General features: G+C 38.6%; 14 protein-coding genes and 1 long non-coding RNA gene across 45 annotated transcripts; 8 read left to right on the plus strand and 7 right to left on the minus strand.

Moving 5' to 3' along the window:
* The first annotated feature begins 3,016 nt into the window (after nt 1–3,016).
* Nucleotides 3,017–154,555, plus strand: ZNF385B (zinc finger protein 385B). 11 transcript variants are annotated; one of them, XM_064718872.1, is made up of 9 exons: nt 3,017–3,053; nt 35,793–36,095; nt 101,667–101,797; nt 119,252–119,362; nt 131,254–131,416; nt 148,770–149,006; nt 150,052–150,230; nt 151,325–151,426; nt 153,072–154,555. In XM_064718872.1, exons 1-9 carry the CDS (start codon nt 3,035–3,037, stop codon nt 153,288–153,290), a joined length of 1,464 nt encoding a protein of 487 aa, XP_064574942.1. In that variant the 5' UTR covers nt 3,017–3,034; the 3' UTR covers nt 153,291–154,555. The 11 variants fall into 11 exon arrangements, with proteins under 11 accessions (XP_064574942.1, XP_064574951.1, XP_064574943.1 ...); XM_064718881.1 differs by lacking the exon at nt 3,017–3,053 and adding an exon at nt 5,599–5,819; XM_064718873.1 differs by lacking the exon at nt 3,017–3,053 and adding an exon at nt 6,222–6,324.
* A 41,760-nt stretch (nt 154,556–196,315) lies between these two features.
* On the plus strand, nt 196,316–246,280 carry SESTD1 (SEC14 and spectrin domain containing 1). 4 transcript variants are annotated; one of them, XM_064717963.1, is made up of 20 exons: nt 196,316–196,456; nt 199,452–199,514; nt 200,191–200,293; nt 208,261–208,340; nt 211,608–211,716; nt 214,683–214,773; nt 216,656–216,769; nt 223,805–223,918; nt 225,363–225,460; nt 225,814–225,869; nt 228,379–228,590; nt 232,216–232,338; nt 235,613–235,807; nt 236,257–236,371; nt 237,474–237,633; nt 240,256–240,337; nt 240,662–240,784; nt 241,671–241,862; nt 243,672–243,793; nt 246,043–246,280. In XM_064717963.1, exons 4-20 carry the CDS (start codon nt 208,286–208,288, stop codon nt 246,170–246,172), a joined length of 2,091 nt encoding a protein of 696 aa, XP_064574033.1. In that variant the 5' UTR covers nt 196,316–196,456; nt 199,452–199,514; nt 200,191–200,293; nt 208,261–208,285; the 3' UTR covers nt 246,173–246,280. The 4 variants fall into 4 exon arrangements, with proteins under 4 accessions (XP_064574033.1, XP_064574035.1, XP_064574034.1 ...); XM_064717964.1 differs by lacking the exon at nt 196,316–196,456 and adding an exon at nt 196,588–196,729; XM_064717965.1 differs by lacking the exon at nt 200,191–200,293.
* Nucleotides 246,281–262,021: 15,741 nt separating this feature from the next.
* On the plus strand, nt 262,022–317,402 carry CCDC141 (coiled-coil domain containing 141). 2 transcript variants are annotated; one of them, XM_064718333.1, is made up of 30 exons: nt 262,022–262,123; nt 263,543–263,665; nt 270,707–270,898; nt 272,015–272,123; nt 273,878–274,131; nt 276,087–276,206; nt 280,654–280,848; nt 281,429–281,601; nt 282,417–282,558; nt 284,786–284,905; nt 286,126–286,317; nt 287,184–287,360; nt 288,808–288,987; nt 289,770–289,895; nt 290,488–290,676; nt 290,954–291,133; nt 291,942–292,091; nt 297,160–297,300; nt 298,144–298,338; nt 299,257–299,440; nt 300,666–300,775; nt 303,011–303,109; nt 303,788–303,871; nt 303,936–303,938; nt 306,658–307,535; nt 309,435–309,607; nt 315,394–315,548; nt 315,647–315,776; nt 315,859–316,024; nt 317,107–317,402. In XM_064718333.1, the coding sequence occupies exons 1-30, from the start codon at nt 262,022–262,024 to the stop codon at nt 317,159–317,161; spliced, it is 5,097 nt and encodes a 1,698-aa protein (XP_064574403.1). In that variant the 3' UTR covers nt 317,162–317,402. The 2 variants fall into 2 exon arrangements, with proteins under 2 accessions (XP_064574403.1, XP_064574402.1); XM_064718332.1 differs by lacking the exon at nt 303,936–303,938 and having other exon boundaries at nt 306,649–307,535.
* Nucleotides 317,403–326,565: 9,163 nt separating this feature from the next.
* TTN (titin) lies at nt 326,566–561,615 on the plus strand. The gene is given in 303 exon segments (XM_064718447.1): nt 326,566–326,656; nt 330,766–330,969; nt 331,616–331,903; nt 332,650–332,738; nt 332,836–333,077; nt 334,805–335,095; nt 335,340–335,487; nt 335,956–336,075; nt 337,100–337,237; nt 337,512–337,649; nt 338,114–338,226; nt 339,793–340,108; nt 340,222–340,341; nt 341,912–342,187; nt 342,431–342,496; nt 342,945–343,203; nt 343,722–343,782; nt 343,896–344,108; nt 344,824–344,966; nt 345,217–345,422; nt 345,541–345,771; nt 346,323–346,567; nt 346,825–347,048; nt 347,150–347,314; nt 347,441–347,609; nt 348,119–349,809; nt 349,904–350,185; nt 350,458–350,724; nt 350,868–351,140; nt 351,248–351,511; nt 351,612–351,872; nt 352,381–352,641; nt 353,074–353,337; nt 353,429–353,689; nt 353,836–354,096; nt 354,511–354,771; nt 354,857–354,998; nt 355,088–355,253; nt 355,453–355,684; nt 356,249–356,533; nt 356,621–356,746; nt 358,805–358,993; nt 363,256–363,312; nt 374,964–377,483; nt 378,149–378,427; nt 379,507–380,070; nt 380,515–380,796; nt 380,906–381,184; nt 381,551–381,829; nt 381,926–382,204; nt 382,316–382,603; nt 382,722–383,000; nt 383,101–383,382; nt 383,490–383,768; nt 383,884–384,162; nt 384,256–384,534; nt 384,652–384,939; nt 385,039–385,317; nt 385,476–385,757; nt 385,879–386,157; nt 386,300–386,578; nt 386,673–386,951; nt 387,055–387,342; nt 387,516–387,794; nt 387,996–388,277; nt 388,862–389,140; nt 389,249–389,530; nt 390,041–390,319; nt 390,430–390,717; nt 390,925–391,203; nt 391,301–391,579; nt 391,682–391,960; nt 392,061–392,348; nt 392,481–392,768; nt 393,629–393,910; nt 394,622–394,900; nt 395,016–395,297; nt 395,444–395,722; nt 395,848–396,135; nt 396,369–396,647; nt 396,758–397,036; nt 397,114–397,392; nt 397,535–397,822; nt 397,984–398,271; nt 400,968–401,249; nt 401,513–401,791; nt 401,903–402,184; nt 402,300–402,578; nt 403,055–403,342; nt 403,492–403,770; nt 403,857–404,135; nt 404,234–404,512; nt 405,022–405,309; nt 405,464–405,751; nt 406,258–406,548; nt 407,246–407,533; nt 408,548–408,640; nt 408,763–409,045; nt 409,299–409,479; nt 409,836–409,925; nt 410,009–410,276; nt 410,374–410,634; nt 411,211–411,420; nt 411,529–411,606; nt 411,721–411,747; nt 412,427–412,474; nt 413,399–413,455; nt 413,594–413,668; nt 413,950–414,201; nt 414,823–414,915; nt 415,426–415,503; nt 416,186–416,254; nt 416,880–416,966; nt 417,509–417,574; nt 417,933–418,013; nt 418,576–418,653; nt 419,320–419,397; nt 419,614–419,669; nt 420,277–420,361; nt 421,483–421,560; nt 422,386–422,460; nt 422,618–422,692; nt 422,943–423,026; nt 423,317–423,379; nt 425,236–425,331; nt 427,376–427,459; nt 427,658–427,999; nt 429,181–429,258; nt 429,465–429,539; nt 429,753–429,836; nt 430,046–430,132; nt 430,661–430,741; nt 430,905–430,994; nt 432,208–432,312; nt 432,543–432,626; nt 432,943–433,020; nt 433,235–433,318; nt 433,550–433,633; nt 433,858–434,190; nt 435,820–435,903; nt 437,827–437,910; nt 438,103–438,183; nt 439,078–439,158; nt 439,930–440,040; nt 440,205–440,276; nt 440,279–440,305; nt 441,410–441,490; nt 442,860–442,943; nt 443,275–443,397; nt 444,133–445,935; nt 448,219–448,302; nt 448,562–448,672; nt 449,020–449,145; nt 449,399–449,482; nt 450,437–450,520; nt 451,597–451,680; nt 451,940–452,050; nt 452,220–452,462; nt 453,712–453,795; nt 454,305–454,400; nt 454,937–455,011; nt 455,914–455,994; nt 456,923–457,027; nt 458,395–458,472; nt 462,301–462,351; nt 462,552–462,557; nt 463,041–463,436; nt 463,627–463,902; nt 464,137–464,412; nt 464,565–464,704; nt 465,178–465,304; nt 465,391–465,654; nt 465,765–466,031; nt 466,162–466,425; nt 466,931–467,070; nt 467,197–467,323; nt 467,436–467,702; nt 467,794–468,060; nt 468,524–468,790; nt 468,879–469,018; nt 469,954–470,080; nt 470,834–470,976; nt 472,892–473,015; nt 473,878–474,144; nt 474,325–474,422; nt 474,554–474,722; nt 474,823–475,089; nt 475,233–475,499; nt 475,588–475,866; nt 475,961–476,369; nt 476,473–476,597; nt 476,693–476,959; nt 477,580–477,849; nt 478,044–478,346; nt 478,469–478,771; nt 479,141–479,328; nt 479,412–479,526; nt 479,866–480,150; nt 480,433–480,584; nt 480,715–480,862; nt 480,970–481,147; nt 481,245–481,366; nt 481,465–481,752; nt 481,846–482,142; nt 482,262–482,448; nt 482,991–483,106; nt 483,201–483,500; nt 483,744–484,043; nt 484,138–484,243; nt 485,202–485,398; nt 485,485–485,790; nt 485,900–486,178; nt 486,599–486,898; nt 487,002–487,304; nt 487,400–487,771; nt 487,869–488,171; nt 488,636–488,935; nt 489,040–489,336; nt 489,436–489,720; nt 489,805–490,098; nt 490,496–490,795; nt 490,898–491,206; nt 491,298–491,488; nt 491,977–492,406; nt 492,883–493,191; nt 493,605–493,753; nt 493,847–493,879; nt 493,981–494,110; nt 494,211–494,510; nt 494,597–494,914; nt 495,000–495,296; nt 495,386–495,685; nt 496,361–496,675; nt 496,766–496,914; nt 497,790–497,940; nt 498,029–498,310; nt 498,402–498,704; nt 498,809–499,111; nt 499,224–499,505; nt 499,967–500,266; nt 500,356–500,658; nt 500,786–501,094; nt 501,180–501,461; nt 501,720–502,019; nt 502,170–502,463; nt 502,562–505,528; nt 505,625–505,945; nt 506,054–506,338; nt 506,546–506,845; nt 507,175–507,477; nt 508,542–508,817; nt 508,933–509,232; nt 509,322–509,624; nt 509,862–510,161; nt 510,289–510,576; nt 510,669–510,965; nt 511,055–511,357; nt 511,451–511,756; nt 512,535–512,822; nt 512,925–513,215; nt 513,316–513,603; nt 513,770–514,360; nt 514,455–514,559; nt 515,054–515,251; nt 515,330–515,626; nt 515,747–516,334; nt 516,428–516,730; nt 516,847–533,952; nt 534,275–534,571; nt 534,671–535,258; nt 535,355–535,657; nt 535,784–536,080; nt 536,534–536,821; nt 536,907–537,206; nt 537,305–537,607; nt 537,769–538,074; nt 538,188–539,954; nt 540,050–540,346; nt 540,923–541,210; nt 541,304–541,603; nt 541,706–543,772; nt 543,863–544,165; nt 544,248–544,553; nt 544,642–544,932; nt 545,049–545,348; nt 545,447–545,752; nt 546,001–546,306; nt 546,405–546,686; nt 546,905–547,498; nt 547,600–547,887; nt 548,013–548,312; nt 548,763–549,065; nt 549,342–549,644; nt 549,761–550,345; nt 550,482–550,787; nt 550,879–551,178; nt 551,419–551,994; nt 552,087–552,392; nt 553,054–553,647; nt 553,765–559,709; nt 559,798–559,951; nt 560,901–561,194; nt 561,317–561,615. Coding segments are annotated over 303 exon segments (103,095 nt in total).
* A 4,247-nt stretch (nt 561,616–565,862) lies between these two features.
* PLEKHA3 (pleckstrin homology domain containing A3) lies at nt 565,863–575,397 on the minus strand. Its single transcript, XM_064718586.1, has 8 exons — nt 575,138–575,397; nt 573,532–573,648; nt 572,288–572,443; nt 571,504–571,640; nt 570,388–570,552; nt 569,190–569,233; nt 568,501–568,616; nt 565,863–567,736 (listed from the first exon to the last, which is right to left on the minus strand). The coding sequence occupies exons 1-8, from the start codon at nt 575,175–575,177 to the stop codon at nt 567,609–567,611; spliced, it is 903 nt and encodes a 300-aa protein (XP_064574656.1). The 5' UTR covers nt 575,178–575,397; the 3' UTR covers nt 565,863–567,608.
* A 122-nt stretch (nt 575,398–575,519) lies between these two features.
* On the plus strand, nt 575,520–579,753 carry FKBP7 (FKBP prolyl isomerase 7). Its single transcript, XM_064718200.1, has 4 exons — nt 575,520–575,814; nt 577,105–577,256; nt 578,938–579,071; nt 579,392–579,753. The coding sequence occupies exons 1-4, from the start codon at nt 575,606–575,608 to the stop codon at nt 579,551–579,553; spliced, it is 657 nt and encodes a 218-aa protein (XP_064574270.1). The 5' UTR covers nt 575,520–575,605; the 3' UTR covers nt 579,554–579,753.
* A 1,252-nt stretch (nt 579,754–581,005) lies between these two features.
* PJVK (pejvakin) lies at nt 581,006–588,753 on the minus strand. The gene is made up of 6 exons (XM_064719013.1): nt 588,543–588,753; nt 586,340–586,535; nt 584,915–585,056; nt 584,078–584,195; nt 583,020–583,124; nt 581,006–581,712 (listed from the first exon to the last, which is right to left on the minus strand). The coding sequence occupies exons 1-6, from the start codon at nt 588,751–588,753 to the stop codon at nt 581,411–581,413; spliced, it is 1,074 nt and encodes a 357-aa protein (XP_064575083.1). The 3' UTR covers nt 581,006–581,410.
* Nucleotides 586,521–693,167, minus strand: OSBPL6 (oxysterol binding protein like 6). 9 transcript variants are annotated; one of them, XR_010441124.1, is made up of 27 exons: nt 692,838–692,934; nt 651,627–651,864; nt 639,927–640,022; nt 636,935–637,057; nt 634,614–634,667; nt 633,772–633,885; nt 633,490–633,654; nt 632,841–632,973; nt 632,298–632,401; nt 631,361–631,453; nt 626,611–626,685; nt 622,251–622,416; nt 621,158–621,288; nt 619,052–619,159; nt 616,581–616,718; nt 615,641–615,728; nt 615,189–615,442; nt 612,764–612,901; nt 612,374–612,437; nt 611,701–611,779; nt 610,278–610,422; nt 609,023–609,167; nt 607,992–608,118; nt 607,335–607,457; nt 601,150–606,428; nt 590,848–591,024; nt 588,631–588,717 (listed from the first exon to the last, which is right to left on the minus strand). XR_010441124.1 is itself a non-coding variant. In XM_064719006.1 (25 exons), exons 2-25 carry the CDS (start codon nt 651,726–651,728, stop codon nt 606,320–606,322), a joined length of 2,874 nt encoding a protein of 957 aa, XP_064575076.1. In that variant the 5' UTR covers nt 651,729–651,864; nt 693,039–693,167; the 3' UTR covers nt 595,868–606,319. The 9 variants fall into 9 exon arrangements, 7 of the variants coding, with proteins under 7 accessions (XP_064575076.1, XP_064575075.1, XP_064575078.1 ...); XR_010441125.1 differs by lacking the exons at nt 588,631–588,717; nt 590,848–591,024 and adding an exon at nt 586,521–586,535; XM_064719006.1 differs by lacking the exons at nt 588,631–588,717; nt 590,848–591,024; nt 692,838–692,934 and adding an exon at nt 693,039–693,167 and having other exon boundaries at nt 595,868–606,428.
* Nucleotides 693,168–700,442: 7,275 nt separating this feature from the next.
* On the minus strand, nt 700,443–713,378 carry RBM45 (RNA binding motif protein 45). The gene is made up of 10 exons (XM_064718376.1): nt 713,006–713,378; nt 711,665–711,787; nt 711,413–711,539; nt 709,618–709,728; nt 709,097–709,276; nt 708,071–708,200; nt 706,772–706,868; nt 706,284–706,450; nt 704,680–704,876; nt 700,443–700,774 (listed from the first exon to the last, which is right to left on the minus strand). The coding sequence occupies exons 1-9, from the start codon at nt 713,282–713,284 to the stop codon at nt 704,684–704,686; spliced, it is 1,407 nt and encodes a 468-aa protein (XP_064574446.1). The 5' UTR covers nt 713,285–713,378; the 3' UTR covers nt 700,443–700,774; nt 704,680–704,683.
* A 4,816-nt stretch (nt 713,379–718,194) lies between these two features.
* PDE11A (phosphodiesterase 11A) lies at nt 718,195–824,951 on the plus strand. Of its 2 annotated transcripts, none has more exons than XM_064718758.1 (20): nt 718,195–719,404; nt 731,266–731,424; nt 759,501–759,590; nt 761,766–761,906; nt 763,648–763,712; nt 767,769–767,901; nt 770,244–770,319; nt 771,701–771,768; nt 772,119–772,211; nt 774,682–774,732; nt 791,456–791,602; nt 791,706–791,813; nt 796,463–796,572; nt 799,146–799,236; nt 801,140–801,240; nt 804,944–805,021; nt 806,396–806,459; nt 809,305–809,379; nt 810,380–810,463; nt 823,921–824,951. In XM_064718758.1, the coding sequence occupies exons 1-20, from the start codon at nt 718,586–718,588 to the stop codon at nt 824,080–824,082; spliced, it is 2,715 nt and encodes a 904-aa protein (XP_064574828.1). In that variant the 5' UTR covers nt 718,195–718,585; the 3' UTR covers nt 824,083–824,951. The 2 variants fall into 2 exon arrangements, with proteins under 2 accessions (XP_064574828.1, XP_064574829.1); XM_064718759.1 differs by lacking the exons at nt 718,195–719,404; nt 731,266–731,424 and adding exons at nt 747,284–747,323; nt 754,568–754,703.
* Nucleotides 824,952–830,099: 5,148 nt separating this feature from the next.
* On the plus strand, nt 830,100–832,665 carry IFT70B (intraflagellar transport 70B). Its single transcript, XM_064718818.1, has one exon. It carries the CDS (start codon nt 830,142–830,144, stop codon nt 832,140–832,142), a length of 2,001 nt encoding a protein of 666 aa, XP_064574888.1. The 5' UTR covers nt 830,100–830,141; the 3' UTR covers nt 832,143–832,665.
* Nucleotides 832,666–867,149: 34,484 nt separating this feature from the next.
* Nucleotides 867,150–917,200, minus strand: AGPS (alkylglycerone phosphate synthase). Of its 2 annotated transcripts, XM_064718345.1 has the most exons (21): nt 917,007–917,200; nt 906,497–906,586; nt 902,832–902,922; nt 898,517–898,637; nt 898,361–898,435; nt 896,683–896,754; nt 895,803–895,882; nt 894,154–894,234; nt 892,968–893,093; nt 890,833–890,941; nt 890,277–890,404; nt 887,630–887,681; nt 885,363–885,439; nt 884,088–884,200; nt 882,485–882,554; nt 881,443–881,504; nt 879,727–879,816; nt 879,241–879,340; nt 877,532–877,589; nt 870,334–870,472; nt 867,150–869,975 (listed from the first exon to the last, which is right to left on the minus strand). In XM_064718345.1, the coding sequence occupies exons 1-20, from the start codon at nt 917,198–917,200 to the stop codon at nt 870,351–870,353; spliced, it is 1,911 nt and encodes a 636-aa protein (XP_064574415.1). In that variant the 3' UTR covers nt 867,150–869,975; nt 870,334–870,350. The 2 variants fall into 2 exon arrangements, with proteins under 2 accessions (XP_064574415.1, XP_064574414.1); XM_064718344.1 differs by having other exon boundaries at nt 867,150–870,472.
* A 17,630-nt stretch (nt 917,201–934,830) lies between these two features.
* Nucleotides 934,831–937,678, minus strand: LOC135450614 (uncharacterized). Its single transcript, XR_010441116.1, has 3 exons — nt 937,527–937,678; nt 936,751–936,805; nt 934,831–935,841 (listed from the first exon to the last, which is right to left on the minus strand). It is a non-coding gene; the product is annotated as an uncharacterized LOC135450614 (long non-coding RNA).
* A 4,660-nt stretch (nt 937,679–942,338) lies between these two features.
* NFE2L2 (NFE2 like bZIP transcription factor 2) lies at nt 942,339–965,796 on the plus strand. Of its 2 annotated transcripts, none has more exons than XM_064718656.1 (5): nt 942,339–942,468; nt 960,464–960,733; nt 960,892–960,987; nt 961,339–961,518; nt 963,399–965,796. In XM_064718656.1, exons 1-5 carry the CDS (start codon nt 942,439–942,441, stop codon nt 964,605–964,607), a joined length of 1,785 nt encoding a protein of 594 aa, XP_064574726.1. In that variant the 5' UTR covers nt 942,339–942,438; the 3' UTR covers nt 964,608–965,796. The 2 variants fall into 2 exon arrangements, with proteins under 2 accessions (XP_064574726.1, XP_064574727.1); XM_064718657.1 differs by lacking the exon at nt 942,339–942,468 and adding an exon at nt 942,628–942,812 and having other exon boundaries at nt 963,399–965,005.
* Nucleotides 965,797–966,850: 1,054 nt separating this feature from the next.
* HNRNPA3 (heterogeneous nuclear ribonucleoprotein A3) lies at nt 966,851–983,935 on the minus strand. Of its 6 annotated transcripts, none has more exons than XR_010441075.1 (13): nt 983,491–983,626; nt 979,919–980,032; nt 975,616–975,738; nt 975,379–975,525; nt 975,087–975,297; nt 974,764–974,853; nt 974,596–974,688; nt 974,393–974,473; nt 973,555–973,701; nt 972,597–972,722; nt 972,441–972,512; nt 969,316–969,390; nt 966,851–967,157 (listed from the first exon to the last, which is right to left on the minus strand). XR_010441075.1 is itself a non-coding variant. In XM_064718659.1 (13 exons), the coding sequence occupies exons 2-12, from the start codon at nt 979,982–979,984 to the stop codon at nt 972,460–972,462; spliced, it is 1,161 nt and encodes a 386-aa protein (XP_064574729.1). In that variant the 5' UTR covers nt 979,985–980,032; nt 983,798–983,935; the 3' UTR covers nt 969,943–972,354; nt 972,441–972,459. The 6 variants fall into 6 exon arrangements, 5 of the variants coding, with proteins under 5 accessions (XP_064574729.1, XP_064574728.1, XP_064574731.1 ...); XM_064718659.1 differs by lacking the exons at nt 966,851–967,157; nt 969,316–969,390; nt 983,491–983,626 and adding exons at nt 969,943–972,354; nt 979,429–979,452; nt 983,798–983,935; XM_064718658.1 differs by lacking the exons at nt 966,851–967,157; nt 969,316–969,390; nt 983,491–983,626 and adding exons at nt 969,943–972,354; nt 979,429–979,452; nt 983,798–983,935 and having other exon boundaries at nt 974,596–974,703.
* Between the last annotated feature and the right edge of the window lie 123,937 nt (nt 983,936–1,107,872).

Consider the following 1,107,872-nt stretch of genomic DNA (forward strand, 5'->3'; position numbering starts at 1 on the left):
TTTTGTTTTTCAGATGAAGAACAGTTTGTTTCTATGTTAAATGAAGTAGTGAAAACAAATAGCATGCCATCTGGCTAGCCTACATGGGTACTTTACCAGGAGGTTTTCAGATGTTCTCTCTGCCAGTTTTCAACTTAAGTCCTGTGTTACTGACGTACTTTCTTTACACAGTTGCTCTTTCCTGTTTAAGGACTATCTTGTTCCTTGAACAGAATTAGAATTTTAAAAATCATACACTGTTTTGCAAAGATTTCCCCTGTCTGTTGTTTGAATTATTTATCCACTAAATTAAAAAATCTCCAGTGTTTCCAGCATTCACAGTAAATTGGTTATACAGAGAAGCAGTCCTCCATGTTATCTGTGAAGCTGATATTCTCAGGGGGCAAGATAGCACTGATGTACCAGTGATCTCTCAGTCTTGGAACAGATTGTGACTGAAAGGAAGGGTTTAGCAGCTTTTCTAGTGCTTGGAAAGATGTCATATGTTTTTCTTTAGATCACTTTTTTTCTGCTTCAGTTTCTCAAAGCAAGAATATCCTACAAAAAATAAAAACATTTAACATAGCTGGGAAAGAAATGAAGTACAGACAAATGCAATTTCATAAAAGAGAAATATTTATTGCTGACTGCAAATTTCAATATGTTTTTTTCTTAGTATGAAACAAACATATGTTCAGAAATATCTTTGAAAATAACTGCGAGCATATGAAAGACAAATTTGTGAAGAAGTATTCATATGTGTTTCTGGTCCATCTATCTGCTGGTTATGATAATGGTGCTCATACAACTCTAATCACAACTTAGAGATGTGGTTCTCTGAGCATGATGTAGATAATACAGAAAATTCCTTGCGCCAAACAGCTTACATTCTAAATCCAAGTAACTTTTCTCAACATGCAATCAGGAAATAGAAATACTATCACAGGAATGAACTGCTCTGTCACACAGTACAAATAGCATAGTTATGTAAGATTGAATGGTTGGCAGATATTTATATACGTATACTTTATGAACTAACTTATCAAATAATTTGGAATAATGCAGATAATTTATAGGCACCCTTTCCATCTGATACTGAGCATTCTAAATATAGCCAGCAGATGCAAGTTTAATAAAAGGGATAAATTTGAGCCATTAAGAAGTCAAGCGAGATGCTCAAATACACTTGAAAAACCCCAGGAAATTTGAAACGTGTGGACAAAAATAAAAAGCAATAGAAGTTAATAGCAAATTTCAAAAAGCATCTCAAGTAACTCCATCAAATATAGATGCAAGGTAAAAAAAGAATAAAAACTCAGATCACTGTCCTCCTTAAAAAATAGAGTGGTTAGCAAGTAGCAGGTTGGCTAAGTAGTTGCTTTGTCTGTTTATACAGGACAGGCAGATGGAGATCTGCTAAATCTAGGATTGTTTCCCCAGAGGCAGTAGCAGGGAAGCTGGAAAATGTACAGGCATATAAGTTATCTAGTTATAAAATGTCAGATTTACTTAGAGGAACCAAAACTTGAGACACGCATACAGATGTGAATTTCAAATTGAGTAAGAGAATCTATAAAGTTTCTAAGGTCTTAAAAAAAATACTTGATCCAGAAACAACTCTTTATTGTAAAAAACAAACCAAAATCCCCAATGAACAGGTGACAAACCAGGAATTGTATACCAGTGGGAAAAACTCAAACTAGGTCTTTTGAAGAAACCTTATGAGCAAATACCAAAATCTTCATTTGGTAAGGGACTGGGACATGGATTCAGGCACAGAAGGTCTTAATTCAGTCATCATTTCTTCATCATACTTTTTCCATGCATAAAAGTAAGATTTTTAGCTGTGTTTTATTAAAATTCTGCTTCAAAATTAGGCCTTAATTTTGATGACTATGGAAATGAATGGATCTCTTCTGGGAAAAAAAAGAAAAAACAACACAAAACCAAACACCTCTCAAATTCCTCCTTCTGATGTACATGGTGACAAGGCTATTACTGTCTTAGAATGAGTAGAGTGCAAAGCAAACACAGAAGGCTGCCCATATTTGCTTAAAGCCAATCTGACTTTAGAGAATCTGGGGCAACTACTCTGGGAAAGAAGATGTGTCCAGGTAATCGCTTGGAAACACCTCTCATTACAAAAAACATTGGTACTTAATGGAGGAGAAATACTGGAATTACTGTACCTGTAGTTTCTGTGCCTACATCTGGTCTCCCAATTTCTGAAGTGTCTTTTACTGAAACATTTCTCAGCAAAGCTAACATTTAATAGGTTACCACTGGAGAAACTGGAACAATTCCTGGAAACTCTTGGTTTATTTCCACAGAGGGATACTTGTGTAACACACCTTGAAAGTATTTGTTTTTGTTGTTATTTCTTGCATTATTTGCCATATGGGATCACCAAAAAGGCAAATCAACATTTGGAGCATTAGGATACTATTTTCATATTTTGCATAGACAACAAAAAACAAACAAGAAGTCTGTAGTCATACCTCAAGCACCTATGGTGCTTAGAGGCAGATATTTTTGAAATGGACGATAGTAAAACATTACTGAGCCTTAATCATCAAAAATGGTATACCAGTCAAACAAAAAGGAACTCTTCCTCAAAATAAGTAGTAGGCCTTTCACATATATAAAAAATAGCTTAGTGTGGAGAGCACAGGAGTTTTCTTGTTTGCTGAGGACAGAGATTTCTGGCACTGTCTCTTACAGGGTGAATCATGAATGTGAGGGTTGCTTGAGACTTCCCAGTGGTGACCTCTCCTCATAAAATGATATTTAACGTCACCCGGATGTAACATTACTGTTGTCTTTTGTAGAAAATATTTCCCAGTGTGGAGGGATGGAATGTAAGAAAACAAAGATAGTGCAGAAGGCAGTCTCACACCTGAGGAGCTGCAGCTGTACTAATCACCAAAGATTAGGAACAGGCCTGCCCTTAACAGGCCACAGCTGTGTCCAATAAGAAGAAAAGTGCTACAAAAGAGCTGGTTGGCTGCTTGAGGAGAGAGCTGGAGTTTGTTGGCTGTGCTGTGAGGAGTTGCCCATGAGAAATCACCCAGAAGGTATGGAAGATTTACAAAAAGGTGACAACATCCCAGCTCTTGGGGCATCCTGAGTTGTTGCTGGGTTGCAGGCATCCCTTAGGGGTTTGTTTGCATGCACCATTCTGCATGCATCTACAAACAAACTTGTGTCACATAAAACCTAGCTTCAGTGATTTTAGAAAAGTCATCCAAGTTTGGTTTGGTAGCGCCAAATACAAAGCTCTGGAAAAAAAAAGTGATAAAATGCAATTCTAATTAATACTCAGCATGTCTTTGTACTCTGCATATCCTTACTTAGGGTAAACTCTGTCTGGTTTTATATGTTTTTATGCAGATTTCCAGTAGCAGCCTCTCCTTTCCAGCAGGTCCCTTTGAAAGTACAGACCTGTTATCTCCTTATAAGGTCTCCCAGGCTAAATGGTCTTTCTGTTGCTCACATCACTTTTGAAGTTGTTTTGATATTCTACAGCTATTCTATAATTTTATAACCTCTAATGTGCTTTCAGCATTTATGGAGATGAAATGTGGCATGTTGACAAAACAGACCACAGGGCATTTAAAATTTAAAATTTTCCACCCTTCAGACTTACACAATCTTATAGAGCACAGGATTTGATAGGGAGCTGGAGTCAAGAATGGTGAGTTGCACAGCGGAAGACAGCTGTGAAATGCATCATAAAGATATGTACCGTTGTGGGTTAAATTTTGCTGTTTCTGATGAGAACAGGCCTTTCAAAGACAGACCCAAGACATACTTTTGCATCGTGTTTGAAATCATATACAATTATCACCTCCCATTACATCTCTCTGTAGGCAGCTGATGGTTAGAATTCACTGAAATATCTTTTTTTTTTAATCATGAGCCACTGAACAGAAATGTACTTGTTCTGAAGAATGTTACAGTCTTCACAGGGGTTCTTAAACATTTTCATATTAACAGCAAATACAGTGAATGGTCATTTGCAGACCTTTCTGTTACCTTTCAAACACCTTTCTGTTAAAGATTGAATAACATCTCTGTGGCAACTACAGCAGCTGCTTACATAAATTAAATAATACTGCCTAGGTGCCATATTCTTAGTTCTTTAGAATACAACTTGAAGGTTGGATATGAAGAGAAAGTCGTTGAGTTTTTGTCCAGTCAGAATTATTTTGAGATTTCTTGGAGACTTTGGAGACTGTAGTGCTAGTTTACTGCAAATTTGTCTTGAAAAGGGCTAAAAGACAAAAGATAATAAAATATAAAAATTTTGGATATTACTAGGGCACAATCATACATGTATGTGCCTTTTCAAGATAATCAATTAGATCCATTTCTAATCTGACTGATCCCAAACACTCTCTGGGTATTTTTTTGTTGTTGTTGTTTGCTGCTGAATTTTGTGTACATTCAAAATTCCTCTACCACTTGTCCAACATTCCCAGTTTCAGTAGTGGATTTTTCCTGCTGTGCCATCTATTCTGCTGCTACAGATTCAGACAAACTCAGGACTTCTGGAGGGAGGGGGGGAAGTGTCCTATTTTCAGCTGCTCTTTCTCTCTGTAGGAGACCAGTAACTCTTTCAAAAACAGGTCTGCTTTAAAGTTCAGCTTTTTTCTGAGCAAGAAGTTCGTGGTAGGTACAACACCACAAGAAGGGCTATATTCATGTTTTTATGGGATGATTAATTCAAACTCTCAGAATTTCCTGTCTTGAGTGCTAAAAGAACTTATTGAACATAAAACTGTAAACAAGGTATGATGCAATTCTTAATAGTATTAAGTATCACTGCTCTTCTCCAAAAGCTGAAACTAAAGTTTAGCAAGAAGTTTTTCTCCAGTGTTAAATGTTCTTGTTTTCCTTCCTGCAGAAGAATAACAAATTAAATACTGTAGGATTCCCTCTGTTTGAACCACATTCTCCAGGAGCAGTGGTCGAACTATAAAATCTAACTCAAATTGTTGAAATGCTGCAAATTTTCTTGTACTGAAGCTTGCATTGATTTTGATGTTCCCACCATTATCATAATTATTTTTCTCTTAACTACTTACAAAGCCTGCTGTTTTCTCGTGTAATGTTTGTACTAAGGACACAGTTTTACACTTTACAGAACAGAGCTGAGGAGCAGTGGCTATTGATTTAAAGCCCTGACAGGCGGGCTGGCAAAACCAGAGGGCTGGGAGGCTGGCTACAGGTTTGTGAGAATTTGGGGAACGAAGAGCAACCCTTGACGACCAGAAGCTGCAGGAGTAAGGAAAGCGGGAGCTGTTCCAGCTGGGTGTTCGGGGATTGTTTCTCTGCTGTCGCCCCCGGGACGCGGCTGTGCTGTCTGTGACACGCCGAGTGTGCACACTGGGGTGCCCGCGGCCGGCCGGCGCTGGGCTCGCCCGGGGCCCAGTCCGGCTTGCCTCAGCCGGAGGCGCCGGGGCTCCCCTGCCATCCCGGGCCCGGCCGCCGCTCCATTCCTCTCCTCCCCGCTCCCCTCACGGGCCCGGCCGCCGCCACAGGTGCGGAGCCGCCCCGCCCCCAGCGCGCAGGCTCCGCCCGCGTGCCGACCCCGGCCCCCGCCCCACCTGAGCCCGCGGGCGGGGCGGGGACCAGGCACGGACGGACAGGCAGACAGACAAACAGACAGACAGGCAGGCAGATAAACAGGCAGACAGATACACAGGAGAACGGACGTCTCGGGAGAGCCGCGGCCCTCCGGCGGAGTTGCGCCGCGCTCGCCGCGGTCCGGCAGGAGCGGGGCTGCGGCGCCCGCCGGTGCCGCGCCGCTCCCTCCTTGGCTGCGGGCGGCTGCCGAGGTGAGCGGGGCGGCGCGGGGGGGACCCTGCTCGGTGTCACTGCGCGTGGCGAGCCGGGGATGCGCGGCCGGAGCCCCGGGGCAGCCCGCCCGCCGGCGGGCGAAGTTTGGCGGCCGGAGCCGCAGGTAGCGGGGTGCCCGGGCGCCTCCTGCCCGGGCGGGGTGCGCGCTGCCGGGGCTTAGCGGCGGCTCCGCAGCATCGCTTGTTTGCCGAGAGGATAAAGCGCGTCTCTAAATAGGTCAGGGGCTTCGGCAGCGCCTGGGATTTGCGTAACGATTTTTGTTACGTGGGAAAGGTGCGGGGCTCTTGCTCCCGGGCTCCAGGGCTGGACACAGCGCTGCTTTCCTGGCACACCGAGCGACTTCTTAAAAAGAAGTAGTTGCGTGAGCACTGCTCGGCTTTCTTGTTTTATAAATCCCGACGACTTCGGCAAAGTTAAATTTCTTCAGCAAATGAGGAATTAACTCACATGAAGGAGTCATCCTTGATGAGCTAATTACGCGTGGTGAGTGTAAATGCTTTGCATCGCAAGCCCGTGGACGGTGATGGTATGCTCAAAATGTTCATGTCCTGGTGACACTGTTTCAAAATATGCAGAGAAGCGTTAGGTGCAAGATTGTATTTTCTGCAGCTATAGGCAAGAAATGCCCTTGTTTCAGAGGAATTGTCAGAATATTCATGCATGTGTGAAGGCTTAGGTTTGTTTTCGACTCCTGATCAAACTTGGGAACTCTTTTCATGAGTTTCAAAGGTTGTGAGCTTGGTATTAGATCTGTGTTGTTAAACTTGAGTGGGAAATCTATAAATGGAAAAGTTAGAGAAGGGTGGCACTGTGAGCCCTCAGAAGTTTCAATAAATCTTCAAATCCCAATTTAACTGTGGTTAACTACTAGTTATGGGAGGAGAAAGATGATAATTTTATTTCCATACTCTCTGCTGCTGCTTTATTGCTGCCTTGGACAAAATATAAAAATGAGATGCTATAGACGTCCTCTTGCTCTCAAGAACCTGTGTGATTGCAGCAGGTGTGGATGAAGCGCTGCTGCTGCAGGCCCAGAATGAGAGGCAATGAGAGGATACTGGTGGGATGCCCAGGCTCCTGGATTTAGCAGCTCCTTCAAAGCTTCTGCCTCTCGTGGCAGCACTGTGCTCTCCAGTGGATGCAGCCACCCTCTGCCCGGTTAGTGCAGCTCTGAAAACGAGAAAAGGTGTCTTTGTGTAGTCCAGAGCTGACAATAGACTGCTGTGAGTGGGTTATGCTGCTCCTCCTTTTCCAAAGAAGCAATCTTGCTGCTCCTACTCAATCTTGAACTCCTTTCAGTTCACCAGGTTAGTAGACTGCTTAAGGGGAGGGACAGTGTTTTTCTTCTGCTTTGTTTCTAGGGTATTCCTCTATAGTTGCAAACTTTTTTCTGGTGTTTGGTCTTGCCAAGTGGGTTTTTTGTACTTCAGACCTTTTCCAGTGGATGAGAATTGACATGCTTGTGTGAAATCTAAAGGTGGAAGATAAACCAGTAGTGATGACACTGGTCACATTAATAATAACCTCTTGGTTTTGATTTGTTGTTGGGTTTTTTTTCAATTGTTTGGCTTTCAATTTGTTTTGTTTAGAAAGGAAACTATCCTGTTTACAGGGCATTTTCACTCATTTATCAAGGCCTTTTTATTTTTTTTCCCAGTGAATTATATAGCAGATGCTTGGTTAAACCTAAAAATATTAACAAAAACCAGCAGGTGTTAAGATACTGTGCTGACTTGCCTCTTCCTGTGCTAATGGGAGCTGTCCATCCCTCCTGTGCTCCCTCTGCACTGCACACTCTCTCACAAGGGATCAATATACTTACACCAGCACCGATTTCTCTTAACTGACTGTTCTTCACTGTTTGCATTTTTTTTTTCATCTTTTGGATTTCCTCAGCTAAGTTTTACTAGAGAGGCTATCTTCCTCCTCGAGTGCAGTTGTTCAGGGATAAGTATATGTAAAAGCAGCAAAAGGCCTTGTGGAAGATAATCTTTTGGGGGAGTGTAGGCTTGTTAGTTAATTAGCTCTGGAAGTCCTAAGATTTTGAACAGCAATGAGGATTACTGCATAAAACATAACAGATGTTTTACAGCTCTTGCAGTTTTTTCTCTTCAGGTTATCACAAGAGATTGTGGTTAGAGAATATTTGCTCTCTGAGTTTGAGAATTTATGAGATTCAGGGGCATTTCTGCTATTTTCAAAATGAGCATATGGTTCAGTTGTGGTAGTCTCAAATCTCAAAGCATTCCTTAGGCTGTGTTGGGATGTAACAGAGTACAGAACTGGAGTGCAAGGTGCTCTCTAGTGTACTGAAATACCCTGCAAAGCTCAGGTCATCTGTAGTTAATGGGAAGAAAAGATGACTTTGCAGTCTGAATAGCTTGCTTTCTGAAATTCTGCTCTTTGTAATATGCCTTAAGACCTTTGGAATTCCTTGAATAACGTCTTGCAGCAGATAAATATTTTGGTTCTGTAACTTTTGCATTGCATTCAGAAAATTGTAGTACTTAATATATGTCACCCATCAAGATACAATTGTGAATATTGTATCTTATGTGATCCTCAATTACCTCTGATGCAGGGAAGTTAGAGGCAGATGTTAAATGTCATAATACCCCAGGTTAACAAAGGAGGAATTTCCCCAGATCCATAGAATGCACTTGGGTATTTTATCCTCAGGCTGGTGAATGTACAGAGTTGAAGGAATTACAGGAACTTCACACTCCTATGTGACTGTAACATCCCTCTGGCTGCATAGGTTAGATTGTCACCACGTATTCTGCTTGCCTAACTACAGGTGCAGCTCAAATGCTGATTGAAGGGCTGTTTCCTGTTGTTATTTTGTCTACATGCAAAAAAGGTACAGGTTCTTTTCAAATGTAAAATTTGTCTTTTTACTGCAGTTTCACAGAGCATGCATGATCTCACAATAGGAAGTTTATGGTTTTCATTATTTAACAAAGGCCAATGTTTTAAAACCAAAACATCTTAAAGTTTTTGAAAACTTGTGTCCCAAGGATATTTAATTTTTTTTTTTTTCACAAAATTAACATGTTTTCTGACTTTATGTAATGCACAAAGGAAGCAGGGTAATTGTGGCAAAAATCATCTCTGCATTGTGCGGTCATTTGACGTCATTGTATATTGTTGGAGACTGCTGCCGAAGAGCAGCTGGTATTCTGACACAGTCACTTTCAGTGAGGGCACTGAATAGTATTAAGAAAGCATCGCCTAATTTATGTTATTGGTAGTATGTTGGCAAAAATAACCAAATACTTGGTAACTTGTTCTGGCATAAGGTATCTTTGGTGCTAGGAAGTGAGGGTCTTACTCTGTTTACCACAAATAAAACCTTTTTTTCTGATGCCCTGCAATACATCACATTCCATGAAACTACGCAAATATTTCCTAGAGTGAGTAATCGTGCCCATTAACTTACACATTTTTATTTTTCCAAGTGATTGCTGTCCTCAGATCATGTGCAATAATTTTCTTAGTTTCTCAAACGTGAAGCTTAGAGCTTTAACACCATTGTATATTTTATGTGCAACTGTGATTCTTGTTATATATTAGCTAAAGCTGACATTGCTTTCTATAAACATATTAATTGACACGTTAAAAATTCATTAGACAACCTGAGCTTCCAAGGCTTGTAAAAATAGAAGCCTTGTAAACCAATCTAACTATATCAGTGCAGCCCCAGTCTGTTGCTTATCGATATTGGTACCTTAACAATTTGCTGCTGCTGAACTACCACACAGCTCTTGTAATGACAGGTGATGCCAATGCACAATGGGGCATGTTACAGCTGTGCTGTTTGCATTATTGATGATTGTTTGATTATGAGCAAGTTAACCTGTTAGGAAAAGACTGTTAAAGCTTCAGTCCTCAGAAATTATTCAATAAAACTTTGTTTATTGCCAACAACTTCTTTTGGTTATTAAACATTTATAATAAGGAATTGAAGAGGGAGAAGTAGCTAGACATGAGTACAAGCAGCAGCTTTAGACAGTTGAAGTCTTTATCTCTCTTTACATACCTACATGTTTTTCAATTACGTAGCCATATGTAACAAAAACATAAATGTTTCACAAGTTTTAAAATGTCGTGAGATTGTGTGGAACAGAGAAATGGCATTAAATAGGTTTTAATTTACAAGTAAGTGAAATGCACTTTCTTTGTGGCAGAAAGCAGGTCTTGAATAGTTATGCACCTTGGTTCACAGTTTTCTACACCCGGTAAATTTCTGTGTGACGGGATGATGTGCTGTGGTATTGGTGAGATGCTGTGATTCTGAAATAGACCAGGCAGTTTTTCACTGCTCTCTGCTTTCTGCTGGCAAACTGTTTGGTGCCGGCATGCCAGTGCTGGAAGTATGGGGCACACCTGCAGCTCAGTCAGTCATTTTGCGTGTGAGGTGGGTTAATCTTGTCTCCCAGAGCACACTGATTCACACTGAGATGTCTCACAGGCTCCTCCTGCAAGCAAGGCTCAAAGCCAGTCTGCTCTGTTGTAGTATCCATTACTTGCACCTGTGTGGCAGGGAAAGTGATCCCTAAGACTCAGGTAAGCCTTGTGTGTAAAGGAAGACTGGGTGACTATTTACTACAGGCGCTGAATAACAGCAACTGAAATGGCAGCATTCAGGTCAAGAAAGCAAAGTAAAATTACCTTGAAGTGAAGCTTGAATCGTATTGTGAATTCAAAAAGAAAGTTTTCTTTTTCTTGCTATTTATTTTTCTGAGCCATTGTATATTTATAGTTTATGAGCTTTTGTAACATCATGGCAGTCAACCTGCTGCCATTCTACAGCCAGTGTTGTCTCATACAGAGTAGTTCCTAATGGAGTTATTTACTAGGTACTGGGGCAGTGCTGCTTCCTAGTAGAGGATGTGCTCCAATGAATCTTTAACACTTCTCAGTGTTAATGGACTTATAAGATCTACTGAGTTTATAACATAAGTGGTTATGATGGTTGTTCTTTCTATATGTACTTGTCTAAGTACCAGAAAGTGAAACATATGGGAGCAGAGTTTGTTTAACAACACCTGCTATTGTATTTTAATTTGACACTTCTCAGTACATCCCATTTAGGTATAGTAGACTATCAGGTGTCATTAGTCCTAAAATAGTTTGACACAATTTCAAAGATTAATTAGGTTAAGAATCAGTGATGGGGCAGGCAACATAAGTATGGTCTACTTCAAAATGAAAATGAGGAAAAAAGTTTATGTGATTTTTATGTCAAGTAGTTTACACTTGACAGTGTCTAATTGTGTCTGTCATCATTTTGATTAAAGGGAAGCTTATTTTCCTAAGGAAGGGAAAAATTTGAGCATTATGACTCATTTTCAAGGTGTATTCCAGAGAGAATGAATTTGGGTAAGATAATAAGTAAACACTCTCAAAGTTCTTACTTTGCCCTGTGCAGCAAGACTTTCAAAGGTGATGCAGGAACGTCCTAATGGGATTTCATAATGAAAATGCTAATAAAATCTAGCAGAGTAGTACATAGTCTCCTTGTTTGCATGACTGCATGTGACCAAAAAAAATAATTTCTTCCTTTGGCCACCTGCTAATAACCAGGTGCTGAATCTTTGACTTGAAATTGCAAATGCCTGTGCGTGCCTAGGTGCACTTCATCTTTCTGTTAAAATGAGATAATGTAATATGCTACAATTAAGAAAACCTCTTATGAATCTGCATCAAAAATGATGGAAAAGATTTAGCCTTTGTCTGTTTCTGCAGTCTGTTGTCTGCAATGCAGGTGCAGGCTATGCCAGAGAGGTGCTTATTTGGTAGATTGTGGGATCTCTGCATAGTCAGTACCATTTTTGATGCTTATCTTGGTCCCTTGTTAATCAGAGAATAAGAATACCAATATTTTAAACCTCAAACAGCATTAGGAGAGTTTAAGACTTGTGAGGTTAAGAATGTGAAAATTGGGAAATGCAATACAACCTTTGGGTCTGTTAGCGGGCATAATCAGGAATAACTTTTGGTTTTTTTCTCGTCACACTTTGTGCACAGCATGGGTAATATGTGCTTCAACAATAGTAAAAGAAATTTTAAAAATATTTGCAACACTTCCATGATGGAAATAAAAGAGCATTCTCCTGACATAAGGGGAAACTTCAGCACAGAGAGGGATCCTCAGCAATGTTAACGTCTGGGCTGAGTCGTGGGGTCAGTGTGGCAGCCCTCAGGGTGATGTAGGGTGTGCTCACAGCAGAACTGCTGTCCTGAGCAGCAGCAGGAGCAGCAGCAATGCTCCTTTAAGGTCTGAGCTCTAATACAGCAACTCTGTAAACTCCAACCTGAATTCTCCACTCAGGCTCCCAGGAAAGTCGAGTGCTAGTAGTGAATGATTTAAACAACTTGCCAAGCATTTCTAGCAGCTCTGTGGAGCCCAGGCTGCAGATAGATTCTGCACTGCAGCATGTAAGTGCCTCAACAGTGAGAGAATCTTTTTTACTTGCAGTCTCCTGCTTTTTTTACAATTTCTGCAGCAAATTACATTGGGTTTTTTTAATGAGGTAGCTGTTCTCATTACTTTGATTGTCTTGACTAATCTTCAGTCTGTGAGGGGAGGGAAAATATGATCTTGTAACTTAAAGAGCCTATTAGGTTTCTTTTAAAAAGAAGCTATTCTACCTGAAGGAATCACGGTAAATCTTGAAGTTTTTTATCAGTGAGTACTTTTCAAATTGTTAAAACTAGAGCCTGGCTCCTGGAGCTTCTGAAATGATTGAAGAAATTTTGTGCTGTGTAGAGTAGCGTTAGGCTTGGCGTGCTTTGTGTTTCACTAGTACTTGCTCAGGTATTGTCAGACTCCGCTCTGGAGAACTTTGCTTTCTTTTAGACAGATGACATCAGAAACAGCAGAACCTTATTGTCAAGTTTGACACCTCAAATAGACTAATGGCACTCCTAGTCCCATGAGTAATGTGAAAGCACTAAGCACATGTGGGTAGGGATACTTAGTGCTATAGTCTTATTCTATATAGTATTAAATGCTGACAATTAATATATGTTGTCTGTAAGTATATAAAATAAAGTGGGAAGTCATTCTTCTGAAAACTGCTGAAGCTTTAGAGAATAAATCCTATGGGGACTGGCTGAAAGAGAGCTGGGGTCAATAAGCTCGGAGGAGAGGAGGCTCAGGGGGGACCTTGTCACTCTTCTCAGCTCCCTGTTGGCAGGCTGTAGCCAGGTGGGAGTCAGCTGCTTGTCCCAGGTAACAGGAGACACAGGATGGGGAGAAATGGCCTCAGCTGCGCCTGGAGAGGTCCAGGTTGGAAATCAGGGAAAATTCCTTCACTGAAAGGGTAGTTAAGCACTGGAATGGGCTGCCCAGGGAGGTGGCAGTCACCATCCTTGGAAGTGTTCAAGAAGCAGCTGGCCATGGTGTTCAGTGCTATGGTTTAATGGACACAGGGATGTTTGGTCAAAGGTTGGACTCTGACCCGGAAGGTCTTTTCCAGCCTTAATGATTCTCTGTTTCTATGACTTTTACTGAACAAGGTTTGAATAAGGCTAAGTCTACTGTACTCAGGGACCCTTTCTCTACTGCAGGCAGGTGACAGATGCTCTTGAGCAAGCGATATTCCTGGAAGGCTAGGCAAGAGCCCCCTACACTGGTATTTTCTTCCTCTTTCAAACAGGTTTGAGAAAACATTTCTAACAACCTCTGCTGTCTTTCCTTGGCACGTGCGTTAGTCTCACAAGCTCATGAATGTTACAAAAACAGCCTAAGAAATGAGACGGTGGCGATTTACAGATTTCAGCATCAGAGAAATTTGCATTGATTATCAGTAACAACAAATTTTGACAGAAGTAATGTCAACATCTGATTATGTTGTCAACTTCATAATTTGGTTATATTGTCAGCTATGCTAACTTGGTAGATTTGTTGAGTCTCAATTGTCCTCATCATAATTGCAATCTATTATGTAACTCAAGTAGGTTGGGGCAGTGGGAAGCTGTCAAAACAGGTGTGGTGTAATTCTTGTTTTTACCACTTTCAGTGAATTTGTATTAGCCAATTTTCTGCATATAACTTGGTGGTGGGGTGTTCTTGCAGTGTAAAAGATCTGGAAAAAACATGCTATTGAAGGAACCCCATGCACCTCTCTTATGTGTTATTCAGTTCTCAGAAGCTTTTCACCTTTTTTTTCTTAACTGTAAATTAGAATATTGATTAAGTTTCTGTATCACAGTTTTTCAAGAAAGGATCTGACTATTTTTTAAGTTGAACATCTAGATCTTGAGCAAGGATAGGAGAACTTCCTTCTTGTTCAGAGGGGAAGATTTACACTGACCTGGCTTGGCGAGTGTTTCCCGACGGAGGAAGCGCGCTGGCGTTAAACCCCAGAGCCAGGAGGCAGAGGGGCTGCAGGGAGCCTGTGGCTGGCAGGGGCCGTGGGGTTTGCAATCTCTGGGTGCAGCACCACGGCTGCTTCCTGCCTCACACGGTTATGGCAGGGCTGTTTGCCATGCGGTTCTGATAACCGTGGGAATTGTCACGGGCGGTTAGGAGCCAACATCATGCTTCATGCTGAGCATGGGGCTTGGCAGGTTTGCTTCTGTGTGGTTCTGCCATGTCAATGCCTTTGTAATATCAATGTGATGGAGTGGCTTATGTTCTTACAGAGCTGGGGATCACATTTTGTGTGACACTGAATCAAAGCTTTGGATGTTTCTGATTATGTATCTTTTTACTGTACATATATGTTCTTGAATCTGTTCCTGTCATTTATTGTTGCTACTGTTGTATGGCTTCTTCCATCTTGTGAGAACCCTCAAATTCCTTTCATGTCAATGACTTGTTGAAAACAGCTGATTTATTTTTAAATGTCTTATAAAGTGGAAGTAGCGGCTCTGGCCACAGAGGTACTTTGTTGTTTAAAAGGATAATTTCAGCTTGAATTTCCAAACGGGCTAGTTTTTAAAACCCAGCTCTGTTGCTTTTTAATTGTCAGAATCTCTCTCAAATGCTTGTTACTAGGATTTGTATTTAATGTTTTTGGTAAAGCCATAGGCAGAACTTAATTCACTTTTCAAAAGTGCTGCCAAATGCTTTTCAGAATTAGTAGTGAATATTAAAAACTTGCTTGAGATTGCTTTGGATCTTTCGGGTTGCAGAAGTGTGAGCTGTGGCTTTTGTGGGCTGACTGCGAGCAGCCCTGCTGGTCCCTGTCACTTCTGAGCATCCTCTGTGCCTCTTTGCTGTCCCCTCAGGCAGCTGCAATGCCTTAGTGTTTGCTCTTTCCCTCAGCAGCTGTATTTCTTGGCTCTTCTAATTTCTTGACCCCTGTGTTAGCTTGCTGAGCTTAGTATGTATCCTGTGTGTTTGACCCATGCCTCCCTTCCTGACTGCAACCTAGTGCAGCAGATTTCAAGAGCGGCCAGCAACTCAGAGTTTCTTAGAATATCCCAGTAAAATAAAAATCACCTTATGGATGGCTCTCCATTTTTAATTAAAATTAGTTTGGGCCCCTTTTCTAGTCAGTGAAGCCTGAAATAAAATTTTCGTTTAATAAATTCACACACCCTCTTTTTGTTTTTTATTAAAAAAAAAAGAAGAATGCTCTTCAAAAATAAAGCTCACTTGTCAAACTTGGGTATAATTTAGAGTGAAAAAACATTTGTTCTTCCTTTTTAAGGCATTTAGAGGGAAACCACAGTTGGGAAAATGAAGGGTAAGATTACTGTATAAGCACTTGGCTATTCCTTGCAGTTACACATTGAGACTGATGAACACGAATATTTTTAAAGAAATTTATATTGGCAATGATTACTCTGAGATACGTTCTCTTGCATTTGATTAATTACTTTAGTAGCTACAATCATTAGATCTCTGAAGAGAAGGCGAAGAAGGAATAGGAGTTGAACATAGATCTGCATATATCTGTTCAATTAAAAATCTTTTAAAGAAAAAGCTCTTGGAATTACAGGATCATTCTTGAGCTCTGTTTTCATATGGGCTTGGTGTAACAAGTTTCTCTACCTACAAATGGATGCTCCAGGTGTCAGAGTAATATTATGCATACTTAAAAGCCCTCTTGGGTTGTGAGGTATATCTTTCAGTTGACATCTCTGCATCAGATTTACCTCTGTCCCTCCAAGTAAGAGCTTTTCTGACATGATTGCATAGACTGAGAAATCTGGTATCAGGAAACAGATTTTTAATTTTTTTTTTCTCAAATGAGTATTGCCTTATTAGTAAAGGAATTCTGTAAATAGTCTGGAGTGCTTGCACTGAAGTTTAAGGGCTAGATTTAGCTACATTTGTAACTAGTGTATGTAGAGATTTCCAGGGTTGTGAATTTCTGTCTTCAGAAGCATATCGGAAGTTGATACTAATTAGAAAAGGAGTTAAGTAAGTTTAAAGACTGTATACAAGACTGCACTGCAGTACAAGGCAGAATCATCTGTTGTTAAAAAGGAAAAAAAAGGTGAGTCAGGGTTTTATGAGGCTTTCCTGCTAGGAAATGAAATATTGATGTTTTTTCAGGTAGTAGTGCTCAGTTCTTAGAAAATACCTATCTGCTGGAAACATCTTTTAATATTTTACAATATATTATACCAAGAATGGCCAATTTTGGAGTTTTCTGATATGCAACAATGCAGAATTTTATGCTTAGCTGACTCTTTAATTAGCTCTCATTCTGTCTCACATGATTTATAGCTTCATGACTCCAATGTAAAAAGGATATATGACTTAATGAAGCAGAAAGCTGCAGTGGGTTCCCACCTCTAGCTGCTTAATGGTTTCCTGGAGGAAGGGGAATGGTTGTGCTGCAGAGGAAGAAGCTGTAAGCATCTCCTCATTTGTAAGGCAGGGATGGAACAGTCCACGTTGCTGTGACTTACAGCTGTTTGCCTCCCTGTCACATACACAATTCATTAGAGTGAGGAGGGAATGTGCCTCTTGCATAAAGCATAAAAATAGCAGGTAAAGCAAGGAATGCAGATGTAATCTTTCTTGCTCAAACTGAGTTTAGTGCAGCTGTTTGACATATCTAGAATCTAACTTTTTCTTGATCCTAGAGAAACAGTGTTTCAGTGTGATATAATTTCAGTAATGGACTGTAAAACCCTTAGTGGCCAACTGCTTTTCTTAGCAAGGGAAATCTGGGGAGGTGTTTTCCAATGGGTACTCTGACCATACAAATAAGTTTTTAGAAGAAAGAGGTGATTTTTGCAGTATTACTCTTACAATGTAAGTTTCTCTAGTTGTGCTTCTGTTAGTTTCACATATTTGTCTTTACAGCAACTTTGACAGAGCAGCTCTGATTTTCTTAATTCCAGTACTGTATATTCAAATCAGTTAATTCTGGATTCTTAATAGTTCAAGTGGTCTAAGCATGGCTTCTCCAATGGAAGGGAGGAAAGAATCAGGGATATCAGAGAAATGAACTGGCTTCAGACTTCTTTGGATCTACAGAAACAATTTGGTTTCTATTGGGGCAGCAGCTTTCAGTAATTACTATGGGGAACCCTCTGAAATACAGGAGCAGAATGAAGCCCTTTTTTTTGTTTTATTGGTGTTAAAGAATTACCACCTTCTGGCATGAGTACAGTAACATTACAGGTATGTTTCTGGCACCTGTATCTTATGCAAACAGATATTTATTTCTGAATCTCCTGTGATCTGTATCCATTTCCTAGGTATTTCAGGAAGTGACCATTCCTTATTTAGCTTGTGGTCCTATCTCTATGGGCCCACAAAGGTTGGAACGTTTCCTGGCTTGCTTCTGAGGGCTGGGGTTTGCCCTTAGAGTTTTCTAAGTACCTCTCCCATTCCTCACTCCCTTCCCCTTTCTCTCCTTCTTTTTTTATTTTTTCCCCTCTTGTGAAGTTTGGACTTGCTGCTATTAATCTGCTGGAACTGTGTGGTACCTCTTCAGTTTATACATGAATTACTGAGTTTGTAAAAGAAGACCATTACCTCCTCTCATGATGGGAGATATGGCTTCTGACATAAATCCTGGGGTTCTCACAGAGAAATGTTTTGCTGTTGCCACGTGTTTATTGATTAAAAAAGGATTACTAGAATTTACAAGTAGTTCCTTCAAATATCTGGTTACTTTCTCACATTCATAAAATTTCTTTCAGTGTTTCTGGACTTCACAGTCTCTTCTGGAACCAGCACTCTTTGGGACAGCTAGTCCAGGAATTTTTAGGTATCTAGGGAAAAAATAACAATTCTCCCAGACTATTTCCAGTCTCCTCTAAGCACTTGCAGTGGCTGTAATTGTACATGTGGGCTGTGCAAGTCATTGTTGCATGTGGCTTTTGGACTCTCATACAGTCCATTTAAATGCCAGTGAAAGAGAAAGTGTGCTTTACTGTTTTACAATTGCAGTTTGTGCTTACTTCATGCTTGCAGTTAAACACAAGTACAATATTCAAGGAAATATGCAGCTTTGAGTTTCTGGTAGACGTTGAGAAATTAGTGAAAAACAAAGATTACTGCTCTTGGAAAGCTGGATCTGTATTTGGTAGTTTGTTAGGTTATAATTTCAGAAGTGAATTATAGAAGCTTTCCCAGCACTTTTGAAATTGTTGCGTCTTCTGGGAAATCTCAAACAAGCTGTGGTTTGTGCTGGACCTTTCAAGGAGGCTGTTTTGTAATGTGTAGTGGGGATCTTGCTCAAAGTACAAGAACATCACAAGGGCTATTTTCAGAGCAGAGTAAGGAGTATGCATGGCATTCACAATCCTGGAGGCTTTTTAAACGTTTTTGTATCAGTGTGTGACTCTGTTATAAACCAGGATTTTGGTGGTGGTTCCTGATTCTCTGTGTGTGTTTGTGAGCTCACTCATCACTGCAAGGTAGGCTGAGGACACTTACTGAGAGCAGCACTGCCTGTGAATGAGGGCACCATGAGAAAGTGAACTTTTGCCTTGTTAATGACCTAAACTAGAAAGAGTTTTACTTAATATGAAACACAAGCACCTGTGTTGAGATATTTTAAGTAAGCACATTTATATTTGTGTAAGTTAATAGCTACAGATGCTATTAAGGTAATCCAGCTCCTTAATTTTTCTTTGGCAATGTTTTATCCAATTCTGAGTTTTCCTGGCTTAACTTCGAATATGATCATTTCTATTTTACACAGTGGTATGTTTTCTATGGAGTTAGCATTTTTGTCAGTGAGAAATATATACGTTGGTAAATGTGATTATAGTACATTTATGTACAAAGCTGTTTGCATACTTGCTGTCACCATAGGTTATTACTGAACTATTCAACTGTTTTTATTCCCAACTCTGGCATTTTGAGAGGTAAAAATACATTTGACTGGCTCCAATCATCCATCTATAGTTGCATGTTGTGGGTCCCTCCTTTTCTAGGGACATGGTCACTGATACACCTGTGCAGAAATGTTTGTGATTTCAGAGCCTAAGCATATTACTGCTAAATGTAATTAGAGGCTAGACTTGCCCTGGAGCACAGCTGCTTCCAAGTGTCACTCAAGATTAACTGAAGAACAGGAAAGATTAAGGACACTTTACCTAGTGAATATTTGGAAAACCATTCTGAGGAGGCAGACTTTTAAAATTGATACCCAGGGACTGTGAGCCATTACTGAACATGTAACTTGTTACTGAAAAATGAGTTTCAAAGTGTTCCTCTTTTAAAAAAATAATTACTTTTTCTGTGAAATAATGTGATCAAAAAGCAGTGTCTGTATATTGGAATAGTGATTGTTTTACTGCTGATTTTGCTGAGCGGTAGTGTTTGCTAATAAATCTATCTTCTTTGTTTGTATAAGAAATTTGAAATGAGATTCTAAAAGGCAGGGTCAGTATGATCAAATCAAGTGTTTCCCAACTTGAATGAAATATTGTATTAAAATGGCAAATAATGGATGCCATACTGGCCCTGTTTAGGCTTGCTGTGTTTTAGGAACCTTGGGATTAGTGTTCATCTGTCCCATAAAGGACACAAATCATTTAGATTAGAAGTAATCTGATTGTATTGAAGTACAAATTATAGCACAAAGGCCATTCAAGTGGGTTAAGTGACCAGGGTTGGTAAACACCATATGACTGCTGATTGGTCGATGAAAGAGTATTAACTGAAAGATAATGATGGATTTTAATCCAAATCTCTAAAGCGCAACAGCTGTAGTTCCCAAATGAGTTCACTCACTGTCAGAGTTTTAGGACACTGATTTATTTGTTCCTATTTCTCTTCCACAACAATTACTTTGAAAAATTACTTATTTTTCCTGTATAGAATATAGCTATTTCACACAGCTTTCTTAGATTAGATTTATCTTCTACTTTCTGTAAGTTCATTATGGTTTTTTGCATTTTGTGTTGGAGAAATTGCAGGGTTTTTATTTCAGTGTTCTGTAATATGCTGGGGTAAATTGTTAGGGTGACTTGGTTTATGATGTCCTTTTTTTTATGTCTTTTATGAACATAGTATGAAATCTAGTTAATATTATTAAAAAAAAGGCAAACTGGTATTCCATATGAACTTATTTTCAGAATGCTTCCTGATGTTAATGCCTAATGCTTATCACTGATAATAAATCTTGTGAATTTGTGGAGTTTTATTTATTTCAGAGTGTCTATATGTAATTTAAAAATGGAAAGTGTATAAAAACGACATTATGATATCCTAAAAATGAGAAATGGCAGCTGTTTAGGACCACAATGTAACATTGTTTATGATGTGAAATAAAAAACATAGGTAGACTCTATTTATTAAGGACTTCAGCGTTGGGGCAATACTGCCTTTTTTGGGGTTGTTCTTGCAATAAGAACTTTGGTGTGGGAAAGTTTCATATTCTTTCAAGTTTTCCCCTCAAATTGTGCTTGCCCTGAAATTTTCATTAAAGGAATCAGATGAATGTCTTCAAAAAGAAAGTAATTTAACTTTGTGGTTTTCCTGGTCCATCTGTCTATTTGCTTTTACAAGGTCAACAAGGAGACCAGATGAAGTGGTACTTAATATTGTTTACAGTCTAAATAGACAGAAACATGAAAAATTGTTAAAGTTCTTCAGAATTATACTGTTTTATCTTGTCTGTCTTTATATTTTAAAAATGTGTGTGATAAAAATATCCCTCTATTGTTGTTCAGGATTTATTTAGATAATCTTGATATGCCAGGAGCAGGCATTAGGTCAGCCTGTGTACTGTCCCTACAGGTTGTTTAGAGAGCAAAAATGGAGTCAGTAGTACCTAAGTCATGTTTTGTCCTTTTCATGTAGACTTGCCTAATGCTATAAATGGTTTAAGTAGGTATGGAACTCTTCCTTTGGATTCACAGTATAATTCCAAATGCATTTAGGAAAACTGCCTGGTAAAGAAGCTAAGTCCTTAATATCCATTCTTTTGTAAGGATATGTTCAGATATCTCTGAACTCTAGTTGCTTTCCTAGAGGAAATCTACTGCTAGGGCAGATGAGTCTGTTTCTGCTGGCAGCTGAGCTGGGCTTTCTTCATTCATTTGTTAGCTAAGAACTGATAAATACTTAAAAATAATAATGTGGCATTTAGCTGACAATTTGGCCTAAATATTGAATTGGCCATTTCGCATAAGCTGAATTAATTACAATAGCTGTGGACTCTCACTTAATTGCCATACCTAATGAAGCATAATTAAATAAAAATTTCATTTGTAAATTGTTTAGAAGTATTTTGTAGAATGAACTAGTGATTCCTAACCTTCCTGCTTTTCAGGGATAAGGGAGCATTAATGCTGCAGTTGCAAAACTGATGAGTGTCCCTCTGGAGCTCAGGAAACTGATTTAATTAATGCTTGTGATGATTTCACACTGACATGGTAGCAGAGAAGAGTTCTGGCCAGGGAAAAGGAGATCCTGTTTTGTTATGGAGATACTTCCTTAGTCCTGGAAAATAAAGGAATTCTATTATCACAGTGTTTTGGATTGGAAGGGACCTTAAAGGTCATCTAGTTCCAACTCCCTGCTGTGGATAAAAGGACACCTTCCCCCAGATGAAGATGCTCAGAGCCCCATCCAACCTGGCCTTGTGCACTTCCAGGGACAGGGCATCCACAGATCCTCTGGACAACCTGTGCCAGGGCCTCAGCACCCTCATAGTGAAGTAGTTTAGATTAGTTATAACCTAAACTACCCTCTTTCAGTTTAAAGTAATTTGAACAATCAGCCAGGGTTAACCCAAAATCAGTGCCTGGGCTGTATTACCAAATACATGCCTGATTGTTCAGGGTTTATCCTGGAGGAAGTAAATAAGAACTAGAATTTTGTTTTGGTGTTTTCTTGGGTTTTGTTTTTTAAGTCTTATATTTCTTATGGTGATAAAGCATAACAGCGGTCCAGACCCTGATCAAGTGCATGGCTGAGAGATGATAAATGCTGCTGCCTAAACATTGTCAGCTCTGAACATTCAAAAATCATCTCAGATCTAGAAGAAAATTGAAATTGGTTTCTCTTTAATTCCCTTCTAGTTTTTGAGCCTGTAGGGTTCATGTTTTCAGTCAGCTCTGCCAGGATTAGAAGGATATTTAAAAAGCTAGAGTTCCTGGGGATTTTTATGACTGCGTGACCCAGGCTTAAGAAAAATGCCTAATACTGCAAGATATAGTTGTGAGAGCTAGCTGTCCTGAATTTGTGAGTGGAGTGTCATAAGCAGAGGTGGCATCAGATTGATAACTGATTTTACTAAGTGACCCTTTCCAAATGTTTCATGTTCCAAAACCTCATGCTTGTGATGTTGACACAGGAGGCATATTCAACCTCTGGGTCTTTTAAGGTAGTAAGTATGCTTAAAACAGTCTTTAACAGAAATTGTGTGCTGTTATCAGCTATTCAGAAAAGGACAACTTGAGCATAGATCAGCTCGGTGAGCCAGTGTGAGAGAGAAAGATCTTAATTAATTGGAGGATTTTATAACGGAATTTTTTATCGTAAGGATGTTTCATGTTACAAAGTCAAACGTCTGAACATTGAAAAAAAAAGAATGGGTTTTAAAAAATTTCCTTATTCATAAAATGTTGAGGAAATTTAAAACTACCAAATGTCTCCAGGGAATGTGACAGCTTGGACAAGGGAGAGAGCTACTGAAATAAGGCATAAAAGTCAGCTTTACTGCAATCTTAAAGTTGCAGAGGGTTTGAAAAGTGAATGACTGGAGAGAAATTTCTCCTGAGAATAAAATGGGCTTCTGAAAGATAACTTGAGCTGAAAATGCTTAAGTAAAAGCTTCTCGTTGTGCACCTCAGCATTTTCTAGTGTAAAAAATATATATTCTGCTCATGCTTTCATCTTCCTGGGGGTTATATTTATTCAGAGGAGATTAATGGCCAGTTTTATGTGTGACTGCCATCATCAGAAGTTTATCCCTTTGTAAAATGACTTTTTAAACTTTTTAGGGGAGGGGTATGCATGAATTTCTGTGAAGACTTCAAATAGATAGCTGTAAAATGACAGGTGGAATGATGTTTATATCCCTGAGCAGGTGCCAGCCCTGTATTCTATGCAGGATGGCAGCACAAGACTGACTGTGACTTGTGTAATTTGATCTTTTTGTCTTAAATAACTGGTATTGAGTTTTAAACGCATTTATGATTGCCTGGCCATTTGATAAAGTCATGGCTTCTTCAGAGAGCTGCACTAGGATGCATGGATTAGTGAACTCTGCGGTGGAGGAAGCAGTCTGGGGTGATTTAAAAGAGCTGACAGTTCTACAAACACTCATTTGAAGAAGGGTAAGCCAACATGCTTAAGGAGCTTAGAAAAACCACCTTGTTGCCCCTCATTGCCTCTGGCTGAATGTCCTGTAGTTTCCAGATTTTTTTTTTCTTAGATAGTTCCTGTTTTTTCTCAGGAGCTAAGCTGACATTTGCAGTTGGCTGATGTATTGTTCCTCTGCCCTTCATGGTCTGAATGCTGGGGCAGGTGATGCACTTGTGCTGGGCTGGAGAAAACTTCCTGGGGCATTTGCTCTGGGCCTCTGGAGGATCTCTGCAGGTGCAGCCGTGGGGGCTGTAGTGCTGGGGACAGTGTAGGGCCTCTCCAGAGACCTTTGCAGCCCCTCTCCCCCTTACTGTGCAGCACAGGCCTTCATGATCTCTCTCCTTTGTGTCCTGTTCTTCTAATGTTAATGATTTAAAGGCACTTTGTCCACATTTTGAAATTTTACTTCTTAAAGGTTCCGCTTAAACAATGTTTTTTTTTCATCCAAGCAGACAGTGACAGAACCTTTATATTTGTGCAAGGGTTGATTCCCTGCCTGGGAAAGGTTTTCATGTACCTGGTGATTTACAAAGATTGGAAAAATGCTTCTGTGGATGTATTTTTCTATTTTCTCTTCTTGCTTTAGATATTTATCAATGTAAAAAAAGAAATTCAATTAGACAACTTAAAAAGAATGCATAGAATTATTTTATCTATCTTGAGTTCCTAATAATTGGTATTGGGGAAATGGCTGTATTTTCTATTAACCATCTATAAATGGATATGACACATGAAGTGAGTTTATGCTGGTTGTGAAGCAGGCAGAAGATATCATACTAGTTCTGCTTTTTAATATCCTTTCTTCTGTGTATATATAATATATAAATGTCAGTGCATGGGCAGGAGGAGAAGAGTACAGAGAGGGTAGGAAAAAAACTGGAACTGGGTGAGAACTGATGGAGGACGAGCAATCAAAATGATAACAGCATCATTTTGTAAATGATCCCAAGAAAAGGAAGCAGAAAAAACATCCTGATGGCAAGAAAGAAAATTCCTAAAATTTTTTTCAGGCCAAGGAGAACTGTTAGTTCTGCAGAATTGCTTATTGGTCTCAGGTTCCCTCTGAACTTGTGGGCCATATGTGCCTTTTGCCACTGATCACAGTGAGAATCCTCAGCTGCTCCCAGGTCGGTAGGTGGAACCAGCAGAACCTTGTAACTTGTTCTTAATGTACTGTGTGTCTTCCACAGTGCAACTTCCTCTTATTTTATTGGGCAGTTAGAAAGCTATAACCTCCTGATTTGTCTGATCTAAAATAAACTTCAACTAATCTAGTAGGTCTCAACAAATCTCCTGAACCTGACGGCAGATGGCACATGCTTTTTATTTAGCCCTGCATATACTATCTTGGTGGGTAGTAACTGCCTTAGGACAAAATCAGCATCCCACCAGTCACCATCTGGGATGGCAGATGATATGTGGGACTGTCATGAATAAGCATTCTGATGTTTGTAAATGTCTGAAGGAAGACACTGCTTGTTAACGTGGCAGTTGGTATGCAGTCACCTCCATGAGAAGCACACTTTGTGCAGTCATCAGCAAAAGATGAATTGTGTGCCTTGGGCTCGTTTCTGGAATATGGGTGGGTGTAAATTGAATCTTCCATAATTTGTTCATTTTGATGGCAAACTTGAATGGCTCTTATCTTGACAGACCTTTCTTTGTCACTGCTTTTGTGCTAAAAATAGTATACTCTTTGGTACTGTGTCAGCAGTATTATTAAGATGCCTGCATCATAACCAATGCTGATAGTGAGCACAAATACATGGTATGAAATGTGCCCTTGCTTTGACAGTGTACTCTGAGTTGGTGGGGAAATGGAGGGGACAGTTTAGAAAAAAAGGTGTGAAATTGCTTGCAAAAAACCAGCCCTTAGTTTCATCCCAGATGCAGGAATGGAAATGCACATCTTCTGGCCCTCCTCTACTATGGGCAATGAGAGATGGGGATGACTGAGCTGGATCAGAAGCCAGTTTTATTGAGAATATGAAGAGTTTATATAGGATTATATTTTTGATAACAATTTCTCATTTGTTACACATTCTTTATGACATCAGTTACCTGGTAATCATTACAAAATCTCACAACCTATTTTTTGATCACTTCTACACCAAGGAGCAGTTATGTGTCTTGATGGCTTCTGCTTGATTAGGCCTGACATATCAGACTCCTTTATCAGTTCCACTGTATCTTTGTCTCACTGTCCACACTCTACTCCCATTTTACCTTGTCCCCTGAGCAAGATGCACACACAGACATCTGAACCATGAGGAGATCCACAGGCCACTTGCCTCATCTTCTCTGTTCCTGGCTCTATGCACTAATCTCCTTTCCTGAAGAGAAGTGCTTTGAGAAATGTTATTTAGAGCAGGTATTTTGGAGGGGCTGCTTGTAATTTATGTAGAATATTTTAGACAGTAAAGCTTCAGTCTTCTAATCCATCTCCTGTGGACTTTCTCCAGCAGGTCCATGCCCTTCTTTATTTGGAGTCTGCAGAGCTCTTTGAAACATTTTAAGGAAGTGACCTCTACTTTAGCAATTCAAATAGCTGACTTGACTTATTTTTTTCAGTGCCTCCTGAATACATGGTGTAGAATATATACAGGAGTGCAGGGCTTAAAAAGTTGATGTAGCTACACAGTTTGTGGTGATTGGGAGTGGGGCTGTGGCTGAGCCTCATCCCCAGTGCGTGCAGCTGTGCAGGACAGGTGAGCAGCATTGGAGGTAACGAGCCAGGGAGTGCCCAGGGGCACTGACCAACCACCACAGGGAGCAGAGGGCACACAGGGGCAGTGTGTGAGCCATGAGGGGCACACAGGTGCAGTGTGTGAGCCATGAGGGGCACTCAGGTGCAGTGCATCAACATGAGGGTATAAAAGGCTGGGCTAAAGAGTAAGAAAGAGCAGATGCTTGAAGCCTTCTGAAGTGACATGATGGTCCTCTGTATGGGCAGATACCTGAAGCCTTCTGATGTGGTATGGTGTTACTATTTGGGGGGTATACTTAAAGGCTTCTGAAATTGTGTGGTGGCACTCTGTGTATTGTGGCCATCTCAACTGTGACATGCTGGGACAAGTTTAGGCAATTCAGTGGTTCTGGAATTGCCATTGGACTTTCGGTGTAAAGGTTTTGTGGTAGAGCAATATATTGCCTGAGTGTCTTCATGTATTTTTGACTATTAAATATGGTATGCAAATGGTATACTGACTTTATACAAATTGAATAACAGGAAGAAACCCAAACAATCTGCCACATGAACTCTTAATTTAGGTACTACCTTCAGATTAAAATGTAAAAGTTAGGGTCCAAAAGTTTATAAAACTAGATGAGATTAAAGCAATGATATGGTTTCACTGGCTGGAAAGCACAGAAATGAGGAGTGTCTGCTAAATTTGTATGAGAAAATGCACTCCTCATGGCTCTTACTTGAGAGGAGAGCAGAGTGGATTATTTACAGCATAGAAGCGCATGCATGTCCTGTTTCTGGATCAGCAAAACTAGTAAAAGGCTGGCTATTTTTTTTTATGAATGGAGGTATGTTTTTTGGTGTGGAATAAGGTATTCAGAATGGATTTTGCAAGCAACAGTCACTTAAAGTCTGAGATGACTGGCAGCTCGAGTTGGAGAGATCTGTGCATAAGAAGGAGGAATAAGGGAGTGGCTGTATCTTCAACTTCACCAGACATCTCTCCAAGTTCAGTGTTAGCACAAAAACACTCAGTTTTTGTTCCTTTAAACAGGGAAAAGAGAAGCAAAAGGTTAGGTTCAGGTCAGTGCTAACTTTAACCTGGCCTGCCTTCAGGTGGCTTCAGACTAGGTGATCCAATATTCTTATGGTCTGTCACTACGACACACTATTCTTATAACTTGATCATAAAACTTAAGTATTTAATAAGATAAAGAAGGTGTGACGTCCCTCTATACAATAAAGCAACATTGGTTTTGATATTTTTTCAGTTCCTAAAGGGAATCAGCTCTTTACATAGACTTTGACAGTACCTTATACATGATGACTAATCTGGGACCATCTTTTTAGGAGCACTTTAGGATTGACATCCACTGCCTCTGATCATGGTTGCAGTTTTCTGTTCTTTGTGCTTTTAGTGCTTCCAATCAAGCTGATACATCTCAATCTCACATTTTTTTCCTGAATGTAGTGTGTTCTTTGTTCATGCCCAGCTATTATTTTCACACAATCATCAAAGTGTCCAAGAGTGCTTTTCACAGCATTACCGGGCTTCATCCTGAATTAATGATTTCCAGCACAACTTCTATTCAGCTCCTAGCATTGTCAGACTTAAGGAGAAGACAGCCATCTATGAGGCCTGACTTTCTGTTGTGGCTTCTTTTTATGCTGAGATGAATTCTTGATATTTTTTTAGAAGGTCGGAAATTATTTTTACTTCTTGAGACCAAAGATTGATTTACTCTTCAAATGTTATTATGCTCAAGCAAGATAAAGTAACAGCCAGGTACAAATACCCTGTGGGAACCTCAGAGTATGTCAGCAGGTTTTCATCTTTATTTTTGCAAGCTTATGCCATGAACAACTGTTTTTATAAATAAAATAGTTGCTTCACTAGAAGTACCTTACATCTTGAATCAATTGTCCAAATAATTGCAACCCATACATTTTGCAGTTGGCTTTATGTTTTCTTAAGCTTCTTATGTACAAAAATAATGTATTGTTTAAAAAAACCCCTATTTTCTGTGGTCCTTTTATTGTTGAACACAGGTTGAAACTATATCCTCTACAGAATTTTCCCTTTATGGGTTTGTGTTCATTTTGTGTTCATCTCTTCCAAGTTGTAAAATCTGATGGAGATATAGTTAATTAATGTTGTGTTAGTCAATATTTTACTAGGGATAAATACAAGGAGTCTGATTTAAATAGACCTGGATCCAATACTTTGAAAGTTACAACTAAAAATCCTAACCTAGCAACTTCGTAGAAAAATTTTAGAGGCACTATCATTCAATTTATTTATTAAATTTGCAATTGATAATACAGTTCCCTGGTCTCAAGAAAGCAGATTATGAAAATGGGCAAAATTTAAAATATGCATAAGAAAACTCACTTTGTTAATTTCTACTTGGAAGAATTTAGCTTTTTAAAATCAAGGGTTTGCTGTTAAAATAGCTTGTCATTTTTGTGTTCCTGTACGTATTAAGGTATCCTTTTTTATTATTTTATTTTGATTTTTTTTCTGTTCTTTTTTCTTTTTTCCCTGTTTGGCATTTGGGCATGTTTAACATTTTAATCCTGCCCATATCCAAGAAAGAGCTAATATGCGTCTCTCTATTTTTGTGATTTGGTTTTTTGTTCTTCCTGGGTGTTGCTTTACAGATATGGTATACTTGGGTTTAGGTCTTTAATATGAAACTGGAGTTCCTGGATGAAATAGGATGTAAATAGGATCAGATATGTGATGGCTGGTATGAAATGGACTTTTGGGTTTTTTTTTTGTTTTTTTTGTTTTTTTTTTTTTTTTTTGTGAGGACTCTAAAAGACAGACTGGACTCTGGGGTACCTGATAGAATTGTTGCAGACCTCATACCAGGGATGGATGGCACTGTGGATATTGGGATCATTATAAGGATTTGTTAAAAAAATGTATTATATATATATAAAGCTAAGGGAGCTGAGTAGCCATTTTCCTGGAAGGTCTACTCTCTCTGATAGGTTTCTGCATGTGGTAGGGGAGGACAATGTCTAAAATGACATCTAAACCATGTGTTGGACAATTTGGGCATCTAAATATTCTTCTGTAATTAGCGATGATTGCTTAGAGTGCAAGTTAACTGAAGGTAAGCTGTGGTTTAATGACAGACTGCTGAGTAGAAGGCACCAACTTGTCAAATGGTTCATCAAGCAAAATGGTATTATGGTAATTCTGTAGAACTATCTGTTTGTCTTGAAGCATAATCCAGGATAGCTGTCTGGACTCCAAACCTGGGTAGCCTGCTTGGCAGCAGTCGGATGTTATGTCAGGTGAGGATACATCTCTTTGTCAGATAAACTGATGTGTAAATAGATCTGTGTTAATGCTAAGAGTGGCAGAAATCTGTAATTATGGGTGCTACAGGGGAAAGGATCAGCCTTACAATTAGAGCTAACTGCAGATATTGGCTCAAGCAACAGCAGTCACTGATAACCTCAGTGACAGTCATTTCATTTACTCCAGTTTAGCTGAGCTCACAGTCTTATGCAGCAGGTCAAATCTCAGGTTTCCTTAACATAGAAAATTTCAAGGCAGTAAAGCAAAACATTAGCTACTTGAATGCTTCCAGTTTTCTGAATTACCTTGTGCTGAACAGCTAATGTTTGTGTTGTGAAACAACCATCTGTTTTTATAGTTTGAAGAGAATCTCCTTCAAATGTCAAATGCTCTAAAATGTGTTGGTGAAGAGGCTCTCTGCCATTTGTTACCATTCAAAAGTTTTCATGCACAGTGAAAGCGAGCTGAGTTTCTATTCCTCTTTTTATTGATAAACTAGCATCAAAATTAAAGCTAAAAATTCTCTTAGCCCAGTTTGGTTTCTGTGTACTGTGACCAATTGATTATTCTTCGTCTGTCTTAAGAAATAAAAATGTGTTTACTTTTTTGAACCATCCAATTTTTACTGTAACTTGGAATAAAAACATGCCATGTATTTTGAAAGCAGAGATGAAATACATAGCCAAGAGTTGATCAGGTATGGATGGGTGGGTAATAAATAGTTTGACAGGTGGACATGTTGCAGAATATGATGTCTCCTTGAGGAATTTCAGAACAAGATGAGGATTAAACATGGCACTTCTCTGTTTGGGTTTGTATTGAAAGAAAGAGGAACACATCTTCAGAAACCAAACAGGTCCCTTAAACATATGGGGGATTTTTCAAGGCTGGCTTCAAAAGAGTCTCTAGTGCTTTTTTTAACTCTGTAGGATACTGTGCACAAGGCACTATGCATATGCTGTTCACCACAGTATCCCAAAAGAACTTGTTGCCCAGATGGTGCAAACCATATGCCTCTTGATAGTTTATCTGTGTTTGGGAAATACTCTCTAAAAATACAATAAAGGTCATGAGACTTGTAAAAAACAGCTCTAGTGAATTTTTAAATAATGCTATGGAGGTATTCAAAGCTGGTTTGTGTATTTTTTGGCATTGGCTTTTTTTCTTTTGGGAGATGCGTGTAAATGTTTTGTGGAGAGATGAGGAAGTAGGGAATCGTAGTTACTTGGTGTGAGGCCACATCTCTTGAGGGATGCGTGCAGGCTTCCCTAGTTCAGTGCAGAGATAGTTTTTCTCCATTGGAGATGATCAAGAGGATTACAAAACAAGGCTGGGTCCTGTGTGTGTCTCTCTCTCTCCCTGCTTCTCCCAGCTGTCTGAATGAACCATTTGGAAATGTAACAATTCAGAAAGCCAGTTAATTTTGGTTTTTGTTCCCATGTCTTCAGCTACTCATTTGATTATTTGCAAAAGCTAAGGGAGAAAATTCTCTTTGCCCATATGTAAGGTTTTAAAATATGTTTTCTTTTTTGCTTACCTGGCGCAGATCCACAGAGGAAAGGCAGTCTAATTACATTTCCAGCACAGTGGTTCTTTGAAGTATGAACTAATTAGGAATGGGCATTGCAAAAGTTTAGACCAGCACTCAGGAAAAGAATGCATCATGTAACCATCACTAATTCATTAGGAAAACCAAAGCTTATTTCCTTTGAGTAAAGATTTGCACATTCTCACCTACAGCACTGTACTATATATAATACTTCTTTGTAGCTCCTCTGAAAGCACAACTCTGTTTAAAAGTAAATTACCCAGCCAAATTGAAAGGCTAATTGCCTTGAGCTTCAAGTACAAAGGATATCCACACTTAGATTTCTTTGCCAGCTGCAAGAGGCTGAGGGAGATGTTTTCAGAAATCCTAACAGGGTATCTCATTACACTTCAGAATTTTAATGTGGTGTCATAAATCACTAACTTATTCTTACTCCAGTATTGTTTGCAGAATCTATTGAGATAGATCAGTTCTGTGTACTGGGGAGGAAATGTGATGGAGGAACAACCCTGTTTAGTCTGGTAACCGTTTATGTCACATACCTGAGAAGGTCTTATACTTTACATTGCTTCCTCTTATGATTTTGGTCAGAAGAAAAATTAGTATATCTGGTTTGATTCATAACTTGTTCTTGAAAGAGCAAGACTGATGGGGCATACAATCCCTTTACAGACTTAACATTTCTCTGGATCATTTCAGCTGGATATATGGATGCTCTTCTGTGTTTCCTGCTTTTTTTTTTCCTGTTTTCCCATTCTCACCTTTCAATTTTTCAGTCTAATCCTCATTGAGTAAATACAGTGACAACCTTTGCAATGTGTGTGTCCAGTGTGATTCACAGAATCATGTCTTTTTTGTATAGATCACTTTATTTTGTGGCTATTCTTATGTATCAGCTGCTGCTAAGACTTGGCTTATACTGTGCTGTATTAAGGTTATACAGAACTGGGAGCTTGCAGGATTGATTTAATATATTTTCTCCATATGATAATTTCAAACCCTTCTGCCTTTTAATGAACCCATATTCTTGTTCTTACTCTTAAACCAACTTCTAAATTCTTTACAATCTTACCTATAACAATTACTCTAAATTACTTTTTGGTTTCAGAGAATGTAATGATTATATAACTCCTCTTTATTCTCAGCTCACTGACTGTAGTTTCAAGTAGCTGCTTCTGTTACAGGATAATGTTATTGAGCTATGTGTGAACCTGAGGAATGAAATGGCTCTGTTTCATATCTGACCCCTGGTGGGGGGACAGCAAGTACCACCCAGAACTCTTCACAACCTATCTGCAGGAATAAGCTCTTTTTGAAAAACACTTGTCAGATGTGTGCTTGCATAAATTTGAGTGGCTAAAAAGTTGAGAGTAATAACAAAGTGGTTGGTTTGTGGGGGCTTTTTTGTTTGTGTTTTTTCCTATTACAAATTAATGCGTACGTACGTGTTTCTTTCATAAAAGTTTAAAGCATTCAGATAGATAGCCTTCTAAAGAAAGATTAGCTTGTGTGAGATAAACCTCATTCATGGTGAGATTCTTAACACTGACTCAATGCAGAATTGTACTTGTGATGGATGTTCTAGAACCATGACATTTCAAAGGTGTGTTTTTCCAACCTGAACTTTAAGAAAGAAAGGAAGGAGACAAAATTTTGAAAACAGTGGAAACTTTCCTTGCATGTAATAACTTTTTTAGTTTTTGAACAAATACATACACCACAAGATGTGCTCGTTTATGGTAAAATCAGTATTACTGTGTGAAAAATGGCCATACTTTAAAATCTCGGTGTATGTTTGCCACCAACATCTTATTATAAACTCCAGAAGAGACTAAACAAAGCTTTTCAAACAAGTGATTTGCTCTACCAAATGTTCAGATCTCCAAATCCCAGGAGGATGAGGGCTGAGATTTCTGTAAGGAGCAAGCAGATTTCTGAGGCTTGGCATGGTCTTGTCTCTGGCTGCACATAAGGGTTCTGTCCAGGGTTGGACTGGTCAGAGTATGCTGCTGCCAGCCCTCCTATGCTCAATGTAGGCATTTTCTCAGAAGTGATTTGCATCTGCTGCTCCCATCAGTTGTTGGGAGGTCATGGCTGCTCATAATCAGGCCACCTTTTAATTTAGATGCAGAGCTTAAGGCAGCGAAGGTTGTTTCAAAATTTCAGCTTGTGGTTTTTAATTCTTAAATTAGTAGAAAGAGATTGCTTCAAGGCCTCATTTGTCTGGTGAATGCAACTTTATAGTAAAACTGAAATAATACTTATTTTTTGTTAAAACTAGAGTGTACCTTGGCAGTGATTTGTTTTTATTTGTTTGAAGGTTAATTTATTTCGATACTGGCAGCTGGGATGCCTAAGGGTGCAGGTGCAGCGTGTGACTCCTTGCTGTGCTCAATTGTTCTTTCTGGGTGCATCCATGTTTATAAACACTTTTGGTGATGTCAGGACTGCACTTTTGAGGCAAATGTTCTGATTTTCCCCACTTACCTTGCTTTGGCCCATAATTGAGCAGGCTCAGACTTCACCAAGGTTTTGTTCCTTTGGAGGAAAAGAAGCAGAATCCTGCAGTCCAGGAGTTTCCATGTCTTGTGCCGCAGTGCTAATGCAGTACCAGCCCAGAGCTTTGGGAAGGCTTTGGTGCTCTTACAGGCAGCTCCATCAGTCTTCCTTCTGCTCCATGCAGCTTCCTAATGCAGGTGTTTGCCCTGCCAATTTTAGAGGTATCCAAACCAACTGAGCTTCATTAAGGTCTTACACGATTGAAATAATTGCTGAATGATATTTTGGATTATTTTCTGTCTGCAGCCAAATGTACAAGATTTCTGACAGGCCAGGATTTTTAAACTGTAACATATTTTATTATTCTATAATGGTTTGTATGTACAACTTATAAAAGAATTTTTGTTTCATAACATTTTACTTCAGAGAGCAAAAGTCACAACAGTCATGTTGAAATAAAAAGTTATGGAAAACAAAGGGACTAGGGGAGGTTATTTATGGTTTAAAATACATTGAAAAAAACAGATACTGAAGCTCCAAGGAGATTAAATTTTCAGATGAAAATGTTAGCTCAGCTGAGTCAGGGATCTTGGTTGCTTGCCTTGAAATTTGATACTTACCCTTAAATGATTTAGTGTGATAGTCTGTAGCCTAGGTTTTCAGGACCACCAGTATTTTGTTTTAAAATTAATTAGGTACCTATGCACTGCAATTACTTGTAATTATTAGTTTTATTTTTATTTTATGTGATTTATACTTTAATGTGTTGTTAATATTGTTTATTTGATAACAGAACTATGAGAAAGATATGAAGTCTATTTACCATACTTGATCAGTGAATTGTACTTGAAGGAATCTGTACCAACACTAAAATGTTAAGCATGGGTTAGGAATGTGAGGAAATACTCTATCCTACAATATAAATGGCTAAATAATTCTGAAGGTTTTTCTGTGTACACCCCTGTGCCAGAGAACAGAACAGACTTTCTCTTGGTGGTAAACTTAACTGGATTATGAGAGATGCTCTAGTGTTACTTGTGAATGCTGCACTCTTCTGGGGAGGATTACTGCCACTTTTGGTTTAAAAGTTTGTGTATTTCAGTGCTCCCGCCTAACAGGGTGGTAGGTGTACACAAAGTTCTGTGCTGCTCTGGTTCCCAGGCTGGAAAAGGGACCTTGTGTTTGAAGTCTTTTGCTTTTGAAACCTGAGCACAGGTGAACTCTTGCCTGGAAAGAGCTGCTTTTGTGCACTGCTTTCCAAGCCAGCCTTTGGCCATCCAGAGTATTTGGGTGGTGGGAGATAAGAATAAACATCAATTTGTGTAGCTAAGAAAACAGAATGATTTTTAAAGGAGTTAGCCTCTATTTCTTCTCTGCTGGTTTAGCACCATACCTTAAATGAAATATGGACTTTCCGCCTATATATATAAAATTGTACTTTGTGCAGCTTGATGATGAGGTTTTTGATTCTCTAGGGCAAGTTAATATTTCAGGCTCTTGGCTTGTTGTTCAGGAACTCTCATTTACCATGATTTTGTGTAGTTTGCACAAGACTGATGTTTAGCTGACTTTCTGCTGTACAGTAGTTTGAGTTGTGAAGGTATTGATGGACAAATATTGATAACATACAGTCTTTGTATGAAGCTGAAGATTTGGATGTATGTGAAAGTGGCAAGGCTTCACTAGTCTCATTTGAACAGTCTGCTGTCTTCAAGTGTTTCCATAAGATTTCTTGCTGGCATCCTTTTTGTTGAATAATTGTATTTGAAGCAGTGGGCACTGCTATAGTCATTGGAAAGTAAAAAGCTCTGGCACCAGTGTTTAGTAAGGCAAAGGAAATGTATTTGAAAATAATATTAACCTCTGCTACAGATGCAATAATAAATCTGCTTTAAAATAGAGAGCTTGCTTAACAAAATAATGAGTTGTTGCAAGTTGCTGTGCACAGACTGTGATACATTGCCAACTTATTATTTCTGAGCTCTGTGGTGTGTCACAAATGCTTTTATTTCTAGATTAAGCAATGCCTCTGCAGTTTGGAACCTTATTTGTTAGAACTGGTTGCTGGGTCGTGTATTGCAGTAATTTAAAAAAGAAAATGCAGTTTTAATAAAGGATTTGTTGCTCTCTAGTAACAATTTGTCTCTTTTCCTTGTAGGTATGAAGCGTCCATTAAGTCCTGACCACATCATTGAAGATGGGATTATGAATCAACCAGCTGCTCTACGGGCCTTTGAAGAAAAAGGACTGAGGAATGACAGACAGGATTACCAATTAAGCAAAGAAAAGAAGAAGATACTGTTTTCCTTCTGTGAAGTGTGCAATATACAGCTGAACTCTGCAGCCCAAGCTCAAGTTCATTACAACGGGAAATCTCACTTGAAAAGAGTGAAGCAGCTAAATAATGGAAAAGTCCCTACAAGTACAGCTCCTGGCACTTTGTTTGCAAGTACAAGCACAGGTACATCATTAGTTTGAGATGTTGGATTTTGGTCAAGAATTCTGAGCAAGCTTTAAAGCTCTACCTTCTCTAATCAACATAACCATTAAACTTAGTGTAGATTAGTACTAGTAGTTAATAATATTTTGCCATGTTTAGAACTACTGGTGTATTTCTTTTCCTGGTCTATTTGAAAGTAACTCTTGTGTATCCAAACATTTACACATTTTGTCACTACTTTTGTTCCCAAAAGCAAATTCTGGAGGGATGCTACATGTACAGGAGAAACTTTAAAATGAACTCTAGCAATGGAATGATGGAGGAGGAGAGCTGGAATTGACAGGCCTGGCCCTTTCATTCTTTCTGCTTTCAGCCCTTGGAGTTTTAACCACTCTTATCCATAGAATCAGTTTAGGTTGGAAAAGACCTCTAAGTAAGAATATTTCTAAGTAAGACCTTTTACTTACTAGGAAAAACAAAAGTCTTGGGCAAAATGCATCTAGCATGCATAATGTGAAGACGCAAAGCACATAATATGCCCTTCTGTTTATTTGGGGGGATTTGTTTTTTTTATTTTAGTGTTAGACTCTGTTCATAACTACTTGAGAAAAATCTAGTGGATCTTGAATCTTCATACAAGTAGTTTTCTTAACTGTAGTATTTGTTTTTATTTGCCACGTTAAGACACTGGCTTTGGTTTCTTTTGTATAGAAACAGTCAAGCTGCATTGAAAGGTTTAGCTTTTTCTTCTAATTTTGTTTCTTGTTAACTGAATTTTACTTGTTTTGAAGTCTGTGGTACTGTTTTGTTTGACTTAGAACTAAGCAGTGTGAGAGTATCAGTTGTGTAAGACCTGTGATTCAAAAGATGAAATTCTTATTGAATAACTTCTAGATTAATTAATTGTGAGCATTCTGAAAATAACTGGTTATCTGCGAGACATTATGATTGATTTATGATTCCTCTGTGTGTGGACCTACAATGCAGACACATAAAAACATTTTCTATTTTTGTTGCTTTTTGTTATCTGAACCCCTTCATCTGATGCCTTTGCTGTCATTGCTGGGGATCACAGCTGATGCTCTGGCACCATTACTCAAAGAATGCTCTGACGCTCAGAATACAAGTATGTTTGCTGGAGCACATGCTTTGGGGTTACTGCATAGCTTGGGAGTTAAAATTCACGTTTCTTTGTACTTGGTTCGCTGATCTCTATATTAGACGATTAGTTGTGTCCTAGTTATGCTGGTCTGTCTAGTGAGTGTTGAAATAAGCATTTTTTTTTCATAGCTGAGGGATATTGTGTTCATAGCATTTAAAAGAAAGAAATGCCTTCTAATAGACAATTTATTATTACTGTGATTGCATAAACAATTTAATATACTGTTTAAGAACTAGCAGGAGAACAAGATTTACTGAGGTGTAGTTCTCAAAGAACATTTTCCAAAAATAACTAGAAATTAATTTTCTTTTAAATTGACATTATCCAGGCTCAGTTTTAATCCATGTCCTCTGGAGTGTTATTACCTCTTGTAATGGAGGTCTTCCTTTCCCATTTCTTCAGCTAACATTGTAAACAGAACTAATTGTGCAGATGGCAAGAGAGCAATTATATTAATCTCACCTCACCAGTGAATAGATATTATTCCAGATGCAAAGGAAGCAAATAGCCTCTCTCATACTTGACTGTTATAGCTGCACCCTTCTAACAAAGCACCTAGTGAACAGTTCAGCACACCTTAGGAAACTTGCTGCAAAAGTTCCATCCAGTGTCAGGTTGGAGTTTTCCTCTGTGTTCAATAGAGAAGTGTGAAATCAATAATACTCCCCCTGGAAAATGAGATGAGTGTAAAATATACATGACTGAAAAGTTTCCTTGACCCTTCAGAAACCAGGATTACAGACCTGCCAGAACTGTCGTGATTCTGTGTGACAGAATTGATGGATCACTGACTCCAGCTCTTCTTGACACTTGGTGGACTTTGTTATAAATGGAGATGAGACATATTTTCATAGTAATTCTGTTTTGTGGTCCTCTCTGTGACAGGTGGCCCTCAGCTGTTAGCAGATGTCCTTTTAATTTTTGACTTCTACTGTGCTTTACAACTATACACTTCAGGTGCTCTTAACTTGCTGGTAATGGTCCTTGTACTACTATTGGAATGTTTATTAAGATTTGATACCTGGGATTCCAGGTCCTGGTAAGAATACCTTTAATTGTATAGATACGGGAGTTTTATATATTTAAAATCCAAATATAATTGTAGAGATGAGTTTAAAGCTACTTCTTTGTATTTAGAGTAAGGGTGCAATTGTCATAGGATTTAAAATATATTTAGCAACAGATTTTTCTAAAAAGTTTCCTCTATTTCTAGTTAATCTTGCCTTGCCAGTTATTGATATATACAAGTTCTCTTGCTATTTTACCTCTACCTGCAATTTAAATTACTTCCTGGCAAGTGAAATTTAGTAGAAAATAAAGATTTAAGAGCTGCTTTTCTTCATATTGCCACAATCAAGAAATCAGTGGGTTGCACTAGGTCATTTTGGTGATTTGATCCACTCATTGAACTTCACGTTTTATTTGCGTTGCTGTTGAAAACCGGAAGAAAAGAGCGTTTTGCTTGGAAAATGCATTGCACACGGTGAGCCTTCCCTATTGCCTATGTTAGTGCTTGTTTATTACTAGCCGTGCCCCCATGGCTCTTGGTGCAGCCACTCCCAGGACCATCCTGATCCTTGTGCCAGGCACACAGACGTACAGACAGGCTTGTACAGACAGGCTGCTGTCAGCAGGACATAAATAAACTCTCATCAAAGTCAGAAAGTGCGTGTTTGCCTTCACAGCTCAAGTTGTAAATTATTTCATGTATTTCCTATGAAGAAAAAGGAAAAGAAGGGGTGATTTCCTGCAGCCATGGGGAGATGTATTTTGTAGCGAGCCTATTTAAAGCTTTTCAGTGAGCAGGCTGGAGCCTGCAGCAGATCCCTGCTGTCCTGGGTACCTGGAATCCGCCTGCCCCCGCTGAGAGCAGGGCCTGAGCACCCGCTGCTCACGGGGCCGCGGCCCGTCCTGAGTGTCGGGCACCAGCGTGGCTCAGCGCCGATTGAAGTCTGCTCGCCTCCTCTGTGCTGCCAGCCAGCGAACGAGGGAATGGCTGGGCTGCTGGGAGCCGGGATGCGCCGGGCTGTGTCGGGCTGCTCGGTACCCACGCGATGGCGCTGCAGGCCGGGCCGTGCCGAGCCGCGCGTTCAGCATCCCGGCGCTGCCCCGGGGGAGAGCTGCGGGGATAACTGCGGGCTGCTCCCAGCGCCGGCCGGGGATGCCGGGCACGGCTGCCTTGTGTTCCTCCCGCTTCCTCCTCGTGAGGTGACGCCGGTTTTGCGCCACGAATTCTCATTGCTTCCTCCATGGGGTGGTGTCTCCTGGTGAGTCTCCTGGTCCTCTCTCCTTTCCCCCATGGTAACAGTTGGTGTAGTTTTAAGGAAGTGTTCTCGAAAAGCCTGTCAAAGTCCAGATTTTACAGCTCTCTGGAAACGTGTAGGGAAGTTTCATTTTTGTTACAGAAGATGTCCAGATGTAAAAGTGGGCAAAGTAGAATCTCTTTTCCCTGGGTCCTAGGCTGCTTTAAAGAGCACATGTGCTTCAGGACACCCATTGATGCCCATGCAATTTTGCTGCAGGTCTGGCTGGAGGTGTGATTGGGACGTCAGGATGCAGTGTATCCTGGCAGCAGCTCTGCCTTCTTGTTCTTGAAATCTCTGACCTTGCATGACAGTTTTGGAAATGCTGTAGGACGCTATACCATGACTCTTTGTAAGGAACGTGCTACAAGTTGTAGTGTTAACACTGCAATACTGAGGAAATTATCACAGGCTGATTTCCTGAGGTGTTACAAATGAACAGTTTTGTGGTCTGGTTCACGGCAATGACAGCAAGGGATTTGTTAATACAGCAAAATAAATATGCAAATTACTAGACTTCTGTTGTGTTTGGGACTTAAATCAGGTCACAAAAAGGGCCCAGTAGTGGTAGTGGAAGGGAGAAGGTAAAACAGCAGTTTTAGGCATGGAACAAGAACAAGGGAGTTTGGACAAGGCAGGGTTTCTTCCACTTTTGATAACATAGATTTGCGCTTCTTTGTCTCTTTGTGCAGTGCCATATAAATGTTTAAGTCTAGTCAACGTATCAAGTTTATGGAGGCAGGGAGGCTTATAATTCAAGAGCTCAGATTATTCTTGATAGGATCCATGGACTGTATGGCTAACTTGCAGATTAGTTTTCACAAAAAAAAAGATAGAGATAGAAAGTGTGAATAGTATTTTCAGCCAAAAAATTTAACAGACTATTGATAGGCTTTGAGAAATTATACTGAAAACATTCCAGATAGCCTTAGATCAGACCCATGTTGGTTGGTTACAACAGAATGAATCAGCAGTGCACTGCTCTCATTTCAGTGGAGTTTTTCCTTGGTTTTTGTCAGAAAAATTTAAACCTTGCTGCAGGTTTTTGTATGTAGGTTCTAATCTTTATATGGGCCAAGACTGGCTTTCTGACAGGTACCTTAGTTGCCATCTGAGACTGCTTTGTGCCAACGTAATGGAATACAGAACTTTTGCTTACTTTAAGCCTCTTGATCTAGGTCCTCAATTCCTTCTCAATATTTGTCTTTCGTTAATCTAAAAAAAGACAAGGATAATCCCATTTTTATTGCAGAAGATCTTTATGAATTATTCTAGCAAGTACTCAGAGGAATGCAAAGCAGCAACTAAAAGTATCTTTAAAAAGTTTGTGGCCCGAGTCCTATTAAATGCATGCATGCATAGCTATAGAATTAGTACACAAGTCTTTAGAGAGCACTGTGAGCTTATTCGTTTTTTGTCTTGGGCCAAAACCTTTTTTAGACTAGTAGAAGGTGAGCACTTGTTCTGCCTTCCATGTCAGCTGCCTACCTACAGCCCAACCTTTTAGAAAGCAGTTTCAAGAAAGCTGCTTCTGTGGGGCCACAAAGTGGAGGAACTCCTCAGGGCTTCCCCTCTCTGTCCCCTCATGAGAGGGAGGTTGCTCAATGCTTTGCTGTCCTACTCTTGCTAAAATCCATTTTGCTATTTGTGAGAAAATTATACTCTCACTACAAAGCAAAGCTGTGTCCAATATAATAGAAATAATAACAGAAAGAGTTACATGTCCGTAATGAAATGTGGCTTAGTGAACTTAGTTGAGAAACTCTTAGTATTTCACTTCTTGCTACAGGGTATGTTGGCTTTTTTCTTATTCAGTGGTTTCTTGAACAAGATGATATTTGGTAGATGGTACCACATTCTCTGCATCACTTGAGTCTCTTTCACCATTTACTTAAGAGATAGGTAATGGTACATAACATTTTTCTTACAGAATGAAATGTATTTAGTATAAACAATTGCTGTTTTTTTCTTTCATGGAAGTCATCATAGAAATTAGGCAGTTTATTGTATTCTTATTGGACACTTCATACTCCTCACAAAATAGTGATGTTGAGAGTTAATATCAAGGCCCAGAACTGACATTAAAGTTGTTTTTTTTATTTGTCAATGACTACAGACTCTATCTATAATATTCTGTTCTTTGAGTAGATGCACTGTGGAAGTACTGGTAAAATTAATAAAAATATTAAGTTGATTATACTTGCGCTTACTGGTAGTCTTCAGGAAACACATGGGGAAATCATTATTTTATTGAGGTTGGTTTTTTAAAGTAATTCATAAGTTAATCAGAAAAAAAAATCCAAACATTTTCCTAATTTCCTAATGGCAAATTGAAAACCATAACTCTTTTGAAGCAGGTAAGAGTTATCAGGCCAATTATTCATTTCTAGACTCCATTCTCTTGGAGAAGGGGAACACATGAATGACATTAAGCAAAAAAAATAAAGTATGTGCCTATTATGGAAGAAAATAGTTTATAGGCAGTGGTCCTTTGTGGAGAGTGTGGGAGGATTTCAAAATAAAATTAGGCAGTACAGTCAGGACCCTTTGCCACTACTTTGCATAGATATATTCTTGTAGCAAAATGCCCTTCTGGACAGTTTAACCTCTGTTCAAGGTCAGTTATGCTGTGGTAAAAAGCATCAGAAAATCAGGTGTTTTAGAGTCTAGGACCAAAAATACAACCTCTCACCAGCCATGGTTTCACGCTGAGAATGGCTGCAGGAGTGGTGGTCACATAACTTCTGCTTCAGTTGGGAGCATATCCCTTGTCATTTAACCACTTCAGGTATGGCCTGGGGAGTGTCTTAAATCAGCTGAGTTGATGTTGCTGCAAGAATTTCTTCACTGTCTCACTAAAGGATGTGATCCACAGTTTAGAGGTGTAGACAGCTGAGATGAAAAGGGAGCTATAAGTTCAGACATTTTTATTTGTGTGCATTTCTAGCCGAGATTTCTGTATTAAAACTACTGGAAGAAACAAAATAATGAAGTCAGGTTCTTTTGTTATTTTTACCTTGTAAAAGGAAAACTGCTATCTTTTCTGTATAGTATTTTTTCTCATCTGGGATCAGATCCTGTCAAAATTTCTCTGGTAGTTGTCTCATGACCCAGCAGTATATTTGGATACCTGTACAGGTAATATAATAAAAAACTCCTGTGTCTTTCAGTTCCTTCAAAGCCTAGTTGTGGTTACATCTGTCTTATGCTGTGTATCTCTGGGTGTGAGTATGCACAGCAACACATGCTCTCTTACTTTTCTGGGGAAAGAGAACCTATGAAGTACCTGAAAAGATAAAAAAGATGTACATTGTGAGAAGTCCATATGGGAGTAGGAATAGCAGGAATTTAATAAGCCGTGAAGGTTTTTCATAGTAAGTAATTTAAAATTAATGTTGTTTTGAAAGAATGAAAGCATTGGTCATGCAATTTCATGCTTTTAATGATATTTTTATTTTGGTAAAAATATTTAATCTGCTAGACTGTGCAGGTCTTTGTTGGGTCTGCATTCTAAATGTTTGCACCCAAATATTTATTATACTTTTTAATAGATATCCTGGTTTTTAATATTTAACATTTGTTTCATGGTTAAAAAATGCTTATTTCATTTGCATAATTTTGAATTAATCTTATTTAGAAAAGCTTTAAAGAATCATTAATTTTTATTGCCGGATTTATCCCCCCCCCCCCCCCCACTCCCCCCAATAATGAACCTCATCACAATACAGGCTGCTGCTCATTCTCCTCTGTCTCGTGTTCGTTGTAGAAAAGACAGAGCTATTTTTAACATTTTCACAGTCTAGATAGATGATTCCTCGTTCTGTGTGGTTTGGAGCTGAAGCTGTAGAGCCTTTCATAATCATATCCTTTTATTTTTTTATGGTTTGCTTGAATTTGATCTCTGTAGCTGATTCCATGCATTGATAATGAAGGCTTGGGTTGCCTGATTCTCAGCATAAATTCAGGCAGACTTCTAGTTTGACAGGGCTCTGTGTTTCGGTAGGCACGAAGATACAGAACTGAAATTGCTTTGCTTTCTTTACAAATGACTCAGAGTGTGCTTGTCCTTCCCTAAAATGTTGCCAGCGTGTGAAGGATTTTCAATGAGCAGTGCACTAAGCCGGCATCTGGGAAGGTTGGAGGCTGCTCTGCTATAGCAGTGAACTGTCACACAGATGAGCAGGGCTGGAGCCAACACTCTGTAGCACCGTAGATCATATTGGTCACATACTGGAAGTTTTGTTTATGTAACTTGGTTGCTGTTTAACCTGCTTGAATAGTATTGCCATAATGTGGAGTGGGCTTCCCAGTAGAGGTGAGTCTGTTTTTTATTATTAAACTTCACTGAATTGCTCTGTGCTACGACATTGAGTGGATGCTTACATGTTTGGCATTATTTCTGTGTGCACTGCATTTCTGTTTTAGTTATTCCAGTGGAAAGGATAATAAAAAAGGCAAGGCATATAATGCATCTTTTTCTTCTCTTCTTATTTCAGTATTAAAAGTAACTAAATATGTGGCAAGCTTCCTTTCCTTGCTTGCTGTTTGCAGAGGGCATCTTTCCAGTAGGTGACTTCCTATGCATTTTAAATGTTTTTTGAATGTCAGTGATGCTGTGTTATTGTTGTAGAAAGAAGCTTATTAGCAGTGTGAATAAATACCTCTTACCAGAGCTTGCTTTCTGGCTTGTTAAATCTCAAAGTGTGGTTACAATGGTGTGTGAAACACAAGAGCTGTCGGATTCTACAGATAAACTAAAAAAGTAAAGAATGAAATAAATTGTATACTGGATTTGACATATTAGATATGTCTGTCATTGTTAATATTAAAAGTTATGATGTGTCATGCCCAGAACAGCTTCCAGTAATTCATTTGCACTGACAGCTTTCTTTGAGAAGGGTATAAAATTACTGTCGCTCTCCCTAACCAGTTAAATTTGAGATTTAGTGCACCAAGTTTTATTTAAGGGAACAGATAGTGTGCCAAAGGTAGCCTGTGAAGTTCTAGTAGCAAATTTTTAAGCTTGAAAGCATTACCGTAAACTAAACAGACTTTGGACTTGTGTGTTTAAAAAAAGGGGGTTTTATTGAGAATTTCACCCATAGCAGAACAAAAAAGAAATTAGTTTAGCTGAGTTACTTATTAAGCACTACTGTTATGTGAATATTGAGTTGGTGAGGTGAGACCTCGTATGATGATATTTGTGTATGCTGATAGTATTTTTTAATAAAACAAAGAAATATGGTGAAAACTATTTATTAATTTTTTTCTTCCTTGCTATAGAAATGTCTGTGCTTACTATGTAAAGACTGCTGTGGTTTTTTTTTTCTTCTGAGGAACTAGGACAGCTCATGCTTTTTCCTGCTAAATATATTTATGAGGCAGCTGTTTTATAGCTTTCAGCTCCAAAGTTATAGATAAGTGTGTATTTGTTTGACAGAAGATTCGAGAATTTCCATTTACTGCCAGTACATGTAAAGCTTGGCTAAGCAGACTGCATCAGGAGCACACACACCATTTGTATTAGCCAATCTGTCTTTGCAAGTCCCAGGGCCACTATCTTGCTAGAAGCCACTGTGTGCTTTTGAAAGCATGAAATTAGTTTTATACTGAGCACATAGTTTCTCATTTAGCAGTTCTTTTTATGGTAATGGTCAATTTATGGTTCAGTGCCAGAATTTTGGTGTTCTGTCAAAGCTGATAGCTTCTGCTAAGGTGTTCTTTGGAGATAAAGACAAACAAACAAAATCCAAAACAATGGCCCCCAACAAAAATGCAGTTTGTGGTGGGGATCCTAGGGAGATGCAAAAATAAAAGCAAGTTCTCCAAATGACCCAACCCTTGACATTGCTGATAGCATTTTGGAATTATTTTGTTGTAGTATTTCAGAAAACATTTGTCATTCATGACATGGAATTATTACATTAATTGTCACCTTTTTATACTTCATAAGTTTTTTTGTTTGCTCTTTATTTTCCCCTGTGACATGTAAAATTTCTGTCTCTCAATGCTAATTTTCTCCATGTGCTTATTTAATGATTAAGGTCAAAATGCACTTGAAAAATGTATATGAAGCACCCTAAACATGCAGGAAAATTTTTAGATAGCAGCTTTAGAATATCTTACAAGCTTTTCCCTTTCTTTAGGAATCGATGGAACTCAAAATAAGTTGTTATTAAAACCTTTGTAAAACCTTTTTTAATACATATATTTCATAAATTGATGAATCAACTTATTTTTAACCTGGGTCTTGTTCTTGGCAGGTTTTTGTTGTTTTTCTAACTATGCCAGATTTGTGACTCTTCCTCACTAGCAGCTATGTTTGATGAAAGGTTAGGGTGGTTAACATTGTGCACTTCACTTAGGTTACTCTCTCTCTAGCCTACATTATTCTCTCTTGTATATAGGCAATTTAAAATTGCATTGTTTTAAACCTCAGTCTTCACAATTCTGACTTGATCCTGAAATAAGCATTTTTTAACGGTACAATATTTGCTTCTTTACTCAGCGTTGTCTGCAAGGAGCAAATTTTGATGTTGCTTTTTTTTGTGGAAGATGATGTTGGCTCTAGAGTTGGTAGTGTTTCTTCCAAGTGCTGAGGAGAGATCCTGTTCCACCTACTGTTATGCCTTCCTGGGATAAGAGAAAGCTGGAGGTCATAGTTCCCAGAAGTTAAGAAGTGAATGTAAGCTGGTGCACCCATTTTTTCTTACTCCATCGTTGTGGAGGAGAAGCAGTAGCAGCTATGGAGATGCCTTCCCCTTGTCCCAGGCACTTGGAAAGCACAGCAGTCCCACTGCAGCGAAGGTCCCTTTGCAAAGCCGTGTTTGGGTGCCTCTGTAGTCATGCAAGAGATGCATACTGGCAGCTTAAATATATATTGTTGTCATTTTAGGACCTCTGAGTAAATTTGCTTGCTACTCTTCAGTGTGTTTAAAGGCTACCAGGCAGAAAATATTATGAAAGAAACAATGTGTGTGACATGTTGCTACCGTGGCATATAAAAATTGCTTTATTTCTCTAAGTGCTTGAGCTAGAATGCCTTTCTTTGTCCTTTTATTTTTTGGTAGTTCTTTGTATTATTATGAATATAACCTTGCCAAATTTCAATCTGGTTGATTCTTTGTTTCAAGATGGTTTTTGTAAGGTCTTTTTAACCTTAAAGATCTTGCATCTTCTCCAAGTGTCTTTATTGCTGCATGTTTCTTTCTTCTCCTGCCATTTTATATTGGTAGTTCAAGTGAGAGGCAGAATTGGTGTGTTTGTTGTGCTGGACAAAATCACTTCTGATGTGGAGCTCTATTGCTTCTGTGTCCATTCTCTAGCTGTGTCTGTGTCAGATTGTCAGTTATCACATGGCACTGTAATTTTAATTTCTTCTCCTTTGGAAGGCATTAGTGTTAAAGTATGGTGATCCTCTGCTTTTTGGGAGTTTTCAGGAGGCAGCAGCTTCTCTACTGCCAAGATTACTTTACAAGGAGATTTTGAAGAAGAGGACACGAAGTTAAAAGGAAAAGAAATTATTGGGGAAGTGGTATGTTGTGAGCAAATCCATGTTAGTCACTTGACTCAGGGATCCAAGTCTAGCTAAGCTCTCAGTGGAAATTTTCAAATTTGCTCTTTTTAGTGGAGGTCACTGATGAATCTTGCCAGAGGAGCTGAGTGCACTGAGAACTGTAGTTCACTGTAGCAGCCCTGTTGAAGCTTTACTACTGAAGCTCAAGTTTATATATATTTTTTTCTGTCTGTAGGTTAAAGAGCCAGAGATGTTCTGGAGGTCTCACCCAGAATGTTCAGCCAAGAAATTCTCTTTTTTTTAAATCTGTTTTCTGTTCTGTTGGATTTTGAGCAGTGCTCATAACATGACTCTGAAGGGAAAATAAACTGAGTAACTTCCCTCTTTCACATATGCTTTTTTGTTCCTGTAAGGATGTTTTTTTAAATTATTTTTAAGTTGGAAATGAGGAAAGCTGGGTGTGTTTTGATCTCCAGAGGTGTAAGGAGAGTGCTTTTGTATTGATACCAGCAGTCAGGGCAGATGAAAGGCAAAATTCCTTAGCCTTGGGTAGCTTCAAGACCTACACTGAAGTGTTTGTGTCTCTGACTGAGCAGTGCAGATCTTGGGAGGAGATGAGGAAGTCTTTTTAATACTCTGTGAATAGAGGAATGCAGCTTCCTTAAGGCTTGAGGCTTAAAATTCATATAGTGTGTTACAGGAGCTACTTGTGGGAAGGGATATGACTGAAAACTCAATGGACAAAATCTTCCCTTTAAGCAACTTGTGATACTGTCAGACTTTGGGCAATATTTTGTGTTATGATGCGTTTGGTAATACCACTTGTTAGTGCATGGGTTGCTCTGGATGATGTAGGAGCTCTGTGTTCAGGTGATGAAAGGATGTTTCCATGTCAAGGGACTTCTGAGGTTACTGTGGTGTGTTGTTTTGGATTTTTTTTCTTGGTTTTGCTAGCTGTTCACATTGGTACTGTTTATATTTTTACTGAGCTGGAAAAATATAAACAGTACCAATGTGAACAGCTAGCAAAACCAAGAAAAAAAAATTCCAAAATTGAATATACCACAGTAAGGTCTCTGGTGTGTGTGTTTCCCCTTTGCTTGCTTCAAGCATTCTGTGATGGCAGAAGTTGAAACGCAGTGCCTGGATTTGCAACTTCCACCTGGGGGTCTCAGTTTTCCTCAGGGTATTTCATAGTAGGGGTGGAGAGATGAAGGGGAGGTAAGAAATCCATGTAGGAAGTTCTTAAAATTGTCTGTTTTTCTGCTCAAGCTGGATTCAAAATCTTCACACGTGCATTTCCTCTGGCTCAGTCTTGAGTGTTTGCAATGATGACATCCTGAAATGTTTTTGTGACTGGGCATTTAAATATCATCAGAAATTGAAGCACCTTTTTAATTGGGTAATCAAACTTAGGTGGAGCATGGAGAAAATAAAGAGGTGAAGAAGATTCAGAGGCTTTAGAGTGGCACATCTGGATAAAGAGTCACAGAAATCACTTGATAAAGGAAAAACAGACTAGTTGGAAAGGACCGAAGATTGTTAGGAATTGTAATTCATTGTGGCCAGGTTTGTTAGTGGTACCATTTGAGCCTGATGCATCTCCAGTAAGGTTCTGAATAGTAAAGCTTGATCTATTAAGTAATCATTGTAGTAACCTCTTTTTAATGAAACACAAACAGCACTTAGCTCCTGTGTACCCAGGTTACTTCAGAAAATAAGGTTTAAGCTTCTCAGTCACTTTGGCTGCTGAGTTAAGGATGAGACTTTGAGAAAAGCCAAAGCTGAAACACCAGGAAGATATTGACTGGGGAGTTAATCTTTATGGAAACAGCCTCAGGTTTTGGGTATTTCAAAAGTGGTTATAAAGAGTGGAAACTGGTATAATTCCAGATTTGTTCTTGATAGCTATTGACAGAAGCAAGAACAAATCTAGCAGAAACAAATAATATTGTTGTCATTTTATTTTAACAGTTGCAAACATTTACTCATTTTAATAATTCACCCTATCTAATAAGTATTTCTCCTTCAAGGGAAAATTGTCTTTTCTTTCAATCTTCCTCCAGACAAACAAGGCAACTTTGTTTCAGAGATTTTCAGACTACCTTTGTAGAAAAAATATTTGAGTTGATATTGTTCAGTGAAGTGTATATTATACTTCTACTCTGGTTATTAGTTATTGCATGGTATCTATGCTTAATGTGTTTATTTTTTTGCTTAAATTCTTGGTAGGTAATGGAATGCCAGGCACAATACTTTTCCATTGACTAAATTCAGTTGTTTCAGGGACTTTTATGTTTTTGCTTCAAAAATACTTGTTATGATTATCCAGACTTGAAATCGGTGGATGAATTGGGCAGATAAAGCTTATCTGTATTTTTAAAGTATTTCTACTTTATACTGCTTTTCTCATTTGGAAGCTTGGTGTTGCTTTGATAGATGGCACACTACCCTGACTGCTTCAAGTCATCCCTGTGCAAGGTTGATGCAATGCATCAAAGCTGTTTTAACTGCTTTAAAAAACCAAGATTAGGATTCTTATCTCAGGAATTGTTGTTCATTAATTGAATATCCGCAGAGAGGAGAGCAGGGCTGTCTTGTTTGTGCTGGTTGCACATTAGCAGTCTGTGAGTCTCATCCATGCCATGCCCAGGGTGATCATTCCCAGAACCAACAGCCGGGCACAGGAGAGCTGCTCCAGCCCCTCTCAAGGAGCACCTGCTGTGCCCATTCAACACTGACCCCTCTGTGACAAAAGCAAACTGCTGGAACAACACTAGGAGTTTGGAAATTCATGGGAGTCTGGAAGAAAAATGACAATTTTGATTCTGTCTTGAGTGGTCAAGTACACGCAGCTAGAAATTACATATCCTAAAATATGTCAAAATAGCAGCTTTTAGTAGTCAGCTGAGTGATGATAAACGGCAAGAAACTGCTGTGCTGTTGTGCTACCTGGCCTGAAATTGAAATCCCTTTACTCAGTATATTATTTTCTAGGCCATCTATTGCATGAACATGTTGTTTACTGCCTACTTTTAATCGAGTTCTTGGGTCAGGAGAAATTGTTATGCAAAGTCAAGGTTTCAGGAGTTGCATAGTTGGTAGAACAGCCAGTAAAATGCAGAGGAGGAGGCTTTGAGGAACCATAATCACTTAGAAACTCTTTTTTCCCCTTTCTTCTTTTTCCTTTGATGTTGTTGCTGAATGCTAGTGGAACATGATGGTACTGCTGTGGTGTGGAGTAATCAGCTGCCAGCACAAAGCAAAGTCTGAAGGGACATCTACCAATTAACTGAAAATAATGAGAAAGTTATTATTGTTACACTAATCAAAGTTAACTTGTTTCCAAGAAATTTAGAAGTCAATGCATTTATAAGCCATGTATGGTCTAGTATGACAGTTCTGGTATAAGCAAAGTCACAATCACTGCATCCACTGGGGCTCACAGACTCTGAGGAGTGAAGGAATAACAAAGCCTTATCTATTCTACAATACTGGACAAAATAGTCTCTAGCATTAATTCCTTTAGGAGAAGAAATTGCTTTCCCAAATATGCAAGTGTTTGCTGTTAAGTTCAATAAATCTGCAATTGAGCTAGAACACAATAGTTAGAGATGCATTCAAGTTCAATTTAAGGACTTCAGGATGTGATGAATTTACTTGCTAGGCTGTTGAATTGTCTAAATAAACCTTTGCCCTTGCAGTTAAGAACTGCATCTTACTGCCAATTGAAATTTTCTGATAATGTGCAAGGAGGTCCCTTTTTCTCTCTACTATTAAAGAACCTCCATGATTAGGTACATTCTCCTAATAAAATGGCAAGGAATCTTGATTTCAAGTCCCACACTGTTTGTATTAGGGATGCAATTACAAGCAGGGATTGTGTAACATTTGAAAAGGTTAATATTACTTTTTTAATAACATGATTTTACATCCGTGGCCTCAGTGACTCGCCGATGAATCAGAACGACAGCTTTGCCTCCACAGTCGTGGACTGTTGGGTCCTGGTTAAAAGTCTGCACGATATACTTGTAGCTGGAACAAATACTCTTTCAGGCAGGAGTGAGTTCATAAAGCTCTCTTTCTTTGCATCAAGTTAGAAGCATGATAGTGGTACTTCTCCAGATTTTCTGGGCTTCTGTTGTCTTTTCCTCTCCTCTAGTTATTTTCAGCTAGCAGGATCAAGCTTTTCTCTGTTAAAAAAGGGTGAAAGGAGAGTAATTTTCCAGTTCACATTCCTTGCTTATGGTATGGACTGCTTGTTTTGCTTCCTTTTAGAGGTTGGACTCCATTCCCAATGCTGTATTTTAAATACTGAAAGGCAGCTATGTAGCAACTCTGTGTCCACTGCTTGGTACCATCTGGGATGTGTGGCGAACTTTGTCACTCAAAGTTATTTTACCAATTCCAAAAGACAATATGCATGCTATTTTAGCTTAATATCGATGTAGGGTTTTTACTGGCATAGCTTTATCTGATTTCCTGTACATGATTGGTGCTTATCATGTTGCCTGATTTTCTTGGTAGCAGTTTCAAAAGCCTTCATTGATCTAAAGCATACCTTTAGTGAAGACAGAATGGGGAGAATAGAGAATCTAATCAGCTTGTAAAGACACTGTGTACACGATTTACCTAACAGATGTTTCCTTACAGTTTTACCTAGGTTTTGGGACAAGAATATCTGTAATCTTACCATGTAAATAATTTTGTTTTTATGTTTTTTGCATACATTAGTACTGACACTCATGCTTAGCCGTTGTCTTTTTCTCACTTAATTGTATTGTTTAGAGACTATATCATGCAGAGTTATGTTCAGATTATTATCCTTGCAATGTTTTTACCTCCTTTGGAGCGTGTCCCCAGCAGCTACATCCATCTATCCACAAAGACTTCCTTCTGTACTGAGTGGGAACATAGCATAAGCATACTAATTTATTTGGACAACCAGTTCCTGCCTTTTTTATCCTTTTACTTGAGGTTAAATGCTTAGAGTTGGGTTGCACAAAACTGTCTTGAGAAGATGTTCTGTTAACAGGCTTGCTCCTAAGTCCTGTGACTATAATACTAATACTAATCTTTCTAATACTTTGCAAGGCTGGTATTCAGTATTTCTGATTCCAGAGAGTATGCTGCCAGAATATGGGTTTTTTTTCTTCATACTAAACTTTCTCACACAGAAGTGGGAATGAAAAGGCTCTATGAATTTAAGTATTGCTTGGAATTTATTTCTGCAGTTTGCTTGAAACTTGACCTTTATCTAAGCTCTTCTCATTTCTGGGTCACGGTATGTGTACCTGTATTCAAGATTTTGAGAGAGCTGCCCATGAATAAATCCAAAAATAACATGGTTTGAATTAAAGAAGAACATTATTATGTAGCAGTATCTAAAGTGAAAATGCTCAAACTAACACAGAAGTAGAATTTTCTTTTGCACATCAGTGAATGTCTGGCAAAGTTGGTCACTCCTGAATTGCCTGCTTTTTCTCCTGCTGTGTAAGCTTCCCTCTACTTTCCCCTTATGAAGTCAAGGAATAACCTCAGGGTAATTACGTTTTTTTATTCCCCTGAAACATCATCTTACACTTGTTTAGTTCAAATTTTACATAGTTGTGTGGTAGTATTTTCTCCCTTTCTCTTAGATTTTTCTTTTAGTTATCAGGGTTTGTAATTGATTTTTTTCTACAGTGAAGTGAAAATGTGGCGTACTTTCCTGTGGCTTACATTCCTTTAGCTCCAAAGTCTTTACTTTGAAAGTTTGATTTTTATTTTTTTCTTTGGTGAACAACTATTATTTTTATGAGCCTTTTGAATTGAGGTCACTAGTAACTGCTGAGGAAAAATGTTTGCTTTTTTTTTTTTAAATAAAGCATTTATAGGAAGATGAAAATATTTTCCTTCCAACTTTTCACAAACTTGGTGAGCTTGGATTGGTTCCTCTAAAATGACAACACGTTGGGAGTGTTTTTCCTCTTTCATCATCTCTCAGTGGCATGTACATCTGAGGCTTCTGATCTTTGGCTTAAACTACTGTTAAATTTTCATTATAAATTGCCACCTACTGGAGCAAAAGGCCCATCAGCAAATATTTATTGGTGTTATCTTGTCTCAGACACATTTGCATAGTAATTTCTTGCTAGATTCCTGTGCTTGTGGTTGTCAAATCTACACTGCTTTTTGTCAGCCTCACCATAGGGTATGAGAATGGTAATAAGAATTGGAAGGGATGTGGAGCATAAAGGTTTAATAACATGCCTTGGAGAAAAAAAAAAAAAAAGAATTGATATGCTGAATTATAATGAAAAAATACCTACCTGAAACTAATGTCCAGTAAGGGAATCTTAAATTCATAGGTACTCTTAAGTCTTGATTTCATGATGTAAAAAAATAACCAAAAAGCAAAAAAACCAAAACCCAACCACTTAATTGTTCAAAACAGCCTTGTAGCAAAAAGAAAATTTAAACAAGATTTTAGATTATGTACTAATATTTTGTAGTTGATGTCTTTTAAAAAAAATCTTTGGCCTTGTCTTGGCATAGGATTAGTCATGTTCATCTTTATAAATGAGAGGCATTTTGCTTGGTGCTTGTTGGTTTTTGTGTCACCATAATGAAATGAATGATTATTTGTATTGCAAATATGTCTTAAGAGCTACAGTTCTATTGTGCTAGACTTGTACAGAATTATGGAGAAGACTTATTCCCAAAATTTTTTAATCTGCCTTTGAAACATAAGGCATTAGGCCAGTAGTACAAACTAGAAGAATAGAGAGGTCTTTGAAAAATTGCTCTCCTAAACTTAAATAATTTTCTTGATGTTTCTCATGAAAGTGAGTGCTTTTTTGGGGAACACTTGATTCTATCACAGTAGAAAAATGTCTAGTATATGAACAAAACAAAAAGAAGAGCTTCCTGAACATTAATCTGTTGTGATGCAATAAATAATAATATCAAATTTATTTGTCCTGTAGGACAGTCTTTGACTTAGGCAGGGTTGTCTTTTTTTTTTAATTGGGCTAGCCATGATGTAGCTGATATGTTAACAAGAGAGCTATAAAATTTGGTGATTTTCCTTACACAAGTTGCTGTTTTCTTTCCATGCCTTGCAAGCACAGCTCAGCCATGAGGGCATTTGCTTTTGAAAAGGAAGAATGAGTCAAGGAACCACCCTCAGAAAGTGAGTGTGCAGTCTAACAGGCTCTGAAGGAGGAGATGGGGAGCCAGGAGCTCTCTGATCTCTTCCCATCTCAAGTTGTGGTGCATGTTGCAAACACAAAAGTTTCCAGGTCCTCAATGTCAAATGCAGAGTCCAAACTATGCTTACTAAATTTAAATCTCCATTATACTTCAAGAAAAATATACTTTACTTAAATTTGGAGTTTTTAACACAGATTTGTAATGATCATAGTCAGTGTCCTTGTATGCTGCCTACTCCTTCTTTTCATCTCTCTAATGCTGTGAGACTGTTTTGCTCTGGATGTGTTGGGATGGTGTTACATATTTATTTGGTCAATATACCATAGATAATTAAATGCAAGTACCTGTGATAGACTTTCAAGGATGTTGGAGTGACTGCTGATGGGGCTCTGTGGCACTGGGATGGCACAGTAATTGGCAGAGATAGTAGCACAATTCTGTTCTTCAGGTCTTAAACCTATTTTTGTGTGTTCAAGGGGGAAACTTGAATTTCCTGGTCATAGATATTGCATTGCCTAAATTCCCCTTTCTTTATTTGATAATTGAATGACCAATTTAATATTTCTAGGTGAGGGAAATTCAGATTTTATGTTGAGTAGTCCTGCTTATGAAAAATATCAATTACTTTTTTTTTTTCCTTTGGTAATTGATGTTTAGAATGTGTCGCCTGCAGTTGTGTGCAGCAGGCCAGGGTGAATGTCTGGCCTCACTCCAGGCAGGGAACTTGGAGCGTGCTGGGGCAGTGCCTCAGGAAGCACGCTGCTTGCAGCCGCAGTGCTCACATTTCCATTGGCTGCACAAGTAGGAACATCAGCTGGAGTCATTAATATTGTTGTCTTTAGGGGTGTCTGTAGCTGATCTGCCTGCTTTCCCAGAATAGGACGCTGAAGCCAGTAAATAAGGCAATAAAATATTTCACACCTAATAAATTTCATAAACCAAAAGCAAATAAAATCTAGGCAGTTCTAGGAAGAATGCAGTTGTTCCAAATGTTAAGAGATTAAGGTAGTGTAGAAAAGACAAGAATAAGAAAATGCACTGCTATTTTTATAGGAGGAGGTAAAGATTGTATCTCAGGAAATGTCTGAAAGGCTTTAAAATACTTCAATAATGAAAAAAACAGAAAAGGGAAGTAAATCCTAAGCAATGTCTGAGAGTAAAAACATTTAAAGTACATGAATGTTACTCAACAAAATAAGTGGCTAGAAGAACATATCCCAAGGAGGTATTCAAAATAAGTAGAATAAATCATTACAGAAAATAAATATGTAAAAAATCAAGTCCTGCATGCATTTTTACGGGCATATGAAACTGATTCAAAGCCTGTTTCTTCATAACTGGTCTTTTAAGAATAAAGAAGTTCCTCATCTGTTATTTGCTACATTAAAAATGTTGTTCAAAGCATAATTTGGTTTTTTGTCAGAAATTATTTGGCTGTTAGTCTTTTTTCTAATAGGTTATATCAGCTTTCTTTAATTTTATCATTTTTATAGGTATATATGTGCTTTGATATAGTATATGGACATGTAGCATTAAAAAATAACTAAAAATAATTTGAGAGTACATAACTAAGGTGTGCAGAGAAATGATGCACTAGCCACCCTAGTGTATTATAAATTATTTCAGGGAATTACAATTGGAGTTGTGTATATTCATAAAAAATGGCATAAATTATTTGGTTCTTATTTCAGTTTGTATCCTGTTATGTCCAAGCAGAGGAAGTTTGGAATTTTGCCTTGGAATATGCAAAATTCAGGATAACAGTCTAGCAGGAGTGGAAGACACAGTCTAGTTGAAGTCACTGAGAGAAATATACAATACCTGGTTGTCTTTCATAAAATAATGTGGCATTTTACTTTCAGCTATTTAAAACATGACAATTTTTGTAACATTAGCATCAACTACAAAAAAAAAATCACTTTTTGAAGGAACATCTGGAAGTGTTTTGAAAGTCAAAGGCACAAACTTTAGATTCCTGTAAATAATGATGCTTTTCTAGGATAACCTCAAAATAAACAGGTTTGCTTACCAATTGTATGTTGTAGCCATAAATAAAACATAATTTTATTTCTCTTCCAACCAAGAAAAATTTGATAACTTCTTTTCAGTTGTTCATATGTAAGCTAAACAAGTGCACATTAAATATTCTGTCTGTGACATCATATGCTCCTTATCACTGTCATAGCAAATGACAGAGAATTGCTTAGAGATATTTTGAGACTTTGTTACTTGCAGTTCTTCCCTCCTGTACACAGGAGGGAATTGCAAGGAAGGTTTGGGGAAGTAAAAACATCAAGGTATAGGATGTATTTTAGTGTGGTAGGGGGCTTTAGGTGTAACAAATTTGAGTGCGTCTGTCCATGCTTGTGGCATTGTGGTGGGGCTTTGATGTTTGGTTTCCAGCCTCATTAATGGTGACCTTTATGGCCCTTGGCAAGCTGTAAAATTATTTCCACTTTTGTCAGCTGAGAATGACTTGGCTATTTGTCAGTGTCTTGGAGGAGTTTCAGACTCACATGCTATCAGAAAAACTCCCTCCAGACAGCACTGCTTGTGAACGAAGATGGCTTCAGCTGGGGTACTGCCTATTGCTGACCATTTTTGTCATGCCTTTTTATGATAAAGGATGACTAGGATGGTTCTTAGCTGCATTTGTGAAGCAGTGGCAGCCTTCCTTGTTTAGTATGTTAGATAAAGGCTGTTCTGCATTTATTCAAGTGCAACAGATTGCAAAGCTTCTCTGCACAGGTGAAATGACCTGTGCCTAGTTGATAGCCCTGGTTTTCCCATGCTGCCAAAGGAAACCTGTATATCCACTCCTGTGAGCTGAATTTTTTTGTCAGAATCATTTGGTTTGAATAAGTATTTTAATGTTCTGCATGGTTCCCAAACACAAACTGATTTGTTTTTTTTTTATTTCTTCTCTCTTTTCCAAATATAGCAGTTAAGCACCAAATTGCTGAAAGTAGAAGCTAGGTAGGCCAATTTGCATCCATGGCAGCTGCTGCTGTCTCCTTCTCAAATGTTTTCTCTGGTGTGTCATTAAGCTTAGCTCAGCAGTGGCTGTTTCAGGGTGTGCACATGATGAGCAGGCACACTGCTGTCATTGCTGGTACTTAGTCCCCTTACAGGCTGTACCACTGCTCTGACTTTATTAAAGGGAAGGTGCTCCTGTTTGCAGAGCTCGTTTGTATTTTCAACATTGAAAGGTTTGTGATAGGGTGGCCATCAGACAGAAATTTCCCATGCCAGGGGGGCATAAGGTGTGATCTGCTCGTGAGAAAATCAGTTAATGCTAGCTTTTAGTGGCAGAAGGATTGACAAGGGGGTGGAGGGACTGCTTTGCAAAGAGCCTTAAAAGTTTGACATTTAAACATGAGCTATGCCAGGGCTTGTCACTGTCAGGTGGTGAGAGCTCTCCCAGCACTCATCCACGCAGGTGTTGGTGTGTTCAGAGTGCAAGCCTTCCTTCAGGCTCTGCAATAGGGGGGTCATCATTGGCTGCAGGCCAAGCGAGTTAATTTCTGCACTTCTGTTTAATGAGTTAACATCAGCCCTAATGTAGATTTTCATTCTGGCTTAGATGGTTGGTCATAATTATAATACCCAGATGCTGTCTTCCATTATTTGAGCATTATTTTCCCATTCTCCTCAGCAAGCTGTGCATTACCCAGGCTTGATGGGGGTGTTAGGAACACTAAGCACAGCCTTACAGCAGTGCAGCCCCACCAGATGCAAGAAGCAGTGCTGTAGTCAAAACCAGAACACTGACAGCTTGTAAAGCAAACCCGAAGTTGCCCTGCAACCAGGGCAAATATTTGGCTAAAAATGGGCCAGTGTGTAAGGCTGTGCTGTAGAGACCTATTAGCCATATTTGAAAAGGGCTCTGAAGGACAATCCTGTTGATTTTGCTCTTATCTTGATGACCTTGTAGCTTGAGTTAATGGTTTCCAAACTCAATTCACGAGTTTGCGGGACAGTTCTGTTTGTCTCCACTCAAGGAGAAAGGGAAGTAGTATAGAGTTGAAAAAGGAACTCTTGTGATTTTGTTCACTCTCTTAACCTTCAATATGTATTTTAATTTGCAAGGGTGTCAAATCAAGGTAAATATTTTAACTGTATAATCTAGACAAGACTGAACTGTAGTTCATCTGCATTAAATTACTTCGTTATCAAATCTCATGACTTGGAAGTCATCTGGAATTCCAGAGGCATCATCACACCTGGGTGATAGACATTTTTAAAGAAGCTGGGGTTTGACAAGGATGGGGAAAAAATGAGTCTGCTCTTACTGATGTAAAAACCAGGCTGTTTCTCACTGTGGTACTCCTGTGTGGTTTGAAAGGCAGAATATGTTTATGCCTCTCTGTAGATACTTGTACTGGGAGAAGAAGCCATTCTTTTGGGACAGTAGAGCTGCAGAATCATCTCAGGGAGTGATCTTTTGTACCAGATCATTAATTGATTTAAAAATTGTCACAGCTTCTGTAAATCCAGACATAAATGCAAGCATGCAGGATTTCATGTAACTGCTGCTAAGATACATCCTGATTTTCAGCTCCCACGTGGCATAGTGAACTTCACCTTCATACATAATGTTGTTAAAACTTGGATGTTTTATAGATGAAGAGGCTGTTGCTCTCATGTAAATGTTAACTATGAGAGCAGTCTCCATAAGATCAAGAGGCACTAAGGGATAATGTAATTGGAATTTTTCAAACAACTGTATCTGTTTCAGAAGGAAGATTCATGATAGAAAAAATAAGACAAAGTAGATCTCACAGTTTCAGCATAATTAAGAGCTTTGCTAGTGATTATTATAGGAAAACTTTCTTAAATATTTTACCCTTAGCCCTTTGAAAGTTTTGATGTCAGATGTGCAGGATTTTTATTCTGCAGCTACTTTATTCAGCTCTGATTCCCAAACTTCTAGCTAACAAAGAGGACCAGAGCTTTAATTAGCATTTACCTGTTTTTTTCCTATCCTGTCCTGACTGAAAGATCCTCAAGTCAATCAAGATAAGGGGAAATTTTGTTAGGGCATTAAGTGTTTTGTTCTTACTAAAAACTTGAGGAAAAAACTGTAAGTAGCTACATAATAATATATAATTCTATAAAGCATATATAAAAAGTAAAATAAGGTGGGGGAATTCACTTCATTTGATATAGATTTAAATTATGTAAATAAATCTGCTCTTGGTAACTTCCACGTTAGTATTTTCTTCAGCAAGGTGGTTAAAGGTGTTGAAGTATGACCTCTGCCCAGGCAAGGAACAAAAATAAAAATAACAACAAATTTAGAGAAGATATAAAGGGGACATAGGGCTTTCATTTTTACAGTTTTTTTCATTTCAGGTCAAGTAAAATTAATGATATATAGAGGCTTCTCTATAAAAATTCCATCTAGTGTGATCAGTATTAAAGTTCTGTTTTAACAATATTTAGCCAAATAAATTTAACAAGTAAACCCTTGACCTCTATATGTTACTGAAAAGAAATCTTTGAAATAGTCTTAGCAACATCCACTTGATGTATTATTTGAAGGTGCCTGAGCAGGAAGGCTATGTCTGTGTTTTAAGGTAGATTCTTGTAATAATGAGCTGATCTCTCATTTCCTGGGCCAGTATCATTTAGCACAAATTTTTTTATAATGCCTTCTTCTTTCTCGTGTAAGTGCCAGCGCTGCCAATTCTCCACTGCACAGAAAGTGGTTAAAGCAGGTCTAGACCTCTTGACTGAGAATTTATTATGGTCTGTCTTTTTATCTTATCATGTGACAGAGAGGAAAGGGTGTTCTGTTGCTTTATGTTAGCATGTAACAGAGCAAGTAGATGGGAGGTTGCAAGGTGTATTTCTGTGTTGGTCTTTGTCGCTGTGTTTCATATATGAAAATAGAAGTTTATGTGAAGGATTGTGACAAAGCTGCTCTGGCTCTTTGCTGCCTCTCAAGTTTCAGTCTTGATCCAAACCTGGCTCTGGTAAGGAACACCTGTCTCATTAGTCAGTCTTTCTCGTCAGGAGCCAGCAATGCTGACCAATCAAATTAACGGGAACTGTTTGGGAGGGGTAGACAGAAGAGTGCTTGTGTGCCTGACACCAGAGATATCCAAAACCAAAATACTGAGTTACCTTTTTGCTGATTTCTTAATGTGGAACTACAGATATTTCACAGTTCTGTTGCTGCCAATCTTAGGTGTTTATTTACAATTATAGGAGAGAATTGCTTGGCTGATGGTTCAATTTATTTCCAAAGATGACAAATTTTCAATAAGGGTCCTTTTCTAGGTTCACAGGACAGCCATTCTCAAATACATCACATCTTTCTTGTGATGTATTTGAGAATGGCTGTCCTGTGCAGGTTAACCCACTAAGAACAGAATATACTTTGGTGGTCTGTGTTCTTCCCACTGGTGTTGAAGGATGTAAACTCTTGGCTTGTAGGATTTGACACTGAGTTAATTATGCAGGCTTTTCCTTTCTCTGAGTTACCTTTTATGTGAAACCTATGCTACTTTCTAAAGTAGTTATTTTCTCATGCACAACATATATTTAATGATTTGATGATGTGTGGTATTTTTTGTAGAAGTTCAGTCAGTTTTACTCTTTCTCAAGTTTCCATCTCAGGACCAAATTTTTTAAAGAAAATTCTTAAAGATCTTATTCTGTATCTAAAAAATATGAATTTGAGAAGAGAAAATCTAAGATTTAGTTATTCTAAGAGGAATCTTTTTTGTTCATCTCTTACCAAGTCTGGTTAACCAGTAAACTTTCCCCTGAAATCAATGAAATTAAAGAAGATACCTGACATGCTCAGTAGACCAATGGGCATGAAAACCTAAAAATGTGTGCAAGATACAGAAATAGTAAAACTGTATCCCAGTTAAATAATTCTAGATATGTTGAAAGCAGGTGAGGTTGTTTTTCCTACTGCCCCTTCACTAAATGAAGGCACTTGTTAAGGTAATTGTTTTAACCAGCAATATTGTAGATCAGATAGCAAACCCAAGCTACACAGTTAATCTCTTCTGACAATACTTTATTTCTATAATTAATTTATATATTTATTTATATTAATTTATTATTTATCATTTGTTTCTAAAGGAGACATAGAAAAGATCTTACTGGAATTTTTAGTATATTGGTAGTCATGATATCTTTCCCATGTGTTTAGTATGGTTCTACAGCTGTCAAAATGAGCAGACTTCATAAACTGACTCATTTACAGAAAGTGGTCCCCTGCTCAGTTCAATTAAAACTGCCTTTCTAAATTTTCAATGTTCTATTTAAGAACCACAAGTATTATGATTTTTTTTAAACTGGCAAATATTGAGTTATGTCCCCCCACTTTCTTTGCTGAGCCTAGCAGGCCAGACATACATATATAAAGTGGGGGAGTTATTAATGGTAATATTTCATACATTGGTAGAGACCTGTTGTGTTCATTTATCCAGAAGACTTTTTCAAGGAGAGAAATCTTAGATGTTTAAAAGACAAAGTAAATTGTCTCAAATTTCCATTAAATTTAAGTGCTGTTAGGTGCCAAAATGTTCTGTGGTAAGGGAGATACTGGCTCTCCTGCAGAGTCCATCTCGTTCAGCTGGTTTTCGTTCATCTGGTCCTGGATGTTTTTCTTCATGTTGTATTGTGCGCCAGTGCACAAAGCTTCCCCAGTGAAAATTCCCTGGCTTGCTCAACAAAAGCTGTCTTGCAGTGTCACTTACAAGTTGGGTGCATGCAAGCCCCATTCACTTTGGTAGATTTTTCCTGGAATTTTGGGGGGAATCCAGCCCATCAGGGCACCCTAAATCAGTGCTGTATAAGCAGGGGTGATTGCAAATGTGGTTCTGTACCATTCATTTAAAGGGAGTTTGTGTTGTGATTTCTTTTAAGGGCACCTCAGACTTAGAGTGAGGTGAAGCTGAGGAATTGCAGAAAGACAGCTGGCCTAGTTTTCCAAGGACACAGTATCTGCAGTTTCTTTTGGCTTCTCTGCAGTTTCAGAGGATCAGTGCTTTGGGAAACTGGGTTGAATGGCAGATAATAGTGAAATAGCCCTCAGGAATAATCATCATATTAGGGAAGGCTTAGTCAAATGGCTCTACACTTTGATATTTTTATTTAGCTAATAATTTTGAAATAAGCTAATTTAAATAGTATTTTGAAATTAAAAATGCATATGCATGCCTGTTGTATTAAAGATGTGATTCTTATCTGTTTTCTGTATGACTATTAGAAGCTCAGTTATGTTTTTATGGGGATAAATCTGCATCCTGTCATGCATTGCAGTATGTTGGCACTTTGCCAAAAGGGTGGCAGACTGCAGTGCTATGAATCTGTTGAATTCCAAACAAACTCGTTTCAAGAAAATCAGAGAAAATACATGTCAATCTGACTGAGCAAATCCAAATAACTTCAGTCTATGATTAATTAAATTAGGTTGCTTCAAAATTCATAATAGGTGCCTGAAATGACCTTACTTAATGCTATCAGTGCTTTAAATGTCTCCAGAGAACTTGGATTAGCTGACTGAGTACCCCCTTACAGAAAGGGTGTCCTATGTGAGCATGTTGTCCCAAAGGGATAAAATGGGTAAATTTCAGATGCCCTGAAGGAAAAACATACCCAAATGCATGTGACGAAAGGCAGCTGAGGTATCAAGGAAGAGCCTTTGAGGTTAAAATTTCAAGATTAGTATTTTATCCAGATTGAGAAAGGGAGGATGTCATGTGTACAATGCAAATAGAACAGAACATATATGGGATATATGCAGAATGCTTATAAAATATAACAGGATTCAGAGTTAATGTTTCAGGATAAAATAGTTGCTGTACAGTGTTGCTGTGGTTTTTGAACTGTAGTAACATAACCTGCACAATTCCTGTGATGTTTTTAGAACTGCTAGCTTTGGAAGCTGCAGAGCAAACTGATGGAATTTTCCATTGAAATGGTATAGGTGGAGGTTTGACAGCACAGCCACTGCTGCAGTGCTGTTCCTGGAGTTGGGGTGCGTTGTTTTTCCTCTATCCAATGCCTGGGAATTTTCAGGCAAGTTTTCATATATCTTGCACTTGTTCATGCACAGCTTTGGGAGCATATGCTTGTGTTTACAGTAGATATATATACTTCTGGAGTCTCAGAAATATTTGAATGACTGTGCATCTGTGAACCTGCAAACCTTTGAGGATGGATTTTAACAGGTGTAAGTCTACTTCTAATTCTGATGTGTCTGGACACATGCCATCTCTGCAAAGCCCATGTACACAATTTGGTGACTTTGTGAAAAAAGAAGGCTGGCAGCCAAGAAAAATTAACCCCGTGCCTTTGTGTCAGTTAAGCAGTTTAAGTGACTTTCACACCTCAGGCTGAAATAAAAATGAGCTACTACTTGTCACCATGCTCTGAGAGGCTGGTCTCTTTGTTGAGTAACAACATCCATCTGCTTCAGAAAAAAATTACTATAGCAAACTGTCCTACTACACCATATCCAGCTGCCTGACCACAGAAACAATCCTCCCAGTGCAGTGCAGAGCTCTTGGTCAGCATCTCACATGCATCCTCCATGTCTAAAATAGCCCTGGCATGGGTTTTGTGCTGGGTGGTTCCATGCTGTCAGCTTTCTCCCTTCCCATGGTCTGAAATGTAGTTATGCTGATGCAAGAGTGTATTTTCTTTCCAGCTGGCTTTGAAGTGGCTGCCATTGATCTGGTATTTTGCAGATATACTGAAACTCAGACTCCAGGATGAGGTATTGCGCAATGCTGGGGGGAGGGGAAAAAAGGGGAAATAAATACCAAAACAAAACAAAAAACCCCATAAAAAATCAAAAAAAAAAACCCGGCTGCTAAATCAAGCATCACCAGAAAGGAAAAAGTTTTGGTATGCAAGAAGAGAAAAAGCAAAGGAAGAGAAGCCAATATGATCATAGTTATGAACAGTGGAGTGTGAATTTAAGTAGAGAAAGGATAGATGGAAAGACCAAGAAAAGGAAAACAGAGGAGGGTTGAAGGGTAGGGAGTTTGTGAAATGTGCAATTCCTCCCCAGCTTGAAGAGGCTGTGTGGGAGAAGATTGGAGCCAATATACAGTCCAGAACAGACATTTCACTTCACATTTACAGAGTATGGGTAGAAATTAAGTTTCTTGGATTTGCCTGTTAAGCAACTCAGCCCCTGAAGGCAGGAGACTTTCCTCAGCCTGTTTTATGGTTCTGGCTGAACACAAATGCTCAGAGTCATACTGTGTCATACCTGCACCCAGCTGAAACACCTGCCTTGGAACTAGGCTGTACAGTACAGGCTTCTACCCCTGCAATTTATCAGAAGTGATTTCACCTGTAGAACTTCCTGTTGTCACCTTCCATTAAACAAGCATGTCCATTCAGGAGGGAGGTGGTAAATTAAAATCTGAACAGAAAGATATATTGATGTTTTGGGTAAGCCTTCCAATAAGATCCTTTAATTAGTGAGCCTATGAGTCATTAATGGTGTTTTTTAATGTGATGTGGTTTAGTTTCTTTTTTCTGTTTTTTCTTGCATCAGGATGCTGTGTTTTTCATAAAATCTCAGATGATAATTTGGAGTCAGTTTGAGCTGCCAGCTCATCTTATAATATACCTGGAAGCATTGCCTATGTCCTATACCTTCACTCTCTCGGTAAAACTCTCTTCATGCGTTTTACCTATGTTCATATTGTTTGGCTATTAGTCCTTGCAAAAAAAATTGTGTGTTGGGGTGGAGGGGTAAAGGGTTTGTTTGTTTATTTTGTGGGTTTTTTTTAATAATTCCTGAGGCTCTCAGTCATTCATAGGATTTGAATGTATTTTCAAGCTAAATAATGTCTCAGAAGGCTGTGTTGAATTTGCCTGTTCATGTTGGTGCTACTGTCTTCCTCATTTTTTATTGTTAATGCAACATTTTTGTGTCTGTGACCCACTCTGCTTCTATTTGATGACTTTGTAAAGCCTGTTATCCTGTAACAACAGAGGATGCTGACTAAAAAAGTTATCCATGTGGAAATTTTTATAGCAGCTCCCCCATGGCCTTTATTGGGTGTTCCTATTTCCAGTGCCAAAGGAATGGATTTCAAGTGGATTTCAAGTTAGACAGTCTTTCAAAGTATTCACCATAGTGAAGTCAATTTCTGTGGAAATTAGACAGTTCTTACTGGTATAAACATATACTCCACGATATGCTTCCCTGTCGAATTTGTAGAAAGTTCTTTCAAGCAACCTGAACCTGTGTACCCTGATCCCTTTTCCTCTTTTTCTGAAAGTGCTTATGCTTTTGCTTAAGGACAAAAACTTCCCCAACCTGACCGTGTGCAATTCTTTGCATCACAGTTTGGGAATTTCTGGAGCATGAGTGTTGCCTCTTCCTCAGTGACAAAGTGCTTTGCAAATGGCATTGGACTGGTGAGTTTTTGAGGGTTTTGTTGTTGTTGTTTTTTTTTTTTTAATAGTGTGTCATCACTTTAATTTAGAAAAAAAATCTATGTCAGTAGTAAAGTAAGTGGGATCTATCTGTTGTGATGGAATAACTGCTTTTCAGCTCCAGTAAAGACGACTGAAGTAAAATGATCAGAATAGAACATGCTTATTAGAAGAGATTTGTCATAATGAATCAGTACATATCACATACTTCCTTTTTGACTTAAGGAGAGTTACAGATGCTTTCATTCACTCTGCATAAAAGTTGATGTATTTGTCACATGTATCTCTTTTTGTTATTGCTTCCTTGAACTATAATTTAGGTCAAGAATTTTTTCTGGACTTGTGTATGGAGTGCTGTTGGTACTGTGTAGCTTGGTGTCATTTTGACACCTCTCGCCATTATTGTAATACACATATTAAAATAATCAAGGATCTTTTATATTATTTAGACTAGCTTGATGTTGCTTATCCTCTGTGATTCCCTATGTTCACATTATTTAGGAACTCTGTCATTATGACAAGTATAAATACTTGCATAAATATGAACTTGGGAAGCAAATGCTGGAGAAGAGATATTTATGACTGTTAAAATGTTGCCACTCCCAAATATATAGTTTTTAAAATTCTAAATTTGTATGAAGGTTGTACAGAAATGCAATGTGGAGCTTGAGACCTGGAAGTTGAGTCTGTCAGAATCTGTGTGCCCATGTTAAAGAGGAAGGGTTAAAGGTGTCTCATACATTGCATGGGAAATATCCTGTTCTCCAGTGCTTTGGAATACAAGGTCCAAATCAGAAAATAAGTTCATCATTCTCTCTTTTCCAATTGCAGTGAAGTAACTACTTACTGGGCTGACTCCTAAAACATTTTCTGTCATCTAGACATTTTAATGACAAATTCTTAGATCTAAGCAGCAAGTGAGGTGGGGCAATGGTGATTAATGGCTTGAACAAAAATAGATTTTACTGTGCCTTTATAGCTGGAGTGTCATGCCTTGGATATTTGTTAGGACTTTGAAGGCTGCATACCTGCAGAACCTGTTGCAGTCTTTGAGGCTGGAGAAAGATTTAAGAATTCTCTGTGAAGATTGCTGCTCAGGGGGAGAATTAAACTGACATTAAGTTCGTATGGCTGCACCATTCCCCATCATGACAAAGGTGCATGTATTCAACAACATGATATCTGGTTGCTGTGTATGGTAATACTTCTCTGCTTCATAAAATGGGGAATATATTTTTCATCTCACCAGTGTCCTGGGAGGAGCTGTTGAACTTAAAATGTCCTCTTTGAGGATATGCTGTAGGTAATTTTCTTTTTCTAAATACCATAAACTAGAACAGGAATACTGTTTTATTATTTCATCTAGCATGTAATATAATGCTAAGCCTTAATGGGTGTATAGGCACTTGTGAATATGTGTCTAAGTTTGAGGCATCTGTGTGAAGTAGATAGTCGAACAGAATTTGCCTCATGTAAGTAAAAGATACCAGCATGAGCTGGTAGGTTTTAATAGTCCTGTCACATATGCATTTCAAGAATATGCTAGCCATGAGGCATCTGCCAAATGCATAATCTGGAACAGAGTAAATACTGCTTTTCTGAATTGTCCTGGAGCCACACTTAGAGAGGGCTGGGTGACAGGAAAAGGAAAAGCTGTAGAACATATATGACTGGATGTGCAGATGTCTTGGTAGAGGTTAAGCTTTAAGAGTTCAGGAGAATACAGTTTCTTGTCTCTGCTTTGAATCCGTGTCTGTTTGTACCACAATCCACTGTCATGAACTTGATGAGGGAAAAAAAGTTAGAGGAAAATAATTGAACTCCTTTGATTGAATACTTTTCTGTTCTGAGATGTTTCTTGAAAGCCCTGATAGTTCTTCATGTCTTGTGAAATTTTTCTACTGTGAAAGAGATTTAACTGTTATTCTGGACACATATATAACTGGACACATGCTTGACCATGTCTTTTGCATATTCTGTGGACCTGTAGAGTAGGATCAGGTTGTTCTACCTCACCTCTCACTTGTATTTTCCTCCTTCAAACTGTAATGATCATGGTTATGATTATTAAGTGCAATGTACTAAAATACTACTCAAGCATGGTCAGCAGATTTCCTAGCATGTTTGACAGGGCATCGGTATTCTCCTGACAAAATTACTTCACCTCTGCTTTGAGCCCTGCTTTGAATTTTAGAAGCTAAGTATGGGTGATTTGGCATCACCAATGCTTAATAAAGTTTGGATTACTGATCCTTTATTCCAGTAAGAGAGGAGGGTAATTGTTTTTTGTTGAATAAAGGTCCTTTCTTTTACATACTAGTCATTGGTTTAAGTCAGTGTCTCTGGAGGGTGCTTCTAGTTCATTAGTGAACTCCACATGTTATAAATTAATTGAAATACTAATAAAATTCCTTCTATCTGCGATCATAACAGTAACATTTTTTTGCTGAAAATGTGTGAGAAAATATTAGGTGAACAAAGGTTAGAATTAAGAATCATGATGGGTAGTACAATAACAATAAGATCAAACCTTAGCAACTGTGTTTTGTCTTTTTCTTATATTTTATATTTATACCCGGTATTGCCTGTTATTTTTCTTGACTGCCCTTGAGTGAACATTTGCTGTAACAATTCTGTATGTGACTAGTCTGCAGTGCACTGAAGAGAAAACCTTGAGGACAGGAACTGCAAGCCTTAAGAGTTGCTTGTGCATGAAAGGCAAAGGACAAAACCTAAAGGATCCAAGCATGGCTATGCAGAGAAGCCTTTTATGAATTTGACAGTAGGATGTTATTGCTGTTTGACATTAAGCTGTACAGAAGTCCAAACTGCTACATTTTGGACTTCTTGGAAAGATTGTTTTTCTCAGTGCTTAATCTGAAAATATAGCACATCTACATAGACTGTCCATTTCTCTTGAGCCACATCCCGACAGTACAATTCTCCAAGTTTCTAATCAGCCAAAATACAAGCATGTTTGATTCCAGTCTGCTAGGGAGAGTTGCCTGTATCAAAGCAATGTGGAAGGGGGTGGACATAGAATCTAAGTGCAAAAAACATGTTTTGGATAGATGTTTTGGATTCTGGGTCACTTTTGTTTGTTAGTATAACTTTTTAGCTGAGATAATAAGTAACCTATTGAAGATGCTAAAAATGTCACTTCTCCTGCCACCACAAAAAAGCGAGGAAATACAGAGGGGAAGAATTTCAAGTAAGAACTTTGGTTTTTAAAAAACTGCTACCACCTGAGCGTATTGACAGTTGAGCTGTTCAGTGTCAGCTTTTCTTTCTTTGACTATAGGAGCTGCTTGTGAATGACACCTGAGTGCATTTGCCCTCAGATAACCTCTTCAAAAGTCCTTTCCTTTCTTGTAGGTCTGTGGTTCTAATGCACATACTTTTGTGGTCTCTTTCTCTTCCCCTTGCTTAGATGTGGGGTGTGGTTGTGACACTTGCAGTGAACATTGTACCACTGTGTTCTGGAAGGTCAGCACATCATAGGTTTTTGGGAAAAAAATGTTTGTTTTTTTTTTTATTTACTATTGGTTTTTTGCCTGTTTTGCCTTCATCTTAATGTTTTTGCCTTCTTTTAATCTCTATTTCTGGTATAATAACATATTTTCATTGCATTCTTGCACATATTATGCTGTCTTTAAACCTTCCCCCCCACACACCTTTCTCTTCTGTATTCCACTTTCTCCTTTTTCTCTTCCAGCCACCTATCCTAACCCTTGTGACTTCTGCATCTATAATGCAGTAGCTGCATGACTGCCTCAGGCTGCTGTTCCGAAAGGAATTGCTGTTGTCCTGCTTTCCTGCTCACCCACAGCGCCTCTGTTGTGCTGCACGAGTGCATTGAATGCCCTCAATACCCAGCGTCCATCATGCTGGTAGTGTGGGGGACCTTCTGTGCTGTTTTGGATCTCTGAAGGGGCCTTCTCATAAAAAAAGAGCCAGGGCATCTCCAAAATCTTGGGACAGTGGCTGTCAGTCAAGTAGGTGGGAGTTAGCACTGTTTAAAGGGTGGGAAAGAGAGAACTGTAGTTAAAACTGGGATGGTTTGTGGTTGGAGATCCCATTTTAGATGTGAGCTAGGGGGCAGGCTGACACATTAAATCTGAGGTTAATGTGTCCTAAGACCTTCCTCTGAAACCAAGGTCTGGCCTTCTGTAAGACAGGGTGTTCTATGCTGTTAAGAGGAAAATAGAAAGGAGCTACGGCATGTTAAACTAGATAAATGGGTAAAATGGCACATTTTCATGGTTTTAGCAATGAACTATCAACCACTGCCAAAAAAACCAGACCCTGCAGTGTCTTTGAGCAAGTGGAGGGAATGAGGGAGCTATGCTTCCTGTTTGGGGGAGTTACAGTCCCTGCTGTTTTGTATTGCTACCATGCATAAACCTACCACATGCCTATGGAATGTGTAAGACTCTTCTGCAGTTTACAGTGAAATTGCGAAAGAAAATCCTTGAGTCATCACACAAAATGCAATTATTAATATTATTATCAGCATGAGAGAACAGTATTTATTGAGAATGCTGGTCATCTTGTGAAATCATCAGAATCAACATAAAATTTCACAGAAGTTTGGTGTTCTTAATTCCAAGTGTGCAATGAGAATGAGTCACATCTTCCAAGATTTGCTTAAAAATCAGAAGTTTATTTTTAATTTGGTTTGATTTTTATTTGCCTTTTTATGTCAAAGCTGATTCATTTTTTCCACTATTTTCAACGGCCACAACCCTTTTATCATTTTCTTTTTAAGATGGAGATTTTTTTAAGTAGAGTACCAAATATTTCAGGACATGCAACAGAATTATGTAATTACTGCCAATTCATATTATCAGGTAGTTATCAAAGTTATCCCGCTTTAGTAGAAAGGAGAAGTAGGAGGTTATAGAATAAAATAAGATTAAGCTGAATTTTCATAGGTGCTGTTTTGAGTAACCAACAGTTGCATACTAGAGAAGAGTGTTGTCACTGGAAAAATATACCTTATTCAGGACTGGGTACAAATTTAGTCTTGTCACAGAAATTCTGTCCATTATTTCCAGAGGCATGGAAATTTCTTCCAAGAAGTTTACTTTGTAAAGTCATCTTTTACCTCCCTTGTCATTCCTTCAGTTTAGCAAAAGACAGATGAGAAGATTTACTTAATCTTTATATATTTAACATAGTGCACTAAAGTGGAAGAATTGCATACAAGATCTCTTGTGTAATCTTTAGTTCTCTGTGAGGAATTATCTGACGTACCTGCAAACTGCATCAGGTAAAAATCTGTTCCTAATGATGTTGGATGTCTTTTTTTTAATTTTAAAATTATTTTTAATAATACTCTTTCTATCAAGTATTCCTACAAGGATGTGCTTAGAAAAATTCTTTTGAGGGAGTCAGAGGTTCTGTGCAGACTCCAGCTGAGGTGTACTGACACAGCACATCCCAAAATGAGGGGCTGCAGATTAGACAAGTTCCTCTTTGTTTGTGATTTGGGTCCCAAATTTGAGACTGTGTGCCTTTTCCCTCTCTAACATGAAGAGGAATGTTTTTTTCTCTTCATAGCAAAAGTTAATTTTAATTTTGGGCAAATAGTCTGTGGTCAGTTTTACTGGGCAGTAGGTACTTGCCATGGTAGCAGCAGCATTCTGAATGTTTTTGTGTGTCCCATTTGGTCTCGTGGGTGACTTTTGAGCTAAATAAAAAGTCCCAAACCAGCTCCCTGTTTGTATTTTTTAAAAGAAGTTTTTTTGTATCAGAGAAGACAAATTCAGCTGAAATGAAGTTAAACATTATGGAAAGATGAAACATTTACTTTTGCAAAACTTACGTACCCTGCAGATTTTCCTTGACACACTGTATTAGTTCTGTAAAAATTTTTCTCTAGCTGAAAGATGGGTAACTAGTTTAAAACCAATTGCAGGGCAGATATACTGAAATATGTTAACTTAAAAAATTTTACAGAATTTCACTGCTTTCTCTTTTTTTATGGTTTTGTTGCCTTGAATTAAGGTGGCACCAGCTGCTGCCTGTTTGCATCACTTGTGCATAGCCTGGAGAGGTATCATTCACCAATGGGAGTGAAGCAAAGTGCCCCAGCAGCTTTGTGGAGCAAGCCATATTTCTCAGCAGCACAAGTTCACACCCTGCTCAAGGCTTGCACCAACTCAAAAAGGAGCTAGTGAGGACATTTCTTTTGCTAGATCTATTGTGCACAACTTTCTGTTCTGCTGAACTAACTGTAGAAGAGAAACATGCTTCTGGGTAAGTAATTCCATGTGGAGGCTGAAATCTGTCTTTCAAGCAGCTGCATAATAGAGTGCTGTATGCTTGCTCCAGCTGTATGGAAGCAGCAGTGTTTGGCTGATTTATTTTTAATAGCAATCCATTAGTGAAAGCTGTGCTCATTTGCTGCTGTTTAGGAACAGAGTAGTCAAATTCGGAAGTCTTAGCACTGTGAGTGACCGTGATCTATTTTTTTAGATACTTTTTATCTTTGGGTAAACTGCGTCAAAGAAATAAAAATGCAAAAATCAGCATTTGGACTTTTTTGCCCACTTAGATGGTAATCGTGACATTTTTTTGGAGGAAGGCACTAAGTGAAATTTTTTGTTAATCAGTCAATTGGAAGAATGTATTTCTTAAATATGAAAATAAATGTTTCTTATTTGTGAACCCACTGATGGTTCACTGTAAAAAAATTAATGCTTAATTATTGTATATCTTTAATTCTCTTTTATCATTATGCTTCTAAAATGTGTTGACTAATATTATTTATATAATAGTTTTAATAAGCACAAATATTAGCAGCATTTTAAATAGGAAATGTCTTCATGTGTATTTTAAAAACTTGAATTTATTAAGTTTCTGAATTGTTAATGTGTTGCAGATTATACAGCAATTCTTAACTGCAGTGTTAAAATGTGCATGATTCACAAAAAGTTCCTCTTAGAATGCCTTTTAGGTCAAAACCATAAATTCTCTCTTCTATCTTCAAAGTCCTTTTTATAGTTAGATGATTAGCTTGTAGAAAAACATCTAATTTTTTTCATACGAGGCAACCTTGACTGGAGGGATGGCATTGGTAGGTTTTTCATCTGTTGAAATAAATAGTAATAGAATACTAATTTTCTGTGATTTGAATGTTTAAATTACTTTTTGTTCTGTGTAAGCATGTTCATCCTTGGTATGTATTAAATTGCAAAATTGCATCTTATAGGATTCCATTGCTTTTAAAACTACTACATAATATTTCTCTCTTTACCTAAACTGATGCATGAACATGGACCATAATTTTTTGTTACTGTCACCTTATTTAACTTTCTAAAAACAAGAAAAAAGGTCTGGAGAGGCAGAATCTAAGATTAGTGCAGAATTTAGCTTAATCTGGTTGAGCTGATGAGATTTCAGCAATTTCTACTTCATAGGCACTTATCCCTTGTCATTTCTCTTCATATAGGTGTCTGTGACATTGTTTCTATGTTTGGTTTGATCACAATTTTATACCTTGGGTGCTAGATTCTTTGTTGTGGGGAATTGCTGTCTGGTTTTTCTAGAGCTTTGCTTCTGTCATTTTGTATGTTCAGATACAGTCACAACAGTAATTTGCTGCGTTGCACAGAAATATGTGTTGCAGCAGATTTAACAGAGAAGCTGAGAGAAATCTGGTGATTTGGTTGTTCATGTTTTTCATTTACTTGATTTCAGCAATCTCTATTTGGAAATGTGTTAACTCTCTCAGAAATTGGAGCAATCCACATCTTCCATTCAGCCTCAAGATGCTTTGTTAAACATCACCAGACACAGTTTCCCTGTGCTACCATTATCATGGTAATGTCTAGATTTTCATTTATCTTTGGCTTCCCAGCACGGCTTATCAGAAAGGGCCACTCTGCAGGGCAGTGCAGACAGCCCAAAAATCTTGGGTTGTTTCTGTCTCCTGGGAGACAAGACCCAGGCAGTGGACAGTCCATGCTGGCCAAGCATCATCTGCCTGTAGCTTTGGCTAGTAGGTAGCAAGCCAAAAAATGCTTTGCCAGCTGAGAGAGAAAAGTGAGAGTCTAAAAAATGGTGTCAAGCCTTTGGGGACAGTTGGACTGGGATTAAAGTAAAGGAGAAAATTCTGTCTATTCAGAAAGTAGATAAAAACCCCAAACAACTGAACAAAAATAAAACAAGAAGAAAACCCCAATGAATAACAAACCCCCAAACAAGCCAAACCCAACTAACCAAAAATTTCCAGTTTTAACCCATCAAAATTACTTTGCGCAGAACACTCAGCTCTCTTACACTGACAGAAAGAAAGAATCTGTTGAGAAGGAAAACCCAATAAAACTTGGAAACTTGCGTACCAAATAAGATAGATACAAATTTTGGCAAGAGCTGAGCAGTACAAGTGCTGGCAACTGGGGGCAAATGTCTCACCCATACTGGAACCAGTAACTATTTGACCCTGCTGTTGAGGGGAAGCAGGGACCAGATCTGAGTCACAGGGACAAGAGACAGCAGTGGGGGTCGGGAAGGGTCATGGAAAGGGAGAGTTTGAACAGGACTGTGAACATGTGGGAGGTGTCTTGTGGGAGTAAAGAAGGATAATCCATACATACAGAAGTAGTCTGGTCTCATTTTCCTAATGATATCTTCTAAAGACAGTAATTTAAAGGAAAGATGAAGCCACATGTATAGGTAAGCCAGAATTTCAGTAATGCAGCAGTGGTTATGAAGAGTGTGCAAATGAAATTTGTGTCAAAGGTTTGTGTTTAGATAGATGAATATCCCAGATGCATATACAGATTTCTTGATTTTGTGGAAGAATATTTGGGTTTGTTCAGTACTTGAAAATTTGGCCTTTGGGGAGAAGATGTTTTCATGTGCTGTAATACTGAAATGCTTTGAGCAAAGTTTAAAATTATATTCTGTGGCTGTAGAGAACATTGACATCTTTTGGATGACTTATTCAAATATTCTTATGGTTGATGGTGTATTCATATTTGAATTAATTCAGGAAAGATTCATCCAAAGGTGTTTCAATCCAGCACTGCTGTAAAGAAACAGAAAAGTCGAGTCATTTCATCACGTAAAACTGCTTAAACCTTCAGGAGAAAAAGGGTTACTACTTAAATTTCAGATGAAAGGAGCGTTTTGTGAATTCATCTGTGTCATGTATTCATACCTGAATGAAAATGAGCCATGATGTACTGCACTTTCTCAGGAACATTACATAAACTTCCTTGTTCTAAAACATGCACAAGTTTGAAAGGTGCAAACAGAAATGAAAGAAACTTTGCAGTAGTTTCTCCACAAGCAGGAAGCCTAATATTTACACAACAATCAATAGAGTAAAGAACATGGAGACAAGCAGCACTCTCTCCTACAAATGTTGGTTTAACTGGTAAGAGAAGGTAGGATCCCTCTGAACAACAACTCGCTTTTAGCTAGACCTGTTTGCTTGGGGATGGGTTTGGCTTGAATTCTGCAGAACCTTGTTGGCCATGGTTTGGAGTTGTGCAATTAAAACAAGTGGTTGTTTTTCAGTATGTTATATTTGGAACAGTTTTCTTCTGCCTTAACTTCTGGTATTCTGATCAGGTCCTTCAGTAGTGTTTTAGAGAGACTCTAATGAAGATTAGTTAAAGAAAAATCTGATCCTGATACAGCTTGCTGTGCCAAAAAAAAAGAGTTTTTCTATGTATGATTAACTTATATATTTCTCTAATTCTTTGCTATCATGTTTATTTGTTTGTACTGTGTGCCTTTAGGGAGATTTTTGTCCTCACTGTGGGAGGGAAGGTAAAAGTGCAAGAATGCGCTGACTTCAGTGCAAACCAGAAGGGGACAAGAAAGGACAGGGGACAGTATACTTTTATTTATTGTTATTCTGTGATTTACAAGCCTAATGTTATTCACATAACATTAGGCTTGTAGATAAACTCGCAATAAAAGTTGGCAATTTTCAGTTCAAGCAAAAAGTTGCTGAATCCAGGAACCTGTGAAAGGAAGCTAAACATGTCTTTTGTTTTCATTATCCTTCCTGTGAGAACTCAGAAAAGTATTGTTCTTCCCCAAGTTCAGTGGGTGGGAGCAATTGCTAGTCACATGTGCTACCTGCAGAGAATGGTTTAGAGAAAAACCTGTCTGTCCTCAATCTCCTGGAAAAAATCTGTCCATTGGAATGAGAGCAGGAAACTGGGAGATTGGGGCCAAGCTAAATTTCTTGGGTTTGAGAATGGACATTTTGCTCTCCTACCCTGGTGGTGTTTTCATCTGCTGCAGTGGTTGTAGGGACCAGGTACGTGAAGGTGCTGGCTATGCCATCAGCTTTAGAAGTCACATGCTCCTTTCAGAGGCTGCTCAGAGTTTCTGGGAGGTTGCTGAAATCTCTCTGAGGCAAAGGTGAGGGTAGGGAAAGATGATTTTCAACACTTCAGAAGGTACATCAATAAACCAATGATCAGGCGGACAGGCTTAGGAAATTCTTTCATGTACCAAAAGTCATTGAATATATGAGAAATTCCCTCAAAATTTTAAGAATCCATTGCAGTGGGCAGCTTCAGATAATCTTAATCAGATAATATCTATCAGTTTTAATTTGTTCAAGCTTATATGCACTCAAGTTACTCATAATAACTGTTCTCAGAAATAACTTGAAGTTTAAAGCAATAACAAATTTAAACTAGGCAAGGAAAACTTCAGCTAATAGATTTACATTAGTTACTGAGAAATGTGGTCTTGCAATAAAAAGTAATGTGCAAAGCTCCTAGTTATGCATTGCTTTTGCAGTAATACAAACCAGAGAGTGAGGTTTAGCCTATACTATGAAACTAAATTTGATTTTGTAGTCTGTGGTTGTAATGTTTTATTAGGTCATTTCATTAACAGCTATTACCAAAGAGAAATGTACCTCAGTCTTCCATGTTTCCAAGTGTAGTGTACCCCAAAGAACTTTTACATACACCTTTGAGGCATAAATTCAAACCCATGACCATTGTTCCCTGTTAAAGCAGATTCCTTCACTTGAAGGGTTAGAGACTGGTATGATAGTGATAAGTGCAGTTATCCACAAGGGATGAAGCATCTCACCATGATTAACACAAAGTACTTCCTGTATGTTTTTTTCAAAACCCACCTGCTGGCCATGCTGGATCTTCATGTCCATGCTGAACTTCATTCGCATTGCATTCTTTTTTAGCACCTTCCTTTTATGGCTGTGCTTGTGCAGTAATTGTATAAAAAGAGAGAGTTTCATGTAGTAGCTAAGCTACTACTTCTGAATGATTTTTATTTTCCTCTGCTTCTAGCAAGTATTTACACAGTAACTAAAATGCATGCCCTTGGTGATGCTGTGCTAAAATGAAGTTGATAAGTATACAATCAGGTTGTCCTTTGTAGATTCTTATGGGCAGCCTGAAGAAAGACAGAACTTTCAGAATGGAGGAAAGAAAATTGATTTTGGAACTCTTCCCCTTTGTTCCTGTACAGCAATACATGCACTATTAAATGTTAAGTCATCTGTCCAATGCAAAAGAACGCCCAAGATTGTCCTCCTATACCTTGCTCCTAGTTACCTGTATTTCTTGTTCAATGAAGTGCTCATTTATACCTTTCACCACATTACACATTCATTCCTTTCACCACACTGCTTAACAGCTTGGAATGGTGTTCTAAGCGTGTAGAATACCCTATTTTGAATGATTGATAGTTATTAAACTGAGAGTATTAAAACCCCCCAAAAAACACTACCCCCCAAAATGCTAAACTTGTCATATAGTCCTATAGTTGTGTTCAATTTAAAGTAGTCTTTGTTCATTGTTGTAAATAAACTGAGTTAGACTACATCCTTGTATATGTAATATATACATTTAAAAATAGGATTAGAAGTATTGCAGACTCTAGAGACATAAATTACTTTTGTGTTGCTTAAGATTACTTAGGAATACAGCCCTACAGGGTTATTGGGAAAGTAGTTCTTGCTGCCATGTAGTGGAGACCTTCATGAAACTGAAGGGCAGAATGGAGTAGTTACAGCAAGTGGCTGTCATATAAGTCAGGCACAGATCAGCTTCTCCCTTAAAAAGTTCTATATATTTATCCAGCAATATCCAGTGATTACTTTTTAAAAGGAATGAGGAAATATATACTTATGTCTACATTCCTTGGCTTTTTAGGTTGTGGTGGTGGGTTCTTGGTTGTGTTTATTTGTTTACCCTTCAGGAAGTTTTAGGTTTACTTCAGGGTACATACCAAATTAGAAGAATTCTGAAAAGGTAGCTAATTCTTAATAGAGTTTGGCAATACTTCCAGGCCTGCTATTAGGTTGATTAATGGGTTTTATTTCCAGTGCAAAAATGAACCAGTTTTTTGATATTACCAACTGCTTTTTAGTGACTTGAGGTACCGCATATTAAAGTATGTTGCTGTGTTGTGGTGGCCCAGCTGAAAGAAGTAGAAATGTCAATAACAGGTCTGAAAAGTAGTTCTGGAATAGTCTTTGAAGACTTAGCACCAACGTTGTGAAATGACAGGTAGTAGCAGAACAAGAAAGCACGTGAAAAGAAAGTAATTCAAAGGTTTAAAGCTTCTGAAAAGATTGAGGAATAAGGATGGACTCAGTCCTATGGTTTACTGAAAAAGTATTTATATGCTTATGTGATTTTGATGGCAATGAAAGAGTAGCTGTTCAGCCAGTAAAAGATGTAGGGAATACCAGGAGGTGAGGGAGTAGGGTGTCCATCTCTCTTTCCCATTCTTTTTATAGCTTATGGCATCTGCTGAGCTATAAAGCTGAATGATCAGGTTTTAGAAGGTTCCCTGTGACAGTTGTCCTTTACCCTGAAGCTTTTATCTTGTAATGCTAGTTTTGTTGGAAGCTTTGCTGCCTGCTGCAGTGGGATGAGGAGCTGGCCTCTGAAAGGGGTATGTTGTATTTCTGAGATACTTTAAAACAAAAAGCTGATCACCATCTCCATTGCCCATCAATTGCTTCATGTGCTGCTGGTCACATTCTACCGGGGCTTGTGCTTCTGCTCAAAGTGCCATGCCTGGCTTGCTCAATGTTTATTCTCTACTCATATGATTTCTCTAAGGCTAGTGGAATTAATCTAATGGACAAGAGCATGTGTGAGAATAGAAATAGGATCGGCAATCCAAACTGGTCTTTGTCCAGTTTAAATGGAAGATAAGTAAATTCATAAAAAGAAGGGAGTGTATTTTCATTTTAGTTTTGCATTTTGAGTGCAAAGGCGTCCATGGGGAGTGATGTACATTTCTGATTAAGTAGAATTCTAGCTGTAGAACAAAATTAATCAGTTTTTCACTGAGCATACTCAATAGTAAGGGATATAATTCAAGATGAGCAGTGTTAGAGACTACATAATTACTCTGTGGTTCTGTGTTCTTTAAATTTTAAAATTATGGTAATTATCACATTTAAAATACATTTTATAAGTTTTAATATTAAAAATACAATTGAAATACAAGTGAAACTGATATTGAAACACATGAAAATAGGCTGCACTGAGTAATTTCATTACTCTCTGATCTTCCTTTAAAAGTCCTAAGCTATTTGATTTTCCTGCCTTTCCCATGGGTCACTTTCCTTTTGCTTTATTGAATAGATTGCTATAGATATTGGTTTTCTCAATATTAAGCTTTTGAAATACCATTCATTTCTTCCATCTCATCATTCCTAATTATAACCACAGTGTATCAAACTAAGGGATAGTCTTTGCTTACAGTATTTATGCCTCAAGAATTTGTGGACCAGCAAGGGGTTCAGATAGTAATTTCCTTTTAAATTAATAATGGTATTAGAGGTAGGAATGGTGTTGTCTGGTTGAACTGAACATTCAACCTCATTAAAATATTTAGTTAAAAATTGTTTATTTCAGGCTAACTCACAGATACTTTTTGAACAGTGCTTTCCCCACAGTGTGAAGCTAGTGGCTGGTCACCAGGACCATAAAGGCGACACTGGGAATTCTGCCTTTTGGGCGTTGCTGTTCCTTTGCATGCAGCAGCCTTGGAGCTGCTTTTAGTGGCATTCTCTGTGCCTATGTGGTGCTTTGAAACAGGTTTCATTACATGAGAGGCCTTTAAGCCAAATGCTTAGTTCCAGCAGCTGTAAATGGTGTCACTTTACTGTTTTAGCAGTCTGCCTGTGGGATATTAGGAGCACTATCATTTTACTTTGAGTCCCTGTTCAAGTTTGGCCATTAAGAAATAGTATCAAATAATGAAGGGGATGGGGTCCTATTACAGCTTAATAATAATGGAACAAACAAGCAAACAAAACCAAGTAAATAACTTTTTTTTTTCTACAGGATTCTAATCAAATTAAATGTAAAGACGTACTATGCTGTGGTGTGATACTTAAGAGCTAGTGATAGTCTTAATGTTCCAAAGATACATTACCAGGATCTGAGTATCATTTTGAGTTAACAGGAATGAGCAGCTTTTGTGAGCTGGGAGGGTGAGTTGATTACAGAAAAACTAACCACAGAACACACATTCAAACTTTCTAATACTTAGTCTAAATAGGAAAGATTCATCCAGATACATTTAACATTCTGAGTCTGCAAACCTCTGGATTTATTTGCTCCTAGCTGGAGTTGTAATATTTGGGAAATCCTTCTGTTACAGCTGCCTGAGAAGTACTTTGAGATGTAGTTATGCAATTGTAACAAAAATTGGGATCTCTGCACTATCTTTGCTTTTTAAAATTAAACACAGGAAATGCTTCTACTTGGAAAAGAGGAATTGCTTCTTGTAAATCCAGACATCAGGGATTGAAGTCCTAGACCCTCAGAGCAAAGAAAGTGTAAGAAATACTAAGAAGCATAACAAAGTTTCTACAAAGTCAGTATTTTGTATCCAATTGTGAGTCATTCAGTACTTAAAAGTTATGTAATACTGTCAATTATGAATACAAATCCAGGGGGAATTTGAAGGCCTTTTCATCAGAATTTTAAAACCATGATACCCTAACGATTAATTCCCTAAGGAAATATGAACATAAATAATGATGTATCTGCCACTGACCTCTGAGAAAATATGCAAGCTCCAATTAAATTGCATCTGGAATATTTGTTCGCACCAAAAGGATCAAAAGAGATGAAAGCTGGACATGGCAGAAGGGCAGCAAGGTTTTTAACTTGAGCTATTGCAGGGGCACCGCACGGTGGCTGTGGCAGCTCTCCATGCTCTGCCCAGGGCAGCACTGCAGCTTCTCTCGGCCAGGTTTGCTGAGGGAAAGGCTCCCCACACCTGTGCCTTCCCACCAAGGAAATCACCTTTTCACAGACTAGTGCAGCAGGGAACTTCTTAGCTGATACAGCAAGGCAGTGGTTAAATCTCTGCTTGTAGTGGTTATTGCTAGTAGTTGCTGGATAATCTGTGGGTTTAGTCTTAAATGCAGTTCTCCCCCTGCTCTTATGTAGTCTGAGAGCACTACTCCTTCACCCCTGGCTTATCCAGATACTGTTCTTTATTTATGGTATTTAAAAATAGAAATAGAGGAGCTGAAATACTCGGCAAACTGCTAGCACTGCAAGTCAAGAGTTTATAATAATTTCAGTCATGTGAAGGAAAGATTCATACTTTGTCTGAAGAGGTTATATGTCTGCTTTTTCTCAGTTTTCCTTAAATAAATTAAGCTGTGCTTCACATAGATGTTAGTGCAGTGTACCTCACAACAATTTTGTGTGAATAGCTACTAAGTTTTGAACATACACCATTTCATTATGCCTCATATGTTATGAATGTAAGTTAATCTTCAAGTACAACTTGTATTTGGTGTTATCAGTGTCTTGCTTTGTTTCTTTTTGAGTTCTATCTGGAATTTTTTTTCATTGAAAATTCTTTTCCAAAAGTCTTTCCCCTATAAAATAGTCTTTCCATATATCGCTTTAAACTGAAACTTTTTCTGTCCCATTGTGCATTTCTTTAAATTGTGTTTCAGCAAAGTTTTTTTTGCTCCCAAGGTGAGAGCAATTCCAAGCATGTTTGATAAAAATGCCATTGGGACAGAGTCTGAGGCTTCCACTCAACTTGCTTCCTTTTCTCTTTGAGTTTTACCTCATTTTATGGTGTGCAGACTTCTTTCCCTTCCATTCAGCCTTGACTGTGGGGGCACAAGGATCAGAAATGTCATTGTGGTTTATTATTATTTTCATCATCATGGGAGGTGGTGTACTCACCTTCCCTGGAGGTGTTTATGAAATGATGGCCTGTGGCACTTAGTGCCATGGTTTAGTTGACAAGGTGGTGTTTGGTCATAACTTGGACTTAATGATGTCAAAGGTCTTTTCCAACCTGGTTAATTCTGTGATTATTATTATTAATGTCTGTGTTTTCCCTTTAGCTGTCCTTTTCAGAGAGGTGTAGAGCTGGACTTGGCAGTGGGTCAGCACTGATGTGCCAGACTGCATTTCCCTGTCTGTAGCTGGGGCTGGGTGGTGGCTCAGGCTCAGAATCCGGCAGCCGCTGCTGTGTGGGTGGGGTGGTGCCAGGCCAGCCTCCTGCTGCCCCTGAGGGATGCTCTCAGTGGGTGCCCTGTGAGGGCACCCTGAGGGGTGCTCTCAGCAGCCCTGTCACGGGGGCTGCTGCCTCTCTCCTCCATCAGAGGAGAGCACTTTGTGTTTTTGAAAGGAGCTCTTCTCTTACTGGGCATCTGCCCAGGTGATTTGCCTAAAATGTGCAATCTGTGTGCTTGAGCAAGCCTAGAGCAGGACCTGCTGAGGCAAAGTGGGCGAGGAGCTCATTTAAAATATGGTCTTGCCCTCTTTTTGATGAAGTTGCTTTTATATTCCTACTCCTTCTGTTTGTTGTTGTGATTGTTTACATCTTGTCCCTTGGCCCCTAGATAAGTGATGTCTGAGATGTTGCATTGTATCTTTTTCTCCCTCAACTGATAGAAAATTACTTTCTCAAAACACCAAAAAGTAGTAATTGTAAAGGATTTTTTCCACATTAAGCACCTTTTCTGTAGATCAGAATTTTTAAAACTAGACTCAATCTGTGAGCTTAATTTCAGTTTACCATTGGAATGTTCTCACTTAGCTGGAAACTTCCAAGCTGGAGGAACAGACCTCCACTGTTATAGCCTGCCTGCCCTTTCATATATTAACATTTAATATTTTTGCTCCTGTGTGAGCTCCAAAGTCAATTCAAGGCTTTTTAGTAAAAGCAGATTTTGTCCACTGTGAGCAAAAGCTCGTGATTGTCAGTGTGAAGTGTTCTTTCTGAAGTGTCAACAAAATGTATTTTGGCACAGAGGCCAAGCTGTTGAAAGCTGAGGGTTCACAAGAGGCCGGGGTAGAGGTGAAAGGAGCCTCAAGTGGGATGTCAGGGCTGTTGGGAGCAAAGGCAGGGGGGTGAGAAAATTCAGTGACTGGGAAAGGGAGTGCAGGAATCTTTCAGAAGGGAGGCCTGGTAAGGAGGAGGAGGAGGAAGAATCACTTGTATCTCAGTTTTCCTCCTTCTCTTCTGCGTTATCACCTACTACTTGTCTTGCTAGAATATTCCTCCTGACTATTATTGTGCACAGGAACAGATAAGTCAGGATCTGCTCATGGGGCAGGAAATGGAGGGGCTAAAACTGCTCCTGCTGCAGGGGGAAGATCAGGCAGCAACCCCATGGAATTGGTGTTGTGTTCATGCCACCACTAAGATGTTGGGAGCAGGGCAGCAGTGTCAAGTTGAGGGTGAGGTGAAGGCTCTTGAAGAGAAAAATATTCTTTCAGCTGTTCCTGACAGCTGCTTGCTCTGTCTGTGGGATGACTTTGCAGGACAAGGTTCTGATTTATTGTGTTTTGTTTGTACCAAACCAGGGATAATCTGGTATTTATAATTCTTTAGAAATTCTCTGACTTCTGAACAACAGGATTTAAGATAGAAAAGGTAATGCTTACTCTGATCCCATGCGTTCTGTCCACTCAGGAGCTGTGGGGACATGGAAGGATTTCAAAACCTAGGACTGGAATCTGAAAGATGCCAAGTATCCCAGGGCTGAGTGCCCTCAATTCCCATCAGTTGCAAGTTATACTGTAATATGAGTTAATGGAGCAGTGAGCAGAGGGATTCAGCTGTTAGTCTGAGCTTCTGCACATACTCTGTTCAGGAAGGGCTGTACTGGAGAGAAAGCAGATCTGTGTGGCTAGAGGAAAAAATTCAAGAAGGGAATCCTTAATTTTTTTCCTATATTGTGTTGTGTATCTGTGGATGAAGAAGCACTTTGCATGAGGTAGTGAACCACTTTACTTGATGAGGAAGATGAAGCATGGAGCTTCTTTATTGCCTACCATTTTGAGACATAAGAAGAGAAAATATATATGTAAGAAGAGAGAATAAGGTAAGGGTCTTTGTGCAGTGACTGTTTTATCCTTCAGGGTATGGGGCTGGAGTCATCATCTGCTGTGTTTATCTTGTGCCACAGCAGGGAGACAGTCTCCTTTGCCTCTTCAGGAGCAGCAGAACTACAGTGAGCAGGAGGAAACACAAGGCTCTTTTGTCTTTGCCTTGTTTTCTATTTTTTCTTTGAGCAAGGCTCTGACTCCAAACTCACTGTTGCAAATAAATTCCATTAGAACCTTGGACTCTGTACTGGCAAGTAGCATCCTCTTACCAAAGAGTAACTGTTTCTTGAGAATTAAGATTGCTATTCAGCTGTTCTTTTGTCTCTATGGCAACTTTAAGCAGTAACAACAAAGCAGTAGGTGATGTTGCCAGCCAAAAATCTGTAATGTTCAAGGGATTGTTGATAGCAACAAAATGGATGCCGGTGCAGGGTCACTTACAGCCAGTAATTGATACTGCACCTATGGCTCAAGTATAGCAGCATGGGACACTTTGAAGCAGAAAATAGACCAGAAAAAGTAAGGTTGATGCAATTGGCCTTTTTTATAAATTATACATGAGATCCTGCTTTAAAATTCAAAACTGTGGTTTTTCTTCCCTGATGGAATGAATTACATGGAAAGGGAAGAGCTCCTTGTATGAACAATATATGCCACCTGGAGAGCAGCTCACGCTTTCGTCTCGGTTTCTTGATGGAACAGAGAACAAGAGCTGCTTTACAAAAGTAGAGTCAGGTCCTAAAGGCAGTAAAAGTTGAAGTTCTCATCTAACTTCAGTGTTGATCTGAAAAAGGAAATATGCTAAAAAAGGCAATGCTTTTCTTAAAAATAATAAAATAAAAAGGGGTTGGGGTGGGATTATCATCAGTTTATTATCTTAATCTCATGGTGTTGGATTTGGAACTTTTACTGACATGTAAAATTGAAAAAAATTCAGGGGGAAAAAGCCATGAGAAAGTCAGACTGAACGCTGCTGAGACTAGTGCTAGAAACCAAGTATGAGAGAAAAAAAAATTTTAAAAGGATGATTGATGTTAAAGCAAGGAGAATAGGAATTATAGTAGTTTTTATGAAGAGGCATGCTAAATAAGGAAATCCATTCTTAAGAAAAAGTAGTGACAGATGTGTTAAGTTAATGAAAATAAAACTCTATTATTTTGAGTAATTTTTGCCTGATATTTGAGAAATCTATGTGAACTGCTGGTTCAGGATTCATTGCGGGAATTCTGCCTCTTAATATGTGTGTATGCACATTGTTTGTGCAGTGTGTACCAAGACACCTTTTGTAATCTTGAATGAGCTGAATTTGAGTGCCACTTTCTCCAGTTAAAGTATAGTGTTAGTGCTCTGTATTTTGTGAAAGTCTCACTTCATTTACTGAAATTTCCATGAGAAAGGTGGAGGATGGAAAGTGCAACCAGCTGCTCTCCAGAGCTTACTTGGTAGCATCAAACAAACCCTACTTTGATGCAGGCAAACAGAACAGCTTCATTCTCTGGCAACAGCACAGGACACCACCTGATGTCTCTCTTAGACTTCAGAAAACTGGACAGATACTGACATGGTCCTTGCTTACCTATGGCTCTAGTTACACCTGTTTGTGCCCTTAAATGAAGACAACCTTAGTATATTTTATTCAATTTGTTGTATTCTAATCATTTAGCCTACTTGTACTAAGAAGCACATCCAACTCTAGCTTGAAGTTTGATTTCCTTATTTGTTTTCATTTGTCTCAGATATGAAACTTTCTGAGCAGTCTTTTGGGTCTCAAACCCAAAGCACGCATTTAATTCAAATCAAATAACAGAGTTTTTGAAGTCCCCAGTTATTTAGACTTTCTTAACACTCTTAATGAAACTGAAATTCTAACCTACATCTTCAACCTTTCAAGTGTCAGTGTGTTGTGTGACAAAACTTAAGCTGAGCTCTTACAGCATTGTCCTAGCATAAGCAAAGCATGGAGCAGTGGCATTCCAGATGTTTAGGGGTAAGTGGTTGATATGTCTGTATTGTTTTTACCTTTATTAGACAGAACAGTGCTTTCTTGCTATTGAAGGATGATCCTTGAAATGCCTAAGCAGTTGTTATAATTCTATCAATTATTCTGCACCATTAACCGCTATCATCTTTCTAATTATTTTCCTCTTTTTTAAAAGTAATTAAGTTCCAGATTATGAGCAAGATCTTGACACTTGCCATTATTTTCTATCTATTCTTTAAATATGACATATCCTTTCCCACCATTCCTTTAACTGTGACATGTATTAGGGATTTTTGTAGCTTCTTGTCAATAGATCTGTTAAACGATATTATTTTTTGAGATACACATGTGTATGAAGAATACACAAAATTCCATGGAGCCAGTCTTTTTTTTTTTCCTCCTCTCTGCCAGCTTTTCACTTACCTGTTCTTCTGTTCCCACTGTTTTCAGTGCGATTTATGGTAAAGTGATTTTCAAATAATGTGGTGTTTGACTGACATTGTAGATTTAAGGTAGAATTCTTGTTTTATTTCATGTAGGTGGACTGGAGGACTTGAGATTCTGTGATTCAATGATCAGATTTTGATCAAAATGCTTTGATACATGTAGGAATAATGGCTGAAGCTTGGTATCATTCTAGAAAGAGTAAATATAAGTTCTTGGGTAGGTACCTTCCTTTGTTGCCACTTGCACAGATCCTAATGTCCCTAAATGGAATGTCCTTCTGCTTTTTGCTGATTCAGCTGCCAGTGCTTTGCATGCAGGCTGATGGTTACAGTAGATGTTAGGGAGGTGGCAACTAGCAGCTGTGCTCAGGGTGTTTCATGAACTTTGCTAGGAATGCATTAGGAAACATTAGCATTTAAAATGAGATACAACTGATGCTTAGGAATGAAATTTGTAAATCTTCTGTTTACTGGGAAGATAAGCAATGCTGCTTTTGACTATGACGCACGCTTGTCCTTAATATGAAAATAAAAGTGTTCCATGAACAAAAGCTCCCAGTTCCATTACAGCTGTGGAACTTTCCATTTCATGTGCAGTGGTAGCATGACTCTGTACAAATTTCTTTGACAAAAATAGTATTTATATGAAGTGGAAAATTCCACTTGCAGAGTGAGAGGGAATCTTAGCAACCTTCTTTTCCCAGAATTTGCAACTACTCTTGTGTTGAGAACTACTAAATTGTTCAATTGTCAACAACCAGATTTGTTAACAGAACTGTTAAAAGTTTTTCTGCTTTACTTCTCCACAGGAATAGGTACCTAATTCCAGAATTAAAATAAACACTGTTAGTGTTTATATTGTCTTCTGCACGTCAAGTGGAAAAGACTGCAAGTACCATCAGAAAATAAAAATGCAAATTTGAAACAGAAATAAGTGTTCTTGTTTCTTAAGCTAGAGCATTTTACTCTGTATAGAGATACAGAGAAATATAGAGCTATTTCTATCTATTTCTATATTATAATGTTAAGCTTTTGACAACTCTGTGGAGGAAGGATTGACTTTTTTTGCTGTAAAATGGACCCAATAAAATGCATTGCACTGGGGTTTCATTTGTGTTACCAGCTAACATATGCTTGTGGTTTTATTTGCTTCTGTGAAATGTTGTTTTATTGATCTCTTGATCAAAACTCATGATAAAGCATGAAAGATATGGCGTTCTTTAAATGAAGCAAGGCCATGCTTGTACTTCATAAAATGAATGATTATGAATACCTTTTTGCAAGTTGTTTTTAACAAGTGCAATCATGGTACTCGTTGCTGGTCATCTAATCCTCTCCTTGCCAGAGTAGAATTGCTTCTCTTGTACATACAGCACTGTTTTATTCAGTCTTGATACAAGTGCATGGGCTGTTGAGAATCTCAAAATCTCTTAGGAGATTATTTCTGCACTTTGGTTCAGCTAAAAAAGGCTGCCACCATGAGCATTAAATATCTCTCAGAATAATCTTGATGTCAAGAAGCTTTCCATGATGTTTAGACCTGTTTTTCTCACATCTCTTTATTTCAGTTCTCTCTATTATCCAAAACCTTTCAGAATTATTCACTTCAGAAGTCTTTTAAATACCTGTACCCCCTCTAGCCTCTATATCTGTTATGTATTTTTCCAAGGGTGTCCATTTTTAACTTTTTATGTTTTCTAGACTTGCCAAAGCTTGCTTTACCTCATTCTTTTCAATTTGTAAATCCTCTCCCAGTTAAAAGGTACCTGCTGCTCATCACAATAAGCTTTATCAGAAATGGATTTACGAGTCCTTTCTTCATGTAAAGGACGCGTGGATAGTTTGAGCTTTGTCCTTCATGCTGTGACCAGGTTATTAGGCTTTTATTAGGCTTTTTCCTTCTTCACCTTAATTGCTACTCTGGCAGGTCAATCCCTTGCTCTTTCAACTCAAATATTATTTGGAAGTACATCAAGCATTTTTACTATTTATACCTTTTTTCTTATATTTTTCACTGCATGACCAAGGGCACTAAAATTTTTTCAGACAAAATGTCTAGATATTTTTATTTTCTGTAGTTTTTTGTCTAAGTCTTTTTTAATTCTGCACCACTGCCCAACAGAGCAATTTATCAATTCATACCAAGCCCAGCATATGAAGACTGGGTGGTTTTGAATTGATTTACAGATTTTCTCAGCTGTTATATTTGAGCATGTGTGTACAGAAATAGAAATACTGGGCAATGCTTATCGTATTAAAACCTCTGTTCTTATAGGCACTAAAGTTTGAAATCTCAAAGTCAGCTGCAGTTTTCTGATGCTTGCCAAACTGGAATCCAGTTGTTCTTATGATTTCTCCTTATCCCATTTTAAGTTAATTTTTCCTATCTTTCACAATGGATCAAATAATCTTGTGATTATTTAATTCACAAGAATTAAATAATTTGCTGCCGGTGAGAACTCATGTCACAGGATGACTGTTTCTCAGTTTGTGTTGGAGGCATATTTATCTTCTTTTTTCATGTTAAATGACTGCTCTTCTGAAATCCTTTGTTGCAAACAATGATTTGGAGGGGGGAAAAAAAGAAAATGTTTATGGTTGTTTTGTATTCTGGCTTCGGTGTTGTCTAAGGACAAACTGATCTCCTTTTTTCCTTTCTTTTCTTTCTTTTTTGAATTCCAATTGAGACATTAGTCACAGTAATCAGTTTGTGTGTATTCCATAATTCAAGTGTGCTCCATAAAGCATTTAAGATATGGGACATAGGTTTCTGCTCTTTTATAACAGAAAACCTGAGGATTAAATTTCACTTTGCATGATTTTTTTTTTGGTGCAACTTTGAAAATTGTTTAATAGAAGACGTTTGGATTTCATGTCCAAAAAGGTGTCAAACAAGCATGAAACTCTGTGTTGGCAGAAAACTGTAAGATTAAAAACTGTCTTTGCAAAGATGGTGAAATGGACCTTAAATTAAAAAAAATAAAAAAAAAAAAAAAAAAAAAAAAAAAAAAACCCAAAGAAAACAAAACCCCAAACCACCAAAACTTGATACATATTGGATCTTTGAGGTAGATTTAGAATAATTTACCTTTTTCTCATAAATCTAAGCCTTTTCTTATTGGCAAATGGACTTAGTGTTCTATTTCCTCCAATCTGACTATACTTTTTCAAATGCCTAAGAATCTTTTCTTTGAAACCAGCTAAGCTCATCATGCACTTTCCTGGTCAAAATGCATAAAAGCAAGTTAATCTGAAATTGGGTTATTTGATCTTCCTTCTGCTGACTGAATATACTGTAGTAATGGAGAAATTTCTCCCAGACTCAAATCGAATAGTTCCACAGAACTGTTTTGAAAATTCTGGAAAAAGTACACAGAAATTACAAGGTGTAGGTACCACCGGTGGAGGTGGAGGGAGATCACTTCTGCTTCTCCTGGAGGTGACTGTAAAAAAATTTGGGATCCTTCTTCAGGTGATTGAGCTGCAACTGCAGAATGCAAGTTCAGAGCAACCTACTTGATCACCTGCTTAAGGAACTCCAGCTCCTGAATTAGGGACTTTGGTTAGAATCCTTGGGTTATGTGGCACTGAGTGTATTCTGGGGTATGGTTTCACTCTGAAAGACTGTATCTGCTGGGGAGATGCGTGGCATATTTAAAACCCATTCTGGAATGCATGATGAACTGTGAAACTATGTCTGGTGCATCCACAGAAACATACCAGCCTTGACCTTAACTAAGGGGCCAGTGTTTGATCCTTCCCTTGCAGATTTAGCATGCTACTGCAGCAGATATTTATGTGAGATGATGTAATTCAGACATCTGCACAGAGATGGAGGGAGAGTCCAGTAGAAGTGGTAATGGATAGAGGAGTGGGTGGGCTGTGATGCCCTCCCTGCACTCCAAGTACCTCTGCACAACTCCCTTGCTGGGTTCCTCCTACAGGTGCTGCCCTGGAACATGAGTTGTTCACCTCTTGCAAACACCTCTTTGCAGTCAGTGTTGGCATGTCTCATGTCCTCAGTGGGCTCCTCTGTGCAGCACTTTGAGAACTATTAGTCAGCAAAGAGTGTGTAGCAGTTTCTGTGCGTGGAAAGATCAAACTGAGGACATGAAACTGGTAACAAATACTTTGGTACCTTGTCTTGCTGTTGCTTTGCACTGGGAAAGGTTCATTCTCTTGTCTGACCTGGCAGCTGCTGCTTCTGCACAGAGCTCCTCCAGCTGAAGTCATTCCGCCAAATTTCACACTTGTATTGCTGCTAATCCTGGTGATTCTCTAGACTTAAAAGGAATGATGACAGATTTACACCGGAGTAATAGATCCATGTTTGAATTATTTGCCAGAGTTTTTTACATCACACATCATAGCTCCAGTTCTCAAGTTTATACAAGCCAGCTTGCTTCTCTTGGTTTTGTAAATATGGGCAATTAAAAGGGAAAAACAAAGTTATATTATAAGTATTTAAAAGATTTCTTTGTGTCTAACCATATACTCATCAAATGCCTTCAACTGTGACTTCAAAATCTTACATGAATAATTCTTTCTTCAAGAATCTGGGTAGCATTTCAGTGTTTTTGCTTTCCCTTTTGCTGGGAGTAGTATTATAGCTACTAGAAACATCACTGGGGGTGGAAGCCACGCCTTTGCAATAGCAGTATTTTTGCTCCTTTGTGCTTTTTGCCTTTTCTTCCCACTTCACAAAACCAAAACATTCTTTCTTTGAATAATATAGTTTCAACTCTCATTGTTAAGTTTTGAATATTTTAGAAATACAAAGTCATATTTCAAACCATACACTTTCTGTTTAGTGTGCATTGCCTTTCAGTTAGAAAATCCTCTCTTCAGTCTTGCCAATCACAAAGTATGAAGTGAGGTTAGAGATCTGTGGTACTCTTGAGAATTAATAAGAATGTTTGAATGTGAATTTAAAGCCCAGTGATTGGGAATTTAAGCACATTCTTAAATCAGGCATCAGAATAGAAACAAATAAAAGGTGAAGGGCTCATTGCTTCTTCCTCACTACTCATAATTACAGGCTCAATAATTTACCACAGTATATAACCAGGGATTTAGAAGTGAAAGGGGAATACACTACCTGTTCCAGGAGGCAAGCTGGAATCTTTCTGATGCTGAGATTCATCTTTAAACTAGCATTTAGGATACTGAATATGAAGCATTGATTATTGCTTTTAAAATTAGAGTGAAATCTTGCAGTTATTTTAAGATAAGTAAAAGCACTACTTATTAGAACTGAGGGGAGCTGCTTTTTAGTAGAAGAAAAAAATGACAGAATAGCCATTTTGCCTGGTTTTTAATTATGCAGCAAAATGTTGCTCATGATAACACACCAAACAACCAGTAGTGAAAGCAGTTCTGAAAAGAGGATTGAGTTTTTTTCTGTAAGATATCCTTATCAGGATATTTATTTTTATTAAGCATACTGTAAGAGTTTGAAAGTTCTTCTAAAGAAACCCTAATAAGAATGCAGCTGCAAACTGTCTCATGGCAGAGGCAAGTCAGGAAATGTGGCAAGAATAATTTGGCTAAACAAAAAAAATTCCTACAGATACAAGCAAAAGAACTATATGTAGGGGTAGGAAATGGAAGCAGGTTTGAATTGCTAAGAATGGTGAAGAAAGAGCAACATGAATCTGTAGGAAAAAAAAATTAGAAAATAAAATGAGATAAATAAGCATCAAACATAAAGAAATCTTTCTCTAAATGCACTTACAATACTTACAGAAGACCAAATTAAAATTTGGGTTGTTATTGTGAGAGTCAGATAAAACCAAAAGTTTGGGTTGCATGGAGCCAGTTTGTAATTATTTTTTGCTAGAAAGATCAGTTATGTTCATGTGACAGTTGCCAATATAAACAACAAAAGCCTGCAAGAACATGTCAGAGTGTATCAATGAACCAGAATCTTCAAAACACTGGCTCTGACAGACACACCACAAGGATACTTGCATGGATGAAAATAGAGATCTGTGGTACTTGTAAAAGAGGTTCCAGAGCAGTGAGAGAGCTGATGGGGTCACAGTAATTTTAAATCTTCCCTTTGAAGAAAAGGAAAAATGAATTATGCCAAAGTATATAAAGGAAATCAGGAGCTGAGTAATAACCAATGCAGCACATGAGCAGGAATCCCTATTCTGGGAATGCAGGGCTGGACTGCTGTGTTCATAAGGTGAACTTGAGTTAACACTGCTGTGTTGGCAGCTTAAACAGACACCATCCTGAGAGAAATAACCAGAAATACAAAGTGGCAGGCATGAAATTTGGCTGTTACACTGCAGGGAAGATGAGGGCTAGTTCAGATGAGTCTGGATGACAATAAGATACATCAGTGCTCAACAAAATTTTTCTTTTCTGCTGCCACCAACTTGGTACTCTCTGTTTCCCAACCATGACTTCAGCTCGACCTGCTCACTGGGCTGCTCAAAGGCAAGTTTCTCTTTTGTTGGTCTGTGTTTGTTTACAGCTGGTCTGACTCCCTGTGCTGGCTCAAGGGAGTGTTTGGAGAAGAGGAGCAGTGAGGCTGCCCAGCCTGCTCCTGGTGTCATCATGGAGAGCTGATGCAGGCTGCACAGCACATTTTCAAAAAATGCTTTAAACTTGTCTTAATCAAACATTATGCTGAAAATAAATAAATTACATTTATTTGTGATATAAATCATATTAAAGTGATATTAATTAGTCTCTGGGAAACTAGAAGAAAAAAGCCTTTTTTTGAAAGGCTTATATCAGTTGAAGCACTGTTCAGTCAGTTCAAATGTTTGAGTAAAAAAAATTCTTATTTGATCCAATCTCAATTTAATTTAACAGAAACATTCTGTTACCTGCTTCTTTTCTTTTTTGGGTTTTTTTTTCCCTTCTCTTTTTCTGAAGATAATCTGAGGGTGGGGTTGTCAAAGTTCATGTCATACATTCTTTGAAAACATAACAGCATCAAAAGTCTTTATGTCCCAGCCTTGGCAGGGCTGGAGCACTGCTGCATCCCAAGGCAAAATAAGGTTTTTAGTAAACATCAGGTACTGGTGTTTAATTAATGTTCAATAACATCACAAATGTGGTGGTCTGGGCTACCAGATCTGTTCATTTGAAATATTTTGTCTTCCTTTTCCCTTTATAAATAGAGGGTAGATAGGATATATTTTAGTTTTATAAATTTTCAAGTTCTTACTTATTCATCAATGCTGACTTTGAGAATAAGTAAAGCAGTGCACCTTAATTCAAGAGAAACAGGATTTGTGGACTTTGATCTTCTGAATGCCATGACCCCATGCTGGCTATAACCCTGTGCTCTGAGGTCCCCTTTTATGAACTCTTCAAAAAATTCAGACACCATTTCTTTTCATTTTTTTGTTTTTTTCTTCCCCCAGAAGTTATTTTAAATGCAGCTCTGTAGCAGACAGCTAGCTAGTAACCCTTTTAAGTTTAATTCTAAGAAGGATAGCTGGGGAAAAGCCAGTGAAATTCAGTTTATTAGTCTTTTAGGTTATATTTTCATGTTGAATAGCAGGCTGCCCTTCTTCCAGGGTCAAGTTGCAAATACTCACACAATCACAGATTATTCTGAGTAGGAAGGGACCCACAGGGATCTTCAAAGTCCAGTTCCTGCTCCTGCACAGGACAGCCCCAAGAATCAGGGGGCACATTTCAGGCACACGGTGTGCTCTTCTCCCAGATCTTCAAAGCTAAGCACACAATTACAACAGGCCAGGTTTGTTCAGGCTTGATAGCTGCTCAGTGTTTCACAGCACCCAAAGTCACAAAAGCACCATGTTGCAATGAAATTATTATTTACCTCTGAGTCCTAAGCTGTTTGTTTATATGTGTATATGTATATGCTGAAGTGCTGCAGAGGTGGTGGATTATACCCTTAGTGACTTAAGTAAGCACCATGGCACTGATTAATACTGGGAAGCCTTTACAGGACTCCATGCTCTATGTTTTATTATACCTTTTGGCTTGCTGAAATCATTTGTGATTTTGGGGTCACAGCAAAAATATATGAAACTTCTGGATATTGTAAGGCACTGGTAAATCTGTAGTACTTGCCTTCCTTTGGTGAATGACCTACAGAACTCTTGTGCTCTTTCCACAGGCAGGTTCAAGTTCCTTTCTTTGCATTGTTAGGTGAGAGAAGTGCTAAGCCTGGCTCCTGCTCTCATCTGTGGAGTGAGCTCTCTGCACTGTTTGTTTCCAGGTGTGGTGCTGCAGGATGCACTGGTAACTTGTAAAGCTTGAGCTCTGGCTTGCCCCTTGCTAAAGATGTTCAAGAGTGTGGGCTCTGAAAAGCAGTAGATGTAGTATGTCATCTGATTAGGAGGAAGTTGAAATCCTCCAGGAAATCCAATGAAGATTTTCTTGTTGCTTTAGTTAGGGGCAACAGCTAGAAAAAACCTTCATGTGTTTGATCTCTTTTGGACAGGTGCTTGTGTGCTGCATGGCCTATGCTGTGGCAGAGCAATTAAGTTCAATGTGGTACCTGTGTAGACTACATGGAATATATCATAAAGGTTTTTAAATCTGCCTTTCTTCCCTGTATCATTGTTTTTTATTTCTAAGCAGAAAGATAGTGGTTCTTTTAAAAACATGTACCTAGCTATGGAAATGATGGCAAGTTAGGGGAAGATTGTGACTGGTGTTGTGATGGCTTGGATAGAAAAGGGGTGGAATGAACTTCTTTTGAAATTTCTGGAAATCTGAGAATTTTAATTGGGAGGAAAATATATTTCATTTGGTGGAGACCTGGGTTTCCGTTGCCAATATTTTCAAGAGACTTGTTTGAATAACCTAATTAGTTCTTGCACCAGTCTTTTATCTGAAGGATATTTACAGGGCAATATCAATTGAAAAATTTTAAAAAGAAAACAAGAAGCAACTTGGGTAACTGTATTTTGTATAGGAGATTGTGTGTTAAGCAGGAAAAGCAAATGAGGCATGAAATTCTCTGAGCTGTGATGACGTTCAAGAGCATTGGAAATTGTCTAATGTGGGTGGTAAAGGGATGACACATCTGTGAGGATGTATCTGTCTAGACCCCTCTTACCTTTGTGCACAGCACTACTGAGCTGGTGGGTTGGCATATTGAAGGTGATTGAAGGAGCAAGAAACCAGCTGCAAACATAAATCTGTTTGCCCAAGAAACAACAAAGGATTCCCTCAGCAGCATTCCTGGTGACAGACTCGTTTGGTTTTTGTGGGTAGCAGCTCAGTACCTCCTGGAAGAAAGCCAGTGCTGAGGCTCACTGAGGGTTAGACGGTGGCACCAGTGGTGCCAGAATCATGGGTAAGAGTTGGATTTTGAGAAAAATCGGGTTATGTGACAGTTAAGGGATAACAGACTCTAAAAAAACTAACTGCAATTAAGTGCTTTCCTCCAAATTATGAAACTTTCAAGGTAATTATATTGGACTCTTTTTCTCCTCTTCTTTATCAGGGAAGCTTCAGTTTGTAAGAAAACTTGTGTTTCTTGAACCAGAAGGGAAGAGATCCTGGGGCAATTATAGGCTTGGTGCCCAGCACCAAAGCACATGCACAGAGGAAAATGGTGGAGACTGCTACAGGAGTTCCACCATGCTCTGGACAAAAGTGTGCCTTCAGTAGTTGTTACCTGATGTGTTTTCATTCGAGGGTGACAGCAGCAAAGCAAACACCTTCTTTCATTGCATTTGGGTTGGGACAGTACAAATGGTAAGGGTGGGGGCTGGTTTAAATAAAACAAGTAAAAGAATCCTCAGGATTTCATAAATATCTCCATTAGTCCAGATGGCAGGAGAACAGAGAGCTGAAAAAGATGCAGCAGTTTTTTCTTTTATACTTGGAGAACTTCAAAGAGAAAACAAGTCCAAAGCAATGTTTCCTAGAAGCAGATAAGAGCAGAGGAGGGGGTAATGCTGCTCGCTTAGTCTGGGGAAACCAGGAGGAGAAGCTTTACCCGTCCAGAGGATTCTGAGAAAAAGAAATAGGGATAGACTGCAGAACTTCAGCTGATCTTAATGTAGGCCAGAGCATTGCATTTATTAATAGTTGTTACTGGTTTATTAGAAAAAGTCCAGCTTACTGAGCTTGTTCAGGTTAAGCCTTGACATGGCACACTGTTTTTCAGTCAAACAAACTGTCTGGGTTGCTTTAGAAGTCTAGAGAATTATCTCTTTTAAGAAACTAATGGCAAATATTTCCATAGTATCTACAGATAATAACAAATTTCAATTTTACTCCAGCCAGCATGTTTCTTCTAAATATAGTAAAGGATGTTTTGTAATTTATTTAATTGCTTAGACTTGACACGGAGCCAGTGCTAACAAACTTGCTTTGATAGCAATACAGCACTTGTGGCGTTGCTTGGCTTGGGAATGGAAATGCTGAGAAGAAATGTGTGAAATAAACAGTGAAGCACAACTGCTGTGAGCTCTGCTGCTCAGCATGCAGGTGTGGGGTCCTGAGCCACAGGAGGGACACAGGGGACACGGAGGGAGGGAGGGGGCACGGAGGGACAGATGCATGAGTCACATGTCCTGCAAGTACAGGAAGGACAGGGCTCTTCCTGGTGTTATGGGCAGGGAATTGTAATGCAGCTATTTAGGGAAAATGCAAGATACTCTGTTTCACTTCTAATTATTGGCCTTCACTTCCTACTCCATCTGTTCTGGTATCTTCCACAAAAAACCCTTGGGGATTCCAGTTGTTATTGAAAACTATTAGAAAGGCTGCAAGAAGAATAAGATTTTTCAACTTTCAACTGCAAGAAGAATAAGATTTTTTAAAAATTAATTTTCTAAGATATTTGTCTCTAAAATACTGAAATTTCAGTTTCTTATTGTTTTGTCTAATCTTGTCCCTCTGCAGCCCCCCTCTCCGCAGTAGATATCATTATTTGTCCATAAGTATGATTTTGATATACTAAATGTAGAGGTTAAGGTGGATGTAGATTGTCCAATGCATAGAAATTTGTCACTCAAATACTTTTATTCAGTCCTGAGAGTGTTTATTCTTCCACTCTCTTGCTCTGAGTATGGATTTCTTCTTTTGATAGGAGGATTAAAATGTTATAGTAACATCTTTAGGTAACAGGAAAGCAGGAGAGACTTGAGTATGGCTTTAGATTTCTCTATAGTTGCCTTTAATGAAGATATTGGAAGAGAATGCTTTCAAGTCTGAAACATGATTCATTTATTTAAGTAAGCTGAAATAATTCATGAATGTGTTTTATATGAGCATGTTCTGTGATTGAATTGGAGGTTTTTCTGTATAATGGTCTAATAATGACCCAAATCTGAGGAATTAATGAGCAGGCATTAAACTTTTTTGTGTTTTTCAGTGACAAAGAAAAGCACTTGGTGAGAAAATCACAGAAGTAATAGTGTCACAAATAGTTTTCAAGAGGTGCAGAGGGTGAAGCTGTGTACTGAGATTTGACTGATCTTGATGCCACTTTTACTTGAAGAAGAGGATCAGTGACTGTTTACCATGGCCGAGGTTAACTGTGATTCCCTCTGCCAAAACTTCAGTCCTGCTGGTCTGGAATTCTGTTTTTTTCTGTGAAGCTGGAAAAGTGGGGATGTCCTTAGAGATTCTTCAAGCCCTTATGTTACCTGTCCCCTTATTGGCAACAGGCTAAATCTTGCTTCATTGGCCCTGGGGACACGTCTTGCCACTGGAGGGACAGATACAAGACCTAATTACTCCCCAAAAATATCACTTGTGCTGCTTAATCCATTGCACCTTATTTGTTAGAGGCAGATTAAATTTGGGTAAAGATTACAACCTTTCCTAACTTCTGTGGAAACGTCAGTGTCTGAGTGCATTGCAGTGTATGCAAAGCCATGTGTACATGGCTAAAGAGGAGCAGCACCTGTTACACAGGGACTTTTTTGTTCAGATAAACATGTGTAGGAAGAAGAAAAACTTTTAATAAAATGAGACATTTTGGGTCGGCTGAAAACCTCTTTTCCTCCTCTTTGACAAGAGTAAAAGGGACCAGTGAGGATTAGTGCCTATTGCAAAGTCTGTCCACAGTGTGCGTTCTCAGTATTTAGATAACTCCTGCTGTGGGAGTCAAAATTGGAGTTATGAAACAGTGTTTAACAAGTATAAGCTGAAATAAGCAATTGCCTTTGAAATAAATATAACTGCTCTTTCTTGTAAAGATTTACATGTAGTTTAAAACAATCTGTTCTTGACATGGTAAGTTCTCTTTCTCATTAAAATGCTAATGAAATTATAAACATCTGTTAAATTAATGAAAGATAATGATAATGAAGCTTGTCAGCAACAACTTTTTTGTGCCAATATTCCTGCTTAGTTCAGGTCTGGATAAAGATTTGGTGAAGCAGTAGTGAGAATCTATTTGACCATTGGGAGAAATGCCAGGGCAAAACTGTCCTATTGCATTTGATTTGATGGTTTTTTCATGAAGTGCTTCTACTTGTAATTTAGGCCACCTTGACAAGATAATTCCTTCAGAGGCTTTCAGAGGTGAGTCTAAGCCAAACTTCAGTCCAACAGGGTTATCAATATTTGACTGGCAATTGTTGAAGTAGTAAATTGGCAAACAAAACAAACAGATTTTGTATGATTAATGCCTTCACTAATCAGTCTGGTAGGTGTATATATTTTCTTTTCTTTGTGGGCTCTAAATGTATTTTAGTCTCCTGGTTATAAATTACTCTGGCAGCAGAAAAAACATGGACTGAAAAATTAGAGAGAGGTTTCAGATGTCTTTTTCACATGAAAGATTCTGTGCTCAAGGAGTACAAAGAAGGTTGCTTTTTTTTCAGTAGGATGCCTTAAAGATTTTATGCCACATGCTTTCTATACATTGAATAAGGACAGTATCAGAAAAGTAACTTTGATTTCAAATGTCAGTCACAATCTAAGTCTATTCTGTTGGGGTTTTTTTTCTGTAAAATTGAGTTAGAATGAATATGTAACCATAGCTTCATTGAAGTACATTTATGTAAAGAGAGGATAGGTCTTCTTTAACTTCACAGATCTTTAATTGCTTATGAACTTCAAAGAGAAACTTGCAGAAGTTAGATTGATGATGGCCCTTTAGGTAATTGAATACAACATAGTTCCTGTTTGAATGCAACTCTGAAATCCAAATTATGTAAATCTACTGTTTCAGAACTAGCTAGTAGAAATAATCATCATTTTTGCAGTTGAAGATACTTGCTTTGGATAAATTCTCTGACACACTGCTTTCCTATTGATTCATCTTTTCCATTATGGATATGAATAAGAAACTATAGGCATGTTAGCCTTTAGCTTTTTGACGTTTGTGACTCCACTTGAATAAGCTTTGACGTACACTTAATTAGGCACAACTGTCAATTGGTCTCACGGGCTTATGCAGGAACAAACTTGACATTTATGAAAGTGCTGGGATAGAAGAAGGGAGAAAATATTCTGGGAAAGTTTCTCAAGCATATTTTTCCTTTCAAGTTGTGCAGCTCTGTTGGGATGGTATGAAACATTCTCTTTGCATGGCTGTCGTTGACCCATCTTTGTGCAATCATGATGTTTTTCCTATAGAAGAAACAGAGAATAGATTACAGCCTGCTATTCATGTGCTAGACCATAATACGATGTTTACTATGCTGCAGCTGAGATCAAGATGACTGTCTCTCCAGCATCAACAAAATTGGAGCTCAGGGCTAGTTACAAGTGTTTGTTCATCCAAAAAATCCATGCAGACCCATCTGGCTTCTGAACTTTGCTTTCCTCTTGGATACCATAAGATGGACTTGCAATTGTGACTATGGTGAGAGGACAGTGAAAAGGAGGAAAATCTCTCCTTTGTCTTCAGTTTTGTGTGTCCTTAACAGGCAGAAAGGGAGATCCCTTAATGGAAGACTGGTGCTCACGCAGCCCATATGGATTGCCTGGCATTTTGCAAGTGGACACAAATTATTTGATTTTATGGGAGAAGAGAAGGAAAATCGGTTGTTTACTTCTCTAACCCCCTCCTTCTCACTCACTCTCAGTCCCCCTCCCCTTCCCTCCTGCCCATCCCCTTCCTGGCTGGGTTACAAAAGCTCAGATGTCTTCTATGAGAAAAAGCTCAGGTATTGTGTAAGCTGTGCTTGAGACAAGGGAAGCTCCTCAGAGGCCTGTTATGCTCCCAGCTGCTGGCCACTGATGAGTGGGAGGAGGAGGTAATTATGGAGAAATTGTGACAGAGGTAGGAGAGACAGAGTGACTCACCCTCCTTTAGAGGTGTGGGACACTTATGTTCCCCTGCCTGTTCCTGTTGGTGTTGAATTATTTATTCAGTCCAGGAAGGAGACACTGAGGGTTTTTTTCGTTTGTGGTTTTGGTTCTGGTTTGTTTTGTTTTTCTTTTTTTCTCTTTGTATTTCAATGATGGAAATTTTATTTGAAATATATTTTGTATCGTTTCAGGGGAAAAATATACTCCCACAGGCATAGCTCAGAGCTGTGTGCTAGGCACACTTCTTGTGTGAATAGGGTAGATAGCTAGTTTAAAATGAATATTTGGACGTCTGTTCCTGCCCATTCCTTTTGGGATCTTGTTGGGCAATGATTCTTATGTGTATACAGAAAAAAATTCAGCATATATATTTCTGGAAAACTTTTGTTTGGAGAGCTCCAATTTTTAAAATAGTTAGCATTGCATGTAAAGAATTGTGTTCATTGGTATGCTAGCTGACTATTTAATTGTTGGCTGTTTTCTAATATTTGCCTTGCACTGTAAAAAAGGCAAATTTTTACACGTTCAATGAAATGTTATTGGTGTACCACCTGATAGTCAGAAGAGGGGAAAAATAACATGCAGATCACTATTTGGAAACAAACCTCTGGATTTCAGCATACATGTATTGTCTGTGCTGGCTGATCTAGTAGGCAACCATGAATTGCAGAAGCATCTGACTTTCATGGGCACCCATCCTGGCCTTTTTGGCACAAGTAGAATTTTGCAGCTGTAGAAAGGATTTATTCTACCTGCCAGTGTGATTTATATACCATATGTCTTCTCTTCAGCTTCTGAGTATCCATGGCCATAGGGAAGTGCTCTGCCTCGTCTGTCCTGTGTGTAAATAGGTTCCTTTTAATGATATTAACTCCTACAGAGCCTTGTCATCATCCCCTGTATAATTTTTTTCTTGGCGGTTGTGTCAGCTATACTGTGTGTGTTGCAGAAAGGAGAACACCATGAATTCCTGGTTTTGTTTGCTCTTGGCAGGCACTACTACACTTCCCACCCTTGTGCGCACACCTACCTTGATGATGCAGCCTTCTCTGGATATCAAACCCTTTATGCCCTTCCCTGTGGACAGCAGCTCTGCTGTTGGATTCTTCCCAAATTTTAACACAGTAAGTAAAGGTGTTTCCACATTTAGTTTCAGTGTATGCTTTCCAATCTGGTTCTAATATCCAGTCCTGAAGCTGCCTTAAAACAGTGCATTACTTACACAGTTCTAGGGCGCCCTTTTATTCTGTGCCATGGCTTTTCACCCCGTATGAAAGGCTTGGAGTGGTGTTCAACCTTCTCACTGTGAACAGGGCTGATTGATTTTTAACTTGGTCTCTTGAGGTGGTGTTTGAAAATTGAAAAAAACAACCCAATGCTATGCTAAACATTTGAGAAATGATAGAATTACTTGGAGCATTTCTCTGGACATGTGTGTTTCTATATGGTGTAAAAAAGGAAAAAAATAAAAGCTAAAATAATAAAAGACAAGTGTGACAGGTAAGACCTATGTCCTACACTGCTGTGAATCAAGCGCAGTCTAATATGACCAGGAAAGCAACTGGAGAATATTGTGAATTCTGTATAATTTCGACATTAAAGTGTAAAACTGCACAGCCAGCCAATATGAAAAATGTGAACTTGTTATTTTAACTTTATGGTAAAGCATCTTGGTTTTGTTTTTTTTTTTTTTTTTAACAAACAAAAAAATATTGCCAAAATAATACTTCTGTGGTTCTTCAAGTTCATCAGAACACCAATTAAAAAAATATTCCCTTCTTTACTGCTCACTTCTTTATCAGCTCATAAAAAGGCAATGAGTGTTATCAAAATGCTTGTTTGCCATCGCATTTTTGCTTAAATGTTTAAGCAAGAGGAGGGAAAGCGTTGTAGTCATTTCTGCCCAGTCAGCAGGGACGGTGTGTCTGTGGGTGACTGTCACCTGAACTGCTGCACACTGTGCTCGCCACTGGGGCTGCGCGGGGCGGAAAGGGGAGCAGTGTCACCGCCACCACACAGTCACCAGCTGAACCACTGCCAAGTGTTCCCTTCCACAAACTGTCTGTCTGAAATTAGAACAGCAGCAGCATTATCTCTCCTCATGCTGTGCACTTCCACCCTGCTGCCAGGCCTGGTGCTGCAGCCCATGGGGATGTGGGGCAGGGTGACACGGGAACCAGCTTCTCCCACGGGCCAGCTGCCCAGTGTATGAGCAGCAGCAAACAGCACTAATTCATTGCAGAACATGTGTGTGAAAAGTGTGCCTTTATCAGAGGGATGTGGGGGTGTGCATTTGCACAAAGATTTAAAAGATTAGGAAAAAACTAAGCATGTTAAAAGAGCAGGCTCAAAACTCAATACCATGTTAAGGAAGCAATGTGTCATTGCCATATCTAGACATGATGCAATTTATATTAATTTTCCAGCCTCTTCCTAATACTCTCAGGAATTTTGTTTGTTACTGATTTGTTTGCTTTCCAGTTGCACAGGTTTTCTGGGTGAGCCTTTTCACAGAACAGTTCATTATGACTCAGAAACTTTTCTTCAGAGATGTAGTTTTAGAGTTAAACAACCATTATTTGCTTTCTGATGATATTACTGAATATCAGAGTTGCAGTAGCCTCTAGAGACAGATTTTTATACTTACACTAGTTTTGCCTAGTTTATATTTATCTGGGTTACCTTTCATTTGACTAATTCCTGGCAGGTTTATCATTCACAACTGTCATTCCTTTCCAAACTTCTGTAGGTTTGATTAGAAACTAGACCTGGGGTAATTGGCAAACATTGCCAACTTGGTGTCTACTTCCTTCCTTGGAATTTTGATAATTATATAAAATTATGCTGCTATACACCACAGACATTGCATATTTAAACTCTTTATTTTAAGAAACAGTGGTTCAGTACTTCTCTATTTCTAATTTGCAGACTTTGCCATTTATCTTGAAAGTATTGATTTTCCTTAGGAGTCTTTCACAATGGCCTTCAAAGCTCATTGGAAAACTAAATCATTCATGATTATCTACTGACAGGCACATTGAATGCCAGCTGTCATGCACTTCCTTTATTTCTAACTTAGCACAACCTTTGCAAATGTAGATTTCTAGGTTTCTGTATACGTAGTCTGTTTTTTTTCTTTTTTCATTCCAAAGGGGTGGCAATAGTATACAAAAGTGTTTAAAACAATTTTTCCCGAAGATGAGTTTGAGTTAAAGAAGCAAAATCCAGTTGATCCATAACATATGCATCACTCAAAGAGACATATTCTTTACCTTAGGCAGAAAGTGAATTTTAGAAGAGCCAAAAAAGCCATCATTTCCTTTATGGATCAATCAGGAGATCTATGCACTTCATTCATAGGAAGACTTGTCAAGGACTGCAGACAGGGAAACCTCCAGTGTGCTTCCCTTCATCTCTTTGCCTTCCAAGGGGCTGAGGGGACCCTTCTGGGGTGCTGGTTGTGCTCACTGAAGGTGGCAAAAAGAAATGGTCTGAAACAAAACTTCTTTGGATCCACCTGCATTTTCAATGGTTTTTCTGTCAGAGACAGAAACATTTTTCTAAACCTTGCCAGGAGGTGGTTTCTAACTTAATATCAGTGGCCTTAAAAAAAAGGAAAGTTTTCTGCGTCGAAGTTTAATACAGTAACTACCGAGGCAGAAAAACAAGGTAAAATGTATTAACTAGAAACATCTTCAAAGGAACACTCCCTACAGTTTTTTTCCCAAAAGAACTTCTCTTATTTATGGAAACATTTAAAATCTGGGGTAAACCCTTTCTTATTTAGTTAACTTTGACAGTTTTCAGTTCTGAAAACATCTGTGATTCTCCAGATAAAACATTAGTGTTCCCATTTTGTTTGTGGAAGTGTTTTGATCCCTAGCTTCTCTCCACAAGGGGTACTTTCAGCTGAAGCAGTGAGCAGACCCTGATTTTTGTAAAAGAAATGCCTACTCCAGTCATATATTATTTTCTTGATGAAATTGTGTGATTTATCTTAAGCTCTCTCCCCTTTGCTTATCTTTAAATCATAAATAGTTCTAAATATGCTGTGGATATATGTATAGTAGTTGCCAATTCATGCCCCAATTAAATTTGTCTTTGTTCATTAGGACTTATTATATAGGAAAAATTATTTGGGGAATGATTTCACTAACTCACTGAATATCTATCTATATTCCTCAGTAAGGGGAATAAAACTTTTCTGTTTCAACAGATCAGCCAGAAGGGGATCTTGTAAGGGCAGGATGAAGGATTCCAAGCAAAGAGGTATTGCAGAATAGGTGCTGTCTTCCCTGCTCTTTTCATATCAGCAGCAAGTAGTTTTGTCAGAACAGCAGAGGCATGATCAGACTGTCAGAGTCTGAGCCCAAGTTGCTGCATGGAAGACAAACCCTCTGTCAGAAATGCTGCAGCAGTGGATCCAACGGTGACATCGCATTTGTCCTGGCATCAGGTTCCAAATGGAATATCCCATTTCAATACCCCATCTGAAATGCAGAGCTTGAATCAAATTATCAGCTATTATTACTTAAAATGTTCTTGTTTATAAAAAATCAGGGACCATCATTATAGGAGCTTCCCCAAATGGTACTTCCAGTTTGAGATGGATGTGGACCAGAAGGTATTGTTTAAGCAGAGTTCTTTTCAGCATACTAAAATGACTCTAAAGATGCCTTAACAGGTTCAAAACTTGAGTATTGATTACATTCAAAAATATGTATGAGAAGTATATAGTCAGTAGAAATCAAAGTTAATTTTACTGTGATCCCTATTGTGTGTTTATTATAACATGATCTTGAATTTTCCACTTGCTGGTTTCCACCACGCATTCTTTCTCTAAACCTCCCTGATTCTTTATCTCCTATCATCCATCTTGTGTACTGAATGATGAAAGGATACTTTGTGATCACATCATGGTACATGTGCTAAAGTGGCTGAAAGCCAGGATTTATCTTGCAATGGCAAGATCACTTCACGATCACTGTCTCCATCTCCTGATATAAGAGTTGTGCACTCCCCAAAAAGAGAAATCTCAAAACTCCATATATTCTGCCTTGTTCTGAAATGGGAGCAGTACTACACGACTCACATTTAGTTGAAGTAGTACAGCCAGGGATCTGTCAATCTGCACAAATACATTATCAGCAGCTTCTCAGATTCTATCATCATAGAAAATAATCAGCAATTCATATGCTTCTTTCTGAGTTTGTTATGGCCTCAGGGGTAATCAAAGATTAGAGCATCTCTTGTAGCTTTCACATTAGTGAAACATTTTGCATCTAACTAGCCCATGATTGGTTTCTAAATGCTAGTTCATACCCTTCATGTTTTAGAGGACACATGGGTTAATGTGGCCTAGTTATTGCTTCAGTGTCTTATTTCTCTTTGAGTAGCTTTATGCTGATTCTTTGTATGAGAGTTCCCTCAGTCCCCTTGCAAAGTGGACCAGAGATATTTTACATCTGCCAGTGAAGGTGAGCCAGCTGGAATGTGCTACAGGAAGGGAAGAGGAGCTGACTAGTAACTCAGTCAGAAATTTCTGACTCTTCTCCAACATTAGCCCTGCCTGGACTAAGTATCCCTGGCCTACCCCCAAGACAACTACAGGGAGAAACTAATTTTCTCTTTCCTCTTCTGCATTTTCAATTATTACTCACATTTTTATTTGCTGCCTATCTCTTTCTCATTTGAAGGGCACAGTAATCACCAAGGCAGAAGCTGAGTTCAACAGATAAGAGCACAGGGCACGAGTATCACCAGCTTCACTCGCCCCTCTGTGCCAAGTGCCTCTTCTGCCTTTCTGGCAGGACACTGTGGCTTGGGAGCTTTCTCTTTCCTTAGCAGGGTCTGAATTCAGCCACTTAACACCCTGCTGCAGTGCCAAAGTACGCTTTGCAGCACTGGATTGTATATGGCAGGAGCAGATTACAAATGCAGCCAACTGGATGTTGCCAACCCGTTATCTACCATCCTTTTTATCCAAGCACTCTGTCCCTGTGCTCTGAATTCCCCTTTTCTATTTTTTTGGAGTGCTGAAGGGAAATGACCTTTTCTGGTCCTCTCCATCTGACTCCAAAGAGGAGGTAAAAATTTTTAAGAGCCATACTTTACATTCATTACCTGCACAGAAAGGAAATTTAAGCAATTCACTTAGGAGTGGTGTTTTGCGGGGTAGCTGGACATATTTCTTGAGGATTTTTGTTGGTTAGGGTTTTTTTAATTAAGAAATGATAATGTCTTTCTTAAAAATCTCTTATACCCTTTATAATAATGCAGGCGCACAAGGACTTCAGGTTTGCCTTCTATTTCTCTTTTGAAAAATTACTAATGTTCCTATTTCACTTTTAGTTGTTATGGATATAAAAGTTCACATTTTTCAATTCGTAGCCAGAATCATCCAATTCACAACATGAAAAGTCATCCTATTGCCATTTATTAAGGAAATAAAAAAAGTAATAGATATTTTCTGAGATACAGGTGAGGAAAGCTGAAGTTCAGAGATCACATAATCAGGCCCAGATTCTGTCAGCACGGACCTCTGTTCTGTGGCTAAAAAGACCTCTGGTCTGGGCTATCTCTTGCCCAAGTACCTGGCTACAGAGGCCCTTTACTCTCCATGTGATCATTTTCTCAATTTTTTGTAGTCCCTTTTCTTTGTATCCTTAGATTTGTTACCAAGCCAGGAATCCCTCTTTGTCTTTCTAGAACTTTGAGGTAAAGCAGCAGAGAACTCTTTTAGCTGTGGTAGGACTTTTTGGAAAAAATCTTCTCAGCTTGTGGAAGTCCTGAAAAATGTTTACTGAAGGTGGTATATATTTCTCACAAAATTCCTGAGTCTTTTACTGAAACTTTAAAAAGCCTCTGAGCTTAAAGAAAACACCTGGTAAGATACAGTGAGTTAGATATGGGGGAAAAGCTGCCAAAACCAGGGGATTGTCAGTTGAATTTGACAGATTTTTCAGCTTCTGGTATTTTAACAGAAAGGTGCAGGTTCCCTAGTTCCTGTCAGGAATCTCTCAAAGAGCAGCTCTGTGAAATTGGTGAGCCTAAATAAGCCCTTTTCTGTCTCTTCTTCTAGAATTTCATACATGTAATTTCAAGGGGGGGGGAAGTGTTTATTAAAAGAATACAGTCAAGCTTTAAGGAAGAATCTCTTCAAACATTAATTATTTTCTAGATTTTCCTATTGCTTTTGTATTTTTCAAAGAGGAATTGGATGGATGAGTTTCCTTCTCTCAGTTTCCGGACAGGGAGCCCTGTCTCCAAGGAGAAAGTGCTCTGACAGGCACTGGTGAAGAACAGAAGTCACCAGGTGCAGCCTGTCCCTACCCCTATGCTGGAGTTTGAAAAATGGTTTCTAAATTGCTGCATTGCATGCATTATTGCATATAAAAGTAATTAGGTCATCCTAATTTAAAGTACAGTTTCTGTGTACAAATCTTATAATTTGCTGAGTCCTCCATAAAATCTGGTCCTTGGATCAGTGTTTTATGTCTTTCTTAACAGAAAACTTGGAGTTACTCTTCGTTACATTTCAGCAATATTTATTTCTTTTACTAGTCAACGCAGGAAGCTCAGAAGCCTTTATCTGCATTGAATTGCTTTCTTCTCAAGTTAGTAGTATCTTCCTGAGGCGAGAAAGCTTTTTAAAGAGACAGGGTGGTTAATCATAGATATTTTAGGCATTAGATAACTGAAGGATGTTTTGCAAATAGACTGTGATTAAAACATCTCCCTTCAAAGCAGGCAGCCACAGAATTGTAGTTTAGGGAAAGTAACATGTGTTTTACCCCTCTGCTTACAAAGATTTTGCTAGTTCCTAATTACAAACCTGAGTTCTACAAGTTCGAAGCAAAATTCTAGAGCAGCTTTAGAGAAAAGTAACTCTCCATATGTCTGATGAAGTGGCTGCTTCTGCAGTATCCTGGCTGTACATGGTCAGCTTTCCTGCTGTGCCTGAGACCTTTGTCACATTGTTCTGTCCAAAACTGAGAATTACTGCAATAATTATTAGTTAATATATTATAAAAATGTAGCTGAAATGTAACTCTTGTCATACTTATTCCTTCGGAATGCGGGTGTACTTGTAGTCTTTTCATGTAAATACAGTCAATTTCGTGACAATCTGAAGGTAATGGCAGTTTAAAGCTGCACTGTTAAACTTTGCTTTCCTTTGCATCCTGGAAACCAGCAGCACCCAGGTTTGTAGCGCTGACCAGCTCACTTCAAGTAGCAGAGCAAGGCTGATTTAATTATCTGTGCCTTTCAGACCAGTCTTCTCTATATTCAGTCTGTCCATTTTCACCATGAGCTTCAGCGGCTTCCCCAGGTTGCCACTAGGGAAAAATCATCTCATTTCTTGACTGTGTATTCGTTAGACAAGACAGGTTTCTACCTGCTTTGTTTCTCCTTTACTTAAATTTAAAGAAAAAAGATCCCCACCAAACATGAAGAAAAAAACCTAAACCAACAGACTTTGATACTGCATTAAGTTCAGAGCAGGCTTAATTAGAGGAATCCTTTAAAGATTCATATCTAAATACAGTGCTTTTTTAATCAAAAGCATTTTGAAGTTTGTTTATGCTGCGTATGTTGTTGATAAAAACCCAAAACAAAAAAAAAAAAAAAGAAAAACAAAACGCTATCAGAAATTTCATTATTAATTTTTAAGTGAAAAAGGCCTTATTTCTTATATATGGTGAAAAGCAGAAGACAGGTGTGAAAATAGTTAGGCAATTCTTGGTTCTGATTTGCTTCTCACTTATATTTAGCCATTTTATACATTCATATTCGCTATATACACATAAATTCAATCCTCTTATTAGTGTTTTCTTTCAGTATGTGAAAAGTAATGCTATTAATTCATTTCAGAAGACTAAATTTCTTGTGTCTTTATTCTCTCCTGTTCACAGAATTAATCAAAAGCTTTGAGTTTGTGCTTAACCTCTCACCATAGTTCAGAACTGTAGCGGAAATTGAAGTGTACCTAATGTTAGACCATTCATCTTTGTGTTTTGGTGTTCTGGAGCAGCCTGGGAGCAGGAAAACTCATCAAAACTTAGAGCAGACTTTTAAGCAGAAAAGGGTCACAGCTAAGGACTATCTCAAAGATGAAAGGAAAAATCAGGAATCTTGTTTGCCCCATGTGGTATCTAAGCTCCTTTTCTGAGTACAGAAAATTCTTGTATGGATTCAATTCTTAGGCTTGAATCTTTTGGAAAGATTCTGCTGGAAGGTAGATTTTCATGTAATTTGCCTATTTATATTATTTTACTGCTAGTTAGTAATAGGTATTGTAACAAGAGTAGTTTTGCTCTCAGAGTATGTTATTGGTTTGCTTTTCAGCAAGTCTCAAACTACAATGTGTTTTTGTTTTTTGCTGGATCTGAAGGCAAGACAGTAATTTTTTTTTTGTTTAGCTGAACACAGCTGAGTGCTCTGAAAAACAGCAACTTTAATAATAAATAGCAGTTATGTAACACCTATCAGAGGAATTTAACATGTTATTTAGACCTTTCAGCTTTTTTTATGGGGTTGCAAATATTTTTATCCCCATTTTACAAATGAGTGATATAAGACTCAGATGAAATGACTCATATACAGTTAAACCTATGAGCCAGCATAGCCACAGAGGGAAAGAAAACTGTCTTAGTCCTTGAGCTTAACCACTGGATTTGGACTTTACTCTTTTCCTCAGGCTTGATCTGTCATGGTCCCAGCAGTTTATTTTACAGATACAAACAAACTATTGCACAATGGTAGAGTAGGAATCTGCATGGATTAAAAAAGAAGCTGCCCAATACATAAAGCTAGTTCAGTTTCATGTAACAAAACGCACTGAGCCACAGATACTTGCGTTTTTTTTTACTTATTCTCCATTTGTTTGGTAGGGAGTTCTCTTTTATCCTAAAATATTCTCAACAGCTTTCTGTTTCTTTATTTCGCCCATAAAAATGTCTCGTCTTGTCTGGAGCAGAAAATTCAAAAATTTTTACCATAAAGGTTAAATCTATTTTTGGTGTTCTCATAACAAACTCAATCCTTTAATGTATTTATATCCTTGCTTGAGAATAAGCCTAGAGAAGAAGCAGAGACCAGATTTAGATTTTTTTTTTTAATTTTTTTTTTTTTTTTTTTTGTGGTGGCTCATGAAATTTTATTTTTGGGTCAAGCACTTCTATAGGAATCAAATATTACATTTTCATAATGTTTTATACCAATATTTCTAAAACAGATTCTCAAAATTCAAGCCTGATTATGATTTTCTAACTCAGAAATTGGTTTTAACATGCAACAAATATACAAGCATGAAGGGAAGGAAGGGCAGAGGAAATATTCACAGCACTGAAATAAATAATAGTAAAAAACAGTTTAAAAATGTTTTCCCAGTTTTCTTTTGACCTCTGTGCTTAATCATATCACATTACATGGAAAGAAGAGAGGTAGGAAGAGCTGAGAGTTTATCTTTGATTTTGATTTTTTGTATCAGTTACTTGATTTAGGCTAGTGTAGTACAAAGAGGAGGCCAAAAAGCAGAAGGTTAGAAAATCTTTGGGTTTGTTTCAGTTGTTCCTTTTGCTTATGTTAGTTTAACCCATGATTTCAGAACTGGATTAGGAGGAGGAAAATTCTACTGAGAATAGTGGGATTCATCAGTAGCCTCCTGATCTTGGTGTGACAATGGTTTGCAAATTCCTACGTGCAAACCTGACTGACAGCAGTCACTGCTTCAGCATAAGGCTCCCAGTGTGCTGCTGTTTTAGCCCTCTACGAGTGGGTCAGAAAACCTCCTAAGAGAGAGAAGGATGTGTGATGGTGATATTGCTTGTGCTGCCACACAGGAGGGATAAATGTGCATGCCAGTAAAGGTTTAGGGCTCTGCTTCCCAAGATGAAGCTGAGGAAAGATGATGAGTGCATTTCTTGTTAAAACAGAAAGGATGTAATTAGGTGGCTAAAGAGGAAAGTATATCTGAGCATGGATTCTGACTTTGAGTACCTGGCCTTCAATGGAATACTGAAAATCTGCAAAGGTGTTGGAGAAAGGCTAGAAACACCAGCAAATGATCAAGGATTTTACTGTGAGCAGCTTAAGGAGTTTGGTTTATCAAAGGGAAGGTTAAGAGCTGGCATGATTGCAGTGTATGAGTGCCTGCACTCTTCAGAAGGTATTTGAGTGACCTTTAACAGAGAAGCACAACTAGATTGAGGGGCTTATAATAACTTTGGAATAGTTATTATAATAACTATGTGGAAGCAAGTATTGCTTCCACAGTCATGTAAATTAACTTGTTTGGAAATTTTTAAATCAAGCTGTTGGGATCGGGTTTTTTCCTAAAATTTAGGCTCTGGTTGACCACAAATTATTGGACTTTGTAATAGGAAGGGCTGAACCTTCTCAGTGAATGAAATTATGTCATAAATTTTTCAGGAAATCAGCTGTAATGGTTCCCTCTGGCCTAACCCAAATCTGTAAATCACTTCAGAAGTCCCTTTCAATGTTCTGTGTGATTGTGAATACAGGCACACAAAGAGAATCAGCCTCTTTTTATTTTTCCATGCAAACTTTACTTTAAAGGCGGAGCATGCAAGAGGATAGCACACCCAGAGGCTCTGCATTATACCATAGGACTGAATATAAAAATGCAGGGAGAGAAATTTAGCTGCTTATGAGGTGGAGATGGAAAATTTGTCTCTGAAGTCCAGGCCTATAGCCCTGCAACTCTGTTAATAATGTGGAATTTACAAAACCAAAATTAGCTGAGCCTTAATCTAAAAGGAGAATGAGGGAGCTGAATTTATTAGTATTTCTAATACTTCTTTTAAGATATAAAAGTTGTTTCCAGCTCTGTGTGTCCTTTTAGCTGTCTCGTACTAAAATTGAAGTAGAAGTGTAAACACCAAAAGTGTCTTTTTCCTTTATTTTCAGTACTCACTCTTATTTCAGCAACTCTTTGTGGATAGCTGTAGCATCTGATGTTAACAAGTGAATTACAACAAGACTTTTGGGTTTTTTAAAGATGCTTCCTGCTGATTACAGTGACTAGTAGTAGTGTGTGGATGTCTCAGCTATCACAGCCACTGTTTTCCTCAGGGAGGTTGGAGCTTGCTGCCAAATTGAGGGGACAGATAAACACAGTGAGAAGTCGCATTCGTAGAGATTTGACTTCAGAGAACAATGTTGTTGTTGTATTTTAGGAATCATGTGTAAGGGAAGGGAGATGCTAGTCCCTGTGGTCTGAATTCTTTCTTAGTGGATGCTTGTTTTGCTGCATTTGGGGAGACATCTACTCAGCAGTTTAAAAAGTAAAATCATGGACTTTCTGTAACCTGAGTATGGTTGGGTTTGATTTCCCTGAGATCCAGATTTCATGCTCTGTGCAAATGTGCTATGTGTAAGTACATTGAGAGCCTCCTTAAAAAAAAAAAAAAGTGATTCAAGCAACCCTCAGCTAGACCACAGGACTGCAGTAAAAAAACCCTCAATGTTGTAAGTTAATTATTCTTTTTGTTCAATGAAGTATTTGCACAAGTCTCCAGATCAGCTGCTGAGTGTCTGAGTCACCCCTAGTTTGGTTTCTGGCTATTTACATCTGCCTGTTTCTTAAGAACCCCAATATGCTGTGAAGAGCGTAGGGGCAGAGGTGTAGGGAGGCAGTGTTTAGAGAGCCGCAGGCTCACACTACAGAAATACATCTCTGGAGACACTGTGCTACTCAAGGAGAGCTGATGCACAGGGAATATTGATGGCTTTCCTGCAAGAAAAGAAAGTTGTTCACATCACAGAGTGATTTATGTTGGGAATGACCCTGAAGATCATTGTGTTCAGCCGTTAAGGCAGCACTGCCAAATTCACAACTGAGCCATATCCCTCAGTGCCACTTGTACATGTCTTCTTAATATGTCCAGGGATGGAGACACCACCATTTCCCTGGGCAATGTTGCAATGCTTGATAACCCTTTCAGTAATACATTTCTCCTAATATCCAGGCAAAGCCTCCCTTTGTACAACTTGAGGATATTTCCTCTTGTCCTGTTATTTGTTACCTGGGAAAAGATAGTGACAGTCCCTTGCTACAACCTCCTTGCAGGTACAGCTGCATCAGTAGGATTGGCACAAGTGTTCCTGATGCAAAATAAACAATGAAATGTGTGACAGAATTGCAGTGACTTGAACACTAAATTATGCCTAGAATTAGTCAAATGAGAAATATGTTCCCTGTTGGAACAAAAGCAGCACAAATGTGGAGAGAACAGATTTTTGCTGGTTTGTGTTGGCCAAGCATGCCAAGCATTGCATCACAATGTTAATGTTTCTGATTTTAATGCTGGGCATTTTAAGTATGTGCTTTGCTGAGTATGTGTATTCACCTCTGTCACTCTGCCAGTCATTATAATATGTACAGTTATGGTAGGGGACTGTGTATATCTGGCAGAATTTATGATAAGGTTCAGTCTATGATCATTCTCCACAGTGGCAGTGCACTTGGCTTTCGTAACAGCTGGAGCTCAAACACACAGGGAGTTACAGAACTTAATTTAGATGTTACTCTGGTAATTTGTATATGCCAGGGGTTTTTTTTCTGGCATTTTTTAATATGCCAGGGAAATACTGGATTACATTATCAGTTTGTTCCACCTATGGTTCGAAACTTTTATTTATCAGAGTAAACCAACATAGTATGCTGAAGGCCACTATCTGTGTTTTTGAGAATCTTATTATACCTGCTGGTTAAGTGATACTGAGTTACATCTCTTCTCCCCCCTATCAATATTATGTTTACAAAAGCTTGTCTAACAGTTAACTCTATATTTGACCCAAGAATTACATCATGATAAAAGGTAACGGGAGATTCGTTGCCAAAAACAATTTTTAACCTTACTCAGGTTTAAGGTTATGCTCCTGTTACTTACCTCCCCTCAGGATCATTGCAGTTTATTTCTGAGGCTCACAAACTGGTGTTTGCACAGTCTGCTGTATAAAAAGAGATCTTCCAAAATAATCAGAACTTTGGTTTCACCAAGCAATTTCTCCCAACACATTTTTTTTTCCACTTCTTCCTGTGCCTACTTCCATGTCTCTTTGTTCTCTGGTTCCTTTCCCAAGAGGCACCAGAAGAATCTGTGGTACCATGATACACAGCAGGGCAGGGAGAGTTTCTGGTAGCAAGAATGGTAAGAGAATTCAAGGACTAAACTCTTGAATTGCTGATGATAAGGTATAACAGCTCATCTAAAACTGGCTTTGTACCTGAGGACTAAAAGGGGGCAAATACGATGCAAGTTTTTTAAATCCATTCTGTGGAGAATGGGGTTTTTTACTGGGCAAATTAATACCCCAATATTGAGGGAAACCTCAATAAGAACAGTATAATAGAATATCTCATCCTGTAAACTGCCTGTTAAGTGTCAGCATAATTCCTTTCTAAAGAAAAATCCTTCTTTACAAGCCTGGTTATAGGGGTCAACAAATATGTGAATAAATATGTTTAAATCTACGTAGTCTGAATTACCGACAAGGTTTTTTACAAAACCCCTTGGCAATGATTTTTTTATGAAAACTAAATTGGCATAAGAAGACTCTTGGATGACAAAAAGTTGCTTGGGAGGTAAGTGACCTGAGGGAATTTGCTATTGGCAAAGTTCTCCAAGGTAGTGAGGACTAAGAAGGACAACAAAAATTGTTAAAGATCTTGATGAGACTGACAAGCCAGACAATAGTGGTTGGTAAAGTTACATCTAGATATTATTAAAGTAAGGCACATGGAAGTAAAAATTCACAAAACTTGACATAGAAAGTAGTGTACTTAGGACCAATAGGAATTGGCCATCAAGACTTGGGAATGAGGGCTCAGGTTTGTTAATAGTGGTTCCTTGAAAACATCAGCTCAGAGTTGAATACTGATCTACCCAGAGTCTTTTATATGGTTCCTGTCCATATCTTCAATATATTTAATTGAATTAGTGGATTTTTTGGTAGAATTGAGGTGGGCAACAACAATATAGAAAGGAATGGAATGATTTCCCTACACAGAATGACTGAGTGGCACAAAGATAAGTCAGGATGTGGTATAGATCTTATAAAATTGAATTTTATGAAAGCATATTTAAACAAAAATAATTTCTTTGCGCTGAGGACTGTAGGCATTGAAAGTACATGTAAAGAGTGCAAACTAGTTTGCATTAGTTTCAGGGGTAACTATGCAAGACAAAGTCACTGGAATTTATCAAAGACACAGAGAACACATGAGTGTGGAAATTTTTTGGTGGGAAAATATTAAAAAAGCAGTAGGAAATACAATGTCTGTGCTGCCCCTGTTCTGTCCTGTCTGTTGCTACACTTGTATTTTCTAGGTTCCTTTAAAGTTCTTGTTGCAATCTCAGTAGGTATAGAATATTTCTGTCAGAATTCTCTTAATCCTTGCTTCAATAGTTTGAGTGGTTTTAACGAGACTCATTGCAAAAAAGATGGTGTCTTCAACTTTCTTGGAAAGACATTTTTAAATTTAACTTTTTATTAAACCAGTTAAAATAGGAGAACAATACTAACAGGTTGTTAAACCTAGTTGTGTCTACCAGAGCACTATTAATTGCTTTGTTAAATCTCCCTGTAGCACAAACAGCATAGTGCAGATTTTTATTTGCATTTGTGGGAGCTGTTAGCTTCTGTTATTCTTTTGTTTTATAGGTTTGGTTCTTAAATACTGGTGCTCCCCACTGGGCAAACTATGCTGCGTCATTTCCTAATAAATACCTCTACAAATAATTCTCTCCCTCTTTCCTACTCCCTCCCTCCTTCCCTGCAGTGAAGAGGATAATTTTGTGTAGGGATCTAAGATCAGTTTACCCTGCAGCACTAATCTTCTAACGGAGAGATACTATTTTATTTTTCCAGCATGCTGTAATCCACCCCGGTTTCTGCCATATTTAAAGTGTATTAATTGTTAATGCTGCACTTCTAGAATTCTAATGATGACCAGCTTGCACGCAGGGCTCCGGTTTGGGAGGGATCATTGCCCGCTCCCCTGGGGATAACAAGTGGTCCTTTCTGGAGGCAGCATGAGCTGGATTATTTTCGTGGATTTTTGTTATTGTGCTGCTGCATCTGTTTGAAGCTGGAGGTTGTGCACAGGCTGCATGGTGTGGTTGTGAAGTGCCTTGCCTCGCGCCAGCGCTGTGGATTGTTATTTGGAGTGCACAGAGGAGTCATTGATCACTGCCTCTTCCCTTTGTACCTGGTTTGAATCGGGACTGCAGACACTTGTGGGTATTTTTGCTGTTTCCTTTCACCGATTTCAGACACTCCAAATGGTTGAGGTACTTTTGAACATTACTCTTTTCTTCTAGATTAACTGATTAACACTTAGTATTTAAGTTGAAACGTAAAAAATAGCTTCCATTTAAGAAAAACCCAGCCAACTCTTCCCTAATAATACATCATTATTTTAACATGTGTAATAAATATAATAATAGATATTGATATAACATATCTATTGTAGAGATACAACATATCTATTGTAGAGTGGTTGCTCAAAAAGCTTTTAATCTGCATGTGGAATTTTGATATACTATGTAGGGGAATGCAATAAATGGTACAAGTCAGAAAAAGAGGGGTTTTTTTGTTGTGTTTTAAGCTTTTAGACTTTCAACTCTCGCAATGTCCTAGAAATAGAAGAAACAGGCAACAAGGGCATTTATTTCAGGTTTTTTTTTCGATTTTGTCACAATTCATTGTAACAACAATGCATCATTAAATAATTTAGTAGATCATTCCAGATGAAGAGGTTTTACTTTTGTATTGTCACCTGGTACCTCTGTGGCAATGAACTACAGTATTTAGTGGCAGAAGACAAGTATTAAATTACCTCTCTGGAAAATTTATCACTGATGTCATTTACAAAATCATGGATTTGGTTTAAAATGAATGGAGCAAGAAACATATGTAGCCATTGTCCAAAAAAAAAATAAAGTGCTTAATGTTAGGTAATATATTTGGGGAATATCTTAGGCAGATACAATGCAGTATGCTTTTCTTGAATTTTTTTTTGTGCGTGCACATATATGTGCAGAAAATCCTCAACAGTGCAGGCTTCTCTGGAAGCTTAAAATTTGTACTAAGGGAAAATTAATGTCTTTATCTCAATGTTTAAAAAGTCTAGAAGCAGGTAATTTCCTGTTCTAATTCTTCAGTGGATCAGTTATTTCAGCTGTTCTCTCATTCTTTTGCAAGTTGGCTTAGTACCAAGTGTGTCTTGTGTATCACCTAGGATTAAACAGCCAGGTGTTTTTTCTGCCAATAGTACTGTAAAGGAAAAAATATCACTGTGGTTGCAAAACAAGCTTCAGAAAAATCTAACTTTATAAAAAAATAAAATTATTTTCTTCTGAACTGGTTTAGAAACAAAATGGGGAAAGGAGCCCTTATTTGTTCTTGTGAACTTCCATTTTTCCCCCTCTCCTCTTCAGAATCTATTGTTTAATCTTAGATAAGGATGAGGGACCACACATACACAGATGCTCACGGGATCACTTGGGTTGAAAGGGGTCTCAGATGTCACCTGGTTCAACATCATGCTGAGAGTAGATGCAGTTGTGAGACCAGACCAAATATTCTGCCTTTCTTTAATTAGAAAATTTGGTTTCAATATTTTTGCATCAGTAAATGAATTTTAATCTGTATTCATGTCACATCAGGAAGAATGACATGTTAGGGCTGAGGCCTCATTCCAGTAACACTTCTAAACTCTGTTTTATGAATGCCCTGTGTCATTGCCCAGAGTGCTCTGTGATCCTGAGCATATTCCTGACCAACAGCAGTCCTGATATTTAGCAAAGATGTAATCAGTTCTGAGTTCCTGAAAAGGTTCAGTCAAATTTTGGAGTAATATATTCAGATTTTTCCCTTATCTCACGTTTCTTACAGTGTTAAAATGTTTTCTGAAGCATGTTAACTTTCCTGGTACAAACACTCCCTTCATGTTCCTCCAAACTTGAGCCTTCCCATGGGCTCTGTCACTCATCAGTTCTGCATGGGAATGCTTGGGGATTGCAACCTCTTTTCCCAGCAAGTGGTATTTGTAACGGAGCCTGCAAAGGTCCTCCTTTCACAAAGATATCTCCAGGGGAGGATATTTTTCAAATAAGTGCTAATATTTATCACTCAAAGGGAAACATGTAAAAATGAATGACAGTAACTTGTCAGGGTGCAAAAGTGGCTTCTGTAATATGTCTGTTGGGGCAGTGCGTGATAGGGGAGGGCTTTTATTTGCAATTCAGGTGTGGTAGGGGGGCCCTGCAACCCAGATGATATGCAGGGTTGGGGAAAGAACTATTTGATAACCTGGGGATGACAGCAACAATGAAGCTGCATTTTCCTCATCAGCTTTGGCATGCTACCAATTCCCTAACCTTTGGTAAATCTAATTATTGCGAGGGCTGGAATCTTATTTCTCCTGTTTATCTAAGAAAAAGAAAAGAGCTTTCTGCTGGAAGTGTGTTTTGTTTTGTTTTTTAATTTTTCTTCTGTACTGTTTATTGCCCTGAAAAGTTGTAAATTGGTTATTGTTTGTTCTCCAGATGGATCCTGTGCAAAAAGCAGTCATAAACCATACATTTGGAGTGTCCATTCCCCCAAAGAAGAAGCAAGTAATTTCCTGTAATGTCTGCCAGCTTCGTTTTAACTCTGATGTGAGTATTGCCAATTTTCTTCCTTACTTTTTTTTTTAATTTGGTGCATTAGATATAATTAATCTACATCTCTTTTTCCCAAATAACTCGTTCCAGTTCTACCTGCATTCTGCTCAGCCTGATGGGTTTTTTTGGTCCACTCAGAGGCAGAAGTCCATAAAGCGTGAACTCTTAATTTTCTTGGATAGCTCTGGCATGATATCCAATGCCATGTCCATAGGTGATGTCCCACTTGATGGTACAATAACCTTCAATAGCTATTGCAAAAAGAAATGTTTGCCTGAGGGTTTTTTTTTAAGGAAAGGAGGTGAAGCAGAAAAGTTTCCCAGTGAGTTCTCCAGGTTATATTTGATTTTCTTCCAGAAGAAATAGCTTTTTCTTGTTGTTTATATGTCCTTGCTGATAGTCTTTCCATTTCTGAATGAAGTCACTCTTCCAAAAACCTTCATTTAGAATAAATATAAACACTTAGTTCTAGCTGTCATTTTGAGTATGAGAAATTCAAAGAAACTGTTTCCTGAAGGTTAATTTAAAAAAAAAAAAAATCATTACAAAAGAGTACACTGGTGTTTTTTAAAAATATATCACCATTTAATGTGTCTTCCTAAGTAGCTTGAAAATTAAAGAAATTCAAGGAAACTATGTCTAAGAAGATTATAACCTTTGATAGTTAAGGAGTATGTATTTGTTCTTGGAGAATATTACTTATGTCATTGAGTTAATAAAAATAAACTCAAATTCCCAGATTTCTTTTTTTTTTATCTTAAGGGTAAGAATAAATCCTGAAGCGATGTGTTAACATTATATATTTTTCTGTCATAATTTTGGTCCCAGAAACAGTTTGCAGGCACCTCCTCCAAAGCCTTTGAGTATTTTGTGCACCGTGAGGTTTGCAGTAAAGCACCCATACCCATTACCCATTACCCATTAGAGGTTTTCTCTGCCTCTAACATTGCACTTTGAGCAGTGTCTTGTGTTTTCCCCAGTTTGCCTTTCTTGTCTAAGCTGGTAAGGATTTTGAAGCAGTCCTATCTCAGCTTCAAATTGATTTCTAAATCTGTCATCATTTGACAAGCTTATTAGACTTCCTTTGAAGTGGCAATATCTGCTTAGTTAACTGATCTCAGAAGTCATTATTTTAAATTTAGTTTGCTTGTCTTTCTACTTTAAGGTTAAGATTTAAGGGAAAAAAAAAAAATCTTTTCTGCTCTGATACTTGGTCCAGGTATGTCCTTTTACTGATTAAGTCAAGGAACCAATAATATTTTTTAAAATTTTCTTTGTCTTCATGGATCTTGCTTCTGAGGTAAATCCATCACTAGTGAGATGGCTCAGGCTGCCCTCACTCTACCCTCTCCTCTTGAGGTCAGGATCCCCCTGATGATGGGACCTGTCCCAGAGGGGTCACTCACTTTGTCTGTGCTGACATTCAGGTGGACAAACAGCACTTCAGGCAGATAAATTGAATCACAACTGAGTGGCTTGAAACAAACAAACAAAAAAAGATCTGTTATATCATTTTGTACTTCTGTCAACGAAGCAATTTCTCCTGTCTAGACTTAGAAAGTAAAACAAAAAGCACATATCATACCCTGCTTTAAATAGTGGCATCACAAAAGTATTTCAAACTATAATTGTGCTTCTTCTGGGCCAGGTGTATTCAGTAGGGTGGTGTGATCTTTTTTCCTAAATTTGATAAATATATTCAGTTGTAGTTACTAGAAAATATCATCATCTCTTTGAAATGAATGGTTGTAAGAAAGGATGAAGCACTGTCACTGTGACACTTCACATGCTGAAATGCAGCACCTTACTTTCTACAGCAGTTTAGTTTACCAGGGCATCCATAAACAACACAGAAATTTGATTTTGGAAAGTGCTAAGATTATAACAATGTTATGAATACCAGAAGATACTTAAATATAAATCTAATTTCACAATTGTTTCATAACCTCAGCATCCAGGAATATTTGGAGAATGAGTCTTCATACTGTACTACTTCTATTTCAAATGCTTTCTAGCCTTTCATTGCATTATTTAGCTTCTCCTGAGAAATAAGATTCTAAATTTTTCTTCAGGTTCAGTCATTTAATCTAAAGAATTATTTATATGAGCGTTTTTTTTTTTCCTGTGCGTGAGATCCTATCTTACTGGATGTTATTCTCACCTATCCAGTTAGACACCTCCACCCCCTCCATAATTGGCATTATCATTTCACTGAGGTAAATTTCACTGTATTGTATCATTTCACTGGTAGTGGGGTTTCATCCAAGCTCTGCAGACTCACAGCTCTGTCTTAGCCTGTTGAAACTCCTGTGCAGAAATAAAAGTCTGGACTCTACATGTATTTTTCTTTTTGGTCCCTTTGAACCAAAAATAATGCAAAATTGTGCTCAAGGCATGGAATAATCTTTACAATATATCCTTTGTTTGCTGGAAGGGAGGGAGGGAGTCATATACATCTGAACTCTGAATCTTTCAGGAAATCAGTTCCACCATGTGACATGCTTTTGAGTAGCATCAAACTCCGCTAATCTGCATTAAAACTTCAGTGTATCACATTGCAGAATGAGATTTGTAGTGCAGTCACTCCACACTTGCAGTTTCTTCTGACTCTACAAGGCTGACATAGTTCTTGTTGTTGGTAGGGGTTCTGTTCCCTTGAATTTTCTCTGACCTAAATTATGCAATTTAATGAAGTTAAAATGGTAAAACTCAACTATAAAGAGTCTATTTTGGCTTTTATTAAATTTTTTTTTTTAATTATCCTTAGTGAATTTCATTTGCATGGTGTTAGAGGATGCTGACTTCATTCTGGTGGTATTTTATCAATTGCACAAGAAACACAGACAGTGGTTATTCATCCGTGAGAAGAAAATTGGTTTCCCTGCCTGCAATCTTTTCCTTGTGCTGTGGACACTCACCGGTCTGAATCAATAGACTAAAATCAAAAAAAATCAGACTACTCAATTTGTAGTTGTCAAACTTCCCACTAAATTAATACAGTGAATTGCAAAAGTTTGAGGTTTCCTTTGCTTATGTGTATGCGCGTTTAGCTTTGGTAAGTGTTCTGGCATCAGATTCAGAGGCCAGGATCTGCAGCTACTGGCAGGAAAAGAAAGATCAGAGAAGGAAGGAAATTTTAAAATTTAAATATTTAAAAATATGTTGTCTTCAATGTGGAATTGTGCATGTTGAAGTGACGGCTTCCTTACTTTCAAAAATAAAGTTCATGGAATGATTTTTCTTCGGCCATATAATTTAAATAGTGTTTTCTAAGTGAACTCTTCAGGATCTCCCAGTCTTCAATTTTTAAAGCACAACATGAAGAAAACCTCTGTGTTCAGATTCTTAATTTTATCTAGTCTTAACTTGATATGTCTGTACTCTTCCAAAAAAAGAAATCATAGAATTTGACTCATACTTAGAGACATTCACCATCATACTCTAACTGTCCTTTTTTAAAATTTTTAGCTGCTTTTTAGTCAAATTTGTCTATTTCCTCAACTGGTATGTGGCAATAAGTCTCCAACAGCTGTGGACCTCTGGCTCCAAGATGTCTATTCTATTATGGCATCTGACACTGTAGCTTGCAGCCATAAGGCAAAAGTGAGTTGTAGTTGGAAGGATATTTGTTTGGTTTCTGCAGAATTGCTCTTTTCTCCTTATCTGAATTATTACCTTGTGTTTAATTAGTTTCTCTGCTCTTCTCCCTCATTATTTTATTTTATTGTTTATTCTTGAGGTTGTTAGGGTTGTTTAGCCTGGAGAAAAGGAGGCTCAGGGGTTACCGCATCACTTTCTATGCCTACCTGAAAGGTAGTCAGTCTCTTTTCCAGGAAACAAGTGATAGGATGAGAAAAAACTGCTTCAAGTTGTTCCAGGGAAGGCTTAGATTGGATATTAGGAGGAATTTCTCCATCAAAATAAGTTGTCAAACATTGAAACAGACTGTCCAGGGAAGTGGTGGAGTCACCATCCCATGGAGGTATTTAAAGGATGTGTAGGGATGTGTTTTAGTGGTGAACATGGCAGTGCTGAGTTAACATTTGAACTTGCTCTCAAAGGCCCTTTGCAACCCAAAAGATTCTGTGATAGCCCACAGACCTTTAGAAGCTTAGGTGCTCTACAGTAATGCCAGTTCTAATCTAATAACTTTTTCCTGCAACCAGGCTTCTCTATATCCAAACTTGCAAATGCATGAAGCCAGGCAGTACATGTGTTATTGTTCTGATTTTTGTTTGGAGGTGTCCTTTTTGTAAACAGATTTCTGTCATCTGTTGATCATGCCTAAAATAAGCAAAAATGTCTGCTTCCCTCTGCACACTTTGTTTCTTATAGAAATGTCTTTGTCTGTGGTACAGCCTGGTAGGTACTCTCTTGTTCATAGGGTATAATTGGATTGAAAATAAACTTGAGTTTGCACAGTGGGTTGCTGTGTGGGTAATGACTGCAAGTCAGCCCTGATTTTGGTGTCATCTCAAAAATCAAGAGATGACTCAAGAATCAGGAGGAAACATCTTGAGGCAAAGCAGAAAAGCAGACCTAATAATTTGGCATTAACGGGCAATGAAGGTCATCTTATCGTTAAATGCATTTAAAGCTAATAAAGATGATATGATGATTATGCTCATCTTTCTAAAAAGCCAGAAGGCAAATGTTTTAAGTTTAGGCAGGTATTAGCAAAAGTTGACTTTACAGATTTAAATAAATCATTCATGCTGTCAAAAGGATAATAAACAAAATAATCAATAGCATCACATAAAAATGTACAGGACTGTCATTGTCTTCTGTCAAACATTTTACATTTTTCTTATTTATAAGACTATATTGATTCTTTGGGTATGGAGGGTAGTGAAGCAGATAGGAGGTAATTAAAAGCATAAATCTCAGGAACTTGTGAAGGTAATTTTCTGTTTTGTAGACAGAACTGACAAAATGATGGAAGTTGTTAGCTCCAACATGACAGAAATACTGCATGATTATAGGGTACAGGGTTATAACATGATGGAAGTTCTGTTCAAATAACAGCTATTTAATGGAGCTTTTAACTAAGTTTGGTAAGGTATTTTAAATATGAGTTGACTTTTTATGACATGGCTGATATTTTCACAGCTCCTTGATTTTTCTATGCTCTTTTCAATAATAATCTACCTCACTATTTTGAGAAATTAGGTGTTAGAAATCTGTATGGATGGAACCGATAAACTAATGCATAGCTTTGGTGTAAAAAATGTATGAACATGCCAGATTTGCAGATTTCTTCAATTACATCTATTATTAATGACAAATGAGATAAAACTATATTTTTCAACACTACTTCCTAATTTATTATGTAATTTTTATTAGAGTTATGATTCTAGTCTAGCTTCTTCATAATTTATGTACTCAAATAAATGTGCATACTCTTACAGAATGGTTCTAACAGATAAACTAAATGATCGAACATTTTGTAGACACCTTACCATTAAGAGAGCTTTCTAGTTTAGGGTCTGCTGTGAATTAAAATAACAATATTTTACAAACATAAATACCTCTCTGCTCCTGTCTTGCACAGTTAGTTTCCTTCTCTACCAGGACCACTGCCATTGTAATCAACTTCATGTTTAAAAGTGGGCAGGAACACAGGTGCTGAGAGGTGTTCTTTCTACAATATAAGTTATGACTATATTTAGGACTTTTTTTTTGGCTTGAGTTTATGTAAAATTTTTTTGTGATATGCAGGAAAAAACTCGTCTTTATAAGTACTCCATAACAGAATGCACGTTTTCAGGATTATTATATATCTGTTCAGTCTTTCAGTTGTTTCATTTTTCATGGTTGAACTGTTACTGGCAAAGGCTTTTGTGGTATTTTCAACAAAAGATTTTTCGTTAGAAATTGCCAATTGTATCAACACCAAATGAACACAGGATTTGAGACAGAATCATTGAGGGTGGAAAAGACCTCTCAGTTAATCAAGTCCAGCCACCACCGTGTTCACCACTAAACCCTATCCCCAAGTACCACACCCAGGTGGTTTTTAGACAGTTTCAGGGATAGTGACTGCACCACTTCACTGGGCAGCCTGTTAGAATTAGAATTGCTGTTGGGAGCATTTCCCACCCAAGGTGGAATTCCGGCTTTAAGAAGGTGCAGTAGCAAGGGAGAAGAAATAGGAGCTGTGAGCCACCTTTGTCAGTTCCATTTAGTTGTGGCACTCACCTAATACTGCGTGCTCAAATCTTAGCCAGCATTTCCCATGCGGGTGCTTCAGAGCCTCCCTTTACTTCTGCATTTCTCCTTCTTTCTGTCCATGCAGATCTACCTATATTTAATTGTATATGTAAATATCCAGACTGGATGATGTGGTAACAGGTTCAAGCATTCAGATAGAGTTGATGGTACAGCTGTCTTATTTCCATGAAGACCTAATGAAGGGCTATTTTAGTTGCTCTTGAATAACCCTATTAAAAAATCTTGATCTCACACACATATGCACTGAACCTTTAGACTTACTCAAGCCTTTCATCAGGTTAATGTTTCTTTGTGTAGCAATAAATTCAGTTAATTAGTCATTCACATCCCAAGTAGATTCTAAAACTCAGTCACTTGAGGACTGTCAAAATGAATCCTGTGGATTTCAAATACACTGTCAGTCACTGCTTCTGATGGGGAATATTCTGTTATCTTTTGTGCTACAGTCTTGCCTGTAGTTCAGAGGTTTTTTAAAGGTATTACTGCTATCAATGAATCCATATGATCTACCTGTTTCCTGGATATCTAAATCTTTTCAATATACGCAGATCTATAAACATTTTTAACTTTCTGCAAAGTAAAGCTACTGAAGTTGTTTTAAGCCCTAAAATAGGCTAATATCATTGACATTCAATTTCAAAAGGATGTTTACATGTTGAGGATAATTTAAATTGTTGATTTTTATTGAATGCTGTCTAATAGATAAGGCTATTGTATATGTATTGTATGTAGTCATACAGTTTAACATCCTGCTTGGATTTCAAATGTAATAATTTGTGGTTACAAGTAGCAATTTTAAGTAAAATATTCCATTTGTATCATTTTTTAAGCAGAAAAAGCTATCCTTTCTTACAGCCAAGTTATTAATCCTTATGACATAGGGACCTTCTTAAAAAATTAAAACATTCCTAAAGTTTGATTGGTTAGAGGTATTTAATTTGTACTAAAATTTTGTGGATTGAACTAAGGTGTATAAATTAGAAAAATTATGGGAAAAATTACATGGTTATTTGTCTGTCAATTATATTCTTAATTATTTGCAACTTAGTTTAAAATACATCTAGTCACTAAGCCATGGTCTTAAAAATATGTAGACGTATTTTTTTACTGTTATAAAATATGCATCCCATTGATCAAAAAATAATGCCAGACAAATGCATAAACACTGTTTTGGAATTTGCCCTTTCAGTACAAAGGTATTTTTTACATTCATAATGTCATGTTTATGGCAGCTTAAAGATTTTCTTGTTCATTAAACCTTACTAGCCAGTACTTGATCACCTTCTTTGCTGTCTAATAAGTAGGCAGGTTCTTTTTTAAAATGTTGTAAAGTGTGTATATATATATATATGTATATCAAGCTAGTAAATCACAGTCAGTTTTAGATTCAATTAAAATTTAAACTTTCTGTTCAGTTAAGGAGTTCTTTCATAGAAATATTTTCTTATTCCACTTTCTCAAAAAGTGTCCTTCTAACCTATTATGCATCCAATTTCAAAATGTTAATAATGATAATTCAAAGGCGAGGTTTAATACGAGCTATGTAAGCAATAGATGTAACAATATTTTTTAAATGAAAAATAAATATTTAAATGATGTTGAGTTGTGGCACAGATAAATTATTTTACTGTTGAATGAATTAATCCCTACAGTAAATGCAGCTGTTTACACTGGAATAAAGTATTTTGTAATTAAAATCATTAGAATATAGGAGTATAGAAGGATACTTTTACTTAACAGATTTTGGTTTCTCCTAATTTTTTTTTTTTCTTAAATATTGTTTTGCTGACAAACAATTTGCATTAATTAGTTGATGATCAAAAAGTACCTTCAGTATCCATTTAAAATATTGTATCCTGAAGGTATTTACTCTTAACTTTGTATTTTAGTGGCTGTTTATATTAAAATTAGTGAAGTATCTTTCTTTTATGCACATGAATTTTGAACCCTATGTGTACACAACTTCCTATGGATTACCAGAGCAAATGAAAACAAATTTTCGGCTTCTTGCCTTAACTAAAAATGAAAATTGTATACATCATGGCTTGTTTCAAAGATAAATCTAGTATTACGAGGATATGCAAAGCTCATAGCTTCTGCTCTAATGCTGTATTTGTGTCATAGGCAAGTTTTAAGTGAGACTTGGAACAAATACATTTGCCTTGAATATGGTACTTTTACAAATATTTTATAAAATTAGAGTTAATAATGATCAGAAGATAATTAATCACAATAATTGGTATCAGTAATAATCAGAACTTGAGTTCCAATTTCAGATTGCCTCAGCTGCCTTTTTTCCTTTTGCTTGCTATGACTCCAGAAAACTCCAGAAAAAACGTTTATGTAACATGGTAATACAGTATTTCAGTTACCAAAAGGCAGCTGAATCAAATGATTTATCCCACAGTGCAAAAAAGCAAACTCTGAACTTCAAGTATATCTGAAAGGACTAGAAAATAGTGCTTATGTGATTAGGAAAGATTTCTTCCATACTTTAAGGAATGCTCCTCTAACTTCATGCTTGGAAAGAGTATCTGTGTTTCTATTCACAGAACAGAGATGAGTTGAGAAAGTCTAAAAACCAAAGGTTTAACAATATCCAGCCCCTGAAACTTGACCAAGTCAATGCAGAAACAAATAGTTATCTACTTAACTGACAAAGTGAGGCACTGAAACAATTTTTTAAAGGTAGTTTTTTGCATCCCCTAACTACTTTAAAATCCAGCCTGGAGAATCCCACCTGTCCCCAAAGGAGTATGGCCTAGTTTGAACAGTGTTGAAGAAGGATGGCATTTCCAAACTCTTGCTTAGATTTGTCACAGCAATACTTTTTGGCCTTATAACCTACAGCTGTGAATTTGATATTTTATGATAATTGGAAAGCTTAAAAATTAGTCCATTCACTATGTTTCCATGAAGCTTTGCTTGTTGTTATGGCAATCTTAATTTTAATTCTGCCTGGGCTTGTTTGTTCTCAACAGGTCTCATGTACACTATATGAGGATTGAATGAAGGGAATCAAAAACTGTAGTAGGTTATTACTGATATTGCAGGTACTATTATTGCAAATATCAGCAGAAAGGCTTATATCAAGCAATTGACTTACTAAGTCTTTCTCTTGAGTGCATTTATGTCTCTTATGTCATAGCTTTGGCCTCAGGCAGCATATGATCCTATCAACAGCACACATATGCGTGGAGTATAGAGTTCAAATATTTAAAGGGACATCATCAACTTGAGGATGCTTGAGTAGACAATCTTGTACTTGCTATTATTAAATTTAAAAGTATTGGAATGGAAAGGGTATCCATTCACCCCAATTTTTAGCTCCATTTTTTGTACTGCAATGTGTGAACAGTTTATTGGAAAACACTGTTCTGGTGCATCATGTCACAACTGCAAAGCTTAAGAGAAATGGATAAAACCCAGCAAAGGTAGAGAGAGACAGGATGGGACTCCTGTGCCTCATAAGGCACATTGGCACAGCAGGGCAGAAACAGGACTGTGCTCCTCTGCCTGCATTCAGAACTGGACAGATCCAACCCAGAAGTTGACAAGTGTCCCTTTAAGTAGTGCACATAGTACTAGTGGTATAGCTCATTAGTTGTTTCTTTATAATCCTTAAATTGTGTTTGTATGCGTGTTAATATTTCAAAGGTTTTAAAATCAAGAAATATTTTAATAGCAATTGGTGAGTAAACCCTTTCTGTTTTTATAATAAAGTTTTTAAAAGACATCTCACTTTCAGAGGAATTCAAAATAAAACTAATCTAGCAGCCTTTCTTACTGAATGCTTGCTTACTAAAATCTCCTGTGAAAGGAAAGATGCACCCACAACAACACACACCATCCTTCCGAGATGCAAAGCACTGTTTCATGGGCTGTAAAATCACTTAAGAAGTTCTGGTGCGTAAGAACTTCACTCCTCTATTTTAGCAACAATTCTCCATCAGTTTAATGATGCCAGTTACTTGTGTGAGGACTCCAACATGCTGTCTGTTCTCTTGCCCACTCCAGCTGTTTCTCCTCTTCACTTCTACTCTATCATATGATAAAGCTGTTATTACATGCTGTCCCGAGGTGACTGTATTGTAATGCCCATTTCTGCTGGTCTTAAAACAATTTTCCTCATTATGGCAGCACTCTTTATGGAGTTCAAGATATCTAATATCTTAGATATTATAGTTGCTCTTTATAAAAAGCATGTGACTTGTTTCATGGCTCGCTTCATTTAACACAGCAAACTAAATAAAGTAGTAGATAATTGATTGACAAGAGAGAATGAATGTGGATTTGCATGAACACAGTGAAAGTTTACTTGCACTGATGTTTTTTAAGCCAGGTGCCAAGATGTGCTTAGAAGAAGCATGCTTTCTCTGAGTGTTTTAATTTGAAGTAAACAACAATATTAACTTCTTTGGTTAATATGTAACCTTCAATAGAGGCACCGAGTGGTATGCCTAAAATAATGTTTTAAAATTGTATTTGGAGATATTAATAATGCAATGCTATTGCTGAATAGTACAATGTAATGAAAACAGACTGGTTTGGAGAGGACTTTTTTCTTGCCCATTATTTGGTAAATTAATTTATTAAGAAGTCAGGAAAAACACAAACTCATTAGCTGAAATTTCCAAGCTTTGGAGTTTGTATTAAGTATGTAGTTCCTTAGTTTTGCTTCTAACAAAGTGGCCTGATTTGTCAAGGCATCTGATTATATAGAGTCAGGAACAATGAAGAGATTTGCCTTGAATATGGTACTATTGAAGAGGACTCAATATCACTGAAAAAAATGGGCAGATATTTCAGATATTTATGTGCCTAGCTTTAGCTGTGCAACTTCAAAAACACTGACCTAGTTTCTGAAGCTAGTTTTAAGGCAAAGGTGAAGTAAACATTTCAGTACATATTTATACTATTCTGTTTGGGCAGATTAAGACAAAATAAATAATAATAATTTTTAAAAGCTCCTCTTCTCCAGTCATACAGGTTCCAATTTTCTCAGCATTTAAAAAATAGCATTCAAGGCAATTTTTAAAGCAGTAAAGACTGGCAGGTATTTAGTTTTCTGTGTTGTACTTGGGTCTACTGAAGTTTACAGGTATGGTGTTTCCTCATGTTAACCCTTATTTTTTTATCTAATAGTGAAGTAATATTTTTTCAATTGTCTCAGTTGCTGTTAGTATGAAGGTGAAAGTATTTTATGACATCTGTATTAGATCAAACAGAAGGAAAAATGGATTATTAATCATATTTCAGCACAGTACATCTTTCTAACTGCAAGTAATAAAGATTAGGGAACAACACATGAAAATTGAGTAACATCTTTCTGAATTGGATGTGTTTACATTTGTATAGTCCATTACATCTTTAAGAGCCATAGAAGTAAAGAATTACATTAGGAGTGACAGAACTTTATGTCATCTTGAAGCCTCTTTTTCCAAGTTGCTGAAAACATGCAATATTCATTAAAATCCTGTCATTTTAATATATAAGAACTTACATCCATGAAAAGTGTTAGTATAAAGCTATTAAAAATTTTTAGATGGAGTAATATGGTGCCTACTATTGAAAGTGTCACTTTTCTGCCTTGTCATCCACTGTATTATATACAAGTGCAAAAAGAAGTGAGCCTGATTTGTTCTCCTTTGTAGAGCCAGGCCGAGGCCCACTACAAAGGAAGTAAACATGCCAAGAAGGTCAAAGCTCTAGAGGCAACGAAGAACAAGCCCAAAGCTGGTTCTTCCAAGGACAGCGCAAAGGTTAACACGGGCTGCTCCGCCGCGCCAGTCGCAGCCAGCATCTCTGACAAATCAGGTCAATGCAAACTTTTTGTTCTATACATCCTTTACTTTCTCCTTTTTTGTGTGTTAGTATGAGAGAGGTTGGTTGTGTGATAGTGATCCATAACTTGTCTTCTCTAAACCATTTACTATGCTTGTACAAAATCGATTTGTTTTGATACTCTTAAATTGCTATTGCATGTCTGTGAAATAACTGGTGTTTCTGAATGATATAGTGTATTTTTTTAAAACCTATGAAATTTACTTTTAAAAAGTATGGATGTTCTTTTGGCAGTAGTGGATGGGTGTGGGTGGAGTGTGAATTCTGAGGTTATATATTTAGCTGAAGCATAAGAAAACTTTGTAAGAATTTTTTCCTTTCTGAATAAGACAATCTTGCTCTAATAGCAAAACAGACCTACAGAAATGTGAGGCCTTGTGGCCTGGGTATTTCCTGATACTCACAGGTCTTTAGTGCTTCAACATCACTTTTTTTCTTCTTTTTTTTAAAATTATTTTACCCTCTAGATGAGTAATCTGAGGAAGGTCAGCAACACTAATAGCAGTAGAATTGCTTGAGTTTCTGTTCTGTCAGTGTTGTATTACTGAATGAAACAGGAGACTTCCATGAACTTGCTGACAGTGTTATTCAAGAGGGGGCCCCTGCTGTGGATTACCCAACTGTCAGTCCAGTAGACTACGGCTGATAAATTTGCTTCTACCTAGGGAGTCATTTATTGTCCTCTTCACCAGAGCTGATCTTGACTCAGGTGCCATGAGGTGAATAACAGTTTTTTGACAAGTGCAAAAAATGACAAAAAAAAATCCAACTCAAAAAAAGTATCATTGACTATTTGTCATTCTGCTGTTTTTACAGCCATTTCAAAACTATCTGTGGATTCTGAACAATGTCAGTGGGTGCCAAATTTTAGGTTGATTTTCCTAGCAAATCATGTTTTAGTTTTGAGAGATGAGCAGAGTTCAAGTAGCATCTTCAGGAAAACAAGACGTGCTACTATAAAACAGTAGCAGTTTGCCATTGATCTAAATATAAGGTAGGCCATTGAACAGAAAGAGATTTAAAATATTTATTAAATTGTTTGGTATCTGAAATACTGAAAATAGCTTTAAGATAGATTACTGCTCCAGGTGTGCATGGTGAGAACTCAGACCATAGCCAAAGGAAAATATCAATTAAGACTTTAGAGGACTTAACATGTTAATTCATCTGTGGTAACATAATTTTATAATGCCCTCCCTCTCCAATGCCAAATGTTGAGGTCCAGATAGCAGAAGCTTCATCATCTTTTTCAAACTGCATCTTTTTCTTCCAGAAACCTTCTGGAGCGCTTTCATGTTTCCTTTGCCAGACTATGAGGTCTGAATTGAATTTGTTCTTTTCTTTCCCCTGCAGTGTATCTAAAATCTACATTCAGTTTTTGATAAAATAATACAACCAGTCAAAAGGGAAACCTGCTCTTGATATTTTTTTTTATTGCCCTGTTTTGACAGTGTGTTGTTATGCTATTAATTACTCTGCACAAATTAGATTACCATCTGTGTCTTTTGGATTACACCACTGCAACTGTTTCTACATTAGAAATAAATCCCACTGGCAATTTAGTTGAACACTTTCTTCCCATCAGGAGAACAGTGGGATTCTCTGTGGGGAGAGGAGGCTCTTCAGAGCCTCTTACTGCTGTACAGGAGACTGAGGATGGGATGTTTGGGAGGAAAAAACCTGAACTTGATGCAAATTTTCAGTATTTGTATGGAGAGCTCATCACAGAGATGGGTAACAGCTTGAAGATCAGAGACTTGGAAGAAACCATAGTTTTGTTCAGCTGCAGTTTCCCTTACAGATATTATTGCCCATCTATTCTTTGACATGTGTTTATCTCCTTAATGTAATGCTTATAAAACTAAACTAAAGCAGTCATTAAGTTGCCATTAGGTAGAGTTTGGGGCTTCTTTGGTTTTTTTTTTTTGGTTTGTTTGTTTTGTTTTGTGTGGTTGGTTTTTTTTGCTTTGGAGAAAAAAAATCTACTTATGCCATTTTTTTCTGAATCTTTTAACACAGCTTTCATTCTCTGAGAAATCCACTTGTACTAGATATTAACTTTCTGGGAATATTTTCATTTTCCTTACAAAACTTTCCTTAGTATCTCTAATGCTAAGAATTTCAGTTCATGTGTGTATTTGTGTTCTTTTTTTATCCTGATTTGCAGAGGAAATGAGACTTATGGTCATATCATCTTTTCCTATATTTATTCTTTTCTGGCTGTGTCTTCACAATTTTGACTTTATTGCCTAGTGTGCAAAAACAAACAAAAAAGAGATGTAGAGATTTTGATCCCATAAATCCTATAAATAAGTCCTATAAATCCTATAAGTTTGATGAAAACTGGCACCTAGGTGGAAGTCCTAGCTTATGCTCTATCCTGAAAGATGCTGCCACGTGAGCTCTGTTTTGCTTGACCTCCTGAATGACCAGGGAATTAGTGTTTGGTATGGGACAGTTGAAAGTGTGTATGTGTGCTGTTGATCTGAAAAAAATTGTTTTAGAAGTACAGAAATTAAATGAGATCAAAGAAGAGAATTAAATTCCACCACTTGGGAAGCTGCTGTTTAGCCAATGTACTTTGGAGAGTTCCTGAGAAATGTTCATCAAGTAGTAAATAATTTCTGGTGTCCTTTTCTAGGCTATAGAAGAGTAGAAAGAGAAGCTCAACAGAAAAGACAGTTATAAGTTATTGTGATCTTTTTTTATCTGCTGTAGTTCCACGGGTATTAGTGCAGAAAGGGTAGGGAGCATTACAGTAAACTGATAATCTGCAATTATTCTCTTATGTAGGCCTTGCTAATAAAGGGGCACAACAGGCATGAGTAGCACCCCTTCTGATGTGCTGTCACTTTGAATGAGATAATGATGAATGATTTGGAGCTCTCCAGACAGAACAGTTGTTAAATATTGAACTAAAATGTCAGGTTAAGTTTGCTACAGAGCCATGGGTTCTTTGAGTCAGACATAGCATGAAGTCCAAAACACTTACTTGTCAGATGTCACCACTATAGTACTAATAGGAAAAATAATGTCACCGTTAGCTCAGCTAGTGATGAGTCTATCAAAGGCAAAACAGAAATTCATCCAGGCCTTGTTTTTCAAAATGTATGATGCAGTGACCTCTCTACAGCTGTTCCTTTCTGCTTGAGAAATGTGGCTGCTGGTGGAGCTAAAGAAGTCAAACTAATCTTTAAGGTTTTCTGGGATATTTCCAGAAGAACGGGGTCTCTTGTAGGCAAAAGTGGCATCAGCCAAATGGAAAGGCCTGACTGTGGTCTGAGCATGACATTGTGAGAGAGAGTTCTTCCCTGCTATTGTAAATAGTACAGTGTGACTTGGAAATGGCATTTGTAAATTGATCATCAGCAAACATTTAATGATAAAGCCACAGTGCAGGAATGGTGCAGGTGGCTGCACATTAAGTGAATATCAATGGGTTTAACTCAACAAGTTTGCACTCTGTGTTTGTTGTGTGATCCCATTGTCTAAGCTCACAACTCCTTGCTGTTCGGGAAACACACATTTATTGGTACTTATAAACACCACCAACCTGCCCCATTCACTGTGCAGACAGGAAAAAGTCACCACAGATTGTGTGACAAAGTTGTTGCTCTCCTACTGTGTCTGGGCCATCTCTGCTTGTCCTGACTAGTATTTGCAGAGTGGAGGTGGCCATAGGAGATATATCTGTAACCTGTCTCCCACACAGTTTCTCAAACCACACAGGAAAAGTCCAGTAATGGCTATATAACAGTTTTATATGCTAGAAAATCACTACTGTGACCCTGCAAGCTTTTTCATAGCTGCTTCGAGATGTGGTTACAGACCAGCTGTGTTAATAGCACTGGGAGCTGCTCTTGCTGGGGGGGTTGATCCTGGCTGGATGCCGGGTACCCACCAAAACCACTCTACCACTCCCACCCTCAGCTGAGCAGGGGAGAGAAAACACAGCAAAGAGCTCATGAGTCAAGTTCTGTCAAACATAAGGGAAACTTCTGACAGCTTCTCACAAGAGCCACCTCTGTAGCCCTCCCACTACCACAGCCTAGCCATGCAAACTCAGCATAGTGGCAAAGATTCCCTTCCGTCCCAATGGAAGCCCAGGGTTTCCAGGATGCCTGCACAGAATGATAGATATATGTATGGCATTGCTTTAGGAAAGGGCAAGGGTAATAACCAGTACCCAACATAGTTTAGAATATTTGAAGTGTGGTTTAAATATAGATCTAAGAATGCAATAGAAGATGGTGTCTGTGACCCCAGGTCAGCATAGTCTAGATGCTTACAGTGATGAATCTTTCAGGAATGCATATGATAATTACTGGATTGAAATGCCACTGTTTACTTATCAAGCAAAGAGGAATTCTTTGATCCTACTTCTAAATCAAAATAAATAGTTCAAAATGAAGCATACAAATGATGTGGTATCAACTTCTTTGCATTTTGCTTTGATATGAAAATTGGAAAGTAAATGCAAGTGTTTTAAACTACTCAAGAGTCAAAATCATATTTCAGATTATAAAAAAAAATTTTGGCCTTTGATGATTCACTGTATGCTCTATTGGCCTCATGCCCATTTGTGAAATTATAGGTATGGGCATTTCAGGTTCAGTTTTCGTAGCAGAAGACTCTGTACTTGGGAATTAGTAGGTAGAGATAAACACTTTGGATGCTGTATGAAACCCCATTTTGTTCAGCTGGAAGGAATATGGTAATTAGTTGTCCCATTAGGTAGGATTGGCAACTTCAAGCTATATCAGACTTAGAAAAGTTGACCTTGTGGTCTTGTCTGTGGGTTCTAGTTCATCAACAGCTCTCTGTGTAATGCTTTCACAACAAAACTGACTGCTTTTATTCCTAAAGTAGTGTGTAGCATGTTGAATCACGTTTACTCAGGAAGCTTATCATGGGTTGGATTCCTTCAGTCCCCATTGCCAGTGCTGTGTATTCATCAAATACCAATGAGGTGAAATGTCCCAATGGAGGGCTCAGTTTTTATTTCGTGAGTCCACCATCAGGACACTCCCTTACTCTTCTTGCTCTCATTGCTTATGTTAAAAATCTTTCTGCCAGTGCTCAAATTCTAAACCTTTACATATGCAACTCTTTACTTGGACTAATGCAAAAAATGATACCAGATCTCATAGCAAAATCTCTTTTCCCCTTAACATTTATTTCCATTTATCCCCTTGTTTTGCACATTTTAAAGAAATAGCTTGTTTACATAGCTCAAATAAACTGTTTCTTATATGACCCCTTAGAAGCAGCTAGGAGCCAGAGACATATAACCTCCCCAGCTGAACTGTGGTGTATCTGTCCTGAGAAATTCGAGGTTATTTGTCACTCAGATACCATTATCAGGACCTCAAAGGCACAATGCTTCTAATTATTCTTATATTTCATGTAATGTACCAAAGTCCTCTAGACCTCAAAGCAGGTTGTGACAAAGTTGAATTGAGGGTGGGGCAGGGATAGGGAGAGGCTCTAAGAGAGGAACAGGACAAGGATGTGTTTGGCTTGGTGTCTTCCAGAGTGCATTTAGAGGTTCTGCCTTATGCCCTTCAGAGATGCTGGTGCTTTTGTCTGGCCTCCTTCAAAAGCTACTGATGAGCCTCATCAGTTCTTCACATTTATGCTGACATAAAGAGTTCTGCTGAAGCTGAACTCCATAAAATAACCATGCATCTGTGTTTATGTGGATTCAGATAGTGCCTGCTAAGCACAGGCATATTCCTGTTAGATAAAGGTATTTGCTTACCGTCAACTAAGTAGTAAATTCAGTCTGGGTCAGCCACCAAGGAGAGGCACTTCAAGGGCATTTTTCCATTGCATCCTCTGAGGTAAGCTTTGTTCCTTTCTGATTCCATGTTTTGATTCAGCCATATGAAGATCCTTCTATATTGCCCTCTGTAGACACTCTACCCCCAAAACAGAGGTAATAGCACTGTATAGAATTTTCTGCTTGACTACAGTGCTTTTACAATTGATAACAGAAAATATTATTAGTCAATGATCATAAATTCATCAGTTACACTGTTGCAAGTACCGTATGTGTACTTACATCCATGGCACATGCAATGCCTGTATTTCATTTAATAGTTAATAGCTTCTGAGCCTTTTCTGGCAGGTTGTTTCAACAGCACTTTCAGGAAGTTGCAGTTTGGTTTATACTTTTAAGATGAAAGGTGAGCCAAAAGAAAAATTAGCAAGTCAAAGTCTGTGAACAGGAAATCATTATAATAGGTTGGGATCTTTAAGCACTTCCTTCCCTGCCAACCTTACTTTTCATACTTTTCAAAAGTGGATATTCAAACCTCATCTTTCTATGTGTGTCTAAATCTGAATGGAAAACCAGTCATACTGTGTATTTTGCTGTTGATAAGCTCCTGGGAAGTCTTTGGTCTGTCTGTAATGCTAGTGCATTTCAAATTCTGCACCTCAACTGAAAACTGATTATAGGTGCCATTAACTGAGGAACAAGCTCTGCAGCTGACACATGTACATTGATGAGCTGTTGCAATTCTTGTTCAAACTGGAAAAGGCCAAAATTCTCTTCTCTCTCCAGTTTTTGTAGCAATCAGAAATATATGCAACCAGGATTTTCCTTGGAAGGAATGATAAAGTTTTGCTTTTCTTGCAGTAAAATAAGCATAAGCTTTGGATCAAAAATATATTGCAAGATGAAATAAGACTCTTTTGGATGTTCTGCTCTGTGCCTGAGCACTCATGTCCTGTATCATTAAAACGAAATACCTCTAGTAATTCAACTTACTCAAGTTCTAAAAACATGAATTTCAAAGCATTTTTTTACCAGCATTCTTAAAATGATACAAAGCTTTTCTTTCTTTGAGAAGTAGTGATAGGCATTTGGCCCAGCAAAATTGACTCTACTGGTGTTGCTGGACAACGGAATCAGGGCCAGGGATGCTTCAGCTACTGGGATTTTTTTTAGCTAGATATATTTTGTCATTTAAAGAATCCTTTCACATACATTGAGTCTTTCAGCACCTCTTTAATACTGTGAAATCAGGCATCTGTTTTTCTTGTTTGTTCTGTTAATGATCAAATATAGGATTGCCTATTGAATATCCTGAGAGGATGTTTTTAATAGGATGATGTCATAAGGGAATGATAGTAAGGTGAGTATGAAATGACAATATAACTTGCTAAAAAGATACCTGCTGGTTCTGTTGGGTTTTTTAACAACCCTGGGAGGAATAATTTCAATTGTATTTAATACTTTCACAGTAAATATTGAAGCAACATATTCCTAAGGAAATAAGGCAGTTCTTCTGATAACAGATGTGTATTTTTCACTGGTACCAGAGAATGAATAAAGGGATTCTGGTTATTATTCATACAATTGGTTGTTGAGTAAAGTTTTCTCTGTGTTCAGCTGTGTGAAGTTAAAGGCTGTGTTGAAGTTGCAAAATTTAAGTTTTCTCCTTTTCTCTGAGCCCTTGAATGAATTTAGTGACCAAATATAAAAGAATGGGTCAGGAAAAATGCTGCTTCAGTGGTGAAGAGAAAAATCTACTTCATTCCTTATAGCAGAAAAATTATTTATGCAAACATTAGGCTACTCATTATTTCCTTATTACTTGCTTTCAAGGAGAGTGAAAATATTTTAGTGTCAGTTAGACAAGTTATATCTGAAATGCAATTTATTTGTCAGACCTTGAGGGCACGACAGAATGCTCACAGTCCTCAGGCAAGCCTGCTACAGAAGTGGATGAGAATGCACAATTACAGATGTCATTTAACTGAAATGAAGACGAGTGTTTCATAATTAGCTTTAACTGCAGTTCTGCCTGGGCAAGTACTGAGCAAGCAGTTCAGACACAGGCCCATGAGAATGTACTTACAGAGTGTGTCAGTTCCCCTTGATTCTTTTATTTAGATGCCCATAAATTTCATATTAAGTTCTAAAGCACTTCAGCATCTGAGCATAGAGTTTTAAGATTTTTGTTTTGCACAAGCTGCAAGTGAAATATGTTTCTAGTGATATATTTCAGATTCATAAATGGTGGAGCCAATGTTATTTTTACAGCTGAGATGATGAACTGAGACTAAGCAGAAGTGAACTATCTCTGAGTAAAATACTGTATGCTTTTTATAATCTTTGAAAGTTATTTTTCTAAGCATTCTTGCATTATTAAAGTTTAAAAGACAGTGCAATACTATAAGTTTGCATTCCAGGATGTCAGAAATAGATGTAGCAGAATTTGGAGTGGGAGTGTAAAATATTTTCAAAATAATAGATGTCTGGTGCCAGAAAAAGATAAGTTTATAGCTCGCAAAAACATTTGCTTTCACCCATATATTTTGTAATAGCAAATCTTATACTGCATTTCAAGCGTTACTCGCACTGTATTAAAATTTTCCAACTCACAAATTTTCCTATCCCAGCCCAAACAGACTGGCATAGCTCAGAAAAGATGAAAGTAAATATGCTTGGCTATAAAGCAACAGGACTCAGGAAGACTGAGCTTTAAGATCATCTCAGTTTATGGATACTCTTTAAATTAACATTCACACTTGCTATCTGTGTTATAGATCCTCCTTGTTTTCAGTTGCCAGCACTGTAGTACTATTGATATTTGAGTTTTATGAAAAAACTTCTAGTGATAGTTTTCCCAACTTGTCAACATGTCACTGAGAAATACATAGATATTGGCATTGTACACTAGGAAATCGCTCTGTATTGGTGCTTGTAGACAAGCTGATTTTCTCCAGAAGTAACAGGTCTAAAAATTAGAGGAGCAGGAAGCTGGGAATTGGGATAATCTTTTTTCAAATTAGGCAAAGAGAAGTCTGATACAATGTGCATTCTGTAAAATATCATTAAGATCAGCAGATGACATAGAGGCACAATGCAAATGGCCTTGAGTGTTCAAAGTTTGTTTTCTCTAGAAGTATTGCATACACACTGGCATTTTGACAAGAGTGCAAAATCAAACCTTGTTATTCTGTAGCTTTTGCACTGAGAAACTGCATTGTGTTGAAGTATGAAATAAGAGACTTTTGAAATGCCCTTTTTTGATACATAACAATTTTTCAGTTATTTTACTCTGTTTTATATGTATGTACCAACATATCTTTTTTCTTCCCCTGCTGGTGAGTGCCTACCGATTTTTCTTGATCTTGTCTTGTAAAACAAGCACTAGCCAGCCAACATAAACCAATTCCCTAAGAATCTCCAAATGTGTAAATAATTGATTAAAAATCCTAGGCAATACAGCAGGATCACCGCTGACAATGCAGTAATTAAAGAAGCAGGAACTTTCAGCTCAGGAAGGAGTAAGTACAAATAGGTACAGGATTTTGCAAGGCAAGGTTTTACACTTGCAGAGCTTCATGTACTTCTGAATATTTTCTAATTCTCATCAGTCCACTTTCAGAAAAATTAAATCCAACCAAAATTGCAGGAGCAAATCTTTTTTAACTTTATTCAGATCAGCAGAATTATTTTCATACTCTGAAGAAAATGCAGGTTCCCTTGTAAGAGGCATCCTTTGGTATGCCAAATCAGAAATAAAGTATCTAAGAAATTGTCAGCATCACTGCTGTAACACAGCCATGGAAGTGATACTTCTGAAGTAAAAAAAGAAATTTGGGTTCAGCCTATTGAAGTGTAGCGATGCAGTTAATCAAATAATCATTCTAGCTACCAAGTTCACCTAATATTGTACAGCCATCCAGACATTTCCTGATGTAGCTTCAGTATCTTGAGAAAATATGTTGTAGCTTATTTGAGGACACATTTGCGTTTGAGAGGAAAAGCTTTATATTTATAACTTCCATTTTTTCCTCATCTTTGTATAGAGACAAAATTTGTTCTCTTCAGTGTGTGTCAGACTGATTTATTTCATTATGTAAAATTTAACTCTTTTTCATACCTGCCTGAAGTACAAGAAAACACATTTTACAAAAATGAAAAGCAACCAAAGGGTTAATAGATACACTGTGCTGTCTGATTTGCATGTAGGTTTGCAGTGGAATTTTTCTAGAACAGAGCCCTACGGGTTTTTCAGCCTCATTTCTCAGTAGACTCCACAACTGGTGAGAAAGTAGGTATTTTGTCTGACAGCCATTAGAGTCTCATTATTCAGCAAATGTGCAGATAGAACAAAACTTATTTTGGAATACCTTATCCAAGTTTGCTAACTCCATCTTAATGAGTGTGAAGAAATAATCTAATGCTCTTTGTTGTTTGTTTTGTTGGGGGGGTCTGTGAGTGGTGCTGAGATGCAGGAACAGAGTACTTACAAATCTGTAAAGGTTGTGACCTCTAGTAACTTAATTGCCATCCTGCTATTGTCTTTACAGCATATATTACTCTAAGTGTTCATCTTTTCCATCATAAGAACAACAATTTGTTGTGTGTTTGTGTGTACTTTATTCCTCTATAGATAGCACTGTGAACCAGAAGAAAAAGCTTTCTGTGAAGAGCAGTGTTTTGAAACCTGCTTTTCTTATTGGAGCTATTGTCTGACTTTCTATTCAATAACTTTTCTGCTAATATGCTGAAAGAGGCCCTTCTTTTCATCCTGGTAATTCAGTCACTTCTGATCTCCTCCCTTCAAATCTTATTTCAGGCCAAGGAGATGTACAGCAGCTCTTGTTTCTAATATAATTATTTGTGGGTGTTCTTGTTCTATCCCCAGGACTCTGTTCCAGGGTAGATCCTAATGTTTGGTTAGGCAGTCCTACAAGTAAGTACAGTGTGACTAAATCAGTTTTCCCCACCTTGATTTTATTTTGTTGTAGTTTCTTAACATCTCCCTTAATTACATTCAGCCAAGCTTCTTATCTCTTTGACTGTGATCTCTCAAATGGTTTTCGGTTTAAGTGCTGCAAATTTTATTACAATATTTCTGAGGTGTTGATTTTTCTCTCTCCAGATTTATGTCCTTCACTTTCAAAGCTCTTCATACTTTTGTATGTCTTTCGTAATACACTTTCAAATGTTGTCTTGCACCTACCACACAAAGCCATTTGAAACCAGCTTCTGATACGGTTTCATGCTTTGCCTGAAACTATTTGTAAAGAATTCCCTGCAATCAGCTGCTAAACTTACTTCTTTCATTCTCACCTTTACAAATTTCTCTTTTGCTGTGATGCACTGAAAAACAGGAAAATGCTTGTGAGCAGTTTGACTGCCACAATGGTGCCTGTGTCAGTGACTGGTGTCGTGTCTCTCTGTGGTTTCATACCTGTCTGCAGGGGTCATCTCTGCCTTTAAACTGAGCATTTGGTCTGGGGAACAACTTCTTCTGTGTGCAGATAGCTTGGAACAGAGAGGTTAACTAGTAACTGTTAAGTAACTTTTCGAGTAACTCGCCTATCTTTAGCATTGTCAGTGGGCATATTTTGTAAAGTGTGGGAAAAAATGTAATTAAATTTTTCACTTTTTAGATTTATTTCGCATGTGCCAAGCATTTAGCATGTCAAATTTAAACTGACAATTTTGGTTTTCAACAGACAAATTTTTACATTTTGTTTATGGATGCTAATAGAGTCTCACTGATAAACTTTTCAGCAAAATTTCTTGGATTGTTTGCTAGTGAAATTAATGCAACCTATTTTACCTTTACTATGCAGTTGTTCAGGGCAAGAATATTTAATACTCTGACAAACTCATGGAGTTCCTTTTTCCATTCTGTAATCACTTTATGCTACAAAAGTTGTTTAATGCAGCCCAATATTCACAGGCATATATGGAGCTGTTGAAACTACAGGGAGAACCTGATAATCTGCTTCACTCAGTTCAGCTCTACCAGTATGGGAGATATGTTTGCGTTTCCTCAGACTCTCTCTTAGTCTCCAAAATCAACACTTCAAACTAATAGCAGCTCCCTGTAGGACAGCTGATGTGGACTCAAGATCATCACAAGACAATCTTTATCCCAAAAATAAAATATTAACATTTACTTTCAGAAATCACTTTGGATTTTAGTTTCCATAGGAAGTGACCTAGTTAGAAATCAGTTGAAAATGTACAGGATTACCAAGCAGTCCTTTTTTAAAAAGGTTGTTCTTTCAGCAGTGATGTGGTATTGTTATTATTATATTATCATCTTATTATTATAAGGCACCTTATAAGGCCTTATCTTATTATCATAAGGCTCCACCATAAACAAGGCTGACTGACCCAAAGGCTTTGCCCCTAACTGTGCATCAGTTGTGCTCATGGGTTGTATGGCCCTGATAACCATGCAGTGATTAATTTACACAGGAAAAAAATGATGTGACTGGTTTAGACTGGAAATTGCACTGGGTATTGCGTGGCTCTTTCCTTCATGTTTTTCAAGAAGAAAAGACACATATATTTTTACTATTTTTTTACCTTTGCAATGGAGAATAACTAACATTTTACTGCCAAAAGTAATTTTTCCATTATGATCTCTTCTAACTTGGTAATGTGCACTATTGTGCAAGCAGGTAAAAGAAATATAAAATCAGATTTCTATACCTAGGATGGCAAATGAGTGAAGCTCACAAAAGAGCTCCAGTGCAGGGTTGTAGAGCAGCAGTGGCCGCTTTGCAGTGGCTGTGCTGCCCTTTTGCTGTCAGCACTTTGTGCACAGCTGCTGCTCAGTGCCTGGAGCTGGGGGAAGCAGTGAAGGATGTGGCAAAGGGAAGGTGTGAAGCTGAAGCTGGGCAGTGGGTGGCTGTGAGCACGGTGTGATCCCTTCCCAGTGCAGAGCCAGCTGCATCACAGCCAGTGCTGGGCAGTGTTCTTAGTTCCAGGATCCTTCCCTCTCTGTGTGCCCAGCCTTCAGCACAGAATGTGCGCAATAGTTCCAGTTTCTGGTGGAGAAGAGAAGCAGGCAAGTGCAAAGTAATACCTTTTTATTACATGAAGACACACACAAAATATGTATTTTCAGTAATTGGAATATTGTTCTGTTACTGTTACAGCAAGAGCAAATTTATTTATTACATACAGCAGAAAATTTTTCAGTTTGAAAACCTGACAATTTTGTAAGGGTTGTTGGGATCATAGCAGAACTTCATATCTGAAAGCTTTTAGCACATGTATTGGGAAGGGTTCTTGCAAGTGTATCACATACCATCAGTACCTTGGATATTTTAATTCTAACTGCTGTTTGAACAATCTGCTGTGGAACAGAACTTGATTGTAGAGATGTTTTATGTATCATCAGTGATAAAAACTGGGCAGATAGGCATGTTGTGGGGTGTAAGTAGCATTAAATATTTTGATACTGAAAATCTTTATCAGATTTCTACATCTATATAGAAGTTTTAAATTCACATTTGTTTTAGTTTTATCAAGAATATAAGTTCTGAATTAAGGATCTGAATATTAAGTTACTTTTTTGTTGTTATTGTTGAAAATAGCATTTATGATTTGTTTATGAAGTCCAAATGAAACTTTTTTCTAATGTCGACCAAAGCATCACTGACTCAAAAAAAAAAAAAGCCAATAATGGGGAGGACCTCTTCTCTACACCACAGCAACGGCAGTGAGAGTGGCATGACCTGCCAAGGTCAGTGAGTCACTTCAGGTGTAGAAGTGAAGCAGTAGAACCTGTGGGTTTGACTTTGTGAGGTGTTGCCCTGCAGTGTCCTGGCTTTGGTACTCAAAATGAGGCAATACTGATCAGATTACTGAGTCTTGAATTTTAACATGGTGCTGACACAAGCATGAGTCAAACAAGCAGAAATATGTGAAAACAACTTCAAAGCAGAATTAAAATAATGCAATGGATGAGAAAAGCATTAATATTACCTAGCCCAAAGCAATGCTTAATTAGCTTGCTTTAGTTATTTTCCCTGGGCTTTGTTTCAAAATAAATCCAGGCTTCAGTAAGAACCTGAATCATCAATTTACTTTTCTGGAATTTAAGAGAAGAATTTAAGACACATGAAATACGGCTTTTCTGCATGGAAAAGGAACATAGGTAAATAGTAGTAATTAGTTTTGAAATTAACTTCTTGCACTTGAGTTTTGGTGTGAGTGTTTCAGCCTGACCCTGATGCAGGTTGAATCACAGCTACTGCCTTCAGGCAATAGGCTGGTACTGCCCTGGTCTCATGCTAAGCTGTGCAGCAGAAACTGGTGTGCCCATGGTCCAGGCAGGATGGACTCACTCCTGCACTCCTTTGGGCTCTGCCTGGCTCTATTGGTCGTGAGCCAGGTGGAGTTTAGAGCAAATCTGAGCCTATCTCAATAATACCTTCAGAAACTGCAAAAGGGCTGTAATCCTACAACTGCATCTCACAAGTCACATCTATTTTATAAGATAGTGATAGTTGGGAAGTATGGGTATGCAGACAGCATTAACAGTTCCATTTTTTGATTTCGGCATGCAGATATTGTTAGCTCTGTGCTATAAGTGCAAATAAAAGAGTAATCGTCTTTGTGCTTTGTATAGACATGCAATTTGCATTTCCTGTGCTTTGCACTGTTGAATAGTTGGCATTTCTGTCTTAAACATAAAACTGTAAGTAATGGTGTTTTGAATTATGTGGATTGAAACAGTAAGCTGTTATCAAAAGCCCATTTGGAGAAGTGCAATTTTCTGATTTTAGAAGCCAGGAAAATGCAGCTCTGGGCCCACTGCAGTGACAAATACGCACTTAGCTCCCTGTACTTTCTGTGGGAGTTCAACTGTATAATAACCTTTATAATGATGATCTTTGAAGATGTTCTGCATTAAACATTTAGAATGGTGGAAGGAAACATTAATTCATAGAGGGTAGTATGTCTCTCCTTATACACCCCCATCGATGAAGAGCTTATTTGTGTCAGGAAGCTTTCCAAATGATGAAATTATTATGTGAACTGAGGTTCTTTCCAAAAGCGGCAATACTGGCAGAATTGAGCCCAGCTGCATGCTGGTAACTTCCCTCTGGTTTTGTAAAAGTTTTCTTGTTAGTGTATATACTGTAGAATTGTTGGAATATGAATAGTGAAAACACTGTAAATCTGGGGAGTATTATAAAAATCAACATACTACATCAGCTGTTGGCTAGCTAAGTGAGGAGAAATGAGAAATGAGATCTGTAATTTTTTCAATCATCTGTTAAATTCAGCGCTGGAAAACCATCACTCTGTGATGGTAATTGGTGGCCCATGTAAAATGGATCTTCTTTCATATCTCGGGATCTTACTCCACAGACACTTGATGGCAAAACCAATAAAGTCTGCTCCCTCTTGTTGTGGTTAATGTTGAGATCAGTACAGGCAGGGGCTGTGGGCAGGAGGGTAAGCACTGTGCTTGTTGCACAGGGGTGATGGTCTCTATCTCCAGGAGGTGTTTCAAAAGCACCAAATTTTTATCCTTACATTAAAAAAAATACATGGGGAACAACATAAAAAAACCCCAAAGCCAAACTAGAAGTGTAATTGGTATATGTTAACATACAGCCGGCAGTTATGTAGGTGTATTTTTCCTTTAAGGCCTGAAAAGCAAAATCCCGTGGAACCTTCCTTGATTCCATTTCCGTTCACATGTATCCTGGTGTTATGCCTTTTGCAGTTTGGCATAATATTGCATAGAACAAAAACGAAAACAACAATTCTATTTTTCAGTAATGTGAATTTGCAAATGACAGCTGCTCATTGTGTTTCATTTGTAGATGTTAGCACCTCTGAGAATTTTCCATATGGAAAACTCTTGAATTTAGAATGTTAGCAAATGCTATTTATTGAAACTGTATTTTATGAAGACTCATAAGTCATATAAAGTATTTTAGATTTTTGCAGATGTGACTTATTACTATGGAGACTTTAAAGTTGAGTAGCCTATGAAGTACAATTTAACATCAGTTTCTTTTGTTGTACTTTGTCAATCAAAACACCTTCAGAATCTGGTTTTAACATTAATTTGGTCATAATAGCAGTCTTTGGACTTGATTATTTTCAATGTTTAGTATAGTTCATATTGTGTAATTTCAAAGTATTTTTATTGGTATTTTAAAAAATAATAGTTCTTTTATTAGAATTTTCTTTCTCCTGGTTTATAACAATCTAAAATTGATGTACTGCAATGCACTTCTGGGAAATACGCCAACAGCTGTGGGGGTTAGTTTCAGGATGGCTATTCATAGCTCATACACACTCTCAAGTGCTTGCTTGAGTGGGTACAATCTTGTTTTCAGAGTTCTTGGTAGCACAGTCTTGGCCTGATACACAAAGGCACATTAAGACAGAGTCTGGTAGCTGTAAACATGGTCCATGTTAAAAAATAAATGTTCAAATAGAGCCTAGTTTTTCTAGTCAGTTCAACTCTATTTCAGATTAAGCCATGGGTTTCAAATGGGGAGGCTGCTCTTATGTAGATTTCGTATTTGCTTAGATGATGAAATTTGATTCCACTTGTTCAAAGTGACACATACTCAGTCATTTCGCATGTCTGTTTTGTTGGGGTTGCTCATACCAGCACCCCTGCACTGTCTCCCTCCCAATCCGTGTTTGTTTTGGACAGAGCTTGTTTTACTGCTGGCAGCTTATCTGGCTTGTGGTCACAAAGCCTGAAGCTGAACAGCTTCAAATGCAATGAGCCCTTGAGGGGCAGCATGTAAGCAGGGAGCATTTAAACACTGGCTCTGGCACAAAGTTTCTCTGTAGGCACAGCTGGGACATTTTATCTCTCATTTTTTGATGGCCATCTGCAAAATGAAGTAATACCTGCCTACCTGCCTCATAGGAGCACAGATGATTGACTCATGCTTGTGAAGTGACAAAGGAATGCACTGAATGCACACAGAAGCGACCTGTGATCCATAAATATATGGGGAGTTGTTCATGGAAAAACCTAAAATGATTAGCAACTGTGTTCATGTGTAGTACCATAACTCCTGGAACTGAAACGAGGGATGTATGTTAAAATGATGGTGGAGCCTTTCAGTGTCCTCCCAGTGTCTTTGAGAAACTCAAGCCCTTCCAACGGCAACTGTAAACCTTTTGAGAAATATTTTTTAATTCTCAATGCAAAGCGTTGCTCGTTTCTGTGTGCTGTCCAGTCCTTAAGCCTGGCTTCCTTTGGTATTGCTTGGGCTCCTTTCAACTGGCCATGCCCGCAGCACAACAGCAGCAGCAGCTGGCAGGAATTTGGTGAACTCGTTGGTATTCACTGGTAACTTTAAAAACAGGAAAATCACCCCTTTTTGTCAAATTACACACATTTCGTGGCAGGACTCTTAACAAGATTTCAAGGATGCTGCTCTCTTTTATAAAATGAGATAAATTAGCCCCCTGTTGTGTTGTGTTTACTAAACCCACAGGACTATTGCTGTATGCTTTTTGTATGTGTGGCATAAAACTACAACAGATGGATTTTGTTTCTTTTAGAAGATAAAGGGAATGAAAAACCCAACGGTGTGAGTCAGCAGTCCAATGCAGAAGTGGATCCTTTTCTTCCCAAACCTGGAGGGGCGCCTGCAGCACCTGCCTCATCTTCCAAGAGCACCAACGGAGCTGCTAACACAGTCACTGAGTCAGAAGAGGAAAAAGCCAAAAAACTACTTTACTGTTCATTATGCAAAGTGGCTGTGAATTCCCTTTCACAACTAGAAGCCCACAATACAGGTGAGTATCCATATGGTACAAGTCAGCTGTGTGCTAACATTTTTAAAATTCAGTGTTCCAAGGTGGTAGCAACACTTCACTGAAGCTTCTTTTAGTTAAAACTTACAATAGCAAGTTAAAACACCAGTCCTGTTAGTAGCAGTTTCTTATGTGGTTTTTGATATTCTATTAAAGCAATCTCTAATTTTTTTAACTATTCTTCATGTACTTCCTAAACTTTTAGTTGACAAAATCCCTACAGTTCATATTAACTAATCAGATCCCTTCACACTGAGCATCACAGTAAGACCATAGTGGTTTCTACAACACATAAGGTTTCTAAAATGCCAGTGTTCTCTCTTTTTCATATTTTATCTCATTATCATTAGTATCTGTTATTTTGCTGGAAAAACTTACAGTAATTTACTTCTTATTTGTTTTTTTTAAATAATTTTAGAGTGGGCTCATTCGGTTTCCTAGATGTCATAGTATCTTCTGATTATTGAAGATTAGTTATGAGTCTTTTTTTGGGCCACAAGCGACAATCCCTAGTGTGCTCTGTCTGTTTATGGCGTGCTGGTGATGTAAAGCTTGTTAACAAGCCATTGAAGCTGGTTTTACAGCTGTAATCCATTCTTGAAATGGGTAAAGCAGCCGTTTCTTCTGAATCAGAGGATATTTATTGAAGTATTACAGTTCCTAGGCAGGTTTTGAGGGATTGCTGTGGTTCCTGTCCCAGTGTTGGCTAATACCATTTTCTGCTATTCACTGGCTCTATGGAATTTGGCAAAAGAATAAGCAGCAAACACTTTGGCCATCCAGTCACACACTGCCCCAAACAGTGTGGTCCAGCATGCCTGCTGTTCCCTTTTTTGCACAAAGCCTTCTGGCTTGCCTTTAGATAAAGCACACAGGAGCTACAGTGACTGAAACAGGAGAGATCATTAGTCCCAGTCTGTGGTGGCTTTAACCATTCTGTTTTGAAGATAAGTGTTACAAGGTCCCAAGGCTGAGACAATGTTTTGTGCTGCTGATCATGAGCTCACCTCATCTCCTTGCCCATTAGGCTCCAAGCACAAGACCATGGTTGAAGCTCGGAATGGTGCTGGTCCCATCAAGTCCTACCCCCGGCCTGGGTCCCGAATGAAGGTGCAGAATGGCAGCAAAGGCTCAGGACTGCAGAACAAGACGTTCCATTGTGAAATCTGTGATGTCCATGTTAATTCAGAAATTCAGCTTAAGCAGGTAACTTGCATGTATCTGGAGCTCTTTGTTGTTTGAAGTTACATTGCAGTGTTGTAGGTGCAGTGTAGGGGTGTGTGAAGATGTGTTGGTAAATATTGAATGAACTTAGTATTTCTTATGTCTCCCACAACTATTTCTAAATATTTCATCATAGGTCAAGTTCACCTTTTATTTTAGTTGGGAAAAATGGGCTTGGTAGTTGTAAAAGCAGAGGTGTCAGTATCCATGAATGGCCTAGCAGATCTCATTTAAAAGTTTTCTGTGGTTCAAGATAGGGATTTGAATCTTGTTCTCCTAACTATAATAAATTCTGGGTTGAGATTCCCTGAATGCATCTTTCGGTGCTGTTTTCAGTCTGCTCTAATAATGTTTAATGCTATGTGAGAAGGAAAGCATGACTCAAATCTGTTGGTTTGGGACAATCACCAGTAGGGTAATACTGTAGATATGTCTGAATTATGTAGAACAGCATTATCATTAACAGTGTGGCTGTTGTGTGCCCATGGAGCTGTTCTCTGAGCCAATTAGCCCTGGGTTCGGAGCTGTGCCCATACAAATGCAGTGATTCTGGTGCCCAAATGGGAATCTCTGACTGGATGGTGCTGTGCTGTGTGACTGTGTCTTCTCATTCCTGTTTTTCAGTTAGCTCTAAGATAATTTTAAATGCATGTGTAGACATATCCCCGGGTACTGGTTCTTCCTTCAGCTAATATTGAATTGTTTACACAACTGAACGGTATCAGCAAGATGGAAATATACCTCTTACTTCTGAATATCCCTATGACCTAGTGACTACAGCTCTGCCTGGTTTAAAGCTTCTCAAGTGGAAAAAGGAAATACCAACCAAAATATCAATAATTTGCAGACCCTGTCTTGAATCACAAAATATGCTGTATTTGATTAGTTTCTGATTCTCTATTTGATATGCTCCAAATTGTTATGTTTAATTTAGCAAACCTCGTCCTTGCTCTCTATAAAGAACCTACTTTGTGTTACAAACAGGGGCTTAGGCATATCCTGCTGATAAATCAATTTCAAACTCAAAACGTAGAGATGTTTAAAGAGCTAATTAAATGTGAGGATATTTATTTCAGCACATTTCCAGCCGAAGGCACAAGGACAGAGTTGCAGGAAAGCCTATGAAACCTAAATATAGTCCTTACAACAAACTGCAGCGCAACCCAAGTATTTTAGCAGTAAGTATTTTTATTTCTCATCACTGTCTGTGTGAATTTGTGACCTTGGGGACTCCCACTGCACAGAGACAGGAACATGACAGACCTGACGCTTCTGCAGCCTCTCTTCCCCTGCAGGCTGAGTCTGCACAGGAATCAGATGTGAAGATAGTTATGTGTTCTGTCTGCCTGTTCCAAGGCATGCAGACAGCACTGCAAGCGTTATTTACTGCTAGAAAGAAGGGAATAGTCAGTGGAATGGGGACTGGACCATGTGCCCCATGGAAAGGTATTGGCTCTGCTGGGCGAGGGCTCTTCTCTTTGAAGGCATCAATGGGTATACACTGTCTTGTTGCACATCTGGATGCAGTCAGGGAAAAGGACATAGAATTAAGATATAAAGATATTTTTAAGATATAAAATTACTAGTGCTCATTCTCTGCATACAACAAACCAGGATGCTGTGTGGATGTATGAATTGGTGCAAAAGAGCCATCAGGTGTTTAGGAGAATTGACTGCCGGAATGTTCAGGCCATGTCTGCTACTGGATATCAAACACGTCTCCTGTCTCTGTGCCACTGGTCAATCCCTGTCACATGCACCTGCATTTCCAGTAATCCCCCAAGTTGGTCCTGCTGATCACCTGCAGCCAGAGTTCAGGCTGGCTTTAGCACAGCACAGTTTGTATGTTTATTTGCTCATAGCACAGCCTGTGTTCAATAGGGAAAAGTGCTTGCCACCTATGGCACAAAAAACAGTTTACAGGTTGAAAAGAAACAGATGCAAATGTGTATAGGTAAGAGAAAGTATGTGGAAAGCCTGTAAATGCTAAAATATTGATGTGTCTTGGTAATTGCTTAGAGGTAAAGGAAAATGCTGTAGACTTCCTCTAAGTCTCCCCACTTGATAGGTTCTGGCCATGCTAATATTATTCACTTGTATAATACATCATTATATCCTTTTATCATGTGTTGCATAAGGAGAGACCACCAATTATAAAGGAAGGACATTAGTATTTTTGCTTCCACAATTGAATGATTGTAGTGCAAACCCATTTTTAGTGAGAGATATAGATATAAGTGTATATATTTCTGATTACCTGTTTCACCACAAGCACCAGCAAAGCTTGTAGATCCTATGTAGAGTCATATATATACATATGTTTCAGAAAAAAGTTATTTTTGGCATAAATCTTAAATAATATTTCTACTTTGAAAAGAGCTGGTCTTCACTGGAAAGTGCAAAGCTGATTGGTCTGATTCCACCTTCCCATCTTGTCCAATCTACTTTTCTGCAATTCATTTTTGGAAGTGGAAAATTTGACTTTTTATATTGAAGTCTTAATCATGAGGGTGTTTTCAATATTTTATGCACACAGTTATAATTTATATAAAGTTACTCACTTGCAAATTATGCTTCCTTCTAAACATCAGTGAGATAGTCTCTAGACTCAAGAGATTTATTTATATTTAAATATAGGATTTGGTTGCTTTAATTGCCCTAGGAGTAAGAGGACAGTGCAGGTAACATTTCTAAGCTGCTGGTAGGAGATTTCTTTGGGAAGCCACAGTGTTCCCTGTGCCAGGGTTCACTTTTTCCCTTGTGCAAAAGTGGGCATTGGGAGAACTGTATTTACATTGCTTTTGTGTGTGTGTTTTATTCCAGGCAAAACTTGCATTCCAGAAGGACATGATTAAGCCTCTGGCACCTGCTTTCCTCTCCTCTCCTCTTGCTGCAGCTGCAGCTGTATCATCAGCTCTGTCCCTCCCTCCCCGGCCCTCGGCATCCCTGTTCCAGGCACCAGCAATCCCGCCCGCCCTCCTCCGGCCGGCCCACGGGCCCATCCGGGCAACGCCCGCCTCCATCCTCTTTGCACCATACTAATTCATTGATGTGAGACAGAGAAAACTATGGCCAGTACAAGGGGCAAAGGAAAGGGGTTGAGATTTTAAAATGTTGCTCTTTCGCAATGCCATCCAGCATGACACCTCATCCAACCGCATCATAAAATCCATCGTTGGCAGCACTGCGTTTTGGAGTCTAGACAACTCTGTCTTCTCTCTGTCTCTATTTTTTTAATCAAAATAGTGTAATTTGCTTAAGAATTAAATTGCTCATAAAATTTGTACTATTAAAGATTCATGCATCTATTCATTTTTCTTTTTCTTTTGTTTTTTTTTTTTTTTTTTTTTTTTTTTTTGTTTGTTTTTCAATTTGTACGATGCACCTTGGAATCAAGGAACATAAAATATTTTCCTGACTGACTTGAAAACTAGGGTCTTCCTCACTCACACCTATGTAAATACTTCTCTGAAAAGCAACTGGGTATAATCTAATGTGGATAAAAGGAAAAGGCAGATGAACCAAATGCTTGATTGCAGATAACATCTCAAGAAAGAATTATCCATTATTTTCATGTGCTCTTGTTGACAGGGATTGTGTGCTGTTCTAGACCCCAGTACTGGTGTATCTTGTGTAGTACTACAGATGTATCATGTCTGATTTTAATATTTTTAGTTTCTGTGCAAATGTTTGAAAGCAATGCAATGCTGAAGCTTTTAATTATTTCTTTTGTGTCATACTTTATTTAGAGAAATCAAGAATAGAAAGCCATATAACATAGATTTAAGATTACTGCTTGTTTGCTACTTTCATTTAACTTATTTTTGTTGTTTCTTCACTGGTGTTTCTAAGCAATGTTTAAAGAGAAAAAAAGCTTTTAAATGGCACATTGTCACAGCTCTCATGTGTTGTTCAAGAAGACAATGGATCCATGTGTTTGTACGTAAATATCCTGTTTTCTTAATTTCTAACTAGTTTTCTTTGTAATGATGCTGCATAACATTGTGGCTCCCTAATGCAATAATGTACAGAACATAAAATATTTATAATTGACCATATTCTCTGTTTACTGAGTATATTGCAGTAATGTCCCACCTGTCTTCTTACCTCCCCAACCCTTTTATAAAGGTGAATCAATATGCAGCGCTCAGACTGGAGTCGTTATATGATAATGGGGACTATAGGTGGAAGAAAGGGAAAAAAAAAAGATAATTAACTTTTAGAGCATCTTTATCAGCAATCCATAATAGTAAGATGTCTGTGTATTTTTTTAAATGTACCTTTTCAATAAAATAATAAGAAAATTATACGTGCTTATTGTGTTCTAATTGGTACAGGAAAATAATGCCTGAAACAAATTTAGCTGAAGGAGTCTTCCAGGAGCAGACAAAGCATCAGAGCTGCAATAAAGTATAATTACAGAGCCTGTGTTTTTTTCCCTTGTGTTTTAATGTCTTTTCCTCACTGCAGCCTGTAACAGCCTTTACTGGAGCTTTTTTGCAGCAAGACTGTAAACATTCACTACATCAGAGTTTCAGAGGAAGATGCAGCGGAAACAGGTGTGTGATTATGTGAGTCTTTTAGTGTTCCACCAAAATGCTACCCCATGGTTGTGCCATTGCTAATGGAGATTAAGGATTAACTTTAAAACCAGCCTGGGCAGACTTGAGACTGGAAGCAGGTCACTTGGGAGCCAGGACTTGCTCTGAAGTATGGGCAGTTGCTTGACCCTTCAGCAAGCTTTCCAAGGGAGGTATGTGGGGAAGCCTTGAAATGATCTTTTTTTACTGCTGAAAAGTTTAATCTATTCTTTAAAAGCCTGCACTTTGTTAATAAAAAGTGAAAAGTAAAGAGTACAAGACTAAAAAGACTCAACTATAAGGCTGTTAAAGTTAACACAAAGCCAATAGGGCCATTCAAATCCATGAAGGCCAAGGGGAAAAAAAAAAACAAAACTTCAGAAACTTTGTAGTGGAGATTTTACAGACCAAGATATACCTCATAGTTACAACATTATTAAAGACCATTTTCTGCAAGTATAATTCTCCCCAGTTACCCTGTTCTGTGGAGCTGTCAGTTGCATTGTGAGAGGATAATTCACTGGAGAATCACCTACCGAAGGGATAGGTAAGGGAATCCAAGATCTTAGCATCCTCTGGGAGAGCAGCTGACTTTGTTTTAATCTTGTGGACTCTGAGACTCACAGGGTTACAGGTAGACAGCCTGCCATGTCCATCTGTTTGTGCCTGGTTTTGCAGGGAATGCAAACTTGTCATATTTAACTGCTCAGCTCCCTTCAGAGGAGTTAATCCTATCAGGAGCCTGTTGCTGTCCAACATGAGCTGGGTTTACAGAACTCTGTATTTTAACTGGTTCCTCAGGAAACAAGAGTTGTCTGTGTATTAAACCACTCTTTTTTTCATTTTATATTCTACTGTTGATTATAAGAAATTTAATTACAGGTTTCTGCAATTGAAAATGTTCCTATATGAAATACAAAACAGAAGGTGACTGGCTTAAGCATGTGTAGATTTCTTGGACAGCTGATTATTTAAAGAGCATCTTAAAATGGAGAAATATTTGGGTCACAAGGGGTGAAGGAATGTGTTATGTCATTCAGCAATGAAAGGAATTATTCTATGAAATATAAGGAGCTAAAAAATGTGATTGTGAACCAAGGAAGATTCTTAATCAAAACTCTGTGTTAACTTATATTTTGTGTATTGAAACTGTGCTTGCCACAAAGTTTTGTATATAACATGCAGGACCAAGCATTTGAGATGAAAATTACAGGAAAAATGGTAAATCCTCCAATTATGCCTGCTGGGATTTCTCCTTTTAAAGATGAGCTTTACAAGAGAAAGTATCCCAGTCAGACAAACACAATCAGCAGCTTTTTTGCAATGTTAGGATACCTTCTCCTGAAGTGTTACATCATGACATTTAACTGGCTATGAAATTCATGCATTTGTTGTAACAGATGACAAGTATTGAAATTTAATACTGGCAGTGTAGTTAGCTTTTTGAGTAAGATATCAAATGTGGAAACCGCTAAGGTGATCAGGTTACAGTAATGGGATCATATCCTCTGGTACATCTATTATTCTGGATTTGATGATTGCATTCTGAGCTGCAAGTTGCTCCTGTATGAAAAGTCAAAAGTTATAAGGGCACTCTGTGGGTCAGGGATTATCACCTGGCACTGCAATCTTTGTGTAGCAGAAAAAGAAGGATCCAGACCAGATACAGGCACATCAGGAGGAACTTTCTGCTGGTAAGTGTGACTGGATCATGGTCTCTGTATCATAAAAGATTTTCACAAAGGGTTATCAAACAGAGATGTGGTCCACTAGTCTGTACAGATTGAAGATTTATATAGACTGCTTTGTTAAAAAGAAAAATAATGGTGATAGGATCTTCTATAGCCACTGCAGGTCACTAGTGTGTGTGTCTCTCATTTCTTCAGGTCAAAATAAGAATAAAATCTTTCCTTCCAGGTCTGTCAAATAGCAAGAGAAGATAGGAAGTAGCATGGACATTGCCCAGTTGATATCAACTCTTGGACTCTGATGATAATGTTACACTGGGCCCATCTACTGATAAACTAAAAGGCAGGCCCTTTAAGAAAGAGACTTTTTCATTTAAAATAAGTTGCCTTGTTTTACTACCTTGCAATCTGATCTTGAGCTATGAATTTTATGGTGAGAAAGTTTTGAAAAATATTTTGCCACATTTTCTAGGGGAAAAATAGAGCATGGTGGTTTTAAACTCTGCAGGAAGTGTTCCACTCTTTTTATGGACCTGGCAATAACCCAGTGAGCATTACTGTATATCTTTTGAACATGTCACCTTGAATAAGTGAGGTACTTCACTATTTATTCATGCCTGGTTGAACATTAAATCTCCACAGCCATCATCTGCTCACAGTGGTCACAATAATTTTCTTCCTGTGGCTTCTATATTTTTTAAACTATGTTTTTTGCTTAATGCTCTTGTTTCAAGTGACAGCTGAAACATCAAGTATTTCTTGGAATGACCAGCATTTCAGGTAAAACGATTTTTTTAATTTTTTTTTTAATGTCTAGAATTCTTCTGTGTTACAATGTTTTATTATTAAACTAACACTGTTTTAGAAATGTTTATATTTGCTTTTGTGCCAATTCATATTTATTTGTATAGACAGGGTGCTGTGCTGGATGCCACGAGCCAGGTCCTGCTGGATGGAGGAGGCCAATCTGAGACTGCTGCCTTTGAGAGGCTGCAGCTGAGGGAGGTCTCCTGGGATTGTGAAAAGGACAACTTTATGCTGTCTTCAAAAATGTCAGGAGTGAGGATCTGGGCACGTGAGAGCAAGTAGGTGGTTGGGATTTGCCAGCGTGGGTTGACAAAAAACAAAACCACATCCAAAAGGCTGAGTGCTGCCTGGCTGCCATGGGGGCCCATCTGTGCAGCCGAGGGGAGCTGGGTGCTCTGAGGCTTTGGTTAGGCTCCAGCAGCGGCTCTCCAGAATCCCAGCAGGTAAATATGGGCACCAAAGGCAGGGGCATGGCTACAGTGAGCTGTAGGACAGCCTGGGCCACCAAGCTCCTGGTGTTGGACAGCTGCTGGCAGCTGTGACAGCCTCTCAGCTCTGTCCCTCGGGCCAGGAACACCCAACACTCTGCAGCGACCTGGGCAGGACAGAGAGCCCCTGGGAACTGTGCAGTGTTGGGGAGTCCTTGGGAGGGACATGTGTGTGAGCGCCAGAGGAGGAGCCTGCTTTTCCAGGGGTGTGCTGGAGAGTAAGGCTGCCTCCAGAGGGACCTAGGCGAGCTGGAGACCTGGCTTGATGGGAACTTGGGGGACATGGGGAGGTGTCAGGGAAAGGAGCCTGCTGTGCAGCATGGCTGACTGGCCTGCTGCAGCAGGAGCCCTGTGGGAAAGGGCCTGGGCAGGCAGGGGACACCCAGATCTGTGGTGGACAAAGGGAGCTCGAGTCTGCAGTGTGCCCTGGAGGCAGCAGAACCGGGCTGAGCATGGTGCTGTGGTACCAGAGCCACAGGCAGCAGCCTAAGGGGTGTGCAGAGCCCCTCTGCAAGGCTGCACCCAGAGGAACGTGTCCAGCCCAGGGCGGCTGGTGTGAGAGCGACCAACAAATGGGAGCAAGGTCAAAAGGTGGTCAAAAAATGAGCACATCCTGCTCAGGAAAGTGAGGTGGGAGTGTTGAGCCCAGAGAAGCTGCAGCAATTCTGGCCACTGTCCTCAAGTGCCTAACCTGGGGTCACAGGAAAGGCAGATTGATGTTTCTCAGAGTAGCACCATGAGAGGATGAGAGAAGGCAGCCAGAAGCTGCAGGAAAGGATATTCTGACTGTATATACGAAAAAAGGTTTTGAAGTAATAGTGGATAATGCCTGGAGCAGGTTGCACAGGAAGGTTATTGCAATATCCACCCTTCAGTAGTAGGCTGGAGTAGGTGATCTCCAGAAGACCTGTCATCCTAAATGAATCAATAATTCTAAAAGATAAGATCTGCTGAAAAATCAAAAGTAATCATTGTATTACAAGACAATTAACAGCTAATGGAAACTTTACAGCAGCAAATACTGACTGATGATTCACAACAGAGTGGGCACCTGCTGTGCCTGATAAAATGAAGACAAACATCTTGCCTGCACCAGGCTGAAGAAGGAGAACTGGAAAGAGGATGTTCCTGGAAAGGTGAGTCAGTCAAAGTGGCAGCCAGGGGAAATCATTTGTACTGCAATATTGTTACTGGATTTTGGAAGGGCTGAGGCTGTATTTTTCAGGAAAAGGAAAAGGACCTTGCAGTAATTGCAATGTGATGTGTTTCAGGCCCTTGTCAGTTTTGATAAAACAAATACATCCATTTTACATGAAGGTATTTGACTGTAGTAGTGCTGAAAAACATATTTGTTAGATGTTAGCAACTGTGAACTATTTTGCTAGGCTAGAAGTAGCCACAACACAAAACCTTTTTTTTCAAAATCTGCGGTTTGCACTTTAGATATAATACGTTATTTTAGCAGATTTAAATGCCCAACATGCTCAGCAGCCAGTTGGTGCTGTCAGAGTATTAAATCTGAGCTACAGCTTTCAGGATACTTCAGGCAATGAGCACCCTTTCTAGGGCTCCAGATCCAGACACAGCTCTTGTCCAGCAAGGGAAATTTCCATTTTATTTCCCCAAGATTTTTTATTTTCTTCAGGAAGTATCTCACTAATAAAGTATGTCATTTTTGGTTAAGGTTTCTCCCCAGAGCCATCCACCCAAATTACTTCTTGATTAAGACACTTTTCTCTCTGCCAGCTGTGAGAGGGGGAACATATTCCCACTGTTAAGGGATTGACTTCTGCCATCCAATCTCTTGTCATCCCATGTCTGAACCTATTGCTGTATTGTCCTGCCTCACCCTCTGATTATACCAGCTGACTCTCTCTAGCTCCTTCCTTGACCACATCAAACCATGCCTTTGTTTTTCCAGCCCTCTATCAGGCTTCTAGGAGTTGGAGGGGAGACGACCCACCTTGCATTGGTCAGCATCGACTCCGATTTATTAATCAATCAGGCACTTTTTATAACAGTGTTAATTCACTTCATGCATATTGCAAAATCTGAGCTCACAATAGGTCAGAGATAACATACCAACTCCTCCTTATGTTTCCAATACCAAGATTTGGGTTCTCAAAATTATTCTTGTTTTCCCAAAACAGCCAAAGATAGAACATCCACTTGTTATGAGAAAGCTGCCTGAGAACTCTGATGTGCAAGGCTCTCAAGGCCTTCATGTTTGTCACTTTTACCTGTAATTAAAAATAACCTGAGAACCTCTGCTGTTCACAGAAGCAGGCTGTGAGAACCTGCTCCTCACAGCTGCCTTCTAGGCCATCCCTGAAAAAATCTCCAACATCTAGGTATGAGTTCTCATAGCTTGTCAAGAAGTCAGCTCCCTTCTCCATCCCCTGAGTGAACTCTGTTTTCATTTTCCGGTAGGTGCTGGTAAGATTTTTACATTCTGCCCTTGAATTTAAAAGTTCAACTCCCTAAACTATAAAGTCACCAAAAGTCCATCTTCAATTTATTTCCTAAAGCTCAGTTATGGCAGCAAAAAATCACAACCCACCTCCTACCCCTCCCCTAAAATGAACCACCATCACTGCAGGGAGAGTAAAACTGTCATGAGATTTTGTGATGTCAGATTTTAGCAAATAAGAAAGCCTAAGCATAGGGGACAGCATAACAGTGACTCTTCTTATTTTATCTGTCTAAATTCTGTCAACCTTGACTATACTAAGCACACTTCCTGGCAGATATGATGCTTGCCTAAGAGGGTCAGTGATGCCTGCAAACTCTTGCTTTTCAGGATATATAATCTCCTCAGGAAGGGAGGTGGTAGCTTGATTCAAAACTAATTTTCATGTTGAACTGTGCCAAATCAGGTTTTCGTATGCAATTTGAATTTTAAAACATTCTTGAACGTTTTCTGCAAAGGCTGAATGAAAAATTGATCCTCATTGCTTGACTTCCCCAGAGCTGCTCAGGGGCCCTCACAGTTGCATAGTGTGAGCCTACTCCTTGTTCAGCAAGGCAAAGGAAATAGTGGGGGTTTGAATGTGAGAACAAATGCAGTGGCTCACCCCTGCTCTTCCTTGGTGGTAAAATTCCAATGGGAGTTCTGCTCCTGTTTGGAACACAGTCCAGCCACCCTGGAGAACAGCACTGCTTGCAGCATAGCCACGCCATGGAAAAGTTAATTCTCCAGAGTGTCCCAAGTTTGTGCCTCCCTCCTTTCCAGAGGTTTTTCCTGCCTCTTGGCTTCCTGCTTCTGATTGCAGAGGCAATCAGAGTTCATGCAGAAAACCCCATCCAGGATGAGGTTTACCTGTGACTTTCCCCAGTGCATGTTTGCTGCTGAATTATTCATTCCCCAAGGAAAGGGAGATGGGAACAGGAACACAATGTCTGACACCAAGCTGAACTTCATTAGCAAATACTTTTAACCTGTGATGGAAAAAAAAATATAAATCCCAGACTCCAGTTCCTTGCTAAACAGACTACAGTTTTGTTCTCCCCTTTTTCCCCATCCACCTTTGACAAATACGTGAGGGCAGGAGACCATGCAAAGACAGATACTTTCTACAACGTGTGCCCTCTGTGGTGCCAGTCAAGGCACCTGGCTCATAAATCAGCTTCAGGGACTGCTTTCTGTAAATTGTTTAGTGTGGGAGATCCTGATTAGTGGTAGCAAAGGCACCAGAAATATAGAGGGTGATAAGAATTACATCCATATTTTCAAATGAAAAAGTTAATATTAAAATAATGACTTGCTGTTCCCTCCGTGGGACTGAATGCTGGGAACGCTCTGATGCTTTCTAAATCATCAGAGCTGGCCTGCTCTGCAGTTTTCTGTCACGGGAAAAAAGGCATTAAATAGTTTTAGTCTCCTTCTGAAAATACTCACCTCCTTATATATGTCACCCGCCATTGCTCTTATCTGTTTTTCAAAGGAATTCAAGGGAAATTTGAGACACTTTAAATCTGCATTGGAACTGCTTGCTGTGTGCTAGGATGATGCTCCAGCAGTTCAGGGAGGAGGCAGCAAGATGAGAGTGGGCAAGGTAGGCTGCAAGAGAAGAGGGAGCTCTCCATGCACTGCAGTTATGTGTGAGAGATACAGTGCATTATTCACAGGCATTTAAGGAGGAGAACACACAAACACAACTGTTAGGTTTTGTTTACATTGTGAGTGAGCAAAAATTTAGTTGTGATTTGAAAATGTCAAGGTTTGAGCCTGGCACAGAGCCAGTGCCCCCATGAAAATGCCTCACCCTGGTGTCTGCTGTGAGATGTGACCAGGAATAAGCAAAACAGGCTCCAACTTAAACATAAATAACACTTTATTACCTAAAACTACAGGAAAAATAGGGAAAGACTATAAGGAAAAGGGAAAAAAAATTGAAAACCTTACAAAAACCACTTTTCCTCCTCCCCACTCCCTGACTTTCCCAATCCAATACATTCTCTCAAAAAACACCAACTGCCCAGCCCAGCACGACACTTTAGTATACTCAAACTGCAGTTCATGAAGAGGAAAGGAGTCCTTCTTGTTCCATAGGCTTCTCCTGGAAACACACTGAAATCCCGGATGCTTCCTTGTCACTTCGGCACCGCCCGGGGGAAAAAAGTCCTTTTGCCGCTTGTGACATGTTCCTTCCATGCCCAGTGCTCTCACCACCGAGACATGGATCAGAGCTGCTTTTAGGGTGGTCTTTCAAGGATGCCTTGTCTCACTCCAAAAAGGCACAGTCTCTGCTTTAGGGACAACTGTCCCCCCCATATTTTTCCAACCCCCTGGGGCCGGGGGGTCCTCACAAATGAACCCTCCTGGTTTTGAGGCACTGCCTCCCCCTAAATGCAGTCTGTGTCACAGGAACAACTGAGTCCATGGCTACAAGAAAAAGTCCAGCCAAAAGGCCACTCCAAATCATCTCTCCCCATCCAATCATCTCCACAATCTCCGGGCCAAGTCATCTCATCTCTCATCTCCCTTCTTATTCAGCTTCGAGGAGGATTAGCATTTTTGTAAGGCCCCAATCATGCAAGAAAGGGTTAAAAGTTTTCAGTCTCTGTCTGTCGGTCCCGGAACGACTCCCACGCACGCTGCCCACACGCTGCCGCTGCGGCCGGGCAGTCTCCCTCCTTCTCCTCCTGGCTGGCTGCTCTCCTGGGGGGGGGGGGGGGGGGGGGGGCTGGCTGCCCGAGGGCTGACTCTCTGGGACCTTCCACCCTTCCATCCTCGAAGCCCCCCCGAAGCCCCCTCTGTCCAGGCCCCAGGCCTACCGCATGGCTGGCCCCTCCCCCGCCCAGCAGCAGCAGGCCGGGCGGGGGAGAGATCTGACCTCTTCGCCCGACGATGTCCAAAAGAGGAAGTGCCAGGGCAGTGCCCTGCTTTTAACCCCTGTGTATTCTCGGAGGTGTGTCCAAACCCCACTGGCTACACCAGGTGTCAGTATGAAACCCAAAACCTTCATTGGTTTGACCACAGCTTCCCAGAATTCCCACTCCTTCCTGGTCAAACCATGACAGAAATGCACTTAAGTTGTTGCTTAAAGCAGCTTTTAAGTGAAGGCTTTAACTAAAGAGAGTTTTACAGATGCTTGATTTTATGAAGGGGACCATTCCTCAGTGCCAGGAACTTCACCACTCCAACCCATTCTACTAGCATTCTTTTTCTGTGTCTTACAAAATATATTTGCATGCTAAAACACTCCATTTCTTTTCTCTTTTTCTTTTGCTAGGGCTACAGTTTTAACTGCCAAACTTACCCATGACTTGAAAAAGCTCTGATGTGCAGTAAACTCAGAAGCCCTATTCATTTTCCACCAGGCACATTTACTTTTACTATCAACATCTCCAGAGATGGCAAATCTTCCAAGTCAAGGAATTACCAGAAAGCAATGACAAAACTGTATTAGTGATGGTTATTTCTTTCTGTTCACGTGCATGTTTTTATTCTAAAGCAGACATTCAGCTCCCTGCTTCTGTAACAAAGAACATTGATATTGAAGATAGAAGCTTAGTAGAACTTGATCTTTGTATGGACATGGCCAGACATCCCTTAAAACATGCCACATGGAAAATTTATTCCTAGTTTGACCACATGTTAAATTATCTGATTCTTCCAAAATATACTTGGATGTTTCCAGAGAGTAAGGTCAATAGAAAGGGACTCCAGATAGCAAATAAAGCTTATTTTAAGAAGGTAGGAACAAAAAAATTACAATTGTGCTCTTTCATTTTAGGGATATATTTCACATTGTCCACATTGTCAAAGGAATTATCTTATCATGACAGATAGAGAACATGAAAATCATCAAACTTTTTTTGGTTGGTATTTGGAAGGTTGATAGTGGTGATTGTTCCTACCTTCTCTCAGCTCTTGGCTGCATGCTTTCAGCAAGCAGTTCACACAATGGTGTGTTCCAACACATCAGCTACTTGCTTTCTAGTTTGATTTAAAATAAGAAAATTTTGATTCTGTAAGTGTCTCTTTCACATGCAGTAGAGACAAAGGGAGTTTTTTATATTGTGTGCTCATGAAAAGAAACACCAGGACCTTAAAACCAGCTAGTGATTTTTGGACAAAAGGAAGACACAGACAGTTCTAGCAGGACTGAACCAAGACAGTCTGTGAAACAGATTGCCAGGGCCCTGTGCTGATGGGAAGTCAGCCTCTTGTCCAGTGTCTGTTATTAAAGGGAATGGCTGAGAAAGTAAATTGGAGATCACAGTTCTCTTCTGTCTTACAACAGCAAAGATGAACAGTGATGCCATTCTCCTCAAACAGCTGAGTGTCCTGGCCACAGCTTTTGGAAATCTTGAGCACTTGGCTGCTCTGATCTTTGGCACTTATGCTGCAGCTCATAACTGTGGTGCAGTCAGCCCACAGGCAGGGCTGCCTTGGTGTGGTACACAACCTGGAGCCATATAATAAATTATCGTATCTCTATGAAGTATGGACAGGGATTATAAAGAGAAAAAAAACCAAATAGTAACAGTAGAGCAGTTTGACTGATTTTCTTATTTCTGTGTGCTGTTAAGAAGGCATGATGCTTGGTCTGCATATACTGCTGATAGAGGGATTTTTTCCCCTATTTTCTGGGATGGATCTTCTTATTTCTAGCAGCATTGAAACAAGTAAACAAGCAAAATGTTTCTGCTATGTTGAAACTCAATTTTCAGAGTTAAACTTGGGATAACAAGACTGACTAGAGTCCCTTTAGAGAATAAAGAAACCAAAAAATTAACATTACCACTCCCCAGGAGAAATTAATTTCTTCTTGGCACTGATTGAAAGTATAGAGGGTGACGCTCCAAAGAAATCTCTCTGTAGGCATTGTAAGGAATTGAGAGCTGCTGCCAAGCATTTCTGCAGTTCCCACAGAGACTTCATACCAGGAGGACAACAACAGACCAAAGAAAAGCTCAGTAGAGCTTGTCATACCTGGAACAGCTGGACGTAAGTTTATAATAGAAATATTCAGTCTGCTAAGAAATTTTCGGATTGATTTTAAAAAAATAAACAAAAGGAAGATAAAGTATGATTTACTGTTGCATGCAAACTTTGCACTGAGAGCCCTTCTTTAGTTTCCCTTTTTTAGGCATATTCTTATGTACTGAAAATAATTTTTAATATTCTCAAGATATGGCTAAGTTAGAGGAACTCTTTGAGCTTTTTAATTAGGTAGAATCTGATTTTGTAATTAACTATATTTTCAAAGAGTCCTCCTATATTTTCATTGATCTGTCCAATGCCTTCTCCTGGAGATCCAGTCTTGGCTGCAACAAGAAGCCTTGAGACTGAAGTACACAGCTCAGCCCCATGTTCTGACATGGCATTTGCTTCATCTTCTGATGAAGGAAACATACAGTGGACAAAAATGTCATAGAACTTTTGCATAAAGGAATTTCATCTAAGGAATTTCCTTTTCTTCACTAACTCAGGAATGAAGGAAACAGGGAAGAGGGGGATTGGAAAGAATTGCACCCCTAAAATCTGTAGGTCTCTGGTGAGCAGAATCCTTGCAACCTCACTGCAGCTGTCTCATCAGCTGTGCTCCTCCCATAGCCATGCCTGTTGAAAAGAAAATCAAGAATCTCTATATTAGAAATTCTGACTTGATGTGCAGATAAAGACTAAAAATCTGTGATTCCTTCTAAAGTTCCATGCTACCTTGAAATGCAAAACTAGGAATAAAAGTGTAACTCTGTCAAGTTGCACTAGGGATATTTGATTTATTCTGCATCTCAGAGTAAAGAAGAGAGTAATGCGGACAGATGGATTTTCTTGTGGCCAGCTGATGTTATTTTAGGATGAGTGCAGTTAAACTTGCATAAAGCTTTTTTTCCCTTTAGCACTACAGCTTTAAGTTGTAGAAGTTCTGCATGTCTGTAAAACTAAGTCTTCTAAGGCTATGTTTTAAATATACTGCATGTGCAAGGATTATTTAGTTAGGAGAACCAACATTGATTCCCTAAAAACAGAACTAATAAGAAATATGTCATTAGAAGAAAAAGGTACTTTTCTAAAGCACTTTGCTGATTACTGTCCTAAAGTAATTAATCACTTCAGAGTTTACTGTTATAAGTCAATAAAATTGTTTTCCACAGAACCTAATAAGATATTTAAAAATATAGTATATGATAAAATCTTACTTGTGAAAAGACATATTAAAAACTTAACCTGACCTGATATTTATCTTGACATAAGAAAAACCCTAGGGATTCTTTTATATAGACAAATACTTTTATACTTAATTAGAGCCCATAAGCTAAATTGGAAAGAAAAAACCCAAAAGCCAAATGCAAAGCCTTAAATCTGGAATTATTTCATTTAATCTGGAACCAAGTTACACTGGGCTAAGATCTGTGAACAATGGAGATGGATATACCATGATGAAGTTAGAAGTGGTACAAAAGTCTGTTGAAAATGTTCTGCTGAATGAAATTATGGCAGTTTGAAAAAATAGGTGAAAACCCAAAGCACCTTGAGCTGGAGAACAAATCAGATGTAAGATCCAAGAACCTCTCAAACTGGATTGTGATTGATTTTCTACAGAAATTCCAAACATAACTCAGAGTTGACAAAGACTAAAATCTAAAGCAAGTTGAACCCATTAGATTTCACCCTGGGCTGGGACTAGGACTTCCCTAGAGCCCTAAAAAGGTGCAGAATGGTGGAAATGGTATCATATGGGTTGCAAAGGACAGTCACCCACAGCAAATCACATCTGGCACAGCAGATGTATGATATCAGCAGAAATACCCTTGGGAAGCCACCTGTGATCCCCCTGCCAGCTCCTGGCCTGCTCATGCAGGAGGCAATGTCTGCCCTGTCTGCCTCAGCTGTGGCATTTTGGAGTATCCAAAACCCCTGGTGGCAATTCCTGCCCCTTGCCTTCTTGTCCAACTAATAAGTGAGTCAAAGAGGGTGTAAATGGATACATACCCCTCAATATGTATGCTGTGTGCCAGTTTAGGCTCATTAGCCAGTATGTAATTATGCCTGATTTCACATCACTCCTGAACTTGATCCATTAAGGAAACTTTTATTCTCTGAGACAGCAATAACTTGACCTTAAATGAACTGAATGTAAAATTGCCTAGTGATTGATTTTTCAATTCAATTATTTTTCCTTCAGAAGTTAAATTTAAATGTGGCACTTTACAGCCGACAGAATCTAGGTCAAATAGATGGGATATTAATAATAACCCATCCTGTGTGAAATCTAGGGGTTATACTTAGCAGTAAATTCAGTTTATGGAATTCTCTGAAGACTGAATTTTACGTAAGCAGCCATCTCATGCAAGACAAAGGCACAGGCCAGAGTTTCCCAGACTTTTCAGTACTCACCTGGGACCCCTTCCTGCCTGGTGTGCTTCCTTCCTCTCTACCAATACTGGGTGTCAAGGGAGTCGGAAGTAGAGAGTTTCCAGATCAAGACTCTTCTTTGCCTTGTTTAATCAGTTATCTTTCTATCTTCATAGGGATTGACTGAAGAAGACATTGCTATTCACCTTGCATGAGAATAACTGCAAATGAAGACATAGGGTTGCTCCCGTCAAATCCCAGAGGGAAGCAGGATCACGTGCTGTCCAACACAACTGAGTTAAAAGGTGTTGGACAGCATCCAGTCCAGCTAAAGCACCTCAAAAGGGAAAAATCCAAACACTAGACCTATCAGGAATGAAAAATCAATTAAAATGTTGTATGAGCTGAAACAAAATAACAAAAATTTGGAAATATGTAATTTATTTGTGCATTGGGGCTTGTCTGAAAGGCACTAAAGACTTTAGTGATGCTGGTCTTTCCTCACTGCAGTGTTCTTTCAGTAGATTGCTGATAGATGATATCTAAGAAAGCAGTGGCCATGCCACCTTGGCACTGTGCTGGCTGGGCTAGCTTTGCCCCCATGCAGGTAGCAAGGGGGACAGCAAGAGCCCACAGTGCCTAGGAGAAGTGAGGGCAAGCTTCTTCCTTTGTATCAGGTGTCTAATTAACAGCCCTGGCGAACACTAATTCATCCAAGCTTCTGGTTCAGACAAAAAGAAGGAAATCCCCTATGCAATAAATTAATGTAGAAATGGAGACTTGGCCAAGTGATGGCCTACAGAAATGGGCAGGTTAACTATGACAGGTAGAAACAGCATTGAATATTTTTTGTTGAAAATAAATGAAAATTTGCAGAGGGGGAGATGGAGAAGAAAGACGAAGAGCTACATTTGCTTGAGAAAAAATTACTTCACCATCTACCAGGAAGAGAGGAAGGAAATAAGCCCTTATAAATGAAACCCTGGGATGAATTAGTGTGTCCTATCTGATGCCTTTCCAATTTGTTTTTTATCCTGTAGGTCTCGTGGGAGTTCCAATGGCTGGTTGAAAAGCCTTTAAGGCCAGACACAAGAAGAATGACTTCTTCCAGCTTGCTAATGAGGACTGTAAATCCAGGCAGACTTTGGGATAACTCCTAGCGAAACCAAAGGCAGGCTGGTGTCACCCACCACGGTGCAAATATCTGGAGCGTGTGGTTTGCATTCTGTTGCTGCAATGCAAAGTCTAGCTAAACAAAGAAAGCCATGGGGAGATCAGAAGTGTGGCCCCCTTACTGTCGTGTCAGTTTATCTGTAGCTAATGACACCTCCCATACACCTCCCCACGCACACCCCGAGTTCCCAAATCCCTCAGGAAGCGAGAGCCACGGCGCTGGTGAGACTTCTGATGACACCTGGTGGCAAAATTGGAATAACACACTAGAAATGGAATCATACATGGGTGATAGCTGTGTTCCTGAAACTGAAGAGAAATTAAATCCATGGGGAACTAATGTAACTGGAGGCTAGTAGTTAAAAGTGGAAAATAATATGCTAGGAATGAAATGGAGAAGCTTAATAACATTACTTTAAGAGGCCAACCCAGCTCTAATAAATGTATGGCATATCTGTATAGAGCAGTCCTTAAGGAGGAGCCATAACCAGCTCTGCGGGATCAGTTACTGCCTGTTTAAAAACAACTGTAAACAGCAGCAAGAGAGGATTAATTAGTTTGATTCAGTCAAGTTGTCTCCTTGGATACCATTCAAGTGACTTCCACCATTGTTCATGTGAAGTAACCAGGAACATGAGCATCAGAGTAGTAAATACCTGTGGTCCAGGTAAGCATTTTTCATGTGAATTTGATTGTGGAATAATCTCTCTTCTTTTTGGGTTTGCCTCTCAACATCTTGTAGCAGGCAGGGAGAAGGAGGTAAAGAAGGGGCCTGCACAGGGCAGCCTTCCCCAGCATTGTCTGGGACCTGCCAAAGTGGCCAGGCGAGAAGCCACAGGCACCTTCCATGAGCTGTGGGCAGGCTATTTGAGGATGTCACATTTATGTCTTTTATTGCCAAGCTGGATCTGTGAGGCCATTAAAGTGAAACACCAGGTACGAGCCTCGAGAAAGCCCTTTCACTGATGAAAGGGTTTAGTGCTTCTACTTTTGTTTCATTTCTCAAACGTGTTCCTTCTGCACCTTGCTGATGATTTACTGACAGCAGACTGTCACTGCTGTCACAGCTATTCAAAATACTCCAGATGTCTACCCTGTCTCACACAACTATTCCATTCACCCTAAAGATTTCCATTACGTGGCTTTTAGCTCTTCTGTGTTGTGTATTTATGTGCTATCTTCCCTTGGCTTTATGGAAACAGCCCTGAAATCACCAGAGGAGCTTCAGTTCAGCTTCTAGTTGCCATGTGATGTCTGCTGATGTATGGTGTGGATTGGGATATGTGTGTATAGCACAGGAGGCTGTGACAACCCTGCTGTTCATTTTCTCCTGCTCCTCTCCTGCTGTGAAAGCGCTGGGGCTGCATTCAGCCTGCCACAGCCACTGCTGAGGGCACAACCAAATTACCAGTTTGGGATTGCTCAGTCAATTGAACACTCATTTAAAAAATGTAGTAACTTACACTTCACAGAGAAGCAGGGAAATTAAATAGTTGAGTTTCTCTCTGTTTTAATTCTCTGAAAATTTCCTGGCTAGTCAATTATCTGAGGGCACCGGCCTTAATGATTTGTACACGATGACACACATAGCTTCATTCTCCTATCAGAATGTCCTCATTTTCACTCTGTAATATCACAGTTAAAGGTCAGCAACTATTTCAGTATCAGGACTATAAGCTAGAAAAGAAAGCAAGCAGGGAACTTCCAAAAGCTTCCTTCCTCCCACAACCTATCAGTAATTTCTTTACTGTTGGGACAATATCCTAAAATTTCAAATCTTGGTTTGGGACTTTTTATCATGTTTTAATATTTTCGCGTGGTTGACTAACATATCAGTCTTGCTTATGTGGATTTTTTTATAATTATGTTATTTAAATAAGTAAAAAAAATGTGAAGGAATAAGATATTAATATCTTCACAATATGCAAGTAAAGTCTGTGTCCAAGCTCTAACTATAGGCAAGAGCTTATTTTAGTCCTTTTTGCTAACAAGTAAGGAGAGGTAAATGAGAGCCCTTGTCTTGGCTTAGATAGCAGGGATGGATATGCAGAGATCTGTTTGCCTTAGGGCTGAACAGTTTTTTTTCCCCCCTTGAGATGCTGCAGCCCCCCATTCAACCCTGCTGCTGCTGGGACAGGAGCTGCAAGAGCAGGGATGTGCACAGGATGGGTAAGGGAAGGGTGCAGCACTCAGCCCCCGTGCCACATCTGCTCTATGCCAAGGCTTCAGCAGAAAATAATAAAACAACCTGTTCTTTGTGCTAACTGAGGTTAGCACAAGAGGCAATGAGCTTAAATTCCAGGAAGATTTAAATGAGATGTTAGGAAAAAATTCCCATGGTTTGGGTGACTAAGCATTGGTATAGATTGTCAAGGCTTTGTTCTTAAAACCTACAACAGAGGAGATTTCACAATCCCTCAGCAAACTTTTGCCAAAAAATGACTCACTGCAGCGGAATGTGTTGACTGATACCTTGAGATCCCTCACCACTCTCGATTTGAATAATCTGTATAAACACAGTTCATTGATTTGCTGCTTTGTTCAATCATTTGACATCTAAGCCCCAGTAATTACATTAAACATCCTGCATCAGCTGCTCCACGGCTGCATTGCACAGTACTCGGATGTATTTTTACTAATTGGCTGCTTCTCTTTTATTATTTAATGTGTATTAAGTTTTAGCCTGACTCATAGAGAACACTTCAAGTACAAGAGCCAAGCAATAATTAGAGCTGTTAAAAATACATTACAGCAAAAAGTAGGAACTAAGAATGATGAGTGGCATATTTGCTGGTTTTTTTCCCAGAAGCCCCCAGTGTGAAAGATTATATGGTATCAACAGCTCAAATAGCAATGGGGGCTTGTGGCCTTACTGTTAAATAAATATATTTCCCTCAAGAATTTACTACATTTTTTCTGGAAAATATCAGTAATTTAGGAGTTAATAGTAACTGTGAAGAGCTTTCCCCAGACTAGCAGTCTGGCAGGACCACCAACTTCTAACAGCCTTTCTGCTCCTTTTCCTGCCAGATACATGGTAGCACAGAAATGATATCTGCAGACAGTGACCATCTAGGACAGCTCTTGACTTAGAGGGACAGCTTGTTAACTGAAAATTTATATAAAACTGAAGTTGCACTGATGCAAAAAGTCATCTTTATTTTTTCTACAGGAAAGATGAAAACAGTTGTCTGGCTTATGTTGTGAAATGTGTCAGGAAAGCTGCTGGGGCACAATTTTGAGAAACTCAGTCTCACTTTCCTGCTACCTTTAAATTAATAAAGACCCCAAGATATCCCCATTGCTCATTTTGTAGCTCCTGGAAGGGGTTTATCACAAATACATTTTTCAGCATCAGTCCCAGGTCTGTCTGATGGATAGGGAAACATAATTTAGGAAATAAATATTTATGATGCATAGTCACTTGGAATTTTTTATTTATACTTTGCTCAGTACAGATGCCCATTAAACAGTAAAACCAAAACTGTGCTAGGTTTCAGCATTTATGATTCATCCACTATGGAAGACTTAAATCATCAGCCCATTAAGTGGAATGGCTCTGAACTAAATGATGAATTCTTTTTAAATGTCAGTCCTTCAAAGAAAAGAACTTTGTTATAGTTTTTGCATTGAGCAAAAAGGTTGTCTTGAACACAGGACTTACTAACTATATACCAACAGCAAAGCTTAGAATACTTTTCTAAGTATTCTTAGACACAGGAAGGGTAGCTACTGCAGTTGACATGTTTCTCAGTGACCCATGGGTTTCAGCAGTGATTTCCACTCAGCTGTATGCCAAAGGGCTTCCAAAAGTCACAAGCTCTTTGCAAAAAGCAGTGTCTGTCTCACATACTGTGAAAATTGTTGTGCTGGGAATGAGGAGTTGATCGAAAAACATCTTCTGCCTGACACTTTACTTTTTTGAAACCCCAGGTGCATATTTTTCATGCAGTTTAACTTTTAAGAGAAATAGTCATATATGGCCACCAGAAACTGATGTTATTAATCTCTAGCTCTGCACCTCTCCTCTGAATGGGAAATGATTGCAGGTAAAATACCTTCAGGTAGGAAGATGATTCTGTGTGCCTGTAGCAAAGCATTTCAGCCTCTCCTCCAAGGTCAAAAGATCCTACTTCAAATCTACTGACAGGAACCAACCTTAATAGACAAGAAATTTTTCTTACATTAATACAAAGAATGAAAATTATAGTAAATAGTTTAGGCAACCTATCATGCTTTTTCTCTTTTAATGTACAGTGTTGGGAAAGCAAAACAACTGTGTGAGGCTGTAGCATCAGCTTTTCTGTGATAGACTGAATTACTCCTCAATGTCCCCCACAGCATTTCTTAGCAGTACTTTTATTTCAAGTGGTCTGACGCAGAAATCAGCCCTTCACTGTCCTTATTACTGCTTGCACACAGAAAAGATGATCTTGTCCCAGAAAACCTACAGTTTGGGCATATGACAAATAAATGGATATAAGGAACTACTCTGAGGCCTCTGGAGGGAAATGAACTGGACAGAGGAATAGGGGATAATAGGTAATAATAGAAATAGCACTCCCTATAACTACTGTACAACAATCTCATTTTTCTTCCAGAAAGACCTGCTTGGTTTTGCCTATCCAGCTTTTGGGATTATCATCCTAAACTAGGAAAGTTTAACACTCTATTGTATCCTTCTCTAAAGTGAAGGTTTGAAATGAGGCATGGAGATGAGAAGAAGAGAGATAATGAACTCTCTTTAAAGAGCAGGAGGAAAACCAGCTGCAGGTAGTCTTGGCTTTAAACATGACTGGCAGAAAACCAGCCCAGAACTCAAACCATTCTCTGTAGTCCAGGGAAAGTGCCTGCTTCCCACTAGGATACTCATACTTTATTGACCTGCTTATTTGGAGATCTATTTCTGTTTTCTTGGAATTAAATACAGCTGAATTTCAGGTCTTTCAGGGTTAATCCATCTGCAAGTAACAAAAGGGAAATTAAAAATTATGAGAAAAACTTCACATGATTATGTTGCAAAGGTAGCAAATGCATGATTTAAACACAGAGAAAATCATATGAAAGATCTCTCTCAGGTGGCTAGAGGTTTGTGGCACTGACATGATCACTGAAAGTCAATCTGTTAGCTGCTGGTGCCTCTTGTGAAGGACTCAACCTGCCCTGTTCAGTCTGACAGCAAGACTTTCATGTTTGCCATTGCTGTAGAGAATACTCAAGGCAGCCTTTCACACCTACACTGCCTCAGTGACAATTCTTGCAGTGTTCAAAGACTGAATGAAAAGATGGTTATGCATTGATATTCCTCATCTGGAACTCTTAAAATGCTCATATTTCCATCTAAGATTTTGCAGTCCTGTTCCACTCCTCTGCTTACTGTAAACCACAGGTTTCCACCTCGTTTAAACTTTCTATGGCATTCCTTGCTCTCCAGGACAAACTGGGGAGGAAACTGCCACTTGCAAATTCCAAAGGTAATGAGAGATTCTTTTGGCAGCTACAGGCTGGGCTAAGAGCAGCAGGCAGAAATCGATGCTGGGTGCTTGTTAGCTGCAGCAGCCCAGGAGAGGTGCCTATTCTTATTCCGCCAAGAGCAAATGAACACACATTCCCTTTAAAATGCTTGATGCTTAACTGAAATTTAAGACCAAGAGAAGCCCAGCTCACAATCCTTTTTTGACCTTATTTTTTCTCTCTCTTTGGTACTTGAGAAAGACCCCTTAATTTCTCTCTTGTATTTGAGAAGAAAACTTGTTTTATGGAAATGTAGAATATGATAGCGGCAGACCTGCACCGCATTAAACACTGTGGATTTTTGTTTCAAAGTTTTGAAAAGAATTAAGTTAATGGAGAGTTTTGAGGGATGTCTTACCCTGAGCTGGTTTTACCTGCGAACAAATTTGAAAGTAAAGCCAGGTTGTATGTGGAGTTTATTGGCAAAAGAGTATTTCAGTGGCAAAGATTAAATGAAATACTATTCTTTTTCATTTTGATGCATTTGATTCCACAAAAAACTATTAATGAGTTGTAAATGCCAGCACTTTTGCTAAAATGTAGCGTAGCAAATAACGTAATAATTAAGTACAGAAGCCAATTTTGTTTTCTGATATTTTATACTTAAGACTCTTCTGGCAGTGAAGGTGATATATATAATATGGCCTCTTGATGAAACACTGCTCACTTATAAAGAAAACTGCAGTGCTACATTTTTCAAATTACCATAAACATAATTACCTCCTGCTGAGAATCTGAGTGATAATTCATAGCATCATTACTTTCAGTAAAGACTGCAATTTCTTTCAAAATGTGATTAATTCCTTCCTAAATTATAAAAGTCAAGCCAAAAATTTGTTAGATTGGCAAACATATAGAAATTTCAATATATTTGCTCATGCCAGAATGTACGTGAAACCTTCACCTTTTAAAGTAAATCAAAGAAAACTTTAAATCCTGCCTGAGCTGGAAGGGAGCTGTGAAGAAGAAAAGGGATCCAGTCAAGCGAGAAGGGGATGATGTGTTTGTCCATATGAGCAGATTTTAACAGTGTGCATAAAACTCATTGGCCAGCAGAGGTGTCTGTGCTTCCTTCTGCAGCAGCCAAGTTTCCAATCCTCCAGAAAGCCCACGAATGTTTCTGGTTGTTCTTTCCCAACAGAGGGAGTAGAATTTCCCTCTTTGTAAATTAGTCCTGTTGAGGTTGCTTTCTCAGTGTCAGGGATGGTATTTACCTCCAAAAGATTTTGGCCAACGTACCATTCTTTATTTTGTTGTGTCCTTCTGGCCTGAATATGAAACAGAGAAGAGGATATAGTCATCAGATTCTAGATAACACGTTTTCAAATCTAAGTTAGACCGAGCTTTGATTTTAAATAGTAGAAGCTGATTTAACAATGTCCAACAGTTGGTGGTGCATGCAGCAAAGACAGCCCTATGTATCTATGCACATTGAATGTCAATATGGTATTTGCCTTCTTTTTATTCAGCTCAATTTGCTTCTAATTTTTCTCTTCCTTTACATAATTTCTTTTTTTAATCCTCACTGGTTGCTAAGTAACTGTAGCAGTATTGCTGCAGATGTGCAATAGGCATATCTGATTACTGTGGTGGTCTTTCTTTTTGGGGGAAAAAATGTCTTTCAGTAAAATAAGAACAATTATGAAAGCAATGATGGCCTGATAAAAGATAAAAGTTTTTTCTTATCCCAAATTTTTGCAGCTATTCATACATTGTGTCAGCCAATGGTAAAAAGTATTTGGGAAGAGTGCATTATACTCAAATGGATCGATCACCGCAGTACTACTTTACCTAGAGATTTATACTGCATTGAATATGACATAAGGCAGTCTTGTCAGGCTGCACCTGTGGTGGGACTTTTTTCATAGCACACTCATGCTAAAACAGGGTAGGCCAGAAGCTGCAAGATTTTTGTCTTTTTGATTTTGCTCATTTTTGTCAGCTTCTGTAAATCTTTCTGTGCAGATCATAAGTCTTATCACTGACCAAGTTCTTATACTTCTGCCCATGGAGGCTGGCAGTTTCTCTTTGCTTTTGTCACTACAGCACTCCAGAGCTTTAGTTAAAGTTTTATGGGGATGTAATGCAGGTGGTTCTCGGGCAAAATGAAATCTCAGCTCATTTTCGTGGCTCTTCACAGATATTGTGCATGTTATTCAAGTGTCACAGGTGTCCTTTCTGAATTGATCTCCCTGAGCACTGCAGTCCCCCTCAGGCTCTTGATGGCCAGGAATCTCCACAGCAAGCAAGCCCTTGCCTGTTGCCTGTCACCCTTTGGCAGACAGGGTGCCATGCTGTTGTTTATTGTCTCTGTCACCAGCTGCTCCTCTGTGTAAGAGAACTGTGTGTGAAGTGCAAGAGTTAAATCCTACTGATCATTAGTTTGGGAGCAAAATAGCAGAATGCCTATGTGACAGTGAATGAATGCTCTACTGATAGATTTCATTTTAGCATTTACTAATTTGGGTGTGTTTGACGTTGCATCTGCAGCAGGATGTTGGTGTAGATTTTTAGCAGCAATTATTTATGGATATATTCTCCTCTTAATGTAGGAAGAACAGAAGAATTGCAATTGTTGACATTATTCAAAACTAATAACAGGCATTTTAAAGATGTGGATATTGTATTAATTCTTAACTTTTTGTAGCTGAGTTAGGATGGTTTCATTTATTTTGTCTTTTTGTATTCAGTTTAATCAAATGTGTCCATTCAGTGTAGGATGTGGCATTTGAATTCTTTTAGGGAATGCTTGCAGGAGATTGATTTTTTGCCTGTGTTTGCAGAGAGTGAAGGAGTTTGCCCGTGTAATCTCCAAAAAGGTCAAATCTTGACTTAATAAATGTATGATTCAGGAACATAAACCTCATTCTTTAGGACATCACATTAATATTTATTGGGGTCTGAATACTACAAAGACCTGCTAATTAGCTACAGAATCTTTTGTGTGTTGGTTAAACTGGCTCAAGAGGGATTAAAATTGCTTCCATTATGATAAATCTGCTAAGCAGCGGACTCATATTCCCATTAATTCCTATGGTTCAGACTAGTGTGTAGGTACATCTTTCTGCCATGACTAATAGTGGTTATGACATTTTTAATAAATTCAGTGAAGAATATTTCTAAGAGGAATCATTTGCTATTGCTGATGGCAGAGTAAGAACCAGGCAGCAGGCAGGAAGCCCAGCAGGAGCTGCCCAGCTGCATCTGGAGGAGACACTGACTGTCCCAATCCATGCAGAGCAGGAAAGGAGCAAAGACCAGAAACCTGGGCTAGGAGCTGCTTAAGGGCAATGACCCAGTATGCCAACAGAACACTAACAGTCAGGTCGAGCTTTAAAATATGGAAAAAATAAAGATGGGCCACTGCATTGAGAGAGTGGGGCAAAAGCAACTCTGAAATTGAAGCAGGGAGAGGAGGGTGCTGTCCAAGGAAAGGGCTGCTGAGCACAGCTGTAGTTGCAGTACAGCCTAGGTGAGGGAGAGTATCTCTGTATACTGTGGAAGGCAATATGGTACAAACACCACCAGGCTGAGCTGAGCCAGTACCTCCACAAGACTCAGCCTGGATCTGGCCCAGAATAAGTACAGCTATGTTTGCATAGTGCCAGCCCTAATCAAATATGTCTTGCTTCTGGTCTCTGTTCAGCTGTTTTTCAAATACCTTTGATTACAAAGTTGTGGGTTGGAAAAGATAAGATTAGATAAAGCAACTAGTGATTTCAGTATTTTTCTGAAGTGGGAAGGAGAATGTATGCAGCGTAACAGTTGAAAAAAATCTTGGTGCCCTACTAAAAAATTCCTGGAATGAGTGGGCTTAAGAAACACTTGCAACTAAAGGCTCATGCCTTATGTTAAGGGAAGAAGCCACAGAGTCAAAACTGAGCTGAAAAGATAAGTGGGTAGGAAGACCTAAAAAAGAATCATATGGCTCAGAGGATACTAAGCAGAATCAGAAAAATCACTTTTTCCCCCTAAGAAATGTGGCAACTGCTGTTCACAAGCAGGCAGAGCCATGTGGGGATAAGAGTATGCTCTGTCAGCCCAGGATCCTACAGCTGAAACTGCATCTCAACATTACAAGTGGTGATGCAGCCCAAGGTGGGAGGATGCTGAGGAGGCAGGCTCATGTCTCATGGGGAGCAGAAGTGGAGAAAGAGAAGTAAGCACAATATATGTTTGAGGAAATTTAAGAGAATGCACTCAAATGTAACTGTGGTTGACCAGTTTAAACCTTGGAGGCACTTTCTGGATGAGACAGTAAGAGATAAATATTGATGGAACTTGTCTGACCTTGAATCAACAAAAACTTTGTCTTCACAGAGCACATGGCAGCACATGATAACAGTGATTCAGCTAAAGAACTTTGCATCTCTGTGCAGCATCATCAACATTGTGTTAACTCTGGAAGGATAATGACATTTTAAAAAATACTTGGATGCAGCTGTGGGAATTTTAACTCCTGTAATTTTTTTTTGTTTTTTCCTTCTGACAGGTTTTATTTTAAAGCAGAAAAACATCATTTCATAAAACTTCATTTAAGTCCCCTGCTCCAAACCTTCATGACTCTCATTTTTCACAGAAAGGGAGAATAATGGGATTGGAGTCAGCCCATCTGTATAAACTATTTACCCAGAACTCCTGATGGGGTAAAACCACAGAGAAGTGCTCTCTGCTCTTTGTTATTGGCACACAGAGAAAGCCAGCCCTCAGAAAGCTTCAGCTGCATCAACTTTCATCTCAGCACTTCCCTACTGATGCTTTTGAGCCATCAGAACAGGAAGAACCAGAAGGACTCCAAACAAAGTGAAGGTTCTTCCAGAAGCTGAAGAGCATGAGAGGAATTTTGGGTTAGCTCCAAGAGAGCCTCTTTTGTCACAGAACCAAGCAGAGCTGAAACAATCATTGCTGGCTGAACTCAAGGACGGGGTTGGGCAGTGTTCCCAAGAGGCTGAAGCCTCTCTGCAAGCCCTCTTGGAAGGTGCTGCACAACGAAAACCATGCACCAAGCAGAGAGGTGGTAGCTAAAAGCATACATGCCTCCTGCAGGCTCTTTTTGGTGAGTGGGGAGTCCAAATAATGGACTAAGCCAAGCTTAGGGGATGTATCATCATAAGCACATTGCTGGGAGCAGGGTTGGGTTGAAGCTGTGTTTGAATATTAATGGTAATCTTGCTTCCCAGCCCCAAGAATACAGTGCTTGGAAGTGGGGAACAATTTAAGAAGGCTCTCAGGGTTTAGTGTTCCACAGATCCTGGGAGGGGGCATGAACTAATGGTGTATGAGAACCCTGAAATGTGTTGAACTGGGGATTTTTTTCTGATTATTCAAATCAACTAGGAGAGAGCCTATAGGATTTGAAACTTTTATTTCTTGCTAACACATGTTCACACACACAATGTCATTCTGTTGAATTGTTTCCAGAAGATTAATTATTCTTTAGAAAGATTTTGGCTTTCTCTGAGGACCGTTGCTACTTTTCTACATTAGAGAAACCTTTTGTCTTTGTTTAGCAAATAGGTGCAGTGGGGAAATACTTGCCTGGGAAATTACTGGAGGGAATGAGATGTACAAAGATCTTGATGCTGCAGTCCAAGATAAACAGGACATTGTAATACACTTAGCAAATGAAAATGCAAATCACAGAAAAGTAAAGGAGGAAAAAATGCATTACCTTTCCTGAACATTGAGAGAAAGGGAGGGGGGAAGGTGTTTGACAAGCACATTATTTTCAGTCTCCTGCTAATTTAGTGTTATCAGAATTGCTTGTGGCTGTCATTCCATGAGCAAATATGTTTGTAGAAATGCCAGTCGTTTCAGACAGACGATGCACTTATCAGAAAAATATGTGAGTACTCTGAGGAGACTTCAAGCAAAAGATAACTGGTAGAAGAGGTGTCCAGGAAGACTTCTTGTGCTTATCAGGAGTCTGTTCTTAAAACCTAATCAGTGTGGTGTTAAATTATTGGTTACAGCTAAAGAATCTAATTGGAGTTTCTTTGTTTGTATGTGTGAGTTTGACTTATCAGTGTGCTTGGCTTCTCTACAAGCTAACAATGAATTAACATCCAAGCAATGAGATATAGTTAAGGCCAATGCAGAGACAGAGCTGGCAAAGAAGGAATTATTTTTAAATTATTATGGCTCAAGAAGTAGCCATACAACTCTTTGAGACTTAAGAACCACGAAAAAGGCGGGGGAAAGGATAAAACCCACAAGTTAATGGAAGAAGAAATGTGGAAACTATGAAGGAAGAAATTTGAGAAAATATGTAGAAATAAGGAGGAATAGAAGCGAAAGAAAGAAAGATTGTGGAAAAGTTTGGAACCTAGATAGACAGAAATAGTTTTGCAGGGAACAAAGAGAGAATGGTATCAGAAAAGAGACTAAAGTAATAGAAAATGGGAAAATGATAAAATAAAAACAACCACTAGAGTTATGGAATGCATAAGCCCCATACCTAGCACTGCAGTCACTGAGTTTCACACTAAGGATTGTCTAAGGATTTCTGCTGTAACTATGCTGTGGAAATCCATGAGGCCTTGATGTGCCATTGATGCACAGTGATGTGTATCTTTGTAGGATGAGGCTGCATGTAACCACACTGGAAAGTGCCTTGCCTACAAGCAGATATGTTTCCATGGTCTGATCCCAAATGCAGCTCAAGGGTTCAAAGCAACCTTTAGGTCCCCACCAAAGAAAATCCCTCTTCCCTCTGTTTTAGGCTACTGAATTACAGATTTGTGATAAATATATGAGTCTGAAGGATTCTTACAAAATAACAACATCTCTGTAATTCATATTTTTGTTTAGCAGATACAGTTTAACAAGTCTTCTGGCACACATGATTTTACTCCTGTGGGAGTAAAAGGCTGTGTGACAATCTTATGTGTATTTTTAATTCTTTAATGACATCAAAATTTATATTCATGTTAATTTTCAAGTAGAGTTTTTCTTCCAGTTTTATGGAGACGGAGCAATCCAAATTAATGCACCCAACAAATTCTCTTTCAAATTTCTACTGCGTGGATAACAAGTAGGTGCTTTGAAAGTCAAACCTCCCAAAATTCCAAATTTTCCAGAGCTGGATTTGCATTAAGGGATCCCTCTGCTACCAATACCACTGTCAGCCCTGCGGTATGTTGTATAGATTGTGATGCTCTTGCCATGGATTATTGATTGGGCACTGCAGTCAGCAGAGCTTTAATGATTCTGCTCCTGCCTTTGCTTACAGCTGTCTGCAGACATGTGGGTATTTGCTCGAGCCATCCCAGGGCAACTGTGCTTTCCAAAGCATTAATCACTGCAGAAGGGCAAGGAGAATAATTGAAGTCCTGTGGGCATTTGAAATAGTTCAGCCCCACTCTATACTGTGAAGGCAGTCAAGCTTTATGTGTTATGAGACAAATATAAAATGTTTGAATAGAGTGTGTGGGGAGAGAAAAGTAGATTAAAAGCCACTCACAACTCATAGCACCTTTTCCAAAGTGCTGGCAGGGAGTTTGTCTTTAGACAGTAATTTGGGGCTGAGAGGATACTTCAGATCTGCTCCAGCCTAGCTCTGAGGATTGTGGGGAGGAGGATTTCCTTACCGACTATATTGATGTCTCTCCTGATTTCCAGCAGTGCTAATTTCATAGACTCAGGGACCTTCAGAGACACATGGATACCAAGCTTAAGATAACAGAGGTCTGAGCTTATTTTTCCTTGAAATATAGGTTCATTAATTTCCATGCTCCTACAAATGGGGGTCATTTTAGGACTGCTGCATCACCCTTGAAGCCTCTCAGCAGGTACTGCTAGTTTGTTGTTTGGAAAATGCCTTCTAAAACAGGTTTACACAGATAAATTAAATAATGTAAAAACCTCACCTGAAACTGCTATTTGCACCTGTATGTGCTTTAGATGACCCCAGAACAACAGTGCTACTTACAAGTCACTAATGTCTAACATCTCCCACATAATGTGTAACTGGGTTTGGGTTTTTTTTGTTGTTGTTGTATCCCAAAAAAAACCCAAGCAAACCATGCTGCAAAAAATTCACAAACCTCAAGTGGGAATGGTTTCTAAAGTAAAAATGGGTGGGAATTTTTGAGCATCAGTAAGAACGGAGGATATGTTCAGAGGAGAAACAGACAAATACTTAAAAAAAAGTCTGTCAGAACTTTGAGGAACTTTAGATTATCTCATACACAAAAAAAAGCAAACCCAAACCAAATACAACCCCTCACAAAAAGAAAAAAAAAAAAAAAAAAAAAAAAAAACCAAACCACTCCTCCCAAAAAACCAACCAACCAACGAAAAACCAACCAAAAAAAACCCCAATGAGAAAAAGAAACAACAACAACAAACTCCAAACCAAGCTCAAACAGAAAAGGAAGGGTATGGTGCAGTTCAGATATATTTGCCCTGAAACTCTGGATGTTAGAAATCACAGAGGAAACAGACAGGCACAACTCAGCTTAAAAGAAATTACCCTTATTCATACAAATGCAGCAGAAAGTTTTCAGTAAAAGCAATGAAATCTTATGATAACTCTACTATTATGACAGAAATTACTTTCTTAATCTGCACCACAGCTTATCTTCACATAAGGTTTCAGTCAACCCATTGATTTTTATCTGCTCTGTTGCTGTTTCAAGAAAGAACCAGGAAGACTGTCTACAGTTTTCTCTCATTTAAGACAAATGCAGTCCTGATGGCTGTGGCCTGAAGGGAAGAGCTGCCTTCCTGCCAGAAGAGGAGCAGAACTGTTAATATCTGGCAACAGGAGAGAGGCAAAGGGATGGCTCTGAGACACAGTTTGCTGCTGGTGTACAAGGTGAGATATTTCCCTTTGTAATAAGCAGATGAATCGTAGCATGAGTGAAATTGTGCAGTTGCAATCCCCAGCACTCATGAGGACAAATCAGCTGGGGTAAGTGTGGCTCAGGGTGCAATATTCAAGGCAGGCTAGGAAGTCTATTTAGCAAGCCTCCTTTGACCCCTGTGCGGCCCTGAGCGTTAGCAAACATGCTGGAGAGCAGAGGGAGCTGAGGAGCAGGAGCCTGCAGCAGAGCAGCACTGATCACCCAGGTGAGCTTGGAACTGCCCAGGACAATTGAAGTGAGGGGGCAGCCGAGGCAACGGGTTGGCATCACCAGCAGAGATGGCAACTAAGGATCAGCTGGGGACCCATGGAGCTGCAGGAGCTGCGGGCCTTGCTCCTCAGCAGGGTAGGGAACACATCCCCCCAGCCCAGCTGCTCTACCCTGCAGGACTGAGGTGTTGCCACAGGATGAGAATAAGAGCCACAGTCCCAGCACGAGAGATGAATGAGGACTATACATTATATGCTTGCACTGCTGGAAGGAAGTGGGTATGTATTAAATACCTCCCTTCTCCCTCACTGCTTTCTTCCTCCTTGCTTCAGTGAAATATTTTTCTAATATTTAAGTTCATCTGCCAATTGCAAATGGGAATAATTACTTCACTTAGTTTTATATTTTCAAGTTCCAGGGCATAAATTTAAGCTGGTGTTTATTACAGACTTCTAAACTTAGAAACCATATATTTTTGCTGTCAGTAAAAACCTGACAGAATGGTTATACTTCCCCATCTTCATAAACACGGTATTTCCTAAAATATTAGGAAGCTGTTGTTTCTTTTGCAGTTAACTTTTGATGCTAAGCTCTAATAAATACTCAGAAACGTTTGAGAAATTCCATATACTGCTAAATACTTCCATATAGTGCAAAGCATCATTGAATCTTCAAATTTGTTCTTACTTAGATTATATGAGCTGATACCTCTCCTCTCATTACAGGCTGAGCACATGCTCTAGCTGTTCTAACACGTACAAGGTCATCAATTGCCTCACTCTTGTTTACAGCATGCAGAATTATGTTAAATGCCTCTGCCATACCCAAAAGAGTGGCTTATCTTTCAGTGAGATTTTATGTCTAAAATGAGGCACCAGAAGTGATTGGCAATTTGAGATCAATTTGTGTGAGCAGGCTACGTTCCTCCCCTCTCCTTTCCTCTGGGGTCAGGGATGCAATTGGTAAAAGTGCTTATAATGCTCCTTCCTCATTCTAAATGTGGGTGCTTGGCAGGATATTCTTCAGAGGGATCTCTGATGGCTTTAGATGCTTTCTTGCTCTTACTCTGAGATGTTCTGGAGTTATTCATTTTGAGCCCTAAGGCTTGGCTCATTTGTTCTGGCTTTTGTTTAAAGAGGGGAAGGAATCATGAACTGTAGTCTTTTCTGTGAACCCTGGATAGTAGCAATTGTTTGTGGGAGAAATTAAATAGATTTAATTTTAATTTTTGCAATCTGAAATGGCTGATAGGACATGGTAATTACCTTAGCATAGTCCTTAAACTATGCTAAATTTCACAAAATACGAGAAAGAAGTCTGAAATTTAATAGAACTAACTGGTAGTTCAGGTATGATTTTTAAAAGGTACTACACCTCCTATTGACATAACTTATTTTTCCTTTCAATATGCATGACTTGCTGCATTACTAATGCATGAAAATATACCTTGTTCTTTCTTAGACAGGTAAAGTTTTTCTTAATACTCCTATCTATAGTCTCTGCCTACTTAATGCTTAAGCCCCAACATACTAACTTCACATTGTGGTTTTTCAGTGATCCTCAAGATATTAATTTGCAAACTGTATTTCTATAGGTCTCTGCCATGTACTAATCTCTCAGTGGAAATGCTTGTCTGTTATTTAGCTCACCATACTTTTCTAGACCACTTTCCAATGATGAAGTTTCTAAGTGATCAACTGTTACTTCCAGTAATAAAAAAATAGCATGTCATTACCATTTAGCACCAACTGCAAGGATTTAATTTTAAACCATTACTCCTTTCCCTGACTGAAGAAATGCCTCTGCAATAATTTTTAACCTTTCATCAGCATAATTGCTAAATAATTAACAATGGTTAAATTATGAGAACCTGAGAGATTTGAAAATTATTACTGAAGTATGTATTTCACCAAAGCAATGACCTATATGCATCTGCTTCAAAATAAAAGCAAACTATAATTACTAGCAGCAGCAGCATTAAGTCTTTTTATGTGCTTATTCCCAAGTCAGCTGCCTTTGGTCCTGTGTTAGGGCATAAACCCATCTCACTGCACAGGACTACTGTGTGCTGAGGCTGAGCTCTCCTTCTCCAAGGTTATCTCATAATGCTTTGCAATGCCTTCATTTCCATTAATACAAATTAGTTATTCCACAGAATAAGCCATGGAAAACAATGTAAAGGCTCTACAATACCTTTCTAATTTTATGGCAGATATTATTTCCTTTCTTCTGTTAGCTGAGCTGATTTGCATTTGCATGCTGAGCTTTTCTTTAGTTTCTCCAGTCTCATCAATGAGCTCCATGTGCTGATTTGGAATCTGCCTTTTGTACCCCATTTAGGAGCTGACAGTCCTCAGTCTCTCCCTCCTGTCCCAGCCCTGTGAGTCATCAGGATTCACTCACTCTCCTTTGTCTCCGAACTTGGGTTGAAAGCTGCACAGTCTGCTGCCATCCTGCTGACCCACTAATCTGCCTTCCAACAATGTATGTCCTCTCCTGCCCTTTGTTCCAGGCACTCCCATTCTTTCTCCACTCTCCACAATCTCAACGTTTCTCCTGCAGCTCTGTGTAACAAGGGGGAGAACAGGAGGTATTTGCTGGTGGGGGTAGGAGAAACCATGGGAGCATGAATGTGCAGCATAAATCTGTCAGAAGCCTGGCTGATCCCTAAATTATTTATTTTTTCAGGTCCTTCTCAAGTTCATCCTTTGGGTAAATGTTTGTATTCCAAGCAGTTTTTGGTAAAATCATGGTGAGTTCACAGTGAATTTCACTCACCATTTTGAGAGTGTGGATATATCTTATATTTAATCACATACCTGCATCTCCCCTGTCCACAATATTCTTTCCACTCTGGTAGTGCTTCTGGTGGTGAATGTGACTCGACAGCTATAACTACCCTTTGAACTGCAATTCCCAATTTCAGTTTCATCCAAGCATCTCAACAGCCACTTCTTTCTTTCTGCATTCTTTCATATATTACAGTGCCATTCATATTCACTCAATTTCTTTTATTCCTGAGGTTTTAGGGGAAGTAGTGGCAAAGAGCTTTTGTTTTGTTTTTTTCTGTTAGAGGTTCCAAGTACACAGTCTGCTGAACTATCAGTAGTGTCTATACAATTCTAATGACCCTTCACTCCTGTCACTTTATTTATGCCTTTGAGCTGTTTAAATCAGAGGCACCTGGCTGGAAACAAAGTGAAGTGGCTGCCTGAGCCGTTTTTACAAATAAAAGTAATGTGTCTGGTGCTTCAACTAAATCCCCACCACTTCCTCCCAGAGTATTTAGCACAAGGGTGTTCAGCAGGCTTTGGCTTTGTTGAACACCTGCTCAGAAAACCTGCTGACTCCCAGAGGCCCCAGGAGCACAGCAGCCCCTTCATGCTTGCTTTTGAAAATGTTGGTCTAACACCAGCACAACGCTGTGATGCTCTCCCACAAAGTCCTCTAAATGCAAATTTTAATCAACGCCATTTCCTCATAAATCAGTCCCTCTAGCTTTGTAATTATCAGCACCAGCTCTGGATTGTCATTACACCTCTCATACTGATGTCCAGATTGAAAGTGATATCTTCCTGTGCTGCACAGGAAAGGATTATCACTTAGCTGCTCTATCAGGGATCTGAGAATAGGATATGAAGCTGATTAGCACACCTTCCTCTCTCCTGTGCACAAGGTTCCACCACTGCAGTTCTCCTGCTGTAAAGCTATATATTTTTTATTCCTCATTTGAAACAACCCAAATAAACAAAATCTTCATTAAGCTTGTGCAGTACTTTCATTTATAGCTATTTTAATGGAAGTTGAACAAATATCAGCCTTATTTTATTGTGCAGTTCACAAGTAATATGGCCATAATTGCTGTTTCCCTTTCCTCCTGTGCTAACATTTTTGCAGTCTCCTACTTTTTCTGAGCTACTGAAAACCTCTAGGTCAATAAAAAGAAAGTGATTTTTTGCTGGAATGACATACAGATGCCTAAGCTATCAAAACCACTATGAAATAATTTCCCTCTAGAGCAAAAAAGATGTGAAATTTCTTGGCAAGAAAGTGCATATACTGTTTCATAGCTAGAATTAAAAAAAGTATGATTTTTATATTATAATTATTTGGAAGATAATTGTGCGCATCCTGTTTTCATTACCAATATACAGAGCTGCTTTATTGATTTAATTATGTCAAAATAAAATGCTTCTATTAGATTGTTTAGTTTCCTTATGATTGGATGTAACTTGGTTATAACTATTATATATATATTATTGGTAATGTTTATTTTTAATATAATAATGAAAATGAGAATATGGTCTCATTAAAAAGCACAATCCTTTTACTGCAACAAATGGTAAATATTTTGCATCTTTTATAAAATTTATTTCCAATTCTTTTAACAGAGAGTCTTAAATAGATTTTTGTGAAGTGGTGAGAAAAATCTATCCTTTTGCATTTAAACCTGAAATTAGAAATGGAGATTATATTTTTAACAGATTGTATAGTAATTCAGCACTTAGGATACTGTAGTTTGTTAACAATTTTGGGAACCATACTCTGCCAGGGAAGCCTAGAAAAGTAATTGAAAAAATGCATGGTGGCCACTGATAAAAATAAAAATATTAGTTAATATGCAGAACAGAAAAACTTTACATTTATTCAAGGGGGGAAATTTTAAAACATAATCTGGATTAAACCCAAACACAATTTTTTATTTACCAAGTATGACAAAAATAATGCTTAGGGAGGGTTTTGTTTTCTGTTTTGCTTTGCTGCAGATTAACTGCTGTGAATGTTCCAAACTGCATATCCACATCCTGCTCCCTGTGAGAAGCAGAGAAATGCCACACATTTTCAGTTGTCATCTGAGAGGGATCCTACACACTGGCTCTGGAGGTAAACTGCCTTTGGTTAGAACAGCTTGGGTCTGGACTCAAATGGATGCTTTACAGAGCAGAGGTATCCAAAGACAGGTTTGTTGGTTTGACTCATCTTTCATTCAGCTCATTGTGCTGTTCCAAAAGACTGCTGATAAATGGAAATATGCTTTTAAGTCTTATATAATTTGTATACTTATATGATTTATGGGTGATCTAAAGCTCAAAACTGCCAGTGGAGCTACAGAAATGCTTGAGAGGAACAGGCCTCCTTGTCACCAGAGGCAACCTATACAAGATTTGCACTCTGGTGCTAAAAGTATGTCTATTTCTGCAAATATTTTACTGAAACAAGCAACTTCATATACATAAGTAGTCAACTTCAAACAAGAACACTAATTGTACTGATGAGGCTCAGCAGGACTGAAACAAGAATTATGAAAAGACTTTTCTTCCTGTTCTATCAAAAATGGTTTAATTTCTTACAATGGGTTGAAAATGAAAAAGAAGGAAGGAAGGAGTTGTACATAACTTCAGGGTAATGTTTGTGCAACTGAGAAATGCTGGTTGATGTCAAAGCATTTCTGTGTTACTAAATATCACAGCATAGGTGTAACCTGCCGCAGGAAAATGTTTGAAGAGAAGGATTGATAGCAGGAAAGGCACAATGGACCGATTGAGTACTGTGAGGGAAGGGCATTTATGACTTACCAGGAAGGATTTACTTTTAACTTAGGCTAGATTTTGATGAATATTTCCTTTGATGGAAAGTGCTGGATAAATCAACTTTGTAGGGAGGAAAAGAAGCTGGTTTTGATCTTAGTTATTTCTCCAGCCTAGCTCACTGTGTGACAGCGCAAATTAAAATGCATAACAAAAAGCAGTGGCAAGAAGGGCAGGTGAAAGTGAAGTTAGGGCTTATCAAAGTGTGTCTGAGCTGGCCCCCCATGGAGGAAAGCCTCTTTAGAGAGACATGTACCAACAGAGGCATGGGCAGGCAGAATGGGTGCATTGAGAGCCCTTTGAGCAAACCCAGACCGTGCTTGGTAGGAGGGAGAGGCAGGGAGGAAACCTAAACAGAGAAATAAATGCTTAATGAAGTTTCTGCTGTTAGCAGGAGGCCAAGCTGAGCAGGCTGCTTGCTTCCCTCATGGCACAACACTGAAGTGTAGACTCCAGGCACTAGGCAGGCCAGCAAGTCTGAGTCCAGAAAAGGGCTCCATTCAGCTGGAGAGGTGCTGAGGAGGGTTTACAGAAGAGTGGGCACTTGCACTGGTGACAACAACCTGCAGGCTCAGGGACCTCCTTCCGTGAGGGCTCGTAGGTGGCCAGGCAGTGAAAACATCGGGGGCCTGCTTATCCTAAAGAAGGTTTAAAACATACTGGTTTGGACTGTATAAGCTTAGCATGCTCGTGAATTTTAAGAAGGAAGGTTCATCAGGACAATCTGCTGCTATGTCAGGATAAAGAAAACTGAGAGTTTAATTCATAGTACATTGCGTTTTCAATCTGCTCCCTGGTACATGGGAAGAATATGAGGGATTTTAACTATCTTCTCTTTAGAAAGGATCATTTGCTGATATAAAATTTGCTATGAGTCTCTAAGGGAAGGGAGTTTTATCTTTTTTTTACATATAGAAATGTAAATTTCCACATTTTGCAAAATTTTATGTAGAGTAACTTAGTATATGATAATATTCTTTAACAATATTTGTTTTTATCAAGGGTTTTCAGTATTACCTTATTAAGTAAAAATTGTTGCATGATTTTACTAATCTCTGCCCTATTTTCTTCTCTCTCAGTATGAGCTGTTCTGAAATTATGTTCATGTACTAGAAGACAAAGTGCCAAGTACCTAATTTAGTACTCAGCAGTTGCATCCAAATTTTAGTTATTGTATAACACCAAATACTCTAAAGATGACACGCTCAAGAAATACTTGCCTCAGACTGGAAAATTATCAGCACTTTGGATTAGACAGTATTACTCAAATTCCATTTAAATTGCACGTTATTCTCCAGGTGGCCTGAATGACTTTAACAACCTGTTTGTGACCTCCGTGACTAAGATAACTATTGCAGCCTGACTGCCTACAATTGTGCAGAAAAAAAAAGGTACAGGAAGAGTTTTAGAAACTACTTGTGAACTATGCAAAAAAACCCCAACAAAACAAGGATCAATCAGTGGGATTTTAAAACACCTATGTGGATTAGAAACATGTACTGTGATTAGGCTCCCAAGGCTTTTGGATGTGTTTGAAAATCCTTGCCATTTTGACAAAGATTTCAGAAATAATTTGTTGAGGATAAACATACTTCATTATATTGGAAATTACCCTTTCAAAATGCATTAAAGAAAAGCTTGCACACACAAGTTTTGATAAAGCAGTGAGAAAAATACTCCATGCATTCCGAGATGCTTAATTTTTTAATTATAGCTACAGGTTATAATTACTTTCTTTGGAAAAATAGTTGGATTTTTAGCCATGATATTCTCCCTGTCTTGAAGAGAATGTCTGATTCTGGGTGAACAGTGAATATTGAGTAATTGAACATCAAATAACACTGAATCTCTATAAAATAAGCTCTTTTTGACACAAAGGGTTGCAATTTAAAGCTTCTACATGTACATAATAAACTATGAAGTCAGGTAGTTCTAAGGACATCTATACAGATACAGAGAAGAATTTTAACCAGCTCAGCAACTCACTCCTAAAAATTACTTTTCTCTGAAAGTGAAGATCTCTGCCTCTTATTGCCTCTAAAAATAGCTCATATTATTTATCCTCTTTCAATTCACTTTTGCTAACAATGATTGTGATTAGTGTTAGTGTATAACCTAACCTTGAAGCATGCTGTTGTTTGTAATGTAAGAAACTCAAGCAATATGAAGAGGAACCTATGCAGAACCTTTACTTATTTGTATAAATGAATAGTTTTTGTCAATGTAGAAAGAAGATTTATTTAGGCTTAGAGAAAAGGCTATTATTGGGAAACTCCTTTCAGTTTATCCTCTTTCCAAACCCCTCTAAAGAAATGAGGTTTTATCTCAAGAAGGTCCTTGGTAACATCACCATGTCAGAACTGTGCTAAAATGTAGAATTACACAATAATGCACACAAAAATTGTAAAGCTGTCTTTGTCTTCCCCTTTTCTAAGACCACACAAAGTAACAGGTACAGTACAGGACACCCAATTCTCAATCCCTGACCAACATTGCCATCTAACCTCTTTTATGCTGTGAGCATTTTGCTAATAGTTAATTTTGAAGCTGGAAATGAAATGTAAATCTAATGTAAGCAGAAATGGTGGTGGTACTGAGTGTGGCTGCCTCTGCAGTGCTAATACACTCCATGGCTGAAGAGCAAGGCAGCTGCAGGGAGATGGTGATTGAGTCTCGTTAGAAAAATCCCTGTTCTTTCCTTTTTTGTGGTGCAAGCAGAAGAATGCATCATGGAGCTGCAGATATGGTTCCAGGAGAATATTAGATGCTTTGCAGAGGAGTCATTCAAAATGTCATTGCCTACCAGCTCTCTCTCTGTTTTACCTCTACAGTGAGCATTTCAGAGTCACGTCTTCTCACATCTGCTATGCCTCATGTGATAACAAGTATGGTAAGTACAGCTCCTCTTCTTCAGCAAACACCAGCAGTAATCCCTGATCAGATTGAGGCACTGGGAGACAGAGTATGCTGCAGACATCCCACCAAACCTGCTCAGTGGTATGGCACAAACACCAAACAGAACAAGAAAATTGGTCCTCGTGTCCTTCCCCTGTGGCCACAAACATGACCTGAGATGTGCCCATCTCCATTCTGCTGCTGTGTACCTTCTAGGATCCCTGCCCTTGTATCCCAGGTCATGTTTGTGCCCACAGGGGAAGGACATGAGAAGTGGCTTTCTTATTATGTCAGGTGCTGTGCAGAAAGGAAGGCATTCCCCCTTGTATCAAAAATGCTTGGGGTCTACTGCCAGCCATAAACCATTTTCCCTTCGCAAGATGAAATAAATTTGTAAGGAAAATATGTAAATTTCATATTTAAGAAATCTGAGAAGCAAAAGACTAAGCACGGATAGCTTTGCTTACTTTTAAATATTTCTCAGGAAATGCAGCCTTTAAGCTTCTATTTTATTTTATACAAGACCAAGTTATGAAGACTGCATTTCACAGAAAATAAAGAGTAACTAAAAAAGGTAACAAAGTCACTGCTGAGTTTGCTGCAGGAAGGACAACCCAACAGCCTCCAGTACTTGGAAGGACATGATGAGATCCAGGGATACTTTATTGTTTCTACCTGAACATTAAGAAGCACATGAAAAAAACCCACAAAACACTCCAGATTCTTCAGAATTTTGCAAAGTTTCATACTGCTGTATCTCATTACAGGCATATCATTAATACCTTTATAAAATGAAGGGTTTATCTTTTTTATATATAATTGAACTGAAGAACGTCGAAATCATGATGAAGCTTTTAAAATATTGTTTTACACACCCTCTGATAAGTACAATAAAACAGATCCTTCAAAACCTGCTAGTGTTGCCTACACAGAGTGCCAGGCTTTCAGCCTGTGCTAGTCAGTAAACAAAATCTCATGGGTTTGGGCTATGTGGGACTCGAGTTTCAAATTCTATTAAGAGCACAATTTAAGGCTTTGTTGTAATTGTTTCAGGAGAAACAATCACTCCTCAGTTCAGGATTAAAACCTAGTATTTGTGTTTAAAGGGGCATTTCAAATCTCACTGCTAATAGGTGAATGTGGCTTACCTTCAGAAGCCAGTGAATGGTAGGTCATGTACTGAATTCCACAGATCTTTTGTTTGTTTCTGTGATGTTTTGAGTGTGCACTGAATGCTTGTATTTTTCTGTCACTTTCACTTCCCAAACCTCCTGATACTGTTTGTCCTCATAGAAGGGGCTTTTTTTCGCTGTTTTTCCAACATGATTCTGGCTGTATGACAAATGCATAAGGTTTTAAAGTGGTACATGCCTCTCCTTACCTGTGAGTATGATGATAACATCTTGTCATGATCAGAAAGCTCCATATGGAAAACATTCCACAGCTTTTATTTACAATCATTGCTGCCAGTCTATACTTACCCCACTGCATGTAGTTATTTGCTTATTTTCAGTATATACCTTTTATGAACTAGTCTGCTCTGTAAGTTACATCTCTTGCCAGTACACTGGATGCTGCTGGCTTACATTAATTTTACTGCTCACATTCATTTTTGTGCTACAAGTGAAATCAATTGCCTGTCTCTTGCAGGGAGATGTGGATGCAAATAGCAAGCAAGGTAAATCGTTCCAGGTGGAGGATTTCCAGCCCACCAAGCAAGGCTATGCCTGCTTGCTATGCCTGGCAGCACCTCCCTTGCCCAGGGGCAAGTGGAGCAAGAGGGAAGGTGTATCACAAGCCTGTGGGGTGCTACACAGGATGGCCAGAGTCACATTTGTGTGACCAGTGCCACCATGAGTTGGTGTCCAGTAGAAGTGTATGGGGGTTTTGTTTGTTTTTCTTTGAAGGCTGATTTTTCTAGAAGAGCAACGACTGAAGCTGGAAGCAGTAACTCTGTTGTGAGAGCTCTGCTCTGCCTTGTAACAAAGGCTCTGTTGTGCTGGCACGCAGCACAGTGCCCAAAGCTCGGGATGTTTTCAGCCTATTTGCTTTCATTTGTGTTTGAGTTAATCTGGCACAGCTGCTGGAGAATAACACCATATATTAAGGGTCATTTTAATCAAATGGATCCTTGATACTCTGATTTCTTCCTACTGGCAGTTTGCATGGAAAGGCAATTAACTACAACTCTAAACTGATGGCATGACCTTAAAAAAATTAATTGTGTCAGATTCTGTCCTGGCAACTCGTTCAGAAGAGTATGCATGGAAAAGAAAAGTCAGAAAATCTGTTGCAATGTCTTTATATCTACACTAGTATATTTCCAACCAGAGTACAAATGAGTGACTTTTGGGTATTTCTGTCTTATGGAAGGCACTGCAAGAATTCTGTCCCTCCTCTGCAGGAGAGGCCTTGTTCTGACCTTGAGAAAAGACTCCAGTTAACACCAGAAAAATGGAGAAATAGGGTTTATGTCCTTTTGGCCTGAATTCCTTTGCCTCTCCCTTCTCTTTTCTCTCCCACTCTTCTCCTCTCTCAAAAGTAACCATAAGAAAATTTATTAGTATTAATGAGTTCATGTGTACTGAAAATTTGAGATTTACAAGGCAAAGCAAAACCACCCACTCTATAGTATAGACTATGTGATAGGAATATCAGTGTAATAACTGCATATAGATAACATTACAGAGCGTAATAACATAACAGAGTGTAATAACTGCACTGTGGAGGATCTTAGACATGTGAAATAAGAAAGAGAAATTCATGTATGACAATCAGCTGTAGTTTTTCCTTTGTTGATTTTTGTCTTTCTCCTTTTAAAGATATGTCAGCGATTCCCACTGAGCTTTCACATGTGTTGGGCAACAGATCACTTACCTAGTGTTCTGAATTACTATTTGTCCTTCAGTCAGAGCTTACAAAGATGCAGCCTGAGGGATCTCAAGTAAATATTGATGAATAGTGAAAGCTTCTATTATCTCAACTTTTGCCCACAAGTATGTAATAAGCATAAATGGGGAAGAGTGATCTAAAAGTTCTATCTGGCACATTCTTAAATCATTAGTGAACACACTTAAAATAGTGCTAAAGTTTTCCTCTTTTCATAAAATAAAAAATAATTTATTTGGTTCTGTAAAGCAATTACTTTTGTTGAGAAGCTGATGAAGGTAATTTATCTCTGTTTATCTCTACAGGTTGTGAAGGAAGTAATTTTGCCTTTCCTCTTTCTTTGCTGCTGCTGTTTTAAGTATTCTTCCAGGAAAGAAAGGCCCAACAGACAAGGTATGTTCTCAAGGCCGGCAGGCCTCATCTGAAAATCTGAATGACAATATCTTTAGCTCGTGCATGTCCAGTGGGTGGTGTTGCTGAGAGAGGGACAGCTTTGTGAGTGAACAGCAGCCAGGGATGAGCTCAGTGCCACAGGCGAGCCCCGATGGTGATGGTGAGGGTGATGGCTGCAGCAGATGTTGGCTGGACAGCAACCAGCAAAGGCGGTGAACAGAGGTGGTTCTGCAAACTCTTGTTTGAGGGAAAGACGAAGCAGTTGCAGACTCTGTGAGACAGTTTTCACATTCAGAATGAGATTCAGTAAATTATATTCAACTGCTCTGGAAAAACCAGGAGCAAAATTATGATTAAGATAGAGTTTGCAGAAGCCAATTTTTTTAAGAGCCATTAGGTTACCTAATGATGTATTCAGCTAGGAGACTCAAGACTCCAATCTATCCTAGAGTGGTTAGGCTGAATGCAAGGCAAGTGTCCCAGCCAGCTTTCTTCACAGAATTTCTTTCTGCATTTTTGCTTCTATTATTTTAATCTTGGCATTACAGAGTTTTAGGGTGTTTGTCTAGGAGCTTAGACAGACAATGGGTTATTATCTGCCATCGGAGGGGAAACAAAATACACACGTCAGTGCTGAATTGGACTAAATGATCCTCGTGGGTCCCTTCCAAGTCAGGGTATTCTGTGATTACATTCAGGATATTCTGCGATACTGTGAGTGCTCAAGTGTTGGTGATGAACGGCCCTGCGGCAGCCGACACCTGCCTGAGGCACTCGCACGTTCACCTGGGAGCCGCTGGGCTCGCAATGAGCTCGCACAGCGCGTCTCTCCACAGAGCAGAGCGGCAGTACTGTTACCTTAACGCGGCTGCCAGCGCTGCAAACTCGGCAGTCGGACGGACCGCCGCTTGTCCCACTCTGGGTGTTTATCACGCCGTCCGTAGCTGCGGGGTCGGCCCGCGGGCGCATTGCTCGGCCGGGCCGCATTGTGTGCCGGCGGCCGGGGCGGGGCGGCTCGGGCCGAGCGGCCGCGGCGGCTCCGCGCGGGGCGGGCGGGCGGCTCCGCGCCCGGGGCGGGGGCGGCGCTGAGCGGGGCAGCGGAGCGGGGCGGGCCCGCCAGCGCCCGGCGCTCGCCGTCTCCTTGCCGACGGAGGAGGGGTCGGAGCCGCCCCCGTCCCCAGGGGCTGCCGCCGGGCTAGCGAGGCGGTGCGAGGCGGCCGAGGTTCGCCGCCGCAGCCCGGCCGGAGCGGGCGGGTCCAGGCTCCGCCCCGCGCCCTCCCAGCCCGGGCACCCGCAGCGCCGCATCGGGTGAGTACCGCGCTCCGGAGCGGCTCTGCCCCGGCCCCAGCCCCGCGGAGGGCGGCGCAGGCCCTGCGGCCTGGCCGCGCTTTGTTCCCGGGCGGGGCGCTCCGCTCTGCTCTGCCGTGCGGCCGCGGCTCCGGCTCTCCCGAGCGGTGGGGCCGTGCTGCAGAGCGGCCCCGGCTGCGAGCTCGCCCCGCTCCCGCTCGCTGCCCCGCCGTGCGCGCCGCTCGCCTGCCAGGGCACGACGCTCGGTGCAGCCCGGGGGAACCCGCGCAACAGGTTCGGGCATTGTTCGAGCCGCCGCGACGGACGTGGCGGCGGGGGGGCTGCCCGGGGGGCTCCCGAGGGGCCGCCGCCGAGGGAATGCTTGCCTTTGTGCGGGCGCCGCCGCGGGTGTCGCGGCAGGCCCGGCCGGGAAGGAGAGGGCTGCGGGCGAGGGGAGGCAGTCGGGGCGGGATTGGCTCCCGGCGAGGATTGTGGCGGTGCGGGGCCGCCCGTCCGTCCGGCGGGCTGGGGACGAGTCACGGCCGTGTCACTGCCGCCGCGTCGGGCGCTCCTGGCTTTCTGGAAGCGCTGCCTGGTCGGGAAGCTGATTCACTGCTGAAGACGTGGTTGCTCATAGCTGTGGTTACCCTTTCTTTGATTTTTCACACGTCTATTGTCCAGCAGTTTTGTCCTCTCCCCCTCAATTGCAGTGTCCTTTGCTACCCCCTAACAGAGCTTTTTAGCCAGGCAATTCTACGAAGGAGCTGCACTAAAGCATTGGTTTTGTTAAAGAATTTAAACGAGTGTATGGAAGCAAGAGTGGAAACAATTAGGGGACAGTGGTTCTTTATTTTTTTTACTTTTTGTAAGTTTTATAATGAGCACAGTTGATGAGGTTTATGTGGGTATGTATTAATAGATGCTTTTGTCTGTTGCTCTCTCATCTTTCTGCATCCCAAAGGAAATATTGGTCCTCTCCATTTTTAGTATTGCAGTGTCTGCAGTGTCCTCACAATTGGATCCTGATTTTGTTCATGCATTAAAATTCACAGTGATGAGGAAGTACTGGGTTTTTCCCCCTTTTCTCCCTTACATGACATTGCTGCTAAGACATTCAGTGTTTAGTAAATAATGAATGCTGTTACTACTTTATAGGATTACTGGTAGTTATTAATTACTGTGCTAATAAGGGTTCCCCTTTATCTGAATATGAGCATTTATAGTCCTAACACCATTGTCTGTACCAAGCAGAAACTGAAGGGAGAAAAGGGGGAAGGTGGACTACAGAACAGAGCTGAAGCTTGCTCAGAGAGGCCTACGGCTTGCTGAGGTGCTGGTCATGCCTTGCTCTTTCAGGAGAAAAGCAGCGAGGCAGAGCACTGGAACAGAGGAGATTGTGGAATCTTCCCCTCTGGAGACATCAAACCCCCTGCCTGGGCTGGGTCAGCGCCAGCAGTCACCCAGGCATGTGTCCAAACGGGGTTCCATTAGAACCATTCAAATAAATGATCTCCAGAGGTCCCTTCCAATCTTAATAATCCTGTGATTCTGTGAAAATCTTTCACCAAAACTGAAAGTAATTACAATGTGGTATTAGGGGTGGATTTTCGGATTTTGTACAATTCTTCATTGATTGCTGCTTGAGGAGTGCTGTAAAATCATCTCAGCTGACTGTTTTTCCTGGAGTAGTTTACTAATCAATGATATTTTGTGTGAAGTTTAATTGACCAGTAACATCTGTTTTCCTAGAAAAACATATTTAAAAAATAAAATATATGTATTTTTAAATTTGTAGGCTGTAATTTTAAATTGGCTATGGATTCAAATTTCTCAGTTAAACTTATGTAAACAAGGGAAATTCACATAGTTCCGTCATTTTCTGTCAATAAAATAAAGGAGTCAGGTGAATTTCAGCTCAGTTTCAGTTGGCTGTTGCTTGAGAGTGGCGGTAGGAAGGGAAACGAGAGGAATTTCTGTTCTTTAATACAGTGCTACCTAATTGTCAAGAATCTTTAGGAATGGATTATTAAGAGCAACGTCTTTATTCCCCAGTGATGATGGGTGGGGAAATACAGAACACCTTCAATAGGCAGCTTCTGATAAAGTAGATAGAGCCTATCCTGGAAATGATGTTGCAGGATTTCCAGTGTGAATGTACTGAAGATGTCTCAAGGACTTGCTGTTTGTGTTTTTGTTCCCAATCTATAGGTGTGTCCTCTTGCCTTCTCTCCTCATCTTTTGAGGCTGACTAGAAAATTTCCATTAATAGGAGGGCATTTTTAATTTAAAATTTACTGTGAGTTAGATTACTGTAATAACTGATCTATCAGAATTACTGTAAAACCAGTGAAGTGTGTTTGTCATCTTGAATTTGCCTTTTACACAGTATACACTAATTTGAACTTCTGGGGTTTTGTTGTTGGTTTTCATTTAATGGGTGGAATTTGATCGAGTTACAAGGTTTCAAGCAAGTCTTACAACATGTGCTCAGGTTTAACATTTGATGCTTATGTGTTAATTCCACATCTTCTAATATAAAGAGAGGCTATTTGTATTTTCTTACTAAAATTATACTTTGCCTTTTAAAATTTTATAGCCGTGAGTACCTTTGTAGAAATACCTTCTTCCTCTTCACAAAACATCTACTAACACTGTTGTATTTTCAATTTAGCCTAAAACTTCGTGTACGTTACCTCTGATTGAAAGCATACCACAGGGATTCTGGTTCTTGTTACTTTCCCACTGCTTCCGGTGCTGCCTCAGGAGCATTGCCTGCTAACTATAAACAATGTTGATGTCTACCATATGTTTTGGTAGAAAGTGCAGGATTCCTGCTGTCCCACTGAACTGAAATGCCTAGCTTACTAGTATTTGTGAATATACAACAGAAATGTTGACTCCCCTATCATATAGCTCTGTAAGAAACTCTTGTTTTCAATCTCCAAGGAAATAAAGTTTTAGATTGAGTAGCAAAATCAAAAAACATGGTCAAATACTTTTTCATTTAAATTTACAGAACCCGGGATCTGGAGCTCAAACTTGTAACCCTAGCAGACAGTTTTGCATTCCAGTACCAATGGTAAGTAAGATAGGTCTCTTCCAAAAATAAATCTTTATAATTTTCATACATTATATTTGGTTCTTATGAAGCTTTGATACTGATGGATATACTGCCTAGAACATCATCTTTGCAGCTGGTTTTGTTGAAACTTACTTAGGCTTTAACTCACGCCTTCATTAATTTACCTGCTTCAGTTTGTTTTTATTTTGTGGCTTCTAAAAAGTCTTTAGAAGGCACTATAACATAAACAAAACTGATAATAAAGTTAAATTCCATTGTTTGGCCATGCAGCTCACAGTGCAGCTTGTGTTCCTGTGTCTCTCACGTAGTGGTAGTGTCTCACAAGGAGAGGAGTGGCTGCAGATGTGTTAGAGGGTGTTTAAGCATAAGACTGGAGATAAGTGAATTCTACTTTTAAGAGGGTTCTTGGTAGTGGGTGAGAGTAAGGAAAGAAGTTTTAATAGCATCAAGGTAATTGCTGCTCTGATGGTGTTGATAAGCTTGTGCTGGAAGATAAATGAGGGACTTGGGAGCCTTGATTGAGCAAGTAGAAAATTGTGTTGGCAAAGCTTTTTGCTCTTCAGACTAAATAAGAGTGAGAGATTTTTGAAGTGAGGATAACATTACAGCAGATGCTAAACTCAACAAGGAAGCGAGTGAAAATCAATCTGGAGTGTTGTTTTCCTGTTTCCAGGTGAGAAGATGAACTGCTGCATTTTGGACAAGCTGAAGTTTGGAATGCTGGGACGTAAAGAACCCATTAAGAAGGAAATTACAGTAGTTGAGAGGAGATGAAGGTATGACTTAGGGCTTTGCAGAAACAGTAATTCAAGGGAGATAGATGTAGTAAGTACGTGAGAATTCAGAGCCAAGATCACTTTTTGTGATGTTGGCAGAGTGGTATTTGAGATGTGTTCTTAGTGAGGTATCATGAGGGATAGGTGTTGACCAGACCAAGTAAGGCCAAAACAAAAATGTGTTCCAAGAATAAGGTAAATGGGTTTGATGTTAGCTTGATGTTTTGGTCACTAAATTATATCTATGGCAGAACTTGAGACCTCAGTGCAGGTTGTCTGTTTCTTTCTGCTGGTGTTCTGTTTGCTAATTCTTTCATTTTGCACTCTCACTTATAATAGTATCATTGGAAAATGTATGAGTGTTGCATCTATGGAGGATGTTCCAGGCAGCAGCTTAGTGAGCTTGATTTTATTTTCTCTGAAGCATGTGACCATTTATGTATTGGTTTATTGGTTTATTTGTTGCTAGTGGAAGGCTACATGTTTTATTTTGAGGGGGTAGGAGAGAGGAAGAGTTGTTGTGATTACTGCAGGTGGTTGCTGTGGCTGATTTAATTTGTGATTTGCAGTTGAAATGTTCGGAATTTTTGATCTGAGTGCAGAATTTTTAATCTGAGTACAAAAACTGAAGACATCCATGAAAGTTAAGATTTATTTCTCCTGTACCCACTAATTGAAGGATATCTTAGGTAATTATTTTATTTCTGAAATATGTGAATAAGGTATTTATTTACGAGATCTGGAATATTTCAGTCTCTTCTACTCTCATGTTTGGTTAACATTAGCAAAATTTTCAAGTTATTTATTTCTTATTGAGGGGATTTTTATTTTTACCCTTACCATGGATACTTTGTGTATTGTGCAGTGAGGATACAACAGTAATTTTTAATTTTTTTTTTAAGGCAGAGGAAATTGTTCAGGGTGTTTCAAGGTCTGCACAAAATCATGATCTTGAGCTGATAAATTTTTGGTCAGGTAGCAAACCCAGAGCTTTAGGGATTTGTAAGTGGACTTTTTATTAGCCCCTTCTTCATTGTCATCTTGTTTTGGTCAGTTTCCTCCACTCCAAGAAAAGACTGCTTTTGTGTCTGCTGCACAAGATGGCTTGCAGTGTAGGGGGAGCATTTCTTTTTGCTTCCACTCAGTGGAGTGTCACTATGCTGAGCTGGGGATTGAATCCTGGGGCCCTGAGCCACATGCAATTGTAACGAAGCCAAATGTGTGTATTGTTATGAAGTGGTAGATTGTTTTCTTATATAAGTGTTGCAAAAAGAACAAGAAGTTCTAATCTTGCACCCCAGAGGAAAGTGGTTTTTATTTGTTCCCGACTGCCAGCAGTTGCACTCATCAGTACAGCTGTTTGTCTTTTGACTTGGCTGCCCATGGCCTGGACAGTCCAGTCTCGTTCCACCCACTGTCCTAGTTCATTTTATGAACTACTGAAGGCATAGGAGCTTTCTGATCTTTCATCACAAACTGGTTTTGGACAGTTCCTTAAAGAGCTGGTGATAAGGTATTTATTTTTCCAAGCAGCTGTGACTTGTATGTTGATTTGGTTTTGTTTGTTGGGGGTTTTGTGTTTGTTTGGTTTTTTCTTAAGAAAAGGGAGCTAGGAGAGAACTAGTTTTATTTTACTATCTGTAGGTTATTTTTCTTCCCCTACCCTCATGAAGTATTTCTGTGGTAGAAATTGCAATCCATGTGATTGTGTACTATTCCCACTGACTTTTGATTAAGGAAAATTTTAAGACCTAAAAATTAGAATTTTCTTTTAATGAGTTTTAGCACAGTCTAATGAGGAAGAGAAAATATTTTGGCTATACTTTGAGTATAGCATTTCAATTGACATATTGCTGTGTAGAAAGTGGTGGAAGAAGCAGCCTCTCAACTTGCATAATTTTCTGTATTCTGTGGTTACTTGATAGTGATGCAGCTTCTGCTGGTTTGGCTACCTGTTGTAAGGGAAGGAGGCTGTGAGGTAGATTGGTCTTCTGAAGCTGGTGGACAAGCTGTAGGGTTCTTCAGGAAGGTAAATGGTGTCTCTCACTGTATGTGAGAGAGTGGCAAAATGTGGCAGGAATATTGCATGAAAGGGAATATAGAGATGCATCCAAAATCGGTGGCTTGTTGTCTCTACTCTTCTAGATTAAAGAGGTCTGAAAACTGTTATAACTTAGCATAGGCCATCCGTGTGGCTTGGACTGAGGCTGGAAAGGGTTGGAAACTCTAGCAAGCTGACACTTTTGGTGCCTCATGGTGCAGCATCATTATGAGTGTGTGCATGTGTTCCTTTGGGCTGGGCGAGTTTGCTCTCTGAGCCTGGCCTGGGAGTGCAGTTCTTTGAGAACAGAAGTGCCCATTGCTGCACAGGACCCTGTGGCCCTGTTCTGTGGAAAGACTGAGGTGTTGGTATTGTCTCGCAGCTGTGCATGCAGGTGTTATTGTGCATCCTGAGTTACATTGTTTCTGTGCTTGGTACGCTTCCTTTTTTCCCCTCTGGCCCTTGCTTGAAGTCTGAGGAAAAGCTCTGCCTTTGTGTGAAATGAATAGCTGACTGTGATCAAAGTTAGAACTCAGACACACAATGACTTTTTCTTCTCAGATGGCATAACCTCTTACTCACCTGTTCTCCATTTGCTGGTTTGCTATTCATTATATTGCTCATCGCTTCCTTTTGTTGCTTGTCTTTTTATTTCACTTTTCACAGAATGCTGAGGGATTGAAAAAGGATGGGAAATGAATATGGAAGATGAGATAGATAGAGGAAGTAGTGAACGGACAGTTCTTTTGAATTCTATTATTAACTTTAGTTAGAAGACAAGATTTGAACTTTCAGATGAAAATGGAGTGGAATTGGAATTTTTCCAAGCTTAAATTTGTTGTGGCTGTGACAATGTGCTTTTGAATCATGGTCTAGCATGCTGTTTACCCCAGCTTTAACCCAAGTCAGAGCACATTTTCAGTGTGTTCTTTGAACTGCCATGGCAAGTTGCTGAGTTAGGGTACATGTATAGTGGAAAGGGCATTGAGTGGTTGCATCTTGCTTTAGAGTTAAAGCACCTTACATACTCGTGAGATCAGTCTGTGTTTTTTTATTTTCTGACTTCTTTAGTGTGAATTAGCAGGTTAAAGAAGATCAGAAATATTTTTTTTGTGTACAATTTCAGACATAGTATAAAACTTCGGTGGGTTTTTCTGGATGGTTTTTACCGATAGTAAAAAAGTAAAAAATGTGGAAGTGGTTGAAAAGGCAAAAAATTTGATATTCCTTAAATATCTGAAGTTACCTTTTCTCCTGAGGGCTCTAATATTAAATATTTATTAGTGCTGCTCATAATATCTTAAAGAGTAAAAACCAAACACTGCATTTGCATATGTGAGCTGATGTTCCTCTATCAGGTTTTATTGTTATTTTTCAACTGTCCAGCTGAATAGCTGAGTTCCAGGTGCTTTTTAATTGAAAACAACATTAACTAATAAATATTTACAGCCTTTTTCTATTTTTGGGACTGGTTTATGCTTCTCAAATTACCCTGGGGCATCAGCCCTGGAGACACCTTCGTTTGTAGTCTCTCTTTGTACAACTTTGCTGTGGGAGAGATGACATCCTTTAATGTAGCTTTAAAGGAAGGTGAAATAATAATCTACATAGATAATTGCGATACTCAGCTTTCTCCCTGTCTTTTACATGTGGATTTTATTTCTGTGTGGAACAGATGAACTAGTTTTAAGCTGATTCAGGGAAAAAGAGGGTAATGGTTTGTGGGTTCAAGTCAGTGTCTGAAAAAGCCTGTGTGCTGGCCTCAGAGAATGAAGATGTTAATTTTGATGGTCTGCAATTCAAAAGTTGATCTAAAAGAAAAAAGTGTTTTCATTCTACATGATTTGAGGCCTTTTTTCCTTTGGTACTTCAGAATGTCTATTGTTATTTGTGCTATTGTTTGTGCCTGGACTTGCAAGCTGCTACAGTTTTGAACCTAGCTGCCCATCTGCTCCTTGGTTATTTATAGGCAGATTTGTGGAGCTCCTTCTAATCCCTCAAGTCTTCAAAAACATTAATGAATTAAACATCACAATACTCTTGTAAAAAGAGAATTAAATGGAGAAACTGAATGGAGACTAAAAGAGGATAAATGACTTGCTGAAAGCCATATGTATATTTCATAGCAGAACAGAGAATAGAAACCAGATTCTTTTTTTCTTACTTGTAGTCCTGTGCTCAACAGACCAGCTACATGCTCTTGTGAGATACATGCTAAAGGAGTGAAGAAAGAACATGTTCTCTGAATCTTGCAACAGATGCTCATGTGCAGACTAACTCATCCCAAGACCTTGCACCATATATTGAGAGTATTAAAGGTTTCAGGTCTAACAGGCATGAATAAACATGTTACTATTAATTCTCATTAAGCCTGAATTTGTTTTGATTGTTAATGTTTTAGAACAGTGGTTTCTGCTGTGTTGCTTAGAAAGAAAACACCTGTTACCTGCGGGAGAGCTTCTCTCTGGCATCTTAGTTCCACTTGTCCAGTCAACCTGTCCCTCTTCCCCATCCTTAATAGACTTTTACAATGGCTGTAAACAGGGTCTGGACATTGGTTCTTATTTAATTTTTTAATTCAATGGCAGTGAAGATGGATAGCACAAAACGCAGGCAAAACTTTGCATTCATCAGAAATTTTGCACTTTGGTGAATTACACATATTATTTATTGTGTGTGAGTTCTTTTGATTTTTGGCTGGGTGGTTTTTTATTGTATTTTTGTTTGTTGTAGGTCATTGTTTGTTTTTGTTTAGTTTTTGTTGTTGGAAGAGCTTCCAAAATTTTAGATGTGTGGAGTAAAACATTGTAATTTGCAGTTGTTCCAAAGTCTAGAAATGGTGGAGGATCCAGCCTACTAAATTGTGATTTGATTTCACATTGGAGTGCAGCCTGAAATATTGTTTTGCAACTTTTACCTGTTCTGTAATTTTTTTGAACTATTTGTTTACTATTTCCCATTCTCTCCTTCATGTATACATGTTTCATGTTTCTATGTAAGAGAATTTTCTCCACAAATAGTATTAGTTTTTGCTTGTCAAGGGGATTGGAAGAGTTCTCTATTTCACTGGGATGCCTTTCAAAGATTTAAGTTTTAAATACAAATATTATGCAAATTTAGTGTTGCCACCTTCTTGTGGAAATCTTCAAAAGAATGAATACATTGTTGGAGGCTGACCATAACTATGTTGATTTAATAACCTGGAAGCCTATGTCATTCTAAACAAGTTCAGTGAGGTTCTTCAAAGTGTATTGAATGAGTCCAGGAAACATGTTAAGGAAAAGAATTACAAGTTCTACAGTTTGCTATGTGGTATTTTATGGTATGATGGCAAAGTAGGTTCTAGGTGGGCACACAGCACTCTACATTGTTTCTGAAATTCAGCAAACAAAAGTAACCTCTTTATTTGTTTAATATTTGTAACATTTCAGCATATAAAAGTTGTCTTTTGATTTGTAAGTGACTAAATGCAGCTTCCTGAAGTATTGCACTTTCCTCTCATGAAATCTGTTCTCTTCAGTGCTTTTGTTTTTCTTCAGTAGCTTTTCTGTGTTTAATGAAACCAAATGGGTTTTTTATCGATGAATAGACACTGAATCTATTTCTTTCAGCTAAATAATGGTAAAATATTGAGCAATAAGTCACTTTTTCCTCATGCTAAATTGAGAGCTTGATGGAAAATTTTAGGACCCTGTCATTTTGTCTTTCTTCAACAAATTGAAGACTTTGCCTATATTTTGTAGATCTAAATACATTGCTAAGGTGCAAAGCAGTGTACCTTTTCAAAACACCTTCAGTAGTTCCTATTGAAAAGTAAATGCCAGCTTTCTTGAAATGGTTTCACTTTCCGATATTAAAAAAAGACATTTCGTTTAATTTATCCTGAGACTCTCTCAACATCAAAAACAGAGAAGGATGCTAAGCCTGTTTTTTAAGCTGAAGATTTTCTTTTTTCTGGTATGTTCTGATAACCAGCTGTGGTGGGAGTTTTCTTGTAGATGAAACCTATCAAAGCTCTCACAGAAGAGAGGCAATTGTACCCTTCAGGAGTTTATGGAACAAAGGCTAGGTGTTTGGAATTACCAGCAGTTGTTCTAACTGGTCTGACTCACCTCCCTCCACTCTGAACAGAAAGCTTCCTTTGGTTCCAGGAAATACTGAATAAAAGAACTATTTTGATCCATGGACAGTGCCACTACTGTGGCAGAAAGCCAAGCGATGCTTTCATATTAAATAAATAGGTCTTTTCAGAGCAGCAGAGAAACATGTTCCCTGGAGTCAGTAAGCTGATGCAGACTTTTGTTCCTGTGTGAAAGTACAAAGATAATGAAGTGTGTGTAGGTTTGAACTTCCTTTATTGATTATAATAAAGAGGCATGTGTAATAATTTGGAAATGTTACTTGGGGAGGATGGGGAAAAAAACATTTAGGTATGTGTTCCACATCTTGAAAAAGGGAAAATAAAGAAACTGCTGAAGTTAAAAAGCTTACACAGAGTGGTTTGAGAGATAAAAATGACTGCCTGAATAATTCTGGAATTTTGTGTTTTATGCAACAAATAACTACAAATCTTTGTCTAAAGCATACAAGAAGCTTTAATAGAATGCTTTTTTGAGTAGTTGTTCAAAGTGCAGGCTGTCATGGGACTCAGTTTCCTGAGAGAGCTAAAAGTTGTTTGTTTCCTTCTGTAATACATGAAGTGTGAATTCTATATAATTGGCAAAAATTGCGCTTCAATATGGAGATTTTGGAATAAGAGGTGAGAATGAACATTGTGACACATTACACATTGGAATAGGAAGAGACAGTAAAAAGCTGTTGAAATGTTTTTTCTTTTTTATAATAATGTGATAGTTCTTTTTTTGTTTGTTATGAAACTCATTGTTATAACATGAAAAGGAATAACTATTTTACCTCAGGTTATTTGGATTTCTCTGGATTTTTTGTGTTTTCTTTTTTTTTTTTTTTTCCTAAATAGTTTCTAGTTTTTGTTCCATTAACTTCCCCCATGCTAGGAAAAAAAGTTCTCTTTGTGTGCATTCTGGAATATCCAGAGGGAGAATTCCAGGTTGCAGTCTGATGCCCTGGGCCTGGAATGGGAAAAAAAAATCGATTTTGAGCTGTTTAAATTTTGACTGACATTGGCACATATCTTGAATTGAATATCTCTGAGCAGAATTAGATTTTCTAATTATATGGATTGATCTGTGGAAGTAGGACCTCAGAAAGTTCCGAGCAGATGCCAGTTCCTACTTTGTGTTGGCTGGAAGAGGAAGTTGCAGTTCAGCCATCCTGTGGATTTGTCAGGCAAAAAAGCTTCATCATGGTGAATTGCAGTTCACAGTGCAATAAAAATTGCATGAGGATAAGGAGGAGGCAAAGGAAGCAGGAGCATTTCTGGGTATAGATTATGGGTAGGATGTAGTTATTCAGGCTGTTGGATGTTTCTCTTCAGCTGAAGCCCTGCTAATGGCTGGGTAATGGCAGTGTCCTGACAGAAATGTAGCATAACATATTTAGATAATTATTGTATTCTTGGTAATACCAGACAGACTGTGCAGAAACACAGCCTTATTTGCACTTATTTTACATCTGAATGAGCAAACAGATGACCTACCCGAAAATTAATTGCAGTTTATTATGGTTGGGAAATGGGATTTTATATAAATTATCTTGTTGTCCTTAGTTGAGCTTCTGCTTTGGTTTTTCTTGTTGGACTGTTTGTTCCCCCCAGTGAAGGAAAAGAAATCTTTAATTAAATGTTTGTATGAATAATGTCTATAATGGTGTTTTTTCTTAAGTTTTTACAGTATTTTAGATTTTGGTTACAGTGTTCTGTTTTCCTTAGAAGAATACTAAAGTGTAACACTGTGAAACACTGTAACTGATTTCCCATGCCTGACAACTTCAACTTGTTGTGTTTCAGAGCTGCGAAAAGTAGCTGCAGTAGAATGGAAGCGTCGGTAATATTACCCATTTTGAAGAAAAAATTGGCATTTCTTTCAGGTACAATTTCAGTTTTTCTCAACTCATTCTACCCTGAATACTTTGGATAGGATATTTAAGTTGGTTATTTGCATTTGCTGGATGTATTTAACAAAAATGTGTTGTTGGTTAGTGCTTTGTCATATTCCAAAAGAATCTCTGGAACTCTATCTAGTAGCCATGGTGTTGGTGTTTAGGACTTGTCTTTGCTGTCTCCTTAAGCTCAACCTCCAAAATTTTCAAGAAGTTTCAGTCTATATGTAACAGACTGATGGTTTAATAGATATTCAAAAATAATTCTTGCTGGTTTTAGAAAAAGAGAGTGAATATTTTCAGGATTTTCTGTAGAAAATTTTTCTTTACTTTTCACCTGTTTTTTCTCCAGCATAGAAACACATGGGAGCAGAATTAGCCATGCATTGCAACAGTTTGATTATTGCCAATAAGTTAATTCAGAGAAAGCTGTAATTATCACTGTATTTATTAAAACTTCCTGAATCTTATGTTGAAGATAACTTTTTCTCCTCCCTCTGCAGAAAAAAAAAAAGGAAGTCCTTCAAATGGTGAAAGACAATCCCTTGCTGGTTTCAGTGCTGTTGTAGGCAGCTGCGTTAGTTCTTGGTGTTTGATTGTCTGATCTAGTGTTGGTAGGTAACTTACAGAACACTTGTCAACTTCAAAAACTGACAAGTGTTGCCATAAATATTCTTCTGGTTTAGTTTATTTTAGTATGTTTTTAGCCAGTCTAGTTTAGCCTGCTTCAATCACCTGAGAAGTGAAACCTGCTCTTTTAGATAATGGAACTTATTTTGCTTTAAATTTGCCCACTGTCTCCAACAATTGCAAATCTAACAATTCCTTTTTAAAAACAAACAATCAAATCCCTAAAACTCAGCTCACATTGAAGCCTGGGATAGTTCTTCCACAGTAACAGCAGATGTGCAGTGAGTTGGTTGTTCAGCATTATATTGCAAGGGGATATTCTCATTAACTAGAGTGCATTTTCAAAATGCTATTAAAGCTGCCTGATCCGTTTGGAAATACAGACATTCTTAGTGGAAAGTAATTTATTGAGTGGCATTTTCAGTGCTAGGAACCATTTTGGTTGTATGTATTTCTAAGTAGGTTTGATCATTTTGGAATTGATTAGTATTAATGGGTGCTTTAATTTAATGAATGATAAAGCTTGATGCAGAAGGATTTTTAGCATTCTTCAGTGTAAGCAAAGTAACTTGACAGCCACAAATCAGTTCATCATGTCTCTTTACATCAGTTTTACTCTATACTTTCATAGTAGTTTCATTAATAATTTAAAACATATACTCAAAAAAATAGTATTTTAGGAAAGTCCTGCAGTGTGCTGAAGTCTGTTGTCATTTTTGAGTTAAATTGGTATAAATAATGTTTTTCTGGAAGCAAAACAGTGGTTTCTAATGGAAATCCATGGCTGGGGTAGTTTTCATGCTGATAAGTCATTACACATAGCACAGAAGAAAAGGCAAGCTCCTAAGTCAACAAAAAGCCTTGAACAACCACTTTGGTGCAAAATGAACTAAAAAAATTCTTTCTTTTTTTTCTTCTTTTTCTGCTTTTGTAATGCTCTCAGTTGCTTTCCTTAGCAGTGTTTACAAGGTGGAGGAAAAACCTGTCAGCTGTTACAGAAGATGACTTGTCATGAAACAATAATTTAGATAATTATTCTGGTCTTTTTGTGAAATGTCAAGAGATTATATTTCTGGGACTTGGGTTGTGCTTTGTTTAGTCAGTTCAGCAAATGCTGTTTAAATCCAAGCATTTTCCCTTTTTCTCTGCTTCCTCACTCCAATTTTCGGGCTTTTTGCCATTCAGAAACAGAAGGGTGGACAGTCTGTAAATAACTGTTGCTGTAGATTGTTTCTGCTGGAAGCATCTGTCCATTTGTCCGTTCTCACACAGCACCACTCTTCAATTCTTCAGTTTAGAAATACAGTTATTAAAAAGTGTGTTGCTGTTTTCCTGGAACAATTGTCTCACAAAAGAGAGGAAGGGAAGAGAGCACAGCTACTGCAGTGGACCACTGAAAGCAGTAGGTTCTTAATGAAAATGTTGAAAATATCTGTGTATCAGTGGATCTTAAAAATTCCAAATTTAGAGTGTTTGCACAGCTTTGGAAACAAGGAAAAAAAGGCCTGTTGCAATTAAGATTGTAACATATGTTGTGTAAACAGTGTTTGTTCATTATCTTGCATGCACCATGGATGGGGAGAATTCTTATCAAATTATGTCAACATATGTGTATGAGTCTGCAAGCATTGCTGTGCTTGTGCCTTTTCTTGTTTCTGCATGGCTGTTACTATTCTGTAAAAAGTTGTTTTTCCTGATTAGATGGAACTTCAGTTCTACTGAAGAACTTTAGGAAGCAACAGCATAATTTATTTGCTTTAGCCATGTGAAAAACAGTTTGAAAATAAAGATGTTCTTAGATTATGGGAATTCACTTTGATTTTTACCCAAATAAACCTGTGATTATAGATGTCTTTGTACAATTTTTTCTAAAATATAGACAAGATTGTTTAGTAATTGACTCCTACATGTGCTTAAGTATGTTGTGGTTTTGGGGTATTTTTCCTTAATAAAATAGATAATTTATCAAAATTTACTGTTTCTAATATTGTTTGTATAAGTTTTACCAGAAAGGTTTGAAAATGCAGATGAAGATTAAGGCAAGCAGTTGGAAATGCATATCTTAATTGTAAGATGACTGTTAGCTGTTTATAAATAGGTCTAGAAATTGTTCTGTGTTTGAAGGAAGTGCCAGTTGAGGGCATGTGCCTTGGGCAGCCTGTGTGGTACGAGATCTCCTGTAGCAGTCAGCTGGGCTAGGAAAGTCCTCCTTTTCCAGGAGCTCCAGTTGGAGCTTCTGGGGGCACGCTCAGCTTGGGAGTGGACTAGGTTTCTGATAGGCTGGTAGTGTAGAGGGACTAGGAGATGCATTTTCATAGTATAATGTAAAAATAAAAAAAAAAATGCTTCTGGAACACTTGACTTGTGTTGTTTATATTGAAATTATTAGATAAAAAATTGTGACAGCTGTGGACGTGGGCTATGCTCTGATGCCCTGGTGATGTTTTAAATATCCATGTGGTGAATGAACCTTCACAGCTGAGGGGTGAAATATCAGTTGAGGTTTTCACAGCAACTTTAAAGATTGCTTTTACAATGAAGTTTGAGACCACTTAACTGCAAAGTATTTATTCAGCTTAAACCTCATCACATTAACTTTGTAATTACTTTTTCTCTCTGAAACAGGAGGGAAGGACAGAAGAAGTGGCCTCATTCTGACGATTCCATTATGCCTTGAACAGACGAGCATGGATGAGCTGAGTGTCACACTAGACTATCTTCTAAGTATACCAAGGTGATTTAGAAGGCATTCTGTTCACAATGGTTTTTTTCCCAGTAGTGGAAGGAATCTTTCTATTGTTTTTAATTTTATTTGCTCTTCTTTACCAAATTAATTTTATGTAAATGTTTGTTTAGAATGTGATACTGTCTGAGTTAGAAACACACATCCCAATAAGCTAAGGGATATGTACTAAGGCTTGTCTGTGTCCTTTTGTGTCCTTGTGTTCTCCTTTCTTGGGATAGCTTTTTTCATAATTTCTTTTTAATGACAATGTGCTCAAATTGCTAAAGTAAATTAATGAGCCATTTAAACCAAACTCCCAAACTTGCAAGGACAGCATTGCCCATTGTCCTTTCTGTGCTACGTGCCTAAACTTTGTAGCTTATAGGGCTTCAGTGTAAAAGTGCACTAAGTTAAAAATATACAGTCTTAGTGAAGTTAGTGAGCGGCTTGTGGTACTACTTAAATGTGCTGCCTAACAATTTGGGTATCCTGTCATCCTTAGCTTGCTGTGAAATCATTGTTGTTCAATGCTGTGCATGTGCCACTGAAAGCTTATAGTGACAGTTTTTGATCCTGGCTTAGTTACCTGTATTTCTTTTTTCTTAAGATCTAGGGATTGATCTTTATCATATTTTTTTTCTGTCATGTGCCACTGCTTTATGAAGAAAAGGAGCCTCTCAGATGCATGTTTGTTTTTATATCTTTTCAAATCTCTCTTCTGGAAACAGAGCAACCGTGGCATAACTAAAGATACGCAGTGTACTTTGCATGTTTTAATCTATAAATGTTTATAAAACACAGTTAAGGGATCCAGTGTTGGGGTTTTTTTGGTAGATTAGACTTTTAAAAATCCTGATTGGTGAGAGAGAAGCAAAGAATAAATTCAGGTTATTTAAAAGTAAAACATCAGGAGGTATATGAAGATACTGCAAGGCATTTTAGTTGTGTAAGTTTGAGGGTTTTTTAAACAGCTTGTTGTCTTTTGTAAAGTGGTGAAACACCAAATGGTCATCCACACACGTCGTGTCATTGACTTAAGGACTTGGCTGTATTTGTGGAACAGATGCAGGCATTCTTGTTCTAGTAAGCATTCATTATTCCACAGTCTCATCCTGATGTATGTCTTTACATACATTAGTGCAACAAAAACTGTCTAAAAGCTAAACCAAAGTGCTCTTTGTACTCAATAGAAACTGGGAAATCTATCTGAAAGTGAAGTCAGTGTTCCCACATTTAATGCTCTCTGTCAGTTGTGGAAAAAATGACCTCTCTCTATGGTGGCAGTATGGAAAAATCATTGTCAGTTTGGTCCGCATGTTGTTTTTCAGTGGGAAATGCAAACTTTGGCCTAAGCACTTCTCTTTTTTTGTTCTGGAAAGACTTGCTGAACAGTGTTTGGGGAAAATAGGGCTGAGAGGAGGGATATTGTCCCAAATCCAGATAGCTGTCCAAACATTAATACTACTTTTTTCCCCAAGTTCTGTGTGTAAGGTAACATAATATGTTTGACTTTTAATTCAGTTCTGTGTGGCATATGATGTAACTACAACTGGTTTGAGATCTACAGTCTAGTGTGGATTGCTGGCTGTGTCCAAAATTGGAGAGGCATAACTGCTGAAAGTGTCTTGGGTAGAATTTCTTTGGAATATGTGTGTAAAGCCATTCTAAAATTTCAGACAGCTTATTCCTAGTGTTGAAGTATGCTGGTATGCCTTTCTTTGATGGTATTTAAAATTCTCAGATTCTGAAGAGATCTGTTCAGAACTGAAGAATAAAAGTGGTAACATTATGATGCTGTCTGTTCCCACTAAAGTTTGCTTCCTTTGTTGTATTCTCTTTATTGTGGCTCAAAACACCAAACTTTTTACTTTTTATTTTAACTTACCTACAAACACTTGCATTGGCTAACCTTTCTGGAAGTGGTAGGTCACTTCTGAATTGGATTGGTTGTGTATTTTGTTGGGTTTGATAGGGTTTTCATAGGGTTAGTAGTAGAGGGGCAGATACTGATACTGCTCGATTCCAGTGAGCCTAAGGAAGTCATGTTGCAAGATGCTGTAGTTACACTCTTCACCTCATTCTTCAAAGCAATTCTTTGGTTTTTGATTGGAAATTGCACTAGTAAAGCCCGACTCTTCAGATTGCTTCCAGAAAAATCATATGTGTGATCTTAGATGTTCCTTAAAACCAAAAACATTCGTGGGCTGTTTAAATAGCGAAGTTTAATTATTGTTTCCTAAATCGGCTAGTAAAATGCCTTTTTTCCTCTCTTTTTATTTTTTTAAACTTCAAAGTGAATTTGTCTGCTACCCATACCTGATGAAGCTCAGCGTAAACTTGAAATAAATAACAGTTAATTTCTTGTTGTGAAACATAATGCTTACTGTTGCATGCCTTGTTCTTTGTAAGCTAAGATCACAGAAGTAGCTTTGTTTTGTAATTGCAGATTTAGGAAAGATTACATAATGCTTTCCTACAGCTCGTAAATGTCATGGATTTTATTAGCTTATAACTTTGCCAACACAAGAATTTTAACCTGGGACATGATATCTAGTGTGGTAACTAATGTTAAACCATGGGCTCACTTGCAAGTTCACTTCTGGATGCTCCTTGTAAAAACTGACATCCCTTTGTCTTCCTTCTGACAATGTAAATTGTTCTCTTTTCTGAGGATTTTGTCAAGTTAATAGTTATGAGACCTTTTCAGAGTTGCTACAGTTTAAAGAAATACTTGTATTATGAGATATACTTCAGTCTACTGAAAAATTGTAATTTGTAATATCCAATAATATGCTGGAGCATTAAAATTGGAAGTTATTTTATAAATGAGTAAACTTAAGGTTTATAAGACAGTGTTTCTCTAAGGAAAAAACTGTAGTTATATTTCACAGGAGGCTTGAAATCTGAGGTTGGCATGGTATGACACTTGTTAGAGTGAATTTTATGTTTTTCTAAGTGGTTTTTTTTTCTTTTAGTGAGAAATGTAAAGCTCGAGGATTCACTGTGATAGTGGATGGCAGAAAATCTCAGTGGAATGTGGTAAAGACAGTTGTGTTAATGCTCCAGGTAAATAAATATTTATACATTCATAGTTGACTGATCAGTTTTATGGATGTGTACCCAATGGCTGTGTTATTGTAGAGACAGTAATTTCCTTAAAATGTGGTTCTGTGATGAATTCTGTGGAGCAGAAAGACATTCTGAAAAGCAGATGTTGCATCTCACTAAAGTGAGAGAAAAATTCTTTATATGCTGAGACCACACAATTGTAGATCTCTTTCTGAAATGGAGGTTTAGTTAAAAAAGTGCACAGGTATGCTCCTGGCATCACCAGCTATGAGCAGTAGGAATGTGTGCAGGGCTGCAGTTCACACTGATATTGCAGCTGAGCAGGTTTTGATGCAATATATGCTGCACTGCTTGGGTTCCTTTGCAGTAGGGTATAGTTGACTTAGTTGTGCATCATAGTTCAAACCACAAATTATGTTCTGTGGACTTCAAAAAGTAGGAGAAGAAAAAATGTGACAATTTCCAATTAAAAATATTATTTTAACTCTTCAGAACTGTGGGCTTACAAATAGAGTCTTATTTCTGGTGGACAGTATAAATTATTTTTTGGTCTCAGTGATCCAAGAAAATGTGAGATACAGCATTTCTAACACTTTAGAACATTCAGACTACTTCCTTTCTTACTGCACAGATGGTGCCTCTTAAGCCTCAGAAAGTGTGTCAAATAGGAATAATTTCTTTTTTTTTGTCCTGCTGGGTCATTGTTGCTTCTGGGTTTTGAAGTCTGTGTCAAGGTGTCTTTCACCTATTTTTGACTAAGATGATTTTCCTGTTAATAGAGTATTTGAATCCCTTGTGTTCAGATTATGATCTTGACTGGGTTTTGGGTCAGCCGCTGTGTGGTTGTGAGGTTCAGTGGGAGCTGCAGATAGTGGGGAAGGTCAGCTCTTTGCCCAGGCTCTTATTTCCCTGGATTCCTGGCAGCACTCATCCTGCCTCTGCAAAGCGTGCAGAAACATGGGCTGCTCATCTGTGTCTTGAGTTTGAGAAGGAAACAGTAAAGATTTTCTTATGTGAATTGATCACTTGTGCAGATCACGTGAGATTTCTGTCTGCTTCATCATTTGCTGTTCTCAAAAATACTTGTGTTCAAAATATTGTCTACTTGTAAGTAGTTTTTGCAGATGTGTTAAAATGGTGCAAGAATGAATTATGTTTTTTTCTTGCTGATTTCTTTAACTTCTTCTGAATTAATTTTTTGTTAATAAAATTAGATATTTAAAGAGAAATCCCATATAGCTCATGAGTTTAGAGTAATCAAGAGTATTTTTTTCTTGATCTACATTCAGTGTGACATGATAAAATCAACTTAATAGTTGAAATTACTGGTTTAGTCTGAGAAATGTTTTCCTGGTAGTATTTTAAATTATATGAAATGTCAATATTCAACCTGTTCATTTTAGTCTAAGTAAAATGTACTGAAGAAGTATAGGATATTATCTTGACATGTAATCTGATAACAAATATACAATTTTTTTCTAGCTTTCTGATTACAGTTTCCTTCTACATAGAAGATAACATTGGTGGAAAGCTCTGTTTTTAACATTTCTTCTTCTTTTTAATGAACTACCATAAATTAAATTAAGTCTAGCCAATAGTTCATTTTTTCTGTACTAACACAGCATAGATGGTTTGTCCTTAGGGCTGGAAGTAAAGAGGTTATATTTTCTTTTCAGTTTTGACACTGTTTGCTGTGAAATCTTGTGCAATGTTACGAAGCAGGATGGAGCAAATATGTGATGTAGATGAAGCAGACTTCAATTTCTGTCTGCAATTTTTACATTCTTGTACAGATGATGAAATCTAAGTGGAATTCAGTTCTGTGGTAAATGAAGGTTTAATCTTGAATGTTTTCCTTATTTTTTCATTTGATTTACAGAATGTTGTTCCAGCTGAGGTGTCACTTGTTTGTGTAGTAAAGCCAGATGAATTTTGGGATAAGAAGGTTACACATTTCTGCTTTTGGAAAGAGAAAGATAGACTTGGCTTTGAGGTATGTTGAGCTTTTGTCTACTTCAGTCAAAAATACTGTTTCTAAAATCCTGATGTAATTGGATGACAACTAAAGTGTCTTTAAAATAGCTGTATTCCTGATGCTTTGTGGATAACCTTAACAAACCGCTGTGGCTTTTTAACTTTTTCCATTTTTAATGAGATTTTCTTCATTGAGTATTCTTAACTTAAAAATGTGTGGCATTTAATTCTTTGCTTAGCAAGAAAATATATGTTGTGGGTGTTTTGAGTCAGAAACAGTTGTACGGGATTTAGTGTGAAATTTTTCATGACTTCTCTAATAGGCTGTAGAGATACATGGTGTATGGTGTCTATCAGCTGTAACCATTCTGACAAATACCTTGCTGGTGTTGCATGTATCTTCTCTGATTTTCTGAGTTCTTTGACATAGGAACAGGTTCTAGATTCCTTGCCAAATACAAGCTGACACTGTTCTGAGTTGTGAGGCAGAGTGTGTACGAGAGACTACAAGTTAATGTTAGCACTTCCCTTGTTATCTCTGTCTGGGAGGTTAATGGAAACCTCAGTTTTCCCTGTTTTTTTAGAAAATATCTGTGTCATCAAACTTTCCACTCATTTTTTAAGCTAATCTTGTTTGAACTACAGCAGGCATGTAGCATGCAGCCCAGTCACAGTGCCTTTAATCAAAAACATGAGTGTGGCGGTGCCCACTTATATAAACTAGCATATTGTTTGGAGCCACATCCAAGATGACGATTTAAAAAGCCTCTGAACTAACCATCTGTACTCAAAACTATGATTTAAGAGCTGCTGGTTAGAAAGTGACTTAAGTTTGCAATATTCAGTTTCACACAGATCTTTCACAACATAAGGTAAATGTCAGAGTCCAGAGAGCAGCAGTAATAAAGGCAAAGCCCCTCTTTAGAAGATGCTACTGTGTGATTTAGGCTCTCTCTTCCCAGCTGCACTCCTGTAAATAAAGTGTTTGGGTAAGTTCAGGAAGTCTTTGAAGTTGTGATATGGAAGTATGTGACATAGTAGCAGTTAATGTATATATGATGGGGTTGCTAGTTCAGAAGTTAGTGCTTCTGGAAGATTCTTCCTGGGTTTTTCTTTAACATGACTCAGCTAGAATGCATTTTTAGACAAATAAGTAGAAAGCTTACAGAAAATATATCAACAAAGCAAGGATAATTTTACATTATAATAAAAGGACTTTTTGTTTCACTTTAAGGTTTGGCTAGCTGTCATTAAATGATAATCCTTTAATTTAGTAATCTTAGTAATTTTATAAAGCATGTTCTGTGCTAGTAATCACGTTGGCATTGTTGGCATAGACTACTGGAATTATGTAACCAAACCTTTTGGTTTCTGTTACTTGGTTGCCGTCAGGAAAACTGTTTCAGTAAAAACGACCCACCTTCTCTGGGCTCCAAATATTTGTGTCACAGACAGGAGTGTATCTTTCCTCTGTTCCAATATGTGTGCAGAACCCTGATAAGGCTATGGAAGGCTCCAACTCAGGCACAAATCTACAGCTGCATAATTTTGCATTACTGGCAGTAAAAACAAACAACACCCAACTCATATTTTGGATCACAGGTTAGATCTGTGTAACTACTGGGGAAATTCAGGATTGGTTTTGTGCCAGTGAAATAATTATGAACTAAAAATTGTAATTAAAATATGACATCTTTTTATTTACTTGGGTGTAATCTCATTTTATTTGAAGTAAATGCTGTGTAACTGTAATTTCTTATGGGGCATCACATCTACCTCCTATTTCCTCCTACATGCTCTGTTCTTAATACGTTGCTTAATATTCCCATATGAAGCCATTAATCACAATGTCTTCCTTTTCAAAGGCAGAGATCCTCTGCTTCAGAGTGAGATGTGGTGATGATGAGTTGCAAAACACTGAAAGTAAATGTGGGAACTGAGATCAAACAGTACTGGGTGGATAAGTACAAAGAGGTGGGCTGATTCAGCTGAGTAAAAGTTCATATCTTTATTTCTGGTTAGTATTAGTGTTGGTTTTGGACCTGCCTCAGGACAATTCCCATTTGTCCTCCAGCAGAACTTTCTTCTGTAACTTCATTCCTCCCTTATTAGCAATCAGTTCATGTGTTAATTGAAGCAGTTTTATCTGATCCTGTGCCATGCTTCATAGAGGAGAGTTGTCTGAATTGTTATAAAGCTGTCTTTCAGCTGAAATGCTGCACATATGACACTGTAATACTTAATACTGTTAATGCTTTAAAAGATTGAAAAACAGGATTTGAGTGTAAAAATGGCTGTGTTTTAGAGAGTTGGGAAGTGGTGCTTTTTGGTTTTTTATTAATATACTCTACATAGTAATGTGAAACAAATCACTCTTTTAGTAGATGTAGTGTGTTGTATTTGAGAGTGAGCTTTTCTTATGAGACCAATGAGTGTAACTGGAAGAAAAAACTTACCATAAAAATAAAAGAAATGTACAAATTTGTACACAGCGCAAAATTACCTGTAGATGGGTGGGATTATTTCACACATGTCAGTCATTTAAGGAACTTAGAGGAAAAATAATCTCTGAGCCTGATTTAGATACTAGATCACTACTTTGAAAATCAGCTTGTCAGGATCAGGAAAGAAGAGGATGTGCTTGCTGTTCTTATCCTTGTGGAAATCAGGGAGCAAAATTTGAAATTTCACTGAGGATTTGGAGAATAGAAATTAAGTGCATGGGAAAAAAAAAAGGAAAAAGAGAAAGGAAAAATTGGGTGGTAAACTACTATAAATTAGTTGAAAAAATTAGTGTGCAGCATAAGGATCTTTATAATCCTGAAGTCCAAAGTCTGAGTAGTTCTAAATGCTCCACACTTCTAATGTAGCAGCTGACAGCTCTAACTCTCTAGTAAAGAGTGTCAGAAATTTCTGACAATAATTTATCTTGCAGCATCTACTCTGAAAAATCTCAAGTCTGTAATTTACCTTTTAAGAATTATGCTAATGAGCAGAGTACCGCTCCACAGAATAAAGAATGAATAACACTTTGTAGAAAGTATCTAATTTTTGTCCATTTTTGGTTCAGTGTTTTAAGACCAGAATTTATAGCTTTCATGGACTTTCCTAAAAAGGCATATAGGAGTTCCAGTCAAAATTGTTTATTTAATTGCATCTCTGTTGTATTTTGATATGGGAGGCAGTGGGTTCTTAGGCAAATTAGGGAATTGTCTATGAGGAGCTGGGGCATGTAAGCCTGCATTTATGTCATATCCTGAATTCTGTCCAAAGAAAGAGTGTTGAAAAATGCAAGAATGTTTGCCTACTTTCTCTTTTCTGGGATGTAGGAATGAGTGTGCTAATTATTGTGAGCACTGCAGGGTAAGGTGAGTGAGTGGGTAAAGCCACAAGTGAAGGAGGCAGTTCCTGGGAGTGGAGTTCATCTTGTGTTTATCAAGGTTCTGCCAACTGTTCTTGGGTTTCTAGTATGACAGATTTCTATGGCACTGGCTAGATAAATATTTACCTAGTGTTTCTTGGTGCAATGTGAAATAAAATGATCTTTGTTTAGATCAGTGTTCCACATTACACAAATAATACCCTATGCTACTCGGCGTTTAATCAAATAGTATTTTGAAAAATGGATTGAAATAGTATTTGGCATCAAAAAATAGGATTATTCTCCTCAGGAAGAGTTAGTCTTTGCTTTACAGTTCTGTGGCAATGAAGATCATATTTAGATTGCACTTGTTTAAATTTTATATTCTCAAGGGACATGTGTATTGTTCTCTTTTGGAAAGTAACTACTCCTTTTCAGATTCAGTAGTGTGGCTGCTCTGATATTGCACACTTCAGGAAAAAGCTCCTTATTACTGAAATTTTACAGCCTCCTGTTCTTAAGTAGCTCTTGGGTTTGACTCTGTAACATTTGTATTAAAGAGCTTTTTCATTTCTTCCCTTAAGAGAGAAAGTTCAGATGGATGTATTTAACATTTTGGGGACACTTTTACATGTCCTCTTGAATATCTAGAATTCTTCTCTCATCTTGACTTCTGCCTCTATCTCCTTGTAGATGGTCAATGAAAATTACAGAAAACTGCACATGACATAGAGAGGTCAGCTTACTGCAAACTGTATTTAAAGCATTTTTATTACAAAAGATACATGTTGCATGAGTCAAAAACATGTATTTTCACTGCTGAGAAATAGAATTTTGCACTTCAAGCACAAGACTTTGCAGTCCATGTTTTTAGCTTTGTCATTCTTCTTTTGCTGGATGGCTTTTACAAAGGTTGCTTTGATTTTATTAAAAAATACAGCACTTCTACCTTTCCCAAAGCACTGTTCTGAGTTATTCCTTTAAAGGCTTTCACAAGGATTTAGCAGGCCAGTATTGTACAGAGCAAGTTTGCTGACTAGAGTAGAGCAAGGATGAGAGCTGCTACCACTGCTCCAGGTTTCAGAAAGAGCTGAGTGCAGATGGTGATTCCATGACTCTGGTCAGTAGCAAGCAGGACACGTTTGAAACCTGCTGCCCCTGTGAGCTTATTAGCTGTCCCTGTTGTCACAAGTGGGTGGATCAAGTGGGAAGGGAAGCAAAGATTAAAGGATTCAACAATTTATACTTTTTTTTTCCCTGTTTTACCATCTGTCCAGATCTACTTGTTTCTCCCTTGGGAAATTTAAGCTCTTCATTTTAATATCCAGCTATAATCTGCTGTCCAAAGGCTTTTACTTTGGATTATGAAAGCTGCATTTTTCCCCCTTTTACTGGAATCAGCATAGTTTGACTTGGAAAAAAAGGAAAACAAAAAATCATTTCAATTGCAAGCAAACAGGGTTATTTCTGTTTTTACAGCTGTAAATTAGCTTATCTTTACCTGTGGTAATATGTTGAAGGGTGAAATTCAAAAGCAAGAATGAAACACTAATTCATAAGGGACAACTTTTTCTTGGATGTGGTATTTTGACATCTATTTTCACAAAAAGTCAATTATAATTACTCTATTCGGATTTTGAAACATTTTGGAAACCTGACAGCAGAAGTTTGCTGAGCTTAAAGTAGAATTCAGATCTGTAAAAGTGAAGTGTCTTCTCACTCTCCACATTGCATTTTCAACATTTTTTTCTTCTTTGGCTTTTGGTCTGTGTACTTATTGGCTATTAATCTATAGTAGCTGATTTACTAATTTAAAGCATGTAGAGGATGTTAGGTTAGCACTGCCACTAGTTCAGGTTTAGAGCAAGAGCTAAATTCTGTTTAGGAGCCTTCATTTCTGCCACAACCTAGTCAAAAATTCAAATGTTTTCTTATATTGTGAAAAGTACACAGAGGATTTTAGCAGCTAGCCCAGTGAACAGTCAGTAAACAGTTTAAGAAGTGGTTTTTATATGAGGAACCCAGAGAGAATGAATGGGTTTGGAAATAATGCTTTAAGTTACAACAAGGTTTATTAATGAGGTGGAAGTTTTATTTTTCAGAGTTTTTCTAATAAGATCTAGAAAATTTGGGTTTTGACCAAATCTCTTTTCTGGGTGTTTATTTATTGTCAGAAGATTTTTTTTTAATATGGCTAAAATATTTTTTGTGCAGGCTTTGCTCTTTCAGAATTTTTTTATTTTAAAAAACATCTCCATAGTGGAAGTTTGAGGGCTATCCCTTGCCCACTCCCCTTCCTGAAGGATCTCAGTTTAAAAAAATCTGAAATAAGTGGTCTCAATGCAGTCCATCTATTTTGTCTGGCTACTTGGGTCTTTTCAGAACTTGTATTTCAGTTATGAGAACCAGCTGCCCTGTTTGCTTTAGTTCCCATACCAGAATGTCCATACCAAATTGGTTTTCATTTTAATGAACTCATAGAGATGAATGTTAAAAATTACCTAAACTATTTAGTGTGCCAAAAGAAGGAAGAACAAAGGTTTTTTTTTTTTCTCCTTCTTTCCTGGATGTAGAATCCTCTGGGGTTTGGGCTGGGTACTGGCATTACCTAGAGAAACTACTAGCCAATTCCATTTACAGCAGCCATGTACCATTAAGAGTACAGGACAATAGTGTGTATTTGGATGTTGCTGAAAGGTTTTCCTCTGCAATAATAGACCATTTGTTTGGAGCTACTCTGAATTCTGTAGTTTCAGTATCTGCAGGGAAATGGAGCTGGAATAGAAGTCTCTAGTTAGTTCTTTCCACATATTCTTGTGCCCTGCAAGAGTATGTGGATGGTTTGATGGGTTATAGAAATTTTCTTTTCTTTTTTTCTTTTGTTTCTGGTTATATATTGCCAATCTGCCTACTTCAATAGAGAGATTGTTTTTGGTTTTTTTTCCACAAGAGTTATTCCAGGCATAGCATGTCATTCATCAAAGCAAGCTGTGCTGCCAACTTCGGGTTTAGGCTTATATGAATAAGGCTCATTCAGGAGCCTCTAGAATGCAGAAATGAAGGCAAGAATTTAGTTTTCCACCTAGCAGTGGACCTGTGTTTTCCTGTATGCCCTGATGTAGCTGATGAACTAGATTTGTCTCCTGGGTGAACGACTCAGGCTTTTAAGCATATTAAATTTGAATTTTTGACTACTCATAGAAAGAGTATGATTGATCCAACTTTTGCTGAACATATTTGCACAGTAAATGCAGGCACTTAACTTTTATGGCACAAACTCACCTCTGGGACTGAAAGTATTGCCAGAGAGGGGTGAAAATACGGAGTGCTTTGCAGTATGATAGCCTGCTACTATAGTCACTAGAAATAGATGGTGTGGTATATGACTTAATCAAAGGATCAGCTTCCAGCAGGATAACAGATATCCAGGGAACACATTGCTTTTTCCCACTATAAACAGATAAGGTGGTAGAGATGATGCACTTACAGGATTATGCATGAGGCATACACTGCATGTCAGAATTACCTGTCTGGTTGAGGCCCACGTAAATTGTAAACAGCCATATTTCATTTAAACATTCAGCAGTAAAGTCTGAATCACAGAATGATCTGCTCAGTATCTCTGGGCACACTTCTCAGATACTTAAGGAAAGTATGAGCATTACCTACAAGTAACCTCTTTTATTGTTGCAGGTTATTTTAGTATCTGCTAACAAGCTGACACGATATATAGAACCATGCCAACTAACAGAAGATTTTGGAGGAACTCTCACCTATGATCACATGGATTGGCTGAATAAGAGGCTGGTTAGTTATCTGTATTTTGGGGTTCAGGGGTTTTTTAATGTCTCCTTCTTGAGCCCTGAAATTTTTGTTTGTGTAGGAACTGCAAAGCGTGTAGGAAATGGTCACATGTGTAGTTGTGCAGTTCACTTACATGAATAGTCTTGTGGTAAATAACACTGCCTTTACTCAGGGGATGATAAAGCTAATGTCATCAATTTGTTGAACTACTTGTTCCTTAACGAAGCTGCTTTAGTAACACTAACTCTAGAAGAGCCTGAGTCTATGGTATAGTTGCTATAAAGGGAAATTGGCTGCTGTGGGAGAAGATACCTGGACTCTTGCAGATGCTCCTGGTTTTCTCATAGGTCTTGGTTCCTGTGGTTTTAAGCTGTCCTAAACCAAAACCTCTGTCATTGCAGTTTCCCCAGCAGACCATGAAGCAGTAAATGTCCAGGAGCAGCTACATCTTTTAATTATTAATCAACATAAATTTAATCAGCACAAATTTTTTAAGCAACTGTTGGTGTGCATAGCTCCCCAGAAGGTTCTTAATCTTTTCTTCATTGATACTTGCTTTTCAATTATTTAAATAGAATTTTCAAATCAATCTTCATTGACACAGCGTGTTCCCTTCCTTTATAATCTGTTCTTAGAATGTGTGTCTCCATCTAGGATCTCCAGGTGTGTTGCAACTGCACCTGCTTTCCTCTGAAATTTGAAGTAGTCCTACATAAGGAAAGTTCATTGGCAAGCTATTGATTAATAATTTAATAGCAACAAAAATACCTGGAAGTAACTGTGCATGTCATGTAAGACGCCCAGCCGTGCTCTGTTCTGTTAAAAAGCAAAACCGGCCCTCAGAAATCAGGTACAGAGGAATTGTCTGAACACTGCACAGTGTCTTCACTGTACAGGTGTTGTCTGAGATCAGAAACCCCTGAGTTCAATGAAACTGAAGAGGGTATTTTACTCTATATAATCTTTCTAAATAATATAACACATTTTTATTTTATTTTAGTTATTCATTACAATATGGTCCATTTTAATAGTGAGTAGAAGCTGGAATCTTTACAGAATTATTTTAATCCTTCCAAGTAAGCTGGCCAGTAGTTGTGTAACATGCCTTGATTCTGTAGCATTATTAAAGGCTTAAATGAAGAGTAAATGTCCCTAAGATTTTACAGGTTTTGCAGATATCTCAATTTTTTTCAGTATTCCTTATATTCAGTGTAATATTTACTATTTCCCTAAGGAGTCATAGTGCTCTTACGTGTTCTGTGAACAAAACTTTGTTTTCTGTTGTTTCCTCCCTACTATCTGAATGCTGGGAAATAATTACACTGTATAGAGACTGAAGTATACTAATGGAACTGCTGAATAAACTTGCACCGATGCCTTCAGTACACCTGCCTAAAATTATTTCTTAAATTAAAATTTATTAATTTCTTAAATTCCTCTTATTTAGGTATTTGAAAAGTTCACTAAAGAATCAACGTCTTTACTGGATGAGCTTGCTTTAATTAACAATGGAAGTGATAAAGGAAATCAACAAGAGAGAGAGAGGTATGTGATTCACTTTTTGAAATCAAAGCTTTTGGATTATAAAATTTCATTTGAACTCCAGAAAAATACTGAAAAAATTATATTCCTTAAATACCTTGAAATGTGTAAAGAAATTCTAAACCTATATAATGTAGACTTACTAAGTACATGAGGGTGTGTGTAGATGGATGCTCATTCAACTGATTACCTGCACCTCCTCTTGTGCTTTGATTTAATGAGTTAAAAAAGTGAGGACTTCACTAACTGTGAAAAAGCCCTAGTCTTTTAAGACCCAGTTCCAGCCTTACCTGAAGTTTTTAGTGCTATTGTAATACAAATTTTAATAATGTGGTTTTTTTGGTTTTTTTCCAAAGATCAATAGATTTGAACTTCCTTCCATCAGTTGATCCTGAGACGGTATTGCAGACAGGTACAGTAAGTCAGAAAATTAGAATGTTGGTCAGTAAAGTGCATAATTCATTTTAGGCCCCAAGTGGAAGCATAGAGGGCACAGTTGTTATCTTAGCCCTCTTCACAATGTAAGGAGCTTATTGGCTAATTTAATCTTTGGGTTAAAAAAAGTGACGCTAAGAAATAGAAGAACTCCAAACATGTCTTTTTAAGTACTTTTTTTATAATCTCACTAACATCTTTACAATATTACCATTTTAATTTTTGGAATGCTTTGTTTCTAGCTGATGTCAATATAGTTGCCTTATAGAATAGATTAATCTCAGTAGCCACCAAATGGTTACAATACAGAAAACATTTTCCTGCACAATTCTGACAATTTACATCAATCTAATTCTGGTCTGATCATCTATCAGAAAAGTGGAGCATCCGTGGCTTCTTGGACTCTCCATTCAGCATTGAATGAGTTGGGATGCTTTAACAGGTTGGGTTTAGGGTGAATTTCCTATTTGCAATAAAGTACAATAGTCTATTGATTTGGACTGGATTTTTGTTTTTTAATTTATGTTTTTGTGGAATAAGTAATGCATAGTGTTAGGCGGTGATCAGAGTCTGAGTGCTTAGAATTTTTACTTTATAGCCTCCTAAAGGTAATGTGTGGATCACATGAAATTTTTATCATAGTGGCTTTATGTGCCCTCTGTGTAAAAATTCAGCTCATCTAGATGTGTGATAATACTGGTTTGAGTTAAAATGTGGAACAAAAATGTCTTACTCTAGTCTTTGAAGTTTTGAAACATGAAGTGTCTGTAGGCAGTGTCGCTAGATTTCAGCCTAATTGTGTATCCGTGTCTAATAGTAAAGATCTTTGTACAAAACACCACTTCAATTTTGTGTAAGCAGATGGCTCCTTAGCCCATTAGTCTATATGCATTCTGTGATTTCTTAATTCTGGTAATGAATGTTTTTTGGTAGTAAGAAGTTTCATAACTTCCATAGGACTGGATGATCCTTATGGCTCCTTTCCAGCTCAGCATATTCTGTGGCTAAATCATGGGAGTTTTGAGGCACCCTTTCTCTGTTAGGGTCCCTGTACTGAAAGGCTGAGAAAAAGAGAGATTAAACTCTCCCCAATTAAATTCTTATCTCCTAAGGACAGTTGTGAACAGAGGGTTTAGATAAAAGGCTGCTGTCTTCCATAACCACAGGTACTGTTCTTTTCACAAGCTCCAAATCCATATATATGGATCTATGGTTCATAGAATTTGATAAGAACTTAGTTTGAAAAGATGGTTTTGCCTGGGAAAATGGTGATCATTTGCTGCTGAAACAATACAATAAAATTTCAAAATTACCTCAGTAGAACAAACTTGTAAAAGCCAAAGTCTGTTTGCTCTGCAGCTATCTGTGCCTATCTGTGGAGTGTTACAAAGATGAAATCCAAGATGTTTGTTCTATAGTACAGCAAAATGTATTTGAATTCTTAAGACATTTTCATTTCATAGTAATATATGCTGAGTAATTTAAAGTTGTTTGCTGCAATCTTCAAAACCCTTGGCATTTTGAATGTCTCAATAATAGCAGTTGAACTTAGACTTTTGCTTCTGTATTTTCCTTGAGGAATTACTATTACTCAAGTAGTAGGTTTTTTCTTTTAGTGAACTGTGGTGTTACCATATTGAGACCTGCAGAACTAATGATCTCCAACTGGCACGTTTTCACTTTCACACTAACATGTCTTCAGTGACCAAACACTGTTTTATTTTAACTGGTTCTCTGAGCTTTTGAGGAGCAAATCGATGGTCTGGGTTTACTTGTAGTGTTGTGTTTACATACTGAGAATTTCAACACAACAATAAGATTCTTCAAACAGTTTAGGCAAAAGATTAAATAGTCAAAATACACTTTTTTTGTGTATATGAGAGTCACTGCATTCTAGAGAATCTGTACCCTGATAGGATGCTTAAGAGCACAAAGAAAAGGGCAAGACAGGTGAGAACAGAATACTGAAAAATTAGTTATTATTCAGCTTCACACTCTATAAAGGAGTTGTTCTTGCTGTAAAAATTCTGAAAGACAACAGAGAAATTATATAGTTAGATTTTTAGTGCCTCCAGAGCATTCATTCAATATAAGAACATGAATTGTTTGAGAAAAATACTTTGGATGCTACTCACCGTTTTGAAGTAAATCAGAATACTTCAGAGTAGTTTCAGAATCAGGATTGTGCTTTCAATTTTCCTTACATTAATCAATGCTGTTGTCAATTTGAATGTTAGTCACAATATCTTTTTTATATATCTGAAATATACCACATTTCTTTTTCTCTGTTGTGTGACTGATCCAGTCCCACAAACTGTGACCAAAGCTCTGCATGAAATTATATCATTAAATGTGCCCAATGTTTGAAAGATCATTAGCTGCAAAAATGCACTGCTGATGGTTTAAAGCAGGCAGGCTTACTACTAATTTTTGTGAGTTTTTTCTTTGAATCTGGATTAACCGGGACATTCTGTGTATTCCTGAAGGTCACGAGTTGCTGTCGGAGCTGCAGCAGCGTCGGTTCAATGGGTCCGACGGAGGGGTCTCCTGGTCTCCCATGGACGATGAGCTGCTGGCCCAGCCCCAGGTGATGAAGCTCCTGGACTCCCTCAGGGAGCAGTACACCCGCTACCAGGAGGTTTGTAGGCAGCGCAGCAAGCGCACACAGCTGGAGGAGATTCAGCAGAAGGTAATGCAGGTAAGCTTGCGGCTCTGCTTGAGTGCAGTGAGCTGGTTTTGAGCTCAAGTCTCAGACTGTGATTTCTGCAAAAATGAGGGGAGACCTTCATGCCTCCCCTCACTTCACAAATGTCAGTGTGCTGGTTTCACACAGTGCTTTACATTGTGGCTGCCGCAGTGACATTCCAAAGGCTGTTCTGATACGTGGAGGTTGCTATAAATGTGCTCTCGTGCCTTGGGGCAGTCCCTTTGCTGGGCACTGTGGCAGTGCATGGCTGCATTGCTGGAGGTGCAAATGCCTGCCCTGCTGGCAAAGAGAGGAACACCTTTGCCTGAACATCAACTCTGCTTTGCTTCCCCTGCCCACAGCATTTAAAGTTCCTGTTACTGAAGATAAGCCATTATTTATTCCTTTATTTGTCTGATACTTGGTGGTTTAACCTAAGCTGAAGTGCTTAAACTGTCTGCATTTCAGGAACACCCTGACAAGAATGAATATCAACTTCCTAATCAATTGCATGTTAAAGGTCATGATGAACTGGCTTGGTCCTTTGGAAACAGCCATGTAATTAGCACTTCCAACATTTTCACAGCAGAGTCTCAGTAGAGAAAATCAAGGAAATGGAATTAATTTATTCATCTTGTGTTTATCACTTGAAATTAGATATGTGTATTTTTAAGGTTCTATATAGTTTGAATATGCAGAAAATTGAATAGATAATTGCTTTTAACCTTTCAACATTGGCATTTCTAATGCATAAGGGGAGTGGATGTCGAGTACTTGCACTTTACAGCATCGTAGATATGGGTAAAAATAAAAACTAATCAATTTTGTGATGTCTAGCATTGAAATTAGAAATCTGCTGAGGAGATAACTTTAATTTCTATAGCAATTTGATTACTGTAAAAAAATCTAAAAAGCAGATGTCATTTGTTGATATATTGAGCTGGAAGTATTAAAAATATATGAGAGATTAATATAATCCTATATAGAGCATATCAGCACAGCTGTGGATATAATCAGGTGAAGTTTCTTTCCTGTGTTTAAGTTTTAGTGGTTGAATAAGATGTGATTTTTATAGTACTTTGGCAAACTGACATTGTTAATGCATTTAAGTAGAATAGTTTACTATTACTCAGCCTCATTTTGCAATATTTGTAGTAGGAATAGTTACTTGTTTGCTGTGTGTACACTACAGAGATGTTACCTGGCAAGTGAACTGAGTTTCAGTACACAGGAAGAATGTGTTCTGCTCTTTTGCCAAATGAATCAGCTTTTTTTAAAGTGTGTTTAAAAGCTTTCTAAATGGCATACAAATATTTGAGAAAAACTTACTAAATCTGGGAAATTATTTCATTTATTTTGGGCTTACAGCAAAAAATTAGGCTAATAGAAAGAGTTAAAGGCTAAAAGTAGGAAGCTAATGATGCACAGAAGGAAGCCAATAGAGGCAAAGTGCCATGGAATTTATTTTGACAAAATAAACAGAAGTTGCCGTATAACAGTACTTGCAGTACTTTAATTGGAGTGGGTGTTTTTCCCTGGTGTTGCTGGAGTTTTTTTTGGTATGTGTTTTAATCTTCTGCTAGCTTTCTTTACAGCTACATTCATATTTTATTATTTGTATACCATCTTATATTGCTAACCACTCCTGGATTGCTTTTGTGTTCCTGTTTCAATTTCACTATTTGCTGCTTGTCCTTACTGTGGCATGCTTAGTTCTTACTCCTCTCTCAAAGCCCTCTTAATTCAAAACAAATTTTCTCCATTATGCCTTCAATATCCTACCCTCTCTTTTGAATTACCCCTTTTACTTCTGTTCCAAGGTTTTGTTTCCCTCTCTTTTGTCTTTAATTTTGTAATGTAAAGGGTGCAGTGATTGTCAGATGTCTTGTAATAAGCAGTTTTTCTAAATGCTGCTTATTATTGTAACTCTGTAGTCTAGGATAAACTCTGGCTTTGTCCCTCCTTAGGCAGAGGTGTTAATTACTGTTTCTAATCTTAATTCACAAAAATAACTGTGACCTCTTGCAGTAGTCTTGTCATTAATGATTTTAAAGTTTATTTTATGAAAATTACATCACATTTTTCTGCATGTCCCCTAGTAATTCTTCCCTCCTCAGTTTAGGCATCTGTCACAAGAGCAGCCATGTGCTGGCCTAAGCATTTGCAGCGTCAATGCAGAAGTTGCTGGAAACTTGCAATGGGGAGGTGGTCTTGGCCAGATAGGGCAACTGCTAAGCAGTGGCCTTGTCCACTGTTTCAGATTTGCATGAGAACTGTCAGTTCCATGTGGAAGTTTTCCAGGCCACTGTGACCTCAGAGGGGGACATCTGGGTCCCTTCGCTTCTAGGTCAGTTCCATATTTAACCCATAACAGCTGTGCAGAGGTGCTGAGCACAACAGGAAGTTTCTCTTTAAACAGAAAGAACCTGCATCTGTAGAGTCCTAATTTGTCCTAGAAATGATGGAAGCAGGGAAGACTGAGAGCACTTTTGGAGCAATGAATATATGCTCTGAAACAGTGCTTTGGCATGGGGCAAAAAAGGGCAGTGGGAAGGCAGATACGTAATGACTCAGAGATGGAGTGAATTGAGGAGCCTTCTGTAATGATGATTGTTCTTGATTGCTGTTGCAGGGCAGTCTAGCAGCACTAGGAAAATGGTCCAATTAGTCCCTGTTTCATTTGTCTTCGTGGTTGTGGGGTTACATTGTGTATTGTATTATGTTTCCTGAAAATCTGTGTGAAGCTGTTTTGTGATTGATGTTTAAACAAAACTAACATTAAAGACAGGAAGCTGACTTCCTATGCCTTTTTATTAAGGTTCAGAATCTAGAGGTATTCCTGCATTTCCCTACTTCAGGACTCCAGTACTGACTTCTGCACTTGGTTTCATTGCATCAATGTCTGTGTTCCAGATATTTAAAAATTTATCAGGGAATTTTTCCATAGATATCATCTGATAATTCAGATTTGTGTAAAGAAAACAAAATTTGAGACATTCTGCTTTGCTTTGATATTTGCTTTAATATTTACATGAAAAAATACTTTCAAAATAATAATAAAATAAATCCAATACTGTAGTCCAAAGTTGTGACCCTGCAAAGACAAATTCCATGAGATGTGGCTACAAAAACTCAGTAACAGGTTTCTGTTATTTGAGTAGAGCAAGTTGGTGTGTAAGTTTAATTTTAAAATAAGTATGTATCCTCTACTTGAATGTTAGTTTATTCAGCAAAAAAAGGAGAAAGCTCTCAGGTGTGAAGCTGAATACAGCTGTACCTTGTAATCACTTCGGTAAAAAAAATTTCTGGTTTGAGCACAAGACATCCATTAGCATTGTGTTTTGAGCTCTTTTATTGACAAGAGATATGAAATGACAATTGTCTATTTGAGAAATCTTGTCATAGCTGCCACCTGTTTTCATGAAGCTGACATGCTAAGGTTAATGAAAAGTAGTTTCTACTTAAGAATTTGAAGAATGTGAATGGATTCACCAACAAGATTTTTACAGCGCTAAAAAGATGTTTTGTCATAAACATGTTTTTTAAAATTTCTGGTTGTGTTACAAAATTCTGCTTATACCAGTCTTTGTGTAATTCATTTGCTACTTTGTTTTTATCATCTTTGTCTTTCTGACAGGTTGTCAATTGGCTTGAAGGACCTGGATCAGAACAGCTAAGAACCCAGTGGGGAATAGGAGATTCCATTAGAGCTTCACAAGCTTTGCAACAGAAGCATGAAGAGATTGAGAGTCAGCACAGTGTGAGATTTCCCATACCCTTTTCAAGTATCAAAATAGTTCTAAATTCATGTAGTTATGAGCAATGTATTTTGGTTATGAATATCTAGGAATTTTGCACAGTGCATGATGTTCTGAGTTACAGAGGAAATTATCCAAGCAGTTATAGAACTAATATGGTCATATTATATCTATTTGCAGTTTTTTCCCATTGTAGAAAAATGCAGATTTCTATCTGTGATTTTTCTTGGCTTTAGTATGTTACAGCAGTTCTTAAATTTTCACGTAGAGTAGAAAGGATAAGTTTACATTTTCATCTCTGCCAAAATGTCTGACAAGTCCTGCACTTCTCAGGTGACTAACTTCATGTTTTTGTCTCTATTAGACTACACTTAGCAGTAGCTGAAACTGACTTAAGACTTTCATTGATCAAGATTTTAGATATACTTTATGTTCATAATGAAATCATGGAGATGCCATTTTGTAACTACACTAACTTGATGCCTGTACTTCTAATTTTGAATACTTCCTAAGCTTCAATAGAATTGTCTTTCCATCAGATGATTATCTATAATTAGGTTATGAATATTCAGTGCTCCCAAAGGGAGTTTTGCTCACAGTGCTGTTCACCTCTTCTGACTTTCCTTGATGTAGACACTGGCAATTCTGTCCACTTTTCCCAAGTTCTGTTTGCAGTAATGGCAATGAAAATAGTCACTGGGTTATCATTTTTTGGATGTAATTTAAGGGGAAAAAAAACCCCCCAAACCTTTAGTCTGAGAAGCACAGCACCCTAGACAACTCTAGTTGTACTGACTGCACCTTCAGTGAGGATGGTTTCCTTGCTGGATGCAGCAGTGTAGGTGTCTGTTAAGTAAATCCCATCTCCTCTCTCTTGTCATTGCTTCAGGCTGTTCAGGGATTGTGGAAATCAGTACCTTCTGAAGGGTAAAACATCATGCAGTTGAAAACCTAATTGGAAAGGGGAAAAAAACCCCACAAACACCCGAGACTACCTACTTTGTCGATAAAAATAAATTGTAGTGTCTTTTAGTTATATTGGTATTTCAGACTGGAAAGAGAAAACAAGACTGAATGTACTTGGTTTTCACTTGGATATCTGTAATAGAGAGCTGTGATTTAGCTGGGGCTAAATGCAGTCCTTGAAATCATTGAAATCCCACTGAAGTTTGCAGGCTGCCCTACAGTGAGCTGAAGCACTGGCAGCATGGAACACAGCTTGGTTTGCAGGTGCTGGCAGGAGTTTGCAGAAATAACAGTCAGAAAAAATATTTTCTTTTACATCAAAAGGAGTAATTGGCAGACCACTGTCCTACCTTACATTTAGATGCCTGTTCAGAGATTAAGACTATTTTTTGTCAACGGTGCTAGAAATATGCGCTTTGCCTTTTCTTTTGATTTTTAGTGTATGCTTCCTCTTCCATTGTTTTCCTGGCTTTTCTCTCCTAATAATTTAATTGACAGTTTGTATGCTTGCTTTCTTTCATCACCTTCTGTTTAATGTTGATTATAGTATTTTGAAGAGACTTGCAAAAATGTTTGATTTGTTTTGAAGATACTTTTTTACTTCAATTTACTCTGAAGTGACAAAAATAATTTCTGCAGGGTGCGTTTTTGTTTGGTTTTTTTGTGGGGAGAGGGTGGTTGGATTTTGGGGCGGTTTTAATTTTCTGCTAGTTTTATTCATGAGCAGTACACTGGAACTATGGTTTTTGAGCAGGTCTGTGCTCCATGGGTTTGAGCTGTCACATACAACTGTGCCTAAGTTCTCCCATGAAAAGGATGAGAAACACACTTTTTATACCTGGTTTGCTGGTATCTTAATTTTACTGATAGCTTGATCAAAATAAACTACTGCAACTCTTACTTTAATGCTAAAAATAAAAACTGAAAAAAAAAAGAAACAAAACCCAAAATCCCTAACCATATTAATCTATTTTTTTTACTCCTCATATTATAGTTTTTATGTCACATTTAGCTGGACTTGTATGTTCAATGTTAAAGAGCTGATTTTGTGAACTGATTGTGCTGAATCTGTGTATCTACAGTACACGTCACAATGGAAGATGTTTTCACATTATGTCATCATAGTTGCCCCTTTTGGGACTGATGAGAAATTTATTCTGCTCTTAAATTTTTGACTGATTGCTAATTTAACTTTCTCATTGCTTTCTCTTTGTTCTCCTCCTTGCTCTTTTCATACTCTTTTTTTTCTGTGAGCAGATGGTAGAGGCAGCTCTGGGAGAAAAGAAAAAAAAGTTCAGAAAATGGATATTTATACTCCATTTTACATGATTTGGAAATAAATGATGCAAAAGCTGAAGACATAATTTACAAAATTCTAAACATCCCAATAGGAGCGAGACAAGAATACAAATTAAATCAAATATTGTAGGTCAATAGATGGTGCTGTTCCATAGAAATGCATAGGACACTTCAAGGTCAAAATTAGAGCTGTTGAGCAAACACATTTTGGTTTACAGGCATCTCAGTCATGGAAGATGTGAATGTGATCTGGATGTATCAAGTTGTTTTTAAATCTCACCAAATTGTTAAATATTTGAATTATTTTCCTCTGCAAATACACCAACAGGACAACATAACTAAATCTTATGTATGTATTCAGTGATCAAGCCATGTGAAAAACAAATCTACGAATTTGAGTTAAGTAGTATAAAGCTTTCCTTAAATAAGGATCATTTTGAAGTTTCTGTGCCTGGATTCTCTTTTGTTCAGAAGAGAGAGATTATTGCTGTCAGTAGATAGTACTCTCAGATAGAGAATACTGCTGTCAACAGCAGCATTTTTCCAAAATTTGTAAGGAAATTATTGCTAGTTTCAGTCATGTCACTGAAAGTAACACATGGATAGTCCTGTGAACAGCTTTTTATAATAGCTGGTCACTTGGCAAAAAATGATCTTTTGTTTCAGTAAACCAGTACAGACATTTAAGCACTAGAAATTTGTTTTAAAATAGGGAAATTCCACTTTTGGTGGAAGTTTGTGCTGAAACTCAGAGCCACACATTGAACTCTTCCCATCTTTCTGCACTAAGTTTTTTATGCTACAATGTGTGTATTAACATCTACTAAGCACTCTATTGAGAGTTGCTTTGAAATCAGGAATATTTTTTTCTTCTCTGTGAGATAGTGCAATCTTTAATAACCTCCTCTTTCAATCTGATTATTTATTAGCCTTCAGTTGGGTGTGTATACCATTTAAGGGCAATAAAATTATATTTGGCATTTTTAATTCTTTATCTTCTTGTGTTTCTAGGAGTGGTTTGCTGTTTATGTTGAGCTTAATCAGCAGATAGCAGCTCTTCTAAATGCAGGGGATGAGGAGGACCTTGTGGAATTGAAAGCATTGCAGCAACAGCTGAGTGATGTGTGTTACAGGCAGGCCAGTCAGCTGGAATTCAGGCAGAACCTATTACAAGCAGCACTTGAATTCCACAGTGTTGCCCAGGATGTAAGTGTTTCTTTTTAATTTTCTTTAAGGCACTGTCAATAAATTAGTGCATTGGTATTGTAAATGTTGACTACATTGGAAAAATACTCAGGGAGATGAGGGGAAATACCATGTCACTTGGAAAATTCTGTAAGTCATCATTTACTGTAATTGAGATGCTGAGAAAACTGGCTCCCCCTTGTTTTAGGAGGGAAGTACTTTGTAATATGTCTTACATTTCAGTAGAGTTTGAAATAAAAGGGTTACTAGTTGAAAAGTTACTTTTTTGCCCCTCTTTTTAATTTAGGGGCATATGCATTAATTGAACTGCAATCTTGACTTTCATTTCCTCTAGCTGCAAAGAGAAATTTGAAAATGACAAATTTCCAAACATTTAGAATATTTTAGAACCAACCATCTGAAGCTCAAACTTCTTTTTAAATATCAGCATTTATGTTCTTACATTTTAGTTGTCTCAGCAATTGGATGGTTTACTAGGAATGTTGTGTGTGGATGTAGCACCAGCAGATGGAGCATCAATTCAACAAACATTGAAACTTCTGGAAGAGAAATTAAAGAGTGTTGGTAAGCAAGACATTTCTGCAGTTCAGACACACACATTCTAGTAAGTGCATTACAGGGGGAAGAAAGAGTAATCCCTTTTAAAAAATCACCAAAAAAGCAAGGGGAAAAGATCTTATGACTTCTGATTCCTCACTATGTAATGTTCCACTGAGTTACTCTGGGCTGGCTTTTGTCTGGGGAAGTGATCTGGAACTGTTCTTTTAAAGATGTTTTACATCCAATATATATATTTGTTATATGCCATTATCATGCATTTCATCTGTAAACAAACTTCTTTGCCCCATTAATCTTCTTTAGTGACTTAGGATTATAATGCTTAGATGATCTTTTTGTCTCCAGAACTGACACATTGATGATTAAGGTTTTATCCCCTCACTTTTAGAATACTTGTACTGGGTGTTTTGCAGTAACTTTGAATGTATATGTTAATAAACGGCACATTGAAGGTTGTTACACTGTCAGGCACATGGCATTATTTCATTTGGAAGGGGTCTACAGTGATCAGCTTGTTCATTAAGTTGTGGGAGAAAGAGCTGCAAAGAAAAATAATTTATGGTAGAAGTAGGTATGATTGGAATATAAGAGTTGGATGCATAAATGAGATTTTCCTTCAGGAAAAAAGATAGTAAAGCTGCCAAATAAGAGATGTAACAGCAGATCCCAAGGGCTGACAAATTTCAGTGTAGAAAATTGTATCAGCCATATCAGATGTATTATAAAGTAGTAACTTGTGCCAGTAGTGGAAGAGCACTTAGGTTACAACTGCTTAGCAGGGATAAATATTTTAGGAATTATCTAACTGTGTGGATGAAAGACACTAATTAGCTATGTATATGCTGAAAAGCTGACATGCTGTCAACTTCTATTCCTTTTCTTGTTATCTGCTAGGTCATAAAATAGCAAAGCCTAAGTTCTTTGTTAATACAGACAAATGCTCACTCAAATGAGAGTTGGACAGGGTGGTGAAGGACATAGTAATGTCCTTGTCATTTTCCAGCTTCCAGTCTTGATCTGTGTGTGATTCTGTTTGCTCCATTGAGGAGAAAACCCACCGAAATTCTGAGTGATCACTGACCTATTTTTTTTCTCATTCTCTTATTAGACTTAGGCTTGCAAGGCTTGCGTGAGAAAGGTCAAAGTCTTCTTGATCAGATATCTAACCAGGCATCATGGGCCTATGGGAAGGATGTAACCATTGAAAACAAAGAAAATGTGGACCATATCCAAGGAGTGATGGAAGATATGCAGCTAAGAAAACAAAGGTAAGAACAACAATTTGAGTCATTAAGATTTTTGTGTGTTAGCAAGTCACTTTTTATACAATTTAGTTTGTTGTAAAGAGCCCATTTTGTTTTATGTTCATTAAAGGGATGTATTACAACTGTAATTTATATTTGTAGTATATTTGAATGGGACAGAAACCTCCCTGACTAATCTGTTGTAGTGTATTCCTAAAAACAAGCACCTTTTCTATTTTGGTACTGGATGGAGTACTTGAATGCTTTCCTGTCCTCGTAAATGTCAGAAATTATACATTCCTTTTATATGGAGTTATGAAAATATGCAAGAGGTGTCTTTTACATGTTAGCAGTTTGAGATAGGAGTATAATGTAATTACAGTAGTGGTGATGGGTGTAATATTAAGTATTAAACAGCCTTGTTTTCCTCTTTATCACAAGCTCTGTCCTTTGAGTATGGTATTTTCATTTCTGAAGATAGGAAGACAAATGAGGTGGCATTGGAGGGTACAAAATGGAGGCTCAGATTTCAGAAGAGCAGATGATGGGATACAGGACCATACAGTCACCCCAGGACATGGGGTTTGAATTTTAGGAAACCATATAGAGTGAGAGATGAGGTTGGGAAAAGTGTTGGAGGGAGCTGAATTTGTAAGAAACATGGATTTTGCCATCATCCTCTTCCTCCAAAATTTGATTATTTGTACTTAAATATGTAGTAGTACTGGATTGTTTTGTAGTACTGCCTTGTTTTCTACTGAACAGTGTGAAAGAATTAGAAGCTATTGCCAGTAATACTGCTGGAAGCCCTGAGACCATGTAATACTGTCCATAGAAATGGCCTGGTGTTCAAGGGCATTGGCTGAGCAAAGAGGTGCCTCTAGGCAACAGCAAGCTCTAGTGAGCATCCAATTGCCCGTTTTACAAATTAATTCCACTATTCTTAAATTGTTTTCTTAGGGAGCTTAGTGTAAGGAGCTATATGTTTTGATAGAGCTTAGAGAAAATACTGTTTTAAGTCTGCCCTCTGAATCCAATTAATTTAAGCAATACTTATGTTTAGATAGCAAGCTGCAAAAAGCTACAGAGGACGTGTCACTGTGCAGTAAAATGGCAGTTGGAATTCCATATGAGAAAAGAGATGTGCATGGGAGAAGGGGAGACTTTGTATACACAGTAATGGATTCTGAATCAGCTGTGAACTCAAAGATAAACTTTGGAAAACTTGAAGAAATTGCTTTAGTGTTCAAACACACAGGGAAAAGCAAGTAGAATGCCAAGAATTATTAGGAAAGGAATAAAAAACTGAAAGAAGAATGTCATTGTGTCAGTGTATAGATTGGTAGTCAATTTCTGTTTGTGTTACACAATTCTGCTCTGTATTCTCAGAAGGGTTGTAGAATTGTGGGAAGTCGTTTAGAGGACTAAAACATCAATAGTATTTGCAGACAAAGGTATGAAGGAGCTTTCAGATTGTGAATGATTAAACAAGGTTATTTAGCCTGGATGAGAAACAAAATAGTTAAAGGACTAAGTATTTCTCACTGGCATGTAATAGTATTTTTTGCTATTTAATTTTGTTTTCCAACTTCTGTTGAATGTTTCTTGTTGTTTACATACACATGTTGTAATGTTTATTTTTAGGGGCATTTTGCTGCTTTATTTATGATTTTGGAACCTATAAACTGTTTTCCTGCATTATTAGAGCAGATGATGCCCTTTCTGTAAGCATTGCAGGACACGTAACAAAACGCAGCATGCTAACAAACTGTTCTTTGGAAGAGCTTATGTTTGTAACCAATTTGGAAAGGATCATGCACACAGTCTTTTGCATTTGCTTATAAAGCCAACTGTTGTTGATGTTAGTAATTCCATTTGCACTGAACAGGAGCATGAGTCTTGCTGTCTACTTTGTAGGCTCTGAAATTGAAGTGGAAAGCATTCTGCTAGATGTATTAGCTTAGGTCTCATTGTGGAAAGAGAAGGATTTTCAACACTTCTATTGGAATTCTGGAGAAAGAACTGCAAACTGTGCTCAACTCAGAACAAGATAATTAGGGTCAGTTTTTATATCAATTAGATTTTGAAATGCTTCCTGACAAGTAAAGCAAAGGACAACATCATATAAGGGTGCAGATATTACCATCTCTAATGAGCTAAAAAGAAAAATGGAAAAATGTACTATCTTTTAATCAGCCTTATTGTATTCATTAAGCAACATTGCCCCCAACAAACAGTACAGTTCAGAATTATGCCAAGTTGAAGCCCACTTTCATCTGAATTCTAATAGGACAAAGTCTGTGTTAGCCTCTGTTTTGCAGAGCTTACCAGTGCAGCAAGGTGAGGAGCCTGGGATGCTGCTGCAAGACCTTGTAGCTGTCTCTGGTGTTACTGCCTCGAGCTTAGCCATATCAGGAATCTTGAGGATCATGATTTTGGTGACTTGGAGTGCTCAGTTCTACTTATTGCAACTTTCTCATTGTTGTTTGTGGCATGAGGTGTTTTTGCCAAGCTAAGCAGCTTTTATCACCTTTTCATGAATGCTTGTATCTTAATGTTTCTCACTTGAAAACATTGTTGTCAATGTCAGAGTGTTTTGTGTCTGCTGTACATGTGTTGATGAATCTTTGTGTGCTGCTGTTTAAGGTGTGAGGATATGGTGGATGTGCGGAGACTGAAGATGCTTCAGATGGTGCAGTTATTTAAATGTGAAGAAGATGCTGCTCAGGTATGGAAATACCTCTAGAATTTCATCATTCTGATATTTGTAGTCCACTGGGTTGATTTATGGGGGCTGGTAGCTTTACAGCTTTACTTTTTTTGCAACTTTCAAATGTAGTTTTATTTAGGGAATATGTACAGTGAAAATAAAGGCTATAGCAGTGTCTGCAAATAGTATATTTCAGGATTGCATGCATGATCTACCAGCTTGTGACAGCTCATTTAACTTTTTTCTGTATCAAAAGTATATGCTAGTACTGAAGTAATGCCACCCTTCTGGTTTAATTTCTTTTCAACATATTCGTTCTTGTTCTTTTGACTTTTTTTTAAGGCAGTAGAATGGTTAAGTGAACTGTTGGATGCTCTGCTGAAGACACACATCCGACTGGGAGATGATGCTCAAGAAACAAAAGTTTTACTGGAGAAACATCGAAAATTTGTTGATGTTGCGCAGGTGAAATGTGTTATTTTTTTCTAGCAATATGTGGTTTGTGCAGTTTCACATCCTCTCCAAAACAGAATCAATATCTGTATAGGCAGTCATTGAACAGCTGTCACTGGTCTTACTGGTTTCCCTCAGTGCCTGAGTGAAGAAATTGATTGGTGAAGTTGGAGATGGGCCTAATGAGATCTTGCAGTTCCATGCAGAGCTGCAATGCTGCCGGTCACTACCTTAGTTAACCTTCACATAGGCAATGCAAACAACCAAACAAAGTTCACTGGCTTTTGTGAAAGATATATCTCAAACAGTCTTTAAAATTACATTTGACAAGCTGGACCAAAGCACCTGGTCAGATGTTTTGTCAGTCGTTTGCTGCTTTTAGGAGTGTCTAAATTTGACTTGTTAATTAACAGATGTGATGTTTTCTAATTCCACCTGCTGCACTGGAGTTTCCTCTTTTGATGAATAAGAGTTGATGGCTGGAGGGTGATTTGCTGTTACAGTGATGTGCCTCAGGGCACCTTGGATGCTGGCTGACCATAGACATGGTGTCAATAAAATCAGGGAGACAGTCCTCTCAGCAGTGGATATCAAGTATCCCTTGGAAGATCCAAACAACTATTCAGAATTCTTGGGAAGCTCTCTTCCTTTGCCAGTGTAAACACTAGGCAGCAGTGGATATTGGATTTTTTTTTTTAAAGAGTTAAAGCACTTTTGGTCATTACAATTTTATTCTTACTTTTTCCAGTAGACCAGATTAGTTCAATGTACTTTGTGAACCTAAATTGTGGAGCTTCCATAAACTTGCCTGCTGTTGTTGCTTTAAGATGCTGTTTCATTGCCAGGTAAAGTGCAGGGTTTTTACATGACTTACTCTCCCATCCCCTCCAATTTTTAGAGTACTTACGATTATGGGAGACAGCTACTGCAGGCAACAGTGGTCCTGTGCCAGTCCTTGAGATGCACTTCAAGGTCCTCAGGGGACACACTTCCCAGACTGAACAGAGTGTGGAAACAGTTTACAGTGACTTCTGAAGAAAGAGTGCACCGGTTGGAAACAGCTGTCGCATTTCATTCAACTGCTGAAAAGGTGAGTGTTGTGTTTTATTAAGAAGAAAAATTTCTTACCTGAGTTCAGGCAAACAAAATGTAAGAAAATATGAAGTTGCCAGTGTGTACATTTACTCTTTCTAAATTTTTTTTTAAATGGCAGAAAGAAGAATTTACATATATTTTTCCAACCATTTACTTCAGTACTTAATGTAATAATTTTTCATATACCTGTACTGGTATAGGGCCCCCTTAACAAAAAGGAGAACAGCACTCTTCAGATGAGAACTCTGATATTGATGATAAAGCATTTCTTTATGTCTTTTAGACTGTAATTCTTAAAGGCCAGGAACGCTTCTTTGTGCAAGGGGTGATACAAAGCTATCCGGTTGTTTAAGTTTTTTGAAGAGTTAAAGGTCTATTGCCCTTTAGGCTGCTTGGATATTGTATGGGCTTCCAAAAATTCTCACAAACTGTAAATGAAGGCAGCTCCTTCCACTTTAATTTCCACACATGCTGTCTTGCTCCATCTTGTATTTTGCACTTGGTGGGGTTTGAAATGCCTTTTTCCTGAACACACTCTGCCTTGGTATGGTTTTCAGACTCCTATAACCAAATGTCTCACTGCTGCACCCAGTCAAGTGATGCAAGAAACACACTGGAGGACGAGCAGTCAGCAACAATGTGATCAGGATTAGTTGCTGAAGGGGGAAAATGTTGAGAGCTTTCAAATGCTTGAACTTGAGACAATGTCCTTTAATGTAGGTCATGAGGGATAGGACCTTTTTGTCCACACCTGCTTTTTTGGGTGAAGCAGTGTATTTTAAAAAATCAATTTAGAGTATGTATCTCAAATATTGATAATAAAATTGCATGTAGCTGGAAAAAAAAGCAAATCTTGCACATGGTAAAATAAATTAATTTTGTCATTAAAAGAGAGCATGGATTCAGAGTTGATTAATTTGCTCCTTGGTTTTATTCATTTCTTATTTGTATTAGTAGAAAATACTTTGAATTGGCAGACATTGGGAGTTGGTGGAGGTTCACAAAAGCAGAAATAGATCATTTGTGCTTCCAGAGGTTTACCTGATACCAAATTAAATTTCAGTGGTCCATAAACTCTTAGAAGAGTAGAATCTCTCAATCCATATTATGAGCTTTCTTTCATTATTGCAGTAGTTAATTGCTGGGTTTAGGCCATCTTAAGTTTAAAGAAAAGTAAATTAATGTCTGACAAAACAATGCTCTTGTTCAAAAACCTAATTCTCCTTTCACTATTGGACATATATTAATGAGTCTGTATGGAAAATAGACTGTTAATATCCATGCTGCTTGGGAAAAAAGTAAGAAGTGGCAAAGTGAGAAGTGGAAGAAAATAGAGTACTGAGTACTGGTATTGAGTTACAATCCCATCTGGAAAGACTTGTGTTCAGATTCTTTTTAGTCCTACCTGTTCTGTGCCAGATGTAGTTTTTAGTTTTGAAACCTTTTGTAAGCAGTCTTCATTGACCCTGGTGTTTCCACTTTAAGTTGCTGTCTTGTGTGTTTAATGGTGTCAGTCACTATTTTTATGCGTTTCATATTTGTTGCAGGAATATTGTCAAGGACGACTACTTTTTATTCCCTCCTAGAAGTAATGTAAAGCATTCTAATACAAAGCACTGGTAGCCCTGAACATTTTTCTTAAAGAACTTTAATCAGTATTTTCCTTTCTTGAATTATATGTGTCAGTTGATCTCATGTAAATGTGGCAGTGGAAATGCCAAAAGAACATCCACTCTTCCAGTTAAAAAACTACATGTGATCCCTTGTGTACTTTATTCTGTATTTTCTTACTTTTATTAAACAGGTTTTGCAGGAATGTCCAGACCAGCCAGAAGCTTTTCATGAAATGGAACAATTTGATGAAATTGAAGCAGTTGGGAAATCACTGTTGGACAGACTAACAGTGCCTGTCGTTTATCCTGATGGGTATGTAGAATGGTTTGTGATGCCTTTGGTAAAGTTGTATCATAGTCTCACATGCAGAAGAATCCTGAAGGCTTATTGCTGAAACAGAAAAGTGAGCACATTGTTTTTATAAAATTTGAAATAGGACCTGTCTGCTTTCTATGAAAAAATGGGAAGGAATTTTTAATGAGTACTAATGCACTGCCTTTTTAAAGTAGTGACTTTTTCACACTGAATGATTATTAGATTTATGCAGTTTTTGCACCAGCACAGTATGCAGAAGTAACAGAAGAATGACCAGTCCCAGTCTCTTCTCCCTGAAAAAAGATACCAGATGAGAATTACAGGATTTCTATTTCTTTATTTGCAATTCTATCTGTCCAAGCCAGTATACTGAAGATAAATTTATATTTTATTTATTTGGTAAACAAAACAGTACTTTCCTTGAGAATTATTCATATTAGCTTTAAATTGGTAGCTCTCGAGCTACAAAGGCAAATTGAATTTGGAATCTCAGCCATAATAAAACTCAGTTATCTGTGTTTAATAATGTCTGTTGTTATGCTGAGCTTGTAGTTAATTTCTGCATGAGTTACAGCCAAGCTATGGAGCAGTCTCTGGTGTGTAGGATGCCACACCATAATGAAAAAGGTCTGAAATAAGTACATTGAATTAGAGGCTGAAGCCTTATGAGATAACATCAGGCAACTGTGTTAAGCATTACCTGAAGTCTACCTGAAAAACACAGTTGCAGGAAGCTGGTCATGAAAATTTATTGTCATCATATTTCCAAAATGCCATATTCCAAATACCCTACCTTCTGCAGGGTAGATCCCTCAATACAGAGTGCTAATCATGAAGATGGGCCCAGGCCTGAATTAGTCATGATCTCCACTGTTCTTTCAATAGTGTGTTTGAAAATAGTGGAGGATTTTGTAGCTGTAGAAAAAAACCCAAAACAAAACAAGCAAAAGACTGACCCAAAAGCAGATCAAGAAGTGTTTGTTGAAGTATTCTTGTATAACTTCTGTGTCGCAGATTCTAGTGATCTGGTAAAAGTAACAACTGTTCAATCCTGAACATTATTTTTGACCCCTCTGGAATTTCAGTAGAGTTTTGCATATCCCCCTTCACAAAAATGGTATGGAAGTTGTCCTGGATATCAGGACCCCCTGCTCATCATCCTTATATTCTGGTTTTGAAGTGTTTGGCATATAGTTTGAAAAGGGTTTGTTGATTATTAGAAATAGTTTGAGATTTAAGAACATACAAAATGTCATAAATGATTGGGGGGCATTTTCATCAGCCTGGTCACCTCCTCAGACTTTTGCCAGTATCTTATTGGAAACTCAGGTCACTGTTCCCTCTCCTGCCCATGGCTTCTGCACTGTATGAGGAAATGCTGAGATCCATGTGCAGTTATGCAGTCTGACCAGTCACCTCCTCAAATGAGTGTATTCCTGCACAGAGTATCTTTTTCTGTCCAGTTTTGCCTGTCTGAAAGTCCTCTGTCCTACTGCCATTTCCAGAGTGTACAGCTTCTCTGCTTTGTAACTAGATTTACCTGTTCTTCTGAAACACATATTCTGTTCAAACTCTCCCTTTGCTGACAGCTTGGTTAGTGGTTTCCCTAACATTTCAGCTGCTCTTTTTTGTATTTGAATCATATAGCCGTGTCTTCCTTTCAGTTTGAGAGGTAGATGGCATAATTTGACAGCATGTGGTTGACTTAACATGTGAAGAGTCCTTTAATAATGCAGCAATTCTAAAAACTCAGAATTCCTGTATCGACAGGTATCACAGATTGTTACAGCATGCAAAATTGTCAGATGGACTTGGGGGAGAGCCAGAGAGGGGTGGTAATAAAGAGAGTTGGGAAGCATCCAGTTGTGCTTCTAGAATAGTGCCTTGCTGTTCAAATCACAAAATGGTTTGGGTTGGAAGGGACATTTAAAATAATCCAGTTCCAATCCCCCTGCCAAGGGCAAGGACACCTTTCACTATACCAGCAGTGTCTCAATACCCTCAAACTTCTGTTGAGAGTGTGTTTTGGATATGAAAGGCTCATTGAGTATTTGTAACAATTTCATTAAAATTTGCTGTTAAGTCTTCATCACTAAGTCTCCAAAGCTTTTAAAGGTGGTTTTTAAATGACAAGAGGGAAAAGTGGCTATTTTTCTCATCAGTTTTGTGTTTTCTACTTCAATTAACAGGTGTATTCATGTACTGACTTACTACTGATAATTTATTGTGGTTTGGGTTTTTTCTAGGTCTGAGCAGTACTTTGGGAGCCCAAGTGATATGGCTTCTGCAGCAGAACACATCAGGGAGAAGATGAAGTTAGTTAGCCTGAAAAAGCAGCAGCTGAGACAACCAGAAGCCACTACCCCAGAGAGCTAATACTGACCTTGTCTATGAATTCATAACAGGACTTCAGTTTGTAATCCAGCATGTTGTTTGCATATTACAGAATTTGGTATAATATATTAAAATGCATTTCACAGCTGTTACGAGTCTCATCTTTTTTTCAAAGTAAATGTTCTCAGCATCTTAATACTGTACATCTATCAAGCCATAATTATTTAACATGCTATGAAACCATAGACTCCAAGTATCTTATGAAAAGGAACTGTAAACTTTGCACTGAAATTTGCTGTAAAGCTTTACCTGACCTGTCAGCTGCTTCTTAGTTAGACAGCTGATGCAAGCTTTGAGTGGTGCTAATTAAAGTGTTAGAAGTTCCATATTATGAAACTCTAGTTCTTTGCTTCCCCCATGCCCAGGTGATGTAGTAATTTTAGACTGTGAGGAAAGTACCTGCAGTGTAGACTGTGGTAACCCTGTAATTTTAATTTGAAATACTTAAAAAAAAAAATCATTTTTATTGTGCCAGTATGCACCCTGCCCATCAGATCTTTGATATATCAAATTCATTAAACAGATGTTTTCCTATTTGTATTGATAATGTATTAAAAGCTGTTTGTGCTTAATAAAAATCATCTTTTTAAAATCTAAGATAAATTTGTTCTGGTCTGTATTTTCAGATATTGTTTATATTACATTTTTATGATAAGTGGTAGTAAAAATAATTGCTCCCCTGATATGTTTAGAAAATTTGTATAATTTTTCTTATGAAATACATTGTAGCTATAAGAGAACTGCTCTTGAACTATTACTGATGGGTGCAAAAGTCCTGGCTATTTTATTCTTTCTTCCTGGTAGCAGTACTTGCACAAAAGTAAGATCGTATTTGCGTAAGTCAGTGTTATATTAATCATAGTTTTGTTCCCTTGTAAGACTAGCACATCTCCTGTGCTTTATTTCAAAGTCCTTTGTTTCCTTTCAATGGAGAATCCTGAATAATGTGAATATATCCCTGTTGGTACCTTTGTGGTTAAAGGTTTTTGTGTAATGAAAGAGAAATTAACATGAGGTTCATAACTTCAAACCTTGAGATTAGTAATAAAATGAAATTTATTCAGAGAAGGGAATTGGATTGAAACCAAATCATCTGTGTGCATGGCTTGGTTAACTTCTTAATCTTCAGGATGCAATCTGGATACATCAATTATTATGTTTTTGGAAGAGAGTGTGGGATCTGACCATTTTAGAGTACTCTGTGTGGAAAAAAAACTGTAAGTCTGAGAACTCTGTTCTCTCACTATACTTTGCTCACAGTCAAAATAATGCTCTCTTCCTACAGGCATTGCCATTACTCTGCAGATTTTCCTGATGGATGTGTCTTCAAATACTATATTTAGATATTTTTCTTAGTTTTAAGCATTTTCTCCAAAGGAAAGCCATGTTTCAAATCAAACCATTTATTAAGAAACTGTAATTCCAAATTAATGGCTTTCTGTAAATTCAGTGATAAAGGTACTTTTCCTCTTAAAGGTTTTGGCAAAGGAAATATCATTTTTTTTCATGCACTTAATGCAATGTTAAATATTACATTAATATTAGTTTAAAAGTAACTGAATTTCTACAGACCTTATTTATAAAAAGACTTTTTTGATATAATCTTTTCAAATTTAATTTAGTCGTTTAATTGCATTTGAGAAAGCTGGTGTTATTACAGCTAATATTTGGAGGATATAAATTCATTTAGAAAGAACCACACCATGAAAAGTATGCATATATTTAATATAAAGTGCAAACACATAAGTAAATTAATATAGTTATAAATAAGCACCATGTCTCCAGTTCTGCAGCATTTGTAAATTGAATCTGCTTATGGTAAATTATGGTCTGCAGTATAAAATCTCATTAAAATGTTAGAGTAAGCAAGTATTACAAACACTTTAAATTATTTTCTGGTTTTTATTTTATTTTGGGTTTTTTAAATTTTATTTTGTTTTTTTACTATATTTAGGGGCTCAATACTGTATGCAAACCCAGGGCAGTATCAGAAGCTCTTCACTCATTCCTGTGACAGCTGCATGCACAACTTGGAACTGATGACTGCTCACCCCAGTAACCCTGATGTTAATTTTGGCTCAGTGTGTGTAGTCCAATCTTGATGCTGCTCTTATCTGTCCTTTGACATTCCTAGGGGCCACTGGATCCTGACTTTGACCCCATTGACTCTAATTGAGTCTCCAACACAGCATCTTGGGCTGTGCCAGCTTTTGCTCTGCCTTTCTGCTCTCTTCCTCTGGAATTCCTTGTCTTTAGGCAAATCAGGTGTCTGACAAAGGGCTGTTTACCAGCACTTTGCCATTTGCCTATTTTCTGTGTATCAGGAATGAGGGCAAGTAGTTTTCTAAGTCGTGTTGCATGAGAGTCTGCCAGATATTTCAAATCCTATGAACTCTGAGACTTCCTAGCTTACTGAAACAATGGAATAAATGTTTTCTGTTAATACTGCTTTAGAATGTAACTGATTGAGAGAGGGATTTTTGTGCTGGTCTGTACTCTTACGCAATCCTCTGTGGTTGTACTTGTTGCTGAACCTTTAATAGCCCACAAAGTCAATGAGATACAGACTTACTAAAAAGCAAAAAACCCTCTGCTCAAGTAATCTGTTGTTACTTGTCTCTGCATTTACTACTGCAAAAAGAAAGGTGGCTCTACTTGTAGCTCTTCCTCTGCCTTTTTTTTTGGTTGCAAAAATAATTCAAACAATGACATTCCAAAAGAGGTAAATATGTTTCATATTTTTTAAACAGAGATCACATGCAGTGGAGGGTACGGTGCTGCAAGGTGTGAGATGGGGAGATACCCACAGAAAGGGAAGGATTGACTATAAAGATTGTAATTGTCATGCCCCTCAGTACATTACAACAAATGACTCATTCATGTTAATGAAATGAGCACTGAGGTTTTCTGTGCTCCTGTTAGCCAAATTTGGATGTATTTGAAATGTTTCAAAATATGATAACTATTTTGTTACTCTTTCTGGTAACACAATCCTGAATGTGCTTTTTGTGACAGTGAATGTAAAGGTGATCAGCTTGGTAAGTGCCATCCCTTTTTCCTAGGGCATAAATTGCACAGACTGACAGCCATAGAAAATGCTTATACCTACAAGCTCTTTTATTGCAAAATGTGTGTGGACTGTTGTATTAGTGTCCATAAAAATGTTTGGTGCTGTTCTCCATTTAACTTTTTATTGTGTTTAGTGGCATTAATGGGATTACATTTTTCTTGGAAAAGAAATAGATTTGGACCACATGGGCTTCTATAGCTTTGTGTGAGTGACTGATTCAGCGTTCAAATAAAGCCACTCTGGAGGTGCAGCAGTGGGTGGAGAAGGGCTGTGTGCAGAGCAGGATCATATAGCACTTCTTGTTCCATCGTGCAGGCCAAGGATATCAGTGCCAGCTGACAAAAAGATGAGGGGAACTTTTTTTTTTCCATCACAGAAAAAAAATAAAAGTGTCAGTAGGTCACGCTCACAAAGTGAGGTTTTCATGGGCTTTCTGCAACAGTAATGACATGTAATGGTGTTACAATAGCCTCTAGTTTCCTGAATTCTTTCTACAGGATAATTTTAATTTGTTTAAGGAGATTATTAAGAAGGAGGAAGAAGGAAAGCTTTTTGGAGCTACAGAAGAAATTCTCTAATAGCTCTGAAGCTAAAATGGTGAGAAATGGATGAAAGCAAAGATTTGGTGATACCTAACTTGTGAAGGATTGATTTAGTATCTCTACAGATTCTTGTATGGGTAAAAAGGGAGTTGGGACTGTAAAAATGCTAGGTAGTTAGATTTCTGTTCTAGTTTTAAAGAATATCTAGTTAAAAAAAAAAAAAAGATTGAAACATATGGAATAAAAATCCATACATACGTAATAGCTGCAAAAGCACCCGAATGTGAGCTGCAGAGCCACAAACTAAGTATCTGGAACTTGCATAACATGGTTCCAATTCATTCATTCATTCATTATCTCTTTGGAGAGGTATCATCTTTTCCAGGTTTGTGGAGAACTGATACACTCTAAAATAAAACAAAAAGGCAAATAGTCAAGCAGTTACTCTATTTGTGGTTCCTTGCACAGTTCACTGTGAGTCTCAGTGGATTGAGTTTTCTGTAGTGTACCATTTCCACAATTTCCTGGTGTGTAATAGTGCAGGCAATTGCAGAGTTCCTTCTGCAGAATCAAAATCAGATGTTAGGAAAAATATTATGTGATATCATTTTTAAATTGTTGATTTCCACAGGCATCCCACTTTTGTTTCCTTCAGTTAAATAGTGACTGATGCCTGTCAAGACTGCATCTTCATTGAAAATTCTATTAAAAATCTAATTGCATACCTTCTGCAATGCTATAGACTCAGGGAGTACTTCAAGATATTTTTCATCTAGGTTTACTGTGTGAACATACAGGTAAGACTAAATAACCACAGAAAAAGGAGATTGATTTCACACTTCTGTAGGGTCCCTTTACACAGATCTCCCAAACACATGGTATTTTAGGACCATTTTTCTGTGATTCCAAGTTTAATTTGGAACATGAAAGTGAATCACTGAAGCAACTTGGGAGAATACTTGTCTGATTCTGTGAAATTGGAAGACAACATATCACATATCAAAGATATTCATCAAAATAGATGCTTATGTGACTGTAAAATTTCAGTTATGATGATACAAGAATGAATAGAAACAGGATATATTAAAAGGCTTTTAGTATATTTAAAGCACAAATTAAACACTTCGGCTCAAAATAGCAAGGAAAATTAATATTACAGCCTTCTCTTTTCCTGTCTGTTGACTTTAGTTTACATGGGTCTCTATTACAGCAAAAGTTGTGGGAATATAACACAGAGACAAGAGGAAGGCTGAGTCAGGAGATAAATACCTCTTATGAAAAAAAATGCTTTCTTAAAATTTCATGTGTGCTGGGGAAATATATTGGAAAACATTACAAAGGAAAGTGAAAATCCCCATTTTAATTTAAGTTCAATGAGAAAAGTTCAGCTAATTTTCCAGATACTAGTGATATTTACAGTTTATAGGGCAAAGAGCAGGGCTAACATTTCTGACTTTTGAGTCATGAAGAAAAGCAAAGGAAACTTTATTTGGTATCATTTTGGGATTTTGAAAGAAGGTTAAGTGAAAACAATTGGTTGTGTTAGCAGAAGTTGTGCAGATAATTTACATTTTTTTAATGCAGATAAACCACAGTTTTTAAAATAATAATGCAGTTTCATTGGCAGTTTAATGACAACATTGAAACATCAAATGTGCTGTGATTACTGAGTGCCAAGGAGAAACTATGTTTTTGTGCACCAGTAACTAACAGACAAAATGTGTTTCAAAGTAATTGAGTTCAAAAGCTTAATTTAAAATTATTATGCATTTTTATTTATCATTCTACAGTGTTAAATAGATATTTTTTACATATTAGGAAGCCTTTTAACTTTTTCACCAGCAGGTAGCTGATAATTGCTATCAGACACCACTGATGTAAGCTCCTGTTGGGAAACCTCATAACGCACATTGGAATTGTGTGTAAAGGGGGGGAATGCTGCAAGCTATGTAAAATACCCTATTGATTTACCAAGCTCATACATCTGTGCTTAAAATGTTTGAGTGGACCTAATGTAACCACCCCTACTTTCTAACACTCAGAATGTAAAACTCTGTGTTTGAGAAGGCAGATTTAGCCCCGGATTGTGTGTCAAACTCCCATAGCAAACCATGCCACTGGCTGTTCATGGCCAGGTGACTGCCTCCTTTGCACATCCTGCTAAACATGGTGTCCACCACTACTCTTGGCTCTCCTGAGGATCCCAGTGGTACAGATCCCAGTCTTGTGCTGTCTGCTCTGCTACAATGCTGTCACTGTCAGAAGACAACATGCATTAGGTGGGTTTAGAAATAGTGAAAAAAGCTTTCATGGTGGCTCTAGTCCCAGAACGCACGCAGCAAAATGCTTGGGCAGCTGTGTAGATGTGTATTGTGCTTGGAATAAGGCTGGGACGGCTCTTGGTAGAACAGCCCTGAGACTTCAGTGACATCCTGAGAATTGCTGACTCTATTTGAATGGATATAAATGTTCATACGTTGGGCCTTAAAAGCTTTGAGCTGTTTCCTAGAGTTTATACCAAATGTTGATTCTAATAATCTATAAATTAGGAAAATAAAGTGGAGAGGAAAGCTTATCTTTAAGCTAAGGCTTTAAGAACAGACTTTTGGAAGAGCTGAGAGAAAACTTGTAACTTGAGACATTCCAAATCAGAATGAAACAAGAATACCTATCAGAACCCAGATTTTAATTTGTTAGTGTTCTCCATTTTGGCAGAAGTAGTCAATGTGTTAATTTCAGAGGTGCAATTTTCAGGCATGGTTCACTATGACATGTTTGGTTTGCAGTGAATGAGTTGCCATTTCAATTTTGGGTTTTCTGCTTCCCATGTTCATTTTCCTAGAGTGAGTTGCAGATGCTGGGTGACAACATATTCCCAGTGTCATTGCTGAATTTCCAGGCATGCCAGGATTGCTCATGATTCCTGTGCCTCGCAGGATAAGAGGCTGCAGTGTTCCAGTGGGCTGTTGAGCTCCAGTAGAATGCTTCTCTCTGTGCCAGGATTTCTCTGTGATAAGTGTCTTTTAACATTCCATTCTCCCCTTAAGGTTTTTAGGCTACTAGGAAAGAGTTAGCTTCATGGTGCCTCAGCCGTTTCCACAGGCAAGCCTTAGAGCATGGTTACTTGATGTTTAATATGATATTGTGATACAAGTCTGACTTTCAGAGACTTGGGAACAAGCCATATCTAAACTGGTACCAAGAGCAGCCTGTTCTTTTTCTCAACCTTTGTATCCAGCTCTGTGTGCCTCTACTGGATGTACATAACTGCAAGCTGGGCTCAGCAGGGTGAGGATTGCGCAGTGTATTCAACACATTTGAGTGCCACTTCACGTATCAGTGGTGATGATGTGAATGTGATGCTCACTGTCTGCTTTATATCACTCAGTGCCTCTCAGAGCATGGCTTTCCTCCCCAGGACCAGTGTATCCAAAAGAACACAGTAATTTGTGACATGTAAGCCAGGGTTAATATTAGTGCTTTGCTAGAAATGGCATCAAAAGGCTGCAGTGAGCTGCACGTTCAATGAGCCTTGCTGGATTTTATTTCCACTCGTCACATGTGGCCAATTTGTTAGGTAGCTGCTGTTTGCAGGCATCATTTCATGGTGCATTGCCTCTGCAGAACCAGCCACACATGAAAAAGCCAGGGCATTTGTTCCTGCAGGTGGTGGAAATGTGAACTAATTGAGTGATTTTGTATTTACTGTTAGCTGTTACCTCCTTTCTAGGTATTGCTTTGTCTTCTGGATTTTATCAGAGGTATGTCCATGTGTCTATACCACTAAACTCTTTTATTCAGCAGCAATTTCATCAAAGACTTTGCAAGTGATCCAGCAGACATTTAAAGAGTTTCTTCATTGTTTTCCAAAGAAGGGTTTACTTTTGGGATGAAATGGTTGGTACTGCCAGTGTGTGTTGGGAGGGGGTGGCAGCTGCATCCCCTTCTTCACGGTGTTGCTAGAAAGGAAACCCCATCAATATTAAGGAGTAGCAAAATGTTATAGTCATGAAAATTTTGCACACACATGGAGGATATAAAAAGCACAGCTGAAGTAATTTTCATCTTAGAATACTAAGATGATGGAGGATTTCCCTATATATAATAGTGAGACCTGAAGAGCAGTAGCAAGCAAAAAAAGAAAGGTGGGAAAATCATTTGATAAATAGTGTAAGTGTTTCTCATACAGTGAAAATATTTATAAAAATCTTTTGGTTTCAATAGATGGCCTTTAATGTTTTGGAAGGTCAAGCTCATCCTTTGAAGTCAGTTAATCAAACACCCTGCAAAAAGAAGGAATATTCACATAGTGAGAACTAACATAGAGAAAGGAGTTTAGTTACAGGATAATTATCAAATATCAGAAGGAGTGGACAAAAAAAAAGATACAAAAAAAAAAGCCCATCAATTACTCTTGCATGGTATTTTTATCCTGAGAAAACTGAAAGTAAGGTTCTGAAACATGGTTACTGCAGATCCTGCTGCATTGACAAGGGATGACTTAAATACATCATTTGTCTCTGCTTCTGAAAAGACTTGCGTGTAATGAAAATAAGATAGAGGACTCCTCAAAAGTGTCTGTTAATTTAGGCCAGATTCTAAGTATTCTAAGTAAGGACACAATTCGGTCCCTATCTGAAAGGGAAGGCAGGATCTGGTATGTGATCCATGTTTGAAGTATCAAGGTCTGGAAGAGGGCAATGTGTGACCAGAACATATAGAGGAACCCTCAGCAGGGTCAACCTTCAAGTAGCAGTTATACAGAATGGTCTTATATTTAAAAAAAAAAATAAAGCTATTTATAACCCCACTGATGAATTACTTTTTTGAAAAGAATTCTAAAGCCTCATTATTCTCTAACACCTAGAATTCAGCTACCCTGCTGAATATTTCTTTTCCGGATAAATATCAGAGGTGTGAAGTAATGTTCTATTACAAGTGTGTCTGGGAAGCATATTTGTGTACATGTTCTAAATTTAGCCTTCTGAAAGTTGCATAACTCAACTTTTCCGAACAATAGCAACAATATGGCTTTTGTGTTTTGGTGTGGTATGCATGATTGTATCTATTTAATTAGTCCCCTGTTAACTGAATGGCTTATACTGATCTTTTTGCATCTGCTGGCTGATTGTGTTTCACAGGTCTGAACAGAGTTTCCGCTCTTAAAAGATGGCCCTAAAAACCCAGTTATACTGCTTGAAATCTGAACAGTCTGTAAGATTTTTAACTGATGTTTTCATTTTGCAAGTTTAGTACATGCATCTGTATTTATGTATAAACAATGAAAAAATTAAACTGAAACAGTCTTTTAATACAGCTGAAATGGAAATGCAAGTTAAACACAGAAAATTGAGACAAGGGGCCAAAGTGCTCCAGAGTTACCTTATTAGTGGTAGTTTGTAGCTGCTCTGAGAGCTCAATGTAGATTACCAATCTGTATCTTAATCTTCCTTCTTTACAGAGAGAAAGAGTAGCCTGTCTCACGTCTATATTTGGTGCAGAGTGCATACTCCACTGTGCTAGCACACCACATCAGGAAGGAATTTCAAATGCTCCCAAGGAATTCAGTAACAAAAGTCCTGTTGGCTTTCCTTACATGCATGGGCAAGGGAACATAGTAATCCTGTGTAATAAACTCTTCTCTTGCTGCTGCTGCTGGAGCCTCAAACACCGACTAATGAACCCTCTAATGTCTCTTCACCCTCCCCACAGAGCTGAGTACCCCGGGCCACCGTCTCTGTTGACAACCTTTCAGCTGGGCTGACTTGTGCCTGTGCCACCTGTGAGCTGCTAAAACGGCTTCACTTTTGCATTCACCAGGGTAGATCTCCGTAGGCTGTGCAGCATTTGTTTTGGACAACACCCAGTGAGACAGAAATGTTGAGCTTCTCCAGGGGTGCTGATGGGGTAAGTCTGTTCTCCGGCTGATTCTGTGGAAACTGGAGAGCCTCACTGCCATTTCTGCAGTAAACTTCACCTGGAACATGAGAGAGAATAAGACATTATCCCTTTGCAATTCACGCTTGTGAACTGTTTTCTGTTTTGATTTTTCCTCTTTTACCCCATTCAAAATTTAAATTTTTCACTGTTTATATTTTGCTACGATAGGTACACTTCAACAGTCATCAAGTCACTTCTTTCCGACGTCTTTTCTGTAGCTATCACTTTGAGGAAAGGTGTAAATCCAACTCGCATTTTTTATTGTCTTTGACGGCAAAATCAAATTAAACTTGCTTAAAAATATGATAGCAAGTAACTAACATCTTCCAATTAGAAGAAATCTGTTCAAACAGCTTGACTTTGAGATACAGGTGTTAATCACTCAGAGCTGTCTGTGGCTTCAGATTTATTACAGGGGCCCGTGTTCCCCTCTCTTTCTCTTCCTTTCCTCAAAGTACATTTATCCTCTTCTAGTTTATTGTTGTATGAAGCCACTTCAAGGTTATCGGCAAGTAAAGAATCTGAAGAATTTTTCTTTTTCATGGGGTTAGTTTTAACAAGGAAAGGAATTTCTTTCTGAGGGCACTAATGTGTTAATCCATTCTCAGAATAAGCAATTTGTTTTGCTACAGGGGTTCTTAAGTGGAGAATCCAACACCTTAGTTTATTATGCTGCCCATCTTGAATCATGTGCAAAGATAACAAGATATGAAGAAAGTAGATTAGATGAGTGCATTACTGCCAAACTTATTATTATTAGTTGTTGTTGTTATTATTATTATTATTATTTCTTTATTTCCAAAAACAGGGCAGTTATACCCTCTTCCAGAATTCAAGTCTAATGCATAAAAATCTAAGTAGTCCCTATGTGCTGCACACCTCTTTATCTTGTATATAAGACTAGTAAACAACTGGAAGACAATTCTTAAAATAACAGATGCTACAAAGAATGGTGTTTGTTTATATAACACTTAGAATCTGGAGTTCTAAATTTAAAGGTTATATGAGCTTTCTTAAAATTAATGTGGAGGCTGAAGTGACATTTACTCCTAGTTAAATTTGCTGGATTTTTCTATCATTCAATAAATAATAAAGATTTAGGTACTATTTATTTTTTACAGGTTCTAGGTACAAATAGTATGTATACTTTGTGGAAATCCTCTAAGATCTATAAAGAGGGATACAGGCAAGACAAAGTTTCAGGATCAAAGAGCAGAACTTGATAAATTGATGACCAGTGGACTGAAATGTTTCAGCCGTCATTGCTCTCTATGTCTGTTTACTGTATGGGTTTTTTTAAATGTTGTTGTCCTTGGAAGCAAACAAATAATGATTTTTGCTCTTACCATTGCACTGAATGAACAGTGTTAAGATGTTTGCTGGTTTCTAAATCTCTGATACACTGCTGGTTTTAGTTAGCAGTCTTGCTTTATTTTCTTTCACAGAGATGCTGTGTGACAGGGATAACTTTACTATTGGCAGTTTCTCTGCTGTGTGATGATGCTTTTTGGCTAGCTTTTTCTTTTCATGCTGATTTCTTAGTGTGGTATGAAGTGTATTTGGGACAGGTGATGGAGGAAAAAGAGTAGAAAGGTTTATGTTAGGGGTGATGCACAGGAAGAATGGGAATATACGAGAATATAATTCTTCACTAGACTTTGATGTTTTAAAATAAAACTAATCTGGAAATATTGTTTCTGGAACTGATACAATACTCCAGGCAACACTCCAGGACTATAGTGTATTCTTAGAACTTTTTGCTGGAGAGAAGCAGGTGGTCTCTTTTACCCCTTTTTCACTTTTTCACATCTAGCCCTTTACTGGGACTTCTATGCTTTCTCTTTCCATGCAAAGGCAGGACAACCTCCTTTTGGGGCCAGCAGGGTCCTGGGCTTTAGAGCCTCATTTTCCCAAGTTCCAGAGCTCTCAACTGACCCAGAAATGCCTTCTGCCTGTGCTGCAGCTCTTTCCTGCTGAAGTTAATGCATTAACCCTGGCTGGCCCTGTCTCTCCCTGCTGCCCTGCTCACAGCTCCTGTCCTGCCTGCAGGGCCTGGCAGCAGGGACCCCTCAGTGCTGTGGGGGAGCCAGGCCCCTGGGGGTGCCCATAGCTCCCCCATGTCTGGGTTTGGGGGAGGACAGACCTCCCCAGCCTCAGGGCCCTGCTGGGGCTGTGCTGCTCCTTGCCCTGCCTCTGGATGCAGGAGTTTGGTTTGTGCCCAGCTGCTGTCGGTCCTGTCCCTCTGGCCCTCAGTAAAGTCTGCAAGGGCCACGGTTCCCTCCTGTTTTTTGTCAACTTCCTCTCCAGGGCAGCTCTCTGCAATAAAACTTCTTTCCACCTCAGTGCTAAGAAAGAGATGACATTCCAAGTTACTGTTCCCCACAGGCCATCCAAGTATTGTCTGACCTCTGTTTCCCGCCTGTGTCCCCTGACTGTTGCCAGGATGGTTTTTATCATTCTTTATTTGGGGTTTTAGGAATAACAGGTTAGAATTTCAACCACTTTGTCACCTAGAAACATATTCAACCAGTGTAGGGTAAAAAGAGACCTCTTCCAGGAAGAAAACCCACCTTTTGCTCAATGCTCACCCTTGAAGTGACCTCATGGCTGTTTTATGGGCCTGGGGACTTGCAAGACCACTTGTTTTCATGCCCTCATTCCTGATGATACCTGGAAATGGTCCCTACTCAAAAGGTAGGACCACAGGAACCAGTAGAAAGCAGCAAGCACAGTCCTGGAGAGGACTGATGTGTTTGTCCCTGTTCCAGGTGGGGCTGTGGAAGCAGTGTTTATTGGAAGCCCTTTTTGCAGGCCTCATGAAGCCCACAAGTCTGAGGGATGCATCTTTCCCTTCTTTGCTGTGTGTGCCTGTCCTCCCAGGTCTGAGACAAGGAAGGAAGAGGAGACCCACTACATTTACAAACCACTCAAAGTGAAGCACCTGGGGGCTTTGAGGCTGCAGGGAGTGAACTTGGTCTCTCCCAGAAGTATTTTCATAGTGCACCAGCAGCTTAAAAACTCAAGAGAAAGAAACTCATCTCCAGGAAAGTCAGACCCTTTTTCTATGTATCACTATCAAAACTGTGAATAGCACACTTTGCTCGCTACACATGAGGAAAACCTGTGGACTGGACACCCTACATGTTAAAAATGAAGTGAATTTTATCATATATATCTCTCAAATCCATTTTACGTACAGTTGTTTCAGATAATACATGACATTATTTACACTAGAGAGACTTGATCTTTTTTTCTGTTTTCTTGAGATTGTTTCCTTTGTTCAGTTTTGTTGTTTCCTGTGGACAGCTGGTGAATGTTCTTTTCCTCTTGTCATTCTTCTTTCACACAGCAGTAGCAAAGGGAAAATACTTCTCTCTCCTGACACAAATAGCCCACCTTTTTCTGGCTGCTACCAGGATTTTGTTTGTTTCAGACAGAGGAACAGACAGATAAGTAAACAAAACAGAGAAAAGCATGCTTGTTAAATTTTGCTCCCTTGGACACAGCTGAAACTGCTCATCGTGCAATGCCAAAATCCTCTTTTTTTCCTCCTAGGGTTATGTTCTAAGATATGTTTTGATTCCTTGATAACTTTTCACTGTGACTACTCTGATGTTTCCCTGTCTCTGTCTTCTATGCTTAGCGTAAGATGAATAAATACAATATCAATGCATTTGTTATCAGATATTCTGAATCATTTGTTTCAGTTGGTACCAAATTTACTTATAGTCAACTTCTTGAGTGTGGCATTTTTCCCTTATTTCCAGCTGTCAGCACTATGAAAAATGATACCTCATTTAACTTGAGTGAAAAACAGCTCTTATGTCTGGCTACCCCAGGGAAATGATGGATTGGCCCAACTTGTGCCATGAAAAAATACGCTTAGAATGCTCTTCTGAGAGAACAAAAACTCAAGGACATAATACCAAAATTGGTTTGTAACTCCTTTTGTAAGAGTAAAAAGAGGCTTGCCTGTGTTTTCCTAATTAGTTTTTCCAGCAGCCAAGTGCTGTTTGTCCTCCAAGTGCAGTCCTGCCTGCAAGGTAAAAAATCCAAAGTTGCTTGTCTTCTGGAATATTTTTTTGAAAGCTGGGTTTAGCAGGTTTTGTAGAATGGATCTATCTTCAATTCAGACCAAAATAGGACTCTCTTATGTTTCAATCCTGAAGTTTTCTTTAGGACTTCTGTCTCCCAGGTTTTGTGTTGGGATTAATTATCAAATTTTTGTTCTGCCATTCTTATTAGAGGAATACACACAAGTCCCAAGGAGAACTGTCTACTGTGGCAATACCCAAGAAATACTGACTACTGAGTACTGTGGCAGGGTCCCTGGGTCTCTTACAGATGTTAGGAAGAGTTTCAGAAAACCGTGTTATTGGAATAAATATCCCAATATAACCAGTTAGATGGTGCCTAGGCCAGTTCTGACCTTCGCTGCTGGGCCAGAGGCAGCACTGTGGTGTTTAACCGCAGAGATACCTTGGCTGGCGGCAGAGTGCAGCGGGGCACAAGACAGGACTCCGTTCTCCTCAGGAGAGAGCTTCTGGCGATGGTGGAGAGAAAGGGAATGGATTCTGCTAGAAGGTAGCCAGATGTTTATTCCATGAGTACAGATACGTCTGCACTGGGCCACTGCTGGTAACAGAATGAAGCCGCATGGTCTCATTCACATTTTAAGCTCAGGACAGGGGAAGGGGAGGGGACAGGTGAGTCACCAACCAGGTGAAGGGGCAGGGTCTCAAGGTACTAGGGACACCTATCACACGACGCCTTGCTGGTATGTTAGCCTGATTGACAGGGCACACTCAGCGAGGGGCGAGGGGGAAGGGAGAAGGTAAAACAGGATATTGCAACACACCACAACACCTTGTGATATTTGTTCCTTGGTTGGCAGCTTGAGGGCTCATGGTTGTGTTTTGGCACAAGGGATCAATTTTGCTTTGCCAAGCTCATTTTGTTTAACCACAATTAAGGGGTTCTTCATATCCTGTTTGAAACTCATGGTTTGAAGGTGGTGCTCAGATTAAGAATATAATCTGCTAATAATTGGAGGGAGGAAGAAATGAACAAACAAAAAAGTAAAATCCTACCTTGAGATATAAATTGAAATTCCTTGTAACTACCTTATGTTTCTTCTAAACCAAACTATTTTAGAATTTGCTTCCAGATCTTGGTTCCATTGCAGGTGTGCATGTCCTTATATGTAATCAGAAATCTAGTTTATATAAAAATGTATTTAAATGTTGCATATTTTTAAACAAACCAAACAAGCAGATGCTTGGGAAGACTTATGGATGTGGTTTCTTGGGTGGAATTGTTTTTCCAGAGTGACCTGCAAACCTAAACACCAGTGTCACTTTCTCAGCTGTTCTGTGGAAGGAAACCCAGCAGCTGCTGTCCCATAGTGTGGGCTACTTGTGGCATGCTCTGGACTATGCTCTGGTCAATAAAATTAATATGTCAAGCCAATATTGTAATCTCAACATGTCTAATAATTCCCCACACTGAAAAAAAAACTTAAGCAGTGTTTAAGCAGCTATTAGAGAGGTCTTCCTTATGCCCATTTAAACAAAATGAAGACTCTAGAAACAATTTCAGATTAAATTTAAAAGAAGGTAAATTATCTTAATATTAGGAATAAAATATTCCTTAAGGATTCAAAGTGCTTGGTTTTCTTCTCTTATTGTTATGGTCACTACACCTTTAAGAATTTTTGGATTAGAAATCCCTTGTTTTAATTTAGCATTTTATATATATACACATGAACATCCTGTTTAAAGACTTTGATTCAGCAGAAGAATCATGTTGAACATATATATTCAGTAGCTAGTAAGTGAAAAAATATTTACTGTTATAATGTGAAAATGTAGATTTGATGGTTGCATGTTCAAAACCTCATAACACTGGGTTTGTCAGTACAGAATCAATGGTAAATTTTTTCTAGTTGTTATAATTTGAGAACGTTTTTAAAATTTGGTTAACTGATGTCAGGTGATGTCCGTGGAAGAAGCCCTTCACACTTCAGATGGTGACAAAAAAGAGCAGGCAGCTTAATGCTACCAAACTAGGGGTGTGTCAGATCTCTCTCAAGAATGATAAACTCAATGGAGGTGTCTATTTTTAACCTCCTGTTCTTTCCTTTTGGCAGACTAATCAGTGTTAGCTGAGCCGTTTCACTGAATGAATCCAAGGGACTCTGGTGCTTTCTGAGATGAGCAGGGGACCCTGAGAGAACGGCTCAAGCCTGCTTTGATGTCTGCAGCCCCGTTGTGAAGCACCATGTCAGATGAAGCCTCCTCGGAGCCCAAACCTTCTACAACAACAGTCAGCTCCGTTGCTGTGCAGGCTGGGGATGCCAGCATTGTTATAGCTGTGCTGAAGGTAAGGCAGAAACTGCTGGCATGTCTGCTCTTGTCTTTCTGCTTTTAAATATTAACATGATTAACGCTTTTAAATATTCTGGGCAAACGAGTAGCTAGCATAAAATGATGCAGAAAGGCCATTTGATTAGTCAATATCTAATAGACTTGGAAGTTAACGCTTGTTTCTCTTCACAATTACTCTTGGTGGCTTTTGGATTACAGACAGTTTTTTTCCGATGGAATAAATAGTCTGGTCAAAATATGTAAGGTCTGGAAAGGAATTCCTCTTACTCTGTTTTAAAAGAGTTAAATTAAGAGTGCATAATAATGTATTTAAAGCATGATGATTGCAGTCAAGCCTCCTTGAGGTACTTTAACCTGTACTCAGCAATAATTTTACACAATAAGTGGCTCTACAAACTCCACAGATGAGGTATTTTCTGAGGAAAAATAGTCTAAACTTAATAATGAGTAGCTATTTTTGAAAGCTGTGAATCCACAGTGGCACGTGTTTCAGTAAGCCCTTGTGTGCATGCAGTTGCGTTTATAAGCACCGAAAGGTCTCTTTTGTGAGCTGGAATCCACACCTTCACACCTGGCATTGGGAGTAAATCTGGATGCTAGTAATTAATCCCAGCTGGAATTTATTGGCATTTTTTCATTCTCCAGGCAACCTGGAAAATGTGCTAGCTTCAGCCATTAGAGTCTGTTTGTGATGCAGAATAAGGTGATAATGAGTTGAGTTGTCACCTAATTCAGGTGATTACCTCAGTTGTGGGAAGGTTTTTTGAGGTCAGTTTTCACCCTTCCTGTGAGGTGGTCTGTTGTTGCAAGGGAGTAATTTCATTGCAAGGAGACTCAAGTTGATAGTGAAGTAATTTATTTTCCCTCTCTGGAAACATGACAGTGACATCACAGCGACATCACAGCTTTGGTCCTTATCGGCATCCTTTGGGGCCTGTCCCAAAAGCTATTAAGTGTCCCTGCTGCTACCCATGCAATGTCTTGTTCCATTTATTCACTATAGAGGTACATGGGACCTATGTGGTAGAAATCAGATCTGAGGCTATGGTTTTTGCATCTCCAGTACTACATTTTTACTTCTGCCTGCCCCACTCACCCACCAAATTCATTTAACTATCAGTGTCATCTTCAGCTGAAAGGTGAGATGAATCAGAGAAAAAAAATTGGCTCATTGTGATAATTTTACTCTTCATGGACAAAATCAATATTGGAGCACCTCCTGGATAACACTAGTCTGGGATTTTGTTACCTGTTTCAAATTAAGTTTGTACTGTATTCTCTGTGACTCCCTTGTGTGTAAGGTCCCTGTGCTCCTATGACCATGGAAAGCGTGTGTGAGCTGAGAACCTGTGTGAGTGAATAAATGAAGGAAACCTTGTGTATTCTGAAGGCTATTATTGTTTCCTTATTGCAGTGTGGAAAATGGGTGAAGCTTCAGCTGGCTGAATCAACCCCTAATATACTAGAAATTGGCAGCAATCAAGATGAGGCTAAAAAACTACTTCAAGATCATGAATTCCTCCTGTCCAAGCTGAAGGTAAGATGTGATAAGACCACAAAAATCAAAAATATTCCTCAAGCCATTACAGTTCAGGTACAATAGCTGATGGAGCTGCCTGTGCCTCCTATTGCAGTGTGGTGGTTAGGTTAAACTCCACATAGGAAAAAATATGTTCAGCCTTTGTTAGTGTAGCAGATCTTCAGGGGTCTTTGTGGGTTCCTTCTAATTCAGGATATTCTGTAATTCTCTGGAAATTAGGCTTCTTCCCAGGAAAAATATGCTTCTGATAGCAGCAGGAAAGGTACAGTTTTTTCTACTTTATATATCAATGACAGATGAAAAAATCCTATGGCCCTCAGTAGCTGCCAAATATAAAGGAATGCCAATTCATTTTTTTAATTCTCCAATGTTGTGAAAAGTTTGATTATTTTATAACAGCTGTGAACACAACCAAGCCCCTTGTAAGTCTGAAGCAGATATCTCCCAAACATTTAAATTGAACATTAATTGATATTTTGATAGGGTAGGTTGACTTTATATATGTAGACAAATGAATTCCTCTAACATCTTTGAAGCTATGAACAGTAACTTATCTATTTACTTTTTTGGGGGATTGCATAAAATTGAGATCTGAAAGAACAAATATGATTTGGATAGGATCAAGTATTTGATTTAATACCAATGACTATGTGCTTCCCCAATCATTAAAAATATCCAATGAGTGTGAGGGAATTCAGTACAGCATATAGGGAATGTAGCTAATACACGGCATTGTGTGGATTTTGAAGAGTATGAAGAATAGAATTATGGAAAAACCCACCAAACACCCAAAACCAACCAAAATACCCAAAACCTTGAGAGAGGTGGTTTTGCTTTCCTTTTTTATGCAAAGTGCCTCATCTTTATTGTCACTAGTGCAATATTTGAATGTTCTTGGATCAAGCTGCTGTGTCCTGTTTGAGCAATTCAGAATTAGCTGAGTTCTTACGCCCTGGTTATTTTTCTCCTAATTTTCAAAAATAAATATTAAAGAGTGGAAAAAGAAAACAGATAAACCCATCTTTGAAAGAAACTCCCATATTTGTAAGAAAAACAAAGTTCCAAATAACATTTTACTATGAAGTCAAATCAGATCATAAAATTTATTATGCATTGACTGTTAAAGAATGCTTGTCATCCAAATACATGGAGTACAAATACTCATTATTTCATGGTTTATGCCTGTGGTCCTTGCAAAATTCAGCATTGATTAATGAATATTCTATAAAAGAATTTAGTTAAAATGACCACTTTTTCCTCAGTAATGAGCTGGACTGTAATGTTGTTAATAATTATTCCTGGCTGTGCATTTTGCAGCCATGACCATTTGAGAATTATAGTAAGTAGTTAACACTTGTCAGTAATTACATAGTCTTAAGTCACTAAACTCACTTGTAAACTTTTTTCCCAAAACTTTTTTTTCCAAAACCAGATGTTTTTTGATTGATTTTTAGTTTTTGAAATGTTGTTCACAGTAATTCTTTTCCACTTAGTATTTGATAATGAATTATACCTTAGCTATGTGAAGACAGGTAAGAGGCAGTTTGAATTGTTTCCCCATTTCTTTTATATAGTTGTAAAAAGAAAAAAAAAAAGGAAAATAAATCCTAACAGATACCCATACTTGATATGCATATGCTTAACTTTGCTGATTAGACTAGCTCAATTCAAAATTAAATTTTTGTGCAGGTCAGGCAAAAATTCTTGAATAAGTAATGATTCCATCATGAAACTAATCCTGCTTAAGGCAAGAGTTTGATGATTCATACTAAATATATCTTTGGAATCAGTAGAGATGAACCTATGGACTTGTAGAAGATAATTTAAGGAATAGTTGTCCATTCTGGCATTATTCCATGTTCTTCTGTAAACTCATTCTAGGTTTTGATCACCCCTTTGCTTTTTAACTTCATTATTTTCATCCTGGTATATTTATTGCAAGTTATAATCAAAATATTCTTCTGTCAGCTTAATATGTTGAAGATTCACAGGCATAAGTTAGGACAAAATCTGGCAGAGTGATCAGTTTACATTCAGTACTTCTGATGCTAGAGGAAAAGGAATGTAATACAGCTCAGTATTTCAGGGAATTGGTTTTGACTTAGCAATGCTGACAGGGTTAAAAGCCCAAACAAACAGTTTGACATTTAGTAAGGCAAATGGTACTTTAAACATCAATTGGAATAGATTTGTTGAAAGAGAAAACAGTAATTTTTAGAACAATTTTGAAGTTCTTTTAATGTTCAGAATTAGAGTGAAAAAAATTGGTGTGTGGTCTTCAGGGCCGTAGGAGAAAAGATATCCAAAATAATTTGCTTTGATAGAATGTACTCTAGCTTATTCATAACTGATTTACATTTGTTCCATTTAATTTAGGAATTGGGAACACTCCATTACTAAAAAGGGCACAAGTTTTGAAAAGGGCCCAACTTCAGATGTTTATGGATTAGGAAACAGATGTGTTATTATTAATAGAGTTGAAAGAATAAATGTTGAACAGGAAAGATTAAAACTGAGACTAAACAGAGAACATGTATACAGTGTTTACATCCAATTAAAATTCCCCTCAGTAGTCTCACCTAACAGGTTCTGATTCTAAGCTATTATATTCTGTTTCTGTTTTGCTAAATCAGACCATATCAGCAGCACCAGTTTTGTTGCAACCATCAACTGCTGTGATTTCATGGAATTCTCTTTCCCAATATCTGATTCATCCTTTTTTAGGTAACTTTCAACAGGTTTATATGTTCTGGAAATATGTATATGTACATATGGATGTCTCATTTTTCACAATTTAAAAAGAAAAATGAGAAGAATCAAACCTATAAAACCTGAGATAAAATTTCCAGGAGGCAAAATTATATAGATTGCACTTTGTATAAACATTTCTCTGCCATTCTCCTGCTGTTTCCAAGAGAAGATCTGCTTGGAGTTAACATGATTTCTTAGTGCTTGGGTCTCTCAATATTAAAACTCACTGGATCTTCTGGAAAAAAAAAAGAAAAAGTGTGTGTGTGTCCATAAAAATTTTAAAATTCCTAATAAGGCATTCTTGGTTTGCTTCCAAAGTTCTGGTTTTTATCATGAGAGAGACTGCAGCAGAACAGCCACAAAAGTGAAGAGAATCTAGCCCATAAACTTAAGTTTAAAACCATCATTTTTATTAATTTGGCTCATGAACCTGAGGATTGCTCCTAATTATTTTATTTACTTTAATTCGCAGAGCATAAATTGCAAAATATTAATTTATATGCTAATAGCCAAGAGAAAGAAATTAGAAAATTACATACTTCAAAAAGCACTCATATAATACATTCATTTTTTGCATTTGATATCTTTTAAATAAGCCTTTCAGTTATTTCAAGCAAAAATATTTTCAAAATGCTTATTTTTCAGTAATTTTGTAAGGGAAGAAATTATTTGTTAATTTTTTCTGAATGATTGGCAAGTAGTTGTTGAGGTGCCCAGCAGTGCAATTAACAGCAAAGTTCAGCTGCCTTTTTATCAAACCATAGCTGACTTTTGCAAGTTATTAAAAAAAAAAAAAGGAAAATTCAAATGTAATAAATATTTGTTTTCATTGTTAATTCATCTCACTCATAAATTTCAATATTTGTATGAACAAAATTCCCACCAAAATAGTATTTGAGGTAGCTTTATAACTATTTTCAACAACTGTGTTGTATAATCTCAGCACTGCCTTTTAGCACTAACTAAAGGCTAATTTTAGCAGCATCTCAGTGCTAAGAGAATGGGAGAGTAGTTTACACCTCTGAAAATTCCAAGTTATGTAGTCAGTGTACAATAACTCAGGAAAGGCAAAAGATAATTTCCCCCTCTCATTCCTTGCTCTTTTAACAGATGGAAAAGTACCCTATTAATGGACTGTGAACGAATTAATACAAAAGTTGTACTATCCACCACAAGTTACATAAGAGACTTTTCTGTCTTTGCTGCAGTATCAGAGGCAAATTTACCCAGAGAAGGAGTGGGGGGAGAGGTGTGGCTGCACAGCAGCTGCATCACCAGGCAGGGAGCATTCCTGCTGCAGGCCTGGGATTGCATACACCCAGTATCCCTTCAGTCCATCTGAACCACAGCATTGCTCCCTTAAGCCACCAGTGTTCTTCTTTTGGTGTGGCAGAATTAGACATGTCATAGATATTTAATAAAAAGTGAAATTGGTCTGTGGTTTTCAGGGCAATGCTTTTTTGGCATGGTTTTACTGACAGCAGCAGAAGCTGCATGTTTGCATGAGCTCCTTTTTGGCTACATGCTAGGCATTCCTTGTATTGTCAAGCCTCATTCCAGCTTCTCAGAGTCCAAGGAGAACTCTACTCTTCCGGTTTTTTGTGCCCACAGGGAGTGAAACATGAGATTCCAGAAGTGTTTGAAATACTTTTAAGTCTTTACTGGAAATCTCTGCTAAGTTCATCAATTGATAAAAAGCTCATTAAAATTCAGGTTTCTGTGAAATATTCTGTTTTCCATAAGTCATCATTTTTTGGATGAAAATACATTTTGCCTCTTAATACTGATTGGATGTTAGGGAAAAAAGTTTGACCATGTAAATGAGCTCATCCTAGAACAGGTTGTGCAGAAAAATTCTGGAATTTCCATTGTTAGGGATATTTAAGACTTCATGGGCTAAGAAGTCCTTGAGTAACTAGAGTGAGTGGTTAGGCAGATGACCTGAAGAGTCCTGTCCAAATTATTCCTTGGCTCTGTGTTGATAAAAGGGTTATATTTCAAAGATAAAAAATAGAAAACCAGTAGTATCAGTCTACTTAATTTAAAAATAAAGTATTCACATGTGTACTATATGGAAACTAACATAGTTGAGGATAATTTTTTTGAAAGTTCTCAGTAGCTAGTGGCTTTGACAGTTGTGGGAAGCATAATTTTAAACTCAAGGCAATAAAACCTTGATATCACTCTGACCATCTTAGGTATTTGAACAGTTTCTCAAAGAAAGAGTAGTTTCCTGTAAAATATTTCTCTCTCTTTTTTTTTTTTTTTTGTTAGTCTGTTGTCTCAAAATGTAACTTTTTCTGTTGCTGAGGAAACAGACAGCATGACAACTCTTGTGATACTATATTAAGTTTTTTTTGTAACATTACAGGAGCTATTATTTGAAGGCAATAAAATACACACCCGTTGTAAATGAGTGAACCATATTAAATCCAGGCTAAAAATTAAGTCTGTATTTGAAAACTTCCATTAATCTGTTCTAAACACTGAAAGACTATTACACATGAACAGTTTCATAGGTGGTTTTTTGGTGGTTTTATTGTTAACTTTATGCATAGTAGTTCTGCATTTCATTAAATGCAGCAGTTTAGCAGTTTGGTTTGCTTTAACCCTCTAATTTTCTTTGACTGGATTTGAATTCAGCTCATAGTAACTGAATTTTAAAAGGCGCAGGAAGCATGACTGATAACCTTTGAAGAATATTCCAGTTTTCTCTGTGTCCTAGGGATTAGCTATTCCTCACAGCTAATCAAATACCAGAAAACAGAGCCTACTTGTCAGGGATAAATGGTAATTAACAACCTGTTCAGAAAAAAGGCTTCTAAAAGAAGAAAATTTACTTCTGGATCCTATACCATTTGTGTAACATTCATCTTGCATAGTTAGGAAAGATTTAGCATTTGAAATGTCTTTTAAATAGGTTGGAGCTGATTTAATATTAGGATAAAAGCATACCTACTTTTATTTCAAAATATAAAATATTCAGCTCTTTGAAAACTTGTCTTTGCCAAGAAATTCCACATGGAACTCCTTCACATGTCATCTGGTTTTCTACAGTGTATTCAGAGCAGCTGTGAAAGTGGTCTGATATTTTGGTAAAATTAACCTTGTAGTGGCAAGCAGCTTGGATGTAATATTCTGGGAATATTTTACCCCCTTTTTTAATATCAGCATTGTCATGACTATAATGACTTTTCATTAACTGATATTAAGATGTTGAGTTAGTAAAGAGACTATCAATATCTCATATACTCATTTAATTCCTGTTATACTTGTTACAGAGCTGGTTTAGAATGTTAATGATATCCCATGTTGGATGATTAATGAATGCCACTGCTTTTACTGAGTTGTTATGCATGTAACAATTTTATGCCTCATCAAGAAGGAAACATCATGAAGGCTTCTCTTAGAGTTGGTTATCAACTTTTCATCCAGTGGTATATGAATGGTCATTTGAATTGTCTAATAAAAATTTCTTTTCATATTCCGTATTCATGTGGTAGCACCTCTAATAACAAAAAAAGTGATATTTCATTAATTCATGCTCATGATAAAACCCAAGATGGGGGTTGGGAAGAACACAGAACAAATGTTAATCAATTTTTCTGACACACTAAAGATTTGTAACATAAGCTGGAAATGGGCCAGCAGTTATCTTTCCTGTGGTGAGATTAACAAAAGGAATGAAACACAGAATAATTATTTTGACAATAGAGCATTATTATTTGGTGGCCAGCTTGAGCAATGCAGCAAGCTGAACTTGAAACATTACATAATTCGGTGAGGTTTTGGAGAGTATGTGTTTTAGTTCAAATCACTCTTATCTGGATTGCACTGTAGTCATCAGAAACTTATGAGTAAATTGCCTCACAAACTTCTAAAACTTTTAATGTCCAGTAATGTAACATGATGACATATGAAAGAGGAATCAAAATAGCTGCACTGCTACCATTTCCAGGAGGACAGACCTCAGTTTATGGAGATGTAAAAACATTGGAGTGTAAATATTAGAGATAACATGATAAATTCTCTTAAATCTTGTTTGTATTTGAATTTTAGAAAACTATTGCCTCTTAAGTGCAGACGAAATTCAGAAGCTTACCATAAAACATACAGAAATAGCTACACCCCTATCACTAGGAACTGGAAATAAAATAGGAGTAGAAGGTTTGTGGCTCCTGTACAGACCCACAGTAAAGATAACCTGACACCGGTATCAGCGCAGTGTTTGGGGTTTTTTGTATAGATTTCTTATGTTTGTTTTGTTTTGGTATATTTCCTTCTCAGGCTTTGGAAGACAAGGTATGGGACCTGCTGCAGGAGGCAGATAAGGTTGCAGAGGAGAACAAAGAGAAGAGTCAGGTTTATGATGCCATGGCAAAGACCCTTGGGGATGCATGGGATGCCCTTATCATTATGTTAGAGAAGCGACAGGCACTTCTGGAACTCACCTCAGTGTTCTTTGAAAACGCTCTGGAGGTTTGTATATAAATCAAATAACTGTTAATTTGAAGCCACCCTCATCTTAGAGGTACACTGACCACTGTAATTTCAATGTGTTTTGTATTGTTCATTGTATTCCTAAAGGTTGAGGCAAACAAGAAAATTAAATTATTGGGATCCTTCCTTGGGATCTTTCCTTTTCCACCTTTCAGATAGTATAGGACGAAGCTGAACGAAACACCATATAGACTTTAAGAAATATTTTAGTCACAATGTCTCCCAAATTTGTACTTGACAGAAAATGCCAGTAAAAAGTGGAACTGGACCAAACACTAAAATATGTATTTCAATGGCTGTGGACATTCTGCAGAATAGCTTTCATTCCTTATGATTAAAATTATTTGGCATTGAAAGACCTTATTCTCAGATGCCTTCTGATGATTGGTCACTGAAAGATTTACACCAAAATACCCATAAAGTATTGTAACTATATAAAGCAAACTTTAGTCTCCCTTGACAGTGCTTCATCTGAGACTTTGGTGTACAGATGGCCACTAAAAAATGAAAAACTGTGTGATCCCTGTTTACCCATTTCTCATATGCTAATTCACTGATAGACACAGGGAGCCAAAGAAGAGAGGGATTCCATACCCTGCAGGTTTTTGTCCACTCTGTGTAGCCTCATTATCAATGTCCCCACATTCTGGAACATGAAGAGTTTAATAATTCTCCCTGATAAATTTGTTTCTGTAGTATGCCAGTGTCACCTATAAGTTGCAGAAGCAATTACTAACTGCCCTAAGAAGTCCAATTTCAACAATCTACTAATTATTGTGTCCTGATAATGTGTATTATACAAAGAAATTAGATTTGGCATAAGGCTTTGTAGGAAAGATGATTAATAAGTGGCAAACTGTAATTACAGATTGTGTCAACTAAAATCCTTCAATCAATCAATATTTGAAAGAAAAAAAACAACTCAGAAGGCACATAGAGGCCAGAAAGCATCTGTATCTGGCAGCCACTAAAAATTACTTTCTCCAAGAATTTACAAATTCTCTTGAACTTTCCCAATAACACAGAGATTATTCTGTAGTTATGCAAAAGAAAATTACTGTGTGCTTCTCCCTATCCTTTCTTTCCTTAATGCAGTTTGCTATTAAAATTGACCAAGTTGAAGATTTCCTGAAAAATGCTCAGGAGTTCGATAATATTGACTCTTTGCAAGAACTTCTTCTGCAACAAGAGCATCATACAAAAGGTACAAACAGAATTCCACTCCTGACAACATGTGGTTGTGTGCTGATTCTTGAGGGACTAATTTTATTCTTTCTGGGTGCATTAAAAAAAACCAACGTATAACAAATACGCAAATACTCTGTTTGGGAAAATATAATAGTGAAATAGATTTTAGCAGACGATGAAAGATGTGAAACTCCTGGTTTCAAGCTAGCCCTTGCATCTCACCTTCAACAACTTTCCTGCACGTACCCTTGCCCATAAAGTTTCTTTCGCATGAGTTCTTTTTCTTTATTCAAGCTTTCATGTGAAGCACCATCTACTATATTGGGGCGCATTCAAATCAAAAAGAGAAAAAAGTTTTTGGAACTAATCTCATTGTGTGGCTACTTCAGGCACCTTTGCAATTCCATATGATTCTGCATTTTTTATAAGTCTTAAGACTCTGTCTTTGTAATTTTAATCAAATTTTTAAATTAAACTTGGTAGAATATCAGTCATACTTTATCTTTCACTAGTGCAGCACTAGCTAAAGCAGTTTTAGCTACCTTGAACAACAGGTATTCTTCCTGGGAGGCTGAATAGAGAATGAAACTTGGATAACATTAATATGGGGTTTGGGTCTTCCAAATAGATCTTCATGGGAGCAAAGTGCTCACTGCATACCAATTTAGGCTTGAAGTATCTGGCAGCAATTTACTGCTGAAAAGAGAGTCTATAACTACAAGCATCAGATGAAATTATTTGCCAGACAAAGTCTTTGCTTTGGTTGCAATAAGCCTTCCCTCAGATGGAGAAAAGTGGCTGCAATTTATTGATTTCTCATTCTACCCTAAAATAAAATAAAAATTTTGAAAGCTGATATTGGGTTATTTGATAAAAAACAGTGCTTTTGCAAGAAGGATACTCTCTATCTGCTCCAAAGAAAGATGACTGAAAATACAACCTTGACCAAGTATTGACTCTACCAGTATCTGATAAGTAGTTAATCAGAAATGCTTATCACTCAGGAATTAAAAAAAAAAAAAAAAAAAAAAACCAAACCAAAAACAACAACAAAAAAATGCACTCCAGAATGGAAAAAAAAAGTAAAAACTTATGAAATATATTTCTTTACGCATTTCTATGTGGTTTTCATTTTGGATGGACCAAAATTAAACATTTATGATTAATACCACATTTCTGGAAGGCAAGAAGTAAAATGGACAGGCTTGTTGCAGTGAGCTTAAGGAAACTAATCTCTCTTGCTAGCCCTTAGGGAATGAAGAACTAGAGGCCTCCCACTCTGCTTCTTCCCTGAGTGTTTTTTGTGAAAAGAGGGGATTTTGTGTGCTTTGTCTCACTAGTTGCATCATTAGTGAAAAACTGCAGGGGATACTGACCCACATGGGAAGCAGGGTAGAAAATTTCACTTCAGCTTACCCACAGGTTGGGAAACATCAAAAAGAACTCAGTTTTGAGAAAACAATGAAACTTCTGGGTTTTGTTTTGATGACTCTCAGTACACCATCGTATGTGTATGTGAATATATGTTTGTGTATACACCATTGTGCCTTTGTAGGTTTACATAAGAGCTGTCCAATTTGAAATACCTTAGCATATATATATATATATATATATTCTAAAGTAAGCATTCATGTTCATGCAATGCTTGAAAATACATTGTGCTTGTGTATGCAAATAGATATTTGAAAGATACTTGAGTAATATTTGAAATATGGTGCTAGAATCACAAAGCACCCTGGGTTTTCTCCTGATGAAATTCTGTTCTTACAGAACTTCTGGAGAAGTCATTTGCTCTTTTAAACAAAAGCCATGACCTAACTCAATTCATAGAAGAATTCAAATGTGAGGGGCCAAATGCAAATCCAGAGCTGATTCAAGGAGCCCACAGCAGCTGCTTGAAGATTGACAATCTCCTTGAGATGCTGCAGGACAGGAGGCGGCAGCTGGACAAATTCCTCAGACATCAGCGCCAAGGGCTGGAGCAGGTTCTGCAAATTTGTTTGTGGCACCAACAGGAGACCCAGGTAACACAAACAATATCAAGGGAAATCACAGTATGGAAAACAACCTAGCAACTGTTATACAGTAGAAACAGAAAAGGAGCCTAAATATATTTATTAGGCCTATATTTCCGGGCTACTTCTATTTGAGGAAGTCCTAACTTTTGAATGTTTGACTGATGTCAGTGTACTGGAGACATGCTCTGCTCTATTGAATCTAAGAGTAGCTTTTTGTTCTTTGTGTTGCTTCTGTTTTGCTAGGCACAACTCTGTAGTCTAGTAGGATGCACAATCTATGTGTTGTTTATCCCTTACTACCAGGTTATGAAGCACTGAAAATGCAACATCTCCCTTTGATCTCTAACTGGAATGTGATGATCTGATAATCATGATTGTAACATATTTCTTTTTCAGTATTTTCAATGTGTGAAAGCATATTTATTTTACATTGATTCTTTTATGGAAGTGTCAGCAGCATATTTTCTGATTTTTCTTTCATTAATGAAAATCAAAGGCAGATTGGCCTATTTTATGCATAATTACTTATCTTTGGAAGAAAAAAGTAATTATGTCAATAATTATTGACATAATTAGATATAGAAAGTATATCTAATATATAATTTCATATAGAAAGTAATCTAGTCAATAATTATTGTAAACAAAAGATAAAATCTGATTCTTGAAAAACAGGAGTGATTTCGAATTTCAACCAATCAAGGAAAACCACTCTCTTTTTCAAACAGCTGTGTTAACCTTGCCTCCTTTCCCATACCTTCAGCAAAATCACTGAAAGTGAAATTCTTTGGGTTTATTGCTTATAAAGCAAGTAAAGAACTCTCAGCCATTCCTCCAGAGCTAAGTTAGCACAATGAAATCACTCAGAGGTATTAGCTGTAGTGGAAGCCGACTGATTAAACTCGCTGTAATGGAAAGGAATATTGCCAAGTGGTAAAGGGGTGAACACTTTGCTGTAACAGGATTAAAAAATTACTTCTTCCTCTGCCTAACTTTACAGAATTACTGTTTTTTTTGCTAAACAGATACATGATAAAACTCCCCCAGCCCGAATTTGTAAATAAATTTTTATTTCCCTTTTAGCACAGTTTTTATTGTCCACTCCATTTATTTGTTTTTTGATGAACCCATAATAAATACCCTGTGAAAATTTGCTTCTAGGAAAAATGTTTCAGTCAGTAAGTACACATCTGGAGGACATACTTAAGAAATGAAGGCTTGGTATTAAAATAATTTCCTTATTTCCCTGGGTCTCTTGGACTCAATGTGAACATTTTTTATGTGTAAGTGAAAATACTTCCAAAATATTTTAAAGATTTTTTTCATTTTTTATAATTGCTTAAATTTATTAAAAATAGCATGATTCTACATAAGCAGATAAAACAATAATAACAAAAAATCTCTAGCGGCCTATTAAAATCTGTAGTACCTAGAGTACAGAAATTCTTAGTATGTTGACTATGATCTAAGTATAGTGGTGATTTTCCAGACTGGAAATATTGGAGGAAGTGTTCCTGATACCAATAACTAATTGTGGATACTATTTTAAAATGTGGAGCTTCACTCAGGAATTCTTGCCATGTATTGTTTACAGAGAAAATGAGAGGTACCTACAATGAATCAAGCATGGTATCAAAACCCATGCATTTATTCTATGCATGGCTATAACCTGATTCTTCTTTTACTGTATTAATTTACAATCTGGTCATGCTTGATGAATACATTTTTTGTCTGTTTTGTCATATATATCCACTATGTGCTTACTTAGGTATTAGTCCTTTCCTTCTGCATTTGTTACAACACAAATGTAAGCATTTAAATAGAAGCATGAACATTAGGAATAAAAATGAAAGGAATTAAAACATGAGGCTTTTTTTTTTAAACTAAACTGCCATGTATATATTTTGAAAAATGGACAATAACTTCTCAACCTTCTCACTGATTTCCTTTTAATATTTGATTAGGTAACATCTTGGTATAAGCAAAACATCAGAGATTACTTTCAGAAGCAAAACTTAGGCTCATCACTGTTGGAAAATGAAGAGTTACTTCAGGAGCTTGAAGAAATGGAAGTCAAAGTGAAAGTAAGAAATACCATAATTGGTTTGTGAAGCAACTTTAAAAAAATGTGTAGCAAAACATGAACTTGGGCATTGAACAATCATGTATAGGAGAAGACATTTTCAAATGTACATGGGATTTATATCTCTATATGTCTAAATTATTTTAGTAATTTTACTTCTTTTAATGCAAAGCCTCCATGTTCCTCAGATTTTTTTCATTTAAAATTTTAAAAGCTACACAGAAGTTATAAGACAAATAATCCTTGATGTTGTTTTGTAGGTTTTTCGATTTAGTGATCAAGTTCCATACTGGTAATTTACATGTGAAATCCTGTGGTGAAAAACAAAGAAAAGGAATTTTATTAGAATTTTAACAAATTTTAATGTTCATAAAGGACAAAACCCCAGCCATTTCTACAATAATTAATAGTCAGTGAACTGAGTACATGATTGGAAGAGGTATTTGTCCATTTAGTTCTTGTGATTAAAGTAATTGAAAATGCTACTTTCATAGTTTTCAGTTTTCCAGAGAATAAATCTGTTACTTCCACTCATAAAAACAAGATGAGATTAAAGAAAATGTTGCTGTAAGAAGAAAGAACTTTTGTATGAAGTAAATTGCCTATACTGAGAACCTTTTTTAGGTAACTGAAAAGTGCCATAATCAGGCAAGTGCTCTTGCCGGGTCAGGACTATTTCCCATTCATGCAATTGAATTTGGATAACCCAGATGACCAAGGAGGCCTTTTCATCCAGAAACTATTCCAATAGAACTAAATGTCTTTTAAAGGATTATTGTGTTGATAGTAAGAGGCTTCTGATTGTTCACAGATCTGTTTCCTTGTAAGCTTCGTAGTTAAATGTCACATGTTTGCCTGTTTGCAGAATTAACAGGTAACTGCCTCAAGGCTGTCATGTAAACACCATATAATATTTCTATATTTCTAATGCTTCTCCAAGCATCATGTCAAAAAATAATTTTTTTTAAGGGAAGATGGGCATGTAACGATAAATACTTCTGAACAGACCTTTGACACAAGAAAAACTGATAAACCAGTAAATGAGTACACTGTGCTGTGTTTTCAGAGAGAGAGACACAACAACAGGTGTTCTGAAGCACAGCTGAATTCTAACCAAATAATCATTAATCTTCCCACATTTCATTTTCACAGGCTATTCTTGTAATTTGCTGTCTGAATTAGAAATTAGGGTGTAAGGGCAGAAAGGAAAACAATATGCATTTTCATTTTGTATAATAATATTTTTCATGGTTGAGTATCTAGGAAATAACTTATAATAATAACACTTATTGCAATTCCACCTAAAAATTCGTCTCCCCTATATTATGTACTAGATCATTCATATAATTTTTAATTAATTGCCTTTTTTAATGAGGTAATTTTAAAATGTTTAGCATTAAACATTTTTGTTATGCATCCATGTGAATTATGATTTCGAGCATCTTATCTTCAAGCCTTCTGCATTTCTTACTACTAGCATGTTCTGGCAGAGGGAAATTAAATTCTTGAAGGGAATAGTACTGAGCTTGTTTGTTTTGCTTATGATGTGCAGAAGAGTGGCCAGGTTGAAACTATATGCTTTGAGAAAGCTATGAGTTATAGGCATTGATTTTTGCAGCACTGAACTGCAGATGTTGAAAACAGAATAAAGGAGGTACCTGTTCCAAAGTAGCACAAATAAATCTTTTCAAGTAATGTTTCATATGTGTGCTGTAGCTCAGAGCAAAATGTTTTGTGTTGTAGATATGCAGAGCAAGTTTCATGTTGGAAAAGCAGGAATTTTTTTAAAGTGGAAATTTCCAATGTCTGAACTGTTTCACACAAAGTGTTTATTTACATGTATTGTTGTGTTAGGTTGAGCAAGATAAATGGTTTCTTAAATTGTTCAGAGGCCAGCTCAAGAGGGCTTTACAGGCCTAGCATCTAATTTATGGGACTGGGCTGAGAAGAGAAAGGAGAATGATTAAATATTATTATTATTTTCTCAAGCTGGTATCTTAAGTTGAATTTCACCTTGCTAAGAGGTAAAACCCATAAAAACATTACCACTAGTTCTTAAAATTATCAAGACCAAAAACAAACCCAAGAAATCATAATTGGGGAAAAAAGCCCTCAACCCTTGCCGACTTTAAAAGAATCCTCCTGCCCCCATTCCTGCAGGGACTTTGCCAGCTCCCCCCACCCCAAGATTTGAGAGAAAAGGCACATTTAGGATCTCACGTTCCAATAAGGGTGTGCTGGCACTGGTCACCTGCTTGCTGTTACCTTTCTATGCAGTTTGGAGGTGCTTGACATGGTAAAGAACTGCTAGCACCACTTTGTGGCCAAATAATTTTTAACATATCTCAGCAATTTTCTGGGGGGTGACGGACTGAATTATTTTTGTTCTTTCTGCTAGTTGATTTTACCAGCTCACTGTTAAATACGCTGCTACAGCCATTCACTGAACAATGTGAATTGCTCAAAAGAGACATCATATGCTAATAGTCATAGCAGCAAACAATCCCTTGTAGTTTTATTAGTGCCCACTACTTCTTTTGTTATTTGATTATAATAATATAATATGATTATATTGGTAGTTATACTGCAATGTAGTTCCTGAAGGCAAAAGCCTTTTGAATATTCACAAGGACTAAATTATCAATATGCTGATGTATGCAATGAACCAATGACATGCAGATTTGGGGCTCAGAAAAAGTTCAGTTGTGGACATTTTTGCATATGAGAGAATAAGGTAATTTATCACACATTCTGAAAAAAATGCATATTTTATGTTTAATTGACTTATGTTTTAAATGCTGCTTTATCTAATATATGGATCATGATTTGAAGTCAAATGTGCTTCAAAGTTTTCTAAGCTTAAGCCTAGAACATTACAGTGAAAAAATTTTTATAGAGCTTCTCAGGTTTTGATTCAAAGTCCAAAAGTTTTATTATATGGACAAGAAAAGTCAATTTATTGTTTAATTTTCAATTAATTGTTTAATAACAAGATAAATTTTTAGATATTTCTGCATTTTTTCCCCCAGACTTGTGCTGAATGTTTTAGAAGGCAGAAAATCTTCAAGACTTTTAATTAAAGCTACCATATTTTTAATTCATCAGTTTTAACACTCTTGAAAAATGCCTGTTTAATCAAAAATCCTAGAAAGGACTAATTTTTCTTGCCAAATGGAATAGTGAAAGCAAGTTTTTAAGACTTACTAGTGTGAGGAAAAGAATAGTGACAAGAGCTAAGGAGGCACATTCAACATGTCTTTAGTGTGTCAGAGCAATTCACAAGCATCCCCTGCTAAATTGAAAAGTCAATGTAAGAGTAGGCTGTGTGTTCCTTTCAAGGAAAATGAGTAAGAAATATGTTAGTGCTGACTGGCAGATTGTTATGAATTTAGCATGTTGAGGTCTGAAGAACAGAAGAAGCTAACTAAGATTTTTCCATGATTTTTTATGTCCTGTTGATGGAAAGCCTAAGCTTTTTATGTGTAGAAACATTTCCTTATAAATAGAAAGCTGAAAATGAAGTTGTCACTAGCTGTTTTATAGAAAATTTAACCAAGTTTGAGGAATGTTTAAACAGGGTAGCAAATGAATCTAACCAAATTTAATACCCTCAGAGAATGTGCAAGGTTGTAATATTTGTGGAATGTTTTAAAATATAAATTACTATAATAAATTGGGTTTTTGAGCTTGTGTGAAAACTTAGAGAAGAGCCTTGCCTCCATATAAACAAGGCAGTGTTTAATATCTGCTTTTAGAACACCTAAAAGCTGCTGTTGAGCATCTTGTACCAAACAAATTTATTAATTTTGTTACAATGAAATACTCTTATATGGAATAATTTCACTGTAAGTTGATTAATTTTCTTATGATTTTTTATTTTTCTTATAATTTTTATAATTCTCACTGCCACTAGAAAGGTTCATGATCTGGGAGAATATTTTTTGAGTGGACTTAAGATTTTGTGTAGGAAATCAGGGAAACTGTACAATGGAGAATGCCAAGGATAATGACACAACCTGCTGTAAGGGAGGGTCATTTGATTGAAGTGATAACCAGACATCTCTTAGCAGAAACTCTCTCACTGCAAGCTGCTATTATCTAGGCAATATTTTAATTTCTTCTTGATTAAAGAGGTGGGCTGAAGGACTGTTTGCCATGAGAGTGTGGTCTTACCAGGAGGTTTCTTGTCTTTGTTATCCTGACCATTTTCCCAGCAGACACCTTAGTAACTGCTGCTCCTGCCTGTGAAACTGTCAGAGAATGCAGAATGCCATTGCTGGAAACTAAAACCATGATTTTCTGGGAAGCTCCTCCTAGCAGAAAAACTGCATTAAATAATGATATCTTTCATGCCTATAACAGTACTCATTTTCCAATGCTTATATTATTACTACACAGCATATTATTTTTCTATGTGTAATTGACTAAAGTGGAATTTTTCCCACTAGGAGTGGAATTACACTGTGGAACAATTGGAAGGTGAAGCATTTAGGATCTTGCTTTCAGAGGACTATACAGAAAAAGAACATCTAAAGCTTTCAAATCAGAAAATCTCTCTGCTGCAAGAAGAAGTGTGCTTCCATATGGAAGAAAGGAAAGCCCTTCTGCAAGAGGCCAATGACTTTTTTCATGCTGCTGGCAAGGTAGGTGAGAAGCCAAGTGTGTAATAATAACCTGGCCACGAAACTATTAATGTGCTCTTGAAGGCTGGTGGATGTGGGATTATGCAAACAGTAGGCTAAACAATTTGAAGTGGGAAATTACACATCCAGTTACCCTTTTCATATGAATTTTTGCCTCAAACTTCTATCCAGAATGGCAAATCCATTCAAAAATGTATTCTCTTTTTTATTTCCTTTAAGTATATTGAGCACTTGGTTTCAAAATAAGGTATTTGGTAAATAATTTTTGCCAAGAATTGGGCTTTAAGTTTGTTTTCTGGGGCCATCAGAAACAATGCCTATTCTTGCAGTGGTCTCCAGAGGAGCTAATTATAATCAGTGTTATTAATAATGCAACCTTTTTTCCCAAAAATCTTTCAGTTAGAACAGTACTTTAAAAAGTTTATATTTTAGGCTGTCCAAAGACCAAACAGTCTTCTTGTATTTTTTTCAGGTATATTTTTTTGATATCATTTATAGAAGCTTTAAAACCAGATAATTTCCAAGGATAGTTCCAACAACAGAAATATTGATAAAGTAATGCTTTTCTTTTTCTCTTCAGGTACTTGATGGTCTTGAAAGTATTGAGAATTACCATAAAATCTCTATTTCAGAAGGCTTAAATTTACCTATATTGACACTGAAGTATAAGGAATTGCAGGAAGCAATTAAAGGTTGTACAGCAACTACCATGCAGAAGGGTCGAACTTTAGTTAACAAAGCAGATTCTCACAGGTATTAACATAAGTTTCTGATGAAGCTAAAGTAATGAAAAAACTTATTTTGAACATGTCAGTTTTACAAAAATTCTTATGATGGATATAAATTTAAGTAAGGAGTAACTTGATGGGTAGGGAGAGGGGGTAAATATCAAAACTTCAGTTCTTAATTGTATGAGATATCTTCTTTGCAATATAAAGAGGAATGCCCCAAGTATTCAGGTTCTGAATTGTTTCCCTGATATTATGGTTTAAGTTATAATCCAAGCCACTGTTTTGTAAATTGGTGGGGGATTTTTCTCCTATTAAAACAACACCCTTAAGGAGAGGTTGATTTAGAATGCATATGACGTTCTTTTTTCAGCTACTGTAAAAAACACTGAAATATTTTAGAGTCCAAAGAAAACATTCCTTTTAGGGTAGAACTGGCATGCCATATATTTCCTCTTTTAAGCTCTTGCATTTGTCATTTTAGTTTTAGATAGTGTAGCTAGAGTAAAAAGGGAAATGAGCTGTTTCTCAGTGAATCAGACTGTGAGTCTTGTGATCAATTGTATCTGTCGTGTGAATCTACCTTAGGCACTGGTGACAAATTATTTGTTTGGAAATCTCATTTCTGTGTTTTACTAATGTGGTGGTTTTTATTATTTTATTTGGATTAATTTTAATATTTTTCTTGGTTATTTTTCCTTTGAGAGTAGCAGTATAAAATTCGTAAGTTACTCATCATACAAATCAACAGAATCAGTATTGGAGGTTTTGTAAATCATAATAATCTTCTATGTGGAGCAAAAAAGATAAATAAATGACAGTTCTACTTTTCTATTTTAGTTCTTGGGTGGCAGGAATTCAGAAAATGATGGAATATGTTCAAAAAAAAGTAGATCAATTAAACAGCCAATGTCCAGATTATGAAGAATTTACTTTGAAGAAACAGCAATGGATTGCCTCACTTGAAGATCATCTGAGTAAGGTACATCATAGATTCATAGAATGGTTTGGGTTGAAAGGGACCTTAAAGAACATCTCATTCCAACCCATTTGCCATGGGCAAGGACATCCTCCTCTAGACCATGTGGTCCAAAGCCCCATCAGCCTGGCCTTGGATGCTGCAAGGGACAGGCAGACGCAGCTTCTCTGGGCAACTTGTGCCAGTGTCTTACCACCCTCATAGTGATGAATTTCTTCCATATATCTAATCTAGACTTGCCTTGTTTCAGTTTGAAGCCGTTATCCCTTGTTCTGTCACTCCAAGTCACCCTTGAGCTTTCCTATAGGCCCCTTTAGGTACTGCAAGTGTCTCCTATAAAGTCTTCCCAGTCTCCTGCTCTCCAGGCTGAACAACTGCAGTCTCTCAAGCTGTCACCATAGAAGAGGTGCTCCAGCATTCTGATCATCTTTGTGATGGTTATTATCATCACTGTAGCATGTCTTCTTAGGGCATTCATTAATAGTCCGTTGTATTTCCATAATTTAGCTATAGTGAATATTGAAGTTGAATCAAATAATAAGAGTTTTAGAGAGAGCATAGTTGTAGTTGAAATGCTGAATGCTCTTATCAACACAAAGGAACCAAAAGCTGTTCTGAAAAAAATGAGCCATTTCCACAAGAACATTTTACCAGCGTTGTTCAATTAAGCATGGATTTGCTTGGATAATGAGCTATTATAATTTGTTCTTTTGGAAAAGAAGTGAGCAATCAGTCTGTGACCCGTAAGCAGGTTTCATCTACTGCTTCTGTCCATTGTTTTATGTGGCTGAAGATAAAAATAAAAGTTTGGCAAAAATTGAGGTTTAATAAGCATGGTGATTGAACCACAGCAAATTTTCAGTAAATCTGAAGGAGACTAGACTCTATTCACTATAAAAATTCCTTTTGTTAATTAAGGTATTGATGCATCAAGGACATGACAGCCCTCTTTAAATGGTTGAATGTCATATAGTACTACGGACCTTTTAAATGACTTGTCAAAAATGGAATAGACAAATAGCTCTTAAATAAGTTTCCATGTGTAAATACAAATTAAAAAAATATAGTCTTTTAGCAAGGTTCATATGAAGGAAACCAAGAGCGTAGATGAGAAAAGTAAATCAAATTTAATGACTGAATAATTAAGTCTGCAATCTGATATTTTGTATTTGCATGATTTGCATTATCAATCAGATGTGAATTTAATTTGCTACAAATTGGCCCACTTCCAGACCATTTACGTGTGTAGAAATGATGTCACTATGATGTTGTGAATCTTTGCCTACAGGTTAAATTCTGAAGGTAACTTTTACTTAAAATATAAACCTTAATTTGAACATAAGGTTTCAGTGTGCTGTGTTCTAATCACTTTGCTCCCAGCCTTGCATTGGAGAATATTGTGTCATTGCAGTGAAGAGTGCTTATTGCTATATTGCTACCAAGCAATTCACTTTTAATATCCACTCTCATAAGCAAAGTATCCCAAGGAATCTGGTACCAGATTAATTGTGCTTCAGCCTCATGTAATAAAGTTGGAACCTCAATAAGCTGCCAGTTCTTAAGAAAAATGTTAAATGTAAATTCACATGTCTAATAATAACCAAGTGTGTTGTGTCTGGTGTCATCTTCCTGTCCTCTTCATAATCTGTTTTGTTGTTATAGTGCATACATAATATCTTAGTGACAGTGGAAGGGAATTCTGTACATGTACCTGCACAAAAATAGGTCTCTTGCCCTGTCAGAGAAGCTTTAAATGTACTTTCTGGAAAAATCCTGGAACAGAATGAAAGTATTTCTGCCAGGGCTATAATAGCAAGATTATAATGCAGTTGTGCCATATTGAAATCACAAGTCTCAGATATTTAGGGTAAAGGAAAGCACTGTCAGTAAAATGAGAGCAAACAAGAAGGGTTTTTGATCATGCCTGTTGAAGAAATAGTAGAGTTGTCTTCTTTTATATTGTAATTCCCATCTTTCTCTGAGTATACATGATATTAAAGTTCCACCTTTTCTTAATTTCTTCTCTTCAGCCCACCATTTGGGATTGAGGAGTGTGTGTGAGCAGCTGTGTGGTACAGTTCTCATTTGGGTTTAAACCATGACATTATGCCTAGAAACATAATCTACGCACCAACAAAAAAGTGGTTTTTCTGTATAAAGTGATATTTTATGCTGGTTTTTGAAGTCTACTTATATAAATTAACCATGTGAATAATGCTTTCAAATAAAGGTGTCGCAATCAATTAAAAAGCTCGCCCCGATGCTCGCAGTTGGAATGGAGATTGGCTCGTATTTGTGTGAGTCAGAAAGAGTTTTGAACAAGCACCTTGAACTGGCTAAACAAACAAAGGTAAAAAAAAAACTTTCAATAATGTTAAGTGCTTTCAGAAACAAATGCTTCCTGTATGTAATTCTAAATAAGGTGAGAGGCTGAGAGTTTCTTGTAAAGAAAATAGGTCTATGGTTTGTTTTAAAACTATAGTTAATGAACAAAAAGATAACATTACAGTCATTAAATCACTGTTTTTCTTCACTGTCTCTATCTCACTGTGTGATTTGCAGGATCCTCGCACCAACTCTCATTAGAAAGACTCTTCAAATGTGGATTGCTACTCCTACATGAGGCACCAGGTTTAATAATTGCCTAGACAGCCAGAGTCAGAGACAAACCTTCTTGTGGTTTATTGTGCCAAAGATAAGGGATGAACTGGCAAAAAGAAACAAGTAGTTTCCATTTAGAGAAGCTGTGAAGGGGGCTGTAAAGAGCCCCAGTGGTCATGTTGGGAGTGCAGCCATCTGATGAGAGCCCTGCAGCACTCAGCTCTGTCACACGTGAGGCTATTTTTAAGTCACATCCAGGGCCTTTCCCACTCCCATAGCAGCCCTGCACTATCTGGATGGGGGCTAAAACCACTTGAATCCCTTCCATAGCCTCGGCATAGGTGCATAGTTCAGCCTAAGCTGAACAACATGGCAGTGTGTATTTTAGGAGTATCCTATGTATTTTCAGTACTTAAAATTCCATTTCTCCTGCAGATCTCTTTTTTGCAGCACGCAACAGCTTATGCGGTCCAAGGGACGGATCTGTACGGTACCTGTGGAAATAAAATTCACTTTAAAACAATTCTGGAGAGCACATTGTAAAAATATTAAAACCTCAGCAGATAAGCAAGAGCATATTTTTGTCCCTCAAGACTTTATAATAGTTTTAAGTGTCTTTTCTGCCAAATTTTTGCATGTCAAGGTGTTACTTTTGTTTGCTGCAGTGTATACTTTGCCCTGACAGATATATATATGAATACACTCTTATAACTATACACCTCTTCTAACTATTCCTTCTGGAAACTGTAATATCCTAGATTTCAAAATAGCTATTTCAATAACTAAACCTATCATTTTAGGAAAGAAATGGATATTTCTGTGATTTAGTTTCCATTTTGAGCTCTTCTTCAAACAAGTAATTAAATTATACATAAAAATGCAATCCTAATGAAAATTAACAATGTAATATCAATATTCACAAGTTCTTTCCAGTCATTATACATTTTTTCTATGCTTTTACCTTCAAAGGAAACTTCATGTGAACTGAAAGCAGCTGAGGGAATCATCAAAAACATGGCAGAGTTGGAACCTGAGCAGGTGGCGGCTTTTTCTAGCAGAGCTGACTTTCTGAATAAAGAGCTGAAAAAAATTGAAAAAAATATTACTTCAAAGCTAGAAATCCTAGAAACTTATGTGGCCTTTTTACAGTCAGCTATAGAGGTATGGATTACGTATTTATTCTCTTACTAGACTGTAAAAATCTTACAATTGAAAAATTTCCATCCATTGTAGGAAGAACTATAATTGATTTAGATTTTTCTCCTCTGCATATGTGCACTCTCATTATATACATGATAAAAATGCTTCCATATAGGTATTCTGAATATCAAATTTACTGATTTGCTTCATATAACTTTTGAAAATGTCCTATGATATGTTCATAGGGATCTTTGTTGCTGTCTTACACTACTTCCACTAACATGCTAATTCATATGATTGTATTTAAAAATGAAATAAAAACCAGCTCTAGCTCAAATCATAATCAATTCAATACCAAAGTAATTTTGGTAGCTGTGCTAATGGTGTCCAGGACAGTTAATTTTCATTTTGATTTGGATTCCATTTTAAAATTCTACAATATGGTAGCTGTTCTTTAATATTTAGAAAGAAATTGAGGATGGAATGGAATCTGGCAGATAAAATTAGCCATAGGATTTATTTATGGCATGATAAACTACAAAAAAAAATTGTATTACATCTACTTCTGATTATTGCTAAATTCAGTTACTTCATATTAAGCAGATCAGTGAAAATCAGTGCATTGATATACTGGTAAATGAAATCCATGTAAGAATATGTGATAGAAATTGAGCAAATTGCTGCCATCTGTCTGTTGGCCATCTACTGGTTGGCAAGTTATTCAAAACTATTTTATTATTTGGTGTTTGTAAATATTTTAGGGACTCATAGATCTTAAAATTAAGATTCAGAGGGGACTATTCAAATTTATCATATTTCTGTAACTTCTGATTATAGCGCCTCAATTTTGGTTTGTTTTTTGTTATTCATTTAATGTCTTTCTATAGGTGAATGATGATATTAAAAATCTGAAGGAATTCTATAATTCAAAACCCCTACCAACAAGCAGACAGACTGAAAGTAAAATTGAAATAGAGTCAGCTAATACTCAGTGGCAAAATACTATAAAGAAGACTTTTTCCACTGAAAATATGGGTTGCTGTTTTCTTAATTTAGTACATGTGGTGAGTATGTGAGTATGATCTGATAAACCATTTTGAATATTTTATACTTGCCTGTGATGAGGCCCAATCCTAGTTCTGTGCCGGATGGATTATGTACCTAATTTTAAAGGGGCTAATGCTGATATATACTTTCAGAAGAAGAAGGTATTTGAGTGCTTATGGTAAAATAAAAAGTTTTGTGGTTAGCAATGACAGAGCCCTTACTGACCCAGTCCATGCATAAAAATCTAATACATGCTCCTATCTATTTGTTTCATGTTGGAAAGCAACATATGTTCAAGCACAATATTAAGTTCATTTTACTTCCACTAAGAGGCAAGGAGTCTTTACTGACTGAGTGTATGGATTCTTCTAAAGGAATGGATGTTGGAGCTGCCTCCTTGCAAACAGTCTTTCCCAGTGTCTTTACATTCTGTCCAACAGCTACACTGCCTAGGCATCCCTGTTTAATTTTCCAACAACACTTCATGAGGTGATCATTTGAACTCATTCCCTTAGCTACACCTCCTCAAGTAATCCAAGTTAATGAGGTCAGCCTGAATACCCAGCTGTTCTTTCTGCTTTTATGGGACACACTAGGGAGCAGTTAGACATTAAGCTGGGAAGGGGGAGATGGTGTTGGTAAACTACAGCAGGATACAGGTGAATTGGAAAAGCCAGCTGAGGGAGGGAAGGTGCTCAGGCTGTTAGTGTGGCTGCAGGGTGTGTCCCTGCTGCATGCTGCCAAGTAAGACAGTCACAGTAATGGCAAAGTCACTTAAAACCTTCTCACATCTTCAGACATTAACTCCCTAAACACCTGGATATGTGTTGTCACATATTTTCTACTATTCTGTTCCTACGATAGTCCCAGATTGTAGCTTTTAAAAATCTGGAAGATATGGATCATACTAGTAATTTACAAAAACAACTTCTCTCAGAAAAAAAATTAAATGGGAAAGTGGCATTACCCAGTTTTCTGATATTTCTCATAGAGATTCTACTGAAAAGAGGTAAAAATATCAAATATTCAAATACTAAACAATTTAACCCTCCTGTGCTTCAGTGCTGCTTCGTTTATCAACACAAAGGGATGATTTTTTCTTAACCTACTTTGTTTTCTAGTTGCTATTTATTCTCCAAAAGGTCATTTTGGGTAGTTCTGTTTAGTCAGAAATTCTTTTATTCTGTCTAAGTGTGAAACAGACATCAGATGGCAATAATTCAGTCATTACTGACCTGTTCTATGCTTTAAATTCCAGCTTTATATATGTTGCCACTTTAAAAATTCTGTAAATCTGTGCCTATTTCTAGACAATATTAAAGGAAAAGTGTATTTAAGGGTATACATTTTTTTAAAGTTACACTGGGATAGTTGAGGTTTTATTAAGCTTTATTTAAAATTATGAGGTTTCAATTGTATGTTATAAAAATATGTGTGGAAAAAATGTCTCTGTTTATTTGCCAGGTAAATGAGAGGTTAATATTAGAAGTAGAAAAATCAATAAAAGTAACAGAAGATATCATTATTAACCTGAATAAAGAAAGGAAGGAGCTGACCGATCTTTGGGCAATCTGGAATTTTAAAATTACTCAAATAAAACCCATCAAGCAACAGTGCCAGATATTTAAAGAACAACTAAAAATCGTAAGTAAAATACCTAGCAAGAAAGCAACTGTGGCAAATATTTCTAGATTGTTATTAGCTTGTCTGTGGCTCTCCCATCAACTATTATAGGTATTATTTATAAAAATCAGTAAAATATGATTCTTGTTCATAGTCTGTTCTCTGTTATGTCCATCAGTCAGCAGGAGCCATGAAATGTTTTTGACTTTTTTTTCTCTACCTCAAATCCATAGAAGTCTAAGTGTCCATTTCTAATTCTAAGTTTTAATGGAGTTTAATCAATGCTTTACCAGCAGGGATTTTTTAATTCTTTTTAAAAGCACCATTTTTTTTTGAGACTGAAGAGCTGCTAAACCAAACTGTGCCCTAACTGTTACTAAACTGAAGTCTGACCAGGTTCATGCAGAAAGAGGATTGAGACCTTCTTGGCACAGGGAGAGTGTACAGGGTTCCTCAAAAGAAACACTAGCTGGGCTAGTAGCAGAACCAGAAACACCAGTTAGGCTTGTAGCTGCTGTATCTCTAGTGCGACTCAGCAGTTCACCAGCACATCTGTTATCTCCGAAATCCTGTGTCTGTGGTCCTGCAGTCCTGGCGTCTGAGTCGCTTTTTCATGCTGTCCTAAAGATATCTTATCACCCTTCTCACTCAGAAGGTTTGCAACAGAGAGACTTTACTGACAGCATTTGGGTGCCTGGTTTGAGGAAGGTTTTGTTACAAATTTAGCTTTGAGTTTAAATTTAGTTGTTTTTTTTTTTAATTTATTGCAGTTAGAAGTGCTCAACTTCTTGATTCTCTTTTAGACTACCCGTGGATTAGAGATTCTTCAAGAGGCCCTCCAGCTTGCAGTACCAGTTGACCTTGGAAGTGACCTTTTAATTGTTTTGGAACTACAGAAAAAGCTGAACCAAATGAAACCACACTATGAGGTGAGAAACCAAGCCAGTGGAGTGAAGAGTACATCAAAATGTCTTTTTGGTCCCATGAAGATCCACATCCTCATTGACGCCAGACACTCTGTCTGGGTTTGAAGTGTTTTATGTTCTACAGCAGTTTTCTAGGAGGAAGTGTTTGTGTGTGTTCATAATGTAGGGGCAAAGAGATTTTGCCTTCAGTGTTCAGAGAATGTCTTGTGCTGCGTTAGTTGTGTATTCAATGGACACACAAGCACTGGGGTGGTGAAGTACGAGGACGGCATCAGCTCCAAGCTTTTGAATTTAAAGCAGATCAGAGGCTGAGGTACATCATAGTGGCCTTTCTACCTCCTGTGTGAATACTGTCTCTGGGTTTGAGCAATTCACTCTGCCATTGCCCTTTAATTATGTTTGACTTGTTTTCATGCAAGTCTGGGTGATAGCTGAGATTCATGCCTACCAAAAAGTGCAGAATTTAGTGTTTTAAGGTGCAGGACATTGACTTTTCCCCAAGACAATTTACCCCTGTTAGGTGGTTATTTCATCACATGTAAAGGAAAAATTGCAGTGTTTGTGCAAATCGAGTAACTTCTCTGATTTTTGTTAGCAACTGAATGCTGAGCTTGAGTACCTGATCAAATTATTGGAATTACCAAGCCTGAAAGGATTTCCTGTGAAAGAGAATTCTGAGAGAATAAGTGAGCTTATTCATTTCCACCAAGCAGTAAAGGATACAATGATAGAATACGATGAGATTTTCAGCAAGACAGTCAAATTCCATCACATTAAAAAAGAAGTGAGTATAACATTTTAAAACATACATTCTTCCCATTGTAGTTAAACTCTCTTTGGTTTTGGTTCCTGTTGCTTTTCTTTCCTTTGCACCAGAGAAATAAGATAAATCAGCCTGGTGATCAGAATTAAAATCTTGGATCTAAAACTGCATAAATCATAAATTGTTTGAATTGAAAACTCAGATCTGAAACCAATTTTAATTTCTTAAACTCAAGGGTAAGGAAAAAAATTTAAGTTATTTTAAACAGACACTGATTTTTGTTTTTTGTATACTTCAGCTGGAATGTCTGTCAAAATTAGGAGAACTGGATATGCCTGAAACATATGGGGACCCTGAAAATGTGCACCAGGCTAAAGCCTACCTTGTGAATTCTCAGGAGAAAAATGCACATATTAGACAGCTATATACTCTACTTATTACTCAGGGAGTGGATATCTTGTCTGCAGTGCAGCAGCCTGTGAGTATAAGCAGAATGATTTATGAAATCAAGGATAAATATGAAAGATTATTGGACTCATCTGGCTTAATTCTAGATGTGCAAATATGTATTACTACTCTGAGAAAAATACAGAGAGAGCCTTAAGGAAGTTAATGTTAAAATATCATTGCTTGGAAAAAAAACCACAAGCCATAATTTACTTTAGTATGTTTTGTGAAGTTCAAGGCCCTGATGGCAATTTCTTGAATCTCTATATTACAATCCTGCTATTTTGTAAAGGTTGCTTTGCAGATTTTTTCTCCTGTAAAGAAAGGATAACATAAGAGCAAAAGAGAAAATGTAGTAACAGTGCTACCTTATCAATGGATTCAAGACTGATTTACATGACAGAGTGGATATCATTTTGGAAAGGAATTCAGGGAAGAATTTTCATTTCCCTGTATTCAGTCACTTACTAAGAAAGCAATACTTTCCTTATGATTTGGCTAGAACATTTATATTGGCAGTCAGCTCTTCAGACACCATAAACTGATGGATGACAGAAAGGAGCTATTCTCCAGGTGGCAAAGGACTGGAGGGGGTCACTCCCTCTTTGTTCAGAGAAGACACAATGTTCAGGTTGTGACTTTGACCCAAAACTACTCCTCAGACTACCAGTGACTGAAACTGCTATGTCCTTGCTCTCCTTGCAGTGGAGGTTCAAGTTTACTCTAGCCATTGTGGCTGGCTGTGCATGTTCCGCCTCAATGATTTTCATTTTAGATTGGTTAAATCAATACATTTCCTGCGACTGACTGATAAATTTGTTTCTCTCTTTCCTCATTAGAATTGTTTGAATGTTTCTGTAAAGAATCTGAAGCAAGAACTTGCTAGATTTGAGTGTGATAGCATAAACTGGAGCTCCAGAGCTGAAAAGTATGAGGAAGAACTGTCACAGTATTTTCAACACTGCACCACTCAAGAGGATATAAATGAGGTAAATGAAATTAATCCCAACTCACTGAGTGACTGTTAAAAGAGCTGTTGTGTTCTATAATATAAATTATGGTTTACCATTCCCCTAAAAGCTTCATATGTATACAGAAAAACAGACTTTCATTTTAGCAGCAACTTTGGATCTACACAGCAGCAACAGTAATCTGTGGTTCATGGCTCTGCTGTTCAGGATTCTATCAAGCTGTTGGGCTGGCAGTAAAATGCTTTCACTGCACCAAGAGGACTGGAAATAGAGCAGCTACATTTTCTTTAGCTTTCAGCTCAGTCAGCTTCATCTGAAACACAGGTCTTTATAACTTTTTCTTGTGAAGCTAAAATTTCAAACAAACATAGAATTTGTACATATTGCGGTTGTCAGGTCATTGAAAATAACTTCCAGTGTTTCTATGAAAAGTTCAGAATAATCTAGTACTAATGTTTTTTCAGAAACAAAAGATACACTTGAAAAACTGCTAGGAGCAAAGGAAATGTTCATTGGCCCAAGAGATTAGAATTACTATTATGGAATTTAGGTTAGGAATAATTACTCAGGTAATATGACTATCAACATTACATCTTGGTAGGACAGACACAAATGAATTCTCAAATTAGAAAACGACATTCATTAAATGTCTCTAAAAATTAATTTAGGAAAAAATATTTCAAAGAACTAACTTTCCCAGACTGATACATTAAGATAAGAGGCTGCTGGGCTCTATACTTGATGTTCTGTAGATTGTACTCATTTTGTACTTACTTGCATCTATGAAGTACAGAAGAGGGATTGTGAGCTGAAAGGATTTTCACATTCATGTTTCCTGTAGGATGAAGCATATGTAATAAAAATACAGGACACTGAAGGTTACATATTCTTATTGGTTAAGTTAAAATCTGTTATCCCCAAATCTAGTTAAATCTTGTGCATAAACTAACCAAAATATACTAATTTGGCATGTGGATACCTTTTTCTTTAGGTTCCCTTTGTATTATAGAAGATGAAGGTATTTCCTAAACAGATATTTGGCTAATATGCCTGTATATGCATTAATATACTGCCATTTTCTTCTTCTTCTTCTTTTTTTTTTCCCATTCAGTATTTCTAACTAATTCTGTTTAGGGATCAAGAAATCAGACACCTGGCTACTTCGAGAATATTATTTTTGAGTATTACCTTCAGTATATTAAATTCTGCCAATTTTTTCATCAGGAATTGAATATTGCTAGTATGCTAGTATGAATATTGCTAGACTTGTCCAAACGAAAAATTTATTTGCTATCTACTGTGTCTAAGCAAATAAATATTTCATGTGCCAGGAGCAAGCAGCAGCTGTTCATGACTGTCAAATAGTAAACAGCCAACCAGATAATTTAGCAGTGATTTACCAGTTTACAGAGCAAACTTTAAAGCTGACTGAAAATATTTGGGATTCTGCTGTAAATACTTACACTAATTTATGTTTGATGTGATTAACTTAAGTGTGTAAATACAGCCTGTGAATTAGGGCTTAGGACTAAGTGGTGTTTGAAGAGATCCTTAGAGGACGTAGCAAGTTCCCTGTGTTTGTAAAGTATTGTTGCTTCTATAAGAAATGAGAAAACAAATACTGAAATTTATAGAATATAGATGAATATATAGCCTGAGTTTTAAATAGCCTTGGAGGAGACAAGAGTAAAATGCATGCCTTTTCTGTGCCTTCTGTAATTCAAAGAGAATTCGAAAAGGCAAAAGTTAGTGTATATAACCTCAACTTTTTTGGGAAGGATGAGGAAAGCTCATCTTTGGGATCTGTATTTGCCAGCTGGGGCTTCATTTGTCACAAGGTAGTTTGGGCAGGAGCCTCTGAAGAGCTGCGCCTCCACTGTGTTGCACTGCAGTCATTTGTGAGCTCAGCCTCAGGTACACTGATATACTGGATATAGGAATGCTGCACTGGGTCTGTTCAGGGGATTCTGAGTGACACTGTTCATCACCCATGGTAGCTTTTGCAATGAAAAAGCCTTCTCTTCAGGTGATCACTTTAAAAATAACATTTATGCATGTCCACGTAAAACTTGTCAACCAAAGAGCAACAGACCCTGATGCAGGTTCTGTTCTTCCAAGTCATCTCATTTCTTTTTCACCATATCATTATTTGCATGCTTATGGAAAGATATGAGTGGAAATATGGTTTTAACCATAAATGATAATGAGGTATCTTTATTCACAGGTCAGTAGGAACTGATATGTAGCCTCATTTCTCACCTTGTAATTTATTCTGATTGTTGCCCGAGGAATCAAGTAGTCATTAATGACTTGAACAGATTTTTTCCCCCCTTTTTGTTTTACTGTTTTTTAATCTTTGTGACTGAAAATCTGTTTTCAGCAACCTGCTTCTTGGGATGTTTTGATTATTGATGCTATCAAAACTTTTGTACATGAATAGAAAGGGAAAGGTGAGGGATTAACATTGAAATTTCTTCTAGAGTGGCTCAGACAGCAATCCAAGCATTTACTGGAATGGCACTGTTAACAAAAATGTTTAAAACATTTTATAACTTGACTTTTCCATTTATTTTGTGGTCCTGTGATAAATTGAAACAACTGGTACTTAAACCTCTCTCCTCCACTACCATTCTCCACCCATGACAGGGCAACTATAGTTAGGAACAGCTGCTTGACTAAAGACTATGACACAATAGTCAAAGGTACAAAGTTCCATTAAAGCAGTGGGCTGCAGTCACTGAAGCATATTTGGATGCATAGTCCCTTCAGTGTTTCTCATTTAATCTTGCAAAACTGAGACATGCTTGGATTTCTAAAAATTGGAAGCTCCATGCTGCCCTTGGTGCAATGGCTGATGATAACAGGAGCAGTGCAAATGCAGTCGGATGCACAAGTCAGAGCTGAATCTGGTTTTTCCACTGAGGCTAAAAGAGAAGAGTGACAGCAGCTGCAGACCTTTGACACACAAGCCATCATATCTGAAACAAGGAGATCTAATTTCACATACTGCTATGAGGAGAGCCTCTGGCCTTATAAATTATCACTGCTATTCTATATGTGCACAAGCCAGTGAAACAAACTAAAATAAACTCTTGTTCATCTTTTCTTTCTCACAAACTTGAAGCAGCAAATAAGACTCTTGTTTTCTGAATAAAAATGTATTGTTCTGCAGCAGTGATTATATTAACAGAGGGCTTTTAGATAGACTTTATTCTTCTGCATACTTAGGCGGGATAAAGAGCTTAAACTAATTGGAGATCACAGGGCCAGTGATAGAATTCCCTTCCTTTCCATTACACTGAGTGAGTACCATCTGTTTATTCACTGCTGAAATAATGTGGCAACATCCCACTAGATGAAATGAAAATGAAAAATATATCCCTTGATGGATTAACATTAGTATATAATAATAATAATAATAATAATAATAATAATAATAATAATAATAATAATAATAATAATAATAATGATTGTTAGCTGTTCCAATAAGAGTGGCTGCAAAATAAGCCTTCGTTACTCCCTGGATTCTTTGGCATGAAGGAGGAGAGGGTGCAGGGTGAAGTTTGTAGGATTTTTTAATATTAAAAAAGCCTCAAATACATATTTAGATATCCAATTGTGGATATGACCTGAACTTGTTAACACTAATTTCATTTGTGTGTCTGGAGTAACAGATCATAAAGCAATAGAATTTCTGCGTTTCTTCATATCAGTGGCTTTAAACACATGTACTTTTACATAATTTATTGATCATTATTATACATTATCCTGAAAGCAAAATTTATCTACCTATAGGACCTGAAATTTTTAAAATCAATATTTTGGTCATTTTAATATTCTTTTATCTCAAAATTTATTAATTAACTACAAATAATTTGATCAGGGAATTGCAAGGTAATTAAGTTTTTAATGAAAAAATAACATGGTTTATTAAAGGCCTACTTGTAAGACAATATTAAAGGAAGCATAATTGTCACTTGAAAACAAAAGATAAAGAATATATAACATGCTGATATTATAGTTACTTTCCATAGTAAATAAACACTGGGTTTAAAATTCTGTTCATCCTAGATGGCTCTTCTTTTTGATATGTATTAAACTCTTTCTGGTAAATTGGCAAAGTGCCTGATCCATATGTGTGTAAATGAAATTGCAGGTTTCTAGAGCTTCATCAGTGTAGTTCCTATCATTCTGGCACTTCAATTTTTTCTGTAGATTAAAGAAAATGTAGCTATATTCAATCTAATTTTAAAAAGAGTTTTAGAACAAATTTAATATAACTAGATTTAATAGTAGGTAGCTGGTATGAGTTCATCTGAAAAGTCTTGAAAGGCATGGATACTTCATAATTGGACCTACTAGTTCATTTTAATTTATATTATTATAAGAATAATTTTCCCTGGTGTTGGGCTTGTTGCACAAGTCAGTGCTGACTGGCAGAAGTATCCTCACCCAGTACATCTAGCAGTAGCTGGGTGAGGCTTCCTGTATCTGTTAGCAGGATCTCCCTGCTGCCATACTCAGAGCACAGTTTGAAGGTCAGGTGGTCCTACAGCCTTCATCTTGATCCTGCAAAGTGATGTGCTTCTCTTTGTATGCTGTAATTGTACTAAGATGTTTGGATTTGCACAGTGTATAAAATTAAGCCCATGTATAACTTCTTTTCAGAAGCAGGACTTTTGAAAAAGGGATCAGAAATGGGACACTTACTTGGCTACCATTTCTACTAAATGAACTAAAGTATATGAAGGGCATCTACTTTTAATTAAAAGCAGTGGAAGCTCCTGTACAGGATTTTTTCATAGATTGTCTGAGCAATAGTCTCATTCCTTGTTCCAATACATTTTTGTCTCAGTTATTCTGGAAACACTTTTCATTCAGAATGCAAAACCACTGATTTAGCAAGATTATGAGTTTCCTTTACTGTAAAGAAATTCTGACAACTTAAGGATGCTTGGAGATGGCATAGTATTACTAACTTCTGCATTAAATTTTCAGTGTTTAAATTGTCCATTAAACAGCTCTTGAAAAACTTTAATTGATGGGTGCTGACTTTTAACTAACAAATATGTTTACACTGTTGCAGCTCAGAGAGTCATTTAAGGATCTCAAAAAGAAATTCAACAATTTGAAGTTTAACTATATGAAGAAAACGGAAAAAGCTCGAAATATGAAAGTACTTAAAGTACAGATTCAGCAAGTTGATACATACGCAGAGAAGCTACAGGTAACAGAAAATCCAGGTTTAGTAAAGGCTTCACCAGTTCAATTACTTGGCCTATGCGAAACACATCACGGGAAATTAGGGCATCACAAAATTTATTGTGCACTTCCCTCTTACCTTTCTCATTATATCCTCCCTGTCTGTCATTGACTGAGACATTTTTGACTATTCTATTCCTGTTATTCTGCCATTTACTTCTGTGAAATGATGTTAATTCTTGACTTCACCCCTTTAATCACCATTATTTTTCTGTTTAATCTTTTATTTTTCTTGCATCTATTGTGTGACCTAGCCTTTCTTCTCCTTAAAGGAACCCAAAATTATCATGTCTTGCATCAAGCTACTCTCTTGTCTTTCTGATTTCATCATGTAAAAGATGAATTTTTTTCCTCAGAGCCTTTGGCTATATTCATTGCCTGGAGTCGATCATGATCCTTTGCACCTTAGGACCCTGATAGCCTCACCCACTTTTTGCATTCACCAGAAACTTTTCCTTGAATGGCCTTTTTAGTTGCAAGTTGTGCATGACCATGTCTTATTACTGCAGATATTTTGTTTATTTTTAAGCTGAAAAAAGCTAGCTCAATTATATCTTTAGTAAATATAATTTATATAATTTTTATCAATTATATAAATAATTTATATAATTTCTATCAATTTATGTAATTTTAATCAGCTTTGCAAAGACCCTCCAGGTTCCTTTGATTTTTGAAAAAGCAGCTTGTAGTTTTTAAAACATAGGACAAGAAGTATGTTTGTATGGTTTTCCCCTGATTTTTTATATCAAATTTCTAAAAACAGAAACATTTTGTTGGTATTTAACATTGCTATCTGTTTTTTAAACAGATTCTTAAAAAGAAGATGGATAATTTAGAAAAGAAAGTAATTGATCCTTTTGCAAATGAACCTAAGGCTAAAGTTCAAGTTCTCTTGGGCGCAATCAGTGACTTACAAAAACAGCTGAATGATTTTAGCATGGTTGTGGAAGATTACAAGCGAAATCTAGATCTCATGGAGCATCTGCAGCAGATGATGAAAGAGGTACTAGTAAACCTGACATACCCACTGTGGCTGTAATAATTATCCAGGACAGGGACAGATAAAATTGCAACAATAAAGTTTTGTTTAAGAGATGTGTTCAGTGACCTCATCAGTGTGTTCTTACATATACCATTAGCCAAAGAATTTGTTAATATTTGTTGAATATTTACATTTTCAAATTCTCCACTTACTCAAAAGAAATAAATTATTTCCTAAAGCTAAAATTTAAGACTGCCTTTTTAAAATTTTTTTTTAACTGAGTGTAAAGTATCACCTTTTACTCAAAACTTTTCTTTCAGCAAATAGACCCAGTCCTAAATGCTGATTTCAACAGTGGCTAGAAATGGTGATTTCTTTTGTCACTTCCTGTAAAGATGCAATACTGGTGATTCTGAGTGAGCACCAGATTGTGTTCTGAGTATTGTTAACAAAAGATGTTTATTATGGGTATGTTCTAAAGCCCATTCTTGTCAGTAGAAAGATTTCTGGTGAGTTTAATGCTTGCTGAGACCAAAAATCCTGTCTGCTTGAATGCTAAATTTAAAGAATCCTTCTGCCCTTACACAGCTATAACTGAGGCCATAACAGGAAGTTTTTGAAATTAGCCAATTGATATACAAGGTGGAAGGAGATCAGAAATAAAACACGTTTTTTCAGAACCATTAAATAATAACCTCACCATGCCTGTAAGATGAGCGTGGGCATAGTACTTAATGAAAATTTAACAGCCATTAATGCTTGAAGCATCATTAGTAATGAACAAATGTTTTTCAGGTTAAATTTAAGTCAGAATATTTAAGATACACCGTATGCCACTGATTAAGGAAAGTCTAAGAATAATCCAGTCTATTCTTCAACAGCTTGAACTGCAGATTCATTCATAGTAATTCATAATAATTAAGTTTTTTTATCCCTCAGTGTCAATTTTGGTTTGAAGATGTGAGCGCAACAGTGATTAGAGTTGGCAACTACTCTGCAGAATGCAAAACAAGAGAAGCAATAGAGACTCTCTATAAGCAATTCAATAAGTTTATTGAACCTGCAGTGCCTGAACAAGAAGAAAAAATTCAGCAGATTATGGACCTTGCTAGACGGTTATATGGTAAGGAGATATCTGGTAATGTATTGTGGGGACAAAATGCAGTAACTTGGGGTGGAATTAAGCAGACTCCTAGATTTGTTCATTTAAGATGAAAATAGATGAATTTAAAAAAAGAGAAATTTTCTAAAGTATTGATTGGAAGAGGTGAAGGATTTTAGAACAAATATTTACAAAAAGTAAAGATATGAAAGTACACTTTCAGTCTGGTATTTAGTTGGTTTTCTGTATACAGCCTGAGTTCGCCTTGAAATCAAAATGTCCTTGCAATATTCATGAGCTTTGAGTTAAGATTTCATGGCTTAAGCTCTCTCATAACAGGCAAGCCCTTGCAGCCAGGAGATATTATAATGATATACCTCAGTGCTGAATAATTTTTGACATTATGACCGTAAATAACTGGTAGGATTTGATTGTCAAATTTTTATTAGAAAATAATGTAGACTGCTATTTAGATACTGTATTTGCAATTGTGTTGATTTGGAACATTGTTGACCAAAAAAATTGAAAGTAAAAAAATTTTGTATTTTGCTTTTTTTCTCTACCTGCAATTTTTTATATGCTTTTGAAATTTAATTTTTCCAAAGATAAGGTGATAATCCAAATGTGCAGGGATTTTGTGCAGCCTATCAATTCCTGTAGTAAAGTTTAAAAATTTCAGCAAACTGGGCTTTAAAATTCCTCTTTATTTAGTGGAAAGAATATTTAGAGAGCACAGATCATTTTTTTTCTTCTCTCTCTCTCTTTCTTTTTAACCCTTCTCAATATTTTAAACATTTCTATCTGCAGCAAAGGAGATGACAGAACAGATTTTTGACAATAGCTGATTAGGAAAAGTAGGAGAAAGAAGTTGCTGAGTGTCCTTTAAGTCATTATATGGGAAAAAGCTTCTTCATCCTGCCTTTGTTTCATATTTCTTATAACAGGGATCTAAGTACTTCCTAGTTGTATAATGTAGCAATGAGTTCAGGGGACACTTTATGAGGTCAGCATCTTTTAAAGCAGTATTACTAACCAGAGAGAAGACTTGCAGAAACTATGAGGACTTATCTCAAGTAAGCTAGGACGAGCTGGGAAAGCACATTACTATGAATGACAGAATTCCTCCAGCAAAACAAAACACAGAAAAATGTGTTTATTGTAGTCCCTTGGGGTAACAAATTACATGGACTTTTGCAGGTCTGTTTGAGGCATTCTTTTATACTTTCATGCTGTTTTGCCTTTGTAGGGATCGAAGAAGGAAAGAAGTATGTAGAAAAAACTGTATTAAAGTATGAAGAAATCATGAATTCCGTTGATGGGTTGTGCAGGTCTCTGAGAGAACTTAAGGAGATAAAGGTATGGTTTTTTAAACTGGAGAATGTATTGCATCTGTGTCAATTTATCATGCTTCGTAAATCTTGGTCTGAATCAGTGCTCTTAGTGAGGATCATCTATGGTAGCATGAATTACTTCTTAGTTGTTCAGTTTTCTGATATTTTATGTAATGATTGTAATGAATCAATGAAATGCTACTTGTTTGGACACTAAATATTTCTTCTGAGCTTCTTTTTCTTTGCTTCTTTCAGAACAGTTACTCCTTTCAAGAAACCTTTAAGAGAAAATGTCAAATTTTATTTGAGTATCTAGAAAAAATACTTTTTTTTCATACTTCTTCCTTTGATATTGTAAGATAGGTAACTGCAGAGCCACAAAATGCCAACCAACCTCTCTTGGCTCCCTCTTGGAAAAGACATCCTGAAAAACAAATTGTGTTAAAGCCAAAGTCATTTGAGTTTGAAAAGCTTTGCTTTTACATAGATATTTATGAGAGTAGCATTTTTAGTTTCATGTTCTGATAACTGCTGTAGATGTATTTAATGTAACATTAACTGGGGAGAAATTATGGAAGACTGGTGATGGAGTAGATAATTAAGACTGTCTGCTCCACCCTCCTCCATTCTCAAAGTAATATCTGAAAAATCTCCTTCACGCAGCAGCAGCTGGCAAGTTAATTCTTCTGTGAAGGTGGAAAAAATAAGATGCCTAAATATCCTGCTTTTGTTGGTACTGAGTGTTGCTTCACTTTTCTTTGATGGAATTATACTATAAAATTGAAAAACACTCAAAGTATCCATTTATACACTTTAAAGGAGTAAGAGATGCCAAAAATATGAATGAATTCCAAAGGTCATTAGGTGAATGGGAAGAAGGCTTTGTCTTGGACTGTGACCACATAGAAACCTCAACATAAATGCCCATTCTCCTCCCCATTTGTGTATTTATGAACACTATTGTGTGCAGGACAGTAGTCCCAGGTTCTGTCAGAAGAGGGCTTGAACCTTTCATCTTCTCTACAGAAATGTTGTATGATCTTTTCAAGTCAAGTGGAATTTCAAACTAAATTTACTACCTTATTTTGACCAATTTCCACAAAATTATTGAATTTTTTTTACAATAGAGTTCTGCAACTATTTTAAATGGAAAGGGTTTTTTTTACATTATTTGGTATTCAAAGATTTAAAACCTAATATTCTTACTGAACATTTCCAGAATATATCAACAGTACATGTCTGCATCTTATGAAGAATAAATAATTCAGAAGACTGTCTGTGCCATCTGTATGGAATGCCATGACTATAAATTGAGTTTCACTTCCTGTTATTTTTAAGGCATGACAAATTAAGGGGAAATGTATTGCATAATCTTTCCTAATTTTACATGGCTGCTCAATGCCTGAAAAAACCCTGATTTTTTTCAAGTACAAAATTAAAACTACTTTTTCTTCCCAAAAGAAAAAAATAGACTGAAAAGATCTCATGAAATTTTTCACTTGTTTATTGCTAGAATAACAGATTTACAATGCAGCACTTTCTTATAAGAAACTTGTTTAAGACTATAACTTTTGGCTGGGCACCTAAAGATATGGACGACACAAAACTGTAATTATAAAGCTTTTGGCTTTCTTTATCTTGTGTCACTATTATGTTCTTTGAAATCTGTGGAAGATTCCATGACAGGTTTTGAAGGATTTATCAAGTCCTCATAAAATACACTATGGTTGTCCAGATTTCTGTTTCTATGTTTTATACTTAGACCACATTCTTCCCCTTCCACCTTTTAAAAAAATTTGATTATAGACACTCACAAATGTTTCTTTCTTCCCTAGAACTGTTTTTCTGCAATCCTGATACCTTTTCTGAAACTGTTGTTAGTTCTCTTTTTTTCATATGACAGAGTTACTTAATCCTTTATTCCCCCTTACTGACTCTCTGTATAAGTTGGTTCATATTCCTCAGATTCTTGATTAGCTGCTGGAATTCTTCAGTCTTACATACTGAAGAATTATAGTCTGCTATAGTTTCCCTGCCTCAGAAAAGATCCTGTCAGCTTCAAAAAATGCTGTCATTGCTTGTCCAAGAATGAATTAATTGGGTTTTGCTGCATTTTTTTTTGCCATAAGCAATTTACACCTGTGCTGATGACAGATTTTCACTTTGGTGCTTTCTCTGTTGTACAGAGCATAAACCAGTGTAGAGCTAACAATTCCTACCTTTTATTGCATACAAACTTAATTTTCTCTTCACATGACAGAAAGTTGACTTTTCTGAAGAGTTGATTCCTGTTAAAAAAGAAGAAAGAAATGGTCAAGAAACATGTGAGACTGTTAAAGAAGTGGAGCAAAAGCAGCAGGTTAGTTCAAATAATTTTTTTTTTTAATAACTAGAACTCTTTCATAAAAGGCTCTATGCATTGCTAGAAAGAGTCTTGTTTTTCAGTCTTAAAGCCTCCATTTGGACGGGGGTTACCTGTGTAGTCTTGGTCAATTTTTTTTCAGTTATTTTCAGTTACCCCTTTCCCTTCTATCCAGTCCATATATTCTCCCCTATGAATTTTTATTTTTTAGCATTTTTTACATGCCTGTATATATCCTTTTCTAAGAACTATTTCTTTTGTAATCTTTTATCAATTTTCCTTTGGTCCTATTGCCACAGTATTCTTAATGTAGAGGTCCTCCTTGTGATCATTCTTCCTTCTTGAAAAAGAGAACTTCTTCTTGAACTCTCTCTTTTAAAAATAAAATTTAAGGGAATATAAGAAGTAAGAACTTCTTGAACTCTCTCTTTTAAAAATAAAATTTAAGGGAATATAAGAAGTAATAGTGGAGACTGCTGATAGTATTCCCAGAGCCCTAGATTTCTTATGATGCCTAGATACAAGTTAGGAAAATTTTTGGTTTATATGTAATATTCTATGAGAGAAACATAGCTCAGAATTTGAACTAAATAATTGTGCAAATGATGATTATTTGCTAAATTATTAAAGTCTTAATCGGGAAAAAAGTGGGATTTTAAAATATTTTTCTTTCAGATGGCACCAGGTGAATTGCTTGCAAATTCAGAAAGCATTGGTGAGAAGAGAGGCAATACTTTGTCTCCTAGGAGCACTAAACAAGTATGTGTTTTTCATATTAATTTACATTTAATCGGATTGATGGGCATCATTGTGTGCTCTCAAGGGAGTTCTACTCTTTAATTTGTTGTGTATCAAAAGTGAGGACTATTGTTATAATGGTAAGTTTTGATTATATTCTCATTTACAGTAGTACCAAAAACCCGAGAAAACAAGCGCATTGATTCAGTTTAAAAACTGAATCAAACTGTATCCTGTGAATAACAGGAAACAGAGAAACAATGATGGAACACAACTGCAGCTGTCAGTAGTTCAGTAAGACAGCACGTTAAATATAATTTGCTGTAATACTGGTATAACACTATAGAAGAAATAACAGAACTCGCCATCAAATAATCATCTTTATCTTCATCTCAAAACACTTAAATTGGATTTCAGGTGCCAAGATTCTCTGCATCAGAGATTATAAATAATTCAAAGTAGGGATTGCATCCATGTTGAGGACAATTCACAAAACATAAGACAAGACTGAGTATGCATTTAGAATGATAAGAATCCAAACAGACAAACATATTTTATTTATGTATATACAATAAAAGAATATTAAATTTTCCAAATAATTAGTGAATAAATGAAATCTTAGAAATACAGGCAAAGCAAAGCCAGATCTATGTTTTATAAAATGAAGTAGCTTAAAGAATATTTTGGAGGCTTGGGATCCTGCATGTAAATGTAAATAATTTCCTATGTAAAATAGTCTGATAATTTGGAGTGGGTTTAAGTCCTTAGAAAGGTAGGATCCATTGGTACACAGATTTAGAGATCTAAAAATTCCATTTTGTAAACTGCTAACATAGAAAAATACTGCAAGATATTAAACAGTGATGCTTTGTAGAAATTCAACTAATATCACTCCCTTCAGTTCAATACAAAATGCCCTGTAACCTACTGATAGGCCAACATTAAACCTAATTAATTTTCTTACCTCCATTCCATGTCAGTGGGAGCTTCAATATTGACTCAGAGCCCAGATTTCACTCCAAATTTTGTGACTGCTCCAAAGAGCGTCCCTCAGGAGAATCTCTTCAGCAGGTGTCCATAGCTCTATTTTGCTAAGCCACAGCTTTGTCAGTCCTCATCAGACTGAGTCCCAGCTGCCAAGGAGAGAAGTCAAGGGTATGCAAAACAGCAAATATCATATGAGGATTGTGGCAGCTATGATGCCTCTACCCTTTTCATCACTCCATACTTCACTTAAAGAAGTAGCAGGTTCATCTCACTAGAGCCTCGAATAGCAGCCAGCAATCTCTAATTTTGTCTGTAGTTCTGCAAGCTGCTTTCCCAGTATTAATTTGCTTCAAATATAACCCTCTTAAAAGTGTGCTAGGCCTTCTCATGGCACATTGATCCTCCTGCTTTTTTGGTGCCATGCTGCCAAAGCCTATCTGGCAGCTTGCTCACTCACAGCTCACCTGTCATTCTTTTCCATTGCTTTTTCCCCAGTGTTAGTCTTCTTCCATCTCTTCAGGGGTCAGAGTTCATCAGGGGATGTTTGTGGGAAACATTTTTATAGAAAAAGATAAACTTTGTCTTACATCTGAATTGAATTGTTTAGTAAAATAGACAGAGTAAAATCCTAATCTGCTTCCAGTCCTTTTTTGTAGGTCTGGCATGAATCATATTGTTTTGAAATAAGAAAGGTAATAACTTGGGAAAGCATCTGTATTAAAACTAACATGTCTAAAGAATCAAGGTACATAAGAGATTCTATTATTTCTGGGCATTTTAAAAATGTTTTCACTAATTGTTAGATTGTTTGAGCAGTAGAGGAAAAAGAAAACCAAAACAAATATGCCATCACACTCTTGTACTGGATACTGCTAAAGAGACCTGCTTTGGAAAGCAATGAAATTCAGTGTACCACCCAATTTATTTGAGTGGGCAGTTTATAGGTGATAGAAACACTGCTTAGTAGATTACGTATTTGTGTATAGAACTCAGCAATGAGAGAGTAGCTTAAGGAAACATTATGCACAACTTTGCTGAGAGCCTTTGCACAAATTAAATCAATCTGAAGATGTGATTACATTCACACAAAAATCAAGAGGCAGAGACGTAATTAACAAAGCAGATGACTTTGATGCTTTGTGATTAAAATTAATGCACTTATGCCTCACCCAATTCTCTTTGAAACATGATGAGAGGGATTTTTTTTTTCCTGGATCCAAGTTAACATAATTTTTACATTGCTTTTCTTTTAATATTTGGGAGGATCTTTTAACAGCTGGCAAGTAAAAAAAAAAAGCCAAAAAAGAAAAAAAAAGAAGGAGGAAATATGAAATGCTTGGAAAATGTTATAGAGGTGCTAGCTTTATTATTTAACCAGTCCGGCAACTTGTCTGTTAATATATTTTCATTGCTAAATATCTGTCCCCCCTTTAAATGCAATTAGGTGACCTACTCCTCCTCCTCCACCACCTTTACCTTGCAAATGCTCATATAAACAGAAGCTACAGGAAATGCACAGGTTGCCCTTTGTTTATGGAAAGGTACTTTGTGCTTTATTGTTACTGTTATAATAAATACTTGTACGTAGTTATAATAATATTTTCTAGAATCTATTTGAGCAGTTTTTAATTCCAATAAGCTGCTGCAACATTTTCTGATTGTTTTTTGCCCCATTTCTTTCTGCCTCTCAGAATACATCAAGCTTAATTAGAATATTGTTGTTAGATTTTGCATGACAAGGGGACGTATTGAATGATAACTCTTTCTTTGTTTTCTTTCTCTTCTCTCCTTTCTCTTCTTTCCCCTCCCAGTTCGAAGAGAGGAATATATTGGCTGATATTTCAGTTATCTGTCCAGCTGGTGAGGATCTTGTTTCACAGGATACAGAGCTGTCATCCTCAGCCAGAGAGGATGGTTTACAGACTGAATTCCTGGCAGAAGAAGCACCCTCTGGAGATGAATATGAGTGTATATCACCCGATGATATATCTTTGCCACCGCTTTCTGAGACACCAGAATCCAACCTCTTACATTCTGAAACAGAGCTAGAAGAGCAGTTCTGTTGTAGTTCTCATAGTCTGCATGTCAGTTCCTATAGCTTGCAGAAAACCACTAGAACAGTAAAACTGATGGAAGCACCTGACCTCTTAACAAATTTTGCTTTTGCTGATGCTACAAATAATAGAATGGAAAGCCCATCAGATCACTTTCAAAAGTTTTCTATCTCTTTAACAGATTCTGGTCCAAAAGTCAGAGCAGAATCTCCTTTGACTTGTAGTTCACACGGAATATCTGAAACTAGCACTGCTTCCTGCCCTATAAAAGCCAAACCAGTAGATAGCATGATGAGTGAAACATGCAAAACACATTTACAACACCTTGAACTTCATAAAAGCATGGCAGAAATGCAAGAAAAATTGCATGCCTTGAATAACTGTACTAAACCCCAGGACAGGCTGCATGCTTTGCCCGATGCATTCTCAGGTTTCGTGTTCCAATCAGACGCCACCAGAAGCTGTCAGAGGCAGATGGTTACCCGAGAAGAGATTAAAAGTTCTTCAGAAAAGAACAGCATGGCCAGCCTAACTGGACAGGCGCCTAACTTCTCCCAGCTTCTCTCTAACAAAACCGTCATGGAAGGTTCTCCGGTAACTTTGGAAGTAGAAGTAACGGGATTCCCAGAGCCTACACTGACATGGTGGGTAGCTTGCAATGAGAAGCAGTAAATAGACCTAGTAGTGAGCCACCACAAACCTTTCATAACCAAATCAGTTAATCTGTACACTAGAATAAATGGCTTGTATCCTTTCTACTCCACACTTCTGCGTGATTTCCACCTTCAGAATAGTTTTCAACAATTAACCAACTTGAAATAATCTCTCTGTACCAAATTTTAGGAATGAGAGTATCAACATACTGCAAATATATCCAATGTTTTCAAGCAAAATCATCATACAGTTTTCCTATTCTGGAATATGGCATTCTACTTGTTCAATGCTTTCTTAAAACAATTGCATGGTTCAGATTTACTATAAATAAACTTACCTGCATTTTCCCAGGCTCTGGGCACTACATATGGACAGACACATACATTGCATGCACACTGAAATATTTATATAGTCACTATGTAGATGGGCACACATTTACACGTATGTGAAAGTCAGATATCAAAACTAAGGTTACATGTTAAAAAACATCACCTAAATATCTACACTTAGAGAATCACTTTTATATCATATATAAAAATGGGCATGGTCTATCTCTCTCTTAATTGCTATGTATCTACTTAGATTACTTTATTATTGGATTTGTGAGAAATATAGATAATGTAATACAAACATCTGAACTCTAAAAATTCCCTGACAAAGGGAACAGGGACTGAAAGAGGGGCAGGATTTCAAGATTTTTTTTCATAGTTCTATATGTTATGTCATGTATTCCTCCAATTTTACCTCATTTGTCTTTTCTCCACTTATTCCGTTCGTCTTTCAAAAAGGAGGCCTTTCTTTTAATGATTAAAACTAAATATGCCTCTTACTGGAAAAAATTGATGTTAATATTATTATTACGCATTTAAAGAATTAAACTGTATGTTTTTGTTACACTGAAATTTTTTGGTGCACTGAGAAGAATACTGGACACTGCAACCTTGGTGCTATAATCTGTTGGTATCAATAAAGTTACCTTGTTTTAAATACCATTATTGTACAGACTGAGGAGTATTATTGGTGAAACAAGATATTTATTTTACTGTAAGAAAGCATTAATTTAGCACAAAAATATATACACTATTGACAGATTTTCTTTCAAAAAGGTAATATTCAATTGGATTAATTTTGCAAATTAGAAATTCATGAAAATGAGAAAAAATGTTTTTAATTTAAAAATTACCAATAACATGTATTTTGTACTGGTATAGAAATTTCTTTGGATATGCACGTGGAAAAATATTTTCATGTTTGTGTTGGGTTAAATGTAGCCTATGCTGAAACATCATGGTGCAAGTAGAGCCAGAATTTTCTCTAAATTCCATTTTTAAATCAGGAGTCAATACCAATGCACTGTGATAGATCCTTAAGTGTTAAAATATGGCACCAGTTCGCTGAAGTAACTCTTGATGCATTGTTCTATCCTGTTTGATGATGTGAGCTAGGTAAATGTTAAGTGGGCTGGGATGGAGGCAGGTTCTTGGTGAGGATACAAGTTTAGAAAGTTTGTTTGTTGATCCTTTAGAGCCTATTTATGAGTTGGATGTGGACTGACTCGGGACCTATTGGCAAAAATGTCTCAGTGCAAAATCAAGGGCCCAGGCCCTTGTTACCTCACTGACACTGCAGTGAGAGACTTGTAACTTATCTGTTGAAAACCATTTTCAGAACCAAATTTGTATAATACTGTTAAGAATGTATTATCCAGTAATTTGCATTGTTTAACTGTTCATGCATATTGACAGAGTAAGTTTAAAACTGAGAAATGAGAGTACAGCTCTTCTGTCTCTTGCTGCTGCTGTAGTGTGACAGAGATTGTCTGAATTTGCAAAGTTCTGTGTGGCATGCAGTGATAAAACTCTGACTTGCAAACTGACTCTCTGCTTCAGGTACAAGAAGGGCCAGAAACTGACTGCAGATGAGCACTTAAAGCTTTTACAAAAGGAGACAAAGCATACTTTGTTCATTCAGAAGGTGTGTGATAAAGATGCTGGCCTCTATGTTGCTCGGGCTAAAAATTTGAACGGCACTACCTCCTCAAGTGCCATTCTTCACGTGCAAGGTAACAGGCCACCTATTGCAAGAATAAGCTGGATAATGCTGTGTGTCATCTATATTAGTGTATCACTAATGTACTGGCTATTCACAAAATAAGTACAATATTGACTGCACCAGACTTGTCACATGTTGAATTTATTTTCTTACACTGCATTTTCACAATATGTACCAAACCACTTTTTATGGCAAAATGGATATATTGCTTGTTTCTTTATTGCCAGTATTCTGTGTTTATTCTACCTTCTCATAGTGATGTTGAGATAAAAACTTTACTATGATTTTTCTAGAATCTGAGGCTGGGTTTTGCTTTCTAAAAATGTAGGCATTCCAAAGCACTGGAAACAGTTTTAATGGTTGTAGGTTTTAAATGTCAGTATAGAGACAGGTAGTGCTCAGATTGTTGTATATTTTGTGATATGTCTTCTCTTGGGATGGGATGTGAAAGGTGTTGGAATTTTTTTTAAACATAGAATGCATTTTTTCCACCCACGTGCTTGCTTGTATGCTTACAAAAAATATTTTTAGAACAAAGCTTTTAAGTAAAGGTATCGTACCATTCATGATTGAACTAATATAGATCAGATTTAGATCTGTCTCAGCCCAGCATACAGTCTCCACAAAGGAAAGCTGCAGTAGTTCCAATAGAGTTGGGATTGTGCTACAGAACTGACCCAGAACCATCAGGATTTGTGTAAGTGGCATCTAGCACAAAATAGAATAAATGTTTACAAATGAAACATTCCAACATTCCACTCTGCTTGAATAGATGTTTAAGATATTTTCTCTGCCTTCTTACGAAGTTAAAGATACAAATATTTCTAATAATCCTCTAAATTGTTTGTATAAGACAAGAAAGTTAATAATTTATGAAGCGAGCATTCACACTCATTTAAAATTTTTAACACACCAATTTCAAACAGAATCAACCAAATTGGAGAACTATCCTAAAGTGTATTCAAATTAAAAAAAAAAAAATCAGTCAAGCAGAATTATCCTTTAACTTAAAACAGTAATAAAGTTTGTGTTTCCTTCTTGACAAGGACAACCACAAATATATTTTTTTATTAAAGTTCTAATTTTTTAACTATTACATAACAGTGATATAATTGTGCCAGTGGAAGACTTAATTTGTATAGCCTCAAATATAAAAATATAATGTCATTCTTCAGCCTCAGTATTTGTTGTATTTATGCAGTAAAAAGAGTTGACAAACAGCTATATGACTTTTTTCCCTGCCTCTTTTGATTACCAGCTTTCATGTTACAATTGAATTGCTATGGAAAATGTTTAAAGATTAAATATTTACTTTCTCTTGCATAATTTGCTGGAATGAAGTGAACCTTTTACTGTGTAGCTTCCTATGAAAAGAATATATATTGTAATTGCTGAGGGTCAGATATTTTGGCCTAGTGACTGCAACATTTAAAAAATTCCTGTAACTTTGAAAAAGGAGAAATTCTCATGATATAGCCTCACAGCAAGGAGAGGGAGCAGGAGAAGTGGTGAACAGATGGGGGAACACAGTAAGTTCTAACTAACTTGGTATTACCCTTAATGAACCACTTTATAAGTTCAGTCATCTCCCAAAAATGTTGATTCACAAGAATTTACTCAGGTATAAATTTCACCTGTTTTCCTGCACTGTATTTTACATTTCACAATAATGGCAATTTAGATCTTAATAAATCATTGTAGAAGTATATAATAGCTTTGTTTATTTGTTTGTTTGTTAAAAATTTCCTCTGAGAATTTAACCATTTCTGTGAATTTTAGGTAAACAAAAGTTGATTTTGTGAGTGTGGTATTGCATCTACTTTCAATCAGGAATAGCTTTAAATGTACAGTTTTTAATGGGTGGATATCAACCACAATTTTAATTGCTGCAAGAAACAAGATTTCAAAAAGAGTGATTAGAGATACTGGATTCACAGCAGGACTCTGAAAATCTCATGGTTTTAATGTTCTGCTTTGTAAACAAAGACATAATCAACACTGCTTACTGCTGTGCTGGCAGTCTGGATTTAAATACCCTTTATTTAAGGACTCAAATGAGTCCTTAAAAAAATTACTGGAAAATTCCAGCTGTGTTCTGGTTAGATAATATTAAAAAAAGGAAAAAAAAAAAAGGAGTGACATTGATGTAGTCTCATGATGTCATGATGCACTAGTATTTCTTTGAAGGAAAAAAACATTCTGTTGCAGCAATAATCTTAACATAATGCTTCCCAATCTCATTGGGTTTTTTTAATAGTTTATACTGTGCATGCTTTATCTCTTCCTTCTTTTAACCATTCTGTAAAGCAGGGAATACATCTGGGTGTTTTGTATGGTTCTGGTTCTTTCTTGGTTCACTGCTCTGACTTTCCCTCATTGCAGTCACAGTTTTGAGCCTATAGTTACATCAAGATCCCAAAATGTTTACATCTTCCCAATGGCTCCCTTATAGAGAAGATTTAAGCCTCAGCCCCACCATCCTTAGAAGAAAGACGTTAGGCACATAACCAACCTACACTCCCTTCCTCCTTCCCCATATGAAGACACCCTTTAAGAAGAGGTGAAAGATATTGCCTGACTACAGGACATGGAGTTGTGTGAAGGGGTGTTTACACAAGGTACCTAAATTTGGAGTGGGAAAGGAATTAATTATTTTAATTTTTCAAGAGGAGCAGCCTGTGTGAGGTCGCAGGTTTGAGTCAGTAGGCAGAGGGAGGATGAGTCATTACCCAGATTGCATCAGATGTGGCTGGAGCTGCAGTGGAGAAGGTGAGTTCCTCTCAAATGACTGGTAAGGTATGCTTACTTCTGCACCTTTCTCTGGAGACTTTTCTTGGGTAAAGGAGTCATTTTTGTGTGGGTATTATTGTCTGTGGTCTAGAGGAACTGTCTTGAAAAATTACTGCCAAGATTTTAAAGAGGTTACACATGGTATTCAAGGAGACTGGAGCTCTGGGATTATGGATATTTCAGCTCAATTGGGTCATGAGACCTGCTTAATATTCCTAATAAAGGGATCTTTCTGTTTGTGTTAGGAGCTTAACTGAGACAAAATCTCAAAACAATAAAGTGCACTGTTGATTTAGAGTAATGCTGAGCAAATTCAAAGTCTCTAAGCAGCATGGTGGAAATCTGGCTAGCATAAATTCACAGAGAAGACAGGGGAAGTTCATGAAATTGTTAATATCACATTTCAAGACACCAGAGACTGGAAATTACATGCCTAGAGTAAATAGATTGAGAATAACTGTGAAGCAATTTAATTTAAAAACTGGCTGTTAAAACCAATTTGGCTTGACCTGCACACCTGTGTGTGAGAGACACTTTATGCAGAGGTGAAGGCTCTGTAATAGACAGATGAAGGTGGACTTTTCCCCTGCAGTTTTTGCATTCCTCCAGGTTGATGATTTTTCTGTGCTTATTCACCAGTTTGCAGCATAACTCTACTGGTCCCTACAGATAACTTATGGAATATTTAATAATTGACAAAATTATTGCCTGAACCTGTAAGGGTGGTATTTCAGTACCACTGGCTACCTGATTATTTTTTCCCACAATGAAGGAACAGATCTGTTCTTTCTAACCCTTGCGGATGTGGACACTATGGGATGTCCAGCCAAGAAATAATTTGCAATTAACAAATTTTCTTCTGAGTTTTTGTTATGATATCACAGGAAAACCACTGGTGAAATATAACCATCTATTCTATGTTGAAGGTTGCTATCAAATGATAAAATCTTTTACAGCAGACTTTGTTGAGGTAAAGCCTATGCCTGAAAAAGTTGTAGGAATTGTCACTTCATGGTTTTATTTGCACATACTTTCCCCTTTTCTCTCTAGAAACTGAACATTTCAGTTTTTATGTTCTGCTGCCTTACTGATATAAAATCAAGATGTGGTCTGATGATGATTACTGTCACCTTTCCACTAAGATTTTTTTTTTAATGGTAAAAATAATTCTGGTATGAGATGCAACATGACTAAACAAGGTAATTCAAACTGCACAAGTAATGGAATCCAGCCAAAATTATCCTGAGGAGTGGCTGAAGCCCACTTAATGTCTTCTGCTGGAATACAAGCTAATCATATTCTACTTGTGACCTATTGCTAACTGCCTGCAAAGAGTAGGCAGGGATGTAAACTTGGTTCTCTTCCTTGAAGTGAAGCTGAAGACCTCAAATTTCTGGGCCTCAGGTGCATGCAATGCAATGTAGGTGCAGCTTGCACATGCTAACTTTCAACAGCTAAGAACTGAGTTGTTTGAGCTGCTCTGGCTGGCTAATACAGAGGTCACACAAGGTTAGCACAAATATGGGAGAGTAAAATTTACATTCTTCTGCTTTACATTGGTGCCTCAGTCCTGCAGTACCTAAAAAAAATTAAAAAGCAGCCAAGGTTGAAAGCTTATTGCAACTAAGAGCTCACCTAAGAAGTGAATTTATTAATACAGTGGTCAAAATGTCTGCCTCATGATGCCAGCAGGCCCACACTTGGCAATAGTAGCCTTTGGCTCAATATATTTGGGTTTAGAAGTTGATGGGCACCTGTGTGAAATAAGCTGATTCTGTTTCTTAATAGCATAAAGAAAAAAATTTTGTTCTTAAACAGTAGAGTAATGGCAGCATGGCAGTTTCAAACTCTGTCATTTGACACACATTTTAGTACCTTTCTATTTCAGAGAAGGCCAGTGATAACTTTTGTCAAATATTTTGGAAATGTGGTACAATTTATATTAAAGAGGAAGGACACATTCTTTATGTGATAAAGATACAAAAAGACATTTTTATTGTAGGATGTCTTTGTGACTTCTCCTTGTGTTAACATCCTCTTTACATTGCTTTACATTCCTTGTGTCAAGAATGCTTAGTCAATTCTAAGCTTGTCTTCTCTTTTTACTGTAACCTTGTAGGTGGAATATAAGTGGAACCTCAGGTGGTAATACAAAGATTCAATAAATCTAGCTTTACAGCTCATTAAGTTACAAGTCACAGAAAGCAATGCTTTAATTCAGTACAAACTGATGCTGATGATCAAAATTTCTTCCATTTTGATGGGTTAATTTGTATTGATCAGTCCTTGTAGAGGTTCAGGTGTCATCCGTCCTTCCTCAGTTGGCATGAGGCTAGCACAAAATCAATCTCATGTGTTTTGGATATTGCAACAGAAAAAGCAATTTCTTGCCCATCCTTCATCTGAACCAAATTTGTACTGGATGATGTGGTAGCGCATGGTCTCAATATTAATGATGGCCAAAATAATGATGTGGTCAAAGTAGCAGAAGCATCATTCTGCCCTTCATTAGTTGCAAATGTCAATTTTTAAAATCTTTTCAATAACTTTTTTTTAAAATAAAATAATGGATGGGGGGAAGTGAAGAAATTGTGATGTACAATAAATGCACTAAATTATAAAATTTGCTCTCATGACTTTATCACTTTAAATTTGTGTGGAATAATTAATGTTCTGTCTTCACTGAAACAATAATTCACACAGATTCGCCTAATAAGTTATCAAATAACATGGTTCTTTACCACTTCCATGGAACTAATACTACTATGCTGGTGCATTACATTCTTGGATGCTTAATATCCATGTTTTTTAACAAACGTTACATTAGATAGATAAATGGTGTATGTCAACTGTCTTGCAAACAAGTTAACCTGAGTTCCAAACATCAGTAAAGGCTCTCTTTGTCTGTCAATGTGATAAACTTTACCAGAACAGATTATTTGCTTCAGTTGTTTTAATTATGTCTCTTAAAACACAGTGAATATTGATTTGAGGTTTTTTTTTTAGTACAAGGAGAACAGCCAAACTTCGTACAAAAGTTTGGACACAGAACTCTGCATGAAGGAGAAGATTTAATCCTGCATTGCACTATACATGGAAAGCCCAAACCACATGTCTGCTGGACAAAGGATGGCATCCAAGTGGTGTCTGGAGATATCAGTGTATGTTTTAATGTTCTTGAATTTTTTCTTGGGAGAAAGGTAATTTACATTGCTTTGTGGTACTAATTATCCCCTATGTGTATTCTCTTGTTTTACAGATTGAGAAATTAGGAGATATCTATTACCTTTTAAAAAGAAATGTAGTCCTTGCTGATAGTGGGAAATATATCTGTGTTGCCAGTAACGACATTGGAAAGGCACACTGTTCTGCTTTCGTGACAGTGATAGGTGACTCGTCCTGCCAGCTGCATGCTTTTTGGCACCCTCCTGCTTTGTTACATGAGCAACTAATGTACATGTTTTGTTTCAGAGAAAAAAAAAAACCCCTGCACTTCCAGTGTAACCCAGGCTAAACCAGAATGTGAAGATGGGTACTTTTCAGAAGAAGTGAATGTCACCACAACAGAGCTAGTCCAAGCCCAGGACACACCATGGGAGGGAGGAGGAAGGCCAGTGGCTGGTTGTACTCCAGTAAGGTAACCTGCATCTTACTCCATGCTGCAACTTGTACTACTGAAGCAACTGTAAGAACCTTAATTTACAAAACATCAAACACTCTTCCTAATCTATCAATTTCAGGGCAATATATGTAATGTGCATAATATGTGACTCCCTTTTTCACCTAATTCTTCATCAAAATATATGAAATTTTTAGATCAAAGAACTAGTAATACATTAGAAAATCGAGCCTTTGCAAGGTATTTATGTTTAGTGAAATATTTTTTTGAAATCTAGTCATAATCTAAATATTAATGTAAGATTGAAGAGTTTAAAACACAAAGTATTACAGAAGTGCAAATTGATGGAGCTACATGAAGTTTCATGAACAGAATATATAAGTGAGGTTTTCTACTAGGCAAGTCTTATTCTGAAGCATAAGTAGCAAGCCCAGTAAGACAGGAATTGTCATTGTTCATTAATTGATTAAAAATAACAATGCTTCCCACTGGGCAATTTCAGATTAAATAAATGAGGTACATGAAGTCACTAATCCCTGTGACTTTCAGCACAGGATGAAATCTCATTTCAGGAATTTAGGCTCTGATGGAAAAGGAAGAGCATTTTTGTCTTTAAATTTCTGAGGTTTATCTATCTAGATGTAGCACAACTTGTAAACATAAAGGAAAGTTTTTGCATGTGTTGATTCAAAAGCTTTGTCCTTTTCCTTGTGAGCTGCCTGCACATCATGGCCAGCTGACAAAGCATTAATCCCACATATTTTGTTCAGGGTTTTTTTCCATGTTGCTGTGCTATGGTAAGTATTCCTTAGTAAAAAACTACATGCAAGAGCATCATAATTTTACATGAGTTACATACAGAAGTATGATTAAAACATGTAGACTGTATGGAAAGGTTAGATTTATCCGAATTCTTTCTCTTATCTTCATTTGTTTATAGCTAGTGATTTCTGGTCAGTAAGATGAGATTTAGAATATTTTATTTTCTCTCTGTAATTGCTGTTTATTTGATCTCTTATATTTTATTTTCACAAGACCACAAAGGACTGTTGTGCCATCATTAAAAATATGGGAAATATTAACTGACCTTTTTCCAACAGGTTTAAAGAGAAGCTCTGGTTTCAAGGAGTGCATCTTGAACTTGCAAGGCCTTAAGAAATTAACTTCAATTTGAGACATGATCCCATTCTTCTGCCTGATGCAGTGTAACAGAAGATGGACTGAACTGCAAGATGCCTGATTCCTGAGCATGTTTGTGTTGTTTGCTGTGTCCATTAGTAGGTATTGGCCATGGGTGAGGAGCAGATGAATTTTGGGGGCTATCCAGTATATATCTAGATTCAAATTTGTATTTTGTTTCTTTACAAATAAATCATTATTAAAATTCACCTGTGCACAGCATTTATTAGACTGTGATTTATGATTTCTTTTGGGTTTGCTCTGGATTGTTGGGCAAATCTAACAGAAGGTGATGACGGAGAAAAGAAACATTTTCCTTCAAAATTGCAGATCTCCTTGGTGATTCACTAGTACCCACTATTGTATTCTTCTACAAATTTCATCAGTGGTATTAATTCAGGTCTTCCCAGTACCTAATATAGAGAATTAGGATTTAAAACAAAATTATCTTATAACTACAAAACTCTTCAGTTTATTAAATAGTGTTAATTGTCATATTTCTAACACCTTTGAGACATTTTTTGGAGGTCAGCCACCAAAAGGAGGGGTTACTTATATTAGCAAACCTTGTCTAATGCTTGGGTAGCAGCAGGAATGTCTTCAGGGAAGAGAAAGTCTCTGAGTCAGCATAATGGAGAAGTCTTCCACTGCAATGCTTCTGCTTTCAGAACTAGATTAGTGAGACAATGCAGTCCATTTCCAGCTGGTGCCTGCCATTGCAGTTCAAAGGAGAGGACTGTGAAGTGATATTAGTGCTTGCTTCAAAGAACATTTTTAGTTTAGCCAAGGACTCTTCAATAACAGAATTCTTTAAGTGTCTATTCAAGGTATTAAAAAAGCTCTGAACTGGAATTGAATCTTTTGGATTGTAGGCCAGTCGTTAGCATAACTAAGCATAAGCTTTGTCTCCATCTCTTGCATTCAGAGTTTAGGTGTGTTTTCCAATTTATTGCAAAGCTTCTTGTAGAGAAAGACAAGGACTCTTGTAGTGTCATCCACCTGCAGCATTGAAAAAGGTAGTTCAGGAAAAGCTTCATTTTGGATGGCTGTTTGGCTGCCACAGTAGTAAACAAAACAGTAGCCCTTGCAAATAACAGTTCTTGAGTTTGATCCATCTGATTCAGATTTTCAAAGTCTTACCTTTGAAAATTTTGTGAAATGATTCACATTTCTCTGACTTCTGCTTCAGTGTATTCCCAATGGCTTGGCCAACACCATAGACACACACGGATTCCATATGTACTGTGCAATTCCATGTTGTCCAACATTCTGTCATTCTGTACATGCACATTGATTAGACCTGCTCTTGTCTTGCATACCACTGCAATGCACTCACACTTCTCACTGGGAGCAGATAGGGATTTAAGCAGTGCAGCATTTTTGTGCTTCATCCAAGTAGATGTCATCTGTGCAAAATTGGCACCGAAATAACATTTTTAAGAATTGCTCAAATCATAATATTAAGATATTAGATATTTTTCTCCATCAAGATGCAGCTTGGATAGCAGAAACTTAAATTTATGTCCAAGTACAGGCAGAGAGGAAATGAGCTGGAAAAAAATATCATGTACATGTCTTCACCTGATCACATAAATCACTTGCTTGACGTTATGGAAAAGTCAGTGGCACCCTGCCCACAGAAGAGTCACAAGGCTATGTATATGTGCACATAAATATAGTAGCTGCAGACTGAGCTACTTGCTCTGCATATTTACTCTGTATCTCTCACAAGCTTTTCCAAAATGGAATGAAGACAAATATCAAACATCTTATGGATCCTATGCAATTACCGTTCCCAAATAAGCCCCTCGTTATGTGTTATTTAGATTTAGAGATGTCATAGAAAATACTGTGTTTCTAACTGTACTCACATTCAGAGGACTGAAAAAGCACATCTCAGATGTCCATCCCCTTCTTCCCCCCAGATTATAAACCCCCTAAAATTAATGTTCTTTTCTAAAAGCTGGAACCTTTTAGCATGGCATATTTGATTTCCTATTTAGAAATTCATTCTGTAAAAATGAAAGTGTAGAATTCAATTCTTTCTGATCTTGGATCCTCATCATATCTAAAGTTTTGGGTTCTTTTTGCTTTTCCCTGATTGTTAGACTAGGAGAAAAAATAATTTTTAGGGGTTTTTCCTCTTGATTCACAAAACATAACTCAGGAAAAAAAAGTTTCAATGTTTCTTTAAATAATACATGGGACAAATCAGAAATATGTGTATCTATTCTAACTTATGATTTTCTTACAAAATAGTAGAAAGTGGTGTTTATAAATAAATAAAGATCTATCAACTTTCTTTGGCCAATGAGTAACACAGCTATTGCTTCAAGTGTTCCCAGAGAATGGATCCATTGTGAAAAATGGTAAGTGTGCTTGTTTCTTTTCATTTTACAAATCATAGATTGTAGTAAACCCCTCAGGTTTAGCCAGGACCCCTTGGAGAATAGAATGCTGACACAGCGGCAAAGAAGTTTCCTGTCTCCAGGGACATCCGCCTTGTACCTTATCCCTATAGCCATGTAAGGCAATATTGTGTTAAACCCTACTATTGGTCACTTATGGTCACCCTAACACCTTTGCCATTGGTCAGGATTAGATCCAGGCCAAGGGTATAAAAGTAGCATACTGTACCCCTACTAACTTGGAAGAAGAAGAGCTGAAACCCTTCACGGACTCCTCAATAAAGCCATACTCGTAGAACAGCCAGCGTCTTCTGCTTCTCCTCTCTCTACCGTCTGCTGGAGCCTTAGGCCAAGGGAAAAGCTACCTAGCAAGCAAAGCTGAAATCACAAGAGCTGCCTAATCACTAAGAGCTGAATATCTCCCTGCTTGCTAGGGGCTAACCCACGGCCTTGGTCTGAGAGCAAGCTGGCTTCTAGCACCCAGTCCCCTTGGGGACTGAGCTCTGGAGCTGTAACAGCTTGCATAGGATACGACCAAACAAGGCTCATTTAATAGATGTCTACAGATTTGTTAAAAGGTTTCCAAAATTGATGAAATATATGCATCTATTAAATGCTAAGGACTGTCTCAATGTTAGACAGAACTTGTTCCCAGTACAATGATGCTAATTAATGTGTTTTGTGGAAGGAAATAGAACACTTAATCAGTATGTTCCTCACTCTGGGTGCAGGTTTTGTTAGTGAGGCCTGCTCTCTAAAGCAAAGTGCTGAGAAGGCAAATGTTTCTCTTTCTTCCTTGTTCCATGTACGTAAATGTATGAGGATGATGCATAAAGAAATAATACACAAGGAAATCTTGTCAAAAGTGACTTGTGTAAATCTCCTTAGGTATTTCAAAGGAGATGATATAAGTGACTCCTATCATAATGAAGTTTGTGAATAGGAACCCTGGTAATGTACAGTTTCCAGTAAGTTCTTCCCATATGAAAGAGATAAAGAAATTTCAAAACTCACTTAGTGCTCTCATTTTGTTTTCTATTTTGGAAGCAACTGAAAGTGCCTTCTTCAGAAACAATTTTTTTGCGAGCAGGTTTTAGTTGCATTGAAAAAGGTTGTGGTATCTTGCATATTCAATTACAGTGGATCAGATAAGCACCTGAAAAGGCAGCAGCCTTTCAAAAACCAGTTGCAGCACAAAAATATGGATATTCTTGTGTATGCAATTCAATTAATAACCTGTGTTTATGGTTCTAAAGTTTTTGTTGCAAAGTACTCTGTAGTATTAGCAGGGAAAGAGAAGTTGATAAGGGTGGTGGAAATGTGATTTGATTTTAAGTCAGGATTTGGTGGTTTAACAGTTTAGAAATTTTTAGTTATTTTTAAGCTTAAAGAAAGTGGGAGGGAGAAGGGAAAGTAATTTTTTTCCAAAGTATACTTGGAAAATTGGCAATTAAACAAGAATATAATATACAAAATATTTGGGATTCTGTTTTTTTGGTTTTATAAGAACTTAGGGCAGCATTTTTTAAGTGAGAAGTTTTCTATTTCATGATTCTCTTGGTTTGCATAGATGATGAGAGGAGGGAGAAAAAGGAAAATAGTAATTGAAAGGAGATATAATAGTTATTGTATAGGAAGGAACAGAAGTGAGAAGAAAGGGAGACAGCAAAAATGGAAGGAGAGAAAGGAATGGGAAAGGTACTTGGGGTTTTTTTTACACAGTTTGCAAATTGGCGTTTGTAGATAGACTAAGGGACCAGGAAAGAAAGCAGGATTTATGTTACATTGGATGTGCAGCTACTGCATGGTGGTACAACACTAGTAGTGTTTGACAAATAATGAACAACATTATTTGTCAAACACTGCTAGTGTTGTACCACCAGTGTACTCTGCAGTAGCTGAACGGTAAAGATCAGAATTTTTTAAAAAAGTATTAGGAAATTACTCTTACATTAGCACAGTAAAAACTTCCTTAGGTGGCACTTTGAAATTTTAAGTGTTCAAAAAAGAATTTATTTTGTCTTTAAACTCTGACTAGAGTCTGCAGCTTTCAAGGCGTCTTCATGTGGACCTTATTAAAGCAGCTCCATGGCTCAAGTCATTAGGATTTTTATAATTAATCAAAGTGATTCACACAGAGATTGCAGGCATTCACACCACAATGTTTCACTGTGTTAAATACCACCTGCTGCTCCTTAAATGTGGTGGCCTACAATCTACTATATGTACTAAACATTGGCAATATGGAGTTTATACTTCAAGCAGTAGCAGACTAAAGCAGATATTGAAATTTTCATAACTATGCCAAATGTAATGGTCTTCCTGACAAAATGTCTTTTTCATTATCTGGATCTGATTTTTGTTTGATGCTTGAGCAAAGAAATATTTTTACCAGCAGTGTCTTAGCTACACATGAAGTAATCCTTCTGATTTTTCTTGTGGATATGCTATGTGATACAAAACATTTAGAAATTATGTGATATCAATGTGACAGAAGGTATGCAGGATAAGTAATTCATATATCCTTGAGGACAAGATAAATAGTCCACTGTTTTGAAATTTTACTTCTGTATTTAAAGCAAAAGAATTGAGAAGGTATAAACTTTTGTTGGAATATAAACAGATTATTAGAAGTAATCGTAAAAGTTTAAAAAAAAAAGAAGGAATTTATTTTTTTAAATACAGCATATGTGTATTTGAAAGCAGGAAATTTTTTCCCTTGTAACTATTATTGTTACCAGTCATTGTTGACTTAATGGAAATAGAATATGAAAAAAGAAAATGGAAATATGAAGTTCTGACCATCTCAAAATTTCAAAAGTGACAAGTTTTATACTTCTGTCATTTCAAAATTATCATATGTTCATAAACTTTTAATTTTTTTGGTTTGATTTAGACATCATCATTAGGCAGGCTGTATTTTTAAGTTTGCAAATACTAGCCTGTGCTTTTCTTCAAGTTTGAATTTGCACTATTTAAGTGTTTAACTAGAGAGAAAAACAACTGTTTGCTAATTTAGCAGGCCTCTATTTAGAAATAGACATTTTATACGCTTTACACAAGTTTCTTTAGATATTTTTAATACATTTTTTAATACAAGCTAGCTTGAGCTCCCCCTGAGTGCATAGAGTTGCATTTGGCGTCATACTAAGTTATGTACAGAGTGATTAGGCTCTGTGAAATCTATTTGCAACAAGAAATTACAAATGAGCTGTAGTACTCTGACTTTGAGCCACTGTGAGAGTTCAGGTAGTATCTGTGTAGTGACTGTTCTGCAGTGCGTGTTGCTGTTGGTACTGCTGCATGCCAAGAGTAGCCATGAAGCTGCCACCTTATGGGATGGATGAATTGACTTTCAGATCAAATTTCTGAAGTTATTTTTTGAAATTGCAGCAATATGTAATTCCTTATTTTTTTCAGACCTGCAAACTATAACATTAGGACTCCCTTGCAGGGATCATAGCAGTGAAACCCTCTCTCTCTCTCTCTTTGGCATTTTCTGCCTCTTTTGCTGGAGGTTTCCTCCAGGTTGTTTCCAAACGCAAGTGCAGCTGATAGCAGAAAACTCCAAACTGCGTTTACTTATCTGGGTGTTCTCAGGGAGGTCCTTTTCCATGTGGAATTTGGTAACTGCAGACTGAAGTCTCGTTTTACCAAACCAGCTAAGCACATGCTTGATTTTAAGCAAGCAATTCTAAGTAGTCTTATGTGCCAGTTATGTGCTTAAAGAGTTTGCTAGATAGGCAGTAATAGAACCAGGCAGACGAGGTGGTGTGGTGAAACACCTCCCATTCCAGCCATAAACAAGAGTAGTCTCCTAACTCTGATGTCTGCTTCAGAAGCAGCCTCTCTAAAAGCACAAGTAGCTGCATAGTGACAAAGCTGGGCTACTGAAGTTCACAAGCCAATATGCTTTCCATGGCTGAGGTCTGCACAAGGCCTACACAGGTTTAGAAAAAAGCTGTTAGACTTAAAATCTCCTTTCTTAAAAATGACAGAATTTGTCCATGTTAATTTACTTTAACAAAATTTGTGTTTCTGCACATTGTATGCTACTGGTTGTTATGCTTAACTGCTTGGAACATCCAACAGAAAAATTGTGAAGGAAACAAAAACAACCCTAGAGAACGAAATCTATATATTAACAAACAAAATTTTACAATTCTAAGTTAGAGGGGAAAAAATAGTTTAAATGGTGTATTCTAATAGTGCAAGTGCAGCCACTTGTCTGAGCTCAGCTTACTTATTTAGTCTGGTGATTGACATATGCATTTGGTGTGGCTTCTTGGATGTTTTATAATGAAAGAAAGTAAGGCTGAATCTCACTTGTCCATATGCCCTGTTAAAATGCTTTTCATTACTTTCTTTGTCTTGTGATTATGAATTAGGAAATTTACAATGTAAACTGCACTTGGTAAACTAAATTGAATTATAAATCAAAAGCTTTGGAATGGCTGAGGTTTCCTCAGTGAATCCCTTTTGTGCCTCTAAAATTAGCATTGTCAATCAAAACCAACAGGTGGTGTATGGTTACAGAGAGTGAATCCCCTCTCCCAAGAAACTTCTTTCAGGAAACCAATCAGAATGGGCACTGACATGATGAGACAGACGTGTCAGCAGAGCTGGGGTATATAAAGCGAAACAACTATGTTAGCACTTCTGAGCAGTCGTGCATTCCCCGCCTCGCCTCGGGTGTAGGGATTGCAAAAAAACAAAACTACACTGTCAAGACTGTGTAGTTTTGTTTTTAAGATTAGAGGCTCTTCAATTCTCATGCTGGGATTGTCTAAAAAAATCTTACTCTGGATAAGGACGTCGTTCAAGAAGATTTCGTTGGGCTTAGCCCACTCTTGCAGGCACTTTGAGAGATCAGGTTAGTAGCATGTTTTTGCTGGTGTAATAAGTGTTTTATCAGTCATTAATAATTCTGATACAATCTATTATTTATAAATTTTCTCACGGGGGGTTATAGATTTCAGGGTATAGACATGAAACACTTAAATGCTCTGTCAAGGTTATAGCCTTAATTTCTGGAGTAAGCTTTGATAACTCTCAGCAAAAAGGTTTTTTCCAGGGTATTTTATTGCTAAAGACCACATAAATTAGGACTTTAAAAGTGCATGGAAACATGTGCTTAACTTAAAAACTCCTTTCTGTTGGGAGTGTTCAAGGTTATGCTGCTGAGAGATAAACTGAGAAGCTCCAAGAATAGCTCTGATAAAATGCACATGGTATCAGCTAAGTGCTGATGACTTTTTAAGGAAAACAACTGCTAAGGTATCAGTTACACGGCAGCTCTGGAACACTTGTCTGCTGTCATTCATGGCTGCAAAGGTTATTTCTGGAACATGACATTTTAGATGCATACTTTCAATTCTAATTATACAAGAAGCCTTATAAGATCACATCTTCATCACCAGAATTTTCTTGGACAATGAAATATAGAAACTTTGTGGGATCTCAATGGAAATTATCCTTAATGAAATTATTTCTGATCTCTTCTGGAGACTACATATATATATATATATATATATATATATATATATATATATATATATATATATAAGCTTTCATAATGTTTAATTTTATTGTAAAATTATTCCCATTTATTTTAGCTGAGCTTCAAAACATAGTCATAACTATGTCATAAAAAAACATAGTCATAACTATGAACCTGAAAATTCCAATTCAATATCCAGTTCTGCCTTTATGCTCTTATTGCATGTATGCATCAGGCCCTCATTTCTATGAAGGAATCCAAGTAATAAAGAATTTTCACCCCTGTGAGAGATAGAATAAATTTGACTCATAGTGAAAGAAACTTCACTTTCTCATTTTTAATTTAACCTTGGGACTGTCACAAAATCAGACACAAGAGCAAAAGTAAATGAAAGTAAATATGTGAGTAAGTTTGCCTTGAAATATTGTGGGATTTTTCTGTTTTCTCATTAAAATTTTTCTGAGTGAACATTTTTAATGAGAAAAAATGTAACTTTAATGGATGTATGATAATATTAACAAAATAATAGCTACCTTTTTAAAAATTGTACAATTCAACATCAGTTCATAAATAGGTCATGCAAATATAAAATATCAACACACAAGCTTTTCTAGTGGCAGTATGTTATTTCAAAGATCTTGTGGCATAGCAAGAGAAAGCAAACTTTCTTTCAGATTTCATATGGCTTTGCAGTTGTTCAAGCCATCAGTGTCAGTGGCTACTTTATATCGTAGCTCACATTTCGAAGGTGGCTGTCTTTCCATACTCAAAATTCCACGGAGATACTCTCTAAGAAAGAGGAGAATTTTATCTGCATCTTTATTGCCAATATGCTTCTGTAAAGTGAAATTATTCACTACTTACAGAGTGCTTTTAAAATAGTATTTTGATATTTATTGCATTATTAATAATGAAAAAATCATTAATATTATTATTTATTAATAATTTATTATTAATAATTTATTGGCATTATTAAGCTAAGTACATTGTAGATTTCCACATTTCTTTCAGTTGCTTCTTAGTGACCTAGTTGTCTTGTCATTGCAGAATGCAAATATTTTGCACCAGCAAAACATTTTTTGAAATTACACAGGGTAATTTTTTCCTGTCAGATAAAACAAGTTAGTAGACAAAGAGAGGCAGCCTGAATGACCTGTGGAAGGTCACACAGTGAGTCAAGCAGAATTTTGTCTCCTGCTGCATACTTGCAGTGCCAAAGCACAGCTCCACTAAATATAATGGTTTCCCATCCAATTCAGCCAAACATGTTCCAAGAGCAATTTGCAATACACATTTGTCAAAACCCACAATATTTGCATTTCACCAGGTTGTTCTGATTTAAAACTGAGTAAATTGTTCAGAGAATAGTTGCATATAGTCTTAAAATCTTGCAAGAAGTGTGTGGATACAATAACATTTTCCCCATTGATATCTAATGATGGGGTTATTTTGCTTGCAGAGTGCCTGTAAAGATGACGACGAAAGCACCAACATTCACACAGCCGTTACAAAGCGTTGTGGCACTGGAGGGTAGTGCCGCAACCTTTGAGGCTCATATTAGCGGTAAGGCTTCGATTCATTCTTCCAAGATTTGCTGTTGTTTAGCACTAATTTCTTTACTAATGTTTATGATGAGAAAAATGATGACACTTTTCATAGATCATAATCTGGTATGAATGGGTCAAGATGAGTGCTGAAATGTGGATATATATCCATATCATACCGTGCTGAACCGCTCCTTGAAATGTATATGCCTAAAAATACATACTGTGCTAATAAGGGAACTTCATGTGGCTGCAGAAACAATAGCCTCATTTGGATGATGACTGGGCAGAATTAGAAGTCAGGATGCAAAAAACAGGATTTATGATAGTTCTTCCAAGACCTTTTGTTAAGCTTTACTCTAGCTAACCTGTATTTCTGCTTCCCTTAAGTTTCTGCCCTTAAGTTTACTTAATTCCAGAGTTCTAGGAGGGGGATTAAAAGCACAAAATCTAGGCCAAACTGGCCACTGAAGAGGGCAGAAAACCCTCATGTGCTAAAAAATAGATGTGTAGGGTGATCATGATGTTAGCACAAGGCTGGATTAATATCAATTGCCTGTGCAATTTAAAGATACCATGCAATTTAAAGGATACTTGATTTCTCCTGTCTACATACTATTCAAACACCCTATCTTGTGCATAACTCCAAGCAAACCCCTGAGATAGCATTACCAGAGATCCAACACCCTGTTCTAAGAGTGTCTCTGACCTCGGCAGTGACTAAGGAGAAATGACATGTGCTCCTGCTGGTGGAATTATATTGTCTTACAGGCATTAGCAATGTGATGATCCACATACCATAAAGCACTACTCAGATGCTCTGTGACAGGTGCAAACACATGATCTGTGCAACTATAAAGATCTCTGACATCTATGGTCCATGTATTTCATCCCTTGGTCATTTTGCATGACACTGGCTCACACATTTGGTGTTTGAACATGTCCTGCAGTCTCCATCCATGACACTTTTCCATGCCATATTCTATTATTTGGCCCTTATTCCTCAGTTAATTGCCCTGGTTTTCTCTTCTTGCTTCTACACTGTAAATTTTCTGTGATTTTTTTTTTTCACTTTTACAATACTTATTGGTATTAGGAATACCTAAAAATATCATCAGAAAAAGTTAGGAGGCTAGTGTTATTATTCAATGTGTGATTTTGGCTAATTTAATTTGTGTGATATTATGGAGTACTTGGGAGGGGAACTTGAAGTGAAGGGAGGGGAACTTACCAAGTGAAGATACAGCAGTATTTCTAATAGCATATGCCATATTTGTATGTTAGTCTCAAATATCTCATGAGTCAACCTCTTGTTAGGTTTTTTTCACACTGAGAGATTCTGGTATATCCTTCCTGCCCTAAAAACATCCTCCTGGTTTGAAAGATCTGACAGTGGCTTGGCATTCAGTTTTCTGCAGCATAAAAGTCAGGAAAGGCTTTTACTATAACTAATTGCATAAATAAAGGACTACACAGCTTTATCCTGCTGTAATATTTACCCTTTCTACCTGCAATGAATTATTGTGAGTTTGAAAATAAGAATTTTTCTCTATCTCTAATAACACTGATCTATTACAAACAAGTCAAGTATTAATACACAGCTACAGTTCAAATGTGAAGAGCTCATTTAATCTAAGAGTATCAAGGAGAGCTTAGCAACCACCTGAGATGTAATTTTGCTGTGTGTAAACTAGAACAAATGAACTGTGCTGCTGTATTAGAATGTGAATTAAGTGTCACATTATAAAGGGATGATATCAGGTGAATAAACCCAGCATGTAACAGAAAGCACAGAACACACAAACCCTGTTATTAAAAGCAGCAAATGCCAGGGCAGCCAGGACACTGTCACAGGGGGAGTCCTACTGGATCACCAGTGACTGAGTCATGAGACAAGAAAGTCAGAACTGTTGCTGGCCTTAGAACAGTGTCAAGCTCATGTCTCCACAGTATTGATCAAGTTCAAATTTTTTCATAAAGAATTAATCTATGCACTGCTTACCTTTCTTGAACTGGTATTTTCAGGTATTACCCAGTGCAAGGCAGCCTTTTATAATACTTATTTTTAAAAGCAGCACACAGACCATACACAAGTTGGCAGTCCCTCTCACATCGTTGTCAGGAGAATCTTATTGAATTCAATTACTTAAGTGATGAATTTGAGGCACTACAGGTTGATTTTCTTCTTTTTGGTATTAAAGTTCAAAAAATCTCAAGGACAGTTTTGAAATGAAATACGATTGTTCTTATCATTAACAGTCAAATCACTGTGTATTTGGGACATGTAGAAGTAAAACCCTACTCTATATAGACTGGGCACATTTATCTATAATCTGAGTTAGATCTTGCTAGCTCTGTGACCTGGGGCTAGCAGAGTGCTAGGAAATTTGTGGAGTTGAGTTTTAAATATAAACTTGGGCTCAGATTTCTAAAATGGCTTCTAGCTTTGGATGCCTTGTACATAGCAGTTTGAGACATCAAAATAGACTCCATTTTAAAAGTGCAGGCCTTTTTCAACGTGCCACAGAAACTCCCATTTTTGCTAATCATCATATAATACCACCGCAAAAGTTCAAATAGAACTTTTGAAATGTTTCAAGAAATTCACTACTGAGGACACGTTTTGGAGGATTGCCTAGCTTAAAATATTTTTAAACTAATTTTCACTAATGTTGAAGACACATAATTCTGAATGAAATCACTGATGTCTGCTGCATACTCTAAGTTGATGATGATAATGCCCAAGTTGCCCTACACCAATAGCACAAAATTGAATTAGACCATCCCATCAGGACTGTTTGATAACTTCCATCTGTAAATTGACAATGCTTAAAGCTACTTTTACTCTTTTGATTTCCAATCCTCCCTAAAACTGTCCACATTTTCTTTCTCTCTGTGTGTATGTTCATTTTACATTTCTCTAAATATCAGTGCTTTACTGGGAATCAGATTTTAAACTTTCCTAACCAAGTCTCATGGGACTGCAGTGAACCAATGAAAGCCTCAATCTACATATCAGCTTCTCTTTCACTTTAGTCTCACACAGTCATTTTCCTCGCACATAAAATTCCTTAATAATTTATTTGGTTTATAGGAAGGATGCTCTAGAAAGGAAGCAGAATTCTGTGCCCCTGGGGCACAGACAATAGAACTGGGAAAATTAATTCAAGTTTCAGATCTCCTTTCTTAGCCTCCATGCAGTGCAACTGGTGAATTTGGGTTCAGTGGAGAAAAACATGAAGTGAATTTGGGAGGATTTTAATTTTGAAGAAATTATGTTCTAGAACTACAAAAAAGACTTTGAGCTGGAACCATCTCCTTAAATTACCTGTTTTCCTTATGTGTGTGGTCCATACAAGAATTTCACTTGTTCATCAAATGGATTTAAGTTACTCAATAAATTTGGCTGAGTAGAACACCGAGAAGACAATTTCCACAGGCAATCTCAAATCACAGTTTAAAACCAAAAATCAGCTGTTGTTAAAATTGAAATTTTTCTGACCCCAAGACTCTTGTTCATGACCCTGATAAAATAGAATAATATATTTGAACAACAGCTGATTCCAGGTGACTGCTGTTGATCAAAATCAAAAAATTGCAGACAAAGAAATTAAAACCCCCAAAACTTTGCTAGCATTTGATTTTAATGTCTACATCAGTCACTTTTTCTATCACTTCATTTTCTAAAGCCATAGTAGTTTTAGAACATATGCTTTATTTGGTTGGAAGTACTGATGTTTACATTATCTCCAGACTATTGGACTGCATAAATATGCTAGCAATAATCAGTCCTACTTAGATACCAGCTAATACATTTTAAAAATACCTCACATGAATTAATTCATGCTCCCCCTGAATTTGATGAACTTCTATTTCTTAGTAAGATTGCTAAATACTACAGTTTTCTCATTATTCAAGTGATTTACTAAACACAGGAGCCAGTGCAGCTGCCCTATTGCTCTTGCATTTTAGAAACCTTTCTAAAACCAAATTCCTTTGCCACTGTGCCACTGGATGTGTATCTGCACCTATGGCATTATGCTCCACCGCAACTGTGTATACATGGTAAATTTTTATGTCTGGCATTTCATAATGTCTTGATCTCCATTCGTCTTCCTTTTTCTGCAGGTTTCCCAGTTCCTGAGGTGAACTGGTTTCGGGATGGCCAGGTTCTCTCTGCTGCAACTCTGCCCGGTGTGCAGATCTCGTTTAGTGATGGCCGCGCTAGACTGGTGATCCCCACCGTGACAGAAGCCAACAGCGGGAGATACACTGTGCAAGCCACCAATGGATCTGGGCAAGCGACTAGTACTGCTGAGCTGCTGGTCACAGGTACTCACAGCTACAGAAAGGCACCTCTCTCTGCCTGCTACCAGTCTGAGGGGTGATTGGAAATAGTTCAGATTTCAAGTACATGATCAGCAAAAAATAGCAAAGCACATTCCTTTTCCTAAAGCGGTCTAGAACTCAGCGTGTGTTCTCAGCAGTAACGTCTAACAGTGTCCTTTACATTTTAACTCTATCAAGTTTAATCTTGATCTCACAAACTCTTATTCATGATTACATGACTCAAGCATCTGGCTCAGCCCTTATACATGTAGCTCCTGACGGTCTGTCATGCTGGCTACATTGAAATCGCCCATAAAAGAAAGGATGAATTTCTGCAGGATGGAGTCATTAATGATATCTAATGGTATCAATGATATTTAACAGAACAAGTCACATAAAGGTCCATACCAAAAGACTGTGCTTAATTGCTATGGTTACAAGCAATATATCTGGAATTCTAGAAACATTTGCAGTCATAGGTGTAATTAAAAATAATATTTTGAATGTTTCAGAAGGTACTATCATCTGTCAGTAGCCCGTGAAGAAGAAATAGACCTCACATACTTCTAGTAATGAAAGTATCTAGTACTTGCCATTCTTTTCAACAGACACTATTGTTTTTCTGTTTACTTCTTTAATAAAAATGCAGCTGCAACAGCACCACCAAACTTCTCACAACGACTACAGAGCATGACTGCAAGACAAGGAAGTCAAGTTCGACTTGACGTGAGAGTGACTGGAATCCCTACACCTGTGGTGAAGTTCTATCGGGATGGAGTAGAAATTAAAAGTTCCCCCGATTTTAAAATTTCACAAGAAGGAGACCTTTACAGCTTAATAATTGCAGAAGCATATCCTGAAGACTCCGGCACCTATTCTGTAAATGCCACAAATAGTGTGGGACGTGCTACTTCAACAGCTGAATTGCTAATTCAAGGTAACAGAGCTGAAGCTGCAGGCCATGAAAATCAGAGCATTAATGGTAGGGGTGTAATATGCACCACTCATTGCAGTTATATCAACAAGTTAATTTATCATTCCTTTCTCAAGAGTTATTAACTTGCTGTTAAAAAAAAATGCAGTGTCTTTGATTAAATTTGCCAAAGACTTTTGTCTGAGACTTAAAAAGACCTTTTCTCCAGAATGGGTCTTCTTTAAGCAGAGGATATAGTTGATGGAAAAAGTGTGGGATACCTTGAGTTCTCATTTTGGTCTGTAAATCTCTCAAACTTTTATTTGTAAATTTGCTTTGACAGGACAGATAAATTAGACTGCACAGATTTACCTAGTCTTGTGAAGGAGGCTGGTAAGGATGAGGACAGTTTTCAGAGAATTGTGGCAGGAAAACATGCTACCCAGAGCAGTCTTGCTTGGATTTCACCCCAGTCAGGCTTAGAGGTTCTGTAGTCATTCAAGATTCAGGACTGATATGAATAATCTACAATGAATGTATTTTGTTCTGCTTTGAGGTTTTTTTCTAATGGCTTGGTAATGCAGTAATATTGTTTCAACTGTTTTCACAACTATCTGTCTGTAGATATTGAAGGCAAAAAAGATGGTCGTTTAATTATTTTTCTGTTGTATATGTAAATTTTTATATAATTGGAGTTGACAATTCATTTATTTCTCTGTTTATTGATTGTTAACATATGCAATTCTTCTGACCACGTTTTCTTTCCAAAGGCGAGGAAGAAGCCGTTCCTGCTAAAAAGACAAAGACAATTGTATCGACTGCTCAGATTTCACAAACAAGACAAGCCAGAATTGAAAAGGTATAATTTTCAAAAGCAAAGCAGGTATGGCTAAAATGTGGAGGATTACTTCCACAGTCCCTCACCCTAGTTTTCCTTTTCTTGTTTTTCATTGTAGAAGACTGAAGCCCACTTTGATGCCAGATCACTTACGAGTGTTGAAATGATGATAGAAGGTGCAACCACCCAACAGCTCCCACACAAGGCACCTCCACGAATGCCTCCTAGACCTACATCCAAATCACCAACCCCGACAACTGCTGCAAAAGCACAAATGGCACGACAGCAATCACCATCGCCCGTCAGACAATCACCATCGCCTGTAAGACATGTCAGAGCACCAACACCTTCACCAGTAAGGTAAAATCACTATTCTTTTGGGCAGTACTGCTTTTGGAATCACTTTTACATACAGAAGTAATGCTGTAGAATGAGAGCACAGTATTAAATGAAAGAATGGACCAACTTAATAATGACTGGGTTTTTTCTGATGGTGAGCTGTAATGTGCTATATTTCCCACTGCTACAGAAGTGTGGGTTCCCTATGTAGACTTCTATACCCTACTGTAGAAAATCCCATTTGATTGCTCTACATGCTGCCAAAGTAGCACTCACGGCTCAATTTCATGATGAAACAGGGAAAAAAAAAACAGTAGAGCACCTGGCTCTTGATTATTTTAGATGAAGAGAGAGAAGAGCAATGACACTGATGAGTGACAAACAAAATGAAAGGATATGTAAAAAAACCTTGAACTCATGTTCCATCCATGTGCTGGTAATAACTACAGAAACAATATTTTGAAGGTAGGCAAGCTAAATGTGATTATGGAAAAATGAAGTTTATCTCTGCTGTGTAGAAGGGCCAGAGAGGGAAAGTGAGTGATGTGAAGAGCATGGCTCGTGGTCTGGGAGACCCCATGAGGTCGGTGCTGAGGGGCAGGTAAAGCCAAGAGTGTGCTGAAAGTCCTGCAGTTGCAGTATCCTAAGTACCAGCATCATGGAAGGAATGTCTCCAAGCTAAATGCTCAGAAGAGCCCCATTTAAGTTACCAGATCTGGGTATGCTGGTGAATTTTACCCCACAGATAATAACTTGCAAGGAGAGGAATAAATGGATTGATAGCAACTAGCTGTAACTATCAAACTACATAAATGAAAAAGGAATTCGATAGCGACATCTAGAGCACATATAGAACTAGAAATTTGCCCTCCCTTGCTAGTCAGACCCCTTTTAGACACACAACACGTTAGAAAAAAAAATCTAAAAATTTACGTGATGCTGCTGCCCCCTACTGCTGCTATTTGTTAACGCTCTCTGGGAAATACAGCACAAAAAATTCCACTGAAAGAAATTCTAAGTTAGAAAACCTGTTTAGAATTTTGGAAAACACTTTAAAACTGTCTGCTAGGATTAGGGCTGAATTTTTGGAATATCAGAATTTAGAAACTAGCACTTTCCAAGTGGATATAAATTATTGCGTCTGAGATCTGTACATGTAAGTGCAGGGAAAAATATTCAGCACTGATAAGAAATTTGCCTGGATTATGGGTACATATATGGACAACACTGACAGTAAGATGTAGTACAGGAGTACATCCAGTTGTTTTGCTAGGTGGTAGCTACATGACATTTTTCTCAAGATTGGTTACAATTATGATTTTGTCTCTCTACAGAGACTGGACCATGACCATATTATGTAGTATTTACAGCCTGTGAGCCTTTTGTATTATTCCTATTGGAAGAATTAGGATAGAGCAAATGCAAAATAATTTTTATATCTCAAATATATTTGGTTGACTGAAATTTCTTTTGCCACTTTTTCTTATTTCTTTTTGGAAACTAAGCTACTACAAAGACATGTTGAAGTTATGAATGACAACAGTTAGGCATAATGTTATAAAAACAAGTTAGTGTAATTTACAAGTAGAACCTCTCGAAAACCCTTCTTAAAATGAATCTACACATTACTGGAGATAGCTACATGGGGAGTGAGTTCAAGTTCAGGCTGAAGATGTTTATACAATTATCATTCTGTGGCAGTAGATTAATGATATTGATTCTGGTTTTTTTTTTTTTTTTTTTAATAGGTCCGTTTCTCCTGCTGGGAGAATCTCCACCTCACCTATTAGACCAGTGAAATCTCCATCTCCAATCCGTAAACCACATGTAGTGACAACAGCTGGGGCTGATGTCCTTCCTCCTTGGAAGCAGGAAGGATACACTGGAACCATGGAAGCCCAGATGAAGGAAACGAGAGTATCCACAAGCACTACCCAAGTCACTGAGGAAAGATGGGAAGGGAGATACGGGGTCCAAGAACAAGTCACTGTTACTGGCACTGCCGCTGGCGAGGCGGCTGCTGGTGCTAGAGAGGTAAAGTCTCTTTCTGGAAAAAATAGTGGGTTTGGTTTGTGTGGGGTCTCACCACTGCTGGATAGATCTGCGAAATGGACTCTGAGAGGCTATGTGTAAAACCTTGTGTGCATCTGCTATTGAGAGAGTCCTGCTGCAGATGTGGAAATGCTTCTTTGCAGTATTCTGTCTCTCTACTGGTTTTGTGCTTCTTCTGAATGTATGCAAAATATGAAAAAAATGTCTTTTGATGTGACTAATATAGGTGAGAAAGGACAGTGAAAAAACAGCAGCTATTGCTACAGTTGTTGCTGCTGTGGATCAAGCCATGGTGAGAGAACCAGCTCCAGGTGTTGCTGAGCAAACTGCTAAAAGGACAGCAATGACTGCAGTCCACGTTCAGCCTGTTCATGAGCAGGTAGAAATAGAGCACAGAGATTCTATGATTTCCCTCTATCCCTTCATCCAACACACAAACAAGGCATGAATCACTGTGAGGAATTAACAAGATGTTACCCAGTGCACTGCAAAAGCATGCATACTCATCTAGAACACCTAGACTGCAAAGGAATGCTCAGGTTTATTTACACCATCCCATTCCATCGTAACAGGATTGAACTAATTACTCTTTTTAAGCTGCTTTCTCTGAAAGTGATCCTCTATTCTCTCTTCTCCTTTATTCTCTAACATTATTCTTAGAATGATTACTTTTTTTCTCTAATATCTCATTTATAATTTCCCCACTAGAAATAAAATAATTCTCCCTTAGTATTTTTCCTTTACTTGAATTCCTCTCTTATTTTTATTTCTCTTCTTATTTTGATGATCAAATTTTTAAAATTAATTCTAAGGCTTTGGTTTTTTTGTTTGTTGCTACAAAAATCAGATGAAAAAGGAGGCAATGGTAGTAGTTACCAGTGATAAAACCACAAAACAAACAGTGATATCAAGAACTAGAGAAGGAATTGTAACTTCACAAGAACAAAGACACATCTCTCCTGAAAAGGTGAATACAGATTGTACCTGAGATTTTTTATGCCCTACCTTGTTCAAAAATCTGATATCTCATACAAAACACAAGCCTATGAAGAAGAAAAATGAGATACTGTTATTATTTCTCCCTTTTATATATGTTCATTCTTCCATCTTACAGTGTATCTTTTTCCTGTCTCTTCTCTTCTCTTCTCTGTGATTACTCTCTTTCACATTTTATTTCACTTCCATTATTTATACCTAAGAATGTGATGGATAAAGTTGCAATAACTAAGACAACCTCTCTTTTCTCAAGCATTCTTGATAATTTAAATAATTGACATGTAGAAAACAGCTCTTAAATTTTGTTGGGGGCCGGGCGTGTCTGTAGGGGGTTGTTCTGATATTGTCTCTAAGCTTGCATTTGTAGCCTGCATTGTCTGTTGGCAGAACAGGGGGTCAGAAAAAAAATGGAGGAAAAACTCATTCTGCATTGAAATCGATTTTGAAAACACAAATTATTGATTTGAGTTCAGATTATTTTAACATGTATTTTATCAGAAAAATGTGATTTACTGGAAGATGAGCTTTTATAGCCAATGTTTTATTTGCATTATAGTAGAAAGCATGAGGAAGAAAGTGTAACCTCTCTTTAAAGCACTGAGAAACAGAAATCCACCTGGGCATTAATCAGAACTTAGCATTTGAAAGCTAAGTCAAATTCTTGCAAACGAAAGTTTCATTAAACCTATTTTTAGTATCTCACACTTTCTCAAAGTGATTTTAATGCAGGACAGTTTTTCTCTGCACCAATTTTTTTAATACTGCTTTCAGTAGCAAAACAAGCATTTGTGCAATGTTTTATTATTTTTATGTTCAATGTTTTGTACAAAGTCCGTTTATGCTTTTATTGTTGTTTCCAGACTAGATAACTTCAAAATACAGAATGTGACATCTTTGCTTTCTTTAATTTCTATGCTCTTTTCCAAATATATTGAAATTCACGTATCTTATATTTTAAAATAAAAATTAAAAGTTCCTTATTTGTAAATGTCCAGGTGAGAAGAGAACCAGAGAAAACTCCAGTACCGACAGTAATAATTGCCACAGACAAAGCCAAAGAACAAGAAAGAATAACAAGAGCTACAGAAGAAATAACTACCAGACATGAACAAGTGCACATTGCTCATGAACAGGTAAATAAATTGATATATTACAAACTAGGAAGTAGAAAGTTTCTTCTCTCATTCAAATAAAAATCAATGGAATATATAATGACTTTTCATTAACTTCTCTCAGCATATAAGACACGCTATAACTTGAGTACAAAGGTATTACTCCAATTCTGAAATCAAGTTTCTTTCTTCTTGATATACATTTAGAAACATTATCCTGCTATCAAAAAAAGTTGTGTAATCATGACAACAGGCATAATCAATTACTATTATTTTTCTTTACCATAAAAAATAGATAAGAAGGGAAGAAATGAAACCTTCAGTACCTAAGGTAGTAATTACTACTGATAAACCTAAAGCACCGGTCATAATATCGAAAAGTAAAGAAAGAGTTGCCACCAAACAAGAACAAGTGAGCATAACACGTGAAAAGGTGAATAGCACTGTTTTGGCCATATTTGGCTTTATCCTTTTTTCTTTGCAAACCTCTTGTTTTCCTCAAAAAATACTAACTGTACATTTCCAGCTCATTTTTTCTAAGATTATTCCACTTACAAACTTTTAGACCTACTGCTAATTAGACTAAATTATTTCATCTTGATCTTTTTCTCTTGTTTTCATTAATAGGACGCTCATAATTATCTTCTGACTGATGTTTGGAGTGGACTGACTGACTCCTGAAACGCATTTTAACTTTTTATTTAATCATTACTTTTATTTAAATAGGTGCGAGGGTATAACAATACTTATCACTATAATACAGAGATGTGTGCAGTGCACAAGGATCTAACCCTTCAACTTTCCTTCCTTCTTCCCATTTCAAACTGTTTTCTCATTGTTCAAATATCTTTCAAGACTGAATGTAACTGAAACTCTTATTTCTGCTATAAAAACTAGATTAACAAGGAAGCTGAGAAAACTACTGTAGTTCCAAAAACAGTTGTGGCTGCTAAAACTAAAGCACCAGTCACAGTGTCCAGAACTGGAGAAGAAATTGCAGCCAGTGCACTGTTACAATTTGGTTTATCTGCAAACCTTACATTTTAAGACCTACTTTGGTAAAACAGAATGCTCTCAAATTAATTCCTGAAAACATACCCATTCAGGGGGATGATTTTCAAGTAAAAGAGTCAGTAGGATTAAGTTTCTAGCACTGAAGGGATTTATATCCCACCCTGCTAGGAAATGTCACATTTTAGGCTGTAGTCTGATTTCTCTGTGACAGTCTCCTCTCAGTGGCTTTTAAGCAACATTTACTTATTCATATTTCTGATTCTGCAATCTTTTTTTCTATTTGATGATTCCATGTAATTTCATGGTTGTCAGATGAAACAACTTCTCTTTATTGAGATATGAATTGTTCTTTGTACAAAACAAATTTTAACCTCCATTCAGGTCTGTCCAGTTTGTTACTTATGACCATCAGACGCTTGTTGGCACTGCTTTGTTCCAGTAGGATTCCCACAGTAGGAAAGACCCACAATACAGTCAGGAATTCTTACATGTGCAAGAAAAGCATAGTTGACAACAACTGCTGTTTAAAATCTATCTACCTACAGTGTAGTACATTCATAAAATACTTTTATAAAATATAAGTAAATGAGTGAAGCATATAAAACTCACTGAGAGTCAGACTGCTAGGTGAGTTCAGTCCCTTGTTATATGATAGAAACTTAGGGCCAAATTCAAGCCAGGATAAAAAATTATTCGGAAAGCGACAGTAATACTGAACAAGCGGTCCCTGTTACCTAAACACTGCTTTAATAAGAAAACAAAATCTCTGTAAAGGATTACATTTTGGGCTCACCTAAGTAATTTTAGTTTAAGCTAGTAATGGTTTTGAAATCAGTATGAAATTATCTTATAGGGGTTTTTTCCCATTTTCAAGGCATACATATCATATGCTCTGTTGCTCTGTCCAGATCAGTTATGACAGTAATAACAACCAGTAGTAGCAGTCACTATTATCTACTGCTGGCTGACTGGGCAGACCTTTGGACCCTCATAACAAAGTTGCAAAGTTGACAGTATTTATGAGTTATTAAAAACACATAGAAGTCCGGATACAAAAGCATTATTTTCAAATTATAAGACATATCAGTCTCCCTTCTTTTGCAAAATCCTTTAAAATAGATCAGTACTAAATTAACAGATATACCTGATGTAAAAAGTTTTATGGGTGTGTTTCTTAGTAAATACATTCACAATAGATGCTAGATGCATTTTTTTGCATCCACAAGAGCTATAGGGAGCTGATGAGCATACTTTAAAACTATGTGCACATTTACCTACCTGCATACTCTTAGACAAGTGGACACAATTGTGGCTGTAAAGTATTAGAATTAGTCTTGCAGACAAATACTGATATGCATAAAACACAAAAGCACAGATATATTCTGAATTTGCAGAGATAGCACTTAAAGAATATATTTGCATTGAATTTACTGATTCTTAAGTGTGTTTACAGGTGCATACTTTTGATCTTTTCATCATGACTATTGCAAAACCATAAAACCTCTCTGTGGAATATACTCAACACTGTAATGGTTTGTCACATATGCAAGATTTCAATATAGTTATGAATATGTGTATAAATTCTGCTGATGTTATTTGCAGACTCAAGCTGGAATAAAGGCTGAAGCTGTAGCTACAGTCGTTGCAGCAGTTGATCAGGCACGTGTTCGATCACCCTGGCAACCAGAACTAGCAGATGAAGCTTATGTAAAGGAGAAAACTTTGGAATATGGTTATAAAGAGCACACTGTAACAGACCGTGGTTCTGAGGCCCCAGCAGAACGTCATGTTGTCACCAAAGAAGTCAAAACAGTCTATGTTCCTCCTGAGAAACATATCTCAACTCCTGAAAAGCAGGAAGTTCATATATCAAAAGAGGTTAGACTCTTTTTTTCCATTGCATTCTTTTCCAGGAACTCTGTCCCAGTAAAATCTGTTTCAGTTTAAAGAACATCTTCACTTTCAACAACTTTTTTCCTTACTTTGTGTAGATAAAAAGAACAACAGAACTTGAGAAAACAATTCACATTGAACCGCCACGGCCTCGCACAGCAAGTCCTCACTTCACAGTCTCCAGAGTCGCTGTTCCTAAACCAGATCATACATACGAGGTAAGCTGAAGCTGCATCCAAGAGGAGCAGCATGCTCATTTTCAATAGCCAGTAGGTCATTCATGCCATTTGGATTTTCCCCCTACACTCTGTTTTGTGGAGAAAAGAAGAAACCTCACAACTTTATAAAAGTTGTAAAGCTCGGTATGTTTATTTACGGCGCCGGATGCATGCAGAGAAAACTCTCCTCAAAAGGCATGCGTACCTCTGAAAACTTCAGATCTCCTTCTATCCCCCTCTCTCAAATACATACGCATACAGTTTCACAATAAGTTCATACATATTCATTTTTATGGGTTTTGTGTGACTTTTACCACTAGTTCCTTTATATCAGAAAGAATTCTGAGGTCAGGCTGACTTGCCCTTACAGCAGTCCCTGTCTCTCTCTATCATCTTCCGTCTCCTCCCCTTTATCTCTGTCCTTCGCTGAAGTAACTTTGCTGAGCTTAGGCCTTGTAGCCTGGCTAAATAACTATGATTTCTAACCACAGACTCAACTCAAAAATGTACATTTCACCTAAATTAAAATGGATTTCTATCCTGGAAAATTTTCACTTTTCTTCAACTCCAGTGTGGTGATTCCCCAAGAGGAAGAGTTGTGTGCCCCTTGCAATTATTTTTGTTGGCTTGTTTGACAACAATGTTCTTCATAAAGAACACTGCTGTAAACAGACAAAGGAATTGCTAAAATACCATTTGTTATTATTACTTCTTATTTAAGTAATCTTATAAACTGTTTGAGAATGCGGCTTCACTTCTTAATGACATACAGTGAAATTGCAGATATTTGTCATGCAAGTTACATTTTTTAAGCCGCACAAGTATCCCTCTTTAATCTTATTATGTGCATCAGTTCACTCACACACTGCTTTTTTTTTTTCCTTGTAATTAATACATGTTAAGCTAATTCTTAAATAGAAAAAATCCAGACTGACTGTATAATATGATACCATCAATTTTTAAATTTGTTATTCCATTTTGCTGTTGGACTCCTGTACATAGTATTAAAATTTTCCAGTTATTAATTTTCTCATTCAAGCATACTTTTTCTCTTCATCTGGAATTTAAATATTATTTTCCCCCAAATATGATTAAACACTGTTAAAAATATTTTTATGTATTTTTAAAAAGTTTTTCCACCCATAAAAATATTTTGAAATCAGTTATTTCAATCATTGGAAGTTACATAATTAGTAGTATTCTTTATTGCAGTATTAGACAGACTAGATGGAAATCTAAGGCTTCAATGAAGAAATGGAGAGAACATTTCTTGTGCCCCTTAAGAGCTTAAGAAGCTTAAGAGCTTCTTGACCATTTAAAGGTGAAATTCTATTTGAAAAAGAAAATATTTAAATCTTAGATCAAAAAATAATACAGGGATATTATATGTCTGGCATTCTGCTACTGCAATCTAAAACTACTGCTCTTTTTTTACATATGGCTTTTGCGGTGTCAAAACCAAGTAACTAAGGAAGCAACTGCTGCATTTGCAATCTGCTCAAGAAATGCACTCTCTCCTTTGAAAATAAGACAACAATAAAGCTGCAACTCCTTTTCTTCTGTTCCCTAGGTTTCAATAGCTGGAACTGCCATGGCTACTCTGGAGAAGGAGCTATCAGCCACTTCTGCTGCACAAAAGATCACCAAGCCTGTGAAGCCACCTCAGCTAAAGCCTCATGAAGTCAGGCCTAAAGCAGAGCCAGCTGCCCCTCCACAGTTTCCCTTTGGAGAGGCTGCGGAGACGTATAAGAGTCACTATGATGTTGAGACTAAAAAGGAGACAAGCATTAAAAGTGAAGCAGTGCGGACAGAGCACTTGATGCTGCATAAAGAAGCTGAAGCAAAGGTATGTTTTTAAGCAAATTTCTGTCACTTTGACTGACTTTTATCTTAAAAGTATGGAGTAGCCTCACTTTCTTGCTGTCTTCTTATCTCAATTTTCCACTTCTAAAGCAATCTGCTGCCTTTTATTTTTTATTTTCTTGTTAGGACCTAATATTTACTTACAACATGCAAAGAGTTCATATTACCTGATTTATTTTCTTATTTAAATTATACTTTGTTCATTATTGTCCTCTAAACCACCTAGGTGACAGAAGCTGCCAGAGTTCCTGTACCTGCAGAAATCCCTGCTACACCACCCACCTTAGTCTCAGTAAGTAATTTGTATGTAGTAGATTTTCACCCATTCTATTTTCTAATTTTTATTGCTTAATACTTAACCATTAAAAATTGGCTTTATATAATCATTTTAACTTTGAATTAGATTTACTCAGGCATATAATTTATTTCTGATACAAAGTCTTCTTGATGGTCTTTATGGTAGTGATTCTTCCCATTTATGTCACATAGGTTGATCTACCTGCATAAATACGAACTTACCTTTTCATGTTGTTAATAACAGCAATGTTCAGAGACCCTAAAAGCCAGTTTCAAATACTTCCCTTTGGAAAATGCCTTTTATTCCCTTGCATTCATTGCTTCAAAGAACAGTGTTTTGAACTAGATGTTAAATTTTCCATTCAAACAGGTCTTAGATATTTGAGTATCTGTTTAGTATTGAAAAGGTAAACTGACTGTGATACTTTATTTTTGTCACACAGGGCCTCAAAAATAAGACTGTGACTGAAGGTGAGTCTGTCACTCTGGAGTGCCAAATATCTGGACATCCTCAGCCTACAGTGACATGGTACAGAGAAGACTACAAAATTGAGAGCTCAATGGACTTCCAGATCACTTTCAAAGCAGGACTTGCTCGCCTTGTGATTCGTGAAGCCTTTGCAGAGGACAGTGGAAGATTTACCTGCACTGCTACCAATAAGGCTGGGAGTGTCAGCACTTCCTGCCACTTACATGTGAAAGGTAAGTATATTTATAGAATCATAGAATTGTTAAAGCCGGAAAATACCTTTGAGAACATTGATTTCAATCATTAGCCCAAAACTGCAAAGTCCATGACTAAACCATGTCCCTAGGTGCCACATCTACATGTATTTTAAATAACTTCAGGGTAGAGAAGGTATTTAAAAGTTGGTCCCAGATGACTCATGGGCAACTTGTTCCTTGCTTTATAACCCTTGACAGCCTTTTTGGTGAAAGGTTTCTTTATATTCAAACTAAACCTCCCCCGGCGAAACTCAAGGACAGTCCCGTTTGTCACTGTAGAAAGTTAATAATTTTGTTACCTGTATTTTGCTTGTAATGTATTTTGAACATTTAAAACATATGTCTTGAGTTGTGTTCTGGGGTTATTAGGTAAAAAGGAAGTAAGAATATGAGGAAAAGGCTGATAACTACATATTCTTTTTATGTTAAGTGAACTCATTGCTTAAGGCCTATTAAGATATTTTAAAATCCACTTTATCAAATTTGCCTTTTAGTTACTGAAGAAACTGAGACTCGAGAAACCATTTCTGAGAAGACTGTTACAGAAGAGAAACGGTAAAGTTACTTTCTAAACAGACTGCTCCCGTCGCAGTCATTACATTCTTGCATTCTGTTTTATGAGAGCTTCAGACATCAGCTCACTCACCTGCACTGCAATCTTGTTTCAGCTATGTGGAGACAAAGGACATTGTAATGGAAGATGTCTCTGCTGCAGCAGAGGAAGTATCGGGAGAACCCATACCTCCTTTCTTCATAAGAAAACCCATGGTACATAAATTAGTTGAAGGTGGGAGCATAATTTTTGAATGCCAAGTAGGGGGCAACCCAAAGCCACATGTCTACTGGAAAAAAGGCGGAGTTCCTCTCACGACTGGCTACAGGTACTATGAATACAATACCCAAAATCCATCTTTACATAATTTTTATGCATATTTAATTGGTAATGTCATAATTTGATTCCCTCAGTTATGCTGAGCCAAATAACATCCTGATTTCTGTGAAATAAATTCTTTTTTAATGTAAAAGTTATAGACTGATGTCTTAATGTGTGACTTTAAAAGGTCATTGAGTTTTAAAATATAAATATTCAAAAGACTATAAAATAAGATATACTCTTATGTTATACTTATAAAGAAATCAAGAAGCTTTGTATTTGTTTTATTCTGCCTGTGCAATGCTTGCATTCACTCTACAGAAGTCTTGTCTGTAGAAAGCAACATACCTTCTTAGCTGAGAAAAAAATATTACATTTGTAGCATTCTTGAAATGATATGGTGACCAATACAAGGGGACACATTCTGTGTGCACACAAAATACACCATTATATTGAGTCTGATAACTAGACCTCTGATATTTCAGTACTGATGTTCGGAACCTATTTATTTAGTGACAACTAAAAGACCAGTACTCTAATTTCAGCCTGGTTATTTTTCATATGCTACTTTGTATGCTCATTCATTCAGTGAGAATCGCCTGTAAAAGTTTCTCTCTTGTGCCTTGTACAAGTTAGGAGTGTGTTTAACTGTAACTAAAAGCAAAATTAACTAAAAATTAACTAAAAATTATAGAGGTTTTTTACTTTTATGTTTTCTATAGATACAAAGTGAGTTACAAAAAAGAAACCGGGGAATGCAAACTTGAAATTTCCATGACTTTTGCCGACGATGCCGGAGAATACACTATTGTTGTTCGTAATAATCTTGGAGAAGCTTCTGCAACGGTCTCCTTACTAGAAGAAGGTACATTTTAGATTAAGGAAAGGGGAACAATATTTCTTAAAATTAACTTCCAAATGGCAAAAAATATTTTAAATTGTGCTGCAAATTCTTTGTAGCTTAGTTTATTCAGTTCAAGAAACATAATGAGAGATCTAGTGGCTCTGTTTCTGCAAAACAAAATATCAGGCCTTTGAAGCTTGTACTTGTTTTCTCTATTCAGTCCAGTGAAAACCAAAAAATTTATCAAAATTAATTTGTTCTCAATTCTTAGCTGATTACGAAGCCTACATAAAATCGCAACAAGAAATGATGTACCAAACTCAAATGACTGCATACGTACAGGAACCTAAAGTGGCTGAGGTAGCCCCACCCATTTCCTATGGTGACTTTGAAAAAGAGTATGAGAAAGAACAAGCTCTAATTAGGAAGAAAATGGCAAAAGATACAGTGATGGTCAGAAGTTTTGTAGAAGATGAGGTATGTCTATCCCTCCATACTAATTTTGGGTACCAACATTTTACTGTACAAATAATTTATTTGCAATGTAATTATCTGACACAGAAAACAAAACTAATAGTCTTGCTTTTCTATATAGGAATTCCATATTTCTTCCTTTGAAGAAAGACTTATCAAAGAAATTGAACTCAGAATTATTAAGACTACTTTACATGAACTTCTTGAAGAAGATGGAGAGGAGATGATGGTTGATATTTCCGAATCTGAAGCTGTAGAAGCAGGATTCGACTTAAGATTAAAGAACTACAGAACCTTTGAAGGGACAGGAGTTACCTTCCATTGCAAGACATCTGGATATCCATTGCCAAAGGTACCCCAAATATTTTTTTTTTTTTGTAAATCATTTGATGCTATACTTGAAAGAAATCCCTTAACATCTCATTGTCAAACATTCTACATTCTGCATAGGAAACAGTGACTTTCAAAACAAATTCAGTCTTCTGGTTTGATATCAAGCCTAATTTTCCTTTTGTTCCTTACTAGAATACAGTTAGGTTGGTTAGCCAGTTGAGAGGTAGGCTGGATTTACCAACTAAGTTCGTCTTGATTTTGAGTATCTCTGAGGTAGCCCAGGCCAGTGGGGAACACAGTAGCAGTCCAGTTGAGGTTACTTTGCTCTTCATTAAAATGGGCTTTATATCTGTTTCTAGCTCCAAAACTTGTCTTTCAGGTTGCTATGCAAACATCTTACACTAGTCTCCTATTTCAAGTAAAAATGTTAATGTTTCACACATATATGGTGGGCTGTGATGTTTTCCAGCTGAAAAATTGCAAGTTGTAGTATCTCATACTTACTAGCCATTAATGGATCTTTACCTTGAGGAGAGCTCACATAGCAGTCTACTGTTTCTTTTCATGCAGGTGGCATGGTACAAGGATGGCAAACGTATAAGGCATGGAGAGCGCTACCACATGGAACTTCTGCAAGATGGCAGCGCCACTCTGCGTTTACCTGTTGTTTTACCTGAGGATGAAGGAATTTATACTGTCTTTGCCAGTAACATGAAAGGAAATGCCATTTGCTCAGCAAAACTCTATGTTGAGCCAGTTGCACCTACAGCAACTCCAGGTTATATGCCAGGACCCGAAGTTATGAGAAGATATAGGTAGGTACACAATAATATAATTTTATGACACCTCAATCTGCTGAGATAGTCCAAAAACTCATTACATAGCAGTTAAATAAGCTTATGCTATTGGAGTTTGCACACCTTCAGAAAAGCTCTAAACGCTGTTTTCATGACTCATATAGATTTTTGTGCTAATTTAAATCAGAGAAAGGCAAAGGCTGAAATCTGTTTATCATGTCAGTCCATTGTTATATGACATTGCCATACACATCTGTCTTATCTCTTCCTTCCAGGTCTATCTCTCCACGGTCTCCAAGCCGGTCTCCTGCCCGCAGCTCTCCTTCTCGTTCTCCTGCCCGGAGATTAGAAGAAACTGATGAAGGGCAACTAGAGAGACTATATAAGCCAGTTTTTGTGCTGAAACCAACATCATTTAAATGTTCACAGGGGCAGACAGCAAGATTTGACTTAAAAGTTGTTGGCAGACCTATGCCAGAGACGTACTGGTTCCATAATGGTACATAAGCCTCATTTCTATGAAGAAATAATATTTTTAAAAGTTTTTTATGTCTCATGGAGACTGTCCTTGATTTCAACTGTTTTCATCTGTATCTGCAGGCCAACAAGTGATTAATGACTACACCCATAAAATAGTGATTAAAGAAGATGGTACCCAGTCATTGATCATTGTTCCTGCAATGCCTGAAGACTCTGGAGAATGGGCTGTCATTGCTCAGAACAGGGCAGGCAAAGCTTCAGTCTCAATGACACTGACTGTAGAAGGTATCTTCTGTATTTTCTATTATATTCTGTATATCATCCTTTTTTTAGCAATCTGATGAGTTTCTTATTTAAAATCATGGCTTTTTCATTTCTTCTTAATGTGGTAACTTACATTTTCTCTTCCAGCTAAGGAAGACCTAGTCAGACCACACTTTGTGGAAAGGTTGAGAAATGTCAGCGTGAAGGAGGGCTCTAGACTGGAGATGGCAGTGAAAGCTACTGGTAACCCTAATCCTGACATTGTATGGCTCAAGAACAGTGACATCATTGTGCCTCATAAATACCCCAAAATAAAGTAAGGATTTTTATTCTATTTAGATCTATTGAAATTTAAATTTTATTTACATTTTGTTTAATTTTATTTAAAATACTTTATATAAGTTAAGTAGTAAATAACCAGAATCCTGCAAAATACTTCCTGCAGTTTCACAGAAGGAATTCACTAGGGGCTTTTGCATTGTAGCAAGGATTACAGATATAAAATACATTGTAGGATTCACTCAATATTTTTCCAGCCTGTGTTTTCATATAGTTTCTAAAAGCCATCACAGAGATTTACTGAACTTTTGTGTCTCTGATTTTGAAGACCTCTGCAGGCAAAACTACCACAGAATTTAAGACTGGTTTTTATTGTTCTTCTCTGTTTGATTCTTAGGCACTGCACTCCCAAACATGAATAAATGTAAACAAAATGTTTATTACCTCCAGAGATTTACCTTTGGAGGCTTTGAACTAATTTGGAAGAAAGGTGAAAATGAATGACAAAGAAGGGAAAAATAGATAATCTTTTTTTTCATATTTCAGGATTGAGGGAACCAAAGGGGCCGCTGCCCTTAAAATTGAATCTACTGCCAGGCAAGATGCAGCATGGTATACTGCTACTGCTATCAATAAAGCTGGGCGGGACACCACCCGCTGCAAAGTAAATGTTGAAGTTGAACACACAGAACCTGAACCAGAAAGGAAATTAATAATTCCAAAAGGAACTTACAAAGCCAAGGAGATTGCAGCACCAGAGTTAGAACCTCTCCATCTGCGTTATGGTCAAGAGCAATGGGAGGAAGGAGATCTCTATGACAAAGAAAAGCAACAGAAACCATTTTTTAAGAAGAAGCTCACATCTTTAAGGCTCAAACAATTTGGACCAGCACACTTTGAATGCAGGCTTACACCAATTGGCGACCCAACCATGGTGGTGGAGTGGTTGCATGATGGCAAACCCCTGGAAGCAGCTAACAGACTCCGCATGATCAATGAGTTTGGGTACTGTAGCCTGGACTATGGGGTAGCCTATTCCAGAGACAGTGGAGTGATCACTTGCAGAGCAACTAACAAATATGGTACAGACCACACATCTGCAACTCTGATCGTGAAGGATGAGAAAAGTCTTGTGGAAGAATCCCAGCTGCCAGAAGGCAAAAGGGGACTCCAGCGAATTGAAGAGTTAGAAAGAATGGCCCACGAGGGTGCTCTACCTGCTGTTGCACTGGACCAAAAGGAAAAACAAAAACCAGAAATCGTTTTGGTTCCTGAACCTGCAAGAGTCCTTGAAGGTGAAACAGCACGATTCCGCTGCCGTGTGACTGGCTACCCTATGCCCAAGGTCAACTGGTACCTCAATGGACAGCTCATCCGTAAAAGCAAAAGGTTTAGACTCCGTTATGATGGAATCTACTACCTGGATATCGTGGACTGCAAATCATATGACACTGGAGAGGTGAGAGTCACTGCAGAGAATCCAGAAGGCTTTATTGAACATAAGGTAAAACTTGAGATCCAGCAGAGGGAAGACTTCAGATCTGTTCTTCGTCGTGCTCCTGAACCCAAACACGAGCCTGTAGTTACAGAACCTGGGAAACTTCTGTTTGAGGTACAGAAGGTAGACAAACCTGCAGAGACAACAACCAAAGAAGTGGTGAAGCTGAAAAGGGCTGAAAGAATCACTCATGAAAAGCTTTCAGAGGAATCTGAAGAGCTGCGTAGTAAATTCAAGCGCAGGACAGAAGAGGGCTACTATGAAGCCATTACAGCTGTGGAACTTAAATCTCGCAAAAAAGATGAATCATATGAAGAAATGCTAAAAAAGACAAAAGAAGAACTTCTTCACTGGACCAAAGAGATCCCAGAGGAAGAGAAGAAAGCACTTCCTCCTGAAGGCAAAATCACCATTCCAACATTCAAACCAGAGAAGGTGGAGCTTAGCCCAAGCATGGAGGCTCCCAAGATTCTTGAACGAATTCAAAGCCAGACGGTAGCCCAAGGAACAGACGTACACTTCCGTGTGAGAGTGGTGGGAAAACCTGATCCTGAATGCCAGTGGTTCAAAAATGGTGTTCAGATTGAAAGGACTGATCGTGTGTACTGGTACTGGCCTGAAGATAATGTTTGCGAATTAGTTATCAGAGATGTGACTTCTGATGATTCTGCCAGCATCATGGTGAAAGCAGTAAATATAGCTGGTGAAACTTCTAGCCATGCTTTCCTGTTAGTACAAGGTAATTTCAATTCTTTTACTCATCCTACTGCTCATCATAGTGTGTTAAGTCTGTTTGGTCAGTGCACTGCTGATTGTTATATATTGTTTTGCAGCCAAGCAGTTAATCAGCTTCACGCAGCAGTTACAAGATGTTGTTGCTAAAGCAAAAGACTCCATGGCAACTTTTGAATGTGAAACATCAGAGCCCTTTGTGAAAGTGAAATGGTTTAAGGATGGAATTGAGATTCATTCTGGAGACAAGTACAGGATGCACTCAGACAGAAAGGCTCACTTTCTTTCCGTATTAACAATTGACATGTCTGATGCTGATGACTATAGCTGTGCACTGGTAGAAGATGAATCTGTAAAAACCACTGCAAAGCTTACTGTTGAAGGTAAGAAGCATACAACTCAGTACCATGACATACTGTTAAAGTGAAATCAGCTTCAGAAAGAAATAAAAGTATTTAAACAGACATCTAACACCCTTAGAGATGTGGAGCTGCTTTCATACTTTTGGAATCCAGTATGAAAGTCTAGAGATGTATTTATGTAAAATGGTTACACTATATATCTATATCCATTCCCTTAGGCTCATTTAATAACTTTTTTTTTCTTCAGGAGAATCTAATCAAGCTTGTTTACAAATGTAATTATTTGCCTTTAGGTGCTGCAATTGAGTTTATTAAAGAACTTGAGGATGTTGAAGCGCCAGAATCCTTCTCAGCTGAACTTGAATGTGAGGTTTTCCCAGAAGATGCGGAGGGGAAATGGTATCATGGTGATGTTGAGCTCACTTCTAGTCTTAAACATGTGATTGCATCCCGCCGTGGTCGCCAGACCCTCACTATTAAAGATATTAATAAAGATGATCAAGGAGAATATAGTTATGTTGTTGATGGAAAAAGGACTCAATGCAAACTGAAGATGAAGCGTAAGCATTTTTTACATTGTCTATATACTATCATTTTTCTATTTTATAGCATGTACTATAGCTGTATCATTGTTTCCCAGAAAGCTTTAATGTTCAATATTCTGCCTCTTATAAGTATTCATTAACTTCATTTAATTCTGCAGCTCGTCCCATGGCAATTCTTCAAGGACTAACTGACCAAAGAGTCTGTGAGGGAGATATTGTGCAACTTGAAGTCAAAGTCTCCCTAGAAAATGCAGAAGGTGTCTGGATGAAAGATGGCCAAGAAATTCAGTCAAGTGACCGTATTCATATTGTGCTGGATAAACAATCACATATGTTGCTCATAGAAGATGCCACAAAGGAAGATAGTGGAACTTACTCTTTTAGTGTTCCTGACCTTGAGCTGTCAACCACTGGACAGATCACAGTTTACAGTAAGTCACTATGATGATTTTGAAGGTGTGTTTGATTTTTGGCTCCTTTAGGATTACTTTTTAAAGACATAGCTTTTCTGATGATGACTATTTTTGTAACTTGGCAGGCGTGGAAATAGTGGTGCCTCTAGAAGATCTTCATGTAATTGAAGGAACAAAAGCCATCCTTGAATGTAAAGTTTCAGCACCTGATGTGTCCTCCTCAAAATGGTACCTAAATGATAATCAAATAAAGCCTGATGAACGTGTGCAAGCTGTATGTAAAGGCGCCAAACAGAGGCTGGTGCTCACCAGAACCCATGCATCAGATGCAGGACGCTATAAGCTAATGGTTGGCAAAGTGGAAACAAGCTGCAATGTCACAGTTGAAGGTTGGTGTTTCTTAAGAAGCACAGTTCTTTGTGAAATGATTTCTTTGAAAACAAAACTAGTGGAAACAACTAATAAATTTATGATTTATTCTTTTTATAGAAATTGAGATTATTAGAGGTCTTCATGACATCACCTGCACTGAAACACAGAATGTGTCCTTTGAGGTCGAGCTCTCCCATTCAGGGATTGATGTAATTTGGCATTTCAAAGGCCAACCCATACAGGCTGGTCCGAAATATAAAATTGAAGCACGTGGCAAAATATACAAATTGACAGTGGTGAAGATGATGAAAGATGATGAAGGAGAATATGTCTTTTATGCTGGAGAGAAGAAAACATCTGGGAAGCTTATAGTAGCAGGTTAGTAGGGTTAAAGTCCAAGGTTTTTATTTCACTGTGATTTAGAAAGTACCCAATGGACTTGGAGCAACAGTGCTGTTCCAGTGGGAGTTTGTCTTTAATTTATCCTTTTTTTTATGTTCTCCTTGCCTTTCCCCTTATCTTTTGTGATTAGTATAATTTGAATCCTCAAATCTGCTGTGTTAATATATTTTGCTAGATCAGAAGAACAGTATGAAATGCTGTATTATGCTTTTGATGTAATTACTGTAAGAAAGAGGTTTTGTCTTGTGCATTCTCAGTATACCTGTGCTGAGGATAAAATAAAAGATAAAAACTAGGATGGAAATAAGAAACATATTTTTGTAATGTTCAGGTCATATTGTACTCCTGATTTTCCCCAGAGCTCAGAATGACTATGGCCATGCTGCAAATTAGGGCAAAGAATTCCAGCATCTACTTTTTATTTCTGTTTGGGGGAAAGCTGAACAGCAACACAACAAAAGAATGTGCTTTTTCTTCCTAACAGGCGGTGCCATTTCAAAGCCTCTCAGTGACCTGACTGTGGCTGAGTCCCAGACAGCTGTTTTTGAATGTGAGGTGGCAAATCCTGAATCAGAGGGCCAGTGGCTACAAAATGGTAGACCACTAGCTATGACAGATCAGTACCGTGCTGAATCTGATGGTGTGAAAAGAAGGCTTGTTATCCCTGCAACCAAACTGGAGGACATGGGGGAATACAGCTATGAAATAGCAAGCTCAAAGACATCTGCCAAACTGAAGGTTGAAGGTCAGCATTTTCTATAGTTAACTGATGTCTTTGAGATTTATTCCAGCATCACTCACTCTATCTTGGACCAGTACTTAAGACACAAGTAAAATAAAATAAACCAAATAAAAAACCCCAAACAAACAAAACCCTGAGCCTATCCAATAACAACAATGACAAAAACTAAACAAGCAAATTCCCAACCAACCAACCAACCAACAAAACAGACAAATAAAACTCCAAAAACTCCAGAAACCAGATATTTCTCATGGATACTACAAGTAAAGCTTCCTTACTGTGTTCCCAGCACACTACTTTGCTGGAAAGTGTACAAACTACTATATACATAAAATGAAGCAGGATTATTCAGTTTTATTAAAATTCAATTTTAGGCTTTAATTTTGATCTATTTTGTCAAGGTTTTTTTTCTATTTTCTTCCTTTTTTTTTCTAGCTGTTAAGATCAAGAAAACCCTAAAGAACTTAACTGTGACAGAATCACAGGAGGCAGTTTTCAGTGTAGAACTGACCCACCCTGATGTGAAAGGAGCTCTATGGATTAAAAATGGTGTTGAACTTGAATCAAGTGACAAATATGAAATTACAGTGAAAGGAACTGTTCACACACTGAGAATCAAAAACTGTGTTGTCACTGATGAGTCTGTTTACAGCTTTAAACTTGGAAAAATAGGAGCAAATGCCAGACTTCATGTGGAAAGTAAGCTAATCTGGTTTGAATATTTGCTGCAATGTGTGTTTTGAATTCATATCATACACAGTGCTGAATATTGCTAACTTTTTTCCTCAAGCTGTCAAGATCATCAAAAAGCCAAAGGATGTGACTGCTTTGGAAAATGCTGTTGTCTCATTTGAACTGAGTGTTTCCCATGATACTGTACCAGTCCGCTGGTTCCATAAAAATATTGAGCTTAAACAAAGTGATAAATACAAGATGATCTCTCAAAGGAAAGTTCACAAACTTATGCTGCACAACATATCTCCCGATGACGCTGGGGAATACACAGCTCTTGTTGGGCAAATCGAGTGCAAAGCAAAACTGTTTGTGGAAAGTAAGTATTGTAAGAAAGTAGCTATATGAATTGTTGCACCAACACTGAGCAACTTGACACTTCATTGCCTATTATCCTTGGTTTTTTGCAGTCTTCCAAACATACTAACCTTTAGAAAATTCTCTCTTTTTTCCCCATAATTTTAGGCATACACATCACAAAGACCATGAAAAGTATTGAGATCCCTGAGACCAAAACTGCCTCTTTTGAATGTGAAGTTTCTCATTTCAATGTGCCAGCTGTCTGGCTGAAAAATGGTGTGGAGATTGAAATGAGTGAAAAGTTCAAAATAGTTGTCCAAGGGAAACTCCATCAGCTCAATATAATGAACACCAGCAGTGAAGACTCTGCAGAATACACTTTTGTCTGTGGAAATGATAGAGTCAGCGCAACCCTGACTGTAAAACGTATGTAAAGATTAAATTAACCAGAATATTTTACAGTTACCAGTAATAAGTTTGTGTTAACACATGGACTTAATGATATTCTGACAAAACCAGCAGACTGTAGAGGCGTTTTTGAACAACACTAATAGCCACAACAGCATGTTTTAAAAGCGATTTAGAAGTGGTGAACTTGGAAGTCAGATCCTGTGTTCTTATCTTTAGGTCACCATAGGAGACTGAATTTGGATTCCTATGTCATTCAGTAGTTGTGGGACATTTAATTGTAATACTGATTCTGAACACAAAATGTATGTTTTCATATTTCCAAAATCTTCTTAAAGAAGTTGAAGCATCTCTAATCTGGTTAACATGCATTTAAAATAAAGTAAAACAGAATGGAAAAAAAGCAAACCATGTCCATTCCTTTCCTTTTAGCCATCCTAATTACCTCCATGCTAAAAGACATCAATGCCGAAGAGAAAGATACAATAACCTTTGAAGTTACTGTTAATTATGAAGGCATCTCATATAAATGGTTAAAGAATGGAGTAGAAATAAAATCAACTGATAAATGCCAGATACGAACAAAGAAGCTTACACACTCCCTCTCCATAAGGAATGTGCATTTTGGTGATGCAGCAGAATATACTTTTGTTGCTGGAAAAGCAGCTTCATCAGCCACTTTATATGTGGAAGGTATTTGCTCTCTTGATTTGTATGTTTAGCGATTTCTCGGGCTTAAATATCATCACAGCACTCATTCTACTTTTTTCTGCCCTAGCTCGTCACATTGAGTTTAGGAAGCATATTAAAGACATCAAAGTGGTGGAGAAGAAGAGGGCTATTTTTGAATGTGAAGTTTCAGAACCTGACATTCAGGTCCAGTGGATGAAGGATGGGCAAGAACTCCAGATTGGTGATAGGTAAATTATTGCTTGTAGACCATATTAACTTTTGGAGTGTGTTTTCCCCCAGGAAATATCTAGCTCACTTTCTTTTCTGATGTGCTCAGGATGAAAATTCAGAGAGAGAAATACGTCCATCGTCTCATCATTGCTTCCACAAAGATGTCTGATGCTGGTCAGTACACTGTAGTAGCAGGTGGAAACACATCCAGTGCCAATTTGATTGTGGAAGGTCGTGACATCCGCATCAGAAGTGCCCAGAAAGATATTCAGGTAAGGCCTATACAGATGAATAAATATTTCATAGCTTTGTGACTCAAAGAATAATGCAAGGGAAGAGCAACAATATCTAACCAGAAAGAGTCATAGCACAAAAATCTGTAATCATAAGGTCAGAACCTTCACCTAAGAAACTGGAGAGTGAACCAGAGGAAAAACCAATATTACTTCTATTATTTATTCTTTTACAAAGGTCATTGAGAGACAAAGAGCTGAAATTGAATTTGAAGTCAATGAAGATGACATCGAACCGCAGTGGTACAAGGATGGTATTGAGATCAACTTCCAGTATGAGGAAAGATACAAGTATGTGGTGGAAAGGAGAGTCCATCGAATGAGCATCTTTGAAACCACTTACTCTGACGCTGGAGAGTATACTTTTGTTGCGGGACGGAATAGGAGTTCTGTTATTCTTTATGTGAATGGTATGTGGCCCCACAACCAATGTTTTGATTGTATTTATTACTCAGTGGTTTTCTGATTCTTATATGGCTTCTCTGGAATTCTAACTCTTCAAAGAAAAAAAAAATCAAAGAGATCATTTGGAACACTACAGAATTCCTCATGTACATAGATGTTTCTTGCCCTATTGAAGTAGCTGGCTAGTGGATGAAAATATCATAGCAGTTCTTTTCCTATGGTATTTACTTAGGCCAGAAAATTCTTGAGTCTAAATAAAACAACTTTGTTCAAATGGACAAATATGCCTTTCCAGAGTGATCAGCCTAACAATTCTTGGAAACATTTTGCTAGAAACACTTGCACTAACACAGCCAATTATGTTAAGGCACTTGCTGCTAAATCATTCCCCCTGTATCAAGGATGAGGGCAGATTTTCATGGACACATAAGATTAGGAATAATAAGGGTTTGTTTTGCTAATTCTTTGCAAATAGTTTTCAATCACTAATAACATCAATAATGAGATTTCTCTCTCTTTCCTTCTTTCTCCTATCTCTCTTTGCCACCTCACTTTCCCCCAATTTCCAGCTCCAGAGCCACCCCAGATTATTCGGGAGCTAGAGCCAACAACTGTGGAGTCTGGCAAACCTGCCCGCTTTTGTGCTATTGTATCAGGCAAACCCCAGCCCAAAATTTCCTGGTACAAAGATGATCAACAGCTTTCTCCAGGTTTCAAGTGCAAATTTCTTCATGATGCACAAGAATATACTCTATTGCTGATTGAAACTTTCCCTGAAGATGAAGCAGTGTACACCTGTGAAGCAAAAAATGACTATGGAGTAGCTACAACTTCAGCTTCACTTTCAGTTGAAAGTGAGTTTCCTATGCTCTTAACAATGTCTGTGAAATGAAATTTTCATTCTTCATCTTTAAAAATCACTTTTTCCTCTTTTTCTTTAGTTCCAGAAGTTGTCTCTCCTGAGCTAGAAATGCCAGTGTATCCGCCTGCTGTCATAATACCACTACGTGATGCTGTTACATCTGAGGGACATTCTGCTTGTTTTCAGTGCAGAGCTTCTGGAACAGGTGGGTTTAATGACATCCTATACATCTCTCCATCTGTCAAAATTTTTCATCTTGAACTCAGAAAAAAATTCAGCAATATATGCGCTCAGATCAGTCTTCCCCTAGAAGTACAGATATTTGATACACACACAGCCAAGTGTTACTAACAAGTTTCACTTAAGCACATCAAAGGATGGAAGTTTGAAACTGTCATAAACATATTAAGTGTTTCTAAAAAGATCTGTTTATCATAATTTCTCATAGTTTATCTTTGGAAACTTCTCAGCATTTTAAATGCTAACTGATGTTGGAAAACTCTGTCAGTAAGACACAGAGAGAAAAGCAGTACTGCATCAAATAAACATGAATTTCTGAAGACACACACTGCCATGTCCTTAACTACACAAACTGACCGAAACCGTGACTCAACCTTTCTCCTAATATTTCTAAGTATCATTCTGCAAACACTAAACTCTGGTTACTTTCTTTATCCTAGCACAAAAAGTGTTTGCTAATTGTCCTTTGAGGTGTAGATTTTACTTGAATAAGTTTTTTGATTTAGATACATAGAATGTCACTCTGCAATTAAAATATCTTTTCCTTAACACACATTCAAATAAAGCTACTTTTCTCCACTTAGCAAATGGCCTTGAGTATGACTACTAGTGAAATATTCACATAGTAAACTGCAGAGTAAGATCCAGTTCACAACCCAAAGAATTTAAAATTATTAATTATTATTTCAAGACAAACAAAACTCCAAATTAAAAAATAATCCTATTTGACAGCTATATAAAAATCAATACAAATTGGTTATACACACATATATGCAAATATATATAATTTGCATTACCATCCCTTGAAATAAAACTCCATTTAAAAAAAAAAGCTTTAGAAAAATTCTGATTCTGCTTCAGAAATTATATTTTGGAAATACTGGCCCACCCTTTGTGCAATGCATGCTAGTGTAATATTTTTTAATAGAACTGTACTTATGTAAATGTGGAAGCTGCATTTATAGCACAGAATATAAGGACCCTTTCATCTAGATCACCCATCATAGAATCATTTAGGTAGAAAAATACCTCAAAGATCATTAAGTCAAATTATTAACCCAGAACGGCCAAGTCCAGAAATAAACCATGTCCCTAACTGCCAAATCTACAGGGCTTTTGAAAACCTGCAGGGACTGTGACTCTACACTTCACTGGGCAGCCTGCTCCAATGCTTGACAACCCTTGCAATGAAGTAATTTTTCCTATTGAAAATCTCCTTTATTGAATACACTATGCAAATGCATTTGCATACCTCTCACTTGTGTTACAAAACCTTTTATATTAGGTTAGGTAACACGTGATTGCAAGTACAATTGTTTAATGGTAGGCATTGAGCAACTGGCTATTGAAAACACTCTTCTGATAACAGTAATAACACACTGCTTCAGTAACAACATATGATTGATGATGTAGTACAGTGACAGATGGAGAGAAAAAGCTAAAATCTGATTTAATCCACTCCTGTAATCTGCTTTAATCCACTCCTGTCTACAAGAATCTGTACAAGTAATACATTTTATATAGGAATATATAAATCTTTCTTGAGAAATATGACAAGTAATATTTGCAACAAAAAGAAGGAAACTTCTGTGCTTAGCAGAAGAATGATCTGTTTTAATTTCTTAACCTGACTAGCTCAAGCCAGATATTTTATAGCCTGTTTAACCATGCAACTGTAGCAAAATCACATTTTTAAAAATATACTTTCTCTGACTTTAGCCATACAAAAATATTTTTAAATTTTTACACTAAGAGAATCAAGGAAGAGTGATTTTTAGTCAATAACATATCAGCACCAGAATCAGTTTTCCCATACAAATATTTCCAGTGCACAAATCAAAACCTAAAGCAACAGGCAGGTCACTTTCCACTCATCACATTTTACCAGAATAATATAAGGCACATTTAAATTTAAATGTTTGTGTTTAATACTTTTGAAAGATATAAATATAAAAATAGCATTTACTTGCTAGTATAATATCATAACTTAGACCTTTTTGTTTTCTATCTTTTGCCTGAGTAGATCTGAAAGTATCTTGGTACAGCAAAGAGAAGGAGATCAAGCCATCACGTTTTTTCAGAATGACTCAATTTGAAGACACTTACCAGCTGGAGATTGCTGAAGCTTATCCAGAGGATGAAGGAATCTATACCTTTGTGGCGAGCAATTCTGTGGGCCAAGTGACCAGCACTGCCACCTTGAAGTTAGAAGGTACACTGTGCCATTAAAAAAGTTGTCTTGTTCAGGTCATGTTCCAATAATCATCTTAATATACACTGATACTGATATGTGAGTTGTTGTTTGTCATGTTGTCTTTTAACTCAATTAATTGCTGCTATTTACAATGTCCACAGCATACATTTATGTCTCAAAAATATATGTCATGAACAGAAAAAAGTATTTCAAGATTTTTTCATGTTCCATGCCCCCTTTTCATTTACTCCAGTCTTAAAATCTGACATACATCAAAGATGGTAAAAACCTTCTTTCTAATGAAATTTTTTTGCTTACACATTCTTTGATTTGCCTTGTGAAGACAATCTAGTAGTTTTTGTATGAAATAAATTACTTTGAAGGTTTCGAAAAACATCTCAAATAGAGGTATGTAACAGGTACGTGGGCAACTGAAAAGAAATCCTTTACACTCATATGAATTAATGAAACATTGATCAAAATTTTAGAGCAGAAATATTGTTTGGAGAATTTGCTGTTCTATATTGTTCTTGATATTATTTAGCCATAAATATTTTGTTTTCTTTTTGCATTAGATTTTATAAGTGATGAATGAGAATAATTCATGCTGTTGTGAGTTAGAAAAAAAACTTGAATGAGAGAGAAAATTCATTGTAGTGTAGGGTAAGAAATTAAAAGTTGGCATGCTTCTTTTCAGGATTTAAAAATGTTGAAGAAGTTACATCAGAGTCCCCTTGGCATGTTTCTTCATCTGTTTCACTTAAGGAGGAATCTGTTGGCCAAAGGCCCACCTTTATCCAGCCTATTTCAAGCTGCAGGGTATGCAGCGGGGAATCAGTCAGATTTCAAGCTAGAGTCTCTGGCAGGCCCAAACCAGAAATCCAGTGGTTTCATAATCAACAACTCATGTTGCCAAAAAAAGACTTAGTTTTCCACTTTGATGAGTCTACAGGCACAGCTATACTGATAATAGTAGATGCTTTCTTAGAGCATGCTGGCCAATACTCTTGCAAGGCAAGAAATAGTGCTGGAGAAACAACTTGTACAGCTACACTTACAGTGACTGCAGAAGGTAAAGCCCCATTTTTACTTCAAAGGGATTCAGTTTGTTGCATACCACACTTTTATGCTGTTACTAATTTTTTCCTTGTTTCACACCTTTTCTTTCCCACCTAACTTTAATAGAACCCTCAGTAACCCAGCCACTCTCATTTCTTGTCTTTGAGCTGTAACATTTGGAAATTTTCAAGTTTGTATCTCAATATAAGTCAAAGAATAGAAATGCTTTTATGAAGACATTCAGGATTTTAAAACAAGTGGTTTAATGATCTTTATAGCAGTAACTGAGGTATTTTGCACTACTATGTAGGGAAAAAAAAAAGATAAAAAAGAAAATACCTCCTTTAAAAGTGCCATTAAGTTTCCAATACTAAAATGGACCCCTTTGGTGAAAGAAGAGAACAAGCACCAACTGAGTATCAACTGCATGACTAGTTCAGGCATCACTTGTTATTCATACATGTGAATGGATAACTTCTGTGTCAACAGAGTAGTACGTCTGGCATGCTGTGTTTTCAAATGAAGATCATTCATTTTCATCCTCCATGCTGTTTGATTTTGTTCAGAGCATGGCCAGTAAAGTTCTTTAGATACTAATGTTCTTGTTTTTGTTACTTGATTACACAGTGCAAGCCCTAGATAGGCAAAGTTCTGGGAAAGATGTAAAAGAGTCTATCCGGTCACAGTCTGTATCAGAACTTCATGTTTCTCCTCTCACAAAGAAGAACATTGAAACTTATCAAAAAGAATTTAAATCAGTGCAACAACCATCACAGGAATTGCGTGTACAGGTTTTTGAAAGTGTATCAGAAAGTTTGACCATGAAGGCTACATCAGTTGAAGAAATTAAAGCTGTGCACACCTCAGTCCTTTCTCAAACATCTCAGAGCACCAAAATCTCTATGATGACCTCTCAAGAAAAGAAAGAAGTCCCTCCAAAGATTCTCTTGCAACTCAGAGACCTAACTGTGAAATGTGGTGATACTGCTCAGTTCATATGTGCCCTAGAAAATGAATTCTATGAGTTTCTATGGGCCCATGAAGGTAAAAAGATAGAATTGTCTGAAAAATTGAAGATATCACAAAACGGAAATGTTCTTCTGCTCACAATCCTAAATGCCCAGCTGTCAGATCAAGGACTGTACAGTTGTACTGTGTATAATGACTATGGAGGGACAACAACATCAGCAATACTAACAGTCAAAGGTGGTTATCTGACTTTTAACATTTTTACTTACTTTTTGCAGCTTCATTATAACTGCCTACAGCCCACTCCTATTACCTTTCTTATCAGTATTTAATTGAGAAAGCTCTAGTAATAATGCTCTGGGATTTTTCCTGCACATTTACAGCTCTATCCATAAGTAGCATGTGCAGTACTGGGAAGTTGGCACTGTAACTTTGTGCCTCTTCCCAGAAAGTCACAGATGTCTCAGGCTTTTTATTCCTCATTGCCTTCATGATATGCAGCGAGATGTAAAGAAAACAAGCTTGTAGGAATTTTTATATTTTGTTAATTCCTGAAGCAGGAGTTTAAGGAAGAAAAGAATGCCAGAGGCAATTTTGAATTAGATACCAGGTCATTTCTAACCCCAGCACGTTTCCAACAAATCCAAGATTCCAATTCCAAAGTTTGCAATATAAGTTAATGTACTTGAAAGGATTAATGGGTGCAAGTATTGTATTACTGCAATACTGAACTGTCTTTTACCTTTCACTCTTCCTAATATATTGTGTTTACTTTTTGCTTAAACTCCTTCTACCTCTTTCTGACATCTATGTATTAAAATGTTGGTAGTGTTACCACTAGCAAAGACCCAAAAATGTATTGTTACCACAGATGATAGTATTTCTGAGGAGTTCAAAGGAATCAAGACCAGAAAACTAAGATGAATAATGAAAAGGGCATTGACCCTGTTGATCTGGCTCTTAATTACTGAAACTTCTTTCTTCACTATAGAGCTGCCAAAAGCACTTTACATAATCTTCTGCTGCTACTTTCCAGATTAAGGCTCTAGATTAGAAGCAAAAATGTGCTTTTTTTTAGTCACTGTGGGAAAGACCCACAGGCTTAATTAGTAGCTAGAACTAGCCTAACAGGAATAGAGCTCTTAAATGTGCCATCACTCATGTTTAATAGCACTGTTTTAGCACTAATATACAGCATATTCTATCAATACTAACTACTGGGTTTTCTCCCCATAAGTATAAGGATGTTTTTTATTCCTGCAAAACATCTGACCTAATACTTTTCCTAACTTTATTCTTACCTAGCAAAAGAAGCACAAGCCAAAGCAGTAACAAAAATTACTCTTGAATCAGATTCTAAAAGCTTTAAAGCAGCCAAAGATTGTCAGTTTAAAGCATCTGAAGTTAAGCAAGAACCTTCAAAGAAAGCCTCAAGCTTGTTTATATCTACATCCCAAAGACCACATGAAGCTGAGAAGCAAAGAAACAGAGTATACTATCCTGATGTCGTGCCATGTGAAGACATCACAGAAACTGATGCCAAAGCACCAGAGTTTCTTGAAACTCTGCCTTCAGAAACCACTGTAAAAGAAGGAGATGATGTGTTTCTCTTTTGCATAATGAAAGGTGTGCCTACACCTTGTGTAGTCTGGCTGTGCAATCAGCTAATAGTTGAGGAGTCTGCGCTGTGTTCCCTAAAACACGATGGGCCACTGTGCAGTTTAAGATTGTTGAAAGTTGGTCAGGACCACGAGGGTATATACAAGTGCAGAATAGTTAACCCTGCAGGACAAGCCGAGTGCAGCACCCATCTGAAAGTGACAGGTTGGCAACTGCATGTTCCTTCTAAGTATCAATTCCTCATGCATTGCATCATAACTGCATTCCACTACATTCATTCCCTAGGAAATTATAAGGAACGAGAAGTATCTCATTAGTCTGTGGATTGTTGAATGTTTTCTTCAGGGATTTACAGCATGATGAAGGCATGTTGTTTTAGAAACTCTCCCCCACCCTGCAAAAAGAAAGCAAATCTTACAGAAAAATGTACATTGCAAACAAGTTTGAAAATATCTGATTACTTTATTCTCAAAATTTATCAAGTGATTGAATTGTCTGGCATGCATTTATGTCTGTGTGTTCATGTGGATTTATGTCTACTTGCAAAACAGATTGGACATTTTTACTATATAAAGTGTTGATTGGCACATTTAACAATTATATCTCAAAAATATTTGTCTTTTTTATTCTAGCTCCTGAAAAAATTGTTCATGAGAAGCTAGAGGAAGAGGTTGAAATGGAAGTGAAAGGTACAATAACCAACGAGAATAATTATTACCAGTAATTAGTAATGTTGTGGAAATGTTTTATCAGCTTCCATGAAGTGTCTGATGGGGAAGGACACACTTTAAAGCATATTGGAACATGTTGCATGTTTGTTTTGATATGCAAAAGGTTACCTGCATTATAAGGTTATTTAAGTTTTAAAATATATTTAAAACTTCAAATCTATAATTGTGCAGCCATATTTTTAACTTTTACTTCATGCTTTGCAGCTGTTCACAGAGCTCATTATGTTCAATTTCCTTTTGAATGCATGGAATAGTTTACTTCAGAAGGAAGTTATACAAATCTTAATTGTATTACTTTTAAACAAGTTAGCAGCCTAACATTAATAGGTTCAATGGACACTATTGGATGGATAGATGAAGTATACTAGAGAGCATTTGTTGTTTAGGTTATGTGAAAGCTACACATTCCCATTGATTCCTCGCACTTCTTTTTACATACATTAATTCATCATTATACATCTCTTACCCTGGCTTGCAGATAGCATACGTGGTTCATGTTGCTTGCTTTTCCCCCCGTGCATAACACTGTGGAGTTAGTGGCTGTATTAGTTCGAATAAACGCCTTCTCATTTCATGTTACTTACTTTTTAAAAAATATATTTCGAACTATTTTTTTCAATTGTTTGAACATATCTACAAAAAGAAGGGTCAGAAAGGGCGTTTATTCTACTGTCTGCAAGTCAGGTAAGATTTTCTTCTTTGCCACCCAAAGACACACAGCTTTTCCAGGCAACAAAAACATATACGCAGAAGAACATGTTATTTTGAAATTCTTTTTTTGCTTGTTCAAGAAGAAATTTCCAGTCTGAAGAAAGAACAGACAACGAACGATTTTCGTGTCAATCTTTAAAACAGAGCAAGGCGTTGCGTTTATTCGAACAAATATGGTGAGTGAATTACTTTTTTTTCCTGGGTGTGTGATGAAATCTGTTGCATGCCCATTTTTTATTTCAATATATTGCTACTTTTTTACAACCAGGTGGTAGGCAGAGCGTGACATGCTGTAACCCGGTCTCCTTCTCTTGCAGAACAGCGCAGCGGGGACTTCGAGGGACACGGCACAGCGGCGGTGCTGGCTTGCCCCCAGAACCGTAAACCCATCTTCACACAGGGACTGAAGTGTAGGTCTGTCCTGGAGGGGGACCCCGCGCTGTTCCGCTGCAAGCTGGTGGCGTGCCCGGCGCCGCACATGGCCTGGTTCCACAACAACCGGCCCGTGCTGCAGGACTGCCGCAAGGTGATTCGCACCGAGAGCACGGAGCACACGCACTGCGCCAGCCTGGAGCTGCGGGACGTGCGGGAGCACGACGCCGGCAGCTACAGGGTATTCGCCATTAACACGGAGGGCTCGGCCGAGTCCACCGCCTCCCTGCTGGTGTCCCGCCGTGGGGAGCGGCGGGGCCCGGCCCCAGCCGGGAGCGCGGAGTGGCTGCGGCCGAGCTGGGGCTGCCTGCTGCAGCAGCGGCGGGAGGAGCGGCTGCGGGTGGTGCTGCGCTGCACCGGCTCCCCCTTCGACAAGGGGCAGGAGGCTGAGCCCGGGCACCTCTCAGCAGCCCGGGGCAAGGTACGAACCATCCGTTTCCAGAGCCTGCCGCTCGGGAGGCCTTGCCGCCCAGGGCTGGCGCACGGTAGGGAGCACAGGGCCACGGTGGTTAATGCTGAGGAGCTGCTGGATGAGGAGACCCGCTGGAAGCTGCAGAGGCTGCGGGAAGCCAAGAGGGCAGCACTGCAAAAGAAGCAGGAATTCCTCATGTCTGCACCTCAGGAGGCACCTCCTGAGCAACCCAGCCCACGTAAGGTGGCTGCCAAAATGATTGGCTCAAAGCCCCTCACAGTGCAGGTAGTGAAGCAATACTCCAGGTCCAAGGACCTGGCGGAGAGATGGCAGGTGCAAGGTGGGCTCCTGGAGCCCTGCCCACCCCTCTTTGTACAGGAGATCAAGCCCCAGGAAGCTGTTGAGGGACAAAGATGTGCTTTCTCCTGCCTCTTCCACGGCCGCCCACAGCCCACCGTCACTTGGTACAACAATGACAAGCCCGTGGGGCGCATCCAGGGCACTGCTGTCCACACCACGGGGTGCTGCTCCACACTGACCTTCCCATCTGTGCTCCCACAGCATGGTGGCACTGTCACCTGTGTGATTTTCAACCCGCTGGGCACAGTCAGCACCTCAGCTGGACTCCGTGTGAGGCGGCGAATGCCAGCCTATCAGTACGCAAAGAAGGAAAAGGAGGAGATTAAAGTGGAGGAGAAGAAAGAGGTGAAGGAGGAAAAAAGGGAGAAAGAGAAGAAGGAAGAGGAGAAAATGAAGGAGGAGGAAGTTGGTGTGGTCTTTGCAGCAGAGAAGGGACTGCCAAGTGCAGTTCCAGACTCAGACTTGCTGTCGTTGCCTGTGGAAATCAAAATCACTGCCCCCACTCCAACGCCAGAGCAAGACACAGAGATGAGAGAGGTCCCACGATCCTCTCCAGAGCGGGCTGCTTCCACCATGAAGCACAAATTTAAATTTTCATTTGATATGGGAAATGAACCACCCCAAATTGTGAGAGAAGCCCCAGCACATATTCATTGCTGTGAAGGAGAGGAAGTGGTGTTGGAGTGTGCTGTGTCTGGGCAGCCCTCACCAGTCGTGAGCTGGTCCTTGAATGGCCAGAACCTCTCTGTCAGTGAGAGACTGAGGCTTGAAGAGGGCAAGAATGGCACATCCCGCTTACACCTTCAAGAGGTCTCTGTCACAGATGCTGGGCGATATTGTTGTGTGGCCACAAACGTGGCTGGAACAGCACAGACTGCCTCTGAGCTCACAGTGCAGCCCAGGGCACCCGAGCTGTATAGCAGGGCTGAAGGCACTGAGGAACTGCCTGCCATGGACCATGTTCTGCACCTCCAAGACCTCAGCATACTTGGTAGGGATGAAGAGGAAAAAATTGCATGCCCCAAGGAGGAGGAAGCCCACCTACCATGGTCCCTGAGGTTGTCTCCACCTCCTGGTGACCAGTTGGAAGGTTGTGAGGAAACACCTCACATAAGGGAAAGTGAGATGGAGGGAACAACGGTGCTGGATATCACAGAAGTTTATGCAAGGCAAGAAATGGTCAATAGAGAAGAAAGGGTGAGTTATACAGATGGTATTTCTGAGATGAGACGGAACAGAGGAAAAGCTTTCTCTGAGGAACACAGCTTTGGAATTGATACCACTGAATTGCACTCTACTATATCAAGGGAAGGATGTGAATTGGTGGCCAAGGACTCAGGTCACTTTTCTGAGGAGCTGGAGCCTGAAGGAGGCAAAGTGCTACCACATACAGATACTCTGTCCTGGGACATCTTGAATTCACCATTTATGGAAGTGCAAGAAAAAAGACATGCTCCTGAGCAGTCTGCTCTGGCAGAGGAGTGTAAGGATTTATCATTTATGGAAGTGCAAGAAAAAATACATGGTCCTGAGCAGTCTGCTCTGGCAGGGGAGTGCAAGGATTTATCATTTATGGAAGTGCAAGAAAAAATACATGGTCCTGAGCAGTCTGCTCTGGCAGGGGAGTGCAAGGATTTATCATTTATGGAAGTGCAAGAACAAATGCCTGCTTCTGAGCAGTCTGCTTTGGCAGGGAAGGGGAAGAATTTATCATTTATGGAAGTGCAAGAACAAATACATGCTATTGAGCAGTCTGCTCTGGCAGGGGAGTGTAAGGATTTATCATTTATGGAAGTGCAAGAACAAGTACATACCTTTGAGCAGTCTGATCTGGCAAAAGAAGGTAAGGAATTCTCATTTATGGAAGTGCAAGAACAAACACATGCTTTTGAGCAGTCTGCTCTGGCAGGGGAGTGCAAGGATTCATCATTTATTGAAGTGCCAGGGCAAGCACATGCCCCTGAGCAGTCTCCTTTGGCAAGAGAGTGTAAGGTTTCACAATTTTTTATTCCTGTATCACCTGTGGTACAAGACAGAAGTGGTGTCTGCACAGAGTGTGATGCCCCTGCCAGGGAGGCTGTGACTCCTGATGTGCCTCTTGTGGAAGAGCCAAGGGTGCCCCACCTGCAGGACCACATTGCAAGCACCCCCACAAAGGAGGAGTTTGGCTTTTATGAATTCTATGCAGGAGAGCAGCAGGAGGAACAGGAAAAGGAGCAGGAGAGATCAGTTGGTATTGAACAGAGCATTAAAGCTGATGATAATCTTTCTAAAGAAGAAGTGATTGATGATGGTGATGGCACACATTGGAAAATACAAAGTGACAGGCAAATGCTGCAAGAAATTGAGTCTGATGCATACAGCCCTTCTTTGAATCTAAACCCCACTCCTCCTGGCATAGAAAACTCAGGTCAGGTTTTTACTGAGAAAGCTGAAGAAGTGGAAGAGGTGCATTTCAGAGAGCAGCTGCTGCCCTCTGAGCCTGACACTGAGATCGTATTTGATCTGAAGAAGTTTGCAGAGCCTTTCCCAGCTGCAGAGACTGTGCACACGGAGCAGGCACAAAACCCCCCAGCACTGGAAAGTGTGGAGGTCATCACTGGGATGATCTCCCCAGTGCACCAAGGTGATGTGCTTGAAGGAGGGATGTCTCTGAGTGAGGAGCTGCGTCAGAGCTACAGGATGCAGCAGGAGGAGGTTGATGCCCAGGAAGAAGAGCCAAGAGAAATCACAACAGCTGAGTTGCAAACTCCTAATGGGGATCTTGGCAGTGTCATGATGTCTGCTGAAGAGGGATATTCTGCTGAAGAAGTTCAGGATTCAAAGATGAGTGTCTGTGGAGAGGACTCACTTCAAGAAAAAGTTAATGAATTTCTCGTGGAGCCCACACCAGGTTTCCAAAGAGGAGTTGAGGAAACACATGTGTGGGAGAGTGGGGAACGACTGGAGAACACAGACTCCCAGAGTGACAGCTTCATCATGGACTTGAAAAAAGCTGCACATGAAAAGAAACTCCAGGCTGGGCATCAGGCTGAGGAAGATGGTGGTTCTGAGACAGAAAAGTTCTTTGAGCCAGGAAGGAGCAGCTTCAGCTGTGAGATGGAAAGCACAGATTCCCCTGAGGAGATGCTCAGAGACATCCAGCAGGAACCAAACACAACCAAGGGCTTCTCTTTGGGGAAACTCATCCTTGGGTTAGTAATGGATGATCCTGTGGCAGAGAAGGAGCAAAGGAAGGAGTCTTGGGACAAAAAGAGGACTGCCAGTGAGGAAGCCTCTGAGAATAATGGAGAAGAAATGTGGGAGGATACTTCTGCAGGTCCAGAGCCCAGTGCTGTTCTAATCTCAGAGCTAGAGCCTGATTTGTCCCTGGCCAGTTATTTAAGATCCACTGGGATATATGAAACTCCAACTCTCAAAGGCACAGTTCAGAAGGAGCAGCAAGAAACTATAACTTCACTGGAAGTGGAGGAGGTTACCTTCAGCATGGTTTATGATTATTACAACAACCATCAGGAATTTGCCCGGCCCTTCTCTCCTGAGTCAGAAATGTCTATAGAGCTGGAGAGTGGGAGCAGAGAGGAGTCACCTGATTCAGACCGCTTCTACACACCTCCGTCCTCCGTGGAAATCTTTGAAACTGCTTCATCAGCATCCTACCACACGCCGCTCAGCACACCCGAGCGCTACTCCACACCGTCCGAGGGCTCGGGATACAGCACGCCGCCCGAGCGCTACTCCACACCGTCCGAGGGCTCGGTGTACAGCATGGCCCCTGAGCACTACCCCTCGCCTCCCGAGAGTTCAAACTGCAACACACCCTCAGAGCAGTATTTCACACCCTTTGAGGGACCCTACTCTGCATCGGGGGACAGCACGCCACCGGAACGCTACCGGACACCCACTGGGGAGTATATGGATGCCCTGACCATGCTCCCCCTCTGTGAGAGGAGGCATCAGCCTCCAGACCAGGCCCAGTCAAATGGGTTTATGACCCCCTGTGAAGCCCTGGAGCCATCAGGCAGGGACATGCCACCAGCATTCCTCAAGGCGTTGAGCAGGAGGAGGTTGTATGAGGGCAGCACACTGATGTTTGTGGCTGAGGTGGTGGGTGTGCCCAAGCCAGGAGTGAAGTGGTATCATAATAAGTCTCTGCTGGAGCTGGATGAGAGAGTGCAAATAGAGAAGGACGGGGACAGATATATTCTGGAAATCACTAATGTCCAGAAAGCTGATGAAGGACAGTATCTGTGCCATGCAGTGAACATTGTCGGGGAAGCTAAAAGTATTGCAGAGGTGGAGGTTTTGCCTGAAGATGGACGGTCACTGGCACTGCCACCCCCTGTCACCCACCAGCATGTTATACACTTTGACATGGAGCAAAGCACATCTTCAAGGTCCCCTTCACCACAGGAAATCCTCCTGGAAGTGGAGCTGGATGAAAATGAAGTGAAAGAGTTTGAGAAACAGGTCAAAATCATAACCAGTCCTGAGTTTAGCCCAGACAAGAAGAGCATGGTGGTTTCCCTAGATGTACTTCCACTTGCCTTGTTAGAACAAGCTGCAGGCTTGGCAGCAGGGGAGAATGAGGATGTAAAAATTGATTTCCAAGTAACTGAAATGCCTCCACGCTTTGCTGTGCCCGTTACAGATATCAAGGTGGCAGAAGGCTTGGATGCAGTTTTTGAGTGTGTTGTAACAGGTACTCCTGTCCCAGTAGTTCAGTGGTTCAGAGGTGACGCATGTGCGACACCTGGCACAGGGAAGTATGTTGTGAGTCAGAAGGAGGGACTTCACAGTCTGAAGGTCAAAAATGTAGGACCTTCTGATAGTGGCTTGTATCGCTGTCAGGCAACTAATAGGCTGGGAGAAGCGACTTGTAAAGGTTCGCTTGTGGTCATGGCTCAGCAGGAAGCAAATGCAGTGAACAGTGAGACAGTCACAGGCTGTGAACCACACAGGTCCCAGAAGTGTGACTTGCTTTTGAGTACAACTGTGAGCCCAGGTGACCAGTCAGAAATAGAGCTGGAATTTGAGTTTGAGCCACATAAAGATGACTCAGAAAAAGCGATCCAACTGCTCGCAGTGACTCAGCAAGAGCAGGAAGTGGAAGGGGAGAAGCATGTCAACATTAATTTTGATGTGTTTGCAGAGCCATCTGAAGAGGAACGGGTTGAGTTTAGGGCAGAGGACTCAGAGAGCTGCAGCTTTGAGTTCCAGGTCACAGAAGCTCCTCCCAGATTTGTGAGGCTTATTTCTGACTACAGTACATTTGTAGGTGCCTCAGTGAGCTTCCAGTGTCTTGTGACTGGTTCCCCCTGTCCCAGTGTCCGCTGGTACAAGGATGGGGTGTTGTTGGAAGGGGATAGGTACTGTGCACAGGAAGAGCAGAACGGCTTGCACAGTCTTACCATTGAAAACCTGGTGCAAAGTGACAGTGGGCAGTACAAATGTGTAGCTACTAACAGGGCAGGAACTGCTGAGACTTGTGCTGTGTTAACATTATACTAAATTTCCATCATTTATTTCAGAGTCTGTCTTGAAATACTAAGTGTTTTTATGATGTTCTTCACTGCAGCTAAAAATGCAGCACTCATTTTAGGGGCATTGTTTTCATCTCTCTAAGGATGAAAACCACTCTGTGGGCATATTTGTATTTCACTTAGGTTTGCCTTCTTTGGGGAATTTAAGTGAGATTTAATCCATGCATAGATTTTTGTGCACACTTTCTGCACTGAGGGATATTTCAGACTCCTTCTATGCTCCTTGCTCATTCTTGTAAAGATATTTTAATTGACACTCATTTGCGTAGGACTAATTTTTTTGTATAATGTATATATACCTATGTGTCTGTAACAGTGCAATCACTACTGTTTTATGTAGGCCAGAAATCACCTGAAAATGTAGACACCACCTTTTTCTTGTGACCTAAAGGTATGGAACACTAACTTATGTTTGCTGTTTAGTTTGGGTATAGTTCTGTTAAAGAACTCCTTAAAATTGTTACTTCCCCTTCTCACAATGTTGTGTCAGAACATGATTCAAATCCTGTTTATGGTTTCTATCACTGCAAAATTCTTACATCTATGGGCCTCTTTCATGGAATTAAATGCCTTTTTAAAGTCAATGAAATTATGCTGTTGCAAAGAAAAGCAGAGAAATGGGAAGGAAAATGAAAATTTTGCACTTGTAGAAACTGAACAGGATTTTCTTCTCTATTACCAAGTAATAAACATGAAAGCATATTTTGTACTGTATTTTTAGAAGTTAAAGGGAAAGGACAAAGGGAGCGTAATAATAACAAATCAATTATGTTACTGTAAATTCATTAAAATAATTTTGATTTTCCCTGTATTCCAGTGTCATTCATAAAAAAATGCATAGTAGTAAAAAAGTAAGATATTTTTATGCAATATTCTTCTCACATTAGAACTGGATCTCTACATATTCCGTTTTTCTTTCTCTCCTTTTTTTTATTATTAAGAACAGTTAAGTGTGTTCTGTAACGAGATGACCAGAAATAAGGGGAATATATTCAGTTGTTATGTGTGGCATTTTCTCAGCACGGGAGATTTTTGCATTAATGTTCTCAATGTGAATGTATATTTTTATATTTAAAGTAATGCTAATATTTAGGAGGAAGCAGGAGTAGCTGACATAATTGAATCAGAATTAAATCTATCTTACATAAACAATGATAAATTGATTAAGAAAATCCATTAAATGGAGGAAAGTTATTAATTAACATTCCTCAGAAACTAAATTACTTTCTAATGCACATACCAGCTTTCCAGTCACCTATATGTCAAGATGAGATCTTGAGTTCAAGATCCTTAAGCAAAAATTGGTTTTACTTTGTTTACCTGTTAATGAGATTCTTCCAGTTATTTACAAATTGCTGTCAGTTCCCTTGCAAACTGCTTTAAGCAAGGTGACTTTAAGCATTAAAACTACTCCTATAGTATGTTCAGTAATGTTCATACCATTTCTTGTTTCTGAATTTGATGTGTCCTCACAGTGAGACCACCATGTCTCAAAAAATCTGTGATCTTCTAAGACTATCCCATCGCTCACCTGGGATACTAATTTTTGTTCAAAATATTCACCTTGCCCAGTTGTGTTGCCTGATAAAAATTTAAAATCAGGAGTGGCAAGTTCTAATAACCCAGTACCCAGGCAAAATGACTGAAGTGTTGAGGCTAATGCAAATGTGTCACTTCAGTGTCTTCTCAGTCATGACCCCTCAATTAATATTTAAGATTTGTATGTTAAAAGGCAGAGTTAATTGTGCTTTCTGATATGGTGGTAGGAAAGAGAAGTATGACTGTCTGGCCCAGTGTTGTGCTGGGAATGAATTACTCCATGATGTGTCCTTGATCCATTCCTTGTGTAGATGTGTAGCACTAACTGGTTGATTAGACAGCAGAGGTCCTTAGGGAGGTTGGCATGAATTGTCTGATGTTCTATGTCAGCTGGGTTGTCAGGGGTGTTTAAGTTCCAAAGTCAAAGAGTTCAGAGGCCCTTTGATTAGGTCCTGCGCAATTCTGAAGTGTGTTTATTTTGCATGTAAATCTGAATATTTTTAGAAGAAAGAGACCCATAACTTGTTTTTTGAGCCATAAGCCACACAGGTCCAAGTTCATATTCACATCTGAAATATATGGCCAAGCATCTTTATCTCTACCCACGTAGTGGTGTTTGTGGTTTATGTAAATTTATAAGTCTTGGTTTAAGTTTTGTACATTAGCCAGGAGCACCTGGTTCACCTATCAACTATTAAACAACTACAACTATTAAATCTAGAGTAATCCTAGGTTTGAATGAACTTAGTATGGGACAACTGGTATAGCTTGACTATCTCTTTTCAAAATTTTGTGGTTTTCATAGGAATCAAAAAGCTCACCATTTTATTTTCAGATTTAATGTTATCTTCATTTCTACAAAACAAGTATCTTAAAAAAATTAAATATGTTTATTTGTCATCAATGTATATTGAATGTTAACATGTATGGTTAATTTGTGAAATAAATATGAAATTATTTAACGCCATTGCTTCTTGTACTTTATTCATTTTACAAATCTATCTAAAATATGAAGAAGTATCTGTATAGTTCTCCTGTCATAAATATCCAGGAACACACAAAAGTGCATTAATTTTTGCCACACTCCTATGTATAAAGCATTCTCCTGTGCTAACATGGGTTTCACTGTGCCATTTTTATATATTTAATTTTTTTATTTTATTGGCCCAATTCTGCCACCCATTCTCGAATTTATTTGCACAATTTATTACTGTTTTAACAAGGTTGGTAAGTAATTCTGAAGGACTGCTATAATTTTTTTTTACTTAAGCATTTCTTCTCTGAGGTTAATCATTGCATGCTATGTCACTGTAATCACTGTGCTATGTAATTTATATTATGGCATTTGTGGCGAGACTAATAATTACTAAAACAAATGAGAAAGAATTGGGTGACAGAGTTTGTTCATTTTTATGTTTGTTGTTGGAGTGCAGCAAAAATTCTTATCTCAATAAGTTTTAAAATTGAAGATATTGTAATTGAGAAGCTTCTCAATTACAGTGCCTACAGAAATTACAGTGCCTAGAGACATTAATCTGCTCACACGTTTATTCTTTTTTTTAAACTTATAGCTGTCAAATACTCTGGGCCTTTACTGAGGAAACTTTACTCAGTGAGGACCAACTGTATTTGATTTCCAAAGGTTTTCCTTGCATCATGCTTTTCATGAATTTTTCCATTCCTAGAAATTCCATATTTCACTGGTGTTTCTGTTGTCAGACATCTGCAGAGATATTCTTGCCTCTGTTTCCTCTCATTTTAAACTGCTGTTGGAACTAAAGTTATCTAATGCATAGATCTATAAATTCAAAAAGGCAAGAAAACAAAAACTCTTAAAAGTCTCTTCTCTTTTTCTCTGACATTTTGCGAGTTTTAATATGCCACATCTTGACAGAGAGGAGTTCAAAAGCAGAGATTTAAATCAATTCTATTCAATTAAAGGTTTAAACTTGTGATGTTTGTAATAATGATGCTGTAAACTTAAGGGTCTAATGACAAACCCAGGACAAAGCTGTTAAGGTAGAAGTAATCTTTTGGTATGCTAGACAAAAGATAGAGTTTAAAGAGAGGAACTTTGCATCAAAAGAAAGGTTAGTGTGCTGAAAAGATTGTGGGTTTGTTGGTTGGTTTGGTGGAGGGGGGTGGGATTCAATCCTAATTGTGGCATTCTGGTTTTTTTGTTGGTGTTTTGAATTATATCAGTGTCTTAGCACTGTTTTGCTGTATTGTTTGCATAGGTGTACATACAAATATGTATAAGACATGCCACTTTAATTATATCTGTGAAATGCATCAATGTTGCTTGATTGTTCCTTGCACAGTGCACCCTGGAGGGATATGCCTAACCCATACTGTGATGTCAGGTTTAAAGACACACCCATTCTGATCAAGATAGGAAATTCTTAAGCAACCTGACAACACAGCATGTCTTACTCATTTTGGCAGGCATGGCATCAAGGAGACAGCACAGACCTCCTGTTCATTGCTAGCTGCTGTATAGTATTGAGAAAACCTCCAGCTCTCGAAAAATAGATGGCCTAACACTGTGTATTGCTATATACGAGTGTTCTCATAAATATTCTAGTAAAACTAAACAATTTTTTTCCATACAGACATCACTAGGTCTCTTATTGCCTCTTCTGAGGAAGGAAGAAGTGCAGGCTACAGCAGCGGCCTTCAGTTGCCTGATAGAGAGAAAACACTTGAATTTGAGCCTGGAAAACCAGTTTATTCCAGCAAAGCAAAGATGAAAATTGAGGAAGAGGGCAAAGCCCCTGTTTTCCTCAAACAGATCTCAGATGTTGAAGTCTGGCAGGGAGATGTAGCTAGGCTCTCTGTTTCTGTTACTGGCAGCCCCACACCCAAAATCCAGTGGTTTTTCAACGGTAGGAAGCTAACCCCATACATGGACTGTAAGTTAGAATTTGCTGGCAGTGACCACAGCCTCATCCTCCCACGAGCAGGAGTGCAGGATGAGGGTGAGTACCGGTGCGTGGCCAGCAGTGCTCACGGCGAGACCAGCTGCAGCGCCCAGCTCCGCGTGCGCCAGAGGCAGCCGGGCTCCCCCTGCTTTGCCAGGCAGCCGGGCAGCGTGCTGTGTGCCCCGGGCTCCACGGCAGTCTTTGAGTACACTGTGGAGGGCAGGCCGCGCCCCGACGTGCTGTGGTCCAAGGGGAGCGAGCGGCTCCTCTCTGACGCCCGTCGCTCCATTGCTCAGCGCCCTGACGGCTCGGGCTCTCTGACAGTGTGGCACTGCGTGGAGGAGGACTCTGGGCTCTACACGTGCAGGGCTGTGAGTGCCCTGGGTGAGGCCACATGCTCTGCTGAGCTCCTGGTGCTGCGCCAGGAGCACTCTGTGTGCAGCCAGAGCCTGGCCTTGCAGCACTCTGCGGTGGCAGAGGAGCAAAGCCCTCTTTTCTACGAGGAGGCTGGAGAGCTTCCTGCAGTGGAAGAAGCATTCAGACTTGAGCCCATGAGGGAGCCTTCAACCCTCCTTCAGCTCCAGATGAGCCAGGCAGTGTACATGCTGCCCAGGGAGGACATCTTGCCAGGCCTGCCACCAACCTGTCTGGCAGCACAGAGTGTTGAAGAGATGCTCACCCAGGCGGCCACAATACAAGAGAGCAGCGGGCTTCTGGCAGAGCCCCTGGAAACCCTCCATGCTGGCCCCCAGGGTGTGGTGCCTGCAGCAGCGATGGAGACACAGCTTGCAGGCTGCCTTGGGACTGTAGCTGCACAGACACTCATGCCCAAAGAGGAAATCATCCCCAAGGCAGCAGAGCAACTGGCTGTTCTGAAGACAGAGGCTTCCCAAACCCTTCTGCAGGTGTCAAGCACCACTGAGAGCCATATCATGGATGGTGACCAAATCCAGATCCTTGAGGGCTTTCAGATAGCACAAGGTGAGCTGAAGGCTGAACCAAGATTTCTCTCTGAATTGGCTTTCACTGGGGGCCAAGCTGTCCCCCTGGAGAACATTTCTTTCCTGGAAACAGCAAAGGAAGATTTTGCTTCAAGAATACATGAGGGACAGGCTGTGAGATTTCCCTTGCTGCTGGAAGAAAACCAGTCCATGGAGGAAGAACATGTTGATCTCTCCAAGCCACTTAAGCAGTGGCAGAGGACAGAAGGACAATCCCATGAAACCATGTACTCTTGTGAGCTCCAGCCAAGCCAAGTCCTCAACAAAGACAGTGAACTCACTGCTCTGGTTCCCAAGAGCTGCAGCTTAGACATAAAATCTCAAATCAGAAATGCACTGAAAGCTGCAGTGGTAAGTGGGGAAAACGTCTTGTTTTCAGAATGGTTGGCTGATAAGGAAGATGTTAAAGTACAGGCAATAAACATCACCAAGGAGAATACACATACCTTGTGCACATATGTTGTGACCACAGGAGGATGCAGTCCCATAGAAATCCAAGTCTCCTTGGAAGAAGTGAACATTCAGACAGCTGACCAGAAAACGGTCCTGAAGGAAGTTTTCTATTCCTTTCTTTGTGAAGATAAATGTTCCCTGACTGGTGAAAAATCCAAAGCATTGCCATTCTCTGCCAGTCCGCTTCTCTCCGGAAAATCCTATGATGAAATCTTTGAGCTGGAGCCCCAGCAGGCTGAGAGGACTATGGAGGCAGAAATACAACTGGAACACCTTTTGTCTGCACAAGTAATCAAGGCTGAGCATGGTCTAATTAAGGATGTGGGTGCTGATGTAGCCTCTGCAGATGTTCTTAAAGAGGCACCCACAGACATACTGAAAAGAAAAGAGAAAAGGGAAGAAAAATGTGAGGAAGAGGGCAGAGAGGGTCTAGAAACTAGAGCTGGAAAGCCAGAGGATGAGCTGGGCAAAGAAGGTTATCCCATCATACACTGCAAACTGGTTGACACTGTTGTGGAGGAAGAGGAGAGTGTCAGGCTGCTGTCTGTCATAACAAATGTCAGAGAGGTGAATTGGTACTTTGAGGGTAAACTGGTCTCTTCAGGCAGCAAATTCAAGTGTTTGCAAGATCAGGACACATACACACTAGAAATAAGCAAAGTGTGCGGGGAGATTCACCAAGGAGAGTACACCTGTGAGGCGCTGAATCAAGGTGGAAAAAGAGCAACAGCAGCAAAACTCACTGTTGTTAAAAGAGGTTGGATTATGGGGATAAAATAATCTTTTTAATGCACTGCTCTACTAATGAACCTCCCCTACTATGTATATCTTTGGACAGAGATACAATATTAATACCATCATGCCACTAATCAGAGGGCCCTCTTTCTCTCTGGATCGATAGTCTCCTTTTACCACATTGCAAGGCCTCTCACTTCCATTACCCCAGTCTTTGGTCAGGAACTTTTTTGTTTCATTGCACTAGCATGTTCAGGACAAAGCTGCATCTCAATCCCAACCATTTCTCCTATTAATGCCTGAGAAGTGGACCTGCTCTTCCCATTTTTCTCACTGCTGCACCCTCTCTCACTCCTTAGAGTCATTGCACTTCTCGTTCACACCATAGTTTCTAACAAGTCCAGAATAGATTACTATATATTTATATCCTATTGCTATTGTGCATTGCTGTTTCACTTTGTTTTTCCAGTATCACCACTGTTTCCTGATGTAATTATGCACTGTAAGACTGTCTGTCCACTGAGTCTAGTACTGCTTTCATTTCTTACAGATATTTTTTCTTTTACAGTCACTTTATGTGAATTGCAAGTATTTCACCTTTTTGGGTTTTTTTTACAGTCAGTCAATCACTTAATTTCAGAATGGCAGCAGGCAGGGTTTTGAGTTACTCTCTGCTTCTAATTTCAGTTGCACCAATCCTGAGGAGAAGGCTTGAACCCTTGGAAGTGGCTGTGAATCATGTGGCCAAGTTTACCTGTGAGGTGGAGATGGCTCCCAATGTCAAGTTCCAGTGGTACAAAGCCGGACGAGAGATTTATGATGGGGACAAATACTCCATTCGCACCTCCAACTACCTCTCCACGCTGGAGATCCCAAGGCCTCAAGTTGTTGACTGTGGGGAATATAGCTGTAAGGCTTCAAACCAGCATGGCAGTGTAAGCTCTACAGCTGTTTTAACAGTAACTGGTAAGTACAGACCTTCAAACTCTTCTCTTTTTCCACAAAATACCGGGGTGTATTGTAATGCTTTCACTTCTATACTTGCATATGTTTATGGTAGGACTCTTGGTTGCCATCAGAATACATAATTTTGGCAGGGACTAGCATAGAAAAGGAATAACTTTTGAGAATGCTGCTTTTAGGGGCTTTCTCTATGAAGGGAATCAGTGTGAGAAAGCTTCAGAGGGAAAGAAGGAAGGGGGAAAGAGAGCAGGAAGAAACAGCATGGGCATGGGATTGCTTTGTGAATTCATTCTTGAAGGTTTATTTCACAAGAAACACTTTTAAATCTGATTTCTTGGTGTAATAGTCACTGTGTGATTATCCTAGCACCCTAAATTTATCCTGCAACTGTACTTGCAACGCGGGTTATGCAGGTCTGCATACTTGAACATCTTTGTGCCGTCACCAAAGGGGAGCTCTGTGACTGGGAAATAGATCATCTTAAATAAAAGGAGGTTTAAAGGGTTTCAATTTGCAAATTTTTTTTGTCTACTGAGAGCTATACAGTGGGTTTTTTTCTGTAAAGAAAGAAAGAAACAAAAAGCCATTACAGCCATTATCTTTTGGGAGTTTCTTTTATGATGACTCTTTTACTCTGACTTTTCTCTTTCTGGGAGGAGTTCTTATGTGGTCTTTGCTAAGTGCTAGATGCTAGAGACTAGAAAAAGGTGCATGAACAGTGAAATGCACACAAACTTGCCCATCTTGAGAGAAGAGTGAGCAAACATGTCAGTCTTGAGGGAGACTGACGTATTTATTTTCATGAGGGAGACATGTCAGTCATGAGGGAGACTTTGTTTATTTTCCTTTAATTCGTACATTGCTCCAGAGATTCAAAATGCCTTCAAGCTCTGGAGCAATACCTAGATTGAAGAAGTACAAAACCAAAAGCCAAAATTTATCATCTTTAACACCTCTTATCTCCTTCACTGCTGTTTTCTTTAGCTTAAGAGTGTTCAGTCACAAGCTAGCCTCTCTTGCTCTCTGGCAAATGTGGCTCTACTCCTCACCTCTTGATAACATTGAACCCCTTTGTTTTGCAGAGGCATTTCCACCAACGTTTCTTACCAGACCTGAACCTATTACTACTTTTGTTGGCAAAAGTGCCAAGTTCCTGTGTACTGTTTCGGGCACTCCAGTCATCGACATCACCTGGCAGAAAGATGGAACAACTATTTCACCTTCAGACCACCATAAGATCTCCAAAGTGGAAAATAAACATGTTTTAGAAATTTCCCTTCTTACTGCTAGTGACAGAGGGGTTTACACTTGCAAAGCTTCCAACAAGTTTGGGGCTGATATTTGCCAGACTGAAATGGTCATTATAGACAAGCCCCACTTCATTAAAGATTTGCAGTCAGTGCAGTCAGCAGTTAATAAAAAAATACGCCTTGAATGTCAGGTAGATGAAGACAGGAAAGTAACTGTAGGGTGGACAAAGGATGGAAACAAAATCCCTCCAGGCAAAGATTATAAGATTTACTTTGAAGACAAAATAGCCTCACTTGAGATTCCTCTGGCTAAGGTCAAGGACTCAGGCCACTATGTGTGTACTGCTTCAAATGAGGCAGGAAGCAGCTCCTCTTCTGCCAGCGTCACAGTCAGAGGTAAGATAGTTCTATGCCCCCTTTACCTTTCATCTTCTTTGGTTCCCCATTTCTTCTTTCACAGGCAAAAGACTTCTTTGGGCTGAAATTACACTGTGAATTCTTCTCAGACCTGCCACCTGATCCATTCCCTGTGAAGTCTTTTCCCCTGCTGCCTTACAGTGCAGTGTTACTTCAATATTTCTTTCACCAGAGAAAATCAAGATTTGCTCCTGCCTGCAGGGTAGAGATGGATGAAGAGGGAAAGCAAAGCCACAGAAGCTGCAGCTCAGCAAAGATTACGCCGATCTCTTGTGAAGCTGTATTTTGTTCTTGCTCTGGGAAGCAATCTTTCAAAGCTTTGAATTTCAGCTTTCTCTCCTTTTCCACCTTTCCTCTCCTTTTCCGCCTTTTCTCTTCCCCTTCCCCTTTTTACCAACTCTTCCCCTCTCTTCCCATTTTCAGAACCACCATCCTTTGTGAAGAAGGTCGATCCATCTTATTTACTGACCCCAGGTGACTCTGCACGCCTTCAATGCAAAATCAAAGGGTCTCCTGAAATCCAGGTTACTTGGTTCAAAAACAATAAGGAAATCCATGAAAGTAACACACACAAGATGTCCTTTGTCAATTCTGTGGCTGTGTTAGATATTTTGGAAATGAAAGTTGATGACACTGGGACTTACTCATGTGAAGCTGTCAACGAGGTTGGAAGTGACAGTTGCACCACTGAAGTTGTTGTCAAAGGTCTGTCCTTCTTGTTGCTGCCAGTCACATTCTTGAGAAAAACCTTCCTTACTTTTTTTTTTTTTTTTTTTTTGCATGGTTGACTAATTCTTTCTTACTGCTTTTATAGAGCCTCCATCTTTCATCCGAACACTTGAACCTGCAGAGCTAGTGAAGGGCACCAACCCCGTCCTTCAGTGCGAGGTTGCTGGCACTGGACCCTTTGAGATTAGCTGGTACAAAGACAAGAAGCAGATTCGCAGTAGTAAAAAATACAGGTTGACCTCTCAGAAGGCTGTTATTTCTTTGGAGGTGTCCTCATTTAATAGTGCAGATGTCGGTGAATACGAGTGTGTGATAGCTAATGAAGTCGGGAAGTGCATGTGCAGTGCCACATACATCTTGAAAGGTCAGTGGGAGAGAGAAAACTCAGTTTATTGAAGGGAATGGCAAAAACCTCTTATTTCATAAAATGTCTTTTCTTTGGATTTGTGGGAGGATGGGGAGACTGGGGACAAAGAATATCTTCTTCTCTTAAAATTCTGTGTGTATCTTGAGTCTTATCTGGCGTCAAACCTGTGAATTTGAAGAACATTGAGATTAATGGGCCATTAGCTTCCAGCTGGAGAAAGCACTTCTCCAGCTTGCCTGCTCTTTGGCTGAATTGCAACATGTGCTGCACATACTGTCTTACAAAACTGTCTTTAAGTAGCATATTTTATATGATGAAGTAACAGTAGATGAGTATTTTTCTCTTGTCTCTTCTTTGAACTAGAACCACCATCTTTTGTTAAGAAAATCGAAAATGTGACAGCTCTGGCTGGAGATAGTGTTACATTACAGGCCGTGGTGAAAGGGTCAGAGCCTATTTCTGTGACATGGATGAAGGGCAAAGACATTATTAAAGATGATAACAATGTGAGAGTGACATTTGATCACGGTCTAGCAACACTGCAAATTACCGGAGTCCAGCTGAGCTCTGGTGGCAAATACACCTGTGTGGCTGAGAATGATGCAGGAAGTCAGTCCTGCTTTGGTGAACTAGCAGTGAAAGGTCAGTGGAGAAATGCTGTGATCCCTGCAGTCTCCCACCTGAGAGAAGAAGAAATTTTCTTTTGTCCTTAACACCAGTTGTTTCATTCTGTTGTAGAACCTGCCAAAATAATTGAAAAAGCTGAAATGATCCAGGTTACAGCAGGGGAACCAGCTATTTTGGAGTACACTGTCACAGGCACTCCAGAGCTGAAAACCAAATGGTTCAAAGATGGAAAGCCACTCCCTGCCAGCAAAAAATACAGGATCAGCTTCAAAAATAACATTGCTCAGCTCAAGTTTTATGCTGCTGAAATGCAGGACAGTGGTGAATACACCTTTGAGATATCCAATGATGTGGGCATCAGCTCTTGTACTACCAGCTTCACTGTGCTAGGTTGGTACTGCCTCTTTGCAGAGAGCCCCGTTGCCTAACAGAGCCAGAAGCAGAACAGCACTCCTGTTTTTCTCATGTGTTCCTTTCTGTCATTTTTTTCACTCTCAACAGATCGCACTCTCCCTCCCTTCTTTACTAAACCACTGAAGAATATTGACAGCATCATTAGCACCTCATGCCGCCTAGACTGCAAAATTGCAGGCTCTCTTCCAATGACTGTCTCATGGTTTAAGCAAGATACTGAGATCACTTCAAGTGCCAAGTATACAGTACACTTTGCAGAAGGCTCAGCATCTTTGGAAATAAAACACCTGGATGCAAATGATGCTGGGGTCTACATTTGCAGAGCCACCAACTCTGCTGGTAGCAAAGAGAGCAGTAGCACTTTGTTTATAAAAGGTTTGGCAATTTGTTTCACTTTTCTTGGAATCTTGCTTATCTTGTCATAATACTTTTCTTTCCCAAAATACAAGCCCTCTCTTACTCATTGCATTTTTTTCCTTTCAATGCAATCCAGAGCCACCCAGCTTCACTGTAGAACCAGAGTCTCAAGATGTATTGCCTGCATCAACTGTACATTTCAAAGGAATGTTTAAAGGCACAACACCACTGACAGTGAAATGGTTTAAAGGTGATACTGAGCTGGTGACAGGAGGATCGTGCTACATTATGACAGAAGCATTAGCAAGTTACTTGGAGCTTTATGCAGTCAAACCAACTGACTCTGGAAAATACACCTGCAAAGTCTCCAATGTAGCTGGTTCAGTATCATGCAGTGCAAACTTATTTGTGAAAGGTTTGCGTTCTTGCTCTTATTTAAAATTCTAGCTGCTGGATTAACACAGCAGCACTCTTTCCTGTGTTCTTTCTCCTGAACACTCTTCTTAAATCCACAGAGCCTGCTGCCTTTAAGGAGAAGCTAGAGCCAACTCATCTCATAAAGAAAGGTGGATATGCTGAACTGACCTGTGAAGTCACTGGTACTCCTGAGATTAAAATCACGTGGTTCAAGGATGATAGAGAGCTAAAAGAGAGTGAAAAATACAGGATATCTTTTACAAAATCTTTGGCAATACTCCGTGTTTCAGAGGTTGATACTGAAGACAGTGGGGAATATATTTGCGAAGCCAAAAATGACGCTGGAAAAGATATCTGCAGTAGCGTTGTTACAGTCAAAGGTGTGTGTGACATCCAGCCACACAGTTTGTATCTTTAGACTCAGTACAGTGGTACCGGCTTCAAAAGTATGATTAATGCAAATTGCACTTTCTTTTTCACACTGTAGAGTCACCTTATTTTAGCAAGGAGTTTCAATCCATGGAAGTCTTGAAGGATTCTGATGTGGTTTTGGAGTGTGAGGTGCTTGGCACGCCTCCCTTTGAAGTGTTCTGGGTGAAAGATGATAAACCCCTGCGGAGCAGTAAGAAGCACAGAATAAGCATTGAGAAATCTTTGATTAGCCTCCATGTTTTCAGGTTTGATGCTTCTGATGTTGGGGAGTATCAGTGTAGAGTAACAAACGATGTTGGGAGCTGCCTCTGCCGTTCAGAGGTCACACTGAAAGGTTAGTGCAAGGTGCAGAACACCACTAGCATGCTCTTATCCCAGTGTGGTTTTCCATGCCACACTGTTTGTTACACACCAGACTTGTACTTACATAACCACTTTCTTCCTGCCAGAGCCTCCACAATTTTTGAAGAAGATAGAAAACATTAGCTCCCTTCGAGGGGGAACAGTTGTGTTTCAGGCTGCTATTAAAGGTTCCTTGCCCATCACTGTGTCCTGGTTGAAAGACAATGATGAAGTGATTGAAGACAACAATATCAAAATGACCTTTGTGAACAATGTTGCCACTCTTATGGTGAGATCTATTGAGCTGAAACATGATGGGAAATATTTCTGTCAGGCTAAAAACGAGGCAGGAATTCAGAGGTGTTCTGCTCTGCTGACTGTCAAAGGTTGGTCTTACCCTAAGGCTTGCAATGGTCTGGGATAGTTCCCTTGTGATTTTTACAGATGTGCTTAACACTCTATCTCCTTGTTTATAACAGAACCTGCTACAATTGTGGACAAGGCTGTGTCAATAGATGTGACTGAGGGAGACCCAGCAACCTTGCAGTGTAAATTTTCAGGAACAAAACCAATTACAGCCAAATGGTTCAAAGATGGCAAGGAACTGACGTTGGGCCCAAAATATAAGATCAATGTTACAGATACCGTCTCAGTCTTAAAGGTGCTTTATGCAGATAAGAAAGATAGCGGAGAATACATTTTTGAGGTTCAAAATGATGTTGGGAACAGTAGCTGTTCTGCCAGCATTAATGTCCTAGGTGTGTATGGGCTTTCTCTTATTATTACTTTTAGATACCAAATCTTCTCTCCTGAGCTGACGTGCCACAATCACTGTTGATTTTTTATATTTTGTCTTTTTACTCTGTCTTGGATAGATCTCATTATACCACCTAAATTCACCAAAAAACTCAAGAAAATGGACAGCATTAAGGGGTCTTTTGTCCACCTGGAGTGCATAGTGTCTGGTTCACATCCTATAAGTATTCAGTGGTATAAGGATGGTCAAGAAATAACAGCAAGTGAAAAGCACAAATACTCTTTCCATGATAATACTGCGTTTCTGGAAATAAATAAACTGGAAGGCACAGACAGTGGCTCTTACACTTGTGAAGCAACAAATAAAGCAGGAAGCAGCCAATGCAGCGGGTTTTTAACAGTAAAAGGTTTGAGTTCCTTCTTTGTCTTCTGTTAGGTCTCTCATGCATAGTTTTGGATTTCCCCATCTCAGAGTAATCCCCTTTCTTTCTTTTTGCATGTTATAGAGCCACCATATTTTGTGGAAAAGCCCCAGTCTCAAGAGGTTGTGCCCAATGCTAGGGTTCAGTTCAAAGCACTGGTGAAAGGGTCTACTCCTCTGCAGATAAAGTGGTTTAAAGACAGCCAGGAGCTCCTGTCTGGAGCCAGTCGATCTGTCTGGAAGGATGACACTTCTAGTGTTCTGGAGCTCTTCTCAGCTAGGACATCTGATTCTGGGAACTACACTTGTCAGATAAGCAATGACGTGGGGACTGCAACCTGCAAAGCAACTCTGTTTGTAAAAGGTGTGCAACCCAATCTTCTAATTTTTTTGGGTTCTGATTTTTATGTGCAGTTTTGGTGGGAGGGGGAGGAGGCCTTTTAGCCTTTTTTTTTTAATTTTGGGGGTTTTTATTCCAACCTGGCATATCATAAAGCCTCAACTTCTCTGTCCATCTTCTAGAGCCCCCCAGATTTATTCAGATGCCAACTTCTGTAGTAGCTTTGCGTGAAGGACAGTCCACCACTTTTGAGTGCCAGGTAGTAGGCACGCCAGAGATCCACATTACATGGTATTTGGATGGAAATGAAGTGACTGACAAAGCTAAGTACGGCATCTCCTTCATAGATGGTTTAGCCACTTTGAGAGTCACTCAAGCCAGAGTGGCAGATAGTGGGATTTATGTTTGTGAAGCCCACAATGATGCAGGTAGCGAGAGCTGCAGCGTCGAGCTGAAAGTAAAAGGTTGGTTTTGAACATCTTGTCATCTCTGTCACATATCTGGGGTGAGGAAGTAGGAGATACTTCTTCTCCCCTCAAAACTATTTGAAGTTACTATCTACTTTCCCCTCATTCTTCTTTGTAGAGCCTCCAACCTTTGTTCGGGAGTTGCGTCCCACCGAGGTAGTGAAGGGCTCAGAGGCCACACTAGAGTGTGAGGTGTCTGGTACCCCTCCATTTGAGGTGAAGTGGCTGAAGAACAATAAGGAGATGTTCAGCAGCAAGAAATACACCATCTCCACCAAAGAATCAGTATTTACTCTTACTGTGGCTAACTGTGACATCTCGGATGTTGGTGAATATCAGTGCATTATATCAAATGAAGGAGGGAGCTGTTCTTGCAGCACAAGACTCAGCTTAAAAGGTCAGTCCTCTAGGAGGCACACCTCAAAGATTATATGCCCCAGCTAAAGTGTAGCCAGTGGGATTACTTTATATGATCTCTCTTTCTCCTCTTCCCTTTCTATGACTTCTCTTTTGAACAACAAACAAAACTCACACCACAGAACCACCATCCTTCGTCAAGAAGCTGGAGAATGTCACTAGCGTTTTGAAAGGTGATGCATTGTTTCAGTGTGTCGTAGCAGGTGCTCAACCCCTATCTGTGTCATGGATAAAAGATGAGAAAATACTAGAAGATGATGAGCATCACCACATTACCTTTGAGAACAGGGTGGCCACACTGAAGCTTACTAATGTTGACCTCAGCCACAGAGGGAGATACACCTGTCAGGCAAAGAACGAATCTGGCGTGGAGAAGTGTTTTGCTTTGCTTTTTGTACAAGGTGTGTACAAATCGTAACCTTGATGAGTACTTGGAAAGTCAGTTCCCTAACTATGTAGCTAACTGCTGTAATTTTTATACTCTTTATACCTCAGAGCCTGCACAGATCATAGAAAAGGCTAAATCACTTAAAGTCACTGAAAAAGACCCCGTGACTTTGGAGTGTACTGTGGCTGGGACACCAGAGCTCCGAATAAGATGGTACAAAGATGGCAAGCAGCTCCTGCCCAGTAGATACTACACAATGAGCTTTGAAAACAATGTGGCCAGTTTCAGGATTGAACCTGTATCAAAGGAAGATAGCGGCACATACAGTTTTAAGGTTGAAAATGACTTCGGAAGTAGCACCTGTGAAGCTGTTCTGACTGTGCTAGGTTTGTATTGCCAATCCATCAAGGAGGAAATGAAAAATAGTCTCCGTGAAAGATAAGCAAGAAGTTAACTGGTGTGTTTTTGCTATTTTTTTGTGTTGGGCAGATCAATCAATTCCTCCTGTATTTATCAAAAAGCTAACCAAAAAGGATACCATTCTGGGATCTTCTATCCAAATGGAGTGTAAAGTCTCTGGGTCACTCCCAATTGTTGCAAAATGGTTTAAGGATGGAAAAGAAATAACTGACAGTGCAAAATATAGAAGCCTGTGCCATGAGAACACTATGTCACTCGAGATTGCTAACCTAGAGCTGGCAGACAGTGCAAATTACACATGCAGTGTCTCTAATGTTGCTGGAAATGATTCTTGCAGTGCTGTCCTGACTGTGAAAGGTTTGAAACTCTTTTACTACTTCTTATCTATGATAAATGCTGGGAAAATCTTATACTAACACTCTTATACATCTTAATATTAACACTGGAAACGGTCCCCATACTTGCCTCACTGATTTTCTTCATTCTTAGACATTTCTGATGTAACTGTGTCTTTTTCTTAAAAACTGCAGAGCCACCAAGCTTCTTAGTAAAACCTGAAAGCCAGCAAGCCATACCAGATTCAACAGTGGAGTTTAAGGCCACACTGAAAGGAACACCACCCTTTACAATAAAGTGGTTCAAAGAAGACTTAGAACTTGTATCTGGTCCAACTTGTTTCATTGGGATTGAAGGTTCAGCTGGGTTCTTAACCCTCTATTCAGTGGATTCTTCTAGGAGTGGGCACTACACTTGCCATGTTTCAAATGATGTTGGCAGTGACTCTTGCACTACAACACTGTTGGTAACAGGTGTGCACTCTTTCTTGTTGTGTTATCTTTTTGTCTCCTTCTTCTTTCTTTTTGTCAAGCCCACCTTGGTGATCTTTGATACACTGCCAAGTGAATTCCCTACCCTGTGTTTGCAACCCACCATTGTTTGGCTCTTTTCCCACCATTTTCTCTCCAGTATTATTTCAGATCTTCCTGACCCCACTTTTTTTGGTTTTTTAGAACCCCCCAAGTTTGCTAAGAAGCTAGAGGCAACAAAAGTAGTCAAGCAGGGTGACTCAGCCCGGCTTGAGTGCAAAGTAAGTGGATCTCCAGAGATGAAAGTAGTGTGGTTCAGAAACGACCATGAAATAGTTGCCAGTGAAAAATTCCGGACATCATTCATTGACTCTGTGGCGGTGCTTGAAATGAATCATCTCAGCACTGATGAGAGCGGTGACTACATCTGCGAAGCTCACAACCCTGCCGGCAAGGCCAGCTGTAGCACCAAAGTCACAGTGAAAGGTTAGCTGTCCTCTTGTTTTCCAGCTGCAACTTATTTTTCCCCTGGTAGCTGTATCCCTTAGAAATACACAGGAACATGAGATTAATTAATTTCAGGACTGCCCTGTTTTTCACGTCATGTTTTTTTCTTGATGCCCCCTCATCTTCTCTGTCTAAACAAGAGAGATGATGTTCTTAATGCAGATGAGTGCTAAACTAGTTTTTCCCCAGTTCTATAATTTTAATATCCAAGACAGTTCGTAGTGGGAATTGCTATATCAAGAAGCTGAAATATAAAGAGAAAGAACAGACACAAACTGCCTAGTGTCAGTTTTACACCCTGTATGGGAGATTTATACCAGCTAAATGAGACCTGTACCCTCTCTGCCAAAGGTCTGTTTACCTTTTCAAAAGGGGAGCTAAGGGCTCTTAATGCTCACCTTTGTACAAGCTCATTTCATATTGTGCCCACAAAAAGAGGGAAGTCTTGCCCATTCTGTAGTTATTCTCAGCAGTCCCATTTTCCAGAAGCTGGTATCTGTAGACTCTTTGTTGATCAAAGAGCTTCAGACTACTTTCTAAATGTTCCTTTCTTCCCTTGTTAGAACCTCCTGTCTTTAGCAGGAAGCCTTCTCCAGTAGACATTGTCAGAGGCTCTGAGGTTAGCCTGGAATGTGAGATTTCAGGAACACCTCCATTTGACGTTGCCTGGTACAAAGACAGGAGACAAATCCGCAGTAGTAAGAAGTACAAGGTTACAGCCAAAAACTACCACACGAGCGTTCGCATTCTTAATGTCGAAGCTGCAGACATTGGTGAATATCAGTGCAAAGCACAGAACGATGTAGGAAGTGACACTTGTATTTGCACTGTGAAGCTGAAAGGTAAAGTACTGGTACATGTGTCTTCTGCAGCGCTCCCAAGGGCGCTGCATTGCTCTTCCTTGTGGGAACACTGTGAGTATTTACTATAACTGCGTATTTCTTCTTCAGAACCACCAAAATTCTTGACTAAAATAAACAGCATGACAGTTGTGGTTGGTGAACCAGTAGAGTTACAAGCAAGAGTGGAGGGCTCCCAGCCAATTTCTGTGCAGTGGCTTAAGGACAAAGAGGAAATTATCAGAGAAAGTGAGACCACAAAGATCACATTTATAGAAAATATTGCAACTTTGCAATTTGTGCGCACAGAGACCAGCAGTGCTGGAAAATACACCTGTCAGATCACAAATGATGCTGGAAGTCGCGAGTGTATGGCTACCCTAACTATTCTAGGTAGGTAAAAAGCACAAATACATGGAAGTTTCTTTTTAAAGTTAGAAACTTGGCTTTTTTTTTAATCAGCTGTATACTTTGCTTATGCCTCTGAGTTCAAAACAAAGAAAACAGAATCCTTCTCTCCCCAACAAGCAGAAGTCAGGTTCCATATTTCCAGTAGTCCAGCAATAGTGTTGGAAGGAACCACTCTATATTTCAGTCATGTCTTTTGCTCATGCCTTCTCAGAGAGGGAGATCAAAATATTTTATATTTTAAATTAAAAGATACTTTAAAATTATTTAAAATATTTTAAAATAGTTTTACTTATTTTTGGAAAGTATTTAAAATTTACTGTTTTAGAGTAACAGAAAGGATGGAAAAAACAGCTGTAAAAAACTCCACACCCCAAGAAATCAAAATTTCCTTAGTATCAAATGTGTAAGCCCCATCTCATAGTGTATAATACTTACAGCTAATACTTATTAAACCCTGTTTTAACCATATATATTACCCATCTCTCCTTCCAGAGCCTGCAGTCATTGTAGAGAAAGCAGAGCCAATGAAAGTTACTATAGGAGATGCCTGTACTTTGGAATGCAAAGTAGCAGGCACACCACAGCTTTCCACTGGCTGGTTCAAGGATGGCAAAGAACTGACCAGCAGCCAAAAATACAGAATCACTTTCCTCAATAATGTATCTACACTTAAAATTATGGATGCAGAAAAGGAAGATGGTGGATTGTACACTTTTGCTGTGCAAAACGACGTGGGGAAAAGCAGTTGCACAGCATCAGTTGATGTTTTAGGTTGGTTGGGTAGCTTATCTTCTATCTTTTACAAAATCTTTTGTTTTGCCATTCTCTGTCCTTTACTCATTTTCTCTCTAACCATGGATTTATTATGTTTTCTTATGCAGACCGAATCATTCCTCCTTCTTTCACAAGAAAACTAAAGGACAGCCCTTGTGTTCTGGGTTCCTCAGCACTGCTGGAATGTAAAGTGTCAGGTTCACCTCCTATTTCTGTTGCCTGGTTCCAAAATGGACTTAAGCTAGTTAGTGGAGAAAAACATCAAATGTCCTTTTCAGATAACCTATGTGTTTTAGAAATTAATTCACTGAGTCACTCAGATACTGGCACTTACACCTGCAAAGCTACCAACACAGCTGGCTCAGATGAATGCAGTGCTGTATTGACTGTACAAGGTGGGTATATAATGGTCAGAAAGCTCTCTGAGCTGTTCTTTTGCTCTTTCTCTCTTGAAATTATCTGCAGTCTTTTGTAAATATTCTTGGGGACAATTATTAACAGAAAAATAAAGATTTTGCTCTTTATCTTCAGTAGGTGTGTGGAAATACCGGAGCTATGCTGCACCAATTTGTCTTATCTATCTTTTTCTTTTGTGTATTTAGAGCCACCTTCTTTTGAGAGGACCCCAGAGCCTCTGGATGTACTGCCAGGCACAAGCATCACTTTCACATGTGTTGTCAGAGGAACCCCTCCTTTTAAGGTTAACTGGTTTAGAGGGGCCAATGAACTTGTGCCAGGGGACAAATGCAATATCTACTTGGAGGAGTCCATTGTGGAGCTTGAGTTATTTGATGTAGCTCCTCCTCAAAGCGGAGAGTACACTTGTCTAGTGACTAATGATGCTGGCAGGGTAAATTGTACAACACACCTCACAGTAAAAGGTTTGTAAAGATTATGTCTCTCCATTTACCTTTAATTATTGTTTCCTTCTCTCCATTTGGCATGTTGTGCTCAACATTTGTGACTTACTTTCATTAGAGCCAGCTGTCTTTGTAAAGAAACTGAGTGATCAGTATGTGGAGCCTGGCAAGCCCATCATCCTAGAGGGCACTTACACAGGCAGCCTGCCCATCTCTGTGACATGGAAGAAGAATGGCCACACCATCACACAATCTCAGAAGTGTAGCATCACCACCACAGAGAAATCCTGCATCCTAGAAATACTTGACAGCACCAAAGAAGATGCAGGAGAATACACTTGCCATGTTGAAAATGAGGCAGGAAGAGATGTTTGTGAGGCTGTAGTCTCTACCTTAGGTGTGTGCTCACTTTGCTTCTTTTCCTTGCCTTTTTTTTCAAGTGTAAGCTTTCCAAAACCTGGCACACAATAAGCCTGTCTAATTGCTTCTCTTTTTTTAGAACCTCCCTACTTTGTTACACACTTGGAACCTCTTGAGGTGTCAGTTGGGTCCTACACAACATTGCAATGCCACGTTGCTGGAACACCAGAAATTACTGTATCTTGGTACAAAGGTGATACGAAACTCAGGTCTACTCCTGAGTATAAAGTGTTCTTTAAAGACAATGTTGCTACACTTATCTTCAACAAAGTGGCTAGCAGCGACAGTGGAGAATATATCTGCAAGGCAGAAAACAGTGTAGGAACTGCATCTACAAAGGCTCTCTTAACAGTTCAAGGTGATGATTTTATATTAGCTTGCTAAAACTCTTTTTGTCTTGCCAAAATATAAAAAGTTGCTTCCTGGGGTGTATTTATCCTTTACTTGCTTTCTTCCAGAACGCAAACAACCACCTTCCTTTGCAAGAAAATTAAAGGACCTCGAGCACCCTGCTGGTTTGCCCCTTAAGCTCATGTGTCGGCTCAATGGCTCAGAGCCCATTACTGTCACTTGGCACAAAGATGGTGTGCTGCTAAAGGATGACCACAATGTGCACACATCCTTTGTAGATAATGTTGCAGTGCTGCAACTGGTGCGAACCGAGATGAATCACACTGGGCAATACACCTGCACAGCCACCAACTCTGTGGGCACTGCCACCTCAAGTGCTAGGCTCACAGTGGCAGGTGTGTTGGCTTATAAAACTTTTACTTGTATCACAAGCTCCTCTCTCTTATTTCATGCATGCAATGGTACCTGTGTGTTGGATTAGCTTTTCTCTGAGGTATGAGTATTACATGGCTTTCTTGTGTTTCTAGAACCCAAGCAAGCACCTGTCTTCGACATCAAACCAGAATCTATTGATGTGCCTTTTGGAGAAACTGCTGATTTTGAATGCCACGTTACGGGAGCCCAGCCAATACACATAACGTGGTCCAAGGATGGTCGGGAGATCCGAACTGGAGGAAATTTCAATATTACATTCACAGCCAACACAGCTCACCTTCGAGTGCTCAGAGTGGGTAAAGGAGACTCTGGCCAATATACTTGCCAAGCTAGTAATGAAGCTGGGAAAGACTTCTGCTCAGCCCAACTCAGCGTCAAAGGTATTAAGTCACCTTTGTTTGTGCATTTTCTTTCTCTTGGGTAAAGAGATTTCTTTGTCTTTGATCTTCTACCATTTCTAGTTCAGAAATATATTGAAAGTAGCTTTCTAGACTGCAGACATAAATCATGTAATGACCTTCTCCCATCATACTGTGTAACTGCAGAAGGTTTGTGTACCTGCAAAATCTCGAAGGAGAAAGGTATCTGTGTGAACCTGTTTGTATGGAGAGTTGCACTCACACTGCTTTTTACTTTAAAAACTGTAGTCACTGTGGTAGTCACTCATGGCAATTGCTGTATAGAAAATTATTAGTAAATACAGCTCTACCTTGCATTTGTGGCCTGCATAGGTGACTCTTTCAAATTTGATAAAGATTTCAGTTGATTTAATCTAGACTGTGAATCACCTAATTTCTTAATGCAGAAATATACTTTCAAGATGTCTAAGCAAGTGAAACGATCCCTACCGTGTTTCCATTGCTCCCAGGAATGAAGGGCTTGTCAAATCTTTCACGTCGGCCTGGGAACTCTTGTTACTTGTTACCACTCAAAGGTAACAGCAAAATTTCAATTGGGTGGAGCAACCATTCTTTGTGTATATTTTACGGCTTCAACTGTCCAATGCAGCAGGGTCCAAAGCTGGCAGAACACAGTTTTACTTGTTATCTTTGCCTTCTTTTCTTCATCTTCTCTATTCCCTTGAAGGGAAACTCTGGTTGGGGATGCAGCCAACTTCTGTAACAATTTTATTTTTGTGCTGTAGTACTCTTGTGCCTCCTAGAACTCTTGCTCGGTGCTGTAGATTTCACATGGCAAACAGGTAAGTTGTCATTCTCTACATACTTATTCTGTTCTGCAGAACCTCCCAAGTTCGTCAAGAAGCCTGAAGCTTTGCGGTTCGTGAAGCAGGGGGACACAGTTCAGCTTGAATGTAAAATCAGTGGCACACCAGAGATCAGAATCGTGTGGTACAAAAATGATCAGGCACTCCAGGCAAGCGACAGGCTGCACATGTCCTTTGTAGACTCTGTGGCAACGCTGACCATCTTGGGTGCCACTGCTGAAGATGCTGGGGATTACATCTGCGAAGCCCACAACTCTGCGGGCACAGCCAGCTGCAGCACTTCAGTCACAGTGAAAGGTTAGCAAAGCTCCGCACTCGGCCAGAATCCTTGGCTGCCAGGCTGCTCCCAGCTGCACTGCTACTGCAGAAACTGGTGTCTGCTGGGCCAGTATCTCTCCAGCTGCTCTTGCATTTAAATGCTGATATGTTTAAGTGATCAGGCAGGAAATAGTGCTGGGTGTTCAGCACTGTGCAGTCATTCCCTCGTGTCTCCATTTAAGTCAGTTGCACAATGAACAAGGCAAGCTTTTCAGATCACAGCGGAAGCATGGACTCGGTGGAATACCAGCCATGCTGAGGAAGCTGGGAATACTTTTCAGCCATCCCTCTGCCTCCTTTTTATACACAGTAATACTGACAGGAATGAAATTTAAGAAGGAAGAGGAGGCTGTGTAGCTGAGCTTCACTGACTGTAGCTTTCATGACTAGAAAGAGTGGGGGTAAGGATAGAATGTAAGATGGAATGATACCCTAGAGTGCAGGGAAAGTGGCTTTTGGGGAAGGACACTGAGCACTGATTCCAAACAGGTGCAGAAGTATCACATTTTCTGCCCTTTGGACTCTGAGTGCTGGGATTTTTTTAGAGGGGAGGCCACATATTTAAAAGCTAGATATGTGTTTACAATATAAGCGTAGGCTCCCTTCCTGAATAGGTTGCTTCCTGCTACTATCCAAAAACTCACCCAGAGAAGGAAGCTCACATATTATGATGTGATTCTTTTTTTATAGAACCACCTGTTTTTAGCAAGGTGCCAAGCCCTGTGGACACTCTTAAAGGCTCAGATGTTATCCTTCAGTGCGAGATAGCAGGGACCCCACCCTTTGAGGTGGCTTGGTTCAAGGACCGGAGGCAGGTCAGGAGCAGCAAGAAGTTTAAGGTGACAGCAAAGCACTCCATTGCCAGTCTTCATATTCTCAATTTGGAATCTCAAGATACTGGAGAATACCAATGCAAAGCTATGAATGAGGTGGGAAGCGACACTTGCACCTGCCCAGTGAAATTCAAAGGTTTGTATGCCAGAGGATCAGCATCACTGCCCTCTTTTCTTGATCTCCTGACTGTCACTTTTTCAGCCTAGCATATATGATTAACTATCCTCTGCCTCCTTTTTTTTGCTATCAGAACCTCCACGGTTTGCCAAGAAGCTGAGTGACACGGCAATCTTCATTGGGGAGCCAACAGCCCTGCAGGCAGTAGTGGAAGGATCCCCACCAATTTCTGTTGTCTGGCTCAAGGATAAGGGTGAAGTTATTAGGGAGAGTGAAAATGTTCAGATGTGGTTTATGGACAACATTGCAACTCTTGAGATTGCCAGTGCAGAGGGAACTCACGTTGGGAAGTACATCTGTCAGATCAAAAATGACGCTGGCATGCGGGAGTGCTCTGCCTTTTTACAGGTCCTAGGTGGGTATAGCCTGCTCCACTGTAGGTAGTGTCCTACAGCTTGCACAGCTGGCTCTACCAGCCTTTGCCTTCTGCTTACACCCTGTGCTCACAGGTTTGTGGGTAGATTTCCCTGTGACACACAGACCCCTCCCTTCCTATTTCAGAACCAGCAGTCATCTTAGAGAAGACCGAGCCGATCACAGTAATGGCTGGCAATCCTTTTACCTTGGAGGTCAAAGTAGGAGGAACACCTGAGCTTATCACCAAGTGGTACAAAGATGGCAGAGAACTAAAGAGTGACCGCAAATACCAAATTTCCTTTTTCAACAATATATCCACTTTGAAAGTCTTTTCTGCAGACAGGGGAGACAGGGGCTTGTATACTTTTGAGGTACACAATGAAGTGGGGGACAGCAGCTGCACTTCTTCAGTTGATGTTTCAGGTCAGCTCTATGTCTTTATTGTTCACTCTTGTCTTTAAAAAAATATTTTCATTTTATCCTCTTTTCTCTCCCTTGAAAGAAACCTCAACATTTGTCTTCCTGTTCTTCTGCCCTGTCCTACTTAGATCGCCTCGTTCCTCCTTCATTCTCAAGAAAACTAAAGGAGACAAATGGGGTGCTGGGATCCTCTGTGCTGCTGGAGTGCAAAGTATCTGGCACAGCTCCCATATCTGTGTCTTGGTTTCAAGATGGGAATGAGATTGTTAGTGGAGAAAAACATGAAATCTCATTCTTGGATAATGTTTGTGCTTTGAAGTTGAATGCCCTGGATGTCACAGATACAGGGTCATATACATGTGTGGCAGCCAACGTGGCTGGGTCTGATGAATGCAGTGCCTTCTTGACTGTACAAGGTCAGTGGAAGGATACTGCCATGCCTTCAACAAAATTCTTATTCCCTCTTCTCTCTTTTCTCTGGTTTCCTGTAGTTTCTTTTTCATGGTTTGTTTGGTTTGGGGTTTTTTTCCCATGGTTTCTTGGTTTTTTGGTGGTTTTTTTTTTGACTCAAACCTGCTCATTTTCCTCCTCACAGAGACCCTCCTATTAACATCTTTCTCCCTCTTTCACTTCTTTGCATGATCCTTAGAACCACCTTGTTTTGTGAAGACACCTGATCCCCAGGAAGTTTTGCCTGGATCAAATGTGACTTTCACCAGCTACATCAAGGGCAGTACTCCCTTCAAAGTGACCTGGTTCCGAGGCATCAGGGAGCTGGTGCCAGACAGCAGCTGCTCCATCTCTCTCCATGAGTCTGTGGCACAGCTGCAGCTGTACAGCGTGGAGCCAGGCCACAGTGGGGACTATGCCTGTGTGGTCACAAATGATGCTGGCAGTGCCTCATGTACAACACAGCTCTTTGTGAAAGGTGTGTTTGGGTGTGTGCATGAATGCACAGTCATCTTCATTCACTTCACATAACTGCCTGCAGCTCTTCTACATCTGTCCCTCTTACTATTGATTCATACCTCCCCACAGAGCCTGCAGTCTTTGTGAAGAAATTAAGTGATTTCAGTGTGGAGCAAGGGAAGTCCATTGTGCTGGAAAGCAGCTACATTGGCACCCCTCCCATCTCTGTCACCTGGAAGAGAAATGGGATGCCCATTTCTCAGTCTCAACGCTGCACTGTTACAACTACTGAAAAATCTGGCATTCTTGAAATCTTCAACAGCACAAAGAACGATGAAGGCGAATATACCTGTGAGGTGGCAAATGAGGCGGGTGGGGATGTTTGCCACAGCCTTGTCTCCATCTTAGGTATTCATCACCCCTGATCCCCCTAACACACCCCAGTGATGCTCTGCCTCTGCTCACCACGTTCTCTCCTTCCCCAGAACCACCTTATTTTGTCACGCACCTGGACCGTGTGGAGGTGAAGGTTGGCGAGCCCTTGACCTTAAAATGCCAGATTGGCGGTTCACCAGAAATCAAGGTGTCCTGGTACAAAGATGACACCAAGCTCAGATCAACACAGGCTTACAAAATGCACTTCAAGAACAATGTGGCAACACTGGCATTCTCTGCTGTAGAGGATAGCAACATTGGAGAATATATCTGCAAAGCAGAAAATAGCATCGGCTTTGCCACCTCCACAGCTTTGCTTGTTGTTAAAGGTGATGGGCCAAGAGCCACTCTTTTGTGGGGTAGTTTGTAGGAGCTCTTTATTGTTTACAGAAAGGGGGTTTTAATAATTTCAAAGATAGTTAATTCTAGGTTGGCTGCTTACTGATAGTAGTGGTTATTATTGTTTTGCAGAACGTCAACTTCCCCCTACATTCACCAGAAAACTTAAAGATATTCAGGAGGTGGTTGGTGCCCCGGTGACATTTGACTGCCGCATAACTGGCTCAGAGCCTATCCAGGTGTCTTGGTACAAGGATGGGGCTCTCTTAAGCGACACTGATAACATGCAATCAGCCTTCTTAAATAATGTTGCAACTTTACAGATCTTAGAAACTAGTATGGATTACTGTGGTCAATATACTTGCTCAGCCCAAAATGCCCTGGGGACTGCCTCTTCCAGTGCCAAACTTCTCCTTACAGGTTTGTAGATCACACTTTAATGAAAATCTTTTGTATGTCTTTGCTCTTTTACTTCTCCACCCTTTTCCCCACTCTACCAATCGTATGGTGGCCAGGGACAATGGGCATGGCGTGGTGAGGCAGGCTTGGTGGTGAGCTCTGCCATGCTTTCCTCCTTGCAGAACACCTACGACCTCCCTTCTTTGATGTCAAGCCAGTATCAATCGATGTGGCACTAGGGGAAAGCGCAACCTTCAAGTGCCACTTGACTGGTTCTGCTCCCATGAGGATTACTTGGACCAGAGACAACAGAGAGATTCGTCCAGGTGGCAACTACAAAATGACACTGGTGGAAAACACGGCCAGCTTGACAGTCCTCAAAGTTGGTAAAGGGGATGCTGGACTCTACACCTGCACTGCCAGCAACAGTGTTGGAAAGGACGCGTGCGCAGCTCAGCTGGCTGTTCAAGGTATTGCTGTGGGCTCTGGTGTTTATGAGGCTTTCTTTGCAAGGCAGACACCTGGAAAACACATTCTGTCCTGAATGCAGACGTGTGTGACTAACAATTTTTAAAAGAAGTTACTCTGAGATGTCTTATTTCACTTAAATGTTTTTGTAATACTTAAATAACTTACTTATATTTCTTCTGCTTTGGTATAGTACCTGATTTTTCTTCCATTGAAATTGGGATTCTTCCATTGAAACATTAACTCTTATTATTTTGTTGCGCCTTTATGAATGGTTCTGTTGGACAGCAAAATCTGTCTTTCTAAAGTCTTTCTCCAGCAGTGACAGTCACTAGGTTGCCCAGGGGAGTGAAAGGAAAGTGAGAGAAATTCAGTTTACTTATGAGGCTTAGAAGTATTTTTCCTGCATGTGCAGCTCCTGCAAATAGCTTTGCTCTTTCACAGACTGAAAACATTGAAAATTGCTCTTCTAAACAGCAAAACTGGGGGATTTGGTTTTATATCCGTCCCATCCAACACTTCACCTCTCCTTACAGTGTGTGGATCCAAAAGTAAAATCCAAATTTATGAATGGCTCAGACTGTCTTGGTGCAAGTGACACATATATTAGTGTAATTTCCTCAGTGTAGGTGGAAACATATTTATAGCTGTTCCGGATATTTCAGTTTTACTGATTTTATAAGAGAAGTGTAACATACACTGCTTAGATTGTGCCTGAGTTAAAAGGTCCCTGAGTAAAAAGGTTAAAAGTTAAAAGCACTTTTCTTTGCTCTTTTTTCTTTTTTTTCCTCTTTCCTCTGTATAAATTTGGAGTGCAAAGAGGGGGGAATATTTCAAGAGTAAATCCTTTTACTCTGTATGAAAAATAACACAGGAAACTGAGCTACTAGTAGCAAGATTTTGTATTAATTATTTGTCAAATGTTTTATGTATATCAAGTTTTTTCCAGCCATAAGCATCTTGGTGGGGGTGTAAATAGTGTGTAAGATTGAATTACCTGGATTCAGTTATAAGTAGGGCTGCTGTATTATGTAGCTTGACTTCCAAAATGCATTGAAAAATTTTAGCAAGAAATCAAACCCCTTTAAAAGATCTGAAGCTTCTTTCTACCACAATAATTCTGCTTCTTATTAATTATATAATTGCTAATAGCTTTATTTGAACACCACTACCATTTGTAAAATGATCCCAGCTGACTTTATTTATTTTTTTACTCTTCAAATCTTTATTTTTAAAATCCCAAGGATTATTATTATTTTATTTTTTGATCCTGAATTTACTGACACTTTTTAGTGTCAGTATTCTTTAGAATTTGTACAGTTTCTCCAAGGCTGTAAAATTTCTGATGTTGATTTTTTCAACCAATTTCTATAGAATTTGAAACGTCAATCTCTTTGGGTGCATTAATTTGCATGCATTTAATTTGGGCTTATGCTGCGTCTCACTTCTATGACATGCTGCCTTTTGTTTGTAGAATTAAGAACTTTTTTTTTTAATTGACCTTGAAAATCTCACAGCTTTTTATTAACTTTCTCACTCTAGTATCTAATGTTCCCAATCTGTAGTTTTAATAATTGCTTTGTGTTCTAGAACTGCTTTACATTATAAATATGTACCTTATTAATGTGTAGACCCTCATTTTTTGAAAGGAGTGGAATCAGAGCTTGACTCCTCAGCAGCTGTTAGTATGCAGATAAATAATCAACTCTTTCTCAAAGTGAAATCTGATAGTAAATTGCTAAGGTTCCAAATCATCATTTCTATTTCTAGAAACTCAGGAAGTTTTGTTTCTAGCAACACAGGATGTTTTGCAACTGTCCCACAGGTTGAAATAATCCAAAATTAATTAGATATTCTTCCTACACTTCACAGTCACACAAAGAGACACTTCATCCTGTTTTGCAGAGAGATCTGTTTGTTGTGCCCACATTACCACCTCTTGGTTTTACTAGTTATAGCTTTGATCTATGAGCATTTAGTCTTGTGATTCGAATCATCTAGATGCCACTTCTGGTGAAAAGTACCAAACTTCCACTCCTTTCCCCGTCTTATGGAACAAAATGTAACCACCTGTTTTACTTTTTAATCACAGACATTTAACAGCAATTCTATAAAACCAGCCATCTCACAATTCTCCTCAGCATGATTATTTCTAAGCTCTTTTGTTTGCTACCTAAGCTCCTTAACTTTGATTCCTAATGTGCAACTTTATGTTTGGTTTTGCATTAAATGTGTGAGGGGTTATAATGCAGATACATTCATTGACTACATTATTATTAATCACAGGATATAAAGTAATTGCTATAATACTCAACATAAATGCTTTAAATAAAAATTTTTGGCTGGACAGTTGGATTATTGCATTTGCATCAGGCATTTTGATTACACATATATAACAAGAGCATATTTTGTAAAGAAAACCATGCACATCAACTAATCTGTAATAAATACATACAAGGAGAGGTAAAGTGGGTCAGTAAACTAAGGAAAAACTCACTGAAATGTATATAGAAAACTTGTTTTCTTCTTAATCTGGATTTTAGACCAACTTGAAATAATCTAAAAAAATTTCATAGCAATGGCAAAATCAGAATTTTTGCTTAAGTCCTTAAACTTTGCAGTTTCAGTTACACATCTCTCTGCTTATTCAAACAATTAGTGCAGTTTAAAGCATCACCTCTCCTTTTTCGCTTTCCAGAACCACCAAGGTTTATTAAGAAACTAGACTCCTCAAAACTTGTGAAAGAGCACGATTCCACAACGTATGAATGCAAAATAGGTGGATCTCCAGAAATCAAAGTCACCTGGTACAAAGGTGAAACTGAAATCCATCCCAGTGAAAAATACAGAATGTCCTTTGTGGACTCAGTGGCAGTCATTGAAATGCACAACCTCAGTGTTGAAGACAGTGGTGACTACACTTGTGAAGCTCAGAACCCAGCGGGTAGTGCAAGCACCAGTACTACACTGAGAGTTAAAGGTCAGAATCTCAGCTCTTTCCTTCCCTTTCTAACATTAAGGGTCCTCCTTTAGGAAAACTCTTAAATCCCACTTTCTCTTGTCAGAGGCCAAAGCCTGCCTGAGTAGATGGCACATCTCTTGTCTGTTTTTGATCTCTGTGGCAGCTCTTTCTTATATATTGTCTTTGCTATTGATCATCAGAAGAGTTACTTCAATCTTCTGTCTTCTTTAACCTCTTTTTCTTAAATAACAAAAATGATAACTCTTTTTTCTATCTTCCAGCACCCCCTCTTTTTACCAAGAAGCCCCGTCCAGTTGAGACCTTGAAAGGGTCTGATATTCATCTGGAGTGTGAGCTTCAGGGCACTCCTCCATTCCAGATTTCATGGTATAAAGACAAACGAGAAATTCGGAGCAGCAAGAAGTATAAGGTCATGTCTGAGAACTACATAGCTAGCCTTCACATTCTCAGTGTGGATACTGCAGATGTTGGTGAATACCACTGTAAGGCTGTAAATGATGTGGGGAGTGACTCTTGTATTGGCTCTGTAACACTAAGAGGTTTGTACAAAGATTGGCATCTTCTTGGCATTTCTTTGTTCCTGAAATTCTTCTGGGTACTTTTCTGCTCCTGGCAGGGTTCTTTACTGTTAAATATCTTCTCTTAAATAGCACCACCAACCTTTGTGAAGAAGCTGAGTGATCTCACTGTCGTAGTTGGGGAGTCGATTGAACTGCAGGCGACAGTACAAGGATCACAGCCCATTTCTGTTCTGTGGTTAAAAGACAAAGGGGAAATCATCAGAGAAAGTGATAATCTTTGGATCTCCTACTCAGAAAACATTGCAACTATGCAGATTGGAAATGCAGAACCAACCAATGCTGGGAAATACATTTGTCAGATAAAAAATGATGCTGGAGTTCAGGAATGCTTTGCCATGCTGAAAGTGCTAGGTTGGTAGCATGAGATAAAAACACGTGTTTTAAGATGCTTTGAAATTTAAATTTTAATTATAATAATAGCTATTTTGTTGTTCTAAAAAATTTTCTGACTTGCATTTCATTGCAGAACCTGCAGTCATTGTAGAGAAGCCAGGCCCAGTCAAAGTTACAGCTGGAGACTGTTGTACTCTGGAATGCACAGTAGATGGCACACCAGAGCTTACTGCTAGGTGGTTTAAGGATGGTAATGAGCTGTCCACTGACCATAAATATAAAATCAGTTTCTTCAACAAAGTATCTGGGCTTAAGATCCTCAATGCAACACTAGAAGACAGTGGAGAATATACTTTTGAGGTGAAAAACAGTGTTGGTAAAAGCAGCTGCACAGCTTCAGTGCACGTTTCAGGTTAGTTGGCTACTCTTTCTAAGTCACCTCTGATCCTTTAGTTCCTTTACAAAGCCTTCAAATAGCAAAGTGGTTATTGTGATTGGCAACCTAAGAGAGTTGTATAATATTAGGAGCACTTGGCATGCCACTTTAACAGGCACCAAGGATAGATGCCTACCTAAAATCTGAAGGGCATAAATTATTGAAATGACTTGATTTCTTCAGCTTTAATCTACATGTTGTCTTGGACAGCTGGTGTAATATTGTTGCTTATGAAAAAGTATGGAAAAAACAAATGATGTTCCTCAAAGATTATGGATGAAAATTCCAGCATATCCTTAACCATTAACTATTTTTCAAATACTTAGCTGTTTCAGAGTATATTGCCAAAGCAGATACAGCAAAAAGTCACTAATTTTATTCTGCACAGAGAACTTCCTGCATTTAAGAATGCTGTATGATAATTTCTTTTTTTTTATTTTGAAAAAATGCAGATCGTATTATACCTCCTTCTTTCACAAGAAAACTGAAAGAAACTTATGGTCAGCTGGGTTCTTCTGCTGTACTGGAGTGCAAAGTTTATGGGTCACCACCCATTCTGGTTTCCTGGTTTCATGATGCACAAGAGATTACCAGTGGAGAGAAGTATCAGGCTACTCTTACAGACAATACCTGTTCTCTGAAAGTGAATGGACTTCAGGAGTCTGATATGGGAACTTATTTGTGCACAGCTACTAATGTAGCTGGGTCTGATGAATGCAGCGCATTTTTGAGTGTTATAGGTCAGTATCAGTAAGAAGACAGAATCAGAGGGTCAAAATTTATTTTCAGAAAGATTTAATTTTTTCTTTGTTGAATATTTCTGAACACCATGATCTTCAAAAGAAGTTCAAATGTTCTTATTTTCTGTCTGTTTTATTTGTGTGCTTAGAATCACCATCTTTTGTGAAGAAACCTGAACCACTGGATGTTTTATCTGGGGCAAACATAACCTTTACTAGTATCGTAAAAGGTTCCCCTCCATTGGAAGTTAAATGGTTCAGAGGCAGTGTTGAGCTAGTACCAGGACCCAGATGCAATATCACCTTGCAAGATTCTGTTGCAGAACTGGAGCTGTTTGATGTACATCCACTTGAGAGTGGAGACTACACCTGCCAGGTCTCTAATGAGGCAGGGAAAATTTCTTGCACAACACATCTTTTTGTCAAAGGTTTGTCCAGACTACTGCTTCTTATACATCTTAAAGATGATCTCTTGGCTTTATTTAATTTGTTTTCTTCCTGTTGTTCATTATAGAACCAGCCAAATTTGTGAAGAAGGTGAATGATTTAAATGTAGAGAAAGGGAAAAATTTAATCTTGGAATGCACATATGTGGGTACTCCACCGATTTCAGTGACATGGAAGAAAAATGGAGTGAAAATAATGCACTCTGAAAAGTGTAGCATCACCACTACAGACACATCTGCCATACTGGAAATCCCTAGCAGCAAACTAGAAGACCAGGGGCAATATTCTTGTCATATTGAAAATGATTCTGGGAAAGATACTTGTCATGGTACAATCACAATACTAGGTGCGTCAAGCCAGCAGCACTTCAACAAGTGTTGTTTGAACTACTAATGGTCATCATGCAATATCTTTTTATGCTAATGGTGTGTCTTTGTCCTTCAGAACCACCTTACTTCATTACACCCCTGGAGCCAGTGCAGGTGACTGTTGGGGATTCTGCATCCTTACAGTGCCAGGTTGCTGGAACACCAGAAATGATTGTGTCATGGTACAAAGGCGATACAAAGCTGAGAGGAACTGCTACTGTGAAAATGCACTTTAGGAACCAAATTGCTACTCTGGTTTTCAGCCAGGTAGACAGTGGTGACAGTGGGGAGTACATCTGCAAAGTAGAAAACTCTGTTGGGGAGGCTTCTTCATCATCTTTGCTTACAGTTCAAGGTGAATATTTCAATTTTAAACATAGAGAAATGGCCTATTTTTCTTAAGTATGCTTTTCGAAAAACAACAATTGCCTCTTCATTGTAAAACACTTTACTGTTTCTTGACGTGTAAGGTACCCTGTGGTACTTTCTTCTACTAACAAAAGCCTACCAGTAAAGTTAATTGAAATGCTGCCCTTACTGACCACAGCTCTTCTGCAGCGTTACAAGCCTCTGTATCTTCCATCCCTGTTAAGGATATTGCTTTGATTATTTCCAGTATTAGCAGTCCTGAGGCTCATTGGGTCTAAGATGAAAAAAAAGAGACCTCTCTTCCTGCAATCATATGCACAGGGCTCTTTACAACAAATTCAAAATAAATTATATGCTAAACAATACTTTTAACTGGAAGTTATGAGCAAAAATCCACCATACTCTACAGCATATTAGTCAGTGATTATTGATGAGTACAGCAAGAGGTGCGTGTCTTCTGGAAGACTTCACTGTACAATACTTGTTCTCTTACAGAGCGTAAACTTCCTCCTTCTTTTACACGAAAATTAAGAGACATTCACGAAACTGTTGGCTTACCAGTCGTGTTTGATTGTGGCATTGCTGGCTCAGAACCCATCGAAGTATCTTGGTTTAAAGACGGCGCGCGTGTAAAAGAGGACTACAATGTTCACACGTCCTTTGTAGATAATGTAGCAACCCTCCAGATTTTGAAGACAGATAGGAGCCTTATTGGGCAATACACCTGCACAGCTGTCAATGCTATTGGGACTGCGTCTTCTAGTGGCAGGCTTGTCCTTACAGGTTGGTGGGCTGTGAAATATTTAATGGAAATATCTTAAACCTGAATTTGGCTTTATGTATGGATTTAATATTGTACAAGAGATTCTTATTTCACGCAGTTTTACAGTAAATTGACATTTTTAAGTGATGGTTTTTTATTTCTTTGACTCTTCAGAAGGGAAAACTCCTCCATTCTTTGACATCCCACTTACACCTGTGGATGGCATTATTGGAGAAAGTGCTGATTTTGAGTGTCACGTTTCTGGAACACAGCCTATTAGAGTCACTTGGGCAAAAGATGACCAAGAAATTAGAACAGGAAAGAACTATCAAATCAGTTATGTAGACAACACAGCCCATCTGACCATCTTGAGAGTTGACAGGGGAGATTCTGGAAGATATACATGCTATGCTAGCAATGAAGTTGGAAAGGACTCTTGCACAGCTCAACTGGCTGTTAAAGGTACTGAATAGATAATATGTTGTGTTTACATTTTTCTTCCTTCAGTTATAAATGAAGTCAGACTGTTACTGCAAGACAACTTTGAGAAAACTTTTGGGATGTAGCCTGAGAGTACCTATCTGGAGATACCTATGAATCTTTTATGGGAATTAGGAAGGGTCACTAACAGCAACAGGAGGAGAAATAAAACATTTTCTGCGGCCTGCTTTCTCAATAGGCTCTGGTCTATTTCGTTCTTAAGAACTTGACAGAACTCTTGGGGTTATTTAAATGGTGTATGACTTAAATCAATGTAAGATAATTTTTTTTTCACACAGGAAAACACAGTGACAATGACTATAAGAGCAAGACTCCTGCTGTTTATCTTAGCATAATTTCACTTTAAAAATATATCCAGTTTTAATGAGAGTAAATATCAATTCCCCAATGTTCAAATTTTTCTTGAAGCATTGTCATTAGATTTTTTATCTCAAGATAGATTCATGGAATTTATGTTCTTTTTACAGAACGAAAAACTCCTCCTACTTTTACTAAGAAACTGTCTGAAGCAGTAGAAGAAACAGAAGGGAATGAACTTAAACTTGAGGGTCGTGTTTCCGGTTCTCAGCCTTTGACTGTTGCTTGGTATAAAAATAATCAGGAAGTCCATTCAAGCGCTCACTGTGAATTATCTTTCAAAAACAATGCCTTGCTTTTACATATCAAGACTGTAGAGCAATCAGATGCTGGTTTATACACCTGTAAAGTGTCCAACGAAGCAGGAAGCGTGTTGAGTACATCTTCTGTTGTTATCAGAGGTTGGTTAACTCTTGTTTTTCTTTGCTTCCTGCTTAAAAAACAATTTCTTTGTTTTATTTAGCTGCAAGTGTATAGCATATCTCTTATGAGCTGGCTTTACTTACCTTAACAGCAGTGATTTGTCCAGAGATTCACATAAACCACAAAGTCAACAAATTCTTTTATATTTGTGATTATTTTTTTTTTTCAAGGAGAAACTTCTTTTCCTGTATTTGCTGTGACTGATTCAAAGTGAACATTGAAATCTTTGTGAAATTTCTGTTGAATTTTTAATCATTCTCCTTCAGTGGAGTAGCAGGGAGTTTATGCAATGAAATCTAAGCTTAGGCAGTTGACACTGCATTTTGGTAGCATGACACTTCATTGTAATAGTCTTGCAGGAAATTGCAGGTTTATTTCTTTAAAGATTTTTATATAGTTTTGCAATCTAATAGTGCATTTGTTCTCATGCTATTTTTTGTGTGTAAAGGTTCTTGCTGAGAGGATAAAGATATTTCTTGCATGATTATATAGCAAATATGCTGTCATGCACTCTTGATATTTATTCCATTTTATAACTTTATGATTGACATTTTCAGACTTCTGTTTATCATCCTCCATTCCTTGCCATCGCCTCGTTAGTAATCACATGTATCTCTCTCTTATATTCTTGATCATACTTTCCTGAGTATTCACTCAAGCATTTTCGTATTCCAGAACCCAAAAAGCCTCCAGTTTTTGACCAGCCTCTTCAGCCAGCAGCAGCAGAGGAAGGTGATACCCTGCAGCTTAGCTGTCATGTCCAGGGATCGCAGCCAATCCGGATCCAGTGGCTGAAGGCAGGAAGAGAAATAAGAGCCTCAGACAAATGCAACTTCAGCTTTGCTAATGGAGTAGCTCTCCTAGAACTTGCTGCAGTTACCAAATCAGATTCAGGAGAATATGTATGCAAAGCTTCAAATGCAGCTGGCACTGATACTTGCAAATCTAAAGTGACAGTCAAAGGTACAGTAACATGAAGAAAATAAGGCATATGACAAAAATGTCAACCAAAACGCTATCCCACCTTTTTTTTTCATGGAACAATTAAGTTAATAATCTAATAACAAACAATTATTTACTTTTAGTTTTTTGTAAAATTGTAGAATCTGGTAAAACAGAGTATTTAACAATAATTTATATATAAATAGTGACATAATTTATATATAAATAGTGACATAAATGCCGAAAGATCAATGTCAAATCAACAGTACATTCCTACCAAAGAGATTAAAAAATTATTTTCTATCTAAACACGAAATTTACAAAAAATGCAAGCTAATGGGTGAAATTACTTTGACACGCATGTTTTGTGGAAAGCATGTCAAAAGTGGTGTTTATTAAAGGAAAATACAGAAGGAATTTGAACACGTGGCCTTAGAGGCTAATTGTTTTAAGACTATTACAGTCCTGAGACATTTTGATCTTTTAGCTGAAAGTAAATATTGTCTAAGCATGAGTCCTTCTGTGCAGTTCTTGCTTTACCACTGCATAAAGGACACAACAGGCCAGCAGTATGCACAATTCTTTTTCACTACATGGTTAGCCACTAGGCTAAGGGCTAGTCAAAGAAAACCTGGAGAATTTAACAGATCACTGGTAAAAAACTGCAAGTAACTCTTAGGACATAATATCCAGAAATAGAATGAAAAGAGAAGACCTCACAAAAAAAACTTACCCATTTTAGAAAATGAGGCTTTATAATTGCATATCTATCTATGGATTTGCACCTATGGAGAGTATAAATGGCCTGAATGAACAGCACAGTATGGTCCATTGTGGACAGTTTCATCTGGAAAGTAAACTGGAAGTTGATTAAAACAATATGAAAATATTTTGCATTTTTACCTCTTGCATAGTATTTTGTTCCATCTGAGGAATTAATTCATTTTTTACAATTCATTCAGAAACATCAGCACCTATGGACATTAACTGTTCCATGAAGCCATCTGCTATAACTCTCTGACTCTGTTTTTTTAGAAAAACCGGCAGCTGCTCCAGCAGCTAAGAAAGCAGAAGTGGAAGGCAAACTTTATTTTGTGTCAGAGCCTCAGAGTATCAAAGTCATGGAAAGTAAGAACTCTTTTCAAAACAGTACAATGTCTTCTATTTACCTACACCTTTTGTTTGAGATGATGTCCCTCTGTCATAAACAGTTGGAAAGACTTAGCTTCCTCATTTGCATCTTTCTGCAGAGACCGTTGCAACATTTACTGCAAAAGTTGGAGGAGATCCAATTCCAAATGTTAAGTGGATGAAGGGAAAATGGAGGCAACTCAACCAGGGAGGCCGCATTATAATCCAGCAGAGAGGAGATGAAGCCAAACTAGAAATAAAGGACACAATAAAAACTGACTCGGGCATGTACAAATGTGTTGCTTTTAATCAACATGGTGAAATTGAGAGGAGTGTAAACCTGCAAGTTGAAGAAAGAAAGACAGAAGTTGTTGAAGGGGATCTCAGGGCAAAACTAAAAAGGTATATTGAAAGTTTTTATGGATTAATTTGCTATCAACACAGAAGAATTTTTTTTATTATGCATCTCAGAACAAGATATAATTTTAAATATTTCATTAAATAGGAATTACTGTGCTAAAAATAAAAGCACCTGACTAGACTAAGCTAAAGGATTCTACCGCACAGAACAGCTCTGAGATGATTCTATATTTCGTTAAACAGCTTTCTGGGAATGAAATGCTGTGTAGTTAACTTCTGTTATTGATTTGAATAGCACTCCAACAAAAAGAAAAGAGGAGGAAGAGCAACCTATTGATATCTTGGAACTTCTCAAAAATGTAGATCCCAAAGAATATGAGAAATATGCTCGCATGTATGGAATTACAGATTTCCGTGGCCTCCTGCAAGCCTTTGAGTTACTAAAGCAAACCCAGGCAGAAGAAAGCCACAGATTGGTAAGATACAGTGTGACTGCAGCATTGGTTCTCTTAGGAGTAATACGTTGAACAGACGTGTGTCCACACTGTGAAGCTCTGAAGTTATGATGTGTGGAGAAATTTATGATTCCTCTTTAGATCTTTTAATGGCAGTTCTCAATTTCTTGCATGCTCAAATCCAAGAAGAAAAAATGGGCTTCTGGCTAAATAGGTTCTGTCTTCATAACTTGACTGCAATTGTTGGAATGGGAAGATTTCCTGGTTACAGTACAGTTACATAAAATTTGATGTAGGAATGAATTCTGTGTTGGGTAAACATGACAGCTTGACATTTAGTATCCTTTAATCTTTGAGTATATTCTGCATTTTTATAGGAAATTGAGCTCACAGAGAAAGCTCAAAGGGAAGATCAGGAATTTGATGAACTTGTAGCTTTTATTCAGCAACGACTCACACAAACAGAGGTAAAACATTTTTGGACTGATTTATGAAATATTCAAGCCTATAACAGGGAACCCTGAAATTAACTTAAACTAATATTTTCCAGCCTATTACTCTGATCAAAGACATTGAAAATCAGACGGTTTTAGCAGATGAGGATGCTATCTTTGAATGTGAGATTAAGATTAACTATCCAGAAATTAAACTGTCATGGTACAAGGGAACACAGAAACTGGACTCCAATGACAAATATGAAATTAGAATTGAAGGTGATCGCCACATACTGAGAATTAGAAACTGCCAGCCTGAAGATCAAGGAAATTTCAGAATAGTGTGTGGACCACATATTGCCAGTGCCAAGCTAACTGTGATTGGTAAGTTTACTTCTGAAGTATATATTTGAATTTGTTTACACTGTATTTATTCCACTCTCTGATCTCTGTTAAAATGTATGTTTTAACACGCTAATAGAACCTGCAGTTGAGCGGCATCTTCATGACACTACTTTCAAGGAAGGAAAAACATGCACACTGACTTGTCAGTTCTCTATCCCAAATGCCAAGTCTCAGTGGTATAGGAATGGGAGACCCATTAAGATAGGAGGGAGATATTCAACACAAGTCTCTGACAAAGTGCACAAACTCATCATCAAGGATGTTAGAACGGAAGATGAGGGACAGTATACCTGCAAGCTTGACAGTCTAGAAACAACGGCAGATCTGGCCATTGAAGGTTTGTAAAGATATAGAGTCTCTTTCTTACAATAGTGACAATTTCTGGGGGTTTCATTAGCAGAACAAATGAAAATAAAAAGAATTTCTGAAAGACAGATTCCAAAACTTGGAAACAGACTAAATAAGAAATTTTACTGTCCTTTCTCTTTGAAAAACATGTGACATACTTGTGCAATTCAATTAAGCGTGTTCTTCACTAAACCATGATTGATGTCCCATAGCCCACAAGCAATCTGAGTCGTACTAGCTTCTATTTTCTTTGGGACTCTTATATTTTCCTTGGACTTTTTCTTAATTATTCTCTATCTTTAGTTTCCTTAATAGCTTCTCTTACAAAACTTGCTGTATCTGCACAGCAATCTTGTTATAGTTGAACTCTTACATCTTCTAATCTTCATTCTTATCTTCGTAGAAGATGAAATCCTTTTTTCTTACTCTACTTTTTTAAGATCTATTGCTATTATCTCATTAAAATTTAGCTACTTTGATGACAACAATGAGAATACAGGATACAGATACACTAAATGCAGTGGTGGTGCATAACAATTGATGTATTTTTTCTTTCTAAAAACAGCGGAACCAATTCAGTTCACCAAGAGCATACAGAACATCGTTGTGAGTGAACACCAGTCTGCAACCTTCGAGTGCGAGGTGTCTTTTGATGATGCAGTTGTGACGTGGTATAAAGGCCCCACAGAACTGAGAGAGAGTCCCAAGTACAGCTTCAGAAGTGAAGGTCGTTGCCATTATATGACTATCCACAATGTTAATGCAGATGATGAAGGTAAAAATGCATGAAACAGTTGTGCTGGTGCCATTTTTTATCTGTTTCTTTTTGGTCTGGTTTTAAATTATAAAATAATATACATATGAACATTCTTGGCTGCTGCAGGTGTTTATTCTGTAATTGCTCGTCTTGAACCAAGAGGAGAAGCAAGAAGCACTGCAGAGCTCTATCTTGTAACCAAAGGTTAGCAAATTTTCTAAATAAATTTGTGATCATAACCATATACAAATTTGTTTGTTTGAATTGTGATTCTGGAAAAATCAATAGTCCTAAAAGAAATCTAATATTCCTTTGCAGAAATCAAACTGGAGTTGAAGCCACCAGGTAAAGTCCTCAAGCAAGACTGGCATAAGACCTTCTCAATACTCTGTTATAAAATTAAAGCATTGCTCTGCTTTTTTATTATTTTCAAATCCTTTTTTCCTGGTCAGAGTAAGTATAAACTACATCCTGAAAAAGTATTCCTCATCCACAGACATGTGGAACTAGTATTCTCATGGGTAGTGGCAATAAATACTGAGACAAATCCATAATCAGTGACATTAACAGGGACTCTATTTTTTACAACATGGAATGCCTCATTCTCTAAAACACACAAGTTATTTTTCTAACTGCTAAGGAATAGAACAATGAAGATGTAGAGATCTTAGATAAGATCTCCTCTGTGCAACTGAAAAAATAACCAAGGAGATGAAGTAGGTAAAAATAACCTCCTCATGATATGCAGTGATTTTCTTTTTTGAATGTTCTTAAGAGCCTACTGCAAATGTTGCAATAATTATTTAGAAACAATACATAACATTGTATGGGCTGGTTGAACTGAAAGGCTAATACAGTTAGTTATCTATCAATTGGCTAGCTTATGCTTGAGGAGCAAGATACAATCCTTGTATGTTACAAAAAGAAAGATTAAACTACCATCAACTACTATCCTTGAGGAGAGCACATTGAATATTTTAATTGGTAGTATTTATTAAGTCAATTAAACATTTTTATTTTCTAGATGTTCCTGATGCCAAGGTTGCAGTTCCACCTCAGAAACCAGCTGAAGGTAGGGTAGCAAACTATACTTGTTTGTTCATCTGCACTGAACCTGAAGGCCAGTGGGAACCTCAGAGAAAAATCTTAGCTCAGCCATGAGATCTAGTTAATTGTCCCTCTGAGCAAGACTTGACTTGGATAGGCTTCTTTGCTGTGTGGAAGGCAAAAACTCTACACAGGTAGTTTTAGGATTTAATTTAATTCCCTTAAAAAGAGAATTTTTAAGATTTTCTCTTTAAAAAAGAATAATAATTCTCTTAAAAAGAGAATATTTTCTGTTATGTTTTCCTATCAGTCTGTTGTTCATATCACCTTCCTTTTATTTCCATCTTCCTCTCTGACAATTTTTTAAAATTTTCATCTCTTCTTTTTGCCACAAAATTATCTTTTAAACAAGCTGTCTGAATTGCTGCCTTTTGAAAAAATATTCTTTTAATTGTATTGGATTCTTTACATTGTATTTTTTACATTGGATTTCATGTTTATGGCAAATGGCCTCCCCCCAGGCTCTGGTTTTGGACTATAGGCTACAGACAATATTTATACTTCTATTACCACCATTAGTTTACTATAAATGCCAACAATTTGAACTTCTTGGGTTTTTTTCCAGGATAATTTGGTAAATGCTTGCAATGGCAGCAGGAAGAGAAAGATTTGATATTTAGATGAATTACAATCCACAAAGATAGGAGAGTGATGGCAGCAATAAAAATAAAGCTGAGGACATTCAGGGTTCAAAAACGTAGACTGAGGATTCCCACTCAAATTATATTTATTAAACTCCTGTAAACTCTCATAACAAGCACCATGTTTGCTTTTATTCTGCAGCTGCAATAAAATAATATAATCCATTTTACCAAACCAAGATTTTTTTTCATTTACAAGGAAATTTCAAACTTAAATTTTATTCTAAATATTTCATTTTTCCTACAAGCTGCCCCTATTCCCATTCTTCTGCCTCTTGTTCCACCTCCAGAGAAGAAAAAGCCAGGTAAAAGTCCTTACAGTATTTGAATACTATATTCATGTTTCATTATGACAGTTGTTTTTTGGATTTTTGTTTGTTTGGCTCTTTAAGGGTTCTTAAGGTTTTTTAATTCAAATTTTTAAATCTATTATTTTTAAACAGAGAAAAAGGTTCCATTAAAGAAAGTCCCCCAAAAGGTGGTTAAAAAAGCTCCTGAAGAAGTCCTGCCACCTAAAGGTAATTTTTTTCCTTTGTTTGTAAACTTTTTTAAAAGAGTAAAATTATCTTGTGGAAATAAGGTGTTTTGTTTTGAAATAACTTCAATCCATCACAATGGTTTATTTTCTGGCCTTATGTTAAAAACACACATTTAAAATCCAAGCTGATCCAAGACTGCCTAAAAAATAGTCCCTTCTTTAAACCATCCATGTGGGTGAAATACTTTCACTAAAAGTGAACATCCAATATGCCTTCAAATTCCACACTATGATACCAAAAATCAATTTATTTATTTAAAGTTCCTGAGGTGCTACCAGAGAAGCCCAAAGAGGTCAAAATAACATCCATGGCAAGGAGAGAAGAGATACACGAAGAAAAGAAAATACATGAAACGCCCAAAGAAATTTATGAAGAATGGGAGGAAGATTATGGTGAAGACCATGACTATTATGTCAGGGAAGAGGGCTATGATGAAGGGGAAGAGGAATGGGAAGAAGCTTATGAGAAAAAAGAAGTGACTTATGAAGAAAAAAGAATAATTCATGAAGAAGGTATTTGAATTATCATGTCATTTTATTTCTTCTCTTTTCTCATATTTATTATGAAGGTCCCAACATTTTGAACCAGGCAAAATTTTGTTTTGTTTTGTTTTTGCTAAAATATTTGGAACCATAATATACTGACAAATTTTAAGTGGCACTTGATGATAACACAAGATATCACAAGGTATGGATGGAGACAGGAATGGATACATTAGAAATTCATTGCCAGTTAACTTTGCAGGTCTTTGAAACCTAACATGAGTTAATAGTGAATGGTAAGGATATGTGTAGTTTTTAGTTTTTTGCCTATTTCTTCTATCATTTTCCTGTGCTCTTGATATACTTAAATGTTTATTGATTGAAGTTATGGCTGTATTTTTCAATTTCTTGAATGTTATAACTGTCTTGGGGATTAGTAACATGTATGCCTCTAGGAACAAAATTTGGCTCTGATGAGAAAAATGAAACTTGGAGATAAGCAAAACATTTTACTTCAACAATTGGATCTCCAAAACTCTCTGTATGTTTTTAAAATTCATAAAACTATAATGGCATAACTAATGCCTTTCTGTCTACAGAGCCTTTAGACAACATATTTTTTTATCATTAAGTGATGTTATTTTTTTTAAGTGACTGAAGTTCCTAAGAAACCTGTGCCTGAGCGAAAACCCCCAGCCATTATAGCTGAAAAGAAGGAAAAGAAGGAAGTAACTGTTCAAAAAGGTATGACTTTCCCACTAAAACTAACAGGAGTTAGATTAAGATATGCAGATTAAGATCTCTCATGCATCTCCTTCAAGATGAATGGTGCTGGTTATTCACATTTCCTTGGAAAGAAGAAAATTCTCATTATGTTGGACAGTGAGATGAGCAAGGGTCATGGCAACTCTCTTCTCCCACCTCATATTTCTGAGCTCTCTGCTCAAAGGTGGTTGAATCAAAACAAGAATTGATGGTAAAATCAAATTGAGCTTCAGTTATCCTTCCTTCATCCTGTGTATTATCCTTGGGCATGGGTCTAACTTTTAAGAAATTAAATGCTGCCTCTCTGGGAAGCATTTTCCACTTAGATCACTGCAGATCACTGTTCACCACCATTAAACAATGCACTGAACAGAGCCCCGTTTTGTAACATCCTGAACAAAAAAAAAACCAGCCAGCTCTATCTGGTTTGTATCCAGAAAACAATTTGCAAGATTACTTAAACAATAAATCTGTCTGAATTACTTGCAGTTGTCAAGAAACCTGTCGATGAAAAAGTGGAGGTAACCACTCAGAGGGTTGCAGAAGAAAAAGTCAAAAGGGCTGAGGGTAAATACTATTATCTTAATGTTATCTTTCTGTGAAAGTTGTGTCTTTTGTTACTTAGCTGATCTGCATATGCTTTGTCATTACTTAACATGGTCTGATCAATTTTTCAGTCTTTGAAACATCTAATAAAAGCTTCTGCTGAATCCTTTAAAAAGAAGATTTAAAGCTTTTTAGGGGAAAATACTAAATGCTAATATTAACTACCAATGCTTTAAGAAAGAAAGTGTGTTTAAAATTGCACTGGGTGAAAGAGTGTGTTTCATACTAAGCTGAAGATGTGAAATCCCTGTCTTGCTCAGCTGGCCATTTTGACCCATCTATCAAAATACCTTGTTTAATTCTTTGGTTATAAAATAAATATGCACCTTTATTCTCTTAGTAGCTACTTCATTTTGTATAGCTTTTCCCATTCTGCAGCAGGATTCTGTCAGCTGTAATTCAATAAGTATCAGGAAACAACGGGTGTGCTAAATGCCCTGAGTGCCTTTAGAACATAGCGATAAAAAGAAACAAGCACATTCCTTATGTTGCTTTATGTGCTTCTAAGAAGCCTGACTTAGCTGATGAGTTAGATTGTTTGCTGTGTTTGTTGTATTTGCAACATCATTGATAGATTACTGTAGACTTATTTTGATCTCTTTGCCAAATGTTTGACTGAATAACAAAATTCTAACACCAACAGTTACCAAGAAAGTTCTGCCACCAAAACCTACACCAGCGGTCATTGAGGAAAAAGTTATGAAAAAGGAAGGTACAGATCAGCATCTTTGAATTGCAGTTTATACTTTTTTTCAGCACCCAATGTGTTTCTGTGCTTCTTTGGAATATGTGGGCCTGTGTATATGTATCTGGATCCATAGAAGTAGTCATGCTGTGACTGCTCTCAGTGTTTAATTAGTATGTCTACCATGCTTTTGGTTTTTATGAAGTCTGTTCTTAACATATTTGTGGATAGGCTTTTGGTTCTTATTTCAAGAGCCTACGGTCACACTGCAGTGTGACTTAGCTTTTTCTTCATTTATTCTGCTTGCTGGCCTATCCTTACATAATAAATATAATTGTGTCCTCGTGCCCAAAAATGTCTTTGAAAACAACCTTTAGAATTCTTCTGATGTACTATTTCCAAAAGCCTGTGCATGCATTTTGTTTCAAATGTTTGGGTTGAAGGTGTCTGTGTCTTTAGTCTTTAACAAATACTAAATATACTTGTGTCCTTGTTCTTTGTTCAGTATTTTACAAAATGAATACTGACTGTCTAAATATGTCTAAGACTTTAATGTGCAATATGAATATAGACCTGATAAAAACTCACATGCTGACTACCACTAATGTGGATCTAGAATATTAAATACTAAAACAAAATCCTATCTTTAAAGTACCAACAGTAGAAACATGGACTGTTTCAGAAGAAAAGATGTCAGTTTCTGTCCACAGAGAAGAAGAGTATTCATATGATGTTACAGGTATGTACAAAACCAAAAGTCTGTGTACCCAAATCAAAACAATCTACCAATCCTACCATACTTTCTTTTGATCTATTTTTATGTATGTCAAATTACATATTTAGACATTTTGTACATTTGTCTTTCAGTATGCCTTGCTTTTTTTGTCCATTGTGTTATGTAGCTTTAGTATTATTTAGCTTAATAGATGGAAATATTTCAACTATTTTATCTTACTATTGTTTAAATACTTTTCTTTGAAGAGCCAACAGAGCATGAGAAAACAGTTGAAGAAAGATTCTTTGAAGCTGTTTACCCAATTGAAGGTAGTTTGATTATTGATGGGAGTCTAATAAATATTTGTCTACTTGTCTGTTCAATTTGACTCAAAATTCAGTACATGCTGTTCATTTTCTGGATTAATTTTTTACATATTAACATATATGTTTCAGTGATGATTGTGTTGTGTACACACATATTATCTTCTTGAAGTTTTTCAGATTTACTATGGACATTGATATTTCCTATCTCAACATTTAATATCTTTAAAATTCCTATTGTAGCACATAGAGAGGTCGAGGAGGAGGAAGAAGTTGTTTCTACGGAACTGGAGATCTCTCATGTTGAAGGTGAATGTCTTTGCATCAACATCTGCTCTATTTTCCTGAACTTTCACATTATCTGTCTGTAACACTGTTTACCAAAGGATAGCATATCAGAACTGAGATCTTTCAATTTCTCTATGGCTCTGCTGTCAGAGATTCAAACCTTATTGCATTCTTATCTTATTCCTCTTCATGACTTGAAATAATCCCTTTAATAGCTTTTTGTGAGATGGGTTTGTTGTATCGGTTTAGATCGGTTTGATATAAAACAGGTTAGGTTTTGACATTTATTGTTTGCTTACACACCATGTAAAAAGTAGCCAGCTGTGGTTTACCAATTATTTTAGCTGTCTCCTAAATGATCACCACCTATCTTTTAAAGTGCCTGAGATACCAAAGAGGCGTGTTCCAGAAGAAAGAAAGCCTGTTCCTGTGCCTAAAGCAGAAGCTCCATCAGCTAAAGGTATTTCTACTGTTCTAGTAAAAAAGAAAGAAGCAAAGCCCAAAGAAATTTTCTTTCTTTGTATTATTTTTCATGTTTTCTTGCATATATTTAGGAATTTACTCTCTATGTGTCTTTGTTTTGCACTATCTCCATATGCATTATTTGATTTTGCGTTGTCTCTGTTGCACTATTTCAGTTTTTCAATTGTGCTATAACTTAGCTTACAGCTTGAATTTGTCTCAGCTTGGGTCCTTCTCTCTCTTAATTATCTTGTACTTATTATTTCTATTTAAGTTGTGTGGCTTTTTCAGGCAAGTGTAGAGTGTTTTTACTTCAAGAGAGTAAAATGAAAGCTGCTAGTGCAGTGATTTTAACATAGGACTTTTTTACTGTATCATTATGTCTTTCCTGTACTGTCCACATTTGTACACAAAAGGCTGTACATTGTGTTGTGTCAGTTGCAGTGCTCATCTCCTTGTCCAAGCACTGTCTCCATTGTAAAAAACAATCTTGGATTATTCAAATCTGGATTAGTGTTCCAAAAACTAAAGATCTCTTACTTTAACAATGTTTCCCAAAGTGCCTGAAGCCCCTAAGAAACCTGTTCCAGAAAAGAAAGTTGCTGTTGCTAAAAAGGAGGTGGCTCCCCCAGCAAAAGGTACAGCATCTTTTGAATGTGGGCTTTAACCAGTTCTGTGCTATTGTCCCCTTTTCCTAACTTCTCTTATATTCTCAACACATATGATAAATGTAATCTTTGTGTGTTATGTGTGAATGTCTGTTCTCATCTAAGGCATTCAAAAGCCCTAGAAGGATAGCCTAGATGAATTTTAATACCGTTAGCGATTTTGAAGGGCCTAGAAAAACTGTGCCTGAAGAAAAAGGACATGTTCCTTTTCCCAACACTTACTCTCTCCCAACACTTTCCCAACTCCAACAAGTGTGCATTACTTGTTGAGTTGTATTTTATTGTTAGTCTGTACGTAAGCATGTTTGTGTTAGAATTTATCTTTTGTGTATAATTCTCTGTTCATCCATGACATTTTTTAAAACCTGGTAGTATATTTGAGCATCTCATTCTTCAGTTAAGGAATCAGTCTTCAAGTATTTGATAGTCTTCCAGCAACTGGTTTGATTTTGTTTTGTATCAAACATATGTTGCTCTTGTCATAGATCTTTCTATGTTAAGTGTATGAATGTGTTATGAGGTGTGTCTTGATATTCTTACAAATGGAAGATGTCTATCTATTAATGAAATCTATAATACTCCAAGAAATCTTTGAAATTTAGAATTCAGTTATCTTATACTTTATGGTTTTTTAAGTGCCAGAGGTTGCTAAGAAAGCTCCCCCAGAGAAAAAGGTTGCTGTCCCAAAAAGAGAGGAAGCTCCAACACCTAAAGGTACACTTTAAAAAATAATGTTCTTTTCTTATTATCTTAAGCATCTTATTTATGTCAAATTTTGGGTTTGATTGCTAAGTTAAGCTTGTTATACTGGTACTTCATCTATGTTAATGTGTATCTTTTGTGTCAGTTTTGTGCATAGGTGTGCTGTAGATTTATTCTATAAAAACTTGCTAATTTAAGCTAAATATATTATAATTAAGATCTTTGAAGTGCCAGAAATACCTGAAAAACGAGTTCCAGAAGAAAAATTGCCATATGTTCCTAAAGTAGATACTCCCCCTGCAAAATACAGCTCATTTTAATATCATTTATTGTAATCTTTAGAACATAACATTTATCTCATTTTGGTCAACTGTCACATTTGGTAAGCAAAACATATCCATGTGTAATCTTTCTCAACAACACATTTGTCTTGCGTGATGCATGTGTCAGTTTTTACTTCAAATGTTCTAAAACAAATACTTTTTTTAAGTGCCTGCAGTTCCTAAGAAACCTGTCCCTAAAGAAAAAGTAACTCCTGCTGTTCCTAAAAAAATTGAGGCTCCTCCAGCAAAAGGTATGCTTTCCAGTCGAATATAAGAATATGCTATTTCTCAGCTTCTGTCTAGAAGTTCTGTGCTGTTATTAGTCGTTGATTTGTGCTTCTCCTGTGAGTTCTGCTGCTCTGATTTACACAATGAATCATTACAGTATGTTGTATCTTGTGTGCAATACTTACATAGTATTCTTTCTAAATATGAATCTGTGTTATATGTTATGTGCTCAGTACCCTTCTTTGGAAACCTAGATTTAGCATTTCAAAAATTTGTTTCACAATGTAATTGGAAAAGCATTCATTTAATATCATTATCTTCCTAAGTGCCTGAAGTGCAGAAGAAAGCCACTTTTGAAGAAAGAGTACTTATCACAGAAGAGAGAATATCTGTTGCCATTCCAGAGGAAATCCCATCACCTGAAGGTACACTATAAGCAGACAATAGTGAGAAACTTGTGCTATGTCTGCAAGTCTGTTGTTCTAATATCAAGATCAAAATAACACCAAACATTTTTTGATAGTTATCTTGTATAAGTTTTGTGCTGAACTGCAGGCAGTTAAAAGCCTCCTAAAGTGCTATTTGCAATTTCAGTCTTGAATGTCAGGATCCCACCACACTGACATGGAAACTCTACTACTGAATACAATAATCTTCAGATGAGGGTCTCATAAATTTGCAGTAGCAAATTTATTTTAGATTTATTTTTAGACTCTACAAATTAGGGCTGTAACCATCCATTTGTCATACTACCAAGCTTTCTGTAGCCCTCAAGATAAAATACTACTTCCCTTCTCACCAGCTTTCAGTTCACATTCTCATGTTCAGGGAAGATTGAGATCAGTTGTTTTAAGTTAGTATAATTCCACATAATAACTGCCTCAAGATAACTTCAAGAATGCTGAAACAGCATTTTGTTGGATTTTATGTCCCATTAATAACTACCCAGTCAAGAAAATTTGCACTTTCTTTTTAAAACCATAAATGAATTTTTAGAAGAAAATTTGGAACACGTCTATCTAAAATATGAACAAATGCACATCCATATGGATACATGCAGTGTTAATTTCTGTTTGTCTCCTGCAATTTAATCTTTTTTTCAGAACTAGTTGAGGTTTTCCCTGATACAGTCACCTTTTTAGATGAGTACATGCCAGGATTTCCTTTCAGTTCTTGTCCTATCCATCTCATTTTTTCCTTTCCTCACTTTCATACAGTTGGATCAAGGAGAAACTATTGTTCCCCCACTTCAGCTGTTGTGATGGAGAAATTTGGGGAGCTGAGGCATTCTAATAAACTGACAGTTGACAAGTGAATGATATTAGATACAACAACACACAGTAGAGAACCTGGGACATGGACAAACCACATAATTAGAACAAATCATACATATCCATATGGTGCACAGCACTTTCTGGATTGTATGCATATCTGTCATTACCATCTAGAACTTCTAAGAATCAGACTTCATCTTTATCCATCAATCCTTCCCTCTCTCCATTTATCCATCCTCCAAAAATACTAAAACTAATAATTTTCCTTAAAGAACCAACAGTTGAAGAATGGTCTGAAGAAGAAAGAGAGGAAGTATCTATTTCCATCCACAGAGAAGAAATTTCTGAAGGTATGACAACAATTCAGGAACACTAGGCAAAAGCAAAAAAGTAATCCAAATAGACAGTTTGGATTAATATCTGCTTTATTTATAAGGAAAAAATTACAACTATATAAATATGTTTTGTAACTTAAACATTTTAATTTTAATTTCTGCAATTTCTATTGCTTGCTTTTTAAAAGTAGCTAATCCTGTTTCAATACAATAAAAAAAATAAGTTATCTTTCTGATTGTGAGATCTGTCAGGACTTCTTTCTGTTCACAAAAATCCTCTGTTGGAAGTTCCTCTTCCACCAGGTTGCTTGGATAAAGCACATGTTCTTCCGAATGCCATGATGCACTCAGATTCCTCAGATAATTTCACTGTAAAATAACTATATTGTTTCCACTTGTAAGTTTATTGGTGGTCACATAATACTGCAAAGGACAGTAACACTGACTGACTCAATTTCTATGACTAATGACACCACAAAATTTTCCAGGGATATCTTTAGTCAAGGAATTTTCTCAGTATTTGGGAAAGAAGGTATCTCAAAATGGACAAATTTCAACATTAGTGACTTAGCGGACAGAGGAATGGAGCATTTTCAAATTCCACACAAATACAAGATGAGAGCCCAGTCTCTCAGTTCCATTTAAGCTGCTTGGAGTGTTTCCGTTGGCCTCAGTGGAAGCAAGATGGCTTGAATGTAGATTTTGTCATCCCAGAAGAGTCTGTTAATAAAGCACACTGTTTATTTTTGTCTTACAAATATTTTGTTGCTTACCAGGGCCATAAAGGCAGTAATATATGTGAAATACTTAAGTATTTTTATATTTTACTCTTTTTAAAAGTGACTGAAGAAGAGTCTTACTACATAGAGGAGACAGTAACTGTTCCAAAAAGAGAGGAAGCCCCACCTAAAAAAGGTATAAGTTCATTTCACTTCAACATATGAGCTGTTTCACCTTTCTTAACATTATATTGCCACTACATGTTTATGTCCATTTTTGGCATTTTTGTATGTGTTTGTGCTATAGTGATACTACTCCTCTATGTAAAACTATGTATTGTAATCTTTTAAAGTGCCTGAGAAGCACAGGAGAATTGTCCCTGAGCCAAAAGTCCCAGCTGCTCCAAAGGAAGCTCCAGGAGTTAAAGGTATAAACCAGTTCCTCAACTGGTTGATGTATCTTCGAAGGGATTGTGTTTGTCTTACTGTCTTGCTCGTACATGTTGACATAAGTGGTGTCTTCTCACAGTGATGAATGCTGTCTCAAATTCCACCTTGTACTTTGAAAATTCTTGTTTGTGTTAACTCAGTAAAACACATTGTGTAGTAGGTAATTGTAAATATTACACTTTAATATTCTTTCTTATCTTCCTTCTCATCTTGCTCATTTTTCTAAAGTTCCTGAAGTTCATAAGAAGGCAGTTCCTAAAGAGAAAGTGCCTGTTCCTGTGTCTAAAAAAATGGTAGCTCCACCAGCAAAAGGTATATCAGTGTTTGTTTCTGTTGCAAAAAAAGAAAAAAGCTTTTTTTGCTACATTCCATTTTTAACATATATGCCTTGGCTGAGGATTGTAGTGTTGATGCAACATAGATCTCTGGTATCAAATTTCTTCAACATTAAACATGTTTTTATGTCTGTTTGTCTACAATGACACCTGTGACCTTTGCTGTCTTGATGAGATTTATATGTTATGTTATTTATATGTTATTTCATCTTCTGTCTTATACCTGTTGATGAAATCAAACAAATTTTCTACACAATCTTTTTTAAGAACCTGAAGAAGCATTGGTGCCCACTTTTGAGGCAGAATTTGAAGAACCTCCAACAACCAAAGGTAAACAGATTATTATCATGGAGATTTTTTTAGTTAGGTCTTGCAGTATTTGTGTTTAGGCAATTTACTTAAATACGGTTTTGTTTGTTAGTATCTGTAACCTTTGTAGGGATCTCCCCTTTGTTTTGATTCTACTCATTTGGGTGCTATGGATGTAAAGGATGCTCTTCAGCAGTGTCTTATTTCTTTTGCTGTTGAAGTTCACTTAGCACTTTTTTAAACAATCAGAAGTAAAAGAAGCATATTTCTGCATTTCAAATATTGTAATTAAATATCGCTCCACATTATTTTTAAGTGACTGAAGTACACAGGAAAATTATCACAGAAGAAAAAGTTGCAGTTGCTAAAAAAGAAGTGGCTCCACCAAAGAAAGGTATATAAATTTTCAGAGTTACACTAGAGAAGTCTTGTCTCCGAATAGTGGTTTGTATTTATGTCTCGTTATCTAACACAGACTCTAATGTTCAGTGTTTGCTGTCTTTTTTTCTTTTTTTACTTGAAGAAATGTCAAGTCTCCAATTTGTTTTGTTATCTGCTTATATTTATATACTTGTATACTTTGTGATTAATTTAACATCTATTACAATAAACTTTTTTTACAAACTGCTAGCAGTGCCCAAGAAGCCTGTGCCAGAAGACAAAGTACCTGTTCCAATTTCACAGAAAGTGGCAGCTCCACCAGCTAAAGGTATACAAGTTGCTTTGGAAGTAGAGATGGCTTTTAAATATCACACATCCATGTGCATCATACTCAGAGTCTGCCTAGTTAATAAATCTGTGTCTCCTGATTTGGTTATAAATGAAAAGGACCTTCATCTTTTCCCCTTCAATATACTGCTGAATGTAACAGAGAATAGTCACGCACCTTCATTCTTTGCATTTTTTAACTACTTAACTATTTAATTCCATTGATCACTCTGGATGCTTAAATGCTTGCAAAGCTGAGTGACAACATTTACTCAGTGAAAAAAAATTGAACACAATTTTTTTTTTAAAAATCAATGTTTATAATATTGTCAATATTCAGTGAAGTATTTCAAACTTACAAATTTGTTCTCTGTTTCTGTGCTTTTCTTGTGTTTGATTTTGTTATGTACCCTGAGTGTGTGGTGTTCTGTGGCTTCATGGAGTTTCTGAAGAGTTTAGAGACAAAGTCTTTACCTCTTACTTTCATCTTCATTCCATCTTACTTCACAATTTGTGAATATTCTGCTCAATTATTTTGTCTATATATCTATTACTCTAATATTAGATGTATTATTTTACTATATTATCTGTACGTGTCATGTGATTATTTTGTTTATTATACTTTCTTTTAAACAGTGTGGTATTTGTTCCTAATTGTTTGTCTATAATTCTTTCTTACAAGTTTCAGAATGTGTGTGATTTCTTTTAGAAGCTAGTTTTCTTACAATTACTATCTTTAAAGTGCCAGAAGCACAGAGGAAAACTGCCAGAGAAGAAAGAGTATCCATTGCTGTTCAAAAGAGAAAAGTGTCTCCACCACCAGAAGGTAGTCCTGCCCATGGGTTAATCTATGAACAGATTGTGTTCAGGCCTATTGGTCTGGCATGTCTCCTAAGATTCAAATTTAGAATTATAGAATCATTTAAGTTGGACAAGACTTTAAGGTCATTGAGTCCAACCATTAGCCTTACACTACCAAGTCCATCACTATGATCCACTGTAGTCCCAGAGGAACTTTTACAAAGCCTTTGAGAAATATTAGGCACATTTTTCCCAATTACTTTGGGTGTGGGTGGTGTCAGGAAACAATAGTTATTTTTCTCAGAAACTCCAAATGGGATATTTATTATTGTACATTATATTACCCCAGAAAAAAAAATTAATGTTAGACTCTATCTTTGAAGTACCAACAGAAGAAGAACATTGGGCTATGTCAGAGGAAGTATCCGTTTCTCTCCACACAGAAAAGGAGATTTCCTATACAGGTATGAAGACTAAAAAAAAATCTGTATCCAAAGTTACATCTCATCAGCTAGTAAAAGAAACAGAGAATAAAACTAAATTTCATGTCCTTTGCCACTGCCAGTTTATCACAAAAGTGAAGCTTGTAGAATAAGGCAGGACAGTATTTCATTATCGCAATAAAATACTGTTTCTCATTTAATTCTTTCCCTTGGCTTGCTGCTGTTCGCATCGTGGAAGCCAAATAATTTCATTAGGTCCTCCTTTTTAAATCTTGCCACCTGTCTGACCTTTGAGGGGAAGCAAGAGACAGTCTTTGCTTTCATTTAAATTAACATGCTTTATTAATCTGAAAAGACAGACCTTTCCTGTTCTGTAAAAGCAACTCCTCACCTAAATCTGAAGGTTAAAGAAAAAAATCCTTAGCTCTACTATTGCCTGCATGGCTGAGACACTTAACACAATCCAATGTAATGGATCTGCTTGCTCAACAGTCCATAGCCTGTAAGGAAAATTTGTTGCTCTTTTACTTTTGCATTGATTTGTGAAAAATGACCCACAAGATGCCTCACACTCACTACTTTTAGATCTGATTCCATTGATAAATGGCATTTTCATATTCATATCATGAAAGATTAATACAGACAAATCAGCATGAAGTTAAATTTCCTATTTAGTCCCAAAGTTGGGGGGACAAGCATACTATGCATACCAAGAGTGTGATGAAGGATGACCTTTGGCTCTCTGTAAGGCAGGTGTAATATGCCATCTGGTCTGGAAGGAAAAGGGTCAAAGCAGAAAGACATTAAAGGCAACAGTTCTCCAGTAGGGTACCAAACATTGGTGTTTTAGCTGGAAAAAAAGAATCCAAAGGAATCTGAGCTTTCTGAAAAGGGCACTCATGCATAATGCAGTTTTCGATTTCAAATCCACCAAAGTATCGGTTCCAAGCAGTTTCAGTTTAACATTTCAAGTATAGATGTACCTGGCATTTATAATTAAATATCAAGGAAGGCTGTGCCAGAAAATACTTAGAGAGCTAATGAGTCTTCACACTGCCCCAAAAATAACACCAAGCATCAAGACTTGTGGCAGCCACTCATCTATGCTCACTGGAGCTTGTCATGAATAAAGCTTCTAGAAATTCTCAAATTTGTCAGCAACAGGATGGATTCCATCTCTGAAGGTCAGAAAAAAAATCTCAAATCCATTAAGAGAATGCCACAGTTATTGTCTGAATTGGCAAGTCTGCCAGATCTTAAAATGACAAGGTAATTTTCTGTGCAGTTTCCAATTATATTGGTCAAAAATTTTCCAAGACACCTGCCTCAGAAGACAAGACCCACACACTTCTGTAAAAGAGAATATGCTGCTTAAACACAGCATTCTTTACTGAATAAGTCTTAAAAACTGAACATATCCACATCTTAAGCTTTTGGAGATGCTCCTGCTTTTACAAGGAACGGCTCCTTGCCATGTCAGAAGAAACAAGTCACTTCATAAAGTAATTGACAGAAGAGGAAAAACACCTTTCTCACTGAGCACGTCATTCTTTTGCTTTTAATTAGACCAGAGCCCTTATCTATTGTTAGTCACTCTCAAAGTTTCTCTCCATGTGTTCCTTCACCTTCATCTAGAGTTTCTAACACAAATCTTTTGTTGTCAGTGAATGAGGAGTCTTGATCTCTTCCTGAGGTAGTGCAAAGTGTCACTGCTCTGGCAAGGAGCTGCTACAGAGAACAATGAGATTTATTGATTTTATAATTGACTGGCTTTGGATTTTGAGTTCTGCCCATCAGCAAACTTAATTTTACTGTTGGCAGCAGTGGATGAAGCAGGAATCATATCATCTGCTTATATTGGTACCTTGAAAAGTTGGTTGTTTCTTAATTGAAAAGAAGCCTAATTACTTCCCTAGCTACATGTCCAGTGGCAATAAGCACGCTTGTCTTTTACATGTCAGCCATGTGTTTGTAAGATATCTTTTTCTGTTTCTTGCCAATACTTCTGCTATTTAACAATTTGCATATAAAAATTCTTAAATGTAATTGTACTGTATCTTTTAAGTGCCTGATGTACCAGAGAGGGCTATCATTGAAGAAAGAGTACCAATTTATCCTCCTAAAAAAATGGCAAGACCACCAGCCAAAGGTATACTGGACAGAGTATTCAAATATGGTGTAAATGTTTTTTGTGTCATGTATGTTCCATGTGCAGTCAGTACTGATTTGTTTTCTATGGAATGTTCTTCCTTTGGTTAATTCTTAGTTGACAATGCCTTGTGATCCTTATTATTAGTAAGATCTGTGTGCTAAATTTTAAGGTTCTTTTAATTGGTATCTTTTTAAGTGCCCGAAGTACGCAAGACAGTTGTCCGAAAAGAAAAAGCGTACGTTGAAATTCCTCAGTATGAGGAGGAGGAGGTTCCAAGGTACGAGGAGGAAGACACCACTAGATATGAGAGGGAGGTAATCCAATACAAGGAGGAGGTTCGCCATTACGAAGAAGTTAGTCACTATGAGGAGGAAGTTCCTCAGTATGAAGAGGAAGAAGTTCCTCAGTATGAAGAGGAAGAAGAAGTCACCCATTATGAAGAAGAGGCTGCTTATTATGGAGAGGAAGTTGCTGGATATGAGGAGGAAGAGCCACAGGTTCCTCAGTATGAAGAGAAGGCTCCCCTACCAGCCAGAGGTATACTTCACTTTAGGGTTTGTGTGAGGAAAAGTAGTATCTTTTCATTTTATGAAAGTACCAAATTTTGTTTTAAAATGTTGCAGTGTGCTTTACAGTGTGCTAAAGCCTTTCTGCCTCATAATATAAAGGTATGGATCACGTATATCCAATTTTCCAAAATTACATAATCATCTAAGAGTATCATTTCCAGTCCTGATCCAAATCATTCCATAGTGTCTTTTTCCATCAAAGAATTTCAGAATTTCATTTGACTAATTAATAAATGTCAAAATTATATATAACATTGTTTGCAGTAGAAATTTTGTCATATAGCTAAGAAAAGATGAGGCTGTACACTGCAGAAGCCAGGTTAATCCTGGACAGGGAGATTAGTGTTGGCTGATATTTCCATTTAATCTCTCACAGTAGCTAAGTTTAATTCATATGTACTCCAAACTTCTTTCATTATGCTCAGAGACAGTGGAATTATTCTTTTGTCATTGTAAAATTTATGTGGACATTTCTGGGGTTTGGAGTATGAACAAAAGTTTAGATACATTTTAGTTGAAGCCTTTGCCTCACTGCAGTTAAAGTCTGATTTCAGAAGAGTAAAAGGATTTTTTAAAAAGCATTTCATTTACCCAACAAATTGTGGTATAAACTGCTAGGTACTTATAATGGACAGTTCTGTGCTTGGAGTCAGTCAGTTGATAAACTAGATGTGCTGGGGTTTTCTGCATTTAGAAAGCTCTTGGAAATTTTTCAGGAAGAAAATGCAGTCAACAATTTATATTTAAAATATATAAAAGAATATTATCAGATACAACCTATTACATGCCTGACAAGCATTGGAAACATTTTTTTAATAGCTGATTCAAAAAACTGACTGAATCTCTGTGACTTAATCTTCTTGATCTTCTTCTTTCAAAAAAGCCCTTGAAGTTGAAAGCATTTTTATTGATGGTCTCCATGGCTAAGAAGGGAGAATAAACATAATCAGGGAGAATAGACATAATAGCAGATAATATGATGACTTTGTTATTTTATTTTGTCTTAGTGATAAAATCTTTTTAAATCATAGCTGGTTTTTTGAGTATGTGATGTTTGTTTGCATGAGTATATATTTGTGATGTTTGTTTGCATTTTATGTTCCTATTGTTACGGGAGCAAATACCTAAACATTAATGGTATCTTTCAAGTGCCTGAGGTTCCCAAGAAGCCTGTTCCAGAGGAAAAAATACCTATTCTGAAGAAAAAAGAACCTCCTCCAGCCAAAGGTATATATCATCTCTTTATGTTAAAAGACATCCTCTGAATATTTAATTCACATTATTTTTCACATGCCTTAATTGCTTTTTACTTTTTTCTGTTCTTTTTGGAGAGGGGTCTTCATATGAAATATTTGTGTTGTTGTCTTTTTTGTTTCATTTGTATTTTGAGTAGCTTATGGTTCATTTTTTTAACCAAACTCATGTTTTTGAAGTGCCCGAGGTGCCAAAGAAACCTGTACCTGAAAAGAAAGTCCAAGTGCCGAAGAAGGAAGCTCCTCCAGCTAAAGGTACATGCACTTGTCATTATCTGTGGTCAGAAAAATCTTCTAGCATTCCTTCATCTTCTCACTTGTGTTAAAAACCAGGATACAAAAAGAATTGTTACTCTTAAGAGCTGTGGTTATTTTTGTTTGTGTTTAATTGTTTTAGTGTGATTGGTTTGTATGTCATGTTGTTTCGATTTTCATGCCAAGCTCAATATTTAATAATATCTTACTAAGTTCCAGAAGTGCCAAAGAAACCTGTGCCAGAAGAGAAGGTTCCTGTTCCTGTACCAAAAAAGAAGGATGTTCCACCAGCCAAAGGTATAGGACTTGACATAGCTCTTGATTGAATGTTTTATAAAAAAAAAAAAAAATTTAAAAGTCAGTCTTTTTTCAGACATGATGTAGAGTGAAGAGTTTTCTATTCTTGACAGTTCTTCTTTGTCACCCAAATTTATTGATTAATATCAGTATTCTTTACCTTATGGCTCAAAAATGAAATTCTTAAGCTACAATAATATTTTTTCAAGTGCCTGAAGTACCAAAGAAACTTGTGCCAGAAGAGAAGGTACATGTCCCAGTGCCTAAAAAAGTGGAAGAACCTCCACCCGCCAAAGGTATGCCATTTTCTAGTTCAACTCTGTGATTCTACTTTTGTTTCTTCATCTTTATGAGATTCTTACTGGCAGTAACAATCCCATTCTTCAGCCTAATGTGTTTGAACCCCTCCCTGAGCCGTTTGACACTGTTGTGTGTCTGTCTGTCAGTCATGGGGTCTGTCCTTACTCTTCGCTTTGAAAATGTCTTTGTGTTTTTTATGGTCTCTGTTTTTTGGATCTTATATATCTAAATCTTTTAAAGAAGTTGTTGCTTCAAAAACAGATGGTCCAAAAGAGAAAAAATTTACCTAAACAGCCAGACTTCCCCCTTAGCCTTACCACACCAGTTTCTAGTCCTGTAGTCCTTGTATATTTGTAAGTTTACATCTGTGCATAAATCTGTGGATAAAATCAATATTAACTTTCATCACATGACTAGATTTTATCCTATTTGTGTAGTTATCTTAATATCAGATATACAGTTATCTTTTTACTAGGTTTATATTACATTGAAAATTAATTCCCTAAATAAAAATGTCTTTAAAGTGCCTGAAGTGCCCAAGAAGGTTCCAGAAAAGGCAGTACCTGTCCCTGTACATAAAAAGCCAGAACCTCCGCCAGCCAAAGGTATTGCTTCCTATAGCTGGACATGTGGGTAATGCTTGTTCTTGGTTTTGTGTATTTGTTAGAATTTAACTGCAGTGTTGTAGCAGTGTGTGACAAATGTACTTGCTTTAGCTTCTGTGTAAGTTGTGTCTAAGTTTTCTACAATTAAAAACTATCTTTAAAGTGCCAGAAGTACCAAGACGTCCCAGTGAAGAGGTACCTATTTTTGTTCCTGAAGAAGAAGAGGAAAAGGTTCCAGAGATGCCAGCAAGAGGTACAGCATTGATTCTTGAAGATTATCAGAGCTTTGTTCAATTCATTAATGGATCTTCATCTCCAGTGATTGTTTTAAGCTTGGTATAAGCCTCAGTTAACCTTTTGAGAGGAGTTTTCTTCTTCTTCTTTCTGGTCTTTGTGACTTTGTTGTGTAGATTTAGTAGTTTTGATGCTCTAAAAGCAATTACCAATTTCTTATCAAAATAATATCTTTGAAGTGCCAGAGATGCGCAAGAGAGCTGTCCCAGAAGAAAAAGTACCTGTTGCAGTTCCTAAAGTAAAGAAAATTCCACCAGCTAAAGGTATATCACATCGTGACATATGCAGATAACTCCTCTCCCTCTTTTTTTCATATTTCAGTGGAACCTAATTTTAACATTCAATTTATACTCGTGTGAATTCAGGTCCTGCTGTTTCCCTGCAGTGAGCAGTGCTAGGGGTCAGACAGGGCTTGTCTATTCTGTTATTGACTGCAGCCAGCTGAGAATCAGGCCTTGAATGATCTGTTTTATTCCACTTTCACTGGTTACTGTGAATGAAATAATTCCTTCTGATATTTTCATCCAGAAATAATTTCTAAAGTAATTTAAACTTTCTTTGAACAAAACAGCTTAAATTAAATTTTATGGCCCTTTACCTGGAAATTCTTTAATTTAGGGAGATCACTCTTACATGTATCTTGAGAATAAGTTAGATTCTCAAGGGTTTTAGCTAAAATTATACAAAGATAATGTCAATATATAACTGATCATGCTAATAACCAGATCCTATACCTTAAATGTGAAATTTGAAGTGTAGGTAGACTATTGCAAAGGCCACTGTTGGATGACAAGCAGATTCTACCTCAGCAGCTGAGTAATTTGGAAAAAAAAAAAAAAAGAAAAGAAAAGCGGACACTGTAAGGTTTTTATGTAAAAAACCTTAATGCTAATAATGTTTTTTAACTGTGGTTTGTAGCATATTTTGCTAATATTTTCTGTTTGCAATGACACTGTGGAATTAAAAATCGGGCAAACGTGCTAGTCCTCATATAAGACTTGCAACACATTTACACATCACTGGTTTCAGGGAGTAAAAAACACCCAGTAGCTTCCCCTACTTTTTATTTCTATTTCTATTGTTACTTTAAAGTTGGTGTCTTTGTGTTTTATGTTATGGATTTTTCTTTGTGATGTCATGAAAGTAAAGTTCTTAAAACAATATCTTCAAAGTGCCTGAAGTTGCAAAGAAAGTTGTGTCTGAAGAAAAGGTTCCCATTTTTGTTCCTGAGGAAGAAGAAGAGGAATTTATTCCAGAGGAAATTGTACCAGAAAAAGGTACATGATCTTTTCTTGCAAGTCACTCATGGCATCTTTTGTGTTCAATGAAATTCACCTCTATTTCTTGTTCTAAGTTTTATGTAACTCTTATATATGTTTTTAGTTTGTGGTCTTGTTCTATGTTTTTATCTTGTTTCCATGTTCACGTTTTATCTTGTTTCCATGTTCACGTTTTTACTGTTCCAAAAGCAATTTTAACATGTGTTTGCAAATTGATATCTTTAAAGAACCTGAGATTCCTAAGAAACCTGTCCCAAAGGAAAAAACACCTGTACTCCCACCTGAGAAACTGGAGCATCCTCCAGCAAAAGGTGCATAAGTTAACAATATGTTGTTATTCAGTGTCTCTGTTTAGTTTGTTTGTTATTTATGTTAGCTTTGTGTCCCTGCTGCATTTCTGTATTGATATCTCAGAGTGCCTGTCAAATTCCTAGCACAAAACAAACTCTGAAACTATTTGAGTTGCTCAAGAAGTCAAGCCCGTGGGTGTGAACTGTCTTGTTTCTGTTTCATCTTTTAAAAATATATTCTGCAGATCAGTTCTTCTTGTGTCTCTTTGTACATGTTTTCTGTTCTCTTTCTCATACTACTGGTGGATGACATTCTTAAAATAAAATGTCTTTAAAGTGCCTGAGATGCCTAAGAAACCCATTCCTGAAGTGAAAGAACCTGTTCCTAAAAAGGTGCCAGCTCCATCAGCCAAAGGTACTGCAGACTGTAAATGCTGTTATGGTTAACTGATAATATTCTTGATCCAAGCTGAGTTTAGCAAGGCACACTTAACTATTTCTGTCCTGTATTGTATTTGTCACTATAGTATTTGTTTGTGCATTTCTGCTCTGTTGTTCATAAACTTCTGGCTTTCTGTCCATTTAAAAATTGTGCAAAAGTACACTGAAGTTAGATTTTATCTTTAAAGTACCCAAGGTGCCTAAGAAGGTTGCTCCTGAAGAGAAGGTGCTGGTTGCTCCTGCTGAAAAAGTGGAGGTTCCAGCTGCAAAAGGTATATGTCCTCCTTATAATTAATATTTATGATAGGAATACCCTTGACCACCTTCTTTCTAACTTTTGTCTCTGTTGTACAAGATCTTTGTTTGAATTTATGTTTAAACTCTTCATTTTCAATGTTTGTGTTGTTGAACCATAAAGCTCTGTTTCTTGTGCTTTTTTACTTACATTGCTCTAAGGTGATTTGTTGTTTTTAAATTCCTAAACAAAATCTGTATCTTTTAAGTCACGGAGGTGCGTAAAAGAGCTGTGGCAGACGAGAAAGTGCAAGCTGTTGTGCCCAAACCCAAAGAACCGACACCAACCAAAGGTACAGGTATATTTCCTCTTATTTTTCCCAAAGATTTTTTTCCTCTTCATTCTAAAATCTTTTATCATATATATATTTTTTCAGAGGCATAGTTTTATAATTTAATGTAACTTGTGCTTGAGGTCGTCATGCATATTCTCTGTTCTATGTCAATTATCTTGTCTCGCTGTAAAAAAAAAAAATAAAATACTTGTCAGGCAGTAACAATAATACTGTTTCTAAAGTGCCTGAAGTATCCAAGAAACTTGTACGGAAAGAAAAAGTCCCTGCTCCTGCACCTGTGGTGGAGAAGTATGAGTATGCCTATGAAGAATATGAGAAGTATGAGACATATGAAAGCTTTGAAGAGTTTGAGAAGATTCAGGAAGCTGAAGAACTTGAGGCGTACGAGGAACCTGAAGAACCTGAGGGGTATAAGGAAATTCTGGAACACGAATATGAAGTGGAAGCTGAGGAGAGAGATGTCTATGAGCAGTATGAGTTTAAGGAGAAGGAAGAGATCTATGAGAAGTATGAGGAGGTATATGAGGAGACTTATGAGACCAAACCAGCTATAGGTAAATCAAGTCATGACTTCTTTGTTCTTATAGTGTGGTGAGTTTTCAGTTGCTGCTTAAGCCTCCTATGGGTGTTTATTTATATTTTGCCTTGTTCGTAGTCCTGTGTGTGTCAGTTGCTGGTGATGATAAATCCATTCAAAGTTTGTCTCTATCCTAGTGCTTCCTTAGCAATTCCCTTCCCTGTAAAATGGGAGGGTTCCCTATCTGACTGCCCAAGAGTGAACTAGCAGATATATAACACAAGCAGAGAAAATGTTAATCTTATTATGGAATTCAGCTTCAACCTGAATTACTTTTCATGCATTAATATTTAATTCTTTTGTCCAGTTCAGGTCCTTTGAGTTATAAAGATATTAGGACTCATGTAGAACCTTCATTCCCATAATTTAAATTTATGATCATGGGATCCCTCACACCAAACAGAAACTGCATTTACATTATACCAAACAGATGTATATTGATATTTCTGATTTTATTACTCAAGAATTCTGAGATGACTGCTCCCTTTTTACTGCATGACTTATGAGGTGGCTCCTCTACAAATGAGTGATTGCTCTGCTTGCTGTCTTTATGTCTGTTTCTTCATAAATAACTTATAATCCATAATGACATATTTTTTAAAGTGCCTGAGTTGCCCAAAAGACCTCTGCCAGAAGAAAAAGTACCTGCTCTTAAAAGAGAAGCTCCACCAGCTAAAGGTACATCATCCATCAGATAAATTTGAAAACACAGCCTTCTCCACTAGTCTCTGAATCCCCAAATCCAGTATTTTGCCTATTCTGATTTGACTTCTGGACTCTTAGCTTTCTTTCACTGTACTGTTAAACATAGATTACTAAAAAAAAATTACTTATTTAAAAAACAAAAATGAAACAAATTACTTCCTTGAGACAAAGTGAATTAAATTAGTACCTTAATTTAACTTCTGCCATCCCAACTTAAGTGATACTTTAAAGCTAATGGTTAAAACTCTAGTTTCCTGCAGAATCCTAAAAACCTAGAACTCTTTTTAACCTAATGTGCTGGAGTGTGTGCTATCTTAATAGGTATTGTCTGTATCAGGCTTTATGAAACATAAATGTCATGACTAGCAAATGTCAGCGAGTGCTAGAGAAGTTACTGCACTAGTCCAGAGTTCTGTAATTTTCTGTTCATAGCACTAGATTTGCCAGGAATTCGTTTTATGCTAACTTTTATAGTTATTTCTCGTATGAATTGTCAGAATGAAATCAGTGGGAAAACGTGGATCAGTTTGCTTGTTTGTTTTTACAGAAAAGCTTGGAGTTATTTGATAGGAAATTGCAACCTTACCCTATTCCCAGCTGCCATCAATTACAGCTGATAGCACATGAAACCTAATTGTTAAGGCTTATCCCTATTCAAAATTTATCCAACAACAGCAGTGATTTTCTTTCATTTAATACTGAAACTGGCTGCATTAATCCAAGCAAAACAATCCAGATAGGTGTCTTCTTTTCTACAACATGTATTTATGTATTTAAGAAACATTTTTGTGTTTTGCTAAGTTTTCTGACTGTTTGCATTGTTTGCTTTTTGTTTAACTTCTATTCTTACATAATTCTCATATTGCAAACGTTCTTAAAAAAACTACCAATGTCTTTAAAGTGCCAGCAATGCCAAAGAAACCTGTTCCAAAAGAGAAAGTACCACCTGCTGCTCCTAAAAAGGAAACGCCTCCACCTGCTAAAGGTATACTTCTCTTCACTGTCCTTGTGAAACATGAACTCTGATGTCAATCTTTTGTCCTCATTGTTTGTTGAGAAACATGTGCATGTTTTATGTCCTCATGGTGGGTCTTTTTTCATTTGTTTGTCATTGAGTCTTTTTTGCCTGTTGGTTTCAAGTCATTTGTTGAAAACATGTCAGTCACTTAAAAATGTGTGTTCTGTCCTTAATTTGCACATGAAAAAAGTTCAGAAAGAAATAATATCTTTATTTCTTCTGGAAAGGAAGAAGAAAAAGTAATCTTTCAAGAATGTATTTTTTAATATGTTATTCTTCTGTCTAATCTTCAAAATTAACATAAATGTTCTTTCAGGAAGGATTTAATTCTTTGATGTTTCAAAAATCTTCCTTGCTAGACTTGCTCTTCTTCTTTTTAACTTCTTTCAAGTAGCTTTGAAAGCCCTAAAAGTAAATTATATCTTAAAGGGCCAGATGATTTCAAAAGACCTGTCCCTGCAGAAAAGAAACCTACACGTACACCTGAAATAGAAGTTCCACCAATGAAAGGTAAAGGAGCCTTTGATATGAGATTTTATGGAAAGAAAATATTTGTGCCATTTTTTCCCAGCTAACATCACTAAAACTTGTCATGTTTTTTACACCACTGCAATCTCTAAGTGGAGATTGAAATCTCAGTGATAAATCCCAAACTCTGGGTCAAACATTTCAAATATGTGCTAGACAGTAAATCACTGAATTATGAATGAAAACATGCTGAGGAGGTATTGCTGCTTGCAACAACAGTATGTAAAGCTTCAGCACTTTTCTATTTATAATAGAGTTGTGAAGTTTCAGTTGGGGTTTTGATAACAATACTCAGGTCATGATATTGGTGAAGAAGTAACAGGGCAAGAGCCAGTAAGTTAAAGCTATTAAAGCTGTTACATCAGCCAGAAGTAAGAGCATGACAATGCAGTAAGGAAAGCAAATGGCTCTCTCTTTGAGAGCTGAAACCATAAATTTCTTCATGTAGTTCATTGTTCCAGGATGGCAGTTCTAGAACTGTATCATATTAATTCTTGAAAATTTTCCAAGACCTCAAAACAACATAGTTTTCTGGGTTTATTTCTGTTTGGGATATTAAAAGTTGAAACTTACTTTGAAGTTACTAAAAAAAGCTAATATCTTTGAAGTTCCTGAGTTTCATAAGAGAGCTGTCCTTGAAGAGAAAGTACTCACCATTATCCCTAGAGAAGAGGAGCCTCCTTTATATGAAGGTACACCAATGACTCATCTACCAAATAGAGAATTCAAGAGAATATATCAAGTCATGCTCTATATTATTCTGTAAAATATTAGCTGATTTTAATTCATTTTTTAAACTATCAATATCTTTCAGACCATCTATGTCCACAAATTTAGATGTAATTCAGCATTTAAAAAATTTTAGATTTAAAACCTTACACTAAATGTAAAAATGGAGTTTACCATTTTAAAAATGCTATACTTTTTTCCTCGAATAGTGTGAAAAAGATACATAAAGAAAAGAAAAGCTAAGTTTCTGATTCAGGAAGCACTTGAGTAACACTGGAGTAAAGAAATGAACTGAAGCAGACAGTGGTTTAAGAGCCATCCTGAGCAACACCTAATTTTTGAGTTGCAATGGAGATAGTCAACTCCAAATGAAGACATACGAAATTCAGTTACAATTTCTATCTAATAGACAGAACTAAGAAACTAGAAAATGAAATTAAATACTTCTGTATACATATATTTTAGTAATTGGGAATGGTAAAGTCATTCAATGATCAGGCTGAAAGATATTTAAATAACTTATGCTCAAACAGCTCTTTGTCCATATGCATTTCGGCATGCTTTTATTTTGTCTTTCTACTCCTGTCTTGTAACTAATATTAAAATATGTAAAATAAACTAATATCTTTAAAGAACCTGAAGGTTATGGAGAAGTTCCAACAGAAGAAAAGGTGCCTTTTATTACTCCTAGTGAACCAGAAGCTCCAGCAGCTAAAGGTAAACCAACTCTTCAAGCAATCTATAAAGCAACACATTCCTACAAATTATTCTTCTTCATCATTCCATCTGTGTGTTAATCTGTTATTTAATGTTATTCTAAAGTTTCTTTAGATGCTATGTGTCTGTTGCTTCTTTGCTACTTACACTTTGTGTACTATAATGTTCTTAAAAAATTTAATATCTTTGAAGTATCTGCAGTGACAAAGAAAACTGTCCCACTTAAGAAAATACCTGCTGCTGTACCTACAGAAGAAGCTCCTCCAGCTAAAGGTACATTACCTCCAAATTAACCCTCTCTAACCTCTTATGAAAGTGAGATACCAAGTCAGAAACCCAATTTGCTTGTTCTCCTTGAACAACACAACTAGATGCTAGAGACACTTTGCAGTTGGTTTTTATTTTTTTCCTATAAGTAGTTACTTAAACAGATTGATACATTCTGCAACAATTTAAAATTTAGGAAGACTAAATTAGACTGAAATTTAGTGGGCAGGAGACTCAGGGATTAGTTTTATATTTTTTGACTTCATGTCTCATGCTCTATTTCTCAAAATACTTTCTCTGACAATATATTGGGAAAAAATCTAAAAGGTTGTGAGAGAAGATTATTTGCAAAAGGATTCTTTATAGTCATATCGAGGGCTTAACTAAAGTCAAGATTAAGGTATGACTTTAAATCAGGACAAAATAGAAGGCCACAAAATTTTTAATAGAAACATAATTTTGTTACATGATTCCAGAATTGAAGAGGTCTATACGTGTTGGAACCCTAAAAATTACCTAATTGAACTGTATTTTTGCCTTGCTTTTATGGGTAATTTTTAAGTTTCTAAAAAGAAAACTCTTTTTAGTGCCAAAAGTCCTTAAACACACACATACACATGCACTCAAAACCATCCCACCAACAAACAAACAAAACCAGGAAAAACAAACAAAAACCCAAACATAAAAAAACCTCCTACTATCTTTTCAGAGAAGAGCATATTCAGAACCATAAAAACTAGGAGTTAGAAAAATAACAGACTCCAGAAGGTGAAGTTAAGTTTTATTCACATCTCAAAACCACATATTTTTCCTTTTGTTCTAGTAGATTTAATTGTTTTTTACGAAATTGTATTACTTATTTCATAATGCAAATTTCTAAAATAAGCCAATATTTTTAAGTTCCTGAAGTACGAAAGAAAGCTGTCCACAAAGAAAAAATACCTCCTGCTGTACCTAAAGAAGAACCTGCACACTTTACAGGTATAAGAAATTTTAAGTTTGATTTGAAGAATAAAAACATGTTTTCATATATAAATTATTTTGAGAGCATTCTGTTTATCATGAACTTAACAGCTTTGGTTGTTTGCAACAGTAAAAAGTAATTTAAAAGTTATTGCCTGTAGTTGTTCTTAAAATTAAGTGCTGCTTGAGATCAGCACAAAAGAGAAAAACATAAAGAAAAAGTGACAGAACTGAGATAGACAGGGCCTATTTCTGCACTCAGGGCAATAGCTCAGTTTAGGGCACATCACACATTTTTCTTCTGACAAACTGCAGAGACCAGGTCAGTGAGGAGTTTTTCATCCCTTATTTGAAAGCATCCTAATTTTGCACATTGATGTAAAATAAACCTGTATGTCTTCAGAGGAGCTTGAATATTTGATTATATTTGTTATTTATCTAACATGTTGTCTTGCTTTCTGAAGATACTCTGAGTTAATTTAAGTGTTTAAACTAATATCTTTCAAGTACATGAAGTTTATGAGGAGATTCACATAGAAGAAGAAATTTCTACTGTTCATAGGAAAGAGGAGGCTCCACCGTCTAGAGGTATATGACTTCTTCATCACCTCTTCCTACAATTTGCTAAGTCTTGAACTCCAAGAAAATTAAATTATTTGTTTGTGTTTCGGTCCTTGTTCAGCATAATTCATATTTGTATTCATTCTTTCAGTACCTTGCTTATATGAAAAATTTGAGATTTTTCATGATGTGTCTCTCTCTGATTAAATTGAACTAATATCTTTAAAGTGCCTGCAGCCATTAGGAAAGCTGTTCCAGAAGAAAAAGTACCTATTGCTGTGCCTAAAAAACCAGAACCTACTCCTGTGCCTAAAAGACCAGAATCTCCACCATCTAAAGGTACTTTGAGAGCCTGGTAGAGCTGAGGTCTTTCCCTGATAAACATCTTTACTTTTTTCTGTTTCTTACATAGTTTCTGATTTAATAGTTCAGGGTCCACATGTCAGATTTGTGGTGTTTATGTTGTATATGTCCCATTTTCTGTTTGTTAAGTTGTGTTTAAGTGATAAAATCAAAATCAGTAAATAGCTTTAAAGTGTCTGAATTGCCTAAAAAAAGTATTCCTGAAGACAAACTCTGCCTAAAAAGCCAGAAGCTGCCAAAGGTATAGGTCACCAGATTCTTTCATTCTTTTTCTACAACTTTCTTCTGTCCCTTGTACTGTTGCTGTTAAAGGATTTAAAATCAGTTGAGTTGATCTATTTATTCCACCCAAGAATAGCCCAGAAATTGTACCAGAAGCCAGTGAAAGGGACTAGAAATAAGGAAAGCTCCAGCCATGTTAACACACTGTGAGATTTACAGAACACTTTCACTTTATGGGTACAGCCTCAGAAATTTTATCATACACTAGCAAGAAGTACATCCTATCCCTCTGTTTCACATTGCTCATGTTAAACTTAGGGGTCAATTGATTTCATTTTGAATGGAAATGGAATTTGCACAGAAACCAGCTGTTACAATTCATTCAGGTGTTTCACAAGCCTGTCTGAACTGGCAGTTTGAGTGGCATTAACAACTGTCAAGCAGCAGAGCTTATCCCACCCTAGTCATTATCACATAGCACTGCCAGGCATAGAACTGTTATGTATGACATTTAAAAGGCATTTCATTGAAGTTCAACTTTTGCCATGACTTCTTTAGCTTGTTTTTATCTTTATGGGGAGTATAGCAAATCTAAACCTGCTTGACAACAGATCCCAAGCAAAGTCACTTCCAACTTACTCTTTGCCAGAGGGGTCGAACCTTGAAGACTTCTCAGAAGTTGTAACTGTTGTCAAAGCATCCTTATCCATCTACTTGTTTTGTCACATCCTTATATATCAATGTGTTTTGTCTTATGTCTCTGTACTGAATGTTTAATTTTTTGTAATTTAAAAAGCTACACTAATGTCTTTAAAGTGTACAAGGTATCTAAGAAATCAATAAATACTGTTATATCTAAAATACCAAGGGTAACACTACCTAAAGCTTATATGTCAATAATAGTGTCTTTCAGAAGAGGGGATTTTTCTCTTGAGCATTAGAGTTTATAGCAAAACTCATTTATCAAAATCCAATTAGTGTGTAATCACATAGAAGGCTTTTTGCATGACATCTCTTTTTATATCTTTCCTTCTGATATGCTTCTTGTGATCCTCCTTCTCCTTTACTATGTACATATTTTAAATGCTTTATTTTTAAAAAATGAATGCTGTTTTCTTTAAAGTGCCAGAGGTGCCCAAGAAAATTCCAGAAGAGAAAGTGCCCACTGCTGTTTCTAAAAAACCAGAGCCACCACCAGCCAAAGGTATGTTGTGCTACAGAAAACTAAAATTTGGAAGAGGAAAAACACCTCTATCTTGATTGTGCACATTATTTGTATGATTGCTTGTTTGTGTTTTCCTGTTATTTTCTTTGCCTATATTGTTCTATATATGTTAGTGTGTTTGATATTCTTCTCTTTTGAATCATAGTTGTAATCTGTACCAATGTGTTAGAAATATTGCAGTAGAAATATTGAGCAGAAATGAGATTGACCTTTGAGAACAAAAGCAGAAATCTTAAGAGAAGAGGAGAAAAGGTGGCCTCTGTGATGTGAGATAGTCCTGACTGACAATGAAAAACTAGCCCCAAAGAGAGCATAGAATGAGTGATAGAGATGTCTAATATAGAAGAAAACTTGTGTGTAGAGACAAAAAAATTGATACCAAAAAGTCATCATACATAGAAGAATGTGACAAGGAATACAAAATAGACAATGTCAGTCTCAGTCAAATAGAGATTTGAGAGATGTTTGAATAAAATGGAATAATAAGCCCCAGAAGATTCTGAGGTGTTTCCTGAGGCTTTACAGAGACATAAAATAAGACAATAAACAAATCAAATCAGATGTTTTATTAAGAACCTTGGCAATTTCTACTGAAAAGTTTTGAACATAACTGTAAAATTCTATATAATAACTGATAATAATCCATTTCCTAAAGGGCCTGAAGGACCCAAGTAGATGTTGAACAAAAAAAAAATCAAAGTTGCTGTGCCTAAAACCTTAAAAGTTATACTAGCTAAAGATACCTGACGTTATGACAAAAGTACAGAATTTTAAAAAATATATTTTCTTGTTTTAACAATATAGAAGACAGTATTCAAGACCTCTGTTAGCATTTTCTTCTGTTGTAAAAAGTTTGTCAAGTGAGAAAATGTATTGAGTGAAGAAAGTAAATCTTTGTAGTTGGTGTTTTCACTAAGAGTGATCTGCTGTTATGCTTTAGTGTTTATGAAATTCTGACAGTATAAAGTCACTGCTATTTTTCGAGTGTCTGAGGTACCAAAGGAACTGGTCCCAGAAGAGGTTTAAGTTAAAGTATCAAAGACACCAGAACATCCAGTCACTAAAATTGTATGCAAGTAAAGAAAACCCCTTAATTTTCTGCAGTACCATTTTAACATAATGGTAATTTACTTTTACTATTGATGTCTTATAAATTTTTTTGTTGTTTCAGTTGTAGTTTTTGCATCTGTAACTCTGTGAGGCAGCAGAGAGAGTTTTCTCTAGGGAAAGGAGAAATTACATATTCACATCCAAAATTTCTCATGCTTTTGAAGTGCCTGAGATTTACTTTTTCTTAATGTCTGAACACTGCAGACATACATAAATAAAATTACTGCTTTTTTTAAAGTGCCTGAGGTGCCCAAGAAAGTGATTTCAGAAGAAAAAATACACATTGAAGTTCCTAAAAAACCAGAACCTCCACCAGCCAAAGGTATATGTTCAACAGTAATAAGACTGCGCACAAACATTTATCTGTTTCTCTAAATATTATGTTTCTTATATTTGTGTTAGTAGCTTTTTTGTATACTTTATATAAGTGTTACAAACTGTGTTGTCTTTTTCCTTTGTGAATAGCTCCTGGTGACAGTGGCTACTAATAGTGTGTGTAAAGCAATATGAAAAAAAATCCAACAACCAAATGGTTTATAAGGGTGGGCTTTTTTCTGATGCTGTTAGCCATTTTTTTTCTTTGGAGTTATTATTGTTCTTTTAATTCCTATTCTTCAAATTCCTGAAATTAAAACAAACAAATATCTTTAAAGAACCCGAGGTGCCGAAGAAAGTTGTTCCAGAAAAGAAAATACCTGTGCAAAAAATACCAGAACCTGTGGTTGTCCCAGAACCAGAGGCTGCACCTGAAGAACCAGAACTCCCACCAAAGGAAGGTAAATCTCAACACTAATAAAATAACAAAAGTAATGGTTTTCCTCTTTTCTTTAACATGTAATTATCCAAGCCTTCTGTTTCCTGAAATTCTAAATTCTGCTTGTTCTAGTTATTTACATATATATGTGAAATAGACACACATGGTTGTTTTTGAAAAAAACTAGTGGCAAATATTGGATGTCTGAAATGCCTGTATGTTATTCTTACTATTATTCTACTTCAGTTCTTCTTACTATTTTTGCATATTCTTGCTGTTCTACCTGCTTTTGTTCAAGAAAACCACCACAGCTAATAACTTAAAAGTTATAATAGGAGAAGAAAACAAAGTATCCATTCTAGTAGCTAAGAGGAGAAGTTATCAATTTAATTGAAATGCCAGAAGTTCCACCAAGAAAATCTACATGCCATCACTGCTGTTTCTTGAAAGAATCTTCAGCTTATTGCCTGCAGTGCAATTAATATCTTTTGTCCCGTCCATTCTGTTGACAATTATCATGGCTTTTACTTACATCTTAAGTTATATTATTAGTGCATGTGTGTACTTCCGTATGGGAGCGTGAGTTTTGTGAGGCAGAGTGTGTGTATGTACTCTTGAGAGAAAAGCCAAATGTTCTGTATTCATCTTTTAAAAGGCCAGCATAGATGATTGATACTTGATATGTTTTTAATATTTCATCACAACTGTCTTTTTATGTTTTATGGTTGGCTTAATTTTGGTATGATTGTCCGTGCAGCTGTTAAATTTAGAACTAATATCTTTTATGTACATAAAGCAACCAAGACAACTTTGCCAGAAAAGAAAGTACGTGTTCCAGTTCCTCAAGAACCAAAGTCCATTGCAGGACACCCAAAACCAAAGCCTCAAGAGGTGGAACCGCAAAAACCAGAAGTGGCTGGAGTGGCCCGAAAACTAAAGCCTGTAAAGGCAGTACAAAAACTTGAGCATGTTCTGACATCTGAGCAGCCTGAGACTGTTTTGACATACCAAAAATCAGAATCTGTTGCAGCATCCCAAAAAACAGAGTATATTGTGTTGCCTGAGAAACCAGAGTCCGTTGCGGTACCTGAGGAGCCCAAGCCTGATGTAGAGCCCCAGAAACTAAAACATGGTGTGATGCCCCCAAAACAGAAGCCCATTGTGGAATCCCAAAAACTAGCCCAGGTTGTAGTGCTTGAGAAACAAGAGTTTGTTGTGGTACCTGAGGAACTCAAGCATGATGTAGAACCCCAAAAACTAAAATATGGCATGATGCCCCAAGAAGAGAAGCCCATTGTGGAATTCCAAAAAGTAGCACATGTGGAAGTGCTTGAAAAACAAGAGTTTGTTGTGGTACCTGAAGAACCCATGCCTCATGTAGAACCCCAAAAACTAAAATATGGCGTGATGCCCCCAAAACAGAAGCCTGTTGTAGAATCCCAAAAACCAAAGCATGTTATAGTGCCTGAGAAACCAGAGTCCGTTGCGGTACCTGAGGAGCACAAGCCTGATGTAGAGCCCCAGAAACTAAAACATGGTGTGACGCCCCCAAAACAGAAGCTCATTGTGGAATCCCAAAAACTAGCGCATGTGGTAGCGCTTGAGGAGCCAGAGTTTGTTTTGGTACCTGAGGAACCCAAGCCTGATGTAGAACCCCAAAAACTAAAATATGGCATGATGCCCCAAGAAGAGAAGCCCATTGTGGAATTCCAAAAAGTAGCACATGTGGAAGTGCTTGAAAAACAAGAGTTTGTTGTGGTACCTGAGCAACCCATCCCTCATGTAGAACCCCAAAAACTAAAATATGGCGTGATGCCCCCAAAAGAACAGAAGCCCATTCTGGAATTCCAAAAAGTAGCACATGTAGAAGTGCTTGAAAAGCAAGAGTTTGTTGTGGTACCTGAAGAACCCATGCCTGATGTTCCACCCCAAAAACTAAAATATGGCGTGATGCCCCCAAAACAGAAGCCCATTGTGGAAACCCAAAAACTAGCCCAGGTTGTAGTGCTTGAGCAACAAGAATTTGTTTTGGTACCTGAGGAACCAAAGTCTGATGTTCCACCCCAAAAACTAAAATATGGTGTGAAGCCCCCAGAACAAAAGCCGGTTCTAGAATCCCAGAAACCAGAACCATTTATGGCCCCTGAGGAATATGAGCTCATAGTACTGTCTGAGAAGTCAGAGACAGTTGAATCAACTCAAAAATCAAAGCGTGTTGTGGTGCCCCCCAAAACAAAACATTTCGTGCAGGCCCAAAAAACAGAGTTTGCGGCAGCTGAAGAAACAGACCTTGCTGCAGATTTCCAGAAGTCAAGGCCTACTGCAGTGTCCAGAAAATCAAAGCCTTTTGTGCCAGAACCTGTCATGGTGTCTGAGGAACCAGAAACTGTTTTAGAACCCCAAAAACTGGAGCCTTCTGCACCTCTTCGAAAACCAAAGCCTGAAGTGGCACCCAAAGAACCAGAGCTGGTTTTGGCACCAGAGGAACCACCACCAGCCAAGGTGGCCGAAAAGGAGCAGCATGTTGCTGCTAAAAAGCGAGCAGCTGCACAGTCTAAAGGTATCTCTTGTGCATAGGATCTCTTTTCCTTCCCTCGAGTATGTTGCTTCACTGCTCATTTTAAAGCTTAATATATGTAACTAATAGGTACTAATATCTTCAAAGGACATGCAATGCCCAAAAAGCTGTCCCAGAAAAGAAAATTTGTCTAGCTGTTCCTGATAAAAACAAAACCTGCATCAGTCAAAGCTATGTGTTATCATGAATACATGACAATCACACCGAATCTTCTCTTAAGTAATATTTTAACCTCTTTTGTTCTGTCTGTCGTTTTTGATCTGTTTTAAATGATACTCACACTGAGTATGAGTGTGTGCTTAATTATTACTTCAAAACATGTCTGTTGTCCTCTGTGTTTCAGTCTTTGTATTTAATATTGAGTTTTATTGTAACTCTAAAATGAAATGCACTAATATCTTTGAAGTGCCTGAGATGGCTGAGAGGACTGCTCCAGAGAAGAAAGTGCCCCCTGCTCTATCTAAAAAAACAGAAGCTTCACTTCCTAAAGGTACATGTCACCACTATTATCATCATAAAGAAAGGATGTTATTTGCTTTTTAGGGTTATTTGAAATCAATCTCAGTTTAAATTGACGTTTCACTGTATACTCTGATATCAAAAATGTAGGAGAAATGAGCCAAATATGAATTGCTGTGCAGCGGTGTGAAATGTTTTTCTCAACTTAAACCATCCAAACTTTTATTATAAACTTTTATTATACTGGGTTTATGTCATATCAAGCAGATATTATCAATTCCTGTTTATCCTCCTACCAAAAAAATGCCAAAATCTTATAGATGCAAGAGAAGGAGTTTGTGAACATTATTAGTAGGGATGGCTTCATTCATGGTTTAGTGGGACTGGGCAGTGTTATATTTACAGTTAGATTTGATGATTCTAAAATTGTTTTCAAACCTTGATGATTCTACGAGGAAAGACAAAATAGACACAAACTAAGGGCTTCAGCAGAGAAGTAGCAGTTTTAGTACATAGAGCAAAATAATCACAAATATCTCTATGTATCTGTATCACAGAGCAGAATATCTTCTTTAAACTGTTATTTCTAATTTGTCTGTATTTAGGTCATACATTAACATTTTCGACTATGGGATTTGCAAAGTTGCTACTTTGTATAAATACCATGAAAGAGCTGTAAACTTACTGTCAGCATGTAAGACAGTGAGCCTTCAAAAAGGCATTTATAAATGAAATACAAAAGAATTACTAAGGACACACTAAACTGAACGCACTATCCCTTGATGCAATGATGCATCATTTAATTTCCTTTAGAACTCCCAAGCTCCGGCCAGAAAAAAACATTCCCTCTGCCATCAGATTCTCTCCATCTGAAATACAAAGGCATTCCTCAAATGAAGTACCATATCAAAGTGATGACATAATTTTTTAAAAAATTGAAATTAATATAAGAGAAAACAGTAATAAGCAACATCTAGTGATTAGAATGAAAGCCAGGGGATGACAGAGTGAAAATATTAGAATTTAAAGAAGAGGGGAAAAATGCAGAGATAGAAAATGATAGGTGAATTCAACCTGAAGTATAAAAATAGTAATAGTAAAGGGGCAAGCAAAAATATGACAATGACTGACTAAACCAGCACAGAAAACAGTCATTTATGAAACATGGCTAATAGACAAATACATTAGAATTCCACAAATAAATCTCTAATCATGTGTTACTAAGAAGCCAGACATATTTTCTACATTTCCACCCCGACCAAGAAACAAAGACCACACACAGAGTTCCCATCTCCTGTGGGGTGTCTTGGATACCCTGGTCATTCCACAGTTCAGAAGCAAAGCAGAGCTGATGGCTGAATGTGACCACAGCACTTTCTCAAAAAGGACTCTGTGCATTTACTACTGGTTGCTTTATTGTTACATAGCCATCTGCAGTGCCCACAAAACTAAAATACACTAATATCTTTGAAGTTCCCAAGGTGCCCAAGAAAGGTGCTCTGGAAGAGCCTACACCTGTAACTGTGCCCAAACAGCCAGAACCAGCAGCAGTTCGAGGTACTGGCTTTGTGCATCAGTCCAAATGAGACTGTCCTTATTGTCTTACATGTTATTTCTGATGTCTTTTGTTGTTCTGTTCATTCTGAAATTTCTGCCCTGTGGGGGTTTGTGTGTGTGAACCAGTGAGAGAGAGAGGTTGATGCTGTGAGACCACTTTGGTTCCTTTGTGAGTGCATTTCCGGTCTAATGTCACTGTGCATCCTCCTGTTGTGTGTACAAAACTGACTGCTACTAATATCTTTGAAGCGCCCGAGGTGCCCCGGAAGGCTGCTCGTGAGGAAAAACTACCTGTGCCCTCTGCCAAAGCACCAGAGCTTCCAGCACCCAGAGGTACCTGTCCTCATGGATAACCTAACACAGAGTACTCTGAATCCTCTTCTCCTAAGCCTTGTCTACCCTCTCCTGACCTTTCTCTGTTCCCTGACTGGGCCTGTCAAGGCTGTGTGTGCTGGGACAGGGGTGCTGCTGCCTGGTGTGTGAGGGTCTGAGCTGGCTGCTGTGATGTTCTGTGTCTGTGTCCCCTGGCTGTTGTTCCTTCTTGCCATGTCTTCTCAGCTGTATAAAATGAAATGTACTAATATCTTTGAAGTGCCTGAGATGCCTGCAGCTGAGGTCCTGGAAGAGGAGGAGGAGGTGGAAGCAGCCGAAGAGGTGGCAGCAGTTGCTGAGCCTGGAGAGCCAGAAGTCTCTCCAGCTGAAGGTATAGGGTGGTGTCCTGCAAGAGCCTGCCCTGGCCTGCACAGTGCTGCAGGGCTCAGTGTTCTTTGCCCCCCTGCACTCTCTGGGAGGGCTGAGAGCAGCATTCTGTCATTTTGTGTCTCTGTGTGTCTGCACACTCCCCACAAGAGAGGGTGGGGTTTTCCAGAAACTCCCCTCTCGGTAAGCTCTTACTTGGGCTCTTTGTGGCTTGTCCACCTTAAGCAGGAGTGATTGGCTGAAGAGGACACCCTGGTAGTCAATCAAGTGTTCACTTTCCTCCTTTCCTGCTTTGTCATCTGCCTGTTTCCTGTAAGCTCAGTCAAGTAAATGGGTCTAATTTCTTTAAAGTGCCTGAGGTGATTGAGGTGGAAGAGGCAGAGGAAGAGGTGCCAGTGGTCGTTCCCCCAAAACCTGTGGCTGTGCCCAAGAAACCTGTGCCTGTGCCAAAGAAACCAGAACCTCCTCAAGCTAAAGGTATATCTTCTGGAGAGAGGTGCTTTGTATTTTACTGTATTGATTAATATTTTCATTTGATATCCCTTCTTTTGTGTAAGATTTGTTGTTTGTCCTTGACTCTTAACCTCTCCTGGACCAATCTTTGTGCATGACTAACCAACCAGTCACTAGAGGAACTTTACTGTGCTTAGAAATATCTAAACTCTTTGATTGAGTCTTATGATCTTCCTACTAATTTAACTGTGAAATTAATTAATTAATATCTTTAAAGTGCTCAAGGTGCCCAAGAAAGCTGTCCCACAAGAAAAGGTGCCTGTTGCAGTACCCAAACAACCAGAACCACCACCAGTCAAAGGTACACGTCACTAAAAGTATCATCATTAGAAAAAAAACCCATGTTCTTCTGGACTTTAGTTTAACTAATCTTTTGATGGTGATCAGAGATAGGAGCCTAAGAAATATGAAGTACAATGTGTAGTGTCAAAAACATGGCAGAAAAACTAGATTTAATTCCTTGAAAAAATATCTCTAGCTTACTGAACATTTAGTAAAGTTTAAGAATTAACATTCACTGACTGTTTAGTTTAAACAGAATAGCTTGTTTTTCTGAAGAGGAGCCTGAAAATAAGTCTTTAAGTTTAAAAAGCAAAACATTGCATCCCTGAAGCTTCTAATAGATGACAGCAGCAGAATAAGTTCTCTACCTCTTTAAAAGTAAGATAATGCAAATGTACATGAGGAATTTTTGCTAGCAAAGGACTGGATATATCTAGTGATTTTCTTATTAACACATTAATAGAATCAATAAAAAAAGAGATGAGTACAAGAAGTATATCCATTTCTACAGTAGAATTAAAATGAATGAAACTGTGGAACATAGAAAGTTAAGAGGAGGTGTAAAGAATGGAAATAATTGATAGGGGGAAAAAATATGATGATGATAAATCAAATTCTATTTCCTAAAAAACATGTTACAATGACAAAGTAGTCATGAATTATATTGGCTGATACACAAATTCATTAGGATTCCACAAATAAATCTCTGATCATTTGTTACTAAGAAGCCAGACATATTTTCTACATTTCCACCCCGACCAAGAAACAAAGACCACACACAGAGTTCCCATCTCCTGTGGGGTGTCTTGGACACCCTGGTCATTCCACGGTTCAGAAGCAAAGCAGAGCTGATGGCTGAATGTGGCCACAGCACTTTCTCAAAAAGGACTCTGTGCATTTACTACTGGTTGCTTTATTGTTACATAGCCATCTGCAGTGCCCACAAAACTAAAATACACTAATATCTTTGAAGTTCCCAAGGTGCCCAAGAAAGGTGCTCTGGAAGAGCCTACACCTGTAACTGTGCCCAAACAGCCAGAACCAGCAGCAGTTCGAGGTACCTGTGGCTTTGTGCATCAGTCCAAATGAGACTGTCCTTATTGTCTTACATGTTATTTCTGATGTCTCTTGTTGTTCTGTCCATTGGTGATTTCCTGAAATTTCCACATTCTGAGCTGTATATCAGTTAGGAATTTGAAAATTTAGCATTTTGTATAAACAACTCAAAATGTATTTTGATTTTACTATATATGGGTGTCTTATTCTGAATCAGTAGATATTAAAACTTTTAACAATTAATCTTAAGTTAATAATAAGAATAATTTTAGCAATTAATCACAAGTTTTTCATATGACTGCCTAAATTGTTATCTTAAATAGGCAAGTCTGTGTGACTCTTCTGGCAGACTCAGGTAGTGCATATAATAGACATAAATCTTTTGAAGCAAAAACCCAGCTTTTACTCAGCAATGCTCAAATGCAATAAGAAGTGACCGTACAGAAAGTGTCAAAGAAATTGCTGACCCTTTTAGGGTTTATAATAAAAAAGAATCATTATAAAATTCATTGCACTGTACAGGCTGTTGAAGTTGCTACAGTGAAATGAAAATTGAAGCAAGACATGTACTTGGGACAAGGAAATCAGTCAAAAAAAAAAAAAAAGAGAAAAGCATAAGCAAAGAATGGATATACAGAAGGACAAAAATAGGGAAAAATGAGAAAAAGCTGTATTCCTCATCCTGTCAGTGCCCAAAGTGCTGAATGTAAAGCACCAGCAGGTTCATGAAGAATGGTGACAGATAAATCGTGGGCTGAGGTTGCCCCTAGAAAAAAGACAGATCCCAGCAGGGCTGAGAATGAAAGGCTCTCCTCCAAGAGAGGAAAAGCTGCTAAGTACTCTAATTCACACCTCACCCTCAAGCCTATGCATAGCCAGCAGTTTTCTCTGAGAACCAACCTGGCATCACTACTCTGTGCCTGTGCCCTGGGGGGGTTTGTGTGTGTGAGCCAGTGAGAGAGAGAGGTTGATGCTGTGAGACCACTTTGGTTCCTTTGTGAGTGCATCTCCGGTCTAATGTCACTGTGCATCCTCCTGTTGTGTGTACAAAACTGACTGCTACTAATATCTTTGAAGCGCCCGAGGTGCCCCGGAAGGCTGCTCGTGAGGAAAAACTACCTGTGCCCTCTGCCAAAGCACCAGAGCTTCCAGCACCCAGAGGTACCTGTCCTCATGGATAACCTAACACAGAGTACTCTGAATCCTCTTCTCCTAAGCCTTGTCTACCCTCTCCTGACCTTTCTCTGTTCCCTGACTGGGCCTGTCAAGGCTGTGTGTGCTGGGACAGGGGTGCTGCTGCCTGGTGTGTGAGGGTCTGAGCTGGCTGCTGTGATGTTCTGTGTCTGTGTCCCCTGGCTGTTGTTCCTTCTTGCCATGTCTTCTCAGCTGTGTAAAATGAAATGTACTAATATCTTTGAAGTGCCTGAGATGCCTGCAGCTGAGGTCCTGGAAGAGGAGGAGGAGGTGGAAGCAGCCGAAGAGGTGGCAGCAGTTGCTGAGCCTGGAGAGCCAGAAGTCTCTCCAGCTGAAGGTATAGGGTGGTGTCCTGCAAGAGCCTGCCCTGGCCTGCACAGTGCTGCAGGGCTCAGTGTTCTTTGCCCCCCTGCACTCTCTGGGAGGGCCGAGAGCAGCATTCTGTCATTTTGTCTGTGTGCATAACATTAAGCTCAGTCAGCTAAACAGATCTAATATCTCTAAAGTGCCTGAGGTGATTGAGGAGGAAGAGGCAGAAGAGGAGGTGCCAGTGGTTATTCCTCCAAAGCCTGTGGCTGTACCAAAGAAACCTGTGGCTGTACCAAAGAAACCTGTGGCTGTGCCAGAGAAACCTGTGGCTGTGCCCAAGAAACCTGTGGCTGTGCCCAAGAAACCAGAGCCTGTTGCTGTGCCAAAAGTACCAGAACCTGTGCCTGTCCTTAAAAAACATAAAGTTCCTGCAGTTAAAGGTACATATATCAGTGACTGAACATCTCCTTATCTCTCTTCTCTGAATACCTTTCCCCTTGTTTCACTGATACATTCCCAGATGAATAATCTGCTGCTTAAATTTATTATTCTTCATGTATTGTACGCTCTCCTCTTTTTAGTCATTGCACTTTTCACTGTTATTTGTATATATGTATCTTAATATTCAAAAAAATGAAAATTTACTAATATCTTTAAAGAAACTGAAGTGCAACAGAGAACTGTCCCAGAAGAGAAAGTGCCTCTTACAACACCTAAAAAGCCACAATTAGAAAAACCAGAGCTTCCTCCAACCAAAGGTACATATGCCAGCAGGCATCTCCTGAGAATAAATACTTTCTATACTCTCTTCTTTCTTTATTCATAACTGAGTCTATAAAATTTGTCAGTTAAATGTGGCCTGTCTTGAGAAAGACTGGAGCACAGTCTTTCATGGTTATGGCCACTGTTACTGTGATTTTTTGTGTGCTAGATGTTCTTGTCTTTTTATGTTTCATATGTACATTTATGTACACAAACATTAAAGAAACCTAATATTTTTTTTTAAGTGGCTGAGGTACCCAAGAAACCTGTCTCAGAGGAGAAAGTACCTGTTCCTATTCCTAAAATACCTGAATCACTCCCAAGTGAAGGTTTGTGCCACCCTAGATTTTATCTAAGAACAATCCTTTGTCCCGTTCTTCTGAGTATAAGCTTTAACATAGCTATTTTCCTTTTTCTCCCAATGTGATGTTTGTAAGTTGTCCACATCATATTTTAGATTGTACTAGTCAATATTTCTTGCATCTGTTAGTATATCTTCATATTTGGAAGTAAAATATATGCTCCTGCACAGGATATGTCTCTTTCAAAGATAATATGAAGTTTCCACTAAATTCCACTAATTCTCTCAAAAATTATTATTTATGTTGCTGCTATAATCTTGAATTGATTGAGAGCATTGACATTTTTATTCTTTCCTGTTATGATAACTCATCCAAAAATTTAATGTCTAGCTTATATTGTATACATAAAAAATTCTGTCCTTCATACAAGCTTCACATATGCTTAGAAAGAAAGTGGTTTTCAAAATCTTGCATTAACTGCAAAGGTAACAGATAGAATGATTACTTATCGTAACATGTATTTGTCTGTGTCTCTTGAAGTAGATTTTAGTTATATCTGTATGACTGTTCATGTGAAACAATCTTATTATTGAAAACTTACACCAGTTGTCAATATTCTTTAAAGAATATGAAATCATAAAGGAGATTGAGCCTGAAGAAGCAGAAGAAATTCCAGTTGTAGAAGTTGAAGAAGCCTTACCAGTTGAAGGTATACAAAGTACTTCCCTAGAGGCTGCCACACATCTTTCTTACATCATCATCATCATCATCATCATCATGCGCAGATTTTTCTTGCTCTCTCCTTTTTCACACATGTGCCTGTGTCTTGTAGGTCACCTCTACATTGTAGGTCTTTCTGTGATTCTTCCATTGTTGTGTTCTGGAAATTATTTCTGATCATTTAACTCTAAGTACAACCTGAAGATTATTTTAAATGCTTTCATTTTGTTTCTTGTCCACAAGAGTCTTCCCATCATTTGGTTTTCTACTTTTGTTCTCATGTTACTAAAATGCTTTTTGAAGTCAGCTTGGGTATTTGTATTGTGTGCATGCCTCAAAGCAGTAACCTAAGGCTCTTTCATGCTCCCATTTAATTCAATGACATTTTTTCACTGGCTTCACTGAAAATGGAAAATGGTGGTCTTTAGGGTTGCACTGCTCTTCTCATAACCACCATCATAGGAAATTTATTCTAAATCTACCTAATGTTATTTAAAGTGCCGCAACCTGAAAAGAAGATCCCTGAAAAGCGAAAGCCACCACCGCCACCTGCTCCAACAGAAGATATTAAACTGGCAAAAGATCTACTGAAAGGTATAATCATCTGAAGCTATAAATAGTGGTGGAAACTCAATCTTTTAAAATTATACTGATGAACCTTGAAAAGCATGCTTTTAGATTATAATTTTGTGTCTTTTTTATTTCTTTTCTAATGTACTATATTTTAATGATGCGCCTCACTAATGCTCAGTCCATCATGATTTTTTATCAGCATTTACATGGGTTCTTTTCAATTATTACAGGTAAAAAAATTATTAAAACCATTTTAATCAAGTTAACACATTCTTCTATCCTTAACATAATTCTTCTCTCTTTAACATATTCTTACAAATGAAAAGAATCCTCAGCAATAATTTGTTGGTGTTACATGATCACAGATTTCAGATCAATTGTGCTTCCTACAGACCATCTGACTTTTTCTAAACAGTTAATCAGCAAGGATCTTAGCTTTGCAGCTTTTCTCCTTCCTTTACATCAATACTATTAATGAAGTGTTCGGATTTTTTAGAACACTCCTTTATTTTTGGAGTTGAATATGTGTTGTTAAATTCAAATAATTTTCTTTAAAGCTCCTGAGGCAAGGAAGAAAGTTGTGGCTGCAAAACCTGGTGAACCTCCGAAATTGGAACCTCCACCTGCTAAAGGTACCTAGCTAATCTAAGAATCTAGCTTAAAATAATCCTCTCATGACCCCAGATTCGTAGTTCTTAGTATCTTCTTGTTTAATTTGCTCAAATATATCAAAACACTATGTTAGAATGCTCAACACGCATACCCATCTTTGGCATATGTGTTTGTGTTATATTTATGTCCACTTTAATCATACATCATGCAATCTGTGAGATGTAAGAGACAGAAACACAGAAAAGTGAGTTTTTATGAGTTTTATCACTTGTGTAGGTGCTCACTTTGGTTTTCTGCTTAGATAGAAATAAAAAATAAAATACTCTTTAAATGTATACACCATTGTTTCAACATACTAGTTTATTATTTTTCTGAAATGTAACTTATTTTTGTGAGAGGATACTTTCTAGAGAAGGGAATGAATAATGTATTGAGCAAGCCACTTCACAGGTATGCCTTTATATTATTCATATGTACTGGAGTTTAAGGTAAGATAAGCAGTGGACATTCATTCTTAATGCTGTCCCATGTTTAGAGATTAAAGTGGATCCTTATGAATATCACAGACAGACAGCTCTTAAGAATAGGTATGTAACATAAGCCTGTAGTGAAAGAGAACGAGGAAATAAAATGTTATTATGATGATTCTTGAATACGCAACCTTTATAGTTTTCTCAAACCATACTTCTCTTCCGTTGATTTGTATGAAAACTTTCTCTTTATCCATAAGCTTAGATTATGTATGCATATTATATAGAAAATATATTAAAACTATTGGCTTCAATAGCAACAGTCTAACCTCTAATTTTAATATTCAGTAGTGGACTAGTGTTTGATTTGTGTGTTTGGACATGCTAGCTGTTGGTTAACTCTTACTGCTGTTATGAACTTATAATAAAATCTGGAATAATATTCTTTTAAGTGCCTGGACTTGTAAAGAAACCTCGGAAAGTCATTCCTGAGCCTACTCCCCCACCAAAAGAAGAAGTTGTTTTGAAAAGAGGTATAGTAACTTGGGTCTGTTTTTAAAACCCTGCATTTTAACATTGATCAGCATAAATCTATCTGATGTCTGTTTCTTGGGAAAAGCAGTTGTAGTTGCAGGGAGGAAGGTCTGAAAGGCATCTGAAAGTCTCTCAGATGCCAAGGATCTGTAATGAAAACAGAGCAGAACAATGAAAATCTAGTTCCCTATCGCTCTCTGTTCTGTTTTTCTTATCTCTTTATACTAGACTTGAGAGTCTTCCACTGCCCACAGTGTAAATGTTGTTAAAGTTACATGTGCAGTCTATGTATTCTCTTTTGTGGTTTTCTTAGAAGTACCACACAGATCATGGAACCCCATGGTACTATTGGACACCATCCCGTTTCCTGCAAAGTCTGGAGCATTCTGAATCATTTTGTGCTCAACTGTTGCTTAGAATGATGAAGCATTAGCTCCAATTCTCTTTGAAATACCACAGAGGGATGATTCATGCTTGTGTACCTTGTACCTTTAAATTTCAGACAACGTAAAAAAAAATATAATAGTCCATTTTTCAAATGAGAGTGTCACTACATACCCAAGATGGAGAACTGAGATGACAAAATCAAGTGAAATCAATGAAATGGAAAACAGACATTATATAAATTTGAGCTTTCCAAATACAATACTTGAGGATTTACATTAAAATTACATTTAAAAAAAGTTAAAATCTTTTCTCTCAAATGGACTGCTCTTAATATAAATGTCTTTTTTCCTTAGATGACTTGAATTTTAAAATACTTTCAGAATAGTATCTTGAATAGTAACACAAATCTTCCGTTTCTATTGAGCTATATATATTATTTTCTGGTTTCTTTATGATTGATGTTTTAATCTTTGTCTTGTTCAATGTCTTATTCTTTTGTTTGCCTGTGCTTTAAAAACTGAGATTTCTTTTCTTTTGAAGTTCTTAAAAAGAAACCTGAAGAGGAAGAACCTAAACCAGAAAAAGAGCCTAAACCAGAAGTTAAACCAGTACCTACACCAATAGAAAAAATTAAGAAACCTGAAGGTACTAGATTACTATCAAATATATATATTGAAATATATTTTTTTTTTTTAATCCTACTATTAAGTAGTGTTTTCTTAAGTTCAAGAATGAAAATGGTGTCTTAAAAGATAGCTTGCATTGGCCTAATTGTGCAGTTTAAGGCTTGCCTGGATGCACAACCAAGTTTGACATTCACATTTGGGTCTGAATTCTGTATTTTGGGATTGTTTCTCAATTCTCATTGTGTATAGAAAAGAGCTTTTAAAATATTTTATATAATACTGAGAAAAACATAACTACAGCAAAACAGTTAATCCAAGCATTTTTTTAGGTAACATTTTACAAATATGTGTCCTTTTACCCATTTATAGTTTCTAATTTACTCAAATCTTACTCTAAGAAATGTATGTTCCTAAACGTTATGAACATCTGAAACTGTTTACATGTAAAAAAAATGAAAACTTTTAAATACACTTGAGGGTATTCTATTTAGGGATTTAAGGTGTTTTAATATATCTTACAAAATAAAAATATTATTTTAAAGTCCCAGAAGTTCCTACAAAGAAAACTGAGATACCTGCCATAAAAAAAGAGGAGAAACCTGTGCTTGAACCAACAAAAGGTACAGATGTGTGGTGCTCTTTTTCCTTACTACAGCAACTAAACAATATTCAGTGCTGAATATCATGCTGCATTAACATAATGCATTACTGTCCTCCAGTCTGTCACGACTACTGTGTCCTCATTAACCATTTTGCAGTCTTCTGGATTTCTTGTTGTCTTTATTCTTCAATGCTTGAAAAAGTCATCTTTTTTCATTGTGTACAATCTTGCTTTACAAGAGTTAATCTCTAGATAATTTCTTGCTTTTTGGCAAAATAAAATAGAAACCAATGAATTCTGTCTTCATTTAGCTCTCTGTGCGTTGTTTATCCTAATTTCTAATGCTCAATGTGTTTGCAAAAAAAATGTAAACTAACCTACTTGTAATTTCTGTGTTTGAAATGGCAGAAACTAAGCAAGCATCTGTCCCAGTTCCTGGGCCTGAACCTAAACCTGTAGTAGGTAAGAATTCTTTAGTTGTGAATACTGGTGAAGCCTCTCTTGTGTGTCTAGTATTTTCCATTCAGGGATATCTTTCTAAAGGACGTTCATAGAATCATAGAATACCAGGTTGGAAGGTGACTTCACGCGTAATCTGGTCCAACCTTTCTTGGCAAAAGCACATCTTTGACAACATAACTCAGCACCTTGTGCAGCAGAATACTAAAAGTGTCCACACAAAGGCCTTTAGAATTAAGAAGAATAGAACTTTCCTACCATCTACAAAACATTTTAAAGAATATCATACTTAAAGTAATGTATTAAAACTTTTTTCTCCCATGCAGCTATAAAATCTCCAAAACCGGCTGAAGAACCCACTGTTACTGCTCCAGTGACAGCTCCAGTTGTTGGAAAGAAAGCAGGTATTTATATGTATTCTATGCTATTTAGAAGGTTTTTCTCTGACATACATAAATACTTTCAGTATAAAAAGAGGGAAGAGCTGTACAATAACTCATTCATTACAGGAAGATTTGAGGTCCCATTCAAGTATTTGTTATTCTAGGTACTGCCACCTAATTTAAAACAAAAACTGGTATACTATGGAGACCAATCTGTGTTCTTTTGTCTGGATAGTAATATATGTGTCTTTATTTGTTGTCCTACTATGAAATTTGCGTATTTTGTTGTTTTCTTGATGTTCCTCATGTCGTGATATGTGTTATGTGAATTGCATCTTGTCTTTTCTGTGCAGACAAAGAGAAGTTACATGTTTCTAAATAATTGTTGTGTTGTTTGGTTTCCCACTTTTGATTTGTCCTTGAAGCCCTGAGAAAAAACGACAGTTATGTTGAAGAATTAGAGTATTGCTACTTCTGTCTGCTATGCTTAGGACCCTGGAACAAAGCTTGCTGTGAGAAAAACAAAAAGAGCTGAGATGGTTCCATTTCCTCTGAAACACTCAGAGAACTGAAACACTGTGCTCCACCAGCAGAGCTGATGTCCATTCTGCTTGCCCACCATTCAAAGGGCCTCATGTTGCAGCAGATCTTGGGCATTTGAGAAACCAAATCATTAATGTCTCTTGGCCATTGATCTGGTGATGCAGTCTGCAGTGGCACAATTAACCTGTTTTGTGTCAGTGACCAGATAGCTGTCATTTCTGCTACTTTTAACCTACACTGGATTTTAACAATGTCTAACGAGACACTGCTAAGAGTGGTTTACTTAGGTTTCCTGTTCATGTGTGCTGTTCTTACCTTTGTTTTGTGGTTGTGTTTTAAGTTTCTGTTGTGTGGAGAAGAAGTGTTCTATGTTCATTTTTTTTCAGGTATATTTGTAAAATTTGTCTTAAATGTATTGTTCCTGATTCTTATTCTTATGGATTTTTACTCTCTAAATTACCTATGAAACCTGCAGAAAAGCCTGATGCACCATCTGTACTAAAACATAGAGATAAAATGCCCCCAGTGGAAGAAGAAAAGCCTGAGTCAATTGTGTTGAAGAAGATTTCAGCTGAAAAAAGCTTGCATGTAAAAGGGAAAGTAAGTCCTAAGGAGACAGTTCCGGCCATAGAGCCACTTGAGTATAAAATCTCAGTGGAAACAGCTGGTGAAATACTGAATTCAGAGACAGAGGAGCAGGAGAAAGTATCTCTTAAATATTTTGTCCTGGCTTCTGAGGAAGAGGAACCAGGAATGACACCTGTAGTTTCAGGAAAGACTGCTCTTACAGGTGAGAAATTAAAAGTTGAAATGGATCATCACATTACTTACTCAAAGGGGGAACTGCCACTGCCTGATGAGGAAGTGAAATTGATTTCTATAACATCTGAACAAGTGGAAAGAGATTCTGGAGAAGAAAAGGAAGATGAAATTAAATTGCTTGTTCAAAAGGAGGATGCCATAGAGAAGGTCTCTGAAAAGCTTAGTGTTCTTCATGAAGGAGAGATTCCCAGCCATGAAAAAGAAGAAATTGAATCAACTTGTGTACCTAAACCCAGAAAGCCAGATCAGCCTAGGGACCAGAAAGGACTTCTAGGAAAAGAGAAAAAAACAAAAAAAGGTTTGCAACCTGAAAAATTTCATATTAAGGATAAAACTTCTTTTGTACAGGATATCATAGAGGCAGACATAGCTGAAACTTCTCAGCTTAGAAATGAAAATGAGAGAGGAGTTTTTACTCAGGAGAAAGATGAAATTCCTCTTAGTGAATCCATGAAGGGACATGGCATACAAGGTAACATTCAGAGGCTGAAGCAATCTGGTAGCACAGTACCTGACATTGCTATAGATAGGAGTCTTAACAAAGAAGCAAAGAAAATTGAAGATATTCAAGGTGATGAGAAAGATAAGAATCTGGATTTTACATCAGCAGAAGTACATTCCTTAGACCTGTCTGAGGAGACTCAGCCAGAATTGAGAAAAGATGTTGACCTAGAACACCCTACTGAAGATGAGGAGGTTCCTGGAGAAAAACCTCACACCGTCTTTAAACCATCTGTTCTTAAGTCAGAAGAAATAGAAATTAAAGTGAGAGAAAAATGCTCTACAGAGAAAGAACCTCATTATGAGGAGAGTTTAGGACAATTGTTGACTGAGAAAGCACTCCTAAGTGATAAAAAGACAGGCAAGAAGATTTTACCAGAGAAGGAAGAAAAAACTATCTTCAGCACCCACCTAAAAGGTGAAATTAGACTGTCAAACACCCCTGAAAGTCTGCCTGTGAAAAAAGAATTTGATACAGTGATTACAGGAGGAATGGAAAGTGAAGTTTCCACAGGAGAACATCAAAAGGGAATCATATCTGAGTCAGTAAAGAAAGTTGCTATTCAGCCACCGCAAAGTCAAGATGAAAAACAAATTCAAGAAGTTCATACCATTCCGGATGAACATAAAGAAACTCTGGCTAACAAAAGCAGAAAAGGTAAAATTGAAGAAAAGCAATCTACAGAAGGTATATCCGATGAAAAAGCATCACCTGAACATGGCATTGGAGAAAGCACATCTGGTACCATGAAAAAAGAGAGGGGAAAGCTCATAGACAAAGTATCATCAAGCAAAGGGATCCTTGCAAATGGAGAAGATACTCATTCCTCAAGCATAGGTAAGGCAATAACTTCAAAGAAAGCAGAAGGAGAGAAAGAATACCAGAAGTCAGAACCTGCTCACCTGACTGAGCAGGCCACTAGACTTGAGAGTGAAAATAAGAATTTGGATGCACCTGGAGAATCACATGAGGCTCTGGATGTTCCAGCAAAGTCTCGTGCAAAGCGAGGTGAGGAAGACTGATGCCAAATTCTTCCACGAAGTGCTTGTACCATTTGCTTCAGGAGAGTGCCACCTGCCATTGTGTTTCAGTAACACCATTTGCAATTCCATCAAGTCTGTCAGCTGACTTTACTGGCATTCAACCACTCTTCACATGTTTGTCTTACCTGTCTGTACACACAGCTGTGTGATCACTGTTCATTGTCTTAGTCTTACTCTTTTCTGAGACTTCATGAATCGTTCTGTGTGCCATTGTCTTCCCAGGAAAACTCACACTTTTTTCCTAGTATTCATTTTTCCATCCACTGCAACAAAATCTGTCCTGCATTTCATTCATATCATTCTCCCATTAAAAGTATCTTTCATATTTCCCATATAAAAGGTAATCAGAGGCCTCATAGCACAGGTAATATTTTCAGAAGTCTGTAATGATTCATCGCAAATTAGGTTACTTATAGGACATCCCTCACTTGTAAAAGTTCTGCATTGTCCTGAAACATATTTAATTTACACAGCTTATATTTGTGTGGTGTTCATTAGTAAAAGTGTGTGGGTTTTTTAAAAAAAAGACAACCTCATATAATTTTAATAGGCATCCTTTAATAGGCATTCCTTGATTAAATATCAAGGAATTTTAATAATTCCTTGATAATTCATAATTTTAATTAATTATCAAGGAATTAGAGAATTTTACAAATTATGGGCAGGACACCACAATAAGGAAATAGCAGTTTTTAAGTTGCCTGTTAGGCTCTACTGCTGAATAGGTCATTCCCATACTTCAGGATATTGAACTTACTATTGAGATATAGACAGTATACACTCTATAAAAATAGAGATATTTTTATATCCTTTCCTCCCCTTTTACATGTAGGTAACTAAAGAAAGAAAAAATCTGATCTATAAAATAAATACTTGTCTTAGTTTTAGTAAGTATGTTTATTTAACTACATTTCTAATAATCTTGCTGTTCTACTTCAGAGGCCAAGCCACCAAAGGAAGAATCTCCGAAGGGTATCAGTCCAGTCAAAGGTAGGATATTACAAGCATTACCTTGTCATGGTCTAACTCCAGCTGGCAATTAGGCCCCAAACAGCAACTCACTCACTCCCTTCTGGTGGGAAGGAGGAAAGAATAAGAAGGGTAAAAGTGAGAAAACTCACGGGTTAAGCAAAAACAGAGCACACAAGCAAAGCAAGGTAAGGAATTCACTCTCTGCTTCCCATGAGCAGGGATGTGTTCATGGGATATGGGATATTCATGGGATATAATATGGGATATTCACCCATAGGCAGGACAGCAGGATGTCCTTCCATCCCTTGAAGGGCAAATGTCATAAATCTGAACACCCCCCCTCCTCCCCCCACCTTCTTCTTTCCCTGCTTTATATACTGAACATAACACCATGTGGTGTAGGATATCACTTTGGTCAGTTGGGATCAGCTTTCTTGGCTGTATCACTTCCCAATTTCTTGTGAACTCCCAGCCTGCTCAGTGGTGGGGCTGTATGAGAGCAGAAAAGGCCTTAGCTCTACAAGAGCCTCTCAGCAATCACCAAAATATCTCTGTATTATTAAGACTGCTCTCAACACAAATCCAAAACATAGCCCCCTACTAGCTACTTAGAAGACTGTTAAATCTCCCCCAACAAAATCAGCACAGCCTACAATCAAAAGCAATTAATCAAGGTTAGTTTATTAATTTCTGAATCTGAATTACAGCCAAGAAGACACCTTCACCAGCAGATGCAGAAAGAAGGAAACTCAGGCCAGGCAGTGGTGGTGAAAAACCGCCTGAAGAGCCTCCATTTACTTACCAACTCAAGGCTGTACCACTGAAGTTTGTCAAGGAGATGAAAGATATAGTGCTAAAGGAAGCTGAGTCTGTTGGGTCTTCTGCAATCTTTGAAGTCCTAATTTCACCATCCACTGCAATTACCAGCTGGATGAAAGATGGAAGCAATATCCGAGAGAGCCCAAAACACAAGTTTATTGCTGACGGCAAAGATAGGAAGCTGCATATTATTGATGTCCAGCTGTCTGATGCTGGTGAATATACTTGTGTATTAAAACTGGGGAACAAAGAGAAGACCTCTACAGCCAAACTTATTGTTGAAGGTACTCCCTATTTTGAATTTATCAATAAGCTAGCCACTTCTCAAACTAGAACTGGTGCTTTGTAATTTTGCAGTAGTTGGTAGATGCATGCTTTTGTTTCCCTTAGTCACTACACATATTATATAAGGTATTTCTGCATCACATGTTTTATGTATAAAAGAGACAAATCAAAATAATTTGTTTCCCACAGAACTCCCAGTGCGGTTTGTGAAAACCCTTGAAGAAGAAGTGACTGTCATTAAAACCCAGCCACTGTACTTAACTTGTGAGCTTAACAAAGAAAGAAATGTGGTCTGGAGAAAGGATGGTAAAATCATCAAAGCCAAGCCTGGGAAGTTTGCTCTGGGTGTTATTGGTTTGTCACATTCCCTCACAGTCACGGATTCGGATGATGCTGATGCTGGCACTTACACTGTTACCGTGGAAGACTCTGAACTGTCATGCTCATCTTGTGTTAAGGTAGTAGGTAAGTAACAAAAATCATGGGTTTTTTTTTTCTCGAGGATATTTGGGCTGCTTCAAAATTATGAAAACCTTTTCTCATTGTCTTACAGTATACGTGGACAGATAAGATTTTTACAGCTATTCAAAGCTTGTAGTACAAAATCTCTTAGTTCTCTATATTCTTCTTTTTTATGACACGTCTGTTTGTGATAAAAGTCTGCTAAGCTGTTTTCTTGTGTAACTTTTTGTTGTGCAGAAGTTATAAGGGACTGGTTAGTAAAACCCATAAGAGACCAGCATGTGAAACCAAAAGGAACAGCTACTTTCAGCTGTGACATTGTCAAGGATACACCAAACATTAAATGGTTCAAAGGAGATGAGGAAATCCCTGCTGAACCCACTGACAAGACAGAAATCTTGAAAGAAGGAAATAAAATTTTCCTGAAAATCAAGAATGCTGGTCCTGCTGATATTGGAGAATATGCAGTGGAAGTTGAAGGTCGCAGATACCCAGCTAAACTGACCCTTGGTGGTAAGGAACCTTTTATTTGGATTATATTTCATTATCTTGTAGGCCAGTGTTGAAAAACATCTAAATGAACAAACATTAAAGGTAACCTGAATTATTATAAAGCTCTATCAAAACATGATCTAATAATACATGTGGTTTTTTGTGCTTTGTAGAACGTGAAGTTGAGCTTCTGAAGCCATTAGAGGATGTTACAGTTTATGAGAAGGAAACAGCAAGCTTTGATACAGAAATATCTGAAGATGATATTCCTGGTGAATGGAAGCTGAAAGGAGAAGTCCTGAGACCTTCACCTGTAAGCATCCTTGAATTTTAAAACACAATTTATTTAAATTAAATACTGTGAACGGGTTCCTTGAATCTTATCTTTATGTTAAGACTTGTCATTGCTATTCAGTCCAGAATATATGATTCAAAAAAACTGATTCTCTAAGTAAGGATTATATTTTATAAAAGCTAAGTTTTGAAGACCTTCATTTTCTTAAGGTATTACAGCACATAATTCAAGCAATAATAGAAGTATGCTACATACATTGTGGGAATGATTCTGACATTCTGAAAAATTCTGTGGAATGCTGAAGAAATGTACTCATATTTTAATTATTGAGTCAAAGTATTAACTTTCCTTGAAAAGCAGCTTCATTCTACCTGACTCTTTACTGTGTATACAATGTTAAAGAAAATCACTTTATTAAAAGCACATACATAGCAGCAAGGCATTTGCATTATGTTGGTATTTGTATTTAACCAAGTCTGTCATCTCTCCAGACGTGTGAAATCAAAGCTGAAGGAGGAAAACGCTTCCTAACCTTACACAAAGTCAAGTTGGAGCAAGCTGGTGAAGTCCTTTACCAGGCCCTGAATGCTGTCACCACAGCCATCCTGACAGTAAAAGGTACAGTGCCCCACAGGGTGTGACACCAGCTTAGACAGAGTTCACATGGAGCTCGTTACAAATGCTGTGTTGTCTTTTGCTTCCAGAAATCGAACTGGACTTCGCTGTGCCCCTGAAAGATGTCACTGTTCCTGAGAAGCGCCAAGCAAGGTTTGAGTGTGTCCTTACCAGAGAGGCCAATGTTATATGGTCTAAGGGCACTGATATAATCAAGGTTGGAGAAAAATTTGACATCATTGCAGATGGAAAGAAGCACATTCTTGTTATCAATGATTCGCAGTTTGATGATGAGGGAGAGTACACTGCTGAAGTTGATGGCAAAAAGAGCACAGCAAGACTGTTTGTGGAAGGCAAGTATTTTCTCATGAAAAAAAGAACACAAAAAAAAAAAGATAAAGAATATATCTTTCAGGACTACATTAGCCTTTTTTCTGATTGTGTTTATGTGTCTGCATTACAGGTGTGAGGCTGAAGTTCATATCACCTCTGCAGGATCAAACAGTGAAAGAGGGGGAAACAGCCCACTTTCAGTTTGAGCTTTCTCATGAAGACATGCCTGTGAAATGGTTCAAAAATGACAAGAGACTTCACACAAGCAGAACAGTTTTGATTACTTCAGAAGGCAAAGTCCATAAACTAGAAATGAGAGAAGTAACACTTGATGATATCTCAGAAATAAAGGCCGTAGTCAAGGACATGAACACACAAGCCAACCTGAAAGTCTTAGGTAATGGCATAAATAATTTAAAATCTGGAAGAGAATAAATATTAACCATTTTTATAAGTGGAAAGTGACAAAATATTGACATTTTACTATATTTGTATAACTAATTTATCTTATCCACTGGCTTTTGTAGAGGCCGATCCATATTTCACTGTGAAATTACAAGACTACAGTGCTGTAGAGAAAGATGATATTACTCTGGAGTGTGAACTTAGCAAAGATGTGCCAGTAAAATGGTACAAAGATGGTGAAGAACTAATAGCTTCCAACAGAATTTCCATAAAAACGGATGGCTTGCGCCGTATCCTGAAGATCAAGAAGGCTGCAGAGAGTGACAAAGGTGTTTATGAGTGTGACTGTGGAACTGACAAGACAAGTGCCAATATCAGCGTGGAGTGTAAGTAATCATGTCTTCACTAAGGGAAAATAGCAAAACCTTTGTAAACCAGTGTAGACAGACAGACGCTCCCCAGAAAGCAAGACCAAAAATGTACCTGTGAAAAGCAGACTGTTATGATGAATGGCTGAAATATGTAGATTTAAAGGTATTAACAGTGATTGCAAGAGACAACGTATCTGATTATTGCTGGGGAGAGTTACTCTCTGTGTCCAGTTACCATCAGGAAATAAAAACAGTTTAGTTCACTGTAACAAATATCTGGGTAAATTATTACAAAAAATATTCTTACCAAAAATAACTAAATTTTTCGACATAGAAGGAGGTTGTAGACTGCCCTTGATGCTTTTTAGGAAGAGCTTAGATAAACATTTACTGGTCGTAGCATTTGAATGCCCAAAAGAAAGAAAAAGGAGAGACTTAAGGTGCTTTCCAGTATTACATTTCTATGGTATAAAATTTGTGAGTAAACAGATGCAAACTTTTGGTTTGGTTTTTTTTTTAGCTCGCTTAATTAAAGTGGAGCGCCCACTGTATGGAGTGGAAGTATTTGTTGGTGAAACAGCACGCTTTGAAATTGAAATTTCTGAGCCTGATGTCCATCCTGTATGGAAGCTAAAAGGAGAAACCCTAACACCTTCACCTGTAAGGATTCTTCTTTATTTTTAGACCATAATTTCCAGTAGAAAAACATTATTAATAATAGTGTTTTCTTAGTGGTTTCATAGAATATTAATATTTGGGGTGGGCTGTGTGTTTCTTTATCACCAGGACTGTGAAATCATTGAAGATGGGAAGAAGCACATTCTTGTCCTTCATAACTGTAACCTTGATATGACTGGAGAGGTGTCTTTCCAAGCTGCCAATGCTAAAAGTGCTGCTAATCTGAAAGTGAAAGGTACAGTCTGCACTTGGCCAACATTTCCATGTGTATTTCAGGGCATCAGAACAAATCTAGCATCAGAAAGCACTGTATGAACTGATCTGAAAGAGCTCTTCTTTGATTTCAGAACTGCCTCTTATCTTCATCACTCCACTAAGTGATGTGAAGGTCTTTGAGAAGGATGAAGCTAAGTTTGAATGTGAGGTATCCAGAGAGCCCAAGACTTTCCGCTGGTTGAAAGGAACAGAAGAGATCACTCCTGATGAAAGATTCGAAATCATTTCAGACGGAACAAAGCATGCTCTGATTATTAAATCTGTTGCCTTTGAGGATGAAGTAAAATACACATTTGAAGCTGAGGATAAAAGAACAAGTGCCAAGCTAATTATTGAAGGTTTGTTAGACTTTGTCTTTCTAGGAAAGTTTTGCATGATATACTTGCATGGTTTCTATTGATAACATTATGACACATTATGTTGTTATAGGCATCCGCCTGAAATTCATCACTCCTCTCAAGGATGTAACAAAGAAGGAGAGAGAAACTGCAGAGTTCACTGTGGAACTCTCCCATGAAAACATCACTGTGGTCTGGTTCAAGAATGACCAACGATTACATACCAGCAAAGTGGTTTCAATGACAGATGATGGCAAATTCCATACACTCACAATCAAAGATCTTACTATTGATGATACTTCTCAGATAAAAGTGGAAGCTATGGGCAAATCCTCAGAAGCTAAACTCACTGTTCTTGGTAAGAGTACCCAAAAAAATTTACCTGATGTATATTATCAGAAGAGTTTTATTAATAAAAATTAGTAATAAGAAGGTCTTGGGGTTGGCCTAAATCTAAATTATGATTTTGAAAATCTAACAATTTGCTTTTCTTCCTTGGGTCTCCATTTACCTATTTAAGAAGGATAATTACAATAACTTTAAAATTTTATGCAAAGTTGCAAAGTTAGTAAGTACATACTTAAAGCAGTGCTCTAAAACTCCTGGAGCATCAAAAGAACGTTTTCAGTAATATTAGTAATGCCCTGAATAATTTATTAGGTGTTGATTGTTTTCTTTTTTGTAACAGAACTGTGAAAAAGGACTATATTTAATCCTTCTTGTGGGATATAAACAGGAAATATATTTTATGGTAGAAACTAGTTGTTCTTTCTAGAAGACTAAAACTTCAGACTGAAATATATCTTAACTTTTGCTTGCAGAGGGAGACCCTTATTTCACTGGGAAGCTGCAGGATTACACTGCTGTGGAGAAAGATGAAGTAATCTTACAATGTGAAATCAGCAAAGCAGATGCCCCAGTGAAATGGATGAAGGATGGCAAGCCAATTACTGCATCAAAGAATGTCGTTATTAAGGCAGATGGCAAAAAGAGAATCCTTATTCTCAAGAAAGCTTTGAAGAAAGACATTGGACAGTACACTTGTGACTGTGGTACTGACCAAACCTCTGCTAAACTCGATATTGAAGGTATATGGCCATTTTAATGAGCTGCTCTGTAGAAGTCTTTTGGGATCTGCTAAAAACTGAGGGAGTCAATTGTGTTTTTCTTCTCCAGACCGGGATATTGAGATTGTGCGACCACTGTACAGCGTGGAGGTGATTGAGACAGAAACTGCCCGTTTTGATATTGAAATCTCTGAGGAGGGTGTCCATGGCAATTGGAAGCTAAAAGGAGAACCTCTGACTGAATCAGCTGTAAGCAAATATTTCATTATATTTTTTATGTGTGTCTCAACACTTTCCAGGGAAGTGGAGTATGAGGGAAGGTGACTGCAGAAACTAAATTTGATTTTCTGCTTTCAGGACCAGTCGCTACATTAAAAATAGTGGGTTTTTTAATTAATAATGTTTTAAATGTAGTACAAATGTAATCTAAAATAGCTAAATAAGGAATGATTTTTACATAAAATGATACATTCTCTGTTGCTAACAATACCTAACAATCATGTATCCAAAGTGCAAAGACCTTGAGGAATTCACTTAAACACAATGGCATTTAAAAACACAAACATCACATTTCATGGTTTTTCTTGTGGGTTTTGAGTTATATTTGATTTAAATAGATGTAGATCACATTTCCAAACTCTTTGGCATTTCTGTGACAGCTAAAGTTGGAGTAAAATGGTATAGAGCTTAATCAAATATTATAAACTCCTTGTTGGAAAGATCTGGAAAATAAACTAAAACTACAATCACAGTAGGAAATAATCTGGCTTCTATGTAATGGCATAAATGTGAATAATACAGAAAGATTGGAAGTGTCATGAAAATCACGGTCTCAATAAAAGAATGAAAGGTTTTCTCAGGAAAGATCACAGCACAAGCTTAGCAAATTCTAGCTCCCGTGGGGGACCTAGGTCTCTGACTGTTTTACATATATATTACTATATTGGCTACTCAGTCAGCACAGAAATGTTGCCTCTTCCCCTTTCTTTCCAACTGTATTAAGAAGAGGATTTGAAAGGAAAGACCTGTGAGTGAGTGTTTATAGGGTATATTTCACATGGGCCCAAGAGTTGTGAATGGAGTAGAAGAAAACAGATTCATGGTATAAGGAGGAGGTGCTCTTTTGGTGAGTAGTACAAAAAAGATACTAAAAAGAAAAAACTATTTCAATTCTGTTTTTGCAGGAATGTGAAATCAAGGAGGAAGGAAAAAAGCACTTCCTTACACTGTACAATGTACGCTTAGATCAAGCTGGTGGAGTAGATTTTCAAGCAGCAAATGCCAAGTCTGGTGCTCACCTTCGAGTGAAACGTGAGTGTCTTTTAAACTGTAATTAATTGATTAATTAAGTGAAAACATGGTACTCACTGCCTCTTTGGAATGGGTGGCAAATCTCTAGACTGTATTGAATCCTCAGCAATCCTTTCCAAAACAGCAACTAAGGGATTAGCTACTCAGGTTGTCTTAAATTTTTTTGTTAAGGAATATCCTATGTGTTTTTAAACTTACATATAATTTATTCACATAGGAAAAATAAAATTAAGGAGATGGCCTTGAAGGTTGCTTGATGGTCTGGCATCATATATGCTGTTATGAAATCAAATATTGCAAGCAAAGGCTGTGCTGCATCGAAGTGTCACGTTAGCTGGAAAGGATAGGATAACAGTGACATCTGGGGATAGGGTTAAGAGCTTGATGGACAGGGACAGACTACACAGTTGAAGACCACTTGTTTCCTACTCCAATCCTAGCCCTCGCTATTTTGGAAACACATGCCTTATCTAGCAACAGGCATGCAAGGCTTGGCAAGGAGACAGATGCAGAGCAACTTTCCTGCTGACCTTGTTCAATTTAAAGAAACATGCTCTGCAAATAGGAAATTGTAGGTGACCAGCCCTCCCCTAAGGAGCCAGGGTGGCCTCTTCTATTTAGGGAATTTAAAGAGCAGCATTGCGATGTCTGGCTCTCTTGAGGGAAGCCACCATGGAGATTAGTACGTAAGGGCAGCAGCTCTCTCTTGGGTAGAAGTGACTAATCTAAAAATTATGTCTTCTCCTTACCAAGCTCGAGTAATTGGCTTGCTGAGACCTCTCAAGGATGTAACAGTGACAGCTGGGGAATCAGCAACCTTCGATTGCGAACTCTCTTATGAGGGAATCCCAGTAGAATGGTTCCTGAAAGGAAAGAAACTGGAGCCCAGTGACCAGGTAAAAAAAACTCAACTTTACTTTTTCTCATGTTTCCTCCTCCTTCTTGTCTTCCAAGTCTCTTCCCCTGCTTTGTTTCTTATTTATTCTCTCCCAGCTGAAGTTCTAAGGCACAGCAGTATTTTAGTACTGCTGTCTCAAATGCTAAATTGTCCTTAAATCAGATACAACAGTTTTTCCCAGAAATTCCAGTATTCTGGAATGCTGCAATTATTTATCATACAAAGGGAAACAAAGGTTCCAAAATATCAATCATTACAACAGTGATTTTGTACCTGATTCTGTTGGAGACTCAGCCACAAGGATACTGAATAATTTTTGCTCAGATTACCTGTGGTTACAGTGAGAGGATTTTGAAAGGTGCTATCAGGAAAAGCCTTTTTTTCTCCTGAATGCTGAGTTGCAGTCCAATTCAACATATAAGGGGATTAAGAGGATTCAAATTCCATTTCAGGCATTTGTTCTGGCTCTCCAGATAACTCCCCGGGCAGATTTGCTTGTCAAGCACTTCTCACTAGCTATTTTTAACCCTTCATCAAGTGCTGGCTCTTAACTCTGAGATCTGAGCAGCCTGGAATGCAGTCAATTTAATGTTTAAAGTTAATGATAGGGGAAATAAATAAAAAAACATAAATTAATAGATTAAGAAATGGAAATAGATATTACTGGTTGCAAGACTTCTTTTTTGCATACTAGGCCTAAAAATGTAATGCAAATTCAAATAAAAGTTGGAAACTTAAACAAAGTAAACTTTCAAGGCATTGCATGATCTAACGAAGTTTCAGAACCTGTAATAATGCTGCTAATAATACTTTGGTACAAATTGCTATTTCTTTTAGATACAATTTTTAACATATTTTTTTCAGGTTTTGCTAGATCTTTCTGAGCTTTAAGAAATTTGCATAAATAAATATTAATTTTAAAAAATAATGTAGCAATATCAAAACAGATCGTTATGACAAAGGACCCTATTTAAGGACAGATAAACAAAGTTGAAACTCAGCAGATGAATCATGAAATAAATAAAGATAATTACTTCTGAGTTTCAGAATAAAAATGTGAAATGCTATTGATCAGTGCAGTGGATTGATAGTTATAACTGCCTGGCAAGAAAAATATTATATGTTTGGTATATTCTGTATAATGGAACATTATTTTGGTCTTTTCTGTCTGAGCTATCATTTTAATTACATTTTAAAAAATCAGATTTCATGTAGTTTACATATATAGTCAAAAGTGTCACTTGAACAGTTGAAACTTTATCGGGATGAAATTGAGAGTAAACCATATATTTACTCAATGTATCACTTTCTACCCATTCAAAATAGCCTCTTGAAATACATTTACAACTGTCTTTAAAAATCAATCTAATTTTACAGGTTTCATTTTAGCTGTTTGCTAATTCAAACGATTACCTCCGTGGCTGGCATTCAGCTGAACATTTATAACCTTTATTCATTGAAGTGATTTTTTTGTTTACTGTGATTGCAAAGTAGTTTCTGCAATAGTTAATCACGGAAACTAGTATTTTAGGCAGAAATTTTTGCCAAATTTAAATAATAAATAGACAAATTGGCATTTCCAGAGAAGTGTATGTGGGGGGTGCCAAACCTCTTTTTAGTTGAAAAAGTTTTTCCTTTATATGTAGCTGGCAGTAATGCCAACTTTTCCCATAAATTTGCTTATTTTTTGTATTTATTAATACCTGTTCAAAATAGACATCATCTCAAGTCAGAAAATCCTCAAAATTTTGAGGATTGAGTTATATTTAGTATATACAAAAGGAAGTTGTCAAAATTTCACATGAAAGTGGACAACCGAACTCCACAAATCATATATAGCATTCTATTTCATGAAATATTTCTCAAACACTTGTTGTAGATGTTCACAGTGGGGTTTTTTTGTATTTTGTAAGGTTGTGACCCGTGCTGAAGGGAGAGTTCACACACTTATTCTCAGAGACGTCAAGCTAACAGATGCGGGAGAGGTATCACTGACAGCAAAAGATTTCAGAACTCAAGCAAATCTTTTTGTGAAAGGTAAGTCAGTAATTTTAGTTAAACCATAATCAAGATTAATGTTCCATTCATGATTCATCCTGGAATAGGAAACTTTGATAAATACACATTATTTTATCAAAGAGTGGTATCATATATACAATATTCAACTGGTAGATAACTCCCCTGATTAAAAAACCAGCCTACATAAAATCTTTTCACAGAAGAGCTGAAGAAGGGAAAACACTGGAAATGGGTCAAATCTGGGGGATAAATCAGTTCATTAGGAATTCCAGGGCTTTGCTGCAGTCTTGAACATTCAATTGGCCTCAAGAGGACCCACAAATACCATCCTTTGTGGCTCCCAGTGGCTTTTTCTGTTCTTTTGAATATCCAGAAACCTGTCAGAGTATACCTGCTCCATCAGTCAAGGGACAAGATAACATTGGCTGTACATCCACTTGTGCTGCTTGCAGGCTGTGTTATGTTTCAGAAGGAAAACAATTACATGCACTGATCCAGTAATTCAAGGAAAAACTGAAAAAACCCCTAAGCATTCTCTAAGCTCGCAGTATAAGTTTAGAGTCTCTGAGATTACATGGGTATGGTTCAGCTAAAGAAATTGAGTTGCAAGGCTTTGTGATGATTTTTAATTAAAAACCCCATGGACAAGGATAACATTCGATCTCATCTTACAATAGGCTGAAAATGAGGAAATTAACCTGAATTAACAAAAAGTGTCTGTGTATTAAAAATAAAAAATGTTTTAAGAAACCTTCAATAGGGACATCTAAGATCCTTTTTGTCAAGGAAAATTAGTAAACAGCATAGGATAGTTCTATGCAAGCAGAAGACTGCCTGTAGTTTAGATCTTTTCTACCAAAAATGTATCTGTTTCATTTAGAACCCCCAGTTGAATTTACTAAACCACTTGAGGACCAGACTGTTGAAGAGGAAGCCACTGCAGTACTGGAATGTGAAGTCTCCAGGGAAAATGCAAAAGTTAAATGGTTCAAAGATGGGGAAGAAATTCACAAATCAAAGAAGTATGATATCATTTCTGAAGGCAGAGTCAGAAAACTCATCATCCGTGGCTGCACACTGGACGATGCAAAAACATATGCCTGTGATGCTAAGGACTTTAAGACATCATGTTTCCTCAATGTGGAGCGTGAGTAATTCACAGTTTTCTACAAAATGTCTGGGTGCTGTAAAGGCAATGTACAAGTGTCTATGACAGGCAGTAGTATCGTAGTAACGTTGTAGTAGTAGTAGTAACGTTGGCAATTTCTTACTTCTCTAGCATAACTTCCCTCTACTAAAATTTTAAAAATTTTCTATTCGCTTTCAGCTATTCGTGTCGACTTCCTGAAACCCCTGACTGACCTTGAGGTTAAAGAAAAAGAATCTGCTCGGTTTGAATGTGAAATTTCTCGTCCAAATGTCAAGGTCTGTAGTGACACTTTTTAATCTCAGTAACTCCTTCACCTAGAGGGGAAAACTTTGATATATTGCTATAGAAGAACACACTAAAATCTATGATGAGTGTGTTTAAACCATGTTAATTTGTTCTGGAACAGGTGAAGTGGTTTAAGGATGGCATGGAAATTAGAAAAGGCAAAAAGTATGACATAATTTCTAAAGGTGCAGAACACATTCTTGTCATCAATAAATGTGTCTTTGATGATGAAGCTGAATATTCCTGTGAAGCAAAAACAGCTCGAACGTCCGGCCTACTTACAGTGATAGGTAAACACAGTGTTTTAGATCTAATATGTGAACAATAAAGATGAGAGAGTGGGGTTTTTTCATGGCTGGCTTTAATCATCTTTTGAAATTCTTTTTGCAGAGGAAGAAGCTGTTTTCACAAAAAATCTTCCTGATCTTGAAGTAAATGAAAATGACACTGTAAAATTGATCTGTGAAGTTTCGAAGCCTAATGCTGAAGTTACTTGGCTTAAAGGAGATGAAGAGGTGCCTGATGGTGGTAGATTTGAACACATTTCTGATGGTAGAAAGAGAATTCTTGTTATACATAATGCTCATCCTGAAGATGCTGCCAAATATACTTGCAAGCTCCCAAGCTCTAGTACAACAGGAAAACTTACTGTACATGGTAAGAGTACTTCTTTGGTGGGCTCGTATCCCAGGAAAAAAAATTAAAACATTTGAAAATCAGTAGTAATATTCAACTTGGTTTATTGCATCCACAAGTAAAAAATAATATATATATATGCCTACAAAAATGTTTTCTTTCAGAACTTGCTGCAGAATTTCTTACCAGACCACAAAACCTTGAGGTGCTTGAAGGAGAAAAAGCTGAATTTGTCTGTTCAGTATCCAAAGAAGCCATTACAGTACAGTGGCTAAGGGGTGACACAGTCCTGGAGCCTGGTGATAAGTATGACATCATTTCAGATGGCAAAAAGAGAACACTTGTGGTTAAAGAATCTGTTCTAGGAGATACAGGAATGTATACTGTCATGGTTGGTGAAGCTAAAGCTACAGCACACTTAGCAGTGATTGGTAAGTTTGATTTTATCAATATGTAGGTTGTTTTGTTGCATTCTTTATACTACATGATGTCCTATTTCTTCTGTTTTCTCAATTTCAGAAAAACTCAAGATTATAACTCCTCTTAAGGACCAAGAAGTTACTGAGTGTCAAGAAATTATCTTCAACTGTGAAGTCAATAAAGAAGGTGCCAAAGAGAAGTGGTACAAAAATGACGAGGCAATATTTGATAGTGCAAAGTACATTATTGTTCAGAAGGGTGTAGTCTACACTCTCAGAATCAGAGATGCAGAGTTGAAAGATGAAGCTACCTACACCATCTCACTGACAAACCAAAGAGGTGAACACGTTAAAAGCTCTGCTGCCTTAAAAGTATTAGGTAAATAACTTGCACTACATTGAAATAGTTTCATCATTTACATTCCATTTTATATGAGGTTGTAAAAATGTTTGCTTTTTTTTTTCCATAACAGAGGAGGATCTCAGAATTGTTGAGCCCCTTGAAGACATTGAGACCATGGAAAAGAAAACTGTCACATTCTGGTGCAAAGTCAATCGCCTTAATGCAACTCTCAAATGGACAAAGAATGGAGAGGAGATCACATTTGATAGGCGTGTTTTGTACAAAATTGATAAATTCAAGCACTCATTGATAATTAAAGACTGTGGGTTTGTAGATGAAGGTGAATACACTGTTACTGCTGGACAAGACAAATCAGTTGCAGAGCTTCTCATCACAGAAGCACCAGCAGACTTCACTGAACATCTTCAGGACCAGACTGTCACTGAATTTGACGATGCTGTCTTTACATGCCAGCTTTCCAAAGAGAAAGTCAGTGTAAAATGGTACAGAAATGGAAGAGAAATCAAAGAAGGCAAAAAGTATGTACATTTAATTATGCTTCTGAATGTGCTAAACAGTCTTGTTTTACTTTATTGCTTTGTCTGGAAACTAAAATACTGCCTATTTTTCTCCTCCATAAAGATACCAGTTTGAAAAGGACGGAAATCTGCACAGGTTAATTATAAAAGACTGTAGGCTAGATGATGAGTGTGAATATTCCTGTGGAGTGGATGACAGGAGATCTAGGGCAAGACTTTTTGTTGAAGGTATGTGTAAAATTGGATGGGATTTATTTCAACATTATTTGATAATAGTAGAAACAATTAAAAAATAATACTGAATGAATCAACATTTATTTCAGAAATCCCTGTTGAGATTATTCGACCACCACAAGATATTTATGAAGCTCCTGGTGCAGATGTCATCTTCATGGCTGAATTGAACAAAGATGGTGTGGAGGTCAAGTGGTTGAGAAACAACATGATTATCATCCAAGGTGACAAACATCAGATGATGAGTGAAGGAAAGGTCCACAGGCTGCAGGTGTGTGACATAAAGCCCCGTGACCAAGGGGAATACAGATTTATCGCCAAAGACAAGGAAGCTAGAGCTAAACTTGAATTAGCTGGTAAGTTGCTTGTTTTGTGCTCCTTTCATAAAATCTTCGATTTGTGAACTTAGTTTCTAACTAGATTGATTCTTTCTCTTTCAAGGAGTTGAACTAAAATTAATACACTGCCTGAGAAAAGTGTTAAACTATTTGAGGATTGCTTAACAAGTCTGTTAAACTATGTGAATATGAATTTAAATAACAAACTTTTTTGTTATGCGATGCTGATCCAGCTGTTGAGGAAAACCCATCGCTTTTCAATGTGTATTTGCCAAAGAGCAAGATTTAAGATTAAAGAAACTTAAAGCTTTTAATTAAGTCACTAAAAACAATGAAAATTATTTGGCCTACTCATTTAAGTCATATTAGATATATAATTCCTAATGTGTCTATTTTACAGAATAGTTAAATTGGTTCTCAAAAAGCAACTCCTTCTTTCCTGATTTTATAGGAGGACACAGTAGATTCCAACCAGCCTGTATTTCTTTCTCTGGAGTTGTTCTACAAGTATATGAAATCCTTCATATTTACACTCCTTTTACTTTTCTGTGTTACCTTCTTTGCTGACTGCACAAGTATATCAATTTTTATACACATATATATGCAAGTACTGAACATTTCACATTCATCTTTCTTAGCTGCACCTAAAATCAAGACTGGTGATCAAAACCTTGTGGTTGATGTTGGGAAACCTTTAACTATGACTGTCCCATATGATGCCTACCCAAGAGCAGAAGCTGAATGGTTTAAAGCAGGAGAAAGTCTGCCCACAACAACTGTTGATACAACTACTGACTGCACTACCTTCAAAATTTATGAAGCAAAGAAATCAGATAAGGGAAGGTACAGGATTGTGCTTCGAAACAAACATGGCCAGGCAGAAGCATTCATCAATGTAGAGGTCATTGGTAAGTACTCGTACTATTAAAACCTTGCTTACCATTATTCCACAGAGTAAAAAGCCTTTATGAGGGAGAAACCCTCTGCTACCCCTCATGGGAAAGCTGTAGATCATATTGAGGTCTCCCCTCAAACTCCTCTTGTCTAGCCAGAGGGAAGAAAATCGATGCAATGCCCTGAAGTATTGTCATATCTTTAATAGATGTTCCAGGTCCAGTGAGAAACTTGGAAGTCACTGAAACTTATGATGGTGAAGTTGGTCTTGCGTGGCAAGAACCAGAAAGTGATGGTGGAAGTAAAATCATAGGCTACGTCGTTGAAAGACGTGATATCAAGCGTAAGACCTGGATTGTGGCCACAGATCGTGCTGAAAATTGTGAATACACTGTTACTGGACTTCAGAAAGGGGGAGTTGAGTACCTCTTCCGTGTCAGTGCACGCAACAGAGTGGGCACTGGTGAGCCTGTGGAAACAGACACACCTGTGGAAGCTAAGAGCAAATTTGGTGAGCAGAAGTTACAAAAAACACAGTGTTTGATGGTTGTGTAGAAAAAGCAGTACAAATTCTAACAATAGGAAAAACCTACATGTCTTCTTGTTTCTTTTTCCTTCTAAAATAAAATGCAGATGTTCCTGGTCCTCCTCAAAATGTAGAAGTTAGTGATGTGAACAGGTTTGGAGCCACACTTAGCTGGGAACCACCTGAGGACGATGGAGGATCCCCGATTACTGGCTATGTTATTGAACTGCGTAACAGAGCTACCATCAGATGGGAGCCAGCTATGACCACAGGAGCTGATGAACTGTCAGCTGTCCTGACTGATGTTGTGGAAAATGAAGAGTACTTCTTCAGAGTAAGAGCTCAAAACATGGTTGGAGTTGGCAAACCAAGTCCAGCTACACGTGCAGTAAAAATCATGGATCCAATTGGTGAGTATGCAAAGTATGTATGATTATGATTGTATTATGAGACAGGAGCATTTTGGATGCCATGTGTGCAGGAAAGTTCAACTGACAAACATGTGTGCTGCAAATACTGTGTACAGTTATATTTTCCCTATTCCCTAACTTTGTCCTTCCAACATAGCAGGAATACCTTGCTACCACTTGGTTCAGTAAGAATTGCAGATATTTTTTTTCTCTGAAGTTAGGATGCAACCTCAATTTTAAAAAATCAGTTCAGAAAAAGCTATGCAAAGGCTTTAAAAACTGTACTGTATGATAGGATCACCTAATTTGCAGAACCATGCTACTTTATCAGCTGCATAAATCTATTTCTCTCAATTTATTTTTTTTCAGAGAGACCAAGTCCTCCCATTAACCTTGAGCATTCAGATCAAACTAAGTCATCTGTTCAGCTCACATGGGAACCCCCTCTAGAAGATGGAGGAAGTCCAATCTTAGGCTATATTATTGAAAGGCAAGAGGAAGGAACAGACAAGTGGATTCGTTGTAACCCAAAACTAGTACCTTCTCTTACTTTTAAGGTACAATGTTCTCTTCATCAACAGGTAAAATGTGCCGATAATTTTTAATATGAGGTAGTAAATGATTGTTTGTGTGTTTTTAGGTAACTGGATTGAAACAAGGATCCAGTTATTACTACAGAGTCTCAGCAGAAAATGCAGCTGGTGTGTCTGACCCAGCAGAGGCTATTGGGCCATTAACTGCAGATGATGCTTTTGGTAAGTCACATGCCATTTTGTTTAATCAATTAATAAGATAAGGCACACAATTAAAGTGCATCTTGTGGATAATGTGTGTATTTTTCACCAGATAACTGGTACACTTTAGGCATTTGAGATCATGAGCTATTTCTTCTCCATTATAAATTTTGCAGAGAATTATCTGCACTATGAGATAGAGGCCTGTTAGGTTGCCTGAGGAGCAAGGCATGACCTTTTGTCTCCTGACCTACCTTTGTGGAAAGAGAGAGGTAACAGAAGGAAACAAAGGAAGAGAAGATCCCTAAAAAAGAAACGTCTCATGATAATTTATTGAATCCTCTTTCCATTTTTTTTCAGTTGAACCTACAATGGACCTAAGTGCATTTAAGGATGGGCTGGAAGTTATTGTACCAGAGCCAATCAAGATCCGTGTTCCCATCACTGGGTACCCTGTGCCAACTGCCACGTGGTATTTTGGTGACCAAGTCTTAGAAGAGGGTGATCGTGTAAAAATGAAGACCACTGCCTCCTTTGCAGAACTTGTAATTACTCCGAGTGAGCGCCCAGACAAGGGACTTTATTTCTTGACATTAGAAAACCCTGTGTCATCTGTTACAGGAGAAATTAATGTTAATGTCATTGGTAAGTGGACATGTATGTATTTTAGCAGTAACATTCCGCATTTGTCTTAAAATCTAATTAGGTTAATAATGTATGATCTTACACTATCCAACCAGATATATTAAAATATAACTAAAAACTAAAAACCCCTCCTCAAAAAACCCTCTTTTCTAGTTTTCAATATGTAACTTTGCTGTTTAAAGAGGAATGACTTAACAAGACTAAGTCTTCTGGTAGATACATTACATAGAGATCATCCATCAGGCACCAATTACAAAATAATACAATTTCTGTGACTTCTAGCTTGTCCAAGTGCACCGAGAGAGCTCAATGTTTTAGAAGTACTCAAGAGTACAGTGCAGCTCGCATGGGAACCTCCAGAAGATGATGGTGGAAGTCCAGTCACTGGCTATATAATTGAAAAACGTGAAGTAAGCCGGAAAACATGGAGCAAAGTAAGTTCATTCTTTCTCATTTGAATTTCTATATTATTTTCACATGTGCTACTGAGTTTTTTGCCTTATTTTTGTAATCACTCTTTGGAAATGAATTTTAAAAACACATTGGAACCTTTCTTCTCTTTAGGTTATGGATCATATTGTTGACCAAGAATTCACTGTACCTGACCTCGTCCAAGGGAAAGAATATTTATTTAGAGTTTTTGCATGCAATAAATGTGGCCCTGGAGAGCCTGCATATATTGATGAACCTGTAAATATGTCAGTACCAGCAAGTAAGCATATTTGATTTTTTTTTTATTTTCTTCAAAGTAAGATATAGAAATAATATATCTTTCTTAGACTGGTTTCTAAGATCCCATATGTTTTTGATTTTTAATAGCGGTACCTGACCCACCAGAAAATGTTAAATGGAGAAATCCAACATCAAAAGGAATCTTCCTAACATGGGAGCCTCCCAAATATGATGGTGGTGCACGCATTAAGGGTTATCTGGTAGAAAAATCCCAACGTGGCACAGACAAGTGGGAGATATGTGGGGAGCCTGTTATTGAAACAAAGTAAGTAAATCGACCCAGTAGATAAATCCTCCTAACTAATTGTGCCATCATCACCACTCTAAATATTTTGAATTTTTTGGGTTTTTTTTTTTTACAGAATGGAAGTAACAAAGCTCCAGGAAGGAGAGTGGTATGCTTATCGGGTTAAGGCTTTGAACAGAATGGGAGCAAGCAGGCCAAGTAAGCCAACTGATGATATTCAGGCCATTGATGCTAAAGGTAACTACTTCACTTGCTAAATTGCCATAGCTGCTTTATTTTTACCAGTCTCTGGAATACTGTTTCTCTAACAACATTTTCATTCTCTCCTAAATCAGAGGCTCCAGAAATTTTCTTAGATGTGAAGCTTCTTGCTGGACTTACTGTGAAAGCTGGAACTAAAATTGAACTGCCAGCTAAAGTAACTGGAAAGCCTGAGCCCCAGGTTACTTGGACCAAGGCTGACAAAATTTTGAGACCTGACAACAGAATCACCATTGAAAGCCAGCCTAATCATTCCACAGTCACTATTACAGACAGCAAGAGGAGTGACAGTGGAACCTATATCATAGAAGCTGTAAATTCCAGTGGACGTGCTACTGCTGTTGTTGAAGTTAATGTTCTCGGTATGCATGTACTTTATGTTATTTATACAAATCATTAGTAATGTACCAAGGTATGCAAGCAGAAAATTAACGTTCATGTCTTGTCCTCTACAGATAAACCTGGTCCACCAGCTGCATTTGATGTAACAGAAATCACAAACGAATCCTGCCTTCTAACCTGGAATCCTCCACGAGATGATGGGGGATCTAAAATTACCAACTACGTCCTTGAGAAAAGAGCTACAGACAGCGAAATATGGGACAAGTTGTCATCAACTATTAAAGATACAAAATTCAGAGCTACCAATTTAACTCCTCATAAAGAATATGTGTTTCGAGTCAGTGCTGAAAACATGTATGGTGTTGGAGAGCCAGCACAGTGTAGCCCCATCATTGCCAAATATTCATTTGGTTAGTTAATTAAATTAATGATTAATTTTTACAGTATTTTAACAGGAAGGAAAAAAAAAATAACACCCTGACTGATGGTTTTGGTTTTTGTTTGTTTGTTTTTTAATTAATTTATACAGATCCACCAGGCCCTCCAACAGGTCTCAAGCCCATAGAGGTCACTAAAGATTCAGTCACTTTAACATGGAATGAACCAGATGAAGATGGTGGCAGCCCCATAACTGGCTACTGGGTTGAAAGATATGATCCTGAGCAGGATAAATGGATAAAATGCAACAAAATGCCAGTGAAAGATACAACATTCAAGTAAGACTATAGTCACTTTAGGGTGAAATTGATCACAGAGACATAAAAATTTAACAGTAGCTTTTAAAATAAGTTTTACTTTGTTTTTATTTTTTCCTAGTTTCCATAAGTTTTGATCCAACTACCCCTGGTGGCTTACTTTTTAAATTAGCTTTAATGAGGGGTATCTTTACAGAAGAATTATTCATCTTGTTTTTCTTTTACATGTTATGCTCAATAACTCCTGTGCTTAATTATTCCATAAGATATTCTAAAATGGCATCCCAAGTATCAATTTACCAAAATCCTTAGATTTTTTTACTCCTGATACTCTCATTAACTAAAAACCATGGAACATGCAAAAATTCAAGATGGTTCTCAAAACATTCAGTTCTGTCATGGTGCACCATTTTAGTGTTAACAATTTGTTGACATCATTAGCTGTAATTTGGGTATTTTCAGATTTTCCAAGTTATCTGTGGTATAAATAGTGGAGAGAATGATGTTTTAGAAATTAATTAATGCCTAGGTTTGGTTTAATCAAATTTAATTTTTATTTCCAGAGTTAAAGGTCTTACAAATAAGAAGAAGTATAAGTTCCGTGTCTTGGCAGAGAATCTTGCAGGACCTGGAAAACCAAGCCGGGAAACAGAGCCAATCTTAGTGAAAGATCCAATCGGTACAATAAACACATTTTTAATGGTTTAATTTAGCAACAATAACATTTAAAAAATTGTTATCAGTGACATAATTAATACTGGACTCTTGTCTAGATCCACCGTGGCCTCCTGGAAAGCCAACTGTGAAAGATATTGGCAAGACATTCCTTACCCTGAACTGGACAAAGCCAGAACATGATGGAGGGGCAAAAATTGAATCTTACGTCGTTGAGCTGTTAAAGACTGGAACAGACGAATGGGTGAGAGTGGCTGAAGGAGTTCCAACAACTGAACACTTCCTCAAAGATCTTATGGAGAAACAAGAATATTCATTCCGTGTGAGAGCTGTGAACAAGGCTGGCGAGAGTGAGCCCAGTGAGCCCAGTGACCCTGTGCTGTGCAAGGAGAGGCTCTGTGAGTACTGTTTCAGAACGTGCTGCTACTGCAAATACAGTGTCTGACTTTTAAAAAGCCCCTTGTCTGTCCGTCTTTGTAGGTACTAAATGAATTCTTGGAAGGCTTATGAAATACTAAAATCTCCCCTGCTTCAGTTCAGGAAATACAAAGTTTTAATAGTTTTGGTGTATTCCCTGTCTTCCAAGATCTTTTGTGGGAATTGCAATATTCTGGTTTACTTTTTCTTTTCCTATTTTGCAGATCCTCCTTCACCACCACGATGGCTTGAAGTTATTAATATTACTAAAAATACAGCAGATCTTAAATGGACAGTACCAGAAAAGGATGGGGGTTCCCCAATTACCAACTACATTGTTGAGAAAAGAGATGTAAGGCGGAAGGGCTGGCAGACAGTGGATACAACAGTGAAGGACACCAAGTACACAGTAAGCCCACTGACTGAAGGCTCACTCTATGTGTTCCGTGTGGCTGCTGAAAATGCCATTGGACAGAGTGACTACTGTGAAATTGAAGACTCAGTGCTTGCTAAAGATACTTTCAGTAAGTTTTGATTTTCTTATTGAGTGATCAGTAGCTCACACGTCATGAATTCATAGTCTTCTAATGTGTGCCTTCTTTTATTTTTTTACCTTAGCAACCCCTGGGCCTCCATATGCCCTTACAATAGTTGAAGTGAAAAAAGGCCATGTTGATTTGAAATGGGAACCACCTAAGAATGATGGTGGCAGACCAATTCAAAGGTAAGGTCATTTTAAGTTTTTGTAGGCTTCTGTAGATAAACATCTTTTAACAAGTGAAGATGTTTCTCTCAAAATATTTAAATTTTACATTGAAACATTTTATATTAAAAATATGTGAATGGATTTAAGAGAAGCCATGTGGTCAAAGCAATGAAGGGCTTCATTTTAAAATGTAGTAATTATGCAAATAAAATTCCTAATGTGCCTGAACAGTGAATATGAGTCAACATCCTCAAAACAGCATATAATAATTAGTAGCTGTGAAAAAAAAATAAGGTGATCATAGTCTCCAGTTCTTGCAGAATAATAGCCACTTAAAATCATCTAGCATATAGTATGCTCGTATTTTCCTTCTGCCTTTGTTTGCCATTCCAGCTGTATACGCTCAGCCAAAATGAGTCTTTTCAGATCTTTTTTTTCTTTATAACGCTTTTCAAACAAACTGTTTTCCTCCTTCCCAGTCACAAAAAGCACATCTTAAACCAACAAACAACTACAGAGATCTGCCTAAAGAAGTCACTCAATTTGCATTACTTTGCCATAGCCCATCCTAAGCAGAATTTTGACAGCCAAGTAATAGTATCTTCAAATATTCTCAATGGACTGACCACTGACATCCAAACTAGCAAAGATACAAGTGTAGCTTGGAGGTTCATTTGCCTCTGCAGCTCTCTACAACCTGAGAACACAGTTCATTTCAGTTCTAAAACTCAGAACAAATTTCAAGAATTGACAGTCAGACTTGGGTCTTTCAGTGATGTCAGCCCTATTAGGAGCTGAGACCCACTAGGTCTAGGTGGCTAAAGTGTGAAGAAAAGTTAATTGAATCTGTTATCCATTATTCTCTTTACTTTTCCGCTGTCTAAACTAGTCTGATCTCTTTTAATCTATTTTCTTGAAGAAGTCTGAAGTGTTCTTATTTCAAGTGCCTCATAGTATTTTTCCTCAATCTCTTCAGATATGTTATTGAAAAGAAAGAAAAGTTGGCTACTCGCTGGGTAAAAGCTGGGAAGACAGCTGGTCCAGACTGCAATTTCAGAGTGACAGATGTCATTGAAGGAACAGATGTACAGTTCCAGGTCCGTGCAGAAAATGAAGCTGGATGTGGTCATCCCAGTGAACCAACTGACCTCGTTCATATTGAAGATCCAACAAGTAAGTAGAATAATACAGTATATGAATTCTAGAAGCAGTGTACTGTTCTGGGAGGAAAATCACACCTTACTTTTCCATTTTTGTAGGCCCTCCTTCACCTCCTCAGGATTTACATGTCACAGATGCAGGCCGAAAGCACATTTGCATTGCTTGGAAACCTCCTGAGAAGAATGGTGGGAGTCCTATTATTGGATACAATGTTGAGATGTGTGAAGCAGGAACAGAAAAATGGATGCGAATCAATTCTCGTCCAATTAAAGATCTAAAATGTAAAGTGGACGAGGGAGTTGTTCCAGACAAAGAATATGTGCTGAGAGTCAGAGCTGTCAATGCTGTTGGAGCTAGTGAGCCCTCAGACATCTCAGAAAAAGTTGTTGCCAAGGACCCAGACTGTAAGAATTAATTCTTTTTTTCTTTTTTTTTTTTTTTGTCAGGTCTTCATAACTGAAAAACAGAATTATGTTTGGCAACTTTCTGATAACATTATGCTTTCCTTTACAGGTAATCCAACCATTGATCTGCAAACTCGGGACATTGTTGTTGTTAAAGGACAGAAGCTAAGTATCCCTATACCCTTCAGAGCTGTTCCATCCCCAACTATAACATGGCACAAAGATGGCAAGGAGTTGAAAGCTGGTGACAGAACAACAATGAAGAGTGACTACACCTCTGCATTGCTTGAAGTGATAGACAGTGTTCATGCTGATGCTGGTGTTTATACTATCACACTGGAGAACAAGCTGGCATCAACAACTGGCTCAGTCAATGTCAAAGTCATAGGTAACTATGTTCTTCCATTCTGAGAAATATGCTCATCTTCACTTGGGCCCTGCAGCTGACAGAAGACAGGGCTAGAAAGATACGGTTTCTGCCAGGCAGAGAAATCACTTCCACTCAGACACATGTAGATTGATGTTAAGAAGTCCCCTGAAAATACACTGTACCTCAAGTTGCTCTGACTATTCAGTGGCTGCTCAAAGCCCAGTTATTTTGAAAAGTTAGCATATAAATATAAAAATTATTTAAGAATTCGGGCTATATTTAATCTTCAGGAGCAGAAATTCATATAGATGCTTTGTAGTCCACATTTGTGTCCTTTGCTTTCTGCAAAGCAAAGCAATGAAGTATAATTTCATATTAATAAGAATACACTTTCTCATCTATTTAATTAACTAATTGTTTCATTCTTATTTAAAACAGGTCCACCTGGACAGTGTAAAGACATCAAGGCAAGCGAAGTAACTAAGAATTCTTGCAAGGTATCCTGGGAGCCTCCAGACTTTGATGGTGGTACTCCTATTTTGCATTACGTTCTGGAACGCAGGGAAGCTGGTCGTAAAACATACATCCCAGTCATGTCTGGTGAAAATAAGCTTTCATGGCAAGTCAAAGATCTTATACCAAACTGTGAATATTACTTCCGTGTTAAAGCTGTCAATAAGATTGGAGGGGGTGATTATCTTGAACTAAGAAACCCGATCATTGCAGAAGACCCGAAACGTAAGTTTTTCTTTCTATTAAATAATCTAAAAATTGAATTTTAAGAATTTAAATCTTCATACTCTCTTTTCTCATATGATCCCTATTTTGATCTCTTTCACAGAGCCCCCAGATCCGCCTGTCGACCTTGAAGTCCATAATCCAACATCAAAATCAGTAACTCTTACATGGAAACCACCCCTGTTTGATGGGGGAAGCAAGATTATGGGCTATATAATAGAGAAGCTTGCTAAGGGCAAAGAGAGGTGGGAGAGATGCAATGACTATCTGGTACCCTTGCTAACTTACACGGTGAAAGGCCTTGAGGAAGGAAAGGAGTATCAGTTCCGTGCGCGTGCTGAGAACGCTGCTGGCATCAGTGAGCCTTCTCGGATTACTCCTTTTGTGAAAGCTGTGGATCCTATTGGTATGAATTGTTCATTAGATCATTTGTATTAATTGCCATATATCCTCAGACATATTGAAAGATTCTACTTCATTTTTCATTTTTTGTTATTACAGAGGCTCCAAAAGTCTTCCTTGCTGCAAACCTACAGTCTGGCCTTGAGGTGAAGAGAGGTGATGAGATCATACTTGAGGCACATATTTCAGGGTCACCCTATCCATCTATTACCTGGCTGAGGAATGATGAAGTTGTCAGACCAGAGGATATCAAAAAGAGAGTAACAGTACCTAAAAAGAAGAAGGGTGAAGCTGAAGAAGAGAAACCTTTCCAGCTTTCACTGCCAGAACGTATGAGTGTTGATAACCACAAGGAAGGAGAGTCCATACTATCAGTTCGTGACTCCATTAGAGCAGACCACGGCACATTTACAATTAAAGTAGAAAATGATCATGGAGTTGCAAAAGCCTCCTGTGAAGTCAATGTGTTGGGTATGTAAAGAATGTCCTCAAAACATCTAGTTGTTCAGAGTATTAGGTAAGAAGTGCACAAGCTGAGTACTCATCATTTTTCTTGGTTTACTAACAGATACACCTGGGCCACCAGTCAACTTTGTATTTGAAGATTTGAGGAAAAATTCTGTCCTTTGCAAGTGGGAGCCTCCCCTTGATGATGGTGGAAGTGAAATCCTAAACTATGTACTGGAAAAGAAAGACAATACAAAAGCTGAAATGGGCTGGGTCACTGTCAGTTCAACACTCAGGCATTGCAAATTCCATGTAACAAAACTGATTGAAGGAAAAGAGTATCTATTCCGTGTATTTGCTGAAAATAGAGTTGGAGCAGGACCACCATGTGTTTCAAAACCAATGACAGCTAAAGATCCTTTCTGTAAGTTTTAATTTTGAAAAACAACCTTTTCAGAAAACAAGGTGTGAAACTCTAACAGACTGTTGGAATACTCATCTTTATCTATGTAGATGTTTCCCAGAAGAAACATGAGCTATGTGTTAATTATTGCACATTTTAAACCATTGAAATACAGAGAACTATCGAAAATACTCTAATTTCAATAGTAGACACATAAGAATGATGATCACTGTCATAAAGCTTTACCCTTAAAACACTTAACATCTGAATACTGACATTCTTTGTGCTTCATAGACTAGTATTCTTACCAAAAAAGAGAACCATTGCGAATTTCCTTACTGATCACCTTTAGAAATCAAAGGTTCTAAGAGAGCAGAAAAACTAATAATTAAAATTAGTAATTTCTTATATCATAGTGCTCTCTTAGCTTTGAGTAAGCTCTGAAGAGACAGCAATGACGGCAAAACCACCTTTTTGTTTTTCAGCTCCACCAGATGCACCTAATAAGCCTGATGTGGAAGATGTAACCAGCAACAGTATGCTGGTGAAGTGGAATGAACCAAAAGATAATGGCAGCCCTATCATAGGATACTGGATTGAAAAACGTGAAATCAATAGTACTCATTGGGCTCGTGTCAACAGGAACCTTGTGAATGCTCTGGAACTAAGAGTTGAAGGACTGTTGGAAGGTTTAACTTACATCTTCAGAGTGTGTGCTGAAAATGCAGCTGGCCCTGGTAAATTTAGTCCGCCATCAGATCCAAAAACTGCACAAGACCCAATAAGTAAGTGGACTAGCAGAAGCTAATAGCAGACAGTTGAGAAGATAGGATTCATAGCCTTTAACTTTTATTTACACTTATTTGTTTGTTTATTTATTTATTTATAGTGCCACCTGGTCCCCCGATTCCAAGGATTGCTGACACAAGTGCAACTTCCATTGAGCTGGAATGGCAACCTCCTGTGTATAATGGTGGTGGAGATATCACTGGTTACCATGTGTACAAACAACTGATGGGTGTAAATGAGTGGTCACGCTGCACAGCAAAGCCCATTAAGGTCCTGCAGTTTACTGTTGGAGAGGTGAGGGAAGGTGCAGACTATAAGCTCCGCGTTACTGCACTCAATGCGGCTGGAGAAGGACCACCTGGGGAAACTGAACCCGCAACAGTTGCAGAGCCTAAAGGTATTGCAATCGTATTGTTTTTAAGATATGTCCACATGCTTAAAAGGTGGGTTTGAATCCCTCCCTCCAACCAATGAACTGTTTCTCTTTCTTCCACAGAGCCTCCCACTGTTGAGCTGGATGTTTCTGTGAAAGCAGGCATTCAGGTCATGGCTGGACAGACTATTAAAATTCCTGCTACTGTGACAGGGCGTCCTGCTCCCACCATTACATGGGCTATAGATGAGGGGGAATTAGACAAAGATCGAGTTGTTATAGAAAATGTTGGCACAAAATCTGAGTTAACCATTAAGAATGCATTGAGAAAAGACCATGGAAGATATGTAATTACTGCTACCAATAGCAGTGGTACAAAATCAGCAGGAACCAGAGTAGAAGTATTTGGTAAGAAAAATATTTTCTCAAATTAAATAAGCTTTTATTTTGTCAGTATAGGCTTTACCTTACTCGTTTGATTTTGTTTTTCAGATGTTCCTGGACCAGTCCTTGACCTAAAGCCAGTGGTCACAAACAGAAAGATGTGTTTGCTTAACTGGTCTGATCCTGAAGATGATGGTGGCAGTGAAATCATAGGCTTCATTGTTGAAAGGAAGGATGCCAAAATGCATACATGGAGACTGGCTGTAGACACTGATAGATCTAAATGTGATATTACAGGTCTAATTGAAGGGCAAGAATATAAATTCCGTGTTAGTGCCAAGAACAAATTTGGTACTGGTCCAGCTGTGGAAATAGGACCTATTCTTGCAGTTGATCCATTAGGTAAGATGACTCATTTTGCCGGGTTTTTAAAAAGAAAAAAAAATAATGTCAGGTTAATTAGACAATATTTTTGTCTTTCCCTCTATACAGAAAGTGTGGGTTTTTTTCAACTACATGGATAGGCATCTACCTTAGCTTCATTACTTCAGTCAAGTTTCTGAATCAGTTCTCTGAAGCTAGTGTAGTTCTTTACATAGCAAAATACTGGTGCCTACTGAGACACTACTTATTACTTTTTTCTCCACATACATGAGAAACTTTATACGAGCCATAATCATACTCAGATTCTTTGCAGGTAAAAACTAAGGTTTTAAAAGGCCAGAGCCACTGCATTCTTATTATTTAAAATTCTCGGGTATTTTAATTTTTTCTTATTGTAATTTATCTGTATTAATAGGTCCTCCTACAGCACCTGAGAGGTTCATGTACACAGAGAGGACGAAGTCATCCATTACACTTGACTGGAAGCCTCCACGCAGTGATGGTGGTAGTCCCATCTTAGGATATATTGTAGAGAAGAGGAGACATGATTCAAAAGATTATGAAAGAGTTAATGCAAGGCTCTGTCCAAAAACATCTCTTCTTGTTGAAAAACTCGATGAACTTCATATGTATGAGTTTCGTGTGAAAGCTGTCAATGAGATTGGAGAAAGCGAGCCATCACTGCCCCTCAATGTAGTTATACAAGATGATGAAGGTATATCAACTTTAAAGAAATCCATATAAATATCTTCAGAACACTTCAAGGCACTTTCTCTCTTTCATCTCCATCTTCACTCTGTCACTTTCCTCATTTCAGTGCCTCCAACTGTTACATTGCGTTTGGCTGTGAGAGGAGATACTATCAAAGTCAAGGCAGGAGAACCAGTTAACATTCCTGCTGATGTAACAGGCCTGCCAATGCCGAAGATCGAATGGGACAAGAATGAAGTTTTAATTGACCAAACATCTGATGCACTTAAGATAACCAAGGAAGAAGTATCTAGAACTGAGGCAAAAACAGAACTCATCCTTCCTGCAGCAGCGAGGAGTGATAAAGGCACTTACACTGTGAGAGCTACCAATCGTCTTGGCACTGCATTCCGCAACGTGCATGTCGAAGTGTATGGTAAGGATGCAACATTTTAATAAAATGACAGCTAATAAATTGCTTTTGCCTTCTTTTTAACTTAGTTCCATGCTCTATTGCTTTCATACAGATCGTCCTTCTCCACCAAGAAATCTTGCTGTTTCTGATATTAAAGCAGAATCATGCTATTTAACGTGGGATGCACCTCTTGATAATGGTGGTAGTGAAATTACCCATTACATTATTGAAAAACGTGATGCTAGTAAGAAGAAATCGGAGTGGGAAGAAGTCTCTAAAGGCGCCGTTGAGAGAAGATTTGGGGTAATTTACAAAATATCTTTATTACATACTATATTATGCATAAAAAATAACAGTATTACATATTTAATGGAAACTGCGACTTGCATAGGTACCTTTGCTCATGCTCCATTTAGACTCCAGACTTACTGGATGAATGTTTCCCATCCATGTATCTGTGTTATCCCTCACGTGACAAAACGAAAGAAAGTGTTCATTTTTGCTACTTAACCTCAGTTGAGCTAGAGAGAAAACATCTTCCTTTCCATTTTCCAGAATTATTCATTTTTTTTACCAACTGCAAGAACAAACTTAATGACATTTTTATTTATGTTCAGTCCTATGCACATGAAATAGGAGTATTCTTAGGACATCACATAGAACTGTGTAGTACATAAATATAGGTACATCAGTCAGATTGCAAGATAGAATTTAAAGTGAATAATTCTGCTTAAATCCAAATAAGTTGATTCTGAAAGTAGCCAAGTATTGATTTAAATCCTCTTTTTCAGGTATGGAATCTTTCAACAAATGAAAAATACCAATTTAGGGTCCGCGCTGTGAACAAATACGGAATAAGTGATGAATGCCTCTCAGAAAAAGTTGTCATTAAGGATCCCTATGGTCTTCCTGGACCTCCTGGAAAGCCAAAAATTTTGGATCGCACCAGATCATCTATGCTGGTGACTTGGGAGCCTCCTTTGGACAATGGTGGCAGCCCAATAACTGGCTATTGGCTGGAGAAGAGAGAGGTGGGAGGGGTCTACTGGGCACGTGTCAACCGGGCTCCAGTAACAAAACCATCAGTAAAAGGTCTGGAGCACAATGTGCTTCGTTTGGCTGAAGGTGTTGAATACCAGTTTAGAGTTATGGCTGAAAATCTTGCTGGAATTGGCCCTCCCAGTGAACCATCAGATCCAGCTTTGGCAGCAGATCCTATATGTGAGTATATTATTTGTATGACTGTGTTAGAGGACTGTATCACAGCAGAACAAATAATGTGTTGTTATCATTACTTTTTTTAATTTATTAATGAAAATAATTAATAAGGAAGTATTAATGTACTAACATTAATCAAAGGTTTTGTTTGCATTAAACCTAAGAGAATATATTGACACAAAGTTTCTGATTTTAAAATTTTAAAAATAATTAGCTTTAATTTTTAACTTTTTGCCTCTTTTATGTACCTAATACTGTAATAATACCAGTGTAGGCATTGCCAAATAAACTTCTGCCTTGTACCTTAAGTATCCCTTGCTAACATAGGGGATATATATAATTAGTATGCACATTCTAGGATTTATACTCTATATACAGGTAAAGAAATGAAAATACTTGCATTCTTTTAGAAACCTATCCAGAAAAATATAAGAACACACTAACACCAGTGTAATTTTTACTTGCTTTTGTTTTACCAGTTGTGCCTGGTCCACCATCATGCCCAGAGGTCAAAGACAAAACCAAATCATCTGTAGCACTTGCATGGAAGCCTCCTCAAAAGGATGGTGGGAGTCCTATAAAAGGATATATTGTTGAAATGCAAGATGAGGGTAGTACTGATTGGAAGAAGGTGAATGAAGGAGACAAACTCTTTCCTACTTGTGAATGTGTTATTCCCAACTTGAAAGAGCTCAGAAAATACCGATTTAGGGTGAAAGCTGTAAATGCTGCTGGAGAATCAGAACCAAGTCCTGCAACATCAGAGATACCTGTCCAAGATATTCTAGGTAAGAGTTCCAAGAACTAATTTAGGCATTTTTATGCAAATGCTACTTACTGCTATGAATGTTCAAAAAGGATACCAAGCAAGCCAAAGTCAAAACAGAATAAACATTTATACAAGAATATAGCAAAAGATTGACCCACATCTTTGAAAGTTTCATTATTATGTCTATTGCCAGGGGGTTCTCCATCAGGAAACTGACGAGCACCTGCAGACATACTAATGAAATACTGTTTATTTTATGAAAAACTTACAGCAACGAGTTTTTCTATTTGCATACTTCCCAGTTTCCTTTTTGTATGTCCAGCCTTTCTCACGTGAACATGCATTCCACGTTTCTGGGGGATTTCAGCTCAGTGATGATGGAATTTTGCTTTCAGTAGCTCTTAAAATTTATGTATTTAAATTTTTTTGCAGAGGAACCAGAAATCTTCCTTGATCTTGGAGCACAGGATTTGCTCTCTTGTCGTGCTGGCACAACAATTAAAATCCCAGCTATTATCAAGGGTCGTCCAGTTCCAAAAACATTTTGGGAGTATGAAGGAAAGGCAAAAACAGCAGCAAAGGTTAGTAAAAGCAGTAGTTTTTTTTCCTACACCTCTTTCTAGGCGTTTAAGCCTATTCCCTTTTACATTTGTATTATTTCTATTTGTTTATAGGAGGGAGGTCATAATGTACCTGAAGAAGCAAAGGTAAAGCAAGCCATATTTTTAACCTCAGTATTGTTGCATTTTTGAGACATAAATATTCAAGTTTGCTCTATTAATACGCTTTTTGCTCTTATAATACGCAGGTGGAAGCAACTGATACGCGTTCAGAGGTTATCATCCCTGACTGCAACAGAAGTCACTCCGGACGATACAGTATTACAGCAAAGAATAAAGCAGGACAAAAGACAGTGCATGTCAGAGTCAATGTTCTTGGTATGGCTTGCATATATTGAAGTATCCAAATGTTAGGGTTTAGACTTATTTTTCTACATACTTACGTAAAATTTTGTCTGTTGTGCTTTTATCTTAACAGATGTCCCTGGTCCACCAAAAGACCTTAAAGTAAGTGATATCACAAGAGGTAGCTGTAAACTCTCATGGAAGATGCCAGATGATGATGGTGGAGATAGAATCAGAGGCTATGTTATAGAGAAGAGAAATATTGATGGGAAGGCCTGGACTAAAGTCAATCCAAACTGTGGCAGTACTTCCTTTGTGGTACCTGATCTCATAACTGGCCAAGAGTATTTCTTCCGGGTGCGTGCAGAAAACCGTTTTGGAGTTGGGCCTCCTGCAGAAACCATCCAGCGGACCACAGCCAGGGATCCAATCCGTAAGTAAAGTTAAAGTCAAACAAATCCTTTAAACCACATGGTACTGCATGGTGGATTTATTCACTCTTCTGTTTTGTTTGTGAAGATCCTCCTGATCCACCTATTAAACTGAGGATTGGCCTTGTAACCAAGAACACAGTGAGCCTGACATGGAAGCCACCAAAGAATGATGGTGGAGCTCCTGTTACACATTATAATGTTGAATGTCTCCGCTGGGATCGTACTGGAGAAGTGAAAGAGTCTTGGAAGCAATGCAACAGACGTGATGTGGAAGAAACTAAGTTTACTGTTGAGGATCTTGTAGAAGGTGGAGAATACGAATTCAGAGTCAAAGCTGTAAATATAGCAGGTCCTAGCAGACCTTCAGCCACTGTTGGCCCACTTGTTGTCAAAGACCAGACATGTAAGTAGAGATAGTAGTAAATACAAATTCTATTTTAAAATTATGAAATATTTTTGTATACTACTTTTTCAACATTTTGTTGTAGGTCCACCATCTATTGAGCTGAAAGAATTTATGGAAGTTGAAGAAGGAACAGATGTTAAAATTGTGGCAAAGATAAAGGGTGTACCCTTCCCCACATTAACATGGCTAAAAGCTCCTCCAAAGAAACCAGACGAGAAATCACCAGTGGTGTATGATCAACATGTCAATAAGATTGTTGATGAAAATACTTGCACTTTAGTGATCCAACAGTCTCGCAGAAATGATACAGGCCTATATACTATCACAGCTGTAAATGACCTGGGAACTGCTTCAAAGGAGATGCGGCTGAATGTTCTGGGTACATATCAGGAACTTTTACAATTACATTAACTGATATCATGCATTTGATACTTGATTAATTATTCTTTCTTAAAACGTATCTTGTAGGTCGTCCTGGACCTCCTGTAGGACCTATTAAATTTGAATCCATTTTGGCTGATAAAATGACAATATCATGGCTTCCTCCATTGGATGATGGTGGTTCTAAGATTACAAACTATGTTATAGAGAAAAAAGAAGCAAATAGGAAGACATGGGTGGCTGTTACTAATGAACCCAAGGAATGCATATTCACTGTTCCCAAGCTGATGGAAGGCCATGAATATGTGTTCCGCATTATGGCACAAAACAAATACGGTATTGGAGAACCTTTGGACAGTGAGCCAGAAACAGCACGAAACCTTTTCAGTAAGTAGAAATAGGATTTCAAGTTATGTCAGTTGCTTCCATATGCTTCTATGCATACAGCATCTGTTAAATGCCACTACTGTTTTCTCTCTTGACTAAGTTTTCTAGAATAACTTGAAGAGTTTTAGCAGTAGTACCTGGTTCTTAAAAACATGTGTGGCAATTAAAATATTTTTCTCCCTCTTTGTGTCATAATAAAGTACAATCTCAATATTTTTAATGCTTAAATACACAAGTAAATGTTTATTTGAAAAGATTCAAGTTAATCTATTGTGTTTGACATATTATTAATGTCTTGGACCAGAAAGAATCAATTTCCTACCTTCAGTTTTGAAAGATAAATTGTACAGGAAAGCTCAGACCTAGGAGGAATGTTAGATTGGCAAGAGAAAATGGTGCTTTAAACAGCAAGTGTTAAGCTGAGCACTAAAATGAGGTAGTGATCCAGAAAGGCTAGGAAAAATTTTTTTCTGGAGGAAAGATGTTTCATTTTTCACAGAATTATATGTACCTGAATAGGGGTGAGAAACTGAATGAGGAAAGAAATCTTGTGCAAATGGCTAACTGCGTAGTGCAATGGTGACCATGTGAGTGCATAGCTCTTCTGCACTCCAGCTATTTCTATGTATTTTTAACATATTTTTTACAAGCTCTATGTGAATTTTTTTCCCTCAGCTGTGCCTGGACCTCCTGACAAGCCAACAGTTAGCAGTATAACACGTGACTCAATGACAGTAAACTGGGAAGAACCAGAACATGATGGTGGCTCTCCTATTACTGGTTACTGGTTAGAGCGCAAAGAGACCACTGGAAAGAGATGGACCAGGGTTAACCGAGATCCTATCAAGCCTATGACACTGGGGGTTTCATACAAAGTTACAGGCCTTATTGAAGGCTCTGAGTATCAGTTCCGTGTGTCAGCTATCAACGCGGCTGGTGTTGGCCCACCAAGCATGCCATCTGATCCAGCACTTGCTAGAGATCCTATTGGTAAATATTTTACTTTTTTTTTTTTAAATTTGAAAGTATTCAAATAAGATCGCATAACACATTTTTATGCTGTATGATGATATTTTTCAGCCCCACCTGGCCCTCCTATACCAAAAGTTACTGATTGGACAAAGTCTTCTGTAGACTTGGAGTGGACTCCACCAGTAAAGGATGGTGGTTCTAGAGTCACTGGCTACATTGTGGAGTTTAAAGAGGAAGGAAAGGAAGAATGGGAACGGGTATGTGGAAAACAATTACAGAATCAGCACTTCTTCTCTCTGTATATATCAATATGAATTGCTCCAGAAAAAAATTCTTGAAAAATTTTTGCTATTCAAGTTATTTTCTAAAAGTTTGTACCATAATTATCTTCAGACGTTTAAAATACCAGACCAAGCTTGTCCTTCCTCAACATGAAGTTAACTTTGAAAATACTAGAAGTAGAATTTTACAATTTTTATTTCAAGATGTCGGAAAATATGTAGGTAATATGTGATTAAAAAATACAGAAGACCAAGTTAGAACTGTCAGAAAAGTAAACCTCACTGGTATCAGACAATGTCAAAGTGTTTACAACTACTATATTTCTACATTTTTCTAATTTTTTTAAAATAGTGCATTACAGAAAATTTAACTGGTGCACACCTTGGCTATTTTTTGTATCTCCATAAATATGTGGGTTCATTTTAAGTAAAACCCACATTTCCTATACTGTTTCAAGGTAAAGAGACTTTATATTGGATTTTGAAAAGAAAATAAATTAATTCCTTTTTTTTTGTTTTTCTCACTTACATGAGTTTATGTGTCCAAAAATATATGTAATTCTTCTGATACCAGACTATTGTAATTGCTAAATAGATAATCCTAACAACCTTGTATATTAGAATATGTTAGAAAAAAGACAAATCTTTAGAATAGCTTGTAGGTCCATGAGATATATTTCTTTTAAAAATACTAAAGAATTCTGTTGGCTAGATCCATGTACATCCATGTATACTTAATACTTTCATCTGCTTGTAAATCTGAAATGATATCTAATGTCAGATTTGTTTCAAACTCTGTAAAGAAATTGATGGTATCTTGATGTTTGCTGATTACAATGGTTTTTTTCCAGGTAAAAGACAGAGAAATTAGAGGAACCAAGTTCGTTGTGACAGGATTAAAAGAAGGTTGTTTTTATAAATTTAGAGTTAGAGCAGTAAATGCTGCTGGCATCGGAGAGCCTGGAGAAGTTACAGACATTATTGAAATGAAGGACAGAATTGGTATTTATAATTTTGATTTACATTCTTAGTATCTCTAACTCAAAGTAAGAAAAGGAAATAATTGACTTTTTTTTTTCTCTCCCCTCAGTGGCTCCTGATATTAATTTGGATGCAAGTGTCAGGGACAGAATTGTTGTTCATGCTGGAGGAGTAATTCGGATCATAGCATATGTCTCAGGAAAACCACCTCCAACAGTGAGTTGGAGCAGGGATGAGCAAGCTTTGCCAGAAGAAGCCAAAATTGAAGAAACAGCAATTAGTTCTTCTTTAGTCATCAGGAACTGCAAAAGGAGTCACCAGGGTTTATACACTCTTCTTGCTAAAAATGATGGTGGTGAGAGGAAGAAGACAATTATTGTTGATGTGCTAGGTAAATAGCAGCTTCAGTGCTTGTGAAAAAGTACAGTTTACTAAGATTCAGCATGTATGTTTCAATACTCCATTTTTTTCTTTGCTTCCAGATGTGCCAGGCCCAGTTGGAATGCCACTCCTTACAGAGAACCTAACTAATGACTCTTGTAAATTGTCATGGTTTACTCCAGAAGATGATGGTGGTTCTCCTATTACCAACTATATAATTGAAAAACGTGAATCTGACCACAGAGCTTGGACTCCAGTGACCTACACAGTTACAAGACAGAATGCTACTGTTCAGGGACTTATTCAAGGGAAAGCCTACTTTTTCAGAATTGCAGCTGAGAATATAATTGGCATGGGTCCTTTCACAGAAACAACAAAAGAGATTCTCATTAGAGATCCAATAAGTAAGAATGTTTTTGGTTTGGATAACTGTCATATGAGATTAATACACAGGAAGATTCTGAATATAAGGAAAAATGAATCTACCTTATTTTTACTTTATTCACAGCTGTTCCTGACCGTCCAGAAGACCTGGAAGTAAAAGCAGTTACCAAGAACTCTGTTACACTAACTTGGAACCCTCCAAAATATAATGGAGGCTCAGATATCACCATGTATGTTCTAGAGAGCCGCCTCATTGGAAAAGACAAATTCCACAAAGTTACAAAGGAGAAAATGCTTGATAGGAAATTCACTGTAGAAGGCTTGAAAGAAGGTGACACCTATGAGTTTCGTGTGAGTGCTTGCAATATTGTGGGGCAAGGCAAGCCATCATTTTGCACTAAACCAATCACGTGCAAGGATGAAATTGGTATGTTTCTTTTTCATATTTCTTTTGAAAATAGTAATTAGATTTACTGATTCCTTAATTTTTCATATTAATATTGCTGACATTTGTGGGCTTTGTGTATTTTGTGTCTCAGCTCCTCCCACACTTGACCTTGACTTTAGAGACAAGCTTATTGTCCGAGTTGGTGAAGCTTTCAGCTTGACTGGACGCTACTCAGGCAAACCTGCACCAAAGGTTACTTGGCTAAAGGATGATATTGTTGTGAAAGACGATGACAGAATAAAGATTAAGACAACTCCTACAACTCTTTGTTTGGGAATAGTAAAATCTGTCCGTGAAGACACAGGCAGATATTGTGTTACTGTAGAGAACAGCACAGGATCAAGAAAAGGATTTTGTCAAGTTCATGTCGTTGGTAGGTTTTACTGAACAACAATATTGTATGTGATTTTTATTAGTGATTGGAATTAATTGATTTTTTAAAAAATTTAAGTATTGAAATGTGCTCTTTATTACAATAATTCAATTTACTGCTTTCTCAGTTATACTAAAAAGTTATCTATTTATTTTAAGCACATATTTAACTCTGAATTTGTTTATTCAGCATGAATAATTTAATCTCTCTACATGCATTTAGAGAATTTCAACACTGTAGAAAATGTTAATCACCAAATACTTTCTAAGCATTACAGAATTAATTGCAGTATGTCAAACATGTATTACAGAGGAATAGCCCTGAAGTCTTGATTCCTTATTATAACTGTGCTGTCAAGTTTCTAATTTTATACTGTATTTGCTGTATTGACAGTGTTTAATCTATGTTGTTTTGTGAAGTTCATAAAAAAGCATGGATATGCTTTATTTTTTCTTAAACAGATCGCCCATCACCTCCAGTGGGCCCAGTTATATTTGATGAAGTCTTTAAAGATCATATGGTTGTCTCCTGGAAACCTCCATTAGATGATGGAGGCAGTGAAATTACTAATTACATAATTGAGAAGAAGGATACACACAAAGACTTGTGGATGCCAGTTACGTCTGCCACAGTGAAGACAACATGCAAAATTCCCAAGCTGCTTGAAGGAAGAGAATATCAAATTCGAATTTATGCTGAAAATCTTTATGGCATAAGTGATCCTCTCATCTCTGATGAGATGAAAGCCAAGGACCGTTTCCGTAAGCTTTTAGTTTTCAATTTTATTTAGATACTCCAATCTTTATTCTGTTTGTAATGCTCATACACTCTTTTTTTCTTCTCACCCCAGGTGTTCCTGATGCACCTGAGCAGCCAATCATTAAGGATGTAACCAAAGACTCTGCAGTAGTGGTTTGGAACAAACCATATGATGGAGGCAAGCCAATAACAAACTACATTGTAGAAAAGAAGGAAACAATGGCTACAAGATGGGTCAAAGCTACCAAAGACCCAATTTTCCCTGGTACAAAGTTCAAAGTACCTGATCTCCTTGAAGGTTGTCAGTATGAATTCCGTGTTTCAGCAGAAAATGAAATTGGTGTTGGCGATCCTAGTCCACCATCAAAGCCAATTTTCGCTAGAGATCCAATCGGTAAAGTATCACATTTCATTTCTCATTGAATTTTTAATGCACTCAGTTTCAGTTTAAAAATTATTCTAATAGTTTCTTTTTTTTTCTCTCCCATTTCTTTATTGTTTTTTTTTTTTTTTTATAACAGCAAAACCAAGTCCACCTGTTAATCCAGAAGCAGTAGATAAAACTAAAAATTCAGTTGATTTATCTTGGCAACCACCACGCCATGATGGAAATGGCAAGATAATTGGCTACCTTATAGAGTTCCAGAAAGTTGGAGATGAGGAATGGAAACAGGCTAATCTTACAGCAGATTCTTGTCCTGAAACAAACTACAAAGTCACTGGTCTTACTGAGGGATTAACCTATAAATTCAGGGTCAAGGCAGTCAATGCAGCAGGTGAATCTGATCCAGCGCATGTTCCTGATCCAGTAGAAGTAAAGGACAGGCTTGGTGAGTTTAAGAAAATCAGATAAGTTGACCTAAGAACAGACCTTTTTTTTCCCTCATTTTGTAAAACTCATATTTTTGATTCCAGAACCTCCTGAGTTAATACTTGATGCTAATATGGCCCGCGAACAGCATGTAAAAGCTGGTGATACCCTGAGACTTAGTGCTGTTATTAAAGGTGTTCCATTCCCAAAAGTTACTTGGAAGAAGGAAGATCATGAGGTCTCACCCAAGGCTGATATTGAAGTTACAGGAGTTGGCAGCAAGCTTGAAATCCGTAACACTGTCCATGAAGATGGTGGAATGTACTCCCTGACAGTTGAAAATCCAGCTGGTTCAAAGACTGTTTCAGTAAAAGTTGTGGTCTTAGGTAATCTTTTTGTCTTCCCTTTATACAACATCTTTTTGCTCTATAACTGAAGATTAGGAAGTAAAGAAGTTTCTGGAAAATATCTGTAAACCAAGTTATATACCAAGTTATATTTTTATTTTTATGTAAATATAAAAAATAGAAAAATGACTAAAAACTTCATAAAATATAATATAGTTTATCTTGTAATTTACTAAGATTTTAAGAAATCGGTTTGGTTACCAAATAAATAACAGATTATATTTTTATCAATGTTAGATAAGCCTGGTCCACCCAGAAATCTGAATGTCAGTGATGTTAGAAGCGACTCATGCTATCTCACTTGGATGGAACCAGAAGATGATGGTGGCTCTGTGATTACCAACTATGTGGTGGAGAGGAAAGATGTAGCTTCTGCACAGTGGGTAGCCATCTCATCATCCTCCAAGAAACGCAGTCATATGGCTAAATATCTGATGGAAGGCACTCAGTATCTCTTCCGGGTTGCAGCTGAGAATCAGTATGGTAGAGGTCCATATGTGGAAACACTTAAGCCTATCAAAGCTATAGATCCACTGCGTAAGTGTTTTTCAGTTATATGGTTTGATTTTTTTTTTTATGTGGGATTTGGTAATTTTGAGGTTTTCCTGTTGGTATGAACATGATACACTGGTACCATAGATTTTTCATGGTTTACCTAGTAACCATTTTGGTGTTGTGTTTTAAAAGATCCTCCAGGGCCACCAAAGAATCTGCATCATGTTGACGTTGACAAGACTGAAGTTTCCCTTGTTTGGAATCGACCAGATCGTGATGGTGGTGCTGAGATAACTGGGTATTTAGTGGAATATCAAGAAGATGGTGCAGATGAATGGACAAAGTTCCAGACAGTCCCTATGCTAGACTGTGTTGTTACAGGCCTACAGAAAGGAAAAACATACAAATTCCGTGTGAGAGCTCAAAACATTGTTGGTCTTAGCCTTCCAGATACAACTATACCAATTGAGTGTCAAGAAAAACTAGGTAATTTTTGGTTTTTTATGTTTTTTCTCTGATTTTTTTTCTCTTTTTCTATAAGCATTTGCCCTGAAAAATTTATTTCCATTTTTCTCTAATTTCAGTACCTCCATCTGTGGATCTAGATGTGAAGTTAATTGAAGGTCTTGTTGTTAAAGCTGGCACCACAGTGCGCCTTCCAGCGATTATGAGAGGTGTGCCAGTTCCCACAGCAAAATGGGTTACTGATGACACTGAAATTAAACCAGATGGCAAATATAAGATTGAGACCGACAATTACTCAACTGTGCTTACTATCAAAGACTGTGTAAGAAAAGATACAGGAGAATATCTACTCACAGTATCTAATGCAGCTGGCAGCAAAACCGTGGCTCTGCACCTTACAGTTTTGGATGTTCCAGGCCCACCAACTGGTCCTATTAATATTCTTGAAGTAACACCAGAATATATGGTTATTTCTTGGCGCCCTCCTAAAGATGATGGTGGGAGTCCTATAATAAATTATATTGTTGAGAAACGTCAATCGAAGAAAGAAACTTGGGGAGTGGTTAGCTCTGGAACAAGTCACACAAAAATTAAAGTTCCACGACTGCAGAAAGGCTGTGAATATATTTTCCGTGTCCGTGCAGAAAATAAGATAGGCATTGGTGCACCTCTGGATTCAGAACCAACAGTTGCTAAATACATGTTTGATCCACCATCCCCACCTGGTAAACCAATGGTTTATGATATTACAGAAAATGCTGCAACAGTGTCTTGGACCCTACCAAAATCTGATGGTGGAACTCCAATAACTGGTTATATACTCGAACGTCGGGAAGCATCTGGTAAATGGGTGCGTGTCAATAAGACACCTATACTTGATATGAAATACAGAGTCACTGGTCTTTTTGAAGGCAACACATATGAATTCAGAGTTTTTGCAGAAAACATGGTGGGCTTAAGCAAACCATCTCCAAGCTCTGATCCAATAAAAGCATCACGTCCTATCACTCCTCCTGGACCACCTATAAATCCAAAATTAAAAGACAAAACTAAAGAATCAGCTGATCTTGTGTGGACAAAGCCCCTCAAGGATGGTGGCAGCCCGATTCTGGGATACATTGTGGAATGTCAGAAAAGTGGAACTACACAGTGGAATAGGATTAATAAGGATGAACTCATTAGACAGTGTGCTTTCAGAGTACCTGGATTAATAGAAGGAAATGAATATAAATTCCGAATAAAAGCTGTTAACATCGTGGGAGAAGGAGAACCAAGAGAACTACCAGAAACTGTACTTGCAAAAGATATTCTTTCTCCACCAGAAATAAGCCTAGATGTGACCTGTCGAGACTTAATTACTGTCCGAGTAGGCCAAACAATACGTATTACTGGTAAGGTAAAAGGCAGACCAGATCCTGAAATAACATGGTCTAAAGATGGCAAAGTACTAGTCCAAGAAAAGCATGTTGAAATACTTCATGATCTACCTAATGTTGAACTGCAAGTGAAAGAAGCCAAAAGATCTGATCATGGCAAATATATAATAGCAGCTAAAAACAGCTGTGGACAGGCTCAAGCTTTTGCTATTGTTAATGTACTTGACAGACCTGGACCATGTCAGAACCTGAAAATAAGCTATGTCACAAAAGACTCTTGTATGATCTCTTGGGAGAGTCCAGTGGATAATGGTGGCTCTGAAATTACAAATTACATAGTAGAATACCGTCAGCCGAATCAGAGGGGATGGTCAATTGTCTCCTCTGATATTACTAAGCGATTGGTAAAGGCAAATCTTGTAGAGAACCGTGAATACTTCTTCAGAGTTTGTGCAGAGAACAAAATAGGTCCAGGTCCTTGCATTGAGACCAAGACTCCTATCCTTGCTATCAATCCTATTGACAAGCCTGGAGAGCCAGAAAATCTTCACATTGCAGAGAAAGGAAAGACATTTGTATACCTGAAATGGAGAAGGCCAGATTATGATGGTGGAAGTCCCAATTTAAGTTACCATGTTGAGAGAAAACTGAAAGATTCAGATGAATGGGAAAGAGTTCACAAAGGCAGCATTAAGGAAACACACTACATGGTAGATAAATGTGTGGAAAATAAAATTTACCAATTCCGAGTTCAAACTAAGAATGAGGCCGGTGAAAGTAACTGGGTAAAAACAGCTGAAGTTGTTGTGAAGGAAGATCTCCAGAAACCAGTGCTAGATTTGAAGTTAAGTGGGGTTCTAACTGTGAAAGCAGGCGACACAATTAGAATTGAGGCTGGAGTCAGAGGAAAACCACAGCCTGAAATTGTATGGGCAAAAGACAAAGATGCCACAGATCTCACCAGATCTCCAAGAGTCAGTATCGAAAACACTTCTGACATGTCTAAGTTTGTTCTCACAAAATCAAGGCGCACTGATGGTGGGAAATATGTGATTACAGCAACTAATGCAGCTGGTAGCTTTGTGGCATATGCTACTGTTATTGTCTTGGATAAACCAGGTCCCGTACGAAACTTGAAGGTCACTGACATTTCAAGTGATAGATGTACTGTTACTTGGGATCCTCCAGAAGATGATGGTGGTTGTGAAATACAGAACTACATCCTGGAAAAATGTGAAAGCAAGCGTATGGTTTGGTCTACATTCTCTTCCTCTGTCCTAACAAACTATGCCAAAGTGACACGCCTCATTGAAGGTAATGAATATATATTCAGAGTGCGTGCAGAGAATAAAATGGGCACTGGTCCACCAACAGAAACACATCCAATTATTGCAAAAACGAAATATGATAGACCTGGACGCCCCGACCCTCCAGATGTCACAAGAGTCAGCAAAGAAGAGATGACTGTAGTTTGGAATCCACCAGAATATGATGGTGGCAAATCAATTACAGGATACATTTTAGAGAAGAAAGAGAAGCGGTCACTAAGATGGGTTCCTGTTACTAAAACTCCAATCCCAGAGAGACGCAAGAAGGTTACTAATCTCTTCCCTGGTCACGAATACCAGTTCCGCGTCAGTGCTGAAAATGAAGTCGGACTTGGAGAGCCAAGCTTGCCATCAAGACCTGTAATAGCCAAAGACCCAATAGGTAAAATCCCACTGTATTTTTCTGTATTATTCCAATGTTAACAGATTGCTAAACTGTACAGCTGTGTTCTAACCTGTAATTTTTTCTGTCTTGCAGAACCACCTGGTCCTCCCACAAACTTGAGAGTGGTTGATAGCACAAAGACTTCCTTAACCCTTGGCTGGGGAAAACCAGTGTACGATGGTGGTGCTCCGATTATTGGATATGTTGTAGAAATGAGACCAAAAGTTGAGGGTGCTGATCCTGAAGCAGGATGGAAACGATGCAATGTTGCTGCTCAAGTTATTCATACAGAATTCACAGCTACCAGCCTGGATGAGAAGCAATTATATGAGTTCAGGGTTTCTGCCCAAAACCAGGTTGGCCTTGGCCGACCAGCAGAATTGAAAGAAGCTGTGTCTCCCAAAGAAATACTTGGTGGGTTTTCCCATCTTCTTTTGGGGTGTTTATATACAACACTTTTTTTTCTTTATGCTTATTTTATTTAATGTGCAAAACTTTGCATTTTATTTCTTTGTCTTTCAGAACCTCCTGAGATTGAGCTGGATGCCAGCATGAGAAAGTTAGTCACAGTCAGAGCAGGATGCCCTATTAGACTTTTTGCCATTGTGAGGGGTCGCCCAGCACCAAAAGTCACCTGGAGGAGAATGGGTATTGATAATGTTATCAGAAAAGGACAAGTTGATCTCGTTGACACTATGGCCTTCTGCGTCATTCCCGATTCCACACGTGATGACTCTGGCAAATATTCATTGACCCTTGTTAATGCAGCTGGAGAAAAGGCTGTATTTGTGAACGTCAGAGTTCTGGGTAAGTAATGAGAGAAATACCTCAAGACAATTCTAAAACTATTTTGGATATTCCTTGCAGGAATATTTATTATCCTCAGATGCAACAGTTTTTGAGCATAATTGTATCACCTAACACTAACCCCCTCCATGTAGACAGCAGTTGATCCCCTTTAATGTTAACTTACTAAAGAAGAAAATACTAACATAAATTGAAATTTCTTCATAGATACTCCTGGACCTGTGTCAGACTTCAAGGTTTCAGATGTCACCAAGATGTCCTGCCATCTTTCATGGGCACCTCCAGAGAATGATGGGGGTAGCCCAGTGACTCATTACATCCTGCAGAAACGGGAGGCTGACAGGAAGACATGGGCAACAGTCACAGCAGAACTGAAGAAAACTAGTTTCCAAATAGCAAACCTTGTGCCTGGAAATGAATATTACTTCAGAGTAACAGCAGTGAATGAATATGGATCAGGTGTTCCAAGTGACATACCAAAACCTGTTCTAGCATCAGATCCTCTAAGTAAGTGTGCCTTTATGTAGATTTTATGTTTGCCTCCATGGATGTTTTCTGTTTCTTTTTCTCTAATTTTGACAGATTTTTGCATTTTTTGAGTTAGTGCTTCTAAATGGAACAATGCTGCTAACTACTCAAGTATAAACATAAGTATGTCTGTATCAGTTTCTTTCAAATAATATGATCAATGAATATAGTAACTTTGAAATTATTACAAGTTTCCATCTTTTATATATTGTTCTTGTTGAATTTGCATGGATAGCATCCAATATTTAAGAGTAAGAAAGTCTTGGAAATTCAGTGTTTAATGAGTTCCTTTTTTCCCCTTAAATCAGGTGAACCTGATCCACCAAGAAAACTTGAAGTTACTGAAATTACAAAGAATAGTGCTACTTTAGGCTGGCTGCCACCACTGCGTGATGGAGGCTCTAAGATTGACGGATACATTGTTAGCTACAAAGAACACGATCAACCAGCAGATCGCTGGATGGAGTATTCAGTCGTTAAAGATCTCTCCATTGTTGTGGCTGGTCTGAAAGAGGGAAAGAAGTACAACTTTAGAGTGGCAGCTAGAAATGCTGTAGGAGTAAGTTTGCCAATAGAAGCTACAGGAGAATATGAAATTAAAGAACAACTCAGTAAGTAACAATTTGAATACTACGAAATATACTGCTTCAATAATTAAATGAGTGAGATATACAGGTTTTTGAGTCAAGAAAGATGTTTGCTTTACAGAGTTATCTAGAGGATTATGGTTAACTGCACTGAATATTTTGACAGGTCAGGAAAAAAATGATGGTTGACCACTAAGTCAGAATTATTAAATAATTTTTCAGGTACAGTTGCCATTGGAACTGAAAGATAAAAATTAGGGATAAATAAATAAATAAATAATAAATTTTAAAATATCTTCAATTAGGTTTAAATGAAAGAGAAGAAGTGTCAGACTAGTAGTTTGAGAGATAAATTGGAAAGATGGGCCTATTTTAATGTAAGAGAAAATCAGTGGTTTATATTTACATTAAACAAAAATCATGGAGGACAGGTTGGCCTATTTAAGGTGGCAGAGTTCCTGAGGCACAGAAAGATGTAGGATAAGGGCAAGATGAGTAGAATCTTCTTAATTTGGGACATGGGAAGAAAAAGAGAGAGGTACAGGAACAGGAGAATGAAAACTAGCCAGTGGAAGGAAGTACACCAAACATGCTGCCAGGTTTCTTTTGGGAAAAAATTGATTTTGTGCAAAAGAAGAAGTAGGAGAAAAATAATTCAAAGATACAGAAAGACTGACTGTGCAAGCAGGTTTATCTCAGTAAGAACTTCCGTTATCTTCTCCATGTTTCTTGTAGAAGATCAGCAATAAGCGAGCAACAGGTTTCAGATAAAAAGAGAAATTATATTTTGTGCATTAATAGTGCACAATTCTCTACATAAATGTGTATGAAGGCACTCCAAAGTCATAAATATTCTCTTATAAACTGTACAGTAATACAGAAGTAAGACTGGAATGGATATTGTCACCTGCAGAAACTGAAGTTGTCCATAAGTGGAACCTAAATTAAAGAATTTCTAGTCATTAATACATATGATTCCACTTAAGAGAGAAGCGGAGAAGTTTCACATGAAAAAATAAGAAAAATTAAATTAATATGTCAAAGAAGTTGAACTTATTTGCCTCTGTGTGTGGTTTTTTTTTTTACAGTCCCACCTAAGATTCTGATGCCTGATCATGTTCACATTAAAGCTGGAAAGAAACTGAGAATTGAAGCTCATGTATATGGGAAGCCTCAGCCAGTCTGTAAATGGCTGAAGGGAGATCAAGATGTAGTTACATCCAGTCGCCTTGCTGTGCATAAAGCAGAAAAGTCTTCTGTTCTTATCATTAAGGATGTGACTAGAAAAGATACTGATTTTTATACTCTTACTGCAGAAAATAGCTCTGGTACTGATAGTCAGAAAATCAAAGTGACAGTCATGGGTATGTTCCATTTGGTTGTTTTTCAGTCCAGCTTTATGCAAAGCTGGTTTTACTATATGCCAGTGGTTGCCATTTTATTTCATCCCTTTTTTCTTAATATACTTTTCTCATGCAGATAAACCAGGTCCACCACAGCCTCCATTTGAAATTTCTGAAATAGATGCTGATGCTTGCACTCTTTCATGGCACATACCTCTTGAAGATGGTGGCAGCAACATTACAAACTATGTAGTTGAGAAATGTGATGTGAGCCGAGGAGACTGGGTAACAGCTTTATCTTCTGTCACAAAGACAAGCTGCAGAATTGGAAAACTGATTCCTGGAGAAGAGTATATGTTCCGTGTTCGTGCTGAAAATCGTTTTGGGATTTCTGAGCCGCTTCCTTCTGACAAGATGATCGCAAGATACCCATTTGGTATGCCAGTTTTGATAGCAGCATTTCTCTATTTAAACTTTCTACTGAGAAAACATACAATTGATGTCTATCTTCATATTCCTTTCTAGATGTTCCCAGTGAACCAAAGAATGCACGTATCACCAAGGTCAATAAGGACTGCATTTTTGTTGCTTGGGATAGACCAGATAGCGATGGAGGCAGTCCAATCACTGGGTATCTCATTGAGCGCAAAGAAAGGAACAGTTTACTGTGGGTGAAAGCTAACGACACCGCCGTGCGCTCCACGGAATACCCTTGTGTGGGTCTCATCGAAGGTCTCGAGTATACTTTCAGAATTTATGCACTGAACAGAGCTGGAGCAAGTAAACCTAGTAAACCAACTGAGTTTGTCACAGCAAGAGCACCAGTTGGTAAGTCAGCTGTACCAATACTTTGCAACAGATTGTTTTTATGATAATTTTCAATATATCTGCAACTTATTATGATCTTTAGTTTGCCCTTCTGTTTATACTTTCATGTTTATTATGACATCACTCTGATTGCACTGTCTAGGTATGCAGTAAATAGGATGCAGTAATATTAAAGCCATTTTTTAATATATTAATTCTTTTTTGAAAAATATGTTATAATATGTTTTTATTTGCCAGATCCCCCTGGAAAACCTGAAGTTATTGATGTCACTAAGAGTACTGCATCACTGGTGTGGACAAGACCAAAGCATGATGGTGGTAGCAAACTTATTGGCTACTTTGTGGAGGCTTGCAAATTGCCTGGTGATAAGTGGGTTCGGTGCAATACAACTCCATATCAAATACCGCAGGAAGAGTACACTGTGACTGGCTTGGAAGAAAATGCTCAGTACCAATTTAGAGCAATTGCCAAGACAGCAGTTAACATTAGTCGACCTTCAGAACCTTCTGATCCAGTGACCATTCATCCAGAAAATGGTAAGGAATACAAAAGCATTTGATAGATCAGGAAGGCGTCTGTGCATAATGGGAACTAACACTCATATGAAAAATGAGACATTTACCTCCTACTAGATCAATTAACTTTTGGACTCTTTCCTTTCAGTTCCTCCCAGAATAGAGTTGGATCTGTCTATGCAGTCACAGCTTACAGTAAAAGCTGGAACTAATGTGCGCCTGGAGGCAAATGTGTATGGCAAGCCAATGCCAGCAATCACCTGGAAGAAAGAAGGAGAAGTTTTAAAGCCATCTGAAGGTCTTAAGATCACCACAAAGAGAAATCTTGCTACAGTTGAGTTGTTCAGTGTTAACAGGAAGCAAACAGGAGACTACACTATCACTGCTGAAAATGCAAGTGGATCAAAGTCAGCAACCATTAGGCTTAAAGTACTTGGTAAGCTAAAGACTGTCTATTAATAAACACATTTATAATTAAATTATATAGCAAGAGATAGAACTATAACAATGTGATGTTAATTGTTCTAGATAAGCCTGGCCCACCAGCTTCTGTCAAAGTCAAACATATGTATGCAGATCGTGCAATGCTTTCTTGGGAACCTCCTTTGGAAGATGGAGGTTCAGAAATTACTAACTACATTGTAGACAAGCGTGAAACAAGCAGACCTAACTGGGCCCAAGTCAGTGCCAATGTACCCATTACAAGCTGCACTGTGGAGAGACTGATAGAAGGACATGAGTATCAGTTCCGCATTTGTGCTGAAAATAAATATGGTGTTGGAGACCCCATCTTAACTGAACCTGCAGTTGCTAAGAACCCATATGGTAAGTGCTTTGTGGAATAGTTTTATTAGTCACTGGATTTTTGTCCTTACTTAAGAATGTGAGTGTAATTTTCAAATAAATCTCCACAGATGTGCCCGGACCTTGTGATCCACCAGTAATTAGCAATGTAACAAAAGACTTTATGACTGTTAGCTGGAAGCCGCCAGCTAGTGATGGTGGATCCCCAATAACTGGTTATATACTTGAGAAGCGTGAAACAAAGGCTCTTAACTGGACAAAAGTAACCAGGAAGCCTGTCATTGAAAGAACTGTTAAAGCTACTGGACTCCAGGAAGGAACAGAGTATGAGTTCCGGGTGATAGCATTGAATAAGGCCGGACCTGGCAAGCCTAGCGCACCGTCTAAAGCTGTGTATGCTCGTGACCCTCAATGTAAGCTAAAAGTCTCAGATATTTTCCATTATTATTTCCAAATATTATCATGCAGCATTTGGCATGCTAACTTTATGTTGTTTTAATTCCCAGATCCTCCTGGCCCACCTGCTTTCCCGAAAGTGGTTGATACTACTCGTAATTCCATAAGCCTGTCATGGAGCAAACCAGCATATGATGGGGGAAGCCCTATCATTGGTTATCTAGTGGAATCAAAACGAGCTGACACAGACAACTGGGTCAGATGCAATCTACCCAAGAATTTACAGGCTACACAATTTGTGGTAACGGGGCTAATGGAGGATACAGAGTACCAGTTCCGTGTTTATGCTGTCAATAAGATTGGATACAGCGATCCAAGTGATGTTCCAGATAAACACACTGCCAAAGACATTTTAAGTAAGTTTGCTGAAAACACATTGCCTTGTTGACTTTTGCTTCAATCTGTGGGATGAGTCTCAAAGACACACTTTGTCACAGGTCACAGGCACAGATTAATTTGGAACATATTTTTACTCAAGAAATGTGGACTAACAATGGCTAATTTGGATGAAAACAGAGCAGTTAGGAACAGAATAGAATTTGGTGTCTGCTTTTTTCATTGTATGCTTTATAGCCTTCTGCTTCCTACTGGATCTTCAGGGTTTTTTGTCTTTTTCTAGTCATAATATTAGAATTTTCACATCTCTCATCTTTCCTAAAGCTTTCAGTCACCTTCATATCTTCTAAATAATTTTAAGCTAAGATTACTACTCTAAACAGCTGTATGATACTCTTTGATTGTATGCAATTACTCCTTAAGATAGATGCTACCTTTTGTATGCATTTTGGTGTACCTACAAAAGCATTGCTTTATAAAACTAACTTAGTTCAAGAAAAGCATTGGAGTCCAGAGTGCTCTGAAACTCCTTTGAATTCTAGAGAAACTAAGAGCCTTTCTAACATAAATGGTGTAAAGGCAGGAAAAAAAAAAGGAAGTGAAATCACTGAAAAAAAAAGTATATTTTCAAATTATCTTCAAACGGGAGTTAGGATGCTTACTAACATCATCACAGGCATGAGAATTTGGGTAGTCTAGTGAAATGCCAGTAAAAAGGGAGTTTTTGTCACTGTAACTTTTGTGATAATCCTAAACATGGTGCTTTAATTACATGGGTTTTTTTTCTTAAACACACAGTTCCACCTGAAGGAGAACTTGATGCAGAACTAAGGAAAGTCCTTGTGCTGCGTGCTGGAGTCACAATGAGACTTTACGTGCCAGTAAGAGGACGTCCACCTCCTAAGATTTCATGGTCTAAAGTGGGTGCCAACCTAAGAGATAGACAAGGATTAGACATCAAATCAACTGATTTTGATACCTTCCTGCGTTGTGAAAATGTAAATAAATATGATGCTGGAAAATACGTCCTCAGTCTGGAGAACAGCTGCGGCAAAAAGTCGTACACCATTGTTGTAAAAGTACTTGGTAAGTTTCAGGGCTTTCCCATTATAATATATTTGTTAACTTTTTAACTGTTTTTTAAAAGTCTGTTTCTAAATCAAATATGGTGGTGTTGTGTTTATCCAGATACTCCAGGCCCGCCCATTAACCTGGTTGTAAAGGACGCATCCAAAGATTCTGCCTACATTACATGGGAACCTCCTCTGGTAGATGGGGGCAGTCCAATCACAAATTATGTTGTTGAAAAACGTGATGCAGAAAGAAAATCATGGTCCACAGTGACAACAGAATGTCCAAAGACAAGCTACAGGATAACTAACTTAGAAGAAGGCAAATCTTACTTCTTCAGAGTTTTTGCTGAAAATGAATATGGTATTGGTGATCCCTGTGAAACTCGTGATGCTGTCAAAGCTTCTGGTAGGAAAAATGAATCGTTGTCACCTTTTTTTTTTTTTTTGTTCAAATAATCTCTACTTTTAGCTTGAATGAAAACTTACTGTTCTTTTCTTCCTTCCAGAAACACCTGGGCCAGTTGTGGATCTAAAAGCTTCAGCTGTAACAAAATCCTCGTGCAATTTGGTATGGAAGAAGCCTATCAGTGATGGTGGAAGCCGAATTTCTGCATATATTGTTGAGGTCCTGATTGGTGAAGATAAATGGCAAGAAGTCATGCGGGGAAAGAACCTCCATTTTTCAATGAGAGACTTAAAAGAAGGACAAGAATACACTTTCAGAGTGAGGGCCCAAAATGATGCTGGATATGGAACTCCATCAGAGATCACAATTGTAGCGAGAGATGATGTTGGTGAGAAGCAAGATCATTAATTCAATGCTTTACTTACCCAAATTATATTTTATGCATACTGTCATTACCATGTACACATAGAAATAAGACACCTTTAAAACAGCATCTTAATTTTACCACAGAGTTTATGTATGGTGGAATAACTGGATTCCTTCATTTTTTACAGCGGCACCTGAACTTGACTTAAGAGATCTACCTGATTTGTGCTATACTGCTAAAGAGGGTAGCAATTTCCGTCTTAAAATCCCTATGAAAGGCAAGCCTGTCCCAACCGTAACTTGGAAGAAGGATGAAGACCAGGCAATTACTGAGAGTGGAAGAGTTGCATTTGAATCTACAGCAGTTAACACCACCCTTGTGGTACATGACTGCCAGAAAGCTGATGCAGGAAAATACACAATAACTCTGAAGAATGTTGCTGGCAGCAAGGAAGGCACTATTTTTGTGAAAGTTGTTGGCAAACCTGGCATACCAACAGGTCCAGTGAAATTTGAAGAAGTCACAGCTGATGCCATAACCTTAAAATGGGGCCCTCCAAAAGACGATGGTGGTTCAGAAATCACTAACTATGTTCTAGAGAAGAGAGATAATGTAAACAATAAGTGGGTGACTTGTGCCTCTGCAGTCCAGAAAACCACATTTAGAGTTACAAGACTTCATGAAGGAAATGAATATACATTCAGGATCAGGGCTGAAAATAAATATGGAGTAGGGGAAGGTCTTAAATCAGAGCCTGTCATTGCAAAACATCCATTTGGTAAGTATCCATTATAATTTTTGAAATCTAAAAAATTCATTTTAGAGGTGATAATAATTTTTAACACTGCTGCATTTTTTTCAATATTGTTTAGATGTCCCAGATGCTCCTCCACCTCCCAATATTGTTGCTGTTCGGCATGAGTCTGTAGCTTTAACTTGGACTGATCCCAGAAGAACTGGAGGTTCACCAATCACAGGTACATCCCCCAAAACTTCCCTAGCATTTCAGTAGTTAATACTACTTAATAGTTCTTTCTCTCTGCCGAAAGGTAAGATAAAAGTAGCAGGTGTTTATGCACTAAATTGATTGATTGACCGATTAATTGACTGATTTCACTGATTCACTTCCTATTTAAAAAAAGAAATAACTCAAATGTTGGGAAAATGCTAGCTGAGAAACAACATCTTTTCTCAGAGCCAAAATATGTAAAGAAATAAACCCAAATTCACCTGTATGTGACAATACTTGGGTCTACAAAATTAGCAATTTGCATTTACAAACACCTCCTCATTGCAATTATGTACATCCACCGTGTGTGTCCACATCCATTTCTTAACCTGATTTTCAGTGCTCCTCTTGCACAATGCATATGCAACATGCAATATGGGCAGTATGATGTTTCACAGTGCTGTGAGAAATTAGGGTTTCTAGAAAACCCCCCTTATTTTTGTCTCATCATTTATCTTCTAGGCTATCACATTGAAGTTAAAGAAAGAAATAGTCTTCTGTGGAAGAGAGCAAATACAACGCCAATAAGAATGAAAGATTTCAGAGTGACAGGGCTAACTGAAGGTCTGGAGTATGAATTCAGAGTAATGGCAATCAATATGGCTGGAGTAGGTAAACCAAGTCTTCCATCTGAACCAGTTGTGGCACTTGATCCTATTGGTAAGTCATCGGGAGAATAAAAAGGAAAATTCTGAAATTTGAAATAGCTTTTGTTTGACTGCTATTTTTTTCCCCTAGATCCTCCTGGGAAGCCTGAAGTTATCAATGTAACCAGGAGCTCAGTAACACTCATTTGGACAGAACCAAAATATGATGGTGGACATAAATTAACCGGCTATATTGTTGAAAAGCGTGATTTACCCAAAAAGACTTGGATGAAAGCTAATCATGTGAATGTTCCAGACTGTGCATTTACTGTAACTGACCTTACTGAAGGCTGCAAATACGAATTCAGAATTAGAGCAAAGAACACTGCTGGAGCTATCAGTCCTCCATCTGAATCCACTGGAACCATAATATGCAAGGATGAGTATGGTATGTAGATGGCATTGAAAAGGCAGAATTTTACTTGAATGATTATTATAAAATTTCTTTTGTTTCCTGTCCCTGTGTTGTTGTTGTAACAATCAGTATTTTTTGACTTTGTTTTGACAGAGGCACCAAGCATTGTTCTGGATCCTACTTTGAAGGAAGGTTTAACAGTAAAAGCAGGGGAAACCATCACACTGTCTGCTATTAGTATCCGTGGCAAACCACCTCCAACTTCAGCATGGTCTAAAGCTGGAAAAGATTTTAGACCCTCAGAGCTTGTGCACATTGAAACCAAACCAACTTCTTCTACTCTAAGTGTCAAATATGCAGCCAGAAAAGATTCTGGAGAATACACCATCACTGCAACCAATCCTTTCGGCACTAAGCAGGAGACAGTACATGTGAAAGTTTTAGATATTCCAGGACCTCCAGGGCCTATTGAGATCAGCAATGTTTCAGCAGAAAAAGCGACTCTTACATGGACACCTCCTGCAGAAGATGGTGGATCACCAGTAAAATCATATGTTCTTGAAAAGAGAGAAACTAGTCGACTGCTCTGGACATTGGTTGCTGAAAATATTGAGAGCTGTAGGCATGTTGTTAGCAAGCTCATTCAAGGAAATGAATATGTTTTCCGTGTCTCAGCTGTAAATAAGTATGGCAAGGGTGAACCAGTACAATCAGAACCAGTTAAAATGGTGGATAGATTTGGTAAGTAGAACAAGCTAAGGAATTCCAGTGTGGTTTTATTAATTTCTAAAGACTTGGTTTTTTGTTTAACTGTACTTTTTTCTTCCTGAACAGGTCCTCCGGGCCCTCCTGGAAAACCAGAAGTAACAAATGTGACTAAAAATACTGTCACAGTTACCTGGAAAAGGCCAGTTGATGATGGTGGAAGTGAAATCACTGGTTACCATGTGGAACGAAGAGAAAAGAAAGGTTTAAGATGGGTGAGAGCCACAAAGAAACCAGTTTCAGATCTTAGATGCAAAGTAACTGGTCTTCTGGAAGGAAACGAATATGAATTCCGTGTCAGTGCAGAAAATAGAGCTGGAGTCGGACCACCAAGTGACACTTCAAACTCAGTCCTTTGCAAAGATGTTGCATGTCAGTATCATGCTTTTTCTTTTTGGGGCTGGGTGGGATGGTTAGGGAACACATTCAGAGAGCATATAAATGACTTCTGCTGTAATGTAATGTTTTATCTTTTATTTGCTTTTCAGACCCACCAGGTCCACCTGCAAATCCAAGAGTGACTGATACCACAAAGACAAGTGCATCTTTAGCCTGGAACAAGCCTCACTATGATGGTGGTCTTGAAATCACTGGCTATATAGTAGAGCATCAAAAAGAAGGAGAAGATGAATGGGTGAAAGACACAATAGGGACTGCTTTAAGAATCACTCAGTTTGTTGTAGCTCCTCTGCAGACCGGGGCCAAGTATAATTTCAGAATCTCTGCGATGAATGCTGCAGGTGTCGGTGAAGCAGCAATAATTCCAAGTGTGGAAATCGTTGACCGAGAAGAGATTCCTGACTTTGAACTGGATGCTGAGCTAAGAAGAACACTTGTTGTTAGAGCTGGATGCACTATTCGGATTTTTGTACCAATTAAAGGACGTCCAACACCAGAAGTTACATGGACAAAAGATGATGTTTCACTCAAAGGACGTGCCAGTATTGAAAATACCGACTCTTTTACACTCTTGATTGTCACAGAGTGCACCAGATATGATGCAGGAAAATATGTAATGACTCTTGAAAATGCTGCTGGTAAGAAGACTGGCTTTGTAAATGTAAAAGTCTTGGATACACCAGGTCCACCAATAAACCTTAAGCCTAGAGAAATAACTAAAGACAGCATCACCCTCCAATGGGATATGCCTCTGGTAGATGGAGGTTCACGTATAACCAACTACATCGTTGAGAAACGCGAATCAACTCGGAAGGCATATTCAACAGTCACAACCAACTGCCAGAAGTGTTCCTTCAAGGTTCCTAATTTGGCTGAGGGGTGTGAATACTATTTCAGAGTACTAGCTGAAAATGAGTATGGTATTGGTGAGCCAGCTGAAACTACAGAACCAGTAAAAGCTTCTGAGGCCCCATCCCCACCTGAGAGCCTTAATATTATGGATGTAACACGGAATTCAGTTAGCCTAGCTTGGCCAAAACCAGAACACGATGGTGGCAGCAAGATCACTGGGTATGTAATTGAAGCACAGAGAAAAGGAACCAACCAGTGGGCACACATCACCACTGTAAAAACGCTGGATTGTGTAGTAAAGAATCTAACTGAAAATGAAGAGTATACTTTCCAGGTTATGGCAGTTAACAGTGCTGGAAGAAGTGCCCCAAGGGAAAGCAGACCAGTTATTATCAAGGAGCAAACAATGCTACCAGAGTTTGACCTCCGTGCTCTTTACCAGAAAACAGTCATTGCCAAAGCTGGGGACAATATCAAGATTGAAATCCCTGTACTTGGTCGTCCAAGGCCTACTGTGACTTGGAAGAAAGAAGACCAAATACTTAAGCAAACACAAAGGGTAAATTATGAAAATACAGCAACTGCAACCATACTGACCATCAATGAATGTATTCGAAGTGATAGTGGTCAATATCCACTGTCAGCTAAAAATATTGTTGGAGAAGTTAGTGAAGTAATCACAGTTCAGGTTCATGACATACCTGGACCACCTACTGGACCAATCAAATTTGAAGAAATTTCATGTGATTTCCTAACATTCTCATGGGAGCCTCCTTTGAATGATGGTGGTGTACCAATAAGTAACTACGTTGTAGAAATGCGTCAGACCGACAGTACCACATGGACTGAATTGGCAACTACAGTGATACGCACTACATTTAAAGCCATTCGTCTCACTACTGGAGTTGAGTATCAGTTCCGCGTTAAAGCTCAAAACAGATATGGAGTTGGTCCAGCCATTACTTCAGAGTCTGTAGTTGCCAACTACCCATTTAAGGTACCTGGGCCTCCTGGCACTCCTCAGGTGATTGCAGTCACCAAAGAAACCATGACCATTAGCTGGAATGAGCCAGTCAGTGATGGTGGAAGCCCAATACTGGGATATCACATTGAAAGAAAAGAGCGAAACAGCATTGTTTGGCAGACTGTAAGTAAAATGTTGGTGCCAGGAAATATCTTCAAATCATCCGGACTTACCGATGGCATTGCATATGAATTCCGTGTTATAGCAGTAAACCTGGCTGGGAAGAGTAAGCCAAGCAAGCCATCTGAGCCTGTGTTTGCCCTGGACCCAATAGATCCACCTGGTAAGCCGATACCTCTGAACATTACAAGACATGCAGTTACACTGAAGTGGACTAAACCAGAATATAATGGAGGTTTTAAGATAACTGGCTACACTGTTGAAAAAAGAGACCTTCCTAATGGCCGTTGGCTGAAGGCTAATTTCAGCAATATACTGGAGACTGAATTCACTGTAAGTGGTTTAACAGAAGATGCTGCCTATGAATTCCGTGTCATTGCTAGGAATGCTGGTGGAGCTGTTAGTCAGCCCTCAGAGCCATCAGATGCAATCACTTGTAGAGATGACATTGAAGCACCAAGGATAAAGGTGGATGCTAAATACAAGGACACCATAGTGCTGAAAGCAGGTGAAGTTTTTAGACTTGAGGCTGATGTTTCAGGTCGCCCTCCACCAACTATGACATGGACAAAGGGAGAAAAAGAACTTGAGGACACAGCAAAATTAGAAATAAAAATAGCAGATTTCTCTACCACTCTCACCAACAAAGATTCCTCAAGAAGAGATGGTGGTGCTTACACTCTTACTGCAACAAACCCTGGTGGCTTTGCCAAGCATATCTTCAATGTTAAAGTTCTTGATAGACCTGGTCCCCCAGAAGGGCCTTTGACTGTGTCTGAAGTCACTGCAGAAAAATGTGTGCTGTCATGGCTACCCCCGCTGGATGATGGAGGAGCAAAGATTGACCATTATGTGGTTGAAAAACGTGAAACAAGTAGATTGGCGTGGACATCTGTAGGCGCAGAAGTTCCAGTGACTAAACTGAAGGTTACTAAACTGTTGAAGGGCAATGAGTACGTGTTCCGAGTTATGGCTGTTAACAAATACGGAGTTGGTGAGCCTCTGGAATCAGAGCCCATTCTTGCAGTAAATCCATACGTTCCACCTGATCCACCTAAAACACCTGAAGTTACAGCAATTACAAAGGATTCTATGGTTGTCTGTTGGGGCCATCCTGATTCTGATGGTGGGAGCCCAATAACTAACTATATTGTGGAACGTCGAGACAAGACTGGTCTACGGTGGGTGAAATGTAACAAAAGGGTTGTTACTGACTTACGTTTTAAAGTGTCTGGACTGACAGAAGGCCATGAATATGAATACAGAGTCATGGCAGAAAACGCTGCTGGTGTCAGTGAGCCAAGCCCAACCAGTCCATTCTATAAAGCCTGTGATACTGTGTTTAAGCCTGGTCCCCCAGGTAATCCTCGTGTTTTGGATAGCAGCAAGTCTTCTATTACAATAGCATGGAACAAACCAATATATGATGGTGGTTCGGAGATCACAGGTTACATGGTTGAGATTGCTCTACCTGAAGAAGATGAGTGGAAGATTGTAACTCCACCAGTGGGTCTAAAGGCCACTTCTTTTACCATCACTGACTTGAAAGAAAACCAAGAGTATAAAATACGGATATATGCTATGAACTCTGAGGGTCTTGGGGAACCTGCTCTTGTTCCTGGCACTCCAAAAGCTGAAGAAAGAATGCTACCTCCAGAGATTGAACTTGATGCAGAGCTACGTAAAGTTGTAACTATTAGAGCTTGCTGTACTCTGAGACTCTTTGTCCCAATTAAAGGAAGACCAGCACCTGAAGTTAAATGGACAAGAGAACATGGGGAATCTTTGGATAGGGCAAGCATTGAATCAACAAGCTCCTATACTTTACTTATTGTTGAAAATGTAAATAGATTTGATAGTGGAAAATACATACTGACAATTGAAAACAGCTCAGGTAGTAAAACAGCTTTTGTGAATGTCAGAGTTCTTGATACTCCAGGGGCACCTCAAGATTTGAAAATAAAGGAAGTTACAAAATCTTCAGTTACACTCACATGGGAGCCTCCTCTCATAGATGGTGGCTCTAAAATAAAAAATTATATCGTTGAAAAGCGTGAATCAACAAGAAAAGCTTATTCAACTGTTAATGCCAATTGCCACAAGACCAGCTGGAAAGTTGATTCACTGCAAGAAGGCTGCAACTACTACTTCAGAGTCCTTGCTGAAAATGAGTATGGAATAGGCCTTCCAGTTGAAACTTCAGAATCCATAAAAGTGTCAGAAAGACCACTTCCACCAGGGAAAATAACTTTGTTGGATGTGACAAGAAATAGTGTAACCTTATCTTGGGAAAAACCCGAACATGATGGTGGTAGCAGAATTCTGGGCTATATTGTAGAAATGCAAAGCAAAGGCAGTGAAAAGTGGTCAACCTGTGCTACCGTAAAAGTTACTGAAGCAACCATCACAGGACTGATCCAAGGTGAAGAATACACCTTCCGTGTTTCAGCTCAGAATGAGAAAGGTATCAGTGATCCTCGCCAGCTGGGTATACCAGTGGTTGCAAAAGATCTTGTGATCCCCCCAGCTTTCAAACTGCTGTTTACCACTTTCAGTGTTCTAGCAGGAGAGGACTTAAAGGTTGATGTTCCTTTTGTTGGTCGACCCAAACCGGCAGTGTCTTGGCATAAAGACAATGTGGCACTGAAGCAGACTACAAGAGTAAATGCAGAAAGCTCAGAAAACAACACAGTGTTAACAATAAAAGAAGCATGCAGAGAAGATGTGGGATCATATTTAGTTAAACTTACAAACTCTGCTGGTGAAGCAACTGAGACACTCAATATCGTTGTCCTTGACAAACCAGGACCTCCAACTGGACCAGTAAAAGTAGATGAAGTCACAGCAGATAGTATTACCATTTCCTGGGAACCACCCAAGTATGATGGTGGTAGCTCTATCAATAATTACATTGTAGAAAGAAGAGACACTTCCACCACGACTTGGCATATTGTGTCAGCTACTGTTGCTAGAACAACTATAAAAGCATGTCGTTTAAAGACTGGCTGTGAATATCAGTTCAGAATTGCAGCTGAGAACAGATATGGGAAGAGTACATATCTCACCTCAGAGTCAATAGTAGCCCAATACCCATTTAAAGTTCCCGGTCCACCTGGAACTCCTTTTGTAACAAATACCACAAAAGACAGCATGGTGGTACAATGGCACGAACCAGTCAACGATGGCGGTAGCAGGATCATTGGTTATCACTTGGAGCGCAAAGAAAGAAACAGCATTCTGTGGGCTAAACTGAACAAAACACCTCTTCCAGATACCAAATTTAAGACAACTGGCCTTGAGGAAGGTCTTGAATATGAATTCAGAGTCTCTGCAGAAAACATAGTGGGAATTGGAAAGGCAAGTAGAGCATCTGAATGCTATACTGCACGTGACCCATGTGACCCTCCAGGTCGTCCAGAACCTGTAATTGTCACAAGAAGCTCAGTAACACTCCAGTGGAAGAAACCTATATATGATGGTGGAAGTAAAATCACAGGTTATGTTGTTGAGAAGAAGGAATTACCTGATGGCCGTTGGATGAAAGCAAGCTTTACAAATGTCATTGATACTCAGTTTGAGGTAACTGGTCTAGTCGAAAACCAGAGATACGAGTTTCGTGTTATAGCACGAAATGCTGCAGGTGTTTTCAGTGAACCATCTGAGAGCTCAGGGGCAATTACAGCAAGAGATGAGGTAGAACCACCTCAGATAAGTATGGATCCAAAATTCAGAGACACTATTGTAGTGCATGCTGGTGAGTCATTCAAGCTTGATGCTGATGTTCATGGCAAACCAATACCTTCCATTCAGTGGTTAAAAGGTGATCGTGAGCTGACAAGCACTGCTCATATGGAAATAAAAACTACTGATTTTGCAACAAGCCTCAGTGTGAAGGAAGCCACAAGAGTTGACAGTGGGCAGTATGTACTACTGGCAAAGAATGTTGCAGGTGAAAAGAAGGTTCCTGTTAATGTCAAAGTTCTTGATAGACCTGGACCTCCAGAAGGACCTGTTGAGTTTACAGGTGTTACAGCTGAAAAATGCACACTGTCATGGAAACCTCCACTACAAGATGGTGGTAGTGATATTTCACACTACGTTGTAGAAAAAAGAGAAACCAGTCGCTTGGTGTGGACTATTGTTGACTCAAATGTGCAAACCCTGAACTGCAAAGTTACAAAACTTCTAGAAGGAAATGAGTATGTTTTCCGCATCATGGCAGTAAATAAATATGGTGTTGGTGAACCTCTTGAGTCTGACCCAATAGTCGCAAAGAACCCATTTGTTGTGCCACTTCCTCCAAAGGCTCCAGAAGTCACAGCAGTTACCAAGGATTCTATGATAGTTGTATGGGAAAGACCAGCCTCAGATGGTGGCAGTGAAATCCTTGGCTACGTCCTTGAAAAACGAGATAAGGAAGGCATTCGCTGGACAAGATGTAACAAACGCCTGATAAGTGAACTGCGATACAGAGTGACTGGTCTTATAGAAAATCATGATTATGAGTACAGAGTTTCAGCTGAAAATGCTGCTGGTCTAAGTGAACCAAGTCCACCTTCTACTTACTACAAAGCATGTGATCCTATCTACAAGCCAGGTCCACCCAATAATCCTAAAGTTACGGATGTCACAAGATCTTCAGTTTTTCTTTCATGGGGTAAACCTATATATGATGGTGGCTCTGAAATTCAGGGATACATTGTGGAAAAATGTGATGTAAGTGATGGTGAATGGTCAATTTGTACCCCTCCAACTGGAATTAAGAATACTCACATGGAAGTAGAAAAATTAGTGGAAAAACATGAATACAAATTCCGCATATGTGCAGTTAATAAAGCAGGAGTTGGAGAGCATGCAGATGTTCCTGGTTCTGTTATTGTAGAAGAGAAGATGGAGGCACCAGACCTTGACCTTGACATGGAATTAAGGAAGATTGTAAATGTGAGAGCAGGAGGTTCCTTAAGACTGTTTGTTCCCATCAGAGGTCGTCCAACACCTGAAGTAAAATGGGGTAAAGTGGAAGGTGATATCAGAGAAGCAGCGATTATTGATACCACTAGTAGCTTTACTTCCCTTGTCCTAGATAATGTTAACAGATTTGATAGCGGAAAATATACTCTGACCTTGGAAAACAGCAGTGGAACAAAGTCTGCATTTGTCAGTGTAAGAGTACTGGATACCCCAAGTGCACCTGTTAATTTAAAAATCAGAGAGATCACTAAAGACTCTGTTTCACTTTCATGGGAGCCTCCTCTCTTGGATGGTGGAGCAAAAATAAAGAATTTCATTATTGAAAAGCGTGAAGCAACAAGAAAGGCATATGCAGCTGTTGTAACAAACTGCCACAAGACTTCGTGGAAAGTAGATCAACTTCAGGAGGGCTGCTATTACTTCTTCAGAATCTCTGCTGAGAATGAATATGGAATTGGCCTCCCTGCAGAAACCAGTGACCCAATTAAAGTTGCTGAAGTTCCACAGCCTCCTGGGAAAATAACAGTGGAGGATGTCACAAGAAACAGTGTCTCACTAAGCTGGGCAAAACCTGAACATGATGGTGGTAGCAAAATCATACAATATATTGTTGAAATGCAAGCAAAGGGTAGTGAGAAGTGGTCAGAGTGTGCTCGTGTTAAAACACTTGAAGCAGTTGTTACTAATCTAACTCAAGGGGAAGAATATCTTTTCAGAGTAATGGCTGTAAATGAAAAGGGTAAGAGTGATCCTCGAGCACTTGCAGTTCCAATAGTTGCCAAAGACCTGGTGATTGAACCTGATGTAAGACCTGCTTTCCACAGTTACAGTGTTCAGGTGGGACAGGACCTAAAAGTAGAAATACCAATTGCAGGTCGACCTAAGCCAACTGTTACCTGGGTTAAAGATGGCCAGCCATTGAAGCAGACAACAAGAGTCAATGTTAGTGATTCAACTGACCTCACTGTATTGACCCTTAAAGAAACTAGCAAAGAAGACAGTGGCACTTATGAAATCACTGTGGCTAATGTTGTTGGGCAAAAGTCTGCCTCTGTTCAAATTATTACTCTAGACAAACCTGACCCTCCAGTTGGACCTGTGAAGTTTGATGAAATAAGTGCAGAAAGTATTACCCTGTCATGGAATCCCCCAGTGTACACAGGCGGCTGCCAAATCACCAACTATATTGTGCACAAGAGAGATACAACGACCACTGTATGGGACACAGTTTCAGCTACTGTTGCAAGAACTACACTGAAGGTGACTAAACTGAAAACTGGTTCAGAATACCAGTTCAGAATATTTGCTGAGAACAGGTATGGGCAGAGTTTTGCATTGGAATCTGCACCGGTCGTAGCACAGTATCCCTACAAGGAACCAGGACCTCCTGGGACACCATTTGTGACAACAGTTACAAAAGACTCCATGGTTGTACAATGGCACGAACCAGTAAATGATGGTGGCAGTAAAGTGTTGGGTTACCATCTTGAGAGAAAGGAGAAAAACAGCATCCTATGGACTAAAGTAAACAAGACTATCATTCAGGACACAAGTTTTAAGACAAATAACCTTGAAGAAGGAATTGAGTATGAGTTTCGAGTTTCTGCAGAAAACATCGTTGGTGTAGGCAGAACAAGTAAAGTTTCTGAGTGCTATGTAGCTCGAGATCCATGCGATCCTCCAGGTCGCCCAGAAGCTATAATAATAAAAAGAAGCTCTATTACTCTACAGTGGACCAAACCAGAATATGATGGTGGAAGCAAGGTTACTGGTTATATTGTAGAGAAACGTGACTTACCAGATGGTCGCTGGATGAAAGCGAGCTTCACAAATATCATTGAAACTCAGTTCACTGTTACAGGACTTACTGAAGACCAAAGATATGAATTTAGAGTAATTGCAAAGAATGCTGCAGGTGCAATAAGCAAACCTTCTGACAGTACAGGACCAATAACAGCAAGGGATGAAGTTGAACTTCCACGAATTTCAATGGATCCGAAGTACAAAGAAACTATTGTTGTAAATGCTGGTGAGACATTCAGACTTGAGGCTGATGTTCATGGAAAGCCACTACCAACCATTAAGTGGTACAAAGGCGATAAAGAGCTTGAGGACACTGCTAGATATGAAATAAAGAACACCGATTTCAGCGCATTAATAATTGTAAAAGATGCTATTAGAGTTGATGGTGGACAGTACATTCTAGAAGCCTCTAATGTTGCAGGAACAAAGACAGTAACAGTAAACGTAAAAGTTTTGGACAGGCCAGGACCTCCAGAGGGCCCAGTCCAAGTGACAGGAGTTACAGCTGAAAAATGTGCACTGGCATGGGGTCCTCCTCTTCATGATGGTGGCAGTGATATTTCTCATTACATTGTAGAGAAGAGAGAAACTAGTCGCCTGGCATGGACTGTGGTTGCTTCAGAAGTTTTACCTACAATGCTGAAAGTAACAAAACTCTTGGAAGGAAATGAATATGTCTTCCGTATCATGGCAGTTAACAAATATGGGGTTGGTGAGCCATTAGAATCTGTGCCAGTAATGATGAAAAATCCATTTGTGGTTCCTGGACCACCAAAGGCCTTGGAAATTACCAACATCACAAAGGATTCTATGACTGTGTGCTGGACCCGGCCAGATAGTGATGGAGGTAGTGAAATCGTAGGTTACATTGTAGAAAAGCGAGACCGAGCAGGCATCAGATGGATAAAATGCAATAAACGCCGCATTACAGATTTGCGATTAAGAGTTACGGGTTTAACAGAGGATCATGAATATGAATTCAGAGTTTCTGCTGAAAATGCTGCTGGAGTTGGTGAGCCAAGCCAAGTTTCTCCCTACTTCAAAGCTTGTGACCCAATGTTCAAGCCTGGCCCACCTACAAACGCCCATGTTGTGGATACCACCAAAAGTTCAGTTACACTCGGTTGGAGTAAACCTATTTATGATGGTGGTTGTGAAATCCAGGGATACCTTGTAGAAATCTGTAAAGCAGATGAAGATGAATGGTCACTTGTTACTCCACAGATGGGCATACGTGCCACTCGATTTGAGATCAAAAAGCTTACTGAACATCAAGAATACAAACTACGAGTGTGTGCTCTCAACAAAATCGGTGTGGGAGAGCCTGCATCAGTTCCTGGTACTATTAAACCAGAAGACAAACTTGAAGCTCCAGAGCTTGATATTGATTCAGAGCTAAGGAAAGGGATAGTGGTTAGAGCTGGTGGGTCTGCTAGGATTCACATACCATTCAGGGGACGACCAACACCTGACATCACATGGTCCCGAGAAGAAGGTGAATTCTCAGAAAAAGTTCAGATTGATAAAGGCATAAACTACACACAACTTTCAATTGACAACTGTGATAGAAATGATGCTGGAAAGTATATTCTCAAGCTGGAGAACAGCAGTGGTTCTAAATCTGCATTTGTTACAGTGAAAGTCTTGGACACGCCGGGACCCCCACAAAATTTAGTGGTAAAGGATATAAAGAAGGATTCTGCTGTATTATCTTGGGAGCCACCGATTATTGATGGTGGTGCAAAGGTAAAGAACTATGTAATAGACAAGCGTGAGTCAACCAGGAAGGCATTTGCAAATGTAAGTGCTAAATGTGCCAAGACAAGTTTTAAAGTTGAAAATCTTACAGAAGGAGCAATTTATTACTTCAGAGTTATGGCTGAAAATGAATATGGAATTGGTGTTCCAGTTGAAACCAGGGATGCTATCAAAGCCTCAGAGCCACCTCTGCCTCCTGGGAAAGTAACACTCACTGATGTCACTCAGAGAAGTGCATCACTTACGTGGGAAAAACCTGAACATGATGGAGGTAGCAGAATTTTGGGATATCTTGTTGAAATGTTGCCTAAAGGAACAGAAAAATGGAGTGTTGTGAGTGAGACCAAAACATGTAATGCAGAGGTGTCTGGTTTGAGTCCAGGACAGGAATATCAATTCCGTGTGATTGCCTACAATGAAAAAGGCAAAAGTGATCCCAGAGCACTTGGAATTCCTGTGATAGCTAAAGACCTGACTATTGAGCCAAGTTTCAAACTGATGTTTAATACATACAGTGTACAAGCTGGAGAAGATCTGAAGGTAGAAGTACCATTTATAGGTAGACCCAAACCTACTATTACTTGGACAAAAGATGAGCAGCCACTGAAACAGACAACCAGATTAAATATTGAGAATACGACGACATCAACTATTTTACATATTAAAGAAAGCAACAGGGAAGACTTTGGTAAATATACAGTAACAGCAACAAATGCAGCAGGTACAGCAACAGAGCACCTGAGCATAATTGTACTAGAAAAGCCTGGCCCACCACGAGGACCTGTCCGCTTTGATGAAATTAGTGCAGACTTTGTTGTTTTATCATGGGAACCACCTGATTATACTGGTGGCTGCCAGATAAGCAACTATATAGTAGAAAAGCGTGACACAAGCACTACCACATGGAACATTGTGTCAGCAACTGTTGCAAGAACAACCATCAAAGCAACAAAGCTTAAAACAGGTACTGAATACCAGTTCAGGATTTCTGCTGAAAATAGATATGGGAAGAGCTCTCCTTTGGCTTCTAAATCAGTTGTTGTGCAATACCCCTACAAGGTGCCTGGACCACCTGGAACCCCATTTGTTACAGCATCCTCCAAGGACCACATGATTGTACAATGGCATGAACCAGTCAATGACGGAGGAAGCAAAATTCTTGGCTACCATCTTGAACGTAAAGATAAGAACAGCATTCTTTGGACAAAGCAGAACAAGTCACTTATTGTGGACACCAAATATAAAACAGACGGCCTTGAAGAAGGTCTTGAATATGAGTTCAGAGTTTCTGCTGAAAACATTGTTGGCATTGGCAAAGTCAGCAAAGTATCAGAACTGTATGTTGCCCGAGATCCTTGTGACCCACCTGGCCGCCCAGAGGCCATTGTTGTTACGAGAAGTAATATCACACTGAAGTGGAAAAAGCCAGAATATGATGGTGGCAGCAAAATAACTGGTTATATTGTAGAAAAGAAAGAACTACCAGACGGTCGCTGGATGAAAGCCAGCTTTACAAATGTATTGGAAACAGAATTTACAGTAAGTGGTCTTGTCGAAAACCAACGATATGAATTCCGAGTAATTGCAAGAAATGCAGCAGGTTGCCTGAGTGAACCATCTGAAAGTACAGGGCCTATTACTGCCAGAGATGAAATTGAAGCACCAGGAGCTTCATTGGATCCTAAATACAGAGATGTCATTGTTGTTCATGCTGGAGAAACCTTTGTTCTTGAAGCTGATATCCATGGCAAACCTATTCCTGATATTACATGGTCAAAAGATGGTAAAGACCTTGAAGAAACAACTGCAAGAATGGAAATTAAATCTACCATTGAGAAAACAAGTCTCACTGTAAAAGACTGTATAAGAGTAGATGGAGGTCACTATACTCTTAACCTCAAAAATGTTGGTGGCACCAAATCTATACCAATCACTGTGAAAGTGCTTGACAGACCAGGACCTCCAGAAGGACCTTTGAACGTTACAGGTGTCACTGCAGAAAAATGCTACTTGTCATGGTCTCCACCTTCACATGACGGTGGTTCTAGTATCTCACATTATATCATTGAGAAGAGAGAGACAAGTAGGCTTTCATGGACACAAGTAGCAACAGATGTGCAGGCTCTAAATCACAAAGTAACCAAACTCCTTCCTGGCAATGAATACATTTTCCGTGTAATGGCAGTGAATAAATATGGAGTTGGAGAGCCCTTGGAATCTGAACCAGTTGTGGCTCGTAATCCATACAAGCCCCCTGGTCCTCCTTCAACACCTGAAGTTTCAGCAATCACAAAAGATTCTATGGTGGTAACATGGGGTCGCCCAGAAGACAATGGAGGAGCTGAAATTGAAGGTTACATACTTGAAAAACGAGACAAGGATGGTATCCGGTGGACCAAATGCAATAAGAAAAGGCTGACAGACTTGCGATTCAGAGTAACAGGTTTAACTGATGGGCATTTCTATGAGTTTAGAGTGTCTGCTGAAAATGCTGCAGGGGTAGGGGAACCCAGTGAGCCATCCATTTTCTATCGTGCTTGTGATGTATTATATCCACCAGGTCCACCTACCAATCCAAAGGTTACAGATACTTCCAGGTCATCAGTTTCCCTGGCCTGGAGTAAGCCCATTTATGATGGTGGCGCTCCTGTTAAAGGATATGTAGTGGAAGTAAAAGAAGCTGCTGCTGATGAATGGACTACCTGCACCCCACCAACAGGCCTACAAGCAAAACAGTTCACTGTGACAAAACTGAAGGAGAACCAGGAGTATAACTTCCGCATCTGTGCCATCAACTCAGAAGGAGTTGGAGAACCTGCGACTATACCTGGTGCAGTCTTAGCAGAGGACAAGACTGAGCCTCCTGAAATTGAACTTGATGCGGATCTCAGAAAAGTAGTCACTGTGCGTGCTAGTGGTACTTTACGCCTGTTTGTCACCATCAAAGGAAGACCAGAACCTGAAGTTAAATGGGAGAAAGCAGAAGGAACAATTAGTGAGCGAGCTCAGATTGAAGTCACCAGTTCCTACACAATGCTGGTCATTGACAATGTCAATAGATTTGATAGTGGTAGATATAATCTTACATTAGAGAACAACAGTGGCAAAAAATCCGCTTTTGTTAATGTCAGAGTGCTTGATACACCTAGTGCACCTCTAAACCTGACAATCAGAGAAGTGAAAAAAGATTTTGTAACTTTAGCCTGGGAAGCACCACTTATTGACGGTGGAGCTAAAATTACCAACTACGTAGTTGAAAAGCGAGAATCTACAAGGAAGGCATATGCCACAGTTACAAGCAACTGTACTAAGAATTCCTTCAAGATTACTCAGCTACAAGAAGGATGTAGTTATTATTTCCGTGTTCTGGCTGTAAATGAATATGGGGCTGGTTTACCAGCAGAAATTGCTGATCCAGTTAAGGTGTCTGAACCACCTTCTCCACCTTCAAAGGTCGTTCTTGTTGACGTGACTCGCAATTCTGCATCAATTAAATGGGAAAAGCCAGAGAGTGATGGTGGTAGCAAAATTACTGGTTATATAGTAGAAATGCAGACTAAAGGAAGTGTAAAATGGAGTGCATGTACCCAGGTGAAAACACTGGAAGCAACAGTAACAGGCTTAAGTATGGGAGAAGAGTACAGCTTCAGGGTGATTGCTGTTAATGAAAAAGGAAAAAGTGATCCAAGAGAACTTGGTGTCCCAGTCATTGCAAAAGATATTGAAATCCAGCCATCTGTTGAGCTTCTTTTTAACACATTCACGGTAAAAGCTGGAGATGATCTTAAGATTGACATTCCATTCAGAGGGCGACCTCTTCCTACTGTTAGCTGGAAGAAAGATGGGAATCCCTTAAAACAGACAACCAGGGTAAATGTTCAAACATCAAAGTCTTTAACTTCACTGTCCATCAAGGAAGCTACAAATGAAGATCTGGGACAGTATGAATTACATCTTTCAAATACTGCTGGAGCAACAACAGTTTCTCTAACTGTAGTTGTTCTTGACAGACCAGGGCCACCAACTGACGTTAAAATTGATGAAGTTAGTGCTGATAGTGTAACTCTGTCTTGGAAACCTCCAGCATATGATGGCGGATGTCACATTAGCAATTACATTGTGGAGAAGAGAGATACTACCACAACAACATGGGAGGTCGTATCTGCAGCAGTTGCAAGAACATCAATTAAAGTATCTCGGCTTGTCACTGGATCTGAATATCAGTTCCGTGTTTGTGCAGAAAACCGCTATGGGAAGAGCACTTATACCAATTCTCCTTCTGTTGTGGCAGAGTATCCATTTAAGCCTCCAGGTCCTCCAGGAACGCCTCGTGTGGCACATGCAACCAAATCTTTCATGATTGTAACTTGGCAGGTACCAGTTAATGATGGAGGCAGCGTAGTACTAGGATACCATTTGGAGCATAAAGAAAGAAGCAGCATTCTTTGGACAAAAGTCAACAAGAGCCTCATAACTGATACACAAATGAAAGTTACAGGTCTTGATGAAGGACTCATGTATGAATATCGTGTGTATGCAGAAAACATTGCTGGAATAGGCAAATGCAGCAAAGCATGTGAACCAGTTGCTGCAAGAGATCCATGTGATCCTCCTGGTCAACCAGAAGTTACTAATATTACAAGAACATCTGTCTCATTGAAGTGGACTAAACCAGAATACGATGGTGGAGCTAAAGTAACAGGATATATTATTGAACGCCGAGAACTACCAGATGGTCGTTGGCTAAAATGTAATTTTACTAATGTGCAAGAAACATACTTTGATGTAGGTGGACTTACAGAAGACCAGCGTTACGAATTCCATGTGATTGCAAAGAATGCTGCTGGACTCTTCAGTCAGCCATCTGAATCAACTGGACCTGTGACCGTAAAAGATGATGTAGAGGCTCCAAGAATTATGATGGATGCTAAATTCAGAGATGTTGTAGTTGTGAAAGCTGGAGAAGTGTTTAAAGTCAATGCTGATGTTGCAGGACGGCCAATACCAGTGATTTCATGGACAAAAGATGGCAAGGAGCTCGAAGGGAAAGCTAGAGTTGAAATAGTGTCAACAGATTTCACTACTGCAATAACCATTAAGGACTGTATCCGAGGGGATTCAGGACAGTATGTACTAACATTACAGAATGTTGCAGGAACAAAATCTTTGGCAATTAATTGCAAAGTACTTGATAGACCTGGCCCACCTGCAGGTCCATTAGAAATAAATGGCCTTACTGCTGAAAAGTGCCATTTGTCATGGGGACCCCCTCAAGAAAATGGTGGTGCAGATATTGATCATTATATTGTGGAAAAACGTGAGACCAGCAGAATTGCATGGACACTTTGTGAAGGAGAGCTTAAAACAACATCTTGTAAAGTGACAAAATTACTGAAAGGTAATGAATATATTTTCAGAGTCATGGGAGTTAACAAGTATGGCGTTGGTGAGCCTCTAGAAAGTGTTGCTGTCAAAGCCCTAGACCCATTTACAGTTCCAAGCCCACCTACATCTTTAGAGATCACCAGTGTGAGCAAAGATTCAATAACTCTGTGCTGGGCAAGACCTGAGTCTGATGGAGGCAGTGAGATCTCAGGCTATGTAATTGAAAGGCGTGAGAAAACCAGCCTAAGATGGATTCGTGTAAACAAAAAGCCAGTTTATGATTTAAGAGTGAAATCATCGGGTCTCCGTGAGGGATGTGAATATGAATTCCGGGTTTATGCAGAAAATGCTGCTGGCCTCAGTCTCCCAAGTGAAACCACGCCATTGATTAAGGCAGAAGATCCAATCTTCTTGCCATCGCCCCCATCTAAACCTAAGATTATGGATTCTACAAGGTCAAATATCACAATTGGTTGGACAAAGCCACTGTTTGATGGAGGTGCTCCAGTAACAGGATACACTGTTGAATACAAGAAAACTGATGAAACTGACTGGACAACAGCTATTCAGAATTTAAGAGGCACAGAATATACCATAAGTGGATTAACGTCAGGCTCTGAGTATGTTTTTAGAGTGAAATCCATTAACAAAATGGGTGTCAGTGAACCAAGTGATGTCTCAGAACCTCAGGTGGCTAAAGAAAGAGAGGAAGAACCTGCCTTTGAAATTGACAGTGAAATGCGGAAGACTTTAATTGTAAAGGCTGGTGGATCGTTCACAATGACTGTTCCTTTCAGAGGCAAACCAGTCCCAAATGTAACATGGAACAAGCCAGACACTGATCTCCGTACACGTGCAAGCATTGACACTTCAAGTAATTGTACATCTCTTACTATTGAAAAAGCAACAAGAAATGATTCTGGAAAATATACATTAACGTTGCAAAACATCCTGAACACTACCGCCTTGACTTTAATGGTCAAAGTTCTTGATACACCTGGCCCACCATCTAATATTGCAACAAAAGACATAACTAAAGAATCTGCTGTGTTATCTTGGGATGTTCCTGAAAATGATGGTGGAGCACCTGTAAAGAACTATGTAATTGAAAAACGAGAAGCTAGCAAAAAGGCGTGGGTCACCGTGACAAACAACTGTCATCGCCTGTCCTACAAAGTGACTGGTTTGCAAGAAGGTGGCATTTACTACTTCCGTGTCTCCGGAGAAAATGAATATGGTGTTGGAGTGCCTTCTGAGACCAAAGAGGGAACAAAAATAACAGGTATGGTTTACTATGAAAAAATTTGTTGATACTTAAAAAATATGTGTTTTAAAGTGTTTGCTTCAAAATAATGTCAAAAGCTTTAAATCTACATACAGTAAAAGCGATCATTTTTGTAGGCATGTCTGTGGTTTTGCAAATAAAAAAGAGCTAACTAATAGCTTGAATTTTAAATTTTGCTTGGATTTTACTTAAAATATTTCTAATATACAAATTGGTTTAAAACCACATTTTCTTGATGGAGATTGTGTTCCTTTGTAATTGCTAATATAAAAAGTCAGTATCTTCTATATTGTTTAACCTGTTGCACTTTTTTTCTCAGAAAAACCCAGCCCACCAGAAAAGCTAGGAGTCACAAACGTCACAAAGGACAGTGTTTCTCTTTCATGGCTAAAACCAGAACATGATGGTGGAAGCAGGATTGTTAGCTACCTCCTTGAAGCTCTTGAGAAAGGACAGCAAAAATGGGTTAAGTGTGCAGTTGTAAAGACAACTCATCATGTTGTCCATGGTCTTAAGGAAAACGTTGACTATTTCTTCAGGGTGTCTGCAGAAAACCAAGCTGGTTTAAGTGATCCTAAGGAACTGCTGCTCCCCGTTACAGTTAAAGAACAATTAGGTATGCTTCCTGGCATGAGACAAAAGTCACATTCAATTGCATTCATATTTTAAAAGACGGAACATCCTTTTAATGGTTTGGAAATGTTTTCTTTTTCAGAATCTCCTGAGATTGACATGAAGGGCTTCCCTCATAACACTGTATATGTTCGAGCAGGATCAAATCTCAAAGTTGAAATCCCAGTTTCTGGAAAACCAGTGCCAAAGGTGACGCTGTCCAGAGATGGTGTTGCACTGAAACCTACCATGAGATTTCACACAGAAACCACTGCAGAAAGTCTCATCATTAACCTTAAAGAAAGTGTGGCTGCTGATGCTGGCAGATATGACATTACTGCTGCAAACTCAAGTGGCACTACAAAATCGTTTGTTAATATTGTTGTGCTGGATAGACCCGGTCCTCCTGTTGGTCCTGTTGTCCTTAGCGATGTCACTGAAGAGAGTGTAACACTCAGATGGCAACCACCAGCTTATGATGGTGGAAGTCAGGTTACCAACTATATCGTACTGAAAAGAGAAACAAGTACTGCTGCTTGGTCTGAAGTGTCTGCCACTGTAGCTAGAACCGTTATCAAAGTTATGAGGCTCACAACAGGAGAAGAGTACCAATTCCGCATCAAAGCTGAGAACCGCTTTGGCATCAGCGATCACATAGACTCCCAGTGTGTGGTTGTCAAGCTTCCTTACAGTGAGTAACATGCTTCTCATGGTATACATTGATGTTTTAGTGCTCTCATGTTGAAAATACAGTTTTGTTAACAATCAATTCTTTTGTTATCATCAGCTACACCGGGCCCTCCTTCTACACCATGGGTCACTAATGTTACCCGAGAGAGTATTACTGTTGGATGGCATGAACCAGTCACTAATGGTGGCAGTGCTATCACTGGATATCACCTGGAAATGAAAGACAGAAATAGCATTTTATGGCAGAAGGCTAACAAGACCCTTATTCGTACCACTCATTTCAAAGTCACCACAATCAGCGCTGGCCTTATCTATGAATTTAGAGTTTATGCAGAAAATGCAGCTGGCATTGGAAAAGCAAGTCGTCCTTCTGATCCAGTCCTTGCAATTGATGCTTGTGGTATGTACTCTCTATGAAATAATGAAACCCAGCAGTTTTGTTCCCCTGTCATAATCTGTTCTGTACAATAAGACACTATTCAAAATAGCTGTTAATTATTGACAATATTCTTGTCTCCTTCTGCAGAACCACCAAGAAATGTTCGTGCCTCAGATATTTCCAAGACCTCTATCACTCTCTCCTGGCAGAAGCCAGCATTTGATGGTGGTAGCAAAATCACTGGGTACATCGTAGAAAAACGTGATCTTCCAGATGGCAGATGGACAAAAGCTAGCTTCACCAATGTTATTGAGACTCAGTTCACAGTATCTGGCCTGACACAGAATTCCAAGTATGAATTCCGGGTCTTTGCAAAGAATGCTGTCGGTTCCATCAGTAATCCCTCAGATGTTGTGGGTCCTATCACATGTGTTGATACATACGGTAAGTGTTTAGCAATGACATAATGTATCATTTTGGTGTACTAGGACAATGGCTGTGCTGTTTTGTAGATTCATGGTCTTTTAAATATATGGAAGGCTAGTTTAGAGTAATTAATTCAAGAAGCATGACTGTGAGCATTTGAGCATGATTGTAAGGAGCATCTCTGGCTGTGTCTCCATTTTTTAAGTCTTTTGGTGTCTTTATTCTCTGAACAAAAGAAGTCTGCCCATAGTTCAAGTGGTTATATTTATACATGTAATTGTCTTTTCTTCATAGGATAAGTTCTAACTTATTCTAGGTTTATGATTAAAGTTATGTATGTGCTCTTACTTTGATCTGTATTTTTAAAATACCTTTAACTATTAGATTAAATAAGGCAGTATTATTTGGGGAATTTATTAAATACAGGGCTACAACAAACATGTTTTTAACTTATTCTTATTTTTTCTTAAGGTGCACCTGAAATCGATGTGCCACCAGAATATACAGAAGTGGTGAAATACAAAGCAGGAACTTCAGTTAAGCTAAAACTAGGCATCTCAGGCAAGCCTATACCCACAATTGAATGGTTCAAAAATGGCAATGAGGTACTAACCAGCGCACTAGTGTCTTTTGAAAGCACAACAGAATTTGCTTCTATACTCATCAAGGATGCAAATCGACTCGACAGTGGCACCTATGAATTGAAATTGAAGAATGCCATGGGTTCAGCATCAGCCCATATTAGAGTACAGATACTTGGTAAGTCTTGAGATGCACGTGCATTTTACTATTAAACAATAATTCAGCAGTGAATACTTAACATCATCTTTCTTCTGCTTCACAGACAAGCCAGGACCCCCAGGTGGACCGATACAGTTTAAGACAGTCACTGCTGAAAAGATTACAATAATGTGGGACCCACCAGCAGATGATGGCGGTGCACCTATAACACACTATGTTGTTGAAAAGCGGGAAACAAGTCGGGTTGTATGGTCTTTAATTTCTGAAAAACTGGAGGGTTGTATCATAACTACAACAAAACTCATCAAAGGAAATGAGTATGTGTTCCGTGTCCGTGGTGTGAACAAGTTTGGAATTGGTGATCCCCTGGAATCTGAGCCCGTTATAGCCAAAAATTCATTTGGTGAGAAATAAATTCTATAAAATAACTTATGCAACTGAATTGTTTTGTGTACTGTTTGTAAGTAGCTCTGATTTACTGACATATGATTTTTTATTCAGTTACACCTGGACCACCTAGTACACCAGAAGTCACGAAGATAACCAAGAATTCCATGACTGTTGTCTGGAGTAGGCCCACTGTTGATGGAGGCAGTGAAATATCAGGATATTTTCTGGAGAAACGTGACAAGAAGAGTCTGAGTTGGTTCAAGGTCTCTAAAGAAACCATTCGGGACACCAGGCAGAAAGTAACAGGTCTGACTGAAAACAGTGAATATCATTTCCGAGTTTGTGCCGTCAATGCAGCTGGACCAGGTCCCTTCTCTGAGGCTTCTGACTTCTACAAAGCTGCAGATCCTGTTGGTAAGATTCAATGTGCATTTCTTCCAATAGGTTAGAAAGCAACGGAAAATTAGTGGTTAGGCTGGGATTATAGCAACGTAATTGAGGGCAGATTTTTCTTCCTCTTACAATTAATGGGATTCTGATTGTTGTTTTTTTTCCCCATAAACTATCATTTACAGATAAGCCAGGCACACCAACAAAGCTGAAAGTTGTGGACACAACCAAGACATCTGTTACCCTTGGCTGGATTAAACCTGCCTATGATGGAGGAAGTCCAATTACCCACTATGTGGTGGAGAAGAGGGAAGGTGAAGAGCAAGAATGGACTGTAGTCAGTAGCAAGGGAGAAGTGAGAACAACTGAATATGTTGTATCCCACCTTCAGCCAAGTGTTAATTACTATTTCCGTGTATCTGCTATGAATTGTGCTGGACAAGGAGAGCCTATTGAAATGACGGAACCCGTTCAAGCTAAAGATATTCTTGGTACTGTATTTCTTTGTGATTTATCATTTTCCTGTGTGTTTGGGGTTTTTTTTAAACCATTTCTTATTTTACATTCCAAGTATGCATTATTAATTTTTTATTTATTTCCACAGTGGCACCAGAGATTGATCTGGATGTTGCTCTTCGGACATCTATTGTTGCTAAAGCAGGTGAAGACGTGGAAATAACAATTCCATTCAAGGGAAGACCTCCGCCAACAGTCACATGGAGAAAGGGGGACAAGAATCTTGGGACTGATGAAAGATATATCATCCAAAACACAGAATCATCTACACTACTTGTTATTCCTCAAGTTACACGAAATGATACAGGAAAATATGTTCTTACAATTGAAAATGGAGTTGGAGAAGCAAAATCATCATTTGTGAATGTAAAAGTACTTGACACGCCTTCTGCATGCCAGAAGCTGCAGCTCAAGCATGTTTCTCGTGGCACAGTTACACTGGTCTGGGAGCCACCTCTCATCAATGGTGGTTCTGAAATAACAAATTATGTTGTTGAAAGAAGAGATGCTACAAAGAGGGCCTGGTCAACTGTTACAACAAAATGTTCTCATACCACCTTTAAACTGACTAACCTGTCAGAAAAGACTGCCTTCTTTTTCCGTGTTCTTGCTGAAAATGAAATTGGTCTAGGTGAACCCTGTGAGACAACTGAACCAGTGAAAGCTGCCGATGTACCTGGACCTGTAAAAGACCTAGCCATGAAAGACTCTACAAAGAATTCTGTTAAATTGCAGTGGAGCAAACCTGACTATGATGGTGGTAGCATTATATCGGACTATGTTATTGAAAAGAAACTTCAGGAAGAGAAAGAATGGACATATGCAGGCACAAGCAAGAGCTGTGAATTTGTAGCTGACAAACTTAAAGAGCTTTCTGTCATGGAATTCAGAGTCTTTGCTAAAAACGAAAAAGGCATGAGTGACTCTGTTACTGTTGGACCCATTACTGTGAAAGAACTTATTATAACACCTGAGGCTGACCTTTCTGATATTCCTGGAGGTCAGATTGCAGTAAGAATTGGACATAATCTGCATGTTGAATTGCCCTATAAAGGTAAACCTAATCCATCAATGAGCTGGCTCAAGGACAACCTCCCTCTTAAAGAAACAGAACATCTTCGTTTCAAGAAAACTGAAAACAAGATAAGTTTAAGTATCAAGAATGTGAAAAAGGAGCATGGTGGCAAATATACTTTAATTCTTGATAATGTAGTCTGCAGAAAGTCATTCACAATCACTGTAATCACTCTTGGTCCTCCATCTAAGCCAAAAGCACCTTTAAGAATAGATGAAATCAAAGCAGATAGTGTAGTTTTGTCATGGGAGGCTCCTGATGATGACGGGGGAGGAGAAATTACTGGCTACAGTATTGAGAAGAGAGAAACATCGCAAATGAACTGGAAGCTGGTGTGTTCAAGTGCTGCCAGAACAACCTTCAAAGTACCAAACCTTGTTAAAGATACTGAATATCAGTTTAGAGTTCGTGCAGAAAACAGATACGGAGTGAGCCCACCTCTTGTCTCAGCGGATGTTGTGGCAAAGCACCAGTTTAAACCACCAGGTGCCCCAGGCAAGCCTGTTGTATACAACGTAACTGCTGATGGAATGAGCATTTCTTGGGATGCTCCCGTTTATGATGGCGGTTCGGAGATTATGGGATACCATGTTGAAAAGAAGGAAAGAAACAGTATTTTGTGGCAGAAGGTTAATGTTGCATTAATATCTAACAGAGAATACAGGATTACTGGACTGCTTGAGGGCCTGGATTACCAGTTCCAAGTATATGCTGAAAACGCTGCTGGTCTAAGCCGAGCTAGTGAGCCAAGCAAATATACTTTGGCAGTCTCTCCAGTGGGTAAGTGAATAACTAATCACTCATCCAAGAAAATTCTGTTCTTGTCGATTATTGTGAGCAGTAATAAAAATAAATCTTCATTATTTTCCTTTCAGACCCACCTGGTACTCCTGATTACATTGATGTCACTAGGGAAACCATCACCCTGAAATGGAACCCCCCTCTGCGTGACGGAGGCAGTAAGATTGTGGCTTACAGCATTGAGAAGCGGCAAGGAAGTGCAGACCGTTGGCTCAGGTGTAACTTTACTGATGTCAGTGAGTGCCAGTACACAGTCACGGGGCTCAGTCCAGGTGACCGATATGAATTCAGAGTGCTCGCAAGAAATGCTGTTGGTACCATCAGCCCACCTTCACAGTCTTCAGGCTATATCATGACCAGAGATGAAAATGGTAAGAATTATTTTTAATATGCTTGGGTATGGAAGCCAGATAGCTTCTGGCTGTACTGATGGGAAGTGGGAAGTCAAGGGGAAAAGAACTTGTGACTGAGGTCCTCACAGTCAATTCAGAACATTTATGTTCATACTCCAAGGTGGGAGGGTCTAAATTAAAGATCCAAATCTGGCAGACATACATAATAATCAATTGCTGAAAAGCATAGCACTCTACATTGCTCTTGGATAAGCAGCAGCAGCAAAATTGGAAAGAAGGCACGGACTGTAATATTCCTATGCACAGAATAATTTCAAAATTAAAATGTCCCTCAAGTCGCTTGGCATACTATTAACATCACATATTAACCGTACCTTTCACCTTCATATATGTGCAAATATATATATATGATGCACTTATGGATAGTTACAGGAAAAATAAATTTATCATTCATATAATAACTACTGTTTGGAGAATGACATTCTGTAAGGCAAATAATTTTATATTTCACAGACTTTTATAATTAGTACATTTAGGAGAGTACCAGAAAAGTATTTCGCTATATGGAAATTGATTTATATTTTCCTTTTTTAGTTGCTCCAACAATTGAATTTGGTGCTGAACACTTCGAAGGCCTCACTGTTAAAGCTGGAGAGAGCATTAGACTTAAAGCTCTAATCAGAGGACGTCCAGTACCTAAAGTGACATGGTTTAAGGATGGTAAAGAGATTGATAAAATGATGGGTATAGAAATAACTACAGCTATTGGACATAGTACAATCTTCATTAGAGATGCTGTCCGGGAGCATCGTGGAGTGTACACAGTAGAAGCCAAAAATGCATCAGGCACTAAACGAGAAGATATTACCATCAGAGTACAAGGTACTGCACCAAGCACTTTCAGCATGCTTTTTTAAAAATAGTATTTTATTATAAGTGTCAGCAAATTATAACTCTGAACCTTTGATATTGCAGACACACCAGGAAAAGTTGGTGGACCAATACGATTCACAAACATCACTGGAGAAAAAGTCACATTATGGTGGGAGCCTCCAGCTAATGATGGCTGTGCTTCTATTTCTCACTACATAATTGAAAAACGTGAAACCAGCAGGATTGCTTGGGCATTAGTTGAAGATAAATGTGAAGCTTGCAGCTATACAGCACTTAAATTAATTAAGGGCAATGAGTATCAGTTCCGTGTCTCTGCAGTGAACAAATTTGGAGTTGGCAGACCATTGGAGTCTGATCCAGTTATCGCACAAATACCTTACAGTAAGTTTCCACCTCCTTCTTCACAAATACCCATGGAGTTTCCACCTCCTTCTTCACAAATACCCATCTTGTCCTTCTAATGACATTTTTCTTTGTTTTTAGCTCTCCCTGATGCACCAGGAACTCCAGAGCCTACCCATGTAACAGGAGACAGTATCACACTCACATGGGCAAGACCAGAGTCAGATGGTGGAAGCGAGATAAATGAGTACATTCTTGAAAGGAGAGAAAAGAAGAGCATGCGCTGGGTTAAAGTATCCAGCAAGAGGCCCATTACTGAGAACAGATACAGAGTAACTGGCCTTATTGAAGGCAATGAGTATGAGTTCCATGTCATGGCTGAAAACGCTGCAGGGGTTGGACCTCCAAGCGATGTTTCGAAGCTGATTAAATGCAGAGAACCAGTCAGCCCGCCAAGTGCTCCTAATGTTGTCAAGGTGACAGACACATCAAAAACTAGTGTAAGCTTAGAGTGGACAAAGCCAGTTTTTGATGGAGGCATGGAAATAATTGGGTACATCATTGAGATGTGCAAGGCTGATCTTGAAGCATGGCAGAAAGTCAATGCAGAGACTGTTATTGCTACTAAATATACTGTTGTTGATTTGGAGGCAGGAGAACACTATAAATTCAGAGTTAGTGCTGTCAATGGTGCTGGCAGAGGAGAAAGTTGTGAAGTTCCTGCTTCAGTCCAAACTGTGGACAGGCTTTCTGCGCCTGAACTTGACATTGATGCAAACTTCAAGCAGACTCATATTGTAAGAGCAGGTGCAAGCATTCGTCTGTTTATTGCCTTCTCTGGAAGGCCGGTTCCTACTGCGGTGTGGTCCAAAGCAGATGCTAATCTTAGTTTGCGTGCTGACATTCAAACAACTGATTCATTCAGCACATTGACTGTAGAGGAATGCAATAGAAATGATGCTGGCAAGTATGTCTTTACTGTGGAAAACAACAGTGGAAGCAAGTCTATTACATTTACTGTCAAGGTTTTGGACACACCTGGTCCACCAGGTCCTATTACCTTTAAAGATGTGACTCGAACATCTATTACTTTAATGTGGGATGCTCCTGTTCTGGACGGAGGTTCTCGTATCCACCACTATGTTGTGGAAAAACGTGAAGCAAGTCGTCGTAGCTGGCAAGTAGTGAGTTCAAAATGCACTCGACAAATCTTTAAGGTCACAGATCTAGCAGAAGGTATGCCATATTACTACCGAGTATCAGCAGAAAATGAATATGGTGTAGGTGAACCCTGTGAATTAACAGAACCAGTTGTGGCCACAGAAGAACCTGCTCCACCTAAGAGATTAGATATTGTTGATACAACCAAATCTTCTGTAGTTTTAGCTTGGCTTAAACCTGATCATGATGGTGGTAGCCGTATTACTGGATACCTTCTTGAAATGAGACAAAAAGGATCTGACTCCTGGACTGGAGCTGGACAAACCAAGCAACTTACTTTCACCGTTGAAGGCCTTGTGGAGAACACAGAATATGAGTTCCGGGTGAAGGCAAAGAATGATGCTGGCTACAGTGAGCCAAGAGAAGCTTTCTCTTCTGTTATTGTTAAGGAGCCACAGATTGAACCAACAGCAGATCTCAGCGACATAAGCAGACAGCTTATAACATGCAAGGCTGGAAGCACCTTTACTATTGATATACCAATCAGTGGGCGCCCAGCTCCTAAAGTGACTTGGAAACTTGAGGAGATGAGGCTGAAGGAAACTGAAAGAGTGACCATCAAGACAACAAAAGACCGAACCACGCTGACTGTAAAAGACAGTATGAGAGGTGACTCTGGTAAATACTATCTTACACTTGAGAACACTGCTGGTGTGAAAACGTTTACTGTCACAGTGGTAGTCATAGGAAGGCCAGGTCCTGTCACTGGCCCAATTGAAATATCGTCTGTATCTGCTGAGTCCTGTGTGTTGACTTGGAAAGAACCTGAAGACGATGGTGGCAGTGACATTACAAACTACATTGTAGAAAAACGTGAATCTGGCACAACAGCATGGCAGCTGGTGAATTCCAGTGTGAAACGCACACAGATCAAAGTCAGTCATCTCACAAAATATCAAGAGTACAGTTTCCGAGTGAGCTCAGAAAATAGATTTGGTGTCAGCAAGCCAGTTGAATCAAAAACAGTAGTTGCTGAGCATCCATTTGGTAAGTGAAACACTTCTAAATTTGTTCTTTTCTTCTGACTGAGGTATTTATAGTTACTAACATTTTCCTCCCCACCTTTTTCATGTCTAGTCCCACCAAGCCCACCCTCAAGGCCAGAAGTCTATTCTGTGTCTGCAAGTGCCATGGCCATTCGCTGGGAGGAACCCTATCATGATGGTGGCAGCAAAGTCATTGGATATTGGGTGGAAAAGAAGGAGCGCAACACCATCCTTTGGGTGAAGGAGAACAAAGTACCATGCTGTGACTGCAACTATAAAGTCACAGGGTTGGTGGAAGGCCTAGAATATCAATTCAGAACCTATGCTCTAAATGCTGCAGGTGTTAGCAAAGCTAGTGAAGCTTCCAGACCTGTAGTGGCTCAAAATCCAGTTGGTAAGTATTACTTTTAGAGGTATGTTGTTACTTAAGCTAAAATAGGATTGCATTTCTCATTTTTTCTGCTTTATTCCTCCAGATCCACCAGGAAGACCAGAAGTAACAGATGTCACCAGATCTACAGTGTCGCTGAGCTGGTCACCTCCCCTTTATGATGGTGGAAGCAAAATAATCGGATATATTGTTGAGCGCAAACCATATAACGAATCTGGTGATGGACGTTGGCTGAAATGCAATTATACCATTGTCTCAGAAAACTTTTTTACTGTGACAGCTCTTAGTGAAGATGAAGCCTATGAATTCCGTGTACTAGCAAAGAATGCTGCTGGTGTGATTAGCAAAGGATCTGAATCAACTGGTGCTGTCATTTGCAAAGATGAATACAGTAAGGAATATTTACTTGGAACATTTAGAAACATGATGTTCTATTTTTAGTACTGTCATGTAATTTTTTTCCAAATCTCTTTTTCCAGCACCACCAAAGGCTGAACTTGATGCCAGACTGCAGGGAGAAGTTCTGAGCATTAGGGCTGGATCAGATCTTGTTCTTGATGCAGCCGTTGGTGGAAAACCAGAACCAAAAGTCTTCTGGTCCAAAGGTGACAGGGAACTGGAGCTATGTGAGAAGATATCTCTGCAATATACCAGCAAACGAGCTATTGCAATTATCAAGTTCTGTGACAGAAGTGATAGTGGAAAATATACCCTGACAGTTAAAAATGCCAGTGGGATGAAACAAATTTCTGTTGTTGTCAAAGTGCTTGGTATGTATCCCGTGATTAGTATTAATACTTAGTACACTGAAAAAAATCAGCATTCTTTTAAATGAGAAGCTTTTCCTTAGCCACTAATGACAGTATTTATTTTGATTCCTACACAGATTCACCAGGTCCATGTGCAGGCAAAATCACAGTTAGCAGAGTAACAGAAGAGAAATGTACTCTGGCATGGAACATTCCTGAGGAAGATGGAGGTGCAGAAATCACTCACTACATCATAGAAAGGCGTGAAACCAGCAGACTTCACTGGGTTATTGTTGAGGCTGAATGCCAGACTTTATCAACTGTGGTAACAAAACTTATTAAGAATAATGAATACATTTTCCGTGTGAGAGCTGTCAACAAATATGGACCAGGTGTTCCACTTGAATCAGAAACTGTGATTGCCAGGAATGCTTTCAGTGAGTGTTACTACCTTCCATTCTGCATCAGAATAATTCTCATGGATAAACAATGTGTTGAACAATCTTTTTTTTTTTTTCTCACCTTTATAAAATAGCTATTCCAACACAGCCTGGTGCTCCTGAAGAAGTGACTGTTGGCAAGGAGCATATCATTATTCAGTGGTCGAAACCGGAATCAGATGGTGGCAGTGAGATTAAGGACTATCTTGTGGACAAACGAGAAAGGAAGAGTCTGCGCTGGACACGAGTGAATAGAGATTATACCATTTATGACACCAGACTGAAAGTCACTGGTCTCATGGAAGGGGGCCAGTACCAGTTCCGTGTCACTGCAGTGAATGCTGCTGGAAACAGTGAACCTAGTGAAGCTTCACAATACATGTTGTGTAAAGAACCATCATGTAAGTTTCTATATTTAAAACATATTTTAATATTTATTTTTAGTAATGGAGCATTAACTCACATTGACACTTTAACTAAGAAACCCATAACCACACATAAACTCACTGAACTAGATAGTATTGGAATAACTTAAAAACAGTTACAGTTCATATTAAATGCATTTCCTAGAATTAGCTGTCTGGAAATTGGTTTTGACTGTAAAATGTTTTATGTACCAATATAAAATGCATTTTCTTTTTTTTCAAAGACACTCCTGCATCACCTTCAGTTCCAAGAGTTGTGGATACTACAATGCACAGCATCAGTTTAGCATGGTCAAAGCCCACATATGATGGTGGTGCTGACCTCTTAGGCTACGTTCTTGAAATGAAAGAAGAAGGTAGTGAACAGTGGTATCGAGCACATACTGCCGCCACTCTGAGGAATGCTGAGTTCACCGTGACTGGTCTTAAAACAAACCAGAAATACCAATTCCGAGTTGCTGCAACAAACGTGAATGGTATGAGTGAATTTAGCGAATCATCAGCAGAAATAGAACCTGTGGAAAGAATAGGTAATTTGAAAACCTAATATATATTTTAAGGAAACTATATTTTCCTTTAGGACTTTTGTAAGATTAACTAATTCTATATTTCTTATACCCTTCATCAGAAACACCTGAACTTGAGATTGCTGATGATCTGAAGAAGACAGTTACAGTCAGAGCTGGTGGTTCCCTGCGCCTAATGGTCTCTGTATCAGGCAGACCTGCTCCTGTAATCACATGGAGCAAGCAGGGTGTTGACCTTGTGAGTCGAGGCATTATTGATACTACAGACAGCTACACTCTGCTTATTGTGGATAAAGTTAATCGGTATGATGCTGGAAAATACATCATTGAGGCTGAAAATCAATCAGGAAAAAAATCTGCAACTATTTCTGTGAAAGTGTATGGTAAGTACTGCTACAATTGTATATGAGCATTACAGTACTCTGCATGCTCATTGCTCAGAAATAAGTGTCATTCATTTCCAAATACATAATTTCTGGAGCTGTGGTAGTTTATAAATCAAATCCCAGCATTTTTGTTTTATGCAGAAGTAATCATTGACTGTAAAATGAAAGGATCCAAAAAGGGGGGGAAAAAAATCTTGTTTGTTTGTTTGTTTTAGACACACCTGGTCCACCACCAGCAGTGAGAGTTAAGGAAGTATCAAAAGATTCTGTGACACTTACTTGGGACATTCCAGTCATTGATGGTGGAGCCCCAGTCAACAATTACATAATTGAGAAACGTGAAGCTTCCATGAGAGCTTACAAGACAGTCACTACCAAATGCAGCAAGACATTTTACAGAGTTACTGGACTTCTGGAAGGAGCTTTGTATTATTTCAGAGTACTACCAGAAAATATTTACGGCATTGGTGAAGGCTGTGAAACATCTGATGCAGTACTGGTATCTGATGTCCCCATGGTACCACAAAAACTTGAAGTGATTGACACCACTAAATCAACTGTTACACTTGCCTGGGAGAAGCCACTGCATGATGGTGGCAGCAGATTGACTGGCTATGTCATCGAGGCCAGCAAGGCTGGAACAGAAAGGTGGTTGAAGGTGGTGACATTGAAGCCTACTGTCTTCGAGCATACCATTATCTCTCTCAATGAAGGTGAACAGTACTTGTTCAGGGTCAGAGCACAGAATCAGAAGGGCATGTCAGAACCACGTGAGATTGTCACAGCAGTGACAGTTCAAGACCGAAAAGGTAGGTATCTGCTGTTGAAAACAATAGGGTCAAGCTTACACCAAAAGAATGTGATAGGTACAAAACAGGTATTTAAAATATCAATTATTTGGTTTCCTTAGTTCTACCAACAATTGACTTCAGTGGAATACCTCAGAAGACAATCCATGTACCTGCTGGCAAGCCCATTGAATTAGCCATTCCAATTGAAGGACGACCACCTCCAACTGCATCTTGGTTCTTTGCTGGTTCTAAACTAAAAGAATCAGAACGCATCAAAATGGAGACTTCTGCCAAAATGGCCAAACTAACTGTGCGTGAGACCACCATACATGACACAGGGGAGTATACACTTGAATTGAAGAACACAACTGGAACAGTTACTGATGCAGTAAAGGTTATAATCCTTGGTAAGAGTTCATCAAAATAATTGTCCATAACCTTCCTCCATTCAAACTTTTACATGAGAAATATGATTGGTTTTTTGCACCTGTTTCGTAAGCTTCTCTTTTCTTTTTTTAATTTTCTTCCCTAGACAAGCCTGGACCTCCTATTGGACCTATCAGAATTGATGAAATTGATGCAAATTATGTGACCATCTCATGGGAGCCTCCTGAGCTGGATGGTGGAGCTGCCCTTAGTGGTTATGTGGTAGAACAGCGTGATGCTCATCGTCCTGGATGGCTGCCAGTTTCAGAGTCAGTAACTAGGACAACATTTAAGTTCACCAGACTTGTTGAAGGCGCAGAATATGTGTTCCGTGTAGCTGCTACGAACCGCTTTGGAATTGGATCTTACCTGCAGTCTGAAATTATAGAATGCAAGAGCAGAATCCGTAAGTCTTAATTTTTGTTCAATGTCTATCTTTAAAATTAAAAATATATATTTAAATTGGCTTATATATCCACAGATATAATAGAATTTTCTAGATGTTGCTACTTCCTTTTGCCAGATAAAATTGTACATTATAATGCACAGTAATCGTGTTATTTTCCAGAGGAAAATATTCCATCCATAAATCTATATGGGTATTATAGATGTACTGCACAGAATGTGGATGGTAAACTTGGATTTTCTGCTCAGGTCTACCATCAGTCTTGAAAAAGTTCTCTACCCCATTACAAAACAAGAAGTTTTACCTGATTTGTAAATTACTTCAGTACCTACTAATAAAAGAGTTTGATAAGACATTGATATTACATTGTTATTCACAATATGCCACATCATACTGGTATATAAAGTCGTCTGACACTTTCTTCACTAATTCCATGTCATGTTTTTACAGGTATTCCTGGTCCTCCTGGCACTCCAGAAGTGTTTGATATCTCTCGAGATGGCATGACATTGACTTGGTATCCTCCAGAAGATGACGGTGACTCACAGATTACTGGTTATATTGTGGAACGCAAAGAAGTTAGAGCAGATAGATGGATCCGTGCAAATAAAGTTCCAGTCACCATGACTCGTTACCGTTCTACTGGGTTGGTTGAAGGATTGGAATATGAGCACCGGGTCACAGCAATCAATGCCAGAGGCACTGGGAAACCCAGCCGTCCTTCCAAGTCTGCTGTTGCCAGAGATCCAATTGGTAAGTAATTTCCTACAAATATTAAACACATGATGGTAGAAGGGAATGGCATTATGGTAGAATTAATTCTAATTTGGAGAATTTTCTGGGTGTACTAACAAATGAGATTCAGACTGAAGAAAACGAAATTATTAGTGAAAATCTTTCATTCAAAGTTTTCCTTTTTAAATTCACTATAGACTTATTAGAGATTGTAAGTTGAAAGTTAGCATTTATTTCATTTTTTGAATATTCATAGAAACAAATCCCACATGCCTATCTGATCTTCTCTTCCAGCTCCTCCAGGTAAACCTCAGAATCCAAGAGTCACTGATACTACAAGAACATCTGTCTCCCTGGCTTGGAGTCCACCAGAAGATGAAGGTGGTTCTAAAGTTACTGGCTACTTAATTGAGATGCAGAAGGTTGATCAATTTGAATGGACCAAATGCAATACTACACCAACCAAGATTCGGGAATACACCTTGACACATCTTCCTCAAGGTGCAGAGTACAGATTCCGAGTGCTAGCCTGTAATGCTGGCGGGCCAGGAGAACCTGCTGAAGTGCCAGGAACAGTCAAAATTACAGAAATGCTTGGTAAGACATTTCAAGCCTTAGCTCTTGTTGAAAGCTGTCCTAAATTTTTTTTGCCGAAAGCAGGTATGATATCATCTGTAGAGGGACATAGCATGACATGTTATTTTTGTTTGCAGAATATCCTGACTATGAACTTGATGAAAAATACCAAGAAGGTCTCATGGTGAGACAAGGAGGAGTAATCAGGCTTACAATACCCATTAAGGGTAAGCCCATCCCAGTATGCAAATGGACAAAAGAAGGACAGGACATCAGCAAGAGGGCCATGATTGCGACTTCTGAGACTCATACAGAACTTGTGATCAAAGATGCAGAAAGGGAAGATTCGGGCACCTATGATTTGGTACTGGAAAACAAGTGCGGCAAAAAAGCCGTGTACATTAAAGTCAGAGTGATTGGCATTCCAAATCCACCAGAAGGACCACTTGAGTATGATGATATACAAGCTCGTTCTGTCAGAGTGAGCTGGAGACCTCCTACAGATGATGGTGGTGCAGATATCCTGGGTTATATTGTTGAGAGAAGAGAGGTACCGAAGACTGCCTGGTACACTGTTGACTCTAGAGTGAAAGGGACATCACTAGTGGTGAAAGGACTCAAAGAAAATGTGGAATATCACTTCCGTGTTTCTGCTGAAAACCATTTTGGTATTAGCAAATCTCTCAAATCTGAAGAACCAGCAGTACCAAAGACGCCTCTAAGTAAGTTTTCTTTTCAGCTCAAAAAAAAAGAGAAATTAATTACTACATTATGATCGAAAAATGTGACAATATATGCAGAAATATTAATGCTGTGTCACTGGTTTTTTTTTATTGTTATTATTACCATTATTAACAGATCCGCCAGAGCCTCCAAACAACCCACCTGAAGTCCTTGATGTTACAAAGAGTTCTGTCAACTTGTCCTGGTCCAGACCTAAAGATGATGGTGGTTCTCGTGTAACTGGCTACTATATTGAACGGAAAGAGACATCTACAGAAAAATGGGTCCGGCATAATAAGACACAGATTACCACTACAATGTACACAGTCACAGGACTTGTTCCAGATGCTGAATATCAATTCCGTGTCATTGCTCAAAATGACATTGGTGAAAGTGAAGCAAGTCCTGCTTCTGAACCAGTTGTATGCAAGGATCCATTTGGTAAGATAATGTTCGCATTAACAGATCTTTTGAAGAGCAGCTTAATGACATTTTGATAAAAACTGATTTTCTGTTTTATTTTAATTTTCAGACAAACCAAGCCAACCTGGAGAAATTGAGATCACTTCTATCTTTAAGGACAGCATTACATTAGAATGGGAACGACCTGAAAGTGATGGTGGCAAAGAGATCCTTGGCTATTGGGTTGAATATCGCCAGTCTGGAGAAAGCACCTGGAAAAAATGCAATAAGGAACGCATCAAGGACAGGCAGTTTACAGTAGGAGGTTTACTAGAGGCCACAGAATATGAGTTCCGTGTTTTTGCAGAAAATCAGACTGGCCTCAGCAGACCTCGAAGGACTGCCATGGCAGTGAAAACTAAGTTAACATGTAAGCAAAAATACACTGTCACATTTACTGTTGTAATATTGTTGTAATATTGGTACATCATAAACCATGATGCTGCATTTAAGATGATTCCTATTTTGTTTGATGTGATATTTGCTAACATGACTGTCCCAAAGGACAGTCTCTCAAGAGGATCAAGTATAAATGAAAACTAATTTACAGTAATAGAGGCAAATGTCAATAGTAATCATCATTATTTTCTTCTTATTTTCTTTATCTCAGCTGGAGAAGCACCTGCCATTAAAAAAGAAATGCAGGATGTTACAACTAAACTGGGGGAGGCAGCTCAGCTGACATGCCAGATTGTTGGGAGACCTTTGCCTGATATTAAATGGTACCGCTTTGGCAAAGAGCTGGTACAAAGCAGAAAATACAAAATGTCGTCTGATGGACGCAATCATACGCTGACAGTAATGACAGATGAACAGGAGGATGAAGGTCTCTACACTTGTATGGCTACCAATGATGTCGGAGAAATTGAAACTAGTGGCAAGCTATTATTGCAGGCTCCTCCTCAGTTCCATCCTGGCTTCCCATTGAAAGAGAAATACTATGCAGGTGCAGGTGGCACCCTCCGCCTTCATGTTGTGTATATTGGCCGGCCAGTACCAGCAATAACTTGGTTCCATGGCAACAAGCCTTTGAGAGGATCAGAAACAATTACTATTGAGAATACAGAACAGTATACTCATCTTGCTATTAAAAATGTCCAGCACAAGACTCACGCTGGGAAGTACAAAGTACAACTTAGTAACACATTTGGAACAGTTGACACTGTACTTAATGTGGAAATACAAGGTAATTCATTTTCTTTTCAGTATTTTGTGGAATATTTTTTTCAAATATTGACTGGAAATACAAATAAAAATTTTGTGCTTTTTCTTGTACAGATAAACCAGATAAACCAGTAGGACCAATTGTTATAGAGTCCATACTGAAGAATTCTGTGGTGATAAGCTGGAAACCACCAGAGGATGATGGAGGTGTTATGATAACCAATTACATCATAGAGAAACGTGAAGCCAAGGAAGGAGCAGAATGGCAACTTGTGTCTTCAAGTATTTCAGGCACAACCTGTAGAATTGTTAACCTAACTGAAAATGCAGGCTATTATTTCCGTGTTTCTGCTCAGAATATGTACGGCATTAGTGAAGCACTGGAGGTCTCATCAATAGTTTTTATAAAGCCTCCATTTGGTAAGTAGAGCCTAAAATATGAATGCCTGTATGCTCCTGTGTTTTCATTTAAGCCCAGCCCCACACAGCTGTTTGATCACTGCCCCACCTCTTGGATCAGGGGAGAATTAGAAGGGTAAAAGCTGAAAAACTCTTGGGTTGAGATAACGACAATTTAATAGGAAAAGGGAAAGCTGCTTACACCAGCAATGCAAAACAAGGAATTAATTCCCTGTTTCCCATGCATTCAGCCATCTCCAGGACAGCAGGGCCCCCATCACATGTAACAGTGTTTTGGGAAGACAAATGCCATCACTTCAAATGTCCCACCCTTCCCCCCTTTTATTACTGAGCATGGTGTCATATGTCTGGAATACCCCTTTGGTCAGCTGGGCTCACCTGTCCTGGCTGTGTCTCCTCTCACCTTCCCAGGCACCCCCAACTTCTCACCAGCATGGAAGTGAGAAAAAGAAGAAATGGCCTTGTCTCTGTGTAAGCTCTGCTCAGCAATAACAAAAACATCTCTGTATTATGGACCTTGTGTTCAGCACAAATCCAAAACATAGCCCCATAGTAGCCACTGGGAAGAAAGTTAACTCTACCCCAGCCAAAACCAGCATACCCTGCAATTAATTAGTAAGGCAAGCTCACTTCAGTTTTTGAACTTTGTTATTCTTTACAGATAAACCAGGACAACCTGGCCAGCCAGTAGCAAGTGCTGTCACAAAGGATTCTTGCGTTGTCTCATGGAAACCACCTGCAAGTGATGGCGGTGCAAAGATTAGAACTTACTATCTTGAGAAGCGTGAGAAAAAACAAAACAAGTGGATTTCTGTAACAACAGATGAAATTCGTGAAACAGTCTACTCTGTGAAAGATCTTATTGAAGGTCTTGAATACGAGTTCCGTGTAAAATGTGAAAATCTTGGTGGTGAAAGTGAGTGGAGTGAGGTATCCGAACCAGTCATTCCAAAATCTGATGTACCAATTAAAGCTCCACATTTCAAGGAAGAACTAAGGAATCTGAATGTGAAATTTCAAGCTAATGCCACATTTGTCTGCAAAGTCACTGGTCATCCTAAGCCAATTGTCAAGTGGTACAGACAGGGCAAAGAAATCATGCCAGATGGGGAAAAGATCAAGATACAGGAATTCAAGGGAGGATATTACCAGCTGGTCATCACGAATGTAACAGATGATGACGCCACGGTATATCAAGTTAGAGCTACCAACCAAGGAGGATCTGTGTCTGGCACTGCCTCTCTGGATGTTGAAGGTGAATGAAGGGTCTTGATAATCAAGACAAATTCATTTTAATTTTGAATATTTAGACTGTTGATGCTCTTCTCATGTGCTTTTGGTTACATGTTTTTTCTTCCTCTTTCTATTCCAGTTCCTGCAAAGATTCATTTGCCCAAAAACTTGGAAGGCATGGGAGCTGTTCACGCTCTCCGAGGGGAAGTGGTGAGCATCAAGATTCCATTCAGTGGCAAGCCACCCCCTGTGATCACATGGCAGAAGGGACAAGATCTCATTGATACTAATGGACACTACCAAGTCATTGTTACACGGTCATTCACATCTCTTGTTTTCCCAAATGGTGTTGACAGAAAAGATGCAGGGTTTTACATTGTTTGTGCCAAAAACAGATTTGGAATTGATCAAAAAACAGTTGAATTAGATGTGGCTGATGTGCCTGATCCACCAAGAGGTTTGAAGGTAACTGACGTTTCAAGGGATTCAGTCAACTTAACCTGGAATGAACCAGCTACTGATGGTGGAAGCAGGATCATAAACTACATTGTTGAGAAACGTGCCACAACAGCAGAGCGATGGATTCGTGTTGCACAGGCTCGTGATACACGATACACAGTGGTGAACCTATTTGGCAAGACCACCTACCAGTTCCGTGTAATTGCAGAGAACAAGTTTGGCCAAAGTCAGCCTTCTGAACCTACTGATCCAATTGTAACAAAGGAAGATAAGACCAGAGTATTGAACTATGATGAAGAAGTTGATGAAACCAGAGAAATTACGGCAGCTAAAGCAGGTCACTATTCTACAAAGGAGCTCTATGACAAATACATGATTGCAGAAGAGCTAGGACGCGGGCAGTTTGGCATTGCGCACCGCTGTGTTGAGGCAGCTTCAAAAAAGACTTACCTAGCCAAATTTGTCAAAGTAAAGGGTGCAGACCAAGTTTTGGTAAAGAAAGAAATTTCCATCCTAAACATTGCTAGGCACCGAAATATCCTGTATCTTCATGAGTCATTTGAGAGCCTAGAAGAGTTGGTCATGATCTTTGAATTCATTTCTGGGGTTGACATCTTTGAAAGAATTAGCACAGCTTCATTCGAACTTAATGAAAGAGAAATAGTAAATTACGTACGCCAGATCTGTGATGCACTAGAATTTTTACATAGTCATAGCATTGGACATTTTGATATTAAACCAGACAATATTATTTACTTCACGAGAAGAAGCTCTGTAATTAAAATTGTTGAATTTGGTCAAGCCAGACAGTTGAGGCCTGGAGACAGCTTTAGACTCCAGTTCACTTCTCCTGAATATTATGCCCCTGAAGTACATCACCATGACTTGGTCAGCACAGCTACGGACATGTGGTCAGTTGGTGCTCTGACATACATACTTCTCAGTGGCCTTAACCCTTTCATTGCTGAAACAAACCAACAAGTTATTGAAAATATTCTAAATGCTGAATACAGCTTTGAGGATGAAGCATTCAAAGACATAAGCATCGAAGCCATGGACTTCATTGATCGCCTACTAGTAAAGGAAAGAAAATCTAGGATGACAGCTGCTGAAGCGCTTAATCATGTGTGGCTAAAACAGCAGACGGAAAAGACCAGCACCAAAACTATTAAGACCTTAAGGCACAGGCGTTACTATCAAACTCTAGTAAAGAAGGAGTGGAATACAGTTGTGTCAGTAGCCCGCATTTCCTGTGGAGGTGCAATTAGATCCCAGAAAGGCATAACTGTGGCTAAAGTTAAAGTTGCCCCAATAGACATTGGGCCTATTGCTGGGCAGATAAAGCATAATGTTGCAGAAGAAGGAGGCCATGCCAAATATGTATGTACGATTGAAAACTATGATGAGTCCACACAAGTCACATGGTACTTCGGTATGAGGCAATTAGAAAACAATGAGAAATACGAAATCAAATATGAAGATGGTGTGGCAACCATGTATGTCAAAGATGTTTCTAAATCAGATGATGGTACCTACAGATGCAAGGTGGTGAATGATTATGGTGAGGACAGCTCTTATGCAGAACTTTTTGTTAAAGGTGTGAGAGAAATTTCTGAGCACTACAGATGCAGAACTGTTAGAAAAGTGAAACGACGGGTTGATACTATGAGACTATTAGAGCATCCCCCAGAATTTACTCTGCCTTTGTATAACCGCACTGCCTATGTTGGAGAAAATGTCAGGTTTGGAGTAACTATAACAGTTCACCCAGAACCTCGCGTAACATGGTACAAATCAGGCCAGAAAATCAAACCTGGAGATGATGATAGGAAATATACTTTCGAATCAGATAAGGGTCTTTATCAACTTGTCATCAATAATGTCACTGAAGAGGATGATGCTGAATACAGTATTGTGGCACGCAATAAATATGGTGAAGACAGCTGCAAAGCTAAGCTGACTGTGATTCCGCATCCCCCTCCAGCAGATGCCACACTCAGGCCAATGTTTAAAAGACTTCTGGCGAATGCTGAATGTCAAGAAGGCCAAAATGTCAGTTTTGAGATCAGGGTATCTGGTGTGCCAAAACCAACGTTGACATGGGAGAAAGATGGTCAACCTCTATCCTTTGGTCCCAACTTTGATATAATTCATGAAGGTTTAGATTACTATGCTTTGCACATCAGAGATACTTTACCAGAAGACAGTGGCTACTACAGAGTTACTGCTACAAACAGTGCTGGATCTACAAGCTGTCAGGCTTATCTAAAAGTTGAACGCCTGAAATATGTCAAGCGTGAGTACAAGACAGAAGAAGAGCGGGAGAAACATGTACAGAGGCAAATTGACAAGACCTTACGAATGGCAGAAATCCTTTCTGGGGTTGAAGCTGTTCCATTGACACAAACTGCACAAGAGGCTCTCAGAGAAGCTGCTATCTTATATAAACCAGCTGTTAGCACAAAGACCGTTAAAGGTGAATATGAAGTTCAGAAAGAAGAAAAGAAGGAGAAGGAGGAAAGGAGACTTCGTATGCCATATGAGATCCCAGAGCCTCGCAAACATGCTGCTCTTGAGGAAGATCAGCAAATTAAACACTTTGTGCCTCTGTCAGACATGAAGTGGTACAAGAGGCTGCGAGACCAGTATGAAATGCCAGGGAAACTTGAGAGGACTGTTCAGAAACGCCAGAAACGCATACGTCTTTCCAGGTGGGAGCAATTCTATGTGATGCCACTGCCTCGCATTTCTGATCAGTACAAGCCTAAATGGCGCATACCAAAGCTGACACAAGACGATCTTGAAATCGTGAGACCAGCACGCCGGCGTACCCCATCTCCAGAGTATGAATATCACTATAGACCAAGAAGGCGCTCGCTTGGTGACTTGTCTGATGAGGAATTGCTCATGCCGATAGATGACTACTTAGCCATGAAGAGAACTGAAGAGGAAAGACTGCGCCTTGAAGAGGAGTTGGAGTTGGGCTTTTCTGCTTCCCCACCAAGTAGAAGCCCCCCACGCTTTGAACTGTCTGCCCTTCGATATTCAACTGCAGGAGCACAGGTCAGTTCAGAGGAAGAAAGAAAAAGAGAGCTGAGGTATTCAAGCTATCACATTCCAACTAAAGCTGAGACAAGTGCAAGCTATGCAGAGCTTCGTCAACGTCACGACAGGGCTGCCTACAGACCACCTAAACAAAAGCAAAGAATAATGGATGAGCGGGAGGATGAAGAATTGCTCCGGCCTGTTGGCACTGATCAGCGACTCTCTGGATACAGGAGTGAGCTTAAATATATGGCAGAGGAAGAAAAGAGTAGACTCAGGAGAAGGAGAGAAAGAGAAATAATGGAGATCACATCAGAAGAAGAAGAAGAAATAGAAATGGTGCAATATGCTCACAGGGAATTTTCACCCTCCTCTAAATTACTAAGGAGAAGAAGATCCCTGTCTCCAACTTACATTGAATTGATGCGTCCTGTATCTGAATTAATTCGACCTCGCACACGGCCTCCTGAAGAAAGTGAGAGAAGATCCCCAACACCAGAGAGAACTCGACCACGCTCACCTAGCCCAGTTGGTAGTGAAAGATCTCTCTCCCGGTTTGAGAGGATGGCAAGATTTGATATATTTTCTAGATATGAGTCCATGAAATCTGCTCTGAAAACTCAAAAAACGATGGAAAGGAAATACGAAGTTCTGACTCAGCAGCCTTTCACCCTTGACCACGCTCCTCGCATTACGCTGAGGATGCGCTCACACCGGGTACCGTGTGGCCATAATACCAGGTTCATTCTCAATGTCCAGTCAAAACCAACCGCCGAAGTGAAGTGGTACCACAATGGTATTGAGCTGCAAGAGAGCAGTAAGATACACTTCACCAATACCAGTGGTGTATTAACTCTGGAGATTCTCGACTGCCACATTGATGACAGTGGAACATACCGAGCTGTATGCACAAACTACAAAGGGGAATGCTCTGATTATGCAACACTAGATGTTACTGGAGGAGATTACACTACATACTCTTCCCAGAGGAGAGATGAAGAAGTACCAAGGTCAATTTTGCCTGACTTGACAAAAACAGAAGCATATGCAATCTCCTCGTTTAAGAAAGCATCTGAAACAGAAGCAAGTTCCTCAGTAAGAGAGGTCAAATCAGAAGTGTCATCAACAAGAGAATCACTTTTATCTTATGAACACTATGCTGCTTCTGAAGAAAAAGTCACTGCAGCTGAAAGAAAATCACTGGAAGAAAGGACTTCACACAAAGCATTTAAAAGCACTCTGCCAGCAACAATCCTTACAAAGCCACGGTCAATCACAGTTTCTGAAGGGGAGACTGCAAGATTTTCCTGTGATGTTGATGGTGAACCAGCACCAACAATAACATGGCTCCGTGCAGGTCAGCCTATTGTTTCTTCAAGGCGCTTCCAGGTAACACGAACACAGTACAAGTCTACCTTTGAAATTTCTTCCGTCCAGATATCAGATGAAGGAAGTTACACTGTTGTGGTGGAAAACTCTGAAGGAAGACAGGAAGCCCACTTTACTTTGACCATTCAAAGAACAAAAATTCCTGAAAAAACAATTACATCACCTCCAAGGATCAAATCTCCTGAGCCTCGTGTAAAGTCACCAGAGCCAGTTAAGTCTCCTAAACGAGTGAAATCTCCTGAACCCATCAGCAGTCCCCCAAAAGCTAAGTCACCACCTGCAGACAAAATGGTAACAGAGAAAGTACAGTTACCAACTGCTTCTCCACCAAAGATTAAACAACATCTGAAAGCAGAAGCTCTTGGAGATAAAGTAAAGTTATCCTGTGCAGTTGAAAGCAATGTTTTAAGTGTCAGAGAAGTGGCTTGGTATAAGGATGGTAAAAAACTGAAAGAAGACCATCATTTCAAGTTTCATTATGCAGCAGATGGCACTTACGAGCTCAAAATCCAAGAGCTCATGGAATCTGATAAAGGAGAATATACCTGTGAAATTATTGGGGAAGGAGGTGTTTCAAAAACTAACTTCCAGTTTACTGGCCAAGTATTTAAAAATATCTATTCCCAGGTAAGAGGTGCAACTGAATCTCACAAAACAGTTCAGAAAGAAGATGAGTTACTTATGGTTTCTAGCCAGAAGAAATCAGTAGTGGCAACTGAAGAGAAATCTGCAGTTCAAGAAGTCATTAAAAAGTCAGTTGTTACAGAAGATGTCAGACAAATGAAAGCAGAAATTACAGCTTCTTCAACTAAAATGACAATGTCTGAAGGGCAAAAAGTGACAGTGAAGGCCAACATTCCTGGTGCCTCTGAAGTAAAATGGGTGCTGAATGGAATGGAGCTGAGAAATTCAGATGATTACAGATATGGCGTTTCTGGAACTGATCACACGCTAACTATCAAAAAGGCCAGTAATAAGGATGAAGGTATACTCACCTGTGAAGGTAAAACTGATGAAGGCATTATTAAATGCCAGTATGTTGTGACCCTTTCTAAAGAGCGCTCCAGTGAACCAGCATTCATCATGCAGCCCAAGTCTCAAAATGTCAATGAAGGACAAGACGTGTTGTTCACCTGTGAAGTCTCTGGGGAGCCTTCTCCTGAAGTTGAGTGGTTAAAGAATAATCAACCTGTAAGTAACCATTTAATATGTTTACTTGAAAAAATAGAATTATTAATAAAATTTATCTTAATGAAACCATTTTTGTTCCCCTCCTTAGATTGCAGTTTCATCGCATCTCAGAGTATCTCGCTCTAAAAATATATATTCTCTTGAGATTCGAAATGCCACAGTGAGTGACACTGGAAAATACACAGTCAAGGCAAAAAATTACCATGGGCAGTGTTCTGCTACAGCATCTTTGACTGTACTCCGTAAGTTTGCTTTTCAGATCTTGTGTTCAGAATAGTCACAACTTTTTGCTGTGGTGTGTCTACTAAAATGACTTACAATAAAATCCACTGGCAGTGTTGACTTCAGTATTTTAAGATGTTCATCTTTTTTTTAAATATTACATATACAGCCCTAAAACAGCATTAGAAATCTTTTTAACACCCTGAGTAGCACAGAGGTGCTCTATTACATCAACAGGTGCATGGTAAAAGAAAGCTATGAGCATTTGTTCTAGGATGAGTGTGTTAAGACCTTGGTGCTGGCAATTATTCTTTCTTCTAAAAGGAAAAAAAAAACTATTTACTAAAAATATCTGTTACAATAAAATGAAGTCATTCCACAGTTAAAGGTTTTTATGGCAATTTAATAGAACTGGGTTTACTATTTTATTAGCTATACCATATCCCAGTTCCTAGCATCAAGGTGTGGTTGTGATTTGCTTGCATGACTGTGTGTGGGTTTAAAGCAAAGCTGCAGTGATTGAGATTTCCTGTTGCCCTTTACAGCTACAAAACAATGCAGTGAAATACAGATTTTACTATTCTGTGTTTTTAAGAGCTTGAAAACGTTTCACAGCTTCTACAAATATCAACTGAGCACACACAATTAATTTCTCAGTGTCTAATTCTAGTCATGGTTCTAATAAGAAACACTGTGTGATGACCTGTTTTTTCTTAAGTATGTATGGTTTTCCTTGAAGGTCATACATACTGTAAGTTTTTGCCTATTTTTTAATTTCTAAATTACTGTTTGTGATTTCGGTATCTTGACTCAAATGACTGTAAACAAGTGTATACTCCACTGCAGTTTTCCATTGAAAGCAAAGTATGCCATCTTCATTTCTGTAAAATTAACCATACAGAACTGCATGACTTTTTTAGTTAATGTGATGTTGTTGCTTTTTCCTTCTATGTTTGCAATGCTCCTCAGCTCTAGTTGAAGAACCTCCGAAAGAGGTAGTATTGAAGACCAGTGGCGACGCAAGCATGCACGAAAGTTTTTCTTCTCAGTCCTTTCAAATGGCTTCTTCTAAACAAGAGGCTTCATTCAGCAGTTTCAGCAGTAGCAGCATGACTGAAATGAAATTTGAAAGCATGTCTGCCAAAAGCATGTCCTCCATGAAAGAATCCTTTGTAGAGATGAGCTCCAGCAGTATTATGGGGAAATCTAGCATGGCTCAACTGGAGAGTTCAACTAGTAAAATGCTTAAATCAGGTCTGAGAGGTGAGCATTACAATTATTGGTAGTTAGTGCTTCAGCTATCCTGAAGTAGTCCTCAGAGTAAAGCTGCTTCGTGGCTTAGTGAAAACAGACTAACTTGGTATTTCTTCCCCTATTTTATAAAGGAGTACCACCCAAAATTGAAGCTCTCCCATCTGATATCAGCATTGAGGAAGGAAAAGTTCTCACACTATCCTGTGCCTTTTCGGGTGAACCTGCTCCTGAAATAACATGGTACTGCAGAGGGAGAAAAATTACCAGTCAGGACCAGCAAGGCAGATTCCACATCGAAACCAGTGAAGATCTAACCACCCTGATCATCATGGATGTCCAGAAGAACGACGGTGGACTTTATACTCTGAATTTAGGGAATGAATTCGGTACCGATTCTGCCACTGTGAATATAAATATCCGATCACCTTAGAGAGCTTAATCTGTATTATTTACACTTGTATTTTTACAAGTGATTCATATATGGACTGAAATATCTGATATGTAAATATAAAAGAAAAATATTTTTTTATCTACCTGAACGAGACAAAGTCCAGATCTATACATTATGACTTATAGTCATTATTGACCTAAGAATTTAAACCACTTTTTTCACTGACATGTACATACTGTATATAGCCGAAGTTAACGGTTATGAAGTTTTGTACCATTTATTTTATGACATTTTGAAACGTAACTTTTGGAACTAACAGTTGGCAGGGGAAAGTTTCCTAGCAAACGACTACCCAGCTCAACATTTAACTAATTTTTGCGCCTCAACTCATTGTTGATGTCTAAGAATGCCTCAACAGGTAGAGAGGCTCCCTGTTGAAGATTACCTACACCTAAGACATGATACTGTGCACAGTATTTCATACGTGCACAAATATTTATGTCGAATCAGAAATGTAAGGCATTGGTGATGTTTGCAATTACCCTCCTGTAAGCATTGCTTTAATGTTTTACATTCGATCTGATTATGTCATAATTTTCCTACCTGACTGACAATTTCTGGACAAAGTGCAAGCGGCCAGCACTTTGTTCACCCACTGTGTACTGTTTCTGACATATTGATTGCCTGAATAGCTTTTAAAAAAGTAACATCACCTGGCCATCCCCTTAATCAACAAAGCTATTTAGGTATTCAAGTGCAGCAGCAGTACCCCATCTCGGAGGTTCTTAGGGTGCAGTGAGTGAGTTTGTGTGGTAGTATTAGACACCCAGTAGTCACTTCCAGGCAACTAAGCAATGAACCACAGTTTGAAAACAAACTGTTGCTACAACATCAAATACCAGTCTGCACTTCAATTTGCTTTAGTTCTCCTAATGTAGTAATAGAGCTTAGTAGCTGTTGAACCTCCTTGAGATAGAATTGTTCATTTGAAATAAAGCATGCTTTCTGCACCATAAAGTCTGTGACTCCTTCTTTATTTATTATGCTGCTTTTACAGTTCCTGTACTACACTACAGAAAAAGAGTTGCTGAAACAAAAGATGAGACAGAAATGCAGCTCTCCAATGTAAACCAGGGAGTTAACTGTTGACAATCCAGCCATCTGTTAGAAACAGCCTATCCACCAGCCAGCCTTGGAAAGTTACTTCAAAAAAAATGTTCTTCATAGGTTCCTTATTGACAAAGGATAAATTCTAGCACACGCCTAAACACTCTTACCCTGCTGTTCTTACCCTTCTGTTATTTCCAGGCTTTCCTCTACACCATCTTGGTTTTTTGGCAGCTTCAACCTGTACAGACTAGTTGACCCTAATTGCCTGGACCAACAAGTTGTCACCTGCAGTGGGTGATTAATCAATTCTTCATCCCACAAGTCAGCTGACTTATCTGTCACAGCAAAGCCTGTCTTCACATTTGGGGAGCTGTGGGAGGGGTTGGGATATGTTATCTATGGGGAAAAGAGTATCAAGGTCAAAGGAGCAAGTCTGCTTCTAGAATTCACTCTGTAGAAAAAGCTTGAGAGCAAACACATTCACAGAAATGCAACACTTCAGGAGCTGTAAAATTCTCTGAAGTGGAGCAAGAGCATTACTTAGCAAACATGATGCCATCGCTGTGATTGTCAACATACCACTAACACTAAAAAAAAAACAACACCACGAACAAACTCAAGTTCATCAGAAGAAATGCACCAGATAAAATGTTTAAAAACCTATTCCAAAAAGAATCTTTTTTTATACTTTGCTATAACCCTACCCAGATTATGCAGGAAAGCTAAAAAATAGGGACAAAACAAGGACTAATGTAAAAACAAGGATTTCAGAAAAGCTAAGCTATGGGTCAGGACTAAATCCAAATTTTTTGAAGTGATGGGAGCAATAATTGTAAGTATGAAAGTGTTTAAGAGGGCATGTTATTTCTTCCTTAAGGAGAAAAGAGCTTAAAAATATTAAGTTTAAAAGGCTGTTTATTTTAATCTTTAAACCATTCAAAGAAAAAAAAAACTCAAGAAAGTTTTTAATTCTCATTTCTTTAGATGTTTAAAAACACCCCAACCAACAAACTCAATACAAGAAAAAAATGCATAGGTACAGTCTTGTTTAGCTAACAAGTAACTTGTGTACACAGGCACATAATAAAGCTAACACTAAAAACACACTAGATATTTAATTATCTCAGCAGAAAGAGGTAAGTGATAGGCAGCATCTGCAGATTTAACCATGGCCCCTTCTACACAAAGGCTACTGGAAACTCAATCTCACATGGCCTCTACTGAGTCTCAAAACACTCAGTCAATGAAGAGGAAACACACTGTGTGTTGTTGTATGTGATGGTGTCAGCAAGTTCATCCTGCCAGCACCTCTCTGGCCCAACTCTGCACAGCACTTAAAAGCAAGCACTTTCAGCAGATGAGTCACTCATGTCTAAAAATAGGATTTAAAATACTTAGGGGCTTTGCTGAAACACAGCTTGAATAGATAATGTTGCAGGCCGACCAGCTGAGCCAGTGTTTTTCCACAAGACTGCTAAGCAAATGCTAACCTAGAGTGACATTGCTGAAGTCACAACCCAAAGCTTCGATATTCCAGTGCACAGAACACATCCCTAAGAATAACATTTTTCAAGACAACAGATTAAGCAATCTCTGGGTGAAAAGACATAAACATTTTGAATTATTTACTTATTATATCCAGGTCAAATACTGAGATTTCTAACTATGTAAGCTGACATTTGCTCTCTTAGATAGACAGATCAGATCTATTGTGCTACAGGACCAAATTTATAAAAATATCTCACCACTGATATAGTGTATGAAAGCCTTTGGCACTCATGTTTCCTGAGCGTTGATGCATAAGGAAAAACTTTTTAATAAAGCTCTGTGAGCTGCTGTATAAATCCTTCTATAAAGCTATGTATTTTCCACTAACATTTTACATGTGGCAGCCTGAGAAAAATAACTGTAATGGTGGAGAGTAATAACAACACTGAGAGATTAATTTTATTACATTTTAGCAGGTTTTCAGACATAGACATTTCCTTTATTCAGGTATCACACCGCTTTTAAAAGTTTCTAATTTGCACCAACAGCAGCTTACACTAGAATATTCAGAGATAGGGGTGTTGCAAAACTCAAGTTTATAATTTGTGAAAATGATCTTAACAAAAACAAATAGGTGTGATTTCAGTTTTTAAGTAAGGAATAACATTTTTTGCAGAAGCAACCACTGAATTATTCCTAACTCAAAGATTGCTTTCTCTAAGGAAAAAAAGTTTAAAAAGTGAAGCTGAATTACAAAGTTAAAAGACATAACCTGAATTTACAGTACTTTAAAAGCCCCTAAACACTGAAATCTCAGTAGTCATAGCTCTCCAAATCACTGAATGCCTTACCATTAATTCCTTATAATTGAAGCTGGTAATTTCTAAGCATTCTAATTCTAATTATCTGATGTTAGGAACTTTAGAGATATAACTGAAGTTACTGCTTTTTATCTAAATATATGTCCCATGCTTATATTCTTTAAGTGAAGAAATTTGAGCTAGTTTCAGACTGATCTCAGAAGCACGTGAGATCAAAACTAGAAGTACCAACTACCTATGCTGTTGAGGCTCAGCTCTCATTCTGCACTAGCAAGAATGACACAATCAGGCATTCCTGATAAGCTCTCCCATAAATTTAGAAATTAAATATCTAAGAGCAGCCAGGTATTTTTTAGTCTTACTTTGCATGGATCATTGTGATTCAGCCAGATAATTTTCAGAAATCACTTCTTAATTCCAGTTACCAAAGTATGACAGCATATTATCTCCACTAATTTCACTGAAATACATTTTAGGATGTTTGGCACAGGTATCTATATACAGGCTGATTAAATAGAAACATATCACACATATAAACATAAAGCTGAAATGATGGCTTGGTGGACCTAGAAAACCTCAAAACAGCACTGAAGCAATTACATGCAAATTTTGTGCTTGGATGTGATCACAACAACTTTTGTCCTGTGGCAGTATTTAAAATTATTAGTTACTACTACATTCACTGATCAGTCTCACTTTGTTTTTGCACAACATGGAGTGCAGCCTCTTTTCTTCATAGTAGGTGGAAGCAGAAAAAGGTATCTGTCATTGTGACATATAATTAACACTGCAGAAACTGGCAGAAACCTCCGTGAAGTTTCAAAAAGCACTTCTGACAGTATTATTCAAGACAACACTCTCATTGCAGTATGTAGTTTACTTCTCTGAACATCTTCTTTAATACTTATTTTTACATTTGTCGTGTCATACAGAATACATTAAAGCAAACATTCAGAAAAAAAATGTACAAGCATGTCTGTGGCTGATATGCATATGCCAGTTTGCATGAAAAGTGACAGAACTGAGCACAAATGACAGCTCTGAGCTGGTATACACAAGCCCCTTTTACAAACCATTCCATTCCACTTGAACCTGACAAAATGCTTTATAAACTAGCATTTTATATAAGGCCAACAGCTCATATGTTTTTCCTCAATATTTGGACCTATTTTGATTGAGATAAATCAATATTCCAAAAATTCATAAGGAAAGCTCATATTCCCATCTGCTCTTCCCAGCCTGCTTCAAATCATTTATATACACAAAAGGAAGACTAGTCAAACCAAATTAAAGATCTGATTATAAAAACAGATTTTGGTATGTGCTTGAATACAAAAAACCCTGTACATTTATATAGCAATTGTGTAAATCAAGAACAGTAAATGGCTTGCTTCAAGTGCTCTACAGCTAAGACTTCATAGACCAAGTTCATCCCTAAACAAACACCCCAAAAATCCTTACAAAAGCTTACAATGCTAATATTAACAACCTTCTTGACCAAGGTGCTAGTAGGCACTATTGTACTATACTACTCATTAATTATTAAGAGAGTCAGACTCTGACCTCACTTACAGTTAATGCAAATTTACACTGATGTAACTGAGAGCAGAATCCATCTTCTGGTGTATACCATCCTCAAATGATATAAAGGAGTTGCAAAAACAGACCCTCCCTTTTGTATAAATATGTCATAAATAAAACATATATAGATACAAATATTCATTACTACAGCAGCTTAGAATGGTCTAACATTTCAGCTCTTGTTTTTATCACACTTTGCTAAAAACACATCTTAAGTAAGCAGAGTAAATCTTAACAGCACTGTATTAATTATTTGTGATGCTACACACCCCAGAAACAATTTATGCACATTTTGAAGCTTTCAGTAGATCTTTAGACCTTTAGTAGTGAAAGTAGGTAGAAATTTTTGATGCAAAAAAGAATAAATAAATAAAAACTATTAAATATCCCATGTTTGGTACAAATACTTCATATTAAGTTATTTTTATACATTTGTTTAGAAAAATACACTAAATATTTCTACTTTCATTGCCTAAAAATAAGGACTGGATTATGTATATCCTTGTGTTTTTAAAGGCAGCAATGTCAATTACTGCCAAGCTGCTGGAGCAGAGCCATTAGTGCCCATTCCCACAGCCCTTACACTGGCAAAAAAAAAAAGCCATTGTGGGGCTAATCACAGCTCCAGGTGGATGACCTGCACAAATGACCAAGAGGCCCATGGCACAAGTTGCATTTTCTCCAAAAAAATGAAAACTTTTTGCTGAATTTTATAATGCTTGTTTACTAACATATCAGTCAGACCTCCACACTTTTTTTAAAAAGAGCTGCATTTACAAATGTGGATGCTTATCTGTTAAAGCCATCATTTGTTCCAAAAAATGCACATTCAAACTGTGAAATATTAGGAAAATACTCTTGCAAATAAACTATATAAAGATAAAATACACTTCAAAGATAGTATTTACGTTATTCTATAAAGTGCAGAGAAATCCTTCTAAAAAGGGAAATAACTACTTCCTATAACAACAGTATAATTACAGCAGCTTTTGCATAGCATTATTTATAGAAAATTTAATACTTTCAGTTGCTTCAGGAGGAAAAGGATGTAAGAGTCTCTTCCGGTTCAGATCTCTCCTTTGACACCAATTTACTTTCTTCAGGAATGGTTGATGATACCAGATCTCCATTGACAGCACCTCTAGAACAATGGGCAGATCCTATAAAGAGATCAATTAAGTATTTAATTTTCAATCCAATTTCAAAAGTATCATCCAATCTGTCAATTATTGTATTTGTAAAGTATTTCCTAAATATAATCAATCAGAAGTCAAGTTAAAGTCTGCTAGAGAGGAGTTATAATGGAGTCAATCAGAAGTCAAGTTAAAGTCTGCTAGAGAGGAGTTATAATGGAGTCAAAATGCCAGCAACATTCAGAAGGAAAAACCACCGAAGAACTGACCACTAATTCAGCCCATCAAATCAGAGACTAAATTCTGATAATGACCTTTATTATTGGCAAGGATGTGTGCCTTCAGAGCTGTGCTGTTCTCTACAAAAGGCAAGAAGCCACTGAAATGAACAACCTTTCCACAATGCACTGAGTGAACTATCCCTGCAATTCACAGAAGTCAAAAAAAGGTAATTTCTTCTGTGACAATAACAGGTGTAAAACAGCAATATTCCACATCACTTACCATATAATCATTCATGTGAACAAACATCCCTTTTCTAGATAAGTCTTAATTTTATCTTGCCAGTAATCCCACTGTTCTCAATATAACTACTCCATCTGCAAGATCATTTGTAATATCAACGGAAGCCAGCCCAAGTCAACCAGGTAACAAACTATACAAGTGCTCTGATTTATAATATAGGAATCTTACAAATAAAACATTTTTCCTCATGCCAATGTCAGTGCTGCTCTAAACAAGGAAGTAAATTGTACTGAAAGATACAAAAACTCCCTCCCTTTCAAACTTACTCTGAGACTCTTCAGAAGGTGTATCACTGTAAGATTCTGTATCCGAGTATGTTCTCCTGCGCCGCTGAGAAAATCGGTGAAGAGATGAACCTGGTTCTTTTACAGAGTGACTAATCCTACAAAGAAAGTGAGATCTATTAGCAAGCAAAATCTGTAACAACCCACACAAATTTTATATACCTTAAATTTGAAAAAATTTTGGTTATTTCCCACCCAATCAATTTTATGTACTTTAAATTGGAAATAACTTTGGTGCTCAGATTAAATTGTCAGTATTAATGCTTTTTTGCTAGTCTACCATAGCAGACTAAAAAAAGGACAGTCAACGATCTTAGTTTCACAACTACAAAGCCTGAAAGTGGAAATAAAAATGAAGGAAATAATTTCAGAAACTGAAATACTGACTGAAAAATAATGTTAGTGTTTCAAGCCTCTAATTTCATGAACTTGCCAAAACAAGCCATTCACATAAAGCTTCTAGCATGATGAAATTTTGGTACTGTATTAAAAATAGCAGCTGCCACCAGTAGCTGATAATGTGCACCTTTTGTTTTTAAAATTAGATCAATTTATCAGTTTTAATTTTTTCTCCACGCAAACAATTCGTCTCATATTTTGATTTTAATGCTAGCAAGTTCAGGGAGGTCTTTTGAGACACAAGAAAAAAACTTAAGGAAACAGAAAATTACCTTTCTGAATAGCAAGGACCAGGGTGGCTAATGGAACGTTTCATCTAGGGGAAAAAAAAAATTCCAAAGAACAAACAACACCAAAAATGTCACAAGCTACTCAGAAGAATGATATGGATATCTACATTACACCTTGCTTTATTTACAGTCTTTACAAAGAGAGACTGCAATATTTTTTTTTTAAAAAGCAACCACTCTCAGTTAAAAATCTGATTAAACCATATGAAAATAGATGGATTGCCATCAATATTAAAAGTTTTACACATTCACACAGGAAATAGTTTACTACAAAAAGATGCTACCTCCTGTCTGTAGAATTCCTTCTCTCTTTCACTGAAGCTCCTCAAGGAGTCATTGTTAATTGCTATGATATACAGAAGTATCAAGACATTTTTCCTTTACCAAATGGAAGTTCAAATTCCTCATTACACAATAAAGCCAAATTACGCCTCTTGATTCCTTGTGGTTTCTCTGCTATTACTGTCAAATCTCTATGTATATCAAAGAAAGTTACTATTTTAAATCATAATGATCAGCTTTGTAAGTAAAGTGATTGAAGATAGAGATGAGAGATCCATATGGAAAGAAAGAGGTTCCCACAACAATATTGCACAATACAGCTCATCTTGGAATACATACACAGAACTGAGAAAGCATTTGATTCTCCATACATTGTCCTTCTAAGGGAATTAATTAATAGTGAATAGTTATGCAAGTAACATATTTATCACGATATATCTTTTTGTTAAATAAGGGAATGATATATTAATACAAACATCTTAAATTACATACACTGAAATATATGCTATCTTGCTAAAGTGCTTTAAGTCACAAACCAGTTAAGCAAGAGGTGAAGTTATGCAATTTTTATGATCAGTGTATAGTTAGTACTCTAAAAAAACCAAACAGTTGAACTGAGGAAAAGTTAAACCTCATTCATTTATGAGATACCTCATTACAGGGCCTTGACATGTATGATAAACTACTCTGATGATGTAAAGGCTAGCAAACTGCAAAGCAAAGGACTAAGAACAGAAAACTGATTTATATTTGGGACCAGTACTGACTTATAACTCAATCAAGATTTCAACTGTGAATATCATAGCATGTAACAATAGCACAGCATTCTGCCACTCCTCCCCCCAGTCTAACCACCAGGATGACACTTAGAAAAGATAATATTTCAAAATGTCAAAACCATTTGAATAGGTGATGGTGACACAGGAGAAACCAAGGGATCAGGGTGAGGCAGCTGGAACATTTCTGGCTTAAACTTGGCATTAGCAATCTTCACACATTCTTCAAGTGTTGTGATAAATGTATTACATGTGGCACTAAGCAAGGAAGAGGCTTCATTCATGTTCTGAAAGTAAATGAAAGCACAAGCATAAGCAAGGAAAAAAAAAAATATTCAAATACAACTTTCCTCCACCACCTTTCCCAGACACACTAGTCTCCCTCATTACCACTAAGAATTTATATTTCCCATTTTTTTAATCAAATGTATGCCTTACCATAAGGCAAATTTAAGAAAACACATGTGACAGCATTGCAATTTCTTTCTGACATCTGAATTTCTTTAAGGTACCAGCCAACAATGCCTTACTGCAAAGCTTGTCTCAGAGTGACTAACTGGTATCAGAAGATCATTCAGTGAAACAAATGAATTGCAGCAGAAGGTGTGAACAGTTTTCTCACTCTAGAGCAAGGAGCTGCAGGTCCATTTCACCTACCTAAACTGAAAACTTGCTCTGTTGTCACTGTCAACCCCTACCTTTGCACTAAAGGACCAACAGCATTATTCACATGCTGCTCAAGAGTGCAAAGAATGAAGTCATTCACAGTTTCCAGTCCTTTCATTCAAAAGCAGGAATACATTCTAACATTGTACTTGCACACATTCAGAAACAGATATCTACACTGCATGTTTCCAATGCCTGGAACACTAGCTTTCACTGATAAGAGAATGGAATACCATCCCACAGAAGAAAGTAAGAATGGACAAACTAAGATTGTTTCAACTACTTGAACAGAGATGCAAAACAAGACAAAATATTGTATTTCTCATATGATAGTTCTACTGGCCTTTCAACCAAATGGCTGAGGAACACAATTGGTTCCTAACACCTGGCACAATTACAGTTAAACCATCCAGGTACTTTACACACAGAAAATCACTATTAGTACATCTACACACAAGCATTCAAAAATTGACATGAGCACTGGGGAGATTAATAAGGTTTAAGACAACAACAGTAACTTGTCGTGAGGTGTATTATATAATGGAATGACAAGTAATTCTAGAATTGTGCACCTCAATGCTGGGGGGAGAGCGAGTCTCATCATGGTGAACAAATTCTTGTATGGTATGAACTTGCTGCATCAAAAGATCACAGTAGAGACGAAGTTCTGACATTTTGGTTTTAAGAGATTCATTGGTCTCACTTATTTCTATGGAAAAAAATGGAAATATCAATTTATTGCATACAATGTACATACACATTGTAATATTTAAGCACTTTTCACTTAAAGATCAATTTAAAAATCCACTTAAACCTTCACTTGATTTTGAGGAAAACTGGATTCTACAATGAATCAAGAATTACACTTGAAGCAAACAATACTTTTGGATAACTGGTGCTAATTTAATTGCTATTATGAAAAAGACACATTATCAGAAAAAATAAAGTTGAAATCTTTCTTGGCTGCTATGTAATGTTGAAAAAAATAATGGATAAAACTTATGTCACCCACCAGAACGGCTGGAAACAGGTACATTAAGCCTTTCAAGAGAAATTATGGAAAAAGTAATAGTTACTATAAAGAGTTAATATAACATCAGAAATGAAATGTCTTCACAACAACTACAAACAATATGTTTATTCTAGTGACAACAACACCTTGTAGCATTTCAGCTTCTTCAGATACAAGAGATCAATGCAGGTGACTTCTAACTCTAACACTGAGGGGGAATTTACCATAGTGACGACTACAAATAATTACAGTTTATATTAAAAGACTTTGCACCACAACATTTATACTATGATTATTGGAAGAAGTGTTACCTAGTAACTAGTTACTCTAGGTAACATACATACCTTTTTCTTTTTTTGTTCTGGTATCTGCTAAACAGGCTTTGGCACTCCCCAGTGCCACCAGCCATCTTTGCCTTTCAGCTGCATTAACTGCTTTCATATAGAAATGCTGCTCCCCTGGGATGATTAGCTCCATTCTTGTGTTGTCTGTTGCATGAACTTGTGATAGAAGAGAAAAAAAACTGAAATAATAACCTCAACTGAGTAACAATCATTTATTAAATAGTGCTCAAAGTGTTTTAAAATGCTTATGATAATCCCACAGTAATACAGTAAATCACAAAGCACCACTGTTAAGTAAGGAAAAGCCCAAAGCTGCTCAGCCTTTCTCCCCCTTTTCTTCACAAAAAGAACAAAATAACAAGCAAAATCAAGTAGAATGGCAAAAAGAAAAAAAAAATTTACAAGTGATCCTCCCCTCTTTACATTTTACTGATTTCATCTACACTAAAGAAACACTAACAAAAAGGAGCTACCACATGAAAAACTAATTGGGCCACTTGGTGGGCCATGTAAAATAAGTTCCACTTTTTAATATGAAAGTACCCACATCACAAGCTGAGTCACCTGTGAGGACCTGGAAAAAATTCATAGTCAACAGCAATGGGAAGCTAGAAAACACCTTGCTATTAGCAAAGGAGGCTGACCTACAGTTAGGAATACTCTAAAGACTAAACTCTTACTTCAGAACAAACCATTCACTTACTGTCTGAAATACACCCATCACCTGTGCATGTGTGCAGCTGCCAACAGTGACAAAAGTACAAAGTACTCAGGAAACCAAAAGACTAAACACTTCTGGTTTAAAAGAATTGCCACTTTTGGATCATTGCTGCTGCTCTTCTGGAAAACTGGCTTTCATGATTCAGTCTCTATCCCTGCTCATAAGAGGAAAGAGCAGTAGAACTAAGCAGCTAGCTAACATAACTTTAAGCATGAACCATGTGCACATAACTATTAAAAACAAAAAGTAACAAATGGTGTGTTCTAAATCTCAACACAGAACTCTATTATAATACATTAATAATTATTATTTGTGCTAATGAATAGTATTAATATTGATAATATTAATTATTAATATCTGTGATAATTCATTATTATCGATGAACTATGAAGCTGACACACTGGACTATAGGTAAACAAAAATAGAGGAGGAAAAACATGTGATGCAAAAACGTATGGTTGGTGATCTTTTCTATTTCCATGGCAGCTAAAATATTCTCAAGCAGAAATCTATTAATTCTTACCTTTTATTTCACACACAGCCATCTTTATACTTCCTTTGCTGCCTTTGCAAACATCATCCTGGGAATCATAGTATGACAATATCCCATTGTCTAAAACAAACCACCGAGGCTGCCAACCTAGGGAGACCAAAAATGTGAAAGTTTAGTCTAATTCCTAAATTGTAAATAAAATGAATCTATTTGGCTGATAAAACATTAACAAAAGAGGCAAACATTAAATTATTCTTGTAACACACCAGGAAGAAATCATCTGTGCAGTCTGAAGACCAAAGCCACTCAATAACCAGACTACTGTTATATGGAAGCCCATGGAAGGGTTCTGAAGTTCCCTGGTTTAGAGGACTACTGGCTTCCAGCAGAAGTTTGTTGCAGGCTAACAGTCCATGGTATGTATAGCATTCACAGCTACTGTTGAGTATTTGCTTATTAAATAACAGACTTAAAGAGGAGCAAACACCACAAGAGTTCATTATCCATTTATCTTTTGCGGCAGCAACGTTTTCAGTAATGTAAGTGAAAGTGACAACTTTCATTGTTTTGGAAACAACTTTGTGCTCATTCTTTCTCTCATAACCACAACCTTTCCTCTATGTGTTTTCTCTATAGTTACTGTGAAGAAGAGACAAAGACATCAAATATCTATTTAATTACAGTACAACTGCTTCCTTTTACAAGAAAGGCAATTATGTATCTGTGGACACATAACTGCTCTGAAAGATGCAAGATTTCACTCTGTACACTTCATATGACAGCACATCCATACAATCCTCACAACGTGGCCCACATTTTATAACCCCTCAGAACCAACTTTCACACCACTTAACACTCACAACCTGCATATGCTGAAACAGAATTCACCACATGAAGTGCTGAAGAACCAGAGGGCAAAGAAGATACTGCCACAGCAGTGTAATAAGAGGCACGATAAAGCATGATTCAATGCTGATCTGTTTGGGAGAGTCCTATCACAGTGACAGGGGAGAAACGTTTCACCTTGACACCAGTGCCTGCCCACTGCCTGCCCCAGAGGGAGATGGTGTCTCTATTACAGCAGAGGATCAGTCAAAGAGAACAAGGCAAATGCTGATATTCGGTGCAGAACTTTTTGTCTGCAGCGTCTCCAAAAACACATTTAACGAAACTGATGTTCATCATGCGCTTTCCAGGCTGGGATACAGGAGCTCCCTGTCCCGCTGAGAGTCTCTGACTAACTCGGCAAGGCGCAATCCAGGCGGCGAGAGCGGCTCAGCAGGCCAGGGCCGGCACAGCTCCGTGCGGCTGCCGGGGCAGTGGGTTCACCCGGCCCGGGCCGGCCCGGCCGCCGCCCGCACCGGGCGAGAGCGAGGAGCGCTGGCCCCCTCGGCCCGGCCCCGGAGCCGGCTCCAGGCCACCGCCGCCCCAGGGCCGCCTCCGTGGCGACGCTCGGCTGCTCTCCGGGGCTTATCTCCGAGCACCAATGCCTCAGCCAACGCGTTACCGACAGCTCCGGCCGGCCGCAGCACGCCGGCAGCCCCCGAGGCTCAGCAGCAGCAACAGCAGCGGCGCATCACGGCCGCAGCCGAGCCGAGCCCCAACCGCCGCCCCCGGGCCCGGCCCCCGCGCCTACCCGCTAGATAGTTGGTCCACTTGTACAGGACCCCCTCCATCGCTCAGAGCCCGGCGCCGGGCCGCATCCTCCTGCTCCGCCGCGGGGAACGGGCGGCCGCGGCCGCCGCGGGGATGGCGCTCCCCTCCCGGCCCCACCGCTGCCTCCCCCGCGCGGAGGCGGAGCCGCTCAGCTCAGGCGCGGCGGCCGCGGCGGCTCCGGCGGCGCCGCTCGCCCCGCGGGGCGCTCTGCGTCCCCCATGCGCGCCCGGCCGCGCTCCCGAGCCCGCCGCCCCGCGGCCGCTTCCGACGTCCCTTCCACTTCCTGAGCGGAGAGGGCGGCCCGAAGAACCGCCCGCCCCGCGGCCGCTGCCGGGGCCGGGCTCGTCCCCACGTCCGGCGCGGCTGAGGCGGAGCGGCGGCGCTGGCTCGGCCCCCGCCCCTCGGCGCGGCGGGGACAGTGCCACGCCGGCGGCCGCCTCGCAGCGACATGGGCCGAGGGCTGACCCTGCTCCTGCTGCCGCTGGCGCTCCTGGCGGCCCCGGCGCGGGCCGAGGGCGGCACGGCGGCAGCGGAGGAGGTTAAGATAGAGGTGCTGCACCTCCCCGAGACCTGCAGCCCGAAGAGCAAGAAGGGCGACCTGCTGAACGCGCACTATGACGGATTCCTGGCCAGCGACGGATCCAAGTTTTACTGCAGGTGAGCCCCGTGGCACCGGGCCGGAGCACGGGCGGACGCTTGGCACAGCCGCTCCGCTCCCCCGAACAAGCGGGGCTTGTGGCCCTCCCGGAGTGGGCACAGCTCGGGGCCCGTACTGACCACACCAGCAGTAGTACTTCGCTTTTGCTCAGCCGAGTGTTGAAGGATGCAGAGTTTCCCTAGAGTCAAACTAGGGAGTGCCTAGGAGTCCTAGGGTCCCTAGGGAGAAACTTCGAGAGCCTGTAGCCCACACCTCATACGGAGCCCCCTTTGTCAGAGTGGAGATAAAACAACATTATGTTGATACTTGCCGTGTTCTGTGCTGTAACCTGTGCAGAAAAACTCGGGCTGGGAGGAGGAGTTCGTGGTAGGAATGCACACTGACAATTTTAGGCAGCAACTTTTATATAGCATCCACTTCCACATAGTTGGCACTGTGCAGTGCAACCACATTATTATACTGATGGTTTGCAGCCTTTTTGCCTCGTGCCTGTTTCTGTTTCCCTGCTTGATTTGTTGTGCCGCCCATTTTACTGCAAAGTTATCATTTCCTCCTTTGCTTTTTCACTTTGCCCCATTCATCTGTCCTTAGACAATAGCTTAGCTTATTACAAAATCTTGATCCATTCCCCCATTTCTATAATTTAAGAAAAACACTCAGTATATAGGATAATTCTACATTTAACAGTACCATTTAAGTTGCATTTCTTTGCCTGTTGAAGTGGCTGACTGGTACGTAGAGCGTTGTTCTCTGGATGTTTTGCTCAGCTGCTGTTCGGTGTAGTGCCCGCACTGGGGAGGCCTCGTGTGACCAGAAGCTGCCTCAAGCACTGGCTGCCTGAGCTGGCCAGAGGGGTAGGTGAGCACACAGTGCTGCAGCCAGCATTGCCAGGTTCCCCCAGCACACACCTGCACTCCCATCCCATCCCGTCCTGCAGTGTTGTGAGCTGCTGAGAACATTTTCACTTTTCAGTGCTCCCCACTTGGAGACTTCCTGCAGTGGCACCTTGTTTCTGGCCTGCAGCATGCATGGTCAGGAAGATTGGATGTTTTTATAGGAAGTTCAAAAACGAGCTTTTGGTTTTTTTTAAAAAAAGGCTTACCCTTACATATATCAAAATCTCACCTTAAATTACAAATGTAGCAGAAAATGTATTTATACTTTGTATTCTTGCACTCTTAACATTCTTGTGTCCTAATAATCTATTTTCTTACTAGCTGCAACTAAAAGTTATATTTATGATAAAAATATTATGTTAATATTACTCATACACAATTTTTTTTTAATAGTCGGACGCAAAATGAAGGTCATCCAAAATGGTTTGTTCTGGGTGTTGGACAAGTCATAAAAGGCTTAGATATTGCTATGATGAACATGTGTCCTGGAGAAAAACGGAAAGTGACAATTCCTCCATCATTAGCATACGGACAGCAAGGATATGGTAAAAGTTCTAACTCTAAACTTTGTCTTTCCTGTGTTTTTTACCCTGTGAAACCTACAATACGTAGTGTTGTAAATGTCTGTGAGAACTGGTGCTGCCGTTTGGAGGCAGTGCAGCTGTGCAGCCCCTGCTCATTGCTGTGCAGTTTAGGTAGTCCTGACACAGACCCACACCCAGGCCTTGCAGTTCCCAGTAGAATTCAGTCCGTGCCACCCTATGTGTTTTCCCAAGTAATGCATAGTATGAAGCAAAAGGAAGATCTCTATGAGCAATATCAGCATTATTGTGTTAAAATATTAAATTCCAGTCATATTTCATTTTATTATTTGACTGCTACCTGTTTAGCCTTCTAATGAAAATCTACATCTTCTGAGTAAAATGGAATATAATGCAGTGCAATTAATCTAAATAGAAATAATTTGCTTAAAATACTGCTTATATTCTGAATAGTTAATGGCTCTCATTATCACATTACACAGTAATTGCAACAGCACAGTGCATGAAATCTGATTTGAATAGAAGATAATTCAGTGTGCAGATTACTTTAAAAAAGTTCCAGTACATGTGTAGTTCCATTATGCAGTGTTTGAGCACTCAAATGTAGATAAATTCAGCTCTGACCTGGCTGTAGGAGTTTTTGTGAAAAGGTAGCTCTGCTCTATCATAATAATATTTTGGTACTGATGTGTCAGAATTCAATGCATCAGTTTTGTCTTTAATACAATTTCATACAAAAAGGAAAAACACTGATACAAATAAAAACTGTTCTTTAATACTAGTGTTAACTGTTTGTTCCAGGTAGCACTTGAAGGAAGAAGTAGTATTTTCCTACAGCACACCTGTCCTCTGTCTCAGCGTATTCCTGCATGCTGGGGAAGATACCTGCCTAATCTTGATTAAAAAAGATGCATGTGGCTTTCTAAATCTTTACATGTCTTTCCTTTGCTGGTATGTATATTTGTAAACTGCTGGCACTGAATTCTAGTATTATATCTTTCTTTTATAAGGTATATTTAAATCTTGATTTATATTCAGATGTATTTAAAACTACTTTTCTAAAGCATGGAAAGTTAAAACCTTTTGAACTCTGTTATTTTTGCTATGGCTACTTTAGATGAGTAGTGTAATAGTTTTGTTTATCATCTGTTTACAAACAGTGAAGATTCTTTAGCTTTTCAGTTTATGAAGGATGGACACAAGCTCAAAATTCTGAGATTAGTGTCATGCTCACTGGCTTTGGCAGCTTGCATGTTTACATTTTAATTTTACACTGCATGATTTTTTATGCTCTTTTGGCACTATTTTAGACTGCATTGGTTTGTTGCTGTCTCTTTTCAGTTCCCTTTTTTTTCCAGATGCACGATACATGGACCTGTATTTGTAGGCAGTGCTGGTTTTACATCAGGTGGCAGAAAATGCTTTGATCCAGGAACAAAGAATTCTAACAGTTGTTTTCTTAATTCAGAGGCCAGACATAGTATTCCAGTAATTTGAAGTTTCTGTGGGGATTTTTAGCAAGTCAGATGACTTACATTCTGTTGCTGCTTTTTGAGATGTACAGTTTAAACATTATTTTACAGTATACGTAAACTACCTTTTACTATACCTGTGAATTTATCATATATGTGATCTCTGCCCACAGTGTCTGATTCCTTAAACACTTTTTTTCTTTTATTCATAGCACAGGGCAAGATTCCACCCAATGCAACACTGATCTTTGAGATTGAACTTTATGCAGTAAATAAAGGACCTCGTAGTGTTGAGGCATTTAATCAAATAGACAAAGACGGTGACAAGAAGCTCTCTGAACTTGAGGTAATATGATACAAATAATTTGAAACAAATAATTTATAAAACTATAGGTGTGGCTGCATCAGTTTTATCTTTACCTGAGCTCTCTCTGCTGCAGCTGATCACCTAAGGTTTCTGTGTGTTTACACAAACTACACTGTGCTGTAGTTCCCTGAAATTTGTTTTAATACATTAGTAAGTCTCACACTTCTGTAGACAAGCCATAGATGTGTCTGCACTGAAATCACAGTACATTACTTGTATATTCCCAGTGGCCTTGAAGATAGCTAGATTAAGTACTGACATAAAAGTCACAATGATTTGACTTTTTTCTTTTGTTCTAGATAAGCCAGTATTTGAAAGAAGAATTTGCAAGAGATGGCAAAAAACGTCATCCTTCCGCCCATGATGAAATCTTAGCTGATATATTTAAGAAGAATGACCATGATAGAGATGGCTTCATATCAGCAAAGGAGTACAATGTCTACCAGCATGATGAACTCTAAGTACTTAAAAAAATCTTTGGCTGTCTTCTGCACACTGAATTCTAAATAATAATACTTTGTCACATAATTTTTGTATTTTTTTTATAGTGGGATCTTTTTGTATCTCTTAAGGTGACTGTAAAAATCTTATTTTTAACATTCAGCTAATAAAATGTGTCGGATGTTTCAAAAGAAAGAAATAAAATTGAGGTACACCATGATCTAATATTTGTGGTTCTTACAACATGTTCCAATCTACAGTATTGCTCACACTGAGCATTTACTGGGCTCAGTATTGAGCACACAAAAGTTACCATAATCTTTGACATAGCTGGAATATAACTGCTGAACACTTCTAAATCCCCTCTAAAATAAAAAAGGAAAATCTCAATCCCCTGTGAAATAAAAGGGAATCCCAGGAATATAACTCTTAGACCCCTGCAGGCTCCAGGCCTAGCTTCTTGAGGAAAGGCCATTTGCAGCAATTAACTATAAAAGGCCTTAAAATGCACCAACTCTGTTTATGGAATGTTAAGATAAAAACAAAAATGTTTTTAAAACAAAATAACCTCTTTGATGTAATATTAACTAGAAGAATTTGCTGTTGAAGAAAAAGCTGTATTTTAAGTGAGTGTTTAAACTTTGACTTAGTAAAATCATGATGTTAGCCAGTTTATTCAGCAGCACCAAGTTAAAAATCTACACTATCATAATTTAATTGAATGAGCTTGAAGATGATGGAAGATGCTGTATATAAACATAAGCAATTAATTATTTGGGCATCATTCTGGTTTTCCTCACTGGAAAAATGCAAAGAAGTAGGAATAGTTAGTAGGCAGTACTTGTATCTGTTAACTGTTCTGCTTGTGCAGAACACATCATACCACTTGTGTAACATGCTTCACTCTTCTCACATGAAAAGCAATGGCTGTATTCATTTCAACATGTAATAATCAGATGTACACAGTGAAAGTGGCAGCATAAGTGAAAAAAGCTTCCATACCTGGGTTATCCTTGAAATAATTTTAAAAGGTATAAAAAGGTTTTTCGCTCTGCCAGTGTAAAACAGTGTGATGAGAGGCTTAACAGCACCCTGCTCCACAGCCCAATCCCAGCCCTGGACATAACCCTGTGGTGTTCCACTCCTCAAACAATTCAATTTTCCTTGGATGCACCTGTTAAAGACATTCACCCCTGAAATCTTGTTGGAGTGAGCAGTTCCATTATTTTCATAAGCTTCCAAAACATTTTCTGCTAAGCAGTTTTTTTTATGAGCATATAAAAGATAGTCAAGAGCAGCTGTGAGACAGAATCCAACTGCAGCAGGTAAACTGGCTGGTTCTTTTTCATAATTAAACAAACTTGATATTCGGCAACGGCACCCTAATATGAAGCTCCCATCCATAGTTCCAGTTGTTCCCTTTTGTAACTGAAACATTAGACTGAGCTAAGTTTTAGCATGTTTTTTAATCTGATACTTCAATTAAACATTCATGAGAACACTGAATTATTAACAAATATTCTCATTTAACCATCATATGTTAGTGTAGAGAAAGGCAACATTTTGGGGTTTAACAACAAGTTTGTGTAAACAACTTTAAGTTCTAGCATATATTCTGACATTATGAAAATACTATTTAAAAGTATGTTTTTCATTATCATGATAATGAGAAGGTTCTAGGAAAAACAGCAATGTCAGGAAATTCATGTGCATTTTAAAGTAGAAGTCATTGACTGCAAAGCACAGAATTTGAAGAAAACAGCGTAAGAAAATGTTTTGCACTTTCACCGTTTTGCATGTCACATATTTGCTAACTCTGAAAAGTTTGTGGCACAGTTATGCCCATGTCTGTGATAACAGGCACTTACCCAGATCAGTTACTTCATTCTCTTATGCCAGAGGTCAAAACAGGGCACAGCATGCAGTCGTACATACTTCAGTCCATTAAAAGAACACTCCAGGCATCCATAGACTGTCTCCCTTTTTGAACTTCCCATTCCACAGAGGACACAGGGGCCTTTGGGGATGTTGTTATTAAGTAAATTAATTCGGATATGAGAACCGTCTCTGAGATAGCTTGTAGAGAGATCTGTCATGCTTGCAGCTTTTTCATAATAATCTGTAAAAAGGTCTTCCAAGTAAGGATCAGAGTTAGCAACGATTTCCACTACTCCTTTATCTGAAAAAGAACACACAAGGAAAAGAAGCAGTATTTTGTTATAATATTATATTATTTGTTGTTTCAAAAATATAAGTTTAATTATAGAAATAACAACTGATGCACAAAACTGTTCTAAGCATGCCATATAGATTGCTTCCCATCAAAAACCCTGTGTGATGAAAATTTTTCTTCAACTTCACTTAAGACACTGAAAAAAGCCAGAATTTTTGTATATGACCTATGTAATTATATTTTTAGAAATATACCTAAAGGGTAGGCATGCAGCAGGCTTCTGAGAAATTGGTGCAAAGTCAAACCACAGTGTACTTCCTTGTTTCTATTTTTGCATTTCTAATTTTATGTTCTAAACATTGTAAATTCACTTTTATTTCCTATTATTTACAAAAAAAATCCCACTACTACTTAATATGTTTAGAAAACTCAGAGGACTCCTTGTTAACCTCCTAGCAGATTTCTGAGGATCCAGATGTGCCAGGTAGGAACCTTTCCTTCTCTCTTCAGGGACTTACTAGATTGAGTAAAGAACATTTAGGCAGCTACAGCTCCTGAGATGTATCATACCCACTGAAGATGTATTCCCCTTGTGTGGACTGCAGCAGCACTGAAGGCTTGGTCAAAGTCCTTTGATCAAGAATGGACTACAGTGGAGGAGGAACACCTAATCACAGCATTTCTGGGACATGTTTGCTGCTCAGCATTTATCTTCACACTCAGATCTGCAGATTTCCAAAGTACTTGGACTAAGGAGTGTTACAAGTTTAAGATCTTAGTCTAAAGCTGCATACAGGGATCTGCATTTTTGTTGGATGCTGTGTTGACATTAGAATGAAAAAAGAGGACTGTGATGGTATCCTGTCACAGGAACATAGTGTCTAAGGAGTACATTCAATTATTGTAGTTAATATTGTTTGATATTTAAAATTACAGCTTTTGCCTTCAACTATTACTATAATTATAACTTGTATAATATGAGCTGTAAATGGCAAACACATGAAATAGGCTCAATGTTATGCTAGCTGTGTAATTACTCACTACCAGTTTACCAAGAGCCATACATTTTAAGATCTTTAGAGTTTAATGAACAGATTTGTTATTTCTGAGAGATAGGTTCCCAAATGTAAATTTTAATAACTCTATAATCATTTCAATACACAGAAATAGAATTTCAATTCATTTCAATAGAAATTGAGAGGTTCATTTTGTGTCAAAATTTTTTTCTTTAAACATTCATCTTGGACAGAAATTAAAAAAACAAAGGTACACTTTTAAATAAGACATTTGTGTATAAATATCAAAAGTCATACTTCGATGAAACAGATTATTCTTTAATCTCCTGAATTTGATCAGTGAAGATGATCCAGATTTCTCTCTTTCAAATCCTCCTTTTGCAATTGGAGTCACACAAAGTTCTGCAAAAACGAAAAGTTTTTAAAAGGACTAAATATAAAAGCCATAATTGCACAACAATTTAATATGCTTTCTAATCAATAAACTTAACAGTGATTAAATTTAGCTTTGCTAATGTTTTTAATGGCTAGTATAACTTTCTAATGCAAGTCTGCGCACAGTAGTAGCTCACAGAATCAAGCAACCCACATTTGATGGGAATTTTTAACTGTTGGTGGCTTTCAATTAAAATCCTCAGAGCCTGTTTTGTTCATACACAAATTTTGGTCATGTTAAGGGGTCAGGACAGTCAGTAGCATAACAATGGAAGCCCTGGTTCTGAAAGACAAACATTTCTGTAGTTTTACTTGAAAGTAGGAATGAAACATTGTAAGCAAGGCTGTGAGTTCTGTACTTACCACTTCCAGCACTGAATTCTATCCATAACTTGAAAGAAATACTTTAAGGTAAAATCTATGCTATGCAAATTTTTTATTTGTTTGCAATTGCTGCAATTAATTCCACCTAAATAGCTTTAGATATTTATATGTGCAAATGATGTATCAGACTGAAATTAAAGCCCCAACAGGAAAAAAGTTATTAGAAGTTCTGTACACTTTTTTTCTTCACTTGTATCTTTGTACTTGCCTATTTTATACAAAACTTATCAGATAATCTCAGAAACCTGTTCCTCACCAGCTAGAAATATAACTAAGTGGGGCTTTTTGTTCCATGCAACCACAGAATTTAAAAAATACCAAGTCTAACTTTTAAGAAATGTTCCCACAGCAAACTATTTTCTAGCACCTGCCTTGTTTTCTTTGCAAGCACCATTTCTGTCAGAATGTCAGAATACTAATTAAAATATCCCATTGTATGGGATCAGGGCTTCTGTATATCAAGAGCAATAAAACAGATTTTAAAACTTAGATCATTATAAACAATAGCAGTAATGACAGTAATTCACATCACTTACCGAAATTACCATCCAAATGAATGTAGAGTTCAAATACACTAAAAGCAATAGTTGTATGTGCAGGAAAAACAATGGCTTTGTCCCGCCCTTTAGAATTCTGATCTTCAATTAATTGAAACTATAATTTAGAGAAGGATCAAAAGAAAAAAACATTACAAATGGAAACGAATAAATAAACAAAATACTAATCTTAACTTCATATATTGAGAATTATAATGCCAGGGGGAAACTTTGAAATTGAAGATCAAATTTCACAACTGAAGAATTTTCTATTAACTACTTTGCATTTTAATAAATTTTGATACAGAGAGAGTAATTTGCATCACTTAGTGAAAATTATGTGAATGATTTATTAGTACTAGAAAGAGCAAAGTTAGAAGACTTGTAAGTTTAATTATTGAAATGCATCAAGGGGGAAGGAGGAGGAAGAGCATAAGACAGGGAATAAGATGCCAACCCTTCAAATAATAACCTGAAATTCCAATGTGCTACAGAAGGTGACTGTAATAATGAAATAATAATGAAAGAAAGGTTATACATTTATTAGAAAGTCAAACTAAGAAGTAGTAAATTCCACTTTTTGGTGAGGCTTTACCCCAGGCAATGGCTCATTGTCTAGCCATCTTTTCATGCATTTCCCATCCCTCTGTCATATAAGTACTGCTAACAAAAGACCAACTTTTAAACCACTTTACATTAGTACAATAATATTGATTTACTTTAGATTTTTTATGAGTTACATTATAAAAACACAATTAAATCAAACCATAAAATTTATCATAATGACCTTTTTATGCTTGATAATTTGAGTTACAGAACTTTGTCAAACATATTTACCCTCATTGTCTCTCCACGCATTCCAGTATGGACAGTTAATGAGCACTGCCTTGTAGTTCGAATACTTTCCATGACCACACACAAAATTTCCATCCTACTTTTTCTTGATTGATGGACTAGACAATGATCAAAGTTTATTTTTCTAAAATCAAGAGGGAGGCAGGAAGGAAATTCAGACATAATTAGCAGTTTACAAAGCAGCTAAGTAACTTTAAATCAGTAAATAAATCACCATAATGTCTGTTTCATAGCAGCAAAACAGCTGACCAAGGAGATCTCTGGAAACTTAATATTGGTTTTCACTGTTTGGGAACAGAAATAAGAAATTCAAGGAAAGCCAGTATTCTACAGATATTAGAGAGGATATCTGGGACACCCTGGAAAATTCAAAGCCTGTCCATCTGACTCTGGTCTTAGTGCCATTAACTGAAAAAAAACTATATCACTTATAAACAGTACTGAACAATCATGAAACAAGTGACTGTAGAAGAATTTCTACAAACAGTGGCAGTTAGTTCTATGACACTGAATCTCTGAATCTTTTTTTCAGGAGACTAGGTCCTCTTCCCTCACCCCCATTTATTAATGATAACATTTGGAGGTTGCAAATAAACTAGGAAAATAGGGAAGGAGAGGTCACAGATAAAAAATGCCATGCACTTCTTGGTAAATACCAACAAGGTAACAATATATATTTGCAAATGCCAAATGTTGCATCATGTATAGTAAATGATTTACTGCGACGCACTGCTGGGATTCACTGGGATGCCATTGTTACCAAGGGACAATCTTTGAAATATAAAAAAAATAATTACTCCTAGAATTAGTCACATCATATTTCTACACATTTGACATCTGTGCTAGCACCACAGGAAACAAGAAGTTCATTTTCAGTCTCCACAACTCAACAAGAATGTTGGTAGAAGAGACTTGATTTAAAGAAAAGTTACAGAAGGTTATGAAAATTTAAGTAGATAAACCTACGTTGCATTTTGCAGAAAAGACAGTGTAATAGCTTCATAAAACCTCAAATTACCTACAATGGCAATAACACATATGGCTCTCTAGTTCATCAAAGGCAAATAAATCCTATTTCTGGAACCTGAAGTTAGGTAATGTTATTCAAAGTAGGTTTCAAATTTTCAATACTATGGTATAACACTATAGGAGTTTTGATGGACTCTTTCCTTTTTTTTCTTTTTCCTGAGACATGCACTGTAAATCAAAGAATTCAGAAAAACTTTACAGCCTGTATTATACAAGTCATGTGTCTAATCCCAGCGATCCAACCTGATACCCTTGAAAATATCAGATGGCGACTGCTACTGATTGACTAAAAATAATCAAAACCTAAGAACTTCAGACTTGCAGCCTAACTGTATGAAATAGAATTATGGAAACAGAAATCAAAACACAGAATACAACCTTGTAGTAAGTTCTCTCAGTAATGTTGGTACTTCAACTTCATGTTTGGTCACTATGCCAAATGAAGCTTTAAAGGCAATGGAATCTGATCCAGCAACATCAAAACCAACATCATTCATTATCTGATTTCCTCTTCTGCCATTAAGTGAAACATCTGATTTGTCTTCATAGTTGAGCAACTGGTAAGACGAGACACCTGAGTAAAAGAAGATAACCTTTGTGTGATGATGAAAAGTCTTAACACAGTATTTTCACATAGCCAGAATAAATGGTACCATTCCTACTGTGCTTAATCATTTTGATACAAAATTCAGAGCTACACTGAGCACTTGTTTATTGATGTTACTTCTGATGATTGATGGAAAGTGTACATGAGAGTTCTGGGTTTGAATAGAGCTATTTTCAAATTTCTGTGTTCATCATTATTCTCCTTGAGTACTTCCACCTGTAACTATGATGCTGATACAAATAAACCAGGCATGAGGTGTTTTGGCTTTAATGACAAAGGCTCTGAAACCCAAAATTACTCAGTGGAGGCCACACAGAATATTAAAACTAGGAATAAAATGAAAGCCACTGAAAAGGAATTCTGAATTCTGTCTAGATGCTATACAAAGACCCTAAATTTTCTTCATTTTTGCAGTACATGAATGAGACATGGGTCTGCCAGTAACATTAACTCTGCCCAGGGACTATGCCAGTTTATTTTGAAGGAAAATAACAGATTAATTCTGACTCATTTTGCATTCAATTTTTGTACAACTAAAGGTGGTACTAAAGCACCTCTACAAAAATGTCATTATAATATCAAATACATTTCCATTACAATAACAGAAAAAATACTAGAATACATTGGTTACCAAATTAAAATGAACACAGGGATTAGATTTCCAATACATCTAAGAATCTGTGTTTTACTCCTTTTTTTGTTTTTAATCCTTTGAAGATATTAGGATAAGATGCCACTGTGAAGTCATCTACTATGAATCTTGTTTGTGTTTATTTTTAACCAAAAAGAATGTTGATATATTTTTTCATAATTCTAAAAGGATTGAAAATGCTTGTCTTTGTCACATAAAAAAGGAAATTCAATTACAAACCTCCTTGCTTATGTTAAAGGACTTTCTTAATACTTTCTGCACAAGACATTTAACCTTTACAGAAAAGACTAGTAAGGTTTTGTGAGAATTTTTAATGAGATTTTGCAACCTTTTTATCAGACTTTTTAATGAGATTTTTGATTTTTTTTTTCATTCAGGACAAGCCAGCTGACTTCTCCTGAATGTAAGACATAGGATTAAAATTTTTCTTATCATGCCTGTGTCCTGAAATCCCCCCTCTTGTGGGATCAAGTGGTATTTCCTCTGCTTATATTAGTTTGTCTTAGTAGAATTTTTAACTGATACATTTGTTGCGCAAGTAAAATTATCAATAATTTTACCAAAATTAACATTTAAAAAAAATAAAGCAAAGAAACTGTTTTGAGAAAACCTGTAGACATGAATTACACAATTTTCAAAGGAATGTATAGGAAGACACAGGCCATGTAGTTCAATTTTGCAATTCATAATTCTATTAGAATCTCCTCAAAATTTACACTATGGCATAGAAAAAGGAATTTAAAAACCAGTTAAGCTCTTTAAGTACACCACACAGATTGCAAACATGGAAAAAGTCTTATGAAAATCCAATTACACCAGTCAGATGTAATAGCTGTTTTCAAATGCTTCTGCCTGTTCAGAGCTCAGTTCAGCACCAGGGACTGCCAGCATGGAAGAGCTGTGGAACTGATTCTTACACACTTAAAAATGAGAATACAGACAAAGGGTACATTTCTAAACACATTTTATGTAAAAATTAATCAACATACATCAGTACATCTGTCAGGAATTGGAGGTTTGTGGAAAAAAAAAAGGTCTTAACTGAATTTGTTTAATACTAGTTCAGAAAATATCAAGGCTTTTTAATACAAGTTACTTTCCTTTTTTTGCTCTTTTCCTAGAAAGTCTTTTTTTTTTCCTTTTCTCTAACCATTTTGATTTATATTTTTTTTTCTTAAATATTTATTACATGACTAAGCTAGAAAAATGTTATTACCCATTTACTAAGGAAACATCATACTACCTGCACAGTATAGACTATGTTCACTATGTCTACTAGGAAACATGCATTTTTCCACTTTGAAAATAGATAAAAATCTTACCTGCAGAAATTTCTTTCTCCCCTTGAAGAATGTCTTTTAATGTGAAAGGTGTTGAAGCAAATTTAGATTTTTTTGAAAGCAAACATTTTCTTTTTTTAATGACAAGGCTCAGAGGTTGGTATCTGTCAGCTTCACTGAGGCTGGGCACGGGAACTAATCTTCCTCCATCACCAACCTGTTTAACGAAGTTTTTGGTTGCAGCAGCAAACATATTATGACATTTGTAATGATAAAAATAGAAAACTCTGTATCAAGTGTAGCTTCCAGACATCGAGCCCATGTTCAATTCTTCTTATATTGTTCTTGCAAACAAATGCTTTGGGAAAAAAAATCTGTCAAGCTGCTTTGTTTTAGACTGAGTTATATCTCACTTTTAAAGAATCAACAGCATCTTAGCTACTGAACTTCTATGGTGTACTGCTTGAGACTTCTCTCAGAGACCTTCAGTTAAGCTCTCTAATTCTGCATGATGAATAATGAATCAACAGTGTAAACTGAGAGGGAAATGGCGCCCTTTTCTTGGCAGTTCATTGCCACCCTTTAAAAGACAAAATTTACTGTCATAGAAACAGAAATCTAACTTCCATAACCCTCAACTTCCCACTAGGAGTTCCTAGTGTACTGCTGTTTGTTGGGTCCTTGCTGCAGCTGAATTCTGGTGTTTTAGCAGCACCAACAAAGCAGCCCAGGCGTGCTCTGGGAGGCACTGGAATTACAGCTGGCGGGGCACCGGCAGCTCTGCCAGACGGTGTTGCCTTTCACAGCACTGGCATTCCCTGCCTGGGGGAGCTCAGCTGGGGCCGAGGGCTGTGCTGGCCTCAAGTGTGAGATCAGAGCAGGCTGGGGCACGGGGAAACACCGGTGGGCTCTCATCATTTCTTATAATCTCCTATGACTCAGCTGTCTGTGACCCCAGGGCTAGGCTTGAGCTGCATGCGTTTAGCTCAGGCTACTGAAAACCTCATTCAATTGTGAGAATGATGCAAAATAATAAAAGTAAAATTGCAGAAAGAAGTGACAGTATTGATAGAGGAATGAGGAGCAACTCAAGAATCCAAGATATAAAACCCCAGTGTAAAAAGACAGAAAATTGTAAAGAGAAGAAAGACAGACAGGAGAGAGCACTGTGGAGGATCTGTGAGGGAGGCAGAAGAAGCTGATCCACCCTCATGTAAACAATTACTTGATTTTCTAGTGAGATTGACGAACACAGAACAGGCTAAACCTTACAGGTCTTCTTCCAGAGACTCCCTTTGCAGTTACAGTATGTAAAGCATCAGGCTTGTAAAGTTACACTTCAGTAGTTGTTGCTACCTCGTTGCCAGGTAACAATTGGTTCGATTGGCTTTTTTTCTGAAGCAAGGTTTTTACGTGAAAGTATCTTAAGGATTGTTTTTATAATATGAACACTTATTAAATAATTATCATGTGTTAATACTTCCATAATATTTTTAAAGGTTCAGAGTATCAGAAAATCCATCAAAATGGCCAAAAGAGGAGGGCATTACTTCAGCTATCTAAGATGAAAGGAAAGGCTGCTAGATCGTTCTGCTTACTCTAGAGGGTGCTGAAAAATCAAGTCAGGTTATATATAGACTTTGAATTGAAAGCATGGGAAAGCCTGCAGTTAATTCTGGCTGTAATTCATACTACACTATCTGAAAAACCCCGTACATATTTACTCAATCAAAACACATTAACAGAACTGAAAAGCTTTCAACGGGAAGAAATGTCTAAGGGAACTCTAAAATAAAAATTGCCTGTTGATCCTTGGTTTAGATTAATCCTGTATATATATGTTTGACAGGATACTATTTTTCTACAAATTGTTAAGACCAGCTGGCACTGTTTATTCAACATGCATTTGTATTTTTCTTACTCACTATGTGGTCATAGATCGTACTCAGCGTGATCTAGCTCTAATTTTGATAATGAATATTTTCATTTGAAATGTTTACGTGCTATTCCTGTTACTCTAACACCCTATAATCCATCATAAATGCTTCAGCAGATGTTTGTGCTGTCCTCATGCCACAGATCAGAGAACAGGAGTCCGAGCACAGGGACATTGCCATGATCTGAAAATGTTCACTAATTTTGCACATCCAAGTGAGGAAACATAAGGTATTTCCCTGCTCCTCCAGCACTAGACACTTTTCTACTTGGCGCACCAGTGTGCTTTATGAACTTCCATCATTTTTGCATCTAAGGTATGCTCTCATTTTGGGCAACCAATTAACTAAAACCACCTAATTTCCACGTGCATAGGTTAGGCCTGAGTCACCACTGGAATAAAAAATCTTGCCTTGTCTCGCCAAATGGTGCAGATGAAAATCCTTGCTCAGTTTGCTCCCTGGGGAGGCTCTGGGCTGAAATGTTCCATTCCCTCAGCACAGAGCCACACTAGGGCACTGATGAGGCTCCCCTCTGCACAGCCCTCCACAGAAGAGCACGGGGACTTCTCCAGCCTGATTACCTTCCCCTGGAGGGAAGAGAAAGAGAGGTTATTTCCTGCACAAGATCAGCTGTGTTTTTTCAGAGGGGATGTTAGCCATGAAGTAGTAAAATAGCAAGTATTAGCTACATGGAGTTCAGCATATTTTATGCCTAAATACTGCATTTTTTCCTCACATCATATTTATAAAAACATGGAGATTTTAAAGAGTAAAACCTAGAGGACAATCCTGCTCTCTGCATGGTGTTGGAAGATGCAGTTAAAAGATAATTCCATAATGATTTTTGCTTTAATATTACATAGTTATCCTACATTATCCCTTGCAGGAATGTCTGTCACCTGTAATTATAGTGTCTAAAGAGGCATTTATAATGTGATCTAAGGTAGTGCAAACTAGACATTTGTCCAAGGAACTTCAAATGAGGAATTATTTCATTATTTTCAATCCAGACATCTTAAACCATTTGTAATCCACTTGAACTGATCTGACTTTAATTTATTTCTTGTCACAGTCAACCATATCATAAGATTAGCATGATTAAGCAGTCAATTGAAGGGAGAAAAGAAATCTTAAGTGTTAACTGACTGGATAAACGTAGTTGATGTTTCACTTGAAAGGATTAAACCCACAATCTACACCAAATTATGCTGGTAATTTGTTTAATATCTTCTTAGTGTACAAAAGGATGCCATCAGTTACCAGATCTCCTGATACAGGAGATACAGGAGTGTATCATGTACACTTCAAGTGCAATTGAACTGCATTACATTTACCTGCATCTCTGCAGAAGAACAAGTATAAGAATTTCACATATAAAAAACAGCAAAAGAAAATGCTACTGAAAAAATTACTCACAAAATTCTGTAACTTTCTAGCACACGGCATGAGTATTTCCCTAGAAACACAGGATCTGAGCAATACAGAGTCTGTTATATTTCAGGAGGTAACAAACATAACATTTTATGGGGTAAAATATGGTTCTAATTACATACACACTTTTGGGGTTTTTCCAACAACTTGAGTGGGTTTAACAGCACTTGATTTCTTTTTTGGTTGGTTTTTTTTGGTTTTTGTTTTTTATTTGTTTGGTTTTTTGTTTGTTTGTTTTGGGTTTTTTTAGGTTTGTGGGGTTTTTTTTGGTTTTTTTTTTTTTTTTTTTTTTTTTTGAGGTGGCATTGTATAGAAATTCTCATGTATGAGCAAAACCAGCCATTTTAATACCATGGTTTACATAACTTCAGAGCTCCTGGAATACAAATTTTGGTGCTTGTTTTATATGCTCTTCCACAGACTTACCTTTCAGGTTCCAGACCTTTGCTCACGGACATACAGAATACTTAATCTATGTTTCATGTGTCCATCTTTAGAGTGCATGAAATATCCCAGCTTTTTCTTCTTTGTAACTGCCCCAGTATGAATGGCAATATTTCCAATGGGGAGATGGATGTGTTAACTGTGAAGCCTTTTACTAAAAAGGAATGCAAAGTAGTCCTCCAGGGACAGATATGCTGAGGAAGTATGCTTGCATTTACACTTACCACCTCTGAGAAGCAGGCACATCTTTCAGCTCTCAGCCTGGCAACTGACAGCATCTTTTTGCTCATTAAGAAGATATTAAACAAATTACCAGCATAATATGGTGCAAATTTTGGGTTTAATCTTTTCAATACCAGCTCAGTCAGTTAACACTTTATCCAGTCAGTTAACACTTCAGATTTCTTCTCTCCCTTCATCTTCCAGCTTTCAACTGTTACATAAACATTACTGTATACAACAAAGCTACTTTCATCATGTAGCATTATTAGCTTGTGAAGAAAAGTCTGGAAAAGAAACAAGCCAGTGTGACCTAAAGTAAACTGTTTAATATTTCCTTTCCTTTGAAGTATGCTGTCCAAATGGCTAAATCTTTTCTAACCAGCATCTGTCAGTGGGTGTGCCTGTGTGAGAGGACAGCTTTGTGGGCTTGCCCATCCACCTGTATGAGGATGTAGAACTGTAGATGCTGCTGTGCCACTATATCTGAAGAAAAGTTACAAAACAAAGGATTTGTCTGCTATGTTATAACTCACATTGTCCATGCTAAGCCATCTGATGGATGCTGGTACAGCTACATCTATATAAAATTTCCCTCAGTCATAGACATCTTGTTCCTTGCTGCTTCTCCTTATGTTTTAAACTGAGCAGCAGGACTGCTTTTATTTTTGGCATTGACACCAGCTGTTCTGTGATACTGGGCAATTAACCTCTAAGAAACCTCCTGCATGTGGCTGTGCCAATGTGTCACTTCTCAGGGAAGGATACTGCAAGGGCTGATTATCACTATTACAAAGCCCTCTCAGATCTTTGGATACAGAGTATTTATAAACAGACAAAATTAAATCAGTGTTTGTAGGGCATGCAAGAATTCAGCATCCTCTTTCATAATCACCTCCATGTTTATTCAGCCTGTTCCTTTACATGCTTTCAAGACAAGAATATATCTTCATCTAGTTTCCTAATCCATTTTTTTCACATGCCTGTAGGCATAGATTAATAAATGAGAGCAGTTTCCAGATACTAAACATTTTAACAGACAGGTGACATAAAAAAAAATCTTGTCACCAAACAAGAAAAGTAGCCTGATACTATTATTCTAGGTCAGCTGATTTAAGTGAAGTCAGCTCTTGAACTAGAACTGAAGAATGGATCTGCTCTTCTGCTCTTGAATGTCTTTGCTAAAAGTAATGCAAGGCCCTCAGAAATAACTTACTTAGAGAAGAACTTAAAAGACAACACCTTAAATTTTATCAGTTGAAAGAAACAACCCAACATATTCACCAGAATTTACAGTCCACCTACAGTCCAACAAGTAACCTTTTGAGAATGTTTAATTATAATTTTTTCCTCCACTGACTTGTCAAAAAACCTGCTCAAGAAGCCTAGGGTGGTTGTGAAATTTGAGCTAGTAATTAGTGTCTTTTCCTTACCAAAGGAAATGTAGCCAGACACTCGTCAGTGAGAAAAGCAACTACATATTTGGTTTTGCTTTGGAACTTAGCCTTGTAAATACAAACATAATCCAATGTAGTCTCATCACAGGCTAAAAGCATCTTCACAACAGATTAATGTCTGTAACATGCATTTATGCATACCTTTTTTTCCTGAATTTTTATAATATCCTACTATTAATATGCACTTGGGATATAGATATGGTATATACAACCTAACTTGTCTCTTTATATACTCTAAGTTAAATCTTAGACACAGTTCTCAGAAATAAAAATGACAGTCTAAATAGAATACATTTCATCTGCTGCCCTTGAGTAAAATTAGACTCACTACTCAATCAAAATAGAGTGCATTCTTAGCTAGCCCCTGGTACTCTGGGTTTGAATGATATTTTATTTTAGTTTCTTTTAACCTGACTTAGTAATAATTACTTACCTGAAAAATAATTTTCCATATTGAAGTGCAGTGTTTTTTTAACATTTAGACCAACTTAAATATTTAGTAAGATCATAAGCACTTGAAGAACCACGCAGATTGATATGTTGCTGTGCAAAAATGCAATGTATCATCATATCAGAACAGATTTTTGTACCAGCAGTGGAACTTGGAACAGCTTTCTGTGGGCAACTCCTTTAGCTGAGTCAGGATGAAATCCTGTCAATAGCTTCCCACACTGTCTCACTTCACCACACCACAGCGCCTACATGTTTGTGGCTGTGAAGAAGCATCACCTGTCTCCTGCTTAGATTAAACCTAAACATGTCATTTACTTTCATACCTGAAGTAATAGTTTTGATGCTAAATTAGGTGTCAGGTTGCTTGTGCTGCCTCTCAGGCCTCTGGTGCTCTATTCCCAAAAGTTTGCTATGTTGATGTTTTTACCATTTAAATAATGACATAAAACCTTCCACACTTCACTCATGCACAGTAATTTTGCTAAGTCACAGCCATCCAAAGCATTCAGAGCTGAAGGACAGATCTCTGCTGGACAAAGGTGAAAGCAGAGCTGAGTTTCACTCGTGGAATGGTTTAACAGGGAAAAAGCTCCTTCCCACAGAGCATGGGTTTGGACAAAATGTGTGCTGTGACACAAGACAGAAAGCAGTGCCATTCATGAAAAAAGCCTTCTCCCTTCTTTTGCAATTGTTTCCACTCAGGCAGCATTCCAGACTGTTTGAACACTTGTTCTTTTTACAATGCCAAGAAATAACAAAAACCTCAATTTCTCCTCCCAACCAAATTCTTATTTTTCATTATGCTTTCATTTTAAGGGCTGAACAGCTGACAAGAACACATAATGGAAAAACCTCAAAATCCCACATACTGTTATTTTTCCAAGAGGCCAGACAGGGTGGGTGTCAAGTAATTATTTTTTTTTTCTTTCATTTCCACTTTTTTCAAATCTATTAGAGAATGTCAGGAACAATTTTTTCTACACCCTCTCTCAAAACTTGAGAAGCATACTGCAAGCTCCCTTTAAAAAGAAAAAACACAAAGAAAAAACTGAATTGGGAAAAAAAAAAGAGGAAAAAGGCTCTTATCAGCTGCAATATGAAGATATAACTAGGAACTGCCAAAAAGAAAATTACGTTCTTTGAGACTGCATTTGGTAGTTCCTGACAGATGTAAAGAAACTGCACAAAGAATCACATGGGAAAAATTTTATAAAAATATTCCTGCAGTGAAAAAAGGTTAGAAAGGAAAAGCCACCATTTCAGTGCTTTTGCTACCACTATCACCCACCTCTTCAAAATCAATCTGTAAAATATATATTAAGAATTTTATGATTAAAAATCAATTTATCTAACTAGTTACAAATAGTTTATTCAAGAACCATTGCCTCAAGTGTTTCTTATATTAATAAATCAGAACACAGATGACAGCAGTTTAAACAGTGTACATTGAGATTTATTAGAACAAGCACTAATAGCAGCAGTGTACAGAGTGATGGAGACAATGTACTGTATGCACTGAACAATAGTAATTATACAATTGCACTTCTTCAGAGATCTATTAGAAAATGCTTTTCAGTAAACAGTTTCCCAAATCTAGCATTGTTTGGATTTGCCTCTGAGAAAAAAAAATACAAAAAATATGCTTTATCTTTTTCTTTTTGGTAAGGCATTAGCAACATTCATTGGCAGGCTACACAAGTCATTTGTACATGCATTATCCAATTACATTGCAACAGGTAAAAAGAGCATCATGTTTCCTCAAAAATTAGAATTGTGTGTATGCTTTGGACACAATATCCTGGAAAATCTGACTTAGCCTGAAGGAAACAGATGACATCTTTTGTTACATTTTAGAGCACAACAAAAACTATAGCATAGCCAAATTCAATTTTTATTTCCTACCAGAAGCTGTAGGACCTCCTTTAGCTGGAGTTGGTATTATGGGTATCGTGTATACCACATACATCACTGGAATAAAGTCTTTGTTATTATTTCTTGTTTACTCTTCCCCCCACTACCACCTCCCTGAATGATGTGGCCAAAGGATGCTCAGCTGTAATCAATATTAACTACTGAATGAGCCTGGGCTTTATTGCATGAGAGGTAGTCAGTGTGAGGCCCCATCTGCTCTCTGGATTACTACAACAGTACGTTCAAAACCAACTGACAAGTGCAAAGACACAGAATAAGTGTTGCAGCTGCATTACATGGAAACTTAAAACTGTTTTATTACTGCTCTTTTCTGGCTAGGTTTAATCTCAGAAGTAGCCAGAGAACTCAAAATACCAAAAGAAAGCAATTCTATGTATGTGCTGAAGCCTAGACGGAGAGAGGCACTTTCTCACATTCATCCTTTTCTGGGCTAAGATAAAGAGTGTGCTCTTTGTCTGCCACCCCTGCTCCACAAATCAGAAAGGTTAGACTCCTTTTTTTCACTGGCATACTGTGCTAAAAACTCCCAGCTCTGGGCTGGCACCATCCTGGGGAAAGTATAGGGAAACAGGAACAGGGATTGCAAATATTCTTACAATTAAGCTTGCCAGAATGAGACATAATATGATGAATTGTTATTGTTTTAATGTACTGTTCTTTATTCCAAATGTCAATATCTAACTGAGCTTTGCAGAGACATGAAGTTAACTTGTTTTTAAACTACAAGCTCCAGAATAAGACTCCAAAATCCAAGAGGAAAGTCAAATATATTACTTGGAGTGGCAAGCAGTCAAACCAACTGTATTTCACACATTTTATCTTCCACAACACAGCGCACAGGTTCAAAATTAAGCTTAAGGGCAACTAGTTGAATACCTAGGCTTGACTGCACATTAGGCCTACAGCTGAAATATTTTTGGGCAGCTAGATCATCCACTCACCTGGAAGCTCACTGGGTTCAAGGGGAACGGAGTACCAACAGCAGCTCAGCCTCTGTGTGGGCACTCATTTGGTTAAGCATGTAGGAATTAGAAATCAAGCGCTACAAAACCTGGGCTAACCAGGTAAGCCAGTACATTGTTTTCTTAGGAATGTCACTGTAGAGCGTTTTTATTTGAACTTAAGCATCTACATCTTTTAAACTGATGTGAATGAGAACTGTTTGCAATGTTAACGCTAAGTACACATCGATGCCTGTCAGAGTCCAAGCAGATGGAGCAGGAAAAAAATCTGATGTGCATTGCTGATTAACTCCTGCAGTGAAATAAGTCTATAGATTTAGAATACACAAATTATATATACCCTTCCTGTATTGCTCCTCAGCTCCTGATGTTTACAAATCATAAGCAATAAAATTGCTTTTACAGGCATAATCACCTCATATTGGGAATCAGAATTAATAAGATGTAAAGAATCATCATGAAGACATCCCAAACTTGTGAATAGTCAAGAGCAGATGAATAAATTTGCAGGAAATCAATCAAGAACAATGAAAAATATTTTTTAATGTTAAATTACTGAATGTACTACAAAGGACCAAACATATGCTTTTAAAAACTGCTATACTATAAGTAGCTTATATAATTTTCACTACAAATATCTGCAAATTAATTTTCTATTAATTAGAGTTATTTAAATTATGGTACTGATTTTTTTTTCCAGTATCCTATTCTTCATCATCTCATTATGGAAGTCCACAGCAAACTTTTGAGTACAAAATTGGGAGTGCTGCATGTAAGGTTTAATACTGAAATACTCAGACAATGCATTCTGCTACATTTGGGTAGATTGGTACATAAATGCTTCTCAGTGCCTTTCTTTCCCTTAAGTAAATTTCTTCTCTTGCTTTCAAATAACAGAAAAAAAATTATCTGGTGCATCTAAGAACTCAGACTCTTTCTCACTACAGTCTGTTATTTCCCTTTAAAACAGACACTATCTACCCACTACTCAAAAGTAGCACTGGCTCTGTATACTTCTAGAAAGCAACTTTTGCCTTTAAATTCACCTTAAAAACCACAAAGCAAATTTCTGCTTGCCCTTGTACCTGACATAATAGCATAATCACAGCAGAAAGACTCTGAGGATCTTCTTTTTGAGGTAAGCTACCCAAAGAGGCATACAAGGAATCAACAGATATGGTTTGTTTTGCTTGTTTTTTCAGAATGAGCACATAGATATGGGCAATCAGCAAAGAATGCTCTTTCAGCTCCTTAGGTTCTGACATTTTGGCTTGCTAAAGAATTGGCACAGGGCAATCTACCACCTGAAAAGTTGTTACAAGCAAAGAAGCTCAATAAGGCAGTATAAAAATAATAACTCATCTAAACCTTACCCTTCTAATGGCATTCTGAGAATATGAGCAAGGTAAAAATACTAAAATTACAACATTTCATACATGTGCACATGGGATCTAATCACACCAAAAAAGTGTGATATTATTCCCAATTTATATTAGCTTTGTGCAAAAGTGAGAGAAAGTATAGAATTCTTTGCTGTTGAAATACTGAGAAATTACAAATCACCAGTTAATTATATGAAGAAAAGTAGACAGAGACCCAAAGAAGAGTCTTGCTACTGGTTGCAACAAATAAAATATACAAACAGAACTATCACAGTAGTACAGCACTATTATAATAATCTTCCTTGATACCACAGTAATTTCATTTTATGATGGCTTTTCATATGCTAAATAAAGTATCCCTTTAGACAATCTAGCAGTAACAGATAAAGAACAGGTAGCTTGCTATGCAGTTCTGGGGAAGAAAAATATTTCAGACATCAAATGCTGGCAGCCTGACTTCTTACTTATTTTACAGTAAATGACATAGACACAAATCCATATACAAAGAAGAATCCCACTGGAAAAGCCCACTGATATAAATTTTTGGCCTGAGAGTGAAATTTTAGTGGTCCACCCTAAGCAGTAGACATTTAGCATGACATGAACACCAACCTTCCTGTCTGCAGAATTTCAAACACGGTTTACTTTGTAAAAATCAAACTCCATTGGATTAATTCTTAGTGCGGAAAAAATGTTTGAAAGTAGTCTAGAAATTATTAAAAAGGAACAAGAACAGTGTCTTTGCTAATTAGATATAAAGCTTACTAGGGCAGAAGTTTGCATTTTTGCCTGCATACCAAAATATACTCATCAGCATTTATTTTTCTGCTCAGTCAGGTCTTCTGTGAGACTTAGCAGAAAAGAAAATTTGTTGTGATCTCAATTTGTTATACTGTATCTCAACTACTAAAGAATCCAAGTAGCACTTATTTTAAAAAATAAATGGACTTATTTTCTAACCTCAGATTGGAATGACAATTTTCAATGTCAACTTCAAGATAGGGGATAAAGTAATTTTAATATATTTATTGTGATCCAATCTCAAAATATTTTATAAAATATTAAGCAAACACAAGGATAATAAAAGATATAATCTGCATTTCTTCCACATAGTTAAAGAAGCTATCCCGAATTTTCCTTTCCCTAGAAAATACTGAGGATTAACCTTGTATTCACTATGTTAATGTTACTTTAATATTCCTTGATCAAGTGACTTTAACAAAGAAAGAGAGAATGTTAAGTACAGGACTAGCACACAAGAAATCTGAGTTTGCAGTCCTGACTCAACCACTGATTATTCTTGGTGGACATGACAAAGCAACCCTTGGGACACAAGCACAATCCTAAAAAGAGATGCAATTTCAGAACAAGAGGTTGCATGTGTAGCTACACTGACTGGCACCAGAAGCAAGTAGCTCAGTGAAGAACAGTTCTGGCTGAATATTTGCCATTGTGTTCTGCTCTTGCAGAGCAGAACATCATTTTGATTCTCAGAGAATTTACCCATTCCTGAGTTTCTGAAGGAATTTCCTCATTTTCTGCATGCCTAATGTTTGGGGCCAGCAACATTATATATCCTCTTTTACTAGTGCAGACTACTAAAACTAGTAGTCAATATGAAAATACATTTTAGTGTTTCACAGGAGACATCTGAGTCATTGCTCCAGGAGTACCAATAAGTAGCTTTACCATACTTCAATGAGTTATTCACAGATCAGAAAGAACATATTACACACTGCTGATTATATATTCAGAGTATGTAACTGTCTTTCTTATCCAAATTACCAGGACATCTTGAGCCAAATGCTGGCTACAGTAATTCTTTATTTATGAAAGGAGTAAAAACTTCCCTTCACCTTCAGCATTAATTCTGAGAAAATGTCTCCAATCTTCCCTTTTTTCATGCTGTCATGGATCAGTGGAAAGAAAAATGGTATTAAGATAACTAGCCTAAAACAAATTCAGCAGCTCTGCTGACAGTTTAATTCCTACAAGTTATAAAACTTTCTCCTTTGTTACATCTCACACTGACAAAACTCCTGTGACAAGTTTCACCATTCTGCATTGTTGTCTCTCCCTTGCCTTTCTTTTCTGAGGTTTAACAAAGATTGCAAGGAAAGTTAATTATTTTTTTTAATTAGAGATGGCGAGTTTATAACACCACAAAATTTGACAAAATAGGAGGCTGGTATATAAAACACAAGTACATCAATATTATTTTTTAAACTTGCAAGAAACAGTATAAAAATCCTTTTATAAAGATACTTTTCAGTTTAATGAAAGAAATATATAATTTCTACTAAAGCAAATAAATAAAGGTTTTAAATACCCTAGTTTAAAAGTAAATAACGTGTTTACTTTTGTAAGTGGATTCCTTACAATATCTAATACAAAAATAAGATAAATTGCTGTAAATGTGCAATTTTTCTGACCTTACTCAGATTTGCAGCGCTCTCCTGGGTGCCAGTCACTGTTGTGATGGAGCTTATGGAGATACCGTCACCAGGAATAATTAGACCTTTATTAACACAGTCTAGATTCTTCCATTAAAAAAAAAAAAAAAAAAAAAAAAAAAAGAGAGGAAAACGAAAAAAAAACCCTATGCTTTCTTCACAAAAATACTGACTGGTATCCAAATTACCATAAAAGTAAACAGGAATGCTGAAGTAGAAAATTATACTACTTTTTACACTAAATATACCTTGAAAATATCAATATATGCACTGAAGTGTAAATTTATGTTTTACACAGTTTTGATGACTGTTACTTAATGACAGAGAGAAAGAAAAAACAAGGACATGTTTTCCAGCCCCAGTAGCTGCCAAGGTAAGCGGTTATGGCATAGCAAATTTCCTGAGCTTTCTCATGGGTCTGTGCCTTACACAAGGTTACCAGTGAGGCCATTCCAGTGTTTCTGATACACTTTGGTCAATATTAATCTTATTCCCCCAAGTGGGCAAAACTCTCTAGCTTAACCCCTCCTAACATTTTAGCATATGAGTACAAACACACTTTCAGATGGATTTGATCTGAAAACATCTCCTTTGCTTTAATTATGCAGCTCCATTACTACTAATGGCATCTACAAATATTCATTCCTCAGATTACAACTGCTGCCAACACGGGTAAAATAGCTATTGTTTATTGTTGCACCAGAAAATGTCTAAAGACCAGTAAAACAAGGAGAGCACACAAACATTCCCTTTACTAGCAAGAGCAAGTTTTGCAATACAGAGAATGGATATATTCAGCCCTCTTGGTTATTGTGCAATTGCAAGTGAACCTCTCCTCCCCTCCAGGACATTTCTAAAAATTCTGATTTTTTAAGGAGAAGCTCAGTGTAAGACTGCAATTGTGCTGGGCTCCACTGGTGAGAGGTGACAAAATCCCATTCCCTCCATGGGGAAACAAAGGACATGGCCCAGATGCAAACTGCTCACAGGTGCCCAGAGCTGCCTCCTAGTTTGCCTTAAGGTTTGTGTAGTTTGTTTCCATAAAGCACTGACAGTGCTCAGTAGGGAATTAAGGATAATATCTTCCAACACTGTGCCATGTTCACATACTGCAGTACTTGACATATGCCTGGCATGTGCTACTCACACAAACCCCACAGGTGCCATACAGGCTTATTCAGTCAGAAGTTCAAAAGGAGAAAAAAGAAGGGTAACATTATTTGTATGATGAAAATACTATTATAATGGAAACTGCACTTTTAAAGCCAAATACAAAAAAGTTTATTTCATGCAACTTACATCTGTCTAAAATTAGAATGGGTGCCTAGACGACTTTTTAATCACAGTGATACTTCATGAAAATCAACTCAAATAATCTTTTCCTGTGAGATAAAAATTTCTAATATGCCAAAACTCTGCCATCTTGGTAATACTAATCTAAAATAAGAATGAAGCTATTTAAATCTTTGTAAGACATTGCATTTGATGAAAATAGCTACTATTACCTTATCATATCCAAAGTACCAGAACAAGGAAGAAATTAAGGTACACTTTTAAAATATTAATAGAAAGTACAGATTGTTATTGTGAAACTAAAGCATAAGTATTGTGTATTTTTATACAGAAATGAGTGTTTTGAGAAAACACAGGAGAAAAGCATATGTCTTTGAAGAAAAAGAGCTTCTTAAATTGCATTAAAAGTTTTATGTGCCAATGATATATACTAATTTTCAACATTTACCAAGCATATAGCAATTAAATCTACTGAGTTGGATAGTGTTTTTCATGCCTTCCAAAAGGAAATATTGCCTGGATGAATGGAGTGAGTGGGGCTGAAAGCTGCTTGAATCCCAGGCTGGAAGGATTTCTGCCCTGCTGGCAGCCAGCAGTGAGGACAGCCCTGCAGGGTCAGTTCTGTGGCCATGACAATCAGCATCTCACCAGTGACCTGTGCAAGGACACGGTGGTACATGGTAACTGTTCACAGATGACAGCAAATTAGGAGGAGGAGATGGCATGCCAGATGGCAAAGCTTCAGCTAGAAGGACACTGCTCAACTTGAGGACTGGAAACACTTCACAAGGTTCAACAGAAATGAAAAGTTCTGCTCCTGGAGCAGAAAAATCCTGCGTGCCGGGAAGAGATGTCTGAGCAGCAGCCTTGCCAAAAACAAGACAGCGTTCACACAAAGTGCCAGCCTGCAGAACAGCCAGTGGTGCACTCTCCTTGCAGCATGGGATACTCAGCTCCGCACTACACGGGCAGGGGATGGGGAAAACTCACCATACCCTCTCACTCAATGCTAGGAAATGTCACAGGTTGGCTAAAAGTTATAACTTGGATAGAAGCCCTCATATCTATCCACCTTAGAAACAGCACAAAATATTCCATGATGTCTGCCAATGTTAGAGGAAAAATGCAGTAACAGATTTTACACAGAATACAGAGAATTATGCACTATGAGAAACTGCTTCATGGTACATCTGCTTAAACTTTTTCATTTCTGATATAGACTGCAAATAGCTTGTGTTGCATCATTTAGTGTCTTTTCTACTTACTAAGTAACTAATTTAACATCCTTTTGGGTTAGAAAGTGCCTTCAATAGAAAGATTTAGCATTTCACAGATTTTCTAGAACTTAGAAATGTTAGCATTATTTTTCTTTCAATGAATGTCAAATGAACAATTGTAAAAAACAATTCAGTGATAGCATTTTTAATGTCCACCAAGTTTCAGTTTGCATTGCAAATAATGTCATTCACAGAGCACTGCCAGAATGCTGTAAAACTAAAGACCTTCTTTCTGTATTTAAATTAAAGATTTGAGGACATGCAGTTCTGTCCCTCAGACGTGCTTGCAGTCATACACAAATAATACTTCCTCATATCACAGTGAACTGCACACAAGGACTGGAGCAAAGGATGGGCAAATGTTTAATAGAGTTGGCTTTAAAGAAAACTACATAGAATAATTAATTGCTATTTTACACACAATGTGCCAATTTGATTCCTGATGTAATATTGTTAAAGCAAGCAGGATGACCTTAACCAAATATTATTTAAAAAACCAACTTTGATATATGAAAATTTTCTTATAATAAATTTTCTTATAATAACAATTGCAGAACTAAAGAATAAATCAGACTAGGTTCAGCTAGGAAAGAGAAAGATAACATTCTTTGAATAACTTAAAATTTTCTTTGGAAGAAATCCCATTAATCTACATAGGGATTTTTATACCAAATTTTTATTAAAAATTCATGTGCAGTCTCAATTCATAAAAAGTCTACTTAATATTTTCTGTAGGTTTTCATAGTTCTTTCTGACAACAGAAGTGTGTGAAGAAATTGGAACTGATTAGCAGCTAGTTGCCCTGCTAGTTACTTTGCTATACCATCAACATGGAGGTCTAAATTTATCTTAAATGACCAAAGTAATCTCAGTTGTATGGGGACCTGACTCAGAAAAAGGAAGAAGCAGGCTGAGAGCTGGGGGTGTGTGGTAATGCACTGACAACTGTTCAAGCAGCTCTGCTGGCAGATCACATACCTATCTAGTAATTTTATTTTGGTCTCAGGACTGGAATCTTAAATAGAAAAATCATATGTCATGTATGTGCAGAAAGGAATACAGAATCTGTTCATGAAATCTAACCCATCACCAGTGGTGGGATGTGTAACACATGCACAAATGGAAGACTAGATCATACCATATGGAATGTAGCTCTCATTTAATAAGTTACTGGTTTTTTCTTTTATTAAGATCTGCCCTCCTACTGTTTAATGTTTCAGAGATTTTCAAATAGAAAGTGCCAAGTATTCTCCCACTTATATTAACTGAGGCTTAGCAACACATAAGAGACTTTTTAAAATCAAAAAATATAGAACCATTTTATGAAAAAATGTAAAGTGTATTTTGCACAAGAGCTGTTTTGGCAACACAAGTAGAAGTTGTTAGCTATAACACATGGGAGCCTCTGCCATACTCTCCAACATAATTTTACATAAGAAAAGTGGATGGGGAAAAAAACAGAGCCAGGAAAATAAACAGAGTGTGTGGCAAAAAACAGTTGCATTTACAGTACCATCCAGCTTCTGGAGAGAAGCCAGAGACCTTCACATGAAATCCTTCTGTGCTTTTAACACTGTTGCAAAGCTTCAGGGACTTCTAATTGTATCAACAGTTAGGGGAAAATGAGATTCACTGAGAGATCTATATCCAGGCAGTACTAAATGTGATGACTGCATCTCAACATCAGTCATTCAGAATATGAACTTTCTGACTAGCAACTCATATGCATTTACCAAAATTGAAATTCAACCAGCTAGCAGTTTCTTTTCAGTCTGATTATACAGTCAGCATCCCAAAGCTAAAGCACGTACAGTATGTCTCATACCTCTGAAATGCAGTTAGATGTTTGGTTATCTTTTGATTTCAAATAAATGCAGGTCTTCCAGTATTTATATTGTGATAAAATTCTAGAGCTTTAAAAATCTGCCCTTCACACAAGCCTAAGCATAGATATTTTAAAATTATTTAATGTACATCTTCATATTTTGTTAAGGCATGAACAATGGCTTATGAATGGGAACAGCTTCCAGAAAAGCATCTTTTTGACAAAGGCCAGTCCAAGCACATCACACCAAAGGACTAACCTGAAGCCAGAAATGACAGTGTTGTGACCCAAGAGTTTTTAACAAAAATAGCTGAAACAAAATGGAACTTTTTTCTATTTTTCTTTTTTTTTTCTTTTTTTTTTTTTTTTTTTACTTTAAATTGTATTACTCTTAATGTCTGTTTAAAGCACCGGTTGCAGTTTTGCGCTTACCACCTCTTCTGAGTGACTTTGGATGCTTCATCTGCTTCTTTATTTCTGAATTTTCAGTGTATGAAACTTTACAAGGTTTCTGTTTCCTTTTTTTTCTTTTTTTTTTTTTAGTTTTGATGGCTGCTGCAAAATTAGAAAGATCCAGAAGTGGTCAGGGGCCTGGTCTAATGCACTTCCAAAAGTCCATTATAAAGATGAATATAAATGCATATGATATGATTTTTCCGTAGACCCACAAACCACGCTTAGCTATAAGAAACATATTGTGCATAGTTATTTTTTTTCTTCAGAGTGATATGTTTACTAGGTCTACATTCTCAGTTCACCAGAGTACAGGAATGTCTACTTTACTAAAGCCAGGATCCTTTCGCAGTTCCCAGTAGGTTTCATTGGTAACCCAGGCTTCTCTTTGATTAGCGTCAATTACTTTTCTGTAGAAAGGGAAAACAAAAAGAGATAAAGAGACAAAAAATATTGCTCTTATGCAATATAAAATCAAAATCCACACTTCTCTGGTCTAACCCAATATTAAATCAAATTTCATAATTTTAAAGGACACAACAATCAGAAATTAAAAAACAAATATCAGTCTCTACCTATATCAAAAGCAGAAGACAGAAGACAGCCGAGACTGAAAATCTGTTGTTTGATCTGTGAGAGCAGGTCTTAGATCCACCTAAAACCCCTTTCCTCACTACAGATTCTGATTATGTGAAAGGGATTATCCAACAGATATAGCTTACAGAATGTAAGCCTTCAACCATTTATTTTTTTGTCTCTGTATTTTGCTTATGTTTTGCTACAACTGGATCGAACACATTCAGTCTTTTCACTTTTGATTCCCCATGTTAGACATGAGGCTACTTGGTATGACTATTCCTTGTTTCAGAAGAATGCTTAACTAAAAAACAGCCAAAAAACACCTTCATTCAAAAATGAATGTTTTTTAAGTGTATACATATACATTTATACTTATTAACATCTTGTAGGTGTGTATATATATATGTATGATGTTGCTGTTCAGGTCATATGGTATTACTTATCTAGGCAATGACTTTAAAATGTCCCTAGTTAAATCTTAGATCCTAATATTATACTTCTAATTCCACTTCAGTAGTAAGGCTTATATAGCTGAGGCCCAATATGAGAAAATGATCATTCAATTATGAATCTTAACTGCTGTGTAAAAATTGCTTCAGAGAAGCAGGTGTCAGATATCTTATTATCTTTCTTAAAACTTTCATGATTCTCAGTCTGTATTGGTGGTAATTCTTTTAGTACTTCATCCAGTTACAAGCTGGAAAACAGAGACTTACTACTCAAATGAAAAGACTCACTTAAAAAACTTGGGTACATATTCAATGCCGTTTTCTTCCATGTACCGCCTCCGAGCTCTCTGGAGTTCCTCTATTCTTTGTTTCTCAGATGCTGCTGCTTCTATATTTCCTTCCTCCAGAAGCCTGTAGGAATAACAGCAGGCTGTATAGCAATCACACATTGTCTAGTCCAAGGGATTTTCCAGCTCCCATCATCACAAAAGACAAGCAGAAGCCAAGCGTGTTGTCAGCGTTGCACTTTCAGACCCAGCCTGAGATGCGACTCCCCAGTTATGTGCACCTGACCTACAGCCTAAGGCACAGGCTTTGTTCAGCAACTTCAACATATCACACTGAAGGACTATGAACTGAGAATTTGGAGGGAATTAGTGCTTATTCCATTCATAGCAGAAGTGCACAGCATTTCAGAGCCTGTTTTCCAGTTTGTCATGAGCAATCTGCCCCAAGGTTGCACTACAGCTCTATAGCATCAACAAGAAGCTTTCTAATTTCCCTTTAGCTGGGTTAAGCATAAATTTGAGTGCAATACTATCTTCTCTACTAGCAGAATCCTCCACAGCTTAATTCAGACTGCAGTGAAGATACAGACAGAATTCAAGACAGCCAGACTCAGCCTTGAGCCCACCAAATATTAAATATATAAATAAGCATTCTTGCCTTTGATCTGGCCTGAATCGTGCATCTGTTGCAGGGAGAAGATCTTTCAGTAAAGGATCTAATTCATTGAGCTCAATGGCAAACCTTGTGAAGCCATAATAACGCTCATAATTGGTTGGCATGGAGCCTAAATATATAAGACAAAGAAAAAAGCTTTTAAGCCATTACTCTGAATATGCAAGAGATTCCTTTCTTTATACACTTTTAACAGAAAAATAGTTAATATATTTTACTCTTACAGTTAAAAAGCATCAAAAGCTATTCTGTAAGTGAAACAAAATTCACTAAATATTAGTATCAACTGCTTATCCTGCAGAGATTGTAATTACATGCTAATAGACTCACAGCTTCTATGATCTTCCTCCCATTTTAAATAAAAACTAATGTTTTCAAGCTTTTTAAATTAAAAACAGTTTCCTGCTCCCCAGAAAGTGGGTCTATCAAATGTCTCTAAAACTTTAACTTAACTGATCTTTAGAGTTCATTTTGGAACTTAGCACACACTCACAGCCTGATTCACCACCACAAAGAGTCAAACCAGACAGTCAGGAAGAGAGCAAGGTGCAAAGTACAGTTCAAAATACCAAAAATACAAAGTAGGATTCAAAGTTATAAGAACAATAATTCCTGGATAATGCATGTATGAAAGATACAGGTGCAAAGGATGACTAATTCAACCTCAGGCCTCTAAGCAAGCAGGAAGTTGAAAACTCAATAAACCCCTATTTGATGAATCCAAAAAAGTTACCCTGCTCTCTGTCAAAAGGCAGACAGGCCTCCCCAGATGCCAAATTTTTTTCTTCATTTTATTCTTCTGTTGACCCCAAGGTCCCAGAGCATCTGACCAGGAGTCAGAATGAGATGCTAAAGATTATGCCCTGTAAGAACATTTCCATTTACCATTATTATAAACCCATGCAAACTTCTGTTTGTCTAGCCAGGGATTTAAACTTCTCTAGCATTATTTTGTGTATTTAAAATGTAGGCTAAAACAGCTTCACACCTTCCAGAATTTTTTACAAGCTTCTTACCTGGCCTCCATATGCACTTGGCTGAAGGTGCAACACCACAGTAGAGGCCTTCGTGCCACTTTCCAAAAAGGCGGTGAACCACCTTCCCTTCTTGATCTATCACAACGCCCTGGACCTCATTTACATTGGAATTCCAGTAGTTCACCTGCAAGTTTAACCAAGATTTACTAGCTCACACTGCTTTTCCAACAGCCCATTGTAACAATACACATAATGAATGTCTCTTGGCTGTGGTGCCAACTGTCCAAATTCTGGGTTGGAACAGCTCACCTGGAACTAAGAATACCAAAATTTGAAAATCATATGGTTCTAACACTAACTGATTTATTAATGGAGAAACACTTGCAATGTGGTTTTGACATGAAAGCATTTAAATTAACTGCACATCTGGGAATAACATTCTCAGTCATTATCACAAATCCCCCACAATTCTGCAAAAATGACCTTTTGCCTGTCAGAGCCATCTAACGCTCCTCTTCCTACTCGAGGAGGTATTAAATATACCTATACTTGTATAGGAATCCTTTCATGGGTGCTGAACACTACTGTATGCAGCAGGGAAGATATTACGTTATTACATGTTGTTTCTTTCTGTTTCTCATCTCTGTTTTGCTTTTCTTAGACACATTTAGTTCTTACACCTTCATCCAAGAGCCAGTTGCCCATTCTCAGATTATCCAACAAAATACAAATTTCAGATTTATGTTAACATCCCATTGTTAACACTAAAATGGTATCGGTATCTTTTGTTGCAATGTGAAGACAAATTTATTTTTAGGGAAAATACTTGCTAGTAAGATAGCTATATAAACTTCTATTTTTATATACGATCCTTGCCTGGATATTACAATACTATGAACCAAAGCAGCAATACATAATGTAAAGAGAGAAAATATTGACTAAAAAATTCTAGTAGAATGAGAAGCAAAATGGCATGGCAGCGTACAGTGACTTTGTGTTTTCATTGTGTTACTATAAAAAAATGTTGACATTTAATTTTTAATCAAAAACCAGCAACAGTAGAGCACATAGCTATACAGCAATGGAACACACTGACATTAAATGTTCAGAGGAGCAGAGTCTTACTAATTGACATAGCATTCTCATTTGAGAATTTACATTTTATGAATACTGATAAAAGGAATAAAAGATAAAATGTGGAATATGGACTTCAGGAATAGTGAAGAAACAGCCTGATGTACCCTTAAATTACAGTTATATGAATATAAGATATATATTAACATCCATATGTTACCTTGACAAAAGTGAGTTTACAAATACAAACACTGCTTTTTGTGTTTCTGATAGTTATCTCTCCGTAGTGCTCTATCCATCTCCTTCCACTAAGAATATTATGTATGCAAGTTGTGACTTTGTTCCAGACATAGTAATCTCCATACCTAAGAACAGATTAAGAAGTAGTTGGTAATATCTATTCATCATGAACATTGCTGACAAAAAAGTAAAACATTCCTCCCTTATTGTAAAAACAAACCACATTTCCCAAAAACACCCACACAGATGACAAAGTCCTGTGTCTGGTTACATCACTAATCCTCCTTAGAGAAGCTCACCTAAGCTCCAGAACTACAGAAAGGTGCTATAAACCACAAATAAACACATTATGAGCCACTGAAGCCCTGCATGGCCTGTTCACTGTCCTCAGAGCATGAAGTGCTTCGGCCACAATTCCTATAGGGGCAGGACAGTGACACAAAGATCAACATAAGGCTGAATTGAGACGATAAGCAGAAAATGCAACTGAATCACAAACAGAACAAAATAAATACGAAAACCATACTACAAGTGTGGGAAATTTGGACAGGACATCAAGGAAAGGAAGTAGAAAGCCAGGAGCACACTGGCACATCATCCCTCCCTTTGCCTTTGTAACAACTATCCAGTCAGAGCATCTCTAACATCAAACAAGAGAATAAAACCAGAGGATTATATTATGCAAAGCACATTCTCCTTCAGAGTTTAGGGGAAGGCATGAAGACAGAAGACAAAGCTGGTCCAGAGTGCATTTCCTTCAATTTTTTGAGATGGATAAAGAGGTGAAGTGATGCTATATTGGTAGAGGCAGAAAGAAAGGCTGGCTGCAATGTACCAGGAGCAAGAACACCACTACAAAACCAGAAGACATGTTTAAAGTATCCACTCCTGGCATAATCTTAGGATTTACAAGCTGCAACTAATCTCACTGGTGGTGAAGCTACTGCTTCTCACTACTCTGCCAAAATCTCCATACAAATTATGGAGAATATACATCGCTTTATCCACATTTTGAAAAAAGACCTTTCATGATCTCGTTGTTCTGAGGGAACAACAAGACACTGAGAGCCTTAGGACAACACCAGCTGCTGGCAGTCCTGCACTGCAGCCTTGTTCTGAACAACTCATCACTGCTGTACACATAAAACATGGGTTCCCTCTCCCAAAACATTTCTATCTCTCTCCATCACTTTCTAGAGTGCATATTCTTCCTCCAAAACAAAAAATGGATCTTCAGGCTCAAAAACGTTCCAGTAGCCCCAGATGAACACTAAGGAAAGATTTAAGCTGGGCACAAACCCTCATCAGTACAATCCACATCATGTCTGCTTACCCCAACCCATTCACAAGGCAGCCCAGACTGGAGTGCACCAAAGGTTGAAAACAAGAGGAGAGTAGCTTACTTTGGAAGAGTCACATTCAAGGTTCCAACAGGCAGAATTTCCATTGATTTCCCCCAGAATTTGTTTTTCCACCTGATATCTGAATATAATAGTGAAATACTTAGAAAACTGAAATGACCAAGGTCTCCCCCTTGCACTGATCTGTGTGGCACCAGACCATCTGTGCTGGACTATCCAATTCAAAACAGGACAGTAGATAGTATGAATTTGCCACGAAAATACTAAAGAAAAAAATACTAGAAAATTACATTAGGTCAGAAAAACTAAACGTAAGTTTAATTAAGAACTGTGTCTGTGCTGCATGATTGTCAAATGTCTTGTGCAAATATTCAATACAAATTAAAGGCATACACCAGTAGGTACAAGGAAAGAAAGTAATTTTTTCAACTGTAAAAAGAACTGCTTGTGTCTGTAAGAAATAGTAATTTTATTGGTAAAAACCTTTTAAATGGGAGAGTATAAACAGGCTGCAAGTAACAGAGGAAGTTGTAATATGTTTGCTCACTCTTAATGAGAATTTGGAGTAAAATAAATCAGATCATCAGTTTATAATATGTCACATCAAAATAATAAATATAGAAAATCTGAGTAAGTTCCAAATGCAAAGGTCAGCTTTTACAAGTTTTCATTTGATGATAAAAAAGGAGTTATGCTTTTGAATTAAAAAGTATACCTTGCCAAAACACAAAGTTTTTCGATTCACAGTGACAGGCCGAAATGGGAGGATGGTGGCTAACCTGAAACACAATTTGGTTGAGTCAAAAACATTTAATTTTCATTCCAAAGACAGTACAATTGGTATTGCAATATGAAAATACTAAATAGCTCATGTTGCTATGAAAACAGATACATCTTAAGTGATTGTACTTAAAACAGTTCCTAGTGATTACTATAAAGATGTATTCCTTCTAGCTTTTAATGAAGTCCACTCATATTAGCAATATTTATTTACTTCTAAGAAAGCAAACCATTCTAAGTAGAAAGAAAAAATGGGATTATATATAAAATGAAGAACAAAAAAGATAAATCTAAACAGGAGTGTCTATCTAGAAACAAGGTTTACCTGCTCTGAGAAAAATCGAAATCCTTTGTCTTCTCTAATACATTCATAAGTTTCACCAAGCACTGGGTTAAATGGCTTGCTTCCTGCTCTAAAGTACGTAGAGGCATAGCCTGATGCTGCAAAGGCAGCTATGAGAACCTGTAAAAATACAGATCAGAACATGAGAACAGGCAGACACTCTTGTGTATGTGCATCACTGTGTGGTACCACATAGCTCATTCTGCTCAGAGTGACAAATGGAATAATGAAGCATGCCTGAAAGTGACACCATGCATTCCAGCCAAAACCAGTATAAACTTTATTTCTTCTGTTGATATAATTTATTTTTCTTCATGATCTCAATCAATCTTTTAACAGTCCCTTAAAATGACAATCTGCACATGACAGTTTTTCTGCCTTTGACCAGGCTTAACATTATTGACCTGAAACACACCCAACTCTAGTCCTCCTTCCTGTGAATATTATGTAATAAATTCTAATTACAAGATCACATGCCATTTTACTATGGGAACTATTTTATTTAGTGCCAAACATAAAAAGCTCCCACTTAGCATGTTCTTAGCCCAGAGTTATCTCCAAATCTTCCACACATACGCAGCGTTAACAGCCAGCCCCCTTGTCTATATGTCCAACCACAATTTAATAATCTCTATGCCAGGCCTGACTGGAAGTAATAAATGAAGTGGAATGCCATGGTTATTTAGTTTACAAGGTCTCATTTTCAGAGTTAAAAAAAAAAAATTACATCAGTCAGTCAGAAGTCCAAACAAAACTTCAAAAACAACACAGGGATAAAAATGAGTCAGCTATTGGCAATATGTTACCAATGGGGCAAATCTTAACCAGGTTCCCCTCTCCTCCTGCTAGTGAGGACACAACCCTCATGTGAGGTTTTATATGCTTTGTTTTTGTCCCACTGTGTAATGTGTGCTTCATTCTCTTTTCATGTTGTATTATTCAGAAATGCAGCATCAACAAAATTAACACTGTTTTCACAGGCTTTTCTTCAACAGTAAAAACCTTCATTCCTCTAAAACCATTTTCAGATTAATTTGAACTCACTTTTCAATTTAACTATAAGACTATAAGTTAACTATATAACTATAGTTAACTATAAATTAACTCTGTTAACTCTGCAGAGAACAAAGGAGTTTACTATCTTTGTGATATAGAGAGCAGCATGAAAAAAAAAGGTTTCCACTACTTTTGGATGCTTATTGAAGATAGCAAAATCCTGCTCTTTCAGAGAACAGGCAGTAACATAGAGCATTCCTGCCACAAGCTTCAGGTATTCAGCCTTTTCCAAGCAGTCCCATAGGTTTCAGGTCAGATGTGCAGCTTGCATTTTTATGGCTGCTGTTTAAAGATTTGGCTTCTACTCCCAAGTAATGCAGTAGACATCTGTAGCAGAGAAGGGGACTGAATCCACATTTCCCAGGAAGCTTTCAGTTGCACCATGGCTTCACCTTCTAGAATTCTCCCTACTACTTCAATACTGACCTTCCAAACTTTTCAACAAAGGCAGCAATCAGTCTGCTTTACTCATTACTCCTTACACAATCTCCCTCCTCTTGTGAGGGACAGAATCACAGAATGATCTGAGTTGGAAGAGGCCCACTATGAGCACCTCCTGAGTCTTGTAAGAAAACAGAATATGAGGATGAATAATTCAACTCCCTTTCTCAAGATAGCTTCAATTTCTTCAGTGTTTAGGACTCCTCACTCTCCTGCAGGCCTTGTGAACAAAGTAGTACAGGGACTTGTGTGTGATTGCGTGACAGCCAAAGGCAGCCTCTCTCCTCCCAGTTATCCACAGTGCTGCCAAAACATGGCAAGAAACAGCAGACATCTCCAGCAACAACACTGCTAAATTTCCCTTACAGTCTTTCCCTGTATCTCCTGAGGAAAAGGACACATGACAGATCAAAGCACCCTGAGAGCTGAGCACAGGCTGCTGGCTGCCAGATTCACAGGGGAGCTGAAGTCAGGCTACCTAGGCAAACTTTGTTCTGGTGTTTTGAAACTTCTCTCTCAGAAATTGCCTGGGAGGACATCTTATTCACACCTATATTGATCATAATGCAGTCACAGACTTGATTAACTCTTGAAGGGTGATGGATTTGACCACTGAAAGCCAGAAAACGATGCAGAATTAGAAACTGCCAATGCCCATATCTACAGTCATAGAGCATGAGATCAATTGTAAATAAATGAGTTACAACTGCAGGACTTGGTTTGAAGTAAAAAAACATCCCACAGCCTTGCTCAGATCAAACCTACCACCTGTACTTGTTCACAACACTTTTGTGACCCAGCAGGGAGGTCTGTTGTCTGTGACCAGGCGGAGAAAGAGAGGACCCTGCACAGACCCCACTGAACAGCTTCCTTTCTAACACAGCCAGAAGTGCTACACTAAATGCATTACCATGCGCTCATAAGGATCATCTGTTTCAGCAGCCTTGTCCAAGAGTTCACTGTATTCCAGCTCTTCACAAAGATGTTGCAAGGTATTCAGAGGTTCATTTAGCTCAACTGGCATGGATACTTTGGAAAGATCTTTGCCAATGTTATTTCTCAAAATATTCCACAGATTGATGTTACTGGTGTCAGGGCTGGGAGCTGGGAGACAAGTCCTCCGTCCATTTCTGAATGCGCCTCCTGTCAGCTCACCATTAAGAACTGGGAAGGGAAGAAAAATATTGTCATAAGAAAGTACCAGACTAAGAAAAACAGAGTTCTCCATTCAACCAAATAACTGCCAGAACAAGCAAGCCCAACTTCATTGTTTTCAGCTGAGTTGGACTTGTTTTGACATGCAGTAATTCTGGTACATGAATATAACCAAGGTAATTTCTCAAAGTTTGAAACACAGTATACTTTGCCGAGAAATGTTGTCTGCAACACTGGTGTTGTCCTCAGATATATTGTCACTCACATCACTGATATACGATTCATCATCAGAAGCCTAAAACATAAATAAAATATCCATTAACTCAAATACATATAAAATATACAAAAATAATTAACTGAAACACAAATATTAAAAAAAAATCTTTATCCAATTAAAGCTATTAGCTAAGTGAACTGAATGTTTCAATCTGTCCATAGTGCCAATGCACTAAAAGGGTCAAGAAAAATGCTGCATTGCTCTCATGTTTCTGAATTCTTTATTATCCAAATACACACGTGAAATCTGCAAAAGGTGGCTTCAAGTAAGATCAAGGATGAAAAGAAATTGGTAACATAATGCACTAGGCATGGGAGGTGAGAAGAGATAGTCAGATTTGTGCTGTTTATAAAGAACCAAACAATAAAACGTGACTTACATTTCAGCAAACAAATTATGTAAGTATTGATCTATCATTTTGCAAAACAAGAATCTCATCAGCATTAAGAATATTTAAAATTTTTTTTACAAAACTGTTTTTTCAAGAAATATTATTTTTTTGTCTATTTCTCTCATTACAGAGCATAATTTTATATAAATATGTAGTAGAAGATTATTTTTATAAAGAATATTTGAAAATCTAAATTTAATTGACTGCACAGCCAGCTGTAACTGTCTGTCATCCTTCAGTGAAACTGTCATAGCCTAGAAAGGACATGTGCTAAACCTAAGTTACTGACACAACTAAGTTCCAACTCACTTTTACACTTCAGGGAACTCCTGCACCACCTTATGTGATCTCAGGTTTGTTTATCTACACTTTACACATTTTATTCTAAGTAGCATTACTAAAAATAAAAAAAAATCACTAGTGGTAGCACTACCTAACTGTGTCCAGCAGCACAGATGCCACACGCTGTCACAGCCTACCTCGTTTTCTGACGAGCTGGCAGATAGAAGCACCTCCTGTGCATCAAAGAACTCTGAAACAGATTCAGACATAGAGAGCCTGCTTTCATTAGAAACTTGCTGAGACAGTGGCAAACTGACATGAATTTGTTCACCTGTCTGTAAATAAAGCACAGAGAAGAAAAAGCATTATTTCTCATATTAAAGAAATACATGTAAAAGGGGTAAATCACCTGAGTAAGATTTATACACCAAATACAAGCACAGAGAGTAAAGACAGCATTTTAGTAGGACTTTGTGTGTACCTAGCAGATGAGTCTGAGGATGACAAAGTAAAGTGCATTTTCAACAGTGAGATACATGTCTTCATTTGAGGCCTGTCCAGCATCTACTGCCAAATTTTAGCAGCATGAAATTGCAGATCTACTTCTCTATGCAGAGAATTGATTTTGTGGACAATAGCTGGATTGTGACAGACAAATTCAGTCATTAACTTCAGATTAAATTACCTCTAGTAATAACAAATAACATCACTGAGAGCTAGCTTTGATACAACTAAAATTTAATTATAAAGATTTATAAGGTCTGGGAGTTATAAGTTACTTTCCAAATAAATGACCTTGTGAACCAGTTTAGTAACAATATTTGAAATGTTTGAATATTTAGGAGGACAGCTATAACATGTATTTTTATGGGCTTCTATTCTATTTTTATACTCCTAATCTCATTTGCATTATGCCATTAACACTGACCCAATACTACTAAAAGAAATGAACTCTCTATGGTTTATTATAAAGAAATGTAACACCCGAGTCAAGGATTCAAAATTGTGCTATGTTGATGTCAGTAGTGCAGCAGGCTTAAACAGTGAAATATACCCTCTGCCTGCTAGAGTGGGTGGGTGGGACACCAGATTTCAATGTTACCCTGCAGGCTATCACATTAAGAAAAAGATTAGGGTGCTCTCCCTGTACCATTTTACCACAGGATCTCTTGCTGTGGAGGGAAACAGGTCTTGGACTTAATTTCTTAATTCATACAGCATATTGTCCCTGGGAGATAGTACAGATGAAACTACTGAAGCCCTTTTAAACACATTTAACTCTCCAGATTGCAACACAATCCCAGTTAATCTTATTCCAGAATTCCTGCATATGATTTTGTTGACATCTTAATTCTGCAGAATTATTCCATACAGTTACCTCAAAACGCACTAACAAAACATCCCAAAAAAGCATAAACAAGCCAAGAGGTCAAACCCCATTCATTTTTCATTAGGATTTATAAAATTGTAGACGGATTGTGATGCTTGATGACTCATAATGAAAACAGAGTCTCATTCTACTGTAATCATTATAGGAAGTGACCAAAATTTTGAGGTTTCACATAAACTAGGGGGACTTGGAAAAATACATATGCTCCTACCTGAAAAAGACCCTCACACAGGCATTAACTACGTGCTGCAAGATTATAGAGATATATATAAAACAAGCAAGATAAGTGAATGAGAGATCTGGACACTTTGAAAAACTTCCTCAGTCAGGCTTACTTCTACCAAGACAATGATGAACAAGTGAAAAAGGAACAGCTAACCAACAAAAATACAGAACAGAAGAAAAGGTCATTGTCCAGAACTTCACTGTAGATTGGTGTGCTGTGGCACCACTTCACTTCTATGTTCTGTTGCTAGCCTCCAACATGCTGGATTCTTGGAAAAATTGTTTAGACATTTTCAGAAAGCAAATAAACAATTTTACCTTTCTTGCTTGTTGGATGAAATAACTAGGAGACAAGACTATGTTAATTGAAATGGCATATGCATAGGAAAAAAAATTGTGGAAATGACAAATCAAAAACATTTTTGTAAAATGCAAGCAGAATGGTTGCCAAAGTGACCATACTAATTGTAATATATTACAGTCCACAAATTCAGATTTGTCATAAGGGAAGCTCACTGTTATTTATACAAATGTTTGTTAATCTGTTGACTAAGGAAAGCAAAACAAGAAAAACTAAATGTTGCAAAAATATTAGTGCAGTGCTTGGTTCACAGACTAAACTTTTTGATTTTAACAGTACCACTAAAGATTCTAAACATGAGGCCCTTTAGACACTTGCAAAATCAGGTCGTTAAATAATTAATTGTTCTGCTGATTTGGCAAGAAACTAAGGTACAGAATTGGTTAGCTACTGTGTGATACATTCAAATACAGTAAAACCTCACTAATTCCCACAGCCAGCAATTAATATTCCAAAACTGGAGTCCTGCTCTGTTCCTCTAAAAAGACCAAGCTGAGATCTTTCATGTCTGACGTACAGAAAACAAAAGACTGAAGTTTTATTGTAGTTAAGGAAATACAGCCTGACTTTTTCTATGATTGAACATTCGCCAATGTGAAAAATTCATTAATTTTTCAGGTGTGTTTCAGCTATTTAGTGAGAATTAGCAAGGTTTGTTTGTACTCTAAATCCATTAAAGGCCAAAGTCTTACCTCATCAGGACTAGGGATAATATTTACACTGACAACCTGATCACAAATAACAGATTCTGAATGTATTCTGTTCAAGCGACTCCTTAGTTCAGCATTCTGGTTGAGAGCCTTAAAATAAAAATTGCACATTTCATTTAAAATTAAAATGTAAGCATTTTAAAAAAAGAAAAAACAAAAGAAGAAAAAAACTTTCTTTCCAGTAATTTCCAAAAAAAACCACAGAACCTCCTTTCCTTCATTTATAGGGAGATCCTATTTTGAGATCCTCTCCAACATGATTCCATCTTTGGTTACTTTGCCTTCACTGCTTTTCAGGAGGGGGGGGGACATGTTCTCCCACAATGTAACACTGGCGTTCCACCTCAGTTCTTCAGAGGAGCTCTTTGGCAGGTGTACTGGTGGGTTATGTACATTATGGAAATGGGGAGTGAATGCAGCAACAAAGAGTGAAACTGCAGAACAATACATGGGAGCTACCCACAAAATGCCCAAAGAGGCAACTGTGGGTTTACAACTACACAGCCTCTCCTGAGTCAAGGTTATCAGCACTCAGAGGCTGCAAACAGAAATTGCTTCCTTTCCTGTAAAACCAACATAATTGCTAGATCAGTTTTACAGGTTTACCCTTGTACTTATTTCAAACTAATGATCCACTGCAGCATCACAAATGCCAACAGAATTCAACTGGTGTCTGCTATCTGCTGATTTTTCTCCTATTTTAAAGTCCAACCTAGATTACAAATTTGGGTGCACAAATATGTATTATCTGTTGGTTAGAAAGACTAGTGGGTGAGATTCTGAAATCCAGAAGTATAATATGCTACATATCTAGAACATGGCTGACTTAACTTTAATATAGCCCCAACACTGAGGCTTACAGAAAAGCAGAACAGAGAGACATTTTGTTTCAGTAGAAAAGGATAATTAAAATGGAGTAAGAACCTTCTTCTGTCTCCCCCTGCTGCAGATTGAGGAATAGATTGCATGAATGTACTAAAACAAAGAAAGACCAAAGGAAAATAGGTAAATTTAATCTGTCACTGAACAGTTTAAATTACCCAATTTTGCTTTGTTCTGAAATGGTCTGAGCATGTTCCTAGTTGCCATCCCTCAGAGAGGGAAGGTAATGACTAACAGCAGCCTGACAGTAGCTTCTTCAACAGCTCAGCCCTGGTCACGAGACTGGACAAGCCCAGGCACAGTCTATTTTCCACTTCCTCTCCACTGAGGCTGTGAACTAATGCGTGACAGTGACTTTCAAACTAACCTTGGAGGCCAGGACCAAGAAGAAAACATGATTCCCTATTTCATGCAAATTGCTAATGAATATCCACAGGTCTTAGATAAATTTGTGTCAATAACCAGAAATAGTTACCCTTATCTCTTGCTCCTAACCCTATTTAATCACAATGCACAGAAATCAATCTGCATAACACGATACCTATCTATAGAAAGGTTTGTCTTTAAACATCTGCTCATACTTCTTGCAGATGCAGTCCTCCACACCAATCCAGCAAATGCTTTTATGCTTCCTTGACAATGAATTTTGAAAAATTGTTATTTTTTAAAAATTTATTTATTTTGCAACCTGAGGACTTATTTTTGCTAATTTCTTCTCCCCCACTACAGCAAATTATATTTTTTCTTTTAGCTTAAGTGGGAGAAATGCTGGAGAGTTAAAAAGTCTATATCCGGAAATCCAAATTACCCATGATTATATTGCAACCCAGGATTCCTTTTGCATTTAGAGACACGGACATATAAAACAAACTTGACAATATACAGTCAAAATTTAAAACTTAATTACAAAAACAGCACTATTTCCTTGGCTGTGCTGGAACAGCTCCAAGAAAGACATTTAGCATTTGTATAAAAATCCTTTTTCTTTACTTTGGAAAACCATAACAGATACGTCCTTACACAAATGATATCCTTCAACCCCACATGCAGTGAGGTTAGATTTATATCATAACAGAGTATGCCATAGTTCTGGCTGAGAACTTGGCTTTTTCTTGGCTCCTTTGAGGTGAAAGGAAATGGCCAAAATACAAAAGAAATAGTGCACTGGGCAAGATAGATGTGCTTGAGATCAAATCAAGAACATACCTGAGAGAGGGACTGTCTGAGGTGAGCTATTTGAGCATTGTGGCCTGTAAGATCCTGCTCTGAAACAATCTGTTTAAGCTTCTCCTTCTCTATAGCTATGCTGTTAAACGCAGACTTCAAAAGAGAATGCACTAAGCAAAAAGAAAAAAAAATAAAACAGGTGTTTTCTTGGCTACAGAAATCACATTGACATCTCTTACAATATTTCAGCAATAAACACAGAGTGAGACTTCCATCCCACAGCAATGGACATTTGAAACAAGGGCCTGAACTTCAAGTAATCCATGCCAAATTAAGTACAAACACTTACAGCTTGCGATTGCAATGTGCGTACTGTATGCTCACACATATCTCATCTGAGCATATTCTTGGTGCTGAACATATGGAAAGGTGCACATTTGGAAAAACTGTGTCCAATGTGTCTTATTTTCTTTCTGGTCTTTATTTGTACTTTTCAGAGTAACAGAAACATTAGTTCTGCTAGACATAATATTGTACTAATAAAGAGGATTGCTTGGTCTTTAAACAGGTTTAGAATTTTTTAAGATGCCAGTCTCACATTTTTTTTCTATGCTTGTTATATAACAGCAAACTGCTAAGAAAACCTTCTTAAAATGGTATTTTTTAGTTCGTAGGACCATTCACTTACAGGCAATAAAATCGCAATTCAAAAGTACATTCCTGTAATAAGCTCTTTTCCCACAGATTCCATTGACATAGAAAACATTGCACAAAAATTATTTCACAGGATTATGTGCAGAAGTTACATTCTGAACCATCTTTGGGAAGAAATACTACATTTTGTTGAGGAAAAAAATGTTTGCAAATTCACTCACTTATTTACAGAATGGAGAAAGCAGTTCAGAAGACTTGAAAAGCAGTTTCAGAGTTTACCCATCTCTACATTTATGACATAAATGGAAAATATAAGAAGGTTACTATAAATTGCCTTTGTGTAAGCCACCTGAACAGCTAAAAACTCTTATACAATGTCACCCAATGCAGATGAAAGCTCTGAACACAACTAAGTGAGGGCAATAAAGAAACACAACAGAGAAGCACATTATAGGGAAGGCTTGGCATCTCCAGCTACCTTTTTGTGCCATCAAGCAGAATTCTTCTTGAAGCTTCATGTACTCAGTAGAGCACTCCAGAGGGTCTGCCACATGGCTCGGGGGAGCCTGAAACTCAATGTCTGCACAGAGGTTGGGGTTGGATGAATGCAATCGAACGGGTGACATCGTAGCACTGAAAGGGACCTACAGCGAGAAACAGAGAAGAATTGTTGTATAAGCTGTAACCAAACTTTTGACTCTTTTGAAGCAAAACAAAATTTTTTTCTGAAAATACTTAGTTCACAATGTGAAGAATATGACAAGAGTGAACTTGTAACTTCTCACTCTCCTAAATCTCAACACAGCTGATGCAGATTTCTCTTGAATTTTTTCACTGAGACAGAAAAAAGAAGGCCTAAACACACAGCTAACAGCTAGTGAATTTAAATTTTAACGTTTACAAAAAATGGATGATTTCCTAATGCTTACAAGATTACTGGAAAACTGAGCCATGGGACATGTCCTTTATATTTGGACATTTGAGAATAATTGTAGATGAGTCTGTTGTTGCAATACCAACATTCGAAGTATGTAAGTTCCTCCACAGATCCAGAAATAGGATGTAATATTATCAGATATACCACTGAAGTTTTTCAAAACTACTTGTAAATTTTCAGTTGAAACTCACTGTACTGGCAAATATGAAGAGGGAAGAAGCACACAGTCTTTCTATTTTTTTAACTAAACAAATAAACAATGACAACAAAATAAAATCAATACTTCGTCTGATTTGCATTTAAAATACATGGACCATAAATAAATGCAGAGAGATACAGCTTAGTAAGATGAAGCAAAGAATTTAGTTTATCATCTTTCCACTTCACTTTCTCCTTTACTTTTCAGGTACAGTAATAAAAAAAAAAAATTCATGCAAGACTTTCTAAGTTGTATGTACATGTATCATGTACTGAGCAGTTACCTCTATGCTACATATGCACTGTATGGCTACCACTGTTATGTAAGTGATGCGTGTGCAAGAGTATTTCATATTTTACTTTAATGTTACCATTTACATGCATTCATGTGAAAATCAGGCCAAGAACACAATTTTCAACTGTAAAGCAACAGAAAGACATGCAGAACTACATTTTGTCATTAACCACTGTTTAATGTATCAAGCACTGGTTAGTACATTAAATCAAATTAATTTCATTAGATTGATCAAATGTGCAAAGCAAGAATTTCACACTGCAGCCCAATGTAATTATTCAAATACAAAAAATGGGGCAAAAATATAAAATGTCTCTTCCAAGGCATGATAAGAGCAGAAGATAACTTAAAAAGTCATATTACTAAGAATTAGTATCAACAGATGAGTTCTAGAACCACTGTCATCAGTGGTTGAACTTGGTACTTTGTTATTTGATTAGATCAGGAAACAGCTTTATCAATCCCTTCCTGTAAAAACTGACACCAGCACACATTTTAGGTTTAGGTTCTGATTCTTCAATGAAACCCTCAAAATCCTGTTGGATCTATTAATCATTCCACTCATGAGTGTACTCTGTGAAATATGTTTTCCACTCTGTTCTTTCTCAGTTTCCAGATACATACAGTACATTAAATAATAACCCTATGGCACCTATCTAATATAAGCTTTATTCCTGCTCTCATGTATTTTGATTTCCAGCTATATCAACAAAGTACATATTTTTTTACTAGACCTCATTTTATCCTCATATCAAGAAGAATTTGTTAACCGAAGATGTAAACTAAATTCCTTCTATTCATACTGGATATGTAACCTTTTATCTTATTCACAATTACCAGATCACCTGTCTCAAGAGCCCAGCAACATTAGGTAAATGGACTACTGTGGCTAAATGTAAGTTAATTTCAAATTTTTTTCCCAAAAATTTTCCTTTCCCTAAATGGGAGAGCATGTTTCCAGAACTTTGACGGGGAGCATCACAAAGCTTCAACTGCTTCAGGAGGGCAGAGTAGGCACCTGCACTGTACCTGCGTGTGTGAAGAACACACCCAACCCTCCAGACCATCCAGAAGGCAGGAAAGAAGCTGACACCAGCTGTCATACCAGACCCTGAGGGAGAGTCCCCACAGCCCCACTAGCCTGTGGTGATGGGGGAGGTTCCCATCAGGAGGGACTGGCAGAGCTGCAGGCAGGCTGCCCACACATGTAGGAGGGCTCTTTAGTCACTCTCTGATGAAGAGATCTGCTTTAGATCCACCGTTTCTGCCTCAAACCTCAGCTGGCCAGGCTGAAAAGAAAGTTTTCTGCAATGATATTTATTGAAAAAATACTATTTTTAATTATGCCCTAGAAACCGAACTTACATGTTCTACAAATATGTCACACTACTTGCAAGAAATACACATTCACATGGCAGAGACAGGTAGCCTTGCTGACTGCTTTAAATTCAAGAACCAAAAATACTGAACTGTTGATTGACATGAACTCTCCTTGAAAGCATTTTTTTAGAAAATTTTCCAAGCTACTTTCCATAACAGATGAAAATAAAACCACATTAAACAGCCATTTTCATTCTCTTGAATAGGCAACAGTCCAGGAAACACTGCCAATATAATTCCCTTCCCCTTTTCTCCTTTCATGGCTGTGCTTTCTCTCTGTATTAATGGTGACTTGATCCCGATTTTACTACCCATTTGCTTTTTGGTTGTTTTTTATTGTTGTTGTCTTGAAGATATTAAAAAATATTTAGCTTCTTGATCCATCTCTCTAGCTCTCTCCATAGAGACACTTCTAGACATAACCTCAGATGAACCTTGTCCCAACTTCCTGCTTTACACCGGGGGCGTTGCACCCACTCATCCATCACCTTCCTCAGAATTACAGGCTCAGTTAGGAACAGACTGTTCCTGGCCGAGTGGGTTGTAAGGAAAACCTCTTCCTGCTGTGCATTTAGCTGATATAATCCTGTATCCCTCAGTATAGGCACACAGCTTCACTGTCTGGGAGAAACAACCATTTTGTGCATTAGCCAGGAAGAACAGGCCATGGCCAGGAACACTGCAACAGCCTCAGAGTCATTTTGATGCCTCTAGCTCTCCTTCCTCTTGCATTTTCTTCCAGCTCCTCCAAAACCTCCCTCAACAGGTCCTCACTTGAGCTGCAGGTAACAATTCAGCCATCCCCTGCTCTCTGAGTGCCTTCCAACCCCAGTCCAGCTGCATTTGTCTACTGAAGCACTCCCTGGGTAAGGAGTACCGCCCTTGCCACGGCTGTTTAACGCTGCTGAGCCTTCTGGTTAGAGCCTCCCACCAACACTGCTCAGCCCTGTAAACTGGGAATCAGGCAGATTTCTGTGCTAGGCAGGCAGAACAACACAGTCAAAACAGCAATCAATTACAGAGCACGCATTCAGCATCAACTGATTACAGAGGAATAAATTTAGATGAGTTAATTTTGAAGCTGGATAAACACTGATATGTCTCATATGTTTTAAAAGAGCATAGCAATAACTGAATTTGTGGTTCAGATAGCAGAAGCTCAAGATAGTTATAATTAAGCAGAAACTATGTCAAATCTAGGGGATTTTAGCTTCTGCCTGGAACAGTTGGAATACTTCAGCCTGGTGAAGACATTCACTGCTCGGGCTAGATAAAGAGTTTGCATTTAAAGCTCACTTCAGTCTTTGGCTGAACAGTCCTCCCTATCTAGCTGTTGTACTTATCTGTTGATGGATTAGTACAAATGTCTATATTGGGCCTTCCTAATGAGTATTTTCTTGATAAAGCAGCAGCTGAAGACATCCTCTTGATGGCAATTCAATTTCACAAACAGGACTTCTCACAACTAACTCCCAGACCTGGTGCTGATTTCATAGCTCCCTATTTTCTGACAAAGACTTAGATAATTAGCAAAACTATATACAGACATTGAGGTAGTAATATGACTTTTTGGGATTATGGAACATAAGCAGAAAGTGCCTCAAACAAAAAGGCTAACCTTATACTACTTATAAAAATATCAGGAAATTTTATCATTTCAAGGATATTTGCAACAAATCTCCTTAGCTCTATTGTCTTGCTAAAACTGTCACATCATCTTTTAACAGAATTAGATTTTTTTTCCCCATTTTGTATAGTCTGTCAAAGACTTATTGCGTGCAGGGCCTGAGTCTGTCATTTGCACTTACATAAAGGAGGAGGAGGGACATGTGCCATGTAAACAAGCTCAGACCCACATTTATGGAACACATTTGTGTTGGGCCTGACCCCTTCTAAGAAACTCAACTGAAAGAGGGTAGCACGGACACCTCCAAAAAGTGCAAGGAACATTTTCATAAGCTTATTACACAGTCAAGTTACACAGGTTCCCATCCTTAGAGCTATCCCTTGATTTTTAAATCCACTCACTGTTGTAGCCACGGCAGCTGCCAGTCTCTGCCGGCGTCGTGTTGTGCTGAACTGGCCCTTCGGTGCCGGCCCTTCCTGACAGTGAATGCAAGAAAAGAAGGAAGTAGAAAAAGAGAAGGGAAGGGGTGATGGGACACAGGAAGATGAAAGGTGATCAGAAAAGGGAGAGGGAGAGTCTTTAAGTGGGTTTCCATTTTGTTAACTCTTATGGCCTAAACATGTTGAGGACATATCACGTGTTTTTAGCTGTGCATGCCAGAGACATAAAAAGCTGGATACTTCACTAACATTATCTCTAGATGAGTTGGACTGCAGTGCACTCACTAAGGCTACAAAAAAAAAAAATCAACTAGCATTGCCATTCAGAGTTATAAGGCAATAATGGAATAAGAGAACAAAACGGATGCTACAGCATGCCAGAAAATAAAACAAAAATCAAACTCCTTTTGGAGCCACTTGACCATTTAGAAGATGAATTCTGAAAGAGATTCCTTTGCAATAGTGGAAACGCATAAACTGTGGTCACTGAAGATGCATGTGGCTGAATGGTAAAATTTTACAGTGTGTTATGTTATCTAGTGAGTTTTCTTAAGTAAACATTCCTGTAGCTCTGGCATTTTCACATCCATCCTTCAGCCTATTGAATCCTTTTCTCCATAAATTACTTTTAAAGTTCCACCTGCTTTTCCCATACATTATTGAAGCCTTGAGTTCCAAACCAAGGCAAAAACTCAGATAAAGGAGCACAAATAAAAACTAAGTATTTCAACAACTGCTTCCTTTTCTGCATGTCTAACTTGTGGCCTCGTCCTGCTTAATTTTACATTTATTTTACTTGCAAGAAAATTTTTCCCAGTACATTGAAGTCAAGCAAGTAACTGTCTAAGGCAGAGGAGCCCCACATCTGTCATAAAGTCATTCTATTTAATCTTTAATCAAAATACTATTATTTTGAAGCCATTTTAAGATTTTGGAAGACTAGGAAATACATCTTTCTGCCTTTAGAAAACAATTCTCAATTCCTTTACATTTTTCTTCCCCTGTATCCTCTAGCCACTACATCATTTTTAGATCTATGCACATTTTTACTTTTTCTGCAAGAAGCCCGATGGTCATATAAATAACAACGTGTAGACTGGATACATGGACACCATGCTTAGGTCAGGATATTGTATTTCAATTATTAGCTGAACTGTCTTCTTTCTATAACCTTCCCAGTAGGGTTGCTACAGTGGAGAATGGCCAAGCACTTCACCCTCTGGCTGATATTAGTGGCAGTGCCACTGACATTTGGAAGGGTTTTCTAATTATTACAGTACAAGACTTGTGTTGCAATATTTTATACAATTCTCACATTAAAATTACATGTGCATAACCTCTAAAATACTGAGAACAAACTCCGTAAAGCAGAGAACAGATCACAGGCATAATGTAAAGTTCTTTGTGCACCACAAAAATATTTCCATCCTGTGAATAAGAGTATGGAAGAATATTCTTATTTGAATAATAGGGATAGACCTATGTACAGAGAGAGAGATGCATAAATTTATATGTACATAAGATTATTAATGAAGGTATGCATTATTAAAATGGGAATAGTCAGTTTTGCAGAACCATACACTCTCCTTAACACAATAGAAAGTGAGGTCATAATCTGAGTTGCCATAAAAAAAAATATACTTACTTAAGGGAAAAGGTAATAACTAGTGTGGGTCAGGTTTCAGTTCTGACCTGAAAGCCTCAGTAAAGCAAGATGATTTTTCAGATTACTCCATAACACACAGCTCTCTATTAAACTATTCCCCCTGTGAAGTCTTAAACTTTACAACTTTAAGCTCTTGTGGGAAACCAAAATATCACTGATTCTTTATTGTTTTGCAGTAATGTCTTTTTTTTCTTCCTTTGAAGCCATCATGAGAATGATAACTTAGCCTTTTACTCAAAGGGAAATCATTATCAATTTTTTAAAAACCACAAAAAAAAGCACAAAAAATCCCCAAAACAAAACCCATGACTCAGTTCTTGCACAAAAGTATAATTTGTCAAATGAATTAATACAGATCAACTAACCTGTTGTTGCAGGCCATTTTCACAAAATTTTAAATAAGCTTTTTAAAAATAAAATGAACCTCCTTCATAAAAGTAATCTTTCTTAAGAGAAGCAATGAATGTATTACTCTTGAGTAAAGTCCTGTAAATTCAGCTGTTAATTTCAAACAACTTAGCAACAGTAAACACCCAAACCTGCAAAGGTATAGACACATGCTATGCTTAGTTTTACTTCAGGGAGTAATCCCACTCGAGTTACAGGGATCAGATGTGTGGTCAAAGTCAACTGCACACAAAACTGGCATATTTCAGTGGTAAATATTAATGTCTAGGAAACAAATCAAGCAGGTTTACTTACAGGAAAAAGTATGTTTTACATACATCATGCACCTAGTATTCATACTGCAAGAATGTGTTAGCAGGAATCCAACAAAATCTATCTCAGTAACAAAAGAGTGTTCGCAAGTACAATCCAAAACCTGGAAGGGAGAATTCCCTCCTTGCCTCATATGCAGAGGATACTGAGCCAGCAGAAATCATATCCTCATTCCCCATCACTCACAAAGCACACACCTTTATATAAAGCTCCCTAATTTTATGCTCCCCAGAAGGATTCTCTCAACATTGTACTATCACAACATCTTTGGTGTAGTTAAAAACTGCTCAATCTTAAAAAAATAGGTGCAAGTACTGCGAATGGAATTAACAGTGAAACTAGCTTAAAGTTAGTTTGTTAAAATTAGCATTATTCCCTAAAACTAACAAGATGTATGGAGGTATGAGGAAAGTAATAGTACAACAGAAATCTTACTAGTACCAAATGTCAACCATTCAATAGCAAATCATGTGTGAGCATCATGAAAAAAATTATGATAAATCAGACAAAATGATTCTCAGTAGGGGATATCCCGATAAACAGTTCAGAAAGACGTGAAGCAGCCTTGAAAAAATGAGCAATAAGGAAGACCAAGAAGCAGAAGGAGTGTCTAACAGTAGAACAAAATGGGAATTAGCTTGAAGGGCTTGTAGACATCAGAGGACATCCATATTTTAGTGGCAGCCTAAGCCAATTAGGAATAACACAATGAGTCAGTGAGGCCATCTTCCTACAGACCACAGATCTAGCACTCAGGAGACAGGACAGCCCTTGGAAGAATAAACTGAGACTATTGAACTAGGCAAGATAATGGAGTAGCCCTCAAGTATTCTTGTCTTCCACACAACTTAGAACAATTTTATTGCTTCTGTTTCACTGCAAATTAATTTATAGATCAGACAACAATAACTTAATACTGTGCCATAACAAAAAACCTTTATATTTGCAGCATGAACCTTGGCAGGAATTAATGCTGACCCAAGTTAGGCAGAGTTCATTATCAATCCAGAAGTGACAGACCAATATAGAGCAGCGTCATGCACACAAACTCTCTCAGGGGAACCCTATTTGAAATTTTCAGGAGCTGAGGCACACCCCTGCCAAACCACAAAAAGCAGTTTGATGGGAGCCCAGGCCAGTGCTACTTATGGGAATAATACATTGACTGCTTTCATCACTTCTGTGGATAGGACTTCTCTGAGGTTACTGTAGCATGAAAGAAGAACATGCAGTGGTGTCTGACTTCACAGGCACGAGGTACTTGCATGCATTTTACTGATATTTTAATTCCCTTGTGTTATTCAGCACCAGGGAAAAACTGTGATCCTTCAATTGCATGACATGACATCAATGACAAAAATTCCTCTGTTAATAAACCTTTTTAATCCCCACAGATGCTTCATTGTTCTACGTATTGTGATTATCAAAGTAAAAAGAAAAGTAAACTACAAGAGCTGCAATGAGAAAGCTAATGCAACTGTTACCTCTTCCTTCCTTAAGATTACTGATCTCAAAGAAAAGTCCCTAATGTGCCTTATGGGGACATATTAAAAGCTTTCAAAGTTTGTACTAATTTCAAGATATTTGAATGGATTAAAAGTTGCTGGCATTCATTCACTCAGTAGCAGACATCACAGTGGTGATTGTTGACTCCCAAAGCCAGTTCAACAGTCCTCATTATCAGTTGCTTAATTATAAAAAAGATCAGGTTTTGGATCAAACCTCAGAATACACAAGTGCTTCCAACAAAACACAAGGCAGCAATACATGCACATTATGCTTTCTGTGCTTTCAGTTCTAGGGAAGGATGGAGTAAATTCTTCCTTCACATAATTTATTTCTTGGTTGTTTTATTTGTTCCCATATTAGCCTTTTCCATGACAGAAGGCTTGTGAAAGTACTTATAACTGGTAATATTCCAAGTATAGGTCTTGACAAAGACTAGTGGTGTGTTTAGTATTTCATTCTGCTTTTAACTTAATATCACTTGTTCACTTGAAGGCAATTGCCCTTCTTTGCAACTTTGATTTGGAATAGCAGCATCCCCATATGGTGTGTGTATATTGAGTTTTGAATACCTTAATTGACTAATATTCAGATCCCCCTCCTTTCCCTAGATGGCAATGTTTACATATGAATGAAAATAAAATCAGTACTTTTCTCACTATCTTCTCTAGGTTTTGAACAACAAACTGAGATTTAATTTACTTCATCAGAAACATGAAAGACAGCACACTGACTTCCTATTTTCAGCTAATACATCGATTCATGCTTAGAATTTAATCTTAAAGTACACTGAAAAGTAAAACATAGTGCATTCAGTACCTGAAGTTGAATTTTTGCATCTTTGCTGACACTTTTTGTTCTCCATCGTCTCGTGACCCGCTTGTCTTTCTTTGAAATATCTACACAGTTAGCCTACATTGCACAAATAGTTAAAAGCAACAAAGTGCTATTAAGTAGACACAAGCAACACAAACAATACAACAAGTTAGTAAAGAATTGTAGCATTAGACAGGTACAAATTAGAAAGTAAGGAGAAGAACACTGCTGCTAGGCCTGAAATTGGAGCAGGGATCAGCTGTAGCTATCTGTACACTTTCATAAACACGTGGTACAGTTAGCTCCTTCAGCAAAACTACTGGTGCCCTTTCTTTTCATGGGTACATAGTATTTAGGACACAATCCTTAAATCCTCATGGATTTCTATTGTGGTACTACTCAGACATTTGTACAGACAAGAAGATTCAGTGAAAATGAAAGAAAGTATTTAAGATTTAGGATCTGCTGTTGCTTTCTGGTAAAAGGAAAACTCACCCTGAACTGGGAAACAGTCCAAAACTTGGGACCTTTGTACTATGCCCCCTTTTCTAGAGCATGCAACTTCATCTTTGAGGGTCTTTGGGTCTCCAATCCTTAAAAAACTTAAAATGTTATCTTAACACAACAAAAACTCCTTAAATATAACTTCAATTTATACATGTGTTCTATTGCAAGAGTCCTCAGTTTTGTTTTGCAAATTACTTAATAATTTGATTTGTCCTATTTAACTCAAATACTGAATACATCTTAATTACTTGTTTACACATGAAACAGAAACAGTATTATACAAGATTAAAACAGACATATAAGATAAGCATTTCATCCAAGATTCACTATTACTTCAGAAAAACATTCTGAGTTAACAGACAACACCCCTATATTTTCCTTAACAGAAAGAACAAATATTTCAGTGTAATGATATATGTTCAATCATATTTACCTGCATGTCTGTGAAATTTGGTGCTGACTGAGTCCTCTGTAATATTTCTAAATTTTGGAGAAGTTTACTGAGTTCCACAAGGTTAGACTGACAATGAGCAAGATCTAAGAGATATAAAGTAAAAATACATTAAGTGCTTCAATTCAGATTTTATTGCCACAGTGTCCATTGTTTGCACTCAATTGCATAATAAAACTTAAGTGTCCAAACCCCTTGTAGTAAGGTATCCAAGCAAAAGTTTTATTTTGTTGGACACTTGTTATTTCTACAGGAGTCAGCAACAACTCTGGACCTCAAGAAGTGATCACATTTGAACAACGATATCCACCAAAATAGCACAGATTATTAGAATAAATTTAAAAGCAACATCCCAAAACATATAGACAGCAAAGTTCTCACCATGAGGTAAAAGTTTCCAATTACCTGAAGAGCTACTACATGTTCATATAAAGATGTTACCTAACCACTTTACTTACAGGACTCTTTCTTATATCAACCAGAGGTTTTGCTGAAAGAACAAGGCATGAAAAGATAAAGTCTAACCTTCTGCACATCTGTCCATCTCTTCAGAGTCCTGCAACCAGGCTGCTACTTTACTCTGACCAGTAGTGCAGGTGACAGGAAGGCTGTTACTGCAAGGTATAGGAGGCTGCCAGGGGAAGTTGTTTTGTTGCACCTAAAGCATAATAAATGCTTACATTTACTTTGGCTGCGTGGCTTTGCCAGTGTAATGACTATATTACTTCAGAATAGAAACCAAATTATGCATTGCATTTTTAGTGAAATCTGTGGTTTGTCTCCATAGCTCCCAAAGACACAGATTTTTCAGAATAGCATCTTGGAGAATCAAACCAGGAACCGCACAAGTGGACTGTGCTAGGTACAGTTAGGAATGCTGTTGTTTAAGAGGGAGAACATAATCAGCAGAGAGACAGATTTATACCTGATGCCAAAGGCTAGTGCAAATTGTATGGGTGGTGAATACTTTGCAAGATCTCTTCAGCAGCCTATTCTAATGAAGTAAGGCTAAACTAGAGAGTATTTCAGCTGATTTCAGCTGCACACCCTCACAGCTTTTCTCTGGCTATTGGTTCCCACAGTGGAAGCTCCTGTCCTTTTGGCATTAGAAGAAAAGCCCACTGAAACGGCCCATAAGCAAGCAAGGAGTTTTCAACCAAAGAACACTGCACACCTTTCCATCTGACACATTGGCAGCTGGTGAAGACTCTGTAGTAGATGCTGAGGGGAATATGTGGAAGCTGGCATCCCTGGGAGACCTCACAATCTCGTTCTGACGGTACAGCCGGTGGTGCCGCAACTTTGAAACCCATGCATCAAACGAATCCTGCGATTTCACCTGGAGAAAAATTTACCATCAAGAAAGCATCCAAGATACTCCTTTTCTGCACAATCTTTTACAATTTTATTTGTTTCTACTGAGGATAAAAAAACAGAATGTAGTTTTACTTTTTACCTTTAGGTGATAGATATGTTCTTCTGTGTCAAGATCAATCCTACGAGCCTTTTTTTTTATAGACATGACTGATAAACCAACATCAATGCTCCCATGGACCTTTCCTTTCTGTATCTAAAATAAAAACATCAGGGCAAAAATTTAAAAGTATCATGCACTTTTTCTGTATATTTAATAGCAAACTATCTAGTACTGAAATGGTTTCCCATTTTACAATATTTTAGCATAAAGCCATATTAAAAAATAAAGCTGAACTCAGGCTAATCATTTAACTACTTATTATATTTATAGTCAGAGAAAAGTACCTCACAAGAAATGCTGGTACAAAGCCAACTCCAAAGTTTGGGTGTGTTAAGTTGTTCACACCAGTGCACAGGCACAGGTAAGTGAGGAGCAGAGAAAATCCGACAGTACTTGACACCCTACTGTTATGACTTGGCAGTTATTGGCATCAAATATAAATAATTGGTATTCATTCTTTATCCTATCCTATCTATCCATGTCTCAGAATAATCAGCTCTGGCTGACATAAAAATTAGAAAATAAAAATATATGGTCAGGCTAATCTCTCAAGTAGCTTTATTCAAGAAACTACCTTTATTAATTTTACTTATATTTCCACAGGAGTAAAAAAGGTAGAATTCTTGGAAGAGATAACCAAAATTATTTACCTTTAAATCCATCAACAACTTTATTTATCTTTAAATACATTATTTATCTTACATCATTTATCTTTAAATCCATCAACAACTTTCATGTGCGTACTTTCATAAATATACCTAGAGTGAGTATGAGCAGGCAGAACTTCATTAGGAAGTTTTAAAGTCTTCAGCTCTACTTACATCAATTGGTGACTTTGAATATTTCAACATTCCATTATCCAGGACAAAAAATCTCTGAAATTATAAGAAAAAAATCCAACAACATTCTTTCTTAATGAGCAGATGCAATTTAAACTGTGTACAACAATTCACCTGGAGAAGGATTACCCTGTAACAATTAAGGAACTGTATTTATCCTCTCCTTCCAACCCCAATTTGGGGGTTGGAAGGAGAGAATAAATACAGTATTAAATAATTTTCTTGTTTGTTTTTTGACAACAATTATCTTTTAAACAAAAAAAAGAACCTAGATTCTTATTATGTTCTAGGCTTTTCTTAACAAACTTTGACAATGAAGGTGGGTTTTTTTTTCAGTTTTCCAGGCAATGTAATAAACTTTCTAAGAGACTGTGGGACAAGAGACATGTATCTGTTACTTTATTTTGTTCCTGTTTTTCTTCCCACAAAAGCTGGTCACATTTCAAATTAGCAACCTATCTTCCCTATCCAGAAACTGAGAAGTTTGTCATAGTGCAAGATCTAAATCTCAAAAGTAAGCCCATATGAGAGACCCTGGTCTCATGCAAAACTTTGTGCCTTCTGGCAGACCTGTAGTCAGTGAAGTACAGATGAGATTGTAACTCAAGGTGCTGAAGTGTTAATCCAGGTATTAGTGCCAGAACACATATTGCAGCATTCCCAGCATCATCCCCCGGTGATGGGAGGGCAGATGTCTCAGGTGTTGGTGATACAGGCTGAGCCACTGCACGTTCACTGACATGGGTACCAGGACTGGCCTAACCTGATGATGCCTGTTCTACTGCTGCACCTTTATTGCTCTGAGCAGAATCCCCTATTCAAGCTGTATTTCTCCCTCAATTAAAGCTGCCCTGACTTGTCTGTACCAGATCACTCCAGCTGCTTTGCAGTCAAGTTAATGCAGACTTTGGCACACAGCATAAAGCCTAGCAGAAAACTGGACATGAAATGACATTTGCTAACTCGTGTTTATCATCACTAACTTTAAAAACATGTAAAGTAATAGCAAATAACTCATATTTTTAGAGTGTAACCTAAAGCATTAATCTATGTTGAAATCCCAGAACACAGCAAAATACTCTGCTTGATTCTCAAAGCTGTCATGACATGGGAAGGAATGGCAATGGTTTCCTCAGGTAAACCTGCTAATTTAACACTACGAGCAGGGTCGGTAGTTGGACGGCAGAAAATCTCCCTCAAAGATGGTTCTAGAAATTCTGCCAGTCACACAACAGATGGCAGCAATATCCCAAACAGGGCAGGAAAAACGGTGCTTTTCCCTACCCCAGCTGAAACCAGCACATTTGGAGATATAACTTCTTGAATAAGATGTCAAAACAACAGGAACATTTTGGGGTTTTTTTCACAGGTATGGTCACTAACAACCTTCACAAGAATATGATATTCATGTCATATTGCTCTGTCTCTCTAAGCTGCATACACAAAAGAAAATTACCTTTCATCATAACTTCATTCCAATGCACACTGCACTTCAGAGGATGATAAGTTCGCCGAGCTGTGCACATTATACCTGGTATGCCCCCAAAGCACATTCAGGACTGTCACAATACGACATCAGTGTTCAAGAGATGCTGTATATGGCTTTGCTAGTAGAACACTAACACAGCACACACTGCAATTATTGTCTCTGAAGTTCCTCACTGACTCTCAGCACAAAGTATTTATGGAAATTCCAAGATACCCAGGCCAGCATTGCAAAACAAATAAACTTATTAACAAACCCAAAGTTTCAAAACTTAAGCTCAGCATAGTTCCCAAGGTTAAATGTAAGGCAGAGTAGAGGAGGATGTTAAAATCTGAAGTTCTTAATCACATTAAAAATTATCTACACAGGTAACTGCTCTAAATTCATCTAGATCATCAGTAGTGATTGCCTTTACAGAACTGAGAAAGTTGGACTTCTCTTGCTCTCCTATAAATTAGTTCCTTACCAAAATAGACACTTTGCCAAATAGTAACACATTAATATAATGCATTTTAAAAGTGTGGGAGCAGTGGTTTATTCCATAAATTCTTATAGACCTCGTTAATTGATTTTTTGGAGGGTGAGATCAATTTGATTCACAAACTCCCTCTGGATTTTTAATACAACCTCAGGCAGCAGGGACTGTGATTTGAGAGCCATGAACTGTGTCTGCAAACTAATTCCATATAGAGGTGGAAGAAAAAGTCATACACCAAAATCATGGGTATTTATTTGACATCCTAAATTTGTCTAGACAAAAAAATCCCAGCTAATAAAATAAGGTAATAATGTTCTGACTGGTTTATGGGACATTTACCTTGTGCCAACCTTTTAATGGCCATTTTCTCTTCTTCAGCATGAAACCTTCATGTTTGTCTGGCTTCTGGACATTGGTCTGGCCTATTTTCAGACCCTCTATGATTTCCCAGCTGTCCGGTTCCTGATGAAAAAGCATGAAGACACATTGATGAATTAATTTTGCACACCCATGGCAAAAAATTGCACTTAAAAGTGACACAAATTCTTCAATGCAAGACAAAGAGGAGGAGCCAGGCTTTTAAATCAACCTATTTAGGTACCAAACTACATGGTCACTATATTATGCCTAGCTGTATCACATTTAAAACTACTAAATACAAACCATTTTCAGATGTTTAACCCTCACCAGGTAAGATGCATAGTAGGAGTGCCCTTTGTGATATCTCTTAATTATAAATAAATTTAAATTTTCTGATCTTTAAAGTACAAGTTACATTGGTTCTGTATGTCCCAGTTTTTCCTCCAAATCAGAAAAACTAGCAGATGATGTTGCTTTATTGTTGATTTTGACTGTAGCTAGTGATAATCTTCAAAGGCATTTTATGACAGAGTTTCACTTGCTAATTGAGGCTTCAGAAATCTGCAAAAAGATTTTTTCCCTGCATTCATTTTCACTGTATTATGAGAAATTTATAGGAAAGCTAACTAATTTTCTCTCTAGAGAAAAACAGAGGAACAGTATCATTTGAGATACAATCAGTTGTATGCCTTTCATGGAGCCAATTAAAGCATATTTCTGGTACATACCACTTGTTTTGCATGGTGACTGGTGCAGCTCAAGCCAGATTTACAATGTAACACAGTGAACAGGTAAAGAACAATGTTTTTAAAGAGAAAAAGTTGGAGTCATATTTTCTTTTAGAATGTATTTCTATCCTCTCGCTATTATTGTAATTTAAAAAATTCTGCATCCGTTTAAAAATCTCTTACTGCCAGATTCCTCAGACTATGGTTTACTAATTATACCTTGCAAAGCTGTAAACTTGCATTTTCTCAGTTGATCTGTCATAACTCCTAGCAATGTTATGAAAAGTTAACAAGAGAGGAAGGAGGTCATATAGCATCAAACATTTAAAGGGAAAAAAATTGTCTCCACATTTCCAACAAAACCGCTCAGAGCCAAGTGCTGTCAGTCTTTCACAACACCTCCAAATTAATTACACAGCCCTGATAACATCAACATTGCTGTAACAAAAATATAGTTGCAAAAGTAACAGCAAATTTCAAAACTATAATTTCGAATAAAGTCTTGGTATTTTGAGAAGGGTGAAAAGCTCTATCCCAAATAATAAACACTGCCGTAAATTTTAATAGAAATCTTCATTCAGCTTAGTTTCCCCTGAATAACCATGAACCAATTATCTCAATGTCTGTAAATCCCCTACTCAAAATGCAGCTTTGTTTTACTTCCCCATGTTTTGCTTCAATGTTTTATTTCCATTCTCTAGAGGAAGCACATATGTATTACTTTTTCCCTACATGGAAGTACTTGGCACTTGAGGGGAACAAATTAAACTTCAAGTTATACACCAGCAGAGAGTCTCTGCATCTCTGCCAACTGATTCTTCACCATATTGATTTCTCCTTTAGATGATCAGCTGCAGGCATAAGTCTTTTATCTACTAGATAACATCAGTATTGATTAAATCTCAACTAGAAATCACACAATCTCATACAGCTATTCATTTAAACAAAAGACCAGATGCAGAGGGATAAAATGAGTAATTATTCACTGCAGTGAGGATACTTGTCTCCTGCTGCATCAGTGCTACAAGCTGTTCTTAAAACCCTCCTAACAATCCTACCTTTGCCTCATCCCACAGTTTTGGTGTGTCGAGATATGCCCAATACAAAGGCCATTATGAAGAAGAGACAAAAATGGGAAAAAGAAAGAAAGTGATAACACTTGAAGAGTCCTCATCCAAGGCCAGTTCTCAAGCACAGCAGCAGTGTTTTAGGTCTTCAGTGATTCCATAGGTATTCCATGAGAGACAGCCCTGTGCAAAGCACCACAACTGGGAGAACACAATCACAGCTTTCAGTGCCTGCCTCTGCACATGCCCCTTGTTTGGAGATTAAAGGAGCCACCACCAACTGCTTTCTCAAGTTTTGGCTGCAAAATATTTATTTTCCAAATAAAAATGAATAAACTATTTATTTTCCCTGGATGAACAGAATACTTCCTTTTGAAATTGTTTTACCAGGTCTGTTTCAAAACTTACGGATACTTATTTTCAGATTTTTATTTTCCACCAAATATTCCAACACAGCACTCTCACCTTTTTCAGAAACAATCTTACTTTTGCATCTGAAGTATCTTAAAATGAAGCTTTCTTTACGTGGAATTAGACTTGTTTGGAATCACTTATTCCAAAACTGAGCAATTTACCCAGAAAGAAGTTGGCTTCAAAACAACACACACAAGGCTTCACTTTTTACGAGGGTGATGTCACCCTTGCAGTTGCATCCTTTACTCTGCCTCAGGAAAGAAAACCTCAGCAAGAGCTTTTAAATTTCAAACTACACACAAGGGATGTTATTAGGACATATTTTTAAACTAATAATTATTGGCAGCATTTTTAGATTTGGATATTATTTGCTCTACCATAGTAAGAGGATTGAACTGGAAAACTCAAAGTCATAGAATCATATAATATCCTGACTTGGAGGGGTCCCACAAGGATCACCAGGATCCCTTCTAGCCCCATTTTCTGAGAAAGTAGAATTTGTTCCTGGGGCATCCATGTGAAAAAAAAACAACCAGGAAAACAAACCAATCTTAATTTTGTTAATATAACATCTACTCAAGATTACTGGCTCTTCTTACACCTCAGTTATAGAACAATAAGCTCCAGGGCAGACTCCCAATATACTCAAATGGTAGTGGCATACAAAACGCTGCACACAAAACACCTGAAGTGTTAGTCAAGCTACTTTATAACTCTAGAGGAAAACTCACTGCCCAGACTCCATCCCAGGCTTTTGCTTACCTTGGATAGGGAGAGATGATCACTTTCAAGGAACTGCTTGCTTAGAGAAGGGTCTGTGCTTCCTGAAGAAGCCTTTCGCTCCAAAATATGAACACTCTAAAAAAATAATTAAAGACAAAATCATGGCTCAAAACATACAAAATATCCACCTATCCACGGTTTACATGTACAAATGGCTTGCCTGCAGAGGCAATATACTTCTCTTTCTTTATTACTGGATTTTTAATTAATTCCTCTGTTTAACCTAGAAATGATGGTGAACTAAAAATAGCCAGGAAAGATGAGTAATGCAGTCCTTACCTCTACAGAGATTCAAAGTGCTCCTAAACAGGCCTCTCATGTTTTTCTGTTAATATACAAGACACTGAGTGCACATACACTGCAGTCAGCACTGCCCTACATTCACTTCACATAACATATTACTGCCTCTAAAATATTCATTATCACACCTCAGCATTTTGTTATTGGCTTCTCAGCTGAGAAAAAGTAACACACTACACAAATGCTTTTGAATAGATTACAGGTATTAACAAGATCAGTTACTGTGTCTCAGCTGATGGCCCTGCTGCTGAGCATTCATGGAACACTGGCATCTTAAACCACTGCAGCTGTTTTTACACATGACAATCCTATACAATTTTATATCTTCAAAGCATTGTAATAAAAATGAAATACACAATGTCACACTAGTCCTGAAAAGATTGCTATTCTTAAAATACATCTAAACATGTCTTTCCATTTTCCAGAAAATGGAAGCATGTCTTCCCATTTTCCAAAAACCCCTACTTTATAAAAGAAGAGCATTTGTGGTAAAAGAGAAAACTACCACAATCCACAGGCACGGATCTGCATTTCATTCTCTGGTGAAATTCTGCTACCTCTCATCCTACTATTTGGTAAGAATTCTTCCACAACATGTCATTAGTATCTCTTTGGCATAAAATAAAACTACTTCATTTCCAGGACAAACAGCACAATGACAAACTTGCAATTACCCTCTGAGAAGCATATGTTTTTCTCAGCTGAAAATGCCAATTAAGTTTTGCTCACAATTAAGCTTATTTACATTGACTGCAGAGGAGATTACCTAGGTACCAGCAGCAGCAGAAACAATCAGGAAATATAAAGGTACATACAAATGGCAGTGTAAATATTATTGTTTATATAAATTATTAAGTACAGAAAGGACCATAAGCAAACTAAATTAAACACAGCTATTAATTTAAATGCATATATATAACAGAGAACAAATTTTGCTGCAGAGCAACACACAGACCTTCATTGTTCTTTCATGTTGCACCTGTTAATGAGAATATGAAAACATGGGGAGTGTCTCTGTTTTCCGTGGAGATTGATACCATGCAACAACAATCAGCATTTATTTTCAGTTACTTTTTTAAATTAAACTTAACTGTGAAGAATGTGGAAAAGCAGCAGTATTTTGTTACTCCAGGGCCAATCAGCAAGAAGCTTTGTCATTTATGTTTTAAGCACTTCTGCTCTATCAAAGGAAGTTCAACCTACTTATTAAGTCCAGTGTATTTTACTAATCAGATGACAAAACAATGTGTATATGTGTAGCACAAGTGTCTATGTTACATATCAAATAATTTAATAAACTAATTTGAGCTGAAAACCACGAAGTTACTAATGATAAACTTTATCACCAAATAAAAGAAATGCTACTTTTGTACACAGTGTGACATTTTAACAATATACAGAAGAACCTAAATCTGCTCCTCCAAAGAAGATTAAAATGTCTCTTGATTAGCATAATCAGGATGATTCCCAACACTCTTGCCAGCTTTGTCTGGCAGGCAGGAATCCATCCATCCTGAGATGGAGCAATGCCCAACACAGATGTTCTGAAGGTCTCATGTTCTCTCAGCTGGTTTGTTTGCAGTTTGTTGTTACATAACTGCAATTTCATTTTGTACAATATTTAGAGAGGAGTAGACCAACAGCCCTTAGCTTGCCAGATTTCCAGTGACATTTTAAGTTACATAATTTTAAGTCAGGAAGGTTTTGTGCCTTTTTTTTTAATTAGCCTTCAGTCATTACAGTTCCACTTCAGTTAAGAAATACATTATTAGCCAGCAGCACTTTAATGAATGCTGACTTATTCAATTATTTGTTTGAAAATTAGAAAATTAACACCTTTTAAGTAAAATTGCCTTTTTTACATTCCTTTCTTTCAGGAGTGTTGGCTTGTTGTCTATAGATGTTTGCTTTTCAATTCTCTTTACTCATGACCACAATTACACTGATACAAGATTATTTCTTTAGATTTGTGACAAGTCTCTAGCACAATCCTAAGAGACCAGACTTGGTGCAAAGTATTTTCCATTAACACATGTTATTTTTCTGCAAAATTACAGCTAGAAATCACACAATTGCTTGACATTTTGAAAAGCAACTAATTTTACACTGCAAGAGTTTAGTTACTTAGAATCAAATAAATAAAAATTATTTAAATCTTGACATTATTGTCAATGGGTTTTTGCATTTTAACATGAAAAACAGAGTTGGGAAAGAAGCAGTAAAAAAAAGCTAATAAGAAGGCATAAAGAGGCATGTCAACACTGTTTCTGGGGTTTATTTATAATCAAACAAAAAAATTAATAATAATCCATTAAACTAGGCACATCAATCAACATTATACTCTTACTCCTCTCCTAAAAATACAGACAGGCAAAATCAACGTCGGCATTGCTGCATTCCAGATTCCCCTCATATTTCAGGATCACCACACCATAGCTGGTTTCTCTTGGAGGAAAACACCAGCACCAGCATATTCTGTGTGCTCTAGAAAACCAATTCAACATAATTACAAGTTTAACTCCAATTACTATGTAATTACATTGCAACATCTTCATCCTAACTACAATCCTTCATCCTTATGATTATCCACACATACATTACATAGGTGGCACACATTTTTCTCAAAATATCCCTAGCAAGCCAGCATATGGGGAACACAAATGCTTGTTCCACCCTGCATTTTTTTTTCCCCAAATGAGGAGGAAAGAAATTGATGGAAAAAATAAAATAGCACTATGATGTTGAACCATATTCTCATCTTCTCTGGAAGACAAGAATGGAAAACATATTTTACAATATCCTTCCACATATATTGCCAACTTCTTTTCTCACTTTGGAGTTTAATGACTCATACAGCTCATTATCCTGGTTTTGGCTGGGACAGAGCTCATTTTCTTCCAAGTAGCTGGTATAGTGCTGCGTTTTGTGTTCAGTATGAGAACAACGTTGAAGGCACAGTGATGTTTTGGCTGTTGCTGAGCAGCTCTTACCCTAAATCAAGGACTTTCCAGAGTCCATACTCTGCCAGTGAGGAGGTACAGGAGGAGCTGGCAGGGGCATGGCCAGGACAGGTTTTCCCGTTTCTTTCCTCTGCTTCTCCTCCCCATTCCACCAGTAGGGTTGGTCTCCATCAGACCAGAGGGTGGAGACCCTAATTTACTTTACTGAATTCAACTTCCCATTAAAACAAAAGATATTCAACTGTTTTCACAGGAAAGGTAAGGAAAGAAAATCAATTTTGAGTAAGTGGAGACAGAAAATCCAGTGAATGACAAGTCTGACACGCATGCCTCTCCCTTCTGCTTCACTCTTATTTACTTAATGGAATGAATTATATTTAATGCAAAGACGTCTCTATAATTTTTTATTTATTAATTTCCAAGAAAAAGATGAACTGGTAAGGATTTCATCACTTACATTTGACACTGACTCTCTGTAGTTAAGAAATGTGCACAACATGTGGTTAACAGTTATTCATGAAAAAGATCTGATGGATCATTTTGCCTGCTCACAGCATTCTAGCAGTCTCCAACACCCGTAACTGTGGGGCCTATACATACACTGTCCTACAACAGCGATTCAAAATAGAGCTTTTCTGTCTGGGATTTTTGTCTTGTTTTTTTCAGTTCAAAGTACTAACTAGAGCATCTTTTATTATTTGCTACTGGAATTCTTTTTGCAACCTAACAAAACTGCACTCTTACTTGAATTCCATTTAGTATGAAGGGCAATGTTTAATCACTTCCTCTCAATTAAAACCACACGATTTTCTAGTTATCTGAAACACAGCAAAAGTAGTAAGGCAGACACAGATTTGACTCCATACATGCCAGTTTTAACTACCTTTTCAACAAGCTGTGACACATGCCAAGTTAATCTGCAATATTACTTGCAAAGGGAATAACCTTGAAACTTGCTTTTCTCTTAGGATGCTTCTTAGCCAGCTCTGGCTTCCCTCCTGCTAATGTTGGAAGAAAGACAGATACCTCAATACAATTGTGAGAGAAGAGTGAGTGCAAAGCAAAACAACCATATCTCATCAATGTGTATCTCCTTTTTATCTTCTAGCACAGTTTTTTAATTATTGTAAAGCAGTCATGGTCCTATTCTTATCCTCAGTCTCTTCTATTGGCATTTTTCCATAGCTGTTTTCAGCAATCTCAGCATCAACTAACTGACAAAGGAGTTTAGCAATACTTTGTGAATAGCACACACAGTTAGCATTTTTTTTCTTCTTGTAAGACATGTTCATCTTGAATAGAAATGTACTTAAGAGTAACATTTTCTCTTTGTAACCTTTTTAGTGAAAGATAAGTCTATATAAGATGCAGTTCTGTAGCATATGGATAATATCCAGGTATGTATGCCTACTTCTTTCCTGGGATATGCAAAGTAAACCCTTCTTGTGCAACAGAAATGTCAAGGATTTGTTAGTTCAGGAGCTCTCTGTCAGCCCTTTCCAGCTTTGGATTGTACTTCATGTCAATGCTTTTAAGGCTCTAGCAGCAAGGAAGGCTTTGCTTTTCAAGGTACTTTTTGACAAATTCTGAAGACAAATAAGCTCTTGCTCTCATGAAGAGCTTCTTGGAGGGAATCATTAGCACAACTGGATAAAGCAGAAAAGCGCTATCTATCATTGTACCAGCAACCTTTCTTTGGCTAGAACAAGGGTTTGGAACAGCTGCGAAGTCCCAGCCTGAGTGTTAATGACAATCTTCTCCCTTTGCACCTATCTTAAGATAGCACAAACAGATAAATTTACAGTGTCTGACAGAATTCAAATTTCAGCTAAAGATACAAAACTTTTATTATGATTATTGAATGATCACAATTAAAAGGCTTGATATTTTGTTAAATAGCCTTAGGCTACCACTTCATTTTAATGATGCTGATAACGTTTAAAAGAAAAAAGGGAGGAAAACAAAATTATGTACACAAAAGAAAATAATTCCTTGACGTGTTACGTTTTTTCATGAATAAAAACATTATAGACATGAAATTGAGTCAATGTTAACACAAATGATGAATGAAGAAGCTGGACCTCACTTTTAAAAGTGCATAGGTTCAGAAGAAGAAAGACCTTTCTTCGTGTGACTCTCTCTCTTCTTTCTGCAAGTTACCTACTTATCCTGTCTCAATAGCCTTTAAACTTCAATTTACACAGTATAAATATAGAGGAGATAGGAAAAAGAGAGGCCGAAAAACTTTTAATCCTATTTTTTTTTTTACATGAAATATTATTCTACTACGGGAAAAAAGTTTTTTATGTATTAATTTCATTTTCAATTTCAGGGTAAAGTATTTAATAAAAACAGGAACAGAGAATGTCAAAACAGCAAACAGCATTACTAAGGCACATAGTTATCTGTCTAATAGATTTGTATATTTTGCATGTGGATAATCCCAATCACACACGACTGCCTGGAAAACAGAAGCCTCCATATCATCCCTGCCATCACCCTCCCTCTTCACCCTTGTGCTTCTCCTCTCCACTGAAGAAATGAAAATACAATCATGCTTCTCTTTCTTCTCCCCCATTTGTTTCCCAGAAATCCCAAATGACACTTCAGAAGAGTTGCACTTTTTCCTTCCAGATTCGTGTGTGTGTGCTGCACTTTGAGTTTTTGTATTCTGAAGGAAAGTGAGACATGCTTATGTAGGACATGTATGCATGTGGGAAAAAAATGAGACAAGAGGAATGCAAAAGTGACCATGTTCTGGAAACACCACCTTAAATTATCTGTCATAATTTGCATGGGTAATTAAGCTTTTATGAGAGCAATTTCCCTGGTTTTGTAACAGAAGATAGCTACAGGCACCATTTCTAATCAAACTGACATATTTTTAAAAAATAAATCTTTCTTCATAGCCAACATCTGAACTTCAGCATACTCCATGCAATCTGTAAAGCACTCCTAGAGGTAGGATAACTGAGGTAGCAGTGTTTATGAAGCTCAGAGAACGTGTACACTGAGCCCCCTGGGACAGCCTGGTATGAATGCTATCACTGCCTCTCCTTGACTGCTCCAGACCATTTTATTTCTTCAAAGCTTTAAGGCCAAGTCTTTCTTAAGAAGAGGCAGCATCTCCATCTATTAATCTCCAGGTCTGTGCTCTGGATCTTGTCTCTACACCACTGTAGTACCACCAAAGGCAGGAGCACATGGACAGATGTATTTCTTCTGTTTGCTGTCTAGCTCTCAGGTAAATTCCAGGCAGAAAGACAGGCACAACATGAAGGACATCTGCTGTGTGCCTGCAGGCTACCTTCACACACACACAGAGCCAGCCTGATGCACCCAGCTCTGCTGGGATCCCGGGCACGTGCTCTGCCACTGCATGCCAGCAGCCTTCCCACAAGGATTCCCAGCACTGCACAGTCTCATCCTTCCAATGCACCTTCCCACAAGGATTCCCAGCACTGCACAATGTCTCACCCATCAGCATCAGTACCTGGGGGTCTGCCTCACCCCTGGGATCAACCTGTGCCTATTTCCTCCCACTATCACTTCCAGGGGTTCCTATCCCATCCCCAGACAAACCTGTACTCCAGAGAGCTTCACTGTCTAAGTTCAGCCAGCTTCTGATTGTGTATAGTCTAGCTCACTCATCAATCTTATCATTGAAATGATAAAAATCTTACCGGTCTGAAATTTATGATTTCATTTTTAAAAGGTGCTATGGCACTGAACGTAACATAACATTCACATGAATATTTAACAGCTTGAAAAGTTACACTGGTTCAGACATTTTGTCAGGCACTGAAGTAAGACCCACTACCTTCCAAACCTAAGGAAAATTTTCACACTCTACCAAGGGCACAGGAAAAAAATGTTGTAGAGCAGCAGCAACTAATCAATTTAAAGAATAATTGCATGTTTTTGTTAACAATTTTGCCATTTCATTCTTTGGCTCCCTCAGAACATTTGCTTGCTCCAGTGAGTTGTTGCCTTTAAAGTACTCAACACTTCCTGCTGTAATCCTGCTTTAACAGTTTTATGCAAAGAGAGTTAATTAGGAAAGCGAGCAAAAGAGAATTACATCACTGTAACAACAGCACTTGGCATTTAGTAGCCTCTTTAGTTTGAAACTCTCAGAAAGATTAATACTTATTATTAAAATAATCCTCACAAACTACTGCAAAATAAAAAGGCTTCTAAAAGTCTATGCTGCGCTACAGAGCAAAGCTAGGAGTATGGCTGCACGTTCTCAGGTCTGTACTGTGTCTACCAGACTGTCCAGCCTTGCCTTTCTCTTTTTGAAGTCACAGAGAGACAGGAACAAGTGGAAATCACAGGTAACCAACAAGAATATTTTTCCCAGATGTCACATCAGGCTGACAGCCATGAGCAAGCATGTAGGCTGCTGCCCACTTTCAGAATAAAAGGTACATAAATGTGCTCAGATGTCTCTTCCACATGGAATACATTAGGTTATGCCACATTGCAATCTTGCATGAGCAGCACTGTCTAAGCATCTCCAAAATGCTGATACCCACCTTAGGAAATACCACTTTCAGGAGACCACTTTGACAATTAAAATACAGTGGTTGCAAAAACCTAAGTAGGCATTTTCCAGTGCAGACCTTTAGGCAAGACCAGAGCCTTGGAAACAAGCTCTGCTTTTAAATTTCATGGCCAGGTAAACATTTTCAGCCCAAACTCAGTCCTTTGTGAATCCCTTGGGTACACCCCTTCTAAACAGTCAATACTGTTTGTGCAGAAGGGAAAAAAAAACAAAACAAACAACAAGCCATATTAAAACCTGAAAAGCAGATCTCTGCTCTGGAAAATCTTTTTTCTCTTCCTTCAAAGCTCCCACCTTTCACTCTTTACATACGGCTACAAGACAACAGTTGTTTGAAATATGAAATCTCTCCAGGTGGAGAGGTGACAACACAAGGTTAAATGCAATAGGACTAAAAGCTTTTCTTCTTTCGAGATTGCTGTGTAGGAAAAGAACCAAGGATTTGTTGAAAAAGCAAACTGGTAAAGAAAAACACAAAAACAGTGAGAGAATGGTGATCTCCCCCATAGAAGGCCAAAAGGAAATTTAAGACATTAGAAGAGAACTCACACTTAAAATAGAAAACATTGCTATATCCATTTTTACATTATGTATTAGCTAGCCTTTAGGTGATGGTCAGAAAAGTCAACTGTTCACAGTTTCAATATTATTGTTCTCCTTCTGTATCACTCCCTCAGTTTAGTAGTCTGAGGTCAGGCTCCAATTTGCCAAACTGCACATTATTAACCCTATGATGTATTTACTTCTTTCTTCTCAGCACAATATTACAACCCACACATTGCAGAGAATATATAATGTATTACAGTCTGCCTCATGAGCTGCATACTTAGTCAATAAATAAAATACGGAATGTTCATAAAGAACTTACACCTATAAAACTGAATATCCATCATATGATTTTATCATAGTCAGCTGTACTTCTAAGAGTTGCTAGTTTTCCTCCATGTTGCTGTGCAGCAATATATAGCCAGAGTTTTCAGAGTTTCCTCAGGGATGAAACACAAGAATCTACCTTGCCAATATGACCCACAAAAAGGCTATCAGAATTTAACTTTTTAAGCTACCTTTTGTACAAAACTCTTATTCACAGTGGAAGTGACAGATTTCATACTCTGCAACAGTTCCACAGCAGGAAATCTTGCTTCTCCCTTCTGAAGTACTCCTTATCAAGGGTATCACAACTGCCTTGCACCCTGTCCAACTCAGGGGTTAAACAAAACAGGTCCTTTCTGGGTCTTCTACCATCTAATCATCCAAATTAAACACACTTTAATGAAAATTAATAAGAAAAATCTGAAATCAGTTTTTTTAGTTATTGTTGGCCTTATTATTAGTCATTGAGCCTGCAAATTAGCAATGTCAAAGCTTTTGCTGACTGCTAATTCTCTTAGGTGATGTATATTGTACACATAAAACAGGTACATTAAAATGCCAGCATTATATACAGCATGACACTTTCCACTCTCCCTAAAGTGATTTATCATAGTCATGTTCATACTCATTCAGCCTCCTGTACCATAATTTATTGAGAAACTGTTCCTTAATTGCTGGTCTAACTTTGACAAGAATTATATGATGAGAAGGTTTCAGTCATTAACCATCCAGAAATATCCAGTGTTATCCTCACATATAACAATAAAAGCTACATTGGCACTTCATCCAGTCACATCACTTTCCATATTCATTTATATTACCAATTTAGGAAGGGTGCTTTTCCACTAGCTGCTCTGAAGAGTCCAAGGAAGCAGCAAGACAGAGTTTTAAAGCCTTTTCAAAGTAAAATCCAACAGCCCCTGAACCAAAATCCCCTAACCCCTAGCCATCACTGTGTTTGGGCAAAAGGGCAATGAAAACCAATATACATAAAAACCAATATATATAAAAACAATACTATAAGCAAGGAAAGAAGTTTAAAATACAGTTGTTACAGTGGGTGGTGGGATGAAATGGATGTTTTACTGTGTGTACATGCAGAGAGGAAGTGTGCATGCTCCTTGCCCTGGGTACAGCACCACTGCAGTCCATTTCTGCTGCAGCTCCGTTTCTTTCTGCAGGAGAAATTGCTCACCCATTCATTCTCTTGCTTTAACACTGAGAGAACTGAGGCAAAAAACAAATGCCTCAGAGTAGCCCTTCTAGTCCACATTTACATGCCTAAGTACTCATTAAGCATCATCACACTTTATGGGATCCTCTGGATGCATCACACCATCAACCTTTGCAGCATTATTTTAAAATCATGCTTCACATTTCCGTGATCAAATATGGACTAAATTTAAGCATCCATTTCATTATGATGACAGGTATACCTTGCGCTGTACTGTTGCTATGGTAACAGATGTAGTAGCCATTAGATTTATGGTAAAGTATATTCACAAGAGGTTTTTGGTTTGGCTTTTTTTTTTTTTATTCCTAATTGCATAGTTGGGTCAAACTAATTACAAAGAAAACTCAGAGAATATGCTCTTAGCTGAGACCAGCAGCTCCTGCTAGTCTTGCATTTACCTTCTTTGGGCTTAAATGTGGGCGATAAAATACACAGATGCTTTAAACAAATAATATCAAAATCCTTGCTCCAGATGGAACTAATGAAAAATTATAAGGTTATACCCTAACCAAGACTTAACTAACTACAGCTATCCAAAGTTCTATACACTGCAAAAGGGAAAATATTTATCACCTGTGAGAAAATACTTTTTGGACCTTCTTAAGCAATGGAAATTATTAAAAAAATGCACATACATTTCCTGCCTGTTATTGAGAATACATCAGAATTCTTCTCCTAATTTAACGTTTAAAAAGTACCCTGTGGTGAGACTACCTACATTCAAACCTGTAAATTTTACAGTTTTCATTAAAAACTCTTGAGTTTCAAAATTTTCTTAAAAGGTAAGGGAAGAAACTTCTTCAGCAGCAGCTGAGAAAATAGTATCAGAGCTGCCATACAAGTAGCTGGGAAAATATTGCTAAGCCAATGATTTTTATTTGAACTTTTTAAAATTATTTGCCTCTTTCATGGATCACACTTTTAAAATATGTTTCTGTTCTAAACCAATTTTTCTGTATCAACCTTTGCATTTATAAAATATATGTGTAAGAACTTATCTGAAATCTAATACACAGCTCTGATATTTTCTGAAGTGCTACCACCAATCACACGGCCACACTGTACACCCAGCCCTCAAAAAAAAACCCACAGGAAAGCTCAAGTTGTCATGAGGGGAATTAATACAGTCTTAATCTCAAAGAGATCCTAGAGAACTGTATCAACACAAACAAGAGTCTCTTAAAAATGGAAGTTTCTCACAACTGGATTAGTACTCTATGAAGTATAAATCAGTGTTAATTTGTAGTGAAACAAATTAACACTGATTAATTTAATTTAATATTTTTTATTATTTATAGTATTTAATATGTTAGGCGCTTACAGAAAGGATGAACAATATTTGGTATTTAAACTGAATTTCTACTTTCTAAAACAATAATGTATCTCTGTTGTTGGATTTACAAAAAGTGATATTCACAGATGACACAGGACGACTAAGCAACTGCAGGCTCATGCTGCCAAAGAAACCACTTCCCAAAAGACTCCAGAGCATGTTTCCTACTTGTCCATGAGATTATATACTTCCTGTTCCAATGCTGTACACTAGTGCCCATGCTGCTTCTCAATCTTTTCCAAGCCACTTTAGGAAATGAAAAAATTAAATTTAAAAAATCAACAATTTCTGGCTGTAGCGCTATCATCCAATGCTATAAGCAAGCAAATCTAGAGCTAACAAGAACAGCCACATTACAGGAATAAATCTATCATCCCACCAGATGGTACCAACAACTGGTGTATTTCCTTACCTGCCTCCTGTCTCTCTGAGACGATGATGAGGAGGAGGCACTTCTATGTGATGGAGTGGATGTTTTGTGAGCTGGAGATATACTCTTCTCCTCTGAACTCATCTTTGCAGCAGAATTGTATTGATGGTCTTGTGCTCTTATCGCTCATGGGCAAAAATGCAGGGGATAGTCTTCTGCATCCTTCTGTTTCACAGTTTAAGGACAGCCAAACAGGAAGTCAGTCTCAGCTGAACTCCACCTTAATAAAGAAAAATGGGAGAGAAAGAATGGATGAGCATCCCCTCGCTCCAAAGCAGCTCTGCAGCAAAGAAATCTGTTAACTATTTAATCCAACACATCTCCCAGTCTTTTACTCCTCTTCCCAACAACTACCCAGCACAAATACAAATGCATTGTTCTGCGTTCTCACAGAAGAGAATGCAGAAGTGGTATTATTTAAAAATAACAACCAGAAGTGTTTAAAGTGGTATTATTTTAAAAACCCCTAAGGAAAGGCTTAAGTAATTTACAGCAATTCTCAGGCAAAGTTTACAAACCCTTGATAAGGGGGTATTATCCTGCACAATATCATGACACTATCAAGTAACTCCTTGGGACTTCCCTTCCCTATAGCAGAGATACCACTGAACACCCCATTATAATCAGTACCTTGTAAAAATCCTGCAGTTAGATCAAGAACTCTGCACGTATTTTAAAAAGCAGGTGCCTGTCTCAAAGGGGTGCCCTCACCTGCAGGATGCAAGGCTTCACCGAGGCAGGGGGAGTGTGTGGCTGTGGCCAGGGCTCACCCACCCCAGTGCAGGGGGTGTACCCTTTCCTGTTTACTCAGCCACTGCTGGTACACCACTGCTTTACAAATAGCAGGAAATTTCTCTCACTTCTCTCCACCCAAACCTTTTATTTCCACCCACAAACAGAAAAACAGACACTTAGAGCAGCACAGAGGACATTTGTGTCAATAAATTGTCAAACACTACCTGTCAAACCCTATCAAAATATTGCAGGTACACCATGACAGTTCAGGAACGGAGCTACCCTTCTCCACGTTTAACAGATCACCGTGATTTTGCTTCAGCTGCCTGATACAGAGTCTGATCTTCCATTAACCTTGGATAAAATTGTTCCCTGAATGAGATGTTAGCTTCAGGCAGATGACATATCTTCTCCACTGCCCTCCTAATTTTGAAATAGTGCCCTTCCACATTCACTGTGCTGACAGCACACAAAGGGTCAGCACAGCACAGCTAGCTGCAGAGGGGTGTGGAGAAAGGTGCTGCCCTGCACCATGTTAAATCAGACCAGGACAAACATACATTAACACTCAGACATGACTGCACAGTTAAGAAATGATGCCATAGTGAAGACAAAGCTCTAGCTTCTCCAGACATAAGAGATAACCATGGAGGAGTATCATCCTGAGCCCAGATACCCACACAGAGGCAGCTAAATAATGATTTACATACTGTCCCCAGCTTCTGAATACTGCACCCTAAGAAAAATGCTCCTGCTGGAGCCAAGATCTGTGATTACTCAAAACCTTTTATGTTTGCTGTACTAAGGGAGAGTAGAATGACTTCAGTTTACTAGTTACCAGTAAGTTGCAAGTATGAATATCATCCATATCTTATGAATGAGTTTCAATCTCCATCAAGGAGTCTCCCATAGAATTACAAACCCAGATATTACCCACAGAGGCCACACAGCATCCCAGTAACATGAGTGGGAGGACATGGCTGTTCCAACAGCAAAGGTTGCCCACATTCCCTGAACATCTTGGTGAATTCTGTGGTTTTTCAGGATGACAAGTTCCTGCTAGAAGAAGACTAAGAAGATTGGTTATGCCAAAGGCAGCTACAACAAGACTAGAATTTGCAGGAAGAAAGAAACAAGCTGCACAGCACATTTGTTTCAGAACTTCAGAGGGAAAACCTAATGAAGATGAATCCAAAGAAAGGCTTTTCCTTTTATCCTAGCATACCAAGGGACTGCTGGTCTAGTTTAACAGCATATTCATATCCTACAAATGCATTGGGGAAATTTCAGTCAAAGAGGTGTACCAACAGGGATAGCTCAAGGTCTATGCAATTTTCATTTAAATCAAAAATGAAATTAAAAAAATTAGAACAAAAATATAATCCTAGTTCACAGAGCTGTGCAGTTATTTAATAGGAAATCTGCAGTCACTTTCAGCTATGAGGTCACTGAATTTTTTTTAGCAGAGTAGCCTTTGGGCAAATAAAAATCAAACCCTTTTTAAAACATCTGATCTTCACTCAGTTGACTCAAGTGGAAAAATTTATATTTAGTAATAGCACAGAAGGACAGTGGTCTGGCACTTCAAGTGTGTTCTGAAGGCTCTTGAAGCAGTAAATGCTGTTGTAAGAAGCAACCACAATGCTAGCAAGCAGTACCAAGAAAAACTGTTCTGTAAATAGCTGCCAAGTTTGGGATTCTGTCGAGTATGGGCTTTTTCTTTTGAAAGGTATTAAATAAAAGTAGTGGCTTACACCTGAGCCAAGCTCCACACTGGTTCTGTTGTGGTCTCCAAGCACTAAAAGCTGAACCTAACCAGCAACTTGTTCAAACCCCACTGACTTGTGACCACAACAAAACAAAAAAAAAAAAGCCAAAAATACTAAACCACCCCCATGTTGCCTTCTGATACAAGGCAGGCGGCCTGGTTTCAGGAGACAGCACGGTGACTCATGTTGCCTTCTGATACAAGGCAGGCGGCCTGGTTTCAGGAGACAGCACGGTGACCCATTCTCCAGGGTCACTCGGGCCTAAGAAACACGCGGACACCAATATGGTGGAGGATCAAAGGCCTTTATTCTCTCTTCTCGTGGGGTTTTATAGTCTAGGGGGCTTCTACGTCAGGTGGGGGTCTGTCTTTACCATCTATGGTTAGTAGAGGATGGAAAGTTACCTGGGCAAGTGGAAAGTTACCGGAATCCAGTTTGGTGGGCTACATTCCTATGTTAATTTTCTTATCTAAGGGGCAGGGGCCCTGTCTTCCCGTAACATCACGAGATCTTCCGAACGCCAGGCCTTATCTGCTCCCCTTCAAAAATAAAAGAAAAGAAGTAAACATTTCTTCTTGCCCTATTTCACAGCAAAAATAGCTTCAATACTAAACCACTATTACTTACACATAGAAACTTCTGATTAAGAAACAGTTCAGGGTTAAAAATCAAAAAAAGACAACTGAAATATTTGAGAAAACATGACTTGTAAGCACAGTAAAATAAATAATATTATGCAAATTAGCAAAACTTAGAACAGAGCTCTTTCTTATTGTTCTTGAACACTGAATTTGGAGTCTTTCTATATTGCTAAGGGTCTATCTTCCAATTTTTGCTTAAAATTTGAGCAATAGATCTTTTTTAGAGCATGTTAGAAGGAATAAATCTAGTGGAACTGACATAAAGAGATGCCAGTCTCTCTAACTATGATTGAAGCAAGCAATTAGAAATCTAATTTTTGGCCAACAAATTGAGTTTGCCAAAATGAAAATGATGCTTTTGAAACATTTTTAACAGCGTTTTTCCATCAGTCACTGGCAATTTTGCTGTTGATTTCAATGGGAACAGAAGCCCCGAACATGGCAGTAGGTGTCTAGAGAGTAACAGAAAATCTAAAAACGCATTCCAATACTATGATGATGAGTTTTGGGTGAGTGGGGATGACCTCCTCCTGGTAATCATGCATTTGTTCTGATACTGTTTCCTGACAAGTATAAGGCAAATTTTATTATCCCTTTACTTCACAGCAACTGTATTCTCTACATGGAAGTACTTTAATCAATTTCATCGAGAATCAATCAGAAAAAGAATAATGGCAGAGGCAAGGGTAACAGCAGTGGGTGTTGGTTATTAATTGCTGCATATCCAAGTAATATCAACTTGTAGGCTGCATTTTGCACACCCCAGTTAAATCACCCATGAGCTGCTCTGAACCACCTGTCAGTTCAGGACCAGAAAATGTCACAGGGCATTGGCCTGCTTGGAAGTTGCTTTGCCATGAGTTCCCAGGGCAGGGATCATTCACTGCTTCCAGCACACAAGAAGAGACAGACGGCCTACAACGCAAAAAGCAAACACTGCAGAGAGATTTTAGCCATTCAGAAGTTTCAGTGGCCCAGTTGAGAGTTTTGTCCTCAACTTTCTTTTGTTGGCATCTCAACTAATTTGGAAAATTTAAAACATGGCAATTATCAACTGGTTCTGCAGTACATTGTTTTTTAAAGTTCTTTACTTATTTGTTATGTAAGGTGATGGGAGTCAAAAAGCTACAGATTCCCCATTCTTCATCCTTTCTCTACTTCAACTAAGATCTGAATATTTTTCCCTATACAGTTTTTTTAAAATCTCATTTATTCTCAGTTCATTAGTGGTGTGGTTTGATACTTCCCCCCACCCCCCCCCGGCATCTTAAATCAAGCACTAAACAGATCTAAAAAAACCTTCATTCTTCTTTTCTGTCCTCAAGGGATTACTGTCTTTCTCTGTCTAAATGAACAAAGGAAAATGACACTTTATTTTTCATATTGGAAACCACTGATTTTTACACTAGAGATATTTTGCTAAACCCAAAGTCCTGCTGTCTATCATATGAAACAAAATTATTTCAAATGCATTAAAATAATGACCAATCCAGTACCAAGCTGTGTAGTGTGATTATTTTTATATTAATATTACTAAATACCTTGAAAAATAAGGAATCACTGAAACCTGCTTAGCTATTTCTCATCGCCTTTTGTCTTGGGTTACAATGCTTGATTTACATCTTTTAAAGTATTTCATGGAATTTTGTATATTGAACTGCTTAGTAAAGCCGAAACACTGAAGGAGACACTGAATCTCTGTATAAAAATTCATTACTAGTCATTTTCTTCAATGAACCAACTACATTGTATCTGAGGTTGCACAGATTGTCATTATTTGAAATTTCATTTTAAAATTCAGTATTTTTTTGCCACTTGCTAGAATTTAAAAAACAAAAGGGAGAGGGGAGTAATGAAATGAAGAAAGGTTATTTTTACTGGGGAGAAAAAAAAATTTGAATGACATGAGACAGTGCACCAGGAAGTAAACTGGGCAAAGACTTGGAAACACAAGCTGTATAAACTGCACAACTGGGTGATCCAGAGCAGAAAAGCAGCATGTGGAATTGAGTATAAGCAAATTAAAGGTAGGAATGTTTGGCTATCATGCTTTACAAGTCATCACTGTATGGCAAGTCCAGTGACACCAAATAGGAAATCTCTGTCTTGTCCCATAATCTGAAAATGTTCCACCAAGCCTGTACCACTGCACCAACTGCAGAGTGGTTTGTGAAAAAGCTATTAGCAGAAATGATGAAAAAGTACAGATATGTAAACTGTATCAATCCAGAGTGCTAAATAAATGCATGTCATATGAAAGATAAATTAAAGTTTTCAATCAGTAACTCAAAATGAAGTCTGAACTCAAATAACAGACTTCTGTGATTAATGTTATGTTGCTCCTCACTCTGATTGAGTCTTTTCTACAAGAGTGCCCAGAATACTTCAGTGTTTAATATCTCTTGTGATAGTGGAGTAATTTGAGAAGACAATTTAGAGCACAGAGATGAATCTTTAGACATAAATGAGACGTAAGTATACAACTGTCACTGGCATTCATTCAAGGAAAACATTCAAACTGATCAGGGGCTGCTTTTCACTTGGGAAGGAAGAGATTTTGTGTGGTGCTGTGTCACACAGTCATTCAGTATTTGAGCACTCCCTGAAGGCCAACCTTTGTTCTCACACAGTGAGCAATATACAACTGCCTCTCTCCCTCTTCACTGCTGACTTTCCATGCAGGAAAATCATAACCTGCCCTTGTTACAGTACATTAATGCTGCAAACACAAAAATAGAATGGAAATAAAACTTCTCAATGCAGTAGCAATGATGTGATGATTTAATAGACCACTTGTGGGAAATAAGCAGTTTGTTTTTCTTTTTTAACAAACAAGAGAACTAATCCCTCTACATACACTATTTGAGAATCAGCCACATTACTTAGCAAAGTATTAACTTCTTAAGAAAAGGTTTTCATCAATTCATTTTAAGTTTCGTTTGCAGACCTCTGAGCAGTGAATTTAAAATAACTGATTAAAAGATAGCAAAACAACACTCAATCTAAGGGAGACACTCATTATTTATTTTGAGGTCCAGTATTTGTAAGTTGAAATAAATGAGGTGTTGCAGGAAAAATAGGAAATCTAGATAGTACTAAATGATTTTTAAGGTAGAAGATATTAGAATTCATATGACTATTACCATTGCTCTTTTCAGGTATTCTGAAGAACTGCCTACTGAAGGTTTGGATAACAAATGTACATGTCTATTCTCAGACATTCATAACAACACTGGCATATGCAAAGTCTCAATCTGATATTATATACAGCAACGCTCACAGCACCTAAATACTGCCACAAATCATTCTCTATCCCTTATTCAAGAGGCTCTAGATCCTGCCTGTTAGCTAGGAAATGAGTCCCATGCAGCATTGCCCTGGAAAGGAGCTCTGATATAGACCAAACTCCTGCACTTAGCACAGTTTTCAATTTCCATGATCACAGAAACATTTAGGTTGGAAATATCTTTAAGATCATGTCTAAAGACCTTTAACCCCATCCAATGCTACAGGCTTGGAAATAAGCAGCTGGAAAAGGGCCTGGGGGCATTGGTCAGCAGCCAGCTGAACATGAGCCAGGATGTGCCCAGGTGACCAAGAAGGCCAGAGGCATCCTGGCCTGGATCAGGAGTGGCCAGCAGGACCAGGGCAGGGATAGGACCCTGTACGCAGCACGGGTGCGGCCACACCTCAAGTCCTCTGTCCGGTTCTGGGTCTCTCACCAAAAGAAGGACATGGAGGCTGTCCAGAGAAGCAGCCCTGAAAGTATTTAAAAGACATGTAGCTGCAGTACTTGGTGACATGGTTTAGTGGTAAACCTGGCAATATCAAGTTGTGTTTTCATTCTATGATCTGACAGGTCTTTTCCAAATGTAATGATGGAAATGGCAAATGATGGCGAGCAAACAGCCAGCAGCAGGGCTGATGGTCTGCCTGAGATCACGGTGTGATCAGCAGTGTCTCTGCTGCAGGGTGATCACTCTCAGCCTGTCTCCTACATCACCTCACTGCTGGGCTTCAGCACAGCTCTGCTATCTCGTGCTTGCTTACAAGGCTTGCTGTGTGCTTGGATGTGGGCACTCATCTCCTTCACCTCACCGACTGCTCTGTTTGCGAATTTAGCTAAGTACATAACCAGACATACACAGCAGCAATGCAACCACTAAACTCAACCGATAACAAACCCAGGGGTTTTTATGTCTTAGTTCATATGATGACAGACAAGAACAACACTTAACCTATTTTACATGTGCAGTTTCCTGCAAACTCTTTCAAGACTAAATAAGTGGCTAAGACACAACGTTTATGTCAAAAAGAGCAAAGCCTAAAGTACCACTATTCTTAATTAGGATAGCACTTCTCCCTGACTGATTGATAGTCAGCTATGCAGTGAAAGTAATGGAATAAAGAAAGGTTTTCATAGATGTCATCTTTTACAGCCCTACATTTTACAACCTCCCATGACAAGCATTTGTTGGAAGAATTATGAAGGAAATTAAAATAAATTAACATGGTGTTTCCCAAATGAGCAACCAAGTGTAAAAAAACCACTGTATTTAATAAGTCCTTAGGCTTTGTTCTGGTGTTCAGGTTAAGGAGTGGTTTTGATTTTGTGGTTTGGGGGTGTTTTAGTTTGTTTGTTTTTTGAGGGGAACAGTGTGCAGGTAAGAAAATCTTGTAGGTTTTTAGCTTTTAAGGTCTACTTCTGTATGTAATCCTACATCATACAGAGCATATTCCACAGGAGACAGCTGTACCAACAAAGATTGAGAAAGAATGACATTATTTCATGACATCCTTAACAGAAGGTTGTGTGTCCCAACACTTGGTATAATTTCTTTAACTCTGAGTTATAATTTTTTCCCTGACTGGCTAGCCCAAGCATATCTCAATAATATAAAGACTATAACAGTATTAAGAAAATTACTTGCATGGGCATGTATCTCTGTATCTCACACAATTGTGACAGACTTCATCAAATAGACTGATGAGGTCAAAAACCAGATAATCAGATTCAGACAAGAAGAGGACAGCACAACATCTGTCTTTTCTATTTTCTGCTTGCCTACACGATTAAGCAGGGTTTCCTGCCCTTGCAGGGGCCCTGAAGCATTCATGGCAATTAGTGGAGTCCCAGTATGTCCAAACCTCCGGTTCAGATGACAATTTCAAAACAAACCCTCAACCCATCTGCAGCCTCTGAGGAGTGCCTCAGCAGCTGATGTGATCGTAGGATTTTCATCAGGAAATCTTTGTTGCTCCTCAGGCTGTTGCAGTAATGGAGCACTATTGATCAGTCTGGCACAGAAATGTTTTGCATAGCACAGAGTCAGCATTATCAGCCTCTGTCACGTGCATCTGGAACAGACTGCTGAGAGCAGAGGGTTCAGTGCTACACAGACTCACAAATACACACAAATAAACACAAATGTACAACCTATGCCAGTTTAACATTAAACAGGAAAAACTAACTGGTGGATGTTATCATCCTTTCTGGACTAACTTACATCTAGCATATGTTTTTCAAAAGCAAAACCAAAGAAGAAGAATGCAGTACATGCTATAATATCCCTTTTTTAAAACTGAAAATATTGATGGGGAATTTTTCATTTCCATCCAGATTTTTTTCAGAGAATTTTTCAATTAAAAAAAAAAATTAATCAAAACTCAGGAAGTGCTTTAAAGAATAAAATATTTTCATGCGCCCTTTTTTTTTCGCATTGGAAAAACCCTGACAATTTTCAACAAACTTAAAAAACAAAAAATCAGAAACTTTTTTTCCTTATTTTACTAATTATTTCTTTCTTCACCACTCAGCAACATGGACAAAAGAAAAACAGATTAGAACCCTCAAGACACTTCAGCAGGTTTTTAATAAAATTTCAACTGAACAGCAATCTAAGCAGAGAAACTAATTTCCCTTATAAAAGAGCTATAAAATATTTTCACAAAAATTGTACCAATCTTTCAGAGCACAGGAAGCTAAAAGTTTCTTGTGACCCTTGAAATCCATATTGTCCGGCTTCATTTTTCTGCCCTTCATTTATTAAGTTATCTATTATTTCTCTCCATGTTTTATTTCTACTACCACAAAAACATTATATTTTAGCTATATGTTTCAAAACTACCAGTAAAAATTCAATTCACAGCAAATTAAGAGCTTCCTATTTTAGTGATCTTGAACATTATCATCAAATGTCCGTAGGAAGTTTAAAAAAAAAAAATCAGTGCTGTCTTAATATAAACACAATGTTTTTATGGGAAGGAATAAAAGGCTAGAATTGAGGGATTTTGATGAGGTCATAGAGAACAGAGAGAGGAGACACAAAACCAGCAGACTGGTCAGAGCTTCACCAACCAAGGTTTTTGGGGTGCTACTGGAAGGTCACATCCAGGATCAAAAATCAGAATGCAGTTTTATTCCTAGAAGTAATTAGCTTGACAAATAATAAGGAGATCCCAGCTGCACAGGATAATGTAGTTAATGGCTTATAGGTAATCTGGGAAATATTGAGAAGGAACAGGGAGGCTGTATTGCCTCTGTGACTGCACTAAATCACTGCATCCAGTTCTGCTGTCAGCATTGCAAAGACATTCACAAATGGGTTCAAGAGAGAACCGTAAGCATGACCACAAGATTGAAAAACATCACGACTAATAAAAGATTTATAGAGGTCAATCTGTTCAGTTTGTCAAATAGAAGACTGAAGTGTCACTGGATGACAATCTATAGCCCAATATATGGGGGGGAAGGAATTTATTGTTAGAATTCCTCTCAAAGGTATAGTAAAATCTTAGGGGGAAAAAAGGGAGATAAATACATGCAGGTTAGAAAGAAAGCACAGATTTATAATGGTGAAGATAATTAATACTGATAAAATAGGCTGAGGCTTACAATGGGTATTTGTGCAGAGGTATGAGAAGATATTTTCAGATCCAGACCACAATTTTCAAGGTCTGGGGGTTTTTTAAATATATTCCAAAGCTCGGTCATCACTGCTGATTTGGAAGAAGAAATTCATTCTGGGCAGCCTAATGACCCATTCCATGGCAAGAGTTCAGGTTAGACTGTAATGCAGCCTCTCCCTTTGCACAACTGAAACCAACCAACCCAGAAAAAAACCAAAGCAACACAGAAAAAGAGCGATAAAATAAAAGGAATTTTTTTTTCTTAATTGTACCTCTGGTGCAGACCAATTATCTTTCCACTTAAGGTTTTCCAATTTTATCCTCATCTGTCACTAGGCATTTATTAAGTCTGATCTTTTGTCTGGAACAATGTTAAATGTTCTTCAAGTGTAGAGAAAGAGACATTCTGAAAAAATTATATTTGTTTTTCTTACTGACACACATATTAAAACCTAACTTTCCATGGAAGAGCAGGAGCACATCACAAAGTAATTCTTTTTATCTCATTACTACACAAAGTTCTCTGTGCCTCACTCAGAGATCTTTTCCTTAGAAAGTCAGAAAAGAAAAATAGGGAATTAATGTCAATGGCAAAAAATTACCAAAAATGTCTTGAACGCTTGACAAATACATTAGGAATCACAGACATGGCTGAAAAGAGCCTGAGATGGAATAATCACTTTTGAAGTTCCTGCAAAATCTAAGACGTTGACTGAAATTAAACTGAAAACAAAAACAGGCAGTTGCTCAAAAGTAGTTTCCTGACAGAGCAAATCAAAGACAAAAAAACCCCACAACAACAAAAAAACCCTTTTCTGCCCAGCTGGTTATCCCTTGACTCTCTTCCATGAGGGAAACACATGATATTGCCTATCCTCATACTAAGTCCTGCACACGTCAATTGCTAGATGTGCTTAATTCTTCCTATATGCCTTTGGAATACTAATATTCAACATCATAAATCAACATTCAGCTTCACTGACCAAAACAACAGCTTACTCAAAAGTAACATTTATTCGTCATGGAAGAAACTCTCTACTTCTAACATTGCTAACAATTTCAGCTGAAATCACACCACACTGATTTGCTTTTGCCTGTGCACAAAGCATGAACTAATATGAGGACAGCAGTGCCCTAAGGCACCTGGCACAGAAGGAAATTTCTGAGTAGTTCTAGAATATTCCCATCATTGAAAAGCTGCATGTTTTCCATCAGTCATTGGTTTCCCAAACATATGAAAGACAGAAAATGACTGCTAATATGTATTGATTTTTATACATACACAGATTATAAAACCAGAATAGAATAATGGAGTCATATAACATAAAAAGGACCAAAGGAATTTCCCAGCTTAGCTCCTGTTTGAAATAAATCATACAACATACCAAATCATCCAGCTCCAATACAAAAGCTTTCAGTGCTGTAAACCGACCACAAATCCAAAAAATTAATACAAGAATTAATTTTCCTGCATTATTAAGAATATGCAAATTATTTCCTGCATTATTAAGAATGTGAACATCATTTCTCCTTTAAATATGTCTAAACTCAAGTCTTAGTCAAGAGTCTTTGTCAAACTTTTGCCTACTACACAGAAGAGCTCTCTATAAATGCAAAATTTGCTAGTGCACAAATACACTGCTTTTACAACACTTTAGTCACCTAACTTCAGTTTTCTCAGGTTTCTAAAAGATTTTTAATAAGCTTGACTAAGTTTAAAGAAAAATTGGCATAACTGAAGAATTGACCAATATGTTATAGTGAGATCTGCAGAAAGGCTTGTATTTAGTAAATTAAGACAAGGGCTGAAAACTTGCTTGAGCCCAGCGGTACCTCCCCTAGTTCCCAGAGCAGTCCTTGTTGATACAACCAAGGCATCAACATGACAGTTAATCATATTGGACACAGTAGCAAACATGGTGTGCTTCCAGAGGATATTGGACAAAAAGTACAAAAATCTTTGGCCACAATTAACAGTTACACATCCATAAATTAGCAAACATGCCAATTGGCAAACAACCATCCTTCCCTCCTAACATCAAACACTGCCGTTCTCTTTGAGCATTACTCTACTTGCACTTCCCAAAATCTGGGACAGGGCACATACATTTTGGTGGCTTACAGAAAGCACCAAGGTCAGTAATGCCCAGCTGAAAACCCTGTTTCACCTGTCTAAAAACAACTTGCCTTTTAACACTTCAGTAAGTGATAGATGAGCATTATTGCATGACCTGTTGGATTAGCGCCACTTGCAAGACATGAAGTTAGTCTTCCTCAACTAGACACAAAACAACCCATAATATGCACAACAGCAGCCAAGAATAAGACTGAGACAGACAGAGATACAGTCTGAAATAGGATAAATAAAGCTCAGTCAACCAACTGAGAAACAGACTAATTTTACAGTCTAGAGAAGAGGACTATTCTGTGCTAATAATCAATGTTCACACCTGCCAGCCTCAATGGGTGCTTGTGAGATATTTGGGGCTTTAGAACCTTTCCATCTCCCAAGTGCCATATAAATAACCTGTGATAACCAGCACAAAAGATTTGTAGGGATAACAGAGCAGTAGAAACACAAATCCCTAACATGCCACTATATATTATTAAAATCTTAACTTTTTACTACAAATTCTCCCCCACCCCATTATCTTGCATCACCCCCAGATTGCCACAATGGCTGTGTGTTCTGCAAGCCCATCCCCACCAAAGATAAATCTCTCTGCCCCCACTCCAGTATTTTATATTCTTCCTCTCCCTCAGCCTGCAACAATGAAGCACAGGCTACCTCCCAACCGACCCAGTTATTCCTTTATATCTCATGACCGTGTCAGGTCCCCTTTACTCTTTTCTTTGTTCATGTCCTCTCAAAAATGCACACAATCATGATCCTTTGAATTTATCTTTCCATTTCTAACCCAAGCTCTGTAGATGCCCCACTTTTCAATGTCACAGAGCACTGCCTAGAAGTTCAACTAACAGCAAAAAATTCTTTAGAAAAAATTTAAAACATATTCTGCATTTGCAAAATCCTGCTCTTCGTGGGAGAGGCCATGACTGCGGATTCTAATCACAAGGAAAAAAAAGGAATAAACAAAGGGAATCTAAAATTAGGATTTAAAGACTAAATGGCTGTACCCTGTCACTTTGCAATAGCTGGTCTTTCTCCAGGGCTGAGATATGAGGAAGTTTTTCTTCAGCTTCATCTAAACAAAAAAGGAATGGTATAACAGCAAGCAAAAGATGTCTTATTTTAACGCAACTAAACCTGTGGTACAATATCACTTCACCACAAAATATTTGCAATTTTCTTTGCAAAATAGTTTGTATTGAGAGGCTTAAAGTCATGCCAGCAACATCAGCACTGACTCTGGGTCGGCTGTACCATACAAAAGCATTTTAAGGAGTATAATTTTAGTACGGAGTCAGGCCAGCTATAGAAGATACAGAGTTTGCAGGTCCTCATTAATGCTCCAACATAACTCCAAGCCCTAAATGACAAGTGCCTGCCAATTCTTTCCAACACTTTGACATTGTGCTTTACCAGAATATTTACTAGGAACTAAAACATTTTCTTTTGTGTCCAAATGCAAAATTCCCAAACTGATCTCAAGAGAGAATTCCAAATGTCTAATTTCATTATGACTTTAAAGAGACTCAGAATAATTCTCCAGTTTCACTTGTAAAAAACAAATTCAGTTTTTGACAAATCAGGTTCTAGGTTTGCATCTAATTCACTAATGTTGTGAGCCAATAACTATTGCCTAATGTTATCAACATATATGGTTGTTATATGTATTATTATATGTATTAAAATTTTGCACACATTCTTAATTTAAAATACCACTCATGTGCAATATCTTATATTCAGCTTCAAATTTTTGAAATTTTGATTTAGCAGTTCATTAGCCCAATATCAAAACTTTTCAAATCATGCCATATTTACCAGGTATTTACATATTTTTCATTCTACCTACACTACATTGGTATGAATTAAATAGTTTTTAAAAGCCTTTTGATTATATAAGGTGAATTTAATTCTTTTTTAAAATGTTACCACACATAAAATAGTTAATTGCTCTTCTATCTGTGAAAGTCAGGATTTCATATTTTACATTTTTAGAAGTAAATATCATTGGAGAAGTGCCTTTTGGAGAACTTCTTAGAGTATCAGTGATGTAGACTGAATGTAAAACCTGCTCCAAGCTCTCATACACACCACAGAACTTGGAAAATGAGAGACCAAAGTTTATTTTTCGGTGAGAGAGAAAGCAAGTGACTAGTACTGGGGAAAATAAGAAGAATGGCTTCCTTCTTTTCCTGAGCAAGCACAAGGGCCCAGAGCTGGTCAGATGCTTGGCAAGTCTGAGCAGCCAGAAGCGAGGCTCAGTGGTGAGAGCAACACTCAGCGCTTTGCTGGCTGATGTGCATTAACCTCACAGCAAATGCCGCCGCAGCTGAAAGGAACAGCCAGGAGGCAAATCCAGCACTGGCCAAAGGCAGTGACTCAGCTGCACTCAGGGCACAGCAAGGGAGGGATGCAAAACCCAGCAGTCAACAGAATTGCTGCTCCAGTGCAGACAACTGATGATGTTACCCAGGAGAGCTGAGAGGGCTCGCCTGCAGGCCTGGCCATCTCCGCGCTGGGCAGAGGGATGGGGTGGATCACAAGCACCAGTGAGTAGCAACCTTGCTCAATTCATACAGGAAATGCAAGGTTTCTGTCTCTAATACATTCAGATAAAAGTAAGGTCTATCAGGGATGAATTTAGGTTTAAGGTCTGTCTGAATTAAAAATAATCGAAAACCTCAGGTCATCTAAAATAACATCTTGTCCTCTGATGCTTGTGAACATCAATGGCATAACAGAAAGTCTTGACTGTTCCACTCTTCTGTGCTTCCTGTTTTAGAGGGCAGCTGATGTTCATATGAATGGGGAGGTCTAAAAATTCACAAAATAAGTCCAGTAAGTTTTTACTGACTCAGAAAATGTAATCTTTAGAGCAGCTGAGATAACACGACATTGACCAAGAGAGACTATACGACAATGCAGGTGACCTAAATCTGTTGACTTTCCAGTTCATGGAAAGATGAACTGTGCAGGAACAAATCTAGGGAAGGGAATTAAATTTAAAAAAAAAACATTTAAAAAATCTGAGACTGTTTTTGCCTTCTGGCACTGCAATTATTCAAAGCATGCTTTTTTTGGACTGTTGCAATGAAAGCACTATCATCTCTTAATCAACGAGATGGTAATAGCAGTGGATAGTTAATTATAATTATATATAATAATTTATAGAAATTGTGACTGTTGGAACATGGATTAGGGCTAATTTTTCATAATGCAAATTTTATATACACAGTTCTTACAGAAAAGAAAAAAAGAAAAGCATTAAAATACTTCATAAGTCTTGGACTATTTCTCTAAAGCAAAATGTTGAAATTAAATATTATTTATTTACTTGTCTTCAGTTGTTTGTCTTCTCCTCTGTATGGTAACTATCCAGAAGACCACATAAGAAAATGAGCAATTCAGTGAAAGTGGTTTCTTCAAACAACCACACTGCCCTGAACAGAGGGGACTCCCCTCTCCTCATATTCTGGATAACACCATTGGTCCCAGATATGGCAGAAATGCTGGGATTGTTTCATCTCTGTGTGTAAATTCCCAGATGTTCGTCTGCTATATACAGCCACAAAACAATTTTCTATCAATCTGTAAATTACAGTATAATTTTATCATACCTGAAATAGAAATCAGAATAGCAAAATGATCCCTATGTACTTTTAACTCAATTAAATTTAGCCAAAGTACAATTGTTTTCCACCCAGGAAAGCAGAGACTCAGACCACTGCACTCAAAGAGTATCCACACCCTAGAGGGACAGGAGGATTAAGTACCAGCATCAGATGTCAGCAGGCACTGTCACATCCTCACGGTACCCCTGCATCAGATGGCCATGCTGCACCTCTGTTTTCTGCATGGTATCATGTAAGTTATGATGAGGGTATGAAATATTCACCTCCTGAACAGACCAGTAACACTAAATTCCAATTTTGTCCAATCTATGTTTAGTAAGCAAATAAATATAAATTTGACCGCTGCACTTAGAACAGTGAGCAACTGCAAACGAACTAGAACTGCAGATGCAATGAAGTCAGTATGACTCTGCAGTATTTCAGAGTTTAACCTTCCTTAGTAATTCCTCACATTTGGGGCAGCCTACTCAGGAGGAGGATGGTTGCTTCTTTTGTGATGGGTGTGTAACAAAAAGATACACTGAAAAGTATTTCAGAGGTATAAAATTTTTTAGTGGATAGAGCACCAAAGAAAACCATTGAATTAGCATGCACCGACTGCCTCAAACCATGGAGATTAAATGTTTGCTGCACTGCACACACAGGATAGTTTGTACAACATCCAGAGACACGGCTGTGTAAGTGCCAAGCATTCCCAGTACAGAACCAGGCAGGTTGCAGTATTTTGTCTTAAAAAAAAAAATCTAATAGAATACAATTGTAACAGTTCTCAAGTTTGTCATCAGAAGCTTTTACAATCTGAAAGTATTAACGGGGTCATGTAAGGCAGTGGCTTCCTAGAAACAATGTGAAGCATTTTCAGTTTGTGTTAATGGAGAAATGAAAAAAAAAACTAAAACCAACAAACCAAAAAGAAACACATAATTTTCTATTACTGTACAGCAACTTCTCAAAATATGTCATTCATTAAAAGAATGTCCTCCTGTTTATCCTGTACTCACACAAATCTGGTTTCAAAATGACATAAGTCAGTGGTATTTGTGCTTCCACTGCTGCAATAGAATCCCACTAGCAAGATCACAGAGGCTCTGCATTGCACATATCTCACTTTTTCTCTGGCACCTCTGCCTCAATCTTACCCTAAAGTTTCACAGCTGATAATGCAGGAGCATTGTACCCCAAACTCATCCTTTGCATTCTGGAATATTGTCTGGTACAGTTGTTCTATTTACTCTCCACTACCTATCTAGTTTGCAATGAAAAGCTACATACACAACTAAACCAACACAGACATATGTGTTCTGCTACAGCAGCTATTACTAATAACTCAATAGTTACATTCATTTATATCACAGGCCTCAAAGGAAAAAAAATCTCATAAGTATGACCAATTAAAGATTAAAAATCTGTGCAGCTAGTACATTTCAAAAATAAAACTGATCAATAACTGCAAACATCTCTGAGATTATTCATCCTTGACTGGAAAGACCTTTGTAGGAACCTTTTACGTCAAAACTGGCATCTACAAATTTCCACTTTGAAGAAGCAGGGAGAGGACTTGTAGAATATTAACTGTATATAGATCCCCCACATCTGCATGTTTTCTAGAATAACAGTATCAAATTCCAGATGGGTATTTCCCCGATGTAATATATTCCATAAATTAGAGATGATAGAGCTAATTGACTGTTCATAAATAAATCTGCCCGCTGCAGCACAGAGATGTAAAAACAGAATGTACAACAGAGTTCTCCACATGGCAATGATGAACCAAAAAAGATTTTGTCAATGTTTGGTAAATTATAGCTGGATATGACTATGCTGTGGCCTATTTAGGTCTTTTTAGAACTATTTTTGCCTGCTTTCCAAGTGTTGTTCTTTACACAAGCAAACCACTAACAGATTGTGTTTGTCAATGTGATCTGCAAAAAACTTGGTTCTTCTCACAATAAACTGCTGCCCCATTTAAAATGCTGTTCGTGGCACAAGGTGTTAAGTCAAGTTCTGCCTCCAGAGAACAGCACAGCAGGAGCTAACTCTCAAGCCCATACTTATAAAGAAGATAAACCTGCTTTTCCAGACCATATTTCCAGGCAGAGGTTTAAATAAAAATCCTGTTTCATTATTTATGATGATGATTTCTAACTTGTCATAATGAATCCAAAACGGAAGTCATATAAAACTGAAGAGCTTTTATATTAATTAACAAACTTCATGTTGTTGGTTTTTGCTTAAACAAGCTATTTCAGTCTGCAGGGTTACCCATAGGAACCCATGTTAGCCAAGTGCCAATATTTCCCATACACTATATTAATTCACATGCCAAAAAATCATAGGCTAAGGATGTCACAGAGATCACAGCAATATTAATTCTGCCTGCTAATGGTACCAGCTTCTTTAATCACATCCATTAGACAAAGAGAACTGAAAAGTACTAAGAAGTGGCATAGCAAAAAGGTAGAGAGTTACAGCATCTATGCAAGGCCATCTGCATGGTAATGAACTGCTGCAGGAAAAGGAATCTGAGGTGAGTTTTCAGTGGTCATAAACATTTTGGGAGAGATGGCATTTGAACATATACAGAATCTGAATCCAGCACTACCGAGGATGCTAAACCCTTGAGGAAAGGCAGTTTATGAACAAAGCCATAAATACCCACAGGATCAACACTGTGTCGAGGCCTCCTTTAGTTTTAGCATAGCAAAACTGAATGCTGAAGTGCTGACAGGACAGATCATGTTCCTGAGATGCTACTTCTAACACAGTCATCCGCTTCCTCCACTGAGGAGGAAACAGCAAAATTATAAAGCAGGAGCAAATACAAACAAAAACTCCTAGATGAAAGGCTTGATGGTTCTTTTTTCTGGTCCTCCTAAGATGAGGTAATGATGTCTTCAGCTGGAAAGGAGACAAAAATCCAATAAAACGATTATCCAGCAACTTTAGTGTAAGATTAAGACTACAATATTCCCAATTGCAGCACTATATAGCACAGAAGGTAATAAGAGAAGGATATGTTATAACCTAATTTACACATTTTCTTTGAAATTTGACTCAGACAAAATTATTAACCCAGCCTGTCCTCTAAATGGGGAAGATGCATAAGAAAGTACAAGTGAAAGAAACATCATCTAAAATACTCCCAGTTTTCATTTTTCTGTGTGTACATAGCAAATATTCAGCTACTTCCCTTGACTTTAAAACATTAAGCAAATGCAAGTACCCAGTATATATAATATATATATATAATAAGTCTAATATTGTTTCATTTTATTAAAATATTTGCATGTTTTCTCAAGTCCTTTAGGAAGCTACGTACCTTTGTCCATCACAAATATCTCACTTTCTCCTCTTCCATCTCCTGCTGCTCTGAGGGCTTCACCAAACTGTAGCTGGCACTTCAGTAAGATGCTTTTCAAAGAAAAAAATCACTGATTTTTGAATGGCTTGTGACTGCTGGCAAGGCCAATACCAGGGAATGTAGATTGTAACTGTACCTTGCACAGAAAGGACAATGGCACTGATGGTGATGAGCTGCTCTGTAAATCCTCACAACATGATAAAGGACAAGTAATAAGGCCTTTTTCTGTGACTTTTACATCAAAGAAACCATAAGGGCTTCACATTTGTATGGTCTCCGCATCAGAGCAAAGGGGCTGTCACTCCATTTCTGCTGCCTTCCTCTTCTTCTGCTACCACCTGTATATATTTGTGTGGCAATCATCACCTCACTGTCCCAAGGGAAGTAAACTGAAAGTCAACAGTTCAAAGAATCTAGCAGAAAAAAGCCTATCATATATTGTACTGCATTAAGTGAACTACTGCTGGTTATACAAGGAGAACCAGTTAAAGAATAGTTCATTAAAGCATTCATTCTATTACCATATTGACAGTAGCTTTTATTAATTGGAGATAGATTTTCAAGGGTTTTCTTTATCATTTCATTCACTAGACAAATAAAAGCATGCTAAATGGAGATGCCACAGAATTACATATCCAGGTTTCCAACATTTCCTTATTTTAGTGTGTTGTGACTGTCATTTCAAATCTTGGGTTTCTTTATAGATTGATTCTTTGCTCTTTGTCTAATCAGAAATGACTCATCTCCTAAATTATGATAAAAAATTCCAGTAATGGTACATTCAATCAAATGGAATAGAGCCAAAGACTTGAGGTACCACTTTCTTGAAGAATCTTCCAAATATAAATATATTATCTGTTCCAGAGTGGCATAAGTTACTACTGTTGCCTTTAAAACTCTAATCATGATTTTACTGCATAAAATAAAGGGGCAAAAACCAACCTGCTGACACTGAATGTTCTAGGTTCACATCATCAGCTAAAATACTCCTACTTATTGTTACACAACACTGGGATAAGATTTTTAGTTACAAATCAAAAGGAAAATGTCACCTCAACTAATGGCACGTGAAAGTCTGCCACAAACAGAAGCTCCAGTATAGGATCAATTACCTGGACCTCTCTCTCCACAATTTTGAAGCTGAAAATAATGCAAGACAAAAAGAACTGTAGAAAAAGCTCTGATTCCTTATGCTGCCCTGAATGCAATACATGATGATAAACAGTAATCAAAAACTTGAAAACAAATCTATTATTCTTTACTATGAAGAAGCTATAACTAGAATTTTCTAGGTAGTCCACAACTATCAGTTCAATTCTCCTTGATCTACCTGCTGTGTACACTGCACAGCACCATCTCTACTGAGCCATCCTATGGACCTGCTGGAGCATCCTGACAAGAGCAGGGGTAAGTGAAGTGCCTGGCACTGACCACCAGGACACTGGTCTCTTTTTGCTTCCTTGGAAATGATAAAGTGCCATGGCCACTTCCAGTAGAGTAGATTTAGTGAAATTGGGGAGCTCAAAGCATCACATTAGAAAGTGAAGAACAGAGGACTTTGTCATCAGGTCCATACTTGTCCTCTTCATTCAGTTCACTGCAATTGAGTAATTAACTCACAGTCCCCCTAAAAGAAAAAGCCACCACCAAACCCACACTCCAAAGTATGAACTACTACTCCAAGAGAAACAGAAATTGCATGCAATTACATTTCTCTCTCTGGATTACTAAGCGTGGGAACATATTAAGATGTAAAAGCAAAGAGACATTCTACAACTAAAAATCAGGACAGAAACAACACCTACATTCTGCAGTATTGTCCCTACAGGCCTGCATCTATTTAATGGCATTTTAATTGTGCAAGAAGGTTGAAGTAGCTCTCTTTGAGCTGTTTTTTCAATACAATAAGGGTAGTGGCTTATGGATCTGCAAATATCCAAACAGCCCTTATCTAGCATTTGGAAAAAATTATACAATATTATGCCAGGAAAAAAAAACCCAATAAACCTTTACAGTAATTTTTTATTATGCTTGGAAATAAAAGAGATATAAGAGGCAGAAATTAGAGGAATGTGGGATGTTTTTTAAAAGTGCCTATCTTTGTTTGGTTTAGCACATTTCCATACCAGCATAAACTCAGGATTCATAATTTCATTTCTAAAAGGAATGTTAGTAATTTCCTACCTGGCAAAGCTGGCACACCCACGTCAAATACAAGAGCAGTAATTCAAAACTTGGGAATGGCCAGAGCCCACTGAGTCACACATTAAAAGCCAACTGACAGCAACCAAATCTCACCCTTCACCAACCAGTTACTGGTCTGCCATCCTAGAAAAGAAAAGGTGCTGGTGTGACCCATGGAATCAATGAAAGCTTTGCCAACACAAAGCCACTGTGACTGCTGCCACTCTGCTCTGCCTGAAAGCCCCTGGAAAGCAGCCAGGACTCAGGAACACCACACTTCCATTACCCTCCCTTCTGAAGACTGTTAAGGCAGGAGAGCATTTATGACTCACTGCCTACGCTCCACTCTGCAGTACCAGGGATATTCTGCAGTGCCCTAAACTCTACAGGCACACAGAAAAATTAAGTTTTAGTCACAGTGACACTAACTATTCTAATTTGAAATATTTATCCTGTAATGCTTTATACTTTTACTGTTTGCACATCTGGTGAGCTGAAAGGTCACAAAAGCCAGTTATTACTGGCTTCCCAGAAATACTTTTGCTCTAATACACAGATTTTATCCTGTAATATGAAAAAATGCATCCTAATTGAGATGATTTAATAAATGCTTTCAAAGTGAAGTGTTGACAAAACTTCAGGGAAAGGGAAAAACACCACATCCATATTGGGTCACTCTGTGCTTCTGAACTACAAATGAAGGTTGAAATACGCAGGGAGCTCCAGGAGCAAGACTTCTTTCCAGGAATTAACTAGCACCACCAGAAATGCCAGCACTTCCTGACCACCTACAAGCACCCCCAGACAATTATTATATAAATACTATTTCTACACATGACAACTATCATCAAAGAAGCCCAGATTATTTATCTAAGTAGCAAATTCACACATCAGACAAAGAAGCAGAGGTGAATCCTAGATGCCTTCTTCAGAGAAAGACAACTCCAGTATATCTTGATGTACAAGCTCACCTTGGAAAATTGCAACTAAAAAAAAAAGGTCTATGTATCAGTACAGCCAGTTCAAGGATATTACACATGTATGTATTTGGTACCAGTGAGACTCATTGAAATCAACACTGACATTTAATGGGTCTCATTTCTTACTCCAAAAGATACATGGAAAAGGCACAAATCCTCACCGTGATCTATCACACAAAAGTAACAGACTTGTTCCTAAGGAACACAACAAATACAAAGCAAACCCACCAAGGAGAAAACAGTGCTGTGAAGTACTTATTCACTGGAAGAATCTGACACACTTATGAAGATTGAAGCTGCTGCAAAAATGCTTCAAAGCTGCAGATGCTGCTTGCATTGCCTTTCTTGAACCAGAAAAAGCCACTGTTAGAGCCAGGACAAATAGAGCACATAATGACCAAATACATCATCTTTACATCTGCAATGCTACAAACCCACTCTTTAAAACCATATGGGAGATAAGGGTGCAGCAGCTCCAGGCTAAGGCAAAATACAAATCACTTAAAGAGCACCTTCACACTTGCCACACAAAAATCATCAAAGAAAAAGCCCCTCAGAATTATGAGTCAATTGCTGTATTGTTACTTCTTTGGGAAAGCATTTTAGTCATAATTATTCAAGTACCAAAATGGAAAACTGAGCATTCTAAATATCATAAAAAATTGTTTTCTCTTAGTACAGATAATCAAATTACTATTTCTCAAAAGCTCTTCACATGCTCATATTCACTGATCAACTGTATAGCATTATCCAGTCATTGCGGTTCAGAATTCACAAAGAAAGAAAGGAGAAAGGCCTGTGATATGTGATTATGAGCTCCTAGCTGGGGCATATGCCTCCAAGGCACGGGGGTACCTCCACACAATGGTGATAGGTTTGCTTTCTTGGTAGCATAATTCCTGCTTTTATCTCTGAGATTTTTACACACTAGGATTTATGATGTTGGGTGTATTTCTGACTTCTGGCCACAGCAGGTATTTTTACAGATGTTCAGGAATTATTGCCCACTGCAGAGCTGCATGTGATGTGATTCAATAACATGGGTGGTTTTGTTGCCCACAAAATTCAGCCTCTTTACCCAGTGTGCAACTAGCCAACAATGACACACGTGAGAGAGACAGAGCTGGCAGGCCTGGGTGCTCAGTGGCATTCCCCAAATCAAGCACACCAACTAGCAAAACGTTTCGCAAGTTGTACATTTTAGCAAACAAAGGAGTTTGTATGTATTGACTACAAGTTGCATAGCTCTCTTATTAATCAGTATTCCATCTTCCATTGGCTAATGATTCTCTCATGTCTTATGCCAAACAGTGCACGGGCTCTCTCACCTCCATTGAGTCGGTGCTTTCCTGGGTCCGTGATCCTGAGTCTGGTCCCGACCTCCCCCTGCTGGAAACACCTCGTACCCAGCCGGAGCTGATCCAGCACAGTTGCTGAGATTGTTTTATTCGTTTCGTCTTTACCTTGAGAGTTCTGCCATACGTCCTCGTGGCTTGTAAATTCTGCTTTCTTTGTGTCCACTACCCTTCTTCCCAAGCTCTGGCAACCCACTGAGATCACTGATGCATGTCAAGCCTTAAACCTTAACAAGGCAATTCTACCAACAAGTAATTTGTCCTTCTAACACCTAGGCATCACTTGGAGCTTGTTGGCTGCTCTCTGTTTCACACACCAAATCTCCCTTCTTGCTATTTAAGCTTGAAAAATAAAAAGATAAAACATCAAAGAACATCTTTTCTTAAGAAAAAAGTAGTGATTAAAAAAAGTTTTAAGTGTCAGTCCTAGAAGGATATTTTGAACTGCACTACACACAAAAGTTCTGCAGCCAGTGCTGAGCTAGCAGCTCTCAGTTATGGCAGGCATCCTAGCAAATATTCCATCCCAATTTGTTCTGTATGACCTGCCACAGTAACAAACTTTTCAGAAATACCAGGAATTTATCAGGGAAGTTGAGAGAGATGACTCATCAGCAGTGACCATACACCACCAAGGAGTTGAGTAAGATGGGAGAGGCTGACTGGAATCTGACTTCAACAGCACAGTGACTCACCCAGCCGCTTGACTTGCATATGACAAGGCACTCCAGCATAGGAACACACACAAATAAATAAATTCTGAAAGCCCATAGAGTCTCTTCCCAATTACATCAATAGCAGACATACAGAAAATGTATCCGGAATTCTATTTTAATCTAATAAAAATAATAATACATAGAGATCTTCTGACAAATAAGAAGGGGGTCAGAAGAATGGAAAATAAGATCACACAGGCTGCATGTAGAGGAGACAATGGAAGAGGAAAAAAAAGATTTCTACAATTACAGAATCATAACTTTGTTTTCCAAAAGGAGACCATCATAAATGTATTGTTTAAACACCAGAAATTCTAGGTGTAGGACATAGAATTTACTGAACCACCCATAAAATATACAGCTTTGCAAAGTACAAAGTAACCAATTTTTGCAGTAAAGACTAAATAAACCCTTTCCTTATTTTTATATACATGTATATTTTTAGTCAAGACACAAAAATTATAAATCTTTATGTGCACATACCATAAAAGAGATTTTTATTCCAAGGTAGAGAGAAAAAATAAACCAAAACAGTTCAGTAAAATTTATTCTATTTCCTGTTAAGGAAAATATCCTAGGTCTCTCTGCTTATTATTTATTACATTTATACATATCTTCATTTAAAGATATGAAGAATTTTATCTGCAACTACACTTCAAAAATGTACTGTTCTTCTTCTTCATTCAAATAAATAAATAAATATCTCTATTATATAAACAGAGATGCTTTATGCTGAGGACAGCGTAACCAAACATAATATTTTCATTTTATTTATTTTTAAATAGACATAAGACTAAATTTTTTTTTTAGCTAGATCCATCCTAAAATTAGCCTCCTAAATCTGCATTTAGCCTTGATTTAGACTTGAAATTTAAATAAGCAACAATTCTCAATGGCAGACTTGAAGCTCTTACAAGAACCCTGCTCCCATTCCCACAGTGGGGTGGCTATTTCATGTGCCTGGTCACTGCAATTGCTTCCAGCTTTATAACCAAGCTTCACAGGGCAAAAAAGGAACCCTAACCAAGTGCAGATCCTCTAAGAGAAAAAGACAGGTCCTTTTAAGAGGGATGTTCTGAAAACTTAATGGAGACACAGGACAGGGAAACCTGTATAGGTGCTTTTATGGAGTGGGTTTATCATTTTCTTTTACTTTGGTAGCTGATATTTGTATAAGAAGCTGATGGAGCCATCAGAACTTTACCTTTCCTTCAGAAGATGTTGGTGAGATTACAATATAAAAAAGACAGGAACAGAAGTCGGATACCATGAAAGTAGAAAAGTAGAAAATAAATTCATGTCAACTATTAAGCTATTTAGGGAAGGAGATGAGCTTTGCTGTAGCTGGCATTAGAGCTCTGTAACATATAAACCTCTGATTTCTAAACCAAATTGCACGTGCACAAATCCTTTGTCATTGTGACTGCTCACAGTTGCAGCTACTTTAAAAGCATCTGATAGAGCAGAGCACTACAGCAACCAGCAAAAATGAGATTTTAATATATTAGAACACACCTCAATGTAACAGATTTTTTTTTGATGCCATCAAACCACGCTACCGGAGAGGAAAAATAAAAGCTTTAAAGATTACATCATTCATAATGAAATTACACAGCAGAAAAGATGTTAAAGTAGAACACAAACACTTCTGGACAAGGAATAACTTTCTGTAAAAATTAAACAAGCTAGCACCTAAGTGGCAAAATAAACTGACTCCTAAAGAGACCTCAGGTAGTAAAAATTCAAAACCATACACCCCGCTCAGGAAAAACACCGAAAGAAAATATTTCATAGAATTGTAGAATGGTTTGGGATGGAAGGGACCTTAAAAATCATCTAGTTTCAGTATTCTTTATTTCCTATTTAGTTTATTTTGTTATTCTCTTCTCACAGCTTATCTTTTATTTTGAAAGGCTTCCACATAATTCTTCACTGGCTAAAAAAAAATAGTCCAGTTCTAAACCTATGAATTGCTCTGAATTTATTATAAAGCTCAAATGCTCTGAACAGATGGAACAAGTATTTCATACAGCACATGAGCTATCCAAAAATTCACAGGCTATATATGCATAAAACAAGGAAAATTAGGTGGGTTAACAGCAGGAAAGTAGCTAGAGGAGCTCTGTGTGATGTAGAGACGTGACTGTGAGCCCTTTGTCTGGACGGGTGCCAAGGCCTCCCCACAGTTATCCTAGCTGTAAATAGGTATTTCTTCATTCAAGCTGAGAAGAAGAAAGGCAGACAGATGTGATACCAGCCATATTGCTCCCTTGTGAGCTGTCGGCTGCAAAATACAAGTGGGCCTTAACCACACAGGATCAATGAGCAACTGAATCCAGAGGAGATCTTTGGTAGGTTTTGTTTTAGGGAAACTTACCCAAGTATCAAAGCATCAATAAGTCAGTTGGTTTCTTTATAATTAACAAAAACTAAAACAAATAGTAACATCAGAACCTGAAATACAGATTTTTCAGCAAAACAGATTTAACAAATGTCATTAGTTAATACAGCTTTAATGTAAGAGCAATTACATGCATGAAAATAAGATATTTCCCATTTTTACCCATTTACACTGCTCCTCCAGCATTGCCCATGTTTTCTTTCTCCCTCATTCCTTTTATAAATGATTTTATTCTGTTTAAGCGCTTCTTCCACATGGACAATCTTTTCTGCCAGATTTTTTCCACTTCTTTGTTCCTATATCCAAAACGCAGAGCATCCCCACCTCTCTTTCCCACAGGATTCCTTTCTTTGTTCATCTTGCCCTTTTTTTATCCTCTACTCCTCTGTTTACTCTATGCCTTTGCTTATTTTCTACCACTTCAGCAGAAGAGAGTCCAAGCAAAGATGAAAAACAAATGGGAAGCGAAAACATTCCTTTGCTAGTTCGCGGTTTGTGCATGGAAGCGTGCCATTTCTGGGAGAACAGTCCAACTGGCATCTCAGCCTTCCCTGTGGCACTGGACAACGATGTTATGTTGCTCAGGCAACCATTCCTAATTGGCTTTGGGGATGCTGAGAAAACAGGATGGGTTATTTTGCTGGTCTGTCAAAGGTCCCAGGAGGTGGTGGCACGGCACACAGGTTGCTGCCACGGCAAGTGAGGCACCGAACGAGCACATCAGGCAGCCCTGCGAGCACAAACACGCCAAACACACAGAAAACCCATCCGCTCTGCAGCCTCAGTCGTGTAAAACAATGTGTACAACAGTTGTCATACAAGACTACAACAACTACTATGCCAGAGACAATGTTATTCCAGACTCATGCTGAAAGCAAATCTGAATGTTTCTCCTGGCTTGAAAAATTAGAGATAAAAAAGGCGCTATTTATATATAACAGTATCCTACAAGAAACAGATTGTCAACAACAGTTTGGCAGGGCACCATGAACATCTTTTACAAATTGGGAAGAAAAATCTTCAGAATGTATATGTCTGCTGAAACAAATGAAGATAGAAGCTTTAAGAGCAAGAGCTACTGCCTCAAAGTTCCTCCAGAGGGTTCATCTCAGTATATGTATATTTTGCATCTTAAAAGAAACACACCATATGCTAGGATGACTTTTCATAACTAGAAAAGTCTGCCTTATATTTTTGGAACAAGCAAGTTTTTCCCTGGGCATGTTTATTGACATGTTTCATAAACCTCAAATCCTTAACTGAAAAAAGAACCTATTTTGGCTGCATGAAAAGCAGATTCTTTTTTAGTTCAGAAACCAAGAGGAGGAAGAAAGGAGAAATTTCAAGTTAAAAATACTTTTAAACATCAAGACACGCCAAAACAAACATTTCATTGAAAATGTATTCGGATAAAATTCCATTTTTTCAAAATTTTCTCCCTTTTTCCTTTTATGAAAAATATTTGTTAAACTTAATCCAGATTCAGTAACAAAGGCACAAAACGGAAGCACTTTTCCGAGTACAACAAACCAATAAATTGCACTTCCTAAACCAACAGAGTCACAAATCCTCTTCTGTGGATCCCTGTACTGTCTCTACTTTCTGCAGGGCCCACAGGAGGCACAGATCCACCCAGACCTCCCTGGTTTCCCTTGGTCCCAGAGCCATGCAGAAACTTACAGCCTATCCTCTAAAGCTACCAGAAGGATGGAAAATAACCTAATTTTTTCTTTTCATTGTCTTTACTCTGTTTTCACTTTGGTGTCTGCCACGTACCAGGAGTTTCCCCAGCCCCCATTACTGGATGGGATGTCTGTGGGTTTCTTCAAGCCCACACACACTGCACTCTATAGTACGCACATACACATGCTACATTTAAGGTCTAGGAAGAGACTGGACCAACTAGGTGGGGGAAATAGGTATTCTGAGCTCCCTGGGACACTTTTTAGTCCAACAGCAGACTTGGAAAGGCTTGGTGAGGGCAGGATGTTGTGCTCCCTGCCCTGAGTTACTGCCAAGGGCAGGACACCAGGCTCAGCAGCCCTAATGCACCACATCCAGCCTGTGCTCATCTTTCATGTCTAGGGGAGGCAAAAAATATTTTCAAACTCATCAGCTGTATTTTTCAAAGGATGCTGTCTTAACTATTTTTCTCCCACAGACAGTCCCGGTTCCCAAGGCCTGGGAGTGGCTCCCACTATACAGAATAAGAGATAACTGTAGAAATCTTGTACTTGTTTATCCACAACTGGTCAGAAAGCTCTCACATACTGCTTGTTTAGCTAGATTTGCATGTACTTGCAACTATTTTTGGCAAAATAACTTTCTTAGTCTCCATTGTTTCCACAGTGGGTGGCTCCTTCCATGTGTTTCACCTTTTCAGAAATGTTCCCCTATCTGAGGAAAGCACTCCAGGTCTCTAACATAAGCAAGCAGATTATTTTACCACTGGGAACACTTGAACAAGACCATATGAGAGGCTCACATCACAAAAAACTGACTATCAAGATGTGCTGCCTCCCAAAACACAGCCACTAGTACTTAACACACCAACAAGGTCAACAATGTCCTGCCACTGTCACTCAGGGGCTTTCAATTTCCACAAAACATACTCAGAGGCATTTTCAGGTTCATAATGACACTTTAACATACAGAATATAAATAGATACGACAAAACATTGTTATTTAAGCCTGGAGGAAGAGACAAGGGCAGTCACATTTCTCTATTATAAATTATTATGCACTCTGAAACATTAATGAAACAAATGACATCGGTGGACTGTATTCAGAAGATAAAGAACAGGAAAATTAAAGACTTGCACTTACAACTACTTCTATTGGAAGTGTGTTAATTTTGTGAAAAGCTGTGTGAGCAAATGATGAGCTATAACTTTACTTGCACGAATTTGGTGTTACAAAGAAAAAGGTAACTCTTGTGTGTTTTTTTCTATTTGCACTCTGTTTTCAATTGTGAGCTAATTTTTGGAACACACTTCTTGTACAGTATTTAAGGGCAGACCTCGAAGTTTACTGCACACATAGCTCCTCATCTGTCTCAGGAGGACTCAAGGAGGACACTGCTTGCGCCCTTTAAGCTGCAGGACAGAGATATTAGAGACTCACAGGCTCTTGCTGCACTTGTGCATCCCTGATGATTGCCAATGAAACAAGCATTTTTTAAGGACTTGGTACTATACATAAATGCAAGAATACAGGAAGATGCCCAAAATAAATAAATGTGTACTGTAAGCTATCAAAATATTTTAAGAGCCCTTTCAGTCTCATATCAAACAGATATTTCATAAAATACACTAGCACCAAAATGAACAGCATCCTCTAGAAATTCTGTACAGACATAGAGTCAAGAGAAAAAGCATTTGTGGTCTCTTTTACTTAGACTAAAGGGTGACCTAAATTAACACTGAGTTAAAGATAACAAAAAGACCTCCAGCAGTAAGGAGCTGAACATAAATCTGATTGTTTCAATTACTGTCATCATGATTTCTCAGAAGGAAGCAGCTCAGCCTTCACCTGCAATTCTGATAGGACTGATTCTCAACCTGAAAAGGGGGCATTTATCACTGCTGGGTGTACACTCATACTCAAGACAGGATACCAAAAATTTTCTGTCATGACGACATCTGACTTCACTCACGTAACACAAATCCGTCAGTTGCCAGGATTCCATCCACACCTCCAACTCTGCTGTTAACAACCACCATAAGATTTCATCTGTGATCTTGGCTGAGCCAAGAAGATGTGCTGGCTGACACAAACTCCAGTCAAACTGAGTTCATTAAGTATTCCTCCTCCCTCTCCTCACTGACTTTGACAAATCAGGGAGCACTGTTCCCACACCGAGTTTCTTATTCCCATGTAAGATGGTGACAAATTTGGATTTTCCAGAACAGCCTCAATAAAATATGGACAGAATTCTAGTGATAAACTTGCATGAATAAAACTGGTGACCAAACTACAAGCGTCCCCTTTTTTCTTTTCAGGAATCACACATTTATGAAACAGGAGATTTAGGCACCACCACCAAAGCAGAAAAAAGAATAGAAGGGTTCACTTCATATTCTGCTAGCAGTGAAAGCCTACATAAAGAATCACAGAATGGTTTGAGTGAAAACGGACCTTAAAGATCAGGTTCCAGCTGTCTGCCATGGGCTGGGCACCTTTCACTAGAGCTGATGGAGTTGCCCAGAGCCCTGTCCAAACTGGCCTTGGACACTGCCAGGGATGGGGCAGCCACAGCTGCTCTGGGCAACCTGTGGCAGGGCCTCATCACCCTCACAGGGAAGGATTTCCTCCTTACATCTGGCCTTAACCCACCCTTTATCAGTTTCTCTAATTGCTCCTTGTCCTGCCTCTTTATGCAAGGACAGGGCTATAACATCTCCCCAGAGCCTTCCCTTCTCCAGGCTGAACAAACCCAACTCTCCCAGCCTGTCTTCATGGGAGATGTGCCCCAGCCCTCACAATTTGTCAGAGGCTCAACTCGAGTCCTCAGGTTTTTCTGAACTTCTAAGGCCATATAATTCATGGTTTGAAGTTCAGCATCTCCTTTTTAAGCTTCCTGTTGCCTACTATTTCTTAGTTATTGAAAAAATCTCCTACCATTGTCTGGCAACAACATCTAGGGATAAGAATGGCCCTGTAAAGAATACTTTATGCAAGATTAATGCCAGAAGCATAAACAATAAAATGCTAATAAAATATTAAATGCCATAAAAGATACCATAACTGTAAAAATAGGTATGAAATTTCTCCCTCTGCTCCTTGTTCGCAAATTATAAACTCAGGTAAGGACAACTCAGTATTTGTAAATTCATTAGAATAAAAAGCATTGATTCTGAGTCATCTATCCTTTAGACAGTGAAAATCTATTGTGATATACGTAAATGTTATCCCAAAAAGATTTTTATCATCATTCATAATACTTTTTTTCATTATCATAAATAAATATATCTTGAGAAAGTTATACCGGAAAACTGAATTAGAGCACCCAAGTTCTACTCAAAAGTGAGACAGCATTTTCCCATTCAAACTTTTCATTAATGTGTATATTGCCACAGGATGAACAAGATACTGAACTTAGACACTTTTTTTTTTAAGGCACTTTAGGACAATTTCATACCTCAAAATAGTACAGTATTTTGTTACCCTTGACATTTGTTTTATGGCAATACTGACTTTCAATTTCTGTTGCAATTTCTTTTTCTTCCTTGAGAGGAGAAATCACTCCAGCTGTAAGGACAACAGTAATTTTCTTAAGTAACTCAGTTAATTTTTTCAACATTCTTCAGTCCTTCACAATAGCTGGTAAATCAGCATTTAGCCAAATATGTGTCAGTAACCTCAGCCAAGATGCCCACAGCCATTTATACAGAAGAGAAACTCTCCTGCTGTATGCAATACCTGTTCCAAAATTAATCAACACCAGAAAATAGCAGTAAAATAATTCTTGAAAGACTACCAAGCAAATACACTAAGGAAGCACAAAGGACTTGTAAGGTTAATTGCATTACTGCTACATAGTGGCACCTGATAAATATGTTTTGGGACAGCTTTCCAATTATAAAAATTCTAAAAGGCAGCTTAAAAATGAGCGGAAAACAGCACTGTAGATATTCAGTTGGAAATTGCAGTGCTCTGGAAAAAAAATTTCAAATTTATCCTTATTTTCCCTGATTTTTAACAAGCATCCTGAAACAGGATAACTGTACCTATTTTGAAAAGCAGGCCTTTGCCCGTGCATTTGGAAAACTTAGGGAGGTCATTTCCCTTTTTTTTTCACTCTACAGATCCAGGGCAGTGGTCTCCACTTCCCCATCAGACTTCCCCAGTCAGACCCTCCGAAGACAAAAGGCCGCACAGAGTAGAAGTCTATAGCAGAAGTTTGAAACCTACAGTCCATTCATTCCCTTCAAATATTTATGTTTTAGCCCTTGAAATTATTTGTAAAATGCCTATTATGTCTCATAATATTTTTGTTTATAAAAATTAAACGTGAGACCAGACCCTCCAAAGCGCCAGTACTTAAACAGTGATAAATGTCAGTGACTACAAAGATAACATGAGCCAGCACATTCCCAAGTAAGTAAAAATCTAAGCCATGATAGGGATAACTTTCAGTTTCCTACAAATTTTAATTTCCTCAAATAAAACATTCACCCTCTTAGCTGAACAAAGGCTTTTAAAACATACACAGTTGCATCATTATTTGATTATTTAATTCATAAGTACAAGCAATGGCTGGCCATGGGAATGACAAGCACTAAGTACACACTATACAAAATATAAAGATAAATTAAAACCAGCTGTCTGGGAAGCACACAGAAGTCTGAGAAGACTGGAAGCTTCACACTTCCTCATTTATCTTTTAATGGAAAAAAATTGACATTAGCTGAAAAAGTATTGATTTTCTGTGCTGTTGCCCGTGGGTAACTAAAGATTTTAAATTCATTTTTGCAGCATACCAAGACTGCTTAAAAAGAAAAATTTCAGAGAGGTCTGCTTGAATTACTTTCTGGGTCCCACAACACATACAGACATTTATTTCTGTTCAGACTTGTCCTCCTAAATGAGAAACCTGCATTTGGAAGTTGCACCATTATGTTTAAATCTTCTTCAGCACGGCTGAGATGTATAACCCACCTTGACAGAAACACCAACCTAAAGTGCAATAATATTTCACTTGCTGCTATTAAGAAATGGCACATTACACTGCTCCTAGGCATAAGAGATGGTAGGAAAATAACCCATTTTCCTTGGTATGCTTGCACTGTGAGCATCCAGGCCTTTTGTTCCCTTTTATGCCCCCAGCCCTGGCAGTGCCCCCCAGGGGTCTCAGAGGAGCACACAGGGTGGCAGCTGGGGGAGCAGGCATGGAGCAGCACCAGACTGGCCCAAAGGACGTGCCTGTGCCCCAGGAGGAGCAGGGAGCTGGGCACAGGTCTGCAGCTCCAGGAGCAGAGCTAAAGGGGAGTGGCCGTGCAGGACAGACAGAGCGACAAACAGGACAAGAGCTGTGGAAGATGTCAGTGCTGGAAAGCCAGAAGGGATGAACACACCCCTGGTGCATTTGCATTTTAAAACTTTAGTTTTCAAAATAAGTTTGTACTCATTACATTTCTTTATAAGAAATTAGATTTCACCTACAAACAGATTTAGCAATGCTGGTGCTTTTCTCAGTGTTATATCACACAGCTATGACACATTTTTCATGGCAAACCACCCAAGAATCAGCCAAGAAAGCAGAACTATGTGTTCCTCAAGATAGCTGCAGCCTTAAGAGCAGTTTGCTTCCACTAGTTTCCAAAATGGGAAGGCTGCCATAGATGTTGCAGAATAAAATCTCTGATGTTGCCATACCCCCCACAAGCACAATCAGTGTTTCTCAGCACCGAGCACAGTGCCCACAACCAGACAAAGCAAAACACAAAACAAAAACATCATTTTTAACTATGTTCATTACCTTTGAACTTATGCAATGGCATTAAAAAAAAAAAAACCTTCTTTCTTATGAGATATTGCCTTTTTTCTATAGACATCTATGAGCCTAATATACATCAATCACAACCTCAATAGTTCTGGTTCACTGTATGTAAACCCCTTTATCTGGTGTTAGCTAGAGCTGCTCCCTTAGGGGAAATTCACCGTGTTTATCAAGTTATTATTATTATCTACCTATATTTTACACAGCATTATTCCTTACTCCATCTTTGAAATTATTTTTACTGATTTACTACAAAAAGATGTGAAAAAGAATGAAGAAAATGTAGATTCTAAAGTCAATGGATTCATACTTTACAAAAGAATTCAGTGTAACTTTAAAATAATTCAAATAGTCAATAATATATAGAATAGTAAAGAGATACAGCACAGGTTTATGACTGGTATTTGACAGCTTTACACAAAATGATTGAGCTAAAGTGCTCACAAAGTTAAGAAGAAAGCATAAAAATCTGAAAACACGGAATAAATCTTTAAAAATGCTGAAGAACATTGAAAATCTAATTATGAATATATCAGAAGGTAATTTCACCAGAAATACCATAAGGTGGCAGGGAACGATAGTATCTGTGTGCCTTTGCCCCACAAGGCAGCAGCCAAGGGCCAGAGCAGCTCTGGGCTGGGCAGGCAGCAGGAATCAGAGCTGGAGGCAACAATCCCTCTCTCCTTCCTTCCCTCTGTGCCCTGTGCTGCCCTCATGCAGAGCCACATTCCAGCTATCAGAATGCGCTCCTGTCCGAGAGGACAAGTGGGTGTTTGGCTCTGCAAAGGTCATAGAGCTGGGAGCAAAACGAGGCACTCAGCAGGGCACAAAACATCAGGAGAACCATGAGCAGGGATCTGGTACACGGCCTCTGCAGAACTGGGCTGGGCATCTCAGCTGGAAACCCAAACCCAAGGGTATTAAGAAAAATATCACAGCTTTAGGAAAGGCCACATGATTGCAACTGGCTGTTTCAGCTGAACCAACTCTTTCTAGATTGATCTTACATTGTTTTGGCCAAAACACTATGAAAACCCAAAGAAATTGATGAATAGGAATTCATTCATTTTAAAGGCAAGAAAATCTGACACCCTCTCCTCTTCTGAATGTAGCTCAGAAAATTTAGATTTGCAGCAGGCAGACACACAGCAGCTGTGATGGAAAGGGTAGGAGCTATGAACCCAAGCTGCCATGTCATCGCTACATTTCAGAGCATCTGCACATCCAACCACAGCCTTTGCATCACCAGAAATGGCAATTCAAAAGCATATCACAGATTACTTCTGTTTCTTTCCCTTAAACTCACAGATACTGCACAACCCTGTGGAGCTACTGGGGAGTCCTGTAAGGCTCTCAGGGCTGGTCAGCTGGGCTAATTCTAACCCTCATTTCTGACTTGGTTTGAGGCCTCCTCCAATAATCCTCAATATACATCAAAAGAAAGAACAACCATTATTGTATTAATTAGAGACAGAAGCCACTCTTGTTATTAATTGCAAGCTCTGTCACAAAACAGTATTTATGGTGAATGGGCAAGAGGCAGAGTATGCAGCTACTAGAAAAAATACCTTGTTTGGATTTTTTAAAGATTATTTTGCATTGTAAATAATAATTGCATTGCCTTGCATGTCACTGAATTGCATACTGCAAACTGACCAGGGGTTTTGTATGTAGGCTACGCTACCAATTATTAGAACCAAGAAAAGCCCGCTCAGTGGAACAGCATGTAATTTACATTTAGCTTTCCACAGCATATTTGCACACCCACACAATATAGGTCACAGTTAGGGAGAGTTAGAGAACTCCTTTTTTTTCCCTTCAGTCAGAGAATGCATTATTTTTGCCTGTGATTTTGTCACCCAGGAATATTACACCAGGTAGCAACTGTGACCTGCCTATACCTCCTAGAAGTTACACACAGAGTCGTCAGGCACAGGTGAATGTGGAAAGACAACTTGTATTTAACTGACAGGAAGGGGTAGGGGGGAAAGGAGATGGATTTTTGCATTCTTCAGTCATTACATAGAATGAAAAATAATTTGTCTGGCTACAGACAGACTCATCTTCTGACTGCTCTACAGCTCTATTTCACATCATTCCTATCCTGTTTTTGGCAAGCACCTTGTGAAGCTTGTTCTCCAGAAACAGAATAAATTCCAGAAGCATGGACTTAAACAGAAAAGCAACATAATTACTTACCAGAGGGATGTATATGTCATGTTCACACTGGGGTCAGAGGGATTCACGATGACTCAACACCAACTGCTGCTGTTTGGGATCTCAGCAAGTTGCTTTATGTTGAAGCTTCTTCCTTTTAACTAAGTATGATTTCCACCATTAGCCACCACTTTCTCACCCAGCTGACCCACTCTACTCTGAAAGAAACATTTGTCACTGAACTAACCACTCCAGCTTCCCATTTTCAAGATCGAAGTCCCTTTATCTAGTCCATTTCTTGCCATTTCTGTAGCTCTCCATCAATGATTCTGCCTTTCCATTTTCCCTAGATCTATCCTTACCATGTGACAACACAGCTAACTGGCTCCCTAAATACCAACAGCTTTTCTTTTATAAGTTCCTCTCCACCATTTTCCCTGAAAATAAATTTATGAAAGAAACTTTTATCTTGTGGCTAAAATCTCAAAAATTGCAATCTAGGAAGATGAGCCACAGTCTCTCTAGGTTAATTTCTCTCCCAGTTCTCCTATAACATTGCCATTTCTTTCCAAACAAGGTTGAATTTGATTTTCAAAGGCAGAAGGGAAGAAACAGTTAAACGCTGCTTTCCTGAAAAAAGATCAAAAAGATGCCACAGATTCCAGAGAAAGTCAGCTATAAAAATCCTAATAAAGTACAAATGGGAGCAAGAGTGCACCTGCAGTCCCACTGCAGATGCAGGTTGACCACACACAGGACAGACACAGTAAAGGCAGAGAGGAAACAAGAAGAAGAATCACCAGCCTGGAACCATTTCTGTAGGATGTTAACAGAAACTTCTCTTGACCTAAATTCCATTTAACATCACCTTATCCATACTGGGTTTGTCACAGGGGAAGAGGTTGGGGTAGCAACAAGAATTGAGAGACATCATTGCATCATATAATCTGAATAAAATATAGTCATGTTACATTAAGCAGGATGAGTGTGGCATTTCTATCCCAGCCTGTCTATCCTATGACACACAAAAATCAAGAGCCAGGTGATGCTGCCACAAGAGACCCTGAGGAACAGAACGCTCACTCCAGCTGCTCAGTGTGTCCAAGTGCTGACCAGTGGCCTGGACCTCACACCAAGCTGTTCCCTTCCTAGTGGCATGGCCCATGCTCCCCCACACCTGGAGCTACTGCTTGAATTTCTTTCTCATTTATTTATTATTTAGCCCTTTCTGACTTAAACTGTCAGCATGAGCCATGAAAGTCTCACCAATTCCACTGCCCATATCTAAGGTCAATCAGCACCAACATTTCTGCAACTCTTCAGGCTCCCGCCGGAAACATTTTGCAGGAAGCAGGAACTGCTACAGAGAAAGCCCTTCTATTGCCTTTCATTTTCCACGATTGATCAGGTCAGCTGCTGCTGGGCAGATGCAGCCAAGGCCGCCTCTGTCTGAGCAGGCAGGCCCCACTCCATGGCACAGGCTTCATACAGACTCTTCTTTGGGCAACCTGAGCTCGTTGGATTTTCTGTTGAGAAATGTTTCAGTTCATCATCTGAAAAAGTGTATCGCATTGCAAGATAAGGTTTCTTGAAATCGATCTTAAGATCATTCTTAGACAAATGTTACCTACTTTGGGTTGACTTGTTTTCATAACAAAGCAGTCCCAGATCTATGCTCTACTCTACTGATGTAAAGGATCCAATTCATCATTTTAACACCTCTGCATCCTTCACAACTGTACTGTACCTTTTGCTTGCTTCCTTCAACACCTACGCTGATATGGCAAATTCAACACACAAACACACACACACAACCCAAAAAGAGTAAGCATTTACTTTAGTATTCCACTGTGAAGGATTTTTTTAATCTCATTAAACTTTGCTTATGAAAGCAACACAAGCCTGAAGGAAATTCTTGAAGAAATTTCTTTTTGAAGTCTAATTACCCAGAGTAACATTTCCCATGAAAATTATCTACAGAAACCACTGCCTTTTCCCATACCAGGATAGTCAAAAGCTTCCAAACCAGAAAACAAGTTACAAGGAAAAGAAAACAAAAAAACCCAAAAACAAACTCCCAAAAATCTCTAGGAACTGTTTGAATTGTTCAGTGTTTTTAAAAAATATTAAAAAATACAGGAGTAATGTACAAGTATTTGCTGCCCTATACATGAGGCAGAGGGGCTAATTAAATAATTAGGACAGGCTCATTTTATACATACACAACCATTAAAAATATAAACACACACATGTTTAGCAGCAAAGGGCTGGCAGTTCCTTCCTGTCTCCCACTGCAGGGACAGCAGGATCTCCAGCATGGCACAGGCACAGAAGGCTGACCAAAGTCCCTTAAGAAATACAGCCCTCCTGAGACAAAGCCCCATGGTAAAGAAGCATAAATTCCAGGGAAAAGCCCTTGCTGATATCCCATGTACTGGCAAGAACAAGAGCAAAATCATTCACTCCCACCCCACTAAGCAGCCCATCAGCAGGCTGTGGCTCAGCTGAAACGTACAGCACCCAGGGGTACACACACACACACACACACACACACACAGAGTCACACACACCTGGGCCAGAGGAATACAGGAAGATGTAGCATGAACACTCTCTGCTCATCCCCAGAGTAGACTGGAGAAAGAGGTGGCAAAGGAGAGCAGTCTCATGCCTGCCACCATTTACAATAGAGCAGGAGGCCAAGGACTGCCCTGTCACACCAGTCACAGAGCTTTAACTTCCCACAGCCATGACAGCTTTGTAATAATGTAATATTTAATATATATTTAATGTAATAAGGTTCAAATTGCTTCTCAGATGCAGAGCAACTCTGACACCTGTCAGTAGAGTTGTGTTTTTGATGGCTGTACAAAAACACATCTGAGCATATAAAATTACAGAGTACAGCCCTCCAACACCAGCACTTGGAAAAAACCCCATGAGTGATCCTACAAGTATATGCAAACCAGTGTTCACATCACAGACATTTATGAATGAGCTCCCAGAATGGGCTAAGAGCAAAAATATCCCAGTATTAAGCAAGGCTGCAGACAAGTGCCCCCACAGTACAGCTCTAAGTTCTCTGGAGGATCTGGGAGAGCAATGGCAAATTAATGGGAAGTGGAAGAAGCATGCTTGATGAACTACAGTACAACAACGGGTGCCTCTTTCAGCCTTCAGCAGCAAGGGGAAATGTTTATGGAATCTTCAGTAACAAACCCCCCAATACCGTTTTCCAGATATACATCCTGCCATGTACTTGGAAAGAAAACGTTGTTTAAATATAAAACCGTTACAGTTTTCAAATAATCAGTGTTGTACACATCTCTGGTAATTTATCTAAGGTGGAGAGAAAATATAAAGTAGTCTTCTTGTGTAGTTTTTAAACAAAAAGAAAAGAAATTAGTATTTATTACATATACATAAAAATGCTTCACTAAACATGTAAGATCCATAACAATGACATCGGTTTAACCTCTAAAGGTCAAGGTCATGTCATTTACACCAAGATAAAAAGTCTAATTATAGTATCTACAGCTGTATGGGCAAAGGCTGGTTATTAGAAAAGAACTATTATAAACCAAACACAATTACACTGTAGAGAAACCATTAGATACTTGATGAGATTTTAATCTTTGAGCTGGTATCATTCTGCAAGTTAATCATCTAGAGAACAGAAAATCTGTTAGGAATGCAATTAAATGTACTAGTTCCATTAAAATTGAGCTGATATAGTTAATGGTAATCCTAAAATAGCAATTTCCTCACACCTTCACTAAGCAATTTTTTTCATCTACTGAGTAATAGTCTATTTAAGGAACACTTTTCACTTAAACTCTGAAATAAGATTTGTGAATACTTTTGTTCTCTCACCCTACCCCATACAAGTTATACTGACGTTTGTTATTTGACCTTGGCTTCCTAATTTGCTCTGAGAAGTCCAGCAAGGTCTTTTGTTCCAGTTACTCTGAGTCCATGGTACCTGCATTGCTGAACCTTTCGGGAAGAAAATCACCAGTGTATCCTCCCGGCACACGACAGCAATTAGAAACTGACATGAAATGACGAGCCAATGGCAAAGCTCACGTCATACAGTCATTTTAGGCATCAGCACTTTGGGCACACACATGATTTCCAAACATCAATTTCAATGAATGCATCTTCAAAGTACTTGGAAGGGATTTGCAGCCCTGCTAGCAAATTGGGAATACAGGCCGTTCCTGCCTTTTTTGGAGAGGAACAGAACGAAAGCAAAAAGGTATCCTAAGAGTGCATCAACTTGGCAATAGCTAATCTGAAACTGAAGCTCACAGACCACACAGTTTATTGGAGCATTTTAAATTGCTCTGCAGGGAAGGGCGAAAAAATCACGACTTCGGGGAGCGCCAGGGAAGCCGGGGCTGCCACCGGCGCATCTCTCTGCGCGGATGCCGTTACGTAACCCCGGCCCGGCCCGGCCCGGCCCCCCGGTCCGGATGCTCCGGCTGCGTCCCGGGGCCTCAGAGCCACGGCCGAGCCGCAGCCCCAGCCCCGGCCCCGCCGCGCCCCGGCCGCTCCCGCCCTCCCCGGCGGCCCCGCCGCGGCACCGGCACCGGCAGCGCCCGCCGAGCCCGACTCCGCCGCCGCCCGCCCCGGGACTCCCCCACAGGCCCGGCCAGGCCCGGCCCGTCCCGTCCCGCCGCTCCGGGCCCGCACCCGCGCCCCCAGCGCCGCCGCTCCGCGCCCACCTCCTGGCCGGGATCCGCGGCGCATCCCCGCTGCGGCCCGGGAGGCTGCGCCCCGCCGCTCCCGCTCCCTCCCTCCGTCAGGCGGGCGGGGAGCTGCGGCGGGAGGGAGGGAAGGAGGGAGGGGGCGGGCAGCCGCAGCCCCGCCGCGCCGCCCCCCGCCCCCGCCCGCCGGCCAAGGTGCCCTCGGCCGGCCGTACCCACCTGCGGCAGCGCCCCGGGCCCGGGCACAGGTGCGGCACCGCGCTGAGGAGGGGCTGGGGCTGGGGCAGCGATGCTCCGCCGAGCGCGGCTGCGGCCCTCTGCGCGCAGCGGCGGGGCGGCGCCGGGCTCGGCACGGCTCGGCTCGGCTCGGCACCTCGCCGTCTCTCCCGCAGCCGGCCCCGGTGCGCCCAGCAAAGCCCCAAGTCGGGGTGCTGCCGGCGTGACGGAGAAAGCGGGCGGCGGCGGCGGGGACCACGTAACGGGCCTGGGTCATGACATCGGGTCTGGAATTGAATGGGAAAGCACGTGCCGCGCTGGAGCTGAGGGATCTCCGTGCCAGGGGCGGGAGCGCGGTGCCAGACAAAGGGGTGCCGCCGGGGGACAGCGCTCTCAGCAGCAGCCTAAGCGCCTTTCCCCACCCAGGCTTGGTGACACAAGCACGACACCCAGCCTTGCACCGTCACCCTCCCGCAGTGGTCCCTGCGTTAGCCGATCAGTCTTTGTCAGCTGATAATGGCAGGTTGTATAAAAACACATTACATGCGCCAGAAAGCTGCCGTAGAAATGACTCCTCCGATTTAATCTGTATTCGGTTCTTGGGAGTCGTTTTGTTTTGGTCGGTTGGATTTTTGGGGACAGGGAATTGCTTTTTTTTCCCTGCAGATCCTCCATCACAGCTTTTTCAACATCCTTGATAGCTTAAGCACACCTTTGGAAAGGGGAAGCTGGGCTGTCTTGTGTGGAGAAGCCATGGAGTGGAACAGGTCACCCTGCTGCGGAGCGGGCAGGTTGCAGACTCATCGGTCTGGTTGTGACATGCCTCTGGCACCTCGGTCACTCCCTGTCCCCAGGGCAGGGCCTGGTCACTCCCTGTCCCCCCCTGGGCTGCACCTCCTGCTCTCCAGAGGTGGCTCTGAGGCCTCTCTTGGCAAACTGTATTCAGACTATTTACATCCCCCACCTCAGCCCTGCTCTCTGGTTCACAGAAACAAGATTGGAAATAGATGTTGTCGTCCAAGAAAATCAATTTAAATCCCTGGAGAACCAGATGCCACCGCCAGCAAATTTCAATAAGAGAATGGGAAAAAGGGCAAATACTGCAGAAAAAAGTAGATTTACAGAATTATATAAATTATTGAACCTACACTACTCATTAGGCAAAGACAGGCTGTGTGATGCTGATTTATGTTTTTCCTATTTCTCATACTGGCAGTTGCAGATTTGGGAGTATCATTGTGCAACAAAGGGCATCCTGGCATACAAAGCCATAGTCATTTTCCTATTAAAGCAGAGACCTCCATAGAAGGATCCCTTGACATAGTATTTTTTGTGTAACTTCTCAGATAAGCTTCTTGGAAAAAAAGATTTATTCTTTCAGCTGAACCTGAAAGTGTCATTTTCAATGTGGTTGAATAAAGCTAGGACATTCATTAAGTTACACTTCTTTTTTTTCTTTTTGGTGTTCAGTTTCCAAGAGCCGGAGCAGGAAAAATGCTAAGCAGGACTTTGGTGAGTGTATTTTTCATATAGGTGAGTGTAGTTTTCATATAAAATCCATAGAAATATTAAGCATGAAGCCACATACATCATAAGACACATTTAAGATTGGATTATTAGGGCGCGATGCCTCTCCCCAAGTTAAGGTGCAAACAAGGAAGGCAATGTGCCAATGTCAGTAGTACATTGGATTTTATTTACCAGTAAATGGAGAGGAGAGAGAAAAAAGGAAGCAGGGGGCATCGGGAGGGAAGAGAATGACAGAGGCGCATCACTGTGATAGAAAGTGATCCAGTGGATCCATACTCCAGAGACAGTTACTCCTCTTCTGGTCTTCTCCATTGGAAGGGTGCCATGAAATGTAGAGTTCAATGGGTTAACACCTTCAGGTGTCCAAGGGAATGCCCAAGCACCTCCCATCCATGGGAAGAGATGTTTTACACTGTCTTTTAGTACACTGGATCTGTTGCAAGGTCATGGTGGAATGCCTCAGAAATGAGTCTGGGGGTGCTTTGGGGATCTTTAATGGCTTACACATGACAGCTGCCTCTGACATCAGCAAAGTCAAGCCAGTTATGTCCCATCACAAGGGATGCATGCATGTGTGTGAATGTTAATGTCCCCTGTGGAAGTGACCTCCCCCGAAGAGGGGAGGTGGCAATGTCACAACTGGACCAGTTGCATGCTGAACAACAATTGGCACGATAAAAACACCATCCCTTCTCTGGAGGGTCTGCTTCTTATCTGGCTCAAAGCTCAGCTTGCAGCCTCCAAGGGTGGGTGTTCATTCCCTCTGTCTCGTGTGGAGCAGAGGCTTCACCAGCACATCCCAAAACCTCTCCCCATCCACCCTGGCCACGGAGGGAAGAGTGCAAACCCTGCCTCAGAGTCTGTGGCTGCAGCTCCCCCTGCCAGACCCAGCCAGAGCTGATGTTCTAGCACAGCCGCTCAGCTGCTTTCCTTGTGGATTCACTCTTCTTCCCCAGCCTTGGTTACTTCTCCTTAGGCCTGAGATTAACTGGACAATAGTACCACCTTCATCTTACTTCAAGTTCCCATCAGGTATCTTAACTCACAGTTCAGTTTCCCAGATTCAGGCAGCGTGGGCTTCCTGCAGCTTCTTTAGAGACTTTGCCATAGTGGGCAAAATCCTTTTGATGACCGTAACAATGTTTAACACAATAATGATTTTTAAGTCTCTTAGAAACAATAGTACCAGTAATGTAGTCACTTATTTTTCTTCTAAAAGAAATACAGGGCAGGGAGGTAGAGGTGTCTTAAGGTTCATTCAAAAACACCATTTCAGACAGGGGTTATTCAACCTCTGTGACCCGAAAGAAATTACAGAAAACTGCATTGTTAATTATCTCACTTGTTTCTGAACAATTTATTCTTTAATACTCTCTTATGATCTTGATACCAAATTCTGAAGTGTCTATTCTGCAGAGGGGTTTGGGTTTTTTTCACTCATTTGCCTATACTTAGACCAAAGAGAAACAAACATGTAGAAGGGCAGCTTAAATTGCTTTAAAATAACACAGTTACATTACATAGATGGTAAACAAAGATGGATGACAAAGTGCCATGTATACACACAGGTACCCACCCTCATCTTCTAAGGTCTTAACTGATAAAACTTATATAGAACTTATAGTTCTTAATAGAACTGATTCTTAGATAACTGTAATCATTCCCATTCTTTACATCAGGCAACAGGGAATTTTACTAAATATAAAATGAAACCTTTGCTTACCAGCCCTATACTGAGGATAAGCAGATCTATGGAGATTGAAAATATTTCCTTACAGAACTGTAAGAAAATACTTTTATTTTCTCCTGTAATAAGCAATATTGTTGTTTCAGTGCTGTCATTTATTGCAAGGGCGGTGTGTGTCTGGCCAAACAATACCCTTAGTCAAGGCATAGGTAAGAGACACGTTTTTGAAAAGGTTTTTTGTAAGTTACACCTTGCATTTTTGCCAATTCATTGAATTACGAAAATCTGTGAGAGTACAGTAGTAATAACAAGTGAATGGAAGTACTTTAAAGAAAAAGCATGAAGTAGAGCACCAAAGAACATTTAAGAGTGTGTGATAATAAACAAATGAGGCAGAGGGAGACCTTGGGAGGCAGGCTCATGGCAGGGAGAAGCTGTGAAAAGGCAGGCACCAGCTGATGGAAACTGGATGTGCCCCAGATTAGGGGAGTGCCACAGGAGTCAAGAGCCATCTCCAGGAATCAGAAAGCACAGCTGCCAGTAGGATCCAGTAACCAGATCAACATCCCCTGTTTTGGATACTGACCACCCAGCACAACCTTATTTACTTTCCTCTCTGAGCCCTCTTTAGGACTGAATCGCTTAGAATACTTCTAGATGAGCACTCTTACACCTAAATAGCCTAAAATTACTTGTGTGAAAACAGTTTCCTGATGATGCAAAATTACTCAAGGTAGGCAAAATGAAAACTGACTCTAAGCAGCTGTAGAAAGATCTGACAATAGTGAGCAATAGGGCAATGAGACGGTGGCTGAAAGTCTGTCAGTAACTAGGAACTAATGTAAACAACCCTAATGAATGTAATGAAAATAATGAAAGTAATGAAAATAACCCTAACTAAACTTACATAATAACGGGCTATAAATTAGCCTTTATTACTTGGAGTCATTGTGAGTAGGTTTCTGCAAACACTGGTTTGCTACTCAGCAGTAGTCCAAAAGGCAAACAGTGTTAGAAATTGCTTCAAAAGCAGCAGAAAACAAAGTAGGAAAGCTCATTACAACCCTGCATAAATGTCTTTGCACTTGAGTGCTGTGTACAGTTCCAGTTCCTTTATATGATAATGTGAAACTAGAAAATGCATGTATGCAACAGAAAAAATATATGCAGAGGTATGGGAGTGCATCTGTGTGAGGAGATAATTCTAGCTGAAGAGCAGAACTGAGAAGGGATTGTCTTTTGATCTATAAAATCCCCAAAGATACACAGGAGGCTGACAGGAAGCAATCACGTGCTGGTTTTTATCACACAAGACCTTGGGAAAACTCAGTAAAAGATCAGGCAGAGGGTTTAAAACAACAGCTGGGAAAAAAAAAATTCATACACTTAATAAATTAGAGTTCTATTTAGAACATCCCTATTAAATAAAAGAAACCAGAAAAACAAACCTGAAATGCAGTTTGTCAGAACTCCAAGAATCTCTGAAGACAAACATGATAAATCAGCTGGAGTGTTCAATCTCACATAAACGAAGTCTGTATGGTTGATAGTATAGTTAACTATATCCACTCAAAAATAACACGAAGTTTGTTTCATACTTGATTTTGGCAGTGGTTAGCAGTCCCAATACTCATTTTCAGCACAATGCATGGTTTCTTTACTGCTCAGAGTGCAAAACCAAAGCAGTTTAAACATTTTGAACTATACATTTTAAACAACAGAGAAAAAAATCTCTGGTTGGAAGTGTTGTAACTAAAATCCTTATAACCCTGCTGGCTACTACCAGCCCTCTGCTTTCTATTCTAAACTCAGTTCTTTCAAGCTTCAGTATTTAAAGGACTTGTTCTTAGTGCCTCCACTAGAATAGTTTTAAAAGGGTCACAGTGGTACAGTTTCCTCTGCACTCCCTGAGAACTACCTAATAATTTATTTTTCCAAAGCAACAGCTTCAAAGTTTCAGAGGGCCTCCTGGATAAAATTCCAAGAAAGCTGTTATATATGGGCATCGAGGCCATTTTTGGATCCTTGGCCTTTAAACAGGCAAAGGGTAAAACCCAGTGACAGCTGTTTATGGATAACCCATGTCTAAAATTCTGGCGATAATTTTAAGTAGCTTACTTGGTATGCTATCACACAGAAGAAAGGCAGCAAATTTCAATGTCCCCAGTATTATTATAAGAAGTGAATTCAGAATAGAAGTGAATTTTGTAGACTTGATTAAAATTTAAAAATATCAGTGGGTCAAAACACACACCACATGTATTCACATGTCATTGCCTTTGATTTTGTTTTGCTGATTAAACATAACTTCCCTCCTGCTATCCTTAACAGGCACATAAGAAAGGGGATTTAGTGTGCCCAGCATGAAGATAAATCAGCATTCCAATACTTAAAATAACTTTCAGCCATCTTGCAATTTTATTTGTGAAGCTGCTTATAATTTGAAGTTTAGAAAATATTTCAAGCATATATTTGTATTTTCAATAGTTTTTATGTACACATACTCTGCTCTGTTAACATTGCCCTGTATCTTTTAAAATGGCATCTGAAAAATTTACTCACTATCACTTTCCAAAGACAGAACTTGGCCAGAAGAACTGGAAGAATTCCCAGTGAAACTTCTGTACTCCCAAGCTCAGAATTTGTAAACACTTTCTCTAAATATAGAGTAGGATCTGATCAGCAGTTAACTCTTCAGTCTTAATAAAGTCCTGCAGATATTGTGTATTAGATATTGAATGTTAACACTGGACCTTCCCAAGGTCTGCAGAATCTGAAGAAAAATTCCTAATAAAAGAATTCAGATGTGGGAGCAGGCAGAAGTATAAAATTGATTAAATCAAAGTCTTATATCAATATTTATTTCTTACTTTTTTATAACCATAAAATTATTTCTACTGGACATAATTTAGTGTGATTTGTGAAATCTCTATTATCTCATTTTCAAAGGTACAAAAGTCTTGTTCAACACCGACAGAAACTATGACTGATGAACACAGCCACTTAAAAGTCACTTATAGGTAAGCACACTAACTTCTACTTGTCAGCATCATAGCACTGGTACTGCAGAATAACACACCAGAAACCCAGACAGTTTTGGTCAATTCACTCACCAGCATCAAAGGGAATTATGAGTGACACAGGATTTTTTCCAGTACAGGAACCTAAGGCTCACTCTTACAGCAGACAGAGATTTTACTTACCAGTGCAAGGACCTAGAAAAGCAGCCTGCCACTTACCAGCAGTGCTATGTAACAATTAAACAGGGAGTGATGGTATCATATCCAATCAAAAGTGTATTTACACAAACTGTTACTTAGCCAAAGAATAGATCATGAATGTTTTCAGGAAATATACTGAATTCTGAGAGCAACAATGATTTTATTCTAAGTATCTTCTAAAAACCTTTACCCAAATACTAAAACTGACTCCATGCAAGTCCCTTGATAGCCTGATTCAGCAGTGACTAAAAGGGAGACACCTGAAAACCAAACTCTACAAGCAGTGTCTTGAACCCTTAGAAATCAAAGTGGGAAGAAGGTTTTTTTGAGCTGCAGCCTAATTCTGTTCAGTTGCAGACCTGCCTGAGCAGGTTGGCAAGGGAGCTCCATAGCCCAAAGCAGGACTGCACACAGAGCACTGACCTTCCATGCCCAGGGATGCCACAGTGCACTGTTCCCAGAGACATGTAGTAACAAAAACAAGATTGAGAACAACTAGAAAATGCCATTGTTCTAGTTTGTAACATCAAGCTGTAAAGGTTATCTTCCAACCCTCTGTGTGTGTTGAATGCTCCCTCAAGTAACCATTAGGACCATTCCAACATGATTCTTCTTCCCATCTTGGATGGCCAAATACCACCACCAGTTACTCAATTTTTGAGTGTTTACCCTCCTAGGGATGTTTATACCCCCTAAAGACACAGGCATCCACCCCACTAAGCTGGGCATTTTGGCACAGGAGACTCATCAAGCGGCCAATTCTACCAACAAAATATTTAAGAATGTACTTTGAATTATTTTCTTGATTACAGCAATTTTCTTAAATCTAGATGAACACTGTCATGTCTGCTGGTGTTGTTAAAGTTATTTTATTTTCTTTGCTGTACTTCACTTTTCAATGCAATTTAAATCACGAGAGATGTCTTCTATTTTAACAGAATCTGAATCATTATCAATTAACCACTCAAGTCAGAAAATGCTGGCTCCTTTATTTCCTCCATCATTGTAATTTCCATCTTATAGGAAGGATTCAGGTAAAAACAAGAACTATTTCTGTAATACAAGGTTATATACTATTACAAGAACAACCACCAGTTTACAGTTTTTAATGCCTACAGAATTTTCAAAACTGCATGTCTGCATATTCAGAAAGAAAAAGGATGATAGAGAGATCAACTAAGTAACAATTAACAAATAAAAAGTTGTCACTGAAAAAAGCTGTCACTGTCCACAGGAACCATGTCTAGTCACGTTTTCAGTCAGTCAGTCAGCTAGCTGAGGGTCATGTCATTACTTAGTTTCTGTAGAAAAAACACAAGCACAAAAATAGTATCAAAAAGCAACATACCTATTTTTATTTCAAAGTACATATTATAAAATATAATCATTACAACAGCATATAAATAAGGCTTTCAATATCTTTAGAAGAATATTACTAAAGTTTTAAGCATGCTTCTTTAACTTTTAAAGAAGTGCCTCTTTCAGCTGTGTGTAAAAGCCACCATTTTTTCTGCAGTATACTGTTGATACAAAATACAGCTATTTTTTCAATGTACACCACAACTATGATACAATTACCTTTTAAAAACATTTTTGTAGAGCAGTAAATCATTAAAATATATTCATACTAATATCAGGATTTCAATAAAGGTTTAAGTCAAAAAATTGAATGCAAATGAAATCAGTGATGCAGTACTTCTTCCAGACAAGAATAAAGAAAGACAAAAATAACCAAGTATTTTATGTCAGAAAAAAAAATAATCAACTTAATCAGTAACTAAATAATTATTAAAAATACCCAGGTTTTTTTCAGCAGGGGAAAAATGCAATGAATCCATTTTCTGTGGGCTGAAGTCAATCAGCAATGAGAATCAAAAGCCACAGAACTTTGCTCCACATATCTATGCCTGGAATTTCTAACACAAGCTGGTTAGAAACTCTGCTTTCTAAGGACTGTTTTAAAATCTTATAACAGACATTTTGGGAGGGTTTGGGGCTTTAGTTTTGTTTGCTTGTGGGTCTCTTGCTTAGTAGTTTGGGGGGGAGTAGATTTTCAAGGGTGGGGGTGGTATTTAAATAGAACTACTAGGTAGCAATGAAGAGATTAATTGAATGCCACCATGCATTCTTCTGACAGCTAGCAAATTCTTCCCTTCCTCTTCTATTTTTGAATGACACTGTGTGTGTAACCAGCATCAGACCCTGCAGTGAGCTTTTCACAAAGTATCCAAGTGACACAAAGCCCTGAGCTGAGAGCACAAGCTGCTCAACAGCAACATTTTTAAGAAAGGTCTGCTTTTAGCAACTGACTAGAAGTAATCACTGCAGTTATCTTCTCAAGCCTACACTGATGTAAAGCAAGATAATTTGAAGTGATTATTTCAGCCATAAATATTTGCTTAGCAGAAAAGGGAATAACCCTACACCCCAAAAAACTTCCATTAGAACTTAAAGTGGTGAAGAGAACCCTACTAGTCTGTATTTCCATCTTTTCTCTGCTACTTTTAACCATTCACATAAACAAATTAGTTTTCATTGACTTGTAGAAGAACCAGAACTAGTAAAATTAATTAGTGGATTAGTTCAGAATATTAATAGATGTGTATTCAAATTTGCCTGAAAAACTAAATTTGTTGCAAGGTAACAGAAAGTTCTCACAGTCAGAAGTTTGCATTGCAAAAGCATTAAGAGTAGCATACTGTTACCATAAAACCTTTTTTAAGGAACAATTTTGTATTTTAAAAAAGGCTGTTTGCATAAGAAGGTGTTGGGGAAAAACTTCAAATGTGTTAAAAAACTAATATTTTACTTAATTATTACATTGTATGACATTTATTTTCATAAAGATTCTAGAATTCACAGGTCTTATGAATTTTCATCAGAAAACCTTGTATAGAAAACACTATTTCAGAAATTCAGTCACCTTGTTAGAGACAAAAGGCAAGCAACACAACAGGACTTTAGAAAGGATTTTTTTGTTTAGAGGCAATGACTTCCTTAAGTGAAAACTCACAGAAGTTTTAGATAGGAAGGTTATTTCCTACAGCTAAAATTGAAAATGAAAAAAGTTAGTATTCTCACATCTTTAAAAAAACCCCACAACTATTTCAGAGGTAGGGAGAACTGCATCTCTTTTCACATGCACAATTTAACACTTTAATCAAAACCAAAATATAAGCCCCTAAATTACTGCAAGCTTGTCAGTCAGTCCAGTGCAGTCAGGCAGTGGGAAAATCACTTTTATGGGCAAGCCCTTTTGAAAGGCAATCTTTCCTTTTAGGTACCCCTTCATCTGAATTTTAGAAGCCAACTAAAGGACAAATAAGTAATTCTGTCTGTATATCCTGAAAAGAGATAGATGCCAAGACAACCTGCTAAGAAACTTGGAATCAGGAGCCTGGTGTACAGAAAAAATGGGGATAAATAATTTTTCTAATTTTGGATGCATGTTGTATTTACACTTCTCCAGTAAAAAGTACACAAGGCAGACCTGATATTAAATTACTCTTCACTCATAGTTATTCCTGCAGGGACACAGAGGCTGGGCCTTTATTGCTAAAAGCAAAAGCCACATTAAAAACAAACAAAATATGGGTACAAGTTACTTAAAATTGCATTCATCAGAGCTGCTGATTAAAAAAAAAGTTTCAATTAAGTTTTAGCTATAATTCCATGCAGAAAAAGAATGCCCAGGAATCCAACTTATTAAAACAAAAGTTGTGTACAAAAACTAAAGCCATGTTTAGTATCTGCTGCTTATCAAAAAAGCAACTGGGAGGTCCTTAGAAGAAAAGGAGGAAAAGAACACTTTGGGCAAAAGCTTTTTTTGGTCTTTGCAACTCTGGGGTCACAAAGAACATCTATAGAAAGAAAGGTACAAAGAGTGAAGCTTAGAGGGAAAATACTGATGCAAAGACAGCCATGTGATGTTTTCTGAATTAGTTAAATCAACACTTCATATCCCCTAGGAAGGCAGTATGGTACTGCAAATATCTGGAAGCTTTAGCAATATTTGAGAGTTATTTTGTAGAAAAAAGGGCTTAGGCTTTTCTCCCTCACTTAGGCTTTTCTCCCTCAACTATATTCACCTTTGGCAACAGTCCTAATGCTGAAAAAAATAATTCAAAAATGTGATGAAAGTCAATATAATTTGAAGCAAAGCAATGTTTTAAAAGAACAATAGAATTTTGGTTCCCGAAGGCAGTAAGATATAAAACATCTTAGGAGTTTAGCTAGATTTCACAGGCCATAAGCATAAAATAATTAAGCTCTCAAACACCTATCTCAATTCCTTAACCACAGGCTCTGCTTTATTTTCTCTGCAATCACATATTTCAATCACACCTGATTTCTGAGACCCAAATATCCCAAGCCCTTGGTTTCACCTGACAATCTTACCTGTCCCCCTCCATCCTTTTTTTTATTTACCCTGTCACTCCTCTGCCTTTTAGGGGCTCAACCTTTCATCTTTAACCAATGCTACTGAGGACATATGATAGTAATGAAAGAAAAGACACACACAAGCTTATGTCTGTTTCACTGTTTATTTTTTGCATACTCTTTTCAATGTCAACTGATTCTCCCAAGTACAAAAGTGATATTTCTTTGAACATCCAGATTGATTTTAATCAACTGGCTCATTTTGTTTTTCAAGGATTATAAAAATTGATTTTTATAAAATAAAGTGCACGTGCGTATATATATAAAAGCATACACACACCCATAGAGATAGATATATATATGTGTGTGTGTGTGTATACACGCACACATATATCAAAAATTATATATATATGGAATATATATAATATATATAACTAAAGTAATATATATTTAATAAATATAAATATTCTATATATATAACTAAAGTAATATGTGTATATATACATACATGCATGTGTGTATGCACACACAGATATATCAAAAATTTTATATATGGAAATATATATATTATATATATAACTAAAGTATATATATATTACATATAACTAAAGTAATATATATATTTTATATAACTAAAGTGATATGTATATATATACTACACATGTGTGTGTATGCACACACAGATATATCAAAAATTCTATTTCAGTTTGCTAGCAAGAATAGAGTTTCTCATTCTATGTTTGTACCTGCCTGCAAGCTCTTAGCCTGTCCCTGAGTGAGGTACTGCAGCCTGGGAGGGAAGAGCCCAGCTGGGGGGGGCACTCACCTGCTCAGTAAGTTCTCTGGCGCTTGTTGGGCTCCTCGGAGGGGGAGTCTGCCAGCCTCACCTTCAGCCTCACACCATTCACAATCTTGCCATGCAATGCAGTTATGGCCTCACTGGCACTTGCTCTGTCTGCAAATTTTGCATAGGCCACATTTTTTCCAGCCACAAGATAAACACTTATTAATTGTCCAAAACGACTGGGGGAGGAGAAAAAAAGAAAAGGTCATTTACAGATTTTCCTGCAAAAAATTTTCCAGTCTAAAGCACGTATAATTTGTTAACTGCAAAACCAGGATTTTTATTTCTATGCTCCTAATTTGCATATTCCCCTGTCTTGAATTAGGGGCAGAAGTCCAAATGAGCACTAAAAGGTTCAGAAGTTTTCTATGAAATACTACAACAGAGCCACAAATATCAATGATCTCTCTCTTATTTACAAGAATATGTAAAGCTGATCAATATTACAGTCCCCAAACACCAAATGGCACTCAAAACACCCCACAAAAACAAAACAAGAAAAAGCCCCAAACCAACCAAAAATAAGACATATACACCCAAGCTGACAGGTAATTTGGAAGCTAAATCTGCATCTCACTTAAATGAACTTGCTCAGTTGTAATTTTATCTTTGAAAAGGTGTCACTGAAATGGCTCAGAAAGCAAGCATTGCAGCTTCAGGGAAAAATAAGAGTATTGTTTTTTTCTATTTTTTAGGAAAAATAGAATACTCAGATGATTCCTAGACAGATCCGCAAATATTTTTTAAAAATTGTCTGCTTGCTTCTTACAGAAGTTATGCTAAACTGTCAAGTCTCAGGTCCATAGCCTTTTCCTCCACCAGTATCTGATTAAGAAAATCCACTATATCATACTGGTACAATTTTGACTTCCACACAAACTGCTTTCCTCTCCTGATGCTTTTAAAATATTTTGGCTTTCCAAAGATTTACTGCACATTCAAGCTATTATAAAAAGGAAATGTCTCTTTTTTCAAGAGTATACTACAAATTAATAATATAAAATATTGGACAGCTGCTAATTACAGATTTTTTAAAAGATAGCAAAAATTATCTCAAGTCTTTGCTCCACATAGGGAGATAGAAAGAACAGCTGAAATAGTGTTGGAAGGATGCAAGCCATTATAGTGTATCAGGAAAAAACACCTGATACACCTACAACAACACCCTACACTTGCTCCCCGTAGGTTACTGTGGAAATTTATCAAAATAGTTAAATGCCTAAAAAAAAAAAAAGTAAAACAAAATGTTAAATGAATAAGGAAATAGCAACTGGAAGTACTACAATTTTTGGTTAAAAATCTACCTCTGAAGACTAGACATTTTACTTCAGATTAAGTAAATTGATAATAAAGTTGCTATACTGATGATACTGCAGATGTGCTTCAACGTGAATCCCATTACACACATCTTTCAAAAAGTAAAGTAACTGTTACCTACTGTTCAATTAGGACTTCATGGTCACTGTGCACTGCCTTTTCTGGAAAGAGTTTTCAGGCCCTCTTTTTTATTTTCAATATTTACTTTCAATATTTCACAGTTTGTTTCCTTTTTGTTAGGGAACACTTATTTGTAGACAGAGTCTTACCAGAACACATCCTCCAGTACATTTACTGGTAAAGGATGGGGATGAAAAAGTATGAAAAGCCTTTCCTTCACAGAAGTGTCAGGTGGAACTTTTTTTTTGGGTGGTGGAAGTATGGCATCTGTTTGGGGCTGCAGCAACTGTGGGGCAGAAGCTCCTCCAAATGCTTGCTGAAACAAGGGAAAAAATGCAAGTGTAAGTTAACTGGTGGTGAGGGGCAGAGGAAGTAATTTTACCTTTCTTACCATTTTTGTTCCATTACAGGACATAAATAGGCTCTGTGAGTTCTAATCTTCATTACTTTATTTACTTTAGTTATTTCATTAAACTGGACAACAAATTCAAGCAAGGTCAGACACGCTTTTAGGGAATAAAGATGCAGCACATAGAACAGTTTGCAGAAGCAGGTGAGCAGCGCTCTTTATTGGCATACGTGAGGCTCCTTACAACAACTCAGAAGCACACCAGCGGCGTCCGTGATCGGAACTTACAGGGGGCGTCCTGTACTGCTGAACCATGGCGCCGCTGCCGCGCAGCGCCGACGACACCTGCGCTGTCACCAGCTGCGTCGCCATCTTCCTGATCAGCCTGCAAGCACAAGTGACAACACACTGCTTGCAAGAAAGAGCGAAGTCATCTTACATTTAGCAAGAAAAAGTACGTTTTAATACACATCAGAGTATCTCTAGAAATCTGTAATAACGAAAATCACAACAGGCTTTCATGACAGCCTACGGAGAGATCTGAAAGCCTGCACACTAGCTGCAACTCACTGAAAACATTCATTCGTTACCACTTGGAGATACACAGAACTACTCTTTGGGGTTTTTAACACTATAGGGGAAGAAAAAAATATTAAATTATCTCTACAAGAGCCCACTACATTTTGTGAGGCAGGCCTAAAAAGCAAAACAGACAAAAAAATTTCCATGTGTTTTCATAAAGAACACAGAGATTCAGTTCAGAGATCAAAATATTACCATAGAAAGTTTACTTCCAGCTCTCATTTTCCAGAGATTTTTCTTTGTTCTGTTTCAGAGTAAGAAAAAGCAATTGCTTTTTTTGCATAGATACACAGCCTGTGTTGCAAGACCATGTAGGAATTATTGAAGAATGAAGATTGCAATGTCAGATCAGCCACGCACTTCTGAAGTGAATCACTCCACTGCCCCTCCTTACTGTCTTAATCTCCCAGAACAGGTTTGACGTGAACTAGACTCCTTTAGGATGAAACTAAGGCAAAACACTCACTGCAGGAGATTACTTAAGCTGCTCCACCTTGTACTGGGCATTTAAAACACAGGAAGAAGTCAGAGATGGTCAAACAGCTGAGAATTCCCCATACTGTGACGATATCAAGATACTCAGCATCCAGAAGTTTTACTCTACATATGTGCTTCACAAAACTACTACTTGCACTACTGTAAACACAACCAAGAGATGAAGTACATAAATCTAGTTTGAATTCATAAACCTCATCAAAAATACATTCCAGCCTTATTGCATGTTACAGATATATTGACAGATTCTTGCCAAATCCTAAAAATTTAGACAGTATTTTAAGACTATGTATTTTAATATTTTCTTAATCTACCAAGACTACTACGTTTCAAAATGCTGGTTCTAAACCATTCAAGAAGAAAACCTGAAACCGAACAGTTTCAGAAAATACTACTGGCAAGCATGGCACAAGCTCACAGTGATAACTGATGTTACACCTTATGTTACAAATGTGTATTTTATATTTTGCTCTCCAGAATGTAACTTGCAGCTTTGTAAGTTGTACTTACTCTGAGCTGTCATTCCCATCTTCTAGGAAAATGACAGTTAGTCGATTTCCAGGAGGATACTCAAAGCCATGCAGTTTGTACTTGGCATATATAGCTGAGGCAGCAGTGCTGTACTGAATCACAGCGTACCCTGCAAGCACCGTGCACACAGCGTCAGCAGGAAACAGGCAACTCCTCAGAACAAACTATACTCACATGAGCAATGCATCTAAACTGCACATCAGTCATGGATGACACAAAATTCTTAAGTCTTTTTAGCACACATCATTATTACTTCATCACTTTTATTTGTGAAGGAAGCTTCAGTGAAATTTACTAGTGACAGATGAGCTGTATTTATGCTAGCTTGAAAAGCTGACAGTAAAACCATACAAGTGAAAACACATCTTCCTCACTACTCCAGAACTAGTAACAAAAGGGTACATAATTTTATTTAAAAATGCAATCATCCCATCAACAGTGAATTTAAAGAACTGTAAAGTTATATTTTAACTTTCTGAATCATTTACATTTCAAGTATCTTGGAGAAGAGATCACTTCCATATTTGTCTCAGTAGCAGTAAAATAAGACTGAAACGAAACAACCTTTCAGTAGAAAACATGATCCATTTTAGAATTATTTAATCCCCATTTACCCATGTCAACTTCTACACACACACATTTCAGAATAAAAAATTCTGAAGATCTGTTTAGAGAACATTTTATTTTAATGTCTAGTAATTTCCGAAACTTCTTCATTTATTCTGCCTCAAACTATTAATTTGACCAAAACCCACTTAGTATGACTTTGATTCCATCCTTCTTGAGTTTTTATTATCTGAAGGTAAAGGTATAAGCCCTTAAGGGTTATGTGTAAACAGGGGTTCAAACAAAACTGAATTTTTGGGTGTATGCAGTGATAGCAGCAACAACCGCTTGTTTCCAACAAATGTACTGTATTTTGCAGTGCAAATTAATTAAGCATAATTATAAGGGATTCCCTTCAGAGAAAAAAAAAAGATTAAAACCTTTTGTACTTTTACTTACCACTATTGGTATGAGGGTCTCTCTGCACATCACAATATTCCAGACCTGGAACTAAATCGAAGAGGGCGAACAGCTGCTCTTGAATAAAGGGGAGCCGAGACACCACCGACAGGCGCTTCGAGACTGGCTCCTGAATTCGGGTCTCAGCTTTTTCAAAGCTACAATATTCTGGCTGCATACCTCAAGAATCAACAAAATAATCTGACTCATCATACTTGCATGCCTACATTTCATACCTATGTCACATCAGACTTTTAAAAGTAATCCAAGTAAATTATATGCTGAAGGTCACGTGTTGATTTCACCAGTGCAGGTCACAAAATTACTGGGCAACCAGAGCAAAGCAAGCCATAAAAGTAGAGAGATGAAATTCCTGGCCAGTTTCAAACTTCAACATCCAATCTACTATTGAAGTGTTTGACCTAAGCCTCCATCAGCTTCCCTTCCTCCAAACCACATTATTACTTAGTAACCACACTGGAGACTACAAATCATTTTTAGTGTAAAAAGCTGTGACTTACAAAATGGAAGCGTATTTCCTCTTAGTTCTGGTCTCATGACATTACTGTAATAATCGTGTTCAAAAGACTCAGATGACTTGTTTTTCGGTTCAGCCAAAATGGCCCTGTAGCCTGAAAGAAACAACCACACAGATAACAACACCTCAGCACATCTCAGTTATCTGACCAGGCCCACATTCTTCAAGTTCCATATTTAGAAACATATTATTCAGATAACCCAGTAAGTGCTGGCTTTAGAGGAATAACTAAATTATAACTCTTGAAGTCTACCCAAATAATTTTATGAAAGTCAACAGCTTCAAATTGAATTACTCCCACTCACAAGTTAAGCACGACAGAGGCTAACTGCCATGAGAGTGACTGAGCACTGGCACAGGCTGCCCAGAAAAGTGATGGAGTCTCCACGCATGGGGATATTCAAAGGTCACCTGGACATGGTCCTGGGCCACCAGTACCCAGGTGACGCTGCCTGAGCCAACAGGTTGAGCAAGATAACCTCCACAGTTCCCTTCCAACTTCAACCATTCTGTGATACTTAGCAGGATTGTGAGATGCTCCAGAAGACATCACCCGAACTTCTGTGCTAAAACAGTTGTTTATGGATGTTTTACACTGATCTAGGTTTTGTTTCTATTAAAGAAAAAGGTATAACACTCAAGATATCCAACTAATTTCATTTTAACCTCACAGCAAAAAGGAAATACAATTTGATTGCAAAGTAATCTCTGGTTCATATTTCTATGCACAAATATAATTTCTGTAGAACCCCTTATGATAGATATAATGCAGAACCACCACACACATCACTGAGGAAAAAAGAACCAAAGAAAGCCATAAAAAACATCAGAACAACAAATAACCACACCCACACCCCAAGTTGTTTCATACTCGTGATTAAGCAACACTGAACAGGAAGTAGGACTGGAAGACAGCTGTTAGGCTTTTCGGAAAACCTTTCCTCTCCTGGATGAGCAAACCAAATTTCCTCTGCCTCTCCTCCAAAGTCTTGTGCTTCCAGCCCCTGACATCTTTCCACCAGCCTCACTCAAATTCATAAACTTTTGGTACTAGAGCATAAGTGACAAACTATAGAATCACAGAATGGTTTGGGTTGGAAGGAAACTTCCATATCACCGAGTTCCAGCCCCCTGCCTTGGGCAGGGACACCTTCCACGACACCAGGTTGCTCAGAGCCCTATCCAACTGGCCTGGAACATTTCCAGGGACAGAACACCCACAACTCCTGAGGGCAGCCTGTTCCAGTGCCTCACCAGGTGGCTGGTAATAAATAAAGCACACAAAGTCTTTCACTCTGTAACAGATAAATCATGACACTAAACAAAATCACTATTCCCACAGTTTCAGTTAGCATGAATTTGTTCTTAAATAAATATGATCACAACAGAGTCCCTATGTATAATGAAATATATTTTATATAATAATTTTATATCAAATATATTTTATTAAAACTGCCTATTTGCAAAGACAAATTAAAATATTTTCCTGTGTATGAAGCCTACACTACAGATCAATAATAATGCATAAAATAAAACTGTGTCCGTTTCCAAACTCTTCTCACTGATCCTACTTGCAATTTGATCCTGAAAAATCATAATCAGGTGATTGTTCTCAAAGAATGTTAACAATGCTATTATTTATTTGCAATAGAACTTTGTCTCAACATGTTTCTGCATCATGAATAATTTAGCTGCAAACAAAACTAAAAATCATAGGTGTATTATGATGATGCACACTTATTGGAAAAAAACCTTAAAGAATTCACTTGGATTCTTACTTCGATCACACTCCTCAATTGCTAGGGCAGCTTGCGATGGTTTCAGGTACCTGACATAGCCCAAACCTTTACTTTCTCCAGTAGTCTTGTTTTTAATAATGCTGCAATATTCAATGTCTCCATACATCTAGAACAATGAAAAAAAATGTATTAATTTCCAATTTTAAAACCATTAAGAGTTCCATGTGGCATGCCCTTCTAATAATTTTAGAAAAATGCATTTTAAAATAACAACAAACAGTGAATCAGAACCTTGAACTTCTCCCGCAGATCCTCCTCCGTGTAGGTTTTTGGTATCATAACAAAGATTCGTGTGAGCTCCTCATCTTCAAGATCTCGGTGGCTTCCAGAAGCTCTTGACTGTGCAATAAACACCTAACAAAATAATTACATAGTTAGCAATTACTGGCAAAAGGGTCTAGGACACATATCAACAAGCAAGTGAAATGGTTTAACTGTCTTTGTATTTATTATTCACATAAGCTGCCTTTGCATGAAGAGAAAAGAATACCCGTGACCACCTGTGATAAAAGACCTACAAATATAATAAATCCCAAACAGGACAGGAGACAGAGAAGTTCCTTACTGGGAATAATGAGGACTGGTGAGAAATATCACTGCTGATTCAGCAGCATGTCAACATCACCGGTGGCATGTCAGGTAGCAAAGAATGCATTATTGCAACACACCTAGTACCGCAGTAGTAGAAACAAATAAGCAAGCAAGGAAACAAGAAAGCCTAGCAGCTTAATAAAACCAGACTACTGCAACTCAGTGCAAAGCTAGGCCAAAGTTTACAGGTCTACTGCTCTATGAAGGATGACAGCTTCTCATATCTGTTACTCTTAAAATCTTTTTTAGTTATTGAAGTAAATTTCATCTCAGAAGTGCACACCGGAAGACAAAAAGTCCAAGTAAATCACAAACAAAAACAAACAACAAACAAAAGAAAAAGCAAAACAACCAAGTAAGAAAGACTTTCAAAGCAAGCCTGCTATGTGAAAGTAGCGACTGATTTCACAAAGCTCTTAATTTATTTTTCTAGTGGCCATGCAAGGGCGTGAAACTCAGATCTTTTGACTTCTGATGGCAAGCCCATAAGAAAAGATTTCACTGACTCAATACAAATTCATTCATGCTTTCTTAGTACTTGGTGAACAGGAAAACAAATCAGGAAGCTGAACAGTTCCATAGATCAAAAAAAAAAAAGTTTTGAAAAGGGTTCACAAGCTACAAAACCAATATAAAGCATACTGGCAAAACCAGCTCTATTTATTCCCAACTCTTCTGCTTCCAACATTTAAAATGTACGAAAGTATCTTTGTCACGAGCACGCCCTCACTTCCGGGCGCGGCATTTTCCGCAGGCCCGCTCCAGCGCAGGCCGCCCGTGGGACTCGGGGGGCGGCCCGGCCTCACGGGAGCCGCGGCCGGCCGTGCCCGGGAGGGGCCGGGCCCGCCCCGGCAGCGCGGCCAGGCAAGGCCGGCCAGGCGGCGGCTCCCCCGGCCTGCGCCCCGCCCGCGGCTCCCGCTGCCCCCGCTCGGCCCGGCCCGGCCCGGCCTGCGAGCCCCCCCGGCCCGCCCCCGGCCGCACCTTGATGGGCTTGCTGTCGGGGAGCAGGCTGCGGCCGTGCATCTCCTCCATGGCCCGGCAGGCCTGCGAGCTGCGGGCGAACTTGATGAAGGCGATGCCGCGGGACTCGTTGGTGCGCCTGTCCCGCAGGAGCCATATGTTCTGGATGTCCCCGAAGGGCGAGAAGCGCTCCCTGATCAGCGCCTCGCCCGTGTCCTTGCCCAGCACCACGAAGACGCGGCTGTTGGGCGGCTCGTCCAGGCACTCGGCCGACAGGCGGATGCCGCTGCTCTCCTCCATGGCAGGGCCGCCGGGCACCGCGGGCTTCTCCAGGGTTACGGCAGGGAAGGGCAACAGCGCCTTTTCCGCCGCCGATACAGCGCACCCGCCTCTTCCGCCGTCCCTTCCGCCGCCGCTTCCGCTGCACCGCCCCGTCCTTCACCGCACCGCGCACACCGCCCCGCACCGTTCCTCACAGCACCGCGCACGCACCGCACCGCGCACGCCGCACCGCGCGCACACCGCACTGCGCACACCGCACCGGTCACACACCGCACCGCGCGCACACCGCACCGCACACACTGCAACGCGCACGCCGCACCGGTCACACACCGCGCCGCACGGCACACGCCGCACCGCACGGCGCACGCCGCGCCGCGCACACCGCACCGCACACGCCGCACCGCACCGCGCATACACCGCACCGCGCACACCGCACTGCGCACTCCGCACCGCACCGCGCGGCTACTCGGTGCCTGCAAGGACGGACGGAGGGCTGGCGGCGCGCGTTCTGCCTGCTCTTTTTCACAAGAAAATTAAATATTCAGAAATCCCGCCTCCCTGTCACATAAGCAGATGCAGTTGTCAAGTAGAAGGACGTGATAACGTTTGGTACTTTTTCCATAGGTCTACTTTTTCCATAGATGTGTTGAAAAAAGTGACATGCTCTCTATTCAGGAATATTATCAGTGCCACACTGCTGGAAAATATGGAAAGCACAAGACAGGACCAAATATTGGTACGATTTCCAATACTCAGTACACCAGGTCAGAAGATTTCCATCTTTCCCAGAACACTGGAGTGTAGGGCAGATTTTAATTCCTGATTCTGGAGAGCTTTTAGATTTTGTTTGCTGGTCACTACCCCCTACTGGCATCGTGCTGTGCTGCAGTTGTTGCTTGACTAAATACCGTCCCCTACTAGTACGCTATGACTGTTGGTCTTTCTTGTGCTTTTCACAGAGAAAGTATTGAAAAACAGTGAAACATCTAAAAGGGAAAGTATTTTGTGTGAGTTTCATTGTTTTTGTTTATATTACTTGGATATAAATTACATTTATTGAATCAAGCTATTAATTTCATACACAGTCCTGTGTCCTGTTGTTTGTTGGTTTGTTTGGTTTTTTTCTGGTTACTAAAGTGCTTTAAAATTGTGTGACTTTTTTTTCCCCCTATGATTCCTAGGAAACGTTTTGTGACAGTCACTTTATACTGGAATTTCCTTCAATACATCATCAGCACATAGTAACTATTTTTTCCCAGTAAAATTGTAGTGAACAAATCATACAGATGTTAGTAAAATTTTTGAAAAGAAAGCAAACGAACTGATATCTAAATTCAGTTTAGACAATGGAAAGAGTCAGCTCTGGAGGACAGAAGAGAAATGTGAACATGTCATTGCAGTAGTCTTCAATAGAGCAGGCTTCTATTGAAAAAGACAGGTTTTAGCAGGTTTAGAAAGAAACAATAATGATTTTTCAACTTCTGTCAAGAGATTCCAGGAACTGGCTATTGACAACCCTTTTTCCAACACCCTTCAATGGAGCACAGCCTTGTGGAACTCTATGTCAATCTCATGCTCATTTAAAAAAAATGTATGAAATTAAATTTGGATGTTCTGGAACTGGAATTGCAAAGATATTCACATAGTTTAGAAGCAGTAAGTAGTTGTATATGAAGTGATACAAAGAACTGCAAGTCTCCATGATGCAAAAAGTTTTTATGTTTTACTTATTAAAGTGACACAAAGTATACCTTGTACATTTTATACTATACATCATTTGTGCTCCCATCCTCCTGGATTCTACTGGACTGCTTCCCCCTTTCAGACTGTCTAGAGTAATATGGTGTCTCCCCAAATGACAAAATTTTCTCAAGTGGTTTTCCCAATTGCATTTTGAGGAGTGCTATTCCACTGCCTTCCACAGAGAAACACACTACACCTGAGAAATGCATTGACATTTCTCCATGTGATTCTTTTAGGGCATCTTAGAGCATTTCTCTGTGTTGTACCCAAGGAAACCAGATGCAGTTGGCTAAAGCCTGCAGTGCTCTCTGAGCTGGCATTGTGCATCCCTGCTGACAAAAAGTGCATCATACCTCAGATGCATCAGATGTAAGATGCTTGTACCTCACTGCAGCATACCTATAAAATTACAATAGCTGCACAATCCCATGGCATTGACAAATTCCATTTTCCTATTTTTGCCCTCCAAAAAAAGGCTGAAACTAATCTACCTCAATCCAACACGAGGCTGCAGCCCAGTGTATAATGTGCTTCTTTAACTTGCCCTGCAGACAAAACAGAGACCCCAGTTTTCTACTAACATCCATCAATGCACACCAGGCCAGGCTTCTGAAGGTTTTATCCAGGTTTTTACAGCACGTCCAAAGCCTGTGCAAGTTACAGAACAGTCAAACCTGTGTGATCATCTTTGTCATATTTTATTTCTACACGGATTTCAGGTTCCACAGTTCTTTACTGTTAACTGTTACAGTAAATTTTTCACTATGTATTCCATGCAATGGAGACAACTGCAGTTTTACTTTCACTGCTATTTGAGAGATTGTCAATATGCAGATTTCTGATGCAGTCAAATCCTATGCATAGAATCCCAGCAAAAGAAACTAAATATGCTGCAAGACTTTGAAGGACCTTGTTTATACCTAGGCTTACAGAAACACTAAGTTACTTTAAGTGTTTACATACAGAACTGCTACATAGTAGCCATTTTGTGGTAAACACTGGTGTGCGTGTTCAAACCAAACCTTACCACAATGAGATGACAAAAATTATATGCATACAATTATTTCGCACCCAAGGTCCTCGCTTGAGAGCTGGGGGTACGCGCCGGGCTGGCCTCCAGCAGCTCACGCGATTTCTTTGTGCAAGTGAGTGTTTGTGCCAGCGCTGCAAAACCGCAAATGCAGCCCGGAGGGCTCGGGGCAGCCCGGGGGCTCGGGGACTCCGGGAGCGCGCTCATCGACAGCGCGGCCGGCCCGGCGCTGTGACAGCGGCGGCTCCCCCAGCCCGAGGGGCAGCGCCCGGCGCCGCCCGCGAAACCCCCGTGCGTCACAGCTCGGGAGCGCGCCGGGAAAGCTCACCGAGCCTTGCCCTCCCGAGATGCGCTGCCTCGTCACAGCCGAGCTACCTGCAAGGAAAAGCTCGGCTTCTTCAGAGCTGCGAGCAGCTCGGGGACGAATCCCCAGAGCGTGTCTTCCGACCTCCCCGCTTTCTGCCCCCTCGCCGCGGGTTCTGCAGCCGGGCGCCCTCCGCAAGTCGGGCGGGGCACGGTGCGGAGGCCGGGAGCGCTCTTTCCCCCCCGCAGCCGCGCACCGCCCAGGGCCGGGCTGGCCCCCGGCTCCCCCCTCCGCCCCGGCTGCTGCCGGGGGCTGCTGCCGGGACTGCGCCCCCCGCCCCCGCTGCCCGCGCGCCTGCGCGCCGCCCCCGCTGCCCTATTGCCGGTGTGTGCCGGCGGCGGCGGGGTTTCTCAATGGAGAGACAGAGAGAGCCCGTCCTCCTGCGGCAGCATCCCTGCGCGGCGGGGAGAGTCCGAGAGCTGTGTGAAACCCCGCCGAGAGCGGGGGGCAAGCATGGCGCCCTGCCGCCACAGCGGCCCGGGACCCGCGGCGGCCAGGGAACCGCTGCTCAGCCTGCAAGGGCGCGGGCACCGAGACTAGGAGCCGAAATCCTTTGTCTGTGCCTTCGTAAGCTGCCTCCGAGCTGCTCAAGCCGAAGCATCTACACGGAGCCCCTGAGGGTCACCCCCGGTGCCGCGGGAGACGCGGCCGTCCTCCGGCACACACACGCTGCCCTTCTATCCCCCTGACACACACGCAGCAGCCTGCGCTATCGACACGTGTCCCAAAAGTGCTCCCTCTCCTTGCAAGCACTGCCCGCACCCCGCGCCGTAAGGGGCAGCTGCAGGGATAGGGTCCCCGGCAGGTCGGAATCTCGTTCGGTTGAAGATTTCCCCGTGTGTTTTCCCAGCCACCCGAACTCCCATTCATGAATTTCTGAAGCCGCCTTCATTCAGTCTTTGGTGAGCGCATGAAAAACATTTTCACGTGTTAAGATCCATGACTTGTTTTTTCAATCGCTTATGCGTAGGCATTGATTTAGCAATGAAAAGTGCTCCACGTGCGCATAAAAATAACCCTTGTCCGTCTGCCGGCGGTGGATACGGTCGGTTTCCGTCTGGCAGCCGGTGATACCCGAGCGGTCACCCAGGAGCGCCTGGGCGCGCCCGCTCCCGCCGAGCCGCCCCGGGGAGCAGCGGCTCGCGGCAGGCACAGAGCCCTGGGCGGCTCCGGGCGGGCAGAGCCCGCTGTGCCCCTCGCAGCCCGCGGGAGCCGTGCGCACCGGGCTCACTCGGGGCTCCGCACGGGAGAGGCCATCCGCAAATCAACTCAGTGATTCAAGAAACGGGATTCACTCAGGATTCTTGGAAGGGCTCCGTTTTACTGCTTGTCACCTGAAGTACTGAAGCAGCTCAGACAATGGTATAAATGAGAGCTCTTTAACGGGAGCACTTCTATTACATCCCGCTGCCGCTCCCGCTGACCGCGGGCGGGAGCCGCGGCACGGTTCGTTCCCTCCCCGAACGAGCATCACAGACAAAAGGCCCCTCCCTTTCCCCCGATGTTGGTGAATGAAACTCCCCAGAACAGCTCCCCACTGCCGGGGGTGCTCCCGCCGGGGCACGCTGCGCGCCCCGCCCGCCCTGCCGAGGCGGCCGCTGCCAGGCGGGCGGCAGTGCTGCCCCCCCAGCCGCAGCGGGGTTTGCCGGCGCTCCCGCCAGCCCTCCCTCCTCCCCGCCTGCCCCCCCGCTCGGCTCACGCGTCCTCCCCTCCCTCCTTCTCAGTGGTCTGCCGGCTGGCTTACGCAGGAGCCGCCGCCAGCACTGACAGCACTTGGCAGAAGGGGTTTGCCCGAGCGCTCCCGGAGCATCTCCAGAGGCGCGGCGGCACCGCCTGCCCGACTCAGGGGAGCGGCCCAGAACCGGGAACCGAGGTCAGAGCTGGCGAAAGGCTGAAAACCGGGAAGCACAAAAATATACCTAGAAAAATACCAATACTACTGCTGCTAATAATAAAGAGTGGTGGGCAGGGAAAGGAGGTCGCGGGGGAAAGCAGAAGGCGAGAAGAAGGCGCACCGCGGAGGAGGAGCCCGGGCAAGGGGCAGAAGCGGCCCCTCGCCGGGCTGCCGGCATCCCCCGTGCCCCGGGGCGGCCGTCGGGGCGGCGGCAGCAGCACGTGGCGGCGGCGGGGCATGGCCAGCGCGGGAGTTCCCGCGGCCTGAGCCGCCCCCGCCGCCGGCACCATGGCAGCCGCCGGCGATGCCGGCCTCGACGTGGCGGCGGTGGAAAGTTTCCTAGAGAGGCACCCGGAGCTGGTGGAGAAGTGGCTGCAGAGGAAGAACTCGCTCCCTAAAGGGCCTGCCGTCCCCGCCGCCCCGGCCGGCGGCCCGTCGGAGGAGCGGCGGAGCAGCGACGGCCCCGGCGGCAGCTGGGGGAGCGCGGGCGGCCCCGGCGGTCCCGGCCCCGGCCCCGGCCCCGGGGGGCTGCAGCGCCGAGCGTCCCAGAAGGAGCTGCGGAAGAGCTTCGCCCGCTCCAAAGCCATCCACGTCAACCTCACCTACGACGAGCATGTGCACGCCCGGGCGCAGGAGCCGCTGAGCAGCGTGCGGCGGCGGGCGCTGCTGCGGAAGGCCAGCTCTTTGCCCCCCACCACTGCGCACATCCTCAGCGCCCTGCTGGAGTCCCGCGTCAGCCTGCCCCAGTACCCCCCCACCGCCCTGGACTACAAGCGCTACCTCAAGGAGCACAACGAGCGACAGTTCTTCCTGGAACTGGTCAAGGACATCTCCAATGACCTGGACCTCACCAGCCTCAGCTACAAGATCCTCATCTTCGTCTGCCTCATGGTGGACGCGGACCGGGGATCCCTCTTCCTCGTGGAGGGGACCTCCGCCGGCAAGAAGACCCTGGTGTCCAAGTTCTTCGACGTGCACGCCGGCACCCCGCTGCTGCCCTGCGGCTCCACGGAGGACAGCAACGAGGTGCAGGTGCCCTGGGGCAAGGGCATCATCGGCTACGTGGCGGAGCACGGCGAGACGGTCAACATTCCCGACGCCTACCAGGTAGGAGCCGGGCAGGCTGCCCCGGGCTGGGGCGCGGACCGAGCAGCCCCATGGCCTGGCCCTGCCTCCCCCCGGGTGTCCCTCCGTCCCTCCCGCAGCCCCGCCAGGGGTGGCCCGGCCGGGAATGGCGCGGTGGGCGCGGGGAGAGTGCCGGGGAACGCCGGGGACAGCGGGAGGGAAGCCCCGCCTGGGTGGCCGATGGGGCTGAAGGGGCCCTGCAGTGGCACAGCAGTGCTCTGGATTTCGCAGGAGCGACAGGCGCTTCATGTGTTTCTAAAGCATGTTTTGGAACCGCCTGAAGAAAAGTTTAAAAAAATGCTCGTGACAGTCCCAATGATGGTGTTATTAAATTTCTGTCTCAATGATCCCTGGCTCTTGGCTGCTGAAAAAGTCTCTTTGCTTTTAAGAGATCATATATTTTCACCTTTGCATATGCCCACTCAGCCCACATGGTACGTGTTCTCAAACGCATTCCTAACAGTGTCCTGTTATTCTGCAGCAAAGACTTTGCCCACCTTTTACTTCTTTAGGGGCTTCAGTGTGAATTGTGAAAATGCAGTTCTGGCTTCAAGGCAGGTATTGACCCCTGGCTTCAGCAGAGACAGACGAGCCTTTGCCCAAATGTGTCAATGCAGAGCAGAGCCTTCAGTTTCCTGGCTTGAAATTTACCTCTCTTTCGGGGGTCTGTTGCTAGTGTTTATTTGTGTAAGACACTATCAGCAATTGAAGGTTCTTGAGAAAATGAAGAACCACAAAGTGACACGTTTTCTCAGTTAGGATCTTGGTAAGCTTGAGAAAGGTGGCAGATGTATGTCTCGAAGAATTTTAGTAATAAACATTGTCCAGTGTCTTGTTTTAATCTACAATAATAACAAAAACAATAAACATTAAAAAGCTGATGATGCTTTACAGCGTACTACAAGGAAGAAACCTGAAAAACAAGATTTGGCTATTTTTGCTTTTTAAATACAGAAGAAGAACCAGGGTATATGTATTTGGGGCTGAATATTTATTTGTCAAGCAGTATTTGAAAAATACTAGGCACCTCACAGATCCAGACTGACAGAGGTTCTCAACCCACAGATTTCAAAGGGAATGGTAAAAATGCTCAGACTAAAATGAGTACTGGATCACCTTTGAAAAAAATTCAACTGGATTTCTTCCTTTCTTTTTTTCCCCTTCTCTGCATTATACACTTTTTCTTGCAATCTGATTTTGTTTCACTTGTAGAACTGCGCAATTCCCAGAATATCTGCTGTTGTAGGTGAAGCAGTATGTTCTCAATACTCTCAGCTTGCTAAACAGATAAAGGATATCTGTTTGGCTAGGAAGGAACTTGATCCCTCCTTTTAAGCTCTGGATAGCTCCAGACACCCTTTTTTTGGAGGTGAGAATGCCACTGACAGGGCATTGCTTTCTAGTCCTACGGACGTATATTGTTTTATTTTTAATTTTTTTCTTCAGTGTTTGTTCACTTCGTGTTCACTTCCCTGTGAAAAAGTCCAGCTCCTTTGAAAAGTTTATTTTCTGTTTCATCCACAGAGAAAAGTGAAAAGCAATCCATCCAGTTGCCATTCCCAGTGCTATTTATGTTATACTTTTGTCTGGCTCTTATTCAGAATCAATTTAAATATTATAAATAATACAGTTCATTGTATCTTTAAGCCCTAAGTACATTAGTTGCAGTAGATGGGCAAATTCTAATCCAAGTCCATCCTGTAATTACATCAAATGCAGCTTCTCTGCTTTCAGTAGAGCTACTTTGATTTACTTTAGTGCAAATGAAACTTAAGACCTTCCAACTGTAATAAAAGTTTTGCTGGATAATAAAACAGGGCCCTGCTTTCAGTCATGTTTCTGAGTTAGTGCAGTTTATCTCTCTTACTTGGCAAGGATATGTACCATTGTGCCTCATCAAAAGGAGACATTTCTAACTGAATGGTCTAAAGAGCTCTGTGGAAGCCCAGGTACCTGTGTGTGAAGAGGTGACAGCTGTTCCATTTCAGGTCGTTGTAGTGCTCACAATGGTGCGCTTAAAAATTAATAAATACGTTAATATTATTTTCTGGCACTGATGATGAAAGTGTTTAATCAACTGTCACATAAAAAACCAGCACCACCAGGAAACTCCGTCAGGTGGAGCTGAAAAAAAGGGGTGACAGAGGAGCACCATTTTTTGTCCATTGAAGAAGGTTTCTACACCGATGCTGTTTGGCAAGAAAAGGCCTTGCACAAGGTCAGAGGAACTTCTAGAACTTCTTTTGCTTTCTTTTTCAAATTAACAAACTTATTTAAAATAGGTAAACATACTTCCATATCATCAATTAGTTAGTTTACTGTACTGGGAAATTTATTATTATTCAAGCATCTCTGTTTTCTCAGAGCCTGATCAAATACCATTTGGAATTCTACCACTGAGTACAAATTGGGTTGCCTGCTTGTACTGTCAGCTATGACTGACATTAATGGTACTTCAGTGCAATCAACATTACAATTAAATGCTGTCATGTCTTGTGTTCCATGCAGGCAGTCCCCTGTGCTCATCAGCCTGATTGTTTCAGGGAGTATTTGTAAATGACTGCTTGTGGCACTATCAGAGACAGCATACTATTTCAATTACACATTTATTCTTCTAAAAAGAAAAAACACAAAATATTATTAGATGGGGCTTTTCCACAATCCAGGTGATTGTTACTGTTGTTGAGTAGGACTTTAAAAATCTGCTCATGTGAAGAATCTTTCTTAATTCAATAAACATACTTAGATACAAGGTTTGGAATTAATATCACATATTGAGGACTGTGTAATAATCACCTCTTTTAATACTAAACAATGACCATGTAAGATCACACAGTAGTTTAATTGATGAAGTTCATCTTTGACTGAATAAACTTTTGGAGGCTCACAGCAATAGATAATTTGACAAATAATTTATGAAAAGGTTCAGATAGAAGAATGTCATATAACTGATTAAAAAGTTGCACAATTTCATTAATGGCATTAAAAGCTTTATTTATTGCATTTCAAAGTTGTTTGATGAAAGTGAGTTTACAATTTTAGCTGCAACATGCATGATCTGATATGCAAGTGTTAGCAGTACAGAGAATCTGAGAAAAGGAAAGCAATTACATACCTTCTTTCATGTTCAATTTGAAGCCAGTCTAAAACTGTTTCTCCTGAAATTAATCCAGTTGAATTGTAAATCAAACTTTCAGTCACTTTAAGTTCTAAAATAAGGCCTTGGACGCTCCCGTATGTAAATTTTGGGAAGTATTTTTGACTCCTTTTTCATATGGGAATAATGAACTATATCTTGAGAACACATGTTGGAAGAAGAGTCAGATCTTACTGGCAAGGAAATTTGGGGCCTAAATGTCCATTGAGGCTCCTTTTGGCATAGAATAGATGTAGCTTCCATCATAATATATGTAGAGATTATTAAGCCCATTTTAAGTACACAGACAGAGACCATTACCTATAGTTCTTAGAAGCTGTTTTCAAATTTAAGTTTTTTTCCCATTTGAAGCTGTGGATTTTTTCCTGTCATTCATTCTTCTCACAGGACATCCATGATGTTCAGCTGAAATTACTGATAATTTAAATTTTGTTCCATCTCTTAAAGCATTATTTAAATAATAAACATTTTAGATTGCAAGTAATGTTTGGTTGTTGTTATACCATTAGCTGTGCAAAAATTAGGAAACAATTTAATAGCATCCCAAATCTTTCTAAGTAGTGGAGGAAAAAATATTACCCTCTAGAATAGTAAGCATATATCAGAAAGTGGTGAAATAATGTGTTCTGCCATTTTCCAGTGTCAGCAGAATAAAGTTTCTGCACATTTTATGTTAACTTTGGAATTTTAAAAGTAGCTTTAAAAGACAGAAGACAAAAATGGCTTACCAGATGGATGTTTTAATAAAGCACATAGCAAAGAGGAGAAATATTAAATGGAGTCACGCTAAGACATGAGTTTTGTAAGTCAGAGAAAGTGCTGTAAAATATGACCAATTATTTTTCAATATAGCTCAAGTCCTCAAAAATAAAATATAACCACATTAATGCAACTGAAATCAAGGAAAGTAAAACACAAATTGAGCTCTCTTTGTACAGGACTTTCCTGTTAGCTCTTTCAAGCTTAAGCCAAGTGTAACATAGTTAATGCACACACAGCCCTCTGCAGCAGGTTTTAAACATCCTCCGATACCTGGGTACAGCATGGGTTTTGTCTTTTTCAAGCGCTCCTGGTGAGCTCTGAGCATTCAGTGTATCCTGCTGTGCCAGAACAGCATCAGAGATGCTGCTCAGAGATGCAGACCTCTGAGCCTGGAAGGCCCGTGTGGGGCTGCAGAAGGTCAGAGAGACACGGGGCACGTTACCTTACACAGGGCAGCTGCTTGCCATCAGCAGTGTGAACAGCAGATCTCTCTCAGTTTCTAAGAGCAGTTAGAACACTAAAACCCCAGGGCCTGGGAGGTTCAGCTCTGCACTTCCTTCTACTCGGCAGCATTGGACAGTGGCACCAACAGCTCAACAAATTTCAGTGTTGACTCTTAACAAGGAGAGAGGTTGCTCTTAAGAGAGCAAAGATTGTAAGACCTGGCAAGCAGAACACACAGTGGTTTTTAATATTTCCATATAATATAGAAGAAAGATAAAAAACAGGTTTTCTTTGCTGTACATTAAATATGATTAGAAAGTACCACGGGGAAGGCAGGAAATAACTGCAACAGTAAAAACAAAGATGCTCTGATGTGCTTTGCATAAAAGGACACTCCAGCCCATCATGCAAAATTTAGGAAAACTTGAAATTCTAAGTACAAGTCCATAAATTATGGAGGGGATGTTGAAATCATCCTTGTGTCTGCAGCCTACTGGCTGTGGGCATGACCTTCATCCTTCATGCCACAGTGGTGTTGGCCTGGGAGAGAGGAATCTTTCTACAGGAGGCAGGTCCTGGGAAGGAAAGGCAGAGAGCCCTCGGGGCAGCAGCTGAGGATGTCTCTTCATTTCCTGTCACCTCCCTCACTCCATAGGTCTTCTTCTCCAGGAGCAGTTTCTGACTGATGTGTTCAACATCCTAAGACCTTCCCAGGTCACACCACCACGACTCTCTGGAGATGCCCACCAGGGGCAGGAGCTGCTGGCTGACACCAGGGACACAATAAAGCAAAGGCTCAGTTGTTTCATGTCCCTGTGCTGCTGCTGTGGATCCCCAGGACAGACAGGCTGTGCAGTGCAGTGTACACTGCTGGTGGCAGCGCTCAGGCATGGTGAGGAGTCACACCTTCCCTCCACACTTGTGTGAGCAGGAGAGGCTGCCTCCCCCACCAGGCAGGCAGTGGCCTGGCCCCAGGGTTGCTGTCATTACCCTGGATCCTCACTGCTGCTTGCTGCCCCAGGTGTGCTCACCCTGCCTCTGATGCTGAGACATTTGGGATGAGCAGTAGGTGGCCCAGCAGTGGCTGTGCTCAGGGTGCCCAGCTGGGCTTCTTTGTCACAAGAGTCTGTGCCAGTCCCCAGCTCTCCCTCCTGCAACAGGTCCCTGGGCTGCTGGCCCTGCAGAGCTTTGGCAGGAAAAACTTTCTGGAGAGTTGGGGTGGTTTTCCTTTTGATAAGCTGATAGACATTAACTGGTTTATTGCTCACCTGACCCATCTGTCTAAAGAGTACAGATGTTCTCAATTTTTTTTTTGCCTCAGACATTCTAGAATGTCTTTGTAGAACAGATGTGAAACTGTTGACATTCTGTAGTCTATAGTTCCTCATGAGAAAGTAGTAGATATATTTGATGAAAGCAGGTCAGTGACAATGAGAAAAAACTGCAGGATCTGGCCCTTCAGATTTTAGCTGAGCTCCTGTTACAAGATTGAGTAAAGCTGTAGTTTTGTGTGGTAAATGATTTTGGTATTCTGCTTGATTGGCATTCAATTTTCAAAACAAATGGATATTTCATTTTGGTTATTTACAGTTATATGCTACTGCATAGCTCTTCTATAGAATAACAAATTTAAGAAGTATACATGCATCGTTATGCAAGTTAATTTGTTTTACTTTTCTAAAATAACCCTATTGGTAAACTATGAAAAATAAATGAAAGTAACGGATCAGTAGTTATGTGCTAACAGGGCAGCAGCAACTCTGGGCAGTCTGAGCTTCATGTCTCTAGAGTGTGCCTTTCAAAATGAGTGCTGCTTTGTCACAATAAGACTGCAGCTGTAACACTTGAAACTGTGTTGCCCACCCGAGTAACCTCCAGCAGGTGCTAGGTTTAAACCCATACACAGATTTCTCTTGAAACACCCAGGAGTCTTGTTGGTTTCCTTGCTCAGAGGAGTATTAGCTTTCTAAAGCCACGTGTGTGTACATGTCTTGTATAAAGAATCATTAATATTTAGGAGGTCAGCACGAAGCCCTGTACCAAAGAAATGCTGGAACAAGATGGGAACATGGGCATGGTTATAGCTGGAGCCCAGTGAGGCATCAGTCAGGGCTGGTACAGGAGAGGAAAGAGAACCACCACAGATGTCATCTCTAAATATTGAAAATTAGAGGAAAAATATTTTTCTTGGTAAACAATTTATTTAATAGTGATACAATCAGACTGGAAGTGCACAGAATCTGCTGTACATAGGGCCTCAGCTTGACTCACTGTCGTGCTATTGGTGATCTCTCTGGAGTTTGTTTTGAAGGAAGAAAACAAAATCCCTATGTGATGGATCTAGTTAATGTCCTACAGAGGAATATTTTCTGACCCCTACTGCTGATCAGTTCAGACTACTGAAGCATGAGCAGTAATTATGCTTATTAGCTAGGCACTCATGTTTGCAGACTTGCTAGTGCTTATAAAGTCTTTTCTTCCTGTTTAAGACTATTTGATTTTTTTCACATTAATTTTGTGCGTCATAATTAGACAAACATGCATTGTTACTAATGTTCATTGTCAAACTAATAACTGAAACAGTGCTCAGAAAGAGGGCTCATAAGTCATATGAGACACTCCCACCAATCAAACTAAAAAAAGCCCCAAACTCCTGACATACGTGGGGAAAAAAACACCAAAAAAAGTTTTAGTATTGCATTGTTGCAAATCAACACCTTTTCCTTTTTTACAAAGTAAGCTACTGTATAAATTCACACTATAAATGGTCTTAGTTTTAAATCTGGAACTTAAAATTTTTTAAAATCAATGTTCTCTCCTTTTATAAAAATTGTTTTGGGAGTAAAGAAATAGGAGTTAGCTGAGCTGTTTCATGTGTCCTATCTGTTGTAATACATTTTTTTTACTATAAGAAATATTGCTGTCACTATATAAATAGTCACAATATAACTGGACTGTGCTTATTTACTTGGTAGAATCAGGTTTGCAATGCTGCTGCCTGGTACTAGTTTGTTCTGCTGGCTTTGTCTCTGGGGATTTAGGGATTTTGGGGGAGATGACAGGAATAACTTCAGCAGTCCTTACATGGAAGTCCTGTCATAGATTGCTTTAGTACTTGTGTTTTGTGTGAGAGTTTCTTGTCTACAAGGTTTCCCCTTATCTCCTTTAGTGGTTTATTGCTTGGGTTTTGTTTCCTGTTTATGCACAATGTAATTTGCACCATATGTGATATTTTAGAAAAGTGTATCTAGAACAGACTGCTTGCCCTAATTTTTTTTATTTGTATTTAGCTTTTTTTAATGTTATGCTTTGAGTCTAGAGAACTTGCTGTCTTTTAGATTGCTCATTTAGCTTTCTTGCTCTTTTTTCTTTCTATAAAAGCTTATGTATTACGCTTACAGGAAGTGTGATTAGGAAAGTGAATCAAGTTATGAAATCTTCCAACTTCAATTTCTTTATTTTTGTAAAGGCTCTTGGAGGATAGCTTTCTATAAATTAACTCAAACTTGTCTATCCCATGCAGTTTGGTACTCCAGTAATACTCAGGTGTTAACAATGCTGTCATAATACTTATATTAGTTATTTTTGATGCAACTTAATCAGGAACTAAAATACAGTATAATCCAGGAAATTTTGATGCAAGTTTGTGTGGGTCTTTTTTTCAATAGAGCCCTTTCTAAAAAAAAAAAAAAAAAACCACAAACAAACAAACCAACCAACCAAACAAACAAACAAAAAAAAAAGCAAAAAAATGGTGCTGTAAATGGTAAAATAGAATGGCCAGGCCTGTTAATAGAGCATTTTTTGTAGTGTTCTCTTTTGTCATGAAAAGATTTGAAAGGTGTTTTCAAATAATAAAATCAAAAATATCTTTCTCTTTTAGCTGTCAGCTTTGGCTGAGGCATTTGGTGCATTTCACTAGATTAAACACTTTTCCTTAGATACTGAAGAAAGAGGAAGTGGCTTTGTCATGAAGACCTAATTCCTGGAAATTTTATCAAGCAGGTTTCATCCTCCATTATAATATTTGATTCTTAGCTAACTTGGGTTAGGGTTATACTTTTTTCTTTTGTTCTAAATCATAGTAATAATGCTCACATAAAATTTACTGGTTTTGATAAGGTTATAAAAAGACATGTTTTCAAGTTCAAAGAGTTGTCCTATGTTGAGAAAAATAAAAAAACACAGTGAAGCTTGTATATTTGCTAACAATGTATGAGCTGCCAACTTTAACTGAAAATCAGTTGGCGAAACTGCTCAGAAGCCAAAACTTTAGCTGAAAGTTGAGATTCTGAGAATTTATGATTCTAGAACCATAATGGAAAAAAAAACCTTTCTGTACCTTAATCTGGTCTTCCATGAAGATATTTATCTATCTGTTCTCATTCACTGTCAATCTTCAAATATATCCAAAAACCCAGGACTCCATTGTTTCTGAGCAGGTAACTGGATTACCAGCACTTGGATGGATGGGTCAAACTTGCTCTCTTCTATGTCTTTACTTCATTCACCTTTCACAGGGCAACACTGACAATCAATAAATATCCTTAAAGCTAGGATAGGGTTTGTCTTACAGAGCAACTTTTCCTTGATGGCAGATGTGAAATTCCAGTTAAAAATGCCTCAGCCTTCACATTTTTAATATCTCTGTGTAGAAAACTCATTATATAGAACCAAGGCAGTATTTAGTAATTCTTTAAACAGTCAGTGAAAGACTTTAATCCATGAGAGTTCTTGTATGAAAATACTGTAAGTACAATTGGAATCGTGGTGAAGTTTCTCTCTCAAAAGCTTTCATCTAGTCTGCCCCTGGTTTTTGAATATATGTTTTAATTGTAAAAAACTTAAAAGCAAGGGCTGCATTGCTGTCATAAACACTGGTACTCCTTACTACCCAGGAGCCTGGTGCAAATGAGGACCCTGTTGTGTTGCAGGCTGTTCCAACATGTGGGATAATACAGTTTATATCTCAAAGTGTTTGCAGTCTGACAGAACTTCTCTCTGATTTACCAGCTTTGTTGTCAGCTGCTAAACAGGCCTCCTTGCTCAAGGTTACCACCCTGTGAGGAGAGGGGGGTATAAATATTGTCCATTCTTGGCCATCACAGTTCTCACCTGGGCATTAAAGTCTTTACTGGTACTGTTAAACTCAATAAAATCACTCTCTTACATCCTGCCATGTATGTCCTATTATGACAGTAACTGATGAAAGAAAAGAGTGTGGGGATAAGTGGTTTGGAACATAATGCAGGCAGGTCATCCAGTCACTGTTTTCTGTGCATATTGCATGGTTCAACAATAACAGTGCTGCCAGGAACAGCATTTTATTTTGTTCGCTTATATGTCTCTCCTCATCACTTATTCAAATGTCACCCAAATGAAATTCTATCACGCTTTTCCACAATAGAGTAGGGGTAGGTTCACTTCACATCTTGACGATTCTCAGCTTTTACAAAGTTACTGAGGTTTATTGTCAATAATGCCTTATTTTTCCAATTAAGCACATTAATTTTCTTAGACTGCTGTACCTTTAGTTTCGGCTCCAAGATGTAATACCCCTCTGCTAAAGGTCATCCAGTTCTCCAGCATCAGAGGATATAATCTGATATCCTGCTTCCTCCTGGTGTACGGGCTCCAGGGAGAGAGACAAACAGAAAACTTCCATGATCTGCCTGAAAAGAGAAGCACAGCAGCAGGAATGAGCTGTACATTAAAGGCATGGCATACCAACACTCTTCAGGCTGCTCATCCCCCTGGTGTCTCCAGGAAGGAACAGTGGCTCCATAGCTGATCATTACATCTGTTGCTAACACTGCCAGCTGTCCAGTGTGTGTCATTCAGAGAGGTTCACCAGCCCCTGTCCTGTGTGCCACCACACCCTGCTGATCAAACAGCACTTTCCATGTTAATCTTCAGGCCCCATGTACTTTGATTTGCTTGGTACAAAATTAGTAGAGCAAGCATTGTGTCTTCAGTGGCACAAAATATCTTATCAATATTTCAGCAACAGCAACTAATTCCAAATAGTAGTTCAGACATCACCAAGAAGTACTGGAAGGAATATTTAATTTATTCATTAGTGAAGCCTACTGTGTGATAATTGCACTGCATTTTCCTTTTTTTCTGTTGTAGAAGAACCATGTCTTTCTAGGCAGGATTCTCTATGATGCAGAACAGTTCAGCTTCTACTGAAGTTGATATAAAAGTGTTTAGAAGCATTTGGAAAGATCACAAGATCCGGCAGATCTGCACCCTTGATGCCGTTATTAAAAAACATTCATCATGGGAGTTCTGGCTCTCCCAAAGAAGTTTTTGGGTACATTTGGTATTAATTCCTTCAGGCTGAGACGCTGGAAAATATTCAATAAGTAATAAAGTAGCCAAAGGTATATGTTAATTTTTATAATGGGTAAAAAAAGAGCATTTCTAAATCATGTCTCAAAGCGAAGAGACTATTTCTATGGCATCCAAAATTTACAACAAGGAAATAGAAATAGACAAAAATTTGTCAAGGAAAAAAATTGTCAGTTTTTAGTATTAGTAAAAAATTACTGAATTGCTCATCACAATCAAATTAAGGATGGTGTGGATTGTTTTCATGACTTGAGTCAAATATAAGGCATTATTTCACAGCCAATATTGATTAAACTTTAAAAACAAAAAGTTGTGCCTAATTTTGTTCAATGGCTTAGTTCCTTTACGTTAGGAGAATCTGAGCTGGCTTTAACTATTGCCTGCAGCACAATGCTAACTTCACCCTCAGGAAGGGTGAACAGAGGAACAGAGCTGCTGCCAGTGAAAAGCAGTAATTTCCTCTCGGGCTCATAGAAGAGCTGTTGAAGACTATGCTCCACCAAGATGAACAAAAGTGATGTCAGCACTACCTCTTAAGTTTTCATCCTCCTTTGAGTTGCTTTATGATCTGCAATTTGAGCTTTACTGTTCCAGAGAATGGATTGCTGCACAGTGCCTTTTTTGAACAGGGACATTCCTGTACTTAGTTTTCCAGAAAGAGCTGAGGTTTTGACTGCATTTATTTGAGTATGTGTTTGTACTGGATCCAGTCCACATAACCAGTCATACTTGAACAGACAGAAATGGGGCATAAATAGTCTCCATTTACTTGAGAGAGACATTGTGAGCATCTACAGAATATGGGTGTGAAATGGCAGCAGGGCCTAGCAGAAGTGTGTGTGTATGGTCACATTACTAATGGCAGATACCAGTCTGTGCTGACACCCTTCTAACTGAGGTAGAAATGTGGGACTTCAGTGAATGTGATTGTGTAATGGTAAATTTGTACTGATCTCCTGAGAAAAGTGAGGAAAAACAGCTAATAAAGAATGGGCTGATAACAGAGAAGCAACAGCCTAATGCTACTGAAAAATACCATATCAGGCATTGAGAAAAGTACTTTGCTGTCTGAAGAAAGCTTAGATACATGAAATGTATATCAATGTACCCTTATTTCCTTTTGAAGGATCGACGCTTTAATGATGAGATTGACAAACTGACTGGATACAAGACAAAGTCACTCTTGTGCATGCCCATAAGAAACAGTGATGGAGAGATTATTGGTGTTGCCCAAGCAATAAATAAGACTCCAGGAGGTGCCCCTTTTTCTGACGATGATGAAAAGGTAAGGTTACCTTTACTTTTGCATGCTTTCTAATTTTTTTCTCTAATTCAGTAGACTTGTCTAAAGAGACAATCTAAATTAGTAAATGGAACATGATTTGTATTATGCACTTCTGGAAGTGCATAACAAAGTGTACAATTTTGTTGTTTACAATAGAAAATGAAATAGAAATAAGAAAGAAAAAATAAAATAGAAAATCTGTTCTGTAAATGTCTGAGTTCCTCTGTTAATCTTATGCAGACCTTTTTTTCTGTAGTAGACCTTAATAGGAAGTCTTTTTTATTTTTGAAAACTTAATGTGTAAGAATTAGTTTGGGGGGAAATTATCACAGAGATACTCCTAAGTTTGCTGTCTCTAAAAATCAAGATCTTCTTTCAGTACTTTCCATGGGATAAATAAATGCCTGTAGCATATGCAAAAGAAATTTTATTTTAGAGAAATTATGCATATACAAATCTGTTATTCCAAAATATTTGAGACTTGCCAATACTTAAAGAAAAAGAGGATGGAAAGGAACGGCAGGCATGTGTATCTCAGGTGGAATTTGGAGAGTAAAGTAAGCTCAAAAGGCAGAAAAGTAGAAGTATCTGCAAGGAAGAAATTTGAATTAAAGACAGGGGTCTTTGCTGCTGATGAAGGCAAATGTATTCAGCTGACCGTAGAGGGAAAATGTGCAGGAAGCCAAAATGTGACTGGGGAAGAGAATGGTAGAGGGCAGCAAACTGGGGAGGAACAGAACTGCAACTCTGTCAGCCCAGGAGAGAGAAATGGAATCTCCTTTAAGTACGCAATAGGGAACTACTCTACTGTATTGAAATAGTGTTGAATCTCATTTCTGTGGAAGTGTAGTTAGAAGCAGACTTTTCCTCCAAAAAGCTCTTTGTATTGATTCAAATGCAGTTAACGTTATACACCCTTTTTAAAACAATAAAAATAATTAACTTTTGGTTTTTATTCTGCAGGGTGTTTGTGTAACTGATTTAGCATAGTGATTTAGATTGAATTAACTAACTTTAAATATAACTCTCAATTTTCAGATAGTACTTTATCTGAAGTTATCCAGTACTTCTTAAATTCCTTCTTTAGAAGCTATCTAAACTTGGGTAACCATAGGTTGCTTCTGAGTTACTTTTGATTCTTGAGAATCTTGGATGTTGAATATTGATTTATTAGCAATGTATGCCTCAATGGGTAACTAAATGCAAATTAAATCTTCCCTGAATAGGGGTTTTCAGCACTTGTAAAGAGAATTTTGTTTAAAATACAGCTTTTAACATGGATCCTACATTTGATTATCATACATTCAACCAGCAAAACAACTGTGTATATTTGAATTGTATATTACATAAATATTCTAATGTATGAGTATCTGATGCTGATGCTGAGGCATTTGCTTCCATTCAGTGACTACCAAATATTATCTAAAAATTAGCAAATTGCCCATACTGTGTCATCTTTATTTTGTTCTCAGTAATTTAGATCACTGTTAGAGTTATAAACCTGTATGTTAGAACCCTTCAAGAATATATTGAATGGGTTCTGACATGTAGATTTTATGGAAAAATAAATGAGAACATAACCATCATTTTGCCTTGTAATAGATTTTGGATTTAATGAGGCCTGGGCAGTCCAAGTGCTGTTATTTCAAAACCCATGCTTTAAAGTTTTTTTACTCAGTTGGTAACATAGAAAGCAAGATATATCTCTGGGAAGCAAGAGAGCACATACTTTCAGGAGAACTGCCTTGCAGGATTATCAAACAGGGATTTTAACCAAAATATCAACATAGATGTTTGTGATGAAAGTAGGCAGGTGAAAACTGAGAAACCCTCTTCAGAGTAAGAAAAGAAAACTTTGGAAGCCTGGGTATTGAGGTGGCTTGTGCAGAAAGTCTGATGAGTAGCTGGCAAAAGACCTATATGCAGCTTTATGTTGATGTTACAGTTTCTGACAATCAGCAGCTTCAGAATGGTTAGCAAATGCAAATGTAAATTAGCAGTCTTTTTCCTGCCCCTGAAAACCTCTCCGAGAAATGTAAGTATCATTTGAGTCTGGCTTTTGTTTGCAAGTGTCATTCCTCTCTTAGTATTGTGTGAAGCAATTAAAATAATCTGTTGGAGTTTTTTAATAAAATGACAAGACTATATTGTCTAATGAAATGTCTCTTGGCAGCACTGCTGTCTCGAGTCAATAGGAAACAAAGACTTATGTTTTCAATTAGAATTAAGTAGATGCTAGCATCATTTTTATGTACTCTTAGTTGTTTTCAGGAATTTAACAGCAAATAAAATATTTAAGGTCTGAGGAGTTTTTAATGCTCTCAAGCTGTAACCAAGTTTATATTTTGCAGCATCTAAAATGGAGTATTGTATTGCAAAGTTCTTCTGGTTTTGTTTCTCGTGGCAAATTCTCAGGGTTTTCTTTTACATGTCTGACCACAGTGTTAAAAGCACAACACTAAGAACAAATGGAAGTGAATTTTCCACATTTAATATTGTTTCCCACTGCCAAATTTCTTTTTTCCTTTTGGTGTTAGGGATATTTTAACCAATTCATTGTTTAAGTGCAAAATTAGATGACAGCCACAAGCATGAGAGAAAGATGCTCAGAGTCACAATGTATTTTGTCACCCCAGCATCAGTTGAACAGACTGATTTTGGAGATTTTCAGTTTGATACAAATGATATTAGAATACCTTATTACCCATAATAGTCATCACTATTACACTATCTTGTGTAATTGGTAACTTTTTGGAAAAATAGCACTTTTACATGTATTTTGCAAATGAAGAGACCCGTTCATTTGCACAGACAAAGAGTAGAGAGATAAAAGCCCTGAACCCTTGGAAAGAACTGTGCTCCCAACATGCATTCCCTGGACTGGGCTGAAGATTCACTGAGGGAGGGGTATGTGCTGTTTGCTGGTGAGTCATACATGTTCCAGGACTGCTGAGAAAAGCCTAACAAGACTTTGACAGTCTGTGGTTTCGATTATTGTCTGCCCTTTAGAGTCTTCTGAAACTCAGTGCCAAAACAAATCTAGTTCTCCATCAGAGAGGCTTAACAAACAGCACTAGCAGCTCCATGGTCACTTAAATTGGCATCCTGTTCTCTCTGCCTCTGACATCCTCCTCCTCTGAGAGAAGTGAATTGACTGCAGGGAAAGTACCCAGGGCTGCCATCTCGAGTTAAACCCTGCTGGCTTTGCTGCAAACCAGTAGTCTGAACCAGCAGTGAGACCTGGGAGGGGGAAGTAAGAACTGGATTTGTTGTCTGTGCTCTGTGGGTAGTTTTATTAAGGATGTCTATAGGGTACAGGATTTATCTGATGTGTATTTGGTTTGTGGGGGCTTGAAGATAAGTGTTCTCATGCTCAAACATTTTATTTCTCACATTCCTAATAGCAGCCTTGTGATTCTGAATTTTCCAATTTATTGTGCTCTTCTTGGTCCATAGTCATTAAAGCTTAAATATATCCTACATTAGGTGTACCATAGTGATGAATGATTTCCAGGGATTTTGCTGTACCTGCTAATTCATTTTCTGTAAGTTTTTGCATGATGAGCTTACAGTCACGCTGGCAGATAGCAATTTTAAAGTCAGTAAGGACCATTCCTTCATCTTAGGGAAGTAATCAACTGTAAATAAAATTACTAGGAAAGGAAGTGATCCAGAACAGGCAAGCATCTCTTGCTTGCTGTGAAAATGATAACTGCAGCTCTAGGAACGTGTGGAATTTACACAAAAAAAAAGTCACCTGAAAATAATTGATGGATCCACTACAGAGGAACAAATGAGAAACAAATTAGATCAAGAAATTTTTTTTGTATGTTCTATATATGGCAGTATGTCACAACCTCCTGCTAATACCTGCCTTGGTTCTCTTGCTTGGCAGTGACATTCCAAAATCTATTATTTAAAAATGGCATAATCCTCAAAGGTATCATATGGCCCATATGTCACGTATCTCCCACTGCAAGAGACAAATTTGCTGAAAGAAGACTGAAAATAACGAAGACATTTGAAGGATGAAGGTGCTGAAGCACCACAGCTATCTGGGAAAACTCTAATGGTCTATTAGGCACACTTCTAGAAAAGTACATACTACACAAACCCAAATTAAAATAAATCACAGTAACTGAACTGTCTTGCTGAGGGAGTTTAAAGCAATTTGCCACTAGGATATTTACTTTATCAAGGCAGCTTAACACCACTGGTTTGCAACCAACAGCACAAAATGACTGCCATGACAGACATTGGCACGGACTTCTTTCAGTCTTGTATACATTCAGTCACACTTTCAAGTTAAGCTGGAAGTCTAGATTTCTTTTTAATTACAGAACTTCAAACATACTCAAAACTTAAAAACCTCTCTATATCATTACCTCTGTTTTGAGACTGGTGGTTAATATTTGAATTGGGCATCTTCATCTCTGAGGTATGAAAACCTGCCTAAGATGTGTTGCAGGGATATTTCAGGGAACCATATATTTTTCCAAATATAAATGTGTATTTTCCTAGACTTGTGGTATGCTTTGTTTCTGTGTGTTTATGGTACATTTTACACTAAACTCTTGATACTTGCTTGATGCCTCCAGACATTATCATAAAACAAATAAACAAATGGTCAGATTTGGTGTCAGGAAGGGTTTCCTCTATAGAACAGCTCAAGACAAATTATGATGGGGTTTTTTATGGGGACTGGAGTTTTGTTCTTACCTTCCTTACTCTATTATACAAGACATCTGGATTCTTCCTGCAATTGCCAGCAGGAATCTGAACCTGTTGGTTCTTCCCATATTGCCTGTGCTTGTATCTTCTTAATTAATATGGAGAGACTTGAATAAATAAGAGCTCTTATCTGTAAGCCTTGACTGTCATTTGGCTAATATTTGTAGTATTTGACTCAGAGCTCACTAAGCTAGACTAAAGAATCTCTGCTGACTTAATGGGCTTTTTAAAATCAAACCTCAGTTCCTTTCTAACATAGGAACATTTAATTAATGCAGACCCCCAAGTCTATTTATGAAGCTTCAATTCATCCATGTCAGATCACTGAAAAGAGATTGGTTAAGGAGCAGTTTTGGCTCCTATTGCTTCCACTGAAGGAGACAGGTTCACAGTCGACTATGCTGCTTTCCTTCATGCTTTTTTCAGTCACATTATCAAAAATTACTTTTACTAATTATATCCGTCCAAGAAAAAAATCCAGAGGAGTGATGAGGATAACTCATATATTCAGAGACATGACTTATGAAGCATTCAGTTGTACCTTCAGACTAAATCTTATTAAGAGAAATGTTGGGTGTTCCTGCAGATTCTGAAGCATAGAAATAGCCCTGGAGCTTGTGTTCTGTTTTCTCCTCTCGTTATTATTCACAAGGCGTTGCAGCAGGAGAAGGAAGCCCAGATCTCTTCTGGTCAAACACAGGCACAACTTCTCAGAAGACTGGAAATGCAACCCAGTGCCATGATCATGGAAGCCTCTGTGCAGCCATATTACATTATTCAATCAGAAGGGAATAAATTTTTTAACAGGAAGCCTAAAAGCTAAGAATTCTGAAGTTCTGATGGTAACTCTCAGACACCGTAGTAACTAGAAAGGGTGATGTTAATACATTTTTTTATTAATAGATTTTCCACTTCAAAGCTTGGAATACCAAAACAACAATAATACAAAGGCTGGGGAGGATCAGAATTTTGTTTTATACATCTGTCATAAAAAAAGAAAGAAAGCCTGTGGGTCTTGAAAGCCTTGATGTGTACTTGTGTTACAGTGTAACACCAAGGTACTGTCTATATAAGGAATTTATTAGAAAATCAGGTTTTGTTGTTTGATGGTTTGTTTCAGGGTTTTTTTTTTTTTCTGGGGAAAACCCTGTACTTCCATTACCTAAGAAATAAAGTTTTTACTTGCAGCTGTCTTTCTTTTCTAGGCAAAACTCTCTGAAACAAAGTAAATTATTTTGATCAGATGGCTTATTAAAAAAATCTTGTTTGCTTGAAGTGAAATCTGCACTGGGGCCTTGTTACAGAAGCATGTAAGAGGAAACCTTTGTGGTCAACAGCTGGTGAAACCTTTATTTCTGACAGTTACTGGAGATGTGCCCTGTGGGCTGGATGGGAGGACTTGGTCCCTAGTGAAGTGTTTTCTGAACTTCTGTCAGTCTATTCAGTTCTCCATAGCTGTTCTTCATAATAACTTCAAGGCTTGATATACTTTTAGAAAATAGCATTTTGCATCTCCTGTGAATTACCTATCTTTCCTGAAGCAGAATGAAATGTTCATACAGCAGTTCCTGCCATCAAAAGTATTTCCCCCTGGAATAGCGATGCAGAGCCTATCTGTAGCTATAGGTTACATGATGAGATATTGGAAACTTCTTAGCAAATAATTTTGCTAAAAATTAAGTCAACCTCTGACCTTCAGCAAGTTAATACAGGCTTTAATAAGAAACTGTAATTAAAACAGAATTGTTGTTCTAGCACTGATTCACAGTATCCCCTTGAGCGAATCACTTTACAGTGATCTCTCTTCTGAAACCTAATTCTAAAAATGGCATTAGGTTGTTCCATATGTGTTATCAGATTTTCAATTTTAAGTATTCTTACTTTATAATAAGGAAATAATTTTCCATTTTTGACTCAGTCTGAGCTTTTGAAGCCTTGTTGACTACTTGCTTTGCAAGTAGCATCCCTTATTCAAACAGATGTGTTAAAAAACACCAAAACAATTTAAAAAAATCCATTTCAGCAGTTTGTTTAATAGTTCCAGCTTTGCTTATAATATTTCACATCTCTGTTCCAGCTTTACCTATAGTGTTTCTCACTCCCATGAAAACTGTGCCACCCTGCTGTCTTTTGTTTGCAAAAGTGTAGCTGCTCTTTAACTGGCAAACTCCTGACTGTACATTAGAAGGAATTCAGCCCTCACCTATGCTATTTTAGCAATTGTCCACCTGAGAAATTCCTGTCTGCATCCCAGCAGCTGGAGTATGTAAGCACAACATAGCTGTAATGCCTGTTAGGAGGATACAGCAATGTGTCTCCTCTACATCTGGGAGATAGCTGCTTAAATCTGTGGCCACAAATGAATAAAACTCTTGTCCTTGTCTTTCATGGGACCTTTCTCTGTCAGCAGCTAAAAGCAAGTGCCTGGAACGAGGCAAGCATGGGATGGTATTTCTCTCATGTAGCCCAACAGTGTACTGTTATTTGCAGCTCAGGACCAGACATGGTATCTGTGTATTTAATACCACCCCAGGGATTTTCTGCTTAGGAATTTATTCCGGCATTTCTTGGAGCAGGAAAAGTTAAAAATTTCACAATATCCTGCACATTGTATGAAGAACTACCATGTGACTTTAATTAATTTAATGTTACTCCTTCTTGTTTTGCTTTTAGTGAACAGACTGAAAAGTCATTCCCTATTAATTTTCATCCTAGTTGTTTTGCCCTAAAAATCTTCACCAGTTCCCACCTGGTGCAGCAGTTTTTTCTGTAGTTATCTGTGTGCTTTGGCAGGAGGGATGCCTGCTCCCCAAAACCCCTGGTCAGTGTCTCTTCACTGATGAGGCAGTACCATTGGTAATTTTCATATCTGGAACATTAGAAGACATGGGAACCAATTTTTTGTACACTTGAGCCTGATAAAACAACAACTGCACATTTCTTAGCATTTTAAGTTATGCCCAGAACTGTTTTTAAAAGCCTGGGCAGATCTTCATTGCTTCTTTTGACACCTCGCTGTCACTGCATTACCACGAAATAAATTTTTGTTTGTCCCTTAACTAGCTAGTTCATTTTGCTGATTGTTAGTTTTAGCAAAAACTGTGTCTTTTCATATGAAAGATTCCATAGCTCCCTGAATCACTGAGAATGCTGTGCTTTTAATTCAAGAAAGCCCAACCTGCAACAAAGCATGAAAAATTAGTTACCAGTAAAATTAGTCAACAAGATTAAGGGTTACTGGGCAGCCAGATTACATGTTCTAGACTGGAGCTCACTCAAATTATGAAAGCTGAAGTAATTTAACCATTAATGATAATAATTTGGCATCTCTTGCATAGCTGGCAAGAATTAAACTAGGGTTAAAACAATTTTATGATGATTTTTGTGCTTGAAATGTTGGAACTGTAAGAGAATTGAGCCACATTGTTCATAACCGTGAATGGTGGTCAGAAATTTCACGCAGTAAATTATTCAGTGCACTTCAGGTAACCCTTAACAGGTTTATTGAACTGTACTTAGAAAAATGTTTCCTGTGAACAGCATGGTGAGAGAGGTGGGACACCAGGAAGAATGCTTCATTTTAAAGTGTTTTGTGAAAGCTCTGAGTAGGACCCTTAATTGTTAATTTGGTCTCTGGGAAACCTTATTACTTAGAATAATTATTCACATACATTATTAGTGAAACAAAACAATATTTATATTGACAGCTATTAAAGCTAAAGCCTTTGGACTAAATTTGACATAGATTTAACCTTAATATTAATTTGCTAGCAGCTTGCTGTCCCTGTGATAGAATGGGTAAAAACAAACCTTGTTCTTTTCTGGTTTTTTGGGGTGGGTTTGTGTTGAGTTTTGGGGTTTTTTTGCAAGAAAAAGCTTTTGCTGCATGAAAACAGACTGGCATTTTGCAAAGCTGGTGTCATGGTTACAAAGCAAATTCATTGATAATAGCTCTCCAGAGTTGTGGCATGATTTTAGTGCCAAGCAGCGATGGGCTTGTGGACCTCCAAGAGCTGAGGATGTCCTGGGTGATGCGATGAGTGTCAGTGGGATATCTCACAGGACAGCAGGGCCACGTGTTGAGGTCTGGGCTGGAGCAGCCCTGCAGACTTGCCCCACTGAGCAAACAGCTGTGAATATGGAACTGCTCCCTACTGAGGAGAGGAGGCTTTGAAAGGGGGAAGCTTGCCAAGACATGTTACCATAAACACAATCTGATTTTCTTTTTCTGTCACCCCAAGTAGAAAACATGGCTAGTGGGGGCCTTTGTACTTCCTTCTGTGCTTGAATCCCAAAGGTTGGTAATCTGCTCTAGCCTAGGATTTCAGGGCTTCAACTCAAATTGTAAAGTCATGAGCTTTTAATCCTGAACGTCCAGAAATTTTGATTTTTAGTAGTGGCAAAGTTTGTTGCTACTCTACTGGGCATGCACAGCAGCTGAAACGTCACCTCTATAATAAAGCTGTTTCAAGGGGAAACTCTGATCCCTAGTCTCTTAAACAATATCAAATAATTCTGAACGTCAAGAAGTTGGTAAAATTAGAGCAGTGAAGATGTGGATGACTTACAAAAGCTGAAGTCTGCCTGCAGAAGTATTAAACCAGCAGACTGAGGAGAAGCTTCTCACTAAAAAATTACAGCAACTGCATTTAACCTATATTTTGGAAAAACATACATGTTTTTATAGAGACTGTAGTTTGGCTTATAAGTGGAGAAATTACTTCTAGTTTTGTGTGATTTCATTAACATCTGACCACTGGGTGATGAACTCACTAGTGTCTGCCAGACCAAGCAGTTCATATAGAAATGGAAAGCATTTTCTTTTTCTGAATTGGATTTTGGAAATCACTGCACATAGGAAGCAGAGGCCATTCCAGTGGGATATGAAAAGCCACTATAAAAGCCTATGGGAATGAGCTTGAGCATTTTATGTGTTCATCTATCGGTTTGCATTTGTTGCATTAATGCTTACTTTTGGAAGAATAAAGAGGTGGGGGTTGTTGGTTGGTTGGGGTTTTTTTTCCCCCTCAACCTATTACAGCTTTTAACATTCTTTAAAAATTAAATTTATAATTTAAAAATTAAATTCCATTCTCAGAGTAGGAATGGTGACAAACTTATTTGATAAGCCTCTGCATATAAGGAGGATTCAATAAAATGAATATGAAAATGAGTTCCACTGGGTAAGTACTCTGTGATCATGTTCCTCACTGATGTCATACTTCAGTACTATGTCCTCAATATTAAAACAAAATACTTCAATTATTGTTTCATCAGGTACTTAGACTTTCTTTTAATGAAAACTGAACTAGAGATGAATAATCAGAATTGATTCTAATTTAATTTTATTATAATATGCATGGCCTTCTGTTTTGCATCTGCTGTCAGTTTTGTGGATTTTATTAGAATAGATACGTCAAGTCAGATACTAAGATCTATTTTTGCTTATATAAAAAGATTAAATGCTTGATGCTTGTAGTAGAATGTGATGTTGGAGCAGGAAGCATCTAACTGTTAAAACAGTATCTCATGAATATTTTTAAACAGAACCTGCTTTTTTGGCATAGTTGCTGTACTTCTGATGGGAAGTTACAGTGAGACTTTATATAAATATAATTGCGAGCACTTGAATATAACTGTGAATCATGAAAGTGAATATCAGGAACAATAACCAGAACATTGTGTATCTGGATGTATCTTTTACAATGGCAGAGTTACAACAATAGAACTTGTTAGGGTTTTTGCTTTAATGGAATTATTTTGCATTTCCTTTTCTCTCAATATTTTAATTTTGTGAGTTGATTCTGCTTTTCTTGGAAGAGAGAGGTCTCTGCAGCAGCTGCTGCAAGTATCCACTGCCATGCTCAATGGCATGGTTATAATTCTCCTGTTAGTATGGCAGTGGGATTACTGAATTAAAACTCAAATCTGTGGTCTTGTGATTGTACTTTTGCAGTAACCAAAGCTGCATGTTGCTGCTTTCATTTGTCACAGAAAAAAAAACCAAACCAGGAACGGGCTGATTGTTAAATAGCATTTAGAAGCACAGGCACGGATACAGAAACTGTTAGCTCTTTAAGACAGGTTTTTGCAGCAGGGAGGGAGTGGAGGCGGGAATGGGCAGGGCTGAGGGAGTGAAAAGCTGTGGCACACCCAGGCTGAGGACACAGCCCAAGTGATGGGAAGCATCCTGCACTCCTGTGCTTGAGGCTCGCACTCGTGTGCTACCAGAAAAGGGTCTCACCCCCTCTAGTGGCTTGCCTTCCTCTCTGGTGGTGATAATACTACAAATTTAAGTGAGCACGTATAGGTAGAGTACGGGCTCCCAAAGATAAAGGGTGATTCTCCTATAGCTTCATGTTTCTGCTATTTTTTTTTTTTTTACACTTTTAGCACGACAGCATGTTTTGTGTTAATTAAGCATAAACCGAGTGCGCCATCCTTAGGGTGGCTCTGCCATTGGGACAGACGCTGACTCCGCGTGAGTGCGGGCCGGTTCTAGGCCGGCCGGGCTCCCAAAGCCGTGGGCAGCCCTCACACCGACCCCGCCCTTTGCCCCGCGGGCCCGGCGCTGTCCGGGCCGCGCCGCCTGCACAGCGCCACCCAGCGGCGGACGGCCGCCACGGCAGCCGCCGCCGCCTCGGGCTCCTGGTCCCTTATTTTATCTCTAAGTCCCGCTGAACCTCAGCAACTCGTACTTCTGATTCCAGCTCCTGCCTAGGAGAGGCTCCTCATGGCTGCCTTAAATGCTGAACGAACGATGTTTGCTGTTTCTGTGTAGCCTCAGACCTTGTTTGCCTCCCACTTTTCAGCTTTCCTCTGAGGCTGACAAGATGAAGAAACTTCAAGTGTGCTTCAGGTATCATCACTCAAAAATAGTCTATGGCTACCCATCTGAGAAATGGCTTGCACTCAATAGCTGTCTCCCTGTTCGTCCATAAAGTTATCCAGCATCTCTGTATGTACTGGTGCTTCAGTACAGCAGTATCATCAATGATTAAAAATTGAACAACATTTCCTTTTGTTAGATGCTGAAAACGGCTGAACATTTTCCGACAGAGTATTTTTTCAGTGACTTATAGCTTCATCACATTGTAGATGTTTAAGGTGAATGCATTTTTTCCTCAGTAAGAAACTCCTTTGAATTTTTCCTATTTTCTTTTATTCTATTTAATTTTTTTTTTCTTAAACTGTTTTTGAAAATATTTCTTTGACCAGCTATTGCACATTGGTCACTGGCAGAGCTGAGAAAGAAACCACAACTGACTGTTTACTTCTATGTGTCCTGGCTACTGGGCCTAATCTTCTCTTCCATTTAAAAGAGAGAAAAAAATTGTATGCTGACTATATTCTGAGTGAGATGGTGACATTGAAGGCAGCATAACTGCAGCTATCATGAGGAAAAGTGAATTGTTGAATTTGGTTAAAGGACATGAAGAACTCAGTGTAATTGCTGAGTAGACAGCTGAGTATTTGGAGACGAGTAAAGCCACTCTACCCAGGTGTTTAAGGACAGTCCCTTGGAGCAGTGAGGGATGGTGACCTGCCAGGTCAGTCTGGGAGAGGCTTTAAGGGCACTCCAGGCTTTTAGGCTGCATTTGTTTGCAGTTCTTGTTACAGGGCAGCAGGAGACTGGAAAAGTGGGTGTAGGGGGGCTTTTGGGTTTTTTTCCCCCCCCAGTGGTTTGGTGGAGGGAGGATTGGGTTTTTTTGTTAGGTTTGTTTTGTTCTTGTTTTTTTTTTTCCCAGCGTATGAAATCAGATTTAAAGTTACAAATTAAAAATTATTTGTTTTCAGAATTGATAAAGTCTTTGCAGCAAGCTTTTTATTTATAAAATGCCTTAGGCAATTTGTATGAGTATATGGAGTTCTTTGATTCTTTGCATTTGATAGTACTGCACCATCTATTGGTCTTTCTCAGTGAAATCAATTTATGCTTTGAGTTCAGTTCCTAAAAACACCATAAAATTCCCTGTGACACAGGTACTGGTAAAAATTTCATCATGAAAAAGTAGCAAGAACAAATCCCATTTACAAGACTGAGTAGTATTTCAGGGCAATTGACAGGCAGGCCTCCAGAATTCAGCCATTCTTTCTTGGGCTGTTCTAGTTCCATGAATAAAGAAAATACTTTCCTTATAGAAGCAGTGAATTTCTTACTATTCAAAAATAGTACCTAATGAATTAAAGACATTTTTTATTTTGATAAATATTAGATAAATTAATTGCTTCGTAAGAAGAGATGAAGTTGAAAATAATACTTTTGAAGCAAGAATAAACTAAAAAAGAAGACAGAAAAGATGGAAAAATGAGTGGGTGTAAGAACTGAACAAGACTGAATGCATATCAAAAGATACTCAAAACTAAGAATTATAGTTTCTTAAGCAGATAAGAAAAACGGGGTATTAGGAAAATATTTAAACTCATGGAAAAGAAATAAAAGCAGAAGGAGAGAAAATATGGACAAATGTGCAGTGAACTGAATTTGAATTTTTTTTTGTCGTACTTCTACTCAGCTTTAAGAAGCAGGGGTGTGTGACCCAGGGCACTTCCCTGATCAGACAGCCTTGCCTTGGTGAGTATTCAGTGCTTGATGAATGTCAATTTGTGCAGTCCAAAATTATGGAGACAAAAAAAGAAGAAACCTACTCAAACCCTAATTTAATCAAAGAAGACTTTTCTATTCTTGCACTTTTTATTAAAATATCTATGAGGGGTGCATAGATGCTCTTCCATTCTGTATGATGAATGGAAATAGTTTTCCTACTATTTCTGCACCTTAAAGACAAGATATCCTTACTCAGTTTATGATGTATTTTGACCTCTGGTACTACAGAATCAAGCTAAATTAACTCTGATACTACTTAAAGGCTAATTAACCATGATACTACTTAACTGGAAGCAAAGCCTTATTTTGCTGAGTGATCTGTAAAGATTTAAAATAATTTGGCCCTTATTGAACTGCTAATAATGTAGGCAGAAGCCAACCCTTAACATCAGTAAATTTGCACCAAGGAAGACAGCAGCACATTGATTTCTGAACACAGTTCAGCTACCTGAAATCCAGGGCTCTCCACTGTGCCATTCAACAGCCATATTAATATCAATACCCCACAGTTTTTCTTCTCAGGCACAGTGAGAAGTGTACATAAGTATATGAGTGGAAGGACCTTGTGTTGCTGGAAGCAAAATGCCTGTCTGTAAGTAACAGGAACAGGCTTGCTGACATACCTGATTTTCTGTATAAAGACTTTGTTTTTTTGTTGGTTTTTTTTTTCATTTAAACAGAGCTTTGTTTAGATACACAATCACTTCAATCCAAGATTAAAACATTATATGATTCTCAGAATTAAGGGGCAGGATGCTGTGTGCTTAGTAGGCATGAGATTAATAGCTTTGAACATTTTCACTGCAGCAGATGACTGTTTTACTCTCTGAGGGTGTATCCCATTGTATGTTTCATAATGCTTTTTCACAGAAGGGTCATATAGGCAGTTGTTCTGAACTCTTGCTCTTCTGTGCTCTTCACCAAGTTGCCCCAAAGAAAGAAAGGAAGGAAAATGGCCTCATGTGAAGCTGCAGGAAAAACTTGCAGATGAAGGAGAAAGATTTGTAATTGGTACCAAATGCTGATGCTTCCACAATCCTAGCTAGAAAAAGCCTGAGCATTGGGGAAGAGTGTCTGAAGGCAGAGACTGTAATGTGAAAATTTAAATACTTTTCTGGACCATTGACTGAGACACTCTAGGCAAGACTGTAATCATAAGCTTGGGACAACCATATTTTTCCTTGATTTAAATAACTTTTTTTTTTTTTTTTTTTAAGTCTGCAACATGCAAGTCTCCAAGTATAAAAAACCACTATAGGAAATAATTCCAATACTGCTGTGAGAGAAGATAGGATGGGTTTTTCCGTGCGTGTGTGACCCTGGAATCCTGTGTTTATCTTGCAGTCATGTGAAAAGTAACATGTTACCACATCAAATCCATAGATGTCTGCAAGATAAAATTGCACTGTGGGTTTTATCAGGGAGAAGCTGCATCCAGTTTTCATGGCTCCTCAAAGGCCAGCAAACTCAGTGTCCCCAAATTGTCTGTGCTTCACAGACAAGCACTTTAGGTAAATAATGACTGCTGTAGTTACACCACCAGAATCCAGCAGTGCTGTTCCAGTTTATAAATAGCTTTGTCTAGAAATCAGATAGCAGCATGTGCAGGTGTGAGTCATTAGTGCAGGAGACACAATGATGTGTGGAAAAAGCATGGCTCACATCCAAACCAGCCCACACACTTTCATCAGCCCCTTGAAGTCTGCAGAACAGAAAATAAATTTTTCAAGTCAGGATGCTGAAGGCCACCCAGACTTAAAACTCAAAGGTGCAGTAATATGGAATTCAGTGCTTCTTCCAATACATTGTTGATCAGTCATGCTCAAAAGGCAGGTTTTAAAGTCAGTAATTTACTGTCTTGAGTTAATTACCACTATTTCAATTACATACACAAATATGTGTCAAAGCTGCTTTCTGTAAATCATTGTTTTAGAACACATACTTGTAAGTTCCAAGGGATTAAGGAAATGTCCAAATTATTATTTGATTTTCTTTTTAAAACTTCACAAGTTGAAACTGGAAACAGTTAATGATATTGACCTCCTTGGTTGGAGAGTTAATGGAGGGTGTAATGAAGAAATCAACAAGTACCAAAATAGCACTTGGGATAAGGTGCTGGTTTTGGAGAGAATTCAAAGGAAAGAAAAAAGGAGCTTTTAGTTCAAGAACATTTAGTTTTAACTATTCTGGCAAATTTTATCCTTTCAAGGCTTAACTTAAGCTGAAAGCGGATACCTTCAGTCCTGATGCCAGGTGAGGATTCTCAGCAAAAAAACCTGAATTTTCAAACAGGATTCAAGTTATTTTTATAAATAAAGTTAAAAGACAGAAGTAAGTGAATCCTTATTCATATGAAAGCACATTTGCATCCTAGAACTGGTATGTTTTCAATACTGCAGCTTGAATCACTGTTTATCTTCATAAATTGTACATTTTACTATTTGTTGGACAATCTTTTTTGCCATATGTCTTCTTTTTCCTATTTTTGCAGTGAAGAGAGAAAAATGAAGCACAAGTTTGGATCATTTTCTCTAAATTTGAGGTCAGGTCTTGCCAAAAGGTACCATATACTTTTTTTGCTTACTGTCATTGAGATTACATTTAGGATTCAAGGTTCTGTGCAGAGATTAGAATCTTCTTTCCTTTTCTATCAGCACATTCTTGTGTATGGGCTAAACAAAAAAAACCCGTGGTATTTGGACATCCTGGTAAATGTAGAAGAGCATTATCCAAAAAGCAGGGAATGTCAAACCACTCTGGCTGTATGAAAAATCACCTGGTTCCACAGAAATTCTGTTAATATTTATGCTCAGCTTCTTCTGACTGACATCTGCCAGGAAAGGGTAAAGAAAACTTAATGTCAGCCTGCCTTCTGTGAAATTGGTACAGCCAGAATTGATTAAAAATAGCCTGAGGCATAAACCATCTTTCCACATTTTAAAGAATACAAAATTCTGTAAAGCCATGTAAATCCAAATTATGATGTCAGTGGTATAACTACAGTGATGTAGATCAGAGCACTGTTTGGCTCAGTTACTTTTCTGCTATTGTTTCTTGAAACTGTGCTCATCATGAAGGAGAGGTAATATGTAATTTTTCAATACTTTTCTGTAAATAGTTTTATTAAGAAAGCAGTTCAGGAATTTTTCTGTACTTTGTGATGGGCTTCCAAAATCTCATTTCATTTGAAACAAATAAAAATTAGCCTTCTTCTTCCTTCTTGGGGTTTTAGAAGTTATTCTGTTGTTTTGGAATCAGGTTACTTTTAATTTGTCACAATTCAGTACTTGCCAACCTCAAACCACTAAAAATAGATAAGTTTCCTTCCAGCGAATTCTCTGTCACTTTACATAGTAGCTCTTCTAAAGATATTATTACTATACAGTGCTTTTTTTCTTCCTCAGATGTGAACTCAATGTGAGAGTTTAAGCTGTTTTGTTAAAGGCAAAGATTTTTAGGATTTATTCCCCTACTTCCTCATGTGAAACATTTTCACAATGTAATGGGCACAGATTACAATATATGTTAGAAGTGCTTTTAATCAGGTCTGGAAATACAAGATAGATACCAATTCAGATTGCCTAATTTGTATAATCAGATTCAAATAGCAACATGTGTCAAGCGTGTCCAGTTGTATAATCAATTCTGCTAGAATAAGATTCTGTGCTTTTGCAGAAATATTGCATTCCTGAGAAAAAATTTTTGAGTAAAAATGATACATTGAAAATACACTACATTCCTTGTCATTACTTTTCATCTTAAAAAGTGGAAAGAAGAGTTAGAGCAACTCTCTGTAGAAATGTATGAAGAGTAGACAGGTGCCACCAGCATGAAGTACCATGACATTCAGTACAATATTAGTCACTAAATATACATAAATTCAAAATAGGCAAATGGAGAAGACCACTGGAAAATTTCCCAATGTTGAGGAGAAACTCAATAAAATGATGTAAGGATGTATGTAAAAAGTATGATGTGATTATGTTGTGTTGTAGTGCTTCTAGGTATTATGGAAGAAAGGGTCAAGGTACAGATGCATCTTGGTTGGAAGAGAGATGTAAAATTATGTGATGAAAGGAAGGGGCACTTATGCTATTTGTTGTCCTTTGTGGGATATTTCCATTCAGTTGAAGATTTTTTCTGTTTGAGGGTAAAATTTTTGTTGCCTAAGAAACACTAGAGGCTCTCTGACAAGCAGTAGTGTAAGGGAATACAGTTGGTATCTTGAGTCCCTGGCTTTCTTTTAAGCTGTCACCAAATTATGCATCTCACTTAAGAAAAATTGCTTCACATTTTTTTTCTAGTGGAACAGAACCAACCACTTCCATCCCCCTGGAACCAATGCAAACAGTGAGAAGTTGGGTGAGCTAAACTTATTCACATCAGGCACAATGTAATCTGGTTGGTTAATGTGCTGGATTCAGGCTTTTCTGTTCCAGTTGGAGCTTCGGTTGGAAAGGTTTTGCTGACATTGGCAACTTCAGTCAGGCAAAAATGGCCACCTTGCTGAAAGAGGAGCTCAGCATGGCAAAGGATCAGGCTTCTGCAGTAAGTTCTGCCAGAAACATTCACTCTTAAACAAAGCCAAATATGAAAAAAAGGCTACTGTCCAAGTAATTTCTTCCTCAAAAATCACAAAACACATATTGAAGTATGTGAGAGAAGAACCTGAATAAGAACTTATTAATACCATTGGAATCTCAGTGCAGACTGTTATATATAAATCAGCTATTTTTTTTCTTTGTGAAACTGCACACAGCATTCATACAAGAGCAGGATGAAGTTTCCCTCATGACTCTACACAACATGTCCAGCTGTGGGCTCCCCAGTACAAGAATGTGCTGGATAGAGTCCAATAAAGGTACAGAAAGAGGATTAAGGAACTGAAGCATCTCCCCTGTGAGGAAAGGCTTAGGTAGCTGGGACTGTTTAGCAAAGAAGAGAATGCTCATGGGGGGGGGATCTCATCACTGTGTATAAATGGGGGATAGTACAATACAAAGATGCATATCCAGTTTCTTTTCAGTGGTGCCAGGTGACAGGACAAGAGGCAATACATACACTTAAACATGGAAAACTCTGTCTGAAAGTCAGGATACACTTTTTTTATTGTGAGAGAGACAGACAAGTTGCTCAGAGAGGTTGTGAAATCATCACCCTTGGAGATATTCAAAAGCTGTCTAGACAAAGTCCTAAGCAAAAAGCTTTAGGCAGTCCTGCTTGAGCACAGAATGTTGGACTAGGTGACCTCCAAAGGCCCCATCCAGTCTCAGCCAGTTTGTGATTCTGGTCCTGTATCTGCACTCTGGCTCTAAAGAGAAGATTTTAATTTATACAAAAGTGAAAGAAGGCATCTTCATTCAGTTATGGATAAGTCAAGAATTAGTAGAAGTAGTTTTCAGTTTGTGTACTCTAATACTTAAGGCCTGCAGGTGAAGTAAGTGAATAAATCTATTTCTCCATAGACAAGAATTGGGAGTGGTAACTGAGTTGTAAGTAGAACTGTGACTTGAAGATGATATTCTCATTGAATGGATGCATGTGGAATTTATCTCTTGGTTTCAATGCCATTCAATTAGCATGGTCAATTATTATGTATATTGTCTGCCAGATGACAGATGAGTGCAACTTGAAATGGTAAGATCAAAGCCTGCAATTGTGTTGTAGAAAAGATAGCTTTGAGGTGTGTCGTGGTTTGACCAGGAAGGAGTGGGAATTCTGGGAAGCTGTGGTCAAACCAATGAAGGTTTTGGGTTTGAGACTGGCGTCCGGTGTGGCCAGTGGGGTTTGGACACACCTCCGAGAATACACAGGGGTTAAAAGCAGGGCACTGCCCTTGGAACTCCCTCTTTGGGACATCGTCGGGCGAAGAGGTCAGATCTCTTCCCCCGCCCAGCCCGCTGCTGCTGGGCGGGGGAGGGGCCGGCCATGCGGTAGGCCCGGGGCCTGGACAGAGATGGTGTTGAGGGGGCTTCGGGGGGCTTCGAGGATGGAAGGGTGGAAGATCCCAGAGAGTCAGCCCTCGGGCAGCCAGCCCCCCCTCCCCAGGAGAGCAGCCAGCCAGGAGGAGAAGGAGGGAGAGTGCCCGGCCGGAGCGGCAGCGTGTGGGCAGCGTGCGTGGGAGTCGCTCCGGACCGACAGAGACTGAAAACTTTTAACCCTTTCTTGCATGATTGGGGCCTTGCAAAAATGCTAATCCTCCTCAAAGCTGAATAAGAAGGGAGATAAGAGATGAGATGTGGAGATGATTGGATGGGGAGAGATGATTTGGAGTGGCCTTTTGGCTGGACTTTTCTCGTGGCTATGGACTCAGTTGTTCCTGTGACACAGACTGCATTTAGGGGGAGGCAGTGCCTCAAAACCAGGAAGGTTCTTCGTGAGGACCCCCCGGCCCCAGGGGGTTGGAAAAATTTGGGGGGGACAGATGTCCCAAAAGCAGAGACTGTGCCTTTTTGGAGTGAGACAAGGCATCCTTGAAAGACAACCCTAAAAGCAGCTCTGGTCCATGTCTCAGTGGTGAGAGCACTGGGCATGGAAGGACGATGTTACAAGCGGCAGAAGGACTTTTTTTTCTTTTTTTTCCCGGGCGGTGCCGAAGTAACAGAGAAGCACACGAGGTTTCAGTGTGTTTCCAAGAGAAGCCTATGGAACGAGAAGGACTCCTTTCCTCTTCATGAACTGATGTTTGAGTATACTAAAGTGTCGTACCGGGTGTTTTGGGAGAATGTATTGGATTGGGAAAGTCAGGTGGTGGGGAGGAGGATAATGGTTTTTTTGTAAGGTTTTCAATTCTTTTCTTTTTTTTTCCTTATGGTCTTTCCCTATTTTCCTGTAGTTTAAGTAATAAAGTGTCCTTTATGTTTAAGTTAGAGCCTGTTTTGCTTATTCCTGGTCACATCTCACAGCAGACACCAGGGTGAGGCATTTTCATGGGGGGCACTGGCTCTGTGCCAGGCTCAAACCATGACAAGGTGATACTTATTAATTCTCCTATGCCAATTTAAAGTTCTGATCTGCAATTCCTATTTTTGGTATTGGTAGTATCAGTCTTCACAGCTCTCACTTTGCCAATACCAAGATCTTCCCATCTCATGCAGTGACATTTATAAAGCAGGTTCCACTGATTCAAGCATAGTGGAAGCCAGGAGTCTTTCCAAAATTTTGACAAAATCTTTCTTTGTGACCTTTTTCCTCCCTTCAGATATCAGTTAAATTTTTCTTTGGCTCAGTTTTGCTGTCTCTAGATAAAAATTACTACCTGACATTGCTGCTGTAAAACTTTGTTCATGGCCTGCCAAAGTGCTTTGAGACACTGAGATTTAGGCACTGCAGAACTGCCTGCCTTACATAACAGCTGCAGGCTCCTGTGCCTGGGGCCTGGCCTCTAGTGGCTCCTCTTCAAACAGGGCAGAGCAGAGCAGCCAGGCACTAACAGCCCCTCCTGGTCTCTCGGGAAAGCATTACACTGGTTAAATGTCCTCTGTGAATTATCTCAGATGATATATACCTTGGGTTTTTTTGGTTTTTTTAAAGGTGATGATATAATTTAGATATTTCAAATATAACTGATTTTCATCCTTTGAAGGAGAGGAACTTAATTTGTGGGTAGCAGTTGTGGTTTTGAAGATTCATGGCCTTTTGTGATTCTTCTTACCCCTATTATTTCAGATAAGCTAATAACAGCAGCTTAGCATTTCTCCTTAAGATTTTGCTACAAAGCCTTGCTAATGTCCAATGGGTGGAAACTCTAGAGTTGATAAAGAAACATAATTTATAACTGTTGGGTTGATTTAAGGCATTCTGCCTGCAGGTGGTCCCACAGACATAGCACACATCTCCACCATGCAGGTCTGAGAGCCCTCAGTAGCCCTTGCAGTGAGGAGTCTCCGTGGCTGTCAGTATGTTTATGACAGAAACATGTTGGTTCACAGCTTTGATCACACTGCTGCAACTTTGCAGCCTTCATTCAGGCTGCCTGTAAGCTGACTTTTCCTTGCTTTACAGCTCAATGTGCATTTGCTGAAGCCCTGGGGCTAAGGGCCAGTGCCAGGCATTGGCTTGGCCTTACAGGTGCTTACACTGGTATGGTGATGCTCCTTACCTACTACCTCTGCTCTTTTTCAGTTCATACACTTCTGATTTTAATAAAACCACTGTCATTCCTTGTGTAACTTTTTTCTTCCTCTTGTCCTCATTTTCTCTTCTGGAAATCCTGGCTTAATATCACATGCTGAATAAATGAGTGGCAGTTTGCTGGGATGGGCCTTATTAGTGGGCATCACTGATTCAGGTTTGTGTAAAATATAGAGGCATTTCCAATGAAAATAGCTGGATTTTGCATGTAGGAGATCAGATGAAGGGATCCTAGAATAGCAGACATTTTACATATATTTATTTTTGGCTTTCTAGTCTTTAGCAGAAATGTTTTCCTATTTCAGATTCATTTGGGGCAGCACCATTTAAAATGAGGTGCTGTAAGGAAATTTACAGTACACTTATTCTTCTTTTTACTTTATACCAAATACTAAATATAATGCAATGTCAAAATGTTTATGTCTTACCAAATATTGTTAAAAATAGGTTTAATAGCAACTTCTAATGTTTTTGGGTTTTTTGACAGTATAATTCAGCATTGCTTGTTTTTTGGTTTTTTTTTTTGAGGTTCATACCCTGGTAGTGAGGGGAATAATGGATAATATCTAGCTGTAAAGTGACTGGGTCAAGAAATCGTCAAATACCTGCCAGAAAAAAATAAGATTTGTAGATGTGTTCTGACTGTATAAACATTTTTACAAGTGTATTATTATAAATCAAGTTAATTGCGTTGACTTGTTTTCCCAGTTTAAAGACCTTGGGTGCATAGCAGAAAATAGAGAAGAGGAGGTTGTGTTGAACAACTAGAGGGCAGTGATGGGGCCTGCAGAAAAGCCAGAGTTGGGCACATTTGGCTGCACTCCCACCCTTTCCTGCCCCTTGCTCCTGCATGCAGCAGTCTCCCAGTGCCATGGCTTGTGAGGACAGTGACCTACATAGGAGTCAGGCTTTAAAACTGTAATAAGTCTGCTTCTACCAGAGACATGTTTTGTAATCTGTCTGGTGACGCAGTTATCTAGTTTGAATGTGTGCCAGTAATTCTGTGAGGCAGGCAAGTACAGAGGCAGTGCTGAAGGATTGCTCCCGTGGTCCTTTTCAGGCTGTTTACAGACACCAAAAGCTTGCAGAGTTAGAGAGTGAGCTTTATAGGGCAGAGATGCTGCGCTATGTTTGCAAGCATTAGCGCATTTTTATGGTACTCATTAATAATCACATGCAAATACAAACTTTAAAAAAAAGAAAGAAAAAGGCAGTAGAAGATAGGCCCAGGAGCCTCTGCAGGTTCAGTGATACACATAGGAACTGTGTACCCTATTTGGATGCCTACAATTCATGGAGTGTTTTTACCAACCAATTGTTCTTCCCATGCTTGGGGTGGAAAAATAATTTTGGTAAATATTTCTTGGATTTGTGAACTTAGATGACAATTGGATTTTATCAGATGTGTGGCTAGCCAGACCCTGCACAGCTGGCAGGAGGTAATGGAATTTGGAAGAGCACTTGTGTTTAACCATTTTGCAATTGGATTTGGTTTATTGCTTTCAGAATTCAGTAGAATATTTCACCCTCTGAACCTATTTTGAACACATTAGGAAATGTTTTAAAGGGCAGCTGGCTTCCCTGATTTGGTTTCAAGTATGTCCACAAAACATTTATCACTTCAAACTATAGCAAAAACTTCCTTTGAAAGGACTTCTTTTCTCTTTCTAGGAAGGCTGTACTAGCTCCTTTCCCCACAGGCTCACCAAGCAAGCTGTGTAAAGAGAAGTGGCTCCTGTGGCCGCTAAAGAAAACAACTGAACCAGACAGGCATTTGCTGAGAGCTCAACCTGGAGTTTGTGCCAGAGTGAGTACACAAGCATTACTGAGAAGCTTCTTTCTTCTGTCAGACATCAGAATTGTTTTCTTTTCTGACCACAGGCAGGGGGTGCTTGGAGTGTGCCAGAAGCCAAGTTAGACTCCATTGGATAGCTATGGCAGCGTGTGCTCTCGGAGAGGGCTCCGTGAGGGCAAAGCTGACGCGGGGGAGGCAGGGTAAATGTCACTGCATTCGCTGAAGCTGAAGTCAGGGCTGCTTTCCAGCCAGCAAGCTCACATTTCCCTCTGCAGTGTGCTGCCATTGCAGCGCTGGCTGGTTTTCACCATTAGCTAATAACTTTCTGCATTGCAGCTCTGCACCCATGCAACTTTGTTGCTTTTATATTTTCCTCTCGTAAGAGAAAATTTCAGAACTTACTTCCTGTGAGTCACACAATTCTAGAAAATAGCCTTCTTTTGCTGCAGGAACGAGCAGGGGTTTTTCTTAAGCAGCAAGGGAAGAGTTTTACAGATTCCTTAAGAACACTCATCTCCAGGCTGTGCAGTGGAGGGAAAGGTGGTATCTCTTGATAACGTGCATTGTCAGAAAGGGCTTGGCCAGAGGTCTCCTTCCTGTTTCTGATGATAGAAAGATTTGTATCGGATGTGAAGTGATTGTGAAATCCAAACCCAGATGATGAAAAGAAACCCTAATTTTTAGCAGTTCAGAGGAACACTAAGAAGCATTTTACTAACTTATGTATTCTATGTCTCATCATCTATGAGAAGCTGGATGAAAGGAAAATGAGAGTCACATCTCAAGACACTGTGCTGCTGTAGTGTAGGTGTCCAGATGCTGATGTGCCCAGACAACTGTGTAACCAGGTGTGGAACTTTTGGCCTGTAAAACTGTCGTCATGAAGAGGAAACATATGGAAGACTGCCCTTTAAAATTCTGAGGGAGCAATGGTGTGTTTCTGAACTGATGCCGTAAAATAAAAGTATCCACTAACAAGCACAGTTTGTAGCTTACTTGTCCTAGTATTTAGTACTGCAGAATCTGGAAATGTTTCATACTTCCAAATACCAAACTCCTGCTTCAGTTATTGTTGTAGATTTGAAGGTCGAACTTTGGGGCTACAATTCTGGAGGTGTGTGGAGATACTAAAGCAAAGGAAATATATCCTGTGGGAAGCCAAAAGTAACTATGGTCAGGGCAGACATCTGATCTTACTGGTGTAGTTTTGAAGTAAAGATAAGTAATCTTCAAGACCTAGCTGAAAATGTAAGTAGTTATTTAACTGAATACAGAAATTTCTTGTAATTATACTGTTTGTTTCCTTGGTAAGTTGTGTTTTAATACTCCTAACATACAACAATGAAATAATAGAATTTCAAAAAGAAAAAAGTGAGATATTGAAGGTTCCCATTACTACTACTTCTTTTCATAGGTTTCCTGCCCTGATAAAATATTGAACAGTTTTTGAGTTCAGCTTTTTAGCTTTTGAATATTGCTGTGAATTTGTGAGGTGAGTGTAACTGCTACCCACTGATACTTACTGGGGGGTTAATGAAGAGAAACTGGGCCAGGTCATCTGGACCCTGAATGTCCAAGTAATTCATAATATAAACTTGCTAACCTGAAGTTACTGTATCTGAATACTTTACAGTTGTCATGAAAAAAAATCCAAACAAAACTAATGTCTTTTAATATCTCAGCACATTCATCAGCCTAAACACCATTTTTATAAAATCTACTATTACATACTTACCGATGTGTTTATCAATATGTCACATAGAACTGTGATGAATCATTGCAACTACTCCTATTAGACAAAATAATTTAATGAGCCACATCTGTTAAAGCTGGTTTTGATTTTTTTTCAATTCTGCCTATTTGCTTTCTTTGAAAATAACTTTAGTAACTCTGCAGAATATTTTCCTTTAATTAATTCAAAATAGATGTGGAAGCAAATTATCTTTCAGATATATTCCCTTTTGCTTCAAAACTAATTTTTTAATGGCCTTCCGTTTAACAAAGGGAAATTACTTTATGTACTTCAGAGGGGTATGCTGCATGTTCTTCCACGAGTTTCACACAAAAACTTTGTGCATTGGTGTAATGGAATCACGTAGCATACTCAACCTTTGGGCCAGTTCTTACCCTGGCCCTAATTTCTTACCAAGAAATTAGTAATTAGTTATCTTTCACTTAAAAGGAGGGGGAAAGGATGTGTCTATCTCATGGTGTTATGTGCCATTTCCTCAACTTTTTACATTCTTTTTGGAGGGAAAATCCCTGAAGTGAGAATCTGGCATAAAAATACCAGCTGTGGCTCAGACAGATAAGAGTTGAATATGATATTATTCCATATTTTTATGGAGTGTCCACAGTCATACCATAAACATGTTAGAGGTGCTTGTAAAATAGTCTTAATAGTGCAGATCTAAATCTGTAATCTGAAATAATGCAATAGCTGCTTTCTATCCTACTGAGCAATTTTGGTTTAAAAAGTTTTACGTAAAATTAAGGTACCATAAGAAACATCTTCATTCTTTGTGTAGTTGATGCTGCATTACAACTTGCCAAAAGATGTTTAAGAAAAAGTCACTTTGACCATTCGAGAGTACAAAAGTGTAAGAACAGCAGGCTTTTGTTTTGTGAATTTAGGTAAACAGGAATAATTGAACCACAGGGTGATTCCTCTCTACCTGACAGTTTTTGTCTTGTTTTTTTTTCTTCATAATTGTTGACAATTATTCTTATTTCTTCTACTTAAGAAACAACTTGGTTTTCTTAAACAACTTGGTGTCCTTCTTAATTGTGCTGCGCCTTATACAATTAGTTTGAGTGGTGCAAGAGTGATGTGTGTCAGTGGCTTTCCAAGCTCTTAAGATGTCATAAAACAGTGTTTTATGGATGGTAATTTCTGTGTATAGATCCAGTGCCTTGGAGTTTGGGTTCCAGAGACCAGTGGTTTTCAATATTGCAAGGTTTTATTTTCTTCTCACTAAAAAGAAATTTTGGCTAGCTGGTTTTGTGATGCCTGAAGGTTCATAAGCTCCTCTTGCGCTTTCCTTTGTCACAGGGCCACATTAATTTTGGGAATGGAGATTCCAGTGTGGAGACAATAAATACTACTATTTACTTATTAAGTAAAAATATATCCAATCTCATTAAGGTATTCAGAATTTCAGTAAAGACCAGATTTTTCTTAAGTTAACTTCTTCTGCTCTGATCTCTTACTTGGCTGTGTTTTTTAGAACTATTACAAGAAAATATAGATAGGGAGGTTTTTTGTTTAATTTGAAAATAAAAAATAAAGTGAAATAAGCAAAATTCTCTCAGAGAAACTCTGACTATTAAAAAAATTAATCCCTCTTATCAGTTTCTTACATTTGTACTTTACTTTTAATTTTGTATACTCTGTCCTGTAGATCTGGTGTGATAGTTGGCTACTTTAATTTCTGCCTCTTCAGAAAGGTGAGTGTTTGTAGAGTCTAAAGTGTCATTTTCCTTACAGCCATAGGTAGCTGTGATGGGAAGAGGATGAAAGTAGAGTGTTTCCAAATGAGCAGTATAAGTGTGCACCCTTACAGTCTGCAGTTACTGTGACAGAGTACCAGGTGTAAAGGTACAAAATTCAGAGGATCTGAGGATCCTTTCCAAAAGCTCATCATTACTCAAACACAGACTAAGCAGGTATGGAACCAGTGGAGTGCTCAAGGTAGATAAAGTATAATAGCAGTTGCTGCTGCTTCTGTTCTTCTGGGTTCTTTCCTCAGATATTCTCAATAGCCCACGTCTCTGGGTTAGCAGGTTTTTTCTAATTAAACAGAATTTCAAAGACAAATGCCACTCTCTTAATGCCAAAGTTTGTCACAGACAGGATTTCTTACAATAGACAGACAGACCAAAGAGAAGAAAGGTTAGCTGCTGCAGCATTCTTTTGGCTCTGTAAACAGCAGAGTGCCTCAAATCCCACTGGCTTTGCAAATGTTAAGGCTATTCAGCAGCTGTAAAATTTGCTAAAAGTCTCAGGCCTAAGCCTGGGAACCACTCAGGAGTGACAGTATGTTACAGATTTCTTACCAGCGTGTGGCTTAAAAATGCTGGGTTTGTACTTTGATCCATTGTCATCCTTGTGAAGTTCCAGTCCCACAGGTGTTCAGCTGTTTGGCTGGTCCAGTTTGCTAACTTCACACAGCCAACCTAAAATCATCTTGGGCACCTCAAACTATGTTCCCAGTCCCTCCTTTTCAATCTTTTGTAATGTATGATGATACATTAAGGCCCAGTTTTTCAAGCATGTTCTTTTAACTTTTTTTTTTAAACCTTCTTTGAGAAGACAATCTGTTTTCTGACTAATAGTGTAGGATCAATGTGCTGTGTTCCACTGTGCTGGTATTCTCCAAAATCTATGTAGAATTCCTCAACAGGAATGTGACTCAAACTTGCTTCTTGAGCTCAGAACAAAAAAGCAGTCCAGAGAAATAAAGAATATTTTTCTAGGGAAGCTGTACTGTCTACAGTAATTTAAAGTAGTCTTCAGAAGACACTTTATAGGGTTGAGAATCCACAAATTGTCAGAGAAATTGTGGAGGACTCAGACTTCTGGGACCTGTGAACTTAACTGTATTTGTTCTTTCCTAGATATTTCATCTCTTTCCATGCATCTGATGTGCCTTGCCCATGATAATTTCATTTTGTATTTAGTGCTCTGCTGAAGAGTGAGCTGAGACCTTCCTGTGATGTGTCCCCTGAGTTTAGGTCTGTTTACTAGAAAGAAATTGCTGTAAACAATTGCAGTTGTTTTTAATGACTGCAAGTTTTTTTCCATACTAGGTGATGCAGATGTACCTCCCCTTCTGTGGGATTGCCATATCCAATGCCCAGCTATTTGCAGCTTCAAGGAAGGAATATGACAGAAGCAGGGTAAGTGCAAAATGTGCAGTGGACCAGCATCAAACTTTTGTTCATGCAAATTACAGCTATGCATATGTGTTTGCTAAGCAGACAGTTCTATTTCAAAAACTGCATTTTCAAAAGATCCCTGTTTTGATTGAGGCAGCAGGCAGACAGTGTGGGAGGGAAATCCACTTGTAGTGGTGGCTGTGGTTTTCTGATGTCAGTTCCGCATCTTGAGGTGCTCAAACAATTGCATTTGTGGCACAGACGGTGCAGGAGAAAGTGTTACTTAGGCAAAGATTCAAGCTCTCATAAAATTCTACTCATCTCAAGCCTCTGCCATTCTGAATTTTTAATATTTAGTTCATGCGCAAATAATGTGGATATATCTTTATAAAATTAAACAGGGAAAAAAACCCTATATGTGAATGGTTTTGACAGTATGTCTCCATAGAATACACACTGTGCATGCATTGGGACAGGAGGCTCTGAAGTGAAAATAATGCTCTGCTGCCCTGTCATTCCCTTGTCAGAGAGGTCTTTTATTTTTTGAAGAAACAAAATGGTAATTTTGAGAGGTTTTTAATAATAGTTGGCTTCTTTTTTATCATACTTTCTACAATGACAGGGAACTATATTTTTTTAGCTTGGATCACAGGTCCGGAACTTCAGTAGAAATACATCTAGTGATATTGAACCTTGTCATGGTTTGAGCCTGGCACAGAGCCAGTGCCCCCCATGAAACTGCCTTCACCCTGGTGTCTGCTGTGAGATGTGACCAGGAATAAGCAAAACAGGCTCCAACTTAAACATAAAGAACACTTTATTACTTAAACTACAGGAAAATAGGGAAAGACTATAAGGAAAAGAAAAAAAAATTGAAAACCTTACAAAAACCATTTTCCTCCTCCCCACTACCTGACTTTCCCAATCCGATACATTCTCCCAAATCATCAACTGCCCAGCCTTGGCCCCACACTTTAGTATACTCAAACTGCAGTTCATGAAGAGGAAAGGAGTCCTTCTTCTCCTGGAAACACACTGAAACCTCGTGTGCTTCCTTGTCACTTCGGCACCGCCCGGAAAAAAGTCCTTTTGCCGCTTGTGACATCTTCCTTCCATGCCCAGTGCTCTCACCACTGAGGCATGGCCAGAGCTGCTTTTAGGGTTGTCTTTCAAGGATGCCTTGTCTCACTCCAAAAAGGCACAGTCTCTGCTTTGGGACATCTGTCCCCCCCATATTTTTCCAACCCCCTGGGGCCGGGGGGTCCTCACGAATGAACCCTCCTGGTTTTGAGGCACTGCCTCCCCCTAAATGCAGTCTGTGTCACAGGAACAACTGAGTCCATGGCCACAAGAAAAGTCCAGCCAAAAGGCCACTCCAAATCATCTCTCCCCATTCAATCATCTCCACGTTCTTCGGGCCAGGTCCTTGTCTCATCTCATCTCTTATCTCCCTTCTTATTCAGCTTCGAGGAGGATTAGCATTTTTGCAAGGCCCCAATCATGAAAGAAAGGGTTAAAAGTTTTCAGTCTTTGTCTGTCCTGGGACGATGATACTCCCACACGTGCTGCTGCTGCGGCCGGCCGGGCTGCACCCTTCCCCCCCCCCTTTCTCCTCCTGGGCCGGCTGCTATCACCGCCGACTCTCCCTCTCTCTCCCTCCTGGGGGGGGGAATGGCTGCCCGATGTCTCTTGGGGCTCCTCCACCCTTCCATCCTTGAAGGCCCCTCACCTCCCATCTCTGTCCAGGCCCCGGGCCTACCGCATGGCTGCCCCTCCCCCCGCCCAGCAGCAGAGGCTGGACGGGGGAAGAGATCTGACCTCTGCGCTGCGACGTCCCAAGAGAGCCTCCCAAGGCCAAAGCCCTGCTTTTAACCCCTGTGTATTCTCGGAGGTGTGTCCAAACCCCACTGGCTACACCAGCTGCCAGTCTCAAACTCAAAACCTTCATTGGTTTGACCACAGCTTCCCAGAATTCCCACTTCTTCCTGGTCAAACCACCACAAACCTGCTATTCCTTGACAAAGTATTAACAATTCATTTCAATTTTGTTGCCATAGTCATTAAGACCTTTCTTTGAATGAAGATTTCAAGGGATCACTCATATAAAATCGATCCCAGATATGAAACTTCCTTTGCAATGCTCCATGTATTTATTAGTTTACAACCAATGCAAGAGTTTTCTGTCCTTGTATACAGGCTTTACTGGAAGTAGTGAATGACCTCTTTGAGGAACAGACTGACTTAGAGAAAATTGTCAAGAAAATTATGCATCGGGCCCAGACCCTTCTGAAGTGTGAGCGGTGCTCAGTGTTACTTCTGGAAGACATTGAATCACCAGTAAGTAGATCTGCATGTCATGTGTAAGTACAGAAGAGCGGGTGTTTTTCAGGGTGTCTCTATCCCAATAGGCTTACACTGTGATAGCAGTAAATTTTTACATTGAGCAGGTGAAATGGAAATCCAGCTTTCAGAATAATTGAAGTATTTTTGGTTTTTTGCAATTACTCTGTCTACTTGACCCATGAATAATTATTTCATTGCAGAGCTCTGTTGAAGAGATGGATGTAAACTGTATGAAAGTATTTGACAGTTTTGACAGGATCTTTCACTGGGACTTTGCAGTAACTGAAATTCATAGGGTGTGAGAGCCTCTTAAAAAATGTTGGAAGTTTTTATGAGTATTGTTATTAGTAATAAATTAAGTGGCTGCCTTTATATTGGTAGCTCTCTCCAGTGTTTTCAGGCTATTCAATTCAAGCTACCCTCCTTTCCACTGATTTGAGAAGTAGTTGAAGGATAAAACATTGTTTTTAATATCTCTTTCTCCCTACCCAATTATTATTTTTGTATTCACTGATTCTGCAGTTAATTATTTGTTGCTAGGCTTTGACAAGTCAGAGACAGAATCATAAATTTGTTTGTATGGCAGAAAAAAATACCCATTCTTTTCCTTGGAGGAAAGATATGATTCATATTTTATTTCAGTTAATAAAAATTAAGAACTTTCAATTGAGTATGCCCTAAATTATACCAGCTTTCCTAAAAGCAAGATCAACGTTTTTATTTCACTTACGTTCTCTACTATAGAATTTTAATGTTTCTAGTTCATTTTTTCTTTCTAGATTCCCCTAGCCACCCCCCTCCCCAATTTTATAATTGCAATATATAATTCTACTACATTCTTATGAAATGTCACTGTGTTTATAAGTATAATATGATTTTTATTTTTCACAGAAATGTCCATTGTGTTAGGAAGTTGTGGGTGGCAGTTCATTTTTCTACTCTTGGTACTATTTCTGCCTCTGAGCCTGGAGGGACTTTTCACAAACCACAAGCAATGAGTTCTTATTCCTCTAGACAAAATTGTGAAATATGGACAAAAATCTTAAACTTTTTCTAGATGGTCATAAATCTTAGGTTAATTTGGAGTAGAATAGCATCTTACCAACCACTTGGTAATTTTTACAAGTGGCAAAACAGTTATTTTCCTGACTTTCTCCTATTCTGGAGGGTTATATCAAAATAGATCTCTTTAGAGTAACTCAGTGTCTAACCATGTCTAAAATACTGTCATTTGTACATTGTGCAGAAAGCTTTTATGATTCAGGAACAAAGTGAAGATGGGAACACATCCAAAAATAAGGCCTCTGTTCTGTGTCACTTTTTGCCACTCCTAAGATGTTTCACTTATGTGTTCCTGACACATATGTTCAAGTGATTGGTTGCAGTTAGTAATGCAAAGCTGCCTTTCTGTTTATTTCCCTATATTAAAAAAGTGAAGTTTGAGTAAAGCTCCATAATACATGTCCCAAAAGCCTTTAAAGGAAAGCATATATGCTTGTGGAAAAGAGTTTTCTGAGAGAATCTGAGGATAGAATTTGATTTTATATTGATTTTTAGGGAACGGTGCACAGCGTGTATTTTAAACATGAATTCTCCATTGAGAGACTACAAATTTGTACATTTTTCCTAAGACTATTGGATAAAAATACAGTTTAAGCAGAGGAACCTTACATTACTGTTTTTTTAGATGTTTATTTATCTTAATAGCAATCTTAAGTTACTTCTTTTGTGACAGGTGGTGAAATTTACAAAATCTTTCGAATTGTTATCTCCAAAATGCAGTGCTGATACTGACAACAGGTTAGTGCTCATGTCTTCTGTGGTTATGGATAACTACATTTTTCACATAGTTTTCAGGTCTGCTTGGTCAAGATTTTATTTTCTGATGGAACTTTGTGTAGATCTGATTGAAGAGTGTGAGCCTACATTTTTTACTCAGACAAGACACCTGCTTGCTTTAAATGGAGGCTTGCTTGAATGATATTTTGTGCCTATATTTTTTTATATATGTGTGTTTGTGTGTGTATACATGCAATAATGTTGTATTGTTGTCTCAGGTAAGAAACCAGGGGAAAACTGATTTTTTATGGTTGAACTCATTGATAACATGAAATTGTTGTTTTGCTTGATTAATATAGAAGTAAAAATAACAAAATTATTTTAGATTGTTGATCTCTTACAAAACTGTTTTGTACAAATGTGTTGAGAGGTTTCCAGTAAAATTTTATTTCTGCTGTTGTCAAATTGGAAAGCCTAGAAACCGCAGAGCATATGTATTTCCTAGAAACTGTGTTCCTGTGACTAAATCTTGTTTGGGAGCCCAGTCAAAATGGAAGTATATGTTTTGCTTAGTAGGATCTGTAAACACTTGTAAAGGGCCAGGTTTAAGTAGCAAAAGAAAGATTTTTGTTCACGTGAGGTTGTTATATCAATCCCTGCAAGGTTACACCACTGGTAGCAGTTCACATAAAATGTCCTATATAGTAAATGAGGGGATGAGGATTCAGGACTATTGTGAGAACATTTCTTCCATCTTGCAGGGCTCAGTGTTTATCACACAGGTTTTATGCAGATTAAATCATACTGATTCTGAAGGAGAATTTTCCATATCAAATGGCTGTTATGGTGATAAACCTTTTTCATGGATTGATTTCACATCATTAGAAATGGAAAGTGTTAGAAAATTTCTAAGATGTGCAAGCTCACATCAGAGTCCCGGGCCACACAGAAATATGGGTAGAAGCTATCTCCTTTCCATGTCCTGGTATGGGAATGGTGAAGCAAATGGAAAACAAGCAATAAAAAATAGGAAGATTTAAATATGATTAAATAATCTGTTGATTCATCTGGGAATCACAAGTTGCTTTTGACAAAGAGTTCTAGAGTAGCAGTTGGTCTTTCCTAGGGGGTGAAAATATATTTCTTTTATTCAGGGACAGGAGTATGAATCAAGGAATGTGGTTGTTATTCCTGTTTTTCTCAAACTTGATCAGTAGCCAGATTAGTCAAAACAATGTAGAGTGGTATCAAGATAACCAAGCTGGCTCATTTCTTGTTACCATAGTTATATTAGCATGTTGCCACAGCAGTTTGTAGTAGCCTGCTCTGCTTGTAGTCAAGTCAAGAATATTTTAACTTTATTCCAAGACATGAATAAACACATAACCTGGTAGCTAGTCTTCATAAGACTCATAAAGGTATATTTCTGTGCATTTTAACATAAAGATGTATCACTTTTTCTGTGACTATTTTTTCCCTTGAAAAGTGAAGTTGCTTTTACAAAGACCAAGGTTAGACTGGCAGATATGATGTCACATTTGGATCTAGCACAGGCACAGCTTGAGTTATTGGCACTATTGTGCAAAAATAAAGGTTATTTAGGATACAGAACAATGCCGCGAGCCCTTGACATTTGAGCATTTTCCTAGTGAGTTTTGCCCTTTTCATTCTGCATTCTGCAGCTGTAACTGATGTCAAGTCATGAGACTTTTCATGTGGGGAAAAAAAGATGAGTTTCTTCATCATTACAGCAGTTAAGAAAACATTATTTCTTTGAAATTTTAGTTGAAATCCAGACATTTCAGGCTGAGAACAGTTCCCATTATGTTTTATCTAAATGAGAAAGAACATCCTAAGACAATATTTCATGGATGCCCCAATATACTTTCTCACACAGTTTTAGAAGTTGGCTTTTCTTTTGCCTTCATAAATCTGCATGATGGCAGCTCATCTGTTAAATACCTAAATATCATAATAAATATTCATACTTATTTTCTTTGCTGTTGTTTGTAAAGAAATGTCTTGGAAGGCCACACTTGACTCTTTTTGTTCAGTTTCCAAGTTTTCATCACACACCACCATCAAGTTTCTTTATTATCCATACTGGCACACTGATGCTCTTTTTTTTCCCAGTGATTTTCTTCTTGAAGTACAAGTTTCCCAAGTCCCCTAAATTTTCTCTCCCTTTGAAAAAATATTACAGAAATGCCAGAATCCTTGGGGGTTCAGTTCTGGTATGATCTAGATGAAGATGAGCCTGATGGAATGTGCTGTGGAGTGTGCCTTTCCTGCACAGAAGCAGCAGTTTTGGCAGATGAGATTCCATTTTTGCAGGTAGCTGAGATGACAGCTCTCTAACCTGGGTACCAGTGGTAGTGGACAAGTCTCCTGCCTGGGCCAGAGTATGAGTTGTGTGGGCAAAAATATCTGTGCTCCTTCCCACTGTGGGCTGGTACAGAGGAAGGGCTGAAATCCTTCAACTGTTTTACTGTCTCTGGAGTAAACTGTGCCTGTCTTCTGGAGTATGGGTGCAGAGTGCTTGTTAGGAATGGAGAGATCATAATAGAACCCGCGTTTAAAACTTACTTATGAATGTTATCGTGTTTCTCTTACTTGAATTAATTTGCTGCTTAAAATGCTTGACACCCCTATGCAGTCCTGATGTATGTGTCTTATATGATAATATCATTCAGATAAGTTATGGACTGGGAACTATGCATTTGAAATTAGATTCTTATCCTTAAAGATTTTTTGCTTCTGGAGTATTTGAAATAAATTAAATTATGAATTAAATGTTAAATTATAAATGTGATTTTTTTTACTTAGCTTAAATCCCATTATATTTATGTAAAGCTCTCTGTCAAAGTGTACACATAACATTTATTACAGTCATTCAAAATTCTTATCCCAAATGAAAGTGGATTCCTCTAGATTTCTGTAAATCATTATTTTTTTTACTTATAGCCTTTTAGGAATATTACATTTTCTTTTTGATAAGTGACATAGTTGAATTAGTCTCCAGAAAATCAATGCAATCAACAAAAATCAATCCTTTCTCTTTGATTGAGTCTTTCAAGGATTTTACTGTTCAGCCTGTTTTCATTCATGAGGAATGCTTTAAAGCCTCAAACTATTGTAGTCTTCTCCATAGCTTCTTAGTAACTTTTTTCTAAGAAATGTTTCTCAGGTGTTAAAATTTACCAGTTTTCTTTTTAAAACTAAGACAACAGGCATTTTTTTATTATGTTATTATATTATTATGAGTAGCCAGACATTGCTAATGTGAAGAACAAGCCTGAAATAAGTCAAAGAGAACTTTCCTGCTGATTAGGTGAGGTATGACATGAGGAATTTAAGGTCTGCTAAACACTGAGTTTTCTGAGAAGCTGCAGTGGACTGTGGTGAGTTGAGGCCATAATTTTAGTGTCTTATGCTCATTTAGTGATAGCTCTCTAGCCCCTCAGTAACTGTGGCAGAAACTCAGCCAGGGAAAAAAAAAAAAAAGGAAACCTTCATTTCCTGTGTAGCTACTTGGACCTACCTGCTGCAATATACTTGCAGGACTGATTTAAGACTCATTCAATGATCCCTTCTTTAACCATTCAGATAAGGCGTTTCAGGTGCCAAAATTTTTTTAAAAGTCATTTTGACAGGAAAAGTACTGAAAATAAAAATTGAAAATATCACAGATTATTAGATTAATTTAAAAACTCTTAAAAGTATATTTTTTAGGTGACTATACAGAAAATATTTTTAGAACTTTTTGCCTTTCATGAGTAGTCCTGTATCCTACAGAAACTTAGAACACAACCCACTATTGACTTATAGGTAAAATCCATCAAATATTCTATTTACTTGAGACACCAATGCTGTTTTCAATAGAAAGAGTTATGTAAAGGAGAGAATATCTGAGGTACCATTTCAATAATGCCAAATTACTGTTCTATAGTTAATTTTTGATAACTATTAGTAATTGTGATTGGTTCTGCTGTTCCTATTAATGTGCATTTAAGACATGCTGGACTTGCAGTTAACGTTGACTGTATACTTTTCTTCCCTTGCCCTGCATTTTGATAGTTTCAAGGACAGCGTGGAAAAATCATCCTATTCAGACTGGCTGATAAACAACAGCATTGCTGAACTCGTCGCTTCCACAGGTCTCCCAGTGAACATCAGTGATGCCTATCAGGACCCCCGCTTTGATGCTGAGGTGGGAGATTTTTACAAATGGAATTAATTATATATTACTTTTGAGCATCACAACTAATTTAAAAATTTTGGTTTTATATCCAAGTGGCTGTGAGACATGTGAATATTTATTGAATTATTTTTTTCTATTCAGTAAGTTGTCCTGGTCTTCTATGGTTTTATAATGCAAACACAGATCACTGAATTAGTCTATGACTTTTAGCAGTTAGTCCATGATTCTTTTTTTTTTCTGTTTATAAATGATTCCTCTACCAATTGCCTTGATACTTATGCAAACTGATTTTTATTGCTGAAAATTTGTTGGTGTTCAGTTTTAGCAGCACCAGCGTTGTTAGCTGTTGGGGTGACTGGGGCTGTGCACAGACAGAGTGTGAGCAGAGCTGGTATCCAGACAGACAAATGTTGTTTGTGATCTAACTTAGCCAACCAACAGCTTAATTTGCTCAAATACACACTGGATTGGGTACTTCTTCAAGATACATTCACTCCCAATAAAAGTTGTTTGTGTATCTTAAGGCATTCATTTCCCATTAGAAAGGTGTAGCTACAGATAAAAATGTAAGTATTCTTAGCATCTAAATAAATGTTAGAGGTGTATGGAAGGACAAAATCTTCACTGAATTCTAATCCAGCATTACTGTGGAGGACTTGGCCAGCACTCGGACAGCACATTAATCACAGCCTTGGTCAGAAAGCTTCCTAAAATATATTGCTACAGTAAGTGTTCTTGGAAATGTTTCGTGTTGAGAGTTTGCTTGGTTCCAATTTTATTCCATGTGTCATTAAAGGGACTATCTCTCAAACCAGCAGAATTTTTTGAAACAAGAAAAAATAAAACGGGCCTGCTGTAGAAATATAAAAGAAAACTGCATTGATGGTAATCTGTTCAGAATTGCAAGTACAATTAATGCCTGGGGTATTTAGATATGCTAACTTAAAGCATGCCAGTCCTTGATGTTTGCAATTGTACTTGTATTATATCATCTCCTGAATAATTCAGCTATCTCTTATTTGTTTCACAGTTAGTTCTTTCCAAGTTGGAGGCACTACCCAATATATATAAAGCAAATGATACAAAGGGCAATAATAATTTTCTTTTGATGGGTTCCTATGAAAAATTAATTCTTAAATTCAGTCTTTCTACTCAATTATTTCTACAGACAAGAGTAGTAAGAGGAACATAGTATCCCTTATTACTTAGATAGAATCAAATGTGTATTTATAGTTATGAACAGAAATTCTGTTCTCTGTTTCAGTTGAAAATCATCTCTTATTTTTTTTTCTCAGAACACTACTTCTCATCTGCAAATGTTGATGCTCAATTTTCAATTCATTCATCAAGAATCTAATGCAAAAGTATTTTGCAGTTCATTTCAAGACATATTGCCCCATTCCCATGGATTTTAGGTGGCACTCCACACCAGTTTCAGTGATGAATTCTGAGTATGTACAAATAGGCAGTAATCTAATTAAAACCTGAGTTACATCTTTTGCTAGTAAGGACATCACAGTGATCCCATCCTGCTTCCCATATATGAATTAATGCTGGTCTTTTAGTTTTCTTCTATTAAACACTGCCTGTAGCAGTGGCAGTTTTAGTAAGAAAACATCTGATCTTCTCTGAGTGGACCCATTCCAGTCTCTGATCTCTTTTGAAAAACTGTTTTCACATTTCAATGCAGTGACACTAAAGAATAATGTTACTAATTGTAGAAAAGAGAGAATCAGTGAAATTTGAAATAAATTGTGAAGTTGTATACTGTATTAGCTAGAAAACAATAAATGAGGCAGTAAATTTTCATTGGAACAAAATGACCATTTATCTCAAATCTAGGGTTTGACTCCATCATCACCTTTTTTACTAACTTGCACTTCTGCACAATTCCCTACTTACTTTCACCTTTCTTCTGAAAATGTGTATTTCCTGTAAGCCTCCTTCTACAGCTGCCTTGCTAAGTCCCATTTCAGTTTGAGAATTGGGAAGGGTACTTCTAAGCCAAACTTGTTCAGTGAAAGTTATCTCTACTAATCCACCAGTGTAAGTAATCCAAAATTTGTCTGGATATTGCCTCAATTATAGTTTGTCTTTAGTGCCAAATCAGAGTCAAATAGTGCAAGCTTAATGTGGCAAAGATGCCAATGTTTTTATATTCTTCGGCAATTTTTAGAATAATCCCTATGACTTTTGGTTACTGTGAATGAAATTTCAGCAGATTTTTTCTGAGAGCTGATTCATATGAAATGACATTTATAATGTAAACTTACTTCTTGACATCTCTATTACTATGATTTAAAAAAATGAAAACAGCATCACTAATGGAAGCTCTCATTTCTACATTTTAGGCTGACCAAATTTCTGGCTTTCACATAAGATCTGTTCTTTGTGTTCCAATATGGAACAGCACCCACCAAATAATTGGTAAGGCTTCCCTCATGGCTGCGTAATTTTTGTGCTAATGTAAATTTAGTTTTATCTTTTTAATTCTATGTTCCTTTACCTTCTTTTTCCAAGCTGAATATTGTTAAGAAGTTACAGTACCTAGGATGCATGCTAAGTATCCAAGAAGGGATGTTTTGACTTGGATACTGTATGGACTTTTTCAGCTTTCCAGCTGTGTTGTTGTTAAGTTATATATTGTACTCAACTATAATAAGATGAAAACAGTAATTCTAACCATATTAGTGAAAAATGTTTTATCTGCATTGATGATTTCCTTGGGTCTCCTTCTTTAGTACATGGACAACTGTCTGCAGTCAAGCTAAGTGTTCATTTCCCTCTAAGGATAAACTCTGGGTGCAGTCAGGGAAGATTTGCTGGAGGGGCTTGGCAGTGGTTGGAGTTGCCCATTGCAGTGCTGGTTGCTGGATCAGGATGTGACGGTTTCAGAGGATCTTTGATAGGATTCTTTGCAGCTATGCTACCCCAGCAGTTGGCCCTGTGTTATTACCTGCTTTTGGCACAAAAAGGAGTGCTTGTAAATAACAATGCCAGATTCCTGTGCTAATGCTCCTCAGAACTGACGTCAAAGCAATCACAATTTACACTGGCAGGGCAAGAGTAGATGCCTGTGCCTTGTGGCTGCCAGGGAGAGCTGAGATCAGAAGTGCATTGCTGAAGGCACTTGGTGTCATGCAGGCTCTTTGAGCTTCTTTAGCAGAGGTGACGTGGGAGTTGTGCCTTTAAAAACACATCTTGTTGTTTGTTGTGAACTGTGCCTTATCTTCAAGAATGAGAAATAATTTGAACTCTTGACAGTGGATTACTCTTACAGTATTTTTCTAAGGGCTTATTGTAGCTAAATGAAATAGAAATGTTTGTTGTAGAAATCAGCATTAGTTTGGAAAATTCATTTGTTCATTGGCTCAGTAAATTAATGAACCAGTCATGAGTATAAAAGGGTTTATATACCCAGGTGATGCTAAACTAAGATTTTAGGAATGAAGGTACTGAATCAGTAAATTGTATTGGTAACTCCAAATTTTTACCACAACTTATGCGATTGCTGGTAGCAAAGTGATCAAGATCTTTCTCAAATAGATCTTAAACCTTTTGTGAAAAGCACTGTGAGTAACCTTTAGATTTGAAGTATTATACTTAGAGAGTAAAGCATAACAACTGGAAGTACTAGTATCAAAACAATCAAATTATTGCACATCTGTGTCTAATTATTTTCAGAATAAATATTTGCATTTTGACTTTCAGTTTGAAATATGTGGTTTACATTTTAACAATGAATAAAAACATTCTGCATTGTGCATTAATGAATGAAGATTATAACTCATATTAACTCTTTCTAAAGGGGTAGCTCAAGTGTTGAACAGGCTTGATGGGAAATCCTTTGACGATGCTGACCAGCGACTGTTTGAAGTAAGAGGCATTCAGTTCAGCATTACCATACATTTCAGTAGCACTTGGTATTTTTCAGTAATCTGCTTCAGTCCACTCCAGGGATGGAGGGAGAATAGCTTGTCTATATTTGCAGTTTGACATTAATTCTCAGAAATCCTCACTTAGAAGGTGGCATCCTAATTAAAACAAGTTTCTGGCATCTAATCTCTCTTCTGGAGGCCAGTGACTCACCTGCATTCTTAAAATAACCTGTTTAAACATGATTATTCCTAATATTTCCATGCAATTTCTTGTAATGATTAAGCCAGTGTTCATCTTTGTGCTTGTATTATAACTGATTCATAATTGACTCTCTTTTTAAATTTTAGGCTTTTGTTATTTTTTGTGGCCTGGGTATCAACAACACAATTATGTATGACCAAGTGAAGAAATCCTGGGCAAAACAGTCTGTGGCTCTTGACGTATGTGTACATCTTTGTGAAACCTTTTCTTGCTCCTAACTGTCACATGTAAAGAAGCCCATTCTATTTTTAAAAAATATGATTATTTAAACTTCTCCAACAAAATTCAACAACATAGCACAGTGATCTATTATATATCTGGAGATTTTAAACATTATCACATTAAAAATAATCTTGGTGAGAAAAAAGCCAGGAGTTTTGAGGATAGCTTAAGAAATTTACATTATACCTACTACAACAATAATTAAGAGCACTTTCAATGAAATTTCAGATCTCTCAAAAAAAGCATTATGCAAGACTGATTAATCTTAAAACATTGCTCTGAGGAAAGGGTAATATCACTAAAGTATTGGTATTGTTTTAAATTTCACATGTGATAAGAGAAGAAAATCATCTACTTATCCCTGATGTGTGCACCTTTTACCTGTGTAATTCCTTTGAGTTTCTCCCATACTTACCATTACAATAAGAACCACAAAAATAACATTGGCCTGAATGAGATATGAAATTCTTTCTATTAAAAGAAAAATCAAACCCAACTAAATTACTGTAAAGAGGCTTTTTTTTTCTTTGCTTTGGGGTTTGAGACATTAATCTGCATAGTGGGGTTGCATCCTGTGCTGCACACAGGCCTGTTAAGGCTTTCCAAAGCCAGTAAGACCCTTGTGTTGGAAATCCTAAGCATAAGCAACTTTCTTTATTATTTTTATATATCTACCCATGTAGGAAGAAAAGTTAAAAGCTTACCTTTTCAGGCCTCCTGCAAGATCCCTTACACTTTACATGTCATAGTCATGGATAACTCTTCGTATGTCCCAGGTATTTGTGGAATATGACACCTAAGAATGAGTGCTCCTCCTGGCAAGAAAAGCAAGCAGTGCTAGATGTCACACACAGATATATAAGGATGAAACTTCACATAGAAGTTTATTTGCTACTGAAATAAAAGAAAATTAAACATTTTTAGTTTAAAGTACAGCTTCTTTCTTTGATCTAAAAAAGGACTAATAACCATATAGCTTACATGTAGAGTATAGATTTGATAAATAGCCATTAATCTTCAATTAAGAGTAATTCTTTCTATAAATGGGCAACAGCTCTTGATTATATTTGCATAAAGTGATGAAAGATGCAGGAGAAAAGTACTGAACACTAGAATGGTATGACACGAAGGACTGTGGATTTTCACTAATAGAATACTTCGTTAGTATTTATGTATTTAGCTAAAATGGCAATAAATGGCACTTGAAAATTAGATTGATATCAGATGTAAAATGAATGAACTTGTTATATATCATAGTAAGATTCTTATCCATATATACTGATACAGATTTTCATATAGTATTCTGATAAGATTGACTAATAAATAGAAGAGAAAAACATAAATAAATTATCAGGAAAGTTTGCCATGATTTAAGGCCAGGCTAAATACTTTTTTTATACTAAGGACACAACATTTGCAAATTTAGTGAAGATTAGAATAATAAATCCTCAGGAAGACTGTTAAAATCTAGAGGGATATTATGAATACGGATCAAGGAGGATTTTGTTGTTAAGTGTAATCTGTCATAGCATAAGATAATTTGACTAATCTTACCAGTTTCTGGGAGAAGCTGCAGCATGGTTGGGCAGAAAAATAGATAGTATTTGAGAAAGGACATGATGTACAAAACAAATGAGTTCATGGTTTGTATTTATTATTTTATAGTGCAGGAATGAATTCCTGTTACTGTAAAAGGTGGCACCCCTAAAACTGAAAAGAGTAAAAATGTCTTGGGACTTAGTGCCACAAGGTGTTGCAAATCAACACCCCATGAGACACAGTTTAGGTGTTTGTATAAATAACAGAGACATTCACAGATGAAAATTATTTCCAAGTGAGAAGCCTGTAACAAAGCTGCAGCACATCAGCAGGTCAGGTGTTGCATGTGGGGAAGGATCTGTCCTTGCTGGGAGTGCTCTGGCTCTGGGAGCTCCCTCACAAGAGCAGGTGTGCAGTACTTGGTACATTTTATTTAATGCTGCTCTCTGCAGAATGGTATTGAAGAGAATGTCAGACACAGCACAGAGGTGCTGATATTTGGATGAAACTATGTGCCACTAGTGCAGGCATTAAAACTTTTCAGTATAGGAAAAGGCATTATTAAAAGTCCATAAATCTACTGTTATTTTTGCATTAAATTCTTTCTCTTTTGATTGTAGAACTTCAGGAGAACAATGTAGGGATCCTTATAATATTAAATTACTTATTGTTCATTATTCCCTATAAAATTCCCTGCAGTATAACTGCCAAATGTATGCCTGATAACCTGTAATTAGCTATTGCATGCTGTCAGTCAGAACAGAATTATCACACAAATGCTAATAAAATTTGCTTTAATCATAACTGATTAGACTGCAATACAGGACCCTGATATTGCCACTTGACAAGTGTACAAAAATGTTTTTTTTATCTTTTGTGCTGGGGCAGGTGTTGTCATATCATGCAACATGTTCGAAGGCAGAAGTTGATAAATTCAAGGTAAGATTTAAGTTTTTATATACTAATTTCTGATACTATAACTTTAAATTAATATTTTCTAGATTATCTGAGAGAAGTTTTACATCATAAACAGAAAATCTTAATTAAAAATTATTTACAATGTATATATTACATGTAAGGCTGTTAAGCAGGGAAGGTGGATAAAGGATAAAGAGGATAAAGAGCTGCAGTGCACAGCATCCAAGTCCCATTGTCCCAGCACCAGCTACTGGAACTGCGTGTCAGTGTGGGTTTGGTGGCCTACTCAGCAGAAACCACCACAGGGAAGTCATACCACGTAGGAGATGAGAGGGAGACTAAAGAAAAAGAAAGGAACTGAGACTTTACATGCTTATAGTGTGGAAGCTGCCCTGTGTTTGCTAAAGAAGTGGAGCGTTCACTATCCAGATTGTGCATAGGCTCCGAAGGCTGGACAGGAAGGTGAGGGACCTTCTAACTCCTGGTAAGCACCTTGGCAGAATGTGAAAGTGATGTGTTCTGTGTAGCATTGGTAGGGACCAATAATTACATGTTCTCTCTGAATCCTGCCTTGCCATGGGCTAGAAAGTGGGGGGAACAGTGCTCTTGATCTTTCATCACTGCCAGAACTCCAGTGCTGCAGTTCTGATAGACTGTTTGTCTTTTCCTGCTTGAGGAGACACTTGGGAAATTTGGTGATGCTTCCCTTGGCTATGAGCAGGCAATGCTGGTAGAGGGCTCCTCAAAGCTCCCATGGGAGGCTCCCATGGTGGGTATCACTGTTGGTCTCCTGGACACACAGTGCATCAGAGACTGTAGTGAGGCCTGGGAAGGAGAGCTGGACTGTTGTGACTCCAGACTGGCATTTGTCCAGGTGAAAAAGAGCTGTTGGGTGCTTATTTTGACACTTGGCTGTCAGGCTGCAGCCTGCTTTCTGCACCACAGAGATGGCTGTGGTGAAAGGGGGCACACACGGCTGGCATAGAGCTGATCCTGCTGAGTGATCTGGGCTGAGGAAGGGCAGCTCTTGCTAGTTAATGAGTTTGCAGATTATTGCCCAGATGATACAGGGCTGTGCCTGGTATCTGTATTGATACCTGGTGATAAGGGTGTAATATTCTCCCTCCCCTGTAGTTACTGGTACAATTACCTACATTTGTGTATGCTGAAGATGAGATTACTGAAGTATGGCTGGAATCAGCATACTTAAAGATCATCCAACACTACAGGAAGTACTTTTGTGTGTGCAGTAAGTTGTATTTAATGTTAGGCAAAAAGAACTGAACACTGTTGAGAAAGAGGAAAGAAAGGGGTAAAGGACCATCAATTTTCTGTTTTGCTTTTGTATTTCCATTTACCTTAGAATACACATCTGTAATATAATTTCTATGACTGTCAGGATTCCAGCAGTATCTTTGTATGTACAAGAGGGCCATGCTTGATTTCAGTCAGCCATTGAAAGACAACTCTCCTTCACAGCCTCTGTAGTTCAAATAACAGCCTGCTATGTTTCTCTTTGGACTCAGATGCTCATGTGATGAGAAGCTATTCAACTTGTTTTCCCAGGTGACTTCATGACAAAGAAATGTCTTTTCATTATCCATTTGCCTTGAAGGCATGCAACTATCCATTTAATGGCTAATAATAAGGTAAAAGGAAATGAAAAGCATTTATTCATTAATAATTCCAAAAGATATAACTCCAAAAGACACGTGTCATATAAAGAACATAGATGATAAAATAAGGAACATAACCAAGCTATGCCTAAAGTAAGTTAGGCTGTTTTTTCAGTAAAATTGTCCCTTCTCTATGTCTATATCCAGTTGTCTCACTTTCAATTCCTGACAAAATTTCTCTGAAGTAGTTTTTGTTAATGTTTTTGCACCACTGGATATAAACAAAACAAAAGAACAAAAACCCAGTGACAACCAGCATGTCCTGTGGGCCTGTGACACAGAGCTCATCCCAGAGAGGGCCATCCATCTGTAGGTGAAATTGCTGCAATCTCCATGCTCACAGCTGGCCTCCCTGCTGAGGTCTCCCAAGGCATCCTACCCTGAAACCACTGCTCTTTTTCCTGTTTGTTATATCGTTATATTTTGTTTAAGCCCTTTGTTATATTAGGATCATCTTCTAGACTTGACTGGCTAATAAACCATCCCTCCCTCTGGGGGTGTTTTGGGGCTAAATGTGTCCCCTGTGTCTGTGGTGATTTATTGGCAGGTGTCAGAGCAAATGTCTGTTCCGATTTACCCGATGTCCTGGTGCAGTCAGAGCAGAGGCACACACACGACAGAAACGTCGAAATGAGAGTGATGCCAGGAGATCACTATTGGCTCCTGACTGACACCCAGCAGTAATTAATCTTTGCAGTGACAATACACTGGATTTGACAACTTCTCCACATATTATCCCAAACATACCGTAACTGGATCCCAGAATCTTGGAAATAATTACATACTCTTGTAGTACAAGATTTTCTTTCCCTCTTTGTAATCTCATTTTTTATAGTTTTCATAAAATGTTTTCCATTAATTTTTATTTGCTCAGAATCTTGAGAATATTCTGATAAAAAGTGAAAAATTTCAAGTGTACCTAAAGTTTATTTTTCCTCTGGCTTTTACCAGTGAATTATTTTATTGGATTATAGAAAGCCCAGCAAGAGTAGCTAAAGTTGATTTTTTTTGTCTGAAATTTCATCAGGAATTTCTTACTATTAGTGGATGAATTCACAAACACACAAATTCACAAATATACCCATCTTTTTAATAATTAAACATAATCCCTCTGACCAGCTTCTGTAAAATAAATAACATTTATTTCTGTTTCTTGTCATCCCATCTAAGAATTAGTGAAGAAAACCCCACCTTAATAAGAAACCCTTAAGATGTTAAACCTTTCTCCAGATGTTTATCTGGGGAAAAGTGCAAAGTGCTATTGCTGGTGGAGCTGGAAAAGGGAAGTTCACAGTATGGAAAAATAAAACATGAGTGTATGAAAAGAGACCGTATGATACAATTGGATACTAAATAGTTTTAGATTTTTTTTTAATTTTCAGGTTTAGATTATTATAGCATCAAAAAAGATTTAAATTAAATATACTGTTAAATTCACACAAACTGCATAATATTTTTTTAGGTTTTCTGTATGTGCCACATTACTGTGATTTCTGCAAGCATTCTTCCAGGTAACAGGAAGAAAAATTAAACTTTACTTTTCATGGGCATTTGCGAGTAAAACAAAAAAACACCACCTAGACTGCAATTTTTTCTGAGAATGTCTGAAGTTTTCAGCCTGGTTTATCACAATGCTTCTCCTCTCTTGCATCTACATAACTATGCTAAATTCAAACTGAATTTTGGCAGGATAAGCTAAAGCAATGCACCATTGAATCATACCCACATCAATATTAATTTTATTAATTAATGCATAAGGACTTAGAAGAAGTTAGAAATAGCTATGATTTTAAAAACTGTGGCAACTTGCTTCTCCCTTGTATTTTAGACTTAAAAGACTATTCTGTCATTTCTGTTGTGTACTAGTGCTAGTGCTATAAACATTAGTGTCATTGGAATAGACAAGGCACTTGAGATCTGATTAATCCGAGATTGAAGCTATTCTGTAGCAGCCCATAGCAAGCCTGTGCCAGGTTTTTCCTTACTGAAATTCAGGTTCTGCAAGCCTAAATATAGTTATGTGTTAGACAAATATAGATACATGAGTAAAGAATGGAGAATTATGTTCAGGACAGGATATTTATAGCAAGAGTTACTGATTTATGAGACAGTAATGAACAAGTCCTGTGACTTAGCAAGCAGCCCCACAAACACACACCACCTTTAAATTTCACCAATGTAGTTTCCAAAGAGAATATGTAAACGCTGTCCTATTATGGGAAATGTACAAGAAGCTATTTTTAAGAAGCGAGCCTAATTGCGCAGCTGTCAATGGCATAAGCCAGATCAATATTTAATGACTGTGATGCATTATTTATAGCCCTGGGAGAGATTCCCTTTTTTAGGTCAAACAGCACACAGGAGAGATACACAATGGAAAATAATGTATCACCTGCTTTACAGAATCTTCAATTCAAAATGTAGCATGAATAACAATAACAATTTCTGCATTTCTCAGTTTTGTAGCCTGAGATGTGGCTATTTAAGATCTACTTTCACATAGGGAGGTTTTTGTGTCTTTCTTAAAAACACTCCTTTAACTGCAGAATGATGAAAAAAGTTTTAACCAGAAAAAAAGAAACAACTTTTAAGACTGCTACTGTATATGACAATGTAAATGGTTGAATCCATGAAAGATGATGGATCTATGTGATTTTGATACTTGGAGTGAGTTATGTATCATTTAACATTTGTTATTCATGCCTTATGCACCCTTAAATGTATAATGATGGGAAACACAATGAGAACAAATGAAACTTTTGTGCTGGTTTTATCTTCAATATTTGAAACAATAGGGAAAGCATTCCTTGGCTATGTTATTCTCTGCTGTGATGTCATCTTTCAATTTAGAACAACTTTAATTACTTTTATAAGCTTGTAATTAAATAATTTTAGTAGTTTAAAATAATTACTTCATAGTCTTCCTCAGTAACTAAACTTCAGAAAGGCAGTCTCGCCTTGGTTTTGGAGCATGTTTGAAACATTGCCAGAGAATACAGGGGGTTGTGCATTGCTGCTTTTTATGGCACCCCTGTGTCAATCAGTTTGGTACCCTGTGTTTCCCTTCCTGTGTGGAGAAACACGAAGCTCTTCACACACTGCAGGATTTGCCAGATTGCCCTCCAAGGCTGCTCACACTCACTTCCCTTTGGCTGGCACTGAGCTTTTCCATAGTGCTCTTCCAGCTGCTCAGGTTCCACTGAGAATAGCAACAATAGGAAAAAAACTAAAGAAAAAATTTGAAGGTAACAAGGGCTTAAATGTTAATATTGAAATGTGTTCCCTTTTCCCCTTTTGAGAAAGGTACATGATCACAAGATGTAAAACACAGTTAATTTCTCTCCTTTTCCACATCCACTGCCCTACGTACGACAAGAACTAAAGCACTGTGTTAAGAGTTTCATAGTTCATCAAACCAAGGTCTTCTTTGTATTACATTATTTAGTATGCTTTAACTTGTGCCCATGTCTTCAGTTGTCATGGAAACAAGAAGTCAAGCAATGTATTACACTGAAAATTATAAACAATGATAAAATAAAATACTGAGTGTTTATACTAGATTCTGAAAGGTGAGGCTGTCATCTGACTTCAGACAAGTGCTCTGTAGTTCCATTTTTTTCCAATTTCAGTGAACAGGGAATGGCTTGGAGAAGTGGAGTAGGGAAAGATTGTTCACGGTGTTTTCTCGTAAAAATGTCTGGATTTACAGACATCAAATGAAATTAGGGTGGAGATTTTAATCTGATTAAAAATGTCTTTTCCGCAAACTTGTAGTTAAACTACATTACCTATCAGTGTGGATAGAGTTAAATGAGTTAAAACGAGGAATTGGCAGACGGAAAAGACAAATTGAGACTGATCTTCTCTGGGTCAGGGAACTCCAATGTGCAGCTCACCAAAGCAGAAAGGAGTACACCAGGGGAGTATGTTTTTTTCAGTTCAAATAATATTACCTGAGGGTTTTTTGCTTATTTTCTTTCAGGAAGTGTTTCATCAGAAATAAAGATAGTTGGATGAATTCTGCATTCTCATGTCAGAGACATGGAAAGCACCTTTCAGGAGTTATTTCTGGAGCTGTCCTGCTAGACTGGTGCCATACTACTGTGCCTACCCTAATTCAAGGAATAGTAATTGAAAAAGCTAGTGGGAATTCTGAATTTGGTTTTAGAAGCTTAAACATTCAGTTTTATTAAAATTTCAGCATTTGAGTTTATTGGCTTCATAGGTAATCAAGATGATATTCAACTGTTGCAAAAGGTCACTGAGGGGATTCCTCTTGTAAAATTTCTAAAATGGCCATATTTATTATTCCATGTGAACACATAGAGCTCCTACAGTAAAATACTACCTTCCCTCCGGGGCAAATGGAATATGAGTTTTCCAGGATGTTGTGGAGGGAAGGTTCACAAGGAGTGCTTCAGCCTGGTGAGGCTCCAGCACTGAGCTGCCCCCTTGGCTGTAGCCAGCCCTGCCTGTTGGCCCTGGAGGGGTGCAAGGGAGGCTGCAGTGGTTGTGAGCACAGGTCCACCTTCTGAAGATCTGCAGTTTAACTGGGCAAGTTCCTTGTCCCTGTGATGCCAAATCATCTGAGCAGGGCAGGGCACTGCTTCATGTTTTGGTTTCCCATTTGCAAAGAGGGCACAGAAATATTAAAACATCTGTGAAAGGTTTCGACAATTCTACTTTAGGTCTGCAACAAATCTGCGTGATGCAACTGTATTGCATTTATATGATAAGCCTGCATAAAACTAGTTTATTTTCTAGTGTAGGGGATAAGTAAATCCTGTTTTAAAATAAATCTTTCTCTTGAAGAAAAACTCTATATGATTTAGGAGAGTTAAGGCCAAGTTAAGAAAGAAGCCTGGGGCCTGGAAGCTAGATAAAGCTCACAATTTAATCACATACCCATGCCCAGACAACTTTTTCTGTTAATTTATGAGTTTAGCACAAGTCATTAAATGAATTTTTTAAAAGGGATAGGCTTCATTCAGCAAGGAATAGATTCTGGTCTGGATTGCTTCAGGGCAAGGACATTGCAGAAGTCAATAAGGAACTTCTGTGGAATTTTTTTAATATGCAAAAGCAAAATATATTTATTCCAGCATGTTTATGCTATGCAGAATAATCTTTGGATATATTTGTGCTGTAGGTTAAAAAGAAGGGATCTGAAGGGCTATGATTTAAAAAAGAAGAGAAAAATCAACATTTATATTCTAACTGCAAACACACAGTAATGAGAAATATTAAAAAATAAATTATTCTTTCCAAGATCAGCTACTTCATAGTTAGACAAAAGCTTAAATCTCTCCAATAAATACCTTAAAAAGTAATAAACTTAAGGTAATTAAAATAACAGAAAATTAAAGTATGGGCATGATCAAAACAGTCTTTGTACTAGTTGCTTTAAAAAGCCTTCTTCTCTAAAGCTGAAATAGATTTCAATTGATCTGGATAACCCTAATTATTTCTGCTACACTCTAATATTTACAGTACTAAAATAAAAACATTCCAAGTAGTTGAAAAATATTACTGACTTACTGCCTTTAATAGTGGCTGTTTTTCAGTTTCTTAGTAATTATGCACAGTAATACAGTGATACTTAAACAACAGACATTTTCAGCAGAGAAGTAATAAAACACTTGGATTATTAAGTTGTCCATACTAAAAAAGGCATGTTGCTACTGTGCTGCTCTCAGATACTGGATTTTTGTTATTCACATGGGAAATCTTGTGTTTCTTGCATCTGTTTCCGCACACAAAACCCTAATTGGTCCAGGTCTTGATAACGCTTAGAAAAACAAGTTGGAAAAAGCAATTGTTGGAACACAACATTGTTCCCAAGTGAAGATGATTTATTACCCAACAGACCTGTTGTCTGTCCTTCAATCTGATCGGTCATCATGCTCTATAAGAATCCCCTGTCAGATGGAAAACGTCAAGGAATAAACAGAGTTCAGCACTGCTACACTATTTAGCCAGCAACCATGCAAAAATGATAAGGCGTGGAATACATTTAAACTGCCCTGCAAGCCACAGGGATATCTGATGGATGATTAAAAAAGGAAAAAATATTAACACTTGTCAAATAATAAAGCAGTGTACTTCAGTCAGTGACAGACCTAGGAATTTCTATTAGGAAAAATTTTCAAACAGGAAGAAAAATTTTTCTAGTAGACTCATGTACTGGAAGTAGGCCAGCATAATTTAAAACTCTGAGGTACTTCAGTGAAAGATGGTAATTTAGGAATTCTTCAGCGTGACTTTATCATGGTTCTTTTGCCACCAACAAGGAGCAAATTATTCCCCACACATCTGATAAGACATCCCTTGGGCTGGCCCTGTATGTCACAGCTCACTCTTCTGAGACCTGCATTCCCAACTGCTCCAGAAAGACCATTTTAGTGTTTATTTTATCTCATGGAGGAAAGAAATTTTCAAAGAAATCTATAAAAAAGGCATAATATTTCACTCACATTTTAAATTATTCCTTATTTATATGTGCTTGATTTCTTCTGTAGCCCCAGCAGGCTGAGAATTATAAGTAGGAATTTTCTGGTTAAAAACTAGAGGTGCTTTGCACCAAAATTTCTAGTTGGCATTGATAGTATCAATATTGATTTTTAAATTAAATAATTAATATTATCAATGTTAATTTTAAAATTAGAAACTTAGTTGTACTGAATTTAAAAAAGAGAATTATTTTTTCCTTAGCGTATACTCTACAAATGGAAAACGTATTTTTCTTTGTTTATTTCTGCCTCTATGCAGTGTTCCAGCTGCAAGCAGCAGTTTGTCATAAATGCTTGCTTGTGTTGATTTTAAATTATTAATGGCAAAATTTCTACAGGCTTTTTAAAAAATATTTTACAGCGATAAATGTTCTCCAAAGGAAGAAGGCAGTGTCCTTTAAAAGCTTCTGACATTTCCAACGAGTTGATATTAGAGCTAGAACCTTTTCATAACTAAAACTCTCCAAAGTGAAGAATGAGAGATGTTTTTCTGAGATGAATCTGTTTGGCCACTGGGTGCCATCCTTGCTCCACTTTAAGGCCGCTCGCCAAGCAGCATTTCTGTTCAGCTGTAAAATCCTGCAGAAATGTAATGCCAGTGCAATTTCACACCATCACAATGTTTGTGTGTGTGCATGTGGCAGAATTTGTTCCCAGCACAAAGCAGCATGCCTTTCTTGCACATGCCACTGAGAGACTGGAGAGAAATATCCTTACAGGTTCAGCCATGTCATATCCTGCAATTTTTTTTTCATTCCTCCATCAGCTGGTGAGAATGGGGCTGTGCTGAAAGGGCTGTCCCACACATGAGCATGTAAGTGACCATGCTTCTATGCAGTATTAGCTTAGGCTCCGGCATTATTTGAAAGAAAAGAATTCCCTGGATGCACACTTGTTTTCTAGATCAAATGGGCCTGGGTCATCCAAGCAGAACATTATCTATAGATAGTAGATAATAGACTATATTATGTACAAAAGTATTTGTAATTGCAATCTTGTATGGGTTATTTATTACACTGTTTCACTGGCTGCTCCAGGTGGCGTCGTCTGCTATTGGTTTAGTCTGTGTAAAACCCCTGGCAGAGTCGACAACAGCTTCTAAGAGAAATGGTGTCAGTAGTTCTGTGGGCCTAGTCTTTCCAGTTTAAACTGCAAACACTGTACATGTGTGAGAAACAGACTGTAGTACACACACCCCATCATAATCTGCCTGTGTGTACAACAGCCTGCCTAACACCTACCCCTGCTTCCTCTGCTGCCACACAGCTGTGTGTGTTCTGTGCTTGCAACAAGCTCGGGGCACACAAAAACTCCACCCCAAAAATAACAAAAAATCGATTCCTATCTGTGGCCTTCATAAACTCTACTGTTGAGCTGATTCCAGTAGCTACTTGTGCTGCCTCTACCTTCCCCAAAGGAAACCTGTTGCTGTGAGGAGTGGTAAGGAAAAGATACAAGCAGCAAAATATATACATGTATTCAAAACATGACTGTCAAGAAACAAGTGTTTATGTCGGTGTTGCAGCCTTTTACCTCAAAGTAGTGATATATGAAAGCAACCATAAACCTTTGTTTAGAGAAAAATTATAAAGCTAGTAGTATGTGGGTAGTAAATAAGGAGCTAAATAAAGATTTAAGAGCCTATTATTTGTGTTTTGTTGAAAGAATGGGATCTGTACATTTTGGATTTTGTGAAAAAGCTTGTGGTGCTGAGGCTGTGAGTTGGCAATGAACCAGAGGCCGTGCTGCAGTGCAGGGTGCTCAGGCACCTAGGTGCTTAGGCTTTCTCTGCTGGGGAGCTTTGTGGATGAAGGGGGCAGTGGAGGATGTACGTTCTGCTCTGGGGAGAGGAGCTGGGCTGGAGAGGAGCCTGCCCTGCAGAAGCCCCACATGGGGTAAGCCTTGGCTTGTGAAGCTGTAGTGAGATCAACCTCTGGTTTGGGAAGAAAGCCCTTTTGGGCACTCCTGAGTGCTCCTAGGGAGTGATTTATGGGTTCAGAATAGGATGGCTGGATTTCTTTTAAACCTGCAATCAGAATTCGGTAAAAAGTAAGGACAAGAAGACAAAAGCAGACTTACAGGAGAATTGCAGAAATGTCCTCTGTAGTATTCCTGAAAACGTACATAGTAAGGTTGAAGGTGTTGTCAATATTATTTATTGTCCACCTGACAGTATTCTGCTATAGCTGTCACTCTAGCAGGTCTGAAATAGGACTTTCTCCCCAGTGGAGCAGTAACCCACTCACACATTTGCATAACTTTCCCCACCAGTCACTGCACTGCCAGCCTGTTTTGTCACACCTGCTCGGAAAGAACATTTCAGTGGCTCCCAGGAAATCCCATCCAGTGCCATTGTGTCCCTGCAGCACGACCACAGCCCTGGGGTGACACTGGTCACACTGGTGACACTGGTGGACCTACATGTTGGCTTTGGTGCACTGAAAGCTGCTGCAGCGTGCTGGGATCACAAAAATAGTGTGATGCCAGTGCACATTGTGGCTCTGGTGGGATTTCTGAGGTTCTGGCTTTGGGGTTTTTTTCAGTGTCTGATCTTGGCAACCCCTTCACTTTTTTCACATACTCTCTTCCACCATGTGCCAAATTGAAAGTTGCAGATCACATTTTGGGCTCTTTTCACCAAATCTGTGAGTCCTCCCCTAAGCCTTCACGTTATGTCCACCATGAGAAGAAACCTGTCCCTGCTCCTACCACCTTTAATCATGTTTTTCCTCTTCTGAGTCTTCAAGGAAGGAGCCAGAACTTTTCCTCCACTTTCTGGGTAGGAAAAGGCTATGGTGTATCCCACTTTTCTCACCCTCCCAAATTTACAGGCATAAGGGGGAGGGCTAGTCCACATTACCCATTCTGCTCTTCATGGGAGTAACAAAGCTGACTTTTTGCCACCAAAACCAAGTAAAGCTTTGTGGGAAATGGCAGCCTGACACTTTTGTAGAATAGAGAAATAGTTGCCCTAGGTTTGCTGCTTGTGTTTGTTTGAAATTCTGAAACAGAGACTGAATAGACCCCTTTGTACAAACTTCTCATCTGCACTGATGGCCATAAAAACTCGACAGTTGCTAGCCTGCAGTATGTGACACACTGGTTCTTTCCTAATCACCATCAGCCAAAGGGACGTGAACACTCCCCAGAGCGCCTTGGGAGATCATTGTGTCCAATGTGCATGCCCTGTAAAACTCCAGTCCTGGGCTGCCGTGGTTATGGACTTTGGCCTTAAGAATAATAGATGCCTAGACCATTAATTTTTTTTATTTTATGCCTCTGTTCTTTTAAAATCAAAATTTCTTGTTCCTTTTATTGGCTGCCATATATTTTGTTTCTGTGTACTAGGAAACAACTCTAGAATCAAGGATTGATTTTTACTAACATAAAATAACGTTTTTTTGCACCTATTATAGTTCGTAACAAAATTTTATATGTCATTTTTATCTCTGAAATGTATTATTTCTTTTTGATGGGTCCCAATTTCAGAAAGCAGTATGTTCAGATAGGATTGATTGACTGATTAGAAATATTCAAAATGCTTTCTGTTTTTAGCTATAGTTCTGGGGCTAGCTTTTTAAATAGCACGTTTAACACTGTAATGACATACCTTCCTTTGCCCTTTTAAAACAAAAATTATAAGACACATCCTTTCCTCAGGAAGATACAGTTTGATCCCCAAAGCAGAAAGTAAATACCATACTTCTGTCCTAAGTCCACACTGCATGATAATTTTAAAAAATCCTAAATTCTGTATTTGATAGTTTAGATTGCTTAATGTCTACTTTTCTTGTTCTGATAGAAGCAGACTAAATAGCTTTCTTAATGCTGTGAAGTTTCTTTTTTAATTAAAAGAAATATCAGCATCATACTAAACAGAAGTTGTATTTGGTAAATGGTCAAACACAACTTTTTGAAACAAGTCTAAATGCAACTTTCTTTGTTCTACATTTCATGTCCAAAGTACATGATAAGCTGTTAATTTGCCATTCAGAGGTGGAGCGGTTGCACTACATACATATACATGCTTCAGCTGCAGATTTTGAAGCTGGATGCATGTCCTGCATTATTCTTGGTTTACAGATGTAAAACTGACTAAATCCAGGAACGACCTTTTCCAGCAAAGGGCTCAGACAACTACTGTGGGACGTGGGGCAGAGTTTGGGCTTTTGATCTCACAACTGCAACCCTCTGTTTATCTGTAGGGTTAATCTGAGGAGGTATAAAATACACAAATCCTGTTCCACCCTGCCTTTCATCCAACACCTGTTCAGCTATAAGACACTGACAGAGACTGGAACATCGAAGGAGTCTGGTAGAGCTGACAGCTGCAAAGTGTGTTTTTATGGCAGCATGAGGTTTCCTTGGGCAGGGGCACAGGACTGGTTGGTCTCAGAAGCTCTCTCCAAACTAAACGGGGCCGTATTTCTGGGTGGTTTCACTACTGAAGGCAGAGCACTGCTCCTGTGATAATCATGTTAAAAAATTGTTAAAATCAAGAGGTAAATACACATCAGTCATTTCCATACCCATTCCCCTTTACTGTAAATTTTGTAAAATTCCCTTTTAATGCCACTGTCCTGCCTCTGCTTCAGTTGGTCGTTTGAAAAGAGGTTCTAACTAGCACTGTGAAGGGCAAAGAGTTGCTATCCACAGTCTCCAGTAACAGATGGAGGCCTTTAAAAGCCAGTTTGCTCTGGGCATTAAACATGCTGGAGCTGCAACATTTGATTCTTTCTCTTTTGGAGAGAGTAAATGTGTCAGACTGGAATATAACAGGCTTTGGTCTTCCATGGCTATGAAGAAGTACAAAATCTGTCCACTGGTGTTAATAACTGACTATAAAGATATATTTTAAAAGGTGCCTGCCTGCAGCTATAAATATAAGCAAGTATCTTAGAGGCCTTTATATATGAAAAGAACCTTTCACAAATAAAAATCTTTGCCATCAGAAAATGATGTCTTCAAAATGGCTTCATGGAATCATGGAAGATTATGTGAGAGATAATGAAGGCATCACATTTAAATATTCTTCACTTTGATACTTTCTCTTCAGCTTTTGATGATCATCCTTTAAGGTTTTTCAGATCCTAATCTTCTGAGAGAGATTTGCGATGAAGAGATACTTGAAAAGGCAATTTTATTTCTTCTCTGTGTGTCATGTTGTCTGGAGCTGCAGTTTCACTCCAGAGTGTACATAAGGTCAAATCCTGACCTGCTATTCAAATAGTATGTGGACTCTGGATTCTAACAGTGCCTCTGGGATTTAAGATGTACACCACATTATTTTGCCAGGTTATTTTGCTGCATTGGAATATATATTTCATGAGATATCTTTATATGTGTTAAATATAATCAAGTTCCTTTTTACTTCTTTCCATCAGTCAGGCAGTATTTTCTGATGAGGAAACCTTGCTGATCATTCCACATGCCACTGTAAATAAGGCTATCCAAACAGTGGACTACGTCCAGTAAGTGGAAGTTGCTGATACAGAATAGTTCTGGTAGCACATAGGAAGGAAGCTGAGTATATCAAATGGCAGAATGTACCTTTTTCTTAAACAAAGCCATACTAATATGCTTATCAGTATGTTTCAGAATACTTTCCTTGCATAATATGCACTGATGTACAGGTACTAAAACTGAAGTAGAGAAATTTTAAGATGACATGGCAAAGTAGGATGTTAGCATTTTCTGTTTTTAGCTGGACTGGTTGTGCATGGTTGTGCACATTTTACAAAGGAAGAATGCTTTGGGAAGAACTTGCCGGTTTCTTTACATCCGATTTTATCACATTATCAAATATTGATACAGAAGATTGTGAAGAATATGCTATTAGAAGAGTTAGTGCAAAATCATTTAGTAAGCATTTTCCTTCTTAGGCTTTATTCATCCACAGGAGCCCAAAGGTGAATAAAAAATGTTATTTTTCTGTTCCCATGGGCTGTCTTTTATAGTGGCCAGAATTGTGACTGTATGGTGAAAGCCACTTTGATGTTCCACGTGTTTTGCAGTAAGGGGCTCATTAATGACATATGGCCTTTTGTGATGGCGATGGAAACTAAGGCTCAACCAGTCCCTTGTCTCTCACCTGTTCACAAGTAATAAGCAGGATGTGATAGAATTCCGGTGGTAGCAATGAGGAAAGGAGAATCTTGTCTCCCACCTGAACTGAGTACAAAGGTGCTTTTCCTCCCCCTGTGTATCCATTCCACCCTATTCCATGCATGCCTGGGTATGGAGTAACCACAGATCTTATCCTTATGCTCTTCTTTGGAGGCATGACATCCTTTTTTTTCAAGCTACCTACGACTGATGATATTTTCCTAGTCCGGCAACTGCTGAGTTTATATTTTATTAGGCAAGACCAGTTGCCTTCCATGTGTTTAGCTGAACTTGTGTTCCTGATTCCCTTCAAGACAAATTTTTGGGTTATATGGACATATGGAAATGTGACCAGAGGAGGCACATCTGACTTTAACTTGCCATAAGCTCACAGAAGAGTCATATGAATTTTCCTCAAGGATACAAAGAGCATTGAAATTGAAGATTCACAGGGTAAAAAGATTCCAGAGTAAAATGTTCTTAATTGTTTTAAGAAAGGGGAAATTGAACTTCTAAATGTTCAAAACCCCACAGTCTTTTAAGGGATTGTAAATCACTGGGGTGCTTTACAAAAATAATTTCACTGTAACTTGAATTTTAATTGCCTGCCCCTTCCTTTTACTGTCATGGTACCTTCATCATCTCTTTTTTCCTGAAAGGGAGTGTTGCTGTTGTTCTTTATTTTAAGAAATCCTCTGAAATTTTTCCTGCAGTGCTGCAAAATTTCAGGGAGGGATATGTTTTAGTATTCTGTGTTATTAGTATTTTTTATATATCTCTGTAATTTTAAAATATGAAGTTTTAATGAATGTTCTTCTCTAAACCCTGGACTTTTGCATTTCTATCCTGAGAAACTGAAGATAGTCAATGCCAGGTGCAGCCAGAATACTGCTGCAGCCCCACAACATATCATTTTTTTAACATTATTCAAATTAGGCTCTGCACTCATAATTCTGTTGTTTCCTTTATTGCTGTTGTAAAGCAAATGGTTCTTTTATACAAATGTTATCTCCTGGCTATTAATTCAGCAGTTATTTTGGATTATGGCACTCCTGTTAAATTTAGGAATGTAAAACCTCATAAATATTTAAAAGTTTAAGACTGACGTATGAAGAAATTGTTTTTGACTTGCTTTGTTAATATCCTGTTGTTCAATTTGTAATAGATTTGGAATATATTGTTATTTCTCCACTGTTTGACAAATGGAAAAACAATTTTAGAGTTGAGCAACTGCTTCAAGTGTTCTACCTTGAATTGCAACAGGCTGATAAAAGTGTTGGTTTTCAGAAAAAATAGCAAGGAAAAGATCTGGTTTTTCTTTAAGAGGCCAAAAATTCTGAAAGTGTTAATTAGATCCCACTTCAAACTTAATGAAAATGCAGCAGTAGGTTTGCAATGATTGTTTGATAAACCATTTCGAGAATCAAGTGCTTCTCCTTCAGTCTGCTATTCAAGCTTTTCACTAAGGAGCTAAGGAGTATGCTGTACAAATGTGTTTCTTCCCCAAAAACCAATTATATGGAGTCTTATTTCTATCCAGTGAGTGTGTTCATAGACTTACTATTAATCTGCATCTCCAGTATCCCCCAAGTCTTTGAAGAATAACTGAATGATAAAAAAGTCATAATTTTTGTAAGATTGCTGAAGGTCTGGACAGCACCATCTCAGGGCCAGCATTCCTGCTTCACACCTAACCTGGCTCATGCAGGTGCTGCCACTGAGCAAGCTACAGCACATCTCTGTGTTCAACTAAATACATCAGCCAGGCCAGCACACGTTCCTGTGTGTGCAAGAGCAGCTCATTCCACTCTTACAAACAGAAGTCCCTATTATAGAGACAAAGCAAAATGTATGGCTTTTACTGTTGTTTTATTGACTGACTATAAAATCAGCATGTTGAAAATTCTTTATTTTACTTTGGAGTGTACTTCTGCTAGACATGTCTTGTATTTCCCTTCTTCTGGTTCTGTGTGTGCATAGTGAACAGTGTAAAGCAAAGGGCACTTGTATGCTTATGATTTTGAAGGCATTTGGAGGAAGAAATTCTGCAGAGCAGTATATTCACTTTGCATTTGTAAATGGTAGCAATTAAAACTCCCAGCTTCTGGCTATCCAGATGTTTCTTGCATTACAGCACTGTAATTTGCATTGGAATATATTGTGTTACTGCAGTGGCTGTAAAGTGGTCAGCTTTCAGTCTAAATGCTGTATCAGGGCTCCAGTTGGAATGGTGAGCATATTTCCTGCTCATACCAGGTTCTTCTCCTTCCCACTGTTTCCACACTCTGTTAGCTTGACTTGTTTGTTTTTCTCAGATGAAGACTTTTACTGCTCAGCATTTGAATCAAGCAGGGAATGTATCGGCAGGTCAGAACTGATGTACGGTTTCGTTCTTGTAAGAGTGAATAAAAGGACGGAAGTTTTGAATCAGAAATTTCCCTTTGGCATTTTCAGGCAGCAAACATCCCTCTGGTGTCAGAGCTTGGCATTGATGACATCCATTTTGATGACTTCTCGCTTGATGTGGATGCCATGATTACTGCAGCCCTGCGGATGTTCATGGAACTTGGAATGGTTCAGAAATTTAAAATTGACTACGAGGTAACCATCTGCGCTGCAAATATCTGCTGCTTTTGTCTTGGCACTGCTCTGTCCATTTGTACACATTTAGTAGCCCTGCTCCAAACTGCACTTTGAATTTCAGACGCTGTGTAGGTGGCTCCTGACGGTGCGGAAGAACTATCGAATGGTCCTGTATCACAACTGGAGGCACGCTTTCAACGTCTGCCAGCTGATGTTTGCCATGCTCACTGTGAGTACCCAGCCACACAGCCCCCAAGAGCTTTTACTGCCACACTGCCTAACCTGTCTAAACATTTTCCAGCATTCCATTTCTTTTCTAGTTATTATGCTACTCATTTCCAATAGCAAAGCAGACAGAATTTATTCAACTTAAGGCAGCACATATTTGGCAAAACCTTATAGTGTTTTAGTGACAGTGATATCATAGGCACATTAAAGTGACTGAAAACAGATGGCAGTCTTGGAGTGCTCTTGTTATTACAGATCTTGATCTTATGAAATGTTTTTCTTTTGGAACTCTTTGATTTGACATTTATTTCAAACTCCTAATTGGGAAGTACAAAACCAAGGATTAGAATCCCAAAGTACTTATTATGTTGATATTTATTACTTCCTTATCCAGCTTAATCTAAATAGTTTTAGAAGATATTGCCTCAAAACATTTGAAAATTATCTTCCAGCATAGTGATCTAAGTGAATCTTGAGTCTCCACTGGACATTGTTAACACTTAGGGATTTTATTAGCATGTATCTCCAGCAGTACCTGTAGCTCCTTTAGCATACAAGTAAATTCTACTTAAATTTAAAGTAAATTCTGCTGAAAGTACCACTAGAACAAGCATACTGCTCTCTTTCCCTACCCCCCAGCAACTTCAGTGCAGGAAATAACCCATGTTTGGCTAACTCATTCTTGTAAATGTACCAACAAAAAACTCAGGGGTCCTGAATGCCAGAACTTCGCATGTTGGGCAAGAAAAAGAGACTCTGACTTCCCCTAGCAGGTGAAGATGTCATTCTAGTGCTTGGGCAGTGCCAGCAGGGTGGGTGTGTTTCTCTGAGTGTTGATGGAGGCATAGTGAAGCTGTATGTTGCACCATGAGACAAAGGAAAGGAAGACATCCAACGAGAGAACCTCTTCCTCTGGGCATGAGGCTGCTCAGCTGCACAGAACATTGTTTCAGCAGGTGTTTGCTGATGCTCTCTAAGGAAATTCGGTGGTAAGGCCTGGGTGTAGCTAGTTTTTATGGTTTTATAAATTTGACATGCATTTTTTCCCAGTTTTAGACAAAGGAAAAGCAATTTACTCTGATGAGCATAGGCAAAGGCAGGCAGCGGCGCTGGGTGTGAATGGCAGTAATTTCTGCCGGGGGGAGTCCCCAGCCCCAGGCGGCACCCCTAGGTGGAGCTGCGAGGCCGGGTTTGCGGCACGCTGCTCTGCCGGGGGCACCGGGCACCGCCTTCCCGGCTGGAGTGCCCGCCCTGGGGCCGGCACAGAGGGAGCGGGGCCTGCTGCTCCAGCAGCCACCGACTGATGCTCTGACCGTGGCTCTCACGGCGCCATTTCAGAGCCCTTTTAGCAGTCAGCACAGGGGTGCAGCTGTGTGAGATGTGATCCAGCGTTTTTAAGCCAAGTTTGTTTCCTTGCCCACACTCCTGGTAATGAACAGAATGAGCAATTCCAAGTGCAGGGCTGGATGTGAGTGGCCACAGCACTGCAGTCTCCACACATCCCACCCCGCTTTGCTCTGGCTCTGGCTGAGAACAGAATAAGTTCAGTGCATGATCTGTTTGGTCTGCTCTCCCTTCCAGATACAGGAACATTCTTTTGTAGAAAAAAAGACACAAAAAAGAAACTTGACATTAGTAATAATCCAAAGCCTGCTCCTATTGCATTTGTCTTGGGGATACCATCCAAGTTAGTGTGTGCCTTCTTTTCTCACTGGTAAAAGGGCAAAATTCTTAGACAAACCCCTTGAAGGGCTTATCAGAGCCCTTCTCTGCCACTCAAGAAGGCACTGCTTTGTGCAGTTATTGCAGCTTATTTCTGATTTCTCCATGACAGTGAGCAATGTAGACTGCCCCACAAATAGAGACCAGTAATTCTATTTTAGGGCATTTTCAGCTAGGATTTCCCATAGTATAGTCATGTCTAACCTATAGTGCAGTAGCCTCTAAGGGCCCCACCCTACTCCCACTAAATACACAAGGAAAATTCAGCTGTGTTGAACAAGCCAAACAAGAGAAATTCAACATAGAGCAGACCATTGTTTCACTCCTGGTAAACTCTGCCTTTTGCATATCTAAAGCATGTTCCTGTATGTATAAGTATGTATTCTCTCTCCTGAACAATCATAAGCCCAGTTCTGCAAGCTGTAGTTCTGTATTCAGATGCTCAAGAATTCTGAAGGCAACACTGCAGCAAGGCTGCTCCTGCAAGTTAAGGGAGTACCTGAGAGTAAAGTGCAGGATCAAGCCCAGGCTTCATTATCAGTGCCTTTGCCAACACAGTTCACATTGATACTTATTTCAAAGGGCAAAAATGAACAAGTAAGCAATACCAAATTAAAATCCCATCTGGTGCGCTAATAACAAAACATATAGATGTGGGGCAAGGTATAATGAATGCAATTCATTTCCTCACATGAAAGAATGACCTCCATAACTCACTAGAGACTCTGCCACTCATGAGTTATGGGTCATTCCTTTTCTGGTGAAAATAAATTTTACTGCACCATCGTCTACAGCCATGTTTTTTTTTTCCTCCTGTAAATTCAGAAATGGAGAAATGTAATCCTCTGTTTACTTGCATTATGTTCAAAGAAGATATCTCCTTACTGTAGTATTGTTTTAAATGAAATATTTTTACTACGTGACATATGCTATATTTCTTTCATATATTCAGTGACAAGACTTTTCATTAAATAAAATGTTGCATTTATTTTTGAGATATTGCTACTGTTAATAAATTCCTTAATTGGTTTCCCTGCATTTGCAATACAGGTTGAATCCTTGAATTTAATCAAAGTTTGGATTACACTAAAGAATATTTATTACAACATCAATTTCATATTATAAAACTTCCCTTTTAAGTTATCTTAACTTAGCCATTAATATTTTCTCTAGACTGAAACTTGACACATCGTGTGTTGTCAGTTACAAACTATTCTTAATTCCTTTTTATAACTAGATCTTTATTACTATTTGTTATAGAAGAGCTGTGTTTAAAAAAATAAAAAGAGAAAATGCTATTTTTAGAGGATTTTTTTCTGCTTGGGTAGATGTTACCAAAACAAGAACAACAGTAATGCCACTAGAAATCAGGTGAACCTCTTTCCTAATATCCAAGTTATTTTGTACACTGGTGGATTCTACACAAAATTAATTAATCTTTTTTTTCTTCATGCTTGATCATCTTTTCTGCTATGTAAATTTTAAGGAATTATAAAGTTTTTGTAGCAAGTCTTGCACTTCATCAATTCCCACTGAAGTGCATTCCTGAGCACCTGGGGGAGCTTGGCTCCCTGTACTGTTTATGTAGTAACTGTGGCCACATTTCAGACTGTCTAAACAGAGGCTACTTAGATTTGAATGTGCATTTCTCTAAGTAGAATTTGTGGTCTTTGGGGTGACTAGCAGAGCTTTCACAGAGTATTGCAGCAATTCACTGGTGTTTCTGAGTGTAAGTTCCTACCAAGGAAGGGCAACAAGTCCCCGTGTCACTTAAACTCTCTTCTTGCTAGTGGGTGAAATTATGCCCCTTTGAAAATCACTGATATTTGGGGATTCTTACGTGGTGTTGGTGTTCAGCCTTGGTTTGATCCTCCAATACAAATGTATTTTGTATCTCTTGTATATAATTTCCTTTCATGTGGCTAACTGAGGAGTGTCACTGGAGACTGACACTGTGAAAAGACAAGTGTTATGATTTTCCAGCTCAGCCAGTCATTTTTGCAGGTACTATGCCCTTCTGCTTGTGAAGAACCAGGTTGTTTCTGCCATGGGTAAGAGGTACAGCACCAGTGGTGCCCCACAGAGGCTCTAGCACCTCCTCCAGACAGGATCTGTTCAGGATACTTAAGGTTAGCAATAGCAGGAATGGTTTTCTCTCTGCCATGGCCCCGTTCAGGCAGGAAGACTGTTATCACAAGTATCCAAGAGGAGAAGCATAGTGATAAAAAAAGGTTTCTGTGATTATCTCCCCCATTCATATAGTCATGTCTGAGCTGCTAGTTGGGAATTTCATTGCATCTATTTTCAAATGCCTCTCCCAAATTCAAGTGGGTATCTCCAGCAGAAGTTTGAGACGTTTCCTTTTTAAATTGTGCCACTTAATTTCAAAGTGCCAGATTGAAAAAAAATCTAATAGTTCATAACAGTTCCACAGAGTATATTTTATCTGGGTTCTTTTAAAGAACCAACTTAACATGTCAGCTATCTCTGACAGTAGGGATTGACTAAGATGGTCATCTCAGGATTGAAGAAATCAAAGTACTTCTCTAAATAATAATTTCAAAATTTTATCAGTTTAGTTTTGGGGTTTTTATTTCTCTGATTAGAAAATCCAGTTCCTGTCTCAGTTTGCAGCTACTGGTATTTGTTTTCAGCTCTTTTTGCCTTTAGTGCCTCCTGGCTAGCAGAGAAATGGCATGCTGGAAATGCAACAAAGAGATAATAACAGATCACTCCAAGGACATTATCTATTCTGCTAACCATCTGACATACAGCAGGGAATAGAATATGACAATAAAGCATTTATCTTCTCCTTACTGAAACGTTCATGGTATCAAAACAAAGTTGACTGTTGCTGGATGGACTAACATTACTTAATCCCTTTTGCTACTGATAGTTACAGCTGCTATTTTTTTTTTCTCCTCTCAGACTGCAGGATTTCAGGAGATTCTAACTGAAATTGAAATTTTAGCTTTGATTGTGGGATGCTTGTGTCACGACCTTGACCACAGGGGAACCAACAATGCCTTCCAAGCCAAGTAAGCTTTCTAATTCTTACTATTTTAATTTGGTTTTCTTCCACAGGAGAGCAAAAGGTGACCAGGATAAAGAATGAAGCATTAATTTCAAGCCTTCTAGGCCAAGGCCAAGTACTCTTATTCCTGTGTGCAGTGAGGGACTATCCATCTTTATCATTCTCTGTTCCTTTAAGTAATTGCTGGCTTGTCCTTTGTAGCTGGCTGTTGAACTGACACCACATATTGAAATGTGGTGCCAAAACTTGATGTTCTTTTCAGGCTCAGCTATTATTGATTCTGGTTTTCAACCCAGGAAGCACCTAAATTGTCTGTCTGGGTTGTTCTTGCTGACTGGGGTGCATGGCATTAAGCAAAACTTTGTTCTGCTATTGCAGAGAGAAGAAAATAAGTGAAACTGAAATAATGCTTTCACAGAAACCAGGCTGCTGCCCTCAGACACAGTGAAGGAGAAGTAGGTTTTCAGAAGGTTTAAGAGTGGTACTTCTAACTGTGTAGGTAGGGGAACTTCTTAGACTAAAGTCAAATCCTTTCCAAAATCTGCCTTCCCTGAGAATAGGAGGGACAACAGAAAATGTCTGCAGCAACATCCTGGCCAAGCTGTGAAATAAAGCTGCCAGACATAGAGATTTCTTCAAATCCCTTTTTGTTTTCTTCACTCCTCAGTTCCTCTACAGTCAGAATATGAGGCCCCAAGGTATTCCTGTCCTGCAGATCCCAGTGAGCATTTGTAGCTTTTTTCGTTCTGCCTTACTGCTAATCCTCTGGTATGATTGGGGAGTGGTCAAATGGTTGTCCAGAGATATTTGAAAGGCAGAGTGATGCTGTGTTAGCCTGTTTTGTCCTACTTTTGCAGAAGTACTCTGCTGCAATGTGTGTATGCAGGGGCTGCTGCATTTCTGGGGGCAAGGTGCCTCAGTGACCATCACTCAAACTGATGTTTCTGATGTTCACTAAGCTGCCATTTCCTGAGGTATTGGTGTTGCCATACAATCTCAATGAAACAATGACACTGTCTGGATCTTCAATCACCACAGCAGGGAAAATCAATTGCAGTGCTCAAAAGACAGAGCTCGTGGTGCAAAGGTTACCAAGCACTGCTAGATGCCTTTTTGCAGCTGAGTCTTGAAGAGAATCAAAATAGACGAGACAAATGGCAAGGAAGCTCAGCTGATTGATGTTTATGTTCCCAATTTACAAAAACGAGACCTAAGATTTACATCCTGGCCATTTTAGGCTCTGATTAAATTAACCACTTCTCTGCTGCACCATTATACAAGAGTATCTTTTGTGCAGAGGGATGGCTGAGTTAAAGGTACAGGGTTCAGCATTAGACTGCTATCACTCATACTTGTTGTTTGACAACAGAGTACAGAGAGGAGGCTACCATTTTATGACTCCATAAAGAAACTGCTGAAGACATTTAATGAAAGACAAACATTACCACACATGTATAAAACATCCCTGAAAACAGAAGCTGGAGTTTTCCTAACGCTAACTATGATTTATTCCTCTAACCTGACATAAATTTAAGCATCACATTTTCCTATTTTATCTTCAGTGTTCAATACTGCTGCTCTGTATGATGAAGGTTCAAGAGGTATATGATGGAGGCAATATCACAGTTGTCTCAAATGGCTCTGTTATATATGTCAATATCACATTCTCTAGCGATGATGTTTCCTGGACATCCTTTTCTCTCATACAGCTGCATCTGATAATTAAGTATCAGTATGGTGCAGTTTTATGGTATATGCTCCTAGGAGACTCCTTCTGTCTCTAGCATAATCTCTTTTTCTCATTTCTTTGGAAAGAAGGCCCATCTTGTCACTTTAGGCTGGGTCCCAGAAGTGACGTACTTTGCCTGACCTACTTTGGTACTTGGTGAACAGTGACCATTCTGACAAGCCAGTCCCATTCTCTGCACTTGCCAGCAATTTGCAATTTTATATTATTATTCCATATATTTTTGTCCTTTAAACGTAGAAAACCAACCTGCTCTGTTCATTTTGAATCTGATCTTGGTTTAGACAATAAATGTGATGAGAAAATACATTCTAGAGATATGCTAAGCTTTACTTTTATATTCACTGCTCTCACTTGTGTTTTTTTGTTTACCTTGTTATTTGCAATTGGATTTTTTGTTGTTGTGTTTTGGGGTTTTAATTTCAGAGTTTGTAGTTGGCCATTGTAAGCCCTTATGTTTATGTCTATTAAGAATTAAAAATAAAAGGTAACCGGGGAACAGCTGATCCCAGCTCAAGGACATTACCTTGTGTCTTTACTGCACAGTTCTGTGTCTGTGCTGTTGCTGAGGGACTCTGAAAGCTGCATTACAAAATTTCTTGTAGTTCCAGAAAAATCCTTATTCAGCTGGCAATATTTTGCAAAGACTGGAACATAAATGTTTTGTATCTGGATTTAAATTAGTATTTTGATCTCATCAGTTGTCTTAAGTGAGGTTGCTGAAGTGGAGGTGGAGAGAGTGTCTATGTGCTTTTGTCACTAAATTGTCTCTGAAACCTGCTTCGTAAGCAGACGAGCAGGATTTGTTGACTTCCCATGTTCTGTTTCAGGAGTGGATCAGCCTTAGCTCAGCTCTACGGCACCTCTGCTACCTTGGAGCACCACCATTTCAATCATGCTGTCATGATTCTCCAAAGTGAGGTACAAAAGCATTACTATTAATCTCACTGTGAGCTGTTGGGCAGTTTCAGCTGGAGGAAGGAAATACCATGTACAGTACCTTTTTAATGCCCTCTCCTTGAGGAATTATTTATTGGTTACCACAAAGGTCACAACTAGCACAAAATTAAACAACTACAAATGCTGATCACAGAGCCCAGACATTATATCTGTCTCAATCAGCAAGGGGCAAGGAGAATACATCCTAATCATATTGTCAGCTTTTCTCACTCTTCTTACATACATCCTGTTCAGTGGTTTAGAGGTAGCTGAAACAGGTCCTTACCTTTCTCCACAGGTGTCATATTCAGAGTATCAGAACCATTCTTTACTGCACCAATTTAATTTCTTTGGCAGCCTTTATGAAATCAGTATTTTTATTATTTTTTTCATAATTTAATACACTGTGTTTAAAAATTAAAGTTTTTAAAATAAGTAATATCATGCTGTCCAAAGTATACTAATTGCTTTTCAGATACCTGTGAAGACAGAGCTCTTGCCTAGAATATCTTGCATATAACACTATACAGCATATACTACACCATGTATTTAATAACTGAGGAAAGTGGGAGAATGGACATGGAGTCCTTTCAAAAGAACAGATGCATTTTCTTAATTTACAGAGATTGGTTGCTACAAAATGCATTTAGTAAATAGAAACCCAAAACTGCTGTTCATGCAGCACAATTGGAGACCACAGGCCTGATCTGCAGTAACTTCTGAAGAGATCTGGAATGTCTCATGATCACAGACAAATGGGAACAGGGTGTTGGCTTTACCTCTGTGTACACTGCCAGGGAGATTTGGCACGGAACTGGACCTCCCCAGACCTTATCTCATATATGTCCTCATACCATCATGATTATAGTAACCCTGTTGCTGGAAAATTCTGTTTTAAGGGCATTTTAAAATTCCTAAGCAGTAGATGGCAGTGCATACTGAATGTGGGCACTACAGGACTAAATACCACCAAAATAAGACTCTAGTTAGAAATAACTTCAATATTTATGTAGGTGATTACCAAAAAAAGACCTGTAATACATTTATGTATGCTAATATATGTGACAATTGTCACAAAGATAATTTATTAAGCTTACATTTAGAGTTTTTCATTAATTTTGTTTCTTTCATCTTATTTTCTACAGAATTTCACAGAGGAATTATAGGATCTCTGTCCTGCTTGTTTTCAGAAATCCAGTTACAAAAGAACCTTCCCCCTCTCAAACAGCAACATCAAATAATTAATTTCCTTTCATTTTGGCCATTGAGCATCTTTCAAATTCTTAATCCACAATCCCTTAAAAAGCAGTCAGTTGGACCCACAAAGGGTGTGTAAATTGCATATAAAATTGTGGTTCTTTAGTCCACATAGGCAAAGGCTGTATACACTGTAGGACAAGACAGAAATGGGCAGAGTGAGCAAAAGGGCTGCTTTGAATGAAAAACTGATTTAGTGTCCTTGACTGCTCTAACAGCAGTTTGTGTGCATGCAAGCAGCAGCACAGATAAATCTATTAGGATCACTACTCAAAAGCTCCAATACACAGCTCCCCAAAACATTTAATAAGATGAGAGATTGAGATGTATCCATAGTTTTTCCCCATAAACTGAGTCTGTGCAGGGTTAGAGCAGAGAGTAAATCTTTACTTGACAGGCTATCATTTCTGCAGAGTTTAGAAAAACATACCAAGTGCTTGATAACAATCATCACCTCTTCTGCCTCAATGTAATCTCAGCAGTATTAGCATTATTATTTCATCATAGTTTTGCCATGAATCAGAAAAGGCTTGTGTTACAGGGCAACAGTAGACTAACAAGTTAGAAAACTTTTTTTAAAACTATATTGATTGTTAGCCCTTTACCTCTTTTATCTCTTTCATTATAGGGTCACAACATCTTTGCTAACTTGTCCTCTAAGGACTACAGTGACCTTATGCAGCTTCTAAAGCAATCGATATTGGCAACAGACCTCACTCTGTATTTTGAGTAAGTATTGGCATTTCTGGTATTTGATGAATGAAAATTCAGAGAACTTACTCTAATGACCTATTAAATACCAATAAGGATATATAATATGAGAAATTAGTGTTCAGCTATGGTTGAAGAGGTTTAGTCTAATACTTAGTATCTTTTAGACTAATACATATATCTCAAGTGTCCAAATAAGTTTTGCTTTAATGTGTAACATGTCTGTATCAACCAAAAGCAAGTGAAATGTTAGCTTTATACTTCAAAGCAATTCCAGGAACCAGTTGCAGCTCAGTTCTATAATTTTTCTGTCCCTTCTATGATCATTTCTTCAGGCACATAGAAAATCAATGACATTTGAGAATTCTTTTCCACCATTTCAGCATCTCTAAACATTTGTGCTAAGAAATATTGTGTTTAGTTACAGACCCAGTTACACAGATAATAAAGGAGACGCTTTGCTGCTTTGAAGATGAATTATGCCAATTCATGTCACATGATGAGAATAGTCTTAAAAAGCCTAACTGTGGAGAAGTACACTAGGATGTCTCTCACCCAGATTCTTCCCTTTCCTTGTTTGCAAATCAAATCTCAAAGTAGATTTCAAGCTGGTCCTGTATGTCAAATATTGTTAATTTTTACCAAGCTCATCCCACTGAGGATGTGTGGGAGGATGCACGTAGTCAGAGGAGGAATGGTGTCACCATCACAGTGCACTTCTGACATCTGGCATTAGCAGTGCTGACAGATGTGCAGTTTCAGTGCACTGCCTTCCCAGTCATGACAATAAGTCATCCTTAGGAATTTTTGTTTGGTGTCCATTAGCATTCTATCCTGTCTGTCTTTCTGCCATGTCTCAAGTGAAATTATTAGAGTTGTACCAGGGGAAGTTTAGCTTAGATATTAGAGAAAAAAAAATTCACTGAAAGAGTGGTTAGACATTTGAATAAGTTATCCAGGGAGATGGTGGAGTCAGCACCTTTGGAAGTATAAAGGAGTTGTCTTGATATGGTGCTTAGGGGGAATATGGTTCAGGGGTGATGATGGTGGTGCTGGGTTGATGGTTGTACTTGATGACCTTGAAGCTCTTCCATTCTGTGAGATACAAGGACCATAGGTCCTCTTGTCTCATCGTAAATCAACGCTGCAGAAATGCTTTGTGCTCTCAAGGAGGACAGGAGTGACAAGGACTGAGAGGACAGCTGCCCTGGCACAGCTCCATGTGCTCCCCCTGGCCGAGACCCTGGAGGAGCCGGAGGGGGCTCATGGCAGTGCCTTGGGATAGACCTCGTTCAGACCCAGATGTGATGGAGCTCTCTTCCCTTCCGGCCTTAAGCTGAAAAACTATGTGGTCAATTTTTTTGTCTAGTTCTAGTATGGAGAAATAATGTCCAAAAGGGACATAACTGAATTTCGAGATTATTTTTTCTTACTTGCATAATTGATTTTTCATGCTGCATAAATCAGAAGACTTTTAGCAAATGAGGCCTCTTTACTCAAAAGTCTGCAGATAAATTATTTTTTCCTCTTGTGTTACTGCGATTCATTAATGAGGTGGTAGCTATGCTAGTTTATTTCCAGAAGTGCCTGAAAATCACTCTCTAGAAACATTGGTGCTTTACATTTCTTAAAACCACCCTATGTGAATAGCTGTTTCTACACAAGTACCTAATTTGTTTTTTCAGTTTGCTACGTCGTCAATATTTTTGTAGAGAGGGGAATTCTCATATCAGTGTTCTTGAAATGACTGAATCTAATGATCACAAGCTCCAGGTATTAAAACAGCAACAAAACTGTTGCAGAGCAAGACTTTATGACCTTCTCAAGGCTTTACTTTTATACAAACAAACAAAAAGATGACTCTCACTGCAAGATCAGATGGGAAATAGTTTATAATTCTAGATAACGACACTTGTAGATAATACAAAAAGTAAAAGCATGGAGCCAAAATGAAGTTTATGGAAATTTGTCCAAATGATGTCTTGAGCCAGTGGGCTGTAGAGCAGATGAATTTGTTATACATAGGAAAACAACCTCCCTTCGAGGCAAAATGCAGCCAGAGTCAATGTTACTTGAAGACCCTGGAAAATTATTATAATTCAGTTTGTTTCTGAAATTCTGCCATATTATATTTGCTTATTAACAGAAAACCTCATCATTTTGGATATCAAAAAAACCCAGTAGGAAATGCTAAATTGTTTCATCATACATGGCTGCTTTCATCTGGTTCAGTCCTTCCTACACTGAAATTTCTCTGTAGAGCTGGACTACTACTTCTCTATCCATTTAAATGGATTTCAAAGAAAATCCTTAAAGCTTTTAGCCTAACATAAGGCCTTGAGATTCACATTTTCAATTACTGTTTATGGATGTCTAGATTTTAAATTTAAATATTTTAGGTTTTTAGGGTGTCACCTTTCTGTGCTTTCAGCTTAAAACATTCTTGTCTGGTTCTTGTTCAGGAACATATGAATTTCTCAGAATATCCAATACTTTAAAATGAAATCTCCTGTTTCCCAAAGTATAAGGGATTAGATATCATGCAGTCATTTATAGCCCTCCTCTCGCTGCTGAATGAAATCCACTATAGAAAGGCCCTGTAGTAGGAGTGACTGGTCATGTATATAACCATGATAGTCAGGGACGAGAATAATGCAACCTGCCCCGCACAATGTTCTGGAATACAGAGTTTCTGGAAGTGTGCATCTCCTTGTATGCAAATATGTACTGGCTGCCATGAGACTGCACTGTCAATAATCACTGTCCAAAGTTTCACTCTAGTTGAAGTAAATGTAGAAAATACAAGATCGCAAACTCTCTCCTGTTCAGGAACCTAACTACATTTCCTCTTGACAAAGAGCACAGTCTCATATGAGATGGGGCACTACACTGTCCCTTAGGATGTAGGTATTTATTTGCATTCCAGCTTTGATACTCATATGATGTGTCACTGGGGGAAAGTTGCTCCAAGATTTTGTACCTCAGCGTCTGTTACATCTTGGGAAGGATCTGTTACATATTTGTAGTCACATTGCAAGCAGTAAGAGCTGCTTGGAGTCTCAGTGCCATAAAAGATCACAGACTATGATGAATCAGAATTTTGATGCTTAAAGGCAACAATCAAGCATTAATATGTTCTGTCCATCTCACGTTTTGTCCCCGTTTGAGGACATGAAGAAGGTGTGAGAAGACAAACCATGGCACTAAGCAGGGAGACCTAGTGTCCGGTCTGTAGGAACTATGAACTCAAAACAGCAGCAGCTCCTGTGTGTCTCTGTTTCTTTCTGTGTGCTGGAAATAACAAATTGCACAGCTCTGAAAAACCCTTCAGGATATAGAAGTAAAAACCATTTTGCAAGGACAAGAAAACAGAAGCATGTGTGTATTTCTGGGGTGTCTCTATTGTCTGTCTGTCCACTGCTGTAGGTGAGCATTTCATGCTTCCATGGAAGACTGAACATTTCAGAGCCATTCATTTCCTTATTTGTGGAGACCGTAAATCCAATATTGCATTTACTAGGCAACTGTGACATTGATAAGAGACATTTATAGAAGGTGTTCGGAAATTAGTATGTTTCGCTTAAATGGACTGTCAGTGTAACGGCCTTAACAATAATACATGAGGTGCAGTGATTCCGTATCACACAGAGAGCTGTGGTTCTGCTGCAGTGCTGCCCTGGAAGTGTCTTATTTCCTTCTCTGACAATCTGGTTTTTTGCAGGAGAAGGACCGAGTTTTTTGAGCTTGTCAGTAAAGGTGGTTATGATTGGAATATAAAAAACCACCGAGAAGTATTTCGGTAAGCACCGTTTTTTCTTGCTTTCTGGTTATTTCGAAGTGTAGTCATATTTGTTAAAGGAATGTCATGTATTGTGGACTGGAGGCTTAGAATAAAAGAGAAAGTATCTTGTTTTAAAAATACAATCCATGCTATAAATACATGGTATGATTTTTTTTCAACATTAGCAAACAGCTGGGATTAATCAACGTGACTTCACCTTCTCCATATCTCCTACACACTCAGTCCTGTTTTCTTCCCTTTCTCCCAGCCTCACCAGTTCCTGTTCAGCCCTTCTGCTCTTTTTCCAGAAAGTATCAATATTCTGCCTCTCTACACAAAGATCTTTCCTGTCTGTTTCCCTGATCCCTCTTCCTCTCATCTGTCTTTTTTCACTAGCCATGCACTTCTCTGCTCTTCCAGTGTGTACCTGGGAATTTTCTTATACAGAGTAATCTTCCAGCCCTCAGGAATGCCCTGAGCATGCATCCTATTGAAAACCTCAGACATTGTGGGTGGTTTGAGTAGATCACACTTTGTAGACAATAAAACGTGTGTATTTGCATATGCATGCCTGGTTATGTCTCATTTTATCTGAAATTTCATTAAAATTCTGTTATCTTTTGGTCTTTTGACAAAATATTGGCCATTTTCTATTTTCCATACCATTTCACCCATTCCTAATTTTAGATTCAGGCAATATATTTGATGCTTCATTTTCAGTGCCCTTGTTCTTCATTTAAACTTTCTTAGACTTTTATCTGCATCATGTACTGTACATAAACGCTTTCTACAGCTGAACGGTTTCCTTCTCCTAATGCATATAAAACATGGTTGTAGCTAGATATTAAACTACAGTGGAACCGTATAGCTCACAGTAAATCTTCAATTTTTATTGTAGATGAGCAGTAGAAACTGCTTAAACAGTGTCTGGGATGCCTCCTGTGATTATAGGCTCTCTTGCTACAGCAGTCACTTACAAATAGGCATATAAATTAATCCAGTTGCAGGTGTTATTATGTAATAATACCCTTACTTATATCATGTGAAGCACATGCTTTCTAATATATTATAGGTATTAATGTAAGTAGTGTTAGAAGTATTGCAAAATTAGCAGTTACTCCCTTGCAATATCATTTCTTTTCTACTGTGCAATGCAGAATACCAAAATTCATCATCTTATGTCCTGCAACACATTAGGATTCTGAGGCACAATTGTAAGGTAAAACCACGCTGATGGCTAAGATTTCAAACTTGTCATTCTTTTCTGGAGGAAAAGAAGGTGCCAGGGCTGACATTTTATATAGGTATTATTTATTTATGCGTCCAGAGCAGAGTTGTTTAGAAATTCAACAAAGGTTGATTCAGCTTGTATTGTTCATTTCTGTTTTTCAGATCAATGCTAATGACAGCCTGTGACCTTGGAGCTGTGACCAAACCGTGGGAGATTTCAAGACAGGCAAGTCATGATTAATAGCAGGGCTGGGAGGAGGCGGGACTGGCAGGACAATATTCCCAGGGCCCTGGCTTGCAAGGGACCAAAACTGGAATCAATTTACAGCAGTATTAATGCTATAAAAAAATAGCAGGGGGTTTCTGCAAAAAATGGTTTATTGTGTAATCGTTCCCTGTACACATGCTGCTGCGTGCATCTGGCTTTACAACCTCTCCTCTCATTAACATTTTAAATCCATACCCAAAAATGGATGGATTAAACCAAAAAGGCATTTAGCCACATATAGCTGCATTTACTTGTTTCATCCCAAAGTTTTCCTTGGCAGTAGTAGGGTCTTCCCTAAATCAAAAATACCAACAGATTATCTGCAAACTTTCATTTGCATAAAATCTTCAGTAGATATGATAAAAGAAATGTATTAATTTTCTTAAGAATTTTGCAAAACTCCAAGTGTGGTATAGGGCTTTCTTTTACATCCTGTACCCCTGTACTGAGAAACCAACAAATAAAAATTCAGAGTTCTGCTGCTGAGTAGGCTCTTTAGAAATATACATAAAAAATAGATCCAGCAATCCAGCATTGGCAAACAGGTACAATATAAGAAAGCGACCTGTCCCAAAACTCTTGTCCTTTGCCCCATGATTTTCTTTCTAGACATCTTTCTCTACCCAGAAAACCATCCTTAATATTTCCATGCCAGTCATTCTCTGTCCTTCAGTGAGGCCCAGAACAAGCCAGCAGAAGACAGACTGTGTCAGGTTTTGGAGGAACTGACAGCATCAAGAGACAAATAGAAAACATACCGGTGCAGCTGGGTTTGGGTACACAGCTGGAGGAAGTTTGGTGTAACAGCAAGTAATAGTTACAAAGATGAGGTGGAAAAGAGAAAACTAGGCCAGATAACTAGACATGCAGGAGCAGGCAGATTCCTTTGACAAGGAAGCATTAGAAGCTGAAAAAATTATGGAAATTACATGCACATCAACTGAATAAAACAAATATTTATGGAGGGAGGGCTTCACCTCAGCTTTCACTTTTGCCAGGTGAGTCTTTTTTGCTTTATCAGCAGACTGTGACAACAGTTCTTTCTAAGGCTATTGCTCTATTTGGCCAGAACATAGTCACCTTGCATGGAAATCAGGAAAGCTGCTTCTATCCTGCAGGGGGAAATTGAGTTACAAGAATTTTCATTGCCACCTGGCCACTGCTGCAGTGCGTGCAATCCCTCCTCATTTTTCCTCCTTAACCCAGTTAGCTCCTGCATTTTCATTGACAGCCAAATGTCAGGCAGGGTCTGCTTTCCTAGTTGTGAATCTTTTGTGCTATGCTGCTGAATTAGTGCTGGAGTCTCTGGCAAACTGGGGATTTTTATACTTGTCACTCTTGAGGTCTACAGGTGAAAAGTCCCCTGCAGCTTAGTTATACAGGTTTACTTTATATTGAAGAATTCCACCTGGGATTTCTTGAAGCATTACCCGATTGAGCAGAAGTGCTAGTAAGTCCACAGAGGTAAAACAGGAAATAGCTGAACCTTAACTGTGCCACGAGAAAAAACCCAAACATACTTGAAAAAAAGGAATAAAGGCCAGATGTAAGATGGAAAAATTTGGGAAGAGAAGATTAAAACAGGTAAAGAAAAAGGGACGTAAGGAGAACAGGAACTGAATAGCACTGAGGGACAGGAATGATAGTATGCCTTGATTATTTTTATACAATACACTTAGCAAACACCTGATTGCTGATAAGTTGTTCAATTATTCCTCTTATCTGGGATGTTGATCCAGAATTTTATTAAGATTTAAGAGTACTTTATAACATCACCTACTTCCAAATTATTTTGATACTCCCCATTTCAACTGCAACAAGCTTAGCATTTGTGAATGTTATCTACCTTGCAGTTGCTAAAGCAAGAAATTTAGAGATTTTATGACGTACAGGTTCTCTGCTTGATTTACTCTCTTGTGTCTTGGCATTATGAAATAATTTCCTAGCTTAAAAGCAATACACTGGCATGACAGGAGCTTTAGTATATGAATGCCTATTCAGTAGATTGGCTTCCAGATTTTTTGCATCTGAAAATGTCGCATGTGCTTATGTTCAAAGCCTCACATATGACAGGAGTACAGTACTATATCAGGCTTCCTAAAATTCCTCTGGTTTCCATAACTAAATTTACTTTTAAGTCTTGTCGTCTTCTAAAAAGCACACACCTCTGCAGTGAATAGAACATTTTCATTCGCAAGAGTCAGAAAGATGCATTTTAACTTCCAACCTACCACTTCTTGATTTTAAATCAAGATTATCATCACAATCTGAGCCTATACTTAGATATCCAGATCCTATATTGATGAAGTCATGGGGAAAAAAATTAAGGCCTAGTAGGGAAAAAAACCCTTTATGAATTCATATTAGATTAAACAACAGAGAGTATTGGTTAATTAAGTTTCTTTGATAAACAAAGTTGTTATTATAGGGCAACAGCCTGTAAATAACCAAAAAGCTCTTGCATGTTTTACAAAGCATTTTTACAAATGTAATAGTGGATGCTAACAAGAAGCTATCATTTTCTAGTTTGGTCTCAGTTCTTAAGTTGTTATAACTGCATTGAATGCTACCTTGGCAGTGCAATGTAATTCCCCAAGTCCCTGTGCCTGACTATGGCTGTTTATGCCCCTTGTATGCCCAGTTCAAAAAACTAATGAACACATGCCTGACGTCAGTCCTGTAAGTGAGGTTATTCACTTCTGTACAGTCAAGCACAGGCTGAAGTCATGGTCTAAGCAAAAACTCATTATCCTAAAGACTGTGTAACAAAAACTCTAATCTTTTATCATTATTTTTATTTTAGGCCGCTGAGCTGGTAACCAGTGAGTTCTTTGAACAAGGAGACAGAGAAAGATCTGAACTCAAACTCACCCCTTCTGTAAGTTTTTTATCATTTCTGAAATAGTTACTAATTTGAATAGAGGAAAAAAATATCATTGGGCTCATTCAGAGAAATGAACTGTATTTTGTACACAAAGAGAAACCTCTGTCCAATAAGGATATGCATTTATAACCACATATAAAATAGCTCTCAGTCAACACAGTCACTTTTGCCCTTTCACAGTCCTTGAGCCCTTTTACTAGTTTTCTGTACCTATTCCTAAGGTTATCCTATCAGTGAATTTTCTAAGCAGCAGGTGTTGGGTTTAATACACCGAAGTGAAGTAAAAACTCACAGCTACCTATGGAAATCAAAACTGCCAGATTTACTTTGTGTTGCAGCTGTATATCTGTGTTATTTGAAATGCATTTCTATAAGTATACATGTAAATATACTACTGTGATTGAAGGGATAAAATGGAATTGAGTGGAATAAAGCCAGATAGGTATAAACTGTCAAACAAGTACTAGGAAAGTCTCATAAATATTTTCACTGAACAATTAGAAGAGAAAGCCTTATCCAGGTTGAATAACTCAAAATGTGGAGCAACCATTATCTGGAGGCAATAGGAGAAGGGTAACAAAGTACTCTAAAGAATTTAACTGGGAAGAAGACAGCCAGCCCAAATCCATCACTGTTTTGTTGAGCTGCAAAACCCTATGTGAGAAAAGAGAAAATTCTGCTCAAAGGTATCTGCTTTACATTCCTACAGGAGGTTACTTACCACCTCAACTCCAACTGTGGAGCATTTATTTTACACTACAGAATTATAAACACAGAACACATTCAGCCTAAAAGTTTCAAAACAGAATTGAAAATAACCAGGTTTTTTTTCATGCCAGGCAAAGCAGTGAGAAGGCACCTGCAGAGATTGATTATGGTTTACGAAGTGTTCTGGTTGTGAGAATTTGACCATAGCTGCAAAGTGCTGGATGATGTGTCTGTAAAATACTCAGTGTAATTAAAGTATGACAGTTTTGTTTCCTTCTCAATTCAGGCCATTTTTGATCGGAACAGGAAGCATGAACTACCCAGGCTGCAGCTCGAGTGGATTGATAGCATCTGCATGCCATTGTATGAGGTAATTTTTACTTACTGCTCCTGTAGAGTCCAGAGGAGATTGTTCTTGTCTCTCAGAGTTAGCTTTCAGAGCAGCCGTGAAGGCTATTTGAACTCTTGTCTTACTTTGACTTTACCAAAAGTCTCAATTTCATTAAGAAATCTTCCGATTCCCTGAATCTGTCTGTAAATATCTGTAATGTCTGTAAATTCCTCTCTAAGGTATAAAAGCTGATAGAGTTTACTATGTTTGAGACAAACTGATTCTCATCATGGTGAGGTATGGAGCACTAGAGGGACAGTCTCAGTAGGTGCTGTCAAACTTGTCCAAATCTGTGTGAAGCAAAAGGAAACTCAAGGCTGGGCCTTTGTACTTTCCTCTGACCCTAAAGGCTTGTCCTAGAGTGCACCTTCCCAAACTGCTACAGGGCATTCTAGGCCAACCTTTAGGGTCTATGATAAAACAATTGTTGTTTAACCTGTGCTGTTTAACTCAGAGTTTATGCTTTTAATTGTGCTTCTGCACAGACTGCCTGGGTGCTTGGCACATGGTGTGTAAATGCCCAAGTGCTCCTCTATTTAAGGCTAGAGATAACCACAGAACCATTAAGGTTGGAAAAGACCTCTAAGATCATCAAGTCCAGCCATTAATCTGGCACTGCCAGGTCCACACTAAACCATATCCCTAAGCAGAACATCTACAGGTTTACTGAACATTTCAGGTACAGTGATTCCACCACTTCCCTGGGCAGCCTGTTCCAATGCTTGACCACCATTTCACAAAGAACTTTTTCCTATCAGAACAATGCTTCTGCCTTTTTAGATTAAACAGCTCCAGGATATGACTGAAACAACACAGACTGCCTTATGCCAGCAAAGACTGACTGGCCAGTGATACTTGAGAAAACAGGAGGATGTTCTCATTCAGCATCTTTGGGGAACTGCAGCAAGTTCTGCCTGTTCCCGCTGCACCCTAAACTGCCCAAGACCTCAAAGCAATGAACGGGTCAGTGATGATACACAGCAATAACAGCTCCCATGTTAACATCAAAATTATCAACTTGTGCCTGAATGTAGCTTCCCTACCCACAAATAAAAATGGATTCGCAGTTCCTTTCATTTTATAGACCAGATATAAAACCAATATCATACAATAAGGACACAAGAAGGCCCATAAGAAGGACAATGTGCCCTCTCCCCTCCATAACTTGTGGCATATGAGGCTGCCACCATGGAAATAATGAAATTACTACCCAGCAGCAATGGCAATTCGTGTTGTGACACAGAGAGCAGACACTTGTGTAAGCAACAAGCCAGGCTGCTGCTTTGCCAAGAGATCCTGTCCCTTTCTAAGGCCAGTCTTTGTCCTGACAAAATAAACTACAGCTACCATCTTCAAACAATTAAGGCAAAGCAAGCAGGGAAGAAGAATATACACCTATATTGTTTAAAAGACCAAGAACATTTTAGACAATGTGGGGGAGGGGTGATGGACACTGATCTGGGACAGACACTCTTTAAAAATAATGTTCCTTTCAATAAAATAGCTCATATTGCACTAGAATGCATATTATACCAGAATTCATTATTTCTAATGGCATCTGTAATCCAAAAATGTACAGTAAAGCAGGAAGAGCTGATAATCAGCCCATCCTCTGCACGAGAAAACTACATCTGAGCACTAAAGCTCTGGTTAGTTAGCTCCATCTTAGCAGGAGATCTCTGGGGAATATATTCACATCTGATTTCCCTGCTTTCCACTGTGTTTGCATCATGCTGTGCAGCCATTAGCCTGCTGCTCAACAACTTCAAAAAGAGACACCATCAAACCTGGAAGTCATAGCAGCACCAGCCTTAGGGGTAAACAGAAAACTTCATGCCATAGTATCACACTGCAGGAGATTCTCTCTTCAGTGTGGAGCCAAGTTTTAATTTTCATATCCAGCTTAATCAAACTTCAACACACATATCCCGTCAGCAGAATATTCAGGCACTGCAAATCCACTGTTTAGGGCTGGCTGAACATTACAGCTCTGGCCATATCCTAGATTTTGGGTTGGCATATTTTTACATTCTTTGAAATTCTTGCCATTATAATTGAGGGAACTGCTTGTGGGGAGAGAACAGGTTATATCACTACAAATACAATATAAAGAGATGGAGTGGCAGCTCATAAATCAGGAAAATATTAACGGTACTATAGCTCACTACTACAGTACTTAGAAAAACCATGCTTGAAAAAATCCACAAACATTTGGTGCTTATTTTCCTACCAAAATTAAAACATTAAGCCATAGAGAACAAAATCAAGGCTTTTCTATTTATTTTTTTCCACACTAGTGATTAGAAATCCTGAATCCATGTGGGATTCTATAGCATCCAGATCCCGAAAGGGAATGCTGTGGGGAATGCACCAGTTCCTACCAATGCAGTTGCTAGAGCAGGACCTCATGCTGTGCTCTGTGTTATTTCACACACACACAGCAGAGATCCCAGCAACCACTGAATACTGGCAATTCTCATTAAAGTGAGATCAGCAGAGCTCCCTGAAGTTCTTTGCTCAGAGTAACTCCCAAGAGCAGGCTATTCCTGGCAGCTGAGGGCGTCTGAAGTATGCAATACTGAAGGAACTTCACAGCCCAAACTTCCAGGGGTGGTCTGATACCATCCCCGTGCCTCTCACAGTACCAGAACAAGCTGCATCCTCCCTGCAGTCCAAGCTAATGAACTAGGCTACACCAGAGTGCCTGTGAGGAGTGGTTCATACTTAAAACAATATATAAACTTTGCAGTACATTTTAGTTATGGCTTTTCTAGTCTTATCATTTTCCTCAGGTCTGAAACCTCCTTTGTGGAGATTTGGCTCTATCTGCTCTGCTTTCTGCATTTCCTTAAGATAGCTCAAGACAACTCACTTGGAGGTGCAGCAGTTCTCCCAAGTAAAGGGTACTGAAGTCTCCTTTTCTGGGGAACATGGATCACATTCCTCTGCTTACCTGGCTAGGACTGTCCCTGAGTTTGCCCCCTTTTTGTGAGAGGGTTACAAGTGACTAGCAAATCACCAAGATCTATGCAACTTTCACTAGCAGTCCTGTCTGACTGCCCCTTGGAATGCCCATCCCACCCAGAAGAAAGAAGGTCAGTGATACACAAAATGTACTACACCATGAGCCACAGTAAAGACTGAAGGTAGATATAGATATATATTTTTTAAAATTAGTATCTGGAATTATACACAGTTTTCCTATATCTAAGTGTCTAAATCAAAAACATTTGTGCTTGCTTTGTAAACCTGATCTTGCTCCTGGCACAAGGTAAGCCACAGCTCTGCTCCCTTGCTCTCTCCCCTATCTGCTGTTCAATGTAGGAATCAAACCACCTCCAATTTCATATCTTAGTAATCAAATCTATTTCCTTCACACTGTGGATCAAAGGTCTGGGAACATAAAAGCATCCCAATTTTTTGTTCATTGCATTTTATAACACTTAGGATATTATAATTGTATTACTTACTTTTTTTGTTACTGTAGTGATCCCAGATCAGAGTATTTTTATGTAAAGGTGGAACTTTAGTCTTGAGTAGCAGAAAAGCAATCCATTTACACTGAATTTAAGATTTTAGGGGCTTTAGTTACACTTTACTGCATTACATTTGCTCTTCATTCAAAACTGATAGTAAGGAAAGCATTTATCAGTAGAGATGAGAAACAAGCTTATTAGAATAATAATTTCTAAAGAAAAATGCACTGTTTTGAAATTGTAGAGTATTTCAAACTTAGTAATGTAGCTTCATTTTGTTAGAATATCCTATAAAGAGGAAGTACATGCAATTAAAGCAGAAAATTTGAAGCATCCCACTGAAAATAAAACACTATGGCTTTACTGACAGCTGTGTTCACACAGAGAAATTATTCTGTACCTATTTATAAATGGTTGTGTAACAGGAAACAGAATTTTGATCATTAAGACAAAATCACCCCTCTGACCCTCCAGTAAAGAGATGCTAAGAGTTTCAACACTAACAGATTTCTCTTCTGGACTCTGTCATTCATGTCTTCCTTATACAGGATCAGTCACAGATTTTTTCCCAACTCAGATAAGATTTCTCTGTGGGGAGCACACAGAGTGGCAGAGTGAAGATCTTATTCTTTTAAATCATTATATTTCTCACAAACAACATCAAAGCTTCAGTGATTCACATCAAACAAAAGATGCTAACAGAAACCCAGCTCTGTTCAGGGCATTGTTAGGCAGAGACAGTAGCACCATGAATAGCAGGGCCAAAGGCCATGCACTCTGCTTCTGGGCAGATAAATACATAGTCAGGTAGTCAGTGACAATGACAGCAGCTATTTAAATTTAAGGGAGATGTCTTTGTGGAAGATAAAGCAGCTCATGGCTTTTACAACTTATGCGTGCCTGAGATTGCCCTGCTCACCTCTACCTTGGTGCTCCCTTGAACTGCTCCATTTTAGTGCTATTTTTAGAGCTATTCAAGATTTTCTTGGGTATTGAGAACCTCGAGCATATAATAGAATCTACAGAATTGAATTTGCATTACTCCATCCAGGATTCTGGGGGGAACCTGGGAAAAGTAGAAACATTCAGCCTAGCAAGTACTTTAAATGTTTTGGATGAAATGTGGAGGAACAGATTCCTTCTTTATCACACTGTTTGAAGGACTTAGAAAGAAATTCAATCGCTCTGTCTGCAACTCCAGGAGCTCTGATATGCCTGCCTTCCTATAGAAGATAATGTCAGGCCTTGTAATTAAATCTATTTGTTGTCTATGATAATGTAGCTGCAAAAGCATATATTCTGCTTGTAAACTTAGATTAAATGCACAGGGTGGCATAAATGGTAGAGCCTCTATGAAGCACACTAAAAATGCACAGAAGTCTTTAACAGTCATGGCTTTCTGTGTTTTAACTTCTCTCCTTCAAGAGTTGACTTTGACACATGAATTAGAAGTACATACACACTGTGATTTTTCTTTTTTCCAAGGTATATACTCTACTTGAAATGATTAGACAGGAGATTAATTCTCCTTCTCAGAGAACGTTAAAAAGGTGTTCTTCAACAATCATGCTTACACTACCATATCCTGATGCAGCCCTTTCTCAGTTGCCACTTCTATCCCTTTGCCTCTGTCCTTCAATTAGAGTTTTGCATGATGAAATAACTCTATAGGAAATTCAGGGTTTGCACCTCTCCTCTGAGAAGCCCTGCCTGTCCAGAATGGACTGTAAGGCATGGCTTAGTCCTTACCCAGGCAAGAGTCACTGCATGCAGCCAACACAATGATTTCTTCCTTCAGTTGTTTCTGTTCTGTCTATACAATTAGAAAAGCTTCTAAATTTTTCAAACCAAATTTTTTTATCTGTATGAACATTTTGGAAATGGTTTTCCACTATTCACCCATAGCTGGGATTGTTGATACAAAAGTCAGGGCACTGCTCTTATATTTTAAGTTGGCAACTAGTCAGGGGGCAGAGAACTCACTATCTGTTCACCATGCACCTATATGGACAGTCCACGAAACATGTTCTTAAGTTGTCAAGTGTTTTAACAAAAAAAAAAAAAAAAAAAAAAAAAAAAAAAAAAAAAAAATCAGGACCAAGCAACCTTTTCAATGGAAGCAATTTGATCAGCTCTGTGTGATTCTCGGTGAAGCCAGCTTTTCCTTTGTAGCATGTTGAAGGAAGAGGAAGATAACTTTTAATAGATTCTAAACACCATAAAGATGCACTCTTTTGGCAGGGCTTATTTCTGACCTTTGATTTGGACACAGAGAGTGGGAGATAAAGCATTTGTGCTTCCTGAGAGCACCTGGATGACAAGGATTAGTAAGGCACATCAGCCTGGGATGCAGTTTGTCATACCAGTGAGTGAGGCAGATCAAACAGATGTTGGCAGATCAAATTAGTCTCCCTCCCTGATGAAATCCAGTGGGTAATATTATCCAAGGAAGAGCAGGTGTAACATATTTTGCTGTGTTTGTAAGAAATTTGCTTCAGAGGAAACTTAATCAGGCCAAATGCCAGTGCTGGGGGGGAAGTTGGTAGCTAAGGATTATGTTAGGAATAAGGGTTTAGCCCACAGAAAAGAGGGTTTTGGCACAGGAGAAGGATCTCTTTGTAGCCTTGAAGGAGGAACTTAAATAGGTTCAGCACTTTCCTTGCTTTGTTTCTTGTCTACTGATGATGAATCTATGAGATTCATTCTATCCAGAATGAATTCTGTGGAACTTGCAGAAAACTCAGATATTATAAATGTATTAAAACTTCCGGTAACAGAACAAGCATTACCAAATAATTGTTCTTATCTGTTGTCTTTATTCTAAGCTTTTGTCTGCTACTTTCCTAGTAGTAGAAAAGGTTAAGAAGAGCTATACAAGAAAGAAAACCTAGGAAAAGAAGAAAGAATTATTTTATTTGCAATTTCCATTTAAGTCTCTCACTATTTCACAGGAAAATATGGAGAAGTAGTTTTGGTGGTTTCAGAGCAAAGATTTTTTTGTCTGTGACTGTCATGAACATCTTTTTTACAAAAGGTGCAAGGATCCTGATCCTCTTTTCCTGCTTCCTGAGAACAAGAAAGGTTTCATTTTGCCCTTGAAAATTAGAATAATATTTTTGCTATGGTTTTCATAACTTGGTGAGATTATTGATGCAACATTGTATTACAATCAACAATTTTAAGAATTTACAAGTTTGTCCAAAATGTTTAGAAGAGGCAGCAGAAAAGAGTACTTTTTTTTTTCCTTCAGACAAGAATACTTCAGCTTACTTCTGAGTCATCTTATCCCAAAAGTCTCAGCTGAAAGGGCAGTTCATCAACAAAGGTATTTGGGACAAGACAGAAAAAAAAACATTTCCCATTGACTCCAGTGAAGCTAAGCTTCACTAAAGGCTTTCACCCTAGTCTGAGAGAAAAATTGAATCATTCATAATATTATAATTTCTGTTGCTGTTTTACTTAGAATTATCTGCCCAATGTGTTGTGAAGGTCATGGCAATCATGTATGGAAACGTATATAAAGGTCTTAGGAAGTAGATTGAAAAGTTGGCAAATAAGGTAGAAGAGACAGCCAATAAAGAGAACTCAAATTGTACAGCAAATCTGAAAGAAGATGAATGGATAATTTAACAGCCATTCAGTTTTCAAGAAAGACAAAGCACAAACTACATTGCATCAGAAAAGGACTAGAAATGATGATGGATGAAACACTTCAAGTAAGTGTTTAACACAACAGAATCACAGTTGCCTGCAGAATTCCCAGCTGAGGGTAAATTCAAAGAATTAAATCGGCATATGAGACTGATATGATTTGAAGAATTTTTCAAAATCCATTTAATAGCAAGGCAGAAGACATTGATCAGCTACTTGGTTAAAATGTTGAAAGCAAAGGAGTTAGAAACATTCTGTCTCTGGCATGCTTCAGATGTAGAATCAAAACCATGAACAGCAGAGCTAAATAAGAAGTTGTTTATGAAATAATAACTTTTCCAAGCAAACCCTTGATTTAATGAAATTGTAATGAACAACAGATGAATCCTTTGCAACGGTAGCAATACATCAGCAGAACTACTTCAGTTGGTCCCATTCCTTCAGAATCACTCTCCCTTTGGCTGCATAATGTGTGTGATATTGGTTGGAGCACATTTTGCTACCAGGAGCTCTGTACATACTTTCTTCCCTGAAATACCCAGCACATTTTACCAATGGTTAATCTTAATTTATAATCATCCCTCTGTAGTTTACTTCCAAAGGAGTACAGTATTATTCTTGCCAGTGTACCATCACCACAAAGAAGCTTAACATTAATTCCCAGAGGAAGAGCAGAACGCTTGTGCATGTATTAGATCAATTTCCAGTCACAACTGGCCTCCATCCACTAACAATTTTTAGAGAGAAGCTAAAAGAAACTCCTGTTTTCTACAAGGGAAATTAGTAATATATTCATTTCTCCTAATTACATTTTTAGGCATCAGAAAAAAATTCCCTGATAGAAATTAAAAAGTAATCCACTAATGCATTATGTATGTGATGACCTGGACCTTTCCTCATTAAGCCCTAAAAGGAATAAACAAAGTCCCCTTCAAACACAAGGAGATTGCAATAATGTTTTTTTCATGAACTCAACCCCCTCACAAATACTGTATGTTTTTGAAGAACATAATGATTAAATACAGTCCTGAATCAGTAGGGCAAATAATTAATTCATATACACACACAGTCAAGGGTTCATAGAAGTTAATCCCTACATCTTCTCTGTATCATTCTCTGTATGTATTTGTCTTCTATGTTCTACTATGGAAGATAGAATTCTAGCAATGTTTTTGGGTTTAGTATATGGACATATATTCAGAAATGCTTTTGGGTTTTCTAAACAACTTCCACAAAATATTTGTATTTTGAAGATAAAATCTGTGGATGACTGCAGCACAGGTTCCCTTTTATCTGAACTAATCTGAAGTTCAAGGACTTTCAGATAGATGGCTCACCTTTGGCCTATGTATTCTCATGTGAAAGCCACTTCAGCAAAACTCAGGAGTCCAATTCAGCCTTGCTGTAACTGGTCATGACTCTCTTGACTTCAACAATGCTTCATATGCTTACACTGAGTCTGAATTTATCCCCATGGCTTCTCGGTCACTGGTCCTCCCTTCCAACTAAGAAACTGCCTACATAATAAAAGTGATTCATTAGAAACCACTGGGTTCCAAAGTAGAGTGAACACTGAGACCTATAACTTTTTTATATGTGCTCAGTCATAAAAATGAATTTATATGGTCTTATTCCATAAACTCACTTTACAAATATTAGCCCCGCAACCATACTTTCATGAGCTGTAATCTTGTCAAAGCTCGTAAGTTAAGCAAGGTCAGAACTGGTCAATATTTGGATGAGAATCTCTGGCAAGGAGGGGGCAAAAAGAAAAGTCATGCAGTGTTTGTAAGTTAGGACATATTGTGCCCCTCTTTAAAAAGATTTGGTACTAGTCTTATAATACAAGAAAATTTGGTATTTGCTTTAGCAATAAGTTTAGCCTCTGACCACAGCTGTGCTGCATCTAGGCAGTTTCACTAATATCCCAGAGATGAAGGTAATGTAGCAGATGAAGTCTTCTTCCCCCCACACCCCACTTCAACCCAGAAAGTTGGCACCCAGAGGAAGAAACAAATGCCTCCACTGCTCCCCCTCACCCTCTCTCTGAAAGGGGTTTGTTTCTACTACTACTGTTTCCACATTCTATATGCTTTATCTACCAAAATATACATCTCTATACACAAGGAAAGAAAGAGAAGAAAAACCAAGCCACTCTGCCCTCCTTACCTTCTCCCTTAAATAACTTCCTCTGAGTATCTTATGCTCTTTCCCATTTGTGCTCTTCCTTCAGGCAGCCCTGCCCCTCTCCCAGATGCGCACAATGTAGTGCTGAAGTGCCGTTAACATTTTCTTGTGCTGAAGAGTTTATAGATAAGCAGAGCTATACTTTGGGAAAGAATGCTGTGGGCAGAGTAGTACACAGTCCCAAAAGACATCTAAATAATTGAAGGTGCTAAGAAAAAGACACCGCTATACAGTAACTTTCTGACAAACAGCTTAGTCACACATCTAAGGTAATACATGGATGCAGAAGGGAACTGCAAACCCCTCTGGCTTTTCCTAATGCTGGAGCAGGCAGAGCCTCCCCCACACTTTATCACTCTGCAGCTAAGAACAGCTTTTACAGTAAAGGGGCTGGAATGGGAAAGGTCACCAATCCTGTACCCATTGCTGTGCACAAGGCAGCTGCAGTGCAGGGAAGGACTGCAAGTGGGCAGTGAGGTCCCAGGGGAGGCAGGAACTCCCCCAGGCAGGGCTCCCTCTCCCCAGCCCAGCTGCTGCCAGCTCCCAGCCTGCCCATGGCACCAGGCAGGGATAGAACAGGGTGTTCCTGCACTGAGGCTAGGTGGTGGTATCCCATGTCAGACAGCTGGTGAAGACCCAGCCTTTTCCTAGGAAGGCAAGTAATAAATAAGGCATTAAGAACCTAGATACCAAATTAGACAGATCATGAGCAAAGCTGTTTGTAAGAGGCATGCATCAAAAACAGTAGCATGGAGGAGCTAGAAGGGATTCTCATTCAGTAAAACAGAAAGCAAAAACTGCAGCCAGGAGGTGGAAAACCCTGACAAGGCTGCAGCCAAATAAACTTAAAGAGCTTTGGGAATAAATTGGTGGTTTAATCCGGATCAGGAACAGGTGCAATGAATGTAATTCAGTAAATGGTCCAGACCCTGCCAGAAGGGAGAGAAATGTGTTGCTTTTGAGATAATTTCCCAGAAGCTTCATAAAAGCAAATTGATTACTGGAGTTTAATAATTAAAACAGGGCCAGATATATAGTAATCAAATGAGTTTTTAATTACATCTCAAGAAGAAATAAAATCCAATTTGTGCACTTTGTATCAGAGAAGCCCTACTGAAATGCTTTGGTGGCTGGAAAAAATAAAATAAAAGCTAATTTCCATAGGAATTATAGTAGTCAGTTTAATTAAAAGACTAGATCAGAATGAAAAAAATCCCAAAGTGAAAGGATACTAAATACAGATGCAGTGGTTCAAACATCAAATCAATGTCTGAATAAAGACATTTTATAGACCAAGTACAAAATCTGCACTGTCAAGTATCACTAACCTAAATTAATGTGTAACAAAATAAAGTTTCTTAGAATTACACTATATATTTTGTACGTATTCCATTGAATTAATTGCTGGTGCCATGGTAAAAATTAATATCAAAGACATGGTTTATTCTTTCTTAAATACTCCTTTTAATCTGTTTCATCAAAGTTAATGTTAGTAGTTAACCATTCTTGTTATTTACCTGGTACCCTCTGTTACACCTGGGTTATTAGACTCTAATGTCTGCTTAGATCTATATTTGGAAGAAATATATGTGTATTTACTTACAGATTTAAAATATGTTTACAGCTCATAGGATAACAGTGATTACCACAGAACTGTGGGAGTGCTTCCTGAATCTATTCCCAGCCTACTTGGGCTCCTGGTCCCTGCTGCAGTCAATGCAAAGCTAATTGCTGTGAGCACCTCGAGCACTCACAGCCATCCTGGCACAGTCCATGACAGGGCTGTCTCCTGCCACAAGCCATGGCAGATGCCAGTGCCTGGAGGGACAGGCACGGCATGAGGTCATGCCCAGACCTCTGCAATTGCTCCCTAGAACTAGGCTGGAAAACATCACAGTCTTGTGGTCAGCCTTGGCAAAAAAGCAAGGTTACAGAGAGGACACAGACAGTCGAGAGCTGCACAGCCACACTGACACAGAGTCTGCAGTCCCAGTGAGCTCCATCTTCTCTATGCTGCCTGTAGCTGCTATAGGTTCCTGGCTATAGTGCATATATATAGTGTATATAGTATATATACTATATATGGAGAGAGAGAGAGAAAATATGGTATATATGTGTATACTTATACATATATATATATATACACACATACAGGAACAGCCTGTACTGCTGTTTTGTGCAGAACATCTTTGGGCTTACAGAGGTTTGAAGCATACCAGTTTTTAAAGAGTGATTTAACCAGCAGGCTGCTTGCTTATATGTATTTCTTATTATTTACTGATTTGATTTTTTTTTAATTAAAGGTGTATATTAGAAAAATACTTCACAAAAACTTTTTGAAGGTACTGGTTGTGCACAGAAAGGATCTGTCTGATATGTTGCTGTCAAGGGCTGAGTATCACATGTGCTTTCTCTAGACACTGAGCTGGCAGTGGTAAGGCAGGTGCTAATGGTAATGGCAGTGAGCTTTTCAGATACTCTCAGCTGTTTATAATACATTACTGTCCCTCTGTTTTAGACTCTGCCAAATCAGGTTTAAGGAATATACAACAGTCTGAAATAAACATATACAAATGCAGAGTTGTGAGGCATGGAAATGGGAAAGTTGAAAATCCTTATCTATTCTATAAAATGAATGACCATCAGCAGCAAGCAATGCTGTAGGGGGCAGAGGCTGCAGTGAACCCTGCCTCTTACCCAAGGCCCAAGACTGCAAAATTATCTGCCCAATCTGGGCCATATTCTAAGGAAATAATTTTGAAGTCGATTTGATTCAAGTTCCAGCTTCTTCCTCATGATGTGATTTTTCATAAGTGCTGAGCATTCATATTTCCTTCCGAAGTCAACTGAAATTGCAAGTTTTCAGCACGTCTTAAAATCAGGCCATTAACCCTTAATTATCATATAATAGCTCAATTAAAAATCTACCAAGACTTACTTCAAGCCAAGCTCCCATGGCTTGCAAGCCAGCTATAAAAAATTCCAGTTCTTTAGTGTTGTCTGGGCTCTGGGGACCATTTAAAGCAGCTCCTGTTAACCCTGCTATTTAAAGCAAAAACCAATCAACTGCAAAGGTACCTGCTCCCCCTTTCTTTTTATTTTCTTATATTTTTCTGCACTTCTAGAAGAGCAACTTTTTCTATCTTCTTTGTCCTTTTTGGTTTTTAATCTGGCACCAATCCTTTCTTTCCAATGACAAATACATAGTTTCCATGCTATAGGAGAAAGCATGCTGCCCAGCTGTCAGCAAAAGCCACTGCTTGCTAACCATAAAAGCTCCAAAAGAACACTCTCTGTCCTGAGAGGACACATTACCTGACCACTTGGGAGGCAAGTGGTTAACCCATTCCTGACATCCAGTGCTGCTGTTAATTTCTGTCTCTCTTTAATATAGATACAAAACCAAGTGAAGTACTTGTGGTCTTCGCACATAAGCAGGTGATATTAAAGGGGAAGGTACAATAACCTGTAGCAAAAGTGTGCAGGAATTCCATAATTCAGGGACATATTCAAAGCCAGATGAAACCAGATTAAAGATTCTTACTAGCCTCTGTGACTTTTGGACTGGATATGTAGAGAAGACATGATTTCAGTGTAACCTCAAAGAAAACTCATTTATATGTCTTTAATTTGAGCACACAGTAATTGTTTTCTCTGCCAGCTTGGGAAAGCACAGTACTGTTGTGGTTTAGTCATCTATAGGAAAAAAAAATCGAGCACTAGGGAGATAATTTCAGCTTTGTCCAGCTTGTCATCCAGCCAGTGGACCTTCCTGCTCATAGATGCCATAGCTGGCAGCCTCAGGCACTTGGGGATCCCTCAAAAGGACTATCTTTAAGGATTGCAAGAAAGCTAAAGTAGTTGAGCAGCATCTCTGCCATCTTTTTTGCCTTTTTCTACACTTTTGTGGCTTAAAGACTTATGTAAAACAAGTCAGATAGTTACAGAGAACTAAATGAGGACAATAAATTCACCTCCACAGGTATTAACAGATGGGAGTGAGGAGAACAGGGGCGTAGTGCAGATTAAACTCTTTTTTCCCCCTGCTATGCCATGGATTGTCCTTAAAAGGAGTGGATATACTGTATTTTTTCTCTCATCCTCTTTTTAATCTTCTTCCAGTGTCTAGTGAAGCTGAATGTGAAACTGAAGCCTATGCTGGACTCCGTGGCAGTAAATAGAGGTAAATGGGAGGAGCTGCACCAGAAAAGACTTCCTTCTCAGGCAGCATCCTTGTCCTCCTTTTCCTCTAGCTTCACCACGTCTCTCAAAGACATAAACTAAGCCTGCAAATATCAGTGTCACTTTACAACAAGAGCTGTCTGAAAGGTTTTCATACGCTTAGACCCACCATTTTTAAGAAATGCTTTCCCAGACATGCCTAATTGATGGGATATGATCTTGATGGCAGCACAGTTTGCTTTTCCTGGAAGGCTTAGTGGGACTGAACGGAAGGCTGCAGTGGGATTGCCGGGTGTCTGGAGCGACACGCAACACCGAACAGAAGAAGCGTTCATTCAGCTCCGCTACATTTCAACTGCTGCTGTAAAAATCTGTAAAGCTGACAACAGACTGAAATATAAGAACTCACAGCTTAATAAAATTAATAATACAGAGCCAGGACTGGGATGCAAGCTGGCCAATTCATATGCAAGGAGCTGCAGAAAACAGAATAGTGTGTAATTACATTGTTGTTTTGCATCTCTTCAGTACATGTTATGAATCAATTATGCCTGCTTTTGTGATGCTCCTCTCTTACTCTCCCTCCTCTTTTATGCCTGAATGTTCTGAAAAGCCTGCTTTGTATTCTGAAGAAGTATTTTTTTACAACAAAGCTTCTTAGTGATTGATCAGGGCCTTTAGAATTGCCTACCTTTGCTACATTTAAAAACAAACTTTATTATCTTTAAAAACACCAAGCTGTCCTTTCTTCCCTGAGAAATTCATATTAACACTGCAGCAAATTTTTCAGCAAGAGGAAGTTTGCATAAAGGCAAAATATTGCATGGTAATTTTAGAGTGGGTTGTTTTTTTTTCTTTTCAAAAATGCTCTTATAACACATTCTTTTTTTTTAATTATAGTGTTGCCTAAGGAAAAGATTAATGGGGGTTTTTTTTGAAAATAGAATTAAAATAAAAAAGGAAATCTGTTGCTTTGTGCTTCAGGTTTATATTACATTGAAAAGCAGAACATGGATAAGCCTTTCTAGTATAATTTCCAGTAGAAATTAGTATTTTGAAATGGTGGAGATGTAGAATATCATCACACTGGACCACCCCTCTCTTGCAGTTCTTTCAGTACAATTTCAAATGCTATTACTACAGCTAGCACAGCACTAGTCAAGGCTCACATGCTGACACCCGTGGTAAAGGTGTCCCTAAAAATCTAATCAAATATGATAGGTCACAAAGCCAAATGTCTCTCTGTGATGACTCTAGTATTACCTGAAAGTTGGTCTCCTTCCATTAGTGCCAAGATCACTAATTCAGCAAACCTGTGATCTGTGATTTGAGGGTGTTTTTTCTGCTGCATGACCAGGCACAAGAGGAGTCATGTTGCAGTGCTTATGAGTGCCCATTCATAGTGCGAAAAAAAAAGCCTTTGTACTTCATGAAAAATGGGATTCTAAATATAGGGTTGTCTGGCAGCAGAAATTAAAGCTGAATTCAGCTTAGTTTTACACCTGTGCCAAACTCCATTTACTTAAGTGGAATTATCTTGAACTGGCAGCAGCTTAATGGAAATCAGAACCTGGCCCAGCTGACCAGATGCTAAAAGAGCTTTTCTCATTTCTAAGGAAACTGAGTTGTTAGAGCCTTAGAAAAGCTGACTACATCAAACAGAAACAACAAATCTGCTGATCCCTTCTTTAAAAGGAACACAACGAACTAAAAATGCTCTGTGCTTTTAATGGTGTGTAGGACAATAGCTGGAAATTCAGTAGCATTGTGAACCAATCTGTTAGGGCACAACTGAACCACATCACTGTCTAGCAGAAGGAAGCAGGGAAAGAGCAGAAATTCAAACTGCACAGCAGTGAGTACACACACCAAATGGAACTGTTTCTGTGTTCTTTTACCACTTCTTTCTTCTCTGAATAAAGCCAGAGCAGTTTAGTAAGCAGCAAGCCATACAAACCTGCAACACGTACTTTATGGGAAAAACATCTACTAGGAACCGACAGTCCTGCTGGCAGGTACACACAGCTTTCCAACTTTGATACTGCATACTGCTAAGTGTAACTTAATTTATAATGCATACCCTACGGCCTCCCCGAAGGCTGAGTCTCCCCTCATTTCCTCTCCTTTTATTGGCTTCAGTGCACTGTTGCCCATGGCAACACCCACTGCCAGGGATGGGGACTCGCAGCACCGCAGCCTGACACACAGCTGAAGCCCTAACAATGTCAACCATCAATCAAGTGACTGTTTGTAATTGCCTCCATCTATTTCTCCTGTCTTTTGGTATCTTTGCCATTGTGGGTCAAAATTCAGAAACTGCTGACTAATGTTATGGTTCTGTTCCTCCATCACAAGGAAGAAAATGAGAGCACAGGGCTTGATCTTATCAGATTGTTCTCAGGAAAAATGAAGCAACCCTACTGAAACTGGGGGGCCCAGCAGTGCATCTCAGAACAGCATTCAGTCTCTGAAAGTCATTTAGCTCAATCTTAAAAAAACAACCAACTAAACAAACAAAAACTTGATCTCCTTTTTTTAAGACTTAGCTTAGGAAACAGCAAAACAAAAAAGTGAGAAAAAGATTATTCTTTGTTGAAGCATGTAGTACATTAAAGAAACGTATTTCAAGTCTATTATATTTTAAGATTGTTGGAAACATTTTTTAGCTACTGCTTATAAACTTGATGATCAGAAATTGTATCTGCTTTTTATTATTTCTGATAGGGAAACACTTTCCCAGTATTTCAGTCAGTTCTGCCAAATTCTCTGAGATATGCACAAGAGACATGATTGTGTAGGTTATTTAATCTCATTCTCTGTCTTTTACTTGCTTCCCTGCCTGCTGAACAAGGAGAGATAAAAAAAAAAAAAAACAAACCAAAAAAACACTAAAACATTGAAATCAGCCTAATTCTGTGAATGCACATAAAACACAGGTCCACAAGAGGCAAGGACAAACCAAGAGAGCTTGTGGAGAACACAGCTGTTAGCCAGGACAGGGCTGCTTGGCCTTTCCCTTGAGATGCCCAGCACATCAGCAAATGAAAAATCACCATTTCTTTGTCCCAGCTGTAAGTGGAAATCCAGCCATGAATGAGGCCTCTAGCATTTACAATTTCAGTGCTGAAATGTGATGGGCACATGGATTGTCCAGAGAACCACCAAGAGGTGCTTCAGGTTGGTTGTGTCAATGCCTTTTTTTCTAGGTGTCCCACTGACTCCTCCCAACTGCTGTCTGAATTCAGTCAGGTTTCTAGGCCCATGAACTACAGGCCTTAAAGTCTCACAAGAGCCAGGCAGCAGCCTTGGTTTTGTCACCAGAAAATGCTCAGGTCTTCATCCCCATACTCAAAGGTAGTTCAGACCAAATGGTAATTTCACTTAGGATTCCCACCTGTGAAACTACTTACCAAAATCACCCTTTCCTCACAAAAAATGAAACCCAAAAGAAAATGTTTAAAAAAACCCACCATAAATGTTCTACCATTGCAAAGGCTAATCAGGAATGAACTGGACAATCAAATCCTGCTTGATTTTGAGCAGGCTTCTGAACTGCAGGTGCATCTGCCCCACCAGCTGGTGGTGAGTAATAAGGGTGGGCTTGTCTCCTGCCCTTCTGCCAAAGCCTTTCATGTGCTCAGCAAGGAGACAAGGATGCCCACTGGGCACAGCCCCAATTTTGGCTTCACTCCTGAGGGGGGCATGGGGCAGACAGGCTTTGGTGGAAGAGCTCAGGTCTTGTATGTGCACTCCCTTGGACTAAAGTGCTCCCCTGTAACACGACAATGTGACCCCACCAGAAAACTGAACACTCTTTGAGGCAAGGAGCACCTGGGGTAGAGGCTCCCCAGTGGTTCACACAGAACCACCGCCCAAGAACAATATGTCCAAAAGGTGTCTTTAGCCGTAAGTCAAGTAGTGCAACCAGCCAATTCCTTCCTAGCCTGGACCTACAGACAAATCAGAACAGCTTCACAATGTGATGGAGATGCAGACTCTGTTTGTCAGGACGTGGTTTTGCTCCTGCTCCGAAGCAGAGCTGCACAAGGTCAGCAGCAGTCGCTCGCTGGGGTTCAAAGTGGCTGCCTCATGTGGCAGGCAGGCACAGAACTCCCCACACAGCTCTGTCTCAGCCAGCCCCTAGGATTTGCAGGGCCAGGGGTCCTGCCAAGAAGGTCATTGTGTGTTTTGTAACCCCAGCATACACAAGTATGTTTCTAGCTCAGGTATTTCTTCAGATGGTGTCCTTAGTACAGCAGCTGCATTTTTCTGGTCTGATGACTTTGCTAATTGCACCTCCCTAGAGAGCACTGCAATCTCATAATGTGCCTGTAGTTACCAGCAAAGCCAATACTAGTACTCACAAATTGTTTTTGAAAACTGCAACCAGCAGTGCCTAATGTAATTTGTAATGTTGAGATTAATTCATTCTCGTGGAAAAACAGGAGTGTTTCAGTACACAGGCCAAATACTTATTTTCCCTTTATAAAATCAAACCAGTTTTAGTTCCTGATAAGTCATTTGTGCATTGTGTGAAAGTTTAAAACAGGTTTATTTCAAAGATACATAAAACAAACTAACAGGCACTTCAATGCCTAGAGTGTTATGGGCAAGAAATAGAGAACAAGAAGGTTTTTTTAATGGCTGTTTCAAAGGAAGAGTTTTCAAAGAGTAAAGTCATGGGAATGGTTTCTAACATAGCAATGAAGTGGGATGTATGAGACGCCCCAGAGATTCCCGTGACTGGAATGTACCACTGTTGGAATACATCCTGTATATTGCTTGTTACCTTTTCTTTCTTGGATTACTTTGTATTTAATTATGAATTCTTAAGCATGTAGGCCATTAGATCCTACAATTTTCTGGGGAATATGCGTGTGGGAAACAGCTGACAAATGCACAGAAATACCATGTGTCTGTTCTAAGGCAAGTGAATCCCAGATACTTGCAAAATGTGTAACTTAAGAGACTTCTGCATTCATTTACTTTTTTTTTTCATCTTAAAACTGTTACTGTTTTGCTAAGTAGATCAAACTATGCTGGTTCAGCTTTCAAAGCATGCTTTTAAAATTAGCAGCTTGGGTTTACTTAGGCTTAAAGAAGATAAATAATTTTAACAGCTTACTATGATTTTCTTTTATTATTATTACTTTTCTTTGAAACTTGTTGGTATCAACCAGAGCTGTATCTATTGATTACTGAATCACATAAATAGAAGATCCTGAGGAGATGCGAGACTCAGTGGCCCAGATGTGATTTTTGACACACAGCCTTGCAGCACGCATTCCTGGGGGCAAACCAAACTCCTTCCCTGTATGTGCTTGGCATTACTCTGGAATGACCACCAGATCTGCCTAGTGACCCTAAGGGAGCTATTCACATCTACAGTAACTACACAGATTATACAGTCTGTGCTCTAGAGTATCTCTACATACTCTACTAGTATGGTCAGTAAAAATAACATGGGGGGAAAGAAGTTCTGCCAAAGCACTGTTACATTGTTGAATAAAAGTTGGAAGTGATTTTCTCTGGTTTTGAAAGTTGCAGGAAAGGTGTCGGATTGTGCCAAGGTACAACATACTTGCTGCCACCTACCAGCCTTAACCAACTTTGGATCTTAAAGGGCTCTAAAGGGGATGTTTCATGTGGGCAAAGCCCAAGACAGAGGTTAAATGGCTCCTGCCCTGGGCTATGTGTTTAGCTTAGAGCCTGCTTTTACACCACTTACTATTCTAAACTATTACACAGCGTTTAGAAATACAGGAGCTTTTTACTCTTTATTCCTCCCGGCTGCACGAGATGCCGAAATGAGGAAAACATTCTGGCGCAGGCAGCGACTTCAGGAGGCCCCAGCTCTTTGCGGCAGTTCGGAATCGGCACTGAACACGCGGTGTCAGCGCTCGGGACAGGGGCGCAGGGAGGGGAGCAGAGGAGGGCGGGCGGCGGCAGAGGACGCGGCTCCGCTGCCGGCACCAGCTCCCAGTGGCGGCAGGGCGGCCGGTCAGGCCCGGGCAGGGCAATCGCCGCCACTCGGCACCGCCCGCGCCGCCGCTTCCGGGGCACCGCCTGCCTGCACGGGAGCGCTTCCGCCCCGCCGGCGCCGTTGCCATGGCAGCGATGGCGCCGCTTCCGCCGCCGCCGAGGCAGCGCTGGGGCCGGCCATGGAGGCCGCGCCGGTGCCCGAGGGGCAGCATACCGCCGTGGTGTACGGGCTCATCGCCAGCGGGCGCTTCGCGGAGGCGGTGTCGCTGCTGAACCGCGGGCTGCAGAAGAGCTGCCGCTCCCGGGGCTGCCTCTCGCTGCTGGGCTACTGCCACTACCAGCTGCAGGAGTTCGCGGCGGCGGCCGAGTGCTACGAGCAGCTGGTGGCGCTGCACCCGCAGCTGCTCCCGTACCGCCTGTGCCACGCGCAGGCCCTCTACAAGGCCGGGCTGTTCGCCGAGGCCCTGCGCGTCGCCAGCCCGCTGCTGGACGTGCCCGCCTTCCACCGCCGGGCCCTGCGCCTGCAGGCCGCCGTCCACTACGCCCAGGGCGACCTCCCGGCGGCACAGAGCCTGGTGGAGGAGGAGCTCGCCGCCGCTGCTGATGGCGGCTCCGGAGCGGCCGAGGACCCGTCAGAGCGGGCCGATGCCGAGGTCAACCTGGGCTGCCTGCTGTACCGGCAGGGCCGGCACGAAGAGGCCAGCGGCAAGTTTGCCAGCGCCATGCAAGTGCTGGGCTACTGCCCGGAGCTGTCCTACAACATGGCGCTGTGCTCCTACGCGGCCAAGCAGTACCACGCTGCCCTCAAGTACATATCCGACATCATCAAGCGCGGCATCCACCAGCACCCGGAGCTCAACGTGGGCATGACCACCGAGGGCATCGACGTGCGCAGCGTGGGCAACACGCTGCTCCTGCACCGCACGGCCCTGGTGGAGGCCTTCAACCTCAAGGCGGCCATCGAGTACCAGCTGCGCAACGTGCGGGCGGCGCAGGAGGCGCTCACGGATATGCCACCGAGGGCCGAGGAGGAGCTGGATCCCGTCACGCTGCACAACCAGGCACTCATGAACATGGACAGCCAGCCCACTGATGGGTTTGGGAAGCTGCAGTTTCTTCTCCTGCAGAACCCATGTCCGCCAGAAACTTTTGGTAACTTGCTGCTTCTCTATTGCAAGCATCAATACTATGACCTGGCAGCTGATGTGCTGGCAGAGAATGCCCATCTGACGTACAAACTGCTCACACCTTATCTGTACAACTTCTTGGATGCCATTATTACTTGTCAAACTGCCCCTGAGGAGGCTTTCCACAAGCTAGATGACTCAGCAGGAACAATGACTGAACAGCTGAGAAAACTCACAAAACAGGTACAAGAAGCTAGGCAAAATTGGGATGATGAAGCTCTAAAAAAGGCAATTAATGAATATGATGAGATTCTGGATAAATATATACCTGTCTTGATGGCCCAGGCAAAGATTTACTGGGACATGAAGAACTACACAATGGTAGAAAAGATCTTCCACAAATCAGTGGAGTTCTGCAAGGAACACGAGGTGTGGAAGCTCAATGTGGCTCACGTGCTCTTCATGCAGGAGAACAAGTATAAAGAGGCTATTAGCTTCTATGAGCCAATAGTTAAAAAGCACTACGACAACATTCTCGATGTCAGTGCCATTGTGTTAGCAAACCTCTGTGTTTCCTACATCCTGACAAGCCAGAATGAGGATGCAGAGGAACTAATGAGGAAGATTGAGAAGGCAGAAGAGCAGCTGTCTTATGAATACCCTGATAAAAACACCTACCATCTTTGCATTGTCAATCTAGTCATTGGTACCCTGTACTGTGTGAAGGGAAACTACGACTTTGGTATTTCAAGGATCATTAAAAGCCTGGAGCCCTATAACAAAAAGCTGAGCACAGACACGTGGTACTACGCTAAGCGGTGTTTCCTGTCCTTGCTGGAGAACATGTCCAAGCACATGATCATGCTGCGGGACAGCGCCATCCAGGAGTGCCTGCAGTTTCTGAAGCAGTGTGAACAGTATGGAAGAAACATCCCAGCTGTCATTGAGCAACCTCTGGAAGACAGTGGGATGCACAATGGGAAAAACACAGTCACCTATGAAGCCAGGCTTTTGAGGGCACTGATGTATAAGATCACTGGGTGGGCTGAGTAAATGTTGTTATCATACAGCAGAAATGAGAACTTTGTTCTTTTCTTGTGCTTGTGAGGTAATGCTAACCCTCACAAAAATCTCTAAGGATTTTTTGCTGTATTTTAACAATGTTCAGTAGAAAATAGAATATTTTCATGAAATTAAGCTGTACCAGATAATTAGGAGCATTCTCAGTAACCAGTCACATTAAATACAACATAAGATGTGTTGACCAAGAATGTCATTATGGAAATACCACAGAGTTTTCACCCATAAGATACTCTATCCTTCTTAATACTTTATCCTTCTTAAAATTAGAGCAAGTTTCTTTTCATTGGTTGACATTTGAAAAAACTTGTTATCTGTCTCTTCTAGGACAGAATTTGAAGAAGCTGTTGTTTTAATTCTCTAATTTGTGTCTATGTGTGAAACATTTCTTTCTTCTGCTTTTTGTAAGGTATTTTTAATGTTGCAGATCACGTCAGTAGTCTATTTAAACACAAGAAATGGCTTTATATTAAAAAATCAGTTCTACAAACACAAACATTTCCTTTTGCTGACTCATTAATAATGCATGAGTGTTCTAGCAAATTCTATAACTAATACAGGGACCAGGAATGAAGCCTTCCAAGAAGGCTCTATTAGGATGATACCTCAGTGTAGATCTACCTTTGAAATAAAATTTGTTATGACAACTGGCTTGAGAGATACTGCTCAGTGCTGCCCTCAGAGTCCCAGTGCCCACACCATCTGGGTGGCAGCTGTTGCCCTGAAAACCTGTTCAGTAACAAGGGCTTAGTAATTCAGTCCTCTGTGTGCAGCCCCTCCAATCCAAATACTATTCTTAAAACAGTCTCTGGTAAGAGACCTGTGAATGTGAAATTATATTCTTCAAGAAAAACCCATTGTAACTTCCATTTCATGCAAGGCTTACAGCGTGTACCCTTGGGTGGAAGAAATCTGCTTCTCTTTCCTTCTTGTGTTACACTCTTCCTGCACCTCTCAACACTTCTCCAAAACCCTGTTTATTTGCTTAATTTCTTTACTTGGCATTTCCTTCACCCTGGCATCAGTGAGTGTATTTTCTCAACAGTCTTCCCATCCCTTTTCAAACACATGTGTTCAACAGTGTGAACACATGTGAAGTGTGACCAAAATGCTTTCCAGTGCTTTTATGCAGTCTGCTTCTCTGCTCCATGGCTCCTCTCCTTTTTGTGTATTCTGCCCTTTGAAGCAATGTGTGAGTTGAAGTTTTTAAAATAAGGATCAAAAATCTTTGGCTTTAACTCACTTGCTTACCTTTGATACTGGCTCCCTGAAGAGCTGTCCTGAGGGGATATTTGAATCAGTCTGCATGTCCCTCAGAATCCAGTTTCTGTGTCCCAGTTTACCTGAGAAGAAAGAGAACAGCATTTTTGAAGTTTTGAAGCTATTATAAAGGAATACAATAATTAATCCTTCCAGAGAGTTAATGTATGTAGGAACTGCACAGTCCTACAGCCATTTCAACACAGAGAAAGTCAACTCTTGTCTGCTGGGGGAGAAACCTGTCAGGGCTGAGCAGTAAATTAAAATAAAATTTAACAGTGTTAAGAATGGAAAAATGTTCTAGAGAGACTAGAGAGCAGGCAGGAGATGCAGCAAGGTGTCCTAGAGAGGCCTCCATAGCTCATCACTAGGCCATTAAGCCCTGATTACTGTGATATTAAATATTTCCCACAACTGTTTCCCCATGGGGAGGAGACCTGTGATTTCAAATTTTGTTCACCTCCATGAAGCACAGCAGCAGGCTGTAAAGCATGTCTCTAATTTACAGTGCAATTGTATTATATATTATGCAGCATAAACAGCATGACCTTTAAAAAAAAGTTTTTAAAAAGTCACACCACATAATAGTGTCTGAAGTGCACTAATAGGCAATGCCCTTTATTTAATATTCATTGTATGTTTTCTGTAAAAGTCACTGGACATTAAAAAAAATTCACTTTGCAGATTCGTGCCCCTGCAAATGCTGAATGCCCTCTAATGGAGGACATGCTCTTGGTTTCCCATCTAGCCAGAGTGTGGCTTTCATGAGGGCGCTGGTGCCAGGCTTTGCAGCCCCAGGTGCCTCATCGCTTGCTTGCCTCCCGTGCCCACAGGCTGCACTGCGAGTGGGCAGCGCAGCTGTGGCACCGGCTCTGGCACACGCTGCCTGCTGCAGCCAAGGCACCGCCCCGCAGGCTGGCCAGGGACATGAGCCACGCTCCCAAAAAAGTCCCACAGTCCCCAAAAAAGGCTGTGGAGTTCTGCAAGCTGTGGCTGTTTTAGAAGATACGGCTAGAGGGCAGTCGGCATGCCTGGAATTTGCTTCATCCTGTTACATCACAACAGTGCCAAGAGCAGCATTTTTCCTGTTCTTCCCTTTTCCTGCTGTTTTTATGTGCTTTTCTTCAGGGAGTATGCTGTGCCCACAGACAACCCAGCGCTTCTGAGCAGGTTGGGTGATGCTGAACACAAGGACCTCAAAGTGGAGAGGCCTCTGCTGCAGAAAGAAGAGGGAGAAGTGACAGAGCTGAGGTACAACAGGAGGAGGAGGCCTGGGACAGCACTTCCTCCTCTGCTGCATCGAGAGATGCTCTGCATGGAGTCTCCTCTGCATTCCAGCAGTATTTGCCACCCTGTCCACCATGGCCTCTTCCTCAGCAGCAGCACCCAACCTTTCCATGGCAGTGACAGGCTGGGGCAGACGCCTCACCCTCGTTTTGTCCTGGAGAGCTGCCTGCCCACACGCTCTGTGCCCAGAACTGGGGCCTGTGCTCATGTGGATGACGTCTTTGCAGTGCAGGACTGTTGCTTCCTCCAGTGGCAAGCACATGTTTATTGCATCTCCCACTGCAGAGCACTTTGGTCATGAAAAATATATAAATGTTACAACCACTTTTATTACCATCTTTATACCACATTTAATGTTATCACTATGTGACTTACACACAAAATACATTTTTAAAGGAAAGCATATACATTTTTATTTACAGAGGAAGGAATACAGCAAGTAACTGTTTATGCTCCCTATACATATAGTAAAATCTGCCTAAATTAATGCCTTAAAGCCAGCAGAGTCCTTTTGTTCCAAAAAACTATCAAAAACACTACCCAGAAACATCTGACCATATTTACAGGGCCTGCAATGGGCAAACAGCTGCAGATAAGCTCAGATTCCTAAGTATGAGCCTCTGTTGGTTTGGGGTTTTTTTTAATTACTATTGGGAGCAAGGGGAAAGAAGCCCTCTGTTGCAGCATCAGTGTTTGAAAGGTGAGCAGCACAAGATGCTTTCCACGTACATCACCACCATACCAGAATTTTATTTTCACTAATAGCCTCTTTTGCACCTTGTCCTTACAGGTCATCTTGTGAAATGTCCTTGTCCTCAAGACTTGCCAGGGCTTGACACCCATGTTGCAGGTGACAAACTGTGCTGTACTGCAGTGGACACATCTTTTTGTACAATTACCTCTGCAGTAATCACAGCACACAGCGTACAAGCAGAGGCCTCAGACCAACGTTCTGACAGCAGCCCATGTGCACTGGCAGGAGCAGGAGAGGCACAGAGGGCCTGAGATACAGGTTACTTCATGACGCTTGGTGCTCAAATCTCCATCAAATGTCTGCTGACACCATCAGCACAACACAGGTAGTGAATGCCAGGGACCTTGTGATGAGCTCCACAGTCAGAGCTGATCCAAAATTTCTGTAATCCAAAATTTCTGTAATCAAGGGGTGGGTGACTTTATGGTAAGACAGAGATAAAAGGTAAGACAGCAGAGTCTTCCTATGCAGTGCTGGGAGGAACATGATGACCTTGGGAAAGTTGTGCATACTTCTACTGGGTAAGCAAACTCCTTTTAGCAGAACAAGGAATGTTATTTCTCTAAAAATGGTGAACTTACATACAAGAATAAAAGCTGGTTTTGACAGCCCATTCCACAATATATTACTGACAACATCCTATTTTAGAAACCTGAGTTCAAAATTTCTACAAATCCATATTAGCTTTAGATTCCAGCAAAGGCAGAAGAGTCTAACCCTGAAAAATTCAGATTTGGAACACTGATGTGATAATGTGGCTGTGTGGACTGAAAGATCCATCCCTTCCTCTCCCTCAGGCTTCTCTTCCTTTATTTCTCTTTAACCATTCAGTAAATGAAAAACCTCTATATTTTGGGACTCTGCTAAACCCTGCTGTCTTCTTAAGGAGTAGGCATGGCCAGGACAATGTGCATCTTCTTTATGTTTTTGAAGGAAGTGTTTTTGCACCTCATTTGGAAGACCTATTCTAAACAAAGAAACAGTTTCTAAATGAAGTAAAAGAGGCTTTAACTACTGACAAACTTTCCAGGCTCTATTTTCAGCAAAGCATTTCTTTTTTTGGCTGATGCTTTTCCATTAAGTAGAGAAATTGAGACATTTGGACTCATTTCCCTAAGAACCTTTGGATGAGCATAATTTTCCTAGATCTTGCCTGAATTTAAACTAATAAAGCCTTAGAGCAGGCCTTGCCAAATCAAACCAAACAGTCTAGAATATTTCTATTTTTGAAGATCTTCAAAAATTCATTGTAGTTTATAGTCCGAACTGCAGGCCAGGAAAATCAATTAAAAGTTCAAATTTACTTCAATGAATCTTAAATTGGCACCTTAAAAATACTCATTTTCACATACTATTTCAAGCCATCCAAGCGCAGCTTCTGGAAAGTACTGGAATGCTGCAACCCCAGTCTTATTCAATGACAAAACCCCTTGTTTCTACCCACTTAAAATGCTGCTTAGAAATCAGCTAAGCCCATGTTTCCCGTGGCGCAGCTGCTGCACATTAAGCAAACATCACTGCTGCACAAGAGGAGCAGAAGCTGGCAGGGGATTGTGATCCTTCACCCGGAGCTGGCCAGGCACAGCCGCGGCTCTGAGCGCAGGGCTGAGCGCTGCAGGCGGCTCGCACAGCATCAGCCCCGCAGCGCAGACCCAGCCCCGGGACACGCGTGTGCCCACGGCCACCCTGCCAGGAACGGAAAGGGAAATGGAAAACACAATTGCCACCTTTTCTCTGGAACATGGGAATCATCACTCAGCATCACAAACTTTTAAACTTCCTGATGAATGTATGCACTGGCTCTGAACGGGCTGAGCCTCTCACGGCTTTTTTGTCCTCTGCTGTGCAGTCATCTGCTTCCCTGAATTTCAACCTTTCTTACTGCTTACCTTCTCCTTTCCCCCAGCTCTGCCCCTAGGACCCTTTCCAGCCTGTGTCACGAGCAGGGAACAGGTTGACGAACAGCTTTTTATGAGTCGGTTTTATTTTATAGCCCTCTTTCCCGTGGGAGAGGGCAGAGGGAGTTGGCTAACACTCAGATCCTGTTGGGTTGAACTGTTTACTAACAGCCGTTTTCCAAATTAAAATTAGCACAGCTGGGATTTTTCTGAGCTGCACGTCTCTGGTGCCTCCCAGAGCTCTTTGTGTGCCCCTCGCTGATTCACGGCCGCTCACAGGGCCGGCAAACGGGAACGCGAAAGCTCGACACGGCGTGTCGGATTTTCTCGCTCTGTCAATAGTATTTATCACCGCGGCTCCCACGCGGAGCAGGAGGAGATGGAGAAGCACCATCAGCGCTGAGGGACGGGGCATTCAGGGCGCACATAAATCCTTTGCTCTTCCCCTGCTGAGCAGCTCAAGGCACATGGCGTTTTTACAGCGTCGAGCGCCACACTCTGATGGCCAGCCCGGCAGCAAAGGCGCAGCCAGCACCGACAGCCCCGCGCCGCTGCCGCAGGTGCGGAGACACAGCATTCCCCCGGGAAGCACCAGGAACCGGGTCCCGGTCCCGCGGGCCCGAGGGACCCTTGCGGCGGGGCTGCGCCGTGCTGCAGAGGGCGCTGCTGCGCCGGGCTGGGCCGGGACCTGCGGACCGGCAGCGGGAGTGGGAACGGGAATGGCCGGGAACGGGAACAGGAATGGGAACGGGAATGAGCTGGGAGCGGGAACGTGCCGGCGGCGCAGGGCCGCTCCCGACACAAAGGGGAGTGGAACGCCGTTCTTCCCAGCCCACGGTTGAGCTCCCTGCGTCGCACGGCCGGAGAGAAGCTATGTCCCAACCGAGAATATCCCTGCTCCCTCGGGCCCGGCCCTGGCCTGCCCTCGGCTCTCCAGGAAATCCCTACTGCCCTTTCCCCGCTGTAGGAGGAGCAACGGCATGCACGGCCCAGCAGAGAGGCGCTTGTGTCGCCTCTCAGCATCAGCAGGAGGACAGCAATTTTGGGTAGCAGTGCATTCAGCCCAGGGATGCAGGCAATGCCGTGCACCACCGCAGCCTCCTGCTCCCTCCAGCACCTTACAGGGACCGCACCCTGTAGAGGAACGTGCCCCCAAGCAGCGCAGTGACCTCCAGGCAGGTTTTTGTTCAGTCCGGCGCAGAGCTGCCCTCAGGGAGCGGCCCGGGCTGTGCCGGTGGCACCGCGGGGAGCGCTCGCTCACCCGCGGCAGCACCGCCCCGCCCGCCTCCGCGGAGCGCCCGCAATGTGTGCAAGGCAACAATCACCCTCCCTTCAGAGATGGGGAGCAGCCACAGCTCTGCCCGGCATAACCGGGGCCACCTCCTTTTCTGCCTCTCAGCCTGCGCAAGAGTGTATCAGGGCTTCGGAGGGCATGAAATGCTGGTAACAAGAGTCGGTAGCAGTGAAACAGTCAACAAAATAAAAAGGTCTTAGAGCGGGATGGCGTCTCTGGGAAGGGAGATGCGGGAGCCCTGCCCTCTGCCTTTGTGCTCAATCCAGGGCAGAACGCACAGAGACGCCTCCCTGATCTTGTGAAATGCCTGCCAGCGAGCATGTGTAATGTACTGTGAAATTTTTGTGACTTGCTAGGTTATAAAGCTGGTTATAGGAGAATTTAATAAAAAAAGGAAACCAGTTTATCTCTTTCTGATAATTTCTCTATGGCTTTAGGGTCTCATTCTAGCTTTCTCTCCATGCCTAGAGAGGTGATCCTAATATTCAGCATAAAATGTACAGATTCCCTGAAGGGAACTTGAAAGAAATTCTCTGCTTCAGATTCAAACCTGACAGTATATATCACATCAGGGGATCCCTTTTATCAGCAGGATATTCAGAAGGGATGAATGATTTACTCACATAATCTCTTAAACCTTTCACTTGCAGAGTCTGAGATAGAATTTATAGCGTTTTTATCATTTGTGGCCAAAAAAACCCCAGTAAAATTCCTCTATGAAATCTGAAACCCTACTCACTGATTTTCTAGCTGATGAAATTTCAAAGAAACATGTTTTTCTGTGATAGAGTAATAGCAGGCCTTTGCCTTGGCTTTGGTGTTTTCTCATGTTAGAGATCAGATAATTCCTCCCTAGGGAGACACATTAAATAGAAACCTCCCATCTTTTGCAATTGAAAACACTGAGGATGTGTATTAACCTCCTATAATTTAAGACTGTACTGTGTTTTGCAGAATTATTTTCTCTGATTTCCATTTTTCAAGTAGATGTATATTTACACAAGAAACCTAAACAACCAATGCTTTCATTCTGAGTTTTAACCTAAGTAATTAGCCTTGCTTCTAGATGATGAGGAAAGCAACTTATGTGACAACACTTGCTTAATATTTCTGCCATAAAATTACTGCAGGAATGTAAACCAAAATTGGGCTGTGACATATTTCTCTTCCTAAAATATTTTTCCTGCCTGGTATATTCTCCATTTTCTGATGAAAATATAAGCTGGGTTGAGTCCAGGTTGTTTGTCCTGTTGTACCAATAGAGCACTATCACATTTTTTATTCTTCTAAAGTAATTATTGAATTAAACTGGTGGAAATGAGCCCAGAATGAGTATGCAAAACAGATCATCATCTCATTTGCTAACACTGTCATTTTGTTTGTTGTTTGAACCCAGAACATCGAGTCTTAATCTGGGCTGATACAAATAAATATGTAATAATGCCAATAACTGTTTCTTTATTTGAACTTAGAGGTTCCAGGGGCAGGAGCAAATGAGCGTGACTGGACTGGTAATCAACACATTAGAAACAACCAGAAGTACAAAGCAGAGCAACAAAAATTGAGATTTCATTTTAGCTGTTAGTGAATGTGTGCTCACCCCTTAGAGGGGGGTTGCTGGCTCTGAACTGATCTCCAGAAGGTTGTCTGCAAACAGGGATGCAGTTCTGGCAAGGACTTCCCACCTCAGAGCGCATTTCTGTCCAGCCCGCAGGGGGCCCCTCACCCCTGCTGTTCTGCCTTACAGAGCTCCTGCGTGAGCCGGGGGTTTGCTTTGCTCAGCCGGGACACCACTGACCTCCACAAGGCCGGGTCCTCACTGAGTGCTAAACTGTGCTCACACTCACCGAGGGCAAACCCCAGTAACTCCAGTTCAGCAAAACAGAGTCAAATTTACACCAGCAATAGTGACAGCAGGATTTGGCCCTGTGGAGCAGGGTCTTTAAGGCCAGATCCTCCATGGGTGTAAGTTAATTTGGCTCAGTTTGCATTTGCAGTGCCAAATTTACTTCTTTCCATTTAGTATGTGGCCAAAGGTCAAGTTAAGAAAATATTTCACTGTCATAATTATTCCCATGAAATCCAGAGCAGTTTGTATTTGGCAGCCAATGTCATTTCCCATGCTTTAAGAAGCTGGCATTAATTTCCTGACACTGAACAAAGACAGATTCATTTTCCTGACTGCCATTTTCTTCACCTGGCGTGTCTAAATCCCTGCAATCTGATGCAGTCCTGGAGAGGAGCCTTCCTGGGCTCTACTATAGCACTAACAATAAGCACATCTCCATTTAGCGAGGATTTGTGCTGGATTTCATTCGGGGGAGTTTTACTTTAAACCTGGGGGGCAAGCCTGGCAGCTTTGCCTCTCAAGGGCTCTTTGCTGCTGCATTTTCTCCCCGAGAGCCTGCCCGCCGTCATTAGCGAGCAGAGGCGGGATGTCACAGGAGGTGATTCCTGTGACAGGAGGTGATTCCTGAGGAGGCCGCCGCTGTGTGTCAGCAGCCCTGCAGCTGGATAACGCCGTGAGGAGAGCAGCCCTTGGAGCAGCTCAGTGCTGCTGGCACGGACCCTCCCGCACCTTCCCTCTCCCAGCATCCTGGGCACGCAGCAAAGCTCTCAGGGAGAAGCACTCTGCCATTTTCCTATTGAAATGAGTCCCAGACTGGGAGCAGCCAAGCAGGAGCACTGACGGCAGCGAGGGCACTGGGTTGGAATAAAGACTTTAAGGGCTGCAGGGGAGCCGGGGTGCTGAGTTTTGGCTCTGCCTACAAATGCAGTTGCAAACAGCCACCCCCTTTCTTTTTCACAGATATATTTCAGTCCATGACATGAAGCTAATATCCTCAGCTGATGCTGGCTTGCCTGGCTCCCCTGAAGCAATGAATATTTATACTAGCTAAGTACCAGCATACATTTCATATCCTTCTGATTATTGCTTACAGCTATTCCTGTTTGTTTTCCCATAGTACTCAGAAGGCTGAATACCTTTTTCATGCAGCATGTTTTCACCATCATTTTTTCCCCTGTAGGTTTCTGATTTACACATTTTGAGTTCCCATCACAACTTCACATTCATTTAAATTGGGCAGTGGCAAAATTACCTAAAGTGCATTTGTCCCACCCTGACACAGAAAAAACCACGTCACCCCTCTCTGCTCCCCACACAAAAAAAAAAAAAGAAGAAAATTGAAGCCAGATAATTCTGCACATCCATGGCAACAACATAGGCATGGAAACAGCAGGGTGGACCCTCCCACACCCTGGCCAGTGCTGCAGGATTTCAGTAAATTTTCCCGTTTCTCAGGATATTAAGTTTGACTGCAAGGAAATCTAGACATCATGTAATCCCAGTGCAGCCTTGGAGCTAATAAACACACATAAAACATGCCACAGCCTGGAAGCTTGCTCAGAGGTGCATATGTGGGTTTTGAAATGAGGACAAGTACAGCAAGGGTGCAACAGGGCACAAAGAACAAAGGAGGAAGACTCAAATATAGATAACACAAGGAGGCACGGCCTGTTGGAAAAATACAAATTTTCATAAGCAAGGAAGTCCAGCTCAGGTTTGGATCTCACAGTTTTCACATTGTGGCAGCTCAGCCACTGACAGCTCCGCCACTTCCCTCCACTCCTTTGTCCCCCAGAAGGGATCATGCAGGGCAGGGACACACTCGGGGTGTCCTGAGTAGGAAAATGGCCCCAGTGCAGTGAGCAGCAGCTCTTCTTTCTGCCCCCAGGACAGGGAAGTGGAACCTGAACCATGCAGGCATCAAGACTGGGTTCTGACCACAGAAGTGGCTTTCAAGGATCATCACACCCCCTCTGCCATTTCGCTCACTAGCCCAAAGTCAGGGGTGAAGCAACTGTGTGGATGAAGCAACAGAGCCCTCAGGCTCAGATGCCTGCATGGCATTCAGGCACCTGAGCTTCACTGTTTCAGCAGGAGGTTCCCAAATCCCTGTGGGAATCTGTGCCTCAGGGCACAGCATGCTGAGACAGCACCTCAAAGCGCACACCTGCGCTGGGGCTGCATGTGCAAGGCTGCTCATCCCTGTGCAGAGCAAGGGCTGGCCAGGCCCTGGCTCCTGGGGCCAGGCAGCAGCATCCTGATGCCTGCAGAGCAGCCCCTCACCTCCTGCTTTGGGCCCTGCAGATGGAATGCTGAGCTCACTGGGCTGCTGACAGCAGATTTTAAATAGTTCACTTTATTACAATCTTAAACCCTCTCTTTTTCAACCCTTCAGCTGTAGGTTTAAAAACAGGTGCTGTCGTGAAACACAAATTGGAATTTGTTTATTCCCACACCTGATCTGGTGTTGTGTGCCACACTGAGCCAATCTCACCAAATCCACGACCACGACTTTGTGGCAGCAAAGCATTGAGGCAAAATGAACAGGGATGAGGAGAAGTGTGGTTTCTATCACACAAAAAAGCGCTCCCTTACGTGCTCAGGAAGCATAAGATGGTCTCCTCCCACAGCCTGGGTGGACATCTGAATCTGAGATGGAACTGTATGTGAGACACAACATTCCCGGAGCATGGGCTGGTGGAAAGACACAGGGGTGACAGGAGAACAAGCCTTGCAAGCCAGCAGGACAAAGTCCAGAGAAGGTACAGGCACTCTGAGTGGCTGAGATTTCCCTTGACTTTAGCAATGCTTGTACAACTTGTCATGTCAGGACAGCCTCCCATACGTATCTGGTCTCAGCAACCTTTTATTTGCTTTTGTGGGGGCTTTTTTTGTGGTGTTTGTTTGTTTTGTTTTTGGGGTTTTTTTCTAACTAATAGCTTTCATCATGCAGCAATGCACACCCACCTCAGTTTTTATAGGGCCATTACAGCAGAAGCTGACAGAGGTGCTAAGAAACCTCATGATTTTAAAAGAGTTTTGTAAGTTTCATACCTCAAGGTAGATTTTACATTTTCTGCATTCATTTGCAGTAAATAAATTTGTTATGCCTTGCCTCACCCTGTACTTAGTCAATGATAGAAGCTTCTTGTGTCTCTTCTCTCCGGGAAGAAATTCCCAGCTGGACACAGGCAATGATATGCTGGTTTAGATAAGAAAAATGGGTGCAGAGTGTATAATTCAGCTCTGAATCATGATGTCTTAAGGGTTTAGTGAGGAAATCTAATTGACACATATGAGTGTTCAGGAGTTAAAACCATGTGGTGGGGGCTGTCTGGTGATTTTGCAGAGCTGCTGGCAGGAGCCGGGCTGAGGGAAATCCCCCTGGTGATTTGTAGTTTTGGAAAAGGAGGACCAGAGCTGCTGAACTGCCAGGAATTTGATTTCTGGCCACAGCTGTTTATTCCATCTAGTAGTGTTCCCTCTCACAAGGCAAACCCACACCTTCTGAAGAGGCTGTAACACGCACTGCTTATTTTTACCACATCACAGAAACATCTGACTTGGCTCTCCCCCTGTATTTTTAATGCTTGCCAGTTCTAACACTTCAGATATAAAACTTGCAGATCATCCTCTGCCTAGCTTTTGGGTTTCAGTGTGGTTTTTCCCTAGCAATGGGACATGCCCCAATGTATTTCCGAGGAGAGCGACTCTCATCTTAACAAACGAGAAGCCATTGGCTCTGTATGATATATGCCCTAGTTAAAGTAAACAATAACGTTCATATTTTCCTGTAGGCTGCATCAGAGCACTGGTCAACCATTCAGCAAGTAACCCATATTTCTTATTGCAATTTATGGCCTTGAGATGGACAGGAGCTAATGCAAATGTCCTGGGCTTTTGTGAGGGATGGTGCAGGGCACATAATGGCTTTGTAGTTACAAATGCTGAGCAGATACACAGTTCACTGATCTGTTAAGCACTTTTGAGATCATGCAGTGTGTAAAAGAAAATACTATGTACTTGTAAATGTCAAGAGGAGTTACTGATATTTATAGAAAAGAAACTGTTTTACTACTTCCAGTTCTGTGGAGCAAATATGCTGGATACTTTAGGGTTCAGCTCCATCAGGCCAGTAGTTTCCGTGTGGATCGGATTTTTAAGGTCATAAATTGATTGAGTGACCCCAGCAATGCAGCCCCATGCCTGAACCAACCCCCTGGTCATTTAAAGCCCAGGGAGAGGCAACTGACATTTAACGGTGGGAAAACAAGCAAAGCAAAGCAAAGGGAATGTGGAGGTTTGTAATATGACAATAAAAACAAGGCATGTGCATTTCATCAGCTGGATTTCACAAAGAGCTTGATCTTGCAGGCTCTCTTTTGCAAAATATGCATGGGCGTAGGAATTTAGCATAGAACGCCAAAGAGCTCACTAACAGGACTTGCCAAACACAGAATCAAGGCAAGCAAGAAAAGAAGGGATCAAGTCTGACAATAAACACAACATTCTGGAAATTACAACTCTAATTTAATGCGCCACATGGATGGCTTTGCATTTTAATTTATCAGTTTCTTTTTAATTGACCAGATTAATTATTTCCACCTTGCCATTTGGCAGGTAGGTCACTGTTCTTTTCACAGCAGTAATGAACTAATTCCATTTTTCCCCCCTGTAATTAAAAGTGCTAGTTACAGAGACCACATTTATAAATTGGTTTGGTGAACAATAAAATTTACTCTTTATTAAAGAAAATATAACATCATTTCCCATGTCAAAAGGGATTTCTTTTCTTTGTGTTTCTCCACCAGCAAAACCATGACTAGAAGAAAATCCCCTCAACCCTGTACTTTTCAATCAGTAATAAAAATGGGTAAAAAAAGATTACCAATGAACTCCTAAACATGCACAATCTCCCTTGGGCACACCATGCTCAAGCAGAAAGGTGAAAACAACTGAAGGCTCACATTACCCATGTTTTGTGCTCTAATCAAGGGCTCCAGGGTCAGGTGAAAAAGCAGGACTCAGCAGGATCCTGCTGTGTCAGCCCAGTTGCTCTCTTTGAGAGGCTGGAGCTTCTCAAACGCTTGGTCATTGCAACCAGGACAAGTCACACTCCCGGGGGTGGGCTGATTTGGGGGCTGCCACACCTTGAAAAGCTCATCTTAATTATTAACTTACCCTCTCAAATGACTTTTTGTGCTTTTGCTGTCTTTAAATGTCGTAACCCAGTGAGCTCACCTAATGGAGTCCAGTTCAAGTAGAGGCTGGATCTCACTGGCTGTACTGGCTAAAAATACACAGGATAAGACAGGAAAACTGGAGGAAGAGGAAGAAGCAGAGAGCTTTGTATAGGAATGGGGCTGGACAGATACTACAAACAACTGCCTGAAAACATTATTTTGTATTTCTAATGAATTCACCAAAGTCTGGCTGAAGGGTTTCTGATTTGCCTGTCTAAAAGGCACCTAGAAATTGCATTTGAGAGCCAAGTCCAAAGGTAAACCTCACATCAACACCTTCTGCCACCATTTCCACATCTCATGTATGTGCTGGCACTGAAAATACCTGAATTTTTCCAGTCAGAGATTGGACAAAACCCTGTCTTTTTAAAAGATGTATATGATCTAGCTGCAAGGTAAGAAAAAAATAAATATATATGTAAATATGTTTCAGGAATGTGTCTACCTGTGAATTCTTGTGCATGTGAGAAAACATGAATGTTTCCTTATCTAATCCCTTGCTTTTCTCTAGAGTAGCTATCACAGGGCTTGAAGAGGGGGTGCAGAATGAAGAATTGTAATGGTGGGAGAGAAAAGAAAAGGGAAACCAAAGGAATAGGATAAAGTCAGGGGGTGCCAAAGAGAGTTAGAAAAGGTACTGGTGCTAGCCCAGGAAAATAAGTATTCCAGTCCCTAAAATTACAGCTGCCCAAGGCCAAATGTGGCTGACAGCCCTTGTCCCTTTCTGCTCTGGTGTGTGCATCTGAAGCCCAGCTGTTACAGAACATGGTTTTCTCTCTACAGATTGCATTTTTCCCCCCACAAAGAAATAGGCAAATATTTAAACCTGCAAAACAGCCTTAGGACTCGTTCTCTGTACATCTGGGAGAGTGAGATTAATTCAACAGGATTGTGAATAAAAATACAGCAACTGGTATTTCTAATTCCATTTCTCAGTGGAAAGCTTCTAGTAACAGCTAATAACTAAGTCATACTAATCAACTCAGTGACAAAACCTCTAAAGTATGTAATATAACATTGTTTCTGATTTTTTTTTTAATCGAACCTACATGTTGCAATCTACTCTGCAGTCATAAAACTTTATAGTCTTCTCTTTTGTCTACTGAGATTTCAGGTGTTTAACCACTAACTTCCACCCAAACAAAGTCTGTAGTAACAATAATGCTGTCCATGTGCTGCAGTAAATGAGCATTTCAGCTTGGCTGGCAGTGACAGCTTTTACATACAAAGGCAAGCAGAGTAGTCTGAATTCTGCGCTCTGCCTGTGTAACTTCACTGCAGTGTTCATGGCTGTCAGTGGAGTTACTTCTGATTTACTTCAGTGCAACTGAGGAAAGAGTTTGACCCACTTTGTCTATATTTATGGAGAGAAGCCTAGAGAACAGCATCTGTTCTTGTTTAAAGTGCAGGAGGAATTCCAGCGTTGCTGAAGGAAAGCATGCAAGCCAAGACTGCAGCCAGCAGCACCGTTGCTATGGCACATCATCCTCAGGATGTTCTTAAATGCCTGCAAGTTTGGTACCTTGCCCACTGTACCTGGGGGACCAAGGCATGCTAAAGCATTTATGTTAAATGACTTTTCAATTCAACTCCGACCCAGAGGCACCTCTGGAGAGACTGGGTGGAGGAGGAGGAACAGCGGATGGGAATACAAAACAATTAAAGCTGTTCCATGCTCCCCTCATCCATGAACTGCCTCACATCATGTTGAAGCCAGGAAAGTTTGGTAATAAAAACACAGCAGTTCAATTAAATAAACTCTTAAGGCACAGGAATGTAACAAAACTAGGGAGTCATCTAAACTCATTACTAGTCCAGACTGGCCAGCACTGCTGCAATGATAAACAGTCGTTACAAAAACCTGTAATTTATTTTCCATGACTTATCTTGCAAGAATGGTCAAGGGACCCTTCTAGCAAGCAGGATCCCATTCTCCATGGGGAAATTGTCACTTGCTAAGGTTCTACACTCTGGATTCCCTCTGGGTAGTAACAGACACCAGTCACAGCACTCAGTGCTATTACGCATCACTGCAACCCCTGCTAGCACAGAACCTGTCAAAGGCAGTTCTAGCACTACTTTCAATCAAATAATTTGTTTGAGGGGTTTTGAACCTGATTATAAAAATTTGTTTAAGGTTAAAACATTGTGCTCTGGCGCTAAAAAATAGAGCTTAGTACTTTCAAGGTAACAATGCAGAGAGAAGGAAAGTGAAGCAAATCTGGAACTGCAAAGTTTGGATTCAGGTCTGCAAAGATCTGACATCTGTTTTCTTCATTCAGTCCTTGACAGCAAGAACTTGAACTCTAGAAAAGAGCTGCCTTAAAACCTGAGAAATAATAAACCTTGAAATCTGTTTAGTTTTTACCACCACACTCCCAAGTTTACAAATTTCCTGCATTTTCTGGACTGACATTTGTTCTTTTCTACCAAGGGTCTCTTGGCAATATGAGGAGAGGAAGCCAGAGTCCTCCTTCTGCCATGTTATATTTGCATGCTTTACCCCCAAGTATCAGTTCTTACTATTCCCTAAACATCAGAAATGTGCAAAATGAGGGCTTGAAAGGATCAAAATAAAACTCTTCCATGAGGATGCACATACTCCAATGTGGCCTTTCCCACTCTGTTAGTCCCTGCTGACTTCTTTGACACCAGTGAAGCTCAGCCAAAGCCAGCAGCACCCCCCTACCACAGACTCAAGCAATCCCACCTGAATTCTTACACACCTTCAAGACTGAGCCAATCTTGGACAGCTACAAAATCCACCCACAGCCTTTCCCTCTAAAATAGTTTCTCCTGACACTAGTTATCCCCTCCTCAGCTGTCACCACTCACATTAATTCCTGACTTGTGGCCCGCTGGAGTCACCAAGCCTGGTGACAAAACAGAAATGCCCACTCCAGAGCAGTATGGGAGTTTTCCCTGTGTGTCCCAAATATCTCTGAGTCTTCAAGCTGCAAGTTATGTGACTGGAAACAGCCTCTGCTGCACTGAGCTCACCAAGGGATGCAAGTGAAGGGAGAAGGGACAGTGAACAAGGCACCTGCTGAGAAAATGTCTCTCTTGATGCCAGCAGCCTTCATGGGCAGCCAGGAGCCAGAGACAGCTGTCCATGGGTGTCCAGGGTCAGTATGGACTCATGAGGTGTCAGGGTAGCATCTTTGCCTGGTAATATCAAGCTCTGTAAAACCATTTCAGGAAGTCACTGGTGCAAATTTTCAGGTGCCCAGTTATTTTGATTTAGAGGTTTAGTTTATTTTAGTATAGTCCCAATCCAAAGAAAAAAATAAATTGAGGTGTAAGAGTAATGCAAAAGGAGATTTAAAATACACACTTGGCTTTTCCCCGGAGCATTATCACTTACAGCCTAGTAGTAAGAAAAGTTAAAAAGCACCAAAGGAAAATAAGACAAACATGTCCGTGCACATCACATTTCTGTTGTTTCCAGATCCTCTGATCCCAATTAGTTTGCCTGCAAAACTACGGAGACCTCTTATGATTTTATGAATCAGAGCCATCCTCACACCTGACTAGCTGTGTTCCTGTAAAAGCACACTATGGTTTGGGTGGGCTGCAGGTAGTAAGTGTCAGGATCCCTGCAGACAGATTTGAAGTCACTCCTGCCAGCTCAGGGTTTCTCACAGAATTTCCTGTTCCAAGACCTTCCAGTTCTCCTCAGACTGACAGTCCAAGTGCTGTTCTTACAGAGGAATAAGGATTTTGGCTAATCAGGTGTTGTTCTGCTCCCAAATACAAATACATCAGCAGAACCTGCACATTTTCTTCCATCTGGTAGCAGCACCCAGGTTCAGGCAGGACCTGAAACCAAACCCAGCTCTGTCTGAGGAGTCTGGCAAGAAACACCGAACTACTTTGAGTCCCACACCAGGTGCTGGGGATGAGGGTAACTATTTTTTTTCCTTCTTTTTTTTCTTTTTCTCCTTTACCCCTACAGGAGGTTCCCATCAGATTCATTAATCCAAGCACTGGGCCAGGAGCTGAGGAAGAGGTGATCAGGAGGGGGTCAGGGAGGACCTGCCCTTTGTGTCTAGGGCCACGCTGTAACTCAGCATCACAGGGAGGAGTCACATCAGCAAGCACCACAGAAGAGAAAACTTAAAGCTTAAGTGCAGTAGATACTAAAAAAAACTTGATACTAAAAAAAAAGCATGAAGGAAATAAGGGTTTCTGCATAATAACTTAAGGTGCTCATACTTGCAGCATTTGGACTGAGGTGGCCACAAGGTGTGATTCAATTTGGTTTTTAATTCTGTTCACTGTACTGTAAATGCAGGCACTGCTACGGGTCTGTAAAAATCAAAGGCTGGTGTGGGTAGGCAGAGGTGTGTAAAACATTCCCCTGGGATCTAGAAATGTGGGGACTGGATTCAAGAAGTACTAAACAAGAAGGCCATCAAAAAGTGAGGGGGTGGGAAGAGAGAGAAAAAACTATCCCTTAAAATGACATAAATATTTAAGAGTAGGAAGCTTGTCACTTCTGTTCAGTTTCACTGAAATTGAAGGTCCAAAAATCTTGGTGGTGAGGAGCACAACTGGACCCACATACATTCAGCTCTGAGAAGGAGGGTTCAGCTGTGGGCCCTCAGCTTCCTGCCTTGCTACCTGACCCAGTAATAAAAGCAAGCAAAACCAAGCAGAGGCTTTGTTTTGTTTTGTTTTAAAATAACTTCATCTATTCAAGTTCTCCAAGATTTTGAAGATATTCCAGGCAGAAGAGGGGGCTTGAAAAGGGTCCCATGAATTGCAAATACCATAGCTGGCTTTGAAGTCATGGCTGAAATCACAGCAGTCCTGTCCTCAGGAGCGGACTCTGTAGGATTTTGCCATTTGGTTCATTTGTCTGAGAAGAGCCAAAAGAGAAATAAATCCCTCTGGACTTGGAATTAACCCAAATGTTAAAGGATTTTCCCTCATGTTGAAGATCAGTGAGAATATTATCTTTAGCAGTAGGATGCTTTATGTGTAGGCCACACCAGATAGGGTGAAAATCCAGCACTCAGGCTGTAAATTGCCTCAAATTGATCACTCTGGGAAATCAAACTACAGAGCCAAGTGCAGTTTGGGACCAAAGGTGACAGGAGTCCTCACCTTTAATGTCACTCTGTGTAGAGAGTACAGCTCAACAGCAAATCCCACAGAGTCTGCACTATGAAATATTTAATGAACAGTATCAGAAAAGAGGTTTAGCTTGCACTTCTAGTCCATTCTGCAGTTATTCTAGCACTTTTATTTCATATAAAAATTCAGAATTAAATAGAAAGAACCAACCAGAGGTAGGTTACACATTTGCAGCCTTTGACATCAGAAGAAGTTGCCTCCAGGTTGGTTTTATCTCCTGAGGAGAAGACATCTGCCAAAGGGCACTGTCACAACAAAATTGGATTGAAGATCAACTGTTGCAAGCCTGTTTACATTAGAGAGTTGCATTAAGGAGATGTCAACAACATCCCTTAATTCCTGCCTGACTGACTGCCCTTACAGCTGGTAACTGAAGTCAACCACAGTTTAAAACTTGATGCCAGGATGCAGCAAGCTGAAGGAAGCTGCTCATTAGTGAATCTCTGCTCACTGTTGTTTAAACTGAAATAGAGCAGTTGCACAACACACAAATGCAAGCTAGAAAATTCCTGAGGCAGCATGTGAAATCCTAGCATGCTGCTACTTCTGAAACACCCAACCATCCAAGAGTGAATTCAACTGGCACAGCCTTTTGAAGAAGCAGCTATAAATAGCACAAGAAAATTACCGAGGAAGACCAGTCCTTCTGGTATGCAAGCTAGTTGGCCAAAAATGCCATCATGGAAGGAAGGGCCAAATGGGATGATGGAGAATTCATTACTTATCAATGGATCACTCCAAATCACAGAGCTCTGTCATTCCAATTGTCCCTTGAAGATACACAAAACTGCCATTTCTGGTACATCCAGCTCCACAGTGCTGTTCCTGAGCCTGACATTCTCAGCAGCAATTGCTGCTACTCAAGGCAGATGTATTACTGAGAGGAAAACTACCTACCTTACAGTAAGACTTCATGAAAACTGCTAACTATGACTCCTGCTGATTTGTTGAGCAATGCTGTGTTTTCATCAGCTAATCAAATTGAGCAAAGTCTCCTGTATCAGAATAAGCCAAATCATTACAATCGTATTTCAAAGGCACACGCTGTGTTTATACCTCTCATGAGACACGCTGTCCACTCCATTAAAACTAACAACCTTTGGAGTTATGCATGCTAAAGTATCAGTAATCAAATCTCATGCTTCATGGTGTAAGATGATCACTACAAGTGTCAGGAAGAAATTATTTCCTAAGAGACGGCACAGCAAGATGTGTTTGCCTTTGAAACATCACATGTTGTCAGTAACAGCATACTCACGTGTTAGATCATCAATCCAACAATTTGTTATAGCAAATTCTATCTTCTGATGTTCAGCAAATCAGTCACTCCAAGACCAGCAAAATATAAATCTGCTTTCACTACAAAGTAAGCAGCCCCAAATGCTGAGATGGTGAGGAATGCAAGGCTATCTTCTATACGAGTTTTAAAGTACTTCTAGAACTGGCTAAATCACATTTCCAGGCTTAAGAATCTTCTTGAGTTTTCAAGCAGCAAGATTTGGCTCTGAAATTTGCTACTTGGTGCCAATCTCTCTCAGTATACTATCAACTTTTTGTGACAATCTCTGTGGCTGAATTAATTTCCCTTTGTCCCCTGTTTTTCTGATTATTTCTGGGGAAATAAAATGTAGAACTGTCACTCCCACACCAGACTAACACCGTATAACAGCTGGAAGTAGGCAGGGAGAGGATTGCTGACCCAATGGTGTATTCCTTCACACTTCACATTAGCCTTGTTTGCCACTAATGAGCTTTTGATAACTACAGGAGTCAACAGAAAATCTGTAGCTGATGGGATCCTTCCCAACCGATGATGATATCAGTAACAAAGATGCATGATTTTGTTGCTGTGATACAGATGTTATTAATCCTATTGTAAATCTGGTATTTTAAATTCATCAATGAGTATTTCTAGAACAGAACCAGAGCATTTGCTCTTTGATAAATCTACCCCAGAATTCTAGGAATTACCTTTACAAAACCATCAGATTTCTTAAATTTAAAACAGACTGTTAATTCCTGGAAGTGCCTTCAGAAGCAGTGTTTTATTATCATCCTGGCACTTCTTGCTCCCACTGGCTGCTGTTCAAAACCACCTTGGCACCAGAGTTCTGGCCTAGCTGTAGCTTCACATCACCTGGCATCAATAGGCTGGAAACAGTCCTTTGAGATAAATTACTACGGCAACAAATAGTGGCATAAAACTGGACAGTAAAATGTTTTCCTTTGAATAAATAACTCTGATGCTGTGAGGCTTTGCTGTCCTCTCCTGCCAACTCCCCAGAAGCTGTCCATGCACAGTCTACTCATGGCAGGCACCCTTGCAGAGCCTGAAAACACAACGGCCCTCCAGAGAAAGGTGCTCAAGCATTACTGCAGCAGCACGGCTCCATGGGGCTCTTCCTCTCTCACAGACTTACATGAGGTAGAAAGTACCTGTGGCTTGGTTTTCAGAGGATCCATGGAAAGGATCTTCCAGTCTAGCATTTCCCTTCCAGCCCACTGCCAGTAGGCACTTCACTGCTGGGACATGATGCTCACCTCCACACCCAGCGCTTGGCTCACATAACCCCCCCATCCCCTGCACCAAGGGAAAGTCCTCTTAACCTCTGCAGTTCCCTATCCTGTTTTGGGCTGTGGGCAAGAAGCTGCTTGCTCATGTGTGCTGGGCTGTCTTGTCTGCAGTTTGACATTCTATGTCACAACTGAGAAAACAAAATCCACAGGTTTGGTGTCATAGGGAAATGAACAGACATAACTCAGGCTGAAGTCCATGAAGACAAAGAGCACAGCCATATGCAAGAGGGTTTGTCTCTGCTGAAACACCACTGTTCTCAGCGTTGGGCAGCGTTTCTCTGGGCTAGCTGGGAAGGCAGCTCAGCCTGGAGCCCGGTGTGCAGCCCTGCACACCCACCCAGGCTGGCGTATGGTCCGTGCAGCTGCTGCTGGCTACCAGGGCCAGCGTCTGGCCAGGATTATCTGTAACTGCAAAGCCTTTCTGTCAGCCCACCCACGCTGGCCAGGGCTGGCAATTACCTTGTTTATACAAAATACCTTTTGATTAATGGTTAGAGAAATAAAAGCTGTAGCATATGTTGCTCTCCATTTAAAATCATAAGTCTGTCAGGCTTACAGTGCATCTGGCCAGGAAGGGGGGACAAAAGATTTATTCTCCTGCTGTACCCTGTACCCCCTGCATTTAAGTCTGAGCTCCCTCCATCATTTCACTTATTACATTCTTGTCTAGTTCAGCAAAGAAATCTAGGCATGGCCTCTGCAGCAAACCCCACCAGGTATCAGAAAACATGAAGAAGGTGGGATGTGTTCATGCTGACAGCCCACGTGGTAAATCTTCACTAGAGAAGCACAGCTGGGACACCTGCTGGCAGTGGCTAATGAGGATTCCCAGAAAGGCATTATTTCTCTCTCTCCTAGGGAAACTGAGGGAAGTGGTTTCCTTCCTTGTTTACAAAATTCCTGCTTTATACATGGGACTCTGAACACTTGGTGCACGCAACCACTGAAAGGCATTGTTGCCATCTCTGCTTCACGGGCCTCTGTCATGCCAGTGTACGGGCAGCCAAAATCACACACCAACCCTGGTGCTCACACACACTGACCTAGCAGCTCTGGCTGCCTGGAGAAACAGACAGCAGCCCTCACCTCACTGTGTCCTCAGGGAAAGCCCTCTGTAGTGCCAGCACTGCTGAAGCCACGCCTCAGCAGGGCACCTGGCACTGCCCACTAATTCAGTCTTGTCTGTCTTGTTTTCAAGCCCCCTTTGTAGAGGTCTTGGGTTAATAGCTCCAAGAATACATCCAAATTCATATTCCTAATTGCATCTGATTATCTGTGAGGTACAAACAGCAGTGCTGGACATGTGATAGTACAACAAACCAAGACTTGTCCTAGGAGCTGGTGGAGAGGGTGAAGTCACAAGGCCCAGCCTATCTGTGTAAACCCAACAAAATGGTTTTGTGTGCTCCCTTCTTTCAAGGGAAGGGAGAAGCAGCACTCCCAGGGAGGCACAGCCAGTTACCACACCAACCCTAACAAACACACCAGCTCGAGGAAGAAATAGGGCAGTGCATGGGGCAGTGTCAGATCTGGGGAGACATGACCACAAGTCTTCTTTTCCCCAGGTCAGACACCTGTGACAAAAGGGGAGGGTTGAGTGCAGGGAGGAATGCAGGACCCGGGAGAGAAAGTTCAGTGCTTCATCATTATTCACACTCTTTCCATGCACCTCTTTGCTGTGAATTGATTGTAATAATAATTTCTGTAGCATCTTCAGAAGATGAGGATACTAAAGGTATTTCCCCCTGAAAAGAGTCTTATATGCCAAAAAATTTCTGTTACCCACCTTCCCTGCACTCCATCCTCAAATAAATCAAAGGATCTAATAAAAGGTATTATCTCTCTCTGAAAATTTTATCTCAGTTATAAATAAGACATCAGGCCAGATTCTCAGCTGGCAAATATTTTGGGTCACTGAATCTAAGCTCAGGAGAATTGCACTGATGTGGCCTTTTGTCTGTAATGCAGATTAATAGAGGGATGGGGCTCTAAAACAGTATCTGCAGCCACACCACAATTTCAGGCACTTCCTTGCCAGTTCCTTGTGTGTGTTCAAGCTGTATTGGAGAGAGAATGAAGCAAAGCCCCAAAGCAAACCCTAAGGTGCTCCAGGGCACAGGACTTCTCTGCCAGGACCCATTAATGCCATGTAATTGTAACCCAGCACCTACAAAAAGAATTGTGGTTTTCTATAAAGCAACATGAAAACCCATCTAAGCTCAGTAAAGCTCCAAAAGGTAAATCAGAGTAGCTAATAGAACTCAATTATTTCAAAAAAAGGGAGATAATATGAAGAAAGGAAAGTATCCCAAAATTTTGGAGTGGTCAATCTGGACAATCTCATGGATAGTCCTTGATTCAGAGCCACTTATTAGTATAGCTGCACACTGGACCTGTGCTTTTGTATGGCAAGGGAAATACCCCACAACAGGAAATCTCCTCCTGGGAACTGTGTGCCTTGTTGGCAGGGAGACCAGTGTGGGAGAGACCAGGAGAACAAACCCAGAAGCAACTATGGTGAAACTGAAGGACTCCTCTCAGAGGTGACATCCTCTGTCACTAGGGATGGGGGAACACAACAAGCCAGTTCTTCTTTCCAAATGAAGCCTTTCCCCAGGTTTTTTCTGTCATCATCCCTTCAATGTGGCAGCCTTGCATCTTGTGGTTGCACCTCTAATGCTTCCCTCAGCCAGTGATTAAAAGATGGTCCTGAACTGCAATGTTTGTACAAAGACAAACACTTGAATGTCTTGGATTTGAATGTCTTGGAGTTTGAGATCTTTGGAGCAGATCCTTTGGCTAAGTCTGTGAGAGAGATAAAGATACCTGTCAAAAGGGGAGCCAGTGAATTTCTGTTTATAGCAAACTGCCCTGTGTGGGCTCAATTCACATCAGAGTTTGTCAGGGACAGTTCATTACTCACAACTGGGCTAGGGGCCCACCAAACATCTGAGGAGCTGCTGGCCTTTAGTAAGGCCATTAAAAACAAAAAGCAGTAATAAATACTGTTGTTATGCCTCCAGAAAGCCCAAAGGTTAAATGAACTGGGAACCTTCCTGTCTGACTAGAGTTCCTCCTGACCACAACAGCCTCTGTAACAGAGCTGATTGAAGCTTGCCAGCCATAGCTGGCACTTTTCTAGGGTACACTGGCATCAGGAGTCATCAGTTTTTCCCATGAAATGTTATGATTGCTATATAGGAGGCAAGTTATGGGAAAAAAGATAAGGATATTGAAATGCATTTATTTAAAAACCAAACCAAAATCAAATAAAGCAGCTTGCTAATTGTCTTTAAAAATTTTGTGTTAATATGAAGCACCTTAAACCCATTTCAGAAAACTGAAATGTTTGGACTAATCTTTGCCTGCTGCATGGTGGCAATAGGAAATGCTTTTTAAGGTCAGAGAAGTCCATCAATTCTGAGTAAATACTCCATTATGCAGTTGTTGTTCAACATCTTTCCTCTCAGCAATCAAACCTGGCTTTAAGAGGCACTAAACTTTCTCTGAAATCATAATATGATCTTGAGCTAGAGTTAAATAAAGATTTACTGTATTTTCAGACTGCTTTTGGCCAGCACTGGAGAAGACAGAGGAGAGAGACTCACTCATCCAGCCTGTTATTCCAGCATGGCTGGGGGGAGACAGCTGCAGCTTTAGCAGTCAGGGAGTGCTGAGTTCCAGTGCTAGGGAAGGGGCCTGCTTGCTCTGCCAGTGAGCCTTGAGACAGCTTTTCCTGTAGATCCAATTGATAAAAAAGTTGGAGACTGTCTAAAAGCAGCTCAAGAAGCAAACAGGCCAAACTACAAAGTCATGTAGCACTTGCAGGAAAGGGCATGCCTGAGAAAGGGACCAGAAATACCCACTTTAGTCCAGGGTAGGGAATTAGAAAAATAGATATATGCATGTGAAGGAATGGGAAGACAGAGGCTCCCATGCCACCCTCAACCCCCCTGTACAGACCCATAGGAGTGGCCCAGAGCCCACCAACCAAGACTTTACTCCAGACACTGCTCAATGCATTGGTTTGAAGTATGTTGGTATGTGTTGTGATTCTGCTGTATATCATTAGTTTCTTTAAGGAAAGAAAAGAAGTTAAAAAATAAACAGCAGCATTTCACAATAGATATATATCATGTAACAGAGCTCGCACCTTTTATTCTTGCTGAGCTTTGGTCAGCACTCTTCTCTGAACGCAGTCATTTTGTATAGCAGGTAATCTCAATCACACTCATGGCTGATTGGATAGTTTCAAATCTGATTTAAAAAATGATAAAATCCAGCTACAGATGTCCTATGTGTAGAAATATGTTAGGCAATTTTTTACACATTGTTTTACAAGCTGGTTTGCTGGCCTAAATTAAAATGGAAAAAAAAGGGGGGAAAATTTTCCACCTCAGAAATGTGTTTCCATTGTGGAGTTATCCATGAGGTACATTTTGATTCCAAAGTTTCCTAGTCTCAGAGCTACCAGTCTGTTTTTTAGCAGGGGATACAAAGCTCTATGCCAAAAGAACTTCCCATCTAAGAAACACATCCACAACCCAAACTTGTTGTTGTTTCTGGCAGCATGGACTTTGTGACTTTGTCCAGAGAAAGGCAACAAAGCTGATGAAAGACGTGGAGCACAAGTCCTGTGAGGAGCAGCTGAGGGAGCTGGGGTTCCTTAGGACCCTGGAAGAGGCTCAGGGATGACATAACCACTCCCTACAACTCCCTGGAATGAGGCTGTAGCCAGGTGGGGTCAGGCTCTTCTCCCAGGCAAACAGCGACAGGACATGGGCTTCAGCTGTGGGAGGTTTAGGCTGGACATTAGGAGGAAATTCTTCACAGAAAAGGTGGTTAGACAGTGGAATGGGCTGTCTGGGAAGGTGGCCAAGTCACCATCACTGGAGGTGTTTAAGAAAGACTGGATGTGGCACTCAGTGCCATGGTGTAGCTGACAGAGTGGTGTTTGGTCATAGGCTGGACTGAATCTCAGAGGTCTTTTCCAACCTCATCGATTCTGTAATTCTGTGCCAGGCAGAGAGTTTGCTGGTGTCCCCCAGTTTCCCTGGACATTTCTACTCCCAGGGCAAACACTCTGAATACCTGAACGCCTTGGTGTCGCTGTGCTCACCATGGCACTGAGCCCCTGTGCTGTGTGAGTGCCCCGTGTCCCTGCACACCTCACAGCCACTGCCATCCCACATGCACCTTCAGCAAGGGAATGCACAGTCCAAAACAGCCCAATTTCAAGCACAGTTAGATTCCCAAACCACATATTCCAGTTCAAAATCTTACCCAGTCTACATTTGCACCAGTTTTCTTCAGCTGTCTCAAGAGATTTGCCACACATATACCAAAATATCTTGCTCTTATAAGAGAATCAAGGATATGTCACACTTAGAGATCAATATATTTAAATCAGATTTAGTGAGCTTAAATTTGACATAATTGCCTTTCCTTTTTTTTTTTTTTTCATATGGTATGACCATTGGTATCTGTCTTAGCTTTTAATCTGTTTAAAACTTTATTGGCATAGTCATATGAGGTAAGTAAATATTTTTTTCATGAGCCTATAAAACATTATTAGTTTATTTTTTCATTGTGTCAGGTTGGATAAGTATCTCACAGTGCCTGTACATCTTCATGAGGATTTTATTATTTATTTTGATTTAGACTAAACTAAAATGAAGACCTGTGCCAAAGCCCTGAGCTTTTCTGACAGTCTTTAAAATATACAGTAATAAAATTGAATTACCAGGCTCCCTCGGTGATTTCCAGATGGCAATACACTGGTAACAGCAGAGAAACCACAAGAGCTTTAGCCCCCTTTCTTCTGCCCCAGCGCTGCAGCCCACAAATCCTTTTTATCTCTCCCATTCCAAAGCACGAGGGCCAGAGGACGGTGGCAATGGGGCAAGTAAAAATGGGATCCAGTCATCAAAATAATAACCTTGCCCATTCTTAAATGTCAGAGGGGAATGTGAACTTTATAGGCTGGTGCTGGACTTTACAATTTTTGAGAAACAATAGCTCCAGAATAGATGATTTGGTATTTATCCACACAGAGAATTAATACAGATTATCTTCAGGAATGCATCAATTATGTTGTAATTCATTCTCTAATTTACTTATACAGAGTTAATATCTGTGTGTAAACTACCTTGATGTGAATTAAGAACACCACAAAGTACACAGTTTATCCCACATCTGAGGGGAGAAGAGCCTACATGGGTTTGTTTTTCAGCTGATGAATCCTGAGTGCTCCAGAGTAGACAGTTCTTACTCAGGACACTTTATTATATACCTCAATTTGTCCAGTTGAAATAACCTAAACTATGTCTCTGCAGCTTTATAAACTGGTCAAAACAGATAAATGGCTTTCTTTGAATTTATTAAATGTCAAAAGAACCAATAACAAAGGAAGATGTTGTTCTGCATGGAAACATCTGCATGACCTTGCCCCTGTACACCCAGCCAATGTCCCTGTCATCCAAAGGAGAATGACATAACCTGCACAGCAAACTCAGAAGAGTGCAGTGCTATATCCACATGGAGCAAACCTGATCTGGGACTTCAAAATGCATTGCTCGGACTTTGGGGCAATACTCAGTTGCAAAGAAGTGAAAATTTTATTTTTGTGCTTGAAAGCAACACTTGTACCTACGAAGGAGGTGACTAACCTTGCTAGCCACCTGCAGATGGCACCACTCGTGATGCAGAGTAACCTTTTGGACTGGTTGTGATGTGTGGGCTTGATCCATTACAATTACTGTGTCATCAAAAACAATGGTAATTGTGGGGGCTTGGTAATTGCAGGACTGAGCCCACAGTCCTACAAATAAATGGGGTGGAGACAGAGAGTAAGCAAATGAAACAAACAGAGCTAAACACTTCTTCTGAAGTAATTTTTCTGTTCCACCCAGATGATTCCTCCTATTGCATCTGTGGCAAACACAACATCCTTTTTGGGTACAAGGTGCATCCTGCCCACTCCCACTCCTGCTCCTCCCTGTCCTCCAGCTTTCCTCACAGAACACACTGGGAAATGCCCTTTTACAGGAATGACAGTTTCTTCAATGCAAAGATAATAGGTTCAGAAGAATCCAGAAAGGAAATGAGGATTCTCCCTCCTTCCCCCAGCAGGTCGTGAAGCAAAAGGGAAGGCTTCCCCTTCAGAGAAGTTCAGCACGATGCACTGATGACATCAACAGGTAAAGCAGGCCGACAGAACCCAAATCACTCCTGCTACAATTGAAGTACAGAGAAACTGTGCTCTGGACACTATCAGTACTTAACTCAGGAGATTTGATTATCCAATAGTCAAACAGCCCCAGGACCAGCAGACAGCATCCTTGCCCATGCAGTTGTCCCTTTTCTCCTCCTGCCCCTGTGCAGAACACCTGGAGGGGGCTGGGCCCCCACTGATCTGCAGGACAGAGGTGGAGATTGCACAGCTGAGGCAGCTGCCTCCTCTTGAGGGCTGGGGAGGTGTGGGACACTCGGCCCACTTGGCTTCCCTGGGGTAAAATAAGGAGATTGCTGGGCTACCCTGCATTGCACCAGTGCCAGGTGGTGGCAGACCAAGGAGCTGTAATGAGCTCTCTGTGGTTTCCCTTTTCCACTAAATCTCCCCTCCTTTCTCCATGGCATCCCAGAAGTGAAAGTCATCAAACGCACAAGCCACCATCACAGTTGGAAAAACGCTGGTATGCAACTTCAGTAAATATAACTTGGTTGTACCAATAAAATTGAAAACAGAGAAATGACATAAAAAGAATGTACATTATTTTAAATTGCAATTTTTATATGTTCACTTTTATGGCCTCACTCTTTAAAATAAATCCAGGACCTGATTTACTTTAATAAAAGTTTAATTTCACATCTTGGTTTCAGGTCTATACTCTTAATTTATTCTATGGCCAGCCCTCTGACAGGAAAAGAGCTAGAGCAGCTGGGGAGTTTTACAGACAGGTTATACTCGAGTCACTGTAATACAGTGGTTAAAAGAAAACTCAATTGCAGCTTCCACTGTAGAAGAATGTTTTTGTCTTTCATTTTTTCATATGTATTGTTCTGAAGTAGTAGCAAATGGAAATAGAGCCATTTTTCACACCTGAAACTCTTAAACAAATGCATCAACATTTCATAGTCACGTTTCAAAGTCAACAGCAGTGGCAGACGACAGGCCAGACCCAGAGCTCATAACACACAAGTGACCCCCACCAGTACCAGGGAAGCCTCCTGCTTTCAGAAGCCTCAGCATACTAAGCAAAATTTGAATTATCCTTCTTTTAACTGAAAATTGCCAAGTGATTTCAGAGCACAAAGGCAAGTATCAATTACCCACCTTGCTCCGCAGCTGAGCAGTTGCTGACCTCAAGCTCATTCAACAGCACGCATTAACAAAGCTGAGTTGGATACATATGGGCTGGCTGCTTGCAAACAAGGGCACATGACTTGCTGAATGATATCAGAAGTAACTAACACAACTGCACACAAGTGAAATTTCCTCTTTAAGCCATCGGAGACTCACAGGTCACTCTCCCATTTAAAAGCTGCCTCAATGAAACACAGGCAAAGGCCGAGAGATGCCCGGGGCCGCACGGCCGCAGCTGGGGGAGGCCGGGCTGCACACAGCCACGCTCAGGGCTCCCCGCTCTGCCAGCCTGGAACAAGGAGCCCCCGCAGTCCCTTTCCGAAGGGCTGCCTCATGCAGCTTCATCTTGGCCCGGGGAGGGGAGCCCTCGCTGCTCTGCCATCGCCTCCGAGCCTCCTGGACCGCAGGGCATCCCCGTGGCACCCTGTCCAGCCACGAGCGGCCGCGCCACCGACCTCCATCCCCGGCCCGCACCTGCCATCGGCCTCAAGCCCACGTGTTACTGCCAATACGCGGCCATGGAGGCAAAAACGTCACCAGCATCCTCATAAGCGTGTTCTCTTACCTGTGGAAGGAGTGCCGGCCGGGCCCTGCTCGCTGAGATCGGCAGCGCTGCTCTGGCGAGCCGCGGCTCCGGGCCGGGGCCGCCGCTCACACGGCCCGAGTGGGGCCCGAACCGCCACCAGCCCCGGGCCGGCACCAGCGCACAGCTGAGACCTGTTACTGTCATTAGGGATGGGCATGCATCGGTGGGAAAGGGCCAAACCGCCTTTCAAACCGCAGCGATTTCTGACCTCCTCCTCTGTTTAAGCAGCCCTGGCAGAGGAAGGAGCTGAGTGTGCCCCGCTGGCTGCCAGGCTGGGCACGGGTGGCGTGTGCGCCATGGCCCAGGTGGGTGAGACTGGCTCGGGCAGGGCTGGAAATCACGTAAGGACAAAGCTGCCTCTCTCAGGATAGAGTACACACAGCCAGAGCAAGAGAAGTGTATTTGGAATAAAATGGCAGGAGTTTGCAGATGCAAAATGAAAATAGCCCTTGTGAGACAACTAAATTTTCCGTATGTCAGACACCCGCACAGCCCAGCCTGGCAGGAGATCAGCAAACCTCTGCTGTCTTGGCACACGACTCCCCACCTTCCTGGGAAGTCTGCACACACAAACATCCTGTTTCTGAAGAGTTTATGTGCAAGCCATGAGCAAATTCCATCCTTCAGACCAACAGTAGAGGAGGCACAACATCACACTTGTGACGTGAGATGCCAAGATTCAACAGGAACATGCAGCTCTGCACGCAGCAAGAAGAGACGCAAACACAACTGCATCTGAACACTAGTCCCTGTGTTCCTAAACCTGCTCAGCTCCCTCTCAGGAAATCTGCATTAACTCCAGTGATGAGCACTTGTGCTCTGGCTGCTGATGGTCTTTAACTCGTCACTAATGTGGCATTCACCAGGTTCCCTACCCAACTACTCACAGATGGTTTTAACTTTGCTCTGACTGGTCTGCAGCTGTAGCATATCAGCACATGGTTTTAAACAAAAGAAAACTAAAGCGATCCTATTGCTCTTCTTTCTTCATTTGTTTTTGGAAGGGAAAATCAGCCTATGTTTTCTGCAAGAGCAACAAGGATAATTTTGGTTTTAGTAGTGTAAATCATGCAGTGACAGAGGTGAGGAGGAAGGACCCAAAGCACTGAAGCATGGCTGAGCAGGCAGCCCACAAAGGCTCAGCTGTAAACACCTACTGGAGCCCTGATGTGCATGGGAGTCTTCCATGAACTACTGAAAAGAACAGGAAATAAAATTATGTTTTATTCGTGTGTGCAGAGCAGCACACAGGTCTACAAATGAAGAGATAGTGATTCCCTCTCATCAGCCTTAAAAAAAGTACTAAATTGTAGCCAAGGCAGCAGATTTGCTACCATCTGAAATTTATCATTTCTCTATAGCAACCAGGTCCCTTCTGCCTGGCTCTTGCTGCCAGATGTTCATTTCACTGTAATTTAGCCATACCCACAAGACACTGGCTTGCACTGCCCTTGCTCTGTTTTCCTCATTAGCAATTCTCTTTGCTTCCAGGTCATGATTTCATTAGCAGTAAGTCATGCAACAGCCAGGTGAAGTTGTACAAAGAAGTTTTTATGAAGCGTGCTGGGGGGCTGTGCTGCCTTGCTGAAGCTTTGCAGAGGGACAGCCTCTGTGTTCCAGGTGTGATGCTAAACCTCTGCACTGCACAGGAGTAAGGACCTCCTTGAGAGCCTTTCTCCACTGTCCCTTGGGCAGCTGTCACTCATCTCCTCCGTGTGGAACAGTAAACCCGGCACCCTCAGCAACAAGCTGGGCAACAAGGACTACTCTTCCTTTGTAAAGCTCCAGCAACATCCTCCAACATCTCTTCTCTTTGGTCTTGTCTCTCCCCAGTCCCTTTTCACAGCTTCTTTTTGTTCTCTGCAGACTGTTTTTAATGCTTTAAAGGGATCTCACCTCTTTAGGAGAAGGCTACCAGTCACAGTCCCTAACTTTGAGATACCTCTGCATGAATTAAATGAGCACAATTTCAAGGCCATCAGCTTCTATTCTTCATCTTCCTGCACTAGAATGTGCTGACCTGTAAAACTGAGCACAATGGAGAATTTAGGCATAACACAGTTACAAGCCTGAACAGAGAAAGACAAAATCTTCATTTTCTAATGAAAATCTTAAATTAAAAAAAAAAAAAAAAGTTTGACTGAAAGAACAGTGTTTCCCTGTACTTCTAGAAGCAACAGTACTAAGAAGGTAAATTTGCCTTGTGGCTTACCCACTTACCAAAGTATTGCATTCAGCTCACCCACATCTTGCTTTCTAACATTAGCCAGATTTACTTTCCTTAATAACCAGCTTTTATGGCCTCATCTCTAGATGTATTTACCCAGCTGCTATGTATTTGCTAGGTGAGCATGTGTGTCACTTCATGTTTCAGAAGGGTTTTTAAGCCATGCCTCTGGGCAGTCAGGATTTCCTGCTCTGCGGCAGCAGGAACAGAGCGAGACAGGAAACTGCTGCTGCCACGGGCTGTGAGCGAGGAAGGTCAGCCTGGGTTTGCACCTTCTCATTACCACCACAGCCTCAGCACTGAGTCCAGTCAAGAACTGAACTTACCAAGTTGCCCTTTTATATTGAACTGAAAGCATAAAGTGCTTTCTACTTAATCTGAGTACATAACATCAGTGATATTCCCTGCCTTTGAAATTCTTTGGGTGTGTGGGTGAGCCAGCACTGACTGATGCAATGGCAGTGCCGGATGATACCACACGCTCAGTGTCCGTGTCACTCATGGGAACAGAGCCAAGCCCTTCCAGCAGCCTGAAATGGGAGCAGCTGTATCATGACCCTGTCTGGACACCATCCATTTTATATTTTGCTGTACAGAAGCTTTGTGGGAAGTCGGCCACGCTCAGACAAGCCAGGTGATATTGAACAGCAGAGCTGGGACAATTATTGTACATTCTTCATAATTTAAAAATAGAGTTTTTAAGTATAATTTTTAAACAAAAACATTTTTCATTTATTTCCTAATTTGATCTGAAGTTTTAGAAGCATCAACTTAAACTTTACATGATTAGAAACACATAATTGAATTTAGTCCATCATCTTTTAGCACACACACAAATCCACTGCTGTGGTCAACACTTCTGTTTTATCCTTTAGAAGGCTGCTATGATACTTTGCAGTACTCCAACAAATACATTATTTAGAAGCTGCTATGGTCCCCATTTTGGGGGGAGAAAATACTACTACATTACCACTACCATGAAGGTGGGAACAGGCAGAGTGCTACTCAGATATCAGTGTTGTACTGGAAATTATGAACAGTCAATTGAAATTTAAATTTATTCTGAGTCAAAATGAAAGATTCATAAAGTTTCCCTTTAAAAAATCAATGTTTTGTTTTTCCAAAGTGCAAAAACAAATTCATAAATGAAACATTTCACAGCATTTCAGTAAAGGTACATATTGTTGCAATTTGTATCGTTAAATAGTGCAAATAACAGTACAATTTAAAATACTGTAGCCCCATTTTTGAAGTGGAATCCTTAATTTCAAACTAACAGCACTAGTAATTTTCAGAGACAGCACAGCAAACATGTTTGAAGAGTATTTTTGACCACCTCTGCCCTTTGAGCAAAGCAGACCTTAAAGCTGACACTGAAAAAAGCAGCCACCTGCCAATTCTGGTCTCCATAGAGAGACTGAGGAAAGACATCAATTTATGTTAAAGGTAATGTGGAATTCAAAGTCAGTGTTGGGACTATAAAACCATAAACAGTGAGCCTGTAGTATTTACACAGCTGTGAGTTTAGATCCAACTTCTTATAAAATTTATGTATTTCAAACAAAGAGAACAGTGATGGGGTCTGGCTGTCATCCTGAGACAAGTATATCATCATCTAAAATCTCCTTCAGATTGAGACTCACTGGATCCAAGTAAAAATACTGCATTTTAATGCTGTTAATAGAAGAAAAACACACATGCTTGATGACAAGGTAGTCTCCTTCCTGTGAGCAAGCACACACAAAAAATTGGATCATATTGAGCAATTGTCATAGTTCAACACGGTGAACCATGTCATTAGTTCTTCTAATGTCCCCTGCACACTTTGACTTTTGCAGGTTTTGTGGAATGTGTTAAGACTGAGTAACGCTGCTAACACAAGACAACGCAACATTTCTTAAAAGCAACGTGTGATTTCAGCAAGTTTGGTTTAAAGGGCACAAAGTCTTTATAGCAATGATGCAGGAAACTGAGAAATATTGCTTCTGCCCACATGTGATACATTGCTGCACGCAGAACTTTAACAGATTCAGGACCTGTAACAAGGAGGTTACATGAGAGATGGGCCCAGCAGCAGGAAATGATTTACCTATTGCAACAGCTCAATGCAACAGGGCTTTGAAATATGGGGAAGCTATATTCTTCTGTATTATACTGAAAGGTCTGCTTCTGTATTACATTGAAAGAGCTTTCAAATAGCAGCGGAACATGGTCCCCATCCTGCCCTCACCAAAAAGGTGAAATTCTGAACCAAATAGCCTGGTGCTGTTTTGCCCTTCCTTCCCTGAAATTCTGTCTTTCCTGTTGTGCTTTACATGAGACACAAAAACACAGCTCCTATTAGCATAGATTTATAAATTCAGTCTCTTCTCTCCCAGCACGTGCCAAAGCTTTCCTAATAGTTTTCCTTAGGTAAGAGTTCACCACCAAATTAAAATGAAGTAATATGACATGTTAGTAGAATATATTTGTTTAGTTTCATCACAAAAAACACATACTGGTTTAGGCTGATTTTCTTTTTATTAATAATATAAGGTTCTGTAATCTCTTAACATTACAACTGAAGCTTTACAGTTAATCTCACACTAAAATGACAAACACTGTTTGGCTTTATTTTCAGAAAATTAAATTACAACCTTGATAAACATACATTTCCAAGACAGAGAAGCAATTTGAGTTTTCTGGATTTCAGTGCTAATGTATCCCTGCCTTTGAAATTGGTTTCAGTTAATTAACATTGCTACGGAAGAACTATTTGGCCTGGCCTCTGTTCACAGCTGTAAGGCAAAGATGACATCTCTAACTTAACCACTGTAATGTAAGTCAAATCAAGACATGTTTTTCTTTGACTGTAAGATTTAGATCCTAGATCAGCTTTTAACAGATTTGCTTCTTTTCCCTCCAAACTTTTATAAAGGTCTCTCTAATGTAAACATATTTTACAGTCAAGCCACAGTCACTCTCTGTACCTTTCCTCCTTCAAAGGGAGCAGAAACTGTGTAATTGGAAGTCATTACAAGCTTAATTAAAACTGCTTGTAACTTATGTATGGCCAGAATACTCAAGCAAATGCAAAAGTTATGTTATGCACCAGCCCTTCTAATCTGCATGGATCAAACTCCATCTCTGAACAGGCTACAGCTACAAGAAGTGAAGTCTGTAGAAAGAAAGTAGAGCATACAGAAGGAAGAGTGGTGGAAGACTACAGTATTAGAGACAGTAAGATTTCCTTTAAATGGTGAATGATCTCTATCTAGGTCTTCTGAACTTGCATTCCATTTTTTTCTGTTTTCATTAGCAATGTGAAATTAAAGACAGTAATACATATGTTTCAACTGCAGTTTCAACTAAGCTCTGACCAGTTCATAAGATAATATTTAGGAAGACAGCAATACTCATTACATTTGGTGTTAATTTCTTCCTCAGTGATATCCAGTGACAGTGATTTGGGACCCTTGTAGCCTGTTATTTCACCTTCCCATAGGACAATTGACATGCAGTAAAAATCTTTACTGCATTTTAAATCACTTCAGAAGTCAGTGGCTATGTAAAGGTTAGAGAATGTAAGGAGTTTTTTACCTGTGTACTTACAATACAAAAAAGGATGAGGAAACCATAGTCAGAAAATTAAAAAATGGGAAGGATGTTGCAGACCTGTGTTGTACTGTAGTCAAAATCTTAAGAAAACAGTATTACTAAGCTATAACTACTTGTTTTACTCTGTGCTGTCATTCTGCAAAAAAGCTTCACATGCTTTCCTTCAAAATTAATTCTTCATAGCTACACAAACTTTCATTGAGGCACATAAACACCCTTCATATTTACCAGCTCCCAGAAGAGTCTCCCCTGGGGAGTGGCACAGGTCAGGAGCAGAGGCCAGCCGTGGCCAGGGAGTGCCCAGGGCAGAGCAGCGGAGGCGCGGCAGCCCCTGCATGGCCGTGCCCAGAGCCGCTCCCCCAGACCCCTCTGTGCACATAAGGAACACTTAACCACAGTGCAAAGGCTCCGTTTCCCACAACAGACTACCCCTACTGTTTTGGTTACTGCTGAAATACCAACTCCGGGGACAAGGAAAAATAATAGATTTTTATACTGAAATGTTGTGAAATAAAGACCATTCAAAATAATTCCAGCTGCATTAACAATATCACATGAACATTCTGTCTTATGACCAGCAGATCATAAAAAGTTTTCTTTAGTTACCTTGACAGCATGCAGTTTAAAGTTATGGTCTGAGTGTCCATGTTTTTCAATCATTTGAACTGTAGCATTGAAATTAATCTTAGAACAAGTTCAGAGTTGTCTGATATGCAGTATCTTTTCAAGCATTTTATATTCTTTTTGGTATATTTCCAAAACTGAAAGTTAATCAGAGAGTATTTTAAAATAGTTTAAAAACAAAAATGCAGTTTATAATTTTCTCCTCATTAAGGGCACTACCAATACAAAAGGTGTCCAAACTGACACTACAGAGCTGTGAAGCAGTTAACTAGAGACAGTGTCCTTAAAGGATAGTCTGTATTTTTTCTATCTTATGCATATACATTAATTATCAAAAAGTTGGATAATTTGCTTTAAGAAAGAACCCACCCTAAAAATGGATCATGAGTATTGACAAATATTTTATTTTACTGATTACGATTCAAGTTTCAATGTAAAAATGCTTACTCTCACATGATACTGATCAAGAAAATATTTCATTTTCATAAAGTTCAATGGACAATTAAAATAGTGGCTACTTGTGAAGTAAATAAATGATTCATAAAGGCCATAGGAAACTGTACAAAACTTAAATGGGAAATCTCACTTCCAAGATGACAGTAGTTGTCCATTTAGGTGTTTTATTAAACTGTTGTGACTGTTTCAAAAGACAGTGCTGGGCAGTTTCATCTGAGTAACTGAAAAAGATATTTTGCATCTGTGCAAAACAAACAACGGGAACAAAACCCATACACACTAGGACTGAAGTACAGATGAACACAAAATTTTGTTACAAACCTGTTTTCAACATACAGTGAGAAATGTCCATTGTACAAAACTTAGTGACTGACCTACAATTAATTTAAGATTATCCCAGCAATGCAAATACAACTCAGAACAGCTCAATTGTGTAAGATTTTCCAGTAGTATTACAGTGAGAGACTACTGAATTTTTAGTAGTTTGACTTACACTGTCTCTTTTGATGAAAGCCTACATTTATACTCTAAGTATTTGCTGGTTACAAGTCTGTTACATACTTAATGCAGTACAGGGAGGTACTCCTTGGTGTTCTCTCATCTGTCTCAGCAGCTTTCCTTTAGCAAGAGGCTGGGCTGTGCAGCTGCATCTGTAGAAAACACTGTTGTCAGTCTTTGTCCTCCTGGTGGGGGATGCTTTAAGTAAGAAACATCTGGCAGTATTCAGCACTGAAAATACTGTCAGCTGTGCTGCCTAGCCCAATTTGGAAACCCAAATTTGCATTTCCTGGTTAGTACTTTGTGCCCAGTAGGTTGGAACATTGTTAAGTAAAAGTCCATAAACATTAACAGTGATGTTTACACTTTATTGGGGGAAGGGGGAAGGGAGTAGCAAAAATCAACGTAAGTTACTAGTTTTGAAAGTTTAGTCTATGTTATATTTGATTACTGGGATATCAATACAATGAAAGTGGAGGAATTTCAACAGTAATTTTTAATTTTTAGTACATCATTTGTGCAGGGCTTCATAAAAGATTTTTGTTTCCAAAGATGTTATTGGGGTCCACATATTCTTTGACAGATCTCAGCATTCCCAAGCCAACATCAGAGATGCTCTCCTTCATCCAGCGCTTCCGCAATTTGCCTACTGGAAAAACAAAAACAAAGTGTTTCAATATATGGCAGGATTCTAGGAGCCAATCAATCTTGTGACCATGAATGAATAAACACTGTGTGATAAATGCTTTTATTCAAAAATGAGAAATGTTTTGCTTTATTTGATTTATTGAGCCCACTAGACTATCAAGCTCATTAAGCTCAGCATACTCCCAGAGGAAGACTGTGTTCCACACTGTCTACTTTCTTTAGAAACTATGAAATTTAGATGAAGCTTAGGCTGAAATCACATGTTCTATTAAGACAAGGAATCAGTAGTAAGTTTTAAAAAGCCACAAACTAATTTTAAGTTGTAAACTGTAGAGGAGATTACTAAAAAGCAGAACCCCACATTTTTTGATTACTTAAAGTGAAAACATAACTCGATAATCAAGCTTAAACCAGCACTGGTTTAAACAGCAATAAAAATCTTTACATGAAGAAGGCTTAATATTGAATTTTAAAACTTCTATGCTGGCTGGTAATTGCTCATTGGCATTACACAAGAGCTTTGTTTCCCATGTAAAAATGGCTATTCACAACATACACCAAATACAAACAAAGCTGAAACAATCTTTTAAGAACTCATTTCAATAAATTCTCACAATAGTCCTGTTAAATGGCCAAGTGTTCACATGCTAATTAACCAAATCATCAACTCTGATTAACAGATCATTCAAAACTGAGGACATTTTTTTCATTAAACACACTTTAGCATTAAACTTTCCAGCCTGAAACACAATCCATTTGTTAGTATGAAAAAACACAGTAAAGGTTTGAGAGACTGGAAGCTTTAAGAGTATCTGAATCTGAATTCAAGCTATCTTTTGTGCCCTGTTTCAGGGTAACCATCAAACTGTCATCAGAATAATAAATTACAGGGACACCTCTGGAGAACAGAGTATATTTGTTTATACCTTAAGGAATATGAGCCAGTCACAATGCCAACAGAAAAAGCAAATAATGTGAGACAATGAAACCTGCAGTTTGCTAGGAAATGACTATTAGCAGCATGTGTGTCAAGATCAAAGATCACAACTGAAGGACAAAAAGAATTTGTCATGTGGTACGAGCCCTGGCTGTATTTTGCAGCCCCAGCTCAAGAAAGAATCTCCATCTGTGAATATACTGTCACTACAATGTGACTGTCTGAGCACACTGACGTGGCCAAATTCAATCTGTTAAAACTTTAATACTGCTACAAAACACCTGAATTGTGGATGTGGCTTGACCATCCCCTCAAGTCACTCACACTGGCTCTTACACAAGCAGCTGAAGAACAGTCATTACTATTCTCAACTGTTATCTGTAATATAGTTTCAGTGAATGTGTTCTGTGGTTATGGATGTAATTGTCCTGAAAAGACTGCAAACAACTGCTCCAACAAGATGGAGCACATTAGAATCACAGCGGGATGCCCAACAGCTAGCATGCCTGCCTCTTTTACACCTCCAGTAATAATGCAATTCCACAAGGAACTGAACTACTGTCTGAGCAGCACCAAACAGTCGTTGCATATTTAATGAAGTCGCTCACCAAGTGCTGGAAAACAGAAGGTGCTTGGAGTGCATCATTAGTTCTGTCAAAGTGATAATTTACACATCTATCTTGTCAAATTTTCTATGGTTTATACTTTTGCAATAATAAATCTAACATACATCTGATTAGTGAACTGGAAACAAAAAAAGCTGTACTACAGTCACCAGCAGTCCTTCACAAACATGCTCAACAAAAAGATTTTAACCCCTTGGTAACTGCGATGTTGATTCCCTGCTCCTACTGTTTATGTCAATAAAACATACATGGAATTTTCAACTACTCAGGTTTTCACATTAGAGTTAAAAAGCCTTAAATCACTCTCTCCTAATTCTAAAGATAAAATGGAAAACAGACCAAGTGAAGGAAAGGTTCTGTGAAAATAAGAGCAGCACTTAGAAAGGTCATTTATATACAGTTTCACTTCAGGTTAGTGCATTTTCTGGTGCTTCTCCACAGCACAACCCAAATGGCTTCAAGGATGAGAAAAGGAAAAGAGGAAGAAAATGCCATAATAGTTAAAGATGTTAGTGTGAACATAAAAATAATTCTAAGTGACAAAGTTGCCTACCTCCACTCTAAGCATAGCTAAAGAACAGTTTTGTGCTCAAGGAAGCCTTAACTTCCCACCAACAAGATCTCAGTTAGGCCTGATCTTATCACAGACTACAGAAAACCAACTTCTCATTTCCAGCCTAGAGGAAGTAGACTTTACAGTTTTAGCCCTACATGATGGCATTTATCTAGAACTGACAGGAGACCATGCACAAAACCAGAACAGATACAAGCATTTACCACTTACAGTAGGTAATTTCACAATTAAAAAATGAGATCAAAGTCACCTGATTCTCTATGCTACATAACAACATTATTAACAATGTGTTTGTAGTAGCTTAGCACAGCAAGTTACTACTTGTCCACTCAGCCATACACACCATCACATGCACAATCCTTGTGCCCCAACTGGAAACACACACAGTCCTTCCTTCTTGCATCTTCTCCCTCTGAAGACACTTAATCTTGCATCTGTAAAGAGGATGGAGCCAGGCTCTGCTTGGTGGTGCCAAGCAAAAGTCCAAGAGGCAGTAGGCACAAGAAATCCCATCTAAGCATAAGGAATAATTTATTTACTGTTCAGGTACCCAAACACTGGAACAGATTGCCCAGAGAGGGAGTGGAGGTATTCAAGAACCTTCTGGATGCCACCCTGTGCAATGGTGCTCTAGGATGGCCCTGTCTGAGCAGGGAAGTTGGATGAAATGACCCATTGTGGCCCCTTGCAACCTTACCCATTCTGTGATTCAGTGATCTTATGTATCCAAGATGAGGTACAAGAGAATCAGTCTTCAAGTTCTACAGGTGGCAAGTGGCCTGTTCCTGAGCTGTGCTGAGCAGCCTTAAAACATTCACTGCTAGGAAGCCAGAAACCTCCATTCTGAACCCCAGCCCATTACACTGAGCACAAGCCCCACAGCATGGCAGGGAGCCTACTTCTCACAAGGTACTTCAGATCAGAAAGCCAAGGAGCTTGTTCAGTAGCAACTCCAAAGACAGTCCAACACCAACTTAATTTTAGGTTTTTATCTATCATTCTAGTCCACCTATGAAAGAGAATTATGTGAACTGGCTAAGTAAGTTTCCCCCAGCTCTGATACATGCTGCTCCACGTTGGTGTAATTGGAAAAGTTCATCTTTCCCTTGTCCTTTTACACTTGCACATCTCTGAAAATGGCTACAAATGGAGTGAGCAAACAGCAGGCAGCAATTGGTTTTCTCCCTTTTGGAATATGAAGGACCAGGGAACACATGAACAGTTCTGTAAGAAAAGTTTTCATGTAGCTGATTGATTTCAGGAATTACTCTACACCCATGCAGAACAGATTTATAGCACTGAGTGATCCCAGTGGAATAGGTTCTGATGGCACTGCACATGGCTCTGGACTTCCCCTGCTCCAGCCCTTTCAACCTGAAGAGTCGGTTCCTGCACAACAACAGCTTTGCAACAGGAGCAGCAGTGACAGCTCCTAAGAAGGATGAGGCTCATGCAGCTGTTGCTCTTCCTCAAGCTAGCTGTTCCTCCAGAAAGCAGCTCTCTGCCCTTACAGTCTGCTTAACATGCTATTACTCTTCCAGAGAACTCTGCAATACTGAGAAAGGTCAGTGCATTAATGTAAAACATAGCAGCACTGGAGGATATTGGACCAGTGTACACCAAGTCTACTGCATAATTAACACCTCCCCACCACGACACTTTGCCTGTTTTCACTTGGTATCTTAACAGCTGAAATAATACTTTCAAGTCTGGTGGTGATGAATCAGGAGGTCCTTTCCTTTCCTTTTTTCTTTTTTTTTTTTTTTTGAAGAGGTACTGAAGATGACTATTAAGACTTCCAACAGACCAAGGAGGAAAATACAACTGTGTTACTGTATTATTTCACATGAGGTTACTCTATGTCTAACAAATGTATCAGTTTCAACTCATTCTAATGAGTAAAACAAGCTCTAGTATGCTTAACCGCTTAACCTAAGGGAAGATTTTTGTTTTCCCCTGTGTAGAAGAGAAAAGCATGTGTTCAACTCCCCCTCATAAAAGAACTTTATAATTTCAGATTCTGTAGTTTGTCTGAGTTAATTATTGCAGTGTATAAGCCACAGCCTCCCAATGCCAAACAATTGCGATGTCAAATATGTAACTGAATGCAAACAAGGTGTAAGGTTTGTTTTTCCCTTGGTTTTGTTTTAGGGCTTTTGCTTTTGTTTTTATTGTTGTGGGATTTTTTTCTTATTTTTTGTTTTTCTACATAAACTGCCATGGATACTATAGCTATACCTATGCAGCACAGGCTACCTGGTTAACCTTTACTCTAATCAGCTGTCTAGGAAGTAGAAGAAAATTAGTTCTATTATGTTAAGTGGCTAAATGGGGCTATTTTCCTCAACCCCACAATCTGATAATTGTTTCCTTAAGCAACCAGTTGTAGTTAAAACAGTGCCTCAAAGGGAAGCAACATCATTACTTTTTACAGTGCTTACTTTTACATGGGTCCTTAGCTTGGTAATATGAAAGGGATCAGGTACAAATCCAACCTTCTCCCTTTCTGATGGTGTGCCCCAAAGGGGCTATGGCTGTATTTATACACCAGTCATACCTACTGGTGCCTCCTCAGCACATTACTTCAAGTGTACAAAAAAAGGCATGTTTGATAGAAGAATTCAAGTGTGACACATCATATGGGTGTTTTAAGGGCTTGCCAAAAAGGATTAGAATAATTATTTGAGCTTAAACTTGTATCTACAAGAAATTTTCATTCCCAATGCTGCTTTTTAAATGCTATGTTTCTAAACACTATCTATGGCTCTCTAGCAACCTTACATGACTCTCAAATCTAAATCTAAATCCTAGTGCCCAGAAAGAAGGATCAAAGCTGTGCTTGGAGATGTGCAAGGTCCCTTTCTGACTGTAGGACACAGTCAAGACAGGGTGACTACTATAGTGGGGGGTGGGGAAAGGAAGATTTATCCACAGTAAAGTCCTTCTGAAGCTACTCTTGAGGAAGTTAAAAGTACCATTTCAGTTCTCACTGTGCACCTACCTGCAGCTGGTACCTCCCCAGATGTAATTTATACATTTACACAACTCAAACTGTCATATATGACCATTTCTTCACTCAAGGAGTATATGAACATTGACTTAAGCAGGCTTTGTATTTCCTATAGCCTCAAGTCCCAGACTACATCTGTTTTCTTTGATACACAAACCCAGAGTTAAAATAGCTCCATTTATCACAGTGTGATTGTAGGCAGACAAATCAGCCTGTCTGTTTCCAGATAGTGAAAACAACTGTTATTAATCACAATTACAAGACAAACACCAAAGGAAATTGCACCAGTATTTTCTTTTACCCTACACAATAGACCAGTCAGTGCTTAGAGTTACAAGGCTTGAAGGTCAGTAAATAAAACTGACAATATTAGGCTAATTTTCAGCACCACATCTACTAAGCACTGGAAAAAAATTAATCTTGAATATTAAACATAATGAACTGCCAGACAAAACCACTCAAAGTGGAAAATATATATCAGTATCAGAGGCAGTCATGCATACAACATGAGCATACAAAGTCAAACAGAAATCCAGTTTTCATAGCTGTGGAGGCACAAGGTTCAAGCATGCAAGGGTTTGAAAATGCTATATAATTTTTTTTCTTGTTTAACATACGTGGTAAGCAAGGTTTTACATGGTGAGGGCAAATACATCCAAATGTGTGACAAGCTCCAGCTGTAGTGAGTTGGATGAAATGCTAGTCACAGTAAAACAGTGGCACAGCAGGGAAGGCATGAGAGTACATCAAGGGGGTAATCCCACATCCAGTGTGTGAGAACTGACAGGTCCACTACACCACCACGTTCAAGATTTAATCAGGGGGCCATAAGAGCATATCAAACCAAAACTACTGAAACCTCTTCACTCATGTTATTACCTACAATAACTCATACTGCTTTAGCAGTATGAGGATATCCTTCAATATCCTCATACTGCTAAAGCTGAGTCCATTTCAGTTTCCATCACGAAACAAGATGCCTGAAAACAGCCCTAATTAAAAGTTTAAGTTCCCTTCAAGATTAGGAAGTAACTGACATGTTTTAAAGCACAGCTTCCCCCCTCTAGTTTTTTGCCCCACACAGAGCTTTCAGAATTACAAATTTTTTCTCTAGTTTTAAACCACTACACTTCTTTGCTCTTTTATCTGCAACAGGGCAATGCCCCAAGAGAGCAGAGAAGAAATATATGAAAATAATCACTTTCAAGAAGGTAGCTGCACAAATCACTCTGACATCACAACAAGTCTTCCTGACATCCAAGGTTATAACATTATATAGAATGCATGCAATCAAATTAGACTACCCATGTATGTGGGAAAAGCATATACAAAGCACCAGGTATAGGAAGTATTGCTTATACATGACATTGGTTCTTAATATTAAAGCATAAAATAGCTTGTGGAGATGCTAGTAACACAGGACAAGCAATCCCCAAACTCCAAGAGAGGAAATGAGGGAACTAGAACTTATCAGATGGCCAGCCAGTAAAGTCAACATCTACATAACATCAATTGTGCAACAAATGGTAGATTGCAACATAGTCCAGGTCAAAGTCACTGGCTCTTTGATTCAGACACTTGGCCTAAGTGCTCTGGAATTTGGGCAAACAGCATTCACAAATCCACAAGGGACACAAAACTGTTAAAACTTTGAAAATCACATTTGAAGTTTTAGTAACTGAATATATATCTACTCAAGGATCAGTAAAAGTTGTTTAAGACAACCTGATCAAACTGGAAAAAGAGTGATAAGTTTCTAGATAAAATGCCAGGAGATCTTCCCCCCTCAGACCTCCCCCAGTAATTTCAGTTAATGCCATGAAATATTTTTCAGAATTCTACTACAAACTATTTTACGTACTCATGAATATTTAGCACTATCAAAGAGACTAACTTTAGACTGAGAACATTACCTCCATGGTGATGTGAAAGACTTCCTCCATTGGCAAGTATTTCTTCTCTAGCAGCCCTCTAAATTCGAAAGAGATGGTATTCATTCAACAGCAATTGCACAAGACTTTTGGATTTCATGAAATGCTTGCTATTGCACTCATACACACAGGCATATGAAAAGTTTCTGAAGTAATCAGGGTACATGATATAGGTAAACATTATAGCTCAAGCCTGCAGATAAAGGTAAGTCTTCTAAATAAACATCAAAGCTATGACATCTCAAATGGCATCTCTTGTAACAAATGTACTACTTAAGAATAGAGTATTTTGGATCACTTTCCTGTTGCCAAAACTGAAATATCCAGTGGTTGGGATGCTCATTTGGAAGATGATTAAGTCTCAAAAAAGAAGCCTGAAAACAGGCTTGTCAGACCAAGTGAAGAGCCTTATTCAGATAGTAGCTCAACCCAGGTTTCCATCATCCTGGTTAAGGCAGTGAGAAACTTTACAACAGACAATCCTTTCATGGGTGTAGTTTGTGGCAGAAAACAGAATTTAGCTTTTTATGTTAAGAATGTTCAATTTGTAGAATCTTCTTTGCCATTAATTTCTGAATAATTAGAGAGCTTAGAAGGTGCAAACAACGAAAGCTTTTCTAAGCCCAAGCACTAAATGTTTTCTTTTCTAAAGAGTGTACTCTTTTAAGAGTAACATATATAACTGCAGCTGTGCAGTTAAGAGATTTTTTTTTTCAGTCTACCATAGAGTACATACACTTGGTCAGCAAACTCACTTTATTAGATTAGTTACTCCAATGGAAAATGTGCATTCAGGTCATCACACAAACTAATTCCAATAAAAGAAATATCTAGATATAGGAAAGTTTCATTAAATAAATACTCAAGTATTACATTCTTCAGTGCCCTATATGCAACAGCATGGAAGCCTCTGAACTTGTAGATAAAACTTTGCATCCACTTGCCAAATTCAAGAGAAATTTCTAAAGAATAAGCATGAGAAGAATGATATCCCAGTTATAAACACTATTTCTCTACAGTCCTATTGGCAATTTTCTGGTGCTGAAGTTTGAGCTAGGAACCAGAAGGTAGGACAGAAAGCAGTTTGGCCATAGTCCCATAGTCCTTCTAACAATTGCATCTTGAAGGTAACATTTGTCTCACCTAACTAGGTATGGTCAGTTGGCCAATGCTGAAGCAGCTTACAATTGGTCTAACAGACTGGACTTAGAGCAATGCTTATCTCAGCCTAACAGAAAAGGCATGAGACGGTGCCATTCCTTATTCTCTACATGCAGCACTATTCATAAGATATGATCTTGACAGTTTTACCATGCATTTTAGAGACTGAGTAGTAAGCAGAAGAAGTAGTTTTGTAAGTAATGGAACTAAGGAAGACTAGTTTCCCATGGATTTGAGGTTTAAAGTTTTTTTTGAGGTTTGAAGCTTCTGCCATCCAAGAAATTCCAGGTCAAGCTCTTCAATACTTCAGTCAGAACTATTCATGTACTGATATCTAAAACTGTCAGCTGGTAGCCTTTTCTCTACTTGATGAACTATTAACATGTACCTCTTATTACTGATAATGAACAAAGCTTTAGAAACTCTTGAGATCTTTCCTGCAAAATTCAGTAAGCTTGGCCAATAGGTTCAGAACAAAATACAGGTCCATCAGCTTTCCCCCCTTTAACTATTGTTTCTTTATACATTACCTCAATTTGCTCATAGACATGAATAGGATCACTAATTCCTCTGTAGTTAAAGGCAAAGTAGAAGTAGACACATGCACCTGCATCGTAAGTCTGTGTCACCCTGTTGAAGAGAACTGCATTACAAACAAAGCTTTATGATATTAAGCCAACCACTATTTGACAGCATAAAATTTTTAAGATGACTTCCTATCTTATTCAAAGGGACAGCCTCTTTTCAATTTCTTCATCCTTTTTGCTGCTAATCCAGGACCGCAATGCTATGACTTTGAAAGTTGAAGCTCTTAAGTCATTACAATTGACTCTTGTCCATATAAGCAAGAGTTTAAAACCTAAGCAAGTGCTTAGGCTTGAACTCCCAACTCTTCCATGTAATCCACTTGCAGGTTCAAGAGGAAGGTCAAGGCTACTGGTATTTGTAATATCATCACCAGATCTCTTACTGAACAAAGATTCAAGAAAAATTATTTCTATTATTGCATGACTTACCTACAGGTGGAAAGAGGAGCAAACTGAACACCCTTTTCTTTGCATTCTCGTACTATCCTTTCCTTTACATTTCTACAAAGGTCCAAAACCCTGTAACAGGAAACACATTTATATATTAAATTCCAGTATTTGATTTTGTATAGCTTCTAAAAAAAAAAAACAACTTCACAACCTTTTTAAAAAGCATAATCTAATACAACATGAGTACCTTCTAAAATCACTGTTAACTAGCTTAGCCTTTGTTCTAAGAATAGTCCTCATGAAGACTCCACTGCTTTTTCTGCACTTCTGAATAGCAAGTTTACTCTGAAACAGAGAACCTAAAAGCTTTTTTTTAATAAGGAAGAGGTGTCAGCAGTGTTTAAAAAAATAAGGAGGTCACCTACTTCTGTATGTCTTTATTTTCTCAGCAAAACAGCCTCAAAGTTTTGGCAAAGTAGTTAACAAATACAGAAGAAATCCTGAGAACTCAAAGGTCTGGCAAACTGTACTAACACCATACCTTTGGTAGGCCAAACTTGCAGATCCTTCAGCTGGGCACTACTCTGCCATCTTGAAATGCTATAATTCTAATATGGCAATGAGCTATTAGACCTTGCTGGAAGCCATACTTGTTCTGCTTTTTAAAGTGCCTCTAGGACAGACCCAGGTGCAAACAAATTGCTAGAGCAACCAGAAGAAATCACTGTTTTTCAAATTACCATTTCTTCAGTTGCACGTTCTCCCACAAAGGTCTGCAGAACTAGAATTCAGATTTTGGTGTTCTACACAGATTTAGAACTACATTAAGGATTCACAGAACACAAGAGGATTTAAGCATTTAGTGAATAAAAAAGTCAGCTAAATATTTTTTCAAGTATCTGCTACCTGTCAAGAACAAGTTAATCAGTTTGTAGAAAGTTACATGGTCCTTATGAATCAAAGTAGAAAAAGGTTTTCAAAGCATTTGCTTTGGTGAGGACAATTTTAAATACTTTCTTAAGTAAAAATTCATTGTCTTCTAAAACAAGGGAGAGGCAACACTGGTGACTCAGAAGTTAGCATGCTTAAAAATCTATAAAGCTAAAGTAAAAGGAAGAGCACTTTCACTTTGAAATTGTCCTCAAATTTCTTCTACACTCTTAGGACACTGTGCCAATTTCCAAACCGGGGCTGGAATTTACAATTGCCACTGAATTCAATAGCAAGGGTATAGGGTTGCCAGCTTAAGTCATCAGACTTTGCATTGAATGCTGTAAAGCTTTGATTCAAATCACTTTGGATCCTATTTAAGAGATTTCAGCCTTACCAAATGGACTGGAGCATCTAAAATTATTTTGTATATTAAATTCTGTTGTGGTCAAATGTTTCTCAACCATAGCTAATAGGTAAAATACCCTTAGGTAAAAGATCTCAATCTTGGGCAAAAGTTACCTTTTCAGTATTTCCCTACATTGCTGGAAAAAGAAAAAAACTTACTTAAATATACTTGATGTTTTTCACCTTCACTACAGACGAATCCCTTTGAAATACACTGCTGATCCCACACAGGTGGCTGCTCATCCCCCACTGCAATTACTGCCACCAATGTCCTGCCTCCTCAACAGGGCAATTTCAAATCCTGAATTTGTTGCAATAAGGTAACCTAAGATGAAATACTAATAATACTAATAAATTACTAATGTAATTTGAATGAAATCAAGTTTTAAGAAATTCTGAAGAGTAATCAGAGTTTACCTATCCCAAGGAACAGATGTCTCAAATGATTCTCCTATTACGTAATAATCCAGGCCTAGGTCCTAATAAAAAGAGTAAGGAAATTATCAGTAACATTCAGCATCAGCATCTGGGATTCCAGTGTATGCTACATAGTTATCAGGAATAACTTTTCAGTTTGCAGGAGAAGAACAGAAATTAATTTAGCAAAAACACCCATATGTCCCACTGACGTAAGTTTATTATTAATAGGGAAATAGGGAAGCTCTTAAAGATGACAAACATTTTGATGTCATGGCTACACTGAGATAACTTGTCAGACTGTTAGTATGTCTACACTAATCAAATATTTTTATCACTATAGTACCAAGCCAAGAGTTTTTGTGCTCATCAGTATAATACCTAGTGAAAATATTTTTGTGCAATGTAGTCGCTGTCTAGATAGAAAAAAGACAAACATCTTCCCATCTTACACACAGCCTGCTGAAATAAAGGGAGATTCAGTGATTTGTCCCCAACAAATCAAACACTCAGGATGTGCATATTGTTCTGAAAAATAAAAAAATCTCAAACAGTAAGACTAAAATGTGTAAGAACAGCTGCAGCAGTTTAAACTAAAAGTCCTTTATGCTGGAATTCTAATTTAAACTAGTCATAAACAGATTGGCAAAGAAGAACAAAAAGACAAGTGAGCCCATGAGTATTTCAAGTACACGCCATGCCTCTGATTTCATTCACCCTGTGGATTCTTCAATCTAATCTCCCTACCCTTTATAAGAAGCTATTTTCTTAACAAGAAAATAAATTAATATTGTTGTTATTCTTTACAAGAATATAAATTAATGTCTATATGGTGTTTTGCAGATGGAATTCCATGAATAATCACTGCTCAGAAATGGAAGAGATACAACCTCTAGGTTGATCGTGGGTTGATACAACCTCTGAGACATCATCCAAGGCAGCCTGCACTCAGATTTCAGAGCAAGCATCTTCAAAGAAACATGTCTGTGTTTTGTTACATGAATTAGCAGAAGTTGCAGCAGACAGACAAAAGCTGACCTACCCGAAGGTAAGCGATGACAAATGTCAACATGTATCCTCTCTGTCCATTATCTTCTCCTGCTGCCAAGCCACTGCAATATACAAGAATTTAATTAATTTTCCACCAAATTAGTCACCAGCTTCTAAAATATTTATAAAATAACTTTGATTATTAAACATATGTGCAAATTTAGCTGCCTAAGCTGTGTTAAAATAATTGTTAATAGCAAGGTCTCGTGACTAGAAATCAGAAGTTACTTCAGACCAGATCTTCATTCATTCCTCTTTTCATTCCATAACCTGGAGATGAACTTCACAAAATATTTGACGTAATCTTAGAAAACAGTCTTCAAAGCTCACAAAAGAGTGGAGAAACACAAGTAGACACAATATATCCTGGATATTCATTTACAGGAACATGGGTAATTACATTTCTACGCAGGTTGAATTTGTGTACTTTTATGTGTACAACTCATGAGATCCCAAGACTTAAGATCCCCAAAGCATAAGAGATCTGAATGAATTAAAAAAAGACACAAAGGTCATAGCACTAAAGAAAAAGGAAGCCTTGCTTTCACTAGTCTAGCAAGGATTATTGAAAACATTTGTTTTTGATTATTGGTTTCTAAGAATAAGAAAGTGCTATGCCTCTGGAATCACTCTTCCTACAAGCTCCCATAAATCTGAGAGAGAGGTGGGTATGGGTATGAAATCAGGCACCTGAAGAAGCACAGAATTGAAGGATTTTATACTATAAAGCCATTAAATAGTTTAGCATTTTAAAACAGGTTAACCTATTGAAGACTTCACTAATAGCTTAATAAGCAGCATAGACAGCACCATCTTCTAATGCCTCTAACACAGACAAGTTTCCCCCCTTACCAATACACTACCATCTTGAAATACCAGAATACAAAAGGATTCACAGTTGAAGTAATAGAATGAAAGCACAATAAAAGCACAACATTCAGAAGTTATAGCCTTGAAATGGGTAAAACAGCACTTATATGTATATTTGAATAGCTGAGACTAGTATTAGCAATAACAGTACATTCTTGACAAATCACAGTTTTAATGATAGTTTTAATCAACCACACTTAATCAAGGCAGAAGGAAAGAAACTGCTTGATCATTACTCAGCCTGCCACTTCAATGGGTGTTTTCTGTCCCTTTTTGGGACAGAAAATCACTGCACTCTTTCAACTAAACAAATTTCTTGTATTCATATACTCACATGAACTCTGCAAAAGTTTAATATAACCCCAATGATTTTGTCTCCCTTTCTGTAGTGAAAATATAGAGTCTAGGATTGCAAAACAAGCGGCTTCCATGCCTGTAAGCAATTAAAAGGGCTAGTTTCCATTTTAATAACATTCATTTTATATTTAGTAAATATTTTTCTTCAATACACAGACAGCTGAAGTTTTTCAGTAAAGTAACCTATTAATTAGTACAAACCACATGTATCAAAGGGAGCATTCAGTAGCTAATTGACTGCTGCCACTTCAAACTAGTAAATCAAGAACATATCCATACAGTAACCATTACAAAAATATGGTAGTCCAATTTTTTCCTGAACAGTTCATTCCCAGCTTCACATTGAAAATGTTCTTTGAAAAGCATACCCAAACTTGGTGGCAATATCATAGACTTGCTTCTCATGCTGAAGAACCTTCTCTCTGTCACCCTCAAAGAGCAAGGTAGCTACACACAGGATGTTGGGATCAAATCCTTTAAACTGCAAAGAGAGACAAACTTGCCATTAGTCACAGTCTACATGGCAGAATACAAGGAACAGGTTCTTACTTTTCAAATACATGGCATGTGCCCTGGTCAGAAGTGTTACTGTAACTAAGAGGAATGATGGGGAAAAAAGTCTCAAAATTTACTCCCAAAACACTTAAGTTTTTCCTTGACAGGACAGGTCAATGGAAATAACAGAAATTATCTGTCACCTCTTTCCTCCTGCTAAAAAGCAGGATAGGCATAACAGCTGTCTACCTATGCTGTAGAAAAAAAAAAGGTCTTAAATGCTTTGAGCAATAGAGACATTTATATTCAATCAACTAGTCCTATGTTAAACAGCTAAAAAAGCAAGAAGAAAACTATGACCATCATGAATGTGGAGGGAAGGAAAAACTTCTGGGCTATCTCTAAACAGAATATGTATTCCCTAACAAAAGAAGTCCCAAGACATATATTATTTCCCACTTCAATAAGCTAAGAAAAAACAGCAGAATCAACACTGGTCACTGTCTTCCAGAAGTACACCCACTCTTGGAAGATAATGAAATTTTTCTACATTTGAATACCCATATTTGCAGTAACTCTCTAGTTGGGTAATTTGGAGGGAAAAAAATCAATAATAAGATAACATATTTAATACAAAAGCCTAGGTGACATCATTTTAGCACTAAATCATTGTAGGTTAAAAAGGAATGAATTCCAGAAAGACAAAAAAACAATTTGTGTGGGAAAATCTGCCTAATATCTTGAGCATCTTCCAAAATTCTAGCTCACTCTAATAACAAGGTAGATCATGCCTTGAAAAAATCTAGGAAGATGAAAATATAGTATCAGTATTCACTGATCCATCAGTATTCACTGATTATCACTGGTTTGCCAGCTGGGCAAACTGGTTCCAGTCTTCCCCTGTCACCAAGTTACTGTTAAACAAGACACATTAATCTCGTATACAGGTATGACCAGTGACAACAGCTCCCTTGGAGCAACTCCTCAAACACAATCTCATTTGAATTCAACCACCTTTAGAACCTCAAGTTCTTACATTGTATTATCAGTTACATTCAAACTCAGCTGCATTAGCAGTTTACAAAAACATCCTATATTTTATGAATAGAATGCAAAATTCAAACCAATGTTAAATACCCTGAAATTACCTTTGTGATGTAGAACTTTTTCAGTCCATCCAAAAACGATGTAAAAATGGAAGCAACTTGTGGTTTAAGAGCATGACCTTTGGCAAAAAGCAGAAAAAGGCACATTAAGGGAAACAGTGCTCTTAAGATTCTTACTTCAAGGGGCAAAGAAAAAATAGCTTGGTAGTCAAAATTACTAGAATTGCTCAGAGCATTTTGATTATCAAAATTAAAGAGAATTCTCTCTACTCATTTAGAACATGATTTAGGAAAAGGTTTCAATAATTTTTTGAAGACATATGTACACCTGTGCACAAATATTTGACACTTTAATTAAGGCTGCCCTAGTTTAGATCTCACAAGCCTATGGAAACTTTTTAAGAGAGCACTTCATTAGTTTTTACACCACAAAACTAAGCAAAAATCAGTGATCAGTGACTTTTTTTTAAAGTTACACCAAAACCACTGAAACAAACATGGTGAAAGTTAGGAGTTAAGCATTTTTTTCTTTAACAGTTATATCACTTGTGTGAAGTTTTCTACATAAAGCTAGTTATTGCTTCCTTAATGACAAACGGGGAACTAAAATTACCAGGATATACAAATGGTGTCTTGGAGCCTGTTAAATTAACATTTCTGCCTCAGGACTGGGTTTAATTGAGATGAAAGTCTTTTACTGTTTGTTCATTGTTTTCAGTCACAAACAACTTCTGAACTCTCATTACTGCTTCACTTTAGCAGCCTGGCATCTGGCCTACATGCTGTGAGCCCAATTCATAAAAAGTTATGCACCATTTACATGATACTTCCTTCTAAAATACTTCACAAAGCATTTCCTCCTCAATAACACATGAACTTCAACAACTATGTGCTCTTTTTTCCTCTTAAGCAAAGAGGGAGTTTCTCTGCAGATACAAACCCCAAGGAGGACATCTACAAGCACACTTCAGTAAGCACAGAGAAATCATGAATTTATTAAATCACAGTCTAAAAAATTACTTAATGATTACAAGAAAAATCAATATTGACACACCTGAAACTATGTTTACAGCTTGCAATTGGTCAAATTGTGCTTCCCAAATAAAAAAGAAAAAGAAATGCACCTGTTTCTGTTGGACATGTCTGAGCAGAACAGTGTAACACAAAATGAGCAAAGCAAGCAGCAAGGCTTGTTGGGCCTCTCAGCTCTTCCAAATCACAATTTCCTTGATTTGAAAAATGAAGTTCAGCTTTTTCAACACCACTACATTAATGTCATTTGAAGCTGAGATTCATCACTGAGGCTTCTGTGCAAAAGAAGTTTCAGAAATTCTGTCTTGTTGAAGTATCATAGTAGAGGTTTCCAAGGTCAGTCACACTTTCCATTTTCATCTTCTGGGTACAATCAAAATAGCATGGTCTCAGCAAGTTCTGCAAGCTATTAGCTTTTGAGTCATGGAACTTTAGAGTCTCCATGAGAGTGTCTTGAGCTAGAACATATCTTCTACCAAATTTGCTAGAGTTTAAAATGACAGCTTTCCCTTAGAATTGCTGAGAAATGATTGTTCTGCATTTTTGACATTGTCCTATTTAGGTATTTGAACCAGCTGAAATTTTACTAAATCTTTTGTCTCCAGGAATTTCTGGTAGCTTCACTGACTTTCAATACCTAAAGCCTAACAGCTTAGATGTACTTGCACACAGTTACAGCACTTACATCACTTTATCTTTTTTTTGAAAACAGACAGATCACTTTGGACAAATATGTCATTACCTCTCTCCCAATCAAACATTATGATATCAGAATGGTTTTAAAAACATACAAATTCTAAGGAAGCTGTGAGATGCTTTCATGAAATTTAAAGGAACCAATCCACTTACCTTGAAAATAAGGTGCTGGCATTCTGATTTTTTTTCATATCCAACTTCTTATTAATACTCTTAGGAAGAAAATGTTTCAAGTACTGTATTTTAAAACTAGAATCTCTACTCCTTTACAGCAAAATAGAGGAAGTGATTCCAGAATTTCAATCTTACCAATAGACTAAATGTGAAGAAAAGAAAACATAGCAGAAAACCCATCTCATTTATAGGCAGAGCATGGCTCTTTACTGACTCAAGTAGTGCATAGTGTTTCCTCAGAGACTGTCTTCTGTTTCCCAGACTCACATTATGGCACTATCTGAAGTTAAACTCTGGGTTCACTGCCCTCTGTCTAGATTTGAGCAAAAGAATTACTACCCAAAAGAGGCATAAGCTACTAAAAAGGCCTTGGAAACATGACACTCCATGATGATCCACATACTTACCAAACTGAAACTGTGCATTGTCGACAAGGCGAATTGATGCAGGAGCACATCTCTTGGAGGCACAGTCAGGGGAGTAAGAGGAAGGAAGAATAAAAAGATTATACAGTTGGCTTTGAAATTCATTACAATTAAATTTTCATTACAAAACAGCATATAAGAAAGCATACTTTGATACCAGAGACCTCTGGCCATCACCATCATAGAAACAGGGTGACTATAAGGTTGTTTTCACTGGAAATGCAACATCTACTAGGTATAGTAGATGGTCTAGATATAATGCACTGAGAATCTTCAGCTTAACCTGAAGCCAACACAGTAATAGTCCAAAAATATTGATCTTCACATTTTGAGTGTTTTTCTAAAATGGCATATGCACTAAAGATAGTACGCTTTATTACATCAAGATTTGTTTCTGTGTAATCAGAGACACACACATAATAAAAACAAAATAAAAAAAGTTTAATTGTTGAAGGTCATCTTGGCATGCAGCTGAGCACTACACAGCTGCTCACTCAGTCTCCTCCCTAGTGGGATGGGGAAGAAAAATCAGAAGGGCAAAAGCTGAAAAACCGATGGGTTGAGATGAAGACAGCTTGGTAAGCAAAATGGGGGAAAAACCCCACAAAAGCACAATGCAAAAAGCAATCAATTACCAACAGTTGACCAATATGCAGCCAGTCTTCAAGCAATGGCAACCCCTATGAAACATCTCCCTCTATTTTATTTATGATCATGATGCTATACGGTATCTGACTTTAGTCAGTTTGGGTCAGTTGTCCCAGCCTCTTATCTGCTCCCACACTTGGTGGTGGGAAGAGAGGGAGAAACAGAAAAAGCCTGACACTGTACACATTGTTTAGCAATAACTAAAACACTGTTTAGCAATAACTCACACTTTTGGTTACAAGTACAAAAGCTACCACCACACATGCTATTATGAAAAAAGCTGACTTCATCCTGGCTAGACCTGGTACACTCATGCTCTGCTGTCAGACTGCAACCAAAATCTGTACTTGGGTTTAATCTAGATTCTGTACAGGAATCTGAAAATCTGTAAGAACAGCTGCCTTCACTTAGGCAAGTTTCTGGTCATGTATATGCCTACATCCTACACTCACTGATGGCCATGTCCAGTCATACTGAAATGTATGGCCAGAGGAATATGACAAAAGTCTGAATTTTAGGCTAGTCATCATCTAATCACGTGGATATGGAAGTACTGCTCTTTCACTTCATTTGACACATTCACTCCTCACAATACCATTAATATGTATTTGGTCACACAAGAGGAAGAAAGAATATGAAGAGCTAAGGAAGCTCACCAGGCAGGTGGACAGAAGGCTGTGGGAGTGGTTTTAAATGAGACCAACCCACCCACACCCTACAGGCTGATTATCCTTACATTAAAGTGGACTGATACATGAAAGAGCTTTTCAGACAGCAATCATTTTAATTACTACTCAGATTGATGCGAGGGGCAACAGAAGAGAATAAGTAGTTCAGGCTCAAGTAAGCAGAGAAACAGCAGCAGCAGCAACAGAAGCTTAGAAATGGAGCAACATTATGTGGCAAATAGTGCCTCTTTTTTTCCCTCTAACTAAGCCCACAGACAGGGAAAACACATGAGTTCCTTAACTGGTTTTAAATGTTGATCAGCCATATGATTAAGCATTCCCAAAAAGTCTGCTTAGGTACCTTTAAAAGGAAGGACAAGCACTAGCAGTAGAAGCACGACAGAAAAACTGGCAAGTGCTGCTGACTAGCATATACATGTCATTCACATACCAGTTTGAACATCTGGCTTGGAACATTAAGCCATTAATTTAGACCAATCACTGGAAAAAATGTAAAGCCGTGTTTAGTTTGGCATTAATTAAAACATTTCTGAAATTATTTCCCCAATTCAGGGTGCATTCTACCATTCATATATATAATTTGGTATGTTTTGCACAGAGCACAGCAAAGTTAGTCAGCGGAGAAAGAGGATAACCAGGCTAAGATTTGTTTGGATGCATAGCTTTGAGGAAAAGTACTGCAGAACTTTGATATCAAAGTACTTCACTACCTGAAACCATCTGCCTGCACTATTCTCTATTTAAATACCACAGTCTAAGCACAATTCCAGTTGGTAATATCCATCTGACCTGCCCATGCCTCACTGTGCTCCAGGCAGTGATTTTTAAATACAGGCCATATCCTTCCATTGCATTCCTTTTGCTCCTTTACCACTTCAAAGCCATGAATTCAACTGCCTTCTATATGTATGCTGCAAATCAATTCCTTTAAACACTGGTCCCTTTTACATAGTCCTATTTAATCTGAGGGTAAAGTTCTCAGCTGAAGGAGATACACAGCTGAATATTTCAGGCTGCAATATGAAAATAACTCCCTCTGAAACAAGCCATTAAAAGGCTTGTCCATGCTTTGGCTCAGAATACCAAGCAAAGTCATAACATGCTCGGTCCTCAACTGAGTAATTTCCAAAATCCTCATGGACCATATCCTGCATTTCATGGACCATACACGCTTATGGGATTCCTACCTCAAATTCCTGGTTATCAAGTGCAGAAATACTGAAGCACAAATACACCCCTACTGCTAGAATCCATGAGTCCTTAAGTGAAGTCAACAGTCAGCTTTTCTTTACCTGCTTTGCCACTTCCCTCAAGCAGGCCACCCCTCGCTCAAAGTTGGGGAAGACCACAGAGCCGTACTTCTGGTACTCGGGGACCGGGCGAATCTTTATCGTAACTTCAGTAACCACTCCAAGCGTTCCTTCAGGAGAGGAGAAAAACTGAGCAAAATGTTCCAGGATGAACTGCTTGCAAGCTACCCAACTTAACATGTACCAGAATGTTGTAAGTTAACATAAATCAGAAATCCCCAAAATTCAGTTTGCAGTAACAGGTGATTTATTCCTTACTTTTTACATGGTGAATGCTCAAAAAATACTGTCTAAATTGTGGTCTTTGTTACTAGACTTGTAGGCTAGTATGGACCACAGGTCCATTTAAAGCAGTGTTAAAAGCTGCAACTGCACAGTCCTAATTAAGGTCTCAGTGTTTTATTCTAACACAAGAAATTCATGCCTGCACAATGCCACCCATTGACACGCTGGAAGCCACAGCATTAAAGATGCTCAAATAATCAAGCATTATTGAAGCTGAATTAAGATGCAGCATTAGAAATTACTCTGTTTGTACCTTCAGATCCCATAATGAAGTGATGGATATCAGGTCCTGTTGACATGCGAGGTACTTGACAGTTTTTTTCTACTATTCCTCTAGGAGTTACCATTTTTATATGGATCACCTGTTTAAACAAAGTGCAATGACTATCAGTACTAGCATTAAGCACAGATTTTTATTATATTTCTTTTCCACAAAACATATTAAGTTTGATACAGTTTGGCCTTATAGGTTTTAGACATTCTGTAGGCAATCCCAAGAACCTGAGAACTGTTACCAACCATGATTTTGACACAGCATGGTTTCCCCACACAGCAGATAATTTCCATTCTATGACAGACCATATCAACTGGTGGCTACATCCAGGCAATACCAGCTAAAACTGTTTTGCTCCTCAGTGTAGAACTCCACAGATAGAACTTTATATACACCAGGACTTCAATCAGAATACACATTGTACTACAGAGGGAAAAAGTGAGGGCTTAAACTTTGCTTAAGTTTTGCTTTAGAACTGCTGTTTGATGAAGCTACTATAATTCAGTCATTGATTGCTACAGAAATATTTCAATTAGGAGGAAAGACAGAAGTAGTGAAATACTTTGTGAAATAGATTATCAATATAAAAGCTGCCATAAGACTGACACATGTGCAGGGCTAGGAGGTTGTTTTTTAAAAAATATTTTTCAATGTTATTGTTTCCAGCTTCATTCAGGCCAATGCAATAGAGCCCACGTGGATTGTCTTAATCCTCTATTCAATTCAATCCTCTATTTTATACCAAAGAAGGGCAGAGTTTCAGCTTTGCTTTAGTGATGCCTTCAAATTAAGCAAAATTACTGAATTTCAGCTAATGGCTTTACAACTTTCACGCACAGGTAGTTAAGTAATTTTCACTCCATGCAATTTATGAACCATTGATTCTGCATTAAGTGGATTTTAGGCAGCTTATATAACACACAGTTTCAAGATATAAAGGTCCTCAAAAGGTAAACACTCCTTGAAACATTCTCACTGTGCTATTTTGAAACTCATGAACTGTTCTGAATCAATTTTCAATCCTATTTCCTCCTAATGAAAATTTCAGAAGCAGTTTTAGCCTGAAGTTATCGTTCCATAATAGAGAAGCCTTCTTCCCACTCCCAGAACAAGCAAAACTGTACCATTCAGGCAGCAGGGGAATGATGACACTTTGTAAGAGCTACGAGTTTTACTTCAGCCAGGACTACTGAATAAAAACTGAGTAGTTCCTGCCAGCCTCAGTCACTGACAGTGACATCTGTGCACAGAACAAATATGTCTAAGCTATGAGCTGATGACAAAGCCTGAGGTAACAAGGATACATTACCTAGAGAGTGCTGCAAGAAAGAAGGAAAACATTCACACATGGAAGGATTAAACAAATTATCAGAGAAAGCTGAAAGTTTGAAGCAAAAAGGCAGGCAAAGTCTGAGCAGTGATGATTTATCTTCAATGCATTCAATGTAACAGAAAACATAGACTTTAAAATCAGAAAGTATGCTTAAAAGTCAAAAAATTATCTGAGTTAATATAAAGTTGAACCATTTTAATGACTAAAACAAAGTCAAGAGTAGAACACGGCCATTCCCAGTCCACTGCTTCTTTCCTCTGGGTTCCTACAGACCATGTGGTGGCACTAGATCTCACCACTGTGCACCCACATGCTCAGTTAGATCAGCCTACTGATTTAAACCATACTGCTAACCATGGGCATGTGGGAAGGTGGGGAGCTTGCTTGCTGTCAGCTCAGCTAGACATCTTCATTCAGGTACACACAACAGGTAGGAGAGACCATGGGACTTCTGAAGTTTGACAGGATTATTACACTGGACGAATAGAGAGTCCAAAAGAGTAGAAGACAGCACCAGAGTCAAGACAGAGTAACAATTCCTTAAGCTGGTCAGTGAGTGCTCAAATGAGAATTACTTTTATGTCAGTGATAAGGATTACTAGTACTAATACCAAAAACAAGGAAACAAGCATGTCAGTCAAGGCTTGATGCCACAACTGTATTACACAAAGAAACACTATTTACCCTCCCACTGTGAGTCATTATAAAAGTTAAATATCTGAACAGAAAAATTATAACAAGTATTAAAAAATTATAACAAGCATTAAAACAAGATACTTACCAGATCTTCAATGTTTCCATAGATGTTTTTTTTCATGCCTGATGCTCGTGTTGCTACCCAGCCTCCCAGTGAACTGAATTCCATGGAGTCTGGTTCGTGGCCTGTACAGAAGCCACTTTCAGCAAGCTAAAGAAAAGAAAAAATACATCCTACAGGTCCTGCCTTAACTTAGTACTCCAAATTCAATGTGCTATACTTGTTTGGGTTGTTTATTTTTTTTTAAATAACTGTCCTTATCACACACCCATTTATGAAAGTTTTATTTTGGATATGTACATGACATGCAAATTGATTCTGCTTCTACTGTGCATACCTGTGCTACATATCACCCATGATACTCCTTCTCCTGTATTTTAAAACTGAGAACTCTATTGCTCAAAACAAGGTGAAAATTCATCTGCAAAAAGAAGTTATAACTTAAGTAACTGCCAACTTTGCACAAATGCTGCCAATAAATAAGGCACTTAATCTCTTGTTTCTTCTATCCTAATGTGATATGCAGCAGGTCTGCAGAAAATTTGAGCAAATTGCCTGTACTTAATTCTCTCAAGGAGAGATGTGTTTTAATATACAGCCATCTGGTTGGGCTTCCTGTATGCAACACCGTCAACTGCTTGTGATGCAGATCATGCATTCCTGTACATTAAGTAGTCACTTGTTTCTCATTTTTCTGCATTAACTTGGCCTTGCCATCTGCACAGCACCTGAGGTTGACGGGATGCCCTCAGAATCACAACACCACAGCTGTCAAACAGCAAGAACTAAAGGCCAAGCAATCTCACATTAAGTGATAACTGCATTAGTGCATTTGAGATAATCAGTGTGCACTGACCAACTGATAACAATCATGTTGAACAGCTGTATTTAAGTATACCATGTAACATGGATCATTAACTATGTTCTGTTGTACATAGTGGTTCTAACTTAAAGGCTGAAAGTCACTTCTACATCCTGTTTACAGCAATTCATTTAGCTCATGGTTTTCTCTATATCACAGGAACTTGTGGCTTTGTATGTTTACTGGTCATGTGTTAGGAAGGGTGGGTTCATACCACTGCATGTAATTCTTACCAGTTGCATGAAAACACACAAGAATTAAGCTAGAATTCAATGATTTGGACAAGACATGAACAATACCCAAGAAAAATATAAAAAAAATACTAGAAATGTAACCAGATAAAAATACCTGTTTTTCCAGATCTTGTCCAACAATGCCAGCTTCTACACAAGCTGTTAAGTTTTTTTCATCTATCCAGAGAATCCGATTCTGTTGAAAAGCCAATTAAAACTAAGAATGAGTGTTTAAGATTTCTGTTTACTTCCTTCTCTAATGCTATAGGATCAACATACTTAGTCATACAATTTACTATTAATACCACTCCAGTTACTACACCAGTGGAAGCTGAGGCTCTTCACTCCCTCAAACTGCTACACAACAGGTTTCAATTTACAGTCACCACTACAAGAGACTAACACATTTATCTGTCAATTTATACCAGGGATGTTTACAGAATAAAAAGCAAAAAAAGCCAGAAAGAATTAAATCAAAACTCTTGCAGGAGTCTCCCTCTCACAAGGTATGGGCTAACTAATTATTCAAAGTCAACTATTTCAGCTGCTTAACTGATCTCAGATGCCTATATAAATCAGTTTTTATGCAATAGGGACCTTATATAACATAAAGATAACCATTAAGTGTTTATTAAAATAGTAAAGCTTCAGCAATCAACTGCTCTCAGACACATATGTTTTAACTTTGACAATGCTTCCTTTCACCTTAATTTTCTTATTTTCTCTCTTCATTAATGATTACAAGAACTGGCTGGCAGTCATTCAAGACACCTGAAACTGTTTTTTTTTTCTGACTCAATGCTTATTTACCCATCTAGCTGACAAAAAACCAAGATAGTAAGAATTAACCACATTTCCCTGCCACACCTAAACCTGACAGAAGTCAAAGCTGTGGGCTATAAATCAAGGAGTTCAAATGAAGGCCTGAGTCACAAGTGACTTGTTGGATTTCATTCTGCATAGACACCTGAAGAGCTTCCTTCAACATACAAGTACCACCTCTGCAGAAAAAAAATCACTTTGTTTAACTGAAGAACCACTGAGTGCAGAAAACTGAGCCAAACCCCAGGTCTTACCTTCAAGGCTAAGGGAGTTAATAAGCTCAGCAAGTACCTGAAGGCAGTAGAGCCTTACATCAAAGATACAGAGCTGTTTCTGAAGCATCTCATTACCAAGTAGCCATAAATCTATTTTAAAAGTACAAAGCTCCTTCATAATGAAAAGATGAAAACTAGCAATAAATTTTACAGAACTTCATTTCTAGACTGCCATAAAGCTATGAACTTCACATTCTCAAGATGCTATCTAGACAAAAACCCCAGTTATTTCTTGAAAGTTTATCCTTCAAGTTGATTTATATATATTAGGTCACCTTATCAATCTTTGTTTTAAGTAATTTGAAGTCTAGTGCAAGAACTAGTGAAATTTTCAATAACAACTTCCTCCTAGTCTTTCATTTATCCTCAGATACAAATTCCAATATAGAAGAAGAGGAGCTTTCTCTGAGTTTGATCACTTGAAGCTGCTATAAGGCTTAACAGTGATTTTTTTTTTATTGAATATATACAGGTCATATGAAGTAGTACAGGACTAATATCAGAAAAACAAACTGAAGGAGTACCAGTTTAATAATCATGGTGATAATTAATACTTCCATCCCTACTTTATTGTGGAAAATAAAGAAATGTCATTCTGTAATGATCACCAAAGTAACTGTAGGATGATTTTAAAAAACTAAAATAAAACTTATTTAAGAGATCATACCATTTGTGATGTATCCAGGGAGACAATTGTTCTTTTTTCTTCTTCAGGACATTCAAGAGCACTAGAGACACTCGTCCCTCCTGCAAATATGGGAATGATATTCTGTGATCATAAAATTCTCAGGTAGCTTTTCTTCCAATAGAATGCCTCTCTCCCTCCTTTCTGATAAAGAACTGAATAAAGAAAGATCACTGAAGTTAACTGTTTGAGGCTAGTGATTAGCCTCTTAAGGCTGCTCCTTCTCCAGGTTTCACAAAATCAAGGCAGCTGTGGAGCTGAACAATGCTTCAGCAGCACTCCATAACAGATATGACATTCTATGACCATCTCAGCTGCTTCTGTTAAGCTCTGCACAGATCTTTAAAACAAAGAAGGATAAGAAATTACAAAGAAAGCCATTCAAGAAACAGAGAACTATATTTTCTTGACAAAAACCTTATCACAGAATGAGCTCATGAAAGCCAAAACCCCGTGTTTTCTAAGCTCTATGTTAAAACAAGGTAGCTCACAACTCTACTTCAGCAGGCTTAGAGGAGAAGACATCCACAGTGAAAACTGGAAGTCCTTTATGGATTCTTTAGGCTGTGGAGGACACAGATTGTACAGGCCTTTAGCTGTACTCTGTATCTGGAATACTTTCTGAAAACCCCTTCAAACAGGAGTTTCTACTGAACAACATCTAAAAGGAAAATAGCATAATTCTGAGGTAGTGTTTTGACCACAATCCCCTCTGAAACTTTGAATTTCAACAGTGCAACAAAAACCCCTAATTTATATAAGTTGTGGGAACACAGCACAAGTAATGAAGAACACATATTTAAATTGAAGACATTTTCAGGAATAACCTTAAACAGTTAGGAGATTTCATCATTTCACTTACCACCAAATGGTATTATGCAGAGATTGTGTTTGCAGGCCAATTCCACAATTTTAACTACATCTTCATGGCAAACTAAAAAAGAACAAACAGTTAAAAACCAGACTTTGTGCTTGTTATTTGTGCTTATTACTAAATACTGCAGTCTCATTAAGCAGCAGCCCCTTTTCCAACACCAGCAAGGAGGACATTTCAAAGGTAGGCAATAAATAAGAGCTGGGCTCAGAAGTATCAGTTATAGAGTAAAGTTTAGACTCAAACAATTCTACATTTGAAGAACTAACTACAGTCTTAGTCTCTTGCTCTACTCATGGATTGAAACCTCTTGCAAATTCTCAGGGCAGGATGGACCACCAAACAGTTAACAATTCATCTAGGTATCTTGGAGAACAAATCACATGTAAAGCTTTTATTGAAAACTGGCTGTCCAATTTATTTTAAGTGAGAAATAAGTCTCTTCTGAGAGATAAACAGCACATTTCTTTCTTCCTGAATGACATTCAGTTTCAGAAGAGGAGTTGCTGATGAAATCTAGTTTTTCAGGATGCATTCTGTACCTGGTCAAAGAGGGAGGTGGAAATGTTTGTGCACAGCCAAGTAAAAGGATCAAAAAAGGGATCAAATACATTGCATACATGAGTTTGTACAAACAGCAAAGAATGAGCAGGGCTAAATAAATAGTTTCCAAACTCTGGCTGCTTCGCTCTTGTCATACAGAGATGTTTTAAATGAAGGTAGTCAATCATTTTGTTTCAGCTTTTGGAGCTACACAAAATAGAAGTTGTGGCAAGTACTGTTCACAGTCACCAGTGCTCCAGAGCACCTGGCCTCAAGTAATGAATTTCATCTTACAGTGCCTCTTTTCATGCTTCCCATATGTGATTTTTTCCTCTAAATAAAGGAAGGAAAACTGAGTAGGACTAAGTTCTTACAAGAAATTTTGAGTTTTTAATGCAGTGCAGCTATCAAAGTTATAAAAGTAACAAAACAGTTGGAAGCATACAACTGAACAGAAATTGACATTTACTTAGATCAAATGACCTTTTAGTTCACTACTGAAGTGAAGTTTGGTTCACACATGGAGTAGTTCCTAGTGACCAGAGGGCACACGACTCAAGTAAAAAAAAAGCATTTGTATCCTTTTACTAGACAGAAACAAGCAGGCCTAGCCTATACTCAGACTGCACTGCTCTTTCTTCCAGTCACTGATCTTTTGTAGAGTGTTCTAATAGGATTTACAGGTGTTACACTTTGTTTTTACTAAAGTACAGCATGTAAAAAACCAAAAGTTCTTCAGTGCAAACATTTCACTACCTCTCTAGCATCATGTACACCTTTAGAACCCAAAATTGAGACTGTCATTTTTGACAACTGCTCTTGCTGAACATACACATTCACATTACACAGTGGTTATTTTAAGTGGTGAATTCATCAGCCAACAAACTTCAGCTATATTTAATAATGAAGTGACTTCACTACAAAATGATGGGATTTCACAGACACAACCAGCAGTCCAGTTGCTAAACAATCATGATTACCATTCATGAGAAAATTCCTTCAGTTTCTGTAAAGATGAGTGAAGCCAGTGAACCAAGAGGCAGTTTGCCCCTGACCAGAAAGCACAAGAGTTTAGTAAACAATGGCCCAGCTCAGAAGGGAGATGATGACAATAAAAACTTACCAGGCCATACAACTATATCAGGAATTCGCTTAAACATTCCTTCCCTGAGTACAAATATCTCGTGTAGGCAGTGGCCTGGAACACAAACAATAAGTTACCATGGTCAGACAAGAAAGTGTTGAAAGCAGCACAGTTATACCAATGAAGTTCTCTTACCATGAGCTCTGAATACCCTATCTTCTGCATCCTGGGAATATGAGATTTTAGTGGCTCTAAGATCCTGAAGAAATTCTTCATTTACAATGGATGGAGGTACATCATTAACATTTAAAGATGCCTACAATACAAGGAAATCAATAAATTTAAGGTAAGTTCACTCTCAAAGTATTTCTGTACAACAGAAATAATAAAAACAGGCTAACACTGACTGATACCCAAACACATCTATTCCATATCAGAAAGACATCAGTTCTTCTTCACATCTTCAACCACCAATCCAGCTTATCCTACTCTGCACACAAGAAGTTTTATTTCAGTGGCACATTCTTACCTTTCTTTCTCCTGATAAATATGGAGAAATACATGAGCTTATGAATGCATATTGAACAAATTCTCTTTTTAAGACTTCCCAAGGTACCAGAACACATACTAAAGCCACTACACACTGCAAATTCTTCTCCTTACAGTTACGCTTTCACTAACACACCTCCCCTCTATGTCCTGAGATTTAAATGCAAATTGGACCAAAGCCTAATCAGAAGTCCAGAGCTAGGCAAAACTAAGATTGACTGATATATAACATAACTGGCATGCATTAAGCAGACCTCACCTGTAACAAAGATCCCATAAAACCCATGTCTGAGTCACATACATAGTCTCCATCTAAAGTCCCCAAGAACAACATCTGGGAAAGGTGTTCTTCTTTCCAAGAATCTACACAGGACATTCTGACTTACCAACAGACCTTAAATCAAGATTCTGTAAACCAGAGGGAAAACCTCTGCTTAGGATTTTCTAACAGCCCATTCTTCCAGGTTCTTCCAACAGACGTCTTGTCTAGTACTCTTACAGCTTCTCAAAGTGTAGACACAACCACTTAATTCTCTTTTCTGAGCTCCACTTCCAATTACTGGGCACATAAGAATGTAGTTCATGTGTCAACTTTTAAAACCCACTCAGAGAACAAGAATTCTTTACATGATCCAGATTAAAAAAAATATTTTGCAGACATTAAGTATAAGATTCTTATGTGCTTTGAAGATTCCAAAAAATCATGCCTTTTTTTCTCCTTAAAAATGGAGCAAATATGAGTAATCTCCCTAAAGGAATATGTCTTCTATCACAAATGGCCTCTAATTAAAGAGTTCTTTAATTAGATAAAAAGCTTGTCTGATGACCAAAATATAACTTCTTGACTTCAAGTCTTATTGCAAAAGAAAATGTTGGTCAAGAGTCTTATTTCCTGTTAACTGAATCCATCAAGTCTGAGAGCAGAACTGAAAGTGTTTTTACCACCATGTCTTTTATTTTAAATACACTTTTAAAAATCACGGCTTTTACAAAAATTAGTTAGAAGAGGGCACTGCTTTCACACTTCTTCCATGCAAGCCTTGCTGGAAAATGAACTGACACCAACCCAAAGAGAAGAATGTGCTTGCACTTTTGCTGTAAAGCTCTCAGGAAGGATTCCAGAAAGAACTCATTTACAGCCCTACCATCAAAAAGTATTGTGCAGTAATGTCCCACCTAGTCAAAGAAATTGAAGACATCTCTTTGGCAAGCCCTACCTATACTTTGTGACAAATGCAAACACAGAATATAACAAAATGGAATTCACTGTGCTTTCCTCTTCTGAAGTTGGCCTTCTACAAAATGTATATTCCCAATAAAGTTTTCTTTCCTAGAACAGAGTTTTTCCTATCTTTGCTCTACACAATCTTCAGAGCAGCTACTACTTTTTGCCAATATATGGCAGAACCAGCAGCAGTCTATTCTGAACAGGTTGAGTTGTGAGAGTTCATGAAGGTAAGATTTAAAGTTATCAGCAAAGTGATGGAGTGTCCACCTTACAAAAACTATGTAAGTTTATGAAGAAATTAAGAATACTGACAGGAATCATTCAGAAAGAAATAGCGGCATGAGATGTTCATTAGCAATAGCTGGCATCTTTCACAGGTTCAAGGGGATAGCCAAAAGTTTGCATTAGAATTTTCATGTGGAACATATGACAAAGAAAATGCAGTTTTAACAGTGATTTGACTTCTAGAAGAGCATATGTGGCATCCTGACTTGCTTTAAGGATAATGCTATAATTATTGAAATAAGGTGTCAGACAGCTCAAAAAAAGCCTTTTCCCTCAATATATTCATCTCGTCATCTACAAACACAGAAGCTGAAATTAGGTGCTGGTAAGTGAGAGGCACTCCATTACTAAGACACCTGCATTTTAGGAGCCAGTCACAGTAAACGTGATGTAAATCTGGTGCTGAACTGCCGCTCTTCCTATTCTGCTCTTAATGCACATTGACACAGTGCTGCTTGCTAGCCCAAAGAACTCTGATAGCAACACAGGAAACATAAGAAACAAATGGGTACCAAATAAAGATCTTCAAATAATTTGTTTTAAGAAAAACCCTCACAATCTGTATTTACATTTTAGATGTCAAACTTTTTTTTCTTAATGGATTTCCACAGACAGAATTATTTCATATCAAGTTGAACACTAAGTGTCTGAAGATCTTTGTTGTCAAGAGCATGAACTACTTAACAGCTATAACAATTCTTTGCAGATGGTTTTAAGCATCTTGATTTTTATAACTTTTCCACAAGTTTTTTAATCTTTAAGTTTTAATCTCCAAGATTAAAAAGTTAATATTTATCTATAAAAATCTTATGCACAGTGACAAACAAAAATGTATCTTTATTTATTTTCATAGGACTGAAATATCTTAAAATTCGCACCCTGAAAAGCTAGTCAGGAAACCTATGTGAAATAGGTCTAAACTGCTCTCTATGTTAAATTTGGTCTGAAAAAATAAAGAGCATCAACAGATCTTGAAGATCACAGAAGCAGGTATATTTACTGTTATTAATTAAAACACAAAAGTCACATGCAACAGGGAACCCTCCAATCTTACATGACAAAGGCAGGAGGAGATGGCACAGGAAGACAAATGAACCAAGAGATGGCTTCCCTACTGCTGTTCCTGCATCTGAGTTTCTTCATGCTTAGGGGAGAGGAGAAGTTGAAAACCCAGCATTGCATGGCAACCTGAAATACACCTTGGAGTGATGACAGCCATGAAAATGAGGGACCTGCAGCAGTATTTGAGATTAGCTATGAGAAGTCCAGGTATAGATTGGACACTCCAAAGAGTCCTATCCCATATCAAAGTAGGCAGCCTGTTTCACATTACAAGACCATTAAAACCAGAGGGACACAACATAACAGGAAAGCACTCAACACTGCTGGCAGATATCCTGGGCAGCTGGTCTGCAAGACATACTGTAGAATCAGGGTATTATTAAAAAATATGTGCTTGTCCTGCAATTCTGCTTTGCTCTGTCCTTTCTCTGCATGTAAAATGGGAATAACAGTTCTCTAGACCTCTGTTCAGAGCAAGTTAAAGTGGCTGCCATTTAAGAGCAACCCTGGTCAACAAAAACACATCCAGATGAATTCTTCAAAGTATATTTGCAGGTGGAGATCCTGTAATCCACAGCAGATGAAATAATGCCTTGATTAATAGAAGACTGAAAAAACACTTAGGTTTTCAGGCTCTATGATATTACTTGCTTCAAACTTGAACTCACTCAAGAGATGGGAAGAACCATTACCCACAGCGGGGTTGCTACAGTCACAGTACAAGCACAGCCTGCTTCCAATACTGCCTTAGCAGCTATCTAGTCAGGAACCTGCAGCTTCAAAGGGATTCTAATCAGGGAGCCAGGTCTCCTGGCTCTAACTTAAGTTACTCTTTCTAAAAAGCAAAGTATGTATGACTTCCAAAACCCAGAACACTGGCAATGTGTTATTTTTCTGAAAACATTCATCTTAATCTTGAGTATCCTGGTAGTCAGTTTTCAGCACCCAGACATATAATAAAAATTACTGTCAAATAAGAACTTTGACATCTTTCAACACACCAAAAACACATCACAGTTTAACTTCCCTGTATTTTGTATCTCTGTTATCATGAATAACATTAATGTTGTATAAACAATTTCCTCTGAGCTAACAGTTTCTACAGTCTTGAAATGCAAGCTACAGGCAGGACAAAAAACTCCCTGTGTTGGAAACTTTCACTTCAATAAATGTACTACCAGTTATCCTGAAACCACAAGTCATGCTAAGACATAGAAGGTTTCAAATAGTAGTTCTACACCAATTTTTTTTTTCCCCAAAAACTCTGAAGTATTAATACACTATATTTAAATCAAATATGTGTGACAGCTGAATCATCTTTAACAGTGTGGTCTTGATTATCACCAAGACTAATGTTCAAAGGAACTGGTTCAGCTATTTACTTACTCTAGAGGTAGTTTTGTGCTCCAGACTTGCTCCAAAGGTTTTTTCTATCCATTCCTTAAAAGTTGGTAATACCATACCACCTAATCTGTACCTGAAAAGTCAATATTACATAGGGTCATTTTAAATTAAAAGAATGTATGTCAGATACACTTCTTTCAATTTTATGTATGCACAAACAGAAGTTTTAAATGAAACTCTTTACCTACAAGCCTGCAAGGCTTCTGCACATTCATTTTTCATGCAACTGTGTATTTCATTATATTTAGCTGCTCTTTACTTCACACAGAATCAAATCATTTGTCAGCATGGTATAATTTGCTTTGGCCATAAGGCTTTTCAGTTATCCCACCCCACCACTCTTTAGAAAGGTCTCTCCCTTGCAGCAGTGTAGAGAGCAGCACCCAAGTTCACACGCTGGTTACAGACAGAGGACACACTGCAATGGAACAGCAGTCTCAGACACACAAACCCATTTCAGTACACCTTACACTTCCAAGGAAACAAACAGTATTAGAGCTCCCCCTTCATCATCAAAATGCATCAGAATACATCAAGCACTGTAAAATTATTTCCAGCACAAACTGTCTGGCAAGAGCTAGCCATGTGACAAATGCAGACTTAGAGACAAGGGACAGAGGAGCCAGTTTTGACCATGTGCACCACATGTGAAAACACAGAAGGCTGGGAACTGAAAACACTGAAAACAGCAAGAAACTACTGCTACTAATTGTATACATATACACACCTTCAGCATGTTTATGTTTGTGTGTTCAAAAGTATTCCCAGAAGAGAGAAGAAATAAGATCTTCCTTTGATATTAAGAGCTTTTAGCAGCTGAGAATCCTTACCATAGTCATCACCTGGGTCACTGCATTAGACCTAACTGGGTCTTCCCTCTAACATCACTCAGTCAGTGTAAATCCAGTTATGACCCTGTCCTTCACAGCTGGTGCAACCAACTCTACAACTGAGTCACCTGTTACACAAAATGATCAATTCCTTTTGTTTCCTCATCTCAACTACCCCTCCAGCTCTTCTACTGACAAACCTCCTGCTCTAATCCTAGAATTAAAAGGCAACAATGTTAACTCAAGCTAGACTCTTCAACATGGAAGAGAGTATTCAGTCATTCCTCCTATAACAGTTGTTATTATTTCATCAAACTCATACAAAAATTAAGTCAATTTTTTGAAGAAGAAAGTGCAATAAGCAATGAAAGTTTAGTGCATTTGCATCAAGAGTTTGCAGGTCAGCTTGGTGTGTTTTCTTCTCCAGACCTACTTCTTAGTATTGCCAAACTATCATTACAGCTGGATTGCGAGGGTAACCTTAATCACTTACTCAAAGGACAACTAAAACTATCAGAAACCCCAAAACTTTTAAGTTCAAGACACAGACAGAAGTCACAGCATAGAAGTTGTTAGTTTACTGCAATGCATGACTGATCAGGAAGCAAGCTTTGTGTGCACACACTGAGAGTGCCAGAAGCCCCCCCAAAACCACCTGCCACAGACACACTCCAAAAAACAGCTTCAGTTGCTCAGACTAGCAAGTACCATCTATCCCTGTGGAGATGGCAGAGTCTATAACAAAAAAGATCATTTGACACATGGTCTGTAGGGAAAGCCAACACAACTTTCATAAAGGTGAATCCTGTTTCACTAACCCTTGGGAGTTTTATCAGGGTGTAAAACCAGAAGGTGAATAAAAGGGATACAATGAACATGAAATCCCACACTCCTTTATATTTCCACAGGTGCTCATCCCAAAAGTTATTTAAGAAAATACACTGCTACAGTACTGAAGAAAAGGTTCTTCTACAGGCTGAAGGATAACTAAGTTTAAGTTAAGAAGCAAAGGGCAGGGTTTATTGATCACACTGATAGGAACTCAGGACCTTAAAAAAAAACTAAGCAGACAAAACCCCATGGAAGTTAAGGTAATTGCAACAGCTGAAAGAAAAGCATTACTGCATGTTTGGCAGAATCCCACTGGCAGTCAGTATCATGGCACCTTCACTGACCACAGTGCTATGCATTATCTGGGCGGGGGTAAGAAAGAAGAGAGTTAATCTCTTTCTGCTGCTCTGTAGAAAACTGCTGTATCCACACCTTGAGTGCTGCACACAGTTTTTGTCCTGTCTCCAGAAAGATCTAGTGGAGCTGGAGAGGGTGCAGAGAACAACTGTACAGACCAAAGGGCCTTACAAGCAGAGACTGAAGGGCCCCAGACACCACAAGCAAGGAGACAAAATGCAAGAGAGGATATAACTGAGGCTTATAATCAGTAACGCAGTAGGTAGGCTGAAGAACTATCATCCACCTAGTCCTGCAAAACAGTAAGGGATGCTTGTTGCAAAACACAGGTACTGCACACAACCAGAACTCAAGCTTGCTGCCACTGGCTGCTGCATAGGCAGGCAGTATGAGCAGACTTAAGGTTATTAGACAAACTTATGGACAACAGACCTGTTAGTGGGTGCTGAAAGGATGAGGCATCTACACCACCTGTGCAGATGCTCATTCTCCTGTTTTCACTTCAAACACTCCTTTTGCCACTGTGGCAAACTGTTTCAAAGAAATTGTACTGGTGTGGCCCAACAAGGTATTTCTAATGTTATGCCTCAGCTAGAGACAGTGTGGATGTGGAAAAAACCCCATCCTTCTAGAACATGTACATATCAGTCACACAGCAGTTAAGAAGCCTTGATGGTTCCTCCTGAAAAAAACAGAATTCCTGACCTTCTTTCTTGTTTAGTGTGCTTTGATTTTCTGTACACAATCTCCCTAATATTATACAGTGAACTGGCTTACACAAGGCTTTGCATTTTAATTTGGGCCTGAAATCAAAAAACTAACAACTGAAGTGCTCAAGGTCCCAGTTAGGTTTTTGCAGTTTTGACTCAACTAATTCATGCAAGTTAGGAAAGACAGAATTTATTTCTCTTCTGCATTCTTTTAACTCGTATGGAAAGTGTATTTTTTAAAACAGGGAAGAGACTGTAAGGTTACTTTCCACTCACGAAGGAAAAAAACCCAAACCACAAAGATGGCAATAGGTTTAAATTCCACTGGAACAAAATTGAGAGATCCCAAGTAGACTTAATTTTAATGTCGTTCTGCAAAATTGTATTTCTCAGAAAAGCAAGCTTGCTGCATAAAGGGTTAGAGGGTAAATCAGAAGTGGTGCCACTACACAACACACAGCTGAAGAGCAGCTTTTATTTTTAAGTTCAGAGGACAAAGTAGTTCCATGTACCGTGGTTAAGAAACCCAAAACAAAGTAGAAATTTAATAAATTAATAAAGCAACTAGTTGATGCTCAAGAGATTCTTAAAATTGCACTGTTGTGCTGCATGTTATCTAAAGCTTTAGAACATGGTGCAGATTCCCAGTGTGATTTCATTAACCCACAGACAGAGGAGACTCACATTAATTTGTCTTTATAACATTTTTAATAAACATTTCAATAAGCCCCACAGTCTATTTTACTATGTCAGACTCCTGTGTATAGACTTCCATAAACCTCTTAAATGCAGAATAACCTATCCTATGAAATGAAGCAACTTCTTTGCCTTCTTTGAATTAACTGTACTGTGCAGCTTTTGAACTCTTTTCAAATAAACCACTAAATAAATACTTCATTTACGTAAATTTTCAGCTTACCTTTTTCCTGTAAATTCTGCTTGACCCTTCTTATTGAAGATGAATTTGGAGTCATTATATCCCCATCCATTCCACTTCAAAAGTTCTTGCCTTAAGGGGAAAAAAAATGAGTGACAATATTAGCACTGCAAATCCAAAATACTTTTCTGTTATATGGTTTTGGGAAAAAGTGTTACCAGACAGCAATTCAAGAAATCAAGTACACATCAAGTGTATAGCTTAGAGCCAAAAGAAATTCTGAAACCACAACCATTACTCCTTCAGATTGCATCCTACAACTTGAAAGACCAGATGCTCTATAAAAGGAACCACCAGCTTAAGTCATTGCACACTGTATTGAATCATAGAATCATTAAAGTTGGGAAAGACCTTTAAGATCATTATTTCCAACCTTTCACCAACCACCATGCCAACTAAACCACAGCAATAAGTGCCTCATCCAGTCATTTCCTGAACACTTTCAGGGATGGTGACTCCACCACGGCCCTGGGCAGCCTGTTTCAACGTCTCACAGCCCTTTCAGCCAAAAAATTCCTCTGATTTCCAACCTGAACCTCTCCAGGTGCAGCTGAGGCCATTTCCCCCCATCCTGTCTCTCCTGTTACCTGGGAGAAGAGGCTGACTCCCACCTGGCTACAGCCTGCCAACAGGGAGCTGACAAGAGTGACAAGGTCACCCCTGAGCCTCCTCTTCTCCAGGCCAAACACCCCCAGCTCCCTCAGCCACTCCTTATCAGACCTGTGCTCCAGAGCCTTCACCTGCTCCACTGCCCTTCTCTGGATAACTCCAGCCCCTCCATGTCTTTGTTGTTGTGAGGGGCCCAGGACTCAAGGTGTGACCTCACCAGTGCTGAGAACAGGGGATGATCACAGCCCTAGCTCTGCTGGCCACACCACTGGTGATCCAGGATGCCTTTGGCCTTCCTGGCCACACCCTGGCTCACTCCAGCTGGCTGCTGACCAGCACCTGAAGGTCCTTGTCTGCTGGGCCACTCTGCCCCAGCCTGTAGCAGTACATGGGCTTGTGGGGACTGAAGGGATTTGTCTGTTTGCTTTTTTCCTGTGTAGAGAAAGAGGATTAGATCACTAGAGACACAGTGATATTTTCCAGTAGGCAAAGGTAAGGTGTGAAAAATGCTTGGTTTTCACTCTATACATAAAAATCAACATACAAATAGGTAAGATCTAAATATTTTCAGAATAAAAAAGACATTTAGTATTTAAATTTATTTTCTTGACAGAGAATAATGATTTTAGTTGCTTGCCATCACTACTGCAATCCCACAGCATTCTTAACATTCAGCTGATGAGGACCTTTGAGACACATTTGGACTGAAAGTCATAAACAACAAAACCTCAAGAAGTGCAAGACTAACAAATACAACGAAAATGTGACAGCAAAACTATAAATATATCAAAACCAAACTAACAACTGCCAAAATGAAAGCAGAAAATTGAAAAATCTTAAGCACAACCATATCAGACAATCTCTTCATTATGATAAAGTCATCAGAACTGTATCAGTGTATTTAAGTGTATCAGTGTATTTAACTCTAGAAGTGTATTTAAGACTTAAGAAATACACTATTTGTAATTACACATTCATCAAGCTTTGCTTTAAAAGCTTGCCATTTATTTACATTACAAATGAAATTACTAACCTAGAAACTGAATTTTAGTTAAAAGAACTGTATCTTAAAAATTCTATCAAAAGATCATTCACCTCCCTGCCCTATATACAGTACATGTAGCTCTTACTCTGACTGCCTAAGAGTGAGATGATCAGGAGTGACCATTTCAAAAAGACTTTGTGATTCAGAGAAAGCACTGCCTCAATCACTTCCAGCTCCAGCATTACATGCAAGATAACCATGTGATGATTGATTACCAAAGGTTTTCATTATAAATGTATTATTAACACAGGCTGCTGACATACTATCAGTGCAATTCAATAGACTTGGCTCAAACTAAATCTATTTCCTTCAAACTGCCTGTATGCAAGATTTTAATTAAACAAATGGAAAAAAGCCATGGTCATGTATTTCATTACAATTGTTTGATTCAGACATTTCAACCAGCCTTTGAGAAATCTGGCACTAAAAGCAAACTTATCAGTCACTGAGTACTGAAATGACTCAATACAGTATTGTGAAATAGCCAGTCTATATTGTCCTTCCATACTGAAGAATCAATTCTAAAATTTCAGCCAAAATTAAACTGAGCAGAGCTGTCCAGATAGAGAAGCCTCTTCTGCTGCCTGCTCTCTCTGATCTTTACACATGTAGGGTTCACTCAGGAAAGGACAAGGATCCACTCATGTTCCATAGCATGGGAATGCCCTGTGCCATTGCGCTGTTGTGACAGATTATCAAAAAGGGTTCTTACAGCATGTTATGCAGACTTGCCCATTTTTACCCTTATTTCTATGTATGTATACTTATAAATGCTGCATATATTTGTATGATGGTCCACAAAGAATCCAAGTCACACACAGTGGAGCTGCTCCCAGCTGAGAAGAAGGTGACATAGAATTGGCCAGCTCAAGACTTTGTTTTTTTAACTAAATGTTCCATTCAAATCCCCACTACAGTCCTCCTCAAGGGAAGATTTCTCCCTCTGCTGACTAAATGCAGTATTTCTATATACCTGACTTCTGTAGTTTGTTGAATCCTGTGAAGTCAGAACAGACTTGATATTACTAAGCAAAACTGAGGAAGGCTCAAACTTCCCCTCTTGCAAGGCAGTGCCACATAAATATGCCAACAATGATGCATGGAACAGGCTAGAGAAACTACCTGCAAATCTGGAGACAATCAGAGCAAGACACAAAAGGCCAGGTCCTAAAGAAACTGGTGACATGAGATAAACTGATAATGGCCAGGCTTGAAGCTATCATTAGTCCTGATATCAGTACAGATACTTCCCACAAAATCATGGGGAGGTATTATTAATTAAGGACACAAAGACAGACTCAGATATGAGGTTTTTCTGCTACACTAACCACATTCCCATCTGCTTGCCTGTTCTAAAGGCCTAATTTCCTACGTTGGTGTTAAACCACCTGGCACTTTGTTCAGGCTCTAAAATACAGAACAGAGTTTAAGAGTTTTAACTCCTAAGAGTTTATTTTCTGGTTGACCTGTTCCTGAGTAAAATTAAGTACACAAAGCTTTACTCTGCCAGACAACATAACTCCCATCATTGGTGTGATGATAATAATTAAATCAAAATCTAAGATAACAGTTGGCATGTTTGTAGAAGAATAGTTGACCCAAACATCTTGGCTACCTTGTAACACAAAGGCAGGGGATTTCACACCACCACACACAATGGGCAGTACTAGATCTTGTGGCAGGTAAACACCAGAACAAGAAACTTAAGCATCCAATTTTTATATTCAAAACCATACTGAGCAAGTCTGAGGTTTCTATTTGGAGACAGGAAGGGCTGTTTTTGGAATGAGTATGCTACACATAGATGTTGCATGTGTAGCAAGATATAATTTATGCACCCTTCTCGTTTTCTTCACAAGACTCCTTTCCAAGAATATATATATATAGCCAAGACTCTTAACAACATCTGACATTATTCTCACTTTAAACTGTTACTGTAGTATTGTACCCAAACTGTCTTATTTAAAGACAACACCTTTCCTATTCAGTACATTAGCTTCAACAAAATATCAAGCTCATTAACTATCTCATTTTTGACAGAAATGTGAAATGCTTTAGTCAGAAATAGTAGAAAGAGACCAGTACTTTCTTGCCTTCTAACTTAAATGATAGAAATTCACTACTGAAATATACAAAGTAGTACAAAACAAACCTTGTTTAAGGTTTTTAATGTGTATGTTTGTATATATACATGAAATTATATTACCTGAAATAAAACAAGTCACCACGGAAGCAGTGACAATAGATTAACACAGTGTGACTAGTTTAAGTGAATTTAAATATTCCACTTTCATTACAATGCCCAACACTAAAATATTAGTTTGACTCACTAGATAAGGATTTTTACAGTTGAGGGGCAGGAGGGTGGCCCCCAGCCCACCAGGTGAACTAGTGCTCCTGAAGAATGCAGTCACTCAGCTGGGCAGGCAACAAACTTAAACAAACTGTACCTGCCAGCACTGTTCAAATCTTAGGTTTTAGAGATTGGCACAGTGACTGGATGAGAAGGTTCTCATCTCTCCCACAGGAAGCTGAAGGATAAGCACAGAGTCTCCCACAGATAGCCAAGGCTTCTTTGGAGAAGCAAAGGTGGAGCAAAGCCCAGATGCTCCCATCAGTTTCCTCACAATAACCACTGACACTGTCGTTTCAATCACCAGTGGACACTCAGCGTGAAAATCCCATGCACATAAAATATTCACAAGCACTTCTGTTGCACAATGGAAGAGCCAGCAGATTCCTGGAAATCAGTTTAAAGTGGCAATTTTAAGGGCTACCACATGGGCTTAAGCACCAGTATTTGCCTAATGTAACACAGTCTTGCAAGTTGTAGAGTTCTTGCAAAACTCAGTGTGTGGGTGCAGTAATACTGAGGCAGTATTACGGTGGTAAGGTGTTACAAGACGACATTACCCAAGGAACAATTCCTCAGAGCCTACCCCAGGTGGACTTTGGGTTACCCATCCACCCCCCAGCTGGAAATTCAGAACCCTTTCCATGGGTGGTACCAGAAGATCCCTCTTTCTCTCCCCTGGAGCAGTGTCTCTGTTCAGATTATAGTCACACTTCTCAACCAAGCAACACTCAGAGTGCTTCTGAAGCCAGTAGTAAATCAGCATCAGGTGCCTGAAATAAACAAAGAACATGCAGCCCAAGGAATTGTTTCAAGAACTGCTTTGTGAAAGCATTGTTTATCTGAAGAGGAATGCCATGCTCCAGGCAGAGAGTATCTGCTGTGTTTGTCATTCTTATGCTTTTTCCCTCTTGGAAGACCTTCCCTGCAGCAAACCCAATATAATTGTTCTCAAGGCTGAAGTCCAGTAACGCCTGTTTTATAACCTTAGACACATTCTAAGTTTGTGTATTTACTGCTGCCTTTCAAACTGATTCCAGAAAATGTATCTATAAAAATCAGTCAAAGCTCTTTAGACTTTAGGGTCTGTAGTCCACACTTCCAGCTAAGCCCCTGCAGCTGCACATACACCAATTCAGTTGCTCTTCTGTTTGCTGAATACCTAATACAACAACACAAACCTGGGCTCCTAATTACAGTTTAAACCTACAGCAGCAAATGCAGACAACCAGATTTTAGGCATAACATCAAGGGTTTAGGTATCCAAAAGCAGAGTGCTTTTCTTTAAACTGTTCTGATAAAACAAGTGTTCACTTTCCTTACACATGTTCTTAGCCTTGACTATTTCATTACTCTTCATTTCACCACAGTGTAATTAAAAAAGCCCCAAGGAATAAGGAAATTAGTGTTTCTCTAGTGTTCTTCCACAATAAATAAAGTCAATTAGGGTGAATTAAAGATCAAGCAAAGCCAAGACATTATAATCATTCTTCTCAGTAAACACTTGGCCAAATTATGATTCTTATCTGACAGAATACTTCACTAGAAGCTCTCGCTATTCCACCTACTACTTCAGCTGACACCAGTTTCACTTTTATCTTTGAAGAGACTGCTCTACTACAAAATTCACACATGGCTACTTCCAGGCAGTAAATGAAACAGCACAAAGAGATCAGTCCTTTGAGAAGTATTTTCTGAAAGCTTGCAAAGTCAGAGTTTTGCTTTGCTGTCTTAAAAGAAATAACTTAATGAAGGAATCAACTGTCTGCCATTTTTCTGTGCAAGTAAATTCAGTTCCTGGACACCTTTTTACCCACCCCATAGACAACCTTTTAGCAGGCTTTGTAGCAAATACATCACAGCTCAAGAAAGCTTTCTGGCCTACACCATCAACCCCAATGGTGTTGACAAATGGCCCAGTTTTGGATATAACAACACTACAGAGGCATTAGGCTTGTCCATCACATTCAACCTGCAACTGATTTTTATATTCCACATTATTTATTTTCTACAGAGAGGTACACTAACACTTCAGGAAAGTCTAGTTGACTGCAGTCTACTACACTACTGATCTCCTTACTTTGCTTCAGCTCAAAGTAGCTTCTAGTCCAAGTAATTACTTTAATCTATTGCATTATCAGATTATTCTAATTCTATTCAGTTTAAATAAATACATAAAGTTTAAATAAACAGCTATATACACATTCATTTTCTTGTACATAACAGTTCAGATCTTAGTAGAAATCAAACAGCTGATCTACAAAATTCTTCTAGTTTGTGCTGTAAACTGCTACTTGCTTTCATACAATAATCTATATTAAGCTTCACATATTAAACACTTCACACTTTCATCTAGGTTCTTTTTCTAACAAAATTTAGCTAATGACTATATCCAGTTTGGCTTACTTGGTATCAAATGATCTAACAATACATACTGTGTTACTTAAATTTTTATAGACTTTCTATATTTCATCTTCCTGACATGCAACTACTTGGAGCTATGTGTTAGACAGGAATTGCTGTAACTAATGAAGTCACTTTTACCATCAGATTATGACCCTTTTTTCATGTTAATATTTCCATGAGAGAATCTTCTTTATCTGTTCCTCAAGTATTAACTTTGCCTAACAATTAATTGCTTTGATGCAATCACAGAACCTCCTGTGAACTGCCACACCTTCCTCAATGCAACAGGTTCTTACTCTTCTGATTTCTTAAGACTGGTGAAGTGCCACCAGCCCTTTCCTTCCCCATCCTTTTTCACCACCTTAAACTCGGAAATCAGCTACACCAGGATACACCTTAGCATCACGTGTTGCTTAAACACCGCTCTCTAAAGGATGAAGTCTTTGTAATAAAGATTGCTCTGAGTATTGGGGGTAAGATACAAAGCCTCTCTGAAGACACTGTTATATTCAAGTAGTATCAATTCTTTAGGAGTTAATTCATGTTGCTGCATAACAACATCATAATCCTTAGCAGCAAGAATTGCAAGGGTCTGTAGGAAGAAGGTTCAGCAACATTAACACTTTGTCCTGAACAACCTGCCTGTGAACTCGACACACAGCTCACTACACACTGATCCCTTAGTTTACCCTGGGTAACACTATGCCCATAATAATTAAAAGATATTCACAAGCCTCTCTTCATCCCCTAGGAAAGCAGCTTCTCCACAGAGAGAGGATAATCAGGAGATCCTCTCCGGCTTTCTGTGGCTCTAGTACAGAATCAATTTTAAGCCTACAAGCTACTGTGTCAACATTTAGTTAAACTTCATCAATTAGCCCTTTTAACAAAGGCCAAATCATTGAAAGCTTGAGTAAGTTATACTACACAAGTTTTGATGAGCTCAGCATCAGTGCATATTCCATCTCTAAGGAACTCTTACTTTTGAGCACACCCAGCAGTTACCCTGGTACAACTCTGTTATAGGAATTTGTAGCACCTGACTGCTTCCAAAGCAGTACAAGCTGAACACGTCATGTATACACAATTATTCTGAAGATTAAGTAAGTTTTCAATTCAAGTCTCACCAGCAAAGTGAACTTACCAGTCAACAAAAGTCAACAGCATAACAAAGGACAGGCAAATTTCAAGGAAGAGTTATTTTCCAGCTCAATTGTCTTACCAACTTTTTCAGCATGCCAATAATCCTCTTCAGGCTTCAACACACATTGTGTAACTACGATTCCAGCTTTCACCGCAATACTCAATTAAAATATTACATTTAAGCCAGGAACGCCACTGAGAAATAACATCTCTCTACTCTTACAGTGGCTAAGATTTCCCTCAAGAGGGTACTCAGACAAATACATAGTTACTTGTCTTTTGAGGAATTTTCCTATCTCAATAACTAAAACTTGAAAAAGTAGAAAGTGTATTACAATCCTTAAACACATCAATATGCAAATTCATTGCTCAGTCTTCCAAGGCATTTTTATTTGGAAGCAAGAAGAATTGGATGAGACCCCCAGACTTTCAGCCAGTACCATGTACCCTCCATCCTCCCCTGGCTGGTGAGAAATAATGTCTGGATAAGATCTTTAGCAGTTTGGTCATTGAACTACCAACAAGAAAGTCATGTTTCCAAAGGCCACAGTCCGCTGACTATTAGAAAAAAAGCCAGACAAAAAAATTCCGTCATCACAGACCTAAAGTACTACAAAGGGTTGTTTTTTTTTTCCATCAAATAAAGCCATTTACTTGCAGAAGAAATGGAACATGAGAAGCGTGCACCTGAGTCTGCTAAAAGTGTCTACAGCTTTGCTACTATTTCAGTCACTACAGGAAAGATGCAACAGGTGTAAAGAAAAAAAATTTTGTTTAAGGTATTTTGGCTACAGCTTTGCTAGGAAAAATTAACGTAGCAGTTCAAAAGAGGCAGCAGAGCTGAATCAGGATTCAACAGACTACAAGAAAACATCATCCAGCTTTGCGTTGTCCTAATATTACCAAAAAGAGGCATGCACTGTCTCTAGGTCAGCTATTTTTACTAGGTTCTTCCAGCAACCTTCTTGGTCTCACAAAAATCAGCTTCAGATTAGCTGGAACAAGACTCAGGCATTCATGACTTGCCCGCCCCAAACTAGTGTAGGCAACAGAACTTTCTCCTCCACCATTTCAAAACCTGGGTATTCTCCTCAAACATGAGCTCAACCAAGATCCTCATATCCTAGCTACACTGAAGTCTCAATTTTCACATGCAGCATCTTCGGTGTGTTTCAACCATATCCCAGATGTTCATACAGAAACTCAGGACTGAGATAAAGCTCCCTTTAAGTTTTTTGTGTTTCTACACATACAAATAGGCTGGGCTCTACGTACAGCAAGAAGGTTGTACCTCTGGTGAAGAAGAAGCTAAGCTTTCCCTTACACCCCCACAGCAAATTTTTATTCTGACTCCAGATCAAGTTACCTAGAGTAAAAACACTAATCCATTATGATCCTATATCAAGTCCTACTAGGGGAGAGCAATGTCAGTAACTTGTAATAGTAGAGATGTTAAGTTCCCCAAGCCTGTGTTTCCACAGAGAAAGAAGCCAACTTTCAAGTCACAGGCATTTTCACAGAAGTTTGTTTCTCCTGCTCTTTACAGATGCAATAACTGGCTGCAGAAATTATACAGCAATCCATTTAAAATAAATCCCTGAAAAATAACTAAGCTGGTATTTTTCTGGAAATAGTGATTTCTTCCTGGATTCACACCAAACAAAAACTCAATATGGAAGGCAACTTCAGAACAACCCATTTGTCCCAGTGAGCAGCACAAGCATCAAATTCCCCTCAATGAGAATTAAATGCTTTCAAAGTGTTCACATCTGACTGCATGTGCATGACAGCTCAGTCCTCCCAAAGCAGGCAAGTTCAGCTTGTGACCGTAGGCCACAAACTGCCTGTCAGGAGATTCCAGGCTGTTCCTTGCTCTCTTTTTGAAAAGGCTGAGAGCAAAGCATGGGCTGAATGGATTTTCCTCAAACGAGGAACAGCTCCTCTATTCACTGCTTGCCCAGTCTGCCTCTGGACTACCCCCATGCACTAACACACTAGTTCCTGCCCACAGCTCAAGAGAGAACAGGAGGCTGTCTGAAACCTAAGCCTTAAAATGCCCTTATAAGATAGCAAGCCAACACACACATAGGGAATCCACATCTGAGAAAGGGGGAGCAGTAAAAGAAAGTAAAAAAGGTAATACAAGTCCACCCCAGCAGAAAGGGGACCGCATAATAATAAGTTATATGGAACTACATAATGGTATTATAACCACAGCATTTTTAAAAAATTCTAGCAGAAAAACAAATCCAAGAGCCAGTGAAATAACTTCGACCTAGAAAATCTGTCTTCCCTTGGTGTCATGTGAACTGACTCCTTACTACTACAGACAGCAAGAACCAGAAGAAGTATTTCATAGCTCTAAAATTATTCATTTCTAAGAAACTTTTGTTAGACCCTAATGCACGAGCACACTCTGACAGTATTCACATCAGCTGAAGGTTTCTGTGAACAGGGGAGGACTGAGAGACCAGACACAGACCTTGGTCTTCACACGTGCTGCAATCCTCATTAGAGCAGCCTCTAGTATTTTACAAAAACAAAACTTCTCCATCACATCTACAAATGTGAATCAGATGACCATGAAAGACTTCCCATTTTATCACCATCCCACTTACAACAGAAACAGGTAAGAGGCTGAAGACCACCTTCTTTCGCTGTGCTCCAGGGCCCGCAGCGGCGAATGGCTTCAGCCATTTACAGCACCCGCGAGCGGCACCTGCCTCACCCTCCTCCCGCCGCTCCTTCCCGCCCGCCGGAGCCCCGCTGCTCCCGCAGAGCCCACGCGGGGCCTCCCCGGGCGCCGCCGGCCCGCGCCCGTGCCCGCCGGGAGCAGAGCGCTGCCAGAGCCCGGCCCCGGCCCGCAGCCCCGCGCTCCGGGAGACCGCCCGGCCCGGCCCCCGGCGCGGCCCGCGGGGACCCCCGCCCGCACCCACCGCTTCTTCGGGATGGAGCCGGAGGCCGGCCCGGCGGAGCCGTCCTGCGCCTTGCAGGGGCTCGGGGAGAGCGCTCCCCGCCCCGGCGCCCGCGGCGAGCCCCGCAGGTGCCCGGAGATGATGCGCAGCCGCCGCCGGGCGGAGGACGGGGAGCCGCCGCCGCCTCCCGCTGCCTCCCCGGCCGCGGCCGCCATCGCTTCCGTGTTGTGCCGCGACCGCCGCCGGGTGAGAGGGCGCGCGGGCGGAAGGCGCCGCCCGGCGCTCCCCGCGCGGGCCCCGCCGCACCGCCCGCCCCCCCGGCCGCGATGAGCCCCGCGCCGCTCGCTGCCCGGGCACGGCACGGCTCGGCACGGCCCGCGCGTCCTGCCGGAGCTCCTGCCGCGGCAGCGCTGGGCTCGGGGGGCAAACCGGAGACAGAGAGAGAGAAAGCGTTTATTAAAGATTTCCCGCCTCCGGTGCTGTAATTACAGCCCCTCTGGATCGCTGAACAAACTTGAGAGAACACAAAGGTGTCCTTTAGAGATGAGAATTGCCCAAGTTAATGATGAAATGCTAATTAATGACAATAGCATAGGCGGGTTACTTAAGAAATAGGTCGGTGAGGTGGCAGATAATCTACAGGTGTTGCAGATTTTATCACGGCTGTTGATAGGGCCACAAGGCCCCGGTGAGTGCAGGCTGCCGAGCCGGGTCTCTCTCTGCCTGTGCCGCCCGGCTGTCCTGGCACGGACGGTCCTGGTGCCTGGGGTCTGCTCCCCGCTCTGCCCGCGCCACGAAATGAGTGCTGAGCCTGACCGACTGCTGGCAATGCATCCCCTTCTCTAGCTGGGTTACCCAGCGTTGGGCCAATCCTGGCAAAAACTGACAATCCCGACCATATTTGGGACCTCTGGGAACATCTGGGATTCACTTTGTAGCATCACTTTGAAGACTGAGAGGAATTGGGATTTAAGGGAGATACAGATTTGATGCCGACCCCAGGTGCTTTCTGCTATGAATTTACCTCAATGCACCAGAATGCTTTGCATTTCCACTCAGGAAAGGATGTGAAAACTGGAAACATGTTCAAGTAGAACAGATGAGATTATTTTTTCCATCAGGGAATGCAAAAACACTTAACAAACCGAGGCCCATACAAAAGACTAAGGAAGATAGGTTATCAGTCTTCAAATATGTAAAAGACTGCTACAGAGTGAAAGGAAGCAATCAATCTGCCCTTCATGTCCCAGCTAGGTTGGTGAGAAGTAATGAGCTCAAACTGCAAGATATAAGTTCAGTATTAGCATTAGAGTACTTTCTAATGGCAGTGAAAATGAAAAACTGTTGTAGTCTGCCTAAGCAGAGAACGAAGTCACCTTCATTAGACAGCATTAAGAACGGACAACGTACATCTATCAGACATACCATTATAAGCAGTATTGCTCAGGGCAAGGTGATGGGCTAGATGACCTGCTCAGATTAATTCCAACTTTTCCTCTGTGTCATGAAGTATCTCACACTGTTGAAGCCTACTCAGTTGTCACACAGGACCTACTTTCATGATCAGCTTTTGCCACTAACTGGCACTGACCAGCTCTTTGGAAGTCCTGTAGTGGATTGCTGGGATCTATGTGACTGATACTAATCAACTATCAATGTTGATTTATTTGTTCATTTCTTCCTCAGACGTCTATTACCTATGTAAAATAAAATCCCATGAAAATTGATAAAGCTCTTACCCTCTTTCAAACCTCTTCTAGGGACCTCATGATACTTCAACATGGTACCTTTCCATTAAGTAAGCAATTGGCAGCAAGTTCTCCAGGGAGCAGGCTGCACTGCACAAGCAGTGAGACTTGGGCTCAGTTCCTTACCTCACATGCAATATTGGTGCTTCTTTGACTCAGCTCCCCACATATAAACCAGGGGTAACAGTATCTCCCTAAAGAGACTGGTCTGAAGATAAACACACTGTGGACTGTGTGACAACATAGAACCAACCCCAGTAATGCCTACTGATGAGAAGCAGTTCACAAAAGCCACCCAGGTGTTATTACTGATTGTTTTGCTTTTATTCTCACCATTGTTAATTGATTTTATGCCCTTTGTGTACTTTGTCTAGGAAATAGCTTGCAATTTTCCTGGGGCAGTGATTGCACTAGTTGCAATGGGATCTCAGCCTTAAGTTAGGTTTCTGGTATTAGTGCAACATAAACAGCTGTTGTGGCAGTTCAATAGTTTGGTTATGGAGTTAAATTTCCCCCCAGTGAATAATTTGTATACAGGTTTCTGGATTAACTCATGCATACCCACATTTAGCTGTCTGCTGCTGTGGAGGCAGTCTGTAGGGAACAAACACAGATCTTGACTGAACTTCCACTCCCATTGTTTACTGAAGTTCTGGGTATAGCTGGAGGGACTTTCAGTCACAGTTACCTAAAACTTTCCACACTGCTGAATGCTGCCAAACGGATACTAAATCCCCTGTAGTAGGTTTCACATTTTCCTAGAATGTTTCCTTGTATCCCAGTCACTTGTAAGGAACAATAGTGAGCCCATTGGTCATTCATTTGATCCTAATTGTTGAGCTTCACAGTAAAAAATTGACCTCAACTAGAATCTGATAAATAATATTTGTCATCACCTCACAACTTATTTCTCAAAAAAGTTCCAAATTAGTTTTAAAGTATGTGTGTGAATGAAGATTTAACTGGGTATGCTAGAGACATAGGGGTATGATTTGGAAACTGTTGAGAGCCTTGTCTTTTGCAAAGCAGAGGAATACCTAAGTCACGCTTCATTTTTGTGCAACAGGAGTCTTTTCTTACAGTAAGAATGCTAAGCTCCTACCCGTGCTCTGCATGCAATCTCTGCTTCCCTTGGAAGGATGGCAATCTTCATAAAAAGCAGCAGTCACATAATGTGCTATCAGATTGTGAGGTCACTGCTTCTCATTTGCTGAAGTGAACCACTGGCATGTTTTCAAAAACTATATCTAATTTAACCATATAATTCATTCTGGTAAGTAGTAGTGCTGAGAAGAAAACTTAGGGAACAGGATTTTGAAAGTAATATGTTGTGACACGGAAGAAAACTTATATCAGTAAAAATACCAGCAGATCTACAGTGCAGTAGTTGGAAGTATTCTAATTGTTGTTGAGCCAAAGCAGCAGCCTTTGCCATTCCATGAGCTGTCCTGCCCACAAAACCAAGTGCATCTGTAAGCATAAGTGAGATGCCAGCTCAGTGTGAAACCTCATGTCAACAAAGGCCTGCATTTCCAGAATTCTGCACATGGGCATTTTCAGGAAACACAATTTTAAAGCCAGTTTACAGTGTAATACAAAATAAAGTTGCTAAAGTACTGTAAGCTTTCAGAGTGGTCTTCAAAACAAGGTGTCTCAGAGTTCCATTACAGAGTGGTCCCATGGGAGACCACAGAGGGAGCATGTTCTCAGGACAAACACTGCACTCCTAGGCAACCTGCACACAGGCTGTGCAAAGAAAAGACTCTTCTGCTAAATCTTCTTGCCTAGAGTGGAGTCCTGCAACAGGTTGTAGCGAATCACCGAATGTAGCATGAGAGCTCCTGAGATGCAGGTATCAGATGCAGAAAATTAATTGATAGCAAGTAGCAACTATACAAACACCTGAGAGAAAGTACAGTGTTCAACCTAAACTGTGGTAAGAATTTTGAAACATTTCAAAGAAGTTTTATAGAAGCATGAGAAAGTTCCCAGTCCTGGCAGGAAATGCAGTGCTGTAGTACATGTCTGTGCTATTCCTATACTGACTAAATAGCAGAAAAAGTTGTGGGATTCTTTTTGTTTATTTTTCCTTTTAAAATTACACAGCTTTGAGCTACAATTCTTAATTCACCTCACTGCTTCTGAAGGCAACAGAAGAACATTATCATAATACTAGGCTTTGAGAAAATAGATATAAAGAAGCTTTTGCTTTCTAGATAAATGAAAAAGTAGAAACTAATTTTTTCAAGACTCTTCATTTCTTGGTTTGAAAGGCTGCTTGAAAGGTTTAAACAGAAGGAAACACCTATTGAATAAGGCGTGTTCCAGGTGTTCTTGCTCTCTCCAGTTCAGCCACTATTAAGATGTGATTGACACAAATGTATTAGAACACCTTTTTGTTCTGTACCCCTGTACAAAATGACACCGCCTACAGAAGAGGTGGGGTTTTGCCTGCTCTAGGTTTAGGATGGGTGTGGGACATCCACAGCTGAATCATGGACTCAGAAGAAGCTGTTGAGGCAATAAAAGGGGGAAAAAGGCATAAGCCTTTGAGATAACCTCTGGATTAGTCCTTTTTTCACCAGAGGGGGAAAAAACAACAAAACAAGCCTACACACACATTCACGAACATGTCATTCAACACCAAGTAATTCATGCTCTGGGAGGAGTTTGTTGATATGGAATGGCCCAAGAAGTTTCCTTAAAGTAGCCAATTTCTCTAACATCTACTTAGGCATTGTGTCACTTCTACAATGTCAGCAGAATCCCTGGGAAAAGGCACTGCATTCATCCCTCAGTCCATCCATGCACTACCAGCTCACAGCACTATGAGCTCAGCTTGGCAGCCTTGGTGCCACAGAAGAAAGGCCCAGGTCTCAGAGCTCAGAGGTACAAAGCAGCCTGCAGGGCCTCAAGCCATTGGCAAGGATCAGCCTGGATTTGAAAGATTACACAAGGATAGGAGTGATAATAGGGAAAAAAATATAAGAGAGAGCATTTGCCATGAATGAAACCTCTAATTTTGGTATCTCCAAACAGAAACTGACCTTTTTTATACAGAAAAGGTTAGTGGGCAGTATGTTCTGTCTTTAAACATACAAGAAATGCAGATGTTTTTGTACATGGTGGTCAACTCTCTCCTAATAAAGAGAGAAAGTGTAAAAGGAGCTTAACTATTTCAGCTTTCAGTCAACAAGATGATCTGAAATCTTAGAAATGCCAGAACTTAAAAGTAAATATGTATCTGAACAAGAGATGTTCACTGAGAATCAAACTTGTTTGATTCCATTTCTTGTCTGTGGTATATTTAAAAGTGTATCTAGACTCCTGAGTGAAACAGCTGTAACTCCACTAAGCCTTCCCCTGGTGCTCCAAAGCAGAGTTATCAGTGATATACTTTTACTATTGTTGTACTTAATAAGTCCAGACCTGAATTTTCTGTATACCAGTTTTGCATGGAAGAAAAATACCTTCTAAATTGTTTGTTATATGCACAGATAAGTTTGTGCATCCCTCTGTTCAAAGCTGACAAAGCTTTTTTCCTCAGCAAACAGAATGAGATGCTCTGTTTCTTCTGATTACTTCTGGTAGTCAAACGAGTTGTGCTCTGTCACTGGTAGCAATAGTGGCAGGTGTGTTTATCAATATATATACTTTGCAGGTGCACAGTGAACTCATTTCACCTTCTTCATTTTACTGGAATGACAGTCCTGCTGCATCTAAAAAACTAAGGGAAGAGAGAGAAGCTTCAGAGAAAACTGCATAGAGATATATAACCCTGCCAGTTTCAACTCTTCCACAGTGTATGTCAAAAGCTTGTCAAGAGAAAAATCTTTCAGATTTACTTTTTGAGGCAATTCTGTAAAACCAAACCAAACCATGGATGTCCTCTCATGGCTTGGTCAGTGAAGTTAAGCATAATTTGACATTTACAGACAGCTAGCATACAAGGTCCATATCCCAAAGGAGCTCAAGTGCACACTCCTTTTTTACTGCCCCAAGACTTTTCCCACTTCCCCTTTTTTAAGAGAGCTGTCAGTTAAAGTGAAATGTAACTGCCCAGCATGACAAGGGAGCTTCTGTAGAAACTATTTGCATCTACACTCTCCTGCCTGTTGCAATTCCAGTTCACCTGCATTTTGTCTTGATGACATTATCTCATGACTATTCTCAGTTCTCCATACTGTAAAATACATTATATTACAGCACTCTGCTGAAATATCCAGTCTAACAATATAGTTATTGGACTACATTAATTAATATCCAATCTAATAATGTAGTTTGATGCACTACATGTGTTACATTAAAATTCTCCCAATCTCCTGCAATTTCTCAGAATTTAGAGGAGAAAGAAGAAATTACATAATAATGACATTTGCTTAATTCTGTACTTATCTTATTCATGTCTCTAGAAGTATTGGTTCTAATAACTGTTGTTACTCCTAAGGGTGTATAACATATAAACTGTATTGTGAAAGAAACTGTTGCTTGTGTTTTACTTAGAAGCTCAATCCTTTTATATACTTTTGAGAAGATTTTAAGTATGACAAGAGCTCTACAATTTCTGGGTGAGAACAGCTTCTCAGGAGGAGGCTAAATACAAGGGTATGTAGAGGGCTAATTGTGCTTGAATGCAGTTTAAGTCAGTTGAATTTTTACTCGCTTAATTAAAATAAGAAAAAGGTGTTAATAAAAAGCCTAGTGTATTTGTACTGTTCTTGACTGAATCTTTTACAGAGTTCTTTCCAGCTGAACAGGGACATTTATCAGATGACTTGGCAGAAAAGTTTGACATATTTCAGTTAAAACTCTAACACTTGACTGTTGTAGCTGACTCACAAAAACCCTTTCCTGGATCAGATAGCCAGGCAACTTAAGAAACAAATCAGCTATTGCAAATTCTTGGAGTTTAAAGAGAAGGAACATTTTCTTCTAGTGATTATTACATTTTAAGACAATTCCCCATGTATGCTCTGGGGAAAACCAAGGTATGCAACATCAGACACACAATTGAGCAATGTAATTGTGTAAACACAATGTTTGAGACAGGCAGAGTGTTTGAACAGACTGTGCAAGAACTGTTCCCAAAAGAAAGCTGACAAATAATTAAGTGACTCTTTATAATGAACAAAACCCACCTTACGTGTTTGATTCTACTTCTAGGGTTCCCTTCGTATAGTGCCATTGGTTTGGTCACTTTTCATGTGGAACAGTGTCTTTTCCCTTCCTTAAAACAATAGGTTTTCATGATCTTGAGGGAACTAGATGTCAGAAAATAATAAAACATCTACATCTTAGATTAAGCCTTTCTCAATAATTCTCATATCATATCATATCAATCATATCATATATTATTTGATAGTTATCTCCCCCACAATAGTAAAATTGTCCTGTAAAGGTAGCTACTAATGGAAAGTCAAGATTATATAGCTAAAAAGAGGAAATTATATTAAACATCTGAATTTCCAGATGCTTTGTGAAAATGGAAGGCAGTTTACAATGAAGGCATCTGTATTTTTTCTGATATGTGCAGGCACCCATATCCTTTTCATAAATCAGATGCACAGTCTTCTAACAAACAGCTAAGAGTGGAGACTATCACTGTCATTTAAGGTCTGATGGGGAAATGGGTTAGGCTGACTCCTGATGTTCTGCAGATTTGCAGTTTATGCACTAAACTACTTTTAGATATGCTTATCCAAATAGCCACTTTCTCCTGTCCCATGAACTTGTATCCTTTTTCAGCCTTGAGTGCTATTCATTTCCTTCTTAGTCTGTTCCCTCAAATTTTCCTGTGATTCCTTCTAATTTGGCTCAAATTCCCTGTGGACTCCCAAAACAGAGGTGCTCTCCCTGTATGTACTGAAGAAATGTAGGAGAGTAATACAATCCATTTTGAGACACATGCCTGAGAATGAAGACATTCAGGAATACATGCACAGCTAATGAGAACAGATTAGATGAGAGTCATGCAGAGTGTGGACAAGCACACCTGGTGCTCTTAGGCATTTAATGGTCCCTTCATGTGCTGTGCCAAGAGGGAATTGAGCACCCTAAGCAATTACATGGCAAGATAATGGAGGCAAACTGAACATCTAGAAATGGCTTTTTTTGAGCTTGCCACAGAAAGCTTTGGCAGGAGACTGCCAATGTCATGAACATAGGATGTTCTGTTTCCTTGTACCATGTTTCTTTTGTACCTCTCCTGTTACTCAAGGAATGGAGAAATGGGAAGGAGGAATTGCAGTCAGTGAAAGAGGAACCAGAGTCACAGAGCTGTGAACAGGGAATCCAAAAACAGGCTAGTGAGCCCCGTCCACCATGTGGTGTTGCACTGGTGGTCAACCACAGTAGAAAAGTAATGATTTAATGGTTTACAGCTAAATTGTCATTATGCCAGTACTAGACCATTTGCATTTTGTCTGGGGCAGAAGCATGCAGCTTCCATAACTTACTCTCCTTTTTCCTGGAACTGGATCTAAGTTGTTCAGTTCTGCCCCTTCAGAGCTCAAAAAAACACAAAAGGAGGAGACAGACTGAATTCTGAATAATAAGATCAGGTAGTAAATCAAAGGAGTTTGAACAAATGTAGCTAATTTTGTCATTATGTGAAACAAAACAAATGTTGATTCAACTCTAGTTTAGGCTGGGGCAGTTCAAGGCAGCTGAACAGAATATCTGAATGAGTAAAAGCAACATTTCTGCTCAAATGCAAATCTGTTGCTGTTTTGAAAATACAGTTTTAACATCAGAATACTGATGAAAAGGGTTGATTTTCAGGGTTTTTCAAATTACAGCACAGTATATTAAGAGAAATGAGTGGCAATTTATCTGAATATGCAAGGCCATAAACTGGAGCAGTTCAGCAGCTGCTCCACAGGCAGCTAAACTGTCTTTGTGATGAGAGAGAGACCCTCATGGAGAAAAGTGGACACTCATGGGTAGGAACCACTAAAAAGCATCATTACCAATAAGTAAGCAAGCACTGCTAAAAAAGACAGAACAGTGAGAGCTACCAATGGGCAGCCTGGCCGTCTGTCTCCCTTTCCTTTTAGAAATATTGGTTATTTGTTGATTTTAACTTTTTAAAATGTTCTTTCCTTCCTGATGATGATGTGATTTGAACTAACCTGCATATTTGATTTGTGCCTTGTAGAAGTTTAATTAAGTATATACAATTAATGACTGGCATCAGCTTATCCTGTGGAACTGGCAGCAGCAGGACACCTTAAATGCTCCTGCTGCTGCTGCCTTGCCAGACCTGAGGACTCCAGTCTCGGGCACTGTCAAGCCAGTGCTGTTCTCCAGTGCTTTGTTTCAACAGAGAAATGTGGCACATACAGGGGACAACAAAGGCAGCTCCGTTTTTGAAGAACACAAAATAGATTAAGCTGGTCTCAGCTGAAAAGGATGCCATCAATTTAGACAGCAGCCTGCTCTTTCAGCTGAAAACACGGGAAATGGAGCAGCACAAATGGGTGAACTGCTTGATTCTCCAAAATATTTGTGAGATAATTAATCTCTGCTGCTTGCTTTGTTTGATAGGAGACCAGCTTACTGCTCCATTACATGCAGTGATGTCGCTGAAGAAGGTAGGCATTTCCAAATGAGAGAAAAACAGAATTTATTTTCTCTTTAACACAACATTCTTTGTGTGTTGAGAAGTGAAAAAACAAGCTGTCCTTGTGTTCATGGCTCCTCAGCGCTGCAGGACTGGAAGTTTAGGGGCAAAGGAACAGTTGTAAAACAGAAAGTAGGGGCAAAGAAAGCAGTGCCAGACTTTGAGGGAGAAAGTACTACTGTAAATATACCTAATGGCTAGGCATAAAAAGAGGTACTAAGTGATTCCTCATGCCCTTGTGAGCTGAAAGCAGCTTGGTGAGAAACCTCAGGGCAATCATTCCCAAGCTTGCTGGAACATCAGGACTCTGGAATAATAGTGTTGGCTCCCAAGCTAGAGCACTCCCTCCTGGCCTATGGATGCACTAGTTTTAAGAGGGCAGTTAAGGAAAATAGTACAACCTTGTGCCTGAAGAGAGAATAAAACCATGATAATAAATTCAAGAGAGGGAGAGTTAGAAAATGAAGACATTTATCAGAACAATTATCTTGCTGTGACAATGGTAGCACTTGCTTGGACATCTTGGTACAAAGCAAATACTCTTGGGCCAAGAGCATTAAAACTGCCTTACTCCAATTAAAATAGCAAGTTTCATCTGGAATTGAGAGTGTGACTCCTGGTACACAGGAAAGCAAGACAGAGCTAAAGTGACTGTTCTTGAGTCCCTAATTTGAGCTTTTCTTCTGTTTGAATTTCTCCTTTAATGGCTAGAAATAATTTCTGTCTTATGCCTCCAGTAAGATGTTTAAATTCCTCATTCAGTGCTCAGTACATCATTCAAATTCTCCAACTCTCAGAGCAGAAAGCACTGCTTTTGAATCTTCAGGGGCTTTTACCAAAAGCTTTTTAGCAATTAGTTTGTAATCAACTGAATTGTGTGTTTATATATCAGCAAAGTATCTTCTTAACACTTTTGATATAGTATCTAAATACATTTTACTGTAGCTTCTAAGCAGTTTCTAAAAGCCATTAAAAATTAAAAAGGAAGAATTATTTGCCTCAGATTTATTTTCCGGGTGATCCTGTGTATCCTAGTACTGCCAAGTGTTCCTGCCTTCCATAGCTCTTATTTGACTTGTATGGCATTGTTGGCTGTGTTGAAACAGGCAAACTTGATCCTTATGCCTTGTCAATCTTACTTGAGATTTGAGTCACTTATGTTTTGAGTGGGTTTAAAGAAAATACTTGCAAGTTTGGGGTTTTTTCCCCCAGTCAACTCTTGATTTCTCACTCTATCTTACCTTGTACGTTGCTTCCAGGACTTTTCAGAATGTACCAAGTGTTGGAATGAGACTCCAGAGCCAGCTGCACAAGCATCCCTCAGACTTCTGGAGTGCTGGCCTGTAATGAGCTGATTTTAATCAGTGCCTCTGTGGTGAGTTACATCCTCAGCCCTGCAAATCCCTGCAGCAGGTCCCAGCAGAGGGCCACCAGTGGGTCCTGGAGTCCCCAGCATCCACAGACATCCCCATCTCACAACCTGAAACACAGAGGCTGAAGCTGGACCCTGGGACCTGGTGACATCTTTTCATTTGACCTACCACATTTGGGGACAACAATTATCTTACACAGACACCATCTCTGTGTGAAAGCACTTGAGATTCCATGATACAGAGTTCTGATCTAAGGAGATCTGGAAAGTTGAGCAGGGTGTATTAACAAAGCATTTTCTGATCTGTCACAGCCTAAATGTGTCACTGGCAAAGGACTGGGATGTGCTGTTTGTGACCTTTGCTTCCATATCCACCAAAGCCCAGCCTTCCTTTTACCCGGCAGATGGCCAGCTGCTCTTGCTAACAGAAATAAACCTAGGCACAGGCTTCCTCACTAATGTTTATAGCCCTGCAGATGGACACTTTAAAGGAAAGGAAGCTTTGTTAAAACATAAAACAAAAACCTATGAAACTTTAAATTCAAGACCTGTTATTTTGTGCTCAGTTCCTTTTTCTTCAGACAAGTATGTTTGAGTAATAAAGTACCTGCACAGCCTCTGGGAAATGTAGTGTGTGCTCTAGGGATGTGGGGTAGTTTGCTTCTATCAGGAGAGCCGAGACTGCAATTACAGACATGATAGGCTTTGTACCCCTGGAAAAGCTTAGAAATATTAAGCTTAATTACAGGATAAAATATAAGTAAAGGCTTTGAAGTTTTGTTCAGTGCAGCTCTATCTGCCTTTCCCTGATGCTGTTCTTTCTCTGAGTGTTCTTTGATCTTTAAAGGACACTGTTGGTTTAGCTGGACCCAGCTGCACACAGTGTTTGCAATTTTGCCTAATGCTTGTGGCTTTGGGTGGTCAGAGAGCACTCTGAGATGGGAATGTGAAAATCTAAACTTGAGCTAGTATTTTCTCCAAAGTTCACATTTAGGATTCCACCAGCAGCTTACTCATGGTACTGCAGCATGCAGTAACTCATCCAGAGGGGGTAGGTTCAATTCACATATTTAGAATTATCCCTAATATTTTGTCTCCCACCATCCACTTCTGCTGGTAGGTAGTACCAAAATAGGCCAGCTGATGGACAGGCATGTTCTACAATCAGTGAAAGTCTGACAGTGACAAAATGAACCAGCTAATGGGAAAGCAAACTGGAAATGGAAACAACAAACTTGCATCCATTGCTAGGACATTATACAGTCTAACCCAGTATGGCAGCTGCTGGCAGACACTCAAAAGCTGGAGCATGGCGTGCTTGAGAGGCTTGGACTGACCAGTCACAGGCTGTGTCAGCCAACATCTCCAGGAACTGAGGACACAAAAGACATCAGTTCTCCTCCCAGACCTGCTCTGTTTGCAGTAGTTTTCCCTCTTCTGCTTTTCCCGTAACTATTACAGCCAGTGCTATTCAGTCACCAGGGAGGTAAATTCACACCACATCAAAGGTTACAGTAGAATAAAACAGTTTCCTGCTTAATTTTATGTAACTTCAAGCAGTATTGGAGTTACTGTTTTATCATTCCTCATATGTAGCCAATTAGCTTTTTCTATCTGAAAATCTCTTGGATAATAACACAGCAAAGGATATAAAGTAAGGAAGTATGACTCTCCACTGGAAAACGAAGAAAACTGGCAGGAATCTTATGGGCAGATAAAGTAAATAAAATAGCATTAACAATCTTAGCAAAGCATTCCAGATTTTGAAATTGCAAAGCCCTTTTCAATAAGCTTTTATGTTACTTAAACACTGTGTTGTGCAAACAGTTTTAATGTTCTCCTGTTACTGAGCAGGAGGTTATGCAACCAGGCCGCAAGACACACGTTGCTTTTTGAAGACAAGTTCATAAAGCAGTAAGGTATTATAAAAGTATTGTTACAGAAGCAAAAGCTCTTTCAAGTCATTGTAACTGCTCATGTCACAAGAAAGGGAGGTTCTTTAAACTCTGTGTCATTGTATATTATGCATGTAAGGTATAAAAAATGACCTTGGGAGACAGAAGCCCTGCCTGCTTCAGACAACAATGGGTGCCTCAAAGTGTTTGCCTTTCAGAGGTGGCAAATAATACTCTAAGTTCACGTACACAAATGTGTGTACACACTTGGCTAAGAAATTCCCAACAGGTGGAAAGAAAAAAAATTGGCATGGAAAACCACTAACTGAGGCAAATGTCCAAGCAGGTAAGGCCGAGAGTACTTCTGTCCCCTGCTAATGTTCTCTACCCTTTTACCTTGGCATCTATTACCTTGATAGGCTTTCACTATTTTCTGCCCTGCCCCAGGTGTCTCTAAGTTTAGTATTTGATTTTGCACCTTTTTTCCTATCTTGTTCCCTATGCTCGTTTCAGGCAACAATAACTGCGCAGAGTCAATCTTTGGGGTTTTATAGAGCCGTTGTTGAAAACTGTTTGAGACTGCTCCTACACATCTGCAACAATAAACAACAGAAGACAGAAGCTAAAATTAATAAAAACGTAACAAAAAGGCAGAGCTAAATGTTATATTCAGTGAAAGCAATTGGAAGTATGATTGTATGAAAAGGCTTCTTTGATTAGCATGTTATGAAGGAATTATCATTTTTAGAGAAAAAGCATGGAGTACTTATTTCATCCACTAAAATGTCTTAGTTTTGAATAAACACTGTGGGGCAGAAATTCACTTTCTTCATTTTGTAAGTACATGTCTCTTTAGGTCCTCTTGCAACCAGGTGCCCAGTCCTGTGGTGAGCACTGGAGCAGACTCAGTGATGATCCAGTTGTGTTTGGACCATGGTTGCTCCAAAGGGAGAGATTCCAGCTAAAAATACATGTCTTCACTCTTTTCTATCATACCCCTTTGGCAGAAGAGAAGCATTTGGCATAGAACTGCTCTGGGAACCCCACACCAGCTCAGAGGTTGCCTTGCAACAGAGCCACACCTTGGAGTCCGTATTGGACCTTATTGGTGGAAAAGAGAGTGGCTTGGCTGTAGCAGAATTTTCTCTGTAGCCTTTTTTTTTTCCCATTGGGTTACCCACAAATCACTAATTAAAAGGAATAGATCCTTAGAACAGATAGATTTAGAATTATCAATCAGACTTGCTATTTTAATGGCGATTTTATATTTTACAAGAAAGAGAAGGAAGTTGCAGTAAAGATCCCTTGGTAACCTTGCTGATTCCACTCATATAGCTATCTCCTATTTTGTGAAAAGCTCTACGTATGTTGTGCATTTTTATATTACCTAGAATTTCAGGACACAAGATGGCAGTGTACATATTAGTGATTCAGGCTTGGAAATGGTCCTGCTATTCAAACGAAGCATATAACATTTTATTTAAGCCTATATTAATCTGATAATGGAATTGTGGTATTAGAAATAAACCTAAAAGCATTTGTCAACAGCAAAAACAAATGCAATTTGCCAATAAATCAGTATTGCATGAACAAGTGTTAGGTAAAGCTTAATTCAGGATTTTATTGTACACAACAACACTCTGGAGACATTAAAAGCCTCTTATGGAACTCCTCAATTGCAATAACAAGAGGGTATCCCTTTATGAAGGAATGGAAGCTGGCTCAGTCATAAGAGCTTCTGAGCAAAATTGGCTGCTGGGGAAAAGCACATAAGAGAGCTGGCAGCCTGAAATATGTGCAGAGCTCAGGGCTCTCAGAGGAGTAGTGCAGACCACTGAAGTGGAACAGGCTGAACAGTATCTAAAATTGAACAGGTGCCTTTCTGTGAAAAAACGAACAAAGCAGACAACTGTTTGGCATGACAACTGAGAGAAAAAACATTTTCACTGAGAGGCATCAAATTAGGGGATAGGTCTCTGGCTGAGGAGAAAATTGCTTCAAGAGCTACAAGGAGTTGGACCTTTCCATGTGTAACTTCAGAGGAAGTTCATTCAGAGCCTCTCTGGGCACCAGTGGGTAAAGAGAACTGCAGTAATGATCAAGGCCACTACCCAGAAACCTCCTTGGTTGGGTTGAGTTGAATACTGGAATTAGTAGGTGTAGCTAAAAAGTTGTTTTGGACGCCTTTCCTATCATTTGGTTATGCAAACATGGCCTTGCTACAAAATAAAAAGAGCTCTTGGAAAACAGTAATATTTCAGAGTATAAAATAATCCTCAAAGTCATCCTCAAAGAAATCCCTGTGGGATTTCTTATGCTGACAAAATTCTAGGCACTCCTCCTTTCTCCTGGGGAATGCTAGGTGACTTTGCCTCCCTGTACCTAAACTTGTGGCCCTAATGGGCAAGTCAGAATGACCCAGGAGATGCAAACTCAACACCAAGGTTCATTATTTCTGGATACAGATCTTAATTTGACATAGTTATCAGGAATTAGATAATGAAAAAATATATACTTCTCTCAGACAATTGTGATACAACTATTTTCTGGTTTTCTCTCCAGAATGGGAATATTTGTTTTCCTCTGTTGTACTGCACCATGGAAATCCTCCCAGTGTGAGTGGAGATGGTACTGAGTACTGAGTTTGACCAGTGTTTTTGACAGAAAGTGGAATTGAGGGAATCCTGGTCCCTGAGTCTACTTTTCTTGTGGTCATTATCTAGGTGTAATACCCCCAGATAATGACCCCTAGATGTTCCCAACCCCTCAATCACAGCAGCTCCAATGAAAAGTTGTCAGATTTTTCATGGTGGTCCACTCCTTTTGTTACAATTGGCCGATTGCTGCTTGTTATGGCCTTATGTTCCCACGCATAAATCACTGGGTTAATACCAGGACTTCTTCTCCCTCTCCCTTTCTGGTTTGCATAAGATTGAATTTGGCATTGATTCAAATCAAATAATTCAAATGCCTGGTATTTTAACTACGGCTGGGTGTGGATTCATGACTAAAATAAAGTGTATTACCTAGCAGTTTCAGTCATTTGGTCTATTTGTCACAGTAGATTACAGAAAGTGTGGCATGCACAGAATTATGCATGCACTTTTCAACCATCTAAAATGGAGGATAAATTGAACATGTCAGGGTTCTAGGAGAGTAATTTATATTGAGTACAAGCTGGGAAGGGACTAGAGCCAAAACTTCAGATCTAAATTACTTGAGTTCCAGGGAAATTTTAATCCAAATAAAAACTTCAGAGCTGTTGATTATATAATTAACTGAACCAACAAGAGACCAGATCTCAGCACTCACTCCCAAGCTAAAGAATTTACACCAATATTGAAGTTTTGTGGTTAAGTCCACAGATGCTTAATACTGACTGTGATCACTGTATGGAGTTACTGCCAACTGTCTGTTGTAACCACCCCACATGTCCCTTTTGGCTTTGCATATATCCCTATTCTTCATAAATTAACTTTTCCAGCTCAATAATAGTTCCTCATTGAGAGTGTGTTATGAGGATTCACAAACTCATATTTTTTCATGCATGGAACTTGGCCTCATTGTCTTATTTTCATTGCAGGTGCCACCAATAATGTCTCAGGACTGAGAGGAAAAAGGAAAACACTGTTTTTTCATGCTGCTTCTGCATGATCTTCCCTACAGTCTGTCTCACCTTCTTTTGCCTCTAGTCAAAACCCAACTATTCTTATCATGGCAGTCGTGAGCCCACGTAGACATTCAGTGAAATTCTGTCTTTAGGTAAAACAGTTCTTACTTTTCTATTCAGAATCATTCCTAATCAAACCCTCTTTTGCTAGGTATAACCAATTTCCTCCAAATCAAACATAATCAACCCTTTTCCTGTGATAAGATGTAGCTGTAATAGCCCACCCCAAGATTAAGTCCTCCCTCCCCAGTATTTTACAAAAGCACCTCTTTGACCTGACCCAACACAAATCAAAACTAATGTCTTTCCCATGGTCCAAAACAACTTCTCCCCAAAATAAACTCTCCTCTTGACATTAAAAGGAAATGACCCCTGCAAATTCAGGAAGTCATGGTGCAGCAGAGTGATTGTAGTCCTAAAGACACTTTAACCTTTTCATTTACTGCAAGCATCATCCTTCTCCCTGTCGTCAACCCATAATGTAAAAGGTGAAGTGTGGACTAAGAGGGATGGAGCAGAAAATGTTGGCAGGCTGGAGATTGTTACCTTCTGGTCCAGCACAGGCACACAGGATCCAGCTGAGGCTTGAAAGCTGCTCAGAGCATTCAGTTACTGGGGGGAAAGGGTATTGGGGGTTATCACTACCACTGGTACATTCCCCAAGCAAATATTGATGTGATAATGTAAGTAAAAGGCATTTTATTTAAAGTCCAAAGTAATATGCCTTTGAAACATGGTGGCAAATGATATCATTGAGGCCAAGTGCTTAGCAGGATTCAGTAAAAGGTTATACATACATATTCATACATTTGTGTGGGGAATTAGATTGGACCTGATAAAAATTCATAATGGATATAAATGTTCACAGTTCAGGGCATAAATCAGCCACCAGCCTGAGGTTAGAAAATAACTTCCCCTAGAGTCAGGCTGTTACATAATTATCAATTATACTTGCAGAGGGGGAAAGGAGGTTGAAGAATAGGCCAATTTCCTCAGAGACATCTGGGAATTACTATTGGCAGACAACTAATTTAGATTTTATCTGGTATGGAAGTTCTTATTACATCAAATAATGTAATTTAGAATTAAAGCATGTGATTTATTTTGTATTTTTTATTCTTCATGTAATCAAGTTCTTGCCTAAGGGCAGGCCTTTCCATTACAAGCCAGCTGAAGTTAGTGAAATTCACTGTGCTGTGTTTTCTCACCAAATCTCTTTAAAAACAGCTTCATATTTTGCAAGGAAATCAGGCAGAGTCACAGCAATTTAGTTTATCAAAACTAGCCAACTAATACAGCCAACTTAGTGTCTATATTAGCAGAGAAAAAGTTACCTGTGTGAACTGCAGCAAAATCTCATTCCAAGAAGTTCTCATTTTCATTGTTTGCATGGTAACCTAAAAAGACTTACAGAGGTCCTGAATATATTGAATTATAGCAAGAGGGCTACTCCAGGCCTACTTTTTTTGCTTGGTATTATCAGCTCACCTAAGAAAAACATACACAGTCAGCGGATTTGTTTTCATCAAGCAACACACCTCCAGCTTTTGTTGCACTGGAAAACAGTCTGTGAGCTAATGTAACACACACTGCACGCTAAGAAAAGCAGCCTTTGTGGCCTTGCAACAGAGAGCTTGATGGAAAATCAGATTCTTAATCAATTGATTAAGAAACTGCAAATGAATACAGGCAATCCTTTGTTTGCTGCATTGGGATAGTAGCTGCATCTGCTATAGTATTTTGAGCACACGATACACTTATTGCAATTACAACACAAATTATCACCACAATAGATGTGGAAAGCTGAGAAACATCTATTAACAAAACATCTCATCACTTTTCACAAGGAAAAGGAGTGGTACTTGGCATCAGTCTCTCCTAGGCATAATTTCTGTTCCGAGTGAGTATTACTAGAAAAATTGCAGTGTGATTGCTCAACATCTGGAAAGTTCTAGTGTCACAGTCTAAAAATACTATGGTCTTATAAAAAAATTTGTCCTGCATAAACTTGAGTGTAAACTCTGTGTAAACTTTGTTCAGACAGATTTAAAAAAGGAATGGCTGAAGAGAAGGCAGCATATGCAATGTAGCAGATTTTTTAAAAAGGTATCAATTCATATTTTGTAAAGATCTAAGCTGAAAGATGAATTCCAGCTGGCTTTGCTGTGCCAGCTGTGAGTTGCCAAGGACAGCCATACCCTGAGCACAGGCGCTGACTGCCCAGCTCAGTGCTGGTGCTGCAGTGCAGGTGCATTGCAGGCTCCTTACAGCTGCCCTCGTGTAATGCAGGGGCTGCAGAAGCAGTGCCACTGCTCCAGGGCTTTCCAGGAACAAACAGGGCAACTCCTGTGAGCACAATTAGCTCCTAACAGTGGCAGCGTTACCAGCCCTGCCGCTGAATCAAAAATAGGGAATACAGTCATTTGGGGTGGGTCATGTTGGCACCATTTGACACCAGTCTTCTGCCAGTCACATCTGCAGTTCTGTCATGTCTCCTGCCTCCTTCTGTCCTGCTGCTGCTGCTCAGGCATATTGATACTGTAGGATGTCCTGGGTAAAAAAAGCATTAGGATTCTAGTTGGATTGGGTGCACAGATCATATCATTTATTATTTGCAGATGCCAGGACACTAAAACTTTCAATTGTTTCCCCACCAAACTGAATAAGGCAGTTTGTTAATACAATTACCTTTGTATAATTGGAAACTAAATCAATGATGACTGTGTGATTTGAATGCTACTTTAAATAATTTCATTTTTATGATGCTGTTTTGTTGCTCATGGTATTATCAAATTGCTTATTCATTTTCCTGCTGACTGTGATTTGAGTTTGCATATTTCTCTGTGACAGAAGAAGCACGTTTGCAAACCTTTCTGGTTTTTCTGGGCTACAGTGTGCATTGCTTTTAATTGTTTTGGCTGACACACATTAACACTAAAAGTCCATAGTCCATAGTGAGTGAAACAAGAGGGAAGGACTGGGTGGACTATAACTTCCCTGAAAAATAAAAGCAGGCACCAGAAGTCTCTGGCAAAGCCCTTAAAGGAAAACAAAATGTGGGATAGACAAGGCACACAGAACTTAAGTGTTATGAAGGATTTCCCCTACTCCTTTCAGAGGAGGATCCCTAGTCATTGCCTGTTTGCCTCTGATTTAAAATATTTGGACTGGCAACAGGGAGAAGGGCCACAGACCACTCAATCTGTCATGGTCTGTTTGGATCTCTCAAATTAACAGGATAATGTACTTTGCAAATTAAACTTTATTTTATAAGCTCATTAGGAAAGAAAGCAAACATGATGAAGAAGGGCTCAATCCCCTTTGTACAAACTAGTCTAGCTCATGAATTCACTAATTCATGACGTCAGTCATGAGGTTTCTAACTAACAAGTTCTCTAATTCATAACATGCAATTCATTAACTTGTAACTCGTGCACTTTGCATATAAGGAACAAATACCTCTCCAAGGGTGAGAGTGCTCATCCTTCCTCCTTGGTCACAGTGCAGGTGTTCCCTGTGTCACATGAGAAGCACAAACATTAGTGTTTTATCAACACTTGTTTTCATCACAAATCCAAAGCATAGCACCATACAAGGCACTATGAAGAAAATTAACTCTATCCCAGTCATAGCCAGTACAATCTCCACACCTTATTCCCTACTATTTACATCATATCCAATAGATCCTCATTAGCCACTTTCCTCTTTCCCATCCCTACCTATCTTCACAGGCATCATTCCCTGTGAAGTGTCCATAAAACACCTGTGAATGTCCATTGAATTCATTTAGTCCAGGACATTAGGCTCTGTCTGCCCTGGTGGTCACTCAGGACAAGAGAGCTGCTGTGTTGTGTGCAATTATTGGAGCCAGCTCAAGCTGGGTCACTGTTGCACGTGCCCCACTTCTTGCACTATGTGTTCTCCCCTGGCAGTGATTCCTGCTACAGCAATCCTATAACATGCAACTCAGATCATAGTTACAACAATTTAAAGGTGCATCCATTACAGTTTCCATCTCTCTTTGGACTCCTACTCCTGCCTCTGCTGCAGCGTGGACTTATCCAGAGACTCCAGTCCCTTAGGGGTGGACCTGCTCCAGTGTGTGTACTCATGGGCCACAGTCCCTGCAGGGTACAGGTGATGTGGCCTGGCCTTAGGCACAGCCACAGTCACTTTGAGGGGCACCTCCTCCAGCACAGCCTTATCCAAGGGCCACAGTCCCTCCAGGGGTGTACCTGCTGTGCAATGGACATATCCATGGCCACAGATGCTGCTGCTCCAACAAAGCCTTATCCACAGGCACAGACACTTCAGGTTGTCCTGCTCCTGCAGGGACTTATACACAGGTCAGGTGCCTTCAATTCAAGCTGACTCTGGAGCTGCAGCCTGTCTGGGCCAGCAGCGACACCCAGGCCATGGGCCAGCCCAGGCACACTGCCAGGGCTGTTATCAAAATGCTCCCAGGCACAGCTGGGTAGGATGATAAGCCCTACAGCAAACTGCCAGAGTGAAGAGAAGCCACTAACAAGCTTAGACTAATGTGCAGCAGGGCAAGCAAGACCTATGGCAAGCACAGCACCTGCCAATTAATAGCTAAATAGCACTAAAAGCTATAAATTCAGTCTTGCAAACTCTGACCAAACCTGTCATTACCTCGAAGCATTTGAGCCTCAAGCTGGTCACCAAAACAGGACTGTCATGGTTTAACCCCAGAGGGCAGCTCAGCCCCACACAGCCACATGCTCACTTACCCCAGTGGGATGGGGGAGATAATCAGAATGGTAAAAGTGAGAAAATTTTTGGGCTAAGACAGTTTAATAAGGAAAGCAAAAGCCATGCACACAAACAAAGCAGAAGAAAGAATTTATTCACTTCCAATCAACAGGCAGGCATTCAGCCATCTCCAGGAAAGCAGGGCTTCACTACAGGTATTGGTGACATGGGAAGAGAAACACCATCAGTCCAAACATCGCCCTTTCCTTCCTTCTTCTCCCAGCTTTACATGCTGAGCACAACATCATATGGTCTGGAATATCCCTGTGGGCAGCTGGGGTCAGTGTCTCAGCTGTGTCCCCTGCCAGCTCCTTGGGCACCCCCAGTCAGCTCCTGTTGGGGCAGCCAAAAAACAGAGAAGGCCCTGCCACTGTGCAAGCACTGCTCAGCAACTGCTAAAACATCCCTGTGTTGTCTTTTATCTCTTTTAATACGTTGTTGTCACGAATTTTTCAAATTGAAAGGAAGTTGATTTCTAAGGTTAATTCATCAAGCTGTAACAAGACAGCAGCTCTGACAATCACACATTCAAACCATATCAATGCCAGCTTATTCTACAGGATGAGACAAGTACCAGCAGAAGATCAACTGCTCCTGACTCCTCTGAGTCAAATTTAAAGCTGAACTTTCCTCAGGAAGATTAAGGGTGTATATTCTACTTACTCATATTCATGTACAAAATCTTACCACTTCCTGTATTTCCACAGTTCCTGGGAACAAAATCATAACGAGTACTTAATGTGGGCAAAGGTTGTGGGCATATAATAACTATTTCACTAGTCCTAGAGACAGGGTCTTCTCCATGAGGACACGAAAGAACCAGTACTGTACTTCAGATTGTATGTTAACTTCATCTAGCTTTTAGAAGGCAGGGGTTAGGGAGGATGAATTCCAGCCATCTTTTGCCAATTAGCAAGCAGGAATCTATGGTCCAGCTCATGACTGTGATGTAAGAAGGGAACAGAACTTGTGTCACATGTGATGCTAATTCCAGGCTCTTTGGGTTACATTTCACGCAGAGACCTCGTAAAACAGACGATGTCTTCCTACCACTGAGTGAAAAATAGATGTTGCTTCACTGATTCCTTTCATCAGTGTTTTTTTAGGGATATCACAGGGACTGATTTTAATCTAAAATTCTTTATTAAAAATATAACATCAAAAAACCTCAAAATCTCAGATCCTCAGAGTCACTTCTCATTACAGTTTCGGTCAAAATACTAACTGGTTGAAAGGTCAGAAATTCAGTGACTGAAGCTGACTTGGCAAGTCAGGACTTGTTTCCAACATTTTTCAGAAGTTTAAAAGTTGCAATTTTAACAGATATTTTCTTACATTGCTCTTTAATCTGAAGGTACCCAAACTAGCAAGCAAGTTTTTAAAAAGTTTGTTTTTCAGCAGTAGGTGGCACTATCAAGTCTCCCAAATATTGTAATATAAATTGATATAAAATTCTATGCACATAAATTATTCTAAAAAGAACATGAAAATATCACAGAATAAATTCTGATAATAAAATAAATATTTTTCTAAATATTACAATTGAGAAACAATCTAATGCAAGAATAGGAATGAGAGTGTCTAATATCAAAACAGGCAACATGTAACTTTTAAAATATGTGTCATAGAAAGTTCTCTATCCTCTTTGTAAAGTACCACCTTGAGTTGATCTTGAATATACTACTTCAGCTACTTTGAATTTCCCAGAAATTATATGTATCTCACTTGCATATAAAATGTAATACTGCAATAGTGAGTGTCAATACATCTAGAATAAGCTATGTACTTTTAATAAGGTAAATTAATGTATACAGACAGGAATATGGCAAATGGAAAAAGCATTTGGATTTTTCTTTTGTGGTGAAAAGTTTACACTTAGCAAGCAGAGACTAGAGCAGTACATGTAGGGCCAGATTCCTCCATGTATACTATAAGGGGATATTACTATATCCCAAATAAACTCCAGGATTAAAAAGATGAAATGTTAATTGAAAACATTTTCTTCAAAACCTTACTATATAAAAATCAGTAAAGGGCAACTCACAAACAAATCTGTGTTTCCAGGTATTCCAGATTTTCTGATGACACAAAAAGCAGTATCACAAAAGCACTGCAGGTACTTTGTTTCAGAAGCTCCCAAAGCCATACACCTCATTCCTCAGCAGTGTACAGCAGCAATAATCCAGTGCAATGCAGCATTTTCATTAACCTGGGTTTTGGATGACTGCCTTCTCATTAGAAATGAAGTGCTGGTCTGCCTGAGCACAAGGTGTGAAGATAAGGAAAGGAAAAAAGAAATTAAGTAAGGAACACAAATGAAATATATAGTCAATGCTCTTTTATCTGCCTGACCAGAAAGTGTCCTTGCCATTTTTTTTTCACCCCAGGCTCCAAGCAAGCTGCTTGGCTCTGCATACTATTTCTGCAGTATGATACAACCTATGCCAATGCCTAAGATTCACACTTTATTTTATTTTGTTTTCTATTAAATAAAGCATGCAGAAGAGACACTTTTATAGCCTCACAGCATTTTTTTCACGAACTGACATTGTGTATTAATCCTTTTGGTCTGCTTACTGTTTCTTTTATAATACTGAAAAAGCCAAAAGCTGGTACTTAATAAAATAAAATTTGCAAGGATCTGGCAGCAGCTGCATTCAAAAGATTTTTTAACTTACAACAGCCTGCTTCAGTTTCTCCAGAATCTTCAACCAGAGCCCTTCTTGTTGGATTCACCTGGGTTCACTTTCCGACCTCAGAATAAAGTGGCACTACAAAAATCATATGCAGGAATATACTTTAAATTTTGCTTTTTGTTTTCCATTACAAGTGATTCATTGTCACCTTGCATTCTACCTCCATGGAATCAAAGCCATAGCATCATAAGAGCTGCTTCAATGTACCTAATTCATTCAGCAGATCTCCTGCTTAACCTCCACATGTGTTCAGTGGCTCCATGGACGTGCTTTAACTAAACTTCCATTGTAAGGGAAGTGCTTCCACTACATCTTGCTCAGTTTTAAAATATACATCTAAGAAATCTACCTAAATTGCAGGTTCTTCCTTCCAAGGGATATAAAAACTTCATATAATTACAGTGTGTCTTTGGGTAGACACACAGCTGCAACATGAAGGTGCAAAGAACTTTTAAATTACTACAGATATATTGAATTTATACACTTGTGCTATTTTTTAAGTTGTCACAGTCTTGTACCTTGAAGGGCAAACCTGAAAATGAGATCTTCACCCTAGCTCTGTTTAAATAGCACCAGCAACCCAGCAGCTGTGCATACCCAAAGCAGGGTCTGAGAGAAACTCAGCACAGCGCTCTGGCTGCAAAGCACAGAAACTAAACACCTGCAAGAGAATAGGGAGATTTATCAGGGTTAGTAAGAGAGTCCTAATTCCACACTATATGGTTCAATTAGTCATTGCAAGTAGCCTCGGAAATGGGCTCAAGGAGTGATCAAAGGATCATGTGAAAGGTACATACTGTCATATACCATCAGCCAGGCTACACACACAATGGCAGCAGACCCTTTTCAAAGTGGTGCTCAGGGCGCTGAACTGATGAACTGTTTGACTTTCAAGGGGAGTTCATCTTGCTCTCTGAGTAATGTAATTTACCATATAACGACAGGTGCTTTAAGCGAAGTCACTGCAACAATTTGGTAACTCTGACACGTGTAAGGATGGCAGCCTGTGGCCTGTCTGCTCTAAGCATCCCCCCTTACTTTTAGGCACGCTCTGGTACGTGCTTTGTTACCCCTGAGAAGTAGATGTGTTGGGGGCTGTGATGTGTTGTTTTAATGTGTGTTGCATATTAAATAGCCGGAAGAGGTTGATAAAATGGTATCAGGACGAGTACCATTGCTGCTCCGAGGGGAACCTCGCCTGGAGCTACCAATTCCAAATACTTGGTGCGCGCCAACCCCGAGTCTCCCTATCTCTGTTTCGGCAGGTTCGATGGCTCCTTCGGGATCCCCTGACGGCAGCGGCAGCCGGCGCACACGGGGCTGTTCCCGGGGCTGCCCGCCGGGCTGCCGGCAGTGCTCCATTGCCGAACTCCCCGGCCTCGCCCGGAGCAGGGGCTGCCCAGGAGGCGCGGGGCCGCAGGGCTCGGGCACTGGGCCGCGGGAGCGGTGAGCACGGATGAGATGCCCGGCACGACCGCCGCCGCTGCCGGGAATGCCGCCGCCTCCGCGGGTCCCGCGGCCGCTGAGTGGCTGCGCGGCCGGGCCGGGGCGGAGCGCGGGGACGGCCGCCGTCCCGGCGCAGCCCCGTCCCCAAACAGCGCTGAGCGGAGCGGCGGGAGGTGCCGGGCCAGCAGCAGCCGCCGCGCCGTGCGAGCCCTCGCTGAGCCGGCCCCGCGCCATGGAGATTGAAGCGGCCGCCGCCGCGCAGGTGAGAGCGGCACCGCGGCCCCGGGCGGGCCCGGCCGGTGCGGGCGAGGGGCGGGGCGGCCGTCACGAGCCCGCGGAGCACGTGGCGCGGGCCCGCCCCCCGGAACGTGCTGAGTCACGGTAGGGGCGGGGCCGCGCTGCCCGCGGGGGCCGGGCCGGGCCGGGGTCAGCGAGGGCCGCCCGCAGCCGCCGCCCGCAGCCTCGGCAGCGCGGGCAGGGCCAGGGGCCGGGGCCGCCCCCGAGGGAGCGGCTGGGGAGGCGCCGGCGCCGCAGGGGCTGCCCGAGCCGGGTACAGCCTCGAGTCGCTGCCCCCGGCGGGCCCGAGCGCTCCGGCTTCGCACTCGGGTGAGTTACCGCCGCTTCCCACTGCTGCGGCCCGGGCCCGCTCCCGGGCTGTTGCACAACCGCGGGCTGTCCCGGCTTCGCCTTGGGCTCCGGGTCAGCCTGGCACACGCAGCCCGCGGAGCCCGGCCCGGGGGGAGCCCCGGCACCTCCGCCTGCGGAAACCCCCGGCGGGGCTTTGGGCACGGGGCAGGCGCAGCCGGAGCGGCCTCTGCCAGGGCGAGTGTCCTGGGGCTCAGAGGTGTTTGTGGTTCGTACTCGTGTGCTGCGGAGCCTCTTCTCTGGAAGCCTGGGGGAGTTCAGTGCTGTTGTGTTACAAACTAGTTGCACAAGAGCGGTGTGAATAGCTGAAAACATAATTGAACGACATTATAAATTTATATAATTGTGCTTTTCTTGGGCGTTTGAAATAGAAACATATCCTTATCAACAAAATGCTAGGTTTAAAGAAGTAATAATTAAAAATTGTTCTGGAGCTGCTTGAATTCTTTTCATATCGCAAAATTAGGTCTCAAGTGTTGTGATACTCTTCTAGTGTGTGTTGCTATGCATATGCTATGCAGTAGAGTTTCTTCTGACGTTGTCCATGCTTTAGGATATGTGAGTGTTTCCTACAGGTAATATGACTTCAGCAGTATTGGATGTACCTTTTTCTGTTCATTGGATAGTTCCTTTAGATTCTTGGGCTGCTTGTAACACTGCTTGGCCATGTTTCTCTAGCCCTGGGTAGCACAGCCATGACCTCTACCTTGCCTCCTCCGTTTGTTGGCAAATACTACAGTAGAAATCACTGTCTTGGCTGGTGCTACATAAGAATTTGGTTTTGCCTCTATTATCCAGGCACTTTCTGCCTCATTCCTGAGGTACTCTTAACAGGCCAATTCCTGAGTATATGATTCTGTACCTTCTTCCCCAATCCACTGTGACTTCTCCTCCAGAAACCTCGCTTTTGTTACTCATTTGCTTTTGTTAAACCCTCTTTACTAAGCCACCTGTTGCACTTTTCCTATCTGAGCTCGGCAGCTGCTGATTGCTTCTCTTGCAGACCTGGCCTGAAAAGGCAGTGTGTTTTTTAGATAGCAACTTATCATCTTTGACATATATAGTCCTAAGTATATACATTGAATGGAAAATTCACATTCCCTGTACCATAAAATGTTCACTCAAAATAAACAAGGGGAGATGCAATCTGCATTTAGCCCCTCAGATTTTGCAAGCCAGCAGATGGGAAGGGTGTTCATAGTGTCTGTGTACCTAGCAGTGAAGGTAAGTGTGGTAGGGGTTCATCAAATTCCTTACCCAGAATACAAAACCTCCTCTTTCAGCTATGTACTTCTGGGGGAGTCAGCAGAACTATTGCCTGTATTGCAGTACTCCTGTAAACTATTGCAGTATTCCTGTAAAAAGTATTCCCTTGTTGTACCTTTCTGCCTGGAAGGAGGATGCACTTCTGTGCACAGAGGTGAAATGGAATATTGCCTACATGGACCTCAAACCATCCAAGAAATAAGATTGCAGTGGAACAAGTGGTCTGGATGTTTCAAATAACATTTGAGAAGGCAGGACTTAGTAACTTTTCAGTAAATGTGAAGTTTTTGAAATGATTTTTTGTAACCTTGTAAAAACAAGCCACTTAGTTATTAAATTTTGAGCCTCACTACAAGAGGGCAAAAAGAATTCCCTTTCCAACACAATGAAACCATGAGTTGCGCTAGATTGGAAGTAAGACTAATTGCAACAACTGGCAAAGCCAAGGGGACAAATAATTGAGTGTGAATGCAAATGTATCTGTTAGGGTTTTCCTGCCTAGAGAGCTGTCCTGAAGAGTCTCCAGCTCAATCAGTATGATCTCCTCAGTACAGAGGGCTTTAATGAGGAATTACACATACTTTTCTTTTTCTTGACCTGCTGCATTAATTTGTCAAGTGAGTGGGTTTGTTTTTATTCTCCGATAGCCTCTCATTTCCAGAAGGGTACATTTTGTGGGAAAGTTGAACAGGTACCCCGCTCAGGGCTGGCAGCGAGTCTTTGCTTTTTGGCTTGTTGGTTTTTGGTTTTTTTTTTTTTAGTTTCTTGATAATGAGATTTAATGACATTATTGAATAGGAATATCTACTCAATGTATCTGTAGATACACCTATTAATGGATGAAAATCAGAAATGCCCATATTTCTAAATATATTGTTATCTACTAAAATGTAGGACAAGTTTGGAGGAAGTACATGAGGGAGTATCACAAGCAGTTCCTTAAGTAAAAATGCATTTATTTTGACATTTCCACTAGTTCTGTGCTCACCTGCTATTTATCTGTATTGGCAGAGGTTTCTTTCTTTCAAAACTCAGGAAAGAATATCTTTTGGTGAAGCCAGTGTTAGATGTAATGCATTGTAGCATATTTGGCTGAAATGAATGTAGCCTAGCAGGAGCTGATCTTGTCAATCCATTCAGGAGACCAGCTAATGGATATTGTTATGAGTGTAGTAAATATCCATCATATGAATCCTGTTCTGTAGCATGTCTTTAAAATGTGCCAAGAAATTAGAGTTGTATTGGAAACTGGGGGAAATGCAAGTGCATTGTCTCAGAAAACCTGACTGTCTGACTTGAAGAAATTAATATTTAGCACTCAGAGAATAAATTTGCTATAAAAGTTTTTTGGGAAATGTCTGAAAGAGACCAAACTGGAATAAAAAAGAGCATCCATTGTAAGCAGAAGGCAGCTGGCTGTTCTTGTGTGCTTTAAAGAAGCTGAGATGTTTTTGTAGGAATGTGTGGGTGGTTAGGAAGGTTTGTGTTCACTTCCCGCTAATGTTCATGGGCAAGAATAATTTTTGGCTTTCTGTCTCTTACTTTATTCTTTTTCTTTTTTAATTGAAAAAATAGAGACGTTACTCATCCTGGATAAGAATGCTGTAGGTTATGTATAACCTTGAAAGACAAGGAAATGGTTGAAAATTATTATTGTATCTATTGTGCACTTGAATACTGGATTGATTTCTTTTGCTTTCTTTACCTCTTAAATTTGCAAAGCAGAAAAATACCTGTTTGATTGGTACTGCTACTTCCGTGATCCTGACTGAAATGAATGTAGCAATAGCATCTTGAATTTATTTTGTTAAAAAAATGTCAGATACCTTTGTGGAGTATGCTGGGCTTTGTGAGGTGATGTTGAGGACCACTAGAAGTGGAAGGACCCAAGTGAACTATTTGTTCTGAGTAAAATCAATTCATGCTATTCCTTTCTAGAGTTTTTCAAATGTGGTTGTAAAATTTTGTTGTATTTGCTCCTTCAGTAGAATTAAGAAAATTGAAAACAGTGAAAGCTGTTGGAGTTTGTCACTGGAGTTTTTGGAACGCAGCAGACTTTATAAGGAGAATGGTAAGAGTTAACTGCAGCCTCAGAAAAGGGTGAACTTGAGGGAGAAGGAGAAAATATGGAAAGTCCAGATGAAGATGCCAGCAAGTGATGCCACATGTGCCCAACCTGTAACACTGGGTGTGTGACTCACTGTGAAGAAGAAATTAGTTTGATTTTTGTATCTTGAGCACTCCTTCTTTCTTTTTTTTTTTTTTTCTCTTTGCAATTGTAAAGATAAGCTTTAAAATTGCTAAAGCATTCACTAAATTTAGGCCAATTTGTGCAAGTGTGGTGCATTTGCAATGATTGTCTTGGCTGAAGCCAGTGCAGTACAAGTTCAGGCAGTAACCCACTGGCATGAATTAAATATTAATCCCCTGCTGATTGAGTTGCAGCCAGCAAGAAGTCCTGCAAAGTCTCTGGGTTAATCACCTGGTTAAAGTTTGCTTTGGCCTCCATCTCATTCCAACTCTAAGTAACCTATTATTTTCATGTAGCACATTCCTAGAAAACTTGAAAGGGTTTGAAGTCTTCAGTTTTCTGATCCAGTTTATTATACCAAAGTTGGACTTTGTGCCACAGAATGCCGCTTTAGGTGAAGGGGAAAGAATATGACACCTTGGTCAGCTTAGTCCTTTCTCAGCAGTAAACTGATTTAATTGGTTTTGAAAACACTTCATTTGCTACCTCTGCAAGTATTTCAGTATGACCAATGAGAAATCATGGAGGAAGGAGGAGCTGGAAGTCGTGACTTTGAATTTGTGTTATCCAAGGATGACTGATATACAGTGAACCACAGTGCCGCTCAGGGTTGCTCAACTGCAATTCTTTTATGGCATATTTGTTTCATTAAGGTAAACAATTAAACCAGCAGTAAGAACTGAAGGCAGCAGTGCTGTCTATGGTGTATAAAACTGCTGAAAACAGTAGAAGGCTTATCTGGAACAGATACTGGAAAATGCCTTCAATTCAAGATAGGCATTGTGTACTTTCAGCTTTCCTACCCAGTAACTGCTTTCTCTATGGCAAAAGCAAAGCTAGCGACAGTCATGTATTAATTGGCAGTAGCAAGAATTTAATTATCTTATAGTACTTTACTCTTTCACTTTAGGAAAGTTTAATGATAATGCTCTGTGCAGCCCAGTAGTGAAACAATCAGAGCAACACCTATTTTTATGTATCTGTTATTTCTAGATACATATTTCTTAATTTTTCTTTACTATTTAAAATAAGGAAATTAAAAAATATATTCCCTATTATATTATCTTGTTTTAATATTCCTTTAGTTTTACTTTGACATGGGTATGCCAACAGTGGCCATTTCAAATGGAAGCAAAGTCTCTCAGAACCATACATTTAAATTAAGTATTAATTTGGCAGCATACATTTAAATTAAATATTAATTTGGGTAACCAAGCAATCTGTAGCAACATCTAGCACAGATAGAAGTGTTTAATTATTTGACTGCTTTGAAGAGGAGCATTTGTCTTATGAAGGATCTTCTGTTTTCTGTCTTTTGCTGGTTTGAATTCTTGGTGAAATATTTTCTGTTTTCTTTCAGTGACACATTGATTTTTCAATATTACATGTCAATACATTGGTTTTGTGTTTGCCTCTTAATTTATATGTTAATATTCACTTTAATATTCACTTTGAAATACTTAGATTTTTGACATATTGTTCTGGAGATCTTGGAAAACTATTAGGAAAGAATCAGAGTGTTAATAACTGAAAGTTAAGTTAGCATTGTCCTGCCAGCAGAGTATAATTGCTGTTCAGTAATATATTACTAAACCCTAGCACAAGTACTAATTGGCACAGCTCTAGTAGAATGGGTATAGCTTAGAAATAATAATTATGTGGCAGCAATTTATGCACACTACAGGTACAGCTGAAGTTTTTTATTATGTCAGTTCAGATTTGTAATTTTGGCCTGATCAGCTGCAGTTTTTATACTGAGAAGAAGGAATATGAAACAGTGTTTGTTTATCAGAGTTATTTAGAAGGTACTGTAAATGATGTAAATGATTATTAATGTTTTCTATCTTTAAATGTAAACTAAACCTAAACCATTTCATAAGGTATGGCATAGTTGTGGATGCTGTTGCAGTACTGAGGGAGTTGAAACCACTCAATGTTGTACATGTCTTGCAGTTAGACTTTTAGCCTGACTTCTGCAGTATTATTATTAGCAACCTAGTTAAAAAAGAGAAGAGAAAGGGAAAGAAAGTTCCTTTAAGATTGAAGTTGCAGCAACAAAGTTATGTAAGATCAGTTTGAAACCATCTCTTTAAAACCTTTTAAGGAAGTGTCCTCTGTATTGCTATGAAATGTAAAGATATCACCTTTTCCCTCCATGCCCCCACTTCTGTCTTGCAGTTTCAAAGTTTTATTGCTGTTTGCTGTATTGATTTTACATGCTGTCTCTTGTAAGTATAACAAAAATTCCACTCCTGGAGACGGCTTGCGAAACAAAGTTTGCATACTTGGGAAATTGACTCAGAAGGAGCTTGGTTGATAGTGTGCCTGTGAGAGGAGGTTTGTTTTATGATTAAGGGTGTGTCTATTTGCTGTGTTTGAAAATTAATACCTACAAATTGTTAAAGCAGTGACTTTTCAACAGCTGAGTTATGTGAAAAGTTGCTGTGACTTTGGTTTGCTTCCTGCTCAGGTCATCAGCACCGTTTTGCTGTAAAGAGCTATGATAATAAGATTATGGGGGTTTTTGTTTGTTTGAAACCTTGTGGTAAAATGAGTATCTTGCTACTTATTTCTGTAATTAGAGTGGAAAGCTTCCTGTGCTGTGTGGGCTCCCCATTGGGAGATGCCCATTTGGAATTCCCAGGCAGCATGTGGTTGGTGCAGGTGTGCCCCTGGGAATGCTACAGCTCCCCCTGTGAGAGAGGGCCAGTTTAATGTCTGCTCTGCAGTCAGCCAGGGTGGGACACTGCATCATTCCTTCCTGCTGCCTTCAGGAGCTGCTTGCCTGAGTTACATGCTCTTGGGTAAGAAGACTGAATTTTGTTCTAAATCAGGGTATTTCCAGTTGGATTGCGTGCAGTTATGTGACCAGATGACGTGTGCCACAGTCAGCTGGGGAGCAGAACAATGGACAAGAGAGGATGACAGGGATGAGTGGGTGGCTCTGAAGGCTGGTGCAGCTCAGCTCAGAAGGGTAAGAATTTTGGATGCCTCATGGCGGGAAGAACAGGGGCACTGTAGCAGCAGAGGTCATCCAAGACCTGTCAGTAGGGCATTCCACCCCATTTTGTGACACTAATGCTTGACTTTACCACTGTCACAGGAGGAGTCACTGATATGTCTGTACCAGTGCAGATAATGTAGTCACGTTCTTGGTACAAGTGTACTGTAGACCCTGGTGCATTCTGCTGTGAATTACTTGACATGAGATGCATGGACATGTTTTCTGGTTTATGACACAGAATTATATTCACACTTGGCTGTGTTTCTGCTGTAGATGGGTCTTGAGATCTGTGTCATCTGAGGAATTTCTGGAAGATTGTCCCACTGATATTTGTAAAAGAAATCAAACAAACCTGAGTAAACTTTTGAAACAAGTACGATTTAAGATGCCAAAGGATGAAAATAAAAGTAAGTCTCTAACAAAAAATGGTGCTAGTAAAATAGCATAATATGAAAACCAGAACTTATATTTGAATTTAAATTATGATTTCTGACAGCTGGTCTTCCAAATTATTTAAATTTAATTATTTGGCTGTGGAAATGCACATTGTATTAATGTGCCTTATAGCTGTGTAGCAGCTGTAACAGGTTGCCACAGAGAATTACAGCACAATGACTTCTGATACTGTGCTTTCTATTTTGGTTTTAGTATTTGAACTAGAATGTTACCAGGTTAGTTCTTCAACTAGTATGAATTGTTGTGACTCAGTGAAATGTTGTAGTGCCATGGAATCTTCTCTGGCTTGATTTGTAATCCTTTATCATTGATCACTTCAGGAGTGTAGGCTGTGCTGACCACTCTTGGGAGACTTTGCTCAGCTGACAGCTAGTGCATACATCTCTAGACATCTTTCATCTCTCAAAGTGTATTTTTGTCTGCAAAGTGAAGAATGGGAGCCACTTAAATAATTAAACTGTTAATGGAGTGCTTCGGATTATTCTGAAACTGTCACTAAGGTCAGACCCACAGAATTATCTTAAATTCAAAATGAAGCTTGGGATGAGAGTTTTTGATAAAATGGGCTATGAGTTCTCCTGTGTACTCCAAGGGAACAGACATGATAAAAGAGGAAAATGGTGGGTGGTGGAGGCCCTTGATTTGGACAGAAGGACAGTTACTTACGGCTGAGTTTTGCAGTTTTGTTGCTCTTTTGAAGATGTTGAGCATTACTTTGGCACGAGCTGTAAAACCATTTACCTACTCTGGTTTATGCCTTGGAAGGTAAATTAGATCCTTTTGCTTTCAGGATTTATAAATTGAAAAGTGAGGGTTGGAATGCAGCACACAGACAGAGCTTTTGTTTTCTGCCCAGTTATTGTTCACTTCCTCAGTGGGTTTACCTTTTATAAGCAAAAGCTGTTATTGGGGAAAGAAATGATAAATTGACATGTAGATTCCTGACTTGTTGGCCCTTACTGAGCTTTCTGATTCAGTTGTTTAACTTTGCAGGACCTTCATGTGAAAGAGATTGCTGAAGCCCTTGTGGGGGCTGATGATTTCTGGAGGCTTGCTTTTTGCAGATAAATGTGTGGATTACAAGTGCTTAAGAAAATGAGTAAAATCTACCCTGGCTTCATTCTATGGATAGAAGGATAACTCAAGTGTCTTGGTGTGGCTAGAGAAAAGGGAAAAGCTATATGAACTCTTTTAATGAAAATTAAAAAATTATTTCTATGATGCTTTGTGTAAATTGAGGCAGAGTCTTCTTGGTCAATAGTGCAGGGTTGAATGATATTATTCTTGACTGAAGTATGTCACTAATAAAGGCTGTTCACAGTGCCATTTAACCATGAATTACTCTTTTGGAAAAATATTGCCAGCACAGCTAAAATGCGCCCCTCTGGGTATCCCTTTCTCAAATCTGTTATGATTTTGTACTGCCCAGTGGTAAGCAGTTGAATAGCAATGTATTTTTGGCCTCTTTTCTGGGTTTGGTTTCTTTTCCCCTTGCAGAAACTAAATAAGAAGTGTATTGGAGGTTGAACACTCAGAAAACTCCCACCCTGCTTGTTTCGTGAGAACTGTGCACTGACTGAATTCCCAGCACTGTCTGTATGGATTATGTATGTGAGAAGGGCATGTTAATTGCAGGACTGACTCACTGTTTAACACCTGTGCCCCCACAGACTTCAGTGGGGACTGTGTACCTGTGTACTCTGGCAGATGCAGGCACATCTGGAGCAAACACTGTTCCCTGCAGTTTAACCCTATTCTTAAGCTTTTAGTTTTAAGATAGTGGTCCTGGCTGATGAGGTGTTCGTGTGGAATTTCCTTGATGCAGCCACAGCAGCTGTCTGTGTTTCTGAAGGAGGGCTGCTGGGTGTGTGCTGCCAGGACACTGGGTGAACCTCACTGCTTTCTAACTCACCAGGCACTCCAGTTGCTTGCCGCTGTAGCTGGGTCCACAAACAGCAAGAACAAAGTAAGTTGCTTGTGAGATGAGTGGGGTGGGGGTTGACAAGATGTGCCTGCCGTGGTGTTGGAGTGTGCAGTGTCCCCATCCCGGCCGTGCTGCAGCTGCAGTGAGCCAGCTGGGGCTGTCCCTGTGACCTGCCCAGCCGTCAGCAAAGTGACAGCTGGAAATGGGGATTTTACTGAGATGCCAAGGCAGTGAAAACGTGTAGTACAAGAAAGACATAATCCTGGAGAAAATATGGACCCTCAAACACACAGTTTTCATGTTTGGTTTGAAACTTGCTTTTCCAAAAGGTGTGAAATCACAATAGTGGCTAATAGGTTACAACACTAGATTTATACAATGTTGTTTGCAGTTTTTAGGTTCTTTTCTCTGTTCCTATGTTCATTTTGCTTCCTGATTTGTTTGATTGGACAAAAGAATGTTCTATAATTTGACTGGATCATGTTTCCCAGATGACTGAGCCATTATTGTAAACAAATCCTCTTGTGTATAAACTAGTGAGTATCCTGTGGCAATGTCTGCAGAGTACATGTTTGGCTGGGTATAGCAGAATAGCTTAAAGACAATATTTTCTATATTGAACCTACAATATTTGAAAAACAGTTACCTGTGTTAAATTAAAGTGGGATGCAAAGGCTTTTGTATTCCTGTGGTTGAAAGATCAGCAGTATTTTTCTCATATTATTTGTTTACATATAAGGTTTTGTTGTTGTTGTATAAATGACAAAATTCAATAAATGCCCGTTTCATTATGATGCTGTTTTAACTTGGGAAGGAAAAAAACCCTCCAAACACAAATAAAGGCATTAAAGCCGTATTTTGTTTCAGGAAGAGCTGGTCTGTCTGAGATGGCTGCTGTTTGAATACATTTCAAAATGGATCTGTGTAGAGCAGTACAGGGTGATTAGACAGCAGCTAGAAAGTCAGCCACAGCAGGATTGCTCTCTCTACTTGTTGGGGCAGCACAGCAGAATTTTGTTGATGTATCAAGCAAAATCAAACAGACAGACTAACCCATTCTTGGTAAACAATCCCGTATTTTTGCCGGCCTCCCAAGTCCATGATGCAACTTGTGTAATAGATTGTAACTTGAACACATATTAACTTTTTTGTGCTTATTGACTGAATTTTGTAATGCTGCTGATGCAAGATAAAGAAATAGTAAGTCAATAACTCTGTTAGGCTGAAAGAAGGATTCAGAATTGGAGTGTAAGGGACTGCAACACTACCAGCCAAATAAACTGTGGAAAAGGGAAAATTGGATTAATACAATATAATTAAGACTAAAAAGGGAAAAGCAGAGCCCATTTAACTAGAACAGCAAAGCTCTGAAAACATATATGGCTCACTGCTTTAGATACAAATGCTTCAGAAAGCACTCTGGGATGTCAAGAGTTTTAGGACTAAGTTTGAAGAAGCAGGATGACAACCATGGCCATTTATAGCTTGTTGTGAGCAGCCATGGTAGCACTTGTAAATATGGGTATAATTCAGTTTATTCAAGAAAAATTAATTGTAATCAGTTCACCATGTTAAACCTTACTCTGTCTTTTCTTTATGAGTAAGGCAGAAATAAGGGAATTTGGGGCAAATAACAATGCATGATAGGTCTGGTCCTCAGTACTAGAGGATAACTTTGAAAAAATCAGGTACTGGACAAAGAAAATATGTTCCAATGTCAAACTAAAGATTTTGCTTTCTGTAAACCATGCAAATGAGACTGTGGATTTGGGATTTCAATTTTTTTTTTTAAGTACATTGAGGTAAGATCAGTCCAGATCCCATTCAGCCTCTGGAAACCAACACTCTGTATTAAATTCCTACTAAACTACTGTTTTAAACCCATCATCTCAAATATGTATTGATCAAACAATTTAGAAAAGCACAGCTGCTTCTGGAGTGTCTGATATAGATCATGAAACAGTCTTCTGCAGTAAGATTGGCAGCACTGAAGAGTGCCCTGATCTGTTGTACCATAAATGGTCACCTCAGAGCCGAGCAGAAGTGGTGGGAAAAGGCCATAGATTTGTGTTTGACTGTTGGTGATGAGACTGAGCCAGAGAGGAGAGTGGCGCTCCTGCTGCTGTGCTGCGAGGCACTTGCACATGCCCAGTGTTTTAAGGAGTGTCAGGGAGGTGGGGACTGATTGGTTTTGCAGAATAAGAGAAGACTTGCCAGGGTGAAGAAGTAAGCTGTGTGTGCCCTTCCCTTTCCTCTTCTTTGCTGTTTCTGATGTAGGTGTTTTCCTTTAGCTGCTTTGGTCTCGCTTTACTGTTAGCTTTAGGATTTGCAGGGTTTGGAATTGAAATAAAGCTAGTAAATTAATGACCATAAACAGCCTTCAACAGCTGTTTTTTATTGCAGTTATATTCTTGCTCATTTTACATTCTTGAGGCTTAAAGAAACTTATCTTTTCACTACACAGGGTGAAAAGACATATGTATATATACACCTTGCTTTTTACAAGGCATATACAAGGTGTATTTTCTCCCTGGCAGTTTGGAAAGCTTGCTTGCCATGGAATGCCTTCAAGAAAACCATCATATTGAGAACTGTATATATAACTTATAGACTTAGCCTTTGTTGATACCATTCCTGGAAGATGACATTTCAGGTAAAATGCATAAATAATCCACATCTCAGAGGAGTTGTTTCTGGAGTGAGGGTTGGGAGAATGGGTGAGTAGTATCCAGAATTGTACTTCCAGGCAGGCAGAACTTCTCCCAATCTTCGTCAGAGTAATGCCCTTAGACAAGGCTTGAAGTGAAGCTTAAGAGTGCTGGACAATCCAGCCAAGAAATTTTTGACTAATCTAATTTATAAGTATAGAGCCTGACAACTAGACATTTAGTAAGATAGCTTGCTGTAATACAGTGGGAGGTACAGTCTGGACTATGAGATGTTTGTTAGGAGCAAATAGAAATTTGCATACATAGACTTTAACATTTCAGGAACTGATCTTACCTGGCCTCTGTTGGGGCAGAAGAATGTGTGTTGATGAATGTTGAAGAATGAATTTATGGTGCAGAAGGCATGACTGGAGAACTAAATGCACCAACCTCACAATGTGCATGGACAGCATTTAACAGGTTTATTTATACAGACAGGGAGTGAAAATTCTCTTGCAATATCACTTCTTTAAAGCTAGGGGTTTTCAACCCATTCTGAATCCTTTCATAGGTAAGTTGGCCTGCCAGGGCTTTAAGAGTGTTTTGTGGCTCAGGCATCCAAAGACTTTAGGACCAGGAAGAGGAAATGGGCATAAAGAAAGAGAAGCACCTGGTTTAAAAACATACTGGTTTAGTGTCAGTACAGTCACACCAGTGTTAGGTGGCACAGGTATGAAAGACAAAAATCCTCATCCCCTTCCATCCATCCAAGCACCTTGTTTCCTTCCAGATTCCTCAGAAGGTCTTGGTGGGAACAGCAGACAGCTCTGCAGGGCAGTCAGGGATTTGACCTCGTGTATTCACAAATCTCAGGTTGCTGTCATGTGGCTTTGTTTGACAGCTGTCTGTTCTGTCACACTTCCAAACCCTGAATTCAGACATCTGAAATTGCTGTTGTATCCTTCTGCCCACCAGTGTAAGCAACTTCTGTCATTCCCTTTTCCCTGTTCTTCTTGATTGCTTTAAAAAAGTTAGGGTTTGGGCTAACTTTATCTGCTTTCTGTGCTCCCTTAAACATAAGGCTTATGTGTCCAGAATTTTCTTCTGTAATTGTAAGCTGTAGTTAAGAAACTTAGCTTGAAAAATATTTAGAAACCAAAACAGTAGTTATGGAAATGCCAGAGAATATCTGAAAATATTAAATTATTTATAAATCTTAAAAATTATTTGAACAAAATCAGTTCCTCTAAAGAACAATGAGGTGAAAACCTTCAGCTGTTGCTTCCACTAAGCTTTCCTTAAGTGATAAGATGCTGCCAGTATTACCTGATGGCCTTCTTTCATTCTTGCCTTGAAGTGTCTCAGGTCCTTGAGACACTTTGTCTCACTTCCAACACGTTTTCTTTTAATTAAAGCAGAAATGTAAGGTGCTTTTTTCTTCATTCCCTTCACTTTCTGGAAAACATAAGTGATAAGAGCAGAAGTGAGGGATACTTTGCCGTGTCTGTTTCTGTGGGTAGCTGTAGGAATGCTTCCCTGCTCCTCCTGCAGTGCTGGCCTGAGCTCCCTGCTGGATGCAGTGGCCACTGATTCTGTTGCTCTTCTGCTGACTCCTGCTGTCATAGGAAACCATCTGTGTTTGTGGGGTTAGGTGCTAACACATCATGGGAAAGGAAAACAAATCCTGGTTTGGTGGGAGATTCTGCTCGTGTAATCTCAATTTATGGTGCAAAAGGCATGACTGGAGAAGTAAATGCAGGAACCTCACAATGTGCTCTGTATCCAGGGAATAGTTTACAATGGGTTGAAAGTGCTGAGATTGTTTATCTGCTTACACTTGAGCTGCTGGATGTTTCCATTCTAGCAAGGCTACCTGTAAATGGCTCACATTCCAAACAGCACCAAAACCAGTCAGATAAACCAGACAGGGATGAAACAAAAGATTAGCATTTTGTTTAAAGCATGGAAGTCAGTCCATGAAAGTAACATGAAAACAGGGTCTCTTTCCTTTGTTTACCCTTCTGCAAACATTTGCTTAGGAGCAATAAGAGTTAATTGTCAAACTTTACAATGTAGTCAGAGATTTTCTCATAAAATGTATAACAGACTCTGCCCAGATGGCAAATGCTGATATGTAAATCTAAAACATGAAAATTTCCATTGAGGGCCAGATGGTGGCTTAATGTGAATTGTTTAACATTTATGTTTATCTTATTAAAAGTGCCTTTATATGTCCAAACTAAGCTATCAATGTGGTTGGAAGAGCATATCACTAAATGAACAGAAAAATCAAACCATCAGTACAAGGCACCTCCTGCCTACATGGATCATGGGAAAGCAAACATGGCCTCTGTTGAGAGAAGTTGTTTCTCTGTCTTCAAAATTGTGAAGAAAATCAAACCAAAATCAACCAATATCAAATCGCTGTTTGTCTGGGAAAAGTCTTTCTCCATTTTCTCCAAAGTTAGGAATGTTGGATGGCAGTAATCCCCAGGCTGAACCCCATAGTGCACTTGCCCTGGCCGAGGCATTGGTGCTCAGAGGGAAGGGGCTGAGCTGCAGGCGAGGGGGAAGCTCCGCTGCAATCCCTCCTGGGCACAGCCCGGGCTCTTCCTGAGGCCCCGTGGCTCTGCCAAGCCCATCATTTCCTCTGATGCAATCCAAGAAGTTGCACAACGGAGGAAAGAACAAGTGGGTGCTTGTGGAGGCTGTCACATGAGGCTGTAAATGTGTCTGATATCCAGGGAAGTGGTCAGCCTGGCTCTGAAGGGCAGCAGCCAGCTCTGGGTCAGATGAATCTCTCACAGGACTCTCGGTGCACGTGTTCCAGTTTAGAGGCCACTCTGCTCACTTGTCTCTCCAAATGAGTCTTTTTGAGACCAGCACATCATGTTGAGGCACCTAAAAAACAGCGGGTTGCCCTTGCACAGGAGAGCAGGGCACGTTTTAATAGCTTTAATTTTGCACTCCAGGCATCGGGTACACAGTTACTCCTGGGATACTTTCACAGTAGAAGGGGAAAACTGCTTCAGTGGTGAACCTGAGGTAGAATGCCTGCCTGTGTGGGTACCTCTGCGTATGTGTGTGCTGGTGTTGGACAGGGTGGGGAAATAAAGAGGAAGACTGGGGGGAGGCTAAAGGAACAAAATTGCAAAATGTTTGCTTTAGACTGCAAGGGTTTTTTTAAGAGTTCTTTGCCATTACCGCGTGCTTGTGGTTGTGATTCATTCCTCAGTGAATCACTTGTCAATGTTGACTCCCTTAACTTTAACCTGAGGCTTTGGACTAATGACCACTATACTTTTTTTTCTTGAAAAGGGAAGTATTACTAAAAGCATTGGTTGAAATTATAGATAAGTGTTAAATGGCAGGTTAATATTTAAATCAGTGTGCTGTTAGATACTACATATCAGCATATTGACCAGAAGAACACTTCCTCCATATAGCTCATTTATGTTAAGAGTAATTAGTTGAATTGTTATTCAAAGTTAAGACTAATATTGCTGTATTTATGTACAACTTTTCAGACTGAAAATAGGAGGGCTCTTTTTCAGTTACATGGTGGTAACAAAAACAAAACAACCCATCCTTTTGGTTTTAAGTGTCACTAGCACAACTAAATAAAATTTAAAAGTGCTCCTGACAAGCAGTGCCCTCCAGGGTTGAGCATGACACTGTTTGGCCAAGCTCAGCTTCTGCTAGAGATAAGACACTGACCTAAAAATGGTCACTTGAAAAATAGTGACAGGAGCCAATCAGTGCTGTCATATTTGTCAGACAACAGCTCAGATCCTGACAATCTTGGTAAGTATGCAAGCATATTCATTCAAAAAAGAATCCTGAACTGGCTGCTGCACACACAAAGTGGTGCACAGGCACAGCATTTTCTTTGGTCAGCTGGTGTCTTTGGAGACATCTCATCCCACAAAGGAGGCAGCGCCCAAAGCTACTTACTTTGATAGTGAATGTTGCCATTAGAATGGCTGAAAAAGGTAATAGCTGGGTCTTAAGTTTTTGTACTAAGGCTACATGGATTTTCTTCTTAAGGAAAATGTGTTTTGCCTTCTGTAGCTACAGAAAGAAAAACTTTGTTTTTCATTATTTAACCTGAAACCGAGCACCAGTTCTGATATTTTTGTGCATTATATGCACACACATGCACAAAAAAAAATCTTCTGAGTCACATTTTTAATGGTGCTTTGTAAATGAATAATTCAGAAGTGAGCCCTAAAATCCAGATCCTGCAGTTTTATCCAGAACATATTGCAAATGCTCAGAGACTAGGAAACACTTTTGGATCTGCTGCAGGAGGAGACACTGAGCAGCTGGTAAACTACTGGCCCTTAATGAAGCTATACCATATTGCAGTATCTGCAATTACTGCAGAACTTAATTAGTTCATTTTACCCTGCCAATCTGGAAAGACCAAACATTGTCTTGGGCAGCCACTGTAATAATTTCAGCTTCTTCATTGCTGGCCATTAAAGCTGAGTTTGGTCTCTCCCAGCAAGGTATATTAAATATGTTTTAGATTTGGAAGTGCCTGCATTGTGTTACAAAAAGATATTTTATGTAATTACCCAATTTTAGTAAAAATACCTTTTTTTAGTTATTACTAGAAGTCATTCATGCCATGTGGAATGAGGACACTGAATTGGTTTGTTCAGATGTGGACTTGGCCTGAAGCTTTTTGCCATAGCTGTTGTACAGACGTGATCATTTTGAATGGCAGCATGAGCTGGCATACAGGTTACTTTCGTTCTCTATTTGAAAATAACCTCTAGAGGGAAGGGAATGTTTTAATTTGATATGATGGCAAAAAATTCTGTCTTGGGTGTAGAGCTGCTGAGTGAATTAGGAAGGTTCTGTTTAAATGAAATGCAGTGTTTGGTGTATTACTTTGACAGTGTTAATCTGATGAGGATGCCCAACACTGGACATAATTTTCTCATGCTGCCCTGAAGGGTAATTTTAAGCATAATAAAATCAAAAATTTCCAGGCACCAGCTCAATGGTTGGCATTTACCCATCTGAGAAATGTGGCTTGCAAATGTTAAAATTCTGTATCAGCAGGCATACAAATTAATACATTTAGAGCGTTTTCTTCATAGAAGAAAATACTCTAGACTTCAGCCCTGAGAATATTGACTATTTGAACAGTAAAAAACTAAAACAGAAGAATCTGTTAAGCCCCTTGCCCCTCACCCCACCCAATAAAAAGCCTTGATGCAATAAATTAAAAGTAATTGTAGCCATAATATGTATTAAGCAATTGTTCTTTCCTAAATAGCAGAATTCCATTTGGACTCTGTGATGAGCCAGGGGCCAACTCATTAACAGTATGTGAGACCCTGCAAGCACTGTTTATACTCAGCTGCTCCAAACCAGCCACATTTAGAACATCAGCACAGACTAAGCTTTCAGTTACAATTTCTTACTAATAGTCTTAATAATTGTCTTTAGTGCTAGTGAGGTTATGTCACTTGGGGTCTTTGAAACCAGATTCTCCTGCAGCTCTGAAGCTCTGTTCTGCTGATCTTTAAGAGTAATACCAGAATGGAACATTACTAATCCAAAATACATTCTGCATGGCTATTATAGTTACTTCAGGAAGCCTCCATCATGTTTTTAGGCAGCTTTTGCAGTTTTACAGGAACATGTGAAAAAAAATTTACATGGTCAAACTTCTCAATTTCTCTCTTTTCTCCTAAAAATTACTTCCTTTGTGACAAATTCTTTCTGTATCTTCATGTTTTCTATGAGACGAGTCAAAAAAGAAGAATATATTTATCCTCTGACCAGTTCCTGTATTACCTTACCAGTTGTAGTAAATTCTTGGTTTCTGTGAGCCTCTGTGTGGGCCACAGAAGGCAAGCCACCAGATCACACACTTCAGAAAGGTCATAGAGAGCCGAGTTTTATTTTGGTAATTTTGTAGGGTTAAGAGAATAAACTTCAGTTACATGAGTCTACCCATTTGACACAGGGATTTAAAGCTTTGCTGTTGTTCTAAACCAGTTCTGCCTGGAAGGATCTTGCTTAAAAAAAGCATTTCTGTTGCAGGACATGAACCTGATTGACATCCTTTGGAGGCAAGATATAGACCTTGGGGCGAGACGTGAAGTGTTTGATTCCAGGCAGCGCCAGAAGGAGTATGAACTCGAGAAGCAGAAGAAACTTGAAAAGGAAAGACAAGAGCAGCTCCAAAAAGAGCAGGAGGAAGCCTTGCTGGCTCAGCTGGAGTTAGACGAAGAGACAGGTGAATTCATTCCTGTGCAGCCAGCTCAGTGCATTCAGCCAGAAAATACTGAGCCACCCGTTGCTTTCTCACAGGTAAACTCCAGTGGTGTGAGTGTGTTTAACCCTTTGTCCATTCACAGGAAGGCATCATGCTAGTGGCTGCCTAAAGTGAATTTGCATGTGTTGCTGTAATGGAATATCTTCTGTTACTCAAACATGCACTAACCTTTTTTCATAACTTTCCTATTTAGACCACAGAGCCTTCAAAACCAGAAGCAGAGGCCTTGTCCTTTGATGACTGCATGCAGCTCTTGGCAGAAGCATTCCCGTTTATAGATGAGCATGAGGTAAAAATGCACAGTTCAGTGGTTTCATGGGTGCTTTTCCACAGGGTCAGTCTCATGTCTTCTCTGACTAAGATTTGTCTTCACCATAAGACTAATTTGTGATCTGAGTTTTCTCCTCAAGCTGGCTTCAGCTGACATAAAGCACTGAGTAGGCTTGAGCCTATCTTTATAATACTCCATTATATTAAAAAAAATGCTTTCCTTAAGAAACACCTGTGTGTTCTGCAGAAATGATGCAGAACTCCAAAAACTAGGTTTTTGCTTTGGAAAATGTACATCTGGTTTTTTGAGTGTGTTTTTTAGTTAACATTGTTTTGTTCAGGTTTTTAATTATTTGTTTAAACCCTTCAGGCTTCTTCAGCTGCATTTCAGTCACTGGTTCCTGCTCAGGTCAATAGCAACCCAGCCTTTGTTTCTTCTGATCAAACTCAGCCACCTGAATCCCCTGATCTAGTACAACCCACTGATGCAGAGAATATGCAGAACATAGAGCAAGTTTGGGAAGAATTACTGTCCCTTTCAGAGTTACAGGTTAGTATAACAAGTACCTGAAAAACAAAGCAGGTTCTTTTTGGAGGACTGTAGTACTTTGGAGAAGGCAGTACAATAGCATCTGAAGAGATGCTGGCTGTGACTTGATTTCTACACCTGTAGGATGTTTATATGTCAATATAAGCTTTAATTTTTTTCAAAAAGAATATATTGAAGAACATGTAGAAAGCATGAAATGAGTTGTTTATGGACAAACCTTAACAAAACACTTGTCAGTCAGAACTTCCTCATGTTTGGCAAGTCACTTTTTGCCTCTGTGTGATACAGTGTGACCATCAATAAAATGCAGCTGCTCAGAAATGGACAGTTCTGAGTCACGGATCTGCAACAGGAATTGTTTTCACAAGTGTTGCTGTAAATGTTGGGGGCTTTTTGGAACTGTCCAGTTGTGTGAATATGATTACTTTTGCATTCAAGTTTTGTCTAAGGAAAAAGTTTTTTAAAGCTGATAATAGAATATATATTTAGGTACACAGAAGAGTCAGGTATATTTATATGAATGCTGTTTATACATACTCAGTAAGAACAACTTGTGTAATGTATGTGAACTGGATATTTCAAAGCAACAAAAGAGTCACCTTGCTAATACAGAGAGTATGTAGGGATTTTTATCCTATGTTTATATTTATGTTTTCCTTATATTTGATTATAAAATTGAATAAATTTCTTTTCAAATATATTACTGTAGAATGTCATCATGCTTTCCAGCATGCTGCTGCTCTACTTTATGCTGTTAATACAAGAGATGATTGCTTGATGGAGTGCCCATAAATCTGAATCATATTTCAAAAAACTAAAATGAAAATTTGCAAAGCTGATTTAGCTTTTTCCTGCCACTCTCCCTCTTCCCTTAATCTTTTTATAGTTTTTATGTTCTTCTAGTTTTCTAACCTGATTACTGTGTTAGGCTTAAAGAGCCCACATAAGTAACAAGGACAATTGGCTGTGAAGAGGCAGCAGTGATGGTGAAAATAAGAAACCAAACATTAAGAAACCAAACCAAAGTAATATATTGCAGTAATTCTGAATAGTAATTGAATAATTTTCTTGAAAAAAAAGATAATTAAAATAAGGGCACTGCCTTGTACAAATTATGTTTAGAGAAATGGAAAAATAGAGCTCTCACATTGACAATCTTAGCTTAAGCATTGAACAATCTCTAGTTAAGTAATTCCTGGGGGATAGCAGGCCTGTTTATTTCAGCTTCAGTTAGGCAACTGCCAGCTCATTATGAAGTTGTTCTTGTAGCCAGTGAAAGCCCATCAGTGGAGCAGTCTGACACTCACACTGGTGTTAGCCAGCTGAACTAATGTGTTTGCCTGGCTCCATGTTAGCACTCTTCTTACTTCACCAATTACATTGCTCTGTGCTGAAAGCTCCTTCGTTCAGTAAATCCTAGAAGAATCTTGGTTTTGAGGAACTGTGAACTAATAGTTCTAGAAGTCATTGTTTGCTGTATGTGCTCATTAAGTTTCATTCAGGAATTTTACATTTCTGTACTCATCCATTCTTAGCAGTGGTGCTTGTGAGAAGTTCAGACCTGGCAGCAACCAGCAATTGCAATTTCTATAACACATTGGAATGGGTGTCTTCAGCATCCTGCTCTGAGCCTGAGAGGCTCTGCTCTCTTACTCTAAAATGCTTTGTCCAGAACAAGTTGTGTTGTGCTTTAGCTTTGGTATCTGTCATCTTCTTTGATTGCCTCTTCATAGCACAAGGGTGCTGCATCTAGACTACAACGGTGTTAACAAAACCCCTTATGTCCATGTTGATTGCTATTTAATGCTTTTGGGTTGTAGAAGAGGATTTTATCAATTGCAGATGTGTTGCTCAACTTCTCCCTTGCATTGCCCATCTAGTGCCTGAACATTGAAAATGATAACCTGGCTGAGGTGAGCACAGTGACGAGCCCTGAGACCAAGCCAGCAGAGATGCACAACAGCTACAGTTACTGCAGCTCGGTGCCCATGCTGAGGAAAGATGTTAACTGCGGTCCAGATTTCCTGGATGGTATGGAGGGCCCCTTCTCGGGCATTTTACCACCAGAAGACACCAGCCAGCTGAGTGTGAACTCTTTAAATGACACATCCCCTTCAAACCCTGATTTCTGTGAGGATTTCTACACCACGTTTATTGATACAAAGGTGAACGGTGATGCAGCAGCAACGAACACTATCAGTCAGTCCCTGGCAGAGATTCTAAGTGAACCTATTGATCTTTCTGACTTTGCACTGTGTAAAGCTTTTAATGGCAACCACTCAGGGACCAGAGCAGAATGTAACGATTCTGACTCTGGTATTTCACTGAATGCAAGCTCCAGCGTGGCGTCGCCAGAGCACTCTGTGGAATCATCTGCCTATGCAGATAAGACTTTGGGTTGCAGCGATTCTGAAATGGAAGACACAGATAGTGCTTCTGGAAGTATGCTGCAGAGCAGTGCTGGTCTGTACTCTCTGCACCTCCAGGATCAGGTGTTTTCTTCATTAGGGCCAAGCACTCAAACATCGAGTTTGCCACATACAGCCACACCAAAGAAAGAACCCCCTCCTGCTCCTGGCCAACCCAGAGTTCCCTTCACAAAAGATAAACCTCCAGGCCGCCTTGATGCTCATCTCACAAGAGATGAGCAAAGAGCCAGAGCTCTGCAGATCCCTTTTCCTGTTGAAAAAATCATCAATCTCCCTGTTGCGGACTTCAGTGAAATGATGTCTAAGGAGCAGTTCAGTGAAGCCCAGCTTACACTTATTCGAGATATACGCAGGAGAGGCAAGAACAAAGTGGCTGCTCAAAATTGCCGTAAAAGAAAACTGGAAAATATAGTAGAACTGGAGCATGATTTGAGTAACCTAAAAGATGAGAAAGAAAAATTGCTTAAGGAAAAAGGAGAGCATGACAGGAGCCTTCATCAAATGAAAAAGCAATTCACCACCTTGTACCTCGAGGTCTTCAGCATGCTGCGTGATGAAGACGGAAAGCCTTACTCTCCCAGTGAATATTCACTGCAGCAAACTAGAGATGGCAATGTCTTTCTTGTTCCTAAGAGCAGGCAGTCGGGGACTAAACTTTGAAGGGCAGTACAGCTGGTTCCTGTTCTCTGAGTTACTAGTTTTGTATCATTATCATGGTAGTTTTTACTGTGAGGTGGAATGCAGAATTAAGTAATATTTGTCAAGTAAGTCTATGCAATGATAATTTTAAAGTTGTTGATTAGTTTATGGAAAATACAAGTTGAAAATTAATCAGATAATGCAGACGGGCGTGTACAAAATTTTTAATCTGACTTAACAGACATTTCCTTCTTATAGCACCACTTTTGACTAGTTTCCATATATATGTAAATATTTAAATATACCATATTTATATACTGTTCCTATCTATTGTTATATTCATAGATTTGATATATATATTAAAAAATGATTTTAGCCTTCTGAATATAATTTCTTGCAAGACAACCAGGATGGCTTCTTATATTTTTTATAAATATGCAGTAGTGTTCCCCGTTTTTCTTACACATTTATACTTGCTTTATATTTAATATATTAATTTAGTATAAAAGTTGACACTCAGTGTTTGATTTTGCCTTATCAGCTCATTAAAGTTTTTTAACTCTACTTCATACACATTTATTTCCTTAAAGGAGAGAAATCCTTGCTAGTTTTCCAAGGCCAAGTCTTCCTGTAGCATAATTATCAATCACACACCAGTGTCAGCATTTACCAATGCTTCATTCAGCTTTGTTTTAATAACCTTTGGAAAGACCATGTAACACAGTTTCAAGTCTATGCTAAGCTCACAGTTTTTGTCTTCCTCCTTGAACACTATGTAAATTCATGAGATCTTTTTTCCAAAGGCATTTAAAATCTGTTAGAACATTGCCATCATTATGCCTTTTTTGAGCTAAAATTTCTGCAGGTTTTTGAGCAATTCTCCTAGAAATACACTACTGTGCCTCTGACTTCAGTCAATGAGCATCACCTCTCCCTGCTGGTACTTTGGTGCTTATGGAAAACTGCATACTAGCAGCCATCCACCTGCCCTGTTTGAAATCTCTGCTCAGTGAATTGAAATGCTTTGTGGAGTTCAAATTATGATTTATAAAAGAGTCAAAATGGGCAAATAAATAGCATGGTTTTGTTTACTATTCAAAAGAACTCATTGCACTTGATTGTTTTGGATTTTTTCAATACCTAAAATGTATAATTTGTAAGACATGTTGATCTGAACATTAAAAACTATCTTCATCCCTGTGCAAGTTCTAAAAGGCATGCTTGATTTGATTTTTTTCTTGCCATTGATGGGTGGGCACTGTGAGAATGCAAGACACTGCTGCCACTTAAAGCAAGAGGACTAATCTCTATTTGAAGATGGCAATTTTGGAGCGTAGGCATCAAGAAGCACACCCAGCCACGGCCCCAGTCAGTCAACACTGATACACAGTAACTCTTAAACACAGGCAGGGGCTGATGGCAAAGCACAGAGCACCTAAAAACACTCCTGGGTTCCCTTTGCCATTAACTATGCTATCAAATGTCTGTCAGAGAAAATTCTCTCCACAGCTGCACTATAAATACCTTTAATTACAAATTGGCTATAAAACAGACATCTCAGTAAACTCCTGCCCTGCACTCCCATTTGTTCCTTAATTTCACTAATGTGAAAGCCAAAGGCAAACAGCATTCCTTACAGCCTTTGCAGGCACTGCTGTATTTGTACCATCCGTTTGTCTAAAACAATACAAAGATATTTCTTCCATTACCAAAACAAAAGTGCAACAGCAAAAAACCTGCAGTTAATGCAGCAGCCTTGTTTGAATTTCATCAGGTGAAGAATCAGTCTAAAGTAACTTGGTCTGTGACAACTTGCATTCAGTTTAAACCAGTGTTCTTCCCATCATCACCACACTGCCTGCTGCTCTCCCATTGAACCCCCCACTATCACTGAGGAAAAAAATTACTCATTACTCATATATATGAAAACATCAGATTGCAAATTATAACCTTCATTTTGTTACTGTTATTACTGAGGTACAGAGCATGCTCCCAAATCTGAGTGACTAGTGACATTGCCAAGTCAAAAGCCTCACGCTGCTGACCTCATACACTGACAAGCTGCCACATGGAGGCCATTTGTTTCTTGATCAAAACATCCCATTTTAAAACTATTAGGAATAAAGCTGAAAAGCTGGCCTGAACCAAGGGTTTTTGGCTTGCAGTCCCAAGTTGGAAAGATGATCCTGTAAGAAAATGTGTTGCAATAATTCTAGACCACTTAAGTGTTCTTCACAGCACTAAAAAAAGGTGATGCCAACGCATTTTAGATTGTAAGTCATTTGACAATATACACTTTATTCTGATACAAAATTAAATTATTTTAACAAATTTTAATCCATTATGGACTATACTGGAATTTTAAATTTCCATGCTATTTTAACTTGTTTAACCACAAGTTTCAAGATGTCAGCACACTAGCACCATTGCTCTCACAGTCTTTGCCAGTTATACCATTTTATTCTGTTTCCAATCTTGCGGTATTATCTTCTACATGAAGGCCACTTTTTCTTCTGTGGAGATACTTGGATTACTTTAGTTCAGGAAAAGCTAACAGAGAGAGATGTCAACCTGTAGCACCCACAGCAGAAAAAGAATCATCCGTCAGATATGTGAATTTCAGTGATACTCAAGATTTTACATGCTCCACACAATTTTAAGATACACACACTTGTCAGAGACCACAGACTGATTTATGAATATTCCACCTCAGTGTGGACAATACACGAAAACCACGTTAATGTCTTAAACAAGGAACCAAAGACAGCACATCAGAACATCACACAAATCATGCTTGAAAAGATTAGGAACCTTAAGTATTGAAAAGATATAAAAATTACGATGCCATGTTTAATTTTGGTGTTTTGTAATAGCATAGTTACCTCCATCAATCTGGATTTTGGGAGAACTCCCTTCTCTACCTGGAAATATCATTTATGTTATCAAGTAAACTTCTGTACAACTATAGCTAAGGGACCAATGCTTTGTTAGTTTTGCATCTTTACATCCCCATCTCCATTTAAAGCTGCTATTTTCAACAGAAGCCAGATGGCCATGAAATAAAGTTCTTAACTCTTAAAAGTGCCTCTTGGACAGAGATACAATTGACCTAGTACTCCCTTAAAACAGTGTTTATTTTGGTAAAAGTTATTTCTGAACAGATTTGGCTATAAATAACTGAATTTAAGCAAATGAATCTTAACAAGAGTGTTATAAATCAAACTAAACAATTCTAACAGTGATTATCTGTTTCTGTATGTGGTGCAAAAAGACCCGCCCAGAGCACACAAGTCTGCAGCAATGTGGAATCCTCTCATATTAAAGAAAAGTAGAGCGTTATTCTATACACAGGCCTAGTACCAAGGCAAACTACAAAGTTTTTGTTAAAAATTAATTTTGTTACATTTGCAAAATGCTCTTGCACCTGCAGTGCTCTTTGGATTAAAAAAATCCAAAGAGCACTGCAGGTGCAAGAGCATTCGTACCTGAGGGGCAGTGCTGTTCCCCATTACCTGTTGCTGCACAGATGCCTGAGGGAGCTCTGCCAAGCAGAGCACACCTTTCCCACTTTTAGGCTTAAGAAAGGAAGCTCATCACCTCAGCAACAAGCTGGCACATTACACTAAGGCAACGTGATTGTACTGCAGTTTCAGACTTAGGCTCAACCTTAGCTAAGCACAAACTTGTCTCTATGTTTTTTTACAAGTACATGCAGTTATCATGAGATTTTCAATTAAGTAGCTTCTGATTTTATTGAAGTCTCTGTATGTTACTTCCAAATTAGTTAACTCTGTATTACAAAATCAGGAGTTACTTTCTGGAGTGTACAGGCAGCAGGTAGAAAGTCTAAGTACTTGAAGCAGTTTGTGAACATGCCTCTGCCTCTGATAAGGCGGGTTCCATTTAACTACTTTCAGAGCAACTGAAGTATAACCAACACTAAAATGGAAATTGTCTTCCTAAGAATGCACAGGCTCAGAAATATATTGGGAAGTTTAAAGAGATGCTGAAGCACTTTATAAAAGAACCTGTAACAATCAAAGATGCAGAAAAGGAAATAATGCATTTCCAAGACTTAATACACCTTCCAGTCTGTGTAAAATCAAGACAGCATGAGAAGTTTTTATTGCCATTCCATTTGCCTGTACAAATGCCATTGTGATTTCAGCTGGGTATCATGACAGTATCAGCCTCAATTACCCTGCCTGAAAGCCCCCAGAATCTGAAAGGGAGCTCTTGGATTTGTACAGGTAAATACAACATCACCTGGTAAGCCAGGATCCACTAGCTAGCAGGGAAATCCCAGCTCTCTCCCACAACAGGTGGCAAGCAGCAGCGGCTGGTCACAGCTGCTGAGAACCGCAAAACCACTTCAGTGTCACTGCCTTCCTGGGCTTCTCTGCAGCACCCCTTTCCATGACAAGGCACAGAACCATTTCCCCCACCCCAGCACACTCCCCAGTAACCAAAACACATTATTTCAAAACATCAACTTGTCTTGTTGACCTCAGACACGAAGCAATTTTTTATCTGCCAGGAACAGAAGATTCTTGAACAGGAAGTGTGCCAGCAAGCAGCATTCATCCAGAACGGGAAACACTGGATGACATATGCTGGAATATTTGCTACTTAGGACTTATGGCTTCCCTTGATATCAAGAGACTGTCAAAAGGAAAGCCTAGAAGGAAATAGGGGTTAAAGACATTTTACTATACACTACAAATCTTACCCAGTCAGCAACCTTCATTTGAAGAGGATGTGCAAGACATTCCCCATTTTGTCAAGCAGCAGCTTCTCATTCAACCTGAAAATTAAAGAAATTACTCTTACCTTGTTAAAAAATCTCCCACCACTCTTTATAATTCATGAAAAATTTTAAAGGCAAACCTTACCTATGCTCATTGCCCTTCCTTTCAGGTCTAAATGCTAGACCTATTGATTTTGAGTCAACTCAAGTAGCTATCACTCAAGGAGGCTCCAAAAGGTGAAGAACTCTTGCTAGACTTTCTTCGATATTTCAGCTGTGATAAGCAGATTTAACTAGCCTTGGGAAAGCTGCTCACTATCAGCACAGTATCTTATTCCTTCACTTTTCTGGAAGTTGAAGCTGTTGCTCCTGCTGCCTTGTCATTCTTTAATTAGGCTGACTTCTCCATACTCAATAGGCTGCTGAAGTCCTGTCTTACGAGTCTCCTTAGCAATGTATGGATCAAAGAAGTACATCCTAGGTTCTGTAAAGCTGGCGGATCACTGTCCTCATGGCTTACACTTTTCCACGTCACAAACAACAGCTAAGCTACCCCACCCACCTACAAAGCGGTCACTTACATCCATCTCTTAAAAGGTTGCATACAGATCTTGTTCATAAAGTTTATTATGACACTATTTTTCAAAGTTAACATTGTAGTCACAGTACAGCTACAAGAGGCCCTGTTAAAAAGAACACTGTCAATACATTCTAAAAAATTTAGAAATACCAGATCAATTGTCAGAAGGGACATCAACCCCATCCTCCAGTTGTCCCTGCAATCAGATGCAGGCCCCGGGTGCAAGTCTACGCATCTTCTAGCATAGTGATGTACAAAGCAAGTCAGGTCAGGTGTCTCACTCCCTAGTGAGGTGTGGTTTAGTTTCCCATGTTTTCAAACTCCAAAGGGGTTGTTTAAAAAATGCCTTTATTGAAGTACAGCCTCCTCCCCACCCCAAGCCCAAATGAACAGGTACAACAACAGAAGCATTCACTAAACCACCAATTCTTGCTTTAACTTTTGAGATCTTTCAGAACTCCACAGACAAGAATAAGCAGACTTTGAAATCCATTTTTGAGGCTACCATCTTGACACTGGTTCCTTGTTTTAGCGTACTGCAGTCTAAATACACTCCAATAACAGCGTTTAAATAACATGTTTAATTTTTTTCAAACAACACACTTATTTTTCTACCACTTCTTAAAAATTATAATTCATTAATATGACTGATTATGCCTTAAGCCATTTCATACATCTTTGCAGATTCATTCCTACACTGGAATTGCATTTACCTTATACTGCACATTGACCCAGAAGTGAAACAGGTGTGAGTAATTCCAATACATATTGCCAAGTGTCTGAGTATTTCTTTTATTGACTGGGTCCCTACTCTTCTGAGTCTGAATTGACAGCAAGCACTGGCCTGGCAGTAGTCAAGAGAATTCACATCAGATGAGGACAGCACAGACTGCAGTGCCTTAATTTGGAGGTCAGAAGTGAGAATGAAGTACAATTTCTAGCCACATGTACTGGGTCTGATTTTCCACTCCACTGCACCAAATCCAGTTGTAGCACACTACCATTCTACCTGTGGGAACTGGGGACTGCAGCCCTCTACGTTCTGGGAGTGCTTCTAGTCGGTAAAATACAACCAGATCGTGTTTCATCTTTGAGCTCTCGGCTGAGCACACACGTCTGTGGGCAAACAGCTCAAGGACTCTACTATTATAAAGAGCCCATGGGGAATGGGCTTTTGGAGCACATTACCTGGGACTGTCAGTGATTACACCTGTGCTACCCTTGGCTCCCAGTCAGAAGCATGTGTCCAGAAAATTGCCTTGGGTGCATGCAAGAAAGTATATAGCCATTAAATTATTGAGGAACATACCTATTACTCTCACTATGATACCTCATTTAATTGAAACAGTGCAGTCTGGTGCAAGGGAGAAGGAAAATGGGGACAAAGGGGATGAAAATTCCAAGCCACCCTCCCCAAAGTATAGTTTTATTGAAACAGAATCATTGTATATCCCAAGGAAACAGGCACTTGATTCCCCCCACCTTAACTTCTCGGGAATTACAATAAATATAAAGGTAAAAAGCAAATTTCTTTTTCTCTCCACCCAAGACTTAAACAACTTCAGTTATCCCTTACGCATCTCAAATGAGACGGAGACAGCTTTCATGTGTCTAAAGTTGGTCTTGTTAAAATATTTATCATGCCTTATTTTCTTGAAGCGCTAGTACTAATACAGAACTACAAATTTAAAAAATATGCACAAATCAAAAAGTAATTTGAAGTTTTCATTAAGATAAAGCTTAGTTCTATGATTCACAAACACTAATTTGAGTAACTCAAATCCTAGTTATACATCTAAACAAACTATAATGCAACATACAGATGTTTTCCCTCTGTATGCCTATGTAACTCATGTCAATGACAGTTACGTATATACACTGAGACTAGACCCTTAAGACTGCAAATCAATAGGTGTTTCTATTGTTAACTTTAAATTAATACAAAATAGTAATTGAGAAATGCATTTATCTTCTCTATTAACTAACAAGGAAACACCCTAAACTACATTTCAGTTGTTATAGAGTTCTCTCTACTAAATGTGGAAAAACTGAACTACACAAATATTGAAAAGTTAAAAATTCATTGATTTGTTTATTCCTGGTACCACTACCACAATTTACAGGGCAATATACCTGATGTAATGGGAAAATAAAAAGAAAAAAGAAAGACAAAGCTACAACAGAGAAAGACCTCAGGAATGTACATCTAATCGACACTACATTGCATGAATCAATAGCTGCACTTTTTGCAAACTGTGGCTATGACAGTCCTGATCAAGAAGGGTTTCCTGTTTAAGCTGCAGTAACTTTTCTGACTATGGATCATCGTTCCTTCTGTGGCAGATTTTACAGTTCCTCTAATTCATTTGGGACGACTGTCTCAAAGTAACCTGCAGCTTTCCTGACAACTCCTCGCTCTCTCTCCTGCTAAGAACTGTAGCCTGTTGAATACAGGATAAGAAAATTATTACTCTCAGTGAACAGTTGTACATTATTAATCATCATTATAAATATGCAGTACACCTACCCTTTTTCTGGTAGCATTTTTAGAATCTTCTACCACCATAGCCCCCACTTCCACTTCCAGATCCATAACCACCTAAAAAACCAATGTGTATATTGAAGTACACGAACAACAATGGATTTTTACTCAAAAATATTTTCTGTACAAAATCATACTTACCACCATAGGGACTGCCTGAACTTCTGCCACCAAAGCTGCCACCACCTTTCATGGGACCATAGTTAGACTGCTGTTGTCCACTGTAATTGCCAAAATCATTGTAGTTTCCACTTCCACCATAATTACCTAAAACAAGTAATTTATAAAGCCTTGTTTGTTTAACACTTAGGACACAAAACTCACCAAATTCCAATACCCAATGTAAAAATAAACTGTAGTAGTTTAGAACAACTTAAAATTAAATTCATGTATTTTGATGTTACCTCTATGTAAATGCACAGGTAACAGAAGACCCTTAGTATTTTTACCAATAGAAATTGGTATTTTATTGGAGATGAAACACATCACATTATAAGCACGTTTGAGTAGGCAATTTGATGTAAATCCGATAAGCCAAATTAAGGTCCCCAAAATCAGAAAACCATGAGTTCCACCATTATTCTTCTACTGTACAACTCTGCAGGGATGGATGACAATAATGAAAATTACTATTTATTCACACACAAAAAAAGACAGAATTGTAATGGACATGCTGCATACAAAATCAGAAAGCACAGTAAGATATACAGCAATTTTTGCAGCTTAACTCTTCAAATTTGGGGCAAAAAATAAAAAAGCTTAAAATTTGTGTTTGTAGTTCTCACAAAGGAGGATGTGATCTACGTGTTGTGAACAGGTATCCAAGGACAACATACTTGAAATGCTTAAAACCACTGAAATTCCTATACTCTGCCTCCACACACAGATTTATAGCCAAAGCCTTTTGAAAAATACATCCCTGGCAAAACAATGTTGTAGTTTATCAAAGCTGATCCCCATGAAAAAGAACTTCCCTTAAGCAACATGGCCTTCTACATTAAAACCCAGACATACAACTCATTTTATAAATTACTATATTTCAGGCATTGTGAAATGAAACTTAAGAACCACTGATGTCAAATTAAAACTGGAATCTTACCACCACCAAAATTTCCTCCTTCATTGTAGCCATCATATCCTCCTCCTCCTCCTCCATATCCACCACCTGGGTTTCCATATCCTGGTCCTCCACCACCACCATAACCTCCTCTGCTGCCATAGCCAGGACCACCGCCATAGTTGCCACCTTTGGATAAAAGAAATGTCAAACTTAGCACACCAAAGCTAAATACTGGTAAGGAAAGATGCATTTAACAAAAAAACCCCAAACCAACACACTTGTACAATAAAGATGTCCCACAGCACTTTTCCTTTATTATATTCCTTGTGGCTGCATGATTTATCTAAACTACTTAATAGAGAAAAAACCCATGCTTATAAAATCAGGACCTAAGTAATTCATTTCATGCTACTTCCCTCATCCCTTTTTGCATTCTGATAATTGCATTTTTTAGCCTTTTGGTAATTGCAGTATTTCTCTTCAGATGCATTTTGGATACTCATCCTAACTGCATCACAAAAAAGATATCACTGAACCACAAGAAGTCTTAAAAGCTTACTGGAAACAGTTGTTTACTGCTTTACTCAGTTTTAGTCATCTCAACTAAGAATCTTCACTGAGCTCTCAATAATAAGCAGCTCCCTCACAACCTTATGATATATTTTTAAAGGGCAAATACAGACTAGTATTTCTTCCACCCATCATTTTGTAGGGAGAAGAAAAAAAAGTTAACTCTTCACAGCTCTACAATGCAGACATTTCATTTTCATTACTGGTATTATCACATTATCACCAAAACAAACTTTGCTTCCAAGGTGAAGGCAAGACTTACAGCTGGTTCTAACATTGGGGGAAAAGAAGTGAACAATACACTTACCATCACCAAATCCATTGTATCCGTCACCACCCCCAAAGCTTCCTCTGCTCCCACCACCGCCACCACCACCCCCATAGCCTCCTAGAACACAAAACAGATGAGAATGTTTTCCTGAACATGTTAACTGTTTAAGCCAACTGACAGAGAAAATAAAACCAAAACCAAAATGTAAATAATTTTATAATAATATTCCAGCCATTTACCTCTCCCACCAAAGTTTCCTCCTCGGCCAAAATTCCCTCCACCGCCTCCGAAGTTTCCACGGCCCATGAAGTTGCCTGAGCCACCCCCACGACCTACAAAATATTTCACTTGAATTACATTAATTGAAAACCTGTTACACAAAATAGCTATGCACAACTACAACTCACCTCTCTGAGAGCTAGCAGTCTGCATCTCCTGTTTTGAGAGCGCTTTTTTCACTTCACAGTTGTGTCCATTTATAGTATGGTATTTCTGAACTACAGGAAATAGTGAAAAATGAAAGTTAGAAATCATATCATTGCAATATGCTGTAAAACTCTCACAGAAAGTTACTATAAGGCATATGCACACTGAAAAGTAACATAAAATCAACCCCATCCTTCACAATAGTAAAGCAGCTGATTATGCAACCATCTCATTCCACACAGTGCTTTTCTGAAATCTTAACACTTTATCTGCCAAGTCATTTGTCACTGAAGAGCTTACATACCAACAATTTTATCAACTGTATCATGATCATCAAAAGTAACAAAAGCGAAGCCTCTCTTCTTTCCACTCTGCCTGTCTTCCATGACCTCTATGGTTTCAATCTTTCCATATTTTTCAAAGTACTCCCTCAAATTATATTCTTCTGTATCTTCTTTAATTCCACCAACAAATATTTTCTTTACGGTGAGGTGTGCCCCAGGCTTTACAGAATCCTGCAATGCCAAAAATGAAATTCAGTGCTTAAAGTAGTAGGTAAAGATCAGAACATGTGGTTAACTGGAACACTAGCTCACCTCCCTGGAAACTGCTCTCTTTGGTTCAACCACGCGTCCATCAACCTTATGCGGTCGAGCGCTCATGGCAGCATCCACCTCCTCCACACAGGAGTAAGTCACAAAGCCAAAGCCTCTGGAACGTTTTGTTTGGGGGTCTCTCATCACCTGCAAACACACAAGGAGGCATTCTGTATTTCTGTGCCACTTTAACTACCCAACCCTTTCAAAGGCACAAACTAATAACAGAGCCTTTACCACACAGTCCGTGAGTGTGCCCCATTTCTCGAAGTGCTCTCTCAAGCTATCATCTGTTGTTTCAAAGCTCAGACCTCCAATGAACAGCTTTCTCAACTGCTCTGGCTCCTTTGGCTCATGGCCCTACAAAATGAAAAAAAATCAAAAACATATATTGAATACAAATTACAGAATTAAAATTTCACTGAATTACTAGAAATTATTTGTGCACATTATAACTACAAATAGGTGAAATACATTTACATAAGAACAATGACTTCTAATGGATTTAGACAGCAGAATAGTAAACACTTAATGAGGTGTGATTTTAATTAAAACACTAACAACTTAAAGAGCGCTAAAATGCAAACAGTAAAGGAATTTCAACATATTAGGTAATTTAATTGCTCCCCACCACCCAAAAATGCAATCATTCTGTGGCTATCTTTGAGCTGCAGTTCACACTGCTGGGACCGGGGATGAAGCACTGCTGGATAAAGGGAAGTTCTAACACTTTATGAAGCATAAATATGCAGATCTACAAAAAATTTAAGGATGCAGTACAGAATGAAAAAAGGCTCGGGCTGAGTGTCTACTCTTTGAGGATGTCCATTTTGAAAGGTTATCTTTATACATTTTTATGGAACATATCAATACTCAGTTCCTTTAAATATAAATTCTGTACTTTGATAATTCTATTACTGGAGCACATGCAAGCAAGATAGTGTAAATATGTATGTGGATTTTAGTGTTATGGGAAATACCTCTCAAATGTGAGACAACCTATGTCTTACAGACAAGAAAATGCCCTAACAACTCACCAATGACCAGTAGTGGGTACAAGTACGAGAGTAAGATTGGTAACTTGGAAACCATCACAGAACAAGCAAGTTTAACAGCTCTTGGTAACACTGCCTATATACAACCAGCCACATTTTAAAAGGTGCCAATTTGCAGATCCCAGTCTTCTGTTAAATGACTGAAATGGTTTGAGAGTAAAATTGTGTTTCTGCTCTGTTTCAGTGCTGCACTTTTCCACTAGACGGGGAGTTTCCCCGTATATTTGACGAGGAGTTGACAAAAAATTGTTTCACAACTGCCGTTGGCAGAGAAGTCTTACTGGACTTCTCTGTTTAAAAGCAACCAGATTAAAATCTCATTTAGCAAGCGGGTACTTCTGTGCATGTAAGACACTCCACAAGGGGCTGGCCAGCTATGCTGTGTATGACTTCAGTTCTGCAGCATCAGTTAACAGGCTTCACTGCAGCAGTCCATTAAACCAGAGTAGATGCAGCATTATCCTGATGTGAACTACATAAAAACAGCCACAGACTTCTATCTGTAGACATTCTGCTTCAAATCTGAAGTGCTTTAACCTCTGTCACAGCACTGGGGCTGGCCAGGAAAGCTTAAGCCCCTTAGAGAGAGTGTTTTTTGTATTATACAGTGCTTCAGCAAACCGTTGGCTAATAATACTTAGGTTGTACTACAGCAAACAGTAACTAAGATTATGAAAAGCTGTCTGGGAGTTAAATCTCTGCCCTTTCACCTGCTGAATTTTGTTAGACAGAAACCCAGTATTTTTGATTACAGCTTACTCTTTAAAGCTTTGTTACCTCATGATCATCATATAAATCAGTAACAGTCAATGGTCCCATAACTACAAACTAAAGCTTCTAGTGTCTTCCAAGTAGTCCAGACTACAAAGGCATTAAAAAAAAAACAAACTCCCCTCTCACTACATTGAAACTTTAAATTTTATAGGATTACACACCCATCACATATAGAAACTGTTTTAGGTCTAGTGTCATCTCTTGCTAATTCCAGTTTTTAACATCTACTGACAATTTTTAGTTGGGTTATGTTAAAGCTGGGGACACTAAGCATTTCAAAACTCTTGTACAGGTACTGAAAGACATTTATTATGTGAAGCTGTGAAGATTAGACTCCTTCAAAATCAGAAACATGTAAGGAAAAACTGTCAGACTATTTATAGTTCTCTGATATTATTCAAGGCTATGAGAGTTTCCAGCTAATAATTCAGAGTGCTTTTCCTTAAAAGAATAACCACAGAATTGTTCAGGTAAGGAGAAGTGAAGCTCTTTCTTACTTATTGTTATTACGTGCATGAGAACTGCTGCTCTCATACAGCAGGAATAACACCCGCTGTTACAGCTTCTCTGTTCTACTTGATAAAAATTATCTTTATGACACATACATGTAACAGGAATTATGTGCAAAAAACAGAAGGCAGTATTTTCTTTAAAGAATGAGGGAATAGGTTTTTTAGGCAGTTTGTTGTCACTGGGGTTTTCAGACAAGACTCTTTCTCAGTTGTTCTGTTTGAAGTTATTTCTAACAGCAGTCTTTCCTGCACAGAAAATCCTGCAAAGCACATCTCTCCACCCTGCTCTATCAGAACCAGGTTGCCGCCTGCTCAGCTGACACGCCAGGAGAGCACGCCATTTTGCAGCACTCCTCTGGCAGGAGTGGGGAGAGCAGCTGCAAGACCGTCCAGCCTGCCTTTAGTCGGCAAAACACTGTTTCTCCCCCATAGCTGCCAGAGGGGCTTCCAGACACGTTACACGGCTCTGCGGAGGCGGAAAACTTTCCGTCTGTCCCGACTGCGGCCTTCCTTCCCTCAAAGGCCGAGCGCGGCGCGGGCCCGGCCGCCTCCATTTTGTGCTCAGCCGCGGCCGCCGCGCCAATATGGAGGCGAGGGCGGGGCGCGCGGCCGGCGCCGCAGTGGCGCCATGGGCGGGGCCCGGCCCGCGGGGCCCAGGGCGGGGCCGGCGCTGAGGGAGCCGCGGGCCCCTCCGCCCGCCGACCCGCACCGCGCCTCCAGGCCCTACCGAGACCCCGACACCCCCGCACTGTAACTACCTCTCGCCTAAGGCGGGGGGGAAAGACAGCAGCTAGAACCCCCTGGGATTCCTGCAAAAATCCTCCTCTTTGCAGAAATCCTAACACCTTTTGAGACAAAGCTACTGCACATACATCACATACATCTGCTTTTATGCTGTGGTTGCCAGCAAGTGGAATTTCCTATGGCAGGGGTTTCGGATGATCAGCCTTTTGGATCGCAGTATTTCTCTCTGAAGGCAGTTTTCGGGTGGAACTCTCCCATGCATTTTACCTCTGAGCAGCAGCAAATGCCCACAAAATGCTGGTCACCAAGGCTATGCTCAGCCGTGGCTGAACCGAGACCAGCCTGTCCCCAGGCAGTACAATCCCAGCCTGCCTTCTGAAACGGGAAAGCTTACAGGCCACTGGGGCCTCAGCAACGTGCCCTGAGAAACTTGTTCTCTAGAAACTCAAGTTTTTAAGATCGTTGCAGGGCAAGCTACTTTTGTGAACTACAAGAGGTTATTTAGTATGCAGCTGATCGTCCCCGTACACTCAATTCAAAGTCCAAATGAGGGCGAGAGTTTCAACATTCCTTCCAAAAGGACTTTACACACTGTATTTCAATACAAAATAACCATACACTATCAGACACATGCAACTGGGACAAGGTTTGTTCAGAATTCAAGTGTACAGGCCCTCCCACATTGCAGTAGTGTATCATTCCAGAAAATAGCTGGTTTGAACTAGCTAAAATATTCAGGCAACCTGAAAAAATAGTGTTAGAAAGCAAACAAATCCAAATAAACCAAGATAAAATGCCGCCGTTATAAGCTATATAAGCACTTTTAATACCCTTTTTGCTGACCTTAAAATTATTTTCTGAAGGGTATTAAGAACTTCCCCCCTCCCACTTCCACACCCTGCCCCAAAAGTAACTAGCTCCCATCCTCCCAAAAACAGCCCCAACATCTTCTCTATACTACGCACCTTATTCAGTCTACGGTATTTCTGCTAGAAGCAAAAGAAAACAGTTATTTTTACTTAGTACAGCTCGCTTTCATTTGCAGTGACTATCAGGCAACCATTAAAAAAAAAAAAAGGAAAAAAAAAAAAAAAAGAAAAGCAAATAGGAACCTGTCTTCATTCCCATTAAAAACAGGACTTTTGAAGGTAGAAGTAATCAAGTTCCTGCTGATACTTGGGAGGATACATAAATAATTCCACCTTGCTTTTATCAGAAACATACATTTAATCAATTCTGTTACAACAGAAAGCTAGACAAGCAAAATTTCCCCATTAGGCTTAACACCCCACCCCTTAGATGCATATGTAATAAACTGCAATTTAAAGTTACTCCACTAATACGGGGATGAAGAAGGTAGAAAAAAAAAAGATAGAAACGGTTAACTTGGGGTGTTTTTTTTATCTTTTCCCCTTAAAACTACTTTATTTTGAATAAAAATCCCCATCCTCTCACCTGTGAGGATCGTCTTCCTTTCCTCTTGTAGTCTTCCACTTCTCTCTCTTCCTTAATAGCAGCCATTTTGGAAGGGTACTCTCTAACTCGGCCTTTCTTTTAGATCTAGGAAACCTAGAAAACAGGTTGGATAAGTCAGTACTTACCCCAGCTCCTGTGACACAGGGCCCTCTCTGCTGCAGTGCACAGGTGTAGCTTTGCAGGAAGAAATGGGTTGTAGTAGAAAAAAAATCTCTGAAGTATTTAAAAGGGTGGGATAAAAACCCTCAGGCTATTCAGCTAACAACTGAGAAGAGATGTAAAAGAAATATCTGCTATCCCAGTCAAGCTCACTACACAAACTAATGCTAAAGTCTGTAGCAAACCTTTATCTATTACCGTCTGACAAAACTATTTGGAGTACAACTGATACAGCAAGCAAATTCCACTTTAATACCCAAATCCAATATGTAAATTCTGCTTCTCTGGAGTTTTAACCCCCAAAAACATGTAACCTTTTGTAAACACTGCTTATTAGAACTTTCTGATGACTACCTCTTGTAGCCAGCTATCCAGCAGTGTGCAACACTAGAGGATGTCTTATATAGTTCCTGTATTAAAAACTACTTTCAACTAGTAGTGCAAGAAGCCCTTGCTGATGCTAACTTGCAGCATCAAGAACTGCTATCCTCAGGAGTCTCTTCACTATCTGCATTACTTTTGCTTCCCTATTACATATTTGATTACTGCCCTGTACTAGGTAATCTATGTCCCATTACAAATAAGAAATCTTTTACACTGTAAGCTCAGTGTATGAACCCATCACTACACATTTAAACAAAAAAATCATGCACCCTTTGGCCTTTTTTCTAGAAAACTTTCTAGGATCATTCAGTTGGTTCTAGTATTAATGTATTCATTTATCTCCGGCCAATATTCATTACTACTTTGGATGTTTCTTGAAGCTTTATTACAGTGGCCAAAATGCAATAATGTTAAGTACATTACAAATGTGCTGCATTTAAAAGCATAGATATTTACAAGATTAGGTGTACTTCTGTGATGGGTTGGTTTGTTTGGGTTGTGGGGTTTTTTTAATGTTTTCTTCCTGCAAATTCTGCTCCTGCATGTGGAAGGGCAGGCAGGTCTCTACTAATGAGCAATACATGCTGTTATTTTAAGTGCAAATTCTTAAACATAACTTCATGTTAAAATTCAGCTTCAAATTAAACTCCACTGTGAAATCAGGAGTATCACAATTTAACGCATTAACAATTTAAATAGTTTCATTAAGTAACGTCAAAGTGTTTGTATTATCTTCAGTTCCTGCTACACAATGTTAAAGCTGCTCTTGAAATCCTTTAAATCAAACATCAGTTTGACTAAAGACGTATTAGGATATTAAGTACTTCAGCTGAGCTGTCAGTTTTTAAAGTCATGTTGGGGAGGTATGAAACAGAACATTAACACTTCAAGGGATTTCCACAAACGAGCTATACAGCAAAATAAAGCTTTAGGAATTGTTTGGGAGTAAAATAAAAATAAATAAATAAAATAAAATAAATAAAATAAAGCTTTAGGAATTGTTTGGGAGTAAAGGAAAAAGCTTATTCAAATACTTTTTCAAAGTAATGGAAAGTGTGAATCCCTTTCTGAAGCTGCTATCCCCAGCGAGGCTCCACACTGGCCAACATACAGCTCCTGGGCATGGTCTCTGCCCCAATGGCCTCTGAAGGCCTTAAGGGTTAAAAAGGAGCTGTGTTCTTGAAATGCACACCATCAGCTCATGTGGAACACAGCCCTGCTCAGCCCTGTCCTCAGGGTGCTGTCCTGAGCGTTAAGGCTGACAGCACCAAATTTCTGAACTCTTATCACCAACAAAATACTCTATTCAACTCTGACTACTCAGAATACATTTACCATTAAACGCTAGTTAATAATCATATACTGCAATTTAACTAGAGAATTTAAAGCAGTCTCCGAAGAAAGCTTTAAATTATAACGATAAAGAAGTCACCAGGACTTGTCTCATTATTCACAACGCTGCTCTCTTACAGCAGAAAAGAAGCCAACAGAGACAAACCAGACATTATGAAGATGGAAGTTCACCATCCAATCAGAGAATACTTTGGAAATGCACTGATCTTTTCTACAAGCAACTGAGGGTGGATTTAAAGTGCCTAGAGAAGGGTGTTTTATCAAACCTAAAAGTTAAAGCAGGAAAAAACTGATTCCCATTTTTAAGTGTGTTGCTAGTGTACCCCCAACACCAACAGGAACATGTGCCTGAGGAAAAGCCCAAGGTACGAGCTTAATACCTGATGTGATAGGTTCCCAAGCTTTACTAAACCACTTCAATGCTTTAAACGCATCAGCCCTCTCAGTTATTAAACCCCGAAGCTGCTAAAACAATTGCTTACATGAAAAGTTGTTTTTAGCTGCTTTGGTTAAGGGATCCACTTTCTTGTGTTTTTAATACAGGAACAGAAACTAGTGTGAGTTGCTGGTTTCTCAGATCTTAATTTCTAAGGCTTCAGCGTTCAGTGAAAGGAGCAAAGATAAAAAAAAACTACCACGCACACAAACCCCCACTATTTTTGCTGGCCATACTCTCAAACACTTGAACAAAGAACTTTAGGTTTTGAGGAAAGAAAAGCAAGGGCAGAATATCATTACGATTTCCCTCAAAGTAGGGTGAGGTTGATTTCACTAGGTTTATGCAGACTGCTTCATGCTGCCCACCAGGATCACGGCAGAATACCACCGAATGTCCTGGCTCTTCTGCACGTGTAATTGGGGGACTAGAGAAAAGAAGAGAACTCGGTAGTTTTCCTTCCCCCACCTCCCCGGGCAGCAAAGGTTCCTGGCAGTTTTAACTCCCTCTGGGCAGGGAGTAAGAGACTCTAGGGAGGTGCTACAACGTGTTGCGGCATTCCTCTGCGAAATGCAGCGTACTGCAGCAAACTATTTTAATGCCTCTAAAATCTGCTTCGAGAAAACTGAATGTGTAGAAAGTGTGTTAAAGAATACCCCTGCCACACTACTCCGAGTACCTTACGCTGGAGGGGGGTGGGCCGGGGAAAAGGAATACAGGGAGGGCAGAACAATGACACACGCACGTGTAGGGCTCGCTTTGCTCTACTGCAGCCCAGACACGGGCCCGTGTGTTTCGGTGTGCCCCGGAGTGCTGCGAAGGGCTCTGCCGCTCCCAGCCCTGCCCCGGACCGAGGGCCGAGCCCTCACCCGCGCGCCGGAGCGCTGCGAAATGGCGGCCGCAGCCCGCGGGGCCGCGCGGCGGAAGCGCCGCCTCTCCCGCTCCCTGTCTCTTCCTGCCCGCGCCGCCATTGCGGACAAACGCGGCGTGTCGCAGGCGAAAGCGGGTCTGGAGCGCGGCGGGAACGCCACGACGAGGCGGCGGCCGCGGGAACTGCAAGGGGCTCCATGACATATTGCCGCCAACCACCCCCTTCCCGCCGCGCTTTCCCGCCCGCGGGCTCGGGCGGAATTAAAGCCGTTCCAGCTCCGCGCGGCAGAAGCCGCCTCGCCGCCTCCTCGGCCGATGGCGGCGAGCCCCGCGCCCCGCGCGCAGTTACCTCCATTTTGTGCCCGGGCTCGGCCAGCGCAGCGCCAATATGGAGCCGGGCGGGAGAGGAGGGGGTGGGCGCGGGGGGGGGGGGGGGGTCACGTGGCGGCAAGGCGGGCTCGGGGCGGCGCGCGCGCTGCGGCCGTTACCGCTTTTCTTCTCAGGGCCCGCCGCCCATCCCCCCCTCCTTCTCCTCTCCCGCCCGTCCGCGCGGCAACTTCCCCGCCAGAAGGACAGAAAAGGGTCGGGAGCGAGGGAAGGTGGGGAGAGGGAATGTGCGGGGAAGGGTAGGGAGGGGAGGAAAGAGAAAATATCACCGTGCCGGCGTTCAGCGACAGCGCCTTCCCGCCCTCGTCGGTCCCACGCCGACCGCCGGCCCCGCGCACAAACCGCCGCCCGCTGTGGGGGTGGCAGCGCCGGCGCAGCCGCGGAGGGCGCGGGGCGGCCCCGCCTCCCCTCAGTGGGGCCGCCCCCGCCCCGCCCCCGAGCGCGAGGGGCCCTGTGAGGGAGCGCTGTGCGCCGGGCTGCCCAGGGCGGCATCAGGTGCTTGGCAGGAGAGAGAGAGGGAAGGGAGGAAATGCTCTGCCTACAGGGCACAGCTGCAGCAGTATCAGGGTGTGCCCGAGGTGCACAGCACCTTCTAAGAGAAGTTATTTGTCTCTGTGTATTGTTTTGCGCTGGAGATGCTGCAAGGAGGCAGCTGAGGATCGGCTCTCCAGATCTCGTTCATCGCTCACCCTCAGAACTGAGCGTAGCTTAGTCAGTTTCCGGATGAATGCCAAAATAAGTCCAAGCAGTAAGTTTCACACACTTCCCCATTCAGAGGCATTGCCTGTAGCTTTGAATGGCGCTTGTCATCATAAACTAGCAAAGAGACATCAGGAGAAAGGGTATTCTGCGAGAATTTCGTAGGAAGCAGCATAGTTAAGCACAAATATTTAAAATGTCTCCTTACCGGTACAATGGTATCAGAAAAAGCAGTGTTATAAAAATTTACTATTAAAGTAACCCATCACATCAAAGTTTCTTCAGTCTTTGTTCCCCTCTCATAAGTACCAGTACCTATTTTAATATGATGACCTAACCTTAACAGGAGTTGGCACTTACTCCTTTAAAGATATCTTCATCCTATGTAAAGGAGTAAGACACTTGATGAGGTTTTACCAAATCCCTGGAAATTTCGTATTAGCTGTTACTTTAATTTCTTTATTTTATCCTGATGTTTCTAAATAAAAATATATAATCATCCACACAAAAGTTTCCAAACCTGTTTGATTAACTAAACATAATTTCCCTACTGCATAGAGAAATTCCCAACAGATCTAGAAATGCTCACTGCTATCATGTACAAGGATTGAAACAAGTTTTTACATCATTTCTGTATCTTTGAGAGGGTAGATGTCTATACAGAAAAAAAACTCACTGAAAATCCCATAAAACGTCAGCTATTCTTTGCACTGAGGCCAAAGCCAGGAATTTCTCATCTTCCTTTTCTCAACAAAGTAAACCACACAATTTAACTTTATATTTAAAATAAAATTCTTCCTGTCCTCTTGCCTCTGTTACTCTCAGGTGACAGTACTGAGAGACTCTCAATGGCACTAGCTAAATATGTCTCTTAGTTTCAAAAATTTTGTAGTTTACACAGGAGCTGCCCCACCACATTTGAAAAATTCCTTTATTAGTTTGATTGTCATTCATTTCACATCTAACTGTAACTCATGGGGGCTGATTGTCTTGCAGTTCATTTGGTTGCACAGCCACAGGCAGATCACATTTGAATTCAACAGTTTCAGTTCATTATCAGCCTCCCCTATGTGTAATCAACTGTAGAGAACGTAATAATCTTATAATACTGTGCTTACTGCACTGAAATAAAAGACAAACCCGTAAATGAGGGAGATGCACATTTTACAAAGATTCACTGTTGCAGATGAAAATGAAACACAAGTTTGAGGGCTTAGATGAAATTGTAATTTTGATTTCAGGCAGTTTTCTAGTAGTGAAATGCTTTCAGGTTGTCTAGTAAAATGGTTTGGGTCACCCATTTCCTTAGGTGAAAACGTAGCATTTGAAACACTCATATCTGTCCTGGCTCATGTAGTTTCATCATCAGATGAACTTTCACATTATGCAGCAGATGCAGTATTGGTCATCTCTGCAGATGGCTAACATGCTTTTCTTTTTGCTAGCAATGTTTACAAATACGTACTCTCCTCTTTGTAAGCCAAGTGAACAACAGTGTGTGCCTATTTAAAAAAACAAACAAACAAAAACAGTGGGAAAGGCTTTTAGCTTTTATATATTTATGTGGTTGGAATGTCAGTTTCACTTCATTGTCTTTTTTTTTTTTGTTGTTGTGGGTTTATTGGAGCTTTTATTGTTTGTGAAGTGAATCTTAAAATTCACTTCACAGCATTTGTTTGTGAATCTTAAAGTAGGTAAATATTGTTGGTAAAACTGTCCAAAGTATTTTTTAGTATTACACAAAGTTTAAGATGTGAATATGAAATTGATCTTGAACTCTAGTCTCCAGAATAGTAATGTTAATGGAGTCAATTCACTGAACTAAATATATTTGCTATAAAACTCTGAGATTGCACAAACAAATGGACTCATTATTAATTATGTGTTAGTACTCTCCTAGTTTTGAACATGGAGTTGTCTTGGCCATATTTGCATTCCATACTTTAAAAAGGATGCAGACTGCAATTTTGATAAGAAGTCCAGAGTGCTACACAGCAAATAATTCATGTGAGCTTCAGGCCAAAACGCTGTTTAACATTCAATTCTGTTGTCTAGGTTGTAGAAATGGGATATATTTAAACATGGACAAGTGTTACTGGAGACACTTGCCAGTTGTGCAAGCAACTGCAGCTTCTGCTATCTTCTTCATTTGGAAGCAATTGTTTTCACCTCTGAATTTGATTTAAATTGCTGAGCTTTGCTCAACAGAGACAGGATAATATACCAAGGTCTGGTAACATTTTGGCAATTCTTGCATGCAGTGCAGGGTGCATGAAAACCCTTTACTTAATTAATTGAAAAATGCATAGAGCCAATACACGGATTACTTTTAGTATGATTATGCTACGGCATTTGCTTTATTTCAGTAATTGCTATAACTCTTAATAGATATACACAGACATATACATCTGTATACTTGTATACACACACACACACTCCAGAAACAGCAAATCCTTTTCCACTACAGGCTGTGCCAGCCAAGTGTCCTGTGCCCCAGAACTCTGGCAGTCCCTGCAGGACTCAGTTGCAGGGTTTGAGAAAGCTTTCTGTCTGCCCCTTCCCGTGGAGCTTACAGAATGCACGCAGACACATCAGCTGCTTCAATGTGTGCTCTCCTGTGTTTTAATAATTGATAAGGAGTGCTTGAAGTAATACACCAGTGTGTCCATAATCGAGTTTGGAATGAAAAGATACATACGTTTATACCAGCCTGGCACAGGTTTAGTAATCTCCAGCAAATATTTTGGAAATAGCACCAACCTCTTGTGACTGTGTCCATTCCACTCCATCTGTCAGAAACCTTAGATCAATTTTCCGTGACTGCTGTTCCTCAGGAGCTATGTCTGAGAGCTGCAATGCAGGAAATGAGAGAGATCAAACCATTTTTAGCAGTTAGCTGAATTAGAAATACTAGAAAACTTTGTATATTTCCCTTTGTATATTTCGGGTTCATTCAGGGTGACACAATTGCTTCTTTCTACAAATTGTATCTCTCTTTAAAATGCTTATTTTTTACAATGTGTTATATTTGTACCAGATATGTAATATGGAAAATAATCCTGCATTTCGGATTGCTATAAATAGGAATAGTTTCCTACACACATCTTTTCTCTTTTTGTTCTGCTATTCTTTGTATGTTAATTAAATCTTAACCTATTACATTTTATTTTATTCCATAACCTGCTATGTCTGTGTTTTATCTGAATTTTCAAAATTTTATTTTCTTGAACCCTTCTGACAAAAATTAAAGAAAGAAGCGTGCATTAGCGATGATACTCGGACTAACCAAACAATAAAACCACTGGCAGTGAGGAGAAAATAGCTTGCTGAGATGCCATTATAACAGAGCTGGCTCTGTAACTTGTTCCCAAGAATTCCACATTTATTGTCTAGGTCTTAGGATAGGAGGAATTCTGTTACTGGCAAAATTATGCCGTGGACAAAGTGTAAGGTGACATGTTGAAATGCCATCATATTAAAGGAGCTTACTTGAAATAAGGAATCATACGCCCAACAGCCTGGGCCGCTTGATTTACAAAAGGCTCTAGGGTAAATTTAGGGCTTTCTTAAAAGCAATATTCTTTGTTTATGCTAGAAATTTTTTTGTTAGCAAACATACATTTTCTGTAAATGTAGATAAAGTAGAAAGGAGTTTATGTATTGCTAGCGGAAAAAAGAATGTGATTTACAGTTGAAAACTCCAGGTAAAATGGAGTTTAATATGCTATATTTGAGATGCCAGTGCACGAAGAGTCAGCTGTTCTAAAATTTGTGCAATAAAATCATCACAGTGGGGGAAAAGGTGGGGAAAAAATGGCAAGATTTTTAGAATGATTTTTAATTGGGATTTGCTTGTCTACACAGGAATGAAGAAACCCCTTGAGATGCAGACGAAAGAAGAAAAATGGAGGATGTAGCAGGTTAAATCTATTCTTGAAATCAAAATTGTAAAAAGTAACATATACTAATGTTTGATCTTGAGTGTTCATTCTTTGTTACTAACTAACTAAATTTAATATTATTTGGTACATTTTATTAAGGCGAGAAAACTGCAGGTGGATTTCCTGCTCGTGCCCGTATGTGAGCAAGGGAGCAGAGCCTGGGAAATAAATCTTGTTCTTCCCCGGACTGCAATGCAGATCTGGCTCTGGGCGGCGTTTCCATTTCCGCACGGCTCCAGCACGTGGGCAGCGCTCAGCCAATCGCGAGCGCCACATCTGGCCCTGGGTTTGTGTGGCTCTCAATGCCTCTTGCACTGCTGAGCAGCAAAACCTCTCGCTTCTTTTTTTCCCTTCTTTTCCCTCTCCTAAATTGAATTCGCACACATTCTACAGACGGTGATTTATGTCAAACATAGTTATAACTGTTTATCTGGTACACACTGTAGCTACCCTAACAGCTAGTTTGCCAACATCTGTCACAAACAGAATTAAAATAAAAACAAAAGCGGCTACATAGATGATCCTTTTCCTGTACTTACTCTCCATGCTATGCTCTAAGCTGCTGGGATCATGTTTTTTGATAACATGGTGTGCTTTATCTGTTTATAACTTGTTCTTCACTTTTAAATATCACACTCCCTTGCAAGTCAGATGCTTCAAAATGCATTGAATTTTTTTTTTTTATATTATTATTTTCTGGTCTGTTGCTGCTGAAAAACAGATTATACTTTTTATAAAAATTACTTGAGATTTTTAGATTACTGTGATATAAAGACATATGGACAGTTCTTTATATATAGAGTGAAACATATTTGAATAAGGTTATGCCTTTCAAAAGCTGTCAAAATAAATTTAAAATTCCATAGGGTACTACCACATGTGCTGATGTTTGCATTTGCAGCAGGAACTAGGAATTTGGAATAAGGGCATATCTGTTTTTAAAAAAATCAAGTCTTTATAATGAATTCCTTACAAGTTTTCTTTTTTTTTCCTCTGACATAGAAATTTTTTATTTAGTTAGAAATAGATATTGCAAAATACAAAATTTTAAGCCCTAAAATATGAGGGGTTATCATTTGAACCCATATCATAAGGATTATAATTGTTTCTGTCAAGTATCTTACAATTCTTTCTCCTTACCTTTAAAATGGTTGTACTGACCAATACCAATGGAGATGCTGGGCAAGTAGAATAAAGCTACAGAAAATGTCAAGAACCAATCTACTCATTATGGCTGATTAAATCTCTTAATTAAGAGAAATATATTGAAACTGCTGAGAGAATATAGCCAAAGGTGAGGAAACTGCAGCTGGTAGTAAGTCATTTGTACATTCAGAGAGCTCAAGTGTACAAGCTGATGTATTCCATGGAAAATTGTGTTGTTAGTTTAAAAAAGGCCCTGTAATGCCTGTAATGCTGTCATATTTACCAGGGAAGTGGCTATACATGCTTGTTTACCAAATATTGCAGGTCACGAGCAATAAGCACAATTTGAAAGTGCTAAATAGTGGAATAATTTATGGCAATATATAACCTGATTACATTTCTGCCTTCAGGACAAACATGGTTGGAATTCATTGGCCATATTATTAATCATTTTCTGTGTGTTAATAAGAGGATGATAATGTAAGCAGATGGATTATGCAAGAGAATCCTAACATAAGGACAACTATCTAATTCAGAAGAATGTATTAACATATAACTTTTAAACAAGTTACTTTGTATAGGTGGAAACACAATTCAGATTTTAGGTGTTCATAATTTGCTTTTGGAAAAATGACAGAAAAATATTTTTTGTGCAGTTTCCCCAGAAACCTGTCACTCACTGAAATGTAATCTAAAAACTAGTACATTTTTAATGTTTGCAGCCATAACATTGTTGTAGTTTTATCATATGCATTTAACGTGTATTTCATCAGCCTACATTATCTGGGTGTCAGAGGACTTGGTATCTGCTACCAGAAATAGTTAAAATGCAGTTTGATTCTGTGCTTCTCAAGGAATGTAATAAACCATCTAGAACTGTCTGCAATGTATACAAAAAACTCTGGAAAAAGGTTTTAGAATTGTGAAATCAGATTCTTGTCTGATGTCTGTACTTTATTCTGGCTGAGGATGAGGCCTGGAATCTGAGAAGACACGAGCAATTTGCAGATATTGTTCATTCTGTTTTCTTTCTGGGTGCCATTTCCAAGGTTGATTAGTGAAAACATGCAGGTGAGTGGGTCTGTTTGCTTCATTTCAGTGCAGCCACCTCGAAGAAGTATCATCTGGGACATCAGAGTTTCTTTTTAAGTCTAGTCAACCTAAAGAGCTCTACTGTTTGGAACACCAGCTGTAGTTGGGCCACAGAACTTCTCCAACTTTTACATCTATCAGTATATGGGATTTTATTTAAAAATAAAGGTGCTTATAACATGTAAATCTAGAAAACACACAGCTTGCTATTTCTGTAAGTTAAAATTGTCATTATATCTGAACAAGAATTAATTGCTTTTTTATTCCCTCATACAGACATGTGCTTACCCTCCAGTACCTGTTGCTTTTTCTTCCATCTTGTGAAGTTAGCTATGGGATTAAATTAATTAGTTATTTTTATTTCTGTTCTGCATTCTGCTCCCAAACAAAGCCTCTGTCTTGCCTGTTTTTTTTCCCATTCACACCCTTGCAGTAGTTTCAGAAAGCAGACTGATGCAATTATATAGCACATCCCAGTGGAAAATTAGGACTACTCTGTTAGGCCTCGAGCAGGAACGCAATATTCCAGGCTGACTGCTGGAAACCACAAATCTTGACCATTCTTGCAAAACTTGTGATAGGAACACAAAGAAGAGTATTATTAGCCAGTCATAGAGTATTAAATTATACATGACTGCAGCACTATTGAAACATCAGCTACCAGCCTAAAGCTCTTCCTTTTTCTGTTTAGTTCTCTTTAATAGTAAGAGGCAGACTTTCCTTGTTTCACCTTTGGATTAAATTTGTCAATATTGATTTTAAAATCTGCCTACAGTCCAGTTTTCTTAACCCAACTCCTTGGTTTTTTTTTGTTTGTTTGTTCTTTTCCCCTGTGAAGTCAATATCTGAGGTCCCAAGTTTCTGTGTTTCCGAGTGATTTACATGCATTTTATTCTTAGGATGCTGAGAGAATTGGCAGTATGTAAGCTGAAAAATATCTTTGCAAGTTTCATCCCATTATTAGGGTTTTATTTTAGTGGTATTTCAGTAAAAATAAATTATAAACTTTAGTCTGTTCTAGAAAGACTTCTACACATACATGCAGTAGCAAGCTTCTTTTCTCTAATGAAAGATGATTACTGGACCAAAACAGTTGTTGTTGAATTACTTCTCTGTGAAAGGTACTAAAGAGAAAGAAATATTTTGGTATAAAATAGAGTCTCTTTTGGGACACACTTGTCCCCACTATTTGCTGCTAAATATTATCTCAGCCTGATAACCTCTGGGAAACTCTCGGTTCCTCATAGCAGGCCATGCTGCTTTGTTGCCTGCCTAACAGAAATTGTATTAGTGTGCCAGAACCCAGTTATTTACTACTGAATGACACCCACCAGAGCTGAAGGTCTCCTCAGACTTGCCAAAACTGTCCCAAACCTTCCTGAGAGCCTCCTCGTCACAGCTTCTCTTCTGACAGCTCTGTGAATGTTCCTGCTCCCACTGAGGACTGTGTAGGAAATTTGCTACATAATGCTGTAGGACTGCAGCCTTGTAAGTTCACAGTCCAGGTGGGATGACTTAGGAAGAGAACCACCTGGGTTTTAACCATTCTGGGAGGAATTGGGTTATAAATACACACAGTAAACACACAGAATTAGGAGTATTTTGAAAAATTTAACTAATATATAATGGCTTATTGCTACTTCTGATGGCTGGAATCGATGTGTTTCTAATAAAATCTGGCAAAATGCTGCTTTCATAGTGCTGAGTTGGAATACTTTTTGGGTGTGGGGGTGTTTTTTGTTTTGCTTTGTTTTTTTGAAGGTTTGTTTGTTTGTTTGTTTTTACTACTGGCAGATTGGTTATGCCTTCTATGGTAATTGAGTCCTACACTCCATGATTTAACATACTGGATTGTGAATGGGAGCAGCTGAGGTGCAGGCCCACTCTCCCCTCTCCTCACTGTTTTCTGAAGATGGTAACTTCCAGCAGGGGAGGTACCAGACAACAGGCATTGTGCAAATGACTTAAATCTCTGCAGCTGTTGGCTCATTTCTATTCTGGTGCCACATGTTGTTATGAGTAATTTGTGACATTCATCAAAAGTGGAAAGTGTGCACTTTTTTCCTTTTTTGTAATATATTTGCTACAATTGTAGTTAACCTCAATATTATTAATGCAGTTTGTTTTATTAGTTTGGCAATACTGCCCTGGCAATTACTGCTCAACAGTATTTGTTCAGGGAAAGAAAGTCAAAGTAAGGCATGGCAAGGAAGAAAGTAATTGGCTCCTAGTTAATCACAAAGAATATCTTACTTTGTTTCTTTATTCTTCTGCTGTTCTTAAAAACAATATATAGCAGAGGAAAATGATACCAGAAAGAAGGGTCTTGATGAACTTAATTGGGGCAAGTTACGGAAACACATAAACCATAAACCCCTTTGTCTTTCTCTGTAAGTGCTCGGTGAATTTCAGATTATGGACTTCTTTGTATTTACAGATAAAGTAATTGATATTAATTCAGTTAGAATCAGTAAAAAATTAGATCAAAGAATAGCAGAATAAACAGCAGAGTCCATCTAGAGTTTGCTCAGATCTATTTATATTTATAGGCTAAAAGATGTCCACCAAGGGCGAAAAGATGTCCACCATTTACTTTTCTAGTGATATGTCCAGGTTCACAAAATTTGAATTCCAAGCTGCATTTTTTCACAATCTGGAGGTGTTTTGTTTCCAGGTTTGTTTTCTGATCTCTTGATAGACATTGTTTTTTATTTGCTTTTATTCATGGGTGAACTGCACCCTTGCTCTTTTTTTATCTTCCTTTTGTTTTTCTATTTTTGATTATCTTCCATTTTTATTGCAATCATGTTCTGAAAAAATACGTTGTAAAATCTAAATTAATAATTTTATTTTTATGTTTATAATTTGTATTTTTCTTCAGTCTCTGTTTTTGTTTTAAAATAAGATGGCTGATATAATACAAAGTAAATTAAATTAAATATTAATAAGTAAAGATTATAATTGCACAACATTCCTCTGTAGTTGGTCCTTGGGAGAGAAGAATCGTTCTTTTAAAAAATTGTTAGATTACCAGTGTCCAGATTATTCCTGAATTATGGATCTAAATTTTTCAATTTCATAATAATGATGCTACTGATTAGTATATCTTTGCGACAGCAAATTAAAACATTTTGAAGTATAAATTCAATCCTATTTGTTGAAGTAATCTTTTTATTCAAGATGAACAAAAAACTAATTTACCGCATGTGGTTAATTTGATATTACATTGCTAAGTCATATAATATTTCTCTTAATTTTGGCAGTGTCCAAGAGGAGTGGCAATTTTAATGTTACTTGTAAGAGTGCAATTTGCCTTTTGCTAATAACAGCAGTGGGTTTTGTATGGCATAATATTTGAAACCATTTCTTAATACATAGATTAAGTAATTGAATAGATTAAGCAGTATCAGATTTAAAGTCTTGTGTTGTGGCAAACACCCCAAGGAAGGTAGATATATACAATACTACACAATTTCTTTATTTCTGTAGGAAAAATCAGGATTTGGGATATCAAACCTGAACCCTTTTGCAAGGGAAGGCATTAAATTCATTTGACATCACTAAAATAATATTATTTGAAAAAATACTGAATTCTTGAGTAAGAACTCTTTGGGTTTGTAGTACTAAGGCTGTCACACAATGACCTTTGGGGTCGGTTAGATACAAAGTTGTAAGATAGGTCTCTTACCAGAATAATATAAACTACCATTTAAGAAAGGTTGCTAAATTCCTAAAAGGAGGATGACCCTGTCTTGAAAGTATTCAGTTAAAAAGAATGCATTTATCGAAGCAACCTCAGGTGATGACACATACATTTTGTTTTCTTCCCCAAACAGCTTTGCAGAGAATTTAAAGCAGTGAAAATTACTGCTAATATGAAGCCTGGTCTAGCTTTGTGAGTGAGTCATTCCCCCCGCCCCCCACCATTCCACATATAAATACTCAGAAGCTTGGCATAAAGAATGCAGCCTGGGGCATACCCCATAAAACTTACAATGCAATTAAATGAACAATTTCTACTGGAAATAAAATGGGCATGTTGAGTAGAATATGAATTAAACTGAGCAAGAACAGAGTCAGACAACCTTTCGTAGTACTCCAGGCTCTTGGAGAGAACCCCCAGGGTCAGCAGTACCAAATGCAGCTGACAGGTCAAGGCCAATCACTAAAGAAAGATAACTGCAGTTTGCAATGAAAAGCAGGTCATTCCAAATTTTGATTAATGCAGTCTCAATGCTGTGGTGTCCACTCGGCTGGGTTAGCAAAATAAAGACAGATAGCAGTGGATTAACTCTAACACTTCTTTATTATACTGCGGCTGTTGCAGGCTTCTCTGCTGCTGCATTCACTACGACGAGGTTTTCTCCAATTTACGATCCTCTGTCCCCATTGCCTCCTGGCCTGAATTCTGTGGAACTGACTCACAAGGGGCTGCCCTGTGGACCATTTGCAAGGCTACCAAAATGAACTCAAAATAACTTTGGAAAATGGCAAACCCCTCACATTCTTAACATTATGATTAGTTGATGTTGGCAGTGTTTATCCTGTGCAGCATATATGGTGAAAAGGTGTCAGCTTCAATGACTTTGTAAAAAAATAGGGGGAACTAATTTGTTGTTTATTGACAGTTTTTGTTACACAATACAAAGACTCAAAACGTTTGGCTGCAGAAGGAGCTTTGCAAATGTAACTTGCCAAGGCAGAAATATGAGATTACATTCTTTTTTCTTCCAAGATAAAATTAGTTTTGAAGTAAGTCTTTGCAAAAAAAAGTATCTCTATCAGTGAAGAATGAAATTCACTAGCAAATATGAAACTACTTGAAGAGATTTAAAATGCCATTTAGAAAGAATTTGTTATAGGTGGATTCCTTCTATTTCTTTTCAGTCTTTTGTTTGATTGTTTTTCATTTGGTAGATAATTATTTGTGCCATACCGATTCGAATATATGTTATAATTGTGTTTATTAACCCAAATCCATCCTTGCATATTCTTCCAAGTGAATCTGCTAGAACTGATTGTGTCACTTCAGGCAGCAGCAGTGCCCTGACGTCAGTGATTACCCTGGAAACACGAGTGCAGGCGCTGGGGTGGGAGCTGCCTCTTGCCTCTCTCGCTGCATGGAGGTGCAGTGCTTGCAGCGGGCTGCAGACTGGCCTGAGAGTGCTGCTGCAGTATGCTCAGGGCACAATCTGACCACTGTAGGTCATAATGAAGGTGTAGACAAAGTTCTGCATTTCTCTGTTAGGCAGGACAAAAATGTCTTTATAGAATTACACAGGAGGAGACTTTTTTAGAGTAAGAATTAGAATGCTGCTTTTCCTACTTAGCTAACAGTATAAGGTAATGTGTGATAGCTTTTTTCTGGTTGTTGTTGGGAAAGAGCTATCAGCTAGCTATTTTACTGAACCGACTGCAGGATTTGTAACATGTATTGTGCTTTTCTTCAAAATGTACATTCTTTTCTCTCTGGCCCTATGGAGGATTGTAAAATGAATGCATGTAACTTTATGACCTGTCCTGTTTAATGGTGCCAAGGCCTGAGTAGCTGGGTTCTCTTCAGGTGACTGCCATTACTGATACTGATGCACTTGCCAGTATATCCTAACTTTCACAGTGGCTTTTGATTTGATTAACAGCTGCACAGAACCTGTTCCATAGTGGAGAAAGCTTTATTGTCTTTTTAGGAAAGATTTTCTTACATTAGGGAAGTATTTCTTCTATTCAGACCACAGCTGAGAGATTTGCCATAAAAATTATATATTTGTAATTTATCAATGCTCTCTTATTGGTATTAGGTGACCATTTATCAGTTTCTTATTTATCAGTCCAACCTGTAAATAAATGTAAATTTCATAGACAGTTTGGAACAGTTGTCTGAAATTTTTTTGGCTTTTTCTGAGGCTGAGTGGTTAATGACTGGCTTGTAGTCCCTGCTGTGACCTTTGTGTGGGCCTGGGTGTGTGAGTTCATGTCGCAGCGCATGTGTCAGGTCAGCCCGCAGCAGCTGGTGTGAAAGAATTGGAGCAGAACGTGGCAGTGAAGTCGATGGCAATGTCAGAACCGCTGCAGTCAGAGAATGGAAACCAGGGCCCTGCCTCTTAGGGCATCTGTATCCAGCCAGCAGACAATGAAAGCAGCAGGCTCTAATGAGAAAAGGGAAGCCAGTGAAGGAGACAGACTCTGTGAAATTTATTAGCTGGTGCAATAAAGCTGCTTCTTTGGGAGTGAACCTGAAGTGGCCTCTGAGTTAATTTGGGATGAAAAGCCCAGTAAGGGAGGCAGTTTATTGGGGTTCATCCTCTTCATAACCCAAGATATTGACCCCTACGGTCTCCCAGCCAGCAGCAAAAATATCAGACTCTCCCATTTGTGCACAGTACCGTTTATTTTCATGTAATAAAAACACCCCCTGAGTCTGTTAACTATTATCCATTTCCCTTTGCAGGATGTATCGTACCAGTCATCATTGAGAATATTGCTTTCAGACTCATTTTAGTTTATAGCCCCAAATATTTCTTGTTTGCTTTGAGTAATTGTTTTCTGTTAAAAATTGGGTAGCTGGCTTGTTAATTAGTAAGATATAAACCAGATACATCACTACATTTTTAAAGCTATGGTGCCAGCTAGTGGTGAGAGATGATAGACAGTGTCTCAAGTGTAACATTTATCTAAGTGTACGGTATATTTTTATTTGCATCATGATAACATGACATTAAGTTTTATTTGTCAGTTATCAGTACCTTGTGACCAAAAAAACGTAAAATAAAATGAGCCACTGCTAAAATTGTATAGCTGGATTTAGTTGGGTACTGTTATTTGAAACCTTCCTGCCATTATTGATGGAGTAATTATATCATTCATCAGAGCATTTGCCACCGAAGCCTTAGTTTTAATCCTTAGTTTTTCACGTGTGAGCATCACTTTTTATGCATTATGAACCTGTAGGTGCTCTTTTGCTTTGCTGGAAATCTGAATTTCTTAAAAAATGCAGTGGACTTTAATTGTGAGCAGCAGAAAGATGGTTAGAAGGTTTCTGCAATTGATTCACTTGTGCAAATTAAGGAGAGCTTTAGTGTGGCCAATGCTGGGCAAAACTCTTAATTGATTCTATTTATTTAGCTGATATACCCTACTAAGATGAAAAAAAGTCCTATGTTTTATTAACATGAGAGGAAATTTCAAACAATTCATTATTCATTATGCGCTGTCTGTTCATATAAGCTCACAACAGAAAAAAAAATAAGCTACCCTTAAGAACATTTGTAAAGAAATGTAAAAAATAACTTATTTTTCTTTCTAACAAGGAGTCATTGACAGGTCATCTTTTCTAGTTTAATTAAGCAATAACCAATCTCGGTGAGGTTGTGGAAGGCTCTTGAATACTAATAAATAAAACCAGAAAGTGAAGCATTTCTTTCATTAAATAGTAGGAGCTGTTTATAACTCTATTACTTACTGTTAAAATCAATTATTATTACTAATACTCTTCAAGTAATTTATACCTGAAGGCACACGGAAGGCTGTAAAGCAGAACTTTTCTTTTTAAATGTCAGACATAGCCATGAAGGTCAGCTCTTGTGAATAAGGACACCTCAGATGAACACACTTGTAATAATATTTGTGAAGATAGATCTGTGTTAGTGACAGCTGCCAGCAGCAAGCAGAGCTGCCACCGTCTTCCTTCCACTCTAGTACATGTGACTACACTGGTGGAAAAATACAGGGATGTTTCTAATCCAAGGGAATGAAGAAAACTGGATGATTTTTGTGAGATGGAATCAACTCAGTTAGACACAGAAGCAATTTATTTAAAAGAGGTACTTAAAATATTAACTTGAAATATACTGTCATAGTTTCATCATGCATAGTCCCCTTTCCTTTCCAGTGTGTTTGTGACACGTGCGTACTTTCTCCTTTTTCTCCTGTGCTGTTGCTACACAGTTGCTTTAATTTATACTGTAGGGATTATTTCAGTGGGAAAAAACCTATATCCCTTAAAATATTAAAATGCAAATATGAATTTTCACTGATTTCTTAACTCTGGGTTTTATAATATGTATTTAATGTTGTTGCCTAACTAATTACTTTAATTGTTCAATTTATTCTGCAAATTGATAGTCTTTTAACATTTACATAACTTCAGATTCAATAAATAAGGTTTTAGTTTTTTAAAGAACATATTGTGTGTTGCCCAGCTGCAACAGTCACAGATAAGGTACACACTTTGAGTTTGAGATCAACAAATGGCATTCTACAGGCTAACTTTTCTCTTTTTGTGCTTTAAATTAAACAAGTGTCTATAAACATAGTATCAGTGCATAACGAAACCATCATTTTTATTTTATTTTATTGTAACTCCACTGTAATTAAAAAAAAAAAAGCTGCTTATTTGAAATAATGTATAAAGCGATGTCAGCACTGAAATTAAATTGCCAACGCATTTGACTTCCAAACAGAATAATGTGGAGTTCTGTGACAAACATAAGAACCAATATTTATTATGTTGATACATTCATTTGAACTGACAGTCTAGCTATCATGGTATTAGACACCAAATGCATTTCTCGTCCTAAACTAATAATTTGTAGGGAAGACAAAAAATATACAAAAAGATTATTTTTAACACAATTTTAAGGTTATTTTAAAGTTTATTTTTCATACTATTACTGGATATAAGATATAAATTTAGCAGTTTGCATTCTTTATTGGTCTAGAACATGTCTTGTTAGTACAGCACTGAAATAATATACATTTAGTGGATTCTACACCAGATACCCTTGTGCATCTCATAAAAGTCTATGAAACTTTTGTATTTAAAAATCTGTATGATACATTAAGTTTAGTGGACTTGGGAAAATCCAGAGTTTAAGCATGAAACCTAATTTACAAAAAACCCCAAACTTCAAAAAAACCCTGTCTAAATTGAGCTGTCAAATAATTCCTTTAAATCCACTGATGTTGTGTTGGAGTTGGAGCAGAATGTGCTACCATGGCTGATGAAGTGGGGAAAAAGTGTCAGAATAATTTTGAAATCAAGAGAAATGTGTTTCAAAAGCCCTTTGGCAATAAAAACCACAAGCAGACAAAACCACACAAACCCCAAACACAAGGCCCACAAAAGCACCAACCTTCCAGGTGCTTTATTATTTCCAAAGAGCTCCCCCGTTTGAGTACCTGGGGCGCCATTTCTGCCTTGCCTTGCAATGCTGGCAGTGGAGCTCTGTGTGGGAAGATGGAGTGCCTGGTATGGGAGTTGGCCACATCTGTCAGGAAACTGCTACAGATGGTTCAACTCATTAGCTGCCAGAACTCCTAGCAAACATCATCCGAGAGTATGGGGACCTCACTTGGACTAAATGTTAAGCTTGCCTCCTGTTCAGTGTCATTACATTTTCTGCAAAATATGATCCTTAACCATTTCTGTTAGAGACTGGATACTCCTAGATGTAACCAGTCTGCAGCTCTGTTTTGTTCAATTTGAATATGTAAAATAATTAAATTAAGACTAGTTCCACCACCCAAATAGTGTCTCAAGTGTGGCTCACTGTATCTGTTAAATATTGGCTATATCTGATATTAGTACCTCTTCATAATGATGTCACAGTTGGGATGTGATGAACGGCAATGTAGTGTACACTTGTATTTGCAACAACCTTTCTTTATTATCATGTCGATATTGCGATGTGTGCTGTCACTCATACAGAATTTCTCAGCTTACCTGTCTCCGTGTTGCTGCGTGTTTCCAGCAGAGGTGTTTCACCTTTGTGTGCGTTGTTGTAGCAGAGCGATCACAGCAGGCGTTCCTGTTAGCTTTGCGGCAGAGCCAGCAGAGGGAGCAGACACACTGGTGTTTTATGGTACTGACAGATTTTGGCCATTTTTCCCTATTGTTTCTGTAAATGCCTGTATTTTCATATATGTGGTCATTATAGATGAGAATGTGAGCAAATATCTGTGTGCTGGAATTTCAGTAACTGTGGGGAAAAGCTAAGCTGTCAACTGGTTTTTGATTACAAAATTATCTTTGATTTTGCAAAGATTTGCCTAGATCATTTTGTGTACTGAGAGTAATTATTTGTGCTGAGTTTTTTTGTACCCTGTAAAGAAGATACTTTCCCTTAAAACCCCCTTCAGTTATACTTCAGAGCATGCTGCCTTTAGAAAAACCACAGCATAAATTTAAGTACAGGTTAAAATGACTTCACACACTTGCAAGGTCAGGCCCTTAATAAATCACTATACACATTGTGTGCAGTTCACCTGTGTGGAATAGGCTTGAAAGGACTGTTCTGATCACAGCTGATATTGGGAGATACATTTTGGGTGTATGCAAAGTCTTCTTTTTCAGCTACATCTAAATGCAAAAATGCGCAGAAATCATTCTCCCATTCGTGGGCATTGTATCTTAGGCCCGCTCCCAAAGTTGGCACGAATTTTACATGAAGAGGTGTCAGGGTAGAAAGGTGGGGGTCTTTATACAATCTTATGTGTGTTTAAACAATACAGTGAAATAAGTATTACTTTGTAAATGATGTTGTTTGCATCGTGATTTAAACTTTGTTTAAATACTTTTTTTGGTGATAGCATTATTGCACTCTGTGCTTGATTAAGCCAGGCGGGGTTGATTATCATTAAGTGTTATTTATTTCTATTTTATTAAGCCTCCTTTTACATTCATGTTACAGGTTAATTTATACTTTTATTTCATGCACTACTTGGCTTTACTGATTAATATGCCCCATGGCATTCAATAAAGCCAGGCAGTGGAGGAAATAAGAGTGGTATTAATTTCTAACATTGCTATAAATTTGCCTTAATAAAACTAGCTCAATAACACTGCGGTAGTAGTACAATGGATGCTTCCAAATTGTTAGCAGAGACACAACTGAAAGAACAACACTTTTTTTTTTCCCAGAATTTAAGAATGCTGTGCTGTCTTTTTACTCGTGTTCAAATTAGGCTACCTGTTATAATACTGAGTGCTCTTACATTGTGTTCTAAAACACAGTATATATTTTTTAAAAAAATAGTATTTTATTGAATCAATCAGTTCAGTCATAAGCAAATAAATCTTCTGGATCCTTTCAAATGCCTTTTGGACATTCATGACCACAGTTACTTAACAGACAGGTTTGAAAATATCAAGGAAAAAAGAGAAAATTCGGGACTATAAGGACAAACGGTACAAGAGAAATTAGAACAATGGGTTTTCTTTTTATTAGTAAAATAACTACTATTGATTTAAATTTTCCAGTATTTCTCCATTGATTTATTTACATTTACATTGAATCATTTACATGTTGCTTTGTAGTAGAGGAAAATTTTCAAGAAAGAAATGCAGATAGGACTGGTGAATATTCGTTTTAGTGCACAAACTACTCATTATAGTGGAAATATTTTGGCTATATTTTCTTTATTAACTATTAACTATGATAGCTGTATTTTTTCAGGTCTAGATTGTGAAATCTGTGTAGCACAAAATCCCTAAGTAAACTTTGCGATGTAACATTTAATTGTGACAAATTTTTTACTCATGACTGCATTCCTTTACTACTTGAACTCACATTGACTTAACGGAAATTTTGCACAGAAAGAGGGGTTTGGATAGAGCTGTTATTTGACCTCAGTACGAAATGAAAGCATGATAAAGCAAGTTAGCACAGAAGAATCTGAACAAAACCACAGCCCCAAAAAATTGCTGAATCCTCAGAGCTTGATCCTAGAAGGTTCATGGAGAAGCTCATTCCTGAAGTCATTGGGATGTGAGCCTTCTCTGCACTTTGCTGGGTCAGACCTTAATAAATCACTCAACACACTTTGCAGAGATCACCTATGGGGTAAAAGGCAGCAAATGTCTAAAAGGATTAATATAAACATTATAATATATCAAACAGAACTTAAGTTTTACATTCAGGCAGCTATGAAAATAATACTGTCATTTTGATAAGTGTATTGGTTAGTTAAAATCAGATGGGCAGCACACTGACTTCTCTCATTTAATTTTACTAAGTAATATGAATTTAATTCTACTAAATAATATGAATTTACATAATGCATAGTCTAAGAATCTACCAATGTAGATTCAAATTACAATTGTAGAGTTTATGTAATGATCTTTGCTTAATATGTTTTTGTAAATAGTAACAAAACATGTAAAATTGTCTTACTTACTATAAAACGCATATATGTCCAAACATAGCATTTAATTAGGACATATGATGCTGCTATAGTTTAACTATGTCAAATAAATTTTTTTAAGTGTTCTATAACCTTGTAATCATAGAGACACTGAAGTTAGAAATGGAAATGTTGTCTTCACATGTGCTGGGCATAGCCAGGTCTGTTCTGTGCCCTGCATACACAATGTGAGGTATTTTGTCTGGGTGAACTTCTTGCAGAGTTCCGTTTTATCAACTGTTTTCTCAGGAAAAATATTTAGTTTTTAATGGAAAACTAAATGTCTTGCTTTAACTTTTAAACAAGGTAATGACCAACAGTAGGATTAATGACATTCACAGGCATATTTGATTCAGTGTTTTAAGGGGCATATGATCTGTAATGCTTAGGGGGAGATTTGCCAACTGCTGTGCCAAGCTGGATAGCTTACTCTAGAACTGTACTTCAAGGAAGCTCCTATATATGCCCCCAGAGTGGTGGGAAATTAGATTAGATAAATAGACCATTGATTAGATTGTTTGGCAGTTTAGTTTGCCAGAAATGATGGAAATCTGTTCCATGTTTGGTCTGTGCAGCCCATGAATGCTTTCTGTGTTTCATTGACAAGAGCAGAAGTTTGGGCTGCACATTGGCTCTGTGGGTAAGGCCTTTGGGGTCTATGTGAAAGAGAGTGAGAACATTTTCTTCCTGCTGCACACATAAGGAGCAGATAAGATTATGAAAGGAAAATTCGCAAGAGTAATTTTTCATGTTTAACCCCCTAATGCAAAACTATAGATCTGTTTTCTTCTTGGACCACCTCAGCCAAGCAGAATAAGCTGCAGTGTTTACAAAACAGAAAAATGTGTGTTTGGGCTGAGAGCATAACACATGCAGTTAAATATGAGCTGGTCTTTTCAGTGATACCATTGTGGGATCTGGGGAGCAGGATGAGTGAGAATGTCAGTGTGGGTGCTGCAGGTATGGCAGGAATGGTTAAAGCAATGTCGTTTTCTTTGACAGTTTTTTAAAAAGCAGTCTATTGTAAAGGGGTGTCTGAAAAGAACAGTGAATCCTCCTCTCCCTCTCCTGCACTGTACTTATCTTCATGCAGATGTTGAAACAAGAATATTAACTTCTGTTTCAATGTTTCTGTGTGTTATCAGTGGGAGTAAACTGATGTTTTGATTTATTTTACTCTTCTTATTTTATTTTGTTGTGTGTTGCTTTTTCCCCCCTACCCATATATCACACTTGTATTTCTATAGAACACAGAAAATTCTGTGCTTTTGGAAGGAAGTACATACTGATTTTCTATTTTGCTGCTCCAAAAAAGTTTCTCCTCTTTCAATGTATTTTTATGGAATTAAAATGTTTCCTTTATTTATTGGCTGCTGGTAAGTGTTATTTATTTTTACACCTTCTTTACAGCATAATCTTGGAAGAGAAACTGTGCTCTAAAAATTGTTATTAAGTTTTACATTTCTAGCCATGCGTTTAAGTGACATTTGTTTCAGAGGGAATAGATCTCTTCTCAGATGACGTTTTCTGCGAACTAGAACCAAAAATCTAAAACCGATGTAGCCAAATCTTTGCCTGTCTATGAGAATACCATAAATTGATCAGAAGAAGCAGCCAAACATCATTGTAATTAGGATCACTGAAACATTTCCTGGACGCCTGAGGCAAAAGTGAATGTAACACGGAAAAATAACTACAGTCCATTCTCTATGAAGCGTTAGCGTTGAGCTGATCTAGTGCTGATGCTCATGAGGAATTCGAACGGTGCCTTTATTTAGGACTTCTCGCAAGCAGCAAACTGTACACGGCCCCCGAAGTCCCTGGCGATCGGTGCCCCGTGTCGGTGCCCCGTGTCGGTGCCCCGTGTCGGTGCCCCGTGTCGGTGCCCCGTGTCGGTGCCCCGTGTCGGTGCCCCGTGTCGGTGCCCCGTGTCGGTGCCCGGCGGGTCCCGCTCCCTCCGCTCACCGGGCCGGGGCGCGGCCCTTCCCCTTCCCTGCGCGCCTTGGCCGCCAGGGGGCGCCGCCCCGCCCCGCCGGCTGCAGGGCGGGAGCTGAGGCTGCGGCGGGATTGACGAGCGGCGCTCAGCCGGGATAAAATATGCCGTAAACTCAGCGTCACTCCCTACTATTCCTATTATATGATCATTTACTGGCCATCATTACGGGTTTGCTGTACGGAGAGCCGTGCTGCTGCCTCTTCAATCCCCCACGTAGCTCCATGGCAGCGAGCCTGCCTTGCAGCCTTTGCAGCTACCATTTCCTACCAATAGTTGAAATCCTAATAAAGAGATAGGAAAATGAAGGAGTGATGGGGAGAGGAAGGATATCAATTTGGAACATAGCCATAATTTTCTTTCAAATAATTGTTTAAAATCCTGCTTGAAACGCAGATGTGGAGAAATGTCCACATCTATAAACTGTTATAAGTTGAATTCAGTTGGGTTTTGTATGGATTAGAGTCTAACTACAATCCCGAACTCAGTGGTTATAGATATAATTTTAGGAACATTTGCCTCTATCTGAAGTTTGTGAAAACTCCTTCCTTATGTCTGGGCTCGAAATGCACAGACAGAAAGGTAAAGTTCACATTTTGCCCACCACATTACAGCTGCTCCTTACATGATAATAAATAATGATGGTTATAACTATGATGATAACAATAACAATACTTTTAACAACTAGCATGAAGAGCAAAGCAGACAAAAGGTCTTGCTACTAGGGAATATAATCAGAAACATTTTGTGCACTTCCTGTCATCTCATTTGAGCAGATACTTGCCTATTATGGTCTGTTAAGTTGTTGTTTTGAGCACCCTTAGAGAGTGTGGGTGTGATTCGCTGCAGCTCAGCCTAGGTACAGAGTCCTGCTCTAACTGAAAGGTGCAGGCACACATCGCAAATTGCTGAAGTATGGCCTTTCTAATTAAAAATCAATGGGCTCATTTTATTTGGCCTTCCTAGGACTGATGCTGGGCCGCTTTATATTTATTTAAAGTTTTCATGAAATAAATAGCTGGCAGGTTTATAATGAATATTTTAATTTATCTAGAGCTAGATTTTGGCAAAGGAGCACAGGGAGGTTTTCATTGAGGGATTTTGCTCTCAGCCTGATGCTTTTATGAAAATGATACAGTAGTTTTTACTATACATCTGAAGTCAAGGCATCTGAGATAGTTTGGACATCTTGTGTCAGCTATTACTCTATTTTTACTGTGATCCCAAGATTTTTTTCTAAAATCCAGCAATTTTTATGCTTGGGTTCCTGTTATAATCCTGCACAATAATTTCAGCTAGTCAATTTAGGGAGAGTACAAGACCTTATGGCTTCAGAATTCCATCTAAGGAGATGCATCTAACAATATGGTTTTTTCCATGGTTATTTTTATCCCATTCTTTTTTAGAGAAAATATGTATGAAAAATGTGTTTCTAAAATGTGTTCCCAGCTATGATAGTTGCTACAAAGACGAGTTGTTTTTTAACTCCGGAGGATGTTCATCCAAATTGCAGCATTTATTTTTTGGCATTTGTTACTTGGTAAAGAAAATATGGGAATGACAAAAGGAAAAGATGAGAAACAGGTTACAATAAATGAAATCTCTTCAGGAGCAGTACACTTTTCACCTCTGGGTGCCACTGTTCAACTGTTTCTTGTGCAGTGACCATCTGCTTAAATGTCCAGCTCTTATTGGAGAAATATTTCCTGAAAGAAACTGTTAAAGAGATACTGCCTATATCTCTGCATAATCAAGAAGAGAGTTTCTGATATATGGGTATTAGTTATGCACTGTTCTCATATGCTTTTAACATGCTGAACAAGGAAACAGTAAATGCTCCCCATTTGTTCAGTTTATTGAGAGTGGTCTGATGGTTTATTTAAAACTTTTCTTGCCTCTTTAGTTAGAAGTTGAAATGTGAATCTGGTTTTTTTTTTTTTAATATAAATGAATAGTAGTGCAGATTTATTAAGTATGTGGATTGACTGTAATAATTCAGTTGATTTAAACAAGTTTTACAATAGCAACAATGATTTGCTTTATTGCCCACAACCTACATAATTCAAAAATCTATTGACCGATACAATTTCTTTTCAAATACTTTAGAACTTTAATATTCAGAGCAAAATTAATTGCAGTCTGTGTATTCAGCTGTTCCACCAGATTAATTATATTGTGACTATTTCTCCTAGAAACTCAGCCAGGGTAACTTACTGCTAAATGACACTGGACCTCTTCTCTGAACTGTTCTATGATTTTAATTCTAGTCAAATAAAAGTTTTCTATGAATGCAACCAAGTGTGCCATTTAACTCTTTCATTGCTATAAGATGTGTTTAGAACATTTTTAAAATAATAAAAATAAAAATCCAAAATAATAAAATTGCATTTTATGTCATGAAATGTCCCTTTTCTCAGCCAGGGGGGACACTTCTGTTGTCTTGCCCATACCTTCAATCCAGTTCTTCCTGCACCCTGCTGAATACTGCAGTCTATCAGTGAAAGCCAGCAAGCCTTTTCATATCTGCACACAGACAATGGAAAGTTCCATGATTGCCTCATAAACAGGAATGGGCTGCATTTAATTTTGTTCACTAGGTCTATATATGTTCTATATATGCATTTGTTCAAACTGATGGAGGAAAAATTCAGACAAAAACATCTGTTAAAAATTAATTTTAACTTTGTCTTTGGATTTTAAAATTTTCTTTCTATCCAGTTTCATTGGAAAATCCCAAATAAATAGAACACTTCAAAATAAAAGAATTTAACTTTATCCTGGGAACATGCAGTTTAGGTTTTGGAAAGGGAAATGTGTAATAAAATGCTGTTCAAATGAAATTGGTGAAGCTGTAAAATACGTAAGTGGAAACTTTGAGGAAACTGGCAATGAGAAACTGGAAATCGAGCAGTAATTTAAGTTTCACACAACCACCCCTTTGCATGTGTGAGTACAAAGGAGAGACTGGGAACAAGTGTGAGTCAGACCTCTCCTCTCAGGAACTGAAGGGACAGAGATTCCCAGCATCTGTTTCCTTAACTATCGCCCAGAGGATACTGGTGGTAAATCATAGCGAGTAAAAATAGAATCAGAAAAATAGCTCAAAACAAATGAGGTACTGTATTTTGCAGTACTTTGCAGTAGATCTGTATCCAGATCAGCTTTCCTCTGTGTACAAATTGGATGTGTCAGCTTACATTCACTTCTAAACAAATTGTTGTAAAATCACAAGCATGGCCGATTAGGAAGTTCCACAAAACAGCCAGCCAAATTGGATGCCTTAATGGGAGATTTATCCTGCTCACATATTTTAATGAATGTCCTAATGTCATTGTTATAGGCTAAGATGGCCAAACACTTTGGTAGAGTTAATCACTGCCCTTCTTATGTAGTGAATGGGCCTGCATCCAGTTGAATCAACTCTGGTCCAGCCAAGAGACTCCAGCTGGAAGAGTGAGTTTGTATGTATGAATTATTTTAGGTGCCCCATTGATGTGTATGTGTTTTCCATGCCATCAGTGAAGGCTGAAGTAATAGTACTTTGCCTTGAAGGGCTCTAGAAAAATTTAATTAAAGTACTGTGAGTTCTTAAGCTGGAAGACATGTATAGTCAGAAGAAATTCTTATCAGCCATGAGAATTCTGAGTTTATGCTCAAACATCAAACGTGTAAAATAATGTTTTACCTATTACTTGAGGTTGAGATATTTTAAAAAAAATCAATGTGGAATCACCATGTCTTCAGTATTTCCTATTTGCTGTAAATAACCTTGTTTTAGGTGTGGAAATATGATGTGACTTGGACTTTTATTTTAATAATACATTTCTTTATGTGTAATTATTATGAGATACTAATGAAATCTAGAATACTTCAGTAAATAATAGTTACAGGTTTTAAGAAATACAGCAGTTTTAATGAAATAGATTTCCAGGTAAAAGAAGTTAGAAATACTTAGCAGAGTTGATCTAGCAAGTCATAATTTACAACTCTTAGTGACTACCTTCATAATGTACTATTGTCAAGAGAGAATAAAAACTTTGTCTTCTTTTAGTATTTTTCCTCCTCATATTTTTATAGGTACCTTTTTAGACTTGTTTTATTCATAATAAAAGATCATTTAATTTTATTTCCAACACAAAATATTTGAAGAAAAGCCTTTCCTTTTAGAGAAGGTAATATTTTTAGTACAAATAGCCTTTTTTTTGTGGTTGAAGAATAAAAGATAAAACAAGTAAAACAATAAAAATCTGGCAAAAAAAAGCATAATCATATTTACAATAAGTACTAAATCTAAACCACTGTTGATTCCAAGCTGCCAAGCAGAAAAGAAAAAGCTTTACAATGAGGGGCACCCCACCTACTCCCTCCTATCGGTGTCATATAGAGAGAATTTGATTTAAATAATTTTCACAAAAAATGCAATAATAAATTAGCAACAGTGGTGTTTGAGATTATTTAAATTATTTGAATCTTTAATTACCCAGAAATATAATTCTGAAAAAAAATCTTATTGAAAAAAAATCACATCATTGCCAAGCTTAATGATGTGATTCTCATCTAACCATAAGTATTTGTTGTTTATAATTATTTTCCTCTTTGCTCTATTGGACATTTAGTCTGCTGTCCATGTTCTGCCGTTTATCACAGTCACCTTATTGAGGCAGTTTCCACAGCCCCATATTCTTATGTCTTGTGCTGTTATGCAAACACTAGCACTGACAGACCTTCCTCTGAAAGAATTTGTGAATAGACTTCCGCAATGACTAGTAGTTGTTGTTTTACCCACCACACCCTGTGGCTTTGATGTATCCAATTGAATAACCAAGAAAAGATTACTGAATACTATTCAGAAGTTGCCTTGATACACTGATGATCCAGCTCCATTCAGTCCCTTGTGCTTACATCTGTCTGGGACACGATCATTTCCAGTGGCTTTTTTCCAGTAGTGTTTGAGTGATGTAGTGTGGTGAGTGCACCAGCTGCTTCAGGTGCAGATGGCGTTTTCCTTGGTGCCTTTTAATCCATTTGGCATTTGTTTTTTATTCTGTGTGTTGACTCATTCATTCAGGAGCTTTAGTGACTGAAACAAATCTGATCTGGTTATTGAACATCATACGTGTTTTGTCTCATATCTGCTGCTGAGAAAAAATGTGAAAAACTATGAGAAACGTGAGGCAAAGAAGGCACCAAGCAAATTAAATGATAGAATTTTTTTCTTGTCTATACCTAGTTTTCTTGATTTAAAAACAACAAAAAAAGAACATTATCTACATGATGCATACTTTTTTGGTATATTTAAGATGTATTAATTACCCCAAGCATCCTCCACTAAAATAATAGCAGCAGTTTTTACTAGCAATGAGGGGAAAACACTAAGAATTTAAGGCCAGTACTAATTGCAATGTGCAATTTGCTGTGGCTTTCAAAATAATTATACTAAGCTAAATTATTTTTCTATGCTTTCTCCCACTGATCATGTAAATAGCAACACATTTATTTATTTATGCTGCCTTTATTTATTTTGCCATTCAGTCTCTGCTACTGTAAAATTAGAATTTGCTGATTCATTCAGTAATGTTTTGCGACATCCATTTTCACACTGCATTTGGTTAAAAACCCCATCTGGCTCTGCATGACTGGGAAGCTCTGCTCACAGCTCCAAAATCAAGAGCTATGAAATGACTAAACTTGTCTGCAGATTGTTTAGTCACTGGAGGCAAGATTTAATGAAACTGTTGTCTGTTGTGTCATAGGAGCCTTTGTAAGCAATGCAGCTCATTATTTCTTGTCCTAAATGAGTGTCTACATTTTAGGAATAGTCTTAAGTATTTTTTTAATTAGATTTCTGTGTGTATGTGTACAGAAAGTAAAATAAATGTATAAAATTGAATTTTTGTATGCAAATATATATATATGTATATATAAATATATACGCAAATGTAATGTAAAAACGTGATACTTTCTAGGCTAATGGAAGTTGGATGTAATCTTAATACAAAACAGAATGATTTCTAGAAATTCAGAGAGAAAAAAAAGCAAAATATCTGTTTCTATGATAATGTAGAGAGAGCATTTTTTATTTGGATGAGCAACAGGGTTAATACTGATTTCAAAGGACTTGCAGTTCCCCTGCCTTCCTACTGGGTCCTCTGCTGCGGTTGAGCAGGAAATGGATTATCCTAAAATGTGGGAGGATTTTCATCTGTTTTTTAGTAAAGACTGTAGCTCAGTTGCTTGTACAAACAAAGCCATAATCCTTTACAAGAAACAGGAGTTTTGATGTGAACTTGCTTGGAAAAAAAAAAGTGATAAAGAAAACAGAAGCCAAACTCTGTTCATAATGTTTTATTTCTCTTGGAGCTTAGCTTTAGGTTTTCTTTCTTTTGATTTGAATTATTAGCACAATTAATAATAAAATAATTACATTTCTATACACATCTGAATTTCACCTGTGCAGAAAAAATGATGGGGATTGGCCTAACAGTAGGAGATTTTGGTAGAATCAGCCCACCCTGCTCGTTAACACCAGTGGGAAGAGGAGTAATGCCAGAAGCAGGACCTGGCATAGCAGTTCCCTCTCAAAAGGGACATGTTGTCCTCCTGAGCCCCATGGCAGCTTCCTTTTTCCCTGCTTCTGTGGGATTTTCTAATGCTTCCTTTGTATCAGTTAAAGTGCTTATCCATGTCTCTGTAATTCAGGATCACTTCTGACGAGGAATTGTGTGTTGCCAATAGTTGGATGGCCTTGATGGGGCATCAAATAATAAGTGCCAGAGCTGCTAGGAAGGAGGAGTCAGGGATCATGCAGCCAGATGGAAAAGCTGAGGGAAGGAAGCCGGGAGATGAGCAAAGTCCGTGGGGCAGAGGGGAGACAAGATTTCTGGTTTTCTGCTAGATATAGTACTAGGATTCTAGATTCTCCCATCTTGACTTCACTGTCACATAAGAGTTTGTGTAGCAGTTATTTTTTTTCAGCAGGTTGATGCAAAAGGTACTTAGAGCTATTGAAGTAATGCATGAAAAAATATTTGGTTGCCTAACACCAAATCCTACAGGCCATATTCTGTTTTGAAGGAGATTTTTGTCTAGCTTCAGTTTTTCTGGCAAGTTTTCAAGAATAGGTAGAAACTGCATCTAAGTGTCAGTTTTGGTCAATAGGCAGTATTTTGTAGAAATACACATGTACAAAACATGGAAAAAACCTAGCCTGAAAAAGACACAGCTGGAAGTCCCATCTCTAAAAAGGCAAAGTGGTTTTGTGTGTGGTGTTTTCTTGTTAAAAATGAAACTTTGTGTGTACTTCTTTCAGTTTTCACTTGATTTTTAAAAGTTTGCCTTTGAAAGGAAAAGCCGAAAGCCTGCAGTCGGTGATCCTTACATTCCAAAGGTGTGTCCTTTTATCCTCACAAGGTGGTTTTGCACTATCTTTCCACCTCCTGGGACTTCTTCCTCTTAACAGCTGACTCTAAATCACTGTTACTTTACACTCAGCCAAGAAGAAATTTTAATTTCTTCCCGTTCAATAGGCACGCTTATTTTCTGCACATTACTAAAATTTTTTATTTGAACCCCAATTCCCTCCTGAGCTTTCCACAGCATTCTTTGCTATTACAGTGGTGATATTCATAGTAATTTGTTCTAACCAGACTTTTGGAAGATAAAGGACCATTAGTCAGTTTACAGATGCAAAATGGAGACATATAGAAACAAGAATCAAAAGAATCTACTAGTTCTAGGAACATGGCTTGACAGTATTGTCTTGTTTTTTTCTGAGTATCTGTATTGCATAATAGCACTAGTAATATAGTGGCACTTTAGGATTCCTGTCCCCATTGATTTCAATTATTCCTGTCATGCATGAAGAACACACATTTGGTGATAACTTAAAAAAATTCCTTTGAGTTACTTGCCCAATGTGTAAGGAGTGTATAAGTCAATAATAGCTTCTAATTCTGTAGGACAGGTTTCAGGAAATCATCTCTTCTGTTTTTACTAATTTTTAATTCTTTTAATTACATAGGTCAGCCCACATAATGTAACATATACTTCTGGTTGTGGCAAAGATAGTAAAAAATATCTGAAAAAAGCAATGCCAAATAGTAGAGGAAAGCTTTATGAAACATCAACCCAGGCATCATTAAAGTGGCTATTTGTATCATGGAAAACTTTAATCATATTAAGTAGACAACCTGATTTGAGATGACTTGTGAGGTCTTGAAGGTATTTCTGGAAATATCAGATTGAGTTCTGATCACATTCTGGTCACATTCGATCAGGCTCACTAAAATGAAAAATGGTGACAATCATAGTGGCTGGACTCTAATGTGCTGAAGTTGCACTGCACATGAATTTTCACTGTAACTTCACATTGAAAATACACCTGCACCCTTCTGCAGTGAATGAAACAGTCTAAAAAATCTATAAAAATTCTACCACAGAGCAGCTCCAAACTGTGCAGTCAGATAGGAACCCTGTGGAACAATTTATCCAAAGCTCTTTTCTTCCAGTTCTCATCATCCTCTCATATTCCCTCTTGAAATTGTCATTCTCTTTGCTTTCAGGATGTTTCTAGGTGTTACAGTGACTTTTGCTTTAGTTTTGTGGTGGACTTGCAAGCTCAAAGCCTTGTTCAGCTGCTAAGGGATGGGGATGATACTTTTCACTGAATAACAGCTGGGTCTGTCTGTGTGTATCATGTTTTATCAATGTGACTGCTACCTGTAGACTCTCTCATGACAACTGTTCATTGTTGGTGAAATTAAAGCTGGTTTTTGAAACGGCATGTAGATTTTATTTCTATTTGGCTTCTGTTTAATTGATTTTCTGTATGCATACAAAAACTGTAAAAAAATCTATTTATTTCAAGCAACCACAGACACAATGTGAGGAAATGTTTCTATCCAAAACTTAACTCACAAAGGACATTTGGGTCAAACAGTTGCTTTTATCTGTCTGCTTGTAGTGGCTAAATGTTGCATGAATGTGGCTTGCAGGAGCTGTTAATAGACTGATGGTTGTATCTGTCCTGGATGCAACAAATGTGTGGAACTCTGCTGGCCATGTTCAGTAACAACAGGTCTGGAACTTGTCTGATTCAAGAGATTAGTGCAGGATGTAAATTGATGTTGAATTTCATTCACTGTGGTTATTAGGTGTGTGAATATGAAGAAAATAGAGTCTTGTGGAAAAAATATTAACAGTTAAAAATCAAAATCATTATTTCCACTGGGCATTTCTCTAGTAGGTGTTTCCTGAAGCATTAATAATGTGCAATTAATTCTATGAATGAGCATGTGCACTCTTTTTTTTGAATGTTTGTGAAAACAAGATCCTTTCAGCTCTTTACAAGACACTAGAGGGTCTGTCTGCTTTTAAGGCTTGTGTTCTCCTCCTGGGAGTCCCAGAGAGGGTAAACTTCAGAGTTTGCTGAGTATTCAGGTGACTTGGACCAACTCTGTCTCTGGATCCACACATTGTGAATGCAGATTCTCCTACTTCAACACCTTATTGTAATATATACACATTTTTTCAGGCACAAGCTATGTGCAGAAAATGCATTTGTATGTTTCTCTTAAGATCTGAAGCCCCATTTCTTAATTATCTCTAAGCTGCAAAGCAATTGTTTATTCCATCTACAAGCTAGTGCACCTGTAGTTAATTGGACTAGTAAGTGGCTAGGATGGAATATTTTATGGGAAATGATAGAAATGTTGAGATCAAATGACTGGACAACTTTTATTCTTCCTTTTCTTTGAGCAAGAATAACAGGATATGATGATTATGTTGCACACCTATACAGTCAGCACTCTAGCTAGGCTCAGAATCTGTCCAATAGTATCCAAGAATATATTTTTCATTGCCTACTGAACTATTTTAATGAAAGGACATAGAACATCTTTACAGATGTGTAATAATGGAAGGGGTTTTTCTATATTTTTAAAGGAAATATTCAACAGCTGTGATGTAAAATTGGTTATTTCCTGGTGGTTAACACTCACGTTTTGCATAATAAGATTTGTTTTTGTAGCAAATTGATGCCTTGGTACTGTAGGATTAAAATTCTAAATCATATCAATGAAATGCCTGTTTCCATTTTTAATTGTTGAAGTCAGAAAGGGAATAAAACTACCTAATTGCAAATGCATTTGTATTTCAATTTTAAGAGAAAGCTGCCATTTAAAATAAGTTCAGTAACTCCTGGGAGCCAAGACAATTTTCAAAAGATAATAAATTTGAAAAAAAACCCCAACAACCAAGCCTCAAGTGGTGTATATTTATAAACAGGAAAATCATTTTCAATTGAAGAGTGGTCTCTAGAGATCACTACACTTCCACAGTAAAACAATTCTCAGCTTGAATCCAATCCAATTTCATGGCTTTCCACTGTCCTATCATTGTGCTCTGATCAGTTAAGATGCTAATTATTTCCCCTTTGATCATATCATCCAATTCTGATGATATCAAAGCAAACCTACGTGAATAAACATATCATTATTGGACATTTGGCATCATCAAGTGGCAAGGTTCACTTTTGTGTGAATGCTGTACACTTTCATTTCTTACAGAAAGCAAAGGAGAAAAAGAAACTCTTCATGTTATTAAATTTTCTTTTTACACTCTGATTTAACCTTTACAAAACAAGAAACACAAAGTCAAAATGTAGTTATGTTAGAAAATATTCACCTGGATTGCTGTATTGATCCTTTTTTTTAAAGGGAAAGCCAATAGCACATAGTTGCAAAATGTATTCATTAGCTCATGGCATGTTTCTGACTCCAATTTTTTAACAGTCTTCCCCTTCCCCCAGTTCCTTTTTTAATGGTTACAATACAGTATTTGCTAAAAAGCAAAGGACTCCATCTTGTCTGTAACATTAATATTAAATTTGATGTTACAGGAAAGGTAATATTTATTTTAAATTTTTGTTGCTTTTCTGACAAAAATAACATCAGAGAATCAGAACTCTCATTTAACTGTTCTTGAATGTCAGGAACGTGTGCTTTAGAATGAAGAAACACCTTTAGACACCAGAACAATAGGTTAGATTCAGTAGGTTAGATTAATTTTATTTTTATACCTCTTTAAATAGTGCTGGACAATATATAAGGAACTTAAGCAGACAACAGTTTATGTTTGTATTCACCTTTGGGGTCATTGGGTTGACAGACTAACATAGAGCAAAAGCCAGTAGTAAATGCCTGTGGATGCATTTTTGAGCAGAGGTAAAAACAGGAGTATATAGGACAAGTTATTTGTGTTGCAGAATGTGATATGAAAGTAGGAGTTATTTTGAAGCTTGATACAAAGCCTTTGAAAATAAAAGTTTAATTTCTTTGATTTTGAAGTGTTTCAGATTGGCAGTGACTTTCAGTTTTAAAGTCTCATTTAAATCACAGTATCATCAGCCAAATGCTTTCCTAGCATTGCTGAAACATTGCTTCAGCACTGATTTGTAGGAGAAAGAAACCACTCACTTACAGTGAGACCACTTCCAGAACATTTTAATTTTACAGGAAAAAGAAACTAGCCATAGGATATTGAGAACAATAGGCCCAGCAGCTTTTTGCTGAGGGAAGCTTGACAATAATGGGCTTTGATTTAAATACTCATGCAAAAGTAGGTTATCTTTCTTTAGGAAATCTAAAAAAACAAGGAAAATGCAACTGAAGTTTCATCTGATTTTTTTTTCATTGCATTTATGAGGTCAGATTTATGATGTGAGTCTTTGTATCAGTTGTGTAACTGTGAATATGAATGTGTTCTCCCCAAATATTGTCTTAAACTATAGATTTTTATTATATTAAAATCCATTTATTAAGAGATATTTGTCCAATCTCAGAGGAGATATGGACTGCATAACAGATCCCCAGATACAAATTAAACATTCTGAAAATTTAGTTAGAAATTTTGCTGCAGATATTTAAATTTGTGCATTGTTTTAATACTGAATGCTATGTATAAATGAATATTATGTTCTGAGGAAAATAGAATTTGGGAGCACTGATTGTATCAGGATTTGTTTCTGGTAATATAAATATAGGTTCTACAAAGGCTTTCATTACATTATACTCTTCCCTAAGCACATCTTTTTGGCTTTTGCTGGAAACAGAATACCAGGCTACCTTTGTTTTGACATGCCATGGCTATCCTTATTATCTGCCTTGAAAAAAGCAAACATTCATAAGGAGTATTTCCAGGAAAACTCAAAAATCAACATATTCAATGGGAATAACACTTTGTCCATAGAGATGTCATGATTCTTAATGTTATCCACCAAGTGTTTTTATGTCCTATAATTAAAGGTTTGTGTATGCTTACACATGTATAAATATATGGGTGTATTTGCATGCACATATTTACGTATGTATACACAAACATGCACTCATATAAAATGTTCTTGTCTTTGATTTCATCATTTCATTGATGGTATGAACTTAAACATTTATGCTTCTTTAAAAGCTTTCATAAAGATGTGCTTAAAACTTCAATGTAAGTATCTCCACTGACTTCAAACAAGCTCTCATATTTTGCTGAAGCAGGTTATGACTGTGTACAGTGTATATTGTTACCATTTAAAGTGACCAACTATTAGTCATCATTTCCACATATATACTGAATCCTATTTCTTGTGAGTAAAAATATCAAAGAAATTTTCAGTTGAAATTTTTCAAGCATTTCTGAAAATCTTTGTGATGCAACTTCCATGAAATTCAGCTGAATTTCTTCCTTTACCAACAGTTTGTTCTGCTAGAAATTTTTTATTAAGTAATACATTTGTACCTCTTTAGTTAATGGCCAGATGGCCAAATCTTAGACTTTTTGGGTTTTTGGGACAGGATTCACTTCACAGGCACTTTTGTAAAGTATGGTACTTGGACTGTTTCTTCAGATATCATAGGAAAAGACAAGCAGTTCTGTGGGTTGACTACTGAATGACAGCAAGCTTTAGATCCAGTTAGATGAATAGAGCAAGTCAGTTTAAGAATATTGCTTTTAGGTTTTCTGACGTTTTCGTTACAGTGTCAGAGAAACAGATAATAATGTGGTGCATGAGAGTGTGTGTGTGTGTGTGTGTGTGTGTGTGCAGCTCTGTTTGCTGATAACGGTGGCGCTCCATAGCATCCCCATATCCAATGTGGGATCAGAGCTGCTGGATGCAGTAGAAAGACTTTCAAAACAGAAGACCAGTACTGAAATCCCTTATTCACAAGCCTGGTCTGTGTTTGTGCAGGACAAGAAGATACCATCATATCCATTTAACCAAACTGCCTGTAAATGTCGAGCCACTGTTATTTCACTTGTCACTGAAACTCATAATTTCAGTTTCAAGCCCATAGTATCTTTCAGAAGATATTATCATATCGTTGCACAAAGTAGTTGCACATTTTTACAGAAAGGAACAAAAGAAAATACTAAACCTTTTTTGGAGTGCTGGAGCAGGTGTTGTCTGCATCCAACACTGGAATCCCCAGGGAAAAAGGTAATCTCCTCTGGAGTAAGTGTGCATCTGCCTACTGCTTCTCCTGCTATGATGGATAGCTACAGGAAATAAACTGACTCAGCAATGATACAATGATTCTCACTCCCTTTTCTACTCCTGCTACTTCCTCCTATTTAGAATTAGTGGATGGACACTCCGATTAAACCCACTGTTTAGATACAAACTATAACACTGATTAAATGGATTGTTTTGCCAAGGGAGATGTAGCTGAATTGCCCATTTTTCATTCAAATGTTCAAGCTTAGAGAAGTAGCTTCCAGCTCTAAATATATTGAATCACCATTAACCCAATGAAGGGGGTAGAAATACAGATATACCTTTCTTATTAGATGAGCAGGGTTGCTTGGCTGATAATTTGAACAATTAACTTGCGGTTTTTATTTAGATCCTTTAAAATTTGATTCCGCATGACAAGGTGTTGATTAAAATCGCAACAACAAGTATTCAAGGTGGAGATGTTGAAGTGTTTGTACAGGTCTGGAAAAGTCCCATTACACAGATGCTCTGCATAAGTAACTGGTTGAAAAAGCAAAGGCAGAGACACTCTCCAGAAATCAGGCTCACCAGAGTTATTGGTTGTTAACAGTCGGAAAGAAGCTGCTTCCCATAGGAATCAGCAATTGAACCCTGTTCATTCCACTCTGTACAATGATCATGACTTACAAGTACAGCAAAAAGCTTTGAGAACAGCAGAAAATGCACATACAATCTAAGAGTGCTGAGTTTTGCTACGTGGAATGCATATGGGAAAGAAATTGGTTTGAGAACATGTTAAAATATCTAAGTGTTTTATTTGTATCTCTGTTTATTTCCATTTTCAATTTGGGTTTCTTTAGTACATAACAACTTACAATGAGAATTAAACTGATCTATTTGTGCTTATTAGTCATGAGGTTTTAATATAACCCTCCAGATTTATAACAGCTTTTAAATGGACTCATAGAGTTTTAAAGGTAAAAGAAATGGTTATGATTATCTAGTTTGACCATAGACCGTTTCCCCTGGTGATTCCTCATTGATTCTGATGACCTGGAGCTGAACTACAGTAAATTTTATAGAAAGATAGTAGTAATAGAATGTGAATAATTTTCACATTTTATATTTCATATGATAATCTCTAAGCACCTTGTATTGTTTTTGCATACCTGAATATTTCCATTGTCTACTGCTGAATACTTAAATACACAAAAGGGTTCAAGGCTTACTTCATAATTTGCTGGTTTATCTATTTATAGATGTTGCAGTTCTTAGTACATCATAGTAAGTGACTTCGTTCAAATGGAAACAAATCTAAATCAAAAGTGATACAAGCCCTTGCTGGTCCTACCCACTGACTTTGCTCAAAATAATGCTTCCATTAAGGTTTTTAAGTGGGTGGTGTATTTTCTAACACTTTTTTTGACATTTGAATAGGCAAACTACCTGAAAGGATTTCTCTCTTAAAATAGTGTAATACAAAAAAATAAACAAACCTTCCTGATATTAAAAGTATCTGGTATAGACACCTGGGGGCTTTTAGGAGTAGCAAGAAAAGTGATGAGTGTAATAGCCAAATATAAGCTGAATTTAATTGTGCTGATAATTGTGTAGCAGCAATTTATCCAGCAGTGTTTGAAACTGAGTGTTTCATACTTTTAGTGGTTTTGTGCTAAGGATTTCAAAGTGGAAGCCTTAGAAATGAGTAGAGTTGACTTTGTCATAGATACAGGAGATGGGCAAAATGGCATTCCAGTTTACATGGAACATGAATGAATATGCTTATTTTATGAATGAAGTTCCCAGTACTGTGGAGATTCTTGAAAGCAGCAGTGGTGACAAATTATTTTGGAGTTGACATTGTTTTCAGAATCTTAGGAAGGTCAAAAGTTAAGAATAAGTTCTGTTCAAGTCAGGAGGAGAATATTAATATGTGTGTTGGAGTCAATTGTCCTTTTATGACTGGCTTAAAAAGGAGGAACCTGCCTCTACAAGGGACAGTAAAAGTCTTCTTTCCTAAGATCAGGCCTGTGTTCCTTGACCTGAGAGATAATGATTTCAGTCTCAACTCCTCTTCAGGTGTGTATCTGTGTGTCTCAGAGTAAAAGATTTATGGAAAATACTGCTGCAAAAAGTAGTTCCTTTAATTAAGTAGGGAAAGTCCTATACAAAATGACCAGTACTAGTTGGACAATAATCCTCAACACTGAGAAAGGAGAATGTTACTTACATCTTCAAAAATGAATTTGCCATTTCTGCTTCACTACGAGGTCATTGCCTGATGCAGCAGAAGTAATTCCTTTCCTCTCCACCACAAGTGGTGAAAAGAGAAATTTCCCCAAGTAATGCTTTTTGTACAGCCTCATGATCTTAGTGTCATAGATGTATGCTAAGTGAAATGTTCCTTTTATTTATTGCTTGAAGCAGACCCTATTACAAATTGTATTTTCTTCTGAAGTAAGTGAATGAATGCAGAGATTCTGGCACATTTTCCACTGGTATGAAAGGGAAGGAAATTCATGGTTTAATTGTTTATTACTGTATTGCTTTCTGAGGTTTCGGCTGCTCATAATGATTGTCATTTGCTTTCTTTTGACCAGGCAGCTAATTAACTAAACTTTCCATAAATATTTATTGGTTTCTGAGTTATATGTGAAATTCAGCTCAATCCAAAGATATTTTTTAAAACTGTGAATGCTTTAGGACTTAACTGTAAACTAAGCAACAGAGCTTAGCACACAGTGTGTGCTAATCCCACTCTGATTGGAAGCTGTAAATTTTCATTTCACCACCACTGGGTCAGTTTGAGTTCAGTTATGCTGCAGAATTAAGCAGTTTACACATTGCATTACCACTGCATGCTAAGTCCTTCTTTCAGTAATGTAGAACTGATTGCCAAATTTCATTTGTTGAGGTAGAATCTCAATGAATATGCAAATCCTGTTCTATTAACAAGATAGAAATACAATTTTTGGGAAATATTTAAGCTACTAAATTGACATAATGATAATTTAACATATATTTTATATTTAATAATATTAATATTTTAGTATTAATAATACTAATTTATAAGACTTCAAGAATTTTTGTCTCCTAGTAATATGCTTTTTAAGGGTTACTTTGAAATTCAAAACCCCCCCTGCTTATTTGCATGTAACTGAAAATAGATTTAACCAGTATTCATGATTTTTTGAAAAGTGTCTGTTAGATTTGTTTTCATTTCAGTAACATCTGTAGCAAATTTAAAAATTCATGCAAGAAAGACAAATCACTTTCTAAAACTAAAAATGCATTGCTGGTGATGTATCATTGTCTTTTATACCTTTGTCATCATATCTCACAACACTAATACACAAATTTGTGCACTGTACAGAGGGTTTAGTAAACTTTGTTTTTCAGTGATTTATGACTGTTGCTCTTTTTTGCATGATTCTGCAGAAGAAAGAACCTGCTACCTCTCTCCAGTGTAATTCAGAGTATGTCTTCATTAACAGGAAGGTTCATATGCAAACAGGAGTTTACAGCTGAGCTCAGAGGGTGCTGAGCAGCAGTACCAAGCCTAGCTGGAGGCCAGGAACTGACAGTGCATCTCAGGAGTCTCTAGTGGGCCCAACACTGGTGCATGTCCTCATTTATGGTTTGAATTATGAAGCAGAGCGTACTCTCAGCAAGTTTGCTGCTGACATCAAGCTGGGAGGAGTGGCTGATACGGCAGAGGGCTTGCTGCCATCCAGAGGGACCTCAAGAGGTCAGAGAAATGGCCCCACAGGACTCTCATGAAGTTAAAGATAGGGAAATACAATAAATAAAGATAGGGGAAATTTCCTGGTAGGGAATAAGCCCATGCAGCAGTGTGTGCTGAGGACCAACCAGGTGGAAAACTGCTGTGTAGAAAAGAACCTGGGGATCCTGGTGGGCACCAAGTTGAGCTTGAGCCAGCCATGTGCCCTTGCAGCAGAAAAGGCCAGTGGCACCCTGGGCTGCACTGGGAGGTGTGCTGTCAGCACATCAGGGAAGGGTTCCTTCCCCTCTACTCAGCATGGGTGAGCCCACACTGCTCAGTTGTGGGCTCCCCAGTTCCAGAGAGACATGGACATACTGCAGAGAGTCTAGCAAAGGGGCCACTAAGATGATTATGGAACTGGGGAAAAGGCTGAGAACAGGGATGTTTAGCCTAGTGAGAAGAGGGGTTGGGCAGATTTCAGCAGTTTATTTGAATATCTGAAGGGAAGATAAAAGATGGAGCCAGCTTTATTTCAGTGGTGTCCAGTGGCTGGACAAGAAACAGCGTGCACAACAGGAGCTGAGGAGATAAGAGGGGTTTTTAATGTGTTAGTGATGGAACATTGTCCCACAGTGTCCAGGGACATTGTGGAGTTTCCCCCTTGGAGATACTCAAAAGCTGTCCTGGGCAACCTGTTATGGGTGACTCTGCCTGAGGAGGGGGTTGGATTAGATGATCTCCAGAGATCCCTTCCAACTTCAGTTATTCTGTGTATGAACTCTTACAGTTAAAATTACTCAAGAAAAAAATGACTAAATAAAATAAAACCCTTACTGCCAAAAATGGGGTTAACTTTGATGAATAACTGTTATGTTGCTTTACCATGTGTTCTGACAGAGAAGTGTGCATGGAATATGATGTGTTCTGAATATTCATTGACTTTAGTTTCTCATTTTGTGCCTGGTGGTTTATTCTGTTTGGTTTGTTTTTTTAATTTAAGTTTTTTGTGGCTTTTACTGGCATGACACTGCCTTGTTGCAATAAGAAAGTCAGCAGAGGAATAACAAAAGAGCTAGAAATTGTGCCTGAGTTGCTAGAATTTCATCATTGTGATAGCAGTCTCCCTCAGCTGAGGATTTAGTGCTAAGCATCAAGAAGCATTCTTAGAAAGATAAATATTTATAGAGCAATCTCCATTATTACAAATGATGAACAATGCTAGCTGAAAGCCATGTGTGCCCTTGGTCTGAGTCATGACTATGGTTAAACTTCTGTCTGCTGCTGTTTGAACTGCTTGAAGACAACCAACCACACCCATTCTGGTTAAAGAAATACAGTGAAGAAAAATACTTCCAACTTTTTCATATTCTCTTTTCTGTTCTATTTGGAAGCTGGCAGAGATGTTATACTTACATGCAGAGAGCTTCATAAAAATCAGCCTTATTTTAATTCTGCCTGGCTGGTTCTCAGTTCAGAGAACCTGGTGGCCAGATGCTGCAGGGTGAGTAGACATCCTGGCAATAAGCCAACTTTACAAATAAAGAAAAGTGCTCTGCAGAGAATGGAGAGATGGCTTTCTAAAGATTGGAATAATTTCATCAATTTGCAACCAAAGCATGACCAGTTACCATGTACTTCTGTTGCAACAAATGAAATAGATAATAACAGTCAGCTGCAATATTCTTATTCTTAACTGTAACTGGAAGAATAACATGTCTGAATTTGGAGGAGGAACATGGAGGGATTTAGGTGCTGCTAGATATTAGCTGACTCATTGGTACAAAGGCTAGTCATAGGTCCCCTTTAATAACCTGTCCTCCCTTACAGTTATTAAGATCCATCATTTCATTAGAGTGAGTCCCTTCTGAGGAGAAGACGTCACCAAAGACTTGGTACCACACTGCTGAGAGGTGGTAGAGGCAGAAATATATTGGTTGTGATGGTTAGATGTGGCTAAGTGCCTTGGTTTGTGAGCTCTCAGGAAAAAAAGGCAGTTTGGCTATTGCACATGAAATAATCTGAAGACCACTTAAATTAAAATAAAATGTAGAAAGCATCAATTTTTACAAGCCCCCAAGCAGACAGAATGGTTTTATTATTTTGAGGTATCTGCCAGGAAAAATTAATGATTTTACAACTATGGTAGGTCCTTCTCAATAAATTTTCTTTAACATTTATGGTTAGGATGAAAATTTGTGAGAAAAATCTAGTTTAAAACACTGTTTAATGGATGTTATTAAAATAATAATAGACAAACAAACATATTATAAGGAATAGTTCAGTGATCAAACTGAACTCTTAATTAGCTGTGACTGAATCTTTTAACCTTCACATCAGGACAAAAGCTGACAAAACAAATGAAATTGATGCAAGAAAATGTAGTTTTCTTTTTTTAGTCTCATGTCAGAACTTTGAACTTATTTCCTTAAATCTAAGACCCTAAAAATCTACTTAGTGTTATGACACGAGTCTTTATGTAACAAGTGAAGGACACAACTATCATTCTGCTCTGAAATAATTTACAAAGAAGATCACTTAGTATACATGATAAAATTGATTAGTGATGTTGCTGAGAAATGCAGAGACTAGATAGGTTTCCTTGTGACCCTCAACTTAAGTTTCTCCAAATTCCACTTCTGTTACATTAGCACTCATTATTTTCCTTGCTTGCTTCCTTAATGTAGCCTCACACAGAATTGAGAAAAGCTTAGGTAGAACAGCCAGCTGAAGAGCTTTGATTTCTGCAACTTAAAATAGAATCTTTGATCTTGCCAGAAGGTACAGATTTGAGAGCTGTGATATCCTTCCACCAAGTATATTGTGTGCAGACACTGTCCAAACATTCACATCGTGTAGGAGAAGAATGCTTCCATCTTACTGAATAAACAATCATTCTTATTTTTCCTAAATGTATTGCCATTTCTTCATTGTTTTGAATCTCTCTTATGAGGAAAGGCTGAGAGAGATAAGCCTGTTTAGCCTGGAGAAGATGGCTGGGAAGGGATCTTACCAATTTATGCAAATATCTCGAGTGTCACGAGGATGAGGCCGGGATCTTTTCAATGCTGCCTATAACAGGACAAGGGGTGACAGGCACAGACTGAAACACAGGAAGTTCCCTCTAAAGATGAGGAAAACCTTTATTTTGAGGGTGTCAGGGCATGGGTTAGGCTGTCCAGAGAAGCTGTGGAGTCTCCTTCTCTGGATATAATCAAAGCCTGCCTGGACATGATCCTGTGAAACCTGCTCTAGGTGAACTTGCTTTAGGAGGAGGGTGGACTAGATGATTTCCAGAGGTCCCTTCCAATGGCAACCAGCCTGTGATTCTGTTTTCTTCAGGAAATTAGCCTTCTTAGGTTAGTTATTCCTAAAATTCAGCCAAAGAACAGCTTCCTTAGTCACTGAAGGCAGTAGCTGTGGCACAGGCAGTGGTTGTTAGCCGACATAGCCATGACTGAGATTTTTCACTTTTTGCTCCTGTGAAAAGCCATTAGTTGAAGGGGTAGTCACTCATCTGGAGCATTGTGGGTAAGCTGAGAGAACACAAACTGATTTTATGTGCTCATGACTTCCTGGGTTTGGGGGGAGCATTCTACTTCTTTTTCTGTGAAGACAGACTGTCAACAAGCATAAGAAAAGTTCATGTGGCTCAATAGTTCCACAGTGCATAGGCTTCAAAGCTCTTGTTTTACTTGGAGAGTCCTACTTGTAGCTTCCTGCTAATCTTGCAAATTTTACTGATGTGCCTGTCTACTTGGTACTTGCAAAATTACATCAACCATATCAGCTCGACCTCACCAGGAAACTACACTCTCCATTTGATATATTTATGGAAGAGAAAAATGCTAAAAAGTTAGTCAATGACAACACTAGCATCTACATTTCATTTGCAGTCTTTTAAACCCATGACATTTACTTCCTGGCAAGAAATGAGGGAAGTAGCATGTGACCCAAATCAGGACAGAGTTTACTAGCTACTCCAGTGACTTGTAACCTAGAGATGCAGGACCATGTTATCTTTTTATCAGAATTTATTCAACTAAGACAATTCAGAATTTTTTTTTTCATTTTTGTCCTAATTGGCTTAATAGTGTTTGATTACTATCCTGGTTTTTAAAATGATAATTAGAAATCTTTAGTGTCTTCATTTTTCACTGTATGTTGACAGCACTGCAGCTCATTTCAAACACAGTAATCACAAAATAAGAAATTCAAGGAGGAATTCGCCTTCCTATCAGCTGGTTTTATATTAAAATCTAGCTAACACATTGACTGCTCAAGTTCTTCATGTCCCTTAGGCATTTTTGTAAGAAATAAACTTTCAGCATTTGTAAAATTTCTATCTTTCCCATATATTGATTTAGTGCACTCAGCCAAGCTGAATTTCTGTAACTGCTTCATGAAAGTAATAGGCTGACAGTCTTATCAAGCTTGGAAGAAATCCAACAACTCTAAATACCAAAGTACTTTTTAATAGTCCTCTTGGGACTTTTTTATCATGTGTTCTACTCAGTGATCTAGGTTGTTATCTTTCTTCTTACCTTTATGCTCAAAATGTAATATAATCAATAACAAAACTTAATTCCAAGCTCATTTCTTCCCACTGTCAATGGACAGCTCATCTGTAATTCATTGTCATATCCATCTTACGTGCTATATGTGTGCAAGTTTAGCAAATGCTCTCCTCTTAGAAAGCTTTTGTGAAAAGTAAATCTTGGAGACTGTACTGGAAACTAATAGATATAATGAATTTTCAAGTTTTCAAATGTTCTACATGAATGACTCCTTCAGGTAAAGCCTGGGTTTTTATACCTCACACTTAAGGAAAGATTTTTTTCTTATTAAGTAAAAGGTCTGCATACAAACACTTACTGAATTCAGTGACCATTGGGTCTCCCTGAAGAAAAGCTTCACTTGGAACTCTACAGACATATATATTAAAATAATAATAAACAACAGACTGTTGCAATACATAGTTTTCATTAGTACATTAAGGAACTACTACTACCCTTCCTTGCTTTGAGTTTGACAAACAAGCAAAATGTCAAGAGATCTTCCTTCTGCTTGGCTTGGGTGGGTGGTTTAGTATCATTTTCCTTAGCTCCTGTCTGTAAGAATTGCCCCATAGGGGTTAATTAATTTTTTGAAAAGGAAGTGAGATTTTTGGGTGGAATTCATAGTAGAACTAAAAATTATCAGTGCTATTTTTTAGACTCTAGAAAATAAAGTCTTTATATATAGATTTTGTTCTCACTCTTTGCAGACAAAAATATTTTCCTCTTAGATACTTTTATGAGCTTCGACACGTTTTAAACAGAGCTGCACGATTATGTGCAATAGAATTAAGTTTGCATTTCAGAGTTAGAATCTTAGTTGTGTCACTGATAATGTTGGTCATTGCCTCATTAAAGGAAAAGGATTATTTTTATCTTTGGTTACTAGGTGATAACATAGAAGAGTATATTTGTATGGAAACTTGAGTAAGAATCAGTACAGGAGAGACATATAAAATGGCTACAGTGTAATAAAGAAGTATTTGGGTTAATCCATTGCCATCCATTTTTATTCTCTGTTCCACTCCATTGCAACCACAAATATGAACTTGACAGATGTTAGTAAAAGGCTGGATGTAGTCCAGGCTACAATGGTTGCTGTGGATAGAAAGTTTAAAAGTTTTGGCTCATGGCTGCAAGAAGCTGGGAAAAAAAAATAGGAAAAAGAAGAGAATTTAGAATCAGTGACTGATAGACAAAACATTAAATAAATTGATGAACTGTAAAATAAATTCATATTGAGAATACAAGGTTGATACAGCTTTGTGAAAGTAAGGAAGTGGATAGCTTGAGATCTGTTTTTTGTTGTTATAGCTTACAAAGTTGTTGAGACATAAGTAATTTATGACTCATTTTACATTGTGTGGTGGGATTTTCTATGCTGGGATTGGTCAAGTGAAAAGCACAAGTATAGGATTAGTGAAATGGGCAAGCATTAGCATTAGGGGATAGACTGTCATAATTCTCATGTAAATATGAGACAAGGATTCAAGTTTCAAAAATAATATTAAAGACCCTGCATTATGGTCCAATATTTCAGCATAAGTAAGTGTTTGTGATTGTCAGAATGAGAATAAAAATTATGAGCTTGGAACACAGCTCACCCTCTCTTGCCAAGGCAAGGATAAGCATATTTCTTTATTTCACTTCTCCAATGCCACTGTTTTTTTTGGCTAAGGACATGGAAAATATATCTACCTCAAGAATACAGGAGTGTCTTTGTGACACACAGTTGGTCTGTTCAGCTATCTTTAATAATGCTGTCTCTATTCACCAGACTCCTTTCTTACCTATTACGTGTTCTGATGCGGAGTTCAACGAAACCTATTGTATTACAAGTACTACTACATAACTGGGCTACTCTCTGCAACTTAAAAAGCTGTTTCTAGCCAAATAATATTTTTTACTTACTATTGGTAATATTGTATACTTGTTAGGCTCAGGAAAGCACAAAAACCTTGAGCCTTGGCCAGAAAATGTTCCTATGTTTTTTTTTTTTTTGAACAATTGGTAGAAAGCATTTTTTTTATTTTAACTCAATCTTCACTGCTCAGCAAGAAAATGCAATCTAGACCTCTATAGAGATAATAGTCTAGAAATGAGAAAATTCAAACAGTAGAGACTTACATGTCTGTAGTGAAGTTCTATACCTCGACCCAATCCCATTTCACCTTAGCTATTTTTCTTGTAGCAATGCATCATTTTGTTATCTGCTCTTATATCTGTTATTTTAAAATTCCTCTGTTTTCAGGGTTAATAAAGCTGAAAACCAGAACTGCATCCTTCATGTTAATGCCTCAAATTTAGCTGTGGTGTTTCTTCCATTATTGGGAAGAAAGCAGTTGAAGTAGCCCTATAGACTGGTTATTTATCCAGAAGAGTAACATCTTTTATGACCAATAGGTATTTTTAGAAGAAAGACAGAATGTTCCTTCAATAAAGCTTGCAGAATCTCTTCCAGTAGAACTATGCCTGTTGGAAAAAAATTTTCCAGAGGAATGTTCGTTCTGTCATAGATATCAACAGAAAATCAGCAGGGAGGTGAGCTTTTATTTTCTTGCCATGTTTTGTACCAATCAAGCAGCTTGTCAACAGCTGCATGACCTCTTTTCTAAGCTCTCTAGGCTCTTGACCTGGCAAACTCTCAAGCTCCTTAGTCTCCCAGTCCATCGCTTGGTGGGCAGCCAGCTCTTTCTCTGGCTGCTTGGATGGATCACAGAGTGGCTTGCTGCTGGCTCACCTAAACCTCCAAGTGTCTTGCTAAATGGCTTTCTTCCCTTCTATTTAGCTCCTCAAATGCCTTTTCCACAGACTACCTCAGGCCTCATCTCCTTGGTGTCTGAGGCGTGGTTACTGAGACTGGTTTATTGTCCATCCTGCTGGCTCCCTGGTGGGAAAGCGTCAGAAATCCAGCTTGTATCCGGCTTGTAAATCTGCACCTTGTCCAGAAGGTGCTTCCTAGCTGATTGTCTGTTCAGCTGCTCTAAGGGCTCTCTGTAAGGCAGGGAGCAGGTTTCTGCTGATGGTTGGCTCAATAGCATTCACTGTGCTTTTAAAAAAATTTCCTACCACAAAACCAGCTGTAAATTTTGTTTGGTTTTTTGTTTGTTTTTTTTTTTACTGTTATATAACAAATAAATATGATAATTCTTTAAACAATTCCTTGTACAGTTTTCACAGAAAACTGTGTTCCTCAGTGTGCAGGAAAGTTTTTTTAAGGACCACTGTAAACTCAAAAAACTTTAAAAAATACTTTTGCTAACAAGTACTATTTTCCCTCTAATTAAAGTATCTTTTGCCTATGTGTTTCTAGAAAGACTCACATGAATCAGAGAAGGTGACTAACTTTTCAGGTGTGTTACACACTATACCAATTAAACGAAAGTTTACCTCAAAAAATACACTTCTGTCATTTGTAGGTTTTATCAATACATGTGCTAAAAGTAAAAGCAATGTGAAATACTGCAAAATGATATTTCATATAATGGAATTTCAGTTACTATTTATTACATCTAAGAATATAATCTGACAACAGTATAACAACAGTTATCTTATTGAATCTGGCCTGTGAAGGAAAAAGAATAACTGTTAATTAGGAGCATCATAAAGTTTTTTTAGGACATCATTACTTAGAAAGTTTTGATTTTTAATTTCCTTATTTTCTTTTCTTTGAACCTCTTTCTAGTGCAAATGATATTTTTTATTTTATCCTTTATAACTTACATGATTAGTAAGGATCTTAAAGAGCAGCTCTTGAGCTTTTCTCAAATGCTCTCAGCAGTTTGAGAAACCAGGTGACAGTCTTTTGTAGTGTGAGTCAGTGGAGATAAAAGATGTGCTGCCCATACTTAGTACTACCTTGGTATTCATGATAATTACTTTATTCACTGAAGTGATAAAGCATCTGCAACAAATCTTCTGTCAATACTTCACTATTTTGGAGTATTAGCCCCTCCTCTAGTAAGAGGTGAAATAGTATGAGAGCTCTGGGAACAGACTTGTAGTGACCTCCTGAGCCAGCTCCCTTTCTGTGTGTTTTGCAGTGAGTGCAAAGCTGTTTTGTTCACACTGCTGCTATAGATACATGAGGTCTTTCCAAAAGGAGCAGGGGAAATTCAGACAGAAAGAAACACTTCTGAGTAGCTAAGGGGATGCAGTTTAAGGCGGTGAGAGAGAAGTCCTTTGCACAGTTGTTTTGAATGTTTCTTTAAACAAGATATAAATCTTCAGTAAGTGACCATTCTTCAGAGCCAGTAATCACCCATAGCTTCAGGACCTAACGTAGGCACTGATTCATATTCTGTCTCCTTTTCCAGTGCTCCAAGCTAGTCAATGTTTTCCTCTCTGGCACATGTTAGGAGATGATAAAAGCTGTTACAAATCTCATATCCACATTGAAGCTTGGACAACTGTAGTGCACTCTTGGTATTTAAAAACTATTTCCTGCAGGCAGTCAAGCCAAAGGCATGTATCCAGAGTAAATTGCAGAGATTTAAATATGTCTCTCTGGCTAAGAAGAAACTCTAAATCAAGCCAAAGCAACATTTGCATAACTTTTAATTAATGTGAAAGCTTTGTACTATGTCACCAAAAACTCTCGACCTGGTTTTTGGCAATATTTAGGTTGGGAAAAGGTGAAAACAAAGCTGTTCAAATGGCTAGAAGTAATTTATAAAATCAAAGCAATTAGATTGGCTTGGCTGAAAGTTCTGGATCTGGCTGGGAATAAGGACTAGTTTTTCTGAAAGTAGATTCTTGGAGTATCTTTGTGAACTTATAGCAAGCTTTATATTCTAAGAAAGAGTAAAAAATTATGTGCTTTTATGTATACTATATAGGACAAGAGAAGAGGATGTTACTTGCATAGAGTAGAGAGAGGAATGGTTCCTGATTTTATCAAGCAGATGTTCTCCTGAGCCTAGTGGTCCTTGCTAATTTAGCTAGTAATATTTATCATAATGTAAATATCCACTATTCATGAGGTTTTATTCATTATTAAATCATCAGATTACTCTGGTATCAGGCAAGTATTATTGTCTACTATACACAGAGATGAGGTGACAAATCCTACAGAAAAGTTTTATCTAATGAAACTAATGCTTGGTCTGGCTAGTAACATTGTCAGTGCTTTACCTGGTTATTCCCTGTTTTGGCTCCCTATGGATTGGAGCTCAGTTCCAAAATGCAAGCTGTGTCTAGGCCTGACCACAGCAATCTGAAAAAGTAACATCCTCACCAGCATACCATAGTCCATAACCATTCATAAAGCCAAATAAAGTGTTGGGCAATGTGGGAGGACTTAGAAATCCATTAATGCATGAAAAAGAGTTTCACAGAAGCTGGATATGCATTTGATAACACAGATCTATTTGAGAGGGAATTGTCTCAGACTTTACTGTTCCAGAGTCATTACAAAAATCAGACTTATTATTTAGTTCTTCTACTTCCAAATTTCTTCCTGTGAGCCCTTTGGGAGGTATTATAGAAAATACTATATAATATTAGCTAACAGGCTTTTAGAACTGGTTTTCATAGCAATTTGAATGCCTGCCAATGTTAGTGTTTTTGCAAAAGTGTTTCTTCCTTTCCACACCCTTTAAACATCCGTAAAGTAGTTCCGAGAAAAGAAACAAGTGTAAGGATCATACAGTATGTTTGGCATTTCTGATAAAGAGAAGCCTGATTTATGTGCCTTCTGCACACCACTCATTCTCAGTTCATAGTCTTAAACCCTTTTTCTCCTTGCACATGCAATTTCTTCCTCCCTCATAAACAGAGAGGTTCAGAAAGGCAGGTGAAGTTGGCTTACATGACTTAACTGGTGTTCTGTCATGACAAAAAGGGAGCACATTTATTCTTCTTGAAGGTTCCTGGTATCATGATTTGCAGCCTCAAAGATAGAGTTGAGGTTGAAAATTTATCATGAACAGGAATAAGTATTACTGGATTGTCAGGTATGGTATGCTATGCAGTATGTTGCAGTTATTCCTTAATACTTTGAAAAAATGCCTTTTATTATTAACTTCAAGTTCTCTGCTTCAGTACACTTGCCAGAACCTTAAATTTTTAGATAATTTATATTTCTAGTTAAGGTATTATGTCATTTTTTTATTATTTTATCTGGAAATTATACTGTAGCCTTCAAAGATAACAGTAAATGAAAACCACCTGTCATTAATGTGTTAACTTCAAAAGATAGAGAGTTCAAGGGTCTATGCATATTCAAATAATATTGAATAGGAAGCAGAACTACAATTTGGTTTAGTTTAATAGCTGCACTAGAAGTATAATAAATTCCCTATTAAAAAAACCCAAAACACCCAAACAGAATGGAGTTGGAAAAGGACCTGAAGACATTTTAAATTGTAATACTTTTACTGTTTGATTTTAATCTGTGATGAAAATATTGTCTATTACATATATAGTCTTCTCTATTTCTAGGTCTTGCTCCCATTTTAAGTTTTGACTTTATCTGTGTGTGAATAAAAATGTATTCATAGCAACAGGTGGACGATCAACAAACAAAGTTATTTTGAGCAACTTCCTATGCACTCCTATGCCTTGAGAACGTCTGAGCATTGCTGGCAATTGGTTTTTATTTTCTTATCTTTCCTGAGCAGAGGCAAGATAATAAGGTATTGTTTTGTGTGTAAACCACAGAAAGCCTGGCATGTGCTAGGAATGAAGAATGTACTGTGGGTGCTGTTGTGGGCAGCACAGTGGCACATGCCATGTTGCCTACTGTGACCTGCTCTGGGCCAGGGAATGCTTTTACCCAGGTGTGCTACCAGTGTTTTACTCATGTGCCCAGATACCAAATAAACTCCATCTGCTGGGATTAAGAGATTTGCCATCCAATTTTTTTTAACAAATGGTAGCCTCTACATTCAAATATCATGATGGTAATGTAATATGTCAGGTATTTTGTGTTGGTAGTGAAAATACACTAAAGTTGAAAACATTTCTATTCCTTTATTGGAAACAGCTCCTCTAATATGTTGTTTTAGCATATTCTTCTGAACTTTTTTGCCTTTTCATACAAAAGCACATGGAATTTATACTCAGCTGAATGTAACTTACATTCAGAAATAACTCAGCTTTGTGTTTCCTGAGCCATCTGCAAAGTAAGCACAAGAATCAGCAAACTTGCTTACCAAGCCAGTTGTTTGTCCTAACTCAGGTCAAAACACTGAAAATTTGTCCTGTGAACGTTCTCCAAAATCCAAATGAGTTGTTATCAGTCTCACTTTGCTTTTGATCCTGTTATAGGATGATGTGTTTTCCTAATGATGCAGAATCTCTCATTAAGTTCAGGAAACAGGATATAAGGATAAGTCAATTGACTCAATTTATGGGCATAATAAAGCAGGCCCTATTACCTTCAGCAATCAAGGCAAGATGAAACACAAAGTTGTAAAGTTATTATGACAAATAACTTAGTATTTACCTGCACATATAGAGTTAATACATTGTGGTTTTGAGGCAGAATTTGAGGCATTGAAACCTGAAAACAATAATCATAATCAATTGTTTAATGTGTCATCTCAGAATATTTCAGAATTTTTTCAAAGCTAGAAATATCTCTTACGAAAGCATGATGAACTACAAGAATTTTTTTAAGTATTTCCTAATGTCTGCTCTACATCGCCTTTCAGCCTTTCTGAGTCAGTGTTAACAGCTGGGGATTTTTTTTCTTACTTGCAATATAATTAAAAACAAATTTAGCGGGAGCATAGAAGCTTTGTCGGTTGGAGGCCTGTTAGTTTTTAGGAAGGTGGCTAGCAATATATGCAGCTGTTCCTGACAATTATGAAGTTTAAAGAGCAGAGCAGGGGAAGGAGACTGAATTTACCAAATATGATTTCCTTAGTATGTTAGTGAAAACAAATCACTGGACAGTCTAGAGTTCTTCCTGCAGCACGCTGAAATCAAACTTGTTTACAGGTACTTCATAACAGAAATTACAGATGAAACTTAATAAGTGCAATATTTGCTTCCAAACTGCATGGGACACAGTAGCAGGCAAAGAAAACTTAAGCAATTGGGAGGTGTTGGAACAAGCCTAGAGGAGGGTCATGAAGATGATCAAAGAGCTGGAGCACCTCTCTTATGAAGACAGGCTGAGAGTTGGAGTTTTTCAGCCTGAAGAAGACAAGGCTCCAGAGAGACCTCAGAGCACCTTCCAGTACCATTAGGGGCCTACAGGAGAGCTGGAGAGGGAAGATTTACAAGGGCATGAAGTGGCAGGACAATGGGTAATGGCTGTAAACTGCAAGAGTGCAGTTTTAAATAGTAGGAATAAATTATTTATTGTGAAGGTGGCAAGGCACTGAAAGAGGTTGCCCAGAGAAGCTGTGGCTGCCCCATCCCTGGCAGTGTTGAAGGCCAAGTTGGATGGAGCTCTGAGCAAATTGGTCTAGTGGAAGGTGCCCCTGACCATGGCAGCGGGTTGGAACTTTAAGATCCCTTCCAACCCAAACCCTTCTGTGATTCTACTTAAGCTGTGGTGTTTTGCCTTAAAGAAAAAGAAGTACATTTATTTTCAGCTGGAATATAGTCCAAAACTGGCAGAGAGATGTTGATTATTCATTTAATGCCTTGAATTCCATTTACCCATATCCATCTCAGTTCAAAATTAGGAGAAGAAGTCTTGTGCTTCTGCATTTATTGAATGTGTCATGGTCCAAATATTGCCAAAGGAGGAATATGGGACAATACAGAAGGAAATGTGTAAAGCAAGTTGTCAGTCATGGGTACTATTTCCAAGTATGGAACTATGGTGATCTGTATGGGTTGTTATTCTTGGGAATCTCTAACTCATGGCTTTGAGCACCTAGAACATTTTCTGTAAAGCCAGATGCATTCATCTGGGTGTCTTATGTCCAATTCAGGTCAAACAAAAATACTTCACTTATCTTATTTTTTAATTGTTCAAAATGTCTCCTGTGATGTGACACAGGAAGTGGATATTCAAGGGAGAATTATGTGAGTGACCCTTACATACAACTTTTATGTTTGTTTGGAAAGTGGTTTTGAATATTAAGGAGTTGTAAGTGCTAAGTGCAAGGCATCATGAATATTATACAACTGTATGTTCACTGGCATTAAAATTCAGAAACAAATTATTTCCAGTGCCAGAACTTTTTCCTGTGTTCAGTCACTTAACAGGCAAAATTAAAATGAAGTATGAGCAGCACCTTTCCTGTGCCAAGAAAAACTCTGCATTTCAAGACAAGGGGCAAAGAAAGTAGAGTCAACATTGGAAACATTTTCACTATCCATTTTGTACAACTGCTGGGGAAAATTATCTTGTAAGCTTATTTACCGTATCTTACCATGTTTTTTCTCCCTTGATATCTGTGCCTAAACTTCTGAATTACTACTGTTTACTACAGTTGTCAAAATAAAATATAACAGCAGGTACAGGGCAGATGCTGTGTAAAGTAAATGTAATAATGATAATCATGATTTTACTAACTCGGTGAATGAAAATTTAGCTTGTGAAGAGGGATGAGTTTGCTGTCCATTGCTATTAGTTCACTCATCAGCTAGCTGTTGCTCTGGGCAGCTGGTGTGCTATCTGCCTCTCCTGGACTCAGCTTGGTTTTTAGCCAGAAAGATTTGCATTTCTTTTGTTTGCTTCTTGTACTTGCTGTGAGCCGTAAGGAAAAGGAGACTGCTGCTCTGGGAGGAATTTGAAACCTAACACTTACAACACCTGAGGAGCCAGAAAGCATCATGACTCTGTGCTTGAGGATTTGCCTTTAGATTTAGCTGATTGATAATTTTTAACTTCTTAGGGGACAGTTTCAAGTGGCTGTAATAGCTGGATCTGGTTTTGCAAGAGTATTTATGATGTCCCTTTAAAAACCAGCTTGTTGCTGCTGTTAAGCATCTTGAATAATTTTTGAAGGCTGCTTGTGATTAAATAATATCCAGAGAGGGAAGAGAAATTAATATTTTTGTCTTTGTTCATAACTAGGCTTTTTCTGGGATAGATTTACATATGTAACTCCCATTCTTCTGCTTCAGTGAATTTTCCTCTTCAAACCTCATTTGAAACATATTTTCTTTCTCCTGTGGTTTGTTACTTAACTCCATTACTTAGTTACTAAAACTATTTACTGACAAACACATAGGGTGATACAGACTAGCTTATGGACAAATATTTTACTACTTGTCCTCATAGCTACGGTTGAATAAAAAAAAGGAAAAAGAAAAAAACATACATGTTGAAATCTAATAATATGATGTGCCTGCAAATTAAACATGGGGAGCATCATAATCTTATAAAAAATTATTAATCTTTTTAAGATTTAGATATTTTGCCAACATATTCACCTCCATCTTCTAGTTTTAAGCATAGTTTTCTATGCTGAAAGCAGCATAGACAAAAGCTCAAACTGACTTTTATCCAGTATAAGGAAGGTTAGAACCAAAGCTAAAGGCCTAACACAACAGAGGGACAAAAAGAGACTGCCCCTGAACTGTTTGGAAGAATTTAAAATTATTTTAGTAAGCTTTGGATACGCTCCTCAGTGGTAGCAACAATGTAGGCAAAATTCAGTTTTACTGTGGTACGGACTTTTGAGATTGAAGGTTGGGATTTGAGGAGGCTGAGGGTGTTAGGGGAAGGGAAAGTTCAGCTGCTGTGGATCTGAAAGCAGAGGTTAGTCAGTGGGGCTTCAGACTGAGACATTGTGTGTAGAAGATTGTATGCAGGGATGAAGACTTGTGAAGTTAGTAGAGCTCTGGAGAATTTAGTGTCTGAGAAACCACAGCATTTGATTAGAGAAATCACAGGAGATCACCTCCATCAGTAGGATCCATTGGAGATCATGATGGTGAGCTTTGGGGGAGAGCTTGGTCATGTAAGAGCAAGGAGTTAGGGCAAAGGGACTGTAAACATTCTATAGGTTTTGGGATGTGCATCTTTGTAGTGTCTGTGGTTGGTAGCTGGGCCAGTGTAGGCACACAGTCTGTGGTGCTTGGGAGTGGGGCTGTGGGGGCCTCATCCCCAGTGGGTACAGCTGTGAAAAGCAGGTGGGCAGCATTGACAGCAGTGAGCCATGGAGTGCCCGGGGCGCTGACCAACCACCAGAGCAACAGAGGGCACTCAGGTGCAATGCATCAGCATGAGGGTATAAAAAGGCTGGGCTAAAGAACAAGCAGGGCAGATGTTTGCAGCCTTCTGATGAGGAAAGGGGTTACTCTGTGTTGGTTGAAGCCCTCTGATGGTGTATGGTAGTGCTTTGTGTGCTGTGGCACATGCTGGGACAGACAAGGACATGGCTTTGTTTGCCCTTTTTAGCCCTTCTGGGAATTGTTCTTTTCCTTCCTTGCAGAAGGTGCTATTCAGCCTTTGAGTCTTTTGGAGGAGAAAAGAAGGGAAAGAGGAAGAAGACAAGTTCCTAATCCAAAGAGGTCCCTGTGTATGGGAGAGTAGAACTAGAACTGAGTCTGGGAAGAAATGGTGTAGATATAGAAATGAGTTATAGTCATTAGAGTAGGGCTTTCTTCCCTTTGGAGAATATTTTCTGGTACCAAGAGGAGCAGACAGCAATGATCATTGTCCTTTACAGTGTCCTGGGCAGTAGTGGCAGGAGCAGTTGGCTGTGAAAGCAGAAGAGTGGAAGGGTATAAGGGTATGTCTCATCTCATGGTGTGTCACTGCAGGCTATTCCTGCTTTCTGGAATGTGGGTTCTGGTCATGTGTAAGCACCACAGAGTACTTTGTAAGCCCTTTCTAGGGATTGTGTAGTTCTCATTTAAGCTAATGGTTGTTGTGTATATTGATAATGAAACAGGATAAAACTGAAAAGATATGTAGCAAAGGCTGACTTCCAGGCATACATATTTATTTTTAAAGTTGTGTATAAAAAAAGCCCTCTGTGGACACTTTTTGAATGAGCAAACATGGATCCAAGCAGTGGCATCAGCAGCCTTAGGTGATTGCTGAGTAGCCAACATTTATATTTCAGAAAGTCAGTGCACACTTGAAAAAGTTCACTGCACATTCATGTGTCACTGCATGTTTTTATGGCCCTGCTGTGCATGCAGAATTGTTTGTTTTCTTCAGATAGGAAATAGTGTGAACCTGACCAGCACTACATAATAGCCTAGACTCCTCTTCTAACATCTGGATCCTTTCTTACTGTAATAGACAAACAGCTAAATACTCAGTGGCTTAATTTCTTTTTCTTTTTGTAATTCTGAGGCATTCAGATGCTTATCAGATCCTGATGGGCTTGCTGGTTTTACTTAGGCAAAATCACTACTGACTTTGAAGCCCATATCAGCTTTGTTTAGCTAACGAGCATTGACTTGAGAATTTGGCCGCAAATTCTTTTTATAGATAAATCATCTGGAGCTCTCACATAAGCAAACTGACTACTTATGTTTCCTAGCATCAAGAGCATCACAGAAGTGAATGACCTTTCTCACAATCTTTTAATTTCAAAGTGGGATTGGGAATTTAAAATAGAGGTTTATATAAAACACAGTTTTCCTGGCAGGAAAGTGAAGATCAACAACTTTATACACAGTAACACTCCCACAGAAACAGATAGCAGTAGTATCAGACTTCAGGAGGGGCAAGCATGATAAAGAATACTAGGAAATAGGACTGTGTGACCAAACTTTTGAGGACTTACAGCTGCAAGACATTATATAACATGTGGGCAGCTACACAGGTGTTATAAAACTGCTGGTGTTGAGGGACTATTTGATTAGCTAATTACCCTTATAAAGGGACAACCTAAGCTGTGTGAAACTCCCCTGTCTGAAAACTCATTTTGTTGTGCTATTTTCAGATTTTCTCTCCACAAATTGCAGTTAAAAATAATTGGAAAACTAGAAGGAAAGAAAGAAAAAGAGAATCCAATTTGTCACTAAAAAAATCAACTTTTAAAATTCCTCCCTGGTGGTCTGGTATTATTAAATATTCTCCTTGATTTTTTTTTAATCTTGGTTTATTGGAGAGAGAAAAACAATTATCTGTAAACGTAATTTTTAATGCATGGTAATAAAAATAAATGGTATAGCTCTGCTGCTGCTCACCTAAATCTTCTTCCCTGGTGGTCTGGTGGTATTAAATAATCTGTTCCACATGTATTCATCATTTGCTGACAGGAAAAGGAAAACTTTTTACATTTTATTGTCCACAAAACAAACACAGTGTTACTTAATCAGGTGGGTAGGACTTCTCTGAGGGTCACTTAATAAACAAAAGAAATATATTGCTTTCCCAGGTGGTGTAATTTTAGCTCTCCTGATTTACATGACAATTATCATGAAACTAGAAGAGCAGAAATTATTTCCAGGATGGCCTTTGTATTCAGTTCTACTTTGTCCAGGTTATGTTTGTTATGGTTTTATTCTTTTCTGCAACAAATTAGCTCAGTACTGAGGTCTTGCCACAAATTATCTCATTGCTGATGAGGTATTCATTTACTTCAGGGTATTTACTGTCTTACACTCACACATAACATCTTTTTATGTAAATCTCATGATGTTTTATTGAATTAGATCAGCAAACACGTATTTCACCTGATCAAGGGCTGATGAACTGATGGGTGGTGATGTGCAGTGTGGACTTGCCTGCAGCTGTTTGGCAATTCCATGACAACAGAGGAAAATAGAATCCCCAACATCTGGGGCTTTTCCCCATCTGGCCAACCTCTAGTATCTTCTACTTCAAAAACTCTTCATGTTTCTGTTCGTTAAATCTTCATTTTAATTTTCCAAATGCCCTTAAAAAAAAAGCTTTCAGCAATTGAAGTGGAACACTCATTAATTCTTATTCACCATCTTTTATGGCATTTGTGCAAGTTTCAGAAATGATGCTGGAGAAATTTTTCATCCTCTAGTTTAAAACAGTGTAGAGTCATGATGTGTGTACTCTCTACTCAGAACACCAAAAAATATTGATTTGCTGGACAGGGTGTTATTGTATTAATACTGGATTTTGAAAATACAACATTTTCACACTGTTATATATTTTTTTTGGTTTTGGCACAAAGTTAAGTAAAGTATTTTAGAGATTTATCTGTCCTTACTGATGATACTTCTCATTTTGTAAAACAATATATGTGATTTACTTATTAAATTCAAGCTGATATTATTAACATATAAATCTCAAGTTTTATACTGGGTGTATACTTCATATGGCACGTTGGGGATGCTGACAGAAACTGCTTCATTTCCTTTGGGTTGTTTTACTTTGATACAGTTTGGACATTGAAAACAGCAGTGGGTAGAAAATGCACACTGCATCACTCTTAAAAAAGCTGGTGCAGGGGCTGCTTTTTGCTGAAAAGCCTGTAAATAACAGGAACATAAGAGACTGCCACAAGATGTAATTTTGTTCTCATTATGCTGTGAAGGCTTGATAACTTGAGAGAGGTAAACCACCAGAGAAGAATAGACTTTCTATGACAATGATCTTAAAAGTAAAAAATTGTTCTAAGTGGTTCACAGCCCTTTCTTGGAAGCACAAATATTTTTGGTTTAAAATAGGAAGATATGTACTTTTGTTTTTAAACATGAATTGCTTTTATCTCAGAGGTATAAAACAATTAACTTAAACTCTGATAAAATCTGTAGTTTGTAATTGAAAACATGTGCATTGTGGGACCAGTGGAATGTTTCCAGCCAAGCTGTGTGTGGCAGAAAAGAATCTCTACAGAGCTCAAAGCATTCCTGGTTTTATGGTAAATGTCTCTCTCTCCTCACTGAATTCTTATTAATCAGTTTTATTTACATGGCATTGTAGTGATCTACTGAAGAGTAAAATGCTTTAAAAACATTTTGAAAGAGACAAAAGAGTCCTTGAGGGAGCAGACTTTAATTTAGCAGCAAGTTCCCTTATAAACCACATTCAGTGATAAAGCTTGACAACAACTCAAACTTGTTATGTATGTGTGTATGTGCATATTTATTTTCTACTGATGTTGTTGGGATGTCTTCTTGGGAAACTCCCTTGCAGTGGAGTGATGAATTATTTGTGTGGCCATGGTTAAGGATATGTTTTATTAGGATATAATACTTATTCACGTTAACTACCATGAATATGTTATAAAAACTTTTTCATTAAACAACTGCTCTCTGGGGCATGTATTTCCCAGGGATAGTAACACAAACCAGAGTGCTGACTTTGGGGCAAATGTCATGCTGTTAAAAGTGAAGATTGAGAAGGAAAACCTAATCTAAACCCCATTACTTTTCTCTTGCAAACAGCCTCTTTTCCCCCAAAATATTACTTTTTAGAAAAAAATGCTGCATTTAAAAAGAAACACATAGCTTATAGAGTTTGCTAAATTCTCAGCAAAGGGCTCTACTGTCCCATTCTCACACGGAATGTAATTTATTTCCTAATCCTTTTAAATGTAGTACCATAAGGTTGATTGGGTTTTAATCCCTGTAGTATTCCTCAGAAGATGATCTTTGTGTGGGTGCACATGAAGAGAAGTTCTGTGTTACAGAAGCTTCCTAGGCCTAGGTGGTAACTTGTGTGTAGTAACTCCCATGGCGCTGTGGCTGCTGCTGCTGTGGGACTCTGTACTCCTGTTAGAGAGTTCAAAGAAAGCTCAGATGTATCAGTGTGAATTGCAGACCTCTTTGCAGGCTCTATGAAAAGTTCACTATCCGATTGTGTAAATGAATTCTGGAACAATATTTGATTAAAGACTGACACATGGGGTTTGCAGGTATTTAATTATTGGGAATGCTTTTAAAGAGGCCAGTAGTAAAAATGGAATTCCATTGCATAGACTGTCTACAGAAATCTTTCTCATAGGATGGTGACTCTGCAGCACAGATCTCTCTAATTTGTTTGAGAAACTAAAAGTAACCACTGTAGTTTGTTCTCTCAGACACCCCACCATGACTTGAGGTGAGAAAAGCATTCTGGTAATGAAGTGCCTTACAGCAAAGGAATGCAGTGTTTTATTTGTTCTGAAGAGGTGGGATCCTTCTGGTCTCACTTCTGCAAATTCTTTCTAATTTCAGAAACTTAATTCTGAAATCTGGAAACATTACTCCAGTCTAACTGCTTTCAATATTGGTAGAAGAATGTAAACAACTTCATGCTTTGAAACAACTTTGAATTATTTTTGTTGTGGGTTTTTTTTCTTCATAAGCCAGTCTGAGGAAGAAAGCTATCACAGGACATTTCTCTGAAGCCACTGAAGAGTTTTTGGTGTTCAGTACTGAGCTTTAAGTTTGGAAAAAAACTCTTAGCTCTGAAAAAGGCACAGAGATATCCTAAAATAAAAACTGTTTCATTTTCAGGACAAGAAATCATGACTAAAACTATGAAGAAAGTGTCCTGAGCTCATTCAGCTATACCCACCAAATCTATCTGGAGCATTAAATTTTTGTGAAAGATGAGAGATTTGTCAGTACAAACAATCATGCCGCCTACTCTTGTGCTAACATGTTTTAAAGTACTGGGAACTTAAATATTCATTAGAATAAAAATAGTATTTAGTGTAATATGAACATGAATCTAAGGAAGGCTAGTTGATGTTTAAACAGAAGGGATAATTTTTTCACATAAAAGAAACTAAGCAGTAGAATACCTAATCTCAGTATTTTTGTTTAGTGTTGAACATGCAAAAAACTGATTATGGTTCAAAAAACAATTAGAAAATTTCATGAGAGAAAAATAAACAAAAATTTACTGCTCTGGCTTAGAAAATGTTTAAAGTAGAGATTGCTAGGAGGTGAAAGACTAATCTGAACAAATACCAGTATATGATATATAATCCTTCTGAAGCATCCTTATTGGCTGTAACAGGAGGCAGCGTGGGGGATTAGATAGATTTTGGTATGGCAGTTCTTCTGTTGATACACTGCTGCAATATCATTACTTTGACAGCACCAGTCCTTTGTCAGAGAGTAATTTCTCTTACAAGCTGTTAGAGCTGTTGGTCTCTCTGATGCTTGCACTAATATCAAGGACATCAGTCTTCATAGTCAAAGTTAGGAATTAAAATAGTATTTACGAGCATTGTTCTTATTTCTTATTGCCTCTGGTTTTTTTTCTGGAATTCTTCAGCTTGTGTGCCTCTGCTCATCTAACTTAAGAAACTAGTTTTGAGTTTATATTAGCTAAAATTCTGGGTGATGTGAAAACAAGAGTCATTTCAGCATATTATATTGTCTTTCTTTAAGGCAGTCATGAATCAGAATACAAAATTTCTTGTATTTTGGATTCTTCTTGAGAGAATATACTTGTGTACATCTGACAGGAGAGGGTTGTTGCTGCATGAGAAGCTCTGGAAAGTGGTGGCAGCTCTCACAGCCCCTTTATTTCAGGCAGTCTTTGCTTTGCAGTCATTGCTGAAGCAATTTTAGCAGCCTAATTGTGCATGCATGGTGTCATACACATAGCTGTAAATAGTTAAATGGGAGCCTTTTTTTCCTTTAAATAGTTATCATGCCCAAGACTTGATCTCAAGAGTGGTAATTTTACTAAAACAGGGAGATCTGCTCTATTTGTGTATATGCTGGAATGCATCCTCATCCTTGGAACATGACAAAATTAAAAACATTTATAGACACACCAAGGCCAGAAAGAAGTCTGAAAGTGCTGCTGTTTAAAAGAGAAATGTGAGCTGTGACTGTGAAATGATTGTAGCTTGCAGATCTGCGGGTAGGAAGGCTTGCAGTGCCAGTGTGGGACTCCAGCCCATTTCAGATCCAGAGCTGGAGACACAGCTGGTTGACAGCACTGTGAGACCTTAGTCCTACCCTACAGGCTTTCAGTTCTTGTGCCAGTGGAGTAGTTGACCTGGGAGCTCTGGCACTTCCCAGGGTGCAGAGCAGCCCCTCTGTAAAGTGTAAATGGGTTGGGTAAGAGCTCAGCCCTAATGCTGGGAGAACGTGGTGACAATGTAGTCACTAAAAAGTCACAAGTTATAACACTGACTAGGAACAAGCAAGGCTTGCATTGTGTCTGTCAGGTTGCTGTCTGGACTTGGAAGAAAGAAATGTCTGAAGTTCTGTCTTGAGAAGGAATGGAAGCTCTTCTGAGTGCAAGGGCTCCTTTCAGGATTATATTCAATGTAAGAAATGCATTCATTACAGCATTTGTTAGTCATGACTAATAAAACCAATTAGTGATGACGTCATCAGAAATCACCATTATTTTCTTAACCTACAACATACGCTCAAAATAGAATCTATCAGATACAGTTTTGCATTATCCAGAACAAAATAGCTTCACTATCAACATCTATCAACTATCATTATCAACAAAAATAGCTTCACTGTAGAAATGCTTTCAAAATTCAGAGCATAAAAAAGAACATCTTACTGTTTTTAATAATGTTTATAATGTAGCACCCAGTCCTTTTAGGTTTCTTAAGATGCCAAAATATTCGGGCATACTATAAAAGTTTTGTGTTTAGAAGTAGAGTGAATTTCACCTTGTGAGTAGTCCTGTGTGACACCTTTGATGCCATTTCCAGAGCAACTGCTGAGATTTCTCTTTCCTGCCCTGTCTCTGAAATGCTACTGCAAAAATCCTCGGAGAAGTGTACAGCCTGTGTGGCGATAATGACAGAGGCTCTTCTGCTCTGCAAAGCAGAAGAATATCTTTTTCACATAAAACATATAATACAGTGTGAAATAGAACTGTCTTTTGTTACTAAATATTAGTAAAATAATATTATAGGACAATGTAGTTCAACTTTTTTGTTGTGTGAGAGTCAAGTGAATACGAGTCAATTTAAATGGAGGTATTGGCTGAGTAAGGTAGTATTGAATGCACCGAACACCTTTGAGCAAATGGAAAACCATTTTTTACGGTCATAAGGTCATAAAATAGCCCCAAAAAATGCATATCAGAAAAAAGGTTTGACTGATGGGTTAAAAACTGGGTGCAGTAATAAGCTGAGCACAGAGAAATCTTCCCCAAGAGGATAGGATTGCTCTTCCTTTGTCAACTGCTGGCCATCCACTCCTTCCAGGGTAGAGAGCAGGGGCTGTGGTCACAGAAGCAGCTGGTCCAATGTTTCCAGGTGTGTGTCTGTCTCCACAGCTGTGCACTTGCTCCTGCAGCTACCCAGGAAAGCTGCTTTTCCAGCCTTCATTATCCTCACACTAAGCACTAGAGTCACACTGACATTGAGCATATGGAAGTGTCCTATGAGAAGCTGCACTTCCCCACAGGTGAATAAGCTGTTTTATGTGCAAGGAAGAGGTGGTTATGGACACACTTTATGTGCAGTGTGTACCTCCCTTGAAACAGGTCAGATAAGCTGAGCAATGTCAAACACAGGGTTGATTTGGCATATGGCAGTTGCAGAATTAGTAGTTTCTGAGTAATTTAACTCTCTCCATGTATTTTCTTTTCCCTCATCTGCACCTTTATCCCATTAAAATGTATCAAAATGTTAGCTGCTCATTAGAGAATGAATGCACCTCTGGCAGTCCATAAACTAAGGCCAGAGCTTCAGGAGTGCTGAGAGCCTGGCAGCTCCAGCTGATAGCAACAGGAGTTGCAGGTGCTCTGCACATCTGAAAATTTAGGGCTGGTTTTTTTTTACCAGAAATCTGTCTTAAGCATGGCTGTATGTGTACTTGGGGAAAGGTATTAAAATGCCAAATCACAAACTTATGGGCAAATGAAGAACAATAATGTTTTTATTATGTTTTCATATGTACACTTGAGATAAATCTTTTAGAGTGTCAAAGTGAAAATAAACCCCTTCATATCATTTGCAGTTACTTGCAATATACTGAACATCAGAATAGAGCTGCAGTTTTACTGAGGGCTGGCCTGTGTGAGCCTGCAGCCCCTGGCCTGGGGCAGATCCTTGCAGTGTGGAGAGCCTCAGTACATTTCAGGCACTGGTTGAGAGAGTCCTCGTTGAAGGAGTGAAGCTTATAGAGACAAGAGAGACACACAGGGCTAAGATTTTAGCACTTGCAAGGGACATCAAAGGGAAGTGTGTTTTGAATATAGGAAGTTATAAAATGGCATGGGTGGTGATCTGAGCATCAGGTATTAGCAAAGTTACTGGTGATGTTTTTGCAATGGGTAGGTATTTCCTGCTTTTTTTTCTCCTTTCAGAAAATGAGGCCGTAGTACCACGCAAAATAATTTTTTCATAGATTTTGGCTTTGGTTTTTCTTTTTAAGAAAAAGTCATTTATATTATATTGAGGAACTCTAGAGGGATGCCCATGTAGCACTGAACAATTCTGTGTTTGGGGCCACATGTTCTGTGGAGCAAATAGAGAGAAAAATCTGCATAAGTATTAATTTGCTGAATGAGGCAGGGATCTGCAGAAAAATACTGTATGCAGTCATCTCATTAAAAGCACCCTCACAGACTGTAGAGCTGCCTTCTGAACTTTGTCTAGTTTGTTTATTTAGCATCAGTTTTATGCAGCTGTATAAATGTGCAACTATATTAACCATCAGAGGATTGTCAAAGAGCTTAGTGGAATTGTACTTTGCAGGAAGACTGTTAACTGCATGGCTGTCACAGGTTGTGGTGCTATAGATGTGGTTGGTTAGTATAACAACAGCCTTTTCTTTGCCTGCTGAATTGTATATTCAGTATTTTCGTGAGTTCTAGCCTCATTCAAAATTTAAAACCAAACCATCCCACAAAAAACCTAAACAGACTTATACTGGCCAAATGTGTTAGTCAATGCATTTATTAATGAATTAATAAAATCTGTTACTTAAGGACCCCGGATATGTTTACAGATACTAAACAAAATTAATAATTTTTAGTATATTACACTGGTAGTCATTGACTGCATGAAGGTTAGGCATTGCATTTTTTAATGCTATAAGAGGCTATTATTGAAGTCTATCCAGCAAACCCCAATTCCATCTGATGGAGGGGGAAAGGCATTAAGAAAGCAAAAAAAGAAAATCTAGTATTCATAAAGATTGTGTTTTCATTTGACACATAGCAGAGCCTTTAACTATTATGATATTTTGGAAAAATTCCTTGACTTAAGAAGCATACTATTGTGGTTTTTGTTTGGGTCTTGGTTTTTTTTATTTGTTTGTTTTAAGTTGGTTTTTTTTTTAGTTCTTCTCTGAGAAATACAGTTTTAGAGACAAACAGAGGCCTCGAGTTAATGCCCAACTGCTCTGTCCCTTTAAGAGTCTAAGCTTGATTGTGATGAAGAGTCTGCATTCTTCAGAGTGACAGTAGTTTAAGTTTGATTTTAAAAAAGATGATTGAAAAAAGACAAGACTTCCTTCTATAGCAGCTTTCTAGATACTGAGATGGAATCTCTTCCCCATCTTGTCTGCAGCAGTGTCCAAAGAAATTCTCAATTTCCTAAATAATTTAAGTGCATTGTCTAGATGCCAGTAGCAGGTATTTTTTCTTTAAAAAAAATTAGAGCGGAACAGTAGGTTAAAAGTTCTAAAGAAAGAAAAATAAACAGATGCAAGAATGAGGAAAGGAGGAAAAAAAAATGAATAATGAAATATTTAGTGCTTTTCAATTAACTGTGCAGACAATTAGTATACTAGTGGATTCTATCACAGAAATCATGCATATTAATTTTTTGCAGCCATTATCCTGTATGTGATTTACTCCCCTCTAATCATTAACAATGCTATTAAAAGGTAAAAGTGGATGAAAATTCTGACTAGTGTGCAGGAAAATAATATGGCTGAGGATCAAGAATGAAGCTGAAAACCAACAGATTTTAAAGGACAGAGGTGGGAGACTGGAAGAGAACAGAAACCTGAAAAGAAATGAATTGAGGAGGAAAGAATAGAGCATAAACTGTGATCTGACTCCAGTTCCTTACGGTAGCTGCAGTGCTTTTCTGTTAAGATGCCTCCTCTCTTCCCCAAAATGCTGCAGTTTAATCTTAATCCTGAACAAACCTTCTTTTCATGAAAGGCACAGCCTTTTGGAATCACACAGCTTTTCTTCACAATGGAAATCTGTGTGTACATCATGAAGAAGATAAATATGTGTATGAAGAAGTGTCCCCGGGGTCTTTTCCGAAGCAATGAAGCATCCTTGTTTCAGGTTACAATGGCAGCTTGAGGGCAGCATTTCCATCCAGAAGAAAATGGCTGTGACTCTTCATAAATAGAGCCCTTCTTGGAAAATGAGATAAAATGCATAACCAGGAATGTGTTAAGCAAAGAGAGAAGAGAAACATCAGCAAAATGAAAATGAACGGCTGACACACAGTCAGGGAAAGGTTACCAGTGGGAATTTCTTTGTCTGAATGGATGTTTTGTTGTATAAATAGATGTGTTTTTGTCATTATATGAGTTGCTAGTATTAATTAAAATTGTAATCAAATTTCCCTGGTGCTTTTCACATCTGAAAACAATAGTCCTTCACACAGCTGTAAGGATTCACTGAGTCAGAGTTTTCTGTTAATGTTCATATCTTATGTACAGGTACCAGCTGATTAGACTGTGCATTTAAAGTGGAATTGTTCTTTCTATATTTTTTCTCTGTGGTTTTGAGTAGAAACGTTAGGCTGCTGCAACAGAGCAGTAGCAATGCTTTATGACTGACAAAGCATATCATATTACAAGGTCCACAATAGGTTTTGCATGCCAAGCACCTTTTATAAACACAGGCTCTGGGCAAATGTCAGCTGGTGGGAGAAAGAGCTGCTGGCCAGCCTAGCAGAGGGATGCTGCAGCATTGTCTTTGTGAAACAAGATGACTGAGGGTTGTGGCCTGCAGCCTGGCTGTGTGATGAACTCTCCAGTGTTTGCTTCTTGCCTCCCCCCCAGCTCCTTGATTGATACTGATAGCAGCAGAAGGAATGTGCACACTTACATCCATTTTATAAAATGCATTGGCCCAGACCTAACCACTGGGCATGCCAGGGGCTGCTGTCTGCCACATTGTCCCTCAGATACTCAGGGAAATTCATGGACTTTTAAGTCTGGCAATTACTTTATGCCTTTACAAGAAGGGAAGGAAATAGGATGATACTTTTAATAGTAATTAAAAGGCAAGGATAAATTGTGAGCATAAATTGTAACTGTTGCTTACAAGAACTCCCCATATTGACTCAGCTTCCGGTTCTGGACCTTCTATTGTTTCACATCCTGAATTCTGAGTAAAAGTCCAGAAGGACTTTACCTAAGCCAACAAATATTCCCTAGAGGAGGAATACACTTTTGAGTCTACTGTATAGGAGAGACAGAATTGGGGAGCGAAGAATGAAAACCATAGGTGCACAAAGACATTTTCTCATTATATAGTTGGGGTTTTGTTTTCTTGGGTTTGAAATGTGCAGGTTTCATCTCAATACTTGTTCCACATATCAGGGTCATGCTTCCCTTCACTCATGCTTGAAAGAATGAAGGCCTTCTACAGATTTCCTCACATTTCCATTGGCTTGGTCATGTGTTTTTCAGTAATTTTTTTACAAGTGTTAAGTGACTTATTCTTCTGCTTTCTGAGTTAGAGTGCTTATCTCTTCATTAAAAAAATACTGCCTATTTATTAATCATTCTAACAACAAACATAATTATTATGAAATTTGTGTATTATTTTTGTACTATTTCACAGAAATTAATATACTTAGGTAGCATAACCTGGCATACTGAGGGGCAACTTGCATATGAACATCAGCACCATAATCTGAACAGTCATCCATCAGTTGCTCTCCAGAATGCTGCAGAAGAGGCAGTCACTTCCTTAAGGTGTTTGTATGGGGGCAGTATAGAGAGCTGCAGATTTAACTGGGTTGTCTGGCCCTGGGCATGCTCGGATAAGTCACACCACTAAATGAAGTAATAACTGATGGGATTAAAAGGTCTCCAGAGAAGGATTTTTTAACTGAAAAAATGTCTTTTTTTGGATAGGAATAGTAATAACTATGGGACTTGTAATTTAGAGTTTTCTGTATTTTGACTGTAATTCTTTATATGTTAAAGGTACATTAATCCACACATGCTCAACTGTTTTCATAATGAAACAGTGTCAAAGGGGAAAAAGGAATTAACAAATGCCATACAAAAGTCAATCTGCCTCTCCTTGAGCTTGACATTCAATATCTGCTCTTAAAGAGCTCTAATTTCTGACTTATTGTTTTATGCTTCAGTCATTATCTATATGTAAAAAAATTAATAAAGGGACAGCTTTTAATGAATTCTGCATTTTCATGAATGTGATTCATTGTTTTAATGCCTCCTGCCACAAGGCTTTTGCTGGTTCCTAATTTCTAACCCCCTTGAGTTCTCTTCCTGTACCATAGCATCTCCCCTATCTGTCACTTGTCCCCTGCAGAATCCTCCCTTTTGCTGTCCATCTTCTCCTCAGTGTGCTGATGGGAAGTCCAAACTGATAAACCTGAGCTCTTCTGTGCTGTTGAACAGCACTGTTTTTGTCCTTAGATGATGAACTGTCTGACACTAATTTATCTAATTAGCACTGAATTCATAGATATTTGTGAGTCCTACACTTTAATTGCGCACTCCATTAAAAAAAAGTCATTTCTTTTCTTCATTTAAGAGCTGCTTGGTGATTATTCCTTAAGAATTTTGGGAGTTTTCTGTAGTCTGTTCTTCATTGAATGCACATTCTGTATAGGATCAAAATGGGTCTGAAACAAGGCAGTTATGAGTTTACCCATTAATAGGCTTTTTCCTCTGTTGAAGCTGAGAAAATCATAGCCTTTCTTGTATTGGCTGAGATGGTGTTAACACAGCATTCTTGCAAGCCAAAAGATTCATTCCTTTTGGGAATGAGCAACCTTCATAAATACTGTCTGTCTCACATGTCTCATCTTTTCTGCTGCTATTGAAGTCAAAGCAGTTTTCCCTGTGATGCTTTAGTTTCATTCTGCTAAAAGTAATACATTGCTTGAAAAATCTTCATTAAAGATTATGTAAAGTACTATTTACTACATGCATAATGTCCCAACTTCTCTTTCTCCTTCATTCTGTTTTTCATATGCTGTCATATCCAAACATGTCTGATCTTCTATGCACTATGAGTATTTCTGCTAAAATCTTGGAATCTTTCCTTAGGTGAGTCTTCTTGGGTAGCAGATCTACAGATACAGACATGTATATATTTGCACACTCTGTTATTTGCAAAAAGATATAGGGTAAAGGTAATTTTTTTACTGTAAAGAAGTTGTATTAGCTGTTTATTTAGAACACTTGTTGTGTTAGCTCTTTTCCTGCACTATAATAGATGCATATATGCTGAGTTAATAGTGGCAGCTTTATGCCAACTTTCTAAATCTGAATTATGCCTCATAAGTGATGTGACATCTCACTAATCTATTCTGAATAGGCCATACATAAAAATATTTTCTGTTCATATAAAAATCCACAAACTGCTCCAAAGAGATAGAAATGAAGACTTGATTATAGTGAAATAGCAGCTTGACAAAATTCAAAGTGTATATAAACAACCAAATTAAAGAAGTCCAAAAGCCTTACTGTAATGATCAGAAGATGTGAATGGTTAGAAATGTGTTTTGGGCCTTTGAGTGGTAGCATAAATATTAAAGAATGAAATTTGCTTGAAAAAAATCTTAGAGCAGCATGTGAGAGCTCTGGACTGAGGGGGAGCTCTGAGCTGATCTTAGAGCTCCAGCGTTACTGAGGCTGTCAGGTTGTCACTATGTAATTGCATCCAGCTGATTTCCTTGCAGTAATCCCTGCATTTGTTGAATAGCTCAAAACAGAATATTTGGTAGAACTCCTTCTTTCCTCCCTTCCCCATACAGTGTATTAAACTTGCATTTTACAAGGTTCTATGTTTATTTTTCCCAAACACTTGCAATTCTTTCTAAGCCTAAAAATTCCACTTAATAAGGTTAGTTTCAATTTTGTTTGCCTTTCTCCCCACCACACCCCTCCCCCCAAAAATCAGAGGCCTGCACTTAGAGCATCCTTTTTCATTTGTAAACTGGATGGGTACCTTACCATAAGAAAGTCCTCAGTATTTTTCTTGATATTATCATTGGCATTTGTTGGTCTATTGCTTGTTTTAATCTGTATTTAAATATGTTGCATAGTAGCAAGCTCACATTTCTTGTTCTCCAATGTATCTGGAGTCACATTCTGGTAAAGTTCACTGATCCTTGGGATTTTGGCTTGGCCAGAGAGGAAAGTTATCCACAATTTAAATGTGAACTTCACAGGTGTTTAAAGCTCAGTGGCATTTGGAACTAGAAGTTTGATTCTGGTCCACTGCTATTCTTAATTTTAGTTTGTTACTGCTACTGTAAAAAATGTATTTCTGATCCCATTATTTGTGTTGTCCCTGGTACCATCAACCTTAACCCTTAACTTATTTGTATGGCAAGAATGGCCTGAAGGAAGTATCCTTTATTGTTTAAATCATCATATTTGTTGTATAGGCAATGGAGTGGAACTTTACCCAGATCCACAAACTAAGTTCGTTTAGAGTTGATCAAACAATTATATCCTCTGCTTAGATGCCATACTGAGATTGACTTGTTAAGATGGTATTTCTCTTTTATATATTTGTGTTTTTAAAAGAGAATAATCCCCATAATGCACTTTAACATCAATCACCCCTGCAGTGAAGGTTGTTACAAGCATATGTCTCATCAGGTAGCATACCACAAAGCATGGTGTGTGTTCATAGGAAGACTGCTAAAAAGCTAAGGTGAATAAGTGGAGAACAGTGGGGAAAAAAGTGTAAGGACATGGAAATAGGGGGAAATGTTCTCTGTAGGCCAGTGGCACTGCCACTAATAAAAACCATATTGTAATATTTCAGTATGCTTTTTTTTAGAGAGGAGATTTTTTTTTTTTTTTGATGTAATATAAATTCAAGCACAGCAATGGTTAGATTCAAGAAACCACGATATGTCAGTCTTCATAGCTAAAGAAAAAGAGTATGGGTAATCTTTATTTTATAAAGAAGTGATATTTTTTGCCTGCTTTCTAGGTTTTGTCAATTTGAGGCTGATTTCTGAATAGACTGAAGTATTTTTTCTTATTTGTGGAACAGTCTGTTCTCTTCTGCTATTATATTCCAGGAAAGATTCACTGGGTGCATTCCTTAAACATGACTGTGCATAAAGCATGTGAAGACCACGGAAAAATAAATTGCTTTAGACTAATAAGTTAGATCTACATCTTTACTATTGTTAGGCATAAATCTTCCTGCATGTAGGTCTAAACAACTTATTGTGATAGAACAAATTGTTCTGGAGAGATAGTTATGAACACAAAGCCAGGGATTATGGATTTATGAGCTGTTAATTTCAGTAGGAAATGCAGGCCACTGTTTTCCATGTATAAAAATATCTGAAATATATGTTATTTGTTGAATTGCAGTTATATACTGCAGACATCACACTGGTGTTTTCTGCCTCTATACATTTTCATATTTCAACAGAGCAGTTTGAGATCCTTACTGGTTCTCTGTTTTGGTTTCTCAGGAGTTACAGGTTATGATCCATGACTCTGTTATATTTAGGGTCTTAAATGCTGTTTATCACTGTAGTTCTGGGCTTAGCAGCTCATGAAGGAATGGGACTAATATCTGTCAATCGTTCTCATCTTCTCCCCATAGGGCAATCAATGGAATGTCTTGGTTTGCTAGAGATTTAAGTACTTATTTTAATAGCCACAAGCTGGTTTGGGCTTATTTTAGGGACAGCAAAATCAGGCACTGGGAGTGGAATGGCATGAACTTTGCAGCAGTCTTTATTCTTTGTGGGAGTTTGCCTCATGCATTTGAGTGAGCTGAGAAAGGTCTGTGCTCTGTTGGTAAACAGTCTTTTTTCTTGAGACTTCTGCTGTTTTAATAATAGTTAACAGGCCTTCCACCTAGAGCTTGAGTTTTTCGTATGTTTTTTGGGTCCAGACAGTTGAGGAAATGAGTACAAGGTAAAATACAATGTGTGGTCATGCTGGAGGTGGCCTTGGGCTTGCAGATACACATATACATGTACAAAAGGATCACACTTGGAATGTGGTGCTTAGTTCCTGGCCAGCCCCATGCCTAACATTCACATAGAAAGGGCCAGAAGAGGACAGAATTTTATATGTAAATCCACAAAATACTTTGGTTTTTCATCATAAGTACAGGTTCTGTCTGGTGTAGTGTGAAGTTCTGCAGCGTTATGAGAAATAACATTGAGAAGTGCATCATTGTACTCATTGTGGTAATCATGTCTATAAGATTGCAATCCAAACTTGTAAACTGTTGTAGGATTACTCAGAAGTAGAGATAAGTTGTCATAAAAAGTGTTTGGTGAGCTGGTATTTGCAGATCAGGTCCGTAATTAGAGGAAGATCCAGAAAGTCTACTCACACAGAGGCAGCTTTGGAAAGACTTGAAGTCAGAAGGAAAGAATTTCTGGCACTTGCATGATTTTGAGATCAGGTCTGCAATGCCTACAGTAGGAGAGTACTGCTTTTATTTATTTTAAATATGTAAAGTATTTTTAGGAAGTTTAAATTTTACAAAATATTTCTTTCTGAATATCATAAGCAAATGAGTGGAATGTGCTTGTGCTAATTAAAGGTTCTCCAATCTATAGTATCTCCATCATCTGCATAAGAACATTTATGTACTAGTTGTACAGAATCTGTGGCACATATTTGGAAACCTTGAACTCTTTCCATCCAAAATGATTCTTGCTGTGTTAGATAACCATTTAGTAGCTGTCCAAAAGAGAAAGAAAAACAGAAATAGGTCAAGAACAGAATATATGTATCTACCTGAATATATACATCTTTGAAGTTACATAATGCAAATGGGATTTTAAACAAGACTTTTATTGAGGTGTGGAAGTGGACTAGTAGTAGTAGTACAGTTTATCCACTACGTAAAGTAAAACCTGCTAATATTTAAAAAGTGATATTTTCTAAGTAACTTCAAAATGCAGAGAATACCTGGACTGAGAATGAAATGGACATGTCTTCTACTATTACAAATAAAGGCACCTGATTCTGAAAGCACTTTCAGGAGTAAGGGACTGTGAACATACCAGCAGCTCACTGGTTCTTCCTACAGCTGATTTGTTCAGATGTTTCCACAGATGCCCAAACCTCTGATCCCAGAAACATCCATTAACTGCATTTTGTTAATAGAACTAGCTTTAATGAGGGCTACTGACATGAGTAAGACAAGTGCTTGAATAACTTTTAAGGAATCCTTGGCTAGGTATTAGTGGATAATATGAGCTATTAACTAATTCATGTGCACTTGTGAATGGTGAAATGCTCCTGCAGATGCTTAAGACAGTCTTGCAAATTTGCTAACCCTAATCATGCAGTAATGCTGCTAGTGTACTTAGTTCTCTTCAGGTTTGGCCCATGGTATTCAATATACTGGTAATTTAATATAATTTCATTTTAGTCTTGTGACAGTTTAATGTTTAAACCAATCAATGTTTGTAAAGTACTTTTAAAAGTGTCTATTTCATTGTGCTCTCTGGGAGAAGGAAAGCACAATGGAAGGAAAAACATCTCTAGAAGTAGCTGAGTAAGATATTTCATAAATATTCAAGTGTGCAGTTTTCAGCTGCTGGTTTGATTGCTAAAGGGCTAAGGTGAAATCTGTGAAAAGTTCATTGGTGAAAAGATTACAGGCCAAGAGTTGTCCAGGCCTACAGATCCTTTATACCATACTGCAGTAGACTCACCCAGGGACAATATAAGCTAACATGACATTTCATGGGAAACCTGTGCTCAGCAAGACTCTCTGTCTTATTTTGCTAGTTTGATTTTTATTTCTCTAAAATAGAAAGACTGGGATAAATCCTGAAATATTCCTTAACTGGGCCTGAGTAAGGAGGGCCTGAAAGCAAGAGATAAGTGGAGACAGAAATAAAGATCACAACCTTTGGGGCAGGTTGATTCACTGAAGAGATTTATACCCCTCTTGGTTTGCCAGGCCCAATACTTACATAATATTATACCTGCTTTTCTTTTCTTGACCAATCCTGTTCTGTCTTGTATTCATACAGGAAGGTTTATGAACCTGCAAATATCCAATGAGGTCTCATGCATTTATTTGTTCTTTCTGGTCCCAAATTCTTATTTGATTTATTTTCTGACAATCTTTTAATTAACCCTTGGGATCTATGGAAGCTCTACTGGCAGTTTCAACAGGATTATAACTCTTTATACTCCCCTCTTACTGCCTGGCAGAGTGGCATTGATGAGCTGCATATTAGTTTTCTGTGGTGACATTTCCAACTTCTCCCATAATATTAAGGATGTGAAAGAGGATCTTAAAAATCATGCCTGAAGCTGTTTTGATCTTCAGAAAATGAGTATACATACAAGGAGGATACTGTTTCTTCCCATCAGCCTTTTCAATTATTTATTTCCCCATAAGAAATCCTTGGCCTACTGGAGCCATGGAGAAAAATATTTTAGAGTTCCCAGGGATATTATTTTCTTCTGTGTGAGAAGGATATGATATACATCAGTCCCCTCCTCAGCTGAACAGGGGAGAGAAATGATAAGGAAAGGTTTGTGGATTGAGATAAGAGCAGAAAGAAATCATTTAGCAATTACCATCATGGACAAAAACAGACTGGACTTTGGGAAATTAGTATAATTATTAGCAATCAAATCAGAGTAGGATAATGGGAAATAACCCTGAAACCTAAAAATATTTCCCCCCTACTTCCCTCTTCTACCTGGGATTGACTTTGTCTCTGTTTTTCTCTACTTCCTTCCCTGCAGAGGCACAGAGGAATGGGGGATGGGGTGTGGTCAATTTATCACATCTCTGTCACTTCTTCCTCCTTAGGAGAGAACTCTCACCCTTCCCTTCCCCTTCTCCAGTGTAGGGTCCTTCTCACAGGAGACAGTGCTTTCCACAATGCAGTTCTTGAACCTTGTGCTCAAGCACAGGTTCCTTCTGAGGCTGCTCTCAGGCTCCCAGCTGCCTTGGGGCATCTTCCTACCTGGCATGGGGCCCTCCAGGAGCTGCATGTGGATCTCTGCTTCCCCATGGGCTGCAGGGGCACAGCTGCCTCCTCATGCTCTGAAGTCTCTGCTCTGGCATGTGGAGCACTTCCTGCCCTTCCTTCACTGACCATGGTGTCTGTAGAGCTGTTCCTCTCATATATTCTCACTCTTCTCTCTGCTTCTGTTGGTCTCTGCAGATTTTTTTTACTCCCCTTTTAAATATGTGGTCCTAGGGGCACTACCACCATTGCTGATGGGCTTGGCCTTGGTAAGAGATGGTCTGCCTTGGAGCTGGCTGGTGTTGGCTCTGTCATATCTGGAGGAAGCTTCTATCATCTTCTCTTGGAAGCTGTACCCCACTCATTACCTAAACTGTCACACAAACTCAATACAATTATGTTTTGAATGTGCTGCAGTGTAACAGAACTGCAGTGTACCAATGCTGCAATAAATTCATGTAAGAAAGTGTAAGACAATAGTTTAAGAAATATGTGAACCTGGAATGGCACATTGTCACCAGAATGTTGGCTTAGACACCTGCATGAGGATCCAGGTCACAATCCTGCTCCTGTAGGCTGTGGGATCTCAGCACCTCAGGACTGAGGTGCCGAGTCACCGAGACCACCCTTGGGGGGCTCGGGAGTCCTGGAATGTTGCCAGAAGTGTCTGGTGGCTGGACTTTGATCCTACATAGGAGACGACACCTGTATGAGGATAGGAGGATTTCACCGGAGTGAATGGTGAAGGGATAAGTTAATTAGAGAGTGAAACACAGGGTTTAGGATTTCTGTACAGGGGGGTTTAGAGAAGTAAGATGGAGGAATTAGGGCGTGTCCTGTCCTTCTTCTTCTTCTTCTTCTTCTCCTCCATCTTCTGTGGTGATGGTGGCACTTTGGGATTGGTCATTACTAAAAGTGCACTGGGCAATAAGGGTGAAAGGTATTGGGGAAAAATGATAAATATTGTACACGTAACTTTGAGTATAAAGATAGGTGACCGCCCGGAGGGCAGGGGAGTGTGCTCATGGCTGGCTGCTGAGCAGACCTCTGTTGGGCCGAAAGAAAATCTTTTAGATAAACAATTAATAAACACAGAGACCGAGAAAAGAACTGAGGTCTCTTCTGGTCCTTTGATACGCAGGCTGCCCCAAGGCCACCCCGGGCCTTTCCAGGCCATCCAGACAGCCGAAAACCGGACAGTAGGCAAAGCCTTTTTAGAGGCATTTTGCAGGATGACACAGAATTATGCATAGCTGGGCTCTCAACAGGGTGAAGCAGGAATTTCTTTGGGAATTATGTATATAAAAGTACAGTACAGTATTATATAATAGACTGCATTACATTATGTCATATATTTCTAAATGTCCTAACATGTTGTAGTTCTTGCCATTGTTATGGATTTCTTTTTTGTCTGAAAACAAGACTGAAGTTAATGAGGATATTTAGTGCAGACAGAAATGACAAAGTTTGTGTTGATTTACACAATCATAAATGCTAAATGACCCCCTATCATTAAAGGAGTTGTGCTAGATTTACGGTAGTATACACAAGATAAGAAACTGGCCCAGGGTAGGCACTTCAGCAATAAACCACCCGTTTATGGGGTGAAAATGGACGGCAGTAAGAGATGTGAGGATGCTGGGGCGATTCTGTCTGTCAGTACCACCAATTGCCTGGGTCAGCCTGCTGTCTAGGCTGGCTTTCACAGTACCTGCTTCTGTAAAGAATTTTCGAATTGCTACCACAAGTGACACCTATCCAAAGTTTGCCAAGGATAGGAAGAAGTATCAATTCTGGTGGCCCAAGTTGTTCTCCATATTGTTTAAACCACTGGCTTCCATGGTGTATATAATCTGTATGATCTATAGAACAAATCCATACCTTTTTGATGTACTAGTGACAAATTGTTCTTTTTGCTTAGAATTAGTTTAAAATAAGGATGATGGCAATCTTCCTTGGTATTCTTTTTTGATGGAGACTATGTGCTCCTAGATCCTGTACAAACTTTTTCAGAGAAAATTTAAAACTTTAGAAAAAAGTGCTAGCGGAGTGATGGTACAAAGAGTTGTTGTACTGGTCCTAGCCTGTGCCTGTGATCATGAGGTTTCATGCATATGGGAAAATTTTAAGCTTCTGCAAAAACAACAAAAATTTTTGATGGAGATAAGAGACAGATTCTTATTCTAATATCTTGAAAAATATCCACTTAATCCTTACCACTGTGGATTTAATTTTAAATTATTGTCTTTCTACAGAGATAAATGAATGTGCTGGTAAGAACAGTAATACAGTAGTCTGGCTGGCACTCCACTATTGTTCCGGTAGGTACAACCATCCGGAGCAGACACTTCCAGGATTGATAGCAAACTTCAGGCGTTCAATACAACTGGAAATACCAGCCCATCTTTAGTGAAGGGCACTATAAATAGCCAGGTAAAAGCATTTGTGTATTGGAAGATTCCAGTTATGGTCATATTGTGTCAGGAAGATGTCAGTGTTCTATCTCGTCTTGCTGCTAATGATTGCTAATACAGTACTTACAGGATAATAGATGAAGAGGGATGGATTACAAAGTTATAAATCAATCAAAGTTTTTGTGATACATTTATATGGTTTTGCAGCTTGTTAAATCATCAAAATCCTCAGATTGATTTTTACTTTAACAATCAATCCTCTCCATTTTTTTTAACATGCAGTCAAGAGTTAAATTTTTCTAACTATAAATATTGAGAAAAGTATTATGACAGTAGCAGGAAGATTTATTACATTCTGATGGCAGAGCTGAGAGGATGTATATACTATACCACTGAAGTGTCAAGATGCAAAGGTTGATTAGTCAGAAAGATTTCGTTTTACACAGAGGAAACTCATCTATATGTTCGTCAGCTGATATGCAGCAGGAATTCATCTGCACAATTCCTTACACTTGCAGATGGTCTGATATCAGCCTGCACACAGGATTACATTCACTTTTCCATTGAGAACACCTAAAACATTATCTGTGATGAAGCTATGGCAGTACACAGGTAACTGTCGCATCTGAGGCTGTACAGCTACTCAATATTCATCATGGCTTCTGATAAGCAGTAAATGACCCTAAAAAACCCAGGCTTTCTGTTCACACATTTACCCAAATGGTGACATTCCAAAATAGGAAGTCTCTTAAGGGAAAGTTAGCAATTAAGTGTCTGGGAATAACTAGCCACTAGCTTTTAGCTTAACAGGCAATCTTCTATTTTAATACCATTCAATAGGTATATAAACATTTGAGAGTTGAACTTTTGACAAAGTTTTGCACTTGAGTCATCTGTAGATCAGGACAAGACTAAATCTGCCAGATACATTTTGTGTGATTAATATAGCTTCCAAAACAACATGGGTTTATTAGGTGTTTATCAGTTTACTGTGCAATATCTAGAAAGCATAGCACTGTACACAAGAAGCTATGCCAGTCCACTGGACTTTGGTTGAGGAAGAAGATTCTGAGAAGCCAGAGGCAGATGAGTAGTGGGGAGGTTCTTTGATGGCTCATGCAAGCATCCCTTGTAGCTCTAGAAGGCTTTTCCATCACTGGCACCCCTAAGCCACAGAGCCCTGAAGACAGCAGTCCCTTATGGGGAATGCCCTGAGTGCAGCAGCCATCTGAGCTGAAGTCCCCGTCAGGTGTGCTGAGTTGTGCAGCTCTGCACAAGGGTGGCCCTTGCAAAGGTGCCCTCAGCATCCCAGCTAAACCTCTTTGGCTTTAGCTAACCTGGGCTGCTGCTCAAGTGGAGCACACAAGGAGCATATCTAAGCCCAGTTTGTAAATGCTAAGCTGACTATTATTTGCAGTTGTCTGCACATATATTTTATCTTCAACCATTTTTATTAAGAAAAAAGGCTTGCATTATGTGACCAAAACACTTATTAGAAGGATTAAAAATAGGCTAATGACAGCTATCAAACCATATTTGTGTAAAGGGAGAGATTAATTTGGTAGATTTATTTCCAGTTGAGCTCTCCAGGGATCTAGAATTGTTTTGATACCAATATTTTAGTCAAAAAAACCTGAGACAATGATGAAAAGCATTAGTTCCTAAAGTCTGTAGGCGAGACAAAAAAGAAAAGTCAAAAATGTAAGCAGTAATTCTGTCTTAGAAAAATGTAGTACCTTATGAATACTATTTCAATATGAGCTGTCAGTGATGTAGCCAAAACAACCAAAGGCTTCATTGGCTGTATCAGAAGAAAACTACCTGGAAAAGTAAGTTCAAACAATATTGGCAAGATCACTTTTAAGCTTGTGTGGTTTTCTGGGGACCACACCTCAAGAATTAGATACGGAAGTAAGAGAGTTCAAATGCAGCCCATGAAAATTATACATGTGCTGGAAAGCAAGCCTTATTCTTCCAAGAAAAAAGCAAGGAGTTCTACTTACACAGCTTCTTAGAGATAAGGTCAAGAATCAGATAGCCTTCCATGGAAAAAAACGTGTTAATTGGGCTTTTCTCTCCTGCTGACATAGCATAACAAGATCGAATGGCTGGAAGCTGTGAGAGTAATTAGATGCAGAAACTGCTTGCCAGGTGAGCAGGAGGACTCCTCAATTGCTTAGATTTTTAAGGAAGAGAAATTAGAGATTCTTAAAAAAAATAAAGTATTCCAGCTTCAATAAGAAATTTTAATACCTGTGTGTTTATAGGGACAGATATGTGGGGAGGGCAGTGAAAGTTTTGGAAAGGATTGCTGAAGATTTCCAGTTATCTTTTCTTTCCTGGGAGTTCCTTCTTTCTTTTAGGGCTGTAGCAAGAGCTGAAATGCTTGCATTGCTCTCTCTGAAATGCTTGTGCATTGCTTTGTGACACAGCCAGCTCTGCATTAAGACAATGGTTATAAAGAGTTCTCCAGCTTCAGAGCTTTAGCCAGTCAAGAATAAATTTCCCCAGACATCCAATTAGGTATATAGATCCAAGGATTTTGTTTGTTTTCAGCTTCCTCTGAAGGCATAGCGCCTGACCATAACGAGACGTGGGACGCCAGCTAATGTGGGCTGGGGCTCTGTTACACACAGAATCCTCTTGGATGCGGCTGGCTTGTCTTGCTCCTGTCCTTGTGTTAGACTGACTGATGTCTGCCAGGGAATGCACTCAGAGCCCACATGGAAAAGGCCCTCAATAGGGCAGGCTAGAGTTCATTTGCTGAGACCACTTGGGTGGGTCTCACCTCATCAGTTTGCCTCCTCCACTGAAATTTTTCTCTCTTGGATTCTTGTTTGTGCTGGTCTACCTTCTGCCTCAGCAAATACTTTAATACCACCATGGGGTCAAATATTTTGGCTGGATGGGCCATTTGAATGAAACTTAATGGCCTCAGATTAACAAATGACCAGCTGTGAGCATCTAATAATTCTCTCTGTCTTTGAACTATAAAATTTGGAAATATAAAATTTAATTACTTATATTTAGGGGTTTTTTGCTTAACAGAATTAGTGTTTTGGTTCCATTTTCTCCTTAGATCTTCTTTGAAGGCCCTCCTACAATTCTAGGGATTATTATTTTCCTGCAAAATAACTCTGAAAAATCCTGTATCCTTCTCCTGGAAAGTGTCAGCACTGTTTTTAATTGGTGAAAAGTGTCAAAAGAACAGATGTCCAAGGTTGTGCTAGTCAGGATGAATTGCAGACTGTGCTTGAGCAAACTGGGAGGAAGGAGTGTTGGTACACGCATGTGAGGGCAACACAGTTCTCTGTGCCAAGGAAAAATTCCTTTGGTCATTGTATGTTGGCAGTATGAGAAGAACAAAGGGGTCTGGAGTAGCTTCATCACATTCTCTGGTTTTACTGGTATGTGAGGTTTGCACATGAGGTGTGAATGAAGACTGTACTTCTTAATCAGAGCATCATGGCAACAGCGCTGTTTCCTAATATATATGTGATATATGCTAGTATGCTCCATTTGCTTTATTACTTTGTGGAGAGGTTTGCAGTTTAACCGGTATTAATGATGAACCTGCAACTGTGATGTGTCCAGTTCCTTTAACAAATGCAACAAATTACGTAGCCACATTCAGCTCCACCCAGAAAAACAAAGGTGCTTTAGAGCAGGGAAAGTGTAATTCTGATGGCTGCTGAACTATTCAGTCTGCCAGGGCATAGGTCCAGCAACATCAAACACAGGTGATGTTTGGAGTTCCTGTGCCCTTTGTTTGATTTTAACTTTGCACCATGAACAAGGCTGCTTGACAACTCACAATTTCACACAGATTTTTTTGAGCCAGTGCTTTTTTTAATCACAAAGTTGAAGGAAAACAGTGAGTTGTGTGCAATTAGGAAGGTAAAGACAATGACAGAAACACTGAGAAATTTGGATATGTTTGCTAAGCTCAGATGTTAACTTGGCAGCTCTTGTAAATGGGACCTCTGTTTCTCTATAACATAGTGATCCGATTTAATACTAAAACCACAGTTTGGGGACAAACAGTGCATTCTGCCCTACCTTCTGAAACTTCTCCTCAGATACTTTTGGTGAATATTTATTGGAATATATTCTGTTTGCATTAGAGATTGTAGGTTGAATATAGTCTTATCTTTCTCACTATATGCATCTGAACAGCACTGTACAGAACAGTGCTATCTGTTATTCTTTCAGTTTTGTTATTTGCAATGTTACACTTTTATTTTTCTCAACAAAGGTGTGCTAACCATTATTATAAATATATACATATGATTGCATTTAATGACTACATGACAAGAATAAAGAAACACTGCAATTTTTAAAACTATACCCATGTCAAATATAGTTAAAATCTTATTTGAATACATTATGAGCACTTAATTAATTACTGCAAGTGCAAATCAGCTTTGCAAAGGGTTTGCAAGGAAGAAAAGAGCCACATTTATCATGTTTTTTATAAAGTAATGTGACCAAAGGTAGCACTAAAATACTTGGCAAGAAAAATCTCACATTTAGTTGTATCCCCAAAACCTCAGGTCCAGATTTAGCTGTACTGAGCAAGCTCCTAGAAATTAATGTGAAATGAAACTACTCATTGGATGGTCTTCTTGCTTGTTGAGCCATTAAATGAACTCCTTCAATGCATTTCTGGTTTTGAGTTTTGTTTTGGTAAAAGTGTTAAAAACTGAAGACATAAAAAGAATAATGGGCTGCTTAGGAAAAAGCATTTTATCACTGACATTTTTCTGAGATTAGAGAAAGCTTTTCAAACAAAAAAATGAAGTCTAGAAACTAAGAAAATAAATATTGCTTGAATTATTATCATTTTTCTCTGTATCACTGCAGTAAACGTCAGCTATAATGCAGATGTTTCATTGTGTAGACATACTTTATAATAAAACAGTAGGACTTCTGGTCAGCAAACAACACAGGCTTTCCTGAATTGCTTCTACTTTTCCAACTACCTATTTGTATTTATTGTTAAAATATTTTGCTACTTCCTGACTGTGTAATGAAGTTGATTTTTTTTCTTTATATTCAGAGGAAAAGAAAGAATCACATAAAAAGTGATCAACAAAAAATTAAAGCAAACCTCTAATTCAACTGAATGAAGTTTTTGGGTTATCTCAAAATTCTATTTCTCATTCATTTTTGATTAATACCCATGAAGGTTTTCTTTTGCTTTTACCTGGGGTTTCTTTTCTTGTGTTATGTTTTTAGCTCTGGTCTCCCAATGATGACTGCACTATTTCCCGGCTCCCGTACTTTTGTTGATATCATAAGTTTCAAACAGATCTTTCTGTATTTTGCTCCAGACATTTTTTCTATTTTCCCTTGACAGAAGAATGGAGACCACATTTGTGGTATTCCTAAATTAATTACTCTTTTCCATGCTTAAAATATTGTGACAGATCAACAAAACAGGAGCAGAAAACTAATTCCTTCAAAAAATATGAAAAAAGGAAGTTGTGTAAGATGGTGTAATTAATCTTGCAATAAAAATAATTGTTTACAGTTAAAATTAATGTAACATGCATTCCTCAGCAGATAATAAATTATGGGTTTTCTCATTAGCATTTGAATTGATTTCCTCTAATTTCTGAGGAACACATGAGCATGTGACTAGATTAAGTTTAATTGGACTACAGCTGGCACTGATTGTGTGTGGATAGGGTGGGGGTTTTGACTGATTTGGAATCTTCCTGCATTGTGTTTCATTGTCTGATTCTTCCTGTTCAGCGTTTTCTGCGCAGGTTATAAGGCACTGTAAGAAATATTAGAAAATTAGAAGGGGAAAGAACCGTCTGTGAGCACAGAAAAGACGTGGGTGAAGTGTTTTCAGAAGGTCTGTGGTGTCGGGCAGCACGGCTGAGATGAGGCAGACGCGGTGCCTGAGAGCCAGAGCGCTCTGCGGTGGGGCAGCCGCACGATGCAGACATTGCCGGAGCAGCGTTTGCGTGAGGCACTGCTGAGCAGCCTCTGCAGGTCCTCACCAGCTCAGTGCCACTGCTGGCACAGGACACACTCGATCCAGTTCTGTGTTTTGTTCCAGAGCTCAGTTTAGTGTTGGAGCCGAGAGGAGCTAGGGCAGGAGCACGCATTCTCTCTTCTAACTCCATTGCACAGGCAGTAGGCTGTGCCAGACAATGAGATTTTAAATTTTGCTGCTAGCATTACTGCGGTTCCTTTGTCAGCCTAGAGCCCAGATTTCATCCAACAGCAGCCACTAATACCTGCCTAGGGAAGGGCATGAGATTAGGTCAAACATACAGTGATAATCCTCTCTCTATCTTCTGGTTTTCATTGATGTACAGCTCTAGGAATTTATGAAGCAAAGGTGATATCTTTATGTTTAATAGCCCTGGATGGATTTTTCATGCAAGAAAATATCTAGCTGATTTTTAAATTGATGTTTTTAATTTTTAAAATGGTGTACATCTCCAGCTTTCCTGGCATTTTGGGTCTTATTTTGCTGGTAAAGCTGTGCATTTCTAGAACTGTTTTAACTTGATACTGTCTAATTCTTGTATTACAAAAAGAATGCCTTTCACCTACTTCATGCAAATTCTGATTTTTATACCTAGGTTCCCGTCTTCTCAGAGACAGGGCTTTAAGCCCTGGAATCCTGCAAAGAAACCTGCTCTATTTGATAATTTCTGTGCAGTCACTCCATGTTCCAGTTTCTTTGCTGTCCTTTTCCTTTTATTTTTAAATTTTGCTACATATTTTTGAGCTAGAGTAGCCAAAACTGTTAGTGAGTACTCAGAAGTAGCTCATTCTGGATTAATACAGTGACAATGATTTTTTTCTTTTTTCTTTCATCCTTTCTATAGACTGTAGATTCATAGACTGATATTCAGTGTGACTGAGAGGGGCTGAAATAACAAAGATACAGAGGACTACCTGTTGAAAAGAGCATCATGCAAGTAGTGGGTAATTTAGGAACTATTCTTGTTGTCTTCTACAAAGATATTTCACATACTGAAAGAAGTGTAAAGAATCTGTAAATGGCAAAATAAATTCAGTGGAGGAAGTACTGAACTTGGGGCATATGGTGAGGTTATTAATGAGTAAGAAAGGCCACAAGGTATAATGGAAAGGCAGATGCTAACAGTGAGCAATTTAATAAGAAATGCAGATAGAGCACCAGACTCACACTGTAATTCAATTTAGGTCAGCATTTGAGGAAACATATGAAGAATGAATTTGGATCATGCTGTATAATCTTGGTTTTGATTTTTCTCAGTCATCTTTTGTCTTCCAGGTGCTTTCCATCACAGCTAGAGATGAAAAACAATGTTTACTGTTGGTTCATGCTGTACTGGAAACAAGTAACACATGTGAGAGGAAGTACAGAGAGAGTTTTACAAGTCAAATTTAAATAAAAATATTTTGAGTATTGGATTCTTCATACAGTTTTCCAGAATTGTTTTTTAAATGTGCACTGAGAAGGCAAACGGACATTAAGAATGAGTGGTGGACTAAGAGATTTCACTTTCGTGGAATTATCTTTAGACATTTCTTCCTAAGTAAGGAAATCCATAGATGATCAAACCTGATTAGAAAGGAGAGGAAATACAAGAAGACATGATGGGGTTAAACTTATCCAAAACTATAAAGAAAATAACAAAAAGAGAGTGAAAGATATCTAGGTTTTGCTTGCATTTGGATTGAGGAGTTGCCTACTGCATAAGGTGCCCCATTTACGCAGCTCTTTCTGTTACATCTTCATTGTAGAGCATAACTGGAAATGTAGACCTTGCAACTTAGGAAATATTTGGTTCCATCTAGTAGGTAATTTTGGCAGAAATGAAGAGAATTGTCTGTTCTGCCTACTTCATCCCTTTTTCGTAAAAGGTAGATATTCCCTTTTGAAATATGATCTTAAAAATACCCAAGACATTTGCCTGATACATGTATAAAATAATTTTTTTTAAATTATAGTTTTTCCTTTATTGGAATAAATATACTTTGCAGTATTTATTCCCCCATGTGAGAGTTTGGTCAGTAATTATGCACTTGATTTTGCATCATGGCTTCTTAAACCTCTGTGAACACTGAGGAATGTAGTTTTATATTTCATCTGAGAAATCACAACTCAAGCAGTGCATTGTATGTTAGCACTATGCTGAGACGTTGTCTTACCACTAATTTGGAAAAAAGAACACCCCTTTTCAGGGGCTGACACTGTCTCTTCCGGATGGGCTTTTCATGGATTGTTTTCCACCAAATACTGTTCAGACATTTTCTATGTATCAGAAGTCTGCAACGTTCAGGAAGGCTGGAACCCTAGAACCCTGGCTATAGACAAATTTCAGGCTGTTTCTTGGGACTGGAGCTGTTCAAGTGTAATATGTTGTAACAGGAAAGAAGAATTTCAATATCAAACTGCATTTTTCAGTTAGATGTCTAGATATAATCCTCTAATTATAGGTAGTAGAGTACTTATGTTTATTATTATTATGTGATAGACCTGGTACTTAGTGTTCAGATTTTCCAGACAGAATAGTCCAGCTTGCATGTAGGGTTTTGAAAGTATTCTTTTAATGCTCTGGATGTGGAGTTTGTTGTGTGTGCCAAGGGAGATGGGATTACCAGGCTGGTGATCAGCTGGCAGAGGGATGTTCTTTTCAGAAGCAAGTCAAGGTTCAAAACAGGGAGGTTAGCAGCAGTGATGCTTTTGCAGTGATTTTCAAGAAAGCCAGCTGCTGGTGCTGTGCCTGAGGTAAAAATAATATGGTCGTAGTTGAAAAAAAAAGGAACAAGAGCAATTAACTGCAAATCTGATCAGACCTATTCTGCATTGTGCTTTTCTCCCCTTTTTTATACTACTTTTGTTCCATCTCCAGCTGTGATTGAAAAACAAAACAAAACCAAGTCTTACTGTAAAGTACAAAAGTCCATCTTATATTTCAGCCATTAATTTGGAGAGATGTAACTGCCCAGCTTCTCAATGTTGCTTTAAAAAGCATTGCAGGTTTCTAGGGAGCCTTCTGCAATCAAGGTCTCTTTTAGCCTCCAAACCTCACAAAATTTTTCCTCTGTTCTCAGTTTTTATGCCTATGTCCTTTGGAATTTGAAGATGTTAGGTGGTCTCGACTCTTGCCTCAGTGACATGCTCTGATCAAAGTGCACAGTACAATTTGATTGCAGCAAAACGTGCTGTGTACCATCTCTAATAGGCTGGGCTGTCAGTAAAGGATTTCAGCCTGCTGAGAACTTTCAATCTTCTGTGCTTAGTGTGCATTAAATCTCTCATCATCTACAAAATGCCTTCCCTCCCCTACTTACTTTGGGCTGTAGGAGAGCTATAGTCCATAACCTTTGTTTTCAGTTTTATCATAAATTGAAATACACACACACTTAAATTTTCCTAATAAATAAAGTGCTATGTTGTTCTAAAGCTGCCTTTTCACCTCATTACAGCTCAGTGGAGTGGAGAGTGATGTCATGGTTGACCCAGCACCAGCATGCCCATAAATGATACAGTATGTTCCCCCCTTTACTTCCTGGCTAAAGCACTGGGAAGGAGCTTAACATGAAATTCATGCCGTGATGACAGATTTAAAAGTTGCTACAGACTGTAACAGACAGCAACTGCATTTTGCAGACATACATGACACATACCACTCTCTTGTATTCCTAAGTGATGACATTTTCAGTTTAAAGACTTATGCTTCTATTGAGCGTTGTGGCTGTCTGTCTACAGAACCAGGCAGGAGGAGGGGAGGGAAGGACAGGACAGAGAAAACACCAAACTGGATCTAAAGCTCTGCTTGGAGAATATGTCAAATATTAGTCAGTGGCTGAAGGGGCGGGACACAGCAGTTTTCAAGCAGGCTGCACTGCTACTCAGTGCCTTTTGGGGGATTTGGGCTGCTTGGAGGCAGACAAAGCAGTTGTGCTTCATCTGGGGAAATGGGCCCCTCGCACTTTTAACAAGGAGACTCTGAAAACCCAAACGGTGCTAAATTGTAAATTTGCAAGCAGGAAACTAACACGCCAAACATGAGACACCCTTCTTTGGCTGGGCTTCCCAAGCAATTAAATAAATAGCCATCATGTTGTGTCTCCAGGGCAATAAAACATGCCACTGTGGAGAATTTACAGGAGTGGGCCAGGGAGGGTGTTGCCTGATAGAGAGCTGTGACATTCTGCATTTGCACCTATGTCTGCTAGAGAAGCTTCCCCTGAAAGTGAAGCTTGATTGTAAATGTAAACAATGGTTTATAACCTTGGCATCTCCCTTCACCCTCCACTGGCTGTCCTTTCCTGCAGCTACTCAGCATCACTGTATACATGGCAGGTAAATAGTCACTCAAACTGATAGAAAGAAAATTATGCAAATATGTAAAAATGGATTACAAGCATTGCACTGGATCACAAAGCAAAATGGCATTGGTCTCTTATCAGAAAACATTTCATACTTTTACTGCAGTTTGTGCCAAATAGGCAACCTCGTCCACTGTAAAACATACCCATTAATTTCCTTTGGGATTCTTAGGTGCCTGACCAGGATTTCAGAAGAGCTGAAGAAATAGAATACCCCTGAGAATTCTTCCACATGCTCTTTGGAGATACTTGTGTGCACAAACAGGATTTTATTATATTTTTAGATGCTGAGCACTCTTAAGTGAAAGTTGGAGGAAATCAGTCCCATGCAGAATTATGTCTCTAGCATGGCAGGAGTGCCCAGTCACAAGAGACACGATCAATAAAGCTTATAGTTTATGCACCTCAATATTGAGTGTCCACATTTTGATTTAAGGAGTTTCCTGTAATATAACCCATGGGGGCTAAATTTTCCTGCTCTGCATGAGTGAAATGTTGCCATTTGTTCAATATTCAAGTTATTTATCATTTGGAGTCCTACCTGAATTACTGAAGTCAAATCTCACAGAAAGAGGCAATTCTTAAAAGGAGTACAAAGCTTTGCAATAACGTATCAACTAATGAAGAGCAAAGTTGTTTTAATTAAATTAATGCTGAATCAAATCTTGAACACAGCTGAATCGCCAAGGGTTTGCGGCTCCAGCAAAATTTTTGAGTTTAAAAGGAGTTTTGGAAATTTTGACCATATTAAAATCATGAAGTCCTGCAAATTTCATGAACAGATTGAGACAGTGAGATTTACAGCTTTGGTTCTCAGCTGAGGTTGCTTGCAGAAAAATTGCAAAAGCATGTCTGCATGTGAATATCCAGTTCTTCGACAGAGAACCTGATGTATGAGTGATATTTCAAGTATATGACCTATTTTGCTATATATCCTGCAACCTGGAAGTTATGTGTCTCAGTAAAACCTGCGAAAACACCTAAATGCCAACCCTCTGATTTTCAAGAGATGTAACACTATTTTTCCCAGCCTTAGTGGAAATGTTGTGATCACTTTTGACACACATAGTAAGGTATGTGTTTTTCTTTCTTCTGTTACAGGTGCCAGAGCAGTGGGAGCATCTTTTTCATTTTTCATTCATCCCAGTTTCCCACATGCATATCAATTTATCTTTGTCACTTGCAGAGTCTCACTTAGCTGAGTAGCTCTCATTTGTCCCCTGACCTTTGACTGCTCCTGGTTATGTTGGGTATGAGGATGAGGGGAAACAGACATGAGAAAGGAGGGTTTTTTTTCTTCTGTCAGTCCCTCAAGGAATTGAGCCTAGTAGTCACTGCAGAAAATGTGAGGATGTTTTGTAAGTTTCTAAATCTATTTGCATTCCAGAAGATATAACAAAAATTGCAAAGAATATGAAAACATATAATTTAGGAAAATGTAATTATATTTTATGGATGGTCAGATAAGGGTAAACTAGTGCAGAAGTCATGCAGACTTCACAGAAGAAAAATGCATTGACAGTGAATGCCAGATTTTTGTAAATTCCAGGCTTAAACCAGAAATTATTAGATTGCCATCAGTTTGCTAATTTTGTTCTTTTACAGCATATGGAGGATGGTTGCTAATTTTTCAATATTTAAGTATTTGATAATGAAACATAGCTGACGCTGTAATATGGAAGGAATTAGATATTGTTTAAAACTAGTGGCTGGTTCTCCAAACCTGAAGAATGGACCAGTAACATGTGAAAAGGGAAATCTCCAGGGGTGGAATATTGACCAAGGTAGCAGGTCCTCAACAAATGAAAGCATAGCAAACTGAATTGTTATTAATCACTACTTCTGGTGTTGGGGGTTTTTGTTTGGTTTTTTCTTAAGCAATATAATTATTTGCAAAGTGTAATATTTGAAGTATAGCTCTGTAAAAATATTGTGGGATTTTCTCCCATTTAGTTATCCTTATTCTGATTATTGCTAAAAAATTACTTCATGGTACTTTGCTATTTGCAAAATCTTCTCTGGAGATTTGAAATCGAAAATGTTGTGGATATATTTTGCCACATCTTCATTTGTGTGAATCATCCCACCAGATCTTGCTGACAAAATGGGCTGACCTAAGTAACTGCCATTTTACTTTTTACATTTAAAAGAGATTCCTGTGCAAGTAGTGACAGTTAATTAATAAAATTTTAAACTGGAAGGAAAAACCCTGTTCTTAAATATAATTTATAGCTGTTAAACTTGGAGCACAAGAACCTTGTCTCTGACCGGTTGCATGAGATTTCATGAACCTGTATTAAATTGTATAAAATGTGATTAGCAAGTTATAAGTATATCAGCAATATAAGATCAGCTCTGTGTGCTTAAACCTTTTTTTTTCTACCATGTGAACATTGCCCTGCCTTGCAGAAATGGCCATCTGCACCCCAAAAAATTAACAATCTCCTTGGACTGTAGCAGCCATGGAAGGGATATCAGCTAGCTCTGGTTGCCATCTGAATCCAGGAGAGCTGGGTGCTCTCCTGGACATGCCAGGGAAAGATGGTAGAATCAGACAATGACCTGACAGTAGGAAGACTTAAACTTCTTTAGAACATTGAAATCCTTGAGAAAGGATCAAATCCAGTCAGGCTATAAATATGGATTTTAAGTGGTGAAAGAAAATGTATGCTCCAAATTTAGATCCTTTTTTTCTGAATGAAGAGTTGGAAGAGGTCTGTAATATGGAAACCTACTTACATCTGGCAGTTTAACAGTTGGGATGAGTAGGATGGCAGCCACAGAGCCAGAACATCCTTGCAGGGACCAGCCCGTCATACTCACATGGTAACAGGCTGCTGCACCATAATCTGCCAGTTTCTACAAGTCTGCTGTGGAAGAAGTCATCTCAGGACTCAGCAAGCTTGCTGGTCTGCTGGAACATTATTGGGAAAGGACCTGACACCTGAGCATCCTCAGGCAGTTTGTGATTAGAAATGCCTCATAAATATGTGGCAAAACTTTGTTGGTATGTGTTTAAATGTATACGTGCTTCTGGATTTACACATAGAAAAATCCATGCTGAATGCATTGTGTTATGTTTCAGGCAGATATGCTGCAAGTTAAATTACAGTGGCAGGGAGATTGACCCCAGATCTGATTAGCATAGAACTGAAGATGTACACTAAATCATCCTATTTTCTTTATTTAAGAGTTGACTGGAAACAAGTCTGGAATTATTTAAACTGGTACCCTTCATTGTGATCAATAGAAAAATAAGCCCAGAATTTGCATGTATAAAATGCTAGTTGTTCTTTTAAACTTTTTAATAGTAAATGAGACTGCAAACCTTATCGTTAGAAACACAAGTTATCTTCTTGGAGTCAGTGATTATTTGTGTGAGGAAGACTGGAGTACTTGAACTGACATTCAACAGCATTAAAGGAAAAAGGCCTTTTCTCTCCTTTGCCTGTATTGAAGAAGTAATTTTTATTTCATATTGGAGACAGATATGTCTCCAATACATCAGTTCCACATCTCTATGTAATTGTAAGTCTGTTAGAATTCAAAGTGTATTTCCCTTTGTTGCCCTCCATGATCTTTGCATCATACTGAAATGTTGTCTCTGATTGTTACTGAGTTGATACAGGTCAAAAAGTATGGCAAATTTTCAGGACAAACACTGGAATCAGACCTGCTGAACTACTTTGGACCACGAGAGGTACACCGAATTTGTGTATGAGAATAGAGAGACATCAACTGCCTTACGATATATGAGTGATGGAGACATGTCTAACTTCCATTCGGCTCCCAAGCTGTTTGACAAGTGCAGCAGTGGGTCAGAATTAATGATCAGGAGGTGTGCTTTCCTCTGGAACTCTGGCTAATATGTCCTAGCTGGTGGGCACAGGACCAGTTGCAGTGAAGCATGGCAGCCTATGTTGGGCTTCAGGAATCCATGCTCCAGGCAGCACCTCACAATTAACTCTTTGCTGTGCTGTGTGTGTTCTTACATGTTCATGTGTTGTTAGGACTAGTCTAGGAGGTGACATGAGTGTCACATTGACAGCATGGGAAAGATAAATGTAGATTTGGAGTTGCAAAAGTACATAGATGATGTGAAAGGGAGAAACACATCAAAGAATAAATATCAGTGCTAAAATATCAGTGCTAAAACACCTCTTGCTATTTCCTTGCATGTATAACAATAACAGACATGATTCTTATTCTGTTTAAAAAATATGCTTTTAAATTATTCTCCTCAAACCCTTTTTTTTCTTTTTTTTTCTTTTTTTTTTTTTTTTTTTTTTTTTTGTAATGGTTTCCAAAAAAATGTATAACAACATGGGGATAAATCCAGCCTCATTGCTGACTTGTATTTCTCCATTGGTCTGTCATTTTCACTTGTCTTGTCTTGGAAAGTGAACTCTTGAGGTAAAGGTAGAATTTTATAGCACCCGTCACAGTGTGTTCAAGTTCATGGTCACGTTCATGCTAATATATAATAAATAAATTTAAAATCTGTTAATAGACTATATTCAAGTGGATGCTCAAACCTGAATAGTAATCACACCAAAAAGATCACAAAAAGGAGGTGCACAGGAGATTAGTCTGACAGCCTCATTTTCCTTTAGGCAGATCTTGTACACATGATAGCTGTTGGGATTATTTTCCTACCAAAGATGAGCACATTGTATAACTAGTACAAGTTTGTAATGTGATATTATAGAAAACCACATTAACAGAATTTTGGATGGCAGATGCAAAGGCTTTCAAACAGCTGTGGTGATGGGAATTACCAGAAAAGGTTAAAACCCAAACAGTAATGATGTCTGGTAATAACTCGTTTCACCTATCATGTAATTGGAATGAATAGGCAAAATAAGTCAGGATAAAGGATGGCAGGAGATGATCATAAATGACAATACAAAATAATTTTTCTGTGGTAGATGGTGTTTGCCTAGGAGGGGTGGGGGTAAAAAAGGCTTAGCAATTAAAAATAGTAATTGTATCTCTTAAAACAGCAGATACCTCTTCATCTAATACACATCATACAGAGCCACGGACTTCTGATAACTGAATCTCATTTTACATTTCTCTAAAATTATTGCAAAATGAAGTATGGCTTACTTTTATTGTTTAGAGCTGATCAGACTAATCCTAAAGTATTTACAACAAGGCTTTTCCCAGCCAGGCTGTGAATCTCACTTGACAAAAGCAGTGCCACTTCTTGTAGCTGCTCTCCAGTAGGCGGAAAAATTTAGCATCTGGACAGCACTCTGGCAGAAATTTCTCTGATTTCAGATGATAACATAAATGTATCTGTACTTCTGTAAAATTCTTTCTGCAAGAAGAAGATTTTCCCCTTCCTCTTCCCTTCCCCCTGTGCTAACGGGTGAAGTTTCAAATAGATGTTTTCATTACCCAAAACTTAGAAATTAAGAACTGAAATATCTTACAGCCAAAAGAGGTTATTAAAGACCCCAACTGAAGTTTTTTGTCAGTTCACTACAATAATTAGTCAAACACTGTATTCAAGTACCCCTAAATGAGGGAATCAGGTTTGGACAGGGTATTAACTCTGTGGCTTGAGAGGACAATGCTGGTGCTGTTGTCTTGACTCTTAAACATCTGCTGTATTCCAGCTGACTGGTGTGTAAAGTACTCTGGGTAGGAGCAAGAGTCATCCATGAACTAGTAAGTTCAACTAGACAAAAGCTTTTTAGGGAAAATGGAACATATTAATCTCCATCTTTCATATCCTAAACCTTAATCCCAGAATAACCTTTCAAGCTATTTTCAAGATTTGGCATCCTTAAGACTAGTGTTATTGAAAGTAATCTTCTCCCAAAGCTCATACTGTGCTGGTTGTGATGGAACATTCATGTATTTACATAATAAATTCATTTGAAAAAATTTTTTAGATTTGTCAAAAAACAGTACAATTAATTTTCATTCTCTGTTTGAAGTCTTAAAATTAGATCTGTGATTAACCTTTTATCACCTAAATATATTGACTGATAGTCATGCTTGCTAAAAATAACATTTGTGGTTCTGAATGCTAGTCTAATTTGACAATCTTACACCAGTGTTTTGAGTCTATTTCTTAATGTTTTTTGTCATGTCTTTCCCTTTTAGGTCTCCATTTGCTCTGTCTTCACAGATTATAGAAGCAGACAAGACCAGTAAGTGTATTCAGACTTCTCTCACCTTATTTCATAGGCTTTTGACAATATGTTTGACTGTTTTCTTAGATCTCTGGGGGGACATCTGTGATCTGCCAAAAGTCTTGGTACATTTGAGTTATATGTGCCCTGCGGCAGAAAGAAAAAGGTTTTGGATTTAACCATAAGTCTTCTAAGGAGATACTTTCAATGCTTTTAGTTAAGACATGTTTTAAAAATGTTTAAATGGATGACTTCATGCTTCATTTTATGGCATTCCTGGAATACTGTTACAAATACAATAAATGTTCATTTAATCATGAATACTATGCTAGTTGTCATTCGTGAGAGAGTGCAATAAAGTCCTCACAAGTTCTAAATGGCCTATTTTATATAGAATACAATATCCTTGAGCTATAGCAGTGATGTTCATGATAAACTCGAGGATTTAAGTTTTAAATTGAAGGGTCTTTCTCTTATTTCACCATGCACATGACTTCCCGTAGAAGTTAATCTCTAAATGCACTGAGTATTCCCATTTATAACATATTTTATAGGGAAGATAATTGCTCTTGTGCTGCTCTTTGGTCCAATTCTGTTAAGTTTATTCTAGAAATCTGTCACCTATAAAAGCTAACAAGAACATCCACAATAGTTTTGCTGTGGTGGTATTGCCTAAACACAGGAAGGGAACCAGATATTGTCCATAGTTTATGCATATTCTTTGTGATATTTATTATTTTCAATATGTTATTTTTACATATGTTCATCAAAATATGACTCCTCATCACAGTTTTCTAAGCCAAGCCTGTAATATACGTGATTATGATAATTTAAAAATGAAACATAATGTGGAAAAAGAACATGATAAACTCAAATCATCTTATTCTTTATGGCTCTAGTAAATATCATACCTTAGGCTAGACTGAAAATGTTTTGAGTTTCACATGCAAAAGTCTATTTTGAAATGAGTCAGTCAACAGGCTTTTCCTTACTCATTACCATTTAGCCTAAAGATCTTAAGAATCTGGTTTTGTTTCATTATCAATTTATTTCTGAGAAAATCATTGTCCTTATGTAGTACTAAAATCATAATTTCCCTTCAGTTTGTAACTGGGACAAAAGGAAATTATCTACCAATTTTATGAAATTAGTTCTGTTCCTGGATCTCCCATTCTGTGTGTGATGCCTTGACCTGGAAATTATTATAACAGATACTCCTCAAAGAGTCTTAGAGAGGAGCAAAAAAGATTGTTTATATTAAAATCAAGCAATCAGCTAGATAGTTTAGCTGTCTTTATTTGGGGGCAGTAAATCTTTTCAGCAAGTGAAATAAACCAGTAAGAATAACTAGTAAGGCATTTAGGGAATTACACAAAGGGTGTGTGGTTTAGACCTTTTCTGGAACACAGGCTGCAGTTTAGCTGTCGAGTCACTATCATTCTCCTCAAAGGTGAAATGATTTAGAGGCCTAGAGAAACTTAATTTTTCTTGATCACCATGTGCAACCTGGAATTTTAATGGCAGGCATAATTAATTCTTCTGATGTTAATCATCAGGGCTGGGCTCCACAATTATCAGCCTAGTGCAGCTGGGGCATGGTGCAGACATGAAAAATTAGGAAAATGAATCAGTAATAGGGTGGCAGATTTAATCTGCATCATGAAAACAAAGTTAAAAAGAGGGAGATCGAGAGAATTTCAGCTGAAGCTTTTGTGCCAATGAGCACTGACAGAACTGAAAAATGTTGCCGATGTCCAAAGTGATTGGTAATTACCAAGCCATTGAATTTTTTATTGTCAATTTATCATTGCGCCAGAGGTTAAATTTAACATCTTCTTCTAAAGCCATCACTCTAGGAGGAAGGCAAGCTTTGCATCACGTGGACCAGGAGTCAGTGAAAGGTTAATCAGGTATTCCTTTAGTTTGTGTGTGCTTCCAAATCAGTCTTTCCTTTTGTGTCCTTTATGCTGCATAATACCGTGGGGTATTTTCTAATTTATATCACCTGTACATTTCAGAAAAATATTAGATTGCATTCCTCAGCACAGCACCATCTGCCTTTCTGTCTATTTATAATGTTGTATTTTCATACTTCCCCAGGCAAATTTTACACACGTTTCAGTATGTATATGGAAATGTTATATATACAAAGAACTGTATGATACAAGGCAGGCATTTCCCAAACAGGGAAAAACATAATCTTAGTGTCTGAAAGTACTGCAGGAAATTAAAAAAAAAATCCAATATAATTTGTTTTGTTATTTATTTATTTAATTATCAACTGTGTTATTTGGTTTGCATTTTATTTTTCTTTGTTCTGAAGCAGTGTTGTTTGAGAATGATCCAGTTTAAGATCAGGGAATGTTTGGAATGCTAAAAATGGCTTTTGGACTGAAGGACTGTGAGGGGAAGGCTGTTTGCATTTTGCATCTTGTATGATTCTGAGTACAGTTTTGGCACATAGCAAGTAAGAAATATTCTCAATTCATAAAGGAAGCTCATGTTTTTCCTTTGAATCTTTCCCCCTCAAGAATATTTAGTAAATGGTAGGGTCTCTTTTGGTGCAAGAGCCCTAACAGACTGAGAAAAAGACAGTATTGACACATCCTTTTAGTGGAAATATGTGACAGAAATATACATTCATGTTTAGAGACTAAATTGAGCCCTGAAGTAAGTGAAAATCTGTTCAATAAAATAATAGGATTTCTGCTTCTCTGTTTATAGGTTTGGATCTGCCCTAAAAATTCCAGATACGTATTCTTAAACTCCTTGCTAGGTAGCTGTCTTTTAATGCAATCTTAAATACAACTTCTATCTACCTAAATTCCTACCTAAATTCTGCTCAGTAATCTCACTTCTGTTTTCTCTATTTTTTTTTCATTGAATGTTTATTATAGATTCCAGACTGTGCTCCGATTAAAGGAATTGTATGCATTTTCTATAAATTAAAAATGGAAATGGCCTTTAGGGGAGACTCAGTAGAGGAATCAATGCATGCATTAATTACTGCAATTCATTACCCAAATAAACACAAGACTCAGCCTTTTGCTGGATACAAATTTAGGGACATACGATGTTTATAAGAGACAAAGGCTTGTGATCCTGCTCATGTTAATCTACAGATCAAAGTATGTGAGCCCATTCCTAGTGGAGGCTCCTTTGGGGATACCATAGCTGGGATCAATCCCCCCATGCAGGCAGTGAATTATTGCTGCTGAATACAAAAGCTGCTCACGTGACATCACTATTCCCTAACAACAGGGATACTTGCTCCAGATAGTGCTTTAAAAAAGCATATTTTCTTGATACCTCAGTTTTCTATAATTAAACTCAAATAATAAAACAATAGCTGTACAATGACCACAGATTCACCTCATTAACAAAAATATTCCACAGTTCATAGCAGTACTCAGTCATTTGGAAGAAAACAATGAAAATATAATCTTTAGCTTCCCCGAGGCTTTCTAGAATATAAACAGAGATTTAGAAGATATATATCAATTAAAATTATATAGAAAAAACCCTGTTATTTGTTGAAAAGCTTTGCTAATTTTCTGAATTAGTATCCTTTCTTTTCCTTAAGAAGAGACTAGAAGAATATTGGAATAATGCAATTTTCCCAACAGCATCTGGATGCATTTCTTCATCATATTTTATAGATGGAGAATAAATTACAGTATGAAGGCTTCTGTTCAAACCAAGACACAGAGCGTGATTTGAATCTTAGAGCATTTTGCCTGCCATTGTGGGTGCAGGCTCACCCCCAGTCTCAGCAGCTCACAGCACAACACCAGCCATTTCTTTCTTTCCTGTTGGAACACTCAGCTATTTTAATGGGATTCTGACCAAAACTGCAACTAATTAAGAATCAATTCAGGACCATTAGTAAGTGGGACCAAGGTAGCCAGCATTGCATATTTCAAAAGAGTTCACTTTAATGAGAGGAGTTCTTGGACAGGGGAAGAAAAACCCCACAAGCAGATTAAAGATAGTGTAGGGACCTTCTCCAGTTAAACTAAACAACTAATGCTACACAGAAAGATGCTGAACTTGTAGTCCTCTCTAATTGATCTACTTACTGTTCCTTGGGAAACTCAAAACAATAATGAATGCAGGTATTGAGTGTGCATTAGTCATTCAACAGCTATTTATAAACATTAGCAGTTGTTACATTTTGCAGCCTTTCTTCGTCGGAGAAACATATGTTATCCTTTTTTCAGACATATAAACCTTAGAACTGTCAAACCATTTTTGCTTCTTTGGGCTTTGTACTTCTGTGACATCTGTTTATCTGCACTGCATTGCCTGCAGATGGGATTTTTAAAATTTGTTAGAGGGGTTGGGATGCCATGTTTTTGACAGCTGCTTCATCACATAGCAAAACTTTGCTAAAAATGCAGGGCTTTGAGGGAATGATTTCATTGTCATTATTTTATTAGTTGTATCAATATTTCCCCCTTATCTCTTGCTATTGTGAGTTATGTTAATGAACTGGTAGCATGTAAATGTAATCATTTTAGGAGAAATAGATAAAGCAATATATGGCTGATTGATTTGAATTATTAGAGGGAATGCATGCAACTATATTGATATAATCTGATATTAAAGAATTAAAATCACTATACAGTAAATTGAAAGCACAAACCTGAATATATTATGTGGTAAGTCCTAAACCTCACACTGACCTCAGCTCATGAGAAACTGCTTGGGCAAGGTTTCTGCTTTGAGACAAAATGAACAGAGAGACAAATCTGTGAGATTAAATCTGTATGTTTGAGAAAATGTATGAACAGTTGTTTATATTCCCAGCACAGGAACATGAATGCATACCTAGTGCAACACCTTTGTAGTCGATACATATTTAAGATATTTTGTAAAGTTAATAATTTACACAGGGATTTCTAGGAACCTTCATTATTTTAAAATAAATTTGGCCACAGAGGAGAGAATGTGATAGGCTATCTTCCCAAAGATAGTCTATCACATTGTTTGAAAAAAATATCATCTTGGCTATTTAATTTTTTTTCTATTTTATTTTGTAACTTGTATTTCTAAACAAACAGTGTGCAACATTCTCTTGCATTAAATATCAATAAGAACAATGAAAAAGAGCCAAATAAATTTTGGAATATTTCTCTTTGTAGGAAAAGTAGGCCCTAGTCAGGAGCAGAATGGTCTCCCTGTCACTGGCATTTACCTTAGTCCTTGTTCTGGATACAGGTGCTCTTAATACAGAGACTGTACACCTTGGAAGTCCTGGTTTTATAAGCTCTATCTTTATAACCAAGCTTCTTTGGCTTCTGTCAGAAAGGAAGCAGGATTTGTGTTTATAATGACAGGGAACAGTGTGAAAAACAGAGAAAAATAATTTGGAGAGAGAGGAAGAAGGCTACTTAAATGAAGCTGGAAATAGACTGGGACTGTCTGTCAAATGTGCTTAAAAAAAAAAATCTTACTTTGATATCACATTGTGACCTCAGATATATGTTGACATTTAAGAGGGAAAATGTCTGACAGATCAGCATCTGTGAACTCTTTATTTTTTAATAAAAGAAGCAAACAAGTAATTTCAGCTCTTTCTATTCTGTGGGTTGGATTGTGTGCTAAGATCTGAGAAAGATAAAAATACAGAGTCCTTCCACACTCTGGTCAAAGCTTTTGGTTTTTACAAAATAAATGGAATGGAAAAAAATGTCACTTGTATGGAAGGATGTTTGGAACGGGGACAGGCCAGGGAAGGTGTGACCTGTATTTCCATGTCAGTGGAGGTCAACAGACCCAGGCATCAACCCAGAGTCAAACAAGCCTCAGAACAACTCCAAGATACTATAAAAAGTATTTCAGATACATGTGCACTTACTCTTCCCACATCTCATGGGAAGAGACTTCTAGAGACCTGACCTGTGCCAAAAGACACAAGCAATGTCCTCTTTTTTTTTCTTCAGTTTTAAGAATTGATCTGAATATTTTTAGGTTTCTATTTTACCATCAGTTAGAAAAGTAAAACCTATTTCCTTGAGCTGAAAGAGGTTAAGCACTTTTATCACTTCCATCTTCTGGACTTTATTTTGCACACGTATAAGCTGTGAGGATCTCCTTATGCTCACTTATGGTGAGCCTGTTTAGCATAACAATATACCTGCAGAACCATCAGTACTGCCAAGTTCAAGCCTCCTTTCCAGTTCGTAGGTGATGTACTTTAGGTTTTGGTTAAATATATGTTCTTTATACATCCTCAGTTTCTGATATCTTCCTGACTATTCCCTCTGTGAATGAAATGAACCTCAAGTCATGGTGTGATGGGGGTGCATTGTGTTTGGGGTTTTTTTGGTTTCGTGTGGTTTTTTAGATGTAGGCAGTTATTGTATAATAATGTCTCACAGGAGCTTGGAAAAAAGTTGATATGCTACTGAAGATCCTACATCAGCTAATTAATGTGTCTTGTTCACCAATATTTCTGATACTATGGAAACTGAATAAGTTTGAATTGCTATTATTTTTTATTTTTACTTCTTGGCACGCATTTACTGTTCGCTTTCCCATGCACTTTGCCAATAACTTTTTGCATGACTGCCAGCAATATGCAGAGTCCAAGTGTACAATTACCTTTGCCTTCCTTTCTGAAATTCATGAAATGCATTTCACATCCTTGCAGGGAAGATCTTTCCATCTCCATTCAGGGATTGGAGGAGGTGAAATACAATGGGAAGTGCAGTTCTTTTCCTTCCTCTTGTCAGATATGTTGCACTGCTCTATTGGTTCTCCTCCAGGATGCATTCCCAGAGAACTGCCTGTCTCTGTTGCAGAAAGGGCGAATTGCTCCCTCAGGGATGAGGAAGCCAAGGGTGGTCAGAATAGAATGCAGGCAGAGACTTCACTGGCAGGGCCAAGCCCTGCAGCGCCTGAGCCAGGAAAGCGCAGCAGGGAGGGACAGTAACAAGAGCTATTGATAGAACAGTGATGACTGAGGCAAAAGAAAAGTAACAAGTCAAGCTGGAAGTCAGTCTGGGAAATTGAAGCAACAATTCAGTAAGTCTAGGAAAAAGAACATATAGAGTACCTCAGGCAAGGAGTGAGTACCTAGACCTGAACTAAATGAGTCTCCTTAAGCTGTGGAAAGGGGTCTTGTGAAGGCAATAGATTAGGCAAATAAGGTCTGTTAACGCACTGAAAGCTGAGGCAGAACTTTATCATTTACCATTCAGTCTGCATTTGTTCTGCTTCATCCAACAACTGAAATTTTTCTTCCTTTGTCTCCAAAATATAACTTCCACCATGTCTCTGATCTTCCCAATTTGTCCTCTACTGCCCACCTCTGCCTTCTTCACTGGTCTGAGACTTTTAATGCAAAGTGACAGCAAGAACAGTAAAACCTTGTTATAACATCACTTGAGGTTTGGATAGAAAATAACATTTATTTTAAAAATTCCATGACCTCGTAGCGATTTTGCTGTTGGCACTGTGCTGCATACCATGGCTACTTGGAAATTCATGGCCCCAGCAAAGATTTTTTCAAGTTCTCAAACCAAGGAGTGGTTTCTCAAGAAAGACCAGAACATCCCTTGTGTTTGCTGAAGAAATGATGTTTAAAACATGCTGCTGAACCCACCTAATACTCTCCAATAGAAAGCAGGGGTCCATGTACACTCAATATTGTTTTAATAAATCATAGCCATAGAGGGGGATGAAGAAAGAAGGATAGTCAAGAAGTAGGTGTGTTAACTTTCATTTGAAATTATTGTTGCTGCTAGAGCAGCCTGCTGGCTCTCTGACTTTGTTGCATAGCAAAGCAAGGCCACAGAGCACTGAGGAGAAAGAGAAAAGCAGTGATGTAAGACTAAGGCAAGGAACAGCATTATTAGGAATTGAACTGAACAATGGCAAGGACTGCATATCAGCCCATGTTTTGCTAGTGCTGACTCAGTGTTTAAAACCAGGCTTTGCAGTTTTACATACAGACACCTCCAGTAAAGTGTTTTTTCTATACAATATATAACTAAGTAGGTTAACTTATGAGATAAACATACAACTTGACTTTAAAATACCTCACTAGTTTTTAGACTGATAGTGCTATAGAAAAGAAAAATCTTTGTATTTAAAAAAACCCCCAAATTAAACACAACCTAAAATTCTGTCATCTCCTCCCCTGGCCCCAATGCAGGGCTAACTTCCTGAGGAAATACAGTCAAGGACAGCCCAGCTTAATTCTGTAACTTCTGTTCCAATGGCACAGCAAACCTGGCTTTTTGAATTTACTGTCTTCTTAGAAAAGAAAACTACGTCCTTTAGATTTTTTTAATTAACTAATGTTGTGCCATGTCACTAACTCTCTTTTTGTTCCACTTAGGAAAAGTCTGCCTTATTTACAGCTGTTGAACCAGCTTAGCTCCCATATCTAAAAAAAATAAGACCAAGAAATACATGAGGTACAATGGGCTAGGAGATATTATAATGTACATCCCAAATGAGTTTCTCAGGTTCTCTTGGGAAAAAGCTTCCAAGGTTAGGGATACTTGAATAAACTTCAGAGACGAGGATTTGCTGTGTAATTGCAAAGCCTTTGGACTTCTCTCATGATTTGAGGGGTTTGGTAGTGTGGACAGCATGTGCAAGACCAAACTACAAGTTTTCCATTGGGAATTCCCTGTCGATAACCTTTGCAAGCCATTACCATCAGGTGAATGGAGTACGACAAATATAGGTGAAATAGTAATGACAGGTGGAGACTTGCCCTTACAAGAGGCAGCAGAGGGCTGTTAAGACAAATCATGCCATGCAATGCTGTGTGCAAGTGGTCACTGCTACTAGGAAGAGCACAAGGGACACTGGCACTTGGGTTAAGCAAAAGCAGTATAACCAGTCACTCATTTGAAACTCTGAATATCTGTAAACCTCATCTGTTTGGTGTTCATAATCCGTTCCTGGTACCAAGTCACACTGAAGTAATTCATTCACCTGTAGAAACTTGTCTTGTCAAACTAATTTGCTAGGTTGGAATATGGAAAACATAAAGTATTCAAATGGCAGTAATTTTGATCCCAACATAAAAACTGTGTAAATGAAGATCCTTTAATTTTGATCAAACTGCATGGTCACTGCACCTGTTCTGAGCAAATGAAGATCTATGGGATGTGTGCAGAAATCTGTTTGTAAAAACCAGAATGCACAACTAGGGACTGAAAACTGAATGCAGTGCCCATCTAAACTGCATGTATCTTTTAGTGAAAATGAGATCTGTTTGTATGATTGATGCTTTGTTTGTTAACCTCCTTCAGGTAAAACATTTGCTTCAGAATAAAACTTTAGGACTGGACTTTTTGAATAATTTCTTTCTTTCTTTCTCTCTTTCTTTCTCTGAGGGAAGTAAAAAGGGTCCAAAGAGCAGTAGTGTGTAAAGACAAAGCCAGGCTGAATATTTTATCTTACCAGTGATACACAAGTGTTAGTCAAATGGAGAGATGACAGTGAAATAAGGAAACAATTAAACTTCAATAAAACAAAATAAGGAATAGCATTCCAGTCAGATCTAATCACATTATGTATAGCATAACTTTCAATTGAAAGTCCATAAAACCCAACCACACCTCAGCCAGTTTGTCTGGCATCTGTCCTGTATAATAAGCTAGAGGTTCCTTGTGGCACAGCTCCAAGTTAGTTTGAAACCATGTCTGCAGTGGGGATGGCACGGAGCCATGTTTCCAAAGAAGTAGAATAATTTTTCTGGTGGGAAAGGTCAGGCAGTACAGCACCATGAGGAATGAGATTCCCTTTTTTGGCTTTTTTTCCTTTCTCAATCCTGCAAATACATCTGTTTTAATAGTAAAATTCATTCAAAACCAGAAAACCTAACATTAAAGCGATTTTAAAGATCTGTTTAGACTGATGGGCATCAGAAAATCCAGAACCCAGGCAAACTGGGTTGTATTGCTATAAAACTTGCAAAGAATTTTCAGGTTGCTGGTTACCTTTCCTCTGTCCTGTAAGTCTCCTTCCAATCAAGTTTTTTAAACTCTTATCAACAACTGTGAAAAAGGAGAATGTAATGGATTCTCATTCCCACGTTCTGTATTTGATATGTGCAAATATATGCATGAATATTGTAGTTAATTTGCATTTATCTTCCATTTTAAATAATAATCTTATTCATAATGCATAAATGGATTCCATATGCTATCAGACAAATCATTTCTAATTTTCTTTATGGAAGCACATATGGGAACTGTATTCACCCAGGGTCAAATCCTGGCTCCATTGAAGTCAATGGCAAATTTCCCACTAATTTTGCAAGGGCCAAGATTTCACCCTTAATGTTCAGCCGCCCTAATAATACAAAGAGCCAATGTTGTTCTCTCTTCTCATATGTCAGATAAGTTTGAACAAGAACTGAGTTATCACTGAATTAATGTAATCCATCCCTCTGCCTTTTCTAGCTTGCATCAAATTCTTTGCTTGGGGTGAGTGGAATGCACATTTACAGATATGGTAGCCACACAGTTTTCTGTAAATGTTCTCAGTGCCAGCTATTTCAGAGACTTTGCAAAGACAAGCAGAGCAGGTCACTGGGAAATGACATAGGAACAAGCATTCTCTGGAGAGGAAGGGCAATAGGGAGCTTTCCTGTGGTTGGAAGCATTTCTTAGGGAACTGGGTCTGTGGCATCTTATGACAGTTTATGGGTCATAATTGAATCTGGTCTAACAGAAAGGGATTTTTTGCCGCATTGCTCATTCTCTGTGGCTCTGCCTGGAATTTAGCAGATGTGTAGAAAGTGGATTTCAAGCACTTGAATTCTTGCAGTCTCAATTTTTTCCCCAGAGCCCCTAACTCGCTGCTCTATAATGTGACAGAAAATGCCCCCCTGGTGGCTAAAATGGTGTCCACTGTGAGATGGAGGCGTGTCCAGTCATTTGTCATCAGTGCAAATCTTGGATTCATGGCTAACGTTGTGCAAACCATCCATGCTGCTTGCGAGAAGATACCTCTTCTGTGGCTCATGTGGGGCAGAGATAGAATTCTTGTACTTTGGTTGAACTTGGTGAGAACCAGAAGAAAGTTCAAATTCCTCTTAATTTCTGTGCTGGATTTACAGCATTACAGCATTCCTCTGGCACCTAGAAAAGGGATACACATTGAGAGAAACTTTTGTGAAACTGACTGGACCACTCTGTTGTGTCTTGAGTTAGATGAAACTTTGTATCATCTTTTCCAGATGATGGGTGGCTGATTTCCCGGACTGACCTAGATTCAAATTCAAGCATCTCTAAAATTCACACAAGTTAAGCTTCTGAAACCTTTTTGTTTATTAAGTGTTTTAAATATGTGTAAGCAAACCCTTCATTTTCTTGCCAGAGCCAGGCTAGACATCAGTAGGAATTTTTGCACTGACAGCTGTCAGACACTGGAACAGGCTGCCCAGTGAGGTGGTGAAGTCACCATCCCTGAAAGAGTTCAAGAATTGACTGCTCATGGCACTTAATGCTGTAGTTGACAAGGTGGTGTTTGGTCAAAGGTGGGACTCAATGATCTTAGTGGACTTTTCCAACCATAATTTTTATGATTCTACAAAGTAACTGACATTCTGGCTCACAGAAAAAAATGGAAATATTTCACTTAGCACATACACATTTAAAAAGGTTCATCAATTAAAAATAAACATCAGTTTGAAATTAAAACCCAGAAATTTCCAGTTAGAGAGAGAAATGACATTTCTGGCCTTTTTGCTCCCTTTTTGACTGTAAATATTAGTCTGGCTCAACTAAGATTCTTGAAGCATTGTGGTTAAATTGTTGTTTTGACAAATCAATTTATTATTTGAATTTATGAAAACATGTTGCTCAGCCTAATTGATTGTTAAGATCCATTGTTTTGGAGTCATTTCACTAGAAAAAAAAATCCTCATTAAGCAAATCAGCCAAGCTCTTGCCTGATGCAAATATCAGCATCATCTACCAGCACCCCCGACAAGATCTCTGGGGTCACCACCACTGCACTGCTGTCTGCTGAAGCACACGTGTTCCATGAGTAAGGACTGTGGGATTAGGCATCATGTTTTATGTGAGAAGATGAACTAAAGAGCTGGAATAATAAATTATATTAATAACTTGAGTTTTAACTAATTTATCTCTGCAAGGTATTATTCCATTTTATTTTGTCTGCATTTTTATTTTCAGCTCTAAGACATGACAAGATTTGAATTATGATCTATTCATTCATACCCAGTTTCAACACAACTGGGTGTGAATTAATAGTCCATAATTCATATAGTGGAGTCTCTTATTACAATTATAAAATTTTATTAGAAAATGTTTTTTAATATTTATATTGTTAATTAAATGATGATGAGTCTCATAAATTCTGAACAATGAATTAGGTTGTATTAGGCACTATTCAGGTTTCATCTGTTAGCCAATCAAGGTACACAGACCTCTCTATCATTAAATATGTTGTATAATAATGTTGGGCCTTGAGATTTTTCTTTAGAATAAGGAATTTCTTATTCAAATGGATTTTTCAGAAAATTTTCATTCCTAATTTCTAAACGTAAGGGTCAGTATGGGAATTCTGTTTCCCTTTATAGATATTATTTCACTGAATATAGCAAAGAGCATTTAATTCTTCATTTAAAATGCAAGTAAACCTCAGGTCACATAAACCTTGGGCAGTTAAGCAGTGTTGGTTTTGAGGGCAGCAGGAGTCTCTCCTGTCTGCCAAGTCTCCTAAAGCACTTTTGTATTTTGGATCTAGCTCTGCATTTCCTGTCCTCATTGTGAAAGTCTCATTCTAGGTCTGTTGGTGAAAGCACTTAAGCACTCAAAGTCGAACATATGCTTCAGTATGTCCTAAATTAAACTGAGATCTGTGGTACTCTCAGGTATATAGAAATTGAAGATGAGGTGCATAGTAGAAATTACAATTTAAGATAGATGTGGATTACATGACATTATTCAGGTAAAGATATCCCAATTCTGATCATTACTCCTGAAAGCAGAGCCATGCCACCTACATAAATGATGTGGAAGAGTGCAGCAGTGAGAGTTAGATTAAAAAGGCGACATGTTCCGTAAAAAGAGTGACTGTATTTGGTTTTAAAATATTGTGTGATAGTAAGAAATAATTAATATACATTCTGTATATTTTTTGATTCTCACATTTTTTTCTTACTGGTTTCTTTTGACAATTTCCATTTGAATTTGATTGTACAATGTATGAATTGTACATTTAATGCCCATAGAAGCTAAATTGCTTTGAGTTAGGTAAAGTGAAGACCTGCAGAGATACACCAATAATTCACCTCCTCCCTAGCCTTTGACATCCTTTTGATTACAGATGGCACAAGGTTTTATCCCAGGCAGAGATTTGCTGTGCAAGGATTCAGGGCTGAGTTGTTTAAAGCAAGGATAATGTGTGGCAGCGTTCTTCCCCCTCAGGTGTTGCTGTTGCGAGAGTGCAGCCACAGTGGCCTACTGCTGCTTTATTAATAATGGAACACTCACAGAAATTCCATGCAAAATTGATTTTTGAACAGTATGTAAGAATCTAATATGAAGTCTTAAAATGTCATTGAAAAATTTGTCTGTAATTTACTTTGTCACTAAGAACTTACTGCCCCACTATAAACAATTTTACTGTATTTCTCCCCATTAAACAACAATTTTTTGCATATTTGTTCAGCCTTCTTGCTGTGACATGCCACTGTGAGCTGATAGATAGATATTTAAATCCATACGTGGGCTGTGTTTCTTTTGTTGCTTATTCAAATAACAAATGGATATATCATTTTCATCACAGTGCAGGTGAATGGTGTTAATGGTTCATTATCTAACGCAGAATGTTCACTGATGAATTGCAGATGTACTGTTTAGAAAAGAGTGAACATGCTTCTGTGGCTGCAAAAATGGTTCTTTTTTAAGCTCTGAAAAAAAGACTGTCAAGTACGAGCAAAGATTCCTGGGGTTGAGGCCCAGGACAGGGGAGTGGGAGAGCTTCATTTTCATTGTTTTGGTTCCAGAGCTTTCTTTGGGACTTGAAGTATTTTACTTGATTTAACCTTCTCTTCACTGACCAAAACTTTGTTGATATAATTGCAAGTGTAACTTTACGTGCAACTCTTAATGTTGCCACTGATTGATAATAAGCAACTACAGATAAACTGTAGGAGCTTTTAGCAGTTTTAAAAGGCTGAAGATATTTTTCTGACTCATTTCTTTATCTCAAAAATTGACTTGGAAATATGTTCACAGTTTGCACAAATTCCACAAGTATTCTGTAAGTGTGTATGAACAAAGTATGAACAATCAAAGCTTGGGCTAAATGTCATTTCACATGTCAACAAAACTTGGGGGGTTTGATAATCAGACGTTATGGCTCTGTATTTCCTACAAACAGCTATACCATGCATATTTGTTTCTGGAGTTCCTGTAAAACAGGAGTTGCTTCTGAAACACAAAAATTAGGCTCCAGAGTATGCTGTTCCCCCTGCATTTTTACTGACTCTCTTCCTGTCTGTCAGAGAAAGCTCTTAACAATTTACACTTCTCTCCATTCCTTTACTAGTATAATCCAGGTTAAAAGATACCATGCTGGATTGGATCTCAGGAGATGGGAATTCCATTTAATGTGTCCCACAGTCTTTTTCGACCTGGGAAAGTCACCCTCCTATGCCCACTTTTTACCTGTATGTTTGGGATGGTAATTATGTGCCTTAATTGTCTAACTAGACCATGAGCCTTAGGAATCCAAGTTGTATGTAGAAAGCAGCCAATAATTATAATTTTAGTAGACACTTTTATGTATGTAAAAATATGTAACAGAAGTGCAAATCTTTTGTGGAGATGGTGGATCCTTTTCTTTCATGTACAGTCTCCTAAGAAATATGGAACATATGAGGTGAAACTATGGAGTTCTACTACAAAACCTTGAAAACACAGTGTGGAGTTGAGACCTACTGGGTTTTTTTACCTTTCTTCCCTGTCCATGAAACCAGTAGCAGTTTTTGAGAAAAAGAGTACTAAAAAGTGCTTAGAAGGGAGGACTATATATATGAATCTGCCTTGTGTGCACACTGTTCATTTCAAAAGTCTGAACCTTGGCAGGAAAAATATGGGCTATGAATTGCCTTATGCATATCTTGGCTTCCTGCATTAAATGAAATAATTTGGTAAAATTAAGCAGACCTATTTTGTTTCCTACAATATTTGATGAGCAAGAAAAACTCTAATGTTTGGCTAATCTTTCAAGAACTATATTGTGCTTCCACTGTTAAGGGAAATTTTTAAGTTAGCATTAGCATGAAAATCTACAGATGTTATCTCTTTATCCTTTGTCTGAGATCAGATTTATCTGAGTAATCAACATTAAAAATGTGTAAATTTGTGGCAAACACAATGAATCTTGAATATATTAAAGAAACAAACAGATGAACCATCTGGAAATGAGACGTAGATCTGAAATAACTGCCAGTGGCACAATTCAAGCATAATCCCTGGAATAATTTACACAGAGCAACTGTATCAAGAGCCAGAACCTATTTTTTTAGAAGGCTGAGTTTAATAATGACTGCACATTATCATTCAACTTGCTGGGTAAATATTGACAAAGGAGTGACACATGCTGTAGAAATGTATCTATATCCTGCGTTCCCTCTAGGGAAACTTCTGCATTCTGAATTTTCCCTACTATTTTTTTTCTATGCCTCTCTCATCTAAAATGACTGCAGTAGGTGCAGCTCTGCAACTACAGGAATCAGCTTGTTAGCTTTGAAATTGTTTTTGATAACTCATACATATACATTATAGGGCATTAGTGATTATGCCTACAAATGCCTATTATGTAAAATAGGATAATTTGATAAATGGAGAAAATTTGGACAACACCATTAAGCATGTAGACCTTAATTTTGCTGTATATTATTAAGGATTCAAATTTAATTCAACAGCTTTTCTCCTTCTGCTATCACCTGAAAAATATCACAATCTCACATAATCCCAGTGCAAACTACTCATGATGGTGATCGGTAGATTTTTCTATTATGTGGTTAATTTAGCAGGGTTTTGTTCTCCTGTAGCACTGGAATGTTTTGACAGCCTGCAATTTCATTGGTAGTGATCATGGAACAACACAAATTAGATATTGTATTCTTTACACCTTTACATTGCTGGCAAAGGTGAGACGCCCCAACAAACAATGCATCTTGAGGAATGTTTGCAGGGTATTTAATGGTGAATATATGGCAAACCTGGATAGAAACTGGGTTGCAGTATATCTTAAGTGACTGATTTAAACCCATACCTAATGTATCTTGTAGGTTAGCATTAATTTGACTTGCTGAGTGGATGGAATTTATGGGTATAATGCATTGCACAAGGCAAATAAAAACATCCTCCTTCTGTAATAAAGGTGAAGGCAGGCTCCATACTGGCAAGCCAAGCACTGTCTTCAAAGCTTTAGCTGTGTAATATCCATCTTCTGTAATACAGAGATGCAACATATTGCAAGTGACTCATCAGGAAATGCCATTCTGCAATTCTACTTCAGGATTAGATTTTTTAATTATTTTTTTAATCTGCACTCAACATTTGTCTCTTCGATACAATTCCCATTTCCCCGATCTTTTTCTCCTTTCCACTTCTTTATTGTTCTTAGCATCTTAGCTTTCTCAGGCATTTCACCTTATTTCAGAAGGTTTGATCACCTTCCTCCTCACTTTTGTTCTTGTCTGATTGGTTCTAGAACGCATAACAACAAGTAACATTAAAATATTTGTGCTGCTACTTACTAGTACATCATGCAAACATAATCACAGCAAATACAGACTTTATTCTGGAAAACTTACAGCTTTAATAAAACTTGCAATTTTAATTAGTTTTCCAGAACAAACCTTGGAAATTAGCATGGAGAAAAGGAAGAGATTTTCCCCATTAGCATGTGGTAGGGTTAGAAATAGAACCTGTCTATATCTTTGACTTATTACTTTGTCATTCTACTGATACTTCTTTTGATTCTACACTTTCCATAAAGAAATCACCCTTATTTTTCCTTTCAGGAAAAGATGATGTTTTTATTGTGAAATCTCTTTTACAAAGGCAAGGGCTTGGCTTTCTGAAATGAGGCTCCATTACACTTGAAGCTGAGTCTCTAAAAAAGACCTAATTGGGACTGTACTCGAAATATGATGTGTTTGTCCAAAATGTAACCTATTTTGTAGCTTGATGCATGCTCTTCAATGGGAGTTTGAGAACAGTTAAATAATCAGAATGAAATAGTTGTTTCAGTCTGTGCATGGATTGGATGATGGTTTAAACAGGTAGATGAGATTTCCCTCCATTTTTGGGGAAGCTGTATGTGTATATTTAGAGATTAAAGATGTGTTGAATATTTTTATTCCACTCACTCTCCACACATTTTTTTTTACTTTCAGGATTACTTTTTAGAGGCTGGCAAGTGTTTGCTCTTTCTAAAATCTGTGGAAATTGTGATCTCTCCGTGACTTTGCCTGTGAGGTCAGCCAAAGGATTTTGCCATTGCTGAGATATATTTCTTTTTAAGCTTTAAATATTTGACATCCTAACAAATTCAAAAAAGTTTTATCTTGCAGGAATGACCCAGAGCTTTGTGAATCAAAATAGGGTCTTCCCTCACTAATAATGGAAAGCCTTTGGGTTTTTGGCAGCTGAGTTTTGTTTGTTTGGCATTTTGACCCTGAGCACTCTTAAGCCTAACCAGTTACATCTAGTCAAGTGATCTAAACGAGCATACTCAAGCAAATGAAGTTCCACACGTGCTTAAGAGCTTGCTGGCTGACTTTTCGAATGATATGCTCTAGTTCAGCCACAAATTACTTGGCTAGACACTGGAATTGCTGGGTGAAATTCTGTGGTCTGTGTTTTGCAGCACTTCAGACTAGATGATCACATTGGTCCCTTCTGACTCTGAAATACGTGATTGGGTGTTAAGCTGCATTAGCAAAGCCAGGGTGAGGAACACAGGAATTGGGGCTTTAACAAAGTTTGTTTGGGTTTGAATTTTACTTTTAGCAAATGCCCTTATTAAAAAAAAAAAAAGGCTGCAAACCCTAGAAAACTACCTAACAGTACTTAATCATTTCCCCAGTTCAGTATTAAGGCAAAAAATGTTGGTTAAAGAGGATAAATTTCCTAACTGCTTTTCTGAGTTCTGCTCCTAATCTCCATTATGTCCTGTAGGGGCTCCTGATGTTTCTGAACCTGCATGGTCTTAGGTGAACATTTGCTTCTGAGAGATTCATTGAACACAACAGAATATGTTTGAAATCAAGCATGAGGAATACCTCTGGGATTTTCCATCCTTAATTATTGCTGATTCTAGTTGGAGATGTTTCTAGTTATAGGCGTTGTACAGACTGAAGAGGTCAAAGTCCATCTCTCTTAGCAGTGGTTTGAAATGCAGAATAAAAATCATCTTTCTTGTGAAACAGGCGAGGACTGACTGCTCTTGCATGGTTGTTCAGTGGAAAATGTATCCTTCCTCAGCTGTAACTGCTGGGAGTTGTTAGGGTTTCTCTCTACTATGAATTTGGTAATAATTTTCAATTTCAGTATCTAACTATTTCTTTATAGTTAGTGAACAGGACTGAATAGTGAAAACAGAAAATGCTAGAATGTGTTTAACAGTTTAATTCACCCAGAAGTGGTAACTCTTGGAGCATCTCTGGTTTTAGTTGTTGCTGGTATTGGTGGCTGTTATGTGATGTCAGCCCACAATGAAATTCAAAATTGGTCTAAAAAGTAGTCTGTGTAAAGCACTTGTGACAGCTTATATCTTCTAGTTGGAGGATTGGCTCACTTAAAGACTGAGATTGAGGCAGCTTATATTTCTGCAATGTGAAAGACTTAGTGCTTTCTCAAATTTTACAATTTTTGTCAAGTAGGTTTTGATGAAAATAAAATACTGCTGATTGTACAGTGATATACAGAAATATAAAATGATGAGGTGTTATATTTTTACCTGCACACTGTGGTGAGAAATAATAGATAGGTGAGTTCATGGTCTTCATGTTGTTTCACTGTAGCTCATCCCAATACAGGAATACTATGTCTTAGGCTACAAAGGAGCTCTCTAAATCAAGACAATGTAGTCAAGAACATAAACCATGTACTTATTGATCAGAACCACACAGAACTGCTTTAAAAGCTGTCCCTGTATGCACTGAAGTAAATTTATTCCTTGATAATTTCAATGTCTGATTCAACCTACCAGAAAAGACTGTGCCTAAATTGAACAATAATCTAACAGCTCAACCTAGATATAGTTGTTAGTTCCAGAAGAAACAACTGAAATTAACCCTAAAATAGCATTAGAATCTGTGATATTTGTTTTCTTGATTTTTTTATCCTTTCTCATTTTTCTGTTTAAAGTATGAAGCCATGATTTTAGTCACTATCTCCATATAGTGAATGGTACAACTTATGCTTCAAATTTACTGTACAAAATGGTGTATAAAGTGTAATCCAACAAAAGTCCACAAAAATGGTGATGGAAACTGTGCTGGGGTGATGCTTCTGCATTATGCACTTGTTACTGTACTTAAATAGTGCATCAGTGTTTAGTTGCCATAGCCAATTCATGCAAAAAAATTATTTCCAAACTATAGGTGACCATACTGCACTCTGCTTTTTGCAGTATGTTCAGTAGCAAGCTATTTCTGCATTTTATCAACCACATTTTTCCAAGACACTTCCATACAGGCAGGAGCCTGAATGACTTCTGCAGCTGCAACAGTAAGTTCCCATTACCCTTGATCAATACTAGGCTTGAAAGGCACTTATGACTTCTTTTTCTTCTCTCTGCTAAGCAAAAAGAGAGAATCCCTTAAAAGCCTTTATGTTACAATTGGTCCTCCAATGACAAGGTAGCTCCACGTGTTCCCTGCCTTTCAGTTTGCTGGTTTCAGTACAACATCTCTCTGTTCTGGGCTGTGTATCAGCCAGCCAGTGTCATCCAGGCCTCAGTCTTGGCCAGACATTGAGATAGACAGGAAACAACACAGCCTGAACCTAATGAATAAAAGATGGGGAAACTGCCAGAGCATCCTGGTGACATCACAGATTGATCTTTTTGACCCTCTTTGGGGAGACAATGACAAAGAAGTTAAATGAGAATAGTGACAAACAAAGAATCTTACTATCCTCAGAAATGATTGTTCATTTTCTCTTCGTTCCCTCTAGCTTTTTCATTTAGGTCTTGCCGAGCTTGGAAGTTTCTCCCTCTCTTTTTTGGAGGCAAGTACAGGAATTGTCTCAATTCCTGGTGAATTTGTCTGCTTAGCATCCCTGATAGTTAAATCTTATTTTCCCACTGATGCACTCAAAGAAGAATGTAATTAACTACATTATCTCTGTGTAGGAGTTACATAAATCTACTTTGGAGAAGAAGACTCAATGAGGGGATAATTTCCTCCTTTGATATGTCTGACTCCTATTGATTTGAATGAAAATGTATGTGCATCTGAAGCACAATTTACATAGTAGAGGGCCTGAACTAAAAGAGCTGACCTACTAAAATAGGTGTAAGAGCAGGAGACAAACTTTGCTTCCCATAAATACCTCATTTTGCAAATAGCTGGGAGGTATAGGAAAGTATTTTTGAAGTGCATCATGTTAAGAGATAGGCTAATTCTGTGAGCACCCATGAATTGTTGCACTTAGACAAATCAAATACAGAAAATTGTTTATTGTTGCAAACAATGCAAAGAGTTTTATTTCCCTTTTTTAAGCATAAAAGAAAAATTACTGTAGGAGCAAAAGGAGTGACAAATCATAGGCTGACATGTATGATGTTTTTAAAATTAAGAAGCAGGCAATCTCTTTGGTCTGCAACCTTTCACAATTAATGAAGAAGAAACATTCTTAGAGAAACATCATTTTCTTGACATTCTCAGCATTATTGCTCATCACAAATTCTTAGCTAGTCCTGAGACTGGCCATTTTTGCCATTCAACACACAAAAGATCCCCATAGTGTGTCTGTTTCCATAAAGGAAAGTGGGTGACCTAAAAACTTGCCTTATCACCTCTAAAATGTGAGAATGCCCAGGTGCAAGGATTGTTTGTGAGAGGTGTAAAGGCCTCAGTGCCATTTCTGGAACACACACATTTTGCAGAGGATTTTCCATTTTGCTGCTGACAGAGCTGGGAGAGGAGCCCCCATCCCCCTGCACAGAGCCGTGTGTGCCTTCCTGCTCCCCTCTGGGAATGGCCCTGTGCTGTTTGTCTGCTCTCCTGCAAGAATCACCTTATCTGCTGGGCCAATGAGACCATTAATGGAAACCCTGTGCTATGCCATCAGAGCTCCACTCCTTGATCAATAGTTATTTACTTCTGAGAGGTCAGAGCGTGGCTAATATAGCTGAATAATTTTATTGATAGATAACATAACAATGAAAAATAAAGTTTAAAATAGAAGATGAATGAATTCAGCACTTTCTTTGGGGATGAATATTATTATTTGAAGATTTTAATAGCTGGTGGAGTGATGAAAGGGCAGACAACAAAAGCTTTGAATAATTGTTCCAGGACTATAATCAGACTTCCATTATTGACCTCTGCTAATATTCTACTGTAACTGTCTGCTAAATTGGTTCCTTGGGGCTTGAAATATACAGTGATGTTATGAGTTCCTATTGTAAATTGCCACACAGAAAAGTAGCAAGTCTCTGAAATAGTGCTGGCCCTAGTTTGATCAATACTCAATTCTAAGCAGTGCAAGAGGCAACTGTTGCCATAGAAACATTGATGTCACCGAGGTTGAACAGAGGCCCTTACAACAAATCATTTCCTTTGAGCAGTTGTAATTGACTATATGTACAGTTTGCTGTCACCTGAGACTATTTACATCAAGCCAGTAACTGAGCTGCATTAGTTATTCTGGGAGTAAGAGGGTTAGCTCTTCTTTTTGTGACCTTACAAATACCTAGGAGGATATTGCCATGGCAACCAGAGATGTAACAGGATGAACATTAAGGTAGCTACATAATGCAGTGGCATTCTTTTGGAATATGACGGGTAGTTTTAATAAACTTTATCTAGCCATTACATAATATAAACCTCACATTGGATATATCTCTGTCACAACTTTTGGCTTTTAGAAATGTTACCTTTGGCATAGGTAAAATCAAGAATCTTTGAAACTGACTACTGAACTGTGATGCTGCCTATTTTGTACTGAGATGTTACAGAAACACAGTTTTACAGGACTAGGCCATGAGTCTGGGATGGAGGGCATTTTTTTACTTTCAGATATACTGGTGCATGTTGATCTGCAGGTAGTGCTTGTTTCAGAATTTGTCTCAGTTATTAAGGTCCATTTCTCAGTTAGATAGGTATTACTTACATGTGTTTTTGAAATACAAAGTCAGTCAGGTGCTTAAATACCTTTGAGTTCAGATGTCATAGTATTTTACTTCAGTGGAGGTTTTAAAGTAGGTACTGTATGAGCTCCTTTAGTACGTCCCCCATGACATGTGCCTTTGTTCTCTGAATGGATCCTCTGGAGCCAGTGGAACATCATCATGCCCTGCATTGATGTGTCATTCCATGGAAGGGTCAGATTGGGTTTTAAAGCACCTTCAGTGTCCAACAGCCTCCAAGCACTTTAAAGAAAAAAACTCATACCTAATTTAGAAGCTTTAAATGCAAATCTATTATGTGGCCATGAAAGTACTTTAAAAAGGATTGGTATCTGATGTGATAACATAATTACAAACCTGCTGCATTCTGTAGTGTAAATATAAATGCAGTCAGCTGTCAGTCACATAGACCAACATTCTCTGATGTATCAATAATTAAAATACTTTGCAAATACACTACAAGCTGCCAAATTTCAGATATAAATAGCTAGCCTTCAAATGCCTAAAATTGCAGGTATATACACTGTTGCCCTTCTTTACGCTGCAAAATTAATGTTATTATTTGTTCTCATGGTATGATATATAGACTTAATGGCCTATGCTATAACTATTGAGGAAAAAGATTGTTATTTGGGTTTTTAAAATAGAATGAAATCCCATATCACTTCTTTCACAAAATGCCATTTGCATATGTGAGCTCCTTCTTATGATAATGCATGGTTGACTCATGGAAATTCATGGGCACAAGAGATGGAGTCCTCCAAGACCTTTCTAAAAAACCAGCAGGAACAATGCAGCACTCAAGACCTGTTTTAAAAAGTAACACTTACATAAATAGGATCTATAAAAAAGAAGGTTGTTTTCGTTTTCTGGGACATATCTATCTGATGAGAAGGAAGTCTCCTTTACCTACCCAGTGAGCATTTCAGGCTTTCTTGGATCTTTTTCTGAAATTAGTGCTTGCTTTTATGGACAAAATCCAGGGGAATTTCACCACTGGTACAGCAATTTTTATACTGGAAGGGTTCAGAAAGATTTTAGGCCACAAGTACTGTCTGTGTGTCCAGGTGAAGTATTGTGACACTTTCTGTTATTTAGAAATACACTTCGTGGGAATGTATTTTTGAAATGCAATATGAAATCACAGCTGTGTAATATACAGTACATAATAGTAGCTGAAAACAAAGTATATGCTGACATTTTGATTTAGATACAATAAAATGAATTTACAGGGAAGAACTGAGAATGCTGCATTCTTTTCTTCCTTCAGTTTCAAGCATAGGCTTCTTTCCTTACCTACCCATCTTTTTTCCTAAGGAAGGCTGTATAACTTTAAAGAGAAAAATCTTTAATGCTATATCATTTTTCTGATCTTGTCACATAGGTGACTGAAAAAGAACATTACCCTGTTGATACATTTAAATAATCCTCCACTAGAACCCAAATACAAGCATGTTTTTAGAATCCAGAGACTGTACAGATGAAGGTCTGGTGGTGACTGTTCTCATTTTTGTTTTGGGTGGCAATGTCAGCTGTTACTTGTTTCTGGTCTAGTTCACATTTTAGGTCTAGCACACTATTTTGTGATTTTGGTTTGCTTCCACTGTGGAAGTTGCTGATAGCATGCAAATGGCCTGCTGCTTGCTTAGATGAGTCTGCCCTTCCTGAAGTGCTCATGAGTGGTTTTAATTCTGAGGAAAAAACTCACATAAAAATGATAGATGAGATTGGGTTGGCATTTGAGATGTCAGTATTAGTCAAACTAATACAGTGGAAATATTTGAATTCTGAAAAACATTGCCAAAATGTGAACTATAAACATTGTCACAGAAGCATCAAACACAAAGGAATTGAGAAAACTGTTTATCTAACAGTCACTATTTTGGTAACTGAAAACCTGCCAATCCTCTGTGTAGTCAGAGCAACATTATCAGTGCAGACATGTTAAAAATATGTGGTGCTGAGAGGCAGGGAGAGCACTGGACATGAAAAAGCAGCATCACAAGTACAAAAGGGCTGAGATTCTGCTGTTGTTACAGATATCCCTGTACCCTTCATGATTCAGTGACAGAGAAATGCAGATACAGCACCAATAGCCTCTCCAATGAAGCGCAGGGTTTGGGACAGGAAGAGGTTTTTTGTACTTCAAATGTGCTAATGCAGACCAGGACTGTGAGCTGAGAGTGCAGTATAGCCAAGGGATGCCTCTTGGAGCTTGATGAGCTCTACAAATGTGTGTGTGAAATCCTCACAGAAAGTCTCAGGTTGCCAGTAGTCTTTGGCGAGCAGTGGATATAAACTTTCCGTGACCCACAGAGACAGCTATGCTCAGAGAGAGCCCTGAGGAGGTTGAAACTGAGGGTAGGATTCTCAGGAGATGGAGGCCTAGAGAAGGAGAGCTAAGTTCCCAAACTGTATCTTACAGTCTGTGTAATGAATTCCCACAGGCTGATTAAGACGAACCCAAACCAAAACTTGATCAGCACTGTGCCCTCTGTTTTGGAACAGGAAATTGGCAGATCAGTTTTGTGACCCTCCTTATCATGTCCCTTTTTGCAATGGACACGGTTCATTGCAACAGCTATTTCTAACTGGCTGCTCTGCTAATTGCTGCAAGTATAATGCATTCAACCAAAAATTTTGTCTTTAACAACTTCTGGAAGTGCAAATGTCTCGTGGAAAGAAATGAAATTGTTTTCCAAATGTGAATGCTATAGAAAATCAGTAAGGAATTCTTTCTTGGCCCAGGGTATCTTTTATGGCCTGTAATTCTGAAAACTGCTGTTCCCTCTCCTTTTCCATCCCATTCTCTCCCCTTGAGTAACTTTTCTGAATTCAGCATCAATTACTCTTGATCAACATTGCTATTAAGTCAAGTAAGAATCAGCCCCATTGTCTTAAGTGGAATTTTCCTTTCCTTATCCTTCCTGGTACTGCTGTTTCATTTTAATTTTGATTTGTCTGTCAGAAATACAGTCAATCAGACCTCTGGCATTACTATATTTATGATCTTAGTTACAACACAAGCTACTACATATTTTGTCTTAGTGAGAAAAAAAAAGTGGTTAGGAAGACCAATTTCTTCTGTTAAGGATCTCATAAAAATGTCCATATCCTGGAGAGGCAATCAGCCTTAAACTTCTTTACTAATATTGGCCAAGTATATGCAGATCTCTTGATTTCCATGATTTTTTAAAATGTTTTTGTTGGTTAGTTTTGCCTTTTTTTTTTCCCTCAGAAAATCTTTTCTATTCTGACAACAGCTGCCCCCCCAAAAAAAAAGGTTTTGAGAAATCTGGAAAAAGATCTAAATTGCATGTTAAATATCTACTAAATGTATTAGTTACCCCCCGGAGGGCTAGACATGACTAATTGTGTACAGCATGTCATTAGCTATGGCTGCGTGTTTTATGCGAGAGACTCCTCTTTGAATGGCTTCAGGCGTGGAAATAGGTTTGATCTCTAAACTGTGCAGCTGTGGTAGCAGTAATCCTTAGTGTATCTCCAGAGCTATTGGCTGGCATGGTTTATTTGGCCTATATGGGGTAGGTGTGTGTGCCAGTAAAAAGCAGAATTTGGTTGGTATAACCTGGGATCAGCTTCCAGTACATACAGTGATGTAGCTTGCTTGTAGTCCTATGATGATAAAACACTTTGGTGAGGGGTTCATCTATGCTTCCATCTATGGTTAGAAACTCTGGTGTCATGATTTATCCTGTGATTTTATGCTAGTTCCTCAGGGAATCCACTATCTCTGATGTCAGCAGGCACTTTTACCAACTTGCTGTTAGCAATTTCCTGCTGTGATAGACTGGGTGTGGTATTGCCTGAACTCATGGGAGTGTTGCAGAGATCTGTTCCATTTAATTATGGTATTTCCACCAGAATCAAGAGGATTTCCAATTCTCTTTCTTTATGCCAAGGACTTTGTTTGGCTGAGGTCCCTTTGAAGTTCTAGCTATTTCCTCCTCAGGATGAGTCTCTGGGGCTTGGCTGAGAAGTCTCCACATCCTGGTAACTATTTCCTCTCTCCACTCTCTTTAGTCAGGTGTAAGACTGCTAAATGCCCTTTTCTGAGGCTTCAGTTAAGACATAATGGGACTGGAAAAATGAAAGGCTTTCCCATAGGACAGTACATAGGATAGTACAAAGGACAGTACCCCAAACTTAAGAGAAAACTGAGGGGTGAGTGAGTGTTAAACATTAAGAGTTCTTTGTATGGGTTACAAGTAGAAAGCTAGCTCTTGATAAATTAAACAGTTGTCTTTTTGGTATGAGAAAAGAAAAATCTCTTGCAGAATTACTAGTCTTCTTCCTCCACTCTTCCTTAACATTTTATTTTCCATTGATAAAGGTTTGGTATTAGCAGTTGTCATAGATGTATATTTAGAAGGGCAGATCTGCAGTGGTACACAAGACTGCCATCTAGCTGGCTGTCACTGGTGGATGGGTGTCCATAGTTAATGCCTGGAGATTGTCTGTGCCTGGGAAACTGAGAGAGGATGCTGTTCTTGCTGAGAAAGCTCTGCCAGCACAATAATCTGATTTAATACTGTCTTACTGCATGCTAAAGACCTCTTATTGCATGCTAAAATGCCCATGGGCTTTTCCATGATTGATTCTTTCATTACTGTGACCCTGATAGTCAGGGTCTAGTTTTCTCTTCCAGTTTTCTGGAGAAGATGTATGTTTCTCTGCCCTCACAATACAATGGACAGAGGAGGAAGACAAATCTTTCATGGCCTAGATGTTGAGAAAAGTTTCTGTAGGGGTTCTTGGCGCTGTGTCATTTGCCTGGGCTGTGCCTTTCAAAAGTAGAGATGCTCTGTGTGTCCATTTCTAGGATGCCAAGCCATGACTCCTGTAGGTGCTCTCACACATTTTTATGAGGGAAGCAGTGAGTCTCATCAATCCCTGCTGTACTGAGACCAAAAGGATGGGCACAAGCAGAGAAGAGATGATGTCCTGCATCTCACAGCCTCGGTCAGGCACTCTGGTTCCCATCCCTGCCTGCTGGGCATAGCCCAGCATTTCTGTCCTAGTGCCTCCCCTCAGTCTGTACTGTTTCCTGAGCCCTTGGTCACACTGTCTGACAGCAGCAGAGAGCGTGGGCATTGTCAGGGGTTTTACAGAAGGAACTTGTGACAGCTATGATGGATTAATAAGTTGTCAAAAAGCAAGAATCAGGTGGGGACATGAGGGCAATAATGGGAATAGTTTCAGACTACCTTGCAGGCCTGGGGCTGCCTGGCTCTTTAGGACTATGAGAAAAGCTGGGTTTAGCTGTCCACAGCACAACATCCCAGTTTTGGAGCAAAACTGGCCAGCTGGCATCTACACACTGGCTGTCTAATGCAGAGGTAATTTCTTTGGTCTTTAGTGAGGTATGTCCTACACCAAACCAAGAAATCCAATGGCAAAATACCCAATTTCAGCCAGTATTTTTATTTATTTTTAAAGCACCTTATCACACCATTTCCTTTATCTCTTTATCAAGGCATTTTAGGAGTCCATTTTCCCACCACTGGCGATGCTATTTTCACAGTATTTTTTGTTCTCAAAGAATTTACTTGACATTCTACATTTGGGTAACTTTCAGTGAATCCTCTCTGCTAATGACAAATATAAGTACGTTTTATATAAAGAGTACTAAGCATTTTAATTGGCACCATCGTTTTAATGAGTTAACTTTCTTCTCCAGTGCTCCAGTATAAACTGCTGTCTGGTAATGGATGATAAATTAATCTTCATTTTCAAATTCCTTTCATATAGTTAATTTGTAATTTTATTTTATTTTAGTGTGCAAATCTCTGACTATGCTATCCTTTTACCATGGCTATATAACAATCTTACGTACATATTTGTGAACCTGTCTGTTCTCAAAATAGGAAAAGCTGACCTCAAAACAGTATGAGTTATGGATTTCTTTTTGTGGCAATACATGATTGACTTTACCCAGGGTGTAGGAAGAAAGTGTAACAGAAGCCATAATGAAAAAAATTCACCCCATTTGTCCTTCATGCAGACAAGTGTGGAAATCATATAGTAATATATATTGCATCTACCTTGATATCAATGTAAGATTATTAGTGGGTAATAATATTAAAGTTCATCATGATTAACATAATTAAGAAGCATTCAGAAAGCAATAAAGATTTTTCTGTGTTACTGGAAATGCTTTTAGATGCCATTATGGTCTCCACCATTGTGTATCTCATTTTTAAGACTGTTCTTTCCTTTATCTGGAAGCTTCCTTCCGGTGCAAAAAGTGGAGATGGACTGGACAGTTCATCTGACATAATATACCTCTGGGCCAGAATACTTATGCAGAGGAAGGAACTTGCTCACTTAAGAAAGTGGTGGGGTATGCTGCCTCTTTCCTGGACATGCTTACACTGTTATTAAATAGCATAAATAATAATAATAAAATATTAATAGCAAATTATACTTAGCACTTACATATGCAATTTATTACCAAAAGGTGGAGTTAGGCCTTATTTGGTAAGTACAGTAGACGATTTTCTCAGCATTTAAGTTTTATTCTTTCAAGAATAAGACTGGCCTATTCCTGTAATTTAAAAATTACCTCCAAAGACCAAAACAAGGGAATTAGAAGAGATTCCATGTTTGTCAGTTAATCTGATGATGTCTGGAGTGGCCCCATGGATGCTATAGGGAAAATATGCAAAATGCTACTGCCGCTGTGAGAAAAGAACTTCAGAGAGTAGGCTTGTGAAAGTCTATGTCAGAAGGCAGAGTTGGTCTAGGTTAAATTCAGCTTTCTGTCTCTTTAGTTTATTGTAGAGAGATTTTGGGTTATGGAGATTGAATATGAACTATCACTAAAGAGATTGACTTTAGTTAGGAGAATGATGGTCTTGCATTAGTGGTGGAAAGAGCAAAGTAAACCTGTTGTAAGGACAGTATTGAAGAGTAGTAGAAGAAATGTTCTAGCAAGATTGAGAAAGCTCTGTGGATGTCTTGAAGCACTTGTGCAGCTCTTTCTGTTTGTTGATATCTACAGAGAACACAATGGTCTTTTTTCTTGAGTATATTTTCTTGCTGCCGTCTTCATCCCTTCCACCAATTCTGCAACTCTGATGCAATTCTGAAAACCTCCTGTTTAATCAGTCCTGGGAAAACTGGACAGCTGTGCATTCCAGGCATTAAAATATTGCACTGTCAATCTGTTTTGGTGTTGTGTTTCAATTCAGACCAGCCACAACAATAGTTTACTTTTGGACATTTTATGAAAAGTTACATGTTAAGAAGCACGGTTGAACCTGCTTGGTAATAAATGATGTTCATTAGATGCAGGTATGTTTGTACAAAGCGAACTCTGTTCTTTCCGAGATTAAAATGGGATATGCTGCTTTGCTTTAGAGAGCCTGACTGATGTGGAGTAAAGCTTAACACATACCTAATTACAAAGCAGACTTCCCCTTTCTGAGATTCAGAGGCATTAATTAAAGAAAGAAATTTATTACAACCCGCTCCATTATCTCCAGTCACCTTTACACAGATGAAGACTAAATTATCTCTCTTTCTAACAGAGTATGCACACAGAACTATGGCACTTTGGCAGAGGCTTTCTACATTATGTAGGTGGGCAAAACTGGATTTAAGAGAGACAGTCCTCTTGCTAGATCTACTTTGTAAATCATTTTTCTTCTCTGTCTACTCCCTGTTTCTGAGAAGTGAGTATGAACCCATGAGTTAACACCTTTTTTAGAAGAGTATTGGCTCCTGGTCAAGCATCCTGGCAGGAAAACTCAGAGCAGATGCCATACTTGTGCAACTGGCACTGGCACCAGGCTCAGGTTGAAGGCTGTCCAACACATTGTGTGTGTGGCACAGGTGTTGGAAGCTGATGCCTTTGAACTCTTTGAATGCTGTCTCATTCCAATCTGCCTTGCATCACTATGCCCTGTTAGAGGGATTACTTTGCTCTCCAGATGAGAAGGACAGCAAAGAAAAAGTCTACTAATTCCAGATATGAGGGCTAGTTTCATGGGTTTGTATGATGAATTGACAGTAGCTCCACACCAGAAACAAGAGTCATTCCTAGGAAAGAAATGTACTGAACATCTCCCAGGTTGCCACAGAGCAATTCAGAGCAGGAAAAGAACAAGAAGAAAAGGCAGTCTCACAATATGAATAGTATCTAGAAGAAAGTCATTTGCTACTGGAGTGAAAAAAAAAAATTAAAGTGTAAAGGTTTGTCAAACATCAGAAAATTTCTTGCCCCCCTCACAGAGAGAGACTGCTGGCAAAGGGAACTGCCTGGGTCCTTTCCAACTGAGAATATTCTGTTATTCTGTGTATGTGACATGGTATTGTCTCTAGGGGTAGGTCTAGCTCCCTTCTCTTTGCTTAGGCAGAGACGTCCAGAAATGCGCCCCTGGTTTGTGACTCATATACACTCATATGTCTGCTGGGAGCAAAGGAAACAGGCTTCTTTCAGATGGGCTTCTTCATATTCTTGAATTCCTTCCTCAAGAGGGTCACATGCCATATTGTTGCAAACAGGTAAAGATATTATAAAGAAAAACCTCATAAAATCAGGCCTTGCTCTGCTAAATTACCAGCTAGCCTTTAAGTTCCCATAAGAAAGAATCAAAGGAATGAGAAGCAGTTAACACAACAAGCTATTCTAATAAAAAAATAGGTTGCACCTGTAATAACAAAAGATGTGTCCCATGAGAATCCAAAAAGAGAAATGTAGACACCTGGGTAAAAGAGAGAGTCTTAGCACCTACCACAAAACACCTTTAAACCAATGAATTGAGTGGCAAGAAAACTACTAGCCAATTGGAGTTGAACAAGAGGTATGTGAAAACTGTTTAAAATAAGTTATGTGAATAAAGAATTGGCTTTTTCTGCACGAAGAAACTGAGTACTGTCTGCTCTACTGCAACACCATATCCCTTCTCAGCAGCAGCTCACAGCTATCATCCTCCCTATGCAAGTCTTTGGCTTCGCTGTTTTAGGCTTCCTTTTGCTATTTAACTCTAATCTGGTGACAGTCCTAGCTTCATCTGTGTCTCTGCTGGGACACCTGGGTACAGCAGATCTTAGAAATCATGGCTTTGGAGCACATTATTGAAAGGATGAACCCATGTGTTGGTAGCTAAATAAAAAAAAAAAAAAGGCATTGCTGCATCCCTGGCCCAGATAGCAACTGAAGATAACTCCTGCTGGTACAGTAGAAGCAGCTTTTACTACCTCTCTCTAAATTTAGCTATGTTGTCTCAGCTGTAAGGCCTTTGAAACAGCACTGGAGACTGGAGGTAGTGTTCTGTAGGTGCACAGTTTGTGGTGATTGGGAGTGGGGCTGTGGCTGAGCCTCATCCCCAATG

The sequence above is a fragment of the Zonotrichia leucophrys genome, chromosome 7 (assembly GCF_028769735.1).
Source record: "Zonotrichia leucophrys gambelii isolate GWCS_2022_RI chromosome 7, RI_Zleu_2.0, whole genome shotgun sequence".
Taxonomy (NCBI): Eukaryota; Metazoa; Chordata; class Aves; order Passeriformes; family Passerellidae; genus Zonotrichia; species Zonotrichia leucophrys.

Coding starts and splice junctions, on each gene's coding strand:
- ZNF385B (XM_064718872.1), top strand. Junction 149,007..150,051: donor ACTAGAAGCCCACAATACAG/GTGAGTATCCAT, acceptor CTTGCCCATTAG/GCTCCAAGCACAAGACCATG. Junction 150,231..151,324: donor CAGAAATTCAGCTTAAGCAG/GTAACTTGCATG, acceptor TATTTATTTCAG/CACATTTCCAGCCGAAGGCA.
- SESTD1 (XM_064717963.1), top strand. CDS start 208,286: ATGGAAGCGTCGGTAATATTACCCATTTTGAAGAAAAAATTGGCATTT. Junction 225,461..225,813: donor AATCAACAAGAGAGAGAGAG/GTATGTGATTCA, acceptor TTTTTTCCAAAG/ATCAATAGATTTGAACTTCC. Junction 241,863..243,671: donor TTCATTCAACTGCTGAAAAG/GTGAGTGTTGTG, acceptor TTTATTAAACAG/GTTTTGCAGGAATGTCCAGA.
- CCDC141 (XM_064718332.1), top strand. CDS start 262,022: ATGTCAGATGAAGCCTCCTCGGAGCCCAAACCTTCTACAACAACAGTC. Junction 290,677..290,953: donor TCCATCACATTAAAAAAGAA/GTGAGTATAACA, acceptor TGTATACTTCAG/CTGGAATGTCTGTCAAAATT. Junction 315,777..315,858: donor TGCTTTCGTGACAGTGATAG/GTGACTCGTCCT, acceptor GTTTTGTTTCAG/AGAAAAAAAAAAACCCCTGC.
- PLEKHA3 (XM_064718586.1), bottom strand. CDS start 575,177: ATGGAGGGGGTCCTGTACAAGTGGACCAACTATCTAGCGG. Junction 571,641..572,287: donor CAGAACAAAAAAAGAAAAAG/GTATGTATGTTA, acceptor TTTTTTCCATAG/AAATAAGTGAGACCAATGAA. Junction 567,737..568,500: donor ACCTTCTGAAGAGTCTCAGA/GTAAGTTTGAAA, acceptor ATCTCTTTATAG/GATCTGCCCATTGTTCTAGA.
- FKBP7 (XM_064718200.1), top strand. CDS start 575,606: ATGGGCCGAGGGCTGACCCTGCTCCTGCTGCCGCTGGCGCTCCTGGCG. Junction 575,815..577,104: donor GGATCCAAGTTTTACTGCAG/GTGAGCCCCGTG, acceptor TTTTTTTAATAG/TCGGACGCAAAATGAAGGTC. Junction 579,072..579,391: donor AGAAGCTCTCTGAACTTGAG/GTAATATGATAC, acceptor CTTTTGTTCTAG/ATAAGCCAGTATTTGAAAGA.
- PJVK (XM_064719013.1), bottom strand. CDS start 588,753: ATGTTTGCTGCTGCAACCAAAAACTTCGTTAAACAGGTTGGTGATGGA. Junction 586,536..588,542: donor GGAGAAAGAAATTTCTGCAG/GTAAGATTTTTA, acceptor TCTTTTACTCAG/GTGTCTCGTCTTACCAGTTG. Junction 584,196..584,914: donor TGCGTGGAGAGACAATGAGG/GTAAATATGTTT, acceptor TCTAAATTATAG/TTTCAATTAATTGAAGATCA.
- OSBPL6 (XM_064719006.1), bottom strand. CDS start 651,728: ATGAGTTCAGAGGAGAAGAGTATATCTCCAGCTCACAAAACATCCACT. Junction 619,160..621,157: donor TCAGACAGTCCCTCTCTCAG/GTATGTTCTTGA, acceptor TTTTATTTTAAG/GCTCTCAACCAGAATGCTGA. Junction 608,119..609,022: donor CAAGTGCATATGGAGGCCAG/GTAAGAAGCTTG, acceptor TTATATATTTAG/GCTCCATGCCAACCAATTAT.
- RBM45 (XM_064718376.1), bottom strand. CDS start 713,284: ATGGAGGAGAGCAGCGGCATCCGCCTGTCGGCCGAGTGCCTGGACGAG. Junction 706,451..706,771: donor AGCAGTACAGGACGCCCCCT/GTAAGTTCCGAT, acceptor CCCTTGTTTCAG/CAAGCATTTGGAGGAGCTTC. Junction 704,877..706,283: donor GTACTGGAGGATGTGTTCTG/GTAAGACTCTGT, acceptor CTCCTCCCCCAG/TCGTTTTGGACAATTAATAA.
- PDE11A (XM_064718758.1), top strand. CDS start 718,586: ATGGCAGCCGCCGGCGATGCCGGCCTCGACGTGGCGGCGGTGGAAAGT. Junction 805,022..806,395: donor AACCACCGAGAAGTATTTCG/GTAAGCACCGTT, acceptor TCTGTTTTTCAG/ATCAATGCTAATGACAGCCT. Junction 806,460..809,304: donor CGTGGGAGATTTCAAGACAG/GCAAGTCATGAT, acceptor TTTTTATTTTAG/GCCGCTGAGCTGGTAACCAG.
- IFT70B (XM_064718818.1), top strand. CDS start 830,142: ATGGAGGCCGCGCCGGTGCCCGAGGGGCAGCATACCGCCGTGGTGTAC.
- AGPS (XM_064718345.1), bottom strand. CDS start 917,200: ATGGCGGCCGCGGCCGGGGAGGCAGCGGGAGGCGGCGGCGGCTCCCCG. Junction 895,883..896,682: donor CTGCATAATACCATTTGGTG/GTAAGTGAAATG, acceptor CCATATTTGCAG/GAGGGACGAGTGTCTCTAGT. Junction 882,555..884,087: donor GATATTGCCACCAAGTTTGG/GTATGCTTTTCA, acceptor TGTATATTGCAG/TGGCTTGGCAGCAGGAGAAG.
- NFE2L2 (XM_064718656.1), top strand. CDS start 942,439: ATGGAGATTGAAGCGGCCGCCGCCGCGCAG. Junction 942,469..960,463: donor AAGCGGCCGCCGCCGCGCAG/GTGAGAGCGGCA, acceptor TTTCTGTTGCAG/GACATGAACCTGATTGACAT. Junction 960,734..960,891: donor CACCCGTTGCTTTCTCACAG/GTAAACTCCAGT, acceptor TTTCCTATTTAG/ACCACAGAGCCTTCAAAACC.
- HNRNPA3 (XM_064718658.1), bottom strand. CDS start 979,984: ATGGCTGCTATTAAGGAAGAGAGAGAAGTGGAAGACTACAAGAGGAAA. Junction 974,854..975,086: donor TACAGTTGATAAAATTGTTG/GTATGTAAGCTC, acceptor TATTTCCTGTAG/TTCAGAAATACCATACTATA. Junction 972,513..972,596: donor TTCAGGCAGTCCCTATGGTG/GTAAGTATGATT, acceptor TTGGTTTTTTAG/GTGGTTATGGATCTGGAAGT.